Here is a 1,020,000-nt window from a genome sequence, read left to right as displayed (position 1 = left end):
AGGCAGACATCCAGCAACCTGCCGTGTTTTTATGTTGAAAAATGTTGACATTTTCAATTTAATGTCTTTTATTGGAAGACATTATTAAAAATACATAAACACCAACTATAAAGTCTTAAGAAGTGCAAAAAATACATTTAAAATATGAATTCTTTTCATCACTTCATCTGTTCCATCCTAAATAAAAAGTCCAAAATCTTCTGATTCTTTACCCATGACTTATAACTTTATTAGCTGAAGTTGTTAGCATGGAGACCAGTAGAGACAGGAAGTGATTACGGATTTCCTGTGAATAATAATAAGAAAAGAAAACACCAGATTTCAGTCTCCCTCTGTGTTCACATGTCAACCATACAATGTTGCCAACCATTTCACCAAAGAGACTCTTTAACCCGTATTTTTCTATCACTTTTACTACCGTATAAATAATCAAGCAATGCTTAGCCTGGTGGGGGTGCAAGTAAAGCCTGGTGGCCCGCCAGGCTTATCAACCCTGGAGACAACTTTGACCTTTCATGTATCAGACTCTGAAACCTTAACCTGATCTGTAAAAACACGGTGCAGGGGTGGATTTAGAAAAGTAAGGGCCCATGGGCTGGATCTGGTTTGGTGCCCTATCGTAGAAAAAATAAAACTTTTACTTGGACAAATTACATACAATGTATGTATGTAATTTGTCAGAGTATGTATGTAATAAGTATGAATGTAATAAGTATGCCTACACATTTGCTGAGCACAAATTGTTGGATTGTTGGCTTGTAATGTCTGGCAGGTGGGACCATTTTGGTCCCAAAGAGATAATTTTCAAATATTTGAGTGTAGTTCAAGTTAAGACGTGTTAAACCCTTTGTAAAGTCTGATTCGGAGTATGTTCAGTGGTCAGTTACTTATTTAAACACCCCAAAACAGTGAGTATAAATGTTGTTGTAGTTTTCAGTTTAATAGAATATTGCAAATGATAAATTAACATAATAATTAGCAAGAATACAGTTAGCAAATCCTTTTGTTTTCCTGACTTACCTCGACACACCGTTTAGTAGGATGTGGCGTCATTTTTTCTTCCCATAGCTTCTCAGGCACTTAAACACGAACAAAGCTTCGCTTGGTTGTTTTTCCTGAGTCTGAAAATCATGATTACTGTTTTTAGAGGCTAGTGTAACTATGCTAACGTTAGCACGTGCATGCTAATTTGGTTCAAATTAGCAGTGATTAGTTTTTTTTTGTCTTTTTTATTACATTTCTTTGATACATTAGAGACAATCTGCGTTCAGATTACAATAGCAACAAAAAGAAAGGCTTCTGTGTGATGGGAATTTTGTATTAGCTGTTAGCTTCCTTTCATTATTTTGTATATTTTTGATTATCTTCTTTAATTTTTCCAGATTGCTTCCCTTTTATGCATAATTTTTCCTCCTTATTTGTCATCTTTTTGTAGTTTTTTCTTCTGCTTCATGTTTTCTAAGCATTCTGAGATTCTCATGACATTTTTTAAATTTTATCTTGGGAAAATTGTTTCCATTTTCTTCGACCTTTCTCTCTTATCCTTTGTTTGTACGTCTTGGTTTTGCTACCTATCTTTTTGCAATTATTTTTAAGGTTTCTTTATTCATTTCTATCTCTTTCTTGTTTTGTTTTTGAAGGTAGTGTTAATGATTTCCTTGTTTTTCACCGTTTTCTGTTTTGATTTTTTGTAGCAACCTCCTTCTTCCTTCTTTAATTTCATATTTTCTGCTCATTATTCATGCCATTTCTTTTCTTTTCAACATAAAACCCTGAGTTTTACATAATAACTCCTGTTCACAGTTTTCTCTGACCTTTTAACCCTGCTTTTCCAAGTGACGTTAATGTCCGGCAGGATCAACATGTTCGGACTCTCTGAGCTGCTTCACATGCCGGATTATTTTAGCCTCGTCACATCAACATGTGCTGCTGTGGCTGTTGTTGTTGCTCACCGTTTGTTCTGCACTTTGACTTTGCCCATGTTGATCCCGTCTAATCACATCATAAAAAGCAGGAGCTCGTAGTTTGGTGTCATAGAGGAAACGTCATTGTTTTTAACTTTTTAAGCTGTTTTTGTTAAAAGTAATTTCACCAAGTGGTTTAATGCGGTTTTTAGTAATGAAACCTTCAGCTTTTGGTTCATTCTTTACTCAGTTTGCACAAATTAGCTTCTGGCAGCTCTCTTGACTGAGGTCAGGACTTGGAGTAGGCCACTGATTTGTGTCCTTTTCAGCTATTGTGTCGTAGTTTGTTGCTGTTTCTGGGATAATTGTTCTGTTATTGACCCAGTTTGGACCAAATTTTGCTTTGTAGACACTGAGATCTTGGTTTTCTTCTTGGCATATGTTTTCTCACTATATTGTGGTGAACGTCATGCAGATTTCTTTGGTAGAGGGCAGAATTTATGACTTAATCAACAGCAAGCGATAACAAATGTAATTTAGACATTATGATAAATGATGATGTTGTTTTAAGACAATTTTCAAGTAATATAATGGTACATTTTCAAAGATCAATAAACTTTAAATACTAATAAACATTTAACATTGGAAGACATTAAATTTCCAAAATAAATAAACAAAAACAACAGAAACAGCAAACAAAATGAATGATGAAGTCTCTGTAATCAAGTTGAGACCAAAGCACCAGACTGAAGACTTTTGTCATCCAGGTTTTGGTGGAAAGAGAAAAACAATAAATACTGCAAATGGAAATCGTTGGAAATCATGGTCATGATTTGTTGTTTTTTGGAGAAATTTTAGAGTAAGTTGCGATGCTGGACTGGTTTTATCACTCTTCTGGCATTCATTGTATTAACTCTGATTCTCTTTGTGTGGCATTAAATTTAGAGGTAAAGAAAGAAATTGGTTCTTTAGAGAATCGCAATTCTTAGCCCTTGGAGTTCTGAATCGATTCAAAATGCTCAATTAAGAGTTTAATCTGCTTGATTTTTTTTGGTCAAATCATGTTTTGAATCATTCTTTTATATTTTTTATTTAAGAAAAAGCCAGACAGCTAAGCTAACCTAACACTAGTAGAGCTTTATGCTCAAACCTATTTTTGTTTTTAGATTTGACACAGAATTGAACCGTATAAAATTGTTTTAAATAAATGATCTATTTGTTTCCACTGTCTTTTCCTCTTGTCAGTCGCACAATTTAAACAAAAACTTCAGAGCGTTGTTAAAAAAAGTTTTGACCCTTAAAAAAATGTTGGACGAAACATTTAAATAAAAAAATAAAAAAAACTAATTGGAAAATGACCTTTAACCCTTGCTAGATTGACAGGCAGCAGGTTATTGCTGAGGTCTTTCCACCTTGCGGTTGTGTTAGCACACCTGGATTCTCCAAAGGTGAAAGCAATAAGAAAGTCCTCAGATTGATGAAATGATCTGCAACACCTGGTGCAAATTAAAGTGAAATCCCACCCAAAAATCAGGCAAACGTTGAATTTACTGTTTATTTTCCAGGGTTTATTGAAGATGCTGTTATATGATGAGATCATAATGGACAGAAACTGCTGACTAACCTTGCATAGGTTACAGACTCTGCCTCAGCGGCCAATGAGAAGCTCTGCAGACGGAAGCAGCAGCCAATCAGAAAGAAAACAAACAGAAACATCCGACAGGTTCGGAGAAAACTAATACAGTTCTTCACCGTTGTTTTTTTTTTTTTTTAAACAAAAACCGACCGTACTGAGACGTTCGTTCTGGACGACACTTTGGCTTCTGACAGGAAACAGAAAGTCTGACCAGCTGCAGCCGTCCATGCATGTTGGGATTTTAAAATCATGTCTACATCCACCTGAAACTCTGCAAACGTCTCACCATCATCGCCTGAACCGTAAACCTTATTTATCAGTAGCTCTGCGTTGCCAAGCTGTAAAAACTGGAATAAAATAAATAAATGTCAAATACATTCAAAATAAATAGACATAAAAAAATAGTAAAACACGATTTTTCACAGAGTTGAAAAAAAAAATCCGTCTGAGGCTAAACATTTAAACTGAAATGATAAAAATGTGTCATTTTGGAAGGATTTAGTAAAAAAAATCCTAAATCCTGAAACTGCCTAAACTCTTAAACAAAAAACATCTGAGATTAATTTCTGCTTGTTTGACCTGAAATTAATTTTATAATTGCATTTTTATCAATTATTTTGTTTTCAATTTTGCTTTTAAAGCTTGAAATATAAATATTAGCAGGAAATCTTCTGTATTTTTGCTTAAGAAGTTTCAGCAGTTTAATGACATAAAGCAACTTAAATTTGCAGCAAATCCTGAATTTTTTTTTCATTTAATGACTGATTTATTGAACATTGCATGGAATATGTAACGATGAGACACACTTCAGAGCTGATTTAAGTTCATTGCTGAAACTAAGCAACTTTTCAGGTCGTTCTGATGCCTCAGAGCAGCAACAAATCAGATTACGCTTATCGATAAATCCAGGTTGGAAAACATCGGCAGCTGCAGGAAGTTTCCGTCAGAAACTAATTTAACGGCTTGTTATCTACTGGAAATCAATCCGGTTCTGGCAGTTGGAAGCTTGTAATTAAATCGTGTTTACTCGAGAGATTAAAAACTGGATTTTATTTTGGAAATGACACAGTTCTGTCCTGTTCACTGCAGATCAGACGGTAAAAACATTAAAAATGTGTGTATGAAACTCCTACAAAACACCATTTGGTCCCTTTAGTGGCGTCTGCTGCAGAAAACTCCAACTTTGGCCTCCAAATATAAACACAAACCAATTAAAAAAACACCTCAATGTTTTTAATCAATCTTAAATAAACTAATATTGATATGATTCAACCTTAAAAAACAAGTAAAATATTAAAATTTTTCTCTCAGTCCTTCGGCATGTTTACCGCTTAGCACCTTCGTAACTTTTATGTATTTTTTCCAGACTAATTAAAGGGATTTCAAAGCGCCGGTTAAGAAACGTGACGATGACACACAGCTGCAGCGGCGTTAGGCTTGGATAACCTTATGACATATATTTAAAGGGTTTTCTTTTTGTTAAAATATTTGAATTTTAAAAGGATTTTTAATCTAGAAATTTCACCCCTCATATTTTCTCTACCTTTGGTCGGATTTGAGCTTTCGTGCACCGCATTTTTACCTTCCACTAAACCTTAAATTAATATTCCCGGACACAGCAGCATCACTGACCCACCCTGTGGAGACTTTTCATGACTATCGGGTGAACAACTGAAGCCATAGCATTTCATTTCTGTCATAAAAGTCACTTTTTTGATCATTTTTTGCAATAATCAAATTTTCTGAATAACCTAATTATGGTTTTCCGTAATCTATAAACCATAACCAACCCCCCAAAAAATGCCAGTGTCAAAAATTTGTTTGGTTATTAATTCTTTTGTTAAAATAAATTTCATTTTGGTGACTTTTTAAAGTGTTGAAATGTCTAAAACGGCCACCAGAGGGCAGTAATCGGAGGTATTGGGTCCATTAACAGGCCAATAGGTGTACAGATGTCTGAGGCATATATGCCTCCGTATCATCTGGTTGCATTTTGAGAAGAAAATGATCCGACCCGACTTGATGCAAAGCCACAATACGACCCCAATCATGCCAAATCAAAAGTTCGTCTGATAACACCGCATCTCCAGACGATCATGCAACTCTGAAACGTCAGTGAAGCCATGAAGCTTTATGCTGGATTAGAACAGGAAATACAAAACAAATTACGATCTTTCTTCCCAATTGTTCATGTAAAAATCAATCTGGGATGTCATTTTTATGTAAATTACCTTCTTAAGTAATCCTACTTTTAAATAAATGGACTGAAGAGTGATAGTTTCCCCTGCTGATGGTTTTTTCTACTAAACAAGAGATTCTTATGCTATGATTAAGTAAAAAATAGCCCAGTTTTGCCATTTTCAACATTTTTGCAACATTTTTAAAATAGATAAAGTTTTAGGTTTCTTTCACACTTACAGCAATACTCCATTGCAAATAGATTCATGTTATAACCAAAACCTTCAATGTATTTTGTTGGGATTTATTGTGATATAGACCAACATGTATAATAAAGACAGGATAGTATTTGCACTATTATGAGGCAAGGGAGATTTCTGATCATATTACCATTTTTAGGCAGGTTTTCTAACTCCAAGCTGGATGAATCTAACAGGTAGTGTTCTGTTTCATCAAAATGGGTAAAAAAAAAGATATTTAACTAACTCTGAAAAGTCAAAAATGACCAAAGGTTTCTCACAAGGATGCTCTTGAAATTGCAAAGATATTGCTGCGTGATCACAGAACCAACAGACGTTTTGTTGCAAATAGTCAACAGTGTCACCAGAAACGTGTTGAGATTAAAAGATGCAGATTAACTGTTAAAGATTTGAGAACAATCAAGCGAGAAGCTACCAGGAAGCCATTATCTTCCGGTTCTTCCAGAACTGCAACCTCGCTGAAGTACGAGATGTTCAATGCCGGTATAGATGGCCAAGGTAAGGAAGACTGAAACCTGACGCACCACTGAACCAGACGCATCAGCTGAAGCATCTAAACTGGGCCAAGAAGTACCTGAAGACTTTTTGAAAAGCTTTTCAGAAACGTGCAAAGAGTTTAACTCCAGTCCGATGTCAGCAAGTTGGACGTAAGTTACTGGTATGAGCTGGTATTACTAAAGATCAACTGATTGGACCTTTTCTGGTTGAAGATTGGCTCTAAATCAACTCCAGAGACTTTTCCCAGTTTGTAGAAGACATTTTCTTCAAGCAGTGATAGAGGAAGAAGTCTGAATCTTTCAAAGAGAAAATGATTTTTATGCTACCCAATAAAGGCATCAAAGATGGAAAACTTATGAGATAGACACAACTGAGAACTTGTGGGTAGTTCTTAAATGAGAGAATTACAGAGAAATCCAATACCTCAAGCTTTGGACATTTCCCAAAGCTCTGGACTGAGTGCAGACCTACCAAGTCATGGACATCCATCTAAAGGAGGGCGTTAATCAGAGAAGCAACCAAGAAGTTCAAGGTGCTGAGGTCTGACAAGACAGAAACTAAGCCTTGTGGCCAACACACCAAACACTGTGTACCACACACCACCCCCATGTAAAAACATGGTTAATTCCTCACAAGCCATCTTTGTCAGAGCAAAGACTGAAGAGTTAGAATGGCCTAGTCAAAGTTCAGATTTGATTCCAGTTTAAAATCTGTGGGAAAACTTCAGAATCAATGTTCACTAACACTAAGCGTGAGCTATTTAACAGAAAGATGTATAAAATTCCAGTCTGTAGATGTTCAGACACCTGCAAGTTCAGTGGAACATGTTTCTAAAAAGTGCCGATTTTTAATTGTAAAAACAATAAGAAAACATGCAAAATCCCATTAAAATACATTGAAAAATGTGCAAAAGTTCATGCATGTTTCATGACATTTACTGAAGCATTCGTTTGTCTAAACACCAGGTGGCGCTTTAGCAAATCTCCTGGTTCCGCCTTGTAAGTTTGGGTCTAAAAACTGAGTCTTCAGAACATAACGTCTCATTTGAAGCTGTTGCATCAGTTGATTGTTTCTGTCCTGCAGAAAAACCTGCCGCTCCCTCGGCTCTGTTCCCCCGTCCTGAAACAACAGCAGCAGCAGCAGCGCCATTTTACTGGCATGCAGAATGACTAATGCTGCTCTGCAGAGGAAACACTGAGTGCCTCTGCAGATCCATCAGCCCTCCCTGAACTGAAACGTCCCACAGCTCCAAGGCACACGAAGCAGAATCGTCTCCCTGCTCCATCCTCTTCACTGAAAACATCAGAGCGAGAAAGCGAAGGGGCCTGATGAGGGACGGATAGCCAAAATAAAACAGGCTCGCTTTCATTTCTCTCTGGTTTTAGTCTGGAAAGAATCTATTTTTGGTCCTGCTGAAAAGTGGCCATGTTTGCGCTCTCATTATTTGGCTCAATTTAGAAGCAAAAACTAAACCTCACCACATTATATTTATATGAAAATAATTGAGTAGATTCCTAATAAACCCAGGCTTAAAGTTCACCCCATATCATTTTGATAGCCGACTTGTTCTGAAGTATAATTCTAGTATTTTCTCCCCAATTGGATCCGATTCTCCTGACTTATCTCTAAATGGGTCACTTGCCTCAGTAACCAATAAATCAGCAGATAAATTGTCTACAACAGTTCATCCAGAGGGGAAATTTGTGCATTACTTTGATTCAGGCTCAACGACGACACAAAGACGTCGGAACAGGCGCTTAATGAGTTGGCTAATTAAATCTGTTGTTACATAGCCCACCCTAAACCCCCCGAGCAGCAGATTCAAGCGATGCCTGTTGGTGTTCAGTAATCTGGACGCTTACTGATTGTGTGGAAACTTTTACACGCTGTCCTGGAATAACAGCGTGGAAATAAGAGTTGAACCCAGATGTTTCATTACACTGTATAACAACATGCGTTGCCATCTTATTACTATCTGAGATTAAGTCAGACTAAACTAGTCCTGCTTTAGCTCAATTATTTTAATTCAGACATTTACATCAGACATTTCTCAGTATTTGGTAAAATCATCTTTTAAGCTATCTGACTTGGGTCAAACGTCCCACAATCTTCCCACAGTAGTTTGCTAAAGTTCTGGCCCATTCCTCCTGACAGTACTGGTGTAACTAGATTGAACTCGCATTTCCATATCTGCCCACATATTTTCTATGCAACTAAGATTATGGATTTATATTGGAAGCTCCAAAACATTAACTTTATTGACCTGTAGCCACGTTGTACTAATCTGGTGGTAGGCTTAGCTTATTTTCACACCTGATAGTCTGGTAGTTTTGGTTCGATTTGGGACCAAAATTGCAACATTTGTTGCATTTTCAGTTGCTACGGTCCACTTTCACACTACATGGTGCCAAACAGACGAAACCCTTTAAAAAACTACTGAAGGAAACGGTACAAAAACCTCAGCTTCCTTCATGAAATGTAAACAAAAATGGAGTGGCATCAGATTTTAGTGATTGTAAGATTTCTGTTTTATCTTTGGTAAAAAAAGCCACAAGTCTATTTCTCCCGTTAACTCTAGACACACGCAGTTGTTTTGGTTGTATTTACCCAGAAAGTCCTGCACTATAGTTTGCTTCCGTGTCTTGGAGCATTCACAACACTCCAGAGGTCCCTGTTTTGACCCGCGTCAGAATTCAACAAACAGGACTTTCTAGACAAACGAACTAGAGTTCGATTAAAGCCAACTAAACAGGACTGGCGTGTCATTGTCCATTTTGGAAGACCAGATAAAGTAATACCATCTATCTTGCAAGGTGCACCAGTCCTTCTTGAAGCAAAATACCTGCATAACATAATGGATCCACTACCATAGTTAGTAGTTGGGTGGTATTTTCGGGCTTGTAGGCTTTTTCCTTATTTCTTCTTCCTCCACTTTTGACGATGGACAGAAATTTTAGTTCCATCAAATCCAGGGACGTCTCTAAAAATTGCATTTGCAAACTGCAATGACTTCTTAACCACAGAACTTGCGTCACTGTGGATAATGATGCAGAACCCGTCTTCTTCCAGAACTACAAGACACCTGGACGTCCTCATGGTGGCAATTGTTTGAACAAACCAATGAAGAACTTTCAAATTCATTATTTACTTGTTGACTTTTTGGCTGGTTGGTTGTCATCTTTCTATGATGACATGCAAGAAACCAACATGTTTGAGGAGTGACCTTCAAATATGTCCACATGCTAAAAGCTTACAAAGTTCTGACATCATCATCTGGGCTTTTCCAAATACTTTAAAGACATCTTAGTGTATGTAAACATCTGAATTTAAATAAAATAAACCTAAGAGAATCTCTAATGCTCGAATGTTGGTAATCCTTGATCTGAAACAGGTAGTTTAGTCTAAATGTTTCTTTTTATACAGTTCACATAAACGTTTTTCACCTGGATTTTACCAAATGAGGCTATTTTTTTTTGTTGCTAACATTGCCAGCTAAATGCTGCAGCTTTGTGTCATCGACTAGGATAGGAAAGGGGTTTTATTTGGCCCGATAATATGGAGTAAACTGTCCCTTCAGTGGCAGATATGTGGGATCAGTGCATCTTTATAGCAGGAGAGGTTAAGCTGCACGACGTAAGCTCTTATAACAGGAGGCACTTTAGTCAATTCTATAACGAGACGGGCTTCAAGGCACTGGAAACTGATTTTTAGATATATACTCTACGAGCTTTGTTCAATATTATACTCTTTTTCTTCTTCAAACTAACAGAAAAATGGGCTCACAAATTAAATTAAACGTTCCCATGCACTCAGTCGTCAAAGCTTTAAAAAAATACAAAAAGGAGGAAAAAACTTCAAAGTAATTGTTTTTTAAGATTTCTTCTGTTTTAAGCACATTAGTTCCTTCTAACAGTTTCCTCCGTCATGCATTTTTCCACGATTAACTTAGCGGGAATCGTCGTCTCCCCTACGTTTTCCCGCGCTCCATCCGAAAACTGCAAGCAATTTAATACTGACGTCATGCATTGAGTATACGTAGCTATATCATAGCTGTTTAGGCCATAATGCTGAAGTATTTTGACATGCCGTGATCTCCGAAGAAAGAAATGTTGCTGTTCTTCTTAAACATTCAAGACGGAAATGCTCTGAAACGACTTTGACGATAAACAGCCAGAGCACTTCTGGTGAAAACAAAACATAATCCAGGAGAAGAGGATGAGGGCTGAAGAAGACAACAACAAAAAAAAAAGGAAATGAGGTAACGTTGTGTGCATGCTGATATAAAAGAGAAGAGTCTCCACATGCGTTTATATAAAGGAGTGTTGCATGGCATCAAACAGGGAACCTTCAGCTGACCTGCAGCAGCATCGGTGCAGATCGTCCCTCCACAAAGGCTCCACAAACTTCCTGTTTGCTTCTCTTAAAGTGCCTGAAAAATTCGCCATGTAATGTTTTTTCTCAATTTTTCCTGGATGTGCTGCAGAAAGCACAAACGTCTGTAACTGTAATCCAACCGTCGTGGAGAAAGTTGTTCTTGTGAATGTCAGATGGGCTTTCATCCACAAAGTTGAGTCTGTTGCACCAAACCAGGCAGCTGTCCCTTTTCACCAAAAATGTTTCGTCCAGTTTTATTGTTTTTCCTCCAATTAAGTCCTCATCTTTCTTGTTTTATGTATTCAGTTTAAAACACTTATTATTAATATTTAATATGAATTTCCTAAATGTTTTAATGTGTTTTAAGTCAATATAAAGTGCTTTAATTATCTGAATTATCTTTTCACAAATGTTGGATTTGTGTTACTCAGCTGTTAAGAGCTGGAGCATTTAAAATGTTATAAATTAATACATACTAAAACAAAAGGAGATGGCAGTGAAATGTTGTAGTAAATAGGTTTAAAGTTATACTCCAATTATAGCAGATCTTTGCATGTTATTAATGAGGCACTCCATCAATTTAGTATTGCACGTTTAGGAATAAAAAGCAATTGATTAGTGAACACTGAGTCGACACAGACTGAAATACCCCTTTTCTAGTTAATGTGCATGTAATAAGAATACTACATTTCCCAGAGATCAACTTGGTCTTTAAAATCATGCATCTATTTGTAATGTTACATTTTTACCATAAGATACATGTTTTAAACCATGACAGAAAGGCTGTCAGGGTGTGGATTATAAGTAATTCATGTAAAGTGGTGGCAGGATTATTAGCTTTTGTTCATACATTTTTATTTTGCAGTTCTTAAACTCAAGATATATTTTTATATTTTTCTAAAACTGTTTCTAAGCTTTTCGGATGGGATTTTAACATTATTGGGGTCGTTTCCACAATACAAAACCAGAACCTTTTGTACCTTAAACATGCTTCTGCACCAAAACTTAGTAGCTGGATGTCTGAGACTGGCAGTGTGAATACTTTTGATATATTAAAGATCAAATATTAGGGAATAGATAACATGTTTTTTTAGTTAATAAAACCAGGACCCATTTCATTCACAACTACGACCCCTGTAATTTAACTCTGTAGGTCTCTGGCATGAATGGGATACATTTAGGAAATTCACCACATGTCAAACTCCTGGAGCTGTGTTGTAAAATCTTTGGCAGCTTGTCTGGGATACAAAAATAGGATTTCTAGCACCCCAAACATTCCTGCAGACAAAAAGAATTAAAGCTAGCTGTCAATAATTGGCAGTGTAACATCCTTAGTTGTATAAAGTACATTTGGTGGTTTAAATCAAAGAATTTAAGATTAGTATTATTTGAAGTCTTGTCCAGGATTCAAATTCAGAACCCATTTAAACCTAGTTCTTGTCTCTGGACTAAATTGACTGAGGGAGTGAAATCCAAAATAAGACTTTGAGTACCTGAAACATATCCTGAAGCTCGAGGTCTAATGAACAGTAGTGCAGGAGTCAGGTCATGACATCGTTCATGTTTGTTTGTAGGGGACAAAAATTGACCTGAAACATTCCTCTGGTCCAAAATAATTGAGCTAACATGAGGAGGGTAACCTATTTTATTTTATGTTACACCACACACTTTAAAGTTAAACTAGAGGACATTATATTGGTATTTATCTGAAGCAGTATAATTAGGAATATTGTCCGGTGTACCTAACAAAAATCTGTTGTATCTAAAGTTTGCCCTTGAACCGAGCAGATTAAGCATCTTAAATTGATGGAGCAACCCCTATAGATTGTTAAATGTAGAAAATTCAGGGTTTTTCATATTTTTTTTTTTACTCTAGGAGCTAGGTAGATTGTTGGGGGCTTGTCTGGGGTAAAAGACACACCTGCATCCTGTCTCTGGTCCAAAAGAATTGAATTTGATATGTAAAACTGGCAGTGAAACTTGTTAAATATTTTGGAATGGATACGAATATTGAACATAACTTTTTGCCAAGATCTGCTCAAGATTGCCTCACTATGTGTGTTTTAGTCTGTTTATACGTTTGAAAGAATAATGTTTAAAAAAGAGAATAAAATGCACCTATAGAGTTTAAAGCATCCAGATATTTCTACAATATTTACAGCAGTGTGCAGGCGCTGCCTCACACATCGGTGAGCAGCTTCCCCCTGTTCACACAGTTCTGGCTGGGGGCGGTGCAGTTGGCAGTCCTAAGGTTTGCTTCCCTAAAGTTATCAATGCTGTTGTTCAAGTCTTCATCTATCTCCATGTACTCTGACTTGCTGACCACAGAAGAAGTGCGGCGGCTTGAGTTGGTTTCTGATGCCAAGTTTTGGTTGCTGATGTTGAGCAGCTGTGCTTGCTCCTCACCCTCCGTCTCCCGGTGGTAGAAGTAGTTGAAATTGGACACGATGACCGGTACTGGCAGTGCGATGGTCAACACACCGGCGATGGCGCAAAGAGATCCAACAATTTTACCTCCGATGGTCACGGGGTACATGTCCCCATAGCCGACGGTCGTCATGGACACCACAGCCCACCAGAAGGCATCCGGGATACTGGTGAAAAACGACTCCTTTTCCTCAGCTTCAGCAAAGTAAACGGCACTGGAAAATAAAATCACACCAATGAAGAGGAAGAAAATGAGCAACCCCAGCTCCCTCATGCTTGCCTTGAGAGTTTGCCCCAGAATCTGGAGCCCTTTGGAGTGCCGGGACAGTTTAAAGATCCGGAATACCCTCACCAGACGGATCACCCTGAGAATGGCTAAAGATGTGGCCTGCTCCCCTCCTCCCCTCCCCTCCCTGCTGCCTTGGTCGTCAGCTAGCTCTGTGCCAAGAGTGATGAAGTATGGGATTATAGCCACAATATCAATAGTGTTCATCATGTTTTTGAAGAATGCTGCTTTGCTGGGGCAAGCAAAGAAGCGAACGATCAGTTCAAATGAAAACCAGATGATGCAGAGTGTCTCCACCACAAAGAAAGGATCTGTGAGGACGCTTGCCTTGTAATACATGGTAGTGTTGCCTACTTGGTGAATGCGGTCATTGGGATCCTCCTTTAGCTCCGGTAAAGTCTCCAAACAAAATATGACGATTGAAATAAGAATTACCATCACTGAGACAATGGCAATCCCCCGGGCGGGTCCCGAACTCTCCGGATGCTCAAAGAGGAGCCAAATCTGCCGCTGGAACTCCTTCTCTGGCAAAGGCCGCTCCTCTTCCCGGATAAATCCCTCGTCCTCCCTAAATTTCTCCATAGCTTCTGCTCCAAGTTCATAAAACTTGATCTCCTCTGAGAACATGTCCAGCGGGACATTGACAGGCCTCCTCAGCCGACCTCCAGACTGGTAATAATACAAGATGGCGTCGAAGCTCGGACGATTCCGATCGAAGAAATACTCGTTTCTTAAGGGGTCGAAATAGCGCATCCTCTTCTTGGGGTTCCCGAGCAGCGTGTCAGGAAACTGGGCGAGAGTCTTCAGTTGGGTCTCAAACCGCAGCCCAGAGATGTTGATGACCACCCGCTCACAGCAGTCGTGATCATTGTGATCGTCGTCAAGCGGGTAGGGGTCTTGCGGGTGGCCCGGCAGGGTGGAGGTGTCGTCCATGTTTTCCGTGGACACCACAGTCATCCTTCCTGGGGGATGATGGGCAGGAAGGGGAAGCGGTGCGTAGGTGGTGGGGGCAGGTTGAAGTGGAGAGGCTCCTACAGATGCCAGGAGATGCGCAGAGCCTCCCTCCCTATCACCATCATCATCCTCATCATCGCCATCGTCTCTGAACTGAACGTTCCCTCAGCGGTCCCTCGTCTCACACCTGGAACAGAGTGGAAAATAACACCCAGTGTCCTCAGAAAAGACAATAAAACTCGCCTGGAGACATTTCTCAACGCGAGCGTCTGTCCAGAAAGGACGCAGCACCTCTAAAAGCGTGTGCTGCATCTGCTGGATTTTACCGCATACATCAGTATTCAAGTTTGCAGCCCTGCTGCACTGCCTCTCTCTGCACCCACAGTTCTCACTCATCCAACAGCTTCCCACTCAAACAAGCGTTTACGCATCCACACAACAAGCAGAGCAATAAAATCTCCTCTGAGTGATGGACATCAGAGATGGGACGTACCTGAGTTTGGAGCGCAGCAGATGGAACTGGTCGTCTTCTCCAGCCACCCACCTCAACTCTGGCTTTAATACCAGCAGATATCTCTTTACTGTGTCTCTGAAATATTAATAGACTATGTTGTCTTGGTCAACATCCGTATCCTCTTGGTGTTGGTTTTCAGCGCCAGTCGGTGCAGCCCTCAGGAGAAGGAGGAGGAAGAGGAGGAGGTTTTTGACGGCTCTGAACGCAGCAGCAAAAATCCCGACTGACTATTTCTTAAAATCATACTGGAAAACAAGGAGGAGGAGGAGGGAGAGGAGGAATAATGAGCTGGACGAAGCTCACATTCTGACGGGGAGGACCGGACTTTGCTGCATCAAGAGAAAACCGCTTAAAAAACCTGGAGAGGAAGAGGAGGGAAAATGAAGCAGAGGATCCCGCTGCGGAGACCCGATATGTGTCCGTTAATTTGGAAGCATATTGCAGGATTTCATGAGGAGAGGAAAGAGAAGTGAGTGAAGCAGGAAAGGAGGGAGGGAGAGAAAACAGGGAGAGGAGGGGGGGGGAGGATTCGACGCAATGCAGACACACTGTACAGCACAGAGAGAGAGCTACAGTAGCGGCTGCGCGTCAGCAGAAACAGCCGCACGACTCCCGCCGGGGAAAGTTCTCCTGCTGGGAGCCGAAGGGACAGACTTCCCGATGGGGAAAACACAGAGGGACGCTTTGTGCTCAACGTGATTCTCCTCCAGGTGTCAAACAGTCCAGATCTGACATGGAAAATCAGCCCAGTCAGAACTGACCCATGAGTCTGTCAGAACCAGCACAAAAACGACATTTACATGGAAAAATGTTCTGTGTTCTGTGTTTTTAGAGTTAAATAACGGAGTCAGGTATAAAATCTGCTGCTGTGGTTCCAGACAGAGGCGCTGATAGGAGGCTGTGCTGCAGGAGGCCCAGCCCTTTTCTCAGTCATTTATATATTAGAATATATAGAATAAAAAAAAACTAAAAAAATTTAGAAAAACTGCGTGAAAACTAAAAAGATAATTCAAATATATGCAGTGACTTTGAGAGATTTTATACATGACAATATTTTTTCATATACATCGTCTTCTGTATTTTTTAAATACGTTGCATGTGAATCTATATGAACAGTCAGTTGATGCTTAATTGCTTATGCCAACTACTTTTTTTTAATTCAAAACTTTTGTTAATATCAACATGTTGCATGTTCATTTAAACTGTAAATTAAATAATCAATAATGACAAATACTTTATATGAGAATGCCAGATAAAGCATCAAAGCTATTTTTGCCCGTTTCTGGGCTTAATAATAACTGAAATTATTTTTGTAGTTTTTTACACTTTTAAAGAGTGAAAATGCCCAAAATATAGGTAATATTTAATATAAATATTTATGTAAATTCCAAAAATATTAATATATAGTAATTTAATTTTAGAAAGGTGAAATTTTTTTGTAAAGCGATAACATTTTAAAACATCTTCTAAGGGTATATAATTTTGTAGACATGTAGAAATAATTTTAAAATGAAGTTTCTGCCTTGGTGCACTTTCAGATATCCAGAAACTGGTTTGTATTTTCTGATATAAGCTTTGAATGACAAACCTGCAGTCTGGAAATACTCTGAGCTGAAGATAAACCTGTTGAGGCTTATTCTGGGAAGCTGCAGCCTTATCTCGCTTCTGCAAACCAGGAGACGAACTTTAAGTCCTTCTCTGCATGTTGGAGTTTTAACATGGATTAATAATTCAGTCTAATCTCAATAAATTAAACCTCTTGCATTTAACAGTTTAAAATTAGCATGAGAAAAGATGTAGTGGCACAGAAAGCCCCGCACAGCTGAGACTTTATGCATATTTTTTATTGATGTGATGCTCAGAGTCGCTGTGGCACTAAAAAAACCAAACCCTTCTTCCATCCACACTATCCAGTATAATGCTGCCACCACCGTGTTTTACTGTTCCTTTGCTGATGGTGTATAAAGTTTGGTTATGACTTGTTCTCCCATACGATTTTTGTGTTATTTGAGCAAAGTGCGGATGTTTTCTTGAATAAAATGTTTGTCAGCTTTCTGTGGAAGTGAAAATTAAAAAGCGTTTACACTGAGTGTAACGATATATGTGTCGAATCAGCTGCCAGACTGATCGAGGGGAATGTTCAGCTCGTCCTTGACCGGGGATGAAAGGTGACCGCTCTATATTTGGACTTCCAGCGTTCGTCACTCCGAGTGTCCGACAGCTGGCCGAGCTTCTGCCACGCGGCTGCTCCCACAACATTCCTGAAAACTGAATTCACAGCGTTCCGGTGGGACAAAAGTAGAAGTATCTACGACTAATTTTCAAATTTATAGTTTGGAGAAATAAAGCTTTTGTCCACTATTCATTTGCAGAATTGTTGAATTCAACCACCTTGGAGGGTTTTCAGTGTTGAATGATCTATTTAAAACTTTAAATCAGAATTATGTCCTGACTTTGACTAGGCTGCCTCCATTTTGTTTATTTCTTTGAATCATTTCCTGCTGAGTTTGACCTTGAGGGCACAAACTGACAGCTGGACGGAGAATTCATAGATCTATCAATTAAAGCAAGCAACCCATCACAATCATGCTACCATACTGTATTTGACTGTCATTATATTGTAATTCTGAAATGCAGTGTTGGTTTTAAGCCAGGTGTAGCAGGGCAAGCATGTAACAAGGTGCGTTCACACCAGAACTATTTAGTTCGCTTTAATAGAACTCCAGGTTCCATTCGTTTGAGGAGATCTGAATGCTAATCGAACAAAAAAGTGAACGGTGTGAGTTCAGTTAAAATGAACTCTGTTGTTGTCTGAATGCCTATGTGGACGCCAAGCGAACCGGAGACCACTCCAACAGCAGGAAGCGGTCTGCAGCGCAGGGCATTCTGGGTAAATACAACCAAAACAAATGTGCTAGCCTCGCGCTAGTGGGAGAAATGACCCGTGAACTTTTACCAAAAGAGAAATCCTACAACGGCTAAAATCTGACGCCACTCCATTTTTGTTTACATTTTGTAAAGAAGGAAGTTGCTCTCGGTGTTTTCTGAGGTTTTTGTGTCATTTCCTTCAGTCATTCTTGGTGCAGCGCCCCCACAGGCGAGGAGGGGAATAGATTTCTCAAATGGTTTGGTTCATTTGACTCGGTGGAGTGTGAAACCAAACCACAGCAGCTGAAAATAAAACAAATGTTTCTATTTCTGTCCCCAATCAAATTGACTCTACTGGACTCTACCATCTGGGCCAGGCTTTCAAAAGGGGCTACAAGGGCCCAGAGTGGCCCCAAAGATTTTTAATTTTTTTAATGAATGCATATTTTACTAGCAAACTCATAGGAAACTCATAGACCCAAGACTATAGAGTCATAATACAGCCTTCAGCATGAAGCCATCTGCCAGACATTTGAATCCAACAATTCATTAATTTGTTTATTAACGTGTTGGTGCATCTATTCATGTGTTGTAATTTACACGTGTAAAATATGGGACCAAAACCGGCTCCGGCCCGGGGGCCCACTTCCTTCTAAATCCTGCCCTGCCTAATCGAGGCACATGTTTAGCTGTTTCTTTGCATCATTATTTTTTTTGCTGTTTTGCATTTTTTGTCTTCCTCCCAGCGTCTGTTTTTATCATAATTAGTGTTTTTGCTGATCTCTCGTGGTTGTGAAGCTTTCGGTTGGAGGGGAGTCACAGCTGATGACAGTAGTTTCTAAACACGGGGGATCAGAGCAGCTGGACAGCACCTGCTCACACTCAGCTGTGAAGGGAAGCATGACGACATGTGAAAACCTGACAAGGTGGTGGAAGAGAACATCTGAGCGCCGCAGCCAGACAATGTGCTGAACACACATATCCACGCGCCGCACTGACACACACCATGACTTCATCTCCAGTCAGATGATCCGGTCGGGTCGCTGCTCTACAAAAGAGAGGCTTACACTGCTTTAACCGGACGAGTGTCGGGTTACAGCTGCTGAAACTAAAGATGGACGCCTGAAATTCCTGAAAACAAACGGAAACTTTAAGGTTGTAAAGCATCGTCACATAAAACCTGGAAGATAGAGCCGTTCTAAAACATCCCTGTAGCTCAGAGATTAGACTTTAAAAAAAACGACTTGGCACCAAAATACATTAAAGATTTGCTGTTGTTGTATCAACCTTCCAGACCACTCAGGTATTCTGGTTCTGCTTCCCCAGAACCAGAACCGAGATCTAAACATTTGTTCCATTTTCAGCGGCTCCGGTTTGCTTTCATGCTGCACTGAGTCAAACAAACCTAACCGTTTTTAAAACCTGTTCCCCTCCTCGCCTTTGGTGGCGCTGCATCAAGAACCGCTGAAGGAAACGACATGGAGAAGCAGCACTCAGCTGCAAGTTCTTCCAGAAAACTGAAAAACAGCCGAAACACTGATTTCATTTAAATTAGAATTGCTTTTGAACCATAAAAATGAAGCATTGACCAAAATATTCAAATGATTTTGGTGATGGGGCTCATTAAAATGTAAAGGTTGTTCAATTGTTGACTTTATAACGTTGTAATTTTCTGTTTTTATTATGTAAAGCACCTTGAACCGCCTTGCTGCTCAAATATTCTATACAAATAAGCTTTATTGATTGATTGACATAACTCAGCTAATATTCAATCTCCTCCATGCTGCAGATTCTCCACCTGAGGGGAACAAATTGGTTAAAATAGGAGAAATTTACCAGTTTATATCCTTGTGGAGGATTTTCAACCAGCTCTACTGTTTTAATTCAGCTCAATCACAGGATTATTGGGTAACAATAACCTGATTAAGGTCACACCACACCATTGAAATTTGACTAGGACACAAGAAAATCTAGGCCTGGACAATATGGCTGAAAAACATATTGGTTGATATCAATAATTACATATCAGATAATATGTTATTTAATGTTCTTGTCTACAGAAACTTCATAATGGATTTTATTTATTTTTGTTGTTTTATTTATTTTGGATATTTAAAATGTCTTCCAGTTCCAGTGTTAAATGTTCTTTAGAATTTAAAGTCTATTGATTTTGCATTGATATGCCATTAGCATTATGTTACTTAAAAATGGTCTCAAATTAACCATATTATTGTTTATCATAATAACTTGTGGGACAGTTTAGTGTCCAGTAAGGTTTAACATGAAGGCCACTTGTTATGGCCTTCATGTTGCTTTCTGACTTCTTATTCTCCTGCTGCATTAATCATTAACGCTTAATTACATAATTGTTCCTGGATTAGATTCCAGTGTTTCCAGTGTCATGTTGTAATGGTTTGGGCTATTCTCCTGCAGATGAGCAGCAGAGGGGAGGAAGAGGAGGGGGAAGAGGGGCTGCTTCTGCTCTATGCAAACCGGCCAGGCGTCCCCTGTGGCAACACGCAGCCCTGTCATCTCCTGCCTCGTGCCTGGATCACTGAATCAGGGGCAACACACTCATTAAGCCCCCCTCTTCATCACCCTCCTCTTCCTCTCTGCTGCCATCATCTCGTCCTCCTTACTCCGTCATCTCCTCGCTCGCGGCTCTGCTCAGGAAAACCCCAGGAGGCCGAGCGGGGAGGCGTGCAGAAGGTGATGGGAGAAAAATCAGATGGCGGTTTGTTAAATATTAATCTGATGAAGATGCAGAAGGAGAACAAAGAGCAGATGTTGATTCAGGAGACGGAAAGAGAGGTGGAGGTAAAACTCCAGTCCAGTGAGACCAAACATGACCACAGGACAGGAAACAAATCAGTGTGTTTCAAAGCTGCAAAAAATTAATCCCATCAGTTTTTCATTAAGTAAGTTTACTTATTAGTGCGTTTTTAGTGAAATCTAGTAGGTGGGTCATTTACTGATGTTTCCAATTCTGATGGAATTACCAACGCCAACAATCTCCGCGATTATTACAAATATAGAGTTCCCATGAGTCTGAACAGGAAGTGATTCGCACTACTGAGCCGCCATCTTGGTAGGCAAACGCAGCGCAGCATGTGATTCCCAGGTAAAACTAATCCCATGTGAATATGTAGCTCTCATGGGGCGCTTTATAGCTCACAGCCATTTTGGTAGGTACTGTAACTAACCGTCATGGCAGCTGCTATGGAGTTGCTATGTCAGCAATAAACAAGATACAAGCTTAGAACTCGCTCTCTCCTCGTTCTTGTAAACAACTTGTAAACTTGTAAACAATAAATTACTCTGTTACAATTTTTGAGTACTCCACCCACCTCTATGTAATACAAAGATACATATCTGTGATGTACTGTAGTACTTACAGCCTAACCAGAAAAACTAGCTTATTTGCAGTGGCGCAAAAAGTGGGTATGCAGCGCATGCAACGCATAGGAATGCTGCACCAGAGGGGGCGCCAAAACCCCATCTGGAGGGGGCGGCGCGCCGATGATGTCTTCGCATACACTTTCAGCGCGCCTTACGCTCCTTCACCTCGCGCACATAACGGGATAAATGTAGTGAGTTTTACCTTTAACGTGTCTTTGTCTGGGGGGGAGGAGGTGTAGAGCAAGCGTATGTTTTCTACGCTCCTTCACCCTCACGCACCTTCTTTGGGGGGGAGAGGGCGCCGATTTATGTTTTCGCATCCACCTGAATAATATGTAGTTGCGACCCTGCTTATTTGATGTAGCTTTTATCTGCTAGCTAAGACAGCCACTTAGCCGACATGTTTGGTACTACATGTACTTTCTTTGCCAGTTACCAGAACCTTGTTATTCTCGCGAGGAGTTTGTATGTCTTTGACTAAGCTGTTAAAACATTCATTGTAAGCGAAGCTCCTGCATGGTGGACACACAAGTACAACATGGATAGTAGGAGATTGGAGGCAGCAGCGTCTGACATGTTTCCATTATCCGTCTCAAATGGGTCGATCCTGACAGCAGCCATTGTGTTTATATATATATTTCTCTTGCACTTTGGTCAAGAGGGTCAATATGTTTTCTTTTTGTTGGTCTGGAAGCCTTGATGGTTCATTTATGCTTTGTGCTGCAGTTGCCTACCAAGATGGCGCCGATCACAGCATCGAATGCTAATGGCATATCAATGCAATGCTTAAAACATTTTGATTTGATCAGGACTAGAGTTACTGTCTATAGAGTAGTTGTTTTTGCACCTTTATGCTGTATATCATTAAATAAAAGAAAAGTTTGATTTGCCTTTCAGAAAAAAAAAATTCAATAAGGAAAAAAATAAGAATATTAAAAGTATTCTGGATTTTTTTTACTTCTAGATAACAGAAAATATGCCTTTAAAAGACATTTTAATTTGCCTTTCAGGGCTTACATAGGTGATACATGCCCTTTAAATAAAATCTCACTATTGGCCAAACTCTTATTCATGCAAAGTTTTATTCCCTTCACATGGGTGAGTGAACAAAGCAGCAGCTGCAGCAAGACTTATGAATGTACCAAGCAAGCCCTGTCCTCATTCATAAACACGCAGGATGCTTATATAACACCTATGCAGAGTCGCCCTCTCTGCACTATTTATAGGCCCCATAGCATGCAGCGGGAAAAGAGCGAGGCAGCTTCACGCAACGCCCTTCAAGACCAACACACGGCCCTTGGAGGGACCGCCGGGGCCCGACTTCAGGGAGCTATAATTAGAGTCACGTCACGGAAGAGCCGGCGAAGAGGGAGAGACAGGCGAAGTGACAGATGGGGGGGATGGGGACATGAACCGAGCTGAGCTGCTAATGATGGAGGTTTGTGTTTCTGAGGTTTTACTTCAGCTGTTTCTGCAGGGGTCACCATGTTCCATCCTAAACGCAGCATTTAAAAGACGCCTTGACATTCTGGAACCCGCAGGCTTGAAAGGAAGAAATGATGAAAACTGAAATTGAGAAGATGTCTTCGTTAACTGAAATAAATAAAAACGGTAATTAATGGGTAAAAACTAAAACTGGAACTATATCAATCAAATTTATTTTGCACATTTCAGCAACAAGGCAGTTCAATGTGCTTAAATAATAAAAACAAAAATGCAAAGCCAAACATTTTAACATTACATTTTGCCAAGTTTTGTCATTACACATCAAAATATTGGTCACCATCATTTATTATGGTTCAAATAAAATGTGTTTATAAACTAACCAACCAAAATGCACTCGGATTATAGATGATATAATAAATTATAGATGATAAATGTATTTATTAGCCTTTTGAACTGATGTGAAATATATTTTTGATGGCGGTGCCTCTGCTGGTCCGCAAAATGGCGACAGCAAAAGTTGGGATAAAACACCAGAGTCAGTCCAACAATAATTAAATACATTTTTATAAAATTATATATTTTGTTGGTTATTCAACACCCAATGTATAAATAATCACAAACTTTGATATTTTTCAATTTTGTACGTAAAAATTAACCATAGAATAAAAAACTGAATTTTAACAATATTTAACTGATAATAGCTAGCTAACCCACTTTAAAACTAAATTATAACTGATTAAATTAGCCAAAATGTCAAATTGAAATAAAAAATCCCAAACTATCAGAACGCCGCAGACAGTAAATCCACTTATCCTGCCATTAGGAGCCAACACTGAGTCCCCCAGAGCCGCACGGCTTGTTGGGTTAAAAATAATTTACAGCCCGTCAGCAGGCCGTAAATTAACACCCTCACAGCTCGGAGTAAATAAAGAAACCATAAAATGGCCACGTCGATGGCGAAACGACGCTTTGATCCCCATAACGCCGACCTGAATGGGGCTGGGTGTCGGCGGGCGGATCGATGCAGCCACTTTAGATGTCAGGGTGACACGACGCCGCCGCAGGAGGCTCTGCAGGAGCCGAGCAGGATGAAGATGAAGGAGAGGCGTCCTGGCAGGTTTGACAGCTGATCAGCACTTAAAAAAATAAAATAGCGCCAACCGTGGGGAAGACGGGCAGAGAAATGGTACATCCAGAACAGCTGATGGTCGTCAGGCCACGGATCACCCAGCAGCAACCGAATAAACACACGAGCTGCAGCTGTTAATTTAAAATAGATCCTCACAAGATTAATCGGTTTAATCGTGATTAATCAATTATTGAAATATTGTCAACTAATTTAATCATCGATTAATCGTTAACTGCAGTATAGAGACTGAAATAAAGTCAATTTTCTCAAAGTACAACAAAGTCATAGCAGTAATTAAGTCAAAGCTGTTTTTTTTTTTTTGTTTGTTTTTAGAAAATAATAAAAAATTTCTTTCTCTGTTAATATGTTTATCTATAAATCCTCAAGTAACCTAGTTGTAATTTGTTCTGGTCAAATTAAATAAAATGAAAAAAAAATCAATAAATCTCCTTTTGCTGTCCAATTCTTAATCAGTTATTGCAAAATTAATCAATGAATCTACAAATAATCAAGCATCATTAAAGTAAAGCTATGTTGCATTTTATCCAATAACACATTTATTTTTTCATTTAAAATAGAAATGTAATAGTTTATTTGCATCTTTTACTGTATTTTTGATGTATAAGAAAATGCTTAAATGGCCTCATGCTGCAGAATCAGATTAATTGATTAATCGTCCGAATGATTGATTACTAGCTGCATATTTAGTGTTACAGGACTTGTTTTCCTGTGACTAAAGACTCTTTCCAGTTTAATCCAGCGCCTTCACACTTTTTTAAATGATAGTGTTAGTAATCTTAATGTATTTAACATCATAATTTTTAAAAAGTAATAATTTTTGTTTATGTTCTGGCATTTAACAAATCCAGAATTATTTCAGCAATCCTAACTGACCTCTAGTTTAAAACCAGATTTTTTGTCAGACACCTGGATTCTTCTTCTTTTGCTACTATTTACGTCTTAAAGTTCTAAGTATCTGTAGCAGGACTAACCATGTTTGTGTTCAGATTTTTCTTTGCCTCAGTTGAGGCAGAGCAGCAGCAGGAGCTGAGCAGATTCTGAGTTAGTTGCATGAATAAAACATGTGAGGTACATAAAGTCATGCAGCAGGAGGACGAAGCTTTTCTCTGTTTAACACGGCCAGCCTCTGTTTCCCTGAGCGCTGAGAACAGCCGTGTGGGTCCCATCGGCCGGGTCCCATCGGCCGGGTCCCATCGGCCGGGTCCCATCCCGGCCACAGAAACACCAGAAGGAAAGAAAAGTAATGAATTGAACGAATTCCTCCTGCAGGCTGGTGAACAGCAAAATACAGATTATTAAAGCATAAATAATGACTCTAAAACTCAATTAGAGAAATTCACAGATTTTTTAACATCATGAAGTCAAAGTTTCCATTTGCTTCTCATCGAAAAGCAGAAAAGCTGGTGATGAGATTTGCTTATTTTATCCAAAAATGGCATCATACGCTGCTGTAACATTGCATAAATTCTCTGTTACTCTGTTCAATAATCAATTAATTAATCAATTAAAACGACCTCAATGATTTACATTTGCTTGATTTATTGTTTTTCTCTTTCCTCTCTTTCTCCCAAAAGCTGGATAATTGAAGTCTTCAGTTTTGGCCTCAACTCTCTTTGAAAGACAATTAATTTATTTGTTGTTTCTGTTGGTCTGATATTTAAAATATCTTCCAGTTTTAGTGCTAAATGTTGATTAGAATTTAAAATTCTTTGATATTTGAGAATGTGTTCTTGCATTTTCATGCCTTTAGTACCATTATATTATTTGAAAATGGTTATTTTTGGTATAGTTTATCACAACTTTTGGGACAATTTATTGATCAAAATTTGTTATTGTGACATGCGGTTCATTTTTGGATCTGGTATGAACGAATTAAGCATCTGAGCGTAAACAAACTCTTAGTTATAGGACCAATATTTAAATAATAACTAAGATCGGCTGATACCGATGTGGATATCGATATTCAGTTGTTTCTTAATTAACCCCCTCATTATTCTGAATTAATTATTCTTAATTATTCTCCCTTGCAGCCATTTCCATGTTCGTTTCACTCTCTGGACGCCATTTTTCTTTCAAATCCACCTTTTCATTCTTCCTAGGATTTAGTAAACACATTGTTGAAAACATTCCTCAGAGGTTTTGGTCCATATTAACATAATTTTTTCACAAGTTGCTTTAGATTTTCACCCCGTTCCACAACATCCAGAACCGTTATTAGTGGATTTGGTTAAATCCACTATTCTCTGTGTTGTGTTCAAGAAACAAGACTAGTTGCATTTTATAAATTTACTCATCAAATATCTAGTTTCATTGTTCGTTTTTCTGTTTCAGTGAAAGAATAATGAAAAAAGCCTAAATGTAGTAACATAAAATCTGAATATCCAACTGAAAGTATTTTTATTTTTAGAAAAAAAGACTCAATATTTTATGAGAACTGCTCAGTGTTTTTAAGACGTCGTTCCATGTTTGGTCAGTAGTCCCGGTTCTTTTCCAGCCTCAGCTGTGCAGAGTTTTTTCCTTTCTCTTGCCATCTTCAGAGTCCCTCGGCGCCGTTTGTTACGTAATGGATCAGTTTCCCTGCAGCGGAGTCATTATTTTTGAATGAGGACAGGGACGACAGCGGTTGCAGGGAAGCAGGTTATCAGCTTGATCTACTTGACTCTGAAAACACGAGTCAAGCAGTTAGAATACAAAATGACTTCGTTGCTCTCATGGCCCACAGGACTGCAGAGCTGTCCACAAACGCAGCTAATAAACAGATACATTTAGAGAGGTTTATAGATAAAACATTTCATCTGGTAGGATGTTAAACATCTGGAGATGGAATTCCACTTATTTACCGTAACATTGTCCACCTCTTTTGGTCAAACTAATCTTCCCTCAATATGCCACTCATATTTTGGTTGGAATTTATTTGATTATTGAATAAAAGCAGTGGAATCAGTAGATTAATAGTTCACAAGCTAACAGGTGTTAAGCGGTGTAAGCAGCTAATAATCTAGAGGGGGAAAATAGGTGCTACATGTCACTAATTGTTAACAAGCTAACAGATGCTAAGTGGATCTAAAAACTAACATGGCACCACATGATAAAACAGTGCTACATAGCACCGAGAGATAAAAAACTAATGGTGCTAGCAGGTGCTAAATGTCATTATTACCTAACAAGCTAACAGACGCTAACAAGTGCTACCGTGTTTCCCCGATAGTAAGACGTATCGGGGGCTTCAGGGGGGGTCTGCTAATATAAGCCGTGCCATATGTCTTACTTTCGGGGAAACACGGGGGTATTGCCACCTCCCTCTCATCTAGCTGCGCGCCGCCTCCTGCCCACGTCCGCACCGTCCCCCTCTCCATACGTCACCGCGCCGTCCCCCTCTCCATACGTCACCGCGCCGTCCCCCTCTCCATACGTCACCGCGCCGTCCCCCTCTCCATACGTCACCGCGCCGTCCCCCTCTCCATACGTCACCGCGCCGTCCCCTGCACTTGTCACTGCCGCCTCCTGCTTAAAATACGGTAATACAATACTGTTCAGGTTGTTAATAAATGTTAATTTTATGGTTAAAACAAAAAATTCGACAATTTTTTTCAAATATAAGACATACCCCGAAAGTAAGACATAGTGGGGGTTTTGGGGATAAAAAGAAAGTAAGACATTGTCTTACTTTCGGGTAAACACGGTAGGTGTCACTAAAAATGAGCAAAGTAGCACATTATACAAAATGTTACCTATCAATAATTAATAAGCTAATGAGTGGTAACAGGTGCTAAGTTACTATTAACTAACAAGCTAACAGATGCTATCAGGTGCTAGGTAGCACTAATAATTACCCAAGTAGAACATGATAAAAAGTGCTACTTAGTACCAATAGTTAGCATGCTAATGAATGTTAACGTGGAGAAGATGGCTCTAAAAAGCTAACCAGCTAGACGATCTTAAGAAGTGTTAAGTGGTGTAAGTAGCTTCTAAGCTAGTGCGGGCAAACAGGTGCTACATGCCGCTAATTGGTAACGAGCTAGCAGGTGCTACATGTCACTAATTGCTAACGAGCTAACTCTAATAATTAGCAAGGTAACACATGATAAAAAATAAATTAAGCTAACAGGTGGTAAGCTAACAGGTGGTACTTATCGTTTGTAAGGTAGCATGTAATAAAAGGTGCTAAGTAGGACCAATAGCTTACAGGCTAATGGATAATAACAGATGTGACATTGCAACATATGATGTCTAATTGCATTCCTACATAATACCTTGTACTTTTTAAACTAAATTTTGCATTTTACACTATTAACTTGTAAAGTTGCATAATTAAAAAAACACTAAAGGCACTTTAGGAAACTATTTAGCGAGAATAAACTCTTAGATGCTTTACAGTTTATCACAGTTGTTTTATTTATTAAACATTTTTTAAAAACATAAAGCCTTGGTAACTTTGATAAACATCATATTATACAAATCATTTACAACATTGCATTACATGAAAGAGAAAGTAAAGGCCACATTGAACATAGTCACAACTAGGATTCAGAATGACTCTGTTGTGCATAATACAGTTTGTTTGAAGCCGTTTACATTTATTACATTTTTGAAACGCTCCGTTTTTTTTTTATATTATAGCTGTCATACAGAAACATACACAGACACTCAGGTTGACAAAAATATCATCTATAATTAGAGCAAAACACAGAGGACGCAATTTGAGATTTCGCAGACAGGTTATATGTTATGTATATTAATATGTACGATTTTTTCTGTTGCATTAATTGGACCGAAGCATGAGAACATCATTAAATACATGAAAATACACTGAAGTTGTTACACTCATGCCTGCATGGGTCTAACATTGTTGAGACAGAACAGTGTGTTAAAAACCAACATATGGGCAGTTTTTATTTCTTTTTTCATTCAGATCGATTAAACATAAAAGGTTACGTTTAATTAGAATCATCAGATAACCTGAAAATTATCCTAAACTCTCATTTTCTCTGAAGTTCTGAAGTATTTGTGGTTAATTTTTCTTTACTTTGTCACACAAGAAGACTGAATACTGTACATTCAAACATTTATCGATGATACATGTTTTCTATGTTCAACCAGTCGGTTGCATCACTGTAGTGATAACATGATGCACATTTTTTATTTATAGTACTTGAGATAAATTAAAAATAACAGATTCTGATTAAGGCACTAAAAAGGTTTTATGCACAGTTAGAAACAACCAGACAAATTTACTGATGATATTTTCATTATGTGTTATTGCATATAGATGGAGCACTGCTGGTTTCTTATCAGGGGAGTTTTTACATAACCACACAATAAACTCACAAACCTAACTTACCTTATGCATTAATGGCCACTTAATGAGCAGCTCAGTTTAAATAAGTTTAAAGTCGTCCCTTTTGCTTTGGATGCACCAAAGTCCCATCAAGCAATGTCTGATTTAGTAAATGTGAATTAAATTACATCTGATATGTTGGTTTCAACATTCATGCTTGAATTTTATGGTTGTTTCAACATATTTTTTTTTTTTACATTAAATAAACCAGAGGGTTTCTATGTCCAGAGGTTAAGCTTAATTTGAGATAAAATGGCAAGTTTTGATAAAATGACCACAGTAAATAAGGGATATTATTGCAAAATTATTACCTATTTAAGAGAAAATGCTATCAGACCAACACGACCATGTGGAAAAAGTAGCTGCCCTCCTTTGAAACCTTTGTGACGTTTACCAGGAAACATGTTGATGATCCTCGACATGTTGGTAAAATACTCTGCAGACCAAACAGGCAGTCAGTTCAGATTCTGACATAATGTCAGTTTATATACTGCCAAGGCTCTAGACTGCAACCAGTTTTGTCGGAGTTGCAACCTAATTTCTCAAAGTTGTGGCTAAAAAATCGGAGGTTGCATCGCTGCGATAAGTCATTGAAAGGCAAAAGGAATCACCGATACATGAACAAACACAAACCAGATTCATTTTAGGGTCTAAACCAGTCAGAGATGGTGGAGGTCTGCCTGGGAATGGTCCAAATATTCCTACATGTGACAGGCTAGGCTAGGCTAGGCTAGGCAAGGCTGGGCGATGCTATGCTAGGCTAGGATAGGCTAGGCTAGCTAGGCTAGGCAAGGCTGGGCGATGCTATGCTAGGCTAGGATAGGCTAGGCTAGCTAGGCTAGGCAAGGCTGGGCGATGCTATGCTAGGCTAGGATAGGCTAGGCTAGCTAGGCTAGGCAAGGCTGGGCGATGCTATGCTAGGCAAGGCTAGGCTATGCTAGGCTAGGCGAGGCTAGACTAGCTAGGCTGTGCTAGGCTAGGCGAGGCTAGACTAGCTAGGCTATGCTAGTCAGATAATCAGAGACGTAGTACAGATGAGGAGAGAAACTGAAAAGAACAATTGAAAACTGTTTCATCAATTTAAGCCCTAAACCTTCTGAAAGTCATTACCAATACTGAAATTAAATATTCATTCTTAAATTAAATGTTAAATTTGAGATGCTTAACCCATAAAATGTCTTCTTATAATTAAATTTTTATTTATTTCGTTCATTTATCTTATTTTGTAATGTTTTTAAGTTTCAATTTCCGCTCATTGAAGTACTTTAAACACTTTTTAAATTTCATTTCTGCTTCATATAAAGTTTTTTACGCTTACTAGATTGTTAATTAAATTATTTACACATCAAATTTGCCTTAATGGACGTTGATTTAAAAAAAGTTGACCTGTGAAACTGAGATGTCAAATTTTATGTGGTTTAAAAGTTTGGTGGAGCTAAAAAGTTTAAAAATGTTTTAGGTATTAAATAAACTCCTGCTTGTTGCTTGAGGCTAAATTAAAACCAGGATTCCTCTTCAGAAATGTAAAATAGTCGCAGATTGTTGGTGGTAGTTTATGGTAAAGGGTCTAGAGGGCAGTTTCTTTTCCACATCTATAAAATAGATTTTTCGATTTGCAAAACTATTCTGAGTGACCATTTTCTCTAATTAGTTTATGTAATTAAAGAAAAAAGCTGATTTATTGCATTTAAATGACTTAATGTAATCTCTTGCGTTGGTTCAGTTAAAATTTCTTTCATAATTATAATATTTAAAAGTTTTTAATAGTTAGTGAAAAGACGTTTCCCCTTTAAATTGAATAAATTACTTTCTATTTCTCTGCCTTGTTTTCAGCTCTTCTAACCGCAGGATGAATGAATCTGAACCCATTTTAAATCGACTCATTAAAACATCAAAGCCAAATGAAACACAAAAAACAGAAAATGCATGTGTTGTCATGTGAAACACATGGAGATTTATCAGAATGAAGGATTTATTTTTTATCAAAAATAGATCACAAAAATAAACATCAACAAATGGAATTAAAAAGAAAAGTGAGGAAATCATAGTGACGCGTTTTGCAAACACTCCTCCCCACATTGCAGGAATCTATTGCTTCTTCCTGTTGGAGCATGAGAATGACTCGGTGATGAACCTGAAGTTTTCAGCTGAAAAACGAAACTGTTTTACAGGACGAACAGTCCGACCTCGGCTGCCTGTCGTTATCGATACGCTGCCGCACGCGCAGTATGCAGAACAAATTAATCATCAGTCAGAGCTGAAATCTCCCTCGGCTGTTTTCATGCATCGGGAAAGCAGTGACGGCCGGCGAACGCTGCAGAGTGGATGAACTTCTGTGTTTATGTGGGCTGCAGTGACGCAGGTTTGTCGATACCAAACCTTCAGCACGAGAGCGAGAGCTTGGATTCAGTCTCAGCCCACAGCACCTGCCTTTCAGTCCAAATGAATCCAGGAGGTTCAGCAAATATCCAGCTCTGGAGAAATGCACTGAAAACCTGCTGGTTGTTCAACCAAATCCTGATTTCTGATCTCTTTCTGAGTTAAAACATTAGTATTCTTGTTTCTAAATGAACATGAGCTTGTTTTCTTTGCAGTGTTTCTGACAGCACTGCATCTTTTTTTATTATTTTGACCGTTTCTCATTTTCTGCAAATAAAAACTAAATTTGTTCTTGGAATTTCAGAGACATGCTGTCAGTAGTTTATAGAAACAAGAACAATGTTCATTTTATTCAGATATAGACCTATGAAGAGTCAAATCAGAGAAACTGATCATTTTAAGTGGTCTCTAAATTTTTTTCCAGAGCTGTTTATATAAGAATCTCCTGAATTAGTTTGATTTTAGCAGTTTGAAAAGTTGAGCTGATGAGCTGCAGGTGGCGCTATTCCTACATCCACAACTGAAGACAACACGCTAACATAAATCTGCAGCTACCATTAAAACTTTGTGATAACATTTCTGCACAGGTTTGAAACTTTGCGTGACAATTGCTCAGATTTTTGACAGAAAAAGATGCAATAAAGTTTAAAAATTTTCTGTACGATGTTTGATTCTCTGGAGGGAAGCAGCTGTCTTTGGGCAACTTTTATGGTTGTATAATTATCGTTCCTTCAACTCAAATTTAGAAAATCTGGAAAACCATTTGATCATCCCAACACTTTCTTTTCACCAAACCTTGATATTAATCAGTGTCTAAACGTGTTTGGATGCTGGTTCACTTCCCTTTGCTCTGGACCAAGACCTCAGTTTGCTCTTCATGATCTTGTCAGCCTATGACTGCCACCAGGCTCACCAGGTTCTCTGGGGGAAACTTGATGATTGCTACACATCCTGGGCTGACTTTGCACAACTTTCTCAGATTCCCATTCACACGTCTCCACCACCGCTAGATCGCCGTAGTTTTGGTTGTAGCCTCTCATGAAGCCATTGTTGCCAGTTCTGTTTGGGCTTCAAGGATACATTGATATCACGACAACAAGCCATCACAGCCTTGCAGTAAAAGTTTGTACATGCTTAAAACACCCCAACATAGGTAATGCTTCACACTGCATCCCAAAGACGATGATCAGAACCACTCATGTTCTACCAAGATCTTCAGCTAACCATCAGCATCATTGCTCCGCATTGATTTTACCACATGTGCTAACAAGCTAACACAACTGTACGGCCATGATTGGGTCATGGCGTGAGGCCGTCATGACCCGCCCTGTTTCAGATGCCCAACTTCAGAAATATGTTACCAATATGATAACATTTCAACTGTGAAAGTGTTTCTTAATGAATTCCAGTAGATTTCCAACAACCTGCAAGGACCCCCCCATGGTGTAGCCCGTCTTTGATGTCAAAGTATGGACGTCATTCTGTGTTAAAGTTACCATAGCAACTCCTCATGTGACGCAATATCCCAAGCTCATTAAAATAGGAACCCTTAATGTTGATTTTGTAAAACCAGAACATCTTCTACGCTGATGATACACTGATGTATATCAGCAACGTCAAAATTTTGTCACTCTGTGATTCTTCAGTGTCAGCAGTTTCTGGATGGGATTTTTACCCAAAACGAAATGTTGGCATCACTATGATGAGTTAGCAGCAACGTCCAATCCCTGGTCTAATCTGATTTTCAGTATTATACTGAGAAACTGATTGAATTTACAAAAGCTTAAAATTCTCCCAGCGTTCTAGATCCCAAATTTCTCAAATTAATTTTTATTTATTTTCTTCAGCTTCTTTCCAGAGGGAAACCAAAAGTAGTTAATATTTATGACTGACACGTAAATCTGTCAGTTGTTTTGTTTTTATATTTTTAAACCTCAAATATTTTGAAATAAAAGTTAAGAAGCTAAAATGAACCACAAAGAAAAACACGGCCATCTTGTTTCCACCTGCAGCTCATCCAAACAAATGTGCATCTTTTAGATGAGCAGTATTGCAATAGTGTGACAGTTCCCCAGTTTGTTTATTTTCCCAAATTTCAGATATATTTCAAATTCAAATTTGTTTAAGACAGGCAGAGCCACTCTGCAGAACCTTATTGCCTTTTAAGCTAACAGAAAATGCAAAAACAAACAAAACAATGTGCAAAAAAGCTGCTTTTCTCACTCAGGCTGGACATCTGAGGCTCATTTAGTTTCTCTAAATGTGCTTTTCTACCTGATATCAAGGTGAAAACATCTTTGTAGTTTAGTTCTTTGTATATTTTAGAGATTAAATTGAGAACTTAACTTGAGCGTGTTGGTGATAATAATCAGTCCTTCTGGTGTTAAAGCTTCTGTTTTCAGTGAGTTGACACTGAGGTAGTGATAAATCAGGTATACAGCATTCTGATCAGAGATCCAAACACCAACATTCAGATATAATCGGATGTCTGGATTTAATGCATTTTCACACTTTTACCTCCATTTTTCCTCCCACTGGTGCAGACATGTTCATCAGAGCTGCCTGCTGGAGCTGCTTTGTTTTCACCAAGGCAAAAAAAAACATGTTAAAAATCTACAAAATAATTCACCATGTCAACCTCCTGGTATAAAACATATACAGCATGATACTTTAAAAAACTAAAGTCATCTGTCTGACAGGATAACGGCTCCGTATCTGCGAGCTGTCGATGTTGTTCCCACATTTCTTCTGTTCACATGCTCTGCTTTCCAAGCATGCAGTAACGTGGTTTGGTTTGGATATGATATGCGACACACAGACAGCAACAACGAGTTCTTGTTCTCTACAGCAACAGGAGAAACCTCCCAAACAACATCTAAGTATACGCAGGACGGAGCTGATGATTCAAGTAACGTTTGAGTCGTACCTCAGAGTCTGTGCTCTGTAAAAGTAAGCCGAGTTTCCCGTGAAGTTTTGTTTTTGTTTTTAATCCAAGCTTTGTTGTTGTTTTTCTTCAGCGGAGGAGGGAAGCAGGAGAGGATGAGGAGGATGGTGGCAGCTGGAGAGGGTTTAGTGAGGTTCATCAATCTTTCCCTGAAAAAGAGGAAGAAAGAATCATTTAATGAAAGAATTGCAAATATTTTATCTTATTAGAACTGTAGCAAAAAGAGGTCGCTACGTCTCCATAGCAACTTTCTTAGTTAAGTTTTTGCAACTCGAACTTTAAACTTTACAAAATATAACACTTTCAAGAAAAGTTCTTAGTGGGAATTGACTAAAACATTTCTATCAGAATAAAAAAAAAAAACACTAATTTAAAAAAAAACAAAACTCAAAATTGAAATAAAATTAGTTTTTATGCAGCGATGCACAATAAATTAGCATGAACAGTCAAAGCTTGTACAAAGTGTTGAAACCGTAAGAAAATATAACATATATGATATCAGGAAATATCAGTTATAGGTAAGAGAAGCAGCAGGGATGAAACTACTAACTGGATTAATCGTGATTAATCGATTATTCAAATAATCGGCAACTTATTTGGTAATCAATTAGTCATAACCTGGAGAGTAGAGACTCATAAAAGGCATCAAAATATTTAGAGCAGTAATTAAACCAAAACTGTACAAAAATATTTAGCATTTAAGATAAAAACCTCATAACTCCTCAAATGTAATAACATTATGGTGCACAGAGGTCAAACGATTACGGTGTTGATTTCTGATATTTTGAGTTTATAAAAGTCTGAGTTTCTCACCACATCCAGTCATAATCTGAGGAATAGTGAAAAATTCACTTCCTGTTCTCACATTCAGAACAACCCGATCGGGTCGACCGTCAAACTGTCGCCTCAAACTGCTAAATTATTGAATTCACTCACTGATTAAAAATTTACCCTGGGAAATGACTCATGATCTGACATGCAGCTCTTCCTCTAAGAATCCAGCCGATCTGAGCTGATGAATTGATTCTCATTGGATCAAATCACATATTGATACTGATTCTCACTGACGCTGCGGCGCCAACGCGCCTCACAGACGCGTCACCGTTTGGAGATTTTCTCCTCATATTCTGGTCGTTGTGGATATTTTTGAGGTAGTATTACCAATATTCACACTCCTCTGATCTCCAGATCAATTAGATTGATTAGTCTTATGTAGTGAAATAAACAGCTGTGCTGCTATTGGCTGTCCTCAGTGACATCATCATCAACATCATCGTCAGCAGTTTAGATTTAAAGATGGAAGATTAAATTATGTTTTCTGTTTAAATAAAATTATTTAATTACTTACATTATTAATAATTTAATTATTAATTTTATTAATTAACAGAACTATAATTATTAATTAATCACAGTAATTGGGTGAATCTGGATTCACCCAATTCTTGTCGGCCATCTTTAAAAATATTTCCTAATCAATTTCAATCGATTTTTCTTTGATCGATTCATACAAACCTTTAATTGATTCTTTCAAAGCGTCTTTTCTTGTCGCTACAGCAAAACAACATGGTGAAAGTACGGTTGAAAGCCGCCCAATCAGGTTGGAGCTTCCACTGTCGCCATGGAGATAGACAGCGAATAGAATTCTATCCTTTGTCTAAACCAGGAAATGGACCCCTGCCTCTGATTTCCATTAGATTTTAATTTTATTCATGGTGTAAAAAAGAAAAAGCTAAACTTTTCGGCCAGCAGGAGGCGCTGCACTCAGTCTGTAGCTGCAGGAGCCGCATATGTAAACAACATGTTATTGTGATCCTGTTGCTAAGCAGCGGCTCAGACGGTTTAAGCCTGCGTGTTTGTAATTCATCAAGCCTCCTTTAAATAACAGCGGCTGAATGAAACACAGGCTGAACGCTCTGCTCTCTGATTTTACTCTGAATTATTCTGGAATAAATCCACGAGGCTCAGCACGAAAAAACGGCGACGAAAAGTTTAATTTGACTGAAAACTGAAACACTTTGGTGATGCGCAGAAAGTTGAGCACCGTTTTTCATTTCTTTTGTTTTTTTCCTTAAATAGATTAATAGAAATCTAAGCAAACATTATAATTTGCTTAGTTAAAATGTGAAATAAATAATCATTAACATTTAAATTGCAATAATGTTAAATATACAGTTTATAAAGCAGCAATTTGTCCAGTTAGTCTATTTTTGTGTTACATTTGTTAAAATATATTTAATGTTTATAATAAAAACTGGAACAAATCACATTTTAGCAGCTTAAAAGGGGGATAAAAGTTTGAACTTTCTTACAAATGAAGAAAAATGATTTTTGATTAATTTGGTTTTATTTCACTGTTATGATTTGTCTTTCAAAACCTTTTATAAAAACTGAAAAATACAGATTTTTTTCTCTGGTTTTCTTTGCACCATCATTATTTAAAAGTAAATGTTCTGCAATAAAGCAGCTACAAAGAAAGCTTTCAGGATCTTGAGGAAAATGGTTGATTTTTCTTTTCATAAGACATAAAAATGATTTAAAAAGTTATTTTTCTTTTAAATGTACTTTTATTTTTTTATTATATTTCATTAAATAATTTTGAATATTTTTACAGTACTTTATATCTGTTTTAACACTTTTAAGAAACATTTTAATGATAATTAATTTTTACTTCATTAAATAATTTTCATATTTCTTTCTGTACTTGAGAAAAATGCAGCTGTAAAAATAATCCTGATAGATAAATTTAAAAAAAAATTGATTTCAAATGTTTTATTAAAAAAATTATTAGATTCTTTTTAGTTGTATTTTACTATTAAAATATTTTTCCTGTAAATTATATTAAATAAGTAACATTTAATGTTTTTGCCCCATATTTTAGATCTCTATTTCAAATTGCTGCATTAAAAAAATTGTAAAGCCAAAGGAAATTTATTTTAATATCTTCATGGTTCTAATTTTTTGTTATATTCTTTTTAGTTTTATTTTACCAGTGCTTATTAATTAAGTTTTGTTAAATTACATAATTTTCTTGTGTTTTAAAATAAATTTAATGATTCTTATTTCAGCTGTTTTATTATTTTAAATTGCTGCCATTTCTCCCTTTTTTCTGGCCGTTTGGTTTTATTTTTCCCAATAGAAGATATTTATGTGATATTCCTCTGAATTTTTTTATTGGAACTTTTTACTTTCTCCTCATTTTTCCCAGGTTTGCTTTATATTTAGGACTAAACCATTGATTTTTGTTGCTTTCTTCCGTTTAATTTGTGCTTTTTAATGAGACATTTGCTTCATAATGTGATCCAGACCAGAATCAACCCCGTTGTTGTGATTTTTCTGAATATAGTTACACATTTATTTATTTTGCTCCAGTAGAAATCAGGTTTAGAAGCTTCTGACGGTGAATTCTACCAGCTGGAGGTGGAGATGTGTGTTTGTCTGTCTCTGCATCGTCTCCTCTGGACTCCATGAGGTTTTCCAGGTGAGACCTTGAGGCTTTGGGACAGCGGGGACACGGACACTAACGACACCTGTCAGAGCGGAGCTGCCTGCTCTGGCTCACATGAGGAAGAGGTTTGCAGTAAATCCCTCCAGGTGGAAGCAGTTAGTTTAATATTTCTTGGAGCTGTCATGTCTGCAGCTGTCAGGACGGAGACGCTGCGTTACGTAACATGACCTACTGATGTCCTCCTTTTCTCTGTCTTTGTCACTTTTACTCCTTTTCCTCATTTCCTCTCCGTCTAACTTGAGCCTGAGATCTTCCACCTGATCGGCTCCTGTTTCCTCCCATCATCCTGCAGATTCAGATCCAACTTCTGAAACTTCTGCGTGACTTTTAATGAGCCGTGAGGTCAGACACCGCGACAGACGTCACAGCTCAGAGCGTTATAAATCACAACTAGTGATTTCCTGCAACAACGTCACTGGTTTAGTGTGAATCATGTTATTACATTAAGGTCTGCTGATGTTGCTGGAACATTATTCTAAGTTAAATAGAGGCGTGAAAAGGCTGTAAAAAGTTCACAGTGAAACAGAATAAAAAACTCTGCTGAGAGCCTCTGCTGCCACCTGCAGGCCGACAGTAGAACAACAATCAGCAGGAGGTTTGAAGGTTTCTGTTTGTCCAGGTTTTAAATCTGAATGCAGTTCTATAAATCTTTTTTCAGCTGTGAATAAAACATCATATAAACAGTAAATATTATCCTGCTCTATATTTGGTTCGTTACTGGCTTGTTTTCTCATGTTTTAATAAATTTACTGGACTGTCGAACTTCATTTGTGCTTCTTCCGAACCTCTCGCCAGCTGTGGTGGCTTTGCTTTATTTTGAAGTATTTCTATGATAGATATTAATGTTTTAGACTTGAGGTGTGCTTTTGTTTTCCTCCTTTAACGGCTCTTTGAAACTTGCTCAATATCAGGTTTAACTTCTATTTTCTCTGTATTTTAATTTTACTTTATTTAAAGAAACAATCATAATGAAAAACCTTAACATTTTGTCTCCATACAACAGGAGGAACTAAAATAAACTGATCAAAATTTATTTGTACTGCCCCCATCTGGCCAAATGAAGGAACTGAATCTGGATGTCTTAACCAAATCTTTGTCTAAATTTGCTTACTGATTAAAATATTTTGTGCAACATGTTGGTCAGACAGGAAGTGACAACACAAAGTTTGATGGCTCACCTTGTGGGACCAGAACTGAACGTTGGTCTGAGCTGAAGACCCGTCTGACTTTTCCTCCAAACATCCATCAGTCTGATTAACTCCAGTGAAGGTTTTTACTCCGTCAGCTTGTTAAAAATCCTCTGTTTTTGTCTCCAGCAGCTCCGTCTGCTCCGCCCGCCGTCCAGGTGAGTCCAGGTGCTGCTGGACCAGGAAGCTCCAGCGCTGAGGGGCCTTCAGCTCGGCTCAGGTATGGATCAGAACCGCTGGGATCTCTATGAAAGCAAGGGGCCGATCTTTTTATTTTAAATACTTTTTGAAAAACTATTTGAGTTTGGGATTTTTTTATTATTATTATTTCTAAACTCAGTTAAAGGAAATTCCTGTGATGTTTTCTTTCCTATTTTCTTCATACATTCTTGCTTTCTTTTGTGCATTAAAACTGAATTATTATTCATTATTATTTTGGAACAAAAATATTTAGCAGTGCAGTGATTTGTTGAAAAGTTTGAAAGCTTTTCAGACTTGAACTCATTTAAATAAATTTAATAGTTTAAACTAGTTCTTGATTTGCATTTTATCTTAAAATCCCCTAAAATAAAAAAAATCATTTTTTAATTTACGTATTATAATTTATGTTTCTATTTTAACCTTTTTTGTGCTACTGTACAACTATAAAGCATGAATATAATTTAGTATTTTCTGTTAATTCTTGATTTTTCATTTTGATTTCTTACTCTATATATTTTTCTTTAAATGATCTTTTTTAACATATTTATACCCACAATAGACGAGGTTGAGCTCTAAAACATCTAAAATTAAACTGTTAATGTATTAAATTACTGCTTAAAGTTATAATCTTAATATTTTGACTGTATTTAATAAATTTTTTTAACTTGTTGTTAGTAATTATCTGCTGAGCTCAGTTTGTGTGTGGGTTTTTTTAACAACATGGATGCTTCCACAACATGGTGGTTTGGATACTCCTCACTTTTTGCTCCTGCACCAGACAACAACAGAAAAGTCTGGAAGGTTTCCATGGAAACTGCATCTGCCACGGCGGTGCAGTGAGCCGCTTTGACCACACGATGGCGCAGTTGTATTGGAAAAAGCTTCAGTTTCGTTGTGTTTAATTCAATGAGGGTTTTCTTGTTTTTGTTTTTTCCCCTAACCCTGCGTGTTGTCTCGCAGGCTTTTTTTTTTTTTTTTTTAAGTTTTAAACTGAGTTTTAATTTGGTCCCGTGTCAGAAGAATGTAAACCTTAAAGCTGCTCACTAATGACAGTAAAGTGCTACAGAGGCTGATCAGTTGTCCTGCTGGATGGAAGACCGTGTCGGGAGTGGAGAGGGGATCCAACTGAAAACATTCCCTCTGCTGGCGGAAACAAGGAGCCTCAGACGTCCGTCAGCTTCCCGCCGTACGCCTTGTGCGGGCTGCAGTTCGTGTACTTGACGGAGTCCGCGTCCTCGCTGTCCGGGTAGTCGGACTTGGACAGCGACGGCCGGCTGTCGCTCCGCTTGAACTCGCCGAACGGCGCCTGCTGCTGCCCGCAGGTCACGTGCGTGTACTGGAACTGCTCCTCGTGCTCGGTCTCCCGGTGGTAGAAGTAGTTGAAGTTGGAGACGATGACCGGAACCGGAAGCGCGATGGTCAGGACCCCGGCGATGGCGCACAGGGAGCCCACTATCTTCCCACCGATGGTCACCGGACACATGTCGCCGTAGCCTACCGTTGTCATGGAAACCACGGCCCACCAGAAGGCGTCCGGGATGCTGCTGAAGCCTGACTCGGGGTCGTCGGTCTCCGCGAAGTACACGGCGCTGGAGAAGAGGATGACCCCGATGAAGAGGAAGAAGATGAGGAGGCCCAGCTCCCGCATGCTGGCCTGCAGCGTCTTCCCCAGGATCTGCAGTCCCTTGGAGTGCCGTGAGAGCTTGAAGATCCGGAAGACCCGGACCAGGCGGATGACCCTCAGGATGGCCAGCGACATGGCCTGCTGGCCGTTGCCCTGGTGCTCTGCCAGCTCCAACCCCAGCGTGATGAAGTAGGGCATGATGGCCACGATGTCGATGGTGTTCATGATGTTCTTGAAGAAGGCGGGCTTGCTGGGGCAGGCGAGGAACCGGACCAGCAGCTCGAAGGAGAACCAGATGATGCAGAGCGTCTCCACGATGAAGAACGGGTCCGTGAACGGGTTCGGCGGCTCGGCGCCCGCGGTGCCATTTGTCGGGATCATCCCCTCGAAGATCCGGGCCTCCTCCCTGAACTCGGGTAAGGTCTCCAAGCAGAAGATGACGATGGAGATGAGGATGACCAGCACAGAGACGATGGCGATGCCCCGAGCGGGTCCGGAGCTCTCGGGGTACTCGAACAGGAGCCACACCTGCCGCTGGAACTCATTCTCCGGCAGCGGCCGCTCCTCCTCCTTGATGAACCCTTCATCCTCCTTAAAGTTCTCGATCACCTCCTCTCCCAGCTCGTAGAACTTGATCTCCTCCATGAAGATGTCCACCGGCACGTTGACGGGTCTCCGGAGCCGTCCGCCGGACTGGTAGTAGTACAGGATGGCATCGAAGCTGGGTCGGTTCCGGTCAAAGAAGTACTCGTTCCTCAGTGGGTCGAAGAAGCGCATTCTTTTGCGCGGGTCCCCCAGCAGAGTGGCGGGGAACTGGGCCAGGGTCTTAAGCTGCGTCTCGAAGCGCAGCCCGGAGATGTTGATGACCACCCGCTCGCAGCACTCCTGGTTGTCGGCTCGCTCCGGGTCGTACACATCCTGGGCGGACAGCGCGGCCAGTGCCACCGTCTCATCCAGGTTCTCCCCGGGCACCACGGTCATGCTGCTGGTGCCCCCCGCCCCCGCCCCGCTTCACCTTTCCCGTCCAGGCGCTGCTGTAGTCTGGACTGTGGGCTCGGCTGTCACATTCGCTGCATTTTAAGCAGGCTTTGCCCTCCCCGAGCTGACGTGTGTGCACGCTCCCTCTCTGAGGAGGAAATAAAAACACACATGCAAGCACATATGCTCGAGATTAATCTGATTTCATGGCCATAAATGAGTCACAATTGAGAAAAAACTGTATTTTCCGACGGAAAGTGTCGTGCGTAATGAACCTGTTGGTTCAAGGTTATCACATGGGTCGCTGTTTACGCTCCAAAAAATAACCATGCATCTTGAGGAATAAACCTCCAAAAATGGAAGAGATTTCATGCAAAAAAAATTCCCGCAGAAATCCTCAACGATCCCCCGCTAAATGAATACCTGTGGCTCGGTGCGTCACGCGTCCATCCTTGAGTCGTTCGCTGAAAGGAAAACGGCCACCGCAATGTCACGCAGCGAGCCGAAACCTGCTGACGTTTCCTCAAGCTGCCCGCTCATGTGTGCGCCGCTGCGGGCGTGCGGCGCCGTGCGTGAGAACGGGGAACAACACAGCTGTGCAACAAGTTCATAGAGAGAGAGAGGGAAAGAGAGAGAGAGAGGGAAGAAAGCGAGCTGGATGATGGAAATAAGTTTCTGGGCTGCAACTAAAACCGGTGACGTGTTGTCCGAAAATAACTGGATTTCTCTCAGGGCTGCAGGAAAACTTTCTTTTCCCATGGATTGACCCCGAGGAGGGGAGGAGGGAGGGAGTCATTCAGAAAATAAATGAAGAAACGAACAGAAGCAGGAACAGAGACACGAACTGCATCAAGTTCACTTTAATACAGATACTGCGACTGCAAAAGTTTTTACACCCCTTAAACTTTTCCACATGTTGTCAGACTTGAATGCATCATGTTAGAGTTTAATCTGAACTGTGGCGTAGTTAGTGTAGTTTATGTTAATGGATATATAAATATAAATATGTATAAATATAAATATGTAGTATCTTTAAGTGTTTTCCAGTTTTTATTCAGAATCACACTGTAGCTTCCTTTTCTGTCTGTCTGTCTGTCTGTCTGTCTGTCTGTCTGTCTGTCTGTCTGTCTGTCTATCTATCTATCTATCTATCTATCTATCTATCTATCTATCTATCTATCTATCTATCTATCTATCTATCTATCTATCTATCTATCTATCTATCTATCTATCTATCTATATTTACTCTTCCTTGTTTCCTTTCCTTCCTTCACAGCTGTGAAGGAAGGAAACGCTTTCGTGTTGTGGCGCCTTCTACTGTTTACTAGCATTATTACTGTTACTATTGTAATGCTCTTTTTACCTGTCTGGTCAAATCATCAGGTTTGGTATTCACTACATTTTATTTTGGAATTGGTTTTAAAGTTTCTTTTCTCGAGTTTAAAGCTTTAAATGCTGCCTTGCAAAATTCCCAAGGTGTCACGTATCTACAATTAAGGACTTAAATGTCTTACATTTTTAAAAATACAAGTTCACCTTAAATACTTGCAATTTGTCTTGACAGGACTATTTGATCTTGTATATTTTACGATTTTTTTTTGTTTGAGTTGCACTCATATCTTCATTGCATTTTGTGACTCGAGACAATTGAAGCTACCGCTAACTCCCTGCTAGCACACCCTTGCTAATTAGTGAACTACCTGACTCAGCTTCTATCATGTATAAATTAAAAAGTATTTTTATATTTTTATGGAGATGTAAGTCTTTAATTCCATTCATAATGATCTTTAAACTCTTAAGAAGTCTTAAATTTGAGTTGGTGAAACCTGCAGAAACTTCACTGAAACCAAAACCAATCATGCTAAAGCCAGATGGAAAAGCAAAACTGAGAGTTATTGCTGGTTGCACCAGCTGCTTATCAGCTCCTTTATACCTTTTGGAAACTTCAAGGGAATTTGGTGCAGCAACCTGTCTTCCTTTTTCCAAATCCACTTTAAAATCTTTCTTACTCATCCTCTCTCCGTGTGTCTGTCTCATTACTGCGACCCAAATCGTTTGACTCATGGCGAAATCCCAGCCCCAGCTGGCTGCAGCAACTGCAGCAACACACCAGCTCATTCCCAGTATGCTGTGAGCTCATCGCCGGCAACATCAACACACACTCACACACACCAGCTGGCTGTTTGAAACATTTCCCTCCACATGTTGGTGAAACATCACTCCGGTCCGTCTTTCCTGATCGACTGCAGCTCAGAAAATGTTTCAAGTCGCTGGGAAACGATAAACATCTGGATTAAACCTTAAAGGGGCAACTCTTAACACCAAGTCAAGTTTATTTGTGTCGCACATTTTTGCAATTCAAAGTGCTATACATCATAAAAACATAAAAATAAAGAGTCATAAAATGTCATATAGTCACCAATCTGATAAACCTTCATCAAAATCATCAATACACATCAAATATGTTGATCAATGTCCCATTTAATATGGTTCAAAAGCAGCTCTAAACAGGTGGGTGCTCAGTGTTTCAGCAGTTTTGCAGTTTTCTGGAAGTTTGTTCCAGATTTGTGGTGCATAGAAGCTGAATGCTGTTTCTCCGTGCAGCTTCTGCCAGACCTGAGGGGTCTGGAAGGCTGAAAATGTAGTTTGGTGCTAAGCTGTTCAGTGATTTATAGCATAATAACAGTATTTTAAAGTCTAGTGGAAGGACTCTAAGACTGGGCTGATGTTCTTCCTGGTTTTAGTCAGAACTCCAGCAGCAGAGTTTTGGATCTGATTGATTTTTTTAGGCAGACGTGTCACATTAATCAATGCGACGAACTATAAATGCATGGATGAGTTTCTCTAGATCTTGGTGCAACATTAGTCCTTAAACCCTGGAAATGTTCTTCAGATGACAGAAGGCTGAGTTTGTAACTGTCTTTATGCGTCTGTGAATGTTCAAACACAGATTTTGGGCCCGATCTCTAGTTTCTAGCTGTAATAAGTGAAGCTGAGCCATGACTCTTGATTATTCCCCCTTCTGTCCAAAGATAAGACCTGAATTAATTTTATTTTTGTTATTTATCATAATTTTGGCCTCTTTAAACTTCATGGGACATTCTAACACAGTCACCTCGTCTTCAGGTTGTTTCACCCACCCCTGGGATTAAAATATTAAATCTGCCCCTTTAAATGCCCAAACAGAGCAAAGAGGACTTTCCCAGCCTGAAAAAGTTATCCTTGTCACCATAATGGATGATAGAGAGCCGGAGGTTTGAACTGTGCAGTTCTGGGTCACTTAGAGGAGTTGGGTTTGAAAAATGGTCAGGAGCTTGTTGTGTTTATTCTGCAGAACTCCAGCTTATGTAGGATGAAGGCTCAACTGTGCCACAGCCACATTTTATCAATATTTAGGCAGAATTTGAAGGCTCGTTCATGATTCATCAGGGTGAGATAAGTGCTGCTTTCTTGGTATTTCATAAAAAGCTGCTTTAATTCAAACAGATTTACTTTAGAAAACGTCGTCAACAGAGATGTTGAGCAATAATTCAGGAGTGTGAGGAGCAGATGCTTACTGGTCCCATTCCTGCTGTGAAGATGCTTCATACATGAGACTGAATTAGCGTGAAATAGAATTAGGACATGAATGACTTGAACACTGGACGTAAAGTGGGACACCTCCCCACTGGTGAAATCCCACACTCCAATGTAAATGAGCCGCCGCAGCAGCTGAGCGGTTTCCCTCGTTTTCATTTCATTTAAACTGCTGACAGACACTGATCTGGGATCAGCTGCTTTATAACCAGATCAGGTAAAATTAGAGAAGAAGGTTTACTTTGAGCAGCTGCTTTAAAATCTGTTAATCTGAAATAATAACTTTTACTTAATTTGACGAAGTTCTACAGACCTTTAGGCTTTGTGGTTTGAATGAATCTTCAACAGGAAAACAAAACTTGTTGTAAAGTCAGACGTTTTTGCTGCTTTTTAGGGTTTGCATCAAACAAATAAAATGTGAAATCAGTGCACAAATAAGTCTTATTCTAACATTTAATAGGATATCATAGTTCTACATTAATATCCCCATCTTTTCATTCTGCTTAGTTCCCTTGTTTTTATCCCATTTAAAATATTTTGTCTTTGTTCATTTTCCTCCATGTTAGGTAAAATGCAGTGATCTTATAGAACCATATACACATTTTATAGAGCTTGTGGTACTTTTATAAAACTTTTTGTAGAATATTTTTGGTAGTATTTGTCATATTTTCTGTTGTTACAATTATAAAAATATGCATCTGCAGTAAATAAATATATGTTTCCACCCCAATGCTTATGAGAATGCTACAAGTATAAAAAGATATTCAGATACAAAACATCTGCGTATAATTTACAATTATTCATGAGCTAAAAATGGATATGTTTTTATAAATAAAGCAGACATTTATGTTATCAATCTGGCTTTATGGTAGTTAAAAAGCTGGAGAGGCTGAATACACGACCCTGTGGAGCTCCAGCATTAATAATTATAGTTAAAAAATTTGTTTATTTTTTATTTACAAACTGAACTTTCACAGCGTTCTCCAAGTTATCTGCTTGTAACATGTAAAAATAAAATTAGAAATAAAAAAATACTTAACCAAGATGCACACAGACCCTGGGTAACAATCTGATAAGTTCCAGTTTATGTCACACTGATGCACCATACATGGCCTCTGGTAACTACATCACAAAAATAGATTTACTATCATAGAAACCAAACATAGAAAAAGTGTTATTGAAAAATGATATATATATTTTTCAGTATAATCTGTACTGAGGTCAGTCTGCTGTCCTGTGAAGTTTAAAGTTTCTCTGCTCAGTGTCAGTATTTCAGGCTTCAGGAGGACTTCCTGTTATCACAGCTGTGTTTAGAAAAGCTTAATCTCTTCTGGTATTAAGGTCCAATTGGTTCTCTAAAGTTGCCCTTAGGTGTGAGTTTGTGCGTATGTGATGAACTGGCGACCTTTCCAGGAAGTACCCCGCCTCTCGCCCAATGACTGCTGGAGAAAGTTGCCAGCCCTCCGTGTTCCTCCGTGCAGAGGATAAGGCAGTGGATGGATGGGCATCTCAATCGCAGTTCCAGATATTTTCAGTTTAGCTTAATAGCAGCAACAAACATTGTGAAACAGGAAGCTGTTAGGATCCTGTGTTGTTTTGATATTTGTTTATTCTGTATTCCTTAGTTTCTCTTTATTAGATTACTCTATTTACTTTAGTTCAGTCCTTCCTTTGTGATTCTAGTTCCTAAAGTTATTCTTTAGTGCTTCTCTTTCTCTCTCCTCACACCTGCAACCCGTTTCTAATCAGCCATCTGCTCCTTGTTCAGTAATCAACCTTCCCAGTTTATATTCAACTCATTCTCAGTTACTCCTTGCTGGATCCTCCAGGGTAAACCGTCCCTTCCCTGGTTTACCCTGGATTTATGTTTTTGTTCTTCTCTGGCTCCCTCTGTTCTTCTTTGTTTTTTTAAGTTCTGATATTTTTTTATTAAAACATTCTTCATCTGCCTCATCTACCACATCTTCATTTGGGTCCACCATCAAACACAGATATCATGACAGAAGCATAAACACTTCCAAAAACTAAAAATTGCTTTTCCTCTCTTATCTAAGGTTTACTCTAACTTGTGAATGAATCTCAGTTTCAAGTATTTTTTCCTCTCAGCATCTGTGCAGCTGTGGCGCAGCAGTAAACTGGTTTTCCTTGTTTGTTTTCTGGACACATCTGCAGGTGAAGGTGACCTCAGCGCTCACCCAGGAATCGCTCCTTTCCACTGGGACGCATTAGGAAATTACCCAGGTCACCCACAGACTGCCGGCATGCAGAGAGATGACATAGTTTCCTGCTGCATCAGGTAACATTGAAGGTTCAGTTGTGTAGGTTTCTGTGGTTTCAGGTGTGCATCGTTTTACCAATCGGTCAAAGCTGTTCCGATCAATCCATCCAGTCTTTATCAGTGAAAAGGATCATGTTTCCTGTCTGGTTGTTCTCACCTTCAGCCCTGCTGTTTCTCCAAATCCCTGAAATAAATCATTGTGTGCTGCTGTTATAAAAAGCCTCCTCACACATGCAGCCGTGACCTCTCTCCAGACTCCGTTAGCAGGCCGGTGAAGCCGTCAGACCGGCGCACGCGGGCGCCATCGTATAAAATCACAACCGATGGAAACAGCGCTGCGGCGTAACGGCGGGCTCGTCAGAATGCGTGGCAAAGATTGTAATCACACGCTCGATGCGCTCATGATTCACTGTCAGGGTGTCATTACGGTGTTTTCAAAGGGAAGCAGCACAAACAATGACAGCGCCTCAGTTTCCTGCCTTAATGGAGGCGATTATTCATGTGAGGAGCTGCAGGTCTGAAGACGGGTTTGCCAGAGACAAAATAAGACGCGGTCGACCTCAGGAACTGAAGGTTTTCCGCACAAACAGACGTTTGGATCATGTTTGTTCCTGTTCCTGAAAGGATGAACATAAATTTTGCTTCGCGTTGTTTTTCTTGTTTCACTTTAAGCACGTAATCGGAAGTGGTTCTGAGTGGGACGTGAAAAAAACAGATTTTAATATTAATTAGTGAAAACCTTAAAGGGGCGGTAATATGTAATTTCTAGGCACATTTATAGCATAATAAAGTAACTATGTTGTCTTCATTTGTTATAAAAATGCTGCATATATCAAATTTGATTAAAAAGAAATTTTACATTGTAATTTAACGCCATGAAATTGGGTCTCTGTCTCTTTAAGACGCTCTGGCTCTTTCTGAAACTCCACCTTCAGGAAGTCATCATAACCTGGCTCCTCTATTAACCCTTTAACAGCGTTTATACCAGCGTTGCACTGAGAAGTAGCTCCTGTGATGAGCTCATCAAATGCTCAGTTCCCCCAGGTGTTGGCTAATTGCTCCTGGCTAGTCTGAAGGAGCTGAGTGGGGGAGGAGCTACGTCTCAAAGACGGAGCTAAGTCCACCCAGACATTTTGCACAGCTGAATGGTTGCCATGGAGACTAAAGGAGTTGGAGAACATGCGTGAAAGAATCAAAGCAACACTTCAGGTTTGTTTTTTATGGGGGAATAACTTTAATATCATGTAAAGCTAAAAAAAAATTATTTTACATTTTACTGGCCCTTTAAAAGTATCGACCTGACGACCGACCTGCTTCTCCTCTATCTTTGATAATATTTTGCCATTAAAAAAGATTATTGAAGACAGTATGTTGTGGACTGTCAGTTGATAATTTTTGCTCAATGACACATAAGAGCAACTCTGACGTTTTCAGTGTTTCAGCAGTTTTGCAGTTTTCTGGCAGAATTATTTAATCTCATATTTTCTATGTCGTTATTTTAGTTGTTGGATTTTTCTTTAAGTTTCAGTCGGACACAAATATCTTCATTATATTCTGTGATTGGAGGTGGCTAATGCTACTGCTAACTAGCTGCTAATAAACCCTCGCTAGCTAGCTTACCAGAGGGTCCTGTCTTTTTGCGTCTTTCTTGCCACTGATTCACGTTTGATGCTGCATCCATTCTGTGCAAAAAGGCACTACTTATGAAATATGCAATATTTTTGGAAATGTCTGACATGATGTAGGTTTTAAATGTCATTCATAATGGTCTTAAAAAGTCTAAAATCTGAGTAAACACTGATAAGACAGAAGATTAAAATGTGAAATATAAAGACTTAAGATGTGTTTCTTCATTTAAGTTCCGCAAACTTTCAGATTTGTGAACTCTGTCATTATTTTATATTTACTTTGGATCTCTGTCTGCTGATTGGCTCTCTGCCTGGTTCCTATTTGTTGTTTGGAGACGGAGCCCTTCCTGGATCTTTCCCTCCGTCGTCACATTGAGCCAAATGTCAATAACCTTCATGCACCGCCGCACGTGGCCAGCTCTAATGTGACTAATGTGGGAGGGGTCGCGCGCTGGATCGCAGGCCGGGTGGTCGGGGGGCTTCGGATTCCTGCTGCTGCTGCACTAAAACAAACAATGAACGTCCTGGAAAGCCAGCTCTTATTTTTAGGGTCTGACTGGGTTTTACGTAACGGGTCACCACAGCAAGAATAGCTCCATCAGTCACTGGCGCGGCAGCGTCCGAACGCTCTGGGAACGCTGGGACCAAAAAGACGAGACCAACTTGGAGGCCCCTGGTGTGAAATTAGGGCTGGGCGAGTAATAAAAAAGTCGCATTTATCGTCATAAGTGCAAATATCGCAAATATTTCCAAATAGTAGCACAAGAACTTTGATTTTTATTGCAAAAAAATCACAAAAACAATTGTGAAATTCTGGAGGAACTGAAAAGATGTTCAGTAAATAAATAAATAATTAAATTATTATTTAATTTTAGGCTGCACAGTGGCGCAGTTGGTAGAGCTGTTGCCTTACAGCAAGAAGGTTCTGGGTTCAATTCCCGGCCTGGGGTCTTTCTGCATGGAGTTTGCATGTTCTCCCTGTGCGTGCGTGGGTTTTCTCCGGGTACTCCGGTTTCCTCCCACAGTCCAAAAACATGACTGGCAGGTTAATTGGCCTCTCCAAATTGCTCCTAGGTGTGAGTGTGTGTGTGCATGGTTGTGTGTCCTGTGTGTCTCTGTGTTGCCCTGCGACAGACTGGCGACCTGTCCAGGGTGTACCCCGCCTCTCGCCCGAAACGTTGGCTGGAGATGGGCACCAGCAACCCTCCCGACCCCACTGAGGGAAAAAGGGTGCAAGAAAATGGATGGATGGATGGATGGATTATTTAATTTTAAGAAATGGATTTAAGAAACTGTTTTTAGGAGGTTTTATCAATATATTCTGGCACAATCGGCCCTGGAATCATGATCTTGATTTGGCCCAAAACAAAAACGAGTTTGACAACCCGTTATAGATTATGGGAAAAATCTCTTTTGATCATTTAAATAATCTGCTAGGGCAACTTGTACTTTTTCAACAATGTTTTGGATTTATTGACTTATAACAGTTCCCATATCTTGCTGAAAAGTTACTTGTGAGTTAGTTTTGTCTAGTTTGAAGGGTTCTGACGTATTTACAATTGAAACTAAAAAAAAAAAAATACATGGTAAGATTTTGTGTTTTTGCACAAAATCACCTCTGAGTGAAATCTACAGACCATAGAGAAGAACAGAAGTCGATAATTGACAGATTGAATGATTTGTAGCAGCGTGCGGTGAGCTGCAGGATGGGTTTTCTTATCGCTGCGCGTCCTTGTTTGACTCGGTTCTGGTTTTATCTGTGGGCTTCAGGCGGCCGCAGCAGGACGCTGCAAGGTGAGCTGAAATAAAGCGCTGCTGCTGAACCGAGTGGTTATTATTCACCCTGCATGGAGGTAAAAGAGCCGCCTGACGCCGCCGCTGCCCCCGTCATCACCTTCACATACATCATCCCGCTTTCACATCAGCGGAACAGTTAAAGGTAATTCCAGCGCTGCATCACGGCCGCAGCGGCTAACCGAGGCCGGCTTATCGCCTCCGTCTCCTGCCGCCGAGCAGGAAGAAGAAATAAGGTCCAAAGGAGAATTAATTCTCAGCCTCGCTCCCTCAGGGGGAGGAGGAGGAGGCAGGAGGTGTTTCCCTGCCGTGCCAGACTGCCGGTATCCGTGGCAACCTGGGGCGGACCTCCCAGGGACGGATGCTGAGCGGCAGAGATTGACCTGTCACATCCCATCACAGCCAGGATGTTTCTGCTTTCAGCTCAGAAACAGAGCGTAGAAACGCGCTCCTCTGGCATTTACAAACTTTAACTTGACATTTATGATTTCTGTTATATTCCTGTTAAACTGGAATGCACCGATACCGATACAGAAAAACACCTGAACCGACTTAAAACATTTCATTTTTTAAACTCAGGACATAAATGTACTGAATTATAAATTTATTTGCTAACTGCCTTGGGAAAGCAGAGTGTCTTCAGTCAGAGGCTTCTTGAAATTCACTGTAATACAGACTGCTACAGGAGATCTTTCCCACCAGCAGCCATCACTATCTATAATAACTTTGATTGGAATATCCTAACTAATTTTCTTTAAAATAATTTAAGGAAATCAGGAGTTTTACATTTAGACTTGTTTGATGTTTTCCAACAAGAAATATTTTATTAACTCTTATTTTATTAATAATTATTGTCAATAGTCCAAAATAAACTAAACTAAGTAATGTAAAATAACTAAACTGAAATTGACAAGAACAATAGATTTGTCAAATAAACAACAAACCTTTGAAATGGTTGAGAATGTGCAATTATAAATTCTAAACATATAATTTAAAATAGATAGTAAATCACAAAGCGTAGAATCAGACTGAATAGATTGGCCCTTACGGATCGGCCACATTGTTTGTGTCTTTTCATTCTGCTGTTTTCCTGGCTTCTCGTTTTGATGAATTTGTTACCATGGTAACGTAAAATGCCGCCGGAGGTAACGGCACGACGCGATGCAGCCAAGCAGAGTTTTTATCCGCTCAGAAATGTTTCAGAGATGAAAAATAGCAGTTTCCTTTGCTGCACCGTCCTAACGTTGTTCTGTTGTCTTTGTTTTTAAAATATAAAACATTAATTTTGCTTATATGCAGTTCTTTCTTTTTTTTTTTGCTCAAAACTCCCAGCTACTAAACAGAAGAAGAAGATATGAATATTTTTCTTTGTTTCTGCTGAAAGTCGGTGCAGAACGAACAGGAAAGAAGGCAATTATTGCAATTACCCGCAGTGAGATGACCCCAATCAGAGGCAATTATAACGAGGCAGCAGAAAACCTCCGATCACAACGGCACCAAGTCTTTCCTCTGAGACGCAGAGCGCCGTGGCGGGTCCTTTAATGTCACTGCTGAACTGTTTTCCTCATTAACTGTTTTATTTGACCAGATTTTTCCATCTCCTGTTGCATTCATGTTCAAGGAAAAAGTGTTGATTTTTACCCCGCTTGTTGCTTCCTTTTAAATAGTTGGAAAAACCGTTGTGATCTGCTTTTTCACGAGGAAAAGTCTGAGCACATCCATCCGTCCATGTGGCTTTTATTTCTTTCCGTTCTCCAGAGTCGGTATTTTCTGGAATCAGCTCTACGGCTGCAAATCTTCTGGGCTTTTAACAACTTTACACATCGAGAAACTGAAATTCAGTTCTTTGTTCTTTGCAAAGTAATTCAAACTCAGTCAGATTAAGTGAATAATATATATGAAAACCAATTTTACCAACCAGATATTTGCAGAGTTGGGTTACATTTACTCCATGGGTGTCAAACTCATTTTCGTTTTGGGCCAAAATGAATTGATAAAACTTGTTCATAAACTGTTAAAATATCAATGAATTCTTAAATTTAATTAATATTATTTTATCTTTTCAGCCCCTCCACGATTTTATGATACTTTTTGATTTTTTGCGATAAAAATCAAAGTGTTTGTGGAACTAATTTGGAAATATTTGGGATATTTGCATTTATTTATGATGGTAAATGCGACTTTTTGTGACTCGCTTTAAAGATCATGGACTATAATATATAATCTGAGGCAGCTGTTTAGTACAAGCAAGAAAGTTTTTGATAATGTTTGACTCCCAACTCAAAATTATTAGCTCAAAAAAGTGCGGTTTTGTTGATTTTGCGCGAATTTCCACCATAATTCTCAAGAAACTGGAGGGACTGATTGATATAATTTGATATAATCTGGTGAAAATATTGAGAATCAATCCGGCAGGATGGAGAAAAATTGGACCAGAAATCACTGTGAAATGCTCAAGAACTTAAAAGATTTAAAATGTGGCTAAGAGAGAAACATTAAGATTATATTCCAACTAGGAGACAGATGGGATTAACCAGTGGACATGGGAACCAGAACTCCCATTAAATAACTTTTCTCTGAATAAAAGTAATCTCTACTCAGGTGGATTAGCTCCTTCCTCTGCAGAGCTGCAAGCTGCACTAATTACCTCATAAAGTGTCTCCACCGTAAAGCTGGATAGAAGGTCACACTGACAGGCGGCGCTGGATGAGTTACGACCCAAATGGACCCGGTTAATTAGGCTTCATTTGTTCTAAAGAAAAACTTCAGATAATCTGCTTGGAAGTTTTAGCTTTTTAAAAGAGTGAATTTATTTACTGTCAATAAAGCCAAAGCAGAAAACATTCAAAGTTTCCAAGGTTCAGTGAACGCAACAGGATGTGAAGCTGAAGTTGGAGATGCAGATGGAGACGCTGTGGTTTAAATCCAAGATGGCGCCTCAACGGATGTCTTAAGGACAGATTTTCTGAATCGATTTCTGCTTTTCAAAGTAAGAGGTTGCTTTTAAAAACTTTCAGGCACTTTCCTGGAATTTAGAGGTTAATTTTCTGAACTTACCTGATGCTTTCTCAGAAGTAAGACTCAAACATTTTAGCAGCTGTTGTGTAGAAACTGTTGTCCCTGAACTTGTCCAAAACCTGGCTCTGTTTGTTTGTCCTGTACTTCTGATAACATCGTCACATCTTGTACCTTAAGGTCAGCATCTTGTCTCGTTGTGTTCCTGTTTATAGATGGTCAGGTTGTACACGGAGGACTTATCAGAGGTGACCTAAGTCCTCCGCAGCGATGCAGCATGTGGAGGAGGAGCGCGTCAAACATGTAGTTCAAGGTCTTTGAGGGAGGAATCACTTGGAGCAGAACGACTGCTGACTGCTCCGCAAATATCCCGCGTATCCCAGTGACAGTTTATCGAGCGGATCATAGAGCAACGTATTGAATGGTCCCCTCAGGTCACAGTTCTTCGCCCTTTGAGCGAGCAAAGACGTTCAGGACTTCCTGTGGTCTCCTGCAGCTGAAACTTGCAGTGTCTATCCTCTCTTGAGCTGCTTTGGCGTCACCATGTAAGGAATTTTTATCCCTGAAATGTTTTCATATTCTCACTCAGTAAAATGACCCTGAAGTTCTTTTGCTCCTCACTGAATATGTACTGCTTTCTGCTGCCTGTCATTGGACACACAAGGCCTTTAACACCTGACTCCAACGCAGTGCATTTGTGCACTATCAATCAATCAATCAAATTTTATTTGTATAGCACATTTCAGCAGCAAGGCATTTCAAAGTGCTTTACATAATTAAAATAAAAACAGACATAAAAGAAAGAAGAAAAAAAATTATCCAACAGATTTTTTGTTTGAACCAATCATTATTGAGCTGGTTGTGACCAGCATTCTTGATGACTTCCAGAAACACCAGACCAGAAATATCCAACTCTAGTCCACGTCCTGCGACACTTAGCATGTTTATTGATCCCAAAGGGAAATTAAATAAATTTTATTTTTTAATTTTAATTTTCACACTTGATAGTCCAGTAGATTTGGTCTGATTGGGACCAAAATTGCAAAAATTGTTACATTTTCAGCTGCTGTGGTTCTCTTTCATGATGCAACCAAACACATAGAGAAACCTGTTCCCCTCCTCACCTGTAGGGGCGCTGCACCAAGAATTAATGAAGGAAACAACATGAAACTTCTGAAGAAAACACTGATCGCAACTTCCTTCTTGAGAATGAGAATGGAATGGCGTCAGATTTGAGCGATTATAGGATTTCTCTTTTGTTTTTTGTAGAAGACAATGAGCCATTTTTTTCTGCTAGCGCTAGTCTAGCATGTTTGTTTGGTTGTATTTACCCAGAATGCAATGCACTGCACTTTGTTTTAGTAGCACTGATAAAGATAAACGTTTTTTGAATAACAAATTTACTATAAATAAAGTTTATAGTAAACTTTATTTATAGTAAATAAAGTTTACTATAAACTTTATAGTAAACTATAGTAAGGTCGTCTGCAAGTCATTTAGCACCACGTTCTCCACGAACATGCTGTGCGCGATAGGAGAGGGGTGACCATCGTCCGGCCACGCCCCAGCCCAGTCACGGAAGGCGCTCCTCGCCGACCGGAGTCGGGTATCGGAGTCCGACCGAAGCGATGCGGCGCTACGGTATCGTTACGTCTAGGCGGGATTCTGACTTAGAGGCGTTCAGTATGAGTTACTTTAATATTACTAACAACAAAAAATCTGCTTTTTTTCAAAAACTGAGTTTTATAGGGATCAAAGTTAAATGAACATGTTTGAGTCAGCACTGCTAACATTGTAAACATGCTAACTGATGCTAACAAAGCTGTGCTGCATTTCGTTTCTTCTGAAACATTTGTAAATGACATTAGAAATTATTTCGAGAAAGTTTTACTACTGAAGTCATTTGTAAACACTAGACGAGGAGAGAATGCTAATGCCATCTTTGCTAACAATGCTAAGTGATGTTAGCAAGGCTAACCTGCTGAATTATTTCTATAATGTTGAAATTTAATGAGAAGTTTAACATGTTGAAAGAGGTGAATGCTATCCTCTTGAGGCCAAACATTGTTTTGCTGCTTGGCCAGCAGCTGAACTCTGATTGGCCAATAATGATGAAATCAGCTAACTGTTGGATTTACTTCAGTCACAGTTTCTGCTTGGGTTCAGCTAACAGAGCTGATTTATTTGTGGGAAAAGGGAAAACTTAGAAGACGTAATTCATCATGGCATTTCTGCTTGGCATTCTGGGTAATGTAGGTGAGATGACTGATGAGCCGTGGCTGTGTCTGGTGATGAGCAGCGTTTGTCTTTCTGTCTTAGCTGCTGCTGACGGACAGCTGGCCAGGCCTCTGCAGCAGAGGAGGAGAGTGATGAAGGGTTTGTAATAAATGGAGGAGTTTGTGGCCAAACAGAACATGAAGGTTTATGATGCCGAGTCGGGAGGAGGAGGATGATGTGTGAAGGCTTTTATTGTCACGCAGTCAAATCGCTTTTACGCTGGAGAGGACGGAGAGTCTTCAGATGGGGGACTCCGCGTCCTTGTCAAGGACCTAATTACGTGCAGCTGAAGTGGAGGGAGGGGGGGATAACACTGAGACCTCATTTTATTTCCTGCACTGATCCTGGGGGACAACTCAGCATTTTGCCTTTTGTCTTTGTTATAGAAAATAAAAACAGACTTTTGTCTGATCTGATCAACTGATTCTCACATCAGCTGTAATTAAACTCTAATGGTTCCCCTATAAATGCTCTCATAAAACACTGACAGATATAATTTCTGGTTTTTGTCTCACTTACTTACATTTTACTCAAAATAAAACACATTTCATGGGCGGCCATCTTGTTTGACAAGCGTTTTTTATAGCTTCTGTTTATTTGGATTTTGAATTCATGTCAACTGTGTGACGTAATACTAGGGCCAGGCTGTGATTATTAATGTCTTTTTAATTAGGAGAATTAAGTCCTAATATTAGGACAATAAAGTATTAATTCTCCGAAAACTCCCACTCAAAAAATAACCAAAAAATAAAATAAGGAATGTTGAGTATCTTGTGAAGTTATATTTTTAAAACCTTTGCAGATAACATTTAATAAATTAATCTTTTAGCACATCAGCATCAAATTATTAATGATAGCTGGACTTTGAAACAATCATGGAAACAACTGTTTGGAAGAAAGAATGACATGGAATGAAATGGTCCCATCAGAAGCTTTTTTCTCAATAAAACTAATTTTTTAAAGATATTTTTTCTGGTAAAATTATCAAAGGAATGTTTGAAATAAAAGCCACGTCTTCAAAATATTTTCCTTAGTTTGTAATTCCTTTTTAAGAAAAGAAAGCAAGAAAAAAATGTATTAAAATCAGTAATCTATGACACAATGTTAGGGCAATAATAATAATAATAATAATAATAATAATAATAATAATAATAATAATAATAATAAAAAAATTATGAGAATAAAGGAAAAATATTAGAAAAATATTATTATGACGATTCTAATATATTATTTAGTTTATTCTTGTATTACTTCAACTTTACTCTCATAATTTTAGATATTTATGTTTTCTTAGCATGGCCCTGATGCTCCGTTGTAGAAATTGGATCTGATATTTAAAAAAACTAATATATTTTTAATCCATGTCACCCATCAGCAGCTGAAATCACTGCTGACCCAAAAGGCCCGTCTCACATTTGCCAAAAAAACACCTTAGAAAAATGTTCTGCGGTCTGGAAAGAAGGTTTTAGAGTGGCCTAGTCAAAGTCTGGTCTTGAATTGAGTTGAGATTCTGTGGTATTCATGCTGGAAAAACCCTCCAACGCGGCTGAATCATGACCAGGTTGATGTAGAAACAGCCTGTAGCTGCTTGTCCCCGTTTCCCTGAGGCTGCAGCTCAGGTGCAGCCAGGTGTCTGCTGCCTTCAAGCGGCGCAGTAATTCACAGCGACACGCTGTCAGGCATATGAGCAGAGGGAGGTTAAATAACAGCAGATGTATGACGCCACTAATGGGAAGCCTTTAGCACAACAATTATCATCTAATTTTATCTTTGCTCTGCGCCTCTGGCTGCCTGTTGTTACCACTGAGGCGGTCGTGACTCAGCGCTGAGCCGCCTAATTGGTTCTGTCACCAAACTTATTGTCAACATTTGTAATGTTTGGCCCAAAATGTGGAGCAAATTCAAACTATTTATATCGTCTTAATATGAGCGACTTCATTTCCCAGAAACTGACTCTCACCTGTCAGAAATACATTAATAACTCATCCTCTGCTTCTCTGTTAATGTTTGTGATTAAACTCTAACATATGACTTTTTTCATGTTAATTTAATCTTTTCTGAAGTGTAATAAACAGATTTAACCAAACTGATTTTTCTCATCTGCATCCCTTTTTAGATACCAAATCTTAGAATAAATATAAAAATACACGATTAAAAACTGGTGGTATTAAAGAAAACCTTTAGCAAATAAGAGTTATTAGTTAAAGTGTTTCTGTTCATTTTAAGTATCATGACAATAACGTGTTTTATAAGCTGGACAATAAATTGTCCCAGAATTATTGTGATAATCAATAATATTGCTGGTTTGATGCAATGGAAACCTGCTCACTTAAAGATCAATAAACTTTAATTTTGTAAAGTTAACACTAGAAGATGTTTTAAACATCAAAAATAAAACACAACAGCCAAAAACAACAACAAAAAACAAACAAACACAACAGAAACCATAAATAAAATGTGTTATGACATCTTTGTAAACAAAATTGTCCCTAAAAAGTATTAATCACCAAAATTAATTTTAATTTATCATGTAATTATTTAGTAGCTAAATTGGATTAGCGGCATCAACTAACTCTCTCACTCTTCGGTTGCCTAGCAACAATCTGCTGGGTAAAAAGCAGTTTCAAGGTATCCCACAACTTTGGTTGCCTAGCAACGCCCTGCTGAGTAACTTGCGCTTCAGCAGTTTAAGTTTTAACTCTGGAACTGGAATACATTTGAAATATCCAAAATAAATAAACAGTTGACCAGAATGAAGACTTTTTATCAGCCAGCTTTTGGAAGAGAGAAAAGAGAAAATTGATGAATGATGCAGATGGAAATTATTGAGCTTGTTTTAATCTATTGTGTGATTAATTGATTTATTAATTACTGCGACAGGCCTCGATTCACCACTGGGTCTCATTAGAGCTTAAAACTGAAAACTGGATAAAACAGAAAAGTTTGGCAGTATTTCAAATATGTAAAACGATGATTAATAATTATTGTTATCGACTGATATGAAACTCTTATATCATGATACGTTTTTCAGCCGTAGTTTGAACATCAAGACATTTTGTAGTTTGGTTGTCAGTAAAAAGTTTCTCAGTTAGTTCAATAAAGCCAGAAGAGTCTGTTTGGGTTGGTGACTGCTGCCGTAACGTCCTACGGCCCATGAACGCCTCGGCGGCTCAGCTGCGGCGAAGCGGCTTCCTCAGCTCTTTGTAGGTGTGACCGGCAGGCTGACGGGTGGAGGACAGGTGCAGCATGCGCTCAGTCCTCTAAGTTTAGACTCCCACAACTCCCAGCAGCACCAGTGCAGCATTCCCGTCGCCGCGGGGAAAACAATGTGCCGGCTCGGATGACAGATCCTGGAAGGCCTGTCCCTCCACCGTGTGACGCCTCCGCCTGCCGGTTGTTGCAAAACAAAATCCTCCTCACTTCCATCGTCACGTTCATGTAAACATGTAAACATTCGAGCTCAGATCAGAGCCGCTGATGGAGTTCAGTAGAGAAAACTGGAGTAAAACAAGAAACGGATCAAATGCGTAGAAATATTCCTGAAGATAAATCTGTCTCTCTGACTGAACGGAGCGCTACAGCGCCACCAGCAGGTTAAAGTTGGAAGTGGACTGCTGAATGTTCTTCATGGAATGATAATATTCCAATGATAAAAACTCCAGATGTTTTTCAATTCTACATTTAATTTTCTATAGATGTGAATAATTTTAAAATGTTCAAACTGTGAAACACAGCGTCAACATTTAATAAAAATAATAACACTCCGTCCATCCGTCCGTCCGTCTGTCCATCCTAGAACTAGAGATATCAGTTAGACTTCAAATTTTTACAGCACTAAATTTGAGCCTTGAAAAGAGAGAAACAATTTTCAGGAACAATATAAAAAGCTTGAACACTTATTAAACTTTACAAACTAATTTTTAAGTGCAACCTTGAGAATAATTATCTATTTAACCACTTTATGTCTTTCTACATCCATACGGACAAAACTAAATAAAGTATTAAACACCATTTAATGTCAGTGCTATAGAGACCATAAAAATAAAATAAAAGTGATAATAAATGTATCGTTAGCTGCCTGTTCCTGCATGAACCTGATGGAAAACAGGAAGTGATGGAGTCGCTGCGATCGGACGTTCAGGCCAAACCTGCGTCGTTTTCTGCTTCCGGACGTGATTTTCTCCAAACAGCTGCATGAGTCACGACCATCTGAGGTTCTTGTCACATCTCTTTAGGAGTCTGGCAGACTTAGACAGACAGAGCAGAGTGTGTGTTTGCATACCAAGCAGGGATCAGGATTTATCCTCCATCGCCTCTTTCCGACATGCAGGATTCCTGACTCCGCTGGAACGTCATCCTTAAACCACAAAACTGCTTCCTTCAAGCAGCTTTCATCATGTTTATGTCCAAACTGTGTTTCTGCATTTCTTTAACTTTTTTCTTTTGACAAGAACCAAACTTTAAACTTTTGATTCAGGCTTTTTAGTTTACCGTCTTTATCTTGCTGTTAGTAAACAGTGGTAATTTAAGTCCCTCCAGGAAGTTGCAATTGCAACTATTAATTCATTATTCACAGATTTTGCCCAGAATTTTTACCAATTATCACAACCTTTCTGCAAATCTAACCATTCAGTCACCTTCACATTTTGACAAATGAAAGTTTGAAAAAGAGAAAGAATGTCAGTGAAGTACAGATCATGTCATCAGTTTGGCAGTATTTAAAAGTGTTTCATATTTAAAATAAATTAACTAATCAATAATTATTGATATCGACTGATATGAAACAACTATGTTGTGATAAATTTTCCTCTCGTTGGACGTGTCAGTAGGAGTCTCGGTTCCATCTCTAGTTGATGAATTTGAGTTGATTTTGACTTTGAGTCGTCAGGAATCCTGCTGCTCAGTCGCCTCCTCAGGGCGGCTGTGAAACGTTACACGCATTGATTCACAGCCTGATGGAGCTGCTTTTAGACGCCCGTCGCCTCGGTCAGACCGGCTGACGGTCAGACCGGCTGACGGTCAGCAGGCATGCAGCTGAAGGTCGCACCTTGTTGGTCAGAGCTGTCCATGATGCTCCTCACACCAGACCTGCTGAGCTAATTAGAGCTTTGATTGGCCCTGAGGGGACGATCGACAATAAGAGCAAAAATCAGCCAAAGCTTTCAACCACGTCACGATGTTTATGTTCTTAATTAATATTTGTCTTTTGCACACTAATCCATCCATCCATCCATCCATCCATTTTCTTTACACCCTTGTCCCTCAGTGGGGTCAGGAGGTGCTGGTGCCTCTTCAGCTAACGATCCGGGCGAGAGGCGGGGTCACCCTGGACAGGTCGCCAGTCTGTCGCAGGGCAACACAGAGACACACAGGACAGACAACCATGCACACACACACTCACACCTAGGGACAATTTGGAGAGGCCAATTAACCTGACAGTCATGTTTTTGGACCATGGGAGGAAACCGGAGTACCAGGAGAAAACCCACCATGCACAGGGAGAACATGGAGACTACATGCAGAAAGACTGGGGCCGGGAATCGAACCCAGAACCTTCTTGCTGCAAGGCAGCTACCAACTGCGACACTGTGCAGCCCCTTTTGCACACTAATGCGCAATAATAATTTCTAAAAAATCTGTTTTATGTTGGACCTTTTTATAAACTGTTGTGTTAAAATGGAAAGCAGTGGCCTAAAGCGAGCAGCTGCTTCAACTATGGAGGCTCCGATATGAAATCTGGATGTCTGATATTAATGTTGCCCATCAGTTGTGGGGATTTTTCATAAATGTTTTGTTTAGCACCTTAACATGTTTGCTAAGTTAACATTCCCCTAAATTAATATTTTCACTCTAAAGCTCTCATTTACTTGGCTGTTTGTTAACTTTCAGTTGAATAAAGTTAAACTTTTGTGTTGAAGTTGGTTTGCAACAGTTAAGGATTCTTCAGGTTGGTGGATATCAACATTGTTGAATTTAGCACTTTAGCGTTAGCTTCTGCTAAAGGCCATGTTATAGCAGAGCTGCTGCACTGATTTATAGATGTTTGCCACACAGAGTGTGATTATACGGCGGAGCTTCTGCAGCCGGTTTGTTCTCTGACGTTAAGAGTTTGACCTCCTGGTCCCAGAGAGACGAGGTCAAACGTCTGCAGCCAGACTCAATTAACCACAAGATGTTGGAGCAAAGCTGAGGAAATGACCCAGTTTTAGGAGGAGCATGACTGAACCAGAATGTTATCTTTAGTGTCACACAACTCTGGAGTCAGAAATATAACTTTTTACAAATTTACATGACTATTTCCAAATTTGCACATAAACCCTAAATAACCTGTGTAGATAGTTTACCAGCAACAAAAACTCGTCATGTTGGGTTTTTTGATGCAGGAGGGACTGGTGCACTTTACAAAACACATGACATCATAAGGAAAGAACATTATGGGGACACGTTGAAGCAACACCACAACGCATCAACCAGGAAGTTAAAGTTTGGGCTCAGATGGTCCTTCAGTGGACAGTGACCCTCAGATTATTAATAAACTGGTTTCAGGTCAACAAAGTCGATCAAAATCCCAGATTTCACTCCCAAAATAAATATACTGGCACTTATTTTCTCCAATTAAATAGTAATAATCAATCAACTGAAAATGTATTTTATTTGTAGTATAAAAATGTAAAAAGAACCAAAACAATGCTTTGTTATTGTTTTTTCCTGTATGAGTTGTGACAGTCATTGCAGCGTCAGCGGTTCTGATCCGCTTGGCTCAGGAGGATATTATGAAGCTGACATACTGTGTGGGTCAGAACCGCCCTGATGTAATTCCTGCCTCCGGGCTCTTCGGCGCGGTCATCCTCGGTTATGCACACGGTCAATTATGTGAGGTCAACCGGAGGTCAAGATCTGAACGTGTTGCTGATGCTGAAGTTTCTCTGATGAGCAGATTCATTGGATTCGGATCTGTTTTATAAAATCTTATAGTTTATCTTTAAATCTAACTTCACTTTCCTCACTAATCATCTGAAGTTCAACAGATTTCTGTTGTTTTTCCTCTTGCCCTGAAAATCTACTCTCTTATTTCTTTACATTTTCCTGTTTTCTAAAGATCAGAAGTGGTTGTAACTCAGTCAGATGTACTGGAGTTAGTTTCTGGAGAAAATTTACTTTTTACAGTTACTTTAGTAACTTCAGTGAATAAAGAACAAAAAATACATGAAATACAGACACAACTACAGCTTAAACCTAAAGACTTTTTGTTTTTCTAATGTTATTTTCCACCTGTTGAGTTTTTTGGCAGGAAATACGAACATACAGGATATTTGTACAAGTACTTTAAAGACTTTTGCCCGAATCTGTCATTTTGTAATTATATTATTTATTTGTATTTTTTATTTTTATTTTATTTGAGTATTTATAGTATCATAATTTGGACATAACTTTACATTTTTCTCTGTCTGATATAATTTTAAATATTAAATCAGATTTTCTGATCAGTTATTCAGCACTTGACTAACATTTTAACTGGACACCGTATTTCTCTGACAGTTACTTTTTACTTTTATGTAAAAATATGTTGAAGTTTTTCTTCTTTTACTTGAGATGCACCCAGAAAATAAAAGTAAATAGAAAATAAAAGTTTGGATTTCCAAACATTCAGGATTTAATCCGCTGGCATTTGAAGATGCTTTGACTTTTATCGCTGAAAAAAGAAAAAAAAAACCTGCAGCATACTCACACACACCCACACACATTTTCTTAAATAAACCCTAACCAGGCATGTTATCGTATTTTAGGACCGTTATTGATTTAACTTAATAAAACAGGAGCTTTTAGAGCCTCTGAACAAGCTGAGCCTTTGTCTGGTAGCACGAGGCACGATGAGTAATTTAAACAAATTTCAAACATTAAGCAGGATGTGAAATAACAGGAACACGGTGCTTTTATTTTATTGAACGTCTGCAGCTCTAGTGTGCAAACTTCATCTGATAAGTTAGTTAAACTTAAACTCTCATTGATCATAAATGTAATGTGTGTTAGTGCAATAAAGCATAAGAACAAAGGCTCTGTTTTTCTGACTTCCTGATGTTGGTTTTAATGTGCAAATAATTCCAGTAAACTTCCTGAATTATAAAATAATCAGAGTGAAATAAAATAATAACTGACACAAATGGAAAAAACAGCAACTGGGCAGATAACCATAAATAGTCTGGAGGAACAGCATATTCTGAAAATCACAATTAATAAGTTAGGATCGTGTTATACTGATGAAATGTAACATAAAAGTTTCATTTTTACCAAACTGACTCTTATTTTTACTTTCTTTATAAACACTTAGAACCACATTGATACCTGAAATGTTTCACTTCAACCGTGTAAATAACTTTTAGGTGAAATTATGTTTGTTTTTAACACATGGAAGCTGTTTTTCGGGAGTTCAGGAGCAGCTGGGAGAGATTTAATAACAGAAAATACGAAGGAATGAGAGGAACAGATAGAAAAGCAAAGAACCAGCTTGGAACAATAAAAATGAAAAATCTTAAATACAGGAGAGGCTGACTGAGTGAGATTATTGAAAAACTGTGGAGGAAGGAGACTAATTAAGCTACTTCACTGATCTCAGAATTGGAATATTATTATTTCAATGTTAAACACCGAAGGAGCTGAACTAGACAAACACGTAAAGGCAAATAAGAGAATGAAACAAAATGCAGAAAGAAACTCAACAAAAGACTTTTTATATGACAGTAATGACCAAAGGGGAATAACTTTAACATGACCTCACTAAGATAATAAACCCTAAAATGATCAAAAAAACAAAACAAAACAAAATAGAACCAACATAGTTTGATACAATTATCAGAAATAATCAGAGCATGTTAAATGTTCTGATGGGCAAATTGAATTTCTGTTCTGATTTGTGCTTTTTATGCAGATATGACTTAATGTGCTGTAATAATTTATAAGTAAATTATTACAGTTTAAATTCATAACTGGTTGCTATGGATAAGAATAAAATACTCTTAAGGAGAACCTATTATGTAAAATTCACATTTTACACGTTTTTGAGCTTCCATTCGGGTCTCAACTGCTTCTTAAAAAAACTACTTCCAGATGTTTAGTGGCAATAAGTTAATATTTTTTGGTGTCTGGAAAATGAGCCATTTCAAAAACCTCCATTATCTAACGTTACAAATTAGCAGGCACTGCCGGCTACAACCCCAACAAAATTTAGCCCGTTACCTAGCAACCCCAACGAAGTTTAGCCCGTTACCTAGCAACCCCAACGAAGTTTAGCCCGTTACCTAGCAACCCCAACGAAGTTTAGCCCGTTACCTAGCAACCCCAACGAAGTTTAGCCCGTTATCAATCAATCAATCAATCAATCAATCAATCAATCAATCAATCAATCAATCAATCAAATTTTATTTGTATAGCACATTTCAGCAGCAAGGCATTTCAAAGTGCTTTACATAATTAAAATAAAAACAGAAACAGAAAGACAAAGAGTATAAAAAAAAAGGTTAAAACATTAAAACCCTTGTAGGACTTCAGTTAAACGTCTCACACCGCAGAGTTTTAGTTAAAACGCCATTTAACAAGGATTCTCACACCTCTAGATATAGATTCGTTTAATTGGGACGTTTTCCAGGGGGCTTTACATAGACAGTGTGAAAGAGAAATAAAAAGAAGTTAATAACTAGATGAAAAATAAAGATAAAAACATCAAAGACATCAAAACCCGCACTCTAAACCTAATTTAGCCATAACCAACTCTAAACAGGTGGGTTTTTATATTGAGATTTAAAGGCACCCAGTGTTTCATCTGTTTCACAGTTTTTGGAAGTTTGTTCCAAATTTGTGGTACCTAGCAACTCCAGCGGTCCAAACCAAACATTTATTGGGCTTGGTTCTGACTGAGCTGGTCAAAAGCTTCTTGTGGATTCTCTGGTTCTGGTTCTGTCTTTGCGTCCCGGTACACGGCTGCCGGCGGAACCAAGAACTTTGGGGGAAGGAGCCGTCATAGCGGCTTGATCAGCCAATCAGAAACGCTAAATGAGAAATATAGATACATTTATTTTCTTCTGCCACCTTCTTTATACGGGTGATATGTAAACTTTGTCTGGTCAGTTTGTTCGAGGAGCTCATCTAGTTTTGATGAGGAAGTTTCCAGTTAATTCCTCCAGACCTGAAAAGGATTAAATTATGTAGAATAACAGATTAACGTTCTCGATTTTGTGCTTCTGAGTTGCTGAAGTTTCAACTTGCTTGTAGCATGTAGCTTGTGCTCTTTCGTTTGGTTAAATGTTTTTATCTCTTTTATCAGGCGGTCATAAAGTCAGTTGAACAGACAAACATTAATCAGGATGTAGAACTGGGACAAGGATGTTGTTCATTTTATTACCAGCAGAACTTCTGTGGCTGAGCGTCAAACCGTTATCTGATGGTTCAAGTAAAGATCAACGTTTTATCTGGGCCATAAAATACAGGGAGAACAGGTGTGTGTTTGCAAAATTAACCATAAAAACATTTCTGTTTCTCTGAATGTTCATAGTTCATCATGAGGTGGAGAATGATTGAAATCCAAAGGTTGGGAATGCTTATCTGGGATTTAGGAATAAATATGAATCAAACTGGTTGAATTTCCTGGTTTGTTGTTGGAAATTCGTATCGTTATCTCAATTATTAGAAACAAGAAATAATCGCTGGAGGAACAAAAGGTCCACTCAGCATTAGAGTCTTAAGGATCCGCTGAATGCTCCATCAGTAAAAATCTACATTTTATTGTTGTCGTCCTCAGAGTCATCCATCTGGGAAACTGAATCTCCCATTTCATTTCCATCTGCTAGTTAACAACATATTTGACACCGGATCAAAGGGCTGGGCTGATATTTCCAACCCCAACATCCAGACGGTTCTAAAAAAAGACCAAACCTCATAATTGCTCTGTAAATCCCAGTAAAGCCACTTTACACAAACGGCAACGTGCTGAGCACCAACACACGACCCAGGAGGCTTCAGAGTGACAAGGACAGAGGGTTTCCCTGTCCTGCTTGTTGTCTTCCTGGACGGTCAACAGAACTCCTGGAGATAGTTTTGGATCATCATTCTCACATTTCCTTTCGCTTTGATTTAATCACAAACCAGGATTTTCTGTTTTCCAGCTTAAACTGGACTAGATATTTATCTGTTTCTGTATTTTAGGTTGTGACACATTAAAGCTAAGAAGTTGTTTCAGTTAATTATTTTCAGGGAATTCTGGGAGTTTTCCAGGTTTTCTATCTAAACAGTCTTCACTCTTTTTTAGCTCCACAACATGTAATAACTTTATTCCCTCATCAAACACATACCTGCAGTGTTGCCTTGATTCTTTCATGCCTGTTTGAGAAATCCTTTAATCTCCATTTAGTTGTGGAAAACGCCTGAGGGGGCGTAGCTCCGCCTTCGAGCTTCGAAGGCGAGGCTCAGCTTCGCTTCAGAGCATTTGAATGGGAAAATACGAAAATTCAGCAATTTTGAAGAAAAATCATCAGAATTGGTTGAGCTAAATAAAAAATAGGTACTTTTTATAGTACAAAACTCAGGGTGAAAATAGCAATATGAGTGATTTTATCATTATATATTATTTTTCCACGATGACAGGTGAGGTCAGAAGTATCAAACGTAAACAAGTTTTCTTATTTAGGATTCATTTCATAATATTTTCATTTTCCTGTTTCAGCTCATCTTGTGTGGACAAAGTTAAAGATTAGAGTCTTAGTTTTGAACATTAAAGTTCCTGAACAGCCAGACAATTTCTGCATTATTGCTCTTTTCCTCAAAACGTCTCTGTCTCTGTAACAATTAGATTATTGGAAAAACCCAGACATGTTTGGTGAGATACACAGATCATTCTACAGTGTTCAACATGCAGCCATAATCTGTGCATAATAAATCCAGATTGACTTGTCAGTCAACCCAGATTGGGACCAGAGGCAGATGTAGACGAATTCAGAGTGAATTTGACTGTAAACCAAACACTGAGGGAGTTTCTGGTGTCTCAGATTGAGCAGGTGACTTCAGCCGACGGGCGGCGGCGGCTCTTGGCAAAAGCATTGATTTTATTGGTCAGCATGGTTTATTTTTATCCCTGAGCCCGGCTGGCTCCACCCGCGAAGGAAAAATAAGGCCTGAAAAGTTCAGAGCTGATCCCAGTTTGACTAAGCTGAGGAAGAGACTCAGGTTTACGTCTGTGATTAAAATAATAGAGCTTTGGAAAAATGTTCGAAGCCCAGGAGCCACTCGAACCTCGAGACAACAACAAAAGACACACCTGACCAGTCAGGGAGAAAGTTTCTGTTATTTTATCTGTCTGACCAAACTGGGTCAACAGAACAAGAACGAATCAGTGTGTTACAATGGCCTAGTCAAAGTTTTCACCCCCATGTGATGAAACAAAGGTCTGAAAACTTGAGTGTGGACCAAAATTTCTCCACACGATGTGACAGAACATCTTTTGGTTCATTTCCTCTTGGTTGTAAACTGTATTTTTTAAACTTTCTTTGGAAGTTTAGTCTGAACATTTACTTTCAAACTAAAGTGAGAAGCAAAAAGAGGTGAAAACGTGTTGGGGTGAAAGTAAAAGGTGTGTAGAGCTGCTGCAGGACGTTATGTAATAACTAAATGAGCGCTCACAGAGGTTGTGCTCTTTATAATTACCAGGTGGAGCTTTGGGATAAATATAGTTTAGCCAAAGGCAGACAGAAAACAGAGATGCTTTCACAGTTTTTGCAAAAAGCATTCAGGACGTGACTGGTGAGTTTACTAGCAGTCTGTTAATGATGGACGCGGTTTGTCACTTTGTTGAATCATTCCTGATGAAAATAAACATTTTCAGACACGTAGAAACAGGAAATGCACCACATTTAGCCTTAAAACCCAATAAATGTAGCACCAAAGCTGTTCTTTATGAACATTTACAACTTGAAGAAAATCTACTTTTACTTATTTAGGTTCCTATTTGTGACTCACGTTTCTAATTTTTCTAAATATTTACATCATCTGTTGTTTTGTTTTGCAGCTGTTTTATATTATAAAACCCTTTTATGTTTTATTAATGAGCTCTAGATGCAAAATATATGCAATTTTAAGCAAAATAACATCTCCTGGATTTATGTCTGCAACAATTTAATCTTCTTATTTATTTATAATAATCATTTAACATAAATTTGACTGGTAACATGAATAATGTGAATAAAAAAAGTTGTTTCAGACACATTTTCATATATTAAAAAACATTTCTAAAAAATCTGCTTTATGGTAAATAATTCAAATAAATTATTCCTAAATTGCATAAAAAAATAATAAACTATATAAAAAAATAATAATTAAAAAATATTTTAAAATGCATCAATAAATTAAATCAGAAATATACATAAATTAATAAAATACATATACTTATTACTTGATTATTAAAAATTTTAATTGCAAATGTACTTTCAGAAAACATTTGAAAACTTCACATCAAATTGTTTTATTGTGAAAAGTAAATACATTTAAAAGCAAGTAAATAAATGGAAGTTAAAGGAAACGATTAGGAAGTAAATGAATAATAATATGAATAAATGAAAAACAATTATTCTAAGCATCAGGTTTACAGAAATTATTTATATTAAACAAAGATCATTATATAAGTCTGTTTTTTTTAGTTTCTTTATATCACATCAGGCAAATTACAAACATATTGTTAAAAAAATCCCATTTGGCCAAAATTCAGCAACAAATATTGACCTAAAACCTAAAACCGTCTGATCTGCGGCTAAAACTTGCTGAAATGTTTCTCTTCTCGTTTTAAAACGAGTTCGTTCTGTTAGTTTAAACAGAATCAAATCAAATCAACTACTTCAGTGTCTTGGGGGTCAAAATTTCATTAGCAAGCCTCTAAAAGTGCCTTTTAATTAACTGATTCATTAAAAGATGAGGGCTGGGGTCACTCCATCTGCAGGTCAGGAACACACGGTGGGCTCAGCGCTGCTCCAGCAGGAGGTTCAGGATAATTAGCGTTGCATCATTTTAAGAGTTTGGTGTGTTCCTGGGTTTTTATCAGGCTGTAAATCCAGACTGAAAGCATCCTGTCAGCTTCTCCAACATGTGAAGCAGCTTTTATCACTCCAACTGCGAACTGCAGGGGAAATGATGCTGCTTTGGCATCAAGAGTGGTTCCTAGTGGGAGATCAGTGTGGATATTTTTAGCTGCTTTTTCTAAGCGAAGGGGATTTTTCCGAAGAATTGCAGACAAGGATTTTGGCTTTGGTCCAGTTTCACGTTGTAGTAGAAAAGCCAATTAAGTCAGTCTGAGCCGTGAATGCTGGCCTGCTTCTGCAAAAAAGATGCAAAAAGATTGCAGCTTTTTTCCTAACAAAACCAACTTTCCTTGTTACTTTTTTCAGAAATGTTTTAAATAAATTTTTATCAGCTTAAAGTAAAGTAGATCAGGTTTGCCAGTTTATACGTTGTCTATAAGTCAAGTTCAAATAAAAAAATACTTCATAGATCCTAAAGAAAAATTTAATGTTGTTGTAACTTGTATTAATTCAGATTCTTCAGTTATTGTAGACAGTGACGGCTGGTGGCAGGAAAGAAATCCTGTAGCAGTCTGTATTACAGCGAATCTGAAGACGCCTCTGACTGAAGACAGTGTAATAATAACTACTTTAAAGTATTTACTCCCCTCTCTACAAGTTCTTTTTGTTTCAGGATTTTTTTTTTTTTTTTACCACACTTAAATTTCAAATCAACAAAAAAAATTATATCAGACAAAATAACTTGAATAATGTTTTTATTTTCCATCCAACACCTGTTAAAACTAAAGAATATTAAACAGTTACCCCCTCTGCTTGTTCTAGTAATAATCTTTCCCAATTATGTAGTAGATTAGATGCAAAATTAAATTTTTGTACATTTTTGTACTTTCATTTTGGTTCTAAAAACAGATTTAGAAACAGTCCAGGCGCTTAAAAAAGCCACCCAGAAGTTTTTTTGACAATAAGTTCATGTTTTTTGGTGTCTGGAAAACGAGCTGTTTCAACAACCTCTGGAATGTAATGTTGCAAGTTAGCAGGCACTGTGCGTTACCTAGCAACCCCAGCAGAGTTCCGCCCGTTACCTAGCAACCCCAGCAGAGTTCCAACACGTTTAGTCAGCTGGTTTTACTGCTGTATGTGCCGTAAAATGGCTGCTGCTGTTGACTTTCTGTTGATTTCTCTGCCTTGATAGAACAACTAACGGCAGAGAATCAAACTAAAGCAGCATCAATAGTAAAAGCTGGACTTCGGCAGTAAACTGAGAAATATTTAGTCCAAGCTTACAGTGAACTCATGACCTCAGCATCCTCAGAGGAGCCTTTACTCCTGAAAATAAAGCATTGAAACGTTAATTTCCAGCACTGAGTAATTGCTGAAGGGAATAAACTGCTGGGTGTGTCTGGAATAATGTTGTTTACTCAGGACGCTCCAGATAGCAGCCACTTTTCTAAGAAAATAACAGCAGAGCTGCGCTTGCACACTGAGCGCGCTCTCATTATGTTTTTCCATGGTGGCCGGCCGAGAGAGGCCGTAGCGCTGCCGTCTTCCTGCCAAATGTTCACCGCGGTTGCTGTTGGCAGCTCCTCGCGGGCTGCGGTCCAACGAACACGGAGCACCTGTCAGCTCCGACCGGACAGTACGGCCCTGTTTCTGCCGGAGAGGAAAACAACGCAGCACTGTCGCTGGGAGGTGGCGGACCAGAACTCAGGACACGTCAAACGACTTATATGTCACAACACAGAGAGGCGAAGTAAATCTGCAGGAATGAACAATGATATTAGCTTCTGTAACTTGGTAAAGTTATGCTTTCTTGAGCAGGTTAGGATGGGTCTGTGGCTTATACAAAACATGTTCATTACATTTTCAGCACAAAGTCATTGTTATACAATGAGATTTTAGTCGGTTCCGAATGAGGTGGTCTAGGCCTCTTCTCACTTCAAATCCAAATCAGTTGTTGCTGACCACGCCCCCAAACTCAGCATTTACACTCGCACATGAAAGTGGCTGCAAACAGATGCGCAATTATACAAACGTACATCTTTGAAAAGCAAAAGTGGAGCCTCCTGCACAGCCAACAAGAATGCAGCAAGTGGTATCTGGACGGTGAGTCAGCAACAAAACACTTCCAGCAGCCATTGTAGTTCAACTTGGGTTGCTAAGTAACAGGCTGGACTCCGCTGTGGTTGCTAGGTAATGGGCATCTACATCAGGTTGCTAGGTAACCTGCTGATTTGTGGCGTTACCTTCTGAAGGGTTTTGAAATGACTAATTTCTCAGACACAGAAAAACTTTAACTTATTACCAAAAAACGGCTGAGTGTGATTTTTTTAAGCTCTTGTTCTGCTGGGACCCAAATGGAAGGATAAAAACACGCAAAATGTGGATTTTGCATCATAGATCCCCTATAATAATCTGTAGATATTTTTAAACGGATCGTTAAGCTGAATAATTTACCTTCACTTTCAGTGCATGTATCCACTTTCACTACGCATGAAAACATATCCATCCTGCTCCCCACAAAGTCAAAACCAAAAACAAACGATGCTCCGCTTTCATCTGAGCAACAAAAATAGAGAAACTTTAGACTAGCAGAAACTGCTTGGATTTCATTTCGTGGTTTTCGAGGTCTGTAAGAGCCTGATATTCAAACTGCACAGATTAAAAGTCGAGGTTGTTATTTACGATTGAAACCAGATATTTTCATACACCTCATAAGACGCAGACTTGTTTATTCTCACTTTCTGAAGCGGAATTGCCAAAAATTGATTCTCTTTTCTGTAAACCTGAGAGAAGGTTTTCAACGTAATGTAAAAACCATTTCTTCTGCTTCATTCCTCAAGCTCCGTTTCTGACTGTCCAGGATAAATAGGAGGCAGCAGCTGCATAATTACTAAATTTGATATTTTGAAAGAAACTTGATTAGTGGAAACACCAATTTCAATAAAACTTGTAAGTTTTGCCGCCAGCATGAAGGTTTTTTGCCACCATCTTGCAGTTGTGTAATTTTACTAACCTGCAATGGAAACACTTTGTTCGTTTCACATGAGTCACATGATCAACAACCAAATGTTACCACTTGTGCAAACCAACGAAGAAGAAGACAACAGGATGTAGTTCCACTTGTGTTTTAGCAAAAAATCAACAAATCTTTACAAGCATTTGTATTGAAAACCAGTGGATGAATGTTTTTAAGAGACTAAAACTCGTGTATTTCTGTTTGATGCAGGATACTTTGTGTAAAACTCACACATTTACCTTCACACCTACTGGTGGTAATTCAGCAGCTCCTCTGCTTCAGATGTGAAGTCCTTCGGGGGAGGATTGCAATAACGGTGCAACAAATTAAACCAAACAAATCACTTTGATAGAACCTGTTGGAGGTTCCTGACGGCCCTCTTTAAACTCGCTTCAAGGAGTTTTACAAACAGCAGCGTTGAATCAATAACAGCCTCCAGCACCGTGATGCACGGATCCGTCTGATGCTCCAGCTGTTAATAAGGAGTCCTGTGGGCGAACATGCAAATACCTGGTCGCTTTGAAGAACACCTTGTTCTTCTTTGATGTTTGCTTTGATTTCTACGCTCTAAGCCTAATTTTGTCCAGATTTAAGGATCGATTTCAGCAGAGTTTATTTATGCAGCACTAAATTACAGAATAAAACACGAATCAGGTCCAACAGATACAAACCATCAGATTAGGATTTTATATTTCAGTCCTTTTAATATTTACTCTTCTTACAGTAACTGTAATAATATTCACTTCATTTTATTAATACCTGTTTGCGATCGTTGAAGTTTGTAACGTGACGAAATGTAAAGCAGTTAAACAGAAGAACGACGGTAAAAATAACCCAAATTCAGTCTGAACTACAAAATCCTACCAAGTATTTTTGTCCAGTTTCTAGTAAAAATATATTAATCCACTTGAAATGAGACAAAACTGACTCAAAAGTAACTTCTGAGTAAGAAATAGGGATTAATTTAAGTCTGTAACACTTGAAGTGGAATAATCTGGAATAATGGAACATTTTAAATTATAATATGGAAAAAATTTATTGTTCCACTGGCAGATTAATTCGCTTATAACTAATACTTTTCATCAATATTAACCAATTATTGATTTTAAACAAGCTTCTATATTGTGCTGAAATATTACATATTAGGGTAAGTACATTTAAAAACTACATCAGTTCGACAAGTCAAAGGTTTTTGACTTTTGAAACTCAGAAAATTTAAAGTTTTTTCTAGAATTTTTTAGAGATTCTTCTAAATTTTTAAAATCTTTTGGTAGCAAATTTTAAACTTTTCAAACTCCAAATTGTTCATGTTTTATCTAGAAAATGTCTGAGATTATTCTCACAATTTGAGAATCTTTGGTAGAAATTCACTCTGAGTTGCATCTTATTTCAAATGCACTAAGACATTTGCACTAGAAACCAAAGATACTTGGTTTTGTGAGTTTTGCAGCGTTTCCATCTGTTTCTGGTCAGAAACAAGAAGCAGAAAATCTTTGCTTTAGGAGGAAATGCGGCAGTCGGTCCAGGTTTCGCTCTGGCTGGTAATCAAGCAGGCTGAGTCGGACCTGGAGGATGTGACCCGACCCGACCTCATGGCCGTCCGTCCTCACCTCCTGCCATGCTGGACGGCAGATGGCCCGTTTCCATGACAATGTGCAGCACCACAGCGAAATGCCGAACCTCCTTATCCGAACGGACGCGGCGGCCGGAGGCGATCTGTTTTTAGGTTCACGCAGCGAGGAGAAAACACTCCTGAATACAAACACCTGCCTTAAATACGTCCTACACAAATACAGTTTAAAACCAAAATGGCTGCTTTGTTGCAGAGCTGGTTGACGTCCAGTAAGTGACACCTGGAATGAAAAGTTCTGGTTAGTTTCCTGATCCGGCATCAATGCTCCATCTCTTCCATCCATCTGGGTTTTATTTGTTTTCTTTTGCAGTTTTTCTCATCTTCCTTCTGGCTTTCTGGCGATGATTTCTGCGTCTTTACTAATGTTTTTATTATTACATGTGACTTTTATGTTAAGTTCATCTACTTGTCTGCTGATAAAACCTGATGCAGCTTTCAAAATAAAATCTGGTTTTGACTGATTTATCTATGACTTTGATAAAATATCTGCAATTTGCTGTGCAATTCTTTATCCATCTTGATTGAAAGGTTAAATTTGTAAAAGTTATTTCCAGTTGAAACCAGAAAAGGGTTTTAATGTAACGCTACAGCTAGCAAAACCTTTCGTGAATGCTATGGCTAGTTAGCATAGCCACTGATGGTGATAAACGGTTTTCCAGAAACTCGTTTCTAAACTATTAGTACGTTTTACAGCGCGTACATGAGGATGATTGACAGTGCTTAGATCCGCCTCCAGGCTCTGATTGGTTGTTTCTTAATGATCAATGTTTTCACAGATCATCTGTCTCATATTTTACCAACATATTTACAGATTTAACAAATGTGTAAAAACTAAATCTTTTTTATAAAAAGTTACTGCAGCTTTAAGAGACGTGTCACTGAATATTATAGGACTGTGATGATCAAAACATTTGCTGGATGATAAATTATGATTTTGTTCTTTTGATACCATTTTCAAGTAAGTAATGATAATAGCATAATAATCCAAGAACACATTCATAAAGATTAATTAACTTTAAATTTAACACTGGAACTGGAGGACATAAAATAAATAAACAAAACAGCAGAAACAACAATTAAAATTAATTCTAAAGTCTATTTCAGACCAGACTGAAGATCAGCTTTTGGTAGAAAGAGAGAAAAGAGAAAAACTGTGAGTCATGCAAGTGGAAATTAATGAGCTTGCTTTAATTTATCATGTGATTAATTGGTTTTTTGTGGAAAGCCGAAGTGTGAACTCAAGTTAATACAGGAATGAATGACGGGTGGATGGAAACGTTCTGTTGCACATGGATCTGGATTGTTCCTCCTGTTATAAACGGAGAGTCGTTCGGTGACAGCTGGAGGTTTCCCTCGTCTCGGTGCAGAGGCCGATTAGCGCCAGCGAAGCTGCAGCTCAGCTTTGATGTCCTTTTTAACTCAGACCGCTCTAATCAAAGCGCCGGAGGGGGAACCGGGGCGCAGCGGCTGCTTTCTCTCAGGCGCATCCCGGGAAATGCGGTTTACGGAGCGATTCGCTTGTCTTTTCCGTTTTCCCCAGCCTCGTCTTTGAGCTGCTTGTGTTTTGGACGAGGAACAGTTGGACGCGTCTTCCCAACCTGGGCAGCAAACCAAACATGAAACCCAACAAAAAGGCAGCGCTGCCTACATGCAGATTATATTTAGTGTCTGTGCACAACCTCCTGTACTTCACTCATATGTACATGTGCTTTTATCTCCTAACCATCTTCCCACAACAGATTTTTACAATTGCTTTGTGTTGTTTTCCTTTAAAATTATTTTTTATTCAGCTGAGTCTTGTTTCTGGAAGGAAACGAGACTAAAACGGCTAAAACAAACTAAATACTGTGTTTTAATGTGTTACAATTTCCACACCATTAAGAAAATTACATATTCAGAAATAAACAGCAATAATTTGGCTTATTTCACCTTTTTCAAAGTCTTATTTTAACAATGTTATTCATTCATTTATAAATGTCACAGTTTCAAACTAAAGCAGGATAAATAGCTTAATATTTAGCTTCAAACTATATATTTAGTAAGAAAGCTAAACATGTACCTTAGCAACTAAATGTTTAACTCCAAGCTAAATATTTATTTACCAACACAATATTGACCTCCAATTTACATATTTAGTTTGAAACTATGTATTTAGTTAGCAAATTAAATATTTAGCTTAGCAACTAAATATTTATTTCCAAATTATATATTCAGGTAATAAGCCAAAACTTTGCTTAGCAACTAGATATTTGGCTCCAAATTAATATTTAACTCCAAATGAAATAGCAGTTTAAATGTTTAATTCAAAAACTAAATATTTAAGTCCAACTACGGCTGAACTGGGACCAAAACTGGCATTTTTGGCCTGAATATTTACACAATATGCGAAAACACAGGACATATAAAAATCTAAAAAGTTATTTGAAATAAAATAATTATTTGAAGCAGAATCAGGCGGTTCAGCTTCGTTGTTGCTGAAGTTTTGTGAAGTCTTTGCCCTGCAGGCTGATCTGTCCGTTTCACCTTCCAGCAGGAGTTTCTGGATGGAAACTTTCTGCAGAGGAAACCAGAGAGAGTCGGGCAGGAAGGTCTCTGTGTGGGTTTGGATTCACTGACCTTCGCTGGAGTCGATACCGACGAAACAAAAAACCAGAGAGCTTTTCTTCAAGGAGCAGCAAACCGAGAGCGCTAAAAAAAGACGAGCGTTTGAGTCAGAATCTGTCCTGATTCACCTTCAGCATGTTTGAGCTTTCTGTTCTGTTTTTATAAATTAAAGTTTAAATAATAAGACACACTTCTTCATTAGAGATCTGGTGTGAGCCGTTACCTTCATAAAATTTAAAACTCCTAAAAACAAGAATAGCTTTTACTCCAGTATTTATGTTTTCTAGGAATAAATAGAGAAAAAAGTTTATTTTTTAAGCAAATAACTTTTAATTTGACTATTTTATCCATTTATTTCACATCGACTTCATTCAGACTCATTAGCATTTGTAAATATTCAAATTTGTGTTTTATTTCTATCAAGACACATTTTATTTTGGTAGTTAACAGACCTACTACATCCTGTTCATCCTGTGTTAAAGCTGATTGACTCAAAAGATGTAAATCCATGATTATATACTTGTTGGAGCTGGAAGAAAATACCACTGAGTCTAGATGGGAAAGTAACTAAGATCTTCTCTTTGAAAGTTTTTGGCAAATTCCAGAAAGTAATCCGTAATCTCCAGGTACTTTCCTTGATTTTTCTGGGAAAGATTATTCTGGTAAGTTCTGGAAACCAACATCTAAGTTATTTTAAAGTACTTGGTAAGTTTCACTTAACTTGCATGAAAGTACTTAGAAAGTTTCGGAAAGTAACCTGTTAGCGATAAGAAAGTTCCGAGTGCATTCTGGGAAAAGTTCCAAGAAAGTACCTTATAAGTTCTGGTAAAGTACCTTAAAGTTCCCAGCAAAATAACCTTGACTTTGGATTTAAATGTTTATGTACATGTAAAATAAAAGAAGAAAGTAAATATGGACAGAAAGGAATAAAAAGGAAAGTTGTGTTGCTAGAAAAATGAAAAGCCTTTGAATAGGACATTCAGAAATCCTCTGCTGTCCTGCTTGGTCTCCATGTTTGAAGGTGAATGTTGATCTTCTGATTCTGATCTTACAGAGATTCGCTCCCACAGCTTTTCTCCATAATAAGTCACAGATGTGGAGATGAACCAGTTTCTCTGAGTGTGCTGCTGTGATATGAGCAGGAAAACTGAGAATAATTCGTCTTCTGCTGGGATTGTTTCTGTTTCGACGGGGCGGTGGGAGTTCAGAGGCCTGCAGGGGGAATAAATCACACAGACACCTGTGAATGGGGAGCCATTATCCTGATAAACACAGGAGGAGGCGAGTGTTTCAGCCTGGGGGTCCAACACGGACGGCGCTGACGGATCTGAGCATGCTCAGACGAGGCGACATTAGCCGCCTGCAGAGCTGATGGATTGTTAAATTTAGTCTGATTTTCTGTCTGAGGAACCCCCTCCATTCCTCACAGCGGAAGTGAAATTAATGTAATTGGAACTTTTTTCTCCATAGTTTTTATATCCTCTCATTAACTGGTAATTATTTTCAGCTTCTCATGTGATTTTGTGTTATTTGTTGTCAGTTATTTCAGGTTTTTCTGTGATTAATTCATTCAAACCTTCAGAACCCTGAACATCAGTCAGTGACGCAGAGCAGCTGGAGGTTTGGGGCCAACATGGCCGCCCGCAGGGGTCACACTGACCAAACATCTGGACAGGAAGTAGTAGCTGGAGGAACGACTGTCTGGTTATTGATGGTTTAATGGAGTCATTGTTGATCAGATTATTGGTTCAGAATAGAAAAATTTAATTTATATAAAGAGAAAAAGATGGATGGATGGATGGATGGATGGATGGATGGATGGATGGATGGATGGATGGATGGATGGATGGATGGATGGATGGATGGATGGATGGATGGATGGATGGATGGATGGACGGACGGACGGGTGGATGGATGGATGGATGGATGGATGGATGGACGGATGGTAAAAGGATGGATGGATGGATGGATGGACGGACGGACGGACGGGCGGGCGGACGGACGGGCGGGCGGACGGACGGACGGACGGACGGACGGACGGGTGGATGGATGGATGGATGGATGGATGGATGGATGGTAAAAGGACGGACGGGTGGATGGATGGATGGATGGATGGATGGATGGATGGATGGACGGACGGACGGACGGGTGGGTGGATGGATGGATGGATGGATGGACGGATGGTAAAAGGATGGATGGATGGATGGATGGATGGATGGATGGATGGATGGATGGATGGATGGATGGATGGATGGACGGACGGACGGACGGACGGACGGACGGACGGACGGACGGACGGGTGGATGGATGGATGGATGGATGGATGGATGGTAAAAGGATGGATGGATGGATGGATGGATGGATGGATGGATGGATGGATGGATAGACGGACAGGTGGATGGATGGATGGACGGATGGTAAAAGGATGGATGGATGGATGGATGGATGGATGGATGGATGGATGGATGGATGGATGGATGGATGGATGGATGGATGGATGGATGGTAAAAGGATGGATGGATGGATGGATGGATGGATGGATAGACGGATGGATGGATGGATGGATGGATGGATGGATGGATGGATGGATGGACAGATGGTAAAAGGATGGATGGATGGATGGATGGATGGATGGATGGATGGATGGATGGATAGACGGACGGGTGGATGGATGGATGGATGGATGGATGGATGGATGGATGGATGGATGGATGGATGGATGGATGGATGGATGGATGGATGGATGGATAGACGGACGGGTGGATGGATGGATGGATGGATGGATGGATGGATGGATGGATGGTAAACAGATGGATGGTTGCTAGGTAACAGTCACAGCCTGCTGATTTGTAATCTCACATTCTGGAGGTTTTTGAAATGGCTCGTTTTCCAGACACTAAAAAACATGAACTGCCAAAAACGGCATTTATTTATTTATTTATTTTTTTTTTGAGACAGTAGAAACACAAATGGAAGAAGAAAGTGTGAATTTTTGAATTTTCTGGAGTGTCACTGTGGAGTGTTGCCCTCTGGTTCCTCCAGGTTCCTCCAGGTCCGCCTCGCTTCCAGGCGATCCGCTGTTGTGTTTCAGCAAACAGGTCCGGTTCCTTTCAGCACTGCTGACTATGGCAGCATTCAGGCGGCCCGGATTTATGAGCCTCGGCGGATTTTCTTTCTTATCGGCTCCAGCAGAGACGCCCTGCTGCAACGTTGACATCTGCTGGCTGCTGCACCGAAACACAGGAGGTGGATGGCAGGTTTCTACTCAGCTCTTCAAACTGATAAAACCTAAACATGAGAGAGAATATTACGTTGTTATTGATTTTAAATAAATGTTTCTACTGACTGGGTGAGGGCAACATCTAACCTGTTAGTAATCGATTAATCTGTTGATTATTCTGAAGATTAATCAGTTAAAATCTTCTACAGGTTTTTCATTTACTTTAAACTTTTTATATAAAATATTAGAGATACATTAAAATGTGCAAATAAGCAATTTAATTTTGTTTTTCAAATGAGAGAATAAACTTTTTATTGCCTAAAATACAACATTTTTACAGATAAGGATGTTTCTTGTCTTAAAAGCAAAATATAGATATTTTTGTACAGTTTTGGCTGAATTTTTGCTCTGAATATGATGGTTTTGTCACCAAATGGACTTTATTTTGAGTCTGTATGCTCCAGTTAACGAATAATCAGTTACTAAATTAGTAGACAATTATTTGAGTAATCGATTAATCACAATTAATCGTGATTAATGATTTATTATGATTTAATAAATCTGTAATTACTGTATTTGTTCTGTGTTTACTTGCTGTTTTGGTGCTTTTGCATTGATTTTTTACCAAACCTGGTGTCTCTTCTCTCTTTCATCTGCTCATCATGTCTTCATCAAAGTGTTTCAAAAATAAAAAAAATATTTTTTTTGGTAATAAGTTGATGGGTTTTTTTGGTGTCTGGAAAACAAACCATTTCAAAAATCATCTGATTATAAAATCACCTTTGACCAGGTACTGCTCCGTTACTTAGCAACCCCAGCCGATCTCCAGCACATTTGGTCAGCTGTGTTTACCGCTGTACAATGGCACCTGGAAAAGACAAGGGTTTTGTTTTTGGCTCACCAACCAGAAACCACTTATTTCATTCCTGTTGGTTGTGCAGGAGGCTCCACTTCTGCTTTTCAAAGATGTACGATTGTATAATTGTAAATCAGTTTGGAGTCATTTTCATGTGTGAATGTAAAAAAAAAGAAAAAATGCAATAAATCTTTTCTGTGCAGCCCAGAGACGCATCCTAACCTGTTCAAGGTCAGTTTTAGTAAAAGATAAAAGCTGAAACTGAAAATATGTTTCCTGTCTCATCATTTCTCCCACATCCTCCCAGCCTCCCCTCTTCTCCTCTTCTTTGTTTCTATTTGTGGAAGCTGCTGGAAACTCGTCTTAATGAACAGGATTCCCAGTCCTCACCGTTTCTGCTACATGTATCCGCGTGTTTTCACTCCTCCAGCTGGATGTAATCAGCACTTCTGGGAAAAGTCCCACTTGTGTTTCCTTTCATTGTAAAGCGAAAGCTTCCCGTTTAAAATAACCACATTTAACAACAACCATACGGCCCAAATTTAAAAGTAACATTTAAGTCCTTCTCCTTCCATAGTTTAGCAGGTAAATCTGTTTTTCCAGCCGGTATTTTTAGCATGGTGGTTATTTGTAGTCAGACGGTGAGTGGAGGTTTCGAGGATCTTCTGCCTGCAGCTAAGCTCGTCATTATTCTCCTCCATATTTGGGTCATGTCGTCCCTCTGTGGCGGCTTCATTTGCATAATCAGAGAATACTGTGTCAGAAGGCTTTTTTATTTTTTATTTTTGGCTCCATCATGAGTGCATTCAGTAGAGAAAACTGTTTTTATGAGTGGAAGCATGATGAATTCATCTGTATTTTGCTCTGTAAAACATTGTTTTGGTTGTTTTTCTTAGTGAAAATTTGCTGAACAACAGATATTTTATTTTTGTAAAGCATTTTAAAGCTCAAACTTCACTTTTAATAAACCAGACAATAGAGTATTTAAACAAATTGCACATTTTTGTTAAAAGAATCATTTTTGCACAATTGTAAAACGGCTTTTATCTTCAATAAATCAAATAAATCTGTTGACGCAGAAGATACGAAACCTGCAAATGACCTGATTTTATGATTTTACTGACATCAGTGAAACTGAATCTGACAAAAATATAAAGAGAAATTCAGCTTGTAAAATATAATTTCCCAAATATTTGCTTATTTGCTGCCAGAAAATAATCTACGGAAGCCGTTATGGGTCATTTTTACATCATTAAGACCAATTTTCTATTTCAGAAAAGGTCACTGGAAAGTTTTTGGTCCATAATTTAAAATCTGAGAAAATTCCAGTGAAAATGTAGAACAACTTCAACATATTTTTACTCAAAATAAAAAAGTAACTGTCCAAGAAATTACTCAAGTTAAGAGTAAAAAGAGTACAAATGTAAAGTTAGGTCCAAATTCTGATGTTTTAACGACTAAGATGAAAAAGAAAATGCAATAAATAGCATAATTACAAAAGAACTACTCTCAGTCTGAGTGTTGTTTATATTTTCTTGGCTTCATGTCTCGGTTTCTGTGTCGTTTCTGTGTTGTTGCTGTTGGATTCGGGTCAAAAGATGAAAACCTCTTTATCTGAATTTCCCCCGCAGCCTCAGATGGATTTGCATATTAAATGTGTTTGTGAGTAAATCCTGCACTTCAAGGGTTTCTTTCAGTTTTTTTCCCTTCTTATTTAGGTCTTTATGATGAGAATACTCAAAAAAAGAAAATTAAAACATGTTCATTATCTTTGTCTGAATAACAAACAATAATTAGTAACAAAAAAAATGTAACTGATTTGAAAATGTTCTTACTAAAAATGTTGGAGGTGTGTAATTTTATTTTACTGATGTTGTAAATGAGCCATTAAAGTCACTTTTGTTGGATTTTTTCCTGCTTCAAAAGGTGAATTGATCGCTGTTGCAGTACCGAACTGTGTCCAGCAGGTGTCAGGCTTTTACCATTTTACATTAATCTGATATTTCCTGTTTTGTCCTGATAAAAATCAGTAGATAAATATTTAGATGCAAACCTTATTAATCTAACCTTATTAATATCACATTATAGGTTGAGTTAAACAAGACTGGAATATGTAGTTGTCTTTCTTTTTATGTATTGTTTTCATTATTTTAAAAAATATTTCAGTTTTATTTTTCCTCATTTTTGCAATTTATTTAATATTTGTTTATTGGAATTATTTTTATGTTTTTGAAGTTTATCTTATGAAAACATTTCCATTTGCTAATCGTTTTAAAATTGTTTTTCCTGTTTTGTTTAAGAAAGTTATTAAACATTCTGTTTCATTGTATTATTTTGCTTATCCAGTACTTTATTGTATTTTTAAAAATGTTTTTAACCTTATTTTACTTATATATTCTATCATAATTTTTGCTTTTTCTCCCACAAATTTATTATTTTTTTAATTTATTTTTTATGGTTTTGTTGCAAATTTGTATTTATATATTGATGATAATATTTTATTTTATTTTTAAAATGTATTCAATATAATTACTTCTAATATACCATAGAAATAATTTGTTGGATTCTTATTTTATTTTCATCCTATATAGTTAATTTATTTTTTTTCCAGGGGAAATCGATCTGAGCATGCGCAGACCATTCCGGTTAGTTTGGAGGAAGTTTTGGATCGGCTGCATCCTGCTGAAGTTTCTCCGCCTTGGTTTCGTCTCTGGATTGAAGTTGGATTTAAACTTTCTCGCAGGTACAGTGGAGGCGTCACCTCACGTCTCTGTGTTGTTATTACTGGAAAATGAACTTTTATTTCTGCGGTAAAACCCGCTCTAGCGCGTTAACGAGGCAGCCCAGGTGTTGCTCCCCGGCTCATTACTCCGTGTTTCACCTGTTGGCAAACAGCGAGGTGCTTTCTGGGTTTTCTCAGCGGACATTTTGAGTTTTAGTGACTTTTTTTCATCCTTGCGCTCTTTGTCCGACATTTACAGGAGTTAAAATTCAACCGAGTTTATTTTTTCTTTCTCTTTTGGCCCGTAAGGAATGACTAACCCGTCAGACCTGGAGCAGCTGGCAGAAATAGGTGAGTTTACACTTCACGCAGAGTTTTCCCACGAAAATAACAGTAAAATTAAAAAATATCTATTCCAGAATTATGTGTTGAGGATTGGAGAACAGCTCGGATTTCTCCGTAAAATGTAAACATAAGTTCATTAATATTAAATGGATATATAAAAGGTCATTAATTCTTAAAGTATAAATTATTCCAAGTGAAAACAATCTTTTATAGTTGGATTGGTAGAGCTGTAAGGTAAAAAAAAAGTATGCAAATGTGAAGCATAGTGGTAGCTGAATAATGTGGCAAGTGTAAAATGAATCAATGTATGTTTTTTTAATTTTTTTAAAGCATTTAAATATCTGATAATGTTTCTAGTTTGGTTAAAACAAGTTTCATCTGGAGGAAAAGATGGAGAACTTAAACTTCATCTTTAAATTAAACTGTTTACATCGGTTGGTACTGAAAGTGTGAAATATTTACAGTTATCATCCCTGAAGCCTTAAAAAGTTATAATTTTACAAAAGAGGTGTGGAACTCTCAGGATAGTTTTAGAAATGTAAAGCACAGTAGTGGCTGCATTATGATCAGGGGAAGAGATTAGATGTTTTATACCAAGAGGACTTTGGATGCGTTTTGTTTCAATGAAATGATGAAAAATATTAAAGATTTTGGAAAAAGTAGAAAAACTGGTAACTTTTATGAAAATGTTGAATATTAAACGTACAAAATGTTTGGGAGTAGAGACTCTGAGTCACGCTGCTTCATGAAGAGAAACTTTCAGTTCCTCTGGAACAACGCTGACCTCATTTCCCAACACTCTGTGTTTTTATCTTTAAAGAAAAGATAAATATCAGAGAATGTTCAAATCCCTCAGAGATGGACTTAAGGTTGAAACCAAAATTTTATAAACGGCAAATAAAAAGATGCACAGCTTTTTGTTTTGATATGATTTATATGACAGAATATCAGGATAAGAAAAAAATTTAAACTCAGGAAAAAAGTCTTAATATTGGCAAATATGTGGGAATAAACTTGTATTATGAGAATACAGTTGTAGTACAAGAATAGTCGTAATAATACGAGAAAAAAAGTTGTAGAAGTCGAGATAAAACAAGAATAAACTCATATTAGAAGAAAAAAAGTTGTACGACAAAAACTCCAAATAATACGAGAAAAATGTAAATCATAACGTAAAAGTTTTAAACACAGTATCAAATTATCAGTAGCAGGAATTTGAAACGACATGACGCATAATATAAATCACTTCTGAATTCATCACAGAGGATTTTTTCTTTACACCCAAACGTCTGCAGTCACAGTTCAGGTTTTTCTGCAGACATTTCATGGCTCCATCTTTGTTTTTTCCAGCAAACTGAAATCATTTCCTCTCCGTTATCAGAGCCGAATGTTTACAGCAAACTTCCCTCAGAGCTGCAGACAAACGGCTGAAACTACACAGAGCTTCCTGATGCCTCCCTGAGGTTTCTGGGAAACGATAAGGGAGTCGTTTACGGAGCAGCTGCTGGTTTCCTCCCAGTTTAATCTGTTGCATCACATGATTTGATACAGGAATCCAAATTTAGCTCCTTCACATATCAGCTGTTAAATCAAAAAAGACTCAGCTGGAAGGGAAATTAAATGAATTCCAGTAGCAGTCAGTCTTCCAGTTAATCTGGAGAGGCCTCTGACTGAAGCCTGTTGCTGTATTTGGTAGTAACTAGTTACATTTACGCAATTATATTTACTTGAGTTACTTTTACTTGAGTAATATTATTGTGAAGAACTGATTAGGAAAAATTTGCCTGATTTTGTTGTTTTTGTTGTATTATTGTCATTTTGGTTCTTAAAATAACAAAAGTTCCACTTAATTTATATTTTGTTCCATCTGATGATGTAATTTTTAAATATTAAATGATTGATAATTTGATCAGTTACTCAATAGTTGAGTAAACTTTTTACCAAATACTTTCATACTCTTTACTTGAGTAATTTCTCGGACAGCTAGTTTTTACATGAATAAAAGTTTAAAGTAGTTTTGCTCTTACTTACAGGGAGCAGAGATGCTGTTATTATATCTTATAATAAGTTCAGGTATTATTTGAGCTTTTGAGATGTTAACCAGCTTTTTATGTGTTTTTAACGCATCATAATTATCAAAAACGAACATAAATCCTTCCAGCCGCTCTGAGGGGGTTTTGGTCCGAACACGCAGCGCCTCGGGGAAAAACATGGGAAAATAAAAAAAGAGAAATAACCGATCTGCTCCAACATGCTGCCGTCATCCTCAGTAGAAACTGTTTCACCTCCTGGCAGAGCTGCAGAAAGGGGAAGAGGAGGATGAGGAAGAGCAGAGGGCGGTTCCTGACGGCCCCAGCAGAACCGATCCGTCCCATCCGTACTACGATGTGGCTCGACACGGAATCATCCAGGTGTCAGGTCCGTTTTTTATCTATTAAACATCCAGAGAACTGAAACTGAACCTTAATTTACTACAGCAATAAACATTCATTACTCACAAATTATTGCAATTAAAACGTTTATTTTTGTTTGTTTTGATTTTATTCAAAAATGTTCTGTTCTGCTGACTTCAAAGTATGCTCATAGAAAGTTGAGTGCAAGGAAAAAATGGTTAGAAAACTTTATTTAAAAGGAAAAAAAGTAATATATTTATATGAGTTTGCCAGGAAAACAGGAAGATAAGGAAAGATGAAGTCAGTTTGTTTTTATTTTTTAAGAAAAAAATAATTCAGAAAAAACAATTGAGTCACATTTACTTAGAATATTTCCTCACAAAACCAGCTGTAAATTTTAAGTCTCTTAAATCTGCTTTGATTCAACAAAGAGCTGTTTTTGCACTTCGAATAGGATCAACAAATGTGGAATTTGGACAAAAAATTATTAAAAAACCCATTTAATATCAAAGTAAAAACTGATTTCAACAAAATATTAATTAAATAAAAATATTTAACACTCTATTTTACTAACTTTTCTTTTGAAAGATCCACTCTAGACATTTTCTTGTCTTATTATTGCAGAAAGCAGTTTTTCCTTTGTGATTAAAGTTTATTTTGTCAAAAAGAAAAGCAAAAACATCAGAGTTAACATCTAAGGGGTAAACTGGTCTTATGCTGGTTTCTGAATGATGGTAAACTGGGAGCATTTAGAGGTCTGGCCATCATAAAACCAGCATGTTGTTCTGGTTCTGACTTGGTTCTGCAGGAGACGATAACTACGGCAGGAAGCTGATCGTCTTCAGCAGCTGCTGCCTGCCGCCGTCTCACCAGCTCAACCACCGCCGCCTCCTCGAGTATGTCAGGAATCCCATCTGCAGCGACTCGGCCAGGCGTTTTCGCTTCTCACCCTGTTCTGCCGCTGCAGGTACCTGAAGTTCACGCTGGACCAGTACGTGGAGATGGACTACATACTGGTTTACTTCCACTACGGCCTCAGGAGCAGCAACAAGCCGTCGCTCAGGTGGCTGCGTGAAGCCTACGGCGAGTTTGACCGGAAGTAGGTCCTATAAATATAAATCAATGATCTATAAAAACCTTAGAGACCCAGTCTGCCTCAGGTTTCAAAATGGCTGACAGAACATATTTTAATGGGGACCTATGGTGCAAAATTCACATTTTGCATATTTTTATGCTTCTATTTGGATCTTAACAGATTAAATGTTTCTAAAAATAAACCAAGAATTAAGAATAACAAAAACAAAACATACGTCTTTTGGCAAGAAGTTAAAGAAAATGAGCCTCCGGAATGTAACATTACATTCCAGTGCATTCCACCGTTACCTAGCAACCTCAGTGGAATTCCGCACATTGCCTAGCAACCCAGGCAGAGCTCCAGCACCTATTGTCAGCTGGTTTTACTGCTGTATGTGATATACAATGGCTGCTGGAAAACATAAATGTTTTATTGTCGACTTACCATCCAGAAAACGTTTGCTGCATTCTTGTGGGTTGTGCAGGAGGCTCCACGTTTGCTTTTCAAAGATGTACGGATGTGTAATGGCGCATCTGTTCGCAGTATGTGAGTGTAAACAATGAGTTTTGGGGGCGTGGCCAGCAGCAGCTTATTTGGATTTAAAGTGACTGAGGCCCTAAAGCAGCTAAAATCTAATTTTTTAGGAGTTGCTTTTTTGCAAAAAATGTAATGAACAGGATTTGTATAGACCACAGACCTATTCTAACCTGTTCAAGGAAACATGATATGTCACCTTTAAATCATTAGTGTGGAGGAAGTCATCTGGAAGTGAATAAATGCAGAAGAATCAAAATAGTTGAATTTCCTGGTTTCATCTGCAGATACAAGAAGAACCTGAAGACGCTCTACGTCGTCCATCCAACTAACTTCATCCGGATCGTTTGGAACATCTTCAAACCTCTGATCAGGTAAAACCTGCAGCTTCTGTTCAGGCACCATGGAAGAGAAGAGAAGAGTGTTTTCCCACCTTATAGTCCAATAGACTGTTCGATTGGGAACCAAAGTTGCAGCATTTGTTACATTTTCAGCTGCTGTAGTTCTTTTTCCTGTCAAATGAAACTTTGAAAATCCTTTTTCCCCTCCTTGGCTGTGGGGGCGCTGCACAAAGAATTACTGAAGGAAACAACACGAAAACCTCTGAAGAAGACACTGAGCACAGCTTCCTTCTTCTTCACAAAATGTAAACAAAAATGGAGTGGCGTCAGATTTTATCAGTCCACTTCAACCAAGTCCAAGTTTGTAGGAGGACCAGAATTTATGCTTCTGGACAATTTTCAAACAAATGGGACTTTCTAGACAAACAAACTGGAGTTTGATTAAAGCAGACTAAACAGAGCTGGTGTGAATCATCCCTAAAATAAAAAGCCTCCATTTGCATCATCAGATCTGTCCTGTTTCTCTCTCAGTCACAAGTTTGGGAAGAAGCTGAAGTATGTGAACTACCTGGTGGAGCTGCGGGAACACCTGAACTACGACCAGCTCTTCATCCCTGCAGACGTCCTGAGGCAAGTTTCCTCGTCTGATCCGGGTTTTCTCCGTTTTTATCTTCCTCATCATGTTTCCGTTTCATCGCAGGCATGACGAGAAGCTGCGGGCGGCTCAGAAAGGCGGACCGCCCCCGCCTGTGAAGACGCCGCCTCCCCGGCCGCCGCTGCCCACGCAGCAATTCGGCGTCAGCCTGCAGTAGTGAGTAGCTCGTTAAAGCTGAGCTCGTTAACCTATCGGCTCGTTAAACTCGTTAGTAACTCTGCTTCTACAGCATCAGGGAGAAAAACCGCGAGGCGATCATCCCACCTGTCATGGCTCAGACTGTGGCCTACCTGAAGGAGAAAGGTGAGCCTCACCGGATCACATGACTTCCACCTGGATTTCCACCCGTCATCAGTAAACGTTTAAGTTTTAGTGCAGCAGATAATTAAATATGTCAGAAAAACCTTTCACAGCAACCTACCTGTTTGGGAAAATCACCGTTAGCCACTGATAAATTAAAGATGGCGGCCAATTTTCAAGGTGCTTGTTAAGGAAAATGTATTTTTGCACTGCAACTACCAGAAGAATATTTTTGGTGTAAAATCATACATAAAATTATATTTTCTGAGAATTTCTTTTTAATCTTTTTTCAAGATGGCTACCATGGTTGTCATGGAGAATTAATTTTAGATGAATGTTTGTCAAATCATCTTTTAAACCATAGAAATCAAAGATATTCTCAGGATCTTGTTTTCTTTTTCTGGTGAGCATTTTCCAAAATGGCCGCCTTGATTGTAATGGAGAATATATGTTTGCACTAAAAAAGGTGGTTGTTATTAGCAACAGCTAACCAAAATGTTGGGTTCAGTATGGAAAAATAATTTGCTAAATAAGAATCTTGGCTGTGCTAATGCAGAACTGCTAAAAACTTAATAAAATTAGCAGAAGCTAACACCAAACTGTGAAACACAAAAAACTAAACTGCTAAACATTAAAAAATGACTGGAAGCTAACGCTAAACCTCTACACACATTAAAAATGAGCAGAAGCTAACGCTATCTGCTCAGACAACTGGTTCCCAGTCTGAGACGTCTTCATCTGATTCCAGTTGATAGCTGGTGACTTGCTAACAGCAAAGTTCTCCGTTTCTCATTTTTCCACATATTGTCACTTTAAGGTTGTTTGAATAAGATGTTGAAAACATGTGATGTGACATAAAGTTCATACAAGTTCTGAAAATTGATTTAAAAAGGTCAAAACAGCTACCATTTTGAAAAATGGTCATAATTAGCATAAAAAATGTAAATTTTTCTGTTTTCAAATTTGAGGGATTCCTGCAGTAACATGCTGCACTGTTTCAGGTCTGAGGACAGAGGGGATCTTCAGGCGTTCGGTTCGGGTTCAGACCATCAAGGAAGTCCAGAAACTCTACAACCAGGGTGAGCGGGGTCTCCTCCCCCAACCTGCAGGGGCCCAGCTCAGGCTGAACCTGCAGGAAGTCGCAGGAAAAATACCAGGAGTCGCTTTAATGGGACTTTCTGGAACTTTTACCTTTTCAAACATTCAGATGTGTCTTTGTTTGAATCTCCTGGTTACGTTTCACAATTTTTCTGATCAATCTTTACTGACAATGTTGCTTTCTTGGAGTTTTTCCTAAAATCTTTTTACTCTGTTTTAGAATTTGCAGATTACTTTGTAACAAGTTACGTTTTGGTTTCATAAAATCTCTTTTTTATTCTGATGTTCCTTTTTTGGATACTTTTGTAAAACTTGGAGGATGGTACTTTATTTTAATTAATCGGATACTTTGTTGAAACATTTTAGATTGTTTCCTGGAACTTGCAGGATCGTTTACTGAACATTAGAGACGAATTTACTGAAGACCTGCAGTAAAGTAGGGCGATAAATTTAATTTTTGAAAAATTAGGATTTTCAGTAACTACCATCTTGTTTGATAAATATGTTTTGCAGCTTTTTTCCTGATTTTAATTAAGATCAACTTAAAATCTGATTTTTTTTTCTAAATTACAAAATTAAAATGTTTATCCTTCAATCAGCCTGTTAACATTTTTCTTTTTTTACTTGCCTTTCTCCAGGTAAGCCAGTGAACTTTGACCTCTACCAGGACGTCCACATTGCCGCGGTGATCCTGAAGACGTTCCTCAGAGAGCTTCCCGAGCCGCTGCTCACCTTCCGGGTCTACAGCCAGGTTCTGGAGCTCCTGGGTGAGTTCTGGACGCTCTGGTTCTGATCTGTCTGGTTGTGGACTGTCCGGTTTCACCGTCTCTTCCTCCTGGACCGTCCAGGTGTGGAGAGCAGCCTTCGCGCCACCAGGTGCAAGCAGATCGTAGAAAGTCTTCCTGAACACAACTTCATCGTGTTGAAGTTCCTGCTCTGCTTCCTGAACATGGTGAGTCCGAATCGTCCCGGTTCTGGTTCTGGTTCCCTGGTTTAAAGTCCAACAACAATCAGCTGCTTTTAATCCACCTGATTTCCAGAAGGAGTTTCATCTTCAAACACTGAACAAAAAGGATGGGAAGTATTTTTGATGCAGGAACAGAAATATTTCTTTTAAAAAATTAAACCTGAGTCGAAGTTCAAGTTTGGGCATAAAATAAGTTTTAAAATGTTTTATCTAAGTAATAAAAATGGACAGTACAGTTAAATTTATTATTTTTAATTATTTTATTTTACTTGGCATTTTATTACAAGTTTATTCAAGCTTTTATTTAATTTTTTTTCTTTAAATTGTGTATTTATGTATATTTGTAACAAAAATGCTCTAATTTATCTTTTTGTATTTAAATGTTTATTATTGTAATCAAATTCCTCTAAATTCTCATACCATCCATTTAGTTTCTCCTTTGTAGAATTATAGATTTTATTTGTGGTTTTTTCTTACTAATTAAACTTTGGTTGGTTAAAGTTGTATTTCTTTTTTTTTGCTCATTGTTTTCAGAAATTAATTAGTTCTTAACGGATTTAAAAGTCATAAAATTCAGGATGTTTTGTAGAATCTGGTTTCATTTCAAAAGGAATTTGTTTAAAAATGTTTTTTATTTCCATTCAAGTCAGAATTGCTTCTAAAAACATGTTTTTGGCAGTAAATGTTTATTGGTGTCTGGAAAACAAGCTATTTTAAAAACCTTCCAAATGTGAAGTCACATTTGACAAGGACTGTGCCGTTGCCTAGCAACCCAAGCTGAGCTCTAGGTCATTTGGTCAGCTGGTTTTAAAGCCATATTTTGTTGTACAATGGCTGCTGGAAGAGGCGAGTGTTTTCTTCTTGACTTGCAATCCAGAAACGACTTACTGCGTTCTTGTTGGTTGTGCAGGAGGATCCGCTTCTGCTTTTCAGAGATGTGTAACTGCACATCGATGTTGTTTCGGTTTTCCTCCAGGTGTCCCAGGAGAGCCTCAGCAACAAGATGAGCGCCTCCAACCTGGCGTGCGTCTTCGGCGTGAACCTGGTCTGGCCTCGTCACGGCTCCATCTCACTCAGCGCGCTGACGCCCATCAACATTTTCACAGAGATCCTCGTTGAACACTTCGCCGCCGTGTTCGGCTCCCGCTGCCCGCCTGCTCAGGTAACCCCGTGACCCCACAGCTGAGGGAGCCTGAAAGGTCAAGCTGAAGATCTGTTACACTACCAGCACACTAAAAAAACTAGTAATAATAAAGCAATATGATTTTTTGTTTTATCTTTTGTACAGAATATATTTAACGTGTGAATAAAACCCAAAGTTGTCAAATAATGCCTGGATTAAAACCACTTACTGTAAAAAATAAGAAATGAAATGTTTTTGTAAGTGGAATTTATCTTTGATTTTAATAAATTGTGACTTAATGAAGGAAAGAAAATCAGTAAAAATCCTTGTTTGAATTTAATAATATTTAACCCTTTAACACCCAAATATCAAATTATATTGATTTTATTTTAATTTTAAATTTTCATATATAACAGTGGAACAAGTTATTTTAAGTGAAATATTAAAAAATATGTGAATTTTTAAGACGTAAAGAAGTTTAAAATGGTTTGATAGAAATAGGAAAAAATACAATATATTTGTTTTGTACATTAACTTTAATTGATTATCATTTAATTTAAAATTTGTTTAAAATGTTACATTTTTATTAGATCTTTTTATAATTACTGCGGAATATTTTTCCATCTAATTAAAAATTTTATAAAAATGTTCCTTAATGAATTTATTTCTAGTTGACTAAAAATTAGAATATTTTCTGGGGGAAAAAAACCTTAAATCATTATTTATTTTTATTTCATGTAGCATTTGCTACCAAAATGTATATTTTCACACATTTTGTATTTCTCCCTCTAATTCTATACATTATTTCACTTTTTGTCCATAACTATTGTGTAAAATATTTTAGTGAATTTTACCTGAAATGTTCCAGAATCGTTTCTATAAAACACACAGAGCTCTGGGCGTTTTGTTCTTGACTTTGTTTATTAATGATTCCATGTTTTTGTAAGAACTTGGTACAAAAGGTGAGACTACTCTTTAACCATCGATCCTCCGTCCATCAGCGTTTGAATGCATCAGAAAGAAGGAAAAACTACGTTGGCATATTTAAGACAAACACTTCCTATACACACTATCCACCGGACGGCCCCCGTCTCCACTGACGAACAGAAACTTCTACTTCACCTCCATCTACACAAACTCCTCTGGTTCCTCTTGGCTCCTCGATAAAAGAATATAAAAATGTTTTTTTTCTTTTTGTTTTGTTCAAATGTTGTGTTGTGTAGTAAAATAGATTTGTTTAAGCACTGCACAGTTTCTCCCGGAGAAGATTCCTAAAAACGGATGGAGGAGGAGGAAAGAGGGATTCTCTTTATTATTCTTTTTTTTTTTAAACTGATATGGTTTCCATCTCGGTTTGAACTTTCACCTCTCAGGTGAGGACTTGATATGCATCACATGGCACATTTCAAAATAAAAGCCCTCTTAAGTTATAGACTAACTGATGATGATTTATTCTCTCATGAAGGCAGGTTGGACTGTGAAAGAGCGCCACCAGCAGGAAACAAAAGGTAATCTCAGTAAATATTTACTTCCTCAAGTTGCTCTGAAACTTGTCTTACAGGAAATGAAATTAACCTGATTAAATATTTAATTGCTCTGAAAGTTGTTCACCTTTAAGCTGGAGATAATCAAAACAGCTTCACTTCCAGATTGGTTCAAAAAATGTTTTCTACGAAGCCACCATAGATTTTATAATTACAGCAATTATAATAAAACAATTCTAGAAAAAACTAGCAAATTTTTTTTCCAGCTTGGCTATTATTGAACATCACTTTATATTTGTAATTTCTCCTCATTTTTTTTTTTTACATCTTAGTATATTAGAAACAAAAATGTTTAAAAGAGCCTGTGTAAAATTAAAACCAGAAAAAATTAACAATTTTAACAGAGCTGATTGCATTTACTGATTTTTATTCAATGTGGAATTTGCTGCCTAAATTTTTATTTTTTAAATACATAAATATTTTTAAATAAAACAAATGTGTATATATTTTTTTTATTTTATTTCCAGATGTGTTGGACTTTTTCTCTTCATGTGTTTCAGAGATATTTGATATAAATTTGTCTAAAAATTGTAGAACTTAGCAATGTGATCCAATTGCAAATAGATGCAAATGACTCTGTATTGTGTAAAAATGAACAAAAAGTGGGTTAAAAATTTTTTTTGCATGCAACTGCTTGCAAATTTATAAAGTATTTATTTCTAACTTTCAAACTAAAATTGAAGCTGATTTTGCTTTCAGGTGAAGCTGTAAATGTTGTTTTAACCTGACTGTTTTTTTCTGCAGCTTAAAGGTGAACAGACTTCCAGAGTCCTGCAGCGTCGATCCTTCAGAGACCAAACAGGTGAGCTGGATATGATTTTAATAGTCTTTTCTGATAAAAAACTTACTTTTCCTCTCCTTTTTGTTCATGTTTGTGCATCAGAGAGCTGCACCTCCACTGATCGGTGAGTACAGTACCACAACTGAATAATAAAAAACAGAAAACGACGGAAGCGTTGAAGCAGGACGTCTCCGGACGGCAGGAAGACTCGCGACTGTTGTTGCAGCTCGACTGAGACGTCCTGATTCTGCTGCTTTTCTTTTCTCCATTTTATCGTCAATATAAAAAAAACTGATACAACAACAAAGACCAAAACCCTGAAACGATGTGAGGCAGTGTTCATCTTTCGCTCAGAATACACAGAAAATATAAAATGCACACACAAAAAAACGTTTTTGGCATATTTTCCATACTGGTTAAAGAGGGAGGGGCGGAGTGGATGCATCATGTTCGCTGGGGCGAGTTTCTATTTGCCTTTAAGACGCAGAAACAAAATTATTTCATGTTCTTTTCCAGAAGCACTTCATGAATTTAAACCGTCTACTTCACCATTGAACCCAGTGGGCGGGGCTAGAGGAAACCCTGACGTCTGATTGGCTGCTTCAAACCTTCAAAGTTTGGTACAACTGAGGTTAACATCTTAACCAGAAAGTGCAGGAGCAACTTTAGTAGCATAATTAAATTGCAAACAGTTTCACTGTAAGGTCTGAGTGAGAAACTGCAGCGTTTATAACTAGTTTGGTCTGAAATCTCTTAAGTTCAGGAGAGAAAGCTAGCCGGTGTTAGCTAATGCTAATCTAGTCTGATAGAACCAGCGAGTTTATTAATGAATTATTAAAGATATAAATGCTGGAGTTGGTCACCCAGAGTTAGTAGTAAATAAAATATAACTTATTTCTACACTTTCAGTAAACTTGAAAGAATCCTCTCTGAAACGGCCAATCAGACGCCAGTTTGTCCCTCAATCCCGCCCACTGAGTTCGTTTGCTCCAGAGTAAAAATAAAATCTCTGTAGCTCTGATAGCTGGTGATGAATTTAAGGTCAAACCACAAAGTCTGAATTAGATGCAAGTCCAGACTTTGATTAGGCCGCTCCAGAACCTTCATTTATTTTTCTTTTGAGCTGTTAGGATGTTGCACACTTTTAGAAAGCGTGCAGCTTAGTCTCTTGACCTCTGACCTTAACAGAGGAAAGTGGAAAGTAAAACTGAATTTACCAACAAAAAACACTATTAATCAGTTAATTGTTTAGTGTTTGAGATGTTTTACACCTTTATTTTAATTCCATTCAGTGGTAAAATTTTCTTTCTGCGTCTTAAAGAAAAGTTGAACCTGTCCAATCAGACTCATCTGTTTCGATGATGATGATGATGAAAGCACGTATGTACAGTGATTCCCCTCAATACTCCAAACATTTATCAACAGGCATCGGCATGAAAATACTAAAATCTGCACTAAAAAGCTAATTTCTGTAGTTTAATCTTAAATATTTTTTTCTTTGACTTTAACTCTATAAATACTGAGAAAATCGTAGTTCTCTGTTTTGTTTGAAGGCTCGTCTGCGTGTGGAAACGTCTTCCTGAAGTCGTATGGCAGGAACTTTGTTCACAGGATGGAAACGAACGTCTAGTCGGATAAATCGCTGTACAGCCGCTCGGAAGCTGGATTCTACCGGTTCGTAATAAATACATTAAGGCGAAGAATAAATAGAAAATAACTTAAAAAAATCTCGTTAAGCACTGTAGGTGTTGGGTTTGAAAACACTTCAGAGACGTTGGGCCTAGTTGGCGACGTCGTCCTGACCCGGCTGCAGCGGCGCGGTCGATGGCGCCGCCACAATGGCGGCGGTGCTGATGGGTTTCATCCACAGCTGTGGGAGCGTGGCGATGGTCGTCATGGTGACCTGGACCAGCTGGTCTCGCTGGATGAGCCTGATGAGCGTTTTGATGCGGTCGAGCGACGCCTGAGTGTCGCGCTGCAGACCGAGGAGACGATCCCTCTGGTCCATGCAGACCTGCAGAGAAACGGGGCGTACGGAGCGCCATTAGGGCCAAAAGTAAGGCAGCAAAACACAAAATATTACGAAGTATTTTTGGTCTGCTTTCTATAGCAAATATGTGTTCTTATTTTAAATGTACTAACCTATATTTCATCTTGTTTTAAGTCAGTAATTCTTTAATATTGATGAAAATGACTAGTTCCGCTGGCAGATTTTCATTTATAACATGGGAAAAAATCCTCCAGTGGAACTAGCACTTTTAAAATTAATATTAAGGAATTAACATAAAACAAACTCCTTTGTCTTGCTGTAGAGTTTTGTCTGGTTTTTAGTTTACCGAGTGTGTTCAGTTTGTCAAGGAGTGAATGCAAATTGTCAGGAGACCATTTACATTCACTCGACAAACTCAAATAATGACTGATTATTTTAGGAAGGTGACAAAAGCAGGAAGTGGACTACAGCGCATTGCTTTCTGGGTAAATACAACCAACACAAACTTGCTAGCAGAAAAAATGGCTTGTAGTCTTTTGCAGGCAAAAGAGAAATCGTACAACTGAAAATCTGATGCCACTTTATTTTTGTTTACATGTTTGAATAAGGAAGTTGTGCTCAGTTTCCTTTAGTGGTTAATTGGACAGTGAAATAATAGATTTTCTTTTAAACCAGGTCAAGCTAAATCTTTACCACTTGAAAGGTTCTAGGTGTATGGGGGAATTTTTCTGCCATAATCCAAGAGCACACATTTTCAGTCTGAAAGCAGGATTTCATGTCTGCTGTTGTTTAAACTTTATCTTGCAGAACTCTGCTTGCTTTTGGAACCGCCCTCTGGCAGCATGGCCTTGCAACCTCTCAGCCAATAGAATGAAAGCGTTGTAGTGGGTGTGGCAACTATTGATTATAGCAACCTGCGCCACCCACTGGATGTAGGGCAAAACGACACCAGCTTTCTGCTCTGTAGTTCACTAAATATCCACCTGCAGTGCTGCTGATAGCTAACAGCTACTGATGGTAGGCAGGAGTTTAACCCAACCAAAGACAGCATAGATCTATCAATCTATAAATCTACATAGATATGTTGTGACTATGTTCTCTTTGGTTGGGTGAACAAACTCCTGCCTACCATCAGTAGCTGTTAGCTATCAGCAGCACTGCAGGTGGATGTTTAGTGAACTACGGAGCAGAAAGCTGATATCATTTCTCTCTCCATCCAGTGGGTAGCACAGGATGCTACAATCGATAGTAGCCACACAGGCACATCTACTAGAAGGAAACAAATGCACCCAGTACAATACTTTCATTCTATTAGCTGAGAGGTTGACAGGTGATGCTGCCAAAAGGTGATTTCAAAAGCAAGCAGAGAGCACCAGGAAAAAGGTTTGAGAAGACATGTAATCCTGCTCTCAAATTATGGCAGAAAAATTCCCCCATACAGGTGGAACTTTACAGGCGAAGATTTTTTTACACTTCATACATAGTCTTACCAAGCATTTTTGGTCTAGTTTCTAGTGAAAGTATTTTACACTTGAAATTAGATTAAAAAATAACTTACAAGTAACTTTTCAGCATAAAATAGGAGCTTGTTTTAAGTCAATAATTCAATTTAAACTGCTATTTCCCTTGCCAGATTATTTCCCCATGTTATAAATGAAATAATTTGCCAGTGGAACTAGAATTTTCACATCAATATTGAGGAACTATTTATTGACTTAAAACCAGCTCCTATATCTTGCTGAAAAGTTACTTGTAGATTGTTTTTGTTTTAACTATGATAATATTTGCACTAGAAACTAAACCAAAAATGTTCGGTTAGGTTTTGTGTTCTGTTGTTTTTACTTTGAGTGTCTTGTTGAGGTTCTTGTCCTGCTCCTCCAGGTGAGCGCACTCCTTTTTCAACTCGTTGTTTCGTCTCAGCAGCCGCCGCTTCTCCTCCTGCCTCACTACACACACACACACACACTCCCTCAGAACCAGAACCCGACTCCCCGCTGTAGAACCGAGCGTCGACGCCTCACCCGTCTTGTGCGTCACGTAGGACTGGACGAAGTTCTGAGGCCACGACAGGTTCTCCTTGTTCAGGACCTGAAAGCAGAAGTTACAGCATCACGTTTCCGTGGCCGTTGCTGTGGCAACCTCATCGCGTTTGAACTCACCTTCTTCTGGCACTTGGGGCAGTACCAGGCGCCTCTGGGGGGGCTTTTGATGGGCGGGTGGAGGCAGCTGGGGTGGAAGGCTCGGGGGCAGTTGTGGCAAAGCTGCAACTCTCCGTCCTCCTTACATACGGCGCAGCGATCGTCATGCTCCAGCTCCTCCTGCAAACACCGCAGAGGTCAGCAGAGGTCGCCGAGCCGTGACATCACGAGTCGTGACCTGACCTACCTTCCAGCAGAAATCCTCTGTTAGCGTGTGGATGGAGTAGAGCAGAGGTTAGCGCGTGTTAGAGGAGTTAAAGGTGAGAAAGTATCGACACGCTGCGTTTAAATCTGATAATGACGCAGTTTAATGGAAACTATTGGGGGAAAAAAAACGTTTTTTTGGCGTCTGATCAACAACCAGACGTTAACAGTAGATGGAGGGTCATAGCCTGACGTGTTTTTAATTGCATTTATTATTTAAAACAAACACCGCAAATTCTTAACATTTACAGTGGAAATGCATATTCTTTATGCCGTTTTCATTTAGCCTGCGTCTTTACTGGATTTCAGTCCAAACTAAGATTTTAGATGGTAATTTAGTAATCTATTAAATGTTAATAACCGTTACACAAAGTCAAAACAAGGCCATTTGCTGAAAGAACCACCAACTAAAGCTGTACAAAATATTTAACAAAAACCCCAAAATGTTCTGCTGAAGTGGCAGTTTAAGCTTCATCTGGACTTTTATGATTACGGAGCTCATTTTAAATTTCTGTGATTTATTTCGACACGAGACGATACTTTTATTCTAATACTAATTCAGAAATTTAATTCTGCAGATCTGGCATTATGAAATTGAACACTGCAAAAACAGAAAATATTAAATGCAAGTATTTTTCTCATGTTTTAAGTGAAACAATCTGCCAGTGAAACTAGAACTAAAACTCCTGTATCTTCCTAAAGAGTCACTTGTAAGTTAGTTAAGATATTTATTGTAAACTGAACCAAAAATACTTGGTAAGATTTTAAGTTTTTGCAGTGAAAAGCAGCCAATACTTTCTCAGCACTGTAAAACTGATGAGTTGGTGATCTGCATGAGTCAAGATTATTCTGGTGCTGAAAAACTGGAATTTTCCATGGGAATTATGGGAAATAATTGTTTAATTGAGTCATTTGCAAGTTAAATATAAATATGGTAAAATTTGTATGCACTTCACTTTACATAGTGCATGTTAGGTAACTAACTACACATCACATCTGGTTATTTTAGTGAATATTATGCTCAAAGTCTATATTTCACCCAGACAAATGAAAAGTTTATTCCCAATAATTATCATAGAAATCTTTGTAATTATGGAGCTCTGATTGTTTCTGGTGAGGTGTTGCATTGAGTTTTTTTTTTTTTGCAGGTTGGGAGTTGCGTTACCTCGTGCCGACAGGTAGAGGGAGCTGTTCAGGTAATGTGACGGAAGGCGTTTCCGCTGCACACAAACAGGAAGTGGTTACGGCTGGACATCCCAGAAAGACGGAGGTCTGGAAAAGTTTCTGGAGGTTTTCTCACCTCGGGCTCGAAGAGGCCGCTGTAGGCCGGGTTGGCTGTGCTTCTCCTCTTCCTCTCCTGCCTCTTCATCTGGATCTCTGAAAAACAAAACGGCCCATTAAAGACTCGGCTGGCTCCGTTTGTTTCCAGGTTGGGAGTCGGAGTGAACTCACCTTCCAGTTGCTCTGTAGTGACGAGGCCGAGGGCCACCATGAAGGCGATTTTCTGAAATGGAAGAAGAAGAGTCACTTCCTGGTTCCATCAGTCCTCCAGCTGTTGAGTCTGAATAATAAAACTGATTCACCTCTGGGTCCTCCTCCTTCTTCTTCTTTGGAGGGGATTTTACGGTGGGAGCCTCCGGTGAAGGGAGGTCAGCTGGGGACCCATCGGTGCTGCTGGGGGCCTGCGGCTGGATTATTATCACCTGGAAACAAACAAAAAGAAAGCTTTGAAACTTATGCACAAGCCGACTCGCTCAGGGCACAAAAGAGATTTTATTTTATAGTTCATGGGGGCCCCTTTCTAATGCCACCCTGGGCAAAAACCACAGGTATGAATACATTTAAAAGGCAATGCAGACTAGATGTTTAGTATTAAATGAAAATAAATGTAAAATCTGCTTTAAAATTAGATGATCACTACCGTTTAAAGCTCTTTTCCCATCTCTGAAAATTACACAAATTAAATCTAAAGATAAAACTGAACAATAAGTAGGAAGAGGAATTATTTCAGGAACATGCAGCAGAACTGAGCACAGAGCCCTGTGGCACACCAGTCTGAAGTTAGGGAGTCTCAACAACTCTAAGATTTATGTCTTCAAGGAAATGTACAAACTCATGATACAGCTAGCTGGGGGATGTTAGCAGGGAGTCACAGAACGCAATGGAGACGTGAAACTCAAACTTTTGTCCGACAGAAAAATCTCACGAGAAAAAAACTGAATATATGAGACTAAATCCTGACGAGCTAAATTTAAGATGAACGTATTTAAGGATGTGTGGACATCCTGCAAGTGAGAAACAATCTGAGTACCTAAAGAGTTTGAAAGCCTAATATTTCTCAGCTTTAATTTAATCTTAAAATAACATTTTACCCTGAATTTTAAATTTAGTTCAACTTTACAGTTGTCACATCAGTTTGTTTCTGCCTGAACTACTAAAACCTGTGAAGTTGTCAGTTTTTTTTAAACACTCTCTGCCTCATCAGTTATCCAACTTTAAGGCTTCAGATGTTTTTGTGAGACGTGTCCGTACCTTTACGGCCTCGCTGACGGCCGACACGCCATTCCCAGTGGCGGGCGAGGCGGCGATGATGGCGTAGGCCACGCCGGGCCCTGCAGAGGCGTGCTGGGAGGCGGCGCCCAGGTCAGGACCTGCTGACGGAGAGGCGATGCTCTGGCTGACCTGCTGGTGGTCGGAGCTGAAGGTGCTGTTGGCGGTGGGCAGGGTGGGGGCCTGGCTCTTGGGGCTGACCACAGCTGTGACTCTCTGCAGGCTGAGCGGCTGCAGCTCCTGGCAGGGACTGTGGGGGAGGCTGTTGGGGATCTGGGTCTTTGGCCTGACCTGTAGGGGAAAAAAACATGACAGGTTTATTGTCTTGTTGGGATAATTTAGTAGTTTTATGTTGGATTTTGAAAAAAAAAAGCGAGAAAAATCTAAGTTATGCATCAAAATAATAGGTGAATATCGCTAAATATCCAAATTAAACTGAAGGTTAACGTGTTTTGCTGCCACCTACTGGACAGAACCTGCAATTTAATTTCTGGTCAGATTAGATTTTCCCCAAATAAATCGCTTTGTTCCTTCATATTTACTAGGCTGTCACAATAATACATTTTACTGGACAATAAATAGTCCCAAAAGTTGTTGCAATAAATGATAATATTGTTATTTCAAAACCATTTCCTAGTAATATAATGCTAATGGAATAACGGTGCAAGAATATATTCTCAAGATCAAGAAACTGTCAATTGTAATGAACATTTAACATTGGAACTGGAAACATTTAAAATGTATAAAGGAGCTATTTGAGACCAAAACACCTTTTAACATCTAATTTTTGGTAGAGAGAAAAGATAAAGATAAAAAAATAATTAAATAAATAATGCAAATGGAAATTATCAAGCTTGCTTTTATCAGGTGATGAATTGATCTATTGCTTCAAAATGTGTTCATTATTCAGCTCAGACAAGGAAAACAGGAAAAGCTTCCACTAATGACTTTTGTAAAATGATAAACTTTGTACTGTATGTCAAATGTTTTGAAGATTATTCAAAATGGCGGCTTTTCAATAAAATCGCATGAACAAGCATACTAATGGAAATACTCGCTCGTTTTAATTGATTTACTGCTGATTGCAACAACAGTTCATCTGAAACCAGTTTGACCCAGTTAAAGGTCACAGTGACCCGGTTTACCTGAGGTAGCACAGTGGCTGCTTGTCCTGCCAGCCGGTGCAGAGAGCTGACTTGAGGCACCTTGATGGGCAGAGCAGTGAGAGTTCCCAGCATCTGAAACGCAACAGGCAGAGCCGGTTAGGAGGCCGACCTTAACAGGAAGGTTCGACAAGTTCTGGGTTTTTGTTTGGGTCCAGAAATGAAGTGAAACTTCCTGAACATTAAGGGTTTTAAAACAAAAACAATCCAGCAGCGAAAACAACGACGGGTTCAGTCTAAGACTTCAAGATGTTCTGGGTGGAACAAATAAACGTAGCTGCAAACATTAACCACCAGGGGCGCCGTTTCATCACCTACAGAACCTGCAGGCTAATTTTAATCCAGTAGATTTTAACTATCAAAAATCTCTCCTAAAAAGATTTAAAATCCTAAAAAAATTTTGATTTATAATCAACTTTACTCTGATGGTTCCTCTCACAGAACCATTACAACACAACACGGTCCAAAACCAGCTTAACTGGAATGTCTAAGACCAGTCCAAATCGGAGCTGGAACCAGGCTAAACCAGACCATAAAACAAGTTCATAACCAAACCACTTTAAATCCAAACCAAGGTCACCACAGACCAGTGAGAAATCATTTAAAACAGGGCATGAAATAAAAGGATCCAAAACTAGAATTTAAACCAGAATACAAACCAGTTTAAAACAAAGTCTAAACTAGAATGTAAACCTGTTTAAATCAAGGTTTTAAAACGGAATTTAAACCAGTTTAAACCCAGTTCATAACCTGTTTAAACCCAGTCAGTAAACCAGTTTAAAACCAGCTTGTAAACTAGTTCATAACCAGTCTAAACTCAACCTGCAACCCAGTTTAAACCAGTTTAAGCGCTCCATCTTCTCCAGTAAAGGAGGTGAAAGTTTCTCCTCTTTTCTTCTTCTGTGAAATCCTTTCGTTTCGTCGTATTGTGCTGCAAAGCGGCTCGGTGAGGATGAAGAGGGAGGAGGAGGAGGCGGCCGAGGTCGGTTGCCATGGTAACTGCAGAGCCGAGGATTCTTGCAGTTTCAGGCCTTTCATTTCTGTAATTGCTGCCTGTTTTCTCCAAACCTAACACCTTCAGGGCTCCTCTTCCTCCTCCTCCTCTTCCTCTCATCCTGGATCAGAGATTTCAGTGAAACAAACAGAAACTAAAGCTGAGCTCTGATTGGCTGAGGCTTTAAATACAAACTATTTAAACCTGATGGAGACGAAATGAGATGGAAATAAACATCCTGAGCCGTTTGCTTCACATTTACAGTTAAAAGTTTGAAGCTCATCAGGGCTGAAACGATTAATTGGATTAATCGTTAACTAAAGACTCTAAAGAAGGTGGTCAGAAGGAACTGAACCAAAACTGCAAAACATAAAAAAGATGCATAAATGTTGTATTTAAGAGAAGAAAAAAACTTCTTTGTCTGTAAATCTGTCTATTTTTGCTACAAATGATCGAATGTTTGGCAACTGAATGCTACGTTTAGCAAGAAAATGTTTATTTTCTTCATTAAAAAGGAACAGATTTGTTTATTTGCACATTTTAATGCATCTCTAATACTGTTTAAAACAGACTGAAGTTATTAGATGCAGAATTTATTTACCCAATTAATCATCAGAATAATCAATTTCTAAAATCAACATAAACAGCCCTAAAATACACAAACAAGAAAAGTAGGAGAAAAAAATCTATTTCTAATTTAAATAAAAACCACAGAATGGATAAAATGTTAAAATATGACGGCACAATTTATGCAAAGCAAATATTCCTAAACTTATTGAGACCTGAAAATATTTAATATCAATATTTTTCTGTAAGGAATCCCTAAAAAAGCTGTAAAATATTCTGGATTATCATAAATATCAATCATGCTGCAGCTTGTTTTACTCAAACAGTTTCGATTTAAAACAGGAGAAGATCAAATCAGATCTGATGTTTGGCTTCTTCACGACTCAAACTGCTCTTTGTTTTGCGTCTAGAAATGAGATTATTACAGTGGAGCAGAGGTTGAGAGGCATAAAACGCAAATAAAACCTCCAAATCAATAAAAGGATTAAATTATAGAGAAAAAAAACATGGATTAGAGAGAAGATGTGAGGAGACTGCCAGCAGCCGGTCAAGGTGGAGGCAAGAAGGAGGAGTTTGTCATCTCTGCTCCTGTCATCACAGCAGGATGAAGATGAGGAAGAGGAGGAAGTTATGCACACGCAGCAGTCAAGACGAAGGCGTGCGGCGAAGACGACAGGTTTGTTCTGAGTCGATCATCTCAGGGTAAAACCAGAACTCAGCAGAAATCAGCTGGAACGAAGTGCTGCCTTCAGGTTGCCTCAGTCTGTGCTGGTTTTTAAAGCCGCTGTTCCAGCAGCAGCCAGAAGAGGGCGCTCCTCATCCCTGAGCCTTCAGTAACCTGAGATAAACACCCAGCTGTGTTTACATCCACAAACTTCACGTACATAAACACCCGGAGCGTCGGGGTGGGAATATTTCTGTCAAACTGTTAAACTAAACACACCCGGGCTCACGGAGCCTGATGATGTTTGAACGCTGCCGTCCATCACTCAGCGACCCTGAAGGTCAGAGTTCACCGAGGGTGGAGGAGAGTTCACCGAGTTTGCTTGACCTCCAAAGCGGTGAGAGGTCGAGCGAGGTGGTTACCCCGGCAACACTGCTTCTTCATCAGAGCTGTGACACGCATCAGTTCACCTCTGTGAAACCTTTGAGTTGAACTTGGAAGTCTAAGACGCCTAAAAGGGTTTTAAAACATCCGCTAAAGTTTCCAGCACGTTGGATTCTCAACTTAATAAACCTAAAAAACATATATATAAAAATAAAGAACCTTAAAACCTCCCTAAAAAAATCTACACAACTTTAAAAAAAAAAAAACTTAAAGAAACTAAAAAAAAACTGTAATAAAAAAAACTAAAAACCTACAGAGCCTAAAGAGAAACCCTAAAAAGAAATAAACTAAATTAAAAACTAGAAAAATACCTAAAGAACCAAATGAAAATCCCTAAAGAAACAAAAATCCTTAAACACCTAAAGACTAAAAATAAGACAAAAACTAAAAAAAACAAACTAATAGAACCTAAAAAAAATCCCGAAAAAGTAAAACAAAACAAAAAAGAAAACCTAAAAAAATGCCTAAAGAACCCCCCCCCCCAAAAAAACAACAAAAAAAGACTAAACTAAAAATAAACTTTAAAAAACTAAAAGAAAGATTGAATCTGACCTCTGGTTTTTAGCTCCTCTGCTTCACATCCAATCACAGCTCATCACAGGAAAGCATTAATTATCTGCAGCTCAGGTACCGGCCCTTTAATAGCACATATTCAGCTGACCTCCATCAGTGATTGGATTCAGATCTTCTGCTTTGATTTGCTGCAGTTTGGAGGGCAGAACTAAAACCAACTCACTGATTCATCACAATTGATCCCTGAATTAGCAGACAAAACAGCCTCTGATTGGCTGAGCCTTCAGAGAAAAGCTTCGTATCAAGTGAGAGCGCTCACTCTGACTGAATACGTCAACGGTTTTCATTATAACCTGATCAGGAAACAACATAGTCCCAAAAAAAATAATGTCATTTGAAACTACATTGTTATTTTTAGTGCAATAAAAACATGATTGCAGAGGCAGTTTTGTCACGTGGGCCAAATAAGAAAATTATTTTTAAAAACTAAAATCACCAAAATGCTGTGATTTTTTTAACCTACTCAACCATTAACTACTCCAATTAAGCAGGTAAAATGATCAGATTTTCTTTTCTAAAAACAGAATCATAGATCCAAAACTTCAAATGATTTTCCCTGTTAAATGAAAGGAACCCATTTTGCTTAATATTTTGGGCTCAATTAAAAAAAAAAAAAAATTTCATTCATTCTCATAATTAAAAACAGAATGTAAGTCAGTCTTCATTTCTATTTAGCCGAGTCTTTGTACAGTAATTAAAAGCAGATTTGGGTGCTCCAAGATGTACTTTTGAGTACAAGTCAATGAGTAGCTGCTGTCCTAGTTACCATGACAACGGAAGAAAAACAGAAAGCTTGGAAAAGCTTACTTTGTGCTGCTTTCTGTTGCATTTTGTCCTAATTTATTCTTGAATTGTCGTCGGGTGCCACACAAAATCAATTCAAGGCCACATGTGGCCGCCGGGACTCACTTTGAACACCTCATTTTAGAGTTTAAATAAGAAACCAAGAGTCTGTGATGATGTCTGATGATTGAGGGGGTTCCCCTCCAAAAACCTCAACTCTGAACCTCAATCGTTCACTTTGACAGTGAAAATGCCAAAGATAATCACCTCATTTTCCTTTATGGACACGGTGAAGAGAAAGGATGGGCAGAAGAAGGGTAAAGACTGAGCCTGAGGGCCCGGAGGTTGGGCCCTCCTCTCTCTAACTGCTGGAAAATTACAGCCATGGAGCTCTGATCCCAGCTTATGGAGCAGAATATAAAGCCAGAGAGGCTGCAGCCTGAATCCCAACAAACAGGAAGAACAAGGCTGCAGCGCAGGTTCATTGGAAAACAATAAGGAAAAATATGGATTTATAGCAATATTTACTGATCAGGATTTATACAGGTTTCACCAACTCAAATTTAAGACCAGTATTATGACAGAAATGCACAATAGAAAATCGCTTATTTTAACCAGTTGCATTGCTAGGTTATTTGTACATGACGAACGTCGTCTAACAAAAACAAAAAAGAAAAAACAAACAGCCTACCAAACTGGCGATAAATTTACACTTACTCGTGACAGACGAAGAAAGGTTATATTAGCTGCTAGCTAGCAGTAGACTCAACCGCTTCAAGTCACGAAGTTGCAGCACGAAGCTAGCTAGCAGCTACGGTAGTTAGCGGTAGCCTCGCAGTGACAGAACGCAATGAAGCCAGTTAGCTAATATTTGCAGCTAGTTAGCGGTAGCCTCAATGAAGATGTCTCAAACTTTTGCCTGACAGAAAAGTCCCACCGGACTTTTAACTCTTCTATTCTTATATATTGAATATTGATATTTAATATTTAACATTAAATGGTCCGGCCAACCCAAAAGGTGAACCCGTCTCCGCCCACTCTACAGGTGAGGGTTACCTGGGAGGGAGCCAGCAGCTCCCCGGCTCTCCTGCCGCCGCTGAACGGAACGACTCCGGCACCGGCCGCCTGGAGGTTGATGGGGGACGCCTGCAGCGGTTCCGGCCCCGCCGCCTTCTGGCCGTTAATGTGCGCGGTCACCATGGAAACGGGGGTCTTGGCCGGCACCACGGAGATTGCGATGCCCTGGCTGGGGGGCTTGATGAGCGACAGCGGCTTGGTGGTCCCCACGGGACAGCTTCGGACGGCCAGCTTCTGCGGGAAGACAGGCAGGTGAGTTGATACTTCGTCGCCATGACAACCCTCCCCCCACCTTCCTCGGCCTCTTCTAAAAAGGTTTCCCCATTCCTCTTCATCCTCTCTAAATATTTCATATTTCTGTTCAGGCAGGCAACAAAAACAGTCGAGCTTCCAGAAACGCCCTGAGAGTTTTAAATACATTTTCATATTCCAGCGAATAAATAACAAACCAGAACCATCCAGAACCTGTTGGGTCCTAATTCCTCTCCACCAGCAGCTTCCTGGGAAGCTTTTGTTTCAGGGAATCAATGGAATCCGCAGGCGGCCCGGACAGCCGCCCGCTTCAGGACCCGCTGGCCCGCCGCTCGCCATTCAGAGCCGGGGCCCCTCCTATTGTCTGAAAGGTCACTCATTTAAAGCCTCTGCAGGCTGGAGACCCGAGACCGGCCCCTCCCGGACGGACGGGGGGTCAGCAGGTACACAAAAGGACACGTTAAAACGCTCAGAGCTTTTCAGACACACCTAGGATCGGATTCATGGAGCTTTTAACAACGGCTCGCACTAAAAATAAACTTTTAATCAAGCAGGAAGCTTTAAAATGGGAGGAACCAGCAGTGAATGTCGGAATGACTTCAGTTCATCTCAATGCTGGGAGGAATTTTAATTTTTTTAATTCAACCAATCCACATCCTGTTCATGGACTGATCTTTGAACCTCAGTAAAGTTACAAAAACTTTCAACTGCGGATGTTCGTTATTTATGCAAACATCCAGTTTTATTCATTTTATTTAATTTCTAAGCAACAAGAGAATCCTAGATTAAAAAACTGTATGGAGGTCGAAGTTATTCATCCGATTGCAATCAGATGAAAATAAACTGCTAATAAACAAATTCTTACCAAGTAGTTTTAGTCTAGCTTATAGTCCAAATATTTTAGTACACTTGAAATAAAACTAACTTGCAAGGATTCCTTAATATTTCTTAAAAGTACTAGTTTTAGTAAAATAATCTGTTGGTAGAACAAGACATTTTAACTTATAAAATAGGAAAAATATCTTGTTACACTGGCAGATTATTTCACTTAATATCTTTGACAAAATTAAGAAAATACTTACTCAAGCTGCTATTTCTTGCTGAAAAGTTACTTGTAAGTTAGTTTTGTCTTATTTTAAGCGTTTTAAGATATTTGTACTAGAAACTAGACAAAGATTCTTGGTAAGATTTTGTTTTTGCAGTGTATGAATCAGGAAAACCAAAAATGAGCTGGAAGCCTGTCCCCATCTCTTTCTACAGTATTACAGATACCCACACGGACTAGTCAAAGGCCGTCGACGGACAGGTTCATCATCAGCATGACAACAAGAAGCGTGTGTGGAATAGTTAAAGTAAACTGCCAATCAAAATAAAAAATGGCCAAAATAATGAACTGCTTGATTTTTATAAAAGTTTATAATTGAAAACAGCATTTAAGAATAAAGCACCTTGGATTCATTTTAGATTTTTTGACTGTTTGGGTTTTATTTATTGTTGTGGCCGTGGATCCATCCGGAGCGAGGATCTACCTGACAGAACGCATTAGCGTGGCCATAAGAGTCGCTAACAGGCCGCTAACGAGCTTTTTTCTCCACGTTTCTGCAGAGTTAAGCGAGGATGCAGCAGCTTTCATCAGGGTGCGCTCGCTGCTCACCTTTCATCTAATGACGGTGGAGGAAACGGGCTTTCTGCTGGCCGCCTTGCCGCGGCCTGAGAGCTGATGATGCAGAACATTAAAGCTGCACATCAGCAGCAGCTTTTCTACCGCTGTTGCTCCGGTTTCTGCTGCTGCCTCTTCCAGATCGGAGCAGAAACTGGATCCGAGTTTGCTTTTCTCACCAAACCAACAACAAACAAAAAAACTTCATCTAATCTTACACTTTTAGTTTTTCACTCCAAGCAAAAGGGAAAGAAAAAAAGAGTAAATATTTTGAAAATAAATTAACTTTAAAGCTAAATAGAGTCCTGACTCGTCTCCTCCTGAGGATGACTGATAGGAACAAGGAAGGAAGGAAGGAAAGGAAGGTCACTAAGAAGGAAGGACAAAGGTCTGGGTTGATCTGGTTCATTGATCAGGATGAATCCTGGTTTTCCTGCTTCAGAGGTTCTCCAGTCGAATCCCACTGGGAAACCAGCCGACCCAGAACCCACCAGGACCTAACCACTGGGAGAACTGGGGGAGATGTCCGTTTCCGTCCTGAACAGGAAGTGACCTCAGATCAGCTGATGGTTCTCTACTCCAGCTGTGATCCACTTTGTGAAGTTCTGGACCCTGCAGACCAGAACCGCCCACACAGCTCCACGTTTTACACTTTAAAATCATTAATTTAACACATTTAATCAGAGAAAATCAGAGTTAAGATAAAGAAACTTCTAAAATCTATAGATATGTTATCATGAGTCAGCAATTTTTCCTCTCCCGGTTTTAACGACGTTCTGCTGTAAAGTTGCTCATTCAGCAGGAAAACGGAGCATTTTGAGCCTCTCGACTGGAGAAATTTAATTGAGAACGTGTTCGGCTCTCTGAGTCCATAGTTAAGGTCATTCTGGGCTGTTTACGGCCAGCCAGCTGGATTATCCTCGCTCATTATGCTCGCTTTTTTGATAGGGGCCTTTGAGATAAGGAGGCCGCTGGAAAACGCATTAGTAGCTGTTCAGATTTCCATCAGCGCGGCTGCCAGACGCTCTCTTTGTTTACACTCCATTTACCAGCGAGCTGCTTCAGTCCTGGAAGGGGCTGAGGAAATGGGCGGCTGCTTCTCTTATTCCCAGAGGGACAAAACAACGTCAAATCCACAGGACTGGACCACAGAAATGTTTGAAAATTAGTTTTAGAGTCGTGAAAGTGAAAGCAGATAAACTCCCGCCATGAGCTGCAGGTGTTTGGTGTTTCGGTACCAAAGTTTTGAAGGTTTCCAATCTTAAAAATTCACTTTTTGTCTTGGGCTGAAACGATTAATCGTGAATAATCAATTATTGAAATAATCTCCAACTAATTTATAAATCAATTAATAATTAACTGGAGTGTACAGACTCAAACAAAGGCCATTTGCTGAAAAGATGACCAGCTTAGAGAATAAGCTAAAATTGTACAAAAAATATTTTTTCACCTTTATCTGTCAATGTTTTACCCAAATCTCTTCAAGTGGCAGTTTGAACTTCACCTGGTTCAAATTCACTAAAGGAATGCCATATTACCACATTTTAGGAAATAAAATGTTCATTTTCCCATTTAAAAAATGAATGTAATTATTTATTTGGCTCTTTTAACATATTTTTCAATATTGTACAAAAAGCGTAAGAGGTCAAATGAAACGGCAGCAGAATGTGGCAATATTTTATCCGATTAATCATCAAAATAATTGATAGAGTAATTTGTTAGTGAAGTGCAGAAAAAATTTATTCTACAGGAAATTGCAATACGCAGCTCTCATGTAACATCTCACTTCTGGAAACTTTGTAGCTGATGGCCATCTTGGTAGGCATCCGTAACTATAAAGCAGTTGCTAAGCAGTTGCTATAATAAGAATAAAAAAAGCCATAATTAGACATACTCAGAACTAGCTCCTGCCTTGTTCCTATCCAACGTATAAACTATATACGTAAATTATAACTATTACTTGATTACAGTTTGTGAGTTCTCTACTTTCATTTTGTTGGTATGGAAGCCGTGGTTCATCTATGCCTACCAAGATGGCGGTTCAGAGTTGCAGGAACTACGTATTCCTAGTTGTGGGAATTCTGTATCGATTCAAAATACTCAAAAATTGAAATCAAAATGTGCTGAAGTTGTACGTTTTTGCAACTTCAGCACTCCTGAAATAAGACAAAATGAACTTACAAACTTTTCAGCAAGAAATAGGAACCCGTTTTAAATCAATAATTCCTTAATATTGATGAAAAAGTTCTAGTTTCACTGGCAGATTATTTAACTTATGACAAGATATTTTCCCCACGTTTTATTTTCCAATGGAAAATAAAATAAAAATAATTTTCCAATGGAACAAGAACTTTTTCATCAATACCAAGGAATTACTGACATAAAACAAGCTCCTATATCTTGCTGAGAAGTTACTTTTGAATTAGTTTTGTCTTATTTCAAGGATATTAAGATATTTGCACTATAAACTAGACCAAAAATACTTGGTAAGATTTTGTTTTTGCAGTGTTCTGAATCTAAAATCATGTCTATATCAAATCGCTGGACACAGAAACATTCCCATCTCTAGTTGCAGCCCAAATTAAACTCAAATATTTGGTTTGTTATTGGCAGCCATTTTGGTTCACTCTTCTTCTTCAGTTTTCAGAGTTTTAAATGAATGAATGAAGGAAACTCGACTTCTGATAACTTGAAGAAATTTCTTCAAAGTAGATTCTCCAGTTCTGGAAGTTGGGTTGGAATATCAGGTTCTAGAGGTCACCAACAAGGTCGTCATGGAGTCTCTGGTATCAACGCTCATTCAACTTCCTGTGAGCGTCTTCAACGATGCCAACATGAACAATAAGAAGGAAGGAAGGATGGAAGAAAAGAAAGCAAACTAGCAATGAATGAAGGATGGAAAGGACACTGAAGGAAGGACATAAGTAGAGACCAATGAACCTGCGGTCCGTCGTCGCCCTCTTCCGGTTTCTTGTTTGTAACTTCCTGTAATCTGACAGCCTTCACAGCAGCTTCCCTGCAGAGACGATTAAAACTCCTTTCACTGTCGCCTCCGTTTGATTCTGTTCAGGAACTGAATCAATACCTCGGCGTTTCGGCCTCCATAATAAGCAGCTCTGATTGTTAGTCTAACTGCTCCGGTTCTCCCGCCCGCCGGCAGATAACAATCACATTAAAATGTTCATTATGCGACCGGGAGACAAACACGAGGAGGCGGCCGGCGCTCCATTCATTTCCCACATCATGTGGTCAGTATCCGCCCGACAATAAATCCATTTAAATGCAAATCAAACGCGCCTGCAGCAGTTTTTTTTACTCGGAGTTCATCGGAATGTGACCGAGGGAAGGAAATATCAGGATGCCAACGACCCGGTCAACCGATCAATAAAACATTATTACTACATCAAAGAATCATCTTTTAAAAATCTAGCTTGTCTTTAAGATTATTATTTAGATAAATCCTGCTTTTAATACAAAGATGTAATAAAGGAAACAAAGTTGATGCAAAAATGTAATTTTTCTTCCTTTTTTTCCCCCAATTAGGTCAGGGCCGGCCCAAACCTTTTTGTGGCCCAGAGCAGATTTTTAATCCAGGGCCCATCTATACTCAAATGAGTTGCAACAAATTTAAATTTTTCTTTGGGATCAAAAAAGTGTTTTTGAATTCGAATAGCCCTGTTGCAATAAATCAATTAATCATATAATAAATTGAAATAAGCAAATGATTTCAAATTTTTCTCTTTCTACCAAAAACTGGATGATAAAAGTCTTCCGGCTCAACTAGTCCCTTTTTTAAAGGACAGTTTTGTTCACAGACTTGTTAATTAATTGTATTGTTTTTTTAAAATAATTTAAAATGTCTTAAAGTTGAATCCTTCTTTAGAACTGAAAGTTTATTGATCTTTGAAAATGTGTTCTTGCATTATTACCATTGTATTAACTAAAAATGGTCTCAAACTAACATAATTAAGCCGTGGTCTCTGGTTTGAGTAGCTTGTTGACACAATTTATTGTTTTGTCCACCTCGAATCTGAACTTTAGTCTCATTTTATCAACAGGTTGTATTTACATTTGTTTTTTAAATAACAGCTTAATGCAATTTATCATCCACAATTTTGTTATTGTAATAAGCCTAGATCAATCACTATAAAATAAAATCATGCTCTTGGGGGCCCCCTGGTGGTGTGGAGGCCCTAAGCAGCCGTCTGACTTTCATGTTCAAAGTGAAAAGCAGAATGTTATAATAATATATCTAAATTTATTTTTAAAAAAGTCTAAATATTATCCATCATGGTGGTGATGATGAAGGCGGCTTACAATGATCAGAAGGTCAAACTTACTTTAAACGCTTCAAAAATTGAAACAATCTAACCTAATACATATATTCTGAGTTGAATACATGGAATAAAAGACAGATTATTTGAAAAAACAGATTTATTTAAGCTATTTAATTAAGCCGTGGTCTCTGGTTTTAGTAGCTTGTTGACACAATTTATTGTTTTGTCCACCTCGAATCTGAACTTATTTAGTCTCATTTTATCAACAGGTTGTGTTTACATTTGCTTTTGAAATAGCAGAATTTCCTTTTCTGTCCGCTACATTCAGGTTCAGTTTTTTTTGTGTGTCTAAAATCCATTTTCTTTTTAATCAAAGCTGTCAGAAAAGCTTATGAGTTGTTTTTAGCTTCAAGCTGACCTGCGGGGATTTAATCGAAACCGCGTCGCTGCCGTCTGCTTTTCTTCTCAATGAAAGCCTAAATGATCGAAGCTCATGCTCAGTACTCGAGGTTTCATTAGGAGCGAAACAGCATGGCCGCTCCGCTCAAGTCGGGCTGAACTCGGATTTTATTTTACTGTAGAGACATCAGGGGAGCGGCAGGGGTCCTGACCACAACAACCGCACTGAGGCAAGACAAACAGCAGCTCAATTTCACTCAGGCATCTCACCTGACTCCCGTTTCTAAATTAAAAGCTCAGAGTGGGGTCTTCATTCTGTCAGCAGGAGGCTTTTATACTGAAGGGACGTTTTGATTTCCTGTCCAATAGAAGTTTTAGGAAGTGGTTTGGATTCTGCTGCATTGCTCAAGAGAAATATTTTATTATTTCTGCTTTCTTTTTATGGTTTTATTCTGTAACTTTACTTTTATTATTACTGGCAATATGAATTTATCTTGTTTTATCAATTATAAACATTTCATATTGTATATCTCGACCAACATGTTTAAAAATCTAATTACATAACACACTCAATTATGACTTTTCTACTTTATTTTGAACTTTTTACAGTTTTAAATCAATAATAATGTTTACACGCCATGTATATGGCGTGTAAACATATACATATCGTCTGTAGCAGGGGTGTTCAAAGTGTGGCCCGTGGGCCATTTTTGGCCCTTGAAGTCATCTTGATCGGCCCCCTGACTACAAGTAAAGAAGGGTAAAAATTTGTCCAACAAACCAGAAATAAACTGGTTTAGAAATTGTCTGTTTTTCTTTTGATATGGCAACAATCTAAAGCTTTTTTCTATGTTTTGGTTCTTTAAAGATTTAATACATTTTTTTAAATATTACTGAGCAGGTAAAACTACAAAAAATTTATTTTGTTTTTCATTTAATAACTTTTGTGACACGTAATTTAAATTTGCCAGTTTTTTGTATTTTTATTTTTAATTCATAACTATCATTACTACCACTATAACCACAACTATTTCACATTACGCTATTATATATTCAGTTTATTTTTTTTGCATTTCATTATATGTCTTTTTATTTTATTTATTTACAACATATTTTATAATAAGTTTCTCATTGTTTTAGTCTGGAGTTTCCTCAGCGTGGATCAGAAACCAAACAGCCGGATCAGGACCTGCTGCAGCAGCAGGATGTGGCTGGAGGTCATCGCTGTCGTGAAAACATTTATTTGTGAAGCCAACAGTTCAAACCTTGAGCCAAAGCTCAGAATATCGACCAGCGGCCGCCGCAAGGAGCAGGAAAGGTCAAACTACATCTGAAACGAAGCGCTAAGCAGAGGTGAATCTGCGTTTATTAACCGCAGACGATAAAGAAAAATAAAAAACAGGAGCTTCATCCATGTATTACAAGGAATTACTGGCTCAATTAGAGCTTGAATAGGTTAAAGTTGAGCATAAAAGTGTAAAAATACATCAGAAACTGAACATTTTCCACTTTTTTAACTCACAAATGAGACAAAAATAGTTTTAATTCTAACTGAACATGATATATTTGAAACTATTTTAAACTAAATATATGTCAGAATAAAAATCTTATACATACTGAAAGCATGAAACCTTTTCAGTATTTTTCTAAAAAATGTTGTTTTTTTTAGCCACAGATCTCTTAAAAACTGTTAGGAATTATTGTCAGGATGAGACTTTTTTCCTGTTAGAAAACACATTTTTTTAATTTTAAGCTCTTACTTTCCCCAAAGATCCTCTGTGCAGAAAGTAAAGGGCCAGACCGTCTACTTCCTGAGGCGACCTCAGATGTCGTTTGTGAGCATAAAGTTAATCAGATAAGAAAATAGGGTAAATTTATACCAATTTATGTGGAGAAAAGAGAGATTTTCCAAGCATAATAACTGAACGGTTCACTAATATAAAGTAAACTATTCCTATAACAGAGACACAGAACACCTTTCTATGTGCAACAGTGTAAAAACGCAGGTCAGAACTGGAGCAGAAATTTAAACACCCGTCTAAATGCAGCCAGATTTTGTATTTTTTTTTTTTTGGATTACAGTTTTGACTGAAGTGTGTGTAGATACAGGCAGACTGGGTTCACTACAGAGAACTTTTAAAACCCTCCGTTAGTTGCCGTTTTGTTAATTCTCCAAGCTATTGCTCTCAAACAGTTCTAACGCTTTCCTCCACCATTAAGATCTTCACTTTCTGAATTTAGATTGGACGGATGATGTGTTTTATTAAACAATCTTTTTTTCTTAGCATTCACTTTTATCACAAACAATAAAATATTTTATTCATTTCACCTTTCAAATAAAACGCTTTTGACTGAAATTGTAAAAGCATGATAGGATATTTAATTAACTTCATATTTTAATTTAATCTATTTATTTTAGTTCTTGAGTTACTTATTTAAGTGTCTGTCTAGGGAAATAATTTGGGGTTTATCTTATTTCAGGAAATGTGAAATCTGAACGGACCAGAGGGGATGTGAGGGAGTCCAACTGGGAAGCTTTGGAGCCCCACGCTCTGCCACAGAGAAAACAACCGTTTAACATCCTGGATTAGCCGGGATTAAGGACGGCTGTTGAGCAAACGCCATGGATTGAATGTTTTATCTTCCACACAGACGAGCCAGGAGGGAGGAGAAAGTAAAAGCTGGATTCTGGATAACACCTGGAGAAAAAAAAAAAACTTAAAAACCTCCACAGGTCAATATTTAAGTTATTACTGAAAACTTTCCTAAAATTAGATTAAAATCTCAAAGATATAGTTAAAATTTAAATGTAGCTGCTCTTACTGTGGTGGTACAAATTTAAATCAGATGAAATGTTAAGAATATAAAAACAAGAGACTAAAACATCTCATCAGGACGAAGCTGCAACAACCCGACTCTTATTTTTACATTAATTTAAATAAATGATGTTGGCCTAAAAAAAATATTGGGATTTCACACACAGTATCCAGTAAATTGATTAATCCATGGATTATTCAACAGATTATTTCATTACTGGAGCTCAACAAGATAATAATGAATGCAGCAGTGTTTTCAGTCAGAGGCTTCTTCAAAACCACAGTGATACAGACTGCTACAGGAGATCTGATTTTGCAATATTTTTTTTCTCAATCCCTTTACCAAATAAAATGAGAAAAAAAAGCAGACAGATTGGACATAAAAACATTTTTGTTCTTTAAAAAAACTTAAATTTGTGTTCATTGCCATATGGATCACAAAGTCGACGACTAAGCAGATTTTAATTTTAACATCAAAACAAACAAAATAAACGCAAAACGTTGAGCTGAAATTAGATTACTTAATTTATTTTAAGCTCTTTTTAATAAAAATATAAGCCCAGTCTGGTTTCGTCTTTAAAATAATTATAATTCTAGGGTGTTCACGGTGTGGCCCGATCAAAAGTCAAGAATGGTAAATATTTGTCAACAAAATAGAAAACAGCAGATGGCCCCCAAAATTAGGAAATTTCCTGCTTTTCTTTTAATAAGGCAACAGTCCCAAGTCTTTCTTTATGTTTTGGATCTTTGTTGATACAGAGATTACATTTTTTTAAAATGGGGAAAAAATATATTTTATTTTATGAATTATGTGGTCTGTCAATAGTTCCAAATTTTCCACCACTGTCCCAATTGTTGCTATCTGCTGTGTTTGTGTTAAACAGTCAAAATGAAGAAATGTTTAAGATTTATAAAGTTTTCTGATGACGTTCCTGAACTCAGAGAGAGGAGGGAGGACGGGGAGGCAGACTGAGGGACCAGGAGGAGTGAGGAAGAGGAGGGGGAGGAAGAGGAGGCCAGCAGATGGACTCCTGCAGACAATGGAGGCAGACAAAGAGCAGAAACACAAAAACACTCAGACTAACATCCTAATCTGGATCCTGGATGTGTTCAGACTGAATCTGGATTCACCAGTAGAAACATCTGGAGTCAGAAAGACGTTTCGCTCTCAGAAGATCCCAGAACCAGATGCTTACAGCATTTACCTGGAGGAAAACTTTTGCACTAAATCAGAGGTAAAGAAACCTCTGGGATCGTTTTAAAACGCAGTTTGTGTTGAAGAAACGTGAACATCTGCAGGCGGGTCCGTCTGCGTCTCTGCAGACATCTGAGAACTTCCTGCAGGCGTCCAGAGGGACGAGAGGCGGACAAAGGGACGCTCTCCGCCCGACAACAACCCCCCTCCTTCAGCCTGGGGCAAAGAGGAAACATCCCAATATGCACTGGGGTGGGTGGTCTTCATGAGGGGAGGGTGAGGCGATGATTTCTTTAGTCTGAATCACTCAGAAGGATCCGTTAACACGAACGCATCGAATGACAGATGATACGATTTTCCCAAAATAACCCAACAGATGGTGTTCCTGATGCATCCGCAGCGTTTCTGCTCACGTTTACCTCCTTATGAAAATAGTTCATAATGGTGAAATAAAATAATTTTAGCTATTTAAATCAGAAAAGGATGATTAGGCTTCTTCTGCTGATCAATTTGGGGACTGTTTCTATCTAGGTACTGAAACGATTAATCGATTGAAATAATTGTTAACTAATTTAGTAATCAATTAATTGTTATATGGAGTATTCAGATTAAAAATGATTGTTGTGTTGACAATTAATTAATAGGTTAATTAACACCAGTTAGCAACTAATCTAAATTGGTTTATGATTATTTAAATAACTGATTAATCACGTGAGCCTTAATCCCGATAATCGAGGCGTCCATAAGATTATAAAACGAGGAAATCTTGCAGTGTAATCTAGGAATAACAAACCCATGAAGCCTTCAGAGGACATCTGGAGTTATACGGTTACATTTTCAAATATTCATTGATTAAAAGATTATTTTACCGGATTTTATTTTATGGTATCAAAATAAAAGGGGTTGAGTATGAAAAACACACGCTACACTTTTGAGAAAATTAAAAAATCTAGCCCCAGGAAAATAAAGTTTGTGATTATCCAACCTTTATTCAGACAAAAGTGTTTTTGCTTAAGCAAGAAAAACCTTGAGGAAGCCTAAAGGAAGAACAGAGGAACATCTGAAGGTTGAGTTTTGTCCTCAGACTGTTTTGGTACTTTTGAATCCGTCTGAAAGCGTATCTGTGTTTGTTTAGCAGGTATGAAGCTCCTTTTCTCTGCAGCCAGTCTCTTTTTATCTTCTTCTCGCCTCGCTGAACGCGACAGCTTCCAGGATCAGCCGTTTGGTTTGAGCCAGCAGGTAAATATTGGCCGAGTGGATGTGAAGTGAACACTTTCCACGTCTGCAGCAGGGCGCCTTAGATTAGCTTCTCTCACTCTGTGCTCCAAGGAAAAAACAGGAGCTTAGAAGAGGAGGAGGAAGATTATTTTGGGTCTCCTGGTTATTTTCTTACATTTATTCCTCTCCATTCGACCCTCTGATGGCGGCGGCCATCATCTCAGCTGGATCTGAGCCCGCATTTCCTGCGCTGCATGTTTTACTTCTGCTTTCTGTCAAACTGTTTACACTTCAGGCTGACAAAGTGACAAAACCTGCAGCGATCACAGCTTGACTTTGAGATCAGATCATTACAATTACATCTGACTAAATTAATAAATAAAAGTGATCTGCTGATAATAGCAAATAATAAATAAATGCATTTATTTTATTTTCTAGGCTAGTTTTGAAAATTGCTGTATTCTTGGTGTTGGGACTTTTAAAACTGTTTTTATTGTACTTGAAAATGCCTCAACTTGAATGTGAAATATAACAAAACTAAATTCAAATGGTTTGATATTTGAAGACATTTACAGATTTACAAATTTTATGCCAAGATTTCACTAACCATGTTAACTTCAGTTAAAAAATGCTGAATGTATAAAAAAGAAAGGCAAACAAAATGGACTTTGCATCTTAATGTTGTAAAATTGGGCCTCTGTCTCTTTAAAAACTCCTGCTCTTTCTGTAACTCTGCCTCCAGGATGTCATCCCAACATGGCTCCTTTATTAGTCCTTTAACAATGTTTTTTTAACCAGAGTTGCTCTGAGAAGTAGCTGCTATAATGAGCTCAGCAGAAGCGCAGTTAAACTAGGTGTTTGCTAATTGTTGCTGGCTAGTCTGCAGGAGCTGAGTAGGGGAGGAGCTTCATCCTAGGTCCTTCCAGGCATTTTCCCAAACATGCATGAAATAATCAAAGCAATATTCCAGGTCTGTTTTTGATGGGGAATAACATTATAACACAATTAAAGCTCCAATAAGCTGATTTTAGATGGTACTACCTCTTTAAACGTCGAGAAACCAGCTGGCTCATTTAGCAGGTCCTCTCTGCTGTATTATGATGCTGGAATTGATCTTCCTGATTGGCTCTAATTACACCTCAGGGAGGAAACAGAAGAAGGTGTTCTTCCCTCCTTTTGGCTTCCTGAAGGATCTTGGCACAGAGAAACCCAAACCTGGGCGAATTGTTGAAAAGTCTGCTGCTTTCATCAGAGATGTTCTGCTTCCTGTTAGACTAAAGGAGCACTTTAATCACCTCCTTAAGCCAACAGCAGCAGTAATGATATAAACAGCTCCTACAACTTGACGGTTGTAAGCATAAACTATATAATAATTCTGCTTTAAGCAGCTGAGGAGATAAAATGCATATTTACAACATAAACCTGTAAAAGCGATCCAGCCTTAATTACACACGCTGCTGCGCTGCAACAATTATCCACCCATCACAGACTTTTAATTAGGTTTCGTCTCTCCTGCAGAACGCCGCGCAGCCGCAACGCCAGGCCAGAATCGACTTCCACTCCGTAATGAATCGCAGCGCTGAAATTAAACTGACGGATAATGAATCCTTTCACTTCTCCCTTCCTCTGGTCTGCAGCCTGAGGAGAGAGTCGCTGCAGAGCGTCAGAGCCGCTCGCTGAAAGTACAGCACTCTACAGGCTCACGATTAACCGTCTTTTATCCATTTTACCGCAAAACACAAAATCTTACCACGTACTTTTGGTCTAGTTTCCAGTGTAAATATCTCAGTAAAACCAACTTGCAAGTAACTTTTCAGCAACTTATAAAAACTTGTTTTATGTCAATAATTCTTTACTATTTTTGGAAAAAAGGAGGTGTGGCTGTTCATTTGAACTTTACTTAAAAGGTGACCTATTTATGCAACGTGGAACAGGTTATGACATGTCATTATATTTTTTGCTTATAATCATTCTTAGAAAATGAGCTGTTAGCCTATTTTGGCTTCTTGACACTTTAAATCGAAATAAGCTGCTGCTGGCCACGCCCTCAAACTCAATGTTTTCATTCACAAGCGAAAATAGCTGAAAACAGATGCGCAATTATACAACAGCATATCTTTGAAAAAAACTTGTCTTCTCCAGCAGCCATTGTATAGCAGTAAAACCAGCTGAACAAGTGTGCTGGAGTTCCTCTTCGGTTGCTAGGTAACGGGCAGTGGATGCTGATTGGTGACGTTACATTCTGGAGGTTTTTGAAACGGCTCACTTCCCACACACCAAAAATAAATAAATAATTGACTTATTGCCAAAAACAGCTTGGTGTTCTTTTTTAAAAAACAAAACATTTAGACTGTTTTTAGAAGCAGTTAAGACCCAAATGGAAGTACATAACACGTCCCCTGTAAGCCAACCACCGCTGATCAGAGGAAGAGAGCAGGGTTCACCTACCTGGCCGTTCTGAAGCTCATTGAGGCCTTTGCACAACGTCTGGTTCTGTAAAAGAAAGAGGAACACCTTCAGGAACAGAATCACTTTAAGAGATTAATATTTACTCCATAAAACCTGATTTCATTGGCTGCTGCAGTTGCAAACCACTGGAATTAATCTACACAAGTCAACTAAGGCCAGACGAGCAAAATGTTCCCATAAATCATTCCTGAATATCAGGAAAATGGGAGGCAGAGCAGAGTTTGGAGCAGTCAGGAAATAAAATGATTTATTTTCTCCTTCCTCCTGATGAACTCCTCCTCTTCCTTTTCCTCACCCTGCGAGCTCCGAACGTCTGATCGCAAAATAAAAACTTGGTCCAGACTTTACCTTTTTATTTATTTTCTTTCCTGATATGACAGTCAGGCTGATAAATTCGTTCTGTATGCATTGCTTTTCACACGGGGGAAATCTGGAAGCAGCACGGTGTTGTGGTTTGCTGAGCTCACTTTAATTAAACTGAAATCAAGGTTTGTAGGCGGATCAGAGTTCGATTACTCGATCGCACCTCCCTAAACAAACCAGACTTTCTGCCAAAACGGACTGGATTAAAGCAGACTAAACATGGCTGCTGTGAAAGCAGCCTAAAACTTCCCACAATCCTCTAGAAACAAATGGCAACAAGATGGAAGTAAACATAGGCTGTTAATATTGGTCTGATGTGTTAAAATGTTAAAATCACACATCCCTACCAATGCAAGCCCTAAAAAAGGGTTGATGCAGTCACACCAACGAGGAAAATTTGGTAAAAACTAAAAGAACATTAGAAAAGAAAGAAACGTACTAAGAAAAAGTATTTCCATCAGCGATCTACATTAAGGAGACGAAGAAGAGGTCGAGTCCAGACAAGCCGGCCTGAGGAGTAATTTCTGCCACGGGCCGCGGTGTTGGAGGTCAGAGACAGGAAACTACAGGCGGCCGTCTGATGGGTGGAGGAGGTGTGAGGAGCTGCAGAAGGAGGAAGGAGGCCAGTCCCCAGAGCGACAGCAGCATGACGACCAAACATGTGCCCACATGTCGGCGCTCAATTAGAAGTGTGGCTCACACATATTCACAGCTCCAGCAGGAGGAAGTTACAGTGAAAATGACCAGAGCCTCGTTCAGATACTGTCGCTACGCCACGAAGACACCAAGAACTCTGAGGATTATTATCAACACAACTAAATCTGATTATTTCCACCAAAACAGATTTATCATGAAGACAATCACAGCCCAGGATTAGAAAAAGTGTCAGATTTTCTTCCACTAAACATCTTGTGAAATTACAGCAGAAATGTTTAAGCAAAAAATACAAACTGAAAGTTTTCCCTTCAACCGCATCACACACACAAATAAAATACAATTTAGGTACCTTACAATATCTAAATTATACCAAAAAAATATTTTCTTCTTCATGGGTTCCAATATTTTTTTTTTTAAATCGACTAAATACCAAATAAAAATAATGAAACTGATTTTTACAGAACTCAATCTTTGCTTCAGATCTATATCCTGGCTTCATTTTCTACTAATGTAGAAATAAAGTGGCCACAAAAAGAAATCAATAAGATTACCTATAACTATCTATGAGAACCAACCAGATAGAGAGAAAGGGACAAAAAAAAGAGACAGAAATATAGAGAAAAAGACAGAAAAGGAGAGAGAGATGACATATAGAGACAGGGAAGGTGAGAGACAGAGAAAAAGAAAAAGAAGAGAGAGACAAGAGAAAGAGATGAAGCAATGGACAGAGAAAAAGAGAGAAGTAGAGACAGAAAAGAGAAAGATTGAGAGACAATGAAAGAGACAAAAACAGAGCAGAGATGGAAAGAGACAGGAAAAGCAACAGAGAGGAAAAGAAAAAGAGAAGAAGAGAGATATAACGATAGAGAGACAGAAGAGAGAGAGACGGTGGACAGAAGTGTGTTTCTTCATTAATCCTGGACATTTGACCGTCATAAAAAGCTCTTTTAATCAGCTCCCATCTTTTCAGCAGCATCGGGTCCATAATGTTCCTCCTGCTGCCAAACTCAAAGAAATGAAAGGAATGAATCTGTTTTGCAAACCAAAGCTTTTCAGACACGTTTCAAAACACACCAAGATACAAACCCAATAATCTGCTCAAGGATGAATGAAGCAAATCAGCTTTTCTTTAAGAAAACTCTGCGGCCTTGCCTTCGTTTCACCTTAATGCTTCTGAACTTTAACTCTTCATACACCTTCCTGACTAAACTAAACAAACAAACCACTCACTGGTTGTTTTTCTTGCGTTTTAGCTTCTGAATGACTAAAAACAGGAAAGCTTTTAAAGCCAAGGCGCCCACTCATCCCGTCTCAGCCCTTCAGAGCTGGAAGGTTTCACCAGATTTCCCTCTTTCAGCTCCTGCCTGTTTTTCCTCTGAAACGTCAGGAAGACAGCAGGAAAACGGTTTGAGTTTACGGCGCGGCAGACGGGCCTCTGCAGATGATCCAGTCATTCATTTCAGCTGCAGGCAGGAAGGCGGCGTCCCACTATCACACTGAAAACTAGCTTTTCATTAGCTGCAGGTAAATGAAATTGTCTTCCGTCTCTGCGGCTGAACGCGAAGGAGCAAGGACAAAAAAAAAAAAAAAAATCCATTACAGGCTGGAGAGGCTGATCGGAGATCCTGCTGACAGAGTTATCTCTGATGGAGGAGAAACACCTGAGGATGCTGTTATTATCAGACATCATTATGGAGTGAGAAACCTGTCAGCAGTCTGAACGCTGCAAAGCATAAAAAGCAGATTTAGTTTTAAAAACCGGGAAGATTTCAGCGTTTCTTTGCATGATTAGACATCAAGTCTGGATGATTTATTACAAGTGTTCACAGTATTTACAGGACATAAATCAAAACATATTTATGTTATAAATGCATATTTTACTTCAAAATTGAGACAATTATGTCAAAAAACAGCAACAACCGTGAAATATTTGGGACAAATCAGCTTGTAATGTTTGGTTTTTGTCCTAGAAAACAAAGATTTAGTTAAAAACTGAAAATGTAAAATGTTTGCTCCTCAGCTGTTTGAGGAGTTTCTTATAGTTCTAATCTGGGATTTGACTAGACCAAGGATCTGCAACATTTATAAATAAATAATTGTTTTGCTATCAGACCACAAAACAACTTATAATATATGTAAATTATAAATTTAGATAAATATCTACTTTACCAAATTTGTTGTAGTCTTTAAAGAAACAATTTCATTTATATTTTTAGGATTTAAAATAAAAATAAACATAACTTTTTGAAAAGTGGGACAGAAAATGATGTAGATTGTCAAGAAAAACATTTTAAAAAAGCATTTTATTGATACTTTTAGTGTCATTCTTTGTGGAAATTCAATTGCAAATTTTCTGTAGTAGATATGCATCTAAAATTATAAGTTGTCTTTTTTAAATGAGTTTTATTTTGCTGGGCGGAGAGTAAAAACATCTCTTTAGGTTGTAAATGTTGCAGATTCCAGGTTTATGAAAACGTTTAGAGATTTATTTTAGCATATTAATGTCCAAATACGTAAAACATGGTCAGATAAATAAGTGGTTTTGCATCCTTTACCGACAGATTTTTGGATTATTCTTACTGATAATCTGACATTTTTTCATGGATTTAAGACGAAGTGAATCGGATCTGGAGGTAAAACTGGACGTTGATGGGCGTAATGAGCCGCTCTGTTCAGACCTTTAACTAAAAGCCGCAGCTCTCAGCCGAAGCTCTTTCAAGCTTTTACATCATTATCGTCCCGTCACTCCTGTCGGCTTCACCTGCCTGAACAATGGCTGTGAATCACACTAAAGCCGTCATTTAGAAACATGGAGGTGTTAAGCCTGAATCGAAACAACAGGAACGCTTCCTGGAATCCTCTCAGCGTGTTTTTGAAACCTGCAGGTGGAGTCTGTTTGCTTCGGCTTTTCTCCCACAGAAAGAGTTTTAGGAGTGAAATGGAGCCTTTGTGCTCCTCATTCAGTTTTCCAACAAGAGCAATTCCTCCCAGCTTTGATCATTTCCGTGTAATGTTCCAGCACATAATGTTTCACAGGATTCCAATTTTCACTGAACTCCGGTTTCTACTGAAGAAGCAATTTTCTGACTCAATCTCTGCAGAGTTTCTCACTGCAGCCTGAAACATTAAACACCACTGGAAGAGATTTCATTCTCATTTCGGTTCATTTCATCAGCGGCTTTATTCCAGATCAATATCTCCCTGAAGAAACCTGCAGAAAATGAAGCCGAGTTCGGTTTGTGTAAACATTTCGGGTGAAGACGTCGACAGAGGAAAGAAAAAACTTCAAACTGAAACAGGTTTCTTTCATCAAATGGTCAGAGCTGGATTAATCTGAGCCATAATCCAACTGTTTATCCAATTAGAGCAAAATGTCTAAGATCTATTCTGTTTAAAAGCAATATTATCTGTTTGATTAATTCATTAAATTTACAGTTAAATTCTGTTTTTCTGCTTTTAAAACAACTCCAAACTCATTTATTCAAAATCTGAAAGGTTTTTTGAGCTCCTGCCTGTTCCAGTAGCCTGGTTTCAAACTGGTTTCAAACTGAGTTTAAACTGGTTCTGGACCAGTTTGGTTCATATGTGAGATAAACTTTAGACATGACTTGATTTTAAAGCAACCAGTGTTCTGTTTCAGATCGATTTATTCCAGCTTAACCTTCATTTTGGACTTTGATTTGATGCAAGTGTCTCCGATTGGTTTTAAATGACTAAGAATTGGTTTGTAAGTTTCCAGGTTCAGACCAGGACCGGGCGATAATCAAATTTCTGGTTTTTGAAGATTTAATTTTTGGATAATTGTGATATTTTTTCAACAATCCACTCCTTGTGTTTCCATAGTGCAGGGCGGCCATCTTGTCAGACAAGCGTGTTTTACAGCTTCTATTTATTTGGACTTTAAATTCAGGTTAACTCTACAATGTAATAATAAGGCTTGACTATGTTTTGTCTTTATTAATTACTTGAATGAAGTCATAATATTACCAGAATAAAGTTGTAATATTAGGAGAATGAAGCAGTAGTGTTATGGGAAGTTCAACATGAATAAAAATAATAAAAGAAAAAACATCCAAGATTATTTTTCCCCCCATCAAAACTATTTTTTTCTCGCAACTTTCCAGGAATTAAACATTCTCAGTTGTATGACTCACAGACGGCACTTTTTGAAAATATTTTCCTTTTTTGAAAAGAAAGCAAGAGAAAAATAAAATTGTAAATCAGATCTGGTATAAAAAAAAAATCAAAATCAAAAATGCCATTTTATTTTATATGGCCAACGCCGGTTCAGACTGGTGTTTAAATCGGGAATCCACTGGTTTCTGACTGATGTTACCATATAGGTTTGACCTAGAGAAATATTTTATGTACTGGTTGTGAGTAGGCCTGTCGCGATAAACGATAAATCAATTAATCGGACCATAAATTAAACCTGTCAACCTCATTTTAATTATCGTCTTTATTGTCTCTTCCGGCATTTTTTTCTTTCTGTTGACACTGAATGAAAAAAGGCTCCGATGCTCTCCACTGACCCTCCCTTCCTCATTTCCTTAGTCTAATGCACAGGTGTCAAACTCCAGTCCCGGAGGGCCGCTGCCCTGCAACTTTTAGATGTGCCTCTGCTGCACCACACCTGAATAGAATAATTAGGTCATTAGCAAGGCTCTGGAAAACGTATCTACACAAGAAGGAGGTAATTAAGCCATTTCATTCCAGTGTTTTGTACCTGTGGCACATATAAAAACTGCAGGAGAGCGGCCCTTGAGGACTGGAGTTTGACACCCCTGGTCTAATGTCCAACGCACACTACACGAGTTGTCGGCCCATTTTCAAACCCTGACAGACACCTTAGCTGACAGAAATCCTAGGTATAACGGTTCGATCGGGTTCGTCGTGCTGTGTGGTGTCCAGACACATGGGCACAAAATAATGGCTACAAGTCCAGTTAACTAATTTTAAAATCAGGCATTAATCAATGCTTTACTAGAATCTACCTGTGATGCATGTGGCTAGAGTCAGCGTAAAGTCCTGACTGAATGAAAATCACTATAACCTATTTATGTCACGTTAACAAAGAACAGCTGAAAAGTTACGGGGTTTATCAACTGAGTTAGCAATTTGGCTCCAACGTCTCCCCTTGTCATTTCTATATTCTTTGCACAAAACATTGAATAAACATTAATGTTTCCACAAATCATCTCCGATGTCCGCCCGCCGTAATTTCCCCTCAGAAGCGCAGAGGAGAATCCGCGCTTTCTGATTGGCTACCTGTCACATTCAACGGGCTGCGTTAAGCTCCCAGTTGGGGAAAACCCCTGATTTACAGTGGGGCAAAAAAGTATTTAGTCAGCCACCAATTGTGCAAGTTCTCCCACTTAAAAAGATGAGAGGCCTGTAATTTTCATCATAAACCTCAACTATGACCAAAAGGAGAAAAGAAAATCCAGAAAATCACATCGTCTGATTTTTAAAGATTTTATTGGCAATATATGGTGGAAAATAAGTATTTGGTCAGCAACAAACAAGCAAGATTTCAGGCTCTCACAGCCGTGTAACTTCTTCTGTAAGAGGCTCCTCTGACCTCACCTGTATTAATGGCACCTGTTTGAACTCGTTATCAGTAAAAAACACACCTGTCCACAACCTCAAACAGTCACACTCTAAACTCCACCATGGCCAAAACTAGAGAGCTGTCAAAGGACACCCGAAACAAAATTATAAACCTGCACCTAGCTGGGAATACTGAATCTGCAATAGGTAAACAGCTTGGTGTAAAGAAATCAACTGTGGGATCAATTATTAGAAAATGGAACACATACAAGACCACTGATAATCTCCCTCGATCTGGGGCTCCACGCAAGATCACACCCTGTGGGGTCAAAATGATCACAAGAACGGTGAGCAAAAATCCAGAACCACATGGGGGAACCTAGTGAATGACCTGCAGAGAGCTGGGACCAAAGTAACAAAGGCTACCATCAGTAACACACTACGCCGCCAGGGACTCAAACCTGCAGTGCCAGACGTGTCCCCCTGCTTAAGCCAGTACATGTCAAGGCCCGACTCAAGTTTGCTAGAGAGCATTTGGATGATCCAGAAGATGACTGGGAGAATACCATATGGTCATATGAAACCAAAGTAGTACTTTTTGGTCAAAACTCTACTCGTCGTGTTTGGAGGAGAATGAATGCTGAGTTGCATCCAAAGAACACCATGCCTACTGTGAAGCATGGGGGTGGAAACATCATGCTTTAGGGCTGTTTTTCTGCCAAGGGACCAGGACGACTGATCCGTGTAAAGGAAAGAATGAATGGGGCCATGTATCGTCACATTTTGAGTAAAAACCTCCTTCCATCAACAAGGGCATTGAAGGTGAAACATGGCTGGGTCTTTCAGCAGGACGATGATCCCAAACACACCGCCCGGGTAACGAAGGAGTGGCTTCGTAAGAAGCATTTCAAGGTCCTGGAGTGGCCTAGCCAGTCTCCAGATGTCAACCCCATAGAAAATCTGTGGAGGGAGTTGAAAGTCCGTGTTGTCCAGCGACAGCCCCAGAACATGACAGCTCTAGAGAAGATCTGCATGGAGGAATGGGCCAAAATACCACCAACAGTGTGTGAGAACCTTGTGAAGACTTACAGAAAACGTTTGATCTCTGTCATTGCCAACAAAGGGTATATAACAAAGTATTGAGATGAACTTTTGTTATTGACCAAATACTTATTTTCCACCATATTTTGCAAATAAATTCTTTAAAAATCAAAAATGTGATTTTCTGGATTTTTTTTCTCCTTTTGTCTCTCATAGTTGAGGTACATCTATGATGAAAATTACAGGCTTCTCTCATCTTTTTAAGTGGGAGAACTTGCACAATTGGTGGCTGACTAAATACTTTTTTGCCCCACTGTAAATCGGAGCGGCCACAACGATCTACCGTAACACACCACACACTGCAGGATGATCGGTTAGATCGGCCAATGATCCAAGATTGTCATAAGGGGAAAATAGGAGCAAAAAAGTAGTGTGAATTACTGCATTAGATAGTTGGATGTGTCCATTTTCTCTATTTAAATCTAGTGATTACTGAAGGACAATATAGTATACAGACTTAATAATCTGCACTCTTTTGGTTGAATGCAGTATTTATTTCGACTTTGGCTTTATGTTGTTTAGTTTTTATTCAAGTACGTTTTTTTGTTAATGGAGACTGAGAATCCATTTTGTTTTTGGTTGTTTTGTTTATTTAGTTTATCAGTTCCAGTGTTACGTGTTCTTTTGAAAATAAGGTGCATCTATCAGGAAATCGCGTGTATTATTAGTCATTTCCATTAAATCACTGTCAAAAGGTCTTGAAACAATATTATCGTTTATCGCAATAATTTTTTAGACAATCGTCCAGCAAAATTTGTTATCGTGAGAGGCCTAGTTGTGAGCTGAATTAACAACAGTAACCAATGGCTTTGTTGGTTTTATTTCAGTTCTAGCCATGGACTAGACTGCCTTAGACCTTGAAACTGGTCTTTAACCAGTTCTGAGCTCACTTTATAACTTGGTGTTGGCTGGTTTTGGACAGATATCAGACCTGGATTTGATTGTTCAGACAGCGATGATGAGTTCAGGGTCCAGTGCTCGAGTCTGTGTAAATCTGCTGCAGGACAAATGCAGCGCTGCATGACTGCTGCAGATGAAACGCCCGCCGCAGTTTACTGCGGCTCATTCTGGCTCCTCCAGTCTAACAACTCCTCATCACTGCAGAGAACGAGTCTAGTTATATTTGGCACGTTGCTACGGAAACCAGCTTTTCTTTGAACTGTTGTTGCCTCTTCCTTGACGGCGGGGAATAAAAATTGCGCCGAAGCACCTCTCTGACGTGGAGCCGTGTGGCGCCGAAGCCAACTGCGTCTGCGCCACACACATCCAGGGACGGCGCTCAGAAAAACCACGGCGCCTGAAGGCAGCAGCGCCACTTCAGCTCGCTCTGAATAATTGGGTTAATTTGGCCGTTTAGGCTGATGGCGCCCCAGGATGGTGACAAAACGTCCACAGCAGCAAAAACACAAAAAAGTAAAGTTGGCTGCAGACGAACTCGCTCTCTCAGGCACTTTTTCCCCCAAACTCCATTTATTTTTAATTGCTTTTCACTGTTTGTCTGTATCTTTGTGTCTGTGCAGCTCTCGATAAGCAAGCCAGTAATAGGGAATTAATTTGAACGCTTTCACAGGAAGAAAACTTACTGGCTGCTGATTTTAATTCATCTTTATTCAGCTCACACACAAAAAACAGCCTCATCCTGCTGTGCTTTCATTGGTTTTCTCACATTTTCATGGAGCGGCGAACAAAGCAGCTGGCGTCCCAGGCGGACTGCGTGTAGAAACACAATGTGTGTCAGAGGGCAGAGACGGCGCATCGCCTCGTCTGAGCCCAGGGTTAAATGAGTCCCGGAGAAGAAACACTGCGTGCTCAGAGCGGTTCATCACCAGCTGAACAAACGTCTCCAGCAGCAAACAGCTGGAAATGCATTCAGCCTCTGGATTATTGATATGTTAGAAATATAACTGCCTTTAATGCAGACACTGGATGTCTTATTTACTGGAATAGATGGTGAAAAACAGTCAAGAAAATGGCTGCTGGAAAAGACAAATGTATCATTGCTGACTTATCTAGAAACCACTTGCTGCATTATTATTGATTGTGCAGGAGGCTCTACAAATGCTTGTTAAAGATGTATGGGTTATGTATTTGTAGCTAGGTTCATGTTTGAGTGTAAACGATGAGTTGGGGTGAGAGGGCGTGGCCACCACCGGCTGTTTGGATTTAGAGTGACAGATGCCATAAAACAGCTCATTCTGAAATGACTAAAATATCATTGTGTGATAACACAGAGCTATGCTAACCTGTTTAAAGAAGCATAGGTCACCTTAAAAAAAAAACTATTCCTCTCCTCGCCTGTGGAGGCGCTGCACCAAGAACCACTGAAGGAAACAACACAAAAATCTCTGAAGATGACTCTGAACACAACTTCCTTCTTCGCAAAATGTAAACAAAAATGGAGCGGCGTCAGATTTTAGCGGCTGTAGGATTTCTCTTTCGTCTTTGGTAAAAGGTTATGAGCCATTTCTCTTGCTAACACTAGACTCAGACGTTTGTTTTGGTTCTATTTGCCCAGAATGCCCTGAACTGCTGTCCACTCCCTGCTTTAGAAGCGGCGTCTAGTCCACTTGGCGTTCACACCACACCAGAGTGTGACTTCAACTGAACCAAACCGAGGCGGACCAGAGTTCATTTTTTACAGTGCTGAATCACACAGTCACACCTCCACAAACGAACCGGACTTTCTAAACAAACTAGAGCTGGATTAAAGCGGACTAAACAGGACTAGTGTGAGTGAAACCTTCCTCTCGCTCCAAATCCAGAATCAAAAGTAAAAATCACTTTGATTTCTCCAACTTCCTTTTTAAACCACCTCAAAGACTCTGAAAATAAACATTAAAACACGTTGCCTGGGTAACGGCTTCCACACTGACAAGCTTTGGGATCAGAAGTGAGAGAATTTAACGATAATAAAAACAGATTTTTTTGTTTCAGACCAGTCGGCTGCCGGTCAGAACCAATCAGGCCGATTTGGGTCAGCAGCCAAATTCTAGATTTAGACTCCAGGATGTTTTCCAGAATATTCCATATCAACACGGCTTCAAACATCAAACGCCAACGACTGAGTGAAGTTCCTCCATCATCAAAATATTCCAGCATCCATGAGCATCCTCAGTCTGTTGCCATGGAGACGGCGTAGCATCTCACCAGTCGGTCCATTCTTCCCTCCTTCTTTCCTCCTCGCTATCAGCTTTGATGCGTTTACATGCACTCAGTTAAAATAGGAGAAATGACTTCCTGGTTGATTTTCCTGCCCCCCATCCTGCCTCAGGTCTCCCATCATCACTCTTCCTCTTCCTCCTCTTCCTCCTCCTGCTGCTGAGAGCCATCACTCTCGCCGACCTTGTCAGAAAAACAAATTAAAGTCCCGTTCGTTACGCGGCGCTCTTTGTTAGCCGCCGATTGCCAGAGCGAGGACGTCCCCCCCCTCCAACCTTCACACCTCACCCTCCTCTCCCAAACATCACCCTCCTCTTCCTCGCCTGCAAACACACATTTTAACCGTTTGAAGACGACAAACTGCTCTTCCTCCGTCGCTGCAGCTCATAAATACTCCAGAATCAGTTCGGATGATGAGATTTCACACCCAGCTGCTCTTCATCACAGGAAGTTTAAAACAAATAAAAAACCGACAAGAGTCTCAATTATTCAATATCAACTACTTGTCTGTTTTAAACCAGAAATCTACTGATATTACCAGAAAAGAAGATGAAAAAAAGTACAAAAACAGGCTTTTATCCTGTGGTTTGCTGCAGCTTCCTGCAAAAATATTCACACTAGGGTTTTGGTAGCAAATGTACTGGATAATAAATAGAAATTGATGCAACAAACAATAATATTGTTGTTTAGAGACCATTTAAGTAACCAATTGCCTCATCAAAGACCAATAATCTTTAATTTTGTAAATAACATTTACTGGAAGATGTTATTATCTAAAATAAACCAAAAGCAACAAATAAAACAAACAAAATTATTCAGTAATATTGAGGCAATAATGGCTTAGTCAAAGTCCAGACCCAAGTCCAATTAAAAATCTGTGGTTAGTGGCACTGTTGCCTAGCAACGTAAAAGTCTTGGATCCCAGTCTCTCAGGTCTCAGTCACTTGTTCAAATATTTTAAATCAATCAAATCAAAGCAGATTTTATGTGTTGCCAAATTACATCAATCCACGATCGCACAAATTCATGCAAAAATCAACAGATTCCTGTTTTTATTGAGTGAATGTGTAATTAAGTTTTCTGCAAAGTTTCCACAAAAATAGTTGAACGCATTTAGTTTAAGCCAGGGGTCCCCAAACTTTTTCCTGTGAGGGCCACATAACTTTTTCCTTCTCTCGTGGGGGGCCGGAGTCAGTTTGTAACAGAAAAAGACGATTGCAGGAGTGCCTAAATGTAAAAAATATATAGTTTTCCAGAAAGCACAATCAAATAATCCTTTCTGGGTTCTTCACAGAAAAAAATCCAGGAAGGATTATAGTCCGTATTTTCCAAACTATAAGCCGCACCGGACTATAAGCCACAACCCCAAAGTTTTTTTTGTTTTTTAAACCAGTACACATGCACATCTAAGCCTCGGATATCTCTGCCGCTCCAGGTTTTCCACAACAATGCAGCAGCAGCAGAGGGGGGCGGACACCCGAAATTTGAGTAATAACAGGTCAATTGAATATCACATTTATTAGGGTTGAAAAAGAAAAAGTTGCCAAGATTAGATTTAACAGAACTGATTATGGTAGTTTCTGAACGGTAACTGTAACAGTAAAAGTGCTGATCCTTCGTGTTGCTACTAGCATGTGCTAAATCAGTCAGTGGTCCCCAACCTTTTTATTACCGCGGCCCGGTCAAGACTTGGACATTTTGTTGCAGCCCGGGAGAGGGGGAGGGGGGATGAACCGTCAGATAAGGCTTCTGCATGTTGGTGTTCCCACTAAATACTGAATATGCCCTATTTGGGTCGTCTTGGCCCTTTTATCGCAGCCTGTGGGTTTTTCCCTGACTGGGAACGCGAACACAACCTGTTGAATGTGACAGGTAGCCAATCAAAAAGCGCGGTGACATAGGGGAATCCCAAACAGCTGACATATCGCGCAACTGAGAGTCCAGTGGATATCGGAGATCATATGTGGAAATGTTTATTATTAAATCTAAAGGTCATTATTATGTTTATTCAGGTAAAAATGTTAATCATGAAAAAACATATTCACCTCCAAATCATAATGCAGCAAATAGAGCGGCTGCTCCCGTCGTCTTTATCCACCGCCTTTTCTTTTTATTACGTCTTTTATCTCTAAAATGACTCCACAAACTATCACTATTGCTACTACATCGTCATCCGTGTTTGCTTATTCTAAATTCCCGCTATGTTGGGGGTTTTACTGGATTATCCTCTGGAATCGGGATGTTCGTGACTGGAATCGGTTCGTGCCGTGTGGCTGAACACGAACCAATCGAACCAGTTGTACTTTTATCAGCTCTGTGGTCACAGAGGTTTGGAGAATCGGCCGAAGCTCTACTCCTCTCCTCTCAACCACTGCCCAAACGCTCTGACCCTGGTCGCTATGGTAACGTTTATATATCCCATTGAAATAAGATACAGATGCGCCACAAAAACGAACATTTTACTTTCGTGAAAATTTTAACTCACGATGATTAACGGGAGCCGTGAGCTTGTTTCTCTGCAACCAGACGGTCCCATCAAGGAGTGATGAGAGACAACGACACCCGAGGTGTGTTGCTTATATCCACAGCCTGCTTGGTCTCTACATGACGAAGCAGCTTGAAGCTTCATTGCCTCATTAGCAGCCGGTCGCGCATGTTACGCAGAGCTGCTTGTAATGTGGGACTCACCTACCGGTACGGGATAAATCCATCCTCCTGTCTCTTCTCTGGGCCTTTTCCCCTTTGTAAAAAAACTTTCAAAAGACATCTGATCTGTTTCTTACTCATTTTGCTGTTTGTGGGCTCAATGTTGGCGCGCAAGTAACCAGACTTCCAATGATTCACTTCCTGCTAAAGAGCCCCCTGGTGGTTGAAGAAAAATCCGCATATAAACAGCTTGTAGTCCGGAAAATACGGTATATGAAAAAAAAATCTAAATGCTCTCTGGTATTGTTCAGGGGGCCGTACCAAATGTGGAGGCGGGCCGGATCCGGCCCGCGGGCCGTAGTTTGGGGACCACTGGTTTAAGCAATGCCAACTCCAACCTGCAGGTGGCAGTGTTTCCTTCTACTTCTGCTACCTCAGCCTTAAATTATCGTCCGTTAGCGACAAAAATTCACATTTACAGTCATACGAATATCACAAAAAATTCTTGCAAATATTCTTAAAGTAGCTCAAAAAAAAAAAATCAAGAATTAGATTGCAAAAACAAACGAAAGAAGAAAATCATAAAATCCTGGAGGGAGCCAAAGATGTTCAGTTTTATTTAAATTGAAGAAGTACTCAATGAACGCAGAGATGAGTATTTTGTAATGGGTTTTATCAATACATTCTGGCAGAACCGGCCCTTTAAGAGCATTTATGATCTTCATTTGACCCAAAATGAAAATGTTGTTTATCTTTGGGAATTACTCCTAAGTCAAGGCATCAACATCATAATTATGAGATAAACTGAAAGAGAAATCATCAATATGAAACAAGGAGGGGTCTACTACTTCCTAAAAAGCTGGAAAATACAATTTTGAAAGAATTATTAGAACTAACAAATGGTCTTCAATGATTCATGGAAACCGGATAAACTGATCCCAGAGCAGCCAAAGCTGCTTCACTCAGCCAGAAGGACAAAGATTCAAGGCAACAGTCGTGTTCTCTGGAGGATAAAAGCAGAATGATTCGAGCAGCTCTGTGTGTGTTCAGGCCTTGAACACGTCAGCATTTAAACACTGCGCCTGCTGCTTTTGTTAAATACGACTCCAAGTCGACCGTTTCTGCTGCCGTTCGGTTACCAGGCAACTTGGCTGCACACTTTAAGAGACGTGATTAAGCAAATGGATTATTTTCCCTCTGAAGAACGATTCACCTCCATTCTGTTGGTTCCTCCCCTAAATCTAACCTCAGATCAGAGAATCGGCCTTGAACTAACAGAGAAATATGGTCCTGTTGCATTCAGACAAGAGAGACGGTGATTATTTACAGACTTTCACTATTAAAACATGGCGGTTATTAATAGAGGCAGAACAGGAAACTGAATCATGCCATCTTCTGGCTGCAGCAGAGAGAGAAGAAGCTGCTGCTCTGATCCACAACGAGTTCAGCCTGGATTAACAGAACCACGACTCTGCAAACATCAACAGCAGCCAGGTTTAAGATGGGCGGCCATGTTGGAATGATTTATCCCAACAGTGTCCAAACTTTACGTGACGGTCAAAAATTTGAGTCAAAAGTACGGAGGAGAAATAACAATCTGGAGCAAAAGAACTCTAAGAAAAACAGCTGGAATCCTGGGATTCTAGTCAGAATTCTGAGATTAAAGTGGAAAAATGTCCAATTAAAGTCAAAATTTTTACTTTTTTCAGTCGTCCCAATCTTTACTAAAACAACTTTAAACACGATTATTAGGATGTTGCATTCACTGTAGATAGAAAAAAAACGATGAGTACATTTCTGTCAAAAAAACAAAAACTTTGAGATTAATCTCAGAAATCTTCTAGACAAAAACGTGGAAATTTCTGAGTGAATTTGTTTTGACTTTTAAAACTTAGAAAATTTCCAAAAGTAAAAATTTTTCTGCTTTGTAAGCCCAGAACTTTTCACATTTTTTTCTACAAAATATGAGATTAGTCTCAAAATTTCTGTTTTTTTTGGGAGGAAATCTACTCCTGTTTTGTCGGAAATATTTAACATATTCTACTGCAAAAAAAAAAGATAATTTTACCCACGTAAATAAAAAGCCACCTGTGCTTGGATGGGAACAATTTGTAACATTCTTGAACTGAAGTTCAAAGAAAACCGAGCACCTTACTAAGGTTCACAGAAATGCTAAAAATTTCCAGCTAACAGGCAGAAGCAAGCTTGTTTTTAGCTTCCATATATAAAACAGTTTTATCTGAATTTTTAAAGATGCAGCATCACAGAGAGAATCAATCAGAATGTGGAAGTGTTTGCATGAAGACTCGCTCTGCAGCTTTGTGGTTTTTTAACGACTAAAAACAGAGAAACTGATCAGGAATGCGTCTGCAGAGGAAAACAATGTCCAGAATTTTAGTCTGTTTATATCAGGTAGCAAAAACTTCAACTGGAAATGTTAAAAAATCTTAAACTGATGTTCTCATTGCTGCATTTTCAATGTTACGGTTCAATAATTTCCTCATTCTAAGTTACAGTTCTGGTCGCGGCGGCCATTTTGGGCCCGACCCGCTCCCATCCTGTCCTCTCCGGCAGGTTTCCCTCCTCGGAGCGCCGACTCCAGCTGGAGCGCTGACTCACAGGTCAGCGCAACCCGGCAGGAAGAACTGAAGCTGCACGCCTGATATTTTTAGGTGAGTGACTCACAGAACCACTTTCCCCCCCCCCCTCTCTTTCACATTTTCACTCCGAACCTGAGAGCAAACGTCTGAGCAGAGATCCAGCTGTGGATTTACTGTCTGATCAGCACAGCTGGAGCTGAGGGACGATTAATTACACATATAACAGGTTTCACTGCAGCTCTGTCAGACCAGACGGAGAATTTAAAGACGTTACTGCAATGTCTTCTAGATTTATCTAAAGTCAATGCTTTAATACCAGGATAAAAATCTGATGAAAATCAAAAGTCTGGAATAAAATCAGGATAAAAAAAGGAGCAAAAACTATTTAAAATAAAAACAAGGAACAAAGCAAAGTTTAAAAGGTTTAGAAAAAAGTAGAATCTATCCAGAGCAAAATCAGGGAGAATAAAAAAATAATCAATAAAACTGGAATGAATTATAACAAACAGGGACAAAAATCTGAATAAAACTTAGACTAAGAATTCGGATGAACTGGAATAAACATAATAGAATAAAAGTAAAAAGTAAAATGAAACAGAAATAAAATAATAATAATAATAAAAAGGTATTCAAGATAAATCATAATAGAAAATAAGTTAATTAGGATGAAAGTAAAATCTAAACCAGAATTTAAAAGATAAATAAATAAATCAGATAGGATAAAATCAGGGTGAAACTTGAATAAAAAGAGACAAAACTATGTTTAAAAAAATTTGTGAAATAAGGACAAAAATAATGGAATCAGAAGGAAAAAAAATCTATTAAACTCTGAGTCTTACGAAGAATTAGGATGTTGGCATGCAAGCAGTTCTTCATCACACCTTCAGCCACTCGTCAATAACAAACATTGGAGCAGAAAGAGTCTTCCTCACTGGTTTACAGCCTCAGCTCTGGGACCAAGAGAACCAATTCCAGAAACGGACCAAAATATGGAGCGGGAGGAGAGAAACGGACGTTTTCTCAAGAAGAAGAAGTGAAGCTAAACAGCTGCTGGTCGCGATGCTGAGTTCAAAGATGGAGGTACTGACTCAGAGGAACGCTTAGTAAAACGCTTTCATCGTCACAAACATCAACCAAACATGAGCAGAAAAAACATTACAGATACCGTTTCATTAGGTTAGGTAAATCTTTGTTAGAAAAAGTTTCCCAATATTAACTTTGTTGATGAAATTGAGCAGGAAATGCCTTAAATGATCCATTTGGCTGGAAGTGGGGGAAAGTGGGCGGAGCTACACGATGTTTTAACGCCAGTCTAGGCTGCAAACTGCAGCAGCGCAAAAGAATATTTCATAAGGGTGACCAAACCAGGCCAATAGAAATTTTAGGCTAAAAAAAAAAAAACAATTATCTATGTAAAATTTATCTATGCAAGTAAATATAGTTTCACATTTATGTCTCCATTGAAGAAGACTCTGTATGACTCTGGAGTGGGCCGATAGGGTGTCCAGCATTTTACAATAGGGGGCCACGGCCACCCTTGACCCCCCATTTGGGGACACCACTGTCAAACTAAAAATATTACTGCTATGGATCAAATATTTGCTACAAGAATAACTTTACCAGAACAAAAACATAAAAAAAGTTTAGAAAGATTTAACAAGGTTCTCTGCAGGTTGTTAAAAATACTTATTTTGTTGCATTTATGTTAAGATTAAAATAGCTCAAAGCTAAAAACAAAGTGTAAAAGAACAAAGCTGCGCTCAGTGAAATCACAGGCGTTATTAGCGGCTCAGGAGAAAATCAGATCAGAACCAGGAAACGCTGCGGTGTTAAGTCGTTACTCGGCCCTTTTCCAGGCCGCGTTTGTGCGGCTGCCGCTATGATTAAAGGGATTTCAGAGCTTAGATTTCCCACAAACCCGAGCAGCATTATCAGCATTAAAGCAGCGACGCCTGGAGCCACGCTGGAGATCAGATTGGAGAGGGGACAGCGGGATTAGACGCTCCCAGGCGCAGACCTGACGGCTCATGGCGGCTTACCGGCAGCGTGATCCCAAAGTCGCCACAGAGATCCCTCCATCTCCTTAACATCTGATCCCAGATCAGATCCCGGTCAGCAGGGGGGAGGACAACTTCATGGAGACGTTTGTCCAAAAACTGATTTCAAGTTTCAGATTTTTGATGAGTCAGCAGAATTCCAGGTTCTTAAAGTTTAAATTCGCTGACATTTCCACACTCTGTTATTAAAAGGCAGGTGACCCCGTGACCTTTCACTGAGAAAAGGAGTCCCTGTGGACCTGCAGGGTAACGGAGGACGACAACTTGGATGGGACGCCGTCCCCCAGTCTGGTCCTGATGTCCCAGAGATGCTTTGAGTTTTTTTTTTTCAGTTGCAAGTTTTAATTTATTTTAAACTAAAGCTAAAATATAAAAATTTCTCAACTGAGCTGATGCGATGAAAAAGATGAAAAATCATGACCTTCGCTTTTTAGAAAAGTAACTGTTTGACATTTATAAAGTGGAATAATTCATTAAAAATATTCCGTTGAGACAAATTAAAATTTCAGGCCCCATTTTGGCTTTTATAGCTGAATTAATAAGAGATCTCTGTTTGCTTCTGCTGCTGCTGCTGCTCACGTTTCGCTTGTAAAGCGAATGAAAAAATCAGCCTGAGATCCACTTGAGCTCCGATCCGGCCTGATCAATTTTTTAAAGGGGCTTTGAAGTGAGCCTTGATGAACACCGTCATCTACGAACCAGCAAACAGAAACACTCCCTTCTAAATTAAACATGTTCCTGCAGCTCTTTTGAAGTTTAGTTGTATCTAAAAGGAAAAATTATGCTTTTTTTTCTTTTTTTTTAAATCACATAAAGCTCAAAGCTGAAAATCAGAGCTGGATGTCAGCAGGCGTCCGATTTGTGAAATGGTTTCCATAACAAAGACTAATCAAGACAAACACTCAGGGGCTTTCTTCTTGCTTTGTTACTTCTTCTCTATAATTGACCTCTTTCTGCTGATGTGTGTTTAGCTGGCAGAGAGACTCCATTGTTGGCTCCAGAAAAAGACTTAATGAACACACACACACGCAAACACACACACACGCACACACACACACCAAAAAGCTCATCACAACACAGAAAATGAGGGCCGAGAAGGAACCAGCTGCAGAAAGACAGAAACAATCCTGGTTTCTCTTCACACACAAATCAAAGAAATTCTCTCTTTTACATAAAATTTTAAAATCTAAATAAGAGTTTTGCATTGTTTTATAATTTAGAATAAATATTCCACATATTATAGGAGAAATAACCAAGTTGTTTGATGCACGTATTTATTTTGTTGCAAAAATTTTTTTTCTTCCTATTTTTAATTTTAAAAATACAAAAATTTGATATCTTCCTAATTTTTTTTCTAAAGTATTAAAGCGTAGTTTAATCATTTGTCTATCATATTTCATTTTTAACTCAAATTTTTTTTACAAATCATTAGATTTTGAATGATCAATTCTTTACTATATTTTTAAATATATTTTTAGACTTCTGACTATTTACACAATCAAACCAAATTACTTAAACTAAATATTTCAAACACTATTTGAAAAGTAGATAAATTGACCGATTTTGGGAAGATTAAACATCTGTTAACGTTTCACGGCTAAAGTAGCTTTAAAATCACCAAATATAAGCAGCAGTGCTGAAATCCAGGACAGGAAAGGCGATGAAAACTTGGCTGCAGCCATTAAGGAGATAAAGTAACGCCATAATTAGCGGGTAAATTCGTTTAGCATCTTTTAATGGTTTCTGGGTAATTACACATTTATTAAACCCATCAGGAGGATCAGCTGGTTCAGCATCTTTAGAGACAAAACGTCCAGCTGGTTTTAAAACAATAAACTTGGTTTTAACTGCTGGAACAAACGTAGAATGGGGTCAGGAGGAGCCTCCGCTCCCCAAAGCGCCACGCTGCGCTGCATGTTTAATCAGGCTGACCTCTTTAGTTCAGAGGATGAATAAAAGATTAAAGACTAGCCAGAAAACTTTCCCTCTCCCGCTGCCGGATCGAGGAGGCTGACGCTGCAACGCAGACTGCTGCTGCTGCCTTCAGCTGAAGACGAGCGCAGAACGAAAGAGCAGCAGCTTCAACGACCTCACTTCCTGTTTGGGGAGGTCAGCACATTGAGGAAAACACAAGTTCAGGTTAAAGGTCAAGTTTGGTGCAGATCTGAGCTTTAACCTGCCTATAAGTGGATGAGTCTAGTTATTTTATATGGCGACCATCTTGGCCAGGTCTCTGTTCCAAGAGATTTATATTTGTGACACTCAAATTAAAATTATTACCAAAAAAAATTATTAACTCACTCAAAATATACTTATACATCAAATATGATCCATCAGAAATCTGCTCATGAAACTCTTCAAGAGTCTGGGTAAGAAAAGGAATCTGTTCAGTCAAGAATCTGTTCAGGTATAGGAATCAATTCAGATTTAGGAATCTGTTCAGACTTGGGAACCTGTTCAAAGTCAGGAATGATTTCAAGAAATTCTTGAAGGCAGAAATTTGTTTTAATTGAATGTTAAGAGTCTTGAATCATTTCAGAACCAGAACCACTAGAGCTGTTTGTTCACTTTAAACGGCCCAGAGTTGATTCTTTAGACAGTTCTGAACTGAACTGAACTCTGGTCTTTGAAAACGTCAGGAAGGATGTTGGGAAAGCAGAGGGATATATATTTAGCCACTTCACAGTCTTAATTTTGTCCCTTTTGCTGCACCGTACTCTCTGAATACAAAGATAATCTGCAACGACCTTCATGACAACAATAGTGAAACCTCGGTGATCGCTGCAGCTCTCTGGTGGATTCCTCCACCCACAGTTTCCTTTAAACCGAATCTCCTCCAGACTCAAGGATCTGAAGTTTTCACGTCTTGTTTAACCAAAACCAGTGGCCTCTTCTCATCTGGGACGGTTTATTTCCCCTGCAGCTGCGATTCAATGAGCAGAAACTAAACCACCAAAACGTGTTGAGAACGCTTCACACATCATGTGGAATATTTACATTATATAACAGCCAGTCTGTGGCTCAGAAAAACATTCCTTACGCTGGATGGAGGAGGAGCAGGAAGAGAAAAAACAAGACTGTCAGTCTCAGATTCCCCGTTTCCAAACCCTCTGATGTCACGTTAAAAGCAGCAAATCGCGTCAGCTGTCTGGTGACACGAAACGGCCGCAGCTGAGAGGAAGTTCATTAAGGCTGAGGATGAGGATGAAGACGACAGAGAGACAGAAAATCAATGAATCCGGCTTTCCTGCTGCAGCGACCCAACGCTTCCCGGCGTCGACTCCACCTGAAACCCTTCAGGAAATCCCCAAAGGTCACCGACAGGTCGCAACGATTCATGTCTACCAGCAACAAGGAGGAAATAGTTTGGAGAAGGTTGTAAACGGGAAGAAGAATCCACTAAAAAAAAAAACGACAAAAATGAACCAAAGAATAGAGACTGCAATAATCTGATTCGTCAGGAGATGGAAAAATATTTTACTTTGTTAAAGCAACATTTTGTCTCCAAATCCATGAAAACAGCTTAAATTTTTTAGTTTTTCTTCTTATTTAACTGCAGATTTGTTCTGAACATCGGTCTGATTTTATTTGTTTTCTTGCTTCCTCTTCAGAGGAAGAAATCACAAATGGGTGAAAATATTTTTTTTAAAATAGGTTTTATTTCAATTATCCTTTCTGTGAGTTGGATGGTGGAGCGTCAAGGCCAGGTTACGAGAAACGTCATTTAATTACGAGAATGTAGTCATGATATTATCAGCAGAATAAAGACAATTTTACTGGAATAACATCTTAAAGTCAAAAGAAAAAAGGTTTTTTAAAGAAAAAAGCTTGGATAGAGTTATGACTGTTTCTGCTACTGACGACAGTTTCATGTTGATATGTTAAAGGCTGAAATATTTCTCTTAAGTATCGACGTATAACTTCACAAGATTCTCAACATTTCTCATTTTAATTTGTTATTTTTGTGTGCATTAGTTTGCATAAAATTATCATAATTTCATTCTCCTAATATTACGTCTTTATTCTGGTAAATAAAAGTTTAAAAAAAATAAATAAATAAATCTTAGTCTGGCCCCAATACGTTGTCATAGAGTTGACCTGAATTTAACGTCCAAATAAATAGAAGCTGTCAAACAAGATGGCCGCCCTGACATCACCATGGAAACCCAAAGAGCATTGGTGAAAAAAACTCCAGCCTTCACCTGAGTGATTCGTTCTCACCAGTTCTTAGCCAACTCTTCCAGCTACAGTAAAGCTTATTCATGGTTCAGTATTTGTGGATTTTTCCAAAATATCAGAAATTTCATCAATTCACTGATTCTTTTAGTAAAACGCATCTAAAATATTTGAAATTTAAAGAAACTTGGAAATGCTGCTTGATACGCTAATGGACGACGTTTGGAAAGCAGCCAATCCAGAAGTGGCATTTATTTCCCATGGTGCTGATTGGTTAAATCCCCAATAAGGAAACCATAGAGGTTTTTCCACCAAGCATAGTAACGTAAATTAAGGTATATTTGTGTTTTTGAACCATCAAAATATGCAGTTAAACTGTTTTTGGAGCAGATGTTACAAGTTTCAGCAGGTTTTAGCTATTAGCGGTAGGTTGTGGTCCCAAATTAGCTTGTTTTTTTAAAAGAATATATCTTAAATGTAGGATTTTTCATGAAATGAAGAGCATTATGAACAACCTCTAGCACTGTTGTTATGAGACTGTTACACAACAGAATGTCTTCAGTCAGAGACTCCTTCAGATTTAATGCAGGACTGACTGCTACTGCAGCTACAGCCATTAGCAGCTACAAGTCTTACAAGAACATTGGATATTATGAGTTACTACAGTATTGATGTCCCTTTGGGGTTAATTTAATATTTCTGAATTGAATTTAATTAAGACAAAACAACTTTAAATATTCAAAAGTGGTTTCAAAATAAGAGCCTAGGAATTATGAAGCAGCAATTTGTACGACCTCAGGCTAAATGTACATCTACATCCTCCAGCTGTAGGTTGTAAATAATCAGATTAATGAATAAAAACTGGAACTAATGAGCACCACAGAAGCGTGTACAATAATAAATGTATATATTTCTGCCTACAGACACAGAGACCACATTTCTACCCATGAAAGTGAGAGGATTAACTTCAGGCCTGCGTGAAATTGACCGATGACATGGAGTTGCACTGAAGGAACCACAAAAAGAGGGCAGAAAAGAAAAAAACCCTCTAACAAAACAAAACATCCAAATTACGCAGCAGTCAAAGAGGTACTTTGTCTCCGCTATACAAACATAGGATGGAGCGCTGGAGGCCGGCGCACAGAGGCAATTTCTGAATTATTACAGCGATTTTCACGGCTTTTTGAGGAGGATAATCCGAGCTGTGCGGCTCGCCGCCACATGACCGCCTGATTCCCCGAAGGGAGAAAAAGAAGACGACGAGAAATCGACGGAGCCACGGGACAATTTCACCTGCAAACCTCCAAAAACTGACAACAAGAAAAATGTCTGCAGGCTTTGGCTTTTCTGATTGTCTTCACTCTGCTCACCAAACGGAGGAAGGAATCACCAGAAAACGGTCAAAAGCGTCTGCTTGTTTAGGCGTAGCTTTTATTTCCAAGGCTACAAACTTTTAATCTAAATAGTGCTCAACCAGCACTTTGTAAAACGTTATTAGGATAATTTAAGGAATTATTAAATTATCCAAACACTGAATTTCTGCAGGAACATTGGACTAGAACTGCATTACTTTGTCCTGTTATCTTTTTAGAACAAGTATTTTTCATGAACAGTTTTTTAAATCAATTAGCAAATGTAACTATTTTCTATTAGTGTTCATTTAACACTAAAATGTTACATTTTTGCCAAAATTAAGGATTATTTTTGTTTATTTTTATTTTTCTATTTTAAGTTTTATTTTAATTTTCTATAAGTGCTAGTATTAAATCTTTGAGACTTTTTAAACTTATTTTATTCGTTTTTGTATTTACTTACAATTAATTATTTTTCATATTTTATTTCTATATTTTATATTTTTTATATTTATTTAATATAGATTTTATACTTATTTATTTTATTATTTAATTTAATATGTATTTATTCATAATTTCTTAAATATTTATTATAGGTTTATTTTTTTATATTACCCTTAACATTTAATCCTGGACTCTGTTACCTGCTGTTTGCAGGAAGCCAGTCAACAGTGTGGAAGATGAACGGACCGACGGCTCAAACTGGTTTAAACTTCACCCAATCAAACTTACGATTATTACATCAATATAAATTGGTGCCTTGCCCAAAGGCACTTTGACCTCTGGAGTGAGGAATCGACCATAAAACGTCTGGGTTGAAAGTTGCTCTAATAAGAGTCTAAAAGACACTTAAGTGTTCAGCACATTGGGTAACGGTTTGAGGCTTTTATTGTGAAGGGTTTGAAGGAAGTTGTATTTCACTATGCAAAATCCAGAAGACTTTACATTTTATCTGACTGGATATTTCATATTGATGATTAATGATGGATCTGCAGTGAAAGTGAAGCTCATCCTGTTTCCGTCACCCAGCCTCCATGTTTGCTCCGTTTTCACTTCCTGCTCCCTGCAAGGAGCCGGATTTTACAAACAAACTCCCGTTATTTCCCCGGGGAACGGCTGTGAGCGCAACAAATAAAGAAGCTGCTGCCGCTGCTGAGCTGATGAAACACTGAGTTTCTGCTGCTGTTTGCACAGATTCACTCTTCACTGATGAAGATGGAGAACTTCATCAGCTGCTGGGCAAACCTGACCTCCAGCCCCACAATATTTTGTACAATATTTTGTAGTTCTTTTGTTGAAACAATAAACATTACCTTAATAAAATCTTATTTTTTTCTACTAGACTGCAAAACTAAATCTTATCAAGTATGTTTTCTCTAGGTTCCAGTTTAAATTGCTTAGTACACTTGAAATAAGATAAAACTAACTTACAAATAACTTTTCAGCAGACACAGGAGCCTGTTTTAAGTCAACAATTTCTTAAAATTGCAGATTATTTCACTTGTAACAAAACATTTTCCCATGTTATAAGTGAAATAATCTGCCAGTGGAACTAGAACTTTTTCATCAATAAAAGAATAAAAGCAACCAAAGAAACTAAAGTAAATACGGAGGAATAAACTGGTATGGCAAGACCTTTCGAGCAATACTTAATACAGAGGACTGTATGGCAAGAATAAACAGACACTATTTCCAGATAAAAGGTAAAATAATATTGTTGAAGTGCCATGGGTAGGGGCGCAACTACACATTATTCAGGTGGATGCGAAAACATAAATCGGCGCCTCCCACGAAGGAGCGTAGAAACATACGCTCGCCTCCCCCCCAATCCCCCTCCTCCAGACGCCGATACGTTTAGGGCAAAACTCGCTACATTTACCCCGTTATGTGAGCGAGGTGAAGGAGCGTAAGGCGCGCTCAAGTGTATGGGAAAACATAATCGGTGCGCCGATTCAAAACATCTACAATAATGATAGTAACATTATTAATAAAATAATTGTCAGTGCAAAGTAACCTACAAATTATTTGGTGGGAGGCGGTGAGGGACCTGGATTAGGGCTAGGGGGGCGCTGGCCCGAAAAAGGTTGAGAAACACTGATCTACAGGATTTCCATTAATTTCTGAGGCCTGATATTTTGTGTTTTTCTCCCGTTTTCTCTCTTTTTTTTTGATAAACACACGTTAATTCTCTGCTTGACTAAAATGTGTCACTTCCTCCTGAGAGGAAAGCGTCTCTTTCTTTCATCTCAAACTTAAAGAAGAGGTTAAAATAATGTAGAAAGAATAAATAAGATGGCAGACAGCCTCATGTTTTCATTTTGAAGCCGATTCTGGGAAACTCTGAGTGCTGCAGGTCAGAGTTTCCAGAGAAACCTTCACCTCTAAATCTGAGCAGCATTAAAGAAGAAGAGGAGGAGGAGGAAGGATCATCCCAGAGGAAGAGTCATTGCAGGGTTTCTTGCCATGTTGCTCTTAATTAAACCTTTCTCTCTCTCCCTCTCTCTCTCTCTCTCTCTCTGAGCTGATTAAAGCAGGTCTGCAAGAGATACAAACTAAAATACGGGATGGGGGGAGCGGAGTGGCAGCAGAGTCAGGATCAGGGAGAAGAAAAGCAGGGCAGATATTTACTCCTCTGAGACGGAGCTGCTGCTGCGTGGGCGTCCTCCAGATTCATCTTAGCGCTCAGACTTAAAGCTAGAAGACAACAAGAGATGAAACAGCAGCCGAAAAGCAGCTTCTCACAAACAAACATGCCTCCAGTTTCGTCCTGAAATGTTTCAACTGAATCCTGACAGAACAACTGATAAACTCTAATGCCTCCTGTTGGCTCAGAGCTAATTTAAGTCGATAAAACTGCTAAATGAAGATGTCTAGGTAACTTAAGAGGTTCAAAAGTGGGCGGCTTCAGATGAGTGACAGAAACCGTGAAGTCAGACCGATGCAGAGTTTATGGTGTAAAAATTTATCAAAATTGTTCAAAACTTTTTGAGAATGAGAACACAGAGTCAACTTTAAGCTAGAGGCACCCATTCCTTTAGTATTTCCCCCAAAGGTAGCTGCATTGAGTCAACTAGGGCTGCAACTAACGATTATTCTAGTAATAGATTAATTTGATAAAATGGCACATTCTGCAGGTTTTCCATTTAACCACTTTGGCTTAATTTACATATTATTAGAAACACGCAAAAATACATATACACAAATGATTAAATTCCTTTTTTAAATAAAAGAATAAACATTGTATTGCCTAAAATGCAATACTGTAGCATTCCTTTAGTGAACGATTCCTCATTTGTAGCAAAAGATGCAACTAAAACAATACTTCTAACATCAACATGTGAAACACTCAGACCAGGTTTGAAAAGATAATTACAGTTTAATCCTGAGAAGGTGTAAACTATAATCTGGTTTGATTCTGGTTCCTGTAGTAAACTCATCACGGCCACAGAGAAACCCTGAAGGAGTCCAGATGGACCAGAAAAGTGATCCTAATGAGAACTTTACTAAAATCCCACTGTTTGCTACTTTAAAAGCCGCTCAGCAACCTTCTCTTTCTGCTTTGCATAAGCACCAACCTCACCCAACGGGTCTTCTTCTACAACCTTTTTATTCCACTTTTCTGTCTCTAAAAAATGCTTATTACGCTTGAATAAATCGCTCTAATCCAATTAGTGCAGCATAAACAGCGTTATGTGAAACAAGAGGTGGATAATCTGCAGAGAAACTGGGTTAAAAGGGAGCTTCATGTGGCGCAGCAGCTCGTTTTCACACAGCGAGGTTTATTTTCTAACGACTAACTGGGAATGATTTAACTGGATTGTGTCTTCTACAGCGAGAGGTTACATGTGTCGATGCAAACGTGGATTAAGTGGAAAGCGAGCAGCTTCTCCAGCCGAGCGGAGCAGGAAGCAGCATCATGTATCATTAAAATGCTTCCTAAATAAGGTCAGGATCACTTTCCACCAACTCGCTGCTCCAGAGTAACCCCATTTCTCCTGCTTGGCAGCGTGTGACACTCAGCAGCTGGAAAACGGATGAAGCCAGCCAATCAGAGCGGCTGCTTTCAGGGAGAGATGAAGAAATCAAACTTCTAAATATTCGCTTCTGGCAGGGTTTCTGCAGGTTTCACCAACTCAAATTTAAGACTTTTAAAGACCATTATGAAAAAAAACTTAATGCACATAAAAATTTCACATTTATATTGCCTTATTAGGGCCAATGTGGATAGAAAAAAAATGGAGTAAATTTCATTTTGTAAAAAACTAAAATATTTACATTAATCTCAGAGATATTCTAGAAAAAAAGTGGAAATTCCTCAACTCAAAAAGTTAAAAATTGAACGTTTGAAACTCAGAAAATTTCCGAAAGTTCAACATTTCCAACCTTACGAGCTTAGAAAATTTTCTAGTTTTATTATTTTTAGGAGGTATGTGAAATTAATCACACATTTTGATTTTTTTCTGGCAAATTTTCGACTTTTTCAATTTCCTTTTTTTTTTCACACAAAAAAATTTGTAGAATTAATTGGTAGAAACTTACTCCTTTATTCTGTTTACAATGGCCCTAATACGTCGTAATATTTTAAGTAGCAGTAGTGCCAAGCTCGTTTTCCCTGAATTACTCGTAGCATAGCACGGGTTAGCAACAAAGGTGGCTACTGGCGAACGTTGTCCGGCCAAACAGCGATAAATTTGCACTTACCCTGTGATAGTTTGGCGTTTTTAAGATGAACTTTGGACTATCATGTTGTTGAAATATGCGATAGAAATAAACTTGAAATGAAGCCAGCAAGGATATTAGCAGCTAATTAGCGGTAGCCTATACCGCCTCACAGAAGGTAATGAAGATGTCTGCAGGTGACTCAAACTTTGCCTGACAGAAAAGTTTCACGTGAAAAATAAACTTCATAAATAGTCCTGCCACAACAAAAATCTAAGACTTGTATTCAACTTATTTAAGGCCAACTTTTTTTTTTAAAGAATTTAAAACATTTTAAGGTCTTAATTTCAGATACATTTTTAAGAAGACGAGGACTACTTGTCCGGCAACAGAAATATCCCAACGGTCTGGAAACAAATTACATTAGCGATATCGTCTGCTCAGTCAACCGTCCAGAATCACAGCAGTTCTCATTAAAACATTTATTATAAATTAAAATGCCTCCACATCATCATCCTCGCTCTCTAAACGGATCTGCTCCGAAGCAAACGTCAAAAAACAGCCAAAAGTGACGATCACAGAGCCGGAGAGGAAGAACCGGCCGTATCCATGGTTACGGATGCTGCCTGCATACTGCTTTCAAGTCAAGGAGCTGCGGGTTTTGTTTCAGAAACGGTTTGCTCCGGAAACACGTCGGACTAAAGCGAAACGTTCGCTCTCCTCAGGGAGAAATCCACCGGTTCACCACGGAGAGGAAAAGCCGGAGCGGAGGCTCCAAAAGCCCCCCATCTGCTGCCTGACAGGCCGGTGAGGCCCGCCGCCATGACGCAACGGATAGCAAACCAAGCAGAACCAGGAGGAATCGATTCGTGCAAGGCCAAATTTAAACCCGAGGAGAGTCAAATTCACGTCATTCCTCCTAATTTATTCCCAGTTTCTGATCACCCTTCCTTCCCATTTCCATCCATCCGTCGATAAACAGCAGAGCAGAAAACAACAGGAGGATTAACTTCCACCTCCAAACCTCAAACTGGGGCCATGAAACGACCTGCAGGTTCCCCCCCCAAAAAACGGTGGACTTTAACATTCCCTCAGAGAAGCTACAGGTTCAACCCGACCAGAGTCTGAAAATACAAACTGATTTTATCAACTCATTGTGTTTACTTTACTCAGGAAGTTGCAGCTTAAATGTTAAAATTAACATGAAAACTTCTTAAGCGAATGTTTCAATTTTTTCCCCTCTCTCTCAAGCTGGAGATTTACCTACGGAGGGCTGAAGGTACAAATTTATTCTCACCAGGTGAGTGGAGTAACATTTTAGTCAAGTAATACAAAGTATTTGTTAAAAAAGCGACTCAAATACCGAGTAACTGATCAAAACATCAATCATTTAATATTTAAAAATTACATCATCAGACAGAATAAAATATACAATTTTGTGGAAATTTGGGTATTTTAAAAACCAAAATGAAAATATCTAATTTATAATTTTGTAACAACAACAAAATCAGGAGAAATAAAAAATTTCAATCAGTTTCTTATATAAAACATGAAATTTTAACAAAAAAAACTGCAGGTGCGTCTGGTGAATGTTTGGTTAAAACAAGTTTGTTCTTCATTCAGTGAAGTTATTCACAGTGTACAGACATTTTACTCAATTAAGAGAAGTGATGCTTCATAATAAAGTTACTGAAGCAAATATGATTAGCTACAAGACTGCAGCCTTCAAGATGACAAATCAGATTCTTTTAAACATTTAAACTTTTATTCTGAAGTGTGTCATCTTCTCTACACAAAATGAAAAGAAAGTAAACAAACTGATAACACACTTTAGAGTTTAAGTTTACTTTAAAATAGGATGAAAAGATGAAAGACAAAAAGGCTCAGGATCAGATAACAAGGCCTCTGATTCTGTGCAGGAAGCAGGAGAAAAACTGAACGTTTTAGCAGAAAAATCAATGCAGATTACTCAAAAAAACATGGTGGACCAGATTACCAGCTACAGAAAACGAGCTCAGAGGAGAATCTATTTAATGATTTATATAGTTAGCAACATTTAGCACCTTAGAATCAAATATTTACTATAAAATCAGATTAAAGGTTTCCCTACAGTTTGTTTTCCCCAAATATAATGGAAAATATTTTTTAAAAATGAGGAGAAATTCAGACGTATAACCAGAGGAAAAGTCACATCAACCGTCCAAATCTTCGTCTGGAACAAACATGGTTTACAGTTCAATTCCAACCCCAGAGGCTCATGGGAACTCTGAAGGAGCCCAAAGGTCAAAGGTCAACCACAACAACCACATTTACAAAATCAAAGGAGAAATGGTTAAAGTACAGCAGAAGCTCGAAATACAAGTTTAATTTGTTCTGTGATCGAGATAAAACATCAACCTGTCCAAATGTCAAACTAACTTTTTCCATTTAAAATAACTAAAATTAATTGAATCTGTTCCATCCCCAAACCACGCTGAATTATGAAAAATAAACATCTTTAAATTAATAGACATGTACACTTTGCTTATGCATAATGAAATGCAGAACAATATAAATAAAAGTTTTATAAAGTGTCTTTTTTGTCTTGGACTTGAGTCCCTGGTTGGACTTTTAATAGAAGGCAATAAAATTAAACATTCCTTCCTTCCACACACACACACACACACACACACACACACACACACACACACACACACACACACACACACACACACACACACACACACACACACACACACACACACACACACCTCTGAATTTCTGCAACTATAAACAAGAAAATAAAGCCATAATAATGAAAGTTTTCTCTCTCAAAGACAAATAAACTTTAATTTTGTGAAGAACATTCAAGACTGGAACTGAAAGATATTTGAGATATCCAAAGTAAAACCAAAATCAATAAATAAAAACAAATAAAAGAATGGATTAGAATGTCTCTGTAAACAAAATGATCAGAATGGAAATTTATCATGTGATTAATTGATGCGACACTCCTTTCCTGTCACAATAATGCACTACTTTATGAATATAAATCACTTTAAATTTGTTGTTATGCAATAAAATGACTTTAAGTCCTAGCGGCTTTAAATCCTTTTAATTAAAATAAGATAATGTGAATTAAAAAGTTGCTTATTTTAACTAATAATCATTACCAATAACATTTCTGCTGCCAGTCGATTTCCCCTCCTGCTGCTGCTGTGTCATTTTAAACAGACTGGCAGGTAGAGGTCATCTCTGGTGTGTTCAAGAGCAGTCAGGTTTTCTTTTTTTTTAAAAATCTTTTTCAGGGTGGGGACACCTCAAACGGCGTGCAAAGCGTCATAACAGGTTTAAAGATATTCAGCTGAACGTGACTGGAGTTAGAAAGTGGGATCGTTTCATGGGGAAGAAAAGCAGCATGTCATGAATTAGCAGGGAGAAAGTAAGAGATGAGTGTAGCAGTTAGAAACGTGGCGGCGCAGCCAGGCGGCGAATGCTGACTGGGCTTTCTGCCTCCCCTCCCCCTCCAGCCTCCATCCAAACCAAAAACAGCATCAAAGCAATCAAAATGGTAATGTTAGGCATGAATGGGGCCCATCCCCCTCCCCTCCTCTCCTCTTCCTCCTCCTGCATTAAACTCTGCAGAGTTTTTTTTTTTACTCTCCATGTTGTAGAGAGGTGGGAGGGGGTGGGGGGGGGGCAGAAACCACCCCCATTTCTCTCAAAATGGAAGCTTCCACTACAAAACTGAAGAGAAAAAAAAAAACAAAAACAAGGATAAAAAGATTCCCCCTCGTACACCTCATTGTTCTACAAAGATAGATTTCTTTTAAACACAAGTTTTAATCATAAACTGAAGCTTGAAAATACTAAAACAAGCAAAGCATGACGGGAAAAGTGTTGGATGTTGTTGCTGTGGAAGTTGGGTCGGTGCAGCAGCAGAACCAGGAGGAGCTGACCGTGGTGCTGAACGCTCAGCATCCGCCCTGAGCTGATTCCTCCCCGGCTGCACTGCGCGCCGAGCCGGCCTCAAAGTTACCGACCGACCGGAACCGCGAAGGAGCCGCAGCAGCACAACCATCAGAAATATTAACAAAGAAAAGAAAAGAAAAGTGAAAGCGTGATTAAGAGCGAATCAAACGGATCGCTGTTTGTCACGTGACCCAAGAAGAAATAATGCCAGCAGACAGAAGCGCAAAGTAACCAAAGCGAAGTGTTTAACTGCGTTTTAACACGAAACGGCTCCAGGCTGGGCTGGTTTCTGCCGCGGAGCTGAAAAAGTCTGAGTCAGGCCACATACTCTCTCCGGCTCTCCTGAAACATGTCGACCTGCTGAAGTTCGTGTCTGATTCGAAGCTGCTTCCCCAAAGGAGCATTCCGCTGTTTTTAAAGGGACTCTGGGCTGGATTTCAGCAGCTCCACTTTAAAATACTTTGATGACTCAAAACTGGACTGGATCATTTCTAATGCATTAGAAACTATATTTGTATTTTTAAAGTCACTTTAACCAGATCTGATGGGACAGTTTTGCAATTTATAGAATCTAGACAAGAATAGCATAAATTACTCTAAACAGATTTATAAAAACTATTGTATTTGTAAATTTGAATGCTTTTTTACACCATAAAACAGGACTCATCTACTTTACAATACAAGTTGGATCTGATGTATTTCAAACGAAACACAAAATCTTCAAAACAGATTTTAGAATAATAGCAACCTTTATCTTATTTGTAAATAGCCAAAAAACTTAAGACTGGATTCCTGTGACATCTAAAGTAAAGTTTAAACTGAATGATGCTAAACCAACTGCAGTCTCAAAAATTCAATTTGCAATTTTTTTTTATTTTTATAAAAGAACAAACTTTGTTTTTTATTTATGTCAGAAAATTATCCTTTGGGATATTTTCCTTGGTGTTCTCCTGTTACAAAGTATTAGAAAGTATCCCAAAGGAAAAATTATTAGTAAATATCGTTATATTAATCATAAACTATGCCTATTTTCTGTTGTGATGTTTTGAATTTAGCATCAGCTGGATTAAAACACTGAAATATTACATTAATGTGAAAAATGCAAATTCATAACTCTTAGCCAACAATTACTGCACTCTGAACAGTCCGTTCTGATATGAATATTGCAGTATTAGTATGCAATGAAGCCCAATATAACCAAAGGCAGAAAACCGTTTTTATAAAGGTTTAAATAAATAAGAAAGAATATCTTTGGTATAAAAATATATAGAGCAGTTACTGGACTAGTTAAAGTAATGGAATTTCTCTGGTAGACACCAGGGGTGAGTGGAATGCATTTTGAAATCATCACAATATTTTGTGGTATTTGTTGCGACAATGACAAAACAAATTCTTCGTAGACTTTTTAGCGAACAATATGACTGTAATTGCACTTCACAGCTCCACAAACACAAATACTGTTCTTAAAAAACAGAAAGCATTTTGAAATGGGCTTCTTCAGCACAACAGGGACATAAAACAGCATGATTTCTATCAGTAAGATGCACAGAACGACTGAATTTAGTTATATTTTTGAATTAATTGATACTCTCCTGGAAGAAACTGAATAAAATAGTAACAACTTGGCATAATTACTTGGAATTTATTATGATAAATCAAAATTCTTATAATTGCCACAATAAAAGCCCATACCTAGTAGAATCAAATATTTAACATTTAGAAATAGACAATTAAAACCAATAAAAGTTGCATAAATCACAAACTTTGTTAGAAAGAATGTCTGGCTAGTGTAAAATAACTTATTAAAGTTGATCCCCGGCTAAATACGGGGTTTTTCTAGCAGGTCTTAGACCAGTCAAAATATTTTAGTTTTACCAGCTAGAGCAAGCTAAAGCTAGCTTAGATTCCTTAAAAACTGCGGAATGGCCCTTTACTGGACTACTTCCATCCGCACACCAACTTCAGCCCCGTTCGACCCACTCAAAATGGACGCTAAAATCTTTCAACATTGCACAAGTTTGAGAAGAAAAGATGGCCACTTTTCCATCCAGTGCGTAGCTACGGACACTTCAGAGCTGCAGTCCTCCCCCCGGGGGGCTGTTTGAGGAAACTTCCCAACACTCAAGTCGATGTGAGGCGAATAAAAAGGCAGGCTGCGTGATTTCTGGGAGAGAGTTGATGATGTTAACCGGAGCAGATTTATGCTGATAAAGTTTCTGCCTCACTCCGCCGACCAGCCAGCCATACCGGCTGGAAGCCCGGAAACAAACCGCTAACCTGTGGGTCCAGCTCCGTCCCAGTTTCAAAACAATTCGGCAGCAGAAAAAAAAAAAAAATCACGGATTTTTGAAAGTGTGTGAAGTTTAAAACAGGGAGGTAACAAAGCGGGCTCAGTTTGTAGCAGCTCATAAATATTCAGGTCGCGTCCTGATCGCCACAGTCAGCCAGCATCCCCGCATCAACACTCCAAATTCTCCCAGAAAACAGCCTCCATCACCGGACAAAGTAGTGCAGAAAAGTAGCTTTAATTGTTGGTCTTGGAAGTGACAGACATTCCCATTCCCAGCGGCATGTCGCATAGTTTTCCTTCCCCCTCGGAGTGTTTGATCTCTCACTCTCCCAAACAGCGATAAATAGGGACAGAAACAACACCATGTTTCACTTACCTGATGACACTGGAGCTCCACTTTCAGCGCCTCTTGTAGGCCTTGTAGTTCCATGTTCCCACCAGGAAAACACTTTTCTCCCACTTTGGACGCGGCCGAGACCAAGTTTAAGTGAATTAAAGATTTTTTTTAAAGCGACAATAACAATTGAAAGAAGAACTACTCCAGGCTGCAGAGCAAGTTCTCGCTTCTTTTTACACAGGCTGGGACTCATCACCCACTTTCCGCCCGTCTCCAAAAGTGCTCCAAACCCCACGGAACGGGCCCGAGTCCGGCACGGCTGCTCTCCGGGGCACAGTCGAACTTGGACGGGTCCAAAGCGGTACCGGTTCGCCGTTCCTTTCGGTAATTTCGAGTTAAAAAACGGGGACTATATTTTGTCCGAGTCCGCGCCTTGATTTCACTTTGCCTGAGGAAAAGTTGCGCTTCGGCTGTCAATGGTAATTCTGAAGTTCCCGGATGGAGCAGACCCCCACTGACTGGGCATGCGCACTAAACACATGGAGCAAAGTAAAGGAATCACAGCCAGGAGTGATTTCTGATCTGCAAAGTGTTTTTGTTGCACCTGTAGAGACAAAATAACTTCGCTGCATACATATTTACATGTCTATATATTATTACAATAGTATTGATGAACATTTATTGTTATAAATTTGTTGTTTTTCTCTTATTTTATCTATTATTCAACTCTACAATGTGTATTTTCTCTATATAACAAATTCAGAATGAAATATGGCAATGAATGCCATATTTACTGCCACATTAATGCACAAAACACCCGTATCTTCTCATTTAGGTGTCTAAACTGATCCACCTATCCAAATATTTTTATTTAACTTTACCTAACCCCCCCAAAAATGTTTCAAGCAGAATCGCTATCTGAAATTGTAAAAAATAAAACTTAGATGATTCAAAGCATCCATTTTTAATGCTAGTGTTTCATCAATAAAGTTTAGTTTGACTGCAATTAAAAATGTATCAAAAATGATTTACACATAAGAACCAAGAAGGTGAGCAGAGACACATCTGTACTTTAACCAACATTAATATTATGCAGGTTGGACTGTTCAGCCATTACACTTTGGTTCCCATTAAAGACTGCATCCATTTTTTCCTGCTCCCTGAACAGTTATATCCCAACCACTTTTACATTTCTCTGCTTGTCTCATAAAAAGTTCAGTTTCCTGCAGCTCAATAATTCAAATTTAACTGTGGATTATTTTCCTCAGCTTGTAGAAGCCAGTAGTTCTGCCTGGGCTTTTAGCAGGTGGATGAAAATTACATGGAGTCATGCAATATAAAGAGAAACAGAGTCTTTCTGGTTAGGCTGTTGTATTCTGCTCCCTCCTCATGAAAACTCCTGTCAGTTCACTGGAATATATTCAGCTAATAAACTTCATGAACTACAGTTCACATTACTGTGTTGGACTAATGCAAAATTAGTGTTTTGTTTTCCTGAACATATGTTTGCTTTTTATTCATCAGCATTTTATTTTCAATTTAAACAACTCCACTTATTGATAGGTCTTTTCAAGCCCAGCCATAATTCTGATTTAGTTTGACCAAAGCGTCTCCACTGCAAGCTTTTTACACCAAGAGATGAATATTTTTACCCTCTTTGCTTTGCAACACAACTCAAGCTCAATCAGAATGAGTGAAAAGCATCTGAACGCATTATTTTTTGCCACAGATTCTCAGGTGGATTTGAGTGTGGGCTTTGACTAGTCCCTTTCAACACATAAATACACTTCAATTTAAACTATTCAACTGTCGCGCTGACTGACAGTTTAGGTTTTCTGTTCTGTTTTCAGGTAAACAGAGAACATATCTTCTCCCAGGATTGCCCTGTATTTGTTGAGTCCCCTATTATTTGTAGCAAACTAAATATATTTTTGTTTTTTCCTTCTAGTCTACACAAAAAAGGAAAATATGTCAAGTACTGTCAGCGGCTCCAACCCCAGCTGTGCGTGTCTGCAGCACCTCCAGAGTTACCATCAGCCTCTTAGCTGCGTCTTTCATTAATGCTCTTCTTGGCCAACCTGTCACTTTTGTGTCATAATTTTGCCATTTCTGAATAGATATTGTTTTATAACCTAATCCTGCATTAAAATTCTCTAGAACTTTTTCTTTGACACAGATGGCGATTATTGATAATTGAGTTCTACAGTTAAGTTTTGGAAAATAAAATTAATATATCCCGACCCCACTAAGGGACAAGGGTGTAAGAAAATGGATGGATGGATGGAAAATTAATATAAATGTATAAAGTTCAATTAAGACAATGTGTAATTTTAATTTAAAAAATGCTTATACACAACTTTGTTTGGTCTATCCCATGAAATCCCAGTAAAATACTTCAACTAATAAAGGTTTGATTCGGTTTGCTGTGTTTTAGTAAACTGCGGGTTTATTTTTGCTTTATTTTTAACTTTTAAACAGTTCTGTCATTTCTTCACACTCCAAAATGGATCATTACCACAGTGTAACAGCAGGTTTAAAAATGGCACCATGAACATTCACAGTTACAACTTCCTGAGAGAGAGCGAGGAAGTACAAATAAAAGACAAAACATGTAGATGTGACTTTTAAGACTCTAAATGAAGATGTTTTAGTGAAGCAATTGGCTCTGCAAACACAAAGAGGTCAAACTGTTCAGGTTGTTCTCAGAAATCCTCCCTGATCTCCCCCATTTCTCTCTGCCTTACCCCCAACACCTCCTCCTTCCTCTTCCCACCTCACCTTAGCGATGATTGGTCAATGACGGAAAGAGGGCGGGAGAGCTGAGCCAATCAGGAGTTGTATCTTTAGAGCAACAGGGAGGACAGCCAATCAGCAACAGAGGGGGTGGGGCTGCACGCAGCAGTATGTGATCTGAGAGTTGATGAGAATCAGAAATGGCAGTTAATGTTTCATTTCGTAATTTTAGTCGACGGAACCAACTTTAATATGAACAATTACATCCAAGTGAAACAAATATGCGGGTTATAAGACGTTAAACAATCCTTCTGGGTGTTTAAAAATATGTTTAAAGTCACGATGAGAAGTAAAACAAGAGAAAGTAGCACCATGGACAGAGGAATCCGTCTCTGTCCAAGCTACACTCTTCAGTTTGGCTAACAAAAACAACACTGCTGAGCTGAAAATGGATTAGCTCGTGTAAACAATGACCAGAATTACTGAGTAAAGTTACAGCAGTGTCGGCAGCTTCCCTCCAGCTGACCCCCTCCCCCACTCGGACAGCTCTGCTGCTACAACCGCTGCTAATTTCCATTTCACGGCTGAACGGCTGAAACTCCCGAAGTCCTCCCGGTGCTGCTCCGTCTCCGACACAGACTTCACATGAAGACAGCAGCTGCTTAACTGTTTCTACTTTTATTTACTTTCCTGCAGAGCTGCAGCAGGAAGGTCATTCTAATCCCCCACCACCCAGAGGGTTTCTGTTCACCCATTATTTGGATTTTATGTGGCGTTCAGGTCGTGGTCGGACTACTGATCATCCACAATGGAGAACAAGGACAAAGCTTCTATTTTAGCTTTCCTCCAAACTTCCAGAAAAGCTTTGAATAGACTGAAAAACATAATATAGCTGGAAAAATCCACAAAACCAGGAAGAAGACAAAAGCTCAAAAATTAGAAATGAAAGAGTCAACAACAACCAACAAGATTAAACTAAAGATGAGTCTTAATACACTAACAATAAAAGCTCATGCTCACAATATCACAAGTTTTCATATTTTGCAACATTACAAGGAAAAGCATCAACGTGTTTCATTGAATTTTATACCAAAAGAATGGAGATTTTAGAAATAAAATATGAAAACTGGCATGCATTTTTATTCAGCCCTTTTTACGCTGCTAGACTTAAAAACCCAGAGCAACCAATGGCCTTCAGAATCACCTGATTGATAAATAGAGTTTGTCTGAGAACATTAGCAAAGAAAAAGGATCATGAAGACCAAAAAACACAGCTGACATGTCAGAAAGAAAGTTATAAAGGAGTTTAAAGCTGGGTTATGTTATAAAACAATAATTAAAAAAAACTTGACTAAATATGGCAGAACTGCAAACCTCTAAAGTTGTAAGACGAAAAATTAATTAGGAAAAGCAGCCAGGAAGACATAAACCCACAGAAATAAATTTAGGGTTATCAATCTGATTGAATAACATCAACAATGTTCAGAACCACTGCAGAATTAACCCAAAGAGGAGATTCATGCAGCTATCAGGTGAAGTTTACCTCAGACTGATTTTCCCTTTAAAGCGGTGTAGGAACCCAGACAGACTTTCTATCAGCTGGACGTTAGTTTTATCTCACAGTCCACCTCGGGCTAGGCCTGGACCGGCCATCTGTCATTTCTGGCAGAACCCAATGAAGCCTGGCTGATCCTGCCGTCCGCCTGACGGGAAATGTTTAACGTGGGATATTTAGAAATCAAACAGCCTGCAGCGGGCAGCTCGACTGGCCACAAACACAAACAGTCTGAACATCGCTGTGTGATCGTCACCATTCATCTGCCTCCAGTTCTGAGCGAAGACATTAGCAACAGAAACAGAGTTTATGAGTTCAGCTGTGGATAAAAATCATGAAAACATCAGGGCAGGTGTTTTTATTTATTTTCTTTGCAATTCAGTCTGCTTTGTAACACACTCATTAACTGAGAGATGAAACGCTGCACAGGGAAGAAAACTGAATTTAGTGAAATCCTTTCATTAGCTGCATCAGGTTAGTCTGAGCATTAAGTTGCTTCATTTTACACGACATAAAAACTGAATTCTAGACTGCAATAATGAAACAAGTGGATTATAATTTAATACATTAGTATTTATCAAACAATCTGCTTCATAATCTACACACTGTCAACAACAGCACACTGGAAAAATGAGACATTAAATGGTGATGAAAATATGCTGGATGTAAGACACATTTCATCCACTGGTTGGTTGTGTCATCAATTCTCTTGATTGACTGATTGATTGATTGATTGATTGATTGATTGATTGATTGATTGATTATTTCCTTCTGACTTAGGCCTTGATTTGTTCTTTGCTAAGTTCCTTGTTGGCTCTGTGGTTGGTTCCAGTGGTTGACTCAATCTTGGGTTTGATGTCTGTGTTTGAATCTTTTAGTTGCAGCTCTGCTGGTTTCATTGCAAAATGAAAATACAACAAGAGGCTGTAAGCTTATTTCCTTCATTGGTTTTACCGGCCAACTGACCAACTCAGCCAGCCATTATCACAGCTGCTGCTGAGTAACTTCCAAGTCATTTCACTCAACCAAGAGCCTCTGGGCAACTACGTTGGACCAACCAACAGGTTGTACACAGAAGAAACTTTGGCCACCAGTTAAATGTGTCCTGATATTACCAGTGGTCCTCCGTCACCACGGAGCTTTAAATGGTTGCTCGACAACCGGCGTTGCCGCCTGCAGGCTGTGGAGAGGGCAACGTTTCCTGTTTTGCTGATGAACAGATACTCTGACATTTTCAAGGATTGTGTCTTTGGGCTTATAAAAGGTAAATGTCAGCCAGGATCAGTCAGAGAGCTGGCGGCAGAGATCAGAGCAGAGAAATGTACCTGAACACACACACAGCTCATGCTCATGTCAGCTTTATTAAAGCCTGGGCCAGTTGTTGCCGTCAGTTAGACTGTTGGGTTTGATTTTGATGAAATCAACCTTCTCATATCAGGTGTTGAGGTTTTGTTTATGCTCCCAAATTCTCTCAAAGATGATAAACATTACATTAGATTATAAAAGCCATAATTTAGAGTTAGGGTAAGTTAAGGTAAGTCAGTTTCTAATGTCAGTAAATGCTGGGTTATGGGAACTCTGAGAGATCATCCTGATTGGTTCTCTGGCTACTTCATTTAGTTGGTTCAGTTTATTGGTTTCCTGGTTCTCCTAGTTTGTGCCATTGGTTGGTTCGTTTGCTGATTCTCCTTTCTGGTTGGTTCTTTGGTGAGTTCTGCTTGTTGGATCTCCTGGTTGGTTACATTGTTACTTTGATTGGTTGCCTGGTTAATTTTCTAGGTTGCTTATCAAGTGATCTCTGGCTGGTTACGATAGTTCATTTTTCTGGTCAGTTCTACTTGTTGGTTCCACTGACCGGGTTCCTGTAATCCAGGTAGTTTCTTGGTGAATTCACTGGTTGCTTCACCAAAGAACTGGACAAGTTAAAGTCTTTCTTTTCTTCACAGAAAGGTTTGCATTCTTGATGTGACTTCATGCTGCAGAGGGATCAGAGACCGCGGCTCTCCACCTCAGGCTCCAGATTCTTTGAAAGGTTTCACGATTTTCTGCTCTGTGGAGGAAGAAACACACAAATCCCTTCCAATCTTTATAAGAAGAACATTGTCTTCCATCAGTCTTGTGATTTTCTTACTTGTTCACACCTTTTTACAGAGTTTCTGTCTGTAATTGGATAAATTAAAATAACATGAATGAATCGCAGCTCTTCAGCGTCTCAGCTCTCTGCACCTGTCAGACTTCAGAGGATGTTTTTTGTCTCCTGCTGCTCTGCTGACAGTGTGAAGGTAAAGCTGCTGAAGCGATACTCTCAACAATCACACACCGCAGCGAGGCGGTGACCCACTTCTCTCTTTCAGAGCTTATTTCCTTTACTTCACCAAAAATAAATAAACACACAGTCTGCTGCAAAGTTGCTTTGGCGCCCAGCCGAGCAGATAAAGCCAGCAGCTCTTCCTCCGAGCTTGTGGCTTCACAACAAAATATAAACAAAATTAGCCGTCTGATGGGAGCGGCAGAAAAGTGGATAGTTTGGCTGGTATTTGTCAGGCAGCAATAATATGCTGACACGCTGATGATTCAGGGTGTGTTTGTGTGTCAGAAGGAGGCAGAAGGCTGCAAAATAAACAAGCAGAGTCATGAAATCGGATTTGATTCAACAGGATTTTCAACGTGGAAGGAAAATATGCAGCTCACTGTCAGAAAAACCAGTTTATAAAAACATCTGTAGTTTAAAACTAGAGCTGGGCAATACATTGAATTTTCTGTTTGTGAAGATTTCATTTTGGAGAATCTGGATTATTTTTTTCACCAATCAGAGTGATGTCAACACACCCAGGGCTGCTATCTTGTTTTGGAGGGTTGTATTTGTTATACTTTGAATTCAGGTCAAGTTCGAGAAACAATGAGCATATTTTCTGTCGTTTGTTTTGTTTTTGAAGAAAAGGAAAAAATTGATTTGGAATCGTAAATTTGATTTGGTATTTTCAGCCATATTGCCCAGTTGTATTTATATTCAGTTCTCATGTTATTTGTATGGAAGTACAGAAAAGTCAAAAAATACAAAATTAGCCATACACTTTAAGAATAAAAAAATCCAGAAGCACACTTACACAAAAATGAAATGAAAAATGAATGAACCTCCCTGTCCCTAAAATTCAATTAAAATGTAAATTTTTATCTTCTGCTATTTATTTTGTGTTTTTTACATTTTCTTAAAAACAGTTTTAGAGGTTTTTGGTACAATTTAATTTTTTTTCCTGTTTTTGTTTTTTTTTTTAGATAAAATTTTAAAAATGCTGCTAAAAAGCTTTGTTTACTTTTTTTGCAATGGTGTTAAATGATTAGTTATGTGCTGTAGTTTTTACATCCATTCCATAAGAGCTACCAAAGAGCAGCTGAGATGCATTCCTTCTCTGACATGCCTGAGCCAGATTAATGGATCTTAACCAGGGAGTTCAGGCCTTTTTTCAGGTATGACTAAAGAAACGTGTCTGGATTGAAGCCATTTTGAAAATGTCACTTTTTGCTTATTGGATTGATTCATCTGAGGTGGTTTGAATGATCAGGATTTATCAAACAGCTTCTCATCAATATCCTTGAGCTTCTACTCCTGCAGCTCTTCGCTCCTGTTTGATCTGAATTCATTATTAATCAGTATAATTCAATCATCTCCATCTGATTATCTCTGAGTCCCTTCAGTGTTTGTGGAGCCACTTCATATCAGAGCAAACAGTCTGTAATCAGCAGCTTTAACGAGGCTGATGGGTGAACGTGTTTATCGGAGTGATATTTCCCAGGTGGGAGCTGGATGTGAAGCAGCAGGGAGGAGGAACTCCTAAAAACCTTCAGACGGCGAGCTGCTGCTGCTGCTGCATCCAGCAGAGAGGCATCAAACGCCGCCTCCATGCAGCTGCTGCATCGTTTCTGTTCCGACTGATGAGAAACGACAGACTGCTACCTCTCTGCCTTCATCTGCACCTGGACGTCAGAATGACCTGAAAAGCAGCAGCAGAAATCCTGTTAACACAAAACAAGCAGATCCATAAAGAACTGATATTAATAAGGCATTTTTGGTTGATATTAATACAAATTATTAGGAGTGTTTGCATTACAAATGTATGCAAAACTCTGTCAATATTCCGCTAAAGTCGAAAAAACACAATGTTGCAATGGCAGTATTTCCATTAAATGAAAAGCAAAATTAAAATCACATGTGAATAAGTTTGTTCACATGATAAGTCATTAAAAAACATGCAGCGTCGTCGTCCTACAACCACTTCCTGTTTTCTTCTTCTTCATGGTTTGCACCAGTAGCAACATCCAGTTGTTGATCGAGTCATACGATGCGAAAAACGTGTTTCCATTGCAATTTTGCAAAATAAACCAATTTTGGTACAGCCAAAAAACCCACCTCATCTTAGCACAAAAACGTCATATCAACAAAAGAGAGTTTTTTCAAAATTGCCTGGTTTCCATTAAGCAAATATATTCTTTAAATTTAATGGTAAGTTGGAAAAGTAGCTACAGATAACTTGATTAAAACCTGGATTGTTTAGATTATTTCTGTATTGCTTTATTTTACTTGATTCTTACAGACTAGACAGGTTTATTTTATTTATTTGATTCATTTACAGTTTAAAATGAACATCTCACCTGTCCATTAACCAGTAGAAGCTGGTTTGTACGTCACTCACCTGAAACAACATCAGGCTGAATCTAAACATCACAGGTATCTGGAGAAAATCCACCAAAGTCCAAATCCAGCTACCAGCATCCAACCAGCCCAAAACCCTGCAAATGAGAGAACACACTGGTGCGTTCAAGGACATCAGGATTATTATGTTTCATGTGAGTCGTTTTGAATCTGTTTGCAGCTATTATTCCAACTTTTTCTCCCACTGAATCCTGTTTTAAAAAGCCTCTGATTCCTGTGTTAAAGCTCAAGATAATTTAAATATGTTTTCTATTAATGAAACCAACTTTGAAGGTCATTAAGAAACATCAGCTCTGCTTCATTTACAGTAATTAATGTCCACATGACCCGGTAATTAATTCAAGCCAATTACAGCTGCATTTGAGCCTAATTGAGATGTAGATTTGTGAGCTGAGCAGGCAATTAGAGCGGAGATGTATGAAATGTTGCATTAAATAAAGTGACAGTCGGATGTTAATGATTTAATCACATATAATTAGTCTGAGGAAGAAATCTGAGGGCAAACTGGAAAACATGAAGACTGCTGGTCGCACCAAACTTCATTCAAAAAACCCTCGATTTTAGGTTTCTGTCTGTTCAGCGCTGGGTTTCAATGAATGAATGAGTGAATGAGTGAGGGAATGAATGAGTGAAAAAAAGGAATGAGCAAATTAATGTGAGAATAAAATGAGTGAACAATAAATAAATTATAATGATAAATGAGTAAAAATTGATGAATATTAAAAATTAGTGAAAAAAATGAATGAATGAAAAAATGAACAGAAGAAATTTGCTCAAGATGAAAAAGTAAAACAAAGTAATCAATTATAAAGCAATAAATGGATGAATTAACGGATTAACAAACCAATTAATTGATAATGTCTCAGTGAAGAAATTGCTCAATGAATAAATTAACAAACTAACTAATATTCATGGTGCGAGCAAATGAATATGTTAAATAAATGAGCAAACAAATGAGTAAATGAATGAATGAATAAACAAACTTAAAGAAATTTGATAATGAATGAATGAATTTGTTAGCTAAACGAGAAAACAGATGAAAAAAATAATTCAATTATGAATAAATAAAAGGATGAATGAATGAATGAATGAATGACCACTGAACTGATGTGATGAATCAGCGAATAAACAAACAGATGAATGAATGATTGTTTTCATGACACATGTTGATCATGCCAGAAGCTCAGCTGTTCCTCGCTTACATTAATCCGCCATGTTGGAAATCCCCCGGCAGCTGCTGATCAATACCTCCGGATCCCGCTCAGGTAAAACCGGGTCATTAATTCTGCTCACGGCTCTGAAGCCCGGTTCTTTACATACCGACCCTGCTGAGATCCAAGGAGCCCGGCCCGACTCGCTTTGAGCTGCCGCCCGTCCCGTCCCGTCCTCCAGCTGGGAGGGGCCCCATGCTGGGTCCGGGGGCCCCATGCTGAGCCGGGGGCCCTGAATCTTCACGAACACATGACGGCTGACTGCGCACAGCGGGACGGAGCTGCTGCTGGTTCTCAACAAGGTGGAGAGGAAATTACATTCATGACCAGGAAATCACATCCACATTTAACAGGTAAAACATACCAGCAGGCTGGAAACGTAAGAGTGATCCTTCACTGGAAATAAACCGACAGCTTTTCTAGATGCTTAATACTTTATCCAGTTTTCAAACACAAACTGCAGAGTACAACGTTCTGCAAAAAATATATGTATATTTAACAAACAGTAAAACTGTGACAGGAAAAATGTTGATTTAATGTGAAGTTGTCAGAAATTAATTAATTTGTGTTTGTAATTTGTATATTTTGCTTTTGTTCATTCATTTTATAGGTTGTTTTAATATTAATTTCAGGAAAAACATGAACAAAACATTTTCCCATAAGTTAAAATTTTGTTTTATACATTAAAACATCGACTCTTGCACCATTTTAACCGTAAAATCAACAATGACAACGTTATTTAACTGTGAAAGAAGAAAAGGTTTAATCTGTAATGTTACAGTGGAATTCAGGAAATCACAGTTGTTCGTGTTTGACAGCTGTTTGCTGTCAATATATCAGTCACTTAATCAAATTTCGCCAAATTTTACCATAGCTTAAGTGTGTCCAAAGTGTGGTCCGGGGGCCATTTGCGGCCTTTTGAGGGATTTTGGGGGGCCCAATTGGAGCTAATCTGGCCTGTCAGTTTAGGTGGTTGATGCAAAAAGACACTTTTTCAACAGTTTAAAAAATATATTTTTATCTATTAACAAGGCTTTTGCATTCATCTTAACTTTGGAGCAACGAGAACCACAAACATTTACCTACTTTTTCACAAAAACAAATATTACTTCTCATGTAAGAAAACAATCAACTCAAAAAACATAACTGTGGGCCTTGACTTACAAATCAACAAAAAACTAACTATTTTGTTCATTTTAATCAAATTAAAAATTATTTAGTTCAGCATTGAGCAGACAGAATGAATAAAAGCAACCAAAAGTTTGTCTTAAAGACGTTATTAAAAAACTGTGCAATTAAGCCCAAAGTGCTTTGGCCCTCATGGTGAAAATAAATATATTTTCTTGCACTTTTAACGCTGTAAAAACGACCTCACTGCCTTTATTCTCTGCTTCAGTCAAACATCCCATAAACCTGAGCCACGTTTTTCAGATGAGAAAGTAAAACGTTGTTGGCCCAGGGCAGCGAACAGGCTAGGACCGCCCCTGGCTGTAGAGATAACACTACTAAACGCCCCCCAAGTTAACGATCCTCAAATGTAAGCAAAACGAGGCGGCTGCTGCTGTCAGCCAAATAAAACAGTTTTCTGTGACTTCTGAAATCCAATCTGCTGTCAGTCCTACAAGGTTTCCATGTGTGCAGAATCGGCGATGAGGCCATCTGCTGCTGCTGCGAGGAAAACAATTGGCAGCCGAACAGCTCAATATTTGAACATATAAATGTAAAAGCAGAGATGTTCTGAAAACAACTTACTTTCTCCTGCTCTGTTTGATTGGAAAATGTAGATGTTCCATGGAGGGAAAGCTTTGCAAACCAGCAAGCCTCTGTTTTGAAGGTGAAAATGTTTTATTTTCTCTACAAAAATAGTGAAATATTAAAAACTGATTTGATTATGTTGTCACTGCAGAGGAACAGAATGATAATCAAATGAATCTAAGTCTTTAAATGTGAGATCAATTAGCTGAAGATGATAAAAACAATAAAAAATCTGGATGGTGTGCTCTGGCAGGAATCCCTCAGGGCTTAAACCTCAGACTGATGCTGTTTATAACTCATATGTTGTTATAAACATGTGAGGTTAACTGTATTAACGTCTAGACAATATGTAGACATTACAGTAATTTTTATACAAAAAATTTACAAGAAGCACTTTTGGTTTTCAGATAAACTCTGGATGAATTAACAGAATTAGGTTGTTTGTTTACTGATGACTACAAAGAAAAATACAAGCAAAAATTTCCTGAATGGATGTTGAAAAATGAACAGGAAGTTACTAACCGATAGTTTTTTGAGGCAGTATTTTTCTTTCTTCAGTGTGAACTTAAATGACCAAATTCTGATTTGAATAACATTTAAAATCATTACGTTGCCTTGTGTCAGTAAATAAGAAGCTGGATTTGATGAAAACCTTTAAAAAGCTGCTGTCAGTCAGCTTCACAGAAACATGTTACCCTCATTTCTCTGACTGCCAAGTGTTTCCACGTCTCCTCGCCAGCTGGTCAGGGGGTCTCCTGCTGCCGCTGGGCCCCACAGCTCACTTCCTTCTTTCTGCAGCACCTGTTTCTGTTTGGCAGAGCCGAGCGGCATCCTGAAAGCTTGGAGACGAGCCATCTGCTGCCCGACTCTGCACCATTTTACCCCCAATCCCTGGCGTCTTTCATCCTGGTGATTTTCTGCTGCTCTGTAACTGGGAGATGGAAGAAAAGCTGGAACAGCCTCGCTGACAAATCCCAAACAGCACAATTTAGCCGAAGGGAAAAGCTGTGAGTGTGGAGGTTAAATCAAAGCAGGATAAGTGCAGCAGAGAGGCTTTACCTCATGCAGGTGGAGAACTGCTTGTGTCTTATCTCAAATGTTGAAAGTTAGTTTTGATCCAGAAGCCAAGTTTTTTTTTCTAACTTGTTTTAGGAATGCATGCTGAGCTGAATTTAAAATCTCATTACAGCCTTTGCAGATGTCACATAACTGGTCAATGTAGAGCTTTATTTAGCAGCAACAGTTACTGAGAGTTTTTTTTATTTTATTTTTATTTTTTGCCAAAGCAAGTCAGAGCATAAGCTAAAAGATCAGAGTTTTTCTTGATGTTTTTTTTAATTTTTTAAATTAAACTACTTTGAACACAAATCTCCAAAGATTCCACAGCTGCTCCAGAACAGAAGCTTCTTTAGCCTTTTTTAAGTCACTGATGATGGCAGAAGAAATTTACCAACAAATTGAGTTATCTTGAGTATCAAAACTATCAAAGTTGCTTTAATACAAAGCAGAAAAGTTATTATCAGTATTTAGTCTGGTCACTGGCAACAATAACGCCTTTTAACTGAAAGCATCTCGTTCTTTGACCCTAATTATACATATTTCCTTTGGTTGTGGACTACAAATCCCAGAGGGAATGCCGCTTCTCTTATTGCGCATGCGGGAGAAGGTGGGCCGCGCGGACTCAGCCGCTGTGTGAAATGGCGGCTCTGATTTGAAACACACTGAGGCGATTCCAGTGAATTTAGGAGAGGTTTTAAAACGGTTTGCTTCACTTGGATCAGCCAGACAGTCGCTCAGAGGGAGAGATCGGAACTTGTCCCGCATTAAAGGTTTGTCTAACTTTAATAAAACTGGTTAAGACAGATATTAGCGCTTTATATGTGGTTGTTAGCTGTTAGTTGCTAACAGGCCGCCCGGTGAGGCGCGGCTAGCCGGCTAGCTGAGCTAACGCTGCACTCCGAGTCCAACAGTGGCATCATAATAGTCTGACGATGTAAAATAATACAAGTTTAACAGCACAGCTCATTAAAGTTGAACATTTTGGAAGTTGGAGTTTTGATCCATGATTAATTCGCAACGAAAGCTAATAAATGAAGCTAATTAACTGTCAACTGCCATTAACGGCAGGTATTGCAGACATTATTTGAACTTTGGTCATCTAGATTTTCCCAGATCCTCGGAATTAATTCGTAACTGTGTAAATATTTTTCCTGTTGCATCTTGTGTTGATTCACAACATTGGTTGCTTTAAAATGTTCGATATAAACTCAGGAGGATGGAGTGGTCAGAAATTAGACCCAGGTAAGAGTAGCACTACTACAAGAGATTTTCACTCAAGTAAGAGTAATAAGTACTCAGCAGTAATAAATACTATAACTAACTGATCAGGATCTCTGATTTAACTCCTGATAAACACTTAAATGTAAAGATATTAGCAAATTCTGATATTTTAAATACTAAAATGGAAACATTAATGGGAATTAATAACATAATTACAAAGCAACAAATTCAGGTTAAATAAACACTTTTCCAAATTATAATTTTTCAATATTATACCCACGAAACTAATACCTACAGTAGCTTATATGTCAAAAAGGGAAAATAACTTTAGAAAACAAAGATTGTGCATAGACAAGAGGTCTCACTTTAAGGTAAAGTGTAGGTCTGTCTGATGCCAATTTGGTTAAACTAAACTGGTTCTTCATTCAGTGAAGTCACTCACAGTGAGTTGAACATCCAGAACTTTTACTCAAGCAAGAGTAGATATACTTTAAAATAAGTATTTTTTATTTTTTTACAAAACATTATTGAAACGTTTAGTGAAAAAATGTAACTAAAACTCACCTGATGTTCTGTATTTGTTGAATTCATAGTGCTAATGAATATTGTGCTTTTAATTTCTTAAAATAATCCATTTGCTCTCATCAGGTTACCTTGGCTTTGTGGCAGCAGCTAAAATTAACAGCATATTTATTTATATGATTAAAACACAATAAAATTAAACTTTACATTATTTCTCATTTCTGTTTACGACATGCATATTGATTCACTTTTTGAGTTAAAAATATCAGATTAAGGTGAAAATAAGGATTAATCTTGTAGTTCAGCTCATTTTCTGCTCTATTATACAATATGAATCATTTGAGACTTGAAAGAAAACTGTGACCCGACTCACTGACAGCAGGAAGTTTCTATAAAAGTCCACCTGGCTGTTGTTTAGCTAAACTATTAATTATTGAAGCTGCATTTTAATTCTAAAGCAGCCAATCAGAGCCAGGCTGAAGGTGAGGAAGACTATCAGAATGAGGAAGAGTTTGCTCCAGCTGATGACGATGATGCTGATGTTCTCCCAGAGCAGGTGTGATGGCGAAGAGGATCGCTGATAAGGAGCTGACAGACAGGAACTGGGACCAGGAGGAGGAGGGCGAGGAGGTGGGTTCACAACGCCGCGTTGTCGGTTTGTACGTGAAGGCAACATTACTGAGCTGTGATTGGCTGTTCTCCACCAGGCTGGGACGTTTTGTGTTGCGAGTGAGGATGTGTTGAAGAACCGCGCCATAAAGAAGGCCAAACGCAGAAACACTGGAGGAGAGGTAGGACCATTTCCTGTTTCCCCCCGCTAGCCACTGCTAGCCACTGCTAGCTACTGCTAGCCGCTGCTATTTGCTGAACTCACCAATTTCTGTTTGTGTTTCAGAGCGAAGGGGGAGGAGCTTTCAAAGGGTTTAAAGGCTTCTCCATGGCAGCGCCCTCGACCACGCCCCCCAGCAGCCTCACAGCGTTCTCCGGGTTTGGGGGTACCGGCAGCTTTAAAGGCTTCGGAGGCCTGAGCAACGGAACCGGCTCCACACCTTCGTTTTCAGGATTCCCGTCTGCTGCAAAGGCCGGTGAGGAAAGCTGCTGTTACCGTAGCAACACTGAATGCCTTGTCTTTAACGAACAGCCGGCAGTTATTATTAGTGTTGATGCACTGAAAGTTTCAGATTATCATGTTGGCAAAAGTTGAATCTTCACTTTTAGTCTTAAACTGGAGGAAAGATGAGTAAAAGTGTCTCCAGCTGTTAAAAATTCAGTTGAATATCTGGATGAACTCTGCAGGTTTTTAATGTTTTAGATTTTTTATTTCATGTCAGGAAAAAGAAAAGATTCTGTTTTATTTTTTGTGATTATTGTTGCACTTTCAATAAGACAATAATAAATGTCTTTAGCCTGTTTATGTGTAAAATATGATCTAAATCACTCATTAATTTATTGAATCACAAAGAACACACACACACACACCTGCAGTAAATGCACCTTCATGAGGTCCAAGCTTCTCTGCTGCTCTGTGATGCAGTGTGATGAGGGGGAGGGGCTTGTTTGCCCCCTCTCTCTCTCTCCTCCTGCTCCTTGTTCACCCGCCTCTCTCTCTCTCTCCTCTCAGGTGTGGCGTTCAATGGGCCATCCTCAGCCCAGCCCAGCGCTGACATCATGGCCCAGCAGACCAATGGCTCCGCCCCCGGCCCTAGCCCCGCCCCCTGCAGCCGCAGCAGGGAGTACAGCCGGCAGCTGACGGCGCTCAACCAGTCGGTGCGCGACTGGATCAGCAAGCATGTGAACGACAACCCGCTATGCGACCTCAACCCCATATTCAGGGACTACGAGCGCCACCTGGCCAGCATCGAGCGACAGTATGGCGCCGGCGTCGAGGAGACGCAGCAGGGAGATGCCTCCACCCCCTCTCTTCCTGCTCCTTCTTTATCCTCCTCCTCATCTTCCTCAGTGGCTCTGTTCTCCTTCAGTAAAACCTCGACAGAAGTTCCGGGTCAGAAACGCTCCGGCTCGGCGCCGCTCCCTGCTGGTGTCTCCTTTAACTTCGGGCAGAAGGTGGACGCACCTGCCTTGGGGTCCTTGACGTCCAAACCGTCCGTCCCCAGCTTCTCTTTCTCCTCCTCGTCCAATCAGAGCTCCCCGTTTGGATCACCTGGACCCTCAGCGGCACTGTCCTTTGGCGGAACCAAAACTTCAGATGCCCCGGCTGCAGGTCGCCAACATGGCCGCCAACGTTTAACTCTATGTTCTGGAATATTCTGCATCTAATTGGACGTTGCTGCTGTTCTTTTTGTTTACTGGAAGAAATCTGAACTTTTTCTCTGTCCTCCTTCCAGACGACAAAGACGAAGAATCAGAGGAGCCTCCCAAACCGGAGGTGAAGGAGGTCAAAGAGGATGACGCCTTCTACTCCAAGAAGTACGTGTGGAAACTCCGGTGGCGGCGCTCAGTCATTTACAGGAATAACTGAGCATTTCCTCGTTTCCATCAGGTGTAAGTTATTCTACAAGAAGGAGTCGGAGTTCAAAGAGAAAGGCGTGGGAACGCTGCACCTCAAACGCACCGCAGAGGGGAAGACCCAGATGATCATCAGAGCCGACACCAACCTGGGTAAAGCACCTCCAAATTCCCACACGATCAGCCAGTCAGTAAACGCGTCCCAGAAGAGGAGGAAGGTTCATCTCAGTAAAACCAAGAACTGAGAACATTTCTGGCTCTTATTCTGGTTTTCTGACAAACTGAGTTTAGTGTTTTCATTAACTGACCAATAATCCCCAAAATTAGCAGAAATAAATAATATTTGACTTTTTGAATTTACTGAAATAATTGTATTTTGAATCATATTGCTGAGATGAACCTGCTTGTTTTATTGTTTCGGTCAAGTTTATAATAAACTGGGTAGAGAAAGATGATTTATTCAGATCTGGCACCAGGTGGCGCTGCAGTTGGGAGATCAGATAAACTTAAATAGATCCAGTTTTTGCTTAAAGATCTTAGAGATTTTAACTCAGCTGTTGCATGGTTGGACATGTTTAATTTAAATGTTTTTATTTCATCATCCTCCATGTTCTCAGCAGCTGAATCTTGTATTCAGTCCCTCAAAATAATTAATCCGTAGTAAACTGTTCGACACACCTGATCAAAGTGGCTCATTAACGGGCTGCTGATCAGATGAGGCGAATGAAACTTTTCAATCAGGCGTTGCAGGAGCCACCTCAAAGCTGTGGTCAAACGGCTCCACCTGCTGGACAAACACGGGAACTGCAGTCTGATTTATTGAAGTAAAACCTTTAGTCCAACTTGTTTTATCTCACCTTCAGTCGCTTTTAAAGCTTTAAATTGAAGATAAAAAGTTATTGAGAGTTTTTATTCATCTGTTCATTTTTTAATAAGTTTCTGATTCTTTTTTTTTTTTTTTCCTGGTCAGGAAACATCCTGCTGAACATCCTGGTGCCGTCCACCCTGCCGTGCTCGCGTGTCGGGAAGAACAACGTCATGGTGGTCTGCGTGCCAAACCCGGCCGTCGACGACAAGAACCCGAGCGTAGCCGTCCCCCTGCTGATCCGAGTGAAGACTGCCGAGGACGCCGACGAGCTCCACAAGACGCTGGAGGAGAAGAAAGGCTGAGGCGGAATCAAGCGGCGCCGCCTGAGCCTCCCTGACCCGACCCGGTCACCCTCACTCTGTTCCAACTCATCCTGCTACATCAGCTGTTCAGTCATCATGCTGTGAAATGTTTTTGTTTAAATCTGAAACAGGTCGTAGTGCGACTACATTCCCTCTGGGTCCACGCTGCCGTCCCACTTCTGTTCCGACTGGACGGATCGGGACCGGAGCGCGGATCCAAACGAGTTGGTTTGTTGGAGGAAATTGGGGAGGGGGGGGGGTGAACCTCCAAACAAAGGGCCAGTCGATTTGGTTTTACAAATTAAACACCTGCAGTAATATTTGTTTTTATATATATTTTAAGGAGCGTTTAGAGTGAATCTGCTGAGTGAATGTTCTGGAAACTATTTATTGTGTCTGCAGGATTTTTACTCTGACAGAAACTCGAGTGAAACGGTGTGGGAGTGAATCAGAACACTTTTACTCTGTTGTCCTGTAAACATGAACTGTGGCTTTCCAAGTGTCCTTTGTTTGGCCTTCAGGATGAGACTCATTTGTAAAGAATAAAAGGAAACAAACGATCCTGGCCGCGCGGCTGTCATTACCTGCTTTTGTTTTCAAACTCATCTAAATGACACGTTTATTTACAAAGTAAAGCTCCAAATTTTAATTTTAGTAGCTTTTGTTTTCTATTCCTCATTAGTCAACATGGCCTTTTCAAGCATTTTGATGTATTCAAACTGATCCGTCTGAACACATCAAAATGTATTCATGGCATAATGCTTACACCATCATTGCACAAAGTCTACTTGGGTTGAATTCAGTTTGTTTTTATTCAATTTTAAATCCTCCAAAGTTCAAGTTCCAATGCACTCTTGATCCAATGCTTGGATATAGAGGCCTTTTCTGTGAGTTTTATTTATTGCACTTTAGGTCACGAGTGTTACAACTGAGTAAAATGTAGAAAAAGCAGGAAGACGGCCATGTTTGTTTTGTTGTACCTTATAGTTGAAGGGCGTCTCATTTCTTAGGGGAACATTTTAAAACACTACACCGCCTCATAATACATAAAATACCACTATAAGCATTCATTTAATGTGTATTCCAGAATATTCTCCGTCTGTATGTCAAACAGCCGCATCTCTTCCCCTCCCCCTATGTTAGCATAGATTGGGACGCCCCTCGCTGCTGGGGGAGGGTAGGGCTGAAATTTTCCTAATATTTCCACCAACACCGACAAGATGGCTGCGCAGGTAAACAAAGAAACTCACAAATGTAAGTATTTCTGCCAGGATTTGCATTCAAGGCTACACTTCAAATGTGTAGAGAAGCTAATAAGAGCATCCTAGGTCTCACCATGACTCGCCCCGGATTACATAAAAAACAAAAGTGTGATAATAAATGTAGCATATTATCTTGTTTATCTTGAATATGCCAAAATTAAAGTGGTAATTTTCGACATAAACGGGATTTATTAACCGTAGAGACGGGGCTGTAGTGTTTGTATGCAGCAGGTGCTGAGCTTAGGTTCGTTGTCACCTCGGAGGGGAGTTGAACGGAACGGGGAACGGAAGTGAGCACAACACCGGTTAAACATTGGAGACCGTACAAATGACAACTTCCGGTTAAGATGAAACAAAACGCTGCAGGTGTTTGCAGCATAATCCATAAAATCAGCTCAGGAATTTATTAACCAGAATCATCAGTGTCCCGTTAATTTCAGCTCAATAGTTAAACTATAAAATTTCGTGTTTGTATAATTTTAAAGCTTTTATGCTCGGATTTCATTGTAGACTTTTCCTAAAACTCATCCAACTCAGAAGCTGAGTGTCTTCAGTTAAAAATGAGTTTGAATCATTATTTCCTTTTGAAGGAGAGTAAACGGATTTAGAATAATTAAGAACATTTTAGAGAAATTTTCAGCTCCACTGGACCCCAGACCAGGTTCGTTGATGATGTGCAATCATGCGAGTTGAACTAAAAAAGTATATAGAATTTTTTGAAATTGACGAGAGTTGCCGACAGAGTTGCATAATAACTAGAGTAACTTTTTGGAAAATATTTATATTTTAGAGTATTTTTACTACTTGTACCTTTTACTTGAGTAATTGTTTTTAGAATGCATCATTATTCTTACTTGAGTATAATTTTTGGATTATACTGAGTATTTTTTTAATCCAAAGATTCACCAAACAGACACCTGTTAAAGTTTTATACTGAAAGAAATTGATTCATAAAACTGTTCCTTTAGTAGTGTAATACTGGAGTACAACCTTTGTCTAACCATAAAGACTCATTGTTTTCAACACTTGGATTTTAGGCTTTTGAGTTGAAAATATTACACCAAATACATTGTCGTTATTAAAATAAAACATGTCTAAAAATCGGCTTACTAAATAAACTACTAAAAAATTAAGCCATATATACTTATAAAAACAGAAAGCGTCTATTGTTCTTCATTTTACACACAAACATGGATGTAAACAGTCACATTTTCCAGGGACGCCGGAGGAAACCCGAGGTCTGATCCGGTTTCGAGCAGAAAACGAACACCTCTTCCTCAAGTCCAAAAAAGCTGCTAAACTACTGTGGGAGTGAGTAACGGTTTTTAACATCTACATGAAAAATGTGACTCTGTTCCCTTTAACGTTGCCGTTTCTGTTACCAAACAGGACTTTAATCAAGGAGCTGAGCCTGGAAGGGAAGGTGACGTCCCAACAGGTTTCCAAGAAGTGGGAGAATCTAAAGAAGAAGTACAAGGTGAGGAAATTCTGCCTCCAGGACGTAGAAAGTGTTTGATATTAGATTACTCAGATGGACGGTTTGTCAGGATCTGGGAACGCTGAAGGCGGGATGTGGGACAGAGGGAGATGTTACCCAGGTGACCTGGCAGTATTTCGATGACATGGATGAAGTGTTGGGCGGCAGAACGCCTGTGGAGCCTCCTGTTGTCGTCGCTTCCTTTAACGCAGACCCAGACTCCGTAACAAGCTTCGAACTGAAAACGGTCAGAAGGGTTTTATCGCCAAACTCCTATTATCCATCAGGAAGTAAAGTGTTGATGGCACCTAAACAAACCGTCTTTTGGTTTGTTTTCCTTTAGGAAGAGTTTGAGCCGACAGAAGAAGCCGGTTTCTCCTCTGGAACGCCTTCGCCTGTTGCTCCTCCAGACTCCCCGACATGTTTCCCCAAAAACAAGCGGAGGAGGAAGACGAACCCCTTTCTGGACTTCCTAATGGAAGAAAGCGCTAAAGAACAGAGGCGACATGAGGAGAGCGAGGCCAAAATGGAGCGCTTTCTGAACTTATTAGAAAAACTTATTGAAAACATTTTACCAAAATGGTTTTTATTAATTTGCATTTCCTCTTGTGAGTTTTACTGTACTTACTAAGGACATTGTTTAAACCACAGTTAAAAAACATGTTTTATTAATAATTTTTAAACAAAAATGATTCAATAATCATAAAAAAACAGATGCATTTTTATTTTCTCACATATTTTACATGATACATACCTGGAAAGTTATGTAACTTGTTAGTGCTTGTAAAATAACTTGCTACCTCTAAGTTAAAAAATAAGTAAATACAATTTGTACCTCGCTGCTTTCACCAGGGGAAAGCTGGAAAAAAACATTAGAAATCCTGCTGACAGTAGTTGTTGTCCAGCCATTCATTGTTAGAACTGATTACTGCCAGGCTAGCTGGGGTTGCTAGGTAACGGGTTGGGACTGGCTGGCGTTGCTAGGCGACAAGCAGTGCCTGCCGATTTGTGACATTCCAGAAGTTTTTGAAAAGGCTTGTTTTCCAGAAACCAATATCAGTAAAACAACGGCGTAGTGGGGCTACTGTAGGGAGAGAGAGACAAAAGGAGTAAATTCCTGCCAGAAATTTTAGATTTAGAACAAATTTAGAACATTTCAAATATCATAAAAAAGAAAATTCTCGACTTTTAGAAATTCTGTCTCAAAACTCAGACTTGACTTTTCAATCTCAGAAATGTTCAAGTTTTTTCTAGAAAATTTTGAGGTTAACAGTAATTTTTTTTAGTAAAAACTTTGCAAGAAAAACCCCCTAAAATTTTGAGATCAATTTGAATGTTTTCAACTTAGAAATTTCCAATTCTTTATTTCAAAATTTCAGATTAACTCAGAAATGTTCATGTTTTTTTTTCACGCAAATGTGTGAGTTTTTACTTTTTTTCCAAACAATTTTTGAGAGTAATGTCAAACTTTCCTGAGGTTTTTGGGACAAATTTACAAGATCTTTAGCTCAGAAATGTTTTGGTTCTTTCTAGAAAAATTCTCAGATTAATCTAAAAATTTTCTGAATTTTTGGTGGAAATTTACTTCCGTTTTTGTCTCATCTACAATGACTCTAATAAGTCATTGTAGCAGCAGAGACCCAAATGGAAACACAAAACATGCTAACTCCAAAGAGGAGGATGTTTATTTATTTACAGTAGATTCATTAGTTTAATTTAGTTTTAGTTAGGGCTGAAATGATTAATTGTGATTAATGAATTATTGAAGTAATCAACTAATTTAGTAATCGATTAATCATTAACTGAAGTACTCAGAGCAGTTGCTGACAGAACAACACAGTCAGAGGAGTAATTAAGTTAAAACTGAACAAAATATTTATCCATTTTGCATTTAAAATAATAAAATTCTTTGTCTACACAGAAGTCTTCTAGTGGCAGTTTTGGCTTCACCTGAAAAGAAACAATCTGCTTTTAGGCAGCTTTGACTGTCCAGTAATTAATTGGTTAAAATAGCCAACAAATGTACTGTATTTCTAATGTTATTTAAAAACATGAAAAACCGTCTTTTTTTTTAAATCCTATGGATGCGTTAAAAAAATAATTATTTTGCTTAATCAATAAGCAAAATTATTTTTAGTTAAAGCCATATTTTTAGTGTTAAAGTATCAAATCAGAAAAAATCTTATCTCAAGGAAATCCAGTTTAAAAAACAAGCTAAATTAAATTTCATTTTCATTAATCTTTGGTCTGAAATTCAGAACAACAGTTATCCATATAAGAAAACCAGCAGATTGTATTTTTTTCATGTAAGATTTATTTTTGCTTTATTACTGAACTGTTGTTGAACAAGTGGTTTTTACAGGCTTTTAGTCCTGATAAAAACTCACCTTAACCTGATCCGCCAGCAGCAGCAGCTGTCGAAGCCGTTTTCTCCTCCTCTCATGTCTCCGCCTCGCTGCAGACAACCGTAAAAAGATGGCTAAAGCACAAACTACGGAGAGGCGAGCAGGAGAGGACGGCGTGACGATGGAACCGCGACATAAACACAAAACACGCCGCGTCTGTTTACATAGAAAAAGAAAAACGGCAGACTTCCTGAAGGGGCGTGGTCACAACTGGTGATCGAACGGGATTGGTGGAATTTGTAGGCGGGGCTTGTGGTCCACAGGAATAAGAGCAGCAGCAGCAAACATCTGGAAAATTTTGCTTTAAACTATTTTAAAACATGTATATAAATTAATAAACTATAATCATGAAAAAAATAGAGGGATATTAATACTTTTACTATTAATTCTAAACACTAATTAGTATAAAAAAAAGATTACATTTGTTTACATATTTTTATACATTAAGCTGGATAGTAATGCAAAGATTAAATATTAATTACTTAATTCAAGCATTATCTATACATATATACAACTTAGAAAGGCACTTTCCAGTCTATTTAATATGAATGAACTTTATGAACTTCATAAACAAAAAATCCTATTTTTTTGTTTCAAACTAAAAATATGAATTTTTCTGCAATTCATAGTTTCATGTATTCTAATATAACGATAAAATCAGCTAGATTCTCCATCAATACTTGAAGTTTATTACACTTAAATTCATCCTATTTTGGGACAACTATGTTCTAAGAAACCTATTTTAGTCAGAAAACTAGATATGTCTTATGAGTCACATGAGATTTGTTGTAAAGTAAATTAAAAGCAGAGATAATTAGAGCCAAAAAAGACAAAATATTTTTTCTGCTAATGTGTATTTCAATAAATAAATACAGGAAAATGTAGAGCTTGTAAAGTGAGCAACAGAAAAAGAAGAAGTCCGCCAACATGCACAATAACCGTGTACAAAAGCTGTGATGTACGAACACGTCAACAAAACATCTCAACAGCTTCCAAAAGGCGCTAAAAGCGTTTTACAGTGCAAACCGTGTCCTCAGTCATACGTCTCTGGGTTAAAGCAGTTTTTGTTTCTGATCGGTGAGGATACATTCAGCTGGCGGCTCCACTAACTACATCATCAATAACACTGAAGAGACGAGCCATCGGGTCTCCTGGACCGAGGAAAAACTTCACAACTTACACACAACACTGATGAAAAACAAACTTTGATCGATGAAAAGTACAGACAAATCTGATCAATAACAGCTGACGGGTGAGCTAACTGGTTACCCGATTAGCAGGTAAAAAAACCATGAAGACAAAACATTTTTTTTAGCACAGAAGCTGTGAAGTTTCCAGTGGACAGGTGAGAACAGCGTAAAGCTTCAGTGTGGCGGTTTGGAGGGGAAAATGTTCAAATAAGAACAAAGTGAAAAGAGAAGAAAGTTCCACACAGATTTAAGGCTTCAGGAGCACAAGGAGAAAATCGATTCACTTATTTTACATTTACAAACCGTTCAGTTCAGCAGTTTTCCCTTTAAAATCTGTTATTTTTCATTTAAATTCAAGTTTGGAACTGAAGTCAGTTGTTTAAAGTCAGAGACTGAGAATAAAAGCAAACATGTTTGTCATGTTGGAGTTAAAATATTTGCTTTTAGTTTTATTTAAACTTTTTTTTTTTTTTGCAGTTGTCAATTACGATTTTAGTTGTTTGAAATAAATCCACATATATTTAACTTCATTTAAAAAAAGCAAGTAAATGAATCAGTTTTCTTAGTAAATAAAAAAATAAAACAATATCAGAATTATCTTTCACCAAGATTATTTTAAAAATAAAGTCAAATTAAGTACTCATGTTAAATTTTGAGCAAGTTATCTGACCAAACTGTCAAAACAAGAATTTTAAATATGAGTAATATTTTGCAAATGTAACTACAGTTGCAGTATTTTATTCTAAAATTTTAATGTAAAAAAAATGAAAAACCTGCTTATTGACTGTTTAGTGATACAAATGTGAACAAAAAAAATTTATTTTTCCTCAAAGTTATAATTTTACAAATCAAATTCCTTATTGAGAATTTATTCCCAATTTGACATTTTCAGCTTTATTACAACTCTCATGAGATTAAAGAGTAAATGCAAAACATGTATTAGTTCTAACAGAGGATAAAGTTCGATTTTGACTCAGATGTTTTGTGTTTGTGGTGATAAAATTGTAGATCCCACATGATCGACCGTCAGCCGAACGCGGTGAAGGAGATTAGAAAAGAGGAGCTGTGTGACGCGTCGCTCGGCAACAGACGACGGTCTTTAAAAGCACAACCTTCAGTCAAGGCGTCTCAGTGAGTAAAGCAGCAGATATTTACAAGAAAAAACAAACATTCATTTCCCTCTTCCTCCTGGTCAGAGTTGGGCCAATGCCTGTTCACGCTGAGGTCACACGGTCCGTTTCCATGGAGACGACGTCGGGCTCGGCAGGGCGTCGGACAGAAGAGGAGGCACTTCCTGAATGGCTGGTTTGTCTGTGGAGCGTCTCTGCGCCTCCGTCGTCTCCTGAGTGAAGCTGGCGATTGACTGCAGGTCTCCGTCCGGCCACCAGGGGGCGCTGCTGTTTCAGTGGCCTGATGGTGGAGGCACTTTGTAAAGATGCTCTGGGGGGGAATCCAGCTCTGTTATGTCATCAGGATGGGCTTCTGCCTCACCTCCAGGATGTCTGCCACACAAACACAAAGAGCAGAGCTGGAAACGTCTCAGCTTTCAGGAAACAAGTCCAGCTTTTACAGCCGAACACGGTTCTGTTGATCAGAGGGTGAATTTTTGTGGCAGAAATACTTAGATTTGTCGATTCCTCTCCCCCAACCATTTTATAACATCTTACAAGTCAGTGAACATCAGAAACAATTAGTTTTATTGAATGTTTAACAATCTGAAATGAATATGTCAATGATGGCCTACGTAATTACTTTTTAGCTATCGTTTTATTTTGAGGCACACGAAAGAAAAAAATACATATTATACTCCTTAATAGGTAAAAAAGGAGCAAAACTATATATAATATATATACATCCACATATGCACAAATATATAAATGGAGTAGAGACAAGAAATTGATCCATTCAATTAATGTTTTATATAATAATACAGTATTTAGACATAAAAATGCATCCAGCTTGAGAAGGATTGGGGAGAGTTTTGCGGTTGCCACTGTAATTTCATATGTAGTAATTTGAATTATGTACAAATATGTTTTTTCATGATGCATTTCTTGTTAAACTCTGATGCCACTCATAACGTCACGACCAAATCAATCTTTTAATTATTATACATACTGATGAATTATAAAATATATTATGTGTGCTACTCAATTATGAATAAATTATATTTAATCATTTTATTAAGGTATTAAATACGATAATCTATTAGACTATCATGTAAATATCTGTTACAGCACAGAGTCTTTCCAAACAGAGTGAAATATCTGAAGCTAAGAGTTTCACTTTTTAGATTGAAAATAAAAAAGTTTTTATTAGAATTAGCAGAGAAGCCGCTTTGTTTCTCCTGCTGTGGCGGCTCTCCGCCTGCAGGTGGCAGTGTGTTGCAGCGCTCTGACCTGTGGTGATGCGGTGCAGCGGCAGCGTGACGTAGGTCAGGTGCGAGTAGAGCAGGAAGTAATCCTCGGCCCGGTTCAGCTTGAGCCAGGAGCCGACCAGTGAGCGGCCGGTTCCAGACAGCGAGCGCGAGCGAAGGTTGGTGGCCGCGTGAATATCTGAGGAGACGGTCAGTGATGTCACAGTGCAAACGCTCTATAACCACTAACCCAGAACCAGAGCTGAAATCTGGCTGAATAAATCACCAGGAAATAAAAACCGGTGAGTTCACCTTCGTCGTCCTCCTCCCTGAAGAACTCCTCGCTGTCGTTGGCGGAGTGAGACTTCTTCATCTCTGCAATCCTGTTTCTGGGAACTTTTCTCCTCAGCGACGGAGAGAAGAATGACGGACGGTTCCTCTCCGGGGTCGGAGGCGTGCTGAACGACGTCACCTGACAACAACAGCCACGTTTACAATTGTGCAAAATTTTTGCATAATTTTGGCTTAATTACGGCTTTGTCTGTGGCGCAAATTATGTTTTTTGTCTGTATATTTTAGGTAATGTTTAATCAATAACTAAATTAGTTGGTGATTATTTAAATGATAGATTAACCACGATCAATTATTTTGTTTGTAATTAACTGAAGACAAAAAGATTCTCTTCCTTTTGATCTCAGGCTGTAAACCAGACATGATTTTAAGCATCAGATTGTAGAATAATACATAATTCATCCGGCTGCATTCATTATGGATGGTGACCTGGTTTCATCATAAAGCTTCTCGTTGCTCTACTGGACTTTCTCTCTGCGGCGCCACCAGCTGGTTTTTAGCCTCACCCTCTCGTGCATCGGGGACACCTGGTCCTCCTCCGTGTTGCAGGGAGACGTGTCGCCTGTTGGCACCCGGCTGACGGCCATCTCAGCGTGACCTTTGCCCTGTGGCCCCTTCATCCTCACAAACTCCATGTTGTTGTACTTGTAGAAGCCAAAAGACATCCGCTGGGCCATCTTAGCAGCGACGCTCACCTGCAACAACCATACACACATAAACACTGCGAAGGACTGCAAATGAGTTTATTGTACTGGAATTAAATATTTAAAGGAGACCTATTATGCAAAACTTACATTTTGAAAGTTTTTGTACTTCCATTTGCATATGGACCTAACCTACGCCTGTTCAAGGAAGCTTAATAGGTCACCTTTAACATGACACTTTGCATGAAGCAGCTGCAGCTACATGCAGGTTTTAGCAGAGTGTTTGGGTTCTGGTTCTGACCCGGTTGTCGTAAACCTTCCTGAGCGCCTCGTAGCGGATGGAGCCCTGGAAGATGACGCCCTGGAAGGTGTTGCTCTTATCGCTCGCCACCAGCTCCACACACACCATCTCGCCCTCGCCCACAGTCATATCGCTGAACACCTACACAGGCGGAGAGCAGAGCTACATCCAGAGCATCAAAACAATGGATCTCTGACTCCTCCAGCAAAAAAGGTTGTTAAATAAGGAGCTCAGTGCTAAATAGAGTGAAAAGGTCAGAGGTCACGCTTCAATACAGCAGCAACTGGCTGGTCATAGGATCAGAGAGGCGTCTCTACCTCTTCAAAGTTGTCGATCATAAAGAAGATGTTGGGGTAGCTCATCTTGGACTCCTCTCCTTTGATGTCCATGGCGTGTTTACTGGGAGAGGCGAAAACTTCCTGGAGGAGAAAGTTGGAAAAGATGAGAGAAAGTCGAGGAAAGTTCCTGGTGGCGGCGCTGATTTCCTACCTGACATTTCTTCTTATGGATGTGGATGTCTCCGGCGTCTGAGCGCGTGCAGACGGCACACGTCACCACGTAATCCAGCTGGGGGAAAATGGAGAACTCAGGTTAGTTCATCCATCAGTGTAGGAACAGTGAGACATTCATGAAAAACTGTTTGCTAAAATCTACCAGATTATCTCTACTGCAGGTTGAGTGGTGATGATCATGGTTTGATTCGTTCGTTTCTGCAGCTTTTTAACAGGGATAAAAATCACTCCAAAAGCTGTGTAAAACATAAACTTCAGCTCTGATGTTTGAAACATAAAAGCTGGATAAAAATGAGCAATCAAAGAATGGAAAAACTAAAACATAACCATCTTATCAAATTTAATCTTTAATTTGAATAAAAATGGTTTAAAAAGCCAAAAACCAGGAGCAGTTGACTGAAGACAGACTTCCATTCTGAGCTCAAAGATAAACGCTGTTGTTGTCTCTTTGTGTCGCCCTATTTGGTGAGAATTCAGCAGATTTACCTTCTGCAGGATCAGATTCAGGTAGACGCTCTCCTCCCAGTCGATGTCTGGGTCACCGAGACCCGGAAGCTTCTTGGAGTCCCTCCTGTAGACCTCCACCTCCACCTAAAAACACAAAATGTAGTAATCAGATGTTCCTTGTAGTAGAATCTGATAACTCTGTAGGATTAAAGAGTATTTAATGTTTATTTGCTTCTAATCCTTCCTTTCGATCCCCAGGTGTGAGACGTTTCATGCTTTTGTTTTTTCTTCCTGTCGGATGCTCTTCAGGGAGACCCCAAGTCTCCAAATGCCAGGAATCGTATCGCTCACAGACCTTTTAGAGAGCCAGAATGGTCGCCATGACGACGCCCGTTTGTATGTGCAGAGCTGATATGATGAAAAAGCTTCATGGAGGAAACAAGACAACTAGTTGACAATAAAGTCTTTGTTCTTGTTGGTGGAAAAAAACTTTAAAAATGTTGATTTTTGACCGACTGAGGTTCATGTTTCCTAAAAGGGAAGTGAGGAGAGGCGCCGATCTTCATTTAGTATTTGGATGTCAAATACTAAGATCATCCCAGAAACGCTTCATGCGACTGTCATGGAAAGTTTGACTCTTTTACTACATTTTTAAAGACCAAATTAAACATAAAACTCTTTGAAAGAAACAGCAAAAACATTAAAACAAGAAAATGTAAATGAACAAAACAATTTTTAATGAAACCTGATACTGAACCAGATGTACTGTTGAAACAAAAGTCATATTTATACCAGCAAAATAAAAAAACAACCTCCAACAGGACAGGAATATGACAATTTATATATATATATATATATATATATATATATATATATATATATATATATATATATATTCTTAAAAGAAGTGGACCAAAAACTAAAATATTCAAAACGAGGATCTCGCGCTACTTATGCAAAAGTTTGATTTGCAAAATAATATTTAAGGCCCTCTAAGATAATTTCTGTACAATAATATAGTGATTTAGATTCAAATGTCATTTGAAATACAAAAAATAAAAGTTGTTTTGACTACTATACCCTGATTAAATGATGACTTGATCAGTTTTGTAGACAAAAACCAAATGGTAAAGGATGCTAATTGTTTGTTTCAACATGATCAGCTGCTCCAGGTTTAAGATTGGCAAGAAATCTGACTTGCTTTCCTCTGCTGGTAAAACTGATAAGAGACTAATTAAAATGAGGATGATGAAAGCAGGATGCAGTGAGGCATGGCGGCTTCATACGCAGAGGAGAAGGTTGATGAACCTGAAAATGCTGGAACAGGAAGAGGACTCAAAAGGGAAATTTACGGTTACGAAATTTAATTTACGGTTAAGATTAACAATGATTAAGGTAACGACTGGAAAAACCAGATCATGTGGTTGGAGGATTTCCTGATCTGTCTTGGAATCTAACCAGGACAGAAACATCACGGCAGAGCCAGAATAATACCAGAGATCTACCAGGAAGAGACTGAGAGAAACTCTACGGAGGAAAACACCTGATGGAAATAAATGCATGAAGATCCAAATTCTTTCATTTGCTTAAGAGGGACATTGTGCGCTGAACATTTTGAACAACATCAACGTAAATGCATGTTGCATTTACGTTGATGTAAATGCAACGTAAATGCAACAAAATCAACTGTTGGCCCCTTTCCACTGATAAAATGTTATATATACTGTTCCGTTTTGAAGTTATAAATGTTGTTTTAGTACGTGTACAAGAAAAAGGGGAGAGAGCCTGTCCTTTCATGTTGTTTTCAGATACTACAACGTAGTAAGTTTTTTGTTGTTCAAAACAAAACTTTATTAAACGGTAGAAATAGGCACCGTTAGTGTCCGTTAGTGTAAGTTACTGTTGAAATCTTTCATGTATGGTTGCATTGCCGGTATGTATTAAGTTTGTGACTTTGTAACATTGTTTCTGTTTAGCGATGGCGCTCTAATGTGTTGTTTTAAGGTAGAGTATGTTTATGTTAATTAGATGCGAGGTTATCGTGAGGTTATCGGGTGCGCAGTTGGTAGCCTAGATGTACGCATATAGATGTGATGATCGGTGGAAGTTGAATGTAGTGTATTTTATGCTGCATATGATCGCATATCTACTGTATTTTTTGTCTTGATTTCAGTTTTACCCTTTTTATTGTCATTAAACCTGCTGACAACGTCCTTCGGTCTTCAGAGTCGTGACATGAGAAAGGCGTTAGAAAGCCTTTGCATCAGACATGCACCAGTAACGGCACAGTAAAACGGCAGCGTCCTCGCCGAAGAAGATAACGCAGTTGTTGAAGCTAGAGTGAAGCAGACTACTACGCCTTAACGCAGCACGGCATACAGCAGTGATCCTGCGAACGTCACCTAGTCAACTTCGCCATGTCTAACAAGACGTCATCCCTTAAGACCCGGTCCGAGGCTTCCAGTTTCTCCTCTACAAGCTCTGCAGCAGCCAAGGCAAGAGCAAAGGCGGAGGCAGCCAAAGCCCGTCTCAGTTTTGCAGCTAAAGAAATTAACTTAAAAGTAGAAAAAGCCAAAATTGAGGCATCTATTGAATTTCTACAACAAGAAAAGGATGTAGCTTCAGCTATTGCAGAAGCGGAGGCATTAGAAGCAGCTGTTGCCACACAGATAGAAGCACGCAGCAACCCATGTTCTTCATTAACAGATGACCGTACTGAGCAATATGTCATCAGCCAAGCTAAATTTGTAAAAGAAGAGGAAAATACTGATTTTCAGCAAGCAGAAGAGGAAAATGTACTTCAAAATAAACCAGAGTTCACTAGCAAAGAGTTATTACACTCTGAAAAAGATGATTCACGGCAAGTTCCAGTCTGTCCTTCCTGTTATCTCGACAACCCCCAAACCCCCCCAGTCATTACCAGGTCTCCACATACTAATAAAGATTTCAGACCCAACTGGTCAAATCACATAGAAGAATCTAACTTCTACAATGCTAGACCCCCACGCCAAGAGTCTCGAGACTCTAATGTAAGTGATTTTATTAGATAGTTTACTCGTCGTGAAATAGTAACAACAGGACTTCTCCAGTTCAATGACAAGCCTCAAAACTTCAGAGCTTGGAAACGCTCCTTTGAAAATGCCATAAGGGGTTTGGATCTAACAGCAAGTGAGGAGATGGACTTGATGTTAAAGTGGCTTGGCAAAGAATCTGCTGAGCAGGTGGAGCAAATTAGGACTATACACATCAATAACCCAGTCAATGGCCTCAACATGATCTGGAGCAGACTTGAACAATGTTATGGTTCGGCTGAAGTGATTGAAGATGCACTTTTTAAAAGAATTGATGCATTTCCAAAAATTACGCCCAAAGACTACACAAAACTGAGGAAGTTTAGTGACCTGCTCATGGAAATGCAGTGTGCTAAAGAAGAAGGAGACCTCCCTGGTTTGGCTTTTCTGGATACAGCAAGAGGAGTAAATCCTATTGTCCAAAAACTTCCTTTCTACTTGCAGGAAAAATGGATTACAGTAGGAACTAACTACAAACGCACAAGAGGTGTGCCGTTTCCACCATTTAATGTGTTCGTGAACTTTGTCACACAAGAAGCGGATGCTAAAAATGATCCCAGCTTTAACTTCGTGTCATTGCTTGATGTTTCCAAATCAGACAAGCCACCTTGGAGAACAAACAGACAAAAAGAGATTTCAGTGCACAAAACTGATGTTGTCTCTTACTCAAATGCAGATAAGCATAGATCTGAGAACAAAGCTGTGGATAGTGACAGGATTTGCCCCATTCACAAAAACCTCACTCTCTCTCAAAATGCAGGACATTTCGTATGAAAACACTGGACGATAGGAAAATGTTCTTAAAGGAGAACAATTTTTGTTTCAAATGCTGTGCCTCATCTTCACACATCGCAAAAGACTGTAAAGTCAAGGTACAGTGTTCTGAGTGCAACAATGAGAAACACTGCACTGCTCTCCACCCAGGGCCAGCTCCCTGGCTAAGAGAAACTGAACCTGCAGTAGAGCATGGCGGGGAGCCTGACTCCACAGAACTAGAAGAGATAACTTCCAACTGCACACAGGTTTGTGGCATGAATAAAGCAAGAAGATCATGCTCTAAAATCTGTCTTGTTAAAGTGTATCCAGCAGGCAACCCACAACAAGCAGTAAGGCTCTATGCTATCCATGACGAACAAAGTAACAGATCTTTAGCACGTCCTGAATTCTTTGAAGTATTTAATGACTGTGGACCCAGTTCCCCTTACTCACTTAGGACATGTGCTGGAACTAAAAGTACAATGGGAAGGAGAGCTACAGGTTATGTAGTGGAAGCCTTGGATGGCTCAGTCCACATTCCACTGCCTACTCTTATTGAATGCAAAGGCATCCCAAATGACAGAGATGAGATACCCACACCCAGTGCAGCTATGCATCACAGACATCTGAAGTCAGTAGCTCACCTCATCCCTGAACTGGACTCTAAAGCCCCTATCTTAATTCTCCTTGGACGGGACATTATTAGAGTTCACAAAGTCCGTAAACAGATAAGTGGACCTAACAACGCACCCTATGCACAAAAATTGGACCTCGGATGGGTCATAGTAGGAAACGTGTGTGTTGGTGATGTTCACAAAACCCTTGCAGTAAAGACTCTGTTCACAAATGCCACTGAGAAGGGTCGTCCTACAATGTTTGAACCGTGCCCCAATGTTTTCAATATAAAAGAGAGACATTGTGAGATTCAAGTTCCATTCAACTTCAGCACCCAGTTTGTGGACAGCGCTTGTGAACCAGACCACTTAGGATGTAATGTATTCAAACAAACCAGGCATGACAATTACATCTCACCTTCCATTCAAGACAAAGTCTTCTTGAAGATAATGAAAGAAGGACTAACAAAAGACAATGACAATAGCTGGACAGCACCTTTACCTTTCAAACTACCGCGCCAAAAGCTCCCTAACAACAGACCGCAGGCCCTGAAGCGACTGATGTCACTTGTTCGTAATTTAAAAAAAAATGAGGAAATGAAGGAACACTTTGTGACTTTCATGGACAAAGTATTCAAAAACAAACATGCAGAAATTGCCCCTCCACTAAAAGATGGAGAGGAATGCTGGTATCTGCCACTATTCGGTGTTTACCACCCCCGTAAACCCAAACAGATCAGGGTCGTCTTTGACAGCAGCGCCAAATACGAGAATGTATCACTGAATGATGTGTTGTTAACAGGACCTGATCTTAACAACTCTCTGCTAGGTGTTTTAATGCGCTTCAGAAAAGAAGCTGTAGCCTTTACAGCAGACATTGAACAGATGTTTTACTGTTTCAACGTTCATGAGCAAGACAGGAACTACTTGCGCTTTCTGTGGTTCCGCGACAATGACATTTCCAAAGATATTGTGGAGTATAGGATGAGAGTCCATGTCTTTGGAAATAGCCCATCACCAGCAGTGGCAATATATGGCTTGCATCAGTCCGTTCTACACAGCGATTCGGACAGTGATCCAGAGGTGATACAGTTTGTCACACGGGACTTTTACGTCGACGATGGACTCAAATCTCTTCCCACCATTGAAATGGCTGTGTCCCTACTCCAAAGAACCCGTGACACACTTGCAAAGTCAAATCTCAGACTGCACAAAATAGCAGCCAACAGAAAGGAAGTGTTAGAGGCATTCCCTACACCAGATCATGCTAAAGATCTAAAAAACCTGGATTTTGAAGCTGATTCATTCCCAATGCAACGCAGCCTGGGCCTCCTTTGGGACCTAGGTAGAGACTGCTTCACCTTTCAAATACCAGATGAGAAAAAGCCCTTCACAAGAAGAGGTGTGTTATCAACAATTAACACCCTTTATGATCCATTAGGTTTTGTAGCGCCTATCACTATACAGGGAAAGTCTATTCTACGTGAACTCACAGTTGAAAATGGAGACTGGGATGCTCCATTACCTCCAGAAAAGGAAGAGTCCTGGACTCTCTGGAAGGACTCGCTTAAACAACTATCTAACCTGATTATTCCTAGAACATACACAGACATTTCTCCCTCAACAGCCACAAAAAAAGAGTTGTGCGTTTTTTCGGACGCCTCTACTAAAGCAATAGCAGCAGTGGCTTATCTAAGATTGACAGATGCAGAGAAAAACTGTGAAGTAGGGTTTATTATGGGCAAGGCGAAGCTTGCACCACGCCCAGATCACACCATACCAAGACTAGAGCTTAGCGCTGCAGTATTGGCAGTACAGCTTGCAGATCTAATCACAGATGAACTTGACCTCGAACTAGACTGCACTATATTCTACACAGACAGTAAAGTAGTCTTAGGTTATATCTACAATGAAACTAGGAGATTTTATGTCTATGTCAGTAACCGTATAACTAGGATCCGCAAATCTTCTCAACCAAGCCAGTGGCATTATGTAGCTAGTAGTCAGAACCCAGCGGATCACGCCACTCGTTCTGTTCCTACATACCAGTTGCCCTTTTGTAACTGGTTCACTGGCCCCAGCTTCTTACTCCAACTCCAAGAGTTTCCAAATGACTCCTACGATCTTGTGGACCCTAACATGGACTCAGATGTTAGACCTCATGTAACTACTCTCCAAACTACAACTTCAACCAGGCAACTTGGTTCTGAAAGATTCAGTAAGTTTTCTACTTGGAGATCACTTACCCGTGCTCTTTCAAGACTACTACATGTCGTCCACAACTTCAAATCACCACCAAATACAAACAATCACTGCAGTGGTTGGCATTACTGTGAGATAGGACTCACTGTGGATGAGTTTAAACAAGCTCAAAATATTGTGATTCGAGCAGTACAACAGGATGTGTACTCTGAAGAGATCAAGTGTGTACAAAAGCATGAGAACTTACCCAAAAACAGTCTTCTTAAGAACTTAGACCCTTACCTGGATGAAAATGAACTCCTCAGAGTAGGTGGTCGTATCACTGACTCAAACTTGACTCATGGTGAAAAGAACCCACTTCTAGTTCCAGGCCACCACCATGTTGCAGTTCTTCTCATAAAGCACTATCACAGTCAAGTTCATCATCAAGGTCGCTTGTTCACAGAAGGAGCTATACGCTCTGCAGGATGGTGGATAGTGGGTGGCAAAAGAAAGGTGAGCACAATCATTTACAATTGTGTAACCTGCAAAAGACTTAGGGCTCCCTTGAGCACACAAAAAATGTCAAACCTCCCTCCAGACCGTCTTGCAACGGACCCTCCATTTACCAATGTTGGCTTAGATGTGTTCGGCCCATGGTTTGTGTCTTACCGACGTACCAGAGGAAGTGTGAACCAAAACAAAAGGTGGGCTGTCATTTTTACATGCCTGAGCATTAGGGCAGTTCACATCGAGGTGATAGACTCACTCGACACATCTAGCTTTATTAATGCATTTAGACGGTTTCTGGCTATAAGAGGACCTGTAAAAACTATTCGTTCTGATCGGGGTACTAATTTTGTCAGTGCATGTAAGGAACTGAAAATCCCCTCAAACTTGGATAATGTAGCTCTACAGACCTATTTAAAGGAAAATGGATGTACTTGGACTTTCAATCCACCGCATGCTTCCCATTTTGGCGGGTCATGGGAAAGAATGATAGGCCTGGCCCGGAGAATTTTAGACTCTATGTTTTTCAAACTCAAGACCACAAAACTCACTGATGACGTTCTCATCACCTTCATGGCAGAGGTGTCAGCTATTATAAATGCAAGACCTCTTGTCCCAGTCTCTTCAGATTCAAGTGACCCTTTCATCTTGACTCCAGCTACTCTTCTTACGCAGAAAGTTATCCCTCTTCAGGCTCCAGCTGGCAACTTTACAGCTTCGGACATTTACAGACACCAGTGGCGTCAAGTGCAGCACCTGTCAAATGTCTTCTGGGACAAGTGGAAGAAAGAATTTCTTCCTACTCTCCAGCCACGTCGCAAGTGGCAATCCAACCAACTTAATGTGATTTTAGGAAGTGTCGTCGTACTCAAAGACAGTCAAGTACCAAGAAATGAATGGCCTCTTGGACTTATAACTCAGGTGTTTCCAAGTAAAGATGATAGAGTACGTAAAGTAGAAGTTAAGGTAGCCAAAGCAGATGGTTTAAAAAAGTTTGTAAGACCTATCTCAGAAATTGTAGTTTTGGTTCCTTCATAAGATATTTTTTTGCAAAAACCCAATTTGTGGCGTTTATTCACGCCAGACGGGGAGTGTTCCGTTTTGAAGTTATAAATGTTGTTTTAGTACGTGTACAAGAAAAAGGGGAGAGAGCCTGTCCTTTCATGTTGTTTTCAGATACTACAACGTAGTAAGTTTTTTGTTGTTCAAAACAAAACTTTATTAAACGGTAGAAATAGGCACCGTTAGTGTCCGTTAGTGTAAGTTACTGTTGAAATCTTTCATGTATGGTTGCATTGCCGGTATGTATTAAGTTTGTGACTTTGTAACATTGTTTCTGTTTAGCGATGGCGCTCTAATGTGTTGTTTTAAGGTAGAGTATGTTTATGTTAATTAGATGCGAGGTTATCGTGAGGTTATCGGGTGCGCAGTTGGTAGCCTAGATGTACGCATATAGATGTGATGATCGGTGGAAGTTGAATGTAGTGTATTTTATGCTGCATATGATCGCATATCTACTGTATTTTTTGTCTTGATTTCAGTTTTACCCTTTTTATTGTCATTAAACCTGCTGACAACGTCCTTCGGTCTTCAGAGTCGTGACATGAGAAAGGCGTTAGAAAGCCTTTGCATCAGACATGCACCAGTAACGGCACATATACAGTAAATCCCTCTTGCTTACATGAGGTAGTGTTATTATAGATAGAAAAAGGAGGAGTACACTCAGAATTTTATAGAAAAAAATAAAACGTGAAAATTTCTAAGTTTTAAAATTCAAAATTTTTCCATATGTGGAGTTAAACATTTCTTAGTTTTTAATCTCAAAATTTCTGAGTTTTTGCAGGAAATCCTCCCCCCCATATCTACAATGACCCTAATACACTGTCCTACTTACAAGCCCTTTTCCAGCGCTGACATTTCTCGGTTTTCCTTTGGAGTTTAGGAAATAGAATTAAAAATAATCTCTTCATATGGTCACAATCACCATATTTTAAGTCACAACGACACACACCGAACTGAAAGTGTTTTGTTGGTACCATCATAGTATTTGACTCGTTTGCTACATTTGCTTTACCAATACGGTTTGTCTGAAACTAATATGGCTGCGACGGAGTGCGCTGTTCTAAATTTAGCATTTTGATGTCACTCGTGACCAGCGGCAATGGTCAGGTTTTCAAATTTAAATATCCTTTTTTCATCCCAAAGGGAAATTAAATGGTGTCGCGACTCATAAATTCAGATTCAACTGCTAAACGTTGTTTTTAATTATACATTGATTTTATTCGAAAGCGTCTTTTAAATACACCTTCAACCCTGACTGAGTTCAGAAACTTTTTGCTAAACTCACACTCTTTCAGGTATTTCTTCCGGGTGGTTCAGGAGAACCGTCACGTTTAAATCTCTCAGCGCGTAAATAAAGCGGCGGGTGAATCCAGAGGGTAAGTTCTGGAGGTTCGGCCCGGTTTTAAAGCTGTGACGCTGCTGCAGTAGCAGTCAGCAGTTCCTCTGTCTGAGGAGGAGGATATGTGTTACGCTGAGCTGGACTCTAAGGCAGTAACCATGGCAACCGGAGATTGAGGGGCACGTGGGACAAACTACAAAAGGCGGACAGAGTCTGCGCTCTCCAAATGTAATTATAAAAAGAGAAAAAGGACAAAGCTTTCACAGACACTCAGAGTAGGGAGTGATGTTAAATATGAATATGCTGGAAATAAACAATAATTTACATGTTGAAACACAGAGATTGAAACTATAAGAGCCTCCAAAATGAAAAGGAATTAATATTTAAATAAATTGTGACCGATATTCCAGTCCTTCATTAGTTTGTGTATTTAGATGTTTTGTTGAAGTCATATATAAAGGTAAATTGTTGAGATGAAAGCTACGGAAGCGCATTGCTATCACGCAAGAAAAAAAAAATTCAAGCGCTATCACGTTATAACGTGATACGTATCTTGTTAAAACGTGATACATATCACGTTAAAACGTGATACTATCTTGTTAAAACGTGATACATATCACGTTATAACGTGATACTATCTTGTTAAAACGTGATATGTATCTTGTTAAAACGTGATATGTATCTTGTTAAAACGTGATAAGTATCTTGTTAAAACGTGATATGTATCTTGTTAAAACGTGTTATGTATCTTGTTAAAACGTGATATGTATCTTGTTAAAACGTGTTATGTATCTTGTTAAAACGTGATATGTATCTTGTTAAAACGTGTTATGTATCTTGTTAAAACGTGATACGTATCTTGTTAAAACGTGATAATTTATGTCCAGGAAGTGGCGATATTATGCTAGGCTTTTACAGTGGCTAACATGAATTGGTCAGGTTTCCCTTCATGTTTGGTCTACGGATACGGATGCTGCTTTGCACTGTGGTTAAAACCATTAATAGCATGCTACTCTGAGCAGGATCCTAAATAGAACGGGGCTGCACAGAAGGAAACGTCAAGTTGGCTTCCGATTTTAGCTTCTGATTCGGGAAATGGCTAAAGAGCGATTAGAACGGAGGCTCAGATGTATTTGCTGAACATTTTCTGTTCAGATTTCTTTTTTTTTAACAGTACACTTGCTGAACAACGGCAACGGCTGTTCGTAACCAAGCAACCGAAATCAACAGAAGGCTAGATAGTGGCAAAAGACAAAACTAGATCCTGTTAAGCATTCTTCAAAATAAAAGACTTCCTTTCAAGTTAAAATGCATCCCTGTAAACCACAACAGCCAAACAGAAAGGCAGGTGCTCTAGGACAAAAAAATGAAAGAAAACAGAAGGCTAAAATAATAGCAAATATTGTAAATGTGATAGTTCATTTATAATGCATTCCAGATACGAAAAGGTTTTTAAATCTCTCATGTTTGAAGTTTCACAATTCAGATAAAGGTTTCACAAATCACAAACTAGGTTTGAAATATTCTGCCATTGGCGTAGAATAATCTACTCCAGATTTGAAGTGTCGATGTATGTTTGTTTTTAAAGCATATCAGGTGATTTCTTAACACTTGCATATTAAATCTAATTCCATGATTAGTTACTTATTTACAGGGCTGCACAGTGGTGTAGTTGGTAGAGCTGATGCCTTGCAGCAAGAAGGTTCTGGGTTCGATTCCTGGCACGGGTCTTTCTGTATGGAGTTTGCATGTTCTCCCTGTGCATGCGTGGGTTTTCTTCGGGTACTCCGGTTTCCTCCCACAGTCCAAAAACATGACTGTCAGGTTAAATGGCCTCTCCAAATTGTCCCTAGGTGTGTGTGTGTGTTGTTGTGTATCTCTTTGTTGCCCCGCGACAGACTGGCGACCTGTCCAGGGTGTACCTCGTCTCTCGCCCAGAATGTCAGCTGGAGATAGGCACCAACACCCCTCCCGAGCCCACTAACGTACAAGGGTGTAAAGAAAATGGACGGAGTTACTTAATTACAGTCATATGTTAAGTATAATTTAAATGCTTATTATTATTTACTGAATGTAACTTGATTGTACATAATTACAAAAAGGTAATGTGAAAAATAATTAAATTCAAAGCTTTATTTATGATTTATTTTGACAAAAGGGAAGAGAGAGGAAGTCTTTTATTTTGAAGAATGCTTAACAGGATCTAATTTTTTGTCTTTTGCCACTATCTACCCTTCTGTTTATTTTGGTTGCTTGGTTACGAACAGCCGTTGCCGTTATGCACCTATTGTACTGTTCAATAAAAATGTTTTACAGAAAATGTTCAGCAAATACATCTGAGCCTCCGTTCTAATCGCTCTTTAGCCATTTCCCGAATGAGAAGCTACAAACGGAAGCCAACTTCAGCTCCGATCCAGACAGTCAGGAACGCCGCCACAGCTAGAGAACCAAACTGACGTTTCCTTCTGTGCAGCCCCGTTCTATTTAGGATCCTGCTCAGAGTAGCATGCTATTAATGGTTTTAACCACAGTGCAAAGCAGCATCCATATCCATGTAGACCAAACATGAAGGGAAACCTGACCAATTCATGTCAGCCACTGTACTAGCCTAGCATAATACCGCCACTTCCTGGACATAGAATTATCACGTTTTAACAAGATACGTATCACGTTTTAACAAGATACGTATCACGTTTTAACAAGATAACTATCACGTTTTAACAAGATACATAACACGTTTTAACAAGATACGTAACACGTTTTAACAAGATACTTATCACGTTTTAACAAGATACTTATCACGTTTTAACAAGATACATATCACGTTTTAACAAGATATGTATCACGTTTTAACAAGATAGAATCACGTTTTAACGTGATATGTATCACGTTTTAACAAGATACGTATCACGTTATAACGTGATAGCGCTTGAATTTTTTTTTTCTTGCGTGATAGCAATGCGCTTCCGTAGAAAGCTGATTAAATTAAGAATTAAATATTTACTCTCACTTTGCTCATTCGTTCAGCATTTCTCCGTCCTCGGAGTCTCATTTCTCTCTGCTGCTGCAGAGAATCCGCCTACAGATCAGGAGATTCTGGTTTTGTTTTGGGAAACGATCCCACTAAGATCTGCAGTGCAGGCTGGACGAAGCCTCCCTGATCAGACAACCAGTGGCTGCTGCCGTGCCCTTCGCCTCAATCCGTGTTATTACATCTGGCCTTTGTGAGGTCTGACCTGCGGATGGAAACGATGGCCGCTGATGGCCTGAAATGGCAAATATAGATTCAATCTGCTGCTGAATGAAAACCCAGACTATTTTCTGCTGTGGTGATTAGATTCAGTCAAAGGCAGGAGAGTGATGCAGAAAATATGACGGAAGTCAAGATGTAAATACTCAATAATGATTCATAACCTGAAAGAAAAGGATTTAAATACCTTAATAAATTGAAGGAGCATGAATTTATACTTTTATATATTTAGTATTTTCATCTAAAAAGAGACTAAAGTGAAGCATAGTTTTTGGACAAAAAGTGTATAATGGTGCATCATTTATCAGGTTTTATGTTCCTGTAGCTGCAAGATTCACAAAGAGGAAGTAGATTTTTATTCCTCCTGCTGGAATCACGGGAGCCGATTAAACGTTTCATATTCAATTAATTAAAAACTGAAATTATGTCCTTGAATTAATACCGTTTTTGCTTTCTAACAACCACTGAATATATCTAATAGCACTCAGATGTTTTCTGTCCTGGACGTCATCAGGAAAAGAATCAGAGAATTTAAAAGGAAACTGATAAAAAAAATCTGGAATGTCGGATTATTTCTCACCTTTTTGGCCTCGCCGTTGTCTGCGCCGACATAGGCGGGCTTCCTGCGGACGTAGAACAGCATGTCGTCCTGCCGTGGCGCCCACTTCTCCATGAAGTAGGTGGAGAACATCCAGGTCCAGAAAACGATGCGGTCATCTTTAAAACAGCCTGGAGACACAAAATGGACGTCATGAGAGCAAAGATGGACGGCTAGCACCAAACAGAAGGTTTTATCACTATCACTTTCATTTAATCCCCAGGAGTTTTTTTTTTAAACATCCAAGACATTATTATTCACCTACAGCTCAGTTACAATAAAAGCACCCTCTGATGCTTTTATTTTTAAAAACAGCTCGTCATCAATAGACGTAAGGTTAAAGGCGTCGGAGACAACAGCCATGTTTTGTGTTTCAGACGATGACCATCTGCTCTTCATCGCCACAGGATGCTCATCACCTTTCAGAGGCCAGAGGCACCGGTCTGGTTACCTGGCAACAGTTGCTAGGAGGCAGGAGGTTGATAAGATGTTAACGTTGCTTATCACTAACCCTGATCAGAGACACAAATTTGTACTTTTATTAAAGAAAATATGACTAGTTGGGGACAAAAGGGGAAAATAATCTGGTTTTCATCACAGCGAAAGCTTTGAATTGATTTTCTTTTGCTTTGAGTTATTTCAATCAATACAAACAAATTTAAAGGAGAAGTATTATTGGAAATGAAACTTGTTAAGATTAAACAACACGTTCAGTAAAATATGTAGAGTGGATAGAAAACAGGATCTTCACCATAAAATTATGTAACATTTTAAATAAACAAATGGTTTTATTAAGTAAAAATACAGAGTTAGTAGTTTTTCCAACATATTTGAGATACGTTTTCTCTTTAAGTAACAATGTTATCATCTTGTTTGTGTGACTTTAGTCATTTTAAGTTAAAATAAACTTGGACGTGTCCTAATTTATTTCTCATCCAAAATTGCATGTTTTAGCTTACATTTGATAGTTTTTACTTTTTATTAAATTACTTTGGGTTATGCAGTATTGTTTTAAACTGATGAATTGCCTGCAGGTGAAAAAAATACAGAACAAAAAAGAGAAAAAATGAAACAAAGATGAAAGAAAACAGTTGTATGAGAATTACATGAGGAACTGACTGTTGTCTCCTCAGTGCCTGGAAAACCTCTAGAGGGCGCCACCATGATCAGATGTCTAATTTTACTCGTTGCTCCAGAGAACCAGTGGAGATGATCCAGATCTCATGACCACAGATGAAACTTTGCTGTTATTCCCAGAAGCATAATCTGGATTACGATGTTTGCATATTTACTGATCCAAACCGTAATCAAAGCTTCTCATTGTGAAAACTGAACCAATCAAACCCAGATATAATCACAGCAGAGCTTTGGTTTTTAATTCAAAATCAAACAGTAAAATGATGGGTAGAGAATAACAGCAGCATGTTGGGATTAAGCTCATTATCTCCGATTTGTTTGACCCTGTTCTGCTCAGATGTTACTGTGATTTAATTAAAGCCAAAGTGTGGGAACCAGGATTTCACCCAACCACCCCTCAGAGGCTGAACTAATGAAAAACAAATGAAGGATTTCACAATTACTGGGGGAAATGGGATGAATTTATATAAACGGAAAGTAAGTAAATGATTTGTATCCAATGTGAAGCTCCAGTCGGTCAGCAGAGGATCAGTCAAAGCTGTTCACACTTTAAAAACAAACACCAGACGACCTCTGACCTCCATTCAGCCACACTTGGCAAGAAGAGATGCTCGGGTCACCAAGAGCTGCAGCTGAACCAAACAGGAAGAACCAGGGGATCAGGAAGGCGGTGCCATGGCAACCACAGGAAGTCATTAACTCAAGGTCACAACGTTAGTCCAGATCTCAGAGCTGAAACCTGCATGAAGCTCAAACACGTTTTACTTTGGTTCTCCAGTCAGGCTGGAACAGAAGTTTGGAATTGAAAGTAAAGTCGGACCAAAGATGTGATCAAGGTTTGGTTTTTGTCTGAGCACCGCTATTCTTATGACTCCACCGCCTCCGAGAAGTCCTGATCTATTTATAGCTGCTGATCCCGCTTTAAAAATACATCAGCTGTGATGAAACCAGGAGCAGCGTCACACGGCCGGGAAAGTGATCTGAATCCAAAAACTGCGGGGTCATATGGTCATGAATAAAATCTATTTTTTCATACCAGATCCGATTTTAATTCATTTTTTTCCCTCTCGCTTACTTTTCTGAGAAAGAAATTACAAGTGACAGAAAGTGGCTTTTATTTCAATCACGACTTCTGTGAGTTGGGTGACTAATATATTTGTTTAATTACAGGCATGCAATCATAATATTAGCAGGAAAAAAGCCACAGTTTTACCAGGACATTTTAAAATGATGAGAAAAACATTTGAATGAAATTTGCTTCTAGAGTCTTGAGGTTCTGACATGAGCTTCTCAGTTTGAGATTCTTTCCTTGAAACAGACTCAGTCATTTAAAACTCCTGCTACTGATAATTTGATTCACGTGTTAAAAGTTTAAATATTTCCTGATCTGTAAAACCGATGCAAAAGTATAGCTTCACTAGATGCTCATTTTATTTTTTCCCCATGTTGGCATTCTTAAAATTAATTCAGTATTCCAATATTATGACTTTATTCTGGTAATATTAAAACTTTATTCTTGTATTATTTAAAGTGAAACCAAAGGAGAGCAATGAAAAAAAATCCAGATCTTCCAAAATTTCGACTAATTCATCAAATCGATTTATCGCCCAGTCCTGCTGACCAGTAGAGCCCCAGCACTTCCTGGTTACTGGAACCAGTTATTGAACCATTAGTCTCCCATATTGTCTCTGTAGATGAGTAAAGTTGAAGTGTGTATCACTTGACCTCCCTGACTAATGTGTATGACCCGTTTGTCATGTGACAGACCCTCAGGGTTCATCTTGTGCTCTCCTTATGTTTCTGATGACATGCTGCAGTTTCCAAAGCAGATCACAGTTCCTCTCTGCAGGAACTTTTATATCGTTTCTCCAAATCAGCAGCAATGAATCCACATTCCCAGTCCGTCCGTTTGGCTCAAACATGCCAGATGAGTTGAGTGTTTTTCTGCTGCTGCTGTTCGTTTGTGTGATGTGACCCAGAAACTTGATGGCGGACGCCCTGGTTTTGAAAACCCGGCTGGAGGAAACGCGAGGCGAGGCCGAGCTGAAGGTTTTCCTGAAACATTTCCTGATTCCTGCAGCTGAATCGCAGGAAAACCACATGAAAGGAGCTGAGAAACAGCTGCAGGTTTTCATGTTTAACAGTTTTAGTGGAGCTCAGACATTTGTTGCAATCGGTTTTGAAGTCGCTCCAGACCTGAGCACAAACCGGAAACAGACAATCGACTTCCTGCTGAGGTCAAACCTGCCCCAACGTGAACCAGGTGTGTCACAGAAAACATTAACATTTCTGCAGAAGCTCAGTCAGTCTGACTCTCTGCGCCTGGTTAAATATTCAGCAGGATTTATTATTCGAGTCGCAGAGCGATCAGCTATTTTTACTGCACAGAAGCAGACGAGCGAGCGTCTGATGTGATTTATTCCCTCCATCAGGGAACAACAAGCTGATGTCAGTATTTATATGCGAGGGTTTATAAAAAGCCCAGCCATTGACGGGCAGCTCTACGTTTCTGCTTCAGGTTTCAACCAGTTGAAGGTGGTTGAAATGTGAGAGAATGCCAGAAAATAAAATGTGTTGTGAAAACATTAACAGTGGAAACTTTACTGATATATAATACCGGTAAAGTTGGCCTAATAACCCAACAGTACTTCCTCTTTACCTTCTTGTTCCGGTAATCAGATCCAGCATCACCAACCTGACGCCACAGGCAGCTTTAACTAAATATTTATTATATGTCTGATACTTCTTGATCAGTTATTGATTCTTTACTATTAAACATGGAAACTTAGAAAAAACACAGATGTAGAAAAAGTCTTTAACTTTTCAACATTTGATCACATTAAAAGCCTCAAACTTCAGTGTTTTAAATCAACATTGAGAGATGTTGAAGTGCATCACTGCACTGATTGAAAAATATTTAAAACAGAAGGTGACCAATCAGAATCCTGAATACAAACTAAGGAATATTGGTGATTTAATGGTTGGAGATTTTATGCTCTCTAAGACGCTAAACATGGAAACTAAAGAGTCAAATTATTACAGCCTATGAAAATGATAGTTGTGACTGTGTTGTCATTGTGTGATGCGAGTAAAGGCCTGAGTCACTGTTGGTAATTTGCTTTAAGAGTGCTGAGTCAGCAGCCTGCAGAGGAGCATCCAAGGACATGAGAACACACCAGCTGCTCACTTCCTCAAGTACTAAAGTTCTGCTTTTAAGGCTCAGATCTGCTTCAACTACAAGACTTTAACTAACCCACTCCACATTCACTCCCCTATGAATTATACTCCACTTTATGGCCAGAATGGAGCCTAAATAAATGGATTTATTTCTGGTCTAGTCAAACCTTTTCCAGCCCAGGAAATTAAATGATTTTTTCCACCTTCAGTGAGACAACAGTTTTTATTTTAGTAGGTTTTAGAGATGGATTGAGGCATCTGGTCTTCATGATGTGACTTGGCTTGAGACAAAACAAACATCTTGATTTGGGAAGTATTTCATTGTTTCCGTTTTTTCAAATCAGGCTATGATGGATTAAAGTGAAACCAAAATGAACACAGGTTGTTTCTTAGTATTTTACATTAAAACTAACAATAACAGCCAAGAGAAATTAAACAGGCTTCAATGATTGGCTGCAATTGTCTGGTTTCCTCTGGTGGGCGGAGCTTAAAGCGCTTAGTTACAGCACAGCAGAGAGGGTTGGGTTATTATTACAATAATGCGAATTAACCACACTGCAATGAGGTTCTAATGATGTTGTGCTCTATTGTAATATTTGATCATTTATCAGTAAAAGCACTGAATTCCTGTTTGTAAAAATAGAAATTATTCAAAAAGCCTTTCAAACACTTTACTCTTGAACTATGCTGGCTCATTTACTGAAAATGATTGATTAAACACAGCTGAGACTTTTAATGTTTGGATTTCTTTTAAACTTCCATTTCTGCAACAGAATATATATACATTTGGAAAATTCTCAGACCTTAGACTTTTTAACTGCAGAGTTTAATATATTTCCCCCCAACTACTTTCAGAGACAAAAAAAAAAACAAAACAAAAAACTAATTTTTACATCTAAAAATGGCAGCTCAAAAATTCTCAATAAGAGAAAAGTTAAAATAATCCTGGATGTTTTTGGGACAGCAAAGAAACGAGCTCATAAATTTATGGAGGGACTCAGCAGCTGGAAGTGTTTTTCCTGCAGCGGCGGCGTGACGAGCGCGGCGCGGCGCGGCGAGCTGTGATGAAGTCATTGCTTTTCAAACAGAGCTCTGTTGATTTATGCATCACAGCAAACCAACAGCACCGACTGTCTGCTTCAGGGCCGATAAAACAGGGCAGAAACACCAACAAACTGCACAGCCGTCACTTCTCTATCAGCTGGGGAATGTTTGTGTGAATTCAGGATGATTGGATCAATTCAGAGTCTAACAGGACAGTCTGGCTGCTGCAAACAGCTTCCACTAGCCTGAAAAGACGTTCTGACACTTTACACACATGTTCTTCATGAAGGTGGCCAATAATTAAAGCAGCAGATAAAAAGGTTTTTGTTAGAAAACAAAGATTTTAAATTACAATCCTCACTTTTAATGATGTTATTTTATTACTTCTCATAAAGAAAGTATACAGAAAATCAAAACAAAAACAGAAATGTTTGTTAAAATAAATCTGGAGTTTTTTGTTTTTAAATATGCTCTTTAAGAGAAAACTAATATTTAAAATGTTATTAAATAAACATCTGGTATAGCAATAACTGCCTTATTTAATTATTCTCTGTGTTTAGTCCTTTTTTGATTATGATACTGATCCCCGAGGTTTATTTGCAATATGGTTGCCAATACTGCAGAGCCAATTTCTGCCATTTTGCTCACAGGAACATCTCTTTATATTTTTCTGCGTTGCTGCTAATGACTCTATACAATAAACTCATTCTGAAATATAAAAATAAAACTTTTACTTTTCCCGCAATTACTTCTTTACTTCAGTGTCTTACTATAGTTATTTTTTTTCAAAGTTGGGCAAAGTTTAAATTTGTAAAGCTTCCTCTTTTACCAAGGATCTGAAAACCAGCAGAGCAGAAGAACTCCAGCTACAAAACAAACAGGAACAAACCACAAGATTTTCCATCCAGACCAGTTTAAAGCAGTTATGTTGTATTTAAGTAGACACAGCATGTGTATGTGATCCGTGGATTTTGTTGAATTCAAACAGTGAACATTAACATATTTCGTTTTCAGGTTTGGATACATGAACATTTTAAGGAAGGGTCCATTTTTAAATTTATTTTAGTCGAGTGAAAACTGAGAAGTAAAAAACTCCCAACAAAATTAGCAGATGAGAGAATACTGTAGAGTTTTAATTTAGGTACAAACACATGAAAGCTTCCTCTCACTCTAAATAAAAGCTGCTGACATTGTATTCAGCTTCATTAGTGAAGCAAATTAACATTTTATGGCATAATATGCAAAAAAACATGAATCTTTATGTCACTTAAAGTTCTCTTTCTTTGGGAAACGATCAGTTGTTGTAGGTGCCTCCATCTTGTTACCTGCTGAGATAAACTCCGGCCTGTTTTCATTCTGTTCAATCTAAGAAATTCAATATTTGTGCTTTGATAAAATAAAAAAAATCACTTAATTTTGAACTGCTATTTTATCAAATTAACAAGTCACACCTGTGTTGTTGGTGGTCTGGTACATGTTTTAAGCTATCCTACTCAGTTTTACTTTACAATATCTTGTTTTATATACTTTAACAATAAATTTTATCTTTCATTTGCCAGTCACTTTGCTGCACATACAGAATATCCACACTGAGGGACAATAAAAGAATATCCTCACTTTTAAAATAAAATGGGGCCCATAGTTGAAGTCTCTTAAAAACACTGGTACGGCCCTGCATACAGTCTGAAGCGTAGAAAGTTGGAAACAAAGCTGGACAAAGATAAATGGAACAACAAATAGTGGCACATATAAAGCGACTAGAAGGCTTACGTGGACTCTGATTCCAGAAATAAATCGGATATAAAGCGGCAGACACGCAGCCATCAGCTCCCGCAAACAGCGTCAGGTCCACGGAGGATCAGACTCACCGAGTCCGCTGATCTCCTGTCGGCTGTTGAGTCGGTTCCTCTCGTCGGCGATGGCCTTCAGCATCTGCTGCAGGGAGCCGTCCAGCTCTCCGTTCTCCTCCTCCGCGGGCCCGACAGCCTTACACAAATCGGGGAAGGACGCCATCTCCGAGCTGGGATCATGACAGTCCGGGCTAAAAGCAGCCCACGGTACCGGTTCACGGCAGCTAACTAACGGCTACAAGGAGGACCAGAAAAAGGGGGACACCGGGATATCCCCCGGTTCTCCTTCAAACTTACTCCGGATTAGGTTATATTCTTGGCGCCAAGAGGCCGCTGGAGGTCAGGACCGGTGCGCTGTGCTGCGGTGGCCAAGAACAACAGTAGACAGGTCGGTGTGCTGAGGGAGATCCTGCTACTTCTGTTGTTCAGATCAGCTGGAAACACCCCTCGCACTTCCGGTAACATGAAGGCCTTAAAGAGACAGGACAGCTAAAAGGCGCAGAAACGCAAACTGAACCAAGAGCACGCAGAGGTGTCGCAGACGATTCTGTTACTCCTTAAATCCAGGGACATTGAAGGTTGGGTCCGCCTGAATAAAATAAAAATAAGGAAACTAACTTGTATAAAATCCCTGAAAGACTAAATTATGCAGCTTAATTAATGAATAATAAATGCTAAAGAGGGAAAATTACGTTTGAAAATGTTAAAGTTATTTAAGAAAAATCTAGATTATGTGGAAATAACAGAAAAGCAAATATAATTTTAACCAAGACTTTTCAAAATCAAACTTCTGTGACAAAAAAGTGCTTTAAAACACAAAATACATACTAGAATTTAGAGACCAACTGATTAGTTTTTTAGGCAAACTGTTACAAGAGAAATAGTAGAATTTTTTTTAAGTGCCCGAAACTATATAGTCAATCAAAATTTTGATTTAGACAGCATTTGTAATTATTGTAAAACAACACTAAAGGTAAATATATATATATATATATATACTTATACTTACCTGAGCGAAAGCAAACATATTTTGTTGTTAATTGTTAATAGTTTTTAGCAATATTGGTCACCTGAGTGACCAAGTGACTCGTGTTTCCATCTCCAAAATGGCGGCCACATTGACGTACAACGGAGCCAAGTCAACTGAAATGGGACCAAGAATTAATTTGGACTAAGTTAAGTCCTGGTTCTCACTGTATTAGACTGACAGAGTAATTCTCTTTATAAAATACACAGTAATAAGCAGCTAATTAAAGGGTCACATTCAAACAGCACCAAAGGTAAATTTAAGTTAACCGTTTTGACTCTCCAGCCGTTAGAACAACGGTTAACACCCGTGAAGCTGATGTCAGTTATCTGGATCCTATTGACATATTCCGTCGGTTGGAAACAAAGTCAGTATCTGACCATTGACAATATTCAACGTTACACCACATCAAGCTCCGCCCGCTTGAACTGCACTTCTCCGCAGGCTCAAATGTCCCGGTTTAAACAAGCGCACCCCTAATTTTCCAGACAAAAGATGACGTCATTTGTAATGATCTCCGGACACTGGCAAGGAGAAGGAAAACCTGGACTATATATGTATCATCAAAGCAATTTGTAAACAATTTCCCTCACTGAAGCATGCAAGTTAAAGCGAAATATAGTACTGAAAATGTACAAATATTTATACAAAATAGAATTTATATTTCATCCAGGTGAATAAAATATGGTTACCGGTAGATTTAACTTTGTAATCAAACAGCTAGCTCCTAAACGGAAAATTTAACCTTCATTTATGTGTTAAAGATACTTTTTGAAATTCTGATGTTTACTCTGAAAAATATGGCCGACAGAAAATATCCTGCTTTCCATCCCACTGTACGTTTATATATTTGTCAAGGTAGTTAACAGTTTTCAATAGAAAAACTAGGTAATGGTGACGCCTGGTCATAATAAATCACAAAATATTTTTCTTAGTGATTAGCCACTTAATTTATTCAAGTTATCAGCTGGAGAAGAGTAGAGGAGATTGATTTTACAAACCAAACACAATACATTTTTATAAATCCCACAAGGAACTGACAAATGATCCATTGTGTGGTTTGTTCAGTTTAAATTAATTTCATTAGAAGACACTGTAAATAAAAGCATTTGGACTGATCTATTTTATTAAAGCTGCTAAGCCTCACAACTATGAGCTGAATACTCAAAGGAAAATTATTACAAGAGAACCTGAACACAAAACAAATTTTTAAGTTTCCAATGATGAAAATAATATTTTCTTTATATAAACCTGCCACAAAAACATGTTTGATTCTGTTTAAGAAATGTAATTAAGCAGCAACCTCACCTGTAGCTTGTGTTCTTGCTCTCTTATTTAGAGGAAGAATAAAGGCTGACTACTTGGAAAACATCCAAGTAGATTAGTTTTCAATGTTATTCTTTTTTTTTTTTTTTTAAAGTAAATTTTCTTTCATTTTTAGACATTTAGAGATTTGTGTCGTCTTAGTGGAAACATTCAGGTCTCTGAAACCTGAAATCCATTTTAATGTATTTTCAGCCTCATCTTTGGAGCTTCAGAACCAAACAGACTTTAATAAACTGTTTTGTTGTGTTTTTATTGTTCAGTTCTGGAAGCGACCCTCAGATGAATCCTCTCCGGATGTTTGCCGATCTTCCTCCTGGTCTGCGGAAATCCAAACGGGGTCGTCCTGGATGTCCTGAGGAGATATCCACAAGCGGGCCGATGGGGTCGTGGCGAGGTCGCAGAAGGTTGCGTGGGAGGTTTGGTCGCTGGTCGTAGTCGCCCCCAATGATCCCTGGCAGCGGAGGGAAGAGGGGACGGGGCACCGTGGTGATGATGTCACGTATGGGGAAGGGCGGCAGGGAGTAGGGACGAATGTGATGTTGTACGTCTAAGCAGGTTTTGTAGGACTTTTTGTAAAGCTGTAAGAAAAAACAGAACAGAATTCATCAGGAATCCCACAGCAACATCTGATTTATGATGTGGCGAACTGACTCTAACATGACAAAATTAAACTTTAAATGAACATCTTATGCTACAAGACAACTTTAAAGGATGGCCATTAATTTACGATTTGTCTGGATTAACAAAAAAACTGTTGTCTCATTTTTAGCCTAACTTGGAAAATATGAATGTTAATATTGTAGGGCTGTTGTAAAATAATATTTTAGCAATCGAGTACTCTATAGGATATTTTTACAATTAATCGAGTAATCCTCTCTTTCCCTCTTCCCCTCCAACGGCAGAAAAGCTGTTGTACTCCAACCAAGCATCGCGCAACACAATGTAACAACGCTCATTTGTCCCCCAAAACCTAATAAAACGCCGAACAGCCCTCCCTAACAGGGGCTAATGTTGGAGAGCCTGTTTGGGTTGTAACATATTACAGCCAAAATATGTTCTGGTTACTGAAACAATGTGAAGCTGACATACGTTTCAAAGAATCATTCAAAAAATAATGTTACTTAAACTGTCATTAAGACACAAAAAAATTGTACCGTTAATTTCTTGTTTTAGTTTTAGTAAGTGTGTTATGCAAATGTTTTCCATTATTGCGGTGGGCTTTGTGTGATTGCCGAGTGGGTAACTGTGGGGGAGCTTGAAGTTGTGAACGAGAAAAGTATTTGAAAGATTATAGATTTTATTCGATCTATTGTGGCTTGAAAAAGTGCTAGTCCCTTTCCTGATTCACATTTGCATGTTTGTCACACTGCAGTGTTTCAGAAACACAAACCAATTTAAATATTAGTCAAAGACAACACACGTAAACACAAAGGCTGTTTTTTAAATGAAGGTGTTTATTATTTATATAAAAACTATCACCTGCTGGAAGTGAGCCTCTGCTGAGATGGTAATACTAGCTACTTCTCAATGCAAAGCTGGTAAAACTGCTACCTTAATAAAGGAGCAATTAAAACTTTCTGATGGTAGAGTTTCAGAAAGAGCAGTTTTTAAAGAGACAGATGCCCAATTTCAAGACGCTAAATTATGTCGTCAAATTTCTCTTGTCATTTAATATAAAGCACTTTTATAGCAAGTGAAGGTAACAGTTACTTGATTATGCAATAAAATGGCACTACGTACCTAGAAAATACATAACACTGCCCCTATAAAAAGTTTTTTGTAAATGAAAGCCTTACATTTACCTTTTGTTACAAATTAGGTCAAAGTTTGATCAAGAGTGGACACCAGCCAATCAGAAGGTGAAAGAAGATTCTTCGTCAGATGAAGATAATCTGGTACGTATGACTCCCCAGCCCAGGAAGAGCCTGAAGGCGAGACGCAAACTTAGAGTGGACATGACACCGTCCCCGGCTGCAGAGCGGTGGTGTGGTGTCGATGAGCCGGACATAATGCCACCCCAGCCCACTTTCCGGCCATCCAGAAATCCGGGACCTCAGATTATAATGACGGCCCACTACAGCGCCATTGAGCTTTTCCAGCTGTTCTTCACAACTGATGCCCTTCGAAATGTGTTGGTTAACACCAACGAGCATGGAAGAGCCCATCACTCAACAAAATCTCGGCCTTGGGTAGACATTACTATGCAGGATTTGTTTGGCTTCCTGTCTGTAGCCATTTACATGGGCTTGACCAAATGCCCATCTCTAACAGATTAATGGCGAGGGGGAAATCTGTACAGCCTGCTTTTTCCCAAGTCGGTCATGTCGGGACGAAAGTGGCTCATGATCCTCCATGGTCTCCACCTGAGTAGTGCTGCAGAGGATTCTGCAAACGAAGCTAAAAGAGGGACACCAGAATTTGACCGACTCAGAAAACTAAAACCTCTTTACGATGAGATTAGAGAAGCATGCCGCCAAAACTACCATCCTCACCAGGAGATTGCCATCGACGAGAGAATGGTTGCATCAAAAGCAAAGATTTCATTCAAGCAGTACATGAAGGCCAAGCCTGTTCGCTGGGGTTATAAACTGTTTGTCATTGCAGACTCGAGCAACGGATACACCTGGGACTTCTTCATTTATGAGGGCAAAAGACACAACACCAGTGGACAAAGTCTCAGCTAAGATTCTGTGGTTAGCCTTGTGAAAACGCCATTGCTGGGCACTGGCTACAAGCTGTTTGTGGACAATTTTTACACCAGTCCCAAGCTGTTCCAAGACCTGCTGCAGCAGAGGATTTGGGCGTGTGGTACTATCAGAACACACCTGTCCGGGTTCCCCAGCTCAAAAATCAACGCCCTCGCTCGAAGGGATCCGCGAGGAAGCATCCGCTGGATTCGTAACGGCTCACTCCTCTTCGTCCAGTGGCGAGACACCCGAGATGTCTCCCTCTGCTCCACCATGCACACCACACACAGCGGGGAAACGATCACTAGGACGTTGAAGGACAGCAGTGGACACTGGACAAAGATGGACATCTCAATTCCTCCGGGTGTCAAAGACTACAATCGGTATAACACGTTCCTTTTTTACATTATTTTTTTTATTTTCCAACCATTCAAAATGTTATTTTGTGTTTTCTATTTTCTCTAAATTACTCAGGTGCATGGGAGGAGTGGACGTCTCTGATGCACTGATTGGCTACTATCAAGTCCTTCACAAAACCCGGAAGTGGTATAAGACATTCTTTTACCACTTCATTGACATCGCAATAGTGAACGCCTTCCTTCTCCACAAAGAGCTCTGCACCGCTAAAGGACAAGCGCCGATGACCCAGAAGGCCTTCAGGGAGACACTGGCTGAGCAGTTGAAGCAGATGTGCTGCCAGGAAGCCAAACCGCCTCAACCAGAAGCGAATAAACCTGAGTCGCCTCAACTAAAACAGCCTAATCCAAGCGCCTCACATCACCGGCTTCAGTACATCAGTGGACAAAGGTCCGAAGGCAGACAAAGATGTCGCCTATGCAATTTAAAGACAGCGGTCAAGTGTTCCACCTGTGACAAGCCGTTGTGCTTCATCCCACCTAGAGATTGCTACAACAAGTGGCACGATGACAACAACATGTGAGGTCGAGTCTGGGCTGAATACATGCAAATATGTCACATCTGCTGTGTTTTTTTGTTTGTTTGTTCTTTTTCGTAAGTTTCACAATAAAAACTTATTTTGGACAGAGGTTTTTCTGACTGAAGTAGTGACTTTGTAGTTTAGATGCCTGATTATAATTCAGTCATGCTACTTGACACAAAGGGAAAGTCAAAAGAAATCAGTCAAGATATCAGGAAGAGAAAATGCAGCTGCACCAGGAGAATCATTTGTTCACACAATTATAGACATGATGAGAACATCATAACCATTCAGGAAGTTAGAAATGCATCTCATCTAAAAAATCTTCCGTTTTCTGGCATTGAGCAAATAGAAATAACTTTGATAATTCTAACTAAGCTAAAACCAAAGTTTGGTCTGATTTAACTTGAGACAGAGGAAAAAATGTGTGACTTCTTAGTATGTAAACTTCTGGTTTCAACTGTAGGTGGCGCCATTTATTGACGGAGAATTGACTGGAATGTAGAAAAATGAAACTTTATAGGATGATGATTAACTTGAGCTCTTTTATCTGCATTGAAATCATTGTTGGCTTTTAAAAGCTTTATAAAACAGATAAAATTAAAAAAAAGACATATAATGGATGCACATTTTATTTGCATTAACATGGGTATAAATATAAGTAAAACCAGGTCTATTAATTCCACATGTAAATTCATATCGGCGGATCAGTAATGTAGGACATTCTGGCATCAAAGCTGGAGTTGTCTGACATTTTGAACCCATGTTTAAGATAAGAAAAAACTTTGGAGAGCTATTTATTAAATTGTTTTAATTTTTACAGTTATGCATGTTAAATAAATGCTTAATGGTATAAGAGATCTGGACAAAAAGATAATTTTACAAGCTCCCAGCACAAATGTTCATTTCAGAAGAATTAAGCAGACACGAGAAAAATGTTTGCTGCAGAGTTTCTCACCTGTTTCCAGTCTGTCTCTCTGGGTAGGTCGGGAACTGAACCTAAAAATAATAATAATAATAATAATAATAATAATAATAATAATAATAAATAAATAAATTTATAATCAGATAAATTGAACTGTATAAATTATTCAGCTAACTCAAGAGCTAGCTAAGCTAACCATTACAGCAACAGGATTTCTTCACCTAAACAAACTGAAGTTTTATTCTGAACTAAAAGGCAGAAATAAAAACTGCAGTTTCAGTTTAGAGTTCTGGTTCTGACGTCTTACTAGAGAAGTCCCGCAAGTACAGATGTTTCCAGAGGGTGGAGTCAGATGACGCGGCGCTGAAGTGCCAGCTGGTGGCCGACAGTCTGACCAGGGAGTGGACGTCCAGCAGGCGGAGGACCCGGAGCAGCAGCTCAGGAGGGAGAGCCTGCAGACCGAACGCCACCGGCAGCGCCATCGCTGGGAAAACACACCGCCACCGTCACTTTCTATCATCAGACCTCCAGGCTGTGCAGAGGTCAGCTCTGCTTACCTTCTCTTGCAGCAGCGATCAGCGGGTACGCCAGCTGGTCTTTGAAGATTCGGGAAAGTTTCTTCAGATTCTTGAAAGCCGCGGCTGCATTTTCTCCTGAATAAAAGCAGGGAAGGTAAAGCAGGGACAGCTGGTCAGAAACCAGCTGAGATGTTCTAATATATAACTGAACAAACTTGTCATTCAAACTCTAGTATCGTCTCATTTGGATTGTTGCTCTGTTGTTTGGTCCAATACATCCTAAAGCAATATTAAAAATGACCACTGGTGTAAAATAAAGCAGAACTAAAACGTGGTGTTTGACAAACGTAACAAAAATGCAAAAAACCTTCTAAATATTATTGCAATAAAAACTGCACCAATCCACGTTTTTCACTTCCTGAGGTTTAGTATCGGCTGATATGATCAGGTACAGAAAAACTGCCATATTGTCTTAAAATGATCCTTTTATTAAACACAAACATAAATGTACTGAATTACTAATTTATCTGGTTACTCTGCTCCAACGCAGCACATTTATACAAAGAAACTGAAACGGACAAAAACAATGTAACAAACTGTGAAAAACATTTCAAATGGTTCAGAAAGTGCAATTCGTATTTCTAAAAATAATGTAGAATAAATAATAAAGCATGATGTTGCTCAGAACATAAAGCATAGAATTAGACTGAATAGATCTACACTTATGGGTCAGATACATGGTCACTGATACTCGATCAAAGATTTTTTTCAATATTGGAACAGATACCGATAATATCATCAGATCGGTGCATCTCTAAAACTACCAGTTAGCAAAAATACCCAGGATTACTCAACAAGACCATGTCTCTGTAAAACTAGATGAAGTCATGAATACAACCAATAAACATTAAACAAAGTACTGCTTAGAGTTTTAAAAAGCAAATGAAAATATACAATAAAATTTTTTTATTTTAATAGAAGTGCATGTTTGTGTATTTATGAAAATAGTTATTATTGTTTTTATGCATGTACGACAAAGTAAATCTAAAATATTTCCTTATCTTAAACATAAGTCAGTGTCTTTCTTTTAAAAGAAATAGAAAATAAAATGTGTAATTTTAATACGTCATCCGCAATATGATTTTTTGTAAATGTAGTCTGTTTTTTATGTAATCTGAGCCCAGCATGCTGCTAATGCTAATGAGAATCTGATTCAACATACTGAACCCGGGCCGTACCTGGCCAATCTCGAGTCACGTAGCTGGACGGCTTCAGCAGCAGCTTCTGAGCCGTGTCGATGGTTTCAGGAACCTTCAGAACCACTGCAAAGAACAAGCAGAAGACAAAACAAAACGGGTTGGACAGATTTCAGATCAGATGTTTATGATTACAGACTAAAACCAAAAACAAATGATCTGAGGCTGAATCAGCTAAAACAGGAGCAGAAGAGTAAAGTTACCGTTAAGGACCAGCAGGGGGCCCATGCCCACGGCCACCACCGACACCAGACTGTTTTCACATAAAGGATGGGTGTACTGCAGCCTGTAGACTCCCCCCGCAGACCTCCACCCTGCAGGCATCTCCCCAGGCTTCAGCTCGCTGCCCTGAACACAGAGCAAATCCAGCTGTGCTCCAGCTGTGACCCACAGGAAGCAGACGGACTAGCGTGTCCCACGGACTCACCTGAGTGGAGAAGCCAGTCTCCAGCATGAGGAGATGCGCTACCACCATGATGGCGTCGTTGGGGCTGCTGGTCTGGGCCGTGTGGTAGAGCAGCTCCAGGGACAGAGGAGCCTCACCGTTCTCTGCCTCGCTGCACAGCATGGGCTCCCAGACAGGGGGCGCTGCTGAACAGCTCTGCATGTTGCAGGCCTGAAGCGACTGACGGCTGCTGCTGCTGTCCTGCAACAGAACCAGAACAAAACCGTCAGGATGGATCCAAATAAAGTATTGTTATTTTATAAATTGGAAAAAGCATCTGAATTTGGATACCGGAGTGAAAGATGAGACAGGGTCAGTCGTTTTATGCATTTTCATAGCAGATGTTCCAGATATATAAAATTACACGTCACACTGAAACAGTGGAAATGTTTGGAGTCATTCCTTGATTTTCAAATTGAGGTGAAGCAAAACATTATTTTAGTAATTGATTAATCAATCAATTATTTTGATGATTAATCAAATAATCGGGAAAAAATTAGCACATTGTGCAGATTTTTCATTACATCACTTACATTTATTTTATACAGTATTAAATACATTTTAGCCTAAGATTGAATATCATAGTATTTGTTTAGTTTACACTTGATTATTTGTAGAAAATGATGCATCTGCAGCTAAAAAATAAATACTGTGGCTTAATTTCTGCTATTTATATGTTGTTCTTTTAGCAAATGGCCTGTCTGTATATTGAAGTTAATGAACAACTAATTACTAAAGTAGTTGATGGTTATCACATCAACTACATTTCAGCTCTACTTTATAAAAGAAAATAAAACCAAATTTAAGTTTTTACTGGCTGCTCAAAACTCGTGACAGTTTGCTGGAAGCCAAAAATGCTGATTCCAGAGCTTCACCTGAACGCTTCATGGACCAAACACTTTTATTTTCCCGCAGTTTGTTGATGAAAACTGAGACGACGCTGGAGTTAGTGACGGTTGTGAACGCAGATTTAGAAACTAAAATTTAACACCTTGGATGTTGTTTGGTGGAGAACTGTCACTACATCAAACTCATGAAATGAGTTCGGATTATTCAGCCAGAATTCCCCCGCGTACCCAATATAATCTCACCTGGCTAGTGGTCCTGTTGGTATCCTCCTGGCTGTTTGTTTCTGTGGAGCTTGTGGTCCTTTCTGAGGTTGCCATGGCAGCAGGTGGCGGCTGCGGCAGAAGGACACAGATCAGATCCCCAGAAACGATTCCACAGGATGACAGAGTCTGACCGGATTCTGAGAGGAGCTCTGAGCCGTTCAGAGACAAACTGAACTCTGTGTCGGTGCTGAGCAGAGACAGACACAAAGATCAAACTCAGCACATACGCCTTCATCTGTATGTACCTTCACAGGGAGAAAGAAAAGTAAAGCCTGACCCGAGTCCATGATCGGACAGCAGCGTCTGCTTGATGAGATCCGAGAGTTCCTGCAGGGTGGGCTCCTCGCCTGGCAATTCCACCCTGCTGTTCTGCCGGTTGATCCGAACCCGCAGCTTCATCCTGCGGACAGAAAACACGCATCACATTTAGCATGGACCCTGCTGCATCTGCTGCTAGCATCCATTAGCGCTTTGTCATATGGGCGAAGTGGCAATGTTTGACAAAGTAGTGCAATTTATTTAATGGCTTCACTCAGTTTTAATTTAACTCTGAAGCTAAAAATCAACATTGATTAACAACAACACATTTTAATGGTACAAACAAAAAATTCAAACCAAATAAAGCAAGTAGCTTTGTAACATGGAGAGTTACAGACCTGAGATTCAGTATTACTAACAGAGATGATCTGTAAATATAACTGTAAACTTCCAAAGTGAAATATTTTAATTCTATCTGGAAACTGACAGGAAGCCAGCAGAGAAAAACTGAGTCTGCATAAACTCATCCTGAGTAACATCATGCAAGTACGAATGTTTTCATTACACTTAAAGGTCAGATATACAAATAAATATTATCATAATCAGAGTTCTTGACCACGAATCCCCAATAAAATAAGCAGGTCCCCTAATTTTACTTAAAAAATTACGTGATTTGTTCTATACCAAGTTAGAACAAATATTTCATACCAACAGTCTGTCTAGAACAGTGGTCCCCAAAGTCTGTCCTCGAAGGCCGGCATCCTGCATGTTTTATTTCTCTCCCTAGTGGTAGCAACAACCTCCTCAGCAAGTCAATGTTCTCCTTAGGCCTCTAAAGAGCCATCATTTGATGCAGGTGTGCTAAACCAGGGAGAGAACTAAAACATGCAGGATGCCAGCCTTCGAGGACAGACTTTGGGGACCACTGGTCTAGAATATTCTGGACCCAAAACGTCGACAATCTAAAAGCAATAAAGCTGCTGAATTTATAAATTAGACCCTCGAAACAAAAGGAAGCTCCGAGAAGTTTGAGACAAACATTATTTACACATAACTGCTTTTTCACTGCCAGGGAAAACTGTGTAACATTTTTATTATAGTCCTGAATCTTACTGGTTGTCTGACTTATTTAATTTCTGATGCGTCACTCTCGTTTGGTTTTGCTTTTCCCACACATTTTACTTCCTGTTAACAATGAACAACTTTGAATTTACAGAAAACGGTAAAATACACTGCCGTCGTTATTCAATGACATTCACACAAAGCAGGTGTTGTTAAATTACTAGTAATAGAAAACTGTTCGAGAAATCAGCTGGTTTTTGTTTCGTTTCTGGACGTTAGCAACGTTTTATTCAAGTCGCTCGTAACAACAGTTAAGACTTTTATCTAACCTGGTTAGTTGACTGGTTGGTTCATTAAACCACCCGTTTGCATCCAGACTGCAGCATAAGGTCAGAGATAACCAGAAAAACACTCACATTATGTTCTAACGGGTAAATTCTCGGCAGATTTCATCTCGTTTCTTTGGTGACAAACATTACCGGAAATCCCGCTTAAAGCAGCTTCCGTTTTGGATTTTCAAAATAAAAGTCAAAACTGCATCAGGAAATATGGTAAAATGCAAGTTTTTTTTTTAAATTATACATTTTCTAATTAAAAGATGTTTGAATTTAATTGTAATATTTTTGTAACTTTTTACAGTTAGAAAGTTTCTACTTAATTCTTCCTCAGCGTCTGCAGCAATAGTTTTGTTTATACTCCGGGAAAGATTATGGTGTCTTAAACCAGCGATTTTTCACCAGAGGAAAAGTAATGTTAAAAATTTGTGGACAATAAAGCATGCTGGATAATTACACCACTAAAGTAACATTTAATTTGTGGTAAATGAGTTTGTCATATACTTATGTGATTAAAAAATAAAACATAAGTCTTGCCCTGATAACACAACCCCCAGTTCCAGAAGCATCAGAGTCATAATAATACAACTTTATACATTTTTAAACAGCTCTAACTTCATCATGCCAGGGAAATTAGAGCCACAATTTGCTAAAATATTTTTTAATGCTGTTTAATGACACAAAGAGACTTGCTTTGTCTACATAAAAGCTGACATTGTGTTAAAGAAGAAACAGGTTTCCAGGCAAATAAAGGGATATTCTGGATGTCCTTTGTCTGTTTAGATCTGTAAACTTCACATTATTGCAAATGAATAATTAAATCCTCAATGTGTCACAGTAAGGAAGTACAGTATTTAAAACACAAGTTACCATTCCAGCATGTGTTGACAAGTTGTATTTGTTTGATTTTGTGCCCATTTTAAAACTCTAGGCATCCCTGAAATTCATGTAGATTAATGAGGCTGAATACACTGAATGCTGTTTATAACACTTGCATGATTGTCCAATTTTAAAACATCTCAGATGTTCACATCTTAATAAGAAGTCAATTTCTGTGAGTGCAAGGCTTTATGCTGTTTTCATCATAAACAGCACACCTGAAATTTAATGAACAGCATTTAAAAAAATACCAAGCCTGATATTTTTAGAATAAAGGTAAAATCCCTCCATACCCCCCCCCCCCAAAAAGCACCTACGAAGATTACAAGCAATAAAATGATCTGAACATCCAGGACACACCAGCCTGATACTGCTAGGTTTGTGCAGTAGTTATAATAATCTTAAATAGGCTGGGGTATTGCTATGATTAGGTTATTAATATTTTAATTATTCATTGTCCCTTTTTTGGATCAATTGCCATCAAATTTATGTTTAAACATGAGACTTTATTAATAAACTACAGTCAAGGTCCCAAAGCTTTGCTGAATTCGAAGAAACAGATGAAAACTGCTACATGTACATCAAGTAAAACATAATTTATGGAAGTGATAAAGAGATTTAATCACAAACACTGCTTTGGTGAATTTTTTCACAGAGAAGAGCTTACATTGTACTCAAAAATCACCAATTTTCTTAAAAAATTGAATGAAACAAGGAATCTGTTCCAGCAGACACATTAAAGAAACGAATCCGTATTTGTGTGTTTTTTTCCGGCAAAAAAATCCCTTTTAATTACTCATCAAATCTCACAATTGCAATTACTTTTCTGTTCTATTATTTCCACATGCCTCTGCTAACGAAGGGATCCTGAATATACTCCATACAAACTTATTTTAGTTGTTTTGTAGAATGAAATGTAGAAAAAACTCCCCACCAGCTGTAGTAAATCATCGCGTATCTAAGAGGTTTGAAAGTTCCTAGGAAAAAAAACAAAAACAAATATGACCCTAGTCTAGAGAGAAATCAGTTCTTTTTCTGTTACAGTAACATTTATGACAAAAAATATAAAGTTGGCAAATATTTAAAGCTTAAAACGTGGAGAAGAAAACACAAACAGAAACGCTTTTCAGACGGCTGCAGACCTGCCAGCTGAGTTGTCTCTTCACGGTTCTCATGGATGTTATAAATTCCGCCTCGCGCTCGAGACTCCATCATTTACTGAGAATCATGGCAGAAGTAGCTCCAGCAGCCGCTCCGGCTAAAGCTCCGGCTAAAGCCCCGAAGAAGAAGTCCGCTACCAAGGCTAAGAAAGATGGACCCAGCCTCGCTAAACTCATCTTGGCCGCCGTGGCCGACTCCAAGGAGCGCAAGGGGATGTCTGTGGCGGCTCTCAAGAAGGTTCTGGCCGGGAAAGGCGTCGATGTGGCCAAGGCCAACAAGCGCATCAACACCGCCGTTACCAAGCTTGTGACGAAGGGAACTCTTAGTCAAACTAAAGGAACCGGAGCATCCGGGTCCTTCAAGCTCGCCCAGAAGGAGCCCAAGGCCACCAAACCAGCCAAGAAGGTGGTGAAGAAGAAGGCTCCCGCCAAGGCAAAGAAACCAGCCGCCAAGAAGGCCACAACACCCAAGAAACCCGCCGCTAAGAAAGCAGCAGCCAAGAAATCCCCGAAGAAGGCAGCGGCCAAGAAATCTCCGAAAAAAGTGGTCAAGAAGAGCCCCAAAAAGAGCCCTAAAAAGCCCGCCGCTAAGAAGCCAAAGGCTGCCAAGAAGCCTGCAGCCAAGAAAACGGGAGCCAAAAAACCCGCAGCGAAGAAGGCCAAGAAGTAAACAACTTTTCTCCTCCAACCACTGCTTAAGGCACCAAAGGCTCTTTTCAGAGCCACCACTTCTACAAATTAAGACGTGATTCCCAATAAGCAATCATAGGTCATAAAATATCAGAAATGATTAAACTACATCCAATTAACCACATCAATACAGTAATTAATAAGTGTACTGTAAAGGAGCCCAAAGAGCTTCACACTAAATTCAGTCACTCACTTTAAGCTGATGCAGAAACATTTAGACTATAACTTAATGACTCTCCCTATGTTTTTCAGTAAAACTTTTATATTCCATTTTTTTCCATTGTAAAAGTGACTTAAATACTAAAATTAGCAATTTGGTGAGGATGTTTTAATTTATATTTAATGTTGGAACTAAACCAGAAAGAATGCTGAGCATCTCACACAAATGAAATGGAAGAAACAAGTAATTTCACTTTTAGATATGAATCAAAATCAGAAATACAGGTCATAATTGTATTAAAACAGGAACATTTTACTGTTGCATAAACGCTAAATACAAATACATAAACTTTAGAAATAACGTAAAATAAGCCATAAAAAGAAACGCAATATGTATGTTAGGTTAGCTTTTTCTCAATAAAAAAACGGCTTCATGATATAAAGCCGGTGTTGCGGTGAACAATAGACAAGTTCTTGAATTTTAAAAGCAATATTTACTAGATATTGTAAGAATCTATTGATAAAAATTCCTGCCTTTACTTTTTTAAAACGCCCGTCCTTTTCTTCCCCCACACCTCGAGGTTCGTCACAAGACTCTCGCGCTTTATTTTGAAATTTCAAATTCAACCAATAGCTGAGACAGATTTGTTTCACTACGTCAGCAATTTGAACCAATCAGAAGTGCCCTCGCGCCGCTAGTCTCTTTATAAACCCCCGCTGCAGACTAAAGAATTCATCTCTTCCGTCTAATACGCGAAGAAACCTACTGAACCGCGATGGCAAGAACCAAGCAGACCGCTCGTAAATCCACCGGAGGAAAGGCTCCCAGGAAGCAGCTTGCAACTAAAGCTGCCCGTAAGAGCGCCCCAGCTACCGGCGGAGTCAAGAAGCCTCACCGTTACAGGCCTGGTACCGTGGCTCTGCGAGAGATCCGCCGCTACCAGAAATCCACCGAGCTGCTGATTCGCAAGTTGCCCTTCCAGCGCCTGGTCAGGGAGATCGCTCAGGATTTCAAGACCGACCTGCGCTTCCAGAGCTCCGCCGTCATGGCTCTGCAGGAGGCCGGCGAGGCTTACCTGGTGGGTCTCTTCGAGGACACCAACCTGTGCGCTATCCACGCCAAGAGAGTCACCATTATGCCTAAAGACATCCAGCTGGCCCGCCGTATCCGTGGAGAACGTGCTTAAATGACATCAATATAACTTACACCCAACGGCTCTTTTAAGAGCCACCTACATTTATCTTAAGAACGATTCATTAATATTAAATCGGTATTAGTCGAGCTTAAATATGTACACTCAATTCATAAAAACTCTTGAGTTTCTGAAAAGGTTTTCAGAGCACCTAGAATACAGAAATGACGCTCCTTCAATACTTTCTTGTATTAAGGAGTGTACTTCAATGGCAGATCTGTGATGTTTGGTATTTCGGATGAGGTATATTTATGCACAGCAATAACTGTTTTCTTTGTGTATTATATATGAAGGTGAGCGGGATAACTGCTACCCCTGTGTCATGTTACTGTCGTGCATTTTTAAGTGCTACCTTTTAAACTGGAGTGGTTTTGTTCAGGAGTGCTTTTCTAAGTGTTTGGCTGACTAAGGTGGTTTGACTGAATTTGGCAATTTTCACTAACTTAAGTAATGTTTTAATTTTATAGCTTCACTAAATGTTAGAGTACAATTTGTAAAAATCACATTATACGGAATGTTGCCAAAAATAAAAACAGAACATTAAACAAAATAACATTAATTTGGCCTTTACACAATTTATTGTCACAAAAATACCTCAGATTTTATTTTTTATTACCAAAATATGCAACACTGATGTAAGCAATTACTTTTTCGTGTTTTAAAAAGATAACGTAAATTCTATTAAGTCATTTTACGTTTCAGTAGATCCCATCTGCTGCTGAGCAGAAGTCGTCTCTGCAGTGCGGAAACTTGACGTAGGGCATTCTGATTGGACGACGTCTCTTGTGTCGATACTTAACCAATCAGCGGATAGATGGTGTGTATAAATACTGCTGGTCGCTGTAGCGGCATTATTTCTCCTTGAAACAAGAAGGGCAAAACACAAGATGTCTGGACGTGGAAAGACCGGCGGCAAAGCCAGAGCTAAGGCAAAGACCCGCTCATCCCGTGCGGGGCTCCAGTTCCCAGTGGGCCGTGTTCACAGGCTCCTGAGGAAAGGAAACTACGCCGAGCGCGTCGGCGCCGGAGCTCCAGTCTATCTGGCGGCGGTGCTCGAGTACCTGACCGCTGAGATCCTGGAGCTGGCTGGAAACGCTGCCCGCGATAACAAGAAGACCAGAATCATCCCCCGTCACCTGCAGCTGGCCGTCCGTAACGACGAGGAGCTCAACAAGCTGCTGGGTGGAGTCACCATCGCTCAGGGTGGTGTTCTCCCCAACATCCAGGCTGTCCTGCTGCCCAAGAAGACCGAGAAAGCAGCCAAGGCCAAGTAAACCTTTGCAGCTGAACACCACAAACCCAACGGCTCTTTTAAGAGCCACCCACATCTATCTGAAGAGTTATATTCTGTTCTTTTAAGTAATGCCAACTATAATTAAGCATTTAAGAAGGGCCTGAAGTCACCACTTAGATGAGGGAGATGATGTATTTATGAATGTTGCCTATATTTTCTATCACACAGAATACAAATTAGCAGAAGTTTGTCTAATTTGGTAGCAATCACAAGTTGAGAGATGATTGAATCTTAATCTATTTTCTTTTAAGATCAGTGTAATTGAATACTGCACAAATAACCTAGCTCCTACTGTATAGAAATTCTACTTCACCCACAGTTTCTTCAGGAAGGTTTATTTCATATCTACATCAACTATATTCAATATAACCATAAATTCTTCAGCTGAATACTTGGATGACGATTCATCATCTTGTCTTCATGTTTTCACTCATCCATTGTGAATTTGTTCTATTTCATCTTGAGTAAAATATTGATCTAAGTCCATAAAGTTTCTGCTGCATATTTTTTCACATGGGTTATGTCAATAAATGCAATGTTACCAGGCCTCTGAAGAGCAGAATGAATGAATCAATGCTGATCTGGAAATTGAGCCATTTGAACAGCATTAAAATATATATATTTAAACTGGATCTTAACATGTATGATGAACATTTTCTTTCTACCTAAACAAAGTTCATGTTCAGATCTGTGTGTGTTTTAATGTGTATTACTTGGCCTCTAAGCACCTTAAGTATTTTATAAGTTGAAAGGTGGCTTTAAGTAATTTTTCTTTAACAAGAAAAATTTTAAATAAATCAGGTGGTTGTAATACTTTTTGTAGTTTTAATTTTCAGAAGATGTTAAATTTGGTGAAAAATTATTCAGGATTCAATGGATATTTTGCTTTGTTGACAAAGGAAAAAACTTGACGGTTGGAATACAAATCCACAATAACGTTATTTTAACTATGCGACTCTTATATATTTGGATTTAAGTTTAAATTAGGAAGTTTATTTTGAGATCTTATTGAATAAGAGGAAAGGTGGTTGAGCGCGTAAAGACGAAGAAAATGGCGGGCTGCCTGTCTCCATTTACGTCCGCAGCATGTATTTAAATTCGGACTTTCACAAGCGCTCTTCATCAGTTTAGCTCTATAGCCAAACACAGCAAGAACACAATGAGTGGCCGCGGAAAGGGAGGTAAAGGACTCGGAAAAGGAGGCGCCAAACGTCACCGTAAAGTCCTCCGTGATAACATCCAGGGAATCACCAAGCCCGCTATCCGCCGCTTAGCTCGCCGCGGTGGAGTCAAGCGTATCTCTGGCCTCATCTACGAGGAGACCCGCGGTGTGCTCAAGGTCTTCCTGGAGAATGTCATCCGTGATGCCGTCACCTACACCGAGCACGCCAAGAGAAAGACCGTGACCGCTATGGATGTGGTGTACGCTCTCAAGAGGCAGGGCCGCACTCTGTACGGCTTTGGCGGTTAAATCTACCAGCTCTTTTCTACAAATCAACGGCTCTTTTAAGAGCCACCCACACTTCTTAAAGACATTGTCCTATATTATGTTTGTCTTAAACCTTTTTAAAGAAGGCTCGATTTTCCAAGATTAAATATAATACTAGAAAATCCCTGGGCTGTAATGAGGTTAACAGAAAAACATACAATGTGAAGAACTGCTTTTTAATATACTATACTGCTTTGACCTGTTAACCCATTTAATACTTTTCTCCAAATGGTAGATCATTTTCTCAGAACCTGTGCATCAACTTAGAAGTATAGGTTTACATTTTTAAGTCCGTTAAAAGGGAACGTGTAGAAGGGCAGAATAAATTTGTAGGCTCTTAAATCTTTTGGAGATGAAATGTATTCAGTGATTTAGTATACACAATTTTAAGTAGTCCATGTTAAAGATTAATATATATATATATATATACTCAAATTAATGTAACATACATTTCTTAAGAATTAAGGAAACGTGGAGTATTAATTACTTTAAAAACATTGTATACATTCAGCATACCGCAGGCAAGCGCAATTGCATGCATGAGATGAATTAAACGTTCAACCTTCCGAGCAGCTGAGCCTATCACAGTCAGGCATCAGCGCAGTCTAATTTACATACAGAATCTATAATACTAGTCTCTCCGTGCGCTTTTCCTCATTCGTTGCTGTTTCCCAGAAACACATCAGGATGCCTGAACCCGCCAAGTCTGCGCCCAAGAAGGGCTCCAAGAAAGCCGTGACCAAGACGGCCGGCAAAGGAGGCAAGAAGAGGAGAAAGACAAGGAAGGAGAGCTACGCCATCTACGTGTACAAGGTCCTCAAGCAGGTCCACCCCGACACCGGCATCTCGTCCAAGGCTATGAGCATCATGAACTCGTTCGTTAACGACATCTTTGAGCGCATCGCCTCCGAGGCTTCCCGCCTGGCTCACTACAACAAGCGCTCCACCATCACCTCCAGGGAGATCCAGACGGCCGTGCGCCTCCTGCTTCCCGGAGAGCTGGCCAAGCACGCCGTGTCCGAGGGCACCAAGGCGGTCACAAAATACACCAGCTCCAAGTAAACCTACTGTTTACCATCAGAACCACAAAGGCCCTTTTCAGGGCCACACAAATGCAACTAAGCGCAAGTAGTCCTTTTCATATTTAAACACCATTTTACTGACAGTATCTTGTATTTGTAACATGAAAACAATTAAATGTATCAAAGATGGAATTTGTATTTCTTAAATGGGTTTTGCTCCAACACCAGGTGAACATTGGGCAAATAAAGATTTTTTCTTTAAATGGATTAGACTAGCATTTTGTTTTTTTTATTTTAATAGTTTTTTTTAAAACACAGGACAGAATTATATAGTTTGTCTGCAAAATATTTTAGTAGCAACATAACTGGAAGAACAAAACAAATGTTAATTTTTTAAGATGTGTGAAATGCAATTATTTGAAAGAATTTTTTTCAGGTATTGAGATACTATACAGAAATACCATATTTCAAGAGGAATCACGAATTTTAATAGACTTTGTATCAATTCTGGCTCCACCTACTCAGTCGTGATGATCAATACGGGTTTATTTTCCAATCCAATACTGAGTAAAATTCAGGCTGGTATCAGCAAAACTTTACAATTCCAGATGTATGGTAAATCTATAACATGTTTCATTATACAGAGTGACTCAAATTGATATTGCCGATAAAATATTTAATTGATATAGTTTGAAAATTATTTAAATTAAAATTTCTTTAATTGTCAAAGCAAATTAGTCTGAAAATATTTTATCTATAAAATATCTCTATTTTCAGTGTGCATCTGACATTATGCTTCCCTCTTTTGTTCTGTCTCAACTTAAACGCATTCTACTCTGTGATGTGGTTTGATCTGAAGTGTTTCACAAAGTTTGTGTTGCACAACTCATTGTTTTTGTATCTCAAAAATCTCCACACACGGCTCAGCTTGCAGCACTAAAGTCTGGCTGACTGAGCCTGCAAGTTATGCATTTATCCAGGTCGGACAAAAAGTAGTTTTCACAAATCCAAAATAATATACAAGATCTCAGTAGTTTTTTTTTCACTCAATTTTTGTTGAAGGAACACACTTCCTTCAAATAACTGAGGTATTAAAATAAGTACTATTTTGATCTGAGCATTGTTTTTAGAGTTAAAAGCTGGTGTATCAATATTTCAGTATTGATCTGCACATCAGTACTGCCCACCTCTGCTTAATACAGGGTAACTAAATCACATTTGTTTTCCCAAAGTGTGATCATTTGGCAGGATGTTGATCAGTAATGCTGCAGCACCACTTTATGTCTGCTGGTTATTAACTGTTCTGATACTTAAGTTTTGTCATGTGCTGCCAGGAGTTTCAATTACTATTCATCTTCCATGGGATGTTTCATTCTGGGATGTTTTAACTGCAAATTTGTTTTCTAAAATCTTCCCACTGCCAGGAAATGCAACTTGATTCTAAGTATAATTCTAAGCACATAGTGAAGTGTAAGGATTAAAACAAAAACACATGTGTGATGATTTCAAAGCCCAAATGAATTAAAAAAAGGAAGCTGAAGCTTTGGCAACATATCTGATAGAGAAGATTAAAACTTGCCTCAATGTTCGCCTCATGACAGTTCAGATGATTAAACTAACAATGCTCCAATATTGCTTACAATTTCTATTATATAAAAAAAGTTTCACTTCATAATTATGGAATCAAGCTGAGCTGGAATAACAGCAGTGATCTGAAATGTGGACGACTTAAAGTTATCACTGTTTCTCATCTATTTTTAAAGCTGAAAACAAACATATTTTACTTAATTTTTAAATTAGAATGTGACAGGTGCGTAGTTACTTATTTTTAATAACTATTTGGTGAACCTTTTCTTTCCCCCCCATCAGATTCATCCCAGAGGAATCCTGACCGGCGGCGTAATCATCGACAGCTTCGGTGTGTTTTTACTGTCGGAGAAACTTCCAAATTTCAAGCTCAGATAATCAAACTACCACAGCCATTTTATTTTTATTATTTCCACAGACTTCTCTTGTAATGAGAGGACCACATTTATGTATTCTGTAAAGTGATTTTATATGTTTTAGGAGACGAAATGTGTTGAAAATTCACCTGTCGATGCATGGAATCAGAGGGTCTCTGACACCTTTGAGCGCTCCTGGAACAAAAAGAAAAGCTTCTGGAAACCAAATATGACCTCACTGTGGAGACAAATCAGTTTCCTTTCCGTTACAGTAACATTTATGTTAGAAAATATCACATTTGAGAAGATTTAAAGCTGAAAATGCGGCGAAGAAAACACAAGTATGGCCATTTTTGTGGCAGCAGCGGAGCGGCGGACTGAGTTGTCTCTTCACGGTTCTCACGTCTGTTATAAGTCCCGCCTCCTGCCGCACGCTGGGCACGTGGCACAACAAGTGAGAAATATGACAGAAGTAGCGCCATCAGCTGTTGTAATCCCGGCGGATGTCCCGCCGAAGCCTCCTAATCGGCCCAAGAAGGGAGCCAGCATCTACAAACTCATCGTGGCCATTGTGGCCGACTCCAAGGAGCGCAAGGGAATCTCTCTGACGGCTCTCAAGAAGGCTCTGGCAGGGAAAGGCGTCAATGTGTCCAAGGCCAACAAGCGCATCAATAACGCCGTTACGAAGCTGGTCACAGGAGGAACCCTGAGCCGAACCAAAGGGACCGGAGCATGCGGCTCCTTCAAGATCGCTAAGCCTAAAAGGCAGCCAAAAGCCGCCAATCTAAAGAAGGCGGTGAAGAAGAAGACTCCCGTCAAGGCAAAGCGACCGACCGGCAAGAAGGCCAGCGCTCTCAAAAGACCCGCCAATAAGAGAGCAGCGGCCAAGAGGTCCCCGAAGAAGTCACCGGCAAAGAAAGTAGCTAGAAAGGTAAAGAAGAGCCCCAAGAAGACCGCCGCAAGGAGGCCAAAAACTGTGAAGAGGCCGAAGGCTGCAAAGAAACCAAAGGCTGCAAAGAGACCCGCAGTTAGAAGACCGGTAGCCAAGAAAAGGCCGGTAAAAAAGCGCCCAGCTAAGAAGGCTAGGAGGTACTAGTAAACTCGCTTCACCCACTGCTTAAAGCACCAAAGGCTCTTTTAAGAGCCACCACTCCTTCAACTGAAGAAGCGGTTCCTAATGTAAGTTAGTACTGTTCCCAACATTTATCTTTGAAAGTAAATATAATCGTCTTCTTTAGACTTTAACGGCAGCTTGCATCCATTATTGTTGCACTACTGCCATCTGTTGGACCATAATACTTATTCCTCAAATTGTCTTTATGATCCCGGTGGGTTTTTTTTTTATTTATAAAACGAAATGTCTTCCCTTTACCTTCATTGCTATTTCACTGAGCAACCACATTGTCAAGTTTCAATTCCCTATTAAAACCTATTTCCATATTCAGTAATCTTTGATTCCCATTTTTCCTACAACTAATGAAAACATGTCCCATCGTTTCTACAGTATCACACAAATTACATAAACCAGTAAGATGTTTCCCCATCTTAAAATAAGTGCCATTCAAAAAACGGACCGGTTCTTATCTATTTATAACTATCTCCTCCCTCCTGTTTATTCATCTAATCCTTACAACATCAACTGAATTTTATATCCTATATAAATGCCATTTATTTATTTATACAGTCCATGTTTGTGCGCGTTGGTTATAATGGCGGTTGGCAAACAAAGAAAGCACTACCGCCACCAACTGGTGAGAAGTGTGAAGTGTTCAAGCTGCTTTCAATAATTTGAGATCGCATAGATCCTCCATGGAAACATGTCAGCTAAAACGACTGTTCACGATTAAAACCCCTCATACCAATGTTAGTCTTTAGATAAGAATTTATTTTAAATTCTTGTTTGGAACTATAGTTTTTAATTTTTATTTTAAGGGACATAAAATAGATGAACAAAAATAATTCAGAGAACATGTTTTCAGTTATATTGGTTTAAGTTGTAAACATGAACACCAAAGCGTTGGCAGTAATTAAACATACATTTTTCTTTATACAAATAATTGATGTGATGAGCAATAAAATAAAAATACCTTTTCCTGCCCCTCAGTGGGAAAATTCTGGTATATCAGCAGCAGTAGGTTAAATGTAGATGAAATGATAAATACAGATAAAAAATTTAAAGTAAAGCATCCTGTACAGTAAGGGCAAATTTACTATATTAGAAAAATATTACTAAACGTAGTGCAATCATATTAAGAGGAATATGCAACTATTTAGTGTAATAAGATTATGTATGCATGTACATTTGAGCATAAAAGATATCACTAGTCATGAAAAACTGAAAATAATGCAAATAAAATTTCCGAAAAATGTTTTAACTATTCATCTTTAAAATACTTATATATTTGTGTTTATTTTAAGAATCCGTCAAAAGAAATACACATTTAATTTCTATAAAAACATTAAAATAATCCATCTTTTTGTCAAAGTTTCTTCGTCTTCTAACACGCTTTATTTTGAAATCTCACTTTTAACCAATAGCTGAGAGAGATTTGGTTTCACTACGTCAGCAATTTGAACCAATCAGAAGTGACCTTGCGCCGCCAGTCTCTTTATAAACCCCCGCTGCAGCCCTAAACGCGAAGAAATCTACTCCATTGCGATGGCAAGAACCAAGCAGACCGCTCGTAAATCCACCGGAGGAAAGGCTCCCAGGAAGCAGCTTGCAACCAAAGCTGCCCGTAAGAGCGCTCCAGCTACCGGCGGAGTCAAGAAGCCTCATCGTTACAGGCCTGGTACCGTGGCTCTGCGAGAGATCCGCCGCTACCAGAAATCCACCGAGCTGCTGATTCGCAAGCTGCCCTTCCAGCGCTTGGTGCGAGAGATCGCTCAAGACTTTAAGACCGACCTGCGCTTCCAGAGCTCCGCCGTCATGGCTCTGCAGGAGGCCAGCGAGGCTTACCTGGTGGGTCTCTTCGAGGACACCAACCTGTGCGCTATCCACGCCAAGAGAGTCACCATCATGCCTAAAGACATCCAGCTGGCCCGCCGTATCCGTGGAGAACGTGCTTAAACTGACTCTTGACTTGTTTCAACAAACCAACGGCTCTTTTAAGAGCCACCTACATGGCTTTAAAGAGTGTTACTTTCCGTAATATAGTGTTATGCTGAAATGATGCACATTGATATTTTTTTTAACAGCCAAGTAAAGGTTAAATAAAACTAGGCCTTCATTGCAAACCTATGGGGTATTGAGAATGAATTTAATGCGATTTTATACATATTTTTCAAAAATATTTACCTAAATTGTATGTTCATTACTGAAATTAATAGTGTTCTGTCTCCACATCCTTTACCAGGAGTAAAAGGTTTTTGACCCTAAATGTATATACCAATAAATATTTAAATGTGACTAGTCCAGTGTGGGGAAAAAAAAATCATTTGTCAGTAAAAATTATAGTTTAGAAAGGAATATTGTTGAACAGAAATGGCTATAATCAATCTTGGGAAAACCCTTTGTACCTGTGATTCACTTAATTTTCCAAATAACTAACCAAAATGGTGCATGTCTTACAGCAAATTGTTGCTTTGTCAGTTTGATTTCATGTTTCATTCTGTTTGCAACAAAATGAAAGATCATTCTGTTGCAAGCAGAATGATTTTTCAAAGCATTTATGTGATAAACACAGAGGAGGCGGTTTTGATGGCTTTGTGTTTGTGGAGGAGGACTGCACAAACCAGTCATGTCTGTTTTCACCAGAAACTCCCACATTCTGCTCTACTGCAAACAGACCCGATCATTTCCATCTCCTTTCAGGTTTCTGCACACTTTATAGATTAAAGTGGTTTGTCAATGTTCATTAGAACATTGACAAACCACTTTACCACTGTGGTAATCCACTTTTAGTGTGGATTACCACACTAAATGTTCTGCACAGCATCTGTTTATTTTGCACCAATGTTTGTTTTAATGTGTATCTGTGTGAATGTGCTGGTGACTATACTTCCAATATAAAAGTCACCACTGAAGGCCAAAAATGTTTTATTTTGTTATAATTTAAATATGAAGCTTGATTATGTGATTAAATTCAGTCAAGTTTTATTAAAAAGTGTTTATGATGTACAAAGTTACAGATACTGTTTTATTTTAACTCAAAAAAGACGTCACAGTGAAGTTAAAACCCCAGAACCAATAATGTCGCATATTTTTGAGCTTGTGTATTTTATTTTTGAAGATTCAAGCGACTGTAAAGCGGAAGACTTCTCTCCAGTGTGAAAACTTGACGCACGCCGTTTTGATTGGACGACTAGCTTTCTGCTCAAGTCTGACCAATCAGTGAACAGACTGTGCCTATAAGTAGATGACGCTCTGAGTTTGTTACATTACTTGCATTTTTTCAGAGGTGGAATCTACTTCAATTGAAAAAATGTCTGGACGTGGAAAGACCGGCGGCAAAGCCAGAGCTAAGGCCAAGACTCGCTCATCCCGTGCGGGGCTCCAGTTCCCAGTGGGCCGTGTTCACAGGCTCCTGAGGAAAGGAAACTACGCCGAGCGCGTCGGCGCCGGAGCTCCAGTCTATCTGGCGGCGGTGCTCGAGTACCTGACCGCTGAGATCCTGGAGCTGGCTGGAAACGCTGCCCGCGATAACAAGAAGACCAGAATCATCCCCCGTCACCTGCAGCTGGCCGTCCGTAACGACGAGGAGCTCAACAAGCTGCTGGGTGGAGTCACCATCGCTCAGGGTGGTGTTCTCCCCAACATCCAGGCTGTTCTGCTGCCCAAGAAGACCGAGAAAGCGGCCAAGGCCAAGTAAACCTTTGCAGCTGAACACCACAAACCCAACGGCTCTTTTAAGAGCCACCCACATCTATCTGAAGAGTAAAGTTCTGAAAGTACATTAGGTGTATTTTACGTGAAGTCACAATCGAGTTAAGGAAAAAGTAAACGTGAATAAGGAAAATTTTACTTAAGGTATTTATGAAAAAATTACATGTGTAATGTGGCATTGTGTTTAAAAGTAGCCATTATGGGGAAGTAAATAGACTTCTGTTCAGAAGCATCAACATGTATAAACATAAGCGAATGGATCACTTTAAATATGGGGTTCTGAATTCTTTACCTGGTCAGGATAATGTAATGTGAAAGCCTTATAGTATAAAGGTTGGCTATACTTTCAGTCTGTGGTTTAGGTCAAACTCCCACCTCTGGATATCAAAATAAAATATTTTTTGTTTCAAAATGCAAGAGTCTATTTAAGGGACATACAAATTGTAACATGTCAAATTTACAAATTGTCATGATTTGTATGGTTTGGCGGTGAGGGAGAAACGCAGACAGGACCCAGGATGAAGGTGAAGAATTTTAATGAACAGCTCGACAGTCCAGTAAACGGGCTGCACGGCAGAGAACAAAGCAAGTGTAACCAGGATAATTTTTCTATATTAGATTCAGTTTTATTTTCCATTGTTAGATTTATTTTATTTAAAGATTTAATTAGAAATAAAAAATCCTCCTTTCCTTAATTTATTCTTTACAAACTAATTCAAGCAAGAACAACATTGTTCTCGCGCGGTTTTAAAGTCACGTGACGGCTGCACGTCAGCGTCCTAAATTGACAGCTACTGTTCATATGGCTGCAAATTGGCGTCCTAGGTGGGAGACGCTGTCGGACTCTGATGTGCAGGTAGGCTTCTGGTCCGTTTCCAAATCAGTTGCTAACTGTCTGTTGTGAATCCTTCCATCGTGTGCCTCTGTTGGTTTGCAGACGCGTGATCACGGTTTGTCAAGAGGGAACTGGTGAGTGTTGTGTTCGGGAGCTAGCATGCTAGCACTAGCCTTCCCAGCCTGTGAGTTGCTTATACACCGATATAAATATAGCACATTTAAACTGAAATGCTCACCAGCATAAAACACTGTTGTGTAAAAGATGTTGCATTTACTTGTGTAAACTCATGTAATCATACATGTGAATTGATTATTTAGGCCTGTTGACGCAGGCCAGGTGTGTTGCAGACTCCCATTCAAGCAGTCTGCTTCAGGATCCAGGAAAAGTCATGGATTGTCTGGTATCATGACGACCAAACTGAGGAGCTAACCAATTAGCGGATCACAGAAATACCACATCAACTTCCTATCATCAAGAAACTCTTCAGAATTGGTTGGAGATTCAGCCCAACAATCTTCACTTTGATGGAACTGGATTATTAATTTTGCTTTTTCCCTTTCATCAACAAAGACTTGCTGACTTCCTTGGTTTAAGGAACCCTTCTGAACTTTAAATTGTGGACTAACTTGTATATATTGTAAATATTAATACAATTCACCAATTTTGCACCAACTAGTTGTCTGTGTTTTACAATTTGCCTCTTCCTCCAGCAGACAAACCTAGTTTTAAGAATCACTTGGATTGACTAACTTGGATTATTTATTTAAATAATCCTAATAGTCCTACAATATAATACAGGTTACACAAGCGCTTAACACCGGAAGCAACTGTAAAATTAAGACTGAATACTTGGAGCTGATGCCGACACAGAACTTAACCAGGTATACTGTGACGACTAACAGACTGACGCTGACAAAGACGAGGACACGACAAGAGACAGAAACAACAGGTGGACTTAAATACACACGGACTTGATTATGGTGGACTTAAATACAAGGGAACGAGACACACCTGGGAACAATCAGAGGCTGACAGGCAACACAGAGACTCGCAAGGAACAGAAGCCAAAATAAACAGTGAAAACCCAAATCCTCACACAAATATCTAACTGTATTTGTTCCTGAAAGAAGAAACTTTATTTATGTTCATTTTAATTAAACTAATTCTTGTCATGTCCTGTTTAAAAAAGTCTTTATTTTGAAATATTGTCCTTTAAACGGAAATGGTTCCTGTTCTGTTTGCGGACTGAAAGGCGAAAATCGAATGTTGGCGAGTGCATGTCTTCACTTACGTCCGTGATATGTGTTTAAATAAAGACGCCACCTTGGAGTTTCAGTTAGTGTTGAAGCTGATTTATTGTTGATAACATGAGTGGCCGTGGAAAGGGAGGTAAAGGACTCGGGAAGGGAGGCGCCAAGCGTCACCGTAAAGTCCTTCGTGACAACATCCAGGGCATCACCAAGCCCGCTATCCGCCGCCTGGCTCGCCGCGGCGGAGTCAAGCGTATCTCGGGTCTCATCTACGAGGAGACCCGCGGTGTGCTCAAGGTCTTCCTGGAGAACGTCATCCGTGATGCCGTCACCTACACCGAGCACGCCAAGAGAAAGACCGTGACCGCTATGGATGTGGTGTACGCTCTCAAGAGGCAGGGCCGCACTCTGTACGGCTTCGGAGGTTAAATCTACCAGCTATTTACTAAAGACCAACGGCTCTTTTCAGAGCCACCCACACTTCTCAAGAGACGTTTCCTTAATTTGTATAATGCGTTCTGTGAAAAGGTGAATAAGTACGTTGTTAATGAAGGATGTATTTGCCTCACTTGTAGAACTGAAGCATAGAATGCACTACAGCGGAAATGAGCCCTTCTCAAGCGTGAATAAAAAAATGGGAAAACGCAACAGTCCATGCTTGTATGTGAAAGTACAGCAGTTCCCGTCATCTTACTTGAAATCTAGAAATTTTAAGTCAATCTACATAAAATGGAAACATCCTCTCCTGAATAATTAAAGCAAGATGAGTCATGGGCAACACCAATAAAGATTATATTTGGAGTATGCAAATTATTTGTGACTTTTTTTTCCCTTTGATTAAGCTTAAAATGTAATATTACTAAGTAAATTTGATTTAAAAGTTATGGAAATATTAAATACTAAGCATAACGTACAGGTTTGTAAAACACTTGAAGGAACACATAAAAGCAGAGCTACGTAATAAACTTCGAAAAATATATACTTATTTTACACTATTCAAGCACTTGGACGCGCGAACAAATCCTAAAGACATTCTAACGCTCTGAGCAACTGAACCAATCAGAGGCAGGCGTCAGCGCACTCTGATTTACATGCAGCCTCTATAATACTAGTCTCTGTGTGCGCCCTTCCTCATTCGTTGCTGTTTCCCAGAAACACATCAGGATGCCTGAACCCGCCAAGTCTGCGCCCAAGAAGGGCTCTAAGAAAGCCGTGACCAAGACGGCCGGCAAAGGAGGCAAGAAGAGGAGAAAGACAAGGAAGGAGAGCTACGCCATCTACGTCTACAAAGTCCTCAAGCAGGTCCACCCCGACACCGGCATCTCGTCCAAGGCTATGAGCATCATGAACTCGTTCGTTAACGACATCTTTGAACGCATCGCCTCCGAGGCTTCCCGCCTGGCTCACTACAACAAGCGCTCCACCATCACCTCCAGGGAGATCCAGACGGCCGTGCGCCTCTTGCTTCCCGGAGAGCTGGCCAAGCACGCCGTGTCCGAGGGCACCAAGGCGGTCACAAAGTACACCAGCTCCAAGTAAACCTGCTGTTTACCATCAGAACCAAAGGCCCTTTTTAGGGCCACACAAATACAACTAAGCGCAAGAAACTTGTACATTAATCATTTACTGTCGGATTGCTTAATTTCTCAAATGCTCATGTAAAGGGGAATTACTACATTTATATCCATAAAACCCTGTTCTAAAGTACTTTGCATTTCCCCTGTCAACCCAGGTTTTCTTAACAATGTGACTTTCAGATTCACATGAGTTGTTTGCGGAACTAATTTATTTGTAGTAACCGTCTTTAAACTTTTTTTTTTTTTTTGGTTAAATTTTTTCAAAATTTACAATCGTACTGAATTTTGAATAATACTTTGGAAATCAAATACTTTTATTGTGGTCTAGTGCTGATTAAATTTAAACATGACAGAATTATGAAATCACACATGAACAAGGAATGCAATACATATTTTTGTTCAATATCTTAACACACTTGAAAAAAGTAGGAAGAATTAAGAAACTTATGAACTCCTACACCAAAAACTACAATATTTTTAGATTGAGCCCAATTCAAAAATTAGAAAATGACAAGTTAGTTTTACCTGCCTAAAAATATGCATTCATATACAGGTCCTTCTCAAACAATTAGCATATTGTGATAAAGTTCATTATTTTTCATAATGTAATGATAAAAATTAAACTGTCATATTTTAGATTCATTGCACACCAACTGAAATATTTCAGGTCTTTTATTGTTTTAATACTGATGATTTTGGCAAACAGTTCATGAAAACCCAAAATTCCCATCTCCAAAAATTAGCATATCATGAAAAGGTTCTCTGAACGAGCAGTTAGCCTCATCATCTGAATCAACAAAGTAACTCTAAACACCTGCAAAAGATTCCTGAGGCTTTTAAAAACTCCCAGCCTGGTTCATTACTCAAAACTGCAATCATGGATCAGACTGCTGACCTGACTGCTGTCCAGAAGGCCATCATTGACGCCCTCAAGCAAGAGGTGAGACACAGAAAGACATTTCTGAACCAATAGGCTGTTCCCAGAGTATCAAGGCACCTCAGTGGGAAGGAAAAAGTGTGGCAGAAAACGCTGCACAACGAGAAGAAGAGGTGACCGGATCCAGAGGAAGATTGTGGAGAAGAGCCGATTCCAGACCTTGGGGGAAGCAGTGGACTGAGTCTGGAGTAGAAACATCCCGAGCCACCGTGCACAGGCGTGTGCAGGAAATGGGCTACAGGTGCTGCATTCCCCAGGTCAAAGGTCAAGCCACCGTTGAACCTGAAACAACGGCAGTAGCGCCTGACCTGGGCTACAGAGAAGCAGCACTGGACTGGTGCTCAGTGGTCCAAAGTACTTTTTTCGAATGAAAGCAAATTTTACATGTCATTCAGAAATCAAGGTGCCAGAGTCTGGAGGAAGACTGGGGAGAAGGAAATGCCAAAAGGACAGAAGTCCAGTGTCAAGTACCCACAGTCAGTGATGGTCTGAGGAGCCATGTCAGCTGCTGGTGTTGGTCCACTGTGTTTTATCAAGGGCAGGTCAATGCAGCAGCTATCAGGAGGTTTTGGAGAACTTCAAGCTTCCATCTGCTGAAAAGCTTTATGGAGATGAAGATTTCATTTTTCAACACATCCTGGCTCCTGCTCACAGTGCCAAAACCACTGACCATGGTGTTACTGTGCCCAATTGGCCTGCCAACTCTCCTGACCTGAACCCCATAGAGAATCTGTGAGAAGATGCCATCGAAGCATCCTGGGCTCCATAACACCTCAGCAGAGCCACAGGCTGATTGCCTCCATGCCGCACTGAAGGCTGCAGAAGGATTCCTGACCAAGTATTGATGCATAACTGAACATAATTATTTGAAGGTTGACTTTTTTGGTATTAAAACACATTTCTTTTATTGATCGGATGAAATATGCTAATTTTTTGAGACGGGCATTTTGGGTTTTCATGAGCTGTTTGCCAAAATCATCAGTATTAAAACAATAAAAGACCTGAAATATTTCAGTTGGTGTGCAGTGTATCTAAAATATATGACAGTTTAATTTTGATCATTACATTATGGAAAATAATGAACTTTATCACAATATGCTAATTATTTTGAGAAGGACTTGTATCTATACCCACACACTCATGTTCATGTGTTTACATGAACACATTAGTTCTATCTCTCACCCATCTTCTATATCTTGTGAAAATGACCTAATATTTCCTTTTAAATTACACTATATTTTGACTTTAACTCCTCATTAAACTTCTATAATTTTGCTTCTCTTTCATAAGACATGCTCTGCATGAAGTCAGGTAGCAGTTTATTAGATGCCTTAAACATAATTTGAGCCATTTAAAATTCCACCAGATCTTCAAATATAAGAATTCTAGATTTTAATAAGAATGGGTTTGTGTGCTCATAATAACCAACATTATGGATGATTCTAACGGCTCATTTCTGTTAGTGGATGCAAAGAGCTTTTTAAATTAATTTCTCACACTTCTGAATAATATGTTAAATATGGAAAAATCAGAGTTATATAGAATATTAAGTGATTTATTATTCAGAATATATCTATCTTTAGCCAGGATTGATATGTTTCTACTTAGTTTATTCTGTAAATGTATAAGTTTTCTGTATCTGTAATCGTTATTTTTATTTGTTTTGACTTAAAAAAAAACCTTGTTTAAAAAAACAGTTTCATGTTCTGCTACCTTTGATTAAACTCTTGTATTATAAGTTTAATGTGACCAATTCAAATCTACCATCAACGGTGGTATCTTATTTTGGGTTAACGAGGCATCTAGATGTAATGTAAATGTAACTATTTGAGGATGTAAATATTTAGATGGATTTAATGACTTAACTGCCCTGATTAGGGATCGAACACCTAAAATGTAAATGTAGTTTAGTAAAGATGGATTATTTCTTTGTAAACACAGCGCAACGGGCCTGTAAGAGCCGGCCGGCCTTTAAACGCTCACTAGTTGCCATGGTTACCCGCATTTATCTTGCGGTTTTAATATTAGCTAGCATGCTATCGGCGTACTACAACTGTTTATCACACACAACGTGATAAAATAAGTTATTCTACCAAATAAAATTTAGTGAATGAGATGCGACTTAATGACCAGTAAACATAAAATTCAGGTGAGTCGATAAATGACGAGAGAAAATGCACCAAACTTTTACTTACTAGCAAATATTAAAGCAAATTGTTCCCAATAAGCTCTCCTCAGTGAAGTCCCTCTAAATAAGACGAACATATACATGGTGAGCAATAATAGAAACTTACATTTTTCATAAAAACTATGTTTTTATTTTAAAAAAAAATTGAAAATCATATTTAGCTTCTTTCTAATTTGGTCACAATTAGAGGTAAACTTAAAATGTAGCTGAATCCTTCCAGACAGCTGGCAAACCAAGCCTTCAACAGTGCAGCGGGTTGAGCAACAGGCAGTGTGACGTACAGAGACGATGTGCTAAAAATAAAACCTGAAAAATACAAATACCGCAAAGCTGCTCACGGAGTTGCGCGGAGTGAAGATCTGCGCTGACGTCGAGTTGGAAATTATTTTATTAGCCTTACTGTAAACAGAATAATATATTCTTGCCTGCTTTCTGAATGTGACATGCGCAGTAGAGTGGCTGTTGATGACTGATAATCCTTCTATGAGGTTTTTCATACGGATTTAATCTCCGGTCGTCATGAGAATATTCAGTGATACAATTCAACAATTACTGGTTGGCAACAAAGAATCTGAGCCAATCAGATGTATGTTGTCCTAATTTCACAATTTATCAAACCAGAATATTGTTTTAAACCCTCTTATATTTAATAAATCGCTTTCAGAAAATATATTCCATTTTTAAGGTAACTGATTATATGCCTGTTAGGAACCGTCTCTTCAGCTGAAGGAGTGGTGGCTCTTAAAAGAGCCTTTGGTGCTTTGCGCAGTGGGTGAAGCAGGTGTTTACCAGTAGCTCCTCTTAGCCTTCTTAGCTGGGCGCCTTTTTGCCGGGCTTTTCTTGGCTGCTGGTCTCTTAGCCGGCTTCGGCCTCCTAGCTGTGGCCTTTTTGGGACTCTTTTTGGGGCTTTTTTTGGTGCTCTTTTTAGGGCTTCTTTTTACCCTTTTGGCTGCTTTCTTTGCCGGTCCCTTCTTCGGAGACTTCCTGGCTGGTTTCTTCGCCGGTGACTTTTTCGGTGATTTCTTGGCTGCTGGTCTCTTGGCCTTGGCGGGAGCCTTCTTCTTCTTCGGAGTTGCCTTCTTCACTGGTTTTGCGGGTTTGGGCTTATTCTTTTTAGTGTTAGCTTTAGCTATCTTGAAGGACCCGGATGCTCCGGTCCCTCTAGTCCGGCTCAGGCTTCCACCTGTCACCAGCTTGGTAATAGCGCTGTTGATGCGCTTGTTGGACTTCCTCACGTCAACGCCATTCTTGGCTAGGAGTTTCTTGAGCGCCGCCAGAGAAACCCCTTTACGTTCCTTGGAGTCAGCCACGGCGTCCACGATGAGTTTGGAGATGCTGGGTCCATCCTTCCTGGTCCGCGAAGCGGACTTCTTCATCGGGAGTTTTGCCGAGGATCTAATAGCCGCCGGAGCTACTTCCGTCATGTTTCTGAGTTGATATCTCTTGTGTCAAGCTTAGAGCGGGAGGCGGGACTTATAACAGGCGTGAGAACCGTGAAGAGACAACTCAGCCCGCCGCTACGCTACCGCATCAAACATGGCCACACTTGTGTTTTCTCGGCTTCGTTTTACGCTTAAAATCCTAACTAAATAAAGTTCCTATAACTTAAATGTTGCTATAACAGAAGCAAAACCCTCCTCTCTATGTACTACCGTTGTGTTTGGTTTCCAGAACTTTGTATTTTCTTCCCAGCACCCTTCAGACCTGTCAGATACGCTGTGATTTTGTGCGCTGAGCGGCGGTTTTTCTACATATTTCGTCTCCTAAAACATTTAAAATCGGTTTGCATAGGGTATACATGTTGTGTTTTCGTTAGCAGAGACATGTTTAAGCAAAGTACTGGTGAAAATGTTGAGGTGGTGCAATTTGTTGGAGGGTTAAGGGGAAGGATTTCTCTGGCAGCAAACACATGGAAGCTGTCGGTGAATAACTGTTATAGAACACTGTTATGGAACAGACTTATGGTTACCAGAAAGGAAACACTTCTGCTAATCCATCAGCAGAATGGATTAGCTGCTTGTCTCCAATTATTCCTATTTAGGTTCACCCAAGAAAATGAGAAAACAATGTTGATCCACTCAGCAGTGATTTCAGATTTATTTTTAGATCCTCATAACATTAAGGTACCTCTTCAGGAATCTGAACCGAAGATCTGTGTGTCACTAACATCTGGTATACTAGGATATTACTCTCAACATGTATCGCATCAGAGGAAAAATACAATTTGTAAATCACAGTGCTGTACTACCAGTGACTAATTTACTCCACAAACAACAAATAATTAATATTTTTCAATCTGTATAGCATTTTAAATGAATTAAAATCCTTTATTTTCAGAATTAGACCAACAGTTTTATCTGTTTGAAAATAAAAAAAAACCTTCTGAAAAATTACCTTATCAAAAGTAAACTGTCAGCACTGGATCAAACTGAATGACATAACACTGAACTGAATCTTTTTGCTCATATATTTCAAGGAGAAGCTTGATTTCAGTCAAGGCAGAGAAAGATTTCATCTAAATATCTGAAAACAAATATGAGAAGCTGCTCTAAAGCTTTGTCTTCCAGGTCAGAGTTCATTGGCAGCCTTAGCAATGTATTGTAATGCAGAAAGGTTGACCTGAAATAACCAGAGAGAGAAGTAAATATTTATAACGGCAAAGTTACATAGGCCTAGAGACATTAAAATCTAAACTATTTTGGGTTTTGAGTTACTAAAAGATCGAAAAGGTAACAATTTCGCTATTTAAAAAAGAATAATTTTTTAACATATTTTTTGAACATTTTGTAATGCTCTCTATGTTGTTTGAGAGCCTTTGTCCTTCATCACTCCAGCGCTGAAACGATTGTCTGTCACTTGCTGCAATTAAGTGGGAATTTCTGAAATTGGCCAAAAAGGATGGTTGGAGCTAAAGTTGCAGTATGTAGGGTTTATGAAAAGTTGTATACATACATTTTTACATGTTTGTTTAAACTGTCACTATGTTGTGGCAGCATGTTTAGACAGATAATGTGTGAAAAAATAGAACTCCTCTGCCTTCTCCCATTGCTCCCAGTGTTATCCAGAGACAACCAATCAGAGTCTGCAGGCGGGTCTTAGCGTTGTCAATTACAGAATTGACCGACAATTGACCACTGCCCACCCCCTGCTTTGATGCAGCTAACAGAGCCTGTTGTGAATGCTAAGACTAGTTAGCATGATAACAAATAACAGCAGATAAACGGTTGTCCTGTTGTTCCTCCACCAGTAGCACATTGAGTAGCATGTACATGAGTTGATTGACAGTGCTAAGACCCATCCATACATTTTCTAACACTCTTGTCACTTAGTGGGGACCCATATTACACTGTCATACACACACACACACACACACATATATATATATATATATATATATATATATATATATATATATATATATATATATATATATATATATAATGTTGGGAATGGAAATCCCGATCGATGAATCATAATTTGTATTGATACACGGAGCATAAAATCAGCCAAGAAAAGCATTCAGACTTTACTTATTTTATTCACTTATTTTATTCACTTTGAGAGATGAAAGGAGACGATTTTACCATTACATTCGAGAAGTTTCTAAAAAAAAAATTGCAGCGTCTGAGGAGAAGGAGGATGGAAGCTGATTATATGGACTGAAGACACTCCCTGAAATCACACCATGTCTCTGAGCCTGGGAAAACGTTTCTTTTTCGTGAGAAATGGACCTTGGTGTCTAACAGAATCAAACATGTAACTCTTTACTATGAGCCTTTTGTCTAACAGCATGTGACTCTTTCTCGACCTTGGTAAAGCGTCTCAACTAAAAAAAAAAAATTCCCTTCTCACCCTCCTCAGGTGGTCTGTTTCATCCTCTGAGCTCGGGTCCTCTACCAGAGGCCTGGGAGCTTGAGGGTTCTGCGCAGTATCTTGGTTGTGCCTAGAACTGCACATTTCTGGACTGAGATGTCTGATGTTGTTCCTGGGATCTGTTTGAGCCACTGCTCCAGTTTGGGGGTGACTGACTGCCCCGAGGGCCCCGATGACCACAGGCCCCACTGTGGTCTTCACCTTCCAGGTCTTTTCCAGTTCCTCCCTGAGGCCCTGGTATTTCTCCAGTTTCTCATGCTCCTTTTTCCTGATGTTGTAATCACTTGGTATTGCTACATCCACTACAACGGCTTTCCTCTGTTCTTTATCCACCACCACAATGTCCGGTTGGTTCGCCATTACCATCTTGTCTGTCTGGATCTGGAAGTCCCACAGGATCTTAGCTCGGTCATTCTCCACCACTTTTGGGGGTGTTCCCCACTTTGATCTCGGGGCTTCCAGTCCATATTCTGCACAGATGTTCCTGTACACTATGCCCACCACTTGGTTATGTCGTTCCATGTACGCTTTCCCTGCCAGCATCTTGCACCCTGCTATTATGTGCTGGACTGTCTCAGGGGCCTCCTTGCACAACCTACACCTTGGGTCTTGTCTGATGTGGTATATATATATATATATATATATATATATATATATATATATATATATATATATATATATATATATATATATGCGCAGTATGCGCAGTATCTAGGCACAGCCAAGAGCCAAGATACTGCGCATATATATATATATATATATATATATATATATATATATATATATATATATATATATATATATATATATATATATATATATATATATATATATATATGGCGGGAGAAACAGGAGTTACATACTGTAGCTTTAAAAGGATGTGGATTAAGTACTTTCTGAGTGCTTTGCAATGTTGGTTTGTGTGAGTGAAGTCAGACTGTGGAAGGTCCTTAATAAAGCCCAAAATAATATACAAAAATAAGCTCTTTGTGAAATTAGAGGAGGGAGTTGCTTATAATAAATGTTTATATCCCTTTTGAATTCTTCTTGAATCAGATTTTGCTTTGTTTTACTGGTTGCTCGTCTTTGTTCCTTGCGGCTGAAAAAGTTAGACCACGCCCACCTGCTGGATAGGCCACACCCCCTGTCTCGCGCTCTATAATAGGCTCAGCGCGGGAAATCTGTCTCATTTTCGTCATCATCCAGTAGAATTTTGATTCCTTTAACCAAAGATAGGCTAGCAGAATGTCCAGCCCCGGTGTTCCGCTGTGCCCGACCTGCCAGCGCTACATTCTTAGTTTCGACCCTCACATCACCTGTGAGACGTGCCTCGGTCCCCGGCATGCGAGCCTCGCCCTGATCCATCAGTCCTCCTGTTTCTCCTGTCAGCTTCTTGCGCCAGAAGAGAAACATCGGAGAGTGGATAACTTCACAGTTGTTGCAGGGGAACCCTTCCCGCCTCTCGGTAAGGCGGTGGGATGGGCTAACGGAGTGCGGGAACAGGATGAGGGTACAGCTCGCAGGACTGCTGCAGCTTCCCGCCCACAGAGGTTGAACGCCGGGAGGCCGCCACGTGAATGCCCGGCCGCCTCTTGGCTTCCGATGATGCCTATGGCCCAATTTCCGCCGGTCGGACCTCCTCCTGGAGCTGCCCAAGATCATCCAGAAAGCATCCGATCGAGCGAGCCTGCTCCGCCTCGATCGGATGAGCTGGCGGAAAAGTTCGGATCGCTTTTCCGCCCAGACCCAATATGGCCTCAGTTTCCAGCTCTCATGCTCCACCAGTCCGGCTCAGCCGAGCGGGGAGGTCCGATCTGCGCTCATGTGCTGTTTGGCCCGCACGTTCAGAAGATCCTGAAGGCGGAGAAGAAGAAGAACCTGGGGCAGTCTGACTCCCGCACCTGCCGGAGGGAGCGGAGACGTTCCACCGCTGCTGCGTCCTCACACTAAGCTCTTTAAATGTCGGTTTGTTATTATTTTAAAAATAATGTTTTGGAATAAAACAATTAAAAATCTCTCTAAGGGCAAACTTCCAGCAGATTGCAGCTCTGGTCAGATATTGGCAAATATTACAGCAGCGTTGATCACTGTTTGGGTGGAGAGCAGGAGATATACCGAGAAAAAATATTGTATGATTAATTATTTACAATCTGATGTGGAACTATGGCACTTTACAAAATGTAATGTTTTAATTGTTGGAGCTTTGAACATTGATTTTATACATCATTTTGGTGGATCTGAGATCATTTTCTTAAAAACAACTTTAAAAAGTAAACAAATCACAACATTCCTGTCTGCTTGTCTGTATATTTAACTTGTAAACCCTGATATTTGATTAAAGGAACAAAAGTGGGTTTTATATATATATATATATATATATATATATATATATATATATATATGTGTGTGTGTGTGTGTGTGTCCTTGCACCATTCCAACAGAAGTCAATGTCCTTATGGGTGTGAAAAAGTTATAAAAAGAGACAAAGAAAAACAAACTGAATATAATTGATTAGCAATTTCTGAGAGCCACAAACATTTCTCTACCAACGTAATTAGTGTTCATAATTTTACAGAAGTAACATTTCTATATAACAAGTGTCAGATTTAAGAAGAATTAACAGATTCAGTTTAATTTATTAATCTCAGTTTAATCTCTAGTTATATTTTGAACATGAAATATGTCAGCCACTACGTTTTATTACTAACTGTCCCTGTGTACATGTAAGTAAGTATGCAACACCATCTGGTGGACAACCAAATAAAAAAATTTTGTTAGGGTAACGTAACGAAATCATAATAAAAAATTATGCGTCAGTTTTTTGTTATTACTTAGTAATTTGTGGGGTACTGGTTTAGTTACATTTTTGTCTTAAGACAAATAACTGCATTTACTGAAATTAAAGTCTGACAAAATTTTCGCTAAAAAGGTTTTATTTCTTAATTTTTTTTAATAAAATTGGTCCAGCGAAAAATAATTTAAAAAAACGTAATTCTTGTATGGAGTATTGAAATTATACTGCAATTAAAATCATTGTGCTTTGGTGTTTTATTTTGCAACTTCAATTCACTGATGAGCGGAAGACATTACGTAAGTGAGGAAAAAAAAACACTATTCTGATTGGACGGCTGGCCTTCTCGTAAATATTGACCAATCAGTGAACAGATGGTACATATAAGTTCTGAACGCGCCGCCTATATGGCATAGTTTTCATTTCAATCATTCAAGATGTCTGGACGCGGAAAGACTGGGGGCAAAACCAGAGCTAAGGCAAAGACCCGCTCATCCCGTGCGGGGCTCCAGTTCCCAGTGGGCCGTGTTCACAGGCTCCTGAGGAAAGGAAACTACGCCGAGCGCGTCGGCGCCGGAGCTCCAGTCTATCTGGCGGCGGTGCTCGAGTACCTGACCGCCGAGATCCTGGAGCTGGCTGGAAACGCTGCCCGCGATAACAAGAAGACCAGAATCATCCCCCGTCACCTGCAGCTGGCCGTCCGCAACGACGAGGAGCTCAACAAGCTGCTGGGTGGAGTCACCATCGCTCAGGGTGGTGTTCTCCCCAACATCCAGGCTGTCCTGCTGCCCAAGAAGACCGAGAAAGCGGCCAAGGCCAAGTAAACCTTTACAGCTAAAAACCACAAACCCAACGGCTCTTTTAAGAGCCACCCACATCTATATGAAGAGCAAAGTCCTCAGCTGTTTCTACAGACCTCAACATATGCATATGATGTATGATAAAAAATCAGAAATTTATTTCTGCCAACATTAGATGCTATAAAAAATTTCATTTTAGGTAGTGGGACATGCAGTACTGAACTCCTGAAAATTGGAACCATTCCCAAATTATCCTGAAATCGAGTATCCTGAAATCGAGTATCGTAAAACACTGAATATACAAGTACTGTATAGCTTTCTGATTTTTGTCAACATTTAATGACAATGCTTTGTCTACAACCCACCAGATTGGGTTAATGGAATGCCTCTTATGCAAGTGTGACAGAATCAAAGAAAACAAATATGTAAAATCCGTTAATTGGACCAGAGTAACAAAAATATTTTTTAGATCGAAAATACAGCCCAAAGAGATTTAACATTATACAACATGAGATGGGGGGAGGGGAGAACTAAAATTAGGATTTGTATTTAGGATAAGTTGTATATTTAACCTGTCAATCCTGATGGTACATAAGAAATGTACGAAGGTGGATATGATGTGAATTAAATGCATTTTTATTAACAAAATGCTAGTTATCGATTTCATTTAGACATTGTAATTCTTAGTTTGATTAGTTATGTTTTTATTTTTGTAATATTCATTGAGCGGAAATGTGTGCTCTTTGATAGAAACTTGAGGCTCAAGTAGAAATCTGCGGCTTGGCTGTCTTCTTTTACGTCCGTGACACCAATTTAAATCCAGATGTGAAGCCTTGTTCAGTCAGTGTCGTCAAACAACTGAAGCACAATGAGTGGTCGCGGAAAGGGAGGAAAAGGACTCGGAAAAGGAGGCGCCAAGCGTCACCGTAAAGTCCTCCGTGATAACATCCAGGGAATCACCAAGCCCGCCATCCGCCGCCTGGCTCGCCGCGGTGGAGTCAAGCGTATCTCCGGCCTCATCTACGAGGAGACCCGCGGTGTGCTCAAGGTCTTCCTGGAGAACGTTATCCGTGATGCCGTCACCTACACCGAGCACGCCAAGAGAAAGACCGTGACCGCTATGGATGTGGTGTACGCTCTCAAGAGGCAGGGCCGCACTCTGTACGGCTTTGGAGGTTAAATCTACCAGCTATCTACTAAAGACCAACGGCTCTTTTCAGAGCCACCCACACTTCTCAAGAGATGGCTCCTGAATTTTTATATTTATTCACTGAATCTAAACACTTGTACTGTGCAATATATGACTGAATTTTATTTTTAGCACTAGAACACACTGTGTTGATTGATGGGGCTAGCATAATAATGATTAATTATAACTAACCCCATATTGTGTCTGGAAAGTTTCAATACTACATGGTACTAATTACATTTGTGTATAAATATAGGGATTTATGTATGTTAAAAAATTAGATGGATGTCCAGAGAAAGTCACTCTGGGTGGCTAGAGTACTCAACATTCATTCTCAAGTAAATTAAGCCCTACCTCATGTTTTTAAAAAAAATAAAAGTATGCATCCAAGAAATTCAAAATTATACTTTTGAGGGTTTTTTCTGTAGTTCTTAACTCGGTGAGTAGAGTGTCCAAGAAAATGTACCCAAGTAAGGATAGCAAGTAAAAGTGAAAATTATGCGGTAAAGCTTCTCTCCAAATTATTTTTTTCTCAAAAAATTACTCGAGTAGATGTGACTGAATAAATGTAATTAATAACTAATCCACCTCTGCCATCACCCGAGACATTCCTAAAGTGAAGGATGCAAAAAATGAAATCAATAAATATGTAAAAGTCATGCACAGCTTATCATATTAACATGTTATTCAGGTGTCATACGATTTATTAATATCTAAGTGGCAAATGAAAAACGTTGATAGTTTCTGTAGCATGTAAAAATTTTAATAACATGACTTCTGCTTGAAATCTAAAAAATATCTACATAAAGGGAAACCAACGCAGTGCTCTAGAGAGCGCTCACAGCACAGACACTGTCTAACCTTCCGATGAGCTCAGCCAATCAGAGGCAGGCGTCAGCGCACTCTGATTTACATGCAGTCTCTATAATACTAGTCTCTGTGCGCCCTTCCTCATTCGTTGCTGTTTCCCAGAAACACATCAGGATGCCTGAACCCGCCAAGTCTGCGCCCAAGAAGGGCTCCAAGAAAGCCGTGACCAAGACGGCCGGCAAAGGAGGCAAGAAGAAGAGAAAGACAAGGAAGGAGAGCTACGCCATCTACGTCTACAAGGTCCTCAAGCAGGTCCACCCCGACACCGGCATCTCGTCCAAGGCCATGAGCATCATGAACTCGTTCGTTAACGACATCTTTGAGCGCATCGCCTCCGAGGCTTCCCGCCTGGCTCACTACAACAAGCGCTCCACCATCACCTCCAGGGAGATCCAGACGGCCGTGCGCCTCTTGCTTCCCGGAGAGCTGGCCAAGCACGCCGTGTCCGAGGGCACCAAGGCGGTCACAAAGTACACCAGCTCCAAGTAAACCTACTGTTTGATCAGAACCAAAAAGGCCCTTTTTAGGGCCACACAAATACAACTTGAAGCAGAGATTCTGTTTATTCCAAAGGTTCTTTACAAATGGTCTGTATTTTTATATACAATTTTAAAAAAAAGTCAGTTTGTAAAGCAAATATTGTGGGAGTTCCTTGTTTTAATGCATTGTAATATATGTATGTTCTATTTTATATTCTTGTATATGTAAGACATCTGTGTACTGATTCCAGTTGTCATGTCTATGGAAAAAATCTCAAATAGCCTTTGAATTTTTTTCCATATAGTTTAAGAATCTTGACTGTTTCAATTCTCCATTTTGGTTAGTTGGTTCTGTAACTGATACACAGCAAGTCTTAATTTGCTATATATGAAAAAAGGACTGGCATGCTGATTTAGGTCAATTTCAACTGTAGGTTTTTTAGGATTCACACCAGTATTCTGCTTTAAAAAAATCGCTCACCATTCATAATTTAAGTACTAGAAAACTGTTTAAAAACATTTGCCTTAAGGTTTATGTAGGTGGCTCTTAAAAGAGCCGTTGGTTTTTTTGAAGCAAGTCAGGAGTCAGTTTAAGCACGTTCTCCACGGATACGGCGGGCCAGCTGGATGTCTTTAGGCATAATGGTGACTCTCTTGGCGTGGATAGCGCACAGGTTGGTGTCCTCGAAGAGACCCACCAGGTAAGCCTCGCTGGCCTCCTGCAGAGCCATGACGGCGGAGCTCTGGAAGCGCAGGTCGGTCTTGAAATCCTGAGCGATCTCCCTGACCAGGCGCTGGAAGGGCAGCTTGCGAATCAGCAGCTCGGTGGATTTCTGGTAGCGGCGGATCTCTCGCAGAGCCACGGTACCAGGCCTGTAACGATGAGGCTTCTTGACTCCGCCGGTAGCTGGAGCGCTCTTACGGGCAGCTTTGGTTGCAAGCTGCTTCCTGGGAGCCTTTCCTCCGGTGGATTTACGAGCGGTCTGCTTGGTTCTTGCCATGTTTTTACTGTCTTCTTCTCGTTTTACGCTGAAGAGATGCGTTCTCACCGCGAACAGCGCTCTTATAAGGAGACTGGCAGCAGGAGGTCACTTCTGATTCGCTGAGGTTGCTGACGTAGTGAGACCAGTCTGACTCAGCTATTGGTTAGATTTGAATTTTCAAAATAAAGCGCGAGAGAAGTCTAAATAAAGTCGGGAAAGGAAGAGGGGACGTTACACGTTTAAAGAAAACGTTGAATGTTATATCAATGGATCCTTTACAATATCCACAAAATATTAAATTTTTTAAATGTAATGATTAATACTAAAATAATTTTAACTATTGCCCAATAATTACTTGCATTATAAAGCATTCTCTTATTATAAAACAGTTGTCTGCACACATGTACATGCTGTTCCTTTTATTTTTTAGTTACTTGTAGTTGGTGTAAGATCTCATTTTCAACAGGATCCTTCAAATACATAAAACAAACAATACCACAAATCATTATAAATCCAAAATATAATACACATATAAATGCATTTGAAAATCTGTACAAGTTAGTTAACAAAATATACTTTACTGATCTCCAAGGATAAATTGCTTATTTGTTAATGCCTTCTGAAGTGTTAAATATTAGAAAATATAAATATAACAATAAACTACATGAAATTTATTTAAAGAAAAAAAAACACTTTACTTCTTCTGTTTCATTTGAGTTGGAAATGTTCAGTATCCTTTTTAGTTCATACCCTAAAGAATAACTATAGTTTTAAACCTGTTCAATAAATTATTTCAGTAATTTACATCCATCTGTCAAAAAGGACAAAATTGTAATCTAAAATTACTTAAAACTTAATTTGCTGCAGTTTTAATAAAGGGAGTCAATCTTAAATAGTTCCTTAATTCTCTATATTACTGTCAGCTGTTTGAAAACGGATAAATACTTTGAATAGTTAACATCAAAGTCATAATTGTCACATGGAGCACAATATTAACATTCAGTTAATCCAGTTGATATACATTTGTAATATATATATAAGCATGTTGGAAACAACAGATTATAGGAATCATGTCTTAATTTGTAGAAGTGGTGGCTCTGAAAAGAGCCTTTGGTGCCTTAAGCAGTGGTTGGAGGAGAAAAGTTGTTTACTTCTTGGCCTTCTTCGCTGCGGGTTTTTTGGCTCCCGTTTTCTTGGCTGCAGGCTTCTTGGCAGCCTTTGGCTTCTTAGCGGCGGGCTTTTTAGGGCTCTTTTTGGGGCTCTTCTTGACCACTTTTTTCGGAGATTTCTTGGCCGCTGCCTTCTTCGGGGATTTCTTGGCTGCTGCTTTCTTAGCGGCGGGTTTCTTGGGTGTTGTGGCCTTCTTGGCGGCTGGTTTCTTTGCCTTGACGGGAGCCTTCTTCTTCACCACCTTCTTGACTGGTTTGGCGGTCTTGGGCTCCTTCTTGGCGAGCTTGAAGGACCCGGATGCTCCGGTTCCTTTCGTTTGGCTAAGAGTTCCCTTCGTCACAAGCTTGGTAACGGCGGTGTTGATGCGCTTGTTGGCCTTGGCCACATCGACGCCTTTCCCGGCCAGAACCTTCTTGAGCGCCGCAAGAGAAACTCCCTTGCGCTCCTTGGAGTCGGCCACGGCGGCCACGATGAGCTTGGGTAGGCTGGGTCCATCTTTCTTAGCCTTGGGAGCGGACTTCTTCTTCGGTGCTTTAGCCGGGGCTTTAGCCGGTGCGGCTGCTGGAGCTACTTCTGCCATGATTCTCAGTTACTGTTAATGATTCTCTAAAGTCGTCCAGCAGGAGGCGGAACTTATAACATTCATGAGAACCGTAAAGAGACAACTCAGGCCCGCCGTTCTGCTGCCGTCTGAAAAGCGTCCCCATTTGTGTTTTCTTCGCCACATTTAAGGCTTTAAATCTCCACTAAAGTAGCGTTTTCTATCATAATTATCATTGTAACGGAAAGACAACTGTTCGCTCTCTAAAATAAGGTCACATTTTTCTGGCAGGACTTTCTCTTTTTGATCCAGGAGCGCTGGAAGGTGTCAGAATCTCTTTAATTATGTGCGTCGAGTAGCGAGTTTTCCCCACATTTCTTTTTCTAAAACATCTAAAACCATTTTGCGGAAGACATAATCGCGGTGCTCTCGATAAAAAAGAAGGTTGCGGACAGAGTGAAAGTATTTTGGTTGTCATGTTTGGATTATCTGGGTGTTAAATAGGAATGGTTTTCCCGGCAGTAAACACACAGAAACTGTCTATGACTAAACCAGTCAGGATTCCTCTCTTGGAAGAATCCAATAGGAATGACTTATCTCACATCAAATACATAATAAAAATAAATATTATCAGAATTTTATATCAGATTTTGATGTAGAAGTTCACATACTCAGTATGGGCTCATTTTTTTCAGAATAGAAAATAGATTTATTTCCTCATATCATTGAATTTGCATTTCACAAATAAGATTGATGGACTAATTTAACAAATGTTAACTGAAAAACTGCATCTTTGTTTATTTACACTCCTGTAGACCTTTACTTTATTTAAACTCTCCCAAATTGAATTGATAGTCACAAGTAAAATATTTAAAGATATTGATTAGTAATATTTAACGCAACTTTAGGGCAGAACACTTTTTTTGATGACATTCAGATCATTTTTGACATGAGTAAAACTTTGTCTCAGGCGAATGGTATTACATATATTAAGATGTGTTTAGCCTCTATTGGAAATCTGCTTCAGTGATAGACATGGATTTGGAATAATTTTCTCAACCTATACAGAAGTGAAAACCAAAGTATATTTGTGCAATCTGTTTTAAATGATTGTGCAACAGAGTAGCTCAATCTGCAAAGTGGAAACAAATGAAAACCAGAGTTCTAATAGCATGATCATAAATTTAGCTGGCAACATTGGAGGAAATCAGTGAAAATGAAGCCATTTGCTTCCATCTAGCAAGTATTGACTGATCACAACCCTTTTATTAATTCTTGTTTAAGATTCTTTTAATCTGAATTAAACTTCTTAGAAGTTTCTTAGAAGTACAGTACAAAAGATGATCCCATGATGATTCAGTATTTTACAGTAGAAAATAGTTTGATAAATTTTGATGTTTGAAGTGGAATGTTGCAATTTTCTTCAATTTTAATGGCAACAAAAACGTAAGATGAAAGGATTTGTTAAATGTGTAACACTAGCTTTTCTGCAATTTCTACAACTACTACAAAAGGACTTTTGCTTCTAGTTGCATTTGTGTGGCCCTAAAAAGGGCCTTTGTGGTTCTGATCAAACAATAGGTTTACTTGGAGCTGGTGTACTTTGTGACCGCCTTGGTGCCCTCGGACACGGCGTGCTTGGCCAGCTCTCCGGGAAGCAAGAGGCGCACGGCCGTCTGGATCTCCCTGGAGGTGATGGTGGAGCGCTTGTTGTAGTGAGCCAGGCGGGAAGCCTCGGAGGCGATGCGCTCAAAGATGTCGTTAACGAACGAGTTCATGATGCTCATGGCCTTGGACGAGATGCCGGTGTCGGGGTGGACCTGCTTGAGGACCTTGTAGACGTAGATGGCGTAGCTCTCCTTCCTTGTCTTTCTCTTCTTCTTGCCTCCTTTGCCGGCCGTCTTGGTCACGGCTTTCTTGGAGCCCTTCTTGGGCGCAGACTTGGCGGGTTCAGGCATCCTGATGTGTTTCTGGGAAACAGCAACGAATGAGGAAGGGCGCACAGAGACTAGTATTATAGAGACTGCATGTAAATCAGAGTGCGCTGACGCCTGCCTCTGATTGGCTGAGCTCATCGGAAGGTTAGACAGTGTCTGTGCTGTGAGCGCTCTCTAGAGCACTGCGTTGGTTTCCCTTTATGTAGATATTTTTTAGATTTCAAGCAGAAGTCATGTTATTAAAATTTTTACATGCTACAGAAACTATCAACGTTTTTCATTTGCCACTTAGATATTAATAAATCGTATGACACCTGAATAACATGTTAATATGATAAGCTGTGCATGACTTTTACATATTTATTGATTTCATTTTTTGCATCCTTCACTTTAGGAATGTCTCAGGTGATGGCAGAGGTGGATTAGTTATTAATTACATTTATTCAGTCACATCTACTCGAGTAATTTTTTGAGAAAAAAATAATTTGGAGAGAAGCTTTACCGCATAATTTTCACTTTTACTTGCTATCCTTACTTGGGTACATTTTCTTGGACATTCTACTCAGAGTTAAGAACTACAGAAAAAAACCCTCAAAAGTATAATTTTGAATTTCTTGGATGCATACTTTTATTTTTTTTAAAAACATGAGGTAGGGCTTAATTTACTTGAGAATGAATGTTGAGTACTCTAGCAACCCAGAGTGACTTTCTCTTGACATCCATCTAATTTTTTAACATACATAAATCCCTATATTTATACACAAATGTAATTAGTACCATGTAGTATTGAAACTTTCCAGACACAATATGGGGTTAGTTATAATTAATCATTATTATGCTAGCCCCATCAATCAACATAGTGTGTTCTAGTGCTAAAAATAAAATTCAGTCACATATTGCACAGTACAAGTGTTTAGATCCGGTGAATAAATATTAAAATTCAGGAGCCATCTCTTGAGAAGTGTGGGTGGCTCTGAAAAGAGCCGTTGGTCTTTAGTAAATAGCTGGTAGATTTAACCTCCAAAGCCGTACAGAGTGCGGCCCTGCCTCTTGAGAGCGTACACCACATCCATAGCGGTCACGGTCTTTCTCTTGGCGTGCTCGGTGTAGGTGACGGCATCACGGATAACGTTCTCCAGGAAGACCTTGAGCACACCGCGGGTCTCCTCGTAGATGAGGCCGGAGATACGCTTGACTCCACCGCGGCGAGCCAGGCGGCGGATGGCGGGCTTGGTGATTCCCTGGATATTATCACGGAGGACTTTACGGTGACGCTTGGCGCCTCCTTTTCCGAGTCCTTTTCCTCCCTTTCCGCGACCACTCATTGTGTTATTCTCGATAATCTGAAAGACGAATGGTCAGATACAAGCGAAAAGCTCTTTATTTTAGAACTGCGGACGTAAGAGAAGACAATTGAACGGGTTCGCATGAGCGGAGTCAAATTAACGCCTTCACAAACCATTTACATGGGATCATCTTTTGTAAACATTTAATTCAATCCCTGCTCTTATAGTGTGTGATATTTTCCTAAACAAAACCTATTACCTCAAAGATCACTTTAGTAACCAGTTTAAAATTTCGTACATCACAGGGTTTCATCTATGTTGTTTGCGTTTGAGTATTGTAAACCTTATCTAGGTCTTTTCACACTTGTGTTTACATGCAGAGTTGCCAGATCTGATTGTTTTCAGACCAAACAACGTAAAACCTGCCCAACGAAAAAAAAAAAGTCTCCATCTCTAATGAAATGTATGCCTGTCATATTTATTGTGTCTCACATCATACTTCACAATTCTTGACATCGTCCATTATATTCCGACCAGAACCAATCAGGATGCAAAGGTGTTCTCGTGTTGATGTTCTTTTAATAATTGCACTTCATTAACTAAAGTCGCATTTGATTATTTACCAAAACTTCTCTTCCGAAACATTTCTAAGAACCCAATAAATGCTGTGAAAAGCACCTCTTCCCCAGACATACATGTACATAGGCAGCCCAATTTGGCGGGAACTAAAAAAAATTTTTTAAACACTTTGATTAGTAAATTTTAATCGCTACTTTAACCAGGATTTGGCTCTTCAGATGGATGTGGGTGGCTCTTAAAAGAGCCGTTGGGTTTGTGGTTTTAGCTGTAAAGGTTTACTTGGCCTTGGCCGCTTTCTCGGTCTTCTTGGGCAGCAGAACAGCCTGGATGTTGGGGAGAACACCACCCTGAGCGATGGTGACTCCACCCAGCAGCTTGTTGAGCTCCTCGTCGTTGCGGACGGCCAGCTGCAGGTGACGGGGGATGATTCTGGTCTTCTTGTTATCGCGGGCAGCGTTTCCAGCCAGCTCCAGGATCTCAGCGGTCAGGTACTCGAGCACCGCCGCCAGATAGACTGGAGCTCCGGCGCCGACGCGCTCGGCGTAGTTTCCTTTCCTCAGGAGCCTGTGAACACGGCCCACTGGGAACTGGAGCCCCGCACGGGATGAGCGGGTCTTTGCCTTAGCTCTGGTTTTGCCCCCGGTCTTTCCGCGTCCAGACATGTTCTTCTATATTTCTTCTGTCTTTACAGATGAAGATAATCGTTCCAGGCTGGATGTCAGCTATATATACAGAACGCTGCTGCTCCCTCATTGGCCAGAGAGAACGTTAGGAGGGTTGTCCAATCACAGTAGAGGTCGTGTCAATTTTCAGTTTGCGCCACAAATTTCCACTCTTCGACACAGTCCCTTTCAAAATAAAGCGAACATTTCAAATTAAAATTTATGAAATACATGGTACAAATTGTATTCAATGTGGACAAATGGAAACCGTAGAACATATTTTTTAAAATGTAATAATTATACACATGAAAGCGTGATATTAATTTAAATTTAAATATGAATTAAAGTAAGTTAGAAGTAAGGCAACTAATTCAACGGTAAGCTGGGGATGTAGTTTTTAGCAGCATTTTTAGTTTTTTAAGAAGAGCAAGTATTATTGTTAAATTCCCCTTGGGGATCAATAAAGTATTTTTGAATTTGAATCTGTATAATATAATAATATAATGCAGTTTTATTACAGTATAATGTAGAGTAGAATAGAGTCATCTAAAGCAGAATTCAGTAAACTATAATGCATTCTATTTTGGTCACAATATAGTTACATAAACAGCCACAAATTTTAGAAAATACAATAAATGTAATTAAACAACTGCAGGAATGTTGTCAGTCAAGGAAGGCGGGAGCTATAGTAATTCTGAAAACGTTGTAGTTAATTACAGTAAACTACTACAGAGTTAAACAAATTTCCATCAGCAACAGTAAATTCTACAAATTTACTGTTTTTGAAAACTACAGACATCTGTGAACTGTGTCTTATTTAGTACACTGGGACCTAATGTAGTCAGCTAAAGATCAATAAACTACTGCAGAGTTCAGGAAAATATAATCAATAAATCATGTGTAATGAACTGCACTGAGAAAAGTAGTAGCAGCAAAACTATGTAGTTCAGTAAACCTCAACAGAATCCAACAAACTAGAGTTTTAGTATATTTTACAACAGACTAGAGTAAACTACAATGAAGTTTAATACCCTACTAAAAATGTGGTAAGCCGTAATTTAGTTTAAATTACAAAACTGCATTATAAAGTTTAAAAAACAGCAGTACATTTCAGACAACTAAATCATAAATCAGCAAACCACAGTAGAATTTTAAAATCACACTGCAGTATGTATTTGGTGAAGTTCTTTAGACCATTGTACATTTTAGTAAACTACAAAGCAGTTTGGTGTGTTACAGTAAATTATATTAAATCACAAATGTGTCCTGAAAACTACAAGAAAGTTAAATAAACTGTAACTTTTCATAAACTACAAAGGATTCTATTGAAAACTATTGCATAGTAAACTACAACGTACTTCTTTCAACTGCGTTAAATTTGAGTACATTGCAAAAGAATCCAAAAAACTATAGTGATGTCACTAAAACTGTAGAAAATTTGTGACAGCTGTAGCAGAATGCAACTATTTACATTTCATTTTATAATAATTGATTTCAGTAAACTACAGCATGGAACAGTAAGCTAGTTAATTTCAGTAAATGTTAATAAATCATAATTGAGTTCATTAATACTATGGTGCAATTCAGTAAATTGCAATTAACATTTTTAAACTACAGCAAATTTGAATAAACTACAGAAAAGTAAGCTACTATCTTTAATGCACTGCAGAAGCAGTAATTCCAATAAATGACAGTGACGTTCAGGGACAGAACAGTAGATTTCAGTTAACTAAAGCAGAATTAAATAAACTACGTAGTAAATCAGAACTGATTTCAGTGAACTACAGAGTAGATCAGTAAACTACAGCAGAATGATGGCCCTCAGAGGTCAGCATCTCAGCATCCTGTCGGCCATCTTGTAGTGGGAGGACAGATTGATGCGGTGAGCTCCTTTTTTGTATTTTTTCCTGATTTCATTGATCTTATAAATGCTTATTGGGATAAACTCTTTATAAACCAACACAGGGTGTGTTTCTGGGATGGTATGAATCGCGCAGTGAAGAGAAACGGTGCGAAAAGAAGCTTTAAAACCAGCAGTTGGTTGGTTTTTGTTGTTGTTTTGAGGGAACTAGCCGACGGAGCCGCAGGAGGCCTCCACTTCAATTACAGAGACAAAAACACAGTTTTCTCCCGCTCTTATCTCTTTCCTGTAGTCTCCCTGTTGGAGCACAGTGAAACCGACCGTATTTCTGGGAATAATTGCCTAAAAATGTTTTGACGGTTCAGTTGTGGCTGGGTAGCTATGTAGCTAACTGCTAGCTGTCATGCTAACAACCTAGCGTTTTCTATGGATTTAGCTACAAGCTAATGGCGGCTAGCTGCAGCTTTGAGCATCGTTTAAAACGTATCAATTGACGCGGTAAAACTGATTTTATACACACCAAACTAACAAACGAGACGAGTCGTTGTTATTTATTCATGCGTTTTAACTTGTAAACTGATTATTGTGGTGCTAGCATTAGCCCACATCGCTTAGCTTCTTGCTACACATCCAGGCTTATAAACCGACCGAATCGCTTTCATAACTTATACTGGAGGACTATAATCAGGTTGTTTTGCAAACTGTCGTTCAAAGGAATTAAAATTTAATTTGAAGTAAGTCTGCATTTAGCTTTTTTAGTTTCTGTAGATACTTGATGTTTAACCAGCTGTGGTAAACAAAAGGAAAAAGCGGCGATCGACGGAGCAACAAGGATTAGTATTTCATCTGCTTTATGGCTCCTTTTGTGTTTAAATATGTAAACCGGGAGAATGTGTTGAAAAAACGGCGTAATGTTTGTGCAGGTTAGACTGATCATCACATTTAGATGAGCTTTGACCAAATCTGACATTAAAACATCCCATAACATCTTCAGGTGCAAGTGGAAAACTGAAAATCGATCCTGAATCATCAGGAACCTTTTCGACATGTGAGATTACTTTGAGAGATTTGAAGTTATGAAGTTCTGTGTTTCTACAAGCCAGCATGTGAACACAAGCTCTGGATGTGTGTGTGTTCATCTACAACAGAAGAATTTGGGATAAGTAGATCAACAACGAGAAATTTAGCATTAAATGTTTAAAGAAGTTGGCTAAAGAGTAAAAAATATATTGTTGCATCCACATTATTGAAGCAGGAATGTATCAAACATTTTGTCAGTTACAGTTTTCTTGTATGAATGATAAAGGTCTGATCTTTTGGACTAAAAGGTTTTCATATTAATCAGTTTGTACTAACTGTTTAAGTAAATTTTCTGCCTTCCACACATAACATGGAACGGTTTGGAGATTATGATGTAAACTCTGGATAAACGGCTTTGTTCATTTTTCAGAAGAAGTCCTGAACTGAACCTAAACTTACCTCAAGAAACCACGTGTCCTGCTTCCCAGATCACCAAATAAATACTCAACTGCAGTTAGATATAACGATGGAGTCACATTACCACGTTCCCAGGATCAGTGCTGATCTTTTTGATCATTTTCTCAAGAGATTTGATCGATTGGCTGCTGCTGCTTTTGTCTGCATCCATCTCTGATCTAACCTGGTGATTCTCCAGAGTCAGTCATGCAGGTAGAGCTCTGCAGAAACTAAACCAGCTCTTAAAAAGTTACATTTCAGAAGCTTTAACTGCTTCTTTTTTTTTTTACCAAAGTAATTAAATTATTACCTGCTTCTCACCTAGAAAATAATAAAACTGGGGCAGGATGATACGCCTGAGAAACTTGTCATGATATAACAGTTTCATATCAGTCAATCAATAATTATTGATTTTTAATTATGTCAAACTGGTGGAGTGACACTTCCTGTTTTTTTTATTTTTAAGCAGTTATGAGGTGAAACCTTAAACTGCTGCTGCACCAGTTACCCAGCAGGTTGTTGCTAGGCAACCAAAGAGTGAGCGAGTCAGTTGATGACACCAATCTAGCCTAGCTAGCCACGAGAGGTTGAGCGGCTAAAGTCTTTCTTCTGCCTACATCTCCCAGAATGCTGTGCTGTTCTGGATTGGAGTTCAGTGAATATTCTATATATTGAATATTCCATCAGCTGTATTACCTATTGATATTGATCAGGGGTTGATTGTGATATGTATAGTTATTGATTTCATTTTCCTTATTGCCCTGGTAGAAATACAGTTGCACATCTGACTGCAGTAAATAGTTCATGCAGAATTTTTCCACAGAGAAACGAAGCTTTACTCAGCAGAGAGACGTTCATTTTGTTCCTGAGTTCTGGGAAGAGAAAAATAAATCCCAGTCTGCATTATTCCACATACTAATCGGATCAGAACATTTGACAGTGCGAGTCTCTCTGCGGGGAACCTTGAAGAAATGTGACTGGCCTGTTCTGTCGTGAATCAGATGTGACCAGTCGTTTGGAGCCCGGTTTCCTGCGTTCTGACCGTCTCTGATCGCTCCTCAGGTGACACGCGGAATGTTTGGTGCTACCAGGAAGAAGTTCATGGAGGGGGGGATCGAGAGCGAGTACGCTTCGGACGACTCCAGCCTCTACTACAACCACACGTCCATGTTCGCTCCTCACCGGGCCGACAAAGACGTAAGTTTCTGTTCTGCTTCTCAGCTTCAACGCTGAAGCACCCAGTTAGCATGAGTTACACACCGAAAGTTCAATGCTCCATTCTAGCTGTTGTAGCTCTTTGCACCGTAGTTGTTTAGTGATGAACTTGTTTTTGTTCTCGTTTTCAGATGCTGTCGTCTTCCTCCTCATCCAGTCAGCTGTCGCAGCTGGGAGCCAGTTTATACGCCCCACAGAGTAAGATCAACACTCAGATCAGTTCGGCCTCCAGTGAGGCAGCCTAAGCGTCATTGCTGAAGGTTTTATGGTTTTCTTTAAAGCGCTGCCTCAGCGCGGACATGTCACCCCGGCCTCAGCTGATCATCATGAATCTCTCCAACCTCTTTGCTCTGCTTGGCTCAGATTAGCATAAAACCTTTTAGTTTTATTCTCCGAGTTAAACACAGAAGCTCCATCTTGTGTGTTTCCGTCTCTCCCCGCGGCTGCAGGCGCTCTGGGTTTCCCCATCCGTGGGATCAACAGCAGCGCGGCGCCGCAGCTCAGTCGAAGCTCGCTGACCCAACCCGCCGGCCAGCTCTCCAATCACACCAGTACTCCCAACTCCGGCCCGCTGCACACGCCCTCGTCGCCCAACAGGTGTTAGTTTTTACTGTCGTGATTTGGTTTTTCTGTGTTTTAGTTGTTCTGTTGTTTAGAAAACAGCCTGAACTTTTAAAATGTTGAACTTGTTGTTACAGTGAATTTATGGTTTTAATTTGGTTTCATGGTGGAGTAGAAACAGAAATTAAAGTTTATTATTATTTGTTTTTCTTTTCTTATTAAAAATTAACCTAAATATGCGTTTATTTACGTCTTTCATTGTAGTTCTAATATTACATAAAAAAATACTTAAGTGGTTAAATGGAAAAATCTGCAGAAAATACAAATTTTATTCAAAAATAATCCCTCGTTTTTCTATTATTATAAAAATGCAGATGCTGGAATAATAAACACAGAATCTTTAACTGTAGTTTAAACCTCATGATGATGTTTGGTTTGATGGATTTTTCCCTGTGCAGGGCCTCCATCATGCCCTTAACCAGCAGCCGCAGCGTTCTGAACCACAACCAGCAGGTGGGCGGTCCCACGGGGCAGACGGGCGGAGGAGAGCGAGGCGGCGGCGGCGGCGCGGGGCGGAGCGGCACCATGGGGAGTCCCAGCAGGTCGTCTCCCAGCATCATCGGCATGCCCAAGCAGCAGCAGGCGCGGTTCTCCTTCAACAGGTTCTCCTGACGCCATCATGATCTGAAATCCTCTCTGTTTGTCTGGACTGTTTCTCTAGAGACGTTACGACATTTTGTTTTCAGCTGATCTGTAGAAACTCACTGAACCAAAGCTGGTCACTTTAAACTGACTAAAGCGTAAGTCGAGCGTAAAATCCTTTGTAGGTTTTTAATGTGCTGCGATTCTGACGTCTTTATTTGTTCAATTAATGATTCATTTATTGTTGAAGTGATAAAAATCAATTGATTTTTGGTTGTTTTTTCTTTTATTTTCTCCTGTTGGCAGAAGGTTTGGACACCACTGATCTAACTGAACTTCTGCTTATTATTAATGTAATTTGAGCACAAAATGCTGAAAACCTGATTGTAGTTGTTATAAAACTTTGTGTTTTAGGAAACACTTCAAAACATTTTCCTGTCTGCAGATCATCTTCTGCTTCTTATCGTCTTTTACTCCCTTTCCTACTGGCTGATTAATTATTTTTCTTTAAGTTCACCTTTTTTTTCTTTTATCTAAAAGGAATCCAGGCTTCAACATGAGCAACTCCTTAACCAGCAACATTTTCAATGGCACAGGTACAAAAAGTGGATTATATTATATTTCAGTGTCAGGAATAAAAGTCAAAGTTGGTAGAAACGGCGTTTGAAGCCAGTTTTTTGTCTCTGCTCCTCCAGACGGCAGTGAGAATGTGACGGGGTTGGATCTGTCCGACTTCCCGGCGTTGGCGGACCGGAGCCGGAGAGACGGGAGTTCAAACCCGACCCCGCAGCTGAACCCGCTGGCCGGCCGGGCGCCCTACGGTAACACACAGACGATACAGAACATCCGTACGAGCATGCAGCTTTTTATTTCACTACTGTCAAATGACCTTTCCTGATTTCATTTGTGTTTTCATCTTCCTGTAATTATTACATAAACGTAAAATCTGAATTGCATTTAATATTTATTGTTTTGATGCTGTTCATGGGTTGTTTTATATTCAAACAGATGCTTGAAATCATTGAATTTCTGTATAAAGTCCTTGAAAGTGCTTGATTTTAAACTGCACAGTTTTGTAAAGTGAAATGTAACATTTGAAAAAAGTTATTTACAATTTAAATCAGATATTTACATGCAGTAATAAATGACAGATTGTTCTTCTCACTGTTTGAAGTTAAATCAGACTAAACTTTCCTCATTAGTGATTATAACTATTAGTTTACTTTGTCTCTGCTGTTGAATGTTTAATAATGTCACAAGACGTTATTAATGACAGTAATAAATGATGTATAATTAAATCTTTTTCAGTTAATTTATTTGATGCTGGAAAAGTTAGAAAAGTGAATTTTTCTGTGTGAAAAGTGAACGAACCCTGCATATAGTTATGGATCAGGCTCTGTTTTTTATTCTTCCCAGTTGGCATGGTAACCAAGCCATCCAGTGAACAGTCGCAGGACTTTTCGATCCATAATGAAGATTTCCCAGCTCTCCCCGGTCCAAACTACCAAACTAAAGATCCCAGCAGCAGCAGCGACGACAAAACGGTCTGAACTCTGCAGTTAGGATGAGCTCAAGATTCCCAGCTGCTTCCTTTCTGAGTTTTTGCTCTCTGCCGTTTCCGAGCAGAACCTGAACTCGTCGGGAAAGGCGTCTTCGAGCGTCGACGGTCCCAAGTTCCCCGGCGATAAAAGCTCGGCTCCGAGCAACAACAACCAGCAGAAGAAAGGCATCCAGGTTCTTCCCGATGGTAAGAAACTCCTCATTCCTCCCCACCGAGCCGCTGCTGCAGTCCGTCTCCTCATTAACGCTGCGTCTCAGGCCGAGTGACCAACATTCCCGTCGGCATGGTAACGGACCAGTTCGGAATGATCGGCTTGTTGACGTTCATCCGGGCGGCAGAGACGGATCCCGGCATGGTTCACCTAGCGCTGGGCTCAGACCTCACCACACTGGGCCTGAACCTCAACTCACCTGAGTAAGACGAGCTCACACACACACACACACACACACACTAAATTGAAACTTCTGGTGTGACAGTAGGTGTGTGTGTGTGTTTCTGTCAGGAATCTGTATCCTAAGTTTGCGTCTCCGTGGGCGTCGGCGCCGTGTCGGCCGCAGGACATCGGTGAGTTTCCGTGACAACAAATCTGTGATTATTGTATAAATGTGCTCAAATTAAAACTGGAAATATTTAACTAACACTTTGTTCATTCAGCATCTTTAGTCCTTTATTAGCACGTTTTAGTTTTCTTGTAGCGTTTTTACAGAATCGGTTCTGAAACCATTCTTTGGCTCGTCTCTGCAGACTTTCACGTCCCGTCAGAGTATCTAACCAACATCCACATAAGGGACAAGGTACGCAGCAAAACAACTCTTATTCATTGTTTAAAACCCGTCAAAATGTCTTAGATTTGTATAACCTGCATCTTTATGACCGGTTTCCTTCTGTTTGCAGTTAGCAGCCATCAAGTTGTCTCGGTACGGTGAAGATCTGCTGTTTTATCTCTACTACATGAACGGAGGAGACCTACTCCAGCTGCTGGCTGCAGTAGAACTGTAAGGCCGCCGTCCTCTGCTGGGATCCCGGTCGGCCCACACGCTGTGAACTGACCCGCATGTCTGCCTTTCTGTGTCCAGTTTTAACCGGGACTGGCGGTATCATAAAGAGGAGCGGGTTTGGATAACGCGGGCGCCTGGGATGGAGCCCACGTTAAAGACCAACGCCTACGAAAGAGGGACCTACTACTTCTTCGATTGTCTCAACTGGAGGAAGGTTGCCAAGGTGAACCAATAATGAGGCTTAAAGTCGTTCATATGTACTTCCAGGTTACCTGCAGTAAACTGGGTTTGTTTTTAAAACTGGAGTAATTTCACTTTACGGTTACACAACATTCATTTTATTAGTTTATCATCTTAGTCTGCAAAAATCTGGCTGAATATTTTATAACACTAACTCTTAATGACTATATAACATTTGAGATAATATTTTACTATGCCAGTAACTTATATACTGTAACTAACCTAATTTTGGTTAAAAATGTCCCCAGATTTCCTGTTTAAGCGCTCCAGGAGCGTTACCATGTAAGCTAAAAAGTTAGCTAGGCTAACCTTAGAACACTAGTTCCGCTAACGCTAAAGCGCTACACCAGGGTCCCCAAACCTTTTCATGTGAGGGCCACATAACTTTTCCCTTCTCTGCTGGGGGCCGGAGTCAGTTTGTAACAGAAAAAGTGACGATTGCAGAAGTGCCTAAATGTAAAAAAATTATTGTTTTCCAGAAAGCACAATCAAATAACTCTCTCTGGGTTCTTCACATAACAAAATTCACAAAATAAATAATAATACTAACATGTGCTAAATGAAAATGGGCGCCTCGTTCTTCTTCTTTAGATTTCAATGGCAGCTTGCATCCATTATTTCCATTATTGTTGCACTACTGCCATCTACTGGATCCTAATATCTATACCTCAAATTCTCATAAAGATCTCAGAATTATTAAAAAAATGACAAATCTTCTTTTTCCACTCAATGCTATTTAACTGATCAACAACATTCTCAAATTTCAATTCCCTATTAAAACCTAATTCCGTTTTAATGGCCATTTTTTTTCCTTTATTTCCAATTTTGACTTCCAATGATTCACTTCCTGCTACAGAGCCCCCTGGTGGTTGAAGAAAGATCCACATATAAGCCACATGGTTCAAAGCTTAGGAAAAAAGTAGCGGCTTATAGTCCGGAAAATACGGTATATGAAAAAAAATCTAAATGCTCTCTGGTTTTGTTCAGAGGGCCGGACCAAATGTGGAGGCGGGCCGGATCCGGCCCGCGGGCCGTAGTTTGGGGACCACTGTGCTACACCAAGATGGTATTTAGTGGAACCAAATGCTAAAACACTAAACTGTTTAAAAGACTTCCACCCTAGAGCACCAATTTTGATGTTATAATTTAAATATCCTATAACAAACTGAAAGTTTGCAAAACTGCCAAGAAAACTGGCACTTTAGACTTTGTCCAGAAAAATGATTTTAGGGGAAGCTAAGTGGCTAAATGTTCTCAAAGATAGTAAAAATGATAAAGCATTAAACAAATGTATTCCATAATTATTAAACATTATTGTAAATGACGCGTTTCCAATCATTTTGACCACTCAAAACGCTTTACACTAGGGGTGGGCAACTCCAGGCCTGGAGGGCCTCCTGCAACTTTTAGATGTGTTTCAACTTCAACACACCTGAGTCAAACAATGAGGTCGTTAGCAGAGAACCTGACTGCACTGAAGAGGTGATTCAGGTGTGTTGGACCAGGGAGACATTAGGAGCTGCAGGACACCCGACCAGGAGGGCAATGGCTGAATGTGAACAGTCACATTCACCCAAACGCTCACATATTTATACACCGATATCGGTGGCAGATCGGGGTTAAGTGCCCCATCGACACGTGGCAGGAGGAAGCTGGAATCAAACCGACAACCTTCCGATCACAAGACAACTACTCTTCCCACACAGCCACAGTTGCTCCCAACCATAATTAGCCATAATTACCCTTTATGTGTCCTTTATGGATTTGAATCAGAAAACTGAAGATGAAAATCTGCGACATCCAGCTGATCAAACTGAAGATTTGTAGTTCAGCCTTTTACCGTTTCAGATCAACACGAGTTCATCTGTCATGACTAAACCTGTCATAATAAGCAATAGATCAATTAATAATTTAAAATGAGCTCCATAATTTCCATTTGCATGTTTACCGGTTAAAGACATGCTGCCCTTTCAGATCGCTGCAGACGTTTGTCACACAGTACAAAGTAATTAGTTTGCAGGGTTTTGTTTTTGTAAAAATGCTGACTGGCAGTTTGGCCTGATTTTTTTGTTCTGAGTTTGTTGATTAATATTTTTGAAGGGCAATTTTCTTCGAAATCCCTTTTTGTTTTGCATAAATTAGATATTTGCCTTTTAGAGGGTGAATATGCATTTTATTTGTGTTTCTCATTATATTCATCGAAAATGTTTTAAAAACATCATCACATGAATTTCTGGGACAGTTTCTGGTTCATTAGCAGCATAAAGTGTTTAATCTTTAACTCTGGCTCAGAGTGAAGTGAGTGAATCTCACTGCAGCGTTTGATTCCTTGTTTTCAGGAGTTTCATCTTGAATATGACAAACTAGAAGAGCGACCTCATGTTCCCTCCACTTTCAACTACAATCCTGCCCAGCAGGCCTTCTGATTGGCTCTCCCTCCTTCCTGACTGCCTGCCATTGGCCCTCCTGGCTCATCAGTCCCGCCCCTGGAGGTTTTCCCTCCTCCGCCACTCACATGAATCTGGCCTGTAAGGACTCAGGACGATGCCCACCTCTCTGACAGACTTCATCATTTGACCTTTTTCTCTTTTACGTTTGTCTTTTACCTCATTTCTGTTTTTGTTTTATTCCCGCTTCTTCTCCATGACTTGTTTTGGTCTGATGAGTGAAACAGACAGAGCTGGTAACAACTGTCCATCTGGTCGACTCACACACTGACTGTTGTTTTCTAAAGAAGCTTTTATGGAGAAACAGGTTTTAACAGAGAAAACTGGGTTTACTCGCCCGTCAGGATGGAGAATTTTTCACTCTGTGGTGCAGAAGAAGCTGAAAAGATTTTTCGTTTTTACCAGAATTACAGATCAGGACACACATCACCACTCAGTGGGCAATCAGGAGACAAAATGCAATGTACATTGTAGCACTATTTCATAATAAAAGAGAAAATATATATATTTTTTCTGTTTTCTTGATGTTATGTAGAGAACTCAGAAGCGCCACTTTAACTGGAACGGGTTGGTTTGTGTTTCCTGAAGCATTTATTTTTATTTTTTCGCAAACTCACTTATTTACATCAAAACGACGTTTTGTTTTTTATTGTCAACAAATCACAACCAAAAAACTAACATTTAAAACTCCTGTGGTTTAAAAACAGTAAAGTCTTCATGCAGGTGTGTAGTTTTAAACAAACCTTCGTTTTTTTTTTTAAAAGGTTTTATTTAAATAGCAGGTTTTAAAAAAACAACCTAAGATGTTTGAAACAGAAACAATCAATAAAACTAACAAGAAGTTCAATTTAATATAAATAAAAATATTGATCATGAAGATTTTTTTTTCCTTTTTCAAAGGAGAAAATAAAAAATAAATAAATTTATAGTTAAATGTTGGAAAAAAATAAACACATCCACTTGTTTGTAACTATTTAAAGGCTCTAGATTCTGATTTGGGCAAAATAATTTAATCAATTTCTCATAAAAAGCCATCAAAATCCTTTACTTTTCTCTAAAAATCTGACCACTAACAACAATTTTCATATAATCAGATGTTTCTGCAGGAGTTGGCTGAAGCTAGCAGCCGTTTTGTAGCATTATTGAACATTTTGTTTATCTGATATAAAAACAGCCAAAGAAATGTCAGACAGTAAAAACCTGCTCTGATTTTACTGTTAAACAAGCTTAGAGTTGTTTTTAAATGTTTATAACATTTATCTTTAAATGAGACAGACATCAGCTTCTCATTACCCGTTACTGGAGGCTCTAATGTCTCTTCTGGATGTTTTCCTGTTTCCTAACATCGTTTGGTTTTTATGATAAAATGTACCAAAAATCATCAGAATCGTCTGGAAGTTTGTCAGAAATAAAAGCTGCTTAAAAGCCTGATTTTAGAGAATATTTTAAACTTGTTCCAAGTGTGATTTTGTGCATTTGTTGACAGTAAAAGAACAGCGTTAAACCTCTTACCTCTGTTTACCTATAAAGGAAGATTTTAGCTCAGATTGTTCTGGGCTGAAATGGAAACGGCAGCGTCTCTTCAGGTCACACTCAGCTCTGACCTTTACTTTCACTTTTCTTCTATTTTATCCAAACATCCATGTTTGTTTTTCCATTCCTCTTTGTTTTTATTCCCCTGCTACATTCGTCCTCTTCCCCCCCCCAGAAGCTACTCTGACTTTTTGGTTTTCTTGCTGAAATCTTCATGATTGTGTTTTCCTGGTTTGGGACCATTGCATCTGAAGGAAGCGTGTCATTTTTACCTTTTAGAGCAGCTTTTCAGAGGTGCTAATTGAGGCGGATTTATTGTTGTTGGAGTCGGAGCAGCTGCTTTTCCACCTGCCGTCCTGCTCAGCTAATTTACAGCTGGCTGTAATTAGTGGATGGAGACAAAAACCCAACTCAGACTGTCTGCAAGAAAACCAAACCAAACTCCTTCATTTTTTATTTTTTTACTTTACATTCAGTTCCCTTAAACTCCCTCCAGGAGGCGCCACTGTGCCCTGCGTGTGTATTCTGAATATATATTCATGACACCAAGGCAGCAGAACGACAGAAAGAGAAATTGACCCCCAAACAAGGAGACCCGGCCTCTGAATGATGCAATATGAGACTTCCTGTTATGTCGGTCGCCATGACGACAGCTTGGTCATGCCACAAGCAACAAGCCAAGGACACGCCCACAGACCCATGTGACCTGTCTGAGGAGATTTGATTGGAGGACTTAGCCGTTGGCTGTTTTATCAAATATGGCAGCTAGTGTTTTAATAGGAAAAAAAAAAAAAAGAATAAAATAAATATTCTGGTAATGAAACTGAACGCCGAGTCCAGACTGATTCTTTCTGGTTGTTTACTCACAACCGTAACGTTAGATTTGTTCGTTAGTTGGAATTTTGTGTCAGTTTTCCGACATTTTCAGTTTTTTTTCTTTTGGTCATCCATCAACCGTTTGGGTTTATTTTGGGTTTGTTTCCTCAAGATGAAGAGGGAAATAGTTTTTTCTAACATTTCATTTGTTTCTTTCAGTTTTCCGTTTAAATAACATCAGATTTAGCTCTGATGTTTTAAACGGGTTTGGTAGTTCTCCTGACTTCACAATTATCTGTGAGATTTTATTTGAACTTTTGCTGCTTTTTCATTCAGTTTCAGTCCAGGAACCAATAAATCTATATATCTTGAGCCACTTTACTCTGGTATAATTCAGGCTCTTATTTTGAAGAGATGAATAAATGTTGTCAGCTTTTACAGTCCTAGGAGCCATATCTACCTCAAGTCCAGCTAAATAATACTTTAGATCTGCAAATGTTACAAGATTTTATATTTTTCAGGAATTTATTTTATTTATTTTTGGAGAAATCGACTTTATTGCTCTTTTTAGGTTTTAAAATAAAGAAAAACCTTAATTTTTATCACTTGTGTAAGTTTTAAGTAGAAAATACTTTCACCCCATTTTTATAACAAGAAATAATATATCACAGTGTGATTCTGTCATGGAATATCAATTTATTACATTAAAAACTTAAACCATCTTTTTTTAATTAAAGTTATATTTAAAACATTAGCTGATCCTTCATCATGGTGTCTAATTTCTGCTCCAGCTCATTCTGGGGAACTACAGGCGTCTCCATGGTGATAACGGCTCTGAATGTTTGTTTGTTTGTTTGTTTTTACAGTGTCCTAACTTTAAAATCAGTTATTTTCTCTTTCAGTGGGTCAGGATTAATTGATGACAGCTCGTCTATCAGCTCCATTTGTAATTTTTAAATATTTCCTGCAGGACAGTGTTTGTCCACAGGAGGGCAGCATAACCCTAACGAAATATAAACGAGCAGGAAATCAGATGCTCTGGAAAAGGTTTGTTTAGGACACTTTATTATTGTGTTTATTTGAAAACTTTATGAAGTTTTTGATAGTAGAACTCATCTTGACTGAATACATGAAGGTCCAAGTTGAATCAACAAGATTTCTTTTCAGTTAATTGACTGATTTACTGCAGAATAATGTTGGTGAGTTAAGAAGGAGCCTTGATGGATTTCTATTATCAACGATTTAAACCTAAAAACGGATTTAAAACTAAATTTACATTTTTGCTATTTTTGAATAAAACTAAATCTCTCACCCTCTGCAGTTTCATGTCGCCACCTGTAGAGGTCCTCATTTATCTTTGTCGGCTTCCCCAGCGGCTGCCCAGTGTTTCCAGTCAGATCACCTCTTCAGGTTCCTGTCTGGACTCTGAGGTTTACGTCCTCTGGCTCAGAGAGCGAGTGATGATCTCAGAGTGTGAGGATTAAATATTTAACGTAGCAGACTTTACAGCAGCTGTTAAATTCAATCTGAGACCAACCAGTCGAACGTGGCGGATTTAATCAACTGTGAAAACGAGATGTTGAGTTCTGATCTTTTATTTTAAATCTAACTTGTTCATCCAACACGTGACGATGTAAAAATAATTTGCCTGTACAGAAGTTATGCAACCAACAAACCGATCTAAAAAAAAAAAAGTGTAGCAATGTGAGAGTGGGCGAATGAAGCAAATTAAAACTTCACTTCAGTTAATTAGCTCATTTCTTTTTTTTTATTGAAGCAACAACAGACATTAGCTCACGCAGAGTGAGTCAGTTTCCCCTGCAGAGAAACAAGACATCCATCTTTAGATGCTCGAATCGTTTCTTCTGTCTTAAATATTTTCACTAGTTGCTGACGTCCATCCCTGACAGCAGCTTTCATCCCTTCATCTCCAAACAAAAAGCTGTTTCTATGAGAGATCTCATTCTCTAGGTCATGATCCACGTAAGAAACCAACGAGCACACAGCTAGCTTTGGGTTAGCAAGGCTGGATAATCCCAAAAATACCCCAAAGGCTCCACCAAACTCCCACAGTCCCATCAGAAACAGTAAAGATCTAGTCCACTGATCCTCAACCAGACGAAGGAATCAAGTCTCCTCATCAGCATCATAACAATCAGTTTAAATCAAAACGTCATTCAGTACGAGTTCAAGATTGGAACTGAAGAGAAACGATCTACAGTCAGCATCCAGCTTCAGTTATTGCAGCTGTAAACTAGAGATTAGGCCTGAAAACCGGATCTAAACCTTCAGAGCCACATAAAGACTGTTACAAAGTTGGCCTTCTATTACCTGAAGAACATCCCTAGTATTACAGGACTAATATCTCAGCAAGATCTAGAGAAATTCATCCATGAGTTTATCTTTAGTCGCATTGATTGCTGCAACAGTGTCTTCACAGGTTTCCAGATCGCTGCTGCTGGAGTTCTGGCTAAAACCAGGAGGATAGCGCATAGCATCGATCATCATTTTGATGAAGACTTAACAAAATGTAATGTTTGTTTCATAATTGTACTATATTTTTATGGTGTAAAGCTCTTTAACTGCCTTGTTACTGAAATATGTTGTTGTTAAACTTGACTTGTAAAGACACTTCAGCATCGCAGCGCCACCACTGCAGAGCTTGTTTATTATTGGCAAGAACTGAGATAAAGACTTTTAGACAAAAAAGGCAACGAGAGGAGCCAAGAAAAACCTCTGGCACAGATGTGGGAGGAAGTTTGATGACTTTTATTTCCTCTGATGAATCCTCCTGGTGATTTTTGAACCTCTGGAGAACCAAACGAGGGGTTTCCTTCAGCTCCCAACAAAAACTTTGCTGCTTTTCTTCAACTTCTTCAAACAATCCAGGTGGAGCTTCCTGTTGAGAAAGTGTCCAAGTAAGTAAATATTTAACATTTATAGCACTTTTCACAAGTCAGAAACTGCAAAACTAAAACAGTGTACATGTGTCATAAAACCAAAATAAAACTAATTAAAAGCCAATTCGAACAAATGTGTCCAACTCCCCACATGAAAAACTAAAATGGGTCAAATATCAATGAACAAAAGAAATAAATGATGGAAATATCTAAAATCTGACAAATTTTGTAATAAAATCTTAAATTATTTTATGTAATTTATGAAAAAAAGTAAACTTTTGACCCTGATTTGTACATCATTAAAAAGCGGAGGTGAAAGGAAGCTGAAAAGTCTCCATCCTGCAGCCTGAAACTATCAAACTGCTGCAGCACTCTGACAGCTCCAGGCTGCAGCGTCGCCTCCATCTTGGGGGATTTTTTCCAGCCTGTCAGTTGCTGTTGATGAAGGGATTTCCAGCCAAATGTTTCCTCTGCTCCAGCCATGCTTGCTTCTGTTTTTCCTGAACAGAAGGAGCAAATATTGTGCAGCTCACACCCAGTTCCACTTTAAGCCGAGGTCCCTGGTTTGAATTGTCTGATGGTTCTGCTGTGCACCGACATGTGGGCCCGGTTCTCCCGCTCCGATTCCCGTTATTATTTCTAATCTTTTGATCTCTAGAGATGATGATAATCCCGCCACATGCCTCCCTGATTACCGCCGCCGTGGATTGACTCGGCTGTTCCGGGCTTTTTGCAGAGACGACACCAGCAGAGGCTGCTAAGGTGATCCAGGCGGTTCTGTTCGGACCCTGCAGATTTCTGTTTACAATCACTGAGATCAAACGGTTCCAGGGCGGCCAAGTCCTTCCTGCAACTTTTAGAGGCGTCCTAAACGTTTCCTCCTGATCTGATGAATGTCTCATCAACGGCTGGAAAAATGTGAAAATGACATCTTGAAAAAGTTCAATGTATGAAACTCATTTGTTGTCATTTTGATGATTCTGGCTTACAGATCAAAAAACCACAAATTCAGAGTCTCAGATAATAAGAATATGACATCAGATCAATAAAAATATATATCTTAGCCAAAATGTCAGGCTTCTGAAAAATGTGTTTATGTGTCAATCAATTAAGAAATGTAATCAGATTAATCACAATTAGCTTGTTTTTATAAAAAGTTTGAAAAAATGTTTTGTTTCAAACCAAACATCTCCGTTTTCCAAGTTTACATATTCAAGAAGATTTAAAAAGTCATTTAATCCATGTAATTTAGAAATATTAACTATAAATTGGATAATTTATTGTTGCAATAAGTAATTCATGTTCCAACTCCAGTTTCTGTTCAGGGTTGCCTTTACCCTGGTTATTAGTGAATGTTTTCCTTCCACTTAACTTTCTATGAACATGCGATGACTTTTTCATAATATTTTAATTTTCTGGGATTAAAAATTGAGAGTTTTCAGTCTCTTTTAGCCTGAATTGTTGAAATAAACACCTGAAATATTTCTGAAATGGACAGAAAATCTAGCACGTTTTCATGAGTCTAAGTTTTGAGACGATTCTGAGTCTCTCTCAGCTGGACAGAGCTGCTCCAGGTCCAAATGTTCACCCGGCAGTCGTTACAAACCGAAGGTGACTCAGACAGAAGAGCCTCGCCCAGAGCAATCTTTTTATTTCTTTACACCCTCAGGTCTCCTCGGAGCCGGCTGGAAGGACCGGAAATCGATCGGATCTCAGTCGGCTCATTGATCATTGGGTCCGTGAGGAACATTTTAGGTGGCTGTTTGCATCTCAAACTGCACACACAGGGAAACCCACAGGAAATAAAACCCAGGCAGACAAACTTTCATCAATAAACAGAATAATTAAAATAAATTAAATGAAGAAAATATAACTAATCATCTCCGTGGTTTAGTTTAATGTTTTCAAAAGTAACATTGTAATGCTGTTAGGAAATACTCTGTCACACCTAAATGTTTGAAGGCATCAAACTAACTCTGTTAGTTAAATACAAAATGAAGTTTTCAAATGATGATTTCATTTGTGGCTGCACAGTGGCACAGTTGGCAGAGCTGTTGTCTTGCAGCAAGAAGGTTCTGGGTTCGATTCCCGGCCTGGGGTCTTTCTGCATGGAGTCTCCATGTTCTCCCTGTGCATGTGTGGGTTTCCTCCCACAGTTCAAAAACATGTCAGGTTAATTGGCCTCTCTAAATTGTCCCTAGGTGTGAGAGTGTGTGTGCATGGTTGTTTGTCCTGTGTGTCTCTGTGTTGCCCTGCGACAGACTGTTGACCTGTCCAGGTGACCCCACCTCTCACCTGGAACGTTAGCTGGAGATGGGCACCAGCAACCCTCCCGACCCCACTGAGGGACAAGGGTGAAAGAAAATGGATGGATGGATGGATGGATGGATGGATTTCATTTGTTGAAGGAGAAAAAAGTCCAAACCAACCTGGAAGTATGAACAGTGATCACTCACCTGATGTGAGGTCATGAATTAAACCTCTTCTTGAGTTCAACAGAGTTCAGTTTCACCAGATTTTTACCTTATTACCTGTTAAATCAGTGAAATCCTTTTTAGTAGAACATGTTGCAAAGTATTCCTATTTTAAAACAACAAAATCAAATTCAAAAGTACTTCATTAATCCCAGAGGAAAATTAAATGCAGCCTATTTTCATATTTGTTACAATAGTGTAGTTTATAGCGCCACCTGCTGACAACACCTTCTAAACATGGTTTACAAAAAGATCGTTTTTCACCTCAGGTTTTGACTAGAAGTAGATCACATTTGTTTTCTCTCAATAAACTAAGCAACAACATCTTTATTCATGGCTCATCACAGCCTTCCCTTATGAAGAACGAGGTGTAAAAGTGTCCAGTGTGTTTCTGAGCGAGGCTGATGTGCTCTTCCTCCGCTAAGAGGCTTATCTCATGCAGCTTGTAACAGTGAGAGAACAACAAGCAGCCAGCGGCGTAATAAAACTCAGATCTGGATTGAATCATCAGGCTGCTGGAGCGAGCGAACATCACTACAACAGGAGAGAGAGAAAGGTGAAACCATAGAAACTGTCACACTGCTGCACCATGTGACCAGGAGTGTCAACACCTGAACCTGTGAGAAGGTCAAGCTCAGACATGAGCTGCTGGCAGCAGAGTCTTCACCAGGGAAAGCTTTGCAAAAGTTATTCTTCCTCTTTAAAAAATCCCACATCAGTCACATAACAACAACTAGCTTCCATGTATTTGGATTTAATGTGACTTATCTGCACAAAGTCGAGCAAAATAGTGAAGAGGAAATAAATTAGTTGTTTTCTGTTTCTTTTGCTATAGAAATAACTCTTAAAAGTGTGGCATGCATTGTTGAATTTAGGCAAAAAGTGGAATTATGGTCTCATCAGAGCAGAGCAAGGCGATAAAACGATGGGGTGTCCAAAGTCGGTCCTCGAGGGCCAACATCCTGCATGTTTCAGTTCTCTCCCTATTGGTAGCAACAACCTTCTCAGCAAGTCAATGTTCTCCTTAGGCCTTCTAACGAGCCATCATTTGATGCAGGTGTGCTTAACCACGGAGTGAACTAAAACATGCAGGATGCCAGCCCTGTGTCAATGTGTTGAGGATTTGCCAAAGCAAAGATAATCTATGAAGCTAATCATGTTTTCTTCTGTAGCTGGCCTGAAGACGTTAATGTTTTAATGGTCACCGTGGTCAACACATTGCATTAATGTTCAGTAAGTGTGACAGAAAAGTAAAACAAGAAAAGTAAAACAAGAATTAATTAAACACGTTATTAAAAATTCCGTTTTTTAAATCGTCCCTCAAACGCACCTTCATAGATGCAGTAGCACAAACGCAGAAGTAACGGGTAGAGAAAGTTTACCGGGACTGGCATATTTCGGCAACAAATACTTAAAACAGCCGGTTTTTATTTATTTATTTTTTATCGGGACCAGAAAGACGGTTTGAAAATGCTTCAGTTTTCACTACAAACAGGAGGAACTACAGCTCAAACTGCAGCAGCTAACTGCTAATGCTAAGTAAGTTGGCTTTTCCCCGGATGTTTGTTTGTTGTGTTCAGGATGTTCAGGTTTGATAGTTTGGGTTGTTACTAGTTTTGGCTTTCAAGACTGTAGCTAAATGTCTGCTTATTTATTTAAATCATGTCAGTTTCGGTCCAACATACTTGTACATTGGCGTCTGTTTTGTAGTCTCATGTTAGTTAAATGAACTAATACAACTTCCCCCAGGCCTTCACAATAAAAGCTTAAGGTAAATTAAGTTCTTGTTAGACATTAAACAGCGTATTTGTGTTTTAGTGTTGGTTGCAGTATATATAATACAGAAATCAATCTGTGTGGTTAATATGAATGTAAGTTGTTCTTGCGTTGTTGCTCAGAAACATTCTTATTGCTTATTATCACTTTAAACAAAAATCTACCAATGATTTAGGTCTGAACTATGTTCTTGAATATGTAGACTGTGTCAGTATCTTGTGTTAAAATTTTCTCAGACGGGGAAAAAATATTAATATAGATTTTGTCCTCCAATATGGCGAACAGGAAGTTTGGGAAATCAGACTATTTCAGCTTAAAAGCACTTATTTCTGTCCTTGATAAATGAGCGAAATCTTTATTAAAACCTAATATTTTTTTATTCTCCTTCATACATTAGTTGATTTGGTGACTTTAAAATTTATAAAGAAGCATCCGGTGAATTAAGATTTCGTTGAACAAATGTTAAAAGTTGTAAGTTTGAGAAAATATAAAAGTAAAACATTTTTCTATGTTGTCGTCAGAGCGTTTTTGTAACGTTTTTGAAGCAAACAGAGTGAACGTGAGCCGGAGAGAGAGGACGGGGATGGGAGGAGGGCAGATTATGGAAATCTCAGTAAATAGATGCAACAGAAAATGGAGAGATAGATGGTGAGGGGGTGAAGGATGGAGGGAGAGTAAATAAAACGGACTGAGTCTGAAAGCAGCCGCTGATTAAACTCAGGCTGTGGGCAGCAGCCGCTTCTCCTTCTCATCTTCCTCCTTCCCTCCGCTTTCAGCCTCCCATCCCCGCTTCCTCCTCTCCATGCCGGCGGAGGTCTCCGCGGGGCTGCCATGGCGAAGATCCGGGTGTCGTACGAGTATTCCGAGGCTGAGGACAAGAGCATCCGGCTGGGTTTGTTCCTGATCGCCTGCGGGATCCTCAGCCTCTTCATCCTGGGCTTCTGCTGGCTCAGTCCGACGCTGCAGAGCCTGCAAAGCAAGCCGGCCAACTGCACGGTGAGCCCGGCGGCGAGCTGCGCTGCGCTGCGCTCCGGTGGGGTCAGAACCGCGGACCGAACCCGCACCGAGCTGAAATTATACCGGTTAAAGCGATTAATCGCGCTGCAGGTTATTTATGTTACTAATACAGTTTTAGTTTTGAATAAACTTTTTTGGTAGATTAAAAAATGCACTTGGAACTAAAATATATTTGGTACTTTTTTTAGTCATCTGGTCCAGTAAGAGTTTGATTTAGCGTGTTAATTATATTTGGGAGCCCTTAACGGTGCCGTATGCATCTATTTGCATTAATTTTACGATGTTATAGATGCAGACTCTGAAGCTTGGTCGATAACCCATAAAACAGTAGATTTAAATGTGTTTTATTGTGGTTTACTTTGGGGATAACTTCATGGTGCCCAGAAAGGAAAGCCATGAATGATTTAGAACTGCACCACACAGTTTGTATTGGCAGTCATTTCCATTTTTTATTATTTATGTTCACAGTTATGTTTTTGCCAGTCACATATTTTACAAATTGTATTGATCCTTTTTGAAGTTTCCAGTTTTATCTAACAACTTTGAGTTTTAACATGCTGTGCATTCACAGCTGATAATCCATTTAATTGTTGGAAGTGGGTTATTCTCCTCTGCTCTCTGACACCAGCAGGGTCAGATGTGGTTGTTTGTGAAAGTCCCAGTAGATGGGACATTTCTGAAACGGTCAGTCCCGACCATCTGGTACCGGCAATGCATCACATTCAGTCACTTAAACCCCATTTGTTCTGATGTTCGGTTTGAACTTCAGGAAATCAGCTTCACCTTGTCCACATGTCTTGAGGACTACCTAATAAAGTCTCTGCTAACAGAGTGAAACATTTCAGGTTTAAATACAATAATTTGTAGTTAAATTGGTGAAAAACATGGGAACAAAAAAAAAAGTTGGGTCATAAAACTGAACTTAACCAGCAAAATAACCTGCAGCTGCAGAATTATTCATATCAACACAAAGATGGGAGTTAGAACTGCATTTATGTCTGCTGAAAAATTACTGATGCATTTCACTGGAGGCTTTATTTTGCTTACTTGGTGTTCATTAAAACTGCAGTATGTAACTTTTACCAAAAAAAATGTTTTTTGCATATTTGTTAAAACTGTTGCCAAGTCATGATATGAGAGATAATCTGTGAAAAGATCGATTGCCTCCACCTTCGAAACAACCAATCAGAGCCAGGAGGCGGAGCTTAGTGCTGTCAATTATCCTCGTGTGCTTGCAGCTACATGTTCCAATTGCAGAAGCAACTTATTGTTACTGGAAAACAATTTCATCAATGGCTATGCTAAGTAGTCTTAGCATTCAGAACAGACTCTGCTAGCTGCAGCATAGCAGAGATCTAGGGGTGCTAAACGGAGGGTGATTGACAATGCTAAGCCCCGCCTTCTGGCTGTGATTGGTTGTTTTCGTTTAGCACTGAGACAGCAGAGGAGCTTGATTTTATTTTTTACTTCACTGATTATTTGTCTCTTGGATTCAACAAATATGTAATTTTAATAATGGATAAAAACATCAGCTTTAATATGACCAGTATGTGTAATACTGTTTAGATTCCAACCTGTTTGTAATGTCCAGTTAATTCCTTTAACGGTGAAGAAGGCTGTAGTGATCAGATGTTGCTCAGTGTTGATCAAGATGATGCAAAGTGAAGGTGATCAGTGGAATATGATTGATCTGATCTGACAAGATCTATAACGCTGAGCTGTCACTCATCATCCAGGGAAGCTTGGTGCGTCACAGCCTCACTGACTGCACAGTTTAATTACACTCCATTAATTTTAGTCCAATTAGTTTAATGATAGATTAATAGTTTGTATCAAATTCGGCTCAAATCAGTTTAATTTACTATACTACTGTCCATTCACAGGGAGTTTTACGCCTAATTACAGTAAATATTATATTAAAGTATAATCATCTGGAGACGCCTTGACTGAACTGAATCATTGACTCTGCAGAAATGTAGTCCTCCTGCAATCCAGTTGCTACAGAAGTGCTCTATAAACTAAGTCTATTTAAAACCGTCTCATAAAAACTAAGAAACTGCAGATCTGATTCTAAATGGTGTAATTATCTGCCATTTTAGCACTACAGAGTTTGGTTACGTGTCAGAAAAACACACGTTAGTCAACTACTGAAGTTTATCTAGTTTTTCTACATAAAGAAACTTCAGCACACTTTTGTTGTTTGAGGAGAAAGTGTTACACCAGCTGCTGAGTGAACCCTGCTCTAATTAAAGTGCTGGATAAGAAAATACAATATTCTCAAAATCAAGTTTTGTTTAAGTGTGTGACTACTGGCTTTGGGTTGTTGCAAATTTTTTAAAATTCTGCAATGGAAATCTGGACTTGCATAACTTTGGCTAGGTTCACACATCAGGTGTCAAGGTTCAATTCCAGTTTATTGCTGAAATCTGACAAATTTTTCTGTCTGATTTTGACCATATTTAATTATACAAACTTCTTTGCAAACCTTTTACATCCCCAAACGTTGACGTCACGCAGCAGCTCGTTGTTTCTAGAGCTAATATTGGACGCCACAGTTTATGGATCGATTTGAAGGTTGTTGAGAAATGAGAGCCGACCGTATTGTCGCAAAATCATAAGAAGACAAAGACTTTCTTCAGACGTTGTTTATGTCCGAATTTATCGCGTCTGGCTTCTTCTGGTGCCGAAATATTACGCTTGACTCGCATCAATGACATAAAAGTTGGATAAAATGAGACGTGATCACTCAGACTGCAGATGATTTGAAAACTATTGGATACACATAAAATTTAATACCACAGACGAAAGTGGCACAAATATGATTTTTTTTTTTTGTGGTGAAAGATCAGACAGTCACTGAAAAAGTCAAATATAAAATGGGGGGGAAATTTTTATCTGCGTCGCATTTTCCTGCTGTGTGGACGCAGCTTTGTGGCCTATAGACTTGAAATCAAGAAATATAATAATGACAACTTTACATTATATTAGACAGTATTTAGCTGCTTGTTTCTGTCGTCTTTTTACAGTTTTGCTTTAATTCCATGAACATTTTATTGTCATTGTCTTGATTTATTTCTCATTGGTTTCCATAGAAACAGTAATTGCTACACGCTGTGTTTACAGTGGTTAGCAACTCTTTTAATCTTCATCACGTTTGTGGAAGATTATACTTTGAAGTATCATGTGTTCACAAATTGGACAAAAGCCAAAAGTATACTTAAGTGTTTGCTGCCTGATGTTTGCGTATGATTGGAGAGCTCAGCTCTCGGTGCAGCCATCCGTTTTGGCAGCAGCAAGTCAAACAACCTGATTAAAGCAGACGGACTCTTTTTGGTGAAGTGCTGTGGTTCCCTGACAACTGACTGAAAACAGAGAAATGTTTCACAAGCTGCTTAACACAACCAGCCATGTTGAGCATCAGGATTAGTGTTTTTGTAGAGGAAAACATTTTTTTTTCTTTTAATGAAGATTCAAGACCATGGCTGTGAACACACTTGTCTGTGTTTTCTCACCACTACTTTAAGTTAAAGATGGCGACTTGATTTCCAGACTCGGACACAAGTCATAAAAACAGTATTTTCAAACTTGACTTGGACTTGGACTTCAAAGACTTTAGGTTTTACTCAACCACTAGAGACTTAAGATGTAATGTAGGCATTGAACTATAAAGACTAAGTTTTACTCTGACAGTAGATCTCAAGGACTAGGAATGGAAATCTACCAACCTTTAAGACTAAAGACTAGGTTTGAATTGGCCTTGGACTCAAAAGACTTTAAGTTTTGGATTAGATTCAAGAGTTGATTTAGACGAACGTTCTAAAGACTAAAGATTTTGCATCGGCCTAAGCTGTAAAATCTCAAACTTTGGCTTAGACTCAGGTTTTGAAGAAGCCAGACTTGGCTGTAAAGAAGAGACAAAGTCTTTATATCATTGAGTGATAAACAAAACTCTAGTGTTGTTAAAGGATCTAACTTGTTTTTCATCATCAGAAGCACCAGGATGGATTTATTTTGATGGATTTTTCTGTCTATGCTAAGAAGCTTCTGTTACTGGCCACTAATAAATGTAAAGTCTTGTATTAGTAAGAGGTCGGTTCTGTACCAGGAGACCAACATGACCTTTAGTGTTGACAATTAAATGTATTTTTTTTAAAAATAGTCAAACAGTCAGCCTCAGACAGATGTTTTGTTTCTGTTTTAGTCATTTTAATCTTTTCGGTTGTCGATGAAAAGTGGATTTGTGCAGCTCTTTAGGCTGTGGCATTTCAAAGCCTTTGGGAATATATGCATGAAATGAATTACAGGCTTCCAGCGCCTGCACTTTATGCTGTGTGCTGCAGATGATGAATTTATTCAGATGATTTATTCGGCTGTTAGCTTATTGCATCATCTTGGACTGATGCTCATGCGTCATTTGGAGGGTTTTTCCCTGAGTTGTGCAGGTTCTGGTCATGCGGTAGAGCGCTCTTCCAATGTGCCATTAGTGAATCTGTGACATAATAAATCATAACTCAGAAAACTTGAGTTTACTGCAGCTCTTTGGCCTGTTGAGTGAAAACCGTCTGACTTTTATAGAAGCAGATTAGATCGATGGCGTCGTCTCCGTGTGTTGTTTGTTCATCCGTCTTGTCGTTTCAGTCCGCTAATGAGAGGTCATCACTCCTGTAGCAGAGTCCACTCCTCTCTCATCTTTTGCACAAACTTCTACTGTGGATTAGTTATTTCCAGTTTTCTTGTCTTCTCTAGTTTCCATGACAGAGTGTGAATCTTCTTTGTAAAATGTCGTTGGTTTTGGTCCTGTTACAAACTGTCCTGTATTGATTGGTAGATAAAGTCTAAAGAAGGTTAATTGCTGCGTCAAAGTCCAGTGGTGAATGTCAGCAGTGACAAAAGACACTTGCATGCATCTCAGATGTTGCACTGGATATGATAAGACGGCATTATATTTCTGGCAACAGACCCAGGATGTTACAGGGTACTTCTCTGGAACTTTCAGAAATTTCAAGGCATTAATTAAAGCTTCCTATCCTTGAAAATACAAAGTGATTTCCCAGAACTAAACATATTCATTTTGTTTTTGGTGAAGACGGTAAATGATTGGTGCTTCTGCTGATCATCCATCTTGTTTTGCAGGTGGTGTCTGTGCTGCGTCCTGAGGAGATGTTTGAGTGTGTTTTTACGTGCGGAGCCGACTGTAAGGGAACGTCGCTGTATCCCTGCTTGCAGATCTTTGTCAACAACTCCGAGTCCAACTCCGTGGCGCTGCTGCACTTCGACGAGCAGCAGCTGGTCCTCAATCCAAAGGTAAACACCTCTGGGTCTCTGAGATCCAGCAAATATTAGAGCGGCATCGACCTGTAACACAACTTTACTATCGGCAAGCATGAGTGACCTTTGTTGAAGCTGTTGGGGGAAAGTTTAGTTTTCAACAGCTGGATTAATCCTGAGTAAGAGAAGCTGGGTAACTAATCATGGCTTCGTCTTTCACTTTGTGATTTCATTGTTTTTTTTATTTAAACTTTTCGGGTTTTTGTTTAGAGTTTTCTTCGCTCTGATACAGTTTAGGAAAAGTTCTCAAGTAGATTTTTCTCATCTCTGGACTGATGTCTTTTATGTTTAGGGGTTTTGTTTGGTACTAGAAACTTTTATTGACAATTACCAGACAGGAAATGTTAGCAGGAGGAGATGTTAACATGAATATTTAAATTTGTATCATTTTGTATCTGTACACCAACCTGCAAATTGGCCTGAGGAGGGAAATCACCCTATAATCTGCCAAGATCTACATGCTGACGTCATAGATGTATAAAAGATTTCAGCTTTTAGTTTTTTAAGTGAAGTTTATTAGTGGAGTTTGCAGCCAACAGCTTGTCTCTTAAAATCTCACTTCACCTGTTTTCATTCTGAATCTGCACCAAAATAAGGAGTTTGGCCTTTACAAACTGTTGGGGTGACTTACACTGGTTACAAAGCATTTAGATGAGCGGAAACTGATACATTAATTCAAACAGCACCTGTAGTAAAGGTACGCAGTTCTGAATTATCCATCCATCCATCCATTTTCTTACACCCTTGTCCCTTAGTGGGGTCAGGAGGTGCTGGTGCCTCTCCAGCTAATGTACCGGGCTGGACACAGGACAAACAACCATGCACACACACACTCACACATAGGGGAAATTTGGAGAGGCCAATTAACCTGACAGTCATGTTTTTGGACTGTGGGAGGAAACCGGAGTACCCGGAGAAAACCCACGCATGTACAGGGAGAACATGCAAACTCTATGCAGAAAGACCGGGGCCGGGAATCAAACCCAGAACCTTCTTGCTGCAAGGCAACAGCTCTACCAACTGCGCCACTGTGCAGCCCAGTTCTGAATTAGTAGAGATTAAATGTAAAAACTTAGAATGATGTGAAACATGAAGATAAAAACAGAGGCACAGCTGCAGTGATGCTGTTATTTTCCATCAGAGAGCCAGGAGTGTTTGCCGGCTCGGTTTTTGGATGGCAGCCGTCTAAATCTATTTCTGTTCAGGACTTCAGAGACACACGAGGCGTTTAAAAACCCTCGTCGTCATTAAGAAGCAGCTGATGGGAGACGTGTCACATCAGGTTTTCAAGTGAACTTCTCAGTTTGTTTAAAATCTGAGCTGAGCCTTCGTGATCAGGGATCAGAACAGCAGACTGCAGCAAAAGCTGCAAATGCCACGTAAAAGTTACCAGGAAAAACTGCAATTCTTCTGTGGAGACGGTTGTTGCTAAGGCTACAACTTAGCAATGACTAAAATAACTTTTTTTGTTCAGTCCTTCATTTTACTAATTAAACGTGACTGCTATCAAACTTCTAACCTTAAAGCGCAGAAGAAGAACGAAGATGGCTCTCTTCGGCGCTCTGATGACAGAAGTAATAAAGAATTGAGCCGTTTATGGATAAGTTTATTCAACAGTGGAAGCCAACAGGATCATCACTAGACTGTAACAAGACAAAAGAAGCTGATAAACTATTAGCAAAGCTGTTTGTGGAGCTTTGACTGAAGTCTGTTTGGACGTGAAGTCAGAACCAAGAGTGGTTCTTTTTGACACAAACTGCTTTCATAGTTTCAGAATCATGATTTTCAGTCGTTTACGTCGTCTGCCTTCTTCTGGGGCAGAATTATTATGAATTACGATGCATGTCTCTCACCAACGTTGTATGTTGGATAAAATGCGACATGACCGTTCAGACAGAAGACGCTTTGAATAAAAAAATCAGATGTCCGATTTAGTTCAAATCAGATTTTTTTGGAGTGGAAAGATCAGATTTGTCCGTTCAGACTGTCGAGAAAAAATTAGCTGCTTGCAGCTGTAGACTTGTTCAGGTCAGAAACATTACATCTAAGTAAAAAATACATCTGTAAAATCCATCGTCTTCCACTCATTCTAAGTAAGTTGGTAAAATAACTGGTCCAAAAAGTAAAAACAATTCTCCCTCATCCCATCAACCTTCTGTCCAGCTCTGTTCCCAGCTCAGAGGAGATGCAGAGCAGCTGCTTTATGAGACACTTCATCACTTCTCTCAGAACAGGAAACACAAAATACACTTTGTACAGGCAGATCAAAAAGTTTAGTTGTAACTTTCAGGTAGTTTGGGTCAAATTTTTCCTGGTTCATGCAGTAAGATTTTAAAATTGTTCTTGTCGGCACATGTTGGGGACATTGCCAGCAATTAACGTCAATTAAAAGCTGCAGTCGGCCTGAAGACCGTCGAGTTTAAAAATATTCTGTTTTTTAACACTTCAGATCAGCTCCCACCTCTGTTATGTGCTAGATGGAAAGAAAACAGTGGCCCTTTTACAACCCGAACATGTCTTATTCAGTGAAGTAGAGATTATCATTTAATATGTTAAGCTGAAGTCTGAGGTGTTATTTCCAGAGAGCAGTGAACGCAGCACAGCTGGTGCGTTCAGGTGTCTCCACCATCTGTGAGATTCAGACCAAAATAATAAAACGGCACTACATTAACCCAGAAGTTTACTCCCCTCCAACCTCGCCACACGGCTGTGCTGTCGCCACGGCAACAGAGTAAATATAGAGGGCAGAGATCTCGCATCGGCTATGGCGCTCCGTCACCAAGGCGACCGATAATGTGGAGACGAGGAGATGGAGGGAGGGCGAGTCACGCTTCATTCAGGAATCCTTTAATCTCCCCAGAGGGAGAAAGGAAACCTCGGAGGCTCCGCCCACTGCTTACATCATCACCATCATCATCACTGCCAGGTTAACCTCAGGGATTAAACTCTGTTTATTCTCAACCAATCACACAGGAAGGCAAACAAAAACACAAACCGCTAGGCCATGAATGAATGCAGAATAATTATAAAGAGTGAAAAAGTAATCAGCAGGTTTAGGGTGTTTGTTGTTTTCCCATTTTAAAGAAAAGTGAGAAAAAAAAATGGCCTAAATTAAGGATGCGTTTTTGAAAAGTTGCTCAGATTTACTGTATAAGAAATAAAGTGAATTATTTTTTGTTTTTGACCAGTAACAAATTGGGTTGTACATTTTGGATCATTATCCTGCTGAAAACTGCAGCAATGTTCAGTTTTCCGGAGAATTCCCTATGCTGAGCACTCTGATGAGGCTCCCAGGCTTTTTGGAAGAGAAACGATCCCGCAGCCTCACAGATCCTCCCCCGTACTTAGCAATGTGCTGTCAGGTGTTTAACTTATTCTGGGGTCCAGCTAACAGGACCCCAGAACTCCTCAGTTGATTCCCAGTAACCGGATCGCTCCTAGAGATGTTTAGTATTAAAATAAACTCTCCTTGTTTCACATCAGGATGTGAAAAATAAAAAAAACTCCACAAGTCTGGAAAAAGTCGGAACTTTTTGACTTTAATAACATCTAAAATCACATCAGGAATTAACGTTGGAGTCAGGATAATCCATCTCTTGTTACCATGGTGACGTATCATTGCCTTCATTTATTTGAATCGTCATTTTTGCTTTATTTTAAAGTGTAACATTTTGAAGTTAAATTATATTAAACATTAGTTTAGAGCTGGACAATAAATCAATAACGATGCATATTGAGATAGATACGTGATCAATAGACAATACGTCTGATGATATTCACTGAGCTCCAATCCAGAACCAGACAGCAGAGGAAAGGCTGCAGCTGCTCAACCGCTAACGCTCTCGTTCTCCGGTTGCCTAGCAACAACCTGCTGAGTAACTGGCGCAGCAGCAGTTTAAGGTTTCACCACTGTGCCTCATAACTGCTTCAAAATTAAAAATGTGAAGTGAAAACTGTAGATTAAAACTGAAAAAGTCACGCCTCCAGTTTGGCTGTATTTTAGACATTTAAAACAAAAAACTAATTAATACTTATTGATACGGACTGATATGAAGCGATTACATTGTGATGCGTTTTTCAACATTATCGCCCAGCCTTGTATTAACCTAGTAATTATGTTGCAGCCTGTTAGTTGTGGATCATTAGCAGTTAACCAGCTGCAGGTACACACAGCTAATGAGTGATCAGACTGAACACTAGAAGTTGTAACATTAATTGTAGAGAAATGAAAGCATGAAGTTTGAGCCCTTCAGCATCAGAAGTGACTGTAAACTCGGTGAACTACAGCTCGGCTGTCTGTGCAGCTGTTACTGTATTTGTGACTTCTAGCTGCTAGAGCTCACTGACGGCAAATAAACAGAAAATAAAGAACATTTCATTTACCTTTAACTCCTCCTGAGCTCTGTGACCTTTCACCAGCAAGACACGCAGGCAGCATTAATTGCAGACTCGTCTGAAATGGACTTTGTGGATGTAAACCGGCTGACTGAGAGCCAGATGAAGAGAGTTTTTCTCCCACTTAATTGGTGTTGTGTCTATAGGGGGCGGTTAGTTAATGGAGCCGCCCGCAGACTAAATGACTGACATGACATTAAGATCTACGTCAGCTCACAGTCTGTGTATGTGAAGCAAAGATGTTCAAGAAACAAACCCGGGAGATGGATCACTACACATCCTTAACATGAACTAGTTCTTTAAACCCAGTTCAGTTTGATGTTCATAGTTCACCATCTAAACCTTTTGAATTGAGTTAATATCTTCACTTTCAACATTTAATTCCCCAAACTGCTTTTCTCATTCATGTTTTTAATGATTTTTTCCAACATATTTGACAAAAAAGTGCTATTGTAGACACATTGTAAATACAGTCACCTTTAACCTTTGAGATTTGTTTCTTTTTTCTCTCTCAACTGAGAACTGGGGGATTCTGTTTTCCCAGTTGGAAAGATGGAATGCCATACAAAGTTGGATTTCCAAGTCCCACTACCAAAGTTATGACTTGAAAGGCCACTTCCTGTTTCAAGATGGCCGCTCCTCGCATCAACATGATACAGTGGAAACGTGTTTAGCTCCTGCTCCTCTAAACAGAACAAATTGAAAGTGGTTCTTGCTTATGGAAAGTAAAACTTAAAATGATGTTTGTAAGAGTTATTGCAGACAATCTTTTCTGGACGCCGCCATGTTGAAATTCTGACGTCAAACCCAGCTCCGAGTTTCCATTTCCCAATGAGTTAATAACTCATTTTAACAATGTTATGACCACAAAATTAAAATAAATTCAGGTCAATTCCACATATTTTTGTCTGTGAGGGAGTTAAGCCACCATGATGTTTGTTTTTAATGAAATCTGATAAAATCACTCATTCTGTTGTTACGGTAACTTACCTGCAGGCTGGTTGGAGAAAATGGTTCAGTGCTGCAGCTTTTCTGTGCATCATTTCCCTCCCATAACTCAAAATGAAAAACGGTGAAGTCCTCTGATCAGAGTGCTCTAATTTACATGGTAATGCATCAACACACACTCAGGTTTGATGGTTTTGTCACATTTTAATTAGAGCTGCAGGTCTGCGTGGTTATCTGATGAAAAACGGCACTTCATCATTTTCTATTTAAGAGGAGCTGGATGTGCGCCGAGCTCGGAGTGCTTTCGTTTTTAAAAAAGGATTCATTAAACCTGACTCCGAGCCTTAAATTGAGACGACCCTGCCCTTCAGTGGAGCCATAATAACGTCCTCATGAGGTCCAAACCTTCAGGAACAACTCACATCATTTTTATTATCCTTCTAGACTTTTCCTGTTCTTATTTCTACAGATCATTTCTGTTGGAACAAAAATGAAATGAACTCCTGACCTCAATAAAGGAAAGATGGCTCCGGGTGTGCATGCGTGTGTGCATGCGCGTGTGTGTGTGTGTTTATATGGATGTGATCAGAACATTTGCTGCCCTCGAAGCAGTGGAGATAAATCCAGGTTTCCTTTTAGGTTGAAAAATGTTTAAAGGGGGCATTCTATATTTTTATATTTTCGTTTTGGTTTCTACTGCTTCTAGAAACCGCCCAAGCACTTAAAAAAAACCATCCTGTCGGTTTTTGGCAATAAGTTAATCATTTTTGGTGTCTGGAAAATGAGCCGTTTCAAATACTTTCCAATTGTTAAGTCACACTGTGCCATTACCTGGCAACCCCAGCAGAGATCCCTCGTCAGCTGGTTTTACCGCTGTATGACCTGTACAATGGCTGCTGGAAAAGACGAATTTGTTGATGTACCATCCAGAAACCACTTCCTACATTCTAGTTGGTTGTGCAGGAGGCGCTACTAATGCTTTTTAAATATGCACGGTTGTATAATTGCTCATCTGTTTGCAGATATTTTCACCTGCTAGTGTAAAAGTTGGGTTGGGGGCGTGGCCAGCACCAGCTTATTTGGGTTTAAAGTGACAGGAGGCCAAAATAGGCAGAACTGAGCTGACTAAATGTCATCATCTAAATATGATTTTAATGAACATGTTTTTTATCACCTTATGCTAACCTGCTCAAGGAAGTATAATGGGTCACCTTTACCAGCGGGTGATTAAAGGAAATGGATCACCTTCCCTGTGTTGGGAGGTCATTAGCTGATTAGTCTGTGAACTCTGGTTGGAGTTCAGAACATACCTCTGTTTGATCATAAAACATAACTTTCATCAAAGCCCGACTCTTTGCACTGCAGCCTCTGTTAACCCCGAACATAGCAGCGTTTCTACACGTTTGTTCTGACAGTGTTGGTTTCCCAGAATGCTTTTCACTTGTTCTGAAAGGTACTACATCCTTCCCTGAAAGTCTTTCTATCCACCTAAAGCTGCTTTGGCTCCACCAGTGATCTGTAAAACCTCCACACAGATGTTGGCTGTGATGAGGATTACTCCACATGATTTCAGAGCTCATTTCTCAAAGAGATTTTGTTTGTAGCACGTAGCTCCTGCTGCAGCTGTCCCTCCAGTGGTTCAAACATGATTTTCTTCCTTCTGAATGGAAATCCAAAGGTGTATTAGCAGGACGGTTAGAAACCTGCTGCTTTTAGCGGCTGAAGTGATAATAAAAACAAACTAAATGTTTTTCCATTTTGCTTTCAAGCAGCTCCACTGTTACCTTTTTTTAGACACGTAAATGGACAGCCTACGGACATTTACGTTTTCTGATCCACTTTAATAAAGTCCAGTCCGTTTAAAGTTTGGTTAATTTGGTGAGGTGTGAATCTGTAATTGGTCTAAACAAAGTGAACCCAGTCCGTCTACAAACCTCGGTCTCAATTCAGTTGAAATTGACTTTTCCAAAATAAGGAATCGACTCCTGCACAAGGCATTCTGGGTAAATAAAACCAGAACAAATACAATGCTACCTTTAGCAGGAGAAATGACTCGTTGTCTTTTACAAAAGAGAAATCCTAAAACCGCTAAAATCTGACGCCGCTCCATTTTTGTTTACATTTTGTGAAGACGTTGCACTCAGTGTCGTCTTCAGACATTTTTATGCCCTTTCCTTCAGTGGCTCTTGTTGCAGCGCCCCCACAGGCGAGGAGGGGAACATGTTTGTTAAAGGGTTTGGTTAGTTTTGAAAGGGAACCACAGCAGCTGAAAATGTAACAAATGTTGCAGTTTTGATCCCCAATCGAACAAAATCTACCAGACTATCAGGTGTGAATTTCACTCAGCAAAACAATTTTAAAAGTCCAGAAGAAAACCCAGGTTTACAGGCAGAACATGTGATTTTAGCTGAAACAAAGTGACAACCAACAGACAGGATCACATTTTCATGGGAACTAAAATGACATAACGCAGTAAAATTTTACATAACTCCTGCTGTTTTGTTTACTAAATCTATTTAGATTTTACATTTTTATTTAACAAAGCCAGAGTATGTCTGAAACGTTGATGGCAAAGTACAGGATGATAGTTTAGCTTCCAGAATCTTTGTGTGATAATTAGGAATCGTTGAGATGGTGATCAAATCAATCCTGGTTGATTTATTGAGCCTGCAGACGAAAGCAGCTGCAGACCTCTGGCCTTGTTCCAGCGAATCAGATGGATTAGAGACCAACCTCCTTCAGTTTCTGTCATCTAAAGAGCAAATGTCACCAGTTCTGGGCCTAAAATCCTTCATGTGGCGTCTCAATAATGAGACGGCGACACGAACATGATGTGACAGAAAAGAGACGGAGGAAGGAAGAGAGGAGATGGGGCAGGTGGGCGGCCTCGTTCAGCCAATTACTGCGCCAGTAATTTCCTCGTTTATGACTTAATTATGTTATAAATGTAAATGATGAGATTTGTGGGTAAGAAGAGGACAACACTGCACACACACACACACACAAATACATTATTAATTCATATTCAGAGTCTCAAGTCTTCATCATTCTTGTAATGTGGCTGATAATCTATCAAACTGATAATATATCAGAAACAAGATTGTTTCCTTGAGAGCTCATTTTCTTTAAATTAAATTACATATTTGCTAACTTAAGGCACTTTTTCAGTTATTCTTTCCTTAAATAATTTATTAAATGCCAAAGACAAAACTGGCAAATGAGTAAATAAAAAAAATTGCTTATTTTTTGTCAAGCTACTTTATTATTTACCTCCTACCTTTATATTCCTACAAGTGTGTTTTTTTGTTGTTACAAACTCTGTTAAAGTTTAATTACATTTCTGAAGTTTTCTGAAAATAATATTATCCAAATATTATGGCCAAAGGTTTGGATGTTGTTTTTGATCTTTCAGATATATAATTGTTTAGTAAAAATAGATTTTATAAAAGCAAAACAAAAAACAAAATAGTTTTTATTGTATTTTTTGCTCTGACAGAAATTCAATAAACTACTTACAGAAACATTGCGGCTGGAGAAACGATTTCCTGGATCATCCAGAACTTTATGCTGAGTTTCATCTGCAGTGAGGAAATACAATTCAAGCTAATTCAATAAAAGTGTATTTGTCCCAGAGGGGAAAATAAAAATAATCAAATCCAGGAGGAGGTCAATTTATGAAGTTTCTTCAGCTGCTTGTTCCTGCACATAAATTACACATTTGGTCAGTTAACGTGGTTAAAAACTCAAATTTATTCATCTTTGGGTCGGGTTGGTGGATCCTGGTCCTGGAATCCTTAAAAACCATTTAATGTAGTCACAACCCAACTCTAAGTTCTGTATGAAGTCCTTGAAAGTGATTGATATTGAAACTCCAGAGTTTAGTAATATAGTTCAATTTAACATTTGATTAAAAGCCGAATTTTGGAAAACGTTACTTACAGTTGAAACCAGATATTTAATTTAAAAAAAATACACATTATTTTCTCTCTCTGAAGTTATATCAGACTAATCTTTTCTTATTTTGTCAGCTGGAATTACCAAAAGTATTTGTATTTGCTAAATTCCAGAAAACTACAAAAATATTTTATATTTAAGAACTTATTTTGACTAAAAAATGTCCTTTATCTTAACACAAAATGTTTGGATTCTTTTAATGTATTGAATATTTATTATTCTTAATGCCTCTGTGAATCCCTTTGGCAATCCAATCTCTGTAATTGGAATAAAGAGTTGATGTATTTTATACGTTAAACAAAGTTATTGAAATTGGGGGATTTTTTTTTGTTAAATCCCCCAATGTGAGAAACATTTGAAAACATAAAATTTCACAAAAATATTAACAACAGTAATACATTTTATAAAATGAGTTAAAACATGTTTTTTTTAAGTTGATTTGTCTTGTTTTTATCTCCAAACTGTGCTGCTGGAACAGTTTGAAAACTTACTTTGACAAGTTCTTGAATGTTTCTGAGGGAAAAAGTGAACAAATCCTGATTTTTCTTGCGCCTCTAATTTATTTCCTGATTTGGGATTTTTTGGATGACTTGTGCATCTCATCTTCAGACTTGGCTTATGATTTAATCAGGCGGTCTTTAATTAGACGATGTTTGTTTCAGTCAGGATTTAACGTCTCTACCTTGATGAAGTTATCATGATGCAGCAGAAATGCTCAGAGCTTTTCTGCTGAGTCATGGCTGTCTGTCAGACAGGTAGACGTGGCTTCGTGTTAATCCGCTTAGACGAGTCAGACAGAAAGCCTCACAGATCCTGATTATCTGTTTAAATTCATTACAGAAACAAACGCTGCGCTTCCATAACATCAGCACTTTCTGCTCTGCTGTCAGATTACAGAAAAAACACAAAATCTCATCAAACGTGGCTCATCTTCAGTCGTTATCTTCTTCTTGGTGGCTTTACAAACCCATTTATTTTGTTTTCAAATGTTTTGTGGTTAATTTCTGTTGTGGCTGATTTGTAAATTCTTTTTTATTATTATTTTATCTTTATTAATTTATATTTTTCCATGTTAAAGGTTGTATACCCATCCAGTCAGCTGGTTTGTAAATTCGACAAACATTTTTCACGTTTCTTTATGTTTTCCATGCTGGTGTTTGATCACGTTTTGATCACGTTTTGGTTCCTTTTGTTGTCGTTTTGAATTGATTCAGACTCATTTCTGCCTCTGTTCATGTTTTGCTGCTCAGCCTCTCGTGTTTTGGCCTCATATCCGGTTTGGAGGCTGGAAGGAGAACTTTGTTTTCTTTCTGTCTCTGTAATTTCAGTCCAATCATGAAATCGCAGAGTTTCTCTCCTTGGCTGATCTGATCAGCCTGATGGGACGTGATGGATGCTGCTGTGCTCACAGTTAATTGTTTTCAGTGTCTGCTGTCATATTAATGTTTCATCATTTTAATTTAAGACCATTTGGACCAGAACGGAAATGTTGTCAAAAACGTTCTTTGGAAAGTTAATTTCATTCTGGACTGGTTTAATATCAGACATGGAGAATAAAAAATGAGACATTTACTCCTGTATCGGCATAAAGGGCTTGATTAAGATGAAGATGTTTTCCTTTTAATCTGGATAAAATGATTACTGACTGTTTGTTTTTTTTGCAATTGAAAAAGTTTAAACTGACACAATTTTATAATAACCAAGTTTTTATAATGCGTAGAATCACGTTTATCCACACTTTGTTGCATATAAATCAGCTTTTATTAGAGGATGACGGATCGATCCAAAATATTGATATGAAGTTATCAGTATTTTCTAACAGGGTAATTATATTTATTGGCCATTTTAAGCCTCCAATATAGCAACAGTAACAGTCAGTTACTCAAACACGAATAATTGATCACAATTTTTGAGTATTTATTACCTAATTGATTTGTACATAATCGCAATTCAGACTTTTTAATTCTGGACCTACAAATTAACCAAAGTGTGAAAAAATGAAAACTAATAAAAACTAAACAACATTGAACTCGAAATGAAAATTGGTAAACACACTGTAAAAATGAATTAAAACTAACAAAATTCACAATGAGATAAAGCTAAACTATAATAAAACTGCAGTTAAAAAGTTGATATTCCTGAATGCACCCTAACTGAGCCCTTAAATTAAAGAGGATTTTTGTTTTAATGCTTCATTGTGGAAACTGAAACCCTGATTTAATGACACACCTGAGTTTAGATTGATCTAAATAAACTCTTCTTCTCTGGTTCTGCTTTTCAAACACTTCAGACGGTTGGAATCCATTCACCTCTCCTGTTGCTGTGACTAAAATAAGACGAGGCTCTGCCAGCTGAGAACATGTGGAGATAAACCGATGGCAGAAAAATGTCTTTAAAAGTGACGCCCTGACTGCGGCTTCGCAGCGTTTAAACGTGTCAGTCGCTCCGTTTCTTCCTCTCGCTGCTTCTCTCCGCTTCAGGTAATTGTCGCCTCACAAACGCCGCGGCCAGCCGGCCAATGGCGCGCACCTCGCCCCGTGACGTCGGCGGCGGGCCGCCCTGCCGGATGATTGCGGTTGCCATGCCAACGGGCCGAGGTTACAATCGCAGACGAGCGCGCTCCTGCCTGCAATAAGCGGCCTAAATGAGATCGATGTGGAGTGTGTGTGCCGTCACGACGAGGAGAGCGGCTGCAGATTCACACTCCCTTCAGGATGTAGTGGCAGCGTGAAAACAGCAGCTCATTTACATTCCTCTCTGTGGCGCCGCCGTCACTTCAGGGGCTTCATATTCAGAGCGCTGATGCGTTCAAAGACGATGTGGAGTTTAATAAACCTAAAGCTGAACGAGTGTTGCCACTTAGCCTGATCCTCCTGCAGGAATAGTTTAATATTTTACAGACAAATTCAAGTTTCTGCAGCCCTTTATCTATTACAATGAACAGGTGGTTCTGGTTGAAGTTCGTCTTTCTGCAGAGAGAAAACGCATTTACCTCTGGGAAACATTTACAGAGGAAGTTTTATGTGTTTTCCAGACATATAAAGACATTTGTGATATAATCAAGTATATAGATGCTGTGTAGATCAAATATGACTGAAAAGAAATTTTACTTTGTAATTTAACACTTTGAAATTTGGTCTCTGTCCCTTTAAGAAGCTCCTGCTCTTCCTGATATTCCACCTTCAGGAAGTCATCTCAGCATGGCTCCTCTATTAACCCTTTAACATTCTTGCCAGCGTTGAAGATGTAGCTCTTAATGAGCTGAGCTGGTCCACCAGGTGTTTGCTGATTGCTGCTGGCTAGTCTGAAGGAGCTGAGTGGGGGAGCGCTGCTCTGTGAGGAAACTTGGAAAAGCCATAAGTGGCTCTTTGGACCTTTCACAATAGAATAACTTGGGCTAAAAATTAAAAACAACCAACATACATTTCGATATACATTTCATACATTTTCATACATTTCGATATAACAAATGCAGGTTTTTAAACAATTATATTTGCATTGAATTTTCACAAAGAATGACAAGAAAAGTACTAGTATATGTTCTCAAATCTGTTTTTAGCTTGAAATCTGTACTTTTTAATTTTTTTACATACTTTTTTATCCTACAGAACAAAATTCACCCTCTTTTTGCTCAAATTCATCTTTGTTTTAAATTATAAAAACAGAAATAAAATGGTGAATCTTTAAAAATAAATTTCTAGTAGTAGATCTTTATCTAAAATTATAGTCAGACATTTTTAGCTCTAAATGACTAGCCGGATAGTGAAAATGACTCCAAGTTATAAAGGTTGTAGACCTCTGGCCTAGTCAAAGTCCAAACCTCAACTGAACTGAAATGCTACACTTGAATGAACTGAAGCAACAGAGTGACATCTGAGCTTTAAAATGACTAAACTGACCTTCTTCTGTGATTGAAACTCCCCACCTTCTTCTCCCTCTCTACCAATCACTCCATCACCAGAGCAACTTCTGGTTCCTCCAACCAGGCAACAATCAGCCTCCTGCTATGAAACGCGCAGAAAGTAAAGTTGTGTTCAGCGGCTCAAAGTAAAAGACAGCGACAGACGCCTCTGAGCCAATCACTGTTCAGCTTTTCAGCTTGTTTTTGACCTCATTACGGCGCCTCCTGCAGGGCAATCAGTGACACTTTTTAGGAGAGGTGTCAGATGAACAGTTCTGTATATATTCATTCATTTAAAGAGGCAGTATCATTTAAAATGTATTCTTTTTTTCAGCTTTTAGCTTTATCATAATAACATGATGTAACTGATTCCTTCATGCATGTTGGAGAAATCCTTTAATCTCCATGGAAACCATTCAACTGTGCAAATCGATAGGTGGACCTAGCTCCGCCTTCGAGACGCAGCTCAAGCACTGCCTCTTTTCTGTCATTTTAACCATTTCACATTTTCTACAAATAAATTTAAAAAAATGTTGCTTGGAATTTTGGAGACATGTTGGTCGTTCAGAGAATAAAAGAACAATGTTCATTTTACTCAAACCTAGGCCTATCAAAAGTAAAACCAGAGAAACTGATCATTTTAAGAAGTCTTGAATTTTTTCCACAGCTGTATAGCATTTTTATAACAACAGAAGGTAACATAGTTACTTGATTTTGCTACACTGCAAAAACACAAAATCTTACCAAGAACTTCTGCTCTACTTTTTAGTGCAAATATCTTGGTACACTTACAAAAAAACTTCTCAGCAAGAAGTACAAGCTGGTTATAAATCAATAATTCTTTAAAATGGCCAAAGAACTACTAGTTCTATTGGTAGATTATTTTCACTAAAAACATTTTTCCCATGTTATAAGTGAAATAACCAAATGCTAGATTTTGTGTTTTTGCAGTGTATAAAGTGGCACCATAACATTTGTCTAAGATGTAATTGATCTCTTTTAGTGTTTTCTGTGTCCCCAGTGCTCCTACGTCCCCCCCTGTGAGAGGGACAACCAGAAGAACAAAGACAACGTTCTGCTGTGGGAGGATTACTTCACCAAAGAGGTCGGCAGCCAGTCCTTCACCTGCTTCTTCAACCAGCAGAGGAGGTGAGACACAAACACACACTCGTCCGTCTCCAGGTGCGAGACGGACAAATTAGAAGCAGGAGGACGTGTGAGGGTGAGAAAGCTGACAGATCGATCTCACCTCAGGAGATTACAGACGGCTGTCCGGCTTTAAGAGCTGCTGCGTCTGATAGAAGATTATCCACTTCCTAAATGACTGGCTGGGATTTGTGACCCTGCTGAAAAAAAAACCATTTCCTGGTTATTGCATCTCAACGCCAGAGTTGGGTTGTAACTAGTTACATTTACTTGAGTAACTTTTTGGACAAAATGTACTTTTAGGAGTATTTTTACTTTTATTTTGGTAACTTTATTTTGTTAGGACTTTAGCCAGATTAACCGCATCATAAATTAAAACAAATAATTTCCATTTGCATGATTTATTGTTTTTTTCTTTCTACTAAAAACCGATGATACAAGTTTTCAGTCTGGTGTTTTGGTCTCGACTAGAGCATTTTTTAAGAATAGCTTTGTTTACATTTTTTGTTTTTTATTTATTTTGGATATTTAGAATGTCTTCCAGTTCCAGTGTTACATATTCATTAGCATTTAACGTTTATTAATCTTTGAGAATGAGTTCTTGCATTATATTACTCAAAAATTGTCTTCGAACATCAATATTATCGTCTGGGACAATTTATCGTCCAGAAAAATGTGCTATCATGACAGGCCTGTTGCTACACTTAGTAGTTATGGAGACGATGATGCATAAAATCCAAAAAAATTATGAGCATCGGCGTCTTGAAAAACAGAGTTTGCACCAAAACTCTTTATTGATAAACTTTCACATTTCACCACAACCACAAAATTCTGTGTATTTCTTCATCATGCTTTGTTTTAATTTTTTACTAATAAATGTGTAGCATGCATTTGTTTCCATGCCTCTCAGAAACTCTTAAACAAAATCTAGGGATATGATTGTTTTTCTAACAAAACCTTTTACAGCGTGCGGTGCGACCACAAACTGATGAGACAAAGAAAAACCGAGGAGCTGGTTGTGTGTGTCAGCTTTATCCTCCTATTATTCAGCCGCTGCTTACCTGTGACCTCAGCTGCTTTTATTTTTATCTCTGCAGCAGAGTGAGGACTCTGCTTCGTAAATGAGGGCCCAGCGGGAGCTTGTTGACGCTGCACATCGGCTCTTCGGTCATTTAGACGGAAAACTAGAGCACTGCACGCCGTTTTATTTAAAGATTTAAAAAAAAAACACATCTGGGCTTTGGATTTATGCGTTTCTGGAAGGAATGTGTAAATATAACAGCAGCTAAAACGTCACGACGATTGATTTTTCTGAACCAGTTCTTGGCTGTTTTAAAGAGTGTTTAATTTAAAGAGTCCCCAGACGACTGTTTGAGTTTGAGACTTTGGACTCGAGTCGCATTTCAGGCTCAAAAATAACATTTCAGACTTGACTTGGACTCGTGGTCAGAGACTCGAGTCCCAGTTTTTATCAGGTTAATGAAAAGTGACAGGAAGCCGATGTCTGAGCTAAAAAACCTTTACTGTGAAACAGAGAGCTGGATTATTAGCCAGTGATGTTGGTTGATTATTATGGGATGTTAGCAACTCATAGCAATCTGTTAGCGTTAGCTTCAAGACTGCATAAATGTCTCTCCAACAGAATGACTGTGGATCATTTCACAACAAATTAAACGTAACCTACCGACTGCTAAGCTATCTGCTGAATTACAGGGGCACTTCCTGCTGGAAATGTCAAAATAAAAGCACTTCCTGCTCCACTTATTTAGACGTTTAATACTCATTTACTTTCTCCACTTTGTCCCATTCATTGTGTTGCTATTTATATGTTGAACATATTTGCTATTTAGAAGTCTAAATAAATAATTTCCCAATATTGTTAAGATTTCTCCAACTCAGAAGAAGAAAACAATCCAAATCTGATTTAATCCAACGATGAAGTTGTTAATTTAATCACTATAAATGCTAAAAGTTTAAATTCATCATTAACAGCTTTTGATTTCTTTCTAGTATTTTTCTATTTCTAATTGGTAAATCTGATCAATTTTCATATTAATATAAATCAGGATTTAGCAGATTTTTTATCATTAATTAAATGCGAAATTATTAAAAGATAATTGATCATAAAAAATTGATAATAAATATTGATATTAGTTTAATAGTTGCTTCTATGTTGGATACAGAAACTAAAATGTTGCTGCAGCTGGAAAGTTGGACATTCATGGACTTTTTTTTTTCTCAGTGCAGGAAGAAGTTTAAACTTTTTTATTATTATTTTCTGCAAGGATTAAAGTCTTTTCAATAGTTCTGAAGAAAAACTAAATCCAGTTACTGTGAAATGAGAACGTTATTAATATTTCTGACCTTTTCTCAGAAGCACGGCTCATTACCCCGGTAACCAATCGAGGTGCGGCATGCTGCTGCATTACATGCCTCCATTATATAAATTAGCTTTACCTCTGCTCATTAGAGTTTTTTCACTAAAATGTCTCTGATTGGACCTCTGGGGCTTAATAACACGGGACTAAAGGTTCTTTTTATTTCTGAAAAAAGATGCTTAATTGAACTGGAGTTCAGAAATATTTAAATTTACCTGAGAGATTCTTCAGTTCAAGTAGGAAACCTGTGTTGGGGCTACAGCTGCATCTTGGCTCTAGAACCAGTTTAATTTTCCACAGCCATCTGCTACTTTGCACATAAAATCCCATTAAAATGCATTGAAGTTTTTCCTGTAACAAAGCAAAGTGGTACCGGTGTCAGTGGGTGGGAATACTTTTATGAGGCGCTGTAGGTTTTTACACAAAGCACCAAAATGGCTCCCATCGCAGTGAAGCAGCTCGATGAATCAAAGAACGAATGCTGTGAAATCATTTGTATCTGTATTTCTAAATGCTGCCAGGCCTTCAATTAACTTCACCACATGGTGTTTATAATTTAAAACGGTTGGTGCAAAACTTCTGATCGGATGTCAAAACTGCCGTTCGGGATTACAGATATCTGTAAAAATCTAAAATCAACTAAACTGGTGGTTTTAAGTAGTTTGTTGTTTTTAATATAACCAGTTGTAGAACTGGAAATGCTTTAGTTGAAAACCAAACAAACTGTTTGTGTCTTTATTGTGTTTATCTGAAGCAAAAATCTTTGGGTTTTTTCATAATTGTTTTATTTTCAATTTTTTTGCTGCGTGGTTTCCACGCATCCTTAAAACGTTTTTAAGAGTCTTAAACATATGTATCTAAAAATAAGGCATTAAGGTGTCTTAAATTCATTAAAACTAATTTTAAAGTGTTAATCACTGGTCTTACATTTTGTCATTTCTTCCTCAATAGTTTTCCATTCTTATATATATATTCCAATATATCAGAATAAAGTTACGAACTCATTAATCCTCCAATTGATTTCTGGTTTTTTTCTGATTTTCCAGGCCTGACGACGCTTTGTGGCAGCGATCTAATTTATTTATTTATTTATTTTTTTGCTTTTTTACTTTTAAAGCTCGTCTTAAAACCCATCTATTTTACTTGGCTTTCAATACCAGCGGGATCTAGTTTTAAATTGTATGTTTTTGTTTTTAAACTAAGTTTTTTTTTAATTATTATTATGTTGTGTTTTAATGTACAGCACTTTGTATCAGCTGTGGTTGTTTTAAAGTGCTTTATAAATAAAGTTGGTTTGGTTTGGTTCCAAATCAAAATGCTGCAGAGTGTCCTTAAAAGGTCTTAAACTAATCTATCTAAATTTGGGCCTTAAAATGTCTTAGATTCAGTTAAAAATGTAAGTGGGCCTTAAATACATTAATTGTGAATCTTAAATTTTGTCATTTCTTCTTCGATAGTTTTCCACTCATGTATTTAATTTTCAATATCTTTGCTTTCAAATTAACATGCTGCGTGGTTTCTGCACATCTTAAAAAGTCTTGCATACATCTAAAATTAAGGTCTTAAAGTGATTTTTTTCAAAAGTAGGTCGGCCTTAAATACGTTAACTGCAGGCCTTAAATTTAGTCATTTGTTGCTCAATAGCCTTCTGTTGTTATAAATATTCATATATTTGATAATAAATCCTCAGCTTGATTTCTGTTTCTCTGGTTTCGCAGGCCTGACGACGTGCTGTGGCAGCGTTCCCATGACACCAGCGTCCTGCTGCACTGCGTCCTCTGGCCAATGGTGTCTCTCCTTCTGGGCACGCTCATTGTGCTGCTGACGGTTTGCGCTCGCTCCCTGGCCGTCAGAGCCGAGGCGCTGCAGAAGAGAAAATGCTCCTACGAGGTTTGCCAGGACTTGTCCATCACCACCTCTGATCGCCGCGGCAACAAACCCGGGGACCTCCTGGCAACGAACTCTGACCCGGAGCTGTCGTCGCCATCAAGGACCCTTCCTCTGTTTGAGGTGCCGGTGAGGCGACGGGATCGGGAACATTGAGCCGGAGAGGAAACTTGCTTTCTCAACTGGAGCCGCTGATGGGCGACTGGACGCCGCGGAGAGCCGCGATGAAGGGCTGCTGTGATCTTCATCAGGAGGAAGATGAGGGTAAATCCATTCTGGTGTGTGTCGGGTTCACCTGAAGCTCTCTAGCAGATCTTCTCATTCAGCCTGATCAGCAGGAGCTGAATCCACCTCAACCGATCCCACATTTCATCCTAAATTAGAAAGTCTTCTGAATTTCCTATCAAAGCTTTTATTTCTCACATTTACACTACAAAAACACAAAAATTACCAAGTAATTTTGGTCTGGTTTCTAGTGCAAATATCTTAGCATCCTTGAAAGAAGACTAACTAACTTAAAAGTTACACACCGAATTCCACAGCACATCTACATGTTACGGTTGTCATAGTCAAGCTAGCATAACTGAACTGCTTCTTTATCACTCGCTATTTTTTTGTAATTAAAACTGTTTTCTGACCTTATCTAGTGGTCAATTATTAAGATTTAGTGCATTATACTAATAAATTAACAGCTAAAATCAATGCTAGTTAGCAAGCAGCTTTTTGCCTCCAGCCAGGAGATGCTGTGGGAACTTGCAACGTCACGCTGGAAGGAGTCCTTAGTTTGCTAAGAAGTTACTTTTAACTTAGTTTTGCCGTATTTCAAGTGCACCAAGATATTTATTCTACAAACTAGACCAAAAATACTTAAGATTTTGTGTTTTTGCAGTATATTACATTTTTCTTTGTTAAAAGCAAATAGTTTCTATATTTACTCATAATTTTTTGGGCAGGGTAATTAAAGCAGGTGCGATCATTTAAATAAATAAAAAAAACTCTCCTTTATGTATTTGCTGAGCTTTCACTTTGCACTTCCAGAAATCCCCAAGAGAGCTTATTATAAAACAAGAAAGTGCTTCTTCTAGTCTGATCCAGTAGAATATGCAGAACAACAGTAAATCCACTAATCACAACCAAAGCAGATCTCCAGCGCAGATTAATGTTTTCCTTCATTGTTTATCAGCAGCGACGCTTTTCTTACATTGTTCCACTTCAAAAATCACAAAGAACTTTAGATATTTAATCTTGATTAATCTTACTATTGTTCTTGATAAAACTGAGTCTTAGTTTTTGTTGGACGTTTCTGGAAGGTGTACTAATAAAATTACACTTAATCTTTATTTTATAATCAGTTTTATTGTGTAAATGCATTATTTGTCTATAGGATTTGAAAAGAGACCAAAAATCTCTCGAGCTTCGTTTCCATTGACCACTTCACTGCGCCATTTGACATTTAAAAATAAATTTGCTTAATGGAAGCGCGGCAAGAACGTTTTCGCTTTTTATTGTAGCTTTTGTGTAAAAATGCATTTTCCTTCTGAATCCCAGCAGCCAAAATGTTTCATGGTCGCCTCTGGAGGAATTACACGTGAAGATTATTGGATGTTTGGTTCCTGATCATCATCCATTCCTCTGTATTAAAGTTATATTTCACGACTCGCAAAAAAAATTCCCTCCATTTTATATTTTTTATAAAAACTGAAAACGGCTCGATGAATTAAAACCCTCACTGTTAAAGTTCTGAGAACATAAACAACCGATGGAAGATTAGCTTTAATCTATAATTAGATGGTTTTTAATTAACTGAAGTTTTAATTAACTGAAGCTGATTTTCCTTTGATAATATTCATCTCAATCACAATTCTCCAAGATTCAAATAAATTATTTTTTTATCCAAATGTTCATAAATGCATCTCTGAATACTGTTCACAGTTGGCTTACATGAATTTATAAATATCAATCAGATCAAAGTTTAGATCCAATCAGATTTCATAAATACTGATCCAAACAGAAAACTGAATTTTCTTACCAGTTCTGGTTTAAAACTGGAAAACCATCAGCTGAACTGGTTCACTCAGGCCTCATTTTCTCTGAGCAGTTCTTAGTGCAAACCTCCTTCATAAAAAAGTCAAACCATCCTTTTAACATAAACTGCTTGTTTTTAAAATGCTGTCAGGTTTCCAAACGGAGCGGGTCTGAATGTAGCTTCATGAAAACACTTAGTGCCTCCTCTTCCTCTGTGACTCGGTGCCATGCTGTCTTCCTATCGCTTTTACTTCCCTTTTTGTTCTAATTGTAATTTCATTTCCACATTTCCTGTTTTCTAATATCTATATGTGTGTTTGTTCCTTAGTCAGCCTGGAAGCTGATGTGATTAAAAATGTTTATTTTAGGAGAGTTGATTATTAGTTTATAGATTATCAGTCTTTATCTTCCATTATGTCAGCAGAAATACACTTAAATTGTTTGGTTTCAGTCATTACATTTGAGTTATTTTATTCAAACTTAAACATTTAATAGTTGCAATGAACCACTAATATATTTCTATAGAATGCCCTGACATTTTACTATTTTAGTAGTTAAATCAGTGAGTTTAATTCATTTCCTCGTTATCTATAAGTAATGTTTGTTCATTTTTCTCTTTGTTCATCTAAAGAAAATGTAGCTTCACTGTAGCATTGAACTTTCAAAGCTTTTGTCATGTTTCCACCTGGGATTAATGAAGCTAGATTTACTATTTAAAGCCATATGCTGAGCTGTAAACTGCTGTAGCAACAAAACACAACAAATCTTTGTATTTATTCAGATTTTAACTGTTTCTCTGTTGAAATGTTGACTTTATTTTTCCTGTGAAGTCGGTAGCTGATGGTTGAGATGAACTAAAGTGTTTGTGTCGTTATAATGAGCGAGCAGCTTCGGATCTTTGTGTCGTCCCGTCTGAACCTCAGCTCTGTACCATGTGACCCAGGTAGCCGCTTCGCTTCGTGTTTCACTGATGAACATGACTGCTGTGCCTGATAGAGATCTTTAAATAAAAACTAACTTTATCTGAAACGGCGTCACTCTACTTTATTCTTCTAGTCGGTTTCATTTTGTTTTCCACAGAGACGGAGCAGCAAACCAAATTCAGAAATCAAATTATCAAATTTCTGAGATTGAAGTCAAAATTTGAGTTATTTCTAGCAAACTTTCAAATTGTGAAATTTCTAAGTTTTTTCTTTAAAATTTATGAGATTTAACATTTTTAAATTTTTTCAAGAAACTTTCAACTTTTCCAACTTCCATGTATTTTCTAGAAATTTTTTCTGATTAAGTTTGACACTTCAAACTGAGAAATTTCCAAGTTTTTCTTAAAAAAAAGTCTGAGATCAAACTTTTCTACTTTTCAAGCTCAAAATTTCCTTTTTTTTTTTTTAAATGTCAAGATTAATCTACAAATCCTGGCAAATTTTTTGACTTTTTGAACTCAGAAATTTTAAAGATTTTCTAGAAAAATCTGAGATTAATTTAAAAATGTTGGCGTTTAACAAATTTTCAACTTTTCAACCTTGGAATTTATTTTTTTTCTAGAAAGTTTTGAGATTTATCTAAAAAAATTCAGAGCTTTTTTTTGTAGCAATCATTTCCAGACCTGTAAAATCGTTTAGTAGAACCAGTTCTTCTACAAAGTAGCCGAGATTTAAAGAAATGAAGAAAGCCAAGTCATCAAAGTCGGACACTTTGGTAGGTGCAATGACGGGCTCAACCACTAGGTGTCACTACGTTCAGGATAAGTTAAAAATGTACACAAAAAGCTTGTTTGAATCTGAAATTGTCTGTTTGCAGAAACAAAGTAGCACATTTCGTCACACACATCTGCTCGCTGTCCTTCCTTTTATCTGACCGCCTTCATCGTTTCATTCACAGATCAGATGGAGGATCAATGGCCTCCAACAGAAACAGCTGCTAGCAGGTCTGAGTCACTACAGTCACTCTTTGTTTTCAATGAATATTCAGTGAGTCACATATTGACACTCATTCAGCCGGACTGCAGTGTTTAATGCCAAACCACTTACTCGGAGCTCGCTGGGATCAAACTGACTCGCTTTGATTTGTGCCTCAGTTTGTCAGAAACTCAGCACATTTCCTCACCGGAGCGAGTTCTGCTGAATGCAGCTCATCTGATTCAAAACGGCTTGAAGTCTCCAAATATGTGTTTTTAAATCAAACTGCTGTCTCTGTCCTTAGTTTGAACACCACACACCAAGATTATTTCAACAATTTAAAGTAATTTTCAGCTTTTCTGTTAAAATGACTGTCGCCAGAAGATCAGAAGAAAACAAATGAGATCAAATTGAAACATGTTGGGGCCACTGTAGACTGAAAAACATGAGGAAATTTATGCCCAAAAAGTTAGAAATTTTTAGATTAATCTCAGAAATTTTCTTTAAAAAAAAAAAAACAGGACAATTTCTGAGTTTGCTGTTGAACACTAAACTTTTTTTAATCAATATATTTCCATTTTTATGCTATTAAGTTTAGACTTTACCATGAATATCAATTCAGTTCTCACTACACGTTGTGGTGCTCCCCCTGTTTAAAAAGGGGGACCGGAGGGTGTGCTCCAATTACAGGGGGGTCACACTCTTAAGCCTCCCTGGTAAGGTCTATTCAGGGGTCCTGGAGAGGAGGGTCCGTCGGATAGTCGAACCTCGGATTCAGGAAGAGCAGTGTGGTTTTCGTCGTGGAACACTGGACCAGCTCTACACCCTCAGCAGGTCCTGGAGGGTTCTAGGAGTTCGCCCAACCAGTCTACATGTGTTTTGTGGACTTGGAGAAGACGTTCGACCGTGTCCCTCGGGGGCCCTGTGGGGGGTACTCCGGGAGTATGGGGTACCGGGCCCTTTGATACGGGCTGTCAGGTCCCTGTATGACCGGTGTCAGAGTCTGGTCCGCATTGCCGGCAGTAAGTCGGGCTCGTTTCCGGTGAGAGTTGGACTCCGCCAAGGCTGCCCTTTGTCACCGATTCTGTTCATTACTTTCATGGACAGAATTTCTAGGCGCAGCCGAGGTGTTGAGGGGATCCGTTTTGGTGGCCTTAGGATCGGATCTCTGCTCTTTGAGGATGATGTGGTCCTGTTGGCTTCATCAGATCGTGATCTGCAGCTCTCGCTGGAGCGGTTCGCAGCCAAGAGTGAAGCGGCCGGGATGAGGCTCAGTGCCTCCAAATCTGAGGCCATGGTCTTGAGCCGGAAAAGGGTAGAGTGTGTAACCCAGGGTAAACAACTGCCCTTAATCCCGCCTTTGCTGCTCCATTGGTTAGAGTGACAGTCAGTCACACAGTGCATTCAGCCAATTAACACACCTGAAGTAGTTATTCTGCTCCAGCTTTCCCAGTCAGGTGTGAGGGGGAGAGTTGGAGACAAAGGAGCTACAGGTTGGTGCTTCCAAACAATCAGTTCATCTCTTTGTTTATGCCCTTTTTAAAACTTACTATATAAAAATCATGTAGATCTGAACATCCAGTGAGCTTGGAGCCATGAATCTGTCATGCACTGAACTATAAATGGAATTGGTGAGTAGTGAACACAATGTTTTGTTTGTTTTAGCATGTTGGTGGTGGTAGCCAATGCTAATTGTTGATCATCAATTGTCATATGATCTAACTTCTTAAATTCAACATGTGTTTAAGATAATGAGATAAATGTTTATCTTTATTTGGTCTGAAAGATTAGATTTAGGATAAAATTGCATTTATTTCTGTATGTAACTGAAAAAATTTAACTAGCAGGCTGGTAATTTACTGGTCCTGTTTATTTTAATACAGGCCAGGTGACACTTTTCAGGGTTAAAGGATGGCGAGCTTTTGACAACTGGCTGAGGCCAGGAGAACCTGAGACTCACTCCATCCTGGTCTGGTAGGAGGCTGATGGTCTATCATTTCCCCTCCATCTAACCATTCAGACACACAATCCACTATTCATCTCTTCATCTGAAACGACTTGCACTTGGACATTTTCATCTCAAATATGTTTGTCTTGTGGTGGTCACTTTAATTTTCTCTTTAAAAATACATGGTATTGAAAGCAGTTATTCTTTTGCATTGTTTTTATTGATTACTGACAACAGCTCCAGTAGACGAATTTAGTCTTCTGATTTATTCCACCTAGTCCTTTTGTTCATTAAAAAGTGCTACACGTGCCTTCTCCGGGTCGGGGGGGTCGTCCTGCCTCAAGTTTAAGTATCTGGGGATCTTGTTCACGAATGAGGGAAGAAGGGAGCGGGAGATCGACAGGCGGATTGGGGCAGCGTCTACTGTGAAGCGAGCGGTGTACCGGTCCGTCGTGGTGAAGAGAGAGCTGAGCCAAAAAGCGAAGCTCTCGATTTACCGGTCGATCTACGTTCCCACCCTCATCTATGGTCATGAGCTTTGGGTCATGACCGAAGGAACGAGATCACAGGTACAAGCGGCCGAAATGGGTTTCCTCCGCAGGGTGGCTGGGCTCTCCCTTAGAGAGAGAAGCTCGGTCATCTGGGAGGGACTCAGAGTAGAGCCGCTGCTCCTCCACGTCGAGAGGAGCCAGTTGAGGCTCGGGCATCTGGTCAGGATGCCTCCTGGATGCCTTCCTGGTGAGGTGTTCCGGGCACGTCCCACCTGGAGGAGGCCTCGGGGAAGACCCAGGACACGTTGGAGGGATTACGTCTCTTGGCTGGCCTGGGAACGCCTTGGGGTTCCTGGAGGAGCTGGAAGAAGTGGCTGGGGAGGGAAGTCTGGGCCTACCTTCTGAAGCTGCTGCCCCCGCGACCCGAACCCGGATAAGATGGGTGGATCAATTCAGTTTCTAAACTCAGAAATTTCTACATTTTTTTCTCAATTTCTGAAATTGATGTCAAAATTTCACATTTTTTCTATCAAATTATCAACTTTTTGAACTCAGTTTTTTTTTTCCCAAACATTTCTGGGATTTTTTTCTGTCTACATGCCCTCCATGTTTCTGTCATAAGATCCTTGCTTTTGAAGCAAATCAGTCATTCTGTGGCTGAGAAGTTGTCGCTCCTCCAACATGAAACTTAAGTTAAAACTTAAGGAGTTTCTTGAGAGGTTATATGTTAAAACAGAACCCCATAAAGTGAAGTTTTCATCGCAAACAAAACTGTTTGAACCATTCTGGTAAGGCTGCCATATTTGTTCTTCTGTCAACAGAATAAAGTTAACCAGTGTCGCCCTCTGCTGTATGGAGGCCAAACTACAACACTAACAGAAGATCTAAGCAGATGTTATTAATGAATCTGAACTAAATTTAATCTTATAAACCATTAATTAACAATTAGTCATAAGTTTGAATTCCTAATTTATACTCTGGAAAATGTATTTAAATTCTTCTCATCCCTGACGTGAATCCTTTCTGCTGTTTCTCACCTGCTGAAGGTTCCTCATCCGTTCTGATATTTAAAGAGCTGAAACCATTTTCGTTCTCCTTGTCTCTTTTCATCTCGGTTCTTTGTTTTAATGAAGAGATGTAAAATGTCACCGTCTGAGACGCTGCAGGATGGGAAAGGTCAGCTCTGAGGTTTTCTGACGTGTGAGACTGGTCCACTCCCCAGGAAGAGCTGGAAACCCACTTCCTGCTTCAAAAACTGCACAGTTCTTCTCATTTTAGCACTTTGGCTTCAATTCAGGGGTGATTGTGGCTCTCCTAAGGTCCAAATACAGCATTTCAATCAGGTTGAGCTAAGCTGGAGGGGTTAGTTGCTGGAGGTTACATAGACTCTTCTGTTTGGGTAAATTTCCTGTAAATTTGTTGTTATAATGAAGCCACCATCATCAAGGTGACTGTAATAATTTACCATCATATTGAATATGTAATTCTGTATGTTATCAAAGCTCCTTATTAAAGTCTGCTATGCATTACATAATAAAAGCCACTACAGTATGCATCGTCATTGTGTCTTTTTATGCCATATGAGGTCAAGATGAGCAAACGCACTATATATTGTCACAAGCATATATGAATCAGCTTTATGAAAAACTTTAAACATTATACAGTCATGCTGGCTAATAAATGTTCTGATGGTATATGTAAAGGTGTCATACCAACTATAAAAGTATGAATACCATTTTACATGAATATATGGTACGGAATGCATGTATGGTTTATGAGACGCAGTTCAATAACATGATTCTGAAAATGAGCCCAAATAAATCATAGTGCACATACATACTATACAATGACTCATTTTTACATAATTTTGACATCAAACTATAGTATGGCAAATTTTGCACATTTTTGAGATCATACTATACTTTGACTCATTTTTTGCACATTTTTGAGGTCATACTATACTTTGACTCATTTTTGCATATTTTTGAGATCATATTATACTTTGACTCATTTTTGCATATTTTGACATATGACCAATTCTGCACATTTTTGAGGTCATACTATACTTTGACTCATTTTTGCAAATTTTTGAGGTCATACTATACTATGACTAATTTTCCAAATTTTTGAGGTCATACTATACTATGACTCATTTTTGCACATTTTTGAGGTCATACTATACTATGACAAATTTTCCAAATTTTTGAGACCATACTATATACCTTGACTCATTTTTGGACATCATACTATACTTTGACAAATTTTTGCACATTTTTGAGGTCGTACTATACTATGACCAATTTTGCAAATTTTTCAGGTCATACTATACTATGACTCATTTTTGCACATTTTTGAGGTCATACTATACTATGACAAATTTTCCAAATTTTTGAGACCATACTATATACCTTGACTCATTTTTGGACATCATACTATACTATGACAAATTTTTGCAAATTTTTGAGGTTGTACTATACTATTACTAATTTTTGCATATTTTCGACATCATACTATAATTCTATGAAAAATTTTTGCACATTTTTGAGGTCATACTATACTTTGACTCATTTTTGGACATTTTTGAAGTCGTACTATACTATGACATATTTTTGCACATTTTTGAGGTCATACTATACTATGAAAAATGTTTGAACATTTTTGAGGTTGTACTATACTTTGACTCATTTTTGCAAATTTTTGAGATCATACTATACCTTGACTCATTTTTGTATATTTTCGACTTCATACTATATAATACTATGACAAATTTTTGACCATCTTTGAGGTCATAATATTCTATGACAAATATTTGCACATTTTTGAGGTCATACTATACCTTGACTCATTTTTGCATATTTTCGAGATCATACTATACTTTGACAAATGTTTGTACATTTTTGAGGTCATACTATACCTTGACTCATTTTTGCATATTTTCGACATCATACTATAATTCTATGACAAATTTTTGCACATTTTTGAGGTCATACTATAGTATGACAAATTTTGCAAATTTTTGAGGTCATACTATAATTCTGACAAATTTTTTCAAATTTTTGAGGTCATACTATATATACTATGACTAATTTTGCCAATGTTTCAGGTCATACCATACTATGACAAATTTTTTCAAATTTTCGACATCATACTATACTATGACCAATTTTGCAAATTTTTGAGGTCATACTATACTATGACACATTTTTGCACATTTTTGAGGTCATACTATACTATGACAAATTTTCCAAAGTTTTGAGACCATACTATATACCTTGACTCATTTTTGGACATCATACTATACTTTGACTCATTTTTGCATATTTTCGAGATCATACTATACTTTGACAAATTTTTGCACATTTTTGAGGTCGTACTATACTATGACCAATTTTGCAAATTTTTCAGGTCATACTATACTATGACTCATTTTTGCACATTTTTGAGGTCATACTATACTATGACAAATTTTCCACATTTTTGAGACCATACTATATACCTTGACTCATTTTTGGACATCATACTATACTTTGACAAATTTTTGCACATTTTTGAGGTCGTACTATACTATGACCAATTTTGCAAATTTTTCAGGTCATACTATACTATGACTCATTTTTGCACATTTTTGAGGTCATACTATACTATGACAAATTTTCCAAATTTTTGAGACCATACTATATACCTTGACTCATTTTTGGACATCATACTATACTATGACAAATTTTTGCAAATTTTTGAGGTTGTACTATACTATGACTAATTTTTGCATATTTTCGACATCATACTATAATTCTATGAAAAATTTTTGCACATTTTTGAGGTCATACTATACTATGAAAAATGTTTGAAAATTTTTGAGGTCGTACTATACTTTGACTCATTTTTGCAAATTTTTGAGATCATACTATACCTTGACTCATTTTTGTATATTTTCGACTTCATACTATATAATACTATGACAAATTTTTGCACATCTTTGAGGTCATAATATTCTATGACAAATATTTGCACATTTTTGAGGTCATACTATACCTTGACTCATTTTTGCATATTTTCGAGATCATACTATACTTTGACAAATTTTTGCACATTTTTGAGGTCATACTATAGTATGACAAATTTTGCAAATTTTTGAGGTCATACTATAATTCTGACAAATTTTTTCAAATTTTTGAGGTCATACTATACTATGACCAATTTTGCACATTTTTGAGGTCATACTATACTATGACCAATTTTGCACATTTTTGAGGTCATACTATACTATGACAAATTTTCCAAATTTTTGAGACCATACTATATACCTTGACTCATTTTTGGACATCATACTATACTTTGACAAATTTTTGCACATTTTTGAGGTCGTACTATACTATGACCAATTTTGCAAATTTTTCAGGTCATACTATACTATGACTCATTTTTGCACATTTTTGAGGTCATACTATACTATGACAAATTTTCCAAATTTTTGAGACCATACTATATACCTTGACTCATTTTTGGACATCATACTATACTATGACAAATTTTTGCAAATTTTTGAGGTTGTACTATACTATGACTAATTTTTGCATATTTTCGACATCATACTATAATTCTATGAAATATTTTTGCACATTTTTGAGGTCATACTATACTATGAAAAATGTTTGAAAATTTTTGAGGTCGTACTATACTTTGACTCATTTTTGCAAATTTTTGAGATCATACTATACCTTGACTCATTTTTGTATATTTTCGACTTCATACTATATAATACTATGACACATTTTTGCACATCTTTGAGGTCATAATATTCTATGACAAATATTTGCACATTTTTGAGGTCATACTATACCTTGACTCATTTTTGCATATTTTCGAGATCATACTATACTTTGACAAATTTTTGCACATTTTTGAGGTCATACTATAGTATGACAAATTTTGCAAATTTTTGAGGTCATACTATAATTCTGACAAATTTTTTCAAATTTTTGAGGTCATACTATACTATGACCAATTTTGCACATTTTTGAGGTCATACTATACTATGACCAATTTTGCCCATTTTTGAGGTCATACTATATGACTAATTTTGCAAATTTTTCAGGTCATACTATACTATGACTCATTTTTGGACATTTTTGAAGTCGTACTATACTATGACATATTTTTGCACATTTTTGAGGTCATACTATACTATGAAAAATGTTTGAAAATTTTTGAGGTCGTACTATACTTTGACTCATTTTTGCAAATTTTTGAGATCATACTATACCTTGACTCATTTTTGTATATTTTCGACTTCATACTATATAATACTATGACAAATTTTTGACCATCTTTGAGGTCATAATATTCTATGACAAATATTTGCACATTTTTGAGGTCATACTATAATTCTGACAAATTTTTTCAAATTTTTGAGGTCATACTATACTATGACCAATTTTGCAAATTTTTGAGGTCATACTATACTATGACCAATTTTGCACATTTTTGAGGTCATACTATATATACTATGACTAATTTTGCAAATTTTTCAGGTCATACTATACTATGACAAATTTTTGCAAATTTTTGAGGTTGTACTATACTATGACTAATTTTTGCATATTTTCGACATCTTACTATACTTTGACAAATTTTTTGCAAATCTTTGAGGTCATACTATACCTTGACTCATTTTTGCAAATTTTCGACATCATACTATACTATGACCAATTTTGCAAATTTTTGAGGTCATACTATACTATGACACATTTTTGCACATTTTTGGACATCATACTATACTTTGACTCATTTTTGCATATTTTCGAGATCATACTATACTTTGACAAATTTTTGCACATTTTTGAGGTCGTACTATACTATGACCAATTTTGCAAATTTTTCAGGTCATACTATACTATGACTCATTTTTGCACATTTTTGAGGTCATACTATACTATGACAAATTTTCCAAATTTTTGAGACCATACTATATACCTTGACTCATTTTTGGACATCATACTATACTTTGACAAATTTTTGCACATTTTTGAGGTCGTACTATACTATGACCAATTTTGCAAATTTTTCAGGTCATACTATACTATGACTCATTTTTGCACATTTTTGAGGTCATACTATACTATGACAAATTTTCCAAATTTTTGAGACCATACTATATACCTTGACTCATTTTTGGACATCATACTATACTATGACAAATTTTTGCAAATTTTTGAGGTTGTACTATACTATGACTAATTTTTGCATATTTTCGACATCATACTATAATTCTATGAAAAATTTTTGCACATTTTTGAGGTCATACTATACTATGAAAAATGTTTGAAAGTTTTTGAGGTCGTACTATACTTTGACTCATTTTTGCAAATTTTTGAGATCATACTATACCTTGACTCATTTTTGTATATTTTCGACTTCATACTATATAATACTATGACAAATTTTTGCACATCTTTGAGGTCATAATATTCTATGACAAATATTTGCACATTTTTGAGGTCATACTATACCTTGACTCATTTTTGCATATTTTCGAGATCATACTATACTTTGACAAATTTTTGCACATTTTTGAGGTCATACTATAGTATGACAAATTTTGCAAATTTTTGAGGTCATACTATAATTCTGACAAATTTTTTCAAATTTTTGAGGTCATACTATACTATGACCAATTTTGCACATTTTTGAGGTCATACTATACTATGACCAATTTTGCCCATTTTTGAGGTCATACTATATGACTAATTTTGCAAATTTTTCAGGTCATACTATACTATGACTCATTTTTGGACATTTTTGAAGTCGTACTATACTATGACATATTTTTGCACATTTTGAGGTCATACTATACTATGAAAAATGTTTGAAAATTTTTGAGGTCGTACTATACTTTGACTCATTTTTGCAAATTTTGAGATCATACTATACCTTGACTCATTTTTGTATATTTTCGACTTCATACTATATAATACTATGACAAATTTTTGACCATCTTTGAGGTCATAATATTCTATGACAAATATTTGCACATTTTTGAGGTCATACTATAATTCTGACAAATTTTTTCAAATTTTTGAGGTCATACTATACTATGACCAATTTTGCAAATTTTTGAGGTCATACTATACTATGACCAATTTTGCACATTTTTGAGGTCATACTATATATACTATGACTAATTTTGCAAATTTTTCAGGTCATACTATACTATGACAAATTTTTGCAAATTTTTGAGGTTGTACTATACTATGACTAATTTTTGCATATTTTCGACATCTTACTATACTTTGACAAATTTTTTGCAAATCTTTGAGGTCATACTATACCTTGACTCATTTTTGCAAATTTTCGACATCATACTATACTATGACCAATTTTGCAAATTTTTGAGGTCATACTATACTATGACACATTTTTGCACATTTTTGAGGTCATACTATACTATGACAAATTTTCCAAATTTTTGAGACCATACTATATACCTTGACTCATTTTTGGACATCATACTATACTTTGACTCATTTTTGCATATTTTCGAGATCATACTATACTTTGACAAATTTTTGCACATTTTTGAGGTCGTACTATACTATGACCAATTTTGCAAATTTTTCAGGTCATACTATACTATGACTCATTTTTGCACATTTTTGAGGTCATACTACACTATGACAAATTTTCCAAATTTTTGAGACCATACTATATACCTTGACTCATTTTTGGACATCATACTATACTTTGACAAATTTTTGCACATTTTTGAGGTCGTACTATACTATGACCAATTTTGCAAATTTTTCAGGTCATACTATACTATGACTCATTTTTGCACATTTTTGAGGTCATACTATACTATGACAAATTTTCCAAATTTTTGAGACCATACTATATACCTTGACTCATTTTTGGACATCATACTATACTATGACAAATTTTTGCAAATTTTTGAGGTTGTACTATACTATGACTAATTTTTGCATATTTTCGACATCATACTATAATTCTATGAAAAATTTTTGCACATTTTTGAGGTCATACTATACTTTGACTCATTTTTGGACATTTTTGAAGTCGTACTATACTATGACATATTTTTGCACATTTTTGAGGTCATACTATACTATGAAAAATGTTTGAAAATTTTTGAGGTTGTACTATACTTTGACTCATTTTTGCAAATTTTTGAGATCATACTATACCTTGACTCATTTTTGTATATTTTCGACTTCATACTATATAATACTATGACAAATTTTTGACCATCTTTGAGGTCATAATATTCTATGACAAATATTTGCACATTTTTGAGGTCATACTATACCTTGACTCATTTTTGCATATTTTCGACATCATACTATAATTCTATGACAAATTTTTGCACATTTTTGAGGTCATACTATAGTATGACAAATTTTTTCAAATTTTTGAGGTCATACTTACTATATATATACTATGACTAATTTTGCCAATGTTTCAGGTCATACTATACTATGACAAATTTTTGCAAATTTTTGAGGTTGTACTATACTATGACCAATTTTGCAAATTTTTGAGGTCATACTATACTATGACAAATTTTCCAAATTTTTGAGACCATACTATATACCTTGACTCATTTTTGGACATCATACTATACCTTGACTCATTTTTGTATATTTTCGACTTCATACTATATAATACTATGACAAATTTTTGACCATCTTTGAGGTCATAATATTCTATGACAAATATTTGCACATTTTTGAGGTCATACTATAATTCTGACAAATTTTTTCAAATTTTTGAGGTCATACTATACTATGACCAATTTTGCACATTTTTGAGGTCATACTATATATACTATGACTAATTTTGCAAATTTTTCAGGTCATACTATACTATGACAAATTTTTGCAAATTTTTGAGGTTGTACTATACTATGACTAATTTTTGCATATTTTCGACATCTTACTATACTTTGACAAATTTTTTGCAAATCTTTGAGGTCATACTATACCTTGACTCATTTTTGCAAATTTTCGACATCATACTATACTATGACCAATTTTGCAAATTTTTGAGGTCATACTATACTATGACACATTTTTGCACATTTTTGAGGTCATACTATACTATGACAAATTTTCCAAATTTTTGAGACCATACTATATACCTTGACTCATTTTTGGACATCATACTATACTTTGACTCATTTTTGCATATTTTCGACTTCATACTATATAATACTATGACAAATTTTTGACCATCTTTGAGGTCATAATATTCTATGACAAATATTTGCACATTTTTGAGGTCATACTATAATTCTGACAAATTTTTTCAAATTTTTGAGGTCATACTATACTATGACCAATTTTGCACATTTTTGAGGTCATACTATATATACTATGACTAATTTTGCAAATTTTTCAGGTCATACTATACTATGACAAATTTTTGCAAATTTTTGAGGTTGTACTATACTATGACTAATTTTTGCATATTTTCGACATCTTACTATACTTTGACAAATTTTTTGCAAATCTTTGAGGTCATACTATACCTTGACTCATTTTTGCAAATTTTCGACATCATACTATACTATGACCAATTTTGCAAATTTTTGAGGTCATACTATACTATGACACATTTTTGCACATTTTTGAGGTCATACTATACTATGACAAATTTTCCAAATTTTTGAGACCATACTATATAACTTGACTCATTTTTGGACATCATACTATACTTTGACTCATTTTGCATATTTTCGAGATCATACTATACTTTGACAAATTTTTGCACATTTTTGAGGTCGTACTATACTATGACCAATTTTGCAAATTTTTCAGGTCATACTATACTATGACTCATTTTTGCACATTTTTGAGGTCATACTATACTATGACAAATTTTCCACATTTTTGAGACCATACTATATACCTTGACTCATTTTTGGACATCATACTATACTTTGACAAATTTTTGCACATTTTTGAGGTCGTACTATACTATGACCAATTTTGCAAATTTTTCAGGTCATACTATACTATGACTCATTTTTGCACATTTTTGAGGTCATACTATACTATGACAAATTTTCCAAATTTTTGAGACCATACTATATGCCTTGACTCATTTTTGGACATCATACTATACTATGACAAATTTTTGCAAATTTTTGAGGTTGTACTATACTATGACTAATTTTTGCATATTTTCGACATCATACTATAATTCTATGAAAAATTTTTGCACATTTTTGAGGTCATACTATACTTTGACTCATTTTTGGACATTTTTGAAGTCGTACTATACTATGACATATTTTTGCACATTTTTGAGGTCATACTATACTATGAAAAATGTTTGAAAAATTTTGAGGTTGTACTATACTTTGACTCATTTTTGCAAATTTTTGAGATCATACTATACCTTGACTCATTTTTGTATATTTTCGACTTCATACTATATAATACTATGACAAATTTTTGCACATCTTTGAGGTCATAATATTCTATGACAAATATTTGCACATTTTTGAGGTCATACTATACCTTGACTCATTTTTGCATATTTTCGAGATCATACTATACTTTGACAAATGTTTGCACATTTTTTGAGGTCATACTATACCTTGACTCATTTTTGCATATTTTCGACATCATACTATAATTCTATGACAAATTTTTGCACATTTTTGAGGTCATACTATACTATGACCAATTTTGCACATTTTTGAGGTCATACTATATATACTATGACTAATTTTGCAAATTTTTCAGGTCATACTATACTATGACTAATTTTGCAATTTTTTCAGGTCATACTATACTTTGACAAATTTTTTGCAAATCTTTGAGGTCATACTATACCTTGACTCATTTTTGCAAATTTTCGACATCATACTATACTATGACCAATTTTGCAAATTTTTGAGGTCATACTATACTATGACACATTTTTGCACATTTTTGAGGTCATACTATACTATGACAAATTTTCCAAATTTTTGAGACCATACTATATACCTTGACTCATTTTTGGACATCATACTATACTTTGACTCATTTTTGCATATTTTCGAGATCATACTATACTTTGACAAATTTTTGCACATTTTTGAGGTCGTACTATACTATGACCAATTTTGCAAATTTTTCAGGTCATACTATACTATGACAAATTTTTACAAATTTTTGAGGTTGTACTATACTATGACTAATTTTTGCATATTTTCGACATCATACTATAATTCTATGACAAATATTTGCACATTTTTGAGGTCATACTATACCTTGACTCATTTTTGCATATTTTTGACATCATACTATATATGACCAATTTTGCACATTGATGCAAAATTTTTTGCACATTTTTGAGATCATACTCTACTATGACTCATTTTTGGTCAAATTTTTCTCAAACTAATTTTTGCATATTTTTGACATGCCATAGTAAATGGCATAGTAAATGCCATTTACTATTTGCCATAGTAAATGTGCAAAATTTACTATGGCAAATTTTGCAAATTTGCGATGGTGCAGAATTTGCCTCAAAAATTTTGCACATTTTTGAAGTCATACTATGACAAATTTTTGCACTTTTTTGAGGTCACACCATTCTATGGCAAATTTTGCACATTTTTGAGGTCATACTATACTATGACACATTTTTTAAAATGTGTCATAGTATAGTATGGCTAATTTTTTTGCACAAAATTAGCCATTTTGTGCAAAATGACTAATTGCAAAATGTGCAAAAATGAAATTTTTTTGATAAAATCTTACTACAACTCATTTCTGTTGAATTTTTACACACTGCTACACTATGACAAATTTTTGCTCAAATTTTACATAATAAAAACTTCATAGTAGCAAAAATTATACTATTAATCATTTTTGCTCAAATTTTGCATCATATTACACTATGAGTCATGGCTTTATTGGCCAACAGCTGCTTATGTAGATTTAAAAAGACAGAGGCCCTAAAACAGTTTGTTCTGAAATGACCAGACTAAAATCTAAGGCAAGAATGATTTGGTGCAAAAGCTGTTATGTACATGTTTTATGTAGCCCACACTTATCCTTACCTGTTCAAGAAGCATAAATTACTTTCAAGTGAATTTAAAACTCCTTACATATTTGTGAGACACCAGATTGCCAATAATTAATCGAGGCCATGATGTTTAGTTTACTTTTTAATTGAACTTCTCACTAAACAAGATGTTTTTTAAACTTTAAGATCCTTCATAAACTAAAAGCATCTTCTTATTTTCATTTATTGTCTTTTCAGATTCAAGTTTTTCATCATTAGGTTTAATGAAACTGCATTTTTCTGGGTGTTTGGCTCACAGAGGGAAGGCCCAGCTGGATTCGGGGCTCCTCGCCTCCATCAGCGCTCCAACTGGGTCACCCAGTTCTGCTCCGGTCTCGCTGTGGCCCAGATCAATATGGAAATCACAAGTTTAACATTCAGCGCTACTGATGCAAAATGCTGCAACTGTGTTGCTCAGTTTGGTCTCTAAAGAAAGTTTTTTTTTCAGTAGAAAAAAATGTAGAACAAGTCTAACTGGGTTCTGTTCCTTTTAAACAGTAAACATTTTCCTTGATAAATAATCAATCTGTATAACTCAAGATATTTATTGCATTAAAAAAACTAACTTTATTCAGTCTTCAAACACAACAAGCAGCAGTATCCAATTATTATTCCTAATAATTGGATACTGAAGTTTATCTGGAGCAGATTCACTTTCACTTGAGGTCAATATTTGTTAGACTGTACAAAAAAAGATACATAGAAAAAGAACAGGAACATTTTGACAATAAATTCTGAAATTTTTTGATTAATCTCAGTACTTTTAGGAAAAAACGAACATTTCTGAGTTTCAAAAATAAAGTTTTGATTTTTGAAATGCAGAAACTTTAAACTTTTTCTAGAAAATTTCTGAGCTTAATTTGAAAATTTTGGAGTTGCAAATCTACTCTACATTGTTCCTAATTCACCATCGTAAAGGTCAGAGTCGGGAGCTGGACTGAAACAGCGATCCAAGATGTTCAGAAAAGCTTGAAAAAAGTCGATCAGAACCGTCTCAGCGGGTCGCAGAGTACGTGACAAACTGGAAGAAAAACAGAGAAACTTGGGAATGGCAGCTAATTTTAATGAGCTTTATAATCAAGTTTACATGTTTCTGATGGCAGGTTAAAAAACAGTTCAGTATTTTATATTAAAATACAATCCTTAAATCTTGTTTACAAATTGTTTCTATAAAATGTCATAAATCAAACTGGACCTTTTATAACTTTTAAAAACATTTAAAATGGCTTCTGTATTAAAAAGAAGAAAAAAAAACAAAAAAACATTTTATCCGATTCCTGATTCATCAAAATGAAACTTGAGGCGTGTTTAAACTGTTTACTGAAGCTGTTTTAAACAGTTAATTTCTGAGGCAGAAAGTTAAAAGTCTGAAGCAGAAATCTAGCATGAAAACACAAATATAAACCAAGCAGTGGAAAACCACTATTACATCATTATTTACATACAGCATTGTGTGAGGTTTTCTTTAAATAAACAGCTTATATGGAGGAGAGAAAGTAGAAAAATAGGCTATTTATTTTCTCAAACAACTTCAGAACCATTTATAACAACATTCCGATTTAAATTTAGCTTCTCTGATAAATTTGTGAAAATATGAGGTTAGTTTGGGCTCTAAACGATGGACTTGTATTGATTATTGATCATATTAGGGTTCGGTTGATGGGTCAGAACAAACCGAACCGGATTCTGGTCTCGAAGCTTCTCCATGTTGGACGGTCTGTGATGTCACCATCTGTCTTTTTAACATCACCATGGTAACAACAAGCTTGTTCATAAGAGTAAAACTAAGCTTTGACCGAGTCAAACAGTCATAATCAGCATAGAGGAGCTGACTGCTATGATGTCATACCACAGGCTCCGCCCCTTTCACCCCCTGTCTGCTCTGGGTCAACTTCAACCCCACTTCCTGTCAGTCTTTGTAGGTTTTTACAGTTTCCTGTTTAGATTTTCAGATTAAAACATTACTGGTAGTTTTCTGGATAGAAAACTTAAAAAATAACGGATAAATTGTACAAATTCATTAAGTTACTGATAAATAGGCATTTTTGTATTTTGAAATTTCAACACAATAACAGTCTCTTGAGTGGAAATGCTACAGGGTGACAGTAATGCCACAAATCTAACAAACACCCAGAAATGTTAACAGTTTTCATGTGCACATTATATTTTGCTTTTCTGCTCTAATAATAATATTAAAACAAGCTGATATTAGATGGGTAATTAGTCAGGCCATCTGCTCAGGTAGCTAGCTAACTTTAGTTTTTGTTTTGTTAGCCTTGTTTCAGCCAGCTGACCAGTAGTGTGCAGCAACAGCTTTCTCTGACTTCTCATGAAAAGTTTAACCTATAAAACAGCTGATTTTACATGGCACTAAAGTATAATTATAATAATTTACAGCAGAGCTTTTTAGCAGATCGACCATCTGAACTTGAAGGCATTTTTTAACCGATCAGTAGAAAAAAAAAAAAACAACAAACTGGTTTTGTATCATGTAAAAATGTCTTTTTTTACAGCACATTTAACCTGAATCCTGTTGGTGATGAGTTTGGTTTCCACGGTGATTTGCCACAGTTAAAATGGTGATCCCGACCAAACAAACAGATTTTATTCAGCTGCTAACGTCCGACCCGTTACTGAACACGTCTCCATGGTGAGCTTCCTCTCTCCTGATTGGCTGAGCGCCGTCGCCTCGTTAACGTCCGTTGTAGATGAAATCTGAGGAGAAATAATGATGTGATGAAAAATGAAATGAAATTAATTCATAAAGCTGTTAAGCTAAACAGGAAGGAGGATTAGCGAAGAAATGCTCAATTTCTAATAAATCCTCTAATTTAAATCAACATTTATTTTCTCCTTAGTGCAGATTGTTAGAGGTTATGTTTCTTCTCAGAGATTAGTTTGCTCGCTGGTATTTTCTAGTTTATATGAACTTTAACAGAAACTAGTCAGAGCTCTGTTAGTGTCAGAAAGTCATTTTTGCTTGTTTTGTATTTGAATATCCCAAACTTTTCTGTTTACAAAAGTATAAATTCTTAATGTTTCCCATCGACTGCAGCGAGTCGAGGGATTAAACTGACATTTAAATCAGGTCGATCACTTAAATATCAAATTAATATCTGGAAACCTGACTGGAAAATTCATTGTTCATCTTTTACTTTCAAATAGTTACATTAAAACATTTTGAAATCCACCACTGTGCATTTCAAAATGCAAATTAATTAATTACATATTTTCTTTTCTGCTACACCTTAAAACAAATAAACATCCATAGAAACCCCAGTATGATGTAAACTAATACCTAATAGTGGTAATAATTATAATGCTACACACTTATTGTAGTCTAGGAATGATGAAGTATCTGCTGTTGACATGCTGGGATGGGGGCCCCAGATTAAAATCTGTTTAGGTCCAAAAAGGTTTGGACCGGCCCTGGTGTCCAGGATGTGCTCCCCCTACAGGAACAAGCTGGTACTAATAATTTAAGTGTTTTTTTAACACTTAACTGAAACAAAATCTACATTTAAATCAAATGTTGTGTCTGTTTTGAGTGAAACCACACCAGAGCCCTGGTTCTGGTTCTGGACTCACCGCGGCAGTATTCTGGGTTGAAGTTCTCGTAGATGGGGTAGAGCGGGTTCTCCTGCTCGCTGCGGTGCTTCCTGGCTCGCAGCACGTCCCTCACACACTGATGCAGGAAGGCGTACTGACACTGAAACACACACCGGATCAGAACACTGCTGGTTTCTCCGCTGAGCTAGGGTCTGGTTCTGGTTCCGTACCTCAGTCTGGACCATGTGCTGCCGGTGCAGCCGCAGGTCGAACACGGAGCCGTACAGGTCGATGCCTCCCTTGGAGTCCAGCTGCTGCAGAACCCGGTCCAAGGCGATGAAGGTCCCGGTCCGACCGACTCCGGCGCTGCCAGAACAAAACCTGGTTAACGACCCAGAACAATACGGTTCTGTTTGAACGCCGCAGGTCCGGCCGCCGATCGCTGACCCACCTGCAGTGCACAACGGTGGCGCCAGTGCTGGGTGAGCGGTCCACGTAGTCCCGGACGGTCCGGACGAACTGGATCAGGGACTGGGTGCTTTCGGGAACGCCGTGGTCGGGCCACACCGTGTAGTGGAAGTGACGCAGCATCCGCGGATAACTGCAGCTGTTCTCCTTCAGAACCAGGAAGGTGTTAAAGGTCAAAGGTCACATATTACATTTCCCTCAACAGGTTAGGAAACGTCTATGGCCTATACAAAACATGTCCATCACATTTTGGCACAAAATCACTCTTAGATAAGATGTTAGGGCGTTTTGTCACTTTAAAATAAGCTGCTGCTGGCCACGCCCCCAACTCAATGTTTACACTAACAGGTGAAAATGTCTGCAAACTGATGAGCAATTATGCAACCGTACATCTTTGAAAAGCAGACGTGGGACCTCCTGCACAACCAACAAGAATGCAGGAAGTGGTTTCTGGATGGTAAGTCAACAATTAAACATTTTGTCTTTTCATACAGCAGTAAAACCAGTTGACCAAACACGCTGGAGCTCAGCAGGGGTTGCTAGGTAACGGGCAGAACTCTGCTGTGGTTGCTAGGTAACGGACAGAACTCTGCTCTGGTTGCTAGGTAATGTCTAGAACCAAGAAACATTAACTCATTGCCAAAAAGCAGCCGATTTGTTGTCACAATAATCAATAAATTACATCTTAAATTAAAATGAACTCAATAATTTCCATTAACATGATTTATTGATTTTCTCTGGAAGATAAAACTCTTGAGTCTGGTCTCAACTAGCTCTTTATTGGAAGGATAATGTTTTTTACAGTAATTTCATGATTCATTTTATTTATTCGGTGTATTTAAAATGTCTTCCAGTTCCAATGTTAAATGTTCATTAGAAATTAAAGCTTATTGAACTTTGAACTGTTCTTGCATTATTATTTTTATGCCATTTCATTATATTACTTACTAAACGATATTATCGTTTATCACAATAACCTTTGGGATAATTTATCATTCAACTAAATGTTATCATGAAAGGTCCAGGTGAGTTTTTTAAAACTTTGATTTTAGAAGCAGTTGAAACTGAAATAGAAGCAAAAAACGTGCAAAAAGGTCGCCTTCAATTTGTAATGAATTGTTTTGAAGTTGCAGGAAACCGTTGCTGAATCGTACCGAGATGATCTTGAACTCTCTGATGGTCCACTCCGGCAGGACGGACTCTGACAGCATCTGGATGACCAGATCGCCGTAGTACAGCGGCTCCTTGTCGGCCGGCCAGTACTGATCACACTTCACCTGCAAACAGAACGCCGCGCTAGTTCACCATCTACAGACCAATCAGTTAATCATGATTAATCGATTAATCGCTAACCGGAGCAACACTGGAAAAAGACAAACATTTCAAAATTAATTTAATTTGTTTTTGCGCTTTTAATGAATTGATAATATTGTATAAAATATGCTGAAGTGGTTAAATGAAAAATCTACAGAATGTGTCAATTTTTTATCTAATGACTAAAATAACTGATTACTAAAATAATCAGTAGCTGCAGTTCACTGAATAAGTTAACTAGACACAGTGAGACGTTTGCAGCTCATTAAGGTGGTTGAAGCTCCTTCTGCAGGAATTAATGCATCAATGCAGCGTAGCATGGAAGAGATCGGCCTTCAGATCTATGTCAGACCAATAAAACATTATTTTTCTACCACATTTTTTCCTTCCACTCAACCTTCCATCAATATACTTCGCTATAGTACTCTTTTGAACGTCTAGCTTCTTTAGCAAAGAGTTTTTGTTGTTTAATTCCCATGTGGAGAATGCTAAATAAGTTCAAATAAAAACAACACCGTCTTTTACACAATGTTTTCAAGCTCTTTCTGTGTTTTATGCTTTTCCTTACTTTGAATAAAATGATTTACTGAGAGTAAATGTTTGATCTCAAAGGGAAATTAAACATTGTTGAAACTCAATATGAAATGTTACATTTGCACCTGTAAATAAATCCATCTATTGCTCTCAGGATGCTAATAAATGGAAAATTTAGTGGAAGGAAAACATCTTGTGCAAACTGACCTGACTTGAACCTTAAAGATATTTTTGAGTAGTAAGAGGAAAATGAGCGCGACCAGAACCAACAGTCCAGATGGCCTGATCTCCATCGGCCTGTTCTTACCCGTCCCTTCTCCACACACTGCGTCACCATGACAACGTTGTGCACGCCGTGCTCCCACACCATCCTCCAGAAATCGTCCTTTGTGCCCGGCAGCGGACCCTGGGTGGCGATGTACTCCCGGCGGTAGTTGTTGCCCTGGAGGCAGAGGGCTAGTGAGGGCATGTTGGTGTGGAGTGTGTGTGTGTGTGTGTGTGTGTGTGTGTGTGTGTGTGTGTGTGTGTGTGTGTGTGTGTGTGTGTGTGTGTGCGTGCGCTTGTGTGTGTGTGTGTGCGTGCGTACAGGTATGTAGCTAGCGTTGACGTAGTCGGAGCAGGGGTCATCCTCCAGGTAGGACAGCTTCACCCGGGTGGAGTCGTCTGGAAACGGAAACAAACATCAGTCTGAAGCTGCTTGAAATTAATGATAATTAATTAGTTAATTAAATCTGACTAGACAAAACCAACTCCATTATTAGAAAACAAACTGTTAGTTTCTTTATGAAAACATCTTTCAAGTTGGTTCAAAAGTTAAATGTCATGTCATTTCTCAGCAGATGTTGCTGAATAAACTTACACGGCAGGATGTTGTTGTAGCGGTTCTTCCCGCGGTTTTCCGGCAGTCTGGCCACGTCCATGGTCTGGTTGCGGCCCACATCCTTCAGATCCTGCAGAAACACGAGATTCACTCTGCAGGGAACGTTCTGAGTTCACTTAACACCGAAGGGACATTACAGTCTGTGCTGAGAAAGCTAAAAACCAGGATGAAGCACAAAGTCTACAGCAGATGCTGGATCTGCTTACCAACCTTTCTTTAATGTTGTAAATACAGCCAAATTATTGAAATAAATTAACTTTTTAATGATTTACATCAGCAGTAGAGGATGGAAAATGTTTAAGGTGAAAAACAGCAGGAAACATTTCTCATCTGAAATCACCTCAAACTCCTCCGACAGCAGGTAGTTGGAGTCGGCCTGCAGTTTGTTCAAATGGGACTCAAAGTGGCACGCTTTGACGGGACTGCAGGAAGGAGGGGGACATGTGAGAACATGTGAACAACATGTGAGCAACATGTGAACAACAATCTGCTGCTTCAGCCTCAGATTTACAGAGAAACTCACCTGGTGACCCGCCGGTTACTGCAGGGAAACAGAAGCAGTCAGTTAATGTTCACACTAACATGCACAAATATATTCATCATGTCGTTTATCAGAAATGGGTTTTTTTTCACAATATACTTCAATATATGCCAATAATTCTTAAATATTGATGAGAAAGATTAGCAGATTGTTTCACCTATGAAAAGGGAAAAATATCTTATTATAGTGAAATAATCTGCCAGGGAACTAAAACGTTTTTATGAATATAAATGAATTATTTTCATAAAATAAGTTACTTATAATTTTGTCTTTTTTAAAGTTTACTAAGATATTTGCACTGGAAACTAGACAAAATATTTGGTAAGATTTTGTTTTTTCAGTGTATTGTGGAATAAACATGGGAGGAAATCTCCTCATGTGACTGTTTCAGTTTCACATGGTTCAAATATTTGTAAAATCTCCCACTAAGCTCGTTTTGCATCCAATTATTTATCTATTAATGCAAAACTGAACCGATCAGTCCTGGACTGTGTTGATGATAGAAGTATTGTAAGTATTTTTGAGCTGCAGATGAATCCTTTGTTATAAATGAGTGTTCATTAAACTAATGTTATCTCGTTTAGGCAATAAAATGTGTATTTTCTTATTCATTTGCATCTTCTAATGCATTTCTGATATTGAATAAAAGAGCTTAAATGAAAAAAACATGCAGAAAGTGGCAGTTTTTTTAAAGACAAAAACACTCGGGGTGATTTGGTCCCAGGTTCTGTTGGTGACTGATGAGCTCAGCGGGCCGACAGAACCGGACTCTGATTGGAAACTAATTCTTCACAGCCTCACATATCGGACGTGGGAGACGCTGGAAACGTTCTGCTGCAGAATATTTATAGATGCAGACTCACCTCCTCACTCCCATATACATCCCCGCAGCCGGGACTTCTTTCCACATACTCATCCTCACCACCGGGTTCTCCTGCACGGCCCTGCAGAACCAACAGAACCAACAGAACCGGGTCTTCAAAATGCTGGTTTTTACTCTAGTAGTGACAATCGCAATATGTTTTACAGTTATGCTTAATTTTGATTAATCAATCTAATTTAGTACTTGATTAATTGCTGCCTTCAATATTTTTGAGTTTGAAAAATTGCAACAAAAATTAAAATTTTTAGATTAATCTGAGAAATTTGATTAAAAAACATTGAAATTTTAAACAATGAGGTTGGAAATTAACTAGAAAAAACTAACATTTTGAGGATAATCTCAGAATGTTTTGAAAAAAAAAAATCCTTGGAAATTTCTGAGTCTGAAAATTTGCTAGAGAAAAATAGAATTTTGACATGAATCTCAGAAATTTTGTATAAAAAGAAGTGGAAATTTTTAAATGTTTGTTTTCCACTCACACTTTGCGCAGCCGCTGCCTGTAGGCCAGCAGGGAGACGACGGCCACCATCATGCCGATGAGGAACATGCCGGCGCTCAGGCCCTCCACCACGCCCCCTAGAGGCTCTGGCAGGAAGAGGCGATGTTGGAGTGAAGCTTCGGGTTCGGACTGAAAACGTTTCAGGTGTGAAGCGTTTCTCACCTGCATGCGTCCTGAGCGGCGACGACAGGTACGTGTCTGAGAAGAGCGGCTCGGCCACTTCCCTGTGGTTTTCATCGAACAGTTTGGTGAAGGCTCGCACGCTCAGCCTACACACACACACACACGCACACACACACACACACACACACACACACACCTGGTTATCACTGGCCGCCTCCTGCTGCCTCACCTGTCTCTGCTTTCTGCTCACCTGTAAGACGTTTTAGGTTTCAGCGGCCCGTCACAGAAGCCGCCGTAACCACGGTACAGGTCGTCGTCATGGTAATGATCGCAGGCTCCGCCCAGCCGCTCCCCACCCGCCCCCAGATTCACCTCCACCACCTGATCAGGTAACGAATAATTACTATCTAAGGAATACATTATTGATCATTTTCCTAGTGTACCAAGACATTTGTTCTAGAAACTAGACAATAAATACTTGTGCTTGTGCAGCGGCTACCTGTCCGCCGGCGCTCTCTGTGTCCTGAGGGCAGCGGCTCGGGAAGTACGCTGTCTGATACGCTCTGACAGAGGAGTTGCTGATGTAATCGCGGTATGATGGCAGCGGGTGGCGCTGTTCCGGCTGCAGATTTTCATTGGCTGTTGAGATAAACGAGGAGTTTCACTTCTTGTCATACAGGGAGGAAAATCTGAGAAGCGTAAAAGCAGCGGTGGAGGAGTTTCCGTACCATCTGACTCAGCTACGATCACGGAGAAGTATCTGACGGCTCCGTTGGCATCGCTGAACCAGGAACAGTTGAAACGGAACAAGATGGAGGACGACGTCATTTTGGATGACTTCTCACTGACGTGAACGCCGGGTGGCGGGACGGGCGGACCTGACAGGAAATTCTTTCGTCACCCAATAGTTTAACAACGATTCTTCCTACAATACATTTAACTTTTGGAGTAGCTAACTATCCCCAAATCAATGTTTACATGAAAATGGCTGCCAACCGATGTACAATTAGACAACTGTGCATCTTTGAAAAGCAGAAATGGAGCCTCCTGCACAACCAACAAGGATGTAGCAAGTGATTTCTGGAAGGTAAGTCAACAAGAAAACACTTGTCTTTGTCAGCAGCCATTGTACAGCACATAAAACTACACTAAATGTGCCAGAGCTCAGTTTGGGTTGCTAGGTAATGGGCGGAACTCTGCTGGGGTTGCTAGGTAACAGTATCTGTAGAATATAACTCAACAATTGCGAGGTTTTTGAAATATTTTAGCTTCCAGACACCAAAAAACATAAACTTAGTGCCAAAAAATGACCAAATTAGCGCTTTGTTTGTTGTTAGAAGTAGTTGAGACCAAAATTTAGGCATAAAAAGTTCATTTTGCATAATATTTCCAGTTTAAATCAATATAATTTTCCACACGGACTCTTCAACCTGCTGCTGTGGAGGTTAGAAACTTCCAGTGCCATCTCTTCTTCTTCTTCTATTAATGTCTTTTTTTCCCAGTGTCCTCGTGTCAGGTTGATTTATGGTGCAGCACAGGCAGAAAGTGGAAGAACAAATAAGGAAGAAAAGGTTGGAAAAGAGAAGAAACTTGTGTTTTGGGTCACAGTGCCTTAAGGTCAAAGAGAGAAATATAGTGACTCATTGGTTATTAAGAGCGCAGCACAACAGGAAGCTGCTCAGATGGCAGGAAGTCCATGTGACCTTGATAACAGTTAATTAACTTAAGCCAGGAGTGTTTTCAGAAACGGGAATCTGCACCGGAAGTAATGTCAGGAATTCTGCTCTGACCTAAAACCTTCAGAAAATAAGGAATTTGTTCAATTAATTCTACTAAATGACATATTGTTACATGATATATTGCAGCATTAGCACAGCTTGTCTGTAGCATCCAGTCTGCTTGTCTTGTCGGCTATAGAGGGTCGCATATGTTTTTTCTGGATGTACCTTAGTAGTTTAAAACTTTCAGCAGGTAAGATGAAAGAAACTTATTAGGGTCATTTTAGGGTAAATTTATGAGCAAAAAAAATAGAATGTTTTAGATTTCAGAAATTTTCAAGAAAAAAAAAAAGACTTCTCAACTTCTGAGCCAAATTTTTTTTTAACATTTTTATCTAGAAAAAAATGTAAAAAAAGTGTTGTGTGTGCATGTGTGTGTGTTGGTGTGTGTGTGTGGTGAGTGTGTGTGTGTTTAAGCTCACGGTCAATCATGGTGACGGCGGTCTGAGTCGCCGCCGGACTCGTCTGCCCAGCTGACGACACCCTGACTGTCACCGCGTACTTCCTGAACGCATCCAGGTGGTCCAGCGTTACCGCGGTGACGCCACCGGCCAGCCGCAGGGTCGAGGTCAGCTCCCCGTTGTCGTGGCGACGGCTTTCGATCTCGTAGGAGTCGAAGTCAGCGAGCGGTGGCGTCCAGGAGCAGGAGAGGGCGGAGGAGGACAGAGGGAAGCAGTGGATGGACCGCAGAGGAGACGGACCTACAGGACGAAGTTCTGATAAGTGTGGCAGGAAGGTTCTGGTTCTGACTGGATATAACACAGCTGATTGTAACTCTGTAACGTGAAGATAAAACCTGATTTCTTTCTCCACATGACATGTTGATATTCAGAAGTGATATAAATCTGCTTCTGCAGGCCGACCAGAACAAACTGGGTCGGATTTATAAATATTTCAAATGTGTCCCAGATTATTACTTTTATTTATTTATTTATTCCTCGTGGCGATCAGTTTGATCCCTGCAGCCAAAATCTCACAAACACACAGAATGTCATAAAAAATGGATTAAAGAAAAAGCAGCTTTTTCTCTGCTGCCACCTGGTGGCCAACCTGATAAATGTTCTTACGTTTTTATGATCTTTGAACTGAAGCAGCAAATTTTATACATCAAATTCAAAAATACTTTACTGATCCCAAAGTGAAATGAAATGTCATATTAATTCAATGTCTTCAAATTATTCGTTATTATTGGTATAGCAAAAATAATTTGATTATTTAATTTAATTTTAAACCTCTCAGAATCTATTTCTAGAATATGATTTGCTTAAATATTTTTAATAAAATATATGTACCTACTGAATAAAATTGTCTAAAAGATCATTGCTTTTTTTTCAGCAAATAAATGCATCAAAGATAACTACATTAATTTATTTAATTTCTGCATGTTTTTTTATCTATTACATAACATTCGCAAATTCTTGGAAAAAGAAAGTTAGTCTATCTTCATAATTATTTGTTTAAATATATTTAATAAAATGTTTTCATTTAATAAATAAAATTAGCTAAAGAAGCTGTTAATTTTCTCTTTTCCTTTATTTATTCCTGGTTTGAGCAGCTTTATTTTTAACAGTAAATTTTACTGGCTCCGCCTACTTGTTCTGACGCTCCTCTGTATTGGTTGGCTGCTGGCTGTAGGCCCGCCTTTGGCTCCGCCCCCGCTGACGGTCGTCACGGTGAAGTTGTACTGTCGTCCCGGAAACATCCCGCTGATGATGCGGCTGCTGAGGCGAGTCTGTGTGACAGACAGCGGGTCCTCTGGCGCCCACTGCAGGCTGAAGTTGTCATAATCCCCGGAGGCGGGGCCAGACCACAGCAGCTCTACCGACTGATTGGTCGGGCCCGGTTTGACGGACAGGTGGCTGGGTGGCTCTGGAGCTAACAGGACAGAAAAAATAAACCTTAGAATCAACAAATTAGCTTTTTATATTTGTTATTTTTAATGGCTTACAGGTTCGTCCAAATCCTGCGACGCTATTGGTCAGATCGCCGCTGTGAGTGATGACATCAGCGCGATACAGCCGGCCGGCGGTCAGACCGAGGAAGGTGTGGCTGCTGTGCTCCGCCCCCAGGCTCTGAGCGCCCTGAGCGGATCCGGACGCGTCGTACAGCAGAACCTTAAACCATAAAAGCAAATGAAAACTGCTGCGTCTGTTTAGGGAAAATGTATTTATTATATTCAGGGTTTTTTTCCAAGAATTATCCCTTTTTTCATTTGTAATTTGTCAATTTGATTTTATTACAACAGCAGCAAATTGAAGAGATTCTAATGCAATGTGATTTTAAATGTCGTATTGGAAAATTTACAAAAAAGAACGGCTCAAACAGCACAAACTGAAAATAATAATAAAAAAAAAAAGACTAAATAACATCTAAAAACTAAAAACACATACGTTTGAAAATACTGACTTAACCTTAAAGACATTGTTGGGGAGCATATTTAAAAAATCATTATTGTAATTAAATAATTGTAACCCAAAAGTTTAAGAAGCCCAAATTATAGAGCATTTCAAATAATAAGAAAATAAGGTTGCCATGATATAAAGTAATAATAAAAACAGTAAAGAAAGAGTTAATTTCCACCAACAAACTCAGAAATTTTGAGAATAAACTCCAAAACATTTCTAGAAAGAACGAGGAAAGTTCAGAGTTTGAAAAGTTGAAAATCTTTCACTTTCAGAGCTCAGAAATATTCTTGCTTTTCCAGAAAATTTTCTGTTTTTGGCTGAAATGTACTTTTCATTCTTTATCTAATATAATATATTGTCATAAAATAATCAAAAATATTTAAATGTGGATAAAATGAATCTTGGTTTAAGCTCGTATAAATAAAAATCCGTTCCTCTGCCTACATCCCCCAGAATGCCATGCGGTTTGATGAAACTTGAATATTCTATCAGACATAATATCTACTGATATTGACGTGTCTATCGTGATACACGTTATTGATTTTGATAAGGGCAAGTTTATAGTAAGTGAAACCAGCTGCTCACAAAGTGCTGCACATTATAGGAAAGTTCTGTGGCAGGAAAAAGTGTAAAAGACAGACATTCAGGAGAATGTGTTTAAATGTTTGGATTTCTCTTATAAACACCGATCAAAGCGTGTTTACCTGGTAGCTGCTGCAGCTTCCTGCTCCGTGCTGCCAGCTGACTGTCAGCCTGTTGGTTCGTCCAGAACTCTGGACCTGCAGAGCCGACACCGGAGCCGGGACTGCAGACGACAACGGATGAGGAGCGTTAAAGTGAAGACAAAATGAGGGGACAGCGGGACTCATCCTGTCGACTGACCGGTTCTGGCGAGGACCGACGAGTCGCTGCTCATGTCGCGGCTCCAGCTCACCACCAGGAGGCGGTAGAGGCTTCCCGCTCCCAGGCCTGAGAAGACACAGCCGTCTGCAGCTGGACTCATCTTCTTCCTGTCCACCGGCTCGCCGGCGGTCTGAACGCAAAACAACATGGTGGCAACAGGAAGCACTGAAATGAAGCTTCACTACCAAGCGGAGGCGTCGCCTCACCTGCTGATGCTGCTTCCTGTGATTGGCCGTCGCCTCAGAGATGCTGTAGAGCGACAGGTCGTAGGCGTCAACATGGCCGTCTGAGGGACGCCAGGAGAAGCTGAGGGACGTCGTGTTCGCCATGACGACCGTCAGGTTTTGAACAGCAGCAGGACCTGAAAGGGAGAACAAAACTCACTTTAACACCTTTAGGAGTGTTAAAGTGATAAAGAAAAAAAAAAGATGCAGAAAAAAAAAAAAGAGAGAGTTTAATATTTTTGCGCTGCTAAATTATCAAAGTTTCTCCACTTTGGTTGTTTTCCCTGACAGTCCAGTTTGATTCAGTTTCATTTTGGACCAAAGTTGCAACATTTGTTCTATTTTCCGCTGTTTCCCTCCAGGCCTGTGGGGGCGCTGCAGCAAGAACCACTGAAGGAAACAACACACAAACCTCTGAAGACACTGAGAGCAACTTCCTTCTTTGTGAAATGTAAACAAAAGTGGAGTAGCGTTAGATTTTAGAGGTTTTAGGATTTCTCTTTTGTCATTAGCAAAAAAACATTATTTACAGATTAAGCAACTAATAACCAGAGAGCAAAAGTAGATTATTAGATTTTCTTTCAGAACTTCAGGTGTTCTGGGCTGAACATATCTACAGATAAAGTCTTTTATTTTGTCGTAATTCCAAAATGTTTATATTTTTCTACAGTTTTGGATTAATTACTGTTGTGATCTGTTGTTCTTCTAGCAAAGCTCTTTTTAACGATTAATCATTTACTAAATTAGTTGATTAATTCATCGCAATTATTCCAATTAATGGTTTGAGGTCTAATATTTTTGATGAAGATCAGAACATTTGAAAATGTGCTAAAGATTAAAGGGTTTCTTAAACATCCATGAAAGAATCAAGGCAATGAGATTATATCATGGTGGAAAGATAAAAACTAAGATGATTTTATTTGATACTGCCTCTGAAAAAGGAAACTGACTCACGGGTTTGTCCTTCTGCTGCGGCCGCCTCCATCGATGGGACCCCGCCGCTGAGCGTCACCAGCTTCACCTGGTACCTCTTCCCAGAGGTCAGACCCTCCAGCTGCTCGCTCTGTCTATTCGCCGCCACCGACCGGTTCCTCACCACGCCTCCCGCTTCGTCCAGCAGCTGCAGGCGGTAGCCGTCGAACGCGCCGACCGGACGCTCCCAGCTGACGGTCAGGCTGTGGGTGGTGTGTCCGTTATCGGCCTGCAGGGCGGTGACAGCTGCTGGAGCTGCAGGGGGGAAAGCGAGCAGTGAGAAGGAAAATTCAAATTCATCGTTACGAACAACTCGACAGCAGCGTTACCCGCTCTGCCGGAGGCTGTGTTGCTATTGGTCAGCGTCCCGCTCTGTGATTGGATGGAGACCCGGTAAGCCTGGCCTGGAATCAGATCTAAAAAGTCGAGGGAAGAGACGTGTTTGGGGACGGGACGAGTGTCGATGGGAACGCCATCCTGGAAAACACAAAAGGAGCCAAATGTTAGCGTCCATCTTCATCTGAAGACGCTCCGCACTGCAAAAACACAAAACCTTACCAAGTAATTCTGGTCTAATTTATACGTACGATTGAAATTCACCATCAATTAATCACATGAAAAATGAATCACATAATTTACATGTTCATGTTTTATTGTTTTCTCTCTTTCTACCAAAAACTGGAGGATAAAACTCTGCAGTCTGGTGTTTTGGTCTCAACTAGCTTCTCTTGGAAGGACAATGTTGTTTACAGAGAGATTACAATTTATTTTATTTGTTGTTTTATTTTGTATATTAAATTTTCTTCCACTTCATTAGAATTTAAGGTTTATTTATCTTTGAGCATGTTCTTGGATTATTATGCCTCTAATACCACAGAAAAAAAATCCAAAACTTTAAAACTTTAAATGACACAAATTCAATTAATCACTCATATTGATTTATTCCCCAGTCCTACAGGGAGAGTGTGAGTGAATCCGTCTCACCATGGTTGACAGAGACACTTTGTACAGGTCCAGGTCTCCGTGTCCCGGTGTCCAGGAGAAAAGCAGCCCAGCGCCAGAGTCCGTCCGGCCGGGTTGGGGAATCAGCCTCAGGTTCTTTGCAGCGCTGGGAACTGGAAAACAGAATCTGCTTTCATAAGATCTGGACTCAGATTTGTTTTATCAGGAGAGACGAAGTCTTTGGTCCCACCTGTCCGTCCCTCCATCACCTGGGCGACCTGAAGAGGCCCGCTGAAGGTGGACACCATGATCTTATAGAGGCGCCCCGGGGTCAGAGAGGTCAGCAGGTGATGATGCACGTCGCTGCCCTTCATGGCGGGAGGGAAGACCCGGGTGTCGTTAAAGAGCAGCGTCACCTGGAAACGAATAAATAAATGACCACTGGGTTAAACTCCACCTTAAACAGGTGATTCAGGTGAGGTTGTTTGTTCACTTTTCCACAGTAAAATTCAAGCACTTTGTGAATCATTAATTAAATGGTGTTTAAAAGATGATTAGACTGAACTAACCTCGTAATGGTCGACGTCTCCGAGGGCGGGGCTCCAGGTAACGTTCAGCTCCGCTGTTCCTGCGTTCTTGACCGACAGATTCCTCACAGCTGCAGGAACTGAAAAACAAAACCGTCAGTGAGAAACCAGACCAGCGCCGGTCCGGTTCCCCTCCTGAAACTCCGACTCACGAGTTCGTCCGTGGGTGGAGATGCTGCTGACGTAGCTGCCGCTCCATGTTTCCACGGTGACGGTGTAGAGTCGCCCCGGCGTCAGAGACGAGAAGGCGCACTCGTTGTGTCCGGTGGGGATGCTCTGGTTCTGCAGGACGCTGTGGTTGTAGCTGATCAGAACCACGTAGCGGTCCAGATCTCCTGCTGCGTGATGCCAGTACACCTGCGGACAGAGCCGGAGTTAAAACACCTGAGCGACACCAGAGGGTTTACACTCAGACAGCTGCAGGTCTGCTGACCGCTGAGTCATGTTCCTGCTTTACTGCAACAGTAAATCAGTTACAAATTAAGCTTTAATGCAGTATTATAATCAGTTAAAATTATTATAAAATTGTTGCAGATTTATTACAACTTTTCAGTCAGTTTAAAACGTTGCACAGTTTTGTTATAATGTTACCAACCTAAGTTAATAGCACAATTATTTTATTTATTTTTTTTTCGCTAAAAGTTGTTTATTTTGCCTAAATCATTTTTTGGAAATAAAGAGGTGGTGACATTTTTTTTATTTTTTACCACTTTTGGTAAAAGGGTATTTTTGTTTTTATTGTCTCACCTTCAGGGAGTCGTCTCTTCCAGCGTGAACGGCGTTTGGGTTTCCCACCGTCGCCGGTTCTGTAAGACGAACAGAACAAACCCAGATTGGTTTGGTAAATAAAACAAAAGAAAAAAACAACAACAAACATGTAAAAAAGTCCAGGAAAGTCTCACGTGTTCGAGCCTGGACCACTGTGGCGTTCTCCAGTTTGCTGCTCCTGGTTACTATGACGACTGAATACAGGTGTCCGGCCTCCAGCGAGTTGAAGGAGCACTCAGGCGGCGAGGAGCTGGACACGGGCAGCATGTGGACGGTCCGCTTCCTGTCCTCCAGCTGGACCAGGTAGCTGTCCACCACGCCGTCCGCAGGAAGCCACGAGACGTACAGAGCGTCCGACCTGCCGCCATTGGCAACCATCACCTTAGAGACGGCGGCTGGCGCTGAGAAATGACATCAAATAGGAAAAGATAGTGGGAAAACCTGTCAACAAAACTCAATCATGTTCCAGAATCTGAAGGATCAAATTTAATAAACAATTTTAAGTATGTTGGACATCTCAGATGGTGGATTATTTTTCACTATAAACATTTAATAAACATCAAAATGCTCAAAAGCTCAACTTGTCAACTGAAGTTATTCCATGAAGCGTTTATTTTATCAAAATTTTTAAGTAACACTTTAGAAAATTCTATGCAAAATCCTCAGTTTTGTATATAATTTTCATTCGCTTGAGATTGTTTTAGGGTTTTAGAAAAAGAGTTAATGAGGAAAAGGGAAGATGGAAAGTACGACGCCGTATTAGGACCAGAGCAGATAGAAAAATAAAAGGAGTAAATTTCCATCAAAGAATCTTAGAAACTTTCTAGAATAAACAGGGAGGTTGGAAATTTGCTAGAAAAAAATTCTGACATTATGAAATCAAACCAGTTCATGGAAACGAGCCCAATTTACATTTTCGTTTCTTTTTTGCAACATTTCAAAACTTCGATAAAAATTTGCACAAATGCTATTATTTGTTTCCTTTTCTTAAATGGGGTTTTATAAGTTGTTATCATTCTTTGTTTTGCCTTCAGATCTCATGTTCGATACCCTAATTTAAGATTAAATTACTCAAAAATACTTCGAAAAACAAAAGTCTGAAGCCTTAAAAGGGAGAGTAAATTTATTTAATAAATGTCCTCATAAAATCATAAGACTCATTGGTCCTCACAAACCACAAATACAAGTATACACACACAAATTTCCTGCTAAGAAAATTTATTGTATAGACAATTTTTTCCGCCTATTGTGACAACATTGTAGTGTGTGTGTGTGTGTGTGTGTGTGTGTGTGTGTGTGTGTGTGTGTGTGTGTGTGTGTGTGTGTGTGTGTGTGTGTGTGTGTGTGTGTGCGTGTGTGTGTCCTGGGAGTGTCTTTGTCCTTGTTGTACATTCCAAGCTTTCTTTTTTAGGCATGTCGGACATTGTTTTAAGCAGCGCCTGATATTATCACATTCTTTGCGAGAACTGTGACCCGGCACACAAATCACCAAAAAAAACAAAACAACAAAGCTCAGTCATAAACTTAGAATGTCATGAACTTAGAATGCCATTTAAGGAGATAATGAAGATTTGCTGTTTGGTCTCTACTGTGGCTCCTAACTTTGAGCAAAATAAATGCTAAACAACATGTAAAGGTTACAAAAACAGTGTATGAAAGCTGTTCATACCAGACCAGCGCTGGTCCGGTTCCCCTCCTGAAACTCCGACGAGTTCGTCCACGCATAAACAACATAAATGTTGTTTATGCATCTTCATGCACAAACAACATTTCCACAATAGTTTGAGGAATATATATATATATATATATATATATATATATATATATATATATATATATATATATATATATATATATATATATATATATATATATATATATATATAAATCCTGCAGTTTTTTGCAAACTGCAGGATTTTCTGATGCCATTTTCTATAAAACATAAATGTTCCACTTAACTCACCTAAAAACTAAAATAAAATAGTGTAATTTAAATTTAAGTTAAATTAGGGTCCTGTTTTCACACAAAATCCATTCAAATCTGTATTTTTAATTTGAAGAAATGCAAACAAGCTGAGGCATTCACATTCATGTGTGTGTGCACAAATATATATAAACATACATACACATACATACACATATATATAAATATTTACAAATTATGTTTATTAGTTTAAATTTAACTTCATTTCTTTAAGCGTAATAATAAAAGTATACAAATATATTTTTTCTATGCAGCAGATGCATCAGGAAGTCTTAAAATTGAGCTACAATAATGGACTTTATTTAAACATATTTATTTTTAAAAAGTCTACTGGGAAAAAAGTCATTTTTTAATTTTTTTCATTCAAATTTATACAATTTTATTATAATTCTTGTAATTAAAAAAATATTTTTCTCTTCCGGGCCTTATTCTGAATATTTTGTACCTGAAATAAAATGCAGAATATAACAACAACATTGTAAAACAAAATAAAAATCTAATGTTTTTCTTTAAACATAGAGCTAATGTACACGAGTTTTATTAGTAAATATTCAAATTCAATTTGAAATTTAATTTAAATTCAAAGGGAAATATTTCACTCTAAATAATTCCTGACAAAGAATTCTTGAAAAAGAAGCGATTTCTGCTAAACTAAACCTAAAAGCTAAACTAAAATTCTGGTAATTATTATTGTAAAGATTTATTTTCCGAACAGCCGCGCTTTGGTCACAATCGTAATGTTCGAACATTCCTGCTCTGTTGATTGTTGGGTTTCCTGTTTTGGCCGCTGATTGTGTTCGCTGGGAAAAAAGCTGGATGGGGATTTTGTTTCTACACAATAAGATCCCAACTGACTGCCAAGCAGACTTGGTTACATAAACCACTGTGTGTTTGTTTGTCATTAGCGGTTCTGAACAATAAGTTTCCCTGTGCAGAAAACAGCCTCTGGTTTTTTTTCAAGCACACCAAACCATGTAGAACGGCGTAAACTCACCTGTTCGAGCCTCCAGACTGATTGGTTTAGACTGAAACTCCCCGCTGATAGTGGCAGCCTGCAGCCTGTAGAGGGCGCCAGGCGTCAAACCGGTCAGAACCAGAGAGTTAGAACCAGCTGGAACGCTGTGGTTCTGGACCACAACACTGCAGGACCAGAAGAGTGGAGTTTGAAGTGTTTTCGGAAAAAAAAATGGTTTCAATGTATTTTACTGGGATTTCATGGGATTAACAGAAATTAGTGGATTTTTACTGAATAAACATAATTCATGATTTTCAATGTTTTCTACAAATAAAACAGAAATGTTTAGCAAAATGAGCGTCACCTCATTGTAGTACATTTAAACTATAATGTCAAAATTAAATTGGTGTTTGAGGGTCTTTCAAGGGCAGATATAATATGGATTACGGTTAGCGCTTTAGCATTAGCTTACGCTTAATACAGTGTTGGTATAGTGCTATAACATTAGCCTTTGCTTAATAACGTGTTGGCTTAGCGCTTTATTGTTAGTGGCACTAATATTTGTGATTAGTGTTTTATCGTCAGCGCAACTAACATTTTAGCTAGCTGTTCCCATCTGCGTTTATTTTTTTTTAAATTTGAAAACTTCATTTTTCCTCCATTTCACAGTCTTGTGATCATGTGTATCAATTTCTGAGGCGAAATCCCAAAGAAATATGTCAAAGTTTGTGGTTGTAATGTGTCAAACGTTACACCCAAGAAACTTCAGAAAGTAAAGTTTACTCATAATTACGTACTTGTTCTGCAGCAGAGTCAGGTTGTACGAATCCACGTCCCCTGGTGGTTTCTTCCAGGTCACCTGGAGGCTGTCCACTCCCGAGCTGCTCAGGCTGATCGTACTCAGCGCCATCGGAGCTGAAGCACCACCAACATTCATCTTAGCAAAACTACAACTACATTTGTTTAATCACCTCAACAAAACAGGATTGTTGACACACCTGTCCTTCCCTCCACTGATACAGATGTATTCAGATTCCCGCTCCTCGTTGTCACGGTGACGACGTACTGCCGTCCAGGTGTGAGTACGTTGAACGTGCACTCCCTCATGTTCGGCTCCACCTGGCGCGTGTCCACAATGGAGTCACCTGGAAGATGACGGCAATTATAAAAACCATCCGAGCTGAAAAGCCTTCATCTATCTCTAGCAGGGATTTGGCGTTACCATGGCGAATGGTGAGGAAGTAGTCGTCACGTGACCCAGAAGGGGCGTGGTTCCACATGGCGCTGAGCAACGTCTCATCCGAGTGGCGAATGTGGAGATCTACCACCGGAGCGGGAGCTGCAGGCGAGTTTTACCCACATTAGATAAAGGTCAACACGTTGATGAGGTTTGCAAAAACAATATTTTGCAACTAAAATACTGGTTCAAATAAATTATCGGTAAAATTCATAATATTTGGAAACTGCAATAAACTCAAAAACACGGCAGTCATCCAGCGACACACTGTTTTAGAGTTAAAAAATTTTTTTAAGTAACACTGGGTAATTATGTGTTAGTGGAAGACATCTTTAAAAATACAAACACCGACTATGAAGTCTGAAAAAAGGGAAACATAAAAATAAGTGTTTAGCCTGTTGGGGGTGCAAGCAAAGCCTGGTGACCCGCCAGGCTTGAAATACTCTGGGGGAACCCTGAACATGCAAATCTATTTAAAAAAAAAATCAAATATAATGATTTTTTTTTCTTCAGCAACCCTAATTCTCTTCCATCCAATTGCCATGAGTGTTTCTCTTACTACTTTTTAGGGTCTAATCATAATAAATAAGTTAATTTAATGTCTGACCTGTTGACCCGTCACAGCCGCTCTCGGCCGCCAGTCCTCCGCTCTCCACTCTCAGTTTGGCTCGGTACCGCCTGCCAGGCGTCAGTTCTGCCCCTGGGAAGCTAAAGTTCACTGCATCCCGGCCCAGTGCGGTGTCAACCAGCTGCTGCGCGCCGTCTAACAGGAAAACCCTGTAGTTCTCCCAGCGGCCAGCGGGGGGCGCCCACGTTAGCAGAAGGCCGCCATCGGAAGAAGGAGACAGCTGGAGGCGTGACGCCGCCGCCGGAGCTGAAGGTCGAACAGAAACAGGACGAAGATGAAGAAGGAATAAAAAACAAACATAAAGAGTTTGGCTCAGTTTTTTCTCACCTGTCCTGACGGCGAGTTTTGATTGGTTCGTCAGAGAGCCGCTGACTGACATCACTTCCACCTGATAGGCCGAGCCGGGGGTGAGCTGGTAGGCGGCAACCTCGGTGGCGTTTCCAAGCTGAGTCGTTTCCTGGATTATCGTGTTGTTGTCGAAGAAGGTGACGACCACGGCGTCCACGTCGCCTTCAGGACGTTGCCACGACAACCGGAGGCTGGTGCCGTTGTTTTCCGAGGTGACGTTGGAAATGGCGGCGGGCGCTGATGAGGGAAAGCAGCATTAAAACCTTCTCTTTCATTCACGTCGCTCCGTTTCTGATCGGGTTACCTGTCTGAGCCTCGACCGTCCTGCTGCTCTGCAGGCCGCCAGCCTCCGTCACCATGGTAACGACGTACAGGCGCCCTGGCGTCAGGCCATTGAGCGTGTGCCGCGTCGTCGTGCTTCCTAAAGTCTCATTCTTCAGCAGATCTGGAGATACAAACAGTTACATGACCCTGAAGCTGCTCGTTTGTCCTGGTAGAGAAGCACAATTCAGTTTTCTTCTCCGTGGTTTATTATTTATACATTCTAGTTTATTCCCATATTTTTTGAGTATTAGCTCAAAAATTATGGCTTCAAAATAAATCAAAAAATTTTTTATACCATATACGAGTGAAATAAATTTTTTGCTGTTGTTCACTTTCTTTTCTAAAAAACAAATAAATATTTTTAAAAATTAATAATTTATCTCAATCAGACAGAAAGAGTCTGAATATCAGAGAATTTTAGATTCCTAACAAGAATATTGTTACAACAGAAGCAAAAACAAAATTATATTTTATAAGAAACAATCTTAGTTACAAAAAAATTTTATGATAAAAAAAGCTAATTTTGTATTTTTTTTCTTCAAAATAGACTCAATTGTTTGCATGATTGTTTGTATTGTTTAAAGTTCTGCCACTGATAATAATTTGATACTAATATGTTAAAAAATAAAATATTTCTAAAACTTCTCAACATTTCTCGTTGTAAATTTTTGTCTTTTTTTGTGTTGGAGTTCTTATAAAATTCCAACTTTATTCTGTTAATATGACTTTATTCCTCTATTAATTCAACTTTATTTTCGTGTGACTGTATTCTTGAAATATTCTGACTTTATTCTCATAATTTACAAAAGCATCGTAGCCTGGCGCTGATATTCAGTCGTAGAGTTGATCTGAAATCAAAGCGTAAATAAATAGAAATGCAAAATGCTTGTTAAACAAGATGGCCGCCGTGGGCGCTGACATCACTCTGAACTATGGAAACCCTCAGGAATAATGCACTGATGAAAAGAAATGCTTTATCAAAAAATGTATCTTCGAAAACCATAAATTCGATTAATTGATCAAATTGATTTATAGTGCAGACAAATGAAAAGTTAACTTTCTAAACTCTGTGAATTGTAAACGTACCGGACTGATTGGAGCCCTGGGCCTTTTCCCGCAGCTGCAGCCTGAAGCGCTGTGTCCTGCCTGGGCCGGCCTGCCAGGAAAGGCCCAGGCTGCTGCAGGTCCTGGAGGTCACAGCCAGGCCGACCACGGCTGACGGCCCTGATGCAACAAAACACAGAAACCATCAGAAAACACATTAAATCAGCTTTTACAGTGCACACACACCTCAGATCTAAAGCTTCAGCTACAAAAAACCGGAGAAGCAGATTTATCTCATCCTGATAAGATTGGCACAAACACACACCCATCAGTCCTCAGAGACAGAACTGGTGGGAAAACAAACCAGAACTCTGAAATGGGTCGAGACGTTTTTTTGTTTTTTTAGCGAGTCACCCTGTGAGGAGACAGATGCTCTTCCTGCAGAAATATTTCTGGACTTTACATCCAAAACAGATAAAAAAAAAACCTTCAAAGGAAGTCCAGCTGTTTACGACAAAAAGCTTCGACACCAAACAGACAGTTTACAGAACCGGTTTTAAGCTTATTGGCACCAGAAGCTTCACATAAAGACAATCTGCTCACATTTCTAATCCAACTGGGGAAAAATCCCAAAGAAGTTTGAAGAAAACAACTTTTAGATTGAATTTTAGTTTCAACAGATTGAGTTCAAAGTTTATAAATGAAATGGAAAATGGATGGATGGATGGATGGATGGATGGATGGATGGATGGATGGATGGATGGATGGATGGATGGATGGATGGATGGATGGATGGATGGACGGATGGATGGACGGACGGATGCATGGATGGATGGATGGATGGATGGACGGACGGACGGACGGACGGATGGACGGACGGACGGAGGGATGCATGGATGGATGGATGGATGGATGGATGGATGGATGGATGGATGGACGGATGCATGGACGGACGGATGCATGGATGGATGGACGGATGGATGGACGGACGGACGGATGCATGGATGGATGGATGGATGGATGGGTGGATTGATGGATGGATGGATGGATGGATGGATGGATGGATGGATGGATGGATGGATGGATGGATGGATGGATGGATGGACGGATGCATGGACGGACGGATGCATGGATGGATGGATGGATGGGTGGATTGATGGATGGATGGATGGATGGATGGATGGATGCATGGATGGATGGATGGATGGATGGGTGGATTGATGGATGGATGGATGGATGGATGGATGGATGGATGGATGGATGGATGGATGGATGGATGGATGGATGGATGGATGGATGGACGGATGCATGGACGGACGGATGCATGGATGGATGGATGGATGGGTGGATTGATGGATGGATGGATGGACGGATGGATGGATGGACAGCAGCTCCTAAATCCCTCAGACTGTAAATTTTAAACGTTTTTCAGTAAATCAGGCTGAATTTTAATCATCAAGCTGAACCTTCCCTTTAATGGATCTGAACATTTAAAGGGGCGTCCATAATGTTTTCAGAATGTTTTCGAGGTCAAACCATCGAGCGTTTCAAGAGTTTATAAACTAAAACAAAAGTTTCTAAAGGTCAGCGGAGCCTCCAGAGATAAGGCCGCTCCAGCAGGACGGGCCGACTGTTTGCAGGTTACCGTCGGGACTCAACTGGACGCTGCAACGCCCCGTTTCCTCCAAACGCAACACGCACGCAGCCTCACACCCTTTCCCACAGAACAAAGAAACAATGGAGGCAGGAAATGGCTGAACCCGGAGCTCTGCCCACCATGGAAATACACACCGAGGGTCCAACTTCTGTTCTGGACGCCCGCCAGCATGCTAACACACACACACACACACACACACACACACACACACACACACGTTAACACGCAGCGCTGCAGCTCTATCGCTCTGCCTCAGCAGGGCTGCGGTTCCTGTAGCTAATCACAGAGCAGCAGAGAGGAAGCTTCATGACTTCGTTAACTTTGAGACACGCAGGGCTGGGGCTTAGTTCACTTCTAACCGTCAAAATACACCATTCATTTGTAATTATATTCAACGAAAGATGAAAACAATCAACTTTTATTAATGGTTTAAATAGATTAAAATTTGTTCCAATTCAATAATAAACATTCTTTCAGTGTTGTAGTTTGGCCTCCATCCAGCAGAGGGCGCAGCTGGTAATCCCTAAGGAGCCGGTTGATACAGAAACAAAGATGGCGGAGCGATACCAGCACAGGAAAGCGAAACAGTCCAAACAGTATCCGGTCTGAGATGAAAAATTCACTTTTTGTGGTTCTGTTTAGAAATATAAACACTCCTACAAACTCTTTAAGGTTTAGCTAAAGCTGAGCTTCATGAGGGAGGAGCGTCAATTTCTCAACCAAAACCGGCTGATTTACTACAAAGGAAAGGATGTATGACGGTGTATTAGATTATGATAGATTAAAAAAGAAGCTTTTTGGCAGAAAATTTCTGCCAAATAAGCTCAGCAAAGCTCAGCAAAAAAAGTCAAATTTCCAAGTTTTTTCTAGAAAATTTCTTACATTAATCTCAAATTTTTGTAGTTTTTTTTTCAAGCAATTTTTTGACTTTTCAAACTAAGAAATTTATGACATTTTCTAGAGAATTTCAGAGATTAAACTCAAAATTTCAGATTTCTTTCTTCCAAATTTTCATACTCAGAAATTTATTTATTTATTGCAGAAAACATCTGAAAATAATCTAAAAACTTCTATTTAGCACATTTTACTTTTCTTACACTAAAGTTTTTAAGTTTTTCCTAGAGAATTTCTTTGTTTTTTATGCAAATTTTCAACTTTTCAAAATCAAAAATTGTGAATTTTTCTAGACTAATCTCAAAATTTCAATTTTTTCTCACAATTTTTCTCAAGTTTTTTGGCAGAAATTTAGCCGTCCATTTTCTATTAATTGAGACAGTTGTACAGCAGACAGATATCGCTACCCTACAAAAGGATCCACTGAACAGGCTGTTTCCATTATCCTGCATAATAATGGAAAGTTGAGTGGAAGGAAAAAGTGTGGTGGATAATTGCAGCGTAAAGAAAATTACAAATCAAAGGCTATTTTAGGCGATTCAAATTTGCTTCCCCCCCCCTATCTGACTCTTTCACTGAAGTATGAACAATCAAATTCAGATCTTTCCATTTATTAGTTTCCTTCGTTTTACTCGGTGGCTGCATAAATCATATCAGCCGGACACATGTGAAGAGAACACCATGGCCTTTAAACAGCGGATATATGTAATCAGACAGTGAGGCTAAGAGGCTGTCAACATTATGAATGTAGTCCAAGTGAAGGAAATGCCTCTGCAGGCTTAAATATGCAGAAGAAGAGCAAAGAACGGCTATTAATAGACGGAGATGTAATAAAACGTTTTGCATGAAATCAGAATAACAGTAATGTGGAAAATGATATTTTCTTTCATTCTGTGTCTGTGTTGATTTAAATATAATAACATTTGTCCAGAATGTGTGTTTTGGAGTGAATTTTACTTCTTTTAATATGGTTTTTGTTAGACGTTTAAACCAAATACAGCGTTCTGTGTCCCTTTTCTTCTGCCATTAAATCCTATTTAAAGCTAATTTTATCATCCAGTTTTTGCTAGAAAGAGAAAAACAATAAATCATTTAAATTATGATGCGATTAATCAAATCTAAGTTTTTGTAACTCACTGGTGTGCAGCGTGGCGTTGGCCGACTCATCGTCCGTCTGCGATCGGACCTGCAGCAGGTAGGCGGCTCCAGGCTCCAGGTGATCCAACGTGCAGGTGAAAACTCCGCCAGCGGCGCCACGCGGCCGCTCCGTTTCGTTCCGCTCCGTTTCGTTCCGCTCCGTTTCGTTCCGCTCCGTTTTGTTCCGCTCTGGGACTCTGCGACACTCGGAGGCGTCCGCTCCGACGTCCGGCGACGCCACGGAGAAGGAGCAGTTCAGTCCGGCGGTGGTCAGAGTCAGAGAAACGGAGTTCGGACCGGACACCGATCCAGACACAGAGATGCTGCAGGGAGCAGAGGCTGCAGGATGCTCTGTGGGAGCTGCACTGCTCACAACCTGCAGCAGCATACAGAGCACTTTAACGGACTTTCAGGACAAATATGACTTTAACTTCACGCCTACACAGAACATAAATAACATTTACTGGAGTTCAGATGTTTTTCTCACAGTAAAATTCAAGCATTTAACGTTTTCAAACTTTTCCAATAGACAAAAATAATACAAATGAACTGAAAAAAAGAGTTTAAATTCATTATTTGATAATATAATTTATTACTGTTATTAAAAATATCTTGACTAATGTTCTACATCCTACAGCATGGATAAAATAAATGTAAATATTGTATGTTTTAAAATGTCTCTCTTACACACATAGAATAAGATACGTCTTTATTGATCCTCAACAGGAAATTATCAATCTGTTGACAAGCTACTACATCCAAAGTGTGAAAGATTAGCAAATACAAATAAGTGATATATATAAAAACATATGTACACACAAGTGTGATATTATAATCTAAATAAATAATAAACCTAAATATAAAATAATGAAAAAATAAAAATGGGAATGAGTATAGAAATAGAAACTAAAGTCTAAAAACTTTTAGCTTCTTTTATCAAAAATATTTTTTTCTTTCTGGTGTTTATATTATAAAGTGTAAACTTTGGTTTAAGTAAGTTTATACATTTTATTAGTGTTATTTCTAATAAAGGACAGATTAGGGCTGCAATAATTAATCCCAATTAATTTATTATTTGAATAATTGTCAACTAATTTTAATAGTTTAATCACTAACTGGACATTAAATTAGACTCTATAAAAGTCAATTTGCTGGATGAATAACAGGATTAAAGCAGACATGAAGCCAAAACTACAAAAAATGGTGCGTTCACTGATCAGAAGCAAAATCTCACCTTGAGTCTAAAAAATGTAACTTTTAGTTTCATGTGTCAAAAATAATTTATCTTTCTGGTGTTTCAGTCTGATGTTTTCTGTGATTCATTCCTTAAAGGTAAAAGTTTATATATTTGATTAGTTTTTTTAATAATGAACAGATTAATTGTGATTAACTGATTATGGAAATAATCGTCAACTAATTTTAAATGATTAATCGTTAACAGATTTTTTTTATGTGTTTACTGAAGAAGAAAAAACTCAAAGTGCAAAAAAATACACAATATTTTAAAAAGTGTCAGTTTTGGCTTCACCTGGTTCAGATTCTGTTAAAAATATGTTTTGTTTTTTTAAAAACTTGATGCTTTTGTTTCAAACTCCTAAAACAACATGAAAAGGAAAAACTGGATTCAGGAGCGAGAAACGCTGGAGGAAAAAAAGAGAAACTAGTGAAACCTCTACAGATGTGAGGTATGGGAACCTGTTTGGGAAGCAGGAAAAAGCAAACTTTTACAGCCAGCTTTCAAGTCTACAGGGGACAGGTGTCCAACTCCGACAAGCGGCTCCGAGGGCGGAGCGGCGCTTTGATGCCATTGTTCTGGGAAACTTTCAGGAGGAGACTTAAACCGAGACTGGAGAGAATCCGAAGGTCAAATTCCTCCAGACGTTGATGTAATCTAAACATCTGATGATCAGGAAAAACATTATGACAGCAGCATCTCTGCATCCTGGCACCTCGACTATTAAAACCTTTTGTCCTCAAACCAGAGATATTTACAGGGCATTTTGTCCTAGTCCAAGTTACCGAATTTTCCGCACTATAAGGCGCATAGAAAAGACGCTACAGTTACGGTTTCCACCTGTTCCGCAATACGGGATGTGATTTGTTCCGTACTCTACAAATGTGGACGTGTAATAATAAAGAAGTGGTACCGAGTGCTTTATATCGTAGGCTGCCCCAGTCATTGTTTCACTCACGGTGTTGGTGTTGTGATATTGAGCCCAACTGCTTTCTGGGTAACACAGACCAACCGACACGCTGCCGCCGCAGTCTCTGTCTCTCTTCCCCCGAACTCCCCGGCTTTAAATGTATAGGGGCTGGTCCCTTGGTAACCCTAGTCGAAGCACCCGGATGAATATCTAAAGCCACTTTGCTGACATAAAAAATGTCAACAAAACAGTCCGACTCGGGTCGGAGAGGAGAGATTTCTGGGCCGGACGATGGTCACCCTTCTCCGTTTGCACACAGCATGTTGGCGCTAAATGACCTGCAGACGACCTGATTATCAGGTCAGTAGGTAGATGGGTCAGTCAAACTTTATTAACAAACCAGCGTTCTGACAGCTATCCCAGCATGCACCACGCACTTCTTCTTCTACGGGGGAAAATGAAGTCGGCGGCTGCTTACCGTAGCTGCTAGACCTGTTGTGGCTCAATATTGGTCCATATATAAGGCGCACTGGATTATAAGGCGCACTGTCGGCTTTTGAGGAAATTGAAGGTTTTTAGGTGCCTTATAGTGCGGAAAATAGGTTAAGTTTCAAGTCTCCACTGGCTGAAATGACTGTTTTCTAATCCGTTCTTAAACATCTAGGAAACCTCTCACTCTGCGTCGCCTAGATCTGAAATCTCAGGCCGAAATAATGAAATTAACATTTAATAATTATGTTTAAATATATTTATTTTTATTAAAAGTTATATTTTAATCATTCAACATTTAATTAATCATCACAAAATTACCATTATTTTGGAAAGTGATCCAATGTAGTAATTCTTTCATTAGATGAGTATAAATATATATTTATGCTCAAAGAAACTATTATGCCTGAATTTCTGCTGTAATAATTAAGTTGTATTCATATTACACTAAATCTGATTTGGATAGTTTTCTTCACAAATTTAAGGTGTAAATTACAAAATTATTAATGAGACAAATTGGAGGAAGTAAATGAGTCTTAAACTGAAGGGCACAGGAAGTGCTTCTATTTTGACATTTCCAGCAGGAAGTGTAATGTAGCAGCTAGCTTGGCAGTGAGAGCGTCATGTTTATTTTGTTCTGAAATGATCCCAAGTCATTGAATACAGAGTTTATCTGTTCATCTGGTCGTCATTATGAAGCTAACGCTAACAGCAACAGATTGCTATGAGTCGCTAGCATCCCATAATAATCCACCAACATCACTAGCTAATAATCCAGCTCTCTTGTTTCACAGTAAATCAGTTTTTAGCTCAGACATCGGCTTACTTCAGTTTTAATCAGATAAAACTGGGACTCGGGTCTCAGAGCACGAGTCTAAGTCAAGTCTCAAGTTTTTAGATCTGAACTTTTATTTTTAGTTTGACTCAAACTTTCACAAGTTGTCAAACTGTAAAAGCTGTAATCAGTATTTATCAAAACATCTTAATAATTTTAAAAGATGTGCATTTTTTCATCCATTTGTGTTTTATTATTTTAATTCCATTTCAGCCACTAACAATTAAGCAACTCATTTAATTTTATTGCTATTTATATATTTTTTTCTTTCTATTTTTTCTTAAATTTTTAGTTAGTTTGATCAGTGACCTGCTGCAAATCAGATTGTGTTAGTTTGTATTAAAAGTGCTCTGTTAGTAATTATTGATAAATTGATTGATTTGCTGGAGAAAATGCAGAGGTTCCTCCTCAGAGGTTAAAAGATCTTTAAAAAGATTCCAGGTTCAATTCATCACATCTGTCATGGAAACTGGTCTGGATAAGAGAAAATTATAAAACAAGAAACTTTAGAAATATACATAAAAATACTAAATATTTGTTCAAAGAAAGGAGAAAATGGGAAAGTAGAAAAAGGAGGGGAAAAGGAAAAAATACAAATAAAAATCAGAAAAAGGGGGGAAAGAAAAAGTAAAAAGAGAAAGAGAAAAAGGGGGGAAAGAGGAAAAAAATGAAAAAGATAATGAAAAAAGGATTAAAAGTGAAAAAATAAAAAGGGGAAAAATGAAAAACAAAAAAGTGGAAGGAGAATAAAGTGAAAAAAGGAAAGAGGAAAAGATAAAAAGGAAAAATACTGTCCAAAGTGGACAGACATTATGGGAAAAACATGTCTAACATCTGAACATGATGCATAAATTTGGACAAATTAAAGTTTCCTGAATTTAGTTTCTCTTCCTTCAAGCAGTTTGATGCGACAGATAATCAGCTGCAGGTATTTAAAGATGGCCGCTCGCCGCCATCAGGTTTCGAGTCAAGCGACCGCCTGTTGGTTGGCAGATAACGAAGTTCAGGGAGTTCAGAGACGACAGCGGAGCGTCCAGGATAGAGACGGGAAGAGAAGGAAGTGATCCAGAGGAAAATCAAGCTGGATAACAGAATACCGAATGAAAACTGGTGGAGCTTCAGAAGCAGGCAACAATTTCAACTCATCTGGAAAAAAAGAGGATTCATATGTAGCAAAACCCCAAAAACATGAAAAGATAAACTTAATGGATCTTATCAGCAGCTACATTTGATGTGAACATGGCAGCATGTTTCCTGTTTGGAGTTTTAAATAAAGAAATGAGCTACAGGGAGAAGATTATCGGACTATCGATATCACGATAAATCCTAAATCTGATTTCCATCAGAGCAGCAAATACCTGTAAACTCAAAAATATAATTTAATGATTAGTGTGTGCAGGTTAGTGATTAAAAAAACCAATTCTTCATCTAACTACGTCTGTCACAATAGCAAATTTTGGCTGGATGATAAATTGTTTCAGAAGTTATTGCGATAAATGATAACATTGTTGTTTTGAGACCATTTTAAATAATAATAGCATAAAAACACAAGAAACCATTCTCAAAGATCAATAAACTTTAAATTCTAATGACAGTGGAACTGGAAGACTTTTTAAATATGCAGAATAAATAAACAAAACAACAAATGAAATGAATTATAAAGTCTCTAAACTAAATTATCCTTCAAAATAAGGAGCCAGAATGAAAACTTTCATCATCCAGTTTTTGGTAGAAAAACAATAAATCATGCAAATTGAAATCATTGAGCTTGTTTTAATTTATAATGCTACTAATTACTGATTACTGTGTCAGGCCTATATATATAAATGATATGTTGGATTTCAAATAACTTTGTGTTTTTGTGTTTGCATCAATTGATAAACAGCAAAGAAGTTTTAAATGATCTTCACCACGATAAAAACCACAAAATACGGTAAAACACAGACTTCAGTTTCCTCTAAAACTTTCCTAAAATATTCACCACTAATGAGTAAAAGTTAAATTCTGATTCAGACTTCAGGCTTTGTGATTTGAAGTATTTTTAAGAAGTCATTTTATTAGAAAATTTCCATTTACTTGTCGAGTTGATGCTTTGGTGCACAGATAACAGATTTTATTACCGGAATAAAAGGATAAAAGCCAGAAAACGCCTTTTAAACAAAGTTTCTAAACAAGAAAAAGCTATCTGAAATGTTTTCTTCTAACGATATGATCAGACGTAATGAAACATTATTTCTCTCTGAGTTTTTAGCCAAGATAATAAGGAAAATAAGTGACTCATCTTTATCTTCTACCTCATGTTTTGTCTTTTTTTACTTTGAGAAAGTTGAGAAAAACTGACAACAACAAACAGCTTGAATTGAATTTGAGGCAAAAGGAAGAACAGCAGCAATAGAAACTGGTTCTACTTTAGCCTGTCTTGTAAAATTTGACACATTTCCCCCTGAATCAGCATAAATAATTGGGTAAAACGTCGTCCTGGTTGTCTGGACTGACCTGCAGCAGCAGCGAGGCGAATCCCAGGCAGCAGGAGAAACTTCCAGCTTTACATTTCAGCATTTTGATCGTCCTTCAGATCCACAGCCGGAGCATTCACCACCATAATCCTGAGGTCCGAGAAGTTTAAAAGACTGATACTCCCTCCGTCTGGCGTCTTCGATGGAAACAAACACAAAGTGTCCTGCGAAACAAAGTAATTCCTTATTTCGAGTTAATTGGTCAAAGGGAAACTTTTGGTGTCCATCCTGGACTCAGAGCTCCTCAGACTGGACTCTTTCCTCTCAGCAGCGGTACGCCTCGCTCTTCCTGTCTGTCCGAGGTGTCGACGCTCCGACTCTAACGGACTTCCTCACTCTGAGTCGCACCAAAGGCTGGTCTACACACAGACTAATAATAGGTCCTGCTGCCACCGCCGCGGCGCACCTAGCTGCTCACACTACAGAGGTAGAGGATAAAAATAGAGCGAGAGCGACGGATAAAAACGACCATTTCTGGAGAATAAAATTAGAACATTTATTCCTACTTTAAATAGAAACAGCTAAACATATGTTGCTCATGAATGGAGCATCATTACTCAGCATTTTGAAAGTTTCATTATTGAAATAATCGTCAACTAATTTGGTTATTGGTCAATTATGATTGCTCTAATTAATGATGATTATTCCATCCATCCATCCATTTTCCTGCACCCTTGTCCCTCAGTGGGGTCAGGAGCTGCTGGTGCCTCTCCAGCTAACGATCCGGGCGAGAGGTGGGGTCACCCTGGACAGGTCGCCAGTCTGTCGTAGGGCAACACAGACACACAGGACACACAACCATGCACACTCACACCTAGGGACAATTTAGAGAGGCCAATTAACCTGACAGTCATGTTTTTGGACTGTGGGAGGAAACCGGAGTACCTGGAGAAAACCCACCATGCACAGGGAGAACATGCAAACTCCATGCAGAAAGACCGGGGCCGGGAATCGAACCCAGAACCTTCGTGCTGCAAGGCAACAGCTCTACCAACTGCACCACTGTGCAGCCCATGATGATTATTAAAATACTCAATTAATTTAGTAATCACAATTAATTATATGCATTATGATGAATCAATTATTGAAATAATCAACTAATTTATTAGTTTATTAATTGATTAATTGTTATATAGAGTATACAAACTCAAAAATATTTAAATAAAGATACTTTTGTCTGTAAATATGTGGTATCAAAATTCATTAAAGGAATGCTTTAAGGCAGTTAAATGTTTATTTTGTTATTTAAAAAAGGAAGTGAAATATTTGTTTATTTACATCATTAATGCATTTCTAATATTGTACAGAAAAGACATGAGGTTAAATAAAAAATGTGTATGATGTGCCATTTATTTCTGTCTGATTTATCGATTAATCGTCAGAATAATCAATACAGTAATAAACAGACAAAGGTGAAAAATGTCCTGTTGACTGATTACAAATAAGTTTTTTTCCATGTTTTAAGAGTTCACAAATATTTTTATTTAAATGTAAAATGCATCTTTAGTGGGACATTAAAAAAATGTAATGAGAATAAGACATTTTGGCTAAAATATGTAACATTTATTGCATAAATAATCCTACCACCTCTAGTCAGCTCAGGAATTTGCACTCAAAGGTGTTTTTTTTTTTATTCAACCAGTAAAGTAAAAATACTTTTACTCTTGCGACATTTTGGCTCATTTCCTTTGAAGATTATCCTGAGATTGTTTCATTACAGAAACGTCCGACTCATAGCATATTTTAAATATATCAGCGCAGCTCTCATTGTTACAACTCCATGAGTCATGAATGTGTTGGCTGCAAGCTGACACTTAATTTAAGTAACAAATGTTGGAGAAAACTCTTTTGTCAACCATTGTTGCAGGTTAAAGGCCAAACTCTTTTTGTTTCAGCTGGTTTGACTGCATTTAGTCATCCACACCTCTTTCCTTCCTTCCTCTTTCTCTGCTGTTTCTAGGAATAAAAGCTGCGCTGCATCACAAAACGCCAACCAGCAAAGCTAAAGAAGCAATTTACCAACTTACACCGACCTTTTAATGTCTAATGTCCAAAGTTTTTGTCTCGCGGGCCAAAAAAATATATAATTTTTGGAAACTAAAATCACAAAAATTTATTTCACCTATTCAACTGAGCATAAACTATTTTAATTAAACAAATAATCAGATTTTTTTGTCGGAAATGAATCTTTCAATGTTTTTACTTGTTAAATGAAAATCTTTCAGTTTGCTTTTAATTTTGGGCTCAATAAAAAAATAAACTGAGAAAATATTTTGTCTGTTCACTCCAATAAAAACAGGATCTACATCAGTCTGAATTTGAAAACACTTGCTGTGTTTAGCGAAGTTTTAATACATCAATTAAAAACAGATTCGGGTGAATTTGGGAATATGTGGTCCTAGTTGCCATGACAACGGAAGAAAACAAGAAAGCTTGGAAAAGATGATCACTTTGTGTTGCGTCTAAGTAAATTTTAGTAGTTTCGTCATAATTTATTCTCTAACTGTGATCGCACAGAATGAACCCGGGGCCCAGAAATGGCCCTCACTCCTCACTTTGAACATCTTTGCTCTAAAGTAAAGTCAGCAATAAAAAAAAATAAAAAAATAAAGACAGCCGGACTGGAGTCTTGTTGTTGTGAAGACGCCACAGTTTTTCTCTTCAGCGTATTTATTGCACAGATTACAGGTAACGATATATATGAGGGTAGAGTAGATACGGTTACACCACTACTCAGTGGCTAATGTTCTGGACCATTGACAACATTCAAGTTAGCTTGTAGTACATTATAAGTCATGTTTTATACGTATATTAGTTAGACCGCAGTGCAGTAATCAACACCTAGTGATGACTGATGATTCGTTGTGTCCAAACAGTTTAAAGGGACCCTAAGTTATCTGACTGCTAGAAATCTAATTTATTTGTCATGAAGATAACAGTGAACCACAAAGTTATAACCCACTTGTAAGGCAGAATGATGTTCTAAGCAGCTTTTATTCAGGATTAGCTCACACCGTTTTAGCTAGCACTATCATTAGTGATTAAATTGTTTTTGTAAATGCTCAAAAACACTACAGAGAACATTTTAGACGATTTATTATGTCAGAGTGGTGCATTTAGGCACAATCACTGATTTATGCTCGATAAAATCCGTTCTTAGGTTAGCCTATGCTAGGTGAAAAGAATCTAGCTCAAACCGGTTTAAACCAGATCAAACCAACCGTTTCCAACTTCGCAGAGTTTCCTTCGACGGCTTTCGATTTCTATGCTAGTTTCCAGGCTTGGTTTGGCTTTTTTTGCTGTCGTTTTTTGTTTGTTTCTATCTGATTTAACTTAACTAGACAAATTAGAACAGAAAGGACAGATTAGTTATATTTTATTTTCCATTTCACAGCTTCATAATAACATTTCTGTTGACTTTGGGTCACTTTTTAAGTCTTAGTCCAAATAATTTGGTTATACCAAAAACAGGACAGATTTAAAAAATTGTTAAAAAATAAAATAAAACAAATTTAACTGCTCATCATTGACAAACATGAATATCAACAGAAGAGGCTAATTTGTGAAAAGGCAAACAAATTAAGCACATGGTGCCATTTTAGTAAATTGTCTTTCCTTTTTTCATAAAACCGAGAACCTAAATGTTTATTTTTGTCAAACGAGTTGCGATAAATCAACTGTAGTTTGGGAAACGTTTAATTAAAATTTAAAAAATATACTAACTCGTTAACATTTATGTCCCCAGCCACTTTAATTTCTAACAATATTGATTCTCTCTTCCAACTCAAACCATTTAGGGTCCCTTTAACCTCAAGTACACAACATGTTCCACATCCTAGCATACAGACACAATACTACGTCAGAGGCAGTGTGTGTTGTACCAGCTCCTGCAGGGGGCGCTGAGATTAACTCACTCTCACTTCGGTCAGGGCCGTTACTCCAACGTCTGAATTTCCATCCGGTCCCTGAATGAGCCCGAAGTGAAAAGAGAGTGACGGTGTTCCCAGGAGGCAGGCTGGGTTTTGTAGTCCAAAGTTTCATGTCACATGATTGTGTCATAATGAAAGAAGTAAATAAAAATATATCTGTACATAGAAAAAGTCTTTAAAAGTTTTTTTCCTTCTTTTCGGCTTGTCCAATTCGGTCCCAACAATCCCAGTTTTAGCAGCAAGACACTTGTGTTTGTGGCAAATGGATTGAAATTCAACTCCACACACAAGTTTAATAGCACTTATATGTACAGGTACTGTACAGGTGGTCCCGTTCACACTGAGAGCCAATCAGATGCTAGAGTAGCTCATGTTCTTCTTTACTGGCATTACGTTAGAAATCTAAGCTCCATGAAACACTGGAAACAAACATAAAACATCTCAATATTTCAGCTTCATCACAATCTGCTCTAAAATGCACAATTACATTGTTTTTTTTTTTAGTAATTTCTTAATTGAAACACTTTGGATCATATTTACTTGTTTTTATGCGTTTTTTTTCTCTCCTCACTTTGATACATATGGGTTTCCACTTGTCTCCTGCTAACAATATCAAAGAAAATTAGGTTTGCAGATTTAGAAATATGGTTAAAAACATGTAAAAATAAACATATTACTTTGACACATCAAAATAATGTATTACAACAGCACACTGATGAGAATCCTGCACCACTGCTTCAGATTATTTCACATTTTTTGGTTTAAAGCGGGGTTACCATCACCGTTGGAGTGTAAAGATTTTTATTAAACTATATATTTTTAACAGTAGTTATTTGGATAATGCTGCCAACAAGAAGTCTAGAGAGCACATCTTTAACTTCTTAAGGTAACATTTGTAAGAATTAAACACGGAAAAGTTGATCAAAATATATATATTTAATGTTTTTTTATTTAGGTGGATTTTATTTGACTTTTTTCTGGATTTATTACGTAAAATAGCAAATCAAATCTGATGTTTCCGATGAATAAACATGACTGGGATAAAACCAGCTGATAAAAAAACTAAAGTGAAGCGGACATTTTCTAATAATAATAATAGTTTAAATTCTTGTTATGTCTGAAAATTGGATGGAAACAAAAGCAAACTTTTTTTATGAGATCTATCCATTTTGTTTTGTTAAACATCATCTTTATGTTTCATTAATTTTTATTTTTAACCAATCCAGCTCTGGCTCTCCGATTGCATTTATTTCAGAGTAAAAAAGTAAATATTTTACAAACATTATTAGCGATTGTTTGAACTAAATATTGCATCAGAAAGGCGTGTCATCTACAGCAACTATTTGCTTCAACGTTAAAGCATACAACACGGAGCTACTAAAGCTAAAATCAACTAATTGCTTCCTTTGCAGCAGAAGCTTATTGTCCAACTGGGAGCTTTAAACATTTATTTTATGGCTGAAAAAAGCTCCATGTAGGCGCTCAGAACCAGATTAAACTGGATTATTATTATTACTATTATAACTAACTGACAAAAACTAAAGTTCAGCACCCAGGAGAAACTGTCTAATGTGAAAGTGGTTTGGTTTACATGTCATCCAATAAACCGTTTCCAGTACCAAACTGGTTTAAGTCCTTGGTTAGCACCAGCCAATATTTTTAGTTAACTGTGTAAATAATATATACATCTCAGTTCTTATATATATATATATATATATATATATATATATATTACCAAGATGGTAATGGCGAAGGAAAGCCGTTGTAGTGGATGTAGCAATACCAAGTGATTACAACATCAGGAAAAAGGAGCATGAGAAACTGGAGAAATACCAGGGCCTCAGGGAGGAACTGGAAAAGTCCTGGAAGGTGAAGACCACAGTGGGGCCTGTGGTCATCGGGGCCCTCGGGGCAGACAGTCACCCCCAAACTGGAGCAGTGGCTCAAACAGATCCCAGGAACAACATCAGACATCTCAGTCCAGAAATGTGCAGTTCTAGGCACAGTCAAGATACTGCGCAGAACCCTCAAGCTCCCAGGCCTCTGGTAGAGGACCCGAGCTCAGAGGATGAAACAGACCACCCGCGGAGGGTGAGAAGGGATTTTTATATATATATATATATATATATATATATATATATATATATATATATATATATATATATATGAGCAGACATCAATAAATCAATAAAAGTTGCGTTAAAATCCACTTGTTGTTGAAAGTAGCCTTACTAGTGATATTGCAGAGAAGGCTGAGATAAATGGTTTATTTTTAATTTTATTAAATTTAGTGTAACTAACCCTCAAATCAACTTATTTTTGACATTAAATTGCCCAAATTGGTTATTTATGGTTTTATAACTTTATGTCTCTGTTCAAATTTTGACCTTTTTTTGTGTAAATTTGTTTTCTTCTGGAATATTTTGCATAAAACCGTCTCAGTGCTGCCACCCACAGGTTGAACGATGGCTACTGCAGTTGAATTCTTCAATCTAGAAGAATTTATCGTTTTTAATCATTTATTAAAATTTTATTAGAATTTTGATTTATTGTCTCAATAAGTTCCAATTAACGATGTTATAAAAACAAAACTGGCATTATGGAAACATTATTTTTACTTTTTTCTCCACCGTTTGAGTCACAAGAGAGCCAATAAATATCAGTAAATTTGAAAATATGATTAAATGTAGTAACTGTGTGCATTTTCAGGGTTTCTGCAGGTTTCACCAACTATAATTTCAGGCTTTTGAATACTTTTTAAAACCATAATGAATTGTTTTTAAGACCTATAATACAAATTTCATCCAGCAAACTGGTGCGAAATGTGCAGTTACAAATAGCCTTTTATAGCTAGCTTTTCCCATCTGGGTGCCTCACTGTTTTTTGTCAGTTTGACATAAAAAAAATAAATAAAACATGACTGAAAAATGTGTTTAGTAATTCTAAAAAGTAACTTTCGCTTAATTTTACATATTTTAACAAGCATTTAAACACAAAAACGTTTACACAAGTTAAATTTGAACTCATTCACTTCTATATTTTCAGATGGTTTAACGATGGTTTGGATTGTCTGGCAACTTAATGATTATCGTAAAATCCTGGACGTGTTTCGAATAATATTCTGTCAATTTCCCACTTGGATTTTTAAAAGGGAAAGAACATAAACATGATAAAAGATGCCAAAAATGTAAAACATTTCTCATTGTAAACCCTGTTGTTAAACAAGACGATTTCCATGTGATGAAATTCCAGAGTAAACTGCAAAAACAGGGATAAATATTTCCACAGCAGCTACAGCTAAACCAGGTAACAGTCATTTTCCAATAGTTTTCTGAGAAGAACGTCACATTACAAAAGAATTTAAAATCCTATTAGACACAGAGAGACGTGTCCAGTCAGTTTCTTTAAAAACCATCCAAAGTCGGCTGGGCGACAGAAGTCCATCGAACGCCAAAAAAAAAAAGAGAAGAAGAAGAAGGGGTACATCCCGAGTGTTGAAGTTTACCTTCCCCTCTTTTCTTCTCCAGTCTCTGCTCACTATAATCAGCCTTCAGTCTCAGAGTCTCCCCCTGGTGGCAGAGAACTTCCAAAGCTCATGAGGCGTTTCTGTAAACAGCCGAGGTCGGAGGTCGGAGGGCGGCAGGCGCTCACTGGCCGGATTCAGCCGACAGCCGCGCCTCGTACAGACTCAGGGCGTGATGCACGAACTCGTACTGCTCACCTGTCTGGATCATACCTCCTCTGCACAAGAGGGAACACAAAACTCTGGTTACTATTTATCTAATAGTATTTAGGCTGACTTTATATTACTTTATACTTGTCTTTTTCCTTATTTTTTTAGACCGCATCTCACTCAGCATCACAACTTTACAGGTTGATTTTTTTTAATCACTCTCAATTAAAGCAATTATTAGTGAATCTAGTAAATATAAAGTTTGTCATTTGTAGCAGAAATAAACATTACAGGTGAGTTACTGACAAAGTGTTTGAAGTGCTTCAATGAGCTGAAAATGAAGCTTAAAAACTTCAAGATAAATAAAATAGAATATGTATGGTTTGAGTTATAAAGACATAACTGACAAATTATTGTTTACTTCAGGGCTACAAAGAATCAACTACCAATTACTGGCTTAATAGATTCGCTTAGACCTTCTTTTAGCGTTGTAGTTTGGCTGCCATCCAGCAGAAGGCGCTGATGGTTATTTTGAGGCAGAACCAGTTGATACAGAAACAAAGATGGCGGGTTCATACAAAACGGATTTCAGTTTGACATGCTAAAGGCACTTTATGTGGTTCTGTTTTTAAATATAGACACTCAAACAGCTCTTAAAGTTTCACCCTAACAGAGTTGAGGTCAGAAATATCCGCTCACATCAGTCTAATGGCAAAACCACAAAATCTTACTGAGTATTTTGTCTAGTTTTTAGTGCAAATTTGTTAGTACACTTGAAATAAAACAAACCTAACTTACTAGTAACTTTTCTTCAAGACATAGGAGCTTGTTTTGAGTGAATAATTTTTTTAAATTTATGAAAAGTTCTAGTTCAATTGGCAGATTGTTTCACTTATAACAATATATTTTTACCAGGTTATAGTTAAACAATTTGCCAGTGGGAATGTTTTTATATTTCAATATTAAGAAATTATTTACTCTAAAGTTCCTATATTTAATAAAAAGCTACTTGTAAGTTATTTTTGTCTCATTTCAAGCATACTAAGATATTTGTACTTGAAACTAGAGAAAATACTTGGTAAGGTTTTTGTTTTTGCAGTGTAACTGCAACCAGAGACTCAGATAAGCAGCTTTCTGCCGTCTCTCAGAGTTTTAAGCTGTTTTTACCTGTCGGCTCGGAGCTGGCAGGTGATGTTTAGCACGTCCACCACCCCCTCCACCTGCAGATGCCGGCAGCCTATCGTCGTGGCGATGAAGCATCCCGTCCGGCCAATCCCAGCACTGCAAACACAGGAATGCACAGGTTGAGTGTTTTCAGACATTTTCTCGGCAGTGGGAGCGAAACTTGAGTCAGTACCTGCAGTGGACGATGACGGGCCCCACGCAGGCGGCGGTGCGTCTCTCAGCCTCAACATCAGCCATGAGCTGCAGCAGCGGCAGCGCCGAGTCCGGGGTTTTGTGGTCGGGCCACGATGTGTACCAGTAATGCTGCAGGACGCGGGTTTGATTCCCGCACTGCTCAGAGACACAGGAGAGGTCAGAACTGAACCTGAAGCCGGGTTCATCACCACTCTGCAGGGGAAAGGAGGGCCTACCTTCAGCGTGAGGCTGCGGGTGGCGTAGTGCTCACACTCCCTGATGCCGTTCACCAGAACCTCCACCTTCCCGTAGATCCCCCTCTTCTCCGGCCAGTACAGGACACACTTCTGCAGACACACAGAGCACATAAATCTGTAAGTCGGATATGTACGATATATTTATCCCGTAAACGGAGCGCTGCTCTGTGGCGCCTACATACCATCTGGTACCTTCACTTTTGCACACAGAACAATTTCTGGGTGAAGTGAAATATTAAAATTAAACTGTTCTGCAGCCCATTTTTGCATTTTGTATTTCTGGTTCGAGGCTAAAACTGAAAATATGAAAAACAAAACCTTCTTGGTATTTTGCATCTGATTCAAAATGATCACTTTTTCATTGCTTGGAAGTGAACTAAATGGATGGATGATGAAGGGATCGTCCTCCTCCTGTTACCTCGTTCTTCTCCTTCAGCTTGGTGATCATGACGATGACGGGCGACTCCTCCTGCCACGCCATCTGCCAGAAGTCGTTCACCGTGTTCACCATGGGGCCCTGAGTGGCGATGAAGGCCCTGCTGTCGCCTAGGTAACCCTAAAAGAGAGCCACCGCCATTTTACTCTGAAATCTTACGTTTTTTAACATTTATTCACATAAATACAAAGTGCCTCATGTTTGTGAGCTGGGGAAAGTTTTCTCCCAGTCAGCTTCAGAGATATTGTGTACAGTAGGACAAAGAGTTCAAGTGTGACAGTTTAAACTGTTTCTGCAGAGTTTCCTGACAGGAAGGCGCTCCATTGTGTGAGAGTCTGAGAGCGGCATTACAGACTGCAGCGGGAGTTCACTTTCACAACGTTTCAACACGAGGAATCCAGAAGAACAAAGAAACGCTGCAGACATTCCAGGTTCATGACAGAGTCCTTCACGGTTTGGGTTTTTATTTTCCTTCTCAACTGATGGAGAAAAACAGACAAAACATCCCAGAGACGCAGACACAACAACCTAAAACTCAATGCAAATTTTCAGATTCTCATAGTTTGTTCTGTTTGGTAAAAGTATGTTAGTTATTAGTAACTCATGTTTATGTGATAAAAACATGAAAAAACAAGAAGAAACATTACAATGCAGCGGCACAATAAAGGACAGTAATAAAAATATAAAATCCAGACCAAAATTAATCAATTTTCCAGTCATTATTAATCAAACCAACTAAACAGATGGGTTTTAGGTATGATTTAACGGAACTCAGTGTTTCAGCTGTTTTGTGGTTTTCTGGGAGTTTGTTCCAGATTTGTGGTGCGTAGAAGCTGAATGTTTGGTTCTGGTTCTGGGAATGCAGATCTTTAATGTGGTGTTACAACATTCAATGATTTATAAACCAACAGGAGAAGTTTAATCTTTGAGCTACAGAGTGTTTTAGTCAGAACGCCTGCAGATTTCAGAGTTCAGATTTTTTTAGGCAGACCTGTAATGAATGTGACTAAAGAAAAATTCATGGATGAGTTTCTCTGGGTCTTTCTGAGACATGAGTCCCTTAATCCAGGAATGTTGTTCAGGTGGTAAAAGACTGTCTTTGTAACTGACTTTATGTGTCTCTGAAGGCTCAGATTTCAAACCTAATCTCTAGTTTCTAACTTTAATAACTGAAGCTACATGCTGTTATTAGATGGTTACGATTTTTCCTCTCAAATCTTCAGATCTACAATTAATATTTCCAGATCAATCAGAAAATTGGGTTTTATAAATCTCTATGTTCTGTAAAATTCTATGTTTTGGCCACCAAAAACTGTTTGCAAATAGACAGGAGGTGCAAAAAATGCCACAAAATTATTCATGGTCGCGTCCAGAGAGCATAAGGGTTGGAAAAAAATCAACAAAATACACAATTGGATAAATAAATACAGCAAAAGTTCATTAAAACTTTCCACCAACTGGCTGAACGTTTGTGGATGACAGCTGCTACTCACCCTTATGTAGTTGGCATTGATGTAGGAACTCAGAAGATCATTGCAGCTCTTTGACTTCAGGATCACTCTGGAGTGAGGATCTAAGACACAAGAAGAAGAAAAGGTGAGGAAAAGAATGAGGACCGTGAAGTGAAACATTTTAGACTCCATTTGTTTTAAAGCTTAAACTCTGTTTTATTTAATACCTGATAAAGACTGACTGGGAATTTGAACGCTACATAGCAGAGCTGTGGATTGACATCTTTTTGGTTCAACTGCTACAAAATCTAGAGTCGGCATTAGTGTGGAGTCTCAGGACGTGGAAGTTCTTCCATATCACTGAGGCCGGATCATTAAGAGGCCAGAATCCTGAAGTAAAACACAAACACAAAACCACCAACAGGGCTTTGTGTTTGTGAAGCTGCAAGAAATCTTTAGTTTTCTTTCTAATTCAATAACAATACTTTATCTCAATTTTCTGTCAGAATTTGTATCATCAAAGTAACTTCAAAGAGTCATTTTGGATGGTAATCCTGCAGGCAGGAAGGATCTCCAGTAGCAGTCAGTCTTGCAACAAATCTGAAAAGGCCTCTGAATGAAGATTGTTGCTAGCATCTCAATACACAATAAGCAGAGATGATACTCTACAGTAACATGTCCACTGGCTAACAGATTTAGCTTAACTTTAGCTCAACATTTAGTAAATCTGTAGAAAATTTGATGCCAAAGATATATTTACGATAAAAACCGACAGGCTTAGAACGAAGCCTTGAGGAACTCCATCTGTAAGCGAAGCTGGAAACTGGATGTTGCTGTCTCAGTTCTACTGATTTATCGTGTTGATTTTACATAATTAGTGACCAGTAAAGGTGTTTAAAGTTTAAATGTTACTGTGAAAGATCGAAGCCCTAATTAGGAAACGCCTCCTTTAAACCCTGAACTCCTGACCCAGATGAAGTGCTTAGGATCGATTAGCAAGGATTACTCTGGATTTGACAGATCCGTCACAGCAGATCCGCAGACCTGTTAGGACTGACCACAGCTCTGCACAGCACAATGAACACTTTGCAAAGAAAACAGAAAGCGGACCACAGGAAGAGGCTTGATTGACAGCAGCTTGAGGTGAACATTCCTTTCTCCTGATTGGCTGCAGGAAGGAACACTCCTGTTTTTGATAACCTCACCTCCCACCCTACAAAACATGAGTGCACAATCCAGAAATTGTTCATTATGTAACGTTTTAATCAGAGTAAGCGTCCGACTGCGAGAACAGGCTGTGCTCAGAGTAAAATTATTGGAAGAGGGAGGGTGAAATATTCCCCGTCTTTGGGAATGTTAACCTTTGACAACTTCTTGGTTCAAGAGACAATGAGATGTTTTGGAAAAGTTGCTGCTTCTTAGCAACATGGAGGACTTACTGGGCAGAATGGTCTTATATCTGTTCTTAGTGCCGTGGTTTGGGATATCCAGCTCCTTGGGGTCGATAAAATTCATCGGGATTTCCTGAGATGGGAGGAAAGACAGGCGTTAGTGACAACATGTCAAGATAAACTGAACATCACAGACACTGATCGATCATGTTTACGACGAGACAATCTGAACCTGATGGCCTCTGGAATCATATCTTCTGGTTCGGACAAACTGGTCTGATTAGAAAGGGAAGCTGGAGTAGTTTTTATGCATCTCAGGTGGAAAACCACAAAATTCAAAAAGGCCAAACAGAGAAAATCTGTGAAAAAAGGGCCTCAAGAAATGTCCATGTCTGCACAAGATGACTTTTTTCCCCTGCAAGCAGCTCTGCTTCCTGGGTTCTGGTTAATTCTTCTTTGGATTTTGGCTAAATTTTCACACGGATTCCTTTACCGGATCAAATTCTAGATACCAAAGCTGAACAGACTCCAGATGTTGAACTAGTAACTTGCTATGAACAAATTCCCCTTCCAGAATCTAAATATATTCCTATTTCCTCACACAGATGCCCATAAAACAAACAATCTGCGGTTCTAAACAGGTTCTGAACTGTAATCAGATTCCCATAATTGAACAGATTCCTGATCATATTTCTAAACAAAAATCTTTAAGCATTTCTTTACTGAACTGAAAGCTAAATATATTCTGACTGAACAAAGTTTCCTGTCTCTAAGAGATTCATAAACATGTTTGTTCTTCAGCTTCCTGAATCTGAAAAGATTCCAGAAAAGTTTTTTGCCATTTTTTACTTTTATTTACTTTGTAAAAATTAAAGGTGACCTATAAGCTTCCTTGAACAGGATAGGATAGATCTATTGGTGATACAAAACATAAAATGTTTTGCACAAAATCATTCTCAAATAATGAGATTTTATTCTGCTCAGTTCAGAATGAGCTGTTTTAAAGCGTCTTGTCACTTTAAATCCAAATAAGCCACTGCTGGCCACGCCCCAACTCAACGTCTACACTCCAGCTGGCCAAACATGTTGGAACTCCGCTGGGGTTGCTAGGTAACGGAGCAGTGCCCTTCGAATGCGACTTGACAATTGGGAGGTTTTTGAAATGTCTCATTTTCCAGACACCAAAAAACATTAACTGGGGTTTTTTTAAGTGCTTGGACTGTTTCTAGAAGCAGCTGAGGTCCAAATTGAAGTATAAAAACAAGCAAGATGAGAATTTTGAATAATAATTTCCCTTTAAAGCGATTGTGTTCAGGCTTTTCAGCACTCGTCCTGACATGGAAAAGGTTTAAAGAAATTTAAATAACTTAACTAATCCTTTAGTGAAGATAAAAGGTTCTTCTAATATGTATAAATAAATACAAACATTGTGTAGTTTTCATCAGCACATCTAAAATGTGTTTCTGTGGAGTAATAAGCCGTTTAAACGGACTCACAGCGAACTCGACGTGCAGCTTGTGCGTGTTGCTGACGACGTCACGAAGCTGTTGCCGTGTCAGCGGTCGTCCGGCCGACAGCAGGTACTCTCGGGCCGCCGTCTCTCTGGGGGTTACCACGGAAACATTGAGGGGTTCCACCGATCCGAGAGCCGACATGTCCAGCACCAGGGACACGTTAGAGCCTCGTCTGCGCAGGAAGGATGGGAGAGGACACACAGATTAGTGTCAGGAGTGGAAAGTCTCTCGCTTCCTTCCTGAGTTTTATTGGAAGTTTAAGACTTTTCGGATTTGTGGCTCAAAAGGAAACTTGATAAAACTGATGATAGATGGAGGTTCTTTCACTTAGTGAGGTTAAAGCTTAACATTTCTGTTCATGAGAACATCAGGCCAAGGAAATTACGACTCTTAAGCTGTGTCCAGATAAGTTTCAAACTCCATAAAAATACTCAGTCGGAAAACTGAATGAATTTTTATGCGTTTTGGCCTTTCATCCACACAAAAATCCCACTGAAAGTCATTAAAGACAACTTCCACACGTTACAGTCTGTGGCAAATAAAGCGCCAAAACATCCACATACTTGCTTTTTGACATGATTCTCAGTCAATATAGTTTTGTGTTTTATTAACTTCACACTCTAATAATTTAAAAGTAGTTCAACCTGTATGTCCACACCAATGAATCTCCTGTTTTTTTATTCCTAACAGGAAGTTGTGGTTGTTTTGAAGGACTCTGATTGGCTGACAGGTTTTAGCTTTGTGCTATACTGCCCCCTATGGGTTTGGCATGTTTACAACAACGCCCAGCGGCAAATTTGTGCTGAAAACTTTTCTGAAACCGATACTGTGTATGATTTTATTTTATTTTTTTAATGTGGCGGATTAATTAGTTTTTGTAAAGTGTGTGTACAAGGCCCTAGGAAAACAAATATAACTTAAAAATGTCACGCGTCTGTGAAGCTAATGTTTACACAGATAGCGTTAGCTTAGGTTGACTGGGACGTTGACCACATCACTGCTGCAGATACAGCAGCTTTCCTGACATTCCATTGCTCTCAAACATCGGTGACATAGCATGTAGCATTAGCGCAGCTAGCATGTAGCATTAGCGCATCTAGCATCATTAGGCCTTTTCTTTTGCCCTGCCCGTCTGCCTCAGAGGGAAAGTTTCTCCAAACAAAGAAGATGTTGTAATTGTCTGGTTAGATAAGAGGACAGCATTTAACACTGGCTGAACTCACAGTGTTTAAACCAGGGGTGTAAAAAGTGTGGTTCTGGGGCCATTTGTGACTCATGGACTGATTTTATGTGTCCCTCAAATGCAATTCAAGAATGATACCAATTTTGCCCGTACAGCACAGGTGTTTGATGCAGATGGAGACTTTTTATTTGTAATTAAGTTAAAATTCTTACTGAAAATATTGAGAACAACCCAAACTATCCATCTCTTTAAGCTTTTATAATAAGTGGAACCACGTTTGTCCAGAGGTTTATCATTTCCCTCATGATGAGCACCTGACACTGACCTCCTCTGGGTTTAGCAGCTTTTTCTTGCTGTAAAGAACAAATTATGTAAAATACAACAGAGAGCTTTGGTGGGTTAACATGAGTGGGCTGACCCGGCCTTTGTCTGGCTACGTGTTGGCCGGTTTCCCCTCCAGGATGCCGTTGCTTCCAATTTGTTTGATTGCTGATTGGCTGGCATCCAGAGTGGACAACACACACGCTGACAGACACCAGAAAAACATCCTGTTCTCACTCCTGAGCCTCAAATCTTCCTTCCTTTTGTTACCTTAAGAAACACCAAAGGTTCTTTCTCCCTGCTTCACCCGCCCGTCCAATCAAACAACCAGAACAAAATGGCGTCCGGCGTTCAGGTTCGTTTCTTCTCAGAGGAAGAGACCGCAGCAGCAGATTAAATAAAGAGCTCAGCACCGAGCTGAGGCGTCGATAAAGATGTTTTCTTTACAGATGTGAAACTACTTAGCATCAGGAAATGAGCTGCAGACGGTTTTAAAGAGCTGCTAAAGACACAGCAGATGGAAATGCAGCGTCTGAGTAGCAACTGTTGGTTTAACTTTAAGCTCACAAACGAAGCTTCCTGCAGCGTCTCCAGAAACATTCAGGGCCTCTGAACCTTTAACATGCAATAAACCTCAACAGACCAGGTATTTTAGGTGTTTTACCTCCAGATTTAGAAATGTGCGCTTTTAGAAAGATCCCTGCTGAAACAATTGAATAATTCTGACAATGCAGAAGTCGCTTAAGTAAAGATTTAGTGTCTAAAATTGATAAATTTACATATTTCTGCTGTTCTTCTCTAATAATCTTGCTGCAAGCACCTGACCTTGTTTGAATTTGAAAAAACTATTAAATCTAATCTAAACTAATGATGAATGGGATTAAAATGAAAAAAAAACTAATCTAAAGAAAAAGTTCAACATGTAGTTTTTATACCCGACATATTTACTTTTGCAATATTCTTTCCTGTCTATGTATTTAACTGAAAATGTTTAATTTTAATTGCCATCTCAAGCTGTGTTTTTATGAGGTAAAGCACTTTGAAATGCCTTGTTGCTGAAATGTGGAAAGGGTGAATTTTGGAGCTTTTCTTTTTAAATTTCTACGTACGTCATGAACTGTTTTACGTATAAAACTAATACATTTGATGAATATGATGGCAGTAACAATAGATAATGTGCTGCTGCTCATCATACTTACGTCTTCATTCTAATCAAATTCATCTTTGGAGAAAATAAATGTTTTTTCTGCTTTAAAGCTCAATTATTTCACCAGGATTTAAACTCAGAAGCAGAATGGCTGAAGGAAGCCCTGCTAACTGAAGTCCAGAAGAACATCATGATTCTCCTTCAGAGCCGAGCAGAAGAATGAAAATGTAAACAATGAGCCTTACATAAGCCGAGCATCCTTATTTAAAAACACGCCTCGTATTGTTAACATGATGGGAGCGGAACAGATCATTAATACTCAGGAAGCCGATGCCGTTACAGATGAGAGATTAAAATCTGTTACAATATCATGGTAGAAATGATGCAACAGTTTTAAAACTCAAAATCCAGAAGAAGATACTTCAGTTGTTTCTGTTTTTATCTGAAATGTTTCAACTAAAACAAAACAAAGCAGATTTTTACCAGTTATGTGGCAAAAATATATCAGGCTAGGACTTTTTTATGAAAATAAACACAATAAAGTTGTACTTTTTGGGGAGTAGAGTGGTAATATTATCAAAGCTCCAACACAAAAAACAAAAACTATATTATTCAAGCAACTTTTTCTTGTAATTTTAAGGTAAAATTGTGTCTTTTTCCTGCAAATATTATGACCTTTTTCTTGCAAATATTATGACCTTTTTCTAATAATTAAACAAAAATTCTGCTGCATAATGAACTAAAAACCACTTTTGGAAATATTTTCTGTCATTTGTAAATTCTTATTTAGCAAAGAAAGCGAGAAACAAAAGTCTAAAATTGGATCTGGTGTGAAAAAATTTGAGATGTTATAATTATTATTATATTTATATAGTTATAAATATAATTATTAGTATTATCCAGCCCTGGTTACTGACTACAGCAAGTTTCAGCATTAAAAATAGATTTATTTAAAAAAAATAATTTCATTTTTAAATTTAAAATCAAATTTACCGACAGAAAAAAATAAATAAACGTTACAGAAGATTGAAGTGAAACATTTTTGAAAGGAAACAGAAAGTAACTAATCAGGAGACGATTAAATTAAACCAAAATAATCCAAAAGTAGATCTGCTCCTCTTCGCTAAGTTTAACGGAAAATTTTCAAAGATGCTAAAAATATCATAAATGTCTCAGTCATAAACTGAGCGGGAAGAAAAATCCCTGAAATTGCTGCTTCAAATTGAGGAAGACTTCAGGAAGATGAAGGTTAATGAGACCCGACATGGAGGAAATGAATCGCCTCTCTTCTGAAAACACCCAGCGTGAAAAAACAACTCAAACCCGCGCGGCCCAGTCAAAGTAACTCCATCAGAGGCTGATATCTGCGCTTCATCCGGCTTTTAAAAATTATAAAGTAATTATAAAGTATATGAAGTCTGGTCACTTCTGAACGATAAGATAAATGCTGAATTAAAACTTTACAGTCCAGTTTCCAGAAAAAACACGTTGAGAAGAATTATTTTAAGGTTCAGATTCAAACTGATGCTGGGAAAATTAATCTACAAATATTCTTGTTTTTTCTCACTAATTTTTGACTTTTGGAGTTCAGAAATGTCTCTAAGATTAGCCTCAAAATTTCTGATTATTTTCTAGCAAATTTGAGACATTTGAGCTCAGAAATTTCCAAATTTTTTCTATAAAATTTTAGAAATTTATCTAAAATTTCAGAGGGGTTTTTTTCCAAGTTTTTGACTTTTAAAGCTCAGGAATTTCCACTTTTTCTCTCGAAAATTTAAGAGATTAATTAAAAAGACTTTCAACTTTTGCTATGCAGATTTCCAATTTACGTCTAGACAATTTGTTTGAATGGGTTTAATGCAAAGTTCAACATAAAAAGTGTCATTTATGCCTGTTTCAAATGGCTTCTAATAGCATATTAATTCATTGAATGATTAGATTTTTAGTTTTTTGAGTTTTAGTTTTCATAAAATTACTACTTTATTCCCCCAATATTACTTTATTACTGTAATATGACTTTATTTTCATGTTGAAATGTTTCCATTAACATTATTTGTGTTTCTTATAGTTAGCTAAAAATTAATAATAAAAATTAGTCATAAAATTAATAATAAGTAGATTAATTTTAATTGTCTTTATTATCAGAATATTATTGAGATAAAATTCTAAATCCATGGAAAAATAAATGGGAAAATGTCCAGACAGAGATGATCTCTTTTGATTTTCCAGCCTATAAAAAGTTTCTAAAACCACAAACAAAAACTTCATTCTTCTGCCGTTTTCTGTAAAACTGCTAAAAATCAAGTAAATGGGGATAAAAATGAAAAAAGATAAATCCTCATGCCGCTTCTTCTGCAGCACGTACAGAACCGAACACCTGACTGCTTCAACAATCAGAGGTCAGAGGTCGCTGTACTCTAAACACACACAGCGTATTGTTCTGGTGGCTCATTAGGACGGTTTTCCGCTCCAAACATTATAAACGTTTCCACATTTCTTCCTGTTTTCTAATTATTTTGTTCCATAAACGAGCCCAGTTATTTTTGCTCCATCATGTTTCTCAATATAAACCTTAAAAGGTCTGAAAAGGTCAAATTAAGAGATTTAATGCAGTTTTTATTTCAGTCGACTGGCTAAACTGTTGGTAAATGATGATAAATTAAAATTTATTGATTTAGGGGAGAATAAGATCTCAGATTAAAGGAATATTTGGGATTTATTTTAGTTCCTAACTTTATTAAACCCTTCCTGGGCGCTCACCTCTCCTGCAGGCCTGCAGCCGGTTTCATCCTGAAGGGGGAGGGGCAAGGTTTCAGCTCGTTAGCGCCTGTTACCGGGGGAACGCTCGTTGGCGGGGGGTGGCTGTCGGTGTTGATGATTGGCACAGGGACGGGGCTACAAAAAAAATAACGGAAAAACGGCGGTCAGGACCAGATTTAACAAACTACAAGACAAAAACAAAGAGAAACTCATCCTTTATGCATCAAACCCGTTAGAGGAAAAATACAGGAGTGAATTTCTGCCAAGTAACTCGGAAATCTTTTAGAAATTTCTGATTTGCAAAAATCGATTATTTTTTTTTCTCTTTTTTTTTACTTTTGGAGCTCAGAAATTTCCAAGTTTTCTCTAGAAAGTTTAAGAGATTAATTTCAAAATTTATGAGTTTCTTCTAGCAAACTTCCAACTTTTCATACACAGAAATTTCCAACTTATTTCTAGACAATTTATGTGATTATTCTCAAAATTTCTTAGTTTTTTTTCTGGAAATTTCAAGTTTTGAACCTTTTTATTTCTGAGCCACAGACTGATGACATCGACTGTGTGCTGCAGGTTTTCACACGCTGCAAAACATTAACTGGAACATATAAAATGAGTTTCAAATACTGAATTTTTATTGCAATATTCAAATTTCTGAGGACAGGAGATATTTTTGGAAGACAAAAATAAAAAAAATCTTAAAATTTGATAAACAGGAACAAACATCCTGTTACTGTTTATCATTATTGATCATTTACAAGATCACAATCTTCCTTTGGTCGGCTCACCTGGGCAGAGGGACGACAGGAGGAGCGAGGCGGCGGCAGGCTCTGATTGGCTGCTGCTGGTGAGTGGGCGTGGCTGCAGCTGGCGGGAGCTCAGATTGGACCATGCTTTCTGACGTCACAACCTGAAATAAAACAGCCACCATTACCGCTACAGAAACATTTCACAAAATCAGCTAAATAAAAAATAAAAATCTGATGTCCCAGACCTTGGTGCTCTTTGACCTCTTGTGGGGGTCGGAGGGGAGGGTCAGGCTCACGACGTGGTCGGGGGGCGGAGCTTTGAGCTGCTTCTCAGTAACGGGAACTTTCTGCTTCATTCGGTACAAAACCTGCGGAGAAAATAACCTGATTAAAGATTGAAGTCTGATCGTCCAATCAGACAAAACTTCGTAAAGTTTAGCGTGTAGAGGGAAAAAATCTAGTTTCATAAATATTCCAAAAATGTTTTAGAAAATATAAACAAGGATAATTCCAAGTAAAAAAACGATAAATACATTTACTAATTTAGTCTTTTCTTTATTAATGAACTATTTAAAGCTTGTTTTTTATTTAATAATCAATTTATACAGAGAGCTGATTCTTTTACCACAATTATCTAATTAAATTTATTTCAGAATATATTTGCAACAAGAAATACAAAAAAATGTATAGATATTAATATAATCAAACATAAATTAAGCTGTAAATACCAATAAGGAATAATGTGTAAAGTATTTTTGTAACATTCTAATGCTTTTATATTTAAAGGAAAATGTTTTAAATCAAACCTTTTAAATTTTATATTTTTAGTATAAAACATAACTTTGTTTTTATTGTTTTACTAACTCAATAAGTATTTAATTTGCTTTAATTTAAGTTAGAAAAATAAATATCTATTATGGCTGAATTTTTAATATGAATGGATAAAATGTATTAGCTGTGTGTGTAAATATAGTTTCTTTGAAGTTTGGGCTGCTTGTGAAACACATTTTTTTTGGTTTTATTAACATTTAGAGACATTTGTGACGACTTCAAGTTTTACATTCTTCAATGTGAATTAACTTTAAATCTCTATTTTAACTCCCAGTTCTTTTTTTTCATTTGATTTTAAATTTTTGTAAACATTTCATTGAATAGATAAAAGTAAGTGTTTGAGGTCTCTGTGTGTTGGGGCGCCCCCGTGTGGTCCAAGTGTCAAACTACAAAGGAATGAATAAATATCTTACTTAAAATGGATTTACTTTAAAACTCAAGTTATTATTTACTAAATTACCATTTAAATCTATTTAAATATTTGTTTTGTATTTTCTTAGCATTTATCAGTTTATATCACATTAATGTTAATTTTACATTTTTTCTCCAATTTCTTGCTTATTTATGTAACATTTAAAAGTCATGTTTTTGATTTATTATTCTTATTTCATTAATATTGCTACATCTATTTTTATGCTTATTCTTTTTACTTCTACATGTCTAATTTCAACAGTTATTGTCTAATTCCCCATTTTAATATTTTTTATTGGTTTATATTTTTATCTTTTATGAATTCTTTATGAGTTTTATTAAGTGTCCTTTTGTTTCCTAATACCTGCCAGAACTGTTATTTATCATCTCAATGTCCTGCAACTCACAATAATTTGTTGCTGATATGTTAAAAGATTATTTCTTTATTTGTAAAACTGAAGAATAATTTCAGAAGATGCTCAACATTCTTCATTTTAACAGTTTCTTGTACGAGTTTTCATACATTTTGAGTTTATTCTCATTGTTTTCTTAATATTATGACTTTATTCTACAAATTAAAAACAAAAAACAACCTTCCTCCAGGAATGTGTGTGTGGTTTACCATTAGACAGGTGATGATGATGAGGAAGAAGGTGAAGAAGAGGACGATGTTGTAGAGGCCATCTCTGCTCCATGCGTGATCCCTCTGATCGTCCTGCAGGACGTTTTTCTTCGGAGACGAAGGCGAAGAGTCTGGGATGTTTCTGCAGCACTGGAAGGAAAGCAAACATGTCGGAACGTCGCCCAAAAAGAGCCGAGGATTCTGGGATTTTACACATTTACCTCCGGTTTGACCGCCGTGATGCTGAAGTCGGCCAGATGGTGATGAAGGACGCTGCGGTTCAGTGATTGGACAATCTCCTTCGCAGGGCGCAGCTCGAAGACGTCCCGCCTCTCAGAGGAGACGAAGAGCTCGATGCCGTTTCTGGCCTGTAAGGAGCGTCCGTCCAACAGGAAGTGAGCCAAATCAGGAGATGAAATGACTGGGATGAGGGGGTGACTTACATTCAGCTTGTTGATGTGAACGTGTTGAGGAGCGACACCGAGCGCCGCCGCCACGCCGTCCCGGAACCACAGGAGGTGACTGATGTTCAGCCTCCTCACTCCCACAGCCAAGTACTGAAACAAAGAAAACTGCCTTTTAGAGCTAATATGATCAGTTAGCTTCATTCCTCCTCAAATATTCAGAGGAATCCATTAACCCACTGTTTGCAAACTTTTCCCACATAAAAATTACAACATTTTCAAGGTAAATGGAGATAAAAATAATAGAAATGAACTAAATATAGACAATTTCAGTTCACTTTTATATAATATAATTCATCACTTTTGTCAACAATATCTTGTGATATTGTACATTGTACAGAAGAGGCAAAGTAACTAAAATATAACAAAATTTTGTTTTGAAACGTTTCTCTTACACCCTAAACACCCGACTGGTCCGAGAACAAAACACTCAAGACGCTACATTCTAGCTACATTTAACTAGCTAAATGTGGTTAGTAACTAGCTATAAGTAGCTAGTTACTAATCTAGCTGCATTTAGTAACCAGCTACATTTAGTAACTTGCTAAATATAGCTAGCTACTAACTAGCTATATTTAGCAACCAGCTAAATGTATTAAATTAGCTACATTTAGCAAGTTACTAATTGCAGTCAGTTACTACCCAACTCTGCTTTTAGAAATCATTTGTGTCCAGTTTGAGCAGAAAGTAAGAAAAATAAGGAAATTCTGTGCAACTGGATAAATATTCAATTAGCACCAAAAATGTAACAATTATTCCACTCCACAGAGTCCTTTGTGATATTAAATGATCCAAAAGTGATGTAGATCATCTCTGCCTTTATGATTTGCCCTGAACTTATCCATAAACCCACTGAGCTATTTATCATTTCCTCTAAGTGAATAGCAGCAGAGCAGACTCAGAGAATATCAGATTGCTTTTTAAAACGAGATTAGAGGAAAACAGAAGTCTGACCTATGCAGCTTTCTGTCCACCAACCTGAAGCCCACCGGCTGCTGCTTCAACATCCCTGTGTGTGTGTGTGTGTGTGTGTGTGTGTGTGTGTGTGTGTGTGTGTGTGTGTGTGTGTGTGTGTGTGTGTGTGTGTGTGTGTGTGTGTGTGTGTGTGTGTGTGTGTGTGTGTGTGTGTGCGTGCGAATGAGTGGGAGAGTGGGCGGCTGTTTGCTAATGGCTAAAATAACAACATGTTCTGCTGCCACTTAATTCAATATGAGGAACAAAACCTGCAGCTCACAGAGCCGATGTTATCAGACTGTGGCTGGTTATACTAAAAAAAAACAGCCTGACCAAGAGAAATTCTCCAATAATATTACAAATATTTAAAATAATAATCAGTTTACACCTGGGTTTCTGTTTGAACATCTTTAAAAACTAAAGTTTTTCTGTTCTGAGATTTTCTCTGTAAAATCTCCAGGCAGCAATAATCCACTGATTTCTGTGTAAGCAGGTAACCGCCCCGGAGTCATTTAAACCCTTCAACAAACAGACAAATAATAAAACACCTTTGCATTAAAACACACAAAACAATGAGGTAAAAGCTAAAATAAAGCAGGATAAACAATGTAAACAACCTTACCAAGCTGACCACGCGAAGCTTTTCTCTGAATGAAAGCAGGCGAGCCGCCTGTCACTTAGCGACCGGGGACTTTTCGCTCCATTTCCTGATCTACTCATTCCCTGATCTCTGATTGGCTTAGAGCCTGACACAGCTCAACCCTCCACCTGATTGGCCGTCGCCCGGGTAATGCCATTATCCCACTGTGCTTCCTGTTGGGATCAGGTACTATTTCTGTCCTAGCCACACACACTTTAGCGGTTATAGGCTGTAATTAGCCAACAGCCCGGCTCAGTGGGGAGAAGGCTGGAACGGGGACAGGGCAGGGGTCAAAGTGCACTCAGGGATGTGGAGAGGGTTCAATCAATTAGTCAGCAATTAGCAGAGGATCAATACGACATTTTAAAGCCTCCAGGACAGAGAAGCTGATTAAAACAACTTTTTAACGGATGACGACTGCTTTAGCGCCTCTAGAGGTAAACTGTGGACAAAACATGAAAATACAGATATGAAAATATTTTATTTTCAAAATACATTTTTTTTTAGTTTTTTGTAATGAAGATAGAGCTGGACAATATGGCTGAAAAAATATCACAATGTTATAATTGTTTGACAGTCGATATCGATAATTATCGGTTAGTTTGTTTTTGTTTTAAATATCTGAAATACTAAAAATAGTGGAATATCGTTTCCCGTTTTATTCAGTTTTCACTCTGCAATGTTATTTTTTATTTTTAAGCAATTATGAGTCGAAACGGCACAACTTACTCAACATGTTGTTGCTAGGTAACCAAAGTTGGGGTGGGGGAACTTGAAACTGGTCATTACCCTTTTGTTGCCAGGCAACCAAAGAGTGAGTGAGTTAGTTCATTCCACCAACATAGCTCAGTTGGCTAATGCCTTTCCTCTGCCTACATCTCCCAGAATGCTGTGCGGTTCAGTTACAAATTCTAAATCAAGATAAAAAAATTGTCTGAAATTAATTAATTACAATTAACTCAATGCGTAGTAATGGCACCTGCAGGTGCGCGTCGCTAGCTAGAGCGGCTAGCAGTGAGGTTCAATCCAGTAACACGCATGAATGGACGAACTTCCAGATATGAATAAATTATTCTATTTTTATCTAAAACCTGGTTTTCTTTCATGTAATCCAGAGATGCACGTTTTTCATTTAATTCAAAAATATTTTATTGATCCCAAAGAGAAATTAAGATTTTTAATTCGATTTTTCTATTCAAACGGTTCTGAAATTCTGCTTAAATTATGTGACTAGAAGAAAAGACGGTTTAAGCAAATAGAATATTTATTTAAAATTTAAAAAAACAATTTCCATCAGTTTAGCAAAGGTCACATGGTGGCTTGGAGGAATGTGATGGACGGTAACTGGTTACCATCTGAGGTTTCTCTCCCTTACATCCTGTTACATCACATTACTCTAATTGTTATGCAAACTGCAGCGTTAGAGGGACGAATTAAGGAGATTTAAATGAGAATAATCGCATTTATGAACGCATTCTGCGCTCTTTTTAAGAGCTGAATGAGCAAATGACCTGCTGACCGCGTGTCGGGGTCACTCTCAGCTTGAATGCTTGCAGGGAAACGTCTTAGCGCATTAGAGGATGCTTTTCAGAGAGACGGCCTGCAGGGATGCCGGGTCATGTGACCACACAGGAAGTCTCAATCTGTGCAAAGAGCAGCTTTTATTTTCCTAACTGAACATTAAAAACAGAGACACTGTCGTCTGCGGACTGCCAGCATTCCCATCTGTCTTTGAGATTCCACAGCAGGTTTCTGCAGATTGTCGCCACTCCCACGATGCATCTGCGGCCACGACACCTCCAACTGTTCTGTCTGCAGACTGTGGGTCTGCTGGCGGTTGTTATGCTAACACCCTGCAACTTCTTAATGCGTCTATTCTGCAGAGATCCAGATATTTTATTCAGGTTTATGGAGAAAAGACGATTGAAAAGCAGCGTTTTAAGCAAACTGAATCTAACTTTAGGGAACCTCTGTGTTTATTTAATAATCCTTCCAGGATTTTGCGATTTGTTTGCAATCAAAATTGCTAATTTTGTGGTGCTACTTTAGAATTATTTGCAGTATTTTTGTCTCATCAAACCCTTTTCCAAATTCTACTTATAGGAGAAAATAGTTGATTGTATACGTCCTTGTGTTGTCAAGTACGTCACTGCAAAGTGTCCAAAATAATTTCCACTTTAACAGATGAAGTCAGGCTACAATCACCAAAATACACAATTTTAGAATGAAAAAATCAGCCCCATGTTTTTGACTCAAGTGGAGGAGAATCTACATTTAAGATTTAAGAAAAATTCAAAATGCCAAACCGAGTTTGTAGGAATCTTTTCAGTAAAAATTATCCAAAACAAACATCTGATTCCTTCAGAACATATTCGGGAAAAAGGCTCGTTTAAGCATGTAAGCTGCAGTCGGGCCGACCCGGCGTTCGGTAACTGGGACACCAGCAGGACGAACGCGGCGAGAAACACCTGCCTCACCGCGTCTCCGTCTCCCAGACGCGTCCCCCGTGTCTCTGTCTGTCTCTGAAGGTCACTGCTGTTTATCTAAGAGTTACACAACCGCCCATTGTGGAGGGAACTGGGTCTGCTCGCTCGCTATTAGCGTTGCTATGGCAACAGAGACTGCAGCTCCATACATAGAGAAGTCTGCAGCATGTGATCAATCATTCGCCGTCTGCTTTCTGACCCCTGACCTTCTTTAACATGTTTCTAGGACGACATCACCGCCTTAAAAACCAACCAACCAATGAGAAGACAGCTACAGATTTCAGGTGCATCAGTAATCTGGTTAACAGTGGAGCTTGCTTTGTTTTCTAAAAGCAAATCACAGAGAACATTATCAAAAAGTGAATTTTATTTCAATAGGGGAGAGCGATATGGATCTTACGTGGTGCTATTATTACGATTAGAACTATTTATTACTTTTTTTTGTATGGCACTCGTAGCCACACAAACACAAAAACTGGTCTTAGAAATTATTCATATTTGAAATACACACCTTACAACTCCGGTTACAAGAAGAAATGTGATTTTTTTTTATCATTAATTTGCACAAACTAACCGCATTTCATCATATTTTGAAATTTATTGATATTTACTGAAGTTATTATTGAGAAAATAGTAAAACTAACAATTCTGACGATACGGACAATTTTTTTTTTTTAAACATCATTAATTGTAATTTATCATGACGATAAATCAAAATTCTTCCAAGAAATGTATCACAATAAAAAATAAACGAGACAATAAATGCCTGATGAGGCACAGCAGTGAAACTTTAAACTGCTGCTGCACAAGTTACTCAACTGGTTGTTGCTAGGTAACCAAAGCGGGGGGGGGGGGGTGCTTGAAACGGCCTGTTACCCAGCAGGATGTTGCTAGGCAACCAAAGAGTGAGTGAGTTGGTTGATTCCACCAACCTAGCTTTCCTCTGGGGGATGTAGGCAGAGCCTTTCCTCTGCCTACATCCCCCAGAATGCTTTGTGGTTTTGGATCAGAGTTCAGGGAACCGATTGAACAGCCTATCAGATGTAGTGTCTCTTGACATTGTTCACGATGTACATTGTTGTTGATTCATTGTTCAGCTCTGGATTGAACCCGTCAAAAAAAAAAAAAGCAACAACCAATTTTGCTGGACGATAAATTATTGTGATAAATGATAATATTGTTTTGAGATCATTTTCAAGTAATCTGCTGGTAATGGCATAATAAGGCAAGTTTGTCCAGTCAGATCGATGCAGTTTAATTTTGTAAAGAACACGCTACACTGGAACCGAAAGATATTCTAAATATTCAATATAAAACTCAACTAAAGCGGAAATAAAAACACACACAAATTGATCACATTTCATGAGATCAATTTATGACTTGATCACTGCAACAGGCTTACAAAGACCATGGTAACCACTCACCATGGTAACCACATATTCCCCGGGTACAACACGCCAGCCGAAGTGGTCCGGCTCCACATCCTGATGCAGCTGCTCCAGCAGGTCCAAGCTCTGCCGGGCGCCGAGTTCCTGCTGAAGCCGAGACTCGGGCCGGGTTGACCGGGCCGGGTGCTGGTTCTGGTTCTGGTGCTGGTTCTGGTGGTGGTGGCGATGAAGGTGGAGGTGGGAACGAGACTCTGGCAGCTCATTCGCATCTCTCTGAGCGATCAGAGTGTGGCGACCCGGACGGTGAGTCGGGAACGGACCGCCAGCGAAATACTCTGAGAGAAAGATGATAGCAGACATTCAATCAATCAATAAATCAATCAATGGTTATTTATAGGGCAGCTTTAATACACAGAAACAAAATATAACAGGAAGCAATGAAAAACTAAAAATATAGAGTTAAACAAGGCAAAGAATGGAAAAAAGAATAAAGTGAAGATGGATGCAGATGGTCTGATGATAAAATGAAAACAAACATATTTTTAAAATCCTGATGAAAATTATAAAACTAGAATGAAAAAATAAAACAAAAACCATAAAATAAAAAATAAACAGATAAATTATATGAAACAAATGGTAGCAGAAGTTAAGCAGATAAAACATAAGCTTAACTAAATGTTACATTTAATTTAAACAACAGGTAAAAAAAGGCCAGTAAACATGCAGTAAAACTAAATAGTTAATTATAGTAGAAACCATTTTTAAAATAAAACTGAAGATATAAGGAAGCTTTTCAGTCTCTAATGCCATCAGGTTTGTTTGAAAACTGTAATTACAAAATAAATCCTGTTTTTTATTTCTTTGTCCAACTTGAGCATCGTCAAAATAAATTCCTAAAATTTCAGGAATCTTCTGAACCACAGCATCTCGTTATATTTGTGAAAGCTAAATAACAGTAAATAAACTCCAGCTGTTGATTTGTTGAATTATTTCTCATTCCATCCATAATTAGACACATTTTGGGTTAATACATGTATTTAAAAAGTAAAACCAGTAACGGTTTCATCTCTAATCCTGAATATATGAAGACCGGAGGAAGAGGACGAAGCAGAAACATCCTTTCACTGTTGATTTTTAAACCGCTGGCTATCAACAGCCTTCTGTGTCTTTTTGCTTTCAAACATGTCGACCTCGAACGCATCACACTCGGAGCGGCTGAAACAGCAGCACATCTGCCTCTGCGCTCAGATCTGTGGGCAGCATGGAGGAAATCCCAACCAACCGCCAGGAAGACGAGCCCTGAATTATTTATTCACGAGCTTTATTTACACTGAGTGAGAAAGAAAAAAAACTATTAGCACATTTATGATGCAGCAAGTTTTTCCAGCAGGTAGACGCTAAAAGCTTCTTCCCTGTACCGTTAATGATATCAGTCATTCTTTAGTATTGCTTATGCAATAAGGGCACATTGCCCGTCCAAAACCGATCATCTCCATAATTGACATATGTCCGATCTTCTGACGGCGCTCCGTCTGTGAAATATTACTACCTGTAGCGTAGCAGCAGTTCAACAGCGAGAGCAGAACCAGCGTCTTACATCGCAGCTCCAAGACTTAAATAATTTTACGGGTCATTTGTTTAGCTTTCTGACTGTCATGCTAATCCAGGTGAGTGTTTGTAGCTGTGCGCTGCTTTACCTGCTATCTGATCCTCAGTATGTCTTTTTACTGCAGTGAGCCTTGATGTAGCCAAACTCCGTCAAGTATGGCATTGTCTTTATGTCGTATTAGCTTCGTTGTGTTGATGCATTTTTAAGTGCTTCAATTTTCCGCCGCAACACGCAAACTTCCCCATTCACTCAGTGCGTTATAATTATAGTTCCACATCGCTTAGGATTTGTTGCTGCGCGTTTGCGCAGTGTGAAGGAAAGAGGAGACCAGCTGCACAGGCAGGCTGCGAAATGAGATGCAGGTGATCGGTATCGGCAACAAGAGCCAATGATCGCCGATCACCGATCATGCACTTTTTCACGGAAATCGGCCGATTATGATCGGTGACCGATTGATCGGCACTCCTGTATGTGAAAATGTTTAATGTTCTTAGTCATGTAGTTAGTAAAACTTCTGTTGCCTTGTTTTTGCACTGGACCTATGTTTGATGTGTCGTATACTGTACCCCTTTCTGCTTTGAGATGATCTCTCTCTTAATTTGCATTTTATGTAAACAAGGAAAAAGATGACAGTGATACAACAATAAATATCTTGAAGGAAGCGTTGTGCTGCTGGTCTTGTTTTCTTTTATACTTTGCACCAGAAGCAGAACAAATGTTCTTCTGATACGGTTAGAATCAAATCACAATTTCAGCTAAAACTCAAAACAAAACACACCAGAATTCTCTGGCATCGGTTTCTGCTGTCTGATGGCCGCAGTTACCGCGGTTGCTGGAGGTTTTTGTTGTTCACAGGTTGTCACTGACAAAGACACGCATATATGCACACATACTTAAGATCAATTTCCATCTGTTGTGTCCCACTAGCCTGGAAAAAAGCAGCTCCTTGATCTACGCTTTGCTTCACACACTAGACCCTCGGCTATTGAGAAATGATTGTCTAATGGAGGTGTGAACTTCAAGTTCCAAAGAATTAGATTACGATACCCAATTGCTGGCGTTTGGCCGTGACGTATAAAATGTGCCAGCTAGATCATGAAGGAATCTACGCAATGAAGCTTACCGGAAAATGCAAACCATCCCAAAATAGAAATGCCAAGGCAAATGACATCTTTACCAGAAATAAAATGTCTTAAACATTCTTCTTGGTCCGAATTTAATTTCTCAATGCTTGGAGAAGTGGCCAACACAGACTGAAAGACTTTGTTCACTGCAGATTCGGGGAACGAAGTTACAAGCAGGTTGATTTTCTGAGCCCAGAGCCCAGAAAATCAATATTCTGTTCGCCGATTGTCCCGGTTTAAATCCTACCGGAGAAACCGAGGTCAATGGGAGAAATCTCAGACAGAGCAACTGAAGAGAGATGAGAATCAAGCTGAACCGCATGGAAAGGCATTTGACCAGCAAGTCTTCCACATCGGGTTGATGGGGTAACAGGTCCAGAAGGGAACCGCAGACAAGCTGGATGACATTACGTTCTGTCTATTGTTTACGTTTTCGCACTGTACAGAACAAATGTGTTCAAGTGAGTTGTTTACAATCCATCACATATGGAGTGGCAGCACCATTTCGTTGGGATCATTCTTTATTCTATTTTTATGCTAATGTGTAAAATTATTAAACCAAAATTATTTCTTTGCAGCTCTTCTCCAAGCAGGCAAACGTTCTTGTCACATTTTACAACAACAACAGCAGCAGCAAATGTTTCTGAGTTCAATTTCAGTTTACTTTTAAGATATTTTAAGTCAAGTATGATTCAAAATTTTAAACTTGATAAAATGATGAAAAATCCTACTTAAATTAATGGTTTTAATATATCATTGTCATTCTAAACTTAATATTTAACCCTTAAAATCTCATGGCGCCTCAAATGATTAAGTGACGAAGTTGCAAAGGGTTAATAGTTTGACTCATGCAGAACTGATCTGACCGTTTCCATAGCAACGACCAGAAGCAAGACATTCCCCCGGAACTACAGAGACTCATTGTAGCTATGACCTCATCTATGACATAGATCTATGACATAGATCAAAGAACATGTGAGGTTATAAATGCTTGCATCTCAAAACCGGAGTTTATATTCAAGCAGCTCCGAAGTTTATTAGTGCGTTTTTCCAGTGCGTTTTAAGAATGGCTGAGATTGCGGCAACGATATTTTTTCCGTTGACTTTCGGAGCCGGATATTTGATTACAACGGGAGTGAGGAAAGTTTTTAATAAACTCCTCCCTTCCGTTGTATTTGATATTAGTAGTCATAAAGACGATATCGAATATGACGAGTTTGACTCGTGGCTTTTCCGTCCTTCCCCGGCTGGGGAAGTTCGCGATGCGGACACCAGCGCCGTTAAGAAGGCGTTGGAAGTATCCAATGATCCCACAAAAACAGAGCCCTCGTGTGACGGACTTTATTATTATGATGCAACGGGCTACTGTGTAAGTCTTCACACAGATCCGTATGAAGACTTATTTCTAGAGGATCTGTCTGAAGACTTTACTCTGGGAGAGTCCGTTGCTGAAGACAGTGATTCTTTTGATCTATATAGCGATGTTAAGGTGATTCCTAAGACTTCTGCTCCAATTAAAGTGGCTTCAGAAGATGAACCAGAATTACGCCACACTAAAAATTCTTGCTGTCCACTTTGTTAAACTTCTTAGGATTTCTATTCTCAACAGTTGGTAGCAGAGGGCGGGTTTGTGTTGACACACAAGCAGAGATTGGACTGGCCGTTCAGGTGCAGACTTTTGGAAACAATACTCTGGTGTAGGGCCCACACGGTTTCTCTAAATTTCAGCTAACAGCCGTTGTTCATAGGAGTAGTTTTAGGTGTGAAGGTCGACTGGCTCGGTCTGGGAGTCGGCCGACCCCCCTTCTACCGTAAGCGGGGAAGGTGTAGGCTAGGTTTTCTTTTGTTTTACCCTCGAGGAGTACTGCCCTCGGAAAATAACGAGATAGCCGATTTGCGAGACGCGAAATGCGATGAAAGATGTCCACCATAGGATAAGATAAGAGAACTAGTTAAAGTTGATCGTCGATCTGAGTCACGGAAGAAAGGCAGTACCTTGACTGTGGCCACATTGGAATTTAGTTTTTGGATCCGTTTAGGGTAGTTTGTGTGTGTGTTCGTGAGAGTGAAAGGTTCTGCCGCAGAGCGAACATTTTGTGTTTTAAATGTATTCTTTTCTGTTGATTGCAGTTTGTTTTAAACGTATGGTTGGTGTTTGGGGATTGTAAATTGTCGGTTCGTATGTCTGTATGTGTGCACCCATTTTGTTACCTTGTTGGAGCTTCTTTCTGTGTGTCCCATGCAAAGCGCATGTTTGCTGTTCTGTTAGTCCTGATTTGGTACCATTGTCTTGCACAGCTGTTTGTCAGTAGTCAGTCTCTTTTCTCTCAACAGGAAGGCAGCAGAGCGCATGTTGCTGTCTTAATCACTTCTGACTTTAATTTCATTTCTTTCCTACTTCAACAGATAAAACGGTTTTGGGAAGAATATAGGTATTTTCTGAAAGACCTCTGTCTCGTTCTGCAGTAATTTTAAATTGACATGAAGCAAAGTGGTTCAGAACTCCTACATCGTCTAAGATCAAAGTTTTTAATAGAAACACATTCATTCTAGACATTTTCTAATTAATGTTATTCTAGTATTGATTATATGTTTGACTTAGTGTTACAAATTTAGCCTGATTTAGACAATACCAGTGCTGTTAATATATAAAACTACAAATTACACTAGGTTCAAGTCATGTTAATTTTAACTAAATGGTATTCTATTAATTAAATTGCAATTAATAAAAGTATTAGTTTGTTTTCTTTACGTTTTAGTGTTTCTCTGTGGGAGATAACTTAAGATGTGTCCTCCGCTGCCTGCTCGTTGTAGACACGGCCTGTGTGCCAGACTTGATTTGTGCCCTGGTTCCTCCCTGATAACAGACAGTCTCTCCTGCAGCAAAGTACGACGGTATTCACACTAATCCTGCTCAATCCACTATTTTCACATGTGGAAAAATTGACTGTATGTAGGATGAATGAAATTACATAACAGGTAAAATTGTAAACAAAATTAAGTGACGTCTAATGTGTTCACAGGTTCAAATTTAAACTTAATGAAACTTGAGAAATTATAACATAGTTATTGTAATTTAATATTGTTATTATCGCTATTGTTTTTAATAGTAATAATAGTACTAATAATATCCACACAAAAAATGTAATATTCAGTCCATTACAGTTTTATGTTTTTATGGTTTGATGTTTATTTTGCGATCATTAATAAGTGATCAATGTGGTAGATTAGCTACCGCTGCTATTAGCTCATTAAACACCTGCTGTACTGATGATCTGTCAGAGTTGGTGTTTAACTCGCCTTTTATTTTCTAACTGAACTGAAACAGAATTACACACCACATCTACATGTTTAGGTTGTCAAAGTCAAGCTAGCATAACTGAACTACTTCCCTCTCCCTCCATATTTTTTTCTTAATTAACTTTTTCCTTACCTGTTTATCTAGTGATAGTGTAGCAAAGCACTGCATCTCTTTCCCTTTTATTAGGCGTACATTTAAAATTTAGTACGCTATATTTTAAATGTATAGCGTACTATACATTTAAAATATAGCGTACTATATTTTAAATGTATAGTACGCTATACATTTAAAATATAAACTTATATTTATATTTCATTAATGCAAAGCTTAATGAATGCAAGCTTCATTAAGCTTTGCATTAATGAAATATAAATGAATGAATTTTATATATTTTATATGTTTGGTAAAATACCAAGTTATTTTGTCCTCTAACTTTAAATAAGCATTTAAAGCTAGAATGAATTTCAGGATTATAATAGTTGTCAGGCTACAAGCACAATTAATTCTGTTATAGATCCAGATACACACTTCACATTAGGAAAAATAGATTCATTATTCTTCTACAGAAATGAATAATTAATCCCAGGACTTCAGTCAAAACATCTAGAGCTGCATATTTTCCTGGGTAATTTAAAACTTTTAAAATCTAATTTACTTTAACTCTGAATTAAGCCTATTTATCTGGATTCATGGGCGTCACAAGGAATCTGGGGACCCCTGACAAAAAATTAGATTAGGCCCCCCTGTGCGGCTGCTGTTATAATTTTTTAAGTCTATTTGACCCATAAAAAGCATCACAATTTTAAAGGCTTGCAACTTGCTGCCTTTGGTGTGATACTGATAGTAGCACAATATCTATTGCTCATGAATTTTACATCCAACAGTCCGCATACAGTATGTAAGTATGACATCTTTCTATTAGAACAAGTGGACCAACCGTCCACGACATAGACTTTCTGCCTCTTGAAGCTGGATCAACAGAAGTAAACAGGCTGCATTTACCTTTTGACCGCCATCGGCATTGCGTGACGTTTGCACAAAGTCATCTGAAATCCAGCAGTACTTTGGGCCACAGCCCCATCTAGTGACCAAACCCAAAAAATACACATTGGGCACCCCCAATGTGTGCCCAATTGGGCACCCCCACATTGGGGGGCAAAGAGCACCCCCAATGTTCTCCTTGCCCTTTTTGCTCCTTGCCCCAAGTGCCCTTTTGGTCATTTTTTTATTTATTTTTTTGGTATTATTATTTTCTAAGCCCTCTTCTGAAACATAATAACATGTACTAAAATTATTTATTTATTTTTGTACAGCATAAGAAGCCCTCTGGTCACCTTGTTACCTTTGACCTTTTGCCCGTGACGCATGACGCAGTTGCCTCTCTCGCAGTGCAATAAAGCGGCTAACTGGAGCTCAACGTAGCAAACGTTCCAGATTACAGAACAGTTTTTGGTGAATTATTAAAAAAAACGTTTTTGGTGAATAAAGTGGAGTAGACTTGCTGCTTGTCAGATTATGGAAAACGTTGAAGTATCGTTTCTGCTTCAGCTCGGAGTCGCGGTTTAAGCAGAGAGGTAATGAAATACAACAGACACTGACAGGCCTCTGCGTCTCCCTTTCTCTGAAGAACTACTGAGCGGGAGGAGACAGCCAGGTGAGGAGAAACTGTTCTTATCTATCGATTCAGTATTTTTATCATAGACATTAGGCTGTTGTTGTTGTTGTTATGCTATTAGCTAGTTGCTAGCTAACGACTTTGCTAGCAAAGCTAGATAACTAAAAAGCTTCTTCCCTGTGTACGAGGCACATGGCCCGTCCGAAACTTATCATCTCCATAAAGAACATATGACCGATCTTCTAATTTCCTTTGCTGCATAATGTACATTTAATTTATTCTGGCGTTAGGTAAATGTATCTTGAAGGAAAATAACACTTAAATAAAAGTCCAACAAGGATATTCATTTAGAATGAAAAATAACTCACCCTAAATTACCATGATGGATATAAAGTGTGTAATTAATGAAGGGGAAAAAACTCAACCCAGACTTCTCATCTCCACTGTAGCAAACAGGCAGCTCTTTGTTTTATTGATTACAGTCACTAAAAGGTTGCATTGTGCCCTTATTTATATTTTAATAGTGTAATTCTGTAAAGACAAAATATGTAAATCAGAGCTAGACCACCAGCTCTGATTTACATATCTTGCTAAATTGCAGATTTGAACATTGCAATACTTTCCTATAACAAAATAGACCTGCAGAAAGAAATTACTAATAAAATATCTTACATATGCATAGTTGTATGCTCTATATAGAGATTCTCCTTAGCTTTGATTGTATATCTCACAATTTTGTAATTTATCATTGTTTATTAAACTCTGAAAGCTGTGTGGCTTTGTTAATATTCTGTCCTAGAATGCGGTTAGATGGGCCCTTTTTTTTTTTTTTTTTTGAATTCTCTGCACGGCCCTGGACAGAAGGATCAGTTATAGTTTTAAAGCTGAAACCTAAAGCTTTCTTTACCAACAGATTTGGCAGCCATCACCATGTGCAATTCATACAGTGGAAAGAAAAGTTATTAAAACAATCAATATTTCTAATAATCAATGCTATTTTCTCATTTGTATCAAAATCAATAGAGTAGGGCTGAGTGATATTAGAAAATCTAGCGATAATTAGGGGCATGCCATAGCAATGCATAAGGAGAGCAGTACTGACTTGCGAAGCAAGTCAGTACTGCCTCCATGCATTGCATGGCAGGCACCTATTGTTCTACACCCAATAGAATGTCTCTTTATTATTATAAATATAATTTATTATTCTTCCGTTACCGTTAATGCGGCTCGTACCGCTGCATGCTGACCCACAAAAGTGGTATCAAAACGTGCGGCTCAATCCCGGCAAGTGAGCTATTACTTTTATTGGGGATTGGAGTTAAAATGATTACATAAATTAATAAAAACGAAAAAATTTGAGATTTTGTGTCTCACAGAATCAGTAATCTTTCTCTATGAAACACACACACAGGACTGTTTATGGCTGACTCAAAAACCCTTTTTAAATCCCCCTCACAGGCATAAATATCGCCCTATTGGTCTGAAAGTTGGTCATAACATAGATACACATGCCTGCTCATGTACAATGTTTACAAAAATTTGCTAGGGCTTATGCTTTTTGTCAGGGTCCTTCAGACTGACGCCTGGTGTCTCCCAAGTATAGAAACTGTGTCTGAAGAGGATTTTCCCGCTCTTTGGCTCTCACAGCTGCAGGGGATTAATTACCATAGCAACAGAAGAACAGAGTGTCTGGAACTGCAGCTCCCCAGGACTGCACTGTAGGGTTTACTGGTATTTACAACTGCTTGTGTTTTCAGCATTATACTACTGATTCAAGACTATAACCATTACACATATGTCCCCCATGTTAAAATCTGACATAAATAAGAATAAATAGCTGATTAAAAGTCTATGGACAGAAAATAACGTCGCTGCTCCTTTAAGGAACCAGCGGCACAGACGCAGCGCCTGCGATGCTACAGATCACAAACCTGACAGAGAGCAGAAGAGGATTCGTAGGAAAAGAGCGGTGATGCTCAGCAAGGCAGGTCATTAGCATTTGTACAAAAGTTAGCATTTCACTGTCTATGACTAGTGCACTAGCACTTTTACCTAAAGTTAGCTTTTACCTAATTTTCTCATTAATTAGAAATGTTTAGTATACTGAATAGAGTAGTAAAATTAAAACAACATGGTCGTGTTGCTCCACATCCTACTGCCAGCATTTGAGCTAACATTAGCATATTGGCTAATTTTAGCATATGCATCAATTTTAACATAATGAATGGTACAAGTACAGATTATTCTACATGCTTCTGCCTCTCCACAGGTTATTGACTACGTTGCAGCTTTCTTTAGCATTAATGCTAATTTTTAGTATAAAAACACTGGCTCAAAGCCGACGGGCACACTTTGGCATGCCCCTTTAAAATTTCTGCAGGAATTTTCTAGTATTGGTATATATGATACACAAACGGTTCCATTGACATTTGTCTAAATTGTCACATTTCCTCTGACAGCAGATTTTTCTTTCCTGAAATCAATTTTTGAATTATGTAAAAGCCTGACAAGCAGAAATGAATGGATAGCAACAAATTAAATAAAACAGATGGGGCAGGAATTAAATAGCTTGGGTTCAAAATGTCTGCAATTACATAAAAGCCAAATAAATTCTATATCTCTGACCTTTTCTGGCTGAAAAAACAGCTGAAATCTGCATTTAACTCCTCAGAGATGCTGTGAACCTGACTCAGCGTTCTCCATCCCTTCCTCCCTTCTTTCCTACCTAACGACAGCGTCCTGGTTGCTATGCAGGATGCTGAGGTGAGCTCTGATTGGACAGCAACCATCATGCCTCTGTTCAGGCTGGAAGTGAATTACGAGACAAATAGAGTGAGGCATTTCCTTTTCCTTTGAGATTATATATTGGATTTCTCCTTTTGTTATTGTCACACAGCTGAAATAATCATCTGCTTTCCGATATTAGCACAAATGCAGAGAAGAGGCAGACTGGTTGAGTGTTTTGTGTAGAAAATGCTGGAAGCTCAGTCTGCTCCTCTCATGTAATCAGCATCACAGCTGCTGCCTCACAGCTGAATCATCAATCACAAGAACCAGAATTTGGCTCCCAGTTTCTCTGTCAAAGCGACCTGCTGACCACGACAGACTAATCAAATGTTCTCCATCTAATCAGCTAAATCGCCCCAGAGGCAAACACACTGTGATAAAGACGACAGAAATTAAATAAACAGCCAGAACCGAGACTGTAGCACAGGATAAAACATGTCAGCTGTTTTCCTCCTGAAGCAGAGTGAACCTGAAGACCCAGATTAACACCGGAGACACAGTGAGAGCCTAAAGGAGGGAATTACAGCAGGAATTAGTCATCATCAGATGACCAAAACCAACATTGGAAAACGCCTGACAGGAAAAAAAACACAGACTAGTCTCAAAGATCAAGATGAGAATAAAGAACTGAGCGTTTCAGACGGTTTTCAGTAACCTTGCAGGGTTTCTGCAGGTTTTATAAGTCAAATCTAAGACATTTAACATCATTATGAATTAAATGTCCATCCATTTTCTTTGCACCCTTGTCCCTTAGTGGGGTCAGGAGGTGCTGCTGCCTCTCCAGCTAACGATCCGGGCGAGAGGCGGGGTCACCCTGGACAGGTCGCCAGTCTGTCGCAGGGCAACAAAAAGCATGCAAGCAACAACCATGCACACACACTCACACCTAGGGGCAATTTGGAGAGGCCAATTAACCTGACAGTCATGTTTTTGGACTGTGGGAGGAAACCGGAGTACCTGGAGAAAACCCACCATGCACAGGGAGAACATGCAAACTCCATGCAGAAAGACCGGGGCCGGGAATCGAACCCAGAACCTTCTTGCTGCAAGGCAACAGCTCTACCAACTGCACCACTGTGCAGCCCTGAATTAAATATACAAAAGAAAACTGCATATTTTATATATTTCTCAGTAGAGAAAAAAACTCTACTGAGGAAGAATTGGTGCTCCTTGTGAGGTTAATTATTGATACTCTTATATTCTTACTAGGCCTGAATAATAAATTAATCATATATTTTGCGATCAATAACAATTAAAAAATACATCTGATTGAACATTTAATACAGTGAATATTCACTGGACTCTGATCCAGCTTTCTGGGGGATGAAGGCAGAGGAAAGACTTTAGCCAACTAAACCAGGCTAGGTTGGTGGAACCAACTAACTCACTCACTCTTTGGTTGCCTAGCAACAACCTGCTGGGTAATAAGCAGTTTCAAGTTCCCCCCAACTTTGGTTACCTAGCAACCACCAGTTAAGTAACTTGCACAGCAGCAGTTTTAGGCTTAGCCTCATAACTGCTTAAAAATAAAAATAAAACGTTATTCCACTAGTTTGGTAGCATTTCACATAAAACTAAAAATCTAATTAAAACAACAAAAATTATTTTTTGTTTAATTAATTTGTACTATTGATACTATTATTTTCTACTAATAAACAGACAACATCCAGCTCTCTGAAACCTTTAAAAACTAATGGATTGAAACAAAAATAAAAACTTTACCAGAGCTTACAACACAACTAAATTAATTGTTGTTTTTTGCATCAGTTTAGGATCATTTTTTTACCCATTAATTTTCCAAAGATTGGGTCAATTTTGACTAAAATAAACAACAAGTTGGCCACAACCACTGATCTTTTATGTCTGTAAGAATCAGATTTGCATACTATTTTGTTTTTCTTTTTTATTCACCTTTAAAATATTCAGAAACCCTTTATTACAAACGCACTACAACTATTATCCAGATGTAAGCTCGTTTTTACGAGAAAAAAAAAACTGTTTCCGCCAACAACAAAAAAAAAAGCTCAGTTTTTCTAGATATGAATTAATGCATCCTTTGAGATTAACGTCTCATCGCTCATGTAAATAAAAGATGCTTTTTGTGTCAATTATGTTTTTTTATGAGGACTCAGTATGAAGGTCTACTTTGACCTATATTCAGATTTAAGGCGTTCACACAGGAACTGCATCACTGAACAGCCCCTGAAGACGCAGTGGGGATGCTGGCATCTTCTGCAGCTGACTCAAATATCTCTCCATGCTAAAAATACTACATTTCATTCTCCCTTTTTAAAGCTACACTTTAACTGACACATCTGGTGTGCATTAACACAACAAAACCAGTTAGATTGTGAATGTTATGGATTATAGTACGGAAACAATTTATTTACAAATATTACAATTATTCAGGATATTTATATATATTGCTTTCACAGACAGCAAATACAGTCCATTTGCAAAATATAAATAAATGCCCATCATGAAGCACATTGTAACTAAACTGCATAGATATATGATTAATTTAGTGTCGGATCTACATATAGCATTCTTGATTATTTTTCAGAAGGTTGTGGAAAACACATTTATTTAGCTAAATGTTTTGATGTCTGAGGCAGCATGCAGCCAGCAGACGCTTACCTGGGATCAGCAGCTGTGTCCAAATTAAACACAGCGAGAAAAACATGGTGAAGAAGCCACCTTCTCCTCTTCCTCTGCTGCGGTTCATGCTGCCTTTCTGAGGGTCAGATTCAAACAAACTGCCTCTCTGAAGCTCCTCTTCGCGCTGTCAAGGAACATCAAGGACAGCAGAAGAGGCTTGTTTACGCTGAGAGCAGCCGTCGTAGCACCGCCGCCGGGGCTCCTACCGCTCGTTCCCCGCCCTGCAGTGTCCTCTTGCAGCGGCCTGAGCGACGGAGGAACAGCCGGTCTGAGGTGGTGGTGGAGGCGGTGGCGGCTCCGAACTGAGACGGGTTCTTTTCATCCGTGTCTGGGAGATAATGAGGAAAGATGACGCTCAGGTGGAGGCTGGCGATGGGAGAGGGGAGAGAGAAGGAAGGGGAGGAGAAATCTTCAATAACGGCATCATTTTCTGGTGTTGGAAATATTTTAATCATTAAAGAAAATCGATAAATACTTCATTTTGATTGAAGTAACGGTTATCAACTAGCCCTTTATGAGCCCGATAAAATGTAAAAAAACAAAACTTACAGGCATGACATTTTTTTCAGCAAGAAATACGAAAAAAAATGTTTTATTCTAATGTAAAATTAAAACTCAACTTACCTTTACAGCTATGCTAGCTTAAGTGCTAAAATGCGCCCGCGCCTTTGTTCTATCACTGAAAAACTCTTTAAAAACTTGTTTGTTTAAAATAATTATATTTCATAAACATGCATTTTCGATTAACAAAACATTTTAGCTTTTACTTTTATCCGTAAACTAAGATATAATTATAAGAATCGATATTGGTTTGTTCCTGCCGTCGCTGAAAAAAGAAAAACAAAATGGCTGCCGATGGTGTAACAAAAAAATTACCCTAAGATTTGGCGAGCGACCGGAATAAAGTTAAAGGATAGAAATCGGCATTTTCAAAATTATACGAGTTATTAATTGGGGGAAAATATGAATGTTGGTAAGGGCTAAAACCAACTTTTCATGCTTAAATATCCCAAAGATTTCTTTATTTGCTACAGCTAAAGATTTTTCTATGAAAAGTCAAGGTTGATGGCGGAAAAACTGCAAACCAGACATCTAAAATAATTTTTAATATCTTGAAAAACCTTAATATTTATCCATCTACAGAAAATCAGCAGTTAAGTTCATTTCCCTTCAGGGAACATTGTACTTAGAGTGTAGAAGTATGTCTACTTTTAACAATTAGTAATAATTGTTTTAGTAAAGGATAATTTAAGTTCATGTTGTCTGAGCAAGTTGCAGTTATAAGAAGTGCAGATAAGGAGAAGTCAGTTCTCAGTCTGTCTGGTGAATATTTTTGCACATCTGTTTTTGGGTGTAAACATGTACTAAATCTAAGTCAGGATGCTCTGTGTTCCAGTCTTTGCTCTCATCTTATACAAGGTAAACCCGAGTGAGTAATTTTCCCCCTAACTGTGCTTGGATAATTGCATTTTTCATAGGTTTCCATGGCATTTTGGTGCTTAATCAGATAAAACACTTTAAACACAGATTTAACAGAATACAGTTTATATGGAAACCCATTTCAGGAAGAAGAACATTGTTTAATGTAGCTCATGGTTATGACATACCATTACAATGTTTTTCTTTGAAATACCTGAGTTTTTACATACATTATTTAAATTTTTTCAGTAATGTTTAGTTCAGAAAAGGCCTCTTAGCGCTCTTGTGAGTCTTCTGTCCACTAGATGGCGCTATAAGTAAATAAATCACTGGTTTTCAGCTGTTTTGGCACTCTTCTTTAAAATGTTAGCGTTATAAAACCATTTCTGCCCAACTTTAGTAGCACTCATTATCATACAGTTCAGAACTTTATCATGTTTGCCTAATAGCAACAACTCATACTATGGTTAAGGAAACAGACCCAGATTTGTTTATTAATCCCCAAACCAGCTGCTTCCTCCTCTGGATGTTTGAGAACGTTTGAAACCAGAATTTCCAATTCCCTGTTCCCGATTTGAAAAACCAACAAGATCAACCCCAACGGATATCCGGTTTGGATGTCACGTACGGAAAACTTTGACCCATATACACAGAGATCATGGGATTTTGGGTTTTTTCTGCTGGGAAAACTTCCCCCATTAACATGCATATCATTAAAAAGATTTGAGATCAGGCATTTGAATTTTTTTAATATTTGAACAAAAATATTAAAATATTTGTGATTTTGTGTCCTTTATCATTTTTATCTTCTCACACACTCACTGCTGCATACTTTATTAACCATAACCACTGATAATACGCAAGGCTCATAAATTTTAAGATTAATCTAAAAATAAATTTCCTAGAAAGAAAATCAAGACATTTTTTAGGTCTAAATGCTGAAAATTTGCGAGGAAAAAAGCTCAGTAATTTTGAGATTTAAAACATTTTCTAGATAATTTTTTTAAAATTTATGATCTCCAAAAGCCAAAAAAATTGCCTGAAAATTTTTTCTAGAAAAACAATGGCAATTCTTAACTTGAAAAGTTGAGAATTTGCTAGATAACGCCAAGCAATGCTGAGATTTCCAAGAAAAACTTTGAAATTTATGAGTTTTAAAAGTTTAAAACTTTCAAAGATTTCTGAGATTAATCTAAAAAACCTTTAGTTTTTTTTTTTCACTTTTAGAATTCAGGAAGGTTCTTGTTTTTAGATTAGATTTTTTTTCTTGCAGATTTTTGACTCGATGTTTTTGAGAACATTTTGCTTTTACAACCATTTATGCTTCAGAGCTGCAAATTGCTTTAATGTAGTCAGACAATTTTTTTAATCAGTAAACACCATAAACATCGTTTTATTTTATAGTTTTATTTCCCTTTAAATCCAAACAGAACTCCGTCTACATTCGTTGTCACTTTTTAAGCTTCGTTATTAAAAATAAAATTTAAACAGCTCCTTTAGGAGCATTAAGTGTGCAAGGAAGTTGCTTTTGATTAAACACAAATCTGCATATCTAGAGGTTTAATATATAAAACCTAAATTAGGTTAGAACTCTTCTTTGTGATGAAAATATCTTATGGCTTTTTCCCAACTTTTATTACTCGACAGTAAACCAAACTTGTTGAAATAATTTTTTGCATGATGATTTAGAAACAGATGAAAGTAAATATCTTATTTTTCTTAAAACTCTCAAAGACGATTAAAACCAAACATACAAAAAAAAAAAAAGAGTAAAATATGGTTTAAAAATAAAACTTTCAAAGCTGGTGCAGAGTAATCTCTGGAGAGTTTCTCCCTTGTTGGAGGAATGAAAGGCACTTTGGAAGCAGTCAGAGAAACGGCAGAAGAAGAAAAACATCCTGAAGCATAACAGAAAGGTGGCAGTGCTCATTTAGTAGGGAGGGGGCAGATCGTTTTGCAGCTCCTGGTACTTTGGTGGTCCTGGAATGAAGATGGTGGGAACGTTGAGGACGGCGGTGCTTCTGTTGGGATAACGCAGCTGGTGGATCATGATGGAGGACAGAATCATGCCCAGAACCTGAACCATGAGGAGGAAGATGAAGAATTAAATGTTTTTATTATGGTCATTTATTGCATGATTTTATCATAGCGTGATATTTGTGACTTTATTTACTCAGAATTAACTCTTAAAGGTGACCTGTTATGCTTCCTTAAACAGGCCAGGATAGGTCTATGGCCTATACAAATCATGTTGGTTACATTTTTTGCATACAATTATTTTTAGATAATGAGTAACTTGCTCAGGCCTTTCTACTTTTAGCCGTTTAGGGCCTCTGTCACTTTAAATCCAAAGAAGCTGCTGCTGGCCACACCCCCTGACTCAACATGCTGGAACTCTATGTAGGTTGCTAGGTAACAGGCTGGGGTTGCTAGGTAACGGCACAATGCCAGCAGAATGTGGATTCTTATCTGGAGGCTTTTGAAGGGACTCATTTTCAGACTCCAAAAATGTTAGTTTATTACCAAAAAAACATCTTGGTGGGTTTTTAAAGCATCTTGGCTGTTTTTCCCAGCAGTAGGGGCAAAATAGAAGTACAAAAACATGCAAAATGCACATTTTGTATCATAAAATTGCATCATTTGTGTGTGAGTTCATCAGGGGGGGCAATATTTCGGACCTTAAATGTACATCTGAAAGTTTATTTACTCCAAATTAACTCTTGTTTAATCCATTTAGGTTCCTTCTGGTGCCTCTGGCGCCAACACAGAACAGTCTGTTAGAGAATCAATCCTGAAGGACGTGGTAGGATCTGTCAGGACCTGTTCTGTCCTGATGCGACATAGATCTCAAATGTTTCCTTTAAAGTGAAACATTTCAGAAACCTTGAGCATGAGAGTAACTGCATGCTCAAGGTTTTATCAGCCGGGACGGTTTGTTTACATTCCTGGTCTCCATGAGAGGAATCCAACCTTCAGATGAGATTCTAATGGATTATTTATTTACATTAATGAGCCGACTCAAAAGAAGACTGGAACATAAATATAAACAGTTTAGTTTAAACAATATCTGCTACTTAAAGTTGTACATGTTTAACGTTTCTTTTCTCAAGTCTAAGAGCTATTTGTGATTGTTTAACTTATTTGTAAGGGACTGTGTTGTAAAGTTGTAGTTTGTGAGATTTAAAATGACTTTAAAGGTGATTTCACACCTGATGGTCTGGTAGTTAAAAATTGCAACATTTGTTACATTTTCAGCTTTTTGAAAAACTTGTTCCCCTCCTCACCTATGGGGGAGCTACAGCAAGAACCACTACAGGAAGCAACTTGAAAACCTCTAAAGACGACATTGAGTCCAAGTTTCTTCTTTATGAAATCCAAACAAAAATGGAGAGGCATCAGATTTCAGCGTCTGGAGGATTTCTCTTTTGTTTTTGGCTAAAAGTGTGTCCTCGCTAGCAGGACACATTTCTCCTGCTAGCGATAAACTAGTGCATTCATTTTGGTCGTATTTACCCAGAATGCCCTGACCTGCAGTCCGCTTCCTGCTTTTGGAGTGATCTCTGGTCCGCTTTTCATTCAGATATCCATTTGAATCGCACCAGATTTCATTTCAACCAAACCTTTTTGATCCGCACCAGAGCAGAGTCAAGTCAAGAGTGCAAAACGCCTGGTTGAACCAATCCCCACCTTCAAGGCGCAGCTCCTCCCCCCCTCAGCTCCTTCAGACTAGCCAGCACCAATTAGCAAACAACTGGGGGAACTGCTGAGCTCATTATAGGAGCTACTTCTCAGAGCAATGCTGGTAAAAATGCTAAAGTGTTAATAGAGGAGCCAAGTTGTGACGACTTCCTGAAGGCAGAGTTTCAGAAAGAGCTTGAGCTTCTTAAAGAGACAGAGGCCCAATTTCAGAGTGTTAAATTAGGAAGTTAGCTTACAAAAGTCAAATTTTATATATGTAGCATTTCTAAAACAATAGGATATTTTTAAGGATGTGTGGACACCCAAACAAACCAAACTTTCTAGGCCAACAAGCCAGTGTTGGATTAAAGCAGACCAAACAGGGTTGGTGTGAATGCTCCCTGGAAGAATGTTTTGTGTATTTTTTGAGACAAAGCGTGAACTCACAGCCAGAGCAGCCAGAGTGAAGATGACCCCCAGTGAGATGTCGGCCACCAGCAGGACGTAATGCATCAGGATGGGGAAACATGGCTGCCGGTGGAAAGGAGAAGCAGCAGTTACTTTATCTGATCAGTTTCACCTTCAGGTTGGTCAATCAGCTCCAGTTTACTCACCTGACTGTAGATGGACTTGCTTTGCTTCAGAAACTGGAAGAGACGTAAACAAAGTCATGAGTGGCTCCAGGTCGAATAGAAATGTGAATCAGATCACATCTGAGCGCAGACACTCACAGGGTAGCGGTTCATGCCAAGGACCAGCTTGCATGTGTCGGATTCCTCTTCCAAATCAGAGGAGCAATCGCAGGAGGACGGGATGTCGTCGTTCCAGTCTGTGTAGCTGAACAGGCCGCAGCAGTGCAACTGAAACCACAGAAGAAGGAGGAGGAGAGTCAAAACAAACCATCATTCCTCCACCACCGTGCAGGACATGTGAGGTGGTTCCCACTGGAGCTGCTCCACATTAACTGGAATGTTTGGAATAATACAGATTACTGCTGAAACGATTAATCGGATTCGTCACGATTAATCAAAAACAAAACAAAAAAAACTACCTTGTTCTAATTCACTGAAGGAGTGACATATTGCATTTGAGCAATACAATATTTACTTGCTTATTTAAAAAAGGAATTTAATGTTTATTTGCATCTTTTAATGCATTCCTAATATTGTAAAAAAAAAAAAAAGCTTTAACTGGTTAAATGAACGTGTCAATTTTTTATCTGATTAATGGTCAGAATATTCAGTTACTAAAATAATCCAGATTATAACCAACACAGACTTTTCTGCCACCAGAATCTTTTTTTTTTGGTTGTTTTTTTTAACTTTTGGACAGATATGATGCGTAACCGTGGCAACAAAGTGTTGTTTTTAGAACTGGGAGCAGCAGATTAGCATCTACAAAAGCTAAAATAACATCAGAGGAGTTGAAATGGAGGCTTCCTGGAAGCACAGCGGCCCCAAACTCAATACTGCATCCATTTTCTTTATCAGTTTTTGCAAACTTTCCTTCTAAACTTGCCTTTGCACACTCGTCTGATTTAAATCAGATTGCCATTGGCTGAGCTGCTTGAACTAATAATCGGTTAATCAATGCATATCAGCAGGATATCTTCAGTTCCCATTGAGCTGAGTGTAGCTTTTATTGGTTTCACATTAACCTTTTACTGCAGGAGGATCAAAACATTTCTGCAGGAAGTATGTCATGTACTTTGAATGAACGTCTGACTGAAACCTTGTGGTTTGGTTAAAAGTTTAGATGTCGGCCATCTTTGATGGTTGATGTTCACATCTCTGCAGATTTGATGCTTTAAAGTGAATCGAAATATTTATATAAATAAACATAATCTGCTGGGCAAAGTAGAGAAAATTTTAATTATTTATAATTTAAAGAACCAAGCTGGCCTCAGTCCAAAAATGTCTGAACGCCGTCGGCTCTCAAAATCAAATAAAAAAATAAAAAAAATATTCTGAAACATAATGACAAAAAATAAATAAAATATTTTTGTCTTTCTTTTGTGGAATTCTTGGTTCCACAAAGTTGGATCTTTATGAACCAACTAAAAAAATTCCTTTTTCTAAGATTGGCATGAAATTAATTAAATACAAATGAATTAAGCTTGAGAAAACCCCGTTTTCTTCTTGGGGAGAGAGAATAAAACTTTTGGTTTTGGTTTCTGTTCAGTAGAAATGAATACGACTGGACTCTGATTCACCCTTCAGGAAAACAGAAAGCAAAAAGGCAGAACAAAGTTTTCCAACGACTGAAAGGCAAACAACAGGAGCCATTCTGTCTCCTGTTTTGTTAATCAAATAAATCCTGAATGGTTGGTTTGAGGAACAGGTGGTGACTGAGACTGAAGCAGGTCATTCTGGTGAAGTTTGTGGAATATTTTAAAAACATGTGAGATCTTGGGTTTCCGGTGGGTTTCAGAATTACCGAAAATGAGAAAAGAAGTGAATGAGGTCAAACCACACACAAAAGTTTGAAAGTGTCAGCCGCCTCTGCAGCTTGTTTTTGAACCATTTCCTTCTCATGAGGCTCCATTAACATATCTTTAACACCTTCAGTTCTTGAAAGAGGAATGAGTCTCACATTAGTCTGCATGCTGTCGACAAAGTGCTTCTGTGGAATCGTCGCCATGTTGAGAGGCAGAAAGTCCCTGAACCTTTTCTCCAGGAATCCCTCCACCTGCAAACCAGCAGAGATTCATTCAGAGGCAGAAACAACACAATGCAGCTCAATCAGACACAAATTTAAAACAGAAAAGTCTTTACAATGTGACTCTTTAAAATCCCATTCTAATTTAAATAGGTCTGAAAGCAACAATTTATGCACATCTAATCCTAAATAAAACCAAATTTGAATTTTTTGTGTCAATAAGCAGAGGTGGGCACCAAGTAAAATGCTAAAGCTAAAGAGCTAAACATTAATTCCACTGATGCTAACGCACTATAAATACACAGCATTTACCAAAAGCTAAAAAAAGCTAGTCAGCAAAATCGTAAAATAAAAGAAAAATCATCTCTGTTCATTTTCTCCATCTTAAAATAGAGAAATATTTAAAATTCAGATTTTTCTGAAACATTTTCTAATTAAATTAGGTCTGAAAAAACTATTCAGCAGAAACTAAAAAAGCTAAGTGTGCTAAAACTTTTAAGTTAGCAAAAAGCTAAATTGCTAAATGAGTTAGCGCTGCTAATTTGATTATGCAAAAGAAACATTTGTACAAATGTGATTTTTAAAAATCATTTTCTAATTAAATTAGGTCTGAAAACAACAAATTCTCCACAATTAAACCTGAACAAAAACAAATCTGAGTTTTCAACAAGCAGTGCTGGGCTAAAACGTTAGCTATGCTAACACTGGAGTGCAAATCAGAAATATTATTTCCACCGACGCAGCGTTCCAGGTAGGAGCTCCGCCTGGAGGAGAAGGGATTTTACCTGAGGACGAAAAACGGCGGTAGGGATTCCTGATCGAATCATCACCAACGACCCGATGACCATGCAGACCAGGAACTGCAGAAGAAAAACAAACAATTTGAACCAGAATTACACAACAACACCTGACCTGAGAACCAAATGAATACTTCCTGGTCATTTTTAAGTTATTAAGCTAACTTACACATATTTAACAAACGATTTCACTGAAAAAGTGTCACATAAACACATGACCTCCGTTTCGAAATAAAGATCTCTGCATGATGCAACATCTCAGATGAGATCACTGGAAACTCCAAACTTGCAACGTCCCGTTTCATCTGAAAACGCACTCACCACAATCAGAGAGATCTTGTGCTCCTTGTATGCGCCGTAGGCTCCCAGCAGGCCGAGCAGCATGGTGACGGCTCCCATGATGTACAGGCAGATGAGCCCGTAGCTCCGGTTCTCAATCTGCAGTTATACGTTTAGATTTTTAGCTCAAATTGAGTTTTTCCAGCTAAATAAACAAAGTGTGAGGGCTTACGTTGTCATCTTCACCGCTGGTGGCGATTTGGGCAAAAATAGTGAGGCTGAGGATGATTACTCCGACAAACTAGAAAAAACAATTCATTTTAGACAAAGATTAATTTTAAAACTCTTTAATTCAATTTTAGTGTGAAAGCTACATAAAATCAGCTTATTAAATGTCCTAGAAATGAAATTCCATAAACAGAATAAAGATTTTACAGATAATAAACTGCTCGCAGGACAAATTTAATCAAAGTATTTAAAATAGCTTTAGAAATAACCAGTTTTAATAACTTTTAGATGATAATCATCATTTTTCAGACCACAAACTGTTGCTGTAATGATCCAGAGTCAGTGTAGGATATTTTCCTCCAGATTTATCAATCAAATTGAAAACTGGAGATACTCTGAGACACTGTAGAGGCCAAAAAACTAATAAATGCACCATCTCAGTGACTTGGATTTAAAATAATAACATATTTAAAGTTGTGGTGTGATAACAAAAAATGAAACATAGAAATTGATTAACCTCTTTTACGATTTTCTCTGGGTCAAACTTATTCCCTCATAAATCCATCTTCCCCACTTCTGACTTCAACATCCTTCTTAAGCTCATAAACTCTGACATAAATGCAAATAAACATGCTGCATATCACTAGAAAGGTGTTTTTTTTTTTTTTGCTTTGAGCTGATTTATGTTAGCTTAGGAACTATAAATGCTTTGAAACATCCAACCTGCAACTCTACAGCTTACCTTACAAAGCATGCAACTATTTCCTTGAACAAACAGGAAAAGCAGGTTTGAACGCAAAGCTGAAGTGTGCGGCAGACGCCTGAACATGTCCTGCTCTGAGCAAACATTGGTGTCAGCAGGTAACCCAAGTGCAGATAAAACCAGCAGGTTTGATAAACAATCATAAAAAAAAGAATGAACTTTTGTGTACTTAAGAAAGAAGGAACAGAAACCATCTTAGCTCAGGTCTAAGCAGTTATAAAACTTGTATTGTCTTGCAAAAGTATTTCATCTCAGGAGGAAGTGGAATGAAAACACCTGCAATGCTCGGTTGTTTTATGTAAGAGATGGAAAAAGTTTAAAAATGAAAGTTAAAGTTGGTTTATTTCACACTTTTTTTAAAAGAACCGACTAGAATTGAGCAGCTTGTGTACAAAACATAAAAAGAAACAAAATGCAGTGGAAATATTTTACAGTGATGACGTGATCTGCAGGTTTTATGAAAACAAAAAAGGCAAAATGCATTCAAATTGTTTTTGGCAGTGAAACAACTATTCACCGTCTTACTGAAAAATAATAATGCAATACTGAAATGGGTGACTCAGCAGTAATAGGTTTCATGTATGAACACTTTCATCTACACAAAACATTTTTAAAGTGTAGTTTAACATATTTTGTTCTTTTTGAGCAGCTTATGCTTTTTATTTATCCATAAACCTGCAATATTCAGAAATATCCTGTTAATTATCATTATTTTTTTTTTGTTTTATAAGGTTTAGTGTTAAAGAAAATTTAGAAGCCATATTAAGAGTTAAAATGTAGTTTTTAATGCTGGGTCCGAGTCAAAGTGGACAAAAATGACAAAAAATTAAAACTTTAATTTAAAAAAAGGGTTGGCGAGTTACAAACTGTAAAACGAATCTGTACAATAATCAGATTACAATTTACATTTTGAACCAGAACCGATTGAAGGTCCTAATTTCTACACGAAACTGAAACTTCACCACATGAATTAATTAAGAATGAGCATATATTACTTTATATATATATATATAAATTACTAGCATCAAATACAATTTGTTTAGCCACAAACTCCAACTGTGACCGTTTTTAAACGGTTAAGCTGGTTGTTGGCGTTTGTTAAATTAGAATAAAGGGCGATAACCCACTAAAGCTTCAACTACGCACTTTTAATTCCTTAAGGTTCTGGATCTTTTTAAAACACCCCAACTTACCGCGAAGAACAAGTTGAACCCGATGAAGGTCCGCTTGAGGCAGCTGTTAATCTGGGCCATGCCTGCGGCTAAAAGCGGCACCGAAAAATAACTTTCTTTAACTGCGAACTTCGAGTTCTGGAGAACCGTGACCAAGCAACAGCGACGACAAAAACAGAAGCAACAAGTCTGGATTTGGTTTATATAAGGAGGGGGCGGGGCTTCCGGTCACCGAGCATGGTCATTTCCGGTAGCTGCTGAAGCTAAAGCCATCAAGTTCTCCGGAAAAAGGAGTGGAAAATTCCCGACATGAGGAGCTATGAGTGTCGGGAACTAACAAAATGATGCCATCGACATTTAAGAAGGAGGAGTTATTTCTTTCTTTCTTCATTTTCATTCCTGGAAAGCAATGAAAATACATTAAAGTGTTTGGTTTGTTTTAAAATAGACATTTTTATTCACGAAAATTAAACGCACTTTTTTTTTTTTCAAAATTACTGAAGTAAATGTAGTTGAGTAACTAACAAGTTACTCCCCAACTCTGTTTAATTGGAATAATTTAGCTGATACAGATGAGCACTTTCTGCACTTTTTAAAATTTCCAGTGACAAATTTATTTTTCTCTTAATAGAAAATGTTGCTTACAACAAGTATTTTTTTCTTTAGCCATGTTTTTATGCCTAGCAGAACATACTTTCACTTTTTCTTTTTACACAAAAACAGGCATGGGCATTTATGAGCTCTGACTAAACACGGTGATGTTTTAGATTTTGTTGTTGGGAATAACCTCAAAATAATAACAAAATAAAACCGAATGAACCAAACGATATCTTACTAGAGTTAAGAATATCTAATATTAGTCAAGTAAAAAACACTGCTCAGATCAACTGAAGCTGGTTCTAACTTTAAAATTATTCATTTTTATTCAGGAAGTTTTGAAGCACAAACACTCAGATTTCCATCACTGTAAAATAACTTATTTTATTTTGTTTAAAAGTGAGACAAACAAAGCCGTTTACAGGAATCAAACATGCACAGTTTAACTTCTCTGTTCAGGGAGAAAAGGAAAATCCAAAGTGATGAAGAGGAGCAGAGCCAAGCGAGGGAGATTCCTCCGATAATCAGTAATAATAATAGTAATAATAATAATGGCACATCAACAACACGTCGTTCATTTTTCTGTTTAAATGTGGAAAATATTTTGAATCTTGGAGAAGATGTAATTTTATGGCAGAATGTAAACATAAAAGCTGAAGCTCTGATTTTGATTTTGACAGAAATAAACGTTTTAGGGTTTTATTTCGTAAACCTTTAGTTACACAAAATAAATCAGACATAAAACACCGATGCAAGAAAAATGCAAACATATGTAGCTGGAGATGGATTACTTTTTTCTTTACATCTTTTATCAATCATTAAAATATCTGACAACTGATCATTATTTCCATCTATGCGTGATATTCTGTCACGTCTTTTAAAGTTACAAATCAGAGGAGCAACATGAGAGCAGAAATCAGTTTTTTACAGTGTATGAAATTTAATAAACAATAAATCCTGGCGTTAAGTTTCCAGTTCACTTCCTGATTAAACATGGAGTTATTTAGATGAGTGCAGCTCTAACTGGAGCCCCTAGAGACGCTTTTACTGTTTTTAGTTTGATTACAGGGCAAGTTCAGAGCTTTTTTTTTTTCTCGTTATGTGAAGAAACCCAGCTGCTTCATTTCTGCAATTTTTCTGAGCATGCTCAGTAGCTCCTTGTTTCAGACGCTGCTTCAACCGTGAATGCGTTTCTGAGGTTTTCCTGCCAACAAACCGATTAAAAGAAAACTCTGCCACCTCCGTCCAGCAGGTGGAGCCGTCGCACCACCGAAGGTTAATAAAGACACAGCAGCTTCACTCCCAAACACAAAGAAAGAAATCAGGAGCCGCCATGTTTAATGTCACACAGAGAGAGACGGGTTACAGAGATCAACGTGCGACAGAAGCACACTCGGATAAATTTTATTCTGGAGCGAACACAGACCAAGAAATTAAATATGATTTCCCATGATCCTCAGCAGCAGAGGTGGAGTTTATTTTCAAGCGGACGAACTGGATGGCAGACGGATAAATGTGTGTGTTGGTTTCATGTCTGCAGGCAGTGTGTGTGTGTGTGTGTGTGTGTTAGCCAGAGGAGCAGCATCCTCCGGCGGGCGTGGCTTGCGGCTCGTCGTCGACTATCTGTACGCCCCGTCTGTTCGCTGCTGATTGGCTGGCTCCGTTGCCCTTCGCTCGCTCCTCCGCCTGAGCTGTCTCCATCATGCCTGATGGAAAAACAGAAAAAAATTAGAAATAAATTTTACCTGCAAAGTTTTCAGCTGGAGTTGGACTACAAATCGATTTAATCAATAAATCGAAGATAAAATTTGGGGAAATGATAACGAATTAACCGACAAAAAAAAAAAAAAAAGATACATTTTAGTTTTCTTTAAATTATAAATTGTTAGTTTTTTAAAATTAGAAATTTGAAGCTTTAAAAATAAAAAATAATTTCAAATTTTCAACATAAAGAACTTTATGCTTGATACAAACTCTCTAGGCTGAACTATTGTGCACTAAAAAACATCCCAGTATGTTTGTACTATATATTTTATACTCATTTAAATATAATTATTTATTTATTCTTTGACAGTTGCTATTTTTTATTTCCTTTGCACAATTAAATTCTGATTCTGAAACAAACATAAATGGATAAATGTGTGTGTTGGTTTCATGTCTGCAGGCAGTGTGTGTGTGTGTGTGTGTGTGTGTGTGTGTGTGTGTGTGTGTGTGTGTGTGTGTGTGTGTGTGTGTGTGTGTAAAGGAAGTAGTAAGATCATTATTTTGTAATCAGTCTTGTCTTACTGATTTATTATTTTCTTGTTTTTAAATCCTTGTTTGAACTAAATAAATAAATGAAACGTTCAGACTCACGTTTACACAGATCCAGGAACAGCTCCTCTATGCCTTTATTTAGCTTGGCTGATGTGTGGTAGTGTTTGGCTCCCACAGACTCTGCATAGCTGCAAAAGAAACAAGAGGTCAGAGGTCAGCGGAGGAGTCTTGTTGGCTCCATCTGTCTGCCTGCGGCGGGAAAAGCATCTGATTTCCTCCAGTTCTCCTCACCTCTCAGCGTCTTCCACTGAAACGTGTCTGTCTTTGTCCAAATCTATTTTATTACCTGCAGAGACACAAACGATTTTAAAACATTGCAGCAACAAGCAATAAAACAATGAATCAAATGACAAATTAATCATCTCCATTTGAATCATTTATTATTTTTCTCTTGGAGTCTGATAATTATGTTTACAGAAATATCATAATCCATTTTATTCATAGTTTCGGCTGTAAGTTCTTTATTTCCACTTTATTTATTGTTCTTGGTTGTTGTGTGTTCTTTACTAAATTAAAGTTTATTTATCTTTAAAAGGGGCAAACTTGCATTATTTTGCCATTATTAATACGTCAGTTGAAATACAAACAATATTATCATTTATCACAATAATTATTGGGACAATTTATCGTCCAGCAAAATTTGTTTTGCTTTACAGGCGCAGAAATAACATGTTTATGTCTTTGTAAAATGTCAGAGAATATCTGGATTTATAAAAATAGGAGTTTTGGACAAAAACCAGCAAATATCTTGTTTATAAAAATAATAAATGTACTCTTTTATCTAAAAATATTTAATTTAATCCTTTTTAGGTGCACATAAAACCTAGAAAGGTTTTAAACATGTTAGCATGTTCAATTAAAGTTTCTAAACGTGGAGCCTGAGATCCAATAGATGGTTAAAATGAAGCCAGATTTATGGGTTAGAATGGCCTACTTAAAGTCCAGACATGAATCCAACTGAGAATCTGCAGTAAGACTTGAAAACTTTCACTCTGACTGAGCTTCAGTGGTTTTTATAAAGAAAAACAATCACATTTTTGTTTGTAAACTTTAAAGTTGGTGGAGAAAAACCTCAAAGGTCCAGAATCCAAAAAACACGCCACAATTGAAAGATGTTAAATAATAATTTAAAAAATGTTGAAAACTGAATCCCGTTTCCAAACCGCAGATTTAATCTGGTCCGAACACATGACGGCCACAATTTAATCCAGTTAAAACGCCGGAAAACATTTCCGTCCTCCGTGGAGCCGGAGCTGCGGTCGCCATGACAACGGCAGCAACACAACGAAATTGGGCGTGAAATCCCAGTGATGGAGCCAGAAAATGAAACTGACACTTTCCTCCTCATTTTTAGACAACTTCTTATTTCTTTTAACAACAATTAGTGATGAAATAAACTCAATAAAACCGAAGAAAATCACTGAGACCGATTTGTGTTCATGGACATTTTCTGTTGGTAAATACTGAGGTTTTCTCTAGATACATTTTCTTTTATTTAATTTCTGCAGTAACTTTGTTAACTCACCTACTATACATAAACAAATCTCGTTTCCCAGCATTTTTCTCAGCTCTTTCACCCAGTTCTTCACCTGCAATGACACAAAAACACTGATTAGCTCTGCTAAACCCGTTAAATATAACATATTGTTACAGTTTTTACTTTAAAGCAACTTTCTTTAGAGGTCAGGTGAATCTCTGGCCTCTGTGTTGTTAGCATGTTGAATTAAAGTTTTTTTTTTTTTTTAAATCTGGCTTGTTTTAAGTTTAAACCTGAGATGATTCAAAAGTGTCCAGCAGAGGGCGCCCTGACCCCACGGTTTAAATAAAGGTGAAGAAAAACTGCTGAATAATTTCTCACTTTCAACTAAAGCATGTCTGTTTATGATTATTTTCCAGTTTAAACATCTTATAATAATAATAATAATAATAATAATAATAATAATAATAATAATAATAATAATAATAATAATAATCATAATAATCATAATAATAAGGAATCATGAAAAACGGCTGATCAGGACCTGAACAAATTGAGTCTGGAATCTAAGGAATCTGTTCACAATAAGGAATCAGTTCAGTGTCGGGAACTGATTTAACATAAGGAATAATTTAGTATCAGGAACTACTCCAACGTAAGGAATCTGAACTGATTCCTTATTTCTAAGAGATTCAAGATGTTGAACAGTCTACATGTTGAACCAGCTCTTAACATGAACTGATTCTTTATTTTGAACCAGTTCCTGACACTGAAGAGAGTCAGGAAAAGAGATTCCCTAATCAGCAAAACTCTGGAGTCTTGAGAGACATGATTCTGTTCAAAATAAGGAATCAGTTCAGTTGTTGGAAGCAGTTCTCAGTTCTGAGCAGAAGAACTGAACGCGGCGGTTTTACCTTCTGGAAGGAATCTTCGTCTGTGATGTCGTAGACTAGAATGGCTCCATTGGAGTCTCTGTAGTAGATTGGACCCAATGCGTGGAAACGCTCCTGGCCCGCCGTGTCCTGCACACACACAAAATCACAGGTTTCAGTTTGGTACTTGAACGCATCGTGAGCAGCATCAGAGAGCGTCTCACCCAAATGGCCAGGTTGACCCGCTTCCCTGTGATGTTGAGCTTCTTTGTGAGGAAGGACGCCTGCGGAGGAAGAGGAGGAGAGTTAATAATCAATCCATTAAACATTAATGAAGAGGGGAGGCAACACTTCCTCCGCTTTGAGCCGTTTCCAGTCACTTAATTCGTCCAGTTCCAGTTAAAATCAGCTACATTTATCTGTTAGACATGAAATGCTTAAACTTTATAAACTGTGATACTTGATGAAGTGAAATTAACTTAAGTTTGTTTTCATGTAGAAAATAATCAGCTTCTATTTTTATCTTAAGGAGAATTGTTTGGTTTTGATAAAGGGTTCTCAAAGTAGGGGCAGAGGGCCGTTTGCTGCCACTGGAATGATTTTATGCAGCCCAATTCTGAATATATTGGGACAAAACTACAACTTTTAGATTAAAATCTACTTACATAAAATGTTACATACAACACAAAGTGATCATCTTTTACTCTAAAGTTCACCAAATCTGCTTTAATTGATGTATTAAAACTTTTCTAAACACAGCAACTGTTTTTAAATGAAGACTGATTTAAGTACCGTTTTTACTACTGAGAATAGACAAAATATTTTTCCTCCTTTTCATGATATTAGCAGAAAAAAAGACACAAATTTACCAGAAAAAATGTCTTAAAATTATGATTAAAAAATGGTTATTTAACAGGATATGATGCGACCAGCTCAGTTTGTGGCTCTTTCTTCAAAATAGACTCAAATGTTTTGCACAACTAATTCAAAACCCAAACACTGAAAATAATTTATTGTTAATGTGTTAAAAAATGAGTAAAACTTTTATCTAAGTATAACTCCACAAGATGGTCAACAATCCTCATTTTAATAATTTGTTATTTTTTGAGTGGATTTATTAAATTACTACTTTATTCTCCTGACGGATGTATTCTTGTAATATTATGACTTTATTGTCATAATTTAAAAAATGATCTTGGCCTGACTCTAATATTCCATCGTAAAGTTGACCTGAATCAAAGTCCACATAAAAGAAGCTGTAAAATCCACTTGAAAAACAAGATGGCCGCCCTGGGCGTGTTGACATCACAATGGTGGAAAAAAAAAAATCCAATAAAAACAATGTTCCAACCTGACCCGGTTCTGTCAGGAGAAATGGACCAGAACTTCAGCAAACTATTATGAGAAATAGAGACGCACCGATCCGATATTATCTGTTTCGGTAAAATATTAAAATAAATTTTATATTGGGCTTCGGTCACTATGGTGATCTATTCAGTCTAATTCTATATATCTATATTATATTTAGAATTCCTAATTGCAATTTCTGAACTATTTGAAAAAAGGCTCGTTGAAGTTTACATTTTAAATCGTTTTCATCAGTTTATATTGGCTGTTTTACTCCCAATTGGACTGACTGAACAATTCACGTTTGTGAAGATATTGGTGTGATGAAGTCTGCTGTTCTGCTGAGCAGTTATTAAATAAATGGTTCATTCAGCAGATTTATGACTGTGTTTAAAAAGGAAGAAACATTTAAAGTGAGTCCAGCTGTTTTTCTGTTTCCGTATCAGCCGACGTTAAACCTCACATATCGGTACCGGAAGTGAAAAAGTGGATCGGTGCACCACTAGTTACCACGAGCTTCACTAAAGCTCTTTAACCATTTTGAGGAAAAGTGAACAGGAAGAAAGTGGCAGATTGACCAACGTCTGCGTTGAAATGTTCAGCTTGTGCAGCTGTTGCTCAACTCGTATCAGTCAGGAAACTGAAACTCAAAGCTCTCAGGTGGGAAACAGGTGGAGCTTCGGCGCCTCCAGATTTAATCTGAGAGCTTCAGATCCAAACACGCTGCCGTTTCCCGTTTATCAGCGTCACGATTTACTGTGATAGCGATAATATTTTTATTTTCAGGTCATTTTTAAGCTTGAATGCAATAATAATGCAGGAACTCATTCTGACAGATCAATAAACTTTAAATTATAACTAATATTTAACAATGGAAGACATTTTAAATATCCAAAATAAACAAACAAAACAACAAATAAATGAATTATGAGATTTTAAATACCAAAAAAAAAGACATTTAGATTCTTCCATCGTTTTGCATCGTCGCCGTTTTGAATTTAAATTTTTGATTCCAGTGAAACTTGAGCAGATTATTCCTCAAACCTGGATGAGCTCAGAGTGAAACTTTTCTGCAGCAGCTGCTTTTATTGATCCTGAGTATTTTTATTGCCCATATCAGCAGTTTTCTCACGCTAAACTGAGCAGCATCCAAACGGCGGCGAGGGGCCAGAAAAACATGGAGCCCCATGACTCAGCGTGGCGTTTCATTAATGCAGAGCTCGTGCTGAGAATGACCCGACGTTCATACGGAGGAGGGAAAAAACAAAACAAAGCCAAGCGTGTTGGAAGTTTGTCCAACTTCTGCCCTGATCCTGTGATCTCCGCTCTCCGTCTGAGGATCAGAGCGGCTCAGTTAATCGTTTTCCTGCGTGCAGCCGGGATGCGGCTCATGTGAGGCGCGGCGCCCTGCGGCGGCGCCGTGTGACTGGAGTGGACGCCTCCTCCGCCCTGCTGACATGATGGGAGGCGGACTGCAACTCCCAGAATGCACTTCACCGAGTCCCGTTCAACATTTCCACTGGTTTGGATCATCTGGCCCATTTATTTATTTATTAAGTGATTATTAGTTTACTTTTATTTTCTTATTTACTTACTTACATTAATTATTTATTTACACAATAATTTAGTTAAACTTGTTTATTTATTATATTTAATTTTTTATTTATATTTATTCATTAATTCTATTCACTTACTTGTTACAGTTTTAATTTATTACAATTTTTAATTGATTTATTTATATATTAAATGTTATTTATTTTTTATTTACTTACTTATTTAAATTAATTGTCTATTGGCTTATTTATTTAGTTATTTACTTTTTAATTATTTTATTTCCCTTTGGGATCAATAAAGTATTTCTGAATTTGAGTTTTATTTTCTTTGTCTCATCCTGTTTGGTTCATTTCTGGATTTTATCGTCACACATCCTGCAGGTTTGAACTGTGACTCTGTGAGTGAACGTCAACGTCAGGATGTTTGTGTCCGATAAGAGAAAATTCAATAAAATGTATTGAGAAAGAGAGAGAAATGTCAGCGAGGTCAGAGGTTAAGCAACGATCACAAGCTCTAAGGTCAATATTCACTTCAAATACATTAAAACGTAGCAGGAACTTCCAAAATTACTCATAATTCACCTTTAACATTTTCTCAATTAAATTCAAAAATACTTAAATATTAAGAGAATAAAATCAAGTATGTAAATTACAAGAATAAAGTTAATATTGTGACTTTATTCTCTGGTAAGAAAGGTGTAGGAGTTATTGCTCACTATGAGTCATGAAAGAGACAATTTGGGGTCAAAGTTCAGGTTTTATTTGAGCTTTTGAGACGCTAATCAGTAGTGGTGGGCGTCATTTATCGTATCATTTATCACGATAAGAATTCCGATTTATTGTTAAGATAAATTCCAGTTTAAATGCGTCTTTTCAGTTTAACTAAACTAAACAGTAATAAACTACTGCTATTGTCACTTTTACCATTATCACAAAATATTGTGGCAAAACTTTAAGTCCATATCATATTAACTGGTTGTAAAACCAATACCTTGTTACCATGGTTACGCATCATAATTGTCTAAGAGCAAAAGTCATGTTTCGTCGTCAAACCTTGACGTATTTTGTTAGGATTAGATGTGAGCCGAGCGCCGCAACCAGTCTGTGAAATTCTGTTTTAAAAAGTTCTGCAATGCTCTCAACTGGACTGAACTTTGACTAGGCCATTCAAAGCGAATGTTTTGGATCTAAACTATACCATTTCATCTCTGCATGCATGTTTAAGGTGGCTGAACGTCCAACCAGCTTCAGAAAAATATCCCTGCCAAAGAGATTCATTTTCCTTCCTTAAGGTTCAGATTTCAGGATTGCTTCATCTGAGACGTTCAAACATGTCAACATGCTTTCATCTTTGTAACGTTTTCTTTTTCGTTTTCCCCTAAAATCTGCAGAAAAGTTTCAGTTTCAAAACCCTGAGCAGCAGTTAAACGTTTCAAACTGACTCTGAGGATGAAGAGTCAAGAGTTTCAGCTCCGATTTACATCCAGAGAATGTCCAGAAAAAAGATCAAATCTAGAGTTTAAAACAGAAACGATGTCAACTATTACAAACAACCAATTATTTTAGGAATGATTTAAGTAATTTCAACAGCAATAAAGCTTCCTGCCCAATGCGAAGACACAGTGGTGTCAGAATCATGATGTGGGAAGCCTTGGGAAAATAAATTTGGAAATCTGTCCTTTTTAAACCTCCACCACTTTACCCCCCTATTTTTAGGTTTCAAAACAAAACTATTGCAAAAAGAAGATGGATACATGTTCATATGAAACAAGAAACACAGTTTTCAATCAAATGACCAGAAAAACTGATCAGAAATAATATTATTGACACTTTTAGTCTCATTCTTTGAATATGAAATTATGAAAAACATAAATTTCATCTATATCGGCCTGGTGTGATGACTGATTTTTCTGAGTGATAAATTGTCCCAGAAGTTATTGCGATAAACAATAATATTGTTGTTTTAAGAACATTTTAATGGTGTAATTATGCAAGAACACGTTCTCAAAAATCAATAAGCTTTAAATTTTGAATGAAAGTTTAACACTGAAACTGGAGGACATTTTAAATATCCAAAATAAACAAACAAAACAACAAATTAAATAAACTATGAACTCCCTGTAGCTAAAGTTGATATTTCTGTCTTTAGGTTGTTTATTTCTGTGCATTTATCTCACATTCGGTCTGATTCTGCGGGTTTCCTCCTGACATGGTGGCGTTTTTCCTCTCCACTGTCGCCACATGCTTTTCTTTCTGGTCCACTTTGAATAATAAATTGAACTGGGTTTGTTCTGATCACGCCGCTGTGCCAGTGAAAATGTAAATGTTATACAAATCGTTCCAGCAGTTGGACATGTGAGGCTGCCATAAATATTATTTTTATGGGGGAGAAGCGAGACCGGACTTTCCCCTCTCCGCCCGGACCTGCTGTGGAAGTGGATCCAACACTCCGATCCGAACTGGAAGTGAAACCGGATCCGTTCCCTGGTCTGGATGAACGTAAACAACTCTCACAAACACCTGACTGACTGACCCCCCCCCTCCCCCCCTCCAGCCAGAGAGCCCAGCACCGGGGGGCTGGGAATAATCAGCAGCCCGGTTCGACGGGGTTCGGTTCCTCCAGGACCGTCTTACCTGCAGGGTTGTGATGTGCTTGTCGTTGAATTTGTTCTCGCAGTATCTCAGCACTAGCGACGTCTTCCCCACGCAGCCTTCCCCCAGTAGGACCACCTTAAAGGAGTAGGTTCTGCCGCTGGTTCCGGCCGCCCCCGCTGTTGCCATGGTGTCACTTTATTCCCCCCCCAAAAAAACAAATCCTCGAGTTTTCCTCCAGAAAAACAGACGTTTGTTTCCGAGCTGCTAACAATGCTAACTCCGTCCGAACCGTGCACCGACTTCCGACTTTAAAAAAGAGGCTAAAATCATCAGAACAGCTCCCTGACAGCTCACACAACCCGAACTTTTAACGGTATCAGTCCGTAGCTGAAAGGAGAACGGGTCTAAAATCGGAACCGGATCGTTCTTCTTGATTCTTACGCGTTCTTTCCTCTAACTAATGGCGTCAGTCTGAGTTAGCAGCTAGCCGGCTAGCTTTAACCAAGATGGTCAATTTACAACACGATGAGTCACTGTGAGAAGATTTGGATGCTTTCGTTTCGGTTAGTGGCGTTTCTAAGCCAAATTTCCACGGGGCGTAGTGGGGGGAGGTTTTCAGGAGGCCACAGAATTTCACAATATATTTAGTGAACCAAGAGCCACTTAAAACTACAGAGTTGAGGGTTGCAGATGTTTTTCAATATAACTAAAGCTAATTAATACTGATAATTAGAATAAAATCAATAATAATACATTTTATTTGTAGAGCGCTTTCTAAAAAAACTAAAAGACGCTTTATAGGAATCAAGCAAAATTACCAACAGAACACTTATGTACATCAAGCAAAATCACAAAAGGAAAACACTTAAGTACATAGCACTGGGCATTAAAAAATGAAGGTCATTTTTAAACTCATCATTGTTAAAGTAAAATTATTAATGTAAAAATTTAATTGATTGATGGCCAATTAGCTACGGTAAGCTACATCATAAAGCTTCATACAGTAAGTAAATGGTGATGTTAAAAGTGTGATTAAAAGAAAATCACTGAATCCAGAGCTTAGAAGTGGCAGCCGAGTGAGACATCTTCACTTTAACCTACTCTCTGTTGTATCACGTGATACGGAGCTGCTGGAGTTTCTCACATTGACAACAGGCTGAAGGAGGAAAACATCGGAGGAGCTCAGGGTCCATTCGCCTCTTCGTAACCCCGTTTCGTAACCATGAGTTTTCATTTCGTACCTATGCACTTTAACCAGGTGTTTCACTTTATTTTTCGTTGTATTTAAGTATTTTCACTTAAATTAAATGACAATTTTTTATGATAAATAGTCATAGAAATGCCCAAATCATATAGAATAGAATTATATTTGTTATATCCAGTGATTCAAATGAAAAAAAAAAAGATTACTCTGTAAACTTTTTGCAAACATGACAAGTACAAGGCGGTGAATCAGAAGATTATTGGAAGAAAATTAACCAAATTAATTTTTAACGTCAAAACTTAAATAATAAGCTGCTGTTTGTTGCATAGACAAGTTTTCTCCGTGAAACTTACATCGAAAATGAGAATTTCAGTCCCGCAAATTCGGGATAAACAAAAACCTGGAAATTTATTGCAATGTTGCAGCTCAACCACTAGAGGTCAGTGTTTCACCAAAATAAAAACAATGAATCTGAAACCTAAACGCTAAAACGTCACAAATATTGATAAAATATAAATTACAGTAATTTTAATATTTTGATTATTGAGTGATATTGATTTTAATAAATAATTTTTGCTAACTAGAGTAAATAAAAGTGATAAAGTTTTAAAGCTTTCCCTTAAAACAGAATTTAAATGTTGATAAAACTAAGTGGTTTAGTTTAACACAGTAATTAATCTGATTTATTTAACAAAAAATTTAGCTTTCACTTTTAAACCTGAACCCATTCTTTACTCCTTTTCATTCAGTTGAGTTTTAGCTTCAGTAAATGATTTTCCAGTTCAGCTAAAGATCTACAACATGTCCGAGACAAAAAAAAACTACAACAAAATGGATTTTATGGTTGACTGTTTCTTTAAATGGTCGCTGAAGCCAGTCGTGTTTTTCCTCAGGTCGCCTCATGTTGCATCATCACTGCCTCTCTGAGGGTTTGATAACATCTTCATATCTCACCTTTTCCTGCCCCCCGCCCCTCTGCGCATATTTGTAACGTAGAAAGCTTCTCAGTCTGATTTCCATAAAATGCACTGACACAGGAAGTGAGCTGCATTAATCATTAACTTCAGTCTGTCAGATTTCTGACACGTGGTCCTTCAACAAACCTAAAAATAAACTCCTGAAGCCAGATTTTTGTTGCTTATACATGTCAGTGAATGTCAGGACCTTAATTTGACAATTACTTATAAATTAATAATTAAAATAGTGACATTATATGCTAATTTTGCTCACAGTTGGATAAATAAAGTGGAAATTAACAGAAATTAAAACTTGAAAACCTGCCATACGTTTAAATAATACAAAAACTGCATGGAGGTAACCGTATAAGAAAATAAGAACAGTTTAAATAAATATTTAAATTATTGTAATAAATAAAAAACATATATAAATTATAAGAAATTACACCTCAGATGTATAAATACATATATATAAATATAAACAAAAAATCTTTGAAACATGAAAAGATACAAAAAGAAAAAATATATCACTGAAAAGAGACAAATAGAGAATAATTGTTAAATAAAATGGAACAAAATATGGAAAAGAACAACAGGAAGACAGAAAAATGCACACAAAAAAATTTAAGATAAAGAAAATTATTTTAAAAAACTTCAACGATGGATTCAAGAAATTAAAAAATCTGAAAAGTGTGGTGTAAACTTATAAATCTGGCACTTTGAATCTGTATGTTGTTGGTTTTCCAACTGTGGGTGTCTCGAGATTTTCCATAGATTCCGCGATAGATTTAGGTTTGGACTTTGACTAGGCCGTTCTAAATGCTCTGATCTAAACCATCCCATAATATCTGTCTGCATATTTAACAGGTTTTACTCGTTTTAACTCCATCAACCATCAGTTCCCGCTGAAGAAAAGCATCACCACAGCATGATGCTGCCACCTCCATGCTCCATCCTAAGAATGAGTTTAGCTTAACAATCAACTCCTTGACCAGCAGATGTCTTAGCAGCAGATATGAAACGGACAATAAAAAGTTCAAGACGACAAAAGAAAAACATCTGGAATAATAAAAAAAAAAACAGATTTAAAAAAATCTGTAAAGTAAAGTAAATCCAGGAAAGTTACAGTTTTTAAATTTGAGGAGAAAGTTCTGAATTGATCAAGTCATTTCTGATGGTTTGATGAAACTAAAATGGAAATTTGGGCATAATGACCAGAGTCACATCTGGACGGAAAAAATGGCAGCATCATGTTGTGGGAAAGGTTTTACTGCAGAATCGCCTGGTGAGTAAGAAGTTAAAGATGAAAATCCATCCATCCATCCATCCATCCATCCATCCATCCATCCATCCATCCATCCATCCATCCATCCATCCATCCATCCATCCATCCAGGAAGAAAACCCATTAGCGCATTTTGCTAATTGAAAATTCACTAATTAGAAAATAATTTTGGTAATTTTCCATTAGCAAAATGCAAAAATTAGTGCTAATGTCTTTAAAATATTGACCAAATTTGTTCTGAAAATGATTATTTTGCTAATGGAAATGTGTAAATTCTGCTATTTAGCAAAATGCTAATATCTGGTCTGTCCCATAAAACAAACACAAGGTTAAGAAACATTAATAAAATGTCATGAATAAAATAAGTAAAAAACAAATATGTGGTTCGGGAAACTTATTTTAAAGGCCTTTATCAAAGTGCTGGTGTTTTTAAAATGCTTACAAAACATATCTGTAAACATAAAATTGTCTGAATATGCAGCACTTCCAGTTTAGAGCAAATTTTGCACATTTGATTTCCCAGATTTAATGCTTCATAGAAAACCAGTAAAGAAGCATTTTCCCCACTTTAAATGTCAAAATCAGATTAAAAAAAAATCTTTTTTCTCCAGTGTAAATCATGCAGCTGATGGGATGAATCCCAGATCTGGCCGTTTTAAAGCGGAGTGGCCCCCCTGTGATCGCAGGGGCTGGGTGTATATATAAGTGGACGGGGTTTTTCACGCCGCTGTGCTGACTGGATTGACTCACACACACTCCGCATTTCCACGCGTCCAGCCTGGAAACACACCAAGCTGCAAACTTCCAGCTCCCACAACCTGCTTTCCCTCATCAGAGGAACTACCTACTAATTCCCGCAACTTCTCTCCCCTTATTCACCCACTTCTGCCGCGGGCAAGAAACTTCCACCCGTTGCGGGACATGCGGGGGTTCGGGGCTTTGTTAGCGGTGCTTGCGGTCCTCTCGGTCGGGTTGTGGAGCTCCGAGGCCGGGGTGAGGATGCAGAAAGCAGCAGCAGCAGCAGCGGGGAACAGCTCCGGTGAGTCCCGGGAGGAGAGCTCCAGAGCAGCGGGACACGCCACCTGCCCTGGCCGCTGTCGGTGCGAGGGGGACGGGCTGCTGCACCGGGTGGACTGCTCGGACCTGGGGCTCCGGGAGATACCGAGCAACCTGAGCGTGTTCACATCCTACCTGTAAGTTATTGTTTTTTCATTCTTATTATTTTGTTTGTTGTGTGAGAGTGCACACATGTTACGGTCGCGGTGGGAATCAGAACACCTGTCTGTTCTGCGCATGTCAGGTAGCGTTGGCGGCAAAAAAAAAGTTAATTTACCCTGATGCAGAGGTGGTAGAGCACCCAAAAATATAATCAAGGAAGAACAGAACTACTTTAACACATTTCTACTAGAGTAAAAGTAGAAAGTAGCCATCCAAGCAGGGCCGGTCCAAGCATTTTTGGGGCCCTGAGCATATTTTCATTTGAGGCCCCCAATATCAACATTTCACCACCAGATGCTTTATCATTCCTAAGCTACTTTACCTGTATGTATGTAACATACCAGTTAGCTTTAGCATAATTTGAGGGGTGTCTAAAGTGGGGTGCAGGGGCCATATGGGGACCTCAAACTGACTGTGTGTGGCCCCTTACTTAAGTTCAAGAAAGATATAAATTTGGGCCCCTGGTTCAGGTATTTCATATACCTGAACTCTCTATCTAGGACAATTAGGACAAAATTATCACAAACAACTAAAATCTTCTTCCAAAAGAAAATATTGACTATAATACAAAGGATTCACTTTTAATTAATTTAATAAACTCAGCTAAAAACAGCAAGCATTTTCAAAGAAACAGGGACCTAAATCCTTATTTTATTGATCAGAATTGATTGAATTGTGATCTATTTTTCTAATATTGATACTCATAAAATAAACAAAATAATTTTTAATAAGCAGAACCCTTTTTAAGGTCTGGATCTAGAATAATTTACACATCCTTTTTGAATATGCCATATTATTTTAACTACTTGAAAGTAACAGCAACAGAAAAACAAGGAATTTACAGTAAACAAGTTAAGAAGTTTAATATCTAAAATTTTTCCAACATGCAGTGGAACAAAAGGAGAAAGAGTTTAACCTATTATTTGTACCAAACTATAAAAATAAAATAGAAATAATTTTTCCATGTGTGATAGCATCTAGTTTGTATTAATTAAAGTTGCTAAAGAAATTATTATGCTGGCTCTGTGCTCTTGTGGGTCCCCTAGAGGCGTGGAGGTCCTAAGCATCCACTTTGCTCGCATATGCATTGGGCCGGCTCTGAATCCAAGAAATTACTCATGTAAGAGTAAAAAAAGTATTTGGTAAAAAAGTTTACTCAAGTACTGAGTAACTGATCAAATTATCAATCATTTAATATTTAAAAATGACATCATCAGACAGATAAAAATATAAAGTTAAGTGGAAATTTTGGTATTTTAAGGACAAAAATGACAATAATTCATACAAATAACAAAAAAATGACAAAATTAGGCAAAAGTAAAAGTTTTCCAAATTAGTTTCTTTTAATTAAAAAAAATGAAATTTTAACAAAAACTGCAGGTGTGTGTCTGTGTCTGGTGAATTTCTGGTTGAAACAAGTTTATTTTTCATTCAGCGGGTAGAAAATCCAGAAATTTAAAAAAGTAAAAAGCACAGACTAGGAAAAAACTCCTAAAAGTAAATTTTTTCCAAAAAGTAACTCAAGTAAATGTAACTATACCCAACTCTGCTCTGATGTTTCCTCATCAAGAGGTTCTGGGTTTTATTTCCACATTTCCTTCAATCAGGCTTAAGATTATGACCACCTGCACAGGTGAGTATAGTACCCAAAAATCACACTCAGGTAAGAGAAGAACAACTTCAACATAGTTTTACTCAAATAAAAGTAAAAAGTATCCGTCCAAGAAATTACTCAACTGGTAAAGTCTCAAGTAACTGATAAAATCATTTAATATTTAAAAATTACCTCATCAAATGGGGCAAAATATAAAGTTAAAAATTAAAGTAAAAGGCTAAATAAAAAAATTTCCCACGTCTTTTAATATAAAACTTATAAAATTTTAACAAAAACTCAGTTTTTCTCAAATAAGAGTAGCGATACCACAATAAAGTTTCACAAGTTAAAGTACAGAGAAGGAAAAATACTCCTAAAAGCTGATTTATTTATTTTTTCCCCAAAAAAGTAATGTAACTAGTTCCTACCCAATGCTGGATGTTTGCATTATCATTTATTGTGATAAATTTCTTGTAGGAATTTTAGTTTAACATCACGATAAGTTCCAATTAAAGCTGCAGTTTGTAACTTTTTATGAAATTTTTTTACATGTTTGTTGAAACTGTCATCATGCTGTGACCAATCAGAGCCAGGAGGCGGGTCTTAACGCTGTCATTCACCATTGCTTTCTGCTAACAGAGCATGTTGTGAATGCTAAGGGTAGTTAGCATAGCCACCGAAGATGGCGGATAAACTGTTTGTCTGCCATTATCCCTTTGAGCAGCAAGTACATGAAAAAACTCAGAAATTTTGAGATTACCTTCAGACATTTTTCAGAAAAAAGAATTCTGAGCTGGGTGGACAAATTTCAGAAATTTCTTAAAGTCCGATTTGTTTGTCGAGTTGTGAATATGTAATTGGACCATAAATCAAACTCTGGTCCACCTACAAACCTCAGTTTTAGTTCAGTTGAAGTGAACTCTGGTGCGGTTCAAATGCATATGTGAATACAAGCGGACTGGAGACTGCTCCAAAAGCAGGAAGCAGACTACAGCGCAGGGCATTCTGGGTAAATACAACCAAAGCAAACGTGTTAGCCTAGCACAAGAAATGTCTCGTTATCTTTTACCAAAGACAAAGGAGAAATCATACAACCGCTAAAATCTGGCACCTCTCCATTTTTGTTTGCATTTTGTCTTCAGAGGTTTTTGTGTCGTTTCCTTCAGTGGTTCTTGGTGCAGCGCCCCCACAGGCGAGGAGGGGAACAGGTTGGTTTGACTCAGAACCACAGCAGCTGGAAATGTAAGAAATGGCAGTTTTGGTCCTAAATCGGATGCGGCCAACTGGACCTTCAAACGTAAAATCACCAAAGAACCTTAATAGACTCTAACATCAAGGTCCAGTAGCTCTATTAGAACCGCATGCTGTGGTCATCCAGAGATAATGGGGGCAACAAATCTACAAGAATTTATTGAAGTCATTATATGAAAAACTAAATTGAATTAAGCAGAAATTAAGAAAAAAACAATTTAAATATCATTTAGAGAACATAAAAAATGCTCTGGAAAGTTTCAGAAAATGTTTGGGATTTTGTATTTTTAACTAAATTTAGATGGTTGGATTGTTTTCATTGTATAATTAGGAAGGTTTTAGTAATCTGTAGGTAGGTAATTGTTTTTTACTTGAAAGTTTAGCAACTGTTCAATAAATTACTTGAGTGTTTTAAGATTTAACTGGTTCTGTAACGGCTATTCTTCTGAGATTGATGAGGTCAAGCTTTTCAGAAGTTCAATGATTTGAATGAGTCCGAGCGCAACTTGTTTTATGGCTTTTGGAAAGTTTCCAAGGATTTTTCTTTTCTTAGTTTTTTTCTTTTCTTTTTTTTTGAAGAGCTTTGATTGTTGCCAAGAGTTTCTAAAAAGTTCTAGGTGTTAAATAAACGTCCCATTGAGGGAAATTGGGGGGTGAATGGGGTTAAACTGGCGTAAATAAGTTTCAGTGGTTGTGAAAGACGTCTGAGGACCTGAGCGCTGTTTAAGTGTCGGGGTTTGGGTTTCCTGAAAGCGGTTTCGGAGGTGTCAGATGTCTGCATGGGATCTCTGGGGTTCTGAAAGAGCTTCCAGGTTTTGGTGCGGCGCTTTAACAACTGAAGTGAACTTTTATTGTTTCTAGTTGAGTGTAAATTCTTGTAGAGGCAAAACAATAAAACTAATTGAAATGTATTTCGCCTCCCAGCAGGTGATTGGCTTTGATGCAACACATGTCTGCGCTCCGGTGAAGCATTACGTCACTGAGTGGTGTGTTTGTGAGGAAGGGGAACCTGCTTTTCTTGGCTGCAGCCCGAAAACCGAACAATGTCTTGGATTTAAATTTCACTCTCATTAAAGAAAACTCACTTCTATTCAGCGGAACCGTGTGTGTGTGTGTGTGTGTGTGTGTGTGTGTGTGTGTGGGGGTGTGTGTGTGTGTGTGTGTGTGTGTGTGTGTGTGTGTGTGTGTGTGTGTGTGTGCTCGCTCTCCTCTGGGTTTGTCTGCGCAGGGCAGATGGACGCACAAAAACACGCACCGACAGTCGATCAAAGGCTTTTTGGGTCTTTATTAGAGCTGCAATCAGGAGCTGAATGCAACAAAAACATCAAGGAGTTCCTTTGAGTGCGCGAAGCTCAATTTTTAAAGTATGCATTCCAACCAGCCGTAAAGTTGTCCAAGAGGAACGCCTGTTTTTACTGAATACATTAGACTTTTAAATCTGCTCTGTGCTGGTTATCGTAGAATTCAAGCTGATGTAACATAAAATAAAAATAAATCTGAACTTGTCTGCATGTAAAGTTGCGACTGAAAGTTTTCACGCAGATTAAGTTTGTTGGTAAAATGTACAAACTAGCAGCTTTTTGTAGTAATTTGATGATTTAACATAACCTTTAACAGGTTACGCCGTCTTAAAGTATTTAATCTCTCCTTGAAAAGTAACTTTAATAATTAGTTGAGTTTCGTAATGCCAAAAAATAGGAGCTATATATCCATTCAATTATCGTGATAATTTTGGATGAAGAAGAAAAAACAAAGAAAATGTGAACTGATCTTTTAAAATGTCGCAAAAATTGCGAATTAGGTGCGTTTCTGTTGGTTTGGCGCGATTTCGTCAGACATTGACGCAACACAAACAGGAAGTTGAAGTTGCAAACTAGCATGGACACATTTAAAAAACTTAGCTGGTTTTCTTAGATGTTGAAAGTTTGGGCTTAAACATCTTGCAGAGTTTCGTGGGTCACAGACCCACCAGTGAACGGGAAAGTTCGCTCCGTCACAATGTTTTTGACTCTATCACCTCTAAGCAAGTGAGAAAAGTTTGGTGCAAAATTGAGGAAATTATTTTGAATTTTGCCACTTCCATAAACTTTTTCTCCTGCGATACGTCAAAGGAAAACAAACATCAGGTTGCGATCATGTTGATTTGCTTATTTTGTTAAACACCAGAGTATAGCTAATAACTCCGGCTGTAAGGTGTTCATCAGAAAGCACCTGAAGAACCGACCTGAAGTAAGTAGAACTCTAGGCAGGTTGTGTCCAGCATGTGTAGGGTCTGCAGAATTTAGAAGCCTTTTTTCTTACCCTAGACCTGTATGCAGGTTCAGCTGCCTTAGGTTCAGTTATCGACTCACATGTTCGATGTAGCTCAAGTCCTTCAGATTTGTTGCCTCTCAGGGTTTGTCCTGTTGCCTAGCAACCGTGATTGTGCTAAATATGAGCTGGTGAAAATTGAAGCTCAAAATCTTGTTGAGCTTTTTAAATTAAATGAATGACTTGAGTAGGGTTCCTAGTCAGACTCCAGTCTGTCTGCCTAGAAAGTTCGGTTCGTTAGTTGAGGTGTGAATGCTAATCGGACCACAACATTAAACTCTGGTCCGCCTACAAACCTCGGTCTGGGTTTAGCTGAAGAGAACTCCGGTTCGGTTCAAATGCTTATGTGAATGCCAAGCGAACTGGAGACCGCTCCAAAAGCAGGAAGTGGACCACAATGCAGGGCATTCTGGGTAAATACTACCAAAACAAACGTGCTAGCCTAGCGCTAGCAGGAGAAACATGTCATGAGCCTTTACTAAAAGCAAAAGAGAAATCCTCAAACCGCTGCCTTCTGACTCCACTTTTGTTCACATTTCAAGAGGAAGGAAGTTGCACTCAGTGTTTTCTTCAGAGGTTTTTGTGTCGTTTCCTTCGATAGTTCTTGGTACAGCGCCTCCACAGGTGAGGAGGGGAACAGGTTTTTCAAAGTATTTGGTTGGTTTGAAGAGAGAAGGAGAATCACAGCAGCTGAAAACGTAAGAAATGTTTTTGTCCCAAATTGAACTGACTACCTGGTGTGAAACACATTCTGTGCTCTCTTGATTTAGCTGACTTTTGCGTTCCAAGAAATGTGAGTAGTCAAGCTAAATTAATAATTTTAACAAGAAAGGAAACAATTCTTCACGCATCTGGTTGCTTTGACAAACAAAATCCCGTTTCCTGATAAACGAGTGTCTTTTTCTGATATCAAAATGTGTTTGAAGACGTGAAAATGCATCGTTGGCGTCACAGCGGCACCTCTGATCACGACTTTATGTCGAATCAACCAATTTCTTTCCACTGTCTAGTAATCAGCAAACCAACCAGCTGGAAGAGCTGGGATTCTGCGTTTCAACCCGAACTTTTACAACCTTCTCAGTAAAGAGTAACCGATATCAGACGTCATAGCTAACAGCCTCCAGCCTTCTGCCTGTCTGACCGCCATCAGTGTGAATGCTGCCATCTGTCAACGCCTTTATGTGTGTGCTCTAGCTGCATGCCTAAGCAGCGCTGCCTGAAGCGTGAATGGGCCTGCGAGTCTCCTTTCTCCCCTCTGACTGACAGGAATGCATTTAGCCTCGCTGTGATGAATGAACCCATGTGCATATGAAGGATTCTGCTGCCACGCCCCCTTTGGCAGCCATGTTGGACTTCCTGAGGTCGGACCATTCAGACATGGCTACCTCACTTTAGGTTCGTGCTTTTCCACAACGCGAGCCGAAGCGTCTTGAATGTTTTCTACGGTCCAGCAAACACTCACACAGGTAGCTGCAACATGACATCACAGACGGGCAGATCCATCTTCTTCAGAGGTCATGAGAGAGGTCAAGCTTACAACCCATCTGGAAGCGGGAGATTCAGTCCGCTGATTATTGGACATATAAAATGTGGCAAATTTACTGATTTATAAGGTTTGTTTTCAGTACTGTGTTTAATTCTGAAACGATAAGTTGGGTTAATTGTGATTCATCGCAAACTAACTTAGTAATCGATGAATCGCTGACTGGAGCGAACAGAACATGTTTTTAATGTTGTGTCACAGTGGAAAAGATTACCGTAATTGTGATTAATTGGTTCATGAAATAATTTTCAACTAATTTAGTTAATTAAACTACAAATTAAACATTTATTACACACTTTGGATTAATGACAAAACCTTAGAAAATATGTTTTACCCCAAACTCCTAAATTGGGATAGTTTTAGTTTAAACGGATTCATGTTCCTTAAATAAATGCTATTTTATTGGCTTTAAGCACTAAAATGTTAATTTCTGATTTAAAACAGGACTTGAATTATTTTTGCATCTTTAATGAATTATAAATATTCTGTAAATTACTTAAGCAGTTAAAGAAAAATCTGTAGAATTTGATTAATTTGATTAATTGCAAATGACAATCACATTATAATTCTATTCTGATCACTAATATTTTTTGAAAGGCAAATTTGTTTATATTGAGATCATAATCCATTTGATTTATGGTATTTATGGATTTTATTTCCTTTTTCTTTAATGTTTTTAGTTGTTTTGCTTTTATTTTTCGATATATTAAATCTCTTCCAGTTCCAATTTTCCGTACCAAATTTAAGTTTCAGTCTCTGAGTGGGTGAATTTGTTTTATTATCCTTTATATTGGTTGAAAATGGACTCAAAACAACAATATTATCATTTATAGCAATAATTTCTGGGACAACATATCGTCTAGTGAAATTTATCGTGACAGGCCTCTTTATTTACAAATATTTCCTTAGAAAAATATAAAATATTTAAAAGAATTCTTTTTTTTTGTTTGATAAATGATGAAACATTTCAGATCACCTGGATAAAACCACTTCCTGTTTCTGCCGTTACCGTAGCAACGGGACAGGAGGAAACCGTTTTTATTAATCCTTCAGCAAGGAGTGTCAATGGATAAGAATGTTTTTCACACGGAGGGGAAAAAAGCAGAAAGTAAAACAGGAAGGTGTTCAAAGTGGGGTGTGTGGGCCATTTGGGGCCCTCAGAATGGCTTTGTACGATCCTCGATCAGACTTCTTTAGTTTCTTTAAAATCTCTGTTTAGTTTATTGTTGAGGAGGTCAACCTGACACTTTTGGCACCAAATGCAAAAATTGTAGACACTTCTGAACAAAAAATGTCTCATTTTTTAAATTTAAAAATTAGGTTTTATTTATTTTACTTTTAAAATGAACTAAATACTCAATATTTTAACAAAATGTTCAAATTCATCTTTCTGTATCGTCGTGAATCCAAAGCAGATGAAAGGATAACACAAGAAAAATATTAAATATCAAAAAGGTTTGAGATAAACTGTTTTTTTAATAGTTAGCTTGCGCTCATCGAGGACGAGATGTGACTCCATTTTATTTTGAAGACACTTTTTAGCCGGGCTTAAGGAGCGGCTCACATCTGCCTGTGCTTGTTTATGATTGTTTGTAAATATTTAAATATTTCTCCTGCAGAATGTTTTAGTGCTTTTTGTTATTTTAATAGGAAAAATGATCAAACTTAGATATTTTTAACGTCCACAACTTGGATTTGTAATCTAAAAAGAGGAAAACATTAAAAAAGTAAGAGTAATAAATGCCTGAAGGGAGGTGTGACACATAAATCTGATACTAAAATGTCAACTTTGTTCATAATTAGGGTGAAGATTAATCATGATCACAGCAGGACAGAGCAGCAATAAAGATAAGGTTTAGTTTTGTTAGAAAAAACTCATCCTGTTTATACACTGCAAAAACACACCAGTCTGACGTTATGTCAACATAAAATCTGAATTTATGTTGACATAAAACAAAATGTCAACATTTTATATAGCAAGAATCAGCATTGATCACATTTTATTAAGTTTATTTTCTAGCTCATTTCAGCAACAAAGCAGTTCAAAGTGATAAAAACAAATAAGATGAGAACATAAAACGGCAAACGTATTTCTTGAAATGCCATCATCAAAATCACTAAAATCAAATTAAATTTTATTTGTATTTTCAGCAACAAGGCAGTTCAAAGTGATTTACATCATAAAAACAAAAAAAAATCATTTGAAACATTAAATTTTTCCAAGTGTCGTCAAAATGTTGGTTAATGTTCCATTATCTCTTAACAGGTGGGTTTATAGTCTGGATTTAAAGGAACTCGGTGTTTCAGCTGTTTTGCAGTTTTCGGGAAGTTTGTTACAGATTTGTGGTGCATAAAAACTGAATGCTGCTTCTGCTCGTTTGGTTCTGGTTCTGAATGCAGAGCAGAACCAGACGAGCTGAGAGGTCTGGAAGGTTGCTATGACAACAGCAGATGTTTAATATGATGGGCTGCAAAGCTGTTGTCTGACTTCTTGAAGTGAATAAACCGATGCAGGAATCAATGCAACCGATGATGAACAGATGGATGAGTTTCTCTAGATGTTGTTCAAATGTTCAGGAGATGGAAGACCGACTTTGTAATTGTCTTTATGTGTGTCTGAATGTCAAATTATGTCAGTATTTTGGTGCTAAGCTGTTCAGTGATTCATAAACTAACAGAGTTTTTTTTTAAAGTCTGTTCTCTGAGCTACAGGAAGCCACTGCAAGGACTTTAAGACTCGGGTTTTAGTCAGGGCAGCAGCAGCAGCAGCAGCAGCGAGACCTGGAAGACACTGCTGCAGTAATCAGTGCGACTGATGATAAACTCATGGATGAGTTTCTCTAGATCTTCCTGGGACGTTAGTCCTTTAGAAATGTTCTTCAGGTGACGGAAGTCCGACTTTGTAACTGACTTTATGTCACCCTGAAGGTCAAAATATGCCAGTATTTTGATGAAAAAAACAAATATTTCAAATATTTTTGATCTCTCTGAAGCTGGATGCTGACTGACTCATCCTGTCAGTCTACATCAGGAGGATGTAGACATTAAATTCACGTCTGTCTTCTTTCAGCTTGTTGCGTCTGCTTTCAGGGTTAACTCGCCTGGATGGTTCAGTACTTTGAACAACAGAACAGTTCATTTCAGATTCTTTCAGTGAACCCCGTTCATGTTCCCTTGTTTATGAGATTTTTGTTTCTTTTTCGTGGTTTCGGGCTGACGGGACCCACCCGTCACTTCCCCCGCGTCGGCCGGTGACATCTGTCTCGCTCCTCAGACCTCCTTAAATTCCTGACCAGACGCACCTAAAGATGATCCGATTCCTAAATGGGTCCTCAGACCGGAGGAGCTTTGGGTTTCTTCAGAAAATGGACCTGACAGAACTGCTGTTTGTCTTCTTCACTCTGATCTGACTAACCAGGGGATGAACAAACCCCCACATGTTTTGCTGCCCCAGGGGGCCCCCCGCTGACCCGCCTCCCAAAACACTGAAAGAAGAAACGAAAGAGGACAAAAACAGAAAGAGAGGCCTCACTGTCCCACTACGCCTCTTTTTCTTCTTTCTTTCTCCAGAGTTGTCTTTCTGCTGCCTGCGACGTTTGAATAATCATTTGATATCCATCAGTTTGAGCCTGAGGAGACGCAAAAAGGCCAACAGCCTCACAATCAAAACACACAAGGATTTTTGCCTTTTTATCTTCAAAAACATCTTATGGTCCCGGACTTGGATCTGTTGCTCAAAAGATTTAAAAAAGTTAATAAATGCCTCAGGATCCATGTGATCTATAAACAGGAGACATCAGATTACAAAATGGCAGCTTTGTTTGTAATCATGGTGAAATCTTTGTTGAACTAATCATCAAAACGGGGAAAAAATATTCACAAAAAGCCTAAGTGAAAGGTTAAGTTATTAAATATTTTAATGTAGCTTTAACTGTAAAAACAGGTTTATTTTTGGCTTTATTAATCACACACTTTATCATTTTTCTATTCAGTTTTTACCAAAAATTGGATGATGAAAGTCTTCAGTCTGGTGAATGTATCTCAATCAGACCCTTTTTTCAAAGGATAATTTTGTTTAGAGATTTCATAATTAATTTCATTGGTTGTTTCTGTTGTTTTTTGTTTTATTTATTTGGGATATTTAAAATTTCTTCCAGCTCCAGTGTAAAATGGTTTTTCAAATTTAAAGTTTATTGATCTCTGAGAATTATTACACCATTAAAATGGTCTCAAAGCAACAATAATATCTTTTATCACGATAAATTCTGGGACAATTTATCATCCAGCAAAATTTGTTGTCATGACAATAAATGTGTTTTTTGTAGAATAATTATATGTTACATTCACAGAGTGAGATTAAAAGTTCCAGTAATATATTTTTGATCAGTTTTTCTGGTCATTTGGTTGAAAACATTAAATTACTTGAAAATGGTCTCAAAACAACAATATTATTGCTTATCACGATAACTTTTGGGATAATTTATCGTCCAACAATATTTGCTTAAAATACTCAGAATTTCTTTCTATAAGTCAAGAGTTTTTAAAAATAAACGCGTCTTGATTAATATTTGATGTTATTAAAGTTCAGATTAACCAGATTTATCTCTGGCCGTTCTCACACATGAAAATAAACTTAAATATAACGAATTTGTTCTTCTTGTCACAAGCAGAATCAAAATGCTGACCAACCTGTAAGACGTCATGAAACCAGAACAATTAGGCCGTTGTTCCCTCCGTATGAAGTCATATGACACAACCTTTTTTCCCAGCAGAGCAATCAGGTTATTCTTGTGAACTACCACCATCGTCGTGTCGTCATTGTTGCAGCGTTCTCAGTCCCTCATGTCACGACTGAAAGGAATCAAAACACTGTTGGACCGTCTCTGTGGCGGGACCAACGTCTCAGTGGCGGCAGTTCAGGAGTCGGAACGTAAACAGACGTTATTTGAGACATTAGGCAACTTTAAGTTCCCATCTGGACCGAAAAGTATCCGTATTATGATCTCCTCTAATGGCCGTACATGTAGACTAAACAACAGTTTGTGATTTTTCAGATTTATTTATTCAACTTAATTTAGGTAAAATTAACCTTTAGTTAGTTTTTCATAAACTGGTAAGTGAATCTTCATGGCAAATTTTCAGAAATTTCACACCTCAGTTACGTTTATACTGAGGTGTACGGTGTGGGTTAGAACGGTACGCTACACTATTTTTAGTCATTATTTCACCATGTCATTCATTCATTCGGTTTCAAACTAAATATCTAGTTAACAAGCTAAATATTTAGCTTGTTAACTAGCTTTAAAGTAAATATTCAGCTTGCAGGCTAATTATTTAAACAACTAAATAAAAGGCTTCCGAGTAAAGAAAAGTGAATGCAAAAGCATGCCACACCTTTCAGAATCAATCGATGTTCATCTCTAACGTTTTTTTTTTCATAAACTGTGTTGTTAAAGTAAAAAGTATCAGTTTTGCAACTTTCAACAGGCTAAATATGTCTAGAGAAACTCATTTTTAATTCACAATCTTGCATTATTTTCATTTTAAATCAGTATTTGTGCAATTTTTGGGTCATAACTGTAAATATTTATGTCCAAATCCAGCATGTGAGCACATCTAAATGACAGAGCCCTCATTCTGGTTTAATGAACAACTTACTGTCTGGAAACCTGCCCTCACCGTCGGCATAACCACGAATTTATGAGTACAGACTAATGAATGGATGAATAAAATCTGCTTTAATGCACAGCGTGTTGTTTTGAGCAGCAGTAAAATCCAATCAGCCGTAGCTCTGTTGGAGCCAAACAAACCCTCCCTGTGTGCCAGCGGTCTACCTGCGGACGGTGTTGTAAAGCTCGCACACATTAACAGGCTTTATGGAGTGTTGAGAAAGCTCCTTAACAACCAGCATATTCAACACGAAGACACGCCCTCCCAGCGATTCAGACAGAGACGGCCTTTCAGACCGCAGCCCTCCTCAGCGAAGAGACGCTACCTGCCGATTTTATCAGACAGAGCAAAGAAAAGACGAGTCAGATAAGGGGAAGAAAGGAGGAAGAGCGTCACGGCTGCACACAAACAACAACAGCGTGGAGCTGAAATCCCACTGATGTCAGCCTGTTTTGACTCTGAAAAGCAAAACGTTCATCTCTTTCTGGTGTTTACCGGTCAATAAAGGTGAAGTCACATCAGATTCCTGACATGCAGAGCATTTCATTCTGGTTTCACTGGTGGCAGGGGCGATGCTTTGGTAACAAGGGCCCTGGGCTCCAACAGGGAAAAAGGCCCCGCTGTAGATTTCATAGCACTTTTCCTTCTGTTTCTGTTATCAATCATTGTTCTGCATCTTTATAGCTTTGAGCTCCTGTTGTTCTGACATTACTGTGATCTTCATATTACAGTGTATTGCATCGCATCCCATTTAAACTGTTTTTTAAATCACTTTATTTTATATTTCTGACATCAGATTTAATGCAGGTAAATGTGTATGGACATTTTAGATAATACAACTTATAAATATCAGTGCTTGTATTTGTCTATATAGTGGTAGGGCTGGAGAATAAATCAATAACGATACATATCACAACAGACACATCATCAATATCAGTAGATTAACGTCTGATATTCACTGAACTTTGATCCAGAACCGCACAGCATTCTGGGGGATGTAGGCAGAGGAAAGGCTTTAGCCAGCTAAGCTAGGTTTGTGTCTTCAGCTAACTCACTCGTTCTTTGGTTGCCTAGCAACAACCTGCTGGGTAACAAGCATTTCTATAAAAAAGTAAAAAACAAGTCAATAATTGTTGATATTGACTGATATGAAATGTTTATATTGTGATACGTTTTCGTATATCGATTCCCAACGACGCAAAGATGAAAAAGATGTAAAATGTGACATTTGTGTGAGGAAAAAACCAGGTTTTGTTTAATGTTAGAGTCGTGTTAAATCCTGTTTCTCTCCTCCATGTTTGTTCGTTCGGCCCTTCCTGCCCTCCTTCCTGTTTTCTCTCCGTGTTTCCAGTCATTTCTGCTCCGTCTTGTTTCTCACTCAGGTGTGTGTCGACTCTTTGAAGGAGCCGTATTTTTATTTATTTTTTTCTGGCTCCAGGCCAAGCCGACGGTCCTCACAAAGATGGAAAGGTTAACAGCGGTGTTGGTTGTGGAGCCGAAATGTTTTTGCACGTGACGTCGGCTGAATGGCCTCAGTGTCTCAACACAGCCAGCTTTAATAATTCATGAGTCATTTGCTCTGTTTATACGTCTTGATTTATGTTTTTGTTTGCTTTTGGACGGTTTTTAGCATAATTTAACCTCAAATTCAGGCTTATTTGTTTATATTTCATGATGTTTTGAATATTAATCACTAATCTCCAGCAGTTTTTAACAATCAGGTGTAAAAATAGTTTAATAATCCTGTTTTTTTGTTTTTCTGCAGTGATCTCAGCATGAATAATCTGACTGTGATGACCAGTGGAGCTTTGTCCAACCTGCACTTCTTAGAGGAACTGTGAGTAAATTTAACAAACATTCACTGCCTGCACAAATAATCCCACTTTATCTGTAATCAATAAAATTTTAATATGAAAATGTATGATTTAACTTGCCTAAAGTGATTCTGTTACATTTCTATTCCAATTTTTCATGTTTTTTCGGCCAAATATGTTGTCTAAATTTATTTTTTATCATCTCAGGTTACTTCCATCCAATCATAAATCCATTCTGACGGATTATATTTACCAATTTCTGTTAATTATTCAAATTATTTTAAAGACTGTAGTGTCTAAACTTTTTGACATGGCCAAAAATGTCATGTTGATCCTGCTTGTTTTTCTTTTTTTAAAACTATAATAGAAAAAAATTGATATTTTTATTTTTACCTGCTCAACAATAAATCAAATAATTTTAGAACTCGAGCATAAAAATGATCTTGCAGGTTTCCCAGATCAAGCAAGAAACAGCAAATCTTAAATTAATCCTTAAGTTTTTCAGGTTGATCATCTTTTTCTGGATTTTTTTGTGCATTTTAAGCAACAAAAACCAGACGTGGCTCACTCTTGCTTTAGTTTGAATGTTTTTTGTCTCTTTTTTCACTAAAATAAATTAACCTGGATGATTATTTAATTTTAAGATTTTGCATCTAATGTTGTTTTTAAATGTGAATCTGCATCCAACTGCCTGGCAAACCAAATTTAATCTGTTTTTGAAATGTGACCAACGGCCGCCTAAAATCGGTCTGAGGGCCACAAATGGCCCCCGGGCCGCACTTTGGACACCCCTGACCTAAAGAAACCCAGTAGATTTCATAAAGTCTTGGACTTGCAGCATCAACAAGCACGTGGAGAGGAAAAACTTCCCTTAAACATCCAGCAGAACCAGGTTTTCATTCCTTTGAAACAGTTTAAAGGGTTATTTTTCAATATATTTATTATTTAGTCATATTTTTTGCAATAAAGTCAGAATAATTTCCTTATTCTAGAAATATTATGACTTTATTCTCAAAGTATTATGATTTTTCTTATAGTATGAGGAGTTTATTGCTGTAAAGTTTTGAGTTTACGGTCATATTATTGTGACTTTATCCTTGTAATTTTGGTTATTTCTTAGCGTGGCCCTAATCCTCTGTTTTCTACTCATTTGTTGTGATTTTATTTGGTCAGAATGAACCTTTTTTATGACCATTTTAGTAGTAATTTGTTTTCAGCCTCTGTGTTCCTTTTCATGTATTTCCATGTGTTGGTGGTTGCTTGCTCTTATTTGATGCCAGTTTCACCACCCGACTCTCTTTCTGTTCCTCAGTTTATGTGTTTGTGTTTATTTTTGTCTCTGTAATGTGTTGTACGCTTGTTATACTGTAATTTTCTCTCTATTTCAGGTTATTTTCTGTCTATTTTTACTCAGTCAGTTAGATTTCTGGGTTAAAAATCTTTTTTTAGCCACTGCAGGGATCCATAATTTACTAGAAAAAAATCGGGCAGCTACAAAACAGAGGTTCGGATCAGATGTTATCTGGATAGTAGTGGTAAATATTGTTTTTTTGTAATTCTGCACACTCTGTGTTGTGTTGTGTGATCAGATCTGATGTGTGGTCAGTGCCTGGCGGGCTGAGATGGATTATGTCTGAAGTTTGGGTGTCTGAGCGGGCGAGGAGCTCGAATATCTTGGAGGATGCGATATGTAATCTCATCTCTCCTCACCTCCCAGCAGCGCCGCGTCGCGTACGAACGTTTTCCCGACCGGACTAAATTAAAAAGCAGCGAGGCAGCTGGGAGAGACGGCCTGACCTCACCGAGACCTGAACATGACTCTGGCCGCTGTTCTGCTCCGCTGCCAGCTGTGTGTGTGTGATATTTGTCGCCGCGGCGTCAGAAACGTCACGGCGGCGATAGGACACCGCAGGCACGCAGGGAGGCTGAACTCTGCACGGCCTCTGGAAAACAAACAGACCTGGAGGATTCGTTTTCCCGCCGGGTTTTTACTCCGCAGGGCTTGGAAGTCGAGACTCGCCGAGAGATTCTTGCACACTTTGCAAACACAGAAATTAGAACCTGGCTCAAAGCCAGAGCTCCTAACGATGTGGTGCCGTGCTTAAGTATTTATACCCTTGAACTGTTTCACATTTTCTCACATTCCAACCACAAACTGCAAACCAGCACAAACTGGGGCAGAATAGTGAAAGGAAAGCAAGAGACCAGAGTTACTGCAGTAAATATGTTGTATTTACATGGTTGGATGGTTGACTGGGTGGATGGATGGATGAACAAATTGATGGATGGTTGGATGGATCATTGGTTGGATGTTCTGATGTTAACCTCCATCATTCTGATCATCCAGTGATTCTTTTGGTTTTCAGTGTTTTGTATCTAAACCCTGAAGCTTCAGTCTCTTCTATAATAAATCTCCATTGATCTTCTCTTTATTTTTCTCTTTATGACATAAAATGATAAAAATTTATAGAAAATCAAACCAAAGTCATCAGAATCTCTTTTTGTCTCTCAGGCGTTTGGCAGGAAACGATCTGTCCTTCGTTCCCAGAGGAGCGTTCAGCGGCCTCTACAACCTCAAAGTGCTGTAAGCTTCCAGATGTTTGCACTGCAACTCTTCTGATTACTGCAAATATTTACAAGTCCAATAATATGATATTATTTTGCTTTTACAGTATGCTACAGAACAACCAACTGAGATCAGTTCCTGCTGAAGCATTCACCAACCTTCACAACCTGCAGTCTCTGTAAGATAAATTCTGATTTAATCCTTTAAAAAGTGAGTCAGATGCCAATGCATTATGTTTTTTCTTTGATAACAAGTTTGTACATTATGCTATGTGATGGTTTGATATTAGTTCCTGGAAACTTTGTAATCTTTATGCCTCGGGTCGGATTGGTATGGTATCCTATGCTACGCTATACTGTTTATATTTTATTTATTTTCAAATAGGTTTTTAAAAACAATGAAACAAGTAATAAGTACAAGAAGCATGCTATGCTATGCTATGCTATGCTATGCTATGCTATGTCACACTGAGATGTTACTTGGAAAAAAATATTTGAATTACCAGACAAAAATGGTTAACAAATATTAAAATTTGCCTCTTGATTCGTCTATTAAGAGATTCAAAGACCTGATTTATAATGAAGCTATAAAAGAAAATCCAAAACACTTTTCAATATTTTCTGAGATTACATCGCAGATTAATCTGAAAGATGGAATAGAATGGGGAAAAAATAGAAGTGCAATTTCAAATTCAAAAGTATTTTATTGATCCTAAAGGGAAATGAAATGTTTTTGAAACTTAGATTATAGTAATAAGTTAAACATTTATTTAAAAATAATTAAATTATTGTCCTATAATGAGAAAATTCAGGTGCAACAGCAGCAAAGTGACAATCGAGGCATTTCAGTTCACAGATGATAAAAAGTCAAATTAAGGGTAATTTTACAGTTCTTTGTAGATATTAGAAAACTAAAAAACATTGATTCAAAAAGAGATCCATTGCTGATTAAAGTTCAAAACAACGAGTTAAAAATAGCCATTATTTTATATTTTTTTAGGATATACAATCTTTACATCACCTATAATTGACACTATTAGTAATATCCGAATATATGGAATTTTATTTTATTTTTGTTTTAACTTTACTACTAATCTTAAAAGTGTTAAACTGCTTAACGCTGTTTTATTTGCATAACAAACTAGCCATTAGCTAGGCGTGACGTCACAGTGAGCCGACGATATTTATCTACATTTTTATAGAAAACATTTCTGGCAACAAAATCACAATTAATGAGACAAAAAAAAAAAAGAATGTAGCACCACTTTCGAACTGAGTCTAAAACGTATATTACCGAATAAAATTCAGTAATTTTCACAGATTTGGCTCTTTGGTTCTCGAATCGAGCAAACGGAAATGGTTGAGTTGGTAAGTCGCTTCCGGTTTGAGCGTCATCGTGATGGCCGCCATAGTGAACCGGCTCCCGGGGAATCCTAAGAACACCTGACCCTATTAAAACGATCCAAACTTGGGAGAGGTGAAAAGGGACTGGGGTGAGCGAAATTCACCAAACTGATGCTTCGACGTGCCAAAAAGGTAGGAGATTAAAATACCGCTAGCATGTCGGCTAATGCTAACCGCTTCTCATTACGAACCTGCGCTTTGAAGAACTGTTGTTGCGTTTCGTGACTTCAGCCAAGCGACCAACTCTGGAAATAGGTCCGAATTGGCGGTTTAGTAAATATCTGTCTTATCTTTATCTTGTTCCTTTTATTTTAATGAATTTATTAAATGTATGTTTGAGATATTTTGGGTAAGCCGGCAGCTTTGATGCCCCCTAGTGGTCGCCGGTTGCACTCACACACACTCATCCTGTCTCATTTTACTCTGTTGGAATGGATTCCCCCCCAACACACACACACACACACACACACACACACACACGATAACGTATAGTGCAGACAGTGTGTACTCAGCCTGATGATACACAGTAATTATACTGAAACTGTAGCCGTGTGTGTTCAAATAGGGGGTTTAAGAATGGAGATGTCTTTAGGACTAAGGTCTCTAATTTATCTGATGGACGATTATGTGGAGTCCCATCCTTCTCGTCTCTTTGTGGCCGAACAGAGGAGTCATTGTTGGGATGGACACTCAGACAGACACGAAGCGCTCCACATGTTCCTGCAGGTCGGCCTAATGAAAGCCCTGCTGGGTTTATATAAACCTAAGAGACAGAACCGGATTAATAAAGAAAAGCACTTAATTCTTAACCACAATCCAGTCACTGGCATTATTATTTATAAAGTTAAAGCTGCAGCACCTAAATTTAAACACTTGCTTTTGAGTTCTTAACACCATCAGCGACAAAGAGCTGTTTTAAGCAATAAGACGTTTTAAAAATAAAATTTATTCTTTCTTACAGATCTAATTTACCATTTTCCTGTAAATAAATTAAATGTAAAAGAAAAAAACAGCAAATTTTTTGCCATATATTATGATGGACTCATTTTTTTTCATTGTAGGTAAAAAAAAAAAAAAAGAGTAAATTTTTATCCAAAAAATGCAGAAATTTCAGAGATTAATCTCAGATTTTGTACAAAAACCTTTTGAAAAGTAAAATGTTTTTGACTTCTGAAAAAACTTGGAAATTTCAAAACTTTATATGTTTATTTCTCAATGATTTCTGAGATTCTTAAAATAATTTTTTTTCTAGAAAATATTCGACTTTTTTGACAATTCAAGTTTTTTGTAGAAAATTTTCAAGATTAAACTCAACATTTTTTAGAATTTTTTGGTGAAAGTGTTACTAATTTTTATTTATAATAGCACTAATATATAGGTTACAGCCTTTTTTGATGTTTTTCTGTTTCATTTGGGTTTTTGAGTTTTCCATCATTCATGTTTGAAGCACATTTTGCTCTTTGCTTTGTATTTGCACCTGTCAGCCTCTGTGAAAAACAGATCATTATTTCAGACTAAATAAATTTAATTTTTCAGATGTTGTCTAAACTTTAGCTAAAATATAAAGAAATTCAAAGCTAAATAGATACGTGAAATGTAGAGAATTTCTGTTGAAAAAGCAAGAAATCGCAAATATTCTGAATTTCTTTGCCTTTTCCAGCAATAATGCTACAAAAACAATTAGAAATGATCCTCAGCTCTTTTCTAAAGGAAGCAAAGAGCCGAGGATAATTATTTGGAGTTTGTAAATGTGTATTTTTGTTTGTGTTCCTGCTGAATACGTTTCTCCTTACGCGCTCTGAGGAGTCGGTGTGAGCTAATTAAAATGCTTCAGTTGGACCGGAGAGGCTGCTGGCTGGTGAAGAGGCTCTCGAACCGGCTGCCGATCATTCCTCTCCTGGTCAAACACTTGACGTCTAATTTTCCTCTTGAACTACTTCAGATTTAGCAAAGCTTTTTATTTCACAGACCTCTTCTAGCAGGGCTTGAAAAGGTTTTCTGTTTGTTTGTGACGCCACTTTAAATGACGCCTCTTGTTTGTCTTTGGATTTGAAAAGAAAAGTTATAACAATCACAGGAAACACAACAACATAAAACTACTCGGACACTTTCGGAAAGACTCATCAGAAACAAAATAAGAAGTTTCCTAATTCCTTTTGCGTTGTGTTTTTCGTAGCCGGCTGGATGCGAATCACATCTCCGGCGTTCCGCCTGGCTGTTTCTTCGGTCTGCGCTCGCTTCGCCACCTCTGGCTGGATGACAACGCTCTGACGGATGTGCCAGTGAAGGCCCTCGGAGAGCTGCCGACCCTGCAGGCCATGACGCTCGCCCTCAACCACATCGCCCACATCCCCGACCACGCGTTCAGCAAGCTGGGCCGCCTGGTGGTGCTGTACGTACAGACAGAGAATAAAAATGGAACGTTTTATTTTACAGCCTCTGGTTGCATCTGAAGCAGCTGCTTTCAGATTAATACTGGACCATTGCAATACATCTTCTGTTTTACTTTCATGTTAAATATAGAGTTGCATTTTCTCCAAAGTTAATAATGTGCATTTTAACGGTGGCCCAGGAGGACAAAATGCAAAAACCACAATGCTACAACAAAGCTATGCTAGCAGATGTATCATAACTTATATTTCATGCTGAAACAAAATGTTTCATTAGCAGGTTTGTCGTAACTCAAGTTTTATGCCAGTACAACATTTTTGTCAAAGACGATTGTGCTAAAAAGTTGCTCATCACTTGCACTTTATGCTAAAACAAAATGTTAGCATAAATTGAGCTACACTGGCAAATTCATCATAAATTCTGTTTTATCACAAAACGGAAAAATTATGCATTTTGTCATATGGAATTGATACGAAAATGAAATGTATGCTAAATAGAAGTTCTTACAACAGAATCTCTGTTTTGTCTTAATCTACATATTAGCGTTAGCTGAAGCTAAGATGGAACTTATGCCAAAGAGAAGTTATGCTAGCAAGTTGGTCATAACTTACGTTTTATGTTTTGCTATAAATGAAGCTCTATGTTAGCAAGATTTTAATAACTAATGTTTTATGCTAAAACAAAATGTCATAAAGTTGTGCTAGAAAGTCTATTTTAGTTTAAGTTTTATGCCAAAGCAAATTGTTACGCAAAATGGAATTTATGTTAAATGTAAGTTATGCTAAAACTAAAATTTTTAGCTAATGCTAAAGTGGAACCTACGCCAAAACAGAAGTTACGCTAGCAAGTTTAGCATAAATTATGTTTCAGCATCACTTGCATTTAATAGTTTTTCCTTCCACTCAACCTTTTACAGAAAATGCTTTGATGCAGCACTATGTGACTGAAGAATGTCAGTGGCCCAACAAATGTTTTCCCCATGATTCTTTAGGACATAATGGCACATTTCTCTTATTAAAGTATGTTTTATTTTACAGAGCTGCTTTAATGCACTAATTGATGCAAAATAAATGGCTGAAATATTTTACATTTTGTAAAGAATCTATATAATCTGACTAAATTCTTAATGTTAACCTGATAGAGAGACCTATAAAATCTTAAACTATTGAGTATTTCATTGGTTTTTGTTTTTAATCTAGTTGTCATGCTCTATATTGATGTAAATCAAATAGAAATATCTGTTATGCTGTTGATCCGCGCTGTCCCTGTCTGTCCATGTTGGCTCTTTAATAACATGCAAACTCCCCGTTTGTGTCCGTGCGACGGCATTCAGAGCGGCGTCATTGAAGTCCGCTGTCATTCCTTTTGTCCAATCGGCTTGAAGCTAATTTGCATTAAATTACCAAAAGGGGAAAAAAAAGCCTTCTTGAGAGGCCTCAGGGCCCCTTTTAAAAAGACACATACACACTCTTTGTCCGCTTCATTAGCCCATCAGTTTCTCTCGCTCTCTCCGCAGGCATCTCAACAACAATAGGATCGTTTCCATGGGCAACAACTGCTTCCACGGACTCCACAGTCTGGAGACGCTGTGAGTTTCTGTCTGTGGGTTTTGTTTCTGATGACGAGTTCCAGCAGAAAGGTTAAGTCGGGGTCATGGAGGCAGATTTTTGTTCTGAAACAAGGTTTTCTCCAGGTTCATGTCCGACCCAGGGAGCCTTTCTGAACAGATTCACTCTGAACTGGTCAGAAAACATCAGCATGAAGCGCTAACTCTGCTAATCTCGTTCTAAATTAAGAGTTAATTTAATTTTCTGATAACATTCCGACAGTGAAAGACTAAAACATAGATATCTGACTGAATTGCAGCAATTTTTAAAATTTATTTTAAATATTCTCAAGTAAAAAGTTCAAAAAATTATTATAAGAAAAAAACATTAATTTTCTCTGATTAAAGACATTAATTTATGATATTAAAGGTAAGACATTCTCAGATTTTGTTAGATATTCACCAAATTATAAATAACAGACTGAAGATGTTGCTATAATACCGGACATTACAATGTCAGAATGTCTTTTTATACCTTTAATCATGGAAAATGTTCATTTTTTTCTTGAAAATATACATAAGTTTTTTTTCTTGTGACTGTATGAAGTTAACCTAGAAACTTTTGTGTTTTTTTGTTTCTGAAATTGACTCCTCCATGGCCACATTGGGCCGAATGTGCTGTGGTAGAATTCAGCGTTACCCAAATTTGAAAATCAGGGTTTAAAAATACAAAAATTGACATTAAACCCAAAAAAATGAATGAAAAATTCAGTATTTAAAATCGGGAACAGATGAACTCTGTCTGAATTTAAAACAACTTTACCTAATAATTTATTTATAATATAATAAAGTGTAAATTAGATAAAATATCTGGTTCTGTTTCTTTTTGTTTAGGATTTTAAAAGTTTCCTTAAATCTCCTCAAATATTATCGTTTCACCAGAACTATGATTCAAATCCCAACCAAAAGAAAAGTTATTTGTTCGCATCTCGGTTTTATATTTAGCATTAAATGTCTTTTAGTGAGTGAGCTGTTGCATTAAATGGTCAAAAATAATGATCAGTTTCATGTTTTTTTTTTTTTTAAAAAAGGGTTAGGAACCTTAGGGTTAGGTTAGGGTTAGGTTTTCAAGAATTTGAAAATTCTGAAATTATAACTGGGGAAATATTGAGATTTTTTGCTAGTTAACATATTTAGCCAGCAATAAAAGAGTTTATGCTAATAAATTTGCATTATTAAAATATTTTGTTCTTACTGGAACCGTCTCCAGCCCACATCGTTGTAAATCTGTCATTTTTACTGTAAAAGTGAATTTATTGCCCGGTTGGCTTCTTGTTGTCATCAAACACAGAACAGCAACGGCCTTGATGATGAAAAACGAAAATAAATCAGTAAATCAGACGAATAATTTGCTGATTTATATCACCACACATGTTTTTCTTTCCCAAACCAAATAATTACTTATTGTAAGGCGTATTTACAGAAAATAACTGAGGAGCCAGGATGTAAACGAGCGTGATTTAGTGTATTTATGTGTCGTCCGAGGAATGTGTGTGTGTGTGTGTGTGTGTGTGTGTGTGTGTGTGTGTGTGTGTGTGTGTGTGTACAGAAATTTTTCAGGTTTAAACGCTGCTCTGGAAATACTTGAGCAGAAATGTGCGCTGTGTGTGGCCCGGCCTCTATGCTAATCTTAATTATGCACAGACGGACCGCATGTGTTTATGTGCGAGTCGGGAGGCTGTATACCTGTACAATCAGCAATAATAAACCGCGGCGCACTCTGATGCTCGCCCAAAACTACAAACACAAACGGGGAGAAGCAAACGGAAACGGGGATTAATTAATTCAGCCGTGTTGGTTCAGCTCAGGCTGATTTCAGCTGAGAGGAGAAACCAAACGCAGACGTTTCTCAGGAAGCAGCAAATCAGGAATAAACTAATTTATTCAAGAATCTGGGAAGGAAAAACCGAAGCCAAAACTAAAATCAAAGTCATCACACGACATTCAATGTGTTTTACTGGCGTTTTATTTGACAGAAACTAGTGAATAATTGTAACATGGAAGGAAAATTATGCATTATTTTCACATTTTTCTACAAATCATAAATCTGAGAAGATCCCTTTATTAAGATTCCCCTAAATATTTCAGCCAGCTGCCTCAAAAACGTAGCTACAAGCTAAATATGTCATTATCAATTTAATTAGAAAGCTAAATATTTAATTTATAAACTAAATATTTAGTTTCCACTTAATTTTTTTAAGACCAAACCAAATATTTAGTTTACCAGCTAACTGGATATTTTTCAAGCAGGCTACATTGTTAGCTCCCAATCTGCATATTGAGAGAAAAGAAAATTACAAACGGGAGACGAGATCAGTAAAACCAGCAGGAGTTCAGATAAAACTTTTATTTTGGTAGTTCTTTTCCTGTTATCAACAAGTGAATTTGAATATTAGCTCAATATTTAGCTGGAAGCTAAATGGTGCTAATTAATTATGCTAACTAGATATTTAGCTTCAAACAAAATAGTTAATTCGAAGCTAAATATTTACTTTGAAGCTAACTAATTAACTTGCTAATGAAATGGTAAACATCAAGCTAACCAGTTAGCTCAGAGCTAAATATCTACTTTGAAGCTAACTAAATACCCTGCTAATAAAGCATAAATTTAGCTTTATAAATGAATAACTTAGTGAAAATAAAACTTTAGAGGCGAAACAACCCAAATTATTGCTGTAAACTTTTCACTTTAACTTTACAAATGGCTCCCAATTTGTAAAGTTGTCTGACTCTGTTTTTCTGGACTAATTTTTTATATGGTCCAAATATAAAGTACTAAATCGCACAAATTATCCTCACAAAATGTGATTACTTATTTTTTCCGTTCACTTCGACGCTCTCCAGTTGAAATAAGCAGCAAGCTATGAAAATGGAAATAAAACCAGGCGGCGACACACACATTACTGCTCCACCTGCACTTGATTCAGTTTTCGTTAAATTTAATCCGCTTACAATAAAACGTGATGAAAACCTACATCTTCAAACGGTAATCGTCAACAATCACAACCTTCCAAGCGCCATAAAAAGATCTCTGGAAAGAACGCAGCTCCACTATTGTTGCTAGCAGTGATCCTCTGAACACACACATGGACTCTCATGCTCAGAACCAGATTGAAACGATTTCAATTTAATGGTATTTTCACAATGTGGGAGCTTGTGAGTAGCTGTGTGTGTCTGTGGAGCAGCCACCTGCATCCCAGAGATGGATGAGAGGAGCTAATTGAAGCCACATGTGGACTCGAGGAATGCTCTAGTCTCTACTGGTGATGAAAGGGAAGAGAGGAGGAAGGAGGGACAGTTAAATGTTTCTTTAATAAAGTTAAAAGTCAAAACAAAAAAGATTAAAGCAAAACATGAAGCTGGAAAAACAAAACGTTCACATGACATTTTTTCCAAGCCTGAAATTTCCACCCAAACGCATCGTAAAGATGGTCATTTCATATTTGAGGCAACAGTCATCTGTTTTTCCCAATGAAGAGTTTGTTCTTACCTTAATTGACGTGGAAGCAGAAAACACAAAAAGTCAAAACCTGATCGTTGTTTCACAGATCAACCTCCTGGGTTGTCTAATTCATAGAAGAAGACGACGATTCTTGTATTGGTTTCAGAATAAATGCGACATCCACGTTGCGGAAAGACAAAATGATGAAGCTTTTGTAACAGTTTACAGATAATGATAATTTAAGTAGAGCTTTTGTTTGCACCGCTTAAATTAGAGCAAACAAAAGTTTCTATCACAACATTTAGGCTGTTTTCCCAGTAGATTCGGTTGGATTTTGGACAAATTGCAACATTTGTTTCATTTCAAGCTGCTGAGGTTCCCCTCCTCGCCTGTGGGGGCGCTGCACCAACAACGACTGAAGGAAATTACACAAAAACCTCTGAAGAAGATACTGACCGAAACTTCCTTCTTTATGAAATAGAAACAAAAATGGAGCGGAGTCGCATTTCTCTCTTATCCAAAGATCACGAGTCATTTCTCCCGCTAGCGCTAGGCTAACAGGTTTCTTTTGGGTGTATTTACCCAGAATGCCTTGCACTGTAGTCCACTTCCGGCTTCTGGATGGGTCTCCCGTCCGCTTGCCGTTCACATATGCATTCAAACCAAAAAGTCAAATTGTTGTTGTTTTTTTTTCTCACAAATTTTTGCCATTTGGATATCAAACATTTCCAACATTTTTCTAAAGAAATTCTGAGATTAATCTAAAAATTTTAGCTTTTCAATTTTAATTTACTACTTTTGTTTCTCAGTCTACAAGTGCCATCGTAAAAATCCAAAGTTGCGCTCAGTGTCTGTCGTTTCCTTCAGTGGTTCTTGGCGTAGCGCCCCCGCAGGTTGGGAGGGGAACAGGTTCTTCAAAACGTTTAGGTTTAACTCGGAGCAGTGAGGAAGAAAACCACAGCAGCTGAAAATGTGGCCATTTTGGTCCCAATTGAACCGAATCTACGGGACGACCAGGTGTGAAAACAGCTTTAGAGATTAAGTTTCCTTTTCTAGACTTCAGTAAAAACGACAATCTCAGCTAGAAATGATGATTCAGGTGTCAATTTAATGGATATTTTCCATTTTTGGTCTGACATGCTAACTCCATTCAACACAAGGTCTTTTATTCCAATCATATCCAAGATGATTTATAGATTTCAAGTGTAGAGCTGACAGTTCCTGCATATTTGTGAACTTCTTGATTTATTTTGAAGGATTCCCGATGTAAATGTGACAGTGGAGATGTTGTGTTTTCACTCCATCATTCGTATTTCCAACCTACGTTGGCTACATGTTGATGTTGTCCGTTGTCGAGAGGATTCTCATAAATTCAGTCAAGATGTCGAATTTTCAGTGTTGAGTCAAATGGAAATGTTGAAGAAACTGTTCCTGATTTCCTCTAATAGCTCGACGTGGTACATACTGTCCTAATTTACCTCCATTATAAAGGTACAATAAGTTTCAATTCACAATTCAGCCTTTTGTTGTTTTAGAGGTCAATAACTTACGACTGTTGGAGATTTGGTAGGACCAGCATGTAGTAGATAATAAAGAGGCAATAAAACAAGATAATGATAAGATGAGATAAGATTGGCCTTTATTGTCTCCGGCAGGAGAATCGGACTCTTGTTGTAGCAGAACACAAACAGTCCAACAGAACTTTACAAGGCCAGAGTACCAGGAACCCAACACCGAGTTGTTACACAATTCCCAACCCACTCCAGGATTCAGAAATGCCAGATTATTGTTGTTGTTCGGAACATGAAAACATGGCTTCCAAAGGATTTGGACTTTTACTGCTTAAAGACGATCCGTCTAGATTATCGGAGGCGTTGCCAGTTTTTCACTTTAGAGGCAACATTATTGGTTCTGTTATCTGTAAAAACAGCTGAAATTATTCTGTATTTTTGTTAATTTGGTTGTTGATAAAGTAAAAATGATTCTCAATTGCAGGATTTATAATTTATGTTGGTCATTGTAGACAGTAAATTTGCTAGAAAAAAAACTAAAATTGAGATTAATTTCTGAAATTTCAGAGAAAAACATGGAAATTTCTGAGTTTCAAAAGTTTAGCATTTTCATTTTCCAAAAATCAGAAATTGTCTTGAAATTTTAAAAAATTTGTCTCAATTTCAGTTTGTTTTTTTAGCCAGTTTTTGACTTTTGAAACTTGGAAATTTAAACTTTTTTCTAGAATGTTTTTGACTATTCAAAGTCAAATCTCAGTGTTTTTTCTAGAAAATCCTGAGCTGAATTTGTGTATGATTCTTTTTCCTAGCAAGTTTTTGATTTTTCAAACTCGGAAATCTTGTTTTTTTCAAGCAGAAATGAGAAATGTTCTCCTTTCTATCTACAATTCCCTTGATAATTGTGATAGTCTAGTAATTAGTTAAAATAAATCACATTTTATTTGAAAACCATAACATTTTCAACTCAAACATTTTAGCCACTACATTTTTTAATAAATGGATAAATAAGCTCAACAACAGATGTATTGATTTTAATCTGTTATTCAGGTTATTAAACCATCAAATTGGTGAAAATCCTTTATAATGTGGTTGTTTGATGCTTTCCACAACATTATCAGTTTTATTTATCATAATCAACCTAACGCATATAATCGAGTTTCCTACCAGCAGAAATAATTGTCTTGTAAATATTTTTTGTCTTTTTTTTAATCAGGGATTTAAACTACAACAGCCTGGTTGAGTTTCCCACGGCCGTCCGCTCACTCAGCCACCTCAAAGAGCTGTGAGTCTGAACTTTCTGACCAGAAAACATTTTGTGCAAAAGCACCAAGTTCAGTTAAGATGAACATATTCAGGATAAATATAAGATAATTTCTGTTGTCTCTGTTTTCAGAGGTTTTCACAGCAACAACATCCAGTCCATCCCGGAGCGAGCCTTCACTGGGAACCCGTCTCTGATCTCCCTGTCGGTACCAACGACCCAGAAACTCTCGCTTCAATATTAGTCATTGGTTTATATTAATAATGGATATCAGCCCAAATTCCCTCATTTTTCTTTTATGCCTGGATTTATTAAGAAATCGCATCAAAAACGCTGTTTTTCTGATTTTGTTTAAAATTCTGCCAGAAATATGAAATTTGAGATAAATCTCAGAAATTTTATAGAAAAACTTTTACATTTCTGAGATCCAAAAAAATTTCAGGAAGTCTGAATTTTTCAGATTAATCTCAGAAAATGTGACTTTTAAAACTAAGAAAATTCCCAGAAATGTCTGCGTTTTTGCTAGAAAATTTCTGATTAGTCTCAACATTTCTGAGCTTTTTCTTTCAAATTTTTGACTTTTTTAGCTCAGAAATTTCCTTGTTTTTTTTTTTTTTTTTAGATTAATCTCAAATTTTCTGAGTTTTGTTCTTGCAAATATTAAACTTTTAAAACTCGAAACTTTCCAAGTTTTTTCTAGAAAATTTCTGATTAATCTCAACAGTTCTGAGCTTTTTCTTTCAAATTTTTGAGTTTTGAGAAACGTTTGAATTTTTTAGATTTTAAAATTCAGAAATGTTTTTTTTTTTTTTTTTTGAGAAAATTTCTGAGATTAATTTCAACATTCCTGAATTTTTTGGGGAGAACTTTACTCCTTTTTTATCTATAATAGACGTAACAGTTGTAGTTTACTGCCTAACAAACAAAAAACATGTTTTTTGTTTGCCAGATTGTTTTATGACAATCCAATTCAGTCTGTGGGACGGTCGGCCTTCCAGAACCTTCCAGAGCTTCGGACGCTGTGAGGAAAACACACTCACCCAAATCAGTTAGAAACTTCAAGATTGAATTAGCTTTTAAAGATAAAGTAACATTTCTGAGAAGGAAAAAGTGGCAGTAGCTCCAGTAATAAGATGTTTTTTTTCACTCCAGTCTGTGCGTCACACACAGCAGTCCACATTTTCAGGGAACGCATTTGCAGAGAGTGTCATTGTGTGTGTGTGTGTGTGTTGCTAACTGCAGTTAGCCTCGTCAGTGACCAAAACAAAGAGCTAAAGCCGAAGGTCTGGTGAGACATCATTCCCAGATCTGTCCTCCAAAAACAATAAATAAATGTGAAAATTATCTAAGATGTTTGTCCAAATTCTGCTGGATTAGCTCAATATTAGCGCAGTGACTGGGAGCTAGCAGGGGTTAGCTGCTAGCAGGCGTTAGCTGCTAGCAGGCATTAGCTGCTAGCAGGCGTTAGCTGCCAGCAGGCGTTAGCTGCTAGCAGGCGTTAGCTGCCAGCAGGCGTTAGCTGCTAGCACATCAGGTGGTGCTAATCTGAGGCCATGTTTTGTTTTTGCATAGTTCTTTTTCTAAACTAAAGAAAACTTTAGATTTTAAATGTTTCTACTGAAAACTGTTTTTCTTCCCTCCAAAAAAGAGCGAAGAAACAAGATAAATTCATTTTCTTACATTATACACAAACTGCGGCCATATTGGATTTTCAGTTTGACTTTCCAAGTCAGAATTTTGACCTTTGGGGGATTTAAATTAATTTCTTTTTGTCCCTCTTATTCAGAAACTTTAGCCCAAAATAGGACAACAAGTGAAAATGCGACTTTGTGTTTAGCTGAACGAGTGACGTTTCTTTTTCCTCCGACTAGAGAAGCAAAAAGTATTTAGTTAAAAGTCTAACTGGTAAAATTATAAATAATTTAATGTTTAAAAGTATAAAGTTAAATGGAAATTATGATATTCTAAGGATAAAAATGGTAATAATTCATACAAGTAACCAAAAATAACAATTTTTTTCCATTTCAGTTTCTTTCAATAAAAAACTAATGAAACTTTAACAAAAGCTGCAGCTGTGTGTCTGAGTCTGGCGAATGTTTGGTTTGTTTTTCATTCAAATCCAGAAATTTTACTCAAATAAGACGATAACATTACTCAGGTAAAAGTGCAGGGTAGTAAATACACTTGTAAAAGTAATTTTTTCCCCTAAAAGTAGTTAAAATAAATGTAATTGAGTAAATGTAACTAGTTACTAACCAACTCTGCCCCCTACTGGCCATAAAAATAGAAACCAGGTTGAAAATAGTTTTGTGATCAAAGTGTTTTCTTCTTCTATGCATCAATCATTGAATTTCTCTTTGCCAGAGGATCCCGTCAAACTTTATTTTCCTTTCACTCTCAGATGAAAAGTAAAGGTCAGCTTAGGGTGACTCTGTGTTTAGCCTCATTAAATCAGGCGCTAATTACACAAAGAATGTGAGGCTCAAACATTTTCTGTTTCCTAAACGTAACTCTGCCTGGTTTTCTCTCAGCTCTCTGAACGGTGCGGCAGAACTCGCAGAGTTTCCAGATCTGTCGGGAACCGAGGGTCTGGAGAGCCTGTAAGACTCGCGCACACACACCCTCAGAGGAATGTTTCATATCTGTTTGCTGTTGCAAGGCCTCTTCACTGTGTGTTTTCAGAGCTGAACCCCAAATCAAACTGTTGTTGTTAAAAACTGCAGTTATTATCCTATCTGGCAGGCTGTAGCTTTATTATTCCTGCAGCTCAGCCTGAAATTAAAAAGCCCTTTTGTCCTCCCTTTGCTAAGCCAAATTTCCAACTGATAATAAACACGTTTGCAGACTTTGTTGTCTTGTATTTTTCCCTCTAAACTCATTTCTGAAGGTGGTATGAGTTCAGCTGTAACCAGTAGGTGGAAATGCAAACGGCAACCAAACAAACATCCCACGTTTTTCCACCGTCTGCCTTCAAAATGACCTTCTGACCCAGTCTGACCCAGTTGCATTAAATGATCCCACAATGTTGTTATAACTCATTTTGTCTAATCAGGGCTTTGAACAACTGTTAGTCCTTCACAGATTTATTTTTATTTCTTGTCGCACCTAAAAGTTTTGAGCAAATTTAATAAATGGAACAAAATGAAAATGTCTTTTATTAGAATAAACCTCACCTGTCGTTATGGAAACCTTTAAATGTGGCTGGATTAAAACATTTCTGGCTGAATTTCATTAGTAGCAAAGACTCGAAATGTTTCTGAGTATCTCCAGAAGAAAGTATTTGGAAAAATACTCGTTAAAGAAAACGGTTCCCGATTCTCAATTTGATTCCCCGACATAAATTAAGATTTTAAAATGTTAATTATCTACATTTTTACTGTACATATTAGCTGATGTCATCAATGATTGGTGTTTTTCAAAAATACTTGATTTATCCCAAAGAAAATGTAATTTTGTCGTAACTCGTATCATCCAGGTAAAGAATCATTTTGCTTTTCTGTAGCAGTCAGTGTTACAACCAACCTGTCGAAGCCTCTGACTGAAGACGGTTAAGACTTTGTAACCAAAGTCTAGCAGAGAGATGTTGGAGTAGGGGATATGATCTATGCTCACTGAGATGGATGGAAAACCTGAACTGTCCTGCTCTGCATCCATGAAGCCCCATTGTAAACTCCTCTGGGATTTGGGGTCAAAGTTCAGCTTCTGTTTGACTTTTTCAGATGCTAATCAGGTTGCTACGCTTCATAACATCTGTCCGAAACCCGTCCAGCTGCACAGCCTCTAAAACGAGAACCGATAGTTGTTCAACAAAAGCACCTCAACCAAAAAATATGAACCAAATCAGACGCAACGTGACGGAGCTTCTCCAACATGCTGATGGTTTCAGGCTGTTGACGAAACTATCAGTCTAGTTGAGAAAAGGACTGAGAGAAAGTGAAAAAGCAGCCAGAGTCCAATGATAAATCTTTAAAATCATGTTTTAAGTTAGAAGAGCTGCAGTCCAGAATGTTTTTAGACACCTGCTGGTCAGTTGGACGTCCAGATGGGGTCTAGAACTGCAGCATGTTTCGTTTCGGTTCAAAATGCTGGTTTAGTGTCTCCAGGAACAGAACTTTACAGCTACAGCTCCTGCTCTCTCAAACAGATGTGACACATTTCCCTTTGGGCTTTCAGGACCGTCACTGGAGCTCGGATCACGTCTCTTCCCAGTTCGATGTGTGAGCAGCTTCCAAACCTTCAGCTGCTGTAAGTCGGTCCGTCGTCGTCCCAACGCTCATCGTTTAGCCGATCCTGTTGAAGAACAAACCTCTCCACCTTAATGTGCAGCGAGCTGCTGCGTTTAAGGACCGTTGGACGTCCCTGACAGCTGCTGATGGCTAAAACTGTGTTTGTGTCTGCAGCGACCTCTCGTATAACAAGATCCAGACTCTTCCAAGCTTCACTGGCTGTGAAAGCATCCAGAAGATGTGAGGTTTATCTTCATTTCCTTTAAACGAAGGAGTTTATCTCTCTTTTCTGGGCAAGGAACAACTTCTGTCAACCTCTCAGACCTATACAGAGGTTACCTTAGCAACCAGTAAAACGCATCCAGCTGTGCATGATGGGAGCAATTAGCAGCAGCGTTGTCTGTTTTAGACCAATCAGAAGCCAGGAAAACGCTTTAAAGTAGAAAAATGTAAAGTGATGCAATGGAAACAGTGTGGCTGATCTTTGTGTTGCAGTGATCTCCACCATAACGAGATAGAGGAGCTGAGGGAGAACACCTTCACCGGCCTGATGACCCTTCGCTCGCTGTAAGATTTAATTAGTCTTCAGATCCTGACACATGAACCCGACTTAAACCTCCTTAAGTTCTTCCAAATGGACGCGCTGATCAAGGTGGTCCGCTTGTCGTTGGAGGAGAGGAACGACTGCTGCTGCTGCTCCGTCTGTCCTGAATGAATTCAAGGAAGAGCGATGCAAATGAGCAAAAGTAAAACATCAGAATGGAGGAAACATGAAGCAGATTTGTGCAGCCGCCACACCTGTAAAACATTTTAAATGTATTGAATGAAACTAACCAAACACAAGTGAGAGACGGCTGATGGAGAGGCGGGTCATTCTCAAATCATTCTGCCAAAAATCGGATTAAAGGTGTGGTAGTTACAGACTGTCAGGTTGGATAAGCCAGGGGAATGAAGACCAGAGGATCTGAAGATTGGAGGGATGGCCAGGGCTGCTGAGAGGCTTTAGAGGCTGGAAACAGGTGACCAGCACTCAGGACGCTTGTAGAGTGACCCAGACTCTAAAGGCTGACGACTCGAGTGACCAGCACTCAGAAGGGACTCTGCAAACTGAAGGATTGGTCTTCGCTCTAAAGACTCCAGGAGTGTTTGGAGCGAAGGAATTCCACCTGTTGCCTAGCAACCCGGGCAGAGCTCCAGCCTGGTCAGCTGGTTTCCCGCTGTACAATGGCTGCTGGAAAAGACGAGACTTTTGTTGTTGACTTAACATCCGGAAACTATTTGCTGCGTTTCTGTTGGTTGTGCAGGAGGCTCCACTTCTGCTTTTTAAAGATGTACGGTTTCATAGTTTGCAGGTATTTTCATGTGCGAGTGTAAACGGTGAGTTGGGGGCGTGGCCAGCGGCAGCTTGTTTGGATTTAAAGTGACAAGACCTAAAACAGTTAAAATCTGATTATCTAAGAATGATTTTGTGCCAAAAATATAATGAACATGATTTGTGTAGGCCACAGAAAGAACCAGATCATCCTTTAGGTTTTGGTGGACAGTCCTGCATGTTTTAGTGAGACGGATTTCTATGACGACGATGGGAAAAAAGGAGTAAATTTCCTAATTACTTGAGGAGTAACCGTCGTTCTGAAAATTCAAGGAGTGACTCGAACACCTTGACGACTTGAAGGATGACTGGGACTCTGAAGACTCGAACAGTGACCAACACCTGGAGCACTTGAGGAGCAGGGGAAGCCTGAAGGGGCTCCTGAAGCAGACTGCAGGAAGGAAGGCTCTGTTGATCAACGCAACTGAAGGAGACGGTTCTCATGATCATGATGAGGATACCAGCAGTGACGAGAATGATGCTGGTGATGCAAGAGATGGAGATGTTACCCCAACCCACTACAGCCCCAGAAAACGTTGGAGAAGTTGAACGATGCAGCTGTGGGACAGACCTTTGCTTTTCAGGCGGACATGTTGATCCTGCGCTGCTCACTTCATGCAGCCTGAATTCAGATGCCGCTGCTTTTAAATCATATTTTAAAGAAACTCCAGCTGAAAGTGTTTGAGTTGTGACGGGGGAAGGACAAAGACCTTTGAACTGTTCTCCAACCATAGCTCCTCATTCTTGTTAGCTTTGTGTGATGTTGATGTTTTATCCCTTTTCTTTTGTAGAGATTTATCCTGGAACCGGTTGTCATCTGTGAAGCCAAACTCATTCTTTGCTCTGACGTCTCTCTCCAAACTGTGAGTTTTTCTGCAGCTCTTTTTACAAACCTGATGCATTTAGATCCTTAATAAATCAGAGGATTTTGCCTCAGGCCCTCTCAGGAGGTTAAACTGCCCTGTTGGTAGCATTAAGCAGTAAAATCTGATTACTGATGATGGAAATACTTTGGTGTGAACAACTGGAGCATTTTCTGTGTCTGCAGTGACCTGTCGTCCAATCAGCTGTCCTCTCTGCCTCTTACTGGTCTGCAGAGTTTAACTCGCATTCGGCTGGTGGGAAACGATCAGCTGATGGAGTTAATACCCCGAGAAGATCTGCCACGAGTCAGGTAGATTCCCCTTAGCCTGTTTATTTTCTGTCCACTCTGCAGTTTCTAGGAATAAATGCTAAGCGTTGTGTCTCCTCAGGGTGATGGAGCTTCCCTACGCCTTCCAGTGCTGTGCCTTCATCTCCTGTGAGAAGAGAGGAGAAGGAGGATTATCCTGGGAAAGAGAGGAGGCAGCAGACTCCACAGCGAGAGACACTCCTTTCCTTTCCAGTCAAGGTGAACGCCTCAAAGTTCCTGAAGCAAAAGAACCAAAAGAAAACATTAAAGAGGAGACAGAAATGTGAAAATATTTAAAAAAACACGAAAAAGAGAGATTATGGCGCCGCCTCAGGGCCGGCAGGTAGAAAACAATGAGTAAATTTACAAGTTTTGAAACTCAAAACTTTCTGCATTTTTTTTTTACCTGGAAAATTTGAGATTAATCACAAAATTTTAATTGGAAAAAAAACAAAATTTCTGAGCTTCAAAAGTAAAAAAATTTAGAGACAAATTCAGTCCTTTGGACCTAATCTCAGAAACTTCCTAAGAAAAAACAGACATTTTTTGAGTTTCAAAAGTCGGAGGTTTTTTGACAAAATGTTAACTTTTGAAGCTCATAAAATTTCCAAAAGTCGAAAATGTGAGACTTTTCAGAACTTTAAAAAAATATAAAAATTCTGGAAAGTTTTTGATAATTAAGCTCAAAATTTCTGAGATTTAAAAAAAAAATAAAATAAATTCTGAGCTTAATCTCAGAAAATTTCTAGAAAAAAAACATTAAAATTTTTTGAGTTTCAAAAGTCAAAAAATGTTTTGATAAATTTTCAACAGTTTTTGAGTTTTGAAACTTTCCGAATTTTATTTCTGGAAAATTTCTGAGATTAATCTTATAATTTATGTGATTTTGTTTTCAGAAAGTTTTTGACTTTTCAAACCCAGAAATTTCCATGATTTCTAGAATTTTTTTTGTTAAATCAAACAAAATGGATCAATTTAATTTATTCATCCTGAAGAGTTTTTAACACATTGAGTTCAGAGGTTCTCAATAAAAGTGGCTTCGATTGACCTCACTTCATTGTTTTTTGGAAATTTGGTTTTAATAGAATTATGCAGCACAAAAACACACTTAGTAAGTAATTTATTAATTTCACAAACAGCATTTTTCTTCTCGTTGGTTTGGGTTCAGTGGACCAGGACTGGGACGATTTTCTGATGGAGTTTGAAGACGAACCAAAACCTCAACACTCTGTTCACTGCAGCCCAACTCCAGGTAGCAAAATGTCTCTTTATGTTTTTACAAGTTACAAACACATAATATATATATATATATATATATGTAAACTGTAATTAAAGCTGCAGTCTGTAACTTCCATAAAGACGTTTTTACATATTTAACATTATATTGTTGCAGTTTAATATTATGCAGATGAGCTGCTGTACTTTTCTAAAGAGATGCACTAAGTACAACCAGAGCCAGGAGGGGAGGGGCTTAACGCTGTCAATCATCTCATGAACTCGCTGCTAAATGTACTAGTAATAAAAATAGATCATCATTACAGGAAAACTGTTTACCCACAGTCGTCAGCAGCTATGCTAACTAGCCTTACCATTGATGACAGGTTATGCTAGCTGCGATGTAGCAGAGCCCAAAAGTGATTGACAGCGCTAAGGCCCGCCTCCTGATCAGATCATCCTGCATCAGTTTAAACTAATATGTTGTTTTTATTAAAGTGACGTACCGCAGCTTTAAATCTCTGGATCTGTCTCAGGCCCGTTCCGGCCGTGTCTCCGCCTTCTCGGCAGCTGGATGATCCGAGGCGGCGTCTGGCTCATCGCTGCAATCTCATTGGTCAGCAACGGTCTCGTCGTCCTGTCGGTCTTCTTCTCTCCAGCCAGCGTCGTCACGCCCCCCAAGCTCCTGATTGGCCTGCTGGCTCTGGTGAACGGCCTGATGGGAGTGTGGAGCGGCTGGCTGGCGGCGGTGGACGCCTGGACGTTTGGCAGCTTCTGGAGGTTTGAATACAGTTATTATCTGACTGACTTGCTCCTCCTTGGCTTTAATGTCTGTTCTGTTGCAGGTACGGGGTGAAGTGGGAGAGCAGCTTCCTGTGTCGCCTCAGCGGCTTCCTGTGTGTGTTTGCGTCTCAGACCGGACTCTTCCTGCTGACCGTCGCGGCTCTGGAGCGATGTCTGTCTGCTGCAGGGGCAACACAGAGCAGCAAAGCTGACAGGAGCAGCGGTGAGGAAACGCCAACATTTTGTCTCCATGTAACTTAGAACCGATGTTCTGTCATCAACCCTGATTCATGTAGCAGTTTTATAAAGTCACGTTTGAATAAGGTTTGAAGTTTTTATTATCCAGTGTTTATTCTGCACCCAGAATGCATTGCTGCAGAACAGGAAACATTTTAAAAATATATATATCTGACCAAAGTGGTCAATTAGGCAAAATCAGAAGCAAAGTTGGCAAAACTCAACTTCAAATCTGACACTGAGTGAAAAATCTGCAGGTATTTATGAAATAAGACATTTTAATATAAGAACCATTGTAGATAAAAAAAAATACGTAGCATCATGTTTCAAATCCACTGAATCATGAAGTTTGAATTATTTGATATCCTATTTGTAAAAATGCAGCAGCATATTTTAAAACTCAGCCGTGTTTTATCTCCTGTTCCCGCAGGTCGTTCTTCGTCGCCGCTCTTCATCCGTTTGTCGATCTTCCTCTGCTTCCTGCTCGGCTTCGTCATCACGCTGCCTCCGCTGATGGCCGGTCACAGCAGCTCCTCCTTCTGTTTGCCGCTACCTTCGTCGTCCTCCTCTTCCTCCTCCCTGGCCTTCGCGGTCTCCTTGGTGCTCTTCGACTCGCTCTGCTTCCTCGTCATGACGCTCGCCTACACTCGCCTTTACTGCCGCGCCAGCAAAGCTCCGCCAAACTCCGACGACGACGCGGCGTTGACTCGTCACGTCGCCTGGCTGCTCTTCTCCGACTGCCTGCTCTACCTCCCCGTCGCCTTCCTCTCCTTCTCCTCCCTCCTGCGGCTCCCCGCCGCCGGGCCGGAGGCGGCGAAGGGAGTCCTGCTGCTCGTGACGCCGCTTCCGGCTTGCGTTAACCCGCTTCTCTATCTCCTCTTCAACCCGCTCGCCAGGGGAGAGCTGGCGGCGCTGGCGGCTCGCGCCTGCAGGGGCGCCGCGGCGTCGAAGTTACAGAGAAGGGGCGTGACCGGAGGACGGCCGCTGGATTCAACGTACGACGAAGACGCGGAGAAGCAGTCGTGTGACTCGACTCAAGCGCTGGTGGTTGTGGAAGGTGTGAAGGAAGAAGAGGAGCAGAGGAGCAAGACGCAACAGTCGCTGTCGGCCGCCCAGCGTCGCTAAACGGACATGAAACTCACACGTGTAGCGTTTGTTTGTCTCACCTGACAAAAGCTTGAATATCGATCCCAAAGGTTCTGCTTCATTCTAACAGAATCTGCCTCATTTTAACGGGGAGCTGTTGTTCAAAATTCACGTTTTCACTTCAATTTGGGTTTGAACTGCTTCTAAAAGCAGGTGAAGCACTTAAAAGAACAATAAGTTAATGTTTTTGGTGTCTGGAAAAAGAGTCATTTCAAAAACCTCCCAAATATTAACTCGCATTCTACGGGCACTATGCCGTTACCTAGCAACGAGTGGAATTCCGCCTGTTACCTAGCAACCCAGGCAGAGCTCCAGCCTGGTCAGCTGGTTTTCCGCTGTACAATGGCTGCTGGAAAAAGACGAGACTTTTGTTGTTGACTTACCATCCAGAAACTATTTGCTGCATTTCTGTTGGTTGTGCAGGAGGCTCCACTTCTGCTTTTTAAAGATGTACGGTTTCATAGTTGTGCATCTGTTTGCAGCTATTTTCATGTGCGAGTGTAAACGGTGAGTTGGGGGCGTGGCCAGCGGCAGCTTGTTTGGATTTAAAGTGACAAGACCTAAAACAGTTAAAATCTGATTATCTAAGAATGATTTTGTGCAAAAAATATAATGAACATGATTTATGTAGGCCACAGAAAGAACCAGATCATCCTCTAGGTTTTAGTGAGACAGATTTCTATGACGATGATGGAAAAAAGGAGTAAATTTCCACAAAAAAATGAAGAAATTTTAAGTTTAACCTCAGTTTTATTCCACTGTCCTGATTAATGAAATCCTGATAATCTGAAGCATTTAAATGTGAGAAAAATGTGAAACTGAGTCTCAGTAGCTGATTGACATGATTTCTGAGGATATAAATGCATTTTTTAGGTTTTATTGTTGATTTTATTGGTGTTTTCATGCGGTAATCCCATCTAAATGAGGCGAAAACACGTCCAGGAATTACTTAAGGGACCAGATTTCATGAATTCTTGCTCTGCTTTTCCAGCTCTTGTCAGGTGAGATCAAACCTACAGGTCCAGCAAATGTAGCAGCAGCTGAAGAAACGAAGCCTGAACTCATTTTTTCTCTTTTGTTCCCGTCTTGACCAGACAGTTTGTTTCAGAGGGTCGCAGACATCATGAAGGGTTTCATTTTAAAACATGGTTTTGCAGCAACGCGCCACCAAATGTTCGCTAACGTCTCGTGTTTCTGCGAGGGAGTGTGAAAACTGCAGCGTGCGTGAGAGTTTTATCAACCTGGAGGAGAAAACCAGCTGCAGAATCATCCGTCTGAAATGTTTCTATCTTTAAGCTCATTCTGGCCTCATTTTCAGGTCACGAGTGTAAAAATAATCTGTTTTTGTGTTGTAAATAGGCGCTACTGTGACAATCTTCATTTATGTAGACTGTGAGAAATCTGTTTTTTAAAGGTTTTTATTGTATGTATATTACAGTTGTTTTTTTTAACGCTCGTCTTTTTCATGTTTGTCGTGTGACGTGGTGATTGTGAACACTGTTTTACAGAAATGTGACCTAAAATACCTGCAGATTTTCTCACCTCTCCTGCTAAACTTTTGGTCAGGAGAAACATTTTCTACTTCATTTATTTATTTTTTTTAAAAATGGTCCGATGTTATATATTTTTTAGAGGAAAAATTTTAATCTTTGCTGCTTGTGGTGATTTAATGGATATTTTAGAGTTGAATAAATCAACTCTGTTGGCTTTTAAATCAAAGCTACTTCATGTATTTCGATATATTTTTAATCTAACATCAAAAAACAGCTGTTGAGAAGTTTAAGAAGTGAAACCTGCTTTAATTAACATAGAAACTGATTTATAGCCATGATTTTTCTTTATTTATAATCAAATAAAACATTAAACTTTTACAAAAATAAATAATTTCTTATTTTCAGTAAAGTGCTCCATTAGTTGGGGCAATTTAAGGACATAGTCTAAAGATAAATGATGAAAATGGATGGAATAAATTTATTTTTTTGCTGTTTGAGTAAATTTAATGCAAATATTTCATGAAAAGTTTTGTTTTTTTTATCTGAAATTCAGACTTCTCCACATTTTTCATTTAACTGAAGAGTAAAATGTTGCAAAACAAGATTTGTTTTAATCTTTAGCCTTGATTATTAAAGTAGTATTAAAATAATCCAGCTGTGGTAACTTTCCATACAATTGGGCATCTAAAAATTTATTTTGACACAGTATTGATCAATTAAAAGTGGATTTTTAAATATACGTTTCAAACAGTAGAGCTGTTAAAGTATAAAAAAGGATACATTCGGGAAACAGCCGTTTTCAAAGAATGAACAAATTATTTCCACACTTGCTGGTATTTTGGTAAGCAAAGTTCTTATTTTTGGTGAATCACGTTTTTATAACCTTTTTGCTGTATTTTTCAGGTGGGAATCAGAAAATACAAACAAGTTATTTCATTTGAAACAAACTTAAGTGGATAAATTCAACATTTAAGATGAGTCTGCTTCAAATATCTGGTTATTACAGGAAAAAACTCATAAAATCTCTATTTATTACCAGAACATAATAGTTGAATAACTACAGAAACATGACCAGAGGGACTGGGAATCAAACCCATGACCTTCGATAAATTACAGGGTTGAGCAGGTTACAGTATTCATGTTGGATTTCCTCTCAGTTTTCAATCATTATTGTGTTCATTTAGCTTATATCTCAGCTTTTTCTGTGTATTTCACCTCCAGTGTTATATGGGCAGGTTTCTCTTTGATATCATCTCATTTTATTTTGAATTCCACTAATAACCTAAATAAGATGGAAGCAGATGGAAATTATTTTAGATCATAGTTTCCGCCTCCCTCAAAAATTACCCCACAGTTGGTCTAATTGTAACAACAAAACTTAACTTTGGTAAAAGAATTTGTCTCGATATGTTTTTCTGTATGTGAAGTGGTGATTTCTGGTAAAAAAAACACGTTTTCAGTGTCGTACTTTCAATATCTAGCGCTTTCACTTGAATAAAATAAAGCATAAACCAGACGAAATAAGAGGGCGGGGCTTAAGCTTAGGCTCCGCCCTTTTTTAAATGTGTCACCACAGCAACAATCAAATGAATATATAAAAAAATTAATAATCACAAAGCATGACTGAATGTGTGCTGTGTTAAAAGTTTGCTGCTGCACTTTTCTGTAATCAGCACTTAAAATGTAAACAAATTAAATGTTTCCTGAAAACGTAAAATGGTTATTCCCTCCAAATGTTCATCTTGTCCTCTTGTAAATCTTTGTAAAGTACCTTGAGTATTTGTTGGAGTCTAGTTTGTAAAGTTTAGCTTGAAGTTACAGTTTGTGACGTAAATAAATCAGCAGTGCTGCAAAATGTATAGTTGAGTCTGTTATTACAAGTTTGCATTAATGTAAACCAAGTTGGTTTCTTTACTAACTTCGCCAGATCCCTTTTCACTCTAAATTCGGAGCCTCCCTGAACGCCTCATACGTCCGTAGTGTGACGTATTAACGTCAGAGTTCAGAGCTAATGGCAAAAATATGTTGTCTGGGTGTTGCAGACTTCTATGTGAGACGAATTATGAACAAATTGGTATAATGTCCGAAATAAAAAGTCAAAATATCTTTATTGAGGGAAAAAATAACCTCTCCAATAAAACTCTGTGCTTATTGTGTCGAAGAAAACCGTTACGGTGAGTTAGCATTTTAGCTAGGTTATGCTACAGGGTTTTATTGACGCATTAATATTATTTTCTTTAATATGTTGAATAATCATATTTGTGATTATTTTCTTTTATATGTTGTGTTCACAGAAAATACGTGCTTTGACTAAGTAATTTGGTTAGCTGCTTAGCTATTAGGTTAGCTAAAGTGCTAAGCTAATGCAGCTAACTCTACCTTGACTAGATTAGCCAAAAACTGTAATCGCGTAATATCATTACTTCAATATATTGTAAAAAAGAAGTTATATTGCGTTTTCTAAACTCTCCCCTTTGTTCGGAGATTTTATAGATCGTTTTTAATGATATTAAACTGAGGTTTTGTGTTAAAACGCATAAAAATGTATTCGTTTTCCCAGATGTTCGGCTATGTGTGGACAAGGCCTGAAGCAGAGCTGCAACGTCAGCCTTGTGATCATCAGGTAGGAAAATATTGATAATATTGGTGAATACTGGTTATTAGCCATAACAGCAACATCAATACTACATATTGCTACCATTGCAAACGTTCATATCGTCTGATCCTTAAAATAAATTCTTAAAATATACAATTCTTTGTACTAAATTGATGTAATTTGAGTTTCACTATTAGAAGAGATGAAATAAATACATTTTTAATGATGCTGCTGTCCAAACCCAACTGGATGCCCTTAGTGGCAAACAAAACAGGGAAGCTACAATCAGCCCTTTAAACAGATGGTTACCATGGAGACCGAATGCAGGCTGGTGGATGGACATTACTGCTGACCAAACAGTTACTCTAACATCTCTGCTTACTTGTCTGCATGCCTGGGAGTTGCTGGTTCAGTAAATCACTCCCAACACATTGATAATCGCAGTCTTGACGTTTCCTCCTCTTTGAAGGTGCGTCAAAGTTCCCCCCATTTTAGTCATTTCTCCTTATCTGACATTTATAGAACGACTGATGACTGAATCTTTATGATCAGCCCGGGTGAAGTATAACATTGGCTCAGTCATCCTCTACCTTTTTGAGTTTTTAGACACATTTCAGGATGTACTGGTGTGGAACAGTGACTGACTTAACATAAACCTTTATTTAGCTAGAAATGAGTCAGTCAGACTCACTGACTGATGTGGATGAATCACTAAATAAAACCTAAAAGTGGATTTTGAGAAGTTTAATGTATCAAATATTAATTTCATTTTTATTACTCTTGGATTATTTACGTCTTCTTTGGTTCTCTCTCCTCCTGTCCACCACCAGCCAGCTCAGGGTTTTTATTTTTATGTCTATTTGAAAGTTTGGGTGGATTTTTAGTGTTAAGCTGCTAATTTTATGTCCCAGTTGTTCAAACTCAACTGATGTGAGTCATTCTGGGTTATTTCTAAAACAATCGCACAATTATTCACAACAAATCACAGAGTCTGAGTCACGTAGCTGCTGATGAGGTGCACTCATTGCAACGCAAATGAACCAAAATGGATCTTTGACTTTGATTTATCTGTAGGATAAACTGCTCTTTGGGTTTATTTCATACACATAATTATTTATTTAACTGTTCTAATTGATTTAATGTAATTGTTATTTTATGTTTTTAACTCGTTTTGTCCAGGTGGGTCACCTGTTTTGGGTTAAAAGATCCAAAAATGAAAGATGATGCTACATCGCCCTCTACTGGGCAAACATGGAATTACAGTAGAACTCAGTTTAAATGACACCCAAACGTTTTTTTTTTCATTAAGCCAAAAAAAGATTGTTTTTTATCTCCTTTCACTGAAACCCATTAAATCAGTCCATCTATAGTTATAAAACACCGTATTTAAATTAATGTACTTTTTTTTCTTTCCCATTTTGTTAATTTATTTTTTATTTTTTACACTGAAACTTGTTTTTTTGTGAGTCATGTGGCACAATTTGGAGGTGTGTGTTCCACTGACCCCAACGCCACTGAGTTCATAGTCTGACATTTTATGATTTCCTGAATTTACTGGACTTCAGGACTTTTCTGTAGGAATGAAATTAATTCAGTTAAGTAAACATTTTTGAGAAAATATACTTTGACATTTTTAGTATGCCGTACTTTTTACTTTTGCTTGACGTATCGCTACTCTTAGTTGAGTAATATTTCTGGGGTTTTTCTCACAGAATAAAAAACATGTTTTAATTATAAATTTTCCAGACACAGACACAGTTTTCACTTAAGTTTCATTAGTTTTGAGAGAAGTTTTATTTTGAAAGACCTTTCTTTTGTCTGATTTTGTTATTTTTTGTTACCTATGTGAGTTATTGTCATTTTGGTAAAATGACAATAACTCATGTATGGTAACATATTTATATTTTTGGTAAAAATCTGAATATGTTGACAATTTGATCAGTTACTAAATACTTTTTACCAAATACGTTTTAGTCTCAACTCACCTTTGATGAATGTGGAATTAAGTTTTGCTAAATTCTTTGTTACATAATCCTCCCACTTCAAAAATATCAATAATTAATTTGAGAAAACAATGTTTTTTGCAGGTTTTGCCTGTTTCTTTTCAGCCAAAAAAGCACAATAAGTGATGCACTTTTACTGAAGTACAGCATAATGGAGGTGAATTAGTGTTACAGGAAGGTGACTGGCTGTTTTATGGCTGCGTCAGATGAGTGAACACCTTTTATCTTTTCTTGTTTAAAGCTCAAAGTCCACCTGACAGACACAGGCGATCCACAGACAGTCACCACAAACAGATTTTTTTAAAAGAAGTGATTCTACCGACTGGAGCCTCACAAGAAGAGGTTTGACTTTGGGTATATTGGTAGAAACTTTGGTTCTGGAGCTGAATTCGCCCTCACACATGGATGGTACCTGAAGACGAGCGGGTCGGATACATTTCGCCGCTGTCCGACTGGCTGGCAGCCATTTTGGAGACGAACCAGGTGTGTTTGAGCAAACATGTTGAGATGGTTTCTGTTTAAACAAGATGGTTTTATCTGCCTTATGGAGAACCATTACAGCTGAAACAAAGATCACAGCGATTCTTTTAGTTTTAACACATAATTACGTCATTAACTGTAAATATCATGAATATTCATAGATGCTTAAATGTCTAAATCTGCTCTTCATTATGAAGTTTGAGGACAATGCAAGGAAAACTAAATAGTTACATTAAAATAAGATTTTAGCAGTTGGTCAATGGTATTTTAACTCCATCTGTACTTCAACCAACATCTAATTTTGATGTAATGTGACTTTTATGAACCACATTAATGTTTTCCATGGTCCGATCAAGCGGTTTGCTGCCAATGGGAAAGTTTTAACAAACTGTAAAGGAAGTTGTTGATTCAAAAGTTGAAAATTTATTAAAAGTCGTGATACTCAGGTTGACGAACTGGTGGTTTGAACTCTGCACTGGAAGTTTACAGTGGGGTGTGTTCAGTAGGTTATGAGGTTACGTTTAATTTTCTGTGGTGTTTGAACAGAAAAATATGATGAAAATAAAAACATGCTAATAAAGTATGTAATTTTTAGAGCTTAGTTAAAGGTTATGACACTAAGATGCAACCAAAACATTTAGGAGCTTGAGTCCAAGTCAAAACGAGAACTGGTGTATGTTTAGAGACTTAAATGTTATGTTAAAATAGCTTTATTAAGGAAACAAAGGTACTTATGACAATATTGTAAGTAGTAAAAATGTCTTTAGAGTTTTAAAGTATTTTTAAATTAATAAAAAAATACTTGGAAGTTGTGATTACTGTGACCTACAGTAAGAACTAACAGGATTCAGCAAAGCAAATGTGATGCTAATGATTGCTAGCGTTGATATTTACCGATAAGCTAGCCTGTTTTTTTATTTTTTATTTGTCTTTATGGGAAATAATCTGAGAAAAATAATCTAGAGACCTAAGGAATACAGCAGATATCTAACAAATGACTTAATAACAATCTCATGTAAAAAGGGAACTGCTAACAAACAAGCTAACTTTGCTAGCATCACAACCATTTAGCATGTCTGCATCATCTAGCGTTTTTCTTGACATTTTTATTTCATGCAAACTTGATTTGTTAAGCTGCTTCTTATCCATTGTGTTATAAAAAGTGTAAAATTTAAAGACTATTAATTTTAATTGATTTTAATAATGTCTATTCAGCAACCACAGGTTCCATCACTTGGTTTGGGTTTGTTTTCAAGAGTTGATGCTTCGAGTCCATTCATTCGGTCTTGGTGCAGTACCGTTTCTTCGCCAGCTTTCTTAGGACGATTAAAGACAAAACTAGACACATCAACATTCTTGCTCCTCTACAGCATTTCTGGAGTTCAGTAGTTTGTTCATTTCTATGTGTCAGTCAAAAAAAATCCCAAATCCTATCAATCAGAAAGTCTTTAGCTCTCTGGACATTGGATTTAGATGGAAAGTAACACTGTTGACAAGTCTTTTGGAGAGATGAATGTATGTTTGTTATTCTTGTTAGCCAAAGGTATTGGCTTTGCCTAGTACCTTTGGCTAACGCTTTTACACTTTGGCCCATACTCTTACGGTCCACAGCAACAGAGGTTGCAGACCCTAAACTAGACAAACCATTATTCATCTACAACATACATGGATAATCTATGTTGCAGGAAGTATATGAGTGAAAGGATTGTCATTGGGTGATTGTTATAAACCAAGATAAGGATGGAACGAATACCATTTATGAGCTAAACTTTCTTTACATTTAACAAAAGGCTTTAGCCTTGAACTTTGGATCATTACCTAATGGTGTTGGATCACCGTCAGTGGGACTCCTAATGGAAAAAGCAAGTCTTCTAGCCCAATATTTACCTGCTTAATGCATTGTAATATTCTCAGTCTCGTGGTCAGCAGTAGCTGCAGGAGGAGATCCTCCTGACTCCTCCACGTTCCAGCACAGCAGCGCCCCATGCATGGCAGCATGGAGCCTGGAGCCAGTGGGCCACCGCTCCAGGTTCTTGGAGAGAACGAAGCACTGCAACAATTCTTCAGCGGTGAGACGTTCCACAAATCTTCACAGCCAACCTGAAAATATCAGTCAACTGCAAAACAAGGTTTTAAGGAACTTAAAGGATGTCCCATGAGAATCCAAGATTGGTTCAAGAGACGTTCCATAGTTTCAAGCATTCTCCAGACAGATGTGGTTTTGTTTTTCATGGACAAGCAGGTCCTCTTGAAGTTTGGTTGAAAAAGTTCAAGAGATCCCAATTGCTTTGAACCTACTTATGTTGGCAACAAGGAAAGTCCAGGACTATTTGAAGAATGTTCTGGTATTTCGATAAGTTGGTGTTTCTTTGAGGAGGTGTCCAGGAAGAGTTACAGCTAGTCCTCAATTTGCACTGAAGGTTTATTGAAGGCAGATCTCAAGTAATTAAAGCGTTTCTTCATCTTCTTCAGTTAAAGTAAGGTTCAAGGACACTGATGTCAAACTCTAGTTGAGGACCAGTGCCTTTGTATCAACACTCCTGAATCCCATAGTTAGATCAGTTGCTTTGGACTTGAGACACTTTCAAAGGTTGCGGGACACTTGTTTGGCTGGAGTTCGGCATCCTTGTTCCAGGAGACAGAGAGAATCTCCAGTGTATCAAGAGGTTCTGATATCTATGACGAAAAGTGTTTGACGTGCTTGAAGAATTTAGATTGTCCAGAAAGTTTTCAGGCTCTCTAAACTTTCTAAACTTTGTAAGTTGAGGTGAACCATTTTTAGGTTATACTAATTGTGTTTTATAGTTGTGGCATTTTTGGGGGGTTTCTACCTTTGAGGTACCCAGAACTATCTTTGGAGAACTTCAGTCTATCATGATTTAGTTGCTCTTGTGAAGTTTTTGAGGTGTAACTAAACAAACTGCACTGAATATGGTTCATATTGCCAGCAGAACTTAGTCTACAACACACCATTCAGTACCAAAGAGAGAGGTGGTTTAGAAGAGGTTTGAGAGATAAGCAGGTGACTCTTAATGCTTGGTTGGTGATCAGGTCTTCCTACAGTCTTAAAATTATGCTAACAAGGTTCATGACGTCTTAGTCTTTAGGGTTAGGTAAAGGCGATGTGATCTCAAAGAGTGTGTGGGACTGGTTTTAAGTTTTTAGATTAGTTTGGAGAGACTTTGACTCAAACAGGTTTCCTGCATGTTAGGAAAACTCTTGTTTTTTGAAGAAGTCCAGTTGTTTCCTAAGAATTTTCCAAAGACATTCCAGGGTCTGCCTAACAGGGTAGCGATAAACAGTCTTGGTTCTTTATGGAAATGAACCAAAATTGTAATTGAGGTGTTTTATACCAGGAGTTTCCAAGTCTACTCCTCGAGAGCCACCATCCTGCATCCCTCCTCATAAGTATAGACCTAATAACAAGACATTCATTTGACTCAGGTGTGTTGGAGAAGGGATTCCTCTGAACATTGCAGGATAGTCCTGGTGTTTGTTTTCACCGTGTTTTTGGTCTTTGGGCTTTTGTGACAAAAGTTCGAAGTTAACTTTTGTAATGTTGCAAAAGAGAAAATGCGAATTAGACGCGTTTCTATCCACTGATCTGGAGCGAATAAACCACGATTGGTATTTTAAAACTTTTCAGAGTTTCGTGCCTCTGGTATGGCACGGAGCCTCCAGTGGATGAGACAGTTTCCTACTTTGTGTTTCCATCTTTTTGGGATCAAAAAATGGTAAAGTTTTCCCAAATTTGACCATTTCTATCATCCTTTTCTAATGCAATAAAACACTGATGAACCAGGGTTGGTGATAGGGATCCAGTGAAGGATTGTCAGCGTGTTGAAGGAGTATGGAAATATATATATAACATCATTTATTATTCCTGGCCCAAATGTTGGTATCGGTGAATCCCTAATTAATAATTTTATTGAGAAGAATGAGGAAAAAAATCTAACTATATGACTGTAATTACCAACTGTGATCACAGAGTTTTGTGTATTAGTTTCCTTTCACTCTGTGAGTCCTGATCCCACCATATTGCTCACCTTTTCAGGTCAGGACGTCCGCAGTGTGTTGGACAGCTCCGTTGCTGTCGACACCAGCATCCTGGAGCAATACCTCAGCAACGACATGGACCCCAGCAGCTTGTAAGTCTCAGAGGATGAAGATCATTTAATCATTTAACGAAATGCTCATCCAGGCACCAATAAAACACTTAAAGGATTAACTGTAAATAAGACCAGAGGTTGGAAAGTAGTTTAGTTATTGTGTTCATTGAGTTATTTGTTGACCAAGAATACCCAGAAATCCTTGCAGCCATGTTCTTGGTTAGTTTCTACTTGGTGAGAGTCGGCCTGTTGTAGCTACGGTACAATGAGAATCAGTGTTAATGTGGGAAACTTTCTGAGCACACTCTGTTATGTAACATCCATAATTTAGCTCTGACCCAGTTGGTTGTCAGATAAGTGAAGATTGCTGACGGAGACGGCTCCGTGTAGGACGGCCCGACGATCACTGATACCCGGCTGTTTTTATTTTCCAGCATGCTTCCCGAGTCTCCTCCTGACTCGAGTTCGGAGGCCTGTTCTCCTCCACAGATACCAGGTAGTTTTCAACACACTGCAAAAACGCAACAAGCTATTTTTGGTCTAATTTCTAGTGCAGATGTCTTAATAGGCCTGAAATAAGACAAAACTAACTTTTCTGCAAGATATAAGAGCTTGTTCTCAGCAAATTCCATCCATCCATCCATCTTCTTGCACCCTTGTCCCTTAATGGGGTCGGGAGGGTTGCTGGTGCCCATCTCCAGCTAACGTTTCGGGCGAGAGGCGGGGTCACCCTGGACAGGTCGCCAGTCTGTCGCAGGGCAACACAGAGACACACAGGACACACAACCATGCACACACACACTCACACCTAGGGGCAATTTGGAGAGACCAATTAACCTGACAGTCATGTTTTTGGACTGTGGGAGGAAACCGGAGTACCTGGAGAAAAGCCACCATGCACAGGGAGAACATGGAGACTCCATGCAGAAAGACCGGGGCCGGGAATCGAACCCAGAACCTTCTTGCTGCAAGGCAACAGCTCTACCAACTGCGCCACTGTGCAGCACGTCTAAGCAAATTATTTCCTAATATTAAAAAAAAATCTCTTTTTTAATATTAATATTAAAGAACAAGCTCTTATATCTTGCAGAAAAGTTAGTTTTGTCTTATTTCAAATGTACTAAGATATTTGTACAAGAAATTAGACCAAAGAACCTTGTGTTCTTGCACTGATCCAGTTCGCCTTTTGAATTATAAAAGCTTAATTTCCTTCTCTTGTTTTTACCCATGTAACTAAAACTTATTTCCACGTGTAATGCGGTAAGTTTAACGTTACAGTAGTTTTTATTTTAATAATAACACATTTCTATGTCACAGAAATTAATGCGATTAATTGTTTGAAACAATTAATTGAATTAATCATCAACTAATTTAGTAATCAAATAATCAATTGCAGTATAAAAACTCAAAATTTGCTGAAAGAACACATTCAGAGCAGAAATTAGGCCAAAAATGTATAAAAAATATACATTTTGCATTTGAATTAAAAAATCTTTAAGTCTGTTCTACTCAGAACTGAAATAAAAAAGGTCTCCCATTAAGCCTTTTTCTGTCTAATTATTAATCACTGAATGGAAACAATAATCAACACATTAATACTGCAATGATCTTAAAGTTCATTAAATAAATTTAAGTGGTTTGTAATGAAGGCCTTGATTATTTAAATCACTTAAAAGGTCCATCCTAACATGGTTAAATGGAAAACATACAGAATGTGCCAAGTTTTTATCTGATTAATTGATTAATCATTAGAATAATTGGTAGAATAGCATAAAAATACACAGATATACATTAATCTACATGTTATAGAAGCTTCTGTTGTTTTTATATTTTTAAAGCATGTTGTGTTTTCTCCTGTTGCCAGATCTCGGATATGAACGGTCCTGTTGGCCCATCCGTCCAGAGGCCTTTCAACCAGCAACGTACTGTCACTTTAAGAATCGAGGATCCACTCCCCTCGACTCCGACCGACTCACTCGAGCCACTTCCTGTCGGTTAAAAGATGGCGGCGGCGGCACGGCCCACTCTGACTTTCTGACCCACAACCAGCTCTGTGGTTTGGGCCTCACAGACTCTTCTGTAAAGTCTAGGACTCCACCTGATCCGCATGTTCTACCCGTTCATCAGGACACCAACCACCCACCTGAACACTACTTGAATTCAGGAAGCATTTTGCAAGGTTACACTCCACCCACTCCTCCTTCCCCACCCTTACCTCCAACCAGTACCTACATGTCCACCATGACTGACCCAGGTCTGGTCCAAAACCTCCCTGTGTCATCTTCGCACTGTCTGCTGGGTTCAGTCTCCACATCGCATCCCTGGTGAGCAAACCTTTGGTTTTTGGAAATGACTGTGTGTGGATTTGTGGGGGAATACCCGAGATCCCCTTTAAAGCCGTTTGATTGGCTGATGCTGTATGCGCTGCAGAATGGCTGCTGGAAAAGGCAAGAGTTTTGCTTGAGTGTCGATCCCAAAAGTTCTGCTTCATTCTAACAGAACCTTCAAAGTCTGCCTCATTTTAACGGAGATCTGTTATGCAAAATTCACATCTGTGCTTCAATTTGGGTCTCGGCTGCTTCTAAAAACAGCTAAAGCACTTAAAAAAGAACACAGTTAATGTTTTTGTTGTCTGGAAAATGAGCCATTTCAAAAACCTCTCAAATATTAACTCACATTCTAAGGCTCTGTGCCGTTACCTAGCAACCCCAGAAGAATTCCGCCCGTTACCTAGCAACCCAGGCAGAGCTCCAGCCTGGTCAGCTGGTTTTACCACTGTATCCGCTGTACAATGGCTGCTGGAAAAGGCAAGAGTTTTGTAGTTGATTTACCAACCAGAAACAACTTGGCGGGTTCTTGTTGGTTGTGCAGGAGGCTCTACTTCTGCTTTTCAAAAACGTACCGTTGTATAATTGTGCATCTGCTTGCAGCCATTTTCACGTGCGAGTGTAAATGTTGGGCTAAGCAGCAGCTTATTTTGATTTGTTTTTCATCAGTTCCCAGGACAGTAAAAAGAGAAGGAGATCTGAGTCTGAGGAATCATTTGCAGCAGTTGATGCTGCCGGTTGTGAAAGGGATGGGACTCATAACGCTGGCACTGGAAATACTTTAATTGGACCGGGTCCGGGTTCCTCCCGGTTGCTCAGATGGGAACATTACAGGCGGGAGCACTGGAGCACTTTATGCAACACCAGCTACCAAACACTGTAAGTACAAATCCCTCTGAACCAGAGGGTTTAATTTGGATCGGTTGAGGACATGAGGGCCATGAAGTTACTCAGTCAAAAATTACAGCTAATTATTTAGCTACAAACTAAATATTTAGTTAGCAAGTTAAATATTTAGCTACAAACTAAATATTTTAGGTAACAAGCCAAAGGCTTGAAGCAAAATTAGGTTTGTTATTTAAATATTTATATAGCTTACAGTTAACTGCATAATTAGGTTGAAAATGAACTATTCAGCTCGCTCAGAGATAACTAAATGTTTAGTTTCTGATGTATATAGCTTGCTAACTAAATATTTAGTTGGTAAGCTAAATATTTAGTTGGTAAGCTAAATATTAAGCTAACTTAGAGCTAAATATTTAGTTTGGAGCTAGTTAGTGTGCTCACTAACTTTTTATGGAGCTAAATACTTAGTTTGCAAACTAAATATCTAGGTTGGAGTTAAATATTTAGTTTAGCAACTAAATATTTAGCTTTAAGCTATAAATATTTAGTTTGGAGCTACATAGTTAGCTTGCTAACTACAGAAGTTGGAGCTAAATATTTAGTTAGCTAAAACTTTGTTATATTTGGTCTATTTGGCTCTAAACTAAATATTTAGTTTAGAGCCATGGGATGATAATTATAACAAATGACTTGCAGCAGGCTGGATTGAGCAGGCTGGATTGAATTCAATCCAGCCTGACTTGCAGCAGGCTGGATTGAATGTTTTAATAAATGTACTAAACGTATCCAACATAATTTTATATTCAATTCTTCAGAATCAAATAATTAGGCAAATTTTCCATAAACATGAGTCCAAATAAACTAAATATTTAGTTTAGAGTCAAATAGCTCGCTCACTTAGTATTTATGGAGCTAAATTAAGCTACTATTTAGTTGGAGATAAATGTTTACATATAGCTCCAACTATATAGCATATAGCTAACTGCACTACATATTTAGTTAGCATGCTATTCATAAATTAATGAATAACATTATGACTTATGAAAAATGAACACCTGTTTTTTCTCTCATTATAGATTATATAATAAAAGTTATTGCTGTTAATTTTTGGTTGAGTAACTTAACTTTACAAATGGAAACCCATAATGTTGTGGAAGTTGCACCAAATCGACAGAAAATTTGTTGTTTTGTTTCGTTGTAGGGCGCCTCCTGAGTACCATATTGATACGGATAAAGGCTTTAACTATTCTCCAGCTGATGAGGCCTTTGTGTGCCAGAAGAAGAACCACTTCCAGGTCACAGTTCACATTGGTGTGGCTGCAGAGCCGCATTATGTCAGAACACCCAGCGGTCTGCAGAAAATCGACCACTTCCAGATTAAAGTGTTTGGGATTAAGGTTCACAGCATCTTCTGTTTCAAAGTAGAAATGATGATGATGTCTCCTTCCGGTACTCAGAAATACAAATCCAAACTGTATTTTTTGTAGCTTGAAACACCCGGCCATGAGGTGACGATAGAGCAGTCTCAACCTGACCGCAGCAAGAAGCCCTTCCACCCCTTCAGGTTTGGATTAAAGCTACGTTAATCTTCATAAGCCAATCAGCCGATCTGAAGAGTAAATGTTTACTTTTCTTGGCGTTATGCACAGACACATTCACAGCTACACGTTTTGTAGTCGTTAACTTGAGAAAAGGTCGTCCTTCTCACTTTCTGCTATTAAATCCGAGGTGTGAGTCAGCTAATCCTAACAGTTATGGTAAATATAGCTAGCATAGCAGCTGGATGTTTTGCTAGCTAAATGGTAGAATAGCTAAATCGTAGAATCGAGGTTCTATTCCTAGCAATAGCTCGATGGGCGTAGAGTTTCCTTTTATACACATTGCTCTCCGTCTTGACTTTTTGAGTACAATTTTAGTAGAATTAAAAGCAGAAACCCGTAATAAGACATGCATCTGTCATCATGCAGGGTGAGTTTGCCTTGTGGCAAAATAACCACAGTAACTCTTGGTCGACTGCACTTTAGCGAGACAACGGCCAACAACATGAGGAAGAAAGGCAAACCCAACCCTGACCAGAGGTATGACAGCAGGCCCACTCAGGAAACAATGAGCTCTAGTGGAAATAAATGCTAACTGTGTGAATGTGTGCAGGTACTTTCAGATGGTGGTTGGCCTTTATGCTGCCGTCAAAGACGAGACTTTTCTCCTGACTGGCCTGGTGTCAGAGAAGATCATTGTTCGGGTAAAATCACTTTCTGTAAACCAATATTTAAATAACCAGCAGGGCTGGGAGACGTGGCTTAAAATAAAACCTCTGATTTCTTTCATACCAGGTCAAATTTCCAATTTTATTTTATTTTTTTCTTGCTTTGTTTCTAAACAGTAATTGCAAATGAGAAGAATTTTCAGAAAGTGGCTTTTATTTCAATTATCCCTCCTGTGAGTCGTACATAAGTATCAAGGTCACACTGAGAATTTATGTTTAATTACGAGAATAAATTCATAGTATTAGCAGAATAAAGATGCAATTTTACCAGAAAAATGTCTAAAAATTATAAGAAAAAATTAGTTTTAATAAATAATGAAGATATTACAACTTTATTCTGGTAATAGTATAACTTTATTCTTATAATTAAAAATAAAAATGGCAGCTTTTCCTAATATTCCTTCATAGAGTTGACCTGAACTCAAAGTGTAAACAGATGGAAGCTGCGAAACAAGATGGCCGCCCTGGGCGTGCTCTCTGAGCTATGGAAGCCCAAAGAGCACAATTAAATCCTCAAAAACCAAAAATTCTGTTAATCGATGAAGTTGACTTCTCACCCAGCTTTACCTGCGACTGAATTAAACTGATGTTGTCCAACACCTTAAGGCGTCCAATCCAGGCCAGTTTGAGACGGACAGCGACACCTTGTGGCAGCGCGGGTCAGCGCCGGACGCCGCGGTCTGTTACGGTCGGGTCGGTATCAACACCGACTCTCCAGATGAAGCCCTGGTTGTGTGCGGAAATGCCAAGGTGATGGGTGCCATCATGCAGCCGTCTGACAACCGAGCCAAGCAGAACGTACAGGAGGTTGGACAAAACAAGCCGGGGTTCTTCAGTCCCCACACAGTTTCTGTGAGTCCAGTGAAGTAATTTTGTCTTTCAGGTCGACTCTGAGCAACTGCTTAAGAGAATCAATCAGATGAGGATAGTTGAATTTGACTACAGGCCAGAGTTTGCCTCCAACATGGGAATAGATCACGCCCATCAGACAGGTGCTGGTATTCACAGCCGGAACTGGTACACTGTGGCTTCGAAAGGGTTAAATATTTCACGTTTATTAAAATCATGTGACATTTCAGGAGTGATCGCTCAGGAGGTGAAGGAGCTGCTTCCATCGGCGGTCATGGAGGTCGGTGACGTCGTCTGCTCAGACGGAGAAGTGATACAAAACTTCCTCATGGTTGATAAGGTGTCTTTACATTTATCCTCTATATTCCATCCATCCATCCATTTTCTTTGCACCCTTGTCCCTTAGTGGGTCGGGAGCTGCTGCTGCCTCTCCAGCTGGCGTACCGGGCGAGAGGCGGGGTCACCTGGACAGGTCGCCAGTCTGTCACAGGGCAACAGAGAGACACACAACCATCCATACACACACTCACACCTAGGGCCAATTTAGAGAGGCCAATTAACCTGACAGTCATGTTTTTGAACTATGGGAGGAAACCGGAGTACCAGGAGAAAACCCACCATGCACAGGGAGAACATGCAAACTCCATGCAGAAAGACCAGGAATCGAACCCAGAACCTTCTTGCTGCAAGGCAACAGCTCTACCAACTGCGCCACTGTGCAGCCCCATCTGGATTCAAATGTGCAATTCTTAAAGGGGACCTATTATGTAAAATTCACATTTTTATACTTCCATTTGGATCTCAGCTGCTTCTAAAAACAGTTCAGCCATTTTTTTTTGGCAATGTGGGTTTGATTTTTGGTATCTGGAAAATGAGCCCTTTCAAAAGCCTCCTAATTGTTAAGTCACATTGCGCCGTTACCTAGCAACCCCAGCAGAGTTCCGTCTGTTACCTAGCAACCCCAGCAGAGTTCCGTCTGTTACCTAGCAACCCCAGCAGAGTTCCGTCCATTACCTAGCAACCCCAGCAGAGTTCCTCCTGTTACCTAGCAACCCAACCTGAGTTCCAGCATGTTTGGTCAGCTGTTTTTAACCTCTGTGTATGCTGTACAATGGCTGCTGGAAGATACAAGTGTTTAGTTGTTGACTTACCATCCAGAAACCACTTGCTACACTCTTGTTGGTTGTGCAGGAGGCTTCACTTCTGCTTGTCAAAGATGAACAGCTGTATAATTGTGCATCCGTCTGCAGCCATTTTCACGTGCGATCATAAATGTTGAGTAGGGGGGCGTGGCCAGCAGCAGCTCATCTGGATTTAAAGAGACAAGAGACCCTAAAACAGCTCATTCCGAACTGATCAAAATCTAATTATATAACAGAAGTTTTTGTGCCAAAAAATATAATAACCATGTTTTATATAGCCAAGAGATCTATCCTAAGAAGCATAATATGTCACCTTTAACGACTAATGATAAGTAAAATTCCCAACATGTTGGCAGATACAGCCTCAACATCCCTGTCCTCCCTTTACAGGAGCAGATCTTCATGGAGAACGTGGGAGCTGTACAGCAGTTGACGAAGCTTACAGACAACCTGGAAACTCGTATCCAAGAGCTGGAAGGTTGGAACCGCAGACTAGCAAAGCTGAAGAGCCTAACAGGCAGCCTGCGCTCCACCAGGTACTCATCGTTATTTATCTAATCTTTACATCTGTAGCTGGAGAGGAGAAAGTATCCCAAGGGTGGAGTTTAATAGCAAGATGAACGAGATAACAGGCATTTATCAACAGGTTCCAGCTGACGGCTTTGACTGGGCCAAGAAAAGATCATCCTAGATTGGCCTCCCACCTTTTAATTTTAAATGTCTGGATTTATAACTTAATGAAGGAAATCATTTAGGGAATCAAATTAAAAATTAAATACATTGTGGTTAGCGGCACTAAAAAAATTAGAGGCGCTAGTCATAAACAATAGTCTTGCTAATGCTAAAATGCTATACTAGCATAATTAGAGTTTACTGCTAAAGCGTATTGATACCCACCATGTGTAAATGACAGGATGTGGTATATCGCCCCCTACTGAGCCAAATTTGTTCATCTGTACAATTTGCGCTTCAGGAAGTGTAAAACTACAGGCTGCAGTTCTACAGCAATCAATTTATTCATTTGTTGTATATTTGCCTCTTGCTTAATAAAGTTTTTTTTCAAAAATAAGAGGAAACGGAGCTGTAACATAGACAGACTTCAAAATAAAAGCATGGATAGAACTTCAATAAAACTTCAACACAGATGTCAAACTTTATCCAGCTGAAAGTTTGCAAAACAGCCAAGTAAATTAATGTGCTGGAATTTATCCTGAAAATTTAATTTAGGAGAAGCTAAGTTTGCTAAATGTTTTAAAAGTTAGCAAAACCGCTAAAGAAAACATTAGCTAAGCTTTTAGTGCATTAGCTGAAGTGTGTCCACCACTGGAAATGTGTCAAAATGATACAGAAAAGTTTTACATTTTTAAGCAACTTTTTAAAATGTTGGGTTAGATTGTAATCTGTAATTTATGGAAAAATATAACAATTTACATTTAAAAAAATTATTCTGCGTTTATATATTCAGCTTTATTACAATTTTCACATGTTGGGTTTTGACACTTTTGGCTTTCCGTACAATAAACCATCTACCATTACAGCAGAAAACATGGAGATGCCAAAGAGCTGCTTCCTGATCCAGAGTCAGGTTGAACCTGGATATTTGATCCGTCTGAACATTTTACTGGCACAGATGAATAAAATCAAAGTCAGAAAAAGCTGTATGTGTTTTTTTGGTCCACTTCTGATCAGTTGTGGTTCCAAGTCCAGAGACAGATTACTTGTAACCGTGCAGCAGCGTGGAAAAACTGATAAAATGACTCTATTGCATAACCAAGGCTGTCGAGAAACTGAAGGACGCTGCAGTTCAAGGACAGGTTTTCTGGATTCTCCTGCTGATTTTTAACCATCTAATTTAGACAGAAACATTGATCGTTTATTCTGCTAATACTATGAATTTATTCTCGTAATTAAACATAAATTCTCATAGTGTGACCTTGATACTTATGTACGACTCACAGGAGGGATAATTGAAATAAGCCACTTTCTGAAAATTCTTATTTGCAATTTGCTTAGAGGGGCTGCACAGTAGCGCAGTTGGTAGAGCTGTTGTCTTGCAGCAAGAAGGTTCTGGGTTCGATTCCCGGCCTGGGGTCTTTCTGCATGGAGTTTGCATGTTCTCCCTGTGCATGCGTGGGTTTTCTCCGGGTACTCCGGTTTCCTCCCACAGTCCAAAAAAAAAAACATGACTGTCAGGTTAATTGGCCTCTCCAAATTGCCCCTAGGTGTGAGTGTGTGTGTGCATGGTTGTGTGTCCTGTGTGTCTCTGTGTTGCCCTGCGACAGACTGGCGACCTGTCCAGGGTGACCCCGCCTCTCGCCCGAAACGTTGGCTGGAGATGGGCACCAGCACCCCTCCCGACCCCACTGAGGGAAAAAGGGTGCAAGAAAATGGATGGATGGCATTGATCGTGATCCGCTTTGCCAGGCTTCCTTTCACTAGACGCTGCTATGCGCCGTTAGCCTGACTGAGTGCCTCAGTCAGGTATTATAAGTCAAGGACAGTCAGGAGGCAACAGCAAATTATTTTCACCTTCCCATTTATTCTGATAATGCAGAGATTTTCTTATCACATACCATAATCTATACGTCTGGAAGCAGAACCAGCAGTTGCGTATCAGTAGATAACCCCGTCTATAACTGGACCTGCAGCAGACGTCACCATTACTTATCTGAATAGTAAATACTGGAACCGACCAACTTCAGATCTACAGCACAGGAAAACCCAACACTGACTGAAAATGCTACGTAAATTTGTCAGGATCGTATTTTTTCTGATATTTGTGTCAAGTTACTTCAGGTTTGGTTTGCTGTGTGATTCCCACTTGAAAGGGATCGTTCCCACTGTGAAGTTTGAACTGGATTTCACTCAAAGAGCCTTTAATTTAGTTGACTCATCTTTATTTTTTGTATGATCTTCCACATAGCCCAATAGGAGAAAAACCTCAAAAGAAACAAACATCTATTACATTCTGAAATTAACAAGATAAATGCATTGTGAATAATCAGATTTCTACCCCTTTAAACCAATTATTTCAAAAGAATAGCAAATATTTTATAGTAAAATTCAACAGCAATAAATAAATTAGCATTTATCAACATTTTGTTAAATATTTTCACAAACATTCTGACCAATATTTCTTTTTTTTCCTTTCTACTTTAACCAATAAACACCAAGTGTATTTTTTTAACTTACTAACTTGACTTCAGTAAGATAAAACAATTTAATACAATCAATCAATCAGAGTCAACTTGCTGCTCCAATGAAATTCATCAATGAGCAGCAGCATTGTGAGGCTTACCGGCCGTCTTTCACAGTTTGTAGAAACTTTTACACAGTTCTGAATTCACACTGTTTGCTTCTCGTGCTCTCAAACAGGAGGGACAGTCACACCAAAAGTAGATTGAAGATTGAGTCCACCTGGTTCTCCTCACTAACAGGCAGAAAGGTGCAGCGGAGGGGAGCGACGGAGGGGAGTGGTTACCTAGCAGGTCACCTGGACAATTTGTATCATAAAAAAAAGCTGCTTTTGTGTTGGCACAAGCAGCCAGAATCAGAGAATATGAGATTGTTTCCAATGTTCCTGAATGCAACACCTGGGAGTTTTTAACCACCTGCCAAAGCTGTCATGATTCCTCAGGGTCAAAGGTTGAAACTGAGAGGGGAAAAATGCATTTTTTTCAGTTTCATTATAACATTAGGAAAGCCAGGTCAGATCATACGGAAGACCAGAAAGGTGTTTTTTCAAAAATAAGAGAGAATGTGAGGAGAAGAAACAGAGCTGTAACATAGACAGACTTCAAAATAAAAGCATGGATAGAACTTCAATAAAACTTCCCTTTCGATCCCTTTCAAGTGGGGATCACACAGCAAACCAAACCTGAAGTAACTTGACACAAATGTCAGAAAAAAATATGATCCTGACAAATTTACGTAGCATTTTCAGTCAGTGTTGGGTTTTTCCTATCGGATTTACAGCTAGCAGAAACATGGAAGTAACTGACATGACAAAAGTGCGTAAAGCAAAAAGGATTCATGTGAATCAGAGACAAACGACATTATGAAAATAATTTCTGAGCGATTAGCAGGAATAGATTAATTTGATGCAAATGGTTCTTAATTTATGAACATGCCGAGTCCATATTTGGTACTGGGTCACAGTCAAGTCACCACTCTGATTGTATGCTGCAATCTTTTTTTTCAGTTTCAAATCTTTTTCAAGTCAATTTTTTTTCAGTTTGCTTTTAATTACATTTTTTTTATTTGTTCAATTATTTTCAATTTTGTTTTTTGTTTCCTTCTTTTTTCTTTTTTTAACAAACATTTTGGGTCCAATTTAGCTCCATACAGAACTAACAGAATGACTTAATAATAAATAGCTTACTACGGTTTTTAGCATGTGCCGGTGTATCGACGGTGAAGTTCTCGTGTGTTCTCCAGCAGCAAAGCTCAGGCCAACGCGTCGGTGCCACCAACCCCAGAACCGGGCAGAACCGCAACCACTCAGAAAAACGTCTGGGGTCAGAAATTCATCCAAATTCTTCAGAATAAAATCTTCCTGGCTAGCATCTTTACCTTCGTGATCACCATGGCTGTCTGGTGAGGAAAGCTACGCTACTGCCTGCCTTTCTACATGAAGTTAAATATAAGTAAAAATGATTTTTGTGTGTTTTTGTTTGCAGTATAATCTCCGTTTCTGTTCTCTACCTGGTAACTGTGAAGGCGGTAGACATTGAGAACCTTCCCAACAACAGGTCAATATTAAACAAAAACATTTAGATGATAAATAACTGTTGATAATATTCATCCTCCTGCTCCATTACGGAAGTTTAAACATAATAGATACCTTTATGTTGTTGTGTGGTTGCCATGTTGTGATTTTATTTCATTTTGTCCCCTTTAGCAGCAGTACTGTATTGCCTATGTGGACAGAAGAATCACCTACAGCAGGTGCTGTTCTCGCTGCAACGCCACACTTAAATCAGTCTGGAAATATTCAAAAGTATTTATTGATCTCAAACGTTTAGATGTGGCAGAAAATCAAAACTTGTTTATTTTTTTAAGCGACGTTCATGAATGTTGTTGCTTAGATTTTCTTATTGTTGTTCACACTTATCATTGAAATATCATATTGCTAGTAGTCCTTCATTCCCCATATTTATGTCTGTAACAAGGTTATTGTAGTTAAATAAAACTAACAAAACTGAAATTGAAAAAAAATTGACACAGAAAAACCGTTGAAGAATAAAACAAAGCCGCTTTTCTCTTGCTCTCTGTGTCGGCTGCGCTACACGTTCGCGACGCCACTTTATGTTTCAGGATTTAACACCAAAAACACTCAAACATTTCCCACACAGAGAACAGAACATTCAGTCCATTACAGTTTTATGTTTTCAGGTCTGATGGTTATTTTAAAATTATTACCGATTGATTGCTGTGGCAGATTAGCTACCGCTGCTAGCAGCTAACCTAGCATTGTGTTAGCTGATTACCGAATTTGATCTGTCAGAGTGGGTGTTTAGCTAGCCTTGTTTATTTTTTTAACTGAACCGAAACACATTGAATCCCACAGCACATCTACATGTTAAGATTGTCATAGTCAAGCTAGCATAACTGAACTACTTCCTTCTCCCTTTCTTCATGAAAACTTTCTCCTGACCTGGTTATCTATCTGTCCCATTGTTGGTAATTAATAGCAAACACTGCGTCCCTTTTTCTTTCATTTACCAGACGTACATTTAAGATTTAGCGTGTTACGTTGACAACTTGACAGCTGAAACCAAAGCTAGTCATCGTCAGCCAACAGCTTTTTTTGCCCTCCAGCAGAGAGATGGGGGCGGGATCTAGCACACATAAAGTCTCAAACTATTATAAAATAAAGCAAGAAAACAAAGTTAATATGCTAACAGTGAGTTGCACCTCCAGTCTCAGCACCAACAACTGCAGTCCCAAAAACAACGCCTCCTGGTTCCTGGCCTCCTGATGTGAGCTTCTGTGATCTGCTGTTCTGCAACGAGGTGTTCTGCTGCCCTTCGTCTCCAGTGGGCAGCACGTTCTCCATCAGGCCGACCTCTGATCCAGCCAGAAACTCAACAAGAACAGGTAACAGCAGCCCAGGAGACCCAGATAAGGTATCCAGATGAGCAGCATACAGAAAGAGCAGAATCAGGCTGGTGTTTTTGTCCAACAGGAGCAGGAAAAGAAACAATTAATCACCTGAAAGCTACTGGAGACTGTGAGTGTTACATGTCACTGATGTAAAGCACAAATACATTTAAACATGTTTTCAAAATGAAAGAAGCTCGTGAAAGTATTCATACCCCATGAACTCTATTGTTAAACTTCAATGTTTGTGTTTTATGTGATTGATCGGCTTTTTCCTCTCCATCAGGGCGAAACACAACCATTCATACATTCATGATTAAAGAGAACAACCAGGTGATTGACGGCAAATACTGCATGAGGGATGAATGTGGGTAGGTCCATCAATAGAACATTAAACGGCAAAACAATTAACCTTAGTTTGCTCCTTTGGACTAGCTGTAGTAACATTTCTGTCTGTTTTGTTTTATTTAGGCCTGAGAGATACATTTTCAGAGTTCCTATCAGCCAGTTTGTCCCTGTCAACATGAGAGTCACGCTGCTTATGAGGTAAGGACTGATGGAATCAAAACACAGAAAGTAAAACACATTTTTACGTCTTGCTTAAATATTTTGCAGAAACTCCTCGTCTCTCATGTAAGAGCTCAACTTTTTCCTTGATGGATTTAGGAATCTTGCCAAAGTAGTCTCACCCTTGAAACTGTTTCACACTTCAGCTGCCATTAACTTGTCAGCATCAACAGATGCGGCCAAGTTCTGGCAGCATCTGCCAATTAGCTTAAGCTAATTTCTTAAGCAATTAGCTTAAGCAATTAAGCTAATTGCCTAATTATTAAGCAGTTAACTTAATTATTAAGCTAATTATTGAGATAATTAGCTTAATAATTAACAATTATTAAGCTAATAATTGCTTCTTAGCTTAAGGTAAAATTAGCTGCTACTAATTTGCTACCAAAGGATGAAAAAATACCCATAAGAAATCATTTTAAACCTCATATCGGATCAGATCTGTGGCCTTTAAAGTGGCTGTTCCTATGTAGTTGAAGTTTATTAAACATTTTTGCCCAAAAATTGTCAAACTCCTTGAATTTATTGTTAGCTAGTTAGCATCATACTCATGCTGTTAGCTAGCAGAAGTCTTTTTGCTCCCTAGCTGACGGCATGCTGGCTTTCTTTATCTGAACAATATTTCAAAGTAAAATTTACTGTATAATGTTCCCCTCATATTTAGGCCCTATACTGTATGTAAAATCGTACTATTTTTTGTTTTTATTGCATTTCTGTCTAAATCAGTTTTAATATTACACAAAAATTGGGAAAATATGCTAATAACGATAGAATTTTTTTTTAGAAATTGACTTTACCTTCTCTGGAAGATTTTTGTCTGAACAATATTTCAAAGTAAAATTTACTGTATAATGTTCCCCTCATATTTAGGCCTTATACTGTATGTAACATCTTACTATTTTATTTCTTAACATAATTTTACAAAGCAGTTAGCGCCATATTTTTGTGGTTTACTAGCAGTAGCTTATTTTTGCTCCCTGGCAAATGGTAAACTAAGCTGCTTTGAATAATATTTTAACGGTGAAACCTCACAGGAACAATAAATTATCCAAGCTTGACATCATCAGTTAGCGTATTGCTAACTGATTTCTGGTTAACAGTAAACTAAGTTACTTTCTCTGAAGATTGATTGTGTAAAATGTTCTTATTTATTATGTTTCAGTTCTTCTGAATTGTTGGTGGTTCATCTATGTGATGTAGACGAGACCACCCCTTGCTCTGCGATAACGAAGGAAAGAGATGACTCTGAATATAGATACCCATCAAATACACAGGTACATTTTTTTGTTTTTATTGCATTTCTGTCTAAATCAGTTTTAATATTACACAAAAATTGGGAAAACATGCTAATAACCATAGAAAAATTGATTTTACCCTCTCTGGAAGATTTTTATGTGTTTGGTCCAGATGAACAAATAACAGGAAATTTGACATTTCATACTTTGTCATGTTGTTGGTAGTAGTTCACTGAAATGCAAAAGGCTGAAGGCGTGAGTGGAGATGAAGATTTAATACAAAAAGTGATGAGGCTAACAAAATGCAGCAGTGTGTGAGAACCATGGACCAGGACAGATGAGCTAGATGTGAATAGTTAGAGCAGCAGAAGTTAGGAAGATGCACAAGAGAGCAGGAAATAACTCCTAACACTGAAGAAACACCACGACTAGAGAAAACATGATAAACTAGGAGACAAAGACAGAAGGAGAATTAAGGCTGATCTAATAACAAGAAGAACTAAGGAACGCAGAATCTAGAATAACTAAAAGGACTAGACATAGAAATAAACCTAACTAGAACCACTGAGGAAAGTTAGACCATGACATAAAACAGTGGTGTCAAACTCATTTTTATTTTGGGCCGAATCAAAAATCTGAATGTTCTTAAAGGGCCGGTTGCCCCAGAATCTATTGATAAAACCAATAAAACTGTTAAAATATCAATTAATAGCTGTTCCTCCAGGATTTGTGATTATTTGAGTGTTTATTTTTGCAATCAAAATGACAGATTTTGTGGTGAATATTAAGAAATATTTGTAATTGTTATTTTACAGTATTTACACTAATGTATGATGTTAAATGTGACTCTTTATCACTCGCTGTATCAGTTACGGATTTAATGTTTTTGACCAATTTTGAGAAAATTTGCAGTAAAATCAGGAAAAAAAATGTGGAAATTTGTTGATTTTGTGTGATTTTTGCAGATTTGTGAAAAACTGGAAGGACTTATTGATGTAATTTGGAGTCCAGAGGGCCACATAAAAAGCTACGGCGGGCCAGATTTTGCCCCCGGGCCTTGAGTTTGACACCTGTGACATAAAAGATAAATTAAGAGGAGCAGAAATAAACAAAACCAAACCCAGAAACTCCAGAGTCTTTACAGACGTTTCGTTATTTTAAAGTGAAAAATCCTTCATGCAGTGAAGATCCTACAGTGGACAGAGTTGAAAAATAATGCACTTATTTGATTAATGTGTCTGTTTCTGCAGGGGGAACATGAGTGGCCTCTTCATGTGGCTCGCCTCCATTACAGTTCATATCACTTCCGGTCCTCAGTAGCTGTAAGAAACAAATTATTTCCGCTTCAAATCACATAAATCACAAAAAGCTAGCCAGCTACAGCATCAGCTAACTATATTTATGACAATTTTTTATTTTATTACAAACATTAAAATCCCTTGGATATTTTATATAAACGTTTATTTAAGCCATGGAAATATTTTTAACTGTTGTTTCTCCAGGGTCAAGCAAACTGCAGTACTGACCACCACTACGCGGGGGCGCTCTTTACAGATTATTACTTCCACTTCTACAGACGCTGCACAAAGACATAAACATTAGCTTCTTCCTGAAAAATTAATTATAACAAATGATCTCATTCAGCAGATCTCTGCTTTTACTGACAAAAAAAACCTGAAAACTTTTACTACACTGTTGTATAATGTTTGTTTTTTATCAATTCCAAATGCATTTTATTGTGAAAGGAAGGCAATTCTTCAGATTACGTAACTAGTCACATTAAATCTGTTTTGGACATTTCTCGCTTCGCTGATCTTGGCTCAGAAAAATGTAAAACAAAATAAATAAACAAAACTGCTGTTTGTATTTTTTTCCTCAGTGAAGCACTTGAATGTTTTTCCTTTGTTTACGTAAAACCTGAATTTGTAGAGTAATAAATCTTGAAATGTCTGGTGAGCAGTTTACGCTTCTGTTGGCTGCTTAAAGAAACGAATGTCTTAAATCTGTTAAGTATTTAAAATATTTCAATTACTTGATGTTTCTGTTGGTGTGAGACTAAAGTAGTACACAAAATGGGCAAAAAAAAAGGAAAAATATATTTTTTAACAAAAATCTGAAATTACAATGCCAACTTTATGAATTATTAAATACAAACATGGACTCTGAAACCCAATCCCATTTCATATCCAGACCTGTAAATGTTCACTGACCCAGATTCTGTGGATTATTTTGACGTAAACCTGGGTTGGTGGTGGTGGTTCTGGTCTTACTGGGCCAGTTTCTTTGTTAGATGTTTAGTTTCTGAAATAATTTGACCTATTGCAGGGTTTTTCTGACATTTCAGATGAAATTTAGCGTGTTTTCACTCCTGGTTTGATTGGTGACAAGGTTGCAACATTTGTTATATTTTCAGCTTCTGCAGTTCACTTTCACACAAATCACACCCTCTGAAAAACCGGTTCCCCTCCTCGCCTGTGGGGGCGCTGCTCCGATAACTACTGAAGGAAGCAACACAAAAACGTCAGAAGAAGACACTAACTTTATTTCCATTACGAAAGTGCGCAAAACTTTTACAATATTCTGCTAATGTAAAAAATAAAACACAATTTTGCAGTGGTGTGGACTGGATGAAATGGGGTTGAGTCTGAATAATACAAAGATGCTGTGGTTACCTGAAAGAAAGATACAGCGACGTCGTGAGTTATTTATGAATGTAAGAGTGTTTAACTTAATCTTTTCTATGAGCCGAGTGAATCCCAACTGCTTTAATAAAATATTTTTAAATGTTCTTGGATGGTTCTTTTCATTTTTTTTTTTTTTACATTTTGCATGATGTTTTAATAGACTTTTCAATCTCCAAACTTCTCACTTTTTTAATCCACTCCACTGACAGAACTGAACTAATTTAGACTTTAGAAACCAGAAGATATTTACGACTAAGAGGAGTGAAGAATAAGATGAATGTAAAAGATGTTTTAACACTTCTTTATTTAATTCTGGACGGTAAGTCAACAGCGAAACACTTGTAAAGCCGTAAAACTAGCCAACCAAACTGTTGGAATTGTGTTTGGGGTTGCTAGGTAACAGGCCGGGGTTGCTAGGTAACGGGTAGTGCCTACAGATTTATGATGTTACATTTTGCTCATTTTTCAGAGTAATAGGTCGCCTTTAATCAGTTTAATGTTTTCATAGACGTTGGTAGTCTATAGACTACCAACGTCTAAAAAGGTTTTAGATTAAAGGTTTAAAATATTAAACCTTTAATCAGTTTAATATTTTCATAGACGTTGGTAGCAGTCAGTAGTGTTTGTTTGGAGTTTTGGTCTTGAAATGTGTTGTTTCGTTTTTCTTGTAGCTCATTTAAATAAGCAGCAAAATGTAATTATTGTTTTGATATTTCTTTACATTTTTTTTAGTGTCCACTCAGATTTTTGATAGATTAGACGGATTTATTTATGTTTATTTTAAGAAAGTCTCAACAAAAAAAAAACATGTTTTTATCCAAGATGAGGCCTTAGTTGCCTAAAGATAAATTAAATTTATTAGCATTTTTTTTATCAGAATGAGACGGCATCAACTTTGGGTAAAATTGTTTCTGGATTTCAGTAAATGTAATATTTATGAGTATTTCCCTTCTTAATGATGTCATCTACCTGAGCTGATTACTCACTAGGAGACTGATGACTAATTCAGGTGGAGGACGAACAGCACAAAGGCAAACTAATGAGGTCTCAGAGCGAAACGCCTGGTCTGAAGAGAGGAAGGCTGAGTTCCTGGACGGAAACAAGACCTGACCAGAAATGGACCCTGTAAGTACCAGCAATCCTAAATATGTTATTAGTGTGAAAGCTGTAAGCATTAGATTTGAATTGGGTTGAACCCATGACCTCAGCGTTACCAGCTGAGTTAACCAGCCAGACATAGTATACAGGTTTTATCGCCAGACTTTGCACACCCCTGTGTTAATAATAATTAGTAATCATAGCTGAGTTTTTAAGAAGCAGTAGTTAGTAGTATGTTTTTTTCGTCAGAAGTATATATAGATTTTTTTTTTTCATTGAGATCTTGTTAAATTCTTGATGGCCATTCCCTCTGCTTACAGAACTTTTGGGTTTTTATATATTAATTTGTTTGTGGAGAACCGTAGTTCAGCTCCGACTGAAGTAAAACCTCACAAAAGAAGATAAAACCAGGTGTAACGTTCCTAAGAGGATAAAGGTAAATAATCTCCACTGGGCTGTCTGTGTGTGTGTGTGTGTGTGTGTGTGTGTGTGTGTGTGTGTGTGTGTGTGTGTGTGTGTGTGTGTGTGTGTGTGTGTGTGTGTGTGTGGTGTCGTCTATCAGCCCCGATACTGATGGGCAGATGTCTCTTGTAACCGTGGTAACCGTTGTCAGGTGAAACAGTCTCTCTCCTCCTCCAGGTCTCCGTCTGTAATTAACTGACACTGTATCCTCTGTGTTGGTTTCTTGTTTTTGTTGTTTCAGGGCAGGATGGGAGCCAGGCATCTCTCTCGGATCCAGGAGGAATCTGAGAGCAGAGAGCAAAGGTAAACGAGTCGGACCGCCCGACCGTCTCACAGCCAGTTCTTGTGGGATTGTACGGCTGGTTTACGGAGAGAAAACGTTGGAAAGATGGAAGGTAGATTTCGTAACCGCGTGTTGCAGAACTGCCGCGGTCTGAAGCGGAGACGGAAACTCGGACGGGTCGGATGAATTTGATAAGCGTGTGTGTCTGTGATACTCTGCGGCGGATCTCGGATACATTATACCCCGATCAGATGGATCTGAAAGCAAATGTGAAACAGAAACGTGTTCGGTTTGTTTTTCTGTTTGTGGGGAGCAGATCAACCTCCATGTTTCTGAGTTCTTAGGACATTTTGGAGAAAACTGTTGAGAGAATTAGGTTTTATTGTACATCAGAGTAGAGAACCCAAAAATTATACTCAAGTAAGAGTAGAAGTACTTCATAATGAAAGTACACAAAGTACAGCGTAGTAAAAGTAATTGTTTTTACAAAAGTTCCTCAAGTAAAAGTAGCTAGTTACTACAAAACTCTGCATTAGAGTGAGTGTCTCTGCTCCAGCTTAGCTGATTCAAATGCATCTGATGTGGAAATAAATGTGATTGTTTTGTCCGTTTTTTAAATTTTACTTGTTAAATTTTAATTTTCAAAAAAAAAACTTCTGTTTTTAATGTTAGTTTATGCTGCCTGAATTTTTTTACATAGTTAAAGTTCATCTAAATCATCAATACATATCAAATATGTTCCAGGTAACTAATCAGATGGAGCTTTAGTCCTAATTTAAAGCAGGGGTGTCCAATGTGTGGCCCGGGGGCCATTTGCGGTCCTTTGAGTAGTTTCAAGTGGCCCTCGGATCAACTTAGAAACGGTTTAAACGGTACAGGTGCCGATGGAAACCCTTTGTGTTTCTCTTTCTGTGAAATTTTCAGTGGTAAATTTATATCCAAAATAGAAAATTGTAGGGACAAAACCAATGTTTTACTTTTATTTTAATGTCGTAGTGAGCAGGGCCACAAATCTCCAGTGACCTCTTACTCAAAAACAGGCTGAGTTTGATATTTTGACTGATAAGTTAGGAAACTGTAAAGACTATTTTTCTAGATCTTCTTAGGATAGTAGATCTTTAACCCTAGAAATGTTCCTCAGATGACAGAAGGCTGACTTTGTAACTGTCTTTATATGTCCTAGAAGGTCAAAATATGTCAGAAAAACACTCAGGTTGTGTGTGTTTGGGTTTTATTATCAGTGTCAGTCACACACACACACATGCTGTTCAACAAGACGACAACATGAGGAGGTGAAATATGAACTCATCACTCTCTCTCTCTCTCTCTCTCTCTCTCTCCTGGTCTGATAGCACTGGCTTCCTGCCTTTGATCGCCCAGCGGCGGCAGCAGACGGGTGGAACAGGTAAACCAGGTGTGACCAGGACAGAGAGACGAGACGTTCGGCTTCGGTCCAACTCTGTTCCTCTGGCTGTTTACGATCAGCCAAGGAAGCTGGAGAAGAACCGGACTCTGATAGAGGAGGTGAAGGGAATGTAAACAATCAACCCAGAACTTCTGCACAACGCTGTACATCGTAGCATCATAACATTTGGATATTTCAAACCAATTCTGCATTTAAAACCTTTAAAAACACTAAAAAGTATTTACCTCTTGAACATTTTAGCCTTTTATTGTCTTTACAAATCAATTGTGATCAACAAAGTTTTTCTGTTTTAATCGTGAAAAATTATTTAAAAAAATCTTAACTGTCAAAGTGAAAATTAGTTACTTTAAATGTCAATAAAATGAAAATATTAAATTTTTTTTTTTTTTTGACCTTTAGATTTTCTCATTGAAATCCAAGATTTATTTACAAGAAAGATCAGTTTATTTTAAACAAAACAATAATAATTACAATAATTAAAAATGAAGAAATTATGGATAAAATGTCATAAAATTGAGAATAACTTTGTTCTCTTAGTTTTAATATTTATATTTAAGGATATTTTACTATTGAATAAAATACTTTGAGAATAACGTCATAATCTTATTAGAATAAAGTTGAAATGATATGAGAATATTTAAATATTTTTATTCTCAAATAAAATATTTTGGGAATAACGTCATATTACAAGAATAAAGTCGGAATATTATGCTTTATTCTCATAATATTATAACTTTATTTTTGTAGCATTATATTTTTGTTTTCTTAATCTGGTCCTAATAATGCGTCATAAAAAAATAAACAAATAAATGATAAAGTAACAGTTTTTACCTAGTTTTGATATTCACTTGATGCTCTATTGTTAGATTTTTGCAAAGAGAGAGAGATTTACCGGTCGATCTACGTTCCCACCCTCATCTATGGTCATGAGCTTTGGGTCATGACTGAAAGAACGAGATCACGGATACAAGCGGCCGAAATGGGTTTCCTCCTCCGCTGGGTGGCTGGGCTCTCCCTTAGAGAGAGAAGCTCGGTCATCCGGGAGGGACTCAGAGTAGAGCCGCTGCTCCTCCACGTCGAGAGGAGCCAGTTGAGGCTCGGGCATCTGGTCAGGATGCCTCCTGGACGCCTCCCTGGTGAGGAGTTCAGGTCCCACCGGGAGGAGGGGAGACCCAGGACACGCTGGAGGGACGATGTCTCTCTATGGCCTGGAAACGCCTTGGGGTTCCTGGAGGACCTGGAAGAGGCTGGAGAGGGAAGTCTGGGCCTCCCTTCTGAAGCTGCTGCCCCCATGACCCGACCCCGGATAAGCGGAAGAAAATGGATGGATGGATGGATGGATGGATGGATGGATGGATGGATGGATGGATGGATGGATGGATGGATGGATGGATGGATGGATGGATGGATGGATGGATGGATGGATGGATGGATGGATGGATGGATGGATGGATGGATGGATGGATGGATGGATGGATGGAGCTGTTATAATCTTAAGGGGATACAGATTTTTAAGAAACCCAAATTCAGAACCAGTTTGAAAGAACGATGTACCTCAATTCAAGGAGTCAAATTGTGGAACGACCTACAAAATGATGTTAAAAATGCCAAATCATTGTAAGTGTTTAAGAGATTGTCAAAGATTGGATTCTTGAAGAAGTATGAAACAGTATAAAGTGAGCTCATATTAACGTTTAATTGAGATAGACGACTGACTTTGTTTTTTTGTTGCAGAAGATAACCATTTTTTTCCCCCTGTTTTGATTCAGAGTTGAGAAAAAAGGGGCAGATATTATAAGATTTTTTTCTTCTTTCTGCTGCCTTTCATTTCATTTTGTTTTAAAATTTTGAAATACATATGGATTGAGATGTATTTTTTAGTATATCAAAAAACGTGTTAGGTTGTTTTTTTGTACTAAATGAAATGAATACCATACAATACCATACCAACTTTATTTATAAAGCACTTTAAAACAACCACAGCTGATACAAAGTGCTGTGAATGAATAAATAAATAAAATAAATAAATACATTTTTATTCTGACTTTCCTTTATTTGGTAGATAATAACCTAATACTGAAATCTGATGACCTAAACAGTGGGTTTATTTTTTTCTCGCTGCCGTTTCCCAGCTGACGCACATCGAAGGAGAGCTGCGGGAGTCTCAGCGTTCGGACGCTGCGCGGCAGCAGGAAGCTCAATTCGTCCGTCAGCAGGAAAACAAGCTGCTGTGGCAGAACTTGTGTTTCCTGAGTCTCAGCCAGCGTGTGGCCAAGTAATTACAGACACAGCACAGCGGAACATGCGTCAACAATGCTTTGAATTTTTATACATTTGCATAAAAGTCACTTACACGAAGTGAGTTTCTGTTATTTCCTGCAGGCCGTGGGTGAGCAGCTACTTCAGGAAGTTTCCCATGCACATCTACTGTCTCCCGGTCCAGACTTCCTGCCACAACGGCACGAGGCGCAGGAAGAGATGATGCGAAATCAGAAGTTAAAAATCCAGATGACGAAATAAATGTGATCTTTTCAGCTCTATTGTGTCTCAGTCATTTAGCTCCTTTAAGTGGATGAGAGGAAACACCAAATATGGTTTTCCATCATGGACAACTGGACTCACTTTTGGGTTTTGGCAATTTATCAGAGTTGGGCAGTAACTATTTAGATTTACTTGAGTAACTTTTTCTGAGTATTTTTGTCTACACTATCTGTGATTATGAAATTTTTAAATATTAATTGACTGATAATTTGATCAGATACAGTTTTACTCTTGAGTAATTTCTTGTACGGATACCTTGAGTAAAAATATGTTATTGCTACTCCTACTTTATTACAATTTGTGGATACTCTGCAATTTATATATGCCAACATTTTTAATTCTCATGGTTAAATTATCTCAAAAAGAAGATAATTGGATTCAAATTAAATTACCTCAAGGCTTTACACCAGGGGTGTCAAACTCATTTTCGTTTTGGGCCAAACCGAGATCATGAATACTCTTAAAGGGCCGGTTGTGCCAGAATGTATTGATAAAACTTGTTCACAAACTTTAAAATATCAATGAATTCTTAAATATTATTGAACATCTTTTCAGTCCCTCCAAGATTTGGTGATTCTTTTTGTGATTTTATTTTTTTTTTGCAATAAAAATCAAAGTGTTTGTGGTACTAATTTGGAAATATTTGCGCTTACAGTAAATGTGACTTTTATTACTCGCTGAATAGATCATAGACTGTAATCTGACATCAATTAAGGCTGAGGCAGATGTTTCGATATAAGTAAGAAAGTTTTTGACAATTTTTGAGAAAAATATGCAATAAACTCCCAATTAGCGCAAAAACAATTGGAGGAATTTGTTGATTTTACATGAATTTCTACAAAAATTCTCAAGAAACTGGAGGGACTGATTGATATACGTTGACAGTAAACAGATAAAAACTGCATTGACTTAATTGATAACATATTTAAGCTCACTTAGTGTTTAGTCTAGAATCTAGAGGGCCACATGAAAAGCTATGGTGGGCCGAATTTGGCCCACGGGCCTCGAGTTTGACACGTGTGCTTTACACACTTACCACTTTTATTCATCATCTCTGCCGTTTCCTCATTCTGGAACTGAAAGATCTGAAACTATTTACGGTAGTCTAATCACTCTGAGAATTTAGCTACACACATAAAGAGAAATTTTATCAGTTTTGTTTTCGGAAAAAACAAAACTGGGATTAAACGCATTAATTCCAGTGAGGTTAATGCGTTTCCATAATATTAAAATGTATCTTAATTTGTAGGTCAACTCTAAGTATCTAAGCAGCTTTAAAGGTATGAAGATCTTGTCTCATGTAATGTCACAAAAGGTATGTTAATTCTAATTAGCTGTACGATGGATTTTTTCCGTCATGTACCTTGAACGCACCATCACGCAGATACGTCTTTGCGTCACGGCCACGTCCAGCCCTTCCTCGGTGTGCGTGCTTTGCTTCCACCCTTGAATTACAGACATCATGGTGAGTTTCCTTTTTATTTAAACTCCTTTAAGGCCTTAAAATTAGAGTTTTTACTGTAACTGACCGCTAAGCAGATTTCTAATCGGTCCCGGAATTGTTTTCCGTAGTTTTTGAGGTTATTGAACCGTGTTTTAGCAGGATGTGCTAAACCGGTGAAAAGCGGGCACATGGGGCGGTGTGGCTGCGCTAGCGGCTAAAAGCTAACGGCTTTCTTTTTTAATGTTTTATAGTCGGTCAACTGCGGCAAAGCTGTCGGGTTTACATCTGCGAACATGTTCCTCTAAATTCATATGTTCATATTATTTTCAGTGTGGTTGGTAATGTTCATCCCTGTTAGCCTATAGCATGCTAGTTAGCTCAGCGCTGCTCTTTTGTGGCTGTCATTCAGGAACAAATGAACGAAATAAATCTGTTAGGAATAAATAACTGGACCTTGACTAACATGAGCTGGCAGAGAGATTTAAAAAACAGCTAAATTTATTATAGTTTATTAGTGGTTTTTTGTGTTCGTGATATTTTATGCTTTTGTTGTTTTGTTTTTTTTAATAACGTGAAAGCTTCTAGCGGTTTCCAGAGGGGCGGGGCTAAGCTGCTGCGTTCACGTGTACTCGGAAAATAAAGTTGTGGCCACGCCTCGTGTCTATAATTGTAGACCCTAAAGCAGGGGTGTCAAACTCCAGTCCTCGAGGGCCGGTGTCCTGCAACTTTTAGAAGTGCCTCTGCTGCACCCCACCTGAATAGAATAATTAAGTCATTAGCAAGGCTCTGGAGAACTGAGGAGGTAATTAAGCCATTTGATTCAGGTGTTTTGTACCTGTGGCACATCTAAAAACTGCAGGACAGCGGCCCTTCAGGACTGGAGTTTGACACCCCTGCTAAAGGATTAAAAAAAATTAACTGCATTCCAGTGATTTAATAAATATGAATAGTTTATGTAACATCTACAAGAAACCATGAATGAAAAGGAGCAGAAATGCATATAAATTTAGAGAAAATTAGCTATGCAACTCAGAAAACTACTCCATTGTTCAAATACACAACACATCAGCTTATTCAAAGCCATCATGACGATGTATGAAAGTCCCTCCTATATGTTAATCCTGTTTAAAATGATGACAAATAAAAACATTCGTCATTTTAAACAGGTTTTGTTTGTTGTTTTTTCAGGTTTTCTATATATTTAAAGAAAACATTAGCAATAATTTAATCTTAATGATATCTTGTCACACAATTAACAATATAAAATTTGGATTTATTTTTTTGAAATGTATGCATGAAAGCAATTGTTTCTATAATTGACCAATATGTCTTTTTAGTATCAGTTTAACAGAAAAATAAAAATAAAATGTAACAGCATTTGGTGAAAATGTACCAATTAGAGTTATCAATTGAGGGATTGTTTATATTAAACATTATTGCTTTCACACATAACATTTGATCAACTGAAGTAATTTAGATGTTAAGTCAAAGAAGATCAGCGGTGAATCAAAGCCTCCTCTTCCTCAGGCGTCCTTATCCATGGCCCCGGTCAGCATCTTCAAACACGGAGCCGATGAAGAAAAAGCAGAAACTGCACGACTGGTGAGGGTTTTTGAGCAAGTGTTGATTTTTGGAGCTTCGTTTTACTCTCTGGCATCTCTGGATAATTTCTTGGTTGTTTTTTGATCTGCAGTCGTCTTTCGTTGGCGCCATCGCCATTGGCGATCTGGTGAAGAGCACTCTGGGCCCAAAGGGAATGGTGAGTCGCCTAAAAAACCTGGAGCTATTCTTCGTAAATCTCTCATCGGTTGTCTGTGGTGAATAACGTGCAGTGATTGTTTTGCAGGATAAGATTTTGCTCAGTGGAGCGAAAGGCGGCATGGTGACGGTAACCAACGACGGAGCGACCATCTTGAAGGCCATCGGCGTCGACAACCCGGCCGCCAAAGTTCTTGTTGGTGGGTGGAAACCGAACGTTGCTCCCGGTGAAACGGGTTTCTCTGAATTCCTGATGTTCAGCAGATTCTGATTGTTTACAAGTCGTAAAAATTATTTTGGTTTCCGAACTTTATTCCGCTTCCTGTCTGAAAGTTGTTTCCGTCCCTTTAATTAGTTCATTCGTCTTACAGCCAATCACAGCTCGACTTCCTGACGGATGTTTAATGACATCTGGTTCTGTTAATGTGATCATCCATTCATTCATCCGTTCACTCACCCACTGATTTTCTGTCCTTCGTTCTTAGTTTTTTATTTTCACTATAAAACTTGTTTGATTTAAATGAAAAACGTGGAAAACTTTTTTCATTTAAAGTGAAGTTGTCTCATTTTAGCAGCTGGTTACATTTTAACTTTAAACGCTGCTTGTTCACATGAGGCGGCGCCTGAAGCGTCGAGCCAAACCCAAAGCAGAGGAACTGATGTCATTTCTCTGCAGACATGTCGAAGGTTCAGGATGATGAAGTCGGAGACGGGACGACCTCGGTCACCGTGCTCGCGGCCGAGCTGCTGAGGGTAAGTACAGTAACTCCGACCTCAGAGGCAGCTGAGATTTTCCTTCCACTTAATCTTCCTCTTCCTGGTTTAGGAGGCGGAGCTTCTAATTGCCAGGAAGCTCCACCCCCAGACCATCATCTCAGGCTGGAGGAAGGCGACTCAGGCGGCCAGGGAGGCTCTGAGGGAGGCTGCTGCCGACCACAGGTCAGAAAACATCCACAGGCGCTGGAAAATCCTTGAGAATGCTTGATTATCAATCAGGTGTTTTCAAGGTTTGGAAACTGATTTATTTTTATTTTTTTCTTACGACGTTTCTGTCAGGAAAAAGTTTGAGTCGCACTCAGATATTTTCACTTCGATCCGCCACTCAAAACTGTTGAGGCTACCGCTAACTAGATGCTAACATACATTGGTAGCTAGCTAGCTAGCTTTTTTCTTTTGCATGAATCATGGGCCAGTGCAAAATTATCACCAGTTGGTTGTCGGAGTTTGAACATTTCTCTTAAACTCTATTCATAATGGCTTAACAAATTTTAAATTCAGATTTTTAAAAAACTTAAAAGCTCTTTAAAAGTCTTAAATTCTATTCAAAACAGCCTTTTAAATTATTATCAAAAGCTTGTAAAATGTTACATTTCTTCCACAATGGTCTTAAAAAGGTCTTAAAGTCTTAAATTTAATAGATAACAGCGTTTTGAATTGTATGAATCCTGAACGTTTTCCTCTATTCAAACTTAATTTAACTCCTGTAGCTCCTGAAACAAATTTCCCATCATCATTCTGTTTGGTCTCCATAGCAACGACCCAGACCGCTTCCAGGAGGACCTGCTGAACATCGCCCGCACCACGCTGTCGTCCAAGCTGCTGACGCACCACAAAGACCACTTCTCCAAGCTGGCGGTGAACGCCGTCATGAGGCTGAAAGGCTCCGGCAACCTGGAGGCGATCCACGTCATCAAGAAGCTGGGAGGAAGCCTCACCGACTCTTACCTGGACGAAGGTGAGGCTCACGTCAGGCGGGGGGGAGGGGCTCTGCTGTCCGATTGGCTCGTTGTGACGTTTCGGCGAACCCGTTTAGGTTTCCTGTTGGACAAGAAGATCGGAGTGAACCAACCGAAGAGGCTGGAAAACGTCAAGATCCTGATCGCCAACACCGGCATGGACACCGACAAGATCAAGGTAGAAAACGCTCCGGATCAGAAGAACTTCACTGAGCCTACAGGCAAATTAAATGCTGCTTCAGCTCATTTTAATTCAAAATTATTAGTTATTGTAGATGGTGATGGCTGATGCAGTCTGTGTTACAGCGGGTTTGATGAAGCCTCTGACTAAAGATGCTCTGTTTTTCTAAGACAGCCTGACTAATATCCAATGGATACAAATTATCGATTTTTGAGTTAATCTAAAGTTGGTTGGTTTTATGTATCGACTAGCGATTAATTGATAATCGTTAGTCGGCCATTTTCTTAAAAATCTGCGGTTTCTCCAGAAAGCTGATCGTCCTCATAACATGAAGGGCAACATTTGTCATAATATGCCGAATTTTTAAAAAGTACATTATATTTTAACAATATTTTTGTCAGCTCTTAAATACTGGTAGGCCTGTCATGATTATAAATTATTCTGGATGATAAATTATCCCAGAAATTATTGCGATAAACGATAATATTGTGGTTTTGTGTCCATTATCCAGTAATTCAGGAACACATTCTCAAAAATCAATACATTTCAAATTGTATTTAACATTTTAACATTGAGACTGGAAGACATTTTAAATATCCAAAATAAATAAAACAACAAATAAAATGAATCCTAAAGTCTCTTTAAACAAAATTGTCCTTCAAAAAAAAAGGTTTAATTGAGACCAAAACATCAGAATGGAGATCTTTGGTAGAAAGAGAAAACGGATGACTTTGTTTTAATTCATCATTCGATTAATTGATTTATTGCTTATTATGACAGGCATAAATTCTGGTAATGTTTGTTGAGAAGTTGACTCTTCGCCTCACAACCTTTAGGAGTTTGTCAAGTGTTTAAATTTAAAAACAACCACAAAGTACGTTTCACAACAAACTCTGCCTGGGCCGTTTCTCTGTCCTGTTCTGGTATGGCCCTGCCATCTTTGTTTTTGTATCGACTGGCTCCGCTAATGGATGACCAGTGGCGCCTTCTGCTGGACGGAGGCCAAACTACAACAGTAAAAGTCTAAGTGGGCGTTATTAGCCGCTCTATCTACCAGAGCTAACTGTAATGTTGTTCCTTGTTCTGCTCTGACGTCGGGCAGATCTTCGGCTCCAGAGTTCGCGTCGACTCCACGGCGAAGGTGGCGGAGATCGAGCTAGCAGAGAAGCAGAAGATGAAGGAGAAAGTCGACCGAATCCTGAAGCACGGCATCAACTGCTTCATCAACAGGTAAACGCTCAGGGTGGCGACAGAGGTCAAAGGTGCTGCAATCACAGCATGTCGTTTCACGTTTAAGTTGTTTTGGCTGGTTGTTGATCATGTGACTCAAAAAGACATGTTTAAATCGCAGTTTTTCAAAAGACGTTGATTTCAGTCTACAGAAAAACCTCCTCATTCTAACAGAAAAAAATGTTTTGCTTGAAAAAAATCAGCTTTTGTTGTCTGTTTTTTCTAAACTAGCCTGTTTCCATGACGGATTTTTCTTAATTCCAGTTTGCACAATTTTCGGTCAGTAAATACTCAGCTAGTAGCTTTCCATTACAAATTTGCACATAACTTTAATATTCCGCTAATGTCAACGTGCCTGATGCAAAAAAATCAGTTTTGTGAAAGAGGCTGATTTCAATAAAGTGAAAATGACCTAATCCTGGTTCAAAATCGTTATCAAAATTGGTGTTTTCCCATTAAATTATTATTTTTTTTGTAAATCCAATCGCACAATTTTAGGGTCCAGCAGCCAGTGTTGCTCTGGACATTTCAAATCGTAATAAAATAAACTGAAGTTTGTATTTCTGAACCGCTTAAATAAGTGCCAGGGGTGTAAATACTTAATGTTTCTGTTCAGGCAGCTGATCTATAACTACCCAGAGCAGCTGTTCGCTCAGGCTGGCGTCATGGCCATCGAGCACGCCGACTTCGCCGGCGTCGAGCGCCTCGCTCTCGTCACAGGTGCGTTTCATCCTCACCTCTGATGTCCGTCATGTCAGGCGGGTCGTAAATGGATTTACTTGCTGTTACCGGGCGGATTTTGAGCTCCAGTTCTGATGGATCTGTGTCCGCAGGCGGCGAGATCACCTCCACCTTCGACCACCCGGAGATGGTGAAGCTCGGCCACTGCAAGCTGATCGAGGAGGTGATGATCGGCGAGGACATGCTCATCCACTTCTCTGGGGTTGCCATGGGTACGAACACATAAATCCACGTCCAAAAGGAAACAATTTCTCTTTCATGGGAGAAAAAATGTTTAATTGGAAAAAGTAAATGTCTTTTATGTCTAATGTAGTTAGTCCAGGTTTGAATTTCTGCAGTAGTTTAGGCCTCAGAGTGTGAGTCTAATCGCATTTAAGGCTGTGCATGTAAATGCTGCAAACTGCGGAGTGATGACGGTGCCAAAAATGTGCTTTTGTACAAAATTATAAGATAAAAAAAAACATAAATAAAAATTTTAAAGCACAAAAATAACTGATTAATTTCAAAGATGGTCAAAAAAATTATGTCAAATGTTTAATTTTTTTGTTAAGTAGTAAATTTATACATTTACCAATCAGGGAAGATTTTCGTTTTACTAAATTTACATTTATTTAAATTCTACTAATTTATGTGGATCTTTTTTGGATTTTTGTCGTAAAACCTGAAATTAAAATAGTTTTTATGTTTTAGGGCACTTTTGTTGTCCCATACAGTGAAGTTATTTGACCACCTTAATGCAGATTGAGGCTGCTGTTTCGTGACATTCTCCCATCAGTGAGAGTTTAACCTTTGACCCGGCCCTCCTCCCAGGTGAGGCCTGCACCGTGGTCCTGCGCGGAGCGACGCAGCAGATCCTGGACGAGGCGGAGCGCTCGCTGCACGACGCCCTCTGCGTTTTGGCTCAGACTGTGAAGGAGCCGCGCACCGTCTACGGAGGAGGTACGGCGACAAAACCCCCGACGCCTGCTAAAAATGAAACCTCGGATTAAAACGTGTTTCCAATTTTAATTGATCGTTTTGTCAATCTCTCTTGAGTTGTATGATGGATTATCAGTGCCACAGACTAGAAGTTTTTTTTTTATTATTGTATTATTTTGTTTATGTTGTCGTATGACTTTATTCTTGTAATAAAAATAATTTGTATCCTGGCCCTAATATTCTGACCTGAATTCAAAGTGTAAGTAAATAGAAGCTGTAAAACATGCTTGTCAAACAAGATGGCCGCCCTTGGTGAGCTGACACCGTAGTAACTGGAAACCCAATAGCAACTAAAAAAAAAGATTAAATCCTGAAAATGAATCCCATGTGTTTGAAGCTTTTTGAAGAGTTTGTCCAAATTCCTGGATATATTCAAACTTCCGGAGGAAAATCTGGACTTTTTTGATGAGATTTTACTAAAATTTGAGGAATTCAGTCAAAACGGAGGAGCTTCTGCTGATGTGGTCACTCATCACCCTCATATTCTCGATGTCGCCCCCTTCAGGCTGCTCTGAGATGCTGATGGCGAAGGTGGTGAGCGATTTGGCCAATAGGACGCCAGGGAAGGAAGCGGTTGCCATGGAGTCATTCGCCAAGGCGCTCAGGATGGTGCGTTTGTTTCTCTTAAAAATTAACGTCAAAACTTGTGCAAACTGAACATCTTTCCCCTTTTTTTCCTGTTTTCTTCTTTAGTTGCCGACCATCATCGCAGACAACGCCGGATACGACAGCGCCGACCTGGTGGCTCAGCTGAGAGCTGCACACCAGGAGAACAAAACCACATATGGACTGGGTGAGAACCAGCAGCTTGTTGCTATTTTTCTGTCAGGAAAACTATCAGGAATATTTTTTTTAGAGGTTTGTTTGCCAACTTCCTTTGTATTTTGTGTTTATTTAATTTCAGCCTTAAGTTCAATAAGATTTATTTGGATTGTTTCAGTTTAATGAATGTTTATTTTTCTGTATTATAGGTGCAGAAAAAAATAAAGTTTATAGAGGATCAAAATTTCTAGACCTGGAAATTTTAAATCGATTCAATAATAATTAAAAATCAACTTTAGTTTGCTTTATTTATTTATAATTATATTTATTTTAAGAAAAAGCCAGTCAGCTAAGCTAACCTGATACTTGTCGTTTTATGCACAAACATTTTTTAGTTTAAATATAAACGGATGCGATTTAATGTAGTATGACAAAATATACAAATGTTTTAAATAAATATATTTATTTACATTGTCTTTTCTTTTATTTAGTCACGTAATTTAAACTATTACTTATTGATAATCCTATATTTTATATCTGAAATGTTAAAATTGGGAGATTTTTTTTGTTAAATTAGTTAGTTTGTTCTTGAATTAGTCAAGTTAAAATTTAATTTAGTTTCCTTTTCCCTGCTGTAATATGTAAAATATGACCACAAATGTTTATTTCTTTTAGCTTATTTCTATTGTGCTGGAAAAGTTTGACAAAATGCTTGAAGTCCTTGAGTTCTGTGTGAAACGTGAGCTTCCTGGTTTTGCGGCAGACATGTCCGAAGGCTCGATAGGCGACATGGTGACTCTGGGAATCACAGAGTCGTTCCAGGTGAAGCGTCAGATGCTGCTGAGCGCCTCCGAGGCGGCGGAGATGATCCTCAGAGTCGACAACATCATCAAAGCTGCTCCCAGGTCAGACTTTCGCTAATCTGCAGACGGTTTCCTCCCATTTATTTACCTCGTCTGAATTTACTTTGACTGTTCCCGCAGGAAGAGAGTCCCCGACCATCACCCCTGCTAAACCAGGATTCAGACGACAAACAGGAGACAGATGAGATTTATTTATCGCCTCTGTGTAATCCAGACTCGGTTTCTTCTTTCCCGTTAGCATCGCAGCGCCGCAGATGTCTGGCTACAATTTGCTGTCAAACATTTAGAAAAGAAAGTTTGGATGTTGTTTTTGTTTACTGAAATAAAAACGAAAGCTCAAGTTTCTGAGTGAAATGTTTTTGGTGCAGCTCATTGATGGTTAAAATATAAAACATGAGGCTTGAGTCCTTGTTGCATGTCTACTTTTTTCCTTCTACTCAACTTTCTGTTTGCAGCACTCAGCAACCATCTCCTTAGCAGTGACATTTTGTGTCCAAATCTTCTTGTGTTATTGACTAACGATCCATTTTAAGTGCACATTTTCTAAAAAAATAAATAAATAAATAAAAAAACTTTTTTCGTATGAAAGTCTTCCCATGACATAAGGGGCAAAATTTTTCAGAATATACTGAATTTAAAAAAAAATTATTTTAACATTTTGTCAGCTGTACTAAATATTGACTCAACAGACATTAAATTTAGACATATAACAAAACGGGAACCTCTTAAGTTGCTGTACAGAAAAATGTGGAAACTTAAGGAGCTTTTTGAGTATTTAAATTTCTAAATAGAACAGCATAAAGTTACTTTTACATCCCGCCGGACTATGTTTGGGCCATTTTTCTTCCCGTTCTATAATAACTGCGCCGCTATCTTTAATTTTGTATCGCCTAAGAATGATCAGCGGCGCCCTCTGCTGGATGGCGGCCAAACTACAATAAACGAAGCGGACATTATTAGTTGATCTAACGGAGCTAATTTCAATCTGATGCGCAGTAATCGGCAATTTAATTGTTTGCGTCCCCAATTGACAGTTTCTCTTACAGTGGTGTAGGTCATAAAACATTTCTGAATTGATTTGTTTTTATAATATTCTAATTTATTTGAATGGACATCACTAATAAACGCAAAATATTAATGGAGGCTTTTATTTTTGTGTCTAAATGCTGATTAAAAATACTTGCAAACTTTCCAGATATATAGATTTGACAAAACAAATGCTAGTCATAATATCTCCTTTTGGTTTAATGGCTGAGAAAAATTTCAACTTTAAACATTTTTGACTGCAAATCATCCTTTTAATTTCCTTTCTTTTTTTAGCACTTGGTCTTAATTCATAGACCTAAAATCTTAGTTTCCAACAATTATTTCAAGTTCTGAGTTAATTTTTGTGTTGGACGGTAACAGCCATAAAACAAACATCTAATAGATTCAATTGATAAAGTTTCCAAACAAATATTCCAGCTGAACATTTAGAAGTTAATTATAACTTGCAGGCCTGCTGTTTGGTCCAATTTACACAATGAAACCTAAACTTTTGACCTCAAATGATGCCTGAAATACATCTAGATTATTAAAAATCCTTTCAAAATAAAGGTGCTGTTATTTTCTGTTGTGCTTAAAACAATCAAACCAAAATACGTGCAGCATGACGGTTTCTTCTCCATCATATCTCCAGTTTCAGAGGCTTCAGGAAGTTTTCCGCTTGACGCAGAAACATTCCTCTTCAGGTCAGAGTGACCCAGACCTCAAAGTGTCAACACAATGTTACACAACCAAGCTGTCAACAGAACCACACGGTCCAGTTTTACTGAAAGAACATTTTTCATCTTCAAAATCTAAACAAATCAAAAACACATTTTTCCCTAGTTTATTTTGCTACTTTTTTTTTTAAGTGAAGACAGATTTATTTATTCTGCTAAACCCTTAAAGATATACTTAATATTTTTAAATTAACTGACAAAAAAAAAGACAGAAATTGTAATGGCTGGCAGTTTATCATCAGGCAAAAGAAGTTCAACATTCAACCCTTTAACGTCCAATCAGAACTCGCATCCAGAGATGTTTGTTTTAGGCATTTTGTCGACCTCCATTTTGTGGAAAATCTAATTTAATTTCTTAATGCATAGCGTTTTCCGAAATTCTCCACAGTCCGTGTGGATGTACATGGCTGATCATTTCTGCTAATGCGCCATTAGGATAGGTAAGTTAGCGCTTTAGCGTCTTTGCTAACTTTGAAAGTGCCTAGTTAACGCACTTAACTTTGGTTAAGTTATTTTTTTCTGGATAAGTTCTACTATTTTATTTGGTTGTTTAGGAAACTTTGAAGTTGAATAAAGTTCGACATGTGCTGAAGTTTTTGTTATTGACTCAGGAATTGTTCGGGTAGTTAGACGTTTATATTCATGCTTTTATTTTGAAGTGGGCGAAGATTGTTTACGCAGTACTTCCATTTTTTCCTCCTCACGTTCTCTTTTTTATAATTTTTTTTCGATAACTGCATCTCATGAAATAAAATTATTCAAACTCCTTTGTCAATACTAGCAAACAGTGGTGGGGACACTAGTCCGCTAATGCGCTTTCATTTAGCACGTTAGCTAACTGAAAACCTTTAGCGCACCTTTTCCAGATAATTTTTTGTAAACTTTCAGCTGAGTACTGTTTATGTTGAAGTTTTCTATCTTTTGTTCTTTCCCCAATATCTGTATTTCAAACAAAGAGCATACATGAACAAGGTATAGATATAATTTGTATTGAAGTTAGCGCTTTAGCTTAAGTAGCCTTTCTTTATAGATTTAATAATAAGCGTGAAGTTGAGTTTTACGCCATTTCCGTTCAGCCCTACGGCAGAGTTGTCTTGCAGATTGAACTGTTTGTGCATTTCTCCATGGAGATTTCTTCCTACCAGTCACAACCTTCACTTTAATGGGGGAAATGTAATCAATGATATCTGAAAGTTTGCACTGAAAATCATCTACCTACTTATCTACGTCATTACAGCTGAAGGGCGAGGAAGAAGAGTAGATTTGATTAAATGTTTCTGCTTTGTTTTCTGTGAAAGTACGTTTTGTGATAGCAGCTTTTTGTCCAACTGGGTTAACAGATAAAGATAACAGGAAGTGGTCCGACATCAGTTACAGAGACATTGGAAATATTCACACCCTTACCGACTGATAACCAGGTCCAGTGTGTGTCCATGAGTGTGTGTTGTGTTAAACCAAAACTCTCTAATGTGCTAAAGAGCTTTATGCGCCTCTGTCTTCAGGTTGTCAACATGAATGTTGAAATCACCGACACCAGACACGTTCTGGAGGAAGACGGGTGTAAAGATAATATCTGGACCCGTCTCAGACCCCAGAAAAGCAGAGTTCTGGATCCACAGGCCGGTCAGAGGCAGGTGGCTTAGATGAAGTGAGGTCTGCTATGTTAGCGCTAAGGAGAGTCGTGCTGAGGCGAAACTGTTGATCCATCCGTAAATTTGAGAAACTCTGGTCCAGAAGATGTTTGTTTGTAGGTATGCAGTGAATGAGTGGAGGAGAGGAACCAGTCGCTCTGTCGATGTTTTATCAGTTTGTTTTGGAATAACTTGCTCCTGATAAGCGGAGGGATCCATCCTAGTCAGACATCCTTGAGCCTGTTCTTCTGGAGCGATGATCACGTTGTTGGCCTTGTTGATAAAATGAAAAAGGTTTGCAGTGAGCAGCTTTATTCTGTTTGTTAAGATTACATCCGCCTTTTCCAAAGAGGTGAAACTTTAATCCAGAGGTTATCGATGAAGGTCTCTGAGCTGGCAGAGCTTTAATCAGCCATTTGTTTATCATGCTGAAAGCACTAATTATAAGCATTAGTTCTGCTAATGCTAAAGCGCTACACTAACATTGTATTTTGTGGAAACTGATGCTAAAGTAGGAGACTACGCTCTTCAGCTGAAGGAGGAACAGCTTGTCCTGCTCTGCCTCAAACTTACTGATAACTTTCAGAGTTATTAAACTCTGGAGTGTTTTTCATCTCCCCATTGAGGTGATGGAATTGGACCATGAGAAATAACTTAAGTTGTCATTTTCCCATAGTGTCCAGAAGAATATTAAAGTCCTTTTTCAGAATCTCAGATTTTTGCTTTGCCAGATCCTCGGGGTCAGTGGAGCCGTTCTGGTTCCAGCTGCTTGTTTGCTTTTCTTTGGCGCAGCAGGTGTTGAGGTTGAAGGTGGGTTTGGGCTCAGAGCCGGCCACGCTGATTCGTCCAGGTTCTCCCCGCTAGTCGTCTCACGGGATCTGCAGTGTGAGACTTGATTCGACTTGGCGCCCTGAGCGATCCGGGCTGAGCTGCTTGGTGCCGGGTGTACGACCTCGCCGTTGATTTGAGGAAGAGTTGTTTCATTTCCACAGGTAGCGTTGATCTCAAAGTTCACCTCCAGCCGTTGAATCTTCATTTCTATAGACTGAAGTCGTATAATACTGCTAACGCCTCTGGGGTTGAACGGAGGCATTTTGCCCTAGTTCAACTTGGAGGTAAAGAAAAGTAAGGTAAACATAAAAGTGAGAAAAACCCTCCAGTCTTTAGGTTTGAAGTAATCCAGTTATGATGTCGATAATGTAAATATAACGACAAAAAATGTGACTTTAATAACTCTAAAAGTTATCAGTAAGTATGAGAGAGAGCAGGACCAGCGGTTCCTCCTTCAGCTGTCAGAGCGTAGTCTCCTACTTTAGCATCAGTTTCCACAAAATACAATGTTAGCGTAGCGCTCAGCAGAACTAATGTTTAGTGCTTTTAGCTAACTTTTTAGCTAGCGGTGCCCACCGCTGCTTAACCTTTTAATTTTGACCAAGAAGGAGATGTTTTATCTCTGAGCGCAGTTTGAAGGAGGAGTTTAGTTTGTTCAGTGACGTCCAATCAGAGCAGCTGGTGGCTCTGATAAACCTTCAGGGCCTCTGCAGAGCAGCAGTCTGTCACTCCGACCCGGACCGACATGCTGAGGCTGCTGCTCCTGCTGCTGCTGTCCACATGGACGGGCTCAGCGATGGTCAGGTAGGACAAACAGCCGCTTCTTATTTACATTCATTCACTTTACAGACAAACTATGGCACAAAACGACTCAAGTTTACAAATAAGGTGAATCAGGATTAATACTTTCCCCTAAAATATCTAAAACTACTGAATGTAAAGGGATTGGGATCTTTATTTTATTTTGTTTTTACAGAAAATGCAGATTTTAGTGATCTGATCCAGTGTGGTTCAAAGTGGGGGGCGCAGGATCCTGTGGGGCTTCAGGAGGCAATGAGGCGGTCACAGATAAAAAAAAAATATATATATATTTTGTACATTTTTTATAATTTTTGTTTTATCTCATTCAATCTTTTTTTTTCAATATAAATTAAAAGATAAAATAATTGATTTAAATTTTATTTCTGATTCATTCATCAAACTGCTTTGCTTCTCAAGCAAGAAATAAATGTAAAAGTTTGTGATAAAAAGCCCAACTGCTACAACAACCACAAGAACTGTATGAATAAAATACAGTTTGATATGATTAATATAAAATATATTTTCTTCTAACCAAAAAGGGAGATTTTGATTAAAAATTGTATTATTTGTAAATAAAGTCATAACATATTAATTGATAATAACATGGCGACAGAGCCAACTAAAATCAGATAATACAAGGCAACAGTTATGCTAAATTAATGTAATAATTATTAAATAGTGAATAAAAAACATAAAAAAGTTGATGTTTCTTCACACATCTTTTGATTGGGAACCCCTGATCTAGTCAAAGTTTTATCACCTCAGGGTTGCCTTGAGGCGGGTTCCCTCCATCCGCGCTCAGCTGAGAACTCAGGGTCTGCTGGAGGACTTCCTGAAGGAACACCGGCCGGACATGTTCAACCGCCGCTACGCTCAGTGCTTCCCACCCGGAACGCCGTCCCTCCGGCTCAGACGCTCCAGTGAGAAGATCTACAACTTCATGGATGTAAGTGAAGCAGCTGCTTCGACCAAAACAAGGAGATATTTCTGAACCTGGAAACCAACACTGCTAAAATAAATCCAGTTCTGCAGAATTCACCTAATAAAAGCTCATCCATGCGTTACAATGGCCTAGTCAAAGTCCAGGACTAAATGATGTTCACTCCAAAGCATTGTCTTTGTTGCAGGGTTCTTGAAAGTTTTTGAAAATGCTTGAATTTCAATGAAGTGCTTGATATTCAAACTGCACAGTTTAGTAATAAAGTATTGTTTAATTAAGAGCTTAAATTAAAAAACTTTATTAAAACTTGAAACTAGCTAAATACCGCGTTGGTGTAGCACTTTAGCATTAGCTTCTGCTGCATACAGTTGTTGGTATCACGCTTTAACATTAGTTTTCACTAAATACCATGTTGGTGTCATGCTTTAGCATTAGCTTCAACTAAGTATCGTGTTGCTTTAGCATTAGCTTCTACTAAGTATCGTGTTCCTTTAGCATTAGCTTCAACTAAGTATCGTGTTGCTTTAGCATTAGCTTCAACTAAGTATCGTGTTGCTTAAGCATTAGCTTCAACTAAGTATCGTGTTGCTTTAGCATTAGCTTCAACTAAGTATCGTGTTGCTTTAGCATTAGCTTCAACTAAGTATCGTGTTGCTTTAGCATTAGCTTCTACTAAGTATGGTGTTCCTTTAGCATTAGCTTCAACTAAGTATCATGTTGCTTAAGCATTAGCTTCAACTAAGTATCGTGTTGCTTTAGCATTAGCTTCAACTAAGTATCGTGTTGCTTTAGCATTAGCTTCAACTAAGTATCGTGTTGCTTTAGCATTAGCTTCAACTAAGTATCGTGTTGCTTTAGCATTAGCTTCAACTAAGTATCGTGTTGCTTTAGCATTAGCTTCAACTAAGTATCGTGTTGCTTAAGCATTAGCTTCAACTAAGTATCGTGTTGCTTTAGCATTAGCTTCAACTAAGTATCGTGTTGCTTAAGCATTAGCTTCAACTAAGTATCGTGTTGCTTTAGCATTAGCTTCTACTAAGTATGGTGTTCCTTTAGCATTAGCTTCAACTAAGTATCATGTTGCTTAAGCATTAGCTTCAACTAAGTATCGTGTTGCTTTAGCATTAGCTTCAACTAAGTATTGTGTTGCTTTAGCATTAGCTTCAACTAAGTATCGTGTTGCTTTAGCATTAGCTTCAACTAAGTATCGTGTTGCTTTAGCATTAGCTTCAACTAAGTATCGTGTTGCTTTAGCATTAGCTTCAACTAAGTATTGTGTGGCTTTAGCATTAGCTTCAACTAAGTATGGTGTTGCTTTAGCATTAGCTTCAACTAAGTATCGTGTTGCTTTAGCATTAGCTTCAACTATGTATTGTGTTGCTTTAGCATTAGCTTCAACTAAGTATTGTGTTGCTTTAGCATTAGCTTCAACTAAATATCGTGTTGCTTTTGCATTAGCTTCAACTAAGTATTGTGTTGATGTATTGCTTTAGTATTAGCTTCCACCAAATGCCATGTTGCTTTAGCATCTTCCACTAAGTACAGTGTTGCTGTAGCAATTTAGCATTAGCTTAAATTAAATACTGTGTTGATGTATTGCTTTACCTTCCACTAAATAACATGTTGGTGTAACACTTTAGCATTAGCATATGCTAAATACTGTGCCGGTGTAGCACTTTAGCATTAGCTAAACAAAGTACTAGCATGGTAGCAGTGGCTTTAGTTAGTAAAGTCTGGTGTTTTTGTGTCCCAGGCTCAGTATTACGGTGAAATCAGTGTGGGGAGTCCGCCACAGAACTTCTCTGTGATTTTTGACACCGGATCGGCCGACCTCTGGGTCCCGTCATCGTACTGCGTCAGCCAGGCCTGTGGTACGCCATCAGAAACACACCGTGGAGCTAAGCAATCCCCACAGTCTACCAAAGAATCTGTACCAGGATATCTTCTAATATTAGAGGGATGTATTCTGGTCAGGACGGCTTGACTTTGGTGTAGTTTGCTGCAAACTGATAAGAAGTTCAAGGTCTGTGTGTCACTGTAGCGTACTGGGGAGTGATGAGAGCATTCCTGTCTGTCTGCAGCGTTCCACCGACGTTTCAAGGCCTTTGAATCCAAAACCTTCCAACATGATGGACGTTCATTTGGGATCCACTATGGATCGGGACATCTGCTGGGAGTAATGGGTAGAGACACAGTGAAGGTCAGGTGTCCGTTTTGACCTGCGGAGATGTTTATTCAACCTGGAGAGTAACTTTCTGCATTTCTTCTGGATGTGATTTGTTCCAGATTGGGGACATGACCATCTTGAACCAAGAGTTTGGAGAATCTGTGTACGAACCAGGTTCTGTGTTTGTGACGGCAAAGTTTGATGGCGTTCTGGGACTGGCCTACCAATCGTTGGCAGAGATCCTGGGAAATCCCGTCTTTGACAACATGCTGGCGCAGAAGATAGTGGACCAGCCGGTGTTCTCCTTCTACCTCAGCAGGTACATTTACACCTGCTTAGATCCTCAATAGGCTCATTGGACGGTTAGTTGAAGATGGCTTTCCTTACCAATAAGGTAGTGACAAATCTCTATTACTTTACATGTATGTAATTAGATTGGTTTTACTTTGAGTTCTGGTTTATGGTATGTTTGACACCAGGAACCTTTAAGACCATGACGGGTCTTAAAGGTGAACTACTATGAGCAAGTTGGGATCGGTCTATGAGCCAAACAAAACAACCATTACATTTTTCACATAAAATCAGTTTTAGATAAAGATGCTTAGTCCCTCCCAACTCAACGTTTACACTTCTACGTGAAAATATCTGCAAACTGGTGCGCAATTATACAACCATACGTCTTTGAAAAGCAGAAATGGAGCCTCCTGCACACCCAACAACAATACAGAAAGTGGTTTTTGGATGGCACGTCAAAAACAAAGCACTTGTTTTTTTCCAACAGTCATTGTAGAGCGGTGAAACAAGCTGATCAAATGTGCTGGATTTCCCCGTGGGTTACTAGGTAACGGGCGGAGCTCTGCTGGGGTTGCTAGGTAACGGTGAAGTACCCCATAGATTGTGACTTAACATTCCAAAGGTTTTTGGAATGACTCATTTTCCAGACACCAAAAAATATAAACATGAACATTGATAAAACTAACTACTGGGTGTTTTTTTTTTTTTTAAAGCACTTGTTTTGTTTTTAGAAGAGATTTATAGTATTTATTGAAACTTTTCCTTGTTTCTGCAGGAGAACGAGGACCAGCAATCCGCAAGGAGAACTGCTGCTGGGAGGAATAGATGAAACGATGTACAATGGATCAATCAACTGGCTGCCTGTGAGCATGAAAAGATACTGGCAGGTTGAGATGGACAGGTAAATTAAGCTGCATTACGCTCTGCTACCACCAGGTGTCAGTAACGAATGTAAATGTTGCAGAAAATAAACATGGCCGTCTTGTTTCAGCGTGGTGGTGCAAGGCGCGGGCTCCTTCTGTCCCAGTGGATGTCATGCCATCCTTGATACTGGAACCTCCCTAATTGGTGGACCGACCCGTGACGTCATGAGACTGCAGCAGCTGATTGGAGCCACGCCCACAAATAACGGAGAGGTGCAGCTCTTTGATACCCAGTGTGGGGCGCAATACGACGCCATATTAGAGACAAGAAACTCAGAAATTTAAAGATTGACCTCAAAATATTTTCCAGAACCAACTGTGAAATTTTGAGTTTCAAAAGTCAAAAATTTGCATGAAAAAAATCTGAAATTTTCAGATTAATCTCAGAAATTTTCTAAAAGACACTTGGAAATTTCTGAGTTTCGAAAATGAAACATTTCAGAGAAAAAAAAGTGAAATTTTGAGATTAATTTAAAATTAATTTAAAAATTTAAAAAAAAACACCAACAGAGAAATTTCCAAGAAAAAACTTTTTGGTCGCCAAGAAGTTATAAAATTTTTGACTAAGTTTTAAAAGTTTAAAAATTTTTGACTTTTGAAACTCAGAAAATTCAAAGTATTTTATTAATTTTTTTGTTGGGATTTTAGGTTATTTTTACAAATAAAAATCTGGAAAGTGTGGCATGCCTTTGAATTCAACCCTCTCGGTCAACACAGTTTCAGATCTTTTGAGGATTTTCTTTTCCAGCTTTTCTCATCTACACAATGACATTTTCACCCATTTTACAACATTTTTTTTAACAGTTTTAAAATTTTGACAGATTAATTACCTGTTCTCAGAAAATTTAGTCGTCATGATGCTGATTATTCTCTAACGAACTTCTGAGGAACATTGAAGAAAATCTGCTTTTGTTTATCAAACGTAGCTAAATGTAATCATATTAGCTTGTTTGCTAATTTGTAGAAATGTTTGCAGTTTGTCATCGACTGCACCCGATTGTCCAGTTTGCCTCGCATCACCTTCATCCTGGGTGGGAAGGAATACACGCTGACATCAGAGCAGTACGTCAGGAAGGTGAGGGCGCCGTCTGCTCTGCTCAGGGAAACTTCATGTTCTTTCCTGATGACGTTTCATTGTTTAAATGGTTTTATTGGGTATTTAAACCCTTCATGATTTCTCCTGCTTGCTTTTTTTTTTAAATCAAATTTTGACGTTAATATCAAGCAGAGATAAGAAGAGTAGACATAAAATGCAATTTTCAAATTAAATGAAAAGAACGAAGCAATTTTTACTGAGTTTCTCTTTGTAGACAAAAATTGGTTTGAACAGTTTTTCCCTTAAGATTATAATTTGATTATCAGTTTCTATGATCAGAAACATGTAAGAGTGACAAAAACACAGATAGTATGATTTAAAGAGAAAAGCTAGAATTATGAGAGAAAGTTTAAAATTAAAAAAGGAAAAGAAAATGCTACATAAATGTTTAATTATGGTGGAAATGTCAAAATTATGAGAGGAAAGTTGGAGTTCAAAAAAATTAAATGAGAAAAAAGTTACAATTATTAATAAAAAGCCAAAATTATGAGGAAAGAGAAAATTAAAACAAAAATATGTGAGTAAAAAAGTCAAAATTGTGAGAAAATTTTAAAATGATGGAATTAAAAGTTAAAATTATAAGGGAAAAAAATTAAATAAACATTTAACTTGAGATAAAAAGTTAAAATTATGAGAAAGAAGTTGCAACGATGAGAAAAAGAATCTTGAAATCATGAGTAAAATTAAAATTACAAGAAAATGTCCAAAAAGAGCCGATGTGATAAAAGTTGAATTTACAAGAAAAGGTAAAAAATCTGTGAAAGTTGAAGAAAATAAAGTTAAAATTGCAAGAGATGAAATAACGAGAAAAATTTAAATTACAAAAAATTTCACAAAAAATCAAAAATTATGAGAAAGATGAAATTACAAGAGAATAATTAAAATAAAAAACATTGAAATTCTGAGAAACTACAAGAAAAAAATTACTTCAAGAAAATGTTGAAACTTTGATGAAATGTTGAAATTAAGAAAAAGTTTAAATCATGAGGAAATAATATTGAAAAAGCTCAACATTATGAGAAAAGTAAAAACGTTTAACTTAAAAACTAAAACTACTACGTGCAAATGAACTGAGAAATTAGATTTTTAGAAGATAAACATCTTGTTTTGAAAGAACTGCAGTTTAAACTTTCTGCCTTTTATTGATATTATTTAAATTTTATTCTCAACATTTCAACTTTATTCTGTTATGGACAATGAATAAAAATCCACTTAGTACTTCTTCACAGAAGCAGAAGAAATTTGTAAAGTTTCGTCACTCCAGGAGTTTAGTAAATTAGAAAGTTAAGCCTCAACATCACATGTTTAATGTTTAACAAAGCGATAATTTCTCATTAAAATCCGTTTTTATCTTCTTCTTCGTGGGTCTGCGGCCGACAGGAGGCGTTTGGCATCAATGATCTGTGTTTCAGCGGCTTCCAGGCCTTTGACATCATTTCCCCTGAAGGCCCGATGTGGATTCTGGGAGATGTATTTCTGACCGAGTTCTACAGCATCTTCGACAGAGGACTGGACCGAATCGGGCTTGCCCAGGCCAGGCACCCCATCGAATGACCAGTATTTCCTCTGGTACCAGAAGATAATAACTTCTTCTGTGCCTCTTCATGAAACAGGCTGAAGTTTTATTTTTAAGATAAATCTGGACATTTATCTTTTATGTTAAAGTTTCCTAAACAACCAATATTCACACTAAAGCTGAGAGATTTGCTCCTCTTTCCACTGAGTCACTGTAATGAGGACTGCAGTCTCGTCTTTGACCACTAGATGGCGACCAAGAACATGTCATTTTGGGCTGTTAGCGGCTAATTTAGCTTCCGTCTTGTCATCTAATGTGTATTTAAATTAAAAACCATAAACTTGCTTGTTTTTTCTTGTATTGTTTACTTTTTATGCTTTGTTCATTTTATGTTGATCACCAATTTCTGATACATTTGGCTTGTTTACTTTTGTTTTTATTTTAGTGCAACTTCAACATGACCCATCAGACGGCCATTTTAGATCGAGAAAAGGAGAACATTTACAGTAAAAAACTTTGAAATTTATGCAAAAAGCATGGAAATTTATGAGTTTGAAAAGTTGAAAATTTGCAAGAAAAAAATTCAAAGTTTGTAATTAATCTTAGAATCGTAAAAAAAAAAAAAAAATCTTGAAAAGTTTAACGTTTGAGAAAAAAAAAACTTATAGATTAATCTCAGAAACTTTCTAGAAAAATCAGGTTCTGAGTTGGAAATTAAATTTTTCTAGATTTTTTTTTTTTTTTGGTGGAAATGTGCTCCTTTCTTTTCTACCTAAATTGGCCCCAGTACCCCGTTGTACCCATCAAGACCCAATTCGGAAAATTGGTAAGAAATGCAGTAGATCCACCTCGAACAAAAAACTGTGGCTAACCAAACCCAAACTCCTGACTGAAATAAATCTTTGGAAGTTACCAGGTCCGTGTTTTTAGCTCAGGATTTGGACCAAAACCACGTTTAGTGCCTCGAACAACCAGAATCCAGCTGCCTCTGTTTTCTTCTTCTTCGGTTTTTGACGGCAGCTTGCATCCATCAGTGTTGCACTACTGCCATCTCTTGTATTTTATTACTCTTCCTTTCCTCAAATTCTCTTAATGAGATCAGTGTTTAAAAAACACAAATATTCTCCATTTTCTCTGTTCTAATCCAAACTTTACTGCTGGGATTTTGCGTCTTTGAGCTCGTCGTCCTGGTCCGTTTCCTCCTCCTCGTTGTCCTCGTTTCCCGCCGTTCCCTGGAATTCGCCGTCGTAATCCGGTTCCGGCAGTTGGAGCGTGTTGGCGGTCGGACTGGGCGACCTGCGGGACTGATGCCGACCCAGGCCTCTTCTCCGGCGCCCCAGCCCTTTCGGACTCGGCAGGCTGCGGATCGACGCCTTGGAGCTCTGCCGGGAGAACTGCAGGGAGAACTGCCGGCCCCGCGGCCTGGTTGGCGGCCGGGTCTTCACGGTGACCGTCGTCCAGCGGAACTCCTTCGGTCCAAGTTGAGTTGGGGAACAACAAATGGAGTCGGTCCTAGAAATACTGAAAATAGAACAAGCTGGAGCAATAAGATATTGAAAAACTTATTTAGAGAATGTTTCTTTTGCCTGATTTAGTTATTTTTTGTTACTTATATTAATTAGTCATTTTTGTCCTTAATATACCAAAATAACCATCTGACCTGTTTTGGGATTTTAGAGGAGAACATGATGCGGTTATTTTAAAAATCTTTTCGCCTACTTCCTGCTGTATTCATGTGATTTTCTTGATTAGCCAGACTTTGGTGACATTAGATGCAATCAATTCTTGACTTAACGAGGTGAGCAATTGCTTCTCCTCATTGGCCCATGTTGGTTTGGGTGACCTCTTTAGATTCTTGTGGATCTGAAACGCTAAAATGTGAAACCAGAAGACGTCTACAGCAGCCGAATCAATGGTCACCTTGTAGTTTCCACGTTTGGTTGTCCCTCAGTTGGGGAGAGATCCAGACCGTTCTGATGTTTCCCAAAAGACTCCCCGTTGTGACAGGCATCAGAGAACAATGGCGGGCTGACAACCAGCCGCGGGAAAACAACGGAGGATGAACTCTCAGGTGACGGCGGGTTGCTGTTGACCTCCCTTAAGGTGGACAGGGTGTCCAGAGACGATGGAGGGATGGCTAAGGAACAGGGTGGGACCATGTCCGCCGAACCTGCGTTCCCCCTGACAGAGTTTTACCAAAAAAATTAAAACATGTGAAACATCAGCATATTACTATAAAGGCGCCGATACCTGAAGTCCAGGAAGAAGCTGCTGGTTGCGTCGCTGCTGTGCCGCTTGAAGACGGGTCGAGGATGTCGGAGGTCAGGAGGCTCCTGAACACTGAGCAGGCGTCGGACTCGACCCAGAACCTGAAAACACCAAACAACAATCACATGAAATTATTCAGTCCCCACAAGTCTGAACAGGAAGTGATCCTCACCACTGAACCGCCATCTTGGTAGGCAAAAGCAGCACAAGCATAGATCAGGGGTATTAAAACTTTTTGGACCAAAATTGTTGAGTCAAAAGGACTTTAGAACCAAAAAGGAAGTTATTTTACCTGCTTAACAATAAAGCATTGGTGTTTTAAGTAAACAACAACAAAAAACTATTTAGATTGTTGTGTAAATTATTCCAGGTCCATCAAAATCTTGTTTTGAGTAAAAGTTACTGGTTCTTGAAAGCTGATACAGAAAACCTGGATATTTAAAGACAAATACTTTGTGTTGAAGCCAGAATTTGCTGTTGTAAGAAGATTTTTACTTTGTGTGTGACAATGTTGTCCTAATTAAGAATAGAAAGTCTCCTTCTAGATAACTTTCAACAGCGAATTAGGGCTTAGAGTAAATTTCCACCAAAATACCAAAAAAAACAGAAAAAAGTGACATTTTGAGATTAATCTCAGAATTTTTTTTAAAGATCATGGAAAGTCGAATTTTTTAAAATTTCAATTTCAAACATTTTTGACTTTGAAACTCAGAAATTTCTATGATTTTTCTTGAAAACTTCTGAATTTAGTCGCAAATTTTTATTGTGTTTTCCAGAAAATTTTTACTTTTTGGAGCTCAGCTTTTTTTTAAAAAAATGTAATTTAGAATATTTTTCTTTTTTGCCATTAATTTACACATTTCTCTCTACCTACAAAGGTCTGCTATCATAAACAGATATTGAGACTCTTGACTGTTTTCTGGTTGCTTTAAAATTATTTGAAGGCCTTTTTAAATCCATAAAGAATCATGAACTAAACATTAATGGTGGTTTATTTATGCTCTCTAGATGTTATCCACCTATTTTTTTATTTTGTTTTATATTTAATTAGGTATAGATGTGAGGTTGTCCTAATTTATTCCTCAGCGGAAATTAAATTTGAAAAGATTGCATTTTCTTTTGTCTTTTTTCTTTTTGTTTTTTTCCATTAAGGCTTAAATGTGTTAGAATAATACACATTTTGTCACATTCCTGTTCTTATATTTGCTCTACTCTCCTAATATTAGGGTAAAATCATTAAAAAGATGCAAAATATGATAAGGTGCAGCTTTACCGACTCTTGCCGTCGAGTCAGCAGAGGCTCCTGCTGCTGTGGTCGACCGTCTGAAACCTCACATTCGTCAAGCTGCAGGATGTCAGAAAGTCTGCAAAAATCATGCACATAAACCTTATTAAAAATGATGCAAATAAACTCACTTATTCTCCAAATCAACGCATAACCATAATGAATGAAGGTAAGTTTGACCCCATGTCAGTGGTGGATCCGAGGAACGAGGGGATGCAGTAGTCTGCAGCAGCCAGGGTGTACGGCGGACGAGCGTCGCTGTCGTTCCAGTAAACGTCTTTGGTCATGTGAGGAAGGTTCATGTGCATCTCGTCCACCGCCAGCAGAGACACCTGGAGGAACAGGTGAGCCACAACCAAAGCTGAACCAGAAGGTTTTCTCCTTTCCAGGAAGTTTAGATTATTCACAAATGCACATATTTTTTCATGTTCCAGATTAAATAAAACTGTTTAGTTTCTAAAATTAATTTCAGAAAAAAAGTTTATTACAAAACCGTTTCCAAAAAAAGTAAAAAGAAAAAAACCAAGTAGTAATCCAGAGACAATGCCAAGTAATCTAATTTATTTTGATAACTTTGTAAACATGGGTTTGTCCTATTATAAATAGCTATTGGTGTCTATTTTTAGTTTAGAGTTAATTTAAATATTATTAAAATATTTAAACGGATTAGTTCTGGTATATTTTCAAACTTTAAACTGGGATGTAGTTGGAAAGTAACTCCTATCTAAGTCTTGTAGACAATGTTGAGATGTTAAGTTATTTATCTAAGTACGTTACTATGGAGCTAAATTGGGGCCATAAAGACAAAAATTGAAACTGAAATAAAACTTGAGTCTGAAAATTAGTTTTGAACATTGTTTTAAAAATGTCATCTCCTTTTTTTCAGATTCAGATATTTATTTTCAGTATCATTTTGTCCAGTTACAAAACTTTTATGTTTTAGTTTCAAACTTTTTTTGCAGTTTCAAAATAATTTTTCAGTTTTACTTTTTGTTCTTTTTTTAACAAACTTAATGTCACTTTAGCTCCTTAGTTAGCAATCAAAAGCTACTATTTGTCCTAAGGCCTGGATTACTACATTAACATTTAATAAATTCCGTTTAATATTTCTTGAAAGTTTTTGTTTTCCTGTTTTAATAACTTATTTACCTAAAAAAAATCTGCTAAAGGTTAATTTATATTAGAGAACTGGTCAGATTTGAGATTCACCCATAAAAATGTGCATTTATGCTGAATAATAAATAATTTGGTTAATTTTGAATTTTGGTAAAATCCAGATTTAAAACTTGTGTTCTCAGTTCTAAATATGCAAATCTTCAAATTTAAGGTACAAATTGCAACATAATGAACAAGACAAATTGTTCAAGAACGTAAATAAATCTGACTGAACTGAACTTGAAGCGCTTTTATTTTGATATTCTTAGCAGGAAGTGTCCTTGTAACGTAGCCGCTAGCTTAGCAGCGAGAAATTGTCGGAGGTAAGTCACGCTTATTTTGTTTTTTTAAATGAGTCAAAGTAATTTAATAGAGTGTTAAATTGGAGAAACATTAATGTGGTCATTGTTATAAAGCTACAGCTAACATAAACATGTTGTTCTGAGCCGCTAACATCACATAATAATCCACCGACATCACTAGCTGCTTGTAGTCGCGTTTCCGATAGACATTATTAGTAAAATAAAGACAAATGCCGCCACCTACTGGGCAGGAAATAAGAGATTATTTAAAAAAAATTTAAGTTGCTGACCTGAAGGTTTCTGTCAATGATCCAGTTGACCTCAAAGTCATCGTCATCTTCTCCAAATGGGTTAATCAGTTGCTCTGCTACCTGAGAAAATACAAATATCACTTGATTTCAGACTTATAACAAACTTTTTCTTGTTGTTTTTTGGCTTCTCTTGTCCTGAAAACTGAGAGATCAAAGCTAGTTCCATCTTTTTTTTAATCTATTTACTTTAAAGTTGTATGAAAGCCTAGAACCAGGCTGTAGCATCTGGGCATTTAAACTTCTTTGTGACATTTGCAAAAAATCTCAACACCACAGCTTTACATTATTGTGCAGATTAATGTACAGTAGCAGTGGGCACAATTACACTAATAAGCTAAGCTAACTTTATGAAGCGAAAACGACTTGGGTAGGTGTGTAATGAAAAATTTGAGCCTGTTGAGAAGCGTAATTTTGCGCTTTAGCATTAGCTTTCATTAAATATGATTTTAGAAGAAATGTTTACAATTAGTGTTTTAGGTTTAGCGCACTAATTTTTGCGCTAACCCTAACTAGCTTCTTAGCATGATTAGCAAATCTTGCATATTTTAATTCTGTTTTCTTAGTTTTAAAACTTTTCGCTTACTTTACATTCACAGATTCAATGTTATTTTTACAACCTGTTGCTAAGGAATTGTTATCAAACCTTAAGCCAGCCACAGTAGAAAAAAAACTGCAGCAGGGTGAAGATGGGGATGTAAAGGTCGAGGTCGTGGCCGGGGTGACCCTGAGTAGGGTCGAGGAACTGCCGACCAATTAGACAAGCGAAGAAGAAGGTGTAGACGGCAAGAGTGACGACCTGAAGACAGAAAGACGGATTTCACAAACAGTTCATCCCACCCAGAGCTCTGATTTGGTTACAGTGATTACCCCTGATGAGATTACACGAGCTGCATCCGTTTTTCAGGACTGACCTGCGTATAAACCAGCGGGACGCCGACCCAGTCATAGCCGAAAAGAGTCGCACACCACGTCCTGAACAGATTCATCTCCTGAGCACAGACAGGAAGCAGCTGTTTGTCACCAGCTACAGACCTCAGATTTCTGTAAGCTGATACAGTAAATGGAAAAACGGCGTCATCCGTCCCTCTGGAGCAAACCCCGTGTCATATTATACCCACATTTCTGGTTTCTGTGGTCACTAAGTGGGATATAAATGGGTTTGTGATTGCAGTAGAGCTTTTTATCTCAAAAATAATGTTTTCAAATTACATTTTGGAAAAGTTTTTAAAATCCAGGTAAGACTTTAATATTTGGTTTAAACGAAGAACTTAAAAACATTTAATTCTGCATGTTGGTACTTTTTGTAGAGTAAATTTGTGCAAATTGGAAAATAAGCATTTTATTTCTTATGATTTCAGACATTAGTGAAAAGTAGCTTTTTTGTAACGTCTTCGAGCCACTTATTTATAGTTTTAGCTGAATTATAAAGGAATTTAGCAAGTTTATGGGATTATAAGGTTTACAATTAAATACTTTATAACAGTTATTTCTTTATGGATCTGTGTATGTGCTGGGCTCTGTGGTTTCTAGCAGATTTAGCAAGAATGATTCTCTTAAACAGATGTAAATTAATTTCTGTTTTCTAGTTTTACTTTTGCAAATCGCACTAATTGGATCAAAAGACATGAAGTAATTATTTAAATAATTACTGATTATATTTAACATTATTATGATGAAGAACATGCAGCAAAAATCTATTTTAATACAAATGTGTCTTAATATTATTCTTGACAGAAAAGAAGTGACATTCTGGAAATTTAAAAGTATTTAAAAACTCAAAGGTTTTGCCCAAATTTATCCCGAGTGAAATTTTAATGACTTAGTAGATTTAAAAAGGGACATAGCTAAACGGCTCTACAGAACTCCTAACGTGAGATAGAGAGCTGATATTTGGTATATTGGCACAATCCTCTGAAAAGATATGCCCTAAACCCAACAGGAAGTCGGCCATTTTGGACCAAACGGTCATTTTTGGATGTTACTCACTTTTTATATATGTCAAACTTTAACAAACCTTTGGGAATTTTGAGCTATTGGCTTTATATATAAATATTTACGTGATTATGCCCTTAAAGCGTTGGAGATTAAAAGTTATCAAAAGCTCAACTGACGCTCTGATAGAGTGCTCATCTCACGTTCAGAATATTCTGCAGGTCGATGCTGTCTTGGATGCGTCCTTCCTGCCGGGCTTTAGATGCCAGGTTGGAGAACCAGACAACAGGTATCCAGTACTTCAGGTGAGGAGAACGGACGTTCTCAAACACCTTCCTCTCCTCAGGAGTCATGAAACCTGCCGATGAAAGGACGCATTAATCAGACTTTCTCCTTTGGACGTTGATGTTTTGGTTAAACTTGAAAAGAGAATCAACCTCTTATTCGAAACTTAATTATAAAATCAACAGACTTATTTGAATTTTCTTTATGTTGTGGAGCCTCTGAGATTTTAACTCTTAATTCAATCTGTTGCTCACAGTCCTGCTCTAACTAGCCATTAACGAGTCGATCTCAAATGCCTCTTCAGGGACAGACAGAACCAGGAAAGATGCAACCCTGCATCTGTCATTCACCACTTTGAGTTTGGACTCATACATTAAAAATCCAAACAAATCGCCTCTCACCTGCCTCAACCACATGATCGATGGTTGGGAATCGCTTGCAGACGGCCGTACTGACGGAGCGGAAGATGAGCAGCGATGTCAGGTTGACGTAGCGTACCAGCGTCCGGCGGAGAAGGCGTCCGTATTCATCTTTACCCTGAACACAACTAAAGGAAGCAAAGAAAACAAACACAATGAAGTGAAATAACTGCCATGTGGGGGCGCTGCACCAAGAACCACTCAAGGAAACAATTTGAAAACCTTTGAAGACACTGAGAGCAACTTCCTTCTATACAAAATGTAAACAAAAAACGAGTGGCGTCAGATTTTAGCAGTTGGAGGATTTCTCTTCTGTTTTTGGTAAAAGACCAGGAGCCATTTCTCCCACTAGCGCTGGTTTCTCATGTTTGTTTTGGTTGTATTTGTCCAGACAAATTTGAAATGCATGCATTTGAACCAAATTTTAAGTCTTACTCACTTAAAATTTACTCAAGATGTTGCTAACCAGAGTCCACTTCAGCTGACCCAGACCGAGGCTTGTAGACGGACCAGAATTAGCTTTTTTGGTAAAATTTTTCATTCACACCTCCCCAAATGAACCAGATTCATAGACAAACAAACTGGACTTTCATTAAAGTGGACTAAACATGGTTGGTGTGAGCGCACCTTTACTTACCTGGAGATGAGGAACATCAGTCTGTCTGTCCAAGGAAGATTAAGGAACTGATTCCACCAACGATTTACCACCAAAGTGACATAAAAACCTAAAAAATACAAAGAATACTCAGATTCTACATCCTGTCTCAAAAGTAGAACATATTTAACATTTTTTTAGAGTATGAAGAATACTAATCATGTTTTTATTCATTTGTAGCAGCCACCTAAAAACTTATTTTGACTAAAGCATCCATGTTGTATCCACAGTGCCAGAGTGAATGAGTTTGGATAAAAACGAGGAAAACTCATCCTGCTTTTAGTTTTCTGTCCTCCTTAATGATTTGTTTCCATTAGTACTCTGCTAATGAGGCAACCAAAAACCCATCAGTCTCTGCTTGGCTCTGCCATCTCTGGAAACACAAAACATGCTGATAAATTTCAGATTTTGTCCCAATTTTTCATTCTTGTGGAACAAGATGTCCAACAACTCAGATGAAATTGATGTCCGTATTTGAGCAGAAATATTTCTAATAGTCTTACTGACTTAAATTGACTCAAGATGTTGCTAACTTCCACATTTAATCCACATATACAAAAATAATAATGACCAAATTAATAAAGAAGGACATAAAAACCCATAGAAAGCCAAAAATATAGCTTGTAATTGTCAATATTTAGAAAGAAAGAAGAAATCATTTATTTTAAAATGCTATCTGTATGGAAAATGCAAACATTATAAACATATATGGTATATTATATTAATAAAACTCCCTATAAAATTGATTTTTGGAACCAAAAATATACCCAGGACGAAGGTGACGGGGATCTGCTCGGCGTATCTGTCGCAGTAAATGGAAAGTTTCTCAAATAATCTCTTCTGCTGCTCTGAGAGGACGAGTCTGCAGGATGGAGAAGACGCCATCAGGACAAAAACAGAAACATTTGTTGAACTAAGACAACAAATGAACTGAGACAAAGGAAGACGGGTTTGTTGCAGGGTGTTTGTGCTGCCAGTTTTCCTTCGATAATTTAGCAAACTATATGATTTATTGTAGAGAAACTCTTTTTAAATACAAAATAATCTGAAGATTTTAAAGATCTCACTTCCTATTAAAATTAAAGTTTGAGTTCAAGATCAAGTACATGTAATATGTTTAATCTGTTATCGTTAGCCATCAGTTTGGTGCAAAGTGTTTTATGAACCTCTGAACTTTCATGGAACGTCTTTAGAAATGTGGATGCTAATATTAGCATTGGGGACGTCAGTGCTGCTGCTACATGTTTAGCATTGAGATGCTATTTTATGCCTGAATAGCTTCACTAATAGGCTAACTTCTGTCAGCACAACTTGAACACAACAATAGTTTTTTTGAGTGTCCAATCAGATCGATTTTAGAAGCAAAAATGAGCCCAAAGTGCAGCGGCTGTTAACGGATGTCACTTGTGCGACAGATTTACTGACATACCAGAAACGTATGAATACAAAAGTTCCTGAACTTTTTGTATATTCAAAAAACAACAACTAATTGCATTAATTATGATTTTTAATGTGTTAAAATCATTGTAATAATTTATCAATACAAATGCATGCCACACTTTTCAGAAAATTGTTTAAAATCTTTGAAAACTCAAATTGTGACATGAAGAAATTTAAACCAGTTTCATGAATACAACTACTTTTTTGATCATTTGTTTAGGTCTTTCGTAAAATATTTGAACGCGGAATGGGCGGGGCTTATGAGATACTGCAGCCAATCAGCAGAGGATGATCTAGATATTTCACAAGATCAAGAAATTTCCATACTTTCCTAGATTTCCTTACATTTCATCATCTGACCGACAAAATAAACCTGACAGAGACTTTGGACCCTAACTAAAGCTTATTAAACAAGCACACAGCTACAATGCAAACACAATATTGCTTTTATGCTTTTATGACAGTTTATTTCGTCTTTTTAAAGTGTGTAATTAGTTTTTGGAGTGTGTGACCTGTAAACGAGGCTGAGGACGGTGTAGAGCAGAGCAAACAGGATGAACTCCCGGTACAGCAGCTTGTAGATGCTCCCCTTCCAGCGCAGCAGCAGCCGGTGGAAACTCAGGAAGGTGGCGTTGGCTACTTTACTGGAATAAGTGACGGTCATCCTGAGACGGCAACCTGAATCCACAGGGCTTTGACGCTCCCACTACCTTCTCATGACTCTTATCTCCTGTTTACTTGAAACTGCTGCAGCAAAATTAATCCAAACAATCATCTTCAGTTCCGTTTCAGAGCTGCTTTCCATCAGGCTGCTGTCCAGATTTGTTTTTGCTCCAACCCAACCCCTTCTCTCTCGCTCCTGTTTCTCTTCATCATGATGCTGTCCAGTTGCCCAGTAATGCAAGTGAGCACACACACACAAACACACACACACTGTGGGTTATATTGATGAGCCGCTGGGCTAAATGTGGTCATGTTTCAGCAGTGTGTGTTGGCATAGACAGCTGTGGAGGTAAACGTGCAAAAACAGAAACACAGTCAGTGGCAGAAAATAGATGAAAGCTAGAGGCAGTGGCTTTACTTAACCTGCAAAAGGGAAATATTTAATCACAAGCTTAAGCTAACCTGATGTTTTAAATATAAAACATGTTTTAGCTTTAATTTGTTCATTTTTCTAATTGTAATTTACCATCATCTAGTGGTTATTTGAAGAACAGCAGCTGTCCGTGTTTTATCTTCTGGCACTTGTTACAGCTCTGAATGGAAGAAGATTAAGCTCCAGAAAAACAAGAATTCTGAATTTTTTTTCTTAAAATTCTGACTTTAATCTTCTGAGATCAAAGGTAAGAATTCTGAGGGAAAATAGTCAAAATTCTGAGAAAATAAAATTCTGAGAAAAATGAACAAAATTCTGAAAAAAAAGTCAGAATATTGAGAATAAAAAGAATACTGCAAGAAAGTCAATTCTGAGAAAAAGTTAAAATTCTGAGAAAAAAGTTAAAATTCTGAGAAAAAAGTTAAAATTCTGAGAAAAAAGCTAAAATTCTGAGAAAAAAGTCAGAATTCTATTATTTTTTCCAGTGGCCCTCGTTCTCTGGTTTGGTTTTAGAAGTAAAGAAATGAAACTGACAGGGAAATTGTTGAACAAAAGGTGAAAGGTCGTAAAGATGTCTGATGACGCATTAGCCCAGCAAAAGGCTTCACAGATCATGTTACTATGAGGAGCAAAACAACAAAAGACACCTCTGGCCCCAAAGAGCAGAGACTGGGACAGCTTGAAACAGAGTAATGTTTCTGTGAGCACACCTCATAAATTCAAAATTCAATTTCTCAAAAAAACAAAAACAAAAAATCCAACATGTAAATATTACATGACTGTTGACTTTCGACTTGACCACTTTTCCCCTTTCACTCAACTTTGTATGAATAGACTATAGCAAAATAATATTGAAATTAGAGTTAATTATAAGATAGTTTATTGTGTGCCATAAGTTTGCAGTATTTAATAGATGAGTTTCACTTTCTAGAATGAGGGAGGAAAAATATAAAGTTTTTCCATTATATCTATGATTTTTGAGTACTTGTTGTTACAGTGCCTAAAAAATTTTGTCCATTCACATATATTTTTAAAAACTGACACAACATCATGTTCCAGGTCAACAAACTAAATTTAATATTAGACAACGAGTAGCTGCATAAATTCAAAGAGCAGTTTTCAAAATATTATTTTACAAAGACGACAAAAAGACCTACTATAATATGGAATGAGGATTAGTTAATTGTGATGGAGACAAATATGATTAAAATCTGTATCACCAACTCTATAATATCAAATAAAATCAAAATGATTAACTTTATACACCAACCTAATGAGCCTAATTTGATCATTTTATTTTTGAAAAAGCAGTTGTAAATATTTGAGGAGTGAGACATCTTATTATGTTTTATCTTTACTCGATCCGTTGCAGGAAGTGACGCAGATAGACGCATTTGGAGTCAATCCTCAGCGCTGTTCTCCGGTCAGTTTGGTCTCGTCTCGGAAGGCAGAGACGAGGCGTCTCTGCCTTCCGTTTCGCAGGGAGCTGATCTCAGGTCTGCGCCGCCGCTCCCAGCCGGAGGAGGCAGCATCCCGCGGTAAAATCAAGCGTTGATTAGACGCTAAAAAGCAGCTGCGGAAGCACATGCAGGTAGGAACACTAAATGTGAATAAAACCTTTAAACAAACTAACTTTTTCATTAAATCATCGTTTATTTAACCTTTTTGTGCTCTCTATCCCTTTATAACTTCGTCAAACTAATCGTTAGGTCGCCATCTTTGTTTTAAATTCGACGTTTAGCTGTATTTTAGTGAGAAAATCTGGCGTTTTCATTTCATCTGCTACCTGTGCGATAGATGAATAAATCTATCGTTAAATTAGTTACTTAAAATGATAAATGTATAATTATTAACTTTAGCTTTAACATTTTATTTTTCAGGTTAAAACTATGAAACAAATTACAAACTTGTAATTAGAAGCTCTGTGAAAGGAGAAATAAACTTGGAAAAAGACCAGATTTACATGTACGTACAGTGGAAAAATAAAACATTTATGTTGAGTTACGAAGCAAATCTGGTCAGAATTAAATAAAACACAAACTGGATGCGGTAGAACTATAGTTTGGGTGACGTCACAACAGGCAAGGGCAGTTTAATATTTACTTAAAATGATCTTCAAATGTATGCAAGTAAATTTGACATTACTTCTGCATCTTGTAGTTATTGCTTCAGAATCAATAGGTTAAAATTATAGAGAATGAACAAATCAATAGACCAGAAAAATGGCCAATTTTTCTTTGATCCACAATTAGCTGACAAATGCTACAATTTTTTATTGATTTTTTTTTTCTTTTTTGTTAATGCATCCAAACTGGAAAAACTCATTGATTCTTTGATTTGTATTTTACTACCATGAGCAATTTTTTTCTTATGTGTTGAAAGACAAAACCGAACATTTTGCTGAATCAGAATCAGAAAATCAGATGTCAAAGAGAACTGTAAATAAGTGCCGACCTAATCTCATTCAAGACCCGCAGATGGTAGCATTTACACTTCTTCCTTTTCTATTACAACTAAACTTTACTTAGATTAGCTACTTTTAAAAATATTCTTTATCTTTCTGGAATACTACTGAGAAATAAAAACATAATATATATATATCATTAACAAACAGTTTAAGATGTTTTGATCTCAGAAAATGTGTTTTAAAAACCTAGAAAATCTACATTTTAAAACAAACCCATACAGGAAAGACAGAAATGCCTGGAGTTGTTACCTTCCTGACCTGATTTTGGCTGATATTTATTTAGACACAATACAGTTGTTTTGTAATTACTCAAATATTAGTTGTTTTTTGTTTTGTATAGATTTCTGAAATGTCGATTCAGAAACTGATGCGTTTCTGAATCAGGTTGGCAATGAGCATCAGTCTGAGGTTTCATTTTCTGTCTGTTCTGCACATGCTCAGTAGAGCCATGCCGTCCAACGTGGAGATCAAGGCCAAAGTGAGCGACCTCGAGGAGTTTGCCAAGATGGCCGCCCAGCTCAGCCAGTCAGAGGGCACGATAATACGCCAGCACGATACTTTCTTCAACTGCAGCCAAGGACGACTGAAGCTGCGGGACTTCATGGTACGAGCAGAACCAGAGTAGCTCGGTAAAAATCTGTTTATCTGTGCAGTGCACCCAGACTGGTTTCAGACTGGTTTTGAACCAGTTTAGAAGAAAAATGGGAGGAAATTACAGACCAATACTGAAATGCAGCTCTGTACACTGCAAAACACAAAATCTTACTGTGTTTGGTTCAGTTTCTAGTGCAAGTATCTTGGTAAACTTGAAATAAGACAAAATTAACTTACAATTAACTTTCCAGCAAGATATAAGAGCTTGTTTTAAGTCAGTAACTACTTAATGATATTAAAGAGTTATAATAGTTCAAGTATTTTTGGTCTATAAATTAGGTAAGATTTATAGACCAGTGTTGACTGGACCTCTGTTGAACTAGCTCTGTGACTTCAAAGTAGGGAATATTTAAGCGATTACTAATTTAACATTTCAATATTTTTTGTCAGTATTTTGTAGAAATAATTTTTAACTGAGATTATTTTGTCAAAAGCCACATTTTGTGGATCTTGACTGTATTTTAAAAGCAATAAAATGGTAAGAAAATATATTTCACTTATAACATGGCAAAAATATCGTGATATATCAATGGAACTAGTGCGTTTTCATTGAATATTAAGGAATTATTTAGTTAAAACAAGCTAAAAAGCTACTTGCAAGTTAGTTCTGCAAGACCAAAAATACTTGGTCAGATTTTGAGTTTTTGGAGTGTAAAGAGGGAGAAAAACGCTGAGTTTCTGTTTGTTTCAGAACGGATCGGGTCAGCTGATCTTCTACGAGCGTCCAGACACCGATGGGCCCAAACTGTCTCGCTACTCCATCAGCCCAACCAGCGACCCGCTGGGCCTGAAGGTGAAGCTCCGCCCCCTTACAACGTAAACATGGAGGCGATGATGATGAGTAACGATGTGTGTCTGCAGGTTGTGCTGTCGGACGCGCTCGGGGTTAAAGGTGAAGTCCGGAAGGAGCGGCGGCTGTTCCTGATTGGCCAGACAAGAGTCCACCTGGACACAGTGGAGGGACTGGGACACTTCATGGAGCTGGAGGTCAGCGCGCGCACACACATACACACATACACACACACACACACACGCACACACACACGCACACACACACGCAAACACACTGCTGATTTAAAACACAACGACTCAGTTAAACTGTCCAATCAGTTTTCAAGCTGCAAGAATCAAACTACTGAACAGAGTTCGGTAGTAACTAGTTAACATTTACTTGTGTAATTTAATTTTTTAAATTTTATTTTAGGATTATTTTTACTACGCTGTACTTTCACTTTTACTTGAGTCATTTTATTAATATACTTATACTTGAGTAAAATTACTGGTTTTTCTACCCACTGAATGAAAAACTAACATGTTTTAACCTGAAATTCACCAGACACAGACACACACCTGCAGTTTTTGTTAAAGTTTCATAAGTTTTTTCCTGAAACAAAGTGATTTGTAAAAAAATTATTTTACCTGATTTTGTTATTTTTTGTTGCTTATATAAATTATCACCTTAAAATACTAAAATTTCCACTTAATTTTGTATTTTGGTCCATCTGATGATGTAATTTCTAAATATTAAATGATTGATAATTTGATCAGTTATTCAATACTTTTTACCAAATACTTTTTTTTTTTTTACTTGAGTAAAAATACGCTGAAGTAGCGCTTCTCTTACTTGAGTACAATTTTTGCGTACTCTACTCATTTTGCTACTGGATCAGAAAAACCTTTTGTCATCGAAGCGTTGCGAGCGTTTCCACGGTAACTATAGCAGCGACAGGGAGAGGAGGTGCTGAGTGACTACGCTGTGCGTCAGAGATGAACAGGTGCGGCTCAGACAGGTGTGCAGATCGACCAAAGCCACGGGAATGAGAACCTGCTGATGGAGGAATGTGTCTGTTTATCAGGTGGTGATGCGGCCGCAGCAGAGCGTCGATGAAGGACAGCAGGTAAATGGAGCAAAACATCTGGGTTTTTACATTTGGAGCCATTTTTAGAGGTTTTTACATTCTTGTTTAAAAAGAAATTAGAAAACATGTCAGTAAATGAATTCATATTTAATAAAGTAAAATGTAGCAGGATGAGTATTGAGCACATGATGAAAGCAGGGAGAAGCAGAGATCCTCTCTCTTTATTAAAGTAACCCAACATTTATAAAAGCAAAGAGGTTTCAAGAACTTTGCAAAACACAAAATCTTACCAAGTATTTTTTGGTCTAGTTTTAGTGCAAATATCTTAGATCACTTTAAATAATTACAAACTAACTTAGAATGAACTTTTCAGCAAGAAATATGAGCTTGTTTTCAGTAAATAAATACCTAAACATTGGCAGATTATTTTACTTATAACAAGACATTTTTCCCATGTTTTAAGTGAAATAATCTGACAATGAAACTAGAACCTTTCCATCAATATTAAGGAATAATTCACTCAAAACGAGCTCATGTATCTTGCTAAAAAGTTACTTGGTTCAAATTCTGAAAAAAATCTCATATTAATCACCCTTTGCTATCCAAATACTAATCAATTAATGAATCGATCAGCCCTACACTGTATAGATGTTAAGTCAAACAGAAAAGGTCGAGCTTTCCATGCATTTTTTTCTCCAAATGATCAATCGTTAACATTTTTCATTGCATTTTATGCCATAAAATGTATTTTTTAATGCACATTTTAATATATTTCTAATGTTGTATAAAAGATTTAAGTGGGTTTGCCCATCTAAAATAATTATTCCTACTTTTGTAGAAATGTGTTCAGATATTTGTCTTGCTTTTATTTCTCTTTCCTGCTGTTCATTATCTTCAGCATGAAATTTAGATTTTTTAAAAATAAATATTAGATGAATCTCAGCACATTTTTGCTGCAACACTTCCTGTTTCCAGAGGATGAAAACCTGCTTTGCTTCCTGTTTCCCAGGTGGCCGTGGAGCTGATGGAGCAGCTGGGCGTCTCAGAGGACCATCTGGTGACCGGAGCGTACATGGACCTGATTCTGCAGGGACAAAAAGAGGCTTAAAGCATTACAGTTACATTGTAACCAGATTACAGTGAACAAAGTAGCCAAGAGTTTCAATAAAATGTTAGTTTTATGTGTGATGATATGTAAAAACTAGGAGGAAACATTCATATAATGTCCGGATTTCTTTTTCTAAATAAACGTTTCTGGATTCATTCTGGATTTTTTTCCAGTTTGTGTCATGTTTATAAATATTCAGCTTGATTTCTACTGAATAGAAATTTAAAATGATCTCCTTCCTGCTGGGGTTTTGTTGTTGTGCCATACAATTTTGAACAAGTGATGCAGAGTCAAAGTAGAACTGCAATAAATGAATTAGATTGAAAAACTATCTGGTTAAATATAATTAAAACTGAAGCTTCTAATGGGCATTTTTTGTATGAAAGTGACCGCAAACTAAAATCTGTGTAGGTTTTTGGATTAATCTCGATCTAAATTGACTACTTAAATGTTATAGTTTGATAACCTTCGATCCAACAGGGGGCGCTGTAATTCCACAATCGTCAAAGCTTTCCATCCTACACGGTGGAAAAAGTTTCAACTTGAAAAAAAACTACATGTTCGTATATAAAAAGCCAGAAGGTTACCACATAACATTTTATTTTATTTTGAGATTTCTTGTTATGCACAAACACAAAGTAGTGCATAACTGTGAAATAAAACACATAGTACACAGTTGTCAATTTTTATTTAGAAATGAAAATCTCAGAAGTGCGGCTTGCATTTGTATCCAGTCTCCTTTACTGTAAATCCACCTGTAGATTTGATTTGATTGGGGAACAAAGTAGCAACATTTTCAGTCTGTTCCCTTTCACACTGCACCAAGTTAAACCAGCCAAACATATTCCCCTCCTCACCTGTGAGGGTGCTGCACCAAGAACCACTGAAGAAGACACTGAGCGTAACTTCCTCCTTCACGAAATATAAATAAAGATGAAGAGTAATCAAATGTTCCCAGTTGTTGTATTTCTCTTTTGTCTTTGGTAAAAGACCAGAAGCTGTTTCTCCAGCTAGCGCTAGTTAGCATGTCTGTTTTGACTGTATTTACCCAGAATGCCTTGTGGTATAGTTCGCCTTCTGCTTTTGGAGCGGTCGCTGGTTCGCTTTCATCAGCGTATGCATTCAAACCGCGCCAAAGTTTATTTCAACCAAACTGAGACCAAACATTCCCTAGCTAGCTTTTTGCATGTATCGCAAATTGGCTGGACAAGATTTGTACATTTCTTTATAGATAGGTCTTAAATCACATTCATAAGGTTCTCAAAAAGCATTTGAGTTGGAAATATCTGGACATAGCAAATGCATTGAAGATTTAAAAAAATATTTTGTCGCTGGGAGACAGAAACTTAACTTTTTGGGCTACATGTAAAACTTTGTAAATGGAGATAAATCCAGGACGACCCTGTAAGAAAACCTGAGACTGGGATGAAGACAACCACCCTGAACAAATAACCAGAGATTGAATCGGACGGTTTATCAAATGGCCCAGTCAAAGTCCAGACTTACATTCCCTACAGTCTGTTGCAGAGAAGAAATGAAACTTTCTGTCTCTAGATGTTCAAAGATAACAGTTATAAGCTTATAACATGATGTGGTTATAAAATGCACACCACACTTTTCAGATCTTCATAAGTATTAAAAATGACACATAATTTCCCTCCACTTCATTTCTGCACTACTTTGTGTTGATCTGCTTTAGGGTTGCAACGATTAATTGGATTAAATGCAATAAATCGATTATTGAAAGTCATCAACTAATTTACTAATCAATTAACTAACTGGTGTATACAGACTCAAAAATCTAAAATATTCAGAGCAGTAATTGAAAACTGTATAAAATATATATACATTTCACATTTAAGATAAAAACACCGCTTTGTAAATATGACTTAGTTTTAGCTTCATCCGGTTCAATTAATGTACATTTAAACAATAAAATGTTTATTTTCTGATTTAAAAACATGAATCAAATCATTTGTTTACTATAATCATTTAATAAATTTCAAATATTGTGTGAAAAAGTTTAAGTGGTTAAAGGAAAATCTGTAGAATGTGATATTTCTTTATAATATTAATTGATTAATCGACTGGTAAACAGGCTCCTCCTCGATGACATCATCAGGTTGTACTCCACGCCGAGCTGTGATTGGACCATGGGCTCGTTGTGTTTTTGGCCGGCTCGCTGCATCATTACAGTCTTTAATCTGACACATTGGGAATGTTATCCCACAGAAATATGCTGCAGTCTGAAGCAGCAGAAGCTGCGGAGCGTCCTTATGTAACCGGATGACAAACCCATTCAGAACATTTAAACTCCATCTGCTCCCGCTGTTTATTCACCAAAAGCAGATTTTAAGTCCGTTCTCGTCTACAAACGGTATCGGCAGAAGTAGAGGAGGGAAGCAGAAGATTACAGTTTAACTGATGAGTCACGTCTGATCCCTCAGCAGCAGAGCGATCGTCTGAGTGGATGTTTGTTTCCCTCACTTTGTGCTGAAACTGTCATTTCAGACAGGCATCACAGCAGCCAGCAAAGAAAGTAAACGGCTCATTTACCAACATGGAGTTTAAGAGGAGAAGTTATGATTGAACCTCCTTCAGTCTGAGCCTCTGATCAGATATCAGACATTATCTATCACTGATATCTGATCACACAAGAACTGATATAAACTCAGTTCTTTCTGTCCAGTTTTCTGTCTCTTTCTTTCTGTCTGTCTGGTTTCCTTTCTTTCTGTCTTTACATTTCTCGGCTGGTTTTTCTGTCTGTTTTTCTTTTTCCTGCCTTCCTTTCTTTCTCTCTGATTTTACACCTGTTATTTCTGTCTTTTTGTTGGTCATTCTTTCGATCTTTGACTGTTTTGTGTCTGTTTTTCTTTCTGTCTTTTTCTACTTTTGACGTTTTCCTTTTCTGTTTGTCTTTCTGTGATTTTCTTTCTGATTTTCCATGTTTTCTCTGTGTTTCTGTTTTTGTTTCTCTTTTTGTCATTCTTTCAATCTGTATTTCTTCTGTCTGCATGGTTTTCCTTTTCTCTGTCAGTTGTAGTTGGATTCTGTCCAGCGTTTTGCTTTTCAGCCTCTAAACCTCATTAACTTTTGCTCAGGTTATATTTTGCGTTTCTTAGCTACTGCACCAAAACATTTGTATAAATTATTAAACTGATTTCAGTTCAGCTCTAAAAGTCCAAGTAGATTTCTGTGAAGCAGTAATAAAGATTCCTGTGGTAAAAACACGGAAATGTTTTTGATATTTAAACCAGCATTAAAGATAAATTTCCTGCTTTATTGCATTATTAATTAGTTGAAGTGGTTATAAAGAACAGGAGTGAGAAACAGAACATTTTTAGAGAATATTTTTGTAACTTTCTTTGTATATTTTGTGTTTTAAAATGTAAACAGGAAAGTTATTTACTTCACATGATGTGTGTGGGTTATTAATATTTATTGTCCGTAGTGGCTCAGTGACTTCCAGATCGTTTTATGTTTTATATATTAAACAAGATTATTGAAATTGGGGAATTTTTTTGGTAAATTAGTGTTTTGATCTGAGGCCAGTCAGATGTTTAGGGTGTATGAGAAACATCTCAAAACATAAAACTCTGTAGAATATTCTCACAAGACATTTTTAATAGTTAATAATCGATCATTATCATTACACACACACACACACACACTCAGTCGTACGCTACTATCCAACAGGGGACATTCCATTGACTTCCATTCATTTCTACAGCCTAACCCTAACCCTTTTCCTAACCCTAACCATCACATACCTAACCCTTTTCCTAACCCTAACCAAAAGTCAATTCACACCTTAGTCCTAACTGCAACCCCTGACCCTAAAACAGGGTCATTTCCAAGAGGGGACCTACAAAATGTCCCCTCTTCAACGGTGAGTCCCCTGTTGGTCAGTGTAAAATGACACGCATGTCCCCTGTTGGATAGTTACACATGAACACACACACACACACACACACACACACACACACACACATATATATATATATATATATATATATATATATATATATATATATATATATATATCTCATAGCAAATTGAAACAGCCTTTTTTCAGTTCTTTTGTGTTGTTTTTGTCTCTAGTCTGTGGAAAGTTTGAAAACTTACCTTGAAAATGGATCTGAATCTCTGTGTCGTCTGTGTCCTCTTATCTGTTTTCTACCACATTTTTTCCTTCCACTTAACTTTTTCAGGTAACATTTCAGCCTTAAAAATCTGTTTTTTGGTTTTAAATGATATTCTGATTTTCTGAGATTTTGTGTTTTATCAGGTGTAATAAATGTACCAGCTTGATTTTTGAGCTGAGTTTCTGGAATAGATGAACTTTTTGATGAATTTCTGCTCCTTCAGTCTGAACGCTGTAGTTGCTGCAGGCAGCGGCATGAATGGAGGCGTTGTACAGTACGGCACCTCATCACTGCAGCGCAGAAAGGATGGGGCTGTGGGGGGGTTGACATGTGGAAAACACCCCTGAGTCACGTGACTCCGGCCACGTGCGATCCGATTGGTGGAAGCTGAAAGAATCTTTGAATCTGAAGCATTTCGTTTTGAGTTTCGGACGAATAAATCTTCAGATCAGGTTCATGATGGTGATGCCGCCGCCGCCGGTGTTTGTGATGCTGATGCTGGCTGGAACCTGAATCCCGGTTGCACCGTTGCCATGGCGACGGGGCCGCTCCTCCGCTTCTCTCCCCCTTCCTCTATCTCTCTCTTTCTCTCTCTCTCTCCAGCTTACAGCGGAAAAAAAGAGGGAGAGAAAGAGAGAGGTGTGTTTTCTAACCCACGCATTGGAGTGGGAGACGACGTGCACACACACACACGCACACACACACGCACACACTCGCACTGCCACAGAGAGTGTGTGTCATGCTGGCAGTGTGTGGGCTGAACCTAGCAGCCCTCCACTCGTCCTGCCTCTCCCACTTCTTCTTCTTCTCCTCTCTCCCTCCACATCTCCGGATACTCCACCTTCTCTTCCTCTTCCTCTCTCCATCCTCCATCACCTCTTCCTCTCCTCCTCCTCCTCCTCCTCGGTTCTTCTCTCCATCTCTCGTTTTGTTTTTTTATGTTCAGTTTTTCCATCATGGAGAGCTGGTCGCTGATCTTCAGGGTGAGTCTCTGCAGCTTTCTGCATGTTTTCCCCTCACACTGTGTGTGCGTGTGTGTGGGCGTGTTGGTGTGTGCGCGCCACTCACCTGCTGTCGCTCTCTAACTTTAAAACTACATTTTCTGAACGTTTTTCTGTTTTCATTCTTCTTTTCTGCGAGTTTTCTTTCTCCATCTTTTCATTTTTGTTTCGTTTATTTCTGTTTTTATTTCTTTTCACCTCTTTCTGTTCTGTCGTTCTCCATTCAAACTCTCCAGGTTTAATTTTTCCTTTCCTTTCCCTGCATCCTCATTCATTTTTCCAGTTTTCCTCCTCAATCCATTTATTCCATCATCTCATTTTCCTCTCTTTTTGATTTTTCTCCCTCTTATTTCCTCTTCCTGTTTCCTCCAGCATCACTTCACTGTCCCGTGTGTGCGTGTGTGTGTTATATAACCTCAGCAGTGAGTGTGTAGGCTGTAATCTCAGACTGACATCTACAGGAGCAATCTGCCCCCCTTCAGATAAAACAGAAGCAAACAGGAACAGGAAGTTGCCCCCGTTGTTGCCCTGGAGGGCAAATTTGGAGTTTGGAAACTTGCTGCCAAAGATCGAGGTTTCGTCTGGAATCAGAATTGTTACCAAAGTTGACGTTTTGTTTGGTGGGATGAATTTTTCAGCTGCAGTGGTTCCGGGTCTAGATTGACGCTGGTTCTGTTCTGGGCTCTAAACTGGTGATGGGTCAGAACCGGTCGCTCCATTTACACATGCAAGATCCAATTCCAGCGTTGAGAAACTCAGAGGCTCCAAGGAAGATTAACAAATGTTTCACCCAAAAAATTAGACCTCCATCCATCCATCCATCCGTCCGTCTATTCTTCCATCCATCCATCCATCCATCCATCCATCCATCCATCCATCCATCCATCCATCCATCCATCCATCCATCCGTCCATCCATCCATCCGTCCGTCCATCCATCCGTCCATCCGTCCATCCATCCATCCATCCATCCATCCATCCATCCATCCATCCATCCGTCCATCCGTCCATCCGTCCGTCCGTCTATTCTTCCATCCATCCATCCATCCATCCATCCGTCCGTCTATTCTTCCATCCATCCATCCATCCATCCATCCATCCATCCATCCATCCATCCATCCATCCATCCATCCATCCATCCATTCATCCGTCCGTCTATTCTTCTATCCATCCATCCGTCCATCCATCCATCCATCCATCCATCCATGCGTCCGTCCATCCATCCATCCATCCATCCATCCATCCATCCATCCATCCATCCATCCATCCATCCATCCATCCATCCATCCATCCATCCATCCATCCGTCCGTCTATTCTTCTATCCATCCATCCATTCATCCGTCCGTCCCTCCCTCCCTCCCTCCCTCCCTCCCTCCCTCCATCCATCCATCCATCCATCCATCCATCCATCCATCCATCCATCCATCCATCCATCCATCCATCCATCCATCCATCCATCCATCCATCCATCCATCCATCCATCCATCCATCCATCCATCCGTCTATTCTTCCATCCATCCATGCGTCCGTCCGTCCATCCATTGCTTTACCCATCTTTCCATCTGTTCATCTTTGTCGTTTTTGTTTTTTCCAGGTTCCATCTTTTCTCTCTAACCAGAACAGAAATTTCTGTCTTTCTGGTAATTTTTCTGTAATTTTAATATTTCAGTTGATTTAAATTTAACTCCAGCTTGAGTCTGAAATGAAGAAAGACAAACACTGAATAAAAATGGCCGTTTCATTGCTTTGGATAACCGGAGATTCACTCATCAGTTGGCCAGAGATTGGAGCTTCCATCTTTGATCTGTGAAAAATGGGTCAGTTACTAAAAAAAAACAAAAACATTTTAGCAATAAAATGGAGAAATAACAATACAAATATTTCAACCAACATGAATCAACCAAAGCTGAGGTAAAAATCAGGATTAAATGCTGGATGCATAAATGTAGAAGTTCATTGACCCCCTAACATATTTAATCATTTTATTGCTTTTATAAATCAGTCAGGATCAACAAAATGTGGCTTTTTTTTACAAAAATATTTACCAAAAACAAACCAAATGTCAAAGTGGAAACTCACAAGTAAAGATATCTAACATGAAACAAGTGATTGCTTAAATATTCAGCCCCTAATTCAACAGAGCTCCAGCCAGCTGGTGCTGGTGGAGATCACCTGATTGCAGTTTTAAAGATACCTGGTTCTGGAAGGTCCATTAACTGGCTAATCAGTATTCCTGGACACTATTACCTCATGAAGAACTGTCCAACCAATCAGAGAAAAGGTTATTGAGACGTGTAAGTCAGGGGCTTCACTGCATCAGGCCAGGAAATTAGAGCAGCAGCGACTCAAAGCGTCCAGCTAAAGCTACTGGAACTGTCACTTATTTCATGTGAATATTTTTATTTACTTGTGGAAATCAGTTTTCACTTTGACGTTAAAAGTTGTTTTTTGGCTAAATAGACAATTTTTGTTGATCATGATTGATTTGTAAAGCCAATGAAAGGATAAAATATCCAAGCAGTGTATTTAAGTTAGTTTAACTCCAGTGACTCCTAAGATGATCACCAAGAGACTTTATTAATGAAATATGATTATTCCAGCTCATCTTCATCCTTTAATGATTGTTTATTGTCGCCAGTTTTCATGGAATCACTTTCTGGCAAATCTACAAAATAAAAGTTAACAGGACTGAAAACAAAATTTTATTAAAAATAAGCAAATAAACAGGAAAAAAGTTACACATTAAGTGATGTCACCAGTATGACGAAGTATTAGAGAAGTATTACAAAAAACATTTCAAATAATAAGAATAAAGTTGCGATAATGAGAATAAAGTCTGTGTTTTGAGATTAGTCATAATGACAAGAATAAAGTTGTAATATTATGAGAATAAAGACAAAATAATACAAGAATAGAGTCAGTATTATGCTCCCAGTTTTATGACTTTATTCTTGTATTATCGTAATTTTACAACTTTATTTTAATTGTATTTTTTATGATCTTAGATTGGATTTACAGCAAAGCAAACAGCAAAACTGTTTTCATACTGCAGACCAAATGTACAAAAACTAACAGCTTTAATTTCTTAATCTTTCCACTATTTATTTTAATCCTCACATAGTTTGATAGCAACACACACAAACTGCCTGGTCTTTAATATTTTTAAGATAATGTTAATATTTTGCTCTGAAAACTGTGTAACCCCAATTTGATGCAATCAGACATCTGGTCAGGATTTCATTCACTTCGCAAAACAGCTTGATTAAAACCGTGTAAATAAATTCAGCTGGTGATTTTATTCTCAGCAAATCTTTGGGAAAACTTGCTGGAAGAGGAATTTCAATGATGTAACGATGTGGCATCAAATCTGCCTTTTTTTTTTTTTTTTTTTTTACTGAACTTGAATCTCTAATAGGGTTGAGATTCACACCGTTTCAGATCAGGTAGGAACTGGTGGCAGTTCAGGATATTTCAGACCCATGAGTAATGTTTTGACTCATGCTTATTTGAAACGTTACTTGGATGTTAAGTGGAGGAATGTAAATTTAGATTCTGTAGGAAGACGATGAGCTGTGGGAGTTTCTGAAGGCTCGGAAACTAGTTCATGCTGTCTGCGTCGTCTTTCACCGCTGATACAAACGGCAAACATTAAAACTAAATTAAATAAACATCTCAGAAGCTAAAACATAGCTTCACAACCGATTGGTTAAATGTCTGATAGCTTCAAAATAACATTTTTTGAACACTTTATACATCTCAAAAACTGTTGTGTTTTTTTTAGGCATTGAGCTAACCATATATATTTGAGTGTCTGTTGTGATTTAAAGCAACTCCAGCCTGGATGAATAATTCCACTTTATTATTTATTGAACAGAAACTGAACCAAAACACAGAAGCATTGATTTAACTGAATGATCCCAGATGAACTTCAGGTTATTTGGTAATGGTTTTATAACTACTCCTTATGGTTTGACAGCAACAGAGTTGGATAGTAACTACCTATATTTACTCATTTACAGCTACTTGAGTAACTTTTTTGAAAAAAATTACTTTTAGGACAATTTTTACTCAAGTAACTTTATTTTGAAGTATTTCTGCTCTTACTTGAGTAAAGTTTCTTGATTTTCTAACCACTGAATGAAAAACAAACATGTTTTAACCAGAAACTCACCAGACACAAACACATGCCTGCAGCTGCTGTTAAAGTTTCATAAGTTTTCTATTGAAAAAAATGGATATGGAAAATTTATGTATGCCTCATTTTATTTTTTGTTACTTATTGTCATTTTTGTCCTTAAAATACCAACATTTCCAATCAACTTTATATTTTGGACCATCTGATGATGTAATTTTTAAATATTAAATGATTTATAATTTGAACAGTTTAGTAGAACTTTTTTTACTAAATACTTTTCTACTTTTATTTCATTATTTCATTAATTTCTTGGACAGCTACTTTTTACTTCTTCTTTTTTTCTTTTTTTAAGTATTGCTACTTTTACTTGATTACAATATCAACCCCCCTCTGGACAGCAACAATTTATTCTCTAAAGTCATTGCTGAAGACGCTTCACTTTGGCAAACTGGTTATTTTGAGTGTTTTGTGTATCCAACAATGCACAACATGATTTAACAGGTCTATAAAAAGCATTCACACCCTTGGATGTTTTACAAATCGATCAGGATTAACAAAATTAAACTTTTTTGAAAAAAATTGTACAAAAAAACCCCTTTGATATGAAAATGAAATCTGACATTCCACCTGAAGTAAGTGGTTACATAAATATTTGTGAAGTGAATGTAAAGTCAGTATTTAGTTTTCAGCTGTGAGCAGGTCTGGGCTTTGAATAGGCCACACCAGAGCCAAACCATTTCTCCATTTCTGTGTTCATGTTTCCGGTCGTAGTCTTGCTGGAAAATTAATTTTCTCCAAAAAACAAATCACTGGAGACACAGGTCACTTTAAAGAGAATGATTTTCTATGTAGTCACTTATTTTATGTTTCATATTTTTATTTAACTGTCATTATATTGTAGAAATCAATTTTCACTTTGTAATTAAAAATATTTTTTATTTTAATTGTCAAATTTAGTTGATCATGACTGATTTGTAAAAGCAACTAAAGGGCAAAACATCCAAAAGGGTGAATTCTTCTTCCAGGCATTTAGTTATGAGAAATTGTTTTTCTGACACATTGCAGAAAAAAATCCTCTTTGTTTTGAGATTTTATGCTCAGAGTGTTCAGCAATTTTGGCTTTTAGCGTGTCAAAATTAGCATGTTTTATATAAATATTATTCTTTCCTCAGAAGGATTTCTGTCAGCATGTTTTATTCTCACTTTAGCCAGTTAGTTAGCTGGTTAATTAGTTCCTCGTTTTAGGCGTTTCAATCTGTTCTGATGTAATACAGCAAATTTCTGAGTCATGCAGTGAATCTGGTCCTTTAGCGTAAACCACCAGGAAACTCTTTTATGTGAAGTTAGCAGATGCTTTGAAGATTCTTGTATTCATCTGGATTAAAATGTTAGTGAGATTGAATGTATCTGTCTGTAGGAATCAGCTGAGGTCAGCGTTGTGTTTCTGAACTCCTCGTTCCTGTAAACTCGGGTTTGTCGGTTTGTTCTCGATTGTTGTGAAGTCGCACCGTTCGGGTCGGCGTTCACCACCGCCATGATTGTTGAGGAAATCGAGCAGGTTTTCCGTAGTTTCTGTCTTCTCAGCAGTGTGTGAGAAACTTGACGAGACAGAGAGTGTGTATCATGGGGGAGAATACAGCGAATATTATCAGCTCCTGCCATTTGTTGCCATGGTGATGGACAAGGCAGCACAGAGACATCCTGTTCACACGTAACAATGCATGTTTGGTGTTCTGACGGCAGCTGCACAGGTTTGTTCCTGCTGCGAGTGAGACACTCAGGAATCCATGTTTCATTTTCATGCATGAATACAATCAGTGAAATGAAATGAAATATTTAATCAATACTTCATCTGTTTTATTGTCTTAGATATAGCATTTGTAGATTTTATAAAAGCTAAACACTACCACCCATTTTAAGTTGATTTCCCTACAACTTGTTTTGAAAAAATTTACTGAAAGCACATTTTGTAGCTAGATTGTGAAGCTAAAGCAGCTGCAGTCATTTGGCTCAGACATGGAGAAAGAATTAAGCCACAACAGAAGCTAACTGTTTACAAACTGCTTAAACAGACTGTTGGTTTAACAAAACCTAAAATGACTTTTCTTTTTGGAAAGCAGAAATTTTCCCCTGGACGAGATTGTTGCCCAGCTTCTTGTTAGCATGTAAAGATATTGAAATGTACTATCATGATTATTGTGTGCCACTTATCATCAATATTACCATGATTTTATATTATTATTATTGGTGTTAAATTGTATTAATAAATTAAGACTAATCTTTGCACAAACCAAGTTTATAAGACAGACAGTTGTTTTCACAACAAAAGAATAAATGGTAGGCAACTTTAATTGGCCTTAAAATATGTTTTAATTATTGCAGGAATTTCCGTCTTAGTTTATCTGCTACACTAAATAAGTAAACAGACTTAGAATTGCTTTAGGAAGAAACATTATATTAACTCGATTAAAATTTTAATTAAGCCGCACCACTAGATTTGAAAATAAACTTCATTGTCAGTTAACACAGTTTAACTTTGATGTTAATTTTGTTTAATGATCTGAAACATTTAATTTAAACAAAATGTAAAAAAAAAAAAAAGAAAAAGTAAACAGATTGGTGTGTTAGAAAAGTTTTTCGAATCAAGAAAATGGTCTGTATCATATGGACAACAATACTCTGTCAAAAGCTTCCTGTTTTTCAGAATTGACACTACAACAGTTTTTTTGTCATTAAAATGTGCTTTTATTAAAATCTGCTCTGGAAATGTGTGATAATGCAGACTTGTTTCTTACTCCTGATTATGACTTTATAATCTGGTCATATTGGCTCTTTAGAGACAAAGACGGAAAAGTTTCCATTGCAGTTGAAACAATCCGATGAAACTGTACATTTTTGCTCATTCATTTAGATCAGTGTTTCTCAACCTTTTTCGGCCCAGCGCCCCCCTAGCCTTTATCCAGGTCCCTCACCGCCCCCCACCAAAGAATTTGCAGGCTACTTTACACTGACTATTATTTTATCATTAATATTACTATCACTATTGTAGATGATTTGATTTTTATGATTTGTTTCTGTATTTATCATCAAAAATAATTTCAACAAAAAAGCCATGGGAATAGAAATTATTTTCACAGGCGTCTACAAAAAATGCAATGAACATTCAAGTTAAAATTGGTAGGCCTAACAGCAGCCAGAGTGGAAAAAATATTCTTATTTTGTGCCATTTTCTAGTTGTTAAGTATTCCACAAAATGACCAAATAAAAGATGTACAACATGCCAGTTTAAACTTTGAACTATTTGCAAAACGACTGAGCTCTGCAACATTAAAACATAGATAGAACTGTAACTACATTAATCATAGCTCTTCTTCTCTTCAGTGTTTCTGTGAGTTTCTGGTGGTGCAGCTCTGTGCTGCCTTCAGGAGAATGGGACATCAGAGTATCATCTATAAAATTTCACCCACATGGCATTTATTGTGCAAACCAGAGCTTTCAGTGGAAAAACAAAAGTTCCAGGTCCTTTTAGTGCCATACAAATATGAGACAGAAACATGGATTATATCTTTATATAGACCTGTCTATTGATTATAGATTAATAGTTTTACTGGACAGAAATTACAAAGAACAAATCTGGTTCTTAATCAAATCCTAATGAGTCAAATTGAAAGTGTCATGGAGTCATCAGCCTCATGACATTAACACTGATATGAAAAATAATATTGAAGAAATAAATATATCAAATCTAATTAAAAACATAAATAAGTGATCAGTTATTTACTGTTATGGTCTGTAAGATATATTTATTCTCAGTACTAGATGTGGTCTCAACAAACCCATGGCACTGCAACAATATTATTTTACCTTTTATCTGGAAATAGTGTCTGTTTATTCTTGCCATACAGTCCTCTGTATTAAGTATTTCTCAAAATGTCTTGCCATACCAGTTTATTCCTCTGTATTTACTTTAGTTTATTCTTGCATTTTGTTCTTCATTCATTTCCATTTAGTTTCCTTTGATTAGTATTATCCTCTCTTGGTTTATTGCTATGTCCACTTTAGTTTATTTTCTGTTGCTAGATTTATTTTATCGTTTATTGACGCTCAGTAATCTTCACTCATCACCTGCTGCGCCGCCTGATGGTCATGTGTTTCACATAATGTGTTGAATTTTTCACTGTTCCGCGTCGGATTCTCTGTTTTTATGCCATCATTCACATCTAGTTAGTCGCTCCGTTTTATGTCCCGCTTCTCCTGTTTCAGAGTTTTGCGCAATGTGCGCGTCGGTTTTTTTTTTTGTTTGTTTTACTGCGTATGGTGCAGGGCGGTCGGGAAGCGTATCGATGGCGAAAAGGCAGACTGACATAAACCTTTTAAAACAACGGAAACAATTTCTGCGTTCTGATTATTGAAATTTAAAAGTGCTGTGTTGTTCTATCAGCCCCGTTTCATACCGGACCACTTACAGCACCGGTGTTAACGCTATAAAATGAACGCTCTCTATCGAGATATAACCCGTGGAGGGATTTCTTTATTTAAATGGGTTCATTTTTCAGAGGGATACACAGTGAGGGTGTCGTGATTTTAGCTACCAGTAGCAGGAGAACGGAGCTGTGCCCAGAAGCTAACAAACACTGAATAGAAGAAGAGCTGCCATCGATACAGTTGCAGCCAAGCATGTTTTAATGTTACACAATACAGTTTTACCAAGTTGCTCAAAGTCTAAACTGTTATTGTTGTGCATTTAAGGTGTTAAGTTTACCTTTGACCAAACGCCCCCCAAAGGCATCCCAGCGCCCCCCTTTTGTAAAAATGTCCGCCAGCGTCCCCTGCAGTCCTCTGACGCCCCCTGTGGGGCGGTACCGCCCACGTTGAGAACCGCTAATTTAGATGATGCTTTTACCTTATTTCTCATGTACTGAAACCCTATTAACTAAGTTAATTGTTGTTTTTGGACCTCTAGATTTATGGCCTTAGGAATGTGGAGTTGCTCAGCTAGGATTTTCTTTGCCTACTGATATACTCTGCTTGCTTGTTTGTGATTATTTAAGAGGTTGCACACATAGAGGCTTGCCTTCAGAAACAGCCGTCAGCCTTTGTTACAATAAAGATGAAAGCCTTGGCTTGGATCACTCCAATGATTACTGTATCAACATCTTTGAGTGAAGTTTGTTCTTTTGGTTTATGAGTATATAAGAACTGCCTGTGCAGGCTTGGCAGCGGATAGAGGGAGGCGGTTTCCAGTGAAGAGGTTGGGAAGCAGAAAAAACACTGCCTAAAATAATCTGAAGGAAACTCTGAAGGCTAATGGTGCTAGCCACATCAGGGACCCTGTTGCTCATGTTCATTGTATATCATGTATTATTTGTATTATATTTGATATCATATTTAGATATTAAAACAAAACTTTAGAAACATCAACAGTGTGTGTATGTATTCGTGGGTGTGTTCTTGTATAACCTTCTTGTGGGGACCTTTTAATTTCATATACAATAGCAGGTCCTCATCTCATCACAGGGCTTTTTATTGATTCAAACTCAGGTTGTAGACAGTGAGGGCCCTCACAAAGTGCATCTGTTATCAGTGCTGAACAGCTTCCCAGATTTTCCTGCCAAACATCCGTTTCCTTGGCAACCGAGACAGGAAATAGGAAGTGTGAGTCACAGGAACTACTTCTAATCATTGTCAAGTAGTTTTTTTTTCTTCAGTTGTTTTCTTGTCTCCAGTATGTCCTCCTGCTGTCTGCGCTGGTGTGGAAACATTTTACTTTCATAACCAGACCCACACAGACCAGCTGGTTAGCATGCTGTTAGCAATTAGCGACTAACCAGCTGCCTGCCAGTATGCTAACATAAGCTAAGAGGCTATCCCAGAGGCAGATATTTCCTTTCTCCAAACTGTGTTCCCAGGAAAGTACTGAAAATATCAAAAGTTAAATATTTGCATGAAATATAACAAGTAAATATATACAATGTTGCATTTCTTCTTGGTCTTAAAGGAGATAAAGATGAAATGAATATAATTTACTCTTCAACATGAGTGGACATGAATATCTGTAGCTGTTGTTGGGTCAAAATAGCAGCCTTATAGAAGTTTGTCACTAAGTAGCAGATTCCAGGCAACAAGTTTTTCAATTTCACCAACTGAAAAAACAATCCTCACAGTACAGATTGAAAACCCCAATTTGTGAAAGTTATTGTGACTGAAAATTTCTCATGAAGCCGTTAAAACCAGAAAATATGACTACTTAGTAATTATTCTTTTTTTCTAGGATTTCTTTTCAAAGAAAACTTTTATAACAACTCGTAGAGTTTCCAGCATACTCTAAAATGTTCACAAATGTTTTATTTAGTTCCTGAAGTAACTAGAAGCAAAATACAACATTCATTTGTCCATAGCTTAAAATATACTTTCAAACATCCTTACTTACAATCATGGTAAATAGAAAGTATTATGGTTTTACATACTATTTAGTGTTTTATGGTTGTTTTAGCTTATATATCACCATTGCAAAATCAACTTGTTCAAATTTAAATAACAAAGGACTTTTTTCAGTGCAATAATTGGAAACTAACATATTCTAGATGTTATAAATAATCATTTTTCATGTTAGTATAATATTTAGTCAGTTACATCAGACACAAATGACATTATTCAAAATGCTGAAGGTCATGGAGTGATGTAAGCACAGATTAGGGAGAGGAAAGAAGAAAATAGGCAGATATTGCAATGGAACTCATCACAATATTTTCAAATTTTGTGCAGCCAGAGTTTCAATGTTTAGCAGCTTTTTAATTGATAATGACATTGTGAAATATGTTGCATGTATTTGTGCTGCTTGGATGTGTTTTCTTTTTATCATTCATCCAAGCAAGTTCAAGTTTGCTTTTAAAAATGGGGCAATATATATTAAAGAACAGTTACATATAAATACATAAGATTATAGCCAGCTACCTAATTTCAATCTCTAGTCTCATTAGCAGGTAAATGTTTAAGCACAATAATGAATAAATTTGTGCATTTTATCTACATCCAAACATGAATAATCTATCTAACTTGACAGCCACAAATTATTTCAAATATTCATCCATCTATACAACAGTCCATCTATAAAACTAAAAGTAAATGAAATAATGTTTTAATCTGTTCAAGTGTGTATCAATATGGTTTAATGGTAAAGCCAAACCTGTTGTGTATGGATATAATCTCGATCCCTTTAACAGATTGTGGTGTAGTTTTGTGGTTATTTGTCTCTTTGAAGCAACCATCCATCTATGTTAATTTGTCTGAATCTCTTGATTGCCAATATGTCTCTTTTGTTCTGGATCTTTTCATGTTTTTTATTGTTCATCTTTTGGCAGTTTTGAGTCTTTAGAGACAAATTGTTGCATTTTTTAATCTTTCTTCATTCTTTTGTTTCTGTCATACCTCTTTGTTGTGTGTCTTACTGTTCATCTGTCACTGCATGGCCATGTCATCTCTTTATGGGAATTTATAACTTCCCTTCCCTTCCCTAATAATTAAAATTATGTGTATATATACTCTAACATTTCAATAAAACCCATTGTAAACCTCCACCACTGTAAGATTCCGTAAAGTAGTTCTGCTCAGCTTGAAAACTTGACATTTTAAGTCAGATTTTTAGTAGTTTAACTGACCCTTCAAATTCTAACCCTTCAATTCTTCTTCCTCTCCTCCCTTCCTCTATATCCTCTCTTTCCTCTCCATTACTTCCCACCCACATCCTCCCGCTCTTCCTCCCACTCTTCCTCCCTTTCTACAGGATGGGCAGGGCAGCTCTCTGAAAACAATCTGAAACCCTGAGACCTGTTACTTCTCAACTATTATACAGAAGAAAACACTTGAAGGTTACCGAAGCCTTATTCTCCAAGAGGAACAACAACATCCACAGGAACTCCTTCATCTAGTATTAAAGAAGTACTCATGAAATTTTAACTCCATCAACTCAAGATCTTCGACGCCCACACTTAAAACAAAAAGCAGAGGCAATAGAGACTGGAAAACTGGATCATCAGACTGGACCAAAACCAAACGAAACACTTGGCAGAATCTGAGACCCGCAACAAGCCAGAAGAGATTAGTGAAAATTGGTAAAGTCCTGTGGAAAAGTTTGATGGGACAGCTGACAATAGGTGAGTGGATCTTACATGCTCTGACGAATCTGTTTATTATTTCTCCTAAAAGACCTAAAATGATTTTTTTTATTTTTAAAGCTGGTATTAAGCTGGTACAGAAAAAACTTTAAACTGTTAGGTTGAATTTCATACTTTTATCACACTGTTGCATATCTTGCTTCAGTAGAGCAGGAAGACTTGCAGCTTTAAGTAAATTATGCATCAGCAGCATCTCTTTGTTCTTGTGACATCGTAGCATTAAGAGTTGGATCAGAAGCTTTGTCAAGTATTCACCGCTACTGAAAAATTACCACAAGAGCTTCTCAAATGTCACAGCGATGACTGAATAATAAGATTACATAATGTCATGCTACGCAATGCAGACATTCTGTCTGCACTAATGAAGATTAAGCTCACCTCAGCATGCCTTAAATGCCTCAAACCAGCTGCTATACTATTTCCACAACAATCCAGCAAATAGATAATTGAACTTCCTACTTAAAGTCATTGAGGATGTTTTCACACCTGATAGTCCTGTAGATTCGGGTTTGATGAGGACCAGAATTGCAAAATTTGTTCCATTTTCAGCTGTTGCAGTTCTCTTTCACACTGCATTATATCTAAGCAACCAAACTAATTGAACAACCTGTTCCCCTCCTCGCCTGTGGGGGCACAGCAACAAGAACCACTGAAGGAAACGACACAAAAAACAAAAAAAGTGCAACTTCCTTCTTTATGAAATGTAAACAAAAATGGAGTGGCATCACATTTTATTTCTCTTTTGTCTTCAGTATAAGACCAGGACCCGTTTCTTCTGCTAGCGGTAGGCTAGCAAGTTTGTTTTGGTTGTGTTTACCCAGAATGCCCTGCGCTGTAGTCCACTTCCTGCTTTTGGAGCGGTCGCCAGTCCGCTTGGCGTTCACATATGAATTCGAACTGAGTTAACTTCAACCGAACTGAAACCGAGGTCTTTAGGTGGACATTAAAAATATGCTTAATATTTTCAGATTTAGATCCACAGAAAACAGACATGGTAGCTATTTACTGTATCACAAATATTTGTTCAGTTGTTTCAACGTGTAAAAAAAAACAACAGTTTGAAATGGAGAAAATCTTGATTGCTATATTCTAATTGTGTCTTAAGTGCTAGAAGTCCAAGAGTCAACATTAAAAGTACAGAGGCTTTAGAACTGGACTCAGTCTGATTTACCTCCTTTGCAAATAACATGGACCAAGAATTTCCTCCACAGGACCAAATTCAGGGTATCTAGAGGCTCTAAAATGGAAGCTCATTAATTACCGTTTGTTTGTTTGGTTTTTAATTAAGGTTAAATGTGCCCTTCTCGCAAATTGGTAATTAATTGTTTCTGTAGACCCAGAGCTTCTGTTTTGTTTGTTTTTTGTTTGAATTTAGTCGCCATCCAGTCTATTGTGTAGTTGTTTGTCCTTGTAAATAAATGTGGTAGCCTTCAAACATTTCGGCTTATTAAAGCCATAAAAGTGCAGCATTAGTCATCTCATCGTAGTTCTGTACGGTGTTACTGACCTTGAAACACCTGAATAGAAAAACCTTTTCAGTGGCATAAAAACGCCAACTATGCCAGAGCTGTATGACTGTATCCTGGGATCATTTAGGTCATAAACGGCATTGAAATGAACCTATCAGAGTAAAACATGCCTCATAGCTCAAACTATAACAAAACTTTAATCTTCACCAACTTAAAGCAGTTAACTCGCAGTGTTTCTGTGGTAAACTGATTAAACGTTACAGCTACTACCTGATACTCCTGGTAAAGATCAGTAAAATAACTATAAAATTATATTTTATATCTGAAAAATCTCACATTGAACATTTAAAAGTAAAAGAAAATCCTCCAAACTGAACGTTTACATTTATTTAGAGCAGAAAAATGAGCAGTGCTATAAGTGCTGGTGTCCTGCTGACAGTAGTAGGATATAAAGCTCTTGGACGTTTCTCAGCATTGGAGCGTGCAGAGAGAGATTCCTGTATGCTCCAGATCAGTGGTGTCCGATCTCATTTCTCTGCGGTTTGTCATGTTTTTGATGTTCACCTGCTTCAGCCCCCCTTATCAAATAATTGATGCATTAGCAGGCCTCCAGAGAGCTTAATGAGATGCTGAGGAGATAATTCACCCGTTTGAAAGCTCTGTTACAGCAGGCATGCAGATGGAATATGTTTGGGTTCTGGTTTTGTTTGTCATGTTCCTGTTTTAAACTTAATTATTGCTGCAGCTGTAATTATGGCGAGCTGTAGTGTCAGTAACTATGATCTTGTAGCCATTTATTGTTTGAAGAATATTGATCAAGATTGTCAAGTTCTCTTGTGTTTTCCATATTTTAAGAAGCAAAGAAAAATGTATTTCATCTATTTATGTCTTAGTGAAATAGGAGGTTCTGGAGTACAAATGTTAAAGGTTAGTCTTTAAAATACGTTTCTGGAGTAAAATATTTTCTTGTTTGTTTTTCCACATCTTTGCTACAGGTACCAAAAGTTAAATGTGTAAACTTTTATCAGTGATGCTTAGTTCACATACCAATTTTCCCCCTTCAACAATCTTAACGACGCCCCGATTATTATGATGCTCTAAAAACCATGTTGAAGGGGACGTAGTATGCAGAATTCACATTTTGTATGTTGTTGTACTTCCGTTATTGCAGATTTTTGACAATAAATTGATGTTTTTTAGTGTCTGAGAATTGAGCCATTTCAAAAACCTTTTGAATTTTATGTTTCAAATCAGCAGGCGCTTCCCTGTTGCCTAGCAACCCCAGCAAAGCCCAGTCCATTACTTAGCAACCCCAGCAGAGTTCTGCCCATTACCTAGCAACCCCAGCTGAGCTCCAGCACGTTTAGTCAGCTGCTTTTATCACTCCGTGTACTGTACAATGGCTGCTGGACAAGACAAAGTATTTTGTTGTCGACTTACCATCCAGAAACTACTTTCTACATTCTTGTTGTTTGTTCAGAGGCCCCCCTTCTGCTTTTCAAAGATCAAAGATCAAACATCAGTTTGCAGCTGTTTTCAAGTCTGAGTGTAAATGTTGAGTTGGTGGGTGTGGGCAGCAGCAAATTATTGGATTTAAAGTGACAGGAGGCCCTAAAACAACTCATTCAACAGTGAGCAGAATAAAATCTCATTATTTAAGAATTATCTTATGGAGAAAATGTGATGGACATGTTTTGTATAGACCATAGACTTATCCTAACCTTTTCAAGGAAGCACATTAGGTCAAAAATTGGGAATATTCCACACTTTGAATTTTCTTCACCCGATAAGGTTTCTTTAATGCCAGGCTGACTCTCCTGGAAAATGTAGCTGCAGCTCACAGTCTGAAGGGGTTTGTCTCGTTCACTCAGAGCCTGTAAAACCCATCATTTGCATTTGAGGACGTGAAGCCGATTCTTTTTTATTTTTTTATTATGATTGCTTGACGTGTGAAACTGCCAGACTGTGATGATTGTCAGCTGGAAACACAGACTCTCTTCACACTGAAGAGGAACATTCTGTCTCTCTGAATTATACAAGAGCAACGTGGAGGGACATTTCTTCTCACATTTATTCTTGGCAGAAATCCTTACACTTCTTAGAGGAAATGTCTTTACAAGGGTTCGCTTACTGTACAGAAACAGTCAGCCCTCCCAGTCATGTTTTATGACCCTGTGAGAGCAGTTGGTGGTGGATTTCTCTTTTCTCAAACACCAACGTCTTGTTGAATTGTGTGCAAAGAATGATCGAAGACAAGTGACGATTATTTAGTTCTGGGTTTGGAAAGCTTGGACTTACTAGAACTTATTTATGACACGTTTTATTAGGTTGCTTATGAATTAAGGGTGTTTCCATGCTTGAAATCTCTGAAGAAAATATGAGCAGCCATTTTTTAAAAATGGTTGTAATGGAGAATATTTGCAGTAGATATTATTAGTGGTGGACACAAAATCGTTACCTTACCTAACCAATAAAATGCTAAACAAAAAATTAGCAGTCTGAATGGTTAATGCTAACCATTAAGACCACTGCTTAGCCTGTAAGATGATACATAATATTAAAGTTGTATGGACATGATGACCAAAAACAAAAATATATGATGTGACATTAAGTTAATAAAATTTGTTAAAATGGGTAAAATGACAGTTATTTGAAAAAAATGCAAACTTTTAAGCTTGTTTCCCCATTTGAAAAATTAACCGATTTTGTTCTCGTTTTCTCTGGTGGCCTTTTATAAAACTGGTCGCTATGGGTGTAATGGAGAATATCTGTTTGCACTAAAATAAACAGTAGATATGATTAGTGGTTGGCACAGCTAACCAAATAGTTAGGTTCACTCACCAATAATCTGTTAAACAAGAATCTGAACGCTTACTCTAAACACAAAAAAAATATTAGCTAATGCTAACTGTTGAGATGATTATTGCTCAGCCTGTAAAATGCTTGTTACTTTAAAGATGAATATGATGATCAAAGTTAAAAACATATGATATGACATAACATGAAAAGTTGTGAACGTAACCTTTTATGTCAATAGTTGCTTTAAAAGGCAGCCATTTTGAAAACTAGTAACTTTTATGCTTGTTTCCACATTTGGAGGATTCCTCTGGCTGATATGTGCAATTTTAAGACACATTTGTGATTTTGGCAGCAGGATATGGACAGGAACTTGAGGTTTGAATTATTATAAAACAAAAGGAAGTGATCTGCTATCATATTTTTGACTTTTATTCCTCCAAACTGTGTGACAGACAGTTGAAACATCCCCCCAGCCCCGCGGAGCCACATCCAGCTGTAGAGCGTAGCTGCTGCATTGTTCAGGCTGTGTGGGAGGACAGCGGCTCTGCCCAGGACAAAAGCTGGAAATGATCAATGGCGACCCCGAGTTATTTCAGGACCGAGCCTCCCGCTGATCTAATCCACAAAGAATTTCACCTTTCATTCCCAGAACGACCCTCTGAAAGCTCTGAAAATTCCTGGATCCGCTCGCTCCCGAAGGAGCGGTGAAGGTCTGAGGAGACGTTATGTAACGAAGCGCTCTGCAGAGATGAGTGCAGGAAAAGAACCGCTGTGCTTCTGCTCCCACTGAGTGGTACCTGGAGGACCCATTCACAGTTACAGCAGCAGGAGTAAGGATGAAAGAAGCTGCAGCTTCTGCATAAAACGCTGAAACCATCGACTGGGTCTGAAGCCTGCAGGAAAGGGCTTGAATAGAAGAGCTAATGAGAGCAGAAAATAGAAGAAACAGGAGCAGAAAAGCTGCTCTTCTTCCTCTTTCAGCTGCTGTTGGTTAAAATTCAGCGGCTCTGAAGATTTACGTCATTCAGTCCTGAAAACAAAAAGCTACAAATACAATTTCCACAAAAATCTATAAAAATGTAACAAGACATACCAGAATTTCTCTCATGAATTTCGATTTTACTGTTGCAGTAAAAAAGAGTTTTTCCATGATGGCATTAAATATTTGCATCACGTTTTTAGAATTATTTGCGTTGTTTATTTGTAGGGCATATTTCAACAACAAGGCAGTTCACAGAAACAAGTATTAAACATTACATTTTGTCAAGGCACCTCAAAAATCAAAAGCAAATATGTTGATAGATGTTCTAGTTACCTCTAAACAACGGCAGCTCTAACCAGGGTTTTAGTCAAGATTTAAACTGTTTCGGCAGTTTTGTAGTTTTCTGGACGTTTGTTCCAGATTTGTGGAGCATAGAAGCTGAATCCTGCTTTTCCGTGTTTGGTTCTGGTTCTGGGAACCAGAAGACCTCAGAGGTCTGGAAGGTTGATGCAGCAACAGAAAATCTTTAATGTGATAGAAGGCCGACTTTGTAACCGTCTTTATGTGGCTCTGAAGGTTCAGGTCTGAGTCCTGATCGCTAGCTTCCAGCTGTAATAACTGGACCTGTATGCTGACTCTAGATCCTTTTAAAATGTTTTTAAAAATTGAAAAATCGAAGATGGCGGCCATATTTGAATATAATCTTGATCTTATTTCCTTTATCTGGCGGCCATTATGGTCGTAATGGAGAATATCTGTTTGCACTAACATTAGCAATTAGATGAATGTGTTTGGTGAAAAATTACACGTTATACGTATTTTCTTGATCTTCTCTTCATGGTGGCCATTTTTCAAAATGGCTGCCAAAGTTGTAATGGAAAATATCTGTTTGTACTAAAACAAGCAGTAGATATTACAGCTAACCAAATAGTTAGGTTCATTAACCACTGATCGACTAAACAAGATATTAATTGCCAAACCGCTAACCATATAAAATATTAGCTGAAGCTAATGCTAACCATTAACCCTGTGAAATGCAACATGACCAATAGTCAAAAACAGATGTGATACAAACCTTATACAAGTAGTGAAAATGAACATTTTATGCCAATAATGGCTTTAAATGGCTCAGATATGGCAGCCATTTTGAAAAATGGCTGTCATAAGATCTGAATGGTGAGCAAGCAAACTTTTATGCCTGTTTCCACATTTGAAAGATTTCTACAGTAATATGCTGCGCCATTACGGAGGCGGTTGCTATTCTAAGATAACTGTTGATGTTTTCCTAGGGGCTATTGATCATTAGCTAATCACAGATTCTGGCTGTTATTTCCCATCTTAAATCTTAATTTCCTTTTTATTTTCAGCTCTCCGTCCGGAGGCTTTACGGTTTTTCTGGGTGCTCCTGATTCACAGGGATACATAAAGTTGAGGGAAATGCTACCAGATGCAGCATAATCTGAATTAACGGTTGGCTCACCTTTCTGGGCTAACAGGAGTCTGACTCAGATCTCTGTTTGAACAGCCGTCACAAAGCTCCTTTCAGGTGAAGCTGCCAGTGAAAAGCTGGATTTCATTGGATGCTTTTGTTTTTATTCACCTGTTTGTGTTGATTTTTTTTTTTGAGTCGGCAGTGACTCAGTTCAACACGGTGAAAACAGGCGAAGATAAACAGAAAGAGAAAACAACAGATGCTTTCTGTTAGACAGTGGGCAGTCAGGGGGCTGCTGCCTAAACAAAAGGAAGATCCTGAACCATAATCTGTCTGAGCTGCAGTGATGCCTGACTGGACCACTGCTGGTCCGGTCGAGCATCCGAGGAGGAGGTGGAGGAGGAGGAAGGGTTTTATAAATGCCAGCAGATGATTCACAGCCTCTGATTGGAGGATGTGAAGTGCTTTGAGAAGTGGACGCTAAAAATCAAACCCTTCAGCTCTAAAATGATTAAAGAGAACTGTCGAGGCTGGAGGTGGACAGAATGGACATAAACACGGGTTCTGTGATACTTCAGAACAAAAGCAGCAGAACAATGGCTTCCTCTTCCAGTGTTTATCGTAGGGAAACTGAAATGAACTCCAGAACCGACAGATGGAAAATCTGAAAGGAGAAACTTTCTGCTGAAACGATTAATCAGATTAATCGTGATTAATCGTTAACTGGAGTATAAACTCAAACAAGGCCAATTGCTGAAAAAGTCAACACATGCTAAATCTGTACAAAAATATATAAATTTTGAATTTAAGATACAAAAAAAAACACTTGTCTGTAAATATGTTTAACCAAAACTTCTCCAGTGTTTTAGTTTCACTTTGTTCACTTTTACTAAAGGAATGCTGGGATTGCATTTTAGGCAACAAAATGTTTCTTATTTTAAAAAGGATTTTAATTATTTATTTGCATATTTTAATGCATTTCTAACATTGTATAAAAATGTTTAAGTGGTTAAATGAAAAATCTTTTGAATGTTATAATATACGATTAATCGATTAATCATTAGAATAAGCAATAGATTGATTATTTTTGTTAATTTACACGAATGTTAACAAGCCAATCAGATGACAGAAACTCTAAAGGATGTTTTCACTGCAAAAACAAACATTTTGCAAAACAAAAACTTTTATCTCCATTTTTTTTTACCAATAGTTGATGATCACCTCAAATTTGCATCGTGATCAAAATTAAAAATTCCTCCTATTGAATATCGGAAACTGCAGACTTTTATATTTGTGGAAAACATAATTTATGTCATATTCTATTTTTAAAAGTGGCTAAAATTGGAGGAATTGGTTGTAAACTTTTGTAAACTTAATATCCAATACTAATAAAGTTGTGGGCATAAATTACATTATTTTTGGTAATTTAGCAACTTATTTCAGCTGATTTTCCCCCCACAGTGTAATAAGAACATGTTCAACATCATGCATATAGACAGAGCTGCAGCTAGGGTTTATTTTAGTAATCAATTATTTTGATGATTAATCGATTAATCGCATAAAAGTTTGTTACATTCTGCTTAACCACTTACATCTTGTGAACACTTAATCTTTTGTTGCATCTGCAGCTAAAAATACTTGAAACCTCAACATGTGAGAAGCTCAGGCCTTTCTGCTGATCTTTTGGTTATTTCTGGATTAATTGGATGGCAAAATGTGATTTTTTTTTTTTTTTTTTTTTTTTTTGCAGAATTTGATCCAGGTGAAACTAAAACTGTCACTCCAAGAGTTCTGGGTTACAAAGATGTTTTTTTTTATTTTAAATGTAAATGTTTTGACGGTTTTGCCTTATTTACTGCTCTGAATGTTTAATTCTTTCAGAAAATTTGCTTTTTTTGAGTCTGTATACTTCAATCCACGATTAAGCGGTTACTAAATTAAATGATGGTTGTTTTTATAATTGATTAATCCCAAATAATCTGATTAGAGTTCCTACCCGCTTTTTTTGTTGTCCTTTCATTCTTCCAGTTGATCTGTTCTGATATCTGAAATGCGTTTCTAGAAGTTTAGCATTAGTTTTGATCAAATTTAATCAGAAACTGACATTTAGAGGAAAAATGTTACAAGTGGTTCCAAGTACTGGTCATTCAGTTTCACAAAACCTTTCTAAAAAGCTGAGATTTTTATATTTTTTAGGTAAAACCAGTGTAGTATTGACATCTTTGGGATGAAGGAAATGATGTTGAGGTCGTTAGTGACTCCAGTTAGCTGCTCGGTTCCCCTCGCCTCATTTCTGCAGGCTTTGAAAATCATCTTGAAATGTGTTTGGGGATTTGGCTTTTATTGCAAATTTCAATCATCGTTATGAGTTAAACAGCTGCTGGGGTCTCGGAGCCGGCTGATATTTTATCTCAGGAAAATGCAAACTCTGCCTTCTGATCCCTAAACTGCACGACTCGGTTTCCTGAGGATGTTGGGAAGAAGTTCACAAAATGGGGCATGGAGATAAACGACCCAGGAGAGATCGCTTCGTTTCGGGTGAAGGTCAATCTCACGGAGTTTAAAGAAAACTGGATGCAGGGATCTCTCTTCATTTGATGTTAAGAAAAGATTCCTTGTTTTCAGATTTGTTATTTATTAAAGGGATAGAAACAGCTCCAAGTCTCAGCTGCACACTGTTAATTGTTCTTTTCTATAAGAATTAAACTAAAGCTGCTTAAAGAACCCCAGAGGAAGATTATTTAATCAACTTACATCACTTATTTTAATCTTAAAATGAAAATTTACTAAAGGAGAATGTGGAAAAACAAAATGCAACGTCCACAAGAAAGACTCGAAAAAAGTGAACTAGTGAGCCTTGGTTCGGTTGAATGCATATGTGAACGCCAAGCGGTCAGCAGCAGGAAGTGAACTACACTGCAGGGCATTCTGGGTAAAAACAACCAAAACAAACATACTAGTCCAGCGCTAGAGGGAGAAATGGATCGCAGTCTTTTACCAAAGACAAAAGAGAAATCGTAACACTGCTCAAATCTGATGTTTACATTTTGTGAAGAAGGAGGTTGCACTCATTGTCTTCTTCAGTGGTTTTGTGTTGTTTCCTTCAATAGTTCTTGATGCAGCGCCCCCACAGGCAAGGATGGGAACAGGTTTTGTAAAGGGTTTGGTTTGTTTGACTGTTTGATGACATATTTTGATATAATTGGATGAAAAAGGCCTCTGGCTGGTGGTGAGACGCGGTTAGTTGCAAGCACAGACACAGAGCTACAGGACACATTGTTCTTTGTTCACGAAGATATATGCGCTCACATCAGTCTCAGGTAGGTGGCACTAATATAGCAGAAGGTGTGACATCTGTGCTAGCTAGAACTCTGTCACAACGTAAATGACACAAAAGGTTTCCAATGGTTTTTGGTCGTCTTTTCCTAACTTGTCCCTTTATTTGATGAAGTTATTTGTGTGCTGAAACGTAAAATACCTGAAGTGAAGTTTTACTGTTGTATCAGGAATGGATTCTTTGACAAAGTGATAAAAATAGTGCTGAGGGCGGTAATGTTTTACTGTAAATGTGGCAAGGTCAAAACAAATATTTTTCAGTTATAATCATTGCTACGCCCCTGGATACGAAACATTAACGGCCTTCATCTGTAAACATGGCTGCCTCACTGGGACGAGTCGTTGCGCTGAAAGTTTTTACTCCGACTTAAAGCAGGAAGTGGACTACATCGCAGGGCATTCTGGGTAAACGCAACCAAAACAAACGACTTAAAAACTTTCTTCACATAGTTAAGAACCTTTGATATTGATCTGATATTGGAAATCTTGAACTGCTGATGAATTTGTTCGCATCTGGCTGATCCTGCTGTGACAAGAAGGCAGTTTAGTGGGTCGACAGAGAGAGAAAGAGAGAGAGTCAGCAGCTACTGAGAAATTGTTCAACCGCGTTGCCATGGCAACAGTGAGCATGTAGATCAGGAGTTTTTCTTTTTTTTTCTTAACACACACACACACACACACACACACACACACACACACACACACGGTGACAGAGAGGTTAGCACAGGATTCCCTGCTAATCCAGTTTCTATGACAACTCACAACTCGCCTCCCCGTCTGCCTCGCTTTCATCCCCGGCTGTGATGGAGCCCGACACAAACTTCTGACTCCGTCGGCATCGCCGCCGCGCAAGCTAGCAATTACCAGCAGTGGAGATTAATAGAAAACGATAATTAAAAGACGGGACGATGTTTTCGTTGGAGCATCATCGACTGCAGCGGCTCCAGACTCTGCGTCAACAGAAACCTGCAGGAAATTAGCTTTTATTAGCAAATTACAAAGTAGCTGAAGGGTAGCTCCAACTTCTGCATCAGTCTGAGTTCCCTACTCAGCATTTATTTCATCAGGATCATCTGAAAGCTATGGAGTGCTGTTTGCACTGTAAAAAATGAACAGCAATAATTGTGCAGTTATTCAGGTTGTTGCATGATTGTAAACAATGAGAGCTCATTTCTGAACATCAGCATTTTTAAAATCATGTTATTGATTCACTTATTAATGCCACAGTTTCAAACAAAATTTTAATTAGCAAGCAAAATATTTAGCTAATAAGTTACATATTTTGTGTAGAGTCTAATGATTAAGCTAGTGAAAATTTAGTTTTCGAACTAAATATTTAGCTAGTTTGGAAGCTAATTATGTAGCTGTAAAGCTAAATATGTATTTTGAAGCTAAATCTTTAGTTAGCAAGTTGAATATTTAGCGCAAAATATTTAGGGACTGATTTAGCTAGGAAGCTAAATAGTTTTAAAACTAAATATATTTGCTAGAAATCTAAGTATATAGTTTTGGGTAAAAATTTAGCTGAACATTTGGAAGAAAATGATTTAGTTTTTAAAACATTTCATTTTCAAGCTAAATATTTAGTTTGGAAGAAAATGATTTAGCTAACAAATTAAATATTTAGATAAAAAGTCCTATTTTTAGTTTTGGAGAAAAATTTTGATGGCAAACTATCAAGAACTGCTTAGTAGATCTTTTTTTTTTAAATTTTTTACAGAACTTCAAACAGGCGAAGCTAAAACTGACACTTTAGTATTTCTGGGTAGAACATATTAAACATTTGTTTTCATCTTATATGTAAAATCTTTATATTTTAGGTTACTTTTATTGCTTCTCAGTGTGTTGTCCTGTCAGGAAATTGGATTTTTTTGTCAGTATCTTCCAATTAACGATTAATCATTTCATCCGATTAATTGTTTCTGCTCAAGTCATGCCATTTTACCTCGTATAAACGGAAACGTATCTGGTCGGTTTAAGCGACGCCGCTCGTCTGTGTTGAGCGTGAAAAACAGGAAGTGATGCGACGTCCGGAGGTCAGACTGGAGGTTCCCTGCCGCCTTGGACCAGATGAGGTGTAAAATATCTGTGGGAGGATTTCAGACTCATGTCTGTCTCCACTGACTGAATATAAAACTATTTTATCGTGACTCATCATTAATTTATGTTGGAATCACAACGGCTTCGCAGCAGGGATTCTTTTAACCTGACTGATTAAATAAAACATTTTAATATTAGGCCAGTTTTTTTTTAAATTAATGAAATTTCACAATTTGGTAGACTACTAAAAATATTTTGTATTTGAGATGATTGGATTTTTTTTTAATCTCAGAAGTAAACAAATGGAAAGTTGTATTTCTGTTTCATAGAACAAAGAGTAAATCAGCTGTAGCTTAAAATATATAGTCAGTAGATCACTTTATCATTTCTTATAGATATATTTGTATTTATTATTGTATTTACATTTACAAATTGCCTGATTTGTGTTTAAACATGTAGAAGAATGGCTGATTGTTTAGTAATTAGTTACATTTACTTGAGTAACTTTTTGGAGAAATTGTACTTTTAGGAGTATTTTTACTCCACGACTTTCTACTTTTACTTGAATAAAATGTCTAGATTTTCTACCCACTGAATGAAAAACAAACATTTTAACCAGAAATTCAGCAAACAGACACACATCTGCAGTTTTTGATGTTTTAAATTGAAATAAAAACTTATTTAGAAACTTATTTGAATTTTTTTTTCTTTCAGTTTGGTCTTTAAAATACCTTTTCATAAAATTTTTTGTCAACATGTGACATGTTCATTTCAAACTGTAAATAAATAAAGTTTTTCCTCTGACCTCCAGCCACATGCCTCTGAGTCCGACCGCTGACACCAAACATGATCGCCCGCGGCAACAGGCGGTTACTAACGGCAACCCAACAGGCTCTGCTGTCGCCAGGGACGACGACGGGGAGGACCCGCCCTCTGGAAACAGCGTCGTGGTCCGAATCGGGATCCCGGACCTGCAGCAGACGGTAACGCGCGCACAGGGCGCCAGCGCGGACCGAAGCGTGGATCATGAAACACAACACAAACCTGTCTGTGTGTCCGTCCTGTCTCTTTCTCTGTCCGTCCCCCCCTGTCTGTCTGTCTCTCTGGCTCCGGCTCTCTCAGAAGTGTTTGCGGTTGGACCCAGAGTTACCAGTTTGGACCAGTAAGCAGAGGGTTCTGGTGACGTTGACTCAGTCTCTGTCGGATGTTTTGAACTATGGTCTCTTCCAGCCGGCGTTCAACGGCCGAGCCGGAAAGTTTCTGGACGAGGAGCGCCTGCTGAAGGAGTATCCTCTGCCCAACATCACTCCCATCCCATATCTGGAGGTAAACCAGACTCACCATCACCAGCGTTTCCCTTAAATATGAACTTAAATTAAACTTGTTCATGCAAATATAATTCAGCTAATCAGAATTCAAATCAAGACTTAAAACCATCAGTTGGTGATGACGAGCAGATAAACTGATTAAATAAATCCAGGTTTATTTTGACTAAATGAGTGTCAGAACTCTCTGGGGTCAAACGTCTCTGCCTGAAAGCAGCGTCGCGATTGTTCAGATTTAAAATATCAGACATTTTTCATCAGACGGTTCAGTGAACCTCTGGGGAAAGAACTGTTCAGTTCCCAGTTCTTCTACTTCCTGTTCTCCTCGTGTTTCTCTGAGCATCGGTTTCCTCAGCAGCTCCTGTGTTTGTCCCGTTGACCTCGTTAACACGCCTGGTTCTGTTGCTTAACGAGGATCCGTTAATTAACTCTGGTTTCATGATTCTCTCTCTCTCTCTGTGTTTCAGTTTCGCTATAAGAGACGAGTTTACACTCAGAGCTATGTTGATGACAAACAGCTGGCAAAGCTTCACACTAAGGTAGCAACCGGCTCGGACAGCGACTTCTGGCTGCGTTTGTTGCCATGGTGACTGTTCAAACCGAATGTTTTGGTGTTTCAGGCCAATCTGAAGCGATTCATGGAACATGTTCACCAGAAGAATGCAGAGAAAGTGGCCAAATGGTTGGAGAAAGGCCTGGACCCGAACTTCCACGACTCGGACAGCGGAGGTGAGCCGGACCGTCTGTCCACCGCCTCGTTATAAATAAAGCTTTAAATGGAACGGAAATCTTTTTCAGTTGATTAACATTTTAATTGAATCTTTCTTAATTTTTCATTCTGATTCACATTTATATATAAAGATGAAAAAAAGTTACCATACAGTTTTTTTTTATTTTATGATTTTATTAAACAAAAACAAATAAATTCTCCGGATTCTCAGCTCTTTTCTGTTAGAGCCGTTTAACTCCGATCTGTGTCGGCGTTGGGTCGACCCGGTTCTGATTGCTAACAGACGCTCTCCCTGCCCCCCCAGAGTGCCCTTTGACCCTGGCTGTCCAGCTGGAGGACAGCTGTGAGCTCATCAAGGTTCTGCGCAGCGGCGGGGCCCACCTGGACTTCAGAACCAGAGACGGCATCACGGCTCTGCACCGGGCCGTTCTGTGCAGGAACAGCGTCGCCCTGACGGTGAGTCCGGCTGCCGGGTCTCCGGCCCGGTCCCGACCCGACCTCTGACCCCGCGCTTTGATTCCACAGACCCTGCTGGACCTCGGCGCGTCGCCGGACTACAAGGACAGCAGAGGCCTGACGCCGCTCTACCACTCTGCCATGGTGGGCGGCGCCCCCTACTGTTGCGAGCTGCTGCTGCAGGACCACGCCACCATTGGTGAGTGTGTGTGTGTGTGTGTGAGAGAGGGAATGACCTCTGTGCTGCTTAAACACCATCAGTGATAATTTATCTGTGAAAAAACAAAAAGCACTTTGTCGCTGAAAGAGTTCTCGTTGCCATGGTTACAGGGATCACTGATGAGAACGGGTGGCAGGAAATCCACCAGGTGACACACACACACACACACACTCTCTCTCATTGCTCCACTGATGACTGGTTCTGTTCAGTTCTGATTCCCCGTGTGTGGGCGTGTTTTTTTTTTGTTTTTTTTTGGTGTTCAGGCGTGTCGCTATGGCAACGTGCAGCACTTGGAGCACCTGCTGTTCTACGGCGCCGACATGAGTTCCCAGAATGCCTCAGGAAACACGGCGCTGCACCTGTGTGCCTTGTACAACCAGGTAACACACACACACACACATGCATACACACACGCATACACATAGGTGTGTGTGTGTGTGTGAGCCGGTCGGTCACATGGCCGTGTTGACATGTCTGGTGTCGGTTCTGCAGGACAGCTGCGCCCGGGTTCTGCTGTTCAGAGGAGCCAACAAGGACATAAAGAACTACAACAACCAGACGGCCTTTCAGGTGAAAACAAGACAGAAAATATACATTCATATGTGTTTAGGTCATTCTTACTGAAAAACATACATAAATCACGTTTATTGGAAAATTAATACAATATATATATTTTTTCACTTTTATTGAATTTTTCTCTTTCAATAAAAGCGACCCAAATCTTCTTTTTGCTCAGAATTTACAAAAAAACAACCTGTTTTTAATGAAGACGTTTAAATATGTCATAACATTAAAATTTAATAAAAATAATTTTTATTTATTTTGATCTGTGGATCTGAGGAAACCCAACCAGGCAGATAAAACAAATATAGCAGCAAACTGCTAAAATAATGCTTGGTTAATGATCGATTGATTTTAGAATATATTTATTTGTAATAAACTTCTAATCTGTTTGTGTTCAGGTGGCGATCATCGCTGGGAACTTTGATTTGGCTGAAATCATCAAGATCCACAAAACGTCTGATGTTGGTGAGTTTAAACACAATTCAGAGTCAGGCTGGAAAAAACACCCAGATTAATTATCGCTTAAAGAAATTTAATTTCACATTTTTAACAGCTCAGCAGAACTAAATGGGAACAAAATGTTTAAAGGTTTTATCAGATTCTGGGCTTTAGAAAGATTAACAGAGTTTGAGTTGGTCCTTTTTATGGCTGTGAAACAGAATCTAATTCAATATGGCGGCGTGTTGGAGACATGCCAGGGAGAAAGAAACAGTAAGAATAGCTGACATTTTGAGGATTTTATAGCAAAAACCAGGACATTCCTGAGTTTGAAAAGTTTAACATTTGCTAGAAAAGGATTGGATTTTTTTGTTTTACATAAAATTTTTATTTTTGAGTTTAAAAAGCTGAAATTGGATTTGTTTTGTAGAAAAATAAAAATTTTGTAGCAAATTTTTGACTTTTCAAACTCTTTTTTTCTAGAAAATTTCTAAATATTCTCAAAATGTTGGCATAAATGTCCTCCTTTTTAATTTTATTAATATATTTACAGTGTAGGTATGTATTTCAGCTGCTTTCCACTTGGTTTCATTTGAGAACCAGAACATTTTAAATGAATATTTCTTAATTCTTCACTCTGGTAAATACAAACAATAAGCAATAGAAAATATCTAAAATATATATACTTACCTGATATTGTAATAAATTTGAATATAAAATACAATTACTTATAGGATCTAAAATTAACCGTCTGTGGCGTTTGTCCTGCTGGCGCCGCTGCTGAGGTGAACTCTGTGTGTCTTCATGTGTCCAAGTAGTTCCCTTCAGAGAAACCCCGTCCTATACCAAGCGCCGCCGGGTCGGCGCCACCAGAACCCCAGCCGGGAACGGCCTGTCGTCTCCTCGCTCTCTGATTCGCTCGGCCAGCGACAACGCCCTGGAAAGCCCCGCCTCCTCGCCCGGCCCCTCCCTCCAGAGCCTGGAGACGCATCACGACTCGCACACTCACTCCCTGAGACGCCACCCGCGCCGCCTCAGGTACGCCCCGCTGCATCCGCACCGCGCTGCGGTCCGACCAGCGCCTCTTACCGGTGTGTCGCCCCGCAGCCCCGGTGGGGGGGGCCACATGGAGACCAGCCCGCCCTCCTCGCCCCCCCACACGCCGCAGATGAGGAAGAGGAGGCTCTACAGCGCTGTGCCGGGACGCACCTTCATCGCCACACGGTCCCACGTCCCTCAGGGGCCCGGAGAGATCCAGCTGCACCGGGGCGAGCGGGTCAAAGGTCAGTGGGAGACAAAGTGATCAACTCTAGTACTTTAGTACAGAACACTTCCAGGAACTTTGTAGCTGACAGCCATCTTGGTAGGAACTGTAACCGACTGTCATGGCAACAGTAAACGATCATTGATCATTGATAACTTCTGGGACAATTTATCTCCAGTAGAATCTGTTATTGTGACCATTTTAAGTACTCCACCCACCTCTGTGTGATATTATATAAATATCAGTGATATTTGCTGAGGCAGCTACTGCCAAACTAGCAGAATTAGCTTAGCTAACGTAGCTTTTATCTGCCGGCTAAAACGGACATGTAGCCTACGTGTTTTACTCCATGTTCTCACCTGGGAGTCACTAAAGCCTCATTATTCACCTGAAGAGTTCCTACGGCCTTTATAATGGTGCAGCACTCTTCATGTTCACCAAGTAGTGAACGTTAATCAGCTTGTCCACATCGTCTCACGTTTCTCCATCTCATTTGGTTTGATCCTGACAGCAGCCATTTTGTTTTTCTACATTTCCTTTTTGTTGGGCTGGAAGCCATGATGGTGCACAGCAATCCCTGTTCAGAACTTTGGGAACTATTTAGATACTCATTATCTAATCTTATTTACCTCAAATACATTTTGCTGAGTCAAAACTTTACTGAAGTTAAAGTACTTTAAGTTTTCAAAGGTACAAATTATGAGTGTTTTTACAGAACTTGCTGAAACTGCCTGACATGTAGAACCACTCTGCTACAAAAGCTCTACGTCACCAATATTTGTCTTTGAATTGTAGTGCAGTGAAGGTCATAAGTTTCCAACAAGTAAATACTAAAGTTACTGTCTGGGCCGGTTCTGACCCGGTTTGTGTCTGCAGTGCTGTCGATCGGCGAAGGAGGCTTCTGGGAGGGAACGGTGAAGGGCAGAACCGGCTGGTTTCCTGCCGACTGCGTGGAGGAAGTCCAGATGAGACAATATGACCCGCGATTGGGTAACGACCTGACGACCCCTGACCTCTGCTGTCCCCCATCCCCTTCCCAGCAGCCTCCAACATGTGATGTCTATGTTTCAGAGACGAGAGAGGACCGAACGAAGCGGCTGTTCAGACACTACACCGTGGGCTCCTACGACAACTACACCTCCTACAGGTGAGACTCAGGAACTGCACTTTATTACCTATAAATGTTGACGAGTTGGTCTTTTCCAACTCAGACCTAGCACACATTAGACCTGCTTTAGTCATTGTGGTTCTGTGGAGTAATTCTGAGCAGTCAGTGTGTTCACTGATTTCCATCTTAGTGATGATTATTGTTCTGGTTAGAACCTAAAGTTCAAACCAACTTTAGCCTAAACATAGCAGGACAGCTTCCTCAGAAAACCAGATGCATAAATCTTAAGTATCAATGGTTTCTGATCGTTAGCAACAATCCCTCTAACAGGGAAGATGCTGCCTGCTCTTAAATACTCCATATTATCCCCTTGAAATTAAAATGGAAGAACAAATTGTAAAGTGACCTTTGAAGTTGAGGCAATCATTTATTTACAGGACAGAAATCTGGATTAGCAAATAATCTCAGTTGTTTTCTCCAATCTGCATCTGGTTCCAGCGACTATGTGATCGAGGAGAAGACGGCTGTGCTGCAGAAGAGAGAAAGCGAAGGATTCGGCTTCGTCCTGCGAGGAGCTAAAGGTAGAAACGGAGGAGTGGTGGGTGGTTGGACGGAGAAACCAACAAAGATATTTTAATCTGAAACCTAGAGAGGAAAACTCCTCGCTGTGTTGTTGCATAACAGCCACAGAGCTGTGATCACATGGCAGCACTGGATTCCAGTCACTGCTGCGAAGCTGTTGATTAGCTGATAAATAACTGCATAAACATCCAGCAGCTGCTGATTAAACTCCTCTAAGGTAGAGTTAATAGTGAAGTTTACGGAAGAGGATTAGGGCCACTAGGAAAAAAATTTAAAACAGTTCTGAGAGTAAAGTCAGAACAGTTATATTTATTTTTTTCCAGTGGCCCTAATCCTCTTCCATAGAAGTTACAAAAACATCAGTAGGAAGAATATGTTGCAGCTGTGGTGTTTTACATTTAGTCATTTCCAGATCGTCACTAAATCAAACTTCCTGGTTTTTGCTGGTTGAACTGCAGGTTCAGGGTCTGTGTACCAGCGTGGAGAAAAGCTATGGGGGAATTTTTCTGCCATAAGTCGAGAGCAAACAGGATTTCACGTCTTTCTTCTCAAAATTTCTCCTTGTGCTTACAAGACATGCAACCATCTTTTGGCACAGTCACCTAGCAAACACTCAGCCAATAGAATGAAAGAGTTGTACTGGGTGTGCCTGTTATCCATAGTAGCAACCTGCGCCACCCACTGGATGGAGGGAGAAACAACAATGTCAGCTTTCTGATCAGATGTTGAGTGTAACATGGAGCAGAAAGCTGACGCCGTTTCTCCCTCCATCCAGTGGGTGGCGCAGGTTGCTACTATGGATAATAGCCACACAGGCACACCAGCGCTAGAAGGAAACACCCAGTACAACACTTTCATTCTATTGGTAGAGAGGTTGCCAAGCGACAAAAGGCGTTTCCAAAAGCAAGCAGAGACTATGTGTGAGCACGAGGAGAGGTTTTGAGAAGAAAGACATGAAATCCTGTTTTCAGGCTGAAAATCTGCGCTCTTGGATTATGGCAGAAAAATTCCTCCATAAAACTGCAGTTTCATCAGCAAAAACCAGGAAGTGCATTTTATATTTACCCAGAATTCCCTGTGCTGTAGTTTTTACTGACCTTTGACCTTTATCCAGCTGAGACGCCCATCGAGGAGTTTGCTCCCACGCCGGCGTTTCCTGCTCTGCAGTACCTGGAGTCTGTGGATCAGGGGGGCGTGGCCTGGAGGGCGGGGCTAAGGACCGGAGACTTCCTGATAGAGGTGAGAGGTCGCTGATCCTCCAGTGGAATTTAAACCGTTCCTCAGATTGACCTCTGACCTCTGCTGTGTGAAGGTGAACGGCAGCGACGTGGTGAAGGTGGGTCACCGCCAGGTCGTCTCTCTGATCCGGCAGGGAGGAAGTCGCCTGCTGATGAAGGTCGTCTCGGTTTCCAGGAAGTCAGAAACCAACCTGATCAGGAAGAAAGGTGCAGCTGATGATGCAGCTTTTCACCAACATTCATTTGTTCTGTAAAATGTTTCTAAATTCAGGTGGTTTTATGCTGCAGAAACAGATAAAAGCTGTAATTCCTGAAGTTATTAAGCTCAGAGTTTTACATTTATAACCTCCTGCAGTAAATTAATCTGACATTAGAGGTTCGTCTTAAAGGTACAGTTCAGATTTTAAAGATGGAGCCAACATGATTTATCCAACAATTAAACTCTTCACTTTTCCACAACTTCATGTGTTGCTGTTTTCTGAACAAACGATAAATATCGGTGTGTATTTTTAAATCTCTCACAACCAGCAAATCAGAATAATTATCAGAAACTACAAAATAAAACTAAGATTTAAGAAAAATGCTTCAATTCAGCAGACTGGAATATTTCAGGGTTTTAATGTAGAAAACACAAATGAAAGGAATGCTCTGATTGGCTGGTGTTGTGGTTCATTAGCAAGCGCACTGCAAAAACTCAAAATGTTACCAAGTGTTTTTTTTTTCTGTCTAGCCCTTAATAAAAGTAACTTTTCTGCCAAACATGACAACTTTGAAGTGAATAATTGTTGAACATTGATAAAAAGTTCCCGTTCCACTGGCAACATTTTTTATACCAATTTGCCAGTGGAATTAGTATTTTTTCAATGTTGAGAAATGATTCATTAAAACTTACTGAAAAGCTTCTTGTAAGTTGGTTTTGTCCTTTTTCAAGTGTAGTAAAATGTTGTACCAAGATCAAGACAAAAATACTTGGTATGGTTTCATGTTTTTGCAGTGCACATTAATTTAAAAAAAACAAAAGAAAGCGACAAAGCCAAGAACACAATAATGAATTAAAAACACTATAAAGTGACAGTTTCACAGTTAAAAGTTATAAAAAATGGGTTGAAAGCCTATTAATGAAAAATTAGTTTTTATACAGGTTTTAAAAGGAGTCAGAAAAAAGCGACTCATAGACCAGAGAATACGGTAATTCAATCTGTTGGTTCTCCATCTTAAAATAAAACTAATAAAATATCTAACATGATGTTTAACAGTAACTTCTGTCAGGACATAAAACCCATTTGGACTTGAGGGACAGTTAAAGTCCGGCTCTGTTGAACCAATTCATGGTAACTTCCTGTTTCCTACCTCTTAGCTCCGCCCCCTCCGAAGCGAGCCCCTAGCACGTCGCTGACGCTGCGGTCCAAGTCCATGACGGCCGACCTGGAGGAGATCGGTAAGAAACTCAGAGTTAAAAACAAACCGAGTTTAAAAACCAACTCAGAGTTAAAAACACTCATCAGTTTGATGTTTTTTATTGCTGATGTTTGCTCTGTCTGCAGCCAGGAGGCGCCGTTACGGTGAGTCACTTGGACCTCAGTATGGTTCTGGTCAGGTTCTGTGTCGTAATGTTCGGGACGCACAGCGTTCTCCTCCTCTCGGCCAATCAGAGCCTGAGATTTAAACACCCGGAGGCGGAGCTACGCTGTGCGTCTCTGATTGGTGTTTGTGACGTTTCAGAGCCGCAGCCGAACATTTCTGAGGAACCAAAACATTCAGAACCGAGCCGACCCAACAGTTCTGACACATTTACTGAGAACTGCAGGTTTTTTTCAGCTGTTCAGCAATAAACACTCATTTTAATAAAACATGTCGTTTCCTCATTTTTTGTCTATTTTAGTAAATACTCCTGGATGTTTGTGAGCCCACTTTCTATCAGCACCAAATAAAAAAGCAAAATAAGGAAAATGTCATTAAATCTGTTTTTATTCTTTTAGATGTTTAACCTCTGGCAGAACAACTATTGATCAGTAATAAAAGTCGATTAAAAATCTAAACTTCACCCATTCTGACTTTGTTTCAGTGAAATAAAAATAAAAATCTTCATATTCAAACATCAAGATAGAAAACTAAAAACTTTCACCCAAAAGAGAACGAATAAATTTTCCTCTGGACAGTCGGTTTACAAACTAAATGCAAAACAAATAAATCTAAAAGAGTATTACTGGGAATTCAGTGCAATTACACCATTGAAAAACAGAGGCTTCTTCAAATTCGCTGCAATACAGACTGCTACAGGAGATGCTTCCTGCCCACAGCCATCAACATCTACAGCAACTCTAAATAAGTTACAACTTTGGATCAATGATGCATTTGTCATATTTTAAAAAAACAAGCAGTTCTGCTCAACAAGTTAATCAATTCTACAGCAAACTGCAGAATTTAAATCCAGTATTTTCCACCCAACCTTCCTGTTATCTACTGATCGTGTTGCTCTCTCTCTCTCTCAAAACAAATTCCTTTAAATCTGACATCTGTGTGCTTCATCAGACCTCAAATGCAGCACTGAAACTGGGAATTAAGATTTTAAAAATGCATCTGAATCCCTAAAATTTAACTACTAAAACATTTCCACAGAACCAACAACGACCACGAGAGGGCAAAGGTCACACCAGCAGAACCACAACAGACCAGATGGTCCAACAATCCTGAAGTTCAGAATAATGCAAGTTTCTCAAAGAGCATAAACTTTAAATGTCTAGAGAAAATGTAAAACTGGACAGTAAATTAAACCACAACTAAAACCATAAATAAAATGGTTTATGAGATTTCTCTACACAAAACGGCCCGTCAAAACAACATTAATCATCAGAATTTAAAGTAATTTATCATGATTCATTGTGACGGTTCCAATTGTGTCAGAACTTTTCTTCACACAGATTTTCGTTTCAGAAAATCACGTCAGTTTAACAACAGAGAAGTCGCCGTCGGCCATGTTTGTTTCTGCGGCCCTGATAAGTCGCTCTGTGGTGGCGTCTCTGTTGCCTTCGTCGTGTTTTCTGTGTTTGTCCTCCAAATTGTTGATCTTTTTCTTCTCCTGCAGAGAAACTGGACGAGATGCTGGCCGGAGGTCAACAGGAAGTGGTTCTGAGGGCCCGCCCCTCCGATGACTTCAGGGCGGCGACGGTCAAGCAGCGGCCGATGAGCCGACGCATCACGCAGGCGGAGATCAACGTAAGACGAGCGGAAAACGATTAGCGACTCTAACAGCAAAACAAACAAAAAACTATTTAACCTCCATGACTGATGTGAAACAAACTACACAGAAATAAAAATCATTTTCAGTTTTTATTCTGAACACAAACCGAATAGCCTTGGTTCAGGGATTCCCTCAGTGTTTTATCAGCCTGGCGGGCCACCAGGCTTTACTTTCATCCTGCCAGGCTAAACTTGGTTATTAAAGATTTTATTATTCACTGAAACAAACCACTTCCTGTCTTTACTGATCTACATGCTAATGTCAGCGAATAAAATGACAAATCACAGATAAAGGATAAAAAATTGACTTTTTATTTCTTTTCATGTTTGTGTTTTATTTTTATTTTAAGATTTTATGGTTAGGGTTTTCTTCCAATAACACATACTTACATATTTTAAAATTTCCTGCCAACTTAAAAAAAAATTTAACTCCTCAGGCTGCTGGAGGACTGCCCTCTGCCAGCGGGCGTTTCTAGGTGGAATCTTGTTGGTTATTAGCTACAGCGGCTAATCGGCGCTGTCCAACTCAGTAATAAATATATCAATGTGAAAAAACATGCAAAAAGATCTGATTTTAGCAAAATATGTGACTTAAGCATCAAGACGTGCTGTGTGACTGCAGCAGTTCCAGTTTTCTCCAGTGGGGGAGCTAAAGAGCGTGTTGTGTTTGCAGTCCCTGTTTGAGCGCCAGGGTCTGGTCCCGCCCTCCGCCCCGGAGAAGAGCACCATGCCGCTGCCCAGAGGGATGTCCAGAACCAAGAGCTTCGGTGAGACCCGTCAACCCCCCGCTGCCTGGGTGACGTTTCCCCCCCGCCTTCTCCAAATTCAACAAAAATGGTGTCAAACGTTTGTGCTGCCATTATTTCAAAAGATAATAAAAAATGTTTCCAGAGGTCAGAGGTCAACCCTATTTCAATTTTACAAAATCTAAAAAATTTGGCATCAACTTATATACTTTTGAGCGGCATTAAATTTCAATTGTGCTGCTTTTATTTAGAAGATATTGATGAGGACCTCTAATGACCTCTGGAAACATCTCTCTTCAAAATGGCAGCAGCAGCACAAACAAAACATTTGACACCAATTTTGTTGTATTTGGGTAATGTGGGTGGGGCAAGTTGACCTTTTGACCTTTAAACTTTCACTATTTCTTCAAAGCAAAAGCAGCACAAACAAAACATTTGCATAAACTTTTGATCCATTTTTGGTTAGATTTGGAGGGGTGGGGACTTTAAACGGTTCTCGGCTGTTTATGCTCCCGTTTCTATGGTTACCTCGACAGGCACGCCGGACGACGACAGGATCTCGGCTCTGATCCACGAGAGCCGTTTCCCTCGCAGCTCGTCTCTGACGGACGGCTCCATCCCGCCGCCCCCTCAGACGGCTCCGCCCCCGCCGCCGTCCCCCTCTGCGCTGTACCTGTTCGACTCCGGCCCGCCGCCGTCCTTCCTGCCGCCGCCGCCGCCGGCCCGAGGCGAGGGCCTGACTCGCTCCAGCTTCAAGCCGGGGGCAGAGCCGCGGCTGCAGGAGCTGTCGGACGCCAGGAGCCACGCCCACGCCGAGCGCCAGCGCAAAGCGCGGTCCATGATCATCCTGCAGGACACGCCACCGCCGCAGCCCGACGGACACGCCGCCGGCGCCTCGCTCCACACCGCCACGCAGACCTCCACACTGTCCCTCCACAGCACCAGCCCCGCCCTCGGACACTCGCCGCTGTCCCGTCGCCGGGGACGACCGATAGAAAACCCGTACGCCAACGTGGGACATCAAGCTGCGCCCAACAAGCCCCAGAGGAGGAAGTCTCCTCTGTTGAAACAACTTCCTGTTGAGGAGCAGGGTTAGCATCGCCCGTCATCGTCTGTCTGACTTCACTGTGTTGTTCGTCACCCAGAGTAGAACGCGCGACCTTCACAGAGGTCACAGCGCCTGGCTAAAGTATTCACACCACAAACTCAGAGATAAACCAACAATGATTCCCACAGATTAATCTGCTCATTTTTCATTTAACCTTTTTATATTTTAAAAATACATTAAAGGATAAGAAAATAAGCAACTTAATTCCTTTTTTAAGTAAGAAATTAAACATTTTATTGCCTTTAGTGCTCCAACAACATTCCTTTAGCGAACGCTTCATTTGTAGCAAACGAATCACCAGCAGCTAAAAAAATACTTTTAGCATCTAAACAGCGAAGTGCTGATCTGTTTATTTGGATTAACCGATTATTAATGGGAAACACGGTGGCGCTCTGGCGCCCCCTAGCAGCAGCAGCAGGTTTTCTGAGGAATCCCTGGAAATAATGCATATTTTTTCTTTATGGTTAGAATTTGTTGCATAAATTCGGTAAAGTTTACGGCTGTAATGCGATAAAATGTGAGAGTACTTTAGCGAGGCGTTCTAACAGAAAATGCAGCGTGAGCCGTTATGCTAACATGTTTTAAATAGGCCGTTTTCTAATCTGGCTTAAATGTATCCTGCTAATACTTTCTGTTGCTTTGTGGTCATTAAATTGTTCAAACTGTGAACGTTTGGTGATTCTGTCCTTCATCATCACTTAAAACATCTTCATCTCTGAATCCTGAGGTCACCTGAAGGTCAAACCTCCCAGCAGGAACCTGAAATGTTTGCGGCGCCTCTCTGTTCAGAATCAGTCCAGTTTCTTTCCTTTCAGGTCTTGGGATCAAAGACGATCCATGCAAACCCGACGGCGGCGGACTGATGAGCCCGAGCCGAGCCGAGCTGTACCAGCAGCAGGTTCTGTCCGAGCGCGCCCGAGTTCAGGGTCGCCGCTCCTCTCTCTTCCTGTCTGTGGAGGGGGCGGGGTCGGACAGCCAGGCTCCGCCCCTCCTGACCCAGAGCCACTCCATGGACGACCTGGGCGAGCTGCCGCCTCCGGCGCCGGTCCTGTCGCCGTCACCGACGCCGCACACCTTCCTCCACCCACTGACGGGGAAACCTCTAGGTCAAACCCATTTTCATTTTGGGGTCACGAATGTTCTTAAAGGGCCGGCGGTATAGAATATTATTAATAGATGTCTCTGCATTCGATAAGTAAATGAAATGATACTGAACATCTCTTCACATTGACCACGTCCTCCAGGATTTCATTGTTTTGGCCATTTTTGAAATTAGTTTTGTGGAGTAGAAATATTAGTGATATTTCCGCTAATCAATCACAGTCTATAACTTGACATCAATTAAGACGATGCAGCAGCGGCGTTAAAGAAATACCACCACCTGCAGGTGGGAGTTAGTATCACTTAAACCAAATGGTTTTTACCAATTTTTGTAGAAAATTTGCAATAAACTCACAACACAATTATCCATTAATGCAAAAACAAATAAAAAAATGCAACGATCTGTTGATTTTGCAGAAAAACTGGAGGAACTTACATTTGGCAGCAGATAAAAACTGCTTTGATTTGACTGATGTAATTTTAAGGGTTCTACTTATGAGTCTAGAGGGCCACAAAAGACACTGTGGCGGACCGGATTTGGCCCCCGGGCCCTGAGTTTGACACCTGCTTTAGTTGTTTCAGACAAAAGCTCCAATATTTGACCGCATGGTTTTAGTGTGAGGGATTTGAGGAAAACATATCTATGTATTAAAATATAAAATATTGATTTCTTTTTAAATTTAAAGTTTAATGCTGAGAAACATTAGACTCTGCTCACATGGGAGCGTTTCCAGAAATGTTTTCATCCCCACAGAAACACAGAAAACAACATAAAATGCTTGTTTTACTCCACCACACCTGTAGGTGGCGCTAATCATTGAGTACAGGCCATGAAACTTCCTCAAACGGTTAGCGGTAAACACGAGAACGGAGAACAACAAAGCGTGATGAACAGAGGATTTCATGAACTTGAAATGAGCGGAAACAAAACAATTATCTGCCATTATTGTTGTTATTTATGAGGCATTTTCAATTTTTGTTGTGTAACTCGATTAAAACATTATTTCAAAAAATTATTTATGGTTCCCTAATACTGCGTTTCCGTGGAGATGGGGCCTAAATGTAGGTTTAGATTCGTTTTTTGCACTGTAAAAACGCAAAATCTCTCCAAGTATCGTCGGTTGTTTACTTTAGTTTGTACATTTGAAGTAAGACCAAACTTAGAAACTAAATCAAAAGCACTTCGTAAGATCTTGTGTTATTAAAATATTGTAAACTGGGTATGGGAAAATGTTTTCTACTGCGAGTGAAGAAACAGCAAAACTCCTTTAAAACAGCGCCTCCTACAGGAGAACATATAACTACATCCATACTCAATTTGCAAAGGCAAAAAATCCTTAAAGACCCATAAAAAAGTTGCTACTTAGGTTTTGTCATTTTAACTTATATTAGTTAATATACAGTCATGCTCACCATTATTGGCACCCCTTCATGATTTGCATAGCTGAGTGAATATCTTCAGAAATAAATGGAAATGTTCGAAAATTATATCAGCAGGATCTTTCAATTTGAGGTCCAAAGTAATTTAACTAAGACAATTACCATTTCAACATAAATATTTTAATTCCAAAGGACAAAACAGAAAACCAGCATGTGCACTAATATTGACACCTCTCTTTAATATTTGGTTGCGCAGCGTTTGGCCTCCAAACGTTTCTTATATTCATCTATAAGCTTCTTGCACGTCTCTGGCGGCATTTTCTCCCACGGTTCTTTTGCAATATGCTCAAGCTCTTGTACATTTGCAGGGTTCTTTTCTCCAATGGCAGATTTCAGCTCCACCCAAAGATTTTCAATTGGATTGAGATCAGGACTCATTGCTTTAAAACAGTCCATTTTTCCCTTTCAACCAGGCCTGTGTGCTTTGGGTCGTTGTCTTGCTGGAGGACCCAGGATCTTCGCCGCAAACCCAGTTTCCTTACACTGGGCAAGACATTTCGCTCTAGAATTGCTTGATAATCTTCTGATTTCATGATGCCTGTGATACGGTCAAGGCCTCCAGTACCAGATGCCGCAAAGCAGCCCCACAGCATTATGGATCCTCCACCATGCTTGACTGTTGGTATGGTGTTCTTTTCTTTAAAGGCTTCTTTGCGCCGTCTGTAAACATATTGTTTGTGTGATTTACCGAAAAGCTCCACTTTTGTTTCATCTGTCCATAAAACGTTGTCCCAGAAGGATTGAGGTTTGTCCAGGTTCTCTTTTGCGAAGATCAAACGTTCTTTTTTAAGTCTTTTCTTCAGCAATGGGGTCGTCCTTGGCCTCCGCCCATAAAGCCCCACTTTGTTTAGTGTGCGTCGTACGGTACTTGTTGAAACAATCACACCAGACGGCTCCACGTTGGTCTTTAGATGTTTGACGTGGTGTTTTTTCCTCCATTCGCACCAACCGTCAAAGACTTCTGTCATCAATTTTTCTCTTCCCCCCACGTCCAGGGAGGTTCTTGACCGTTCCATGCCTGGAAAACTTCTTAACAACATTACGCACCGTTGAAGCAGGGATACCAAGGCCTTTGGAGATGGTTTTATACCCTTTGGAGGTCTTGTGCTAGCAAATAATAGCATTTCCGATGTCCTCACAGCTCCTTCGTCTTTACCATTGTCACATGTGGAGATGAACTAACAAGTGGCTTTTAAAGCACCAACATGATTATTCATTGGTGTCACATGTGTGGAGGCAGTCCATCACAAGTGATCTTTATGTGTGATGTCAACAGGTGAGCCAAACTGGGTTTTCATATTGATTTGCAGCAAAGGGTGCCAATACCATTGGCATGGTAAAAATGATGTTTTTCATAATGTTTCTCTTTTTAAATGTTCTTTATCATTTGCTGTTTTGCTTCAGCAGTAAAATGTTGTTTCACTTGATGAAATTCCTTCAGTAAATATTCCATTATATGTACTTAAACTTCATGGGTGCCAATAATGGTGAGCAGGACTGTAGTAAATCTTGTCAAGTTCTTTAACACATGCAGTTGTTGCCATCGATTCATAGAAGATCTTCAAATTAAAAACAAAAAGCAGAGTGGGACCGAGGACACGGCCTTGATGCACTCCATGAATATAACGGCTAAATGAAACAGATTACAGACTAAATGGAGCTCAGAAAACAATTCAGCGCTGCTTTTTCAGCAACATGTGATATTCAAATCCAGTCCTGATTAAACGTTTCCCTGTTTTTTGTTTCCTCAGATCCATCGTCTCCACTCGCCTTGGCTCTCGCCGCGAGAGAGCGAGCGCTCACGGCCCGAACGCCGAGTCCCGAGCCTCGAATCAAACACTCCTCTGCCTCCACCACGCCTGTCCCCACCCCGGCTGCCAGTCCAGAGACCAGACACAAACGCACCCCGTTCACCACCCCACAGGGCAGTCCCGAGCCTCGATCCAAGCGCACCTCTCCTCAGACGAGTCCGGAGCAGCGGACCAAACACTCGACGCCTCAGACCAGCCCCGAACTGAGGCACAAGCGAATCACGCCGCCGCTGTTCCCCGACGGACAGGTGGAGCGACCCGAGACCGAGGGGGGGGTGACGTCACCCGCCGCCCCCTCCCCCGAACGATGGAGACCCTCCCCTCTGCCGGCGCTGGCCAATGAGAGCCACTCGGCGCTGGTCGACCGCCGGCGAAGCCTCACGGTTGGCAGCTCGGAGGAGGAGGGCGGGGCTTACACCGTGACGCTCCCACCTGCCCTGCTGTCCTCCAGCGACGAGGAAACCAGGGAGGAGCTGCGCAGGATCGGCCTGGTAACTCCGCCCCCCGCCTTCGCCAGCCCCCCTGCCCTGCCTCCCCCCTCCTCCCTGTCCCTGTTGCCACGGCGAGGAGGAGAGGGGGGAGGGGAGAGCGGCCCGGAGTCCCTGGGGAAGCGAGGAGACGAGGAGGAAGGAGGCGACGAGCGTCTCCATGACAGCTCCTTGTCCCCCAGTTCGCTCCCTCCGTCCATCACGCTGGCGTCCCCCCCTGCCCCGACCTCCCCCTCCTCCCCCCCTGCAGCTCACCCCGCCCCCTCCCCGTCCGCTACCTCCCCATCGGCTCTGAAGCCCCGCCTGCGGTCGCCGATCGGCCGCGGCCGCTCCGTGCTGCGGGACCCGCTGCTAAAGCAGTCGTCCGACAGCGAGCTCCTCCCCTCCGCCGCCTCCTCCTCCCCCTCCTCCCCCCTCTGCTCCTCCCCCACCAGCGGCAGCCGGCAGCCTCGCTACCTGTTCCAGAGGCGGTCCAAGCTGTGGGGGGGCGGGGATGACGAGCGGCGCGGGTTCAGCCCTGATGAAGGCGGCCGACCGGCGGCGCTGGGAGGACAGAGCTCCGGGTCGGCGGTGGACCTGACGGCCCGCTCGGCGTCCGCCCTGGAGCTGAGTGGCCGGGCCGGGTCGGGACTGGACCTGGCCAATCGGCTACAGCTGCTCAACAAAGACAGCCACTCTCTGGGGGAAGAACCGAGTCCACTGGACCCGGGCCGCAGGTCTCCTGTAGGGGGCGCCAGGTACATTCAACTGCCTGGTACCGTTTTCCTAAATGGGTTTATAGAAGCGCAGCTGGTTCAGAGTAAATCAAGCTTTAAATCACTACTAAACACCGAATAACTTAGTTTGATGTTTTTCATCAACAATACGCTGAAGTCGCAGTAATCAGACAATCCAGAGACCTCAGAAAAATGGTTTCTGTTTCTTTAAGAAGTTTTACTATTTCTCTAAAGGGTTTATTCAGTTCTGAAGCAACAAGTTTACAAGCTTGAGTAAAAATAACCACATTGGGATCCTTCTTGGACACCAGCAGGCCATTGAGGTTCCAAATGGACCACTAAGGTCACAGACGGTCCAATAAGGTCACAGACGGTCCAATAAGGTTACAGACAGTCCAATAAGGTTACAGACAGTCCAATAAGGACACAGACAGTCCAATAAGGACACAGACGGTCCAATAAGGTCACCGACGGTCCAATAAGGACACCGACGGTCCAATAAGGACACAGACAGTCCAATAAGGTTACAGACGGTCCAATAAGGTCACAGACGGTCCAATAAGGACACAGACAGTCCAATAAGGTTACAGACGGTCCAATAAGGTCACAGACGGTCCAATAAGGTCACAGACGGTCCAATAAGGACACAGACAGTCCAATAAGGTTACAGACGGTCCAATAAGGTCACAGACGGTCCAATAAGGACACCGACGGTCCAATAAGGACACAGACGGTCCAATAAGGACACAGACGGTCCAATAAGGACACCAACGGTCCAATAAGGACACCAACGGTCCACTAAGGACACCAACGGTCCACTAAGGACACCGATGGTCCAATAAGGTCACCGACTGTCCAATAAGGACACCGACGGTCCAATAAGGTCACTGATGGTCCAGTAAGGAAACTGTTTGACTGACTTCCTGTTTGATGTCCTGCAGGTTGTTCTCCAGCCTCGGTGAACTTCACACCATCTCCCAGCGAGGATACAGCGCCAGCTACACGGTCCGCCCAGGAAGTCGTTACCCCGTCACCCGCCGGAGCCCGTCCCCGTCTCCCTCCCCCTCAGACCGGTCCATGGGCCTGGGCTCCTCGCCGGCGCCTTGCTCCGAGCGGCCCGACCTGAGCTCGGGTCGAGGCCTGACCATCCTCAAGTCTTCAAGTCTCAGCCTGCCGTCGGAACCAAAGGAGGTCCGTTTCGTCATGAGGAGCGCCAGCGCACGAACCAGATCCCGCTCGCCTTCGCCCTCGCCTCACGCCTCGCCCTGCCCCTCTCCGGTCCTCAGCGGGCCCCTGCTGGCCCTGCGGCCCTGGAGGCAGCGGCCCCTCAACCTGTGGAATAAGTACGACGTGGGCGACTGGCTGGAGAGCATGGGCCTGGCCGAACACCGCCAGCGCTTCCAGGAGCACGAGATCGAAGGCTCCCACCTGCCGGCGCTCACCAAGGAGGACTACGTGGAGCTGGGCGTCACCAGACTGGGCCACCGCATCAACATCGAGAGGGCCCTCAGACAGTTACTGGACAGCTCCACTTGACCCATCGCCTCCGACCAGTCACCTCTAGGCGTCCAGAACTCTGACCTCACGACCCCTGACCTCAAGTCAGACCCCGGGCCATCTCTTTAATCCACTTTCAGCCATTACAGAACCGCCCCGCTTTCGTTGATGCCGGATCGCTGAAACGTTTCGGCTCATCAGCTCTTTAATCAGCAGCTCTGACCTTTGACCTTCAACTCACATCCACACTGCGACCAAAATTCAGTGTTTCTGTCTTAATGCCACCTGCAGCCGATCTTTTCATGAAAGTCCGATCAACACAGATCCGACCCAGACGTCACTGCAATAATCAATAACCAGTTTTTACTAGTATGACAATAATGGCATAAAAATGCAAGAACAACTTTAAATTCTGATCAACATTTAACACTAGAAGACATTTTAAATATCCAAAATAAATATACAACAGAAACAACAAATATAGACATGATTATATTTCAGAGGGGAAAAAATCCTGAATTTAGTTGGTTTGTCCAGTTTGTGGTTCTTTATTCAAACATTGGGAACTTTCCACATTTTCCCACTAAAACTAAAATCAGGCTGAAACGATTAACTGGATCAATTCATTATTGAGATAATCAGCAACTAATTTAGTAACTGATTAACTGGAGAATATAAACTCCAAGTGGAAATCCATGTTCGTAGCAGCAATTAAGCTAAAAACTGCACAAAAATATAAATTCAACTGAAACTCATCAGTGGAAGTTTGGTTCAAATTCCCTAAAGTGATGCTATGTTACTGGATTTTAGGCAATAAAATCTTTATTTTCTTATTTTAAAAATAAATTTAATAATTAATTCTAATATTCTATAAAAAGATTTTAGTGGTTCAACGATAATCTGAAGAATCTGTAATTTTTCTTCCTGATTAATCGCTTATTTTGATATTAATCGGTAAACACCAATGATATCAATTATTGTGGCAAACTAATAACCGATTAATTGTCAGAATGTTGATTATTCTGATGATTGTCAGAATTATAGACTAGGAATATAATTTAGTTGCTGTCTTAAAAATAAAATATATTTTGAATCTTAAATTTGAGGAAATTTCAGGCTTACAAACTCGTTTCTATGGAAACTTCAAACCAAAACCAAGAAATATGAAAACATTTTGTTGCTGAATAACAGAAAATAACCAAAAGAGCCAAATAAAGATTAACTTTTGGCTGAAATAAATGTTTTTTTTCTTATGTTTTTAGTAAAAGTCGCAGTTGGACTCAGAGTTCTGATCAATGAGCTGATCAGCGAGCCGATCAATGAGCTAATCAATGATCCATGCCGGTTTATCTGAATGATCCGGAACCTTCTGGGACTTTTTTCTTTTCTTTTTTTTGCTGTTGTGATTTCCCCCCCTCAAATATCACTCATAAAGCTTTTGTGTTACTTCAAACATGAATTCACATGTTAATGGATCATTTAGAATTAATCAATAAGTAATAATAATGATAATAATAACAGTGGTGGTGGTGATGCCGTGCAGAGCTTTTAGTCGTCTGGAAACGGATGTGTAGTTATGATTTGACAATGAGTTGAATTCCCGGCCCTGGAGTTCATGATGATTTGTCGATGACGTCGTGGCGTTGGTGTGTTTCAGGGTTTTACCTGCTTTCTGAGGGCTTACTGTACACGGTGCTACCTGCTCAAAGCCATCTGTACAGACTCTACCTTCCTCCTCCTCATGCATCTTCCCACCAAGCAGCCAGGAACTAAACGATCACAACGCCCTGAACAAGGTCGCACAGGAACAGGCCATAAAAGGAGTTTCCTCCCCTGCCATATACGGGATGCTTTCCCTGCCATAAGTGGAGTTGAATCCAAACATGAAAACAGGCAAACGGGAACACCGTCACATCCAGATGTTTGTACGTTTTTATAACAGGGTCGATTTTTGTGCCAATAAAGCGGAAAATTTAACTAGAACTTAGCTAAAAAACAGCTACGTGTTTACAGCAGTTAGATTTATATATTATGGGATTTTGATGAACCACACTGAAAATGTTCCAATACACTCAACTTCCAGAGGAGTATTTAATAGTTCAGAGCTATAGTTAAACAAATTATATTGTGTATATAAAACATATATAAGTATGAATATATAGTGTCTTATTCCAGCACAAAGCTGCAGTGAAATGTTAAATTACTGGTTTTAAAAGTTCTGATCCAGTTCACATTGAAACATCTCAGCTGCTGTAATAAAGCTAATAAATGAATTAGTTTCACATGTCGTTCAGTTCCTGATGTTTAGCTAATTAATGCTTGTTGCACTTTATGGCCCATCCTGATTAACAGAAGCTCTTAAAGAAACAGTACGTCTTTCTAAAAACACCAAACTGGTCCCAGTGGTGCTTCCTTTAGTTTAAGCTCATCTTCTGATACATGTCACCCACACATCCGTTCAAGCAACCGTTAAATATGTTTTATTTACTGAAATCCTATATTAGTACAAAACTAGCAAAGTATTTTGATTTTGATACAATAAAAATCCTAAAATAAGACAGTAAAATGGCTTCATGTCAACATTTCCTCACAAAAATCATTAATTCCCTATATTATGAGGTTTGCAGTGTAATTACAGCAGTAAAAATTAACAATAGATGCACGAATAATAATGAGCTGTCGGTTGTTATCCTTCATAAAATACAGGGTATCTGCTGGTGTCAGAAAATCAAATTTAAGACTTTTTAAGACCCTTTTTAATGCCAGCTTGAATTAAATTTAAGACAGAAAAAACTACAAATGTAGGGAATAAATATATAATGCTTAAAAGTGAGCCAGTAGCAAAAACAAACGTCTAGCCAACAACTAATGATGAATCCAAAAAAAATGCTAGCTAGCTTGCTAGCAAGAGCATCTTAGCTAAACAGCTGAAGATCTTTGCGCGCAACTCATACTTTTGCTAGATAGAGAAGTCCATCAAGAACAAAAAATTAAAACAAAACTACATACAGATCAACTTTCTTTACTCTAAATTAATTTAAGACTTTTTAAGGATGCGTGGAATTACAAGTATTTTTAAAAATCTTTTCCCAAACAGGCGGAAGCTTGTAAATCCAGTGAAAACAGACGATAATTGTGAACGCAGCTCTATGTCGAAAAGCTTTCAGTGAACGTCTCAGATTTGACACATCAGGAAGTCCAGGAACATCCTGCAGGGTTTGGTCTTTGAATCTGAACTGGAACCAGTTTGGTGGGAACCGAGGCCCCAATTAAAACTTTCTGCAACCCCCCCCTTCCATATGGGTACCCCCCCCCCACCCCCCCCGAAGCACAATCAACGCTCAGTGCCTGTTACCATGACAACACGTCTTAGTCCTTCTGCCGAGCTACAATCATGATCCCAAAGTTGTACAAAGCGAATATTTTATAGAAACCCCTGAAATGCAGGATGTACAGTCTATGAGCAAAACATTATATTAGAATAAAGCCTTTATAATATCTGTTAGAGCAGCTGTTGGTGGAAAAAACACTGGACGGGTCAGAGGTCAAGTTCTGGTCCAGCTGGTAAAAATTAGAACGCCACAAAAGACCAGTAGAGATTTAATTTAAATTGTTTTTAAGCCTCGCTGTGACTCAGAAACATGACAGGAAACGCGTCAGAACGCTGTAAAGTTTCATAAAATTTAAATCCAATATAAAAACAGGAAACCGATAAGCGCTAAAAATTGTTTTCAAATCGTTTTTACGACTGTCAGCCACCAGAGGACGCTGACAAATTCATTTCCAGCTAATAATTAAGGCGAGGAAATATATATACATTTTTTTATTGTGGATTTATTTCTGTTGCAGACTGAGGTGGAAAATACTTTTAATTTTGCTTTTACCAAACAAAATAGAAAAAAAGCCAATTAATTACTGATCTAGTTAATAGTTTGAAAGCTAAAATCAACTAAAAATTATGTTATTGCATAAAAAGTGACTTTAGGATGTGCAAGAAAATCCACAATGTTCCCAATATGAGACTTTAAGCTGAAAACCTTCATAAATCTGAACAAAAAGAGACAAAAATCTCTTAAAACATTTAAATAAACTGAAACTACTTCAGTTTATTTTTTATTATCCACCATGTTAATCCGTTTTAATTCATGAATTATAAAATTTCCTGGTTTCCGCTCATCTATACTACAGTATATGTGCTTTTATGAGTTGTTTATAACTGGTTACTTTGGAGATTTTCACAGCAGGGGGCGCTGCAGAGTGAGGTTACACTAAAACAGGGATCGCTAGCAGATCAGCAGCTAGTTATGAAAACCAGGACGAATCTGGGAAAAGACGGAATAACGATCAGGAAGCCTCTTCTGCTTCCTGCTGACCGGCTGAGATCCCGACTCTCTGAACCTGCGTGTAAATCCTTCCTCCTCCTCTTCCTCACTAGCTTCCTCTTTTTACAGTATGTCTGTGGTTTCTTCTGGAGTGAGTGGCGTGCGTGTACGTGCAGTTTTTCTCTTTTCTAAGCTCCGGAGAGCACACGATGACAGCTGATGAGCTCTTTGACAGATTGTAATCTTTATAATAAACCGTCATTTATTACAAACTGAGTGCTGGCTTCCTGTCTGATTCTTTCAAAATAAGACCCAATAAATGTGAATTCTGGTGACGACAGGTAATATTTTACCTGTGCTAATGCTAACAGGTTATCCAGTGGTTAGTGGCTCAAACATTTTTCATGCATTTATATACTTTATTTAACCTTTAGTTACTAGCAGTAATTTAATGCAAACTGAGCCCTTCTTTTGTATTTTCTTGCATTATTGCAATAAAATCAAATCTATGTTTATAAGTTATATTTTTCTGATAAAATATGGGGTGATTTATACATAAATGTCCTACAAATGTTGAAACTATTTATAAAATGAAGCTTTTCTCTGTTTGATGCAAACCCCTAAAAACAATGAAAAGGTCTGACTTTACAGCGGAAACTGACCCAAATAACCAAGTTTCTTTTCTTTAGGAAGGTTATTATAGGCTTATAAAAGCCAGCACAACTTCTTTACATTAAATTAAATAATGACTTTAGACTAACTCTGCTAATTTTTTCATGATTTTACTGCTTTTTTATTGATCACTGTTTCATTTTTATTTGCTGAAGCGGTCCAGTGTTGCTTCAGTTGTGAATAACTGCATGTGAAATGATGCTTTGCCACGTTTTGTTTGTCTACAACAGTGAAATAAGGGCTGGACAATCAATCTATAACCGTGCATTGCGACAGACACGTGATCAATATCAACAGATAACACGTCTGAGAGAATATCCAGTAGTTTCACTGAACCGCAAAGCATTCTGGGGGATGTCAGCAGAGGAAAAGCTTTAGCCAGCTAAGCTAGGTTGGTGGAATCAACTGACTCACTCACTCTTTGGTTGCCTAGCAACAACCTGCTGGGTAATGAGCAGTTTAAAGTCCCGCCTCCCAACTTTGGTTGCCTAGCAACGACCTGCTGAGTAACTGGCGCAGCAGCAGTTTAAAGTTTTGCCTCATAACTGCGTAAAAATAAAGAACAACGGCGTGGAAAGAAAACTGTAGACAAAACGGTAAGCATTTCAGGAATTTAAAATAAATAATCAATAATTATTGATACTGACTGATATGAAACATTCATATTGTGATAGATCTTTCAGCCATATGGTCCGGCCGTAAGTGATATAAGCTTTTTTTTTTGTGCCAATAGCTACTCCCATAGTTAAAACAGCATCCATCAGTTGAAGGGAGAACGGGAACGACTTTTTTAGGAATCAGGCGAGACGGGAGAAACTACATCGCAGACGAGGTTCACAACGTACAGAAGCCTGGGAATTAATCGCAAGTTAAAACATTAAAGACGTTAAAGACATTTCCATTAACGCACAGTTAACTCTGATTTCAAGCGGTGAGCATATTTATTTTCCTCTTGCTCTCGGTGGAGGCGGGCGGTTTTTTCCTCTGCTCCCTTCCTGTTTGCTCAGTTTTTGTCCAAATCTACAAATTATGCATCTGGTCAACTGATCTCTCAATGCAATTGATCAATTTTTCTCGACGAGAAGGCTGGGCACAGGAGCCTCTTGTCCTGCAGGGACACACCAGGCGGGATTCACCCTGGATTTATTCATGATAACAGGATTTCTGCTGTTTGGAGCTTGTGGATCCCTGGATTATCCACAAATTTGTGACGGACTTGACTGAACTGGCGAACACTCAGACTGTTGGTGTGGACAGAGACGAGGACTCTAAAACTCACTAACGGGATGGAATCGATCTTAGAGAAGTTGCTAGTTTCGGCTCAGTGGAACGACCAAACTAATTTGGATGGTTGGGAACTGCGATGTATCGGAGAGACTTTAGGGAAGATTGAAATTCATAATCTACCCGACCTAAAACATTCCGTTTCTGAATTGGCTTTCCCCGTGTGGCCTTGGAAGGAGACATCTTCAATCTCCTTGAAAATGTGTAAACTCCTCACCCCCTCCTGTATCCATGCAGCTGTGGAGCTGAGTGTTCCCAAGGACATCATTCCTCGATAACAACACCTTTATCGGACTTCTGCCGGGAGGCTGAGCAATGTGGTTTCATGGCCCTGTGACGTCATGTCTTTGTTTTGCCCTTTGTTTTGTCTGAATGTTGCCATTTGCCCTAATGTGTCCTTTCCTCTTTTTAGTTTTGTTAGAAACTGTGGAGTTCTCACTTTTAACCCAGAAAGGAAATTGAACAAACTTGGAGTCCAGAGACTCCAGTTTATTAGTCGCTCTTTAGCTTATTTTGTTAGAAACTGTACTCACTATTAGACCAATATTAGGCCTGTCACGATAACAAATTTTTCTGGACGATTGTCTAAAAAATTATTGCGATAAACGATAATATTGTTTCAAGACCCTTTGACACTGATTTAATGGAAATGACTAATACATGTGATTTCCTGATAGATAGACTTTATTTTCAAAAGAACACATAACCCTGGAACTGATCAACTAAATAAACAAAACAACCAAAAACAAAATTAAAATGGATTCTCAGTCTCCATTAACAAAAAACTTTCTTGAATAAAATCTAATCAACATAAAGCCAAAGTGGAAATAAACCAAAAGAGTGCAGATATGAAGTCTGTATACTATATTGCCCTTCAGTTTTTTAATAGAGAAAACGGGGACATCCCACTACCTAATGCAGTAGTTCACACTACACTATTTTTTTGCCCCTATTTTCCCCTTATGACAATCTTAGATCGTTGGCCGATCTAACCGATCATCCTGCGGTGTGTGGTGTGTTACGGTAGATCGTTGTGGCCGCTCCGATTTAAATCAGGGGTTTTCCCCGACTGGCAGCTTAACGCAGCCTGTTGAATGTGACAGGCAGCCAATCAGAAAGCACGGATTCTCCTCCGTGCTTTCTGAGGGGAAATTACGGAGGGGAATCCCAAACAGCTGAAACGGTGCAACCCGAAGTCCAGCGGACATCAGAGATGATTTGTGGTATCATTAATGTTTATTCAACATTTTGTGCAAAGAATATAGAAATGACAAGGAGAGAAGTTGGAGCCAAATTGCTACCTCAGTTGATGAACCCGGAAGGTTTTCAGCTGTTCTTTGTTAACGTGACATAAATAGGTTATAGTGATTTTCATTCAGTCAGGACTTTACGCTGACTCTAGCCACATGCATCACAGGTAGATTCTAGTAAAGCATTGATTAATGCCTGGTTTTAAAATTAGTTAACTGGACTTGTAGCCATTATTTTGTGCCCATGTGTCTGGACACCACTCAGCACGATCGAACCCGATCGAACCGTTATACCTGGGATTTCTGTCAGCTAAGGTGTCTGTCAGGGTTTGAAAATGGCCGACAACTCGTGTCGTGTGCGTTGGACATTAGACTAAGGAAATGAGGAAGGGAGGGTCAGTGGAGAGACCGGAGATGAGCCTTTTTTCATTCAGCGTCATCAAGAGAAAGAAAAAAGGCCGGAAGAGACGATAAAGACGATAATTAAAATGAGGTCGACAGGTTTAATTTATCGTGCGATTAATTGATTCATCGTTTATCGTGACAGGCCTAACCAATATTATACTTATTAGTTACATTTTTAGATTATTATGCAGAGAGACTGAATTGTAGCAGATTTTCAGTTAAATGATTCACCCTCTGTGTGACTAACAAGCGTTTAAATGAGGAAGTTAATTCATTGCAACCGAGAAAAGGAATCAGACCAGAGGATATTTATCTACCAACCCTGAACAGGAGCATCTAGTTTAGACCAACATTAGATTATTTTCTTTCCTTTGGTTTATTTTGTTTGTATTTTCTTTTAATTCCTGTAAAGCACTTTGTATTGCCTTGTTGAATAAACCAGAACCAGAAACTCCTGATGCCATTAATGATTAGAGTTTCATAAAAATATCTTTAATACTCTGGTCAGATTAAGTTTTCTGTAAAATCTTAAATATTCTGGTCAGATTAATAGTTTTCTATAAAATGTTAAGTATTCTGGTCAGATTAATAAAGTTTTCTGTAAATTTTTTTATATTCTGGTCAGATTAATAAAGTTTTCTGTAAAATGTTAAATATTCTGATCAGATTAATGAAGTTTTCTATAAAATGTTAAGTATTCTGGTCAGATTAATAAAGTTTTCTGTAAAATGTTAAATATTCTGGTCAGATTAATAGTTTTCTATAAAATGTTAAGTATTCTGGTCAGATTAATAAAGTTTTCTGTAAAATGTTAAATATTCTGATCAGATTAATAAAGTTTTCTGTAAAATGTTAAATATTCTGATCAGATTAATGAAGTTTTCTATAAAATGTTAAGTATTCTGGTCAGATTAATAAAGTTTTCTGTAAAATGTTAAATATTCTGATCAGATTAATGAAGTTTTCTATAAAATGTTAAGTATTCTGGTCAGATTAATAAAGTTTTCTACAAAATGTTAAATATTCTGATCAGATTAATAGTTTTCTATAAAATCTTTTATATTCTGATCAGATTAATGAAGTTTTCTATAAAACGTTAAATATTCTGATCAGATTAATAGTTTTCTATAAAATCTTTTATATTCTGGTCAGATTAATGAAGTTTTCTATAAAACGTTAAATATTCTGATCAGATTAATAGTTTTCTATAAAATCTTTTATATTCTGGTCAGATTAATAAAGTTTTCTATAAAATATTTTATATTCTGATCAGATTAATGAAGTTTTCTATAAAATGTTAAATATTCTGATCAGATTAATGAAGTTTTCTATAAAATGTTAAATATTCTGATCAGATTAATGAAGTTTTCTATAAAATGTTAAATATTCTGGTCAGATTAGTGAAGTTTTCTATAAAATGTTAAATATTCTGGTCAGATTAATGAAGTTTTCTGAATGAACTGCAGATTAAAACGTCCCACCCGAAACGGCGAAGCGACTTAAAATGTCGCTCCTGTTTTTAAAGCGAGTTATTTTTGTTTTTCTCCAAACTGCAGATCCTGACATGAAGGTACACGACAGTCTGCAAACAAAACGGAGATAACCACAACATGAAAGTCAACGTGACGCAGGAGTTTCCTGTAAACCGACTGGCTCCTCCCCCTGCTCTCTGATTGGCTGACGGGGCGCCGACCTGCAGGTGGGTCGTTCTGCCAACAGGTCAATGCCACTTCGACTGCCGAACAGGTAAGACCCATCAGCTGCGCGATGCCTCACTCACTTTGACTTTTATGACCAGCTAAACTCTACAATTAAATCAGATTTTTCTCCATTTAAAGCCGATTTTATTGGTTGGTTAATGACGCTGAAGGTTAGTCATAAAATAAAAGTTGTTACAGCTGAGCAGACAATAAACTGGCAGAAAATCTGCTGAATTGTAGCAGATTTTCAGTTAAATGATTCACCATCTGTGTGACTAACAAGCGTTTAAATTAGGAAGTTTATTCATTTTTGAATTAAAGAGCCTCAAACTGGACAAATCTGCATTTTAGACACAAAAACTGATGTTTTTATTCAGCAGTACCAACTAAATTCAAGTATTTTTTCTAATCAATTCAGTTAAAAACATAATCTATTTAATCACCAAAAGAGATTAAATAAATTACCAAAAATGGAGAGTCAGCTTTCAGTTTTTATGCTCCTCTAATTTGAAACAAACTTCCAGAAAACTGCAGAACAACCGAAACACTGAGTCCTTTAAATCAGGGCTAAAAACACATTTAGAGCTGAATTTGATCAAATATAACTAGAAAATATATTATATTGATCTGGATTATAACTTTTATAACTTCTCTTTATGTTTTCATCAAGTAAAACAATTTAAATGGTCATTTTTTAGCTCATCTATTTTGTAATATGTCGCAAGATGTAAAATTAAATCTTTCAAGGTTTTTATTGTTATAATGTCATCAGAAACTCACTCAGAGTCGATTTGATTCAATCAGCCCCAATTAAAACCCAATAAAAAGTTGGTGTTTGGCTCAGTAAACATCCAAACGTAAATACTGGAGCTGAAGATTCGCGCTTCTCCAGGCCGCCATGCTGTCCATCGCAGATCTGATCAGGAAGAAGAGGGACGGAGGTCAGCTGACCGATGAGGAGATCAAGTTCTTCATCGAGTCTGTAACAACCAAACGGATGCAGGACTGCCAGATTGGTAGGAACGGCCCGATTCAGAGCCAAACCGAAACCGAGCGGCTTTTATTTCTGCCTCTGCGCTTTAGGGGCCATGCTGATGGCGATCTGGCAGCGAGGGATGGAGGCCGCGGAGATTCGCACGCTGACCCGGGGGATGATGGTGTCCGGGGAGGTGATGAGGTGGCCGGACGGCTGGAAGAGGCTGATGGTGGACAAACACTCGACGGGAGGCGTGGGGGACAAAGTGAGCCTGGTGCTGGCGCCGGCGCTGGCGGCTTGTGGCTGTAAGGTAACACCTGGACCCGGTCAGCGTTTCTACTGGGAAACCTTGAATAGTTACTCGTATGGATCCAATAAGGAGTTCTTCCCCTTTATTCTCCTCTAATGACGCTTTATATTTAGGTTTTGTGGGTTTCATGAGGTAGACTTTGAACTAGGACTGAAACGATTAATCGCATCAATTGTGATTAATTGATTATTAAAATAACTAATTTCGTAATCGATTAATCGTTAACTGGAGACTCAAAAAAAGTCATTTACTAAAAGAACAACAGGTTCAGAGCTGTAATTAAGCCAAAACTTTACAAAACAAGATGGGAAAAAACCTTCAGAAATACATTCGACCCAAAACTACAAGAGCAGCAGTTTTAACTTACAAAACAAAATTACCTCCTTTTGATATCCAATTATTCATCTGTTAATCCAAAAACCAGTAAATCACCAGATCAGCTCAACGCAGATAATCTGAGCAGAAATAGTTGAGTTTAGCTGCAGATTAATCCTTTGCTACAAATAATCAAGCGTTTATTAAAGAAATTCCGTTATTTTAGGCAGTAAAATGTTTATTTTCTTATTTTAAAAATAAATGTAATCATTCGTTTATTTGCATCTTTTAATTTTGGTATTTTATACATAGAAAGAAGTCTTAAGTGGCTAAAATGTCAAATCTGCAGAATATTTTATGCGATTGTCAGATAAACATGATGCTAATGCTAATGTTAGCATCCACATTTCTAAGAATATTCCATGAATGATAGAGTTCCTCAAATCTCAAATAACAGATTATAAATAATAAATATTTGTCTATTTATTCAATAATTTAGAAGGAAAAAAGGTTTTCTGAATTGAAAATGTTTATTTAGTTGATATAGTTTGGTTAAAATGCGACCTCTGACCTTTACCCTGACCCTTCACCTGCAGTAAACTCTGCGCTCGTTTCGTCTTCGCCAGGTGCCGATGATCAGTGGGCGGGGCTTGGCTCATACAGGAGGAACTCTGGATAAACTGGAATCCATTCCAGGATTCAACGTCCAGCAATCAGCCGACCAGGTGAGGAGAACTAGATTATTCCTCCAGATGTGAAACACTGACAGGAAGTGACCAACCAGGCGTTTCCTGTCTGCAGATCCGGACCATCCTGGCCTCCGTGGGCTGCTGCATCGTGGGTCAGACGGAGATGCTGGTTCCGGCTGATCGGGTTCTGTACGCTCTGAGGGACGCCACCAGCACCGTGGACAGCCTCCCACTCATTACTGGTACTGAACTGGGATCAGTGGGACGGCTGGGATCGCGGCGTACATGTGAACGAGCCGCTGTTGGGTTTTTCAGGTTCCATCATCTCAAAGAAAGGAGCCGAGTCTCTGTCTGCTCTGGTGCTGGACGTGAAGTTCGGAGGCGCGGCGCTGTACAAAGACCTGCAGAGCGCCAAGCAGCTCGCTCAGCTCTTAGTGAGTCCAGTTCCAAGATGGCCGCCTAGCAGTTCATGTTTAAAAAACAGCTAAATTACAGCGTTTCAGAAATCCAATCGAGTTTTTGGAAGAATCTGAAATGTTTCCATAGTTCAGAGTGATGTCAGCGCGCAAAGGGCGGCCATCTTGTTTTACAGCTTCTGTTTATTTGGACTTTAAATTTAGATCAACAGAATATTAAAGCCAGAATACGAATTTTTTAAATTCCGAGAAAAAGTTCATGGAAATTCAGTCGTACTAATACGAGGATAAAGTCCAAACAACATTAAAGTGTTAATATTACCAGAATGAAGTTATGATATTAAGAGAATAAATAATTTAATCAGAACTCCTACATGAAAAATAACATAGAATATGAGAAATGTTGAGCTTTTATGAAGTTCAGTATCGATTTCAGAGACAAAGTAAAACTTCAAATTTGAACACATCAAATTATTTTCAGCAGTTTGAGGCGACAACCAAACGAATAAATAACAACATGGACTGAACTGCTCTAGTTAAATCCCAACATCTATTCACATTAAAACGACTTTCTTGTAATTTAAAGATGCTGTTCTGGAAAAACTGCATCTTTATTCTGCTAATATTATGACTATATTATCATAACTAAACAAGAATCCTCCGTTGTACAACTCAAAAAACACTTTTTGAAAATATTTTGGTTTTGAATCTATTAAAATCTAAGTGTTGTAGATTTTATTTCTAAGCGGTTTCGCCCGCTCTGGTAAAACCTTGACGTTTCTCTCAGATGGAAGCAGGCAACAGCCTGGGCATCCGAACGGGAGCCGTGCTGAGCCGCATGGACGGGACCATCGGCCGATGTGTGGGAAACAGCCTGGAGGTGATCGAATCCCTGGAGACGCTGAAGGGAAACGGGCCCGACGACCTGATGGAGCTCGTCACGACGCTCGGTAACAACAAGAACCTTTTTGGTACCAATTAGTCCCACAACGGTTTATAGATCCAACCAAACAGCTACTGAAAGCTAAATCTGTGCTTAATGAATAAAAGCCACAACAGAGTCTGAGGTACTCAGAGCAAAGCGTAGAAACGGGGTGGAGTTCCACCTGGAGCCGTCCTCTGTCCGTCTGCTTTTCATTCCAACCACAAACGTCCAGCTTCAGAACCAACAGCGAAACTCAACATCCATCACCGACTCACAGTCTGGCTACCAAAACATTTGGCCCCGTCAGAGTTGGTTTGGTTTGATGAGAGGTCAAAATCTCCATCAGATGTCACATTTATAAGAGTCGACTGCCCGTTAATAATAAACGGAAATGGGGCAAAATACGTTGTCAAAAAATAATATAAGAAATTTTAACTACATACATGTGAGATTTGAGCTTTTTTATACACTAGCTAAAAGGATCAACATTATGAAAAAGACAAAAACAATCCAGCAACAAGAATCTACAACAATCCAACCACAAAACCTTCTGGTGGTTAATTGTTGTAGCTTCTTGATATTCTGTTAATTTACATTAAAAACAGAAAACTCACCGTTCGCTCAAATCCACCAAGCCTCTTCAAGGTCGACATCCTCCTGAAATCAACAGTTACAATCTTACAAGATTCTTCTATTGTTTTAATTTTTAACAGCATTTTGAGTTGCTTTTAATAAAGGTTTATATTATAAATAAAACTAATTGATTCATTAATTTAATAAAATGCTTCACATTCAGCTAATTAATGCTAAAAAAAAAAAGTTCTGTACTGGTTAAATGTAAACAGCTACACATATTTCTGGTTCTTTCTCAAAACTGAACAGCAACTTATTTAACACTTACAGACAGAAAATTAATAAATGTAATTCAGACTGATCTTACCAGATCAAGCAGCAGCAGCAGCAGTCTCTCCAGAGGTTTCAGTCTGGTCAACCATTTCCTAAAAATAAAATCAAAAATACAAAGAAAATTCACTAAAACTTGAAGGGTTGCAGTTTTTGTCTTTATAAATGTTGTTTCAGTTGAGTTCCAGATTATCCTAAATAATCTTTTGTTTTTACGCTTAAATTGACCTTTCTTATTAAAATTAAATGATCTTTCATCCTTTAAAACTCTATAAAAGTGTATTTTAGTGGGAAAATTATTATAAGATAATATCTGCTATGAGTTATACTGCTAAATGTTTATTTTACTTCCCACCTGATGAAGCTCAAGGTTGGGAGCCGTTTCCCAACCTGCCTCTCCTCTTGTTTTGGATCCTTATGCTAATTATCAAAGGCCTGTTGGAGCTTTTCATTCAGAACTGCTTCATTATTGATTGTCTTACAAGCTCTCTGTGTTGTGCACAATGTATGAAAACCCCTGATTGAGTGATGTCACCTGATAGTGCTTGGTAATAAATGTTTCCACAATATTTACTGGTGATAAGTGACAATAGATAACCACATAAACTGAGGAGAGGGGAATCCATTGCAAACGTCTTCTAAACGCATAAAGAAACTTAATATTTTACTATATTTAATTCAAAAGGATTAACGAATGGGTTGGTTCATAAACAATAGGATGATAATCAATATTTTAATATATTAACATTCTTTAATTGTCCATACTTATTAAGATATGGACGGAAAATATTTAAATTAACTTCTGCATGTTTCCAGACTGCAAAGTAATAATTTCTTCAACATGAACTCCAGAAGGAATTTGGTTGATCATTAACCAGTCAAGCATGAACTAAGGAAACCAAAGCCTTAGCTTAGTGCAGTATTTTACTAGGTTTTGATAATATGAAGCTTTTCTATCACATATTTTTGTCAAAACTGTGCATTAAAAACCTGAACTAACCGATAATTTTCTTGTAGTGTATTAAAAACAGCTAAAATTGGGCGCTTTGCAACTAATTAGCTGCAAAACTTTAGCTCCAACTGTCGCCAATTAGCTAAGTGCTGCGGTTGGCTGCACAGCTAATTATCTAAATTTTGACATTTAATATCGTCTCAATAGGAATTTAATTGACATACACGCTAAATAAAGCGAAAACAGCATACATTAGTGTTTACCGTCGTTTGGAAGCGTTGAAACGGGTTGGCATTTATTAAACTCCGACGTTGTAGTGGTTCGCTGGGCTAACGTTAGCCTCATTAGCATCTGGTGCGCGAACAACTCAATGAGGAGTTCAGGAAAACTGGGAAATCAAAGCGTTTACAGTTGGATTGGTTTTTTTCAGACATTTTGATTCTACATTTTAAATAATCCACCACAATGGTCTTTGTCAACAGTGTCCAAGACTTTCTGAAGATCTTGTAGTTTTTATGAAGACTTTGGCTACTGCTTTTTGCACTTACTTTCCGTCCATTAGCGGACAATAACTGCTTATTCTGCCATCCCAAACTGCTCAGCCTTTGCTGATGTGTTTTGACACATCAGATGTGTTTTGACTTAATAACTCCTTGGGAGACAAGTTGTCTGGTGTTAAAATTAATATTAAAAGTGCTAAATGGCAGAAATTGACCGAGAACGCATCACTATTGCTTCCGGTAGGTGGAATGCTGCTGGAGATGACGAACCTGGCGCCGGGCCTATCAGAGGGAAGAAAGCAGATTTACGACGCTGTGATTGGTGGATTTGCCTTGTCTAAATTCGAGGCCATGATGACGGCTCAGGGCGTGGCCAATCAGACGGCCAGGATGCTTTGCTCCGCCCACACTGATTACTACAGCGTCCTGAGGAAGTCTGATCATCAACTGGAACTGAAGACTCCTATAGATGGTCAAGTTTAACCATAATGAATAATGATGCTGACTTTAACTTTCTGAGATTAAATCTCAGAAATCTAAGAGAAAATTTTGCCTCCTCAGAATTCTGACTTTAATCTTTAGAGATAAAAAAAAAACAGATTCTGGAAAAAAATTCAGAATTTAGAGGAAAATCCGAATTCTGAGAAAAAAAAATATCCTGTTTATTCTGAGATGAGATCAAAAGTCAGAAATCTGAGGGAAAAATTCACATTTCTGAGTTTAATCTTCTGAGAAAAAAACTCAGAATAACGAGATTAAAGTCAGATTTTTTTTTTTACCCGTGCCGTAATATTCTTCTGTTGATTACTGATTATAAATCGGTTAAAAATGGAGGATCGGCTTGTATTTTAAACGGTTTTGAACTCCTCATACAGCACACCTCACATTTTCACTCTAACTTACGTCTTCGTTATTTTCTAAGTAATTCAAATATAAGTGGTTAATTTCTTGAATTAACGCTTACCCCCTTTGTCTTCACCCAGGAGTTGTTGTAGGTGTGGATGGTTTGGTTCTGGCTCAGGTTCTGCAGAAATTGGGGGCGGGGCGATCGAAGGCAGGTGAGCCAATCAACCACAGCGTGGGGGCGGAGCTTCTGGTGTCTCCCGGTCAGACTGTACAAACAGGTGAGACTCTGATGACAGCTTGTTACCTGGTTTTTACCTGAGTAATTTGTCTTTTTTGTTGTTGTTCCAGGTGCCTCCTGGTTGCGGATTCATTATGAGGATCCGGCTCCGGGTCCAGACCAGATCAACCTGCTGCAGAAAGCTCTGAGTGTAGGAAAAAACAGCAGGGAAGCAGAACATGGATGCACTTTAGTAGCAGAAGTACTACAGCCTCACCGTGATGTTGTATCAAACTGATCCACACTCTGTGGTTTCTGTTATAATCCTAAAAGTAGCAAATCTTCAAATCAAAAAGCAGAGTTTCTGTATATCCATTAATTTATCCATTAAACATCCACCTTTTTAGGTAATAACTTTTAAAATTTGTTAAACTTAAGGGATGCACATACTTTTTCAGTGTGCTGGGATTAAAACGTAATGAAATTGAAAACAGTAAAATCGTATTTTTGTAAGCTTACTACCAAAACAGTAATTCGAGGACTTTACAAAGAAGAAAATTCAAAGATGATTGCAAAATAAAAACAATTCTAAGTGTATTAAATAGAAGATAAATAAACAAAGAAACGTTTTTAAATAATTTTAGTGACAAACCTTTCAACATACCTCTTTTCAGAACATCATGTTTGGGGTCTTGGCGCCCTCTGCTGGACAGTTAGAAAATACGCAGCATGCGTAAAAACGTAAACGTAAAAAAAAAAGGAATTTCAACTGATTTCAATAAACTGACCGACGTCCAAGATAGATTGCCTCTAATTTGATATAGCAATCAGTAGCAAAACAGTACACGAAACAAATTAACGACAACAAATATTGGAGGAAAATATTAAGCAAGAACACGCATAATCTTTCATTTTTAAATGAAGAATCTTTATATATACATCAGTGATGTGAAAGGCGCATAATTTGTCAAGGAGATTATGAATAGTTTATACACTAAGATGTAAAGCGGGAAAAAAAAATTAAAACGGTAATTTCTCCCCGTCGGGGAATCGAACCCCGGTCTCCCGCGTGACAGGCGGGGATACTCACCACTATACTAACGAGGAGATAGCACTAACCGGTGCTAGTGGGGTTTATAAAGTTCGAAACATACCGTTTTGATCGTGACGTTTTCACGGTTCGTGTCGGTTGGATCACTTCCTCCAGTCAATGTCGGTTAATTTTGTTTTTGCCGAATGTTTCAACAGTGAATTTGAACAAGATTTAATTTTATCTTGTGAAAACTGAAAGAAATGTGCTGCTATATTTTGAATGTATTTGAGATTTAACGTTATGTTTTAATGAAAATACAAAATAAAACAAATCTGTTCCATAATTTTTTTAAATACCATGGTCTTAACGTATAGTGAATCTGTGTCCTAGAAAATAACAAAACAAATTAGATCCAATACAAAGACAACAAAAAATTTAAGTTTATTAAAAATGTCTCCTATTGAAGCAGAGAAAAGCAAATTTTGATACCTAACAGTTCAATTTTCTTTATTTATAAAATCCCACAAACAAACAGAGGTACATAAGAGGATAAAGTCATTATTCAGCTTGCAAACGAACACACAGCAGAGTCGGGCATTAAAGGTCAGTGGACAACGGAGTTGAGCGGCTCGGCTCTGATGTTTCCCAGGTCCAGCGTGGAGTCCGTCTCCTCGTCAATCTCTCCGATGACGGCTCTGAAACAGAACAGACCGATGAGCTTCGATCCCTGGAGTTCGCTGTGGAGCACCTCAGAGCTCAGTGTTTAGCACAGTCCAGTTAAAACAAGACGTTTAAACTAAACGCATAAAAACACACAACCATTCCCCTCCTCACTGTCTGAACCAAAACTCTGACATACGAGGGAGACAACAAATCACAACACAGCTTGAATTAATACTACTTGTTAATATTCAGCAACATTGATTAATGAATATATAGTTAATCACATTAAAGGCTTGTGAAATAAAAGCCTTGATTATTTAAGTCTCCGCTTTTAAACTAAGACTCTGCAGAGGTTGGTTAATTGCATTCTAGCAGGCCAAGAGGTAGTTTTAAATTTTTAGGATGTTTTCCGGTAGAATCAGTTCAATTAGTGACCAAATTAAAACATTTGTTATATTTTCAGCTGCTGTGGTTCCTTCTCTCTCTGTTCCGAGTCAAACCAGCCAAACCCTTTGAAAAACCTGTTCCCCTTTCTCCATTTCTCCAGCAGATTTTCTCATTTTGAAAGTGAGTTTTAGACTTTTTAGTCAATATGACTTCGCTGATTAATAGGCAAGAAACAAACAACTCACACATTGTCTCCTCTGACGATGTAGAGTCCCAGCACCACCTGCTCCACCCCCTGAGTGGAGCTGAAAACTCGCTCATGACTCTCGTCCAGGATCAGGTTGATGGTCTGATCGAAGCCCTTCAGGGTTCCCTGAACAAATAATCAGGTCACATTTTAAAAAGTACAGTCAGTTCTTGAAAAACTTATTTTTCTCCAGATATAAAACACAAATTTGTTTTAAAGTTGATCGTAAAAGACCTGTTCAGCAAAACAAATACGTTTTCTGATAAAATATAAAAGATTAATCTTTCATACCCCACTTAGCGTCAATTAGTGTTGAAATTGTGAGGATGAAATCTGATTCTAATTAACCCAGATGAATCCATCAGTTCATAATGTCCTCCAGTTAAAATGCGTTTACTTACTACAATCATCCTGCCGTCTGACGTGACAATGGCCACGGTGCCTGAAGCAGCAGCAGCAGTTAAAGAAACAAACATCTGCAGCTTCATACAGTCACAACAGAGAAGTTTAAAATGCTGTTTGTTATTCTCAAGTTTTCAAATTAAGTTTCTAAAACACAAAATCTTCCTTCTGCACCATTAAATTCATTTCATTGAGAAGTCAGAGACATCCAGAGGTTTCTGCAGCACTGCATTATGATGTAATAATTAGAAATAGTAGTAATAACAAATGTGTTTTCATTTGGTACAAGCAGAAAATTATAATTAGCACAATAAATGCTTAGAAACATGTCTCTGTGTAATTAATCTATGCGTGTAGCTGAAATAATAAACTTTTCTATCAAATTCTAATTTATTGAATACGACTGTATTACTGTGGCTACACGGAAAAATATTGAAAAATCTTCTGTTCTCATTTACCATGAGGATACAATTATAAAGCTAAAAGACGTTTTTTTTTATTATTCTGGTTTTCTATTCCACATGAAACCTTTTCGAAAAACAGACCAAATGTAAATGCATCATTAACTAATCTAAAACTAGCACAATTTCCGTATCTAGATATTTAAATTTTTATAAAATAATGTTATAACACTGGCTTCCGAAAACCAGCAAACGAGTTCTCAGATTTTTCTATGTTAACATTTCTCTCAATTTTCTGCTTCAAATAAAGAAAATAAACCAAATATTCCTCGTAGCTAGTAAGGTTAGCGTGTTAAGCTAACTAGCATGTCTTCATTCTTTTTAAAGCGGAGTTTGCCTATTAGCTGGCTAGGCTAACTAGCATGTCTCCATTCATTTAAACGGACATTGATTAGCAAGTTAGCGGGCTAATAGCAGCAGGATACGGTTGATGTAGCTCTCCAAGGCGGTGGACATCCTTAGTCCGGAGCTCGGTGTTTATTTCTGCTGCAGACAAAATTGGTAAAAAGAAATGTATCCCGGTTTTTTTTTATATCCACGTTCAAAAGCAGCCGCGGAAGGTAACGGCAACAAACCGGAGAAAAGTCCGGACTAGTCTCCCACAGATTCACCGAGCAGGTCAGGCAGAAGAGGAGAGCGCCGAGTGAAGAAGTCACATCCGGTTTGGTTTAACGTAAATAAATAAAATAAAAGTAAACCACTCCACCTTACCGTTTTCTGATAAAGTACTAAAATGCTTTAATATTCATTCGTGGAAAATAACTGGCTGTACTACACATAAAAAAGAAAAAAATGTAAATGTGATCAAAGTTGCAAGATGGTGACCGGAAATCACCACATTTTGTTCAATTTAAGCAAACAACACATATCATAGACTAATGATTAACTGCATAGGCCATATTTAGTTTTTCTTAGTGTTAATGAGAACTCAAGAAACATATTTTCTGATAGTTATTTAATATCTTAACTATTTGTTTGTAAGGGTTGCCAACTTATCCTTATCAAAAATAGTGAATATGCAGTGCAAGATTGAAAGTGACATAATTCAACTAACAAAGTTGTGTGTAAGATGAGAAGTGCATACTTAAATATATATATATAGAGAGAGTTCCGTTTTATTGCAATAAAAGGGTATGAAGGGTTACCAAAGTTGCTGTTTAGTACCTCCATATCTCTCTGGTCCAGATTCTTAGGTTTGCCAATCAGCTTCTGCGAAAATCCTTAAGACCAGAGATGACAAAGCCAAAACCTTAAAAAATGACAAACATCAGCAGATACAGATAAATCATGTATCACATACTTTAACAATGTATTTCTGACAAAGGAGCTAAAATTGATGGGAACAAACATGTGTCTGTGTGGGCAATAATGTGAAAAACATGGATTTCAGTAGGTTTTCATCTTTATTGTTGCTCAGTAGTAGTCCATACAAAGGGGGGGTGGAGTAGATCAGTGGAGCCCGACAGGACCAGGACAAACACCAGGAACGTCATGCTACCAAAGTATTAAATTTGTACAAAAATACTTTACAACATCCCTGTTCCTTTAAAGAAAAAGAAAAATACAGTTTGGTTGGTTGGTGAAGCTACATGGAATCTAATCTGACCCACTATTTTAAATGGCAGTGCAGTGCACGTGTGTATATATGTGTGTGTGTGTCTGTGTGCACATGTTTTGCTGAGGTTAATCACCAGAGTGCAAATCCCTGCAATATTACACACACATACACACAAATACAAACGCACACTCTAACATACGTACACACTTTTTATTTACATACACGCAAGCACAGTGTGTATGGCTTTGGACCTCACTCGTCAAACCTTTTGAAGCCACGCCCCTCAGCTCTGTGGGTGTTCTCATTGGTCAAGAGGTTTGTGTTGACTGAGCGCTAAAATGTTGTCGTTAGCTAATGTTTTGTTCATGTGGTAGCCTGGTTTGTTTGCCATGCTTGCATATATATTGATAGTAGCCACGTTTTACCTCTCAATCGTACATGAACGTTCAGGACAACTTGGCCTCAACTACAAAGCTGGTTTCACAAATCCAAGCCAATCCCGTTTCTATAAGGAAAAAACAAAGTATGGTGCTAAATTATGGGTCAAAGCATTGTAAGTTGGCTGCAGAATCATTGTTTCAGCTGTCCAAGGAAGTAAAACTGATGAAAGTGAAGGATGTTGACCCATTTTTAACTGGGATTCTCCTCCCAAACGTAACTTCTGTGCAATATAGTTGTATAAATAAAACAACATGGTAAGAAGTGAAGAAGTTTTGACTAATTCTGCTTTGTGGTGTAGGCCAAGATTTGGTACTATCATTGTTCTCACTCTTAGAATGTCATTTTTAGGGCTGACCCTACAGTTCATAGTTACTACGGGTGCTTTCCAAAGTCAGGGATATCCCAAGGATGCTATGTTCATCTTTGTACTCTTTTGCTTCCTTCTACCTATTCATCTATCCTTCTGGCTTGTGGTGCAACAGCATCAGGAATATCCCCAAATGTCCAGCTGAACTGTAGAAATTCTGAGATATTCACAAGTCTTTTGTTAAATGAAATCTCTCCACGAAATCATGGAGACCATGTTTCATGGTTCCTTCCAGTGGCACCAGCAAGGATCTCCAGTAAAAGGCATCTATAAAGCATTTCAACCAATGTTGAAACCATCTCAGGTGGCGTCGCTCCGTGCAGAGAAGCAGAGACTCCAATCCCATCAAGTCTACCTTATTCCTAAGTAAGGTTAAAGTAGTCATCTTGCAGATAAAAAGGTTGTGAATTCAATTCTAGCCCTTCCCGCCACATTTTGAGGTGCCTTGGGCCAATGGACTCAACCCTAGTTGTCTATTGAAGTGTGTTCAATGGCTTAGCGAATGTGGCAGAAGCATAAAGGCACTCAGTGGAAAGCAGAACTTAAGGCCCCCACATACAGACGTACTGTGCGCAATCTGTGAGCAACGCGGACTCTATGCACTCTCTGCGGTCGGTTGTGATTTCATAGGCGAGTACACTGACTGCATATATTTCTTGTGACAAATTTCTTAATTTCAGACAATCTGAATGAATGCTAGCAAGATTGATGAGCTAGATGGTTGCCTTCTCAATTTCTTCTCCACCATGGCAGCAACCACAAACCTGTCAGTGCAGCACACTGCGCAACAGTCAGGCTGTGCATCCCTGCAACTGTTTTGCCGACTCATCAGCGACAGAGTACGAATACATGGTCGTAAAAATGTACCTTTGCGCAGATGTGTCCAGTGGATGTCCAGTCCACTTTGAGCGAATGTGGACCTCTCCAAAGTAGCAATGCACACTTCTTACAACCATAGTTTCAAACTTAAAGGTGCTACTCTTTCTCACAGCCATTTTATGCTCAGCTAAAACAGACCTGCCAGAAGTCCAGATTTAAGAGGGCACTTGCATCCGTTCTGTTTCATCACAAAATGGGAGAACAAAGATATCATCAAAGGCACTCCACACCAAAGTAACACAAAAATTGGTTGTAATGACAACAGAGCTTGAAAACCTGCCTTCTTGATTTTGACCAGCAGTAGGAAAAGTTTTAGGTTTTCAGAAAGCAAGTGACTGATGGATGAATATCTGCCTATGAGGTCAGGTTGAGGAGGCACCAGGTCCATCTAACAGACCTCCAGAATATGTCTTGGCCACAGAGGATTGCTAAATGTTGACCTAAGCTATTCTTCTCCAGGTGCAATGTGGTTAGGATATCTCCAAAGGGGAGTGTCTAGGAGGAATCCTAAAAAATTCCAGTACCATCTTTGGTGACTTCTTTGATGTGAAGCAGATTCTCTACTCTATGTTCTTCCTTATCACCTTATCTCTAAGGCAGAGCTTAGCCACCATACAGAGGAAGGTAATTACAGAAACCTTGGTACTGAAAAGAGTGAAACTTGTTACCCGGGATGTGACCTAACTTCTCACTCTGGTTTTAGTGGGACCAAATGAACTAAGTGGCCGTTTAGTCCAACAAAATACTTGGAACTACCATCAAAGTTTCACAGCCACACTAATGACTTCATAGTTCCTTCCCTCTTAAAGATAGAAAAAAGGTAATCCTACAACGTAATGCTAATGGTTGCAAAGACATCCTTCAAAGAATCCGCCCTTCCCAGTTGATAGCCGGGTACTTTGTTGACTGCAAAGACCAGAAGTGAGCAGCTGTGAACTTGACAGTCTAGCATTTCAGACGATGCATTTATGGTCACATGATCTGACAACCTTCATTGGCTTCTTCGTCACCCTTTGAAAGATTCAGCCCTTGGATGCCCATTGCTAGCTGACTGGTCACCCACCAGCCACTTTTTGGGATATTTAATGATCTGATGGAGCCTTTACCTCAAAACAGATCTAATTTAATTTCACATTCTAAATCAGGAAGTACCTTGACTTTGAGAAGCATCCGTACAAAATCTAATGTGCAAGCCACATGCTAATCAGCTGCTCAGTTAGTAAACGTTAGCCCTGTTGTGGCATTGTGCAAGGTCTGTGCTAGTTACAGACTGGCCGTGCTTGCCCTGGGTTTGATTACTAACAATCTACTAGGTGATTAAACTAGTCCTGACTACCTTTGTGCTGTGTTAGCCCTGTGCTCGATGTTTGCTAACCATACGTAGGTAATGTGCTTATTCAGATTAGAGAATCGGAGTCAACCAGTCAATAACCCACTGCATTGGACCCTCCCAGCTCAGGGAGGGTTCCTATTGGTTGTTGATGCTGAGGGAGGGTTCTGATTGGCCAGTTTAAATAGTGAGTTCAGACTGAGAAGAGCAGGAAGATGCTGACATCCAACGTAAACAGTTACACATCATTCGCTCTCAAACACACACAGAAAATGTGTTTACTGTCACAGTTTTCCTGATCCGACAGGTTTTTTTCTCGTGTAACATCGTTTTTGTGGTCATGAGGTGAAGGTTACTGGGATTTGATGGTCTAGATGTGAACAGCGACGTCAACCATTTTTCTTTTTAATCTTCTGTACATCTTTTTAGGTTTGGTTGCCACTGAAACGAACAGAGAACTGACAACAGTCAATCAAAATCACACTTATTGATTAGCATAATAGGTCACCGTTACTGGGGCTGGAAAAGGGAGGGCAGAGGGGGCATGCTTGGCCTCTTTTCTGGGAGCTGATTGGCTCTCCTCAACACATACACTAACCAATCACACACAGGCAGGGAACTGTTTGCTTTCTGATTGGTTCCAGCCAATCAGCCGATGTGCCGTCGTCTCTTGTCCTGGCTGCTGATTGGTTGAGGGAAGGAGAGACGTTAGGGTAAAGCCAAGACAGGAAACGGAGTTAACTGGCCTCGTTTGTAACACACACACACGCCCGCGCGCACGCACACACACACACACACAGACATACACAGTGTGGCCAGTCCAACAGCTGTAAACCGTAGAAAAAGATTCTTATTGAACTGCTCAGTGTCATCATCATCATAATTATAATTACTCTGCATCTTTCCGTCAGCAGCTCATTTATGGCACAAAACTAAAAATCCCTACAGTAAATTCTCCATCTTTGTGTCTGGGTTGGTAGGGATGCTCCAATCAGTACCAACTGATTCAGAAACGCGTTTCAAAATGTCCAAATTGAAATATTTCAGCTAAAAAGTGGTAAATTTCAGAAAATCTTTGAATATGTATTCACACCTTCCCAAGCAAACCGGACTTTCTAGACAAAGTAGAGTTTGATGTAAAGTGGACTAAACAGGAAATACATCCTGAACCAAACCGGTTAGGCCCAGAAACTGTCTGCTTTCCTTAACCTGAAACCGCACTCAGTCAAGTTTGGATTTCTTTTAGTGCTCACCAGAATGTTAAACAGTGTTTGAAAGGTTATCTTCATTAAGGCTAAAGATCATTTTGAACAGGTGCATCCACAGCGTTTGAAACCCAAAGCCCAGAGTGATTTTCTGAAACAAAAAGAAGTGATACGGTCTTACTTTGGACCGGTGAGTTCTGATTATTAAAGATAAAACTGAATTACACCTTCACTTCAGGTTGTCTTAAGAGAAAAAAACTAGATCTAGACCCTCAGATTGGAGCATCCCTCGTCTCCTTGGCAACCTTCCTATATATTGTTGGGTTCTGGATTCAGGACTCGAACCCAGTCAGTAGTTGTGCTGCTGTGGTTCTGTAACCACTAGAGCCTGAAGCCGTTATACTGGAACCAGAAGCCATGAAGCAGTGGCCACATCTCTGCCACAAAGACCACAACTAGAACCAGCAGGTGGTTCTGGACTGCTTGGACCAGTAAGGCCATTACCTGTGGTTTTGGCCAACTTAGAACCAGGGTTTGAAATCGAGACCAGAATCAATGTCTTGGACCAGTGAAGACCACTGGCTGTGGTTCTGACCAAGACCAGAACCAACATGCCTTTCACCAGACAGTCCCGGGTTGAGCTCCTAGAACCAAGAACCACTGACCCAGAAGAAAAAAACCATCCAATGTGGTTCTGGTTTCATTGGGCCTCCATCCTGCAGATGCAGTTGGCTGCGTTCGTGGCTTCGGTTGGACCAGCAGCTCTGGCTTTGGACTCAAGGAACCACTTATTCCAGTAGCTCCAGCTGTGACTCCTGTGGGATCAGTTGGCCCAGTATCTAGAACTGGTTCTGGTGACGGTGTGAGGAGGCTTCTTCCAGTCCACTGGTGTGCTTTTAAGCTGCTTCAGCAGTTCCAAGGGTCAAACTTAAGAGGTCAAAGGCCAACGTCCATCCAGAGGGTGTGTGTAGCACCACGAGAGGTCCACTTTGAACCAGTTTAAGCAAACCAGTTTGATTTCCATGATATACTACTGGCTTCCCCACTGACCTCTCCGGTCCACTCTGGTCATAAGCGGCTGATTCCAGTTTGATCCGGTTCTTGTCTGCTATAAGGAGCTGTTGGTGACCTGCCCCACCCCCAACACGTCTCCCGGTTGGTTCCACTTGATCGGACCGCAGTCTTCCACCTGTTCCACAGAGATCTCTGCCGGCCCCACCTCAGCACTGATTGGCTGAGGGGAGTGCCTGCTGTTGGCCATGCCGTCGTTGTGGTTGGCCAGCGGGGCGGCGGTGGAGGAAGAGGAGGGGTTTCGGCTGATGACCAGTTCCAGCCGGTTTGGAGACTCTGCGATGAGAGGAACGACGAGGCAGCAGTCGAAGTCCCTGGTCCGGACGTGGTTAATCTAACGGGACAAGTTGGGTTGTCAGAACCAGGCTGGACTGGTAATACAGTGTTTTAAGTAAATTTCTCCAGAGCAGTATTTATGCTTACAACTTTTATCGTTATCGCAATCGCACCTCAAAATATCGCAATAAAATTCTCCAGACATTGTTAGAACAGATTAAATTTGTAACTGCCAGGTTCTGTTAGTGGTTCTGTACCTGTAGTATTCGGTCATAGGCACGGAGGCCGCCCCGTTCGGCCGGCCCACCCGGTCGGATGTTATTTACGTAGACGCCGCGATCCAACAACCCGTCAGAGACACTGAATCCGAAATCCTCCAGGTCTGAGGCCTTCTCCAAGGTGAGCTAAACAACAGAACCAGAGTTAAAACGTGATTCTGAAGACGGCAGCGCATGCAGGGCGGATTCACTACCTTATGGAGTTCCACAGGGTTCTGGTTTAGGATGTCGTTCACTTCTTGCCTCATCTTTTTCATTGCAAAGGCTCTGCGTTGGGGGTCAGAGGGCAAGGTGTTGGAGCGCGGGTTCACCTGAGGAAACCAATCGAACGTCACTGAAAACACTCGGAAAACGGTGAACAGTCAGAGTTCGTGAATGAGACCGAAAGGATTCTGGTACCTGCGGTTTGGAGCTGTTTCGCTCCTGGAAGCTGGACTGGCGGCCCAGCGTGCTGCGCAGCGGCGTGGGGTCATGGTTCAGGCTGAGCGTGGAGCCCGACATGATGGTTGCCTGGAGATGAGGAGAGGAAACCAGCAATCATTAAAACCACTGGAAGGTCAATCCAAGGTCGTCTGAGGATGCTCAACATTAATAAGAACAAAGACTTTTAGTTTGTGTTGTTAATCGGGTTTAACAGCCCGATGCAGATTGTTGGACAGAATCGTTTACCTGCCAGAGCTTGGAAATAATTCAGCATCTCGTAATGAAAAATATTCACGTTATAAAAAGTTTTATGTTTTAAAATGACCTGTCATCAACTCTTTAAAACCAGAAACTTTCTTGGTAAAACGATATTCAAAACTCGTTTTATTATGAAAACTCTCTTTTTAATACATTTAGCTTCAAATGAAACCTAAACTTCATCTCATCATAACGAGAAACTTTCTCATTTGTTTCTCATTTTATTGAGAAAGTTTCTTGTTATAACAAGTTTTGTATTTTATTATAACAACATTCTTGTTTTAACGAGACAGAACAGAAAACATTTCCTTAAAATTAAAAATTTCTCATTGTGAAAACACCAGTTTTACGTCTCGTTAAAACAATGATGTTCCTCGATTTAAACAACACGATCATGTGAGATTACAACTTCAGATTATGCTGTTATGACTTTTCTTATTTAAAAGAGAAGATATTTTAAGTTTAATAAAATAAAAAACTTGTTGCAATAAGTTAGAAAACGAGAATAGAAGTTAACATTAACCCAGAATCTAAAACCCACTTCAAGTTTATTACAAGCATTAAAAAGAGGTCAAACAAATAAATGTAAGAAATTAAGATTTTATTTATTCCAGGTAATATGATGCTGCTGTTGAAACTTAAAGCATCTATTTTTAGAAAATGAAGATGGTATTACTTTATATGCATTAGTGCTTCTAAGACCCACAACTTTTTCTCTTAATTAATTTTTTTTTCTGGAAAAATAGTGTTATTTTTGTTAATATTCTAGCAATATTCTCATAATTAAACAAAATACTTCACAGCCTAGTCCTGATATTCTGCCTCATTGAAGGCATCAATGAACTAAAGGAACATTTTAAAATATTTTCTATTTCATTTTTAGAAAGAAAGCAAGAAAAACATTTATCAGATCTGGTATGAAAACAATCAGATTTTATTTTTAAGCCTTAATATATAGCTGTAATTGCTACTATTAAACCATAATATGAGCAAACTGTGATGTAATATATACACTGTAAAAACACTAAATCTTACCCAGCATTTTTGATCTAGTCCAAAATCAGATAAAATTAACTTTTCAGCAACAAAATGAGCTTGTTTAAGTCAACAATTTCTTAATATTGATGTAAAATTACTCCTTATTTTGGTAGATTATTTAATAGATATATTTCCCATGTTATAAGTGAAATAATCTGTCTAAGGAACAAGAACCTTTTAATAAATATTAAGGAATTATTGACCTAAAATAACCTGTTGCTGAAAAGTTAATTTTGTCTGGTTTTAAGTGTACTAAGATATCTAGAACATCTGGTAGGATTTTGTGTTTTTGCAGTGCATTTTTGAGTTAATTATTTTGCTGCAGTCAGATCTGACGTCCAGATACGTCAGATTAGAACCAGGGATTCACACCATGCACATCTAGCAGGTCAATCTCTACGTCAGGCCAAGTGCAAATTGTCCCAGCATGCTTCAGTCAGCCGCCATGCCTGGTGCAACAAAGACGCCGTGACGTCGTCTCTGCGTTTTGCTCGTAGACACACGTTTAAAACCAGTTAAACCCAGTCTGACAGCAGTAAAAACCAGTTACAGGGGAGTAAAACGGTTAGTGGAGTCGAGGGAGGATACCAGAGTGAGGAGGCCCGTCTCGTTTCCAGAGTCCTGGAAGAAAAGCAATCGTTTCTCTCTTTACTGATGTGAGCGTCTAAATGTTTGAGGAAAAGTTATTAAAACTTAAAAAAAAACAAAAAAACATTATTATTGTGATTCTATTGGCTAAACTCCAGCCCTGAGTTCGCAATGAAAACAAATGCAGAGACAAACCGGAAATAACTACTGATCAATACCTGCTGAAAAAGAATCTGTTCAGGAATCAGTTTAGAAACAAAAAAGAATCTGTTCAGTGAAAATGTTAAAACTCAATAAAAATCTAGATTGTTGTTGGTGTCAGTAATCCTCTAAAACTGCAAGAAACTGGGAATCCGTTCAGTTTGGGAATCTGTTCAGAGTTTGAGAATCTGTTCAGTTTGAGAATCTGCTCAGAGTTTGGGAATCTGTTCAGAGTTTGGGAATCTGTTCAGAGTTTGAGAATCTGTTCAGTTTGAGAATCTGCTCAGAGTTTGGGAATCTGTTCAGAGTTTGGAATCTGTTCAGAGTTTGAGAATCTGTTCAGAGTTTGGGAATTTGTTCAGTTTGAGAATCTGTTCAGAGTTTAGGAATCTGTTCAGTTTGGGAATCTGTTCAGAGTTAGAGAATCTGTTCAGTTTGGGAATCTGTTCAGTTTGAGAATCTGTTCTCGATATCTTTTCCTACCTCCAGCTCTCGTAAGATGCCGCTCTGACCGCACGTCTCCAAGTCCTCCAGCGCCTGAGACCAGAAGTTCTCCTCCTGGTCGGGTTCGGTTCCATCGTGACCCACGGAGAACCTGCCGGGGAAGGTGGGAGAATCGACCAATCAGAGCGAGGAGTGGCCCGACCCGGACACAGAAACACGCAGCGGGCCGCTCATGCTGGCGAGGGAACAAAGACGGTCACACATCCCGCTTGTGGATGTGTCAGAGGGGTCAAAGGTCACCAGGTGAGGGTGGACAGGGGACTGTGTGTTCGTGTGGTGGGGGGGTCAAAGGTCAGTTTGATACCTGCTGTCAGTGATTTTTCCGCTGGGCAGATTAGAGCCGCTGCAGACAGAGACACACTGCTGTTACAGAGGAACTGGAGGAACTTAAACCCAGACAAAGGTCAAAGGTCAGAGACGCTCAGCAGGAAGATTAACACGGATCAGTAAAATAAATACAATTCTATTCAATTCAATAAAACTTTATTCATCATCAAGGAGCAATTTAACATGAAAATATGGCGGATATTTCTGCTGATGGACGGACGGACGGACGGACGGATGGATGGATGGACGAATGGATGAACGAATGGATGGACGAATGGATGAACGAATGGATGAACGAATGGATGAACGAATGGATGAACGAATGGATGAACGAATGGACGGACGGACGGATGTTTCTTCACTCCTGGAAAAAGCTTAATTTAAATGGCCACCAGACAACAAACCCCGTATTTTGGACCAGTCTGACCAGTGGAACCGGTCTGACCAATCTAACCGGTCTGACCAATCTAACCGGTCTGACCAGTGGAACCCCTCTGACCAGTGGAACCAGTCTGACCAGTGGAACCAGTCTGACCAGTGGAACCAGTCTGACCAATCTAACCGGTCTGACCAGTGGAACCAGTCTGACCAGTGGAACCAGTCTGACCAGTGGAACCGGTCTGACCAATCTAACCGGTCTGACCAGTGGAACCAGTCTGACCAGTGGAACCAGTCTGACCAATCTAACCGGTCTGACCAGTGGAACCGGTCTTGACCAGTGGAACCAGTCTGACCAGTGGAACCGGTCTGACCAGTGGAACCAGTCTGCCCCTGAACACCAGCATCACAGTGGAACCAGTCTGACCAGTGAAACCAGTCTGACCAGTGGAACTAGTCTGCCCCATAACACCAGCATCACCCCACAGAGCGTCCCTCTCACCCTCCGAGCGGCGGGCGGTCCCAGTCGTCGTCGCTCAGCCCCAGATCCGACAGCGGATTGGCTCTTTGCCTGGCGGACGATTGGCTGTTGGTCGTCTTGACGCCGCGCCACTCATGGAAGCTGTACGACTGAAAAGGCGGAGCTACAGAGACAGACAGGTTGGTGCAAACGGACTCAGGGCGGGGCGTGAGGACCAATGGCGGGCGGCGAACCTGTGGTGGAGAAGCTGCTGTCCATGTTGGACCCGTCCCAGGAGTCCACGGCGCTGTCCACTGACGGCAGCGTGCTGAACGCTCTCTGATTGGTCGGAGGCACCGCAGTGATCACAGGCTCCTCCTCCCCATCTTGGCCGTCCAGGTTAAGCCCCGCCCCCAGGCCTGGACCAATCACGCAGGTCTTTGGGCTCGACACTGCAGACGGACGAGGCGTTCAGGGGACGTTTTTATTTTCAACAGAAGAGAAAAGAAAATACTGAAAAATCTTCAAGCTTCTAAGTTTATTTTCATTGAGAAAAAAAAAAGTTTCAATTTCAAGATGGCCACCATGGCAATAATTAAATTAACAGGCTCAGAAATGGCGGCCATCTTGAGAATCATAACGTTTATAAATTTTACAGTAACACTCTGCACTAGTATAATAAATGTCACGTTTATTATACTCACGCTCTCCCTGCTTCTTGATCTTCAGAGTGACCGTCTCTCCCGCCTGCTGCAGCAGACTGATGGCTTCGCTCAGAGGCTTCCCCTTCAGGCTGCTGCTGTTGATCGCCAGGATGCGGTCGCCCACGTGGATCGCTCCCGTCCTGCAGGAAACACACACACACACACACATTTATGATACTTTATTCATGACATTTTTTAAAAGCAAAAACAGCTTCTTCTTTTTTTATTTGAGTGAAAACCAGACACACTACATCAGTCAGACATTTTGAATAATTTTTAATGGGGTTTAAATAGAAAGTCTTGTTCAAAACAGATAAAAACACTTCAAGTTTCAACTCTTAAATCTGAATACACTTTAAATAATTGTGAAAATTGCGTAAAAAGCAGCAAAAATAAACTGAAGTTTTAGTATTTTTATGAGCAGCAGGGGGCGACATTTCTCACATTATTCCAGATCCTGATTTATATAAATCTGACTTTGCTGCTCTTCATGTTTTATTCCTGCCCTCCATGTCATTGTGTAACAGAAACAAATATTTAATCTGTTTGACTTCTTTTATTATTTTCATGGATTGCTCTTCTTCTTTTCACCAGCTTCTCTTAATTAAAGAGGAGAATCTACTTTATAAATAAAAATAAACCAACAAACGGGAGACATTTTCACCTTGTTAGACTCTGAACTGAGTTAAATGTAATTATTTATTTAAATTGGATATTTTTTGTTTTTCTTTCTAAAGTACATTGAGTTTGACTTTACCTTTGACTTTGATTGGTCCATTCTAACACCAGCTTTTTGTTTATTTGTGAAATAAAATCCCATCAAAACACATTAAATGTTGTGGTTATAACCTAACAAACCTCTGAATAATCAAGTTTTCTGACTATTTTTGCAGGAAAGTTGGCGTACCTCTCAGCCAGCCCTCCTTTGCTCAGCGAGGAGATGATGATGGGGTCAAAGGGCTCCTCGGTGCCAGAGATGGTGATTCCTAACGGGCCACCGTACCTCTGCAGCTCCACGGTGTAGATGATGCTGCCGGACACTTCCTGCTCATCTGGAACATCGAGAAAACGGTGGAAAACATGAACATGTTCGTTTAGTTTAAAACGAAAAGAAAAAAAACATTAAATCAGTGGAGGATCTGATTGGAACTGGTACCAGAGTTGTCTTCGTCTTTGCGGATCTTGAGTTTGACGAGTTCCTCGCACTGCTGGAGGATCTGCACAGCCTCCTCCATGGAGCAGTTCTCCACCCGGATGTTATCGATGGCCAGCAGCTTGTCTCCCAGCTCCAAGGTTCCCGTCCTGGGAGGAAAACTCGCCAACATGAGCAGCTTGCATTCCTGCAGCTGAACAGGACCAAAGCTCCGACTCCTTCATGCTCTGATTTGTGAGTCTGGGTTTTTACCTGTGAGCGACGCTGCCTTTCTTGATGTCGGAGATGATCAGAGGGTCACCTGGTTTCCTGTTGGACGGAGCTTCACACAAAGAGGGAAATTCATCAATTTTAGGTGCTAATCAGTGTAAAATGCATCGACATTTCATTAAAAAAAGAAAACAACCGGAGCAAAATTAAGAGAAGCTTAGAGATAATTGACACCCTGGTGTAAATGCTTTGTGCTTCTGATGCTCTACTCCGGCTTTCAGCAGGATTTGGGTCAAAAATGGACGTGAAACAAGGTTGATTTTGTGTCTGATGAACCATCTTTGTGTTAATTATTCTGCTGTGATGACCCATTTGCAGATTGTTGGCTGATTTTTGCTTAAAATCTCCTGACAACACAAACTGAAACAAAGACCCATGGAAGAGAAACAGGTCAGCCTGACTAAAGCTGCAGCTAAAGATTATTTTAGTGATCAATTATCAATTATTCAGATATAAAAATGACACAATCTGCAGATTCTTCATTTAAGCACTTAACAGTTTTATACAATAGTAAAAGCACATTAAACATGCAACAGAATAATTAAATACATTTTTAAAAAACAAAATAAATACTATGAATGTATGGGTGGATGATTAAATGGATGGATGATTTGTCCACAGTTAGCTTCAGTTAGCTTGTATGCCAGTGGTCATAATGTTTTGCCAGTTTATTTGTGAACTCACAGCTGATGGTGATTCCCAGCTCCACTCCTGGTTTTTTTGGGAGTTTCACATGGAACGTCCCCGAACTGGGAATGACCGACTCTGAGACAGAAAGAAGGTTCATTTCAATGTCATGAGAAGGTCACAGCACTGAGGCGAGGACAGAGACGGCCTATACAAAACATATTCATTACATTTCTGCACAAAGTCCTTCTTAGGTAATGTTTCAGGACCTTAAATCCAAATAAACTGCTGGCCACGCCCCCCAACTCAATGTTTACACTCACGTGAAAATGGCTGCAAACAGATGTGCAATTATACAACCGTACATCTTTGAAAAGCATTAGTAGAGCGTCCTGCACAACCAGCAAGAATGCAGGAAGTGGTTTCTGGAAGGTAAGTCAACAACAAAATACTCGTCTTTGTAAAACCAGCTGACCAAATGTGCTGGAACTCTGCTTGGGTTGCCAAGTAACGGGCGGAACTCTGCTGGGGTTGCCAGGTAACGGCCGGAACTCTGCTGGGGTTGCTAGGTAACGGCCGGAACTCTGCTGGGGTTGCTAGGTAACGGCCGGAACTCTGCTGGGGTTGCTAGATAACAGTGGAATGCAGAAGATTTTTGAAACAGCTTGTTTTCCAGACACCAAAATAAAAAAGTAACTTATTGGAGACAAACCGCTGGGTGCTTTTTTAAAGACTTTGGCCTGTTTTTAGAAGCAGTTGAGACCAAAATTGAAGCATAAAAACGTGCAAAATGGGAATTTTGCATAGTAGGTGCCCTTTAAAAGCCAAACAACTGGATATTGTCTCAAGTTTTAACAGAGCAATCTCCACCACTCCGCCTGTAAAAGCCACACAATGTGTCTGTGAGTCATCCCTGACAGCATGCTGTGTTGTTGTATTAAACTCAGGCGTGGGCGGTTATTCATCCCAGCCGGACGTGTTTCATTCACAAAGCAGAACCCGGCGCAGACTGTCGCCGTTCATCAGTCAGAACAACAAACATCCCCGCAGCCTGGGAAAGCGGGTAAACGATGCGCTCACCTGCCACGTCAAACTCGATCTCCAGCGTGAGCTGCGCCGTGATGGACGAGTCTCTGAGCAGCTGGTTGGTTTCCTCCAAGGTCGAGTCTTCGGTCGGGACGCCGTTAATCGACAGGATCCTGTCACCGATCTGCAGGATGCCGCACCTGCACAAGCAAACACAGGAACCAGAAAGACTTACATTTCAAACTGAAAACGTTCCTAACTGAATGTTTTAACATTAGAGTTACAGAACCCTCCATGATAAACATTATTATTGCTTTATTTTGAGCCACATCAAAGGAAAACATGCATATAGTTACGTTCAGTGGAGAAAAGAGAAAATATACTTACATCCCCTTATACACAAATATATACAGTAATAAACAGTAAAGACAAGAATCATCACCAAAATAATATTTTAATTATATACTGTACATGATTGATTAATTATACAATGTGTCTATCTTTTCAAAATTATTAATAAAATTATTATATTTATTAATTGTGTAATTGGTCCAAACTGTAATCATAATTAATTTGAGCTGTGTATAATGTGCATTAAACATGATTTCAGTGTAAACTGTCTCCCTATTACATTACATTTTGCATGAAAATTGTAACTTCTACTTGTATTCGCTCATGTAATGTAAATATTCTGAGATATTCTGGGTGTTTTTCCAACTGATAGTTTGGTATAATCAGTTCAATTGGGGACATTTTTCACCAAACCTTTTCAGGAAGCTGTTCCCCTCCTCGCCTGCGGGGGCGCTGCACCAAGAACAACATGACAACCTCTGAAGAAGACACTAAGCGCAACTTCCTTCTTCACAAAATGTAAATAAAAACGGAGTAGCATCAGATTTTAGAGGTTGTAGCATTTCTTTTTTTGTCTTTGGTAAAAAAAACGACGAGTCATTTCTCGAGCATGTTCATTTTGGCTGCATTTACCCAGAATGCTTTGCGTTCAGAGGCAGGTAGAGTACCCAAAAATAGTACTGAAGTAAGAGTAGCACTACTTTAACATGTTTTTACTCAAGTAAAAGTAAAAACTAGTCGTCCAAGAAATTAATCAAGAAATATAAAAAAGTTTTTGGCAAATTAAGTATGAAAATAACATCATCAGACGGAATAAAATATAAAATTATGTGGAAGTTTTGGTATTTTACAGACCAAAATGAAAATAATTCATGAAAACAACAAAGTTCTAAAATAAAATCAGGCAAAACAAACATTTTTCCAAATAAATTTCTTTCCATACGAGATAAAAACTGCAGGTTTTTGTCTAAATCTGGTGAATCTTTGGTTAAAATTTGTGAAATTACTGACAGTATAAAAGGTTGAAAGTGAACCTGCTCACCTCTCTGCAGGGCTGTCTGGGTCAATGTAGGCGATGAGCGGCGGCGACGACAGCGTCTCCGTCGCAAAGACTCCGCCTTGGAGCTGCAGGCCAAACCCCATGATGCCGTCGCCTAGCAACGTGACCTCCGTGGTTTCCGTGTGGACCACCTGGCCGGCGAGGCCGACGGTGCTGGAGGCCAGAGACACTGCAGGCGAACATCACAGGTCAGTCACTGCTGGCCGATTCATCAAATTCATCATTTTTAAGATTTTATCTTCTGGAAAATTGTTATTTCCCAGGGCGGCCATCTTGTTTCACAAACGTTTATGAGTTCAGGTGAACTTTATGATGGAATATTAGGGCCAGGTTACAAGTTTTATTTTTAATTAAGAGAAAAAAGAAGTCACAATATTACAAGAATAAAGCTGTATGACAGGAAAAAAAAATCCAAAATGATATAAGAAAGTTGTAATATTAGGAGAATAGAGTCAAAATTTTACGAGAAATAAAAAATTGAGCATCTTGTGAAGTTATATTTTGGTGTAAGATTTACAGATAAAAACTACTGGAATAAAGTCGTACTTTTATGAGAACTCCAACATAAAAAATAACAAAAAATTAGAACTAAAATGTGAAGTTATACTTGGTGGACGTCTTTCAAATAATGCTAAATAGAAATACGTAATCTTTTAGCAGGTTAGTATAAAATTATTATGAACAATCACGGAAACAACTGAGTTTATTTTGAAGAAAGAATCACAAACTGATTAAGCTTAAAAACATTTTTCTCTTAATTTTAAAGCATTTTTTGTCTTTTTCTGCTAATATTACAACTATATTCTCGTAATTAAGCAGAAATGCTCATAGCCTGGTGCTGATACTAGATTGTCCAACCCAGAGATGGGATAATTTCTGGGTGTTTTTCAGAAAAGGAAGCGAATCAGTCGGCTTTTTATCCGGAGACAGACTCACAGGAGCTTTTGAAGTCCTTCTTCTTGGCCTTCCTCCTCATCATGGTGCTGCGCGGACTCGTGGGATACATGTTCCTGGGCAGAGTGCTCATGTTGAGGGACGACAGGCTGTAGGCCGACATGGAGCCGGGAGAGAACGAGTGGCTGAGAGCTGCAGAGACACGGAAACCCCCGTTATCGGGTTTTTGGTTTTGGTTTTTATCATCAAAACCAAACCGAAAACCAAGGAGAGGAGACGTACGAGGGTTGTTTGTATGGCGGTTGTGGGATCTGGCGCCTGATTGGTCGGGGTGGTAGGTGTTGTAGTGGTAGGGAGGGAGGATGGGGGCGGAGCCTCCAGTTTCCCAGGGAAGGGGGCGGGGACTACGCTGCACCTTGACTGCACATGCACACAGGCACAACCATGCACACGGAGGAGGAAGGAGAGGTTAAAACAAAGGGACAGGACGAGGGTCAAAGGTCAAAGGTCGGGGTAGGTCTCGACATTAAGAACGCTTAATTTTTAGCGGTTTGTTAGTGGGAGCACATCACGAGGAGTTTAATTTTTGGAAAATGTGGATTTATTTCCTCCCCAAAAGTGATGTCATCACGCCCACGGCGGCCATCTTGTTTACGGCTTCTATTTATCTGAATTTATTTTAATTCTGAGGCCCAGGCTGTGATTCTTTTATTTTTAATTACAAGAATAAAGTTACAATGTTACTAGAAAGAAGTCAAAATTTTATGAGAATTCAGACACAAAAAATAACAAAAATTATTAAGTTTGTTGGGCATCTTGTGAAGTTATACTTAATAATTAATAAAGCATAAAATTATTGTCAAGCAACGGACTCTATTTCGAAGAAAGAACTACATGAACTGAGATGCTCACATTAAATTCTGATAAATAAAAAAATAACTTTTTATTTTAATATTTTTTCTGGTAAAATTGGGTATAAACTACAATATTTTCGTAATTAAACAAAATAAATTGTAGCCTGGCCCTAATACTGATGAATGAAACAAAAATAACTTTTTGAAAATATTTTCTGTCATTTTTTTAGAAAAGAAAACAAGCAAATAAATAAAATTGATTCAAATTGGATAAAAATGATTGGAGATTTTACTTCTATCTTCTGGCCTTAGCAGAAATTTAATTCAGCTTGTGAAAAAAAAAAGCCTCCATTCATCTCCTTTAAAAATCACTCGGCGGTGCATTCAAGGCCTCTGAGTGCACCGAGTTTGTTCAGGGCTCATTAAGTTTGATGTCTATATGTTTACACCGCGCTGGGGGACGTTCCGCTCCACCTCATAAACACTTTGTTTCTGCAGAGATCTGACACATTAAATGTAGCTCCAAACTGCCTTTAGGGGGAGTTGGGCATAAATCTGCAGGCTCTCTAACTGCAGTTTCTCTGTGTTACCGTGCTGCGGTGCATTCAGGGCCGGTCGGGCCTGGTGTTGTGGCAGAATCTCCATGCGGACAGTTTGACAGGAAGCAGAGAGAAGCTGAGTGGCTTCAGCCAGAGAACAGAACTCCATCGACTTCCCGTCGACAGACAGGATGTGATCCCCGGCATGAAGAGCGCCACACCTGCACAACCACATGACCGTCTGGGCGTAAACATTGTGCATGAAGGGTAAAAAGCTAATTTAATACATTATTCTAGGTACTATGTCAAGATCAGAAGCCAAACGTAGGGAAAACAACTTGGTGAAATCAGTGCTTCTGCTAATGTGCTAATAGTGGAGCTAATTTTTCATTTAGCCAACTTAGAAAATGTTTAGCGCACTTAGCCTCCCCTAAATAAGCTAAAGGTAGAGAAAACAACTTAGCAAAAATCAGTTCTGGGCACTTACGCTAATCTGCAAATGCACTAAAAGTGTAGTTAATTTTTTCATTTAGCGCTTCTGCTAACTATGAAAATGTTTAGCACACTTAGCTTCCTCTAAATAAGCCAACGGTAGTGAAAAAACATTTTAAAAATCAGCGGTGGAAATACATCTGCTAATGCGCTAATAGCACTTTTGCTAACTTTAAAAACATCTAGCGCACTTAGCAAAGGATGTTTATTCTGCATTGCAGTAGAGCTTAAAATCTACTGATGTCCTGCTTGCTTTCTGACTGAAGCGTTATTGTTGTCAATTAGATATAAGCAGCAGCGGTTAGCAAAACTATAAAGCTGAACTACGAGTGAAAGGTCAGTTCCAAAGAATCACTTCCTGAAGTGCAGGTAGGTGTGTAATGAAGGTAGTGATTCAGCGTTTTAGCATTAGCTTGCACTCAATGCCATATTGGTATAGCGCTTTAGCAATAGCGGGACTAATATTTGTGATTTTGCTTTAGGTTTAGCACAAAGGTTTATTGCAAATATAAATTAAGCTGCAAATAAATCCAAAATTAAATAATAAAAGATCTTCAATCTACACTTGAACTGGATCAGAGAGCGTCAGACTCATACCTGTCTGCTATGCTGGCTGGTTTGACTTTGTCGATGATGATGACCTGCTTGCTGCAGAACATGGAGGTGGACAGAGCCACGCCCAGGCTGGATCCTGCTGCCTTGGCAACCTCAACCAGCAGGGGGCCCGACGCCGTGGCAACCGAGTCTGAAAGGGTGAAAGCAGTCACTGGTGTTCACTGGTTGGCGTTCCACAGGGCTCCGCCCTCAGTAACCTTACATTTCATGCACTCAGATGGTTTTATGGCAGCAGCTTGTGGGTTAATTTACAGGTAATTCTTTTCCAAACTCACCTGCGTCCAGGAAGTTACAAGCTAATTTTCCTTCAAAGCGAATTAAAATGTTTTCTGGAGCTTATAGAGTTATTTTAATGTAACTTATAGTTTCTTGTCCAGGAAGTTATTACTTTCCCTGCGAAATTTACCTACAAGCTGCTTTTATTCCCAAATATATACGATAATTTATCCAGGATTGATCAATTCCTTTACCTTAACTAATTAATTTCCCCTACACTTACCATCTTAAGCTCTCACATAAAATAAATTGGTAAATGCAGAAAAGGCTTCTAAAAGTTTTGTCAGCTGTTTTAATTCACTAAATTTAAAATCATGATTGTAAACTGATTATTTAATGTGCAAAGCAATCTGCTTGTTTATTTTTGGAAATGTTCATTTTAGAGAACAGAAGACGATTTAAATATTTAAATATGTTCCTTCAAAAAAAATACTGAAAGAAAGTTACACTTTCTCATACTTTTCTGAAAACAGAAAGAATCCTGCAGTTACGTCTTGTTTGAAGTTAAATTATCAAAAGATTGACTCACATTGAATAAATAAACAAGGTTTTGTTATTTAAAACTTTTCTATAACTTCTCCTGGAAATTGCTGTAATCACAAACAACAAACATCCTAAACACCAAAACAAACATTTCACAGTGAAGCTGCAGAAATCATGACTTCCTGTCGAACTGACCCATCACCGACACGTCGTACTCGATCAGCAGCGTGGCCTCCTGGCCGCACTGCTTCAGGATGCTCATGGCCTCCGACAGCGTGCTGCCATGGAGACGGATCCCATCGATGCTTAGCAACCGATCGCCCGGCTTGATGGTTCCCTCTCTGCAGAGCGACAGCGTCAGGTTTTAGCTCCTACAGAAGCTCCAGAGGGACAAAAAGTCTGCAGAGGTCGGTACCTTTCCGCGGGTCCGCCCGGCCGGATGGTTGTTATGACGATGGGGCGGGTCTTATTCCTGTCCTCATGCGTTCCTCCTGTAAGAACGAGTCGCTTTACGGTTTTGTTTGCATTTATTTTTGAGATGCTCAAACACAAACCGAGCCGCGCTCACCTCTGATGACGAAGCCGAAGCTGTTCCCTTCTTTGTGAAGCGTCACTTCCACATTTTTGAAAACGACCCCTGACCCCTGCACGGCTGCAACAGAAACACATCGTCAGCGCACACACAGGTACAAATCAGATCTATACCACTTCCGTATGTGGAACTAAATCAGATCCGACTGTTTTAGAAACGCATTTAGGGCTGAAACTAACGATTATTTTATTAATCGATTAATCAGATAATCCAATTGATTATTATCCTGATCATTAATCGGATAAAAAATTGTCCCAATCTGCAGATTTTTCATTAAACTGCTTAAGAATTTTCTATATAAAATTAGAAATACATTAAACAATAGAAATAAACAAATAAATTCCTTCTTTAAATAAGAAAATAAACATTTTATTATGTAAGATGCCATAACGCAGCTTTCCTTTAGTAAATTTGAATCAGCTGAATAGGAAAAAATGCCACTTTTTATAATATATATTTACAGACAATTAAGATTTTATCTTAAATGTGAAATATTTATGTTTTGTACAGTTTTGCTCTGAGTACGTTGTTTATGTCAGCAAATGAGCTTTTGCTGACAGATAACGAGCAAACACTCGTTAACTAGAGCATAACTGGAGCGTATACTCTAGATAACGATTAATCAATTATTAAATTAGTTGAAGATTTAATTCTGCCAAAAACTAAGAAACCTTAAGATTACACTCAGAAATTTTCTAGAAAGAAACTTTTATGAGTTTCAAAAGTTGAAAATGTTCAAGTTTTTTCAAGAAGAAATCTAAGATTAATCTAAAACTTTTTAAGTTTATTTTTCACAAATTTTTTGATTTTTGTAACTCAAAAATTCCCAATTTTTTAGAAAATTTCTGGGAGTTTTTGGCAGAAATGTATTCTTCTCTGTCTACAATGTCCGTAATGCACCACAGCACTAAAATATTATTTCAACATGTCAAAATGTTAAAAAATTCAAGGGATGCAAATGCTTTTGGAAGATTAAAGTAGTTCCTAAATTGAAAACTGAGTAAATTTGAGCTCCTGGGAAGGAAAGTATGAACATGCTGAGTCACTTACAGACGGGCGGCAGCTCGTACTCGACCTCCAGCACCACGCGCTCCCCGACGTTCTTCAGCAGGCTGATGATCTCGTCGTGTCTGAACTTGGCCAGGTTGATGCCGTTGACCGAGCGGATGTAGTCGCCCACATTCAGCTGGTCGCTCCTGAACAAACAGAGATGGCTGTGAGTTTTATTAAATGCTTCATTTAAAGCTGATAATTCTGATATGTATATATATATATATATATATATATGAACTTTATTAAGAAAATAAACTTATTACAAGAATTAACTCAGAATAAAGGCATAAGGAAACAAAATTGGTAAAAATAGCACGCAAGTACAGTCCAAAACATTACGAGAATAAATTTTAAATGTTATGAGAATAAAATCCTAATATTGTCACAATAAAGTGGTAATATTATGACTTTATTCTCACATGTTTTTATTTTCTTAGCGTGGCCCTAATACTCCGTCATAATATGTGTAACACAAGTATTTGGTTAACGGGAGACCGGTTGATATTTTCTGATTGAGGATCTGCAACTGGAAAAATAAGGTTTTCCAAGTTTCTTTCTAGAAAATTTCTGAGCGAAACAGTCTGGGCCAGACAGTTCTCTATCATACGATATGATATACGATATTCTGGTCTGGGCCAGGCTGTTCCCAGACTGGGAAACTGTTCCCAGTTCCCAGTCTGGGAAACTGGGAACCACTCTGATGGGCCCCAGTAAGGACTTCGGGGAACATAAATAAGACGTGCTGAAAACATTATTATTTTACACAACACACACACATGACAGTGCGTTTTAAATAAATTCTAAACCGAACAAATAAAAAAGTGGTGTTTGCTTATGGAACGTAAAGCTTAAAACTATGAGTGTGTGAGTTATTGCAAGCAATTGCTTTAGTTTATAGTTTATAGTTTATAGGCGCCGCCATGTTGAAATGAAGACGCCGTTACCTCGGGTGTAACGTCAAACCCAGCTTCGAGATCCCACTTCACAATAGGGGTGTAGTGATACAATAATTTCACGATACGATATACAATATTCTGGTCACGATACGATATGTATCACAATGTTTGTTGAGCGATACAATTCGATACGATTCAGTGCATTTTTACGAATTTCTGAAAGATTTTAGAAGGACAGTGATTTTAGTGACATTTTGTGTTCCATAGACTTGAATTTAGTTAATTGAAAACTGATTAAAAGCACCAACTGCACAATACGACTCTGATTGGACAGTCTAACAATCTGCAGATGGACAAAATGAATCAAAGATGCAGTGAGAGAATTAGTTTCTGTTTTTTAACTCATGTGGATTTGACATAAAACTCAAAAGTTTGAACGGTAATCCAGGAGCAGAGTGGGGAGATTATCAGCCTCTGTAGACTCAATATGCAAATGATTGATTGCATTTATGTTTTTTCTTTTGGACACTGTGGCTGCATTTTGGAGTAAAAATGCAGCCACAAATGCAGTCTTTTGGACTATGGGGAAACAGGCTTTTCTACCTTTGCTTCCGGAGTTAGCCGTGGCTGTAAGCTGTTTACTACTAACTGCTAAAGTAGTGGCTCCGCCTCACCCCGTAGTGATCGACTCCCTGCAGCTATGCAGCGCCGCTATTCCCCTCTCAGACTGCCAGGATCTCATAGGATCCGTTCCGCTTCTCTTTTCACGTTTACTTGCGCAACTTTACTTCGTTTCTCAGCAACAAAATGCAGCCCGTCGTTCTTTATTGAAGATTTTACATTTCCAAAAACACAGGAATCTAATGTTTTGTTTCGTACGTTTGGAAGCTCATTCCCTCTCACATAATCGGAAAAGCCGAGGAATGGCGGCGCTTTTGACATTTCTCTGACATTCGGAAAAATATGGTTTACTAATTTTAGCATAACTCCGGTTATACTTCGCCTATTAACACAATTTAAAAACTGATATGTAGTTTATAATGTGCACTTTGAGCTCAAGTTGAAAGTGAGACTGAGGGAGGCGGAGCCTTGCTGCTACGCCGCAACAAACTAGACGTTAAAAAGAGCTGTAAGGCTATGGACCCCTATGGTTTAACGGATCACTCGCGGATGAAAACAGGAAAAATACAGGAATGAGGTGGAAGCTAGTGAGATGGAAGCTAAAGGTCAAAAGCGCATGCGCGTTCACTGTAATACTAAAATCACAGAGCCACCTAGCGGCTTGGCATGGCACCTACAGATGCTCCAAAAGTGCCGTCTAAACGGGGAACGTTTTCCCAAACATACGCAGTTTCCAGGCAGCGGTATCGTTTAAATGTAGACGAAATTAATCGATAACACCTTGCAGCGATCCCTCCTTGTCGCAGGTTCGAAACCCGAGGCTTCCCGTCTTTGTCGATTCCCCCTGAAACGGTGAGTCCGAGCGTCGTTCCCTCTTTCTTCATCAGCTCCACCACCGTGCAGCCCCGAAACTCGTCTGAAAAACAGGTCACTGCGGCTCATCGTCAGTGTTTCTACGACGGCGTAACAGCGCCATCGTAGACAAAAACATAAGCACATTTCCACCAAAAAAACTCAGCAATTTTAAGATTAATCTCAGAAAATAAAAAAAAAATGAAAGGAGGAAGATCAGCTTGAAAAAAAGCTCAGAAATTCTGAGATTAACCTTAGAAATTTTCTTTAAAAAAGGACATTTCTCAGTTTGAAAAGTAGAAAATCTGCTAGAAACAAAGCTCAGAAATCCATCCATCTATTTTCTTGACACCCTTGTCCCTCAGTGGGGTCAGGAGCTGCTGGTGCGTCTCCAGCTAACGTTCCGGGCGAGAGGCGGGGTCACCTGGACAGGTCGCCAGTCTGCCGCAGGGCAACACAGAGACACACAACCATGCACACACACACATTCACACCTAAGGACAATTTAGACAGACCAATTAACCTGACAGTCATGTTTTTGGACTGTGGGAGGAAACCGGAGTACCCGGAGAAAACCCACGCATGCACAGGGAGAACATGGAGACTCCATGCAGAAAGACCGGGAATCGAACCCAGAACCTTCTTGCTGCAAGGCAACAGCTCTACCAACTGCGCCACTGTGCAGCCCAAGCTCAGAAATGTTATCTCAAAAATTTTCTAAAAAACAAAAAAGAAAAGCAAAAAAAGGAATTTCAGAGCCACAAGTCAATTTTTAGATTAATCTCAGAAATTTTCGTGAAAAAATAATGAAATTTGAGTTTGAAAAGAGCTTGAAAAACTCAGAAATTGAGATTAATGTGAGAAACTAAAACAAAAAACATTTCTGAACTCTAAAACTTGAATTTTGAAAGTAATCTCAGAAATTTTCAAAATAAAACTTGTAAATTTGAGCTTGACAAGTCAAAAGTTTGATTTAAAAAAGACTCAAACTTCAAATTTTATTGAAAAGACAAGAACATTTCTGAGCTTGAAAAGTCACAAATTTGCTAGAAAAAAACTGATGTTTTTAATTTCTGAGATTAATCTCAAAATTTCATTTTTTTCTAGCAATTTTTTGACTTTTCAAACTTAGAAATGTTCTTGTTTTTTCTATAAAATTTCAGGTGTTTTTTGGTGGAAATTTACTCGTTTTTTCCGTCTACAATGACCCTAACACGCCGCCGTAGTGTTTCTCTAAAACACAAGGAGAAATTAAATAATAACCCCAACAAACAGAAAAGAAGTCACCTCCTGGTCCGTCGGCCATCTATTTTTTATCAAACCTCTGAATTATTCAGCAGAGGAAGCGCTGGGCGCGAGGAAACTACAGAGCTGCTGCCGCGCCATGTGAACCGTCCTCAGGTGATAAAACAGAAATCTGGATTTCACTCAGTCGTTGGATTTTAATATTAATGAGTCAGGGATTCACCTCAGTCCATTCAGCCAGGATTACGATGGCTTCACAAACAGCAGCGAACGGCGACAACATCTAAACTAAGAAAACCTCCAATCTTTGATTCTGCTCCCATGTTTGATGAAGCAGCTCTTTGCAGCTGCAGAGGAGCGACTGCGAAAATTGTTTCTTCACAAAACGGCTTTTTTTACTTAAAAGGAGCTGAGGAAGAAAGCCGGGCTCACAGGAAGCTCTATTTCTGTAGACGGGCTCTTTGCAGCCTGAACTGTGCCTCCTCTGTTCCACCGCTGATGAAGCAGCATCAACCTCCAGTCTCTGTGCCAGGAGTTCAACCAGGAAATTTAACCCGCAGCACTTTCTGAACGTTTAACTTTAACTGTGATTTAATGAAAATGCAAAAAAAAACATTTAATTTCACCAACTGCTTGTCACTGGAAGCCAACACAGTGAATCCAACTGGGAATGTAAAACGTCAAACAGGAATATCTACTTGACTTTATGAATTAAATACTTAAAAAATAATCCAGTAAATTTAATTAATGAAAAATTTAAGTAAATAAAAGACAGCAAAAAAACTAAAGTAAAAAACAATAAAATAGTCCAATTACATTAAAAAATTCAGACTAAACGAAATAGAATGTATTAAAAAATAATTACAAAGCATTTAAAAAAATACAACAAAAATTATATAAAATTTGAAGCAACATTTTATGTCAAAACAAATTAACTGTCAAACACATTACATTTAATTAAAATAATAAAAAATAAGATGAAATAATAAAAATTAAAAAGATATTTCTAGAGATGTGCCGATCAGGTTTTTTCCTGGCGATACCGATCAACCATGAGGGCTGATCACCGATACCGAACACCGATACCGATCACATAATTATTATTTTTATTTTTTTTATCATAAACACTACCGGTTATATTATGTGGAAAAGGAACCATGAATTCACCTTAATTTAGACAAAAACTTGTTTTTAATAACTTTTTCCAAGAAGAAAACTAAACAAAACAGGCGTTGTGCAAATTGTCCTGCTATCAGTAATACTATCTTTAACAGACTGAAAACATATGGAGGCTCTGAAGAGGCTAAATAATGCAAAGAGCCTAAATAAAACCTCTCAACATTGCCAAAAAAATTCAAGTATAAAACTTAACATTCAAAGGCAAAAACAGGATCCATTACAATAAACAATCCAGAGTTACTGAATGACAATTTCCTGATAGCATGGCGGCTAGCTGATTACTGCTAGTTCTGAGTGGCTGTTTCTGACTGAGCGGAGTAATTATGCAGAACAGGGAGGAGATCAATTATTTTTTTAGAGATTATCTGTCTCATGTTAGGACAGCGAAAGTTTTAATACGTATGTAAAATGTATTTTTTTAGGTTAGATGCTGCAGCTTTAAGCAGAGGTTTGGTGTGAGAGTCACTACCAGGTGGAGCAGAAGCGGCGCTCCGTCTGTGAAATATTACTACCTGTAGCGTAGCAGCGGTTCAACAGCGAGAGGAGAACCAGCGTCTTACATCGCAGCTCCAAGGCTTAAATAATTTTGCGTGTTATTTGTTTAGCTTTCTGACCGTCATGCTAATCCGGGTGAGTGTTTGTAGCTGTGCGCTGCTTTACCTGCTATCTGATCCTCCATATGTCTTTTTTACTGCAGTGAGCCTCGATGTAGCCAAACTCAGTCAAGTATGGCATTGTTTTTATGTCGTATTAGCTTCGTTGTGTTGATGCATTTTGACCTGCTTCAATTTTCCGCTGCAACATGCAAACTTCCCCTGTCACTCAGTGCGTTATAGTTATAGTTCCACATCGCTTAGGATTTGTTGCTGCGCGTTTGCGCAGTGTGAAGGAAAGAGGAGACCAGCTGCACAGGCAAGCTGCGAAATGAGATGCAGGTGATCGGTATCGGCAACAAGAGCCAATGATCACCGATCATACACTTCTTCACGGAAATCGGTCGATTATGATCGGTGACCGATCGATCGGCACACCTCTAATTTTAACCAAAACTAAATAACTAAAATATAACCCAATCAATGCAAAACAATTAAAAAAAAGTATTTTACTTTATAAACCCAAACAAATAATGAAATATGCCAAAGTATAATTAATTAAAAATAATTTAAAAAACATATTCTTCCAAACCAAGTAGTTATAGCGCATAAAAATAAAAATATAAATAAATAACGCTTAACAAAAGTAGATAAACAATTTTTAAGATCTTAAATTTTACATATATGTATAAAACACAAAATATAAATAAAAAAATTAAAGTAAATCCATATTTAGTCAACAAATATAAGAAAGCAATTTAAAAAATCATCTAAATAACTAATAAAATAAAACAAAATAAAACAAAACAGAGAAACCATTGTGGTTTCACTGATGGTTTCAGAGAAACCATCGTATGTCTCCAAGTGATTTTCTTTTTACTGGTCTTACTGGTGAAAACACATTAAACAAACATTTCCACCAGTTTCTGCAAATAGTTTAAACTCTTCCTTATAACAAGCACCTGGCTGGTTTTCGCAGAAAGCAGTCCTAAGTAGGACAGCAGCTCCAGGTGGGAGCAGATAAAGTGCAAACAAAGCATCTTCCTACAACTAATGGGAGGAAAACATCAGCTGTTCCTGTTCTCCACTTTCAGCTGCTTTACTCCCAGTAACTCGTTCTAAACCATCAGCAGGATGATGGTGGGAGTGTTACCTGGAATACTCTGCCTCCTGATGGCCAGCGCTCCATCTGGAGGTCGCGACCCGGCAGGGTGCTTCGTGTACGGCCCTTCATCTGAAAGGAAAACACAGGAAAACACACCATCATTTATTGATTTAAACTCCAATCAGCTGGATTCAGAACAACAACGCTTCCGACTGGTTTTAATTCGCTTCAGACGTCCCACCAACAACTACTGGTTAGTTTTAAACAAATCTTAAATCATTCTGAGAAAAAAATCCAAAACTTTCTGTTTCATCAGTTCCTCAAACTGGTTTTCAAGCTCCAGCCATTCATTTAAACGGGAATTATTATGGAAAATTCACATTTTGCATATTTTTGTACTTCCTTTTTTGTTTCTACTGCTTCTAAAAACAACCAAAATGCTTAAAATAACACCAAGCCATGTTTTTGGTGTCTGGAAAAGGAGTCATTTCAAAAACCTCCCAACTGTTAAGTCACATTCCACGCACACTGTACTGTTACCTAGCAACCCAAGTAGAGTTCCACCCGTTACCTAGCAACCCAAGCAGAGTTCCACCCGTTACCTAGCAACCCAAGCAGAGTTCCGCATGTTACCTAGCAACCACAACAGAATTCCAGCATGGTTCTACAGCTGTATGCAAGACAAGTGTTTTGTTTTTCATTGGTCTGTTGTAACAGATAGAACAGTTCAACTGCAGTAGCCACCATTCGACCAAAAGAGGGCAGCACTGAGACGGTTTTAGGCAAAAATATTGCAGAATTAAATAAATGTGCAAAAAATATAAAAATTCACACAGAAACATAAAGATATCATCCTAAATAACATATTTAGACAATTTATGAACACAGAAAACAATAGACTTTTTACTTGTCTAGAAAACTATGTTTATGTTTATCTTTTGTTTAATGAGTAAAACAAAAGGTTTAAGATAAAAAACTGTCGTTAAATATAAACTGATGGTTTGATTTAATTATGAGTTTTAATCCAGTTAGAATCTCAGATTATTAAAAGAAAACACCAAAATAACCAAAAGTTTTCCGTCGAGCTCTTTCTGTTTCATTTCGCTCTTTACTTTGGCGTTATTATATTTTGGCTTCCTGTGGGGCTGTAATTTATTCTAATCTGATCTGGATCGGCTCTGTTCGGTTCCAGCAGCCCGGCTCAGAAGCAAAATGAGATTGTGGAAACACTTCAGTGTTTTGCAGCCATTGTGAGGACACTGCTATCCTGGAGGTTCAGCTTGAACTGAAGATAGTTTCTGACCCTAAAATTACGTCTTCTGATAAAATTTCAGGATTGTATTTATTTCGCTCTCCAAATTGAATCCCCTGAATGTGATTGTTTCAGCTTTTGGTCCCCAGTAGACTTGTAACACACACACTCACATTCAGACCATATCTAAGTGAAGATGAAAGCCGAGCCTCCTCCTCCTCCTTCAGATGTAGGGCAGCAGCATCCAGCCTTTTCTGTGCTCAGCGACACTACTATGTACTCAACATGCTCCGTATAATTCTGCATAAGGCTCAAATAAAAGCTTTGGATGAAATGCTGACGTAAATTCTCTCAGACTGAGGATTAAATTTGCATTTCCAGTGATGCTAAAATATAAACAAGCGATGTTTGTTGCGTCAGGACATCCTAAAATCAGGTGAACAGCAACAAAACATGACACTTCACATCATCTCATTACTTATTCAGAAGAAATGAAACCCAAAAGCAGGAGCAGGGAGTGAAAACCAACCGTAGCGTCACTACATGAGGGAAAGTAGCAGCAAATGATCTTTAAACGCGTTTATTTTACACTGTAACCAGCGTAAAATAACAACCTAGTCTTAGTTTGACTCATCGATTTTGTGTCTTTACAAACAGAATAAAGATTTCCTGATGTATTTTAGATTTTGAGGATCCAGTTGACTTTTATTAGTAATTCTACAATGAGTTCATGTTTTTTGGTGTCTGGAAAATTAGTCATTTCAAAAACCTCTGGAATGTAATGTAACAAATCAGCAGGCACTGCCCGTTCCTTAGCAACCCAGGCAGAGTTCTGACTGTTACCTAAGCAACCAAAGCAGAGCTCCAGCATATTTGGTCAGCTGGTTTAACCGCTGCATGTGTTGCACAATGGCTGCTGGAAAAGTCAAGTGTTTTATTGTTCACTTACCATCCAGAAACCACTTGCTGCACTCCGGTTGGTTGTGCAGGAGGCACTACTAATGCTTTTTAAAGATGTACGGTTGTATAATTGCGCATCTGTTTGAAATGTTGAGTTTGTTTGGATTTAAAGTGACGAGTCCTTAAAACTGGACAGAACTGAAGAGGCAAAAATCTCATTATCATGCAAAAAACCTACCGAACATGTTTTGTATAGGCCATACACCAACCCTAGCCTGTTCAAAAGAATAATCGATCACCTGTACAAACTCTGCACAGTAATCTAGATTTAAATTAGTCAATTTGTCCAAGCAGGGCTGGACAAATGGACAAACAAGAATAAAAAGAATTGAGGTGTCGAATCGTCCCAGTCAAAGCTCAGACCTTAAGAGAGCTTCAGATAACAGGTGTAACAAACAGCTCAGGTCAGTATGTTGTTTTGACGAAGGTCTCCTCACAGCCTGCAGATCGATACGGTTGTTCTGAGTGATTCCCTTCATCCTGTTGTGAAGCAGCAGGGGGTCCCTGAACAGATCGATGGCTATAAACTGATCGGTGCTGGCGGAAACTGACTGGATAACACCTTCTCTGGTCCTGGTTTTCATTTTGGGAATGCATAATGTAATAATTTACCTCATTATATCCCTAAATGTCTTTAAAAATGTGCCGTAGCGATGATCTAAGGCTTGCTGCTTATTAAAAATAAACAATATTTGCATTTACATTCATTACTCTTGTCCTGCAGCTACTATGTGGGGTTTCAAAGCTGAGCTGTGTTTTCAGTTGTATATTTAATATCCTCAGAGGAATACAGCGACACACTGACGCTCCGTACCTTATTATAGACTCATTCAAAGCCGTTTAAAACACACAGGAGAACCGAAGGAGCAGCCGCTGTGGCGGAGACAAAGCTTTTCTCCGAGGGTTAAATTCAGACGTTAAGAGGTGCTGCTTTAAAAACCACCGAGTCAAGATGTTTGGCTGCGAGAGGAAACCTACTGAGCCACTTAAAAAGAGCTGCAAAACTTCAAATGGAGGCAAAAATGATGAAAGTTATTCCCCAGCTTGATCCTGGGAGTCCTGGGGCTTGGAGTGGAGGACGGGGTCCAACTTATTCAAGTGTTTTCTGTGATTCCCATAATTATAAAGGAAGAAGAGGGGAAGAGCAGAGCCAAAGTCAGAGTCTCAACGGATTTCAGGCAGACGAGGTTCTGGTTTCCAGTCTGGTTCACAGAGGATGCGGCTCATTTAATCCAATAAACCATCTGCTGTTCAAAAGGTTAAATATTAGGTTTTTTACAGACATCTAAATATAGATAACAAAAGGAAAGCACATTCAGATCAGGTGTTCTTGTTAATTTGTGAATACAAAACATTAATCCAATAAATTACCTGTCTGTGAATACGGCTTAAAAATAAAATCCCTGATATTTTTTTTCCATACAAGATCCAATTAAATGGCTTTCTTTTCTAAAACAAGAGAAGATATTTTCAAAAAGTCGATTTTATTTCAATCAATCGTTCTGTGAGTTGAACGACAAAGTATTAGTCATGCTGCAAGAATTTTTGTTAAATTATGATGGAATAGTCTGCAGGTGCTGCAACGTTACCTAGCAACCCCGCCAGAGTTCCGTCCGTTGCCTAGCAACTCTGCCAGAGTTCCGCCCATTGCCTAGCAACCCCGCCAGAATTCCAGCATATTTGGTTAGAAGGATTTACTGCAGTATGCACTGTACAATGGCTGCTGAAAAAGACTAGTGTTTTGTTGTTGATAAGCCTGTCGCAATAAGCATCAATAAATGAAAACAAACTCAGTCGTGTCCATTTGAATGATTTGTCGTTTTTCTCTTTTCTCTTTTCTACCAAAAACAGGACGATAATCCGTAGGAAAAATGTGTAATTAAAAAATATTTACGCTGCACCTTACTTGAACACTTACAGCACAGATTAGAAATAATGTTTGATTTTACTGATGTTGTCAGAGGAAGAAAAGCTAATTATTTTACATTTTACATCCAATAGCAACTCGGTACTATTTTTGTTTCTCCACTGATTTATTATTTGATGTAAAAAAACAAATAAAAATATAAAAAGTACACATAATAGAAACGGAGCAGAAAGTGTCCTGAAATAAACTCCAACTGCCAAAAGTGTTTTGTTCCAACACCTTTGCTGTTTGTTCAGGATTTAGTCATTCAGACCTAATTTGGATGTTGTTTTCACCTCGTCTGTGAGGCTGCAGCACAATCCTGGTTGTATAATGATAATTCAATTGAATCTGTAACGTCCCAGTAAACCGTGACATTGAACCAGCTAACTTTTGAACTGTGAAAACAAGAGAAAGAAGCAGAAACGAAAAGAAACAGCAGATAAAAAACATATCAACCGAAACATGAAGAAAAGCACAAGTCATAAAATCAGAGAAATTAAAAAGGAGTTTACATTTGATATGGAAAAAAACAAGCCTCTGAAATTACAACAAAAATAAATCTAAATGTTTCTACTTTTCATTTTAGTAAAAAAAATAACAACAATAAGGAGAGAATGTGTGACTGAAGTTAACATTTCAGCATCTTAGTAGAGTAACATTATGACAGCGACATTACGCAGCTAAACACACGAGTTAAATGTGAACTTTGCTCACCTTTTATGTTGAGATGAGAGGGTAGTAATCATGTGGCTTGCTAAAAAAAGTATTTTGTTTAAACTGTTATTTAGAAAAATGGAAAGTCTGAGCAACATCTAGCTGAGTTTTGACAGAAATCAACCTTCATATGAAAGTTTTTACTAAAGTTTAACGTTAGTGAACTGTGCTCCCCAACAAGAGCTCTTAAATCGCTCTGTATGGTGCTGGATTGTCAAGTCTCTCAAGATAATTCTTTCACATTATACAATATATTTATTTATTTTAGACAATAAAGTGAATATAACTGCATAGCTACAAGGTAAAACAACAATGAAAAGAAAACCTGTCTAACAAAAGTGATATAGGGAGAAATGTCTGTAAATCCTAAACCTTAATAATGACAAATTCAACAAAGATCCCAGGACAGCGCTCCTAACATTGGAACCTGGGGGTTCCCAGTTAAACAGACAGCTGTCTCTTTAAAATATTGATAATTTCATGTAAAAAGAAGCCGGATGACATGTGAACCTCCAAGGACAGATTCCTGGCTGCATACAGCAGAAACTGACTCATTTTTCAGCAAAAGTCAAGGCTTTGACTCCCTGAAGGGTTTGATGAATGAAGCATGTTTACTGTCATGTTGATGTTTGATTTGACGTTTTAAGAAAGCAAACGGCTGAAAGAAGAGCTATTTTTGGCTGTTAAGGCAGGTAAATTATCCTGTCTTAGCCACGTCTGGCAGAAAAACACTTCAAATTTCAACAATTTTCCACCTGACTTGGTTTGACTGGGGATAAAAATTGCAACATATGTTACATTTCCAGCTACTGTGGTTCTTTTTGTCACTACACTGAGTCAAACCAATCGAATCCTTTGAATCCCCTCCTCGCCTGTGGGGGCGCTGCATCAAGAACTACTGAAAGAAACAACACGAAAACCAAAAAAGCTCAACTTCTTTCTTCACAATGTGCAAAGAAAAATGCTTTCCACGTTTTTTAGCCGTTGTTCTTTTGTCTTTAGCTAAAAACCATAAGTGATGTTTCCCGCTAGCGCTACGCTCACAGGTATGTTTTGACTGTATTTACCCAGAATGCCAAGCAGTGTAGTCCTGTTGTGGTTCAAATGCATATGTAAACACCAAACAGATCAGAGCAGAAAGTGGACTAAACTGCAGGGCATTGTGGGCAAATACAACCAAAACAAACGCGCTAGGCTAGAGCTAGCAGGAAAAATGCGATGTATGTTTTTACAAAAGCAAAATACTCTAACTGCTGAAATCTGACGCCATTCCATTTTTGTGTACATTTTGTGTAGAAGTAAGTTGAGGTCAGTGTTTTCTTCATAGGTTCTCATGTTGTTTCCTTCAGTGGCTCATGATGCAGCGCCCCCACAGGTGAGGAGGGGAACAGATTGTTCATTTAATTTGGTTGATATGAAAGAGAACCACAGCAGCTAAAAATTTAACAAATGTTGCAGGTTTGGTTCCAATCAAACCGAGTTTACTAGACTACCAGGTATGACAACATCGTAGGTTTGTAAGTGGACCAAACTTCGACTGCGCATGAACACCTTCCCAAAAGAACCGGACTTGGTAGGCAAACAAACTAGAATTTAATTCAAGTGGACTGAACACAGTTAGTGTAAGAATCGAGGCTTTGAGCTGAACCTGAAGAGTCGAGTACGAGAAGTTTGACTTTAATCTCAGAGAATAATATTTCAGCGTGACACAAACTCTTTCCGACAGGAGAGAAAAAAACTCGAGCTCACAGTTTCGCCCTGAAAGTTGTGTCACAGCGATGAAATAATAAAAAAAAAAAAAGCAGCCAAGAAACACCTGAAGCTTCAACCTGGACTGAGAGACGGAGAATCTGATCAGAAACAAACAACCAGCCATCGCCTGCCTGCTCTGCTTCCTGTTCACACATGAATATTAGATCTGGATAATAAGACGCTGCCCGGAGCCGCAGCAACCTGCAGCCATCAACTGGATGGATCCATCAGGAGATCGTTTAACACACCCACACACACACACAGCTGGCTGTAATCCCCAACAACCCCTTCTCCTCTCTTCATGTTCAATGTCAGCAGTTTGCCGCCAGAGACACACGACCAACATGCAGCATGTATGTTGCATGCTAACACACACACATACACACACACACGCACACACACACGCTGTCTCTACCTTTGTTCACCCTACGCAGGATCTGGCAGCGACACTTAAACGACACGGCGATCATAGTGAAGCCGAGCCGAGCGTCGCCTCCCCCCCGATCGCCATGCAGGTGCAGCCGCCGCCGATGAAGAACGGGAAAGAAAGACAGGAAAAATGGGAAATACTACTCTTCCTCCTCCTCCTCTCCTCTTCCTCTGCGAGCGGCTGGGAGACGGAGGAGCTCCTCAAACCGAAACTGTCATCGAAGGCGGGAGAGGGAGGCGGAGAGCGCTGCAGATGTGAAGCTCTCAGATAAAAAATAAAAAGAATCAGCCAGAGGGGAAGAGAGGGAGGAGAGGGGGAGGGGGAGGAAGAGTCTGCGCAGATTGGAGGAGGAAGAGGAGGAAGAGGGAGGCTGCTGTATCTGACCACTGGACTGAGCATCTGGATGGATGGATGGATGGATGGATGGATGGATGGATGGATGGATGGATGGATGGATGGATGGATGGATGGATGGATGGATGGATGGATGGATGGATGGATGGATGGATGAAATGTTGGATGGATGGATGAATGAAATGTTGGTTGGATGGATGGATGGATGGATGGATGGATGGATGGATGGATGGATGGATGGATGGATGGATGAAATGTTGGATGGATGGATGAATGAAATGTTGGATGGATGGATGGAATGTTGGATGGATGCATGGATGAAATGTTGGATGAATGGATGAATGAAATGTTGGTTGGATGGATGGATGGATGGATGGATGAAATGTTGGATGGATGGATGGATGGATGGATGAAATGTTGGATGGATGGATGGATGAAATGTTGGATGGATGGATGAAATGTTGGATGGATGGATGGATGGATGGATGGATGGATGGATGGATGGACGGACGGACGGACGGACGGATGGATGGATGGACGGATGGATGGATGGATGGACGGATGGATGGATGGATGAAATGTTGGATGGATGGATGGATGGATGGATGGATGGATGGATGGATGGACGGATGGATGGATGGATGAAATGTTGGATGGATGGATGAATGAAATGTTGGATGGATGGATGGATGGATGGATGGATGGATGGATGGATGGATGGATGGATGGAATGTTGGATGGATGGATGGATGGATGGATGGATGGATGGATGGATGGATGGATGGATGGATGGATGGATGGATGGATGGATGGATGGATGGATCAAATTTACTTTTTGTTATAAACCAAAATAATATTCAGAGTTCTGTGATAAATGTTCCACTTTTATTATTTTAATTTTATTTTTATTCATTTATTTATTTATTCTATTTTTACTGAGGGCCTCTGAACCCTCAGAAGAACATGACTGATTTTCTACTTAATTAATATTCATTACAATAATAAGTATTTATTCCATGTTTAATTTAACCTCAAAACGAAGAGAGAGACGACACATCAGCAGAAACAGATTAAACAGTCAAAATGAGCAGCATTATTCACAACAAATCCGATAAAATCAATTATTAAATTGACCCAGACTAATTAAACGGTCCGGTTCTGGAGGCCGCAGCTGTTTAACTCCTGACGCTGTGCGGACCAATCAGAACTCATCTCCTGCGCTGTGTGCCAGGTGATTGGCCGGCAGCTGATAAGGGGGCGTGTCCTGCAGTAGGTAGTGGACAGACATGTAGGTCAGTGTTCCAGCAGCAGATTACAGCAGATTAACGTCAGTCATTGTGTATTAAAGGTATAATCTGTGATATTTTACTATAACCGCTCTCTCTCTCTCTCTCTCTCTCTCTCTCTCTCTCTGTGTGAGCCTTCCTCAGTCCGTGTCTCCCCACCAGCATCATCATCCTCAGTCCAACAAAGACTTCTAATGTCTCAGAATCTGATGTCTGCTGCCCCCTGCTGGTCAGATTAACAATCAGATTCACTTTGAGACTGTTACGCCTCCTGATGGCGGCCCGGTAGCATCGCAGCTTGTAGCTACAGCCCTATTATTTATCTTTAAACCAAACTTTTAGACTTTTTTTCTTCTTTTTTTAACTTCCAGTAATATTTAATCTCAGTATTTGGCTCCAAAAATCAGAAAAAAAAGTCAGAAATTATAGAAAGAGCAACATAAAATCAGAACCAGCTGAAGAAGGGCAGAGATTACAGTTTATAAAAAATTAGATTCTGGAGAAATTACCAATCCCGTTCAGAACTGGAACTGGATTTAGAGGTACCAGAACTGAACAGAATCAAAGATGGTGGAGGAAGTATAAAACCCCAAGAACCAGAGAAATGTGGAGGAAATAAAGACATGAACCCAAAACCAGAACCACAGGAAGTTCTATCCGATTAACCATCAGACCAGTCAGAACTGGGTCTGGCAAAAGTTCTGAAAGCTCCAGCCAGAACCGGACCAATGGTTCTGAATCAATAGAACCAGATTAATTTAGAAAATATTTAAAACCAGAACCTTCGAGAAGCAGATTCATCAAAGCAAAGACCCAACTCAGTCAGAACCGAAACCAGAAACCCTAAATGATCTAAAGCCAGAACCAGAACCAGAACCAAGTGGATAAAATATAAAACCATTCACAACCAGCTTAAATCAATAAAACCCAACAGAAACCAGAACCAGTTAGATTAGAACCACTGTGGAGTTTCAGAACCAGACTGCCAGACAGAACCACACAGAACCCAGACCCAAATCAAATAATAAGACAAAAAAGATCCCAGGGCAGTTTGAAACAGAACCAGAACACTTAGAACTCAACAGAACCCGTCCTATCCTACAATGGTTCTGAAACCTTCAAGCAATGAGATTCAATCCGAGCTAAACCCAACAACTCAGAACCAGCTGAGCAGATCAGAGAAATCCAGACAGAACCGGACTCAGAAGAACCATTGAATATATCTCGGATCAGTACCAGTAAAACCGTTAACAACAGAAATGAAGAAGAACCAGCTGAGATCCATAAACCCATCAGAACCAGAACCCAGACAGAACTGGACTCTGGGATTCTGAACCAGAAGAACCAGAACTACATGGATCACAGTGTTCCTCCAGAACCAGAACCCTCTACATAAAGAAGCAAACCCATCAGGACCAAGGGAAGAGTCTAAAACAGAACCAGCTCTTATCTATAACACTGGTTCTGAAAAGTCCAAAGAATTTAAACAGGATAAAATGAAAGAAATCTGTTAAAATCCAACAAACTGGGGCAGAACCAGCTAACGAACCAGAACCAGCTAACGAACCAGAACCAGCTAATGAACAGAACTAGTTGTATCATAAATCAGAAGGTGGATTTATCCAGCAAAAGCGAGAAACCGGGCCAAGATAAGCCGCTATCGCGACTAGAACTGGTGAAAGTTTTCAAAATCTGAAGAATCAGATCCAAGAAAAGAGTTACAGGAAGTAGAACCAAAAGAAAACAGAACCAGATTCAGCATCAATCCAAACCAACCAGTTCCAGTGCAGAAAGGTTATGCTGCTGAGTGCCCAACTTTACGGACGTCCCTGAACGCACCTCGCGTGTAATAAACCGACGTCCCTGAACGCACCTCGCGTGTAATAATACACCGTCGCGAGCTGATGAAGCTGCCGAACACACGCGCACGCGGCCGCAGCGGTTACCATGGAAACAGGCCGATGAATAATTGAGGGGCGAGAGCGACCCCGCGACGTACAAAAGAGTGATTTTACAGATGAAAGCAGAACTCACACGCACGCACACACACGCACACACGCACACACACACACACACACACACACTCCACATTTTAGGTTATCATCACAGCTGCTGGCAATTCAAAACAACAAAATTAGTGTGTGTGTGTGTGTGTGTGCGTGCGTGCGTGTGTGTGTGTGTGTGAACACGAGGCTTTGAGTCACCATGACATCTTCTGTGTGCGCACATAAACTGGGTGTTAATAACACCGCTGCTGTGACGGGAAGAAGAAGAAGAAGAAGAGACGTGCCACCCCTTAATTAGAGAGAATAGTCTCGGTCCGACAGACCGGCTCATGTGAGAGGCGGTCCAGATGGGACACAGCCGCGACACACTGAGTTCGACCAAAACCAGAACTCTGCTTCCGACTTTTCCAGGTGGAGTAAGAATTAAAAAAAAAAAAAACATGACAAAGAATCCAAGTTGGTTGTATTGTTGCCCTAAAGCAAAAAGGTCCTGGGTTTGAATCCCTCTTGGTACTCCGTCTTCAGAGTCCACAAACTTGACCGCCATCTTGGTAGGCAAGCGCAGCTCAAAGCATCAAATACGAAGCTCACAGAAGTGTGACGTCATATGAGAAATATGTACTGGTGTCTATATCGACTTTGGGTCCAGCTGGCAGTGGAAATGCTCTCCTGAATACACCGGACCGTAAAATAATGTACCAAACCGCACCGACCGACCGACCTGTGCCATACGTGGAATGAAAGGACAACTAGCTTTAGCTGGTCTGTTAGACTCGGTTCAATCTGGGACCAAAACTGCAACATTTGTTCTACTTCCAGCTGCTGTGGTTCTCTGTCACACTGCACTGAGTCAAAACAACCAAACCCTGTGAGCAACCTGTTCCCCTCCTCGCCTGTGGGGGCGCTGCACCAAGAACCACTGAAGGAAACAGCACAAAAACCTCTGAAGACACAAGCTCTACTTCCTTTGTGAAATATAAACAAAAATGGATTTTAGCAGTTGTAGGACTTCTCTCTCGTCTTTGGCTAAAGACCACAAATCATTTCTTTTGCTAATGCTAGCTAGTTTGCTTTGGTAGTATTTACCCAGAATGCCTTGCAATGTTCTCCACTTCCTGCTTTTGGAGCAGTCTTGGCGTTGACATTGAAATCGCACCAGAGTTCACTTTAACAGAACAGTGACCGAGGTTTGTAAAGTTTGCATCAACAAACGAACCAGAGTTGGATTAAAGCGGACTAAAGATGTGGCGAGGAATTTCAGCAGTCCCAGAGTTTCAACACAGATTATAGAGAAAGTTATTTCAAAGAGAAAGTTTTGCTCAAACTAAGAAGAAATTATTCAAATCGCCACGTTGACCAATTTTCCCAGCCATGAGAGTAAAATATGAAGCTGCAGATTAAGAGAGTAAAACAGCAGCAAGCAGCAGGACATCCTGAGAAGTAGAAATATGGAAACGTCGGGTTTGTTGCATCACTCAGAGCCAGATGTACCTAATGAACTGGCAACTGTCTGAAGGGAATCAGAGGGGGAAAAATGAGGAAGTTGTTCTTTAATTTAAAATAACTAATTAAACATCAAATCCAAATAATGAGGGGAAAGCGCGGTGAATCCTGAGAGGCCTGCAGATTAATTAATTGCGCGGATTTCTGCTCTACTTTCCGCCGCTCGCTCGCGTGTGTTCGTGGGCTGCCTGTGAAGATAATCGGGAGAAGAACGCCGCCTCCGGACGGAGCGGCTCGCCGCCAACGGCAGCTGACGGACGAGTGGAGGACGTGGGCCTGGGAGCCGGCGGAGTCGAGGGGAGTCTAACACATTCACACATGGGAAAAAACATGTAGGCGAACACTTCATGATGGGTCTGCTAATGGCAGCCAGGAAGGGATAAAAACAAAGATGTTCCTGCTTTTAACAGATTTGTTTCCTCCAAACAGGAACAATCAGACGCAGCAGAGCTTCCTGATCTTCCTGATCTTCCATCTCCGCCGCGTTGGACGCAGAGATGTTAACCGAGCGCCGATTTGAGGCATTAATTAGCACATTTTCTATGTCAGCAGCCTTCGCATCACACATGACGGCTGCACCGCTCTGAGCTCTGGATCACCAACAGTCACTTTCTCTGTGTGTTAAGAGAAAATAATATTTCTGCACATAATGAGATCACGGAGCCGTCGGAGAGGAAGGTGACACAGGTGACAGCAGCTGCTAAAAATATTAGAAAGCTGCTCATCATCAACAGATCTGAGGGGGAAACATTTAATCTGAGAAGTTCAAGGTCTGACATTTTGTCATGTTGCAAAGATTTATCCCTCATTTCATGTTTATGAGCGACTTTTGTGTTGCTCTGGCACATAAAGTCCCAATAAAACACACTGCAGTCTGTTGGTGTAACATTACCAAATGTGAAAATGTTCAAGACAATATTTATTAATATAGCATAATAAATAAAGATGTAGGGGGCGCCGTTTGTAAAGCTACACAGTCAGAAATTAACAGCAATAATTTGGGTTATTTAGCCTAAAATAAGGAAAAATGGGGCTTGATTTCCCAAAGCCATACAGTCACCATTTATTCAATTAAACATTTAGGTTGGAGCTAAATTGTTAGATTCAAACTAAAGTTTAGTTCGCTAACTAAATAGTTAGCTTAAAGCTTTTTTGCTGCTGGTTGATTGTCAAGCATGAGTCAATCTGTCCAAGATTGATTCAAGGAGTAAACAGCAAAGAATCAAGGTGCTGCAATGGGCTAGTCAAAGTCTAGACTGTTAACTGAGGTAGGACCTCTAAAGAAATGAGCAAAGAAATGTCTCCTTCTCCACTCTGGTAAATCCTGTGATGTACTGCTTTGTTTTTGCTCATTTCAGAAAATTGCTTTTTTATGTCCTGTGATAAATAATAGATTATAATGGTATAAAATTTACATTTATGTCCAGCTTCTACCTGAGACGTTGATCACTTAGTCTGCATACATTTTGTTCTCTAATATTTGTCAGAAACGGATTCATGTATTTATACAGTGATGATTAAACTAATGCTAAGATGTGTAAAAATGGTTCTGGCACATAAACACATCTGAATAGAAATGTGACTCCTGAGGGGGAAAAACCCGAGTATCACTGATCGTCACGTTAATGTTAGTAAAGCAGGTTAACGGAGCCGCTGCACATTAAATCAGGGAGTAAAGCCCCAACAAAGCAGGTCTGAGGAGAGTTTCTGTGTTTGTCTCCGGGTTAGTCAGTCAGCCAGCCATAAATTGCTTTCAAATGCAATCACACGCTGCAATGACCACAACACACACCGAGTCGGACGATGGCTTCGAGAAATGCCTTTTGGCAGCTCTGCAGCACAAACACACACAAACTGTACATTCCCAAAGCAGGGTCAAAGTTCAGCAGTAAATCTCAGCATGTAAACATGCTCAGCTCTCGTGTTTTAGGCGATTAAATTCGCACTCGGAGTTGTTTGTTGAGTCTTCTTTGGGGGAAAACCAGCCAGAAGCGGCCAAACAGAATCGTTAATCAGTTTGGAAAAGTCCAGTTTCTCTGAAGGCTTGCAGACGGCGACGGGAACCGGGGTCCACCCATGAAAACCAGCTGCAGGAAATCAAACACTAAATATCCTCTCTAAGCAAATATGTTGGTGCTTTTTTTTAAATCCCATCCTTTAAAGCCTGGAAATCGGGATGAAACTTCAGATTTTAACATTTCCAGACCATAAACCACCTAAAAAAATCAGCAGAACGAATCAAACTGTGGAAGCTGTAACTGTATTACAACCTCTTTGCCATTTTCACCAAGGCTGCATGATAACAGGAGCAATAAATCCCATTTTTTCACCTTTACCTTCAGCATCCTGGGCATCTTCTCCACTGACACTCCATCCAACCAAATCCAACACTGACACTACGATGAGACGTACCATTTCTGTCACACTACTCAGAAATAAACTTGAGAAAACTGTTATACCCAATATGTTTGCTTCATTCAAGCTGCGAAAGAGCGAGAGAGAGCCAGACTTCAAATTTTAAATAAGATTTTTTAAACCAGGTGAAGCTAAACTGCCACTTTACTTTAGGGGTCCTGAGTTTTGTATTTTAAATGCAATATGTATATAATTTTGTACAGTTTTAGCTTAATTGCTGCTTTTTGTCTGTTGTTCTTTAAGCAAATGGCCTTCTTTTGATGCCCCAGGTGCCTAGAGCAAGTCTGAACATTATCACTTCAATAGATTGATTCGGTTGGTATATTTAGATCTAAAACTGGCCTCAGAGGGTAAATCAGAGTCTAAAAACGTAAAAACCTGCCGGGTCAGGCTGAAAGCGCCACGCCCTGCCACCTTTTTAGCAACAGATCCGGTCTGATCTGACGGCATCAGATCCACAGAGGCCTGATTTGTAAATTTATTCAGGGACGGATGGAAGAAGCTGTCAGAACAAAGACAGCTCAGCTTCGTCAGACTCGGCCGTGTTAGAAATAAAAGCGCTTGGGTTGTTAATGACGCAAAACACCTGAAAACGGTCAAATTTAAACTGAAGTTAAAGACGAGAGAATACAGATTGGAACAGGGCTGATCGATTGGAAAGTCTGAAGATGGAAAATATTTTATATTAATTTTAAACTGATTTTATCTGTTAATCAAATTTTTGGTTTTTGAAGATTGAATCTTTGGAAAATTTGGATTTTTCTTTCACCAATGTACTCCTTGCTCAGGGCGGCCATCTTGTTTGACAAGCATGCTTCACACTTTGAACTGAACATGAAGGTCAGGCTACATTTTTTTATTTCCATTAACGAGAAAAACAGTTAAAATAATATGGGGATAAAGAGGCAACTTCATGAGAACTCCAAAAATAACAAAAAGGTAAAATGTTGAGCATCTCGAGAAGCTAAACGTTGGTTTTAAAAATAAGGAAACACTTTGAAACTTTCGTAGAAATTATTGAGTATTTTGAAGAAAGAACAACACAAACTGAGGCTTTATCTTACAAAAAAAAAGTCATTTTTTCACATAATTGTAAGATTTCTTCTGGTAAAATTGCATCTTTTTTCTGCTAATATTTTGGTTATGTTGTTATAATTACACCAAAATCCTGCAACGTGCAGCTCACAGAAGGGATGACTGAAATAAAAAACACTTTTTAAAAATATTCTCTCTCATTTGTAATTTATTTTGTAGAAAAGAAAACAAAAAAATCATTGAAAAGATTCAATTGTAAGCCATAATGCTTAAAAATGGCTTTTTCAAAGGTTTTTGCTCTAAATTGTTCTAAACTAAAGATTCATATCAACCAACAACATCCAGTTTCTCTCAAAGATCAATAAACGTTAATTTCTAAAGAATACCAGTTCATGATTAATTAATTACTAAATTAGTTATTTCAATAATCAAATCATCACGATTAATCTGATTAATCGCTTCAGAGCTAAGATAAAGTACATACACAGCAGCTGCAGTCGCAGGTTTTCTCCGTTTTTCACTAATTTTTCTTAGACTGAGAGAAAAACATGTTGTGTTCTTTCAGCAAATGTTCTTTTTTAGAGTGCATGCTCCAGCTAACGATTAATCGATTACTAAATTAGATTAATCACGATAAATCCACCAGAAGTCTGATCTGTAAATAAAAGCTAAGAGGAGGATTCCTGCAACGCCTGTTGAAGTTCAGCAGGATTTAAATGCAACAGAAACCTGGAATTATGTGAATTTCGCACATTCCTTCCTCCTGTAAACACTTCCTGCCTTGTTATTACCAACGAGCCACCTGGACACCTGAGCGGGCGTGTGTGCCGTAACTGAGAAAAGACCTTCATCTATAATGGAGAAGCCGCCACGCGCTCGTATTTTCACCTCATTTTAAAGTCAAATCGAAGGGAACCGCGCGTGCACCTGCTCCCTGCGCCCAGCCGGGCCGTTTCAAACCCCCCGGCGTCCTCTGAGCAGGACTCCAGCCCCAGCTTGGAGCCCCTTCAGCAGTGATAATCTGTTGATAAGCTGCCCTGCCTGCAGCACTCACTCAGAAGGTGTGTGTTGTACTTGCTGGTGTAGTAGTAAACGTCTTCGTAGCCTTCCTGGTAGTCGTCGTCCGCCCGGTACCGCCTCCCTCGCCGCCTCCGGCTCAGGAGGCGCAGCAGGGCCAGGAACCGCTCCATCCCGGCGCGCCGCGGGTCCAAACCGGGTCCAAACCGGGCCGGGCTAAGCTAGCAGTGATGCTGAGGACGATGAGCGAAGCTCCACACAGGCAGACGGGGAGAGGGAGTGGGATCAGGTTTCCTCCTCCTCCTCTTGGCTTTTTGCTTGCTGCTGCACTCACACACACTCACACACACTCACACACACACACACACACACCTCTGGACGCCTCACACACACTCTCTCTGACACACTTGCTCTTTGTATTCTCTGCAGCCTTCCTCTCCTCCTCTGTTCCAGTCTTCTTTCGCGGCCTCGGCCAATCAAAAACCTCGCCTCACACACACACAAAACACTCCTTCATCTCTGCTCTCCATTGTGTGCTTCCTCTCCTTCATTAGCTCCTTCCTCCCTTTCTTTGTCATCCTTTCCTCCTTCTCATCCATGATTGCCACCTTCCTCCTCCTCTTCACACTCCAAGGGGGAGGGGAGGGCTCTGGATTCCTCGGCATGGTCTGTAATTGCGCGCTGAGAGGAAGAGGCGGCGTGTTTGTTTTTTTCTCCACCAGTTTTCTGTCTTTCTGGAAACAACACCTGGTCAGCGTTTCTCAGTTTGCTCGCTCCGACCGGACCGGGCCGAAGCAGCACCAGCATCCCCCGGAAAACGCTCACAAGCTTCTGATTCTGCCTCCATAGACCAATATTTTACCACAATTTGTCACAAACTTCATGCTTTTTATGGAGATTTTATGCACCAGACCAACTAAAAAATTCTCTCATAAATCAGAAAAGTAGAGCTGGGTGATAAATCACTTTAATTTATTGATTAATTAAATGTTTGACTTTTGGAGAATAAGTGTTTTTCTCACGCCTACGGTGGCCATCTTGTTTTACAAACACATTTTACTTCTTTCTTTTTACATTTGAATTAAGATTAAATTTATGATGGAATATTACTTTTTACAAAAAAAAGTTGTAATATTATGAACTCCAACACAAAAAGCCACTTTTTGAAAATATTTTGTAAATTCTGTTTTAGAAAAGAAATCGATTAAAATCTGGTGTGAAAAAAATCTGATATTTTATTTTTCAGCCATAACGCTACTGAAAAGAGCAACCTGAATTTTTACTCTGACCCCTTTATTCTGATACTCTAAATAAAATCACTCAACAATATTTATGAATATTTTTTTAAATCCCAGAATGGCCTAGTCAAAGCCCAAACCTAGATATACTTTAGAACCTGAGCAAACTGGGAAACGATGTTTTCAACCTGAAGGAACAGAAAATGTAAATCTGTAGCTTTTTGTTAAATGAAAAGTACCAAATAACTTTTTTAAAAGCTAAAAACATGTATTTTAATTTTTTGCTCAACAACAAACTGAGCATCCAAATCCAACTACTTTTGTTAAAAAGGAGTTTTGCATGTTTGTGTCATTAAAAAGCATCCAGTTTGCATTTTATCAGCACTAAAACCAGATCCAGGTGACTCTCTGGAAACACCTGGAAACTCTGCTTCAGAGTAGGCGACGGGATGAATGTGGTCAGATTTACTATAAAATATAAACTCTACAATCACTGCTATTCCTTTGTTAATCCACAAACCAAACTGTTGATCCAGCAGAAGCTCGTCGCTGATCCAAGCAGATCCCAGTTGGCAGAAGAAAAGCCAAACAAGCCGAGAGCCGAAAAATCAAAAGCACAAGAGACAAATTAACACCGTCTGACGCTTCCAGGTTGGACTAAAATTAAAGTCTTCATGTTTCAAAACGATCGTTTGAGCCCAGAACCTGATGGGATTCCTGGAAAAGGTTCAGACGGACGACAGGAGGGAGGCAAAGGGAAACGTCTGAGTTTGTCTTTAATAAGAACCCAGAGGAAAAGATGCTGGAGCAGCAAAAACACAAACACAGATCAAGAAACACAACGGGGCAAAAACACCAAAACAGACTGAAGATCAAGAAACACAACGGGGCAAAAACACCAAAACAGACTGAAGATCAGGTCGAAAGAAACACAACGGGGCAAATTCAGCAAATTAAACTGATCTGCAATCTGAAGTAAAAAGAAACAACTGTATTCAATTTCCACTAGAGATGTGCCGATCAGGTTTTTTCCTGCCGATACCGATCACCCATGAGGGCTGATCACTGATACCGATCACATAATTATTTTTATTTTATTTTTTTATTAATCATAAACACTACCGGTTACATTATGTGGAAAAAGGAACCATGAATTCTCCTTAATTTAGACAAAAACTTGTTTTTAATAACTTTTTCCAAGAAGAAAACTAAACAAAACAGACATTGTGCAAATTGTCCTGCTATCAGTAATACTATCTTTAACAGATCAGCTCGCTGATTACTGCTAGTTCTGAGTGGCTGTTTCTGACTGAGTGGAGTAATTATGCAGAACAGGGAGGAGATCAATTATTTTTTAGAGATCATCTGTCTCATGTTAGGACAGCGAAAGTTTTAATACGTATGTAAAATGTATTTTTTTAGGTTGGATGCTGCGGCTTTAAGCAGAGGTTCGGTGTGAGAGTCACTACCAGGTGGAGCAGAAGCGGCGCTCCATCTGTGAAATATTACTACCTGTAGCGTAGCAGCGGTTCAACAGCGAGGGCAGAACCAGCGTCTTACATCGCAGCTCGAAGACTTAAATAATTTTGCGGGTTATTTGTTCAGCTTTCTGACCGTCATGCTAATCCGGGTGAGTGTTTGCAGCTGTGCGCTGCTTTACCTGCTATCTGATCCTCCATATGTCTTTTTTACTGCAGTGAGCCTCGATGTAGCCAAACTCCGTCAAGTATGGCATTGTTTTTATGTCGTATTAGCTTCGTCGTGTTGATACATTTTGACCTGCTTCAATTTTCCGCCGCAACACGCAAACTTCCCCTGTCACTCAGTGCGTTATAATTATAGTTCCACATCGCTTAGGATTTGTTGCTGCGCGTTTGTGCAGTGTGAAGGAAAGAGGAGACCAGCTGCACAGGCAGGCTGCGAAATGAGATGCAGGTGATCAGTATCGGCAACAAGAGCCAATGATCGCCGATCACCGATCATGCACTTTTTCACGGAAATCGGCCGATTATGATCGGTGACCGATCGATCGGCACATCTCTAATTTCCACACCATTTTACACAACGGCGTATTAGATTCATTGCAGACAAAAAATGTATGAAAAACTAGGAGCACATTCCTGCCAAAAAATCTGAAATTTTCTTGAAAAAAAATTGAAATTTCTGAGTTTGTGAAGTTGAGAATTTGCTAGAAATTTTGAGATGAATCTCGGAAATGTTTGTGGAAAAAAAAATAATAAATTTTTGAGTTACAAAAGTTGCTAATTTGCTAGCAAAAAAATATGAAATGTTCAAGAAAAAAAATTTAATTTTCCAGTGTCAAAAGTTTAAAAAAAAAGACTTTTAAAACAGCAATTTTTGAGAAGTTGAGTTTTTCTGGCAAATTTTTAAATTTTCAAACTCTGAAATTCCAAATTTATCACAATAAATGATACATTAATAGTCTAATTCAGTTGTTCTTAACCTGGGTTTGATCGAACCCCAGGGGTTCGATGAGTCGGTCTCAGGGGTTTGGCGGAGCCTCTGCCGCGGAGGTAAAGACACACTTGTGTAAAGTCGTGATGACGCTTCCCGCTTTGCTGCAGAGGATCACGTTACATTGCTTAGCCAATCAGAGGATCACGTTACATTGCTTAGCCAATCAGAGCTGCGGAGGAGCCCTGATTGAAGGAGCTCCACTCTCAGCATGGATTTGAACTTTTGTCTTTAATTACTTCAGCACAGCTCACAGTTTTTACCAAATTCTATTTTACCAAATTGCTACTGCCTCTAGTGGTGTGGGGGTGGTAACACAGCTAATATAATTACATTACTAAATCAGAATACCACAAAGTATTTTGTGTCGGGGGGGTGTGGGGGTGTTGGAATAAGAAGGGTTCAGTGAATGCGCATATGCAACTGGGGGGTTCGGTACCTCAAAAAAGGTTAAGAACCACTGCTCTAATTAATTATGATTTGAAAGCCTAAATATCTAAATATCAGCAGAAAAATTTGAAGCTTCATTTATTTCAGAGAGAGAATAAATACTAAATAACTAAATAAGAAGGCGGTTCTCCAAGGATGACAAACGTCTCATAGTAGATAAAGGTTATGTTTACACCTAAAGGCTGCAGTCTGCTGGTTTATTGCATCAAATCTCAGGGAAATCCCTGGTTTGTGTTTCCTCACCTAAAACGGTGAGGAAAGGTGTAAAAGTTGCATTAAAAGTGACTGTAGGAAACGTGAAACACTCGGTAACCGTCGCTGGTTTCCTGATTCGCTCTGAGTGACAGCCGGTCTGCAGGGAGTTCAGTCGCACACTGGAAAACATGTAGCATCTTGTGTTAACCTTTGACCTCTGTCATGCTCTGACAGCTCTTGTTGCAGATGCAGAAACGCTGACGGAGAATCCTGAAACACGGACGCCACCAGCAGCAGCGGCGCGAGTTCAGACTGTAAAAACTCACTGCAGTTTAAATCAAATTCAAAAATACTTTATTAATTCCAATTAAATTAAATGTTGTAGCTCATTAAGTCAGATTCTGTATAAATCCTATAGAGGTAACAATAACAAACTTTGCAGGACGATAAATTGTCCCAGAAGTTATTGCGATAAACGATATTATTGTTGTTTTGAAGCCATTTTCATGTAATAAAATGGTGATAATGAAAAAACTTTAAAAGTAGACAACCAAGAAATGACCCAAATAAAAAGTGCTGAGTAACTGATAAAATTAATCGTTTAATATTAAAAAATTACACCATCAGATGGACCAAAATCTGAAGTTATGTGGAAATTTTAGTATTTTAAGGACAAAAATGACAATAATCCAAAAAATAAAAAATAAAATCAGACTAAATAAAATGCTCCCAAATCAGTTTCGTTCAATAAAAACTGATGAAACTTTAACAAAAACTCATTCATTCATTGAGTCGGTAGAAAATCCAGAAATTTTACTCAAAAGAGTAGAAAGAAATACTTTATAATAATAAAATTTCTCAAGCAAAAGTAAAAAGTGCAGCGTAGTAAAAAAAGTTCTGTGAGCGTAAATGTAGCAGAGTAACTGTTTGTGGTATTGTCTCTGCATAAACCAGTCTACTCTGACCAACAAGGCGTTTTTCAAACGGATATTTTCTCCTTTTGGGACCTCAGAGACGGTCACGTGTGAAAATCCCAGTAGATCAGCTGGTTCTGAAATACTCAGACCGGCCCATCTGGCACCAGCAAAAAGTCACTCAAATCTCCTTGAGTCCAAAGCTGCAGAGTCTGCATTATCTGGACATTTGGGGGCTAAAATAGAAGCAGCTGTTTTGAGGTTTGTTGCCCTAACTACGAGCATGTTAACCTGTAAACTGGAGAAATGAAACCTGGATTTAATGTGTGGCGCTTCACCGGACCTACAGCGACAATCTGGATGTGAGAGGAAGAATCCAAGAGGGATGCTTGACTCCTCCTTCCTCACCTGTCAGACGTTCCTGAGGGCTTCAGAGGCCCAAAAGCTAATTCAGCAACGCTTTACGCTCACAGAACTGACAACTGACCGCCGGGTCGAGAGGCGCTGACTGGGAAAGGCGGAGAGAGAGAAAGAGGCTGCTGAAGTGGTGGAGCTCATTTCCATATCGCTTCCAGGCTTCTGCTGCTCTGTAACGTGATTGGACGGCACATCTGTGTGTGTGTGTGTGTGTGTGTGTGTGTGTGTGTGTGTGTGTGTGTGTGTGTGTGTGTGTGTGTAATCTGGTTCTCCACGCTCCACTTAAACACACGCATGCAAGGAGTTTATCCTCTGCTGCCACCTGCTGTCCACTCTGAGGAACTGCAGCGAGTGGAGCTGTAAGTCACACCCAGCAGTCTGGAGGGGAAAACCGAACGTTTCTGTTGGGTTTTTACACTGGAAACTACCCATAATGCAGCGGGGCAGAGTCAGCCAGTGATTGATGACGCCTGAGGCCGAGCGAGACGGATGGAAACGAAGTAAAAGAGGGTAAAAAGAGAGAATCAGTGGTTCTAATGGACTGCGGAGTGGCTGACCCTGATTCCTAATGGACACAAAAACTCACAAGGCATCGACGTCCGTTCATTCGCCAAAGGCTCGGTCCAACCTGGACCCGAATCCAGCTGGAGGACGAAAACAAGACCAAACAACCAAAAACAGGGGAAAGTTCTGATATATCCACGAACTCCAAGAAAGTTTATGAAGATCCTTTTCATGACTACCTTAAATTTCTGATAAAGTTTTTAGTCTTTTAGATTAACACAAGCCCTGCGACAGACTGGCAACCTGTCCAGGGTGACCTGTCCAGGTGACCCCGCCTCTCGCCCAGAACGTTAGCTGGAGAGGCACCAGCACCTCCCGACCCCACTAAGGGAAAAGGGTATTAGAAAATGGATGGATGGATTAACACAAACTTTCAACCAAAGCACCTTGTGTAAAACATTTTCCTTCCACCAGTCTTGATCAATAATTATCCAGGTTTGAATGTCTTTCTTTGGATGTTGGCTGCTCAACAGATTCCACCTCTTAACAGAGTCAAAGAGAGTAAAAATATAAAATAACTACGGAAAAAACCGCATTAAAAAAAATAACAGATGCTTGACGTATTTTATTCCGCTTCAATCCAGCTCCAGTCCGTTTGCCTAGAAAGTCCGGTTCCTTTGGGGAAGTGTGAATGCTAACCGAAAATACAAACCTACAAACCTCGGCCTCGGTTCGGAGACCGCTCCAAAAGCAGGAAGTGGACTACAATGCAGGGCATTCTGGGTAAATACAACCGAAACAAGCGCGCTAGCCTAGCGCTAGCAGGAGAAATGACTCGTGGTCTTTTGCCAAAGACAAAAGAGAAATCCTCCAAACGCTAAAATCAACGCCTCCATTTTTGTTTCCATTTTGTGACGAAGAAAGTTGCGCTCAGTATCTTCTTCGTGTCGTTTCCTTCAGTGGTTCTTGGTGCAGTGCCCCCACAGGCGAGGAGGGGAACTGATTTTTTTTAAAAACATTTTGGTTCTTTTGATACAGTGAACCGCAGCAACTGAAAATGTAACAAATGTTGAAATTTGGTCCTCTTGGTCTAGCATTACGACCAAAGTATTTTAGCTTCCCAAGCTGCCTTTTTACTTCTACTATGCAAAAAAAAAAAAAGCAAATAAGGGTTTTTCCTGCGATGAATTTGGAGTTACAGTCAACGAAAAGGTGGGAATCCACTGCAGTTCTAAGCCTTAACTCCTTATTGTACACTTACAGAATTAATTATAATAACATTTAGGAAGACGGTCCATAGAAGAGACCGGAAGTCTTATTGGGAAGCAGAAAAATGTATTTTCATTCACCAGATTTCCTGAGGAGGAATTCATTCTGCAAGAAGAACTGATCCACACAAACCCACGGCGTGAATCTGCAGCTCACAAACCAGAAACATAATTTGTATTCCCTGTGGTTAGTACATCTGTGCAGGAGAAAAATCCGTGACTGAGCTGCATTCCTGGAGAAAACAAGCACCGGTTTCCCAGAATCCACGCCTTACAGCAGTTAACGCCGGACTGAACCGAACCTGCAGCGTTTTGTCTCAGAGCTCAACCTCAGAAGGAGGAAGCAACAAAAATATCAGTTATCAGACGACTGCAGGAGTCAGACAGGCACACAAGAGAGGATGAAGCGGATCAGAGAGGAGTCCGTCTCTGCAGGCTGTGGAGCCGGGCCGAGCGCTGGACCATCAGAGACACGCTGGGACGCAAGGTGTGAACGGCTCTGCGTCCACGCTGGGTTTATCCACGTGGAAAATGACTGTGTGTGATGCCAGCGTGTCCACCTGGAAGCTGCCAGGGCTCAGAGTGTGTGTGTGTGTGTGTGTGTGTGTGTGTGTGTGTGTGTGTGTGTGTGTGTGTGTGTGTGTGTGTGTGTGTGTGTGTGTGTGTGTGTGTGTGTGTGTCTTACACTCACTTCCATCTGGAATTCAAATCCTTTTTTTTTTGTTGTGTCTTAATTTTTTCTGCTCAAATTTTCAAAATGCTAAATTTGAAACCGAAGCTGAATGTCGAGTCATTGTGAGCAACAAAGACAGATTAATAATCTTGTTTCCAACAGGTGACTGTAATCCTGAGATTAGCATCCAGCCTGTTGGCAGGAAGCTTATTCCTATAACGTCACAGAAATTATTAGCATTCTGAGAAAAACGTCAGGCTGTTGCTAGGAAAAATGCAGAGAAACATCAAAAAGTTAAAAATTGTGAAAAAACAAAGCAATTCGACCTCCAGCCATTCAACCGTCTCTCAGTTTTCAAAGACAATAAACAAATATTGGTGCATTTAAGCTGAAGTAACAGAGATGGCCAAGCAGAGACCTCCCCAACACGTGCACTTCAAATATCCAACCCAGAGCTTCAGGCCCCCAGGTCTGTCGCCATAAGACATAAAAATAAACTCATTATTACATCTGAATGATTTATATTTATTCCTCTTTTCTCTCTTTCTGCCAGAAACTAGATGAGAAAAGTCTTCAGTTTGGTCTCAACTAGCCTTTTTCTTAAAGGATAATTTTGTTCATAATTATTACATATCAATATTATCATTTATCGCAATAAATTCTGGGATAAATTTATCGTCCACTGAAATTTGCTATTGTGACTGGCCTTTGTGTTTCCATTACAAATGTCTGCAAAAACTTTGACAATATTCCCCTAATGATGAAAAATCGTAATACATTTTGCTGGATGATAAAATGTCCTTGAAGTTATTGCGATACACGATAATATTGTTCTGATATTTTCAAGTAATATAATGGCATCATAATGCAAGAAAACATTCTCAAAAATCAGTAAACTTTAAATTCTAATGAATATTTAACACTGGAGCTGGAAAACTCTTTAAACATCCAAAATAATAAACAAACCATCAAAAACAACAAATGAAATTAATTAAAAAGTTCTTCAAATTGTCAAAAAAAAAGGACCTACTCACCAAACTGAAGACTTTTATTATTCAGATTTCACTAAAAAGAAATCATGCAAATCTAAATGACTGAGCTTGTTTTAATTTATCATGTGATTAATTGATTAATTGATTATTATGACAGGCCTAACGATGGCTGCAGAGTCTGGTAGGTATGTGAACACAAAGGCAGACGGAGGTCAGGTGTGTTTTTGTTTTTATTCGCCGTAACTCCATAACTTCAGCAAATAAAGATACAAATATAATATATATTATATTATAATATAATATAATATAAATGGAAAAAGGATCAAAAAATTTGTATGAAACAACTGGAGAGCAAAAATATTATATACATTTACCCGTTTGCCTTTTTTAAGACTTTATAGTTGGCGTTTAGTAATTGTTAATAATGTTTTATAATAACATAATTATCTAGTTATATAAAATTTCCTGTCAATTTAAACATTTTTAACTCAAACAACGTTGGATTCCTGCCGCAGCGCCTCTACCATCAGGCTTTTCTGCAGGAAATCATGAATTTCTGCTCAAAATATCACTTTTTTGTTAACCTGATGTATTTTTCTGAGGCATCAAATTGTGAGTTTTCATTCTCTGTACAAGAGACAAAGACTTTGAATATTTCAATCAGTGTTTGATCAATGAAACGAGGGACAAAAATATTGATTTTTTTCACAATCGTGTATTTTGGATGTTCCTGTAAATGTCTGACAGTTGTCGGTTTCTCTCTTCTGTCTTTTATTTTGAAGTATTTCTCCAGCCTTATATAAACTTCTGAGTGTCGCTCAGCAACTCGCTTTGGAAACGATATTTGCACTTGAAACAAACGCATGAAAATGGGTAAAAGTCCCGCAGAGAGTCAGCAGTTTGTTCTTCAGAGAAACAGAGAGGGAGAAAGTAAGGGTAAAATCTGAGAAACGGAGGAGATAATACACTAAGCTGAAGGAAATGGATGTAAACACACACACACACACACACACAGAGTCAGGTCTGCTTCAGTAATCCTGAGCACAAAGATGAGCAGAGTTCTGACATCAGCACCTCTTAGAGGACGCTGTGTGTGCCTCGGTGTGTGTTTCAGCGTATGTTTGTGTTAAAACCATTTTCTCTGCTTCTTAGTCCAAAAGCTTAAAACGGCAGGATGATGTCATGCTCCGACACACGCTGTGGCTCCGCCGCTCCGCTCAGAACATCCTCCCGCGCTTCATTTACTCAGCCGCTCCCCGAGCTTTCAGCCGCAACGCCAACACAAGCCGGGTTTACCCAGCTGGTGCCGACGGTCCAGACTGAACGGCAGAACCAGACCTGACAGCAGATACTCACAAATAAATAAAAACTATATACACAAACACTAACGTAGATAAAAATGAAAGAAACGGATGGATGGATGATCAGAGAATCAGATATTGATATCAGTCCAAATGTTGCTTCCCCAGAAAGGAACCAAGGACTTAAAATGGTCTAGTCAAAGCTCATACCTCAACCAAGCTGTTGAACATGAGAAACACAGACGATTATTAACTGTTAGAAAAATAAACATTTATGTCCATAAATCCTCTTTAGGCTCCGTTTTCTGAGTCGTTCTGATCCACCAACTTCTAACAAATCAGGCTAACAAAACGACCCCATAGAGTAAACAGAGCTTCCCTTCTAATAAACCCTGAGAAAAACACTGAATGGAACAAAAACAGAATCACTGTTACAAAGTGATGGTGAGCAGCAGGAAGATCATGTGAAGTGGGAACCGAACAGAAGCAAACAGACTTAATCCTCAGAATATTTATCGTCTTATTTGAATTCCCGACCCAAACTCGGGGGATAAATTCGACTAATTAACATGACAAAACTCCTGTTCCAACATCTGCAGCTGCCATTTTGTCTCTGCTTTGAATTCCCTCTTTTCGTTTAACTCGTGTTCAGCCTGAATTCCTCATCAGCTGTGCAGTAAACCCCGCTGAGAGGACGGCCGACATCAGGACGACATGAGGCGGGACAAATAAAGCTCATTTCAAACATGCTGCTGCTCTGCTGTTTTCGCTTCCTGATGAATTAATAATAAAAACTACATATACACATATAATATATGCTAAATTCCTCATAAAACTATAAAGTAAAGAAAAAAATAACAGATGGACGGATGGCTAAATCAATGGTAAAATGGATGGATGGATGGATGGATGGATGGATGGATGGATGGATGGATGGATGGATGGATGGATGGATGGATGGATGGATGGATGGATGGATGGATGGATGGATGGATGGATGGATGGATGGATGGATGGATGGATGGATGGATGGATGGATGGATGGACTAGTGGATTTTAACTTCAGTTGAATTCCTCATCAGCTGAATTGCAAAAAACTCAGTTGATAACAGCTAACACCAGGCTAATATCACACTGACATCAGGCTAACATAAGGTTAACATCATGCTAACATCAGGCTAAAATCAGACTGACATCATAGTAACATGAGGCTAACATTACGCTGATGTCAGGCCAACATCAGACTAACATCAGGCTAACATAACGCTGACATCAGGGTGACATCAGGCTAACATAGTGCTAACATCAGGCTAACATAATGCTAACATCAGGCTAAATTAATGCTGACATCAGGCTAACATCAGGCTAACATAATGCTGACATCAGGCTAACACTAACATCAGGCTAACACCAGGCTAACATCAGGCTGACATCATGCTAACATCAGGCTAACATAATGCTGACACCAGGCTAACATAAGGCTGACATCAGGGTGACATTAGCGTAACACCAGGCTAACATCAGGCTGTACGGATGACTCTGATTTCCTACATGCTCCGGCTCCGAAGCGCAGCGCTTCACCGGCTCTCTTTTGGTTTCCTGATCAATTATTTACCCATTCTCTATTTTTACTCTCATGCTCGTGGATGGAGGTTCCAGCCTTTGTTTTTGTGTCTCTGGCTGTTGGGGAGTGAAGTGGCTGGAAGGTAAACACATCCAGAGTGCATCATCACCTCCGCAGGATCTCCACACACAGGTTTAACAACGCTACAGTAAATCTGAGCTGTATCTCCGTCTGGAAGCTCAAACTGGGCCGGGCCGGCGCTCGACCCCATGATGGATCATCTGCCAACTATTTCTGGAGCTAATTAGGCTGAAACTTTTATGTGAAAAGTCTGGATCTGATAGAATAGGAGAGGAATTCTCATCTTCATCTGGTAAAAAACGAACAAATTGGCATTTTCTGTTTAATAAATGAATAACTTAAATGGGATTTATGTGATTTTTGCTTTTATTTTGGGAATTTCCCTATTTTACCATTTAAAAATCAAAGTTTTCCTAAAGGAGAACCAATTCTGCTGAATCAGGATTGGCTCATTGTGATTGGTTAATTTTACTTTATTCTCGTACAACTGTATTTTTGTAAGAATACGACTTTATTTTGGTCATAATAACACTTTATTCTCACAATATTTCCACTATATTGTTGTACGACTACATTTTTGAGGTGTTATAACTCTATTCTCGAATTTTAAATTTAAAAACATCAGTCTGGCCCTAACATTATGTCGTGGAGTTGAATTCAGATAATCAAGCTGTAAAACACGCCTGTGAAACAAGATGGCCGCCTTGGGAATGCTCACAAAGTTTGGTGGGAAAATTTTTTTAATCTTTATAAACCAAAAATTCAGTTAATCTATAAAATAAATTTCTCCCTTCTGGTTTCAGGCTTGTTACTCCAGAAAAACTGTAATTTTTCTAATATCACGACTTTATTCCCGCAATATTAACATTTTATTCTCTCATTATTTTGACTTATCGTATGACTGTATCTTTTTTTATATTACGACTTCATTCACATAATTAAAAAAATTGTAGCCTCATCTTAATATTATGTAAAAGAACTGAATTCAAATACATAAAAGCTATAAAACACGGTTGTGAAACAAGATGGCCGCCATGGGTGAGTTTGGTGTGAAAAAATTCCAGTTTTTCCAAAAAAATGAATTCTTCACAAACCAAAAATTCAGTTAATGAATAAAATTGATTAATCTCTGGCGGTTCCAGGCTCATTACTGCAGGAAAACTCCAGGTACTAAACCCCAAAATGCATCTGCAGTGTGTAAAAACGACGTCCTTCACTGCACCACGGCTGCACATTCTTCTCACACTTCCAGCGCTCCGTTTCCTTTCAGGCTGTAGATAACATCTCTCAGCCTTGCAACTGTAATCCAATCTTCTGTCGTAAACTCTGCAGCTTTAATCAACCGATCGATAAAAAGAAGCAAAGCAAATTAATCTTTTATTGGCGGTCAGATAAAAGAAAACATTGAATCTGTCATGTTTGGTTCTGAATGACTCAAGGTTGGCTTCCTCCCTGACATTTCTCACTCTGACGAAAGTCATAATCCATACCGAGACTCTCTCCTCAAACAGACACTCTGAAAATAAACAGCTTTTCCTGCCACTTAATGCACAATCAAGACGTTCATTATTAATGATCTTTGTTTAGTTTTATGGTGTTGAAATGAACAAGTGGAATAAATTACATCCGTGTTTTTGGTTTGACCACAACGCGACGTCCATCAGGATGATGGACGACTTGTTTTCTGCTTCATCTGAACATATTTAACGAGCATTAATGAATCATAAAGTGGGCGTACTCAGCTGGACTTTACTTCAATAGCAGAAAAATGTTTTCTAAAAGTAAGACAGCAGTCAGTCAAAGTAAACATTTTAGTAAAATTTATGTTTTTAAGAAAACATTACTCAGTCAAAAACTGAAATAAAACAACAGCTTTCATATTAAAGATTTTTCACGTTACGTTTTATATGATACGTGGGTTAAAATTTAGAAATGTGTAGGTGAAAATTCAGAAAATGGGGGTTGAATTTGGAAATGTGGGTTATATTTTAAAAAGATGGGTACAAATTTGTAAAGGTGGGATAAAATTTAGAAACTTGTCGATTAAAATTTAGAAACGAGTAAAAATTTGGAAAAAGAGTTAAAATTTAGAAATGTCACTTAAAATTAGGAAACTTGAGAGTTAAAATTAGGAAACTTGTGGGTTAAAATGTGGAAACTTGTGGGTTAAAATATGGAAACTTGTGGTTTAAAATGTGGAAACTTGTGGGTTAAAATGTGGAAACTTGTGGGTTAAAATGTGGAAACTTGTGGGTTAAAATATGGAAACTTGTGGGTTAAAATGTGGATAGTTGTGGGTTAAAATGTGGATAGTTGTGGGTTAAAATGTAGATAGTTGTGGGTTAAAATGTGGACAGTTGTGGGTTAAAATGTAGATAGTTGTGGGTTAAAATGTGGACAGTTGTGGGTTAAAATGTGGACAGTTGTGGGTTAAAATGTGGACAGTTGTGGGTTAAAATGTGGAAACTTGTGGGTTAAAATGTGGACATTTGTGGGTTAAAATGTATACAGTTGTGGGTTAAAATGTAGATAGTTGTGGGTTAAAATGTGGACAGTTGTGGGTTAAAATGTGGACAGTTGTGGGTTAAAATGTATATAGTTGTGGGTTAAAATGTGGACAGTTGTGGGTTAAAATGTGGACAGTTGTGGGTTAAAATGTGGAGAGTTGTGGGTTAAAATGTGGACAGTTGTGGGTTAAAATGTGGACAGTTGTGGGTTAAAATGTATATAGTTGTGGGTTAAAATGTGGACAGTTGTGGGTTAAAATGTGGACAGTTGTAGGTTAAAATGTGGACAGTTGTGGGTTAAAATGTGGACAGTTGTGGGTTAAAATGTGGACAGTTGTAGGTTAAAATGTGGACAGTTGTGGGTTAAAATGTGGACAGTTGTGGGTTAAAATGTGGACAGTTGTGGGTTAAAATGTGGACAGTTGTAGGTTAAAATGTGGACAGTTGTGGGTTAAAATGTGGACAGTTGTGGGTTAAAATGTATATAGTTGTGGGTTAAAATGTGGACAGTTGTGGGTTAAAATGTGGACAGTTGTGGGTTAAAATGTGGACAGTTGTGGGTTAAAATGTGGACAGTTGTGGGTTAAAATGTGGACAGTTGTGGGTTAAAATGTGGATAGTTGTGGGTTAAAATGTGGACAGTTGTGGGTTAAAATGTGGACAGTTGTGGGTTAAAATGTGGACAGTTGTGGGTTAAAATGTGGACAGTTGTGGGTTAAAATGTGGACAGTTGTGGGTTAAAATGTGGACAGTTGTGGGTCTCCCAACATTTGTGGCCAATGCTTACTGCTCAGGTTAAGAAGAAACCAACCAACTTAATGAAACTCCACCACTTCTGGCAAGAAGTCTGGTCCAAAATTCAGCCAGAATTACAACAGACGCTTGTTGTCGGCTACCAAGTTTCCACCATAAATTCAAATTATGCACCTAACTCTTGATTGCAGCTATACATCAATCAAGCATAACATTATGACCACTGAGGAGTGACGCTCACTTCTCATCTCCTTCTCTCTGCATCTGTTTTAGCTTTCAGATCATTTACAACTCTTTGGAACATTTTGTTTACATGCCTACTATTAGTAACTTTTTGCTTTTATAAGCTCACACAGGAAGAATGCTGACACGGTTTAAGACGGAAAACCGATGATGATCTTTTCCAAAACTAAAGCGAGTTAAACATTACGGCTTCCTCTGTCAATATTTAATTCAAACCAACAGATTTCACCTCCGGGCGAACCGACGCTGAAGAGGCTGCCGACTGCCGCCCACAGCCCAGTGAAGGTGGTCGTTTCACGGACACCAAGGGCAGTCTCTCCTGCTGACCCACCGGTGGTCCAGAACGGGCTAGCTAGTTAGCAGCCGTGCTAACCCGCCAGCTCGTTAACCGGTCACCGGTGATCACTAACACGTTATAGCACACCGCGTAAAAAATTAATAAGAAAAAAAAAAATCACGGGGACGTCACTGTGCGTGAGATTAGCACGAGATATCTCAGAGGCACGCGCACACATTCACGGTATCAAGTTTCACTAATTAAAAAAAAAAAAAAACACACCCAGCCAATACCAAGCTGCACGAGAGATTCTACTGATAATTACCGCACGCGCGCGCAGCACCACAAACACACACGCGCCGAGAGACGCACGTTCACCGGTCCGTGTGGCTGTGAACCCGCACGGTCCAGTCCGGGTCCGCTCTTACCTCCTTCCTGGTCCGGTTGGAGACAGGCCGGAATGTTCTTCTTCCAGCCGGGCATGATGCACCTCAGGGCGGTTAGGGAGTCCAGGGCGGCCCGCTAGCAGTCACACACCAGCAGCAGCGGCGGCGGGGACAGCAACATGGCTAGTTAGCCGTAGCTTCAGCTGCTTCACCTCCCTCTCTCTCCTCCTCCCACTCCTCCTCTAGGTCTCTCTACCCCCTCCCTCTCTTGTAACTCTACCCCTCGAGCCGCTGTGGTCTCCGGGGGAGCACGAGAGAGAGGGTGACGTGATGACCGTGAAGGAGAGCGGGGCGGACGGTTTGTGAAGCCGCCAGCTCCGCGGTCTGCTCCGTTATCTCCACAGACGGAGCTCGGACTGGTCCAAATTAACGGGCTGTCAACTGGTTTCCCAACACCGCCGTGCACGCGCGTCATTCATTCGTGGCAGGATACGGAGAGAGGATGGAGATCGATGCAAAGATAGACGAAGCACGTATCTGCCCTTTAACTTCTATAAAACAAACTTACACACTGTGTAAAATGTAAATATTATTCGCCAAATCAGTTCGCTCTACTTTTATTATGATAATGTAACGACCAATAATTCTCCAGGTGTTTTCTTTTGACTTATCACCGTGTTTCAGTTAACTTTTTGCTCCAGACAGTAGCATAAAACGTGACTGCGTTATATGCGAGGCATAGGGGTGCTGAGCTTCAGGGGGCGCCAGAAATGGAGGAAAAATTATTTCTAGGTGGTATTTTATGTATTTTACAGCACTCAGAAAGTATGTAGTTGTACGCCTAGTGTAACCTAAATAATATAATAATAATGTAACCTAAAACCCAAACTGATAGGGTCTGTTCTGAGCTGTTTATCATCATTCAGCATAAAAAGACTCCTAAGCTCAAGGGATGAACCAGTGTTGTTGTGTCTACACTGCAGTAGGTTTCTGTCCTATTTAAAGCATCAAATGGAAACAGTAACTGCTCCCCAGAATCTTGTGGGTACATAAATCTCTTTAACACCTTAGCAACAACGGTTTCCTTACCAAGACTGAGTTAAATTTAATCAGGGTTTGGACAAACAGTTGTCTGTCTGGACTAGCAGTGGACTTTACATTAAAACAAATTGAAAAGTTTGATATTATGCATTCAAGACATGGAATAGACTAATAAAAAACATTGCCTTTTCAGGACATTCATGGATGAGAAATTTAATATTATGAATATTTGTAAAAGTTGCCATATTGGCCCACTGGGAAATGTCCCAGCAGCCAGTCTGCCCCTGGATGGATGGATGGTTGGCTAAATATTCAATCTGTTTTAACATCTGTAACTTAGGCGCTAATTACATGTACATTTTCACTGTGTTTCAGTTAACTTTTTGCTTCAGACAGTAGCATAAAACGTGACTCTGCGTTATATGCGAGGCATAGGGGTGCTGAGCTTGAGGGGGCGCCAAAAATTATGAGTTTTTTTGGAGCAAAACTTGTAATCCCCCAAACAATGTCCTACCTGTTTCAGCAACTGAAACAAGTTTATGTTTTCCACCAAGTAAACCAGTGTATGACCTTTGTTTTATTTGATTGGTAACATCATATATAACATGTGTTTAACTCTAAATCTTGGTTCTGGTAAGTGTTTCATAAATTAAATCTATATTTTATTTAAAAAAATAAAGTTATTATTGTTGGCTAATGTTATGAAAAGCAGTGTAGACGTATCGTCAACATTCTAAAATATTTTTTCTTTCAGTAATTTTTGCCAAAAGACATTTTGGCAAAAGAAAATCACCACGTCTTTCTCTCCAAAAGATGTTTTAGGCAACAAAAAATCACTTTTAGTAAAAACTGACCTTTGCTATTAATTTAGGAAGGTGATGATGTGACTTTCATTCGTTTAAAAACCTACTTTCATGCAGCTTAATGGAAAAAAAATACTAATTATGCAGACATGTTCACACTCATCTCTGCTAATAACCATAATTGTGTGTTTATTCACTTATGAAGGCATGAGCAGAATTATATCAGTAATTTATGTCTCAGAATTTATGAAATTTCTCACTAATGTGTCATTATAAAGCTTTAGGAAAGAAACAAAACTTGCATGCGAATATCAGCTGTTTGTAATAATAACCATCATATTAGCACTTTAAGCTTTTAAAACTAAACAGTGACTAAAATATTTATTTCACAAAATACTTGCAGCAGTTTTCTCGCTCTGTCTTTTTCCACCCAGCTGAGGCTGTTTTGATAAAACACAGTATAGATTAGATTAAATGTCAGTATCTGTTACAACTCAGCGTGTGTTTTCCACACATGATGCAGGGAGATAAAATACGCAGATCCAAGAAGACACAATGCTGCTTGAAGATGCGACGCTAATGAATCTGCAGAGACCACACACACACTGAGCTGCACAGCGGCATTTGAAGTCTGGATCCTGTCCGGACTCGCCTCTGAGGAATTCAGCCTCCAGCTCCACTCAGCTGGGAAGTAAAGGGCCATTCTGCCAAAAACGACGCCTCTTAAAGGCAAAGTATGGAAGAAACGAAAATACGGATGGAAGACGAAGTGAATCACGGCGTTGTTTCTATTTTAGGTTCAAATTTCTTTATGCTGAATAAAGAAAACAGGCGATGCAATTTAATTAAAACAGATTAAAGGAATGAAACTACGTTTATCCAAGTAAATATATTAAAAAGCTGTCATGTTAAATAAACACTGTAAAAACAAAATACCTAACCAAGTACTTTTGGTCATGTTTCTGCTGAACATTTGAGATAAGAAAACTAACTTACAAGTAACTTTTAAGCAAAATATATGAACTTGTCAAAAAATCCTTAATATTGATGAAAAAGTGCTTGTTCCACTGGCAGAACCTTTCATTTGTAACAACAAATGTCTTGTTATAAGTGAAATAATCAGTCAATGGAACAATTACTATTTGTTAAAAGAAATAATTATAGTGATAATTAAGGTTATGTTAATTTTTAGTGAACTCGTTAGATTTCCTGTGTTTTTGAGGGTCAAAATCCAGAAAATAGTTAAATATTTACAACAAAAGAGTTTGTTATACTTTTTTTTTTAACTCTTTAAGTTAAAGTAAAATTGAAGTGTGTTGTAGAGATAAAGCAAAGCTGAGGCCTGCATGTGTAATCAAACTAAAGATTAATTAATAATTAGACTCGCTGTCAGAGCGACTAACCAGATATTCAGCATATAAATTAATAAACATTTACATATAAAAAAGTCAGTAAAGATGAAAACCTGCTCAGTGTATTAATCTGAGCAGAAATCCTGTTGATGCTCGGTGGTTCCTCAGAGAGGTATTCCAATCTTTAGTAAGCAGCTTTAAGGTTTGATTGTGAAACGCTGAGTGTATAAAGTCGGTTTAAATAAGTTTTCTCAGTTTAGAAGAAGAAAATGATCCGCTAACTCAAGTTTCGTTGATAAATAAAATTCAACATCATCAGTGTAACAAGTTCTCCATCATTGCAGATGATACTTCCCAAAGAACGGATGTGGTCCTAATCTAAACCCCTGTGGAACACCATAAGGAATTTGAATAAGCTTGGAAAACATGTTTTTGATATACAGTAACTGGGATCTGTCCAATAAATAAAACTTAAACCAGTGTGAGCATCTTTAGTTCAGATTTGTTCAAATCTTTGCGTTAAGAGCTTGTCTTCATATTAATTAAGTTTTTACAGATAAGAGTAATTTTTTTTCATTTCATATAACCAAATACTGGGGTTGTTTAAATCCTCCATCATGTAAACTATGATCTTCAGCTCATAATTAGCTAAAATAAGTTTCTTAAAGCAGAAAAAGTCACCATTGTGTCTGCAGTGGACTGGATCTGATGGTTTGACAGGAGGGGGAAACCAAAACCCCCACTGGATCAAAACAAACAAATAAAAACACCATATTGTTCGCAACGACAGCAGTGATTAACTGACAGCCTTCACTGTGACAAGCATCCATCTTTGCTCCCAGCAGAGTTTTCCAGAGATGGATGGGGGGAGAGAGAGCAGGAAAAGACCCAGTGAAGTGGAAGAATGGGTCTCTGCAGGCTACGAGACAAAAAGCAGAGAATGACCTCAATATGAATAGAAATACAGACAGAGACATGTGACTGTCTCACAGGGAATCCACGCGATTTTACTGCCCTTCAGAATAAGAGTGGAGTTAATGGCACACAAATCCTCCCAGTCAGTAAAACACAGGTGGGTTCACCTTAAACTGGGACGTGTGTTCTTGTGACAGCATTAAATAAACTGGACTCTCTGGTTTAGTGATCAATTGGTTCAAAACTAACGAGCTCAGAGGGATTCTTGGTGTCAATAGGTAACAGAAGTTATATGTGGCGTACCTCAAGGTTTCATTCTGGGGTCCCTTCTATTTAAGAGCTACATGCTCCCGCTAGCTCAAGTTATAAAAAATAAAACAATTAGTAACCATTTGATACTCAGCTCTACTGTACAATGTCACAGGGTGACTCTGAACCCGTCCAAACTCTGAACCCGTCCAAACTCCGAACCCGTCCAAACTCTGAACCCGTCCAAACTCTGAACCCGTCCAAACTCCGAACCCGTCCAAACTCTGAACCCGTCCAAACTCTGAACCCGTCCAAACTCCGAACCCGTCCAAACTCTGAACCCGTCCAAACTCCGAACCCGTCCAAACTCCGAACCCGTCCAAACTCCGAACCCGTCCAAACACCAAACTTTCTCTGGATGAACAGAAACTGAAGTCATTATTGTTCAACCAAAAGAGGAACGATCAAGAGTCAGCACAGCTTCAGTTATTATTACAGCTGGAAACTAGAGATCAGGCCCAAAATCTGGGTGTAGAGATGAACTACTGGACCTTTAGAGTCACATAAAGACGGTTACAAAGTCAGCCTTCTATCACCTGAAAACTGCCTAAACACGGAGTTGTTTTAAGTCAACACTAAAAACCCACCTATTTGGAGTTGCCTTTGATTATTAGTAAGTGGAAAGCTGATCAACATATCTGATGTTTATCTGCTGATGATAGCATTTGACTAACTGTTGATTATTTCATACTGTATTATGTTTCTATGTTATAAAGCGCTTTGAACTGCCTTGTTGCTGAAATATGCTATAAAAATAAACTGACTTGACTTGAAATGTCTGCTGGATTTTCCATTAGCAGGGTTAGCATGACGCCTCTTTTCTGTGCAGTGAAGTCTGTAAAAGTAACTCTGTCTCTTGATTTGGACCATCAGCTGGTGATGGATGACTTTTCTGGATGTTCTTGATGTTTAGCCTCAGGCCTTCTTCTTGACATTTCTCCAGATTCCCTGAGTGGTTTAATAAGATTTGACTAAATAGGAGAATATCCAAATCCTTTTCCTTCTGTTTCTGAGCAGTCGCCAAAAAGCCAAAATAAGAACGGCTGATGAAATAAAACCTAAAATATTAGGTTTTTAGATTTGAGCTCCTTTAAATCTCTTGGTATTTTCTTTTATTTTTTCTTAATAGTGCTGCTTTTAAGCTTTGTATGTTTTATCCAAAATGCATTGAAACCTAATCAGGGTGTTTTTTGGAGAAATTATTTTCTTTTGTTTGAGACTTTTATGAGTTTGTTTACCTAAATAGAATAATTTATTTTTTTCTGCAGTTTTGAACACGCTACTATTACAATTTGATTCAATTTATAATTATTATATAAATCTATTGTGTTAAAAACCTTCAAAGATTTCAAAGGTTTTCCATTATAAATGCATTTTGACATTTATAATGGAAAGAAAATTAACTTTTCACAAAGAATAAAAATGGAACAGAATCACTTTTGCTGCTAATTTCTGACTTTCCCAGTTTTAAATAATAATAGATACTGGGAGAAAATCAATAAAGAAAACAAAACATAGACAGTAACTAATAAAGCTGACATTTAAGGTGTAAAAATGTATAACATTTGTAAAGATTTGTTATTTTTGGTGAGGATTAAAAGCATAAAAATTCTGAAGAAAATCTGCTGAAATCTATAAACGAGCTTTCTGTGTCGAAGAGAACCAGAAATCTCTTGTGTCCAGTTTCTCCATCTTCCCCCTGAACATTTTGACTCATTAGATGACATCCTTTTGTGTACGGTTACCATGGTTTCAGGTGTTATTCTCGTCCATGGCGAGGGAAACGGAAAGGACTCGGTGTCAGTGTCCTTCTGGTCTGTGGTGACACGACAGACGCTTCACGTCTCGGCGAATATCCACCCGCGGTTCTCATCTCCAAACTCCGCCACGTCCAACAAAATCCTGTTTAATGTCTGGGAAGATAATTACAGTGACTCATCCCAGCTTGATTTTCCCCTCGTCTTCATCAAACAACTAATGAGAGCAGAATGACACAAAAATAATCCTCTTCTTTCCACCTTCATCATATTATTTAGCATCTTAATTTCGTTCCTGACAGGAATCTGAGGGAGTGTTTGTGATGCAGCTGCAGACAAATTTCAGAGATGATTGCCAGCTGCTGTTGAAGCCTTAACACGAAGTCATGTGCAAACATTAGCACACATATAGTAGATGGATACACCTACACTGGAATCACAGCCTGCATATGTCAGCAGCTGCATTATGTGTCAACGTGGAGAGCGCCCGGGGGTTCGTAAGCATCCCACGCCGCTGATCTGTGACTCATCACACGTTTAAACGTCTGTCCTTTCCGAGGAGCCTCATTCACATGAAGCCAAATTTAAATCGAATCAAACCAACATCCACATCCAGTCTAATTTAAACCATATCCTTTTGTAATTTCAGTTTCATTTCACCTGAACATAAAACTTAAAACAAAAACAAACAATCTAAACTTTCTTTATCACAACCTAGTTTAGATCTCATCTGAAAGCCAGAACATTTCTTAAGAATGTTCTGCTGAGTCATTGGTTGCTATGGTGATTCCCGGCATTACTGGGGAAAAAGAGGGAGGGGCAGAACACACGTCATTACCATGGTAACCGCTAACTGAAAAGCACTAGCCCTAAAAGCTCTAATCACATACACTAGTACCACAAAGCACTGCAGAAAACACGGTATTTAGCAGAAGCTAACGCTAATATGCTAACTTCAATTCAAACTATATCTGCTCTTGAAAGATTGCAACTGTCAACAACCAATTAAAATTTTAGGTTATATTTAACGTATTCTATAATGGTCTTAGATGTTGTATTTATATTTATATTTTGTTCTCTACTATCTGAGTTTTATTTTAATATGAATATGAAGAGAGGAAATGGAATCACTTCAAAATAAGAGCATGAATATAAATGTTTAATATAGTATGTTGAAAATGTTCCGAAATGTGATTTTTGTATACAATTACACCTTAAGTGACAATTTGAAGCAAACTTATGCTGAATGTAAACCCTCAAAGCCACCATGACTTAACAACCAGGATCATAATTACCTCAAACAAATCCATTCCTAAATCTAACCTAATAAAATGTTTACCAAAACTTTCCCTGAGTCTTATGTGGATCAAATTTTTGAGAAAGATTTTTTAAATCACAGATTTAAGCAAGAGAACTACTGCTTGATCACACCTACATCTTAATTTAGACTTTAATAAATTATATTCAAAACATCGGCTTCACTTTCACTAGATCTGACCTGAAATATTGTCCCAAATTAATTTTAAACCAAACTTTAAACCTGATATAAACAAAAACTTCCACATATACGCCTTCTCAAGGTAAGTGAAACTTTTCCTCCTCCAAACCAAAACCAGAGGTCTATGAAATGTTAGGATGTTCCTTTTTTAGGGTTTTATTTCCCTCTGCAACGGGAACATGACTGTCCGAAGGAATTTATGTCTCTGCAACATGACTAATACAGGTGCACACTAACACCCACAGCATGAACAGCATCCCTAATTTGTCTCCTGCAGCTACAAACCCACTGTGGATGTGTGTTTGTGATGAATCATTTCTGAGCCGAGGATAATGTCCTAAATAAATAAATCTGCACACACAGAAAGCTGCAGCTTCTCTCTGCAGCTGTATTTGATTTTCTTTCTGTTTACTGATCCGGTGTGCAACAGACGCTCTCATTGATGACATTTTCTATGACTACACCTGCTGCAGAGAGGTTAGAGGCTCTGATTGGCTGCGCTAAACAGTGGATTAATAAAGCCGAAAACTGCATTCAAACATCTGCAGATTAAGGTCACATAATAGATGGTATCATTCTGGTGCTTAAACCAGAACCCCCCACTGCCTTAATCATTAAAACACGTTTGGTTCTTCATGTACAATGTGTGACAGGAGAGGACTTCAGCTTAGGGTACAGCAGTGGTGCCCAAAGTGGGTCCTGGAGGGCCGGCATCCTGCATGTTTTGGTTCTCTCCTTGGTTTAATGCACCTGAATGAAATGATGGCTCATTAGAGGCCTAAGGAGAACATTGACATGCTGAAATGGTTGTTACTGCCACCAGGGAGAAAACTAAAACATGCAGGATGCTGCCGGCCCTCAAGGACCGACTTTGGGCACCACTGAGGTACAGAGAGAATCAGATAATAAAAAATTACAAATGATCAAATGTGTAAGGAGATGATGTTCTCAAAAAGCAGGGAAAGTTAATTGCTTCATCAACTCAAAGAGTGAGGCATATATTATTTAAATCCATTAGCCACAGAATTATTTATTTCAGGGGTAATTTTCTGTTCATTTCAATGATTTTGTCAAAATTCAGTTTCTTAGAAACAGAGAATATAACATTGGACAGATAAAAATGGTTTGATTTTATTCAGAAATGTTACATCATGGCTTACACAACTATGTGATCTATTCAAGCATGAATGAAAATTAAGTGGAAGGTAGAAAAAATGTTTTTCATCCAGGAGAACAGCAGCCTGGTGAAGCAAATCACAGTAAAGAGTTTGAGGGAGTGAAATCTTGTATTTGGAAACTTTTTTCTGTTGAAAGTGAAGGAAATACTTTGAATTTTGATTTCAGCAAAAACATTGTGGAGTGTTCTCTATTCTATAGAGAATAAAGAAATGCAACACATTTTTGGCAACACTGGCATCCCATACATTGTTGCACTTTATCTGGGATCAAAATATTGCTAAATATCTTTTAACAAAAACTATGCCGCATGACATGTTTTTTTATAGCACAATGTATTTGTAAAAACAAAAAAAATTGTTAAAGGAATAACTGATTGTTATATTCTTTATCTAGGGTTTGTATACGATTTCACATTCCAGCCAAAACCACTGGGAACTTATTAACAAATAACTACAGTGCTTATATTAATCAAAAAAGCAAATAGCTATGCACCATCTCAACTAATAAATGGTGGTTGTAATTTAGAAACATGCTCCTTGGATTTTTGACAGGAATATAACGCCATACTTTATGCCTCACTTTCTCTAATGCCACTCTGAGCAACTGCCACTATCGTTCTCAACATCAAAAGCCACCACCGGATGTGAAAGTCCAAGTCTTTTGATCTATTCAGTCAAGTTTAAACTCAATAAACTGGCGAATTGAGTTTGACTCGATTCCAAGTCCTTAGCTCTGCCTCTAACATTAGTAATCAGGTTAAAACAATCCGATTAATTATATTTTTGGTAAAAATAGAAAAAGCAGGTAAGAAAACCGTCAATCCTGCCTCCGGAAAATACAGCACTGTTTTTAACAGCAACAAAATGTGGGAGCCGTGACCTTCGACCCCGCTGCGTCCATCCCTAATCACTCCGCCCCTCTGCAGAGAGAAACGGCTGCTCCATTCAAACAAACTCCGCGCCCCGGGATGCGACAGTCGCTGTAGACGGAGAGGACGGTGGCTTCAGCAGCAACAACACACCCTTTTAGTCTTAAAAAAATCACGCACACGCAGAAACACGCAGAGACACGCAGCGGGGCTCGCAGGAACTCTCACTGAGCGCAGTGTGCTAGCGGGAGGCTAACAGCTAACAGCACCGACATGGCGAGCGCCTCGTACCACATCTCCAACCTGCTGGAGAAAATGACATCCAGCGACAAAGATTTCAGGTAAAATCGGCACAAGTGGTTCCGCTTTATGGGTCGGTTCTAGGTTCCTGTTAAACCCGCTGCTGTTGTTGATTAAACGCAGTGCAGCCTTAGTAAGGCCTGAGGCTAATGTGCTAGCTGCTAGCTTCCACCTGTCTGATCATCGTCACCCGTTAGCCTGGTAGTTAGGCCCGATCCTCGGGTTAGATTTGATGTGACAGCCAGTGTTTTGCTGCCAGCTGCTGGTTATCAGGGTAACGATCGGGTCGTTAAGGTTTTAACCAGCTGCAGATGCTGGTTAACAGACAGCTAAACTGCGGGTTAACGGCCGTTGGTTAGCAGCTAGCCCGCCTGCTAGATGGTCGCCACCAGCTTCAGTCATGCAGCAGAACCAACTGTGAGGTTCTGCTGCACTACAGCTGGGTCTGAACCCCGAACTCAGGTCCGGGGATGACGTCACCTCCAACTTAACCGTGTTCCGATACGAAGCCGGTTGGATTTAACGGTGAAGTTGTGATCAGAAGCGATGCTAACTACCATTAGCAACACAGTAAACATGGCTTGTGTTGGTTTAAGGCATTCAGAAGCTGTACAGCGCGTTTTCTGACAGGTGGAACAGTTTTGTCTATGGATGACGGATTTAATGAGAGAGAGGTCCACTAGGGTTCAGGTAAGATATTTGTTTCTGCAGCAGTCACTGTGTCACATACAGGAGGCGGCCATATTGTATTTAGTATCCAGTGTTGCTCAGGGACCTGACATCTGGGGTATTCAACTCATTTTCTGAGACTTCTCACACTTATTCCTCTTAACACTTACCTGACCAGCTCACAGGGAATCCCTGAAGACATCATCACACAGGGATGCATTATGGGTAGTTGGTAAATTCCTGGCAACTTCTCAGGTTCTGTATAGAGAAGGAGAAGAAGTTATAGTCTGGAGTTTATGACAAAAAAGGATTTAAAACCTTGTAGAACTGTGTGAGAAAAGGAGGAAGACCTAACCATCCCTTCCATTGCTGGTAAAGGATCTCATCCCCTACTCCAACATCTTTCTAACTATACGACCAGACAGATTTAAACAGGAGCGGCTAAGGCAAAGGTCTTGGTTTAGCGTTGCTTTTAACATGCTAATGTTCAGTCAGAGGCCTATTCAAGTTTGTTGCAATACTGACTGTTACTGGAGATTCATTGCTCCGTTGGATACTGAATCGCAGTCGTTATTGCATGCTAATCGGAGCATGCTGGTAGAGAATATTTAGTTGGATAGAGCTGCACGACGTATCATAGTTGGCGTATTAAAATTGCAGATCAATACAGGGATGCAATATCTGAAGTGTCAGAAAATCAGACACTGCATACATCAGACTCTGAATTGGCTTTAACATGTAGATTTTTAGTGGCTAAGATGCTAAAACTCAAAGTGGATGAGACTTTGCTCAGTTTTGACACATAATGACACACAATGACACATTTTTCAGATTTTTGTGCAGCCCTTGTTGTTTATATTAGGGACGCTCCAATCAGGGTTTTTGCTGCCGATTCCGATACCGATCATCCATGAGGCCGATCTCTGCCGATCACCTGGATTGGATGTTAATTTTTTGCTTTAGGTATAAATGTTACTAAATGATTTGGCAAAATTAAAAAATGATCTGGCAATAAATTCACCTAATTTAGACATGAAACATGCAAAATACTTGCAGGCACAATACAGCAGCCATTCAGTCAAAATACAACTGCAAAACTTGCAATCAGTAAAACAATATTTAACAGTGAGATTCTTGACAGCCTAACTTATACATGAGTCAAATAAATCAGCGCTGCCTTTATTAAATAGTGTCAAGTAAAAAAGGAAACATTCATTTAAAGTCAAATGCAGGTTGCATCAAAATAAACAATCCCGGGTTACTAAATCAAAACTTCCTGAGAGCATGACATGGTTTTGTTCTGGCTCTGATCTTTCTGACTCGGCAGAGTAATTCTGCAGAATCCCAGGAGGAGGCAAAGGAGATGGATTTTCCAGAGAAAAAAGTCTCTAAAAAACTTTTAATACAAATGAAAAATATGTTTTGATTTGTTACTTGCTGCAGCTTTAAGCAGACGTTCGGTGTGAGAGTTCACTGCAGGTGGAACAGAAACGGTGCTACGTCTGTAAAGTATGACTACCAGTAGCGCGTAGCGACGGTCCAACAGCGGGAGCAGAACCAGCTCGTTGGACCACCAGCTGTTGGACCACCAGCTGTTGGACCACCAGCTCGTTGACTTAAACTATTTTTCAGGTTATTTGTTTAGCTTTACCTGCTTTCTGATCGCTCCGATCGCTGCTTTGATGTACCCAAACTCCGTTTGAAATAAAAAATCTCGTTTTTTAAATGTCATATTAGATTCGTTGTGTTGATGCATTTTGACGTGCTTCTACCCTGATTTGTCCGCCGTCACACGCAAACGTCCCGTCCACTCAGAGCGGTAAAGTTCCACGCGACAGGACTTGTTGCCGCGTGCTTGCGCAGCGTGAAGGAAAGAGGAGTTAGGCTGCAGCGAGGCACTGGTGATCGGCGATCACCAATCATACAGTTTTTCACGGAAAATAAAGATGTTAGGGTAGCTTTAGTCTGTCATTTATTATTATTGACTTGTTGGGCCGTCGGGTTCTTCTCAAATATCAAAATAAATAATTTAAATGTCATTTTTATGCTGTTATTAAAACAAGTCAACAGGTGTTAAAATGTATTTATCTTGATTGACCTTTTTAGAATCACGATTCAATTCAGAAGCCAATTTTTCTATTTAAATGGTTTAAAAATTAATTGTAAATCATGTGATTGACATTAAGACAAGACAATGTAAATGGAATAGTTTTAATACAATTTTATATTGTTTCTTACTGCATCAAAGTCCATCAGGTTATATTTTAACAAAAATGTTTGTGCAGAAATTTCTGTAACTTAAATTATTAGTCTGAGGTTAAGCTGCATGACTTTTTGTTAAATAAAACTATGAATTATTCTAAATATAATTTTACAGCAAATTAAGGAAACCAAAGTCGATTTTTAAACATTTTGAATCGATTGTGAATTCCTAGCAGTAAGAATTGTGATTTTCTGCAGAATAATTATTTCCTGCGTTTGGACAAAAAGTTTCTCTGTTAGAAAATAAGTTGTATTTCTAATTATTGACTATGTTGTTACACTGTGGTTCTTTTCTTCAGGGTTTCTTGAACAAATGGCTTTTTAAAATAAATAAAACAAAGAATGATTCTAAATATAATTTTACAAAGACTTCAGCAGATTAAAGTTGATTATTAAATATTTAGAAACAATTCAGAATCGCGATAGTCTATAGAATAAATTTCTTATAATTGGATAATTTTGTGTTATATACGATAAGTTTGTTGGTAATTATTTGACCTTGTTGTGGTTCATTTGCTTGAAGTTTCAGCTGAAACATTAAACAGACGCAGTTGCAGCAGTGAAACTCCTAAAATCTCATCAAACTCCGGGAGCAAAGCCGCCTGTTTGGTGAAGCTCCAAGGCGACGTTATCGGCTCCATCGCTTCGACAGCAGCTGCTTCTGTCCCATAAATCTGTGAAGAAATGCGCCTCGGCCGCGCTCGCTGTGGAAATTGTTCGCGACCTCGGCTGAGCGGAGCTGAGGAGTCGTTCTTATCGGAGCGCTTTAATACCAAATCAGCGGATGCTCAGCAGGAGAGGAAATGTCTTTTTTTAGGTGGAGTGTCGCTGCTGGAGTCTTCACAAATGATCTTCTTAAAGCTTTGCTGCGTCGCTGTCAAACATATGCAAATGAGTCGCCGTGCATGCAGGATGTGGCGCAGAGGGAAGCGTGATTATTGGATTGGACTCGCTGTCAGCAGATCTCATTTAGCATTAAAGGATTTGGATTAATAGCAAAAAAAAAGGAAGGAGGCTCCAATGAAGAAGTTAATAAAAAAACAACTTTAGATTTCTTTGATCTGGATGTGAAGCAAACAGTGGAGATCTGTCATAATTTCTGTTGGTGTTTTATGTTTCTGCATAAAGACGGATTGTTTTCCAGACGCCACTGAGTTCATTCCTGGAGCTAAAAACCAAAACTAGTTTGAGTTCTGAATCTCCAGCTGCCCTGATCAGGTTTTCCTCTCCGCGTTCAAAACGTCGGTGCAGAAAACAGAAACTTAATCTGATTCATGCAATTCTTTACCAAGATGAACAAAAAATAAAAAGCTTGGAAGAGTGACAGATCAACACAAAGTAGAGCAAAACTGAAAACAAGATGATCTGAAAAGTGTGGCATGCTTTTGTTTTTGCTGAAGGTCCATCTGAAAATCCTTTGTAACATGTTTGAACATTTATAATAATGATTGATCAATCAATCAATCAATCAACTAACTACTGTATTCACACTCCAAAAACCCAATTTGTTTATAAAATAACTTATTCAAAGCAGTAAAATGTATATATTTATCCAAAACTCCTCAAGTGGCAGGTTGAGCTTCATCCAGCTCAAATTCACTAAAGGAATTAAGCAAATAAAATGTTTATTTTCTTATTTAAAAGAGGAGTTTAATTATTTATTTGTACCTTTTAATATATTTCTAAAATTGCTTGTAAAGTTAAAGAGGTTAGATAAAACATCTGCAGAATGTGCACATTTTTAACTTTTATTGTTGGTGAAATTGTTGCTCGTTGTTCTTCATAAAGCAGCTCAAGTTTAGTCAGATTGGATGGCAAACAGCTGTAAACATGAACTCTGGCCTCAGATGTGCGTTTGGACTTTGACTAGGCCATCCTAACACCCGAATCAGCAGCCTGTAGCAGGTTTTAACTTTTTGACTCCATTTATCTTCACTTTATTTTTAGATTTTTATGTGTAAAAAATTTGAATCTTTGACCTTTGAACCCTGGGAATAAACGGCTAAACTTGTATTTGGTTTTAGGTTTATGGCCACAAACGACCTGATGACAGAACTTCAGAAAGACTCGATCAAACTGGACGACGACAGCGAGAGGAAGGTCAGTTTGTACGGATGACATCCTCTCTGAACGCTTTAGTTTCTGGGCTAATCGATCGATTAATTGTGATTATTGACAGGTTGTGAGAATGATCCTGAAATTGTTGGAAGACAAAAACGGAGAAGTTCAGAACTTGGCTGTCAAATGGTAAAAAAAAAAAAAAAGCATCTGTTTGTGTTTAAATTGCTGTGGGTAACTGTGGGTGCGTTTGATTCGCCAGCCTGGGGCCGCTGGTCAGCAAAGTGAAGGAGTATCAGGTGGAGACGATCGTGGACACTCTGTGCACAAACATGCTGTCAGACAAAGAACAGCTGCGAGACATTTCCTCCATCGGCCTCAAAACCGTGATCGGAGAGTTACCGCCGGCCTCCAGCGGTAAACATGACGCTAAAACTATTCCTAATAATAATAATCTTCATTTTCTGTCTTTTGCCAAGAAAATGATATAATTTACTTTAATAAGAGACTCGTTTACCTTGTCCGTGTTCCAGGCTCTGCTTTAGCTGCCAGTGTTTGTAAGAAGATAACGGGCCGCCTGACGAGCGCCATCGCCAAACAGGAAGACGTGTCGGTGCAGCTGGAGGCGCTGGACATCATGGCGGACATGTTGTGCAGGTAAGGAAACACCTGGATGCAGCTCAGAGCCGCAGGAACGTAAAGGAACCAGAAGGTTCCTGATGATGTCATCAAAATCAATCAAATAAACAAACAAAACAAGTTTATTTGTATATTTCGGCAACAAGACAATTCAGAAAAATACAAAAATAAAGAGTATAAAAAGAAAAAGTTAATTTATTTCAGTAAAGTCTAAATTAAAAACATTTCAGCTGTCGATTTAAAATGATATAATTTCATCAGATCAATAAAAAAAAATGTTTTAAAGAGAAAAGTGACTTTATGGCCGATGTACTACTGTAAATTATAAGTCTTTTTTTAGTTCATTTGTATGAAAAAGTTTGGAAACTTGCCTTAAAAATGTTTGAATTTACTGTGAGATTAATGTGCATTTTGCTCATATTACAGAACATCAACATCCTTTTCACCATGTCCACATTTTTGTGTTAAAAATATGTTTTTGTCTAATTTCCTGTGTGTTGATTGGCTGTGTGCCGTAATAATCAAAGTGAATGGAAGAAATCTGCCCCTGATGTTGCTTTAGGTGATCAACTTGTTGTTTTTCCAGACAAGGCGGCCTGCTGGTGAACTTCCATCCCTCCATCCTCAGCTGCTTGCTGCCTCAGCTCACTTCCCCCCGGCTGGCGGTCAGAAAGGTGCATTCAGGAACCTCACGTTAAATCCGCTGCCATGAATCCCTCTTGACCGTGTTTTCTTCCTGTTTCCAGAGGACCATCATGGCTCTGGGTCACCTGGTGATGTCGTGCGGGAACCTGGTCTTCATCGACCTGATCGAGCATCTGCTGACGGAGCTGGGCCGGAACGACAACATGTCCACCACGCGCACCTACATCCAGTGCACGGCGGCCATCAGCCGGCAGGCGGGACACCGCATCGGTGAGACGCAGCCCGGAGAGTCCCACCGTTCTGACCGGACGCAGAGCTGACCTTTGACCTGTCTGTTCAGGGGAGTACCTGGAGAAGATCATCCCTCTGGTGGTGAAGTTCTGCAACGTCGACGACGACGAGCTGAGAGAGTACTGCATCCAGGCCTTCGAGTCCTTCGTCAGGAGGTACGGCGCGGCGCAGCAGCTCTTCTTCTTCTTCTCCTTCTCCTTTCTCTTCTTCTTCTGTTGGCTTAACTCGTCTCTCTGCAGGTGTCCCAAAGAAGTTTATCCTCACGTTCCAACCATCATCTCCATCTGCCTCCGCTACTTGACCTACGACCCCAACTACAACTTTGACGATGAAGACGAGGACGATAACGCCATGGACGCTGAGCAGAACGATGAAGACTACCAGGGTAACAAATGTTTTCATCGCCATGTTGGAACCAACCTGGAGAAACTGGAGCGGTTCCAGAAGAACTGGACGATACGGCTTAAAATACAATGTGATTTCTGTTCAAAAAAGAAATTACAAATGAGAGAAAATAGTTTCAAAAAGTGGCTTTTATACCAGCCTGTGAGTTATACGCCTACGGGAGCATATTAGAGGAATTTTCAATAAAAATAAAGAGTAAACGGTGCAAATTCCTGCCAGAAGTTTTAGATTAATTTCAGAAAATTTCCAGAAAAAACTTGTGAAATTTCTGTACTTGAAAAGTCAAAAATGTGCTAGAAAAACATAAATTTTCTAGAAAAAACTTGGACATTTCTGAGTTTGTTGAAAAGTCAAAAGTGCTCTTTAAAAAATTCATAAATTTTCTAGTTTGATCTCAAAGTTTCAAAAGTAAAAACATTTTCTTTTAATTTTTTTTAGATTAATTTTAAAATTGTATATTTTGCCAGGTCAGGAGAAGTTTTGAGAAAATCTAGATTTTCTTTTACGTCGATGCATTCCTTGGGTTTCCGTAGCTCATCTATGGAAATCCAAGAAAAACAGTGGAGGGAAAAAACGAATCCAGATTTTCAGAAAGTTAAATCTTCAAAAACCAAAAATGTGATTAAACAATAAAATAAAACATTCGCCCAGCTCTGGGTTTTAGTTGAGCTCGTTTTTCTCTTACCTGTCCAGGTAGCGATGATGAATACAGCGACGACGACGACATGAGCTGGAAGGTCCGCAGGGCGGCGGCCAAATGTCTGGACGCCGTCGTTTCAACGCGCCACGAGATGCTGCCGGAGTTTTACCGCTCCGTTTCGCCTGCGCTCGTCTGCCGCTTCAAGGTAACTTCAAACGTCCCGTTGCTGCCGCCGAACCTTTCTGACACGAACATTTATCACTGGACGGGACAGCAGCTATTAGCCACTAGCGCCAGCAACGCAGACCTGCAGACGCCATTACTACACAGAGTCATGTTCACCAAACCAGCCTCTTCTACCGCAGGATGAGCTGGAACCTGTTACAAAAACCATTATAATGTCTTTATTTCTTATCAGATCTCTGTAAAATTAAAGCGGAGAAAATCGCTAATGTTTTAATGTGTGAAATATATATTCTCCATAAAATAAATCTATAAACTATCTATAAATAAATCTATAAGGTTATCTGTAATCTATAAACTGTGTTTATAGATTTATAAACTGTCGAGATGAAAGAGAGAACTCAGAACATTTTTCTTTTATATTGGACAGTTAATTTAATTTTACATAACTGCCCCTGTTGGAGACATAGTTTAAATACTTTATGAAATATTTTATCGTATTTGTTTGCTAAGATAATATTAAGAAATTATTGACTTAAATCAATTTCCTAATCTTGCTGAAAGGTTATCTGCAAGTTAGTTTTGTCTTATTTAAAGTGTACTAATATAGAAGCCAGATCAAAAGTACTTTGTGGTAAATAAATTTTCTACACAGAACCCAACATTCGGTCCGTTACAGTTTTATGTTTTTAGCCCTGAGCTGAACAACTTGTTTCGATATTGATACTTGATTAGTTATTTTATTTTAAATATCTGAAATGGCGTTGCTTCCTGCTTTATCCAGTAAATAGCAGTAAAACTTTGCTGCGGAAGTTACTCGTTGCTAGGTAACAGAAGTTGGGGGCAGGGGGGCGGAACTTGAAACTGCTTGTTACCCAGCAGGTTGTTGCTAGGCAACCAAAAAGCGAGTTGGTCGGTTTCCGTATTCTTTGCGTTACGGCGTCTCTCTCCGGACTCGATGCGTAGCCGTGGCGCGCGTCGGGTCCGGTGATATTCGGTTCTCCGGTCCCGGCGGTGACGGCCGTCTGCTTCCTGTGTGTTCAGGAGAGGGAGGAGAACGTGAAGGCGGACGTTTTCCACGCCTACCTGTCGCTGCTGAAACAGACACGGCCGGCTCAGAGCTGGCTGGCCGACCCGGACGCCATGGAGCAGGGCGAGACGCCGCTAACGATGCTGCAGAGTCAGGTGGGGAAAAACAAGGCAGGCGGCTCATTATGCTCGACTTCGTGGGCTGGTGCATTAAATCTCAATGAAATGCTGTGAAGTTTGTTGTTTTGACGTGAGAAAATGTGTAAAAGGTCAGGATGCCTTTGAGAGGGACAGTAATCCAGGGGTGTCAAACTCCAGTCCTTGAGGGCCGGTGTCCTGCAACTTTTAGATGTGCCTCTGCTGCACCACACCTGAATAGAATAATTAGGTCATTAGCAAGGCTCTGGAGAACTTACCTACACAAGAAGGAGGTAATTAAGCCATTTGATTCAGGTGTTTTGTACCTGTGGCACATCTAAAAACTGCAGGACAGCGGCCCTTCAGGACTGGAGTTTGACACCCCTACAGTAATCTATCATATAATTATTTCCTCTTCAGTGATGATTCCCAATTAAACTGGGAATTCAGTTTCTTCCCTCTAGATGGCGCCGTCAGCATCAACTTTGTTTCACTTTTTATCATTTATCTGGACAGAACCGTGTTTCTACAGCAGCTATAGGGTCAAAATAAAGAGATTTTTTTAATTTCCTTTTTTATTTAAGAGTATAAAGTCAATATATTAGCAGAACAAACACAAAAATACAGAATAAGTCAGAATATTACTTGAAAAATAAACAGTTGTAGGCACAATTGTTTCAAAGTCCTGCTATTGATAATTAGATGCTGATGCGGTAAAAGATGGAGTATTTTCTTATTTGTAAAATCAATGCCAAAGTATAACACCACAAGATGCTTTACTTTTTCATTTTAACTTATTTTTTAATTAAAATTTTTTTTTTTGTCATATGACTTTTATTATTAAAAATTTGGTGATATTATGACAACTTTTTTCTCGTATTATTCCAAATTACTTTTTCTCTCTCAGTGTCATGACTTTATTCCTGTAATTTAAATTTGTTTTCTTAGCCTGGCACTATTCCTCTTTGTTTTTGATAAACATCCATTTATTTTACCATTAATTAAATATTTTTGGCTTTTTCAACCCATTTATTTACATCTTTCTAATGTGATTTCTAACCTGATTTTAAAACCTCTTACACTTTAGATGAGCTTTGGGAGACGAGCTGAGGTCAGAGCAAACGTTAAAAAGTTTAATTTGAGATATTTTGGTGGACAGATGGAAAAGTATCGGTCCACCAAATGTATCAAAACTTTTATTTATTTGTCTTTAAAGCTCCGTGCAAACAGCATTGAATCATTCAACATCCACTTTAGTTTTGATTTCTTCATAATTTAGAATAAAATCTTAGTAAAAAAGTCTAGATTTTATGTTTTAACTGGACCACAATGTCTGCAGTGTAGTTTCTGTGCTGCAGGGGGCACTGTTGCTCACTTTGTGATGCTGCTGGGTTTTTCTCACCCGTTCCCACGGTGACAGGAAACCATCAGCATCCTGCGCCGCCGAACAGACTGAAGCAGGTGACAGGAAGTAGCACTCTCTCTGTCTCTCTCTGTTAATGTTGCTCGCCCTTTGCAGGTGCCCATGATCGTCAAAGCTCTTCACAAACAGCTGAAGGAGAAAAGTGTGAAAACCCGGCAGTGTTGCTTCAACATGTTGACCGAACTGGTCAACGTCCTCCCAGGAGCGCTGACGCAGCACATCCCAGTACTAATACCAGGTAACACAGAAACCCTGTAGGTTTACAGTGAAATTAAAAAGTTTTCACCCCCCAAACCCAATAAATGGTTCTGCCACCAATGGCAGCAAAATTTACCATCAGTGTTTGCAACATGATCACTCAGGAGGATTTTTCAGAATAGAGTTTTTGACAATAAACGGCTTATTTAAGGTGATATCTTAGCTGGTAAAGCTGATTTAGTGACTAAGCGACTCCATAAACTTCTTCTGGACGAGTCATTGATGAGGTTTTGGGTCATTTTCTTTCTAGAGTTCATTTGCATAGAAAGTCCAATTCGTTTGGTGAGGTCTGAATGCTAATCAGACCAAAACAGCAACTCTGGTCCGCTTAAAAACCTCGGTCACTGGTCGGCTGCAAAGAACTCTGGAATGCAAATACGAACACCTGGCGTATTGGAGACTCCTCTAAAAGCAGGAAGTGGACTACAACGCCAGGCATTCTGGGTAAATACAACCAAAACAAACTCGCTAATTAGCACTAGCAGGAGAAATGGCTGGTGGACAAAAAAGAAATTCTACAACTGCTGAAATCGGACGTCGATCCAGTTTTGTTTCCATTTGGTGAAGAAGGAAGTTGCTCTCAGTGTCTTCAGAGGTTTTTGCGTCGTTTCCTTCAGTGGTTCTTAGTACAGCGCCCCCCACAGGTCAGGAGGGGAACAGGTTGCTCAAAGGGACTCAGTCCAATGAGAGAGAAAACGGCAGTAGCTGAAAATGTAACAAATGTCGCAATTTTGGTCCCAAATCTTCAGGACGATCAGGTGTGAAAACACCCTAAATCAATCAGGTTGGGTTAGTAAAACTGTAAATTTGTTTGATCAGTCAAACTAAAATATGACCAAAAAAAGCTAATTCAAAAAATCTGTAGGGTTTGGAAAAACTTTGTAGCAAAATAATAAAAAACATTCAGATTTAAAATAGAACATACATGTTTTCTGTCCATTCCAGCAGAAAATATGTTATTATTAAACCTGTGATATTGCTGATTGTTAACCTGTGATGGTTTTTATGCCTCAGGTATCATCTTCTCTCTGAACGATAAATCCAGCAGCTCCAACCTGAAGATCGACGCTCTCTCTTGCCTCCATGTCATCATGGTGACGCACCCCGCTCACGCCTTCCACGCCCACGTCCCCGCCCTCGTGCCGCCCGTGGTGGCCTGCGTGGGAGACCCCTTTTACAAGATCACCTCAGAGGCTCTGCTAGTCACCCAGCAGCTCGTCAAGGTGGGATTCAAACCAGCGACTGAAACTGGTTCGGCGGCTCAGACGGTGCTTATTGACGTGTTTATGGTCTCCAGGTGATCAGACCTCTGGACAACCAATCAGAAGGCTCGGACAGCTTTGACCCCTCCCCCTACATCAACGACCTCTTCACCTGCACGATCAAACGCCTGAAAGCCGCCGACATTGACCAGGAGGTCAAAGAGCGAGCCATTTCCTGTATGGGGCAGATCATCTGTAACCTAGGTAACGGCCGCCTGTCAGTCACATCATGTGACATTAGAAAAAAGAAAAATAAGACATAACGCAACATCATCAAGTGTTTGACTTTTTGCTCCTGCCTGGTTTGGTTGTGCAGGTGACCGTCTGCCCAGCGAGCTTCCAGGAACGCTGCTGATCTTTCTGGAGCGTCTGAAGAACGAGATCACACGGCTGACCACGGTCAAAGGTCAGAGGGCATCAGCTAATTCACACATGAGCTAAAAGAAACACTTCAGTGATAATTCAATAAATGCTCAACCCTAATTAATACGCTGTTTTCTACTGAATTATAATCTTTGAACTAAATTATGACGATTATTATTTATTAAGATAATTGCAACATCATCGAGGAAATAGTCTTATAGCTAGCAGTGTTTTAAAATTCACATCTTGCAAATTTTTGTGCTTCCATTTGGGTCTCAACTGCCTCTAAAAACAGCAAGAGCTTAAAAAACAAATATGCAGCTTTTATTTTAGCGGTAAGTTAATATTTTTTGGTGTCTGGAAAGTGAGCAGTTTCAAAAACCTCCTGATTAAGTTGCCTTCAACGGTAGTGACCCGTTACCTAGCAACCCAGCAGAGTTTCGGTCGTTACCTAGCAACCCAATCTGAGTTCCACATGTCTGGTCAGCTGGTTTTACTGCTGTATGTGCTGCACAGTGGCTGCTGGAACAGACAAGAGTTTTGTTGTTCACTTACATCCAGAAACCAATTACTGCATTTCTGTTGGTTGTACGGACTGTGCAGCGTTGCCACCAGGCGTAACGTTGACGTTTTGTTTGCAGCTCTGACGCTGATCGCCGGCTCTCCGTTGAAAATCGACCTTCGACCCGTTCTTCCCGACGCTGTTCCCATCCTCGCCTCCTTCCTCAGGAAGAACCAGCGGGCCCTGAAGCTCTGCACGCTGGCTGCTCTGGACATCCTGCTCAGAAACTACAGGTAGCCGCCACACCTGCGCGCCCCGCCCACCGCCGTGAGCTCCGCCCAACTCACCGCTTGTTTCTGCCTCGCAGCTCCGCGGTGACGCCCGTCATGGTGGACGCCGTCCTGGCCGAGCTGCCGCCTCTCATCTCGGAGAGCGACATGCACGTGTCTCAGATGGCGCTGAGCTTCCTGTCCACGCTGGCTGTGACGCACCCGTCCTCACTGGGCCAGCTGGCCGGCGGAAACATCCTGCAGCAGCTCATCGCGCTGGTCCGGTCGCCACTGCTGCAGGGAGGAGCGCTCGCCGCCATGCTCGACTTCTACCAGGTTCACACTCATTTCTCTCACCTGGCCGTCCGGTGAGAACGGTACCAAAGTATCGTTCTCACCGGATACGGGACCAAAGTATTTGTGTTGGCTGTAAGTCAGAATAATGAAAATTAAGTGATAAATCCTGAACCAAATGAACTTTTTGACTGTAACTTAGTGATAATCACGTAATTGTAATTAACTCTGCTCAGGCTCTGGTTGCCACTAAAACCCCTGGTTTGGGTTACATGGACCTGCTGAGGATGCTGACGGGTCCAGTGTACAGTCAGAGCGCCGCCCTGCCTCACAAACAGGCGTACTGCTCCATCGCCAAATGCGTGGCGGCTCTGACCAGAGCCTGCCCCAACGAGGGACCAGCTGTGGTGGGGCAGTTCATCCAGGTGAGACAATAAAACCTCATGGAGGAAGTTTGGATCATTCCACGTTCTGCATGTGAAATCTGATTTCTGTCTTTGTTAATGCAGGATGTGAAGAACAGTCGCTCCACTGACTCCATCAGGTTGCTAGCTCTGCTCTCATTGGGCGAGGTGGGACACCATGTGGACCTCAGCAGCCAACCAGAACTCAAGACGGTCATCCTGGACGCGTTCTCCTCCTCCAGCGAAGAGGTAAACGTAACCAGTTTTCTGCTGCAACGGGCTAACAAGCTAACAGCTGGACGATTAATGGCCCCAGAATTTATCACGATAAACGATAATATTGTTTTGAGACCATTTTCAAGTTACATAATGGTAATAATGCAAAAACACCTGATTTTATTTTTCATGTTGGAATTCTTTTAAAGTTTCTCCTTTATTTTCCCAATATTATGATTTTATTATTGTTAAAAAAATGTAGCCTGGCTCTAATAAACAGAAACTGTAAAACAAGATGGCTGCCCACATTTCCTTAAAATGTATCGCCCAACCAAACTTGTAAGATTTGAGTGTGTGAAGTGAGTTGACCTCTGACCCGGGCTTGCTGTGTCTCAGGTGAAGTCTGCGGCGTCCTACGCGCTCGGCAGCATCGCGGTGGGGAATCTTCCGGAGTATCTGCCCTTCGTCCTGCAGGAGATCTCCTCCTCCAAGAGGCAGTACCTGCTGCTGCACTCCCTCAAAGAAATCATCAGTAAGAACAGCGTCCGCTGACGCTCTGTGTGTATGGCAGGCCGGTTTATCATATAATCAGGTTCACCGCATTTAAATCCCAGAGATCTGATGATGCTGGTTTATCGCTAGACGTATTAGTAAATTAAGACATCTCTCCAGATTGTTCAGTTGCAGGCACAACCTTGTTACTTAGCAACCTCAGCAGAGTTCCACTCGTTACCTAGCAACCCAAACTGAGTTCCAGAACATTTGTTCAGTTGGTTTTACTGCTATACAATGGCTGCTGGAAAAGACAAATGTTTTCTTGTTGACTTACAGAAACAACTTGCTGCGTTCTTGTTGGTTGTGCAGGAGGCTCCACTTCTGCTTTACAAATCTGTAATCAATGATGTTAGAAAGGCCTGTGGTAGTGTGTGTGTGTTTGGTTTTAACATGTGTGTGTCCAGGTTCGGCGTCCGTGTCGGGCCTGAAGCCCTACGTGGAGTCGGTTTGGTCTCTGCTGCTCAAACACTGCGAGTGTCAGGAGGAGGGGACCAGGAACGTCGTGGCCGAATGTCTCGGCAAACTGACGCTGATCGACCCGGAAACCCTGCTGCCCCGCCTCAAGGGATACCTGCTGTCAGGTCAGCAGAACGGCAGTCACCCTATAACCAACACCAGTAGCGTTAGAGTCAGACGTTCATCCGGTTCTGTCTGCAGGCTCATCGTACGCCAGGAGCTCCGTGGTAACGGCAGTAAAGTTCACCATCTCTGATCAGCCGCAGCCGATCGACCCGCTGCTCAAGAACTGCATAGGTAATTCCTCTGTTTTTATCCGAAATATGTGGGATTTTTATTCCTTTTGAAAGCAAATTTTAACAGTGTTAACAGTAACGACTATTTTTAATCTTTTAGCTTAAATGATTACATGAGAAATCTTCACAATGTGCCAAATTTTTTATCAGATTTATCAGAATAATAGATTACTAAATTAATCGTTAGTTGCAACCCTAAACTCAACATTTCTTCATGTTTACGCCATTTTTCTCATGAATTGTTATGTCAGACTTGAACTTTAAAGAAAAGAAGTTAAATAGTGTTTCTAGTAAATACATTATTTTATGGGATTTGTTGCATCTTAACCATGGAAACTGGTCAAGCCGCCATTCAGTGGTCATCTGTTTTTACTTGAACTGAATATTTTCAGTAGAAGGTTAAGAGTCTGATCCCTCATTGGTTGCTTTTTCTCCCAGGTGATTTCCTGAAGACGCTGGAAGACCCGGACCTGAACGTGCGCCGCGTTGCCTTGGTAACCTTTAACTCCGCCGCCCACAACAAACCCAGCCTGATCCGAGAACTGCTGGACTCAGTTTTACCGCATCTTTACAACGAGACCAAAGTGAGGAAGGAGCTGATCCGAGAGGTGAGGACAGCCGGCGCCGGGCGGAGACCTGCAGGTGGGCGAGGCCCAGGTGGCTGACCGACTGTTGGCTGTGCGCAGGTGGAGATGGGTCCCTTCAAACACACGGTGGACGACGGGCTGGACCTGAGGAAGGCTGCGTTCGAGTGCATGTACACTCTGCTGGACAGCTGCTTGGACCGGCTGGACATCTTCACCTTCCTGAACCACGTAGAGGACGGGCTGAAGGACCACTACGACATCAAGGTGGGTCTGTCGACCCGAAACCACACCTGTCCGGGTTCTGTTGTTACTCAGGCCGATCAGGACTTTGGTTTTTGAAGGTTTCATTTTTGAAAAATATGGATTTTTTTCCCTTTGGGTTTCCATAGTTTACAGTGATGTCAGCACACCCAGGGCGGCCATCTTGTTTTACAGCTTCTATTTATTGAGTTCAAGTCAACTCTATGATGGAATATTAGAACCAGGCTATAATTTTTTTATGTTTAATTATAAGAATAAAGTCATAAAATGTACAAGAATAAACGACAATAAAGTCAAAATAATACGAGAATACCACAATATTAACAGAATAAAGTGGTAATGTTATTAGAACTCCACAAAAAACACAAAATAAGTAAATACTTCATCATTTAATCCCTCATTAACCAGAGTAATGGGTTTTCATCCTGTTAGTGTTTTTTCTTATTTGTGGTCGGGTCCAGTAAGTGATGGTTGAATTCTCGTTGGTTCTGATAGATGCTGACCTTCCTGATGCTGGCTAGACTGTCGTCACTTTGTCCCAGTGCTGTGCTGCAGAGACTGGACAGACTGGTGGAGCCGCTCAGAGCCACCTGCACCACAAAGGTACAGCTGCTAAACACACCTGGGTTCTTCTCAAATTGAGCTTCTTCCATCCTGTCTGTAGTCGATGCTGCATTGATTCTTGGATTTGATTCAGTTGAGATGTTTTGGACCAGAGGCGTCTGGCAAATTTTAAATTCATCAAATTAAAAATGCAGAAATTAGTTTACTCCGATTTTTGCTGTTTGTTTTTACTTTCTCAACAATAAACTAAATTTTATGAAATCTGTATATAACTGTATACAATTTCCAAATTTTTGGGGCTCATCAGTTGTTTTCTGTTTTGTTGGCCAATTTTTTACCACTTGTAGTCAGAGGTCCATATAATAATTTCAAGAGCCACAAATGGCCCCTGCGCCACACTTTGAACATCCCTGATCTGGACTGTATTCAACTTAAACGTAAAATAATTAAACATATTTTCAACAGGAATGGATTAAACTATTTGTGACTAATTGTTGAACTTTTACATTGGAGAATTTTAGCCAACTACATTGATAAATTATTAATTTCCGGGTCAATTTAAATGTCTGCGACATGAACAGAAATTGAATTGGAGTGTGTTGGGTGAGATGAGCAGCCGCCTACCAGCAGAATAAAAAATGGCGTCTCTCTGCAGGTAAAGGCAAACTCGGTGAAACAGGAGTTTGAGAAGCAGGACGAGCTGAAGCGGTCGGCGATGCGAGCGGTCGTCGCGCTGCTGACGATCCCAGAGGCCGAGAAGTCGCCGCTGATGTCAGAGTTCCAGTCCCAGATCTCGTCCAATCAGGAGCTAGCGGCCATCTTTGACTCCATCCAGAGAGACTCCAGCTCTGCCAACATGGAGTCCATGGACACCAGCTAAACACGCGGACAGAACAAATTAACACGATGCACCATCCCGCTGCTGGAGCGCTAACCCCGCAGCATGTTTCCATACCAACATAACACACACACACACACACACACACACACAAAGTTGTAGTGATACACCCTCTCCTAGCGATCGATTGTTTCCATGATGCATTGCACTGATTTTTGCGTTTGGAAAAAAGGAGACTGACGGACGGCTCACATGGACAAAAAACAAAGATTGAAAAAATGAAATCTAGAAAAAAGAAATTTGGAAGCTCCTCCCATGAGTTGAAATGATTGGCTGATCTCCCTGTGCATCGTTTTTTTTTTTCTTTTTTCTACATAATTCCAGAAAGTTCTGCAGGTACTGTAACCTGATTGGCCGCTGCTGAGTGACTGACAGTTAGCGAGTTATTTGAATGGACCAATAGGAGGAAAATATACGAGAAACAGCCTTTTCTGCCTCAGGCTGTGGCGACCAATGGGAGAAAGGCCCGCCCTAATCCTTGCAAATGATATAGGCAACCAATGGGAGGGGGAGAGAACTGATGGGCGGGGTTTTACTGTTTGTGGACCAATCAGCTTCTCCGTTGTTCTTCTGATTAAGTAGACGTGCCCTTGACTTCTTCAATCCAAGGAGGGAAGGAAGCAAGAAAGAGGAGAGATTACCGGACCAGGTTACTTCTGACCAGACCCGACTGGACCATGCTGGCTGTTGCCATGGTTACATAGAGTAAAACAAAGTATCGATTTTCTGTTGGCTGTTCTGGGAGTTCAGCTGCCTTGGACCGGTTCCGGCGGGTTCGGTCTGGTAAGCTGTGGTTGGATTTTGGTTCTACTGTGTCTCGCTTATTTTAGTCTGGCCTAGACCGGTTTAATCCGGTTTGGTCTGGTCAGGACAATCCACTGTTGTTTATCACCCGAGAAAAATAAAAAAAAGGTCCATTTCTGCCTGCCTACGTACTCCGACTGCTTTATTTGTGTTTGAATCAGATTACATAAATAAACACGCATTAATGAGCCACTTATGTAGCAATAAAACACTGGCGGCTGCATCACATGTAGGGAAAAAGGAGACTATGGAATCTTATTTGGCTTTTTAAATTTTTATTTTTTAGCAATCTGTTACTTTATCAAATAAAAAGTATTCCAAATATTAATTTCTAAACACCTCGGAGAGAATATCTGATTAAAATAGCAGTGAGACGTCGGTGTTGGAAGATAAACATTTATTTTAGCTCCATAGACGTCAAAAAGCAAAGCGAGTTTATGAATAAAAATCTTCATGTCGGTACTTTAGCAGGTCAAAATTATTAGCAGAACTTCAAGTGAAAAATTAAAATATTTGCAGTTTTTTCATGTTTCATACCTGAAATATTTTTTAAAATGCAGCTTGGGAAGCTAAATACGTAGCCGCAATGCTACATGACATGCTAATAGCTGATGTGCCAATCAAGCTAATTTATTTTCCTTAACGCTGATTGGCTGAACCCCAAAGAACATTTATATAAATAAATGCCTTAAGTTCAGCAGTAAAAATTGCTTATATCCACAAAAGTAACTTTTTCTTCAATGAATCATTTGATTATTACAGGAAGTTAATTCAAAAAGCGTGTAGCTTGTAACCTATCGACCAGAAAACAATATTTGTGGAAATATTGCATGTGTATTTCATGAAAATGCATTTTATGACTTTACATTTTAAAACACTGATCAAAAGTTACTATAATTATTAAACTTAAAGTGCACATTTTGAGTTGTGTACAACATTAACAGCACTGTGATCTAGTTCTGCTTTCGGGAGGAACTAATGTCCTCACACAGGATTCGTTTCTGACCTGAGGTGAAGATCGAGGGAGGAGATATTGGGAAATGTTTTCATGTTGAAACTGGAAGTCATCCTGCTTCGCCAAGGTGAGGAAATCCCAGCGTGTGTCAGCATGAGCTGCTAAATTAGATCACTTCCTTCATTTTTGGAATGTTTCCACTGAACTGCTAGTCACAAACAGGATTCAGGCAAATCTGAAACTGATCCTGGAAACTTGATACAAAGTTGAGAAATTAACAATTCGGTCACACATTTATTAAGTAAGGGTGTTCAAAGTGGGGTCAGGGGGCTGACTGAGGGCACCAGAATTAATCGGCACAAAACTACAACTTTTAAATCACAAAATCCTCCTTTCTGTAGAACAATACCAAGCAAATAAAACTAGGATTAGACTGAAATATGTTGCTGTCATCCACAAAGCAATGAACCTACTGTAACAGTGAGCCGAGGTTAGTGCCCTGAGGAACTCCGGAACATCGATATTTGATGGCTGTTTTTTCAGAAGAAAATATTTTGGTGTTTTAAAGGTAAAATAGTAGAATCCACACAAAGTAATAATCTTTTCCAAGCTTTTAGGTTTGTCCACTGACTGATAATTTATTTAGTTAAAATAGATTATGCTGAGTTTATTGTCAAGTAGATAAAAAATGACCTTTGTGGTGATTTTAATCAGTATTTTTTATTCTGGACACATGGCGCTCTTTCTGCTCCGTTTCCGCAGCAGCAGAGGGAGCCAAAGTTCACCTCAATGCTGAGTTTAACCTGAGACATTTCCTGAGAGTAAAACTCAGCTTCTTACCTGGCGCGACGTTCACCTGAAGATGGGTTTTTCCATCAGATGACTTTCTTCTCGTTCGGCTGCTTGCGCCTCTGATTGGCTGCTTAAATGAGGCAGAAACTGGTTAGAGTAAACAAACCCAGTGATGCTCATTCATCTGGTCTCTTAGCAACATGTGAATATCGGAGGGCCCGGATCATTGACATGCTGATGATTTTACCTCTTTGAAGCTCGGTAATTTATTCTGCTCTGATGGGCCGCCTGTAGAAAAGGTGAGAGCTGTGTGGGAGGGAGCAGAATAATTTAATTTGGGGAAAAAAACAAGATCAAAATGACCAAATGTCACAATTTAACAGCAAGGAGTTGAAATCTCCTCTATTGTTGGGTCCAGGTTGTTTATTTTTCGCAGTTTTGGGTGAAAAATGAGCAGAACTTTACATGAAGCAAACAAACAGACTTAGAGGAAGTGTGTGTCAGCGAAAGGGAAGCTGGTTGGGTGGAGGGCCGCTCTATTCTCGGTGACTCCTTCCTGTTTGGGTGTGGCTTCACAGTAGAAAACGCCTCGTCCTGCGGGGCTTCGGCTGGCTGGACATCCTGCAGATCTGCTGGCTTTTTGAAGATCAGTTTCAGTAACTGAAACCGTCGAGGCGTTAGCATCACGGCTACGCTGTGACACCCACACACAGATCGCCACGTCATTTTCGGTTCTTTTTGTTGTCAGTGTGACACAAACTGCAAACAGGAAGAACAATTATTTCACAGTTTCTGCCCAGTCATCATCTCAAAATGGTGAGGAAAATAATAGATATGTAAATAAAACACAAATTTTAATTGCCGTAACTGTTAAGAGAAATGGTAGTTTGCATTATTTTGTTGCGTTAAGAAGCTTTAATTACAACTTCTGTCAAAACATTTCAGATTTTTAATTGAATTTATCTTTTATATATGTTTCTATGTGTAGAGTGAAAAATTAGTGATCAGAATCACAATTAAGACTTTATCTGTGCTGTATAAACATTAATGCACCTGACGGAAAAACTGGTCAATTTAAACTACTTGTGAGGCACAAAATTTATTAAATGTAAACTGCAAAAATGAATTTGATGTGGTATTTTATTTTCTAAAGTCTAACTGCTCAGTAATAAACAAATTTTCAATAAAATTCAAAATTTTTGTTATGTAACTTCACAGTTTCTGCCAGCCATCACCATCAGAAAAGAAAACACTTTTTATAGCGGTAACTGTTTAGAGAAATGTTTATTATTGTATCATTATATTGTTTGTCTAACTTGATAAAGAATTAGCATCGTCGGTAGATTTGTTAAATTCTTGAAATTATTGAATGTCTCGTCTTTTTTGTATGTGTTGAGTTAAAGTTTAACAATCAAAATCATAATTAAGACTTTAACTGACAGGAGTAGAACATACCAAACACTGAAATATAACAGAGAGCCGAGATTACCGCCCTGAGGAACTCCACTTAGTAAACTCGCTCAACCAGGGAGCTATTGAAAGATTCATGATTAAAATCACAATTAAGACTTGAACTGAATGAGACAAGAATCAGCCTGAAACATGTTATTGTGTCAACCACAAAGCAATGGATATCAAAGAGAGCCGAGAGTCGGGCCCTGAAGAACTCCAGAACATTAAATTGCAGAACCTGAATATTTGATGGATCTTTTTTCTGAATAAAAGTTTTAAAGTTACATTAAGCTGGAGAATCAGCAACCAAGAGAGCAAACATCTCTGGTGTTGCTCTACGTTTCCTTAATTGTTAGCTTGAGAAAAGACAAGCTAGTTTTCTGCTGTTTATCATAATTAACCTGTTTATGTTTCGCTGTAGATTCTGTGTTGCTCCACTGTGTAATATTCATTCATCAATGTGTACTCTGATGCAACTCACAGAGCAGCAACAACGTTTCCCAATGTTTATTTTGGTTATGTTTTCTTCCTGAAAGACCTGGCAGGAAATACCTGGCCAGGTCAAAAAGGAGCCTGCATCTTGGAATATCTCCATGTCATCAGTGAAGAAACAATCTATTTATGAAATTAATGAAATAAATGAAGTCGTTTAACACTTTCAGGTAGCCTGCTGACCTCATGATGTTGTTGAACTTTGACCTGACCAGCTGTAGAAACCTCAGGTCATAGCGTTGACCCCACAGGCAGCTACACTATCAGCCTTTCTTCTAATCCTGATGTGCCCATCAGTGTGGAAGAGGGTAAATCTGGACCGCATGACTTTTTCCACACTTTCTTGCAAACTGAAGCCATTTTATGCACTCAGCATCACTGATTAGTGGTTTTATTGTGGCTAAACTAACATCTTTTCCATGCCTACAGTGTGTTTTGACAAGAAAATATATTTCTGTTTTGGATTTTTAAACATTGGTTGTGTTAATCTAATATTTGAAATTAAACTGAAACAGAATAAAAGTAATTTATGCTTCAGGAAGCGGGAACCAGCTGTAAAAGATTGAAAAAAGATGTTACAAGACAGAATCAGAGCAAAACCGGAAATTAGACTTTCTGCCTTCAAAATAAAGTGTTACCAAACGACAAAAACCAGCTAGAATAACTGAATCTATTGGTGTTGCATATAAAAGTACATTTTATCAATGCTCATTTTAAAGCAAGATGCTAAGGATTTCCTGTTTTAGTTTTATAGATGTATTTTAAATAATAAAACTAACAAAAATAAACCTCTACGTTGTCATCCAAGCTAATTTCTGAAATGCACAAACAACAGAAGTATTTGGAATATAACCGGCTGTTACATGATAAAATGAAATTATTATATAATATTTTAAACAGTTTTACTTTAATTTGATCTTACTAATTATGTTTCAAATGAATACGTCTTAATTTTGTCAAATAGACAAGTTTGTGGGTTAAAACTATTTAGTTTGGATTTTGAACGGCAGACTTTATTGCAATGAAGTAATAATGCCATCACTTTATTTACCAAGCAGTCTACTAATAATTTTAAAATGTAAATATGTCAAAAAATACAACTAACTGATTGGTTGATTGAAATTAAACTAGTTAAATATTCTTGTATAATTTAAATGTAAAGTTTATCTTTCTAAATTACTTTCTGAACACATACGTAAGAATAATTTAGAAACTAATTAAACTCCAAATAAAATATTCAAAGCAACTGAATTTAAATAAGCTCAAAAATATTTTTCTTGGTATTTTACTGCAAATTTTATTGTTGCTTTTTTCAATCAATGTTAATTTTATTTATTTTATTTTGTATCTACCTCTGTTGATGTGATTATTGTGAAGCACTTTGTTGTAAATGTGCTATATTAATAAACTTTTTTGGCTTGGAGGACATGTTTTCCTCTATGTTCTGGTTCGTTGATGGTTTTATTTTGAAAATATTTTCCGGAAGCTGTCACGTTTACGGCGCCTAGCTTGACGTCAGCGCGCAGGAGCGGCAGGAGGGAGCGGCTCTGGTCGAGAGAGCTTCACAGAAAGCGGGAGAGAGAGCGACGCGCAGCACAGCGGACGGGTGGATGACTGTAAGTACTGTCGCTGCTGATTTCCTCGTTTTTCCGCCTTTTCTTCTGATTCCATCCTCATATATTGGATGAAGGTTAACCTCCGGTCGTATGAGAGCTGGTTTAGACAGACAGGAGTGGTCAGGGAGGTGGACAGGCCGGTGCCGAGGCGAACCGAGCTGGGCTGGGTTTGCGGAAGCGACCGACCGGCGGACAGACCGACGGACAGCTAACGGATGTTAGACAGCTGGGTGGCATCAGGGCGGCTGTCTCCCCGGCTCTGTATCCGATCGCTAGCGGAATGTTGGGGCTCTAGCTTATACTTTGCATCAGGTTCAACATGGGAGCGGGGCCTGCCGCATGAGCAGCCCGGGCAGGGAGCGCTGTGGGGCGGCCGCGGCACGGAGGAACCCCCGCTGCTCCGCTGGAGGATAAAGAAAGGAAGTGAAGTGAGACTGAGTGGAGGAGTTCAGAGGATCCTGACTGCCTCACACTGGGTCTGTTATTTCCACACAAAGCTCGGGTTTATTCCCTTGCTTGTTGTAATGTCAGCAGCAAACAGAGGAGTATTGACAGGCCCCACCTAGTTCTGCTGGATTCAGGAATCTGTGGCGGTTCGGTCCAACTTCACTCCAGCAGATTAACCTGCAGTCAGGAAAAAGGCAGGTTGTTTAATAAAACTGCATGGTGATGAAATAAAACAACAGGTTCTGATGACTTTCACTAACTGGGCCTCTTGTGTCACATATAAACAAACTGCAGATGCTGGTGTCAGAAACAACAAACCCAAATAAAGTCTGGCACCAACATGATCAGAACATGATCAGAACATGATCAGAACATGATCAGCGTTAAAATACAAGTCATTTCACAGCAGCTTAAACTGGATTTGATCTGAAACGGTAATAAAATTAACAAATAATCAAATCTTGGGGTGTAAAAATACAAAATTCTGCTGTAATTTATGTCTGTCAACAATATTTACAGAAAATAATCCCAATAATTTTAAATGTTACGCAAAAGTATTCATGATGAAGTTTGTCCGGTTAGAAAATCACATTTAAGACGGCGACAAAGTTATTTAACAAATAAATATGACAGTCAAGTCCTGAAAGTGAGAATAAAAAACAATGTTAAGTTTAATTGGTTGATTAAGCAGAAATATATGAGCATTTTTAAAGTGTTTTTATTTAATACATTAATCAACCATCAGGATCTTACGCTCCAGCTAAAGTTGAAGAAAAACTTAAATTTATCTACCAGATCTTATCCAAGCTTTTATTTATTTTAGCAAATTAAAATGTTTCTCATGCAAAGACAGAGTTCAAATGTCAGAGTTGGGTAAAAACATAGAAAATAAAGAGGAAGTTGTCACAGCTGAGCATGAAAACCAGGTCATTCCAGTTTCCTTGCTGCAGTTTGAAACTAAACACTTGATAAATTGGTGAAGTTAAACTTTCTGAGCTGCAGAGAAGCAGAAGTTGAAAAGTTTCCATCAGTCCAGTGCAGCTCCAAGCTTTACTGGACATACTGGTTTTCTGTTGCTTTAATTACAACTAAAAACACTTTACAGACTCATAGAGGAGCCATTTTGTTTCAAACTATCCAGAAATCATACAAAAATACATTATCTTGATGTATTAAGGTGATTATTAATACATCCAAACTAAAGTGTTTAAAAAAGTTATTTATATTAAACTTAACGTCTTTATCCTTCACTGAGATTAATATTAACGATCACGTCGGATTAAAATAATTTATCTTTTTATAAACCAGGATTTCCTTTTATCACTTGATTGCAGAAATGAACAAAAGACAGACAGACAGACAGACAGACAGACAGACAGACAGACAGACAGACAGACTGACTTTCTCAGATCTCAGTGATTTTTACAGCTGCTGGTTTTGGTTTTATTGGAGATATTTTAATAAAATATCCATCAGGAATCACCCAAATCTGTAAATATATAAACCGATGAGTCAAAGTAATTCTTTAATCAACTTATTTTATTGTTTTTCAGCTTGTAGAGAGTTAAAGTTGATATTTTTCTGAGACTTCTGGTGTTTGTGGAGCAAAGAAAATTAAACTGTTAATTAGTTCTGGTTCTGATTGATTTTATTTTTTAACAAAGAAATTACAGGATTATCCCCACCTCTGGATTATACTTATATAGTTCATTATGTTATTAAACTCAAAGTGCATGTTGCTGTTTGATTTTAGGTAAAAAATGGTGAAAATTCAGTTTTGATGCATTTACTGACTTAAACAGAAAATCAGACATTTCATTACCGTGAGGGAAAACTGACTGATTCTGATGTGCAGTCTGTACTTGGTTTTGTTTTTAACTAAATTTAAACCATTACTTCATTTTTTAGCCTTTTTATTAAAAAATAAAAATAAAATAACATTTCCATTGGGGCTAAACTAAAAACAAAAACCTGTTTACTTATTTACCTGGGTAAATATTTGCTTTTCTTTTGACTTATTTCTGTAATTTCTTCTACTTCCGTCTATATTTTTGGGAGAAAAACTGCATGAATTAAACATTTATATTCAAACGAATGATGACCAGCAGCAGCTGGTGTTTCAGACTCGACTGAAAACTTGATGTAGGGTTTTGATTGGATTAAAATCATAATTTAAATGGCAGTAAACATCGACGTAGCGCCTCATCTAAGCTTCCTGTTGTGTTTATTGTAATTTAGAGGTAAAATGGGAGCTTACCTCTGATCTTTAACTTGCCTCCTGCTGTGACGTGTTCAGGGTTCGTGTTTTAGTCGTGATGTTCTGGGAAACATCAGATTCCTGAGTCCTGACTCGTCTAGACTTGCAGCATCGACGTGCGGCGCGTCATTGAGAAACGAACCCTTTTTACACAGCCGGAGGCAATAAAATCTGCCTCTGCTGATGCGTTCAGGAGCCGTCCGAACATTGAAACTCGGAGTCAGGGATGTCTAGTTCGGGCTTGCTCGCTGAGATTCCTATAACGCCCTGCAGATTGATTTCAGTTTTTTAATGATTTATTTTTTCTCTGCTCCACAAATAAACGTCTTCAGGAACAAATCGGGATTAAAATCTGTTTCTGCTTCATTTCGTGTGGATATGTCGGAGCCTGAAATGCAGGAATAACTCTAGGAAAGAAACTAATGGTTATTTTGATGATTAATCGGTTAAAAAATTGGCGCATTCTGCTGAATATTCATTTAACCAACATTAGAAATGCATTAAAGGATCCAAATTAACGATTGTTTCTTGTTTAAGTAAGAAAATAAACATTTTATTGCTGAAAATGCAATATTACAGAATTCAAACCATATTGACAGACAGAAGGTTTTTGTCTTAAATGTAAATATATTTTATGCAGTTTTGGTTGTTTTTTCACCCATTTTTCAGAATCTGTATGATCCAGTTAGAAATTAATCGATTGCTAAATTGGTTGACGATTATTTCCTTATTTGTTTCATCACGATTAATCGACTCGGGCCTACTTATTTTATTACTAATTTGAATTAGTGAGAATCATCAGGATTAATCATGACGGTTCAACATGCATGACTCTGGTTACGATTTTCTGCAATCAATTTAACGTTACAATTATTGTCATTTTTAGTTTTATGTCAGTATTTTCACACTTTTACTAATTTCTCTCATTTTAGGGTTTGGAAAATCTAGTTTCTAGATTAAAAATCCAGATTAAATCCCCCAAGTTTAACGTTGCAACAGCAGAGTAGGTTGCAGTTCAGCCTTCGCACCACTAGATGTCACTTTATCCTCTAATATCGACCTTTAAAAAATGTAAAAACTATTTAAATCGGCTGTTTCTGTCTGATTCTCAGCTGGTACTAAATTTAAACATCAGAGCAACTCAAACAAGGTTTAAATGGGACGTTGTTGCTATGCAGCAGTGCAGGAGTTTCTGGGTAATTTGAGAACGTTTTCGAACGGTTGCCTGGTTACCGTTGCTAGGGGGTTAGATGAAGATATGAGTAGCAACCAGCTAATCAGCCAAGTATCACTTCGCAGCTGGACTCTGTTGTGTTTTTAAAGTAATCCTACAAAGAGTTAGATCTACGTTTTGGAGTGGTCTAGTCAAAGTTCAGGGTTAATTTCACCCCACAGTGGTGAAAATGATTGCTAAATGTAAAAAAAAAAAAATGAGAGGAAATGGAAATAATTTCTGAGTTTATTTATAATAAGCGAGAAAAATCAGATTTTTTTTCTTTGTGTTTGATCGTTTTGTCTCTCGGATGTTTCGGATGAAATCTCTCGTTTTGCCGCTTTAAACATGGTTACCTCATCGCCATGGCAACCTCGGTGGCCCTCATTAGCTGATTGTGAGAGTTTGTCTTCCCGTGTGAGGCCGTTTCTTATTTTAGATCTGAGCTGAACACTTTAAATGATCCCGAAAAGGAGACAGTTTGTCTTCACTTTATTTTTACATTTACTTTAAAAAAGCAGCTTATGGACTTTGTGTCTGAATTCGGCCGAATAAAATTCAACCAGAGTATTATGGGCTGTCAGAACGATCTGCACGTCCTCCTGCTGTTAAAGTGATTTCTTCCACATTTCTTCTGTTAAAACAGCTGATCATCGTAGTTTCATAGTTATTAATGTTGGTAAACGTAGGGCATTGTTTTAATAACAAAATTACATAATTTACAAGCATAAAATCTTTATCAATTACCTGTAAACATGCTAAAAAATATATTTTTTAAAGTATTTAAAGTTGAGTTGAGAAAAGATTAAATATCTTACACAACAAGCTCTTTAAAAATGTTACTTTAGTAAATATAAATCCTCAAATTTTACTCAACTATTAGCATTAAAATAATAAATGTAGATTTAGTTTTTGATTAAAAGTAATGAGATATGTTTTTGCTTTAAAGTTTACTGTGAGTACTATGTAATTTTAACGGCTTCCTTTTAAAAATATAATATTTACTATTTATTTCATGTTTACGGATTCAGAGTTTTTTTAAAAGAATAGTCCAGATTTAGTTGTTTTAATTAAATAAAACATTTTAAACCACATTAAAAGTTTAATTTTTTTCAGCCTTTTTTTTCACGGTCAGATCTGTTTGACTCTAAAGTTCTTCCGCCTGCGTTGCCGTGACGACGCTGGCCACTGGCATGCCTGCGCATAGCAACCGTAACCAGGAAGGGGAGAATTCCACCAGCTGTGTGATCACATGACCTGAAGCTGTTCTGAGTTTACCTGAGGGCTCAGCTGCAGGTGGTGTGAGCTGCGCTCTGATTGGCCGCTCTAACGCCTCTCTCTCTCTCTCTCTCTCTCTCTCTCTCTTTCTCTCTCACTCTCTCTCTCTCGCCCAGCAGACAGACAGACGGTCAGGATGCGTGAATATAAACTGGTTGTTTTAGGATCAGGAGGCGTCGGGAAGTCAGCGCTGGTAAGTCCTGCCAACACTTCCTGGTTGTGTTTTCCTGCCGGTAAACATCTCAGAGCTGCTCTGCAAACAAAAACACACATTTAAATCAACATTTTACTGTTTAAGGCTCATTATTTTACCAGATTAAATTCAAAACGCTGTTATGGACGTTTGAGTAAAATTAAAATTTGGTGATGTGGTTTAAAAATATTATATTTTCAGATTTTAATACCTTTTGCTCGTTGTCTGTCTCACCTTCTGAGTTATTTGATGAAGTTCTATGAAAATTTCTGTTTAATTAGAGAAAATAGTCATAATATTATAATAATATTTGTTTTAATGAGAAAAGTGACCAACTCTGTCCTGATGCTACTGGTAATTTTATGCTAATGTGTTTAAAGAAAGATTATATACTTGTGTTGAGTATTAAGTATTATTTTAAAACTTATACCAAAGTATAATTTCACAAGATGCTCAACAAATCAAATTTTATTTTAATGTTGCAATTATTCTGATATAATAATAATAAAACATTATCCTAGCTTTAATGCTGTTGACGTGTAAATAAACAGAAGCTGTAAAACAAGATGGCCGCCTGGCTGACATCACAAAAATTAAATTTATCCTAAAAATTCAGATCCAACGAAGTTGAAGTTGGGATTTAACCCAGTAAAAACCTGTGGTTTATTATTTACTTCACAAAGTTGACAAAGATTTAAGAGTAAATGGTCTAAATTACATACAAATCAGAGTAAAAATCATTTTACTGTTTAGAAATTCAGATTTCACCTCTTGATAAAAGGACTAATTGTTAACCAGACCTGGAAAATGAGGCATAAAAACCTGTAAACATTTGTAAATGATGTTTTTTAATCAGTTTCTGTGCTGATGAAGCTGCTCTTCATCTGCTCCTCTTCCTCTCTGTGTGCAGACGGTCCAGTTTGTTCAGGGAATCTTTGTGGAGAAATACGACCCGACGATAGAGGACTCGTACAGGAAGGTAGGGTTGGTTCTGATTGGCTGCAAGCAGGGAAACTGATATTATGGGATGTCCTGACGCATGACCAATGCATGTATTTTATTTACATAAAGTGTCTGTTATAATTATTTTCTTACTAACATGTATTAAATTAAACATTTTATATTCTATTTATCAATAAATTCTATTATATTTACACATTACATTAATAATTTAGTTTTTATACTTATATTTATGCCCTTATTTTAATTTGTTTGAGTTTTTCTACATTTATATTTGTTGTTTTTATTAAGCTAAACATATTTAAATTTATAGATTTTTAAGAAAACAATAAAATGTAAAATTAGGTGTTAAGCTGCGTACGTTTATGTAAAACGTTGGAGGATAACGTAGAGTTGTGACTTCCTGTCCCTGCAGCAGGTGGAGGTGGACGGGCAGCAGTGCATGCTGGAGATCCTGGACACGGCTGGAACAGTAAGAGCTGGTCGGAGGTCAGAGGTCAGCCGTGCGTTTGAGCGTCTCCTCACCTCCGCCGGTGTTTCCACAGGAGCAGTTCACGGCCATGAGGGACCTGTACATGAAGAACGGCCAGGGATTCGCGCTGGTTTACTCCATCACCGCTCAGTCCACCTTCAACGACCTGCAGGACCTGAGAGAGCAGATCCTCAGAGTGAAGGACACCGAGGACGTACGACACACACACACACACACACACACACACACACACACACACGTCGCTTCAACACGAGCCCACAAACCAGGATGGTCAGAAAGTTCCTGTGAAATATTTATAGCTATAAATGTTAAATTATAATCTATTTATCAATAATTAATGGAAGATTTAGGAAATAAAATCTAATTTCAGTCTTAAAAGTCTGAATTGTGCAGCTTTAACTTTTTACCTCTGTGTGTAAAAACTTATTTTAAAGGTTAAATGGAAAAAAAAGATGTTAAAATAACTGACCTTTAGCTGTGCTGCCCCCTGCTGGTCAGTTTTCCCTCTTCCTGTTTCACCTGTAAATGATTTAAAGGATTTTATTTATCATGGAGTCTTTGAAGTAATAAATTACCTTAATTAAAACATCTCCCATATATATATATTTATTTTTTAAGACTATAAGAAAATAATTTGCTAAAAAGTTTTGGAACATTTTGTATTTTATTGACGCAAACACACGATTTTATCAACTAATAAGTGTTTATATTTCATTTTTGTCAGGTTATAATAAATAATTAGAATTTAAATGTAAATAATCCAGGAGTCTTAATAGTTTTTTGAATAATTAGATTTAAGCGTTTTAATTTTTTTCAACTTTAAATAAAATAAAATAAATTCCTGCAGACACAATTTTAAGAAATATTAAAGTCCAGCTTTGCTAATAGTAAAAAAACAAACAAATATTATTTATTTCATTTTTGTCAGATTATGGGAAAATAATGTGATGTCAAAAAAACGTAATTAAAAAAAAGTAAAAATTGTCTAATAGTGTTTTAAAGAACTAGACTTTGATGTTCAATGTAATAAATTGAATTTTAAATGTTACATTTATTGTTTATTTCTCACTTTGTCAGATTATCTGAAAGAAAACGAGAAAGCTCAGGATGTAACGGTCTCTGCTGCAGGTTCCCATGATCCTGGTGGGGAACAAATGCGACCTGGAGGTGGAGCGCGTCGTGGCCAAAGACTCGGGCGTCGGCCTCGCCCGCCAGTGGAACTCCTGCGCCTTCCTGGAAACGTCGGCCAAGAGCAAGATTAACGTCAACGAGGTGAGCGCGCCCGAACCAAAAACCAAACGCCGTCTCCGCCCTCCAGAAACCGACGACGACGACACGACGTTTGTTTCCGCAGATCTTCTACGACCTCGTCCGGCAGATCAACAGGAAGACTCCCGTTCCAGGAAATACTCGCAAAAAGCCCGTCTGCCGACTTCTCTAATGACAGGTGAGTCCGAAACGCTTCCCACGCCGGAATGTTTCAGACCAAACAGCTTTTAGTGCCAGTCAACGGGAGAAAAGCTGTTTTCATTTATTAACCCGGCAGGAAGTCGATTTGCCTCTCAGCGTTTTCAATTTTCTAACTGTCCTAGTTAAAGCCCCCCATGGTTTAAACTCAGCAGCTCTTCGTTTGCAGGATAATTGAATTAAAATGGCAAAGAAGAGAAACAAAGACGAAGCCTAGGAGTTTGTTTCTGCCTGGTTTGAAATATTTTGACACTAAATATATATAATATTTAACTGTATTTACAAATTTCAGCTAAAATGTTCATTGTTGCCTATAATTAAATATTTTAAAGAAACATTTATATCTTCTTCAGGCTAATTTTTGTGAACTTTGTTGGCCTTTTTACAGTGGAATTTATTTAACTTCATATTTATTTCAGAAATGATTTATTTGTATCGATCACAATTAATCGATTATTAATTAAACATTAACACCCAAAGATTCATAATATTAACATTAGCTTGATATTTAAATGTTAAACTCTTCATCCGTCACTTCCTGTTTACATTCTGTCTCTTTTTCTGTCTTTTAGTTCTGACTTGACCGACAACCTTCAAGCCAACCAATCACAGAGCATCTTCCAGCTGGCCACGCCCCTTTAACTCAACCACGGCATCATCGATATCGGCTAAACCCTCTGTTACCGTGACGACCACGTCCCATCCCCTCAGCGGAGACTGTTGCCTTGGAAACATGAAAAAAAAAAAAAATCCCTCAAAAACATCCGATGATGATGATGATGGTGATGGAGGAGGGCGGGCTTTTCCAAACAGCTTCCCAGATTGAAACTCCAGTTCCCATCATGCTCTCTGCTGAGGCTCTGCTCCGGGCTGGGGGAGCCGCTTACAACTGTTTTCATTTTATTTTATTTTTTTTGTTCCTTATCATTTTATTTTTCTTTCACTTTTTTGTTTTCCAGGATTTTTTTTTCTTCAAATTCAACCGCATGCAGCTTGACCGTCAGCCATCTTGGCACTGCGGTTGCCACGGTGACGGCTGTCTGTATGCGCCACTCTGGTTAAACCTGTGGATCCTTACAGTGGTTATTATTATTATTATTATTATTATTATGGCAGTGCTTATTATTATAATTCTGTGTAAAAAGAAAAAGAAAAAAAATATCTAAAGTCAGTTGATGTTTTTTTAGTCTTAATTTCCGGGTGGGCGGGGCTAACGGTGTGCAGCAGGTCAAAGGTCAGCTCACTGTGTTGCTAAAGTTCAAACCGGTTCAGTTCAAAACTAAAAGTTTTGTCAAGTGACGATGCAGCCGTTTAAAATCCAGGTTTCAATAAAAGCTGAGGACATTTTCAGAGGGAATCATGTTCATGTTGTTCCACACAGGACAAACGTCAATATCAACAAAAATAAATACATTTATAAACTTAAAGTAAATGTCTTAAAGCAGGTCAGCTGTCATTTATGGTTCTACTGGGATTTATTGGGAAACTGAGAAGAGAAATGGGAAAATGTGTGAATTACGGAAAATTTGTTGGTGAATTCAGATTTTTTTTGGTTTTGATGGCATCTTAGCTTTAGCATTATCCCAAAGAAATAATTGATTTAGCTAGAAGGTATGCTAACGGCATTCTTCTAATTCAATGTTCTGTAATTTTAAGAATAATTATAATATATAAAATAATATCTATAAACACTAATGCTCCACTATTTGGGAGGTATTAGCTTCATAAAATAAAACTAAATTAAATGCTACCTGGCTAGCCTACAACATTAGTGCTACCTTTAGCTTTTAGCTAAATTAATGCAACATCATCTTTAAGCTCTTGAAGCTACATAACTTTTAAGCTCTAGTTGCTAAAGTTACCACCTACTGCCACTTAGAGCCAATAGCTAATGTTAGCATTAAGCTAATACTAGCTTTAATTACTAACATTACGCTCTTGAAGCTTCTTAATGATAACTTTTAAGCTCTAGTTGCTAAAGCTACTAGCTACTGCCACTTAAAGCCAATAGCTAATGTTAGCATTAAGCTAATACTAGCTTTAATTATTGACTTTAGGCTCTTGTAAGCTATAGGTAAAAGTATATACTACCAACAAAACTATTAGTTATAAGTAATGCTAGCTTTAGCTGTTAGCTTGAAGTGCCTGTAGCTGAAGCTAATTCTAAAATTAGTTGCTAGTAAGTTAGCATTTGTAACCGTTCTGTGTTTATTTTTGAAAGCTTTTCTTTTTGTTGAGTAATAAATATTTGTACGTTGCTGTAAACTTGTGGATAAATATCAGTTGAGGAAGAGAAAACTGGGATGAAAGGGCGAAGCTAGTGAGTTAGCGAACGTGTTAGCAGCACAGTGAGCTCAGTCAGAACCTGCTGTGATGGGCGAACATGTTGCCTTCAGACAGCAGACTCACACTGGTCCAGAATATTTATTTGGGAAAAATAACTTGGATGGAGTTACAGCAAACAGAAAACGTATTTGTAGTTTGGGTTTAAAATTCATTCCCCAGGTGAGGATTTAGCCTGTGGAGCTGCACAAAGTCGGTGATCAGCGGATTATTTTTGTTTTTAATGAGCGCGGTGGCGTTACAGAACCAGTACGTCGGACCTCTGTGAGTTCTGCTGCGGTGTTGTACTGTGGTACGGCGCAGTACTGCTGCCAGTATTCTGCTTCTCCTCCAGTACATTCAGTCATGTAGCATGTTGATGTTCAGTAAGTACTCGGTCTGACCTCCAGGAGGTGCTGTGACGGTTTGCATGCCGGTCAGAGGAGACGGGGGTCTGTTTGCAGCCGCGGTGATCGGACCGCCATGTTTCTGCCAGCAGGGGGCGACAGCGTGCTTAAACAGAATCTAACACATTAATGTCTCGTTTCTTCAGTGCTTGGTAATTTAATTTCCCCAGCTTTCTAAGAATGTGTCTTATAAATGCCTATGAATGTCCTTTTACCTCTTTGCAGCTACTTTTACACTGATTCCCTCGGATGTTCCAGTTAGTTGGTGTGTTTTGTGGGAGCCGCGGCTGCAGGCGGACATTTCCGGCCTCCAAACATCGGGCTGCAGGGGCTTTCGTCATTTGCCAAACTCAGATTCTGGATGTCTGTTTGGAAATCTCTTTGTTTTAAAGAATATTGAGGCCTTAACAGTAGTAGTTGTACTAATAATTAGCATTTTTCAGTTGTGGGGTTTGTAAAAAAAAATGTAATAAATGGAATAAAACTTTGTGATGTCGCTATAAGCAGATATGTTTGTGTGATGCTTTCAAAGGAAATGTAACAAAAGTTCAAATGGTGTGCAATAATAAACTTCTCCTGTCCATTTATCTGCTTACACCCACATTACAGTGTTTTATGAACCATTTTATACGTTTAAATTGTTGGAATCCCCTAAAACTCCCAACTTTACGTTGAAGTGACGATTGCAACTGCAGCAAAATCCAAAGTGGAAAAAATTCCCCATGAGTGAAATGACGCCTTTTTTTTTTTTATTTTTTAAACACTGTATGGCACAGTGACCAGTGAAATGTAAAGGAAACCAGTTCAGCCAGTGAAGCGCCAGGCTAGAACTGGTATGGAGGTCGTCTGAACTGGTTTCTTCGTTCCAGAAACCCGCAGCAGCAGGAGGGGCAGCAGAGTGGAGGGGGGCGAAGCCAAATGTAAAAACAAAACTAAGAAGCCTTAAATGAATAAAACTGGTGCAATTTTGTAACAGAAACACGTGTTGGTCGGTTATTCCCTCTCATTGATGGATAAGAACGTATTAAAAAGTTTCATGTTATCCTATAAACTCTGATAAAATGATATATTAGGTGGCAGGAAAAGAATGCATAGTTTTCAAAAGGTTTTAAAAATAAAAATCTGTATTTAGCCCCTCAGAGTCGATGAGTTTTCCTGAATTCTCAGTAATTACAAAATGATTAAATTTGATTGGATGGGGGAGGGAAAAGAAAGGAAACGACGTCATAACGCGCTTGCGCGTAACGCCTCGCTGTCATGGCAACGCTGGTGTTGAGTCGGGAGGAGTTCCACCATAAAGATGTGGTTTCCCATCTGGTCTGTCCGGCTGTTCCGCTGCTCTTCTACACTGTCCTTTACGGTTCAGGGTGATGACCTCACGGTGCATTCAAGTACACCTCGTACATCGGGACGTCTACATTAACAGGAATCTACACATCATCAATACCGTCATTTAATTTTATTGTAAGTTTTTATTAAAGGGTTATGAGGCGTAATTGGGTTGTGGTAGAAAAGAATGAGTAAATTTCAAGCAAAAATTTGAGATTTTGAGAAAAATCAGAAATAAAACATTTCTGAATATGAAAAGTTACAATTTATTTTGAGGTTAATCTCAGACATTTCTGAATTTCAAAAGTCAAACATTTGAAACTAAGTTGTTTGTTGTTGTTTTTTCTTTTAGAGAAGTTTTGAGATTAATCTCAAAATTTCAGTTTTTTGGCAGATTTTTTTCTACAATGGTCATAACAAAGGTAAAAAGTTAAATCTGGCCAAACAATAAAAAACAAAAAACAAAAAAACTTCAGTCAATTCTTTACATTTCACAACTTAAAATATTTGAAAAAATATAACATCCTTATTGTTTGACAAAACGTACATTTGAAAAATAATCAGATTCTTATATATATACACACACACACACATATATATACACACACACACACATATATATATATATATATATATATATATATATATATATATATATATATATATATATATATATATATATGAAACATTGATTAACACCTCAGTGCTATTTGATAGTGATAAAATACATTTATTCATTTTAAAGTCATTTCAGTATAGATTTTCTAATGTACGATTTGACTTGAATGCACCATATTATCAACCGCGGCCGTAGTTCTAAGTGTAGAGGCGCAAATGTCAGGGAAGCGATTATCGAGAGGGTAACTCAGCTCGACACAACACCTGTAGCTTGACGCTTGTAGCTAGCTCGTAGCTCCGGGGGAATCAGCGGTAAACCGAACTAAAGGAGCCCGTTAGGACGCCCAGTTTGGGGTTTTGTTTCCGGGGAGCAACTTTTCCCGGTGTTACCTCAACAAGCAGGAGCGCCATGACGGTCCGCTTCAAGGTAAACAACAGGTGATGTACAGTTGATGCTAGCTGTCGTAGCTGCTGCTAATCACGATTTAAACCTGCTGGGAATCAGATTAAAGACCGCTGTGGAATAATAAAAAGCTTTATATTAAGTTTGAGATGTCGTGAAGCGTCGTTTCGGTTTACAGCTCAGCAGAAACGGGATCAATAAGGTTTTAATCTGATAATCCAATTGATCAGGTTTGGATTCCCTCTGATTAATTTTTTTTACCCCTCTAGACCAATTTGGAAAGTTAAATGTTGACTTCACTGGACTTTATTCTAACCTGAACTGATTTTTACAGGGACAGAGGTCGCCTGTTTTAGTTTGTAGTCTAGGAGCCCGAACAGGGCCGGTCCGAGCCTTTTTGGGGCCCGAGGCGGATTTTTATTTCGGGCCCCCATTAAAATTTAAACAGAGACATTTTTTAATTTGAATTGATCCCAAAGGGAAATTAAATAAGTAAAAACAGTTCAACACCAGATACTTCATTTCAAGACTGCTCTAAGTGTGTAACATACCTGCTATCATTACTTATTTTTAAAATATAATTTATGATTAAATTAGTCATTTTCCTCCAGTATGGAAATAAGGACAACCACATAAGTACACAATCAATTGCAAAAGCAAAGGAGCTCGGTTAGCAGAGCTTTTTCACCAACAGATAGAGTAATCCACGACAATTATTTTATTATTTCAACTTTAAAGAAACTAAATTCCTTCGATATTCCTTCTTTGGTCTGAGATGTTGGTCATTTTAATTTTACTGTAGTTCAGAACTAAACTGTTTCTGCTTCAGAGTCAGAGTGAGTACCAGAAGAGCTACGGCGTCCCTCGCTCCAGGAGCGTGTCGCCTCAGCGCTGCCGCCCGCTGGCTGGACTCCGCCCTGATCAGAACCGTAAGAACCTCTTATGACGTTTTATCTAAAAAACAACAAAAAGAATCAGAACCTTCCTGCTGTGTGTGTCTGCAGGGATCAGCAGGCCTCCAGGTCTCCAACGGCTGAAGAGACCCGGTCCACCCGAGTCCAGTAACTTCCTGCCTGGTTCTCCAGCAGATCCAGTTTGCAGAGCAGCGCCCTCTACTGGCAGGAAAGGTGAGTGTCTGCAGGGGAACAGGAGACAATCGTTTCAGTCTGGGTGAAATTATTTTACTGTTTTTTTTAAAACAATTTCCTCTTAAAAATTATGAAAGCATAAAAAGGAACAAAAGGGGGAAAAATTTAAATTTCTAGAAATTTTGGAAATAATCTCTTAAATTTTCTAGAAAAGAAAGGATTGTTTTTTTTTTTCCCTCTGGCAAAACGTCTTTAAAATCTCAAAAAAGCAAGAAATTTTTTTTGCTATTATTATTATTATTATTATTATTATTACTATTATTCATTTTTTAAATTTGAGTCAAAAATTTGCTTGAAAAAATAAGATTTTCAGATTCATCTAAAATTTTGCTTCTAAACTTTTTCCCACAGTAAAATTTAAATTTTCAAGTTTTCAAACTTTCTCTGCATCACTTTGGCAATAAAAAAACAAACAAAAAACAGACAAGTTAATTAAAAAGGACAGTTTAATTTGACTATAATTTATTAATGTAATTAATAACCTGTTGTAGGACTCTGGGTAAAATAAAATATTTTATGTTTTGAGTTATCTGAGAACCAAACATTTAACAAAAAATCCCCCAATTTCAATAAAGCTTAATTTATTTATTTCAAATAAACAGATCAGATCAATAATTCACTGAGTTATTAGGAATAATATTCATTACATTCAAGCAAATCATGATAAATTACCTTCCTGCTCAAATTAAATGTTTAAATTAAAAAAACTCTAAAAAATATTCTCGCTAAGTTTTTTAGCAAATGGAACTAATTTTATTAATTCTGACTAAAACAAAAAGTTTAATCTGCTTTAACTCCAGATGATCTGGTTTCAACTGTAAACATCGTTTCCAATTTTCAGGCTTTTATTAAAATGTCAGATTAGATTTTATTACAAAACCAAGAACTCTCCAAATTCAAGGATTTTCCAGGATTTCAATCATCTGGATGAAGCTGTTTCACATGATTCCGCCTTAAATTACAGATTCTCCAGTTTCTAAACCACCAAATGTTTCTGGATCGGAACCAGAACCTGGATCCAGACCAGCAGCTGATGGAAAATCCGGTAAATGTGCAGAACTTTGAGGTTCTGTTGACCCAGATCGCCGCTGGTCTCACATCTGCTCTGTGTCCCCAGTGAAGCTCCGCCCCCCTGAGCCCGGCGGGCCTGCAGAACCCGAGCAGCAGCCGGGAAGCCAGGTGAGACCATCTGGAACGCTGAACCGGAAGCAGCAGGATGTGACCGGTTTGTGTTGCAGGTCGACAAGCCGTGGGGTCAGAGGTCAGAGTACCACAGGCAGTTTGGCTGGAAGAAGCCTGTATCTGCAGCGTCGCCGTTACTGACAGCAGAGCAGGTGAGAAAGTCGTCTAAGCATGACGACTTCCTGTTTTCCATCAGGAAGCGTGAACGCCGCTCGCTTGGGGAGGTGTGAATGCTAACGGGCGTTAGCTTAGCGCTAACGGGAGAAACGACTCGTTTTTCTTTTTTTTTTACCAAAGACAAGAAAAATCCTCCAACCGCTAAAACCTGACGCCACTCCAGTTTTGTTTTTGTTTCGTGAAGAAACAAGTTGTGCTCAGTGTCGATTCGTTTCTTTCCGTGGTTGTTAATGCAGCGCCCCCGCAGGCGAGGAGGGGAACAGGAACCACAGCAGCTGAGTAACACATGTTCTCCAAATCTCACCGGAGGGATTATTAATCCCATCAGACCCTGGAATGAGCTGCACGGGATGAATGAATATTAATTAATCAGTTAATTTCACAAAAAAACTCACAGCATTCTGGTTATTTTATTATGAATATTCATTTCTGATTTATTTAAAGGAAACAAAAAGTCAAGCTACGACAGAATGACGACCTCAGCGGTTTAGTAAAGCTAGAAATTTAAACTACAAACAGTAAACACAGAAATACAAATATCAAAATGTGATAAAATGTAAAATAATGTCCAACATAATACAGCTAACTGAATTTGGATATAAAACGTAAAACAATTAAATATTAAACGTAGAACAGAAATTTTGGCTGAATTTAGGTTTTAATTTGCTTTTATTGCATCACAGAAACTTTTTCTCTTTATTTAAAAGCAAAATTCTGATTTTAATCAGATTAATTCAGTTTCGGTATCAGGATGAGGTAATAAAGCAACTTCAGTCGCTGTCACCATTTTGCCATCTGTTTCCTGAAGCTGCTTTTTATCTCTATCAGATTTTGTAGATTAAAAAAAAGCAGCAAATGTTTTACCTCAACTTCCTCACCAGGGGGCAGCGTTTTTAAAGTCAGACATTTTTTAAAATTATTTTTCACCAAAATGAATCAAAATCATCAGATAAGAGGACCTTAAACACATTCATGTGGGAAATTATTGTTTTTATCAAGGCAGAAGATGTTTGTTGCCGACTAAATGAAAGAAAGTTGTATTTTAAAATTGTAATTTAAATGTAAGTTTGATTCTGATTCAGTTTTTATGTGAGATGTTGCACTTAAACATCAAATAAAAGTTAGTCATTTTAAAATTGCATTCTGGGTATAAAAAAAAAAAGATAAGACAGTTGATTATCAGTGATCGATAACTGTAGTTCCCCTGTTTGTCCACCAGATGGCGGCGCACCAGCCTCATCCAAAACGATCGCAGCTCTCTGGAGGTTTTCTCAGTGGTTGTTCAGGTGCTGACCTTTGACCCCATCTTGCAGGTGTTGCACTCCAGCAGCAGGTCCATCCCGCCCTTTAAGAACATCCCCGTTCCCATGGAAACGGAGTACCGCCGGAGCTTCCAGGGTCTGGCCCCGCCGTCCGGCCCGCGCCTTCGGAGAAATCTGGGACATCCGGTGTTTCACACATACAGAGTAGGTAACACACACACACACACACACACACACACACACACACACACACACACACACAGTAGGAGAGGAAATCTTCTTGCTTCTAATTGATCTTACCTAATTTTTGATTCTTTAAGATTAAAATTTTTAGAAGATTTGTCATCTGTAATTTATTTTTTTAGAAAAAAAATCAAGCAAAAAAAAAAAAAAATTAAAATAAAATAAAATGTTACAAAAAATCTGATTTTTTTTTTTTAAATCTTGAAGCCACTCTGTTCAGCTCTGCTGTTTGACCTTTGACCTTTGCTAACTGATCCTGCTGTCCTGTTTTTACCTGCAGACTCACAGAAGGAAAAGTTTGGATGCACAGAGTAACGAACTTCCTGTCAAACAGGAAACTGCTCAGGGCGACGGTGGGTCCCGGTTGCCCCTGACGACGGCCCCCCCGCCCGCTCAGGTGCGGCGGAGACACAGGTGAGTTCCAGGCCGAGTGTCCTCCAGCGTCTCTGTCAGGCCGGTGAAATGACGTGTGGAACCGTTCCTGTGTGTCTGGCAGGATGTTCACAGAGTATCAGTCCAGCTTTCGTTCTCCTCTCTGCAGGAACCCAAAAGGGGGCGGAGCCACGGACAACCTCACCGAGCAGGTCAGAGGTCAATTTACATTCATCACACCGCTTTTCACTTTCTGTGACATTCAGCACTTTTTATTCGCTACTGTAAAACATTTCGGTAGAGAACAAGGTTATAAAAAGACTTCAAATGTCGCCTCCGAAATCGAAACTCCACCTACAAGTTTCAGCTGAACTTTGAAGTTAGAAATTCAACTCAACTGTAAGGTTTCCTGTAGCAGTCAGTCCCGCAACGAATCTGAAGAAGCCTCTGACTGAAGAATGTTGCAGTACGGTAGTATCCTGACATGCTGACAGCTCAATATTCATAAGCAACACGTCCTGGATGACATCATCAGCTGCTAACCCACCTCCTTTGCTTTTGCTGCTCGTCTTTGAGTCTCTGGCCAAGTGGTTAGACAGATGCTGAAGTAGGGGATATGATCATTGTGCAATATGAAAGAAAGGAGAGATGGTTTGAAATTCTTCCCTCTCTCTGCTTATGGCTGCAAAAACAAAACACTTTGTTGCCATGGTTACATATGCTAACAACTGTCTGAAAGTAAAAATAAATAAATAAATGAATAAAAAAAGAGAGAGCAAAAATCCTTCCAGAAACAAAGGAGATAATTGTCCAAACATGAAACGACTAAATTAAAGAAATTATGAACAAAAATGCAGAAACAGGAGAATAAAGTAACGGAGCTAAAGGCGTCGGATGATTTAAAATGAGATCTCAGTTCCAGACTGAAGCTGTTTGGATTCACAAAGATTAGAAGCACAGGAGATGAAATGATCAGACAGAACTGGTTAATTAGTTTAACTAAAGCTTTTAAGAACTGAGGTCTGATGGAAACTCTGCGTTGGGTTTAGCCACGATGGCAAACCAACAGAGATCTGAAGTGGTCCGAAACACATCTCTGTGGAACACCGCTGCTCTGCTGTTGAGAGGCAGCGCTGACTGAAAATGCCCCGCATTGCTTCCCCACACAAGCATTGGTCACTGCTTGTGTGGGCGGCTACAGCAGAGCTCAATGGAGGCGTATTCTGGATGCGTCATGCGCTGCCGTTTTGTTCCAGATCTCTGAAGGGAGGGAGTGACTGTTACTGGGGGAAAAATAATTGATTCATGGTGACGGTGTTTCAGGTCTGACTTCAAACAAATGGATGAAACTCAACTCAGCCTGAATCCAGATATGATAAACCAAACTTAAAATACATTTGCTTATTGGAGTTTTGTATTTGCAAAAAAGCAATGGAATCATTTTTCGCGTCACGCTAATGGACAAACTCATTTTCATGACTTTTATTGTATTTCTTATTTAATGAAAACACAATTTATTTTTCTCCACATTAGTGTAGTTTTGCAAATAATTTGTAATGGAAACTCAGCTACAGACCTTTTTTGTATTACAGGGTTTCTGCAGGTTTCACCAACCAAATTTAAGACTTTTTAAGACCACCATGAGAGGAATTTAAGATTGGGGGTTGGTAACAGAAGTGAGCCAACTGGTGATACATTTGTACTTATCCATAATGGACATAAAAAAAGCTAGCTGGCTTTTTATATTAGCAGCTAGTTAACATGCTAGCTTTACATTTGTTAGCTAGCTGGCTAGTTACCGTTAGCTTAATGTTGATTATTTTCTCCACTCAGCCCAGAGGTGGCATGGGGAGGAAACAGCTAACAGAAACTATCTGCTAACTACTTAGCTTTACATTTTTTAGCTAGCTGGCTAGTTACTGTTAGCTTATTATTGATTATTTTCTCCATCCTAAGCTCAGAGATGGCTTAGGGTGGAGAAAATAATCAATAATAAGATAACGGTAATTAGCTGCTAATATAAAAAGCTAGTTACGGTCAAAGCTTTTTTGTCAAAGCTAGCTAGTTTTATGTTACTAGCTAGATACTGTTAGCTTATTATTGATTATTTTCTCCATCCTAAGCTCAGATGTGGCTTAGGTTGGAGAAATGGAAAAACAGCTGCTAACTAGCTAGCTAGCTTTACCCTTGCTAGCTAGCTGGCTAGTTACCATTAGCTTATTTTCTTCACTGTAAGTTCAGAGGTAGCTTAGGGTTGAGGTAGAACTTTATTAATCAACTGATGCACCTCATTCGTGATAAACAAAATGCTCCTAACGAAGGTGGCACAAAAACCGGTGTGAATACTTGACAGTTTTAAGCAGCAATAATTTTCTCCTCATCCTTTGGCAGGAAAGATGGTTTTGGTTTGAGTCCTTAGTTACTCACACAGGAAGTTTAAATTATCGTTTCTGCCTTTAATCAAACAGAATAAAGAAAATAAAAGCTCCGCCTCTTTAAGAGAGGACAGGAAAGCAGGTCAGGTGGAGGAAGGGGCTTGAAGCAGCAGGACAGTCCAGCACCTGCGGTGAGTTCACTGTCTGCAGGAGAAGCAGGAAATCTCACTGAAGTTGTGTTTTAGGGGATTGTTTCGGTCGGTGTGTGTTTTTCTGCGTGTTGCTGATGAAAAACCAAAGTGCTGAGTGTCAGCAGAAGAAACCACAGTGGTTCGTTTCAGGGAAACTTCTCTGCGTTACTCACAGTCAGGTCGGTTCCCAACAGAAAATGTTGTTGAGGAGGGGGGCAGCTGTTCGCACAACATCAAAGATTTCGCCTGAAGGCATCAAAAATACTAAGAAAAGCACCTGCATCTGTTTGCTTTGCAGGAAAAAACAGTTTTTGCATCTGCTGGTGTGTTTTGCTGGTTTGTTTTAAAACCACCAGCTGTTAATCTGCTGATGTAATAAATAGAACAAAAATCAATTTAGCACCAATAACGGGGCCTAAAATGACCAAAAAACCAAAACAATACCTCGCATTTCGGCTGAATTTGACTTTTAACGACAACTAAATGTTCCCAGAGATCCAGGTGGAAGAAATAAAGCCAAAACGAATCGTTGCTGCGCCACCTGGTGGCAGAAACAGGAGGGTGAGTGCAGCAAAACCAGAGCTGGGCGATATTTAAAAACAAAATTTGATTTTTTTTAGATTAAATTCTAATCTATTTTTATATTATGGATGATGGAAAATATTTCCAAAAAGTTGCTTTTATTTCAATTAATAAAATTTTTAATTAAAACAATAATTTTATAATTTCCATTTGCATCATTTATCGTTTTTCTTTTTCTACCAAAACTAGTTTTCAGGCACAGCCATCTCTTTTTTGAATAATTCATTTTATTTGTTGTTTCTGTTATTTTATTTATTTTGGATATTTAAAGTGTCTTCCAGTTCCAGTGTCAAATGTTCATTTAAATTTAAAGTTTATTGATATTTAAGACTCTGTTCTTGCATTATTATTATTATTATTATTATTATTATTATTATTATTATTATTATTATTATGCCATTACGATTATATTACCTGGAAATGGTCTCAAAACAACAACATCGTTTATCGCGATAATTCTGGGACAAAGCAAAATGTGTTATCGTGACAGGACATTTTATGTTTAATTATGAGAATATAGTCATAATTTCACCAAAAAAAGTCTTAAAATTTTAAGAAAGTTCTAAAATGTATCGAAGAAACTTTAGGGAAGATTGAAATGTATAATCTTCCCGACCTAAGACATTCTGTTTATGAATTGTCTTTCCCCGTGTGGCCTTGGAAGGGCTGCATATCTCTAATCTCCTTGAAGACATGTAAACACAACGCTCTTCCCTCCTCACCCCCTCCTGTATCCATGGAGTTGCGAAGCTCAACGCTCAAGGACATTCCTAGATAAACAACACCTCTATCGGACTCTGCCAGGACGCTCGGTAACGTTCCTTTGAGGCCCTTTGATGTCACCGCCTTCACTCGTGTCTTTGTTTTGCCCCTTTGTTTTGTCTGAATGTTGCCACCTGCCCTAATGTGTCCTTTCCTCTTTTCCTTTGGTTTGTTATTTTGTTTGCATTTCCTTTTAACTCATGTTGCTGAAAATGTGCTATATAAATAAAATTACCTAACCTTATCTTACCTAACCTTATCTTCTCTCAGGAAACCCTGAGAGAAAATGTGAAGCTGTTTGTAAAGAAGCTAAAACTCGAGAAAAATCACTGAAAAGTGAAAAATATTATGAAATATTCTTGCTTGGAAGTTGAACTAATTCAGTCGTTCTGGTGGGAAAGCGGAGGAGCATTTTTCTGTTCGTTGGGCTTTTTATATTTTCGGCGGCCATCTTGTTGGGCGCGGCCCGAACCCGTCAGCTCGTTATTCAGTTCTACCTTTCGAATGGAAACGATGCGGATGCAGTGAGTCACCTGCTGAGACTCAAATAAAAACTACTGAGTCCAAACTTTTTAAAAGTAACCTCTTTTATGTGTTTTAAATATCATCATCAAACGTTTTAATCCTCTAAATGAATCACATCAATTTTCTCTCCGTCTTTTTGACCCAGTCTTTTTTTTTTTCTGAGCCGACGTCACGAACAAACCGGTGGGAGGAAGTGATGAAACGCTGACAGGTGATTCCTGTCGAGGTTGCGCCGTGGACAGACTGAGGTTAGCTTCACAAACGGGGTCAGAGGTTATCCAGGGTCCAGAGCGTCGGGTTTACCAGAACCTACGACTTCAGCTGCAGTGACACGACTGGAGCGAAGCAGCTGATGTTTGACGGCAGAGACGGAATAATTAACGCCTCAAACTACCAGATTTCTCTTAGAGCTTCACCAGAGCATATCAGACTTTTTATTTCTCTTTTAAAGTCAATATTTTTAAGATGATAAATAGATTTTTACCAATATAAATGGGAAAATTTCTGTTTTGAAGTCATATTTTATGGCTCAAAATTCTCCGTGTTTCTGATCTTATGTAAAATTCACCAGTGGAAAAACTTATTGCATCTCCTGTTTTCTGACTGTGAGATTTTTAAATAAAACCCAAACTATTTATTAATAAATTGAGTTTCAAAAGCAGTTCAAAGTGCTTTGCATCATAAAGACAGAAATAAAAAGTCATAAAAGCATCAAACCAGTAACTAATATTGTCTGTGTTAAACTCATCAATAGTGATCAGTGATTATTGGTTGGACCAGGTGTTTAGGAGTTTCACCTGTTTGTCCAGGTGAAGGAGATCAGGCAGCAGGCCCAGGCGTACCGACGCAGAGCCTGGGGAACCAACTTCTCCAGGGACCATCTGAGCCAGCTGCTGTCCGAACACAACGCGCTGTGGGAGCCCACCGACTCCCACTCCGACCCCTCCACCCCGCCGCCCAACCGTGACCTTTCACCCGAGCCGGAGAGCCGCAGCGCTTCCTGCGTAGAAGCCCTGGACCTGGCCAGGTGAGGAGCGACGCTGCGGGAGTGGAGCTGGGCGATAAATTGATTTTAGCGATTAATTTAGAGAAAATCTGGATTTTTTTTCAACCAATGCAGTCCTCAAAGTGATGTCATCACGCACAGGGCGGCCATCTTGTTTTACAGCTGCTATTTATTTGGACTTTGAATTCAAGTCAACTCTATGACAGAATATTAGGACTAGAGTACTTTGATTTTCTTCTAATTTGGAGAATAAAATGAGATTTTTATGAAAACGCCAACATAAAAATTCACAAAAATGAGGCATGTGGAGCATCTTGTGAAGTTATATTTTGGTATGAAGCCGTCGCAACATAACTGCACAAACTCCTGCCCCCTCTCTCTGCGAGAAGGCAAAAAACTGCTAGAAGACGATGACTAGCATTGGTTTTAGCCAACAGAACAGCTAATCTTCTCTGCTAAATCTTAAATGCGCTGATATATAAAATAAAAAGGCACGCAGTGCTTTGCTACTGATTGTAAACAACAGGACAGCTGGATAAAGTCAGGAAAAAGTTTTAAGAAGAAAATAGGAGGGAAAACGAAGCAGGTCAGTTACGCTAGCTTGACTATGACAATCGTAACATGTAGATGTGCTGTGGAATTTGGTGTTTTGGTTCAGTTAAAATAAAAAAGGCGACCTAAACACCCACTGACAGACCAGCAGTACAGCAGGCGATTATATTAGCTCAACAACCACCGCTGTGTTAGCTTAGCTAATAGCAGCGGTTAGCGGTAGCTAATCTGCCGCAGCGATCGCTGATCAATAATCGCATCAAGCCCAAAAACAAACTATTATTCTTTGTGTGGGAAATGTTTTGAGTGTTTTATGGTGCCGACTCATAAAACATGAAGTGGCGCCAGTTGCCGTGGCAACAGGTCTAGGTGTACAGTCGGCAGAGAGCGAGATAAAAGTGGTTTCGAGTTGTTATTTTCGCCGTTATTTCTCCCTTTGCTGCGACACACTGCACTAAATTGATGTCTTCATCTCCAGGTTTCATTTTGTTAATCGTCTTTTTGCCATCCAGCTTCGTTCGCATGCGCAACATCTCCAAGGGTAAACGATAACATGCAACAGGCTCCATAAGACCTATAAAGATCTACATGAACTGAGCTGTTCGCATCCCATCCTGATTAAAAAAAGGCTTTTTTTGTTCAATAAAAACACTTTGTGTTGTAAAGTTTTTCTGGTAAAATTCTGAATATATTCTCGTAATTAATCCCGATGCTGTTGTCCGACTCACAAAAGAGATGTTTGAAATAAAAACAAATCTGAGATTTTATTCTTTAGCCGTATCGCCCAGCTGTAGGCAGGAGGCTGCAGCCTGATCTGACCTCTGACCTGAACTGGTTTTTGTCTGGTCCTCCAGTATGTCCAGCAGGAGGTCGTCAGTCAGTGGAGGAAAAACTCAGAGGAGCGCTGGGAGGGAAACGCCTCCAGGACCCGGAGCTGAACGCCACACAGCCTGGGCAGAAGAAGAAGAGACGGAGGAGTCGGTTTTTTCTTTCTCTGATAGCAGTTATATATTCTTGATTTTGTTTTGAAGTGTTTTATTAAGCAGTTAGTTGTAACTTGAGTATTTTGCCTGGAGATGATCTGACAGAAAGTGTGTCAGAAGTGTGAAAGTCAGATCAAAGCCACCTCAGCTTTCAGGAACCAACCGTGTGTTTTCAGAGAGGAGGGAAGGTTACCGACTCCCAGACTGAGAACGAGGCCGGTGCAGAGGACCCACCACGACCTGACCACACCTGCCACAGGTAGACGTACCTGCAGGACACGGAAATCACCCAGTGCCGTAAAACCCGATGCTAATCTTTAATCCACCTTAACCTTTCTCATTTCCAACAAGGAAAAAATTACATGCAATCCTGGTTTAGAGTTAAAGACAAAGTTCTTACAGCTTTGCCCATTTTAAGAAGCTGCATTTGCAGCTGACAGAGTCGAGTGTTTCCAGGAAGATCAGAGGTCAAGCTGAGGTCTCGAAGACCTCAGAAGACCTAGAAAGCTTTCCGAGAAAACGGCTCAGAAAAGAAATGACACTTCTGCTAGCTGGTAAAGCAGATCGACTGCAGCTGGATGTTCTTTTCCTGCAGAAACATGCAACATTTCCTCTCTTTATTGTGCTCACTGCAATTAATAAACCACTTCCTCACGTCGCACTCAGATGCAGCAAACACTGAACTGACTTCTGCAGAAACTGTTCAGCTAATATTGGACGTTTTTCCTCAGACGGCCTCCAGGAGTGATAAAACATCACACTGAAGGCTTCATACATGCAGCTGGCATGGCAGCAGATGGGTTTCCATTAACAATATCATTGCACAATTTGACATTTTGAAAATAAATGTATTTTATGGAAACACGTCATTTTTTGAAAACACTCGATTTTAGATAAAAAGTTGATTTATTTTGCAAAACTGCAATGGAAACTGATAGGTATTTTTCTAGAACCTACATAAAAGAACCACAGACAACGTATATGAATTTTATGACCAAGCTTTTGCAAAAGGAGAAAACTCTGTCAACTGCTCCTCCGAGCCGTTCACTGAGCGTCTGAAGACCTTTGGTTACAGCTCGTCTTTTATTATCAAGCAGAGACGGGGAGGATAGCTAAAGAAGACAGCAGAGATAATTTATTACTGCACACAGGCAGTTTCTAAGGTAGGGAGTATTCCGGTTGATAAGAAGACACCTGTGGAAACGTAATTTAAGGAAACACACAGTTGACCGTTTCACATGAAGACAAACAGGCAGATGGGGCCTCCAGGTCGCACAGAAAAAAGAGAACTAAAGTAATAACAAAATGATAATACCAGAAAATCTCTAACAGAAACTATTTTTCAATCATACGGGTCACATGATCAACAGCCAGATGTTACTACTGCTGGAGACGACAAAGAAGAACAAGTTAGTTATCACATGAACTAACGTGTTCACATGTGATTTCAATCACATTTCTTATTTAACGGAAAGATCGCAACTGCAAAATGTCATTTTTTTCAACGTTACCCAGAATGCCCTGCTCTTTTGGAGCGATCCGGTCAGCACATATGCATTCCAACCCATAATTAAATATCCACGATGAGCTAAAATGGCAGCATGAACTCAGACCTGACATCTTTCCGTTGTTGAGGCTCGTACATGCAGCGCCGCTCTCCCTCATGTGTCCCGAGTATCAGCATTAAAATTCATCCCAGTCAAACATCTGCAGACGTCCTGGTGGGATTTTAATAATCACTTCCTCTGCATCCATTTCATTTTAGTTTTTCAGTCGTGTTCTACCACCAACCATATGCCCTGTTTGCCCTCCAGGGGGAGCTATACTTGTCGGAAAACCGACCAACAGGGATGATTCTTCTCCTGTCAAACAAAAACAGGTAACTTGGTTCTAAGAAAACATTTTTTTATGTATGATGTCACACAATAAAGGGTCATGTGACGTTTTATCTGGCCAGAAATTCGCTTCACCACAGTTTGGGTCAGAGGTCGGGGTCAACAAGCCAGTCAAACTGAAGGAGGCGTGGCCAGAGAACAGCCCTGTGTCTTTAAGCCCCCCTCCTACCAACCAGCAGACGCCCAGCCCTCAGCCTCAACCAATCAGGACGAAGCAGGCGCCTCCTTCTCCAGTAGCCCCGCCCCCTCTGTGCTCGCCGCCGCCGCCGCAGCAGCATGGGATCCAGGGAACGCTGAGACACCCGGACTTCCAGCACAACGGTGAGCTTCAGATTCCTGTGCTGTCTGCATCTTTCCTTCCACTAAACTTTCTACTGAAATGCTCTTATTTATTTACCAACAAATCAGAAGTCTTCCTCCTGAGACCCGCTTCCTCTACGGGTTCATAAACGGTTCTGGAACGTATTTAGAGATGAGTTTCAACTTGAAGGTTTTAATTTGGGTCGTTTTTGTGCATCAGGTTTCCTGATGATGCAACAGCAGAGTCCAAACAAAACGTGAAATCAGACCAACATGGGATTCACATCAGGCCGTACAAAAGCAAAGAACCGCAACTCCAGACTCACCGGAAACGATCGCTTTAATCTGCATCGCCGATCAAACTATAAAAAATATTCCAACTTTACTGAGTAAAAAAGGCTTTCATGAAACATTTCTGGCACTGAAGGCTTCCCATAAGTAAAATTTTACACTAAAGTTTTCTGATTTAAGTAAAATCCAAATAATGAACTTTATTTTATTGCACAAAAACACAACGGTGAATTTGGAAACAAAAAAAAAATACAAAAAAATATTAACTAACTATAAATACATATGTAGAAGTGTTACTGGTGCAGATAATGAAAAACTAAAATAAATATACAAATAATAACACTGAATTAATGTTTGTTTTATAGTTAATATAAAATCTAAAACTGAGGAAGGGACTCATGTAGGTCATGTTCACTAAAAAGCTCCAGTTGTTTGGGTCACATTGCTTTAATTTTTGTCCAGTTTGTCAGTTCATGCCTTAGAAACGCATCTTAGTATTTAAACTTTAAAGATGTAGAGCTAAAAGGATGTAAACAATATGCTTCCAGGAGTAAACCCATTGGTTTCTGCTTAAATTCAGGAAATTAGAAGAGAAAAAGGATAAAAAGTTCCTCCTTCCAGTTACAGAGAATTAAAGAAAGTCGATGCTCTGCAGCTGAATCAGCAAGAAAAACCCTTTTTATTGTCATGCCATGCCGTGCAGCAGAGTGAAACTAAACCCAGACGGACCGAGGGGAGAGTGTTAGATAACAACGCGGGTTTGTCCCTCTTTACTTCCTTCTCATCTTTTTTCTCAACGGATCAGTTTTCATATAAAAGATGGAAGATTTGACAAGCAGGAGAAAAGAGGTAGGCGGTGATTGTTGTGGTTCTGAGACTAATCAGGTTTTTCCCTCTTCAGGTGATTTGGGTTTGAGGTTCAGGGAGCAGCCATGTTCCAGAGGAGGCTGCGGTTCTGATGAAGGTGAGAAAACCACTCAACGGACTCTGGTCGGAACATTCACAGACACAAAGACGGTTACAAAGTCGGCCTTTTATCACTTGAAAAACATTTCCAGGATTAAAGGGCCAATGTCACAGAAAGGTCTGTACTCGTTTATCTTTAGCCGCATTGATTAATGCAACAGGTCTGCCTAAAAGAATCAATCAGATCCAGATTGCTGCTGCTGGAGTTCTGACTAAAACCAGGAAGATGGAGAACATCTCCCAGTTCTGAAGTCCGTCCACCGAGAGAACAGACTTTAAAACACTTCTGTTGCTGAACGGCTTATCATTAAAGTACTGACATATTTGGACCTTCAGAGACACATAAGGACAATTACAAAGTCGGTCTTCTATCACATTAAAAGTCTGCTGTTCTGGTTCTGATCAACAGAATCAGAACCAGCAGCGTTAGGCTTCTATGCACCACAAATCTGGAACAAATTTCCAGAAAACTTCAAAACAGCTGAAACCAGGGAGGCACTGATACGAACATTTAGACCAAAAACGATATCCGATATTAATATTGCTGTTTTGGCCAATAACCAAAACCTACTGATGTTAAATATTATTATATTTCTAAAAAAATGACCAGAAACAGAGGAAACAGGATGAAAATAAATATTGGTTGCTAATATTGACCCCAATACTGATATGTTAAATAACCACTAATATCAGGCGATACCGATGTTGGTGCCGATATATCGTGCATCCTTAGCTGAAGCAGATTTCTTTTAAATCTAGACTAAAAACATAATAAATTAAACATTAACCAACGTCTTTGAAGTGTAACGACGGCAAAATGTTTCAATTATTGACTTGATTGTTTGATAGAAAACATTTAAAACTCGGCAGTAAATCTTTTTACGTTTTGTTACCTAGACGACCGGCTGTCAGTGATGTCATGGCGCTCGGCGGCTTCGTGCTCGGCAGCGTCCGCCGTCCTGGAGCGCGCTCAGAAGAGACGGGACGACTTCTGGGGAAAGAGATAACGTCGAAAACTCAAACGCTGTAGGCATTAGAGATCTTTATTTTTGTAGCAAATGTAAATTATTTTTAACAGAATAGTTTTTATCTCATGATGAGTTTTTAAGTAGCGGGGCTTCTCTTGCTTGTGGATGTTTTTACACCCCAGGTGTTGAGTTGTTTGTGTGAAACTGCTTCCTGTCCTGGTGCGACTCGGTTGCAGGAACCGGACCAAAGCGAACTGGAGCGTTTTGTAGTGAGAACGTGATCCAGAGTTCGGTAGGAACTACACTGCAAAAGCACAAAACATTACCAAGTAGTTTCAGTCTAGTTTCTACTGCAAACGTCTGAGTACACTTAAAATAAAACAAAAGTTTGATTTAAGTCCTTAATATTGATGAAAAAAGTTCAGTTGGCTGATTATTTCACTTATAACCTGGAAAAATGTTTTGTTACAAAAAGTGGAACAAATAATTTTAAAACTTAAAATAAGCTCCAATTTCTTGCTGAAAATGTATTTGTAAGTTTTATCTGTTTAGAAATATTTAGGAACTTGACCTAAATTACTTGGAAAGAATTTTGCAACATTTACTTGAGCAACTTTTTGGAGTGTTTTTGTATTTTATCATGAAGTATCGATACTTTGAGTAGAAGTATCGATACTTTGAGTAAAAGTATCGATACTTTGAGTAAAAGTATCGATACTTTGAGTAAAAGTATCTATTTGAGTAAAAGTATCGATACTTTGAGTAAAAGTATCGATACTTTGAGTAGAAGTATCGATACTTTGAGTAAAAGTATCTGAATAACTTCGCTGAATGAAAAACAAACTTATTTTAATCAGAAATTCAGAAAGAGACAAACATGCAGCTTTTCTTAACGTTTAACGAGTTTTAAATCAAAAGAATTTGATTTGGAAATAAAATCATTGTCTGATTTTGCTTTGCTATTTATATGAATTATGATTATATGTTATCAGTATGATTAATGTTTTAATCAGTCAGAGCTTCAGTCGCCTTTTTACTTGTTTGAGTAATTTCATGGACGCTACTTTTTACTTTTACTTGAGTAAATCATGCAATAAACTCGGCTGATTTGAGCCAACAGGTGTGAAAACGTCATAAAGCTCTTTTGCATGTGATCAATTTGTTTGTTGTCCCTCCTACATGCCAACAAGCTCCTGATTTGTTCATGTTTAAGGATTTAAATTATTACATTTCTTCTATTTTGTTTCTCGTTTTCTGACAATTCTTTGTAACAATTTTCTTTTCTGTTCAGTTTTAATTTATTGTAATGTACCAGGGAAAATGTAGTGCGAAATGTAAAGTTGAAGGAAAAATTATTCAATTAAATGATTTTTTTTAACCAATTTTTTTTCTGGTTTTGTGATTTTTTTGGTCACGTTGATAACCTGAGAAAATACAACTAACAGTTTCTATGATTTTATTTCTTTCTGAACCAACTTGGCACTTTGTGGAAACATAATTCACCTTTAAAAGTCGTGAACCGTCACGTTTTCGGAAAGTTGGGTTTAATTTCAGCAGCACGTTACGAACAAATCCATCGTTTTCTGATATAAAGAAATTCAAAACCTAACCAAGCCTGCTGTATGAATACTTTTGGCCTGTCTGCGCTGATGGAAATAAAATGCATTGGTTTGATATTTAGATTAGCGCCACCTGCTGGGCAGAACTGTTAAACTTTAAACTACGAGTTTAACATCAATCTATCCAGAAACGTCAAGCGTTTTTTGTTGTTGTTTCAAATGCTGCCACAAGAGGGCAGTAAGCATCAAAACCTGACAGTGAAGCGCATAAACTTTTAAAAATAACCCTGATGAAGAATACACAACATTTTACGGGGCGATAAAATTATTGCAATAAACAATAATATTGTTGTTCTGAAACCAAATAATGAATATAGTGCAAATTTTCTCTCAGAAATCAATAAATTTATATTTTGTAAGCAGAAAAACATTTTAAATATCCAAAATAAAACAATTATAACAAAATTGTCCTTCAAAAAAATCGTCAGAATTTAAATTATTGAGCTGATTTAAATTTACTTTGCGATTAACTGATTGATTATTGACAGGCTGAGCTGGAACAACGTGTAAAACATAAAAACTGAAATGATGATGAGCAAAACCAAATATCTGAAAAAGACATTTGAAAATTAAATATCTCGTCTTTGTGGTGAATTAAGTGAAAATCTCTGTTTTTATTTACGTTTTCACTGGAACTGGAGACGAATGAATGCAGTAAAACCCAGTGTGTGTTCAGAGATCTTAATTAAAGCAGGAATTTCCAGCAGAATCACTGGGAACGTTTTCCACGCTCCGCCGCGGCAGAGCAAACAGCGCTGAACAAACACACCTGGCCACGCCTCCAGGTGTGTCCAGGTGTGTCCAGGTGCTGCAGAGCGGCGGCTGACCGTGAATTCCCCTCATAAACTCGGAGCAGAGCAAACAGCGCTGAGCCCGCGGCGGCGCTCCGTCCGTCAGGCTTCATCAGAGGAAACACGAATCCTCGCCGCAGCCGTTTGACGGACGACAGGAATTTCACAGATTTCACTAAATCTCCCACAGACGTTGACAGAAAACTAAACATTAGTCATGAACTGCTTTGTTATCCGTCATGAGAAAGGACTCGCGTTAAATTCTGCATGTAATCTCTAATAATATTCATGACCTAATTCTGGGAATTAGTCTCATTTCTTTTCATGAGCCTGAAAAGAAAGTTTCAGTTTCTCCCTTTCTAAGCCTGTGGCAATAAGAAATTAACTGCAAGATTAATTTAAATGATCTCAATAATTTCCATTCCGATGATTAATATTTTTTGATAATCCGTAGTACTTATGGTTTCAGTTTTGTTTATTGTTTTATTTTGGATCTTTAAAACGTCGCCTACTTCTTTACTAAACTAAAGTTTATAATTTTGTATTACTATGTCACTTTCATTAGATTACCTGAAAACTCAAAACATTATTTTTTTATCGCAATAATTATTGGGACAATTTATCGTCCAGCAAAATGTTTTCTTAAATTATAACAGTAATCAAGGATAAACGTGTTGGATCTGTATTTATCTGTATTTGTTTTCTGTTTTTACTCATTTTTGTTATTGCACATCTGTTTTCCTGCTATGATAAACTTTATCGTTCTTTCAGAGAGAGATAAACGACGATAAATATCGTTTATCGCAATAATTACAGGAGCAATTTATCGTCCGCCTTAATGCGCAGGCCAATCATTTCAGGTAAAAAACAAAACTAACCAAACAACCAATTGTTTGAGAACTTGTCATGTTTTCTGTTAATTATTTCATCCAAATTAAAAATGACCAACATGACTCAACAATCTGGCTGTGAATTGATGATTAGGGCTGAAAAAAACTTTAAAAATGTTGGGAAAGAAACACAAAAAAGGGGAAAAATTCACTTCAAAACAAAATTCTTCAAATGGACTAAAACAGAAGTCAAACCACAGGATAAATATCGCCCCGTTTTCACCGTTTCAAAACAAAGATGGCCGCTTTCCTGCGTCCCAATCACAAAATAATGTATAAATAAAAGCAGCTAATAAAGGCGAGAAGGTTGAGCCCAAGAAATGGTTATGCTACACTGTAAAAACTGTCAAACTTGAAAAAAACATGGCAACGTTTACCAAACAAACAACTGGCATTTTAGGTATTTAAAAAATTAACTTATCTTTACCAGAAAGTCAGTGAAATGTTTACATGTTGGAAAAACAATTTCCCAACAAATACGGCTCGGCAGTTATTGTATCGTTAATCATTTATCACTGATAAAAATTTAGACTTATCATCATAAAAAACTCCATTACAATAGTTTTGCTGTTTTTTCCACTGTTTGTTCTTTGAAAGCATCAATTAATTTGAGAATAATGCAGATTAGTGACATAAATCAAACTTTTTCATGTGATTGGAGTCCTAAAGGAAGAAATGTGAATGTTTTTCAAAAGCTGTGTTTGTGTTTATAACTGATTCGACACAGTTAGTAAACACTTCTATTGTTCTTACAACAGTACTGTAAAGTATTATATCTTAAAATACAGGAATAGATTTATAATAATTCAAACTTAGCAACAGAAAATCTAAAATATTGGGGCTGAAAAATAATAATCTAAACAGACATTACAGTAATTTCCAACTCCTGGTTTTACTCTCGTCTCTTTTTGAGCCAGATATTGTAATAAATGTCACATCAGTTTGAATTACATCCTAAAATGACTGAAACCTAAAAGAGTCGACCTGACGGGTTTAACGAGATTCAGAAAATGGAAAATCAGACTTTAGTTCCTCAAAACATTTAATTGTTCTGCAGTTTCTACATGTTGGCTTCAGAAAAGATGTTTTTCCTGATGGTGCAGTGTTGCCTGGACGCGCCGTTACTGCATGAGATGATGAGACTCTCTTTGTGTGGAGGATGCAGGTTTCTGATACTACACTGCGTGACACTGAGTTTTAGGGCAACAGGATATGCAATCAATCGGAAAGTTCAGTTTGTGGTCACATTATGCAAATCTGAACGTTTCTACTTTTCAAACCAACATAAATATAAACTCATTAAAAACCAGGTTCTGCTGGTGGCTCAAACTGCTCCACTAACTTGCTCCTGACCACATCAGCTTTCTCTGGATTTATGGATTAAATCTTTCTTCTTCTTCTTCTTCTTCTTTTTTCTTTTTTTGCTGACTCGGCGCTGCGGATTTACGCTGCTTTTTCAAAACAGACCGAAAAGTGTGTCAACGGGTCACGAGCGGAGACGTCCTCTGTGACGCAGACCTGATGCTACGAGTTATTCTGTCAGTTTTATTTGAAATAATGAAAAAAGTTCCAGCAAAAAAAACCACAGCGTAGTTTCAGAAAACCCTGCACATCAATGAACGACTTGCTTTGAACGCAGCTCAAGTCGGCTAATTAATGAACAAAAATAGAAGCTTTTAGTTTAAGTTTGACCTTAAATTGAAACATTTTGGTGTTTTAAAATATTTAACTTTGGACGGGCTTCGTCGCATCGCTGTGACATAAAGGGACTCCAAAGGTTGTAGGTCTGCAAGTTTGACCAAGTCAAATTTAAGACTTTTAAAGACCTTTTTAAGACCATAGGGGATTAAATTTAAGACCTGTAAGTCCACTACATTAACATCAGAGAAATGAGTGAAAACAAAAATCCTCCAGGTAAATTTTAAGTGATGAAATTTGAACTTAACCCATGACAGATGCAAAAAAGCTAGCTAGCATTGCTACATTAGCATCTAGTTAGCGTTAGCCTCAACTGTCTCCAGTTACAGAACGCACTGAAGATGTTTGAGGGCGACTCAAACTTTTGCCTGACATAAAAGTGAAATATCTGAGATGAAATAATCTTACCACAATAAAATGTAAGATGTAATTAACACATTTTTAAAATAATTTGAAGACCTTGATGAACAGGCCTTTCGTAATAAGCAATATAAATAATTTAATTGCATTAATTTCCATTTGCATGATTTACAATTGTTCTAACCAAACTCTTTATTCTGGTGTTTTGGTCTCCACTTGCTTTGTTTTTTTTAAAGGACAATTTTGTTTCATTTTGTTTAATTTTATTTGTTTTGTTCGTTTAGTTTGTGCATTTAAAATGTCTTCCAGTTCCAGTGTTAAATACTCGTTAGAATTTAAAGTTTATAGATCTCTGAGAATGCGTTCTTGACACTTATGTCATTAAAATGTTCTCAAAACAACATGAATTTAAAAGTTTAATATAAAAACAATATATCCCCAAAATACAAAAACTTCTGTATGTTGTTGATATGCATTTTGCATAAAATCACCATTTTTGACCATAAATCTGTTTAAATCATGCAGAAAACCAATGAGTTTATTTCTTAGAAAGACTAAAGAATTAGTCTGTCTAAGATTTTCCTAGATGAGGCAATTTGTCCCCCGACGCCACAGTTTATAAAACCTTTACACCTCAGCGGGATTCACACCCACAACTGACACAATAACACAGAAAACACAAAGGAAGGAGCCACTTGATCTTTAAAGGCGGAACCAGGAAAACCTGGACGGCTGATGGGAAAAGCGCCGTTGGTACTTGCCAGGAGAGAAAAGGCTTTGGAAATGAGTTTTAAAAGACGTCGATCCGTTTATGTAACGAGGGGAAAATCTTACATCCAAATCACATTTTTCTCAACTTAATTTCAGGTGACCTGAGATTTTATATTGTTGAATTACGTAAGTGAGGCTCGGACCTGTTGGCACTGATTAATAAACAGATTCAAGTCCCACATGAATAAATAAAGGGCTGCTCTCCTTTCGATAGCTGACACTGAATCACAGCACAAACGCTGACATTGATCTAGATAAGCATCACTGCGCCGCAGCCAGGTTACATAACATCTGAACTTGTGTTGCTGCGAGGTGAAAGGTCATCGATGCAAGTAAACTGTGGCGCCTTTTTGACATAAATCAGCAAAACATGATGCCAACAAACTGAAGCTAATTTCCATCCAGAGGGAAATAATTAGGCGAAACGTCATGCAGTGACATCACAGCTGATTAATGTCGATTAGTTCGTTTTGCAGGTTAGTTTGGATGCACATTTTAGCGTTTTGTTTTTAAACATAAACAAAACATTTTTCTATTAATGTCGATCTCTTGCAGGGTAGTTTGGATGCACATTTTAACGTTTTGTTTGTAAGCAGTAATGAGTTTGCAGCTGAGAGCAGAGAAACTCTCCTTCATGCTAACTGTTCTCTGAACCCTAACAATAATCCGCCACTTTAACTTGTAAGCAGAGCCGATGTGAACGTGGTTTTTTTTTCCTGCTAGGGAAATAATCAGTCACTTCCAGTTTTTGACTCACCTGGGAACTGATGCGCAGGCGCACACACGCACACACACACACACACAAATAGATACAGAGGAAATTGTACATAGAAGTGTAATGAAAATATTTTTATACATGTGGATAAGCAGTAATATTATCCGTCACACCTTGAATGACAGGTAATTTCCTCTTTGTGTTGTTAACAGTAAACACGGCAGACCAGCGTTGACCTGTGTGTGTGTCTGCGTGTGTGTTGGTGTGTGTGTGCTGGGGTTTTTTGCTTGTCCTAGATTCTTGGAGTGGGGGCGGAGGGTTGATAGTATAAAGGGCCGAGGCGCTCCAGCATCTTCACTACAGCACCTGCAGACAGGTTGGTGAACACTCAGCAGCAGATCTGCTTCCTCCATCACCTGCTGCACTTTTTCATTTTTTAAACATTTCTGCTTTTTCCTTTCAGCTGAAACGTCTCTGCTCTCCACGAACGGATCACCATGCAGCTCGACAACGCTACGATTCTCTCCTGCCTGCGATCGGCCGCTGCCGCGCTCGCCGTCCTGTTTCTGATTGGCTGGACCGGACAGGTGGTGTCGCACCCCGTGCACCAAGTGCACCTCTCCCCGCCGCTGAACGACCCGAAGACGCACGAGGATATCCGGGAACTGTCACAGCATGTAAGCTCACGCAAAAAAGAAGATGGTGGATGTTTTCTGAGTGGCTTAGTTTGACTAAACGTGGTTATTTGTGTTTTTTAGGCTCAGAGGAAAGAGCTGGAGGAGGACACCAGCATCAGGCTGATGCCCAGAGTCAACACCGACCAGGTGAGTCTGGTTCCCATCCAGCTGAGAGATTTCCATCACAGCTGAACCTTTACTGAAGATCTCCGTCTCCTCCAGAAACACATGGAGATCTGCTGCCTCCACGCCAACATCCTCAACTTCTACCTGAACAACATCCTGCACAAATACAGCGAGGAGCATCCCAGCATGCACAAGCTGCAGACCGACCTCCACCGCGTCAGCAGCGACCTGCAGACCCAAGGCTGCGTAAGTCTTCACTCCTGTCATAAAGCTGCTGCACAGGAAGCGCTACAGTCTGAGGCCAGAACTGTACTTCAAATCAGGGCTGAAGAATCGACGTGAAACCGTCATTTTTCTGTCGCTGTGGTCGATTCTGGCGCTGATAGCGACTCCCTGCGGTTCGCGCTCGCAGACAGAAAGATCAAACCGATAACCCTCTGAATCTTCCTCTGTCTGCAGAACGTCACTCACTACCACGACCATCGCAACGCCGTCGAGTTTCGCAGGAAGCTGGAGAGGGTGAGTCCACGATTTCAGCCCACTGTCTGATTTTATTACGTCTTTAAAGCTGCCTCGGTTTTATTACAACAGAAAGAAACTTGTATCAAAAATAAAAAAATAGAAAGATTGGCGATAATTTGGATCTTCAACATGTTAAATAAAGTTTTTATTTAGCTCCTTTAATAATTGCTAAATCTTTCCAAGTGTTTTTATTCTGGTTTCTACTGTAAATATCTCACAAGAAGTGAAAAATCGATTGATTCGTTTTTGGAAAATTGAAATGAAGTCTCGGCTTCTGTTCAGATTATTAGTTTCTTCTCTTTATTTGTTTTAATCAAACTTAGTTTTGTTTCTTATTTTGTAATTTAATATGATGATTCAATTGTTGTGAAGCATTTTGGTCAGCAGAGGTTTTATAAACGTGCTATAAACTTTGACTAGACCAGAAACTTGGAATAGGACAAAACTTACAAGAATCTTTTCAGGAAGATATCGGAGTTTGTTTAAAGTCCTTAACGTTGAAGAAAAAGGCAGATTATTTCATTTATATATGGGAAAATGTCTTCTTAATAAAATAATCTGACTTTTTATTTACTTAAAAACAAACTCAAACAGCTTCCTGAAAAGTTGGTTTTGTATTTTAAGATAATTTGCACTAAAAGCTAAACCAGAAACACTTTGTGAGATTTTGAGTTTTTGCAGTGAAACCAGAGGAAATGCTTTCAGGTTTTTGCATAAAGGTTGAAGGTTAAATTTTATTAGTTTATTCTTCCATCAGCCTCCCAAATGTGAAATCTATGACATTATTGTTAAAAAGTTTTGAAAATAATACTCTACAGAAGAATTTATACTATTAACAAAGGTCCAAATCTGAAAACCATTTAAGAATTAAAATTAAAATCCATGTGTGGATTCAGTTAAATTGAGTTAATAAATGCTCCTTTTCATCGTTTTGCTCAGATGGAGGGCGAGCGCGGCATCAACAAAGCCGTGGGAGAAATCGACATCCTCTTCACGTACCTGCACGATTTCTGCAAGGAGCCCCGAGCCGCCGCCGCCGCCAACGCCACCGGCGCCAACGCCACCGGCGCCGCCAGGAACTGAGCCCCACTGCTTCCAACAAACATATTTATTTTATTTAAATTTTTATCGCAGCAACTTTTGTACTTTTATTTATTGGTCTATTTAATTGCAGATCATATTAAATTTAGTTTTTTATTATTACTCACGTGAAATATTTATACTTTTTGGTCGTTTTGTTGTTGAATGCCGGAGCCGAGGAGGTTTTGGTGTCCATTTTGTTTTTGCCATTTTATGGCTGATTTTTAAAACAGTTACAGTATTTGACATCTTGGTTGTGCTCATTGAACTGCTTGCTATAATTTTATTGGAAACTTTTTTAAAATAAAGAATAAATACTTTGATTAAAGCTTTGTGATTTATTTTTTATCTCCATCAGTTTATCGCCAGAAAACACTGACGGGTCACTTTTTATTTAATTTAACTTATAAAATCGTTTTGGTTCGTTTTCTTCTCACTAAATCACACATGATGAAAACATAAATAAACACAAGGATGAATGAGTCAATTAATAACTGAAAATATCAACAAAACAGGATCAAATCAATTCTTCAGCATCCAAAGACTGAAGGGAGTTTTAAAAACTAAGCTCAAAAATCATCGTAATAGTTTTTATTAAATAAATTCAAACACACTGGGAGTATTTCCCACAATATCCGACTAGCAGCTTCATTTCCAAACAGCATCATTTACTGTTTCAGGTGAAAGAATCTTGGAAAACATCAGTTGAATTGGCTGTGAGTGAAAACTGCTGGAGTCGACCGTCGTCCAGAACCTGAATTTAGCTGGTAAATGGACTGAACTTATATAGTTACAGCTTCATCCGATCATTTTGATGATCGGATAATCAAAATGATTATCCGATCATTTTGACCACTCAAAGCGCTTTACACTAGAGCCACATTCACCCATTCGCACTCACAAACATGCAAATTTTAGCAACTTGGGGTTAAGTGCCTTGCCCAGGGGCACATCGACACGTGGCAGGAGGAAGCTGGAATCGAACCTGCAACCTTCCGATTACAAGACGACTACTCTACCCACATTTTATTTGTAGAAGAAATTTCTTCTGGTAGAAGAAGAAATTTCACCGCAACAGATAAAAAACTAAAATATTGAGTATTTCTGCAGCCTTTGATCAGACAAGCTGAGTCATCTGTGAACCAAGATGGCTGCTTTTCTTAGCTTTTCCCCAGAAAATATTATTTTAGTAACCAAATAATCTGTAAACGATCCTGATGATTCATCGGCTAAAATAATTGGCACATTTTGCAGGTTTTTATAAACTAAATAAGCCTTTTCTATGCAATATCAGAAATATATTCAAATATGGAAATAAAGAATTAAAATATGGAAATAAAGAATTAAAATATGGAAATAAAGAATTAAAATATGGAAATAAAGAATTAAAATATGGAAATAAAGAATTAAAATATGGAAATAAAGAATTAAAATATGGAAATAAAGAATTAAAATATGGAAATAAAGAATTAAAATATGGAAATAAAGAACAGGATAAACATTTTGTTGCCTGAAATGCCACAACGTGGATCTGGACTGTGTGAATGTAAAGAAATGGAGTTTTGGGTCAAACATATTGAATGTGAAATATTTTGACAGTTTGGTTGTTTTTCTTTCAGCAAATGTTTTTTTTATTGAGTCAACAGGGTCCGGGTCACGATTAACCAATTACTAAATCATTTTAATAATTTCTTCATCATGATTGATCGTTTCAGCCCCAGACTGAGCTGAGATTTTCTCGCCTACTTCAAGTCGTCAGTTTGGTTCTATTGATGCTCTGAGTCAAATGGGTGAAAATGAAATGTGGGCCATAAATTTTCACTTGAATGAAATTAAATAATTTTTGTGTTTATTTATGTTATTTTTGACATTAAAATATTACTTATTGCAGTGGAAAGAGTTTATTTATTCAAATGTAAATTTTATGATTCTGCCGAGGATTCATAAAATTTATATAGTTAGTTTTATCTAACTATATAACTATTAATCTAATTTTTATAGTTAGATCAATAGTTAGATTGAACCGAGTCGTCTTTTATGTCCCGGTTGTCCAAAATGTAGAACCATTAAAACTGAGGACAAACCATTAAATGTGAGGACAAACCATTAAATCTGAGGACAAACCATTAAAGCTGAGGACAAACCATTAAAGCTGAGGACAAACCATTAAATATGAGGACAAACCATTAAATCTGAGGACAAACCATTAAAGCTGAGGACAAACCATTAAATATGAGGACAAACCATTAAATCTGAGGACAAACCATTAAATATGAGGACAAACCATTAAATCTGAGGACAAACCATTAAATGTGAGGACAAACCATTAAATATGAGGACAAACCATTAAATCTGAGGACAAACCATTAAATATGAGGACAAACCATTAAATCTGAGGACAAACCATTAAAGCTGAGGACAAACCATTAAATATGAGGACAAACCATTAAATCTGAGGACAAACCATTAAATATGAGGACAAACCATTAAATCTGAGGACAAACCATTAAATGTGAGGACAAACCATTAAATATGAGGACAAACCATTAAATCTGAGGACAAACCATTAAATGTGAGGACAAACCATTAAATGTGAGGACAAACCATTAAAGCTGAGGACAAACCATTAAATCTGAGGACAAACCATTAAATCTGAGGACAAACCATTAAATGTGAGGACAAACCATTAAATGTGAGGACAACCATTAAATGTGAGGACAAACCATTAAAGCTGAGGACAAACCATTAAATATGAGGACAAACCATTAAAGCTGAGGACAAACCATTAAAACTGAGGACAAACCATTAAATGTGAGGACAAACCATTAAATGTGAGGACAAACCATTAAAGCTGAGGACAAACCATTAAAACTGAGGACAAACCATTAAATGTGAGGACAACCAGTAAATCTGAGGACAAACCATTAAATGTGAGGACAAACCATTAAATGTGAGGACAAACCATTAAATATGAGGACAAACCATTAAAACTGAGGACAAACCATTAAATGTGAGGACAACCAGTAAATCTGAGGACAAACCATTAAATGTGAGGACAAACCATTAAATGTGAGGACAAACCATTAAATATGAGGACAAACCATTAAATATGAGGACAAACCATTAAATATGAGGACAAACCATTAAATGTGAGGACAAACCATTAAATATGAGGACAAACCATTAAATGTGAGGACAAACCATTAAATCTGAGGACAAACCATTAAATGTGAGGACAAACCATTAAATATGAGGACAAACCATTAAATATGAGGACAAACCATTAAATGTGAGGACAAACCATTAAATATGAGGACAAACCATTAAAGCTGAGGACAAACCATTAAATCTGAGGACAAACCATTAAATGTGAGGACAAACCATTAAAACTGAGGACAAACCATTAAATCTGAGGACAAACCATTAAATCTGAGGACAAACCATTAAATGTGAGGACAAACCATTAAATATGAGGACAAACCATTAAATATGAGGACAAACCATTAAAACTGAGGACAAACCATTAAATCTGAGGACAAACCATTAAATGTGAGGACAAACCATTAAATGTGAGGACAAACCATTAAATATGAGGACAAACCATTAAATATGAGGACAAACCATTAAATCTGAGGACAAACCATTAAATGTGAGGACAAACCATTAAATCTGAGGACAAACCATTAAATGTGAGGACAAACCATTAAATGTGAGGACAAACCATTAAAACTGAGGACAAACCATTAAATCTGAGGACAAACCATTAAATATGAGGACAAACCATTAAATATGAGGACAAACCATTAAATCTGAGGACAAACCATTAAATGTGAGGACAAACCATTAAAGCTGAGGACAAACCATTAAATCTGAGGACAAACCATTAAATGTGAGGACAAACCATTAAATGTGAGGACAAACCATTAAATGTGAGGACAAACCATTAAAACTGAGGACAAACCATTAAAGCTGAGGACAAACCAGTAAATATGAGGACAAACCATTAAATCTGAGGACAAACCATTAAATGTGAGGACAAACCATTAAATGTGAGGACAAACCATTAAATGTGAGGACAAACCATTAAATATGAGGACAAACCATTAAAGCTGAGGACAAACCATTAAATCTGAGGACAAACCATTAAATATGAGGACAAACCATTAAAGCTGAGGACAAACCATTAAATCTGAGGACAAACCATTAAATGTGAGGACAAACCATTAAAACTGAGGACAAACCATTAAATCTGAGGACAAACCATTAAATATGAGGACAAACCATTAAATCTGAGGACAAACCATTAAATGTGAGGACAAACCATTAAATGTGAGGACAACCATTAAATATGAGGACAAACCATTAAATCTGAGGACAAACCATTAAATGTGAGGACAAACCATTAAATATGAGGACAAACCATTAAATCTGAGGACAAACCATTAAATATGAGGACAAACCATTAAAACTGAGGACAAACCATTAAAGCTGAGGACAAACCATTAAAACTGAGGACAAACCATTAAATGTGAGGACAAACCATTAAAGCTGAGGACAAACCATTAAAACTGAGGACAAACCATTAAATGTGAGGACAACCAGTAAATCTGAGGACAAACCATTAAATGTGAGGACAAACCATTAAAGCTGAGGACAAACCATTAAAACTGAGGACAAACCATTAAATGTGAGGACAACCAGTAAATCTGAGGACAAACCATTAAATGTGAGGACAAACCATTAAATATGAGGACAAACCATTAAAACTGAGGACAAACCATTAAAGCTGAGGACAAACCATTAAATCTGAGGACAAACCATTAAATGTGAGGACAAACCATTAAATGTGAGGACAAACCATTAAATCTGAGGACAAACCATTAAATATGAGGACAAACCATTAAATCTGAGGACAAACCATTAAATGTGAGGACAAACCATTAAATATGAGGACAAACCATTAAATATGAGGACAAACCATTAAATGTGAGGACAAACCATTAAATGTGAGGACAAACCATTAAATATGAGGACAAACCATTAAATATGAGGACAAACCATTAAATGTGAGGACAAACCATTAAATGTGAGGACAAACCATTAAAACTGAGGACAAACCATTAAATCTGAGGACAAACCATTAAATATGAGGACAAACCATTAATAATGAGGACAAACCATTAAATCTGAGGACAAACCATTAAATGTGAGGACAAACCATTAAAGCTGAGGACAAACCATTAAATCTGAGGACAAACCATTAAATGTGAGGACAAACCATTAAATGTGAGGACAAACCATTAAATGTGAGGACAAACCATTAAAACTGAGGACAAACCATTAAAGCTGAGGACAAACCAGTAAATATGAGGACAAACCATTAAATCTGAGGACAAACCATTAAATGTGAGGACAAACCATTAAATGTGAGGACAAACCATTAAAACTGAGGACAAACCATTAAATGTGAGGACAAACCATTAAATGTGAGGACAAACCATTAAATATGAGGACAAACCATTAAAGCTGAGGACAAACCATTAAATCTGAGGACAAACCATTAAATGTGAGGACAAACCATTAAAACTGAGGACAAACCATTAAAGCTGAGGACAAACCAGTAAAACTCTCCGACTTCACAGTCTTACTGAGAAACTTGCAGTTCTCACTTTGAGACTATTTTTATTAAAAACTTTTTATTTCATTCACAGGAAACTGGATCCAACCAACTAAAACCAACGGAACCATCAAACTGTCTGGAAACTGGCCAGTTTAACTGGAAAAACACCAGTAGGTGGCGCTAATAGGAGATATTCTCATAATTCAAACTGGTTATTTTTCTGTGCCACCATAAAATCAAAAATAATTAGAAAATTGTGGCCTGTATGTTTTTTTAATATACTTTAATTGAGAGTTAATTTTCTAAGTAATATAATTTTGGGCTGGATTGTGTAAAAAAAATTATAATAAATTAATATTTTAATCAAAATATAAATTTGTTAAATGAAGTTCTGAATTGTTTGGTTCGTTTCAAAAAGAAGCTCCATTATTTACTGTTTCAGTACGTTTTAAATTTAATAGTTTAGGTGATCAAAGGCCATTTTGTTTGTACATCAACAGGTAAAAATTCAAAGTGATTCTTAAGAATAAAAACAAGCAACAAATATTATATTCCACCAAAACGAAGACAGTGTTTCAGCAGTTTTGCCGTTTTCTGGAGGTCTGTTTTGGATTAGAGGAGCATAGAAGCCGATTCTCCAGGTTTGGTTCTGGAGACGCAGACCAGAACCAGAACCAGAACCAGAACCAGAACCAGAACCAGTCAACCAGATGGTTTATAAGCCAACAGAAGTAATTTACGACGCTCGTAGCATCGACATCACCAACAGTTTCTGAATTCGTTTGGACTTAGTGGCAGAAAACGGGACAGAATTGAGTCGAGTGAGACGTTTGCCGAGGCCGACTCTCCGCTGATGTCAGCGATTCGTTAATATCTGCCGCCGTTACAACACAGAACCCGTTAAAGTCATCTGAACGCGCTTCACTGACGCACAACTTTAAAAGCTTGGAAATGAAACCGAATATGTGGCTCATTTTTATGCTTTGATTTGAAATGCTGCTGCTGCTGAAGCTCGTCCAGACGGGCGCAGAGTAAACCCAATTATCACCGTGTGATTTATAAAACGATTCAAAATGGGAGCATTTATTAGTAAATTCTCAGAAATCCCTGGAACAAAATGTTTCCCAGGAGCTTCTGGAAGGTTTTAGCTTTTAGATTAGCATTTAGTCACCAATCGGCCCGTCGTGATAAATTCTGTGGGTGATAAACTGTCCCAGACGTTACTGCAATAAACAATAATATTATTGTTTTGAGGCCATTTTAATGGCATAATATCAATGCAAGAACACATTCTCATTGATCAATAAACTTTAAATGCTAATAAAAAATTAACACTGGAACTGGAAGACATTTTAAACAACAAATAAAATTATAAAGCCTCTAAACTTCTAAAATGCGGTTAGCTGAGACCAAAGCCTCAAACTGAAGAGTTTTATTATGAACTGTGGTAGGAAAATGAATTTATTATGCAATTAATTGATTTATTGATTATTGCAACCGGCCCAGTCACCAAATCTCATTCATGAAACTTTTATTTATATAAAAAATCCAAACATAACATGTTCGAACCAGCAGCCTTTGAGTTTCTGCAGGAGTTAAAGTTTTCCCAGGAAATCCCAACCTGAAGAGCAGTAATGAACCTGCAGGTCGTCGTCTGCCGGTTGTTTCCCTCCCCACACAGTCAGCAGAGTTGAGGCCACGGCGCCCGCTGGCTGAGCCGTGGTTAGAACGCTCTGTGCCAGCAGCTCTTAAATAGGACACTGATGCTTCCTGCTGCATCTGGGCACGCTAAGAAGTTGCTCGTCTGCAGCTTTGTGACCTGAGATGATTGTAGGAGTGGCTGTTCTGAGTCACAGCAAACTGGCTTGTAGCTTAAGGCTTTACTGATGCATTTCATACTGGTTTTCAGGGATTACTGCAGCTGGTTATACATTTCCACCCACTTATCATGAGGATGGATGTTGCTAGAATGATTTACTTTAGATTTTCTGCCATCCATTCAGGGTCAAATGAAATCATGAACACAAACAGGGTTTCTGAAGGTTTCACCAACTCAAATTTAAGACTTTTTAAGACCATTATGAATGGAATTTAAGACCTATTTATTATTGCTAACCAACTGGCAATAATAAATGCAAAGAAGCTTCCAAGATAGCGAGTTAGCTAGCAGAGATATGTTAGCTGCTGGTTAGCGGTAGCCTAAGCTGAAAATTCCCTCTGGAAAAAACAAAACACATAGAATTTATTAGATTAAATACTTCAAAATTTAAGACTTGTCTGTAGCATATTAAAGGCCACCTTGCTGTTTTACAATCAATTTAAGACATTTTAAGGCTTTAATTTTAGATATGCTAATGGACACCATGCCTAGCAAACATGAAAACTTCCTGTGGCCATCAACGAGTTTCTGCCATCACTTTGACAGAATATTAGGGTGTTTTACTCTGAAGACACATTTCTAGATGTTGATTAAAGACTATTAAAATACTACTGAAAGTATTATAATTTCCACCATTTTGATCAAACGGCTCAATTTTAGACATAAAACTTTTCGGCAGAGTGAATTTGACTCCTCCAGGTAAGCAGAAGCTCACTGGGGACGGCGCCACATATCCACCATGAGGTCAGCATTTTTCATTCCTGGGTCGTTTCTGAACATCCAAACTAATTTTCTTTCATCTAAGGGAATAATTTGTGTGGCCAAAATGTGGCAAATTCCTAAAATATAAGAAATTTTTTTATTTAGGTACAGTTGCTTTAATAAACAATCAATTCAGTGAACCTAGTACAATAGGCAATAAATCAATTAATTGCGTGATAACTTACAATGACTATGATAATTTTCATTTGGACAACAGACTAAATTGACACAAAATAAGATTTTCAGTCGATCCACTTAGGATGCTGCATCCAATCTGACCACTAGATGGCAGCAATCAAATCACACAGACCCTTTAAATCTCAGAAGATGCCTCAGAAAACTGATTTGGGTGTAAAAAGGAAGTAACTAAACTGAAAAAGTACCTGCCAAAACTATTTTAAATGTTGTTTACTAACATTTAAATGCTATTGGTTGATTAAAATAGTAATGTGTTGTCATGGCTGGCATAAGAAAAGACCTGTTGGACTTTTTGTGGTTCCCACTGACATTTAAACTGGTGCATAAGTTGTGCTGAGACCACAAGCAGACGAGACCTACTTACCTAGTTTCAATGGTGTAGGCTCAGTTTCAGCTGCATGACAATGAGAAAATGCTTGACATGTGTGTTTGTGGGACAAAGTGAACAAAGCAAAACTAAGATTAAAACCAAATCATTTGTGTTGCAGTTTATTTGAAGACCAAACTACCAGAGAGGGGCAACAAATGTGCAGAAACACCTTCAGAAGCTGGACTTTCTGGATGTTTTTAATACTTTAAATGTATTCTGAAGCTTTATTTTTTAGGATTTTTGATAAAAGCTCCTCTGGTTTTGCATTTTAATACTTTGAATTAAAACTCAAAGTGTGCAGGGTTTAGTCACCCTCATTCGCAAGCTGCTGACAGACACTTTCACCATCATGTCATCACTTCACTCTGATAATCTGCAGCACAAAGGGGTGGAAGTATGCATGCTTCCCTGTAATTCACCTGTCCGAAGGGGGCGGGGCTTAACAGAGCTCTACCTGAGTGATTTCATCATCAGGGGATTTCCCACATGCAAGCTACCCGGAACAGAAGAAGCGCCAGCAAACGTCCAGCCCTGTGTGTGTTTTATTGATCTAAATTTAGCTGTGTGGACGCAAACCCCGAACCTGCAGGTATTTATAGAAGCAGTGTTTAAAGAGGAAAACTCTTCATGATAAAACTAATCAGAGAAATATGTTTACTTGGAGAGTCATCCTCTGACACAGAGTCTGAGTCAGCAGCAAATCAGAAAACCAAGTCAACCCTCCTTCAATCCACAAGGAGGTGTCACTGCTCCTGAAATTTAAAGCTGTGTGACGACGACACTGAGCTAAACTGCACTGCAGGTGTTACAGCATAAAAAGACATTTATCGACAAAACGCCTGAATATTATTGAACATATCAGCTTTAATGGTGGTAAAGGATGTAACATTTTTAATCATTCAGTTCCATTAAAATCATAAATACTTTATTCATCCCAAAGGGAAATTAAATATAACAAATATAACATTTTCTGGTGAGAAATTATCTCCAGTAGCAGTCAGTATAGCAACAAAGAGGCCTCTGACTGAAGACTCATAACATCAGGAAACACTAACAGCTCAACACCGACAACATCAGCTGGCATGCACTGCTAATCCACCTCATTAGCTTTAGCCGCTCCTCTTTAAATGTCTGGCCTTATGGCCAGAAAGATGTTGGAGGAGGTGATACGTTTTCTACTCATTATTATCGATGGAAGAGATGGTTTGGACTTCCTCCTTCTATCTGCATCCATGACGGCTTGAGAATGTTCTGGCTGCGCAGAATCCAGAACAAACGTGAAAATATGCAACGGCTCAACCAGGAAAAACTAACAGAAAGTTTAGAAAAATAACAAATCAGAGCCGACAACATGAGCGGCTCCATCACTTTTTAATCAATCTGTCATCATCGTCAACACAGAAAGTTTTCTGTATTAAATCTGTTTGGGTCTAATAACTGTAGCCCAAACACTTAATGACCCAACGTTCACATGTTACGGCTCATTTCTATGTGTGGATCTGCTATTTTGAGGTTAAAAGTGCAGTGCAACTACTTCAGACTTTTATTTTGAAGGTCAGCTTTTTGCTAACTTGTTGCTACAATAATCACCAAACTCTATTAGGATCAATTTTTGAGATCAGTCATGATCTGCAGTTGTCCAGGGTGTCTTTAGAAAGGGGGCGTCCAAGCTCTTCATAAAAAATATATAATGAAACAGTTTATTAGTTTAGAATTACTGATTTCTGTGGAACATAATTCCAAATTATTGGTTGAAAATGTGCATATTCTCAGCTTTATGATTATATCTCAAATATTTAAAAGAAATACCTAAGCACAGTTCAAACTGCCACATTTTATTTTTAATCTTTTCTACTGTTTTCTTTTTGGTTTATGTGTAGTGCTACCTTTCACCACCGGAGGGCGTTGTAGTGACGGGTGCAGAAAAAGTTTGAAGCCAGGAATACAGGAGAGAAAGAAGGGAAGAATGAACACAGTATGTAAATATTTATGTCTGTATTTTGTTACACTGAGCAGGAGTTTAATGTTAATATTTGTCTTTTATTTTCCTCAACAGTTAATTGTTATTTTGTCTGTCTTATTCAGTTTCACGTGCTGAATATTTAATACATTTGACAGTTTGAGGAAGCGTCGTCCTTCAAAGCAACTATGAAATTGAAACGACCAATCAGAGCAGGGAGGCGGGTCTTAGCGCTGTCCATCAAGCTTCTATAGTATACAACCGTTTGTTCACACATAAAACAATTAGCCATGTTCTTTAGTAACTTATGATAATTCATATGAACGGAACCTGGATTTTACTTTGAAGGTTTCCTTTATTATCTAACATTTTATTTTGGCGGTGTTGAGATTTTACTTCCTGTATAATTTAGCCTTACTGTTTCAGTCTGTTAAATATTGTATTACTGAAAGCACTTTTTAGTTGTTGCTTTGTGCCTGCAAGGTGTTTCCATGTTTTTGTCTAAATTAAGGTGATTTTTATGGTTCCTTGTGCCAGATCACGTAGCCAGGACCGTTTACGACAAGATTCAAAATTGACAGCCAATCCATGTGATCAGTATCGGCAGCACAAAACCTGATCGGAGCATCAAACTGGTAAAAATAGAGCTCACACCTACAAATCTTACTGAAACGAAGCAAAATTGGGAAAGAGGTTGGCCCAAAATTCCTCCACGGCGATGTAATGTTCAATAAATGAAACGTGACAAAGATCAGATCATTTCAGTGTAACCTCTAAACCTGAGAGGGTACACCTTCTTTTTACCAAAACTGTGTGACCCAAAGAAGGTTTTGCATAAAACAACTAACTGAAATAAGTAAACAACCAACATTTATGACACTGAAAAGCATCATAGAGGCCAGAAAGTTGGTTCCCCTCTATTTATAGGACAACCAGAGGAACAAGAACAACGGTTTTTCCACCAAACGCCTGCAGTGACTAAGGTATCGCGGTTGCATAATAATGAAAAGCTAAAGTTGCTTCATCTTGGCACAGGAATAAAGGAATTTCAGGTGATGAATTTCCCAATGAAGGCCAGTTAATACCTGGGAATGCCAGAGTCAGTGTGTCAGTGTTACAGCATAAAGCTCTTTATTCTTAGCTTGGAGTATTCCTGTCGCAATAAGCAATAAATCAACCAATCGCATGGTAATTTAAAACTAATTCAATAATTTTCTACTGTAAGACAAAACCCTTCAGTCTGGTGTTTTGGTCTCAATTATCTATTTTTTAGGGACATTTTGTTTACAAAGAGTTCATGATTATTTTATTTGTTATTTTCGTTGTTTTATTTTTAATATTTACAATGTCTTCCAATCCCAGTGTTAAATGTTTGCTAGTTTATTGATCTTTGACAATACGTTCTTGCATTGTTGTCTCATTATTACCATTACATCACTTGAAAATGATCTCAAAACAATAATAGTTTGTTTTTTTTTACAAGTTTTAAAGCTGATTTGACGAAACATCTACGGAAGGAAAACTATAAAAACTAAACTCAGCACTGCAAAAAAATCCAAATCTTACCAAGTATTGGTTTTATATCCAGTTTCTACAGTAAATATGTCAGAAAACCTGAAATATGGTGAAACAAATAACAAGTACCGTATTTTCTAGAATATAGAGCGCACCTTACTATAAGCCACATGTGCTTGTTCTAAATTAAAATTAGTGCTTTCTCTTTAATTTCCAATTTTGACTTCCAATGATTCACTTCCTGCTACAGAGCCCCTTGGTGGCTCTGTAGCCCCCTGGTGGCTCTGTAGCCCCTGGTGCTACAGAGACACCAGGGGCTACAGAGCCCCTTGGTGGCTCTGTAGCCCCCTGGTGGCTCTGTAGCCCCTGGTGCTACAGAGACACCAGGGGGCTCTGTAGCCACCAGGGGGCTCTGTAGCACCCTGGTGGCTCTGTAGCCCCCTGGTGTCTCTGTAGCCCCCAGGTGTCTCTGTAGCACCAGGGGGCTACAGAGACACCAGGGGGCTACAGAGCCACCAGGGCTACAAGCTGCCTGGGGCTACAGAGCCCCCTGGTGGCTCTGTAGCCCCCTGGTGTCTCTGTAGCCCCCTGGTGGCTCTGTAGCCCCCTGGTGTCTCTGTAGCCCCAGGCAGCTTGTAGCCCCCTGGTGGCTCTGTAGCCCCCTGGTGGCTCTGTAGCACCAAGGGGCTACAGAGCCACCAGGGCTACAAGCTGCCTGGTTCAAAGCCTGAGAAAAAAGTAGCAGCTTATAGTCTGAAAAATACGGTAACTTTTCAGCAATATACAGTAGCTTGTTTTTGATTTCTTCACTTATATCAACATGTTTTTCCTGTAATATTGAAATAAAATGCCAAGGGAACTGGTACTTTTTCAACAACATTAAGGAATTAAACAAGCTCCTCTATAATTTGTAAGTTTGTTTTGTTTTATTTCAAGTTTTCTAAGATATTTTCAGTGGATACTTGACAAAAAATACTTGGTAAGATTGTGATTTTTTGCAGAGAGGAAAGTCCAGCAGCCAATTCCCTGCAGACACTTTGTCACTGCGCTGCTTGCAGTTAAAAAAGAATAAGATCAAACACATAGTAAAAATATGGGCCAAGTTGTTTTTTTGAGAAAACTGCTTTGTGGAGCAACTCAGGTGCAAAGTCACTGCCTGCCTCTGATGAACCATCAGCTCAGCTACAACCTACTTTAATCTGACCACAGATCTGAGAGGAACCAACCCAACAGTCTGTCTTCACAGAAAATAAACCAGCAAGGCCGCAAAATATCAGGTCATCTAATTCAACAACTTCTTCCCCTCATCACTCGGTTTTCACAAAGCCAAATTCTGGGTTGTGAGAATTAGATAAATATTTAACAAAATGTATCCAAATGGCAAAATAAGTTTATGAAATCTCTCAAATTCAGCTTATGGCTTCTTTAATGCATTCAAAGTGTAAAAAATACATTATTTTAAGCTTTTTTTATTATTATTTTCTAATAGAAATAAGACAAAAAGTATTAAATATTCCTTCTGTGTTTGCACTTTTCTCTCAAACTCTCAGAAATCCTCCAGTGTGGACGAACTGAAGATATTCAGAAACTGGGCCCTTAATGGCGTCTGTGGGGACGTAGAAAACACGTTCAGTGCAAAAACACTAAATCTTACCGGCTATTTGGTCGAGTTTAGTGCAGATATTTTAGTAAACTTGAAAAAAGACAAAACTAACAACAATAATCTGTGTAGATATCATTAATCGCTGGAGATCGGTTCTTAAAATAATCAGTTTTCATTTATTTTTTATTGAAGTGTTGGAAATACTTGATTCTCTCCTGGTTTTCTTCTGTTTTTGAAGATCTCAGCCGACACACTGAAAACACTCAAACTTACCAAGTATTTTTCTACTTGGTAGAAAATGTCTTAGTGCACTTGAATTAAACGGAAGTAACTTTTCAGCAAAATAAATCAATAATTGCTTAATATTGAGTCCTGCTTCCACCGGCAGATTAATAATATGAAGTAATTATTAAAACAAGTTCCTATATGAAAAGTTGCTCGTCTTATTTCAAGCGTAACAAGATATTTGCACAGGAAACTGGAGGAGAAGGTAAGATTTCGTTTCTGTTGTGTTGGACTGGCCGGTTGATGCTGCCCTGTTCGATAAGCTGTCGTTCGTCTTTGGGCTTTTTGCTTCAGACCAAACATCCGAGTACGCCGACAGTTTGAAGACGAAGCGTCTGTGCCACATGCAGCTGCAGGTTTTATATCCTGAGCAGCCGAATCCGTTCAGGCCGCCAGCCGTTTATTAACTACGATAAATATCGGCTCGTGTTTTCGATGCGTAAAACTTTTCCTCCACGTTTGTCGCCGACGCCTGATGTGGCGTTTAGCGTCAGATTTGAAAAACAGCTTGGAAAGAAACTCTGCCCAGGTTTGAATTAGATCTGCAGGAATTTTTGTGTGATTTCTTTGGAAGATCGTGATTGATGAACCACTTTTGGTTTCAAGAAAACCTGAGAAAGACAAGAATTACAAATGAGGGGGAAAAAGTGACTGTTCTGAATCATTTTTGCCATTTGAAACGTGAAGCAGCTGCGTTCACCGAGCCTCAGAGTGCGGCTGCTTGACCTGGTTACTGTTCTGACTTCCAGGAAGAGCAGAACTTAGTTTTAACTCAGTCGGTTCTTCTTCTGCTCCTTCCACGGTGCCAGCTTGCTGAAATCTTCGTAAACTCTCTGATCTGGGTCGGGGAACCGTCGAAGGTGGGAGCCAATTCTGCAGAGTCACCGATTCCTCGGCTGGCAGTCTATAAACCGCAACCTAGTTTTATCTAACCTCACATCTGAACGCCAAAACCAGGAGCCTGATAACACGGAGGAGGAAGTGACATCAGCAGGAGGGAGGAAGGAGAAGCAAAGCTGCGGGTGACATCAGCAGGGAGAATCCTGGGAAAGTCGGTGAGGGTGGGAGAGGCCGGTGGGAGTGTCAGCAGGGGGCCGGGTCGGGTGTATAAATGCAGCGGCGGACCCGACGGGCTGCAGCAGCTCAGCAAGCCTCCCGCCGTCAGGATGTCTGTTCTCGCTTTGTGCATCTGCCTCGTCGCCGCAGCCGTCACCACGGCAACGGCCGGCCAGCGGCTGACCTGCCGACGGGAGATACCTGAAGAGCTGATCCGGGAGCTGTGGAACCAGACGGGCGTCCTGATCGACAGGCTGCCGGTAGGATCAATACGCTGATGGGAGATCGATCATGATTTCGATACATTTTACAAAAACTGAAGTTTTACTTTTTCAGAAGCTCGTTTAAAATCAACATCCAGGTTTCTGTTGATCACTGTGATCAGTTACTGTCTCATCTCTCCGTTAGTGATTATTTATTCACTTCTCCACTGGTGAACAGAAATACAAGTTAAGCGTCTTATTGTTTTGTTTACGTTTAGATTTAAAGTTAACTTTGATTTACTGATGATAATTATGGGTTAATCTTTCATTATGTGAGCAAACAACATATTTAATTATAAAGGAAGTGTAAATCTGTTCATGATCAATAATATTTGATGGATTTCTGGAGTAAAACCTCTTAATAATGCTATGAATCAATTTCAGTGGACAAATTCTGTTAACTTATCAATTTAAATCCTGAGAACAAATTGATTTTATTTAAATTTAGCCTTTTATTGAAGAGTTTACTCATCAGATGCTCATATTTTACCAGTGGAAATTGTGATTTTTTAAAAGTATTTGTAGTAAAAGTGGCATTATTGAGTGCTAAAAGGTCAAACCGGTTTGTTTTCATGTGCAGGAGGAGGAGAGGTTTTCCCGCCGGACGAGACTTTTGCCAAAGTTCTGCACCAAATGTCCTGAGGTCAGTAAATCCACATCCTGCCTGCTCCCGTCTCGTTTCCTTTGGCACCCAAAGCTTTCGTGGAACTAAATGTCTGAGGTTTCGCCTCTCCGCCATGACGATGTCCGCTCGGTTTACCTCAACCACAACCACACCCGTAACCAGACTTCACCAGGCCTGAACCAGGCGGCCTGCCAAGGCGCCGTGGCGGCTTCACACCTCGCGTCAGGGCGCCGGTTCCCCTCCACAAGCCGTTCAGACACCAGTCAAACCAGTGACTGGCACTGGGTTTCCAGCTGCTGCTCCACCTCAGCGCAGCGCAGCGTTGGATTCCAGGGAGGAAGTGTTGAGCTCAGAGTCTCGCTCTGCTAGATTAGTGATGCATTCAGGCTCCACTGGAAATTTAGCTGCTGAAGCTGCTGGTTAATAATCTTTTTCAGCCAATAAACCAACCTGCATGCAGGAAAGTTTAAACTTTTACAACAAAAATGTTTATATAATTGTATAACTGCTGTGATAAATTGTCTCTGAAATTATTGCGATATGCGATAATTTGTTGCTTAGGACCATTTTCAAGTAATATATTGAGAAAACCGATACAAAACACAACATTTTCCAAAGAAGACCTAATTTACTTTAAATATATTCGGGTTAATGTGGATAAAATAAAACACGACAACTAAAAATGGAATTGAAAACAGAAATAAAATGGATTTTGATGTCTGTGAGCTTCATAAAATACTGAAATTATAGAGTTCATTTCAATTTATCATGCGATTAATTGCGACATGATTCAATTATTTTTATTTTAAAAAATTCAAACTAATCTGCTGAAGTTTGCAGAGATAAAAATCCAGTTTATTGATGTTTATTTATTGTTATTTTGATTGTGATGTTCAGACCTGGAGAGTCTGGACTAAAACGTCGGCCATTTTAAAACGTTCAGCTTAAGTTTTATGAGGTGTAAATTCACAGCAGTGGAGAAATCACAGAGAAAAGAAAATAAACGCCGGGCTGCAACTAATGATTATTTTCACTAATTGGTTATTCTGACAATTAATCAAATAATTGGATTTAAAAAAAAACACAATATTGCCACATTCTGCAGATTATTCACTGAATCACTTGAAACAATATTAAAAATACAATAAAAGATGCAAATAAATTATTCAGTTCCTTTGTTAAATAAGAATGTAAACATTTTATTGATTAAAAAGCAATTACATAGCGTTTCTTTAGTATATGATTGGTCATTTGTGGTTTAATTGATGCATTTTTTTAATTAACCATTTAATAATTGATAGTAAAAGGTGCTTATAAGGATGTTTTGTTTTGTTTTTGTTAAATTTGAACTGGGCGAAGGCAAAATTTGCCACTTAAGGAGTTCTGGTAAAACATATTTACGGAAAAAGTTGTTTTTATTGTCTTATATGCTAAATTAATTTTTTTTAGTAAGTAGCTTAATTGCTGTTCCGACTGTTTAGTTTTTTCAGCAAAACAGCCATTTTTGAGTCTGTATATTCCAGTTAATGATTAACTGATTACTAGTTGATGATTATTTCAGTAATCGATTAATCGCGATTAATCCGATTATTCGTTTCAGCCGTATTTTAACATAAACAAAGACTTGTTGACGCCAGTGCAGCAGAGACTTTTCCATGCTTCTATCTGGCAGATTTCATCGTACGTTAGTTTTCTGACAGAAACAATCTGCTGCCTTCAGAATAATGTTAGCTGGTCATGCTAACGAACTGCAGCGTTTAGTGTGAAGATGAAGATTTATTCGCGATAAAATGGACCAAAACTCCCGAACAGAGCTAACAAAATAAAACCGGACTTGTAAAGCCATCGTCAACTCAATCAGCTGTCAAAACTAATAAAGAAATTAGGACTGAACCAATTATTCTAACGATTATTCTGATCGGCTGACATTCTGAAGATTATTTTAATTTAACCACTTAAACTTAAACTGGGTATTTTTTTTTGGATAAACTGATTAATAATTGGACAGTGAAAGGTGATCAATAGGGGATTTATTGAAATGCAGAATTGTACCAGATGAAATTAAATCTCTGGAACTTGCAGGAATCAGTGTAGAACATATTTACAGAAAAATAATGTTTTTTATATATTTGTGCTCAGCTTTGGTGTAATTACAGCTCTGAGGGTTGTTCTTTGAGCAAATGGCCTTCTTTGATTCTCCAGTTAATCCGATTAATTGGATCTAATCTGAACACCTTGATATGCATTATGTGAAGCCTGGTGTTAACAGTAATGGCGAAGATCATTTCACATCTTTGGTGCTATTAGAAAGTGTCAGAGTTCACAGAGTTAAAATGTTTACGTTTGAACTGATGTCCCGTCAGCGTTTGATTGGCTGGTTGGAGCTGCAGGAAATGACTGACATCTACCAGAGGAGCGTGTTCAGCACAGCGGCGATCAAGAAGCTTCTCCCCCAGCATTACGACGAACTGCTGTACCGGCTCCACCACACGCTGCAGCACTGCGTGAGTACGCCGCTCCTCAGCCTGCCGTCAAAACGCCTTGCAGCTCTGCAGCAGAGCTGGAATCAGGTCATTTAAAAAAACAGTCAGACACTCCTCTGCTGAAGTGCTGAGTCAATTTCTGACCAAGCTGTGAACATTAAGTCCGTCACACATCAACCATGCACTTCTACGGAAATCTGCACTTGTTTAGTTGGAAAGTTTTATGAAAATGAATGTGAGTAACGGCGAAATTATCTCATATTTTCAGTTAGAAACCATTTTTCATCTTTACCGGCTGAGTTTTTCAGGGTTGCTGGTGCAGATAATTACAGAAACCAAAAACCTGCATCTAATAAGTAAATATTGTGTTTAGATTTTGTGCAGATTCAAACGTTCTTAATTTACCCTAATTATTTTCTTAGAAGCCAAAACAAATGAAAGATGGAAGGAGGATAAGTAGAAACTGAACAGAGGTGCTAATGGTGGGCTAACGGTGGGCTAACGGTGAGCTAACGGTGGGCTAACGGTGAGCTAACGGTGAGCTAACGGTGAGCTAACAGTGAGCTAACGGTGGGCTAACGGTGAGCTAACAGTGAGCTAACGGTGGGCTAACGGTGAGCTAACGGTGGGCTAACGGTGAGCTAACGGTGAGCTAACGGTGAGCTAACAGTGAGCTAACGGTGGGCTAACGGTGAGCTAACAGTGAGCTAACGGTGGGCTAACGCAGGAACGATAAGCGATAAATCGATTTTATCTATTAAATATTTGGTTTTAGAGATTTAATTGTTGGTAAATCTGGATTTTTCTTCCCACCAATGCACTCCTTGAGTTTTGATAGTTTAGCGTGACGTCAGCACACTCAGGGCGGCCATCTTGTTTGACGAGCTTCTATTTATTCGGACTTTGAATTCAGGTCAAAGCTGTGATCGAACGTGAGGGCCATGTTATGATTTTTTATTTTAAAAAACCAGAATAAAGCCATGATATTATAAAAATACAACAATAGAGTCAAAATAACATGAGAATAACGAATTTATATTTCTAGAATAAAGTCGTAATATTAGGAGGATGAGGGGCTGATTTTATGAGAACAGGAAAATAAAAACAAAGAAAAATGCTGAGAATCTTGTGACGTTATGCTTTGGTATAAGATTTACAGATAAAGAAATACTTAATCTTTTAACACACCAGCATCAAATTATCAGTAGCAGGACTGTGAAAAAGTCTATTTAAAAGAAACAACCACAAACTCAGCTGGTCACTTAAGATCCTGATAAATAAACAACTACTTTCTCATTATTTTAAGATGTCTTTCTGGTAAAATTGCTTCGTTTTCCTGCTGCTATTAGGACTAATTTCTCATAATTAAACAGAAATAATTCTAACAGCCCTAATAATGTGTAGCACAACTCAGAAATAAAACTCAATTTTTGAAAATATTTTCTGTTCTTATTTTTTAGAAGAAAAAAAAATTGATTAAAATCAGAAATTGGATCTGGTATGAAAAACACTGGAGATATTTTTAAGCCATATCAGGAGTGTAAAGTAGAGCTGCAGAGTGATTTATGATGGAGGGATTGCTGAAAGAGTGAAAGCAGAGAGTGATGGTGGTTAGATCTGCTCTGATGTGCAATTTGGAAGAGGGTGTGCAGCTGAAAACAAAGGAGGCGGGGCTAGAAATGGAGGAATGTTGACAGATGAATTAATGTGGCGCCCCCTAGTGGGAGCAGCAGGAAAGACTAATATTTAAGTTTTTAAAGAAGTCAAATTTAGTTGTTGTTTTTTTTGTTGTCTTTTGCTCTTGTAGTCTTTATTGATCAGACAGGAAATGAACAAACCCAGAAGTATCGCTCTATTGCAAATCCCAAACTGAAATCAAAGCCATTTTGTTTCAACTTATGTCTGAATTTGCTTTCTCCTTTTTTAGGTTTCTTCCACAGAGCGTTCAAAATATATGAAAGCTCTGAAGAAAATGGAGAGAAAAATAAAAAAGGTAAATATAGATTCTACAGACTGACTGCTGAATGTTAGTTTAAAGTCTAATAATGGAAACGTTTTATTTGACTGCAGAAAAGAGAGGAAGGAGCGATGAAGGCGATCAGAGAGTTCAGCTTCATCCTCAGATGGATTGATGAGCTGATATGAGAACCATCTTCCTCATCCTCAGTATAAACAACCTCATCATCATCATCAGCAGCACGTTAAACCTCATTATTATGAGTATTTTTTCACCGTTACCTCCAGCTTCATTGTTTCCATCTGGTTTTACTGTGAAAAAATTTATTTTATCTGAATTTAAAATTTGATGTTGATACAAAAAAAGCACTTTAATTATTTAATATGTATTTATTAATAATGCATTTCACTATTATACTAATGAAATGCAATGTTTTTATTGTATCACCAGGAACACAAATTCACTTTAAAATGTAAAATGTGAAAAATTCAGTGGAAACGGTTGAAAACTGAAAACTATGAGCCGAACTGAAGCTTGTCATTAACATTTGTTTTTCTGAACTTCTGAGAAGAGCTTTCCTTCTCAAAAATATTTACTTGATGCTTTTATTGTATACACACAGGCTAACATAAGTTATTGTTGGGGGACAGATTTAATATATTTGATAATGCACAAAAGAGTCTGGAGTTTTAGTTACTTGAAATGTTAGTGTGAAGTATGAAGGAAGATGTTTTTATATTAGATGTGTCACATGTATTTATGTCTGAATTTGTCACAAACTGGAGTAAATAAAGACGTATTTTATTTCTACTTGTTGACTGAGTGGCTTCGACTTTAATTTGGATTTGTCTCCCTCTGCTGGTCAAAACTTGGTACTTCAGGAACTGAAAAACAAGCAGCTTTGTTTGTTGGGCTCGTTTCCATCCAGTTTTCTCACAACTAAACATTAGATGTTGCATAATTGGAGTAAATATTGTATCTTCTAATGTTTCTATGCATGTCGGATGTTTTCAAGTCGTCTCATTTGGAGTTTTATTAAATGTTTATAAAATGTCCAGTTGGATTCAGCTTACAGCTGCCATGTTTTCACTATCACCATTATCCTTTAAGCCAGGGGTGTCAAACTCCAGTCCTCGAGGGCCGGTGTCCTGCAACTTTTAGAAGTGCCTCTGCTGCACCACACCTGAATAGAATAATTAGGTCATTATCAAGGCTCTGGAGAACTTACCTACACAAGAAGGAGGTAATTAAGCCATTTGATTCAGGTGTTTTGTACCTGTGGCACATCTAAAAACTGCAGGACAGCGGCCCTTCAGGACTGGAGTTTGACACCCCTGCTTTAAGCCATTCAAAAAAGAGAAAAAATATTTTTTTAAACTAAACTTTTATGCAAATTTGGTAAATGCTTTGACTCTGCAGATTATATAAGCTAAAAAGTAGTTAAAAAAGGAAGATGAATTCAAGCAAAGGCAGAGAAACAAAAGATCAATTAAATTCAAACCAAAATTAATTTAGTTCTGTGATTAAAGGAATGCTTTTCTCAATCGTAAAGCTGAGTCAATATCTTCCTCGTTACCTGGAAACTCCAACGAAGACGTCTGGACAACCGTCGAAAACCCACAGTCAATCTCCACCCCCACATGCTGACACAACTTTGAACTTTTCAGCGTCTCTCTGCTGAGTCAGCCCCTCTGCAGAAGAGTCATGAAACTCCTGCTCAGGATTAAGAAGACGACACCAAACCCCAAACTGTTTCGGGACACATTTTACACCCAATTCAGTTTCGAACTACTCAGCGTTTAGCAAACCAATTAACGTTACATACCTGGATGACTGACTTCCCTCACTTCATCACTAATATTTTGTTGATTATTGTGATTGATCCGCAGTGGATAGCAGGTGATTTTAATCACAAGCTTGTGTAAATATGTTGGAATTAGAGTACCAACACACTAAATGTACTTTTTCTCTTTCACAACATCACCACCACCCAACGTAACAGTCTTCGTCTTGTGAACACTCCATGCACTTGCAATACTTCCATATCCAATACTTGCAAATACGGAAGAAACCTATTCAAGGAAGAACAAGATTGAAATGTTGCAAGGATGAAAATCAGAGGAGTAAAGTTATTTTCACTGATGAATCCTGCTGATTGGGAAATCTGCAGAAGATTAGAGTATATAGTTGGTTCTGTTCTGTCCCTGGTCTAGTCCAAGTTCCTTCTCCATCAAAGAGTGGGATTCCTCCCAGTTCTGCACAAACACTCTGGCCAAGCCATAAAACAAGACAGGAATCAAAACTTCCTCCAAAATAAACTACTTCCAACAATAATGGAACATGTTGATGGTTTTCTGTGGCTTTTCCAGTGATAAAGACATAAAGTGAAGGTTCCTGCTGTTTTCACCAACTCACCAATAATGATTGAAATTCAAGATCTGCATTACGACAGAAATTTACAGACGGAAACTGTATATTTTGCAATTCTCTCTACACCCGTAACTCCCAAAGTGCCAAACTTTTATGAACACAATGCATCTTACCAAATGACCCTTTGCAACTTGGCGGCCATTGGAAGCGAGGGAAGGGAGTACTGAACGACTGTTTTTCCTAAGTTGTTTTGCCATTATAGCTTCTGCTTGTTCAAACTGAACTAATTTGTCTGTGGCAGTAGCAAACCTTGTTGGGGCTCATAGACGGCGGTATTTACAGAAGAAGGGACTAGCTAGCTTAGAAACCAACCCACAGCTCCTCCCTCTTGGTGCTTTGGATCAAATCGAAAATACTGTCTGAATTCACAGCACACGATTTAAATCACCGGTTCATAAACGGCGCTTCCCCTTACACCGGAGCTGCCTTAAAAGCAAACAAAAGTCTAGATAGATACTGTTTTTGGGTACATCGTAGCCTACGGAAAGGTGAGGCATTTTTTCCAGCCAACTGACAAACTTTTTTTTTATACATATTAGCATCTAGTTAGCTGTAGCCTCAACCGTCTCGAGCTGCAGAACACAATGAATATGTCAAAGTTTTGCCTGGCAGAAAAGTCTGGGAAGAAAACAAACTGTACAGCATATACAAGATTTAAAGTTTAAGACCTGTGATTAACATAATAAAGGCTAACTTGCATTTTTTAAATTAATTGAAGACACTTCAAGGTCTTAATTTCAGATACATGAAGTTAAGACTTTTTGAGGCAGTGCAGACACCCTGTCAACTGATGCTGACTTAACTGGCTAATAAATCAAATGTAACCTTCCACAGTAAGGCGTCTACATTTAAACAGATTATATGAGATACAGACTCAAGTCTCAGAACAAGAGTCTAAGTCAATTCTCAAGTCTTTAGACTCATGTTGACTAAAGTGTGACGCGAGTCTAAACCTCAAACCATCGTCTCTGTCACCTGTCAAAATCTGACCTTTGCGTCTTTAGGTTCTCAAACACCATTAATCTGCCCCCATGATTAGAGAACTCAGTCAAATCCAAAGCTGTTGTTTTACCAGTTGGTTTACACCTCCATTGTCACACTGTCATCAAAAACAAGCCTGGGAAAAAAGGAGGCTGTCTAAAGGTCTGTGGAGGAAGCAGAAGAATGAACCACTTCATTGACTAAACATAAAACCAGTTTCAGCCAGTAAAATAAATATTTTTTCCAAAAACATGACTTCTGCATGAAACCTACTGTAAATCAGTAAATCCTTGACTTGAGGGACTCACCTTCATCTCACTCATTTATCAATTTGAGACTCAGAGTTATCAAACTACTGCATTGATGTTTTAAAAAAAAATCCACACCAGAAGCGTTTCAGTTTCATTTTAGCAGACTCTCTTACCCACCAGAAGCAGAGTCAAGCCTTCCTTACATGTTAGAGGATGTGGTGTGTCTCATGTGTCTGGCAGTTGGCCCGCAGCAACAAACAAACAAACAACAAAAAGTTACTAAGAGGCTTCTAGGAAACAATTACTGCAGTAATTCAGTTAAAAACCTAACAGATGACCACTTAATTCCACTGAATTAGCATTTTCCCAGAAAGCCAGCGCAGACTTTGCATGTGATGTGCATAAATGTGCAACTGGCAGAAATTATTCTATACTTACCCCAATGCTGCAGCACCGATTTTAAACATTCATTTTAAAATTACCCGATGCATCTTCCAACGTTGAAGGGAGATACATGCATAAAGCAGCAAAATTTTACCAAAATGAGAAATGTTTCATGAATAAAGCTGCACTTTGTAACACAACTTATAATTAATAAAGGACTGAAAACTGACCAAAGACAAAAAATTTACATGTGAAAGCAAAATTCAGCCACATTTATTTTCAGAACACGACTATATGCAGATGATGCTGAAATCTACATTTATATCTCCAGAACTTACAACACTTCTATCAACACTTATATTTGTATCACTTTATATTTTTAAGCAAATAAAACTCATTCAATCTTTGACACAAAAGACTGAAATGTACCTGGTTTGCAGGCCACAAGCTATTAAAAGTGGTTTTGCTTTGGTAGGTGGTTTTTATTTTAGCGTAAAATAAGCTTCCTTAGTTTTACAAAACTGTGGCAACTCGTGGCCTAGTGACCCAGATAGGGGTTTCTTACAGATTGAAAGATTGTCCTCCTGTTGTTTTGAAAGTTCAAACTTTGTCCAAACACCTATCCTCACTTAAAACTTCACATTTTGCTGAATTTCTTGCAGCTCAATAATAACTTTCAAATCTGAAAGCAAAAGCTAGCGTAGGGGAAGAAGAGCATTTTGTAGAACCAAAGACTGAGAGAGAGAAGGATGTCTCTATGGCCCAACACACTCAAACTTAACAGAAGGTCAGAAATCTTTTTGTTGCCGACTGTCTAACGTGGAATAACTCTCATTAGTCCAAGTCCATTTCTGATTGGTCAATCAATCCTTCTTGACGACTCCTTCCCCAACAGTGCATTCTCCCAAACCACAATCCACAAAGAACATTTTCCAAAACCAACAGTTTGTGCTGCAAGCAAAAACAGAAGTGCGGTAACTCCAAGCCAGGTTGGGGAGACAGTGGGAAGAACCGTCCATGTTGGACCAAAGTAATGGATATATATCAGTTATACCGTGGTGGTTCTGTTAAACCAAGGCTGGTTACGGATTTTGGTGGTGATAGCTCATTTTGGTGGGTATTTTTCACTGACAGATGCACAATGGATCTAATAATTCATGGGGATTATCTCGAACTTCCTTAACTTCACTTCAAATCAACTTCTTGGCTGTAACAAGGATACAATCTGATATTTTCATAGGACAAGAATCCCAAACATGCAGTGATATTGGTTTTTGAAATGGATAAAGCTGGTTAACACAAAGCTTCTGGGTTGAGTTCCCCAATCCTCCAACCAAAACACTATTGATAATTTATAGACTGCTTAGAAGATAAGCATATGCCAGATTCAGCTTTGGAAAAAAATACATTTAAAGATCAAATTTAATATGAGACTCATGCCAATGATGGGTGGAAGTAAACTTCTGGCAGCACTTGTACCAGTAAGGGCTTCCAGGAAAAGCTAATAACTGCTGATATGCCACATACAAATTATCAGGTTAAACACCTGACTTTCACAAACATATTTGATCAATATGGACAGAGTAGTTTGGTATAAAACACATTTTGTTACTTAAAAAATAACATAAAAGCAATACATGCTTCAAAAATAATTTACATACAATTATATTCAGATGAATTCAAATGTTCGGTGCTTGCTGATTCTAATTTGGATCGAATTAAATGCATCGGGGAATTCTTAGAGAGTTTATTTTTACTCGGGAAAAGTGATCTTGCCACAGTGACGAATCAGGTTTCGTTGAACGCCTCGTAGTGGCATTTTCCAACTGCAGAAATGATGCGCCGATTCCATTTTTATTTCATCTCCATCTCCGCATTTTATAATCACCATTTTTAATTTCAGTTGTGGAGTCCAGAAACCATGTTAAAAGCTTCTGTAGCTTTATAAAATCTACGATTAGTTAAATAGGTTTAAAAGTGCAGAACGTAGCGGTCGGGAAACACCAACTCTGCCACAGTGACGACCAAGGTTTCGCTACACTCACTGTGGTGGTATTTCCACCTGCAGAAACCATGCAGGGATGGTGCAGCTTACTAACGCAATCAATTTCTACTCTCAGAAGAGATTTGGCCTCCAGAGATGACTTTTTCCACCACTCCTACTCAACTCCATGATTACATTTTTTCCAGCAGCTAACAGTAATACCAAAATTTAAGAAACCATTAAATCATTAAAGAAATGTCTAAAAGTTGAGATGGCGATAATAATAGGGAAGCCACGTATTTGTAGAGGTATAATTATAAAATATATACTGGTATGAAAAAAATGTGCGTTAATCTGGCTGTGTAATTATTCTTAGCTGAACAAATGGTTGAGGGACAATAACACTCCCTTTTTACATCTTTTTTATTGGTTATGATGATTTTGAAGTTTTTATTGTACTTTCTTTACTTTTTATGTCCTATTGTGAGATGTATGTTATTATGCAAGTGGGAAGCTAAGTATTATTAGCACATTAAAAATAAACAGATTTTCTAAAAAAGTATAGTAAGGAAATGCAGGAAAGAAAAACAGGTAATTTATGATGCCTAGTCAAAGTAAATGTTTATATACATTTAAATAATACAGCATGTCTCACTTGTATTATTCCATCTGAGAGTCTACATGTGTTTTGTGGTAGAATTGCAATAATATTGATATTTTTATCAACAGGCAGAAAGAAGCAGACACTAAAGACGAGCAGTTATGAAGTAAAATAACTGCACAACTTAAAAGTTTGCACTTCAGTAAAAGATATGTTATACTAAATGTTATATTTTCTATTCTCTTATCAAACCAAAAAGCTATATTTTTTAATTCTATATTTTTATAATTCCGGACTTATTGGTTAACAATTTGTTGTATTGTAAATAATCTTGTTTCTGGCTCTTAATGTGTTGTACTGAGTCAGACTCAGCAACAATCTAAACACATTTCTTACACCCACACTTCTCTAGCAAAGCGCTAAGCTAATGCTATATGCAGTTTCTGTTTCGATATGATTAAATGATAATGCAGCTTTCCCATTCCACTGTAACTGCAGTCCATCATGTGCTTACAGCACTTATAGAAAAGTTATTTCTCTGCTTTTTAAACTTAGCAATTTTTCTGTGAATGCTGGAAAACATAGTTGCTTTTTGTTATGCAAAACAAAAAGCAACTAAGTTACAAAAGTTACAAAATTTAATTACAAAAGATAATCACAAATAAATAGATTGTATGGCTAATGGCTAAAACGAACATCATCCATCCAACTGACGATAAATTTGCACTTACCCATGGTGGAAGTAAAAAAAACTAGCTAGCTAAGCCAGGGGATATTAGCAGCTAGTTAGCATAGCCGCTACTACCTCGAGTCACAGAAGATGTTCACGTGCGACATAAAAATGAGGAAAAAAACTATCAAAATATGAGATTAAATAGTCTGGCAACAACAAAATAAGATCTGTGATTAATAGATTTAAGGTCAACTTACTTTTTAAAAAATTAAATAAGGACATTTTAAGGGCTTTCATTTTAAATACATTCATTTAAGACTTTTTAAGGATGTGCAGACACTATGGAAAAGGTTTCTGTCTAAGGAAACTCAGCAGATTGAATTTAGTCATTGACTTGTAGGCAGTGGTGGGAAGTACTTAAGTACTATTTTTGTGTATCTGTACTTTACTTAAGTAGATTTAATAATGGATACTTTCTACTTTTACTCCACTACATTTTACAGTAAGTATCTGTACTTTCTACTTCACTACATTTCTACAAAACTGTCGCGTTACTCGTTACATCCAAGTTGCGTTGCTCTTTTTGTCCGTTAAAATGTGAAGTTCAGGGATTTAAGGTGGCGCCGTAAAATCCGAGCAATAACGTGACTTAGTGTCTGTTGTCACCCATCGGCTCCACCTTTACTCGCACGCGGAGCTCCAGACATGCGCAGTGGTTTCCTCTGAGCGGGAGAAGATGTCTGTCTAATCGTCAGTAATATAATAGCGCTGCATAAATCATAAGATATGGCGACATGTAAAATCAGCAGCGCTTCGCTTTCACAGACCGTGGGGACCTCGTCCAACTTTTAGCGTCACTTGGAAGGAAATCTTAAAGAAAGGTAAGCTCCGTGGACGTGATGCTAGCAAAGCTAGCTGTACTGAGACACATGTTGCATCTGCGATGAAAAAAAGTTACTCATGCGCTGAATTATTGTGTGGAGGTGTTGACTGAGGTGTCGCATGTATGGGACAACGCTGGTACCAAAGTGCAATATAGTGATATGACATTCAGGAACGATCCGATTCTTCTGGACGGATCTTTACTGATTAAATTTATTTCAGCTCTAAGTATTTAATATCTAGGTGTTTTATGGGAATGTGGATCTTTAAGATCAATTTGAGAAGCAATTTTGATAGGTAAAAGTTAATTTTTTTTTGTTACGTAGCACGGGGTGCTGGTCTGGACTTGGTCTTGGGTAGGTGGTCTTGACTACAACTCTGCTACGTGGCTCCTTGGTTGCATGTCCTCCCCCACCCACCTTCTTTCCATCCCCTTTCTGGAGTACTTTCTCCACCACTGCTTGTAGGATTCACTCCTCCTGGATGAGCATGTAACGACAGTGGAGAGGAAAAACTAACCTTTAACAGGAAGAAACCTCCAGCAGAACCAGAACCGGACTCAGTGTGAGCAGCCATGTTTATAAATAGGAGCTAAAAGTCATGTCAGTGTTAAATACCTTCATGAAGGGATGAGGCGTCTGTAGCATCACTTTTGATCAGACGCTCAGAATTATGAACTTTTACATTATTATAGATCTTTAGTTGACATATCTAGCTTTAGTCTTTTGCTTCTTCAATTAATAAAAAATATTTTTACAATGCCAGTTCTCCATTTCTCTGCAAACAGCTTTGTTTTTCCTCCGCTTGTAATGCACGATAAATACAGATATGTACAAAATCTGGCCTAGAATAGAGTCTACCAGCTAACCGCGGTAATGATGATGCATTAAAACAGACCAATCAGGAAGCAGCATGGCTCAGAAAGGGAAGAGATTGTTAATGAGGCAGGCGCAAAAAAAACCCAAATATCTGGATCTGGTTTGGATTTAAACCAGGACTGTCAATATTAGTGTGTTAATATTACATAATGCAGATTAGTTGCACATCTATTTGGCCTAAACGCCAGAAAATTTCACTTTAACAAACCCAATGGACGTTTGGATAAAACTAAGGCAGCATCCTAGCGAGCACTGAACGTTCAATCAACATCCCATGATTCTGTTTCCTGTTCTGCAGGTTTTCTTTCGTTAACCATTACGCATGCGTCCAACTCTTCATACGAAATAAGGCAGCAGCAGGAAACGTGTTATACTGCTCTCAAGAAGAGTTAGCTTTCACTTTGAATGATTTCTACTGCAGCGCTGGAAACGAGAGGGGTCTTTCCTGACTGACCACACTCAGCTGTAATGACTACAACACGTCATAGCAGCCACTCTGACCCGATTACTGCATCCACAAATGGCTACGAGTCTTTCCCATCTCACGTCTCTGTGCTACATAGATGACTGTTCAGTTCTTATCCCCATGTGGCATTGTACCACCAGGCATCTACCCCGAAAAGGCCCAATTTGGTCCAACAATTCATAATTCAAGGTTAAATCAACGATCCCGATGAGAAAGCAGCTTAATAAACAATCTGTGTATCAGCAGAGTCTAAAGCTCATGAACCTTCAGTGTGTGAATAATATGACAACTAATCATAATCTGGGTCAGAAACAAAACCTTTAAAGATTCGACACACTCTAGAGTTTTCTTTAGTTTACAGAAAGATAACTAATAACAGTTTCTATTAAATAAAACAAACTGTTAATCCAGAGTATTTAATAAAAGGTTAACTTATTGAAATGCAGGTGTGGGATGTTAGTGGGACTGATTTGGCCGTATCGTCTGATGTGGTTATGATGAAATATTATTGAGAGATTTGGTTTGTCATGATTTAAACAAAAATTTGATATGTTGTGTTTTTAGCTTAATAAGATAGAAAATAAACTGCATTGTTGGAGTTATGGTTGGGTTTTTCAGCCAGCTGTTAATTCTGATCTTGAGTTTGATTTCTTTCTTCTTTGGTTGTAATCCAGGTTAAATTATTTCTGACTGTCCATATTAGGACGGACGAATCCTCCAAAAGAAACCCAGCAGCATGGAGCAGCACATGTTGGTGGATCTGGTTCTCCTACATGTTTTGGTTCAACTGAAAGTTATTTTATCAGGTTTTCTGGAGCGCTGAGAGGTTACTTTTCCCAAAATATTCGCAAATGTTGAGAAATGGACCATCTTCTGAATGTTTCCAGATAAATAATTGATAATAAATTCTAAATATAAGTTTAATTGTCTTCTTGTAAAGTCGTCACTGCAACAGATCATGGTCTTCCATACTGACATCTGGAGCCGTATATTCATAAGTAGGCCTGTCAGGATAACACATTTTCCTGGACGATAAATTGTCCCAGAAATTATTGCGATACACGATAATATTGTTGTTCTAAGACAATTTTCAGGTATTATTATGGTAATGTCATAATAACTCAAAGGTCAATAAGCTTTAAAGTCTAATGAACATTCAACACTGGAACTGGAAGACATTTTAAATATCCAAAATAAATAAACAACAGAAACAACAAATAAAATGAATTATAGTCTGTGGAAACAAAATTGGCTAATTGAGACCAAAGCACCAAACTAAAGATTTGTTTCAGTTTCTGAAAGAGAGAAAAGAGAAAATCGGTAAATCATATAAATGGAAATTATTGAGCTTGTTTTAATTAATCATGATTACTTGATGTATTGCTTATTGCAACAGGCCTGTTGATAATAGAAACTTTGGGAGCAACTCGTTTTTGTTGAGCTTTTCATTTTTCATGGATGCAAATTTTATCTGGATAAATATTTATGGGTTTTTTGAATTTCTAAGACTCTTTTCAAATTAACGTCTATTCTGAAGAGAGAATAAATGACTGGACATGCGCTGGGATTTAACCCTTTACGCATGCTTGATTTTATAATTTTCCAGTGTTAATGGAGGACATGTTGAGAGCTGGAAGAGGCAGACATGCTGCAAAACGCCCAGGTCTGACAGGAAGCCCAACAAATTCATCCACTCAGAAAAGTCAGAATGAATATTTTCAAAAATATTAGGTTCACACACTAATCAGTGAGTGGAGGAGGAACATCTACAGTACGACTCAACCAATCTATTTACTGTAGTGCAAATGGATTTTTTGCAATAACGATTATCAATGTAACCATTAATATTCTTCTACCAAGTGGAGGTTTGGTCGGGGAGTAACGGCATCTTGTTGTATAAGATCTGGAAAATTACAACACAAAATTTCCCGCTGGTGATTATCTCACTAGCATAGATGTAACAGAAAATGTTTTATCTGCCCTGAAATGATTTGTTTGGGTTTCTAGTCGGAATCCTGACAGAGTGACAGACAAGACAATAAGTAAACAGTGCAAGTAGTTGAGACGCTGAAGGAGGAAGAAGGCATCGTGCAAACAGCTAATGGCCGAATGTCTGAAGGGTATGTAGAGCTAAATCACAATCACAGCGAAAATTACCAATACCAACTGGAAAATGGTGCTTTTTGTCTGCAGACTATGAACATTTTAAGCTCTTTTGTAAGGTTTGAAGAGATAAAAGAAATCAGAATAAGATTGTTGGGTTTGTGGCAAAAATCAGAGGACAAAGGCTTTCTTGCAGCATAAATCAAATACTTGATCCTGAAAATATTAAAATCTCATTTTGTTCTCGTGAACTCACTGTCACGTCTCACCTTATACGTTTTAAGTGTCTTTACATCCCTATTGTTTGTTTCTAATTAAGAATTTAAAGAAGCAGCATTCAGCTTCTATGCTAAATCTGGAACAAACTTCCAGAAAACTGCTAAACAGCCGAAACACTGAGTTCCTTTAAATCTAGACTAAAAACCCACCTGGTTAGAGTTGCTTTTGAACCATAATAAATTAAACATTTTTGTGAATTGATGATTTTGCTGATGGCACCAGTCAAAATGCAATGTTTGTTTCTGGTGTTCTCAATTGTTCACTGTGTGAATCTTCATATTTGTGGGGTTTTATGATGTAAAGCACATTGAGATGCCTTGTTGGTGATGTGCTACACAAATAAACTTAAAAAGTAATAACTGTGCAGGAAAAATGAAAAATGGAAAGAAAAAAAATCAACCGTCACTCAACAGTTTTGCAAAACCAGAGCGTTCTGCGAAAGGGTTTTCAGGGGGAAACTGGAGACTTTTCATAGACTTCAAAAGAACATGCAGATGCAAACATCTAAGATGCACACAGACAAAGTTGCGCAACCTTTCAGAAAGCATGCATGAGATTTGTGCAATGTTTAGGGCACCACAAAGATGTTTCAATGAACTCTGGTGGTCTTTCTGCAGTAAAACCACCAGGTAATCTCCTCGCTGCGTGTTTGCGTGTGCACTCTGAGGATGGGAGCGTTGGAAACGCGACCAGGGAGTCTCCTCTGTGTGCAGATTTAGAAGCAGCGAAGCGACTTTTTGAAGAAAACTGATGTCGGTGCTGCAGTTTCTGGTGCTGCTGCTGAAAGCCCACAGACCACAACCACATTCATAATCAGATGTACCATGAGGCAGTTGGGAATGGAGGTATAAATACAGGTACAGGTCAAAGCAGAGCATCAGTCGGTCCTCTGCTTAGAGCATCTAGCGAGTTTAGAGAACCAACATGCCGTCTTGCAGCGTTTCACTGGGTCTACTGGTCTTACTGGGGGGCGTGCTGGCTTACGCTCTGCCGTTTCAGGCCATTTCAGAAAATCTAAAACGAAGTCACGAGACCATCGCAACTGATCTGGTAAGTTTACTTGTTGGTGTCCCACAGGGCTCGATTTTTGGCCCTTTTTCTTTTCTTTTTAAAGGTGGATGTTGATGTTTTTAATTTTCAGTTAGGATGTAATTGGAAACGCGAGACAAGACGCTGGGATTGAACAAGGATTCAGCGCAGATTAAAATGTTTCTTAAATTTCCAACAAGCTGAAAGATGAGAAATGTGACCAAATGACCATGATTACTTACAAACAACAACAAGATCTGTTTATCTGTTAAATACAGAGAATAATATCTGTAAAGTGACTCTGAATTGAACCAACTTTGACACTTTCCCCAAAACAGTTTTTTGCAGCGGTTTTCTGAGCGTTATTACTCAGCTTGTGGTTTCCACCCAGTACAAATGAGGTCATGCATGTGACCATTGACTGGCAATTATACTTTTAATTATTAAGCTTTCAGTAGCCTCAAACATAAAGTTACCCTGCAGTGTCATGCGGTTAAAGTTTGACAGGGTTTTTATCTGCAGTTTTATTTTGTTTCACATATTTTTATCAAACTGTTAGAGGAAAGCAGCTGACTTTGATCTCAGAGATAAGCTGTGATTACATCATGTGAAAGCGAAAACAATCTGAACTTTTACGCATTTTCTCCATGTCATCAGATAAGTTATCTCAACAATCGGTGACAAAGCAGGGAAATTTCTCGCCTCTCACGTGGCTTTATTTTCAATTTAGATTTTACTTCAAATTATTAAAGATATTTCACTCTATAGTTTTAATCTGCTTGGAAGGCGAAAATATTTGGTCAAACTTAGTAAAAATACAAATAGTGCATTAATTAAAGAAAAAAATAAACCGGATTTTTAACTTGTTTAGATGTTTGGTCTCCTGGTTTTGAGTGTAATTGTGCATCATATTTGTTTTAGGGCCTGACGCAGCTGGACGTCAACAGAGATCCTCTCTTCGATTTCGTCATCAGAACCATCAACACCTCCTGCCAGGTAAACAAACAACATGGTGGTCGTCGTTTAGACGTTTTTGGGTCTGAAATGGAGCCGTTTAACGCAGGACTCTTCGTACCAACCAGCTTCAGAGGAATCCTTTCTGATCCATAATTCATGAAAACATGCAGCAGAAAATGTAATGTACTGAAAAACATCCATCATCTGCCAGTTTACTGAACAATCTGAGAAACTACAAGAAGGAAAAAGATGAGATTGTTTTGTTTCCCTACATATTTGTTTATTTCTTATTCTGATAGTTTTATTTTAGTTTTTGGTATTTAGTTAACCTCTTTAAACTCTGGCTTACAAAGACACTACATTTATGATGTGCTGATATTATTTTGTTCTATTTAACTGCAATAATTTAAGACTACATGACATAAAAACAGACTCAAACGCAGGTTGATGCATTTGTATTGAACGTTTTTTTAAAAAGTCAGGCAGCATTTTAAATATCATCTGGTTCTCGTGTTGTCACGTCTCTGCTGTTATGAAATGAGGTTTACAATAAAACTAAACATTACTGAAAATAAGTGCCATCAAGATTTTGACAAAATAGAAGTGGAGGAGCTGGAGATTAACCCCGTCTGTAGCGCTGGGGAGTCCAAACGTTTTGCCATGTGGCCCAAATTTCTTGACTAAAAAGTTTAAAAAAAGATACAAAATGTCAAAGTAATTTTTATGGCTGTGAATTTCGGCTTTACAGATGAAAAAGGAATAAATTTCTGCCAAACACTCAGAAATTTTGTGACAAATCTCAGAAATGTTCCAGAAAACTTGGACATTTTCAAGAACATTTTTGAGATTTAGAAATGTTTCATATCTTCTTGGAGAAAATTTCTGATATGAACCTAAAATAATAATTTTTTTCTCTATCAAATTTGCAAGTTTTTTTCTCCAAGAAAATTTTGGGTATTACTCTCAAAATTTCTGAGTTTTTTGGCAGAAAACTTTAATTTTGCATGTTTGCCATATTAAAATAAAGGCATCTACTTTTCAGTTTCTTTTGGGTTCAATTGAATACATTTATTTTTAGTAATAAAAACAGGATTTGGGTCACTTTCTTTCAAAACACTTGCTACATTTAGCCAAGTTTTTGCTGATTTAGGTGCAGCAAAGTTGGCTTTTTAGTAAAAGTCTCTTGGTTTAAATAATTCTTTATAAAAACACAAATTAAAAGTCTCCATTTGTGATTACGCCCAATAACAATTTAACCGGACCAAAAACTGAGCCCTGAGGATCTCCAGTTTATGCTTATGAATGATTAAACGTCAGACAATACACATTGTAACTTTTTCTAACAATTCTGCTGTAAACATCCATTACGACGTTACTGTTGGAGTGATTTTAATCGATCTCAGACAGAAAAACCAGCCTTCTCTAATTCCCAAGGACCGTCTCTTCCTTCACGTCCCACAGAGAAAAGAAGACATACAGCTGATGAACGCCACTCTGGACGTCTACATGCGAATCTTCTCGTATGTCCGGCATCACCACGGCAAACACCTGCTGGACAAGCTGTCAGAGTCGAAGCGGACCGAAGTGAAGGAAATTCTGAAAAATCTGGAGAATAAGGCGAAGGAGCTGAAAAGCCGACTGATTTGTCAAAATCAAAACATAGAGGATGCACTCAGCGAGCTGGAGAGAATCAAGGTAACATTCTTTTTTTTTTTTTTGTATTTTGGTCATATGAGAATCATGATTTTTTTTAAATGAGAAGTCAAGATTTTGTCCAGAATCCTCAGAGAAAAAACTTACTTAAATTAACATTTCTTTTTTTTTGTACTGCCTTTTTTGTACTTTCATATCTTCAGTAAGAAATTGGAGTCGTCTAAAGTGAACCGATTCCCATCAGTGATGCGTCGGTTCAAACATGAACGTCTAGAAATCCACCGTCTTTACTTGTGATAACTTTTAAAAACAAAACTGTGTGACGTCTCTGGATTCAGCCTTCGAAAAGCAGAAGCTTGACAAAATAATTATAATATGTTTACTAACAGAAAAAAAGGTGGTTTTGATGATCGGTTTATTTTTAAGATCATTTACGGACAAAATTAAAAAACTGTGAACTGGTTTAATTATACAATCACTACTTTTATGAAGCAAGAACAAACTGCTTTAATTTAAACATGAAGGGGGTCTTCAGGAACGTTTATGAAGTGTCATTTGGTAAATAATAAAATTTTCTCTAAGAAGATATGAAACATTTCTATTTTAATGCAAAGTTGACCTAAACGTTAATCCAAGTTTTAATGGAGCATCATTATTTCCCTAATAATGCAAAGTTGCATTAAATGCAACTTGCATTAAAAGTCTCATTACACTCAAAATGATGCATAACTGACACTTTTAAATTACTTTCAATGTAACTTTTAAAGCAACTTTGTATCAAAATGACAATATTTACCAAATAGTTCAAAGTTGACATTTTTAATGGACTTTTAATGCAAGTTTTAGTGCAAATTTGCATTAAAGGTGTCATTATTTACCAAATGACACTTCATGACAACAGTTGTAAACATTTATAAAAACTCCTTCATGTTCTTGGCAGGTGTTATGTCAGTCTAGTGTGCAGCCCTTCAAATAAAGTGTTACCAAATCTACTTGATTAAATAAAAACGCAGCTTTCGTTTCCACTCTTCCCTGAATGTTTAGCAGCAGAAGTTATTTATTGGCTGTAACTGATGCATGTGATTTCATGTGAATTGACCGGAGGTTTCCTCTGCCTGCAGGTGGACGACCCCACGGTGCAGAAAAAGGCTCTGGCTCAGTTCCTACAGATCTACCAGGCAGCTTCTGTTGTGGCAGAATCCCAGGCTGCCTCTGCAAAGTAACCATCAGTTATCCACCAGTTTGACTAAAGCCGCTCTGGGAGCCAACCAAACTCACTTTAACTTCTTATTTATAATTATTTACCTCTGTTTTTACTTTTTTAAGTTATAACTTGAGTTGAGCTGCCTTTAGGCCCGTCACAGTAACCAATAAATTAATTATTTACATGATAAATTAGAACAAGCTCAATAATTTCCATTGGCATGATTAACCTCTGATTAAAGTCTTCAGTTTGATGCTTTGGTCTCGACTATCTTCTTTTTTTGAAGGATAGTTTTGTTTACAGAGACTTTTATTTGTTGTTCCTTTGTTTTCTTTATTTATTTTTTATATTTAAAATGTGTTTACTGTTAAATGTTCATTATAATTTAAAGTTTATTGACATTTGAGAACGTGCTCTTCCATTATTATGCCATTATTATCATTATATTACTTGAAAATAGTCTCAAAACAACAATATTATCGTTCATCTTAACTTCTGAGAGAATTTATTGTCCATCAAAATGTTTTTTGGTGACGGGCCTAGCTGTGTTCGGTGTTCATGTCTACTTCCACTTTCACATTTACTGAAACTGCAGTTTAAGTATTTAACAGGTTACTTGAATCCATTTCACATTCTAATGTTCCACTTGACTGAGTTATATTTATTTTATGATTATTTATTAGGAGTTATTTATTTTTAATTTATTGTGTTGTTTTTATTTCAATAAAAGCAAAAAACTTTACCCAAAATGTTGGTGTGTGACATTTTTCTTAGATCACGAAAAATGTCCTTATTAAACTTTTTGCTTTGATGGATTTTAGGGGCTGAATGAATCATACCAGTAAAATTAATGATCATTTAATCTACCCGACAGTCATTTGAGTATTTCTGAAGGTGACAGGAGTCTGTTTTGTTGCTTTGTTCTGTTTTGTTCTTGAAATCTGAGTGAAAAGGAACAGTGGGAGTACAGGTCCCTGTGGTGCTCCTGTGCTGTTAATCTCCTGCTTAGACTCACAATCCTTCAGTGTCACTATCGCTGTTTTCACACCAGGCAGTCCGATAGACTCGGTTTGACTTGGGACCAAAACTGCAACATTTGTTACATTTCCAGCTGCTGTGGTTCTTTCTCTCTCTCTGCTCTGAGTCAAACCAACCTGTTCCCCTCCTGGCCTGTGGGGGCGCTGCACCAAGAACCACTGAAGGAAACGACACAAAACCCTCTGAAGACACAGAGCGCAACTTCCTTCTTCACCAGATGGAAACAAAAATTGAGTGGCGTCGGATTTTAGCGGTTGTAGATTTTTCTTTTGTCTTTGGTAATAAACCAGGAGTCATTTGTCCCGCTAGCAACAGGCTAGTTTGTTTTGGTTGTATTTACCCAAAATGCCGAGCGATATAGTCAACTTCCTGCCTTTGGAGTCCAATTGGCATTCACATATGCATTTGAAGTGAATCAGAGTTCACTTTAACTGAACCGAGACCCAGATTTTTTGCCGGACCAGAGTTTGCATTTTTGGTTTGCATCAGTGTTTGATTACTTATTCACACCTCCCCAAACGAACCAGACTTTTTAGGCTAACGGACTGGAGTTGGATTAAAGCGGAAAACACAAAAGTGTTGTGAATGCACCTGAAGAGTTTCTGACAAAGAAAATCAGGCTGAATTGTGATAAATGCAGTGGAGAATTAAAATAACATGATGCTAACATTGCCCAGAGGGTAAATACAACCAAAACAAACACGCTAGGCTAGCAGGAGAAACGGCTTGTGGTCTTTTTCCAAAGACAAGAGGGAAATCCTACAACCATGAAAATCTGATGCCACTCAGTTTTTATTTGCATTTGGTGAAGAAGAAAAGGAAGCAGCAAAATCTTCTGATTTGGTTTAAGGCAAGATTACTTTTACCTACGTCAATGTTTCTTTTTTTTAAAATTTAAAATAAAGTCAGTCTCGTCTTGTTGAAGTGGGTGTGGTGTTCTTCTATAGAGGCAATCAGCCTCTAAAGTTTAAGAACCAATTATTTTGTGATTTTTTAAATGTAAATACATTTCTAAAGGTAATAATTTAACGAACTGACTTTGGTTGAGTAATAGGGCAGCAGACCTGCAGGCGTATAAAGACTAAACAGGATATAAACTTGACAGCCGGTTTCATTTTAAATCTCGGCAACTAAAAGGAAATTCTGAAGTATGTGAAGTATATAAATAAATAAATGTCTGCGGTACTAAATCCCACCTTCTGAAGGAAAACATTTATTCGGTGGAGAAAAAAGAAGAAGAAGAAGAAAAAGTGAGTGGAATGACTATCCTGTGACATCAGGCTGACATTAACAGGTTTCCCTTCTCTTCACCAATCATGTGGAGGGATTTCCCCTCCACTGCATGATGTAATAAAACACTGAGAAGAGCACGGTAGTGGCTAACAACTAGTCAGCATATGTAACTATGTAAATATAAACGTTTAAAAAAATTGATAAATGTAAATATAAAATGAAATGACAAATACTGTTAATAATAATACTAATTCCACACACTTGTTAATCAGTTAACAGATTAAGATTCAGCTGTAATGAAAACAACTAAATTAAGGTTCCTTCACGTTTCTCCAACTCAAATTTAAGACCATTAAAAATTTAATTTAAGACGAGTATCACAATAAAAATGTATGAAAAACAATAAGTTTGTACTTAGCCATGATGCACATAAAAACTAGCTAAGTAGCTAGCAAGAGTACATTAGCAGCTACTTAGCGGCAGTAGTGGAGAAAGTACTCAAAAAATGTACTTAAGTAAAAGTACAAATACACAGACAAAAATTTACTCAAGTAAAAGTAAAACTACCACATTAAAATTTTACTTAGGTAAAAAAATACTGGCTTTTAAAAATACTTAAGTATTAAAAGTAAAAGTAGTTGCTGAATAATACCTAATCACTAATATCATTAAGTGAACCGATCGTATTTAATTTTCATCTGTCAGACATGTGCCATTTTAATTAATGCCACAGATAAAGCATGTTTTTATTGTGTTTACTCTGTAACATTGTTTAGACTTAGATATGTGATTCTATGCATCATAATTTCAGGGATGGAAACATCTTGTCTCTTGTCCTAACAGCATGAACTTCACTTTTTTGCCACTAGTGGCTTTTATTTTTAAAGAAATCCAACAGAAAGGGTGGGAAGGGGAGGACATGGAACCAAGGAGCCACGTAGCAGAGTTGTAGTCAAGACCACTGAACCCAAGACCAAGACCAGCACCCTGCGCTACATGACACAATAAAATTAAGTGCACCTATCAAAATTGCTTCTCAAATTGATCAGATAGATCCACATTCCCATAAAAATACCCAGATATTAAATACTTAGAGCTGAAATAAATTTAACTGGTATCAATTCAACTCTTCTTCATTCCGTTTTGCTTTCATCTCTGTGCTACAATCCGCAGAGGTCTCCTGCCATCCCTAAAAAAATAACACCCTGGGTGGTTGCCCATATTGCCAATGTCAGAAACCACAACTGTCTGCACCATTAAACATAGTAATTAACAGTAAACAATGTTCAATGAATACTGTCCAAGGCCCAATAAGCAAGAAGTAACCAAGCAGAAGGAGGTGACTGTTCTTATCCTCCCGCTGCAATGTCTGCCACCATGACAGGTGACGAAAACAAAGAGCAATGAGCATGCTCTGCGTTCTTATGTTCATGATTTATTTATTCGGCAATTATGTATTTATATATATATATATTTCGAAAAAAAATAGCTACTGCAGTGTACGCAGAGCATTACAAGGACACAGAACGGCTCTCAATGAGGCTTCAGTCCTATCAACCTTAGTATAGATCCGTCCAGAAGAATTGGATCGTTCTTGAATGGTCACAACATTGTCCCATATGTGCGACACCTCAGTCAACACCTCCACACAATAATTCAGCACATTAGTGAAAACTTTTTTTTCATCGCAGATGCAACATATGCGTCTCTGTACAGCTAGCTTTGCTAGCAACACGTCCACAGATCTTACCTTTCTTTAAGATTTCCTTCCAAGTGACGCTAAAAGTTGAACGAAGTCCCGCCGTCTGTGAAAGCGAAGCGCTTCTGATTTTACATGTCGCCATATCTTATGATTTACGCAGCTATTATCGATTAGACAGACATCTCCTCCGGCTCAGAGGAAACCACTGCGCATATCTGGAGCTCCACGTGCGAGTAAAGGTGGATGCGATGGTTGACAACAGACACTAAGTCACGTTATTGCTTGGATTTTACGGCGCCACCTTAAATCCCTGAACTTCACATTTTAACGGGAAAAAAGCGCAACGCGACTTGGATGTAACGAGTAACGCAACACTTTTGTAGAAATGTAGTGAAGTAGAAAGTACAGATACTTACTTGTAAAATGTAGAGGAGTAAAAATAGAAAGTACCCATCATTAAATCTACTTAAGTAAAGTACAGATACACGAAAATTGTACGTAAGTAACGAAGTTACCACTGCTTAGCGGTAGCTTCAACCGCCTTGAGTCAGAAAATGCTATGAAGATGTGACTCAAACTTTATCCTGACACAGAGGAAAAAAACTACACAGAAAATACAAGATTAGGTGGATTCACCTTTACAAAATTTAAGACAAACTTGCATTGTTTTTAAATTAATTTAAGACATTTTAAGGCTTTAATTTTAGACAAATTAATTTAAGACTTTTTAAGACTTTTTTTTGAAGGTGTCAACACCTTCAAAATATTAATTAGTCGACAAAAGTCATGATTCGGTATGTATTCAGGTAGCCTGGTAATCATTTCAGTACGATCAAGAAAAATAAATCAAAGTTGTTGTTTTTTTTGTTTTACTTCATTGTGCATTAACACATCTTTTTGCATTTATTTGATTCTATTATGTTCCAAAACTTTTTTTAAAGTGTAAAGTTTATTTATGTAGCACATTCCAGCAACAGGGCAGTTCAAAAACACCAATAATCAATTATGAAACAAGCAATAAACATTAAATTTTATCAAATCCCATCATTAAAATCACCAAGTAATTCCACATCAAATATACTGATCAATATTTCACTCACGTCAAATTAAAGGTAACTCTAAACAGGGAGGGTTTGGCCTTGGTTTAAAATAACACAGTGTTTCAGCTGTTTTGCAGTTTTCTGGAAGTTTGTTCCAGGTTTGTGGTGTAGTACAGAACTGACTGATTGGAAATGTCAATAGATGGATAGATTATACAACACATGTAACCAGTTGAAGACAGTTGGTTTTTACACATTTTTTGCCCATATTTAATAATAAATCAATCGTTTTGATGGCGTTTGTAGAGAGTTTTAGCTGATTGGACACAACAGGCAGCTGGTGTTGGACTCCAGTACCGGTGATGTTTCCACTCAGCTTGACGTTGTTTTCTGTGTATCACACAGTTAAATATGAAATTGTGTTTAAGTTTAACCAACTCTCCATTTAAAAAAAGTAGATTTTTAGCAGATATATTATATTATCCAACAGGAAGAGTGAAGGGATGCCAGGTGTGTCTGGAGCCTTGAGCTTGGCTAACAAACCACGTTGCCTCCCCTGTTCCTGTTTCCATTCACACCGCCCAAACGCCCAAACGCCCAAACGCCCGCCAGTCGGCTGGTAATTCTTTATGTTCCAGTTTTGGTACATTGACGTCAGCGTTAGCGAGTCTTTACTTAATTTGAGCTGTAAGCACATTTCTTCAGGTGGGAAGGAAGAGGTCAGTTCTACAGAAGTTCTGGAAGCCGTTTATGTTTGTAGTAAAATAGTCAACCGTAAATTTGCATCTTAAGAAAAAGCAAACCAGCCCACTTCATCTATTCATGTAAAACTAAATGAATTCTGCTTCAAACTGATCATAGACGGGTATATTTTGAATTTATTTTAAAGCGTTAACAACTGCAGCTTCAATAGTAACACCTTTCAAACTCTGACATAATTTCCCCACTTCGTTTCGCAACGCGTAACTTTTTTTAAATAATGCTTCTGATATGTTGCGTGTTGAAGTCTGGTCAGCGATCACGCCTTCACCACGTCACTTAACTCATTTCACACTCCTCTGGCTTATGGTAAAAAGACCTTTCGTCTTTTTCTGTCTTCCTGCTGTCGTCACCTTCCTACACTGAGGAGCATCTGAATGCAGCGTCAAACCACAGCCTTTGACTCAGGCCTGGTCGCACAGGGGCAGCCCTCAACGCAACTCTGGGATTTCTCCTCGTTCACACCAAGAAAAACGTCCAGTCTCCAAACGTTGAGAAAATATGATTCATCAAAATGGACAACCTGCTGGCAGGGTCGTCAACAAATAAATAAAAATCATGATTTTTAAATATACGTCAGTAAAAAAGAAGTTACATTGGGATAAACCAATATGGCTGACGGTCAAATCAATATAAAAGTCAAACTTAAAGTCTGAATTTGAGCCTTTGCAATAATCTTTAGTTAAAAAGACAGCAGAGTCATTTGGAGGTATTTTGGTAACAGCATTAGATAAGCATGTAAGTTCATTTATAAAGCACATTTTCACAGACAAAGTGTTTTACTAGAAAATAGCAAAACAGAGTGCAAAACATAAACAATACAACCACGAAAGCTCAAATTTAACCTATTAAAACTCACTGAGGGAGCTTCACACCTGACAGTCCGGTAGATTTGGTTCGATTTGGGACCAAAATTGTAGCATTTGTTACATTTTCAGCTGCTGTAGTTCTCTTTCGCACTGTCAAACCAACCAAATCCTTTAAGCAACCTGTTCCCCTCCTCACCTATGGGGGCGCTACACCAAGAATCACTGGAGGAAACAACATGAAACCTTTGGCTAAAGACCACGAGCCATTTGTCCCATTAGCATAAGGTTAGCACATCTGTTTTGATTGTATTTACCCAGAATGCTCTGTGCTGTAGTCCACTTCCTGCTTTTGGAGCGGTCTTGGCGTTCACATATGCATTCAAACCGAACCAGAGTTCACTTCAACAGGAGGATTCAGGCGGACCAGAGTTCGATTCACAGCTCACTAAACAAACCGGACTTTCTAGATAAACGGACTGGAGTTGGATTAACTGAACAGCCATCAACTCTTTACTTACAGGAATTACCAGTGGCCTCATTTCTTCCTCTGTTCAGGATATGAAGTATTTTGCTGCTCTTACATTCCAGCATTCATAAACAGTGCCAATTAAAAAAGTCACGAGTTTATTTCAAAACTTGTTTTTGATAAGGATCACCCAACTCTGACAAAGGTCTACAAGAAACCAATCAGAAACCATGGCAACCGGGGCTATCAAATGAAGCTCACTCCAAAAATCATCATCAGCAGAAGAAGAAAAGTTCATCTGTCTGGACCAGGTTCCTGTTTGCTTAGGATTCTGGGATTCGCTGAACAAAAGCAGGACAAGAGCAGAAGCTCCGCCGTGTTTTCATCAGCTTTTTTTATGCGCAATTTTAAATATCTATCGATTAAAAATGGTTGATGGAAACGTTAAAACTCAAAGTAACTTCTTCAGTTTCACAAAAAAGATTTTAATACTCGATTAAGGTTCTTTTTGGCTTTTCTGAAAGAGTTAATACGATAAAGATGAGATGGAAACACAATTACCAAATAAGTTCTGACGTAACAAACTTTTACCTCTCATACTTCCTGTTAATTACAGCAATGAGTAACATCAACGTCTGACAGTAACACCTTTTGCGTAGCCTGGTTGATTCACTCCAAACTACTAAATGGAAACATTCTCTTTCTTTTTTGCGACATTTCTCAAAATTCACATGATATTTCGATGGAAATGTAGCTTATAGAGCTCTAATATTTTGATTTTGTCATTAAAATGCCTTCGAGAATCTTATAGTATCAAAGATTACATCAAGTATAGAGATTGAGATTCAGTGGTGGCAGTTTGCTTTATTAACCAACCATCCTCACTTTTTCTGACCTCTCTTTATTTGCAATAATTATTAGATGCATTATCTGAAAGATCCATTTTGGAGGGATAACACTTCTACATTAGCTTAGATTTAAAATAAGAACACAAGACAATTCAACTAAAAACCCTTTTTATGTTATTCAAGTCATTTTTTAACATCTGGAAACTGAGACAGCTGAATGAAAACGTTGAACCGTCAACCCATTAAAGCTCAGTGGTTAAGAGTTAATCAGATACACATGAAACTAAATTAGGCAAAATCATTAGAATCATTAGAAACACTGCAAGTACACAAATAAATTCCTGTATTTGAAGGGATTTATTTGTTCATCAGGTTTAACTCTAAAATATGAAAAATGTCCAAATATTTTAAATCTTAACCATCCGAATAACCTGCTTTGTTCTCTAAAGGTCCAGATAATGTTATTATTTTTTGCTTTTGTTGCATTTTAAAAGCTAAAGTTGAATCAGATTGTCAGTAAAAGCAGTGAGGATTTTACCCTAGGTTCATCAGAAGCTTTGTAAAAATAACATGGCTCATATTCAGGATCGTATTTAAGAAGAAACAGTCCATTTCCTTCAAACAGAGACGAACTTCCTTTTGTGAAACTCCAGCGTTAATGTGCGTGAGCAGGGGATACCCGTACGCTCTCACACCTGAGCGTCCTCACCTTCCTGTTTTCCGTTTCTTCATCTGCTTCGTCTTTTCTGCTCGATGGCGGCAGCAGCAGCAGCCGCCGTCAGACAACTGAAGGCTCTCGTGTCGTTCCTCAGAGCTGAATTTCATACAGAGAGGAAGAAAATAAGAGGATGAGTTAGCGACAAAATTAGAAAACATTATCTTCAGGTTGCTACCTGCAGCTGAGCTTCATGTAAAGTTTACTGAATTTGTTTACTAGAATTTGTTTTTCATTGCTACCAAACCAACAACAAGAATCCCCTCAATGCAGCTTCTCACCCTGAACACAGCATCGACACACTGAAACACGGTGGTGGCAGCTTAATACTGTGGGAATGCTTTTTTTTCCCAGCAGGGATTTGAAGAAAGATGGAGCTGAATCCAGAATAATAATGTTAGAAGCTGCAGAAGACTTTAGACCAGCAAAAAAAAAGCCAGAGATACGATGGATGGCTTGGATCAGCGGTGCCCAAAGAGCGGTCCGGGGGCCATTTCTGGCCCTTTGAAGGATCTCCAGTGGCCTCTTCTCACCTACAGGCACAGTTAATGTAGATGGACACTTTTTCATCTTTTAGGGCAACTTTTTTTTACAGAACAATAACTTCTTCAAAGAAACATTAGATGTAAAATATAGATTCTCATTTATAAAAGTTTTTGCGTTAATCTTAATTTGGAGTAATTAGAACCACAAACACTGACTCTTAAAACCCCAATAAGAAAACAGTCTTATAATAGACACATAACACAACAACTTACTGATTTGTTTTATACAAAAATCATTTTAGTTTATTATTAAGTAGATCAAATGAAAATGGGACAAAACGTTCTTTTTAAACCTTTTGAACATTTAAATCATATATACGACTTCAAATTACTTTTAAAAACTTTTTGAAAAAGACCTGCGAACAAACAGCATCAGAAGAGCAAAAACTAGTTTATAAGTGTAATTTCTACGGTTTTATGTGGCGTTCACACTGAATCTGTGTGCAAAATCCCCACATCATGACACCTACACCACCGTACTTCACACTGTACTGCGGCATTAATCTCTGACAAGTTAATTATTTATGTCAAAATAAGACTGAAGACGGGTTTCAGTATTCAGAAAAAATGAAAGAATAAAAATAAAAATGGAAAGAAACTTTGTCACTTCAAGCTACAGAGAAAAGATCTGCGATTTATTTCTCAGTAAAAAATATTTAAATTCTTGCATGAATGAGAACAGAAACCAAACCTGCTGTAAATGTCAGTGTATTTCCTAAAACTCCACCAACACAGCCTCAAACTTGCTCATATTGATAACATTTCTGCTTTTTGAGGAGCTAAACGTCACAAATGAAGCTCAAGATTAAAGTTAGATAAAAACTCCATTATGCATCAAATGAAATCCAGCCTGACTCGTTTATCTGCTGCGTCGCTGAGTTAACCCTTCATGCAGACGTTTAACTCTGCAGAGCATTCTAAACCGCAGGCCTACAAAGTCGCATTTCAGCTGCAGTCCACAGTTTGTTCAGTTTGCTGGATGTGATCAGTTTACTGTGCATCCATCTCTGCATGCAAAACCCTCCACAAGCTGAAACACGGTGGTGGTGGCAGCATCATGGTGTGGAAGATGATGGAGCTAAACCTTTTTAGGAGGCTGCAGAAAACTTAAGCTCCCAGCAGGACAACTCCCAGTCCAGATCAAGGCAGAGTCATGTGTTAGAATGGCCTAGTCAAAGTCCCAACCCAGAATTTGATTCAAGAATTAAAATCTGATCTCCACAGACGTTCTGAATCCAGTCTGACTGAACTTGCTGTAGTTCTGTAAGGAAGAGAGGATGCATGCATCCATCCTCAGCATTTAATACGTTTATTTACATGTAATGCAGAAACATTGATGCTAATAAACAAGTTTTGAGTCAAACATCTGGTCTCGTTTACTATAAAGCTCTTTCTGTGAAGCGCCGACCCTCCTGTGGTTTAATTTCCTTCTTTCATGGTTGCAGCTCATGCATCTTGCAGCAGGTTGTTTCCCACCCAAAACTCGCACAGCAGTGATGCGATCGCAGAACTGCGCCTGTTTAACCTTCCAGGTAATTATCTCACTTCGCTTGCAGACAGAAAGATGGGTCAGAATCAGAACCGGTTCTGCTCAGGGCAGAACCTTTAACGCCACCCACAGTCGCTCTGTCTTTTCTCTGTGAAATGATCCACTGCAGCACAGAAAGGTGATATCATCGGCTTTTCGTTCCGTTTTTCCATCATATTACGAGTCACATTATTCCTGGTGAAGCTGAACGTCACAAGATGAGAGAAAATATATAAAAGTACGTAAAATTAAGAAAATTTTGGAAGCATTTAGCATTTTCCTTATAAAATGTACTGTGTCTCAGAATTTTCTTCCTGGCTGCACAGTGGCGCAGTTGGTAGAGCTGTTGCCTTGCAGCAAGAAGGTTCTGGGTTCGATTCCCGGCCTGGGGTCTTTCTGCATGGAGTCTCCATGTTCTCCCTGTGCATGGTGGGTTTTCTCCAGGTACTCCGGTTTCCTCCCACAGTCCAAAAACATGACTGTCAGGTTAATTGGTCTCTCCAAATTGCCCCTAGGTGTGAGTGTGTGTGTGCATGGTTGTGTGTCTCTGTGTGTCTCTGTGTTGCCCTGTGACAGACTGGCGACCTGTCCAGGTGACCTGTCCAGGTGACCCCGCCTCTCACCCGGAACGTTAGCTGGAGATGCACCAGCACCTCCTGACCCCACTGAGGGACAAGGGTGCAAGAAAATGGATGGATGGATAATTTTCTTCCTCCTATATTTTTACACAACACAAGGCATGAAGTTGATCCACTGCAGATGCATATCAGTAAGTTAGATTGATTATTTCCCTTCATGTTGACGCAGATCTCCATTTCACTGGGAGAGAAACAAGCAGGCTAACTATGAAGTTACTTCAGTAATTCAATTTAAAAAGTGATTTATCACACAATATTTGATACATTTCAAATTACTTTTCACCAGACTTTTTCCTTCCACTGAACTTTCCATGGGTACCCTTGCATGCAAGATGAACAGCTACGCTCATCAGAAATCAGCTTCTCCTCATTGTGGACCATATCAGTGATTATCTGCTGAATTACCATCAAATGTGTCGCATTTAGAATCAGTTTAACTTTTTCAATTAATCAATCAATCAATCAATCAATCAATCAATCAATCAATCAATCCTCTTTATTTAGACACAATTATGGTCCATAAACAGACAAAACAAGAACAATAAAAGGAAGAAAAATAAAAAAATATAAGCTGCGATCTGCCCAGATATTATTGCTGAGACGAGTCTAATAAAATCATTTATGTTTTCACTGATGAGCTGCAAATATCTGACAGTTTCATACTTGGTCAAATTTAATGTTTTTGCAGTTTGACGACTGAGATCTTTAAAAAACACCAAACAAGAAAGAACCAAATATTTTCGTCTCGTTTCAAAAACAAGACAAAACTAACTAGTAGCTTTTCAGCAACTTACTTCTCTGATTTAGATTTGGGATCCTGCACAGCGCAGCGGTTCTGCAAAACGCTTTTTATGAAGCTTAATTATGTTGTGAAATATAGAAAACTTGTTGCTTTCAGTGATTTTGGGGCATTAATATCCGGGGATATTGATCAGAAGTGTTCACACTACACTTCAAAACATCTATCAGTATCTGCTGTTGATACAAGAGGAAAATACTTTTATCCATCTTCATTTCACTGCAAAAACTAATTTTACCATGTGTTTTTATCAATAAATGCTGAATATAGGCAAAAAATACCAGTTCCACTGGCTGATTTTCCCTTTTAGAAAAACAATCAACCAGTGGAAGGTGTAATTTATATCTATATTCAACAATTACTGAATTAATTCAAGCTCCTATGTCTTGCAGAAAAGTTACTTGCAAGTTAATTTTGTCTTGTTTTGAGTAAAATGTGATAATTGCACTAGAAACTATATAAAATACTTAGTAAGATTTAATGTTTTTGCAGTGTAGGTGAATCTTTCACTGGATTATAGTTAATCAATATATCAGGAGCAAGACTTTCCTGCAAAAAACAAAAAATTAAAACTCTTTTCCAAATCTGACATATTGTCTTCCTGCTTTTACTTTATTTCCTTTAAATGTGATTAGCTATAACTTATGCATTATTGATTGTGGATCTATGAGGTATGAGGTGGATAAGCTTGATTTAAGTAAATAATTCCTTAATATTGATGAAAAAGTACTATTTATACATGTTATTTACTTAAATTAAGCTCCTATTTCTTGCTAAAAAGTTTATTTCATGTTAGTTTTGTTTTATTTCAAGTGTACTAAGATATTTGCACTAGAAATTAGACCCAAAGTTTTTGCAGTGTAGGCCTTTCCTGCATAAACATTGTGGAAGTTCTACCAAATTGTGAATCACAATTTCCATGAACTCTAAAATAAAAAGCTTATAAATTTCAGGAGAAAATGCAGAAGTTCTAACTAATCACTTTGTTTTATGCATCTAAAAATAAACAAAGTGAAACCAGGAACGAAATACGTCACATTTGGAAATCAGGGGGGGATTTTGCAGTAAAGTCTCGCTTCTGCATATATTACTAAAAAATTCACTTTGTTGTTGAAATTCAAAGTCTACACTGTGAAAACTTTCAATCTTACCAAGTATTTTTGTTTAGTTTCTGATGCTAATATCTCATTATACTTTAAATATGAAAAAAATAACTTATAAGTTACTTTTATGCAAGATATAGGAGCTTGTCTAAGTAGATAAAAATACTGCTTCTACAGGAGGATTTTTTTAGTTATGGTAAAAAATATCTCGCAATAAATAACAGTAGCACTTCTTATTTATATTAAATTATTTACTTAAAATAAGGTCAAGCAGAATAAATAACTAGACCAGATATACTTTGAGTTTTTGCAGTGTAGGCCTTTCCAGTCTGAACATTGTGGCCGTTGTACCAAAAGTTGCACAATTAGTGCCATGAACTCTAAAATAAAAGAATATTCTCAAAGTTTCTTTTTTGCATTGCATTAAAGTGAGACATAAATCCAGTTTATTCAAAGTGAGATCAGCTGTTTAGTTACTCCTCAGATTTCCCAGGGAAACCCTAAACGCACCAGATTGATCAGCGTTTGTAAAAGTTTCCATGGGGTTTCTGTTGGATCTAAAGCTTTCCGACGCAGGCTGCTGCAGCCTAAACCACCTCAGCGTTTTCCAGCTGCTTTGTCTTCTTGTGCAGAACATCAGCATCCCTGCACCTTTCTGACCCCCCAAAAATGACCAGCTGCACCTTTACTTCCCATCAAATCCAGGGGAGAGGGAGGAAATTATCAGAAACTTGATAAATTGTTGAACTTGCATGAGTGGGAGACCCCTCACCCACTTCTATGAAGTTTGGTGATTTAAAGGAAACTGCACAACCACATTTTTCACACTTAGATCACTGCTGCATCTCTGCATCACTCTCTCTCTCTCTCTCGCAGGCTGATATAAATAAAAGCTTTCATGACAAGTCAAACAGTTTGAGCCAACTTCAGGGCGAGAGACACGACTTGGCAGACGGTCCTCCGAGTCGCTCCGACAGGGATCGAAAACAACCGGCTATCGCATCGGGATCGCTCCGGGAATCAAACCGACATCTCAGCAGACAGACAGACAGACAGACAGAGGAGCGGCATGATGATGAGGATGGGCTCTGTGATGAGGAAGGTGGTCTGCCTGTTGGCGTGGCTGTCTGTGGGTCAGGTCAGCGGGTCGTACCTCCCTCAGGACATGAACAGAACCCTGCAGGACCTGCTGCAGCACTATGTGAGTACGAACGGCGGCGGCGGCAGCCGAGCTGCTTCAGTTTGAGCGTGTGGAGGTCTTTGCTGCTTTCTGATGCTCTCGCCACAAACTCTCACACACACATGCGCAAACACGTAGACCTGTGTGGGTTAAAGGCCAACCTGCTGCTTTTATGCAGCAACTCTGCGCCTCTTTTCTCAAGTTTGTTTCAACAACTAATGCAACAACAAGTGTCCTGTAATAGAGCTACAGCAAAACATCTAGAAAAGAATATCTATGAGACTTTTCAGGAGTTTTACTTCTGCATTACTGCACTACAAATCTGCACTGCAAAAACACACAATCTTAGTGGTGTAAACATGTTTGCATACTTGGACAAAAAAGACAAACTGACTTATTATTTCACTTGCAACATGGGGAAAATGTATGATTTTAAGTGCAATAATCTGTCAGTGGAACCTTTTCTTTAATATTTTCTTAAAACAAGCTCCTGTTTTGTTGCAAAGTTACTTTTAAATTAGCTTTGTCTTTTTTTCCCCAGGTATGCTAAAATATTTGCACCAAAAATACTTTTTGTTGCTGTGAACCTCTGCAGAAATCATGCTTAATTATTTAATGCTAAATTTTAATCTTATTTTGAAAGCCAAGCAGAATGCAACTTTGAGATTCCCTTTCTAACAGTGAATGCACCATTAAGGCCTTCTTTCAATGCTAGTCTGTTTAAATGTGCAGGAATGTTAATTATTTCAATTATTATAAAAACTAATATTTTGTGTTTTTGATCTTTCTGCAGAAAATCTCTAAATCGGATATATATGATGGAAAGCACGTGTTCCCCAAAGAAGAACTGAAAGGCAAAATGGAGGTAAATGTTCACTATCAAACATCTAAATCAATAACAGATGCAATAAAATGGTGTAAAGTCCTTACTCTGGTTATGAATTATGAAAATATTTCTCATTGTGGTTATTGATTAATTGAATTATTCTAAGTCTCATGGTTGTGTAAAGCCGTTATCTTTAAGTATTGTTAGCTTAAAGTACAACATAAACAAATTTAGCACCAATATTAATAACTTACGATCCTTAAATAAGGTATTCGATTACAACACAAACAAATTATACAGAATATTTAGAGAAATTAACTTTTACAGTTGATCAAAGCCTAATCCAGGATTTTCTGGGAGCCTAAATGTTTTGGAGCCTTAAATTAGTTCAAATTAGACAATTATTAGCTGATTCCCAGAAATAATGTTATAATATGTTTATCCAGAGCTTTTGTTAGTATTTCAAACTGTAATTTGTATTTACAGGTTTTAGTTTGACCCTTTTATTTTAGAAAATAATCTAAATCCAGCAACACTGATGAATAGAAACTTTGTTAAAAAATATTTACTGCTGAATAGTTAAAGAAAACAGCAAAAATCCATTATTTTATTAAAAATAATCAATCACAAGGTAGAGAGTAAATATTTCTCAGCATCAGAAAACCCACGCTAGCACGTTCTGGTTAGCTTGATGCTAAGCTAGGCTAACTACTTGAGCTAATATTTATATAGTGAAGATATTTTCACATATTGATGTAAAATTTGGGATTTAAAGTGGATTTTAGGGACTAAATATTCCCTCTGTGAAAGTGCATGTTTACATGTAGGTGTGTTAAGGGCCTGTTGAGTGTTAGACGCCGTTTACTTGCTGATGCTACCATGCTAGGAGTTAGCTGGTGTTTCTGTCTGGCAAAACATTTTCAGACACTTTGAAAAACCTGAACTTTATCACACAGGAGTTTATGTAGAGGTTATTGTGGTTTTCTTTCCTTCAAACTGGAACTTTCACTCTCCCCAAACTGTTACACAAAGTTGGCATTTTGTTAGTTTCAAGAGCTAATTGTAGATGATTTCAAACGTTAAGCTCTTTGTGGCACAGGCCGGCGTTTCTCGTGAAGAGTGGTGTGGTTTTCATGTGAAGATGAAGATCAGTTTCAGGTTTAGATCAGTGGAGGAACAAACTACAAAGCAAATCCTGAACACAAAGGGCTTAGTTTCATCAGAAAATTTAACTTCAGATCATTTCTTCACTATGATTTGGGTAAATATGTTGAATTGCACTAATACAGCTAAAAGTTTGTAACCACGAGAGCTTATTTTGATTTTTAGAGCTGAATTTATTTAAAGAATCTGGTGAAAGAGTCACAAAGGAAACGCATAAATAAAGCACGGGCTATTTTGTAGCATATGTAGACATTATTTCTGGTGTTCACTGGAGTTTTTAGCATAGCTTTAGTGCCCAGCTAGCGTGTACAGCCCCCAGGGGGTTTGCCATTCACTTTTTCCTTAGAGCAAAACGTTCCTAAGACCTCCTGTGACTCATTTAACGCCTCAAAAAGCAACAATTCGATGTAGTTTTTATCCAGTCTGACACTGTTTTTCTCACCTCCGACCCTCCAGCCGTACCTGAATATGCATCTACACCAGATGAAACTGTCGCATCCAGATGAGCAAAACTGGAATGTGACATTCATGTTTAACAGGCAGTGGGTGGCATTCCCCTTCATGGCCCACACTACACTTAGTTTAACTCTTGTGTGGGAGACCACAGAGTTTTTCCACTGTGTGAAAAACCTTTAGCACCTCAAGGCTGGTACATGCTAGTCAAGCAAGAGATGAGCAGCTTTTTGGTTGCATTTAACAGGTTTAAATTCTTCAGATAGTCGTAAAAGTTAAAAAATGGACAATTAAAACTCTTCTTACTCATTTTTAAATCTCTTTCAGTCCCAGATGTTGTTTATGGGCGGCGTTTTGGAGGCGTATGAGAAGCTGATTGTACACATGCTGAAGGAGCTGCCCACTCCAAGCCCGCTGTCGGCCACCAGCGGGGACAAAGCGGACACGTCGGGCCCCAGCACCGCCGAGCCGTCGGCTGCCGGCGACACCAGGTCCAACCTGATCAAAGTTTTACAGAAGATCAGGGAGCTGAAGCAGCACAGCTACAAGGAGCAAGTCAAGATTCTCCACGAACTGCAGAAACTCAAACACATTGAGGTACGGAAACGGTTCTTCACTTGGTTCTGCTGAAAGCTGCATCTGGAGAAGCGTGTCTTAGTTATTTTTGGCGTTTTTACTAATAAGGATTATTTGTGGCATTAAATTGTGTAAATACTTTCTAAACCTGAAGGATTTTCAACAATATTTGAAGCTCTCAAAGTCAAGGCTGATGTTTGGGTTCAAAAAGGCCCATTTTGGGTTTATTAAAACATCTAGAGATCTTAAAGACTTTTAAAGAAGCTTTGAGAACCGAAATAATTGAAATAAGAGGCTAAAGTTGGACTTTTTGAGTATTTTCAAGGTCTTAAAACACAATAAATCACCTTAATTAAGCATGTAAAGACGCAGCTCATCACTGGATGAACTTGTTGATATTATTTGGAAACTGACCGGTCTTCCTTCTCCAGATGGACAACATCAAGGTGCAGGGCAAAGCATTGTGGGAGCTGCCGTGGATTTACGAGAAAGCGAACTCGCTGGCAGACAACGTCATGAGGAGGCGGCGGCGGCGGCGGCAGACCAGGACCAAGTCTCGCCTGGGAGCCTGAAAGACGAGCAAAAGGGCAGCAATAACAGCTACAAAAACACCAGCGAAATAAGGATGTCAGATCACGAAAACTGAAATTAAAGTGCCTGTTAAGGATTTTGTAATTAGGGGATTCTTTCATACACATATATATTTATTGACTAAACAACAAACTATCAGGCTAAGCTTGACACATCTAATGTTGTAATATTTTAAATAGGACTTAATGTTTGTTTTTTTTTTACTTGAAAACAAGATGCTGCAAAGATTAGGATCAATAATTTTACCTGGAAATACTTGATTTATCCACTTTAAAAACATCAGGGGGTAAAATACTGAGAAGATCAGCTCGACGTAAAACATAACCCTGGATAGAGTGTGTTGAACTCTGATTGGACGGTGGCAGAGAGGTGGGTGGGGCCAGATGAGGAGGAGTCCTCTGATTGGTCAGACACTTTAAATGAAAGTAAACAGAGTCCAAACCAAGTTTTCTTTTCTTTCTTTCTTGGGATTGAGTGAATTTTGTACCAACAAACTTGTTTTTACTGAAGTGCCTTGGAGAGTCGATGATGTTTACAGTACAAAGTACACCAAAGTCTTTCATTATGTACTGTAAAGTACTTTTACTTCTCTGCACCTTCAAGCCCAGCACTGATGTACTATTATTACAGCAGAAGTACTACAGTCGTCGGGGATTTCATCGTTTTTACTGACCTGTTCTAGTTTTTTCGTATTTATTTTGTATTTAAGAGTTTTATTTAATAGTGAATCACGCTGTTATGATTATTTATTGTGTATTTATTGATTGGCACAAGCTGAAATAAACAGAAAGCACTTCAGTTGAACGTGTCTTATTTTCTGTGGCTCAGACCAGAATTAGTTTTCATTTTAATTCAGTTTTAATCCGTTTTTAGGGTGTTTATAAGTTATTAATTAAATATTGTTGAGTTTTAGCTTAGTTTTTATTAGTAGTTTTTGTTTTTTAATACTTTTGTTACTTTTTATGTGCAGAATTTAAAGTATATCTTTATGATTATACATTGGATAGACTGTCAATTGCTGACAGCTGATGTAAAGTTAAGGCTAATAAATAGATTTATGAACGTACAAGTAGTTCCAGTTAGTGGCAGTTCTTCCAAATTTATAATTTTTTTTTAATTTTTTTATTTCAGTTTCAGTTGATAAAAATAAAATGTTTTCTTAATTGTAGATTTTATTAGTTTTAGTTAACTATAATGATGGATTTAATCTGAGTCGCTGTTTGTGTGCAGACACTCATTAAATTTTTGTTTATATCAAATAAAGAAAATCAGAATCAATTTATATCAAACCAACCTGAAAAAGCAAATGCTCTCCTTGTTGCATCATAAATTATCTGCAAAACCCCGACTTAAATCAGCCAGATGTGATTATTGGCATTACAGGACCTGCCTGGCAGCAGGAAGTAGACCAAAAGAGCAACGAAGGAACCACAGAGGATGGGACTGTTTGACTTCACCAGTTTCTCCTCCTCCTCTTCCCAACAGTTTCAGTTCATTAAAGTTCATCAGTTCATCAGTCTAACTCTCCAAACACGTTATTTAGGGTTTCATCTTTACACTTCTGTGTAAATTTGGCCTCCATATGCAGAGCTGCTTCCAAATGTCACCATGAAAGTTTCCAATGACAGAAAAAAGTGGCTAAATAGAGCGTCACTGTCACTAAGTTGGCAGCAGTGCTTGTTTCGTCCTGCCCACAGCCCTGCGACCCCCTCCGCTCAGCCTCACACCTGGCCACGCCCCCAGTGTCTCTTAGCTCCGCCCACTTTGGTGAAATTCTCATTAAAATGTGTTTGGGGGCGGAGTTTTGCTTTCACAGCGGGGTTAGTTACACTTTAAGGTTTGCAGACACGTCTCTGAAGCTCCCACTACAGGATATATTGATTTCACATTGAAATTTGGGCTTTGACTAGGCCGTTGCACCATGCTGTTCAGCCATTCTGTTGTTTCTGACAATGTTTGGACTAAGCCTCGGCTGTCAGACAGACGGTCTCACATTTAGGAAGCAGAGGAGTTCATAGTTTGTTTAATAACTCCATCATATGGATGCAAAAAGCCCAAAGCATCAACCCTCCACCACCGTGCTTCACATTTAATAGGCTGACTCACTGTAAAATGTTGCACTTAATAAATAAACATCTCTAAAGTTCAATTTGTTGCCAATATTTTATTAGAAAATAGCGTCCCTTCCAAATTCTGATTTGTTTCATCTCTTCTGAATTTTCCTGTCATGAACTTTAACCTTTAACCTGCTACCTGGGGCCTGCAGGTATATATGGAAATTATCTATCAGTTGTTTATCTAAACTCACTGCTGATGTATTTTCTCCTCCAGCAAAGCAGCAAAGGTCTACTTAAAATTACAGTTTTTCCATTTTAGCTCTACATTTGTGCAAAAAATAATGTGATTTTTCACCATGATTTTATTTTTTTCTCCTAATTTAAAGCGTTTATCTGCAGATTTATTTTCGTGTACTCTTGAATAAAGATGCAGATTAACTATTAACCCGTTTTTTATGTTTTAATTCGGAGACGTTTCCCCTAACAACCAAACTCAAACTGCCTCTGCAGGCAGCAGAAACTTCTGCTGCAGCTTAGATACGCTGGACGGACCCCGGCCCTCCACCCCACAGCAGCGATGTCACTTCCTGTTACATCACTTCTCATAAACCCGTAGACGTTTCTTACAGTAACTGCTGGCTTACCCACAATGCACTGCAGGCGCTATGTGTGATTGTGTGTGAAGCTGTGACTTCTAAGAACCCGAGCTGTGCTTTCCCACCGCAGCGCCGTCTGTTTGTGTGGTCAATGAAAACCCTGAGGCTCCTCTCAGCGCCGCTGGCAGCGAAAATAAAAACATCAATTCTAATTCAGTCGAGCTGATTGCTTTTCTCCTTTTTTTTATTTTCTCAGAGCAAAAACAAGAAGAGTGGAGTTCTGCACGGCTCAGTCTGAGAGCCTCTTTAGTTCGCCGTCTTCCAGTTGCTATAATCAGCTGGTTTGAATCTCTTGTTGCTATTTTTAGCTATAAACTGCAGCTTTAAACTAAACAAATTCATAAAGTGCACAGCTGCGTTAGTTTCCATCAGGTGTTCCTCCCATATTTCCAGATCTACATCCATTTATGTTCACTTCTCCACATTTCCGGTAGCAAACATAAACTATAAAAGTACATTTTCTCAACATATTGTGTTTATTTCACTAATTCATCCTAATCTAACCAACAGCGTCTTTAAAAAGTTTTCATGCAAATCTGATTTTTAAAATATTTGGTTTGTCCCAAAGGGAAATTAAGTCATATCTTACACGTACCTTCACAGAGTATACAGAAAGTGCTGCAGAAAGTGCTAGCGCAGGTTGCCATGGTTACCCATGGTTAGTTCTCAATGAGATGCATCAAGTCTATAAAAATGCGACATCCATGGCGAGGAAAAGCGCAGCCATAAAACTTTAATATGGTTTCCCTAAAGCGGTAAAATTTCATTTAAAAAAAAAAAAACTGAATTAATATGAAATGCGATCATTTTGGCCACAGCTAGCAGCCATTTTGACTGCAGGGACTTTCGCACAGATCTCTGGCCGGGCAAAAATAAAAACAGATGCTAGTTTTCAAAAACTGTTGTAGTTTTTAGACACCCTTGCAGAAAAATCCTATGAATTTCACAAATGAATCACGATCAAAATAGCTGCGTTACTTCCTGTTTAGACCATTAAGCGACACAGAAGGTTGTTAATCACCTAGTTACTAAAGTCAGGCGAGAGGCAGCAGGGAAAACGACGCAGGACCAGGGTTTACCATCACTGTGTTAACATCCAGACGTCACATTTCTACAATGTTTAGATGCATCTCTGCTTTATGTGAAAAACGATGCTGGTGCACCTTTTCTTACCACCCCTTTTTCCTTCCACTCAACTTTCTATTAATACTGTAGTGAACTTTTTCACTATATTCAAATTTTCAGAGACAGAATTTGAGTTTTTCCATTTTCTGCAAGAAATATTTCACTGTATGTGAGATGAATCTATACAAGATGTGCTTCGCTTTCTGGAATAACAGAAATATTGAACAGTTTCACAATATTCTAATTTTTTGAGCTGTAAAAGCTCTAGTAATTTTTAAGCAATATAAGAAAGTATTTAGCAAACTTGTGTTTTTTTGATGATATAATAATCATCATTTCAATGAAGAAATTGATGATTCTTGTATACTTTTATTAAAAAACCTCAACAAGCATAATAAAAATCGAAACAAATTTCCTTCAATAGATACTGTTAAAATTAGATATTGGTGTAGGATTAAAGATGGCCGTCAGTACAGTAACTGCTGCCTGGGGGCTAAAAAACAAATACAGGCCACACTTTTCAGATTTGCAATTGCCGCGAATGATTTTGCAGGGCACCAGATACGAAAGGGGCCTTTCGAAAAGTGCTATACAAAAAAAACCTGACTAAAAGTCGTAAAGCTGGAAACATTCGATTGTGATGAACCGAAACTATCCAGAGGCGCTTTGTCATGCATGAAGAGCGGAAAGTTCAGGATAATTTGCTGGCAGTTTGGTTCAGATCCGGTTGGCAGGACAGTTGGTGACGCAGGTTCGTTCTCACTTTTGTTTACAACACGTCAAAAGTGGCAGACGAGGCTCTCGAGGTTGCGTTTTGTGTTGATAACTTCACACGTTGGTGATGTGTAAGAAAATGTTGTTTCAGAATATAAAACAAAAGAGTCGTGATCAGCAGAAACTTTTTTTTTCTTTTTGGTAGACTTGCTTTCGGACAACGTGGATAAAGCCGATCCTTTACCGATTTTACAGGAAGCAGGACTGATGTGTGCGTCATCAGTGAATATTTTGTCCAAAAGCAACAAAAGACCTCAAACTCAACACCATCAAAACCGAAAGAGCCAATTTTATCAGCCTATGGGTCTGAATAGGGTTATAAAGTTCTCACATTAAACACTCCACTGTCCAGATCTGGACAAGCAAAGTTCATCCTAAAAGCAGACCGCAGACCGCAAGATGCTAAAAGACGTCCCCAAAAACACTGAAAGTTACTTTCATCCTCATCTTGTGCAAGAAGAAAAACCTTTGCTGTTTAAGATCTACCTAAAATTTGAAAGGGGACATTAATAAATCCTGAATCATGTTCTTTGGACAGGTGAGTCTAAAACTTATTTGGACATGTTTGGCAAAAACCAAATACCCCGATCCCGGAAAAGAAACCAGCTGCGAAGCCTGGAGGAGGAAGGGTCACGTTTCGGGATGATTTTCAGCCTATCGTAATAAAAAAACTGACCCAGAAGTTATTGTGATAAAAGATAATGTTGCTTTGCAACCATTTTCAAATAATATAACGGTAATGGCATAAAAATGCGAGAACACATTCTCAACGATCAATAAACTTTGAATTATGATTAATATTTAACACTGGAACTGGAAGACATTTTAAATATTCGACATAAACAAATAACAGAAAGAACAAACTAAATTTATGATGGAGTCTCAACAAAAGGGCCAGTTGAGACCAAATCACCAGACTGAAGACTTTTTGTCGTCCAGTTTTTGGTAGAAAAAGAGATTCACAAGAAAAACAAATGGAAATTGCTGAGCTTGTTTTTATTTCCGACGCGATTATTTGATTCATCCTTATTGCGACAGGGTGTTATAACTGAAACAATCTGGCAGCGGAACTAGAACTTTTTCATCGATATTAAGGAATTATTGACTTAAAACAAGATCAGATTTCTTGCTGAAAAGTCACTTGTAAGCTAATTTTTTCTTATTTCATGTGTACCAAGATATTTGCACTAGGAACTAAACCAGAAATACGTTGTTTTTTTTAAGTGTATCTGAAAATAGTCTAAACCACGAGCCTTTTAAGTTTTATGTATGCTGTGATTAAAATGAAAACCACTTTATTTATCGCAACTCATTTACCCATGCATATTTAAAGAGTCGTCATGGATGGCGACGCTGCGGGCAGGAAGAATCTCCAGTAGCAGTCAGTGTTGCAACGATTCTAAAGAAGCCTCTGACTGAAGACTGTTGCTGTCTGACAGTTTGACAAGCTAACAGCTCAACATCCAAATAAAGGGAGGCGATATTCCACAGTAACATGGCCTGAATTTTTCAGATCCTAATAAGCTGCTCCCAGGTGTAAAAATGCATTAAAAGTAAAAATATAAGAGAAAAATCCCGTTTTCCACGTCCTTCAGATATTTTTTCAAAAGAAAAAATATCTGCCACTCTTCCATAAAGATCAGATTTCTGGAGTTCGCAACTTCTCTACTTTCTAAAGTAAAATCCACAAATGCAATAAAATCTATTAAAATTCACGGTTATGACATTAAACAATGTGTTAGAGTTTTAGTGAATACTTTGCAAAGCCACCAAACAGTAATGACTGTCTGCCGTTCTCTCCTCATTTAAATTCCGTTTTTCAATCAAAACAGGCAGAGATGTGGGCTGCTAGCTAACAGCTAGCTAAATGACAGCAGAGTTTCGGTGCGTCCCGATCGAAAATAAGTTGATCTGAAACTGAGAATGAGGCAGCATCTGCAGCAAACAGAGAGGAAATCAGCTCTATCAGGAGATAAAAATAGCCTCTGAAGGCGGCAGAAGATGAGAGCTCCGAATGGACGGTTGGCGATGATTAGGGTGGAGGGTCTGTTAGGTCCGGGTGCTAAACAGCACTTCAGCAGGGCTTTAAAGGAAACATTGACAACACCGAGAGAAACACTAGGAGTCAACTTTTACCCCCACCTCTGTGTCTGTGGTTGCTGTCAGAGTGTGTGGGTTTCAGAGTGAGTCAGCTTGTTGCAGACGCTGCACGACAGATAAAGAGGCATCTAAACTCTGCACTTCAGCACACAGCCTGATATTAGAGGACAGGAAACCACAAATAAGATGGTGCCTGATTGGCAGAACTGCAACAGTGATGATGCTTTCAGGCTGTATGGAAGCTCAAGGAGACATTTTACAACCAACGGGAGGAAAGAGAAACGGGAGTCAGGAACAATTCTGCTTCAAAACAGCTAAACCAAAGAAGAAGAAGAAGTATTCACAATGTAAACAAACCAGATTTCATTACAATTTGTTGAACAGAGACTGAATCCTCGAGTATCTGTCTTAAACATCAAATTCTAAAAATATAAATTCTTAATAATGTCGTGTCCCACGCAGGTGGAGTCCGGGAATCTCAACATTTGTGAAAAGTTTCAACATGAATGCACATCATCAGTACATTGGTCTTAAAATGAGTCATCCTATTTTGCTAATGCAGAAATCTGTTGAATCATTTCCAACTGGCCCCAAATATAATTTAATTCAGTTAAAAAATACTTTAACTACAAAGTGAAACTAAATGCTGTTGTAACTCAAGTCATCCAAATATCTTCAGAGTTGCTGAGTGTGATGATGGTGTGAGGAGGAAGAATCTCCTGTAACAGTCAGTCTTGCAACAAATCTGTAGAGGCCTCTGACTTAAGACTTTCTGTAAGAGTCTCATTCCAGTCCAGGCATGCTAACATGTCCTGCTAATCCACCTCACTTTCTTTTGCTGCTCCTTCTTAAATCTGTCTGGTTGGAAAGATGTTGGAGTAGGGGATATGAATCTCTTCTCCTTTTCAGTAGTTCAGGTATTATTTGAGCTTTTGGGATGCTAATAAGCTTCTTCCACTTGTACAAATAAGAAGTTGCTGCCACGGTAACACAACAACTGTGCAAAAGAGCACACCTTTAGCTTAGCTTTTCATGGGTAAAGACGCTAATTTAGTGCACTTTAAGATAAGCTTTTAAAACTTATTTTGATCAGTAAGACGATCTAAACTGGGCAAACTTTAGTTTATAGTTTCTAGAAGAAAAAAGCTCATTTCAACATTTTGGACAAGCCATTTCAATGGCAACGGCACCCAGTTTAGCACACCTTTAGTTTAGCTTTTCTATGTGTAAAGATGCTAATTTAGCACACTTTCAGCTCAGATGCTAAACTAATTTAACAAATGTCAAGCTCAGCTATTCCATGAATATAAAAATTCTGGATCAAATGGGAAAACACCACTAGCTTAACTTTTCCACAAGTAAAAACCAAAACTTTGCACACTTTTTCAAATCAGCTTGTCAAACAGTACAAAAAAACTTAACTAGAATCATAATAAATATTGTAATTTGTTTTTGTTATCTGCGCTGAATCTCGAATCTCGAATGGTTTCAAAAGAGAAAAAAAAAAGATCTGAATGACTTCTGTTGATATTCACAGGAACTGCCTACGCAAACAGAATCAAGCCGCTGATTCCTGATAAGAAGATCATGAGGAGATTACCTCAGAAACACAGATACATCAGAACACCAGACGAAATGATGACTAATCTAACTATCTGATACTTTATCTGTGTCGCATCTTTCTTCCCTTTTGGTATGAGGGAAAGTCTGATTTCTATTTGCAGCAGGTTATTCTAAAATCAGACAATTTTGTCCTCAAACAGGAGCTGAATCATTGATGGTTGAAATAGGAAGGTTGTGTGAAACTACTAGGAAACCATCAGGCTGTGAATGGAGTCAAAAAGAGGAACAAATCAACTAACCACAGGAAAGTATTAGTAATGTTTATGCTAAGGCTGCATGGTTTCACACCCATAAATGACATCAGGCCTAAAAAACATTAATAAGTTTGCTGAACTTCCCAAGATGTAATTTTTAAGCATGTCAAAAATTGCTGCATGCATCATAGTAAATGCATGTCTGCTCCTGATGCAAGGATCTTCATAGATTATTTTATAAAGTTTCCTCACAATGAGAGATGAAACATTTCAAGGAGAGGACGTCCCAGTAAATTTACCTCTAAAAATGCTAAAAGCAATTTAAAAAAAATCTCTGCAGGGGTTTCTAAAAACAAAATACTGCAGCAGGACTTCGGTTTGCAAAGTATTAACGAGAACAAATCACAAAAGTAAAGTAACCTTTGGACAAGAGTAACAAAATCAGGGAGACTCTGACTGCAACATTTTAAACTGTTTATCAGCATAAACACCTTATGTTCTCCTCTGTGCACCAAAGTATTCTAGAGTCAAATGTGAGTCCATCAAGCTCATCAATGGCCTAGTCAAAGTCCAGATCTCCGCCTGGTTAAAACCTGAACTTAGGGCAATAAATCAATAACAATATATATCACGATAAACACATGATCAATATCAAGAGATAGAATATTCAATAATATCACTGGCCTCTGACCCAGAACCGCACAGCATTCTGGGAAATGTAGGCAGAAGAAAGAGTTTAGCCATTCAACATCTCATGGCTTTATACACTTTTTTTAGTATACATAAATTACATAAATTACTTCATTATCCATCCATTTGTTTTTTCTTAATCTGGGACCTGAGTCCAAATTTCATATCACAAACAAGCGAAGGTGGTACGACAGTAACAAAAATCCTCGAATCCAAACTAAGCAAAGTTGGTGGAATCAACTAACTCACTCTCTTTAGTTACCTAGCAACAACAAGCAGTTCCAAGTCACCCCCCCCCTAACTTCGGTTACCTAGCAACAACAAGCAGTTCCAAGTCACCCCCTCCCCCTAACTTCGGTTACCTAGCAACAACAAGCAGTTCCAAGTCACCCCCTCCCCCTAACTTCGGTTACCTAGCAACAACAAGCAGTTCCAAGTCACCCCCCCCCTAACTTCAGTTACCTAGCAAGGTAACTGAAGTTAGGGGGGAAGTTTACCTAGCAACAGCCTGCTGAGCAACTTGCGCAGCAGCAGTTTAAGGTTTGGCCTTTTAGCTACTCAAAAATAAAAACCAATGGAGCAAAGTGAAAACTGTAGATAAAACAGGAAAGACTTTAGATATTTAAAACAAAAACCTCATAATTGTTGATATCGTCTGATATAAAACAATTACATTGTGATATATTCTTCTGCCGTATCGTTCTTTGTCTGCAAATTGAAACGCCATTATGTTTCCAGATATAAAAGCTGAAAAGGTGTGTAGATGAAACTTGGATGGGGTTTTTTTTTTTGTGTTTTTTTTTTTGCAGTGTGCACAAAAAAAAAAAAAAAAAAATGCTGACTCAGGTTGGCGCCGGCTTGTTTTTAACAACCACTCTTCCCAAAGAGTTTGATGGTTTCAGTGAAAACGCTGACTGATGAAAGCAGGTCACACCTTGGTGTCTTTGAACATGCATGAAGGCTCTCACTCTCAGCGCTCATTAACATATGCGAAACACACTGTGGCATTTCCATGAAGTTATGTGTTGTTTCCTCTTGCAAAGGAAGCTGAGCAGGTTCACTGCAACCACACACACACCGACAGCTGTGCTCTCTGTCATACAATTAATACGCCGACTGCAAGAGAGCTGGAAAAGGAAAACTCATTCAAATGCTTTCTGCAACTTTGTGTTGCCCAAAATTTACAAAACGCTCACTTTTAATCTGCAACTTCATGGCGAGCATCTGTGACGATATTCCTGCTGGATTCACACCAAATAGCTAATTTATTTAACTGCTTCCATAAATGAACCCCAGACGTAAAAGTTGGCTTATTTCTGCAGCCCAACCAACAATATCAACAGATTATAAGCAGGATTCATGTTTAAAATATTCATTTTGAAGCTCAAACTGCTGCAGTTCATGTAGCTTCAACCAGATGTCACTGCAAGACACTGATTGAAAAATAAAAATATTAATATTTCAATGAAGTCTGCATTAATGAACATCTTTAAGTGGTTCTGAATCAGACTGTTGCAATAAGAAATACATCTTTAAATCAATAAATCTCATGATAAATTAAAACAACATCAATAATTTTTACTTTTCTTTCGTTCTAACAAAACGAAAGAAAAGTTTTCGTTTTGTTAGACATTTAGACACCAGACTAAATGTCTTCAGTCTGGTGTTTTGGTCTCAATTAAACCGTTTTCGGAGGGAACATTTTGTCATTTTATTTGTTGTTTTATTTATTTTAGATATTTAAAATCTCTTCCAGTTCCAGAGTTAAATGTTCATTACAATTTAAAGTTTACTGATCTTTGGTAATGTGTTCTTATATTATTATGCCATTACTGCTATACTACTTGAAAATGTTCTGAAAACAACAATATTACTGTTTATCGCAATGACTTCTGGGATAATTTATCTTATCATGACATCTTGGTTCTGTCTTTTACTATGTCACAATTTAATTTGGTTAAAAAAAATTTCTACAACCGTTCATAATGATTTTTGCTTTAATCTATAAGTGTGCAAAGGATCTTCATGATCTACTTTAGTAGATGGAGACATTAAAGTGTCTTTTTCACATACATTTTTTAATATTAATCCATGTTTACATAGAATTATTCCCTCGCTACGTCCTCCATTTTGTTTCTTTCTTCTGCAGACAGTCTCCTCCATGGTTAAAGTATTGTAAAAAATGTGCATAATTTCTCACCGTGTCAGATAAACATTTCATCGCTCAAAGAAGAGACTTTAAAATACTGATGTTAGTTTATAAATCACTGAACGGTTTGGCACCACAATACCTTAAAGATCTGTTATTACTGTACCAACCGTCTAGACCCCTCAGATCTTCTGGTTCTGGTTCTGCTCTGCATCCCCAGAACCAGAACCAAACGAGGAGAAGCAGCATTCAGCTTCTATGCACCACAGATTTGGAACAAACTTCCAGAAAACTGTAAAACAGCTGAAACACTGGGTGCCTTTAAAAATCAACTTAAAACCCACCTGTTAGAGTTGCTTATGGCTAAATTAGGATTAGAGTGCCGGTTTTGATGTCTTTGATGTTTTTAATGGTTTTATTTTTACTTTTTATTTCCTTATTCTCACTGTTTATGTTTTAATGAAGGTTTTAAGGTGTGAGTACCCTTGTTAGATGGCGTTCTAACTAAAACTCAGGGTTTAATGTTTTTATCTTTTTTTTTATTATTTGTTTTAATCTTTTTCAAAATCCTTTTCTCTTTCTCACTGTTTATTCCTGTTTTTATTTTAACTATGTAAAGCACTTTGAAATGCTTTGCTGCTGAAATGTGCTATACAAATAAAATTTGATTGATTGATTGATTCGTGTCGCCTGACGACATAAAAAATGCATTATATTGCACCTTTAATACGTCAAATGTTGTAATTAAAACAGGCTATTTTAAGATGATAAGGGTCTGAAATCCACTCATGTTTATTCCCATCTCACCATGAAACGACTGGTTTTAATGTAATGGGAGAACTTCACATGTAATTTGGCCCTGCTGTTATGTAAAACATGTTTTAATTCAAAGCTTACTTCCGACATCTAGTGGACACAAACAGCAACAGCAACTGGATCAATGGGTGAAGTCAAGGGTCACTGAAGAGCAGTGGGTAAAGAATCCATCCATCCATCCACTTTCTTGCACCCTTGTCCCTTAATGGGGTCGGGAGGGGTGCTGGTGCCCATCTCCAGCTAACGTTTCGGGCGAGAGGCGGGGTCACCCTGGACAGGTCGCCAGTCTGTCGTAGGGCAACACAGAGACACACAGGACACACAACCATGCACACACACACTCACACCTAGGGGCAATTTAGACAGACCAATTAACCTGACAGTCATGTTTTTGGACTGTGGGAGGAAACCGGAGTACCCAGAGAAAACCCACCATGCACAGGGAGAACATGCAAACTCCATGCAGAAAGACCCCAGGCTGGGAATCAAACCCAGAACCTTCTTGCTGCAAGGCAACAGCTCTACCAACTGCGCCACTGTGCAGCCCGTGGGTAAAGAATGTTACCCTTAAATAAAATCTAATCCAACCGATTGCTTTTAAAGTTTTTAATTAACAACTCTGAATACACAAAATAGAAGTAGTAATACATTTTAAGAGCTCGAGGATTATGTGTATTATACATTTTAACACCCACATTTTTCTGAGTGAGGTCTCTGAATTTTTGCTTAAAAACTTCCCCTATAGTCTAGTTATGCCGTGAGATTTGAGCCACCAATCTGAGCTCATCTAACTATGTAAATGAACGACATTTGCAATACAACAGTTTAAATCTGTGTGTAAATAAACCACTCAGTCAACCGCACAATAAAGTGGATATACTGTAAAGATTTTGGGACGTACTAATAATTTACAACCTGGAGGCTAGCAGGCTAGCGACATTTCTAACAGTGGTTAAATTCCACGGGAACGGAAAAAGTTCCCGTCAAAAGTTGCATGAACACCTGCTTTCTCGCAGTTTCCTAGTGAAGTAAAGAGAGTAGGGAGAAAGTGGGCTTGTGTGTGTGGTTATGTTTGTGTGGTGAAATATGCTTCATAGCTGCAAGGAAACATATAGAATTGGATATCTTTTAATCTTTTTTTGCACTTTAACTTGACTGCCAGTATCGATGTAACAAATAGACTCAGGTGGGGTCAATTTTTTTAAATGTGTAAAATTTATAAATTTTCAATTTATTCATTTATAGAAATGAAAAAGTATAGAAATAGAAAAAGTTTCATGCAAAAAAAATAAAAAATACTTCCAACTACTTTTTAAAATTGTTCAACTTTAAAACGGGTCAATTTGACCCGTAACATAATAGGAGGGTTAAATTGTTTTAAGCTAAATGCTAACTAGCATAGCCGCGCTAACCATAGACATGAATATTCATGGCGCTGTTAGCTAAACGGAAGTGAGAATGTTAGCATTGACCTTGAAACATTTCGACGTATTTTAATGCCGAAACATAAAAAGACTTAACAGAATATAAAAATAGCACAAACCTCAACTTTTTAACTTACCTTTAGTTTTGTTTGACCGGGTAAAAACGTCTTCCTCCATGAGCTAACGTCAAGGGCTGCAGCTAGCTGGGACTTGGCTCCGTCCACATCAGATACTTCATTTTTTTCATTCTGAAATATGGAAAATTGTTTGGTAAATGTTTAACTGACAGTTGACACATGCATTATACCCACTAAGGATATATTATACCTCTTTTTTTACGGATATAAAGGCCAAACTGCCTCGGTACCAGTTCTGGAAGCTTCTCTCAGCTTCGATATTTCTCTTTACTCAGCACAATCTGACTGTGACGTCATACCAAATTTATATAAAGTCAAATAACATAAAACTAAAAGCGTGACAAAAAATGCAAATTCTAAGAAAAATTATGAAATAAGAAAAAACACAAGAAAGTGCAAATAATGATGTCGAAGGAAGAGGAAAAGAAAACTTTAAAAAAAGATAGAAAAACAGTTGAAATTGTAAGAAAAAAAATCAAAATGGCGAGAAAATAATATAGTCTTGTATAATCTATATAAATTTTTTTAGATTAATTAAAAAATAGTTTTTTCTCACAAGTTTTCAACTTTTCAAATTTTTGTTTATTTATATTTTGTTTTTTGTTTTTGTTTTTTACTTTATTGGAGTACTTAGTTGGAGTATTTTGACGTATTATGAAAGTAATTGCCCAATTTCAATGACAGCTTTTAAACACTAGATGGCAGCAGAGTCTGGCGTTCTGCACTTTAACTTTTATTAAACATCTCTTTCTGTCACTGAAGCGTTGAGATCCATCCAGGAAATTTGCGTTGAAGGAGCGTCAGGGATTGTTGCAAACTTCTGCGAATCCAACAGGGAACGCCGGACAGACAGACCGGACCCAGCCTGCCTGCGCGTGAGGCGTTCGGGTGATGAAGACAGACGCTGGAAATAAATTGACCTCTGGCCTCACAAATCTGACACCCTCTGAGTTTTCCATGAACCCAGAGACCCGCGCAGCAGATCGGTGTGTGCCTGCCGGGGGCCGCATTCGGCTGCAGGCAGACAGATGGACACACAGGCAGGTACAGACTCTTTCCATGACTGGGGTTATATTTAGGGTTAGACGAAGGTGAAATGCTCAGATGATACTTGAAAAGCTGCTGGACTTGTTCTGACCGGCTAAACTGGGCTGGAGTGGGTCAGATCTGATGCTTCAATGCTGGTTGAACACTGAAAACGTATTGGAAAAATTTGATTTAATTAGGTTTGGCTTTGAGTTGTTATTGTTATTCCCAGACCAATTAGTAGCTAAAGTTTAACAGATTAGCACTGATTTATTTACACCTGGTGCTGAAGGTTTCTAGGAACCACATGCAGTTTCTCGGGATCTGAGATGCTTTCAGTGCCTGGAGTTTCACTCATCAGCATACAGACATAAAGTAAAACAGAGTGACGTTTCCAAGCATATCAATGGAAAGTTAAGTGGAAGAAAAATATACGGAAGAGAAGAAATGCACAAACTTTACTGCATTGACAGACCATCTCCAAGTTATCAACTAAATGTTTAGTTAACTAAATAATTACAAAATATTTGGCTATCTAACCATATAGTTTGGATCTAAACATAGAGCTAACAAACTAAATATTTAGTTTTAAACTAAATATCAAGCTTGCTAAACAAATAGTTTGAAATTAAATATTTAGTTGCTGAACTAAATATTTAGCTTGCTAAATATGTTTGTTGCTAAATATTTAGTTTGCCAAACCAAATATTTAGTTTGTCAATTAAATGTTTAGTTTGGCTCCAAATTTAGTTTGCTAAACCAGATATTTAGTTCCCAAACTAAATATTTAATTTGGCTCCAACTAAGTATTTTTGTTTTAAACTAAATATTTAGCTTGCTAACCAAATAGCTTGTTGCTAAATATTTAGTTAGTTGACTAAATATTTAATTTGTATCTAAATATTTAGTTGATAAATTAGATATTTATCCAGCTAACCAAATATTTAGTTTGCAGCTACATAATTAATAAATTACATTTTTAGCTCCAAACAAAATGTTTAGTTTTAAAATAAGATTTCTAGCTTTCTAGCTAAATAGCTCGTAGGTAGACTAAACATTTAGCTTGCTAATTAAATATTTACTTTACATTTTGTAACATTTATAAATGTGTGAATAACACAATGAAAATCTGACGTAAAAACATATTTTTTCCTCTAATGAGAAGCTAAACAAGCAAAAATCTTTGCTGTTAGTTTTTGACCGTGTAATTTTACAAAAATAAACGCTTGAATAAATCCCAATGTGTGTAATGAGGTGATATCAGTCTTCGTTTCCACATCAGAGATGCATCACAGTGCAACGACACCAGCAGCCTCGGTGTGGTCAGCACGTTCCCATAGCAACGCAAACACGACACCGCCTCACTGCTAGCGATGAGCTCAACACCTGTTGCTGCGCTGCGCTCTGTTTTCTCCTTGTCGTGTTCACAAATTCAGCTGTGAAGCCTTCTGACATACACCTCACCTGCTCAGGTGTCACCCCAGTGCATGCTGGGGGATCTGCACACCTCTGCTCCACTCCTGCAGTGGAACCCCAGTCAGGAAACAGATTCCTCCGGGAAGAGGAAACATTTAATGTTCCCCATTTCCAGTTATAGTCACTCGTTATATTCCTCTATCCTGGTGTCCTTTGGCTGCATTTCGCCATTTTATCTCTAATCAGGTTTTATTTCTTATATCAATAATCAATAGTTTGTCTGAATGTGATTTTTTGGCCGTTTTTCCTGGATAACCTGAGTTTCATCAACTCACTCCTGGTTTGTTTTTGCTTCCCATCTGAATTTTCTGGGTTTAATTACATTTTAGTTTAATGTGCAGCATTCTTTCTTTTCTATGAAACAAATTAGTGTTAAAAAAGTGCAACTTTGCTTTTTCATGTTTCTATATTTTTGTTTTTTCCCTTTTCTTTATTGTTTTTCTCTTCTTTTCTTTTTCCACTTTTTTCTTCTTATTCAAAAATGAAAATAACGTGCAACTTTCTTTTCTTTTTTGTTTTTCTTGTTCCTGGTTTCTTGTTTTTCATCCCTTTTCCTTGTTTCTATTTCTTCTCTCAAAAAATGCACAACTTAATTTTTTTCTCTTTCTTTTTTGTTTCCTTTTCTTTATTCTGTTTTCTTTCCGTTTTCTTTTTCTCTTTTCCTTATTTTTTCTTTAGCTTCTCTCAAAAATGAAAAATGTTCACCTCCTTTTCTGTTTTTTCTTTAATTTCTATAATTTTCCTTGTCCTCCTTTTCTTTTTTCATTTTTTCTTTTTCTCTCTTTTCCTATTTTTTCTGTTTCCCTTTTCCATTCTTTTCTCTTTCTCTTCTTGTTTTCCTTTCTTTTCTCTCCTCCTTTTTCCTCTTCTAAATGCTGCTATGTGCAGCTTCCTCAGATTCAGCTGATAAAGTTGAAGCCACGTCCATTCAGATGGTAAAATGAGTGTCTGCTGCAGTGAAGGCGCTGCCGTGTGACATTTAGGCTGTGAGTGGATATTAATTTAGGCCCATAATTTCTGCAGTGAGTTGCACTCGATCGGGTTACAGCGTCCTGCTGAGCTCTGAACTGCATCCAGTTTTAAATAGACCTTCTCACAGGTTTATTTCCATGTGCTGGAGGTAAATCTTCGTCTGTCCTCATGTCTGCAGCACATCAGAGTCCTGATTCATCTTCACTTCAACACATCCGAGGTTTTCCAGCGAAATGTTCACTCTGGATGATGCGTTAAACCAGCAGGGCTGCTGTGTGTTTACCTGCATGTTTGTATGTGGGCCAACTGAAGCTCACAGGTGATGCTGCTTTGAATGAGGATAAAAGTGAGTATTTTATTTTCTGAACTAGAAAAGGCCATGGTGGGATCAGAAATAATCACAAATATGATCAATAACAGCTAATAAGGGTTCAGATTCAGCTGCTTTTCTCCTCCTAATCTTCCAAAAAGTCCAGATTTGTGGAGCTAATAATTCCTGTGAATCTCCGCAGCTCCTCCAGAGCTGCCATGACTCTCATTGGACACATAAATAAACCTTCAATATAACAGCTAGAAGGAACCAATCATGTAAAATTAATTTTTTGCTCGTTTTTTTGCATCCATTTGGGTTTCAGTTGATTTTAAAATCAGTGAAGCGCTTAAATAAAAACACAGCTGCTTTTTTTTTAAATTCTTTTGGCAGTAAGTTAATGTTTTTGGCATCTGGAAAATGATTTGTTTCAAAAACGTCCCCATCACCTAGCAACCCAAGATGAGTTCCAGCAGGTTGGGTCAGCTGGTTTTACAATGGCTGCTGGAAAAGACAGGTGAAACCAGCTGCTGCATCCTTGTTGGCTGTGCAGGATCTTGTGCATCTTCTGCTTTTCAGAGATGTAAAGTTTTATGTTTCTGTTTCTGTTTGCAGCCATTTTCATGTGTGAGTGTAGGTGTTGATTTTTGGGGCGCGGCCGGCAGCAGGTTACGTGGATTAAAAAAAAAAAAATCAAATATGAAAAGATAAATAAATAAATTGAAAATTGAAAGTGAAATTCTGGAGGGATTGATCAATGTGAAAAGATGTTGATTATCACATAATTTATTAACTTTTGGCTGCAAAAATGGGTTAAAGAAAAATTTTAATTGATGCAAAATGTTTCAGAATTCTCAAGTAAAATAAAATTTGACATTTTTATATGAAAAGTTATTGGAAAAATAGATGTTAAAATCATTTTGTGTCATGAATTAGCAGTAATTAGATGCGTGAGGATGTTTTTCCTGGATTGTTTGACCTGGAATGACCCGGTTCTGTTGTGCAGTCCGTTTCTTTTCCATCAGTCAGCAGATGAACCCTCCTGACTCACCTGTAGGCCTCGCCCTGATTGGCTGACCCAACCAGGAAGAAGACGGGTTTGTGCTGCAGATTAAAGCGAAGTCTGAGAGGCTGAATCATTCCCTCATCCCTCGGATCTGTTTGGACGACATTCTCCAGGAAGTGCTTAGAAGTGGGAACATGTTCTTCTGAGGAAACCAGTCCGGACCGAAGCTGCTGCCACCTGCCCTTGAGCCAGGCAGCAGCTGCTCCAAGCTGGCTAACCCTGGCAGCGTGTTGCTCTATAATTAGCAGCTGCGTCCTTCCTGCTAATCTCCTCCACAGCTGCTCCAATCATACGGCTGGCCCTGGTTGCCATGGTGAACTAATTAACTCGTCAATGACCGATGGGAAACAAAGTGGCAGGAAACCTGAAGAAGGGGGACACAACAAACAGATTTTTAGTTTACACTTTCTTTTTCCTGAACATTTTTCCGGTTGCCTGGACAACTGTAAAAACAAAACTTAATATTAAAAAATAAAAAGTCTGTTTGATTACGTTTGTCTGTCTTTGTCAGGACATTCTCAGCTTCATTTTCTTTACTGAATAGATGCAGCAAAATCTGATCTCTGGTAAAAACCTTGGATGTTTGCAGCCAGATTTACGTGAAATTAAACAAAATTTGAGTACTTTGTGTTGCACTTTTAGATTTTAAATAGCATCTTTTTGAAAGGCAGTGAAATTAATTCATTAATTAAGGCAGTGGATTAATCTGTTATTAAAATAATTGTCTATTTGTTGAAAGAACAACACACTCCAGTATTTTAGCCAAAACTGTTCAAAAATATATTCATTTTGCATTTAAAATAATAAAGAACTTTGTTTGTAAATATGTTTTACCCGGGACCTTTTCTGTCTGATTATCAATCGATTAATTGAAAAAATACTAATATATTAGCCTTACACTGTGTCGATGTTAAGTCAAGCAGAAAGGGTTAAACTTTTTACATGTTTTTAAGCTGCAGATGAAAACTGCAGAATGGTACGCGTTTGCGTTTTAGGCAATAAAATGTTTGATTTAGCATTTAGAATGAGTTTAAATATTTGGTTTTGCCTTTTTTAACACATTTGCATGTTGTATAAGAAGCTGAAGTAGTTAAATGAAAAATCAGCAGAATGTGGCAATTTTTTTTATCCGATTAATCAGTAAATTGTCAGAATAATCAACTATTTTGACTAAAATAATTGTTCGTTGCTACCATTTTTTACATAAATGTTTCAAGACTCCACCCTTGTGCCATTGTTTTTGTTGTAGTTTATGGAAATCTTCATAGTTTCAGTGAAATATGCTCTGCTTTCACTGATGAGTCAGTTTGCTGAGTTGATTTTTCTCTCCAGATGTAAAAATTTTGAAGCTATTTTTAAAGTGCTGCCTTCACTTCCTGCGTGTCGATTCCAGCGCCGTCTGTTGTGATAATCTAAGCAGCGCTATCAACAGTCAGCAGCGGCTTTCATGATGTCAGACCCCCCTCCCTGTCAACTCTGCATTTATTACCACCTAAAAGGCCTGTGTTGTCATGGAAACCCAGTATAACCACTCAGCATCCTCAGATTCCTGCAAAGTTTCTTCACATTTTTTTTGTTCCTGCTTTTTAAAGAACATTTTTCTCTGTGTGGCTTAAGAAAAACAATCAAAGTGAGACTAGATAAGTACATTAAAAAAAACTCTAAGTATTCACCTGTAAAGGCCAGTAATTAGATATTTACAGTAGTAGATTTGTCAACAACTGCCATTATGTATTTTCATACTCATTAATGGAGAACCAACTGACTACTTAATTAGCCCAATAAACACAGATTATCCATATTCTGGCTAACTTTTCAAATCGTAATCCAACGTTAAAACATTTGCAGATGCACCAAAAAAAAAAAAAATTAAGAATAGAAAATAGCATTAAAACTAAAAATTCTCGACACTAAAATCATGTTTCAAACACAAAAGAAGAAATCTCAGTTTAAAAATAAACTAGGATATAAAAATTGGAGTCAAATTGAGTATTAATATTGCTGTTGTTGGTCCAGTTTCACTAATCAAATTGATACTGATGTTATAGCTGACATATCTTTCATCCCTAATCCTTTAAATAATACACACAGATAAAAAAAGGGTGGGATTATGATATATGATTTTTAAAAAACATTTTCACCAAAGGAATTCAAACATATTGGAAGCAAAATTTAAGATGACATTGATTAGAGTAATTTTAGATTCTTTAAATGGCTCAAGAGTTTTTTGGATTGCACCCAAATCCATTTCCATCATCTAATGTTTTGTGGGGGGAGAGAATAGATTCCTGTTTATAACAAATATAAACTAAAACAAAAAGCCATGTTAGTTCCCTTCTCTTTAATGCAACCTAATTGTCCACTTTTGTGATTGACCTATTTTTGGATACTTTAAGAATCAGTACTTTCTGCAGTAAAATGTGAAGTAATATTTTGGAATATGTTTTAGGTTTAAATGTGTAGTAGCTAACAAAAATTAAATATTTACTTTACATGTTCCAGATTGTAATTCTGTAGATAAAACATGGCTGAATAGGCCAGCTAGAGTAAGGGCTTTATAACATTAAGGTGGACATTTTTCTCAGTTTGTCTTTATTAACACTTAATTTCTCTTGAACTTTCTTCATCCATGTGTAAAATGGCTCGAACGTTCATAGGTTAGCATCAGGTTGTTATGACATAGTTTTAAAAAACGAATATGAAAAAACCCCAACTGATTTTCCATCAAATTATTAGCACAAAAGATTGACAATAAAAGTGTTTTTATTAATAATTTTTTTCCACCACAATAAAATTTAACAAAGGCTCACTAGAAAAGTGTCAATTTCTGTGTTCTGTACAGCAGATACAGTACAAAATAAAACTGGCCGTGCAGTGGCACCACAGCCCATTGAATACCCCCCCACCCCCCATCCCCAAAATGTTTTATTCAAACACTTTTGCACAATATTTACATCTTTAAAAAAAAAAAAAAAACGATAAAACCCAGCTGGCAAACAATATAGAAACCTTTTACTAATGTCTGGCTGCGAAGACTTCTCGAGAGAAGCCAATGGCTAATGAGCTAATTGGCTAACAGGCTAAAGCCGATTTCACATGAACAAAAAATGTTATCAGAGTGCTACCAAGAGGTAAGTTAAAACATTTTTTCATGTTATAGGAAAAAATTGTCTCTTTATTGTATTTTTGCTTGTTTCTTACTTTCTGACTGCCTATATGTGACTGCTGGAGTAGCTAGCATTTAGCTACTTTTGTAAAGGAATGCACTTTGGTAGATTAAACCAAATGCCCTGGATGTTAGTCATATAAATGACAACAGTAATGCAATCTGAGGTACAAACATCAAAAACAACCACATTAATACTAACAGCTTGGTTGAGAACTTCGTTGAAGAGCTCAACGTAGCTGCAGAGCAAGAAAACCCTTTGCTATTTGCTACTAGCATTCAGTTAGCAGTAGGCTAGTGGTAGCTTCAATAGGTAAAACCAACGTCAGTGCAGCAAACGGCTAGTGTTAGCTTCGCCCTGTCGTTAGCAAACGACAGTTGGCTGATATGTGTCTGTACATTGTGCTGCCATGACTTAAACGTCTCCCTCTCTGTTCCAACACACACAAACACGAAATGCTAACATCAGTGCAGAGCAGTTTAAAGCTACGATCTGTGGTTGGGCTGTTGGTCTCTTCTGCTGGATCTGTAAACATTGCAGAGGCCCACAGATATTTTTAGCAAGATAGAAAGATGAGCGTCAGTAATGGCATTATGACAACTGTTCTCTAACGGTGTTTTAATTTCAGTCGGAAGTCTACATGTATAGTTTATGTTCGTTTTGTCTCGGAAGTTGGAACTCGCATTTGGGAATGACGTCAGATGCGAGTTGAGAACGTTCACCGGAAACGGCAGCCATAGCATACCGGAAGCTGGACGCGGGTAAGCTTGAAAATTGGATTTACCCTGAATATGTTTATAACTACAAATAACCATTCCTCTGTTTTTAATGTCACAATACTAGTAGAAACAATTAAACGGAGACACCCCAACTGAGTTACTTTGACTGTTATAATTTCCTGTTTAATTTAAAAATGCGAGTAATGGTAAAATCTAACTTTGGGGATAGATATTGATCTCAGTGATCACAGTCCAGCTGAATGCATCAAACTCTCAAACTCCTGAAAGGTCTGCAATCCCATTCTTAGAATCCAACATGGCTGAAACGCATACAATCCATCATCTTTAATTTTTTCCCCCCCAATACGTTTCTTGTTGCCGCTCTATTTTTTTGAATTTTTCTGCAAATAAATAGTAATCCTTTTCATTTTTAAAAACATTTTTTATTGTTCCATTTGAGACATCACTAGGTAAAGTCAGACTTTGTACAAATACTTTTTAATCGGTGAATAGTGGAACTAGAAATGTTTTTAAAAAGATGTCATTCCCAAATTCTTCAGAGGCAAACAAAAGGCAACTAACGGCACCAAATGTGTAATCCAGAAGTAGTTTTGAAGCTAAACGGTAACAAATGTTAAACTTGAGGAATTCAACATTTATATTAGATTGTTTTTCCAAATTAAGACAATTTGGAGCACTATCATGTAATGTTGGCTGTAAAATACAGGCTACACAGCATGGAGACTGGAAAATGAGATCTTGTTGGTATTTTTGCGTCTGCCAATTCAGGCTGAATAATACATGAATGATGACATCATGTTTGTGTGTGTTGGGAGGGCGTGGCATGGCGTCGAGATACTGAAGGCACAAAGTTACGACTCTCAGCACTCAGTCTCACCAAAAAAAAAAAAAAAACGTTAAAAAAACTAAACATACAATCAACTCAATTTATCAAAACAAAACAGAATCAACTCCACATTTTCTACTTTTCCCTCCCCCTGCAGCAGGAGGGGGCGGAGCTTCCCCTGAGATGGGCGGAGCTTGTAGCATCTGCGGTTCCTCCTGTGCAGCATGACATTGTCTTTCACTTCCTGTGTGCTACATTACGTCAACGGACACCAATTAGCCAATCCCGGGAACCTTTCCTCCTCCTCCTCCTCATCTTCGTCCTCCACCTCCTCATGTGACTTTATTTTCAGACTGCGTTCAGATTTTGTTTGTGTGTTAATATCGTGTGTTTGTAAGGGAACAAGTTTAAGAGAACTTTTTAATATTGCACACACGCGTCCTGCAACAAACACACACACACACACACACATTCAAGTATACAGTAATAACTGCACATCACTGTACATACATAGATTAGACTTTTAAATATTAAAATGTGACAAATAAATTAAATCCAACATGCTTTACTCGTCGTCGCCCCCTCGCTGATGGTTAGCAACACTGATTTAAAAGGACCAGGATTAAATTTGATCATTGCTCTTTTGTTCACCTACATCATCAGAAACCAAACCTTCGACGGATCGCAGTGAGATCTGGAAATTCGGTTCCTTCATAAGCTGATGAGAATTCAGGCGGAGCCAGAAACGAGCCAACGGCCCCAAACCCAGAGAACCTGGTGTTGGTATTAATATTGTGTTTAAATGTAAAACACTAGCAAATAACTCAGAAACCAAATCTGGGCTGGCGATAAATCGATTTAAAGATTTAATTTTTGGATCATCTGAATTTATTTATTTATTTTTAACCAATTACACCATTTTGTTTGACTAGTTTCTATTTGTTTGGACTTCAATTTTATGACGAAAAAATAAGATATTTTTCTTTTTTTTTAATTAGAAGAACAAAGTTATATTAGAAAAATGAAGTAATTAATTATCCAAGCTTTCTTCACATTAAAATGACTTTTTGTAATTTCAAGACATTCTTCTGTTAATGCTCTGACTAAATTCTCATAATTAATGAAAATTGCTGTATCCTGGCCCTAAAACTGTCAAACAGAAGAAATTAAAATAATGCCACTTTTTCAAAATGTTTTGTCATTTGTAATTTATATCTTAGATTTTAAAATTTTGAGTTATTTTATATTTATATTTTCTGCTTCTGTTTAGTTTTTTTCACCATTAGAGGCCTCGATTTGAACTCGTCTGTAAACCACGCTGAATTTACCTTCTGAGGCTACGACTCCTTCATCAGCCTGGTCGAGCCCCCAAAATTCACATTTGGTTTCATACAGAGGGATCAAGCCTGTTCTCGTAAACAGAACCACCGTTTCTACGTCCTCAACCGTCTCACCTGCTTTACAACCTGAAAAACAAACTTAAAATCATAGAAAGTAGAAATATTTTGTTATTCTGTCTGAGAATGATAAGGCCGGGCAGTGGAGAGCTGACATGCTATGGCTATAACGGCTAATGCTAGCCAAATGACTGATATACAAGGCAAACACTGAGTCAGCTACTGTTAGCCAACTCTTTTGTGTGTGCTAGGCTAACTGCTAGCTAGTTATGTCGAAAATAGGTAGCAATATTACAGCTAAACATGAATATATAGCTGTTTACCAACTCAGTTCGTGCTAGTTAGCAGTTAGCCAGCTAACAGGCACTACGCTAGCATGCTAACATGGCTAGCTAGTCGATATAATATAAAACTGGCTAACTAATTCTGTTAGCCAGCTCTCAGGTAGCTGTTTAAAATCAGGGTTTAGAGAGTTTTGATGCTGTGATTTGGATCGTTGCCCAACAGAACCCCAAAAATGAAATGAACCAAAAACCAGACGCAGCTTTAGGGTCAAGAGACACACGCTACAATCAGTTGATGACATAAAACTGAAGGTGAAACCCTAAAACTGTAGATAAAAACCTGTAAGACTGAAGTCACTCAACATTTTTGGTGTTATACTGATTTCATGACTCAGCTAAAAAGATTGTTATAAAATATTTTAAAAAGCCTTGTTCCCTCCATCAGCACCATGTTTCTGATGTGTTTTTGTGAGTTTGGAGCTACAGAGCAGTGTGATGTGTTCCGATTGTCTGAACCGCCCCACAACGTGTCGTCACTTTACCGTCCTTTTGCCCAAACTTCAAAACATCTCATCCGCTTCCGATGATTTGAGTTTGAGGTTTCCGAATGCACCCAGGGTCCTTTAGTTTAGGTTGCATCCCAGCTTGGTTAGCTTCTTCAATAATCCAACGTCAGGACTGCATCTCACTTAAATGCACCCCAGCAACGCAATAAATAACCAAATGCGCTTCACAACTGGGTAGACCAGTTTTATTCAGGTCTAGCTGGTTGCTTTTGAACTCAGCCTTTATTCCCCACCACTGGGGTGGGGTGTATTCACTCTCAGCTAACTAGTTTGGGCAGCACCGTCCTCGACTGGATGTTTCCGTTGGCGTCTGTAATGCCCGCTAAATTAGTCCTCGTTTTGGTAGAGGTGGTGGCTGTGGAGGTGGAGGCCAGTTTGGAGATGCAGGTGATGGAACTGTCGCCGTTGTTGACGGTGCGTTTGGTTGGGGCGACTTTCTCTCCTGTGGTTCCGGTCGGAGGTTTGGGAAGCCGCCTCCTGAGCCAGGCGTGGCGCAGCGCCTGGCTCGGAGTCATCCTGAGCGCCGGGTCCCATTCAAGACACTGTTTGAGGAAGTCCAGGAAGAGCGGGTCATCGCAACCCTTCAATGCGGCGCTCCAGTCCTTGCTGCCCGGGGGGCCGCGTGTCTTCCCCCGTCGGGAGCGTCCTGCGTTCAGGACCACGGAGCCGTCGGGCATGGAGGAGACGGTGCAGTACCGCGGGTAGCCTTTGGACGAAACAAAGTTCTTCGCTCGCTTGGAGGCTTCTAGGAGCTTCGGACTAGGCATGCCTACTAGTTCAATGATGCAGGATAGCTGGTCGGATTCGTCTTCGCCTGGTAACAGTGGGTAACCGGTCAGCAGTTCAGCCAGGATGCAGCCCAGGGACCACATGTCGATGGGCATCCCATACCTGGAGCCTGGAGAACAAAGTCCAACAGGTCGTTATCTTTCAGGAAGAAACAGATTTTAAGACATTTCTGCAACCCAACAAGCAGTTGATCCATTACAATGATTACGGCCATCTAATTTAAATGTTTTTCCATTGAAAAAGCTGTTGTAGAGGAATTGGGGTGATAATCGGATAGACTCGGTTTGATTGGGGACTAAAAACTCCACATTCGTTACATATTCAGGTGCTGCAGTTCCTTCATACTCCACTGCATCAAACCAACCAACCCTTTGAAAAACCTGTCCCCTTCCTCACCTGTGGGGGCGCTGCACCAAGAACCACTGAAAAACCTTTGAAGAAGACATTGGCACAACTTCCTTCTTCACTAAATGTTAATAATGGAGTCAGATTTTAGCGGTTGGAGGATTTATTTTTTGTCTTTGGTAAAAGACGGATCATTTCTCCTGCTAGCACCAGGCTAATGTGTTTGTTTTGGTTGCATTTACCCAGAATTCCCTGCACTGTAGTCCACTTCCTGCTTTTGGAGAGGTTTCTGGTCTGCTTAATTTTCACACATGCATTCGAACCGAGCCAGAGTTCACTTCAAGTAAACTGAGACTGAGGTTTTAGATGAACCAGAATTCGCTGTTTTGGTTCAGTTACGCATTCACACTCCCCAAACGAACCAGAGTTTGACTAAAGTGGACTAAACGGGACCCTTAATTTAGTTTCTGACATGATTTAAGAAGACCTTTCACATCTCGAGGTCCAGCTAATATTCTTCTGGTCAAACAAACTGTTTGAAATATATTTTTGAAACATCCATAACTGGCATTAAGAAATTTCCAAAAAGCTAATAAAACGGTTTGTTTCACACATTTAAATGCGTTATTGTGAGCGGATTGTTGCAGCTGCTGCAGCTTGGAGCATTCCTTACCTAGAATCACCTCTGGAGCTCTGTAGAACCTGGACTGGATGTAGGTGTAAACCCTCTGATGTTCATAGCAGCTGGAGCCGAAGTCTATGACCTGCAGGAGAACAGAGTCCTGTAGTCCTGCAACTGGAACTTTTTAATCAACATTAAAGAGTTGTTGACTTAAAATAAGCTCCTATATGTTGCTGAAAAGTTATTTTTTACCCGTCTCATTTCAAGCCCACTAATATGTTTACACTATAAACTACGTGGTAAGGTTTTGTGTTTTTGCAGTGCGTCTCTGGCGGAGGAGGGACTCGTGTGCTCTACCTTGATGCCGCTGCGGCCCTGCTGCTTGAGCAGAATGTTCTCTGGCTTGAGGTCGCAGTGGATGATGCGGTTCTTGTGCAGTCCTTCCAGACACTGCAGGATGGAGTGGGCGAACTTCCTGACCAGCGGGAGGCTGAAGCCCTGGAACTTGTTCTTCTTGATGAGCTCGTAGAGGTTCATGCTGAGCAACTCGAAGGTCATGCAGATGTGGTTGCGGAAGGTGAAGTGCTCCATCATGTGGATGACGTTCATGCTCGAGTCCTTGTCCTGCTTCCTCAGGTGCTCCAGGATGCGGATCTCCTCCGCGGCCTGCCGGTGGAAGCGCTTCTCGTTGCGGACCATCTTCAGAGCCACGTGGGTCTGGGTTTTATGGTCGAAGGCCTTCACCACCTGCAGGAGGGGAAACGCGACACGCTGATTAATGTTTAATCTGTCAGAGCAGCAGGTGGCGCTCACATCAACACGTCATCCAGATCTGACCAGAACAGAAACAAGCGTTTCAGGTGGAAACACGACTCATCTGAATATAAACGAATCCTTGTTAAATGGCATTTTAACTAAAACTCTGAGGCGTGAGACGTTTAACTGAAGTCCTACAAGGGGTACAGGTTTTAATGTTTTTATCTTTATTAACCTCTTTTTTTATTTTATTTAATTCTCTTTGTCTTTCTAACCGTTTATTCACTGTCACATGCTATTTTAATTATGCAAAGCACTTTGAAATGCCTTGCTGCTGAAATGTGCTATGCAAATAAAATTTGATTGATTGAAACATAATAAACATTTAAAATACCAAAATATTAAAATAGAAAAGCTCCAAAAAGCACAAGCAGCAAGACAGAGAAATTTAAAAAAATATACATTTTAAATTATAGCAAAAATAAAATGGGGTTGAAATGATTAATCGTGATTAATCGGATTAATCAATTCTTGAATTAATTATCAACTTGTTTAGTAATTGATTACCAACAAAAGTTTCAGGAGGAAACACGACTCATTTAAATCCGAATAAAACTGTAATAAACATTTAAAATACCTAAATATTAATACAAACGTTAACAGCCAAATTGAGAAATTAAAAAACAAAATGAAATTTAAATTATATCATAAATGAAGTAGGTTTGAAACAATTAATTGAATCAATCATGATTGTTGAATTAATAGTCAACTAATTTAGTAATGGATTAATCGTTAGCTGGATTACAGACTCAACAGTGATTAACATATTCAGAGTAGCAACTAAGGAAAAACTGCAAACATAAAACATTTTAATTACAAGATAAAAAATTATGTATTTTTTAGCTGAAGGTGCATCATTTGCTACAAATGATGTTTATTTGCATCCTTTAATGCATTTCTAGAATTGTGTTTAAAAAAAAGCTTATGTGGATAAATAAAAAATCTCCAGGATTTTGATTTTTTAATCAGATTAATTGATTCCTTAGAATAATCAATAACATTTTTGTTACTTGCAGTCCTGAAATAAACACGGACAAAAAAATTGTTGAACAAAAAAAAAACAAAAAAAACATTTAGCACAAGAAAGAGTGACTTGAAGCAACGACGACAGAAAAAACATGGAAAATATGAAAAATTATCTCCAAACAACGAAGAAACGAGACCAAAACGAGCAACACAGAAAGACGAAACAACACAAACAACAGAAAGAGACTAAAAATCCAACACATGAGCAAAAACTGGAAACTAACAGCAACAAGTTGCCAAACCACAGGGATGTTCCAGATAACAACAGAAGCAGAAGAAATATGAGAACAGAAAGCAGAACTGAGCCCAAAACAGGCGCAGTGAAGTAAAACAGGGTCAAAAAACAGCAAAAACAACAAACTGCTGGAAGATAAAACTGATTCAACACAAGATGTCACAACATTGTGGCCTTTTCTGCTCTGATATCTAATGCATTCAGCTTTAATATGGATTTCTGTTGCTGCTCTCGTGGAGGAAACAGTTGAAAAACATAATTAAAGTCACAATCCTGATGATCATTTTAGATTTTGGGGTTTTTAAATGGTTCGATAATAAACCATCCCGGCTACAGGAAAGGAAGAGTCCTGACCATCAATGATGCATTAAATAACCAGGAAATGATGAAAGCAACCACACAGTAAGGCACAACATGAGCAAAAATAACCTAAAGCAGGCCTGAAACGATTAATCATTTAAAAACAGTCAACTAATTTAGTAATCGATTAATCGTTAGCTGGAGCATACAGACCAAAAAAAAAGGACATTTTCTGAAAAACATCATATTCAGAGCTGTAATTAAGCCAAAACTGCACAAAAAATATACATTTTACATTGAAAACAAAAACACTTTTGTTTGTAAATATGTTTTAGCCAAAAGTGGCAGTGTTAGCTTCAGGTTCGCTAACTGAGTGCTACGTTATTGCATCTTAAACACTGAAATGTTTATTTTCTTACTAAATAATGTACCAAATTATTTGCATATTTTAATGTATTTCTAATATTGTATAAAAAGGCTGAAGTGTTTAGCAGCTGAAAATGAAACAAATGCTGCAACTTTGGTCCCAATCAAACCGAGTCGACCAGACAATCAGCTACATTAGCATGTAAATTAGCTTTCAGCTAACGCATTTCAAGCTGTGTTTCTGTTGAATATTTTAGGTTTACTCCACAGAAAAATGTGAAATATTAGAGGGCTGCAGTTCTCAGACAACTGACCAATCAAACGTGGAGCCAGCATGTTCGTACCTGTCCGAAGCTGCCCTTTCCGATCACCTTCAGAACCTCGTAGCGATAAGCGATTTGGTCATGTGGCACCTGGACGTAGGACCCCTGTTCGTCATCGTAGCCACAGTTGTTGGCTGCACCCAGAACGCCGTTGCGTTTTTTTGCGTTCTGGCCGATGAAATACACTGAAACAACAGAGACGAACCAAATCAGACGACGTTCCCACCACACAACCCACTCCAGGCGGCGCTCCCGGCCGAAACGGATCACCTTCGGGGTAGTTGAACACCTCGTGGTGTTCGAAGGACGACAGCTTGGACATGTACTGCTTCATGGCCAGGTCGGGCGACATAAGGCAGGGCTTTGGCTTGGCGTCCCCCTGCTTGTTGGTGATGGTGGTGGACTGGCGGCCATGATGGGTGGCGTCGGTGCCTGAACTCTGCCGTTCCGGGAGCGGCATACCTGCCCGGCTGGAGCTGAGCGGGGCGAGGCCATTGGGCTGCGTGCTGAGGACTGACCGCCTGTTGGAGTTCTCCTCAAACAACTGGGTGATGTGGACCTGCGACTGAGACGAGACCTGGATGTTGTCCGACATGGCAGGCTTAGAACCTCCCTGGAGAGGAGAACAGAGGAACGCCGTCAGCGTAAAGGAGAAGGAACATAAACAATTCACAGCGAACATTATATAAAATAAAATGTACATAGAAAACGTTTTTTCTAGTAGTCCTTCTCTCTTTAGATTGATGATGAGATGATTGTTTTTATCTGATAATCCCAACTTTTAACTGGTTTTCTGATCACAGCTGATGAATACTGAAGGTTTCTTGTATCTTAACTCCATAAATAACTAAACATGCATGACAACATCCTGCTGCTGCTTTTGAAAACCAATTAGTTCTTTAGAAGAATAAAGAGAAATATTAGCATAGCCTAGAAACACACACACACACATGATGAACACAGAATGAACGTGTGAATGCCGACAGCCTGATTACGCTCGTACTTATTAATGGATTTGAGTCGCTCCCCGTCGCCGTGGCAACCAGCACACCTGGTTCCTTTCAGACAAATTCACACACACACACACACGGTGAGGCGGCTCAGTTCAAAGAGCTGTGTGTGTGTGTGTGTGTGTGTGTGAGAGAGAGACACATGACATCAAACCGTCCCTCTGAGATCAGGTTGGTGTGTTTCTGCTGTCAGATGTGACAAATGGCCGACTGTGAAGTCGTGGCTCCGCCCCCACCTGAAAACAATACGGCTGCTTCGCTGATGAATCATCACAGGAAGGGCCGACAGGTCAGAGGTCGTGAAGCGAGCGTCTGATTTGAAACCAGTTCAGAATCGTCCGGATGGAGCCGAAATCGTTACTTATAGATTCAACCGGAGGAAAGAGAAAAACGTTTCTGCCGACGGTGACAAAAAGAATCCAGGTCCAAATCAAAATGGATCCGTTCCAAGTTCTGCTGAGCGACGAACAAACATGGAGTCTTCCTCTGGATCCAGGAGGAAAAGCAGCGAAAAAAAACTGATTCTGCAAGTTTTCACAGAAAGCCCAGAGTTTTCATGACGAATTTAGTTTCGGATGGACGAACGACTGGAAGGTTGGATGCTTGGTTGGATGCTTGGTTGGATGAACGAGAAACATAAACGGGTATAAGTGAATTTTCTGTTTCCGGCTGCAGACAGCTCCCGGTGTTCCTGCCTTACAGTCGTTGCTTTCAGACCTTTAGTGGCGCCACCTGCAGGAGAATCTGAGCAGGGCAAGAACCCTGGTGATTGTTCCCAAACATCAGAGCTGGTTGAAGTCAGGAGGAACATCAGTGATGCTGCAGCTGTGAAAACACCCTGAAGAACAGGCCGCTGAGTGTGTGTGTGTGTGTGTACCGTCAGGGGGTTGTGGTTGTTGTTGCGCAGTGGCGGCAGGGCGACGGGCGATGTTGTCTGAGAGCCGCTGTGACCAGGAGAGCAGACCGGCTCGCCCGATTTGCCTGAAGGACAAGAGAGAGAGAGAGAGAGAATGTGAGGAATTTCTGGAATATCTCCAGATTATTCTCCGTTTTTATTTCCCCACTGCAGAATATTCACCTGCTTGCTTCTGCGTTTTGTTTTCACATTTAAACATTTTAGATCAAACCGTTTTATTTTATCAACCTGAAAAAAATACAAAATTATTATTTCATTCATTAAGGGAGAAGTTTCCAAACTTGTAAAGCTGCAAACACATAGAGCCACAAAAATAATGAAAAACTTTTTTTTTTTAAATTTGTATCTTTTTTTTATTTAGCTGCTCAATAATAAACTAAAAAAAATAGAAATGTTATTCTTGCAGAATATTTCTGGTAAATGTACTTTCGACATCCCTCCATTAAGGCAAATGAGCGAAACCGTAATCACTTCCTTTGAGCAGCATTCGGGTTTTAGTGAGAACCCGAATGCTGCTGCTGCTCGGGTTCTCACTAAAACCAGGAAGATAGAGACATAACACCAGGTTTAAAGTCCCTGCACTGGCTCCCTGTAGCTCAGAGAATAGACTTTAAAATACTGATGTTAGTTTATAAATCACTGAACGGTTTGGCACCACAATACCTTAAAGATCTGTTATTGCTGTACCAACCATCTAGACCCCTCAGATCTTCTGGTTCTGGTTCTGCTCTGCATCCCCAGAACCAGACGAGGAGAAGCAGCATTCAGTTTCTATGCACCACAGATTTGGAACAAACTTCCAGAAAACTGTATAACAGCTGAAACACTGAGAGCCTTTAAATCTCAATTTAAAACCCACCTGTTTAGAGTTGCTTATGGCTAAATTAGGGTTAGAGTGGGTTTTGATGTCTTCCATCTTTTTATGTCTTTAATTTCTTCTTCTTTCTTTTCAACGTTTTAATGATGTAATGTTTTTTTTTTTTTAATCTCTTTCTCACTGATTATTTCTGTTTTTATTTTAATTATGTAAAGCACTTTTAAATGTTTTACTGCTGAAATGTGCTATACAAATAAAATTTGATTGATTGATTGATTGATTCCTTTAGTTAAATCTGAGGTCAGTTTCATGTGAAACACCAGCTGAAAAGAACCAGTCGCTCTACAGGAAGTAGGCTGACGGTTCCCAACACGTCATAAAACAAACCACATCAATTCACTGTAAATAGATGTCAAATGTTTAAGATTTTAAAATAATTTCTTTTTTCAAAATGTTAAGATTATTTTTATATTTACAGGCAATTTATTATTTTTTTGTAATTATTTTGATATATTTAGGCACTTTTTAAAATGTAATTCTTAAGAAGCATTTATTTCTTAAAATAAACGGCCAGAACATGCATGTTGTGGTGTGGCCTAGTCAATGTCCAGAGGCAAACCTGATGACCTTATTTCAGCCATTCAGCCCATAAAATGTTAAAATAATTCTGCAAAGCAGTCGTTGCTCCACAGCGCAGACTGAGCTTATGTTTGAATGATTCCAGAGCCTTCAGAGGAGCAGGTAATGTGCGGTTTGTCCCTTTAAATCAAGATTTGATTGAATTCTTGCTCAGGCCGTTCTGGAGCAGCTTTGCTCTGGACTCAATCGGTCAGCAGATTGACTCGGCCTAAAGACGGATGAAGGTTTTATTTAAGCGCCGTAATCCCTCGACTCTCCTGCAGCTTCACCTCCTTTAGCAGAGATGTGACGACAGCACGCGGAGGTCAGAGGTCACGCTGGATGAGCCACAGCAGAGGGAAAACTTTTCCTCCTGGCAGTTTTATCTGCTTCATGTCTTCCTCGCCTCACAGATCCAGTCGGGTCAGAAACGCCTCAGATCGTCTCCGACCAGCAGGAGATATAAAAATGTCGCTCCAGCCGCTCCGTTTTAGAGGAAACTAAATGTTTCTACGATAATCAGGCAAAAATAAAAACTTAAGAAACCGAAAACAATCCAGTAAAGCAAAAGGTTAAATCTGCATTTTGTCTAATCAGCAAAAAAAACATGATGAGATTGTCAGTTTTACTATAACAGTAAAAAATTAACATTTTTACCAACTGAATTTACAATAAATTTAAAGTCTTTCCAATTTATACACTGGGAAAATCTTAACATGTAAACAGATAATTCAGATCAGAGCTAAAAAAATAAGAATAGTGAGACGTGTAGCAGGCTATGAGATAGTTTTTGGCATTTTCCAGATGGATTTATGATTTTTTATTTTTTAATTACATTTATTTTTAAGTTATTTAAATTTTTTATGTAATTTTAAACTTTTTTATTTTTCATATAATTTTCATTTAGTTTTTAGATATTTTTGTAACTTTTTTAAAGATTTATTTTGAATGAAATAAAAGGTCACCCCTCTTCCCCCATTCATGTGGTCATGTGACATTCTGACAACCAATCAGAGCACATCAAGGGGAAACAGGCGGATTCTGATTGGCTGACCGGATCTCTACTTTAACCCCTGAATATTTTCAAAATAAACCTGATTTCTTTTTAAAATATTCTTTTTAAGTAGTTTTTTCAGGATAATTTCAACACATTAAAACTTAAGATCAGGAAATAGTTCGGTATTTTTACTGAATACATTTTCTGACAGCGGGGATCAATCTGCATTTCTGAGGCTTCTGGTCCAGATTGTTTCTGCTGCTGTAATCTGGACGCTCGCTGTAATCCTGCTAATGGGGAGCGACGGGCGGCCATGACGGGTCCTAGATAAAGTCTGTTTGCTCAACCCGAACCCACCAGGGAGGATTTTCCCCGTTGGACTGGTTTCAGGACTGGTACCTGCCGGTCGACTCCATGACCTCCTGCCTGTAATGGCTGCATCGTCGTTACATATTAAACATTTGCTTGTTTCACTTTCAGCCTCTCAGATGCGAGACGGTTTGTTCTGAAGAAGTGAACCACAATCAGACATGATCAAAGAACTTAATGTTCAAATTATCCTGGGAAAGATTATTTTTAAAAATATTCTAAATTCAAATATTTCAGGTTAAAACTGGAAGTCCAGTCAGCTGATCTGAGAATCTGACAATTTCCTCTTGAAGAAATTAAGTTACAAAAAAAAAATTATATATATATATAAAAATACAGCTAAAAAAATACAAATAAAAAAGTCCTCTAAAAATAAAATGAATAAAATTTGCATTAAAAAATCCAAACTTTAAAAAAATTAAATAATAGTACATTAAAAGTTAAAAAAAAACTCTAAAATGAAGTTAATTACATAAAAAAATTCTTAATCCATTAAAAAAATGAATGGGGTTAAAAATAAAAATTGCTAAAAAATAAAGTTAAAAATTACATGAAAAAAATATACCTCTGAAAAATAAATGCATAAAACATCAGACTTCTACATAGATTAACACTCCACTTCCAAAACAAACCTCTAAAAATATATTTATGTAAATTGTGTAAAAAAATGAAAATAATCTTAACATTTGAAAGATAAATGTCTGAAAATAAATAAACTATTAAAATTGGAAATAGGATTTGGTATGAAAAATAAAACCCATCAGTTTAGTTTTTTGCGCTGCGTCGACCAGCCTTCACACGGTGGTGGCAGCTTGATGCTGTGGGACACTTTTCATCACTTCCAGATTTTATTTGTCTCCTTTTGTGCTGGATATGAGCCGTTAAAATAAACCATTAAAAGCAGCTTCAGGTGTGGTTCTGCTCCAAGCCCGAGTGAAGCGCCACTGATCCATTATTTCAGGTGTTATTGAAGACGAACCTGCAGGAAACCAGAGCCGCGGTACTCATGATGCCAGAACCGGGAAGAAATGTGGATGGAGTTTGGATCTGGTCCGTGATGGAGAGGATTTGATTTCATCTGCAAGAGCTCGTCTGACTTTCACCAGCACTGGACTCTAATCCACGAATCCTCCTGGGCGGCACACCGAGACTCCAACTGGGACCTCTACTGGAAAGCACATTCTGTTTCCTCGGCCCAACACCTGACAGAGGCACGGCACCAGATGGAGCGGCGCGGTTCTGAACGCGAACCCGAAACCGGGATGGAAATGCCGGAGCGCCCGGCATGCTGGGGAGAAGTGACCGCATGGTGACCGGAAAAGTTCGCAAAGCGACCCGGAAATTACGGCGCTGCTCGACTCATTCGGTCTGTGCTGAAACGATTAATCGACTTTTGTAATAATCTAATAATCGTCACTTAATTTTATAAAGAATTAATCGTTACGTGGAGCATAAAAAAGGCTCATTGCTAAAAGAACAGCAGCCTTGAAAAATATGTACATTTTGTAGTTCAGATAAAAATAAACCTTCTTAGCCTGTAAATATTTTCTACACAGAACAATGTCGTGTTAGGCTGAAACGATTAATCGATAATTGAAATAATCGTCAACTAATCTAGTTATTGATTAATCGTTACATGGAGCATACAGACTTCAGAAAAGGACAATTTGCTGAAAGAACAACATATTCAGCAGAGTAATTAAGACAAAACTGTACAATATATCAACACTATTGATGTTAAGTACAGCAGAAATATTTTTTTGCTGCAGAATCTGAATCCCTTCATATCACATGTTCAAAGGAATGCTATTCCATTTTAACCAGTAAAATGTTAATTTTCTTTAAAAAAGGAATCTAACTTCTAATATTGTATACAAAGAAACTTGAGAATGATTTTATCAATTTTTTAATCCAATTAATCGGTAAATCATCAGAATGAATCAATTAATCATCAGAACGATCAATTAATCGAATAAATAATCAGTAGATTGAACATCATTAGTTTCAGCCTTTTTGATGTAAACTAGAATTAAAAAGGTTTCTCATGTCTGAGGCACAGTGAACGCAGCAAACCTTAACGCAAGAAGAGGAAACCGGTTTCTTCTCATCTGGACCAGAACCGATGTAATTTTCCACTGAACGCCTGAAGGAAGAAGATCTTACTGAATCAAAACAAGCCCACAAGTCATCCATTTCTGACTTTTCCAGATGCTTCCAGCTTAAAATAACTGAAAAACCATTTTCACACCGAGAAATTGATTAATGCCCAACTAGCCTCAGGTGAAAGCAGAGAAGAAAAAACTTGTTTTTTTCCAGAGCCGGTTCGACTGGTATTCGTCACCGGGTCAAAATCCAAACAACCTCCCTGCAGGGGCCGTTCTCTCTAAAAGTATGTTTGTGTAAAACCTAAAGCTGTGACACCAGAGTGGAACAGAACCAGAACAGAACCCGCAGCGGTACAAAGTGTCCCCCACTCCACCCAAACACCAAGCCTCGATCGGAACCTGTAAACAACTGGTTGCGAAGTGCAGAGTTTCCAGACAGAGACGTGTTGGGTCTGAAAACCAAAACCACGCCGCGTCAAGCTTCGGTATTTAAGCTCACGTAACCTGAAACAGGACCAGAGGAGATGACAACGCAATTACAGCAACGACCTGTGATGCAACATCCAAACTAACAGGAAAGACGCCGAGTTCATCAGCCTGGTCCAGAGTCTGATTCAAGAACCTTCCGAGGTGAACTTTCAAGTTCTCCCAGAGGTTTACGGTTAAAATCCATCCATCCATCCATTTTCTTGCACCCTTTTTCCCTCAGTGGGGTCGGGAGGGGTGCTGGTGCCCATCTCCAGCCAACGTTTCGGGCGAGAGGCGGGGTACACCCTGGACAGGTCGCCAGTCTGTCGCAGGGCAACACAGAGACACACAGGACACACAACCATGCACACACACACTCACACATAGGGGCAATTTGGAGAGGCCAATTAACCTGACAGTCATGTTTTTGGACTGTGGGAGGAAACCGGAGTACCTGGAGAAAACCCACCATGCACAGGGAGAACATGGAGACTCCATGCAGAAAGACCCCAGGCCGGGAATCGAACCCAGAACCTTCTTGCTGCAAGGCAACAGCTCTACCAACTGCGCCACTGTGCAGCCCCGGTTAAAATCGTTGAGGAAAACATGTTGAGGAAGAGAAACAAACACGTGCAGCATCGTAGGAGAAAGCCGACGGTCTGGTTCACACGGCAGGATTTTTAAATTGTCGGCCGATTTCCAAAACACACAGGAAGTGATTTCACTCACCGACATTCGGGAAATCTCGCAGAACCTCTCGAGACCAAACGTGAATTCAGCGTAAACAAACATGGTGGGTGAGAAGAAGCAATAGCAATAGCTTTCCGACTGTGTTTGGCAGAGAAAAATCAAAACAAAGCGTCTGCAACGTCCATCGGACTTTCTGGTGCGTCATGGCGGTTGTCTTGGCTTCTGTGTATTTTATGCTTCGTTTCGGTTACCTCGGAAACTCGAAGCTGGATTTGACGTCAGACCCGTCACACCCTATTGTTTGGAATAGTGCTTATAAACATAATTTTAAGCTTAACTTCCCATTAGTAAATGCCACTTTTAATTTGTTCAGCTTAAAGTTGCAGGCGATGCATGATGGACTGATTTTAGGCACTTTTGGATCCGTCTTGTAAAATCCGGGCGTTCCCACCACTGCTTGTTATTAATGCGAGGAGCGGCCATATTGAAACGCGAAGTCCGTCTTCATAACAGGGACTACTCTTGAGTTCAGTTTCCTAGTGGGGAATCCGACGGGGAAGCCGGAATTTCCCATTTTAGAGTTTAACTGGAACGCAGCATTTGTTTCCGTCGCCTCGCTTTCTGATTGGCTAAACGTCCCACTGAATGGGCTCTTTTGGCGGGAACGCTGCGATACCGGGTTAACGATCCACCATGTTGAATATCCAATGTCCTTCCGAACGGAATTGTGGATTATTGACATCGACGAATAGTTTTAGCAATATTACAATATTTTGTAACTGGAACGCCTCTGGAAAAGCTCGTGTTTGTTGCTCTGCTGTAGATATAAAGAAGTGTACATTTCCACAAATTAAGTCACATTTTGAGATTGATTTAGGAAATTTTCTAGAAAAAACTTGGAAATGTCTGAGCTAAAACAAAAATGTTTCGACTTCACAAGCTCAGAATTTCAAGTTGTTTTTTTCCCTATTATGTCTTTTGTTTTTTTTATTGCAAATTTTTTACTTTTGGAGCTCAGAAGCGTCCACATTTTTTCCAGAAAATTACCGGGCTTAATCTAAAAAATTTATTATTTTTCTTGCAAATTTTCTAATTTCTTTCCCCTATTGGCAATGGCCAGAATACACCATCACACATATCATGTGTTAAGACAACCAAAATGTAAAAACATGCGAAACGGGTCTAGAAAATAAACCTTTGCTTTGCATTTCCTACTCAAACACTTTGCAAGAGGTATTCTTCTCAATATGGACCAATCCAGCTTCAAATCCAAAGCAATTAGCGCGATAAAACGTTTTGCAATGCTGCATCTGGAAGAACCTCAAGACCCCTCGAACAACGTCCTCATGCCAATTGTAAAGCATGGTGGAGGAGGGGTGGTGATCTGGGTTTGTTTTGTTACTAATGATCTTTTCCGTATACCAAAGCATTCTTGAGACAAACGTGAGGTCATCTGTCCAACAGGATCAAACTGGATCATGCCAGCAGTGACGCAACGCCACAGGAAGAGGACTGAGCCAAAACGTCTCCACAACAATCAGAGGAACTGAGGTGAGACAGAAAGTGACTTTATCTCCAGTCCTACCGAACCTGATAAAGAGCGGCCATTTTTAATGTGAATCGCACCTTTGGCACATTTAGATTTAAGGCCATCTTTAATTCAACCAGCATGTTTATTAGCCTGGGCCAAAGTCCAGATGTGAATCTGATTAAGAATCTGAGGAAGGAGTTAAACATTAGGGTGATGGCAGGGATGCTGTCCATCATAAAAGACTTGGAGCTCATCACCAGAGGCAACGTGTAAAAACTTCTCAGTACGTATAAGACAAAATTAGCGACTGTTAAGCCATTTTATTACAATTTAAAATGAATAATAAAATCAAGAATCCCCCGTGGTTCCTTTAAGACACATTATCTTTAGTTAAATAAATGAAAACATTTAAAAGTCAATCTGACCAGCATACAAATGAGCCTAACTTTATGTCCTGATCCTTCAATTTTCTTTTAAATCAAACTCTGAATCCTGGCTCATTTTTTTATATTTCCTCCTAAAAACAAACAGAACGTCTTCAGAAAACAGAACTGGGCCACTTGAGGTGAAGTATTTGAAAAGCAAAACCATTTCAACATTTTATGAAAAGAAGAACAGAAACTATTAAGTCATTCCAGCCTTGAAAAGCCTGGAATGTAACCGAAGAGAAGTGAATTTAGTGACAGCATGGGTTTAACATAACCATACAGTAGCCAAAGAGAACGTCTAAACCTTAATCCAGTCTCCCCTAACCAATCAGTGTCATCTCATCAGTTTAAAAACAGTCCACAACTCACCGTCCGTCATGCTGACACGCTGTTTTGCCAAAACATTTCCCCTGGATTCTCTTTGCCCAGATAGTTTTCTACAAGCAGCTAAAAATACACGCGGCCCACTGGATTAGCTTAGCGTTGGAGGCGAGGAAGCTGCAGGTGTTGGTTTTATATTAACGTGTGACCCCAGCGCTGACATGTTGGAGTCATGTAGCGTTCTGCAAGAAACTCCTGAGGTTGTGGTTCCAAGACAAGATGTGTCGGTGAACTGATAGGCAAGCAAGACAGAAAAAATATGGGTTTTTTTGCTTTCAACAAGTCTGCAACTCGTAGAATATTCTTGTATAAATATCAACGGTATCTGCCACTGTGTGCCGCTTAGCACCGTAATAAAGTTAGTTTTATTATCGAGTAAGGTCCAAAGTGCATCTGTTTTGGGCTCAAGAGTCCATGAGTAGTCTGGAGTTTGTCAGTTATCATTAAATTACAAAATGCAGCACTTATTTTGTTAATGCTAACATCAGCAAACATTCTAGCATTAGCATGTAGCCATCATTCTAAAAACTAGTTCCGGATGCCAAGTTACAAACTGCATGTTTGTAAACAGTAGCAGAAATTAATTGGAAACATGCCATTTGAAAGGAAAAGTTCACCAAAAAAAATAACGTTTTTTTCTACAATGAGGTGGTTTTTCAGCCGTAATCGGATTTTGTGCATTTCACAAAACTGCAAAGGAAACGTGGCGGCCATGTTTACATCTGTTGCCCCCTTGATTTTAATGACTTATTGCATGAAAAAGCTTATTTATGTATGATTTTAGTTGCATTTCTTAATTAGCTGTGTTTCTACATTAGCTGAATATCAAAAAACACTTTGCACCCATTTGTTATGAAAACAGAGCTGTCCATTCATCTGCTATGCAGGCTGCAGGCATTATACTGTTGTGAAAATGCTAACAGCAGCCAAGATGCTAATCTTAGCATTTCACCAAGCATAATCGTAGCATGTTAGCTACGATTACTATGCTAAGAGGACATTGTTTTTCTGTCATTAGCAATCTGCAGCTAACACTGTGTGCTATGCTAACTGTAGCTTTTGTAACATGAACAGGCTAATCTTAGCATGCTTGCTAAGACTATTAGCTACTAACATTTTGATAATATTGAGAACTTGTTACAGTTCTTAACACTATATTGGTATTCATACTTTGCTTAGGACTTTTAAGAAGGTAATAAACAACTTGTTCTTTGAAACTTGCAAAAATACCTGTCAGAGTCCAAACAGAAATCTTTATCCCTGATGTTTTCAGTTGATTCAATTTAAAAAACAACATATTTTTGACATGTTAAACAAGTTAACCTAATGTAAGCCAGAAAAAAACATTACATATCCATTAATGTTCCAGCATGAAAATGAAAAGTTATGAGTCTCCAGGAGACTCATGAATCATAACTAAAGTGGAAAGAAACCCAGATCTCTCTTTTGCCCTTGAGCTATTTCTCCCGCTAGCGCTAGGCTAGCACGTTTGTTTTGGTTGCATTTACCCAGAATCCCCTGCGCTGTGGTCCACTTCCTTCTTTTGGTCCGCTTGAATTACAACTTGAATAAGCTGGACTGATAATCTGATTCCAACTAATTAAATTACGACTGGATTAAACGGGAGTGAACTAAACGATACAGAGTAAGAGTTCAGTTTGAATACGGCTTCGACTTCATAATTAGGACCATGTTTTTAAGAGTTACATCGTCACCTAACTGAATGATATACAAGATTATTTTAAAAAAATAAGCCACTTTTAGCTGAATAATGTTTACAGAACAAATGTAATCACAGTCCTTTAAAAATATAAATCGGATTTTTTACTTTTAAACATGTTGTTAACCAGTCTGATTCAGATTGACTGGTGGCTCTGTAACTCACTTCAACCATTGGAAAAGCCAAAATAAGAACAGACCTGAAAGCTTAAATAGCAATTATCTACTTTTTTATTTCTTAATTCTGTGAGTTTTGTGCAAAACTTAAGAAATACTTAATTAATCCTAAAGGAAAATTAAGTATGTTTAACTCATTATCCAAGGTTCTGCAAAGAGTTGTTATACATGCTAATTAGCAAGCGCTAACAGTAAGTGTAATAATCGGGTATATGCCCATATTTTCATATCAGTGCATCCAAATTCCAAATAATCACATCACAACCTCTTAGGTCTGAACTGAAACAGAGTAACAAAAATTACCCCAGAATTCAGGTTCAAGTCGTACTGTACCTTTAATTTGTGTCCAACATGCAGTATCTTTGTATCATTTAAAAAGTATTTAAATACTCCATTCAGTCAAACGAAATCTGCTTTGATTTGTCTGTGTTTGGACATTTTAATAAGATAATTACTGTAAAACAACACGTGATATTTCTACCAAGTCGCCCATCCCTAATCTCAGAGTAGACAGCAGTAACAGCAGGATTAATGAAAACAAAGCTGGCAGCAGCTACACAACTTTAACATTATAAAACACTTTATCAAGCTTCAACGTAAATTTAAAACTCAATATATGTGTAATAAAAATGAGATTTTAACAATAAAACAACTGACCTGATCTAGATCTGAAAAGGAAGCCGTCTTCCTGCCAACCAGCCTGAAGGCCAAAAATCACCAAGCAACCGGAAAACACGAGCAGAATACCCGTAACACCAAATCCAGCGTTACACCCCCCGAACCGAACCCCTACAGAGAGCCGTCCGAGCGGCGCAGCACCACCCCGGGAAGGCTCCACAAAGGAGGCGCAAACAGGCTCCAGAGAACCGAGAAAGGCAGCAGGAAAAGCCGCTTCTCCTGCCGCTGTCAACTCTCATCTGCGGGCTAAAAATAAACCTGACAGACAGCGAAGGAGACGCCCGGAGCTTCCCCCGGTTCAGCTGCGTCTGATCGGTAAGCCTTCCGAGCTTCACCCCCTCCTCCCCCGGCTTCCACTTTAGGAGATTACGGATAAATTAACGAGCTGGAGCCCAGGGACAGGCAGACTGTTGCGGCCAGGTAAGCTAGCAGACCTCCCAGCCTTTCCTGTTGGGAGTTCCCTGCCTTCCTGACTCCCGGAGGTTGGATCAAACCGAGGCGGAGTAAACGTCCCGAGGCAGCCGCGATCAGAGGCCGCTACGCCGGGAACAGAAGCTATGCTTACCCGTCGGGAGGACCGAGGCTCCGGGCTTCTTGGTTAACATGGCGGCCGCTCCTCTCTGGTCTCCACTGAGGAGGACACCTCCTCTTCCTCCATCTTCAGCTCCTCCTCTTCCTTCTGCTACTCCTCCTATGTCTCCTCCTCCTTTAAATCGCCCTCTCCTACCAGGGGCGCACCCAGATGGGGCCCCACTCAGAATCTCAGTGGGGAGCCATAATTATATTTTATTTATAATAAAGTTACTACAGTAAATGGATGACTCTGTCATAATTCATTTGTTTTAGTAATTAAATTTTTAAAGTGGTGGGATTATGTTATATATATATATATATATATATATATATATATATATATATATATATATATATATATATATATATATATATATATATATATGACAGAGCATTAGGGCTATGATAAAAAGAATTTCAAAATAAAATTGAGAGTAAAGTCATAATATTACAACAATAAAATTGTATTAATTTTATGATTTGGCTTTTGTAATATTATGACTTTATTCTTGTAATTTTATGTTTTATTTTTATTAGTATGACTCTTAACATTTGTTGTAATTATACAATAGATGTTGGCAACATTTTATTTTATCCAGCTGAATGTTGACTTTGCACTTTTTCTACTGCATTTTTTCCTTCCACTCAACATTCTAATGGACTCCTTGCATATAGCACTAACTGTCGGTCATTTGAGGAATAAAAAATCCTTTTCTTATTGATTTCATTAGTCAACATTTCTTGGACTTCTTGAAGTACATCAATAATGTCCTATAAATGTATTATTTGGGTTTCACTTTTTGAATTGAATTACTGAAATAAATTAACTTTTTAATTATATTCAGATTGTTTTTTAGAACCAATAATGTAACTAAATCAACAAATTTTAAATAAAAATGTGAGATTATCACAATAATTCAGGTTTTTAATAGCTCTTTGTCTTTTCAGTCGTTGTTGGAGCGCTGCCTCTTTAAACACACAGCGAACGTTTCGTTGGGTCAGTTGTATCTGATATTAAAAAAACCATAATTTTTGACAGATTCCTCTGAATAATCAGGTTTGGATAATAAAAGAGCTGCAGCTCAGCTTTGTTAATCCCCCTCCAGGCCTGAAAGAAACTCCATCAGCTCTGTGTTTCATATCAGTCCCTCGTTTGTTTTATTTCTCTCATTCGTCCGTCCTCTGTCTGTTCAGACTCTGTCATAATTTGTAGTTTTCCTCCTCACACATGAAGCGACGTCGCCGTGTAAAACATGATCTCTTATCGTTTATATTTACATAACCTGAAATGACTGTCGGAAGCTGGAATACTGCTGGCATCATAAACACAGACTTTGTCCCAAATCAATAATTCGCCCGTTTTATGTTTTTTTTATTAGAAAAATAAATAATAGATGATTTAACAGGTTGTTGCATAAACTCCTGTCATTGTTTATCAATGTGGAGGAACTTTTAACCTCTCTTGTTTCAGTCTGATGTTCTTGAAGCAAGAGAACATCAGACTGTTTACAATCACATTGAGGTCTGGACTTTGACTAGGCCTTTGCAGCACCTTGATTTTTTTAAACTTTCCAGCCTTTGTGTTGTCTTTTTTGCTGTAGATGACTCAGTTTGGACTAGCTCTGCCTTTGTAGCTGTAAATCAAGCCCAGATCACGACTCTTCCTCCACCGTGCTTGACACTTAGTATGAGATGCTTCGTTTCTCCAACTTGGTTTCTCTTTTTAGAGGCAAAAAGCCATTTAAAAACCAGACGCGTTCATTCTTTTCCCCAAATTTTCGGCCAAAAACTGTAGACTTAGCATGTTTAGGTGAAAATAAAGATGTGTAGAGATGCTGGACTCACCATGCGAGTCTCAGAGGATCTCCGGTTTTCTCCGCTCCGATTCCCAGGAGACTCCGAACGAGTGTGAGGTGTCTGAAATCTTCCATATGAGGGCATCGTCCCTTTACGCAGCGTTCTGTTGTTTATGGAGCTGCCTGGAGACCAATAACATGTTGACATCACAGACAAAGACACGGCGCTTCACATAACAACAGTGTGTGTGTGAGTGTGTGATCTCAGGTTTCTCAGCTTTTAGTTAAATTACAAAGAGAAGCAAACACACCCACAAGCACACCCACACACACGCGAGCGCGCAGACACACACACACACATACATTGTTCTTCATATAAGAAGTCAATTTAAGCTCTGTTAGCTCTGATTTGTTCTAATTTCCACCTGATAATTCGGTAGAATCGGATTGATTTGGGATCAAAGTCGCAATATTTTTCATTTCCAGCTGCTGTGGTTCTTTTTCTCACTTTACTGAGTCAACCTGTTCTCCTCCTGGCCTGTGGGGGCACTGCACCAAAACCACTGAAGTTAAACGACACAAAACATCTGAAGAGGACACTGAGCGCAACTTCATTCTTCACCAAATGGAAACAAAGATGGAGTAGAGTCAGATTTTAGCGGCTGGAGGATTTCTCTTTCATCTTTTACTAAAGACCATAAGTCGTTTCTCTTGCTAGCGCTAGGCTAGTGGATTTGTTTTGATTGCATTTCCCAGAATGCCCTGCGCTGCAGTCTGCTTCCTGCTCTGGTCCGCTTAGTGTTCACGTAAGCATTTGAACCGCACCAGAGTTCGGTTCTCGGTTCAACTGAACTGAGAACTCAGTTTGTCCAGTTACGCGTTCTCACCTCCCCTAATGAACTGGAGTTTGATTAAAGCGGACTAAACATGGCTGGTGTGAATTCACCCAATTATTCCCTCTGGTATCGGTTTCTATGCAGCCCGAAAGACATATTCCCTTACTTTTTTTTTATCTTTGTTTTTTACGGATGTAACCATGGCAACAAGGAATTGTTTTTACAACAGAGAGCTTAGCATTTGAGATTAGCATCTCAAGAGCTCAAATAATACCTGAACTTTGACCCCAAATGCGGCTTAAGAGATGTAAAGAGGAGCGGCAATAGCAAAGGAGCTGGATTAGCAACAGTCTTCAGTCAGAGACCTCCTCAGATGCATTGCAAGACTGACTGCTACTGGAGACCAGTCTCATTGATAGAGTTACAGTATTTTTGAATTTGAGTTAATTTTAAGGCATAAATGTATTGAAATACTAACAATGCCACACTTTATATTAAAATATTTTAAATAATCCCAAAAACTGTTCATGTTTGGACCACAATGCAGATCTTAAAAAGATTTTATGACCCGATATGTCCGGGTGTGATTTATAAACATCTCTGCTGCCATCTAGCGGATGGTTCGGTTACTGCTCCCTGCAAGCAGGCAGCCTCAGGAGCTCCGCGGTGATGGCGGCGGGACGAGGCGAGTTTTTTCGAAGCCTTTTGGAGGGTTTGCAGCGGCAGCCTGCCCAACGGGTTCCGGAAACGGGACAACCGAACCGCGGCAGAGGCAGGCCGCGACCCGGGGGAAGGTTTCCCGGTCAGGGGAGAGGATTTTCGGGCCAAAGGAGGAAGGAGCGACAGAGGAAAGTTGCAACTCGAAGCTCGGGTGGCGGGACTGAAGCTAGGTGTTGTTTCTTTATGGTTCCTTAAATGTCTTTATTTATACGAATTTTGACAGATTTATTTTATTTGCGTTGTTTTTCAGTTCCCGTGCTGGGCCGACAAAAGAAGGCTCCCATAGAAAATCATTTTGCAAGCTAAACATACTGGAAAGGTGAGCTAATTAAAGAGAACGCAATATCCGCTGCACTCAAGCAAACTCTTCTCTGATTGGTCCTAATGTTGAGAACGAGCCCTGTCATTGGTTGGTTTGTGAAGTGAAGCCTGCTCTGATTTGCTGAGTTATTATTGGAGTCAAAGTACCGATGAAGCTTTTGGCGACTCGAATTAGCCTAAACAAGTTAAGAAACACGTTATTAAACTTCACATTAAAAGGAAAAAACATTATCAGCAGGCTTTTGCACCTGACCGTTCTTATCGTGTATGTTTTCCATAGAACAATATGGCACTTCCGTGTTTAGTACATGAGATTTGTAAGGATATAATAAAAAATACAGAAGAGGGTTAGAACTAACAAAAAAAAAATTCTCACCTTAATCCCAGAATTATGAACAAAGGTGTTCATTCTGAGATTAAAATCGGAATTTTGAGACTGAAATCAGATCAAAAAAGTCAGAATTTTGAGATTAAAGTCAGAATCCTGAGATGAAAATCAAAACTCTTAGATAAAGCAGAATTTTCAGATTTGAATACGTCATTTTTCTTTCAGTGGCCCTAATCCTCTTCTGTAAAAAAGGCTAATGGTTGCTAAGGCGGGATGATGATGTAGCACATGAAGGCTAGTAGCTTCCAAAAAAAATGTAAAGATAAAAGAATAGATCAAGTGATTAAAACATTTTACTCAGAGCATGGAGTTGTCCCTAAACTTATATTTCTTAGAAAAAGTTGCCGTTTCCTCCAGTCTTCCCTCAGAGATCCTGGTGAAGATCCTGTCCTACCTGGACCCGTCCTCGTTGTTCTGCCTCAGCCACGTCAGCAGACTCCTCCATCAGCTCTCCAATGACGAGTGAGTCCAAGCAGCTCTTCAGCCACTGCAGGTTCATGACCAAACGGGGTCTGAAAGTCCCTCTCCCTCTGGATTTTTATCACTGCAGCGTCTTGTGGCAGAAGATTTACACGTCAGAATTCGGCAGTCGGAACTGGAAGCTGAAGACATCGGAGAAGTGGGTGGAGGCAGAGGATTGTTCGACGAGCCGCTGGAAGAGGTTGTACTTTAAATCGATGGCCGGGCAGGAGATGAACAAGTGGAGGAAACCCCTGAAAGACATCAATCCGTACACCGGCCTGCCACGGCAGACGGAGTGGGCCCTCAGGTCAGAGAGGACGGTTGGAAGAAGTCAGGACTTCTTAGGATTTAGGTTGAATATATTTATGCCACACTTTTCAGATATTGTAAAAGTAAACAGCCAGGTGGGATTTTTCTTGCGCTGCTTTATTCTGGTTTGTCTTACGTGACACAATGCAATGTATCTTGCAGAGTCAGCATTGTGAGTTTAGACAGACATGTTTATGATTTCCATGTTTGGTGAGAAGAACCAAATGAGAAAAGTTGTTTCTGTTTAAATGTTGTATTTATTCCAGCTGTGTGTGTCTCAGGAGCCTGAATGTGAGCTGGGAGCTGACGCTGTGCGAGCGTTTGGGTCAGGAGCACACGCTGGAGCGGAGCCAGGCGCACTTCTTTGAGTCGTCTGTGATTGTTCACTGGAGCGATGGAATCCACGTGAAGTTTCATCACATCAGCACCATCCAGCTGCACGGCGTCAGGAAGGATCCTCGGAGCAGCATCAAAACCAGGAAGTAAGACCCAGGGCTTGATGCTCAGGGAGAGATGGGAGTGTCGCTTCGGCTCCCAAAACGACCAAAGAGGGAAAAAACCTTGTAGAAGCTCAAGCTGGGTCAGATAAAAGCTAAGCTGTCCTCCACTGGACCGTCCTGAGGTCTGAGGGAGGATTAAAACTGGAACGGCTGCCAGCGGCCATTTTGACTGCAGCATTCAAACTTCACTTAATTCACCTTTCAAGGTTACAACAAAGATAATGTTTAATTTTAAACACAAAATAATCATCATCAAACTATTACAACAAATATAGGAGAGAAAATTTTGTCAATTTATCTGAGAAATCTAATAAGTATAATTTATTGTGATGCTGTGTCACATAATCAAATTTAAAACACCAATTTTTACACAGAATAGATGTCAAAAGTTAATAAAAAGAACCATGAAAGCAAGAAAATATTATTCTACCTATTTACTTACAGCTTTGCCACATTTTAGTCCTTATTTTATTTGGTCAAAGTGAAATAAAGCGTCTGCTGCAGCGTTCAGAGGTTTTCATTTTTGTCGCTGTGACTGAAAATTTTACTGGACGATAAATTTTCCCTGAAGTTTCTGCAGTAAATGATAATATTGTTGTTTTGAGACCATTTTCAATAGATAAAATGGTAATGGCATAATAACTCAGAGCTCAATAAACTTTAAATTCTAATGTAATTTAAGGCTGAACAAAACAATAGAAACAAGAAATAAAATTAATTGTGAACTAAAAAAATATCCTTCAAATCATCAGACTTCCATCACCCAGTTTTTATTAGAAAGAGAAAACATATGATGACTTATACAAATGGGAATTATTTAATTTGTTTTAATTTATCATATGATTAATTAATTTATTGATTATTCCTACAAGTTACAGTTTATTAAACCCAACAGCAGACATTTTTAATAAATTCACAGCTTTAGGAAAAGTCAGGAACCAGCAAGGCTTTAACTTCATCCATCAATTTTCTTTCACCCTTGTTCCTTAATGGGGTCGGGAGGGTTGCTGGTGCCTCTAAAGCTAACGTTTCGGGCGAGAGGCGGGGTCACCTTGGACAGGTCGCCAGTCTGTCGTAGGGCAACACAGAGACACACAACCATGCACACACACACCTAGGGGCAATTTGGAGACGCCAATTAACCTGACAGTCATGTTTTTGGACTGTGGGAGGAAACCGGAGTACCCGGAGAAAACCCACCATGCACAGGGAGAACATGGAGACTCCATGCAGAAAGACCGGGGCCGGGAATCGAACCCAGAACTTTCTTGCTGCAAGGCAACAGCTCTACCAACTGCACCACTGTGCAGCCTGCAAGGCTTTAACTTTTCCATCAAATATAACTACAAACTTAAACACAGTCAAAGTTACCTGGTGGCGGTTCTAGTATTAAAGGGGATTATTGATCCATATTTGTTCAGTAAGTTCAGGACTTTGTCCTCAAAGTGTCGTGTTTGAAAAGCCCAACATTTCCTCCTCTTCCTCCTCCAGAGCCAACTGGCGCTCCCTGATCTTAAAGCTGGACACAGGAAGTCCGTCTCTTGTCATCGGCAAAGACAAACTGATCAAGGTGTTGCTTCTGCAGCCGGGGGTCGTCGTTGGAGTCTGGAGGGTAAACGGGGAACGGATGGATGGGCCCCATCAGGGCTGAGCCTGGATGCTTCAGGTTCTTAACGTCTGAATGTCTGTAGGGAAAGAACCAGGTGGCCTTCATCATGATCAGCCTTCACTTCCACAAGCTGGTGGAGAAAAGTCTGCTGGGCTCTCCAGCCTGGTGCGTCAATCTGCTTTTTCTCACCTGCATCATGATTTTGATCAGAATGAAGTAAGAGCTCCCTCTGCTGGACGCAGCGCGTCACTGCTGCTGATTTCTTTCAATCAGCCGCTGATTGGTGCGAATTAGTCTTTATTTCTGCACAGCTTCAAAAAAATCTGAAATTTAATCATTATAATTTTAGGCGTTAAAATATAAATGTCTTACATTTGTTTGTAATCATTTGTTTCTTCTTATAGCATTGATTTATTGAAACTGCACTAATTAATCACCCAGAGATGCAATCGGCTGATTTGTCCTCTATCAGCTCTTATTTTCAAAACATGAAAAATATATTTTTATAAAATAGATCTTGTAGCATGTGCAGCCTATAAATACGTCAAACAGCAGCAGCTCTTTTGATGCCATTTTTACATGTTGATTAAATGTGATAAAGCTTTGGGACAAAGCGATCTGTATACATGTATAGTTCTATTTCTTATTCTCTTTGTTTAAAAACCTGCAGAAATGTTTTTTTTTTATTTGTTGTTTTCCTTAGAACAGGAGAAATGTCAGACCTCAAAGAAAACTAGATATTTGTATTTGTTTATCCAGATATTTAGGACATTTTGGTGTGAAAACAGAAACTTTAGCTGATTCTATCAATTAACTGTTGTAACGAAAACTAAATGTTGAAGTTCGGTAACTTTGGTCTTAAGTCTAAAGGCACAATCTCAACAAAATCTCGTTATTTAGGATTTTTTTTAGTAAGTAAAAGGTATTAAAAATCAGCGCTTGTTTTGTCCCTTCTTGCAGCCCGTACTCTGAGCCTGTGGAGCTTCCTCCTGAGGACGACGCGGACCCCGAGCTCGGTCTCCATGGCTACAGTTTGCACTTCGTCCTGCACAACACCGGCACTGAGATCATGTCGGGACACTTCCAGCAGCTGTACTGCCACAAAGGTGGCAAAACCTGAGAGATTTTCACGATTTTCCGTTCCGTATTTTATTAACCGAAATGTCAACAAAATCCAGGATGAATGTCTTGGATCAGAGAAGTACAAACTTTTTGAAAATTTGGCCAAAATTGTAGACTCTGAATTAGTCACAGGCTAAAAAAAACAACCTAAAATCAAGCAAATAAAGTAGCCATACATTTATTCTATCAGGTCCGTTGTAGAAAGAAAAAAATAATTACATTTCTGAAAAAAAACTCAGAAATTTGGTGATTAATCTCTGAAAAAACGTTGAAATTTCCAAATTTCGTGAAACTTTTTATATTAATCTAAAAATTAGATTTTTCTTTCCTAGTAAATTTCTGAGATTTCCTACAAAAATGTGTTACTTACTGCTATACTTTAATTTAGCATGTTTTCAGTTTCTTTTGGGCTCGATTGAATACATTTATTTTCAGTAACAGTATACGGATTTGGGTTTCTTTCTCTCACAACATTATCAATATTTAAACTAGTTTAAGACGAGATGAAACTGGTCTGAGTGCAGCGAAGTTGCTTTTTCAGTAAAAGTCTCTTGATTTTACCTTTTAATAAAACTTAGTGATAGAAAGACAAATACTTTGTGTTGCACGTTTCATTTTCCTGTGTAAGAAAGTCATGTTGCTAACAATTTTTGGCCTGATTACTAATTAAAAGTCTCCATCAGGATCTACTGGCCAAATTTGTATAATTTTTTTAATTGCAGTTGGGGGCCGCATAAAATCGGTCCAAGGGCCACAAATGGCCCCCGCTCCTCACTTTTGACACCATGTCTTAGATGTTTGGTAAATGTTTGACTGTAGGTTTAAAATCGTCTTAAATGATGTTTTCTTCATCCTGTTTGTCTCGGTTCTGGTTGGCGGAGGTCAGCTCAGATTCAGCGCGGCCTGGTGGAGCTCAAGGTCATCCAGAGGTCAAACCTGTCTCAGCACAGATCGCTATCTGGCAGCATCAGACTTCCCTGGAGACATGAGGACATGAAAGGAGCAGTGGAGGTAAAAACAAAACTGTTTTTTAAGCAGATACTCTGCCACCACAGGGTGGCAGTAATGTGCCATTTTTCAAACTTTTTGGGTTTAATTTCAATTTCAAAAATTAAAATACAGTTTTAAGTCATTTACCATGATTCCTGTTATAACTCTTTGTTGCTAAAAAATATCTGCCGTATTGGTAGAAGTATTCAGAGCTTGACCTTCATTACAGTCTCAGTTTGTTACGATGTTTGCAGCTTTGGCAGCTTAAACTCTTTTAGGAAGGTTTAGGAGTGCTTATGGTCAAGAAGTTCATTTGTGAGGTCAGACACTGATGTTGGACGAGAAGATATGGCTCAGTCTCAACCCGCTGTGAGGTCACTTCCTCATCATCCATGTCGTTATAAAACCTGATTAGAGTCGATTTCCACCAACATCCTTCAAATCTAACCAGAACGGTGTTGATGGTTTCTGCAAACTTTTAATATCTTTGAAATGAAAGCATGGAAGAGGCCTTCCCAAGCTGTTCCGAAGCTACTCAAGGATTTGTCTTGATTTGCTGAACCAACAGTTCCTGGATTTTATGAGCCTGTGGGTGTTGGTGAATATTTTTGACACTGTAGTCAAGTCTTTCTCAAACTGTGGTCCCCGGACCACGACTGGTCCAGGGACGTCCGTGAGCTCAAAGTGTGACGCAACAGTTAGCTTACCAAACGATTGTGTTTAAAAGTAATAATGGAAGACTGGCTGAAGACTGGGTCACTAAAAAGAAAACCTGAAGATACCGGTGGAAAGTTTCTCAGGGTGAGATGCAGAACTTTTGTTTTTGAACGATATTAATGTTCATATCATGTCACGAGGCACGCAGACCTCGATCTGCTGGTGATGAGGCAGTGAGCAGCACTGCGCCCCACGCCGACTAACTGCATCTTAATACCTACAATAAAATGATTTATGTTGGGCTGTCGACTGGCTGAAAGAAAATATTTGCTTAAGCCAAAGCAACTTAAGTCTATTTTCCTTTTTTATGCTTTTAAATTATAAATAGCCCTAAAACTTTATTAGTGCACCCAACACTTGTAGTAAAGAAACATTAATGTGTTTAGGTTCTCTCATAATCTGACTAACTCCTCCAGTAGTCGTAGTTTATGGTCACATTAAGAGGAACAAAGACTCTGAGTTAAAAGACAAATATTATAATTTCTGGTTGCGTTTATTAAGATGTTGTGTTATTGTGGGGCCAATTTCAGGTTGAGTGAGTGTTAAATGGGGTAAGTAGCTCTGAAGAAGTTTGAGAGATGCTGCTGCAGTGGAAGGTTCTGTTTGAAGAGTCCAGTTCTGATGGTGCGTCTCTGTTGCGTTTTGCGTAGAACTGCTGCATCATGAGCCTGACTCTGCTGGATGAGTTCCAGAAACCGTTCTGGTGCGTCAGCACGCCCATCCACATCACCGTGGCCAAGACGGCCTTGTCCTGCGACTACAGCGGCCACGACTTCCAGATGCTGTACAGGACCGCGGACGGCGAGGTGAAGATGCTGCTGGTGTGGCTGGAGGAGCAGAAGCAGTTCTTCCTCACCGGCCTCACCGTCTGCGTTCCCGTCGCCAAAGTCAACAAGCGATTCAGCAGGGAGTACTGAAGCTGGACGTCTGGGCGTTTCACGCAGAGTTGTTGGTTTCCATCTGCAGGTTTGGTTTCTGTTATTACTGTTAGCAAAGACGGGCTTGTTTAAAAGCTCGCTTCTGAATTTCATGTGGATTTTTCCAAAGGTTTAAGATTAATTGATTTTTAGTTTAGAGAAAAACATATTTTTTTACTTTTCGATGCCAAAGAGATCCAACATTAAGGTTCCTGTTGGAAATTTGCATGATTGATTTGTATTAACTGTTAAATATTAATTTAAATAAACTGTTCAATTCACCTAAAACACACTTGGTGAAAAGCTTTTATTACAATGGTCAGAACATCCTGCGTTGACCAGTTTTCTGAACGTTTTTCATGAAATCCTAAGATGGAAACGGCTGGTTGCAAACATTTAGAAACTAAACATCACAATAGTGTTTTTACAACATTGTGGCAGAAAGTTAAAGTCGTTGAGGAAACGCTGGTGTGAGTCATTCACTGACTGACTGATTTCTGGGATCGATTATTTGGTCTGTTTCTGCTTTAATTCATCCAGAATGCTCCAAACCTCAAGAAACAGGTTTATGTTCAAAAACATCAAGAAAGGAAAGTGGTAAGCTGTGCTAAATTAATTCATGTTGTCTTTGATTTGTGCAATAATGGTTTTCCCATCAGCAGTTACCCAGGATGGCCTCTAGGTGTCGCCAAAGGGGTTAACAAGCCGGCCTTAGAGTAGCTAGAACTGCACACGGTTAATTTATTATGGATTTATTTGAACTTTTGCATGAAAAAAGGTGAAGGTCAAAGCTACTCTCTAACCTACGTGGTCCTAAAATGCCAAAAAAATCGCTCATCTATTAACACTGAAGCAAAGCTTTGTTTCTTAAAAAATGTTTTATTAACATATAGAGGCTGGGTTTCATCAAATCTGTCATACTTACCTGTAAACTTGGAAATAAAACATTTTAGATAGAAAAAACCCCACAAAGTTTCAGCTTTCTAAGAATTGCATTTTATTTTGATTTATCTAAAAGTCTTGGTCAACATTTCAGACTTTGATTAATTTAACTGCAGCAGTAGTTGGAGCACCAAATAAGCCAGTGCAATGATTTACTCGTCTGTAAACATGAAGTTGAGTCACAAACCGGAGCACATCACAAAGCTGCAAACACAGCAACTACAGGTGCTGCAAGTGGAAGAAAGTGTCAAACTGGAAACAAACAAAACTCATATAAGACCAGGACTGAGAGAATAACGGAAACGGTTTACACAGTCTGTGAAATTTAGGACAGTATGAACTGGTGTACTCTTCAAAATAAAACATAAATGGTGCAAGAATACAGATGCATTTCAATACATTAGAACATCATTAAAAAATGTATTTCAGTAATTCTGCCAAAAATAACAACTTATAGAGTCTTTACACATATATTTTACGTTTTCTTTTCCGTAACTTCAGATGAAACCCAAAGTCCTATTGTATAAAAACAAACAAAGTAAAAACAGAAACAAGAACTTGAGCATATTTATGGAAAGTTGAGTGGAAGAAAAAAGGTGCACCAACAGCAGGGATTACTGCAGCCTGTGTTGGGAAGTAAAGATTCACAAGACATATCCAGGCTACAACAGCCTCATTCCTTGTGTCGACCCGCTTCACCGAGCTCAGCGTCATCCTGCCTGGGCCAGAGAGAAAACGGACCAGATTCTTCCCCAGTGGTTTAACGGGCAAATTTAAGACAAAACCTTGAATTTCATTTTGAAATTAAGGTCCCAGAATCTGTTAGAATCTGGTCGTTTGAGGTGTGATGTTTCCACAGTTAGGGAGGATTTTAAGAGTCTCATTGATGGAGTTGGACACAGTCATCTACCAGGACATTTTGGGTCACTTCATTCTTTCTTCTACGGACGTTATTTTTAGAGAAGTTGAGTTCATTCTCCAACAGGACTTGGTTCCCACACCAACCTACTCAGCCATAGGTACCAGAAGCTGGTCTAATCACCAGGTGGACCTGTGCTTGATTGTCTGACCGATATCAAGCCAACTTGAACTTCAAATGCTGCATTGTAACGAACGTGGACATAATTTCAACTCGTCCACATTTTTGTATTAGTCCTTTTTGTTGGATGTAATGTATTTTTCTGACAAACTGAATTTGGGGTTTTCATTAGCTATAAGCCAGAATCATCAAAGTTAACTGAATTAGATGCTTGAAATCTTTAAATCTGGATTGGATATGTAAATCTTGTACCCTGAGCTGGAGTCTTTCTGCATGGAGTTCACATGTTCACCTTGTACATGGTTGGATACTCTCTGGGGACTCTTGACTTCCTCCCACAATCCAATCCCCTGCCAACCAAAAAACAAGTATAGAAGTCTGTCTATGGGTGTTTCACACTTGATGAGTCTTTTAGAAAATTGCAACGTTTGTTACATTTCTAGCTGTTTCACATTGGAAATGGACCAAACCCTCTGAGCAACCTGTTGCCCCCTTGGCTGTGGTGGCGCTGCACCAAGAACCACTGAAGGAAACGACACCTCTGAAGAAGACGCCAAGTGCAACTCCCTTCTTCACAAAATGTAAACAAAAATGGAGTGGCAACAGATTTTAGTGGTTGTAGTATTTCTCTCTTCTTTGGTAAAAAACCACAAGCCATTTCTCCTAGAAGTAGACGTGTTTTTGTTGTGGTTGTATTTACCCAGAATGCTGTAGTTTGCTCTCTGCCTTGTGGTCTCTGGTCCGCTTGGTGTTCACATATCCATTCGAACCATGCCAGATTCTACTTCAACCGATCCAAGACCTAGGTTTGTAGGCGAAGCAGAGTTTGCTTTTTTGGTCCACGTCAGATTTTGATTACGCATTCACACTGAACTGGACTTTCTGTTTTAAAGTGGTTTAACCAAGGTTGATGTGAATGTACCCTCAGTCTACCTCAGGTCTGAGACTGTATGGGCATTGTTGATTGTCCTGTGTGTCTCTGAGATGGACTGGTGATGTTCCCAGGATTCCTTCCTCCTACCACATGTTGTTGTGCCGCTGGGCAAGGCACTTAACCTACTGATCTGCGTATCGGTGTATAAATGTGAGCGTTTGTGAGTGCGAATGGGTGACTGTGACTAGTGTAAAAAGCTCTGAGTGGTCAAAATGAAAAGCTCTATACAAGTTCAGTCCATTTACCATTTACCATAATCAGAGGAGCAGAGTTTGTACCTCCAATATTAGTGCAGGGACTAAAGAAAGGCACAAGTCTCTCAGCGAAGCAGCAACCAGTAAAGGAGTAGAGAAGATCAGCAGTATCTACGTTATAAAAGGAGACCAGACCTCCATCATAATCAACAAATACTCCCACTCTCTCTGGATTTAATCTTCGAGTTAAACGGACTATTGGTTTATCAAATGCCTCGTATTCTTCCCCGTTCCTTAGACAAATTGTCCAGAAACCACTTTCTGGTTGCAGTGTGTGTTCTCCCTTCCTTTCAATCGACTCAGTGACGACTCCTACAGTCCAGTCGGTCTTCCCTTTAACCTGGACCTCGAAGTAGAATCTATGATGGAAGAAACTTTGTTTTCCTAAAACACTGACATGGTCACTGAATCTCTTTGGGTTGTCTGGAACATCTTTCCTCACATCTACGTGATGGACCCGTTTCCCATGGTCGGATAGAACTAGTTCAGGATGTGCTGTATCTGGATCCAAAGTCACCTCAACTGCAAACTCCTTGATGCTCCTCAGTGTTGCTTTGTTTATCTTGTCAACTACAGGAGTGATAATCATCGGTGCAGAGTTTCTACCATTTTTGTTACTACTTGTATTAATATATAGCAGGAGTTTCTTTTTGAAGCTGCATTTTTTGTATGAATAGATCAGATCTGCTGTATCTACATTATAGAAGGAGACCAGACCCTTGTCATAATCCACAAAGATTCCCACCTTCTGAAGACGGGACTTCAGAGGGAGTACGACTGCAGGCTTTGCCAAAGCTTCATAAACCTTGTCTCTTAACCATATGGTCCAGAAGCCATTGTCGGTGCTGAGGGAGATTTTCCCTTTCCGGTTGATGGATTCGTAGGCCACCCCAACAGACCAATCAGTCTTCCCTTCAACCTGAACCTCAATGTAGAACTTTCCTGAGGAAAATGTCTCCTTACTAACTACACTGGCACGTGTGTCAAATCTCTGGGAGGTCATTGGGAGATCTTTGGTCACATTAGTGTCATAAACTTGTTTTCCATCACTGGAGAGGACAAGATCGCGATGCGCCGTATCCGGATCCAAGGCTACGTCCACGGCAAACTCACGAAGTTTTTCCAACTCAGCTTCCTTTTCTCCAATGCCTTCTGCCACAAAACGTAGATGCTGAGGGTTGAGATCTGAAACAAGAGCAAGGCATCCATGTTTAAGTACACTGGGCTATACCTTAAAGTAGCTCTTCCATCTGCACAAACAAGGCTAGTTTTTACATATCAGAATTAGTGCTGAAATATATTTTATTTAATTTTACCAATGACTCTTTCAAGACCTGTTGTCATGAAGGTGGAGCTATGCAGCAGGCTACCCAAAGGACACCCAACTGACCAGGAGAGAACTTTGGGAACTAACGAACAAAATGGCCAAAACCTAAACGACAAAGACTAACCATCATTCTTTACTGAAAATGTAACGAAACCTCATCGAACGAGATAAAAAGCCACAATATTTTTTGTTGGTGACTGCTATCTCATGAGCATTAGCCAGTTGCCATTGTTGTGACTTAACCCTCGGTCTTAGTGTGACGCTCTGGAGGATCGCGCCAGATGTCGCGGTCGGACAGTGGGAAACCTGATCTCAAAACCTCTCATAAACCCGGCGCATGCTGGGTTAGTGTGACTCTGCCGGACCACGCAGAGGGTGAAAAGTCAACTTGATGCGCAATGGTTAATAAGATGCCTTAAGTAGCCTTAAATCATCTGTTTGGCAGCATTTTGGGTTTCGAGTAGGAATGATAAATGGCAACAAAGTGATAAAACCATAAATATCTGAGCAGTTCAAGTTGTTGAGAGGGTGATGGAGGCAGAAATCTTTGGTAAAACAACTGATAGCTGGTGTCTAGGGGTCTATTGAGCTACTTCACAATTACATGCTATCAATAGCAACTAGGAAATGGTAAATGTTGTGCTGAAGACCATGTCCTAAGGTCTGAAGAGATGAATGAAATCACACAAGAGTTTGAGGGGAAAATGAAAAGGCAGAAAAACGTCCTTTACTTAATGCACATGGTTCCACATTTCTACTGTCAGAATTATTTCATTTTCCCTTACCTTGTTGTTCTTCACAGAATCTGTTTAACTGATCCACCAGGTTGTTCTGGCCAATCGCCTGTAAAATATTGATTGCCAGCTGCTTAGCTCCAGGGCCTTTGTATCGGCGTAGCATCAGATCAACCGTATCCCATCTTTCTGCCCCCTCCAGCTCATCTTCATCGATGCCTTTTTGACCTTCCAAGATGTTGTCCTGTTTCAGAAACCATTTAAATTGTTCAAAGTCATCCTGCTTCAAGTTCTTGAGAGTATTTAGGAGCTCCACAGAAAGTTTTTTCATGCTGTCACTTTTGGGGAACATCTGGAAAAATGGAGACAGAAAAATATTTAGTTACCGTATTTTCTGCACTACAAGGCACACCAGATTATAAGGCGCACCTTCAATAATGGCCTATTTTAAAACTTTTTTCATATATAAGGCTCACCGCATTATAAGGCGCATAGAATAGACGCTATAGTAGAGGCTGGAGTTACATTATGCATCCACTAGATGGAGCTGCACTAAAGTGAATGTCAACAAAACAGTCTGACTCCGGTCGGCGAGGAGAGCCTTCCTGGGCCAGGGCGTGGCCAGACGTTGGTCACCGTTCTCCGTTTGTGCACAGCATGTTCGTGGAGAACGTGGTGCTAAATGACCTGCAGACGACCTGGTTATAGACGGTCGGTAGGTAGATAGGTCAGTCAAACTTTAATAGATTACAGACCAGCGTTCTGACAACTATCCCAGCATGCACCGCGCGCTTCTTCTTCTACGGGCGAAAATGAAGTTGGCGGCTGTTTACCGTAGTTGCTAGACCTGTTGTGGCTCAATATTGGTCCACATATAAGGCTCTCCGGATTATAAGGCGCACTGTCGGCTTTTGAGGAAATTGAAGGTTTTTAGGTGCGCCTTATAGTGCGGAAAATACGGTAAAATAAATGTCTTTAAATGAAATCCAACAAATTTACTCCAAACAAGATGTTATGTACAAGGGCTAAATACACAACTCATAGTTAAATGATCTAATTCTCATCACAGAACACCAAACTTTGAGAAAATGTGGTAAAGTTTCCATTTTGCTTTGTTGTTTCAATTCATGTCTCCAATTCATTGCAACTGATTGATATATTTCTTTCACTTTGTTTTGTTTTACTGCCTGACTTGCCTTCATGGAAATATTAGTTTAAAAACTCTTTATTCTGTAAATGCTTCTGGTTATATAATCATCTCTGCTTTGTTTTAGGTGTTTCCTGTCTCAGCAACAGAACTAATGGCTTTAGATTTAAACAAAAATCTGTTTTTTAATCATGTAAAACTGTGTTTCTAAAGAGCTTGGACCATGTTGTTTTTATGGAGAGGCATTTATCAAACAAAAAGCAAACCTCGTTCTTTGCTTTGCTAAACATGTTAGTTTCTGTTATTGTGCCAAGTATTTCTGTATTTTCTGCTGCTGAATCAGGCGTAAAAGTAAAACTCACCCATCGCAGTCCAATCCAGCTGTTTAAATCCAGCTAAATGTTTCTGTCCGCTAACGGTACAACGGTTTCAGTCCTGTTTCAGTCTGACTTCCTGTTGACGTCACCGCCTCTTATCAGCTCCTGTGCCTGCAGAGGAGGAGCGTGCTCTTCAAACTAAAAGCTGCTTCAGCAAACGTGCAGACAGTGAAGCAAACATCGTCATATCTGCTCCTGTTTGAGCTTTAAAGGGATCTATTATGCTTTCTTTTTAAGAGGTTGGGATCTCCAGCCTGTTACAGACGGAGATGTTCTTTCTCTAACAGGATATCTCTGTCAAAAAGATGTCTGTTAAAGGATAGCTCTTAACACTCATGATGCGTTTACTGCTGCCATTTTCATGTTGATCTGAAGGAATCACTGGCGAGTGTAGAACGGCGTCAATATTTTGGTATATTTTTATTTGAATAACAGTCTAAATGCTGTTGAACTCAAAAGAAATGACAAAAAAAGAAAAACTGGAGGATGTGGGCATACAGCAAGGTTCCCAAAAGTCCATTTTTATAGGTAAAAATATTACGACGGTTGGTACATATGGAGTAATACGGCTCAAACGTCTGTGAAACTGAATTCATAAAAGTATACAGACTGTTAACTCACCGCAGTACGTTTCTTCATTCGTCCAGAAAGCTCCATAGTTCAGTCTTGTTGAGAACAATTCAGTTTCCGTTCTCGGTTTCTTTCTTGCTTTACAAATACTCCACTTTTAATCCACAGAACCGAAAAGAAATCAAACTGCCACATTTTCAAAAATGCATCATTGTTTTTACACACACAGAACTCACTTGCAGTTAATTAAGCAGGCCAGCAGGTTTTCGCTGTGCCGCGTGTTAATTATACACATAATTCTGGAATAGCAGCCTGGGACGAAACGTCTGCCCAAGAGCCGCAGATTGAATCGCATCACATGAACTTTGACCCCTATTGAACTTTATGACTACTCTTTACAATTTCAATCTGACTGGCTAGCACAAGCAGTTTTATTGAGGTATTCAGCTGTCATATTACTACATACTGCAGATGTATTTTGTCACTTTGATTTTATTTTAACATTTACACTGTGTACTTTATTTAACTTGTTAAATAACAATAATCAGTAAAAAGTGTGTCAAAATGGTAAATAAAATTAAAAAAAATCCACAAAGCAAATCTGCTTCTTGGTAACTAATGCTATGGATGTGTGATGCACCGTAAAGTGGGAGAATTTAACCATCACTTGTTGATGGTCCAGAAAATCTGTTTAAGAATATAAGCCACCACATAAATTAATAGTATTGCAATTTATTATATATGTGTTTTTTACACTTAAATTGAATAAAATGCCCTGTTGAAGAAAAAAAAGCAACCGAGGTTCGGCCAGCGTCTCACCAGGAGACCGGAAGTGAGGAGCCCCGCCCCTTGCTCTTCAGTTTGGAAGAAGACGGCGGTCGTCCATTTTTTTCCTTCCACTGACGCCTGTTCATCGCTACAGGTTAGTGATGTGAAGCTGGTGAGGGCTGTCCCTCCTCTAAAGATGTGGAGTAACAAGTTAATTTGGATCTGATTTCGTAATTTCACACATAGACATGCTCAAATATTCAAAAATAAAAGAGAAAAGAGTGATTTGTTAGGATCGCGTTGGCTACATTTTGGCTACAACCGTCATATAACGGCCATTTTGAAGATCGCGACAGGTAACGATGAGCTCCGTTTCACTCCCCGATCAAACAATGGACCTTACCACAGGGTCCGCCTTTCATTGGCTAATGCCCATTTTACGTCACAGCACAGCTACCACGTGGGTTACCGGCTCACAAACTCATGCTAATGTACATTGTGGACTACCAGACCGACAAAAAGTTTTTGCGTCAGGACTGGGGGGGGTCCGTCAGTGGGGTATCTGTACAGGCGATGTCAGGTATCCTGATCGTGTTTGTGGAACTAAAATTCACAGATTTCCAAAATCTGAAACGGAAAGCCTTGCTTGGATTAACGCTTGTGCACGACCGCATTTGCAGCTCAACCGTCGTAGGATCAATAAGAACAAAGTGTCTGCTGGTTTAAGTATTATTGCTTTGCTTTCTTTGTGTTTAGTGACTGAAAAAAATAAAGTCAATAACAAACACATCCATTATGAAAACCTTTTAGCCAAGTACAGCATAATGGCAGTACCGATACAACTTCTACATCCTGAAGCCTGTTTGTTAGTCTTACATTAGCTGAACAGATCAATGTGCAATGTGTACCGTATCTGACATTAAAGATTTTATTTCACCTGAAAAGGTTTTTACTAAAATGTAATCGTGTTAGCCACGCTAGCTTTTACTAAACTGTAATCGTGTTAGCCACGCTAGCACCGAGTACCGTGTATCAGGCATAGGCACATTCGAACCCTCAAAACCATGAATGCCCGACTTACCCAGCCTTGCAAGAACAATGGCATCAGTGATCTTGTCCACAGTCTGAGAATCTGCTGTTTTCCTCATCGACTGGTAGCATTTAGCTGCAACTCGCACAATGTTAGAGGCTTTGCGTGGCTAAAACATCTTGATGTCCAAAAAAGATGACATGAACTTGTTGGTTCCCTTCTCCATTGTCGTGGCTGATATTTTGTGAAAATCCTGCAGAAATGCTAAACTAATCGACTCAGAAATACTCTGCAGAGTCAGTCGAAACAAAAAATCCCATAGAAGCTAAACTCTGCGAGGAGGTTAATGTGAGACATGAAGACACGTGGGACTTTCGAGGGGCGTTTCTAGGCGGAGCTTGGTAAGGTCCATGGTACCGTTGTGTTGTGTTATCTGTTCAAAGGGAATTATTATTATTATTATTATTATTATAGACGTTACTATTTCTCCCCTATTGTGTAATCAATTAAACTGTACGGTCAGTTATATAGTTATTCAAAGCCCATTAGAGCTTAAAGTATATTTGTTCATTATAACATGTCCATGTTAAATTATTTAACATAATTAATCTTCATAATTATTATAACTCAAAGAAATTAGTGCCCTTAAAATTTAGCTACATTTGAGAAATGTTTTTTTAATGGACATCTGATGCTGTCACAGTTGGTACTATTTACTGAAGTGAAAGCTATGTAGTTGTTTGATAACAGAAGGACACAAGGATGTGATCGTACTAAGAAATGTTAAAGATTTCATAATTTCAAGAATTTGTAATAAAGAGATAGTTTGGGGACGAAGACGGCGGTCGTCCTGTTTTTTTTTTTCTTTCACTGACGCTGTTCATCGTTACAGGCTCTCCACCACGATCAATGTGGAAGCAGAGACACATCAGAAGAAGAAAAAACATTTGTTACAATTGTCCACTATGAGCTGAGAAAACAGATGAATATGTGAAAATGCGCTTTTTAAAAAAATATAATCTCTCCAACCTTTGCCTGATCTGATCTTATCGGACGTCCCTCCTGGGAAGTTTGATAGCCGTCCTTTATTACAATTAACACAAAACAGAATGAAAACAGCACAACATTTTGATTTATTACTCCTTTTTTCATATCAATCGCATCAATTCATCGCACTTTATACACACTGAAAACAAAAACATTGTCCAGATCCCACCTCCTATTTAATAAGATGCAGAGATTTTCATTGGGATAATCAGGATGAACGGGATTAGAAATGAACAGATTGGAGAGAAGAAAGATGAAATGTTCTTAAAAAAAGAGATGGATGAGATTCAGGAAACCCGGAGGAAGACGGCAAAATAAATAGGGGATACTGCCATCTGGTGGCACAAAGATGGTACTACAATAAACCTGTAACCCTTTAACAAATGTTTTACATACAAATAATGACAATAGTTGAAATCAGGTTTGTAATTTAACTATTTGCAGGTCTTACTGGCGTTAAGCTTTTATTTTAAACCCACATATCATCTGTGGGACAGATATGTGTTTGACCTAAAAATATATATATTTTCAGACTGTTTCAAAAATACACGCATAGCAAATATTTGTGAAAATATTGTTGATAGATTTAGAGCTAGAATAAGATCTGACCCAGTGATATCCAAAAAGAATAAAAAAGGACTGGGTTTTATCACAACCTGAACATCTTTTCTAGATAATTCATCTGTTTACCTGAAAATAATTTATCTCCTGGTAATATCCACAAAACAATCATGACAATTACAGCTTAAATTATTTTTAAAACAGGAAAATTATTGTATCAAGCCACTGTGTCTGTTTATTTCAACTTAGTTTTCTCAGTTTTAAGAGTGTTTGTAATAATGTGACATTATTAAATGAAACCAGTAATTATTGTCTCTCCAGATGTTTGAATGGATGCGATGGTGAGCTTCTGTTTTAACTCGTTTTTTTGTTAGTGACTGAGCTAAATGAGTTCAAACTCCCTGAAGCTTCATTGACGCCTGAAGCTCATCGGACAGGAAACTAAATGTTGACTAGAGTTGAGTTTTATCACAGCGCAAAACAAAGTTTCAACAGGAATATTAACCTTTGGCAGTAAAACATGGAGAAATTATGTGTAAAATGGAAAATGTTTAATTATATTGATTGATTTTAACTTTAATCACATATGACTTTATTTTCGTAACATTGTGACTTTAAACTCCGTCATAGAATCATAAACATACAGTTGAATTGGAAATGCTTTAAATTCATGGAGTTGGATGGCAGTGACTTTGGCAGATGACCAGAGGTTTGGCGTTCAAGCCGCCGTGATAAACGCCGGGACTGAAGAACGGATAAAGTTTCTCGGTGAAGAAGCAGTCTGAGTATTGGTGGATCAGTTCTGCAGAATCGACGTTGTAGAAAATGATGGAGCCCTCTTTGTAATCCACAAAAACACCAACTTTGTTCAACGGAGGTTTTACATCCAGGCTCAAACCGGCTGCCTTGATCGTACATCCGCTTCGTAATCCAACGGCCCAGTGGCCGCTGCCTGGGCTCGACGAGATCGACCCTTTCCTGCCAATCGACCCGTAGACGACGCCGACGTCCCAGGCCGTTTTTCCTCTCACCTCAGCCTCGAAGTAAACTCTCCCAGAGGAGAAACTCTGCCTGCCCAAAACGTTGGCCGAGGTGTCGAACCGCTCCGGGTTATTGGGGAGATTCTGCTTCATGCCACCGCAGTGGACCTGCTTCCTGTCTGGAGATAAAACTAGGTTGGGATGCGCCGTGTCCGGATCCAGAGTCACATCGACGGCAAACTGCTGCATTCGGATCAGCTTGGCCTTGCTGAGGAACCTCTTCATCTCTTCGTCAAGCATTTCCTTCAGCTTGTCCACGGAGGCCATGACGGTTTTGCCATAGGACGGCTGATGAACGGAGAACTCTGTGAGGTCTGAGGTTTTCACGTCCTGGAGGAACTGCAGGTTGGTTTCCGTAAGGAGAAGATGATCCAGCTCCGTCTCGCTCTTCATCAGCTCTGAGATTTCCTCCTCCAGCTCTCTGATGAGCTGATCTGCTTGCTTTTGGAAACTCTTCTGTTTCTCCTCGACGGCTTCGGTGAGACGGGACAGACTTTCCTCGACCGACCGGATTAAAACTCTGAAAGTCTGCAGACTCTCTGTAGTCTGTCGCTCGGCAGACTTCCTGCTCAGCTCTGCTGAGCGCTGGATCTCACAAATCTTCATCTCTCTCTCTTTTATTTTCAGCCTAATTTCCAACTTCATTTCCGTCAGTCTGAACTTTTGTCTTTCACTTTCACATTGGGAAGGAACAGCAGTCAGGCCTGGATTGGAGCACAGACAAAGTCAGTTTGACCACACAGATATTTCTGAGATTAAATGATGGCTTACAAACTGAAATTGTGACGTTAATGTCAGAAATCTGAGAGGAAAGTAAAATTTCTCAGATTAAAGTCAGAATTTTAAGATTAAATGATGACATATAAACTTAAATTATGGGATTTAAGTCAGAAATCTCAGATTGTCAGAATTTTGGGACATTACAACAACAATAACTGATCAGTTTTCATATTTACCGTTTTCAAACTCCCCTCTTTGCGCCGGTCTTGTGTTTGACAGACTTTGTGCCAGATCATTCCTGCCGATCTTCTCTAAAAGCTCCACCGACCTCCTCACCGCCTCGGCCTCGCCATGCTTTTGGACCATCAGGTCCACCGTGTCCGGCCGGTCCGCCTTCTCCAGCCGGGACGCTGGGATGGCTGGGAGGCCATTCCTATCATTCTGAAGCAGCCATTTAAAGTGTTTGAACTGTTCGTCTGTCAGGTTCTCCAGGGTCTTCCACAGATCCTCTTTAGCAGTCGTCATTGTTGTTTAGTCACCAGCTAAAAACCTGAAAACACAAAAAATACACAAAATACTAAATTACAGAAGCTCATCTTTGATTTATCTTTTAAAAAAACTATCGTAATTAAACAAAAGTTCACTATAAACAATGAATTTGGTTTGGATTAACCTGATAGGACCCAAAAACCCATGAATGTAAAACATTTGGATAGATTTGTTATTAGTTTATTCTGACGTTTGGGACCAAAGTCACCATCTGTTCCACCTCCAGCTGCTGTGGTCAAACCAACCTGTTCCCCTCCTGGCCTGTGGGGGCGCTGCACCAAGAACCACTGAAGGAAACGACACAAAAACCTCTGAAGACACTGAGGGCAACTTCCCTCTTCAGGAAATGTAAACAAAAGTGGAGTGGAGTCAGATTTTAGTGGTTCAAGGATTTCACTTTTGTCTTTGGCGAAAGACCAGGAGCCATTTCTCCCTCTAGCGCTAGGCTAGCACTTTTGTTTTGGTTGTATTTACCCAGAATGCCCTGCACTGTGGACCACTTCCTGATTTTTTAGCGTACTCCTGTGCCCCGAGGGAGGATTCCCACCAACCCGTCTCAGTCCATTTGCCTAGAAGGTCTGGTTCATTTGGAGGTGTGTTTAAGTGAACTTTGGTTCGCTTTAAACCAGAGTTCGAATGCTTCTGTTTTGAAGCGGGCCAAGTGGACCGGAGACCGCTCCAGAAGCAGGAAGAGGACCACAGCGCAGGGCATTCTGGGTAAATGCAACCAAAACAAACATGCTAGCCTAGCACTAGCAAGAGAAATGGATTTTACCTAAAGACAAAAGAGAAATCCTACAACTGCTAAAATCTGATGCTAATCCATTTTGTTTCCACTTTGTGAAGAAGGAAGTTGCTCTCAGTGTCTTCAGAGGTCGTCATGTTTCTGTCAGTGCTTCTTGCTGCAGCGCCTCCAGAGGCCAGGAGGGGAAACAGGTTTTTCAAAGGGTTTGGTTCGTTTGACCGCAGCAGCTGAAAATAAAACTGGTACCAAAACAAACTGAATCTACCAGATTATCAGGTAGGAAAACCGTCAAAGACTGAAAGGTTGAAGTCTTCGACATTTTATTCACAAACGATTCGCTTTTTCATTTCTGAGGCTTAAATAATTCAGTATCTCCAGTTTGTTTTATTCCATGCACTTTGTCACATCCTATTGCTGTGATAAAGCAATAAGGTGCTTTATCACAGCATCCTATTACTAATTTTATGACAGCTGTGTCATAAGATTTGAATTTTATAGTTTTTATTATTTTAATTATGACTTGATGTGCTTCCCTGTAAACTCCTGCTCTCGTTTGCTATGTTTCGTTCTTTGGCTGCAGGTACCACAACATATTTCATTTACTGTGTATAAATGCAATCTGATCTAATCTAATCTAAACATTTACTGGGTAACTGAACTGATCTCTGGACCTCAAGCTGCAGAAAAACTACAAAAACTCTCTTATGATTTATTATTACAGTGATTTTTCGCTGAAGTCAAACTGCTGAACGTGTCAATAAACCGAGGAAGCAGAGCGAAAACGAAACCGAACCTTTGGACGGGAACTGAGTGACATTCTGTCTGATTTATCCCATCAGGACGGTTTTTATCTGCACTGGAAGCAGAACTTATCATATCTGGACCAGAAATTATCCAAGAAATTATTGCAGGAATGATACTGTTGCCATTTTGAGACCATTTTCAAACAAATAAAATATTAATAAGGGTATATTAATGCAAGTGCACCAACTAAAAGATCAATAAACTTTCATTTTTAAAGAATATTTAAAACTGGAACTGGAAGACATTTCAAATATCAGTAAAAATAAAACTATAAATAAAATGGGTTTTGAAGTGTCAACAAAACTAATTTGTCCTTTTTTTTTTAGAAAAGTTTGGACTTTTCTAAAAAATAAATAAAAGTGGAAACGACCTACTGTGTATTTGTAACGGTTTTTTTATGTAAGAGAGGACATTACTTTGTCCTGTTGGATAGGATTGTTTTTCATATATTAGTAAATAAAATAATCATTATGAAACTGCTTTTTGTATTTATTCGGGTTGTTAAAAATGAAATGTGTATGAAGCATTTACGTGACAAAGAAGCAAAAGTAGAAAATAAATACACAAACATAGCACTCTAAAAACCTGTGTTACATTTTATATTTATGTCAACTCTGAAACGGATTTTTAAAAAAAGTAATTTAGCAGTTTATCGTGTTAAAATTTTCACATTTCTGTTCATCCAGACCTAAAATTTTTAAATGACATGAAGTAGAAAATACGGGAAAATATGTTTCCCTTCTCATTTCTACGGGACATTTACGCGGTTTTTTTTCTTCTTTATTTTTTTACAGTGGGGATTAGAGAACAAACAGCAACTGTGGGTCACCAGAAAGCAGAAGTTTGGCTAAAGTTCATCCGCGGGAATTATAGGATTATTCCTGCAATCCAATAAAGCAGAAGAATATAAATGTTTACTTACTAAAACGGAACTTCAGACTTGGTTCGTCCCTCATGCGCTTCCTGTTTTACTGGCTTCTTTATGAATGACCTATTAAAGGGAGGGACGTAAAAACCCGGCTGGCTGTAATTCTCTAAAGCTGCCACTAGATGGCGATGAAGTCTCATTTCTACAGTAACAACATAGATGAGTAACTGGAAAAAAAGTACTTTTAGGAGTATTTTTACTATGTTATACTTTTTACTTTTACTTGAGTAAAAGGTTTGGCTCCACAATGGCTCTTAGTAACTTTGTATATAAATTTTATATGTTGAAAATAAGAAATGTGTTCAAAATTTATCAATTTAATGAATATGTTCAGAATGAGGAATTGTTCAAAATAAGGAATCAGATTATCATCGTGGAATTTGTTCAAATATGATTCTTAGAATCAGTTCAGAATCTAGAACTGGATTAAACTCAGGAATCTGTTCAACATAAGCATACTTCGAACAGATTCTTTATTTTGAACAGATTCTTGTTCAATTTGGAATTGTTCAAACGTAAATTCTTGGAATCAGTTAATCTATAATTTAGAACTATATCAGACTGAGGAATCAAAGTAAAGAATCTGTTCAAAGTAGGGAAACTGTTAAGACTGGAAATCTGTTCAAAATATTAAGCTTGAAATCAGTTCAGAATCTATAACGAGGTCAGACTCTGGAATCTCTCAAAGTCATGAATTTCTTTTTTTTATTTTTAGTTTCTGGGAATACGTTCCGATGAAGTTAAGTAATTTTTTTATAAAATCTACACCGTAAAAATGCCAGTGTTGAATTAACACCCAAAACTGTCTATATGTGTCCAACTCAGCTGGTGTTAAAGTAACACTTTTGAAAGTGTTAAAACATTGACACCCATTCTATAAAACTGAAATGGGTTTAAGAAAAGCTAAACTTTCCATTTCTATGTATTGTTTTGAATATTTCCCACTGGATTTGATTGATATTGGCGCCTTGTGGGGTCAATTATTTACTTTTTAACTCCACATTATATTTTGTGATCAACACTACACTGGTGTTACTTTTAATATATTTTAACACCAGCATAGTTGTGATGTTAATGTGACTGTATTGTTGAATTTAACACCTGCTGATTTGGACACATATAGACACTTATGGGTGTTAATTCAACACTGACATTTTTACTGTGTATAATCTCCTGAGAGCCAGGAATCAGTTCAGATTGTGGGAATCTGTTCATCTTTGGAAATCATTTCCAAAACTCTTCACAGATTGATTGTTTCCTCTCTGACGTCATTGCTGATATTTTCTCTCTGCTTTTATTCTGGAGGTTATAATCTGACAGGAGGATAAACTTTAACTCCTACATGAAAACAACTTAATCAGAACCACAACAAGAGTTTATTTAATTACAAAAACTGTACATAAATACAGAAGAGGAAGGAAAACTCTTAACTCTCGTGCATGTATTGTTTTCATGTTTCAAGTAATGTGCTGCGACATGCAGACGTGCTGGGACTGCCAAAGCATTTTCCCTCCATGCCTCGCTCTGCAGCCGCGGCATTCTCCGATCCTTCCTCACACATTTCAGAGTAATGTTTCACCTGTTCACCTCCGGCTGGACCAGATCTCATGACTCTCACCGCACCGCAGAAACTTCCTGAACATCAGCGTCACAGATGAACTGAGAAATAAACTTCGTTCATACCGACCCGGCCGGTTGCACCACTTGACAAACTGGGAGGTTTTTCTGTGACGGCGTCTTTGAAACCTTTTTCTGAGGTTTATGCTTTTTATCATTTTCACCGATTATAATATCAGAGTTTTGTGTTTCTGTCTAGCTTCTGGTGAAAATATCAGAGTAGCTTGAAATGAGACAAAACTAACTTATAAGTAACTTTTCAGGAAGACAGGAGATTGATTTAAGCAAATAATTCCTTAATATTGATGAAAACAGCTCTAGTTTTTATAACATGGGATGAAAGTCTTATTATAAGTGAAATAATCTGCTAGTGGAACTAGAATGTTTTATTATAAAGGATTCTGGAATCAGTTCAGAATGTAGAACTAGATTAGACTCAGGAATTGGTTCAAAATAAAGAACCTGTTCAAAATAAGGAATCTGTTTATCATCTTGGAGTCTGTTTAGAATGTAGAACTGGATTAGACTGAAATCTGTTCAAAAATAAAGAATCTGTTTAAAATAAAGAATCTGTTCAACATAAGGAATCTGTTCAAAATGAAGAATTGCTCAACATAAGGAATCTGTTTATCATCTTGGAGTCTGTTTAGAATGTAGAACTGGATTAGACTCTGAAATCTGTTCAAAAATAATCTGTTTAAAGAATCTGTTCAAAATAAGGAATCTGTTCAAAATAAGGAATCTGTTATAATTAAGGAATCATTTGAGTCTGGAATTAGTTTAATCTCAGGAATCTGTTTAGAATGTAGGACTCAATTAAATTCAGGAATCTGTTCAGAAATAAAGAATCTGTTTAAAGAATCTGTTCAAAATAAGGAATCTGTTGTAATTAAGGAATCATTTGAGTCTGGAATTAGTTTAATCTCAGGAATCTGTTCAGAAATAAAGAATCTATTCAAAATATAAACTTTGAAATTTGTTTTGTTTACGTAAATCCAGCTGCTATTTCTTGTTGAAAAGTTACTTATGAGCTCATTTAATCTCATTTCAAGTGTATTAAGATATTTGTACTAGAAACTAAAATTAGGTTTTCTGTTTTTGCAGTGCGGATTGAGAGATGTGAATTTAGACGCCACATCAGAGCATTTATGCTGCTCTATCACTGAAATTTCCATTAAAATAAATCTGATTTAGTTTTTAATGTGACATGGCCAGGGTTTTTTGTGAAATGTTTTCTGCATCTTTAAGCTGAGAGCAGGAGGAGCCAGCAGGGGGAGGAGCCAGCAGGGGGAGGAGCCAGCAGGGGGAGGAGCCAGCAGGGGGAGGAGCCAGCAGGGGAGGAGCCAGCAGGGGGAGGGGCAGCAGGGGGAGGAGCCAGAAGGGGGAGGAGCCAGAAGGGGGAGGAGCCAACAGGGGGAGGAGCAGCAGGGGGAGGAGCCAGCAGGGGGAGGAGCAGCAGGGGGAGGAGCCAACGGGGGGAGGAGCCAGCAGGGGGAGGAGCCAGCAGGGGGATGAGCCAGCAGGGGGAGGAGCAGCAGGGGGAGGAGCCAGCAGGCGGAGGAGCAGCAGGGGGAGGAGCCAGCAGGGGGAGGAGCCAGAAGGGAGAGGAGCCAGCAGGGGGAGGAGCCAACAGGGGGAGGAGCAGCAGGGGGAGGAGCCAGCAGGGGGAGGAGCAGCAGGGGGAGGAGCCAACGGGGGGAGGAGCCAGCAGGGGGAGGAGCCAGCAGGGGGAGGAGCAGCAGGGGGAGGAGCCAGCAGGGGGAGGAGCAGCAGGGGGAGGAGCCAACAGGGGGAGGACCAGCAGGGGAGGAGCCAGCAGGGGGAGGAGCAGCAGGGGGAGGAGCAGGGGGAGGAGCCAGCAGGGGGAGGAGCAGCAGGGGGAGGAGCCAGCAGGGGGAGGAGCAGCAGGGGGAGGAGCCAGCAGGGGGAGGAGCCAGCAGGGGGAGGAGCCAGCAGGGGGAGGAGCCAGCAGGGGGAGGAGCAGCAGGGTGAGGAGCCAGCAGGGGGAGGAGCAGCAGGGTCAGGAGCCAGCAGGGGGAGGAGCAGCAGGAGCAGCAGGGGGAGGAGCCAGCAGGGGGAGGAGCCAGCAGGGGGAGGAGCCAGCAGGGGGAGGAGCCAACAGGGGGAGGAACCAGCAGGGGGAGGAGCCAGCAGGGGGAGGAGCAGCAGGGGGAGGAGCCAGCAGGGGGAGGAGCAGCAGGGGGAGGAGCCAGCAGGGGGAGGAACCAGCAGGGGGAGGAGCCAGCAGGGGGAGGAGCAGCAGGGTGAGGAGCCAGCAGGGGGAGGAGCAGCAGGGTGAGGAGCCAGCAGGGGGAGGAGCCAACAGGGTGAGGAACCAGCAGGGGGAGGAGCCAGCAGGGGGAGGAGCAGCAGGGTGAGGAGCAGCAGGGTGAGGAGCCAGCAGGGGGAGGAGCAGCAGGGGGAGGAGCCAGCAGGGGGAGGAGCAGCAGGGGGAGGAGCAGCAGGGTGAGGAGCCAGCAGGGGGAGGAGCAGCAGGGGGAGGAGCCAGCAGGGGGAGGAGCAGCAGGCGAGGTAGAAAAGCAGCTGGAGGAAGAGCTTCCAGGTGAAACCGGCTCTGATTGCTGCTGCTGTGAGGAGCCTCAGAGAGAAACCATGGCGGTTAATAAGTGTGTCAAGAATCTGCTCTTCTTCTTCAACCTGCTGTTCTGGGTGAGTCTCACAAAAAAATTAAATCTTTTAGTTTAAATTCAGATTCTTTTTTAAAGTTTTCCTACCTGGTTTTTGGTCTTTAGCATCTCAAAAGAAGCTTTTTAAACCTGTTTTCTGTTCTCACCCTGATCACTTCATGTTCTTTTCTTTTTTTTACATATATAATTTTGTTATAGAACAGGTCATTTATTTATTTTTGGCCTTGCCCTCAAACAAACCCAGCTCAGTTTCAGGGTGTGTCCAGGTTCTCTCAGAAACTCTGGAGTCCATTTACAGCAGTTCCTGTTTCTGCAGAGCCAGTTTGTCTCTCATTCAGCTGCATTTCCCTCCATTTCAACACTAATGGACCAGGCAGGCGGTTCTGCCGCTAGACGAGCTAATGCTCAGCTCTACATGGTCTCATGGTACTTAACCCCTTCCTGGAAAGTTTTACTTCTTATTCCACGACTGACAGATTTACTTTTGTCTTTTAAAATGCTTGTTTTCTTCCAATACATGTATAAAAACTACGTCTGCAGGTTTTGTTTTTATCAGCAAAATGACTCAAAATTGCTACTTATGCACTTTGTATTGCTGAAAATGTGCTATATAAATAAAATTACCTTTACTTAAGGATGGATATAGCAATCTAGATGCTGAAAGTGCCTCGCTACACTGCAAAACCACAATCTTGCCACTGATTTTTGGTCCAGCAAACATGTTGGTATAAGTGAAAAGAAACGGAGGAGCTTGTTTTTTAAGTCGAAATGTCTTGTTTATTTAAAAGAAGCTCCTGTTTCTTGCTGAAAAGTTAATTTTAAGTTACATTTATCTTTTGCGTGTGCTCAGATATTCACATGAAAACCAACATTTGCAGTGCAGATGGGTGTGTGTGGATTTCCTTCTGAATTTATGCTCTAAACTTCACATTTCTTGAAAATTAAATAAAAAATAAAATAATCTGTTCAAAAAAAGACTTGACTTTTTTTAAAAGGTGGATTTTTAAGCCGTTTATTTCATGTTTTTGGTTAAAACCGAAGAGTTTTGCTCTAAACTGGGCCTGCTGGTTTAGTTTTGGCGCTCCAGGAGGTAATGGTGAATTCTAACCAGTTCTGAACCTGTTAACTGGTTAAGCTGGTTCTGCATCAGTTTTCTGTATGCTGTCGCCGTCCAGCAGGTTTTCTCGTGAAGTTTACGCCCTGGCAGGCGTGACTGGCTGCTTCCGGGGCACAAAACATGTCAACGTCTCCAGAAATGTTTTAAAACTTGTTCTAAGACTTTACTGGTCACTTTGCTCCAGTTTGAGACGCTGCAAAAAAAAAAAAAAGGCAAAAGTTTTGAGCCAAAATTAAAGTCTCACTTATTCAGATGAAGAACTTGCTACTAAATGTACTTGGAACTAAACTTTAGACACCAAAAACAACATTTTTATCAATAAAACTAAAGCATGAATCCAGTTTGAGTTGCTCTGACCTTTGACCTGAGGCGTTATCAGTCCTTGCAACAAGTTTTGCTTGCAACTATTGATGCAAATTCACTCTGGTATGCAAATGTTGCACTTGCAAATTTCACCAATGAAACTTTTGTGGACGTCGGTCACCAACTTTTATCTTTTTTCTTCAATCTCCTCCTAATTTAACTTTTAACTTCCTGTTTGAAGATGTTGCTTTTAAAGTTGAACCTGAAAGATTTAAAACATATTTTTTTAGATGCTCTGCAGGATTTGCTTCTTCTGTTCCTACTGTTCATTTTAACTGGAATAACCGACATGAAGTTCTTCTTTAAAGATACATGAGTTTATTTTGAACATTTTTAACCAGTGAAAAGAGACAAAAACTAATAAAAATGCAAAATAACACGGATTAAATGCTAGATTTGCTAAAATATCTCTAGGGAGGAAATCATGAGAATAAATGATTTTTATACTTTAAATGTTATGTGCAGATATTGAACGTATTTGTTGTTCAGTGCAGCTTTTATCTCTGGTTATTTCCGTTCTTCCTGCTGAAACGCCTCCAGATCGATGCTAACAGGATCTGGAGCCACTCGGCCATGTTGGACGTCATGTTTTCACAGAATAATGGATGGAAACGTTGAGGCGGCTCCTTTATTTACTCTGAAACCAGTTTGATTTAATCTGCGTCTGTTTTTCACCTCTGAGTTGAGCAGAAATCCCAGCTCTGTTCTGCTCCAGTTTTACCGTCCTGAACGTAAAAACGTTTTGAATCAGACGGCAGATAAAACTGAATGACGTTGTTTTTTTTTCCTGCGTTGACGTTTCAGAGCAGAAAAGCAGAAATGATTCTGATCTGCAGGGAGGAGAAACAAACAAAACCTCTTCATCACAAACAGCTGAGTGTTTCTGAAAACTCTGCAGGGATCCACGTCGGCAAAGTTTCCACTGCAGCTTCATGTTTCCTTCAACAAACATGAGATTTTAGTTTTGCACATAATTCAATCTTAGAGATGTAATAAAAATCCAGCTGGGTCGACTTGTGATGACATGAATGTGATCATGTTTTAAACATTTTAATATCTGCAAATTTAATCCTGACGAATATAAAACTCCTTCATTTCCCAGCAAATCATTAAGATTTAAATCTGAAAGTTTACCAGAATATTAATAATTTTAAAGTGAAAATCCACTTTAATGGATAAAAAATGACTTCAAATATAAAAATTTTTAAAATATAAGGGGAAAAATCTAGATTAAAGATGTAACATGGCGAGTCTTTCTAATTTATCAGGACTGAAATAATTTGAAGTTTTTTTTCCTCCAAAGGAAACATGACTTTCTGTAACTTGAGTAAAATCTGATTTTTAATGTGGTTTGCAGAAGTAAAGAGCTTCTAATATTAAAAATACAAAATGACACGGTGGATTAAATGCTGTCAAGACTAAAAATACTAAATTAACTAAGTTTTTATGTACGAACAATTAAAATACTGCTTCCACTGGCACTTTAGTCCATTTATTCCAAGACATTTCTTGTAATAAATAAATTCCTTGTATGTATGTATGTATTGGCACACTGAATGTATTTAAAATATTTGCTCAAACAGGACAAATACTTTTTTGCAGTGTTTCCTGATTTAATTTAAACCTTCATTTTCTTCCTTTTTGGTGGATTTGATGAGAATTTAGTCTGGTCCTTATATTTTATCATTTTCTTGTTTAATTTGTGTCAAAACTGCAGGAAACTCATTGACTGAAAACAAATTTCTCCCAAGAGTTTTAGGGTTTGACTTGTTTTTTCTGAAACTAGTCTGGATCCAGACGCGGAGGGCAGATTATGAGAACATGACTGAACATGTCGATCTGTTGTGAATGACTGACAATAGCCTGTGAGTCACTGCGGAGGGACGAAGACGCCCACGCAGCGAAACGCCCGCCGTTCAGACTGAGCGCTTCTGTTTGAGACCAGATTAACGGATAAAAAGATGCTGAGAAGAAACGGACCTGGGTTCAGGACACGAACATGGAACCAAAACACGACCAGGAATCCACTTTAATCACGTCGGAAAATAATCCAGATTTTCAGGATGTTTTCCTTAAGATTTAATCTCAGTCTTTTCATATAGTAGAATTCATGTTTTACAAGATTTCTAGATTATAATATGGATTCGTTTTACCTGATCTCAGTTTAACATGCGGTTTCTGAGATTAAGACGTGACAGGACCACCAGTTTATTGTAATCCAGATTATCTATTTAGAATTTTAGGAAATAATAGAGAATCCTTGTTGACTGGATTCTGGATCTTAATTTGCCGTTTATGTTGCTGATCTGAGATTTAAATCCAACTTTAATCATATTCATTGTTTTTATGTCCCAAATGTAATCCAGGTAATTCTCATCTCTAGATGATGAATTATGTTCTTGGTGGTGAACTAATAATCCAGAGATTATCATGGATTAATCCATGTTAAAAACAAATCCATTCAGATTATGACCTAAATGTACTTAATCCAGATTTATTCCCAACAGTCCTGAAGCTTCATATCATAGTAAATATTTTTGGTTTCTTTATGGATGAAGTTCTACTTTTACACCCCTAATCTGGATTAATTTGAAACATTCATGTTTCTGTAGTTGTAAAAAAGCCTGAAGTTTAATTGTCTTTGGAATCATTTTTGTTTTTCCTCAGCGGGCGTGTTTGTTTTTTGATTCGGTGAGGTTGCTATGTCAATCTGCAGGTTTGCTTGTTGTTTCTGTGTTTGCGTCACAGTAATCCGGTCAGTAATCTAGAACGAGCTCTGGAATGACTCCGCGTTCACGTCTTTGTTTCAGAGTAAACACCTGCTGCTTTGCTTCTGGGTTTCTGTCCAGTAAAAAAATGGTTTCAGCTGAAACTAAACATCATTTTACAGTTTTTGGTGTTTGTTGACGAACTGGGCGACGGTGGTTTTTTTTTTTTTTCCTCAGCTGTCGACCAGCAGATCCTTCTGTTTGTAGATAAACCGGCTTCAGTTTTGACTCCCTGCGGGTTTTTTCCCCAACAACTAAAACTCTGCATTTAGTTTTTCCCACCTCAAAAAAACAAATACTGGGGGGAAATTTGAGTACTTTAATGTTTCTTTTTTTTATTAACTGGACTACAATGCAGGATTAATGACTCATCTGTGACTGATGGAAAATCCTCCTTTGATGACATTTCACCTCCAGAACCGGTTTGCTGAATTGGCCTTTATATCCGCAGGCAGAAAAGAAGATACTCAAGTTTATCTGATAAAGGTGCTTCTTTATCTTGAACAAAGAAGTGCTGTTTTTGTTTTTAAATTAAGATAAAGAAGCTGCTTTATCTAAAGTTGTTGCAGTTGTTTTCAGTAAAAGGTTTTCTAATGGAAATGGACTTGATCTACATTGATGGAAGAAACTGAACAAAAAAAGTATTTAAAGCTAAAAATGTATTTGTATTGTGGACATTAAAACTAAAGGACTGAAAGTATTTCAATTGATTTTTAAAAAATGCAGTCATTTACTCCATATTGTTTGTTTTATTCTGTAAGGTACATCACAGTGTCATCTGCATAACACGTGTTTCAGATAAATACGAAGGTTTTTGTGGGATTTAAGTCATCAAAATATTAGATTTTTTTTTCATATGTAAAATTGAAAATCTCTCACTTTTAATTCTGACTAGATCAAAGTTTTGAGTACAGCTTATATTACTTTTAGTACTTTAAAAGTGGAACTGAACTCTATTGCAAAACACAATGATAAACGATTATTTTATTTTTTAGCTTTATTTGGCCAGCAGTTTATGGTGGTTGTACTGGACTTACTGGTTAATTGTACGCAGCAGAGTGTGGGAATCCTCTGTTTATCCAGTGAAAAGGTTTGGGCGGGGCGCTGCTGTGTGTAAAGCTAATAATGGATCATGTCTTCTTCCTGTTTGTCTATTCAGAGGTTTAAAAAGTGATTTATCAATCAACAATAACCTCACCCTTTTAAAAATACTTTCAAGGATGTATTATGATGTGGAACAGGAAATCAATGATTATTACAAAGGTATAAAAATTTCATTTTTGTTTTTTTAATTGTCATTTTAAGACCAGCAGACAGCAGCAACTGTAGCGATTTAAATGAGGTTTTCCTGTTTGTCCTGCCGCCTCACCAGGCATCTTCATCACAGTTGCTGCCTGGTTTGTTTTTCCCCACTACTCTTCAGATTAAATATTTATAGTGTAAAATCACTCCAGCACCGTGTTTATGGTTGTTTGTGTGAGAGCTGAATTATGCATGTTGGAGTCGCACCCACTGAGCAGCTGGACAGCAACGAAACGCTCCGTCACCCAAGAGGCTTGGATTTCAAATGGGTCGAGTTTCACTCAGTATCCCACCCAACAAATAACCTGGAGACTTAATTTCTTATTTTTTCTGGTTAAATTCAAAATCCAACATGGCTGCCTTCCAAATGCAACCATGCTAGTGCAGGAAAAACAATCCAATGTTTCACACATTGATCTGTACAACCTCTGAAACTGATTGGAATATAATGTGAAATGGATTAGCTTGTGTTGCTAACAGTGGTCAGAATAATTGATGAGGTTACAGGAAGTTCTTAAAGATGTTTTACCTAACTGGCATCCCTGATGTATGGAAGCATTTAGCTGCCAGTTTGAGTAGATGTCTTGGGTTTTAATGAGGAATCTCATTATTGGTTTTGGATCTCGTTTCCCAGCTAAACGTTGGTAGTTTGTTGATGTTTGGGTTGGTAATTGATCTGTTGTACCTCCTATTGACCCTTTGCAAATACGTCACTTAATCATTCGAGGCGCCATGATGGACGTCAGAAGTGAACAGAGCAACTGAAAATTTCCAAAGTTGTTTATTCATGGCTTCTATTTGTTCCAGTCGAGCTAATTGGTCTTTGAACGTATAGCACACCTGGTTGGGGCTCATAAAGTTGGAAATGGCTAGCTTAGAAACCTAGCCATTTAGAAACCTAGCTTAGAAACCGACTCATGCCTCCTCTCTACTGAGGTGTTGATCAAACTACCGACTTTGCCTGAATTCACACCACATGATTTGTCGCAGGCATAAAAGGCGTTTCCCCTTTCACCGGACAGCATTAACAACCTACAAAAGACCAGATGCTAACCAGCTACATGACGGTGCGGCATTGTCTCCATGGTTACCAATAGTTAGACGATTACCTTCTCCTTAATGTAATATATTTCTAATTAACTTATAAATATATCAACGTTAGTCTTCTTGCCTTGTCAAAAGTGTTTGCTGTAAATCTGTGATTACACCAAGAGCTGCCAGTCATTGTGACTGACGGCTGCCATCCATCACCACGACATCTTTCCTCGTTAAAATTATAAAATGACAAGTTTGATTTGCATCCTTGTCTTTGTGTAGCTGACCGCGCCCCATCCTATGACCATCATAAAGTGAAATCAACTAAATATAAGCGATATTGGGTTAGAGATTTCTGTTTTTAGACTAGCTTTAACAGAGCGCATCGGTTGTACTGATGTCGTCATGGCGGAGTGGGCGGAGTTCTGGACGTGACGTCATTCGCAAAGGGTCAATTAAGCTCCTGCAGTGGTATTTACGCCATGTTTAGGAACCAGTTGGATGTCACTAGTTTATCTATGTCCACCATTATCGTCCCAGTTGGAGTAAAACGTTTTGTTCTAGTTTAATGTAAACTGATTTTGGTTCTCCAGAAAGAAAACAAACTATGATGAATCTTTTTTTCTCTCATTCTTCTTCAGGTCTGTGGTTGCATCATCCTTGGAGTTGGGATTTACCTGAAAGTCACCAAAGGTGGAAACCAGGTGAGACTCCATTTATATTGAGAATCAATGCATCATCTTTATCTCTGCATGCTGGGGGAAATAAACATTTCAAGTCATTTTCTTTCAACTTAAAGTCCTTGACCAGTTCTGAAACTGCTGGATCCCATCTCAATGTCTGATTGATTCCCACCTCCTCCTTTCCAGATTACAGATCAATATCTTCCTAGTTTCGACCTCATGATCGCCATTGGGGTGATCATCATGGTGATCGGCTTCCTGGGCTGCTGCGGCGCCTACAAAGAGAGCCGCTGCATGCTGCTGGTGGTAAGAATCACTCAACATGAACTTCAAGGTCATTTTCATGCAACAGGTTGATTTACAGGAAATTGCAGGTTAATAAATGATCCGAGATATTTTTGGACTCCCTCGTTGGATCCTGTCAAAACATCACCAGATCAGCAAATTTCTAGTGAACAGCAACACACTGAACTTATTTTTGGATGAAATTGGGAGATATAGTCGATTGAATAAACTGACTTGCAAGAAAATAAATAAATAAAAGTAGGTCTATGTGGACCAAGAATGCTAAGTTATGTTTAAATCTGATGCATAACAGTCGACCTTCAAACCTCAGAGGACGGTTTGCATATTTTGACGTAACTGGGGTAAAAACATCTTAAGACAAGGACTTGTTATAAAAACAGTCACCAGTTATGAAACCATCAATAAAAATTACATTTTGTCAAAAGCCATCAAGCAAATATCAAATGTTAAATGTTCCAGTTACTGGTGATAAAAAACGACTCTAATCAGGTGGGTTTTTAGCTTCAACTTAAAGGAACTGGGTTTCAGCAGTTCTGCAGTTTTCTGGATGTTGTGGCACATGGAACCTGAAACACTGGAAACTTTCCTCAGCTGATAAAAGGCTGATTTTGTAACCGTCTTTATGTGACTCTGAAGGTTCAGACTTCAGCCTGATCTCTAGTTTCCAGCTGTAATAACTGAAGCTGTGACTCTAGATCTATAACTCTAGATCATTCCTCTTTTGGTCCCATAATGAGTCCAGTGTCGTTTCTGTTCAGAAAGTTATTGATTTGTTTTTAATAATTTGTTCTGTGCTTGTAACCTGAGCCAGTGGGAATCTGTAGACATTAGACGGGAGGCGTCCAGGATCGAACCTTGAACCCCACATGTGGCTTGATGAGTTTTTACCTAAAGAAAAGAGATTTTATGCCGACGGGTTTGACTGGAGGGTAAATTGGGACTGGTTAGTTATTCCCTCCAACAGCGCCACCTGTTGGACACACAAACAAACCTACCTGCTGTTTGCACGTTAAAATGTGTAATTACTACAGTTTTAATTTCATTATGATCTCTGTGCATAAGATGATGAGTGAATTGAAGTGCTGGGACTGTTGAGCCAGTCAGAAATGCACCAATAAAGACATTTTGGATTCTGATGAAGAAATGAACTGCATTCATTTTGCTCCATCTCTGCAGTTCTTCGTCTTCCTGCTCCTCATCTTCATCCTGCTGCTGGCAGCTGGCATCTTGGCAGCCGTCGGGGAGAGCACAGTAAGATGGAGGATCCTCCCCTACGACTGTTTTTTCTGCGCAAGCGTCAACTACCTGGAGGACTGAACTTTGTTTCTGTGTAGGTGAAGAACTGGATTAAGGAGAAACTGGAGAAATTGACCCCAATTGAAGGCCAGAAACTAGAAGTGATTAATGACATGGAGAAACTGCAGCGCGAGGTATTTATTCAACAAACTTTATAAATGTCTAAAAGACCAAAGTTTCATCTCACTTGTGCTTCACTTTAACTTTCATGGCTTCTTTAATTTTGTTTTAGTCCCTCCACCAGCTGACTAAAGACTCTTTCTCACTGTGTTTATTAGCTGCTTCCATGTGGCGTTGGAGGCTTCACTTATTAGTTAAATGAGTACAAATATTTTTTGTTTGCAGCTCAAGTGCTGTGGACTCATGATGGGGCCGTCGGACTGGACACAAATCCCAGATTCCTGCAAGTGCAACGCCACTGCTCCAGCTGACGTGTGCAGCAATGGAATCTATAAGGACGTAAGGCGACAGGATGTGAAGAAATGATGCACTAATCTTTTAAAATTGTTTAATTTTTAGAGCTTTCTCAGCTTGTGTTGTGACGAATGCGTCATGTTCTCGCCCCGCAGCCCTGCTACGACAAAATCATCAGCTACATGAAGGAGCATATGGAGGTGTCGTTGGGAATAGCTTTCGCAGTCGCCGCCATTCTGGTAAAAATTCACACACTGTGCTCCAAAGATATCAAACTCTTAATCTCACTTAAACCAGAAATATCCAACAGCAGCTGGTGTGATTGCTCACACCACCTGCTGGTAATACTTGGTACTGCACCACTTGGTCAACTGGGCAGAATCAGATGGTCTCTTCTCTTCGACTTGGCCCATGTTTTATTTTATTTTATTTAGCAGGATTTAAATCTGGACATGGGAAGAGGGTTTTTTTTTCTTTTACAGGAGAGGATTAGGGCCATTGGTTTAAAAAAGAAAAATCTTTTTTGCTGACAGAATACAGACTTTCATTTTTTTTTTTTTGCACAAAATTTTGACTTTTTTCCTCTTAGAATTCTGAGATTTTCTTTGATTTGACCTCAATTTTGAGATTAGTCAGATTATTATGTTTGTCAGTGGCCCTAATTCTATTGATGTGATGATTTCCTGGAGTTTGACTCTCCATCCTGGTATTTTAAAGTGAAAATAACATTTTACACATATATTTTTTTTCTGATAAACTGTTTAAAATGGGTTATTTCAGGTTCTATATTTATGTTTCAATGTGAATTTTGACATTTTCATGCATTTTGTTTAGTTTGGTATCATGTTCCCTAAAACCGGATTGATACCAAAATATCCAGCACCTCACGCATCTAGTTTTAATATTTTTTTTATGCTGCTAGTTGCCTACAAACCTGAAAGATCGTTTGGCTCGTCTATTCCAGTATTTCTATATTTGTTAAATTGGCATGTTTTTCTTTGCAGCTCTTCGGCATGGCCTTCTCCATGATGCTCTTCTGTCAGATTGGGAGGAAAAACGCTGCCGACACTGCCTGAGTCGCCTCCAATCAGCCTGTTCCTTCCTCATAACGTTACCCAACAACAGAGCTAATGCAGTTTATTCTGAGCTTTTATTGTGAAGGAGCATGTTGCTATATCTGTCAGTATACATATCGGTAAGATGTTTCAGGAGCAGGAAAGATAAATAAATAAATGGTTGTTTGATCTGCTTAATTTTATTTTTTGGTGAAACTAAGCTCTTATGTGAAATTCTTAACATTAACCAGTGAACTGTTGGTGTTTTATTTAAATAGCTGCCTCAATAGCTTTTATTGCTAACACTTCAGCAAAACCAAAGTTAATTGGATTTGAAACTTTTCTTTTTAATTTTCTCATAAAAACCTCATCCTTAGATTGTTTTAATTTTTATTGCATTCTAACTTTTTTTTTTTTTTTTTTTACTGGGCAACACCAGGCTTCCATATATTGTTGCATGTGAATGGTTTTCTCAGGAACTTGTACAGTTCTTTCATTTACTTTTAAAATCTGTACTGGCTTGTTTTTGGTTGAATATTTTTTTTATCCATCTAATCATGTAACATAAAATGTCTGTTTTCTATTCAAGAGAAATAAAGCTACATACAAATAAAGCCAGACTGGATGCGTTTAATTTGGATTGTATAGGTTGTTGAACTGTACCTTGTTTTTTTTTTTTGTCAGAAATTGTCTTTGGCAAATTAAATGTGAGTTTATGTGAATGTGCTTTTTGGCATCAGCCTGCTCCCGTATATCATAAATTGTGAAATGGAACTTTCAGAATGTGGAGTCTAGTTTGTGTTTTTGCAGAATCGCCTCGTTAAATGTTTTAAAAGGAGCCTTTAATGTCTTTAGGTTTTACATATTGGGTTTTTTATGCCTGACTTTAAAATGTTCATATTTTTCAATGTTAAATCAGACTTGATGTGTTTTCTTCTTTTGTTCTGAGCCACCTCTCGTCAGATCCTCTCAAATGAAGATTGTATTCATGGAAACAGACCCCCATGTTTGTAGCAACCGGCAGGACCTCTGAGGTAAACCGGAAGTCAGGTGTTTCTCTGCTACTCGTGAAGAACCAACACGAGAAACACTGTAGCAGTGGAAACCAGGTTTCCAAGGTTTCCGTCACCGTGGTAACCAGGTTTTCAAGGTTTCCGTCACCTTGGAAACCAGGATCGGGATCTTGGTGTTCGGTTAGCCGAATGCTAACATCCATTTACAGTCACTCCTCGTATCTCTGCTAAATCTCAGACGGAAAACATCCAAGGGGATCCAAACGACTTCTTACTGAAACTATTGACCCATCCTGGCTCGTTGCTGGAAATGGAGGACTCTCCGACGTCATGTTGCTGGTAAGCTAACTGCTAACAACTTTATTAAAGCGGCGGAAATTTTATTTACAATGTTAGATTACGATGGAGCTAAATTGGGACAAAGTTTAAGATGAATTAAAAAATTTGTTTCAAATCTTTTTCTAAATCAAACTTTATGGCCCCAATTCAGCTCCAGTTATACAAATTTTTATGAAGAGCGCCAAATTAGTTTTCATTTTGGTGACTATTGTATGGAGCTAAAACTGTCTCATAATTCACAAACGCAAAATGCATCATCTTAAATAATTTTATTGGATATTAAAATATGCCTTCCATTAAAATTAATGGAGACTTTAAAATGTTTATTCCATTGTACATATTTCTGCTTTTTGTTGATTCAAATGGGATTTTTATGTTTTACACATCACATTTGTCAGCTTTTACCAGTTTTTGTATTTTATTCTTTTGCTGTCAATGAAGGAAAACTGACATTATGTCCTCATTAGAGGATAAATGTTCCCTGTGTGTTGCATTATTTCTGAACCCCAGAAAAACCTAATCTTAAATTATTTAATAATTAGGATACATGGAGCAACTTAAAAGTTGAGTTTAAATTTCAAAAACGTTTTAGTCATTAAATAAGAAGTCAAGTCAAACTAAAGGTGGGATTTTCAAGGGGTGCGAAATTAGTAACTTCTATTTTCTTCTATTCTTTTGAACAATTGGAAACTTAAATTTTAGAAATCCACTAGTTTCCTGACCACAGCTCCTTATATTCATCTGAAATTAGACTCAAATTTACAATTTGAGTCTAATTTAATAGCAGAGCAGGTATTAAATAACAGCTCTGCTAGTATTTAATTCTAGCGCTGCACTGTAGGCAATACAATGTGTTCATTTTAAGCTACTAGCATATTTTCTCTGTGTCCATACAAATTTAGTTTTTGTTTCAGTAGATGTAGTAACCAAATGTGACCAGCAGGGGGAGCTCTAGTAACGAGCGAGAGTTTTTAAAGCAACATATTTATCTGTTCAGCTCATCAGGAAGTGGAGCTCAGACTGGATTAATTTTAAGACTGAAGCCACAAAGTTTGAAGGACACATTTGAGAATTTGGATAACTTTAACATGAATTTATAAGGATTTTTATTCCTTATAAATTTAGCTTCTTTTGTTTTCTGCAGCTCTCTGGCATGGCTTCTTTCATTTTCCTTCATTTCAGGTAAATGAGCACCAAAAAATTTAAATTATCCTAACTCAACAGAGCTTTTATTGTGAAATCCCAATTTTTAGAGTAGAAAAAAATAAAGCAATGTTTAGATTTTAAAGGCTTCAACATGTTGTGTACAGTTGATCTTTTATAAATTTACTTTTTATATAGGATAGATTTGATTTAATGTCATCCGTCTAAATCTGTCACATGATGCACATTTTGTTTTCCATTTAAGAAATAAAATTAGTCATGACTTTATTTCTGCCTTATTTCAACTTTATTCTCCTACAACTTGTACTTTTTTTTTTTTTTTAATCTTATCACTTCTTGTAATTTTGGACTTTATTCTAGTAACTTTTTTTAGTTTATCTTAGTATGAAATACACAAATGGAACAACTTCTCGAATGAAACTTTATTCTTGTTTGACTTCTCATGAAGTTGAAATATTGTATTACGACCAGAATAAAGTCGCAATATGAGAGTCAATATTTCAAGAATCGTCATTATTTTATTTTTGTATCATTTCAACTTTATTCTCGATTTCTCGTAATATTACGACTTCTTACACGAGTTTATTTTTGCTATGACTTTTCGTAAAGTTGAAATATCACGAGAATAAAGTCGTAATATGAGGAAAAGGTTAGTATTTTGAGAATAGTCTTATTATTCTTGTATGACATTTTGTAATTTTGACTTTATTCTGGTAATTAAAAAAAAATTCTTTGCATGGATTATTACGAGAATTAAATCCTAATAGTACAACTTATCGCATTATTTAAACTTTATTCTCATAAAACTATAATTTTATTCTTGTAATTTTTCTTTTCTTTTTTTTATATCATGGATCTAATACTTTGTCGCAGTTTGTCTCCCCCTAGAGGCCGAAATCTTTTTTTCCCGTAGTATTTGTCAGAGCGTTTAATTTTAAACATTCTCAGTCATGGTTTGTGTTTTGCTTTAAAACGTCAAACTTTACGGAGACGAATGCTGGTGCTGACATTCGCAGGCTGGACCTGAAGTGGAGCAGCTGTGATGGTGTTTACGTCTCGCGCGACGGATGGACGCGCTTTGCTTTACCGTTTTGAACAGCTGACGTACGAGTGTGTGTGTGTGTGAGTGTATGTGAGCTTTGGAAACAAGCAGCAACATTAATGTCTGCAACACGCAGTCGGCCTCTCCCCCTCTGGTTATTTTTAGTCTAAAGTCAACACAGCCCGGCTCTTAATGACCGCAGGATTCCTCTCTGCTTCGCTTTGCTGCTTTGCTACATTATTCACCCTAAAACCAAACTGATTATTGGTGTATTTGGTTATAAAGTGAAACAAAACTGCACCACTGATGGAGTTTTCAGCTCCTTGCTCAACATTAGCTAGGCGTCTGGTTATTGTACTGCCCTCCTTCGACTTGGATCGCTGCTATTCTTTGTCGTAAAACTATAAAAAAATGCTGTCATGTCCTCCCAAACAAGGGTTTTGTTTCTGCAGACAGACCCCACTGCTGTATTTTATTTATAGCAACCAGCACAACCTCTGGAGTAAATGGGACGTCTGGTTTTTCTCTCCGACACACTTAAACCGAGGAGATGGGAGCCATTACCTGGGAAACCAGGAGCCGGATCGTTGAATGTGTCAGATTAGCTTAACGCACATATCCATCCATGGTCGATTCCCGCATGTACTGGCAAAATGTCAAGAGGTTTGGGTCGTCACAAGTTGGAGAAATCTGGGCTTCAGAGCTGAATACCTTGTCCAGAATAGATGAAATTCCTCAAAAACGTTTCAAAACTAATGAAAATTAAAAGTTCAGCGTGTGAAAAAGAAAATGGAGGGCTTGGAGAGTTTGATGTTGGAGGCAGATTTAGATGGTGTGGCGGTTTAATCTGGGTTCTGGATGTCTGAGTTTCAGTGGAGCAGCTGAATCCAAAGCTTTTTGGCAGGCAGAATGAAATTGTGCCTTCAGCTCTTTATACACCAAGGATTGGGCTAAAACAGCTAGCATATGGTCTGAAACACGGCATCATCAGCGTATCCATGGTTACGACCCACAGCAGGTTCGTTTTCCCCCCCAACTGCAAAAAATCAGATTTGTGCCTCGTCCATAAGTGGAACTAAATCACATCACATTTTATTCAACTTTCACAGCATTGATGTGAAACGTGTCGTAATTCTGCACCAGAAGAAGATGAACGAAATAAATCTGAACAAAAACAATGGCTGGAAATTATGATTATTAAAATTCTGAACTTTAGCACTTTATCACTCTTGGCTGTAACTACGCATAAAAGTGGACGACTCTACAGAAACTCCACAAAACAGGTTTCCTCTAAAGGTAACATTTGGCAGTGAGCAAATGAGGTTGATTGACAGCGCTAAGCCCCGCCTCCTGACTCCGTTTTTACAGCTGCTACTTCCTGATAACATAGCCTGTCAAGAATGCTAAGGGTACTTAGCATAACCACTAATGACGGCAGATAAACGGTTTTCCTGTAATGTTAAGTTGTTTCTCAGCTATTAGCACATTTAGCATCAAGTAAACGAGGTTGATGGGCAGCGCTAAGCCCCGCCTCCTGACTCTGATTGGCTGTTTTTGGTGCATTTCTTCAGACAGAAATAGTAGTTGGAGGAGCTTGGTTTTTCTTTTCATGGATTATCTGTCTCACTACATGGTGACAGAGTAAATAAATACATAAACATATTTTTGTAAAGGTTGCATCCTGCAGCTTGATGTGTGGGGAGTTTAGGACACGGACACAATAGCAGGAAAGCGGCTAATTGGTGAGAACAACGGCAGCGTTAGCATCATGACTGGTGATGATGATCCTGAGATTTTTCAGCTGTTGTTGATATGTTTTAGATAATCAGATCTACTGTCGTCATTTAGAGCCGCCATCTTTAATCACTCCTGTTAATTAACCTCCTCCCTTCTCTCTTCCGCTCAGCTGGTATTCCAAACTTGGTCATGTTCTTCTTTCTGCAGCCAAACACTCCCGAGCTTTAAACAACATACACACACACACACTCTCTTCCTCTCTGGCTCTCTCTCTTTTCCACACACACTCGGCTCTGTGCTCTTTCCGCTCCCGCTCGGCTCTCAGACGGCCGTCATCATGGCTCGCTGCTGGAGTTACTTAAGAGGACTCTCCATCTGCGTCACGGTGCTGCTGCTGGTAAGCTAAATGCTAACGGCTAACGACTCCATCTAAAGTTTTCATCTCTGACATCAGATTAACCAAACACAAAAATCTAAAGGTTAATTTTGGTGAATATCTAATTATCTCCCTAAAACGCTTCGCTTTCCGTCATCAGAGTTGACATGATATTGTTTTTTCTTTTAGCTGATACTGATGTTAAATACGTCATAAATTATGACATCATCAATATATTTTACTCACTTTTTTCTATGGATGTTTGTAATTCAGATTTTCATGTTTATTTAAAGGAGTATTTTTTAAATGAGAAAATGAAACGACATATTTAATCAGCTTTCAACAATTTGTTTTATTTAATGATATTGGGCAACATCTTTATTACAATTTTTATTTTATGCATTTTATTTTAAACAATGTAGAAGTGCAAAACTGAAAAATTTACAAAAAACGTCACGCTATATACTTTATATACATACAGTTCCTTTCAGAATTAATTTAAATATTTAATATTTTTTGGCAAAACAAAATGGAAAAAGGTTTTGACCATTTTTCATTTTAAAATAACTAAAGCTCAGTCAGATTGGATGGAGGACATCTTGAAACATTTTTTTTAATGCTTTGAACATTCTTGGACTTGGCTCTAGACTTTGACTAGACCAACATCCACCCCCAGCATCCAACAGGTTTTCTTCCAGGATTTTCCTGAATTTATCTTCATCCAACTCTTAGCAGCTTCTCCATCCCTCCTAAAGTATTAAACCCCACAGCATGATGGTGCCAGCGCCATGTTTTACCATGAAGAAGACGTGTGTAAGCTGATGTAAACCAGTATAATCAGTTATATTTACTGTAAATGTATTATAGTTGAGCTAATATTAAATTACAGGTTGATTCGATTCTCTAATTAAATGTCTTGATGGTAGTTGAGATGTTTTAATTGGATAATTTCTTCTTCCTAAATAGGTTAAGTCATGAAGAGATTTTCACTGGATTGTCAAACACTTTTAGGACCCTTCTGTCTAAATTGTTTTTGTAGATATTGTCAAATATGTTTGTAATAATAAACTATTTAAGTTGTTCTAAATAAATGGCTTTAAGAAAAAATTCAGATGTAATTAATGTCAGGAGTAAAGAAACGGGAAAATCAGCAGTTTTGCAGATGATGCTGTGTTTTCTTTAAACCGTTTCCTGCAGAAATTAAAACTCTGTCACAGTAAAACCTTCATGTTACTTATATTTTTCCTTATTTTTACCTGACATTTGTGGTGTCATTTAATCAAGAGGATCCAAACAAAGTTTCCCGGCTTCGTGTTGGTCGGAGTAGACATTTTGGAAATCTGTTTGTGAAATAAAAACGTATCCATGTTTGCAGCTGATTATTCTGATGAATCTAATATATTTTTACTGTTATGGTTTGAAAGTACAGGTATTCCTGAGCATGTTTGTGTAATTAGCGGTTAGTTTTTGCTCATTTCCTCCTCTTATCGTCTTCCTGCCGACCGTTTCCTCATTTCTTTCATTTTCCAGAAAGTTCTCACCTTTTTGCCTCCACCTCGTCTATTTTCCGACATTTCTTCACTTTTATCTCGGTTTGTTTCCAAAGCTCGCCTGCCGGCTGCCTGTCCACCCTCCTCACTGCAGCAGGAACGCCGTGTGTGTGATTACATTGGCTCTGTGGCTATTTTTATTTTAATTTCTATCGTTTGGAGTCACTTTTTCCTGCTTCCTGTTCCTGTTGCTGAGCTGCTTATCGGCCGATTGCAGTGATTCTGTTGAATGTTCCTTTTCAACTTGACCGTAAAGCTCATGAGACTTTTTCACTCCCAGGCTGAGGATTTCACTGTTGAGGCTCATTTTCTGATTAGGTTCAGGTTAACCGCCTGCTTTCATTTTTCATGTTTTGATTCGGTTTCTAACTGGATTTGAAGAGCTGCTGGTGTTTGTGTCACTTTGTCTTTGCCTCTATTGTCTCTGCGGTTGCAAACCTTTACGTCTATTTTAAGTTTGTTGCCAAAGCAGTGAGGAATCTGCGGTCGTCCACGTTTAAAACCAAATGTAGCTGAGAGCACAGCTGACTTTTTAAACCTTTTTAATGTTGGTTAAGATTATTTCCATTTGCTGATTAAATTTTATACATTGTTCTAAATGTTTTTTTGGGTGCATTTTTCCTCTGGAAGTTTTTCACAACCGTTTGCTGGAATTGTGTTTTCCAGGCGATGGCCAAAGTGATTACTTTTTATTTCCTTACTCTGTTTTGTGACCAACTTCATGGTCTTCTGGGAGTTATTGTCCATTTTTGTCCCCAAGCTTTGACTTCCTGGTTGACGTTTTTAAATGTTGCTTCAACTTTCCAAAATAAAGGCCTTTCTAATAATGTTTGTTTGTGAAGTGCACCAGTCCCTCCTGCAGCAAAACGCTGCAAGTGGCTTCACTACCCTAAAGTCGCACTCGTGTAAAAATAGCACCACAACAAACATATTTTTATTCAAGTAAAAGTAAAAAGTAGCCAACAAATTACTCTAGTAAGAATAAAAATTACTCAAGTACTGAGTGGCTGATCAAAATGTCAAATATTTAAATTAATTACATCAACAAACGGACTAAAGTATAAAGTTATATTCAAAATGTCGCTATTTTAAATAGCAAAATTTCAGAAATAATTTATATGCAGTTGCAAAATAACAAAATAAGACTTGTGAAACTTCAGTAGCTACGTGTCTGGTACATTGTTGGTTAAAACGTTCACTTTTTTTTTTCAAAATTATTATTTTTCCCTCAAAATTTAAACTTTTTTTCTCAGAATTCAGATTTTTAAAGTGAGAAGTCAAAGTTCTGGGTTTAAAGTCAGGATTTTTCTGTTTTCATGGTGGTTGTTGGTTCTAATCCTCTAGATTCTCCAGGCGTTTAGCAGAAACCTGGAAGTTTGTTCTTCTCTGAAACGGTTTGATAAAACTGCAGCTGGGAGTCGCTGAGCCTCCGGCGACTCTGGTTCTCTTTCCCCCTCGGGATGATGAGCGTTTCCAGAGGAATGCTGCCGCCGTTAGGCTCCGCCCCCTTCTGGAAGCCATGACTCCTCTCTCTGGCTCTGCAGGTGTCTGGTGTGGTGATGATCGGTGTTGGATTCTCGTCAATTGAAGGAAACGTACCCGTTGCCCAGGTAACCACGCTGACACTTGAACACAACCTCACATTTTATGGCTTTGTTCTGTAATATTTGTGAATTTTGTTGACTCAGTTGATCAAATGAAAGAAGGAAGTTTAGCTTTTGACTTTCATCTCGGTTTGTTTTGAAAACATTAGAGCTAAAATTTGTTTATTTTAATGTTTTTCTGGACAAAATCAGAAATAAGTGACTTCATAATCTGAAAGATTAATAAATCCAGTCTTGTTTTTACTTGCCCTGCTTCTTTTTTCCTTTCACTAAACTTTCCATTAATATGCTTTAATACATCTGATTTCTGTGGCTTTGGAGTCTCTGGACAGGTATTTGGGGCCATGATTGAACATTTCTGTTTTCAAAATTATTTTTATTTGTTTTATGTAACATTCTAATTTTCTAAATTTTGATATTTTTAACATTCAAAATCATAAAAATTTTTGAAATGACATTTTCGGTTTGGTTAAATAAATCTCTCTCGTATGAAGCTAATATTACCTGTATAGTGGATTCTGCCAGTGATTGTTTTTCTTTTTAAATCTGTTTCAGTTGTATGCCCAGTTATCGATTAGCGACGGTTTATTGGCTCTGCAGGTGTTCGGTCCGATCACGGTGGTTCTGTCTGTTCTGGGCATCAGTGCTGCGGTTTCAAACTACAAACCTTTGCTGCTGCTGGTAACTTAAAATATGTAGTTTTAGTTTATTATTTTCAACATCCAGATTGTTTGGGTTATTTTTATTTAAAATATTGATCTCCAGTGATTTGATTAGATCTGACTTTAATGATGTTTTCTTTACATTTCTGTCATCAGAGCTGGTAAATAGTCGTTTTAATGTAATAATCTGATGTTCTGCAGTTTTCTGCTCTGATTTTTGTGGAGTTCGTGGCTCTGATGATCGTCGCTTCTCCGTTGGTTCACGTTGAAGCCGAGGTATCGCCTGTTCTGAGTCACTGCTGCCCCCTACAGGGCTGCAGAGTTCATTACAGTATTTTCATTTAAAATAGCCGTTTTACTAAATCTGTTTAATATTCAACATGTGTTCTTGTTTAGCAGGTTGTCGTCTAGTGTTGTAGTTTTTTCTCATTTTGTTCAGATTAATCTGGCTTTGAGGTTCCTCTCTCTGACTGGGTTTTGTTGGTTCTGGTTCTGGTTCTGGTTCTGCAGGTGAACATCGCTGTGGAGGACGTTTTCCTGAACGTCACTCCTCTTCACACAGCTGAGCACTTCATCCAGACGGAGCTGAAGAAACTCCAGAACTCAGTGAGCCACAATATTAACCAGGAAGTCAGGCTTCAGTGTTTCAGTTCACTTTCCTTTTTAAAGTTTATTTTTATTCTTTAATCAATTTTTTAAAGTGAATTAATTATTTATTTTTCATTATTATAATTTTAAAAAGTATGTTATTGTTTAGCCAGTATCTCTTCTGCTTTAAATTTAAATTTTATAAAACAATTTTTAATTATTTTGTAATTTACAACAAAAAAAAGTTAAAGTTTTTGTATTTTTATTTAATTTATGATTTATTTTTAAAACTATTTTTACTTATTTTTGAAATTCAAACAAATCATTTGAAGGCTCCTTGAACAGCCTTCCTGTTGCAGCTCGTTGTTGTTTTTCTCTTCCCAGGATTCCTGCTGCGGTTTAAGAAGTTTTGAGGATTGGGGGCATCACCTTCCTGACTCCTGCTCATGCACGCCCCCTGCCGGCCTGAGGTTAGTTCAGCAGAAGCAATAAATTATGTGACAAATTTTAGTTTTTGGAGGAATTTTTATATTAATTTATTCCTTAGATAATATATATTAAAAATATTATCTAAGGAATTATACATATATGTATAATATATATTAATATAGATTATAAATAGCTTATTATATAAGAAATATTGTAATCTATTTTTTTCTTACCCATATAGTTTTAATATTTTTGCGCGACTGAAGTTGAGAAATGCATTTTTAATTGTAACCAATCATGCTGTAGGAACACAAACTCCTTTATTTAATTTAATGGAAAAACCTCCCAGCAAACCTGACCAGGTATTTATGATGTTTGCATAAAAACTGAGTCTTATGAAGGAATAAATACATTAAAACTGTTTTAGTTATCAGGGCAGCAGAGCAGGATCGTCACATGTGAGCTAACTGCTGCCCCCTGCAGGCAGAGTAAAGCATTTACTGCAGAACCAGGAAGGTTCCTCTCAAGACAATAAAGCTGAGGAAAAAATAACCAAGGAAAAAATAACTACAATAATATTTAGACATAATAAAGAATAAAGTGAAATACTACCAGGATAAAATCTGAATATTTTCAGAAGAATAAAGTTGGAATTTTACGAGAATAAAGTCATAACATTACGACGTCTCGTGGTATTATTACTTTATTCTTATGAATATACATCTTATTGGCTGTTTCCTCCTGTTCCCCAGCTCTCAGACCAGTAACTCCAGCTCACTGGGATCCTGTGTGATGACTGGAGACAGTCGTCATCCTTCAGATAAACTCTGGGTTCACGCTGAGGTATCGCCGCGTCTCTCACAGCCGGGTGACGTTCTGTCCCTCCGTCCCTCTGAACCAGTTTTGTTCTGATCTGTCTGTCGCTCAGCCCTGTGGTCCCATCCTGAAGAGCTACCTGGGATTCCCCATCAAACTCCGGATCGGAATAATCTCCGCCTTCGCCACCATCGCGGTAAACCAGGAGCTTCTTCTTGTTATTGCTTTCACTGTTTTATGGAGCTAAAACACTGAAAATATCACATTCAGAATATAAATAGATTCTGTCTCATGGTCTTATACGTTTAAATAAATATCTACTTTTGGAAATTTGTTTTTACAAAAAGAGGATGGAAAATTATTTAAAAATGGCAGCAGCTCTAAAACCACATTTCTGGTTATTTTTGTGGAAATTCAATGCAAACATTTCTGGAAAAAATGAAAAACTGACAAAAATTTGCATTTATATTTTAAAACATTATTTTTAATGTTGTGTATGTTTGTAATTTTTGTTCTATTTTTAGACGTGAAATGAAGATGAACATAAAATTTTTCAAAAGCAGGATAGTTTTTTTCTTCTTTGAGGGATAGAAAATGATGTTGTATAAAAAAAAGCACATATATCTGAACATAATGAGAAGGAAACCAGATCTGAAACCACATTTCTGGTTCTTTTGCTGTCATTTTTTGTGGAAATTCAATGCAAACATTTCTGGAAAAAAGTGAAAAATTGTTTAAAAAACTGATGAAAATGTTGCATATTTCTAAAAATATCTACAGTATTATGTTTCATGGGTCGTTTCTTGAGCTTCCCACCTGTGTGTCGGACATGTGTGTGTGTGTGTGTGTGTGTTGCAGATAACCGCCATCGTTCTGTGCCTGGTTCTGGGTCTGGAGGATCGCTTAAAGAAGCCTCCGGTTGAGATGACGGTCGACGACTTCAACAGAGTCAAATACCAACCCAAACCTTCCCTCTCCTGACCTCTGACCCCTCAGCCACACAGAACGGACACTGATGCTAACATGTAGCCTTTAAGTGGAGCTAGCGAGAACAACACAGGAAGTGCTGTGAGGTTATGAACCAGAAACGGGTATCATTCTTTTGGACTTTTAGTTTCCACCATCATGGCTTTTCATTTTAGTTTTTCACAGATTTATTTGTTTAAACACACAACCGAGAGCACAGGTTTGAATTCCCAGCGTATTTCCTCTGTAATGTAGATTCACTCTCCCACTAAGGTAAAGTCTCTCTGATAGTCCGGTGGATTCGGTTCGATTTGGGACCAAAGTTGCATCATTTGTTACGTTTTCAGCTGCTGTGTTTCACTTTTATAAACTTTTGAAAAACTTGTTCCCCTCCTGGCCTGTGGGGGCGCTGCACCAAGAACCACTGGAGGAAACTACATGTAATCCTCTGAGTGCAACTTCCTCCTTCACAAAATGAAAAGAAAATGGAATAGTGTCAGATTTTAGCAGTTGTAGGATTTTTCTTTAGTCTTTTACAAAAGACTACGAGACATTTCTCCCGCTAGCGCTAGGCTAGCATGTCTGTTTTGGTGTATTTACCCAGAATTCCCTGTGCTGTAGTCCTCTTCCTGCTTCTGGAGCGGTCTCTGGTCCGCTTGATGTTCACATTTGCACCAGAGTTCACTTTTTTGTTCGATTTCACATTCACTTCTCTCCAAACAAACCAAACTTTGCGGGATTTTTTGATTTCTCTTCTTCTTGGAAGAACTGGAAGAGTTCATTCAAATAATTTGGTTTCCAGAAATTTGGCTACCAAATTCATAAAAGTATTAACATTTAAGAGTAGTTCATGCACTTCTGATAACTGCACTGCAAAACCACCAAACATTACCAAGTTTTTGTCTATTTTTGTGCCCAAATTAAAATTAAAAACCAAAATTGATAACTGCATTTATGAAAACATGAAGTTTTAATCAGAACAATTTGCAAATAAGATTCATTTTCTTTAATGATCAAATTTCTGCTGTTTTTTTTGTTGTTTTCTTGGGAAATCTTGTCCTACAGAGGCTGAAGAGACTCTAGTGCTGGATCAGGATTCCTGCTTTTTATTTTATAAATGGAATCCAGTGTTAAAAAACTGCTTAACCTTAAAATGTTTCTATGTTTGCAGAATATGTTTTAAAATTTAATATATAGAAAAATGCTGTCTTCCTGTCTGAAGTGTGCTTTGTAAATAAAATGAGTTTAATTTAAAGTTAAATCTGTGTTTTATCTGCAGTTACATCTAAGTGCCACAAGGTGGCAGCAGTGACTGACGGGAACTTTTCAAATCTGAACTTTTTCTCTTAATTTTAATGATTAAATTAAAAAGAAACGAGTTTTGAGCCAGAATGCAAGAATATTATTCTCACTTTTCCTTTGTTTTAGTAAAAACTTTGACATGAAAATGCTTTGCAGACCCCACAATGTATTTTATTCTGATTTAATTTCATTTCTAAATGTTTGCCAGTGTTGGAAAAACTGCTTAGCCTTAAAATGTTCCTGTTCTGTTTGCAGAATCTTAAAAAAAAGTTTTTAATTTCAATATAAAGAATAAAAGCTGTTTTCCTGACGATTTAAGAATAAAACGAGTTTAATTTAAAGTTAAATCAGCGTTTTGTCTGCAGTTACATCTAAATGCCACAAGGTGGCAGCAGTGACTGACGGGAACTTTTTAAATCTGAACTTTTTCTCTTAATTTTAATGATTAAATTAAAAAGAAGCGACACATAAGTAAAATTATGTTTACAGTAATAATTAACTCCTAACCTTCAGTCAGTTTTGATTGAATGAAGGGAGAAAAACGTCAAACTAAGTTGCATCAATCTGAACGCACGTTTTACGTTCAGGAAACAAAAACATCGAAACGCGTTAAATATGTTGGTCAATGCTCCTTTAATTGAAGCAACTCTAATCAGGTTGGTGTTTGTTTCTCGGAGCACCTGGGTTTGCAGCTGAGTGGAGTCACATGCAGTAATCTGGGGTTAACCGCATCACTCTGCATCAGATCGCTCTGATTCTGGATTTCTCTAGAACTACATCAAACAATACAGAATATTACGATGACAAACTGAACTTTCCTTGTTTTAGGACAGTCAGGATTACCAAGATGTTTTCTAAATGCCAGAATAATGAGACTATTCACTTAAATTATTAATCCGGGAAACAAAGATGATGATGTCGTAGCATGGCTAGCATCTGACAGGAAGTGACACGTTAAGAAAAAGAAGCTTTGTACTCCAGCTGAACCTTAAAATCTACGTTGGCTCATCTGAGTACCAGATTGTTAAACTGGACCATGAAGGGCAGTGAAACTGACGCCCTGAACTGACTGTCCACATGGACAGGGAAGATGAAACAGACGACCAGCTGCATGTTGTTAATGTTATTTCTGAACCCAAACACACCAGATTCCACAGCACATCTAAATGTCATGGTCAAGCTAGCATAGCTGACCAAGTTTCCTCTTCTGAGCCATTTTTGATTTTTAATTAAAACATGTTTCTGACTTTATCTAATCTTTTTTTAAGTTTTCTCCTGCTTTCATGGCCTTTGGTTGATGGTTGTCACACAGGAAGTGGGTAATCAGAGGGGGCAAAGGTCAACAGGCTGGGATTCAAACCTGCGACTAAGGTCTCTGTATACGAGATGGTTATATTTCTGAGATCTAAACGTTCATTAGCGTAAAACCTTTTTGCATGCAGCTGATTATGTCCATTTCTCTCATCTCTGTGCTTCTCTACTTTTCTCTTCCTGATGAAGTTTCGCTTTCAGCTGCCACTAAATGGGGCCACTGGTTTAGTTACCAGCAGAAATAATGACTTCATCAGCAGCCAGAAATGTTTTTCAGCCAGTCGATGTCTCTCTCTTTCATCTCCAGCTGTTAGCAGGTTTTGGTTTTTTGTTGCTGGTGTGAAAACCACATTCAGACTTTAACATTTAAGCTTCGTCTTTAAACAGCCAAACTCTGTCACAAAGAAAAGTCGGTGTTGATTTTGCTCTTTGCAGCTTTAAACTCTGGTGTCAGTTTAACATCTGTGTCGTCTATCAATGTGTCCAAAATGATTTTGCCCGTTTTTGTGCATTATTGTTAAAATATTTTTTTAATTCTGCTTGAAAAAGTCTTGAAGTCCTCAAATCAATGAGGTAATTCACTGTTGTTGTTATGAAATGTGTTTTATTTTGATACTTCCTCATGCTGATCATTGGTCGGTTGCACTGATTGGCTGCAGATTCGCTCTGTATGTCGAAATGATTCATTTCATTGTTCAGATTCTCTGCAGACGGTTTCATCGACACGCTCACCTTCATCTCTGCACAGTTCAGTTCTCTCTCTCTACGGTCTAGTCAAAGTAAGACAGAAAGCATGGAAAGAAATAGCTGCTGTCTGAAGAATGTTTTTATGTTGTTCACTGTCGCTTTTGGGGTAAGTAAAATCCTTTAATTTAATTGATAGTTTTGCTAACATTCTTCCTAAGAAAGTTTATTTATTGTTTGTTTTGAGACCAGCAGATAAAAATAATCAGAATTTTGCTTTTCATAGCAAAACGTACTAGAAAGGAGGCAGAAATAAAAATATCAAAATATCCATTTACAATTCTTTTGATATCTTCTGATATTTGATATTTATGTTTGTTTCATATTTTTATGATGCCTGAGAAACGGAGCGACCGTCCTGGCCTTTCTGTCTGTTTAGTTATAAGGATTTATTTATTTTAAACTGAGGAGTTACTGTATATCCTTGATAAATATTCATAATTGTTCAGCATCATCAGCTTTTCTGCACCAATCTGTCACTTTAATATTTACCAGTAATCTAAATGAACAGATGTTTGAGGTTTTTGAATCATTTATTTGTCATAAATGTTTTTATGTCCAGCATCGTTCAGTCTGTCGCCCTCTAGTGTTTAATGAGGAAATTACAAATGTGGCAACAAGCAGAAAAAATACAATTTTTAAATTAATTTATTTAACAATCTGCTTTATGTGGATCAAATGTGACTCACCAAGTGAAAATATAACATTCTGAAATATTTAATTACATGTAACACATGATGTTTTTAATATTCACAATTTTATTTTTGGAAATGTGATTTTTTTTAAATATATATTTTTATTTTTACTCATTTTTATTGACTAAATCTATACATAACTTCTTCTTTAGGTTTCTGGGATTCTCTTCATCTGCCTGTTGTACAACACTGGAGCTGAGAAAGTGGTAAAACTCAACAAGCTTTACTGTTAAATCTTCATATTTAAACCAACAGTCTCTGTTTCAGAAGAATATTTACTATCTGAGGAGATAATTCATATTTTCAAATGGGATCCTGTGAGAATTTGTGTTTATATATAACCTGCTGTCTGTAAATCTTTGTATGATATTTTTATACATTTGTTTGTGACAAAGTCTTTAGAAAAATGAATTAAAATTGTGTCTCTTCAGACTCACGTTAGTCCAGTGTTTCTCAAACTGAGGTCTGCAGACTTTAACAGTGCAGAAGAGGATATTTTGTTTCTGTCAAAGCAAATCAAGTCTATTTTTTACTTTAATTGTGCTTATAAATGATCAATAACCCTAAAATGTTATTAATGCAAACACTTATAGCAACTTTTTTTTGGATTTCCATGTGTTTGACACCAAATAACTCAGAAGTGGGATTGTTCATGACAATAAGTGAGTTAAGAGGCGAATAGTTTTATTTCAGGTTGTGCATATAGAGAGCTTGTGTTATTGTGGGGTAATTTAAATTTCCGTGAGTGTTTGTGGGTTAAGTCTTCGTGGGCCTGAAAGAGTTTGAGAAACTCGGCTTTAGTCCAGTGATTTAAAGTTTCTCTGAACTAAAATCCAATAGTTTTTGGTCCAGTTAAACTTTTACTTTGAAAGGAGTCAATAATGCCAAGAACAACTGATGGTAAGATGCTGACTTCCAATCTGGCACCACATAACCTGGCTTCAGAATTGGATGGATGGATGTCGATCAATCATGTATCAATCAGTTTCAGCTGTAAGTTTTGTGTTTCTGCTCTCATTGATCAGATACAAGAACTGGACGCCCCCAGGAGGATGAGGCTCTGGGTGTTTGCCATCGTGCTTCTTCTCATCTCCATTTTTGGCAGATGGGCAACATGGACCAAGAGTAAATTCTGCCTCAAAGTTGTATGTACCACAGTTCAAGTATTTAATTCAAATATAAGTTTAAAATGAATTTGATCATCGATTATTTACATTGTTCTCTGTGCAGTTTGCAGTCATCAATGGGATCGGGGTGGTCGTCATGGTGATCTTTGGGATTCATGTTGCTGTTTTTAAAAGAAAGGTAATTTACTGTAAGCTTTGTTTGGTGCAGAAACAATAAAGTTATTATGGCAGATCAGTCAGGGGAGCAGGCACTGAGCTGAAACCAGAAGTTTAATAAAAAGACAATAAAACACATTAAAATATTACATAAAAAAGAGTTTTGAATTTAAAAATCTAAGTAAGATATGAAACCAATAAGCAGTCTCCCATGATTCAGGCTAAGGAATCTGCAATGACTAAACATTTTCTTTTTCTTTTCTGCTTTTCCTGATTTATGTTTGTGGGAATTTTCTTTTCGCACAAAGAAAATTGTCCAAAATAATTGTATCCTTTTCTATTTAAGTCATGGAAAGAGGTCAAAGCGCTGAATTTGCCGATGAGATCCTGAAAAACGACGCACAAAAAGAGTTGCTGAAAATCCGGCAAGGACGTGTAAGACCGCAGGGCTCCCCCTGGTGGCGTGTTACAGGAGGCACAGGCATTTTCAATAGAAGACGCCATGGATACTAGCTTTCTGGACAAATAGTTATATAAAAATGAAAGCATCTGTTACTGTTTTGTTCAGAATGTGTTCTGTATTGTTGGAATCTATAAAATGCTTATTTTAAAGTCTCGTGTTTCAGCTTCAGTGTTGTGGATGGACTGGAGTCGAGGACTGGGGCTCAGACATCCCTGACTCCTGTCGCTGCACACCTTCATATGGACAATGTAAACCCAGCCCACAGGTGAGCTTAAAAAGCTTTCACAATTATATCATGTAAAAAAAAATCTTATCTGCAAATCTGACAATGTTTTTTTCTAACAGGGATCCACCAGGCCACCATACGTCAACTCCAAGGTATTCAAACACCGACTGATAACTTTCAGCTTCACCTTTCTGTCACATCTTTCTGTCACATCTTTCTGTCACATCTTTCTTCCCACTTTCTCTTCTGCAGTCGTGCGGAGAAATCATTGGAGCTGATGTCGAACATGTGGCAAATATCGTCCTCGGCATCTTTTTTGGATTTGCTATAGCTGCTGTAAGTTTTTTATATTCTCTTTTTTTTTATAATTGTTATGTATAAATGATGTGGAGGGAGAACAAGTCAAAAGTAGAATATGACCAGATAAAAAATATCAGCTACTGGGAAGAACGTAGGTTAAAAATGGAGGCAGAGCAGGAGTTCATCTGACTGATTGGACTGTGAAAATAAACTCAGACCATCAGGATCTGAGAACATCAACGTCTTCATCTGTTTGATTCTCCTGGATTAAAAAATAAAAGACTTTCAGATCAAACTTCTATGACTGCCTCCATATTGTATGAAAATACCCAAATACAAATACAAATTTCCTGAAACAGTTTGTATTACAGCAAATCTGAATCTGTTTTCCCATGAGGATGTTCAGGGTTTTCCATAATGTTCTTGATTTTTTATAAAGTCCTTCTTTGCATCATCGTCTCCAGAGGTTCCAGTCGCTCCCAGAACAGAACCAGCCTTCTTTATCAGGTTGTTGAGCCTCTTGTAGTCCCACAGATGATGGCAGAAGTGATGACGTTCAGCCTCCCACTTAGAGAAGCTGTAGCTCCATGTGGCTGGCAGAGAGCGATCCGATCCGTAGCCTCAGCCTGTAGGGCTGCTTCAGCTCCCTGTGGCCACTTTCTCAGTCCTTTTCTTTTCAGCTCGTCTCTGAACAAGGGCTTTAAGTTACGACCAGAGAAAAACTCAGTTTATAACATACTGTTTTCTATATACCGATGATAGAAACTTGGGTTTTAACGGGTATGAAGCCTGAATGTTTCTTTGAGCGGTGAAGTTTTAACTGGACGACAGAAACGTGAAAATCAAGAGCAGAACATCTTTGTTTAGCGCATCATATTGTGAGAATAGAAACCTCCTTTATTCTGATCACTTGTTTGTCTTCTTGCACTTTCAGATGATGTGTTTGATCATCGCCATCAAAATGATTATGCAGTTCAGTCGTCATGACAACGTCGGAGAAACAGATATTGAAATGAGGGATTATTAAAGTTAACATTTTGGAGGGTTTTGAGCCAGAATGCAAGAATATTATTCTCACTTTTCCTTTGTTTTAGTAAAAACTTTGACATGAAAATGCTTTGCAGACCCCACAATGTATTTTATTCTGATTTAATTTCATTTCTAAATGTTTGCCAGTGTTGGAAAAACTGCTTAGCCTTAAAATGTTCCTGTTCTGTTGGCAGAATCTTAAAAACGTTTTTAATTTCAATATAAAGAATAAAAGCTGTTTTCTTAATGATTTATGAATAAAACGAGTTTATTTTAAACCTTAAATTTGTTTTTCTGTAGTAACATCTGGTTACCACAAGGTGGCAGCAGTAAAATCTTTTTCTTAGTTTCAATCACAAAAATAAAAAAACAAAATACTTTTTGGTTAATTTATTGACTTGGGTTCTTTGTCACTGACGTCTAAACTAGATCAACAAAAAGAAGAAGAAGAAGAAAAATGTTTGGACGGTCTGTACAACCTCTGTTTATATATTCTACAGAACATCTAAAGTATCTAAAGAAAAACTGCTTAGCCTTAAAATGTTCCTGTTCTGTTGGCAGAATCTTAAAAATGTTTTTAATTTCAATATAAAGAATAAAAGCTGTTTTCTTAACGATTTATGAATAAAACGAGTTTATTTTAAACCTTAAATCTGTTTTTCTGTAGTAACATCTGGTTACCACAAGGTGGCAGCAGTAAAATCTTTTTCTTAGTTTCAATCACAAAACGCTCATTTACTGTAATTTCTAACCTTCAGACAGTTCTAGATTATTTCACTGATCGCTGCAGGGAAACTACTTTGCCCAAATAGCATCAATATAATTTTCTGAAACAATTTTTAAACATGGACCAGAACTTTGAGCAACCCCGCCGTCTTTTTTTTTCAACAAGTTTAATGAAAAGGTCATTGATTACTTTGAAATAAAAGAAACACAATGAATGTAACGCAACACATCATAGAAATGATGTGGAGTAGAAAGTGCAGATACTTAATGCAGAATGTAAAGGAGTAAAAGTCGAAAGCAGGCTGATTACATCCTGCCTGACAGGCTAAATATACATTTTCAAACAAAAAACATGCAAAAAAAGAAATGCTCAGCTTCAATTCTGAAAAATTAAAATATTTTCTGATGATCAGGAACTTAAAAAAAATAATTTTTTAAATTTTCTGTTAAGTATAAATAAAACATAAATGTACACAGCTCAAAAAAATAAAGGGAACATTTAAACAACACAATATAACTCCAAGTAAATCAAACTTCTGTGAAATCAAACTGTCCAGTTAGGAAGCAACACTGATTGACAATCAATTTCACCTGCTGTGGTGCAAAAGACAACAGATGGAAATTATTGGCAATTATATTTCATTCATTCAGATCCAGGATGTGTTATTTGAGTGATCCCTTTATTTTTTTGAGCTGTATATTTATATATTTTAATCTAACCTTTTGTTTTACCAATTGACATTAATTGGAAAAACATCTCGAGACATTTTTAAAACTCGTCTTGTTGAATTTGTGTTCATGTCGCTGCAATGCGTTTCATTTTGTGCTGATATTGATCATTGATCATTGATTATTGGCTCGGTGTTGAAACTTTTCCGCTCATTGCTTGTGACATAAGAACTCTTTTAAACGGCTCAGCTCTCCGTCTCTCCACTGTCTAGTCAAAGTAAAGCAGAAACATGGGGAAAATTAACGGATGCCTGAAGGATGTTTTTATCATCTTTGATGGATTGTTTGCAGTAAGTAAAATCGTTTTAAATAACTTATTATTTACGCAGAAAGTTTTGAACTGATGTTCTTTTCAAAGCACATGGAATAAATAAATAATAATTAATGAGAAACTTAAGTCCAGCAGGTAAATATAATTATACTTTGAGTTTTTGTTTTTCATAAAAATTGCAAAAAAAATGTTAAAAGGGAGATTTATGAAGAAATGAAAAAATATCACAATTATTTTTGTTTTAATATTCAAACACTAATATTTGTTATTTTATCTCTTGATTTGTTCAATTATTTTTCTTTGTGTAAAAGTGGTAATCCAGGCTTTTTCTTTTATTATAAGAAATTAGTTTTTCATGTCGGTACATGTAGGAGCCACTGTATATTCTTAAAACTTGTATTTTCTCCAGACTTTCCTCACTTTAATCTGGACTCTTTCATAGTTATGGAGTCTATTTTATGAGTTTTTAACTCTCAGTCTCTCGTGTTTTAATACAGAAATTACAAAAATGTGACAACAGAGGAGAGGATAATCATTTTTCATTTGATTTATTTAATCTGCTAAAAACAGATTGCTGTTTTAAATGCTCCTCTAATATCAAACTATTCATTTTATTGTATTTCCACTTTTGTTTTTGGGAATCTGAATCTTTTGTTGAATAAATTGGTGCATTCCTTTTCCTTCAGGTTTTGGGGATCTGGCATTTAATGTTAGCTGGGATTCAGCAACAGGTAAAACACACAAAACATTACAGCGTTAGAAATCAAGAGACACATTGAGGTATTTTAAAGTGGGATCCTGTGGAGAGCTGGTGTGTGGAAGTGTAACCTGCTGTAGGTGACGCTCTGGGCGTCTTTGGTTTGTAAAGATTTGCTGTGAGACTCGTCTGTTTGCTGTCTGGTCAGGTTGAAGCCTGGCTGCTGCATCGAGGGCAAATTCTTCCTCAAAGTTGTTTGTGCAGAAGTTCATGTAATTCTTCTTTTTGTTTCTTTTTTAATTACCCAAAACTTTTGTGGTTTTTGTAGTTTTCTCTGAAAATCTGACTTTATACGGCCACAGATTCTTGCTTTCTTTTACTGAGGAGCATCACGTTGACTTTTTTAATGACAGTTTTAAATGGGAGGCAGTGTAAAATATCCATCCATCCATTTTCTAACACCTTGTCCCTTAGTGGGTCAGGAGATGCTGGTGCCTCTCCAGCTGACGTTCCGGGCGAGAGGCGGGGTCACCTGGACAGGTCGCCAGCCTGTCGCAGGATGTAAAATATTCATCCATCCATCCATTTTCTTTCACCCTTGTCCCTTAGTGGGTCAGGAGATGCTGGTGCCTCTCCAGCTAACGTTCCAGGCGAGAGGCGGGGTCACCCTGGACAGGTCGCCAGTCTGTCGCAGGGCAACACAGAGACACACAGGACACACAACCATGCACACACACTCACACCTAGGGGCAATTTGGAGAGACCAATTAACCTGACAGTCATGTTTTTGGACTGTGGGATGAAACCGGAGTACCCGGAGAAAACCCACCATGCACAGGGAGAACATGGAGACTCCATGCAGAAAGACCCCAGGCCGGGAATCGAACCCAGAACCTTCGTGCTGCAAGGCAACAGCTCTACCAACTGCACCACTGTGTAAAATATATATTTTGAAATATTTGCAGGATAAATGTCAGAAACTAACTTTTAAAAAATACTTTTTTAAAAGTTTAAAACTTTGAAATTTTATTATTTCTTTACATGAAGTGTGCTTTGCCTTTGTAAATAAATATTTACTTTAATAAATCAGGCGATTTTTCTGTAGTAACATCGAATTGCCACCAGATGGCAGCATTGGCGGATAACTTTTCAAACTTAAACTTTTTCTCATTTTAATCACAAAATTCAAGTGAAATGAAACATAAGTGACTCTCACTTTATTTATTTTTTGCTAAAAGTGATTTTTCTTTGGCAAAAAATGACCTTTAATTTGGGAAAGTTATGAAATCAAAGTTTCATTTGGAGTCTAAAAGACGTTGAGTTCCGGTTTTTCATTCTGTTTGAGACCTAAAGTAATATTCCGACTTTATTCTCATAATGCTGCGATTTTTCTCATATTTTATTCACTTTATTCTCATATTATTTCGATTTTATTCTTATGACTTTATTCTCGAAATATTTTATTTGTGTATTGTTTTGATTTTATTCTCATAATATTCCAACTTTGTTCTCAAAATATTATGACTTTATTTTTGTAATATTAGGACTACTCTTGTAATTTTATTGCTTTATTATCATATTTTTTATTTTTAGGTGTTAAATTGTTTTAGCAATATTCCATAGTAGCTCAAAATCACTTTTTAAATTATAAAAACTGAGGCAAACCACCTTTCAATCTGTAGAGACACACGGAGAGAGAAAACAGCAGTTAGACGCTTTATTGGACCCAGAATTTGGCGCTCGGACACCGGCAGAAGACGTGCAAGCTGAGTAGTCTTCCCCCGGGCCCGGTCAGTGGTTGTGGAGCACGGCCTGGAGAGGAAGGACCCTGAAGGGAGCCTGGAAGATGCCTGGCAGGACGAGGGTGGAGACGGGGAGGAGGTGGGTCGAAGCACGGCTGCAGCTGGTGAAGCCGTGGTTGATTGGCCTTTTGAAGGAGCTCTTGCAAGGTGATTGGCTGGAGCAAAGCGACGATCTGGACCTGGTTGGCTGAGGCGTGGTAATCGATGATGCCACAAGGCGGAAGAGAGTCTCCCAGGTTGAATTTACGCCTATATAGGCTTCATATTTTCTGTGCATCCAAAGTAAAAACTGTCAAAAGTTATGCTTCAGTTCATTACTGAGGATTTTTCCAAAGCACCAAAGAGTCCAAGTTTCATTTATCTGATATTCTGCAACTATCAGATAAAGAATGACAGGATTTCCTGTCAATCTGGACTCTGAATGATAAAGTCATCTTGACATTTCCCCTTGAACCAGGAAAACACAGTGAGGTTGGTGTTTGGAGACTTTTATTAATGTCTGCTTTTGAATAACAGATGATATTTAAATGTGTTAAAACTTTTCCTGAACAAATGCACTTTATTTTCTTTGTCTGGACTTCAAACAGACTTCCTGAAGCAGTTCACAGTTCATGAAGTGCTAATCTAGGTTGGACGCTGCAGATCTAGAAGTTTGTTTTGATTTCAGACTAAATTAAAGGCCAGCTGTAACCCAGGAAAAGAATCGTTACCATCTCGGTCCACAGTAACCCACGGGAAGTCCAACCATGTTTCGTGTTTTGGAGCATGAATGTTTCCCCTCGTCTGAAAGACAGTTTGAGTTCAAACTGTTTCAGCTTTAAGGTGAAACCTGCTGTACAAAACAAGGAGAAGTTCTCAGTTTATGATGCCCAATTCTGTTCAAACTTACTGTAAAATACCACAAACATTTACTTTATCAGCCATTCTGTTGTGGATTGGCTGGGATGATTGACCAGGTCAGTAGTGGGCAGCGCTACCTAAAAAGTTAGCTGTGATAACCTCAGAGTGTTTTTCCTCCCGGTAGATTTGGTTCCATTGGGTCCAAAACTGCAACATCTGTTCCATCTCCAGCTGCTGTGGTTCTTTCTCACTGCAGTCAAACCAACTAAACCCTTTAAAAAACCTGTTCCTCTCCTCGCCTGTGGGGGCGCTGCACCAAGAACCACTGAAGGAAAAGACATGTATTGACACAAAGTGCAACTTCCTTTCTTCACAAAATGTAAACAAAAATGGAGTGGTGGCAGATTTCTCCTGCTAACGCTAGGCTAACACATTTGCTTTGGTTGCATTTACCCAGAGTGCCTTGCACTGTTGTCCACTTCCTGCTTTTGGTGTGGTCTCCTGTCCTCTTGGCGTTCACATATGAATTCGCACTACACCAGAGTTCACTTCACAAACCGAGACAGAGGTTTGTCATTTGCTGCATTGCAATACTGGTGGGGATGGGATACAGGAAATGGAAGTGCTGCGTAAACTATCTTCACTCACTTCAAAATAAGAGCGTGAATATAAACATTAACTACTTCAAGAATTAACAGGCGGTAACCAAAAACTTCAACACACGAATATTTCACAAAATATTTGGGAAGCTAATATTTTCAAAGTTAGCTAAAATGCTAAAGTGCTAAATAACAAATTAGCTCCGTTATTAGCGCTTTAGCACATAAGCAGAAGTTCGCCCACCACTGGTCTAGATCTTTCTTCAGCTCTTCCAAACAAGCCAGCCTGGTTGAGTCTTTTCTCAGTTGAACTTTAACCTTTAAAGTTTGAGTCTGAGAGGAAACGTCGATTGTTTCTCTGAGTCTTTGACTTTAGGCTGAACCTGTCAGGACTTCCAGTCTGATCAGGAACGAAACAGATTTTACTAACACTAAACATCATCAATGCAGCAGTGACTATAGAATACTACAACACTTAAATCTTAAGTATTTTATGCATTTGAAAGCACATGGATGTAGAAAATAAATACAGTTGAGAGCGAATCTGCCATCCTTATCATGGAAATGCAGTTATGAAAAATCTCCACTATTTAAACCCATTGATGATAATCCTTCTGCTTTGGTGCAAAGGAAAATGTCAGAGTTATGTTGCATGTAGGATATTAAATTATTCATACTTTATTAACCTATCAGTTAAAGTTTTGTTTTAACTTAACGTTGGGGTATGATGGAAAATAATCAGGACAAACTGGAAAAGGACAATTCTGTAAAAAGGCGTATTTATTTTACGCCTTTTTGCTGATATTGGCGACACCTGCAGGGCATTCTGGGAAAACCTGGTTGTAAGGCAATTGGAGACGAATACTTTCTTGACTTTTCCACCTACAGTTTCTGAACATTTGAGGAATACTTAACATTAAAAAATATATGTATTTTTCTGCGGCTACTTTCCAGTTCGCTGTATTTACTTTTCACGCTGAATGAGTCAAACCGTAGATTAACTTTGGCTTTTCTTCCTGAACAAAAAGAAAACGTCTTTGCACGAACATTTCCAGGCACGCATGAATGTTTACATTGTTCTGTTTAATCCCAGAAAATCACGACATTCCAGCCCGTTTCTGCCTGTCGCACATGAAAACTCTCCAAATGCAGCAAGTCTGTGATCAGCAAGAACAACAATCATTAAAGGAGCTTTTGTTAATGCAGCCGTCATTGACTCTCCACTGGTTGATTTGATCTTCTCACAGATTTTAGGGTGCGGTTGTCGGAGCAGAACAAACTGTGAAGAAGTAAGACGTCAGAAACCCACAAATAGAGGAAGGAAGATTAACCAAAAATGTACTTATGAAGTATTCAAGAAAAAACTCAAATAAGAATAAAAAAGTATTAAGTAAAACGCCTACTAAAGTAACGAAGACGTAAATTTTGAGTAAAGTTTAAAAAAAAAAAAAAAGAATTTCATCAGCAGGTTTTTAGTGAATCAACCAGGCTATTAAAAGCTTCGTTATGTCAGATGTTGACGCTACGCATGGCTGCAATAAACAGGAAGTAGCAGCTGCATCTAGTATGAACCTCACATCTTAGATGAATAGACAGACCTCCCCTCCGAGCTTCAGGGCTTCATGCCTCTGGTAAGGCACAGAGCCACCAGCGGATGGGAGAATTTACTACCTCAGAACTTATTCAGGAAATGTGTTTCCATCTCCCCTTTAGTTCATAATTTGTTTTTAAGAAAAGCCAAAAATCACCTCCAGTAAACTGAAAAACATTTCTGGAAGTTATAATTCAGGAAGTTATTTCAAATTGAGCCATTTCCATCGGTAAAAACAAAGATCTACCTGATCTGATTTTAAATTACTGACTATTATTTAATGTGAGATGCACTAGCCTATTATACAACTGTACATCTTTGAAAATCACTAGTGGAGCCTCCTGCACAGCCAACAACAATGCAGGAAGTGGTTTCTGGATGGTAAGTCAACAAAAACACTTGTCTTTTCCAGCAGCCATTGTGCAGTGCATACAACGGTAAAACCAAATGTGCTGGAACTCAGCTTGGATTGCTAGCTAACAGGCGGAGCTCTGCTGAGGTTGCTAGGTAACGGATCGGTGTGACTGAACAATCAGGAAGATTGTGAAACCGCTCATTTTCCAGACACCAAGAAACATTAACTTAATGGCAAAAAATATCTTTTGTTGTTTTTAGAAGCAGCAGAGACCCAAATAGAAAAACGTGCAAAAGGTGAATTTGGAATTCTAGATTTCCTTTAAGCAGCTTTAAAAACCCTGAAACTGGGTTTTACTGTTGGTCGTTTACCTGCTTGTAATGTGTTGCTACACAATGTGTGTTGTTGTGTTGTTGTTGTTTTTTGCGATGGTAACGGTTTCCCAGAATGCCCTGTAGGTGTCACCAATGTATTCAGCACTGTAAAAATGGAGGCAACATTTCCAGTGGGATTTTGTTTGCTTCTTTAGATTGTGTGAGGATTTTGTGTAAACTGGAGCCTTTCTGGTTTCTCTCCCTGAACGCTCTCTTCCAGATCGTTGTGTTGTTTTCTGTGTTATGACGGTTTTACATCAAAGCTCTTAACTTCTCTTGTTACCCTGGTTAGTTCCTGTAACATATCCTCGTCTTGTATTTTTTTAATACTATGATTTCATTGTTTGGACTCAGACGGTTCTTTGTGTAACAGAGACGTATTTCATAACTGTGGGGGGAGCCAAAGAGAAAAAAACTTGTAGACATTGTAGTTTTTCCAATTCTTGGGAAGCTTAGGAGGAGGATGTTGGAGGGTTGGTGCATTGCATACGTAATACACTTATGGAGAGAATCCAAGAGCCAGAACTCGGGTTTTGGTTTCATGTCTTGCAGCAGCTGGATTCAGTTTCAATCAGCTGCAATCATGCAGAGGTTTCATCTTCTCACGGTCTGCTCTCCTAAATGTTGATGTAATCTACCAACAATAGAAACAACTTGCAACAGGAAGAAAGGAAAAAAAACTGTCAGACATTTCCAAGAGCGGAAGCCATCTTGTTTGGAGAAACTGTAAACTGGCTCCACCCGCTCCACATTCTGAAAAATCAACCCGACCTTGATCCTTAACGCGAGTCAAAAACATTTAAACAGCCATGAATCACACATCCCGGGTTGTAAATAAAATCTATGACCTGCAAAACAATTTATTGCCGTAAAACTACTGATTAAAATGTTGCAAGTCGAGGAACTTGAAGGGAAACAGAAGAGGGAAAACGAGCCTCATTCCTGACCTCATGCTTTGTTCGGCACATTTCTGGACTTTTCCCAGTTGCTAAATTCATGGTTTGTGATTCAGCTTCATGCCAGCAAAACTTTGACCCGTTATAATTTTGCACAAGATTTCAAAATAAAAAGTAGGAGTTAAATGACAATAAGTTAAAAGATGTTGAGCAACTGCTGGAAAAAAAGTGTTTGGTCGTTACTCACGGCTGTTGCTTTACATAAACAGCAGGAATCAACTTTTGTGTTTAAAACCTCAACTTTACAAACTGCTTCATAAATTTGTTTACAATTAAAGGGAATCTGCCATGAAAATTTACTCTTTGGACACTTTTACACTTTTATTTGTGTTTCTGTTGGTTCTAAAAACACCTCAAGCACTTAAAATTAACCGTCTAGCCGTTTAATGTTTCAAAAACCTCGTATTTAAGTCACATTCTATGGGCTCTTGGCCGTTACTTAGCAACCTCAGTGGAACTCTGCCCATCACCTAGCAACCCCAGTGGAACTCTGCCCGTCACCTAGCAACCCCAGTGGAACTCTGCCCGTCACCTAGCAACCTCAGTGGAACTCTGCCTGTCACCTAGCAACCCCAGTGGAACTCTGCCCGTCACCTAGCAACCCCAGTGGAACTCTGCCCATCACCTAGCAACCAAAGCCGAGCCAGAGAACGTTTGGTCGGCTAGTTTTACCTCTGGCAAGTTTTTATACTTCCATTTGCGTTTCTACTACTTCAAAAAAAAAAAACAGCCTAAGCGTTTGAAGTTCCCACCTGACGTCTTTTGGACATCAGTTAATGTTTTTTGGTTTCTGGAAAGCGAGCCGCTTCAAAAACCTCCAGATTGTTGAGACACACGGCGCCACTGGCAACCCACCCTGAGATTGTCCAGTTGCTTTTACAATGTTTTCAGAAGTTCAACATTTCTGACATTAATCTTAAAATAAAAATTGTTTTCTTGCAAATTTTCAAAATCAGGAAATTTCCAAAAGTTGAAAGTTTTCAACTTATTCTTGAAAATGTCTCGATCTGAAATGTTCAGTGTTTTTTCTCTTTTGGTGGGAAGGTTGTCCTGTGTGGTCTGCCTGCTGTAACCCCGACACGCATCTTCACAAGCTCAGACTTGACGTTCTATTGTCAGCCGAGCTGCTTTCTAACGTTCATCCGTGGTTGAGATCAACTCTCATTTGTGATGAACTGAAACTCAAGCCAAAAAGGAAACCTAACCCCCTGCAGACAGTTAAGTTTCTGTTTGCTGTGAAAAGGTTTTCAGTTAGTTGGCGGGTTTTGGGCATGCTGTCTCAAATATGAAGGTCGGAGTACTGGAGGAGGGGAAATCTGGGAAAATTCTCTTTGAATGTTCATCAAGTATCAGATTCGCTGCAGGTTTGAGCTGCAGGCTGGCAGCCAAACGTCGTCAGTCCGGTTCTGTCTAAACGAAGCCAAAATGTGTAGGCAGGCCTTTCTGGAGCTTCACTATTTAGATTCAATCATTGTGTTTAGCAATCTAAAACCTAACAGGCCTCATCTGGATTCAGTTTGGTTTGTACTTCTTCTATAAAAACACTGGAGAAAAGAGCTGCTTCTGCTTTCTGAGGCAGCTGCGTCCAGCAGCAGAGCTGGACCCTCTGGTTAATAATGTATTCATACAAATAAAAACATAAAATCTTTGAGTGTTTTTGGTTTAATTTTAGTGCAAATATCTGAATACACTTGAAATAAGACAAGACTAACTTACAAGTAGCTTTTCGGCAAGATCCAGGAGTTTGTTTTAGGTCAATTATTCCTTAAAATAGATTAAAAATGTACCAGTTCCACTGTGAGATCATTTCAATCATAATATGGTAAAAATGTCTTGTTATAAGTGAAATAATCTCTTTTCTTAACAATATTAAGGATGTATTGACTTAAAACAAGCTCCTCTATCAGGCTTAAAAGTTACTTGTAAGTTTTTTTTAATAAAAAACTTACAAGTAATACAAAGTTAACTATAATTTAAAAATTATGATCTGTAGATGTTTGGATTTTTAATTTGATTTATGTTCTGTTTAGTTCATTTCTTTACTGATCATTTCTCTTGCTATCCTAGTTTCTCCCTTTTATCAGTTCAGTTAGTTTATCGTTTGTGTTTTTGGACTTGTTTATTTAATGTTTACTCTTTTTATTCCCTGATTATCTCCAACCTGCTGCATCCTTCCACCTGCCATTAGCTCCTCTGAGGATTCGGCCGTTTTCTCTGCTCCTCTGTTTATTTAAGCTCTCCACATTTGTTTTGATTAAAGTGATTTAGACTGTTTTTCTGTAACCCACTGGAGCTTTGAAACCACATCTGCTGACTGATGATACGAAGTGAGATCTGGGTTTTCTTGGAAAGTTTCCACTGCTGAGGTTTCCTGTAAACCGCTGGGTTTAGAAAAATTAGCAAATTAAATAAAAACATAATTGTTGAGGCTGTTTGTTTACAGACTGATGTTGAACAGCAATAAATTAGAGAAAAAATTGTTTTTTTCAAAGTCATGTTACCATGTTATTCATAAATGTCTCCAGCAGAAATGATCTTATTTCCAGGGTGTATTTGCCTGTTCAGAAAACCCTCTGGACTTTAACTCACTCAGAGAGATCGATGTTCCTTCCTGACCCACATGTTGCATTACGAAGATTATTTGACTTTCCAGCACACAAAGGAAACCCAAAGCTTGCAGTTTGTGTTGATCCAACACAGCAGTGAACAAAACTTGCATTTCTTTAGATGGTTATCTAAAGACATTCCCAGTAGTTGAAGCAGTAGTTCCTGGTTTCCTCACATCTGTCTCTGTCAGCAGGTTAACGACATGAGCGTGGCGGCGCAGAGCAGAGCAGCAGGAGGAATAAACTGGCTTTATGTCAGCCGTCAGCCGAAAGCTGATGAAAACCAGACATGGCAGCTTCTCCCCCACTTCGTTATGTAAACCTGGAGGTCTCTGGTGAACTTACACAATGTTCAGCTTTGCACATATGGAGTTAATTTCCTGCCAAAACATTGCAATCAAATAAAAAAAGAATGTCTGGTGTGTGCTTCAAAAAAGTCAGAATTCTTAGATTTCTGGAATTAAAATCAGAATTCTGATTTAAAATCAAAACTTCGAGTTTAAGGTCAAAATAATTTCTTAGTTTATAATCAGAGTTATGAGAAAAAAAGTCAGAATTCTGAGATTCCTGAGTTTAAAGTTTGAATTCTGTGGAAAAAAGGTAAAAATTATTTTACCTTTAAAATTTAAAGTGAGAGTTCTGAGAAAAAGTCAGATTTTTGAGGAAAAAAATGAACAATTTTGAGAAAAAAGTCACAATTTTGACAAGTCAGAATTCTGAGAAAATCATATTGATGTTATATTTTTAGATTAATCACATTCGTTAGTGGGTTAACATGGACGGTCCCTCTGTGTGGTGGGCTGTCAGCTGGAGGTAGTTCATCTCCTCTGCTGCCCAGGAAATGACGATATTGGAAACGGCAGAGAGGGAGCGGTGGCTTCCTGATCTCTGATTAACTTCTTTCCTGGCCAGTTTTGGTGGACGGCCACATCAACTCAGCTGAGCTGCTTCCTGACATGTTTACATTTTCACTGTTCGCCATGAGATCAGGTCAGAGTTTGACACGGAGCTGGACAGCAGAGGATCTGATGTTTTTTTCAGGCCAGATCTGATTTTAAACAAACTTTCTTGCTTTCTTTTAAAAGACAAATATTACAAATGACTGCGAATACATTTCCGTCCTTGTTGAGCAAATATTATGGTTGTATTCTCGCAATTTAAACAGAAATTCTCAGCTGTTCCCTAAAACATTATACACAACTGACAGAAGGGATGATTAAAATAATGTTTTTTTTTGTTTTTAGAAAAGAAAGCGAGGATTTTATTTTTAAGTCTCATCGGCCACCAGGGGAGAGACGGAGCATGTTTATGTCTCTCCTCTACGATTTCTGACCAAGTCAGAATTCTGGGGGAAAAAATGTGAATTTTGATCAAAAATGTCAGAATTTTGATAAAAATGTCAGAATTATGAGCTTTCCGATTTGAAGACAACATTCTGAAAAAATAGAATTTTGTGAAAAATGTCAATTTTGAGAAGTTAGAATTCTGAGAAAAACAGTTTTAAGAAAAATGTCAGAATTTTGAGTTAAAAAAAATCAGAATTATGACATTTCTGAGTTTAAAGTTAGAATTTTGAGGTAAAAAGTCTGAATTATGAGATTAATGTCAAAATTGTGAGGAAAAAAGTTCAAATTTTGAGTTTAAATTCAGAATTCTTAGAAAAATCAGTGGTTTTCTTTAGCAAAAAATTTACATTTTGATGAACAAGCCAGAGTTTTTTCTGAGAATTTTTTTTTATCTTTAATATTTGTTAGATGAATCACATTTGTTGACTCGTTGATGCCGGCAGCCCGGTTTGAAAAAGGCTGGATGCTTCCCCTTCTGTTGGAAAGCATCCAGAGCTGCCGGGTGTTTATGTCTCTCCTCCACAGCTGAAGCTCATGAAGGCTCTTCAACATGAGTCGTTTCCTGTAACAGACGCCACATTGTTTGGCTCAGCTGGTAAACACGCTCACATTGTGCCTCGGTTTGCTCCTCAAACTGCTGCTGCTGCTGGAAGTATTCAGAAATGAGGAGAACCTGAAAAAAATCAAGATGTTTCAAAGATTGGAGAGACAGAGAAGCTAAACAAAATCCAGAAAATCACTTTTTCTGGACTCAAAATTTTAATTACAGAAGTCGGAGTTGCTCTGCAGCTCTCCTCCAATCAGATCTTCTCCAGGATTTACGCCTGTTGCTAGGCAACACAGCACTTCAGCTCCTCTACAGGTTTTCTACTAAGTTCAGGTTTGGAGATTGACTAAGCTACTTCAGTAGCCACTCCTTAGCAGTCCTGACTGTGTTGCGTAATTCACCCATTTGTTTTTAAGTTACTCCACCTCAACGCTAGAAGGTTGTGGTTAAATGTAGAAAACAACCTAATCCACAATAGTCTGAGAGGGTGTTCCTTGTAAACTCCTTGTAAACTTTAATTGCTTTCACTTCTTGCTTCTATACTTACATTTTTTCCAAGCATTGTGATTTTATTTTCCTTTTTTCATTAAAGGGGACCATTATTCTTCATTGGACATGTTAGCATAGGCTGAACAAAACATGTTCATTACGTTTTTTACACAATAATGAGATTTTAGTCAGTTCAGTAGGTAACAGTTCTGCTGGGGTTGCTAGGTGATGGGCAGAGTTCCGTTGGGGTTGCTAGGTGATGGGCAGAGTTCTGTTGGGGTTGCTAGGTGACAGACAGAGTTCCTTTGGGGTTGCTAGGTGACGGGCAGAGTTCCGTTGGGGTTGCTAGGTGACAGACAGAGTTCCTTTGGGGTTGCTAGGTGACGGGCAGAGTTCCGTTGGGGTTGCTAAGTGACGGGCAGAGTTCCTTTGGAGTTGCTAGGTGACGGGCAGTGCTTGCTGATTTGTGACTTTACATTCTGGAGGTTTTTGAAATGACTCATTTTCACCAAAAAACCTTTTGTCAATAACTGGATTGCTGATTGTTTTATTGTTTTTAGAAGCAGTAGAAACCCACATAGAGATTTTCCAGCCTTTTTTCCTGCACTGGTTTACAATATTTAGTGCGTGTCTGTGTTATTTTACCATTTTGCAAACAAACTTTTTAATTCGGCTTCGTTTCAAGCTGTTTAAATGCTAAAAACAAAACTGTTTCTGCAGCATCCTGTTTCATTTCCTGTTGCTTTGGTGAGTCTTGATGCGTTTATAGGTAAACCTTGGATCCGCTCGTGCTGATTGGCTGCTGCATTTCCACCCAAACGCTCAGACTCTCTGCTGGAGCTTTTGAACGTCACACCCAACCTGCATCCCTGCCTGGATCAGCCGCTCTGCTGCTTCTCTTCAGCGTCAAAGTGAAAAGAAAAGATGGGGAAAATAAACGGATGCCTCAAGTGCCTTTTTATCTTCTTCAATGTGCTGTTTCTAGTAAGTGGAAGTTATTTTTTAAAAACTTTTTCATGTTTTTGATTCTCTGAAATGTTCATTTTTAGTAATAGTTAAGATTTCATAAAACATGTTGATTAACAAGAAGAATCAGGAGTTTAAAAAAAACACAGAAAGACAAAAAAGTTGTTTTTGCTTTTTTATTATTATTGCAGTTTTAAGCTTCTTTGAACTTTTGCTGTATTATTAGTATTATCAGTTATTTTATATGAATTATTCTGCATTGGAAAAATATGAAAGATTTTGGATTTTTAGAGTATGGAAAATGTACAAATTGTTCTTAATTCACTTTTCAGACATATGTATTTCTAAAACTTGTAATTTGTATAGATATTAGTTGGAATTTAATTAATATTACAGTTAAAAGTTACATGAGTACACGATGTTCTGATGTGTAATTTGTCCACTTTGTACAATCAGCAGATGACTTCCAGTAACAGTGTGTGTGTGTGTGTGTGTGTGTGTGTGTGTGTGTGTGTGTGTGTGTGTGTGTGTGTGTGTGTGTGTGTGTGTGTGTGTGTGGTGTGTGTGTGTGTGTGTGTGTGTGTGTGTGTGTGGGTTGGGGGTCCTGTTACACTCCGCCCATTGAGCCCTCCTGTTGTTTTCTGTCTTTAATGATATTTTACTGCTTCCTATTGAAGACATTTCAGTCTTTCGGTTTCCTTTTGGATGAAACAGACAGAAAAAGGAAGAAAAATTAAAGTTTGGAGTTTAGAAATCTTGGAGAAAAGTTTCAAAAAGTTTTTTGGTGCAAGAATGAAAGAAAAAGAATTAAAATGTGAATTTGTAAAGTTTTTGTAACTCTTTTTTTGTTTCTTTGATTAATTACATGACTCAAGCTATTTCTGCCTCGCGCCTTTTTTTTTTTTTTGCATTGTCCATTTGCGGCATTTTTGTGAAGCTGCGTCACTTCAGACAGAAACCCATTTTCTGCTCTCTACCGCCCTCTCGTGTCCTGCAGCTGAAACTACAGCAGGATTCACTACGCCTAAAATAAGCTACTAATCCCCTAAAACAATCCAGGATTCTTCTTTTTTTTTAATTCCAATTATTTGTTAATAAAATAAATAAAAAGATGAAGAATACGTTTTATTTATAATTTTGTCATAAATGAAACTGTTTTGGTCTCCCTTTCATATGAGTAACTTTTTGTGAATTTCAAATGAAGCAAAAAGTTTTATTTGTGTTTAATTCAGTTTTTCTTCCCCAGATCGTCGGATGTGTGCTGATATTCGTGGCAGTGAAGGCCACTGCTATTTCAATCCAGGTAAACTATGAACATATCAAACAATTTACATTTTTTAGAGTAAAAGTCTCAAATATATACTTCCTGTTTCAATAAGATAAAGAATCAAGTAATTGCGTCTAATCCTGTGCATTAATGCAATGACACTCACTTGAAGCCTGAGACTCCAAACCAACAGGGGGCGCTCAAGAGCACAATGTGCTTCACACAACTACAATTGACAAAAAGTTTTGTCGTATTACAAAAATAGCAATAATACAGAACTAAGTTGTAATAATACAAGAACAAACCAAATTTTATGACTTTATTCTCTTATAATTCTGGCTGTGGACAGGAAAAATCTCCTGTAGCAGTCTGTGTTGCAGTGAATCTGAAGAAGCCTCTTATGAAGACACTCTGATGTCAGTTTTTTAATTTGTTTTTGTTTTATTTTTTATAGCGTTTCATGTCTTTTTATTTTAATATATTCTGGTATTTTATTTAGTTTATAGTGGACGTTGGTCCAATGTGGTTGTTTTTAAGTCTCTTATGACTCAAACTGACACTTTGAAGAAAAGGTAATGAATCTTTTGAAGCTTCGCTGTAACTCGTTTCTTGCTTCCCAACCGATCAGATGTCTGCATTCGGCGGCCCGGGCGTGGGCTGGATCTGGGTCATCACCCTCGGCGTCTTCGGCATCTCCGCTCTGGGAATCTTCGCCGCCTGCTCAGAGAAGGAGCTTTTCCTCAAAATAGTACGTAGAAAAGTCTGAATCGTACAGAAACATGAGATTAGAAGTTGGCAAAGCGCGACCTGAACTTGTCTTGTGCAGTTTGCAGGTTTCATGGGGATTGGGATGATCATCATGCTAATCTTTGGGACGGTCGTGGCTGTTTTGAGAAACTCGGTAACCTGCTATAAACACCAGGTGCAATACAAACTTCAGTCTGGTTTTACGCTAACAGTTTTGTTTTTATCTTTTAGCTGAAACAAAACTATGAGAGTAAATCCAAAGAATTTGCCGAGCCTCTCATGAAAGATGAACAGTCACGGCAAGTCCTCGAGACCATCCAGATGGCTGTAAGTCCTGACTGAATCCTTACAGAATGTGTTCAGGTTTTGTGCAGAAGTCTCCAGTAAGGTGTGTGTTTGCAGTTCAAGTGCTGCGGCGTGGTTAGCGCTAAGGACTGGGGAACAGAAATGCCAGCCTCCTGTGAATGCACCGACACCAGCGGACCGTTTAGGACCGCAACCTGCAAACCCAAACCTGCGGTACGTCGGGCGGGGAACGTAGGGAGGCACTTTTATTTTATTTCACTATTTTATCAGCTTTATTTAAATTTATTCATATTTACATTTTATTATAATAGTTTAAAATACTTTATATATGTATATATTAGAAGTGTGCCGATTGATCGGTCACCGATCATAATCGGCCGCATTTCGTAAAAAAATGTATGATCGATGATCGGCGATCATTGGCTCTTGTTGCCGATACCGATCACCTCACCCGGATGACTTTCTGACCGCATGACGGTCAGAAAGCTAAACAAATAACACGCAAAATTATTTAAGTCTTCGAGCTGCGTTGTAAGACGCTGGTTCTGCTCTCGCTGTTGAACCGCTGCTACGCTACAGGTAGTAATATTTCACTGATGGAGCGCCGCTTCTGCTCCACCTGGTAGTGACTCTCACACCGAACCTCTGCTTAAAGCTGCAGCATCTAACCTAAAAAATACATTTTTTAGGTATTAAAACTTTCGCTGTCCTAACGTGAGACATATAATCTCTAAAAAAATAATTGATCTCCTCCCTGCTCTGCATAATTACTCCGCTCAGTCAGAAACAGCCACTGAGAACTAGCAGTAATCAGCTAGCCGCCATGCTATCAGGAAGGTTTCATTCAGTAACTCTGGATTGTTTATTGTAATGGATCCTTGAATGTTAAGTTTTATACTTGAATTTTTTTGGCAATGTTGGTAGGTTTTATTTTGGCTCTTTGCATAATTTAGCCTCTTCAGAGCCTCCATATGTTATCAGTCTGTTAAAGATAGTATTACTGACAGCAGGAGAATTTGCACAATGCCTGTTTTGTTTAGTTTACTGGAAAAAGTTATTAAAAACAAGTTTTGTCTAAATTAAGGTGAATTCATGATTCCTTTTTCCACATAATGTAACCGGTAGTGTTTATGATAAAAAATAAAATAAAAAAATTATGTGATCGGTATCGGCAGGAAAAAGCCTGATCTGCACATCTCTATACACATCTATGTGTGTGTATCGGCCGCGGGGCTGTGGGGCCCCGGGGCTGGGGGGCGGCTGCCTGCTGGCCCGGGCGGTCCATGGGGCCCCGGGGTGCCAGGGATGGAGGAATTGTTTCAAGTTGCTTTAATGTCTGATTATAGACGGAGAAAGTGCGCCCTCATCTGTTGAGAAAGGTGTATTTAATAAAGCTATTTTCCCTCAATGGAATATATAGTAGTCAGTCCCAATGACTGTTTCACTCACGGTTTAGCCGATGTGCATCCTGGGTAAAGATCAAACCACAAACGACAAATATTCTTATTGTTCACGCAGCTGTAATGACTTTAACCAAGAGTAGTGCTTTCTCTAAAAATATGAAGGCATTTTGTTCTAGTTAATTAAAATTTTTATTTATTTATTGATGTTACGATTAATTAATTAATTTATTTTTATTTATTTATTACTTGAATCGTTTAATTCTGGGTTTTTTATTTTCATTTATCTGTCATTCATTTTTATTTTTCTTATTGATATTTTTAATCTAATTTAAAAAATAATTTTTTTGGAATGCTTAAATCTGTATTTTCATGGTATTTTTGGTTTCTGTGTGAATCGCTGTGTTGTTTTCCTCCAGGGATCCTCAGGACCGGCTCTGATCTACGCTGAGGTATTAATTCAGATTATCAACAACATTCTGCTCATGTTGGGCCTGTTCTGGTCTCTGAACTTACATTTCCGCATAAAAATCTCAGATATTTTCTAGAAGAAAAAGACATTTCTGAGTTTAAAATTCTGCAAATTTGCTCGACAAAAATCTGAGATTTTCTATAAAGAACTTGAAAATTTTCTAGAAAAAATTGGAAATTTTGAGTTTTTAAGGTCACAAATTTACTAGAAAAAAAATTGGAAAACTTCTGTTTCAAAATTGCAAATTTTCTACAAAAAACTTTGAATTTTTGCATGAAAAAAAGAATTTGGTAATCTTCTATAAACATTTGGATATTTTCTAGAAAGAATGGAAATGTCTGAGTTACAAAAATGGCAAATTTGCTAGAAAAAAAAAACTGAGAACTTTTCTAGAATAGAACTTGGAAATTATCTAGAAAAAACAGCAATTTCTGAGTTTCAAAAGCTGTAATTATTTTACTTCTGAAACCAAAGTCTTCTTTCTGGAAAAATTCTGAGATTAATTAGATTTTTTCTAGCCAATTTTTGACTTTTCAAATTTTCTTGTTTTTTCTAATAGCAAAAGATTTTCAACTTTCCAAAACTCTTGAAAATTTCTGAGATTAACCTAAAAATGTTAGTTTCCTTTTAGGCAAATTTCCACCTTTTCAAACTGAGGAATTTCCTTGTTTTTCCTAGAAATGTTCAGAGTTTTTTTACGCCTATTTTTTCTATCTCAACGACCCTGATATTCTGTTGAATGTTTAAATCTTATTGTTTTATTTCCACTCTCTCCTCTGCAGTCCTGCAGTGACAACATCTTTTACTTAATGGACTTTGGATTCAAGATCTTCCTGGGCATCCTGTTTGGATTCGCTGTCACTGCAGTGAGTCCCACTGATATTTAAATTTATAAATTAATTTCTTCCCAGCAAGGGATTGTGCAGCAGAGACTATAAAACAACTTTTAAAAACTCCTGGATTTGGGATTTCAGGCCTGCAGGTACTGTTTGCTGCCAACAGGTGGCAGAGGTTCACCATTTATTGTGATTTAAACAGGTTTTTAAAAAGTACAATGAAGTATTAGGACTTGGCCAAGAAAAAATAAATAAATAAAATTAAGAGAAGAAAGTCATAAAATGATGACTTTACTAAAATAAAGTCATAATATTATTATGAGAACTCTGTCAGAAAAAGTTGTTGGTAAAAAGAAAAATAAGGAAATATTTAATCTGTAAACACATCAGCGTCAGATTATAAATGTGTCCTGATCACTGATTAGTTCCTCCACAATTGTTCTTTTAAATTATTTTTATTAAAATCACTAATTTTGTTGAACTACGTTAGAAATATTTGCAAGGAATTTTGTGATGTGACTCCATAGCATAATGTTTAATAATAAGGAGGAAAAGCAAAAAACTCTTCATGAGGGAGAAAATCAGGTAAATAATCCAGTGTTTAGTTATTTTGACCTTAAGTTGATAAGTTTAACGGAGTCAGCATAACAGCGCTAAAAGTAAAGTTGTTTACAGCTAAACTATGCTAAGCTAAACAGGCTAAACGTGATTAGAAAAATAAACCAGTTTCCTCAAAATGACGGCCACCAGGGGCCGTCATTTTGAGAAAAAAAAAAAAGAAAAAAGGCAGATGTTGCTTGCTGCTGTCGGGTTATCCGGTCAGCTATATATAGCTACATTGGTGGCTCGTTGCTCATCTTTTGTAATTAGACTAACGACTAGTGGCTGGAAAGACGTTTCTGTGTCAGCATTAGCCGCTAACGTCTCGATAATAGTCTTGTGAAGTCAAGACTATTTTGTGGCCTCTGAAATACGGAAAAACTGAGTCCCATACATTTTTCTCTTCTTACATTTTTCATCATCCTTTTTGTTTCTTGTTTTTCAATCATTTTCAAACATAAAATATAAGTTAAAATAATAGATTTAGATGTTATTTCTGATGCTTTTCTCATGTTAGCATAGTAGCAAAAAATGGAAAAGTTGACAAGAAAAAGACCAAAGAAAAAACCATAAGACTGAATAAAACAATAATTGATGTGATTAACATAAAATATTACAGATGATTGTTTTGAAAAATGTATTATCTGGTTATAAAGTCATAATATGTGATAATAACATTTTCCACCACATAACTTATCACCAAATAAAATCAGACAGTATGATGCAACATTTATGTTAACAAATTTATTGCTTATTTTTCGGTGCTAACCAAATACATGTGACCTAATTATTTAAGTTTTTTAATTTTTGTATTTGAACTGAATGTTTCTGTGTCCTTGCAGCTGTTGGGCCTGCTGATCTCCATCCTGATGATCCATCAGATCAGGCGCCACGACGGCCTGGGAGGACCGGCCATCACCATGAAGGGCTTCTGAGGCGAAGCCGAGCGTTAGGACCTGAAATGTAACCAGAGTCTGTTTTTATCATTAACACAGAGGGATTTAAATCGTCCTGGGAGGAGACAGCTTCTCCTCTTTTTGAGTTTGTACCACTGATTCTTGTATAAACATTTATTTTTTTACATCTTCATGTTTTGTTGCTGAATTGTAATAATCTGTGAAACACAGAAAAATCTGAATATTTCCCTCAACTGTAGCTGGGAGATGAAAAACATTTCCAGACATTAAATTCAACAATTATTTAGAAAAACGGCGTGAATTTTCTCAACAGAATGACTTTAAAAGTGCCAGTAACATTTTTTTACATCTATTTTCTTATCATTTTGTTGGAAATAATGTCTTTTTTTATTTTCTTACATCATTTTCCAAATATTTCTACAAAATCTATCCACCCTTTTTGCAAAATTTGTATTTTTTTTTAATTTATAACCAAAGGCAATCTAAATAAAGTGGTGGTTGTTTAAAAATGACAACAAATCTCCAGCAGTATAAATTAAATATTATTTTTATTTTTTTAACATTTGTGGCCTCTTTGGATTATTACTGCCGACCCATAAGCTGGATGTTCACCTGATAAAATGAGACAAATCTGTTGTAATTAAATGTTTAAGTTTTTAAGTTTGGACTAATTATGTCAATAAATGTTATAAACTCCATTATAAAACTGTTGTTTAAAAACATTTCCAGACATTTCCACTATATTCTGTAAAATTATTGCACTTTTTTAAATAAAAGCAACATTTCCACAGATTTATTTGACATTGTGTTGAATCTAAATATTTATGACTTTTTACATTTACTTTTGGTTTAATATAAATGTATAAATGACACGACCAAAAACCCACAACAGACTGAAATATTTTATGCCTTGGTTACAATTAATTAGTCTTGGAAAGCAAGTCTTTATTTTGCACATTAAAAAGTTAAATTCAGTTTATTCATATTTCCAAATATCAGTTTTTAAAAATTATTTTGGTTATGTAATAGATTCACACAAAGAAAAAAATGTTTTAATTTCTGCTCTTAAAGTTATTTTCAGATTCCTATTCCTCTGAGTTTTGTAAATAAATATGCATTTGACTGCATCCATATGTGAAGAACAATAAATCAGAATTTTATTTATTACATAAAACCAAACAATAGTAATTTAATTAATGTAATGTTTTAGGTCCTCATTTATCTGGAGTGGCATCAATATTTGCAAACAAACAAGCAAGAATATTATTAAAATAATTGGAAGAAATGCATGTATTGATAAAAAATTCAAAAATCAAAGTTATTTTCCTTCACTACGATTTTATATTGATTGGCTTCTGGAAACTTTTAGTTTGTTCTCTAATAGGATTGTAGAACGTCTAACATCTCTGTGCTGTAATACTCTATAATGATAGAGGGAGTAGACGCTGAACGCCTTGAGGAACCACACACATAAAAAATGATTAAATAAGTCAACCCAGTTATGCAAACGAAACTGATTCAGTAAAATTAGAAAGTAAATTTTGGATTTATTTCTGAGTATATTAGTCAGTTATTGTTTTATTTTGAGCCATGAAAGGGCAAATAATGCATATTATTCCTGTTAATATGGGAAAAAGGAACAAAGAAAATATATACATCCACTTGTAGACCAGTATATACAATAATAGAAAAACATTTTACTGAACTTTACTGCTTCTCTCTCTCTCTCTCTCGGAGATTTCCGTTAATATCACTGATGCCACTCATAACCTCATTATCAAATTAATATTTTTAATATATACTTTAGACGAGTCATTAATTATATAATATAATGTGTTTTATTCAAACAGATGTAAGAAGAAATATAACAGTGTAGTACTAAATGATCTTTTGTCATGAATCACAATACAAAAATCCTTCAAAATAATGATACTAAAGTGAAACTGAAAGCTGCCGTGCAGTAGAAGTAACTTTTTCTCAAATAGTTACTTAAACAAATATATCTAATTACATTTTCTCTCTGCTAACTGTTTGATCATCTCTGTTCCAGCAGCAACAAGCTTCATGTTCCCACTGCTACTTTCTCATCTCTCTTTTTGTACATTTTGTTTTTGGGTTTAGATGAGACTGTGTGAAACTTTAAACCCATTGAGAAAACATTTAGAAGCAGCACATAATATGTTTTATTATATTTCAGAACGTCACCAATACAAAAGAAGTACATTTGGAGAACAAATGTTTATAACCGCTCCTCTGCCTTCAGTGCTGAGAAGAAACAACCACTTTGCACCTGCTCAGCTGTCAGCCTGTCTTCCTGCAGTTGGGTCATAAACCCACATTCTAATCTACGCCATAAACTGTTGTATGAACCAACCTTTGTACTTGAACTTTTATTCTTATAAAGTCTCTTTGCTCTCCTGTCCATAGCAAAAGGCCAATTGTGCTTCTTCTCATTGCATCAAGATAGTATTAAGCTAAACATCAGCTAAATCTTTATAAAGGTTAACAAAAATTATCAAAATACCAGAAAACACATGAAAAAGACATGTTTTATTGCTTTAATGCAGATTAAAAGAATATATTGAATATTAAGAAGATAAAAGAAAGCAGTTTCGACATTTGAATTTTCAATTAAAAAAATACAGTGAACATGAAAAATATGTTTTTATTTTTGCAATTGGATAAACAAAAACAGCAGAGAAAAATTAAATAGTTTTTCATTTATGTTTCTGGCTATAAGAATTTGGTTTTTCTCTGTGTTGATTTGGGTTTTTCTGTGTGTTGATTTGGGGTTTTCTGTGTGTTTACTTCAGGTTATGTCCAGTGAGTCTCTGTGATGTCACGTCTCTTTCCCCTTGATTGTTTCCTAAGTGTGTCTCGTTCTCAGTAATTACTTCCTGTGTATTTAAGTCCACCTGTTGTCTTTGTCTCTTGTCGGGTCTGTGTCTTGTGTCGCTGTTCGTTTGTAGTGTCGTAGTGTAAGTCATATGTTCCTGTCCATTTGTTTAAAACCTGTTGCTACCTGTGTGAGCCTTAACCTCCTCTCTCAACTGTGCTGCCAGTGTTTTGGATCCTTTTTTCATCATTAAATATCCTTCATCACTGCAAACTGGGTCCAAAGTGTTTCTGCCTCTCCACCGTCACCACGCAAATCATGACACTGGCTTCCTGTAGGTATTTCCTCATGCTAATCATTGACAGGTTTTACTGACTAGCTGTAGATTTGCTTTATATGCTGAAACTTTTCTCTCACTGTTCAGATTCTCTGCAGAATACAAACTCACCTTCATCTCTGCACAGTTCTGTTCTGTCTTTCAACTGTCTAGTCAAAGTAAAACAGAAAAAATGGGGACAATAAATGGATGCCTCAAGTGCCTTTTTATCTTCTGTAATGTGCTATTTCTAGTAAGTAGAAGTTATTTTTAAAAACTTTTAAATGTTTTTGATTCTCTAAAATGTTCATTTTTAGTAATAGTTAAGATTTCATAAAGCATGTTGATTAACAAGAAGAATCAGGAGTTTAAAAAAAAAACACAAAAAAACAAAAAAGTTGGTTTACGTTTTTATTATTTTTGCAGTTTTAAGCTTCTTTGAACTTTTGCTGTATTTATTAGTATTATCGGTTATTTTATATTAATTATTCTAAATTGGAAAAATATGAAAGATTTTGGATTTTTGGAGTATGGAAAATGTACAAATTGTTCTTAATTCACTTTTCAGACATATGTATCTGTAAATCTTGTAATTTGTATAGATATTAGTTGGAATTTAATATTACAGTTAAAAGTTACATAGGATGAACAGAGTACACGATGTTCTGATGAGTAATTTGTCCACTTTGTGTCCAATAAGCAGATGACTTCCAGTAACAGAAACAGTGTGTGTGTGTGTGTGTGTGTGTGTGTGTGTGTGTGTGTGCGTGCGTGCGTGCGTGCATCTGTTTGTAATACCTTGTGGGGATGAATTTCCTGACACTACATTGTGTAGACCACAGTAGACCCCTGTCGTGCTATACAGACCAAGTGGGGACCTTTACATTGTAATGGAAATTGAGAGGACCAACGTGAGATAGAAAGTTCATATTAAAATAATATGTTTTTTGTTGATACTGCAGACCTTATTAATTCATGTCATCATTAAATGGTATTCAAAATATTATTCATTTTCCATGACGGCCATAATTTCACTTTTTTGGGTAATATTTGTATTGAAAATAATTAATTATATAACATCACCCAGTTAAATCATACATTTATTAAAATAGTTAAAGTAATTCATTGTAGTGAGTAATTCCTCTTTAGGTCAAAAATGGGTAGAGTCAGTTGTATTGCAGTATGTTAATGTCCCCTCTTTGTAAGGTAAACGTCACTCATATTACTTATATTATGGTAATAGAGCTTTAAAGAAATTATGGGTTTTGACTTTTTCAACAAAGTAGAAACAGAAGTCCCCTCTTGGCAGGAGTAAACCGATAGTCCCCTGTTGGTATGGTGCACGTGTGTGTGTGTGTGTGTGTGTGTGTGCGCGCGCGTGTGTGCGTGTGCGTTTGTTTGTAATACCTTGTGGGGACGAATTTCCTGACACTAAGTTGTGGGGACCAATTGCTCTTTATGGGGACTGAAGCCTGGTCCCCACAAGGGGAAACCTTGTTTTTGGGTCAGGGGTCAGATTTAGGGCTAAGGTATGAATTGAGTTTTGGTTAGGGTTAGGAAAAAGGTAAAGGTAAAGTTTAGGATGTAGAAATGAATGAATGTCAATGGAAAGTCCCCACAAAGATAGCCTCGCAAACGTGTGTGTGTGTGTGGGAGGTGGGGAGGTTGGGCAGGCACGTGCAGGGGGTGGGGGGGTAGAGGAGCTTGAGCACCTGCCCCTTTTGCTCCTTGCCCCCAAGTGCCCTTTTGGTCAATTTTTTTTTTGGTATTATTTCTGAAGCCCTCTTCTGACACATAACATGTACTAACATTATTTAGTTTTTTGTTGGGGTTTTTCTGTACAACATAATAGCCCTAACCCGGTCACCTTGTTACCTTTGACCTTTTGCACGTGACACATGACCCAGTTGCCTCTCGCACAGCGAGATAAGTCGGCTAACTGCGGATCTCAACGTAGCGAACGTTCAAGATTACAGAACAGTTTTTGGTGAATTAAAAAAAATGTTTTTGGTGAATAAAGTGGAGTAGACTTGCTACTTGCCAGTTGACGGAAAACTTTGAACTTATCATTTTTGCTTCAGCTAGGAGTAGCGTTTTAAGCAGAGAGGTAATGATATACAACAGACACTGACAGGCCTCTGCGTCTGCCTTTCTCTGAAGAACTACTGATCGGGAGGAGACAGCCAGGTGAGGAAAAACTGTTCTTATCTACTGATTCAGTATTTTTATCATACAGATGTTAGGCTGTTATTGTTGTGCTATTAGCTAGCTGCTAGCTAATGACTTTGCTAGCAAAGTTAGATAACTGAAAAGCTTCTTCCCTGTATGTTAATGATAGCAGTCATTCTTCAGTATCGCCTATGCAATAAGGGGCACATCGCCCGTCCAAAACCAATCATCTCCATAATGGATATATGTCTTCTAATTTCCTTTGCTGCATAATGTACATTGTATGTATTCCAGCGTTAGGTAAATGTATCTTGAAGGAGAATAGCACTAAAATAAAAGACCAACAAATATATTCACTTACAATTAAAAATAACGCACCTTGAGCTACCATGATAGATATAATGTATGTAATAAAAGTGTGTCATTAATGAAGGGGAACAAACTCAATCCAGACTTTAAGTAAGTTTAGGGTCTGGTTCGCAGAGTATGAAGTTAAATTTGTTTCCTAATTATTCAATGAAAGAAAAAAAAACTACCCTCAGTTAAGTAAAATAAAATTGTAATCAAAACTTTTGGAATTGTAATTTCCATTTTTAAAACAAAAAGTTTTGTTTAAAAAAACTTATTTTTAAATTAAATAAACTTTTATTTGCACACATCAGAAATTTTTGTTGTGATTTTAGTCCCTGCCCACAACGTCATGTGAGAATCACAAGCAAAACTTTGAGTCACAAACAAAAACTTAGAATAGCAAGAAAATATTTCTGACATGCGCAAATAAGTTTGTTTTGCAAATAATTTTTTCACTTGGTGAGACAAAAATTTGATTATAATTTAAAAAAAGGTTTTTAAGCAAAACTCAGAAGGCTTTTCTCATGGTGACATGCATTAACAATTACATTTTTTATTAATATTTTTTTTTTTTCTGCAGTTCCACCTTAAAGTTTGATGCAGCTCTGCTTTCCTGAATGAACCGTCTTCATCTACACTGTAGCAAACAGGCAGCTCTTTTTTATAGATTACAGTCACTAAAGGTTGCATTGTGCCCTTGATTATGGAGGTGAACTTTGAGATCAACACTACCTGTGGATATGAAACAACTCTTCCTCAAATCAGCAGAGAGGTCGTACACCCCGCACCAAGCAGCTCACCTTGGATCGCTCAGGGTGCCAAGCCAAAACAAAAGTCTCACACTGCAGATCCCATGAGACGACTAACGGGGAGAACCCCTCACCTGGATGAATCAGCGTGGCCGGCTCTGAGCCCAAACCCACCTTCAACCTCAACACCTGCTCCGTCAAAGAATAGCTAACAAGCAGCTGGAACCAAAACGACTACACCGAGCCCACTCCCAAGGACAAAGCGACCAGCCCGAGCCTCAAAACATCCTGACTCCGTGGGGATCCCACTGAAAAACAGATTTTCTGCACTTCAGCACGAGCCTTTGAGTGAAAATCCACCTTCAAACATCAGCAATGAGGCTAAACCAACGCATCCACCGCACAAAGCTCCGAAGGACAAAGTGACCACCAGGAAAACGAAAGGTATGCCCAGAGTGCTTATTGTTGGAGATGAGGCAGTAAATGGAATCAGTCATGTTTGCAATCCCAAGAAAACGAGAGTGGTTTCTTTTCTTGGTGACACTGTATCTGATTTGACCCGCAAAGTGCTCTCTCTAACCACTGATCAGCCAAACATGGAGACTTTAGTTGTGCATGTTGGAGCCAACGATCTGGCAAAGCAAAAATCCGAGATTCTGAAAAAGGACTTTAATATTCTTCTGGACACTATGGGAAAATTAAAAACGACGTTATTTCTCAGTGCTCCAATTCCATCGCCTCAATTGGGAGACGAAAAACATTCCAGGCTGCTTATGATAAACAAATGGCTGATTAAAACCTGCTCTGCCAGCTCAGTGACCTTCATCGATAACCTCTGGATCTACTGGCAGCGCTTTCACCTCTTTGGAAGAGGAGGACGCAATCTTAACAAACATGAAATAAGGCTGCTCACTGCAAACATTTTTCATTTTATCAACAAGAACAACAATGTGACCATCGCTTCAGAAGAACAGGCTCAAGGATGTCTGACTAGGATGGAGCCCTCCGCATATCAAGAACAAACTATTCCAATACAAACCGATAAAACATCGGCTGTGAACAGAATGACTGGTTCCCCTCCTCCTTCCCCCATCCCACATCTTTCCCCCCTCCTTTCTCCTTCCCCCTCCCTCTCTGCTCCTACACTCACAAGATCAGAGTTTCTCAGAAAGTGAACCACTAAAGAGAGTCGGGCTTCACCTGAGCCGCCTGAAAATGCTGGTGGAGAATTCAGGTCAGAGAGAAAGACGGACGGACTCTTTCTCCTCCCAGCTGGATAGTATGGATCAACAGGTTCGCCTCGGCACGACTCTCACTTCATCTAAGCCACCTGCCCCTACCTCCCTGAAGATCCAGCACTCCGCATTTCTGAGGTCTGAGACCGGGGTCCAGATATTATCTTTACACCCGTCTTCCTCCAGAATGTGTCTGGCCCCCCAACATTGCATAGCAGGACAATACCTGTCCGGATCACTACAAGAACAGTTACAAAAAACAGAAATACAAAAAACAGTGGTCTTAATTCAAACCTCAGACTGATCCCCTATCTAAAGGAACCTCAGACTGAAGAGCTTTCAGCCTCCGAGTCACTTAAACTGGCTCTTTTAAATACCAGATCTCTCTGTTCTAAAGCTCTATTAATTAATGATTTCATCACTGAGCATAATATTGATGTTTTATTTCTGACAGAAACATGGCTGAATGACAATAATGAAGCAATCGTACTAATTGAATCAACGCCTCCTACGTACAATTTTTTAAGTGAAAATAGAAAACACAAAAAAGGAGGAGGCGTGGCTTCAATATTTAAGAATACCATAAATTGTAGTAAAATCTCTTTGGGTAATTTTATGTCTTTTGAATATCTTGGAATCGAATTAAAAGGCCACAAACGAACTTTGACACTAACTCTATACAAAACACCAACATATGTGGAAATTTCTTTGCGGACTTGAATGAGCTTCTATCTCTCATATGTATTGATTACGATTGTTTGATAATTGTCGGTGATTTCAACATTCATGTTGACAACCCCCAAGACCGAGGGGCTAAAAAGCTCTGTAATATATTAGAGAGTTTTGGTTTAACGCAACATGTCAAACAAGCAACACACACTCAGGGACACACACTGGACCTGGTTATCAGTAAGGGTGTGAATATTTCCAATGTCTCTGTAACTGACATTGCCCTGTCAGTTACAGAGACATTAAACACAAAAAATTTTGTGTTTAATTCAGTTTTTCTTCCCCAGATCGTCGGATGTGTGCTGATATTGGTGGCAGTGATGGCCACTGTTGCTTCAGTCAAGGTAAACTATGAAAATATCATACAACTTAAATTATTTAGAGTAAAAGTCTCAAATATATACTTCCTGTTTTGATAAGATAAAAAAAAAGAAAGAACCAAGTAGTGGCGTCTAATCCTGTGCATTAATGCAATGACAGGCACCTGAAGATAGAGACTCCAAACCAACAGGGGGCGCTCAAGAGCACAATGTGCTTCACACAACTACAGTTGGGTATATGCCATTAGAGGTGGTGACGTATTTCCGTTTAAGTTTATGCCACATAGATTGGTTCCAGGTCCTGCTTGCTCCTATTGTTTTTAGCCAAAGCTGCAAGATCTGTACCATGAACAAGACGCAAAACTTAAAATATCTGCGAGCTACTGGTACAACAATTGTTTTGTTGTGTCCAGTAATTAGCCGGTACCATCCAGTGCTTAGTTTTTTCATTTTTCTGTTGATATCAAGGCGACAGCGGACTATAGCCAAAACTTAGCCACTACAGCGAACACACGGTTTGTAGCTGCCTGCTATTTCAAAGCTTGAGGATGTTGAAAATCCAGCATCAGAAACTGGAAGACGAAGGTTAAAAGCTGTCCGTGTTTCGTTCAGTGGAATAATTTGTTGGAGGAAAATACTGCCGGAGGAAATCCACTGCTACGGGAACAGGCTGAGAACAGAGGCAGCGATTCGGCACAATACGTGTGTGGATGCGTTTGTGTTATACGGAGTATGAAATAATTTTTAGGCAACTCCGTAGCTTTTGTTTATATGACAATTATATAAAATGCATTTAACATGAAGATAGTGAAAAATTAAGTGTAATTGCCCTTTAGCTATTTTCTGAATTAGATGCTACATTCGGAAGCTAACTTCAGCTTCGACTGACAGCTTGGGCACAATATAGACAGATCTATATATATGTTTATAAAGATTTATATCTATATCTATCTATAAAGCATAGATATGTAGATTGCACACTGCACAGATGATCAAAATACTTAACATTTACATAGCACCTTTGTAAGCTTGTCCCTGTTAGCTACGTCAGACATATGAGGCATTATGGTGAATACAAACGATTTATTAACTTACCTTCGAAGTTATTATGAAGTTTGACACACCCAGCTTAAATCCTTTGTTGTTGTTGGAGCGTTTCAGGATGTCTGAATAATTACATAAGAATCGTTAATAGTCCTGCAGAGACCGAGGAGCCATTGTTAACATACTGTTGCCTGTGCACCGGAACCATTCTATGTGGCAAAAAATGCGGAAGTGCTAAAACGGAAGTTCATGGCATATAGTCCATTGACAAAAAGTTTTGTCATATTACAAAAATATCAATAATACAGAAGAAAGTTGTACAAGAATAAACCAAATTTTATGACTTTATTCTCTTATTATTCTGGCTGTGGACAGGAACAATCTCCTGTAGCAGTCTGTGTTACAGTGAATCTGAAGAAGCCTCTTATGAAGACACTCTGATGTTTTTTTATTTGTTTGTGTTTCATTTTTTATAGCGTTTCATGTCTTTTTTTTAATCTATTCTGGTATTTTATTTAGTTTATAGTGGACGTTGGTCCAATGTGGTTGTTTTTAAGTCTCTTATGACTCAAACTGACACTTTGAAGAAAAGGTAATGAATCAATTGAAGCTTCGCTGTAACTCGTTTCTTGCTTCCCAACTGATCAGATGTCGATATTCAGCATCCCGGGCGTGAGCTGGATCTGGGTCATCACCCTCGGCGTCTTCTGGGTCATCACCCTCGCCGTCTTTGGCATCTCCGCTCTGGGAATCTTCGCCGCCTGCTCAGAGAACAAGCTTTTCCTCAAAATAGTACGTAGAAAAGTCTGAATCCTACAGAAACATGAGATTAGAAGTTGGCAAAGCGCGACCTGAACTTGTCTTGTGCAGTTTGCAGGTTTCATTGGGATTGGGATGATCATCATGCTAATCTTTGGGACGGTCATGGCTGTTTGGAGAAACTCGGTAACCTGCTATAAACACCAGGTGCAATACAAACTTCAGTCTGGTTTTACGCTAACAGAGTTCCGTTTTTTATCTTTTAGCTGAAACAAAACTTTGACAGTAAATCCAAAGAATTTGTTGAGCCTCTCATAAAAGATGAAAAGTGGCGGAAAGTCATCGAATCCTTCCAGATGACTGTAAGTCCTGACTGAATCCTTACGGAATGTGTTCAGGTTTTGTGCAGCAGTCTCCAGTAAGGCGTGTGTGTTTGCAGTTCAAGTGCTGCGGCGTGGTTAGTGCTGAGGCCTGGGGAACGGAAATCCCAGCCTCCTGTGAATGCACCGACACCAGCGGACCGTTTAGGACCGCAACCTGCAAACCCAAACCTGCGGTACGTCGGGCGGGGAACGTAGGGAGGCACTTTTATTTTATTTCACTATTTTATCAGCTTTATTTTTATTTATTCATATTTACATTTTATCATAATAGTTTATAATATTCAATATATATATATTTTACATTTTTAATAAAATTTTATTTATTGATTTTTAAAAAAATTTGAATTAAGTTGTTTATTTACTACATGAATCTCAGTTTTAATTGTGGCTTTTATTCATTTATTTCAACTATTCTTATTATTGACGCAGCTGTAATGACTTTAACCAAGAGTAGTGCTTTCTCTAAACATATGAAGGCATTCTGTTCTAGTTTATTTACATTAAAAAAAATTATTTTATTATTATTTATTTATTGACGTTACAATTAATTAATTTATTATTTTTATTTATTACATGAATCTCTTTATTTTGGCTTTTTATTTTCATTTATCTATTTGTCATTCATTTTTATTTTTATTATTGATATTTTTAATCTCATTTAAAAAAAATTTTTAGAATGCTTAAATCTGTATTTTCATGGTATTTTTGGTTTCTGTGTGAATCGCTGTGTTGTTGTTTTCCTCCAGGGATCCTCAGGACCGGCTCTGATCTACGCTGAGGTATTAATTCAGATTATCAACAACATTCTGCTCATGTTGGGCCTGTTCTGGTCTCTGAACTTACATTTCCGCATAAAAATCTCAGATATTTTCTAGAAGAAAAAGACATTTCTGAGTTTAAAATTCTGCAAATTTGCTCGACAAAAATCTGAGATTTTCTATAAAGAACTTGAAAATTTTCTGGAAAAAATTGGAAATTTTGAGTTTATAAGGTCACAAATTTACTAGAAAAAAAATTGAAAAGCTTCTGTTTCAAAATTGCAAATTTTCTACAAAAAACGTGGAATTTTTGCAAGAAAAAAAGAATTTGGTAACTTTCTATAAACATTTGGATATTTTCTAGAAAAAATGGAAATGTCTGAGTTACAAAAATGGCAAATTTGCTAGAAAAAACTGAGAAATTTTCTAGAACAGAACTTGGAAATTCTCCAAGAAAAAACAGCAATTTCTGAGTTTCAAAAGCTGTAAATATTTTACTTCTGAAACCAAAGTCTTCTGTTTGAAAAAAATCTGAGAGTAATCAGATTTTTTTTCCAGCCAATTTTTGACTTTTCAAATTTTCTTGTTTTTTCTAATAGCAAAAGATTTTCAACTTTCCAAAACTCTTGAAAATTTCTGAGATTAACCTAAAAATGTTAGTTTCCTTTTAGGCAAATTTCCACCTTTTCAAACTGAGGAATTTCCTTGTTTTTCCTAGAAATTTTCAGAGTTTTTTATACTCCTATTTTTTCTACCTCAACGACCCTGATATCCTGTCGAATGTTTAAATCTTATTGTTTTATTTCCACTCTCTCCTCTGCAGTCCTGCGGTGACAACATCTTTTACTTACTGGACGTTCCATTCAATATCTCCCTGGGCATCCTGTTTGGATTCGCTGTCACTGCAGTGAGTCCCACTGATATTTAAATTTATAAATTAATTTCTTCCCAGCATGTGATTGTGCAGCAGAGACTATAAAACAACTTTTAAAAACTCCTGTATTTGGGATTTCAGGGCTGCAGGTACTGTTTGCCACCAACAGGTGGCAGAGTTTCACCATTTATTGTGATTTAAACAGGTTTTTAAAAAGTACAATGAAGCAGTGTTGGGAAGTAACGAAGTACAAGTACTTGGTGGTTTACTTCGTTACTGTACTTAAGTACAATTTTTGTGTATCTGTACTTTACTTAAGTATATTTAATAATGGATACTTTCTACTTTTACTCCACTACATTTTACAGTAAGTATCTGTACTTTTTACTTCACTATATTTCTACAAAACTGTCGCGTTACTCCTTACATCCAAGTCGTGTTCCGCTTTTTTTCCGTTAAAATGTGAAGTCCAGGGACTTAAGGTGGCGCCGTAAAATCCAAGCAATATTGTGACTTAGTGTCTGTCGTCACCATCGCCTCCACCTTTACTGGCACATGGAGCTCCAAGACATGCGCAGTTGTTTCCTCTGAGCGGGAGAAGATGTCTGTCTAATCGTCAGTAATTTAATAGCAATGCATAAATCATAAGATATGGCGACATGTAAAATCAGCAGCACTTCATCCAACTTTTAGCGTCATTTGGAAGGAAAACTTAAAGAAAGGTAAGATCTGTGGACGTGATGCTAACAAAGCTAGCTGTACAGAGAGACATGTTGCATCTGCGATGAAAAAAAGTTGTCACTCATTTGCTGAATTATTGTGTGGAGGTGTTGACTGACCTGTCGCATATGACATTCAGGAACCATCCGATTCTTCTGGACGGATCTTTACTAAGGTTGATAGGATTGAAGCTTCACTGAGAGCCGTTCTTTGTTTTTGTAATGCTCTGCGTACACTGCAGTAGCTATTATTATTTTATTTCATTAAAATATATATATATTTTTTTATTTAATTGGCAAATAAATAAAACAAGAACGTAATGGATTGCTCTTTTTTTGTCACCTGTCATGGTGGCAGACATTGCAGCAGGAGGGAGGATGAGAACAGTCACCTCCTTCTGCTTGGTTACTTCTTGCTTATTGCGCCTTGGACAGTGTTCATAGTTGAGCGTTGTTTACTGTTAATTACTATGTTTAATGGTGCAGACAGTTGTGGTTTCTGACATGGGCAATATGGGCAACCAGCCAGGGTGTTATTTTTTTAGGGATGGCAGGAGACCTCTGCGGATTGTAGCACAGAGATGAAAGCAAAACAGAATGAAAAAGAGTTTGAATTGATACTGGTTAAATTTATTTCAGCTCTAAGTATTTAATATCTGGGTATTTTTATGGGAATATGGATCTATCAGATCAATTTGAGAAGCAATTTTGATAGGTGCACTTAATTTTATTGTGTCATGTATCGCAGGGTGCTGGTCTTGGTCTTGGGTTCAGTTGTCTTGACTACAACTCTGCTACGTGGCTCCTTGGTTCCATGTCCTCCCCTGCCAGTTTAATTTCTTTCAAAATAAAAGCCACTAGTGGCAAAAGAGTGAAGTTCATGCTATGTTAGGACAGGAGACAAGATGTTTCCATCCCTGAAATTATGATGCATATAATTCCTTATCTCAGTTTAAACTACGTTACAGAGTAAACACAATAAAAACACACTTTATCTGTGGCATTGCTCATTAAAATGGCACATTTCTGATGTAGTAAAATTAAATACGATCTTAATGATATTAGCGATTAGGTAATGCATTCAGTAAGTACTTTTACTTTTAATACTTAAGTATTTTTAAAAGCCAGTGCTTTTTTACTTTTACTTAAGTAAAATGTTAATGTGGAACTTTTACTTTTACTTGAGTACATTTTTGTCTGTGTATTTGTACTTTTACCTAAGTAAATTTTTAAAGTACTTTCTCCACCACTTCAATGAAGTATTAGAACTTGGCCAAGAAAAGATAAACAAATAAATAAAACGAAGAGAATAAAGTCATAAAATGAAGAGAAAGTCATGATATTGCTAAAATAAAGTCATAATATTATTATGAGAACTCTGTCAGAAAAAGTTGTTGGTAAAAAGAAAAATAAGGAAATATTTAATCTGTAAACACATCAGCATCAGATTATAAATGTGTCCTGATCACTGATTAGTTCCTCCACAATTGTTCTTTTAAATTGTTTTTATTAAAATCACTAATTTTGTTGAACTACGTTAGAAATATTTGCAAGGAATTTTGTGATGTGACTCCATAGCATGATGTTTAATAATAAGGAGGAAAAGCAAAAAACTCTTCATGAGGAAGAAAATCAGGTAAATAATCCAGTGTTTAGTTATTTTGACCTTAAGTTGATAAGTTTAACGGAGTCAGCATAACAGCGCTAAAAGTAAAGTTGTTTACAGCTAAACTATGCTAAGCTAAACAGGCTAAACGTGATTAGAAAAATAAACCAGTTTCCTCAAAATGACGGCCACCAGGGGGCGCTGTGGCCTCTGAAATACGGAAAAACTGAGTCCCATACATTTTTCTCTTCTTACATTTTTCATCATCATTTTTGTTTCTTGTTTTTCAATCATTTTCAAACATAAAATATAAGTTAAAATAATAGATTTAGATGTTATTTCTGATGCTTTTCTCATGATAGCGTAGTAGCAAAAAATGGAAAAGTTGACAAGAAAAAGACCAAAGAAAAAACCTTAAGAGTGAATCAAATAATAATTGATGTGATTAACATAAAATATTACATATTTTCTTATCAAGAGAGGATTGTGTTGAAAAAATTTATTATCTGGTCATAAAGTCATAATATGTGATAATAACATTTTCCACCACATAACTTATCACCAAATAAAATCAGACAGTATGATGCAACATTTATGTTAATAACAAATTTATTGCTTATTTTTCGGTGCTAACCAAATACATGTGACCTAATTATTTAAGTTTTTTAATTTTTGTATTTGAACTGAATGTTTCTGTGTCCTTGCAGCTGTTGGGCCTGCTGATCTCCATCCTGATGATCCATCAGATCAGGCGCCACGACGGCCTGGGAGGACCGGCCATCGCCATGAAGGGCTACTGAGGCGAAGCCGAGCGTTAGGACCTGAAATGTAACCAGAGTCTGTTTTTATCATTAACACAAAGGGATTTAAATCGTCCTGGGAGGAAACAGCTTCTCCTCTTTTTGAGTTTGTACCACTGATTCTTGTATAAACATTTATTTTTTTACATCTTCATGTTTTGTTGCTGGATTGTAATAATCTCTGAAACGCAGAAAAATCTGAATATTTCCCTCAACTGCAGCTGGGAGATGAAAAACATTTCCAGACATTAAATTCAACAATTATTTAGAAAAACAACAATCGTGGGATTAATTTTTCACACATTCTGGGGTCTGAAACTATCAAACATCTTTTTATAAGTTGGCAAAACAATCACTAAAGTAGATTATATAACATTTCCAGTAATTTTAATGGAATAATTGGGTTGAAGTTTCACAACAGAATGACTTTAAAAGTGCCAGTAACATTTTTTTACATCTATTTTGTTATCATTTTGTTGGAAATTGTTGTGATCTGTGTTTTCTGTGTATTTATTTTGAGGTTTTTCTGTGTTTTTTAGCCTGTTCCCCTGTGAGTCTCTGTCTTCCCTGATTGTTCCCAGCTGTGTCTCGTTTCTTTGATTACCCTCGTGTATTTAGCCCCACCTGTTGTCTTTGTCTCTTGTCGGATCCTCGTCGTATGACGTCTTGTTCCTGTTGTTCAGTTCTGTGGACTATTTCATTATTAAAACCATTATTCATCACTTCAACCTGGGTCTGCCTGCGTCCTCCCTCACCATCCAACCACCCAAATCGTGACGGTAGGATCCGACCACAACAGAAGGTGAGAGACGCATGATGCGGCTTAGACGGTGGAGCCCGTGGCGGTGCTTTGGAGCAGAACCGCTGGAGGAGTTCTGTGGCGGAGCTATGCTGGGGGGATCGCGGTAGGCGAGTGGCGCACGGAGTGGGGCCCCACTGTCACCGCTGCCCTGTGCCGCCGGAGGTCCCGGCCCCTGGGTCAAGCCGTCACCGCTGCCCTGTGCCACCGGAGGTCTCGGCCCCTGGGTCAAGCTGTCACTGCTGCCCTGAGCCGCCGGAGGTCCCGGCCTCTGGGTCAAGCCGTCACCGCTGCCCTGGGCCACCGGAGGTCCCGGCCCCTGGGTCAAGCCGTCACCGCTGCCCTGTGCCACCGGAGGTCCTGGCCCCTGGGTCAAGCCGTCACCGCTGCCCTGTGCCACCGGAGGTCTCGGCCCCTGGGTCAAGCTGTCACTGCTGCCCTGGGCCACCGGAGGTCCCGGCCCCTGGGTCAAGCCGTCACCGCTGCCCTGTGCCACCGGAGGTCCTGGCCCCTGGGTCAAGCCGTCACCGCTGCCCTGTGCCACCGGAGGTCTCGGCCCCTGGGTCAAGCTGTCACTGCTGCCCTGAGCCGCCGGAGGTCCCGGCCCCTGGGTCAAGCTGTCACTGCTGCCCTGAGCCGCCGGAGGTCCCGGCCCCTGGGTCAAGCTGTCACCGCTGCCCTGGGCCACCGGAGGTCCCGGCCTCTGGGTCAAGCTGTCACCGCTGCCCTGGGCCACCGGAGGTCCCGGCCTCTGGGTCAAGCTGTCACCGCTGCCCTGGGCCACCGGAGGTCCCGGCCTCTGGGTCAAGCTGTCACCGCTGCCCTGGGCCACCGGAGGTCCCGGCCTCTGGGTCAAGCTGTCACCGCTGCCCTGGGCCACCGGAGGTCCCGGCCCCTGGGTCAAGCCGTCACCGCTGCCCTGTGCCACCGGAGGTCCCGGCCCCTGGGTCAAGCCGTCACCGCTGCCCTGTGCCACCGGAGTTCTCGGCCCCTGGGTCAAGCTGTCACTGCTGCCCTGAGCCACCGGAGGTCCCGGCCCCTGGGTCAAGCCGTCACCGCTGCCCTGTGCCACCGGAGTTCTCGGCCCCTGGGTCAAGCTGTCACTGCTGCCCTGAGCCGCCGGAGGTCCCGGCCCCTGGGTCAAGCTGTCACCGCTGCCCTGTGCCGCCGGAGGTCCCGGCCCCTGGGTCAAGCCGTCACCGCTGCCCTAAGCCGCCGGAGGTCCCGGCCCCTGGGCACCGTCCTCCGCTGCCTCTGGTCCCTGCGCCGAGGCAGCATACCTCTCGGCTGCTGCAGTTCCCTGTGCCCTATGGTGGTGAGCAGCCTCCTGAGTTCCCCGTAACATAAGTTTCTAGTTGGTCTTAAATAATCCAGTAAAATCACAAATGGTTAGAATCTCCTTGTTTCACTATGCAGAAAGGTCACATTAGGTCACAGCTTTAGTTTTAACTCAGAACTTAACCAGTTTAAAGGAGTCGACAGGGTTTTGGTTGAACCTCCTTTGCCACACGTTTCTCATGAGCATTTTTCTGTGAACTGACTTTTTGTACTTCTTGGTGAAGCTTCCCTGGAAGCTACCATAAAATTAGGTCACTGGGTTTGTTGTGACCATAAGTACGTGCAGAAATCATGTGACTGCATCATTTACTAGAGATGTTTTTCAGCCAGAGCAGTTGGTGTCGCTCTCTTTATTTGCATATTTTGCTTTTGATGCTGGTGTGAAACCACATTCAGACAAACAGTCATGTGCAGATCCTCACATTTAGCTCTGCTTAGAAAAATAAATTAATATTCATTTTGCACTTTACAACTTTAAACCCTTTGAGAAAACATTTAGAAAAGCACATAATGTTTTATTATATTTCAGAATGTCACCAATACAAAAGAAGTACATTTGGAGAACAAATATTTATAACCGCTCTTCTGCTTTCAGTACTGAGGAGAAACAACCACTTTGCACCTGCTCAGCTGTCAGCCTGTCTTCCTGCAGTTGGGTCATTAACCCACGTCCTAATCTACGCCATAAACTGTTGTATGAACCAACCTTATTCTTAGAAAGTCTCTTTGCTCTCCTGTCCATAGCAAAAGGCCAACTGTGCTTCTTCTTATTGCATCAAGATACTATTAAGCTAAACATCAGCTAAATCTTTATAAAGGTTAACAAAAATTATCAAAATACCAGAAAACGCATGAAAAAGACATGTTTTATTGCTTTAATGCAGATGAGAAAAGAATATATTGAATATTAAGAAGTTAAAAGAAAACAGTTTTGACATTTGAATTTTCAATAAAAAATATACAGTGAACATGAAAAATGTTTTTGTTTTTGTAATTGGACAAACAAAAACAGCAGAGAAAAATTAAATAGTTTTTCATTTATGTTTCTGGCTATAAGAATTTGGGTTTTTCTGTGTTGATTTGTGTTTTTTTTCTGTGTTTTGGGTTATCTGTGTGTTGATTTTTGTTTTTTTCTGTGTTTTGGGTTATCTGTGTGATTTGTGTTTTTTTCTGTGTTTTGGCTTATCTGTGTGTTGATTTGTGTTTTTTTCTGTGTTTTGGGTTATCTGTGTTGATTTGGGTTTTTCTGTGTGTTTACTTCAGGTTCTGTCCAGTGAGTCTCTGTGATATCACGTCTCTTTCCCCTTGATTGTTTCCTAAGTGTGTCTTGTTCCCAGTAATTACTTCCTGTGTATTTAAGTCCACCTGTTGTCTTTGTCTCTTGTCGGGTCCGTGTCTTGTGTCGCTGTTCGTTTGTAGTGTCGTAGTGTAAGTCATATGTTCCTGTCCATTTGTTTAACCTGTTGCTACCTGTGTGAGCCTTAACCTCCTCTCTCAACTGTGCTGCCAGTGTTTTGGATCCTTTTTTCATCATTAAATATCCTTCATCACTGCAAACTGGGTCCAAAGTGTTTCTGCCTCACCACCGTCACCACGCAAACCATGACCCTGGCTTCCTGTGGGTTAGTGATGGGTAGATGAGGCGTCATGTATCGTTTCAACACAGAGCAAAACTGTGTCGATTCTGTATCAATACTGTGTCACTCAATACTGACACCTGCTGGACATTAAAAGTTCCTACAGGCATCGTAGTGATTTGATGACCAAGTCTATACAATAAGATTTAAGTCTTTGTATTTTATTGAATGTTATATATTGTATTATGTCGTATCTTCAGTTAAATTTTTAATATATTTGATATACAGTCATTAAATAATGTGAACATGTACCATAAAGTGAAAATTTAAGTGAATGTGTTTGAATGGGGATGCATGGACTGTTTCTTTTTCCACAAATTTTTATTTAAAAAAAAGTTTTAACATTTTGAAATTCAGTCTGTTAAGCTTTTTTGACCAAACCTCTCCTGCTGTAGAAAGAAAATTAAGTAAACATTACATTTACAGCGAACCCTTGTTTTCTTAGGGGTGGCATTTCGAAAATAACCCAGTAACCCGTGATAAGCAAATCCATGAAGTAGTTACCATTATTTTTTATAATTATTATACAGCATAATTAAATACTCTACATTGAAACCAAATAACAAAACATGTTTTCAGGTCAGCGGATGTGCGTGTGCATCAATCGGGCCTTAATGTGATCTGCAGTCATGTCATTAAAGCGTCTCCTCCAACCTGCACCAGATTCACAGCTGTATCTACGGCAGAGCGATAATCTCATCAAACAAGCCTCCGGTCGGGTTCTGCTGCCTCTGGCCACAGTTTTTTTCCAGCTGGCATTCAAAGTTTCATTTTCCATCTCCTCAATAACCAATCTGTATACCATAACGTTATTGGCACTCGGGTGGAGAAGAAGCAGGGAGACTGTTTTTACCAATCATACGGTAAACTAAGAGTCAATTTCAGCTGAATTTGGATTCAGATAGATCAAGTATAAACTGACAAGAACCGGATGAAACAACAAAAATGAAAAATTTATTTTCCAATATAAGATCAAAATGGTCCCACTCTGCTGAAACCTTTCATTTGAAGCTGCTCCATAGTTGATGCTGTTCCGTAAAAGATCAAGAATTCGTTTGGCAAATGCTTTTGACAGATTGACAGATTCGCTTCCTTATAAACACAGTTTGGCCTTTAATGTCATTTCGAAACAGCTCCTGTATCTGTCACGTGACTTGCTGAAACCAATACGCGCACCGACACGGGTTTTGGTCCGTGGGCTTTACGCATGCCCCGACGCATCGGTGTTGCCCGACACATCACTACTGTGTGTATTTCCTCATGCTCTGTAGATGGGTTTTACTGACTGGCGGCAGATTTGCTTTGTATGCTGAAACGTTTCTCTCACTGTTCAGATTCTCTGCAGACAACAAACTCGCCTTCATCTCTGCTCAGTTCTGTCCTTCAACTGTCTAGTCAAAGTAAAACAGAAAAAATGGGAAAAATTAACGGATGCCTGAAAGTTGTGTTCATAATCTTCAATTCCTTGCTCTCTAGTGTTTCAATGCAGAAATTACAAATATGTGAGAAAACAGCCATTTTAAAAGTGTTTATTTCAGAATCGACCATAAATGTTAATTTTATGCTGTGAGATGTGAAATCAGGTTATTTGAACATGAACCTAAAGTTCATCTGTGTTCACTCAGTGTTGTAACTCCTGCGCTAATGCTATAAACTTTATGTTCACATTGTTCAGTGTTTTTATATGAATAATGTTGAATAAACTTTCCCTTGGCTTTTTTCTTCAGTGTATTGGGATCTGGATGATGTACAATTTAGGACGTGCCACGATCTATGGGAATCAGGTAAAACAGAAAAACAATTCAGTTTAAAAAATGATTGGAAAAGGGAACTTTCTCCACACGAAAGTCGAAACCTGTCTGCGTACAGAGAGAGAAATAGATGTGGGTTATGTTCTATAATAATCCGTTTGCTGTACCGTTTGTGTTTTTGCTCTTTTGGATCAGATGGCAGGGATGGACAACCAGAACCTGATCGGGGCTTGGGTTTTTGCCATTGGTGTTTTTGGGATCTCCTCGCTTGGGAACCACGCAGCACGCACTGAGAATAAATGCTGCCTCTCCGCTGTATGTAAACATCATTCACACAAATAAAAACTAAATTAAATGATTAAAAATGAAGTTGACAGTTTGACAATGTGTGTTGTTTTCTGTGCAGTTTGCCGTTTTCATGGGGATTGGAATGGTCCTCATGCTAATCTTTGGAGTTGCTGCCATTGTTTTAAAAAAACAGGTAATTACTAAAAAAGTGAATGTGGAGAAGGAAAACAGACAGAGTTAATAAAACGTGTTGGCCTGGGATGCTGCGAGGTTCAGTTGGTGGAGCAGGCGTAGTGACTCCTGACTGCTGAGAGTCGTTAACTCAAACCACAGAAACCAGTCTGACGGCTACAGACCTCACAGTTTGGTGCATCCAGTCACTCAACAATGAAATTAGTCTATTCATTTCTGTCAACAACACAAAACATTTGAATATTAGGAACAGCCTCACTAAAGCACTCCACACCAAAGCAATGCAGGCATCTCTGGTAATGACAGTTCTTGCTCTGGATACAGAATAACAGCCCATAACTTAACAACCCACCTTCTCTTCTGCAGTATTGCGGTGAAGCTGTGAGGGGATGTGAGGTGGAGTTTTTGTTCAACATCGCCATTGGGATCAATTTTGGATTTGCCTTCGTTGCTGTAAGTTTTGGTCATATTTTGTTTAACCATCATCTTTTTGTTCTCCTGTCTCTTCTGACCAACTGTCTATCCACCTGTTCTTCCAGATGATGGGCTTGATCATCTCCACTAACATGATTAGTCAGATCAATCGTCACGACCGCGCCGGAGTGCCAGCTATCGCAATGAGTGCTTACTGACCAATCAAGAGCCTCCAAGTCTTGATGGGTTTATGGAATGATGTAAGAATACTGTTCAGGTTTTCATGCCATTTTTTTTTGCCTTTGCATTAGTTGCCACATGAAAATGTTTTGCAAACCCTGACTGTGGTAAAAATGACCCCATTTCCTCATGTTGCAGCCATTCATGTTGTATTTTATTGTGATTGTTTCTGTTTTCAGCTGCAACATTTCACACAAGCTTCATGCTCCCACTGCTGCGCTCTCAGATTTTAATCTCTTTTTCTCTCACGTTTTGGTTTTGGGTTTAGATGAAACTTTAAAACTCACTACAGATTGAGGTTGCAGACATTCACCACATCCTGCCAAAAGAAATTACATAACGTTTTCTAATAAAGCAATGCTCCAACTACTTACTTTGTCTTTTTTTTTTCTTTTAACCTACTTTACTAAATTTGTAGCAAAATCTATAAATTAAATTACTGTGGGTATTTGTGCATAATTTTCTTTGTGTTTATTTTATTATTACCAAAAGGTCTTGCCATATTTTTCTCTGATTTGTTCATTATTATTCCTTTGTGTTCGGTTTCTTTCTTATATTCTTTCCTCTGTGACGTTTGCTTTTTCTCTTGTATCAATTTGAGACTTTTTACATTTTTCATCTGTATTTTGAGTCTTAGTCGAACTTCGTGTTTGTTGATTAGTTTCCTCCTCAGGTTTTCTGTCTCAGCCTTAGATCAGACTCAGCTGGATCCAGTGTCATCCTCCAGCCTAGTGAATCTTATTTTCCATGATTTCTTCCTGGATTTTTCTGTTTTGCTCCTCCAGTTTTGATGCCGTCCTCTTATTATTTTAAACTCATAAGTTTTCCTTTGTTTGTCAACTTCTGCATTTGGTTCCTGTTTCAACAAAATGGCCCCTACTTTTACGACTCCCAACAGCAACAAAATATTCAAACAGTGGCAGCAATCTTTGGCAATAAAGTTTCACATTATTATGTGAATAAAAATGGGGAAACATTACTTTAAACTTTCTGTTTTTTAATATAAAACTGGTCCCCTTTAATGTAACCCTAACATTCTCCCCCTTTGAGAGTCACTAGATTAAATTTACCATATTTTCCTGACTATAAGCCGCTACTTTTTTCCTAAGCTTCGAACCATGTGGCTTACATGTGGATTTTTCTTCAACCACCAGGGGGCTCTGTAGCAGGAAGTGAATCATTGGAAGTTAAAATTGGAAATAAAGGAAGAAAATGGCCATTAAAACCGAATTAGGTTGTAATAGGGAATTAAAATTTGAGAATGTTGATCAATTAAATAGCATAGAGGGGGAAAAAGAAGATTTTTTGTTTTTTAAATAATCCTGGGATCATTATGAGAATTTGAGGCGTAGATATTAGGATCCAGTAGATGGCAATAGTGCAACAACAATGGATGCAAGCTGCCGTTGAAATCTGAAGAAGAAGAAAGCGCTCATTGTCATTTAGCACATGCTAGCAGACAGGAGATTTTTCTCTTCAAACTCATTCGCCCTCATAATCAGTTAAATCTAAACTTGGCAACTTTTTCTTTTTCAACCGTAATAAATATGATATTCAATTGACCTGTTATGACTCAAAAGCTGGGTGTCCGCCCCCCTCTGCTGCTTCGCTGTGGAAAACCTGGAGCGGCAGAGAAATCTGTGGTTTATAGTCCTGAAAATACGGCAGATGGTTAAAAGTTGAAGCTACGCATATTTGTCAGGGCTGGAGTTCACAAAATCTAGAGAAAAAAACAATGAAACTGAAACTCTGGGCCTTCCTGTGATGTTTGAAGTGTTTCATCGGTGCTTTATCATGGAGATATGAGTAAAGCTAAAGGGATATACTGAGTTTAATGTCTTAATGTTAAAAATTCAGTTGCTGATCCAAAGTACCCAGGCTACATTTTAGACCCCAAACAACTGTTGGTTTTTCCAAACAAAATAGGAAAGAAAACAGTAGGAAATGTTGACTCACCTGCACATTCATGTTGACACATTTACTGAAAAACAGTAAGAGGCTGCGGTCATGTGGTGGTAAGATGAGAGCTAGTAAGAGATGGTGCATTTGGCTGGAAATTTATATTCATTAAAATGTATATGTTGTCAAATTAAAAGTATTTCTTCAAATAGATTCATACGTTTCTTTATTTAAAATGTTTTTCATATGTCCGATGCGTAAATGTCATCTTTCATTAACTTTAAACTGGAAATAATCGCAGTTGGAAATCAAAAGTGCTTAATCAATCTAAATAAAGTTTCACTATGCGAATTAACTTTCTGAAATAAATCAACTTTTAAATAATATTAAAATCTATTGACTGCAACTGTAAATAAAAGTGGGCCAAGAACAGAGCCTTGAGGAACCTCACACATAAAAATCACATAATAATTTCATGTTCGTCAAATAAAATGGTGAAACCAAGAAGGATGTTTTTAATCCATCACTGACTTGAAAGTATGAGATGAACTGTTCTCCCTTTTTTAAAGTCTCTGAAGCATTAGATGGTTTATTAACAGCTTCAGTCTGTCTGAGGATTTAAAGCAGCTGAGAAATACTTTAATAATCCGTCCTAGATGAATCACAACATAAGTGGTAATTGTCTTAAAGTAAAACATGAGTATAAGCTCTCCTGACACCAGAGTAAGTCAGAGTTTTACTGTAAAAGCTGCCGGTGGGAACACGCTGGCCACAGTTTGCTCCACCACCCTGTGACCTGTTTTCACCAACCACAAGGTACTTTTTAAGGTGTTATTCAGACAGTATGTCTCACAACATGGTTTTTTCCTACACAGTTTGGTTCTGGGCTTAGAGGCAGAAGTGTTTCAAACTGTTTAAAAGTAACATTATGATGCTACTTTACTTTCAAGACTCATTAAAGAGTTACCTTTTGTGTATCCCACATCCTGTCACACATTTATCAAAAGTTTCCAACAGATAAAAGCTCCACCTTCTCATTCACTGGCTTATTTTCTCCCCTTTGACCTACACCAGTAAACATGCGACTTGTTCAGGATTATTTTAGGCTATTTTCACTGAAACGGCTCCTTTGGTTTTTGTTGTTGAAGTCGTATGGAGTCCTAAGTACAAGCTAAAGTTGTTAAGCTAACAGCGAGAACCAGCCATTGTGAGAAAGTTCTTCTGAGTGTGTAACGCATCAACAGCAGCAAATAAAACCCCGTGGCCGTATTTTTGGTCCTCCAACAACCTGCCTCACCACAGCAGTTGGTACTCCAAGCTTCCCACGGATCCAGTTCAAACCCGGTTTGTTCAGAAACTGTGACACAACTTGACCAATTTGTTGTTACCCTGAAATTCTAAATTTGCTCTCAAATTTTCTGTCTCAACTGTTTCTAAAAGCAGCACAAACATTTAAAAACCCACCCAGCCATTGTTTTTGGAATGAGCTATTGTGTTTTTGGTCTCACGTTAGACAGTCACTGTGCTGTTACCTAGCAACCAAAGTGGGGCTCTAGCACATTTGGTCAGCTGGTTTATCGCTATGTGCTTCAAAGATGCATGGCTGTAAAATTGTGCATCTGTTTGCAGCCATTTTCACATGTATGTGTAAACACTGAACTGGGTTGAGAGTTCATAGTCTACCACACCAATTTCCTACGTTTCTTGTGACCAGTTCCTTAGTTTCCCAGAATCCAAATGGATAATAGCAAGTAAGCAATCTCCTACTAGTTAAGGGGTGAGACTTTGACTTAATCTTTTAACAAGTGGTGGCAGGACAGGCAGCTGTAGAGATGGTGAACTGAATCTCTCGGACTCTTGGTCAGTTTAAGTTTTAACTCGCCTTCAATCTTATAAATGAAGATAAATAAAGATTCCAAATACAAGCAGCAAATGAATTTCTACGCCATTGTTTGCCTCCTACAGTCTTCGTGGTTTAAGCTTTAACTCAAACCTCAAAGTTATCCCTGGCAATTCTACCGTTTTAATGGAGTATTTAGCCGATTCGTTTGCCATCAACAGGTTTTGGTTGTTCCTCCTTTATCATGACTTTCTTAACATCCTTTTTCCGTGAAACTGAGCCTGTCCATTTCTCTTAACTCCGTGGTTTTCTCTACTTCCGTTACAGATACCACAGAACTAGGGCATTGATTTTGTTAGCACCAGAAACCACGTGCAGAAATTATCTGAGTGTGCAGCTGTGGCAAGAGATGTTTTTAATGTCTAGATTTAGTTTCTGATGCTGTTGTGAAAACCATATCCAGACATTTAAACATCCTCCTTAAATAGTTCAGTTGTGCTGTAGAACATATTGTATTGACATTTAGTACTTCTTTTCTGACCAATTCTTGGTCAGAAAAGATATATATATATATATATATATATATATATATATATATATATATATATATATCAGAACACCATATAGATATACGACACCAAAACAATTTAAACTCAGTCTTTTCAGAACATGCTTGTTTAAAGAATTCTCATCATATTGGTAATGAGAAGGTTTAATTGTTTGAAACAAGTCTGTCACTAATTTACCAATTTAACACGGCATAATACATAGTTAATAGTTAATAAAAAATTGTTTTAATGGCCAGTAACTAGTTACCCATTATTACCTTTTGAACTATGTGTCATAGTAGCTGGTAGTTTGGGTTCCCAAGTGTCACGCATCTGGTTCAACACCGGGAAACCTTTTTAACTAACTTAGTTTGTTAAAAGACCAGTTTGAGTCTATTTATGGGTCAAATAGGCTCATAAAATTGTAACAGCAGCTGCGCAAAATTTGTCTGGGCCCACGATTCCTGGTGGCGCCCCTGCTGCCTCCAACTGTTACAATCTGACGCTGCTCCATTGTTGTTTACATTTTGTGAAGAAGGAAGTCGTGCTCAGTGTCTTCTGTGTCGTTTCCTTCAGTGGTTCCTGGTGCAGCGCCCCCACAGGTCAGGAGGGGAACAGGTTTTTCAAAGACTTCTCTTGGTTTGACTCAGTGTGACAGAGTGTGCTCAAAATAGTGGTTCCTATTAATATGCCAGAGTACACCAATAGCCAAAATCCTCGCTCAGCTCTTATTTCTTGACTTTTTGTATATTTTTGGGTTTCCCAGCCAGATCTTAATCTGTTAGTTTAAACTTGATCTTGTGGTTTGGTTGGTTTTACCAACAGATCTGATCTCAATGTGTGAACGGCAGTCCCTCCAATCAGCTGCTGGTTTACCACACGGTGGTTTTTCCACTTTCCTTTACTACTCATCTTATGTACCAGTGACTGTCGCACTACACCATCTAACAACCATTTTAATTTAAAATGTGAATGATTTTAAATCTGCTGTGGATGAGTTTATTTGTTTTGGTGTGATGAGATATTTTACAGTTCAAAGTACTTTCACTTTCCTTTGACTCCTTAGACTTTTACAACAAAACAAAAACCCTTAGAAGAGAAATTAGCAGGTTACACAAAATGTGGAATAAAACAATACTGGCATGAATAACTACTTTTATATCTGCTTTGTTTACAGTTAAATATTTCTTCAGTTTCTGTGGATAAACCGGAGTTCCTCTGGTATTTTTTTAACCTCGCTCTGCTGATCGCTGTCATTGTTTCTTGTTTCTGAGTTTTATTTTCAGCCACAGCTTCTATAAGCTGATCTTTGGTCCCAATCTGTGCTGAGGTTTAGTTAGTTTCTCTTCTGCATTCATCCTGTAGTTTTTCTCATTGTCTCAGCTATTCGTATCCTAAAAGTTCATAAATTGTTGTATGAACTTTTGAATTTTAACTTTTATTCTTAGAATGTTTCTTTCCTCTCCTCTGCATTAAGGTACTATTTAGCTAAAGATTAGGGTGATGGCAAAGAGGCCTTTCATCCTGAAAGCTCGGAGCTCATTATCGAAGATAAAATGTCAAAATACCAAAAACACATGGAAAAAACTGCTCAGTAATAATAAGATGGGTTTTATTGCTTTGATGCAAATTAACATATTGTATGTAAGAACATTTAGGAAATTGAAATTTGTAGTAAAATATAAATTAGAACATCTTTTTTTTCTCCAAAGTTTAAAACAGTTTTTCTCTGATCCTTCGTTCTTCAGCAGTTTGTACGAAACAAAGCAGGTTTTAGTGATCAAACTTCAGCTTTTCCAGGTTTTCTGGTAAAACTGAAGTTAAAAAGCAGGAAGAAAAATAAACAATTGAACACAAAGCGTTTTTCTGCGTTTCCTCCTGGAACTGCTTTAATTGCTTTAACTGCTGATTTTATGCTTCCTCCTTCTGTTCTTGTTCAAACTGAAGATGTTTTATGTTTAATCTCATCTTCTGTATGATTAAAAAATATTTCTTAAATTCTGCTTGAAAAACATCTTGAATGGTGGAAATGAGATCCTAAAACTGGTGAATTTTTTTATTCTGGGCTTGTTAAATGTATGTATTTCTTGAGTTTTGACGCTTCCTCCTCCTGGTCATTGGCAGCTTTCTGCTGATTTTCCCTCTGTGTTCAAACGTTGAGCAGATCGATCGCCTGCAGGCGCAGCAGCACAATCACCTTTGTCTCTGAACTGTTCAGTTCTCTCTCTCTCTCAGCTGTCTAGTCAAAGTAAAACAGACAAAATGGGGAAAATTGATGGATGCCTGAAGGCTGTTTTCATCTCCTTCAACTGCTTGTTTACAATAAGTAAAATTATTTCCTTTGGATTTTATAAGTATTTTTTATTTATGTAGAAAATTTAACTAATGTTCTTTTCAAAGCACTTAAAATATATAATAATTAATGAGGCCAGCTGGTAAAAACGACTTTTAATTGTTTAAAACTACTAAAAAGGGAGAGCAAAGTAGAAATAAAAATGACAAAAATATTCACTTCCTGTTATTTTTGTTTGGTTAATAGTTACACATATTTGTGCTTCTTTGATTTTCTTCATTTTTCAACTTTCCTTTCCAATTTTCTGATGCCTCAAAGATGCAAATTAGTTTCTCTCTGTGCATAAAAGTGACTATTTATTTAGTTATAAGGAATTTAATTGTTTTTCAAATTGAGTCTAAGTTGCAGGAGTCGCTGCATAACCTTGATAGAAATGAATAATTTTTCAAAGCCAACAGTTTTGTCCAGACAGTCGACATTAAACTGTCACTTTAATCTTGACTGTAGTTTAAATATTTGGATTATTTTATAATATCAAATATTTTTATGTCCAGTATCTTTCAGTTTTTAGCTCTGCGTTGCTCCCTAGTGTCTAATGTAGAAATGACAAATATGTGACAAGCAGAGAAAATGAATATTTTAAAATTCATTTATTGAAAAATCTACCATGAAATGATAAGTTTGTGTGATGAAATGTGAAATTTATCACCTGCACTCACAGACTATTATCAATAATAGATGTTATATTTTCTTCACTGTTAAAATGTCATTTTTTGCAAATCTGAAGGAAAAGAAAATGTTTGTTTCTGTGTTTTTCTTGGTTTTATTGAATAAACCTGTGCATTCCTGTTTTTAGTGTTTGGGAGGCATGTTGATCTACGGATTACTGCAGATCAATCTGAGTGCATATAAGGTAAAACACAAAAACTAAACTTTAATAATGTGCTTTATTTTGGACTAATGTCTTATAGATTCTTTCCTTTGAGGAAATGCCGTCTTGCTGCTGTAGCCTGGAGACGTAAACAGCCGACGATGAGTTAAAATGCTCTCTGTAACGATAATTGCCAATAATTCACTGCAGTGGAGAATAGAAAGTTGGGGAAAACAAATAAACTTGGAAAAACTTGAAACAATAATCGGTAATTCCTGTGTTTATGCTCTCTGTGACCAGATGGAAGGGATTGACGCCCCCAGCATTATCTGGATCTGGGTGTTTGCCATTAGCATTGTCCTGATCTCCTTGCTGGGGACCCACGCCGCACGCACCGAAAATAAATGTGGCCTCAAGCTTGTATGTACAACATTTCACAAAATTTAATTCTAATTCCAAGTTGATCAATAACTCAGTAATTATTCGTATTGTTTTCTTTGCAGTTTGCAGTTTTGATGGGGATTGGAATGGTGCTCATGGTAATCTGTGGAGTTCTTGTCATTGTTTCAAAAAACCAGGTAATCTGCTACATAAGTTGTGCAGTGCAGGAAACGGGTGCAGGGCTCAGCTGGTGGAGCAGGCGCAGCGATTACTGACGTTAGCTGACAGCAGTGGCGCAAAAAGTGGGTATGCAGGGTATGCAACGCATAGGGGCGCAGCACCAGAGGGGGCGCCAAAACCCCCGTCTGGAGGGGGCGGCACGCCGATGTTTTCCCGTACACTTCAGCGCGCCTTACGGGGGGGGGGGGGGGGGGGGGGTGCGCCGATCTATGTTTTCGCATCCACCTGAATAATGTGTAGTTGCGCCACTGGCTCACAGTGAACCGTCTGCCTCAGACCTCATCCAGTCACTGAAGGGTTAACCAGCTCACAGACAGTTACAATGAAATCCGTCTTTTTATTTCTTTCTGTCAAGTCCTGCATGAACCCTCACTAAAGCTCTCCACACCAAAGCAATGCAAGCATCTCCGGTATAGACCAATAACCAGATCTCTTCCTATATGGTGAAGTGTAGTGCAGAGATTAATGGTTTATTGGTTCGTAACCATTTCCTGGAGTTTGTCACAAAATAAGATCAGGCACCAGTTTTCTGCAGCCTGTTTTATAAAACCTCTTGTGGCTGTAAAAATGTAGGTCTGAATCCTTAATCACCTAAATTTATGGCATGCTGTTAAGCTTTTAGCCTTATTTAGTCCAGCAAAGTGCTGATCTCATACCTATGGAAAACCATAAAGGCATAAAATGAACATGCAGTCTCCACTGATAGTCACTCATTAGAATATCCCCAATGACAACAAAGTACTTGTTTTCATCTTGTATGTGTTTTGTCTGGTTTTATCTAATCATGTTCTTCCTTAATGTTTAGGCCATGGAAATCTTTCGAAGTCCTGAAGTTGCCAAGGAAATCTTGAAAGACAATAAAAAAAAACATCTTCTTGAAACCGCGCAAAAAGAAGTAAGACTAAAGGGCTCCCCCTGGTGGTGTTTTAAAGGAAGCACAGACAAACCTCCATCCATCCATCCATTTTCTTGCACCCTTTTTCCCTCAGTGGGGTCGGGAGGGTTGCTGGTGCATCTCCAGCCAACGTTTCGGGCGAGGGGTGGGGTCACCCTGGGCAGGTCGCCAGTCTGTCGCAGGGCAACACAGAGACACACAGGACACACAACCATGCACACACACACTCACACCTAGGGGCAATTTGGAGAGGCCAGTTAACCTGACAGTCATGTTTTTGGACTGTGGGAGGAAACCGGAGTACCTGGAGAAAGCCCACCATGCACAGGGAGAACATGGAGACTCCATGCAGAAAGACCGGGCTGGGAATCGAACCCAGAACCTTCTTGCTGCAAGGCAACAGCTCTACCAACTGCGCCACTGTGCAGCCCCCACAGACAAACCTGTTTAACAAAACACAGTATGCATATTAGTGATGGACAAATAATTATATTAAAATTAAAGCATTTGTAATTATTTTGTTTCAGAATGTTTGCTGCATTGTTGGAATCTATAAAATCCTAATTTTAAAGTCTGGTGTTTCAGCTTCAGTGTTGTGGATGGACTGGAGTCGAGGACTGGGGCTCAGACATCCCTGACTCCTGTCGCTGCACACCTTCATATGGATCAGAATGTAAATCCATTCCACAGGTGAGTTAAAAAGGTTTAATAATTCATCCTCTGTTAAAGAATACAGTAATTATCAGCAAATCTTTGGACATGTTGTTGTTTTCTCACAGGGATTCGGAGGATTTTCATCCGTCCACTCCAAGGTATTCAGTCAAACAAATGTCACTTCACCATTTTGTCACATCTCCAGGGTGCAACCCGTAACGTACTCTCAACTTTCTGTTTTTCAGTCCTGTGGTGAAATTACTTGGGCTTATATTGAATATGGCATAAAGCTTGCCTTAGGCTTCATTTTTGGATTCGCTTTCGTTGCTGTAAGTTCTGTTCATTTTTCTGTCATCATCTACAGACAATCATCTCTGCACAGCAACACAAATCCTTTAAGACTGAAAGACTTGAGAAGGAAGACAAAAATGTTTTGGTCCTAAATTTCTTCACCATTGTAATTTTTTCTTCTTTGGGAGTAAGAGCTCTCCTTAGCAGCTGTATTTGCTTTGAACAGGTAGCCTTAAATAAAGCTAATTAATAACTGAACTCCATGGATGTTGATACATGTACACAATGTTTTTATTTAGGAGAAATGGTGGATTGAAAACAATCCAACTCCAGTCATGAAGGAAAATTAGGAGCCAAAAAAATGAGTTTTTAGGCCATTTTAATGTAAAATCCAAGTTCTACACCAGCAGTTACCATGTTTGAATTGAACATGTGGAGATTAGCGCTCTGGCGCTAACCCCCTCCCGCTAGCTCTTCGCTAAGCTACAGCTGGTTCACCACAACATAGCCTGGCATGAATGCTAAAGCTAGTTAGCATAGCCACCGAAGATGGCAGATAAATGGGTTTCCTGTAACAGGAAGTTGTTTCTCCGCCATTAGCACATTTAGCAGCGAGTACACGAATATAATTGACAGCACTAAGACCCTCCTTCTAGCTCTGGATGCTTTTGCACTTCTGCAGACAGCAGCAGTAGCTCAGGGACGAGGTGGAGGAGATCGATCTAGTCACAACCTGGTGATAGTTTTAACAAATAAATACATTTTTGTAAAAGTTACTGCAGCTTTAAATGCAACATGTTTAAACTTATATCCTCTGGTTCAGTATGTGGTTGGTGTACAGATACAAAATGAAAGTTAATAGATGTGAAACAACAATGTGGACCAAACAACGTTGGAATTGACTCAGGACACATTTATACCCAGTATCGTTGATTTCCCACCTCAAAAACAGAGGAAAACATGGCACGCTAATGTGTTCCTACAAACATTGGTGCTTTAGCAGAACAGCAGATTGGCTATCAAACAATGAATGTCAGTTTAGGAGGAGAGTAGCTGAAACATTTGTGTGCAGCAAACCCAACAGTAAGACCAGAACCTTCCTTTGTTCTCATGTCTCTTCTGTCCTCTTGTTCTTCCAGGTGATGGGATTGATCATCTCCGCTAACATGATTAATCAGATCAGTCGTCACGACAGAGCAGGAATACCAGCTTTTGCAATGAAGGATTATTGACATCAACCTGCAAGTCTTGATGGGTTTTATGGAATGATGCTCAAATATTGTTCAGATTCTTTATTTAGAAAAAATGTTACCAAATGTTTTGCAAACGTTTCCGCATTTTGTGATGCTTCCTCCATAAATATTGGCTTTTATTGTGAAGGATTCCTTCTCTGACACACCTGAACCAAATAAACATGCTGTTACCTGGCCTCTGCAGAGCTGAATGACTGAGTTGTCACTTTCAGAAATAAACATGGCGCCGTTTGGAGTTCAGGGTTTTTGTATTGGAGTTACAGAGCCACTGATTGGTCCAGCTTTCCCACTACATTCCTTTCTGTTACATCCTGTCACGTGGTTGCACATTTTTTCTTAATAGTTTTTGAAAATGTACCATGTTTGTTTTGGAAACCCCTTTGGTAGAAACTGTCATGATGTGGTCTAATTTTCTAACCCACATGCAGATCCACTCCAGAAACCCGAGAATGATTTAAGTGATTTATTACAACAAGTTGGGAAAGAAACGCAGGTAAACGGTCCGGGTGCGTCCGGACCGGAACTTGGGTCAACTGAGGGAGAAACAGACGGTAAGTTTGAGGTCGTCGGAAATTTGGAGATGGTGCTGGTGGCGAGCTTACCTCCAATCGGGAGGGGAAAGGACTGGGGAGGAGCCTGGGGAATCCGGAGTTGGTTTGAGGTGCGGAGGACTGCGGGCTGCGGCGGCGTTGGAGGACGGACAGGTAAGTTCGGGAGCTGGAACTGATCCGCTGGGAGGGAGGCTGCCGCTCTGTAGGTCCAGAAGGGTCTTGACAGAATCTGCTTTCTCCAGCACGTCTCAGGACAAACAGCTGTAACAGGTCAGAGACACAAAGGATCAGGATCTAGGAAGGGATCAGAAAGGTTTGACCTGAGGTGAGCCTGTACCATCACTGGCTAACAATCTGGCAGAGAAGTGTCGGCAGCCTCCTCTAGTTATACAGCTCCTGATGGCAGAATGGTTCCAGGTGTGTGGGTCCGCAGATGCCCTCAGGTGGAAAACAGCCTCCAGCGCCCTCTAGAGGATGAAGCAAACAACTCCAGGTCCCAACAGAAACGCATAAAGTAGTGGATGGTTGTACATTTGAAGAATAAGGATGTGTGAAGCTAACAGAGTGGGTCTGTTTGGTAAGTTTTACAGATGTTTTTTCTTGTATTTAAATCTTCTTGCTTTTCTTTTATAATTCACATCTAATAGCTGCTTATTTCTGGAAATTGCTCTTATCTGATCTTATCAATTCTTGATCCTCAACATCATAACCGAATCACGACTGTTACCACATGTGCTGTGAGCCAAAGTAAAGCACTTGCATATAAAGTGAGTCTAAACTGAAACCAACCAAGAGTTTTACTGTAAAGGCTGCAGATGGGAATGTGTGTTGGCCTCAATCTGCTCAAGAATCTCATGACCTTTTTTCAACAGTTCACACGTGGTGCATTTTCCAATCCCCCCCCCGCCTCACCCATCCTCCCTCCACTCACACGCACATGTGTGCGTCGGTATCTTTGTGGGGACTTTCCATTGACTTCCATTCATTTCTACAGCCTAAACTTAACCTTTAACCTTTTCCTAACCCTAACCATCACATACCTAACCATCCATCCATTTTCTTTCACCCTTGTCCCTCAGTGGGGTCGGGAGGAGTGCTGGTGCCCATCTCCAGCTAATGTTTCGGGCGAGAGGTGGGGTCACCCTGGACAGGTCGCCAGTCTTTCGTAGGGCAACACAGAGACACACAGGACACACAACCATGCACACACACTCTCACACCTAGGGACAATTTAGAGAAGCCAATTAACCTGACAGTCATGTTTTTGGACTGTGGGAGGAAACCGGAGTACCTGGAGAAAACCCACCATGCACAGGGAGAACATGGAGACTCCATGCAGAAAGACCGGGAATCGAACCCAGAACCTTCTTGCTGCAAGGCAACAGCTCTACCAACTACACCACTGTGCAGCCCCACATACCTAACCCTGACCCAAAAACAGGGTTTCATTAAAACCAATAGCTTTTAATGAGCAATTGGTCCCCACAACGTAGTATGTGTCAGGAAAATCGTCCCCACAAGGTATTACAAACAAACGCGCGCGCACACACACACACACACACACATTGATTTTAGATTTTGAACACAAGGTTTTCAACTTCAACATCATGATGCTTCTCTCCTTTTAAAACTCATCGAATGCCTTTTATGTTTCCCACATCCTGTTGAACAGTTACAGAAAGTCTCAAAAAGCAAAAGCTCCATTTATTGGCTTATTTTTTTCCTTATACCACATCAATAAACATGCAATTTGTTGCTAATAATTAAAGTGAATTTGAATAACAATGCACCTTTGTTTTTTGCTGATATTTTTCTATGGGCTCCTATGTGCAAACTACAGTTGTTCATGTAAGCGTGAGTGACAGCCGGTAACAAATCGAAGGTAGCAAATAAAAAAGAAACTGTTTTGCACACTGAATTTACTTTTAGCATTTGTTTGGAAATCACCATCTAATGTCATCACTCTGAATTCTGACGTAATTCTTGTATTTCTGACTTTAATCCCAAAGTTTTTACTTAATTTCAGAATTCTGACTTTAATACGATAATTCGTCCAAGTAATAATACAAATGCAGAATTGTGACTTTTAGCTTAACATTTTGACTTTACTCTCAGAATTAAAGTTCACATCTAATCATTTCATATATTTCTGACTTTAATCCCAAATCGCTGACAAAAATGTGAGGAAATAATTCTGAGATTGAAGTCAAAATTCTTGCTTTAGCTGCAGAATTTAAGTTTTTAAATCCTCATTAATTTCATAATTCTGACTTTTCAGAGATCTAGAGAAAAGTTTCCCTGATCGTTTCCTGTAAACCAGACGGTGAATCCTCCAACGCAGAGAAAACTTTCCCCAGGTTTTCTCTGCTCCTGGTACCTGGTCACTCACCCAGATGTGATATAAATGTTAGTGTTTTGTTATTTAGAGTCACAATGTTACTCAGTTTTCCTTCACTGGCTGGAGAAAGTTTGATGTTTTCGATGTGAACTGAAATAATCCAGAACTTCCTGAGGTTTTGGCTGCAGATGCTTGAATCTCGATAAACTCTTCCAAGGAAGTCTGCTCTCATTTTTCCACTAAGCTGCTTTTCCCCCTCCTAACTTTGTCCAGTGGGCCCCTTCTGACCGGAGCCAACCACAGCAGATAAAGTGAAACCACTGGAGAAAACTGTTCTCAATCTGTCCAACATAAACACTTATTATCCTTCATGTTTTTCTTGTTCTCTTTGCTTTTCCTTGAATTTTTTTACCTTTTATGGATCCTGTTAGATCGTTTCCCGCCAGCGTTGCACAACCTGCAGCCTGAGCTGGACCCGACCTCTCTCTCCTGTCAGATAAAAATGCAAATGCTTTCCAGTGAACAACCCGAGATGTGATGTCATTTTGTGCTTCCCACCCATATATTTGTTAGCAGAACCTTCCAGAACTCTGATTTGCAGCATCCAGAGCAAAGATGGGAAAAGCAAACTCCTGCCTGAAGTTGGCTTTTATCCTCCTCAATGTGTTTTTCGTGGTGAGTGCAAGGATTTGATTTCTGATTTCTTACTTTATAAACATGCAAACCAAGAAGTTATTTTGCCAGAATATTAAACAAAATGTTTGTTTGTTAGGATCTTCCTTAGTTTCCACCAACATACACAAGATTGATGAGATACCACATTTTACAAATTACACACGTGAAACTTTCTTTGAAAATTAAAAAAAAAGAAGAAAATGTTGTTTTTAAATCTCAGTTTTTTGGTCATTTATTCCAGTCCTGAATTGTTCTGAATGCAGCACATTGCATTTCTGCAATGTAGCAATTATTATATATTCGATCAGAATAAAAAACTTCTCATTTGCAATGAGGTGAAAAAAAGCAGGTAAATGCAGATTTTGCATTTTTCTGCCATTTTGTCCAGTTGATCCAATTTAAAAATATCTTAAAAGTAATAAATTAAACTTATCCAAGGAAATAATGTTGAGTTTTTTTAAGTTGTCATGTTAAACAAATATCAATAAAGTAAGTTTGACTAAATTTAACCAATTATATGGAACAAATTAACAAATTTGGAGCACCATTCGTTTTTCCATTGGGGTTATGGTTCACATTTCTCTTTATTCTGTTGTTAGTAAATTAAAGGTAAATACATTTTTTAATTAGGTAAATGTTACATCATATTCATGTGTTTTTATGCTGATTTTTAAATTCGGTTTGCCTGCATTTAATTATTGATTTTTATATTTTGGTACCTTTTTATTAGATCTTTTAACTCATATTTTAATTCTTGTATTTTTTTTATTTTCAAAATATGCCCTTCTGATTTTGAGCTAATCTGAAGAAAAAAAAAATCTGAAACAAATCTTAAACAAATATTAATGCCTGCCTTCTTCTATTATGTTTCAAATCGTTTTGTTTTCTAATAACTTTTGATTTTTGTCAGTTTTAGTTTTAATGTAAATGGAAGCAGAACTTTTCTCAACTCTGTGTCTCCCTCTAGTGTCTTTTTGTTGCAATGACATCTTCCACGATGCATCCATGTAAACTCCCTTTAAGACGTTTTTTGCAGTCCGCTTTTAAAGTCTTATTTTACTCTCAAACCCTAATTTAACAATTCAGATGGGGTTTTATCATCTGCATTTTATGTAATTAGTTAAACTGACTCGCAGTTTTTAACTTTCTGCTCCAGGTCATTGGATTCGTGATCATACACGTGTCCGTGATGTCGTCTTACTCCAGCTACAAGGTAAACATCAACAACGCTGCTAGAATCAGAGTAGATGGAAGAAGTTAAGCACATAAGGCGTTAAATCTTCTACGAATGGCTCTACTATAAATCATTGTACACAATACAGAAAATGGACTGGAAATTATTTTTCTGCCATCGTTTTGGCGCCCCCTAGCGGCGCCCCATAGCACATTGCTCATTTTTGCGTCAGTGGCTGAGTGTGAGTGACTCGGCAGTGATCCAGCGTCTCTGTTTCAGGTTTCTGGATTTAATGACCTCAACCTGTTAAAGATATGGGTGTTCGCCCTGGTCGTCCTCTTCATCGCCGTCCTGGGAATCTACGCCGCCGTCACAGAGAACAACGTCATGCTGATGATCGTACGCAAAAAAAGAAGTTTTTTATCACAAACGTTTAAATGTTTTTGTTTCCATCGTCTGATCTACTGTCTGTTTGGTTTCATTTACAGTTCGCAGGTCTGACGATAATCATGATGATCATCTATCTGATTATGGGGGTTTTATTCACTATCTATAGAAAAGTGGTAATGTCTGCCTAATATTTACCCTCCTGGAGTATTTTGTTCTCTTTTACATGTATTTATTATTCAGTTAATTATGACTTTTATCTTTGAATTTAAGTTCTCAAGTCATCATTTAGTCTCAGATCTCTGACTTCAGTCTCTTCTGACTGGACACATAAAGCATCTCTTACATTCTCACATGCAACTTAATTACATTTTGAGATTGTTTGGTTTCCGTACTTTTCTCTTTTCAGTCGCTAGATTCTGTTTTGACAATATGATCCCAAGTGTTGGTTGTGGAATGCAGACCTTTACAAACTTTGGTCCATCTAACATTGAAAAGTAAAGTTTTGTGATGATCGGACCAACAGGAATCTGTTTTGTTGGGAACTTAAAGTCCTGGATAATCTTGTTTGTTGTCACTTTTGTGCTCATATAATCTGTTCTTCTCTAGTCTAATGCAGTTTTTCTAACCTTGTAGCTAATAGATAATTTCTACAAACCTGATGAAGAAATGATGAAGCTCCTACTTAACGGGACCGAGATTCAAGAAATACAAAAAAAAGTAAGGCTTTTTACCAAACCAAGCTAATAGTTTTTACGTAGTTTTGGGATGGATCAAAACTATCCATCCTTTGGTTGCTTAAGGGTGACAGGTACAGATAAAGGCACCTGTGGTTGCAGGGCGAATGCTGCGGAGTGTTTCGTGCAGAAGACTGGGGTGCGATCATCCCACCATCCTGCGAATGCACAGTAAAAGGACCGGACACGAAATCGAAATGTAAACCCAGACCTCAGGTTGGTTACATGCAATCATTTCACCAAGTAATGTCAACCATTTCAATGGGAAACATAAAAGATATACAAATATTGTTCTGAGGCAAACTTTCACTGTGTTTATCATATAAGGTCCAATTATGTTGAGTAAAACTGTTAATTTAATGTCCATCAGAGAAGGAAGATACCACCAAAGGTTCTCCACACCAAAGCAATGCAAGAATGACTTATGTTACAAGAGCTGTTTGGTTTTAGTCTGTAGCTGAAAACAGTTTCAGCTGCATGGCAATCTGCTCCAGATAGACGATGTATGGAAAGCCAAAAGGGTCACAATTAGAAGTATTTTAACAAAAAAACAAAAGAAAAATTTAACAGAAATCTAACATCAACTTAGAAGGTTAGTTTTTGTTTCAACTTTTGAAACTGAGAAATGTCCAAGATTTTTTCTGGAAAACTTTTGAGATTATTGTCAACATTTCTGAGTTTTTTTGAAGTAATTTGTTTGACTTTTTAAATGGAGAAGTTAATTTGTTTTTCTGGAAAAATTCTGAGATTAATCTAAAGATTTCTCATGTTTTTTGTAGGAAATGTTCAACTTTTCAAACTCCGAAATTTTTAAATTCTGACGCCTTTCTACTAAATTTTAAACTTTTGAAATTCAAAAATGTTCTTGTTTTTTCTGGAAATTTGCTGAGTTTAATGTAAAAAATTTATTGGTAAACATTAACGCCATTTTTTTTCATCTAAAATGTGCCAACGTAAAAGACTGAATACAAACAAACAAATTCAAATTTTTGCATCTTTTTTATTCATTTGTTTTAACAAAACGCCTATAAACCACATTTGGTTCTAAAATTTGATCTTTGTCCCAACAGGGAACCACGGGTCCAGATCAGATCTTTTCAGAGGTATTTAATCAGCTTATTTGCAGATTGTCCTGAATTCAGTCATCATTCCCATTCTGTCACAGTTTTGAAAATGTTTCATGTTTCTGCCTTTTCTTCCACAGCCCTGCAAAGACTTTTTTAATATAGTAATTAGAATGATTCCGACTCTTTGCATGGTGCTTTTCTATGGATTTCTTTCCGTTGAAGTAAGTTTGAACTCCCTTCTCTTTTACTGTCGGGGTTTTTCAGCCTCTCAGACGTTGCAAATACAATGTACCCATTGTTTCAGACAGTGTTTTAGCCATCATTTCACTGGCAGTAGGGCTGGTTTACGGCAGTGTACTAGAACCGTTGCAGATTTAAGTATCTGCCAAAAAAAATTGAAATTAATCTCAGAAATTTCCTCAAAAAAAGGTGGACATTTCTGAGCTCCAAAAAGTTTAGAATTAGCAAGAAAATTGTAAAAAAAAAATTAATTAATGTCAGAAATATTCAAGAAAAAAAACTTTGAAGCTTCAGTTTCAAATGTCAAAATTTTTTACTTTTGAAACTCAGATTTTTCTAAGATTTTTTTAAAAGAAAATTTCTGGAATTCATCTCAAAAGTTCAGATTTTTTGGTAGAAAATCACCTTTTGTTGTCATTTAATAATAATGATTGATACTTTATAATAACACTAAATTAGCCCTGAAATAATAATCATCCCAGAATCCTTTATTGTAATTTTACTGGTTGAAGGCTGTCCCTATATGTTCATTGCACCAGTTAAGGATAAGAAAACCTGAGGCAAAGTTATGTAGAAGAATTAATAACTTTTAGAGCAGATATTTGCTTTTTTTTATCCCCCGTTTTGTTTTTGATACTTAACAGTTTTCTTGTTTTTTTACAGATTCTTCTTCTGGCGCTCAGCTGCCTCCTGATCCATCAAATCAGAAGATCCAACTCAGGCTGCGCTTTCACATGAGGAAACCTTGAAAGTCACTTTCTTTCTCTCTTTTCAAGAAAAAATCAAGACATCATCAACTGACTGGTCCATATAAATTTTAAATTGGTAAAATGTAAATAGAATCATACTGCAAACTGAATTATTTCAGATGTTTTGTTTTTGTGACCACGCAGTTATTAGTGTAAAGTAAGAAATCTGCAAATAACCAACAAAAATAAAATGTTATATATTCTTGTCAGAGGTTTTGCTCTTGATGTGGATTAAAACTTTTACTGAAATATAATCATAATCTGCCTATTTAATAGTTTATACCTTTTAAATGCATTAATGCACGATGGAAACCATCTTACTGCAGAAACATCCAACATCTTCCTTATTTTGGGGATTCAGCCAATCAGCGCAAAGGAAAATGGTAGATGATCTTGGATTGGCTGCTTTATACAGCCAATAGCGTGTCAGCTGCGCTTTCTTTTGATAATGTACAATATAATAGGGAGTATATGATGCAGTATTGAGGTCACGCTAAGAAAAGCACTTACTATGAAGGGTGCTTTATAAGTAAAATTGATTGAAAAAATTAAATAAAATTGAGAGAGTAAAGTCCTACGAGAATAAATTCAAAACTAGTTTTGAATATAGTCATAGTATTATGAGACAAGATCCTAATATTCTGATTATTTCCTAATATTAAGACTTAATTTTTGTAATATTACAACTATATTTTTGTGAAATTGTGACTTTATTCTATTAATTTTGACTTATTATTGTACAATTTTATTCTCTTAATTCTATTACTTTGTTCTCATATAATGTTACTTTTGAACAACTTTATTACAAGTTTATGTATTAATTTTTTTAGTATGTCCTGGGTCACAGAAGTAGGTGGATTTGTTTTGCAAATAATTTTACAGAAACATCCAGAAATACATCGGGGTCCACTGTACACTGGTTCCAAATGCTTTACAAATACAAATCTAATGAAGCTGTGTGTGCATTCAGCTCAAATGAATGAGGTACTATGTTTGGTCAGAGTCACAACAATAACAGTCACTTAATGTCACATAATTAACTGAGTCAATCCGCCAATCCCGTCCATTGTTTGGACAGGATGTACGATTCCAGAATCAAGCAGAACAGGTGCCTGCAGGGGTGAAAGGTCAGGAAAAGGAAAACAAACACGAAGAGTCGACCGGACCACGGTAAGGACGGTGGTAGCTACTAGCTAACAGTCCCGGGATGCTTAACACACAACTTTCTACTTAAATTAACAAATATTATTCTAAAAATAACACCTTCTACAAAAATATGCCCTTATATAGCAATGAGTATCTAATTAATATAAATAAATATACTTTATGTACGTTTTAAGAATAATCCGGAAGTATTTCTTCAGCGCATGCGCAAATGAGTCAAAGGTATGGCTAGTACTTCCGGAACAGGTTGTGAAGTGGCAAAATCTAAAGAACCTTGTAATTTGGTTCTATATAAATGAAATGAAGTGAAAGTTTTTTATTTTTTTAATTGACATTTCGAGCCACACTCCATATCAGAAGGTGGCGGCGATGCAAACCAGACATTTCTCGGATAAGTGGATTTGGCAGAAAGGCTACGTTTTTGTCAATGCAGACTTTCATTTAAAACAATATGGATTCGTTTCTGTACACATTTTTGTAATCTAGATTTTAAAAATGAGTCAAACTTTGTAGAAACTGGCAGCGAAAACAGATTTACTAAAAAGGAAAGAAGCAGCTGCTGCCGCTATTAGCCAAAGAAGGAGGGAAGACGCCAGGCTGCGTGGTGGGAGGATAATTAGAGGATTGGGAGCAGGTGTTCCCGTCGGGTCAGGAGATGCTGAAGGCGGGAATGACTCAGGACAACTGCTGAGCAGGAAGAGGGAGTTTCTGGAAACCAGCAACAAGCCCCATAATGTGAGTAAACCGTTTAAAGTCTTCACACAGTTGTTATTTTCAGCACTTTTGATCTCTCAAACTGTGACTGATTGTTTGCTCTGGGTGCTAAAGCGGAGTTTTTTTGCAGTGTGATGAAATATGATTGTTTCACTTGAGTTGAATTATGTATCTTTAGATCTCCTGCTGTGTTTCTGGCTGATTTTCCCCCTTCTGATTGTGGAGCTTTACTGATTACACTGGCTTTACTTGGAGTTGGTTTAGGAGCACAGTTTGTCTCCTGGAGGTGAAGTTGGGGTGTGAATGAAACTGTTTTGGTTTTGTTTACCTCTTGGCTGTTTGGGCTGCAGAGGCTCCATGCTAATTCAGCCCCGGTTCAACCTGCCAGCAGATGCTTTGCACCACAGGTGGGCTCAAAGTTTTCTGCTCCTCGTTGTTTTCCATGTCCAAGTCTCCTTGTAGCAGTTCACCTTGCTTTGCTGTCGTGTCTAAAGCTGTAGAGCTGCTGCTTTGGTTTTGTTTCACTCGTATGAGGTCGCTGTTTATGTAGATGTGAATTTGGGTTTATGAAAAATACTGAATATTGGCTGCACTCTGCTAGAAACGTCAATAAAAAAGGCCTTAAAAGGAAAGATTAACATCAGCATAGCAGTTGCTGCGTTTCTGTTATAAATGTGGACAAAACTTTGACAATATTCCTCTAATCTCTGAAAAACACAATTTCACAAGTGAGATGTTTACATTGAATAAGAAACGCAATTAAAATCACATGTAAATGTTTATTAATGCCACAGAGTCATTAAGAAACATGCCTTGTCACCGTCCACATCACCACTTCCTGTTGTCTTCTTAGTGGTTTCCGCCAGTAGTAACATCCGGTTTTTATCATGTGACCCCTGCGATAGTTTTTCCATTGTAGTTTTGTGAAATAAACCAATATGATACAAACAAAAAGCCACCTCCTCCTAGCACGTAATGCGACTTTATTCTGGTATTAAAGTCGTAACGATACGACTTTACTCTTCTACTTCTCTTAATATTGAATTCTTTTTTTTAATTTTCTATAGCCTTAATACTCCGTCATAAAAAAGAAACACAAAATACCAAATTGCAATTGGCAAATGCACACAGGGACAAAGACCCTCATTTCTGGAGACAAATAAATCAGTTATCCCCGATTCTGAGCAAAAGTAAAACTTCTGAATTCAAAGAATTACAAGAAGACTTAAAGTTTTTTAAATCAATTAAAAAAATAGGCTGAGATCTGATCATAAAGAACCGTCGGGTTTGACTCCTTCAGAGTCTCTGATCTTGTATTTTATGAACATGTTCAGCTCAAACAGGGAGGATCTGGTTTTGGAACCTTTTTTCTGTTACTTTGTCACATTTTTCTAGGATTGGCAAAAAAAAATTCTATATATAATATATTTTATATGTAAATAAAAAGCATGAAGCATTATATTTAAAGAAAAATTAAATTCCCTCCAAAATCAGCAGTTTATCTTTGAATTTAAAATATGAAAACGTGGGAATAAAGAGCTGGTGACTGTTTTTCCATAACCGACCGCTAGATGGCGGTAAAAGCCAGAAAACAGCTGAAACCTGAGCGATCAGAGGTGTTTGTTTTTGAAGTGTCAGATTTAACTGAGTGTATTTTAAGTTGATGTTTTTGTGCAGCTGATCACTCTGTCAGGCTTCCTGTGATTTGATGGACGATCTGAACACGGCGGCTCAGCAGCCACGTCCCGTCTAATCCTCCTCCTTCCCGCTGCTGTCGGCTGAGCTGCTGTTCAGTGAATCTGTCTTTGTTTGGGGGTGATGTGCTCCGTCAAACCTGTTCCTGCTACAAAGCAGCTTCTCAAACCTGATCAGACTCGGTGGGAGGAAACTTGGACTCCCAGCTGATCGGCAAACGCAGGAAGATCCAAGCTGCTCCACATCCAGTTTAAAGAATTAACAACAAATTATCTAGAGAGAGGCATAAAGAGTTTAAAATTAAATAAAACCTGATGGTACGTCTAAAACATTTTACTTTTTGTTTATAGTTTAAACTTTTTTTTATCCATTTTCCATTTCTGCTTTTGCTTTATAATGTAATTTTCAAGCGTAGTTTGTCTATTTGTAGCATATAAAATAAACGCCTTAAATTACACATGCTAATTCAAATAATCCGATGTAGTAGATGCATAATTAATTCACAATTTGTACTTTATTAGTTGCTTTATTCAACAAATTAGAATATAATTGAAAAGGGAATTGTAGAAAATTGACTAATTGCAGTGAGTCATTGTATAGTTTGTTGTTTTTGATTCTGGTTTGTAGCTGAGGAAACAATTTAGTTTTTCATGAAAAAAACTTTGGAGTAAAACCATCTGGAAATTTTCTAGAACACTTGGAAATTTCTGAGCTCAAAATCTGAATGTATTTTTTCTTCCTGTCTGTGATGCATCATGGTGGATCTGTCGTCGTCTTTGAGCTGCAGCCTGTTTGTATTTCTGCACATTCAAAGGAAATGAAGGCTTGAACAGTAACGGCGTCTTCGCTGTTTTGACGGGTAAAGAATCTCCTGATGATTCACGTTCAGGGTGAATGTCGCGTTCAACAAATACCTGGAAAAAAATCTCATTTTCTCACCAACAGAACCAGAGCCATGTAGTGGAGCCAAGAGGCATGATTAGTATTAATGAATCCACAAGCATATGGAGTCAAAATGTCTGCCAGGAAAAGATGCCAAACATCAAGAATGCATGAAATTTCATTGCCAGCTTGGGTCAGACGTTGATTAATCCCTGGCGTTCCGGTAATAAACGTCGATCTGAATTTCAGGAGCAACGCAGCAGGAATTTGAAGCCGTTTTCTGATCTCAGGTCAGATTGAACTCCCATTAACCTCACTGCTAATGGTCACTTAAACCCCAACAAGAAGGAGGATGATCTGGACTAATTTAAATTAATCTCATGCCGTTTCCAGCAGTGAAGTGCAGAACTGTGGAAATGTTTTTGATATTTCTTTCCTTGAGCCTTTGTGTGGAGCAGAACTTGAGGTTTGGAGACCTGGCCAAAAATTCTAATCACTTCCTGTCTGTCTTTCCATCCAAATGATTCCTGGTTTTCAGGATAAAGAGTTTTGGCAGCTGAACATCAAGTGTTTCTCCTCAGAGTTTTTATCTTGCCTCGTCACACATGGATGGAATATCTCAAGATAATCATCCCAATAAACGAAGCGTCCTTCAGATTGTCAGGAGGAAATCGGGACAAAAAATGGCAGAAAAATGTCAGTTTTATTCACTGTTACTGCATGAACAATTATGAAATTATACAAGTTTTTATGTAGCTGAGCACAATTTGACAGTTGGAACAACTGAACCAGTTTCCCAGCGTTTCTGCAGCAAAGCGATAAATTAGAAGGTTTTTTACTACGTGGTATTGATGGAGTTTCTTTAGTCTATCATGACGTTTCCTGGATGAGAAATAATCCCAGAAGTTATTGTGATAAACGATAGTATAGCTTATTAAGTAATAATAATGCAGGAACACGTTTTCACAGATCAAATTCTTATGAGCATTTAAAACTGAAAGACATTTTAAATTTCCAAAATGAACAAAACAGAAACGACAAAACAAATTATGAAATCTTAAATTTATCGTTCAAAAATGTTCCAGTTGAGACCGAAGGACCAGACTGAAGACTTTCATCACCCAGTTTCTGGTAGCAAGAGAGAAAAGAGGAAAATGATAAATCATAGAAATTATTGAGCTCGTTCTAATTTATCATTTGATTCATTGCGACAGACGCAGCTGCAGGCCGAATATTCACTCCTGGAGCTACTTTACAAAGAAACTGGATCATTTAGAATAACCACCAAATGACATGTATTCATACTCCTTGAACTTCTCCATATTTTGTCGCATTAAAATTACAAATATATTTAATTGGAAATGAATGTGAAGGAAACCAACACAAAGTGGTGGACTGGTGTTTTGTGCACATGATTCAAAACATTTTTTACAGGTTAGAAACTGAAAAGTACCAGGGCTGCAGTAAAATGGTAATATTCACGGGTTAGAATGGTCCAGTCAAAGTCCAGACCTAAACCCAATTAAGAATCAGTAGCTGGATCTGATAACTGCTGTTCAAACGTTCTGAGTTTGAGCTTTTTGGTAAAGAATGGGCAAAAGTTTCAGTCACTGGACGTGCAAAGCTGGAACTAAAACACATTTAATGTCTTGACTTCCAGATGACACTAAATATGTAGAATTAGTTGCACAAGTTAAAGCGAGAGCAATAATTTCCATTTGCATGATTTATTGTTTTTCTCTTTCTACTAAAAACTGGATGATAAAACTCCAGTTTGGTGTATTGATCTCAAATGAACTTTGATTTGGAAGTACATTTATGTTTAGAGACTTTATATTTTGTTTATTATGGATATTTAAAATGTCTGAGTATTAAATGTTCATAAGAATTGAAAGCTTATTTATCTTGTTTAATTTTACCATTGAATTACTTTAAAATGGTCTCAAAACAACAATATTATCATTTATCGCAATAACTTGACATTTTATCGTCCAGATGTATCGTGACAGTGCTCCCTCCGTATGTGCAAATATTTTTCTCTGATTAGCAGCGAAAGCAGATCGAGTTTCCAGAAACGACAAACTTGGCCTCCGCCATTGTTTCACGTTCCGTCATCATTACTGATGATCATCAGCTGGGCGTAGAGAAAACAGCCATCTGTCTCGGTTCTCCCATTTAAACCATCGCATGCACAAAATAAATTACAAAAGGCCATTACTAATATCCAAGAGGTGTCGATGCCGTTATAAATTCACAACATTAGTGCAGTCATTTAGAAATCTGGGTCAGCACACAGAGTAGCTGGAGGGTTATTAATGTCATGAAGGAGTCCAACCAGGCGGGATGACTGAGACCAGCTCTGTTTGTAATGGATGAACTCAGGTGAGTCCAGACCCGCCCACTCGCTCCGCAGTAACAGATTAACAGCAGAAATGAAGCGGCGCAGCATCGTTCACCATGCGAGTCCCGCCACGCCTCCGCTGAGACGTTCCTCAGTCCGTTCGTTTAAACTCCCATCCGTCCAACAAACGTGAAATCCTCCAGTTTATCAACAAGATATCAATCAATACTCAACAAATAAAATTAATTTTTTTGTCTCTTCTCTCTTCCCAAACCTTCAGCCGGGGAGGTGTTGTATATTTTCCAGGCTCAAATGGCACAATCAAGTAACTGTTGGCTTCAGTTGTTGTAAAAACGCTTTATATATGAAATGTGACTCAAAAGAATTTTTATTAAGTAATTTAAAGCCTTGAAATTGGGTTAGTCATCCCAACGTGGTAGCCATGTTGGGATGACTTCCTGAAGGCGGTGCTACAGAACGAGTAGAAGCTTCTTAAAGAGACAGAGGCCCAATTTCAAGGCATTGAATTGCAAGGGAAAATTTCTTCCAAGTCATATTTGATCTATGAAGCATTATTTCATCAATTGAAGCTAACATAATTGTGCTATAAACTGGAACTGTGACTAGAAAACACTGAGTTTTTCCTCCCCACTGTCACCTTACGCTCGGTACGAGGGATTGCTGTAAAGCCAACGACAAAACGCCAGCAATCTTTCTGCTGTTGCTACGTCCAGGAAAAGCTAATACTCCAAGTCGATGACTCTTTGCAACCTGCTGGGACGTTTTACCAGTTGGCTGCGTTGTTTTTCTACTGGGATCAGACTGGAAACATGTAATGGACTTTGAATCCATCAGGGTGACCGGATTGAATTGTCTGTACATCAGTGGGAAGCGTTTGTTTTCCAAACAGCCTTCAGACGACACTTGTTGTAAATAAACTGAACTGATTTGGATTTCAATCAGTCTTTGTGAAGTGCCGGGAATGTTCCTCTGGTGAATCGGTGCTTTATAAATAAACGCCACTGAATAAATGTTTGTGATGAGGAAGATCCTCCTGTTCCAGTTTAATCTGATTCCCAGCCTTCATCTCCGGCCGGGTGGCGTCTGACGAGCTTAGAGCCGCTGCTCTCAGGCTGGCTGGGCGAATACTGAGCTGCTGCTGTTGGTTCTGATTGGAACAAGCCAACTTTGGCTGTTCGGACCTCTGGGATGTGGGTCAGAACCAGGTGGGATTATATTTCCTCTCTGACTCAGAAACACCAGCTAGCCAGTTATTTTAGCGCAGAACCTGCTGTGGGTGGATGTTTGTGTGAAATTTGAATTAATCTGATAGTTTTGAGTTTTGGATTTTATTGTGCACATGGATTAAAGCATATTAAGGTGCAATGATGATAAAGTACTTTATTTTAGACAACTTGGCGATTGTTTTGTTTTTGTTTGTTTTTTTTTATTGAAAAGTGGTAAATTTTATTTAAAATTTTGTAAAATAAGAATAAAATTTAGAATAGAGGCATAAGCAGCTAAAAACTTTAGCTTTTTTAGCTTCCATTAAATAATGGAAGCTAAAGAAAACTAGCTTCCATTATTAGTTTAAATAATGGAAGCTAAACTAACGTTTAACCGACTCCGCACACATAAAACCTGTATCATTTTCCAAAGACCTTGTAACGGTCATTATGCTGTTTGGTTCCTAGAGGTGAGTAGGTATCACCACAAGGGGGCGCCTATTTCCTTTGTTGTTGTACTATTGCACAGAAGAAGAACTAGTTTTCCGTTTTGTTGTAGAAGAGAACATAGGTGATGATGAGGTGCAGAGCGTTAAACTAACGTTACTTTTCTCACGTATGGGAATATAATGCTTAGTACGGTGGAGATCTGGCTTTACGTGGACGAAGTTAAATAAATGGAAAGTGTGGAATACTTAGGTTCATTATACAAATATTTGATAAAAGGAATGCTTAGAAATGGGTCATTTATTGATAATCATCCTTTACAGATGGGAATTGAAAACATATTAATTAAATGTCATTATGAATCAAACTATTTTGGATTTCTTTTTCAAGCTGCTGATGTTTTGAGATCACTTATGATGATGGGATGGAAAAACCAACTAATCCCCGTTGAATAGGATGCAGTGGTTATTTCAGAGGAATAAATAGTTGATGTGTGATAGAAACGAGTCTTTTAAAATAACAGCTCTTCTTGTGGATAATGGCGTTATGTACTCTGAAAATGTTTTGTGGAGTGACCGAGTTTATTTTTATTTCTCCTTTTGCTTTTTAACGTTAAAGCCCACTGAGCAAGCTGGGAGCGTGAGCAGAGACATGACAGGATGTACTTTCTTCTCCTTTCTAGTCTGTTGACAGCAGAATTATGCTTCTTTAAGTCCGTATTCTTCTGCGGTTCGGTTTGATTTTTCTGCAAATAACGCAGCCTTTAATGTCAAACAGAAGCTCCCGTTTCATGACGCAGCGAGTGGGCGACAGACGTCCTCAGTAGGTTGTCTAACGGTCTTTGATTTCTTCCCGTTGTTTTTCTCACATGGACATTTACATAAAGCAAACATGCAATCGAAACCACATATTTGTGTCTGAATAAAGACACAAACACGGTTTATTTTTCAGTCTGAAGTTAAACCAGACCAAACTTTCTTTTTGTGTGAGAAATATAAAAAATATTTATATTTGCGAGAAAAATTGATAACTTTTTTTAAAAGGTTTTTTTTTTATTTTTTTTTATAACTTTACTCGGTTTCCATTTGTGTCTCAGCTCCAGGACATTGACTTTACAGCAAAATCACTCAGGTTCGCTGTAGTTATTTGAGCAAGCGGTTAACATAACTTTGTACATTAAATAAAATATGATAAATATCCCAAACAAACTGCAGAGCAATGGCTCCAAATGAGCACTAACAGTTGTAAAATTAAACCGCTAAAATCCATTATAACAGTTGAAAATGTTTACGAGACATGACAGGAATTATAGACTCTTTATGAAATTTAGTCCAAAACATAATACTGTGAAGAAAACTGATCCCAATAAATGCAACAGAAAAAAGGGGGAGGATTTGTCAGTTACCGGTTGCTATGGTAACCACCAACTGCCGAGAGCAGCAGCTTATGTCAGGACAAAATAACTTTTTGACTAAACCAAATTAATTTGAGGAATAAATAAATGGGTTTTGACAAACTCCACATCTATATTATTATTAAAATAAAACTCTGTTGCATAAACGTTTGGGTCAATCTTGGGGATAAATATCTTTTTAAACTGTCTGACTCGGGTCAAACCTTTTAGGTTTCCTTCCCCAAACTTCTCACAATAGTTTTCTGGAGTTCTTCTCTTAAAACGATTCAAATGTGACAGCAGTGTTTTTGCTGTAAAGTCAGAAGTTTGTGGAAGGAAGACTCAGTTTGGATACTAAACGAATATATGTCAAACTTTTTCTAAAAAAAAGTTATTGCAAAGCCTTCTGGCATTTTGCAAATGCAGATCTCATGCGACAACACACTTCTGGGAGCTCTGTAGCTGACGGCCATTTTGGTAGGTATTGTAACTGTCACAATTCCAGTTTGAATACTCTACCCACCAAGATAAATATCAGTGATATTTACTGTAGTCCTTATTTACTTATTGGCGAAATGGCAAAATTAGCTTAGCTAATGTAGCTTTTATCTGCTAGCTAAGACAGACATGTAGCCTACGTGTTTATTACTACATGTCCTTACTCTGCCAGTTACTAGAACCTTCTTATTCTCACAAAGAGTTTGTACGTCCGTTGCAAATCTTTAAACATTGATTATCCATGTTCCCATTCTCTCATCTGGGTCGATTCCGAGAGCAGCCATTTTGTTGATTGTATATTTTTTCCTTGCACTTTGGTCGAGTGTGAATAATTATCTTTTTGTTGATGTCAAAGCTGTGGTTGATCTATGCTTTGCGCTGCTCTTGCCTACCAAGATCACTTCCAGTTCAGACTTGTGGAAAACATGTATAGAAACAATTGAACTAATTCTAACTAAACTAAAACTTGATGGTTTTGGTTTGCTTTAACTTCAGACCATTAAGTTTTTATCCGTTGTATGTAAATATCTGGTTTGGGCCGTGTACGTATGTGTGGTTTTGTGTCTCTGGTTGGGTTTTCCGTTTGAGTGAACTGTAGTCACTGTACCTGCAGGAGCCGTACAGACTGAAGAGATTGAACAGATTTCACGGTTGAGAGAAAGACGGAATGAAAAAGGGAATGGGAGGTGAAAGGAGAAGGGGACCGAAGGCGGGTGTGTGTGTGGGTAATGAGGCCTGACTTGGTTAATACCTCGAGGCGAGCTTTTGCTTTCAGATGCTAAACACACTCGCGCACACACACATGCATGCTTTGAAGGAAAGGTAATTTTTTTAAATGTCAGTGGTGAAATATACTTTCAGAGATCAATGCCAAGCTGAGGATCCAACTGTTAAGAATGTTGCGGGTTTTTTCCTGCAACATGAAAGCCTCTCTGCAGGTTTGGGTAAACGCACGGCGGTTAATTTCTCGGTGGGTCTGACGGGCTGATGGATGGAAAACCTCAACGCTCGCAGCAGCAGGTGGATCCGCTGATTCAGTAACGCTCAACTCTACCATCCAGACTCCAGGGAGAGGTCCAACCTCTGGTCCAGCCAATGTTCTACTCCGATGCTGTTGTGCTGCAGGTTACCATGGCAACTGCATGGAGGCTCCATTCAGGCTTATCAACATGGATTACTGTGGTTTTCACACTACTGGAGGTAGTTTCTATTGGGTTAGGTTCTGCATCTTCAGGCACTCGAATGATCCTTGATGCGATGGATTCTGGCCTGGTGCCCTGGCAGGTTATTGCTAACAAACCGTCATTATGTTTGCTTAGTCGGTTCCTTTACAACCACCGTTTGGTTCTGCTCAGTAGAATTAAAATGGGTTTTTTTCTCCTGGGGCAATGATTTTGAGTCATCACTGGAAAACTCTTCCAGGACCTGATCCCTTCCCCCTATTATCTTCCAGGGAGACGGTCTGTTATGACAAAGATGAGACAATTCACATTTAAATAATGTGAATTTTGTATAATGTACAAATTAATTTGGATATATAATGTACAACAGTGTAGTAAAAATGGGTTTTCAGTTGAGCCTGAAACCACTACGGTCCAGAAATGTCCCGGGTGAATACATCCAACGCAGCATATAGAGAGCGTTCACACCAGTCCTGTTAAAGTCCATTTTAGTTCAACTCCAGTTCATTTAAGTTTGGTTCCTTTGGGACGTTTGAATGCCTCGGTCTCGGTTCGGTTCAAATGCGTATGTGAACCGGAGGTGGCTTCAGAAGCAGGAACTGAGCTACAGCACAGGGCGTTCTGGGTAAATACAACCAAAACGCTAACTAGCTAGCGTTAGCTGGAGAAATGACTTTACCAAAGACGGATGAGAAATCCTCCAGCCGCTAAAATCTGACCCTACTCCATTTTTGCTTACATTTGGTGAAGAAGGCAGTCGGGCTCTCTGTCTTTTCAGAGGTTTCCATGTTGTTTCCTTCAGTGGTTCTCGGCGCAGCGCCCCCACAGGTTAGGAGGGGAACAGTTTTTTCAAAGGGTTTGGTTGGTTTGACTCAGTGCAGCGTGAAAGAACCACAGCAGCTGAAAATGTAACAAATGTCACAACTTTGGTCCAACAGAACCGAGTCTACTAAAGTATATGTAGATATGTCAGTCATGGTTGACTTATGGTAGCTAGCAGCTTGACTATAGCATCAACATAAAAACTGATATTTGGAATGTACATATGGAGTAACTTCTGATAAATTTATAATAAGTGATCATTGTCTAAAGTCAATGAACTTCATCCTTTTAGGTGAAATGGAATCCAGTCATCAGGATAAAATCAGTCTTGATGCAGTAAACATCAGCAACCCGACCAACCGGGTGAAAAGCAGCTTCAGTTTTGGTTTGTGGTCCGACTGAGTGCTCAGAGTCGATGGGTTTCCTTTTAGTGTCGACTTCCTTTCTGCTGTCGGTCCGTCTTTAAAAGAAATTAAATGGAAGCACATTTAAGCTTTAAAGACGACTAATCCTAAAATCTGTGACTTTCTCTGCTTGACTCGAGGAACTCCGAGTCCTCGGATGCAATCGATTTGTCCTTAGCGGTCCTTCAGGGTGGTAACATTTCTGGTTACAGTTTGTTCCTGTGGTTTACAGCCAACTTTTCCCTTTTACTTGCTGCGTTTTCCCCAAGTAGTTTCTGACTTAATTGTTCTGTTTATTATTTATTTTACATTCCTCATTCTAACTCTGGATGTTAGAATGAAAAACAAAGTTTTTTTTGATGAATTTGAATGTCATTAAAAGATTTATTCAGTAATTTAGAAAGCGAAACAAATCGGTTTGCTCCATTTTGTGCTTGCAGTCGGAGCAATTTACTAAAAGCGAATCAGAATATGTTTCAAACTTTCATGTTTATCGTAAAAAAACAAGCTTGAACACAACAGATCTGTTCCCTTTGAGACGGACTAAATAAAGTTGGAGGCTTTCACAGCTGCAGCAGAGAGCCGTCGGTTTCTCAGGTCGTGGTTGTTTACTGCATCGTCTCACTCGGATGAAGTCGGGAGGAAATGCAACTTCTGCTCTGTGCGGCTGAGATTTTTAAGAAATTTTGACATTTGGTCTTTTCTCCATCAGGTGGAGAAATCTCCCAATTTGAAGCAACATTTTGTAAAGTGTTGATGTTGTAGCACACAGACCCTCTGGCTCCAGGTTCAGATCTGTTGATGTGGTTTTTCTGACGCCTGTGAACCATAAACACGAGGCTGTTCTTCCTCCCATTTTCACTTTTAGTAAAACTGGTTGTGAATTCCTGGGATTTTGCAGAATAATTTTAGTGTTTCTTTAAATTTATTCATCCTGTTGGTACTGATGTCAGGAAACATCTAATTGATTAAAATATGTCTGATGCATGAAGAAATTGTCCTGTAGAGCAAAAACACAAAAGATTTAAATATTTTTGATTTGGTGTCTAGTGCAAATATCTTGGTAGACTTGAAATAAGACAGAACCTTTCAGCAAAACATTTTATTGAATCTGCTATGTCCCCTGTCAGATTCAGTCATGACATTTTCCCACGTTTCCCAACAACATTATGGACCTAAAACAAACTCATATATGCTGCTGAAAAGTTTCTTTTATGATTATTTTCTTATTTCAAGTGTACTAAGATATTTACACCAGAAACTAGATCAAAAATATTTTGTATGATTTTGTTGAGGGGGAAGAAATCAGCCTGCTGCAGTTTGTAGAATAAGAAACTTTTATTTTGGTAAATTTCTCTCAATCCTGTGTGAGAAACGAAAGGTTTGGAAAGGGAGGAACCTTTTCTCTCCGTTTTCTCTTATTTTAAGTGTTCAAACTTAGAAGTATTTTTTAAAGATATAATACTTATTTTAAATAAGTAAATCCGTACTATTAATCATTTAAAGCTTCCACAAGCAGATTATTTGACATATAGGAAAAATATTGAACAAGTGGGAATAAAATCTGACAATGGAGCGAATACTTTACTTAAAACAAGTTCATATAATGTGCTGAAAAGTTTCTTTTTAAGTGTATATTTGTTCTGGAAGACCAAAAATATTTGGTGAAATCAGTAGAAAATGGATGTAACAAAATGTTTAAATCGGTAAATGATGGTCTGGATGAACTGATTCTGCTGCTTCACATTGAGATTTTCATTGGTTTCTGTTATATTACAGTTTTCACGTACAGGCGTTACCGTGACAACCCTTTAGAAAGTCATCACCTGCGTCCCCTGCTGATTTCAGGTTTTATGTGGACCCTTCCTGAAGCTCTCTCTTTATGCTATAACTCTGCAAAGTGCTGGAAGTCTAAATATAGTGTTTCATGATCTGGACGCTCTGCCACGGCTACCTGTTCCACTTAGTTCTGATCTGCTCCTGGAAAAACGCTCAGTGAGAGCTAAACGTATCGCTGCGGGTGAGCGTGAACAAAGACGCCGTCCTGCTGTTGCAGATGTAGCTTATAAAACTTGTAATGAATGCGTCGGACTCTCCGGAGCTGCTGCCGAGACGACATCCACTCACTGTTTGCAGGTTCACTTTGCAGGAGCTTAAGAGCAATTCACCGTTTTCAGTCTTTGCTCTCAATGGGGATAAAAACTAAACCTCTTAAAGCAGCGGCGTCACTTTTTATTTGTGCCATATTAAGATTATGGATGTTTTCAAAGGGCCAGTGGTGGAAAAAGGTATTTATGTAATTCCATCTTTCATGACTTGTTCAACATCAGTCAACTCTAAGAATCTTTTCACATTGACGTACTTGTAATGTAAAACTTGAAATGTGCTTTTTGTACGACACAGGAGGGTCAAACTCATTTTTGTTTTGGGCCAAATCAGGATTATAAATGTTCTTAAAGGGCCGGTATCCCAGAATGTATTGATAAAACCTGTTCACAAACTGCTAGAGATATTAACGAATTCTTAAATCTTTTTTTTTTTTTTTTGCAATAAAACTGTGTTTGTGGGAAAATTTTGAAATATTTGTGATATTTATTTGTGTAGATCATGGGATTTAATCTGAAATCAGTTAAGGCTGAGGCAGCTGTTTAGTACAAGTAAGAAGTTTTTGAAGATTTTTCAGAAAAATTTGCAGTAAACTCTCAATTATGCATCAGTGCAAAAAATGCAGGGATTTGTTGATTTTGGGTGAATTTCCAAGGTAATTCAGAAGAAACTGACTCAGCTGATATAATTTGGCATTAAACGTATAAAAACTGCATTGATTTGATTCATAACAATATTTAAGTCTACAGGGCCACATTAAAAGCTGAGGCGTGCCGGATTTGGCCCCCGGGCCTTTGGTTTGACACATCTGGTGTAGCACATTTCAGCAACAAGGCAGGTAAAACAAACATGTTTTATATTTGTCAAAATCATCAATACGTAACGTGTTGATCAGTGTTTTTATGGTTCAATAGAAACTTTAACAGGCGAGTTTTTAATCAACGTTTCAGCTGTTTTGCAGTTTTCTAGAAGTTTGTTTCTAGCATAGCCTGTTGGGAATGCTAAGGCTAGTTAGCATAGCCCCCATGGATAAGCAGCTGTGAGGGTGAGTTGTTTCGAGGTTGATTGTCAGCGCTAAGCCCCTCCTCTTGGCTCTGATTGGTTGTTTTTGGTGCATTTCTTCAGATAATAATATAAAACGTTAATTATTCTCATGGCAAACTGTCACAACATGGCGACAATTTTTAACAAACATTGTCAAAAGTTACAAACTCCAGCTTCAAACCACCAAAAAGTACATAAATGTGCAACATTGGATGCAGCAAGTAATGAAGTAATTCATTTATGCTGCTAATCAGCTAAAGCTGTAATAAATAATTTCAACGTTCAGTAAACCAGCAGGTCACATGTTGAAGCGTCGCATGGTTCCTTTATTTGGCTGCGGTTTGGATTCGGGGTTAAAACATCCCTCATGGTTTTGACCTTTCGTTGCGTTTCGTGAGTCTCTTCCTGTCTCTCTTAATCATCTGTCATTTAAAGGCAAAATGGCCGCCTGAATAAACCGCGGCAGGTTAGCAGGCTGATGCTCGGCTGCTTTTCCTCCAGCAGCAGCACCGACTCGGTTCTTCAAGATCCAACCGATGCGACATTTATACCTTCCAATAAGGAGTCTTTATTTTACTGACATGACCTTTTCTCTTTCATCTGCAGGGCAAATTTTCGCTGCACCAAATTTAAAGCTTATTTAATAAATGAAATTTATTCTCTTGTGAAGGAGGTGATAAACACCAGAGGACTCCGGGAGTCAGGTTGACTCCTGCACTTTTTAATGTATAAGATTACAAAACTTATTTTTCCCGTCTTAAATTAAAGAAAGTAGAGGAAACTATGCCCTTTTGCATCTTTTTCTTTTTACATCTCAATTTAAAAAACATAAAACTACATATTTTTTTTGCCCCAGTGTTGATGATGGCAGTGAATAAATAAATCTCTTATGTGCCTAAAATATTCAAGGGTTGTCGCTAGAAAACATTTTTTATCCTTCGTCACTTTTGATTAACTCTTAAGAAAATGAGATTTGAAGTTTCAGAAGTGGCAGCTTTATGTAATTCTACTGGGAAAAATGTATTTCTGTAGAAAAATGGCCCCTGTCGGCCTGAGACGACGGTGAGACACGTCGCCATGGCAACGCGACGTTTCCTGCATACGTTTGGGTTTATAAGGGTTCAAGGGGTGTAAAATTCACGGGAACTGTGTTTACAATCTATTACTGCAAACTTTAACATGTAGAAAGTGAATTCAGTGCGCGTGTGTGTGTGTGCGCGTGTGTGTGTGTGCGCGTGTGTGTGTGTGCGTGTGTGTGTGTGTGTGTGTGTGTGTGTGTTCCCTTTGGGACGGTGTTCATTGCAGAGACCTTGAATCCTAAATAAAGTCTTGTAGTTTGGAGATCCGTTTCTCACATAAACGAGTTTTTAAAGCTCAACAAATGCTGCTGAAGTGCTGAGTCATCGTTTAGTCATAACACCTGGTTTAATTTGTAAAAAATGTACTTTTTAAAGACTAAAATGAAAAATAAGGCATACTGTTTCATAACTTTGGTTTGCCAACTCAAGCAGCTGATGCAAAGTTGGTGACTATTTTTGTTTTGTCTCCAGACCAGGTGTCGTTTCTATGGAGACAAAAGCTGAGAATAAAAAGTAGAGGTGAAATGGTGCAAATTGGAGAGTAGGAGAAGAAAGTGAGAGGTTAATTTGACACCAGCCTAAAAAAGTTTAAAAAAAAAATTACAATAAAAATGTATTTTTCTCTCCTAGCGACTTTCAGTGAAAAGCAGAAGTGGCACCATATGTTTAGTGAAGCTGGTGAATGAAGCAGGAGCGATGCCTCGTTGTTGTGGTGGAAAATACACACAAAAAAAACAAAGATCAAAATCAACCTGAATAAATTCAGACATGTTTGTTGATTTTCTGCCTCTGGAAACCAATTAGTTTTAACAAATCAGATACATTTGTTTGTTTTTGTACATATTTGTTTAGCTTTTTGAGTAGGAAGATTGAAATTAAATAGATGTTTCTATTAAATGTAGGTTTTTGCTAAATTAGATTATACATAGCTTTTTTTGGATGTATATTTACCTGATTTCCATATATAAAAAATAACAGAAGTAGCAAAGTTTGTACAAATATTGAGTAAGTTGACTAGAGATGAGTATTTAAAATATTACTCCAATAAAGGTAAAAGTACGATGAAACTACTCAGACGTTCATTTCTTTTATAAAAGTCACATAGCAGATTAAATCCACCTTACAGGTGGATCAAATTCAGTAGATTATGTTTATTTTATCCATTTTAAGTCTGAAAACCAGACCTTTTCTAACTGGCTTCTCAACATGCAGCACAGATTGAAAGTAATTTGATCCCTGACAAGCCATTAAGGGCCGTCTAAGTGATGAGGAGCGGCGCTTGGGGCGAACGGCCGCTCTGCGAATCACCGCTTTCATTTGTGTCCAGCTCCAGAGTCTGCACAAGGTTCCTGCAGAGTATTAGAAGTGACGGGATTCAGATGAGTGAAGCTGCGTTGTGCTGCAGTGCTGCTGCAGCACAACGCAGCTCTTTACGCAGTCCAACTCCACAGCCTAACAGTCATAATGTTGACGACGCAGAGCTGAATTAGTGCCGACGCTTTTACTGTTTCAGGAGACGGAGTCGGCTTTAGATGTTTTAAAATGTCGTTTGTAACGTTTCATTCAGCCGCTGCATAAAAAGTCATTCCAGTGAGATATTAAAAAGCGACTCCTCTTCCTCGTTTACCTCTGCCTCCATCCTTCCTCCATCTGTCTCTCAGCAGCTAAATGCCAGCTGAAATGAATATGTTAATCCGGAGCGCTGTGATCAATGAGGCCGCCGGTTCCGTTCCTGCTCGGCAGCCATACGGGCCGGATCAATAAAACACAAGGACAGAACCGGGCTCTGGCCGCTCTGATTAAAAAGATCGCATCAGTCGTCATGCATCACAAAGATGGAGGCCTCTGCGGTTTCCGTCTGTTTCTCCCTCCGTCAAATTAAATCTTTTTTTCACATTAAGCTAAATTTTTATCGGCGAGCCGGAAGGAAATTATATCTGCAGAAAGATTAAAATGTGACTGAAAATCCTAAGAATAACTAATTTATTTTATTGAAGCAGCATATCTGTTTTCAGCTTGCTGCCACAGCATGACGCGTCCTCCACCGTACCTGACTGAAGGCTTGAGCTGCTTTAGCATAACTTCATAATTTGTGTTTTAATAAGGGATGAAAGTTATCGATTGAGTTCATCTAAAGTTGATTGATTGATAGGCCCGTCACAATAAATCGGTTCATTGGATAATAAATTAAAACCAATATTTTCAGTTTGCATGATTTATTGTTTTTCCAAAAACTGGATAATTCTTCAGTTAGATGTTTTTTAAGACAATTTTGTTTCCAGACATTTCATAATTCATTTTATTCGCTTTATGTATACTATTTAAAATGTTTTCCACTTCCAGCGTTTAAAATGTATTGATTTTTGAGAATGCTCTTGTATTATGCAAACACCATTATGTTAATTAAAAATGGTTTCAAAACATTATCGTTAATCGCAATACCTTCTGGGACAATTTATTGTTCAGCAAAATTTATCGTGAAGGGCAAAATTTTTTATAAAACAATGAATTTAACAAAATAAATGACCATTTTGTCTCATCTTTTAAATACCGGCTAAATAAACAGGAATTTATTTATTTTTCTCATTATTTACCATCCCGTATTCCCGTCTTTTTTACAGCAAGACTCCGCTCCCCCATCTCACTTTCAACATGTGCTTAAAGTGCACATGTTAAGCTACACACCAGTTTTTAAATTGTATTAATAGACCAAGTAAAACCGGAGTTATGCTTAAATATGTAAACCATGTTTTTCTGAATGTCAGAGAAATGTTAAACGGGGTTTCTGGGAATGTAACAGGAAATGAGCTTCCAAACGTAAAAAATGGAACGCCACATTAGATTCCTTTGTTATTGGAAATCTTATATCTTCAACAAATAATTGGGTCATGCCATTAGCATTACATAGGGAAGAACAGTGACTGCCTCCCATGTTGTAATGCATGGCAGGCACCTATTTTTCTACTCCCAATACAATGTCTCTTTATTCCAACTTCTTCTTCCATTACCGTTAATGCGGCTCGTTCCGCTGCATGCCCAACCACAAAAATGGTATCAAGCCGTTTCCGAATTCAGGGTCTGCATCCTTCAATGGACGGATTTGTAGGCCGATTTCGTCATAGCTCCTCTCGACGTGGAGGAGCAGCGGCTCTACTCTGAGTCCCTCCTGGATGACCGAGCTCCCGGATGACCAAGCTCCTCACTAAGGGAGAGCCCAGCCACCCTGCGGAGGAAACCCATTTCGACTGCTTGCACGCGTGATCTCGTTCTTTCGGTCATGACCCAAAGCTCATGACCATAGATGAGGGTGGGAACGTAGATCGACCGGTAAATCGAGAACTTCGCTTTTTGACTCAGCTCTCTCTTCACCACGACGGACCGGTACAGCGCCCGCTTCATGGCAGACGCTGCCCCAATCCGCCTGTCGATCTCCCGCTCCCTTCTTCCCTCATTCGTGAACAAGATCCCCAGATACTTAAACTCCTCCACTTGAGGCAGGACGACCCCCCTGACCCGGAGAAGGCACTCTACCCTTTTCCGGCTCAAGACCATGGCCTCGGATTTGGAGGCACTGAGCCTCATCCCAGCCGCTTCACACTCGGCCGCGAACCGCTCCAGCGAGAGCTGCAGATCACGATCTGATGAAGCCAACAGGACCACATCATCCGCAAAAAGCAGAGATGTGATCCTAAGGCCACCAAAACGGATCCCCTCAACACCTCGGCTGGTCAGAGATTCTGTCCATGAAGGTAATGAACAGAATCGGTGACAAAGGGCACCCTTGGCGTAGTCCCACTCTCACCAGAAACGAGCCCGACTTACTGCTGGCAATGCGGACCAGACTCTGACACCGGTCATACAGGGACCTGACAGCCCGTATCAAAGGGCCCGGTACCCCATACTCGCGGAGAACCTCCCACAGGGCCCCCCGAGGGACACGGTCAAACGCCTTCTCCAAGTCCACAAAACACATGTAGACTGGTTGGGCGAACTCCCAGAACCCTCCAGGACCTGCTGAGGGTGTAGAGCTGGTCCAGTGTTCCACGACCAGGACGAAAACCACACTGCTCTTCCTGAATCCGAGGTTCGACTATCTAACTGACCCTCCTCTCCAGGACCCCTGAATAGACCTTACCAGGGAGGCTTAAGAGTGTGACCCCCCTGTAATTGGAGCACACCCTCGGGTCCCCCTTTTCAAACAGGGGGACCACCACCCCAGTCTGCCAATCCAGGGGAACTGCCCCCTATGTCCATGCGATATTGCAGAGTTGCGTGAGCCAACACAACCCTACAACATCCAGAGCCTTAAGGAACTCCGGGCGGATCTCGTCCACCCCCGGGACCCTGCCACTGAGGGGCTTTTTGACCACCTCGGTGACCTCGTCCCCAGAGATTGGAGGGCCCAACCCAGAGCCCCAGGCTCAGATTCCTCAACAGAAGTCATGTTTGTGGGATTGAGGAGATCTTCGAAGTATTCCGCCCACCGGCCCACAACGTCCCGAGTTGAGGTCAGCAGCACACCATCCCCACTATAAACGATGTTGGGGCTGCACTGCTTCCCCCTCCGGAGATGCCGGATGGTGGACCAGAATCGCCTCGAAGCCGTACGGAAGTCTTTCTCCTTGGCCTCTCCAAACTCCTCCCACGCCCGAGTTTTTGCCTCAGCGACAACCCGAGCTGCGTGCCGCTTCGCCCGCCGGTACCCATCAGCTGCGTCTGGAGTCCCACAGGCCAAAAAGGCCCGATAGGACTCCTTCAGCTTGACAGCATCCCTCACCGAAGGTGTCCAACGGGTTCGTGGGTTGCCGCCGCGACAAGCACCAACAACCTTGCGGCCGCAGCTCCGATAGGCCGCCTCGGCAATGGAGGTACAGAACATGGTCCACTCAGACTCAATGTCCCCCACCTCCCCCGGAACGTGTTCGAAGTTCTGCCGGAGATGAGAGTTGAAGCTCCGTCTCACAGGGGACTCCGCCAGACGTTCCCAGCAGACCCTCACTACACGTTTGGGCCTGCCAGGTCTGACCGGCTTCCTCCCCCACCACCGGAGCCAACTCACCACCAGGTAGTGGTCAGTGGATAGCTCCGCACTTCTCTTCACCCGAGTGTCCAAGACATACGGCCGCAAATCCGATGAAACGATGACAAAATCGATCATCGAACTGCGTCGTAGGGTGTCCTGGTGCCAAGTGCACATATGGACACCCTTATGCTTGAACATGGTGTTCGTGATGGCCAATCCGTGACGAGCACAGAAGTCCAACAACAGAATACCACTCGAGTTCAGATCAGGGGGCCGCTCCTCCCAACCACGCCTCTCCAGGTCTCACTGTCATTGCCCATGTGAGCGTTGAAGTCCCCCAGTAGAACAAGGGAGTCCCCAGGAGGGGCACTCTCCAGTACCCCCTCTAAGGATTCCAAGAAGGGTGGGTAATCTCAACTGCTGTTCGGCCCGTAAGCACAAACAGTCAGAACCTGTTCCCCCACACGTAGGCAGAGGGAGGCTACCGTATCGTTCACCGGGGTGAACCCCAACGTACAGGCGCCGAGATGGGGGGCAACAAGTATGCCCACTCCTGCCCGGCGCCTCTCACCGTGGGCAACTCCAGAGTGGAAGTACGTCCAGCCCCTCTCAAGGAGACTGGTTCCAGAACCAGAGCCATGTGTCGAGGTGAGGCCGACTATTTCTAGCCGGAACCTCTCAGCCTCGCACACTAGCTCCGGCTCCTTCCCCACCAGAGACGTTCCACGTCCTAAGAGCTTCTGCAGCCGAGGATCAGACCACCAGGGTCCCCTGAAATAAAGCCTGAAATAAAACTGGCTTTATTCTCGTAATTGAACTTTCTAGGTTTATTGTGATATTGCGACCTTATTTTCTAGTTTATTGTCGTAATACTCCTCATAATTTTATTTATTTTTTCTTGTCGTACTGAACCAGAATCTTAGCTGATGGATTAGAAACCAGCAGCTGCAGCGTCCGGATTTTTTAGAATGAAAGGCAGTTAGTTTAAAATGAGGAAGTTTTGGTATGAAAAGCTTTTTAATGGAAATGGAGCGCAGTGAAAAGTGAGCTGGACGTTGTTATTATCACAGCTCAGCAAAGTGGATTCCTCCCGAGAGTTTTTCCTCTTGCTGCCAAAGGTCTCTGCTCCGATAACGCCGCTGCCGTCATTACAGGACGGTGATTTATCGAGGCGATGTCCGCCGTCGTTATATCGAAGAATAAATATTCACAAGGCTTTCCGCTGCTCTCCATCATACAGGTGGCGAGTCGTTTAACAGCGAACCTCCTTTCTGCAGGAATAAAGCAAAAGCAGTCAATAAGGCGTTAATGGAAACACAATTTATGGCTTTAATTTGACCAAACCGGGTCAAGCTTCTGTGTTTTCACCTCCAAGGATCATAAATTGGCAAACACAAACACTTTAAACTGATGTAGATACAGAATATAATGTCTTAACTCATGTCATTGATTATTTTATCTAATTAACTGATTAGTTGTTTAGTGGGGTTGTAAGTCAGGCTGCAGTTTTCCTGAGTTTGCAGCTCTTTCCGTCTCTGGAGCTTTACAGGACCTGCAGCCGATATATCCCACATAATTACTATGACCATGGTAACAAGGTGACGTGTGGAAGGGGAAAAGTTAAAGTAATGGGCGTTTTAGAAATGGCAGGAAACCTGCGGTAGCGTTGGAAATGTAATTAGACTTGGATCAGACGGTTCTGCTGTTCCTTCAGGTGTGACCAACTTCTTTAGCCAGACATAATTTATGTTAAAGTGAGACCTCTTGTTTCTACACAAGCTTTGTTTTATTACTTTATATCTGCTTGTTTTGTCATTTAGAGATCAAATAATAATAGACTTTATTTATAATGCCCTTTATCTTGAGATCTCAAATGTCTACAAAACAAAATAAGCATTTATAGTGAATAAAGTTAATTGGATAAATGGATAAATAAGAGGCTGCACAGTGGCGCAGTTGGTAGAGCTGTTGCCTTGCAGCAAGAAGGTTCTGGGTTCGATTCCCGGCCCCGGTCTTTCTGCATGGAGTTTGCATGTTCTCCCTGGGCATGTGTGGGTTTTCTCCGGGTTCTCCGATTTCCTCCCACAGTCCAAAAACATGACTGTCAGGTTAATTGGTCTGTCTAAATTGCCCCTGTGTGTGAGTGTGTGTGTGCATGGTTGTGTGTCTCTGTGTTGCCCTGCGACAGACTGGCTACCTGTCCAGGGTGACCCCGCCTCTCGCCCGGAACGTTAGCTGGAGAGGCAGCAGCATCCATCCCGACCTCACTGAGGGACAAGGGTGTCAAGAAAATGGATGGATGGATAAATAAGAGGAATATCTAAGGAAGTGGACCAGAAAATGGTACATATGATCAATGGAAGTATTTTGCACATATTATGGAAAAGTGTTCAAACTTATTAATTTTGAGTGAAATTTTAAAATGTCAGAAAAAGGACTTGAATTGGGCACGTTCTGGTTCCTCTGGTAAAGCACAGAAAATCAGTGGATTGGAGGATTTGCTACATCAGGATTTATTCAGAAATGTTTCCATCTTTTTAGCATTAACTATTTTTCAGACAAGTTAAAAACCACTTCAGGCTCATTTTGTTTTCAGAAGCTGTAGGATAAATATACAAACTAGAGATGTGCCGATCAGGTTTTTTCCTGCCGATACCGATCACCCATGAGGGCCAATTACCGATACCGATTACATAATTATTTTTTTATATCATAAACACTGCCGGTTACATTATGTGGAAAAAGGAACCATGAATTCACCCTAATTTAGGCAAAAACTTGTTTTTAATAATTTTCCAAGAAGAAAACTAAACAAAACAGGCATTGTGCAAATTGTCCTGCTATCAGTAATACTATCTTTAACAGACTGAAAACATATGGAGGCTCTGAAGAGGCTAAATAATGCAAAGAGCCAAAATAAAACCTCTCAACATTGCCAAAAAGATTCAAGTATAAAACTTAATATTCAAAGGCAAATACAGGATCCATTACAATAAACAATCCAGAGTTACTGAATGAAAACTTCCTGTTAGCATGGCGGCTAGCTGATTACTGCTAGTTCTGAGTGGCTGTTTCTGACTGAGCGGAGTAATTATGCAGAGCAGGGAGGAGATCGATTATTTTTTTTAGAGATTATCTGTCTCATGTTAGGACAGCGAAAGTTTTAATACGTATGTAAAATGTATTTTTTTAGGTTAGATGCTGCAGCTTTAAGCAGAGGTTTGGTGTGAGAGTCATTACCAGGTGGAGCAGAAGCGGCGCTCCGTCTGTGAAATATTACTACCTGTAGCGTAGCAGCGGTTCAACAGCGAGAGCAGAACCAGCGTCTTACGCTAATGTGTAAAATTATTAAACCAAAATTATTTCTTTGCAGCTCTTCTCCAAGCAGGCAAACATTCTTTTCACATTTTACAACAACAGCAGCAGCAGCAGCAAATGTTTCTGAGTTCAATTTCAGTTTACTTTTAAGATATTTTAAGTCAAGTATGATTCAAAATTTTAAACTTGATAAAATGATGAAAAATCCTACTTAAATTAATGGTTTTAATATATCATTGTCATTCTAAACTTAATATTTAACCCTTAAAATCTCATGGCGCCTCAAATGATTACGTGACGAAGTTGCAAAGGGTTAATAGTTTGACTCATGCAGAACTGATCTGACGTTTCCATAGCAACGACCAGAAGCAAGACATTCCCCCGGAACTACAGAGACTCATTGTAGCTATGACCTCATCTATGACATAGATCTATGACATAGATCAAAGAACATGTGAGGTTATAAATGCTTGCATCTCAAAACCGGAGTTTATATTCAAGCAGCTCCGAAGTTTATTAGTGCGTTTTTCCAGTGCGTTTTAAGAATGGCTGAGATTGCGGCAACGATATTTTTTCCGTTGACTTTCGGAGCCGGATATTTGATTACAACGGGAGTGAGGAAAGTTTTTAATAAACTCCTCCCTTCCGTTGTATTTGATATTAGTAGTCATAAAGACGATATCGAATATGACGAGTTTGACTCGTGGCTTTTCCGTCCTTCCCCGGCTGGGGAAGTTCGCGGTGCGGACACCAGCGCCGTTAAGAAGGCGTTGGAAGTATCCAATGATCCCACAAAAACAGAGCCCTCGTGTGACGGACTTTATTATTATGATGCAACGGGCTACTGTGTAAGTCTTCACACGGATCCGTTTGAAGACTTATTTCTAGAGGATCTGTCTGAAGACTTTACTCTGGGAGAGTCCGTTGCTGAAGACAGTGATTCTTTTGATCTATATAGCGATGTTAAGGTGATTCCTAAGACTTCTGCTCCAATTAAAGTGGCATCAGAAGATGAACCAGAATTACGCCACACTAAAAATTCTTGCTGTCCACTTTGTTAAACTTCTTAGGATTTCTATTCTCAACAGTTGGTAGCAGAGGGCGGGTTTGTGTTGACACACAAGCAGAGATTGGACTGGCCGTTCAGGTGCAGACTTTTGGAAACAATACTCTGGTGTAGGGCCCACACGGTTTCTCTAAATTTCAGCTAACAGCCGTTGTTCATAGGAGTAGTTTTAGGTGTGAAGGTCGACTGGCTCGGTCTGGGAGTCGGCCGACCCCCCTTCTACCGTACGTGGGGAAGGTGTAGGCTAGGTTTTCTTTTGTTTTACCCTCGAGGAGTACTGCCCTCGGAAAATAACGAGATAGCCGATTTGCGAGACGCGAAATGCGATGAAAGATGTCCACCATAGGATAAGATAAGAGAACTAGTTAAAGTTGATCGTCGATCTGAGTCACGGAAGAAAGGCAGTACCTTGACTGTGGCCACATTGGAATTTAGTTTTTGGATCCGTTTAGGGTAGTTTGTGTGTGTGTTCGTGAGAGTGAAAGGTTCTGCCGCAGAGCGAACATTTTGTGTTTAAATGTATTCTTTTCTGTTGATTGCAGTTTGTTTTAAACGTATGGTTGGTGTTTGGGGATTGTAAATTGTCGGTTCGTATGTCTGTATGTGTGCACCCATTTTGTTACCTTGTTGGAGCTTCTTTCTGTGTGTCCCATGCAAAGCGCATGTTTGCTGTTCTGTTAGTCCTGATTTGGTACCATTGTCTTGCACAGCTGTTTGTCAGTAGTCAGTCTCTTTTCTCTCAACAGGAAGGCAGCAGAGCGCATGTTGCTGTCTTAATCACTTCTGACTTTAATTTTATTTCTTTCCTACTTCAACAGATAAAACGGTTTTGGGAAGAATATAGGTATTTTCTGAAAGACCTCTGTCTCGTTCTGCAGTAATTTTAAATTGACATGAAGCAAAGTGGTTCAGAACTCCTACATCGTCTAAGATCAAAGTTTTTAATAGAAACACATTCATTCTAGACATTTTCTAATTAATGTTATCCTAGTATTGATTATATGTTTGACTTAGTGTTACAAATTTAGCCTGATTTAGACAATACAAGTGCTGTTAATATAAAAATACAAATTAGACTAGGTTCAAGTCATGTTAATTTAGCATAACTGAACTACTTCCCTCTCCCTCCATATTTTTTTCTTAATTAACTTTTTCCTTACCTGTTTATCTAGTGATAGTGTAGCAAAGCACTGCATCTCTTTCCCTTTTATTAGGCGTACATTTAAAATATAGTGTAAATGTATAGCGTACTATACATTTAAAATATAGTGTAAATGTATAGCGTACTATACATTTAAAATATAGCGTACTATATTTTAAATGTATAGTACGCTATACATTTAAAATATAAACTTATATTTATATTTCATTAATGCAAAGCTTAATGAATGCAAGCTTCATTAAGCTTTGCATTAATAAAATATAAATGAATGAATTTTACATATTTTATATGTTTGGTAAAATACCAAGTTATTTTGTCGTCTAACTTTAAATAAGCATTTAAAGCTAGAATGAATTTCAGGATTATAATAGTTGTCAGGCTACAAGCACAATTAATTCTGTTATAGATCCAGATACACACTTCACATTAGGAAAAATAGATTCATTATTCTTCTACAGAAATGAATAATTAATCCCAGGACTTCAGTCAAAACATCAGAGCTGCATATTTTCCTGGATAATTTAAAACTTTTAAAATCGAATTTAGTTTAACTCTGTATTAAGCCTATTTATCTGGATTCATGGGCGTCACAAGAAATCTGGGGACCCCTGACAAAAAATTAGATTTGTGACTTTGAGTCACAAACAAAACCTTAGAATATCAAGAAAAGATTTCTGACAAGCGCAAATAAGTTTGTTTTGCAAAAGAAATTCACTTCATGAGACAAATGTGTGATTTAAATATTTTAAAAAGTTTTTTTAAGCAAAACTCAGTAGGCCTTTCTCATGGTGACATACATTAACAATTAAATTTTTGCTTTTGTTTTTTCTGCAGTTCCACGTTAAAGTTTGATGCAGCTCTGCCTTCCTGAATGACCGTCTTCATCTCCACTGTAGCAAACAGGCAGCTCTTTTTTATAGATCACAGTCACTAAAAGGTTGCATTGTGCCCTTATTTATATTTTAATAGTGTAATTCTGTAAAGACAAAATATGTAAATCAGAGCTAGACCACCAGCTCTGATTTACATATCTTGCTAATTTGCGGGTTTGAATATTGCAATACTTTCCTATAACAAAATAGACCTGCAGAAAGAAATTACTAATAAAATATCTTACATATGCGTAGTTCTATGATCTATATAGAGATTCTCCTTAGCTTTGATTGTATATCTCACAATTTTGTAATGTATCATTGTTTATTAAACTTAGAAAGCTGAGAGGCTTTGTTAATATTCTGTCCTAAAATATGGTTAGATGTGCCCTTTGTTTTGTTTTTTTTAGCACCTGCCCCTTTAGTGGTCTCTGCACGGCCCTGGAGACCAATATATATATATATAGATGTGCCGATCAGGTCTTTTCCTGCCGATACCGATCACCCATGATGGCCGATCACTGATACCGATCACATAATTATTATTTTTATTTTTTTTTATCATAATCACTACCGGTTACATTATGTGGAAAAAGGAACCATGAATTCACCTTAATTTAGACAAAAACTTGTTTTTAATAACTTTTTCCAAGAAGAAAACTAAACAAAACAGGCATTCTGCAAATTGTCCTGCTATCAGTAATACTATCTTTAACAGACTGAAAACATATGAAGGCTCTGAAGAGGCTAAATTATGCAAAGAGTCAAAATAAAACCTCAACATTACCAAAAAGATTCAATAATAAAACTTAACATTCAAAGGCAAATGCAGGATCCATTACAATAAACAATCCTGAGTTACTGAATGAAAACTTCCTGTTAGCATGGCGGCTAGCTGATTACTGCTAGTTCTGAGTGGCTGTTTCTGACTGAGCGGAGTAATTATGCAGAACAGGGAGGAGATCGATTATTTTTTTAGAGATTGTCTGTCTCACGTTAGGACAGCGAAAGTTTTAATACGTATGTAAAATGTATTTTTTTAGGTTAGATGCTGCAGCTTTAAGCAGAGGTTCGGTGTGAGAGTCACTACCAGGTGGAGCAGAAGCGGCGCTCCGTCTGTGAAATATTACTACCTGTAGCGTAGCAGCGGTTCAACAGCGAGAGCAGAACCAGCGTCTTACATCGCAGCTCCAAGACTTAAATAATTTTGCGTGTTATTTGTTTAGCTTTCTGACCGTCATGCTAATCCGGGTGAGTGTTTGTAGCTGTGCGCTGCTTTACCTGCTATCTGATCCTCCATATGTCTTTTTTACTGCAGTGAGCCTCGATGTAGCCAAACTCCGTCAAGTATGGCATTGTTTTTATGTCGTATTAGCTTCGTTGTGTTGATGCATTTTGACCTGCTTCAATTTTCCGCCGCAACAGGCAAACTTCCCCAGTCACTCAGTGCGTTATAGTTATAGTTCCACATCGCTTAAGATTTGTTGCTGCGAGTTTGCGCAGAGTGAAGGAAAGAAGAGACCAGCTGCACAAGCAGGCTGCGAAATGAGATGCAGGTGATCGGTATCAGCAACACTAGCCAATGATCGCCGATCACCGATCATACACTTTTTCACAAAAATCGGCCAATTATGATCGGTGGCCGATCGATCGGCACACCTCTAATACAAACATATTCCACCGTTACATGAGGTGACGTGGCTCATTTAGCCAGCCATCTTTGCTGTACGGTAAGCCTGAAATGCCAAAAATTTGAAATGTATAAATTTGCTTCTGTTCGAAATTGAGCTAAACTTTACCTGTTTTTAGGTCAGTTAAGTTTAGTAACATTATTTACATTTGTGTTATTTTAGAATAAATGTGATGTGGAAACACTCAGGTAAATAACTAGAACAAAAAATAAATGTTATGGTAATTTCTTGCCTAAAAATAAATCCTGACCATCAATTGTTTTTTGTTGTTTTTTAATGTTCTTATGGGATTTCTTTTATGAACATTAAATGACAGATTGTAGGAACTTAATCTCACAATGAAAAATCCAATATTTAATTCAATTATTTAGAATACCAGATTAAAAAATGTATTTCTTTACAAATCACTGACTCTTCCATTGATGCTACTACTAATGAAACCTATTAAAATAAACATCATTTAAGTTTTTCAGATATTTTTGTTTATTGGTAATAAAGTCTCCATAAGAGTTTTATGCATCTGTTGGCTGAACTCATGTTTATTTCATTTCCCCATAAACAAACTAATGCTGATCAAATTGCTCCATCAAGATATCGAATGACATAAAAAATCTAAAATGATTGTATCAACAAATATATAAACTTTTTACACACATTTAACAAAGCTTCATCATTCATCGACTCCGTTTTGGATTTTAAAAAGGCAATACGTTTTGTGCAGAAAATGTTAACTTGACGCATTTATTTAAGTCGTTGCCACCACTGCAGCTAGAGGGCGCCGTTTCCTACCCTGCTCACCAATTGGAGAGCTGCAGGTTGCCCTGATCTGATCAGATTTGTCTTCAAAGTCTTTCATGAAAGTTTATTAGATCATGGAAAGGCGGTTGCAGGCCACTGACGGACCGTGCTGACGGACCGTACTGACGGACCGTACTGACGGACCGTGCTCCTTCAGAGACACAAACAGCCAATAAAACATCAGTGGAGCGATAATGTCCTGTTGGACGCATCCCAGTGGATCCCGGTGGATCCCAGTGGCAGTGCTGGTACACCTCCACCCACACCTGGCTGAGCTGAATCTACCTGCTGGGCTTTTTGTTTCTTTCTGCCCCCTTCGCGCTGGATTCCTGTAATCGTGTGCGTTTCTGTCGGAGCGTGTCCTGTGGGGGCCGGTTGCCATGGGAACGGTGATGAGGCTTCCAAAATGGAGCTCAATAATTCATGAGCTCTTGATAAGACGGCGTACAAACAAACACGCACACGGGTGCGGTGTGTAGAGGAGCACATTCTGATACGACGCATGTAATTACAGCAGGAAACAAGACGGACATCCTTCCTCGCGCACACACACACCCCCACACACACACACACACACACAGGCACGAAGGTGAACGCCATTTTTAATAAAGCTGAGGGTTCTCAAAGTTTCAATCTGAGCACATTAACAGAGAAACTCAGTCAGGTTTTGTCATCGACACCAGTCCAGTTTTAATGCAGGTTCCTCTGCAGCCGGTGTGGATAAATCAGAAATACATTTAAAAATAAATGTAAAAATTGTCACCTACATGCTGGTGTCACTCAGGATCCATAACACTTAGGATGCAGACAGTAGATGACCTGGAATCTGATGGCAGTGGCCCAGAAAACTGAAATATACAAACTATAGATTCAGGATTAGACGGAAAACTTTAAAAACTTTCTGTACTGCTGCACTGTAAAAATACAAAACCTTTAATAAGGGATTATTTACTCAAGTCTACAATGAGTGAATTGGAGATCAGCTTTCATTTCGACATTCAACTTTTTTTTCTACTTTTTCTAAAAGTTTCTAAAGAAAAAAAAAAGGATAAAACATCCAAATACTTTCTATAGGTACTGAATACATGATCCATTTCAGCTTCATGCTGAGAGAAATCTGGATTACTTTATTTACAGAATATGAAACTCAGGGAGCGAAACGGAAACCAAACAAATCAAATGTGGGGTTCCTCAGGGCTGTATCCTCGGGACATTTTATTTATAACACCCACTTCTTCCTTCTAGCTTGGATTTCAGAGTTTGTAGGAAATAATTTATAACATTTTAATGTTGTAAAGTTGGGATAGAAAAACTGGTCAATACTTTGTTTTTTTTTAAATCTTTGGATCTTGCTTCTGTGTGAACGGAGGTATAAACTCTTTAACCTCCTTTAACGTATTTTCTTTGCGGCTCTTTTCAGTGTTTTTGTCAAAGTGTGGAAGCACTATGACTGATTTCTGTGAACTAAACTCAAAGATGGCGGCCTCCGTTGCAACTCCTTTCAGACGCCAGTCAAGCGCGCGGCTAATGTCGGCTAATGAATTTCGGAACGGTCGACCGTCCGCTGATTGGACGGCGTAACCTGTAGCACCGGCTGATCAATCGGTCAACCGATTAGCTGACCGGGCCCGTAGCCGAGGCGGCCGGCCAATAAACCGACCCAACGGTGCCAGAGCTCCAATCACAGACAATGATCAGGTAATCGATCATACGCCGAGGAAGGAAAAGGCTCATTTCCCTTCTCCTTTTTAACCTTCATCTTCATCACACCTTCCCTCTTCTTCCTAATCAATGAGGTTTTTGTTCCTCTTGTGTTTCCTTTGCTCCTATAATTATCTTTTATTTTCTAATGAAACTTCTTTTACCTGGCTCCATTTGCAGAATATACTTCTCTGTCTCGCCTCTCCTCTTTCTGCTGTGATAAAACTAATATTAGTCCTTTTGTCTCCTCCTCTTCCTCTGACAGTGATGGAGAGTGTTTTCCTCCTGAAACCAGCGCTTATCTGAGACTCTGTTGGTTTAATTACACTTTTCCAGAATTTTTCTGTCCCTCAGCTCATTTCAGGACGAACAAGCTGTGTTATTAAGAACAGATAGTGGTGAGACGCGGCTCATTTATTTACAGGTGCTCCATAAACCGGATTATATCTTATTAATAAACATTACTGTGACAGTTTGCATGACTGTGCGTAATGGCATATTGACTTTGGTTTTGTAATGTTTGTCTTTCAACTCCTGTGGATCTTAGTGATGGTTTGGGAGGAGGCTGTCACCTTCTGCTGTTGAATCTTCATGAAGACGGATGAGGAGTAAATACGGGAGTAAATAAATGACATGAAATGAGTGCGACCCCTAATCCTCCCCCGTATCTGAAGTTGTTTGTAAAATGTGTTTTTATTTAGACAAATGGATTGAGATTGTCACTTTTTAATAAATATGAAACTTTTCTCCCTTTTTGTGTTCATGCTTCACCTATAAATAAGTGGCATCCCTATGGAAGACTAGGAATGCCAAAAATTAAGAATAACTGGAAAATTATATAAACAGTTGAGTTGGTGGGAACAAAAAACATAACTCCAAAAAACATCAAATTACTGATATTGTAGTTTTCTACTTTTATTTTTTATTTAAACATTATTGTTGCTGAGAAAATTTAGTATTACACAGAAACCGTAAATAAAAGGTAAATTTTTTTTATCAAAATAATGGAAAACTGAAAATAAAACAAACGTGGGCACTTAAATAAACTATAGATAATTTAGTTAGGAATGAAAATAGTCACTTTATAAAGTGCCATTAATGCCAAAATTGATGACATTTTTCTCACAAATAAAATAAGTGTTAATTGGATCTTAAGTCATGTCATCACTTTAATTATTTACAGAAGTCAGACTCAAGTGGAGTAAAGATTCATAAATGCATAAATCCTGGTGAGAGAGAGCCTGTGCTTATTTTTCTGCTTGTTTTTTGCTCTTAGTTTTCCATTTTTCTACATATTTAATACTATTTGAGGTATAATTATCACTTTGTCAGATTCCAGATCAGTAACTGGAAAAATTTATGTGTTTTCCACGTTTATTGTGAGACTAAATGGTTGATTTAACTCATTTTTATAGTTTTTTTTTCCTTAAATTGGGTAATTTTACTGTTTTGTGCCTCTCTTTAATCATTTTTTTCCTAGTTTTCCACAGAGATGTAATTTCTTCCTCGCGCGCTGTGGTTTGTTACCTTCCCATCTCAGACTCTGAGCATGTGTCGCTGTCCCAGCATCATTACCAGTTGCATTCTGGGAGTTGAGGCTCAGGTAATGGACTCATTAGTGTCCCAGTTCACCCTCCATCACTAACCTCATCAGTGCTGGAAAATGGAAATCTAATTTACTAGAAAATTATTCTTCTGTTTTTTTTATTATAACTATAAATGTGGTCTGAGACGAAGTGGAGAGCAAGTTTTCGTTTTGGAGGTGCGTTTGTTTGGGCGTGTCGCCGGAGAGCGTCGGTCGGTCCTCACAAGCCTGGTGGATCAGTTCAGGTGTGTGTGAGCTGCAGGGTTCGGTTAAAGGGGGACGCGCTGCAGCGTAAATGAAACGCCCCCCCCGGCTGCTGGGCTCAGATGGTGTGTTGGGTTTGTCCGTCTGCTGCTGCCTCCGGGGCGACTCTAGCCGGGTGGAGCTAAGTGATGAAGAAGAGGAGAGACGGATCTGCATCTGTGGCTCTTCTTTCTGTTCCCACTTTTTATTTTTATTGTTTTCCAGCATATTTTTTTATTTTTTACATGAAATGTAAAATTCTTGATAATTTGGCCAACTTCAAACATCTGTTTGACTAGGCCACTCTTTGTTTCATGGTGGTAAACTACAGGTGGTGGTTTTCTCCCAGTACAAAACAACGTTTTAACCTCAGTAAGTCATTACTTATAGACGGATCAGAGAGTTTTTTGGTTTTTTTGCACCTTTTTCTGATTATTTAATTAAATCTTTTCAAAAGTAACATTTGTTGCATATTCAATTTTCTGGAAAAAATAAATAAATATGAAAATTTCTGAGCTCTAAGACAAAAATTTGCTAAAAAATAAATGCAGAATTTTCCAAGTGGATTTAAGTTTTTTTTTTTCCTCAAGTTTATTTTACTAGAAAATTAAAAAAAATTTCTAGCAAATTTTGGATTTTTTCAAGTTCAGAAATTTCCAAGTTACAAAAAAAACCCCCTGAGAAATTGTGAGAATAATCTCAGAAATGTTTTAGGAAAAAAACTTGGAAGTTAGTTTTTTTTGTTTTTCCAAGCAGATTTTTGACTTTTCAAACTGATATGTCCACATTTTTTCCTAAATAATTTTTTAGATAAACCTCAAAATATAAGTTTGAAAAGTCTAAAATTTTCTAGAAAAAAACTCTGAGAAATATTTAGATTAATCTCAGAAATTTTATAGAAAAAAAATCTTAGAAATTTCTGAGTTTGAAAACTCAATAATCTGCTAGAAAAAAACTCGTAAATTTCCCCATTTCTTGCAGAACATTTTTGAGATTGACTTTAAAAATTCCAAGTTTGAAATGTCTAAAATTTGTTTAAAAAAGAAAAAAAAACTTATTTTTTCGATTAATCTCAGAAATAGAGTAGAAAAAAGGTTGTAGGCTTGTGAGTTTTTTTAGAAAATTTTTTGCTCAGAAATTTCCACTTTTTTTTCTAGAAATATCTGAAATTAATCCAAAAATTTTAGCATTTTGGCAGAAATTTATTCCTTTTTTTATCTACAATCTCCCTAATACGACGCCGTAAAGTAGACATGTTGTACAAACCTGTGGTGGTGTGACCTCTGACCTTTAGAGGTTGATTCTCTAAATGTAAACCTTCACATGTTGAGTGAATTATTTGATCTGTTTTCCGTTCCTCTGAACTCTGAGCTGATTTGATGGTTTCCTGCTGACCAGCGACGGGAAACGATTCGCTGCTTCACCTGGAAACGGGAATTAAAACGTTAATGCGACTCGGCTGCTGATGGTCGTTAAAATGAAACCTGACAGCTGAGATGAAAGTCTGAGCAGATTAATCATCGACAGATAATGGAAAACATGAATCATTCCTGGATCACCGCACCGACTCTCCGCTGTGACTGGAGAGCTGAGGAAAGTTCAAAGGAAGGACGATCTCAAGCTGATACTGGTGTTCAAACTGAGGCTCGGGGGTCGTTTGTGGCCCCTGGCCTCATTTCTGCGGCCCACTGACTGCGGGTCGGGTTGAAGCAGGTGGAGAGTTTTTATTTTTAACTTTGGCAAAATTATAAAAAATTCAAATCACAACATAAATATTCATTTCATAAATAATGCTTTTTCACAGTCATCGATTTATTTTTTATACTTTTGAGTGTTTTAAAAGGAGCAACTGAGAATAAACGACTTTTATTGCTATTATTTTTCCAGTTAAGCCCAAAATAAGTTGCAAACTGACTTTCATAGTTTAAAAATTAAATATAATTTGTAGGATCTTAAGATAATGGAAATGAGTTTTTGGTTTGTTGTTTTAACTGTTTGATTCTCACCTAAATGATCAGATGTTTATTCACATGTTCTATGTGTGTAATACTCTTTATTTCTATAAAGAAATTCAACTTAAATGTTTGAAAAAGCAGCTAAAGTGACTAAACTTCACTGCATGACAGCCATTAGTTCGTCCTCTGCTGATTTGCCTGGAAAAACTGCTGCGTCAGCAGCAAAAATGTGATTATTCTGCAGAGAAAATGTTGGTTTTTACCTGCAGCAGGAGGAAGAAGCTGCTGCTGCTGCTGCTGCTTCCTGAGCCGATCGTCTGGGTTGGGGTTCATTTTTGATCAGCTGGTTCAAAAATGAACCCCAACTAAACCCGTCGACATGTAAACCTGCAGGAATGTTTGGAAGGAATGGAAACATTTCTACCGTTTTTAAATACTAAAACATCGACGTTTTCCTCTGGTTTGCTGTGACCCAAACCAGCCGCCTCTGCAGCTTCAGCTGAACTTTCTAATATTGGAGTCGTAGCTGATCTCCAGCCTGCAGCGGTTTGCTCCGCTTGTTTCCAGGTCAGTTTAAAGCTTTTTAGCTTTTTTTTCCTCTGAGCGCCTTGTTGGGCCGTCACTGATGAGCCGAACTTCCTGCTGTGATCCGGCTCTCTTCACGCATTTAACTTGGAGTCCAAACTTTTTCTGCACTCCTGCTGCTGCTTAGTTTTTTTGTCGAATTCCTCAGGAAATTATCTGCTCCTTAAGTGGAAAATCTGGTAATCAATCATTTAATATTTAAAAACTACATCATCATAAGGACCAAAGTGACAATGATTCATATAACGAAAAATAAAGCAAAATAATTTTTTTCCCAAATTGGTTTCTTTAAATTAAGAAAGTGATGAAACTTTAAGAGAAACTGCAGGTCTGTTTCATTAACTGGGTAGAAAAGTAAGAGCAGAGACATTTCAAAATAAAGTTACGCAAGTAAAAGTAAAATGTACAGTGTAGTAAAAGTCATTTATTTTCAAAAAGTTACTTAAGTAACTCTATGCAAAAGCTGTTATTCCCGTCTCTTTAAGGCTGCAAACCGTTTCTTTTTGGAAATGATTTAATCTCTTAACATGCAGAAAATAGCAGATGAATGAATAATTAAATCATTCCAACATCAGGAACCAGATGTTTTAAATTAGAATTTACAGATTTATCTGTACAAATTGACATTAAATTAACATAAAATTCACATTTTCCGATATTTTTGTAGAGAAAATGTGGCTTGGGAAGCTAAAATACCTCAGATTGACTCTCTGTTGGCCGGCGTATTCAAACCAGCCAATTGAAAACCTCCATTCATTTCCCTTGGTGCTGATTGGCTGGACCATTTTCAGATGAAGTCTGGTATATTGGCGTGTTTCAGCTGTTCCCTAAATGCAAACTTTGTTTTGTAGAAAAGGGAAAAAACCAACAAACCCAACAATCTAATCAAATCTTATTTAAAGCTTAACTAACCCCCAAGTTTACTTTGTTTTAAACCTCCTAAATAAGTAATTTATGGTTTTGTCTTTACATTTCTGTGTAAATTTGATTCGTTCTGCATGTTTCACCATGTTTGACAGGTTTTTATGGTTTTTCAGCTGCCAGAAAGAACCGGCCTGAACTCTGAGGAAATATGGAAGAGAAAAAAATAATCAATCCGAACTTTCAGGCCGAGTAACAAACGGAAGATTTCTGGGTAAAAATACCCAGAGAAGCTGTTAGAAATGACATGTAAAGTGGTTAAAACTGACCAGAAGCCTCACTTGCTTCCACAAAGACGGATGGATAAACATTTAAAAGCGAAATTGTTCTGTTTCGGTCCAATAGAGGCATCTAACATTTTATTTTGAACACATCAGTATGTGGCTTAGGAATAAGGAAATCAAACTGGAACATGCTGTAAGGCGTCGTTAAAAAAAGTTTGAAAACCTGGCGGCAGAATAAACTTTTAAAGAAAAGCCATGAAACCGGAGTTGGGAGGAAATGAGAGGTAAGGAAGAGGCTGGAGGGACCCTGAGGGATCTGCAGATCCTGGCTGCTGAGGTTAAGTTTCTGCTAAAATGACCAGTTCAGGCTGTTCTCTGCGTAAAGCCGGGTTTAAGGCAAACCGGCCAGAATACCAGATCACAGCTGGTGAAAGTTGTAGTGTTCTCATAAGTTTGGATATTTAGGTTTAAATCCATTAAAAGAAACTTTGTTTTCATCTTTAAGGACTAAATTCACCAGGATTTATCTTTCAAGCTGATATGGAAGCAGAACCAGAAACTACCTTCGACGTCCGATTGAACCCTTCGACCGTTCAAGCCGTTTTTCACACAGACGTTTCCTCCTCTACGTTAAAGTTCAGTTAGATTTGGGACAAAAATCTCAGCATTAGTTAAATTTTCAGCTGAACCCGTTCAGCTACCTGTTCCCCTCCTCGCCTGTGGGGGCGCTGCACCAAAAACCTCTGAACAAGTCACTGAGCGCAACTTCCTTCTTCACGACATGGAAGCCAAAATGGAGCAGCGTCAGATTTTAGCTGTTGGAGGATTTCTTTAGTCTTTGGTTAAAAAACAACAAAAAAACATTTCTCCTGCTAGCGCTAAGCTAATGGGTTTGTTTCGGTTGTATTTACCCAGAATGCCCTGCACTGTAGTCCACTTCCTGCTTTTGGAGCGGTCTCCGGTCCACTTGGTTGTTCACATATGAATTCAAACCAAAGTTCACTTCAGCTGAACTCAGACTGAGGTTTTAGACGGACTGGAGTCGGGTTTTAGACGGACTGGAGTAGGGTTTTAGACGGACTGGAGTCGGTTTTAGACGGACTGGAGTCGGTTTTAGACGGACTGGAGTCGGTTTTAGACGTACTGGAGTCGGTTTCAGACGGACTGGAGTCGGTTTCAGACGGACTGGAGTCGGTTTCAGACGGACTGGAGTCGGGTTTTAGACGGACTGGAGTCGGGTTTTAGACGGACTGGAGTCGGTTTCGGGTTTTTTAACTTCTCTGTTTTTTAACTTTATTCTGTGATGTGACTTAATTCTCTTACCATTTCTTTCTCTGTATTGATTCTGTTTGTTTTTCAGTTTGGTCCTAATGCTAAAAGAAAATGTTGAGTCACGTAAGAGACGGTTTTGTTTTCGACTCCCAGGTTCTTATCCGATGGAATCAACTTTTTGTTTTTGATCCATTTATTGAACTTAAAAATGTTTCAAATGTTTCTGTCTCAAAAACAGAAATGAACTGAAAATGGACTGGTAGCGATAAAATCACGTTTTGTCTGTAAAACTGTAAAATCCTCTTAGGAAAGTGATTTCTTTGAGTTATTCTTCAAATATTGATGAATTATTGCACGAATTTGAACATTTCAATGTAAACTAAATTTTAACCTTTGGACTCTAAAACTTGACCTTACATGAAGTAATTGATTTTCTAATTGCCAATTATTCTGATCAGTTTCCGTCTGTTTTCTGTTTGGCTCTCAGTCCGACTGAATCAAAGTTCAAGGTTTTCGACGTGTTTTGTCCTTTTCCTGAACCTCTGTTTGGTCTGACCGAAACCTGAAACCTTTTGCCTCACAGCTGTTTTTTTTTTTTTCTCTCCACCTCGGTATCAAGATGTAGCCCGACTCGCCATCGATCCTTTATCGGACTGTTTGCTCGAATTAGAGCGTCTCTGACTGGCGCTCTGAAATACGAGAACCTTACCTGAGCTGCATATTGATGGCGGACCACCGGGCCCGGAGCCAACCCAACCTCATGGATTTTTTTTTTAATGTAAACTGAAATTCATGCGACTCCTGAGCTGAATTTCATCATTTCTGTAATTCCGTCAAAGCAGAAGCAGTCGCTCATTTTCCCTGCAACGACTTGATGTTTGTCCACCAACAGCTGTTGATGATCACTTCTCTCTCATTGGTGTTCTGGATCAAGTTTTTCTCATTTTTAAAGTTCAAATTTTAAGAAACTGGATAAAATTCAGTCTCTTCACTCAGTCCTGTTATGTGGCTAATAGAAAGTTTCACAAACTGGTTTCCATTTTTTGGCTGAGTTTTGCTGAAAAGCTTTTTTGAAATCGAGTTTTTTGATGGACTCAGTTGGTGGGTGAAACCACCGAGAGGAGAAAACAGGAAGTACTAAAGAAACTACAAATGAGAACCTAAAGGACTACAAATCAAAATGCACGAGAAGTCCGACTTAAAAACAAAAACCACTGCATCATACGTTGATGTAAAACTCTTCCAACTGCCTTGTTGTTCAAATGTGCTATAAAAAAATGTATTGAAATCTTGTCCGTTTGAAATCTGTTTGGTTAATTGGGTTTTCTAAGGCTGCATTCACACCAGTTTGTTTAGTCCGGTTTAATTAAATCCAACTCCAGTCCGTTTGTCTAGAAAGTCCAGTTCGTTTGGTGTGAATGCTAAGCTAACTCTGGCCCACCTACAGGTCTCAGTTCGTTTGAAGTGAACTCTGGTTTGGTTTGAATGCATATGTGAACACTAAGCGGACCAGAAACCGCTCCAAAAGCAGGAAGTGGATTCCACTGCAGGGAATTCTGGGTAAATGTAATTAAAACAAATGTGTTAGCCTAGCGCAGTTGTTCTTAACCTGGGTTCGATCGAACCCCAGGGGTTCGGTGAGTCGGTTTCAGGGGTTCGGCGGAGCCTCTGACGCGGAAGTAAAGACACACTTGTGTAAAGTCGTGATGACGCCTCGCTTTGCCATCACTTGCTGCAGAGGATCAGGTTACATTACTGAGCCAATCAGAGGATCACGTTACATTGCTGAGCCAATCAGAGGATCACGTTACATTGCTTAGCCAATCAGAGGATCACGTTACATTGCTGAGCCAATCAGAGGATCACGTTACATTGCTGAGCCAATCAGAGGATCACGTTACATTGCTTAGCCAATCAGAGGATCACGTTACATTGCTGAGCCAATCAGAGGATCACGTTACATTGCTTAGCCAATCAGAGGATCACGTTACATTGCTTAGCCAATCAGAGGATCACGTTACATTGCTTAGCCAATCAGAGGATCACGTTACATTGCTTAGCCAATCAGAGGATCACGTTACATTGCTTAGCCAATCAGAGGATCACGTTACATTGCTTAGCCAATCAGAGGATCACGTTACATTGCTTAGCCAATCCGAGGATCACGTTACATTGCTTAGCCAATCCGAGGATCACGTTACATTGCTTAGCCAATCAGAGGATCACGTTACATTGCTTAGCCAATCAGATGATCACGTTACATTGCTTAGCCAATCAGAGCTGCGGAGGAGCCCTGATTGAAGGAGCTCCTCTCTCAGCAGGGATTTGAACTTGTGTCTTTATTTACTTCAGCAAAGTTCAGTTTTTACCAAATTCTGTAGCTTTCGGTGAACTTCTAAATCTGCTCCTTAGTCGCATCTTTTCGGGGTTGGTACTGCCTCTAGTGGCGTGGGGGTGGTAACACAACTAATGTAATTACATTACCACATCAGAATACCACAAAATCTTTATTATTTATTAATTTTTCATTCTCTTAAGAATGTAGAGCTAATTAAATGATCTAAACACCTAAAGACCTTAAAGTGGTTCCAGTTTCTCTCGATGGCCAACCTGTTGAAACTGTGGCACATTTAAATACCTTGGGTCGTTCCTGGACAGTCAGATCAACTTTGCTGAAAACACTGACTATATGTTGAAGAACTGATCTCAGAGACTCTATCTTTTAAGAAGACTTAGTGATCATGGGGTGAACTAGAGTCTAGTTGGGTCAAATGTCTTGAATTTGAAAATAATTTTATTTATCACCACAGAAGGGTTCAGTGAATGCGCATATGAATCTGGTGGGTTCAGTACCTCAAAAAGTTTAAGAACCACCGGCCTAGCGCTAGCATGGCTCGTGGTATTTAGTCAAACAGAAATCCTCCAAATGCTAAAATCTGATCCCACTCCATTTTTGAAGTTGCTCTCAGTGTCTCCAGAGGTTTCAGTGTCGTTTCCTTCAGTGGTTCTTGGTGCAGCGCCCCCACAGGCCAGGAGGGGAACAGGCTGCTCAGAGGGTTTGGTTGGTTTATGAAGGGGATCCACAGCAGCTCAAAATGGATCAAATATTGCAACTTTCGACCAAAGTCAGACCACTTCAACTGGACTATCAGGTGTGAAAACAGTCTGAACCGAAGCATTTATTGAGAAATGTGAGGTTTGGATAAGGAAAACGCCTGAAGAACATTTCTGGCTCAATGCCAGAAGGTTAAAGCAAAACTGGAGTATTTGTGACAGCAAGTCTCCCCTTATCAAACCTAAAATGTGGCCTGAATCCAGCGGCGGTGCACTTATCAGCTTATCAAGTACAAGCTCCAAATCAGAGCGCGTCTCTAAGATTTACTCGCTTCAGAGACGGTAACAAGACGGAGCAGCTGAGCGTGAGTTCAGGACTGCGTCTCTACAGAGGGAAACTGGCACCAATCTGTCAGACATCCCACACATAAACACACTGCTACAATAATGAAGATAAAATGAAGACGAGTGGGAGAGGAAAGCAACGGCGAGGAGGAAGAGCAAACCAGTAGAGACGGTCTGTCAGTCGGTGACGGATGATGTGTTGAGTGTGTGATTAAACCGCGGGGTTATTTCTCTCTGTCCGTCTCTTTACCTCCGGCTGTTCAGGCTGCAGCTTTTCAATCCGTCTTGTTTATCTCATTGTTATCGCAGCGGCCCTCCTGCGTTCGCGTTTAAACTCTTCTGCAGGTGAGCCGCCGCGGCGACAGCAGCGCTTAGATCTAATGAAGCGGCAGATATAAATATCACTTCAATTTATTAAGAATCGGCGCGGACGGCTGGGAGAAAGAGACGCAGCAAACGGAGCTGAGATTACAGATGAACGGGTTTAAAAGTAGTGGAGCCGGATTTAGATGCTAATGCAACACATTGTGCACATCAATATTAACTCGACATGATTCTCAGAAGAAATAACGTCGTAATGAATAATGAAACGATCCACTCTGCCTGTCACTTCAGCTTCTTGACGTGAAACTCAACACTTTCTGGAGATGTTTCATCATGAAGGTACCTCAGGAGATTATTCTGCCCAAAGAATCTGATTTTACTGACGGATCAGGTTCTCCAAGCTTCCTTATGTTCATGTAGCCTTAAAATGCCTTAAAGCCATTAGAAAACATAAGTTGATCTTAAAGTTTGTGGTTCTTGCCGGACTTTTGGGTCATCCACAAACATCTTCATTTTGTCTGGGAGGCGTTGCGGCTACTGCTAACTAGCTGCTAACGTACCCTAGCTAACTTTGTGTTGTTTGAAATCTGCAGAAAGCTGAACTCATAATGGTTGACATCACAGATGCTAAGCTAGTAGGAGAAGCTTCACTGTCGTATTTTATGTCGTTTATTTTTCTCTCATAAACTTTTCTGTCAGGCAAATGTTTTGAGTCACCTGCAAACATAATTGGTGAGTTCAGAGTTTGAGTTTTGTGACTAATGGCGGTTGTGGCCATAGACATAATAGAAGAGTAGACCCCGCATTGGCTGCTCCACCGCAGGAAATACGGCGGCCATCTTGGAGAGGTCGTCCCTCCTACTTTGCTCAATCAAAACAGCAGAAGATGCCTCAGCACTGAGGGATATTGTTGTTCTGATCGATGGATTATTGATGTGAGGGCTCCACAGACAACATTTCACAAGTAAGATGGACATATTATTGTGTATATCTTGTGATTGGAATATTACTTTACTGTATTTATGTCCACCGGCGAGATACCAGCTAATGTTAGCTACAGTGCTTGGTGTAATACGGGGTTCAGCCGCTATGAAGGCTGAGATTCTGTAAATATAAAAAAAAATGTATTATTCTCTAATATTGACTTAGATTATCTGACACAAATGAAACAATATGACACATATTATAAAAGTTATATTATGTGTTAACATTCACCAGCAAAGTTTACACAGGTGGTAAAGACTATTATTTATATGCAATTCTTTCACTAGTAAGATACATCCTAAATCTTCCGTTTTTGTTTTGTAAGTTTCCTAAAGACACGATGTGAGGAAGAAGAGGGAGAATCTATAAAGAGAGACGGATTCACTGCAGCACGGATGAATCTCACATCGGATTTTGGACTCAATCTGCTGCTGAATCTCTGAAGCTGGAACTCGTTGGCTGGAAAACATAAATATATCTATATGTATATGTATATACGTACATACATATAAACATGTATCCAATATATATTATTCAGTATTAATCATTATTTATTTGTGTTTGTATTGTTATATAAATATGTATTGATGTATTGATATTACTAAATCATTTATTGAATAAATTATGAACGGCTGTGGGCTTTGTAATATGCTCATCATACATCGATATCAGAATATTCCATTCCTATTCTATTGTTATAGCCACTAAGCATATTTAAATATGCTGAACTATGTATTAAAAACATACTTAAAAATACAATTGTTTATAAATGTAGCTTTGATAGATGTTTGAATATGGTTTCCAGTAACAGAAAAGCGTGTTATGATCGATTAAATGTGCTGATACGTCATTTTGCTGCTAAACACATAACGCTGAGTGGAGTGGTGGACCGCTCCAAGATGGCCGCCCTAAATCTCGTCAGCGACAATAGGCGAGAGCAGCCATGAGGCGTCTATCCTTATATTATGTCTATGGTTGTGGCTAATATACTCTTCCTAGCTAGCAAAAATCTTCAGTGACTCGAGGCGCACAGAGCTACTTCTAGTTAGCCAGCTAGCTTTGTTGCATCAATCATGGGAAAAGTCTAAATTTATCTCCTGTAAAAAGCTTGTTTTTTTTCCATTAGCGCTATGATTTTAACGTGTTAATTTTTGAATACACTTTAATGCGTTGCCTGTAAATCCGATGCTCAAGCTACATCTGCAACAAACGGACGATAAAGCCGCTTTTCTGTCCCACTGGAGGTTAATTTCTACTTCTAAACGGATCTGATCGGACGCTGGAAAAGCCTGGAGGTCAAGTTGTGCTAAAATTAGTTAGCCTATCTGTGAAACTATTCTAGCCTAAAATAGCATCTGAATGCTAAAAATGTTGCTAATGCTAATCTCGGCGTTCTTGAAACACTTAATGGCTCTTTGCACAAGTTTGATGACTAAATAATCTAAAATTTAAAACAAATTGTTGTTGAGCTCATATTTATATTTATTCAGTAGTTTAGTAGAAAATTGTTTCTGAATTGAAAATGTTTGGTCTGTATTTGATGAAAAGGTGATTAATTACAGGTTTTATTTTATAATGCGTTTGTTTGGTTCATTTCTCTTTTTGTTTCTTCTGCTGTTGTTTCTTATACTTTAGTTTCCAAAGTCTCTCCTGTAAATTATCCAGAGGAAAACAGATCAGCTCAATGATCCTTGATGCTTCTTCTCACCTCCTCAACCTTTATGTCTGTATCGTTTATATATTTCTATCACTATTTTGTCTCATTATGCATTATTGTCTCTTTTTCCATCAGTTTTTCATTTCCAGTCCCAGAAGCTTTTCTCTAACCGAGCTGAGAACCACCTCCAGTCGCATGTCCAAGATTTTATTTTACATTTCAGCAAAATCTTTCACACGTTTACAAGAACCTAGCTCGCATTTTGAGCAAACCGTGTTCAACATGGCTGCCATATTTCCAGATGTTTTGAGCTAGAACTCCTAATATTTATCACATATTAATACTTCTGGTGCCAAATCAAGCATATTTAGACCCATAGAAATCATATTTATTGATGATTCTTTGATCTTGAACTTATTTTTGTTGGCATCCAACTTTTTAAGAATGGTTGTTCTGGAGAGAGATGACCGTGCCATTTTTCAAAATGGCCGCCATGGTTGTATTTGAGTATCTGTTTGCTGTAAAATAAGGAGCAAATATTGCTGGTAGTCGGCGCAGCTAACCAAAAAGCGAACTACGAATCTGCTAAACGAGAATCTGGGCTACGCTAACGCTAAATCGCTAACGCTAAATCGCTAACGCTAAGTGTGTAAAATGCTGCATTTTATTACATTAAAGTTGCATGACCATAATGACTGGAATCAAACATATAGTGCAGCTTAAAGTTGTGAAAAGTTGACATTTTATGCCAACAATTGCTTTAAGACTCAAATGGCAGCCATTTTGAAAAACTGGCTGCCATCTTTAAATTTAAGTGAATTTAAGTTTTACAGTGACATGCTGCACTATTAAGTTTTAATGCAGATTTTTGTTCACCTGATTAAAAACGGACAAAATTCAAACAAATGTAATTGTTTTTAAGTGAAGATGGTATTTTAGATGCATAATGCAGGTTTTTAAAGGAAAACCAGGTTAAATATCATGTTTGGAGATCCAGGCCTGATCTTTAATTTATCTCAAATGAAAATGATTCGAAATATAAGTTTCTTTTTTCCAACTAGTAAGAAGCTCCACTTGTTGTCGCCTCCTCACATTCAGTTGAATCCTCTCCAACTTGACGAAGGTGTTAAATTTAGAATAAAAGCCTGCAGATTCACAGATGAAGTGATGAGCAGACGATGATCCAGGGACTAAAGTGCAATATGTCGGCAACAGGCCTGAAAGGCAGCGGCGTCTCTGCGGAGGTAATGCAGGTTTTCATGCTGCACTTCAAAGCGGCTGTAACGGGATGTAACGCAGGAGGAAAATCAGGCTGGAAGTGATCGGACTGAAAGCCGCCGTTCAGAGCCTCCCTGTCGATCCGCCGCGTCTCGCAGCAGGAGGCGGGACTCGTTCGGGTCAGAACCGGAGCTGGAGTCCTGAACAGACACAAAAAGAAAACCGGTGCCGTTTTCTTCAAAGTTGGAGAAATAAAGGATCTCTTTTCTGTCGTTTCTGCCTGAAATGCTGCTTTGAACTCCAAAGCCAGCGACGAGAGAAAACGACTCCGACACGGAGACGCCGAGTCGGACCGGACGTCTCGTGCGTTTTCATTTTAATGAGCAGAGTTTGCACGTTTCTAAAGCCGCTCTCCTGACGGGACGTGACGCCTAACGAGGGTTTACAGGCGCAGAGATGTTTGGGCGAAATGAAGCCGTGAGCAGACATCCAGCGGCTCTGGACAGGAAGACGGACGTGTCCTCTCACGGATTAAGTCTGTCCATCAGACCTTCCAGTGGAAGACGGATGATGCAACAAGTAGAAACGCTGCCGAACACACACTCTGTTTTTATATGAGTGAATAAACGAACAGCAGGCTGTTTCTGCGCCTGCTGCTGGAAGCTTTTCCTCTTTTTATCAAAAGAAAAAACACACCGACACGCTCCGTTGGTCCGAGTCTGTTGGTTTGATGCCGCCGTGTCTGACGGACAGAACGGTTCGATTCGGACTGACGGTTTGTTCGGTGGCTGAGGCTGGGCGGTCGCCATGACGATCTGAAAAACATCCACTGAGTTTCTAACCTCCATGAAAAGGCCTCTGTCACTTTAAATCTATACAAGCTGCTGCTGGCCACGCCCCCAAAAGCTCAACGTTTACACTCGCCTGAAAATGTCTGCAAAAACACGAGCAATTATACAGCCTGACATCTTTGAAAAGCAGAAGTGGAGCCTCCTGCACAACCAAGACAAATGCAGCAAGTGGTTTCTAGATGGTGAGTCGGCAACAAAACATTTATTTTCCAGTAGCCATTGTACAGCAGTAAATCCAGCTGACCAAATGTTCTGGAGCTCTTCGTGGTCAAACCAGGGACGAACATGGATTACAGCGCACCGTGCTGAGAAGGTGGTCGGCTGCAACCTCTGACCTTTACAGGACCTGTCCTCCTCCAGGAGGACGACCGGACCGGACCTGTCCTCCTCCAGGAGGACGACCGGACCGGACCTGTCCTCCTCCAGGAGGACGACTGGACCGGACCTATCCTCCTCCAGGAGGACGACTGGACCGGACCTGTCGTCCTCCAGGAGGACGACCGGACCGGACCTGTCCTCCTCCAGGAGGACGACCGGACCGGACCTGTCCTCCTCCAGGAGGACGACTGGACCGGACCTGTCCTCCTCCAGGAGGACGACTGGACCGGACCTGTCCTCCTCCAGGAGGACGACCGGACCGGACCTGTCCTCCTCCAGGGGGACGACCGGACCTGTCCTCCTCCAGGGGGACGACCGGACGACAGGACCTGTCCTCCTCCAGGAGGACGACCGGACCTGTCCTCCTCCAGGGGGACGACCGGACCTGTCCTCCTCCAGGGGGATGACCGGACCTGTCCTCCTCCAGGGGGACGACCGGACGACAGGACCTGTCCTCCTCCAGGGGGACGACTGGACCTGTCCTCCTCCAGGAGGACGACCGGACCGGACCTGTCCTCCTCCAGGAGGACGACCGGACCTGTCCTCCTCCAGGGGGACGACTGGACCGGACCTGTCCTCCTCCAGGAGGACGACCGGACCGGACCTGTCCTCCTCCAGGAGGACGACCGGACCAGACCTGTCCTCCACCAGATCCGTTTCTTTCCCTCAGGTTTTTAAAACGGCTCGTTTTCCAGACACCAAAAAACCTGAACTTATTACCAAATAACTCTATTTTTTAAGTGCTTAAGCTGCTTATAGAGGCTTTATTCCATTTTAAAACGGTAAAACTAAATTAAACTGTTTTCTGAGGTTATTAATTACAAAAAAGTACAAAGTTAAGGAAACTTTAGCAGGAAGAGATTTTTCTCTCCACCTTTAAAAAGTGATTCATTTTCTGCTTCTAACGTTCTCCTGTGATCATTTATTAATGTTTAGGCTTTAATTTTTTACCAAAGCCTCCTCCTGTTTGAGCCATTAGAGGACGTAAATATTAAACAGGTTGTAAAAATCGCTGCTGCCTGAAGTTTACAGCATAATGTGATAATTTTCAAAGTAATTCCAGGAAAATCCAAGATTTAGGTTAAAGTCCTGCAGCTGCTGCTTCAAACGGCAGAAACATTCGGCTTTCTGCAGGAAACGCTGCGAAGGATTCATCCTTCATGAGCTGCTGACACCTCTGCAGTCATCCGCATCGCCCCGGGTCGCTATAACAACCGGGAACACGGAGCGGATCGCTGCCGAGGCCCGGGGGGCCCATAACACCGCTGGCATGGAGGGAAACGCGGACCGGACTCGGCTGAGGTGATCAGGCCCAGCTCTGCGTTCTCATTCTGCTTTAATTGATTAGAGAGGAAACTGCAAGTCACTTTGAGCTCTCAGCTGCTACAGGAGCTGATGAGGGTCATTTTCCCTCCTGTTCAGATTATTCATATCAATCGAGAGACGAGTGGATGGAGCCAAATGAAGATGAGAGTCTCAAACATGTCGGGTGGGGGTGGAGGAACATTCCTGCCAATATTTCTGAGATTAGGCTCAATGTTTCCAGAAAATATATTTCTGGTTTTGAAAATTTGCTAGAAAAAAATCCAAAATTTTTAGATCAATTTCACAAAATTTCTAAAAATAACTGGAATTTGCAAGTTTAAAAAGTATAAAACTTACTAGAAAAAACTAAGAAGTTGAGTTAAATTTCTCACATTTTCTAGGACTAAGTTAAATTTCTGGGTTTGAAAAGTCAAAATTTGCTTTAAAAAAAACAAAAACTTTTCATTTTGAGATTCATCTCAGAAATTTGATAAAAAGAATTTGGAAATTTGAGTTCAAAATGTCGAATATTTGCAAGAAAAAATTTTCTGAAATTGAGAAGTTTAATACGTTATCTAGAGAAAATGTAAAGTCATTTTTACGTTTAAAAGTAAATTTTTTCGATTCAGTTACATTTTTCGATTTCTGCAAATCACAAATTTCCTTCTTTTTTTTTCTAGAAGATATTTGAGATCAATGGAGATCAGAAATTTCCTCGTTTTCATGACATTTTCTGACATTCTCAATTTGTTTTTTTCCTACAATTTTTCAACTTTTTAAACTCAGAAATAAAAAAAAAAATAAAACATTTCTGAGATCAATCTCAAAATTTGAATATTTCCTTTCAAATTTTTCACTATTTTTCTAGAATTTTTTTTTAGATTAAGCTCAAAATTTGAGCTTTTTTTTGGTGTAACCTTTACTTTCTAGTGGCCCTAATGGTGTCCCGTACCGCCCAGCCCAGCAGGTTGTCCACCGTGTCTCATGTCCAGATCGGTCGGATCCATTTGGACGATGTTTCGGAACCAGACGCAGCTTCAAGCTGAGCTGCTGCAGCGGGCCGTCTTGACTGCAGCATCTGATGCAACAACGTTGATCTGAGCGATCAGGGAGGAAATGACTGGAGCATCCAATCAGAAGCCGCATTACGGCTCCAACCGTGACAGGAAGCTGCTGCAACATGGAGGAAATGATGCGTCTCACCTGAGGCTGCAGCGTGTGAGCGCCACATGCTAGCATGTTTTCATCCTCGCTGCTGCTTCATGTGAGCAAATATTGGTATAGAATATGTATTTATCCGCAGCAGCAGCGGGTGTGCTGGGCTCTCCCGGTGTTTCTGATTCTCACCCGTGTGAATAAAGTTTATTTGAATTTAAAAGAGGCTCTGACAGACAGACAGACGGACGGGAAATGTTCCACTGTGTTTTCCCTGCAGGCTGCTCTTACGTTTAACTGCGTTCAACCCACAACATTCACATGACATAAATTATTCATTTCAAACACAAACTGCGTGAGAGGGAGGGAGTGTGTGTGTGTGTGTGTGTGTGTGTGTGTGTGTGTGTGTGTGTGTGTTTCCTGTCCTTTAGACTTCATAAGTGTGTGTGTGAGCCAACGGTTCATTTCTGCAAACCATTTTTCTGTAGCAGCAAATTTAAGAAACGGTGAAAGTGAGGCGTGTCTGAAACGGAGCGGGAAAAAAAAAAAGCTCAACTGGATCAGGATCGATTCTTCAGCCGCAGCAGATTTTATTTTATTATTTCTCCAGCGTGGAGCTGAGGGTGGACCGGTGCCGCCCGCCTTATCTGCACACACTGAAGGCGCTTTCCGAGCCGCTGAGCGCTGTAATTACGGTGTTGGGTCATGCAGATGGAGGAGAGGTGATGAGAATCTGAAATCCAAACCAGGAGGCTTCAGTTCTCAGGTTTTGAAGCTCAACAATGAGATTCATGACGATAAAATCAAGGTTCCTGTGTTTTTATTTATTCATGTCCTGCAGACTGGAAGCAACGCATCGCGTGTCAAACTGGACCTTAAGGATAACTGTGTTTAAATATATAATCAGTTTTATCCGTTTAGCGCCAAATTAGATCCAGGTGAAAAGATGTCTGAGATTCTCATCAAATCAGGGGAAAGTTATTTATTCATATTTTACATGTTTTTGGGTCTCAACTGCTTCTAAAAACAACTTTTAAAAAAGTCAAAACCCAAAGAGATCGCCGCCATCTTGGTAGGCATAAGAAACGTAAAGCATAGACGAACCAACATGGCTTCAAGACCAACAAAAAGAACATATACTGACACTTTTAGCCAATGTGCAAGAGAAACGTATCGATAAAATGGCTGACGGGGTAGAAACATGTCGGACGATGTGGAGAAGCGATTAAAGTTTACTGAACAGGAAGAGTACAAACATCAATGTTTAAACTCTGGCAGAGTGAGTACATGTGGCAACAAACACGCAGGCTACATGTTCGTCTTAGCTAGCAGGTTAAAGCTACATTAGCTAGGCTAATTCTGCTAGCTCAGCAGTAAGTACTAAAGTAAATATCACTGATATTTATCCTTGTACCAGACAGAGGTGATGGAGTACTGAAGTACTTGTAATGTTCTCATACTGTTAAATTATATAGGAATGAGGCAAGAGCTAATTCTCAGCAAGTAGCTTGTTATCATAGCAACTCCATAGCAGCTGCCTACCAAAATGGCTGCCAGCTACAAAGCCAATTGAAGTGTGCCGTTAGATGAGAACTGTGGATAAATATGTCTGGAAAACGAGCCGTTTCTAAAGCCTCCTGTTTGTAAAGTCACATTCTGCTGGCACTCTCCCGTCACCTAGCAACCCCAGCAGAGGCCAGCGGCGTCACCTAGCAACCCCAGCAGAGGCCAGCGGCGTTACCTAGCAACCCCAGCAGAGGCCAGCGGCGTTACCTAGCAACCCCAGCAGAGGCCAGCGGCGTTACCTAGCAACCCCAGCAGAGGCCAGCGGCGTTGCCTAGCAACCCAGTCTGAGTTCCAGAACATTTCTTCTGATTTATTTTCATCAGACTTCAAGACATTTTAAACTTTTACCTGCTGCTTCTTTCTGATTGGCCGTTCTGCCTCATGTTGTTTCACTGAGGGTCAATACTACAGCCAGCTTGTTAAAAGGTCAAAGTTCACAGCTATTCCTCCGTTAAAGCTAACTTCATGTTGTAAGCTTCTGATACTGAACCAATCAGAAGCTTCGAATCGGTGACATCATCATCTGGGTTTTCCCATAAGGGGTTAATTTCTTTCATCTTTCTGGTGTTTAACAAATAAAATAAAAAATTTTAAGTTCTTACAAAAGTAAAACGGGAAAAGTTGATTCTGCTTTAATGCCTCACTGAGGGGAAAATATGGAGGTAAATATCTGGTCAGTTTCAGGTTTGACTTGGATTGCAGTTAAATTATTCACCTGCGGTGGATTATGGGTAATGCGGAGGGCAAAGGTCAGCAGGTCGGGAGTCCCAAACTGATGAAAACAGCTAAAATATGCGAAGTAGCCCCGGGGGTTTTAAATAAAAAATAATTAATGTCGAGGTTATTTGTGCAAGAAATTTCACAAACCAAGAGCAACAAAGAGAAAAAGTAGAAAATGACAAAAACAGGAATAAATGTTTCACTTCAAGGCTTTGGGTCAAATTATTGACATCCCAGCTGACTGCAGAGGTTAGAGGTCAGGGCTGATGAAGATGTTTTAATGGCGGCACCAGGCAGGTGTCGACATGAATCCAGGTTCTGGTTCTGGTTCTGCACAAACATGTCTGTGAAACTCGTTTGTCAGGAGCTTTGGAACGACGAGCAGCAGAGAAAAAATGTCTGCCAGAAAATCTTTACAGCAATCTGAGATTTTCTAGGAAAAAAAATGATTTGAGTTTGAAGAGTTAAATCAGAAATGATAAGAAATTTTCCTTAAAAAAATTTAAAAATGTGAAATTTTCAAAAACATTTTTTTAAAAATTTAAATTTTGACACTTGGGAAAACTGGAAATTTTCTGAGCTTGAAAAGTTGAACATTTGGTAGATAAAACTCACAAACCTGAGAAAACGATAAGCTAGAAAAGAAGCTGAATTTTTAGATTTATTTCAGAATCACACTATTTTTATTTTTTTTTTTTAAACATGGAAATTTCCAAGTTCAAAAGTCTAAATTTTGCAAAGTCCAGAAATGTCCAAGTCACAAGATTAATGACAAAGTTTGTGTTTTTTGGGCTTAATGTCACTTTTTATTCTCTCTCAGGATCTTTTGAGAAAAATCTCTGAAATTTGAATTTCAACAGTGAAACTTTATCCAGCCACATTCCAAACGTTTTCCGTATTTTGGATTTCCGGTCCAGATCTGCTGATTTCAGCCCCGCTGACCCGTGAGGTTCCTCTCCCCAGCAGACCTGATTGAAAGCCCACAGAAAACCCAGGAAATGATCAGCATCGCATTAATTCAGCTCATAAAAATATTCCAGCCTGCGTGGGAGAGAAATCGCTTCTCCAGGCGCCGTCGTTAAAACTTTAGAGAAAGACGGTGGCGATTCCGATCAGAAACTTTTTACTTCTCAAACTTATCTCTGATTTATGACGCAGGTCTGGGTTACATCTGTTTTCACAGAAAAACACCTGATCGATGCGTTTTGACGGCAGTGGAGAAAAATACCCAGACGGACCTGAAGCTTAAAGCAGCTTCAGATAAATTAGTTTATTTAGAAACGAAGCCGATTGGAGCTGACTGGAGGTTTTAATGGCGGGTCGGTGCAGCCCAGGAATCCTGTTGTTCCTGCTGAGGACTCCGCCCGTTTTCGGCGGTTTAAGGAACTGATTTTTCTCAGATTGCTTCTCCTCCGTCTGTCAGCTCCTCTCCTTTCAGCCTAATCTACCTGGAAAGTTGGTGGCGCTCAGAGACGACAAACGGCTGGTTTAAAACAACAAAGGCAGATCTTTATTTATTAATTTCCATCTGCTGAAGTTGTCACATTTGCCTGGTTTCCAAGGAAACTGCCTCATTTTCCTGATCAGATGTCTTGATGCTGTAGTCTCTGTCAGATGTTGAGCAGATTTCGGCTTCGTGCTGGGAGGATAAAGCGGCGCTACATACGCCAACAAACGGCACGGTTCCACAGAAAAGGCTTTAAAGGTTAAACTTATTCATCGCCGCAGACGTTTTGCAGCTCTGACAGCAGAACGGATCAAAAGGCTGATCGCTTCATTCGCCGGTTCTTAGCATTTCATAAAATCTAAACGAAAAAGGCTGCTACATTTATCAGGAAAGTTCACAGAAAGTATCATAAAAAAGCCCAAAAATAGAAAATAAATCCTCCATTTTCTTCCTTCTGGGCATAAAAGTCAACTTGGCATCATCATTCAGTCAAAACCCATTTTTACCAGTTTCAGCTGACCAGTTTGACCACATGTGGCAGCTGGTGTTTACCGCTAACGAAAACGTTAGCACGCTAAGCCTAAAGCGCTAATCTTAGCATTAATTACACCAGCAGTAAAGCACAAGTTGATTCCCACTGTGTGTCAATAATGAACTTAATATCAAACTTTCATCACCTGAATGTTTACAAAGCAATGAAGCAAATCAGCTTTTAGATTTTATCCAGAAAAAATCAACTGAAGATGAGCTAAGTTCACACTTAACTTGATTTTTTTAAAATGAAAATGTTTTGCTCTTTAGTTTAATTTATCCAGGAAAAATGAATTTAAGGTTTGCTAAGTGCTTCCAAATAATATTTAGCAAACTTAGCTTACCTTAAATAGATTTTCAAAAAGAAACCGTTCAGCTCTTTGGTGCATGCTAATGCTAAAGCGCTAAATTTAACCATGTTAGCATCCATGTTGTAAAGGAAGGACTTCAACTCAGATGTCAAGTAAAGTTTATAAAACAGCAAAGTTTGTTAGAAATTATCCAGATGAGAGCTGAACGCTTTAAAGATGAAAACATTTATCATGCTGGCGTATGCTAACGCTAACCAACACTGTATTTACTGTATGCTAACACTAAATGCTAATCTCAGTTGATAACTGCTATATGTTGAGAAATAAAAATGTAATAATAGTTTATTCATCACACCTGCTGAATATCAAATATAATGCTCCATGTCGTGTTAAACCCTTTAGAAACTTGTATTTTCATTATGGCTTGAAATGTTTCAGCTAATGATAAAATGAATAACCTTGTTTGTGTGCAGCAGTTGCATACGGAGTGAAAATCATGCCAGAACAGGATGCAGCTGCTCAGAATGTTCTAGCAGCAGAAGTAAAAGGCGAAAACCCTGAAATGATGAGCAGTGGAGTGTTTTATGCCGGAGAGGATTCATAGTTGGTGGAAACAAGATGGAGGATTTTAGCGGTTGGAGGATTTCTCTAAAGACAACAGGGTTAGGGTTAGGGTGGTGGGTATGGAAATAGTTGGAGGGTTCGCGATGTCTCTGGTGATGAGAGATAAAAGCATGAAGTCGTCACTCAGACACGACGTCCTCCTGCAGGGACTCGTTGCCGACGTGTTTGTGGGCGAGTCGTGTCTCCATTTGGCCAAATGTGTTGAGTTGATAAACGTCTTGTGTGATTTTTACATTTTGGTTTGTGGCTCATTTTTCTGTTTTGTCTGAAATGTAAGCGCCGGGTAGAGAGGCGTGTTTTTGAAGCGATGCTTCATTTAATATCTCAACAATGTCAATAACACACTCGTACACAGATGTTGTAAATTAAGCTAGGCTAAGTGCGCTAAGTGTTTTCAAAATGAGCAATGATGCTAAGCTAAAATGTAGCTTTCTTTGTTTACAAAATAGGTATATTTATGCTTTAGAAGTAATTTAGGGTAGTCTAAGGTTTTCAGAGCTAAGATGCTAAGCTAAAATTTAGCTTTGCTATTAGCACATTAGCATAAGTGAGCCCACCACTGGTTGTGGCTCAATTAAACCATAAAAAAGCTTTTATTCTGTGATCAGTTGAAAATGTTTTTAAGAGTTTTAGCTCATTTATAGGAATTTCTTTTTGCTTCTCAGAACAACGACGACAACGGACTGACTGAGTCGGAACAAAACAAGACTCTGCAGTGTTCTGTAGAAAAGGTTCAAACTTCCTATGATGCAAATATTTAATAAACCTCCTTGCGTTTTCATCATTCTGTGCAGTTTATCCTTCAAATCGTTCCTTATTTGAGCTGAACTTCTCCACTAAAAGCTGCTCGGTTCTGCATGGAGAAAGGGATAAAACTCTGAACCGACACGAGGAAAAATAAATGCAAATGAAAGAGTACAGGAGAGAAAAACACAACGGGAGGCTGGTGCTGCAGCGGCGCTCGCACAGAAAGGTTAGCGCTGCGTGCTGCAGCAGATGGGACGTCGTGGAGGCTGCGCTGCGGGATGGGGATCATGGGTGAGGCGCTGGGGACACAAACACGAAGCCTCTGGTTGTAAAGAGGGAGAGTTCAGAACCCGGTCTGCAGGTGAACCGGCTGCTTTGGTCTCTGGTGCTGAATGTGAATCAATGTTTTCTTTGATGATGGAATTTAGTGCAACGCTTTTAATGCGTTTGAATGGAAATCAGCCTGAAAGTCGTGTCGTCTGACCATACTCATTACTGCAGCAGTTGATGACGAATTTGGTGTTTTCTTAAAAAAAAAAAATAAATTTAAGAACGCTGTCCACTGAAGAATTCAAGATGGCCGCCATGGTCGTCAATGAAAATGTACTTTTACACAAAAACTGCCAATATTTGTTACAGATGAATACTTTTGGTGTCAAGTTGTACATAAATGGACCCACAGGTATTATAATTACTTAAATAGTTTTTAAAAATCAAGATGGCCACTGTGGTTGTCATGGAAACTGTATTTTTGCACTGAAATCACCAATTGGATGAATGTATTTGATCAAATCAAACATATTTTGAACCATAGAAATCATACTGTCTTGATCTTTTTCGTGGTTGTAATATATAATACATATTTGCACTAAAAACTGACGTAATTATTTACAATGGGCACAACTAACCAGATTAGCTAAAGACGAATCTTAGCTCTGCCGTCTAACGTGCCAAAACATTAGTTGTGCTAATGCTAACCATGCCAAAACATTAGCTGTACTAATGCTAACCCGCTAACCATGCCAAAACATTAGCTGTACTAATGCTAACCCGCTAAACATGCCAAAACATTAGCTGTACTAATGCTAACCCGCTAAACATGCCAAAACATTAGCTGTACTAATGCTAACCCGCTAACCATGCCAAAACATTAGCTGTACTAATGCTAACCTGCTAACCATGCCAAAACATTAGCTGTACTAATGCTAACCCGCTAACCATGCCAAAACATTAGCTGTACTAATGCTAACCCGCTAAACATGCCAAAACATTAGCTGTACTAATGCTAACCCGCTAACCATGCCAAAACATTAGCTGTACTAATGCTAACCCGCTAACCATGCCAAAACATTAGCTGTACTAATGCTAACCTGCTAACCATGCCAAAACATTAGCTGTACTAATGCTAACCCGATAAATATGCCAAAACATTAGCTGTGCTAATGCTAACCCGATAAACATGCCAAAACATTAGCTGTGCTAATGCTAACCCGCTAAACATGCCAAAACATTAGCTGTGCTAATGCTAACCCGCTAAACATGCCAAAACATTAGCTGTACTAATGCTAACCCGCTAACCATGCCAAAACATTAGCTGTACTAATGCTAACCCGCTAAATATGCCAAAACATTAGCTGTGCTAATGCTAACCCGATAAACATGCCAAAACATTAGCTGTGCTAGCAGTAAACCGTTAAGCACATGGATATCAGCAGAAGCTAACGCTAACGCCTGTCACTCTGTCACATCTTCACTTCCTTGCTGCCGCTAACGACTCCGTTTCTGTTTTTACGTCTGATTTTGCCTCAAAATATTTAAAGATGAACAAATTTGAT

General features: G+C 38.7%; 60 protein-coding genes, 7 long non-coding RNA genes, 1 other non-coding gene and 2 pseudogenes across 148 annotated transcripts in view; 44 read left to right on the top strand and 26 right to left on the bottom strand.

The window, feature by feature from the left end:
• Positions 1 to 101,859, top strand: part of LOC103459369 (rho GTPase-activating protein 8) — a 148,528-nt gene extending 46,669 nt beyond the window's left edge. For 3 of the 14 annotated variants that reach the window (XM_081604192.1, XM_081604193.1, XM_017302891.2), the window contains 18 exons: positions 39,377 to 39,467; positions 47,799 to 47,922; positions 84,613 to 84,744; positions 85,033 to 85,074; positions 87,364 to 87,486; positions 88,270 to 88,357; positions 88,429 to 88,560; positions 89,358 to 89,444; positions 89,943 to 90,041; positions 90,112 to 90,222; positions 90,296 to 90,369; positions 91,368 to 91,445; positions 92,103 to 92,231; positions 92,313 to 92,416; positions 93,408 to 95,062; positions 95,843 to 95,900; positions 95,982 to 97,935; positions 101,420 to 101,859. In XM_081604192.1, the coding sequence (XP_081460318.1) occupies positions 84,630 to 84,744; positions 85,033 to 85,074; positions 87,364 to 87,486; positions 88,270 to 88,357; positions 88,429 to 88,560; positions 89,358 to 89,444; positions 89,943 to 90,041; positions 90,112 to 90,222; positions 90,296 to 90,369; positions 91,368 to 91,445; positions 92,103 to 92,231; positions 92,313 to 92,416; positions 93,408 to 93,605 (1,380 nt within the window). In that variant the 5' untranslated portion in view covers positions 39,377 to 39,467; positions 47,799 to 47,922; positions 84,613 to 84,629 and the 3' untranslated portion in view covers positions 93,606 to 95,062; positions 95,843 to 95,900; positions 95,982 to 97,935; positions 101,420 to 101,859. Of the gene's footprint in view, positions 1 to 39,376; positions 39,468 to 47,798; positions 47,923 to 84,612; positions 84,745 to 85,024; positions 85,075 to 87,363; positions 87,487 to 88,269; positions 88,358 to 88,428; positions 88,561 to 89,357; positions 89,445 to 89,942; positions 90,042 to 90,111; positions 90,223 to 90,295; positions 90,370 to 91,367; positions 91,446 to 92,102; positions 92,232 to 92,312; positions 92,417 to 93,407; positions 95,063 to 95,842; positions 95,901 to 95,981; positions 97,936 to 101,419 lie in introns of those variants that run through there. The other 11 variants (XM_081604200.1, XM_081604201.1, XM_081604203.1 and 8 more) reach the window with 11 other exon arrangements.
• On the bottom strand, positions 3,451 to 15,604 carry kcna1b (potassium voltage-gated channel, shaker-related subfamily, member 1b). The gene is made up of 2 exons (XM_008400874.3): positions 15,011 to 15,604; positions 3,451 to 14,704 (listed from the first exon to the last, which is right to left on the bottom strand). Exon 2 carries the CDS (start codon positions 14,518 to 14,520, stop codon positions 13,030 to 13,032), a length of 1,491 nt encoding a protein of 496 aa, XP_008399096.1. The 5' UTR covers positions 14,521 to 14,704; positions 15,011 to 15,604; the 3' UTR covers positions 3,451 to 13,029.
• LOC103459368 (shaker-related potassium channel tsha2) lies at positions 28,265 to 42,627 on the bottom strand. Its single transcript, XM_008400875.3, has 3 exons — positions 42,474 to 42,627; positions 39,239 to 42,198; positions 28,265 to 34,704 (listed from the first exon to the last, which is right to left on the bottom strand). Exon 2 carries the CDS (start codon positions 42,051 to 42,053, stop codon positions 40,611 to 40,613), a length of 1,443 nt encoding a protein of 480 aa, XP_008399097.1. The 5' UTR covers positions 42,054 to 42,198; positions 42,474 to 42,627; the 3' UTR covers positions 28,265 to 34,704; positions 39,239 to 40,610.
• Positions 97,343 to 158,744, bottom strand: phf21b (PHD finger protein 21B). Of its 6 annotated transcripts, none has more exons than XM_008400871.3 (14): positions 158,310 to 158,741; positions 123,352 to 123,396; positions 109,066 to 109,320; positions 103,967 to 104,059; positions 102,804 to 103,112; positions 101,855 to 101,974; positions 101,724 to 101,775; positions 101,572 to 101,648; positions 101,437 to 101,491; positions 100,255 to 100,271; positions 100,029 to 100,187; positions 99,891 to 99,957; positions 99,712 to 99,815; positions 97,343 to 97,893 (listed from the first exon to the last, which is right to left on the bottom strand). In XM_008400871.3, exons 1-14 carry the CDS (start codon positions 158,361 to 158,363, stop codon positions 97,660 to 97,662), a joined length of 1,641 nt encoding a protein of 546 aa, XP_008399093.1. In that variant the 5' UTR covers positions 158,364 to 158,741; the 3' UTR covers positions 97,343 to 97,659. The 6 variants fall into 6 exon arrangements, with proteins under 6 accessions (XP_008399093.1, XP_081460313.1, XP_081460315.1 ...); XM_081604187.1 differs by lacking the exon at positions 158,310 to 158,741 and adding an exon at positions 134,191 to 134,473; XM_081604189.1 differs by lacking the exon at positions 158,310 to 158,741 and adding an exon at positions 124,175 to 124,880.
• A 13,145-nt stretch (positions 158,745 to 171,889) lies between these two features.
• Positions 171,890 to 177,233, top strand: nup50 (nucleoporin 50). 2 transcript variants are annotated; one of them, XM_008400866.3, is made up of 8 exons: positions 171,890 to 172,064; positions 173,594 to 173,667; positions 173,745 to 173,828; positions 173,933 to 174,122; positions 174,659 to 175,258; positions 175,383 to 175,464; positions 175,538 to 175,656; positions 176,474 to 177,233. In XM_008400866.3, the coding sequence occupies exons 2-8, from the start codon at positions 173,599 to 173,601 to the stop codon at positions 176,671 to 176,673; spliced, it is 1,344 nt and encodes a 447-aa protein (XP_008399088.1). In that variant the 5' UTR covers positions 171,890 to 172,064; positions 173,594 to 173,598; the 3' UTR covers positions 176,674 to 177,233. The 2 variants fall into 2 exon arrangements, with proteins under 2 accessions (XP_008399088.1, XP_017158414.1); XM_017302925.2 differs by having other exon boundaries at positions 173,589 to 173,667.
• Positions 177,234 to 177,827: 594 nt separating this feature from the next.
• On the top strand, positions 177,828 to 180,717 carry LOC103459362 (uncharacterized). Its single transcript, XM_008400868.3, has 5 exons — positions 177,828 to 177,927; positions 179,153 to 179,246; positions 179,325 to 179,412; positions 179,483 to 179,659; positions 179,756 to 180,717. Exons 1-5 carry the CDS (start codon positions 177,894 to 177,896, stop codon positions 180,041 to 180,043), a joined length of 681 nt encoding a protein of 226 aa, XP_008399090.1. The 5' UTR covers positions 177,828 to 177,893; the 3' UTR covers positions 180,044 to 180,717.
• A 1,935-nt stretch (positions 180,718 to 182,652) lies between these two features.
• kiaa0930 lies at positions 182,653 to 209,357 on the bottom strand. Its single transcript, XM_008400865.3, has 11 exons — positions 209,217 to 209,357; positions 208,226 to 208,796; positions 200,982 to 201,130; positions 187,658 to 187,762; positions 187,149 to 187,226; positions 186,977 to 187,078; positions 186,660 to 186,800; positions 186,221 to 186,409; positions 185,676 to 185,835; positions 185,407 to 185,562; positions 182,653 to 184,509 (listed from the first exon to the last, which is right to left on the bottom strand). The coding sequence occupies exons 2-11, from the start codon at positions 208,368 to 208,370 to the stop codon at positions 184,469 to 184,471; spliced, it is 1,266 nt and encodes a 421-aa protein (XP_008399087.1). The 5' UTR covers positions 208,371 to 208,796; positions 209,217 to 209,357; the 3' UTR covers positions 182,653 to 184,468.
• A 1,434-nt stretch (positions 209,358 to 210,791) lies between these two features.
• Positions 210,792 to 222,288, bottom strand: fbxo7 (F-box protein 7). 7 transcript variants are annotated; one of them, XM_081604191.1, is made up of 11 exons: positions 220,177 to 220,266; positions 218,718 to 218,840; positions 218,420 to 218,627; positions 217,311 to 217,529; positions 217,087 to 217,231; positions 216,866 to 216,949; positions 215,667 to 215,762; positions 215,417 to 215,593; positions 215,143 to 215,183; positions 213,386 to 213,579; positions 210,966 to 211,138 (listed from the first exon to the last, which is right to left on the bottom strand). In XM_081604191.1, coding segments are annotated over exons 1-11 (1,320 nt in total). In that variant the 5' UTR covers positions 220,179 to 220,266; the 3' UTR covers positions 210,966 to 211,107. The 7 variants fall into 7 exon arrangements, 6 of the variants coding, with proteins under 6 accessions (XP_008399085.1, XP_008399084.1, XP_008399082.1 ...); XR_014086131.1 differs by lacking the exon at positions 213,386 to 213,579 and adding an exon at positions 212,363 to 212,485 and having other exon boundaries at positions 211,028 to 211,138; XM_008400863.3 differs by lacking the exons at positions 213,386 to 213,579; positions 220,177 to 220,266 and adding an exon at positions 222,117 to 222,288 and having other exon boundaries at positions 210,792 to 211,138; positions 218,420 to 218,509.
• Positions 222,202 to 223,033, top strand: LOC103459359 (histone H1 pseudogene; annotated as a pseudogene).
• A 146-nt stretch (positions 223,034 to 223,179) lies between these two features.
• Positions 223,180 to 224,173, top strand: LOC145550219 (histone H3-like). The gene has a single exon (XM_081604205.1). The coding sequence runs from the start codon at positions 223,760 to 223,762 to the stop codon at positions 224,168 to 224,170; it is 411 nt and encodes a 136-aa protein (XP_081460331.1). The 5' UTR covers positions 223,180 to 223,759; the 3' UTR covers positions 224,171 to 224,173.
• An 885-nt stretch (positions 224,174 to 225,058) lies between these two features.
• On the top strand, positions 225,059 to 226,055 carry LOC145550221 (histone H2A). Its single transcript, XM_081604209.1, has one exon. The coding sequence runs from the start codon at positions 225,064 to 225,066 to the stop codon at positions 225,448 to 225,450; it is 387 nt and encodes a 128-aa protein (XP_081460335.1). The 5' UTR covers positions 225,059 to 225,063; the 3' UTR covers positions 225,451 to 226,055.
• Positions 226,056 to 226,587: 532 nt separating this feature from the next.
• LOC103459355 (histone H4) lies at positions 226,588 to 226,988 on the top strand. Its single transcript, XM_008400858.2, has one exon. It carries the CDS (start codon positions 226,630 to 226,632, stop codon positions 226,939 to 226,941), a length of 312 nt encoding a protein of 103 aa, XP_008399080.1. The 5' UTR covers positions 226,588 to 226,629; the 3' UTR covers positions 226,942 to 226,988.
• A 521-nt stretch (positions 226,989 to 227,509) lies between these two features.
• Positions 227,510 to 228,288, top strand: LOC145550157 (histone H2B 1/2). Its single transcript, XM_081603911.1, has one exon. It carries the CDS (start codon positions 227,647 to 227,649, stop codon positions 228,019 to 228,021), a length of 375 nt encoding a protein of 124 aa, XP_081460037.1. The 5' UTR covers positions 227,510 to 227,646; the 3' UTR covers positions 228,022 to 228,288.
• A 141-nt stretch (positions 228,289 to 228,429) lies between these two features.
• LOC103459356 (histone H1-like) lies at positions 228,430 to 232,277 on the top strand. Its single transcript, XM_008400859.3, has one exon. It carries the CDS (start codon positions 230,268 to 230,270, stop codon positions 231,018 to 231,020), a length of 753 nt encoding a protein of 250 aa, XP_008399081.1. The 5' UTR covers positions 228,430 to 230,267; the 3' UTR covers positions 231,021 to 232,277.
• Positions 232,278 to 232,475: 198 nt separating this feature from the next.
• On the top strand, positions 232,476 to 234,073 carry LOC145550154 (histone H3). Its single transcript, XM_081603902.1, has one exon. The coding sequence runs from the start codon at positions 232,584 to 232,586 to the stop codon at positions 232,992 to 232,994; it is 411 nt and encodes a 136-aa protein (XP_081460028.1). The 5' UTR covers positions 232,476 to 232,583; the 3' UTR covers positions 232,995 to 234,073.
• A 184-nt stretch (positions 234,074 to 234,257) lies between these two features.
• Positions 234,258 to 236,259, top strand: LOC108166092 (histone H2A). 5 transcript variants are annotated; one of them, XM_081603908.1, is made up of 3 exons: positions 234,258 to 235,605; positions 235,687 to 235,718; positions 235,919 to 236,259. In XM_081603908.1, the coding sequence occupies exon 1, from the start codon at positions 234,349 to 234,351 to the stop codon at positions 234,733 to 234,735; it is 387 nt and encodes a 128-aa protein (XP_081460034.1). In that variant the 5' UTR covers positions 234,258 to 234,348; the 3' UTR covers positions 234,736 to 235,605; positions 235,687 to 235,718; positions 235,919 to 236,259. The 5 variants fall into 5 exon arrangements, with proteins under 5 accessions (XP_081460034.1, XP_081460035.1, XP_081460031.1 ...); XM_081603909.1 differs by having other exon boundaries at positions 235,905 to 236,259; XM_081603905.1 differs by having other exon boundaries at positions 235,687 to 236,259.
• Positions 236,260 to 236,860: 601 nt separating this feature from the next.
• On the top strand, positions 236,861 to 237,313 carry LOC145550158 (histone H4). Its single transcript, XM_081603912.1, has one exon. The coding sequence runs from the start codon at positions 236,955 to 236,957 to the stop codon at positions 237,264 to 237,266; it is 312 nt and encodes a 103-aa protein (XP_081460038.1). The 5' UTR covers positions 236,861 to 236,954; the 3' UTR covers positions 237,267 to 237,313.
• Positions 237,314 to 237,925: 612 nt separating this feature from the next.
• LOC103459386 (histone H2B 1/2) lies at positions 237,926 to 238,544 on the top strand. Its single transcript, XM_081603981.1, has one exon. It carries the CDS (start codon positions 238,002 to 238,004, stop codon positions 238,374 to 238,376), a length of 375 nt encoding a protein of 124 aa, XP_081460107.1. The 5' UTR covers positions 237,926 to 238,001; the 3' UTR covers positions 238,377 to 238,544.
• A 3,734-nt stretch (positions 238,545 to 242,278) lies between these two features.
• LOC103459354 (histone H1-like) lies at positions 242,279 to 243,044 on the bottom strand. The gene has a single exon (XM_008400857.3). It carries the CDS (start codon positions 242,961 to 242,963, stop codon positions 242,325 to 242,327), a length of 639 nt encoding a protein of 212 aa, XP_008399079.1. The 5' UTR covers positions 242,964 to 243,044; the 3' UTR covers positions 242,279 to 242,324.
• Positions 243,045 to 248,640: 5,596 nt separating this feature from the next.
• LOC145550156 (histone H2A-like) lies at positions 248,641 to 249,076 on the top strand. The gene has a single exon (XM_081603910.1). It carries the CDS (start codon positions 248,641 to 248,643, stop codon positions 249,025 to 249,027), a length of 387 nt encoding a protein of 128 aa, XP_081460036.1. The 3' UTR covers positions 249,028 to 249,076.
• Positions 249,077 to 249,861: 785 nt separating this feature from the next.
• Positions 249,862 to 250,312, top strand: LOC145550217 (histone H4). The gene has a single exon (XM_081604169.1). The coding sequence runs from the start codon at positions 249,872 to 249,874 to the stop codon at positions 250,181 to 250,183; it is 312 nt and encodes a 103-aa protein (XP_081460295.1). The 5' UTR covers positions 249,862 to 249,871; the 3' UTR covers positions 250,184 to 250,312.
• Positions 250,313 to 250,916: 604 nt separating this feature from the next.
• On the top strand, positions 250,917 to 251,701 carry LOC103459352 (histone H2B 1/2-like). The gene has a single exon (XM_081603901.1). The coding sequence runs from the start codon at positions 251,060 to 251,062 to the stop codon at positions 251,549 to 251,551; it is 492 nt and encodes a 163-aa protein (XP_081460027.1). The 5' UTR covers positions 250,917 to 251,059; the 3' UTR covers positions 251,552 to 251,701.
• Positions 251,702 to 252,060: 359 nt separating this feature from the next.
• On the bottom strand, positions 252,061 to 252,621 carry LOC145550155 (histone H3). Its single transcript, XM_081603904.1, has one exon. The coding sequence runs from the start codon at positions 252,540 to 252,542 to the stop codon at positions 252,132 to 252,134; it is 411 nt and encodes a 136-aa protein (XP_081460030.1). The 5' UTR covers positions 252,543 to 252,621; the 3' UTR covers positions 252,061 to 252,131.
• Positions 252,622 to 253,377: 756 nt separating this feature from the next.
• Positions 253,378 to 254,907, bottom strand: LOC103459350 (histone H1 pseudogene; annotated as a pseudogene).
• Positions 254,908 to 255,545: 638 nt separating this feature from the next.
• Positions 255,546 to 256,453, bottom strand: LOC103459351 (histone H2B 1/2-like). Its single transcript, XM_081603976.1, has one exon. It carries the CDS (start codon positions 256,308 to 256,310, stop codon positions 255,819 to 255,821), a length of 492 nt encoding a protein of 163 aa, XP_081460102.1. The 5' UTR covers positions 256,311 to 256,453; the 3' UTR covers positions 255,546 to 255,818.
• A 603-nt stretch (positions 256,454 to 257,056) lies between these two features.
• LOC145550204 (histone H4) lies at positions 257,057 to 257,501 on the bottom strand. The gene has a single exon (XM_081604145.1). The coding sequence runs from the start codon at positions 257,495 to 257,497 to the stop codon at positions 257,186 to 257,188; it is 312 nt and encodes a 103-aa protein (XP_081460271.1). The 5' UTR covers positions 257,498 to 257,501; the 3' UTR covers positions 257,057 to 257,185.
• A 34-nt stretch (positions 257,502 to 257,535) lies between these two features.
• On the bottom strand, positions 257,536 to 258,897 carry LOC103459349 (histone H2A). Its single transcript, XM_081604143.1, has one exon. It carries the CDS (start codon positions 258,697 to 258,699, stop codon positions 258,313 to 258,315), a length of 387 nt encoding a protein of 128 aa, XP_081460269.1. The 5' UTR covers positions 258,700 to 258,897; the 3' UTR covers positions 257,536 to 258,312.
• Positions 258,898 to 260,473: 1,576 nt separating this feature from the next.
• On the top strand, positions 260,474 to 270,203 carry LOC103459348 (CCR4-NOT transcription complex subunit 2). Of its 3 annotated transcripts, none has more exons than XM_008400853.3 (15): positions 260,474 to 260,581; positions 263,099 to 263,233; positions 263,383 to 263,449; positions 263,701 to 263,848; positions 264,271 to 264,474; positions 264,995 to 265,050; positions 265,150 to 265,302; positions 265,871 to 265,998; positions 266,081 to 266,201; positions 266,273 to 266,429; positions 266,518 to 266,579; positions 266,760 to 266,809; positions 266,910 to 267,010; positions 267,092 to 267,236; positions 269,593 to 270,203. In XM_008400853.3, the coding sequence occupies exons 2-15, from the start codon at positions 263,111 to 263,113 to the stop codon at positions 269,677 to 269,679; spliced, it is 1,602 nt and encodes a 533-aa protein (XP_008399075.2). In that variant the 5' UTR covers positions 260,474 to 260,581; positions 263,099 to 263,110; the 3' UTR covers positions 269,680 to 270,203. The 3 variants fall into 3 exon arrangements, with proteins under 3 accessions (XP_008399075.2, XP_008399074.2, XP_008399076.2); XM_008400852.3 differs by lacking the exon at positions 260,474 to 260,581 and adding an exon at positions 261,879 to 262,249; XM_008400854.3 differs by lacking the exon at positions 260,474 to 260,581 and adding an exon at positions 261,884 to 262,249 and having other exon boundaries at positions 265,150 to 265,275.
• Positions 270,204 to 278,553: 8,350 nt separating this feature from the next.
• On the top strand, positions 278,554 to 307,207 carry LOC103459347 (calcium-activated potassium channel subunit beta-4). Of its 3 annotated transcripts, none has more exons than XM_008400847.3 (5): positions 278,554 to 278,656; positions 279,976 to 280,195; positions 285,350 to 285,520; positions 299,746 to 299,891; positions 303,985 to 307,207. In XM_008400847.3, exons 2-5 carry the CDS (start codon positions 280,031 to 280,033, stop codon positions 304,307 to 304,309), a joined length of 807 nt encoding a protein of 268 aa, XP_008399069.1. In that variant the 5' UTR covers positions 278,554 to 278,656; positions 279,976 to 280,030; the 3' UTR covers positions 304,310 to 307,207. The 3 variants fall into 3 exon arrangements, with proteins under 3 accessions (XP_008399069.1, XP_008399068.1, XP_008399073.1); XM_008400846.3 differs by lacking the exon at positions 278,554 to 278,656 and adding an exon at positions 278,681 to 278,962; XM_008400851.3 differs by lacking the exon at positions 278,554 to 278,656 and adding an exon at positions 278,685 to 278,962 and having other exon boundaries at positions 299,764 to 299,891.
• A 16,428-nt stretch (positions 307,208 to 323,635) lies between these two features.
• Positions 323,636 to 356,679, bottom strand: ptprb (protein tyrosine phosphatase receptor type b). Of its 3 annotated transcripts, none has more exons than XM_008400845.3 (41): positions 356,136 to 356,679; positions 350,352 to 350,547; positions 350,172 to 350,321; positions 346,526 to 346,663; positions 345,420 to 345,560; positions 345,095 to 345,352; positions 344,747 to 345,013; positions 344,125 to 344,241; positions 343,901 to 344,047; positions 343,700 to 343,817; positions 342,942 to 343,087; positions 340,098 to 340,364; positions 339,943 to 340,001; positions 339,348 to 339,552; positions 339,178 to 339,275; positions 338,859 to 339,024; positions 338,651 to 338,781; positions 337,996 to 338,143; positions 337,649 to 337,921; positions 336,677 to 336,831; positions 336,450 to 336,600; positions 336,272 to 336,372; positions 335,111 to 335,276; positions 334,756 to 335,037; positions 333,585 to 333,863; positions 332,113 to 332,262; positions 331,884 to 332,023; positions 331,635 to 331,765; positions 331,424 to 331,530; positions 331,242 to 331,347; positions 330,743 to 330,823; positions 329,862 to 329,879; positions 329,679 to 329,760; positions 329,318 to 329,408; positions 329,045 to 329,121; positions 328,766 to 328,900; positions 327,765 to 327,887; positions 326,594 to 326,757; positions 326,373 to 326,508; positions 326,182 to 326,302; positions 323,636 to 325,308 (listed from the first exon to the last, which is right to left on the bottom strand). In XM_008400845.3, exons 1-41 carry the CDS (start codon positions 356,196 to 356,198, stop codon positions 325,286 to 325,288), a joined length of 5,907 nt encoding a protein of 1,968 aa, XP_008399067.2. In that variant the 5' UTR covers positions 356,199 to 356,679; the 3' UTR covers positions 323,636 to 325,285. The 3 variants fall into 3 exon arrangements, with proteins under 3 accessions (XP_008399067.2, XP_081460051.1, XP_008399066.2); XM_081603925.1 differs by having other exon boundaries at positions 350,172 to 350,316; positions 350,362 to 350,547; positions 356,136 to 356,678; XM_008400844.3 differs by having other exon boundaries at positions 350,172 to 350,547.
• A 5,689-nt stretch (positions 356,680 to 362,368) lies between these two features.
• ptprr (protein tyrosine phosphatase receptor type R) lies at positions 362,369 to 399,883 on the bottom strand. 2 transcript variants are annotated; one of them, XM_008400842.3, is made up of 17 exons: positions 397,837 to 399,883; positions 397,192 to 397,578; positions 384,155 to 384,453; positions 378,630 to 378,743; positions 378,408 to 378,554; positions 378,187 to 378,336; positions 376,568 to 376,690; positions 376,362 to 376,483; positions 375,577 to 375,711; positions 370,148 to 370,337; positions 368,700 to 368,784; positions 367,303 to 367,382; positions 365,792 to 365,929; positions 365,353 to 365,463; positions 365,115 to 365,272; positions 364,925 to 365,038; positions 362,369 to 363,825 (listed from the first exon to the last, which is right to left on the bottom strand). In XM_008400842.3, exons 2-17 carry the CDS (start codon positions 397,277 to 397,279, stop codon positions 363,732 to 363,734), a joined length of 2,148 nt encoding a protein of 715 aa, XP_008399064.2. In that variant the 5' UTR covers positions 397,280 to 397,578; positions 397,837 to 399,883; the 3' UTR covers positions 362,369 to 363,731. The 2 variants fall into 2 exon arrangements, with proteins under 2 accessions (XP_008399064.2, XP_081460216.1); XM_081604090.1 differs by lacking the exons at positions 384,155 to 384,453; positions 397,192 to 397,578; positions 397,837 to 399,883 and adding an exon at positions 384,139 to 384,144.
• A 139-nt stretch (positions 399,884 to 400,022) lies between these two features.
• On the bottom strand, positions 400,023 to 408,394 carry LOC145550200 (tetraspanin-8-like). Its single transcript, XM_081604091.1, has 9 exons — positions 408,228 to 408,394; positions 406,276 to 406,344; positions 406,086 to 406,202; positions 405,753 to 405,827; positions 404,902 to 404,997; positions 403,041 to 403,169; positions 402,924 to 402,956; positions 402,757 to 402,840; positions 400,023 to 400,708 (listed from the first exon to the last, which is right to left on the bottom strand). The coding sequence occupies exons 1-9, from the start codon at positions 408,285 to 408,287 to the stop codon at positions 400,562 to 400,564; spliced, it is 810 nt and encodes a 269-aa protein (XP_081460217.1). The 5' UTR covers positions 408,288 to 408,394; the 3' UTR covers positions 400,023 to 400,561.
• Positions 408,395 to 409,167: 773 nt separating this feature from the next.
• On the bottom strand, positions 409,168 to 419,479 carry rab21 (RAB21, member RAS oncogene family). Its single transcript, XM_008400839.2, has 7 exons — positions 419,003 to 419,479; positions 413,693 to 413,752; positions 413,511 to 413,618; positions 412,645 to 412,708; positions 411,351 to 411,405; positions 411,159 to 411,247; positions 409,168 to 410,509 (listed from the first exon to the last, which is right to left on the bottom strand). The coding sequence occupies exons 1-7, from the start codon at positions 419,147 to 419,149 to the stop codon at positions 410,370 to 410,372; spliced, it is 663 nt and encodes a 220-aa protein (XP_008399061.1). The 5' UTR covers positions 419,150 to 419,479; the 3' UTR covers positions 409,168 to 410,369.
• A 916-nt stretch (positions 419,480 to 420,395) lies between these two features.
• LOC103459341 (leucine-rich repeat-containing G-protein coupled receptor 5A) lies at positions 420,396 to 465,489 on the top strand. 2 transcript variants are annotated; one of them, XM_008400838.3, is made up of 20 exons: positions 420,397 to 423,600; positions 437,759 to 437,830; positions 440,320 to 440,391; positions 440,480 to 440,551; positions 443,953 to 444,168; positions 445,684 to 445,755; positions 451,940 to 452,008; positions 452,120 to 452,191; positions 452,937 to 453,008; positions 454,519 to 454,587; positions 456,161 to 456,232; positions 456,388 to 456,453; positions 456,709 to 456,780; positions 458,377 to 458,448; positions 458,634 to 458,759; positions 458,839 to 458,975; positions 459,925 to 460,008; positions 460,508 to 460,751; positions 460,817 to 460,977; positions 461,422 to 465,489. In XM_008400838.3, the coding sequence occupies exons 1-20, from the start codon at positions 423,329 to 423,331 to the stop codon at positions 462,114 to 462,116; spliced, it is 2,787 nt and encodes a 928-aa protein (XP_008399060.1). In that variant the 5' UTR covers positions 420,397 to 423,328; the 3' UTR covers positions 462,117 to 465,489. The 2 variants fall into 2 exon arrangements, with proteins under 2 accessions (XP_081460213.1, XP_008399060.1); XM_081604087.1 differs by lacking the exons at positions 456,161 to 456,232; positions 456,388 to 456,453; positions 456,709 to 456,780 and having other exon boundaries at positions 420,396 to 423,600.
• An 88-nt stretch (positions 465,490 to 465,577) lies between these two features.
• myrfl (myelin regulatory factor like) lies at positions 465,578 to 490,937 on the top strand. Of its 4 annotated transcripts, none has more exons than XM_081604085.1 (26): positions 465,578 to 465,804; positions 466,191 to 466,253; positions 468,471 to 468,712; positions 470,624 to 470,778; positions 472,764 to 472,857; positions 473,253 to 473,314; positions 474,722 to 475,142; positions 475,815 to 476,024; positions 477,193 to 477,388; positions 477,479 to 477,555; positions 477,959 to 478,069; positions 478,143 to 478,233; positions 478,864 to 479,064; positions 479,141 to 479,249; positions 479,337 to 479,446; positions 480,639 to 480,784; positions 484,686 to 484,844; positions 484,928 to 484,999; positions 485,149 to 485,195; positions 486,171 to 486,347; positions 486,436 to 486,480; positions 486,637 to 486,721; positions 486,822 to 486,896; positions 488,077 to 488,188; positions 489,400 to 489,471; positions 489,652 to 490,937. In XM_081604085.1, exons 4-26 carry the CDS (start codon positions 470,694 to 470,696, stop codon positions 489,742 to 489,744), a joined length of 2,850 nt encoding a protein of 949 aa, XP_081460211.1. In that variant the 5' UTR covers positions 465,578 to 465,804; positions 466,191 to 466,253; positions 468,471 to 468,712; positions 470,624 to 470,693; the 3' UTR covers positions 489,745 to 490,937. The 4 variants fall into 4 exon arrangements, with proteins under 4 accessions (XP_081460211.1, XP_017158172.1, XP_008399058.1 ...); XM_017302683.2 differs by having other exon boundaries at positions 474,683 to 475,142; positions 484,689 to 484,844; XM_008400836.3 differs by having other exon boundaries at positions 474,683 to 475,142.
• Positions 490,938 to 491,829: 892 nt separating this feature from the next.
• On the top strand, positions 491,830 to 496,642 carry LOC145550199 (uncharacterized). Of its 2 annotated transcripts, none has more exons than XM_081604088.1 (5): positions 491,830 to 491,958; positions 492,635 to 492,696; positions 494,029 to 494,200; positions 496,235 to 496,377; positions 496,485 to 496,642. In XM_081604088.1, the coding sequence occupies exons 1-5, from the start codon at positions 491,950 to 491,952 to the stop codon at positions 496,582 to 496,584; spliced, it is 486 nt and encodes a 161-aa protein (XP_081460214.1). In that variant the 5' UTR covers positions 491,830 to 491,949; the 3' UTR covers positions 496,585 to 496,642. The 2 variants fall into 2 exon arrangements, with proteins under 2 accessions (XP_081460214.1, XP_081460215.1); XM_081604089.1 differs by lacking the exon at positions 491,830 to 491,958 and adding an exon at positions 492,454 to 492,544.
• A 1,310-nt stretch (positions 496,643 to 497,952) lies between these two features.
• cct2 (chaperonin containing TCP1, subunit 2 (beta)) lies at positions 497,953 to 506,676 on the top strand. The gene is made up of 16 exons (XM_008400835.2): positions 497,953 to 498,108; positions 499,615 to 499,689; positions 499,781 to 499,846; positions 499,934 to 500,045; positions 500,522 to 500,598; positions 500,672 to 500,784; positions 501,378 to 501,580; positions 501,659 to 501,759; positions 502,865 to 502,992; positions 503,609 to 503,712; positions 503,826 to 503,945; positions 504,544 to 504,672; positions 505,217 to 505,320; positions 505,405 to 505,504; positions 506,237 to 506,378; positions 506,457 to 506,676. Exons 1-16 carry the CDS (start codon positions 498,106 to 498,108, stop codon positions 506,485 to 506,487), a joined length of 1,608 nt encoding a protein of 535 aa, XP_008399057.1. The 5' UTR covers positions 497,953 to 498,105; the 3' UTR covers positions 506,488 to 506,676.
• Positions 506,677 to 511,208: 4,532 nt separating this feature from the next.
• nots (nothepsin) lies at positions 511,209 to 518,642 on the top strand. The gene is made up of 9 exons (XM_008400834.2): positions 511,209 to 511,365; positions 512,128 to 512,308; positions 514,056 to 514,173; positions 514,384 to 514,502; positions 514,589 to 514,788; positions 515,539 to 515,664; positions 515,755 to 515,899; positions 516,663 to 516,761; positions 518,163 to 518,642. Exons 1-9 carry the CDS (start codon positions 511,307 to 511,309, stop codon positions 518,334 to 518,336), a joined length of 1,221 nt encoding a protein of 406 aa, XP_008399056.2. The 5' UTR covers positions 511,209 to 511,306; the 3' UTR covers positions 518,337 to 518,642.
• A 70-nt stretch (positions 518,643 to 518,712) lies between these two features.
• Positions 518,713 to 529,271, bottom strand: LOC103459336 (bestrophin-3). The gene is made up of 13 exons (XM_008400833.3): positions 528,863 to 529,271; positions 527,678 to 527,772; positions 526,893 to 526,980; positions 526,238 to 526,383; positions 525,755 to 525,909; positions 524,531 to 524,608; positions 524,263 to 524,415; positions 523,599 to 523,679; positions 522,032 to 522,183; positions 521,840 to 521,930; positions 520,549 to 520,667; positions 520,219 to 520,479; positions 518,713 to 519,819 (listed from the first exon to the last, which is right to left on the bottom strand). Exons 1-13 carry the CDS (start codon positions 529,012 to 529,014, stop codon positions 519,450 to 519,452), a joined length of 1,941 nt encoding a protein of 646 aa, XP_008399055.1. The 5' UTR covers positions 529,015 to 529,271; the 3' UTR covers positions 518,713 to 519,449.
• A 1,624-nt stretch (positions 529,272 to 530,895) lies between these two features.
• LOC145550133 (uncharacterized) lies at positions 530,896 to 535,696 on the top strand. Of its 3 annotated transcripts, XR_014085989.1 has the most exons (7): positions 530,896 to 531,037; positions 532,355 to 532,517; positions 533,259 to 533,360; positions 533,429 to 533,554; positions 534,238 to 534,342; positions 534,424 to 534,465; positions 535,436 to 535,574. XR_014085989.1 is itself a non-coding variant. In XM_081603718.1 (6 exons), the coding sequence occupies exons 2-6, from the start codon at positions 532,362 to 532,364 to the stop codon at positions 535,532 to 535,534; spliced, it is 525 nt and encodes a 174-aa protein (XP_081459844.1). In that variant the 5' UTR covers positions 530,897 to 531,037; positions 532,358 to 532,361; the 3' UTR covers positions 535,535 to 535,696. The 3 variants fall into 3 exon arrangements, 2 of the variants coding, with proteins under 2 accessions (XP_081459844.1, XP_081459843.1); XM_081603718.1 differs by lacking the exon at positions 534,238 to 534,342 and having other exon boundaries at positions 530,897 to 531,037; positions 532,358 to 532,517; positions 535,436 to 535,696; XM_081603717.1 differs by lacking the exon at positions 534,238 to 534,342 and having other exon boundaries at positions 530,897 to 531,037; positions 535,436 to 535,696.
• Positions 535,697 to 539,645: 3,949 nt separating this feature from the next.
• On the top strand, positions 539,646 to 589,717 carry shank3b (SH3 and multiple ankyrin repeat domains 3b). 11 transcript variants are annotated; one of them, XM_081603704.1, is made up of 28 exons: positions 539,648 to 540,662; positions 552,599 to 552,968; positions 565,859 to 566,030; positions 566,170 to 566,209; positions 566,278 to 566,373; positions 566,840 to 566,911; positions 566,993 to 567,101; positions 567,407 to 567,558; positions 567,628 to 567,757; positions 567,889 to 567,926; positions 568,042 to 568,158; positions 568,271 to 568,348; positions 568,741 to 568,807; positions 569,596 to 569,818; positions 569,888 to 570,063; positions 570,921 to 571,034; positions 571,116 to 571,191; positions 571,651 to 571,733; positions 572,849 to 572,973; positions 573,047 to 573,179; positions 574,330 to 574,410; positions 574,517 to 574,534; positions 576,058 to 576,188; positions 576,886 to 576,979; positions 577,495 to 578,049; positions 578,882 to 579,172; positions 582,359 to 583,643; positions 584,564 to 589,717. In XM_081603704.1, the coding sequence occupies exons 3-28, from the start codon at positions 565,894 to 565,896 to the stop codon at positions 585,156 to 585,158; spliced, it is 5,016 nt and encodes a 1,671-aa protein (XP_081459830.1). In that variant the 5' UTR covers positions 539,648 to 540,662; positions 552,599 to 552,968; positions 565,859 to 565,893; the 3' UTR covers positions 585,159 to 589,717. The 11 variants fall into 11 exon arrangements, with proteins under 11 accessions (XP_081459825.1, XP_081459830.1, XP_081459834.1 ...); XM_081603708.1 differs by lacking the exon at positions 566,170 to 566,209; XM_081603702.1 differs by having other exon boundaries at positions 566,170 to 566,373.
• LOC108165868 (uncharacterized) lies at positions 573,026 to 602,521 on the bottom strand. Of its 3 annotated transcripts, XR_014085990.1 has the most exons (7): positions 602,454 to 602,521; positions 601,703 to 602,006; positions 600,502 to 600,626; positions 599,324 to 599,381; positions 598,998 to 599,040; positions 574,323 to 574,397; positions 573,026 to 573,163 (listed from the first exon to the last, which is right to left on the bottom strand). It is a non-coding gene; the product is annotated as an uncharacterized LOC108165868 (long non-coding RNA). The 3 variants fall into 3 exon arrangements; XR_001776197.2 differs by lacking the exon at positions 602,454 to 602,521 and having other exon boundaries at positions 600,490 to 600,626; positions 601,703 to 602,182; XR_001776195.2 differs by lacking the exon at positions 602,454 to 602,521 and having other exon boundaries at positions 601,703 to 602,095.
• tymp (thymidine phosphorylase) lies at positions 590,311 to 603,175 on the top strand. Of its 2 annotated transcripts, XM_081603715.1 has the most exons (12): positions 590,311 to 590,709; positions 590,847 to 591,044; positions 594,609 to 594,798; positions 595,645 to 595,768; positions 595,836 to 596,038; positions 596,980 to 597,078; positions 597,155 to 597,284; positions 597,358 to 597,476; positions 598,246 to 598,408; positions 600,983 to 601,210; positions 601,722 to 601,862; positions 601,933 to 603,175. In XM_081603715.1, exons 4-12 carry the CDS (start codon positions 595,651 to 595,653, stop codon positions 602,097 to 602,099), a joined length of 1,368 nt encoding a protein of 455 aa, XP_081459841.1. In that variant the 5' UTR covers positions 590,311 to 590,709; positions 590,847 to 591,044; positions 594,609 to 594,798; positions 595,645 to 595,650; the 3' UTR covers positions 602,100 to 603,175. The 2 variants fall into 2 exon arrangements, with proteins under 2 accessions (XP_081459841.1, XP_081459842.1); XM_081603716.1 differs by lacking the exon at positions 590,847 to 591,044.
• Positions 602,837 to 602,908, bottom strand: trnad-guc (transfer RNA aspartic acid (anticodon GUC)). The gene has a single exon. It is a non-coding gene; the product is annotated as a tRNA-Asp (tRNA).
• Positions 603,176 to 603,250: 75 nt separating the features above from the next.
• lsm8 (LSM8 homolog, U6 small nuclear RNA associated) lies at positions 603,251 to 605,640 on the bottom strand. Its single transcript, XM_008400828.3, has 4 exons — positions 605,420 to 605,640; positions 604,533 to 604,573; positions 604,130 to 604,257; positions 603,251 to 603,529 (listed from the first exon to the last, which is right to left on the bottom strand). Exons 1-4 carry the CDS (start codon positions 605,448 to 605,450, stop codon positions 603,439 to 603,441), a joined length of 291 nt encoding a protein of 96 aa, XP_008399050.1. The 5' UTR covers positions 605,451 to 605,640; the 3' UTR covers positions 603,251 to 603,438.
• Positions 605,641 to 606,378: 738 nt separating this feature from the next.
• Positions 606,379 to 667,383, bottom strand: grip1 (glutamate receptor interacting protein 1). 14 transcript variants are annotated; one of them, XM_017302728.2, is made up of 26 exons: positions 666,970 to 667,383; positions 634,105 to 634,185; positions 629,863 to 630,013; positions 627,563 to 627,708; positions 626,489 to 626,572; positions 626,336 to 626,411; positions 626,116 to 626,261; positions 625,144 to 625,291; positions 624,106 to 624,275; positions 622,944 to 623,081; positions 622,704 to 622,853; positions 621,750 to 621,936; positions 620,411 to 620,556; positions 619,388 to 619,468; positions 618,686 to 618,755; positions 618,437 to 618,582; positions 618,188 to 618,332; positions 617,281 to 617,420; positions 616,831 to 617,028; positions 616,619 to 616,760; positions 615,716 to 615,754; positions 615,391 to 615,502; positions 612,799 to 612,909; positions 612,594 to 612,710; positions 612,379 to 612,525; positions 606,379 to 612,179 (listed from the first exon to the last, which is right to left on the bottom strand). In XM_017302728.2, exons 1-26 carry the CDS (start codon positions 667,022 to 667,024, stop codon positions 611,883 to 611,885), a joined length of 3,423 nt encoding a protein of 1,140 aa, XP_017158217.1. In that variant the 5' UTR covers positions 667,025 to 667,383; the 3' UTR covers positions 606,379 to 611,882. The 14 variants fall into 14 exon arrangements, with proteins under 14 accessions (XP_017158217.1, XP_081459839.1, XP_008399035.1 ...); XM_081603713.1 differs by having other exon boundaries at positions 629,863 to 629,998; positions 666,970 to 667,381; XM_008400813.3 differs by lacking the exon at positions 666,970 to 667,383 and adding an exon at positions 650,727 to 651,287.
• Positions 667,384 to 676,674: 9,291 nt separating this feature from the next.
• Positions 676,675 to 695,451, top strand: cand1 (cullin-associated and neddylation-dissociated 1). 2 transcript variants are annotated; one of them, XM_008400809.3, is made up of 26 exons: positions 676,675 to 676,990; positions 681,905 to 681,980; positions 682,060 to 682,127; positions 682,201 to 682,355; positions 682,472 to 682,595; positions 683,164 to 683,251; positions 683,324 to 683,492; positions 683,563 to 683,668; positions 683,753 to 683,898; positions 684,612 to 684,763; positions 685,786 to 685,926; positions 687,428 to 687,569; positions 688,604 to 688,812; positions 688,887 to 689,055; positions 689,168 to 689,257; positions 689,856 to 690,009; positions 690,084 to 690,321; positions 690,516 to 690,704; positions 690,789 to 690,932; positions 691,296 to 691,431; positions 691,859 to 692,035; positions 692,112 to 692,207; positions 692,645 to 692,814; positions 692,893 to 693,057; positions 693,550 to 693,657; positions 694,274 to 695,451. In XM_008400809.3, exons 1-26 carry the CDS (start codon positions 676,923 to 676,925, stop codon positions 694,496 to 694,498), a joined length of 3,705 nt encoding a protein of 1,234 aa, XP_008399031.1. In that variant the 5' UTR covers positions 676,675 to 676,922; the 3' UTR covers positions 694,499 to 695,451. The 2 variants fall into 2 exon arrangements, with proteins under 2 accessions (XP_008399031.1, XP_008399032.1); XM_008400810.3 differs by lacking the exon at positions 676,675 to 676,990 and adding an exon at positions 677,320 to 677,639.
• Positions 691,822 to 694,334, bottom strand: LOC145550134 (uncharacterized). The gene is made up of 2 exons (XR_014085991.1): positions 694,243 to 694,334; positions 691,822 to 693,776 (listed from the first exon to the last, which is right to left on the bottom strand). It is a non-coding gene; the product is annotated as an uncharacterized LOC145550134 (long non-coding RNA).
• A 1,495-nt stretch (positions 695,452 to 696,946) lies between the features above and the next one.
• LOC108165870 (uncharacterized) lies at positions 696,947 to 705,945 on the bottom strand. The gene is made up of 3 exons (XR_001776199.2): positions 705,823 to 705,945; positions 697,315 to 701,251; positions 696,947 to 697,194 (listed from the first exon to the last, which is right to left on the bottom strand). It is a non-coding gene; the product is annotated as an uncharacterized LOC108165870 (long non-coding RNA).
• A 2-nt stretch (positions 705,946 to 705,947) lies between these two features.
• Positions 705,948 to 712,643, top strand: LOC103459326 (ras-related protein Rap-1b). The gene is made up of 7 exons (XM_008400802.2): positions 705,948 to 706,015; positions 706,926 to 706,994; positions 707,391 to 707,447; positions 707,521 to 707,661; positions 708,597 to 708,740; positions 708,823 to 708,915; positions 709,508 to 712,643. Exons 1-6 carry the CDS (start codon positions 705,959 to 705,961, stop codon positions 708,907 to 708,909), a joined length of 555 nt encoding a protein of 184 aa, XP_008399024.1. The 5' UTR covers positions 705,948 to 705,958; the 3' UTR covers positions 708,910 to 708,915; positions 709,508 to 712,643.
• A 1,163-nt stretch (positions 712,644 to 713,806) lies between these two features.
• Positions 713,807 to 731,176, top strand: saxo6 (stabilizer of axonemal microtubules 6). Of its 3 annotated transcripts, XM_081603929.1 has the most exons (17): positions 713,807 to 714,038; positions 714,844 to 714,943; positions 715,019 to 715,141; positions 716,127 to 716,207; positions 716,280 to 716,341; positions 716,401 to 716,496; positions 717,835 to 717,987; positions 718,307 to 718,440; positions 718,523 to 718,610; positions 723,643 to 723,860; positions 725,246 to 725,368; positions 725,551 to 725,633; positions 727,189 to 727,253; positions 727,332 to 727,590; positions 728,762 to 728,824; positions 729,724 to 729,852; positions 729,977 to 731,176. In XM_081603929.1, the coding sequence occupies exons 1-16, from the start codon at positions 714,021 to 714,023 to the stop codon at positions 729,831 to 729,833; spliced, it is 1,776 nt and encodes a 591-aa protein (XP_081460055.1). In that variant the 5' UTR covers positions 713,807 to 714,020; the 3' UTR covers positions 729,834 to 729,852; positions 729,977 to 731,176. The 3 variants fall into 3 exon arrangements, with proteins under 3 accessions (XP_081460055.1, XP_081460056.1, XP_081460054.1); XM_081603930.1 differs by having other exon boundaries at positions 713,808 to 714,038; positions 718,568 to 718,610; positions 729,724 to 731,176; XM_081603928.1 differs by having other exon boundaries at positions 713,808 to 714,038; positions 729,724 to 731,176.
• Positions 725,137 to 808,462, bottom strand: LOC145550162 (uncharacterized). Its single transcript, XR_014086044.1, has 4 exons — positions 808,323 to 808,462; positions 808,133 to 808,243; positions 784,979 to 785,083; positions 725,137 to 725,341 (listed from the first exon to the last, which is right to left on the bottom strand). It is a non-coding gene; the product is annotated as an uncharacterized LOC145550162 (long non-coding RNA).
• Positions 732,531 to 739,371, top strand: il22 (interleukin 22). The gene is made up of 6 exons (XM_081603931.1): positions 732,531 to 737,014; positions 737,102 to 737,315; positions 737,397 to 737,462; positions 737,538 to 737,687; positions 737,901 to 737,960; positions 738,903 to 739,371. The coding sequence occupies exons 2-6, from the start codon at positions 737,136 to 737,138 to the stop codon at positions 739,044 to 739,046; spliced, it is 600 nt and encodes a 199-aa protein (XP_081460057.1). The 5' UTR covers positions 732,531 to 737,014; positions 737,102 to 737,135; the 3' UTR covers positions 739,047 to 739,371.
• Positions 754,194 to 760,429, top strand: il26 (interleukin 26). The gene is made up of 5 exons (XM_008400807.3): positions 754,194 to 754,551; positions 755,135 to 755,197; positions 757,543 to 757,683; positions 759,590 to 759,655; positions 759,733 to 760,429. Exons 1-5 carry the CDS (start codon positions 754,402 to 754,404, stop codon positions 759,805 to 759,807), a joined length of 495 nt encoding a protein of 164 aa, XP_008399029.1. The 5' UTR covers positions 754,194 to 754,401; the 3' UTR covers positions 759,808 to 760,429.
• On the top strand, positions 790,124 to 797,199 carry LOC103459380 (interferon gamma 1-like). Its single transcript, XM_008400890.3, has 4 exons — positions 790,124 to 790,798; positions 791,571 to 791,642; positions 793,548 to 793,817; positions 794,228 to 797,199. Exons 1-4 carry the CDS (start codon positions 790,667 to 790,669, stop codon positions 794,366 to 794,368), a joined length of 615 nt encoding a protein of 204 aa, XP_008399112.1. The 5' UTR covers positions 790,124 to 790,666; the 3' UTR covers positions 794,369 to 797,199.
• A 303-nt stretch (positions 808,463 to 808,765) lies between the features above and the next one.
• On the top strand, positions 808,766 to 813,555 carry LOC108165862 (uncharacterized). 2 transcript variants are annotated; one of them, XR_014086119.1, is made up of 2 exons: positions 808,766 to 809,176; positions 811,785 to 813,555. It is a non-coding gene; the product is annotated as an uncharacterized LOC108165862 (long non-coding RNA). The 2 variants fall into 2 exon arrangements; XR_014086120.1 differs by lacking the exon at positions 808,766 to 809,176 and adding an exon at positions 810,009 to 811,620.
• Positions 813,556 to 815,727: 2,172 nt separating this feature from the next.
• Positions 815,728 to 838,377, bottom strand: dyrk2 (dual-specificity tyrosine-(Y)-phosphorylation regulated kinase 2). Of its 4 annotated transcripts, none has more exons than XM_008400799.3 (7): positions 838,254 to 838,377; positions 826,672 to 826,775; positions 825,055 to 825,397; positions 824,806 to 824,969; positions 822,076 to 822,465; positions 821,770 to 821,860; positions 815,728 to 820,860 (listed from the first exon to the last, which is right to left on the bottom strand). In XM_008400799.3, the coding sequence occupies exons 1-7, from the start codon at positions 838,291 to 838,293 to the stop codon at positions 820,220 to 820,222; spliced, it is 1,773 nt and encodes a 590-aa protein (XP_008399021.2). In that variant the 5' UTR covers positions 838,294 to 838,377; the 3' UTR covers positions 815,728 to 820,219. The 4 variants fall into 4 exon arrangements, with proteins under 4 accessions (XP_008399021.2, XP_008399023.2, XP_008399020.3 ...); XM_008400801.3 differs by lacking the exon at positions 838,254 to 838,377 and adding an exon at positions 837,668 to 837,752; XM_008400798.3 differs by lacking the exon at positions 838,254 to 838,377 and adding an exon at positions 836,345 to 836,377.
• Positions 832,674 to 838,506, top strand: LOC103459324 (uncharacterized). The gene is made up of 3 exons (XR_532718.2): positions 832,674 to 832,970; positions 834,239 to 834,325; positions 837,677 to 838,506. It is a non-coding gene; the product is annotated as an uncharacterized LOC103459324 (long non-coding RNA).
• Positions 838,507 to 840,424: 1,918 nt separating this feature from the next.
• On the top strand, positions 840,425 to 849,236 carry LOC103459322 (F-box only protein 15-like). Its single transcript, XM_008400796.3, has 10 exons — positions 840,425 to 841,783; positions 841,864 to 841,932; positions 842,680 to 842,784; positions 842,873 to 843,091; positions 843,375 to 843,575; positions 845,085 to 845,205; positions 845,285 to 845,367; positions 846,163 to 846,308; positions 847,211 to 847,335; positions 848,682 to 849,236. Exons 1-10 carry the CDS (start codon positions 841,563 to 841,565, stop codon positions 848,946 to 848,948), a joined length of 1,557 nt encoding a protein of 518 aa, XP_008399018.1. The 5' UTR covers positions 840,425 to 841,562; the 3' UTR covers positions 848,949 to 849,236.
• Positions 849,237 to 849,921: 685 nt separating this feature from the next.
• On the bottom strand, positions 849,922 to 855,789 carry LOC103459320 (uncharacterized). Of its 2 annotated transcripts, none has more exons than XM_008400793.3 (3): positions 855,688 to 855,789; positions 854,230 to 854,530; positions 849,922 to 853,302 (listed from the first exon to the last, which is right to left on the bottom strand). In XM_008400793.3, the coding sequence occupies exons 2-3, from the start codon at positions 854,528 to 854,530 to the stop codon at positions 852,086 to 852,088; spliced, it is 1,518 nt and encodes a 505-aa protein (XP_008399015.1). In that variant the 5' UTR covers positions 855,688 to 855,789; the 3' UTR covers positions 849,922 to 852,085. The 2 variants fall into 2 exon arrangements, with proteins under 2 accessions (XP_008399015.1, XP_008399016.1); XM_008400794.3 differs by having other exon boundaries at positions 854,230 to 854,422; positions 855,688 to 855,784.
• A 3,391-nt stretch (positions 855,790 to 859,180) lies between these two features.
• LOC103459321 (uncharacterized) lies at positions 859,181 to 864,549 on the bottom strand. Its single transcript, XM_008400795.3, has 3 exons — positions 864,459 to 864,549; positions 861,675 to 861,988; positions 859,181 to 861,422 (listed from the first exon to the last, which is right to left on the bottom strand). The coding sequence occupies exons 2-3, from the start codon at positions 861,961 to 861,963 to the stop codon at positions 860,347 to 860,349; spliced, it is 1,365 nt and encodes a 454-aa protein (XP_008399017.2). The 5' UTR covers positions 861,964 to 861,988; positions 864,459 to 864,549; the 3' UTR covers positions 859,181 to 860,346.
• Positions 864,550 to 868,628: 4,079 nt separating this feature from the next.
• Positions 868,629 to 879,682, top strand: LOC103459319 (tetraspanin-8). The gene is made up of 8 exons (XM_008400792.2): positions 868,629 to 868,751; positions 875,956 to 876,018; positions 876,184 to 876,303; positions 877,480 to 877,554; positions 877,638 to 877,733; positions 877,945 to 878,058; positions 878,169 to 878,252; positions 879,018 to 879,682. The coding sequence occupies exons 1-8, from the start codon at positions 868,695 to 868,697 to the stop codon at positions 879,087 to 879,089; spliced, it is 681 nt and encodes a 226-aa protein (XP_008399014.1). The 5' UTR covers positions 868,629 to 868,694; the 3' UTR covers positions 879,090 to 879,682.
• A 117-nt stretch (positions 879,683 to 879,799) lies between these two features.
• On the top strand, positions 879,800 to 892,615 carry LOC103459318 (uncharacterized). 4 transcript variants are annotated; one of them, XM_081603980.1, is made up of 9 exons: positions 879,800 to 880,420; positions 887,834 to 887,899; positions 888,494 to 888,574; positions 888,757 to 888,831; positions 889,066 to 889,161; positions 889,528 to 889,613; positions 890,325 to 890,415; positions 890,501 to 890,584; positions 891,247 to 892,615. In XM_081603980.1, the coding sequence occupies exons 1-9, from the start codon at positions 880,412 to 880,414 to the stop codon at positions 891,367 to 891,369; spliced, it is 711 nt and encodes a 236-aa protein (XP_081460106.1). In that variant the 5' UTR covers positions 879,800 to 880,411; the 3' UTR covers positions 891,370 to 892,615. The 4 variants fall into 4 exon arrangements, with proteins under 4 accessions (XP_081460106.1, XP_017158383.1, XP_081460105.1 ...); XM_017302894.2 differs by having other exon boundaries at positions 888,449 to 888,574; XM_081603979.1 differs by lacking the exon at positions 879,800 to 880,420 and adding an exon at positions 882,249 to 884,760.
• Positions 892,616 to 895,770: 3,155 nt separating this feature from the next.
• On the top strand, positions 895,771 to 898,936 carry LOC103459379 (uncharacterized). Its single transcript, XM_008400889.3, has 7 exons — positions 895,771 to 896,551; positions 896,637 to 896,721; positions 897,036 to 897,124; positions 897,316 to 897,417; positions 897,498 to 897,530; positions 897,631 to 897,714; positions 898,613 to 898,936. Exons 1-7 carry the CDS (start codon positions 896,288 to 896,290, stop codon positions 898,703 to 898,705), a joined length of 750 nt encoding a protein of 249 aa, XP_008399111.2. The 5' UTR covers positions 895,771 to 896,287; the 3' UTR covers positions 898,706 to 898,936.
• Positions 898,937 to 900,104: 1,168 nt separating this feature from the next.
• LOC145550181 (uncharacterized) lies at positions 900,105 to 910,716 on the top strand. Its single transcript, XR_014086069.1, has 3 exons — positions 900,105 to 900,452; positions 901,120 to 901,164; positions 910,448 to 910,716. It is a non-coding gene; the product is annotated as an uncharacterized LOC145550181 (long non-coding RNA).
• A 2,742-nt stretch (positions 910,717 to 913,458) lies between these two features.
• LOC103459378 (tetraspanin-8-like) lies at positions 913,459 to 920,938 on the top strand. Its single transcript, XM_081604032.1, has 9 exons — positions 913,459 to 913,619; positions 914,848 to 914,904; positions 915,497 to 915,616; positions 915,695 to 915,769; positions 915,847 to 915,942; positions 916,018 to 916,134; positions 917,741 to 917,773; positions 918,576 to 918,659; positions 920,072 to 920,938. The coding sequence occupies exons 1-9, from the start codon at positions 913,560 to 913,562 to the stop codon at positions 920,162 to 920,164; spliced, it is 735 nt and encodes a 244-aa protein (XP_081460158.1). The 5' UTR covers positions 913,459 to 913,559; the 3' UTR covers positions 920,165 to 920,938.
• Positions 920,939 to 928,753: 7,815 nt separating this feature from the next.
• LOC103461441 (tetraspanin-8-like) lies at positions 928,754 to 936,522 on the top strand. Its single transcript, XM_081604142.1, has 8 exons — positions 928,754 to 928,875; positions 930,544 to 930,687; positions 930,766 to 930,840; positions 930,921 to 931,016; positions 931,094 to 931,210; positions 931,784 to 931,816; positions 932,619 to 932,702; positions 935,702 to 936,522. Exons 1-8 carry the CDS (start codon positions 928,852 to 928,854, stop codon positions 935,792 to 935,794), a joined length of 666 nt encoding a protein of 221 aa, XP_081460268.1. The 5' UTR covers positions 928,754 to 928,851; the 3' UTR covers positions 935,795 to 936,522.
• A 4,730-nt stretch (positions 936,523 to 941,252) lies between these two features.
• Positions 941,253 to 942,822, top strand: LOC145550244 (uncharacterized). The gene is made up of 5 exons (XM_081604312.1): positions 941,253 to 941,352; positions 941,515 to 941,634; positions 941,726 to 941,800; positions 942,166 to 942,252; positions 942,339 to 942,822. The coding sequence occupies exons 1-5, from the start codon at positions 941,260 to 941,262 to the stop codon at positions 942,429 to 942,431; spliced, it is 468 nt and encodes a 155-aa protein (XP_081460438.1). The 5' UTR covers positions 941,253 to 941,259; the 3' UTR covers positions 942,432 to 942,822.
• A 7,073-nt stretch (positions 942,823 to 949,895) lies between these two features.
• On the top strand, positions 949,896 to 953,801 carry LOC103459317 (CD63 antigen-like). Its single transcript, XM_008400789.3, has 8 exons — positions 949,896 to 949,946; positions 950,205 to 950,324; positions 950,408 to 950,482; positions 951,331 to 951,420; positions 952,006 to 952,110; positions 952,200 to 952,232; positions 952,320 to 952,403; positions 953,505 to 953,801. Exons 1-8 carry the CDS (start codon positions 949,902 to 949,904, stop codon positions 953,595 to 953,597), a joined length of 645 nt encoding a protein of 214 aa, XP_008399011.2. The 5' UTR covers positions 949,896 to 949,901; the 3' UTR covers positions 953,598 to 953,801.
• Positions 953,802 to 957,027: 3,226 nt separating this feature from the next.
• Positions 957,028 to 961,790, top strand: tspan9b (tetraspanin 9b). The gene is made up of 9 exons (XM_008400788.2): positions 957,028 to 957,182; positions 958,339 to 958,395; positions 958,636 to 958,755; positions 958,845 to 958,919; positions 959,380 to 959,463; positions 959,583 to 959,696; positions 960,551 to 960,583; positions 960,685 to 960,768; positions 961,451 to 961,790. The coding sequence occupies exons 1-9, from the start codon at positions 957,123 to 957,125 to the stop codon at positions 961,523 to 961,525; spliced, it is 702 nt and encodes a 233-aa protein (XP_008399010.1). The 5' UTR covers positions 957,028 to 957,122; the 3' UTR covers positions 961,526 to 961,790.
• The last annotated feature ends 58,210 nt before the right edge of the window (positions 961,791 to 1,020,000 follow it).

The sequence above is a fragment of the Poecilia reticulata genome, chromosome 23 (assembly GCF_904066995.2).
Source record: "Poecilia reticulata chromosome 23, P_reticulata-male-v2, whole genome shotgun sequence".
Classification (NCBI taxonomy): Eukaryota; Metazoa; Chordata; class Actinopteri; order Cyprinodontiformes; family Poeciliidae; genus Poecilia; species Poecilia reticulata.
Note: the sequence above shows the minus strand (reverse complement) of the source record. Positions and strands in the feature narration are given on the sequence as shown.

Excerpts from the sequence above, each read along its gene's own strand:
- lsm8 (XM_008400828.3), bottom strand. The coding sequence starts at position 605,450 with ATGTCCACCGCCTTGGAGAGCTACATCAACC. Across the intron at positions 604,574-605,419 it reads CTTGGAGAGCTACATCAACC|GCACCGTGGCCATTGTCACG; the intron begins GTATCCTGCTGC and ends CTGCTGCTTCAG. Across the intron at positions 603,530-604,129 it reads ATCGTCAGAGGAGACAATGT|AGCCGTCATCGGAGAGATTG; the intron begins GTGAGTTGTTTG and ends GTTCTGTTTCAG.
- LOC103459356 (XM_008400859.3), top strand. The coding sequence starts at position 230,268 with ATGGCCATTTTTGTGGCAGCAGCGGAGCGGCGGACTGAGTTGTCTCTT.
- phf21b (XM_008400869.3), bottom strand. The coding sequence starts at position 158,363 with ATGGAACTACAAGGCCTACAAGAGGCGCTGAAAGTGGAGCTCCAGTGT. Across the intron at positions 103,113-103,966 it reads CAGCCACTGTGCTACCTCAG|GTCAGGCCAAAGACCCAGAT; the intron begins GTAAACCGGGTC and ends TTTCCCCTACAG. Across the intron at positions 99,816-99,890 it reads CTACGTGACGCACAAGACGG|TGAGGCAGGAGGAGAAGCGG; the intron begins GTGAGGCGTCGA and ends GTGTGTGTGTAG.
- LOC103459347 (XM_008400847.3), top strand. The coding sequence starts at position 280,031 with ATGGCGAAGATCCGGGTGTCGTACGAGTATTCCGAGGCTGAGGACAAG. Across the intron at positions 280,196-285,349 it reads GCAAGCCGGCCAACTGCACG|GTGGTGTCTGTGCTGCGTCC; the intron begins GTGAGCCCGGCG and ends CTTGTTTTGCAG. Across the intron at positions 285,521-299,745 it reads AGCTGGTCCTCAATCCAAAG|TGTTTTCTGTGTCCCCAGTG; the intron begins GTAAACACCTCT and ends GATCTCTTTTAG.
- LOC145550133 (XM_081603718.1), top strand. The coding sequence starts at position 532,362 with ATGCCGTCCAACGTGGAGATCAAGGCCAAAGTGAGCGACCTCGAGGAG. Across the intron at positions 533,555-534,423 it reads GACACTTCATGGAGCTGGAG|GTGGTGATGCGGCCGCAGCA; the intron begins GTCAGCGCGCGC and ends TCTGTTTATCAG. Across the intron at positions 534,466-535,435 it reads GCGTCGATGAAGGACAGCAG|GTGGCCGTGGAGCTGATGGA; the intron begins GTAAATGGAGCA and ends CCTGTTTCCCAG.
- LOC145550204 (XM_081604145.1), bottom strand. The coding sequence starts at position 257,497 with ATGAGTGGTCGCGGAAAGGGAGGAAAAGGACTCGGAAAAGGAGGCGCC.
- LOC103461441 (XM_081604142.1), top strand. The coding sequence starts at position 928,852 with ATGGCCACTGTTGCTTCAGTCAAG. Across the intron at positions 930,688-930,765 it reads ACAAGCTTTTCCTCAAAATA|TTTGCAGGTTTCATTGGGAT; the intron begins GTACGTAGAAAA and ends TGTCTTGTGCAG. Across the intron at positions 931,817-932,618 it reads CGGCTCTGATCTACGCTGAG|TCCTGCGGTGACAACATCTT; the intron begins GTATTAATTCAG and ends TCTCCTCTGCAG.
- LOC103459321 (XM_008400795.3), bottom strand. The coding sequence starts at position 861,963 with ATGACGACTGCTAAAGAGGATCTGTGGAAGACCCTGGAGAACCTGACA. Across the intron at positions 861,423-861,674 it reads AAGAGGGGAGTTTGAAAACG|GCCTGACTGCTGTTCCTTCC; the intron begins GTAAATATGAAA and ends GCTCCAATCCAG.
- LOC103459380 (XM_008400890.3), top strand. The coding sequence starts at position 790,667 with ATGATGATGAGGATGGGCTCTGTGATGAGGAAGGTGGTCTGCCTGTTG. Across the intron at positions 790,799-791,570 it reads AGGACCTGCTGCAGCACTAT|AAAATCTCTAAATCGGATAT; the intron begins GTGAGTACGAAC and ends ATCTTTCTGCAG. Across the intron at positions 793,818-794,227 it reads AGAAACTCAAACACATTGAG|ATGGACAACATCAAGGTGCA; the intron begins GTACGGAAACGG and ends TTCCTTCTCCAG.
- LOC103459322 (XM_008400796.3), top strand. The coding sequence starts at position 841,563 with ATGGCGGCGGGACGAGGCGAGTTTTTTCGAAGCCTTTTGGAGGGTTTG. Across the intron at positions 845,368-846,162 it reads CTGCTGGGCTCTCCAGCCTG|CCCGTACTCTGAGCCTGTGG; the intron begins GTGCGTCAATCT and ends CCCTTCTTGCAG. Across the intron at positions 847,336-848,681 it reads ACATGAAAGGAGCAGTGGAG|AACTGCTGCATCATGAGCCT; the intron begins GTAAAAACAAAA and ends CGTTTTGCGTAG.
- LOC145550154 (XM_081603902.1), top strand. The coding sequence starts at position 232,584 with ATGGCAAGAACCAAGCAGACCGCTCGTAAATCCACCGGAGGAAAGGCT.
- LOC103459320 (XM_008400793.3), bottom strand. The coding sequence starts at position 854,530 with ATGTTCCCCAAAAGTGACAGCATGAAAAAACTTTCTGTGGAGCTCCTA. Across the intron at positions 853,303-854,229 it reads ATTCTGTGAAGAACAACAAG|ATCTCAACCCTCAGCATCTA; the intron begins GTAAGGGAAAAT and ends CTCTTGTTTCAG.
- kiaa0930 (XM_008400865.3), bottom strand. The coding sequence starts at position 208,370 with ATGGCGTCCTTCCCCGATTTGTGTAAGGCTGTCGGGCCCGCGGAGGAG. Across the intron at positions 187,227-187,657 it reads TGAATCTGATCCTGCAGAAG|CTGGATTACGTGGTGACGTG; the intron begins GTAAATCTGCTG and ends ATTTTCCCCCAG. Across the intron at positions 186,801-186,976 it reads TGATCGACAACTTTGAAGAG|GTGTTCAGCGATATGACTGT; the intron begins GTAGAGACGCCT and ends CCGCCTGTGTAG.
- shank3b (XM_081603699.1), top strand. The coding sequence starts at position 565,863 with ATGCCTCTGAGTCCGACCGCTGACACCAAACATGATCGCCCGCGGCAA. Across the intron at positions 568,159-568,270 it reads TGTGTGCCTTGTACAACCAG|GACAGCTGCGCCCGGGTTCT; the intron begins GTAACACACACA and ends TCGGTTCTGCAG. Across the intron at positions 583,644-584,563 it reads TCTCCTGTAGGGGGCGCCAG|GTTGTTCTCCAGCCTCGGTG; the intron begins GTACATTCAACT and ends GATGTCCTGCAG.
- LOC103459379 (XM_008400889.3), top strand. The coding sequence starts at position 896,288 with ATGCCAAGAACAACTGATGGTAAGATGCTGACTTCCAATCTGGCACCA. Across the intron at positions 896,552-896,636 it reads GTAAATTCTGCCTCAAAGTT|TTTGCAGTCATCAATGGGAT; the intron begins GTATGTACCACA and ends TTCTCTGTGCAG. Across the intron at positions 896,722-897,035 it reads TAAAAGAAAGGTAATTTACT|TCATGGAAAGAGGTCAAAGC; the intron begins GTAAGCTTTGTT and ends TTTCTATTTAAG.
- LOC103459378 (XM_081604032.1), top strand. The coding sequence starts at position 913,560 with ATGGGGAAAATAAACGGATGCCTCAAGTGCCTTTTTATCTTCTTCAAT. Across the intron at positions 913,620-914,847 it reads TCTTCAATGTGCTGTTTCTA|ATCGTCGGATGTGTGCTGAT; the intron begins GTAAGTGGAAGT and ends TTTCTTCCCCAG. Across the intron at positions 914,905-915,496 it reads CCACTGCTATTTCAATCCAG|ATGTCTGCATTCGGCGGCCC; the intron begins GTAAACTATGAA and ends CCAACCGATCAG.
- saxo6 (XM_081603929.1), top strand. Across the intron at positions 716,208-716,279 it reads AGCAGCTGATGGAAAATCCG|TGAAGCTCCGCCCCCCTGAG; the intron begins GTAAATGTGCAG and ends CTGTGTCCCCAG. Across the intron at positions 725,634-727,188 it reads CCTGACCACACCTGCCACAG|GGGGAGCTATACTTGTCGGA; the intron begins GTAGACGTACCT and ends TTTGCCCTCCAG.
- LOC103459368 (XM_008400875.3), bottom strand. The coding sequence starts at position 42,053 with ATGACCGTGGTGCCCGGGGAGAACCTGGATGAGACGGTGGCACTGGCC.
- rab21 (XM_008400839.2), bottom strand. The coding sequence starts at position 419,149 with ATGGCAACAGCGGGGGCGGCCGGAACCAGCGGCAGAACCTACTCCTTT. Across the intron at positions 412,709-413,510 it reads ACGAAGATTCCTTCCAGAAG|GTGAAGAACTGGGTGAAAGA; the intron begins GTAAAACCGCCG and ends GTGTCATTGCAG. Across the intron at positions 410,510-411,158 it reads GTTCCTGGATCTGTGTAAAC|GCATGATGGAGACAGCTCAG; the intron begins GTGAGTCTGAAC and ends TTTTTCCATCAG.
- LOC103459317 (XM_008400789.3), top strand. The coding sequence starts at position 949,902 with ATGTTGATCTACGGATTACTGCAGATCAATCTGAGTGCATATAAG. Across the intron at positions 950,483-951,330 it reads TCATTGTTTCAAAAAACCAG|GCCATGGAAATCTTTCGAAG; the intron begins GTAATCTGCTAC and ends CTTAATGTTTAG. Across the intron at positions 952,111-952,199 it reads AATGTAAATCCATTCCACAG|GGATTCGGAGGATTTTCATC; the intron begins GTGAGTTAAAAA and ends GTTTTCTCACAG.
- LOC145550200 (XM_081604091.1), bottom strand. The coding sequence starts at position 408,287 with ATGGCCCAGATTAACAGCTGCCTCAAGCGGACCTTCATCGGGTTCAAC. Across the intron at positions 405,828-406,085 it reads ACAAGATCTCTCTGATTGTG|TTCCTGGTCTGCATGGTCAT; the intron begins GTGAGTGCGTTT and ends TTTCTTCTGCAG. Across the intron at positions 403,170-404,901 it reads TCGACAGCATGCAGACTAAT|TTGCACTGCTGCGGCCTGTT; the intron begins GTGAGACTCATT and ends CTGTGGTTTCAG.
- myrfl (XM_008400836.3), top strand. The coding sequence starts at position 470,694 with ATGCATGGCAGCATGGAGCCTGGAGCCAGTGGGCCACCGCTCCAGGTT. Across the intron at positions 473,315-474,682 it reads TTCTCCTCCACAGATACCAG|ATCTCGGATATGAACGGTCC; the intron begins GTAGTTTTCAAC and ends TCCTGTTGCCAG. Across the intron at positions 485,000-485,148 it reads GAGAACCTTCCCAACAACAG|CAGCAGTACTGTATTGCCTA; the intron begins GTCAATATTAAA and ends TGTCCCCTTTAG.
- kcna1b (XM_008400874.3), bottom strand. The coding sequence starts at position 14,520 with ATGACTGTGGTGTCCACGGAAAACATGGACGACACCTCCACCCTGCCG.
- LOC103459351 (XM_081603976.1), bottom strand. The coding sequence starts at position 256,310 with ATGAGCTCAGCCAATCAGAGGCAGGCGTCAGCGCACTCTGATTTACAT.
- LOC103459362 (XM_008400868.3), top strand. The coding sequence starts at position 177,894 with ATGGCTGCGCAGGTAAACAAAGAAACTCACAAAT. Across the intron at positions 177,928-179,152 it reads AAACAAAGAAACTCACAAAT|GGACGCCGGAGGAAACCCGA; the intron begins GTAAGTATTTCT and ends CACATTTTCCAG. Across the intron at positions 179,413-179,482 it reads ATCTAAAGAAGAAGTACAAG|GATCTGGGAACGCTGAAGGC; the intron begins GTGAGGAAATTC and ends ACGGTTTGTCAG.
- LOC103459319 (XM_008400792.2), top strand. The coding sequence starts at position 868,695 with ATGGCGGTTAATAAGTGTGTCAAGAATCTGCTCTTCTTCTTCAACCTG. Across the intron at positions 876,019-876,183 it reads TCACCAAAGGTGGAAACCAG|ATTACAGATCAATATCTTCC; the intron begins GTGAGACTCCAT and ends CCTCCTTTCCAG. Across the intron at positions 877,734-877,944 it reads TGGAGAAACTGCAGCGCGAG|CTCAAGTGCTGTGGACTCAT; the intron begins GTATTTATTCAA and ends TTTTGTTTGCAG.
- ptprb (XM_008400844.3), bottom strand. The coding sequence starts at position 356,198 with ATGCTGAAATGTAAAGCTGGAAGTTTCTCCTGCTGCCTGGGATTCGCC. Across the intron at positions 345,561-346,525 it reads CCAGGGCTCCAATCAGTCCG|ATCTGCTGAAGAATGAGACT; the intron begins GTACGTTTACAA and ends TTGTATCTCCAG. Across the intron at positions 336,373-336,449 it reads GTCGGTCCTCGCCAGAACCG|TCCCGGCTCCGGTGTCGGCT; the intron begins GTCAGTCGACAG and ends TGTCGTCTGCAG.
- il26 (XM_008400807.3), top strand. The coding sequence starts at position 754,402 with ATGTCTGTTCTCGCTTTGTGCATCTGCCTCGTCGCCGCAGCCGTCACC. Across the intron at positions 754,552-755,134 it reads TCCTGATCGACAGGCTGCCG|GAGGAGGAGAGGTTTTCCCG; the intron begins GTAGGATCAATA and ends TTTCATGTGCAG. Across the intron at positions 757,684-759,589 it reads ACCACACGCTGCAGCACTGC|GTTTCTTCCACAGAGCGTTC; the intron begins GTGAGTACGCCG and ends CTCCTTTTTTAG.
- LOC145550158 (XM_081603912.1), top strand. The coding sequence starts at position 236,955 with ATGAGTGGCCGTGGAAAGGGAGGTAAAGGACTCGGGAAGGGAGGCGCC.
- cand1 (XM_008400809.3), top strand. The coding sequence starts at position 676,923 with ATGGCGAGCGCCTCGTACCACATCTCCAACCTGCTGGAGAAAATGACA. Across the intron at positions 681,981-682,059 it reads ACGACGACAGCGAGAGGAAG|GTTGTGAGAATGATCCTGAA; the intron begins GTCAGTTTGTAC and ends GATTATTGACAG. Across the intron at positions 683,899-684,611 it reads GAACGATGAAGACTACCAGG|GTAGCGATGATGAATACAGC; the intron begins GTAACAAATGTT and ends TTACCTGTCCAG.
- LOC103459349 (XM_081604143.1), bottom strand. The coding sequence starts at position 258,699 with ATGTCTGGACGCGGAAAGACCGGGGGCAAAACCAGAGCTAAGGCAAAG.
- dyrk2 (XM_008400799.3), bottom strand. The coding sequence starts at position 838,293 with ATGTTAACCAAGAAGCCCGGAGCCTCGGTCCTCCCGACGG. Across the intron at positions 822,466-824,805 it reads GAAAGGGCAGCTTCGGACAG|GTGGTGAAGGCCTTCGACCA; the intron begins GTACGAACATGC and ends CCCCTCCTGCAG. Across the intron at positions 821,861-822,075 it reads AGGGCCGCAGCGGCATCAAG|GTCATAGACTTCGGCTCCAG; the intron begins GTAGAGCACACG and ends GTTCTCCTGCAG.
- LOC145550155 (XM_081603904.1), bottom strand. The coding sequence starts at position 252,542 with ATGGCAAGAACCAAGCAGACCGCTCGTAAATCCACCGGAGGAAAGGCT.
- cct2 (XM_008400835.2), top strand. Across the intron at positions 499,847-499,933 it reads CTCTGGGCCCAAAGGGAATG|GATAAGATTTTGCTCAGTGG; the intron begins GTGAGTCGCCTA and ends ATTGTTTTGCAG. Across the intron at positions 506,379-506,456 it reads ATCATCAAAGCTGCTCCCAG|GAAGAGAGTCCCCGACCATC; the intron begins GTCAGACTTTCG and ends CTGTTCCCGCAG.
- LOC145550221 (XM_081604209.1), top strand. The coding sequence starts at position 225,064 with ATGTCTGGACGTGGAAAGACCGGCGGCAAAGCCAGAGCTAAGGCAAAG.
- LOC103459326 (XM_008400802.2), top strand. The coding sequence starts at position 705,959 with ATGCGTGAATATAAACTGGTTGTTTTAGGATCAGGAGGCGTCGGGAAG. Across the intron at positions 706,016-706,925 it reads GCGTCGGGAAGTCAGCGCTG|ACGGTCCAGTTTGTTCAGGG; the intron begins GTAAGTCCTGCC and ends CTCTGTGTGCAG. Across the intron at positions 707,448-707,520 it reads TCCTGGACACGGCTGGAACA|GAGCAGTTCACGGCCATGAG; the intron begins GTAAGAGCTGGT and ends GTGTTTCCACAG.
- LOC108166092 (XM_081603908.1), top strand. The coding sequence starts at position 234,349 with ATGTCTGGACGTGGAAAGACCGGCGGCAAAGCCAGAGCTAAGGCCAAG.
- il22 (XM_081603931.1), top strand. The coding sequence starts at position 737,136 with ATGCAGCTCGACAACGCTACGATTCTCTCCTGCCTGCGATCGGCCGCT. Across the intron at positions 737,463-737,537 it reads CCAGAGTCAACACCGACCAG|AAACACATGGAGATCTGCTG; the intron begins GTGAGTCTGGTT and ends CGTCTCCTCCAG. Across the intron at positions 737,961-738,902 it reads TTCGCAGGAAGCTGGAGAGG|ATGGAGGGCGAGCGCGGCAT; the intron begins GTGAGTCCACGA and ends CGTTTTGCTCAG.
- fbxo7 (XM_008400860.3), bottom strand. Across the intron at positions 217,232-217,310 it reads AGACTGGCTTCTCCACTCAG|GGCAGCGAGCTGAAGCCTGG; the intron begins GTGAGTCCGTGG and ends CTCTGTGTTCAG. Across the intron at positions 215,594-215,666 it reads GATCGCTGCTGCAAGAGAAG|CGATGGCGCTGCCGGTGGCG; the intron begins GTAAGCAGAGCT and ends GTGTTTTCCCAG.
- LOC145550219 (XM_081604205.1), top strand. The coding sequence starts at position 223,760 with ATGGCAAGAACCAAGCAGACCGCTCGTAAATCCACCGGAGGAAAGGCT.
- tspan9b (XM_008400788.2), top strand. The coding sequence starts at position 957,123 with ATGGGAAAAGCAAACTCCTGCCTGAAGTTGGCTTTTATCCTCCTCAAT. Across the intron at positions 959,697-960,550 it reads AATGTAAACCCAGACCTCAG|GGAACCACGGGTCCAGATCA; the intron begins GTTGGTTACATG and ends TTGTCCCAACAG. Across the intron at positions 960,584-960,684 it reads CAGATCAGATCTTTTCAGAG|CCCTGCAAAGACTTTTTTAA; the intron begins GTATTTAATCAG and ends TTTCTTCCACAG.
- ptprr (XM_008400842.3), bottom strand. The coding sequence starts at position 397,279 with ATGAACCGCAGCAGAGGAAGAGGAGAAGGTGGCTTCTTCACCATGTTT. Across the intron at positions 378,744-384,154 it reads GGGAATATGTGGTTACCATG|TACTTGGCTGTGGGAGTGAG; the intron begins GTGAGTGGTTAC and ends TCTTTGTTTCAG. Across the intron at positions 365,039-365,114 it reads CCCGTCATCGTCCACTGCAG|TGCTGGGATTGGCCGGACGG; the intron begins GTACTGACTCAA and ends CTGTGTTTGCAG.
- nots (XM_008400834.2), top strand. The coding sequence starts at position 511,307 with ATGCTGAGGCTGCTGCTCCTGCTGCTGCTGTCCACATGGACGGGCTCA. Across the intron at positions 514,174-514,383 it reads CTGCGTCAGCCAGGCCTGTG|CGTTCCACCGACGTTTCAAG; the intron begins GTACGCCATCAG and ends GTCTGTCTGCAG. Across the intron at positions 514,789-515,538 it reads TTCTCCTTCTACCTCAGCAG|GAGAACGAGGACCAGCAATC; the intron begins GTACATTTACAC and ends TTGTTTCTGCAG.
- LOC103459354 (XM_008400857.3), bottom strand. The coding sequence starts at position 242,963 with ATGACGGAAGTAGCTCCGGCGGCTATTAGATCCTCGGCAAAACTCCCG.
- LOC103459386 (XM_081603981.1), top strand. The coding sequence starts at position 238,002 with ATGCCTGAACCCGCCAAGTCTGCGCCCAAGAAGGGCTCTAAGAAAGCC.
- tymp (XM_081603716.1), top strand. The coding sequence starts at position 595,651 with ATGCTGTCCATCGCAGATCTGATCAGGAAGAAGAGGGACGGAGGTCAG. Across the intron at positions 597,285-597,357 it reads CAGCCTCCCACTCATTACTG|GTTCCATCATCTCAAAGAAA; the intron begins GTACTGAACTGG and ends TGGGTTTTTCAG. Across the intron at positions 601,211-601,721 it reads ACTGAAGACTCCTATAGATG|GAGTTGTTGTAGGTGTGGAT; the intron begins GTCAAGTTTAAC and ends GTCTTCACCCAG.
- LOC145550156 (XM_081603910.1), top strand. The coding sequence starts at position 248,641 with ATGTCTGGACGCGGAAAGACTGGGGGCAAAACCAGAGCTAAGGCAAAG.
- LOC145550217 (XM_081604169.1), top strand. The coding sequence starts at position 249,872 with ATGAGTGGTCGCGGAAAGGGAGGAAAAGGACTCGGAAAAGGAGGCGCC.
- grip1 (XM_008400813.3), bottom strand. The coding sequence starts at position 650,862 with ATGGAGCGGTTCCTGGCCCTGCTGCGCCTCCTGAGCCGGAGGCGGCGA. Across the intron at positions 622,854-622,943 it reads CCGCCATACAAACAACCCTC|CTCTCAGCCACTCGTTCTCT; the intron begins GTACGTCTCCTC and ends GTGTCTCTGCAG. Across the intron at positions 615,503-615,715 it reads GGAAAAATCACTGACAGCAG|GTTCTCCGTGGGTCACGATG; the intron begins GTATCAAACTGA and ends CTTCCCCGGCAG.
- LOC145550157 (XM_081603911.1), top strand. The coding sequence starts at position 227,647 with ATGCCTGAACCCGCCAAGTCTGCGCCCAAGAAGGGCTCCAAGAAAGCC.
- LOC103459348 (XM_008400852.3), top strand. Across the intron at positions 263,450-263,700 it reads CAGTTTATACGCCCCACAGA|GCGCTCTGGGTTTCCCCATC; the intron begins GTAAGATCAACA and ends CCGCGGCTGCAG. Across the intron at positions 267,237-269,592 it reads ACTGGAGGAAGGTTGCCAAG|GAGTTTCATCTTGAATATGA; the intron begins GTGAACCAATAA and ends CCTTGTTTTCAG.
- LOC103459318 (XM_008400791.3), top strand. The coding sequence starts at position 884,701 with ATGGCTCGCTGCTGGAGTTACTTAAGAGGACTCTCCATCTGCGTCACG. Across the intron at positions 887,900-888,448 it reads GAAACGTACCCGTTGCCCAG|TTGTATGCCCAGTTATCGAT; the intron begins GTAACCACGCTG and ends AATCTGTTTCAG. Across the intron at positions 889,162-889,527 it reads TGAAGAAACTCCAGAACTCA|GATTCCTGCTGCGGTTTAAG; the intron begins GTGAGCCACAAT and ends TTCTCTTCCCAG.
- LOC103459352 (XM_081603901.1), top strand. The coding sequence starts at position 251,060 with ATGAGCTCAGCCAATCAGAGGCAGGCGTCAGCGCACTCTGATTTACAT.
- LOC103459336 (XM_008400833.3), bottom strand. The coding sequence starts at position 529,014 with ATGACCGTCACTTATTCCAGTAAAGTAGCCAACGCCACCTTCCTGAGT. Across the intron at positions 523,680-524,262 it reads TCTACTGTGGCTGGCTTAAG|GTAGCAGAGCAACTGATTAA; the intron begins GTTTGATAACAA and ends GTATTTTCTCAG. Across the intron at positions 519,820-520,218 it reads CCAAACGTGGAAACTACAAG|TATTTCTAGGACCGACTCCA; the intron begins GTGACCATTGAT and ends TTCTATTTTCAG.
- LOC103459355 (XM_008400858.2), top strand. The coding sequence starts at position 226,630 with ATGAGTGGCCGCGGAAAGGGAGGTAAAGGACTCGGAAAAGGAGGCGCC.
- LOC103459341 (XM_008400838.3), top strand. The coding sequence starts at position 423,329 with ATGCGGGGGTTCGGGGCTTTGTTAGCGGTGCTTGCGGTCCTCTCGGTC. Across the intron at positions 456,233-456,387 it reads CTTCCAAACCTTCAGCTGCT|CGACCTCTCGTATAACAAGA; the intron begins GTAAGTCGGTCC and ends TTGTGTCTGCAG. Across the intron at positions 460,009-460,507 it reads TCACTGCAGCCCAACTCCAG|GCCCGTTCCGGCCGTGTCTC; the intron begins GTAGCAAAATGT and ends GATCTGTCTCAG.
- nup50 (XM_008400866.3), top strand. The coding sequence starts at position 173,599 with ATGGCGAAGAGGATCGCTGATAAGGAGCTGACAGACAGGAACTGGGAC. Across the intron at positions 173,829-173,932 it reads GCAGAAACACTGGAGGAGAG|AGCGAAGGGGGAGGAGCTTT; the intron begins GTAGGACCATTT and ends TTTGTGTTTCAG. Across the intron at positions 175,657-176,473 it reads CAGAGCCGACACCAACCTGG|GAAACATCCTGCTGAACATC; the intron begins GTAAAGCACCTC and ends TTTCCTGGTCAG.
- LOC145550244 (XM_081604312.1), top strand. The coding sequence starts at position 941,260 with ATGTTGAATAAACTTTCCCTTGGCTTTTTTCTTCAGTGTATTGGGATC. Across the intron at positions 941,635-941,725 it reads ATAAATGCTGCCTCTCCGCT|TTTGCCGTTTTCATGGGGAT; the intron begins GTATGTAAACAT and ends TTTTCTGTGCAG. Across the intron at positions 942,253-942,338 it reads TTGGATTTGCCTTCGTTGCT|ATGATGGGCTTGATCATCTC; the intron begins GTAAGTTTTGGT and ends CTGTTCTTCCAG.
- LOC145550199 (XM_081604088.1), top strand. Across the intron at positions 492,697-494,028 it reads TCTGAGAGCAGAGAGCAAAG|CACTGGCTTCCTGCCTTTGA; the intron begins GTAAACGAGTCG and ends CTGGTCTGATAG. Across the intron at positions 494,201-496,234 it reads ACCGGACTCTGATAGAGGAG|CTGACGCACATCGAAGGAGA; the intron begins GTGAAGGGAATG and ends GCCGTTTCCCAG.